The 1,128,409-nt window shown below is 41.3% G+C and overlaps 4 protein-coding genes across 4 annotated transcripts; 2 read left to right on the top strand and 2 right to left on the bottom strand.

The window, feature by feature from the left end:
- Positions 1-29,270: 29,270 nt before the first annotated feature.
- Positions 29,271-44,550, bottom strand: ING3 (inhibitor of growth family member 3). The gene is made up of 12 exons (XM_075857142.1): positions 44,419-44,550; positions 44,212-44,283; positions 42,194-42,294; positions 40,822-40,887; positions 40,200-40,296; positions 38,222-38,293; positions 38,027-38,146; positions 35,528-35,697; positions 35,250-35,440; positions 33,405-33,600; positions 33,063-33,101; positions 29,271-29,963 (listed from the first exon to the last, which is right to left on the bottom strand). Exons 1-12 carry the CDS (start codon positions 44,444-44,446, stop codon positions 29,847-29,849), a joined length of 1,269 nt encoding a protein of 422 aa, XP_075713257.1. The 5' UTR covers positions 44,447-44,550; the 3' UTR covers positions 29,271-29,846.
- Positions 44,551-104,477: 59,927 nt separating this feature from the next.
- LOC142750401 (tetraspanin-12-like) lies at positions 104,478-136,377 on the top strand. The gene is made up of 5 exons (XM_075859405.1): positions 104,478-104,576; positions 108,955-109,095; positions 133,510-133,592; positions 136,043-136,178; positions 136,273-136,377. The coding sequence occupies exons 2-5, from the start codon at positions 109,030-109,032 to the stop codon at positions 136,375-136,377; spliced, it is 390 nt and encodes a 129-aa protein (XP_075715520.1). The 5' UTR covers positions 104,478-104,576; positions 108,955-109,029.
- A 76,666-nt stretch (positions 136,378-213,043) lies between these two features.
- Positions 213,044-297,624, top strand: LOC142747933 (tetraspanin-12-like). Its single transcript, XM_075855046.1, has 4 exons — positions 213,044-213,125; positions 232,896-233,003; positions 276,936-277,079; positions 297,155-297,624. Exons 2-4 carry the CDS (start codon positions 232,917-232,919, stop codon positions 297,455-297,457), a joined length of 534 nt encoding a protein of 177 aa, XP_075711161.1. The 5' UTR covers positions 213,044-213,125; positions 232,896-232,916; the 3' UTR covers positions 297,458-297,624.
- Positions 297,625-393,130: 95,506 nt separating this feature from the next.
- KCND2 (potassium voltage-gated channel subfamily D member 2) lies at positions 393,131-864,872 on the bottom strand. Its single transcript, XM_075857140.1, has 6 exons — positions 862,968-864,872; positions 497,578-497,740; positions 475,052-475,153; positions 461,420-461,515; positions 406,860-407,107; positions 393,131-394,774 (listed from the first exon to the last, which is right to left on the bottom strand). Exons 1-6 carry the CDS (start codon positions 864,080-864,082, stop codon positions 394,597-394,599), a joined length of 1,902 nt encoding a protein of 633 aa, XP_075713255.1. The 5' UTR covers positions 864,083-864,872; the 3' UTR covers positions 393,131-394,596.
- Between the last annotated feature and the right edge of the window lie 263,537 nt (positions 864,873-1,128,409).

The raw sequence follows: 1,128,409 nt of genomic DNA, 5'->3' as shown, positions 1-1,128,409 counted from the left end.
ACCCTGCTCCCCGTTGTATATAGTGCCACCCTGCTCCCTCCTAGTATATAGTGCCACCCTGCTCCCCCTTGAATATAGTGCCACCCTGCTCCACCCCTTGTATATAGCGCCACACAGACCCCCCAAAAAAAAATATATTGTACTCCAGTCGGGACACATGCGCAGACCAGTGTGATGCAGTGACGTCATCACGCCGGCCTGCGCAGGGAGTCTTCCCAGCACCTTATAGGCTGCAGGCCTCAGGGCCGATTCTAGCTTATCTGCTGCCTGAGGCGAAAATTTAAATGGTGCCCCCCAGATTTTGATTGACATCCCCCTGGCTGTTCTACATTACTTCCAGCCTCCTCAAACTCTTGCGGATGCGCCGTTGCCTTGTACTCCCCTGGCATGCGCGGTGCATCTATGAAGCCGAGCAGAGTACACCTCACTGCACGGTGCATGCCCAAGTAGTACAAGGCAATGGCGCATCCTAGAAAGTTGTATCAGCCAGGGGGACGTCAATCAAACATGGAAAGTTGGGTTTAGAGGCAGAACTATGTGACTCTTCAGGATAGTGCCACGCCATGACCCTTTAATGAGTAATTAGCTTTTATTGAGCGCCATTTTAAAAGTTGATTTTATCGATTTTGCTGCATCTGAAAAAAACATACATTTGGAAATATTGCCAGGTCATGTATTACCGCATGGTGGCGGTTCAAGGGGTTAAAACTACAAGACAGGTTCCCATTAAATATATAATGAATTTAAAACATTTCCATCTGCCCTGCAATTTTGTTATTATAAATATATCCTACATAATTACAGCATCAGAACCAAGCTCTGACATATATACAGCTCCAGAACCAGGTGCTGACATATATACAGCTCCGGAACCAAGCTCAACACATATATAAAGCAGCAGAACAAAGCTCAGTACATATATACAATACCAGAACCAAGCTCAGTACATATATACAGCACCAGAACCAACCTCAGTACATAAATACAGCACTAAAACCAAGCTGACATATATATACTTCAACAGAACAAAGCTCATACAAATACTAGTCCTTCAAAAAGTGAAACTCATATATGATATGAATCTATGTATTATATGAGTTTCACTTTTTGAATTGAGTTACTGAAATAAATAAACTTTTTGATGATATTCTAATTTATTGAGAAGGACTAGTATACAGCCCCAGAACCAAGCTCACTACATATATACAGCCCCGGAACCAAGCTCAGTACATATATACAGTACCAGAATAATGGTAAGGATATGCTGGGAGTTGCTTTTTCACAAAAAAAAAAACATATAATCAAACCACCCATCATCTCGCTGCAGATCATACAGTGACTACACTATTGATTAGAGGCAGAAAAAATATTCACATTAAGTGACTCACCGGTGACGTATCAGATTCTAGTTTTTTCTCTTCTCCATCCGGTCCAGACCTCTATGATGAAGTCTCCCGGACACAACCCATTTGTGCAGTTTTCTGCTCAGATGTCTTCAGCTTCTCACTTTTAAAACATTTCTGAACCTATAAACGAAGATAAAATTCTCAACACCCTTAAATATAATAGCGCCATACACTGTGTCCCTGATTATAATAGCACCATACACTGTGTCCCTTATTATAATAGCGCCATACACTGTGTCCCTGTTTATAATAGTGGCATACACTGTGTCCCACACACACACACACACACACACACATACACACACACACACACACACACCGTGCCCCCTGTAGATAGTGCCCCTATAGCCCCCCTGCAGATAGTGACCCACATAGAGCCTCTGTAGATTGAAAACTACATAGAAGCCCCTGTAGATAGTGCCCCACATACGGCCCCCTGTAGATAGTGCCCATATATGGACTCCAGAGCTGCAAGGCAATAGTACTAACCACTGAGCCACCTTATTGCCCTACAAATAGCTCCCCTATAGATAGGGATCCACATATAGTCCAACTCTGTAGATATTGTCTCACATATAGCTCCCCCCTGTATATAGTTTCCCACATATAGCCCACCCCTGTAGACTGTGCCCTACATATAGCCCCCTGTAGATAGTGTCTATTTTAATTGCACCATTTATGGGTGCACATAGTATATTGACTGACTTTTATTAACTTTTTTTGGGGAGCGAATAGACAAAAAACAGCTACTCCCGCATTGTTTTTCGGCAAAAATATGCGGCAAAATATGCGGCAAAAATAACACGTTACTTTTATTCTATGAGTCAGTGCGATTGTGGCGACACTAAATATGCATAGGTTTTTTTATGCTTTCCTACGTTTGCACCCTTTTAAAAAAAATATTTGTTTTTGCATCACCTCATTTCAAGAGCGGTCACTTTTTTTTATTTTTCCGTCGATGTAGCCATATATGGCTTGTTTTTTGCAGGATAAGGTGCAGTTTTCATTAATACTATTTTGGATACATGGGACTTATTGATTACATTTTAGTTTTTGGGGGGGATGGAACACTCCCTCTTGTGTTCCTAACATACTCATCCAAATTTGGCCAAAATAGATACTGAAGTATTTTAAGAAGCACTTCCACCCACTACTTATTTATAAATGGAGGAAATTAGCAATCATGTAAATAATACACAATTAGGAATAATTTAAAGGCTATGTACACTTTTAACCCCTTACTTTATGTGGTAATAACTTGAGAATGCTTTTACCTATCCAAGCGATTCTGAGACTGTTTTCTCGTGACATATTGTACTTTATGTTAGTGAAAAATGTGGTCGATAAATTCAATATTTATTTGTGAAAAACATCAACATTTAGGGAAAATTAGCAAAAATTAGCATTTTTCAAAATGTTATGTATTTGCTTGTAAAACAGATAGTAATACCACACAAAATAGTTACTATTTCACATATGCCATATGTCTACTTTATGTTTGCATAGTTTTTTGAACGTCCTTTTATTTTTCTACGAAATTACAAGACTTAGGACTTTCGCAGCAATTTCTCACATTTTCAAGAAAATTTCAAAAGGTAAATTTTTAGGGACCAGTTCAGTTCTGAAGTGGTTTGAGGGCCTTATATATTATAAAATCCCCATAAATCACCCCATTTTGAAAACTGCACCCCTCAAAGTATTCAAAACAGCATTCAGAAAGTGTTTTAACCCTTTGGGCGTTTCACAAGAATTAAAGCAAATTAGAGGTGAAATTTACAAATTTCATATTTTTTTGCCAAAATTCAAAAATACATTTTTTTCTGTAACACAGACGGTTTTACACCCGATAAATGCAACTCGATATTTATTGCCCAGATTCTGCAGTTTTTAGAAATATCCCACATGCGTCCCTAATGCGCTACTGGACTGAAACACAGGCCTCAGAAGCAAAGGAGCACCTAGTGGATTTTGGGGTCTCCTTTTTTTTTAGAATATATTTTAGGGTCCATTTCAGGTTTGAAGAGGTCTTGTGATGACAAAACAGTGGAAACCCCCCAAAAGTGACCCGATTTTGGAAACTACACCCCTCAAGGAATTTTTCTAGGGGTGGAGTTAGCCTTTTGACCCCACAGTTTTTTTGCTAAATTTATTTGAATCAGTCTGTGAAGATGAAAATTCCCAACATTTGTAAAGCAATTTCTTCCGATTACGGCAATACCCCATATGTGGTAATAAACTGCTGTTTGGACCCACAGCAGGGTTCAGAACAGAAAGAGCGTCATTTGGATTTTGGAGCGCTGATTTTGCTTGAATGGTTTTCGGTGCCGTGTTGCGTTTGCAATGCACTGGAGGGACCAAAACGGTGGAAGGGACTAAAGGTGACCCCATTTTGGAAACTACACCCCTCAAGGATTTTTTCTAGGGGTATAGTTAGCATTTTGACCCCACATTTTTTTTGCTAAATTTATTTGAATTAGTCTGTGATGATGAAAATCTACATTTTTTCAGAAAAAAATTAGTAAAGGAGAAAAAAACACCCCAACATTTGTAAAGCAATTTCTCCCGATTAAGTAAATACGCCATATGTGGTAATAAACTGCTGTTTGGATCCACAGCAGGGCTTAGAAGCGAAGGAGCGGTATTTGGCTTTTGGAGCTCAAATTTAGCTGAAATGGTTTTTGGGTGCCATGTCGCATTTGCAAAGCCCCTGAGGGACCAAAACCTGGAAACACCCCAAAAGTGACCCCATTTGAGAAACTAAACCACTTAAAGAATCTATAGAGGGGTATAATGAGCATTTAGACCCCACAGGTCTTTTGCAGAATTAATTAGAATTAGGCCGTGAAAATGAATATCAACATTATTTCCACTAAAATGTTGAATTTTTTCAATTTCACAAAGGATAAAGGTGGAAAAAGCACCCCAATATTTGTAAAGTAATTTCTCCCGAGTACGGCTATACCCCACATGTGGTCATACATTTTTTTTTATTAAAAATTAATCAACCCTTTCAGGACTGATCCATATTTTGCTTTTTCTTTTTTGTTTTTCCCTCCCCACATTCCAAGAGCCATAACTTTTTTATTTTTCCGTCAATAGAGCGGTGTGAGGGCTTATTTCTTGTGGGAGGAGTTGTAGTTTCTATTGACACCATTTAAAGTACCATTTAATGTACTGGGAAACTAAAATAAAAGTCTCTGCAGGCTGAAATGGGAAAAAACTGTGATTCCCCCATAGTTTTTTGGGTTTCCTTTTCACGGCTTTCACCGTGCAATAAAAACAACACATTTTTTTCTGCGACTCAATACAATTACGGTGATACCAAATTTATATTGTTTTTTTTATATTTTACTACATTTATAAAACAGCAGGTCAAAGTTCAGAAGTTGATACAAATAAAGAGAGGAAAAAAAAAAAAAAAAAAAAAGGGAAATGCAATATGCAAACATATAACAAGGAAATAACAATATATGACTAGGATGATTAGATAAAAGACATGGATCACAAATCAGAGTGAACTACCAGCTAGTTTACGATAATAGAAATAAAAAATATATATAATTATAATAACAAACATTGCTGAAGTACATACGTGATGGTAGTTTAAGAAAAGGGCAGCGGCCGTTGTATGTTGCCAGGAACCACATACACAATACAATCCGGAAGAGGTAAAGCGGTCTCAATGGAACGCATGGTGGAACGTTGTCAGGGAAACCACTGACAACAAAAATCCCGGAAGTGAAGCACAGTGATACGCATAATGGACCGCAGATACGGGCGATATGCTGGGATTATAAAAACAGGATTTACCTGATTAATACAGTAATGAATTACAATAGAAGATTTAGAAGGACATAATAAAGGACCTAACCCGGGGACATATAGACAATTAGGACGGCAATACTAGATACAATAGCCGAAGAAATTCAATATTGATTTAGACATGCACGAACTATAAATAATAATAAATAATATTATTATAGAGCGTAAAGAAATATATATATATAAAAAAATATATAGTATGAACTAGCCTCAGCTAATAAAATTCACATAAAATGTTAGGGTAAAATTACATAGCACAATGATAATAATACTTACAACAAAACTGCATAAATGAAGATAGAAGGGTTATTGTAAAATAGTAACATAACGCTTATGAGGAACAAAATCTAAAAGCAAGGTTAAATTAATCGTCAAGACTTCTATATCATTAATCCAATACGGGAGTATGGTTAAAAAGCAAGGTCAACAGTTATATAAACATAAACATAAGATCATTATTCCAATGCGGACTCTGTAATATCGTTAAGACCATTGGGGTATAACGTTCCCAATTTATATATCCAGAAATTTTCCCTTTGTTTTAATCTGGTAAATCTATCGGGTATATCGATAGGTATTCTCTCTATAGGAGTTACAGTAATAGCGCCAAAGTTACAGTTATGTACATTGGCACAATGGCGAGATACACTATGTTTAACGAAACCAGTCCTGACATTAAATCTATGCTTATTGATCCTATTTCTAAGGGTTTGGGTGGTACGACCCACGTATTGACGGTCACATGTGCATTGTAATAGGTATATAACATAGTCGCTCCCGCAGTTGAGGAAGTTTTTAATCGGGAAACTTTCCTTGGTATTTACCGATATAAAATTAGTTATTTTGTTCGCAATATTGGAACAACAGAGGCATCTTGGTTTGCCGCAACGATATGAGCCATTAGATGTTAAAATTGTTTTATGAGGGTCACAATAAATTTTCCGTAATCTACTAGGTGCAATTAAATTCCTCAATGTTTTAGCCCTTCTATAAGTGATCTTGGGTCTAGTGGGAATAATACTTTTCATATATTGGTCGTTCTTAAGGATATGCCAATGTTTATTAATTGTTGAACTAATTAATTTGCTTCCTTTGTTAAAAGTAGTAATAAAATTGCAATTAAAATCTGTGGATTTCTCTATACAAGCACTCGGATTAATGCAATCTAATTGTGTTAATGCCTTTGCTCTCGATTCTGCTCCCATAATCAGGCTTGCTGGGAAGTTTTTTTGTTTAAACCTTCTTTTTAATAAATTACATTCAGTCGAGAAATCTTTGTCATTAGTGCAGTTTTTTCTTATCCGCCTGAATTGGCCAAAGGGTACGTTTTTTAGCCAAGGTTGGTAATGTGCACTTTTAAAATCCAAGTAGCTATTCACATCAACTCCTTTAAAATGTGTTTTAGTACTAATGAGGTGACCATTTTTCATAATTGTAAGATCTAAAAAATCATTGTATTCACGGGAAGATGTGTGTGTAAAGGAGATACCATAACTGTTATCATTAAGATGCTCGATAAAATCTGAAATAACTGTCGCCTCACCTTTGATAATAAAAAAGAGGTCATCGATATACCGTTTATAAAATATAATATTGTCCCTAAATTTATCATTACCATAAATATAAAAATCTTCAAAGGCCCCCATGTACAGATTGGCGTACGATGGGGCAAATCTCGACCCCATCGCACAGCCCTTTAACTGCCTATAAAAACTCCCTTCAAATGTGAACACATTGTGTTGAAGTATAAAATCAATGCACTCCATTAAAAAATTGATCTGGTTGTTTGGTAATCGTGGATCAGACATTAGGTAGGTTTGTGATGCCTGCATACCAAGGTCATGGGGGATGTTCGTGTATAATGATGAAACATCTGCTGTTAAAAACCAAAGATCCGTAAAATCATGAATGGTTTGTAAGTGGTACAGCTCTCTAATTAGATCAGTTGAGTCTATAAGATGAGATGGTAATTTAGACACATGTGTCTGGAGATGAATATCTATAAAGTGGGATAGATTACTTGTAAGGGACCCTATTCCAGATATGATGGGTCTACCAGGGGGATTAGATAGGGATTTATGAACCTTAGGTAAGTGGTAGAGGAACGGTGTGGTAGGAAATGGAACAGTTAAAAATAATTTTTCTTTTTTATTTAAAATCTGATCCCTGAAAGCGGTTTCAATAAGATTTTTATATTTAGTTTGAAACACGGGTATTGGATTACATTGCAGTTTCTCATAGTAATTAGTATCGGACAGCAATCTATAGGCCTCATTGGTATAATCCAAACGATCCTGGATGATAATCCCACCACCTTTATCTGCGGACCGTATAACAATTTGGTGGTTCTTTTGGAGATTCTTTAATTAAATACGCTCAGATCGCGTAAGGTTATCCAGAGAATGTATGGGTTGTTCTATTGTTTTAAGATCATTACTGACCAGGTTATAAAAAGTTTCAAGAGCTGGTCCACGGTGGTGGAGGGGATAAAACGTAGATCTAGGCCGAACGTCTACACTGATGGGCTTAGGACAATGGGGGGATAGAACCATTTGGTGTGGGAGCTCAGGTAGAGAATTTTTGGGTATTAGTGCAAAATGTCGTAGGAGTGTTAGTTTACGCATAAACCTATTAAGGTCCATAAAAATTTCGAAGCCATCGGCAGAGGTAGTAGGGCAAAAAGAAAGGCCCTTGGACAGTAAACTTGTTTCATCAGTATTAAGATTATATTTGGATAGATTGAACAATTTTATTGTTTCTGTCTGTGCTTTTTTGGAAGCAGGGAGGTGCTTGTGTCTGCCCCCTCTACATCCTCTGGTTCTTCCTCCAGTTTTCTTTTTATTGTAATCTTTTGTATCCTTGGAAAAAAGGCAGTGATGGTTTGGGATTTTGGACTTTTTAAAAAAGGCAGAAGAATATCTTGTGATCGGGATATCGGAGTGATCGGGGGTCGGGTGAACTGCGATGGGAGTCCTAAAAAAGACACAGTTCCCAGGGTATTATCAAAAATAGGTTCTAAACCATCCGTGGTCATGTTCAGTGGGTGTGTCCTCGTATGTCGATTGTCCAAAGGGACCGGATTGTCGTGTACAGAAATGGGAGGGGTGATGCTACATCAACATCAATAGAATCATTAAATACAGGGGATTCAAAAAATAAATCAGAGGTAAGACTAGGCGGAGTGTCAGGGATGAGGTTGAATAATTTAAGATGAGCATCCAAATTGGCGGACTTGAATGCATGTTGAGGTATTTGTCCCAATAGGTTATTATTTTTGGACATATTTTTGGTATTTGTGGTAGTAGGATTCATAGGAGCTATGCAATTAGTGGGATTGGGATATTGGGACAATGTATGGCCGGTAGGAATCTGGGCTGGTACAGACTTATGAATGAGGGCCATGGGAATGGTGTGATTACATGTGCCATTGTTTTTATTCAGATTGACTACAGGGGTGGGTGTATTCAAATTAATGCTAAGGTTAGTTGTAGATGTCTCGTCTCTAATTAGGCCATGTTTTGATTTAAAACGTTTGCGGGAATATGATAAATTAATACGAGGAGTATCAGGTTTATTTCTAAAATTATTATTATAATGGTCCATGAGCGGACGTATGGTGGGAGGGGGTTTAGATGTCCAGTCCCCCAACTTGTTGTCAACATAATCATCTCTATCACGTTTGAGTTTTTTCATTTTTCTGCTAATGGTTTCTTTTTCAAATATATGCAGACGTTCAATAGTAGATAATTCCAGTTTTTTGTAATCTGGAAAATCAGAAAAACAATATAACTGCTCACTCAGGTCCTCTATAGTTCTAGACAGACCAGCACAAATGTCAGATCTTTTTTTGTGCAGACATTTGATAAGCCCTGCATTGCTCAGTTCCAGAGCTTTAACCCATTCAATAAAGAAATCTTCATCATTTAGATACGGGGTATTGAAATAGACCCTGAGGCCCCTAGGGGCTATTTTTTCTGACAGATACATGTCCAAAAAACGACAGTCAATGCTTAGGAAGGATTCCTCTTTCAATAGATCCTCCAATTGTAGAAACAAGTTAGTCATTTTCTTCATTTCCTCAATATTGGTGGGGTTATTTACAGGCACAGTCCCATCCCCATGGGAGTCCATGGATGTCAATTGTGTGAAAAGACAATCACGAGTGGTAGCTCTTTCTCTGATGAAATCCATCACAGAAAAAAGGTATTCGTTGTTAATCGGAGTAGTGGTTGAAGGCAAAACCGGAGTAGTAGTTGAAGGTAGAATAGAGGCTGCCAGTGTCAGAGGGTCTCCAGCACGGTTATCCTTGAATTCATACGGGGCAAGAGTGCACGGAGTACCTCATAAAACGGAATCCAAGCCACCCAGGTGGGGTATGAGCAATGGCCCGAAAATTAGTACTAGGAAAAAAAGCAAAAAGGGAGACACGGCGCCAAGTAGCGTGATCAATAGTATAAGGAGCAAAAAAACGGTACATAAATGCTCACCTGTTCAGTGGCAAATTACCGGCATGTAATTTGTATCAATAGCTGCTGCCAATCCCGGACGCAATCCCCGTGGAGATGCCAAAGTAATATTGAAGTAAGAGAAAAAACGGGATAAACGGCGCTGCTTATAAAGGTACGGTTTATTAGAGGATGCTACGCGTTTCGGCGCCGGACCGGCGTCTTCATCAGGCATGTCGCAGGGTTAAAAACCACATGTATATATACCAAATACCATAGGGTAAATTACAAACTGATTGGACCAGTTCAGACCAGCCTCCTGGCCAAAAACCGCCAAAAACAGCAGGTCAAAGTTCAGAAGTTGATACAAATAAAGAGAGGAAAAAAAAAAAAAAAAAAGAAAAAAAGGGAAATGCAATATGCAAACATATAACAAGGAAATAACAATATAAGACTAGGATGATTAGATAAAAGACATGGATCACAAATCAGAGTGAACTACCAGCTAGTTTACGATAATAGAAATAAAAAATATATATAATTATAATAACAAACATTGCTGAAGTACATACGTGATGGTAGTTTAAGAAAAGGGCAGCGGCCGTTGTATGTTGCCAGGAACCACATACACAATACAATCCGGAAGAGGTAAAGCGGTCTCAATGGAACGCATGGTGGAACGTTGTCAGGGAAACCACTGACAACAAAAATCCCGGAAGTGAAGCACAGTGATACGCATAATGGACCGCAGATACGGGCGATATGCTGGGATTATAAAAACAGGATTTACCTGATTAATACAGTAATGAATTACAATAGAAGATTTAGAAGGACATAATAAAGGACCTAACCCGGGGACATATAGACAATTAGGACGGCAATACTAGATACAATAGCCGAAGAAATTCAATATTGATTTAGACATGCACGAACTATAAATAATAATAAATAATATTATTATAGAGCGTAAAGAAATATATATATATAAAAAAATATATAGTATGAACTAGCCTCAGCTAATAAAATTCACATAACTGTAACTTTGGCGCTATTACTGTAACTCCTATAGAGAGAATACCTATCGATATACCCGATAGATTTACCAGATTAAAACAAAGGGAAAATTTCTGGATATATAAATTGGGAACGTTATACCCCAATGGTCTTAACGATATTACAGAGTCCGCATTGGAATAATGATCTTATGTTTATGTTTATATAACTGTTGACCTTGCTTTTTAACCATACTCCCGTATTGGATTAATGATATAGAAGTCTTGACGATTAATTTAACCTTGCTTTTAGATTTTGTTCCTCATAAGCGTTATGTTACTATTTTACAATAACCCTTCTATCTTCATTTATGCAGTTTTGTTGTAAGTATTATTATCATTGTGCTATGTAATTTTACCCTAACATTTTATGTGAATTTTATTAGCTGAGGCTAGTTCATACTATATATTTTTTTATATATATATATTTCTTTACGCTCTATAATAATATTATTTATTATTATTTATAGTTCGTGCATGTCTAAATCAATATTGAATTTCTTCGGCTATTGTATCTAGTATTGCCGTCCTAATTGTCTATATGTCCCCGGGTTAGGTCCTTTATTATGTCCTTCTAAATCTTCTATTGTAATTCATTACTGTATTAATCAGGTAAATCCTGTTTTTATAATCCCAGCATATCGCCCGTATCTGCGGTCCATTATGCGTATCACTGTGCTTCACTTCCGGGATTTTTGTTGTCAGTGGTTTCCCTGACAACGTTCCACCATGCGTTCCATTGAGACCGCTTTACCTCTTCCGGATTGTATTGTGTATGTGGTTCCTGGCAACATACAACGGCCGCTGCCCTTTTCTTAAACTACCATCACGTATGTACTTCAGCAATGTTTGTTATTATAATTATATATATTTTTTATTTCTATTATCGTAAACTAGCTGGTAGTTCACTCTGATTTGTGATCCATGTCTTTTATCTAATCATCCTAGTCATATATTGTTATATCCTTGTTATATGTTTGCATATTGCATTTCCCTTTTTTTCTTTTTTTTTTTTTTTTTTTCTCTCTTTATTTGTATCAACTTCTGAACTTTGACCTGCTGTTTTTGGCGGTTTTTGGCCAGGAGGCTGGTCTGAACTGGTCCAATCAGTTTGTAATTTACCCTATGGTATTTGGTATATATACATGTGGTTTTTAACCCTGCGACATGCCTGATGAAGACGCCGGTCCGGCGCCGAAACGCGTAGCATCCTCTAATAAACCGTACCTTTATAAGCAGCGCCGTTTATCCCGTTTTTTCTCTTACTTCAATATTACTTTGGCATCTCCACGGGGATTGCGTCCGGGATTGGCAGCAGCTATTGATACAAATTACATGCCGGTAATTTGCCACTGAACAGGTGAGCATTTATGTACCGTTTTTTTGCTCCTTATACTATTGATCACGCTACTTGGCGCCGTGTCTCCCTTTTTGCTTTTTTTCCTAGTACATTTATAAAGTAAAACTATTTGTTAAAAAATAAATAGTTTTGTGTCACCATATTCTGAGAGACATAACTTTTTTTATTTTTTGGTCGATTGAGCGGTGTGAGGACTTATTTTTTGCGAGACGAGCTGTAGTTTTTAATTGGTATAATTTTTTGGTACATACAGCTTTTTGATCACCTTTTTATTACTTATTTTTAGAGCAAAGGTGACTTTGGCGATTTTGGCGTTTTAAATTCTTTACTATTTACGGCGTTCACAGTGCGAGTTAAATAATGGTGTATTGTAATGGTTCGGACTTTTACGGATGCAGCGATACCAATTTTGTTTTTTTTGTTTTTTTTACATTACGTTAGAGAAATGGCAAAAGGAGGTTTTTTTTGGACGTTAAATATTTATATAATTTTTATATAATAACTTTATTAACTTTTTTTTTTTTACACAATTTATTAGTCCCCCTAGGGGACTTGAACCAGTGATCATTAGATTGCTGGTACAATACACCGCAATACTAGTGTATTGCAGTATATTGTCATTTTTACAGGCTTCTGCAACAGCGCGATCGCTGTTCCTGTCTGATAGCACGCTCCATACGTCAGCTCCCCCCACTGTGACATGCAATTAAGTCGTGGTGCACGAAGGGGTTAATGCGCAGCGCATGGTGCAAAGTGGAAATTACAATTTTCCACTGATATGCCATTTAAGTGCACACTATGTGATGCCCAGTTTGTGCCACTGAAGAGAAATACTTCATAAAATGTTAATGGGGTTCTCCCGGGTATGGCGATGCAATATCTGTGGACGTAAACTGCTGTTTGGGCACACTGTAGGGCTCAGAAGAGAGGGAGTGGCATTTGACTTTTGGATCGTAGATTTTGCTTGGTAGCTGTTCTGTTTGGAGTTTTACTGGTATTTCAGTTTATAATGTGCGGAGAACATCAGGGTATATGTAAGCTGTGTGGAGAACATCAGGTCATAATAAGAGGGTACAATAATGGGGTAAATAAATAATGGCCAGTGACGCACTGATAAATGGTGCACAATTTGTGTTGCTATATTCTGAGAGCCAGAACTTTTTCATTTTTCTCCAACGGAGCTGTGTGAGGGCTTATGTGTTGCGGGACAATCTGTAGTTTTCATTGGTACCATTTTAGGGTACATTTTTTTGATCACTTTTTATTCCATTTTTTGGCAAGCAAGGTGACCAAAAACCAGCAATTCTGACAATGTCTTTTTTCTTTACAGTGTTCACCATGGGCTATAAATTACATTTTACTTTATTCTGCGGGTCGGTACGATTACAACGATACCATATGTATATGTTTTTTTTATGTTTTGCAGCGTCTGCGCAATAAAATCACTTTTTCATCAAATTATTTATTTTTTGTGTCACCATATACTGAAAACCATAACTTTTTTTTCAGTCAAAAAAGCTGTGTAAGGGCTTTTATTGCGGGACGGGTTGTAGTTTTTAGTGGTACTATTTTGGGGTACCTGCGAATTTTTGATCACTCTTTATTCTATATGTTGGTAGGGGTGGTGACCAAAAAATAGTGATTTGGCATTGTTTTTTACTTTTTTTTTTTGAGGTGTTCACCGTGCAGGAAATATAATATTATAGTTTTATCGTTTGGGTCGTTACGAACGCGGTGATACCAAATATGTGTACTTTTTATAACATGCTAATTTTTTTCCTATAATAAAAGGCTTATTGTAGGACAAAAGCATTTTTTGTTTATGTAACTTATAACTTATTTTTACACTTTTATAAAACATTTTTATTAGCTTTTTTAAACTTCTTTTTGTCCCACTAGGGGCTTGCAGCTCTAAATGCTGCTAGAATACATTACGCTACCTACGTAGTGTAATGTATTCTGTCAGTTTGACACTGACAGTGATTTCATAGGCTTCCATACATGGCAGACCCAGAGGCCATGGTCTGGCCTCCGGTTGCCATGACGACCATCGGTAGCTCCCAAAATCGCATTTTGGGGTCTGCCAATGTGCTACAAACCCCCTAAATGCAGCGATCGCAATCGAACGCCGCACATAAGGGGTTACTTGCCAAAAATCAGCGTCGACGGACTGATCAGCAACAGGGACAACAGGCCAGACACGCTGTACAGTTAACCGCCACTGTGGTGCAGCATCGCGCGGCGGTTAACTGTTAAAGCGCGGGCGTAAATGCATGCCCAGGTGCGCTAAGCTACTGCTCACCTGGACGTTCATTTACGCCAAGGTGCGGGAAGGGGTTAAAATTGTTTTGGTTTTTATTATTAAAAATTATCAGTGTGTTTTGTGCAACTTTCTAAATACTTTTTATTGAAAATTATTTTTACTTTTGAAGATACAGCTGCCGTCAATGACGCTAACCTGATGGATACAGGATTCAGCGCCAGATACAGCTGCCCTGTATACAGCATACAGTGTTGCAGCTGTATCTCAAAAAGTAAAAATAATTTTTAATAAAAAGTATTTTGAAAGTTGCACAAAACACGGATAGACATTTTTATTTAAAAAAACAAAAACTATTTCAAAGTCAAAAACAAGCTGTTTTTCTTTTTATAAAAAAAAAGCTTGTAATAACTTTTTACCCATGCTCATTACTACACAGCCATAGATAACATTCCGAGGATTTCTCAAGAGTGGGGTTGTACAAAAGCATGGCAGTCTTTACAACTGTACAGATTATAGATATAATACAGTAAATATATAATACAGTAAAAAAAACAACTGTGAAACAGACATTACTGACACTGAACTCGCAGCCAGTTAAGTTGGCCATATACATTAGTGAAAAGTCGGCTGAAATGGACGATTTTAGCCATTATAGCCGACCATTGTTTGTAAAATTATTGAAAATTTGCGATGGCCAATGGCAGACTTCAGTCTGCTGAAAATGTGATTGGTCAGGTTAGAAAATTTCCAATGTAGTCGACTGAAGCTACTTGTGTATGGGAGTGAGTTTTTTTTTTATAACACTAGCTCCCTGATCAAACAGTTGTGATGTCTGTGGTCGCTGACCGTCGGCATTCCCACTGCAGGACTGTGACACGCTCTGCTCTCTGCCTCCTCCTTCCCCGGACTGTACCCGTAGGCACACTGGTGCTTGTTCTTAAAGGGACAGCACGCGCACCAGTAAAAGTGTCCCCAGCCCATGCCTGGACACCCTGTACTATAGGAACCCTGCTCACTAGCCCAGTGCCTGAGCAATGTTGTTGCTAAACGAGCATTAGTATGTGAAGGTTCTGTAACCTGTTCCTGAAACCTGAAACCTGTGTCTGTGACTATACAGTATCTGTGTCAAGTCCAGTATCTGCATCCAGTGTCCGTGTCAAGTCCAGCGTTTTGTGACTACTTCAGTATCTGTGTCTAATGTCCGAGACCAGTTCTGCTTCCGATAATCCAGCACAAGCCAGCTTCCGATAGTCCAGCACAAGCAAGCTTCAATAATCCGGCACAAGCCAGCTTCCATCTATCCGGCACCAGCCTGCCATCCAGATACTATCGACCACTGACTGTTCTATATTTGTTTAGCCAGCTGCTACTCCGTTACGGCGGAGTGGCCCAGTGGGTAGACAACCCCGGTGGACGTTACAACAGTTTTGTATTTTATGTAGTCGGTGGGATCATTTTGTAAGAATGATCCCGCATGCAATTGAAAGGTGTATGACCAGCATTTGTTATGATCTGAAGCTCCCAGTTTAACCCCTTAAGGACACGGCCGATTTTGTCCTTGAGGACAGAGCAATTTTTTTAAATTTCCCTCTTTGAATCGCGACGCTCATAACTCTTTTATTTTTTGTACGACGTAGTTGTATGAGACTTTGTTTTTTGCGGGACGAGTTGTACTTTATGTAGGTACCATTTTTTGGTACAAATACATTATCGTTTAATTTCTATAAATTTTAATTTGGGCGAAATTGCAGAAAAAAAGCAGTTCCGCAGCAGTTTTGATATTTTTTTTACACCATAAACCGATCATCATAAATAATGTTATACATTTGTTGTACAGGTTGTTACGATCGTGGTGATACCAAATATGTCTATATTATTTCATGTTTTGGGACTAATATTTTAAAAAGTTTTTTTATTATAAAAAAAATGTGTTTTCTGTGTATTTTTTTACTTTTTATTTATTTATTTATTTATCATTATTTTATTTTTTTACATTCATTTAACTTTTTTTTTAAATCCCATAAAGAGATTTATCATTTTGATTTTTATTTTGTAACTGTAATGTACTGGCATAGATCTATATGCCAGTACATTAGCCTGTTACTGATTGTACGCAGGCAGTTGTTAGGGCATACCTCAGTATGCCCTAACAACAGGAAATATGTTCAGACAGCCCTGGTTTGTCTGGCCATATGAGTTGTGGGCTTTGATCACATCACAGTTATCTTCTGTGACGCGATCAATGTGCAGTCCCCTATACTTGAACGCCGCGATCAGCTTTCATTGCGGCGTTCGAAGGGTTAACGGCGGAGAGAAGATGTTTCTCTTCTCTCCGCTGTCAGAGCGGGGCCGTGGCTGTGTATTACAGTCATTGCCCCGCTCTCGATCGCGCGCAGAGACGGCTGTCACACAGGACGAGATTGCTCGTCCTAATGCGCGAAGTACTCGCCGCTCAGGACTAAATTACTAGGTATTAACATTTCTTTATATTTCTTCCTAGGTTAATACTTAGCAGTAGTTTTGACACAAACCTATGCCACACAGTGTCAAATAAAAGAAAAAAAAATACTTAACAGGACAAGTATAACGTTGTTGTTTTTTCACGTAAGTAAACTTAAAGGGTTTATCCGGGGACCAAAAATTGCTTTGGAATAATATATTTATGTGAAACAAAGTAACTTACTAATACTGTATACTTTATTTAAAAATTCTGTACTAAATAGTGCAGTTCAAACCTCGTGAATTGTTCCCGGAATTCCTTGAGCTTTTCTAATAATGATGACGCTCTGAAACGGCCCCACGTGACTGAGCTCTGTGAGGAAGGGATTGCGATGATTCCCCTGATTTTCCTCTCACGGGAGGTTTCTTTGAATTCAGAAATGGAGTCATGTACAAAATCTTTCATCCATAGTAACATTTCTCTATTGGACCGAGTTTGGTCTTCTATGGGAAATTCGTTGGATCTACAATTAGTGCAGAAAAAATATTCGCTACCATCTGGCAGCGGAATATCACAAGATCTGCATGGGAGATGTCTGCGTTTCCCAGCAGACTTCCTTGCAGATCCTCTATCCCCAGAGCCGTGGCTAGACATCTGTTGATAGGGAAGGTGCAATCAGGTTAGCCTATAGGAAAGTTTCTAGCATACAGTAGTTAGACAGGACACGTGTACCTTGTAAATGTAGAATCTCTCAATCAACCAGGACGAGCGGCCACAGAGGAAATTCGCTGGCCGATTTAAATATTCCCTCCTAGACTCCTTGTTACACCTGCCAGATCAGCGGCCACGAATACGCGCAAGATCACCTGCGGTCGCCAGAGAACAAGCTACAACAAAATGGCGCCGGTCATGTAATGACATCACGCGCCCGCCGTCGAATGCGCACATGTGCTCTAGACCCGGAACACAGTGGAAGACTTGCACCTGGCTAAAAGAAGGTAAATTATCTAGATAGATTTACCTTTTTGTTCTTTAGGGACCTAGAATGAAAAAACCCCACTTACACTTGGACCCATGCGCAAGTGGTACATACTTCCCAACCCTGCAGACACCACATGTCCTTTCATAATGTGACCGCTGTGAGACTAGCTCTTATAAGGTAGCCAATTAATTCAAGTAAATTTATACCACCTGTCCTATCTTCTAGGAGGATAGAATATCCCCATGGGTGCTGCAGCTGAGGACGTCAAGGAAAGGAGAAAAAGCACCACAACATTTGTAAAGCAATTTCTCCCGAGTAAAACAGTACCCCACACGTGGTCATAAACGGCTGTTTGGACACACGGCAGGGCTCAGAAGGGAAAGAGCACCATTTGGCTTTTGTAGCTCAAATTTTGCAGGAATGGTTTGCGGAGGCCATGTCGCATTTGCAAAGCCCCTGAGGTGACAGAACAATGGAAACCCCCCACAAGTGACCCCTTTTTGGAAACTACACTCCTTGAGGAAAATATCTACCAGTGTAGTGTGCATTTTAACCCCATAGATTTGATTAGAACTAGGGCAGTGAAAATAAAAAATAAAAATTTGCTTCAATAAGATGTAGGTTTAGCTAAAAAAAAAATATTTTCTCAACAAATAAAGGAAAAAGAGAACCCAAACATTTCTAGAGTACGGCAATACCCCATATGTGGTCATAAACTGCTGTTTGGCGCACGGCGGGGCTCAGAAGGGAAGGAGCGCCATTTCGCTTTTGGAGTGCAGATTTTGCTGGATTGGTTTCTGGGCGCTATGTCGCATTTGCAAAGCCCCTGCGGGAACAAAACAGTGGAAACCCCCCAGAAGTGACCCCAATTTGGAAACTACACTCCTCAAGGTATTCACCTAGAGGTGTAGTGAAAATGTTAACCCCACAGGTGTTTTGCAGAAATTAGTGTGCACTCGATGTTAGAGTGAAAATGGGATTTCTTGCATAGATATGCCAATATGTGGTGTCCAGCTTGTGCCACCATAACAAGACATCTCTCTAATTATTATGCTGTGTTTCCTGGTTTTAGAAACACTCTACTTGTGGCCTTCATTTTTTTCCTGGACATTCGACAAGGCTCAGGAGTGAAAGAGTACCATGCGAAATTGAGGCCTAATTTGCCGATTTACAAAGTATTTGTTCCCAACAGCATAGGCTCTGATGTGAAATAATAAAAGAAACACCTGGGAAGTGACCCCATTTTGGAAACTACACCCCTCAAGGCATTTATTAAGGGGTGTAGTGAGCATTTTCACCCCACAAGTCTTTTCCATACATGATTGCGCTGCGGATGGTGCAAAGTAAAAATTTAGATTTTCCCTAGATATGCCATTTTAGTGGCAAATATGTTGTGCCACCTTGTGTCACTGGAGACACACACCACAAAAATTGTTAAAAGGGTTCTCCCGGGTATAGCGATGCCATATATGTGGAAGTAAACTGCTGTTTGGGCACGCTATAGGGTTCAGGAGGGAGGGAGCACCATTTGGCTTTTGGAGCGTGGATTTGCTTGGTAGTAGATTTGTTTGGAGTTTTACTGGTATTTTAGTTTATAATGTGGGGGCATATGTAAGCTGTGCAGACTACATCAGGGGCACAGTCAGGTGGTATAATAATGGGGTAAAATAATCCATAGATGTGTGTCAGGCTGTGGAGCAATCCTTTATGCACAGTCCTTTCTTATCCCCCTTTTGGTACACACTCTGCACCTTTGCAGTTTGGGGAATTTTGCTGGAAAAGTGTTGTCCTGGTATAATACGGGCACCCTCGCTTCCAGCAGGTATGTTTGGGTCCTCCCCTTCCTGGTTCCCTAATTTTAGGGCCTTGACAAATCGCCTTTTGAAACGGAAGAAATGTTCCCATCGGGCCTGCACAACTGCATATTTTTCTGTCCTGACTTATTGGAGCCTTAACTAATTAATTTTTTCATAGACATAGTGGCTTGAGAGCTGTATTGTGCAGGACGTGCTGTAGTTATTATTGGTACTATTTTGGCGTACTTTTTGATCACTTTTTATCCAATTTTTTGGGAGGCAAGGTGTCCAAAAACCAGCAATACTGGCAGTTTTTTTTACGCCGTTCACCATGCGTTATAAATTACATGTTAACTTTATTCTGCGGGTCAGTACGATTCCGGCGATACCTAATTTATAGCACTTTTTTATGTTTTACAACTTTTTGCCCAATAAAATTACTTTTGTAAAAAGAATTTCTTTTTTCTATCGCCATGTTGTGAGAACCATAACTTTAATTTTTTTTCTCGACTGAGCTGTATGCAGGCTTGTTTTTGCGGGACGAGCTATAGTTTTTATAGGTACGATTTTTGGATGCATGCGACTTTTTGATCACTATTTATTCCAATTTTTGTAGGGCAAAGTGACCGAAAAAAACGAAATTCTGGCATTGTTTTTTAAGGTTTTTCTTTTAAGCCGTTCACCGCGTGGAATAAATAACATAATACTTTTTATAGTTCAGGCCGTTACGGATGCGGCGATATCAAATATATATGTTTTTTTTTTTTCAATAATAAAGGACTTGATAAGAGTAAAAGGGTGATCATGTTGCTATTTTACTACTTGAAACTTTTATTATATTTTTTCAAACTTTTTTTTCACATTTCTTTAGTCCCACTACGGGGCTTGAAGGTCCAACTGTCAGATTATTTTTCTAATACGTTGCACTACCTATGGAGTACAATGTATTAGATCTGTCAGTCATTCACTGACAGCAAGCCGATTAGGCTTCGCCTCTGGGCGGGGCCTAATCGGCTTCCGTAATGGCAGAGCAGGAGGCCATTGTTAGGCCTCCTGCTGCCATAGCAGCAGTCGGCAGCCCTGCTATATCATGGCAGGGCTGCCAATCTGCTACCAACCGCAACGATGCAGCGATCGCTGCATCAAAGGGGTTAATGGCAGGAAGCGTAGCTAGCTCCACTTCCTGCCGTTACAGGTGGATGTCAGCTGTAACATACAGCTGACATCCACCGCTGATGACACCGGCTCAGCTCCTGAGGCGGCGCAATCTTGCCGGCGGCTACGGAAACCTTTTAGGCCCCGACTCCGGTCGGGGCCTGAAAGTCTTCCGTAGTAGGCATACCGGGAGGCCAGTGTTAGGCCTCCGGTTGCCTCTGCAGCCACCGGCACCCCGGCAATCGGGGTGCCGATGAGCTGCAAACACCTTAAATGCCGCAATCGCTTTTGACCACTGCATTTAAGGGGTTAATGGCGGGGATCAGAGCAAACTTCGGCCTCGCCATTACCCCAGGGTGTCAGCTATAACATGCAGCCAACACCCGGGTATAGTGGCACCAACTCAGCTTCTTCTTCCATTTGTCGTTGGGATACGGCAAAATGCGGGAAGCACTAGCCTTCCATGACGTATTCAATCGACAAATGTCGGAAAGGGGTTAATATAAACACTGTGAATGGCATTGTTATGAATATAATGTGACTATAAATAGCTATGGGGGCACTGTGGTTGCTCCTGCTGTGACATAACATGATGGCCCCCTTCTTTTTCAAGAGGTTTTCCAGAAGTTGCATGTGCTTTTCTATTCAGAAAATGGCAATTTGTAAATGCCTTTAGAAAAGTCTATAACTGCTAACATTTGGTTTGGTGTAAATGAGAATTTACAAAATTATGCCCAAGTTTATGTACACACAATATCAGATTCAAATAATAAACAGTTTTGAGTATTTGTGGATATGGGTTTATCATAATAGAGATGTTTGCTACTTGTCATTCAATTGTGTTACTATGGATGTATGCTTAATAATCGTCAAGAATATTGCTAAAAGATTTTGTGAATGTTATTTGCAAACCTGAATTGAAAAAGCACCGGACTAAGGCAAGATCTGTATTGCCAACAGAGGATGTAAGGAAATTACATCATACCAGCTGCGTTCATTTAAAAAATAAATTACAGAACAGTGAAAAACAATATCGCAAACACTGGAAATACTCACATCAGTTTTTGGATTCAATATCAGATATTTGACCACCAATGCACATTAGTAAAGCAGCAGAAATTGTGAAGTAAACTAGAGGGAAGGAATCAATATAGCAAATTACGGTCTATGTATTAGAAACCCCCCATAAATCATCCCATTTTAAAAACTGCACCGCTCAAAGTATTTTTCCTGTAACACAGAAGGTTTTACCAGAGAAACACAACTCAATATTTATTGCCCAGATTCTGCAGATTATAGCAATATCCCACATGTGGCCCTAGTGTGCTACTTAGCTTAAACACAGGCCTCAGAAATGAAGGAGCGCCTAGTGGTTTTTGGGTCCTCTTTCTTATTAGAATATATTTTAGGCACCATGTCAGGTTTGACGAGGTCTGGTGGTGACAAAACATAAAAAACATTTTGGAAACGTCACCCGCCCCCCAAGGAATTTATCTCGTGGTATAGTGAGCATTTTGGACCTGCAGTTTTTTTTTGCTGAATTTATTGGAAAATGAACATCTAAATTTTTTCTCATAAAATGAAGTTTTAGCTCAGATTTTTTCATATTTATAAAGTACAAAGGAGAAAAAGCACCCCAATACTTGTAAAGCAATTCCCTCCCGAGTTTGGCAATACCCAATGCATGGAGTGGAAACCCCCAAAAAGTAACTCCTTTAGAGGAAACTACACCAAAGAATTCATCAAGGGGTATAGTGAGCATTTTCACCCCACAGGCTTTTTGCTGAATTCATTTAAAATTGGGCCATAAAAATCAAAAATCTAAAATTTTTTCAAATAAAACTTAGAATTGTTTCATTTCCACAAAGAATTAAATGGAAAAAAAGCACCTCAATATTTGTAACGCAGTTGCTCCTGAGTACAGCAATACCTCAAACGGTGTCATAATTGGCTGTTTGGGAATACGGCATCGCTCAGAATGGATGGAATACCATTTAGCTTTTGGAGCTCAAATGTTACTGGAATGGTTTTTGGGTGCTATATCGCATTTGCAAAGCCCCTTAGAGACAAAAAAAACTGTGGCAAAAGCCCAAAACTTACTCCATTTTGGATACTACACCCTTCAAGGAATCTATCTATGGGTATTTAGATATGAGCATTTAGCGCCCATGGGCAGAAATTATTGAAATTAGGCTGTGAAAATAAAAACTGTTTCCACTAAAATGTAGAATTTTTTCATTTTCACAAGTGATAAAAAAGAAAAACCACACCAACGTTTGTAAAACAATTTCTCCCGAGTATGGAAATACCCCATATCTGGTCAAAAATTGCCGTTTGGACAACCGGCAGGGCTCAGATGGTAGGAGCCCTATACAGCATGCAGATTTTGCTTGATTGTTTTTTGGGTGCCATGTCGCATTTGCAGAGCCCCTGAGGTACTAGTACAGTGGAAACCACTAAGAAGTGAATCCATTTTGGAAATTACACCCCTCAATGCATTCATCTAGAGGTGTAGTAAACATTTTGACCACATAGGTGTTTTATAGATTTTATTAGAATTAGGCAGTGAAAATTTTAATTTTCACAAGAGGTAATAGGAGAAAAAACACCACACAATTTGTTACTCAATATCTCCCGAGTACGGAAAATACCCCATACGAGGCCCTAAACGGCTGTTTGGGCACATGGCAGGAATCAGAAGAGGAGCGCCATTTGGCTTTTGGAGCGCAGATTTGGTGGATTGATGTTCGGGGACTATGTAGCATTTGCAAAGTCCCTGAGATGCCAGAGTACAGTGAAAACCCCAGAGAAGTTACCCCATTTTGGAAACTACACCCATCAAGGCATTTATCATGACATATGACAGGGTTTATGAGTGAAAGAGCACCATGCGCATTTGAAGCCTATTTTGGTGATTTTCACAGCATTGGCCCACAATGGCAGGGCCTTCAAGGCATTTATCAAGAGGTGTAGTGAGCATTTTGAACCCACGTGTTTTTTTTTTACCAGAAATGAATGCGCAGCGGAGTGTGCAAAGTAAAAAGAATTGCAATTTTACACTGATATGCCATTTTAGTGCGCAATATGTTGTGCCCAGTTTGTGCCACTGAAGACAACCTTTTGGAACACACACTGCACCTTTTGTGTCGCCATATTCTGAGAGCCATAACTTTTTACATTTTTGGTCGACTGAGCTGTGTGTCGTCTTATTTCTTCCTGGACAATCTGTTTATTTTATTGGTACCACTTTGGGATACAGGTAAATTTTTGGTCACTTTTATTAAATTTTTTGGGAGGCGAGCTGAGCAAAACACAGCAATTCTGGCATTTTATTTTATTAAGGCGTTCACTATGCGGGAAAAATAACATGATAGTTTTGTAGTTCAGTCTGTTACAGATGCGGCGATACTAAATATGTATACTTTTTTTGAATGTTTTTATTTTTTTTCCTAATAAAAAACTAACTTCAAACTTTTATTTTTGCACATTTTTATTAATTACTTTTTTTTTTAGTCTTACTAGGAGAATTGAAGCTCCAACACTGATCACTATTCTAATACATTACACAACCTATGTAGTGCAATGTATTAGGGCTGTCAGTTTTACACTGTGGGCAAGCCCATTAGGCCCTGCCTCTGACGGGGCCTAATAGGCTTCCCTACTTGGCAGACCAGGAGGACATTGTTAGGCCTCCAGTTGCCATAGCAACCATCAGTACCACTCCAATCGCATTGTGGCTACAAACCACCTAGATGTTGCGGTCGGCATCTAACGTTGTTAATCGGTGGGGATCGGATCTAGCTGTTTCCTAGTGTTACAGCAGAGTGTCAGCTGTAATATATAGCGGACAACCACTGGTAATGGCGCGGCCTCAGCTTCTGAGCCCACTCTGTCACTGTCACGTACAGTTACGTTGCATTGCGCTAACCCCTTGGTGGCAGCGATGTAGCTGTACGCGGCATGTCACCAAGGGTTTGATATTAGCCTGTAAATAGCACAATACATTGTACCAGCGATCAAACAATCGCTAGTTAAATTCCACATGGGGAACGTAAAAAAATAGTTAAATAACATTTTGAATAATGAACAATAAAATTAAAAAATGTTAAAGTTAAAAAAAAACACTTTTCACCTTTTTTTCCCTAAAGTAATGTAAAAAATAAAAAAAGTAATCATAATTGATATGATGGCGTCCGTAAAAATCCAAACTACTAAAATATTACTTTATTTAACCCCCTGGAGGAACGTCCTAGGAAATAAGAAATTCGAAATGACAAAATTCACATTGCTTTACCCCCAAAAAATGGAAAAAAAAGTGATAAAAAAGTCATATATACCCCAAAATGGTACCAAATAAAAACGAGTTTGTATGGATATTAGCAATATTGATATTATCGGTATCATGATCGGACCTTATGCTAACTGGATCCCGTCCTAAAAGAAGTGTTGGAACCTGGACTACACTCGTAATATAAAGGTACCGATGAACGAACCTCTAGCTAAGAGTTGCAAACCACTTTCTTTAAGCATACAAAGGGAGTGTCTTATACGCCTCTCCCGCAAACACATGAAGTGAACTGGATATTGCTTAAAACACACGAAGAGATTGATCGGTTCTTCTCTTGGCACATGCTTTCACTATTTGGCCATCTCCAGCTACATATGGATGATATGTGGATGACTGTTCCCTTGAATGAAAGACTGCCTAAAGAACTGTTTTGATACATGCGTCTATTGTTCGGGATATCGGAATAGTGCCGGTATATGTAAATGAAATATCACTATGTTTATTGTATTTTCAATTTATTGGTAATTGCTTAATATTTTAATAATTAAATAATTTTGTACTTTGTACTTATTGCATTCCCAAAGTGTGCTGGTTTTGTTCAAAAGTCTTTTTTTCTTAATATTATTATATTGGACGGCACCGTGCATAATTTATTGCATTTTTTGGTTATATAAATAGGATTTTCTTTTTTAGATAATTATTTTTGTCTGAACTTTTTCCCAATACATAATTCCCTTCACAAGGAATGCCAGTTTTGATTTGGAGAGTGTCCCGATCATATCTTCAACCATAGCACTCATCTTGCAGTAATAACTGCTGCTTTGGCTACCACACAAACTAATTCGACAGAGGCATCCCCATTGAAAACAGTCGCCATCTCTACCAGAGGATTATATGGATAACATCTGATCTCTTGAAGTTCTGTCATTTAAATGGTATTCTAGGTGGTCGCTCAAGATACACATGGATCTAGCGAAACATGATACAGAAATATTTCTCTTCAGTACTGATGACTTCTCCCATGAGCATTTAAGAAGACTTATTTCTATCCATGGGTTTAAGTTGCAATGAGTCGTCGAATGGAAGAGTGGTCTTTTTAGCAACTTCTGCCACCTGCACATCAATCATAGAAACCTCTACCCAAACTTGGATATCTCCACTGTTAAATGGAAAGTTTTCTGATCTCGCCTGGAATAGACCATTTCCGGCTCTTCCCAAACATTCTCAATGGCAGACTGAACATACTTATGTATTGGAAACACCACTTTCTACTTTGTTCTGAGACCGGCAAACATTTCGTCCTGCACAGATCTGTCTCATGGTGTCTTCAATGTTCATTGAATCTCTTGTGGCCCTTAAAAGGGTCTCTGTGTGCTTGGAGGAAAAATATTTCCTATCGTCCTCAGGTGGAGCAGCGAAAGAGTCATTCTAGCTAGGGTTCTCGAACCTGAATACTGGAAAAAACCTGACTCTAAGGAGATTAAATATCTTTGCTTTTTTGATTTGGAACCAGATAGTTTCTCAACTACAGGGGTTGGTGTTAGAGCAGAGATGGAACTCTGAATTTCTTACTATATCATCGGTCTCAATCTCTGTACGAAAGACATTTTTCCCTCAAGGATTTTGGAGGTACAGGTCTGAAACTTTTTTGTACGTAGAGTATAGTTTATTTGAGATAATATGGCACATTTACGTCTGTGTTTTTCCTGGGAGGAGTACTTGCGTCACTAATAAATAGAAGGTATACGAAGGACTAAAACATACATAGAAAAATTTCCCATATCTAGAGTACTCACTGGGCTGGAGGTCATGCAGGGCTGTAACCCAGAGCATCATCTCAGTTTCAGGCATGTCGACAACAGCTATGAGAGACAAAAAAAAAGTACCTTCTATAGCAAACCTCAGATTCAGGATGACCATTTGAATATGGTGCCAAGAAGTGCAACTTCTGGTTTTCCTGCACGTGGATCCTGTCCCCCACCGCATCACAGATTCTGGATGTCACTTCTGCTGGTAAGTGGGGCACACAAGTAGACAGACCAGGCTGAAGAACACCAGAGGAGACTGGAACCGATATACACCGCCAGTTCAGCTTAAGCCCCTTGGGAGCACTGAAAGACGGCTACTGAGGACCTAATCAGGAGAACAAGTCTTATGAAAGGCACTAGGGGAGGAATGGGAGGTCCAATCGACCATCTACAACACTAAGTGGCAAGGAGGAATAGGTCATACCGCTGGCTTCCTCATGATCCCTAATAGGGACAGGAGAACACTGTTGAAAGTCGGATGGGGAGGGGCTTTTAACCGCTCGTGTTTTCTTGTCCCTTTTAGGACCAATAGGCAATTCCTGTGGTGCCACCATGGAGGTGAGAACAAAGCTTCTGACATCTATAGAGATGTCCTAGACCATTTTCTGTAACACCATCATCCTATGCAGGCATTCCAGTTTTACTTAAATTACTGCAGTGTCAGTAAAACTGGGTGTTCTAAATTATAAATGTGTCTGCTTATAAAAAAGATAGTAATACCATCCAAAATAGTTACTGGTTAACATTTCCCATATGTCTACTTTATGTTGGCATAGTTTTTTGAATGTCCTTTTATTTTTCCGGGACGTTACAAGGCTTAGAACTTTAGCAGCAACTTCTCACATTTTCAAGAAAATTTACAAAACCAATTTTTTTTTATGGACCAGTTCAGTTCTGAAGTGGCTTTAAGGGCCTTATATATTACAAACCTCCATAAATCACCCAACTTTAAAAACTGCACCCCTCAAAGTTTTCAAAATAGCATTTAGAAAGTTTCTTAAGCCTTTAGGTGTTTCACAGGAATTAAAGCAAATTGGAGTTGAAGTTTATCAATTTCATTTTTTTCCTGTAACACAGACGCTTTTACCAGAGAAACGCAACTCAATATTTAATGCCCAGATTCTGAAGTTTTTAGTGTGTTAATGGACTGGAACACAGGCCTCAGAAGCACGTATGGATTTTGGGGCCTCCTTTTTATTAGAATATATTTTAGGCACCATGTCAGGTTTGAAGAGGTCTTGTGGGGCCAAAACAGTGGAATACCCCAAAAATACACCATTTGGCAAACTAAACCCCTCAAGGCATTTATAGAGGGGTATGTGAGCATTTTGACCCCACAGGTTTTTTTCTGAACTTAGTGGAATTAGACCGTGAAAATCAAAATTGTTTCCAATAAAACTTGGAAATTATCAATTTTTACAAGGAATAAAAAGAGAAAAAAAAGCACCCCAACATTTGAAAAGCAATTTCTTCTGATTACGCCAATACCCCTTATGTGGTAATAAACTGCTGTTTGGACCCACGGCAGTGCTTAAAATGGAAGGAGCACCACTTAGCTTTTGGAGCTCAAGTTTTGCTGGAATGGTTTTTGGGTGCCATGTCGGATTTGCAAAGCCCCTGCGGGACCAAGACAGTGGAGAATTTTTTTTACGACGTCCACCACACAGTATGAATAACATTATATTTTTATAGTTTAGGCCATTACAGACGCGGCGATACCAATTATGCAGTTTATTTAGGGCTTTCATGTTTTTTTCTAATAATAAAAGGACTTTATATGGGAAAAAGGGCGATTTTCAATTTTATTACTTGAAACAAACTTTTTTTTTTTTAGTCCCACTACAGACTAGCAGAGACAGTTGTCCAATTGTTGTTATAATACCCTGCAATACTTATGTATTGCAGGGTATTATACCGAACAGTTTCACACGGACGGGCAACATATTAGGTCCTGCCTCTAGCAGCACCTTCCGTAGATGGCAGACCCGGAGGCCTGTTAGGCCTCCGGTTGCCATAGCAACCAACAGCACCCCACAATCGCGTCACCGGGTGCCAATGTTGTTGTAACTCCTTAAATGCGGCGGTCGCTATTGACCGTCGCATTTAAGGGCTTAATCGACAGGGATCCGACCCGATGTTCTCCCTCAGTACTAAGGCATAGGGGAATGCCTGTGCGCTCCGTTAGGAGCACACGTAGATTAACGGGCTGCAAGCACAAGGACCAGCGCTGCAGCCCGTCAATGTACGTGGGGTGGTTGGGAAGGGGTTAATGTTATATGCAATTTCCACAGCAAAAAGGTGACAATGTTACATGCAATTTTCACAATGGCATACATTTCAACTTTGTAGATGTAGTCAGACAATAACATATTTGGAAGTAAACATAAATGAAAAGTTTATATGTAGTATTAAACATATTAAAAATATCTAAATAAAAACCCAGACATTCCAAATCAACTTTTAATAAAAATGTATTACTTTATTTACCAATGTATCTACTATGTAACAAAAAAAATTACATCTGATAAAAATGACAATGATAACTACACTCTAGTTTGTGTAGTAAATTTTGCTAATATTTTATTCCTCACATGACAATTAAATAGTTAAGTATGTATACACTTAATGGATGCCAGCCCAAAAACAACCATTTCCTCAGCCAGCTGAACTTTGTTTCAAAAGGAAACAAAAAACATGTTTAGAAAGAGTTTAGAAATGACTGCATACTCTTACTCTGTAGTAGATTCTGGGACATTTTATACATAACAGCCTGGAATTTCGTGCAAGAGATACCTCTAATATAGAAATGTAAACAGAAATGGGAAAAACCGACATATTGAAATCCTTTATGGACAGAAATGTGAATTAGTACATAGAAATCATGAGGTGCCGAGCCACTGGAGTAGTATTCTGTTCACTACACCAGTTACCATTGAATACAACTAGCAAAATCACTGTTGTAACATGAAACTGTGTTACCGTCAGCTTCATAAAAAAATCCTAAATATTCAGATTAAAGTTCATGATTGTTATTTATGTCGGCTTCCTCTTCTCTTCATGGCAGCTGTACACTGGGGGCAATACCACTTGCCTTTAGGAGCCTCCGATAATCCAACACATCCATAATGAAACCATTCAATAGGACACTGAAATAGAATAAAATAGAGATAGCACCAGTAGCACACTAACAAACTTACAGACTAAAAAAACGTATGACAAGTACCAAGCAGGCTACACAGATATTAAAGGGGTTGTCCAGTCCCTGAAAATTGATCCTCAGGATAGGCCATCAATAGCTGATGGGTCGGGACCCCCACCGATCTGCTGTTTTGAAGGGGGTGCAGCGCTCGTACGGGCGCTGCTTTCCCTTCATTTCTACTTGCTGGCTGTGAATGTCGACACGCATTTAGTGGCGATTCACAGGTATTGCAAGCTTTATCTCCCATTCACTTCAATGGGAGAAGGCTGCAATACCTGTGAATCGCTGCTAAATGCGTGATGACAATTCACAGCCAGCAAGTAGAAATGGAGGGGAAGCAGCGCCCGTACGAGCGCTGCACCCCCTTCAAAACAGCAGATCGGCAGGGGTCCCGGGAGTCAGGCGCCGACTCATCAGCTATTGATGGCCTATCCTGAGGATAGGCCATAAATTTTCAGGGACTGGACATCCCCTTTAACACCTTAAGGACACAGACTATTTTAGTTTTTCCATTGACATAGCCATATGATGGCTTATTTTTTGCGGGACAAGTTGTAGCTTGGTTTGGAGAAACAACAAAAAAAAAAAAAACACACGCAATTCCACCACAGTTTTTGGGGTTTCATTTTTACAGTGTTCACTTTGTGGTAAAAATTATATGGAAACTTTGTATTGCGAGTCAATACGATTATGGCGATACCAAAGTTACATATTTATTTGATGTTTTACTACATTAATAAAAATAAAGAACAATTTGTTAAAAAAAAAAATATATATATATATTTTGTGTTGACAACTTTTGAGACCCACAACTCTAGGGGTATGTTCACACGGGCTATTTTCAACCGTTTTTCGGCAGGAAAAATCGGAAGCAGAACGCCTACAAATATCTGCCTATTGATTTCAATGGGAAATACGGCGTTCTGTTCCGACGGGGCGGTTTTTACGCCTCATTTTCAAATAAACCTGGGAAGAGTTAAACACACGGCGCCAACATGGTGCAGGTCATAAATTATAAAGGTAGAGCAAGAAAATGTGAATTGATAACTGCTCACCTATTAGAGTTGTGCTGCAACAAGCACAACAATGGTAAAGATGTGTAGGATGAAACTGCAGCTGGGTTGGGAGGGACCGGCCTCCTGAATAGGGGAACCGCTGAATATAGGTATATGCAAAAAAATGTAACCTCAAAAATAGCGCTGCTAACATCCAAAAAGGGGAATCCAATAGTTCAAAATAAGACTACATTTATTTGAACATAAAACAGACTACGCGTTTCTACGCCAAACTGACGTCTTCATCAGGTCATTTTCAAATAACGCCGCGTAAAAAGATGCCCCGTAAAAAGAAGTGCATGTTATTTCTTCAGCAGTTTTTCATTGACTCAATAGAAAAATAGCTCCAAAAACGTCCGTAAAAAACGCTAGTTTAATTTTAAAAAACTGCTGAAAACCAGGAGCGTTTTTCCCTAATGTAGATTACAGCAGTGTTTTTTATTTAGAAAAACGATCATTATTGACAGTTATGACCTATTTTAGCTTTATGCTAATGACTTTCCTAATGGACAACTGGGCGTGTTTTACTTTTTACCAAGTGGGCGTTGTGGAGAGAAGTGTATGACGCTGACCAATCAGTGTCACACTGCTCTCCATTCATTTACACAGCACATAGTGATCCAGGTAGATCACTATGTGCAGTCACTTACTCACATATTAACGTCAGGACACTTCAGGAACGTTAATATGTGAGTAAGTGACTGCACATAGTGATCTAGCTAGATCACTATGTGCTGTGTAAATGAATGGAGAGAAGTGTATGACGCTGGTCAAAACGTAAAACACGCCCAGTTGTCCATTAAGAAAGTCATTAGCATAAAGCTAAAATAGGTCATAACTCCATCAAAAATGATCGTTTTTCTAAATAAAAAACACTGCTGTAATCTACATTATAGCGCCGATCAGATTATGTAGGAGATAGGGCACTTATAATGTGGTGACAGAGCCTCTTTAAGCGTGTGAACACACCCTTAGGCGTTATTCACACGAGCACGTCCGATTTGTGTCTGAAAAAAACCGGACAGTTTTTATGCATATGAAGGTCCGCATTGAGTGTGGTTTCCGTGTGTCATCTGTCTATCTTGTCAGTTTTCCTTCTCTGCAATCACTTCCTGGTTTCACTTTTTTCCCTCTGCATTTGTTTAGGTACGGATGCGTGAAAAACAAACAGCACACGGATGTCATCTATGTGTGGTCAGTTTTTTTTCACGCCCCCATAGACTAAATGGACGAATCTGGTCCTCAAAAACAGACCAAAATAGGACATACAGCGAGTCTCCCGCAAGGCACAAACAGTGAAAAAACACGGGCATGTAAATAAGGCCTTAGTTTTCCGTCGAGCAGTGTGAGGGCTTGTTTTTTTGCAGAACGAACTGCAGTTTTTAATGGTACCATTTTAGCGTGAATATGACATTTTATTCCATTTTCTGGGGGGAGCGAAACTACAATAAAAAAAAAAACAGCAATTCTGGCAGTGTGAATTTTTTCCCTACAGTGCTCACCCTGCGAGTTAAATAACATGATGATATTTTAATACGGATGCGGCAATACCAATTCTGTTTTTACACGTTTTTTTCTTTACCGTGCGACCACTGGATCGCTCAGTGCTTTGCATTTTATCTTTGCTCTATTAAGCCCTGCATCTATCAAGGCAATAGCAAGACACAGAAGGAAGACCCAGAGGCTTTCGCTAGGCCTTCGGCTGCCATGGCAACCGATCGGCACGGTAGACACTCGGGGAGGCGATCGGGGGACAGAAGGTGCGGCTTTGTTGCTGCGTTCCCATTTCAATAAGCTCTTGCTCGCTTTTTCCCACCACAAGATAAATCAAACATATGTTGAGGCAATTGTGCCAGTTTTCCGATGCGTTTGCATAAAAATAAATAGCATTTAGAATTTATTATTTACGAAAAAACAAATAATAAATCACAAATACTGGAGACCATATTTCACCACACTGTGTAATAAAGTCTGGTAGCTTTAATACTTACATCTTGGTTATCACAGCCCACCATTTCACCATAGGAAACCTAAACAAGAGTCACAATTTAAAAACGAAGATTAAATGTGCGTGGAAGTTAACACAGTACAGATGTATAAAAACCAGGAAGGATGAAAGTCATGAACAGTACACAACTGTTTTTATATGTTATTAGTTTAGTTAGATTGTGTTTGTCTAGAATTGTGACTTAGTAAACAATAACATCACATTTTATTAGTAATCAATGCAGGGTTCACTTACTTTTTATTGCTACTGTATGTTATAATACTTGTGATATTTACCATTTGCAAAAAGCTTATAATAAAAGCAACAGACAAACAAGAACACTGACCTGATTACAAATGCAATAACGGGGCTCATTTGGATCATAAGTCCAATCAACCTGGCTATTAGAATCAGATTCCGGAATAGCTGCTGTCTGTTGATGAGACAGTTCATGAGCTAAAGCCGATGATGACGAGCACGAAGATAGAGAAGAAGATGAAGAGGAGGATGATGACTGCTGATTTGAAGATTTATTGTTGCTCCTAAACAGAAAAAAAAAGCAGATATAAAAATATGTGTGTCAGAATCTTAATTCTAATACCAGAAACAGTATGCGCCTAGAGAAACGGGTATTACAAAAACATAGGTCAAAGGCAGCAATAAATACCAACTTCATGGGACATTTACAGCTGGACAGTCTGCCGTAAAGAGAACTTTCTCAGGGTTCACAAATGGCCTTGTATTATTTGGGAAGAGATGCACCTCAAGAAAGACATTTTAAATAAAATTAAAAAAAAGAAGTATGCAATGGTAATGACTAAAATAGGTGGAAAATAAGGTTCTTAAAGGAACAGTGTCATCACAATTTTTTTTTTCATATGTTAAAGATGTTAGTGCTTTATTAAAAACGTTTATATTTATTTGTGTGTTTGTGTTTTACTTTTTCTTATTTTTACACTTTTTCTTCCCTATGGGGGCTGCCATTTTTTGTTCCATTTCTGTCTGTGTCAATTAACGACACATACAGACATGGAATACGGCAGCCACAGTCCCATAGGGACTGCGAACGGCTCCCGTCCCATTGACTTCAGTGTACGGCGTCTGTGTGGGAACTGCGCATGCGCCGCTCCCACACAGTCCAATTCTAAATTGGCGCCGTCCGGCGCCATTTTCCTGTGGACCGGAAGTCGCGGCCGGACAGTAATATTACTACTTCCGGTCGCGGCTTCCGGATTTGTGCACTTGGACCAGCGGCAGCAAACGGAGCGGACGGGCCGGAGGGAGCCGCGGCGGCAGGAGCAGGTAAGAGATTTCAATGTATGTTCGTGTTTGTGTGTGTTTACTACTGTATGTAAACCTACTACACTGTGTGTTAGCTCAAAAAATGGCGACACACAGTGTAGGAGGTTACACCGTTCAAACCCCTCGTTTATCCCGGCACTAGCCAGGATAAAGGAGGGGGGGATGCTGAGAGCTCACTAGAGCGAGGGCTTTTAACCCAATGTTGCAATGCTGCAATTTTGGGAATAGCTCAATCTAGTGACCAGCAATGGGAAATATTATAAATTAGAATCTAATTTATAATATTTCCTGACTCGTGAAAAAAATAAAAAAAATTTGAACAATGTTTAATCACCTACACACTAAATGTTTAATTAAAAAAAAATATATGTTTTTCTGGCAACACATTCCCTTTAAAGGCTATGTAAACCTTTGAATGGCGTTCAGTGTGATTAGTGCAATTTTATAAATAGTTTTTATTGAAAATAATTTTTACCTTTGGAGATACAGCTGCTCTGTATTCTGTATATAAAGCAGCTGTATCGTTCACCAAATCCTGTTCACGCCAGGTCCGATGGGCTCAGTGAAAGCGGAAGTTCATAACTTAGTGAAAGTTCACAACTTACATGTGATAGATTACAGCTGGATCCTGTGTGTCAGATCCGCGGGACTGACCGATTCAGATCATAGTGAAATATACAGCTGCTCTGTATAAAGAGTAGAGCAGCTGTATCTCAAAAACTAAAGGAATTGTAATAAAAACTATTAATAAAGTTGCACCAATCATACTGACTGACCTTTTTTTATAAATCAAAAACTAATAAAAAAAAACAAAAAAACACCCCATTCCCAGTTGTACATGGCCTTTAAATAAAAAAAAAAAAACTAAAAAAAAAAAAAAAAAACTCACTTATTTTTCCGCCCACTTTTTGAATCAGTTGTGGCTGTAGATGTCAACGTCTGTGTTAGCGTGGAAGCCAGTGCTGAAGAGGAGTAGCTTGCCGAATCCCTGGACAAAAACTCCCTTCCGAGCTGGAAGTCATTATTTTTAAATGCTTCATAACTAGCTTTCATGCTGGAAGTTCTTCTACCCTCTTTCATCTGTGTGCAAATACAGCAGGATCATCAGAACAATGAATTGAATGGACAACCTTTAGTATAATGGTATTAAAAAGCATAAATGCTGACCTGTGCAGTCACCTGTACCGCCTGAGCAGCGGCCATGGTAATAGCACCAGCTCCCGCCCCAGCTGCAGCTCCAGTAGAGAGTGAGCTGAGGTTATAGGATGCAAGTGGCTGAGTGGTGTTCACACTGTATACATTAGTGGTGGTCGGGGCAGTCATATTGTTTCTACAACCTGTGAAGACAAAGGTGGAAGCAGAAAGAGAAAAAAAAAAAGAAATACATAACTAAGGATTTATATAAAGCCAAGAACTGTTCAGCAAAACACCCCAATTTAGGAGGACATCCTCCCAATAACTCGAGTCCAAGTATTAATTCAGTACCTGAATCACCATGTCAGAGCTGAAAAAGCAGCGACATGTGTAAAAAAATACAAAAATTCTATAGGAATCCCAGAACTCTCCAAAATAGGCACAGCAAAACTAGCCATCTCACATTAAATTGGTTGTACAGGATTAAAAAAAAAACATGGTTACTTTCTTCCATAAACAGTGCCACATCTGTCCACGGTGGTCTGTTATTTAAGTGAATGGGGCCGAGCTGCAAAACCACGCACAACCTGCGGACAGGTATGGTTCTGCTTGTGGAACAAAAGAGCCATGTTTTTCTAATCCTGGACAAACCCATTAAGGGCCAGTTCACACAGAGTTTTTTGACACGTTTTTTTGACACGTTTTTTGACGTGGAAACAGTGTCAGAAAATGCGCCAAAAAATGGCCGAAAATGTCTCCCATTGCTTTCAATGGGAGGCGGAGCCGTTTTTTTCCCGTGAGCGGAAAAGCCGGCTCGCGGGAAAAAGAAGGGGCATGCCCTATCTTCGGGCGTTTACGCCTCTGACCTCCCATTGACCTCAATGGGAGGCATAGAAAGCGTATTTCACTGCTTTTTATGCCCACGGTGCACAATGGCTGCGGGTCAAAAACGCAGCGAAAATCGGCGTGCAGGGAGAGGAAAATCTGCCTCAAAATTCAAAACGGAATTTTGAGGTAGATTTTTGTGTGAACGCACCCTAAGAATTACTAAAAGATCCAGGTAGGCTTCAATAGCTACTATAGGTTATGTCCGGACCCAGTTTGTCCTATATGTGACACATATACATCTATATACAAAAACATACGATCCTTTTAGCACCTGTTTGATTGGTTTCCAAGAGGTTGTTTTTTTGCACTGCATGACTATTTAACGACGGCCTGTCTGTTCTCCTGACATGTAGGTTTTACTAAATACTTGAATTTCCTTTAAAATAACAATTGTGGAGCATCTTCCTCTTGGATCATTGATTTGTTCCCTTCCTCCTCATAAAAATGTATGACAACCATTCCCCTTAAGCCTGTGTATTTGATATTAGTTATTATTATGACAGCTTTTAGAATGGTTTTGGCACTGGTAGTTTAAGGGCAAAACGCTAAAAAGCCATGAGGATCAAGTGAAAATTATATAGCATTTATATATGAACGTTACAGCCAAATGAACACGATGCATATTACGTGCAGGTTTGCCGTGCATATTCTCGTGCGGCAGATCTGCAGTCTAATACAGTACCAGTTAAGTAAATGAGGTTTCAAGAAATCTCATCTACAAGTTGCAGCTTTTTTCTGCACGTAAATTGACCTGCGGTGTGTATTTAAAATCCACAGGATGTCAATTAATCTTGCCTTTCCGCTTTCAAATTGTGAAGGACCAGTTTTAAGAAAAAAAATCTGTAAAACCGTACCTATTTCTGCATCAAAAAGTAAAAACTGCAACAAAAAAAAATTTACTATGTGGTGCGGATTTGACGCTGATTTTCTGCACCGTGTACATGTAGATTTAGGGTGTGTTCACATAGGGCACATACGCTGCATAAAAGCACACAGCTTATCTTCCCTGGTCGCCTCAGGAAATTCCAGCCGGAAAAAAAAACGTTTTTCTGCCAGAATATCCGCTGCGGAAAACTGCACGTAAAAAAAAGTTGCATACTTACCTGTAGTCACGGCAACGTGTCCCTGCCTCCTAGGATGAGGTTTTATCCCATGTGACTGCTGCAGCCTGTGATTGTCTACAGCGGTCACATGGGATGAAACGTTATATCCCAGGGGGCCGGCCTGGACAAAGAAGCATCAAATTCTGGGCAAGTAGAAAAGATTTAATTTTTTTTTTCTCAAGTTGCGATTTTTGCAGCGGAATCGCAGCTTTTCCGCCGCAAAAATCACATCTGCTATTTGTTGCGCGTTTTACCTCCCTATTGAATTTAATGGGGAAAACCTGCAACAAAAAAAAGCAGCGATTACACAAATACAATCGACATGCCGTGGATTAAAAAAACGCATTGCAGGTCAATTCAAGTGTTTTTAGCCGCTCATTTGCGCAGCGTGTGGATGAGATTTGTTCAAATTTGATGTGGAAAACCAGCAGTATTTGCGCTATGGTGAAACCTAAGAGTCCAAAATAGACACTTATTCAATTAGAAATGTCCCAAGATTCAGAAGTGCACCTGTCGCCAACTACGAAATAAAAATACTGGCCTGGAGTGTTTTCCTTAGCAGCATCAGAAGTGAGTGTTGACAGCAATGCCTCAGACTTGAACTTCTTCTCTGGAACATGGTCTGTAGTAGAATGATGGGATGATGGATTGTGCTTCCGCTCTGTAAAGTCAAACGGTCAATTTAAAGGGGACTGTACATAATAGAATAATAACTGCGGACTAGCCTTCCACTTACTTTCCCCTGTGGAATGAGAATGTGCATGGTGATTATTAACAGGTTGTGCCGGGGTGTCTAATTCCAGAGACCCTAGAATGAGAAGAAATTAAAATCAGATTCAGAAATCGGGTATTCACAGATCTAACAATTTAGAGAATATCTTGAATAAATCAGCAAACTGAAAAAAATAAGCCAATACTTTATAACTCAGGCTCCTCACATGTGAAACATTGGTTTTTCTCCACAATAGTAGTGCATCAGTATGTCATAAGAAACCATGGATCCGCCGGGGAGGGGGGGGGGGGTTAGAGATGCTGTAATTGAGGTCCCCAGTTTGTCCCAATCCCCTGAGTACGTCACATGATCTCAGGCCCTGGCGTCGCTTGGCAACTTATCCACAATTGTGTATGAGACACGGACGCAACCCATATGCCGCCCACAATTTTTATGGTGCCATGGACTTCTATGGGCTAGTCCGTGTTGTAAATACGGAAAGTAAAATTAAACGTACTGAGTTTTTGCGCCCCCACATGGATCCGTGAACATCACGGTCATGTGTATGGGGCCATATGAAGGGGTCCATGTGCGAGCAGAGAGCACACGGTCAAAATAACCACTGTCATGTAGATTAGGCCTAAGCATGGGTGATAACTGTGAACACTAAACAGTTCCCCATATTGCAGTATAGAGGCAGACAATCGGTACTACCTTGCCTCGCAGTGCTAATCATTGTCAGCCTTCGCATCATTGTGCACATACAACTGCTGTTTAGGATGTAATCATTCATGTGAATAAGGATTTACACAAAATATCTAGGACAACACTGAGCAGGACAGGAACGGGAAATCTCATGAAATCACCATCACAAGGCAGTCTTCGCTTTCAGCCTGCAACTTCAACATTATTAAAATATACTAATGGGCCATATCTATCTATATATATATATATTCTGGTAGGTCTCCTTTACAGTTTGGTAAATAGAGAAAGGGATAAAGGAGAGGGCAATGTTATTAGAAGCGGGTCACTATATTCTGAGAAACAGAGCTCACACTTAAGAGGCTCTGTCACCAGATTTTCAAATCCCTATCTCCTATTGCAGCAGATCGGCGCTGCAATGTAGATAACAGTAACGTTTTCAAAAACGAGCATTTTTGGCCAAGTTATGAGCATTTTTATATTTATGCAAATGAGCCTTTCTTATGTACAACTGGGCGTGTTTAAAATTATGTCCAACTGGGCGTGTATTGTGTGTGTAACATCGGGGCGTTTTTACTTGTTTTACTAGCTGGGCGTTGTGTATAGAAGTGTATGATGCTGACGAATCAGCATCATCCACTTCTCTTCGTTACCACCCAGCTTCTGGCAGTGCACAGACACACAGCGTGTTCTCCAGAGATCACGCTGTGACGTCACTCACTTCCTGCCCCAGGTCCTGCATCGTGTCGGACGAGCGAGGACACATCGGCACCAGGCGACAGAGGCTACATCGACTTACCTGCAAATGCCGATGCTGCTGCAGAATGAACTGTAGCCTCTGTCGCCTGGTGCCGATGTGTCCTCGCTCGTCCGACACTATGCAGGACCTGGGGAAGTGACGTCACAGCGTGATCTCGCGAGAACACGCTGTGTGTCTGTGAACTGCCAGAAGCTGGGTGGTAACGAAGAGAAGTGGATGATGCTGATTCGTCAGCATCATACACTTCTATTCACAACGCCCAGCTAGTAAAACAAGTAAAAACGCCCCGATGTACATACACAATACACGCCCACTTGTACTTTTACTTTAAACACGCTCAGTTGTACTTAAGAAAGCCTCATTTGCATAAATATAAAAATGGTCATAACTTGGCCAAAAATGCTAGTTTTTGAAAAAAAACAAAACGTTACTCTTATCTACATTGCAGCGCCGATCTGCTGCAATAGGAGATAGGGGTTGCAAAATCTGGTGACAGAGCCTCTTTACTGAAGACCAACATCCCCATGTACATGTACTCACTTCTTTCCAGTATCTCGGTTATTCCTGCATTATCGGCTTCCAGTTCCATTTTGAATTTGGCCAGTTCTTGGTCTAGTTTTCTTAGATGTCGATCTACCTATAACGGAGAGAACAAAAAATAAAATTAGTTAATAAAAGCCGTCAGTAAAACCATAAATTTGATCTTCAATTCACAATGGTGTTGCAGCACAACATATGAAACGGTTTAGTAATCCCAAATATTAATCCACACAATCAGTATCCATGTAGAAGGCTTTGTTCATACATACTTTGTGGCTTTTGGGTTGAAAAAAAAAAAAACATGACTTTTGGGTTGCATTTTTTTGAAGTCACACATTTATAATGCCTTTTTTTCCAGGCATTTTTACATAGAGGAAAACGGAAAAAATTTGTGTTTTTCCGCAAAACGCTGTGTGTGAACGCACCCTAACAGTAGTGTGTTGACCATTTTGTAGGCAGACATACATAAAAAGGATTTAGCTGCTATTTTGACATTAAAATGCTGCACTCAAACTTACCCAACCTTGGGCAAATCTAGTACCAGGACTGAAAGAACCGTACAGCCCTTCATAAATCACAAAAACGCAGCTTGAACACAAAATTTTGTTCAGTTTGTACCTACCAAGTCGTAAATCTGATTTGCTAATTGTACTTTTTCATCTGCATCTTCCAAAGCTTTGAAATAATCCTGAAATACAAAACAAAAACAATGAATGAGTTTTTCGCAATCCACAGTATAAGTGATAAACATTTGATCCATGGGGACCCCACCGATCACTAGAACGGTGTTCCCAAGTCCCTTGTGCCTCCCTTCCGCAAGACTATGGTGAGGAAGAGATTAAATGGAGCTGTCGTCTAGCTTACACCCCGCCACTTCATTCAAGGTCTGCGAGACTGACAGCCGCATGCGACGCTTGTAAAGGGTACATCCAATGGGAAAAAAGATTCAAAACTTCACAGTACTCGGAGATTCTCCTGAGTCAAAGCGTTGTGAAGTTTTTCCCTTCAAAGCTCAGCCGTTTCTGCTGAAAACCTCTTCAACTTCTTAATTCCCTAGCAGAAGATACCATTGCCTGCCATGCTGCAGATACAGTGGAGCTGCGGCCCGGTCCCGGTCTACAAGCCTGCTGGCTCACATTACGCTTTCACCCCCTCCCTCTTCTTTCACACTGTGCCATCTTGGGTGAGCTGCTGTGACCAAGAAGACTCCCTCCCTCTACGGACGCACAGAGCAGAGTGTTTGAGTATGTTAATAAAGAAAGTTATTTCATTTGTATCTCATTTTCTATTTATCTAGTCATATATCAATCTTAGCAGGGAGGAAGTAAAGGGCTACAGTGAGTCAGGTCTCCTCTTACTCTGCCCCGTAATGAAATGAATGGAATCTGTAGCATAAATCTGTCTATGCAGTGGATTTGGAGCTCTGTAGATATATTAGGATATTAAATCAGCAACAGAATTTTTAACCCATGTAGATTAAAAATCAAAACTAAAGTTTTTGGTTTGTTTTTTTTGTAAATAAAAATGTCTATCAGTGTTTGGTGCAACTTTCTAATTACCTTTTATTAAAAATTATTTTTACTTTGCATCCTGTATACAGAGCAGCTGTATCTGGCACTATATCCTGCATATGTCAGGTCAGCGGGACTGACAGGGTTCAGTGGCAGCGGGTCCTGCGTGTATCCATCTGTAATCTATCACTTCTAACTTATGAACTTAGATGTGATCGATTACAGGTGGATCCCGGGTGTCAGAGACTCGCAGGACCCGCTGTCACTGAACCAGTCAGGTCCACGGGACTGACAGATTCAGGTCTCAGCGCAAGATACAGCTGCTCTATATACAGGATACAAAGCAGCTGTATCTCAAAGTAACATTTTATTTCAATAAAAAGTTATTAGAAAGTTACACCAATACAGTTTTTTGTTTTTTTAAAAAACCCGTTATTAAAGGTGTACATAGGCATCTTGTTCAACACGTGGTAGAGAACTTACTTTTTTGATACAGCTCATCTGTTCTTCTCTCCATTCGGGTTTGTTTTTCTTTGCATTGGCAAAAAACTCCCCAACCCTTTGCTCCAACTGATCCATTGCATCTGCATCCATTGCAAAGGTAAAAATGTAAGATTAAAAAAAAAAATATGAGCATTACAGCACATGCAGGTATAGTTACATTTATCAAACGTCAGTTTTAAAAGAGCACATAAAGAAGTGGACATAAAGTAACATTTAAAGAGGACCTGTTCCTCAGCTATTCCTCCTGGAAATGTATGAATAAATTGACAACAGGGTGTTACTATTCCCCTTGTCGATAAGGCGTGTCCCTACACAGTCGGACATTGTCCAAACAGTGCTGACAGGGTCACCCTATTGACAAATGGAATGCTAATGCCCTGTAGTCAATTCATTCATACATTACCAGGAGGAATAACAGAGGAACTTTAGAACACAGAAAAGATGCTCCAAAATTGTTATTAAGGGAATGTATATATTTGCCACTACAGGAATGTCAGGAGAACGGCCAGATTCTCTTTAAGGGTATGTTCACACGGCCTATTTACGGACGTAAATCGGGCGTTTTTGCCCCGAATTACGCCCGAAAATAGCGCCTCAATAGCGCTGACAAACATCTGCCCATTGAAAGCAATGGGCAGACGTTTGTCTGTTCACACGAGGCGTATATTTACGCGCCGCTGTCAAATGACGGCGCGCAAATAGACGCCCGCGTCAAAGAAGTGACCTGTCACTTCTTTGGCCGTAATTGGAGCCGCTATTCATTGACTCCAATGAATAGCAGCGCTAATTACGGCCGTATTTGACGCGGCGTTCAAGCGCCTGCACATGCCGGTACGGCTGAAATTACGGGGATGTTTTCAGGCTGAAACATCCCAGTAATTTCAGCCGTTACGGACGCCCTCGTGTGAACATACCCTAAGGGTGATATACATGTGACAGTCCAGTAGATAGGGGCATCACTGCTGCCCATATCTTCTCATTCTGCGAGCAGCCGGATAAAGGGTTATGCTCACCCTGAAACATTGCTGCCCCCTTTATACGATGTACTGCTACTTACTTGAAATCTGTTATATTTCACCAGCGGTGTCTTTTGGATCTTAATGTGAAGTGTTAAGTAAAACTTACTAGGAACATACCCGAGACCTGGTGCGCTGTTCCAATCCCATTTTTGCTGCAATCCAGTAGCGGGTGATACTTTGCCTTACAGTCTTTTCAATGAGGTTGTTAGACATCACCTCCCTAGCAACCGGTCTGCCTCAGGTGATTTGCATTCTGGGAAGTTTAGTGCTTACACCAGTGATCCGATGTAGGGAAAGCAAAGTCTTCTACCGGATTATAGGAACTCAGCTAAGTTGTGTTTGACAATAAGCTTGCTGACCGTTTCTAACAGCAACCAGCACAATTGCAATTGCAGCTCTGGACTATAAGGCTCTGATGAGATCTTCGATGTTCATTTCTATTGATCTGCTCGGTCATTGGAGCAGAACGAAGATTATGGCAGCGCTGGATGTGTCACATGATGGACACCAACGGCACCCTTTGACTAGAATGAGTTTTTTGGGGTTTCCCTTCATGGTTGGCATTTTACTGGACAAAATAGAGCTTAACGCTGCGCTATTTTGTCAGTACAAGTTCGTTAACGTACAGTACTCCGTTATTTTAAGTCACTGTAAAACGATTCTTGAAGGGGAATATACCCTTTAACGCTGCATTAGTTAGAGCAGCAGAGGTACGGTTATTTCAGGTTTAGGCTCTGTTCACACTGGGATTTACCTCATGTTAGAAACCTGACTATTTTCACACGTCATTGAGTACTAATGGCTAATGTACATGGGGAGACCGCTGCCCCCTAGTGCTGACTCCTGATATGACATCAGGACAAACAATGCCGCCACTCGCGGTATCCGGTCAGCGCCTCTTCTCGTGTCACTAGCTGCACGGGTGGTCGTCACATGTAACTGCCCCTAGTGGGGCTAATGACTGAGGTGATCACGTACTCTGCACCTGCAAGTCCATCTCCCGCATTTCCGTAAACCTGTCGCGCAGATCCATGGGAAGCTGCTCGATCACTGCGGAGAGACAGGAGGGGAGGGAGAGAGAGAGGGCGGTTATTAGGCGGCGCCATTCCCGTTTACGGTCACAACCCGCACCCCACCGTATACAGAGCACCCGGCGCGCTTATAGCGCTCGGGCAGCACACTCACTCTCCAGGTAATCCTCCAGGTACAGCATCTTTGCCCTCTCAAGTCACCACAGACACAACAGCTGCCGTTTATTACTCGAAGTCAATATGGCGCCTACTCAGCAGCAACAAAACACTGGGAGGGAAGACAAGGCAGCCAGAGACTGCTCTCATTGGCTACATCGAGCGGTGACATCAGGCAGCAGGCTGCGCGTAGAATTGTGGGAAATGTATGTCCTGACAATCGTGACTATTGGCTGGGTGCTTTCACGATATCCTCTATAGCTATATGTCAGAGGGCAGCGCTTTATTTCAGTAGCTCCAGAGACTTATTACGTTTCCAGTAGTCATGGGCTCACTAGCCAACTGCCTCCCTGTCCACAGAGACCTGTCCGGGAAATACCCACCTGTACAGTTCTTAATATCTGCAGATCTATGTATTGAAGTGAGTTATTAAAAATACAAAATAATAAAACGGGAACAGAAATGTCACAACGTCGTCCTGACTAAGATGAAATATGGAATCAGTGGTTGCTATGGGTTACACTTTTTACGCATGAGGTATATGGTGTAAACTGTTGCTATTCCTTATTAGGATTTTCATAAAGTGGTTTTCCTTTTTTGGATGAATGACTTCTGTATGTCTGGTTCTGTAGCCCCCGTGGATCAGTTGTTATTGCTGGGAGACAACCCCTTTATGGGTCAGTCCACACTGCTTTTTTTGGCACTGATGTTGCAGCAGGAACTGCGTCAGAATCCTCGCCAAAAAATGCCCCAAATCTCCCCCCATTGATGTCAGTGGGAAGCAGAGCCTTTATTTCCCAGGTGGCTCTTGGCATGCTCTTTCGTGGAGCGGTTTCTGCCGCTAACCTTCCATTGAAATCAATTAAGGGCAGGAAAACAACGCACCACCAAACGTTTCTTTTGGTGCAGTTTTTGTATGTAATTAATAAAAAAATTAAAAAAACTTTGGCAAAAAAGCTGGCATTTTAAAATCTTTAAGGAATTTTGAGGGAGAATTGTTCTGCCTGACAAAAACCTCAGTGTGGAGTGACCCTAAGGCTGGGTTCACACGAGCATGTTCGGTCCGTAAAGGACGGAACGTATTTCGGCCGCAAGTCCCGGACTGAACACATGGAACTACTGTCCCGTACTGAAAACATGATTACAGTACGGGACAGTTGTCCTGCAGAGAGGCAGGGACTCCTAGCATCGTACATAACTATGATGCTAGGAGCCCGGCTCTCTGCAGTGTGTTCGGTCCGGTACTTGTGGCCGAAATACGTCCGTCAATTACGGACGTAATTAGTGTGTGTGCACATACCCTAAACCTTCTACACTGTGTGTTAGCTCAAAAAATGGCGACACACAGTGTAGGAGGTTAGACCGTTCAAACCCCTCGTTTCTCCCGGCACTAGCCAGGATAAAGGAGAGGGGGATGCTGAGAGCTCACTAGAGCGAGGGCTTTTTACCCAATTTTGCAGCATAAAGCAATGTGGTTGCTTTACCACATGCAATGCTGCAATTTTGGGAATGGCTCCATCTAGTGACCAGCAATGGGAAATATTATAAATTTGAATCCAATTTATAATATTTCCTGACTCGTGAAAAAAAAAAAAAATTAGAACAATGTTTAATCACCTACACACTAATTGTTTAACAAAAAATAAATAAATCATGTTTTGCTGGCAACACATTCCCTTTAAGTGTTTCCTTGATCCCAGTGTTCCCCTTCTACTACCTGTATCCCATGTTATCCAGAATCAAGTGTCGTTTAGAGTTGGAGTCGAGTTGTGCTGTGTACTACGCCTTCCGGGTTACACCAAGCCTGGTGTCCGCCTGCTGCCGAGGTCCCATCCGAGCCTGTCTTCGCTACTGTCAGAGGTACCACAGGTACACCTATCCCAACTATTGTCTTTGACTTGTACACTGCTGGCTAGCTGCTATACCGTCAAGGCGGTACGGCCCAGTGGGTCCACGCACCCAACGTGACAATATGCTCAGGCCATGGACCCCGCTGGTCAATCTAAGACCATGACGACGTCACAAGTGATGCGGACAGATATGCTAGACATCCGGTGTCGACAGAACCAACTCCTCCAGGCATTGAACATTATTGCACATCGGCTGGATGTGCAAGCTGCTGTTCCTCCTACTACACTTCTTGGCAGTACATACCCTCCGACTACACCTCCTGTCAATGCTGATCCCTGATTTTCTCTGCCGCTCCCTCATCGCTGTGATGGAGACGCGAAGACCTGCTGGGGATTTTTGAACCAGTGCCAAATCCACTTCAGTCTGTATGCAAGGGCATTTTCCACTGATGGCGCAGGGGTCACTTTCATCGTCTCTCTCCTCACTGGAAGGGCCCTAGCATGGGTGAACCCTATCTGGGAGAGACAAGGACCAGAGACCCGTGACTTCCAGGGGTTCCTACAGACATTTCGCACGGTGTTTAAGGAGCCTGGACGAGTCTCGTCGGCAGCTGCCTCCTTGCTGAACCTTCGCCAAGGAGCGAGTACGCCATCCACTTCCGCACCCTGGCGGGAGAGTTGTTGTGGAACAATGAGGACTTGGTGGCTACATTCTGGTAGGGACTGTCCCCTGAGATTAAGGACGAGCTTGCCGCCCGAGATCTGCCATCTACCCTGGATGACCTCATCTTTCTGGCCGCCCGGATTGACATAAGGATCCGAGAACGGTTCCAAGATGCCCGTCGGGAGGGAGGACCCCCTAGCCCGGCTCCTACTTTGCAGCAACGTCTGCTGTCTTCATGAGCTGTTCCTCCAAAGGAGTCTTTTGTGGATGGACCATTTCAAGCTGTCTACCCAGGAGAGACAACGCAGATGCACTTCGGGACTCATTTTTTTGTCCTGTCTAAGGCCGTCAACACTGCTGCTGGGTCTGTCCTGGCCCCGACTACATGCCCCAGTCCTGGACTGGAATTCTGGAGAGGTCCTCCAGTGGGGTGCCGAGTGTCTCAACCGCTGCCTGGTACAGATTCATCTGGCCCAGCCTCCTCTGCCTCAGTCCTTGCCAGGAATGCCTTGTCATTATTCTACGTTCTCGGATGTCTTCAGCAATGACTGTCCTATCGAGCTGATTCCTGGTGAAACCCTCATGGTAGGGTTTCTCCTCTCCTTGCCAGAGACTCCGTCCATGTCCGCCTATATTAAGGAGAATCTGGAGTGGGGCTTCCTACGGAAGTCCTCCTCCACGGCAGGAGGCGGGTTCTTCTTCAAGAAAAAGGATTGTTCTCTGCGACCCTGCATCGACTACCGGGGTCTCAACCAGTTCACGGTAAAAAATAGATATCCATTGCCATTGATTTCTGAACTGTTTGATCACATATGAGGAGCCAAACATTTTTTCTAAGCTAGACCAGCTTATAGCCTAAACCGGATTCGCCGGGGCGACGAATGGAAGGCTGAATTTAACACCCGTGATGGACATTATGAATACATAGTAATGCCCTTCGGCCCGTGTAATGCTCCCGCGGTCTTCCAAGAGTTCGTTAATGACATCTTCCGTGACCTCTATGTTTGTGTTGTGGTTTATCTTGATGACATCTTGATTTTTTCTCCAGATCCGATGACTCATCAGGGACATGTCTGTCAACTTTTGCTGCGATTAAGGGAGAATCGCCTGTACGCCAAGTTGGAGAACTGCATGTTTGAAAGAAATGCTCTACCCTTTCTTGGCTACATTATCTCAGATCAAGGCCTCAAGATGGATCCTGAGAAGGTAAAGGCCATCCTGCATTGTCCACATCCTCAAGGCTTGAGTTCCATACAGTATTTCCCGGAATTCTCCAATTTCTACAGGCAGTTCATTCCAAACTTCTCCTCACTGACATCTTTTAGCTCTACCCTCACCAAAAAAGGCATAAACGCCTGGGTGTGGACTCCAGAAGCGGAATGCGAATTTAATAGCCTGAAGAGTGCCTTCGCATCAGCCTCTATCCTCCATCATCCAGATATATCTCGAAAGTTTTTGTTAGAGGTGGACGCCTCCTCTGTTGGTGCCGGTGCACTTCTGTTCCAGAGAGGTTCCAAGGGCAAGGGCAGTGGTATGTGGCTATTACTCTAAACTCTTCTCTTCCCCAGAACGCAACTACTCGGTTGGGGATCAGGAGTTACTGGTCATCAAATTGGCCCTGGACGAGTGGAGGCATCTACTAGAGGGCGCAGTTCATCCCATCATGATATTCACTGACCACAAGAATCTCACCTATCCAGACGGTCCAACGGCTGAACCCTTGTCAGGCCAGGTGGTCGCTCTTTTTTGCTCGGTTCCAGTTTGAGCTCCACTACCGTCCGGCCGACAAGAATGTGAGGGCCGATGCCTTATCCAGGTCGTTCGAGACAGAGGGCACCATGGAGTCTCCACAAAATATTATTGATTTGTCTTGTATTGTCTCTGTCAACCCCCTGCAAGTTAGAGACATCCCTCCAGGAAGGACTTTTGTGCATCTGGCAGACAGAGGGGGAATCCTCCGCTGGGGACACAGCTCCAGACTGGCAGGTCACGTGGGTACCCGTAAGACCTGAGACCTCATTGCCCGTCATTTCTGGTGGCCCACGCTGCCCAAGGACATCATGGACTTTGTTTTGTCCTGCTCAGTGTGCGCAGCTAGCAAGGTTGCTCACTCCAAACCTGCTGGCCTGCTTCAGCCGCTGCCTTTGCCCGATGCTCCCTGGTAGCATATAGCAATGGACTTTGTTACTGATCTTCCTCCCTCTGCGGGATGCAGTACGGTCTGGGTGGTGGTGGACCGATTTTCGAAGATGGCTCACTTCGTTCCGCTGACCGGTCTACCTTCTGCTGCTCAACTGGCCAACCTCTTCATCCAACACATCTTGCACCTGCACGGCTTGCCTCACCATATCATGTCTGATCAAGGGGTTCTGTTCACCTCAAGGTTCTGGAAAGCCCTCTAAACGTCTCAATCTAAAGTTGGACTTTTCGTCAGTCTACCATCCCCAGTCCAATGGTCAAGTCGAGAGGATCAATTAGTTTATGGAGAACTACCTACAACACTTCATTTCCAAGCAGCATGATGACTGGGTGCAGCTTCTTCCTTTAGCCGAGTTCTCGTACAATAATCATATTAGCGGGTCCACAAGAACTACACCGTTCTTCATTGTCTACGGCCAACACCCACAAATTCCTCTCCCGGTATCCATTATGTCCGAGGTGCCTGCAGCTGATTCTGCTTTTAGGGACTTCCTGCAGATCAGGCAGCAGAGCCGATCCTCCATTCTGCTGACGGTTGACCGCATGAAACGTAAGGCAGACACAATGAGAAGAGAACCTCCCCAGTTTCTTCCAGGTACCAAGGTCTGGCTGTGCTCTAGAAATATCCAGCTGAGGATGCCATCATATAAGTTTGCTCCCAGGTTCCTCTGACCCTTCGAGATCTTTCAATAGATCAACCCTGTCTCCTACAAGCTCCGGCTGCCTCCTACCCTCAAGATCCCCAACTGCTTCCATGTCTCCCTTCTGAAGTCTGCGGTCCTAAACCGCTACTCCAAGATTCCTAGTCCTGCAGTGGCTCCCAGCAGTTCATCAGAAACATTTTAGGTTAAGGAGATCCTGTAAACTAAAAAAGTAAGAGGAAGAACCTTTTATTTAGTAGATTGGAAGGGGTTTGGTCCTGAAGAGAGGTCCTGGGAGCCAGAGTGGAACCTCAATGCTCCTACCCTCCTGAAGAAGTTTCTCTCTCGCTCTGGTGCCAAGAGGAGGGGGCGTAAGAGGGGGGATACTGTAATACCCATGGCCGCGGCCCGTCAGGCTTACTTACCACCTGACGGCCGCAGCCATGGATCAGTGAGTGATGGCCCGCATCTCCTCAGGAGACGCCAGCGCTCACTTCTGCTTCACTCTGCTGTGTCCCGTAGGGTGCTCATGCACGGTCGTGCCTGCTCTTAAAGGGCCAGCGCGCGCACCTGACTTAAAGAACAAATTAGCCCATGAGCATCCTGGACTCTAAGAAGAGCCCTGCCCCTTCCTGCATTGCCTGAGCATTGTTGTCGTTTAACTATGTTCGTCTCTGCAAATGGTCCCATAAGTGTTTCCCAGTTCCCAGTGTTCCCGTTCCTGCTACCTGTATCCTGTGTCCCGTGCTATCCTGGATCAAGTGTCGTTTAGAGTTGGAGTCGAGTCATGCTGTGTACTACGCCTTCCTGGTTACACCACGCCTGGTGTCCGCCTGCTTCCAAGGTCCCATCCGAGGCTGTCTTCGCTGCTGTCAGAGGTACCACAGGTACACCCCTCTGAACTATTGTCTTTGACTTGTACCCTGTTGGCCAGCTGCTATACCGTCAAGGCGGTATGGCCCAGTGAGTCCACGCACCCAATGACAAATGGCAGGGAGATAGTCAGGGACCAAAAAAGTCCACAGACCGGGTCCCCACCGTCCGTGACAGCAGGAAATCTAAAGTAACAGAGAGAGTCAGCAAGTCAGGGGAATGAATTCAAGGTTACCCTAGCTCAACAAGAATAGAATCTAAATATTATATAATCCCTTGGTTTACATATATCACCTTTCATACACAAAGTGGATTAAAGAATAAGCTAAAGAAAATACAAATGGGTCCGTAAATGGTGGCAGTCAATTGAGGTGCTGGTAACACAGCCGATCCAAGGGAGGTCCACCCTTCAGGGACCCAATCAGGACTGGGTCAATGAGTATAGCAGAATTAATATCATCATTAAAGAAGTACTGAAAATATAAGTCCACATGATTTTCTATATATAGAGAAAGGAAATAAGTCCTAGGCAGAGATGGGAGAACTTAAAATAATCAGCTAAAGATGGGTGGAATTGGCTAGGGACCGTAAAAGGGACACAAACCAGGTCTCCCCATCTATGACAGAAAGGAGGGGGGTACAAAACTAATGAAACATATTGAATTTGATTTAATTATTTAAACCATTTGGGAATAAGGTACCCAAAGTATAAATCCACATAGTTTCCTTTTGTAAAAGTAATTTATTTCTGTCCACCCCCTCTTCTGTCCTCTGGTAGTTGGTAAATTCCCATAAAACTTAAACCCTTGGGTGACTGCTGATGGTGAGTCTTAAAATGAACAGCCAGAGTGTTTTTCATATCCCCTCATTTTATATCAGCAATATGTTCACCAATGCGGGTTTGTAATTCACGCTTTGTTTTACCAATAAACATTTTTCCACAAGGACAAGTGAGTATATAACCATACGAGAACGACAATTAATAAAAGTATAGACCCTATACTCTTTCTTATGTTTGGCACCTGTAAATATGTTTGTTTTTGAGACATTTGCAGGAAGAACAAAATCCACATTTATACATTCCTTTGGGATGACTATTAAACTAGAGTTTTTTATTTTATTTGTTCTTCTTTTAAACTCAGACCTCACCAAGAGATCTTTTAAGGTTGGTGACTTTTTAGGAACCATACTAGGAGTACTACCCACAAGCAATCCGATCCTTTTGTCTACGGTCAAGTGTGGCCAATTTTTAAACATTAGATTTAGTAAAATATCCCAATGAGATTCATACTTAGAAATAAATCGAACTCTGTCATCTGTTTTTAGCTCCTTCTCTCTATCCAGGGTGTCGCCCATATTGATTTTTAGAGCTCTATTGTATTTACGCTTAATAATTTTTTGGGAATAGCCCTGAAAGTGTGTTGATAATTCAGCAGACTCCCGCTTGAAGTCACTAAAATTAGAGCAATTTCTACGAATTCGAAGAAATTGTCCGGTAGGAATTTCCTTTATTTGGGAAGGGTGATGATGACTACTAGCGGCCAAAAGTGTATTTCCAGCCGTTGGTTTCTGATATATGGATGTAATTAATCTTTTTTTATTCCCTACAAATGTTTAGATCAAGAAAACTAATTGTGGACTTACTATAGGTGAATGTAAGATTTATATTCAAATCATTAGTATTCAATTCCCCCACAAACTTCTCCAATGTCTCAGGTGATCCTTTCCAACACAATAAAACATCATCCATATATCTAAGCCAGCAGGCCACATATTTATTTAAGAGAGGGTTCTTATATACAACAAATTCCTCCCACCAGCCCAGATGCAAACAGGCATACGATGGGGCACAAGAAGACCGCATCGCAGTCCCCTGCATCTGTCGATGATGCTTTCCATCAAAGGAAAAACAATTATGATTGAGAACAAAATCGAGCATTTCCACTATAAATTTATTCTGGTGGGCCAAATCTCTCCCTCTTTTCTCCAAGAAATATGCGGCGGTGTAACGAAGGGGGTAGGGAAACGGACAAGTGAGCCCTAATCTACCCGCCACTCTGTCCCTGCCTACTTGCAACAACCCGCCCTAGGCGACGGGGTACAACTGGGCGGCGGTCCCTACGCTCAGTAAGTGCATGAGACAAACATACAAGGGAATACAAAGGAAAGGGGCAGTTGCCCACGGCAACACCGTGAGCAACCAGAGTGGTGAACGAGCCAAGTCAAACCAGGAGTGCACGAGGTACCAAACGCAGAGCAGGAGAGTAGTCAGTAAGCCAGGGTCAGTATGGAGCAGGATCAAATAGTTAGGAGCTGTAGCTGGGCCAGGAAACCACACGAGAAGACTCACAAGCAAAGGAGGAACAGGAAAGGCAGGTATAAATAGACAGAGGGCGGGAGCTAGCTCCGTCTGGCCAGGCTGCGATAGGCTCTCCCACTCCTAAGCCTACCATCCTGAGTGGTGGAAGATGGAGTCAGTCTCAGAGACGTAGATTCAGGTGCAGACTGATTAACTATGGGAGTTAACCCCGAAGCTGTGCCTGGCAGATCCTTTACAGTACCCCCCCCCCCTTTTATGAGGGCCCACCGGACCCTTTCTAAGTGGACCTGGTTTACTGGGGAAACGAAGGTGGAACTTCCTGACCAATACCCCAGCGTGAACATCCCAGGCGGGTACCCAAGTCCTCTCCTCAGGCCCGTATCCTCTCCAATGGACCAGGTACTGGAGGAGCCTTGGACCATCTTGCTGTCCACAATCTTGGCCACCTCGAATTCCACCCCCTCAGGGGTGAGAACGGGAACAGGAGGTTTCCTCGAGGGAGCCAAGGACGGGGAGCAGCGTTTAAGGAGGGAGGCATGAAACACGTCGTGTATACGAAAAGATGGGGGTAACTCCAGCCGGAAGGAGACAGGATTGAGGACTTCAATTACCTTATACAGCCCAATAAACCGGGGAGCAAACTTCTTGGATGGGACCTTGAGACGCAAGTTCCTAGACGATAACCACACCAGATCCCCGACCATAAACAAGGGGTTAGCAGAAGGTTTTCTATCAGCCTGAGTTTTTTGTATGCTCTGGGACGCCTCTAGGTTTTTCTGAACCTGGGCCCAGACTGTGCACAGTTCCCGATGAACGACCTCTACCTCGGGATTGTTGGAACTACCAGGTGAAACGGAGGAGAACCGTGGATTAAACCCAAAATTACAGAAAAAGGGGGAGACCCCTGACGAGTTACTGACCCGGTTATTAAGGGAAAATTCGGCGAGGGGAATGAATGAGACCCAATCATATTGACAGTCAGAGATAAAACACCTTAAATATTGTTCTAGAGATTGATTAGTCCTCTCAGTTTGGCCATTGGTTTCAGGATGGAAGGCAGAGGAGAAGGACAGATCAATCTCCAACTTTTTACAGAAAGCTCTCCAAAACAATGAAACAAATTGTACCCCTCTGTCCGAAACAATATTGACAGGGACCCCATGGAGACGCAGAATGTCTTTGACAAACAAGGTAGCTAACGTCTTGGCGTTGGGTAGTTTCTTGAGGGGCACAAAGTGGCACATCTTACTGAAGCGGTCTACTACCACCCACACCACCGACTTGCCTTGGGATGGAGGCAAATCGGTGATAAAATCCATGGAGATATGTGTCCAAGGTCTCTGGGGAATGGGCAACGAACGTAGTAAGCCCGCTGGTCGGGACCTGGGAGTCTTGGACCTAGCACAAACCTCACAAGCGGCGACGTAGGCCTTAACGTCTTTAGGCAACCCAGGCCACCAATAGTTTCTGCCAATGAGGTGTTTGGTACCCAGGATGCCTGGATGACCAGATAGTGCGGAGTCATGATTTTCCCTAAGTACCCTTAGCCGGTATTGCAGGGGAACAAACAGCTTGTCCTCAGGAAGGTTCCTGGGAGCTGAACCTTGATCAGCCGCAATTTCAGAGACTAAATCAGAATCAATAGAAGAAATGATTATACCAGGAGGCAAAATACAAGCAGGATCTTCCTCCGAAGGAGGGCTGGCCATGAAGCTACGCGACAGTGCATCGGCCTTAATATTTTTAGACCTAGCCCTATAGGTAACCAAAAAGTTGAATCTGGTAAAAAATAGCGCCCATCGAGCTTGTCTCGGGTTTAGCCTCCGGGCAGATTCTAGGAAAACCAGATTCTTGTGGTCGGTAAGGACCGTTACCTGGTGCCTAGCCCCCTCCAGGAGGTGGCGCCACTCTTCAAATGCCCATTTAATGGCTAAGAGTTCGCGGTTGCCAATATCATAGTTACTCTAAGTGGGCGAAAACTTCCTGGAGAAGTAGGCACGGAGACGGAGATGGGTGAGGGACCTGGTACCCTGGGACAAGACAGCCCCCACTCCCACCTCGGATGCGTCAACTTCCACGATAAATGGCTCCATTTGGTTGGGCTGAACAAGCACCGGGGCCGAGATAAAGCACTTCTTAAGGACCTCAAAAGCCTGGACAGCCTCAGGAGGCCAGTGGAGGAGATCAGCACCTTTGCGAGTGAGGTCCGTAAGAGGCTTAGCGATGACCGAGAAGTTAGCAATAAATCTCCTGTAATAATTAGCGAACCCCAAAAAACACTGTAACGCCTTCAGGGAGGCAGGTTGGACCCATTCCGCCACAGCCTGAACCTTGGCGGGGTCCATGCGGAATTCATGAGGAGTGAGTAATTGACCCAAAAATGGTATCTCCTGTACCCCAAACACACATTTTTCGGTTTTCGCAAACACTTTGTTTTCCCGAAGGACCTGGAGCACCTTCCTGACATGCTCAATGTGGGAGGACCAGTCCTTGGAAAACACCAGTATGTCATCAAGGTACACTACAAGAAATATCCCCAGGTAATCTTTCAAAATCTCATTTATGAAATTCTGGAAGACCGCAGGAGCATTACACAACCCAAAGGGCATGACGAGGTATTCGAAATGACCTTCGGGCGTGTTAAACGCAGTCTTCCCCTCATCCCCCTCTTTGATGCGGATAAGGTTATACGCCCCCCGTAGATAAAACTTAGAGAACCATTGGGCCCCCTGAACCTGATTAAAGAGATCAGGAATCAAAGGAAGGGGATACTGGTTCCTTACAGTGACCTTATTCAGGTTACGGTAGTCAATGCATGGCCTAAGACCACCATCCTTCTTCCCTACGAAGAAGAAGCCAGCACCTACCGGAGAAGTAGAGGGGCGAATGTAACCCTTGGCCAGGCATTCCTGGATATACTCTCTCATGGCTTCACGTTCGGGACAAGAAAGATTAAATATCCTACCCTTAGGAAGCTTAGCTCCTGGTACCAATTCGATAGCGCAATCGTATTCTTTATGAGGAGGTAACACTTCGGAGGCCTCCTTAGAGAAAACATCAGCGAAGTCCTGAACAAACTCAGGTAGCGTGTTCACCTCCTCAGGGGGAGAAATAGAATTAACAGAAAAACATGACGTCAAACATTCATTACCCCATTTGGTAAGCTCCCCAGTATTCCAGTCAAACGTGGGATTATGCAACTGCAACCAGGGAAGGCCTAAAACCAAATCGGACGATAATCCCTGCATCAACAGTACAAAGCACTGCTCCAAATTCATGGAGCCAACAAGGAGTTCAAAAACGGGTATGCTGTGTAAAATAACCATTAGCAAGAGGAGTGGAGTCGATACCCACTACCGGGACAGGTTTAGGCAAATCAATCAAAGGCATAGCAAGAGACATAGCAAATTCCACAGACATGATATTAGCAGAGGAGCCTGAATCCACAAAGGCACTGCCGGTAGCAGACCTACCATCAAAAGAGACCTGAAAGGGAAGCAAGATCTTATTACGTTTCATATTTACGGGAAATACCTGTGCGCCCAAGTGACCTCCCCGATGATCACTTAGGCGCGGAAGACTTTCCGGCTGTTTATTCTTACGCCTAGGACAGGTGTTCACTTGATGCTTGTCATCCGCACAGTAGAAGCAGAGACCATTCTTCCTGCGGAAATCTCTACGTTGTTGGGGGGACACGGAGGCCCCGAGTTGCATAGGTACCTCTGAGTCTTCCGGGGAGGAACGAAGCAACGGAACCTCGGGAGGCATCATGGGGGAGTCGGAGGAGAAAACACATAAACGTTCACGTTGTCGTTCCCTGAGACGTCGGTCAAGTCGTACCGCTAAAGCCATAACCTGGTCTAGGGAGTCAGAAGAGGGATAGCTAACTAGCAGGTCTTTCAGGGCATTCGACAGACCCAACCTAAACTGGCACCTTAAGGCAGGGTCATTCCACCGAGAAGCTACGCACCACTTCCTAAAGTCAGAACAATACTCCTCAACAGGTCTCTTACCCTGACGTAAGGTCACCAGCTGGCTCTCGGCAAAGGCAGTCCTGTCAGTCTCGTCATAAATGAGTCCGAGAGCAGAAAAGAAACGATCAACGGAGGAAAGCTCAGGGGCGTCAGGAGCCAAGGAAAAGGCCCACCCTTGGGGCCCTTCCTGGAGCCGGGACATAATTATACCCACCCGCTGGCTCTCAGAACCTGAGGAATGAGGCTTTAAGCGAAAGTAAAGCCTACAACTCTCCCGAAAGGAGAGAAAAGCCCTCCGGTCCCCTGAGAACCGGTCGGCCAACTTGAGGTGGGGTTCAAGAGGTGAGGGGAACTACCAAGATAGCATGAGGCTGGTTGACCCTCTGAGCAAGGGCCTGGACCTGTAGGGAGAGACCCTGCATTTGCTGAGCCAGGGTCTCAAGGGGGTCCATAGTGGTGACAGGGACCGGGGTAGACTAGGTATGGGCTTGTGATTATGTAACGATGGGGGTAGGGAAACGGACAAGTGAGCCCTAATCTACCCGCCACTCTGTCCCTGCCTACTTGCAACGACCCGCCCTAGGCGACGGGGTACAACTGGGCGGCGGTCCCTACGCTCAGTAAGTGCACGAGACAAACATACAAGGGAATACAAAGCGATATTTGGTTTCACTTGCCGGAATCTCACAAAGAAAGAGTCAGAAGTGTCAGGATTCTGAGTACACATGACGTCCAGGCTGGATGGTCATGTGTATTCATTATCAGTAAAAGTTAAATTACGCCCACTTGGGCATTAAGAAAGCTCATTAGCATAAACCAAAATCGCTCCTAACGTTGTGAAAAAAGATTGTTTTTTTAAATAAAAAGCATTACTGTCACATACATTACAGCACCCATCTCCTTATATAGGAGATAGGGCACTTATAATGTGTTGACAGAGTCTCTTTAACTGAAAAATATATCATCTTATTTTATTCAAAGTCCTGTATATCAATCTGATATTTTTTTTCTTTTTACGAGTAGATATCTCTTTTAGTTCCAACTCAACATCTTTCTTAAGGTTACTGTTCAGTTTATAATATTCTGGATGGGAACGAAAATCATCTAATTTTTTAACGCTAATCTCAATCTCAGAGGTAAGTGTACCTAATAGGACCATTTCCTCTTCAATAATTATCCCCATCATTTTTTTAGAATGAGATTTATTAAGACTGACGTTTCATACGCCATTCTTAAAGGGTAACTAAACTTTTAGAAAACTTCTGACATGTCATAGTGACATGTCAGAAGTTTTGATCGGTGGGGGTCCGAGCACTGAGACCCCCACCGATCGCTAAAACAAAGCGGCAGAAGTGAACGGGTGAGCACTGAGCCGCTTTGCAAGGACGCGTTGTACACAAAAGAAGCAGAGCTGGGAACAGCACTCCTTGTATTACCTGGTTGAATAATGGTGCACGCCAAACCAGGGGCAAGGTCCCAGCCTCCCCGATAGTACAGAGTTAATGAAGAAGGTAGGCAGAACTCAAGCTTGATAAAGGCTTACACAATCCGAAATGTCACTGTATACTGGAATAAACCACTGGTAATTCATCTACACCTTTCTTGAGTGTTGCCTACCTTCTTAATTTTCTCACGTTGCATAGAATGTCCCTGTGACGCGATCCAGGGGCATCCCCCCTTCTCATTTTCCCCTGAATGCTGCAGTCAGCTTTGATCGCAGCATTCAGGAGAATAGCGGCGGAGATGAGCGGTTTCTCTGATCTCCGCCGTTATAGAGCGGGGCTGCGGCTGTGTAATACAGCCATTGCCCCGCTCCTGATATAAGTGCGCGCGCGGTCAGCATGTGGAGATGCGGCCGGCGCTGCACTAATGAGCGGCGGTTCAGGCATTGAGGACAGAACATGGGGGTGTTTTGTAGCACGCCCACCATGTTCTGTCTTCAGTGCCGACGCTCATTAGTGCAGCGCCGGCCGCATCACATCACCCTGACGGCCATGTTAGGACTCAGGAGCGGGGCAGTGACTGTATTACACAGCCGCAGCCGCGCTCTCATACACTCATGTGTACTATACTGTATTGTGCAGTGTGCGGTGGAGGAGGGGGGGGGCTGTGATTTAACGCTCCCCCCTCTCCACCGCATACAACACAATACATTACAAGGCATCACATACATTACATTACATTACAATACATAACGTTACAACACAATACATTACGTTACACTGCAGCTTACCTGGAGTCCTCCGCACCGACTCTTCTGCTCTGTCTGGAAGCCGTGTCACGTGACAACACGGTCACATGGTACACTAAGTGTACCATGTGACCGTAACCCGGAAGTGCCGGCTTCACGGCACAGAAGATTTAGTTAGAAAAAATGCTGTATGGCAACGGGGGCCCGTGGGCCCCCCAGGCTTAGGGGCCCGGTCGCAACTGCGACCGCTGCGACCCCTATAGCTATGCCACTGGGTTAGTGACTGCCTCCATTTTTGTTCTTGCACTCCTCCCATTCTGCCCTGGGTGATTTTAATTAGTTTAATGCTGGATCCTACCATCCCCAGGTATTTATGTAGGCTTAGTCCCAGTTCTGGGTGTATGTGCAGCGTAGGTTCCCACCTTACAGAGGTCGCCTTGTCGTGGCAGGTGGGCAAACACTATTTGATCAAAATGTGCACTAAGAACCTCCCTATTATAAGTAGATTTAGCTTTAGTGCATATTTATTTATATTTAGTGGTTTAGGTGGCATTAGTGTCGCAGTGTGCTGTCGCCATTCTTTTTCTGCTATATATATATAAGCTCAAAAAGATAGTAGGAGCAGCACAGTGTGAATACCAAAAACGGCTGGTGCTAGCTTCAATAAAAGGAGGGACGCACTCCTCATGAATATACAAAAAATAGAGACCAGAAACAGCACTCAAATAGCAAAAAATGTGAATTTATTTACCCAACAAAGCAACGTTTCACTGCCTCCATGGAAGCATTTTCAAGCAATCAATAAAAACCACATAATGACATATATAGGAAGAGCAAAGCTTAATTAACAAGTGTTCTAAATCATAATAGTTATACACTATATGTAAAAATATAGTAATGTGTAACAATGTAACGAAATATCAAGTGCATATGTGCATGAGTCAATCACTGACAATAGGTATAGACGCTTTAACATTTCTGTCAAGTGAGATATGTGTATATAGAACAGTGAAACACATTAATTGCATATTAATAAATAATCACAATACAATACACAAAAGCTGACACTCACCAATCTGGATAAACAAGGAAGTTCTAGCCACGAGATATACAAACTGCGATTTCGGCGCCATCGTCACTGATCTGCGCATGCTCCAACAGTAACTATCTATTGGATACTGCTCGCATGTGTGAATCAGGTAGTGATGACAACGCACATAGACGTAACAGCTGACCCGAATGTGTAACTGCTTGGAGATCAAGATCCCACGCAGACGCACTAGGGTACAGAGCTTCAAATTATGCCATATTTAATAAGGGCAAATATGCCAATGTATTAACAATAGTCAAACTATAATAACAACTTAAGTTAAAGTTGTGAATATCATGCTCCCGGATTTATAGGTGAAGTATATAAGAGCTATAACCAGACATACGTGGTAATTTTGTCAGCATTTAACTCCTTGCGTCCCTAGAGACAAGAAAACGTCCGCATATAAAATACAGAAGTCACAGGTCTCACAAACCGTACTCCCACCGATGTATCGATTCACCATCAGCACAAAGGTACAGGATATCACTTATTACCGGGATCTTTGGGGAAAAATGAAGATCGATACCACACATCCAGCTCTAAAAACTCCCCAATATAGAGCAAGCATTCACAACTATAGTGATGACTAAAAAACATCAATTATACTGACAGCTAAATACAGTAAAATAGTGCAAAGTCAGCACCCCATATTCAAACACATGATTCAAACAGTATTTAAATTATTTAATTTTTCAAAATTTTTATTCTGAAATCAGTAGTTTAGACAAAAAACATATGTATATAGCATTCCTTGTTCCAGTTGGCAAACGTCTTCCATAAACAATTTCAAGTCTCCCATCTACAAAAGAAAGACAGATAAGTACATTAAAATCAATCATACTGAAATAACTACTATTCCCATACATCAAAACAAATATTTTTCAGAGTAATGAATAGAACATAGAAAGGTATCACCAGGCAAGAGAATTCCCAAGGGTAGCACAGGTACGATTAAACAGAATATGGGTAGACAATGGAAAGCTTCATGGACAATGACCAGACTCACTCGTCCTAGAAATAAAGATAAACATTATCTGAATACATTCAAAGGGTAATCCATATTAACACCGTTTGGATGGAGAGAATTCAATCTGTTGATCCATTGAACCTCCCGTTGTTTGAGGATCAATTCCCTATTACCCCCTCTCTTAAGGGGGGAACCCTATCAATAATGCAGAATCTAAGCTGGTGTACACTGTGTCCCATCTCCACAAAATGTCTGGGTACAGGAAGTTCAACTTTCTTCGTCCGTATGCTCGATTTATGATTGTTAAGTCTTAATCTACATTCAGTTGTGGTTTCACCCACATATATCAAGTTGCAAGGGCATTGTAGGATGTATATTACAAAATCACTTCTGCATGTGTAGTGTGAAGTAATGATGAAGGTTCTACCAGTGGTGGGATGTGTAAATGAATTACCTTTCAGAATAATTGCGCAACTGTCACAGGACATACAGGGGAAGCAACCATTACGAGTCACATCCCATGGTGTACTTTTGACCCGACTGTTCTTTATACTGACATCACTCCTAACAAGTTTATCCCTTAAATTCCATGATCTCCTATAAGAAAATAAGGGGGGCGATTGAAATTCTGTCACTCCATCATAGAAATTACTTAAGATCCTCCAATGTTTTTTAATGATCCCTGCCACATCCGAACTGTATATATTGTATGTAGAGACCATAGGGAGTCTAGCAACGGTCTGCTGATTTTTCTTGCTGACCTGTCTCAGTTGTGTCCTGTCAGCTCTCTGCACTTTATAGGTGTGTTTCCTCAAAAGTCTTACTGGATACCCTCTGTCCAGAAACTTCCCTACCATCATGTCAAGTTTATGTTCTAAACAAACCGGATCATCAACAATCCGCTTTACCCTCAAAAGCTGGCTATACGGTAGAGAATTGATCATACCCCTAGGGTGATGACTATCGAAACTAAGTAAGTTCTTACAGTCAGTCTCTTTAACATATAAATCCGTCATGAGTTTGTTGTTATGTATATATACCATGGTGTCAAGAAATTGGACATGGGTATCAGATACCACCATAGTGAATTTGATATCTGGGTCAATTGAATTCAAGTAGTCAAAAAATGTATTCAAGCTAGGCAAATCATCCGTCCAGATGAGGAAGACGTCATCTATGTATCGCCACCACCCCAGTGCCGAGGTGAAGTGGTGGGATGCATAGATCGACGTCTCCTCCATATCCGCCATAACGATGTTGGCATACGTAGGGGCCACATTGGACCCCATAGCTGTGCCACGGAGTTGAATAAAGTGTTCATCGTTAAAAAGGAAGTAGTTGCAGGTTAACACTATATCAAGAAGGCCCATCAGGAATTCCTTGCACTCACAGGAGAACTCAGTGCCACTTAGAGCTTTATCCACACTAGTCATACCTCTCCCATGGGTGATTGAGGTATAAAGGGATGTCACATCAAATGAGACCAATAAGGCCCCAGTAGGAATAACAATGTTCCTAATCTTGTTTAAAAAATCAGCTGTGTCCCTAATATAGGATCTAGCTGACACAGCAAACTTTCTCAGAATTTTATCAAGAAAAATAGCAGGAGGATTAAGGAGCGAATCCCTACCCGAGACAATAGGTCTCCCAGGGGGATTCGTGATACTTTTGTATATTTTGGGCAGACAGTACAGTATAGGGGTTATCGGATATAGTGGAGTTAAAAAGTTATAAAGATCCCTATCGATCATATAGTTTGCAAACGCATTGTCAACTAGCACCCTGATTCGTTTCTGAATATCCTTAATTAGATCTGACGCAACCCTCCTATACACAACCATATCATTCAGCTGTCTATAAACTTCTGTTAAATATAGGGTTCGGTCCATAACGACGACCGCTCCCCCTTTGTCAGAAGGTTTAATGATAAGGTCGTCGTTGTGGACCAATCCATCTAAAGCCACTTTCTCTCTGACGGACAAATTTTGTCGGGTATTTGCAGAAAGGCCCGAGCAGCATTCACGTTTAAATTCTGCAACACCTTTGAGTACAGATGAGATAAATGTTTCAACCACCTGCATAAAAGTGGGTGGTTGAAAACTGCTCTTGTTAAATAAACCCCAACGTTTTAAACACAATTCTGTATCCAACTCTGGATTAATAACAGGATTAGACTGCTGGGAAAACCATGTCTTGATTCTAACTGATCTGAAAAAATTATTCAGATCAATGTCAAGTTGCAGCCAATCCATATTTTGAATGGGGCAAAAAGATAGCCCTTTATGTAAAACCGACATTTCATCAACAGACAGAGTATGGTTAGAGATATTTACCACTAATTGATGGTTGGAGGAAACTTCTTTTTCAATAGTGCTGTTGACCTTAGCTGTTTCACATTCTTTACTCTTGTATCCTCGGTTGTACCTTCTGCCACCTCTCCTTGTGCGTGTTGATTTGCCTCCACTGTGGTAGACGTCTCCCCTAAAAAATCAGATACAGGAGAGTCCTTATTTCTTTGGAATCTTCCTTTCATATCCCTCCAGGTGGATTTCTTCTGTTGTGGCTGTTGATCCTTCTTCCAGTTATAAATCTTGCCTGTAGCATAATCATCTCTATCCCGAAACCATTTATGCCGTTTAACCTCCTCCTGTTCACGTTGAAATTTGAGTAGAATACCCTGGAAATTTGTCATGATATCCTGTAAGCTCATCATTCTCCATAACGGTATGCAATTTCTCTTCAAACTCTGCTTTTTTGGATCTACAGCATTCAATCTCCTTCTGGAGAAATTCAATGTTGAGTAAAATAACATCCAAGGCATACTTATTAGATAGACCTTCCAGACTATTACAAAAGTCTGCATTATTCGGAAAAAGGTTGGGTTTCAAATGTGATCTTAATCCTCTTGGAATAATCTGGTGTCTGTAATATTCCGCCAGGATAGACAGGTGTAATCTCAAGTTGATGTATCTCCTTGACTCATATTCAAAACCACGTTTGATGTCAATCTTAGCTGGAATCCCAAGGAAAGTCCCATCTCCTAATGAACCATTCAGGATCCTATCCACATCCTCTGTGGTGTAGGAAAAAATGTTGGGTGAAATATTCAGAGCCCCCGACGGCTCCATGTTGTAATATACACGTGCTAAAGACTCCTCGTCCCACTAGTATAAGCTCAAAAAGATAGTAGGAGCAGCACAGTGTGAATACCAAAACGGCTGGTGCTAGCTTCAATAAAAGGAGGGACGCACTCCTCATGAATATACAAAAAATAGAGACCAGAAGCAGCACTCAAATAGCAAAAAATGTGAATTTATTTACCCAACAAAGCAACGTTTCACTTCCTCCATGGAAGCATTTATCAAGAAATCAATAAATACCACATAATGGTAAAACTCACGACATGTTCTATAATCGTGTGTTTTTTGCGCATCACGCACCCATTGAAGTTAATGGGTGCGTGAAAACCACGCATGCCGCACGGAAGCACTTCCGTGCGAACTGCGTGATTCGCGCAAGAGCTGTCAAAAGGATGAATGTAAACAGAAAAGCACCACGTGCTTTTCTGTTTACAAACATCCAAACGGAGTGTCAAATTAGAGATGAGCGCACCGAACTTCACCGGGTTCGGTCAAACTCGTATTGACCGAACCCGGCAAAAAATTTTCCGGTACGCGACGTCAGGAGACAGTCACTGTCCACGGTGCTGAAAGAGTTAAACTTGTTCAGCACCCTGGACAGTGACTTCCGATCACAATATACATGAACGTGTAAAAAAAAGAAGAAGTTCTGACTTACCGATAACTCCCGGCTTCTTCCTCCAGTCTGACCTCCCGGGATGACAATTCAGTCCAAGTGACAGCTGCAGCCAATCACAGGCCAAGCACAGGCTGCAGCCAATCACAAGCCAAGCACAGGCTGCAGCCAATCACAGGCTGCAGCGGTCACATGGACTGCCGCGTCATCCAGGGAGGTGGGGCCGGATGACAAGAGAGGGACGCGTCACCAAGGCAACGGCCGGGAGACCGGACTGGAGGAAGCAGGAAGTTCTTGGTAAGTATGAACGTCTTTTTTTTATTCACAGGTTGCTGTATATTGTGATCGGAATTCACTGTCGAGGGTGCTGAAAGAGTTACTGCCGATCAGTTAACTCTTTCAGCACCCTGGACAGTGACTGACGTTGACTAGCCTCATCTCTATGATGGCGGCTGCGCGAAAATCACGCAGCCGCGCATCATAAACTGATGACACACGGAGCTGTCAAGTGCCTTTTGCGCACGCCAAATGCTGTGTTTTTTTGCCTGCGCAAAACGCACACGCTCGTGTAAATGAGGCCTTACAGTGTAAGGCCTCATTTACACGAACGTGATATACGTCCGTGCGACTCGCGTGCTTTTCACGCGGGTCGCACGGACCTATACAAGTCTATGGGGGCATGCAGACAGTCCGTGAGTTTTGCTCAGCGTGAGTGTGCTGAAAAAAACTCACGACATGTTCTAAAATTCTGCGTTTTCTGCGCATCACGCACCCATTGAAGTCAATGGGTGCGTGAAAACCACGAAGGTTGCACGGAAGCACTTCCGTGCGAACTGCGTGATTCGCGCAAGAGCTGTCAAACTGAATGTAAACAGAAAAGCACCACGTGCTTTTCTGTTTACAAACATCCGAACGGAGTGTCTTAGAGATGAGCGAACCGAACTTCACCGGGTTCGGCCAAACTCGTTTTGACCGAACCCGGCAGGAGACAGTCACTGTCCAGGGTGCTGAAAGAGTGAAACTGGTTCAGCACCCTGGACAGTGACTTCCGATCCCAATATACGTGAACGTGTAAAAAAAAAAAAAGTTCTAACTTACCGATAACTCCCGGCTTCTTCCTCCAGTCTGACCTCCCGGGATGACAATTCAGTCCAAGTGACAGCTGCAGCCAATCACAAGCCAAGCACAGGCTGCAGCGGTCACATGGACTGCTGCGTCATCCAGGGAGGTGGGGCCAGATGTCAAGAGAGGCGCGTCACCAAGGCAACGGCCGGGAAGTTCTCGGTAAGTACGAACCTCTTTTTTTTTAAACAGGTTACTCGATATGGTGATCGGAATTCACTGTCGAGGGTGCTGAAAGAGTTACTGCCGATCAGTTAACTCTTTCAGCACCCTGGACAGAGACTGACGTCGACTAGCCTCATCTCTATGATGGCAGCTGCGCGAAAATCACGCAGCCGCGCATCATACACGGATGACACACAGAGCTGTCAAGTGCCTTTTGCGCACGCCAAACGCTGCGTTTTTCTGCGTGCGCAAAACGCACACGCTCGTGTAAATGAGGCCTAATACTTTTTTTTCACAGTATTATTTTGGCAGCAATTCTCTCGAGTCTCTTCTTCTCCTCACTGAAACAATGTTTGAGAAGAAGAAAAGAGGCAGGAGATTTGCTGCCAGAAATGTCAAAATAAAACAAATGTGATCGCTGTGATAGGTTTTCACAGCGATCACATGTTCAGGGACCATCAGATTGGTCCCTGATACTCTGCCCAGTGCCCAGAGCTGTTGGTAACAGCGTGGGCACAGGGCTGTGTGTACACGATTGCGTGCCCTCTATATTTTACATAGAAATGCATGTGATCGCTGTGATTGGTTGTCACAGCGATCACATGTTCAGGGACCAAAAGATTGGCCTCTGACACTCTGCCATGTGCCCATGGCTGTTAGCAACAGCCAGGGCACAGGGCTGTGTACACGCGATCGCGCGTGCACAGTCTCTGAAGTGCCGCCGTAATTAGTCAATACGGCGGACTTCAGAGACCCTGACCGCTGGCCGTAAAAACACAGCCAGCGGTCGGGAATCTGTTAAAGGGGTTTTCCAGAACCTGACATGTAATGGTCAATTACCTACAATTGGCAATACAAGTGACTTTTCAAATTACTCACGCTGGAGAATCTGTACGGTTTTCCCGATCGCATCGCGGGTTACGTGGCGCCAACCCCACCTAATTTTCACTCTTCCGGTGAATTCCCGTCCGTTCACTGTCCACACTTCCTTCCGGCCTGCTCGATGTAAGGAGCGTCATTACTGACGTCATGTACAAGGGTGGGTGCCGGATAGGCTCAATAATTCACAGAGCATGCATGGATCGAACTGTTTCCTCCACGCATGCTCAGTCCTGCGTGAGTATTCTTTCTTCTTACAAACCCTGCTGACTACACTGCGCCTGCGCCATTCCCAACGACCAACGGAGAACCAATATGTGGTCTTTCTGAGAACAGAGGAGGTGTGCTAAGCGGCTCTGGAGCTGGCTGAAATACCAGCTCTATGTATTGTGGTAAATGTAGTCTAGGCGGGACTGGAAACTAATGTGGACCGGAACTCCTGGATGTAAACCAACGGAAAAATTAGCAAAAAGAGGAATCGTGAGGAAAACCAAAACAAGAAGAAGGTATTTGGGAAGGGGGGTTATTGGAAGATATTTAGGGTCAGTTCATACAGAGTTTTTTTTAGACGGAAACCACATCGGAAAACGCACCAAAAAACATCCGAAAATGCCTCCCATTAATTTCAATGGGAGGCGGAGGCGGGTTTTTCCCGCGAGCGGAAAAAACGGCTCGCGGGAAACAAAAGGGCCATGCCCTATCTACGGGCATCTACGTCTCTGACCTCCCATTGACATCAATGGGAGGCAGAGAAAGAGTATTTAGCGGCGTTTTTTGCCCGCGGCACTCAATGGTCGCGGGCAAAAACGCCGCGAAAAGCGGTGTGCAGGCAGAGCAAAATTATGCCTCAAAATTTTGAGGAAGATTTTCTGCCTGCAAAAAACTCTGTGTGAACCCAGCCTTAGTGTGCCAAGACCTTTTTAAAAATTTGAAATTAGGGTCGGAAAACTCCTTTAAGGCCTTATTTACACGAACTCCGCGCATCTCGGACGTGAAAAACTGCAGTTTTTCACGTCCGAGGTGCATCCGTGCTCAGGTCTGCGGGACGCGATGTCACGCATCCCCCATAGTTGAGAGTCTATGGGGGGATGCGTGATGCAGAGTCCGCATTTAATAGCCTGAAGAGTGCCTTCACGTCAGCCTCCCCTCCATTATCCAGATATTTTTCTACAGTTCTCGTTGGAGATGGACGCCTCCTCTGTCGGTGCTGGTGCACTCCTGTTGCAGAGAGTTTCCAAGGGCAAGTCAATGGTATGTGGATATTTCTCTAAGCTCTGGTTGACAGAGGGAGAATCCTCTGCTGGGGACACTCCTCTAGACTGGCAGGTCATGCGGGGACCCATAAGACCCGAGATCTGATTGCCCGTCATTTCTGGTGGCCCACGCTGCCCAAAGACATTATGGACTTCGCTTCTTCCTGCTCAGTGTGTGCAGCTAACAAGGTCACTCAATCCAGACCTGCTGGCCTGCTCCAGCCATTGCCTGTGCCCGATGCTTCCTGGCAGCATATAGTTTTGGACTTTATCACTGACCTGCCTCTCTCTAGTGGATGCAGTACTGTCTGGGTGGTGGTGGATCGGTTTTCGAAGATGGCCCACTTCGCTCCTCTGACCGGTCTTCCTTCTGCTCCTCAACAGGCCAAGCTTTTCATTCTACACATCTTCCACCTGCATTGCGTGCCGCAACATATTGTGTCTGATCGGTGGGTTCAGTTCACCTCAAAGTTATGGAGAGCCCTCTGCGGACTCCTAGGTGTAAAGTTGGACTTTTCCTCAGCCTACCATCCTCAGTCCAATGGTCAGGTCGAGAGGATCAATCAGATCTTGGAGAACTACCTACGCCACTTCATCTCCAAGCAGCATGATGACTGGGTGCAGTTGCTCCCGTGGGCTGAATTCTCATGCAATAATCACACCAGTGAGTCCACAAGGAATACACCGTTCTTTATTGTCTATGGCCAACACCCACGAATTCCTCTCCCGGTGCATGATACTTCCGGGGTACCAGCTGCTGACACTGCTTCTAGGGACTTTCTGAAGATCTGGCAGCAGACTCGATCCTCCATCCTGCTGGCGATCGAACGCATGAAACAGAAGGCGGACACAAGAAGAAGAGAACCTCCCCACTTTCTTCCTGGCATGAAGGTCTGGCTGTCCTCCAGGAATATTCAGCTGAGGGTGCCATCATACAAATTTGCTCCCAGGTCCCTCGGACTCTTCGAGATCCCACAGCACATCAACCCTGTCGCCTACAAGCTTTGGCTGCCTTCTACCCTCAAGATCCCCAATTCCTTCCATGTCTCCCTCCTGAAACCGGTGGTTCTGAACCACTTTACCAAGACTCCTAGCCCTGCGGTTGCCTCCCTCGGCCCTTCAGACACCTTCGAGGTTAAGGAGCTCTTGGACACCAAGAAAGTAAGAGGAAATACTTTTTATTTGGTGGATTGGAGGGGGTTTAGTCCTGAAGAGAGGTCCTGGGAGCCAGAGGAGAACCTCAATGTTCCTACCCTTCTGAAGTTTCTCTCTCCTTTTGGCCCAAGAAGATGGGGTGTAAGAGGAGGGGATACTGTCATGTCCATGGCCGCGGGCCGTCAGGCTCACTCACTCACTTCCGCTCAACTCGGCCGGGTCCCGTAGTGTGTGCGCACGCGCTCGTGCCCGCTCTTAAAGGGGCAACACGCGTCCAGCCCCTTTTCCCCATACCTGAGCGTTGTTGTCATACCCAAAGTTTGTCTATGCAAATGGTCTCCTAGAGTTTTCCAGTTCCCGGTGTTTCCCGTACCTGTTTCCCGTGCTATCCTGGTCAAGTGCCATGCTGAGCTGTAGTCGTGCTGTGCTGCATACTACGCCTGTCCTGCTACACCACGCCTGATGTCTGCCTGCTGCCTAGTCCCAGCCGAGCCTGCCTTGCTACTGTCCGAGATGCCACAGGTGCCCTATACGAACTATAGACTGTTACCTGCTTCCTGTTGGCCAGCTGCCATACCGTCAAGGCGGTACGGCCCAGTGGGTCCACAAACCCAACGTGACAGTATTTATGTATTTGACCTTGGTTCTGGTGCTGTATTTATGCATTGAGCTTGGTTCTGGGGCTGTATTTATCTACTGAGCTTGGTTATGGTGTTGTAATTATATAGGATATATTTATAATAAAAAAATTGCAGGGCAGATAAAATTGTTTTCAATTCACTGTGTATTTAATAGGAACTTGTCACATAGTTGTAATGACCGGGGGGTAGGGAAACGGACAAGTGAGCCCTAATCTACCCGCCACTCTGTCCCTGCCTACTTGCAACGACCCGCCCTAGGCGACGGGGTACAACTGGGCGGCGGTCCCTGCACTCAGTAAGTGCACGACAAACACGACAAACATACAAGGGAATACAAGCAAGGGAAAGGGGCAGTTGCCCACGGCAACACCATGAGCAACCAGAGTGGTGAACGAGCTGAGTCAAGCCAGGAGTGTGCGAGGTACCAAACGAAGAGCAGAAGAGTAGTCAGTAAGCCAGGGTCTGTATGGAGCAGGAACAAAATAGAAGGAGCTGTAGCTGGGCCAGGAAACCACACGAAAAAGAATAACAAGCAAGGAGGAACAGGAAATGCAGGTATAAATAGACAGAGGGCGGGAGCTAGCTGAGTCTGGCCAGGCTGCGATAGGCTCTCCCACTCCTAAGCCTGCCAGCCTGAGTGGTGGAAGCTGGAGTCAGTCTCAGGGATGTAGATTCAGGTGCTGACTGATTAATTAAGAGAGTTAACCCCGAAGCTGTGCCTGGCAGATCCTTTACAATAGTATTAACTCCTTGAACCACCACCATGCAGTAATACATGACCTGACAATATTTCCAAATATTCCCCTTTAAACAACTTAAAACAGCGCACTGTATGCTACTTACTCTTTAAAGGGTCATGGTGCGGTGCCGCTATCCTGAAGAGTCACATGGTCTTGCCTCCAAACCCACCTTTCCATGCTTGATTGATGTCACGTTGGGTACGTGGACCCAATTGGCCGTACCGCCTTGAGAGTATGGCAGCTGGTTAACAGGGCACAGGTCAGAGTCTATAGTTTGTATAGTGTACCTGTGGTAGCTCAGACAGTAGCAAGACAGGCGTGGTGTAGCAAAACAGGCGTGGTATACAGCACAGCACGACTTCAGCTCAACATGGTACTTGACCAGGATAGCACGGGATGCAGGTTACAGGAACAGGAAAAACTGGGAACTGGGAAACACTAGGAGACCATTTGCTTAGATAGACTAGGGTATGAAAACAACGCTCAGGCATTGCAGGGAAGGGCACAGCCCTTCTTATAGCCCAGGGTGCTCTGGGAGCAATCAGCTCAATCTCTCAACTGTGTGCGCTTTGGCTCCTTAAGTCTGGACTGAGCTCGCGAGTGCACCCTGGTGGTCACTGTGAAACAGGACGGCCGCATGTGCAGACATCTCTGGGGAGAAGGGCGTCGACTGGATGGAAGGAGTTCATGGTCAGCGACCACGGACGTTACAGTATCCCCCCTCTTACGCCCCCTCCTCTTGGGACCAGAACGAAAAAGAAACCTCTTAATGAAGGGTAGAAGCATTGAGATTCTCCTCTGGCTCCCAGGACCTCTCTTTTGGACCAAACCCCTTCCAATCCACTAAATAAAAGGTTCTTCCTCTTACTTTTTTAATGTCCAGGTTCTCCTTAACCTCAAAAGTCTCTGATGAACCGCTGGGAGCCACTGCAGGAGTGGAAGTCTTGATGTTGTGATTCAAGATCACCGGCTTCAGCAGGGAGACTTGGAAGGAGTTGGCGATCTTGAGGGTAGGAGGCAGCCGAAGCTTGTATGAAACAGGGTTGATTTGTTGCAAAATTTCGAAGGGTCCAAGGAACCTGGGAGCAAATGCTCAGGCATTGCAGGGAGGGGCACAGCCCTTCTTATAGCTCAGGGTGCTCTGGGAGCAATCAGCTCAATCGCCCACCTGTGTGCGCTTTGGCTCCTTAATTCTGGACTGAGCTCGCGAGCGCACCCTGGTGGTCACTGTGGAAGAGGACGTCCGCATGAGCAGACATCTCTGGAGAGAAGGGCATTGACTGGATGGAAGGAGTTCGTGGTCAGTGACCACAGATGTTACAATTGACATCTTCCTGGCTGTTCTTCATCTCTACCAGTCTCCTCCAACTTTCTTGGATGCGCAATGGCCTTGTGCTCCTTGGGCACGCATCGCGCAACGAGGTGTACTCTGCCCGGCTTTATTGCTGCACCGCGCAAGCCAGGGGAGTACAAGGCAATGGGGCATCTGCAAGTGATGGAAGAGGCTGCTAGTGATGTAGAACAGCCCAGGGGATGTCAATCAAGATCTGGGGAGCGCCATTTAAATTTTCGCCTCAGGCAGCAGAAAAGCTAGAATCGACACTGCCCAAAACATACTGCAAAAGCAACCCAAGAGCTTCTTAAGGTAAAGAAATTGAATATTCTTCAATGGCAAGTCATCTGACCTCAACCTGATTGAGCATGCTTTTCACTTACTGATAGTAAAACTGAAGGCAGAAAGACCCATAAATAAGCAGCAAATGAAGGCGTCTGCGTAAAGGGCCTGGCAAAGCATCTCAAGGGAGGAAATTTAGTATTTGCTGGTGTTCACGGGTTCCAGACTTCAGGCAGTCATTGATGGCAAAAGATTTGAATCCAATTATTAGAAAATAATTTTAATGTCCGCTGGCCCGCTCTCATCGCTCTGTTTTGACCTCTCCAAGACATCTTCTGGCAATTGCTCCAGGAAACTGGTGTAACTGCAGTGCTAAATCTGTCCTACATCGTTTCAAATCAGAAGCCATTTATGCTTTTATAGGAACTAAGTAGCAGCTGCTACAGTCCTATATAAATATACAAAAATTAGTTTATTGCAAAAATGGAAAAAAAATCTATGGAGTTATTTAAAAAAAAAAAATAACTCAAAATAACTATTTAGTCTGCTTGGTAACATCTCTTTCATTAGTCATTATATTTTCATTCTGCTTATTGTATTCAAAACTGTTTTCCCTCCATTAAATGTATAATGGAAGCTTTAGGCTATGTTCACACGGCACATTTTGCGCACATATTCCACGCCGAAATTTGTATGAAAACCACTTACAAACCACCCCATTGTTTATATGGGGCGAAATTGAAAACCTTGTCGCTGAAAAAAAAAGTGACGTGACTTCTTGAAGTCGTTTTCATGCAAAACTGCATCAGGTAGTCATGCGCATATTAGCCCCATTGAATGTATTCTTGGCTTCTCCCACTTAAAAATCCGGCATGTAAACGCTGTACTCTAAATAATTTATCTTTTGAGAAGAGTTTTTCAGATTTTCTTTAACCACTTTTGTTAGTGTTATTTTGCATTTCTAGATGCATGTGGACATGACTCCAATTCTTATTCAGAAGAATGAGACATTGCCCTATAGTTGTATTCCTCCACCAGTGGCTCTTTGACTCCCTGTAAATGGTTCGTGATAGAGGGTCTAGCTGAGGACAGCTCCAAATCTTATTGTGCACTAGTGGCACCAGAGATGACATAGCATTTCTAAAGCTTGGTGCTAGAGTCATAACAAATTAAAGGGTAACTAAACATTCAACAAACTTCTGACATGTCATAGTGACATGTCAGAATTTTGATTGGTGGGGGTCCGAGCACTGAGACCCCCACCAATCGCTAAAACGAAGCTGCAGAAGTGCTCGTGTGATCGCTCAGCCGCTTTGTTTCTTTTCGGCTATTTCTAGAAAGCCGATGTATCAGAGTACAGGCTCATAGACTTTCTATTGAGCCCATACTCCAATACATTGATTTCCGGAAAAGGTCGAACAGAAATGAAGCGACTGAGCGCTCACACGAGTGCTTCTGCCGCTTTGTTTTAGCGATTGGTGGGGGTCTCAGTGCTCGGACCCCCACCAATCAAAACTTCTGACATGTAACTATGACATGTCAGAAGTTTGTCGAACGTTTAGCTACACTTTAACCGGTCAGTTAACCCTAGGGTAAGAACCCTTTCACGAGTTACCTATATATGGTTTAGGCTCCGTTCACAACTGTGTTATGTTCTTCCCTTCGGTGCTTACAGTATTTTTTTACTTAAAAAATAGTGCAGTCTGCATCGCTGTTCTTGCCGTAAAAAACAGACGCTATTATAAGTCAATGTGATCCATCGTGATTTGTGGGGATCTGTTCAAAAACAGACCTTTCTTGATGTTAACCTATATATTGGACCATTAGGCACTGTGGCATCCATAGTAACAGAAGTCAAAGAGCTGGGCTCTGAAACAATGTTTATTTGGTGACCGACTCTTTTAATAATAGAACAGCAAAATTGCTATCACTGCTATTATAAAACATATATTGTTGTAATGTGGTGTATTATCATGGGATGTATGATATATTTTCCTAAACTTACATGAGGTTCTAGGTATATGACAATTCAATAGTAGCCACAGTCATAGGGCAAAGTGCAAGTACAAAACACAATGCTCTCTTTTAAATACTTATGAAAGAAGAGCTAAAAAGCTGCCCGGGCGGACACAACCTGTATTATTTCCCTTCTACACCCATTATATTTTTAACTAAATATTTGATGACTATGTCAGAAAGTGACTTAAGCTTCCTAAAGTCATTTTTAATAAATCTGAAGGAAATGAATTTTGCTGTTTGCACAGAGATACCAAAATTGAAAAAGCTGTTACAGGATGAGGATCTACAGGAAAACAATTTAAAGCCATGTATCAAAATGGTTATAAATAGGTAATATGCAGGATGAAATGCAGATAACAGGACACTTATCACTGACTGTTACAGGATAGGCAGACAGCAAAAGTAAAGTTAGAAAAATACACAAACCGATAAAGAAAATATTTATTCTGCAGTACTTTCTTCTGATTTATGTGTTTCTCTCTTGTAAAATATATATATATATTTTTTATATCTACATGTGCAAATTGTCAGATCAAGTTTTCCAGACGACCATATTTGTTTTATCACCCCATTACATTAAGAACATTACCTAATCCTTGCGTTGTCCACTCTTAACATATAGTATAAAAGCTTTCTGCATTCAGAGCAGTAGACTTATTAGAAATGATTAGGATCATAAAGTGGAGAAAGCAAACACTTTAAAAACAGGGTAAGGCCCCATGCACACGACCGTAAAAACTCCCGTAATTACGGGCCCATGGACTTCTATTGGCCACGGGTACCTCCCCGTATACTTACCAGAAGATGCCCGTGCCGTTGAAAAATATAGAACATGTCCTATTTCAGGCCGTACTTACGGCACGGGCAGGCCCATAGAAGTCTATGGGGCTCCTGTAATTCCGGGTGACTACGTATGTGCACCCGTAATTACGGGAGCGTTGCTAGGTGACGTCAGTAAATAGTCACTGTCCAGGGTGCTGAAAGAGTTAAATGATCGGCAGTAACTGTTTCAGCACCCTGGACAGTGGCTACCAATCACAATATAGATAAAGCTGTAAAAAAAAAAAAAGACGTTCATACTTAGCCAGAACTCCCTGCTTTTTCCTCCAATCCAGCCTCCTGGGATGACGTTACAGCCCATGTGACCGCTGCAGCCAATCACAGGCCAATCACTGGCTGCAGCAGTCACATGGACTGCCGCTTCATCCAGGGAGGTCGGACTGGATGTCAAGAGAGGGACGCGTCACCAAGACAACGGCCGGGTAAGTATGAATTTATTTTACTTTTATTACGGAAAGGGCTGTCCCTTCTCTTTATCCTGCACTGATAGAGAGAAGGGCTGCCGATTAGTGCAGTGCAATTTTGCAGCCAAAAACGTGCCCGTAAATAGGGGTGGAATACGGGTGACACCAGATCCGTATTTACGGGCACGGGTCCGTAAATACTGGTGCAATACGGGTCGAATACGTGTGACCAAGGACCCGTATTTACGCCAGTATTTACGGGTGGACAAAAATACGGTCGTGTGCATGAGGCCTAAGACATGCAATTTCTAACTAAAAAATATATAGCATTGTAACCGTAGAGGCACATCACCACCGGAAAGTTAGACCATATAACTGGAAATATAATCTTAGGCTCTATTCACATAAGTGTGTACAATTTGCGTCCACAAAAAAATGATTTGTGAATCGCCCCATTGACTTTTATGGGTCAGTGTGCTGTCCTTTGGTAAAATGGACAGCTCATTGGCCCCTTCAAACAGCTGATTGGCGGGAGTCATGAAAGTCAGACTCCCACCGATCTAATATTTATGGCCTATCCTAAGGATAAGCCATCAATTTTAGTAACCCGGATTACCCCTTTAATGTATAAATGAGCATATCTGGTATGACATAACTTTTACGTTCTTAAAAGAGAAAGTGTTAAAATTATTTGTTTACTACATGACAGCTAAGCTGTTAGCTGATTTAGTTTTAGACCTGTGTTACAAATAGGCTTTTTTTTTTTAGCAGCATACATTATGAACTACATAAAAGCTGAAAATTTACACACTAAGGTAGACAAGGATGGCAGATATGTCTTCATATATGCACATGTAGAAAACACACCGTTTGTTATTTTGGGAATGTATGTACCTCCGTCTGCTTCTTTACATGTCCTGCATTTGTCTGCTACATTTTCTGTGACATACCCAGCTATAGCCGGCTCCATGGTTTATGTGGGCCCTTGGACGACACAGACATAGTAGGCCCCTTTGCTGGGGAACTCACGGCGGCAGTAAAATGGCAGAAAACGTCACTTTGTGCCCCCATAAAGAAGTTAGGCCCCCAGTTTGTACCCCCGTAAATTTAGTGCCATCTGTAGATAGTTCCACACAGACCCCCCAGGTAGTGCCACACAGCCCCCTTCCAGGTAGTGCCACACAGCCATCCTCCCAGGTAGTGCCACAGCCCCCTCCTCCCAGGGAGTGCCAAACAGACCCATGGGTAGTGCCACACAGCCACCCTCCCTGGTAGTGCCACACAGCCCCTCTCCCTGTAGGTAGCGCCTTTGGGGTTCCCTCTAGGAGTGGAATCCCCAGCCAGAACATTGCCGATGCTTTGGCTGGGGATTCCGCCTCAGGAGAACCCCCTGGCGTCATTGTCCATATATGGACAGTGTTGTCAGTGGCAACACCAGAGCCGTAGTCCCGGGCAGAGCACTACTAGCACTCTGCCTGGGAACAGGGGCGTAGCTAAAGGCTCATGGGCCCTGGTGCAAGAATTCAGCTTAGGCCCCCGTACCACTCCCCAACACCACCAGACCCCTGCACACGCTTATGCCCAGCTGCCTTGTCTGACAGACCCAATAAATGCCCCTACAGTATAATGCCCCCATAGCTGCCCCCCACACAGTATAATGCCACCCATAGCTGACCACCACAGTATAATGCTCTCCATAGCTGCCCCCACACAGTATAATTCCCCCCATAGCTGACCACCACAGTATAATGCCCCCATAGCTGCTCTCACAGTATAATGTCCCCATAGCTGCCCCCCTACAGTATAATGCCCCCAAAGTATAATGCCCCTATAGCTGCCCCACAGTATATTGCCACCCATAGCTGCCCCATACACTATAATGCCCCATACATTATAATGCCCCCCATAGCTCGCCCATACAGTTTAAAGCCCCCCATACAGTCTAATGCACCCCATAGCTGAGCCATACAGTATAATGCCCCCCTGCAGTATAATGACATTCATAGCTGCCACATGCAGTATAATGCCCCCATAGCTTCCCCATATAGTATAATGCCCCCATACAGTATAATGTCCCCCCATAGTTGTCCCATACAGTATAATGCCCCCATACAGTATAATGCCCCCATACAGTATAATTCCCCCATAGCTGTCGCATACATTATAATGCCCCCCATACAGTATAATGCCCCCGTTAGCTGTCCCATACAGTATAATGCCCCCATAGCTGTCCCATACAGTATAATTCATCCCATACAGTATAATGCCCCCCTTAGCTTTCCCATACAGTATAAAGCCCCCTCAGCAACTACCAAATGAGCCCCCCCGCCCATACCCAGTATAATTCCCCCATATGTATGTACCTAATAGAAAAATAAGAACATAATTACTTACCTATCCCCGTTCCCACGACGGGTGGAAGAGATCCTTCTCATATGCACTGTGCTGTGAGTGACTCGGCGCAGACAGTCACGATGACGTCACTACATCACGCCTGCCTACACCGAGCTACTCGCAGCACAGTGAATGCTGGAGCAAGGCTCCAGCATTGAACCATACTGAATCTGCGTCCTGCGGACGCAGATTCAGTTGGAGGCGGGACCAGCACGGCCCTCCCAGGCTTAGGGGCCCGGTCAGAGTTGCGACCGTTGCAACCCCTATAGCTATTCTACTGCCTGGGACACTGCTCTGCTCCTGATAACACTGTCCATATATGGACAGTGATGTCAGGCGCTTTCCCAGAGATGGAGTCCCGGAGCAGAGCCGCTTCTAGCACTCTGCCTGGGACTCCTCTCCTCCTAACATCACTGTCCATATATGGACAGTGATGTCAGGGGCTTTCCCAGAGACGGAGTTCCAGAGCAGAGCTGCTTCTAGCGCTCTGCCTGGGACTCCTCTCCTCCTGACATCACTGTCTATAAATGGACAGTGATGCCAGGGGCAACCCCAGAGACGGAGTCCCGGAGCAGAGCTGCTAGCACTCTGCCTGGGACTCCTCTCCTCCTTACATCACTGTCCATATATGGACAGTGATGATGCCAGCGTCAGCACTCGACGGCCAAGTGGGCCCCCCCCAAGTGTAGTGGGCCCGCATTTGCCCGGGTTTTCCGGATTTTGACCCCGGCCCTGTACCCGGCTGCTAAGGTATGAGGAATGGGAGATTTTAATATGGTAATAGATTCAAATTTAGATAGATTTGGCTGTTCCTATTACAGTCCAAGCCTCGCAAACACCGTCTGTGTATGGTTTGCTGCTCTATGTGCTGGGATGGACTGACATTTTTTGTTATAAATACCCGAGCATCGGAACGTACTCCTGTCATTCTCTAGTCCGCAATTCTCTTTCCCGAATTGATTATATGGTGGGAAACTCCTCCATGGTACCTTTGATAACGATGGTAGCATATAAAAACAGAGGAATGTGAGACAGCTCTCCCATGGTGCTAAAAATTTCTATCACTTGTCCTAAAAGTTGGAAAATGTATCCCTTTTGGTTGACCCTGATTGGTCCCCATGACCGTATTTCGGATCAACCAGAGGTATTTCATGATGCCCATTGGTACTTTGATGATTCAAATATTCTGTGGGATACTCTGAAAGCATATCTTAGGGGGTGCCTGCGTTCTACCATTTCCTTTTTAAAACGTGAATCATCTAGAGAGGAACGGGATATGGCACGTAAGTGCAGTGCCCTAGAAAAACAATACATAGCAGACCCCTCAGATTCAAATAAAGACCTTTGGCTATTGAAAGGGAGGAAATATTTACTACTCTTGCATGAAAAAGCCAGTAGGAAATTGTTTTTTACCAAGCAAACATATTTTGAATTTGGGAACCAGTCAAGTAAATTACTGGCACATATAATACATCAGAATTCACAAAGCCCAGCAATGCTAAAAATCCAAGATAGCTCAGGGGATTATCTGACTGACACACCTAGAATAGCCGAAAGGTTTGCACACTTTTACCAGGAATTGTATTCCTCCCAGACCTCCTATGATTTACCAAACTTTGTATCCTATATGGATGGTATTGTAATGACGGGGTAGGGAGACAGACAGGTGAGCCCTAATCTACCCGCCACTCAGTCCCTGCCTACTTGCAACGACCCGTCCTAGGTGACGGGGTACAACTGGGCGACGGTCCCTACGCTCAGTAAGTGCAAGACAGACAAACAGACAAGGGTACACAGAAGCTAGGGAAACGGGGCAGCTGCCCACGGAGACACCGTGAGCAACCAGGGTAGTGAACGAGCCGAGTCAAACCTGGAGTGAACGAGGTACCAAAAACGCTGAGCAGGAGAGTGGTCAGAAAGCCAAGGTCTATAACAAGCAGAGCAGAGTCACAAGCAAAGGAGGAACAGGAAAGGCAGGTATAAATAGACAGTGGGCGGGAGCTAGCTCCATCTGGCCAGGCTGTGATAGGCTCTCCCACTCCTAAGCCTGCCATCCTGAGTGGTGGAAGATGGAGTCAGTCTCACAGACATAGGAGCAGGTGCAGACTGATTGCCCATGGGCGTAGACACAGAAGCTGTGTCTGGCAAATCCTTTACAGTACCCCCCCTTTTATGAGGGGCCACCGGACCCTTTCTAGGTGGACCTGGTTTATTGCGGAAACGAAGGTGGAACCTCCTGAGCAATACCCCAGCGTGAACATCCCGGGCGGGTACCCAAGTCTCCTCAGGCCCGTATCCACTCCAATGGACCAGGTACTGGAGGGAGCCTTGGACCATCCTGCTGTCCACAATCTTGGCCACCTCGAATTCTACCCCCTCAGGGGTGAGAACAGGGACTGGAGGTTTCCTCGAGGGAGCCAAGGACGGGGAGCAGCGTTTAAGGAGGGAGGAATGAAAGACGTTGTGCACTCGAAAAGAAGGGGACAACTCCAGTCGGAAGGAGACAGGGTTAAGGACTTCAATGACCTTGTACGGCCCTATAAACCGGGGAGCAAACTTCTTGGACGGGACTTTAAGGCGCAAATTTTTAGAAGATAGCCACACCAGATCCCTGACCACAAACAAGGGGTTAGCAGAACGTCTTCTATCTGCCTGAGTTTTTTGTATGCTCTGGGACGCCTCTAGGTTTTTCTGAACCTGGGCCCAGACTGTGCACAGTTCCCGATGAACGACCTCTACCTCGGGATTGTTGGAACTACCAGGTGAAACGGAGGAGAACCGTGGATTAAACCCAAAATTACAGAAAAAGGGGGAGACCCCTGACGAGTTACTGACCCGGTTATTAAGGGAAAATACGGCGAGGGGAATGAATGAGACCCAATCATGTTGACAGTCAGAGATAAAACACCTTAAATATTGTTCTAGAGACTGATTAGTCCTCTCCGTTTGGCCATTAGTTTCAGGATGGAAAGCCGAGGAGAAGGACAGATCAATCTCCAATTTTTTACAGAAGGCTCTTCAAAACAATGAAACAAATTGTACCCCTCTGTCAGAAACAATATTGACAGGAACCCCATGGAGACGCAGGATGTGTTTGACAAACAAGGTAGCTAACGTCTTAGCATTGGGTAGTTTCTTGAGGGGCACAAAGTGGCACATCTTACTGAAACGGTCTACTACAACCCACACTACCGACTTGCCTTGAGATGGAGGCAAATCGGTGATAAAATCCATGAAGATATGGGTCCAAGGTCTCTGGGGAATGGGCAAAGAACATAGTAAGCCCGCTGGTCGGGACCTGGGAGTCTTGGACCTAGCACAAACCTCACAAGCGGCGACGTAGGCCTTAACGTCTTTAAGCAACCCAGGCCACCAGTAGTTTCTGGCAATGAGGTGCTTGGTACCCAGGATGCCTGGATGGTCGGATAGTGCAGACTCATGATTTTCCCTAAGTACCCTTAGCCGGAATTGCAGGGGAACAAACAGCTTGTTCTCAGGAAGGTTCCCGGGAGCTGAACCTTGATCAGCCGCAATTTCGGAGACTAAATCAGAATCAATAGAGGAAATGATTAAACCTGGAGGCAAAATACAAGCAGGATCTTCCTCCGAAGGAGGTTTGGCCATGAAGCTACGCGACAGTGCGTCAGCCTTAATATTTTTAGACCCAGCCCTATAGGTGACCAAAAAGTTGAATCTGGTAAAAAATAACGCCCATCGAGCTTGTCTCGGGTTTAGCCTCCGGGCAGATTCTAAGAAAACCAGATTCTTGTGGTCGGTAAGGACCGTTACCTGGTGCCTAGCCACCTCCATGAAGTGGCGCCACTCTTCAAATGCCCATTTAATGGCTAAGAGTTCGCGGTTGCCAATATCATAGTTACTCTCAGTGGGCGAAAACTTCCTGGAGAAGTAGGCACAGGGACGGAGATGGGTGAGGGACCTGGTACCCTGGGACAAGACAGCACCCACTCCCACCTCGGAGGCGTCAACCTCCACGATGAATGACTCCATTTAGTTGGCCTGAACCAGCACTGGGGCCGAGATAAAGCACTTCTTAAGGACCTCAAAAGCTTGGACAGCCTCAGGAGGCCAGTGGAGGAGATCAGCACCTTTGCGAGTGAGATCCGTAAGAGGCTTAGCGATGACCGAGAAGTTACCAATAAATCTCCTGTAATAATTAGCGAATCCGAGGAAGCACTGTAACACCTTCAGGGAGGCAGGTTGGACCCATTCCGCCACAGCCTGGACCTTGGCGGGGTCCATGCGGAATTCATGAGGAGTGAGGATTTGACCCAAAAATTGTATCTCTTGCACCCCAAACACACATTTTTCGGTCTTAGCAAACAGTTTGTTTTCCCGAAGGGCCTGGAGCACCTTCCAGACATGCTCAATGTGGGAGGACCAGTCCTTGGAAAACACAAGTATGTCATCAAGGTACACTACAAGAAATACCCCCAGGTAGTCTCTTAAAATTTCATTTATGAAATTCTGGAAGACCACGGGAGCATTACACAACCCAAAGGGCATGACAAGGTATTCTAAATGACCCTCGGGCGTGTTAAACGCAGTCTTCCACTCATCCCCCTCTTTGATGCGGATAAGGTTATTAGCCCCCCGTAGATCAAACTTAGAGAACCATTGGGCCCCCTGAACCTGATTGAAGAGATCAGGAATCAAAGGAAGGGGGTACTGGTTCCTTACAGTGACCTTATTCAAGTTCCGGTAGTCGATGCACGGCCTAAGACCACCATCCTTCTTCCCTATGAAGAAGAAGCCAGCACCTACCGGAGAAGTAGAGGGGCGAATGTAACCCTTGGCCAGGCATTCCTGGATATACTCTCTCATGGCTTCACGTTCGGGACAAGAGAGATTAAATATCCTACCCTTAGGGTGCTTAGCTCCTGGTACCAAATCGATTGCGCAATCGTATTCTCTATGAGGAGGTAACACTTCGGAGGCCTCTTTAGAGAAAACATCAGTGAAGTCCTGAACAAACTCAGGTAGAGTGTTCACCTCCTCAGGGAGAGAAATAGAATTAACAGAAAAACATGACGTCATGCATTCATTACCCCATTTGGTAAGATCCCCAGTATTCCAGTTAAACGTGGGATTATGCAACTGCGACCAGGGAAGGCCTAAAACCAAATCGGACGATAATCCCTGCATCACCAGTACAGTGCACTGCTCCAAATGCATGGAGCCAACAAGGAGTTCAAAAACAGGGGTTTGCTGTGAAAAATAACCATTAGCAAGAGGAGTGTATTCGATACCCACTACCGGGACAGGTTTAGTCAAATCAATCAATGGCATCGCTAGAGACATAGCAAATTCCACAGACATAATATTAGCAGAAGACCCTGAATCCACGAAGGCACTGCCGGTAGCAGACCTACCACCAAAAGAGACCTGAAAGGGAAGCAAGATTTTATTAGGTTTCATCTTTACGGGAAATACCTGTGCGCCCAAGTGACCTCCCCGATGATCACTTAGGCGTGGAAGTTTTCCGGCTGCTTATTCTTACGCCTAGGACAGTTGTTCACTTGATGCTTGTCATCCCCACAGTAGAAGCAGAGATCATTCTTCCTGCGGAACTCTCTACGTTGCATAGGTACATCCGAGTCTTCCGTGGAAGAACGAAGCAACGGAACCTCGGGAGGCATCATGGGGGAATCAGAGGAGAAGGCACAAAAACGTTCAAGTCGTCGTTCCCTGAGACGTTGGTCAAGTCGTACCGCTAAAGCCATAACCTGATCTAGGGAGTCAGAAGAGGGATAGCTAACTAGCAGGTCTTTCAGGGCGTTCGACAGACCCAATCTAAACTGGCACCTCAAGGCAGGGTTATTCCACCGAGAAGCTACACACCACTTCCCAAATTCAGAACAATACTCCTCTACAGGTATCTTACCCTGATGTAAGGTCACCAGCTGACTCTCGGCAAAGGCAGTCTTGTCAATCTCGTCATAAACGAGCCCGAGAGCAGAAAAGAAAAGATCAACGGAGGAAAGTTCTGGGGCGTCAGGAGCCAAGGAGAAGGCCCATTCTTGGGGCCCGTCCTGGAGCCAGGACATAATTATACCCACCCGCTGGCTCTCAGAACCTGGGGAGAGGGGCTTTAAGCGAAAATAGAGCCTACAACTCTCCCGAAAGGAGAAAAAAGTCTTCCGGTCCCCTGAGAACCGGTCAGGCAACTTGAGGTGGGGTTCAAGAGGTGAGGTGGGGGGCACTACCAGGGTAGCATCATGCAGGTTGTCCCTCTGAGCCAGGGCCTGGACCTGTAGGGAGAGGACCTGCATCTGCTGAGCCAGGGTCTCAAGTGGTCCATAGATGTGTCAGGGACCAGGGTAGACTAGGTATATGGACTTGTGATTATGTAATGACGGGGTAGGGAGACAGACAGGTGAGCCCTAATCTACCCGCCACTCAGTCCCTGCCTACTTGCATCGACCTGTCCTAGGCGACGGGGTACAACTGGGCGACGGTCCCTATGCTCAGTAAGTGCAAGACAGACAAACAGACAAGTGTACACAGAAGCTAGGGAAACGGGGCAGCTGCCCACGGAGACACTGTGAGCAACCAGGGTAGTGAACGAGCTGAGTCAAACCTGGAGTGAACGAGGTACAAAAACACTGAGCAGGAGAGTGGTCAGAAAGCCAAGGTCTATAACAATCAGAGGATGAGTAGTACAAGCAGTAGCAGCAAGGCCAGGAAACAAGCAGAGCAGAGTCACAAGCAAAGGAGGAACAGGAAAGGCAGGTATAAATAGACAGTGGGCGGGAGCTAGCTCCGTCTGGCCAGGCTGTGATAGGCTCTCCCACTCCTAAGCCTGCCATCCTGAGTGGTGGAAGATGGAGTCAGTCTCACAGACATAGGAGCAGATGCAGACTGATTGCCCATGGGCGTAGACACTGAAGCTGTGTCTGGCAAATCCTTTACAGGTATAGTGTTGGAACCCTAGAACTTGATATTATGATGGACAAGGTCTTACAGGCCTTGAGAAGGATTTGTCGAAGGGGAAATTACCTGGCCCTGACGGGATCCCTATGGAAGTATATCACAGGTACTCCGATCATTTCATCCACTCACTTTGCTCTATGTATTCGCATGCCGAGAATAGGTAAATAGACGGACAGTATGTATGATGCTACTATAATAGTTTTATTGAAGCCTGATAAAGACCCTGTTGAATGCGGCTCATATCGGCCAATATCGTTGCTAAACAACGATTACAAAAAACTCATGAAGGCACTTGTAAACAGGCTTAACAAGGTTATCCTTCAGGTGATTCATGGGGACCAGTCGGGATTCATGCCTGGGAAATCTACCTCGGAAAATATTAGAAATTAATAAACCCTTACACAGACAGGAGTGGCTATGAAGGCAGATTGGGCACTATTGTCTCTGGATGCTGCGAAAGCCTTCCATTCGATTGAATCGCCCTATTTGCTGGAAACATTAAAAATATTTGGCTTTAGCCCTCAGTTCATCAGATGGATTTCCGTTTTATATAAGACACCGAGGGCACAAATTTTGGTCAATGGTGTGATGTCTTTAAACGAATACATGCTTTATTTCCAGCATTCATATGGGGACATAACCGCTCTAAACTTAGCTTGTCCACTTTGCAATGCCCCAAAACCCGGGGGGGGGGGGGGGAGGGGGGTGCGGCACTGCCAGACCTATATCACTATTCTGTAGCAGCTCAATTAGACTTTTTAAAGGTATGGGTTGCCAATATTCCCCTTCCAAACAAGGAACACCATTTAGCATTTTATTTGCACCTATCCCATTTATGGCTGGTGCTGGAGGGTCCCTCGGGTACCGTTGCAAACTTGTTACCCATTCACAAAATAGCCGCACAAATATGGTCAGCTGCGAAATCTATTTATGGGTACTCGAACATCCACACAGACATGCCTCTGTGGGATAACTTAATACTTTCCCATATATCGGATGATTTAGCTACTAACTTTTGGCTCCGATATGGAGTGAGTACTATAGGGGTTATGTATGCTGGAAATGTAATTAAATCCTTTACGCAGATGCAAACTGAATATGGTTGGTCTAGAGAGGCTTTCTTTAGATAATTGCAATTGCGCCATGCACTTAGGGGACAATTCCCATCATCTGAGATTAAATTCTCACAATTCCCAGTGATTGAGATTTTCAAATTCCAGGGACCGAGGGGTTTGATTTCCGCCATTAATACATCTCTTATCCAGTCTAAGTTGGCTATTGTACTATAGCTGCCCAAATACCGAATCTATCGGAAGACGAGTGGGGGGAGATACTATCCTCTCCACTTACAGTGTCCCCTGCAGCCAATAATAAAATTATACAACTGTCAATAATACATCAAAGTATCTCACTCCGGTGAGAATGAATAAAATGGGTAGGTACCCAAACACAGAATGCCATAGATGCCGATTTGCGAGATCAGATTTTTGGTATATGATGTGGGCATGCCCTGTAGTCTACTCCTTTTGGAAAGAGGTGATTGATGTTGTTACTAGTGTGACCTGTATATCTGTACCCCTAACCCCACATGTTTGTTTGGAATATTACCTGAAGATCAGTGGCCTCATTATACAAGGATTTTACTCAGAGAGGCACTTTTCATGGTACGCAAAACTATTGCACTCAGGTGGATGGACCCTAGACCTCCTAAAATCCCCAAATGGAAATCTTTGGTCAACTCAATCCTTCCTTATGAGCGTATACTTTATAGGCGTAGAGGTTGTACTGATAAATTTACTAAAATATGGGAGGCCTGGTGTAACTCCCCACTTACCCAATCCACTTCACACTGGTTTATCAATATGAGAGATTCATTGTTACAGACTTGATTTGTATCATACGATCTGAAGTAAGATATATTGTTTTCTTTTTTGTATTCCTTTACTGATCACATGTGCTTGGAATGTATACTTCTGCCTGTACAGGAATCTGCGTATTCCTTTTTGTAACTGGCATGTCTCACCTGTATTAATTTTATTATTATTTTATCTGCTGACATTAAACTGATTTTGTACCAATTATCTATCTTGTAATCGCATTTCCTTCTTTGATGCTTTTCTGACTGCATTTGTTCTACAAAATCTTAATAAAATGAATTTAAAAAGCTGAAAATTTAGTTCTGACTCAATATGTATTGATCTTCCATAATCTCCCCCTGCTTGGTTTTAAGAAGATCCAGCAATGGAGTATTTATTTATGCAGAAGACCAGGCCAATTCAGTTTTACGTTTACAATTCAGGTATACATGTTGCTCAGAAAAGTCAATCATTCAGAAACTACTAAAATTACCAGGATTGAAACCATTAACAATATAAAAATAGCTTTTATTTCTAAAGGCCCCATTACACAGGCCAATGAACGGGCCCGTCTAAAAAGAGCAACGTTGAGCTGACAAACAAACACATTTGTCGGCTGATCGTATAGTTTATGCAGCCTATAAAATCATTGTTGTTGGCAGCTCTTTGTGTAAACAGGCAATGTGCTGCAAACAATTATGCAAATTTTGTGGGGCTCAGTGGTTAGCACTATTGCCTTGCAATGCTGTGGTCCAGGGTTCAAATCCAACTGAGGACAACATCTGCATGGAGTTTGTATGTTCTGCCCGTGTTTACGTGGGCTTCCTCTGGGTATAACAGTTTCCTCCCACACCCCAAAAACATATCAATAGGGAATTTAGATTGTGAGCCCCAATGGGGACAGTATGTGAGGACTACTGTACAGTGCTGCTGAGTATGTTGGCGCTGTATAAGTAACAGAAATAAATAAATGGGGACCAAACGATTATATTAATGATCGTTTGTTGCTTATACAGTCTGCATCAGACCATGTGAAGGGCCTTTTAACAACCACCGATCAACTTGTTCTATCATCATTCTGCAGTCCTTATCAGAAGAAATCTGCCCATGCAAATCAGCTTGAAGATAACCGTCACTGTTTTATTATTTGAAATCCAAAAAGTGGTGAATTTCTGGTGAACTTCTTAATAAAAATGTAAGTTTATTCTCATACATCATGTATACATCTTTGATCTAATTGTAGTAAGGGGTCTGTGCAAAGAGGTATCTGGTTTGTGGTCTGTATAAGGGGGTATCTGGTCTGGGGTTTGTTTAAAGGGGTAGTCTAGTCTGGGGTCTGTTTAAAGAGGTATCCTGGTCTGGGGAATCTGTATAAAGTGGTATTTATTTTTAGGATTTGGCCTGGGGTCTTTATATAGAGGTCTGGTCTGGGTTCTGTATTTAGGAGGTCGGGCCTGGCTTCTGTATTTAGCGGGTATCGTCTGAGATTTGAATTTATTTGTTTTTCTATAGATGCTGGGGATGGCTGCAGAAGCGAGGGGCCAAAGATGTCTTGGCAGTAAATCCTGCAGTCAGCAGGAAAAGTCATCATGGTGGTCCAGGCCAGATGGAGAAGAAAAGTATAGATAAAGTCCTTTATCAGAGAAGGCATCACCTGTTAGTCACAGGATTTATAGAGGAGCTGTCACCTTTCTTGACATGTCTGTTATAGAAAATCCTTGTATTGCACTAAACATATATTCCAGGACTAATTAACAGCTGGGTCCCCTGTCAGGAGGGTGTGTCACTACCCTGTGTGATACTGTCAGCAATGAATGGAGACTGTAAGTTTGTACTTTGACATATATATATATATGTATATATTTTATTTATTTTTTAATTGGAGGGTTGCTTTAAGAAATCAACTAGCACAGGAAATTCTCTTTAAGGGTAGGAACACGCCCAGCTAGTCCTGGCCGGATACGCTGCGCCAAGCTGCGCAGGTTATCCGCCCTGAACACTGCAGGGAATGCTGTCCGAATAATCGCACCACATTGTGGTGCGTTTGCCCGGCGGAATTTCCCCTGCGTAGAGCAGCGCCGGAAAAAACGTTCATATTTACCCCCTCCATCTTCCCTGCTCGGAGTCCGGCCTCCTGGGATGACTTTGCAGGCCATGTGACCGCTGCAGCCTGTTATTGGCTGCAGCGGTCACATGGGATGACACGTCATCCCAGAAGGCCTGACTGAAGAAGAAGCTGGGAACTCTGGGTAAGTATAACTTTATTTATTTATTCTTACTTGCGATTTTTGCGGCGGAATCGCTGTGATTTTGCCGCAAATGTTGCAACACACGCACCCCATTGAATTCAATGGCAAAACTCACAACAGAAGAGCTGCGATTATGCATTAATTGACATGCTGCGGTTGATGAAACCGCACCGCTGGTCAATTTATGTGCGTTTTTTTCGGCTGAATTTTTCCGCAGTGTAGGGATGAGAGTTGTTGAAATCTCACCCAAACTACTGCTACTGTAATACGCTGCAGATTTTCCACAATGAATCTGTTGCGGAAAATCCGCAGTGTTCACACTGTGTGTGGCCGTACACTAAAAGCTATGTAGATCTTTGAATACTTTCTTTTTTTTTTTAACTAAAATAATGTATTATAGTGTTTAGTTGAACTTTGTAATTTGTTTTTATTAAAACATTTATTTTGAGATACAGCTTCTATGTATACTGGATACATACTAGTAGAAGCTGTATCTTGTGAATACAACAGGTCAGCGGGACTGGCGACTTCGGTGACATCGGGCAAACATGCAGGGTGTCTGTGACACGCAGAATCACGCTGTTATCAATCACGTCTAAGTTATGACCCGCTGTCACCGAAACTGTCAGTCTCGCTGTCCTGACGAATTTGGGTTTCAGCACGAGATACAGCTTCTATGTATCCAGGATACACAGAAGCTATATCTGAAAAAGTAAAACATTTTTTTAATAAAAACTAATAACAAAAGTTGTATTAAACACTAAAATACACTGTTTTAGTAAAAAAATAATAATAAAGTCTTTAAAGCTTTACATAGCCTTACACGGCAGCAGTTTGGTCAGTATTTTGGATCATGATATGGAAGCTCAAACCAGTAGCGGGTCCAAAACACGGAAGAAGTGCAAATATTTCCATTATACTTATTCTGTTTATTTTCCATTCCGGTTTTTTGCTTCCAAATGCTGATGAAGTAATACTGACCAGAATACTACAGTGTGAAAATGATGTAAGAGAAAGTAGCACATTTCTCTTATGTTTTGCCAGTAGATATGTAGTCTGACCATGCAAAATTTATTTTTATTTACATTAAAAAAAACGCTGTTTGGCATTAACTAAACATTTCAAACCACCAAAACTGCACCAACCCTAATGTAAAGCATGGTGGTGGCAGCATCTCTCTATGGAAATGCAGAAGGCTCTGAAACGCTAGAGAAGGCAGAAAATACATTAAAATGATTGCAGCAGGGAAACCCAGTAGGATAACTTGCTGTAGTCTCAATCAGAACTGTGTCAGCGTTTTCTGGCAAGACCAAACCAACAAACATAAAGCCAAAAATAGGCAGGAGATGCTTTAAAGGGTAACTAAGGGTCCGAGCACTGAGATCTCTAAAATGAAGCGGGGGAAGCATTCGAGTGAGCGCTGTAGTTTCTAAACGCCTTTCCTCGGAGCGGTGTATGGACTAAAAAGAAAGTCCATGAGTCTGTACATGGAAAAGAAACACAACGGAAACACAGCGACACAGCACTCACCCGAGCGATTCTGCTGATTCGTTTTAGCGATCGGTGGGGGTCTCAGTGCTTGGACCTCCACCAATCAAAACTTCTGAAATGACATTATGACATGTCAAAAGTTTTTTAAGAGTTTAGGTACCCTTTAAATATCTTGGAGTCCCCAAGTCCAGGCCTGAATCTAATTAAAAAATTAGAATTAATGAACTCATTTATGTTTTGTCTTATATTTGTAATTTTTGTTGAATATTTTGTACAGATTTGTTTTCACCTTGATGTTAAAGAGATAACTGCAAGTTTTATACATAAATGTGCCTCTAATCATTTCCCCCAATATATCATTGTAAGGGCTGGATTCACACGACACGCAAATGCTGCAGATTTTCCGTGAAGACAATCTGTAGTGGATTACAGTCCCATCCATGTGGATGACATTTGAACAAATCTCATCCACATGCTGTTGAACATTTTCCGGACAGAAATAAAAGCATGCAGTGGATTTTCAAATCTGCAGAATGCTCATTCTGTTCTGGACGCTCACTGCGGATTTCCCCCTTTTGAATGTGGAAGCGGTTAAATCCTCTCGTAAAACGGAGACGCTGCGGATACACTGTAGAAAATCTGCAGCATTCCCGTCCCATGTGAATTCAGCCTAAATCTGCCTTGCATGCAGCCATCTATGTGAAAGTGAATGTTCTATAAACTTGACCCCTCCATGTAGCATTTTAAAACATGCCCCCTTCTGCAGAGGCGTAGCTAGGTTCTCCAGCACCCGGGGCAAAGATTCAATTTGGCGCCCCCCCCAACCTCTTTCCCGACATCTCCTTCCCCCTCGCCATGTTTGTTTTCTCTACCATTTTAAATTTTACAAGCAATATGGTTCTATACACAACACCAGAACCAAGCTCAGTACATAAATACAGCACCAGCACAAATTCAGCTCAATTTAGTGCAACCCCTTCCGTATAGGTATGTACGGCGTAAAACTACAGCTCCCAGCATGGCCCGAACAATGATAAGGATATGCTGGGAGATGCTGTTTCACAAAAATAAATCCTATCAATCATACCACCCATCATCTCACTGCAGATCACACAGTGACTACATTACTGATTAGAGGCAGAATGAACATTTACATTAGGTTACTCACCGGTGACGTCTCAGATTCTAGTTCTTTTTCTCCATCCGGTCCAGACCTCTTTGATGACTTCTCCCGGTCACAGCCCATTTCTGCAGTTTGCAGCTCACATGTCTTCAGCTTCTCACTTTTCCAACATTTCTGCACCTATAAATAAAGATCAAGTTATCATTATACCACACACTACACCCCTAAATATAATAGCGCCATACACTGCACCTGTAATTATAATAGCACCATACACCATGTCCCTCACACACCATGCCCCCTGTAGATAGTGCCTGCCATAGAGCCCCCTGTAGATAGTACCTGCCATAGAGCCCCCTGTAGATAGTGCCCCCATATAGCCCACTCCTATATATAGTGTCCCACAAATAACTCCCCCTATAGTGCTCTACAGATAGCCCACCCCTGTGTATAGCCCCCTGTAGATATAGCCCACCCCTGTATATAGTGCTCCACAGATAGCCCACCCCTGTATATAGCCCCCATGTAGATATAGCCCATCCCTGTATATAGACCCCTGTAGATATAGCCTACCCCTGTATATAGTGCTCCACATATAGTCCAGCCCTGTATATAGTGCTCCACGTATAGCCCAACCCTGTATATAGCCCCCTGTAGATATAGCCCACCCCTGTATATAGTGCTCCACAGATAGCCCACCCCTGTATATAGCCCCCATGTAGATATAGCCCATCCCTGTATATAGACCCCTGTAGATATAGCCTACCCCTGTATATAGTGCTCCACATATAGTCCACCCCTGTATATAGTGCTCCACATATAGTCCACCCCTGTATATAGTGTTTCACAGATAGCCCACCCCTGTATATAGCCACCCTGTACATATAGTCCACCCCTGTATATAGTGCTCCACTAGATAGTCCACCCCTGTATATAGTGCTCCACAGATAGCCCACCCCTGTATATACTATATACAGGGGTGGGCTATCTGTGGAGCACTATATACAGGGGTGGACTATATGTACAGGGGGGTTATATACAGGGGTGGGCTTTCTGTGGAGCACTATAGGGGAGCTATTTGTGGGATACTATATACAGGGGTGGGCTATATCTACAGGGGGACTATATACAGGGGTGGGCTTTATCTACAGGGGGACTATATCTACAGGGGGACTATATCTACAGGGGGACTATATCTACAGGGGGGGACTATATCTACAGGGGGGAACTATATCTACAGGGGGGGACTATATCTACAGGGGTGGGCTATATCTACAGGAGTGGGCTATATCTACAGGGGAACTATATACAGGGGTGGACTATATCTACTGGGGGGCTATATACAGGGGGGGCTATATCTACAGGGGGGCTATATACAGGGGTGGGCTATATCTACAGGGGGGCTATATACAGGGGTGGGCTATATCTACAGGGGGCTATATACAGGGGTGGGCTATATCTACAGGGGGGCTATATACAGGGATGGGCTATATCTACAGGGGGGCTATATACTATATAGCCCCCCCTGTAGCTATAGCCCACCCCTGTATATGGTGCTCCATAGATAGCCCATTCCAGTATATAGCCCCCCCTGTAGATAGACACCCTCCGTAGATAAAGTCCCCCCGTAGATAAAGCCCCCCCCGTGTAGACAAAGTCCCCCCACTGTAGATAAAGCATCCCCCTGTAGATAAAGTCCCCCCGTAGATAAAGTCCCCCCGTAGATAAAGTCCCCCTTGTAGATAAAGGCCACCCCCCGTGTAGATGAAGTCCCCCCGTAGATAAAGTCCCTCCCCCCGTAGATAAAGTTCCCATTGTAGATAAAGCCCCCCGTGTAGACAAAGTCCCCCCCGTAGACAAAGTCCCCCCTCCGTAGATAAAGTCCCCCTTGTAGATACAGCCACACACTTTTATTACAATTGAAAAAAAAAAATTCAAACCTTAATTCCGCTCTCACGCCGATCCTGCAGACATGGAGACCTGCTCTCTTCTGCGCAGGTCTCCTCGGGGTTGAATGCAGCATCTATGAAAGGCACTGATTGGCTGGGCAGGATGACTTTCCCTGTCAATCAGCGCCTTTCATCGACGGATGCTTCACTGGTACAAAAGGTACCAGTCATTTCACTCGTGGAAAGGCGCTGAATGGCCGGGCACGGAACGTGCCCGATCATTCATTGCTTCTAATTGTACCTGTGTCCTTGCGACACAGGTACAATTATAGTGCAGGAGGAGGTGGCGCTGGCGCCCCCCTCTAAGTTGCGCCCGGGGCACATGCCCCGCCTGCCCCCCCTAGCTACGCCCCTGCCTTCTGCTAGACCACGTCTCTTTCCCACTAAGCTAGGCCCCCTTGTCGAGCACCATGCAAAAAGTGTCTAAAACAATTCATAAATGTGGTGCACACCATGTACGCCAAAAATCAGGCTCGATTTGGAAAAGTACATTTGTCCCACTGCTTGCCACAGTGTATCATTTTGTAGTATGCATGGGATTAATTAACCCCTTAGCTACCACCAATACACCTTTTCACAGCTTTACTAAGGGGCCTTAAGCTAGGCCGTCGCCTTTTCACGGTGGTCCAGTCTTAGAAGTCCTGCACGGGTGTCCCGTGCAGGCTCCTGCTCCAATGGCTGCGATCGAAGTTTCCTTATATCGAGGCCGTTTAACCGGTTAAATGCTGCAGTCAATAGCGACTGCGTCATTTAAATAATTTACAGAGGGATGGAGCTCCCTCTCTCACCCATCAACGGCCCGCAAATGCAATCGCGGGCCTCCGATGGGGTGCTATGGCAGCCGGGGCCTGATAAAGACCCCCAGGTCTGCCCTGGGCGTATATCTATTAGGACATTCCAGAGGCAATAATGCTTTGGTATACTAAGTATACCAAAGCATTATTGCAGCGATCTAAAGATCGCACAGTAAAGTCCACTAGTGGGACTAAAAAAATAAGTAATAAATGTGAAATAAAAATTACAGTAAAAAAATAAAATAAAACAATTTTTTTCCATAAAAAGTGGTTTTATTTAGTAAAAGTTTAAAAAATAAATAAAAGTACACATATATGGTATCGCCGCAACCTAATGAGCCAAACAATAAAGTTCATATGTAATTTAAACCGCAAGGTGAACACCGTAAAAAACCCGCAAAAAACAATGGCGACATTTTCTTTCCATTGCCCCCCAAAAAGTCATAATAAAAGTTAATCAATAAGTCCCATGTACCCCAAAACAGTACCAATCAAAACTAAGTTTCGTCCCGCAAAAAACAAGCCCACATATCACTACATTGACGAAAAAATTTAAAAATTACGGCTCTTGGAAAGCGACGATGCAAAAGGCAAATAATTTTAGTTCAAGAGTTTTTATTGTGCAGAAGTTGTAAAACATAAAAAACATTTACATATGTGGTATCGCCATAATCGTGTTATTTACACAACACATTGAACTGCGTGAATTTAAAAGGCATAGGACAATGGCGGAATTTCAGCGTTTTTATCTATTCCCCCAAAAAAAGTTAATAAAAGTTAATCAAAAAATGATATGTACCCCAAAATTGTGCCATTAAAAAGTATAACTAATCCCGCAAAAAGCAAGTCCTCATACAGCTATGTCGACGGAAGAATAAAAAAGTTATAGCTCTTTGAATGTGACTATAGAAAAACTAAGAAAAAAAATAGTTTGGTCATTAGGGCCTAAAATAGGCTGGTCACTAAGGGGTTAAAGTGTAGCTAAACGTTTGACAAACTTCTGACATGTCATTGTTGGGGGTCTGAGCACTGAGACCCCCACCAATCGCTAAAACGAAGCAGCTGAAGGGCTCGTATGAGCGCTCAGCCGCTTCGTGTCTGTTCGGCTTTTTCCGGAAATAAATGTCTATGAGCCCGTACTCCGATACTCTGCTTCGTTCTAGCGATTAGTGGGGGGTTTCAGTGCCTGGACCCCCAACAATACAAACTTCTGACATGTCACTATGACATGTCAGAAGTTTGTCAAACATTTAGGCTTTATTCAGACGAACGGGAAAAACGTCCGTGCAACGCGCGTGATTTGCACGCGCGTTGCACGGACCTATATGTGTCTATGGGGCCGTGCAGACATGTCCGTGATTTTTCCTCAGCGTGAGTCCGCTGAAAAAAAGTCACGACATGTCCGTTCTTTCGGTGTTTTGCACGCATCACGCACCCATTGAAGTCAATGGGTGCGTGAAAACCACGCATGCCGCACGGAAGCACTTCCGTGCGAACTGCGTGATTCGCGCAAGAGCTGTCAAAAGGATGAATGTAAACAGAAAAGCACCACGTGCTTTTCTGTTTACAAACATCCAAACGGAGTGTCTTTGAGATGAGCGAACCTTACAACTGAACCGAACTTCACCGGGTTCGGCCGAACTAGTTTTGGCCGAACCCGGCAAAAAAATTTCCCGTACGCGACGTCAGGAGATAGTCACTGTCCAGGGTGCTGAAGGAGTTAAACTGTTTCAGCACCCTGGACAGTGACTTCCGATCCCAATATACATGAACGTGTCAAAAAAAAAAGAAGTTCTGACTTACCGATAACTCCCGGCTTCTTCCTCCAGTCTGACCTCCCGGGATGACAATTCAGTCCAAGTGACAGCTCCAGCCAATCACAGGCCAAGCACAGGCTGCAGCGGTCACATGGACTGCCGCGTCATCCAGGGAGGTGGGGCCAGATGTCAAGAGAGGCGCGTCACCAAGGACGCGTCACCAAGGACGCGTCACCAAGGCAACGGCCGGGAGGGAAGTTCTCGGTAAGTACGAACGTCTTTTTTTTTTTTAACAGGTTGCTCGATATGGTGATCGGAATTCGGAATATGGTGCGCACGTTCGTGTGAATCCAGCCTCAGCTACACTTTAAAGGTGATTGTATTTTTATTTCTTTACAAGACAGACATATCTGTGCTACTTTTACTAAGTTCAATCCCTTATCAATGTGCTTTTGTCAGGTCCGCATTTCACACCGAATAACCACCTCTGTAAATTGAAAGCTGAAGGCATGCCTGGAGAGAAGTACACCACACAAATGTCTGAGGTACAGCTTCAATGTCAGCCAGGAGGGACTGAACTTTTATTCAGAACAAAGAAACACACACAGAGAAGACACATGCCCCTCCCTATAGATGTGTGACTTGCTTGAATTCCATTGGCTCTTCTGCTGTAACTTTTGCTATACATTCTTCTGCACACTCCTCTTTGCATTCCAGGGGGCGGTGTCTTCCATAGGTGTGTCCGACATGAACAAAGAACTTGTTATATATATCAGTATATTACACAAAGAACTGAAATGTATATACATATGTGTGAGGATAATATTTTTCAGACAATATACATAGTAATGATCCCTGACAGTCCCCCCTAAAAATATTATTACTCTATCCCTGAGTCTTGCCTAGCAACCTACCACTGACCACTCGAACCAGGCGGGTAGGGGTTTTGGATTTCTTCACCAGCTTGAGACGAGCTACTCCTGATGAGTAACCCCCCTTTGTACCTGGACTTCCAAGGTGTCGGAGTGGTCCTAACTTTCCCTATTCTCCTCTGGATACAGGATGGTTGTCTTGATATAATCTACAAACCGTTGCTGGTTGTAATATATATATATATTAATCCGGTCTACATTTTTATTAACAGTAATAATTGTCGCACTGTCACTTACTGTCCTAATGGGACTTTACCCCTGCAGATATGACAGGTCATGGGCAGCACAGTGACCTTCACCTCACACCTTCACATAAAACTCCTCAGATTGTAATTTGCAGTACCGTGGCATATTTACACACATTATAATTATAAACCTCAGACATTATAAACAATAGGGCCTCAGCTAATAACATAATGCTATCACCAATCTCATGCTATCACCCTCAGGTCTCGGGTCCCATCAGTTCATTGCCAGTCCTGTACACCATCATCTTCTTCTTCTCCTGTCTTCTGCTCTTCACTGACTGTCACCCTCAGGGTAACCCACACAATTGTGGAGTCAGACTACGTTGGTGTCCAGTGGGGGAGTTATTATTACCCCCTCCTGGTCACTTACTTATCAAAACACTTGATCCTGCTGACGGATTCACTCAGGTCTTTGGTCTTTACTTTGCTGATGTCCTCAGGACTTGGTTTGGTCCTTCTCATCTGTCCGACACCGTCTCCTTTAGTTTACGTCATCAGGCTGTACATAGCACCGCATGTTGTGAGCCTGGGGTGAGATCCCACGTAGGCGGATTAGTGGAGTTGTATTGTGACTATCAAACCCTCCGCATCTGTACTCTTCCTCTGGCAAGTTACTTGTCTGGGCGGCCGCTTAGAATTGTGACACTGCCGTCAGTTCATGATAAACGCGTTGTAGTGGCTCAGGCTGCGCCTGCCGCATCTCAGTGATGGAGTTCATCGTGTTAAAAGTCTTTTAGTTCATATTTACTGGCACTTGCTGGGGACCCCCAACTCTTGTCAATTGTTAAAATAAATACTAATCTGGTGACAACATCATCCGCATACATTATAAACGTTGTTCTAAGTACATACAATAATGTCAGGCCCCTAAATGACATCAAACACCTTTATATAAGGAAAAACTTCTCTGTTACAATGGACAGGGCACCTAGAAGATGTGTAACTTACTGGGTACATTTCATTTGCATTTGGTGATACCCTTTCAGCAGGATTTGTACCTTGATCTCAGCTGATTGCCTGGAACATCTCCACCTCACAGAAAGATACACAGATTCCACATGTTTATCTGACAAGCGTCTTAAACCTATTTTTCTTACTCTAATCTGGTTCGTTATACCTGGGAAGGCCTCTCAAGGTCGGTTCTCTTCGTGGGAGGCGGGTATGATAAGGTTGGCACCGGTCTGCCAGGACTGTTCTGTAGGCAAATCAAACAGCTCTAACAGAATTTAGCAGCAACAGCTGTAAAGCCTGGGACATACCAATTAGATCTCACCAAATCGATCCTTGCAGTCTTGGGGCCTATGTGAGGTCATACACCATCAATGCAAAAGCCATCAAGAGTGCTTTGGGTCTTACCGGTTCACGTTCCCTTATCCGTCCACATTCTGTTAGAATCTGGTTCTCACGCCTTCCGCTCCCAGTTGGACTCTTCCTGTGGAGAACAAGCTTTTCATAGCCTAATCAGTAATTGATCTTAATCAGATAATTCAATTGAAGAAAAACATTAACAAATAGCATCTTTACATCAAACGTTCACACTGGTCAGTAACTAAAACTTACAAATTGATTCTTCTTCTTTATATACATATCTATACATACACATATACACTGCACAGAATTCTCTGCTCTAAAATTTCCCTTTCACAACAAAAATAAAAATAAACAAATAAATTTTTTTCGAATGGGAATATTCCGCTTCTGTACCTTTTATTTGACGCATGACTCTAATAGTCCAATGCTAAGGCTGGTCCAGAACTTTACATAAAACTTAACCTCAGTATTTAATATTCCCACAACACTTCTTAAATACAATTATTAAACAAACTAACTTTGGGATAACATCTGGAGAACTGCTGATATCTTATTGTACAAACATCAGGTCAATACCTGGGATACCATTGTTCCCCTGTCACTTACACACAACGTCTGCAGTGGGGAAGATACCGGCCATGCTTCAGGCCCCCCTGAGAACAGGTCTACACACACGAGCACATTGTCATACACTTCTACCTCCGGTAGTTGTATGTTCTGCAGTCGCTGGGACTGTTAATCTGGCCGGGCTGCACTTTTCACAGGTACCTTTGCTGTTTTACCTATGTCATGCCGTGCGCACATCATGCCGGCTGCTACAAACCTAGTGGTGGCATTATTGTATCCAGGGACAAGCCAATTTACTGACACCTGGCTGCACATATCCTTGTTGTCAGGTCTGTCTTCTCTCGCTCTCTCAATTGGCTTACCCGATGATCCAATAAAGTTCCTACTACCAATGGGCCCATAATTGTGGGCGATGCCAAAAGCGTACCTAGAGTCAGTGTAAATGTCGGCCGTCTTACCTTCTGCCAGGTTACAAGCCTCAGCGAGCACCTCCAGCTCCGCTCCTTGAGATGAACAAGAAGGTGAGAGTGGTTTCTGGGTAATTTACCTTGTGCCTCGTATCCTGTTCTACACATGCTGTATGATAAAATATCTCTTTATTACAAATTTACATTGGAAACCCATGTCACATATATATATAACATTTCAAAAGGATGGAGTTTTATTGTTCCACATTCATCTGATAATCCAGAACACTTGTAAATCCCACCCACCAGGTCCTGTAAATACCTGATTAATATAAAAAGAAAACATTCCTAAAAACTTTACATCAAATTAACAATGTCCAGACAATTTTTGTTTTGCCTTCTCCCTCATCTAAATCCATAAAGACTTGTGTGAGTGACGTCACCTCTGCCTCCTGTGTAACTTTGCTGGAGGGGGATGGTCTCTTACACAACCATCTACACAAACCTCAAAATGTAGGTTACTCTCATACACATTTAATCTGGATTACTCATTGGGGTCTCTTACACATTTTTAGATCTTCTGAAACCAAATTAATTAACTCAAAACAAACCAAAATTGTACCTGATCAGTTCCTTCACCCTTCCCCCCTTTGTGGACTCTGCGAGAGTGATGTAGCAGAGTTCAAAACGACATCTCAACATAACACTAATTTAACCCTCTGTAATGTACAACAGCCTGAAACAAAAAATGACTTTTTCCTGACGAAAATACATTTGATCTTTACAATGACATAACTCATGTGTGAAATCAAAAATAAAACAATTGTAGTTAGTTATTCAATAAAACAGAAAATATTATCTCTGATAACATTAATTACTGCAAACCAATAAACTGTATATAAAAATAGGGAACGGTGGGGGCACATACATTTTCAAAACCCCGTGTCTCACAGTATCTAAAGTTTAATACATCTGAATTAACATCAAAACACATGAAATCTGATCACATCAGAACACATAAATATCGTAACTTTTATAACCAACAGCGCATGCGCAAAAGAGAAGAAATTTATTTCGGTTTGTACACATTACATATATATATATATCAGCAGTGCATATTGAAATCCCTTTGTCTCATCAGCCCTGCAGACTGCACCCAGTCAGCCCCCCCTCCTCCTCCTCCCAAACACAGCACACTACAGGGGAGAGGGAGGGGGGTCACACAGCTTCTCGCAACTTCTCACAGCTTCTCACAATCTTAACACTTTCAATGCCGGCAAAACAACATACGTATCTGCAATCATTCATCACACCATTGTATAGGAATTATCTACGTATCAAACACATCTTTAACCGTACAATTTGTCGGCCACCATCTCTATATTATGATGACGTGTTGTTTCATCAGTGAACTAGACTGGAACTTCTGTAAATAGAAAAAACACTACAAATGACAAAATTAACAAGGTGATTATTTCATACTGATTTGGTTGGGCCGGGCGTGGCCACATCAGGGGCAGGGGGGGGCAGCCTCTCCCATTGGAAACACAGTGCGCAGCTGTGAAGGGGGGGGGGGTGGTTTCCCACCAACAATGAGGACACACTCAACATGAGGTACGGACGCCATTACCGGGCGTCGGCTGGTCCTGTTTTCTAATACATACAACATACAATACCTTTCTTATTCCTAACTTCCTCTTCTGCAAATCCCTCTAAAGCACTTTCCATCAACTTACTACCTTCCAACTTCCCTTTGTTCTCCAGAATACCTTTTGCCCAATCTGCGGCTTGGAGCCGCCCTCCTCTATGGATCCCACACACTTCCATCAATTTCTTCATTTTACGCACGATCCTGGAGATTTGAATATGGACCGTAAACCATCCATTCTAACAGTCTATATTATACACGTAATTTATATAACAATTTTCGATCTGCAACTCTTGGTCTGGCAGGAAATAATATAATTTCACAGTCTCCAACGCTAAGTCTCGCCGAAATAGTATCATCTCTAGTCTGCAATGTATTTATTATTACATCTCGCTAGAATTATACAAATCTTTAATTAGACTCTCAAAAATATTCAATTAGACTCTCTGGCCTCGCTGGAAATATTAAAAATTCCACAGTCTGCAGCTCTCTGGTCGTGTTATATAACTTTATTTATTTAGACTCTCTGGCCTCGCTGGAAATATTAAAAATTCCACAGTCTGCAGCTCTCTGGTCGTGTTATATAACTTTATCCAGTCCCTAATTACCCAGAGGATGGTTAGTCGGGCGCGACTAAGGTCTCACAGGTTTTCAACCTCACAGCGGAAAATATCACCTCTGTCGCCTGAGATAATCCAGGAAATCAACAAAAGGGTTCTACAGATCGCTACAAGACTGCCCACTAACACAGATAAGACGAAGATTTATAAAATCAATTCGCTTACCGTGTTATTGCGGAGGTGATCAAATTCCTTCAGTGGGCAACTTTGAGTCCTCTGTTTCACCCTGTGATTGTCGACTGTCCGGATTTTGATTTTTCCTCGAGTGAGGTCCCGGCTTCGGCACCAAATGTCAGGTCCGCATTTCACACCGAATAACCACCTCTGTAAATTGAAAGCTGAAGGCATGCCTGGAGAGAAGTACACCACACAAATGTCTGAGGTACAGCTTCAATGTCAGCCAGGAGGGACTGAACTTTTATTCAGAACAAAGAAACACACACAGAGAAGACACATGCCCCTCCCTATAGATGTGTGACTTGCTTGAATTCCATTGGCTCTTCTGCTGTAACTTTTGCTATACATTCTTCTGCACACTCCTCTTTGCATTCCAGGGGGCGGTGTCTTCCATAGGTGTGTCCGACATGAACAAAGAACTTGTTATATATATCAGTATATTACACAAAGAACTGAAATGTATATACATATGTGTGAGGATAATATTTTTCAGACAATATACATAGTAATGATCCCTGACACTTTCTTTTATAAATGTTGCATCCTGCCCCACTCTGTAAAACTGTGGCTGTCGGTGATATGTCATCCTCAGTGATGTCACCGCACTTTATTTCATGTGACCTCATCATCCAATGGCGCTATGACTGTCCACATACAGCACTGGTCATTGGTAGACGCGGTCACATAACTTTATTATTTACTAGGCCGTCCTGTTAATAATTTCCTATTTTATTTGTTACATAACAGTGCTATATCTCTGTACAATTCTTTCTGCAAATGGTCTGTACTTTTTATAGGGCTATATTGGATAAAACCAGCAATACAATTACATGTTTGATATCTGAACACCTACAAAGAGTAGCTTTATGTGTAACATTTGGAGGGGCAGGTATACAAACACGGTCAGCATGGATGTTGTTGTTTTTATTATTATTTTACTGATTTATTTATAATGTTATTTATGTCTCCATACTGTTAGGCTCTGTTCACATCTGCGTTGGGGTCCCGTTCTGACGTTCCGTCTGAGCTTTCCATCAGAACGGGACCCTGAACAGACACAAACTTACACAGACGGAAAACAGAGGTTTCCATCACCATTGATTTCAATGGTGACAGATCCGGTGCCCATGGTTTCCGTTTGTCTCTGTTGTGCACCGGTCCCGTCGTTTTGCCTCTGGTTTCCGTTGGTGACAGTTTGTGTCTGTTCAGTGCCCGTTCCGACGGAAAGCTCCGACGAAACGTCAGAACGGGACCCCAACGCAGATGTGAACAAGGCCTTAGGGCCTGTTCACATCACCGTTCACTTTCTGTTCCGGGGTTCCGTCTGAGGTTTCCGTCGGGTGAACCCCTCAATGGAAAGTGAAACTGAAATCACAGCTTCCGTTTCAGTCACCATTGATATGAATGGTGATGGAAACATCGCTAATTGTTTCCGGCGTTCGTAACCATTCCGGCAGGTTTCCGTTTTAACGACGGAATCAATAGCGGAGTGCTACTGATTCCGTCGGAAAAACGGAAACCTGCCGGAATGGTGACGAACGGAAACCATTAGCGATGTTTGCGTCACCATTAATATCAATGGTGACTGAAACGGAAGCTGTGGTTTCAGTTTCACTTTCCGTTGAGGGGTTCACCCGACGGAAACCTCAGACGGAACCCCGGAACGGAAAGCCAACGGTGATGTGAACAGGCCCTTAGCTATTTTTTTCCTTTCTTATATTACAATGAACAGCTTATCACTAGAGGGGGGATGTTTTTTAAAAAATAAATAAAAGTGTGGTGTTGAGTTGACTAAGAAAAAACAATGCCAATGCCTCGGCAGTACTTTTAATAAATCTCTCTCAATCTTATGTAGTGTGTTTTTTGGACTGATGACTTCCTTATGTTATGTTTCTTATTAATTTCACAATCCTTTTACATTAATATCATCACCCAGGGAAGCCTCAGCACGATAGCACCGTGCACGAATTAATTTGCACACATTTAGAAAGCTATTCCTGTCAGTATTGTGAAACATGTGCACGCAGTAGTCGTGCTGTGGGGAAATGGTGCTGTGTCCAGTCAGAGGCTTGAGTTCTGGGGTGAGTTATTCCTAGATAACTATCAAATGTCCTCCCGGACCCGACAATGACTGCCGCGCATGCGCTGTGCACTCCTTCCCTCTGCTGCTCGGGACTTGGCAGAGTTTGGAGCAGCTGAGAGCTCAGCACAACACTGGGGGCTGCTCTGCTGTCTACAGGAAGAGACCCTGCACTTCACATGGTAGAGATGTGGCTCTCAGCACATGGCTCCTATGGCAGTGTCCTCAGCGCTCTTATAAGGTAATGCAAGAGGAGTTGTCACCATTGTATAGCACTGGACTGCAATGCTGTCATATTGGAGTACTCTGCCAGTCACTGCATGTACTACATAGTGGCTTGTATTCCTGCTGAGGCAGGCAGCAGAGTTACTAGCTAATGAATGAGTGCTCAGTACGGACTGTAGCAGTGTCTTCGCTTGTATTCCTGCTGAGGCAGGCAGCAGAGTTACTAGCTAATGAATGAGTGCTCAGTACGGACTGTAGCAGCGTCTTCGCTTGTATTCCTGCTGAGGCAGGCAGCAGAGTTACTAGCTAATGAATGAGTGCTCAGTACGGACTGTAGCAGCGTCTTCGCTTGTATTCCTGCTGAGGCAGGCAGCAGAGTTACTAGCTAATGAATGAGTGCTCAGTACGGACTGTAGCAGCGTCTTCGCTTGTATTCCTGCTGAGGCAGGCAGCAGAGTTACTAGCTAATGAATGAGTGCTCAGTACGGACTGTAGCAGTGTCTTCGCTTGTATTCTGACACACAGCTGCACAGACACAAATGGCTGCAGGTCACAGCCCTGGCTGAAGGATCCAGCATTCCTAAACTGTGCACAGCCCATCCATTCTCACATTCCCAGTACAGGGCTGGACTGTCACAGCAGACACTGCACAGGCAGCAGGGTAACATGGAGCGCACCTCCTGCTGACTCCACTGCTGCTCCCAGTCCAGGTAACTTTCCATATCCCTTGTCAGTGGGGATCATCTTCTGTGCGCTAACATTGTGGACTACTTAGTACTAGCCCTTGTCTGGAGTGTGGAGGATACTGGGGATCACTACCTGTCAGAAGCTGCATATACACTAGAAGCGGAAAGTACTTGTTCAGTTACTCTGACAAACTTTATAAGACAAGCCCGTCATTGCGCGAGTTGTTTATTTACGTTCTCAACTGCATAGAAGATTTGATCATCTATTAAGTTCTTTCATGTGCGACATATTTCTTATATATCATGAGACATTTTTCTACAAATATCATTGGAAAGAAAAAAAAAAAAAAAGAATAGAAGTCCAAGTCTTAGAAGCGTTAGTTTTTCCCGCATACTTTGTATGTACATGTCATGTAGTGCGCCCCTTTGATACGTGTACCGCAGCAGTTTGTTAATGTTTTCATTGTGAAAAACGACTTTTTGAATCATTTGATTTTTTTAGCTTTTTTGGGGTATATTTACACGTGGCAGATTTGTTGCATACATTTCTGCAACTGAAAATGAGTTTCATTCATCTAAATGGCGATGTTTCTGCAGCAAACCCAGAATTCTGCAAGTTCTTTTCCGATGAATGGGCATTTGAAGAAATCTCTGCAACAAATCTGACGTTTGTGAATTTAGCCTTATATTTTTTAAGCCGGCTTCACACTGGGGGGGGGGGGGGCACTTATCATTGAAAGGGGAGGATTGGTATAGAGAGGGTCTCGTGGAGAGACAATTTCAGATCTTCTGGTAGCAACGCTGGTTCTGACAACAGGCAGATGTCATACATTCCGTGTCAGTGAATGTCACCCATCTACTGCTTGCTTTTACTATTTCACGGCAATAAAGAAAATTGAATTTACATCTCTCTTTTGCTAAGGCTCTGTTCACATTCGCTTCGGAGGCTCCATTAGACGCCTTTGTTGCACTTCCGGTGAAAAAAAAAAAAAATGCAGGAAGAAATAGCGCAGCAAACTGAACTATTTCTCCCGGTAAAATGATGGACACTCTCACAGAAACCGTGAAGCAATGGCTCCGGCACTTCATATATACTGATTGACTGATTGATTGGTAGATAGATACAAAGTTTTTTTTCATTAGTACTAAGTGTGAAAAAGTTGACACCATGCTTTGTCAGTACATACATGCGTATATGACTGTATACCAATAGTATCCATATCTATAATGTCACATTCCCATAGGCTTCTTTTGTGCAAGGCTATGCCAAAAGTGTGACATTTGACAGGTGTGGATTCCTTTTTTTTTTGTATAGAATAACCGAGTGCGATGCTTTTCAGAAGCACATCTTATAAAAACATGGCTGCTTTCTGCCAAAAACAGCACCACACCTGTAAAATAGGTAGTATCTGATCCTTCTGCTCTGCTCCATTGAAGTTCATGGGGCTGAGCTGGAATACCGCACCTAATCCTGGATAACTCCTTTTTTAAGGTGCTTTTTAATTGTTTTCTTTATACCTCCGCTGTATTCCCCAATCGTGCTTATTTGTAGATTTTATATTCTCCTAGTGTCTGGAATTGCAGAAAGTTTTTATTAAGTTTCCTATTTGATTACGGTTAGTAAATATACAGACAAGACTAGATTTAAATATTAAATTAATCACAACTACTAGTGGAATGACCCATTATTATGAACGTATATTAGAACATTTGTAGATGGTTTTATTGCATGAGTTGATGCATCTACTTCCCATAAATAAATTCACAATCTATGAAATATTTTAATTGCAAATGAATCCTAATCTGATATTATGTATTTTATTCTATATATGAGCTATAAAGTTCTGCAGTTAGTTTTAGTATAATTGCCTGAAATTGTAATTTCCCTGGGCTATTTTATCTTTAGAGTGTGTGCGTGTGTGCGTGTGTGCGTGTGTGCGTGTGTGTGTGTGTGTGTGTGTGTATATATATATATCACAGTACACAAGAAAATGGCGACCGCACACTGTGAACACCAATGCCACCTAAGCCACTAAATATAAATAAATATGCATTACTGCTAAATTTACTTACAATAGGGAGGTTCTTAGCGCGCATTTTGATCAAATTGTGTGAGCCCACCTGCCACGACAAGACGACCTCTATAAAGTGGAAAGCTACGCTGCACATACACCAAAACTGGGACTAAACCTACATATTCTTGAGGATGGTAGGAACCAGCATTAAACTAATTTATTAAAATCACCCAGGGCAGAATGGGAGGAGTGCAAGATCAAAAATGGAGGCAGTATCTATATCTATATATACATTTTAATGTTTACCATTTGCATGTGTCACTGTGTGTGTGTATATATATACAATGAGATGTGCAGTCGCAGTAACTCTGTAGAGCAGAACATTTCTCTGGTAGTGAATCTCAGGCTGCCTCCAGTGAACTTTATCTTACATGAACTTCCTGTTAAACATAATGGTCCGGTGCAATGTTTTCTTATCACGTTCATATTACATTGCCTGCCTATGGAAAGATTTTAATAACGGCTGAAGTTTTGCAGCATTTCTTCCATATTGTCTAGTAATGTATGAAAAAATCTACACGACTAGACATCTGATAAGCAACAACACTCTTCATTGTTGCATTGTTTTATCCGTTACTCATAGTGTGATTAAAATGTTAAGAAATAATTCAAGATACGGCAGAGTCCTGTGCACAAAGCCTGTACGGCTCCTTAATCCAGAGCCCTACAGAATACCTCTGTACATATGGAGTCCGATGGAGCATGCCATGACCTTTTTGTGTACAGTATAGGCATATAGAGGTACAGTATACGGCTCATGCAGCTCTATTGTGGGCAATTACGGTTCTGTACAAAATGGAGCCATAATACCGCCGTGTGCATGAGCCCTAACAGGCTTAAAATCTGTATATGATCCTACATTTAATGCATAGTTGGCTGAATGTGTCGAATAGACTTCATGTGAACTAGGCCTTATATCTATCCAACACATGCGCCTATGTACACAAACAATTTATTTATTTTTTTCCTTTGGTCACATACCCATCTTATATTTAAAATTTGGACTACAGTAACCCCTAATCTTTCTAAGCATAGTTTGGTGATTTGACGTAGAAGGAATCTGGTAGTAAGAGAAATTCTTTTTCTTGCAGCTTCTCTTTTTAAAACTATTGGGTGTTTTCTCCATTGACATAATACAGACTGTAGTTTAGTTCACCTCTGCCATGCATGCTTGTCTTGGGATTGCTCCTACTTCTGAAGGAAGAGATTTCCATAATAACCCTATATCCGAGCATTACTGTTTATGCAGACTTTATTATGATCATAATATTATCATTCCTCATAAAATCCAGGTGAAAGTCAGAAAGTGAGTTTATTTGATTATCCTGCTTGTGTAATGAATGGATAAAATACTTACTTTCCTGATGTTTACCCCTTTTTTTTAAGTCCAGATCACTCTGCATATTAAATTATACACAAATATTCTTAATATTCCATATCATGTGTTCAGAAGGAAGTATACCAATAAGACCTATGTTGTCTGTCTGGAGTATGTAGTAGCATTATGTACTGTTATGAACAAAATGATCTTGTCCTTCATGTACCACAAGTCATAGTTCCAGCATTTAGTAGGGTTTACTTTTACTACAACTATTTGCAAGTTGATCTCTTTGCTCTTCTTTCCTTTTTGAAGTGCTCTGAATCTGCCGTAGTCCCTGGAGAGGATGAAGTGGTGAAAGGATGGGGCTTTCTCCTGCAGGATTGCACAATGGCCAGAGAGGACTCTGTGAAGTGCCTGCGCTGCCTGCTCTACGCCCTCAATTTGCTTTTCTGGGTGAGTCAAGAGGGCCAGGCAGTTCCAGCCTGTCAAGCAGGTGGCAATGCCTCGACTCGGGTTACAGCTGGCCAAGAGAGAAAGGGCACAGCTAAGCATTAGTTCATTTAGCAGGATTACTATGTATTTTCCAAAGATCTAAGCGTTGTCTTCTATTAGCTCCTTTGATCAACATACACTGCTGCCGCGTATGCCATCTCTCTTGCCAGCTTTTTTCTCCTTTATCAAAGGGAGAGGGTGATAAATAACTGCCCTGGAGTGTGTTTCTTTCATCGTGCTCCTAAATAGTCCCAGTAATATGCGCTATAGCCATTGCTAGAATTATTCATTAGTGTGAAATTAATATACAAGCCCTGGTCTGCATTCACTTGAAAATGACTTTCCATTGGCATGTAACATAGTGCAAGCCTGTGGTGGCTGCTGCTGATAGTGTATGCTGGTGTCTGTAGTACCAATAGAGCAGAGATAACTATGGATGACTCTTATGCTTCATTATTAAAACTATAAAGGGGTTGAAAAAAACAACCGCGTATAATAATAGATGACGAGTGACATCACGGTGCTCTGTTGTCCTCATCATCGTCTTTTATTGCTAGAAAACACTGGATCTTCACTGGATTAATGGTAGAAGGGTTTGTTTTTAGCTGATGCTTGTGCATTTCTTCTTATCTGGATTGTACTTGTTTAGCCCTGAACTTTTGAGGCCTATAATAATATATTTTTTTAGTCATTTTAATGTGGATTAATTACTATGTCGGGTGGTGTCACTCACTAAAGACAAAAAGGTAGCACTGGGAAAAGATGGCTGATTCTGTGGAATAACTTCCACAGAAGTTATTCATACACAGTTTACAAATTACTATCAAACGCTTGTATCCGGTACACAAGATGTATTTAAAGACCGTTCTGAGGAGGCCGCAGGGAAATTTTTACCAAATCGTTGGCATCTTGGTGCTTTTTTGCCGCTGAAGATCAACAAAAATAAATAAAATTGGTATACTCACTTTCCTAATTTTCTGCCACTCCCCTGGACCCCTGCCTGTGATTGGCTGCAGCGCTCGCTTGTCCACAGGGCACGTCATAGCTGGAGTCCAGGATACAGAGATTGGCAGAGGACCAGGCTAGCTTTACCAAGGGAGCGGCAGAAGACTGGGAAGGGGAGTATAGTATTTTTTTTATTTGAAACTACTTTTTATTTGTCCGCATCGGGAGCAAAATCCACAACAATTGGGTTTTGTTGTGGAATTTGACTATCCCATTGATCTGAATGGGGAAAATACGCAGCAGAAATTGTCACGGGCCTTACTAAAAATCTGCACTGCAGGTCATTTTCTGCGCAGAATATGTACACAGCGTGTGGATCAGATTTGTTCAAATCTAATCCACTTTGCTGCTACTATATTCCACTGTGGATTTTCTGTCCACAAAGCCAGATGGAAAAATTCACAGCATTTCTGCTATTTGTGTACATAGACTTCTACTGAGAGGCAGCCTATTAGGCTCTGCTTTAGACAGGGCCTAATAGGCTCAGATCCATGTCACACCTGGGAGCCTACATTAGGCCCTCAGCTGCCATTGCAACCCATTGGCACCCAGCAATCGCATAGTGGGGGCCTCGTTGGGGCTTCATTTAACTAGGGGGTTAAATGGCTTGGTTCAGAGTGAGCTCTTATACTGGCTGTTGCAGCAGGGTGTCAGCTGTATGTTACAGCTGGCATCCACTGCTGATGGCGCAAGTTCAGCCCCTAAGCCCGTGCCATCCCCGCACAGCATATTTACACCGCTGTGTGGGCACTACCTCTACGGCACAGTGTGGGTAGGGGTCACTTTTTTGAGTACTTTTATTAATAGATTTTTTTGCACTTTATACTTTTCAATACGAAAAAAAGGTTATTCGGTATAAATATGTAAAGATAGCAGGTTCAGCTCACCCATTTTGCATCTGTGCATAGCTTCAGTGGGACAACTGGTCTCAGCAGACTTGAAGAAAAAGAAGTATACATAGTGTTGTATGAGTGTGTATTTTTACAAAGTGTGGCATTTTATTATTTAGCTTGTGAACATGTCCGTTTGGATTATTCCTGTTTCAAGACAGTAGCTGAACATTGCAGTGAGATCTATAAATTGACTTAATGGGTTACTTGGCTGAATGTGCGGATAGCTTGTCCTCACAGGTTTACTGTCATTTTTACTTCTGTTTTGTTAGGATTCAGTTTCTGCTAGTTGACACGTATCCACTCTAGGAGCAAACCAGGAATGAGAGTAACAAGAGTAAATTTTCCATATAAAAATATTATTTATTTTGTTGATCCATCTAATAAAATTGGAAATAGGAAAACGCAATTCTGTTGCAGACCACTGATGTACTTTTGAGGGTATTACATGTTATATGCTGGCAAATAAAGATATCAGTCAGCCGGTTTATTAATGTAATAGTTTTATTTATATATATATATATATACACTATTTCTTAAAGTAAAACTGCAGAGTGTTGTGTTATCTATCACTATACATTTTAACCTCTTCCCCCAACACGGCGCTGTCGGGCAGGGGTTCCCGCAAAGCGCAGTACCATTACGTCGCATTGATAGTGCGGGCTCAGGAGCTGAGCCCGCACCATCACCGTTGGGTGCCCAATGTATGTTACAGCTGGCACCCTGATGTAACGACAAGGATCGGCCGATTAACCTCTCAGATGCTGCATTCAATAGAGATCGCAGCATCTGAGGGGTTTTTAGCCACCGGCACCCCAGCAATGTGATCCCTGGGTTGCCGATGGCTGCAATGGCAACCGGAGGCCTAATACTGGCCTCTCCGTCTGCAGCAACAGAAGCCTCCTATGCCCCGCTCGAAGGCGGCACCTAAAATGCTTGCGGTACCAATGGCAAGATGGCGCCGGCTCAGCTTCCGGCTCAGAAGCTGAGCCGGCGTCCTCAGCAGTAGGTGTCCACTGTATGTTACAATGGACACCCTTCTGCAACGGCAGGAACCAGAGCTAGCTCTGACCCCTGCCATTAACCCCTTAGATGCAGCGATCACTGCATCTTAGTGGTTTGTACCAAATCGACAGCCCTGCCATGCCGACTGCTACTATGGCAACAGGAGGCCTAACAATGGCCTCCTGCTCTGCCATTACGGAAGCCGATTAGGCTCCGCCCATAGACGGAGCCTGATCGGCTTGCTGTCCGTGAAAACTGACAGTTCTAATACTTTGCACTACATATATGTATTGTAGTGTATGTAGTGCAACATATTAAAACATCAATCAAACAGTTGGACCTTCATGTCCCCTAGTGGGACTAAAAAAAGTGTAAAATAAAAGTTGTAAAAAATAAAATAAAAGTTTCAAGTAATAAAATAAAACACAATCGCCCTTTGTCCCTTATCAAGTCCTTTTATTATTGAAAAGAATAAACCATAAATATTTGGTATTATCACGTCCGTAATGACCTGAACTATAAAAATATTAGGTTATTTATCCCGCACAGTGAACGCTGTAAAAAAATGTTTTTTGGTCACTTTGTCTTCCAAAAATGTAAATAAAAAGTGAGCAAAAAGTCGCATGTATCCAAAAATGGTACCTATAAAAACTATAGTTCGTCTCGCAAAAAACAAGCCCTTTCGGCGATGAAAAATGAAAAAGTTATGGCTCTTACAACATGGTGACAGAAAAAATACATACTTTTTACAAAAGTAATTTTATTGTGCAAAAAGTTGTAAAACACAAAAAAGTGCTATAAATTAGGTATTGCCAAAATCGTACTGACCCGCAAAATAAAGTTAACATGTAATTTATAACGCATGGTGAACGCTGTATAAAAAAACTATGCCAGAATTGCTGTTTTTCACCTTGCCTCCTTAAAAAAAAAAAGGTTAAAAAGTCACATGTAACCCAAAATGGTAACAATAATATCTACAGCTCGCCTGCAAAAAAACCACCCTCATACCCAGGGGCGTAACTAGGAAACACTGGGCCCCATAGCAAACTTTTGACTGGGGCCCCCCCTCCCCTGGGTGTCACACAACCCCCCCCCCCTTGTAGATAGTGCCTTTTTTACAGTCCCCCCTGTAGATAACGCCATACAGCGCCCCCCCTGTAGATAACGCCATATAGCCCCCCCTGTAGACTGTATGGCGTTATCTACAGAGGGGGACTGTATGGCGTTATCTACAGAGGGGGCTGTAGGGAACGCCATACAGCCCCCCCCTGTAGGGAACGCCATACAGCCCCCCCCTGTAGGGAACGCCTTACAGCGCCCCCCTGTAGGGAACGCCTTACAGCGCCCCCCTGTGGGGAACGCCATACAGCGCCCCCCTGTGGGGAACGCCATACAGCGCCCCCCTGTAGGGAACGCCATACAGCGCCCCCCTGTAGGGAACGCCATACAGCGCCCCCCTGTAGGGAACGCCATACAGCGCCCCCCTGTAGGGAACGCCATACAGCGCCCCCCCTGTAGGGAACGCCATACAGCCCCCCCCTGTAGGGAACGCCATACAGCCCCCCCCTGTAGGGAACGCCATACAGCCCCCCCTATAGGGAATGCCATACAGCCCCCCTATAGGGAACGCCATACAGCCCCCCCTATAGGGAACGCCATACAGCCCCCCCTGTAGGGAACGCCATACAGCGCCCCCCCTGTAGGGAACGCCATACAGCGCCCCCCCTGTAGGGAACGCCATACAGCGCCCCCCCTGTAGGGAACGCCATACAGCCCCCCCTGTAGGGAACGCCATACAGCCCCCCCCTGTAGGGAACGCCATACAGCGCCCCCCTGTAGGGAACGCCTTACAGCGCCCCCCTGTAGGGAACGCCATACAGCGCCCCCCTGTAGGGAACGCCATACAGCGCCCCCCCTGTAGGGAACGCCATACAGCGCCCCCTGTAGGGAACGCCATACAGCGCCCCCCCTGTAGGGAACGCCATACAGCGCCCCCCCCCTGCAGGGAACGCCATACAGCGCCCCCCCCCTGCAGGGAACGCCATACAGCGCCCCCCCCCTGCAGGGAACGCCATACAGCGCCCCCCCCCCTGCAGGGAACACCATACAGCGCCCCCCCTCCTGCAGGGAACGCCATACAGCGCCCCCCCCCCCTGCAGGGAACGCCATACAGCGCCCCCCCCCCCTGCAGGGAACGCCATACAGCGCCCCCCCCCCTGCAGGGAACGCCATACAGCGCCCCCCCCCTGCAGGGAACGCCATACAGCGCCCCCCCCCTGCAGGGAACGCCATACAGCGCCCCCCCCCTGCAGGGAACGCCATACAGCGCCCCCCCCCTGCAGGGAACGCCATACCAGCGCCCCCCCCTGCAGGGAACGCCATACCAGCGCCCCCCCCCCCTGCAGGGAACGCCATACCAGCGCCCCCCCCCTGCAGGAAAAGCCATACAGCGCCCCCCCCCTGCAGGAAACGCCATACAGCGCCCCCCCCCCTGCAGGAAACGCCATACAGCGTCCCGCCCCTGCAGGGAACGCCATACAGCGCCCCCCCCCCTGCAGGGAACGCCATACAGCGCCCCCCCCCCCTGCAGGGAACGCCATACAGCGCCCCCCCCCTGCAGGGAACGCCATACAGCGCCCCCCCCTGCAGGGAACGCCATACAGCGCCCCCCCCCCTGCAGGGAACGCCATACAGCGCCCCCCCCCTGCAGGGAACGCCATACAGCGCCCCCCCCCTGCAGGGAACGCCATACAGCGCCCCCCCCCTGCAGGGAACGCCACACAGCGCCCCCCCCTGCAGGGAACGCCACACAGCGCCCCCCCCTGCAGGGAACGCCACACAGCGCCCCCCCCTGCAGGGAACGCCACACAGCGCCCCCCCCTGCAGGGAACGCCACACAGCGCCCCCCCCCTGCAGGGAACGCCACACAGCGCCCCCCCCCCTGCAGGGAACGCCACACAGCGCCCCCCCCCCTGCAGGGAACGCCACACAGCGCCCCCCCCCCTGCAGGGAACGCCACACAGCGCCCCCCCCCCTGCAGGGAACGCCACACAGCGCCCCCCCCCCTGCAGGGAACGCCACACAGCGCCCCCCCCCCTGCAGGGAACGCCACACAGCGCCCCCCCCCTGCAGGGAACGCCACACAGCGCCCCCCCTGCAGGGAACGCCATACAGCGCCCCCCCTCCTGCAATGAACGCCATACAGCGCCCCCCCTCCTGCAATGAACGCCATACAGCGCCCCCCCCTGCAATGAACGCCATACAGCGCCCCCCCCTGCAGGGAACGCCATACAGTCCCCCCAAGTTCTCCATGACTAACCTCTGACTTCCGGCGTCTGTGTCGGCAGCTCAATAAAAATGAAAGGAGCGCTGGTCACGCATGCGCACAAGCGCGACCGGCGCTCCATTCATTTCTACGGAGCTGCCGACACAGACCCCGGAAGTCAGAGGTTTGTGATGGAGAACTTCAGGGGACTTTCAGTCCCCCGTTCTCCTTATCGCTGGCCAGCGATCACACATGTATCCCCTATCCTGTGGATAGGGGATACATGTCTTTTGTTTAATGGCAGAGCGGGGAGATACCTCCCTGCTCTGCCGTAGTGTTCAGTGGCGTCTCGCTGTAGCAGCCATAGCGGCTGCTAGCGGAGCCTCCGGCAATGGTGGGGGCCCGTGCTGGCGGGCGACACGGGCCCCCTCTAATGCCGCGGGCCCCGTAGCAGTCGCTACGGCTGCTACGGCGGTAGTTACGCCACTGCTCATACCACTAGGTCTATGAAAAAATAAAATAGGTTAAGGCTCCAATAAGTCAGGAAAGAAAAATAACACACATCTATGTATTATCTTACCCCATTATTATACCACCTGACTATGCCCCTGATATACTCTGCCCAGCTTACATTTGCTCCCACATTCTAAACTGAAATACCAGTAAAACTCCAAACAAAACTAATACTAAGCAAAATCCATACTCCAAAAGTCAAATGGCGCCCCCTCCCTTCTGAACCCTACAGCGTGCCCAAACATCAGTTCACTTCCACATATATGTCATCGCCAAACCAGGGAGAACCCTTTTAACAATTTTTGGGGTGCGTGTCTCCAGTGGCACAAGCTGGGCACGACATATTTGCCACTGAAATGGCATATCTAGGGAAAAATTGCCATTTTTACTTTGTACCATCCACACCCCTTAATAAATGCCATGTAGGGTGTAGTTTCCGAAATGGGGTCACTTCTCAGGGGTTTCTTTTATTATTTCACATCAGAGCCCTGCAATTGTGAACCAATACTTTGTAAATCGCCAAATTATGCCTCAATTTCGCATGGTAATCTAAGTCTAAAAAACTAAGGGCCACATGTAGGGTGTTTCTAAAACCGAGAAACACAGCATATTTATTAGAGAGCTGTCTTGTTATGGTAGCACAAGCTGGGCACCACATATTAGCATATCTATACAAGAAATCCCATTTCCACTGTTTTGGTCCCACAGAAGCTTTGCTAATGCGACATAGAGCCGAGAAACCAATCCAGCAAAATCTGCACTCCAAAAGCCAAATAGCGCGCCTTCCCTTCTCAGCTCTGCCGTGTGCCCAAACAGCAGTTTATGACCACATATGGGTATTTACATACTCTGGAGAAGTTGCTTTACAAATTTTGGGTAGCTTTTTCTTCTTTGATTTTTTTTTTTTTTTACCTAAAACGACATCTTATTGGAAAAATTGTAAAAAAAATTTGCACGTGCAAATTCTAATAAAATCTATGAAACACCTGTGGGTTCAAAATGCTCACTATACCCCTAGATGAATTCCTGGTGGGTGTAGTTTCAAAAATGGAGTCTTTTTGAGGTGTTTCCACTGTTTTGGTATCACAAGACTTATTCAAACCTGACATGGTGCCTAAAATATAATCTAATAAAAAGAAGGCCCCCAAATCCACTAGGTGCTCCTTTGCTTCTGAGTCCTGTGCTTCAGTACATTACCACACTAGGGCCACATGTGGGATATTTCCTAAAACTTCAGATGTGGGCTATAAACATTGAGTTGCGTTTCTCTTGTAAATCCTTGTGTATCAGAAAAAAAATAATTAAAAATGAATTTCTGCAAAAAAATGTAATTTGTAAATTTCACCTCTAATTTGCTTTAATTCTTGTGAAACGCCTAAAGGGTTAAGAAACTTTCAAAATTTTGTTTTGAATACTTTGAGGGGTTAAATTTTAAAATAGGGTGATTTTATGGGGGATTTCTAATATATAGGGCCCTCAAAACCACTTCAGAACTGAACAGGTCTATGAAACAATAGCCTTTTGAAATTTTCTTGAAGATTTGAGAAATTGCTGCTAAAGTTCTAAGCCTTTTAACATCCTAGAAAAATAAAAGGACGTTCAAAAAATGATGCAGACATAAAGTAGAGATGTGGGAAATGATAATTTTTGCACATTTTCTTTAAATTTTGGCGCCTCCCACAAATAAATATTGAATTTATTGACTACATTTTTTCACTAACACAAAGTCCAATATGTCACGAGAAAACCTTTTCAGAATCGCTTGGATAGGTAAAAGCATTCCAAAGTAATTACCACATAAAATTTGAAAAATATGGCTCTGTCAGGAAGGTCAAAAGTGGCGACAGCGGGAAGGGTTTAAATTGTAAGATACTTTGACTAAGGGTGCGTTCAGATATATCAGTTGTATCAGCATCAGTTTTTTTGTCTCAAGTGATTACAACTGATTAAAAATGTATCAGTTGCCATCAGGCTTTTTCACGATTTTTACTACAAAACCATTAGTTGTCACCAGGTTTTACCATCCGTTTTTAACATCCGTTTTTACCACAATGGTGTAATGAAGGTGTAGGGAGACGGACAGATGAGCCCTAATTTACCCGCCACTCAGTCCCTGCCTACTTGCACAGACCGTCCTAGGCGACGGCGTACAACTGGGCGACGGTCCCTATGCTTAATATGTGAACGACAAACAAAACAGACAAGGGAACACAGAAGCAAGGGAAGAGGGGCAGTTGCCCACGGAAACACCGTGAGCAACAGAGTAGGGAACGAGCCGAGTCAAACCTGGAGAGTACGTGGTAACAAAAGCAGAACAGGAGAATAGTCAGTCAAGCAGGGTCAATGTGAAGCAGAGGTCAATGGTATTAGCATGAACAGCAGAGCCAGGAAACACAAGAATCACAGGCAAAGGACTGACCACAAATTAAGGTATAAATAGACCAAGGGAGGGAGCTAGAACCGTCTGGCCAGGCTGTGATAGGTTCTCCCACTCCTCAGCCTACCAGCCTGAGTGGTAGCAGATCGAGTCACTCTATCAGACCTAGGGACAGATGCAGACTGATTAACCACGGGCGTCGACACAGAAGCTGTGTCTGGCAGATCCTTTACAAATGGTCTACAAAATGGTAGTCTAGGCTCTGAAAATGTGCCCCTGTATATAGTGCCACTCACCCCCTGTAGATAATACCGCAGTGCCCTCTGTAGATCGTGCCATCCGCCCTGTATATAGTGCCACACACCCCCTGTAGCTAATGCCACAGTGCCCTCTGTATATAGTGCCACACAACCGCTGTAGATAATGCAGCAGCGCCCTCTTTAGATCGTACCACACCACCCCTGTATATAGTGCCACACATGCCCCTGTAGATAATGCTGCAGTGTTCTCTGTATATAATGCCACAGTAGCCCCCTGTAGATAGTGTCACACAGCCCCACTTTAGATAGCACCACACACCGTCCCCTGTAGATCGTGCCACACACATGCCCCTGTAGATAATGCTGAAGTGCCCTCTGAATATGCCACAGTACCCCATGTGTATAATGCCACAGTACCCCCTGTAGATAATGTCACACAGCCCCCCTGTAAATAGCGCTACACAGCACCTCCTGTAGATGGCGCCACATGTAGATTGTGCCACATAGCGCCCCATGTAGATTGTACCACATAGTGCCCCCCCTGTAGATAGCGCCACCCTCACAGGGATGTCCGGGGTTATTCCCTGAACGGAATCCCTGGCCACAGCATCGCCGACGCTGTGTCGGGTAATTCCCTCATGGAGGACCCACTGACGTCACTGTCCATATATGGACGATGATTTCAAGGGCTTCCCCGAGCACAGTGCTTAAAGTAGCGATGTGCTCAGGGAATTCTCGGCGAGCGAAGGAGCTCCCTCTGCTTCTCAGCTCTGAACTCGTTCTGAAGCAGGGACCTGATCGTTCCCTTCTTCAGTATTAAGTTTAACTGTATCTGCGTCCTGAGGACGCAAACACAGTTGACGCGTGACATACCCGTGGCCGCACGGAGCAGCGGGACATCGCCCGGAATCCCAAACTGTCCCGCTGAATCCAGAGTGTAATTGTCAGGCGGAGCGGAATCCCCGGCAATGCTATGACCGGGGATTACGCTCCTAGCCCACATCCACCCACCAGGTACTGCCGGAAGGTGGATGTGGCAGTACCCGGCGTTCATCCTGCCACAATTAGAATAGGATACAGCGCCAGACCTCCCTGGAAGCCGGAAACCAAAAATGCTGCAGGTGACGTTTTTGGATCCGGCTCCCAGGGACGTACGGCGCCACAAATGTCCCCTGCGCCTGAACAGATACCATAGAAAGCTGTGGGATCCGTTCTAGCATCAGTTTGCCTCCGGCTTTTCTTCAACACGCCAGAGGTAAACTGAAGCGGACACCGGACATATGTGAACGGCCCCTAACATATTAAAGAATTGTATTATAAGTAATTTCCCAAGATATGAGTATTAAAGGGGCTGTCTCATCAAGACAACCACTGTCCATGCAACCTAATACCCACCAGAGCAGAGAGCTGCTATGGAAGAATCACTCTGGCAGAGTAGGCCCTGCAATATACTACATTTGAATGGGTTCCATGTTATGCTAGATGTACATTTATGGACTGTTGAATTCCGAGAACCTTTCACCTTGATAAGACAACCAATCAACAGGCCATTGTTTTGCCCACCCTGGAAACATTGCTCTGTGTTCAGTTTACTACTGCTTGCAGCACAAGTATTTTGGCTAAAAACTGTATATTAGGCAACTATTATTTTAACCAGAGCGCCTCGAAACTGGACGTACCCTTTAAAACCTCTGCTGTTTGTGTATTAAACACGGTGGTGTCTGTAAGATTGAGCACAGTGCCTTTGTCGTGATTAGAATAATAAGCACTCAGTGGCTTACCTGAAAATATTTTTCGTTGGGAAGATGGTTTTATAGATAGAATATTTGGAAGAAATGAAACAATGATGACTATACCAGTGGGACACCATTACCTTTGACCCTTTTAATTTCAACCACAAGTCAGGGCAGCCCGGTTCCCCTGATTGTTAGATAGTTGGAAGAGCGGAGAAAAGACTACCATGACTAGTCCGTAGCTATCATAAGGCAATGTATGTTTCTGTTTCAGATTGTTAGGGAGTGAAGGCTGCTTTATATGTATAGCAGAAACTGTGGAAACTCATAGAAGACTGCTCCCTACTCCCCCACACTGCCGCATTTATAGTCTGTGCTACAGCTGTATATTTTTTTTTTTACCAAACTTGAGCTAATTCCATTAGAAAAAAGTAAGAAAACCTTTCCTTTCCGATGTGACTCATCCAAGGCATATTTGCAGGTTTCTAAACTGTATTGCCTAAAGATCAATGGCAAATGTAATCATCCCTCTATAAACTGAAAATAGGAACACCGTTTTGCTGCTTATATCTAGAATTAATCTATAGTTGCAAAAAGAGCCTGTGAACCCTTTGGAATTATCTGGATTTCTACATTGATTACTAATAAAATGTGTTCTGATTATTTTCTAAGTCACACTTATAGACAAACACAATCTAACTAAACTAACACACAAACAGTTGTACTGTTTATGTCTTTTTTATTGAACATGTTGAGTAAACCTCCACAGTGCTATAGCAGCTATCCCCTCCACCAAACGTTTTCTTGTAGCTGCAGATAGATTTGCACAACGTTGAAGAGAAATTTTGGACCATTCCTCCCTGCAAATGTCTTGCAGTTCATCAATATTTCTGGGATGCACTGCCTTTTTCAGATCATTCTACATCATCTTGTAAGGGTTAAGGTCAGGACTCTAAATTGTCCATTCCAATAGGCCCTTCGGGAGTACAGCAGCCTCAAATCATGATGCTGCCTTCACTATGCTGTGTGCAGTGTTATTTTTCTCCAAACATAGCGTTGTGCATTTGTCCTTAAAGAGGCTCTGTCACCAAATTATCAAATCCCTATCTCCTATTGAATGTGATCGGCTCTGCAATGTAGATAACAGTAAAGTTTTTGTTTTTTTTTAAAAACGTTTATTTTTGCCCAAATTATGAGCAATTTTATATTTATGCAAGTTAGCTTTTCAATGGACAACTGGGCGTGTTTTCTCGTTTTACCAACTGGGCGTGTATTGTGTTTTTACCAACTGGGTGTTGTGAATAGAAGTGTATGACGCTGACAAATCAGCGTCATACACTTCTCATCGTTCCCACCCAGCTTCTTTCACTGCAGACACACAGCGTGACGTCACCCACAGGTCCTTCAACCTTGGCGTCGGACAGAGAAGATACATGGGCTCCAGCCGTCCGAGAGGGTAATCTGCTCGTCTCTAGGGAGTTTACTATGCTTACCTGCACACGGTGATGCTGCTGCAGATTCAACTGTACTCTCTCGGACGCCTAGAGCCGATGTGTCTTCTCTCTTCCGACGCCAAGGTTGAAGGACCTGTGGGTGACGTCACGCTGTGTGTCTGCAGTGAAAGAAGCTGGGTGGGAACGATGAGGTCACCCACAGGTCCTTCAACCTTGGCGTCGGACTTAAAACATGATTACAGTACGGGACAGTAGTTCCGTGGAGAGGCAGGGACTCCTAGCATCGTACATAACTATGATGCTAGGAGCCCGGCTCCCTGCAGTGTGTTCGGTCCGGGACTTGCGGCCGAAATACGTTCCGTCTATTACGGACGTAATGTGCTCGTGTGAATCCAGCTTAAGAGTTCCGTTTTTGTCTAATCTGGTCATAGAACATTTTCCCAGAAGCATTGTGGAACATCTGGATGGTCTTGGGCAAACTTGAGACAGGCTGTAATGGTTTATTTTAGACAGTAGCAGCTTCTTTTGTGCTGTCCTTTCATGAACACCATTCTTGTTCAGTGTTTTTCTAATACTGCACACATGAACAGGGGTTTTTGCAGTTTGTAGCGTCTTTAGTAGGTCTTTTGCGGTTACCCTTGGATTCTTTCTCATCTTTTTTTTTAGGATTTTCCATTGTGCTCTTGGATTGATCGTAACGGGGATGACCACTCTTAGCGAAAGTAGCAACAGTGTAATGACAGGGTAGGGAGACAGACAGGTGAGCCCTAATCTACCCGCCGCTCAGTCCCTGCCTACTTGCAACGGCCCGTCCTAGGCGACGGCGTACAACTGGGCGACGGTCCCTACGCTCAATAAGTGCATGACAGACAAACAGACAAGGGTACACAGAAGCTAAGGGAAATGGGGCAGTTGCCCACGGCAACACAGTGAGCAACAAGAGTAGTGAACGAGCCGAGTCAAACCAGGAGAGTACGAGGTACAAATCGCAGAGCAGGAGCGTAGTCAGTAAAGCCAGGGTCAAAATGAAGCAAGGTCAATAATCAAGCAGCAGCAGCAGAGCAAGGAAACAGGAAAGAATCACAGGCACTGGAGGAGCAGGAAATCAGGTATAAATAGACAGAGGGCGGGAGCTAGCTCCGTCTGGCCAGGCTGTGATAGGCTCTCCCTCTCCTCAGCCTCCCAGCCTGACTGGTAGAAGATCGTGTCACTCTCTCAGACTTAGGAACAGGTGCAGACTGATTACCCACGGGCGTCGACACAGAAGCTGTGTCTGGCAGATCCTTTACAAACAGTCCTTAATTTTCTCCATTTGTAGATAATTTGCCTAACAATACATTAATGGACACCCCGTTCTTTTGCAGTCTTTTCCAGCTTCATGCGTCTCTATGAGATGGTTCTGAGGTCTTCTGAATGTTTGTTTGCTTCGAGGCATGGTTCACACAAAACAATCTTTCTTGAGCAGAAAAGACTTGTCAGTAACAAGGCTTTGTGTGCCGTTATTTAATGGGCAAAGTACCCGTGAACCACACACTTCCAATTTCAACTCATTTTTTTAAACACTTTTTTGGCAATTAGCTCTTGTAGAAGTCATTAGGGCTAACCCTAGATTTGTTGTAGTGCTACTGATCGATTTTTACTCTTAACAGGTTAAAAGGACCAGTGTCCCGAAAAAAATAATTTTTTAGATCAATTTGACTTTAGTGTGTTATTTAAACATTTTTTTTATTTATTTGTGTGTTTGTGTTTTACTTTTTTTAATTTTTTCACTTTTTCTTCCCTATGGGGGCTGCCATTTTTTTTGCCATTTCTGTATGTGTCGATTAACGGGGCCCGTTCCATCCACTATGCTGTACGCCGTCTGTGTGGGAACGGCGCATGTGCTGCTCCCACACAGTCCAAGTTGAACTGTGCGACGTCCGGAGCCATTTTCCTGTGGACCGGAAGTCGCGGCCGGACAGTAAGATTACTACTTCCGGTCGCGGCTTCCGGACTTGTGCACTTGGAGCGGCGGTAGCAGATGGAGCGGACGGACCAGAAGGAACGGCGGCGGCAGGAGAAGGTAAGTTATTTCTATGTATGTTCGTGTTTTAGTGTGTGTGTGTTTACTACTGTATGTTAACCTACTACACTGTGTGTTAGCTCAAAAAATGGCGACACACAGTGTAGGAGGTTTGACCGTTCAATCCCCTCCTTTCTCCTGGCACTAGCCAGGATAAAGGAGGGGGGGATTCTGTGAGCTCACTAGAGCGAGTGAGTTTTCTCAAATTTTGCAGCATAAAGCAATGTGGTTGCTTTACCACATGCAATGCTGCAATTTTGGGAATTGCTCCATCTAGTGACCAGCGTTGGGAAATATTATAAATTAGAATCTAATTTATAATATTTCCTGACTCGTGAAAAAAATAAAAAAATTAGAACAATGTCTAATCACCTATACACTAACTGTTTGACAAAAAAAAATAAAAAATGTTTTTCTAGCGACACATTACCTTTAAGGACTAGGCTATTTACAGCTACATGACCAGAGCAAATGTCACAATTTTGCTATGCGCTTCTTTAGATGACTATAACTCTGCAGGTGAATAAAGTTCATCTTTGAATTTTACACTCTTTTTAAAGGACAGATAGGGCTTTGTTTTAGTGGCATCTGTCAGTATACATCATTTTTATTTTTTTCTCTAAAGTTGGCAAAATTGGACAAAATTGCAAGAGTTTAGCAATTGCGTCAGTTTATGATAGCATTTTTCACACACAGTATAGACCACAGACAAAATTCATCTCCTTTCACATTCTTCCACTTCTCCCGTGCATGGGGATATCAAATATGTGTGCTTTATTCACTGCGGGCATGTGCCAGGGCTTGGCATAAAAGCAGGCTTTTTGGCCTTTTCGGTCCAGGAATTCTGCACTTGATTTTATAGCCGCATACTGTTTTCAGGGGGCGTAATGCTGCTGAAACATTAGAATCACCCCATAAATTACTTCATTCACACAAGTAGACCCCACAAGGAGTGCTCAAAACAACATAACAGAAAACAAAAGAAAAAAAAACATTCATATACATACTGTGACTCTGTTCAGACATATTCATGACTTATTTATAATATTTTGAGCTTTTCCATAAATCCCACGCCGCCACCTTAGTATGAGGTGTGTTAAAGTAATAGAGGAAGGACGTTTCATGTCTACAATCTATGTTAACTCTTCTAATTACCTCTAATAAGGATGGAGGGACGGAAGACTTCCACAATTTAGCTATTGACATTCTTGCAGCTATGAGAATATGTTGAGAAATCAGTCGGACTTGGTGAGGTATATCTTCCAACCCCATGTTCAAAATGGCCAATTCTGGGGACCCTGACATAAGTATACCTGAGATCTCAGAGATCAGTTGAAACACTTCTTTCCATAGAGAGCTAATAGAAGGACAGGTCCACCACATATGTAATGTGGAGCCTTTGTTCCCGCAACCTCTCCAACACATATTAGAGCTGCCCCCCCCCTCCAAAGTGGGAGAATCTGGAAGGCATTAAGTACCACCTAAGATGTATTTTCTTAACTAACTCCATATGATTTATGCATCTAGAATGCTTGGAGATCCAATTAGCATCTTTAATCCATTGTTCTGAGGAGAATGAAGTACCCAACTCTCCTTCCCATTTTAGCATATAAGGGTCTTTTGAATCCCGCCCTCTATGAAGCAGTAAAACATAACTAAATGTGAGGCCTTTCGGAAAACCCTGCCATTGAAACATAAACTTATGAAATGTAGAGAGTTGGGGTGGTTGGGTAGGAAGTTTCAAGCCCTGCAAGAAATGCCGAATTTGGAGATATTGAAAGAACTTCTTATGAGATATGTGAAATGAATCGGCTAAATCTGCAAATGTTCTGAAAACCCCGTTGTCATAGAAGTCAGAAAGAACCTCCACCCCAGCTGATTCCCATTCTAACATTGGAGTGGCAGGAATAAAGTCTTGAATAGAAATCACTGGCATACTTTGTAAGGAGACATGCACCCAATTTTGTTTACACACTACCTGTGACCAAACCTGTATGTAGTCTTTCATAGATTGTATGGGGAGAGGAGGAACTGGACCTCCCATATATGCTATTATCATCAGGGTTTTGAGAGAATGATGAGGAACAAGCACTTCTTCAATTTGAGCCCATAAGTACTTAGGAGAAGCATGCCACATCTCTCGCAGCTGGTCCATTATCGCTGCCACACTATAGGAAGCAATGTCAGGAACTCCCAAACCTCCATCCCCACTCCTTCGATACAGCAGTGACTTTGCAACTCTTGCACGTTTGTGATTCCAGATAAATTTAAGCAAAACATTTTGGAATTGTGTAGTGAATGAGACAGGTATAAGGAATGGGATGGTTCTACATAAGTATAAGCTCTTAGGCAGTAAGAACATCTTAACCAAATTTATCCTGGCTATCCATGATAATTGGAATTTATTTAACCTTTCACATTCTTCCTTTATAGTCAACAAAAGAGCAGAATAATTTTCAGAGATTATTTGAGAAGGACATGAAAATAACTTTATACCTAAATATGGAATGCCTGTTTCTGCCCATGCAAACTGAAATTTTGATAGATCTGCCCTCAGGGGATGCAAAATGTTAATTGGTAACATTACCGACTTGGATATGTTTAGTTTATAATATGAAACTCTGGAATATTGGGAGATAACCTTTAGTACTGCAGTCAGGGACTTCAAGGGGGAAGTACAAGTCATAACCACGTCATCGGCGTATAGGCCAATTTTGTGCTCCATGGCACCTACTTTAATTCCTGAGATCTCCTGAGTAGTACGGATCAATTCTGCGAAAGGTTCCATGCAAAGAGTAAAGATCAGCGGAGACAATGGACATCCCTGACGAGTACCATTAGTTATCTGAAATATACTTGACATAAACCTGGAGTTCAAAACCCTGGCTGAAGGGGAGGTATACAAAGAGAGAATTGCTGTTTTTATAAAAGATCCAAATCCAAATTTTTCCAGGACTGCTTCCATGAAACCCCAATGTACCCAATCTTACTCTTTTTAAGCTTATGTATGAACAAGAGGGTGCATTTTCCCTATGATTTCCCTTTTTCTTTCTTTGTATTGAAAAGCTGTACATCAGGTTTTATTGTTTGTTGGAGTTACTGCGCCACAATATGATTGTGCATGTCCTTGCACTTTTGTTTATTAGCTGACCTCTTATAATTTGGTACTTCTGTAACACCTATTATACATGCTAGTTGTATTGTATATTTTATGTAACTTTTATTTTTTTGAGGTCTTCATAAAATGTACCTTTTGTAAAACAAAAACAAAAAAAACATTGCTGCTTAGCAACAAGTTTTGTGATCGCTCGACAGCAATTTCTATTGTATATGTCGCTACAAGCGGCATATAGCGTGTTCAGTCATTATGTAATAGCGTGATAACATTAAAAAACGGTATCTTCTTGTTGAGATATTAGAATCTGTTTCCATTGTACATCATTCTAAATAGATGTATACATTGCTCTTCTGCAGTTGTGACCCTGGATATTGTCTGACGCCTGGTATTTCACTATTTGCTTGGGATTTTAATGTCTGGTTTGGCTCATATGAGAAAGGATGTGTCTAGGTTGTAGATCTCAGTTTGCAGTGTTTTGTGTTATCTACAGACAATACATTGAATTACATTGTAATCCCATTTTCTTAAAGATTCTATAGAATATTGTCACCTCAAATAGAGCAAAACAGCAGGAAACCAGGGCATTTAGGAGACACTTTTATTTATTTACTCTGGTTTTATTGGAAGGTGCTTGATTCAGCAGAATCCTGCCATGTATACAGAGTCACTGAAGCGAGAATGAAAACCGTGTATCGGTGATAGAAATGTAATGATCATTGCATAGCATGCGAGGGGAACAGTGACTGGAGTTTCTGTTATTTAATAAAATGAGATGAAACCTCTGTTTAGAGATGAATTACTGCTGAGAACATAGAGTGACCCTTTGATACATAAAACAACAGGTTATTGTACAGCTGCACCAATGGGTAAGTGCTGTTTGTCGGGACTATGTAAAGATGCCCATACACATTAGCTGTTAACTAACCGTTGAAGACTGGTCATTGGGGTCAGCTGGCACCCTACAAATTAGATTGTCAGTAGCTTCAGAGAGTTCGTGTTGGTAAGGCATCTGGGTGTATGTACAGTGGACAGAGTGGTTTGTGTTATAAACTAAAAACTAGGCTAGAGAAAGATAGTAAGTTACCTTTTTATATGGTACCAACATATTGCTGTAAAAATTAAACATACTGAAAAATATCTGATAGTCAAACAAAAGGAGAGCGTACCCTGAGGCAAAAAGCTTACAATCTAAGCACTCATTCACACAGTTGAATTACGGATTGTATTATAGGTCATACTGTACCTCTGTGCAATTTTATGTGGAGGTACACAAACATCACATTGATATACTTACAAAAATGATACAAAGCTTTGAGATTCATTTAGTACTTTTGGTGATATTGTATCCAATGTCACAATCCATTTTAATTCTCTACGTAGGAGTCATCCAAATATGTCACCTCCTCTATTGCTCTCCTATATCCTACCGATTCCTTTAATTTTCAGAAGTCTCAAGTTGCTGTTGTGGTGGTCTCCAAAATGTCTCGCAAGAAGTTTACTTCTATCACAAAACTCATCCAAAAAATCCTTAGGTTAAATACACTTAATGTCCTGAATGTGCTCCATCACGTGCATTTTGAGCTCCCTGAAGGTCATGCCAATGTAGATCTTATTACAGGGGCAGCGGGCGTAATAGATCACATTCCTGACCTTACAATTGATAAAATGGACAATTTTATATTCCTTGGAGTTATGCAAATCAAAAAAGGAATTGGTCACCACCGAAGTGTAGCACTGGTTTTACTTTTGGCTTTGACTATGTTTGGGACTGTGATCTAGACTCTTAACCTGGGATACATGTGAGACATTTTCTGATGCATTAGACTATCTTATAACCTTGTGACTGGTAGAATTGATTGTCTCAGTTGAGCTGTATAAAATGATGTAACAATATCTGGTATAGTTTTGTTGTTTTTTTACTATAGTATTAAAATTACATTTGACTTGCAGATCATTGCTGAAATTACCCTTTCAGGCTATGTTCACACTGCGTTTGCAGTGGCATACATCAGCTATCGGCTCTCATTATTAAAAAAAAAAGTATACCGTGCAGTATGTATTTTTATTTTTTTCTAACTATATAATAAACATGCGGAAAAAACTTCTGTATACTTTAAGCCAACAATGAAAGTAAAGGACAATTCAAAATAGTTTCAGTTTATTGTTGTATCAAATTATCATGTGTTTCCAGAGTGCAGTGCATTGTGGGAACATAGATTACAGTTACATTAAACAACTGAAGATCAGAGCAAAAACAGTAAAGCAACAGTAAAGTAAAAGTTACACAGTAAGGCCCCCATGCAGAAGTTTGTAGTATTTATCTGTAATTATGAATCCGTAATTACGGATAATCTGTGGACCAATTCATTTCTATAGGCCACAGACACCTTTCCGTATATTTACGGATGTGTGTCAGGGCCGTAGAAATTATCCAAAATATTGAACATGTCCTAGTCTTGTCCGTAATTGTGGCACAGACTCGCCCATAGAATTCTATGGGCGCATGCAAAATTGAGAACTGCTGCGGATGTGCATCCGTAGACGTCCGTAATTGCGGAAGCGTCGCTGTATGACAGAAGGCGATTCCCCAAGAAAATGGCGCCTGAACGATCATCTTACCTTTTCAAGGGGTTGGGACATGTTGGTGACTTCATTTGTAGCCTCCCTTTTTTTTGCAGATCCGTATATACAGATGCACTACGGAACGTATTTGCGGACAGCGTGCCAGATATGCGGATAACTTGTGCATGGGGCCTTAAACTGTAAAAAGTTATATTTTTTACTTTCATTGAAGTTTCTCCTTATGTTCTGAATATAATTTTCTTGTGAAATTATAAAAACAAAAGCATTGAGCTTGGATTACACTACTTAAGAAACAGAACAAAGTTTTAGATTGTATATTATGAGCAGACGAACATGTCTATCCCTACAGCCTTTGTAGCACAAATTAGTAAAGCTCTAAGGTAATCTTTTAATAAAAAAAAAGTTGAAGCATTAGGTGTAACACAGGATTCTAAAGTATTCGGCCTTGTAACATTGGAAAGATCTTTAAAATGATTTGCATTATGACTAAAAAGAATTAGAAGTGTTTCTGCTGGCTTTTTGGCAAACATCTAATGTTGATTCTTACATTTTATTATTTTTTTCTAATTCTATAATAAACATCCGGAAAAACTTCTGTATACTTTAAGCCAACAATGAAAGTTTAGATGCGCTCCTCAGTCCTCATGTGCAGTGACTATGTAAAGGCCCTTTTACACGGACAAATTATCGGGCAAATGAGCACTCGTTCCCGATTATTGCCCTGTGTAAACAGGGCAACGATCCGCCGATGAACGAGCAAACGTTTGCCCATTTGTCAGCTGATCAGTGCAGTGTTTATTCTGGCCAATGATTGGGAAAGCGTTCTTAGATGCACATTTTCACCTGATTATCGGCCTGTGTAAACGGGCCTTAACTGTGTTTCATCTATAAGATCAGCTTTCAGATCAGAGGATTCACCCCTATTTAAATCCTATATGCTTATGAGTTATTTTATTTAAAAAAAAAAAAAATTGCAAAATAGGAAGCGGACTTGTTAGTGACATCATTATTGTGGGTGGGAGGTAGCTGGGTTGTCCTGCTACTTGGATTTCAGAAACCAGGCGTGCATGTAATGCATGGACACATTTCTCCAATTTTTACTAGGACACGTTTCATTTAGGATACATTCTCTCACATAATAAAGGAACAATTGTGTAAATGACATTATGCCCAGAAATTGTTATGTAAGCAATGTTACATTGTGAAAAGTGCTTGGTGCATTCATATCTTTCTTAATATTTTCAGAGAAATGGTTGCATCCTCATTCTCCAAGTTTATAGTCCCTGAGGTTTTTTCATGTATTGGAAGGAAGTGTTCTATTTGAAAAATGAGTAGAAAATAAATACAGAGACAGATTGCTATTGCTATTTCCCATCTTGTGAAATCTACACTTTTTTACAGGGGGATGATATTAGTTCTTGATGTAAAATGTAATGAAATGGAATCCGTTGACTATCCTATCCATTGTGAGGAATGTTCAAGCTTTCTGTTACAAATAACCGTTTTGTCCAGATGGTAAAATATGTTTACGTACATCTGATATTTTGAATGTTGTTATAGTCCAAATTCATGCCAACTATGGCTTTCCACAAGAAACTTTGTACAAAGAGTGAAGATATATGAATTGTTGAAATGAAAAAGTTTTTAATTTTTTATTTTTTTTATTTTTTTATAACTATAGCCCTTTTATTCATAAAGAATAAGAGGGATTTTCCAATAGATTATATAAAAAAAATATGTATGTGCCACAACCTCAACGGGGATATCCTTTCTGTGCAAGGCGCAATGGTTTCCCATACATTGCACAGAAAGTGAGAGTGGGGGTGGTGGCGGCATGTACAGACCTGAGCACTGCAGCGATGTTTACATGCAGCGGCACTATTGTCAGCGGGTGCCGGAGGGAAGGCGTTCTTTTCATAAAATCTTGAATAGGTAGTGAAGGTATTTCCTCTCATAAGGTTTGACCCTGTTATTCGTTGTTTTTCCTTTAAATTATTATTTTTTTAAGCCCAATTATAAATTTACCTGGAGAATTTCCACTAACCCTTTTCAGCTATGTAAGCCTATGTCCACACTACTGTACGGAACGTCCATCAGCAGTAATGTCACATTTGACTGCAAGAATAGCACAGCATGCAGCGTTATTCATGCCATCAAAATGAAATTAGCAGCACTTGGGGCATCACTTGGATCTGTCACCCAATGGAGATGTTTACAGAGCCATGAAATGGAAAAAGTTATCTCTAATAAATTCTCTCTAGGTCTCTATTACTCGTTCAAACAAAACTTTATGTAGTGTGTGTGTGTGTGTGTGTGTGTGTGTGTGTGTGTGTGTGTGTGTGTATACACACCATGTAGCCATAACAATAAAACCACTACCAGATGAAGTGAATAATATTGATTATCTCATGACAATGATGCCTGTCAAGCGATTGGATATATTAGGTAGCAAGTAAACAGTCCGTTCTTTAAGTTGATGCGTTGGATGCAAAAAAAATGTAGTAAGGATCTGAGCGACTTTGACAGGGGCCAAATTGTGATGGCTAGACAACTGGGTCATAGCATCTCCAAAACGTGCTATTACCTACCAAAAGAGGTCCGAGGTGAACAACCGGTGAACAAGCGACAGGGTCATGGTCGTCCAAGGCTCATGGATGCGCGTGGGGAGTGAATGCTAGCCCGTCTGATCTGATCCCACAGAAGAGCTACTGTAGCACAAATTGCTGGATATGATAGAAAGGCGTCAGAACACACAGTGCATGACAGCGGGCTGCATTTGGGGCTGCGTAGCTGTAGACCGGTCAGAGTGCCTATACTTTAGTGTCTGACAGAGCCGCGACCACAAACATGATATTAGGATCATATTAGTGTAGTGGTGTAGGGGAGTTTTAGGACTTCCAAATATACTGTTAAAATCAGAAAAAGAAAATTAAAAGTAGCTTCAATCTATTGTAATTTTTCAAATAACATAAATAGATGTCAAGTAAATTGAAATGACCACAGAAAGAAATATATATTAAATTAGAGAAGGGTCCATTTAGCTGTGGGCATAAACAAAATTGTTTCCACGTTTATTAATAATACTATACTATTAGAACATAGTATTTCCAGTTTGATTAAGAAATCTCTCTTTGCTATGATAGTTTTTTCTATGTGATAAAATCATTGTACTTTATTCTAATTTACCAATTTCAGTGTTTTGTTGTCTGCTCTGTGTCTACTAGGATAAATTTATTGTTTGTTTCTTATTAGTAATCGAGTAGAACATGAAACAGAAGTGGTGCACAAAATTACAAGTGTTTGCCTCCACCACAGGGACATATCCCTGAGGATAGTGTATGGCTGGTTTGCCTTGTGTATGGCTGGTTTGCCTTGTGTATGGCTGGTTTGCCTTGTGTATGGCTGGTTTGCCTTGTGTATGGCTGGTTTGCCTTGTGTATGGCTGGTTTGCCTTGTGTATGGCTGGTTTGCCTTGTGTATGGCTGGTTTGCCTTGTGTATGGCTGGTTTGCCTTGTGTATGGCTGGTTTGCCTTGTGTATGGCTGATTTGCCTTGTGTATGGCTGGTTTGCCTTGTGTATGGCTGGTTTGCCTTGTGTATGGCTGGTTTGCCTTGTGTATGGCCGGTTTGCCTTGTGTATGGCCGGTTTGCCTTGTGTATGGCCGGTTTGCCTTGTGTATGGCCGGTTTGCCTTGTGTATGGCCGGTTTGCCTTGTGTATGGCCGGTTTGCCTTGTGTATGGCCGGTTTGCCTTGTGTATGGCCGGTTTGCCTTGTGTATGGCCGGTTTGCCTTGTGTATGGCCGGTTTGCCTTGTGTATGGCCGGTTTGCCTTGTGTATGGCCGGTTTGCCTTGTGTATGGCCGGTTTGCCTTGTGTATGGCCGGTTTGCCTTTTGTGTATGGCCGGTTTGCCTTTTTTGTATGGCCGGTTTCGACTTTTGTATGGCCGATTTCGACTTTTGTATGGCCGATTTCGACTTTTGTATGGCCGATTTCGACTTTTGTATGGCCGATTTCGACTTTTGTATGGCCGGTTCGCTTTTTGTATGGCCGGTTCGCCTTTTGTATGGCACTGTATGTGTTAATAACATATTCTCTGTTTATTTTAGCTGATGTCGATATGTGTTTTGGGAGTTTCTGCTTGGATGAGAGACTACATAAATAATGTACTTACGCTGACTACTGAAACAAGGTAAGCACTTCCTAATCATCAGAATGGAATGACAACACTAGGGCAATTCCGATACCCCTGGAGAAGTTGTGTGCTATTGCACTCTTGTGGGTTTTTTTTTTTAAGCATGGCCAATAGTGTAGCTGAGGTAATTTCTGCATGAAATATTTTCCGCCTTGTAAAAACCTGCTTTGCATTGTAGTTAGGAATTGCACTGCTTCTTTTGATCTTCTCTCTTCATCCATGCAGTTGAAAATTGTTTGCTTTTCTGGTGGAACGTTCAGACTAATTGACTGTATCTAATTGTAGTTTCTATAATGTGCATTTAGCTTCCAGTTATTTTATTTGCTGTAGTATTGGATAACAAGAGCCCACAGCAGTATTAGATGCAGTCAATAGGTTTATGTGGTTAAAGGGATATGCCTACGAAAGGGACTAATAAAATCCAAATGGCCACGGCTTCCTACCTTGGAAAATATAATCATTAGACACCTACATTAGTTTTCATGTTTTTTTGCGTCTGTTTGGCATTCTGAGCTGCAGTATTTTCTCCCTGCAAATCGCTGCTCTGTGGGCGGTAGTTACGTGATCGCAGCAGCGCTATGCAGACTACATGTCACATGATTACTGTGGCTGCAGCGCTCTCCCGAGATCAGATCTTTTGAAAATGCACAACATTGCGCACTCACAGCAATGCTGACAGGATAGAGCTGGTCAGAGACTCGGCATAAGTGCTGGCAAAGCGCATGCATTAGAGGAGGAGGCCAACCACGGAAAGAATCAATGGTCGGCATCTATACATGCATGACCATAGATTGAAGAATGGATTTTGGTCGAAATCCTTGGCAACATAAAGGATGTAAAAAAGAGTTGACAGGTGCTGGGCATGTATGTATTTATAACGGTGCATTTTTGAGTGATTTAGAATTGACAAATTAGGTGATTTTGGATGGGCAATACATTGAAATTGGATCTAGTTTCTGGGCAAACGCAATGCTACCCACATAAAACTAAGTTACTGTTACTTCATAGTGTGTACAGTCTGTGTGCAGGTGAATACTTGATAAAAGAAGTAGTGTAAGTCAAGCATTGGTAGAGTATGGTGTTTTGTTTATCGATCCTCAAGTAGGACGGGGGTTTGTGTATTTGTCTCTGTAAAGAGTTCAGATTTCTTTATGGTAACTCCTGCATAGGACTATTAGTGTGCAATCACATAATGCAGATTTGTGGGGGAAATTAACAAAGTTTTAATGCCAGTTTTTAGGTGTAGAAATGTCGCAAACTGCCAAAAAGTCGCAATTTTTTTTTACTTTTGGGCTTTTTACTTGTTTACAGTACTTTTTTAAAAAGTGGGCAGAGCTTAACAAAAGGGGCGTGTCCACCCACGGCCCGGCGTATTTACTATAATTTATTCCAGAAGCTGGCATAAATTATAGCAGAAATCCACGCTAGTGTCACATAGACAGCCAAACATGCAACAAATTTACTAAGAGGCGCTACCTCTTAATAAATTTGTTGCATCTTGCTCTAGCTTGATTTTTTTTATTAAGACTGGCACCGTTTTAATACATCTCCACCTTTTTGTAGAAATTTCTGCAACTAAAAATTAGTTTCATTCATCTGAACTGAACTTGCAGAAATCCATGCACCTGCTGCAGAAACAACCCCATTCAGCAGAATGGAACTGATCTTCAGTCTCAGAAATGCCTGCAACAAAATCTGCCGCGTGCGACTGCACCCTTACTGTTTTCTTAGCACTCGACACCTGTTCAATAGAAATTTACACCATTTCCTGCCAAGTTTATGTTGTAGAAAATGTATTGTTAAAATGGGGCCCATCAGAACAGTTTTTCCTAAAAAAAATGTTCTAATTATTTATTTTTATTAATCATATCATTCTAGTTTATGTATCTGGTCTGATCAATATTATCACTTTAAGAGTAGAATGATGATTATTTAGTTAGCTAGGATTAGAATATTTTTTCTTGTTCACATTTTAACTAACTATTCCTGCACGTAAATGAAGAACTCAAGCCGAGTACCCAATAATTAAAGGGGGTTAATACATATATGTATGTGTGTGTATATGGTGGAGGAGAAGTAAGGAGAGCAGGATTTACATTTGCACATCCTATACAAAGGAGTATGATATTTTTAATGAAGACTATTTGCAAAGTTGCTTACTTTTTTTAAAATTATTATTTTAGATGCATTGGAACATTAAAAAATGGCCCTCTAATGTACCTAGACTTAGAAAAATAAAATTTTAACTATCTTCTTTTTAGCCTTTTACTACTTGGATACTATTTAGAGCTGACACGAAAGACAACTTTGCTAACAGAAATCGGGGACTAAAATCAGTTTAGAATAATCTGATTGGAGCAAAACATTTTTATATATGAATTTTTTTGTCTTCTTTAGGACTGTTTACACCGATAATAAATAACTAGATTTCTCCCACTTAATTCTAGAGTGGAGGATGCAGTTCTTCTCATCTACTTTCCGGTGTTCCACCCAGTGATGGTTGCTGTCTGTTGTTTCCTCATCATTGTGGGCATGCTGGGTTACTGTGGAGCTGTGAAGAGCAACCTTATACTTCTCGTGTGGGTGAGTGTAGTTGGAGTTGCTACGAATCTGTTCCTCTCATACAATAATGGTTAGTGCCGTTGTAAGTGATTATTGTGGTTTTTATTTGCTACAGTATCTTACATTGGACATATCAGAGTGTATAGAGGGTATACTATTAAAGCGGTTTAAATTGGAGAAGGTCTTCAAAGTGGAAATATCTATCTGGTGGGATATGTAAATTAGAATATCTAAAGATCATTTATAATTATTTACTTATTGCATCATCTTGTTCATGTAAATAATGTAATGCTGTATGTAAAATAGAGTAGGCCCTGCGATCTATTACGTTGATTTAACCCCTACCTTTGTGTGTGCTGGGGTTATATATTTCTCAATATTGTCGGATTCTCGTCCCTACCCTACTAGCACCGCACCAACTAATTGAGGAGTGCATCCCAATATCTATTCTTGATTTAACCCCTTCCTGCCGCAGCCGTTTTCCCAATTTTTAATTTAATTTTTTTCCCACCTTCCAAAAGCCATTACTTTTAAATTTTTCTTGCCAACATAGTCCTATGAAGGCTTGTATATTGTACCATATAATGTACTAGGAAACTAGAAAAAAAATATTTGTGGGGTAGAAAATGAAAAAAAAAAACAGCGATACCTCTATTGTTTTTTTGCACTTTGTTTTTACGGAATTCACTGTGCAATTAAATTGACATGTTAACTTTATTCTGTAGGTCAATACAATTACGGCGATACCAAATTTATACAGTTTTTGCTATATTTTACAACTTTTACATGGAAAAAACTAAATGTGCAAAATAAAATGTATTTTGTGTCAAGAGCCATAACTTTTTTATTTTTCCGTCGATAAGCGGCATGATGGCTTATTTTTTGTGGGATAAGCTGTAGCTTACATGTGAGGTTTTGATCACTTTTTATTACATATTTTGTGGGAGATCGGGTGACCAAAAAAAAGCGAATCTGGCGTTTTAATTTCCATTTTTTTTTACGGCGCATACTGTGCGAGTTAAATAATTATGTATTATAAAAGTTCAGACTTTTACGGACACGGCAACAGCAATTATGTTTATTTATTTTTTTACAATGTTTTAGGGGGAAATGGGAAAAGGTTATTTTTTTTAACTTTTAATTTTTTAGTGTATTTGTACATTAAAAAAAAAAGACAACTTTAACAGATTTTGTACTTTTTTTTTTATTAGTCCCCCTAGGGGGCTTGAACCAGCGATCGTTGGATCGCTCGAACTATATACTGCAATACTAATGTATTGCAGTATATAGTCTTTCTGACTGGCTTCTATTAAGTCCTGCCAGAGGCAGGGCTTAATAGGAGCACAAAGATGGAAGACCTGGGGTCCTACATTAGACCCCCAGGCTGCCATAGCAGCCATCGCCACCGTGGGACCTCTTAGAGGGGGTTGCCTCCCTCTTTCTGGCGATGTAAATGCCACAGTCTCTATTGACCGCAGCATTTAATGGGTTGAACGAGCGGGTTCGCGCTCGAGTGCGATCCCGCTTGTTACTGTGAAGTGTTGGCTATAACATACAGCCAAAACCAGCATTGTATGGAGCAGGCTCAGCCCTTGAGCTCGCTCCATACTTCCCCCTACCCGACTATGATGTAAGTATACATCAAATGTCGGGAAGGGGTTAACAAGCCTGACACCGACATTAACACAAATCTATATACATATACACCGTTAAGCCACGACATTAAAATCACCTGCCTAATGTCGTGTAGGTCCCCTTTGTGCTGCCAAAAGTGCTCCTTCAAGTCATGGACTCCACAAGACCTCTGAAGATGTCCTGTGGTATCTGGCACCAAGACTTTAGCAGCAGATCTGTAAGTTGTGAGGTGGGGCCTACATGGAGCAGACTTGTTTTTACAGCACATCCCAGAGACGCTCGATCAGATTGAGATCTGGGGAATTTGGATGCCAAATCAACATCTTAAACTCTTTATTATGTTCCTCAAACCATTTCTGAACAATTTTTGTAGTACGGCAATGCCCATTGTCGTGCTTAAAGAAACCAAAGCCATTAGGGAATAATGTTACCTTGAAGAGGTATATTTGGTTTGCAACAATGTTTAGGTAGGCAGTACGTGTCAAAGTAACATCCACATGAATGCCAGGACCCAAGGTTTCCCAGTAGGGGCATTGTAAAGTTAGACGAGGCTTCCTTCGTTAATAACAGCTGATGGGTGGGTGTTCGAGTTACTGGCATCTTTCAGAAGGGGTTGTCTTCTGCTTTTAAAGGGGTTGAGACAACCCCTTTAACAGGAAATCACAAGGTGATCTCAATAGTATTCTTACGCAGTGAGTTCCCTCCCCCTAGTGGTGGCAGAAGGAATGTCCGCCTTTAACTCCAGTGCTGCTAAGAGGGAGCTACTCATCCCTGATTACTAGTAGAAGTCCCTGTATATCAGGGGTCTCAAACTCGGCTGGGTAAGTGGGCCACATACAGAAAAAATGGGAAGTTGACGGGCCGCATTACTTTCAAATTTGATACAATACAAAATTATTGATAATCAATTAGTTATTTGAACTACTATAACACTATATTACTCTAATATTAATAATAATACATTACTATAATAATACCACTAGGTTTAAAATTTGAGGGAATTCTCCACGTGCTTATTTCAACAATCCAGTTTATGTGTCGCTAAATGCAGTCCGGCAGCTCAGTTGGCAGCGTTTGGCAGACATCCATGTCAAGATTGGGAAGCCCCTTTTTAGATAGTGCCACAGAGTCCTCTGTAGATAATGCAACACACCACTAGATAGTGCCACCGTGCCCTCTGCAGATGCTGCCGCAGTGCCCTCTGCAGATGCTGCCGCAGTGCCCTCTGCAGATGCTGCCGCAGTGCCCTCTGCAGATGCTGCCGCAGTGCCCTCTGCAGATGCTGCCGCAGTGCCCTCTGCAGATGCTGCCGCAGTGCCCTCTGCAGATGCTGCCGCAGTGCCCTCTGCAGATGCTGCCGCAGTGCCCTCTGCAGATGCTGCCGCAGTGCCCTCTGCAGATGCTGCCGCAGTGCCCTCTGCAGATGCTGCCGCAGTGCCCTCTGCAGATGCTGCCGCAGTGCCCTCTGCAGATGCTGCCGCAGTGCCCTCTGCAGATGCTGCCGCAGTGCCCTCTGCAGATGCTGCCGCAGTGCCCTCTGCAGATGCTGCCGCAGTGCCCTCTGCAGATGCTGCCGCAGTGCCCTCTGCAGATGCTGCCGCAGTGCCCTCTGCAGATGCTGCCGCAGTGCCCTCTGCAGATGCTGCCGCAGTGCCCTCTGCAGATGCTGCCGCAGTGCCCTCTGCAGATGCTGCCGCAGTGCCCTCTGCAGATGCTGCCGCAGTGCCCTCTGCAGATGCTGCCGCAGTGCCCTCTGCAGATGCTGCCGCAGTGCCCTCTGCAGATAATGCCACACACCCCCAAGTAGATAGCTCCATTGGGGCTCCCTCTAGGAGTGGAATCCCCAGCCAGAGCGTTGCCAACGCTTTGGCTGTGGATTCCTCTGCTGTTAGAGCACCTGATATCACTGTGCATAAACAGTGATGTCAGGGGATCCCCCTGGACCGGAATGTGATATCGGGGTTAACCCTAGAGCCGGTGTCCCGGAGCAGAGCACTAGTATAGGCTCTGCACCGGAACTCTGGGGAAGCCACTGACATCACTGTCCATATATGGACATGGATGTCAGGGGCAACCCCAGAGCTGGAGTCCCGGGCAGAGCGCTAGTAGGCTCTTCCTGGGACTCCAGCTGTGCTCCTGATATCACTGGGACTCCTGCTCTCAGGAAGCCCCTGACATCACTGTCGATGTATGGACAGCGATGTCAAAGGCTTCCCCAGAGTCGAGCCTATACTAGCGCTCTGCCCGGGACTCCAGCTCTTGGGAAGCCCCAGACATCGCTGTCCATATATGGACAGCAATGTCAGGGAATTCCACAGAGTCCCGGAGCAGAGCCTATATAGCGCTCTGCCCGGGACTCCGCTCTGGGGGAAGACCCTGACAACACTGTGCATGTATGGACAGCAATGTCGGGGAATTCCACAGAGTCCCGGAGCAGAGCCTATATAGCGCTCTGCCCGGGACTCCGCTCTGGGGGAAGACCCTGACAACACTGTGCATGTATGGACAGCAATGTCGGGGAATTCCACAGAGTCCCGGAGCAGAGCATACACTAGCGCTCTGCCCGGGACTCCGCTCTGGGGAAGAACCTGACAACACTGTCCATTTGTGGACCTCGATGTCAGGGAATTCCACAGAATCCCGGAGCAGAGCCTGTACTAGCGGCACTGTGTCCCGCGGGCCGCAGATGACAGCCCCAGGGGCTGCTTGCGGCCCGCGGGCTGCGTGCTTGAGACCCCTGCTTTATATGAAGGGTGGGCCCCCTGGAAGTTCATTTAAGGGACCTACCACACATTTAGGTTACATCATCAGTAGCCTTATTCCCCTGCTCATTGGTTCCACCCAGGGCGGGCCTTAGGATAGATAGCGCACCGTGCAAAATTATCTTTCGGCACGCCATCCCCATCATAAATAAAAAATGCCCCATAAAAAAGTATAATGCCTCCACCGTATAATGCCCCATATAGTGCCCCCACGCAGTGTAAAGCCCCTTTAATGCCCCCATACAGTATAATAATATTTAATAATATAATATATTATAACCCCTTCAAGGACACAGTATGTTGTCTTCTAATTGTACCCATACAGTATTATGCCCCCTAAGTTCCACACACAGTATAATTTACGCTTAGTGGCCTCCACACAGTATAATACCCCCCTCCCCTGACTGGCACACACAGTCCCCCCTTGTAGATTGTGCACCCCTGTAGATTGTGCCATACAGCCTCGCTGTAGACAGTGCCATAACCCCACCTCCTCCTTGTAGACCGTGCCATACAGCCCCCACCTCCCCCTTGTAGACAGCTCCCCCCAAACAAAAAAAATTATACTCACCTATGCCCCGTTCCCCTGACAAACTGAGCTGCTCCACAACACCGATGACTGGATCCTTGTGTAGGCTGGCGTGATCCTGTAGCCTAGTACAGAGTTTCCCAACCTTTTCGGAATCGAGGCATCCCTGGAAAAAAAAATCAGTTCCCCCCCACTCACAGTAAAATGACCATCAGCCCGCCACACACAGATGCCCCCCGTAGGTAGTGCCACACAGCCCCCTTGTAGGTAGTGCCACACAGCCCCCTTGTAGGAAGTGACACACAGCCCTCTTGCTGTAACCGGGGATTCCACTCCAGGAGAAGCCCCTGACGTTACTGTCCATTTATGGACAGTGACATCAGGGGGGCTTCTCCTGGAGTGGAATCCCCGGTCACAGCGTTGGCAACACTGTGGATCGGGATTTAGCTTCAGGAGTTGCCCCAGATGTCACTATCCATACATGGACAGAACACATTTGAACACATTGAACTCAATGAGTACTGCTTGTAATTTTTAACCTCACAGCTTGACATCTGCTTTAAAGAGGCTCTGTCACCACATTATAAGTGCTCTATCTCCTACATAATCTGATCGGCGCTGGAATGTAGATACCAGCAGTGGTTTTTATTTTGAAAAATGATCATTTTTGAGCAAGTTGTGAGCAATTTTAGATTTCGTTTCTTAATGCCCAACTGGGCGTGTTTTTACTTTTGACCAAGTGGGTGTTGTAAAGAAGTGTATGAGGCTGACCAATCAGTGACCAATCAGTGTCCTACACTTCTCATTGTTCCAGCCCAGCTTCTTTCACTGCACAATCTCACTGTGCTGTGGATCATGCTGGGCTGGAACAATGAGAAGTGTATGTCACTGATTGGTCACTGATTGGTCAGCCTCATACACTTCATTACAACACCCAGTTGGTCATAAGTAAAAACACGCCCAGTTGGGCATTAAGAAATAAATCTAAAATTGCTCATAACTTGCTAAAAAATGATCGTTTTTCAAACTAAAAACCACTGCTGGTATCTACATTCCAGAGCCGATCAGATTATGTAGGAGATAGGGCACTTATAATCTGGTGACAGAGCCTCTTTAAGATTATCAATAGCATTAAATTGAAATTGAGCATAGAGCATAGAAAACCAGACCAACACCAACATTAGTGTCAAAAGAGATAAAATTGGTATTTTACATAGTTTACATAAAGTGTCATGTGGCAGTCAAGCGGAAAGCCAAACAACTGGCAACAGAGCAAGAGATGGTTATTTACTGTGCAATACTGTGAGATTAACTTGAGTTTTAGAGTGAGCAAATGTCATCCTGCAGAACTGAGATTAGGCAGCTTCCTTCACTGGGCTTTTGTGACCTTTGCCCAGACGCATCATTAAATTAGTTTATTGTGAGAAGATAAGAACTAATTTATATTTTGTGTTATCTGGCTTCCTTCTGAAGGAAGGAGTGGGGAGTCTTCCTCTTGTTGTGCATGAGCCTGCATGAACTGTATGTGTTCACTGATTCTTTATATCAAGTCTCCATGTTTCTAATATTCTGGTTTATTAAAAGAACCTATGGCAATTGTTTATGCGTGTAAGACTGACCTGTTAACTGCCACAGTGCCACATTATAGTGTATGTGAAATCTACTTTTATTTAGCATTTTATATATTAGACCATCTGTTCCATGCACAACAAAATAAAATCTTTTTTTGTTTTTATCTTTGTTTAGTATAAAAAGGGTCAGTTTTTATCTTAATCGTTATTCTTATCTGAATGTTCAATGACTTAATGTTTTTTTTATTCTACCATACAAGGATAGTGATTATTATATGCAGACTATTTTCAGTTAGCATCTATTGTAGATACAATAAACATCCAGGAATAAATTTGATTTGCTTTGATGTTACATAGTTACATAGTTAGTACGGCTGAAAAAAGACACATGTCCATCAAGTTCAACCAAGGGAAGGAAAAATTTCTACACATAGGAGCTAATATTTTTTTGTTCTAGGAAATTATCTAACCCTTTTTAAAGCCATTTACTGTCCCTGCTGTGACCAGCTCCTGCGGTAGGCTATTCCATAGATTCACAGTTCTCACTGTAAAGAAGCCTTGTCGCCTCTGCAGCTTGAACCTTTTTTTCTCCAGACGGAGGGAGTGCCCCCTTGTTTTTTGAGGGGGTTTTACAAGGAACAGGATTTCACCATATTTTTTGTATGTGCCATTAATATATTTATATAAGTTAATCATGTCCCCCCTTAGTCGTCTTTTCTCAAGGCTAAATAGGTCTAATTCTCTCAATCTTTCCTCATAACTTAAATTCTCCATGCCCCCTAATTAGCTTCCATGCCCTATTTTTTCCAATTCCAGGGCATCCTTTCTATGAACTGGAGCCCAGAACTGAACTGCATATTCTAGATGAGGCCTCACTAATGCTTTGTAAAGTGGTAATATTACATCCCTGTCCCGCGAGTCCATGCCTCTTTTAATACACGACAATATCCTGCTGGCCTTTGAAGCAGCTGATTGACACTGCATGCTGTTATTGAGTTTATGATTTACAAGTACACCCAGATCCTTCTCAACAAGTGAATCCGCCAGTGTAGCTCCCCCTAGGACATATGATGCATGCAGGTTGTTGGTACCCAGATGCATAACTTTACATTTATCTACATTAAACTTCATCTGCCAAGTGGACGCCCAAACACTTAGTTTGTTTAAATCTGCCTGTAATTCATGAACATCCTCCATAGTCTGAACTATATTACATAGCTTGGTGTCATCTGCAAAAATAGAAATAGTGCTATTAATCCCATCCTCTATATCATTAATAAATAAGTTGAATAATAGTGGTCCAAGCACTGAACCCTGGGGTACTCCACTTATAACCGGGGACCATTCAGAGTAGGAATCATTGACCACAACTCTCTGGATACGGTCCTTGAGCCAATTCTCAATCCAATTACAAACTAGATTATCTAAACCTATAGTCCTTAATTTACCCATTAGGCGTCTATGGGGGACAGTGTCAAATGCCTTAGCAAAGTCCAAAAACACTAAATCCACAGCGGCCCCTCTGTCTAGGCTTCTGCTTACCTCTTCATAAAAACAGATTAGGTTAGTTTGACAACTTCTGTCCTTAGTAAAACCGTGCTGGCTGTCACTTATAATGCTATTTATTGTCACATAATCCTGTATATAGTCCCTCAATAGCCCCTCAAACATTTTCCCCACGATGGATGTTAAGCTTACTGGTCTATAATTACCTGGGGAAGACCTAGAGCCCTTTTTGAAAATAGGCACCACATTTGCGCTGCGCCAGTCCCTTGGCACTATACCAGTCACTAGAGATTCTCTGAATATTATGAAAAGGGGGACAGAAATAACTGAACTAAGCTCTTTAAGAATTCTAGGGTGTAACCCATCTGGTCCCGGGGCCTTGTGCACATTTATTTTATTTAATTTAGCTTGGACCATCTCTACATTCATCCAATTCAGTATATCAACTGATATATTAACAGCACTGGCAGCGGCTACATCAGCTGCTCTTTCTTCAGTTGTATATACAGAGCTAAAGAACCCATTTAGTAACTCTGCCTTCTCTTGATCCCCTGTGATCAACTCCCCATTACCATTATCAAGGGGTCCTACATGTTCAGACCTGGGCTTTTTTGCATTTATATACTTGAAGAATTTTTTGGGATTTGATTTACTATCCTTGGCCACCTGCCTTTCATTTTGTATTTTTGCTAATTTTATTACATTTTTACAGATTTTATTAAGCTCTTTATATTTTACAAAGGCTACAGCTGTACCCTCAGATTTGTATTTTTTAAATGCCCTTTTTTTGTCATGTATTGCCCCTTTCACAGAAGGTGTAAGCCATGTGGGGTTTAATTTGAGTCGTTTATACTTGTTACCTATAGGAATAAATTTTGCACTATAATAACTCAAAGTAGATTTGAAAATCTCCCATTTATCATTTGTCCCATTATTTGACATTAGTTCTTCCCAGTCTATATCCTGAATTGCAGCCCTCATCCTGGGGAAATTGGCTTTATTAAAATTAAATGTTTTTGCCCTCCCAGCCTGCGTTTGTTTTTTACAGTATAGGTAAAATGTAACTATATTATGATCACTGTTACCGAGGTTTTCACGAACATTGACATTCCCAACAAGATCTGCATTATTAGAAATCACCAGATCCAACAGAGCTTCACCTCTAGTCGGGTCTTCCACAAACTGGCCCATAAAATTTTCCTGCAACAGGTTGAGGAAATGTCTCCCCTTTGCAGTTGAAGCCGAACCATGACACCAATTAATATCCCGGAAATTAAAATCTCCCATTATCACTACAGTACCCGCCTGTGCAGCCTGCTCCATCTGTTTATATAGCTGAACATCCATCTCCTCAGTTATATTGGGGGGTCTATAGATTACACCAAAAGTAATTTTTTCAGTGTTTACCTCCCTTTCTAGTTCCACCCACAAGGTTTCAACCTCCTCACAGTATTCACCCACTATTGTCTCTTTCACACTCGCCTTCATATCATTTCTCACATACAGACATACACCACCACCTTTCCTATTTGTCCTGTCTTTCCGAAAAAGTGTAAAACCCTGTAGATTTACAGCCCAGTCATGTGAAGAGTCCAGCCATGTTTCAGCAACACCAACTATATCTATATTTTCTTCCAGTATCAAGGCCTCCAGCTCCCCCATTTTGCTTGCTAGACTTCTGGCATTTGTGAACATACACTTTAACTTGCCTGTCAGTTTTTCACTTTTATTATCAGAAATGTGATTTGACATTAATCGGGCCTTTTTATTTACACTGATGTTTTGGATCTCCTTATCTTGTTGTCTAGTCCTCTCCCCACATTCTGTTTCTCCCCCCACCAATATAGTCTGACCCCTCTCTAACCTGGCTACCCCTTTTTTTTCTACATTGACCTCCCTCCTCAGCCCTAGTTTAAATACTCCGCCACCCCAGCAAGAATTCTCTCCCCCAGCACAGCGGACCCCCTTCCATTTAGGTGCAAATCATCTGCAGAATACAGTTTGTACCCCAATGAAAAGTCAGCCCAGTGCTCTAGGAACCCAAATCCTTCTCCTCTACACCAAGACTTCAGCCATGCATTTAACTCCCTGAGCTCCCGCTGTCTTTCCAGTGATGCGCATGGCACAGGCAGTATTCCTGAGAATACTACTTTGGAGGTCCTTCCCTTCAGCTTGTAGCCTAGTTCTTTAAAATTATTCTTAAGGCTCCTCCACCTACCATTTATTCTGTCGTTGGTACCGACATGGACCACGACAGCTGGATCATCACCAGCCCCTCCCAGCAATTTGTCCACCCGTTCCACCACATGCCGAACCCTGGCACCAGGGAGACAGCAAACCATTCGGTTGAGGTGGTCTTGGCGACAAATTATTCTATCCGTCTTCCTGATTATAGAATCCCCTACGACTATCAATTGTCTTGGCTTACCTGCATTACCATCCCGCCAACTACTAGCTGGTCTGTTCTCCCGGCTGTTAGGGAGATCAGTATCCACTAGGGCTGCCATTTCTGAGACTGACACCCTCGCATCATCACCCAACTTGGCAATTTTGCCTGGAATGTCAGAAACCGGATCGGCCTTCCTTTTCTTTGACCCCTTTCTACTGCCCCTAACTACATTAACCCAGCTACTTACCTGATCCTGCTCACCCATGTCTTCACCCTCCAGTTGTAACCCACTAACTGCATGCTCCGTGAGCAGCATGCTTCGCTCAAGATTGTCTATCCTCCTCAGTGTTGCATTCTGCTCCTCCAGATCTCTAATACGAGCTTCCAGGTGAACAACATGCTCACATCTGCCACAGAGATATTCACCCTGGAACTCTGGCTCCAGTCGTGCATACATATGGCAAACTGTGCACTGAAGAAAACCTCCAATCTTGCTATCCATTATTAGTTATGTAGATAACTAATGGTCGGTTATTTTTTTTTTAAAAACATTTATTATTGACCAAGTTAAGAAAATTTTCAGATTAATGCAAATTTTTTCGATTCACCAAGTGGGTGTTGAATAGAAAAATGTATGACGCTGGCCGATCGCTAGATCACGCTGTGAGGTGACTTCCTCCCGCAGGTCCTTCACGGAGCAACGGAAGACTGAACAGACATCGCCTCAAGCCATGCCAGGACGTTTATCCGAATCTGCAGCGGCTGGAGGCGATGTCTGTTCAGTCTTCCGTCGCTCCGGTGAAGGACTTACGGGAAGAAGTCACGTCACAGCGTCATCTCGCGAGAACACGCTGTGCTGTGACTCAGGCCGGGCTAGAATGAAGAGAAGTGTATGACGCTGGTTGGTCAGCATCATACACTTTTCTATACAACGCCCAATTGGTGAATAAAAAAAATTACACAATCCTCAAAAATGGCACAAACTAAAACGCAGTTGTATTTAGGGCATTTTATATTTTACTATAGACTTAATTTAGTACTGTATTTATAAATAAATAAAATTAAAAAGTGTCTCAAAAATAACATTGAAGAGTATCCTGGAAATCCTACAATACTTATGACATGTTCAGTAAATTTAATGGATTTAAATGAAATGACCTAAAATTACTGCTTATATTGTGATCAGCCAAGACTGTTTCAAAATGATTGAGATTAAGTAATTTTTTCGTCCATTTTTTGGGACATTTGAGACTTCTACTGAGCAAAGATTTGGGACGGACCATTTGTGAGTATCTGACAAAATCAAGACCTCTGAAGGTTGTTGTTGGCTGTTTTCGGACAGCACTAAAAATGTCACATGGGATCTGGTGGCTCTTCTTGTTTTTCCATATATAGATCCAACGATTAGTTAAAAAGAAAGCCACTATAGATATATTTTACTAATTATTTATTTGTTCATTTAGTTGTTAGCAAATAAGTGGGTCAAATGTGCTAGAAAACAAGTATTAATCCAGACATCACCTACTTATTGTATATTTGTCACACCAAATGGTTTCTGATCATTCAATAAAATATTAAAGTTAGTGAACAAAGGGAAACTGTGATAATGTTCTGTAGACCTAAAATGTGAAACTCCATGGTTAAAACATGTTCCATTACATTTGATGGAAATCAAATACAGCATTCCTCGGTAAACATGCAAAATACAGCATTCCTCGGTAAACATGCACCTGAACAACTATTATGTAATGTCGGAGATTTCATAATAAGAATTTCTTGTCACATATCTGTTAGCTCTAGCATAATTGGGTAATGCCTCAAGTCGATGATAGAAAATACAAAAGCAAGTCCACACCTGAATGGTTGGAGAGAAACAAAATCAAAGGTATGAATGAGTCTAGTCAAAGTCCTGACCTAAGCCCAAACCAACCAGTATGTCTGAATTAAATAGGTTCTGCAAAAGTGAGCTAAAATTTCTCTACAACAAGTTACAGCCTATGTTATACTCCAGATGTACATTCACTGTTCCTCCGGCTTCAGAGCTGAAATCTTCCACCATTTTATTACGGGCTCTGTGTTCGCACTGAGCTTGCTCAGGTGATTTGAACTCTGGGAAGTGTTTTCCTTAAACCAGACACTGTATAGAAAAAGAACAAGCAGCTACACTGGACAGATGGATTAGATGGGTGCACGCCTCTTTGGTCACAGTCCATTGACCCTTCAAGGAAGGTAAAAAGTGAGGCAGCACGACCCAATATAGGCAGACACTGTATAGAAATCGAATGCAGAAAAGACTAACTGCCCCTGTGCTTTATATCTTATCATCCATTAGTGATCTTTCTGACAACAAGCTTATCGATGTTTTCAATAATGACCATCAGAATAGTGAAAGGGTCAGGGATTTAATGCTAAATTCATACGTAGTGTAAACGCAGTTGAATTTTCAATGCGAAAATTCTGCAGCGTTTTCGCAAGAGAAATTGACATGCTGCAGATTGAGAATCCGCATCGCACGTTAGTTTCCACACTTCTTTTCTGCCTTTTTTTTTCTGCAGCATGTAAATGAGATTTATTCAAATCTCATCCACTTTGCTGCTACAGTAATAGGCTGTGGAATATCCGCACGGAGATTATGAATAGAAACTTTGCAGTATTTGCACTACGTGTGAACTATTGTATATTGAATACATATTAGGATAAGTACAAGATAATAATAATCTGTATATAGTGCCACAAAATTCTGCAGCAATTTACAATTTAATGCACAGATGTACAGAGAAGATATGACATTACATATTGACAAAACAAATTTACTATTCAGACAAAGAGTGAGGACCCTTTTCACCAGTACTCGCAATGTATGAAGAAAAAAGGGGGGGGGGGGGGACACAAAATGTAAAAAGTGTTTATTTTGAACAATGGTCCAGCCATCTTTTATAAAAATAGGGTAGCACACATATAGCTGCATGAGCCGGTCACCAGCCAGTATCTGTGTGTGATAGATATGAAGTGCTTTAGAGGGCAAAGAGTGTGGGGGATACTGTTAACGCCTCATGCACACGGCCGTGCCCGTAATAACTGCCCGTGATTGCGGCCACAGCCGGCCACCGACGGCAGCGGACAGCCACCTGTATTTTCGACCTGTGCTCCCATACAACGAATGAGACCACGGACCGTAAAAAGCAAAATATAGGACATTTTGCAGAGGCTTTCTACGGCCCGGACGCCTTCCCGCAAAAATACGTGAAGGTGTGCATGATCAATAGAAGTGAATTGGTCCGTAATTGCGGACCAATTCCAGACCAATGGTCGTGTACATGGGGCCTAAATGAAGGGTTCAGGTTTTGAGACTAATGCTGGGGGATTAAAGGAAAGGAGTCACATTATGGAATGTTATAGGCCTATCTAAAAAGATGTGTTTTCAGGGCACGCTTAAATCTATGGATGCTGGGAATTAATCTGATTGTCTGGGGTAGCGCATTCCAGAAGACTGGTTCAGCATGAGAAAAATCTTGGATATGGAAGTGCGAGGTTCGGATTATGGAGGATGTTAATCTAAGGTCGTTGGAAGAACGAAGAGCTCGGGTACGGTGGTAGATAGAGATGAGTGATGAGATATAAGAATGTGCACCAATGTGGAGAGCTGTGTGGGTGAGAGTGATAGGTTTAAATTGTATTCTAAAGTGAATGGGAAACCAGTGCAGTGACTGGCACAGGGTAGGGGCATTGGTGTAGCGGTTGGAGAGAAAGATAAGTAATGTATTTACAAAGTTACTTAACCTTATACGCTGACTAATTTTATATAGAAACTGTAACGCTTTGCTCAAAGATGAACATATTATTACATGTACTAAAACTCCCAATAATAATGGGAAAGACTGATAACAAATTATATAAATGTTGCTGTAATTGCTGCTAAAGTTGTTAAGGAGTGCATCTGCAAAGGAGGCAACACTTTTCACAGCCCTATCTCAATTTTGTAATTCAGTACCAATTTACAGCTATCCATAGAGATCCCCTCATGGAATGAACGGTCCGTTATATATATATATATATATATATATATATATATATATATAATCTCTCAGCGTGCTCATTAGGAAATTCACCTACATAAAAAGATATTTCTCCAATGAATTCATACTATGTACTTATGGGGAAATTGCATATGCCTATGTGGTAATGTGGATTGTTTGATAATCCGGCTTCTTTCATCTCCCACCAATGCAAAAGTCAAGAAATTTGGGAGTTAGTAGGGTTTTCCCATTATAATATATGTTTCACTTGATGAAAAAACGCTGAATATTTCTTCTACTACCACTACTACTAATGTTCAGAAGTGTTGGAGAAGTTTGTAGGATTGCAGGATTGAATCCTTTCATGTAAAAGCGAAGCTTCTATAATAGTAACCTGTATTTACACCATTCAGCCGTAACATTAAAACCAGTGACAAGTGAATATCATTGATTGTTTTGTTGCAATGGCACCTGTCAAAAGGTGGGATATATTAGGCAGCAAGTAAACAGTCAGTTCCTGAAGTTGACGTGTTGGTTACAGAAAAAAATGGGCAAGTGTAAGGATCTAGAAAAGGAGCAAATTGCAATGGCTAGATGACTGGGTCAGAGCATATACAAAACCACAGGTCTTGTGGAGTGTTCCCGGTATGTAGTGGTTCGTACCTATCAAAAATGCAAAACTTTCATATTCCGTAGCGCGACCAGCAATAAGACGGAACATTGATATCCCAACTTAATCGGGAGTGCACGCAGGTAAGTATCCCCTGTCCAAAAGAGATTACGAATCCTTGTATCAAGAAGAGTGACTGCTGCACTCCAAATAGAAAAAAAATTAGTTTTCTTTAATTCACCAAAACATGGACAATCAACGTTTCAACCCTGTCAGGGTCTTTTTCATGCTTGTATATATAGTACCTACCAAGAGTGATCAAGGAAGGACAACAGGCTAGTCGGTTACAGTTAATAGGTGCCCAAGGCTCAATTATACGCGCAGGGACCAAAGGCTAGCCTGTCTAGTTCAATCCCACGAAAGATCTTCTGCAGCACAAATTGCTGAAAACATTAATGTTGGCTGTGATAGAAAGAGGTCAGAACACATAGAGCATCACCGCTTGCTGCATAGCTTTAGTCCAGTCAAAGTGCCCATGCTCACCCCTGTCCACCACAGAAAGCGCTTACAATGGGTACATGAGAATCAGAACTTGACCATGGAGCAATGAAAGAAGGTGGCCTGGCCTGTTGATTCACCTTTTCTTTTATATCATGTGGACGAACAGGTGTGTGTGTGCGTTGCTTACCTGGGGAACATATGGCATCAGGATGCACAATGGGAAGAGGGCAAGCCAGTGGAGGCAGTGTGATGCTCTGGGCAATGTCCTGCAGGGAGACCTTGTGTACTGGCATTTGTGTGGATGTTACTTTGACATGTATTACATAAATATTGTTGAAGACAAAGTATAAACCTTCATGGCAATGGTATTCCCTAATGGCAGTGGACTCTTCCAGCAAGATAATTTTCCCTGCCACACTACAAATATTGTTCAGGAATGGTTTGAGGAACATGACTAAGAGCTCAAGGTGTTAAATTGGCCTCCAAATTCCCTAGATCCCAATCCGATCAAGCATCTGTGGTATATCTTTGGAAAAAAAAAGTCTGATCCTTGGAGACCCTGCCTTACAGCACTTAAAGAGGCTCTGTCACCAGATTTTGCAACCCCTATCTGCTATTGCAGCAGATAGGCGCTGCAATGTAGATTACAGTAACGTTTTTATTTTTAAAAAACGAGTTATGACAGTGCAGACACACAGCGTGTTCTCGAGAGATCACGCAGTGACGTCACTCACTTCCTGCCCCAGGTCCTGCATCGTGTCGGCCACATCGGCACCAGAGGCTACAGTTGATTCTGCAGCAGCATCAGCGTTTGCAGGTAAGTAGCTACATCGACTTACCTGCAAACGCCGATGCTGCTGCAGAATCAACTGTAGCCTCTGGTGCCGATGTGTCCTCGCTCGTCCGACACGATGCAGGACCTGGGGCAGGAAGTGAGTGACGTCACTGCGTGATCTCTCGAGAACACGCTGTGTGTCTGCACTGCCAGAAGCTGGGCGTTCTGAAGAGAAGTGGATGATACTTCTCGTCAGAACGCCCAGCTAGTAAAAGTAGTAAAAACGCCCCGATGTACACACATAATACACGCCCAGTTGGACTTTTACTTTAAACACGCCCACTTGGACTTTTGCAAGCCTCATTTGCATAAATACAAAAATGGTCATAACTTGGCCAAAAATGCTCGTTTTTTTAAAATAAAAACGTTACTGTAATCTACATTGCAGCGCCTATCTGCTGCAATAGCAGATAGGGGTTGCAAAATCTGGTGACAGAGCCTCTTTAAAGGATCTGCTGCTAAAGTCTTGGTGCCAGATACCACATGACACCTTGAGAGGTCTTGTGGACTCCATACATTGATGGGTCAGAGCTGCTTTAGTTGCATGAGGGGAACCTACACAAAATTAGGCAGGTGATTTTAATGTTACTGATGAACGAAAACTATAGCACCAACATATTCTACAGCACTTTACAATCAGGGGAAGCATTAAACACACAAAATAAAAAATAATTAAATCAAATGATTCTTAAAGGGAAAGTGTTGCGAATTAAAAGCAATTTTAAGCAAGTTACTTATTTTTAGTATATGGTTTTTTTTTTCGTTTTTTTTGGTGTGTTTTTTTTTCCACAAGGTGGGAAGTATTAAAAATGTAATAATAATAATTTGACAAGATTTCCTATGTTGGCCACCAGATGGAGCATTTCCCATAATTACAGCCATGTGAATCAGGTAAAGCAACCTAACTCACAGCTGCTGTAAATGTGGGAGGGAGACTCACCCCCTCCCTATTTATGGCTACAAGACAGAAAGAGGTGTCTTCAAATTGCCAACCAGTGTCCAACTACCATTTTGGGTTGGATTTTACAAATAGTAGCTGGCAAAGCTCTAGGACATACCAAAAGGCTAAGAATGATGAAAGTCAAGAGGGAAGATCCTGAGGTGAATGACTTTTCAGTTGACCGGTTCACACAGCGTGTATTTTCCAAGTATTTTGGCGCCTTTTACGCGCCAAGAAACGCATCAGAAAAATGCTTGATTAAGCTTCCCATTTACATCAATGGTAAAGCGTGCTATTAGTACATACAATGCGCTTTTTTATGCGAGCGTTGTTAAAAAACGCGTTGCATAAAAAAAGAGGCGTCCGGTTAATTCTTTGGTTCTTAAAATGCTACATAGTTCCCATAGTCAGTGAGAGTCCTAATTATTGCGCCAAAAAGCGGGCACAAAACATGTCGAAAAACATGCAAAAAACGCCTGTATTTTAAAAAGCGCTTCAGAGGAAAGCTAGTGTATTTGACACGTTTACCCGTCGTTTTTTTTTTAGCGCCGTGTTAACATGCCCTAAGGAAATTATTTCTCATTGACGTCTAGTTTGTATTGCTGTGCAGGGGAGAAGACAGAAGACTGCTGTGGGTAAGTTTTTTTTTTTTTTTTTCATATTACTAAGTTTTGTTTTGCAGGTTCCGCTGGACCGTTTGGACTACGTCGTAGATTCGTTGGACTACTTTGATCTACTTTATTTTTTAAAATAAAATGGTTATCGAGGGTTGTGTGGGGGAGTTTTTATTCCAATAAAAAAATATTTTCTTAAGGTGTAATCACGCATTGCGTTTTTGGCATGTTTTTGCCACGTGGCCGAAAACTGCAGCGAAAAAATTCCAGTAAACACGCATGCATTTTTCGATATGCTTTTAGGCCACCTGGGAAAAACGCGGCATAACCGCTCTGTGTTTATACACCCTTAGACCCTGTTCATACAGAGTTTTTTTGCAAGCAGAAAAAAAATCTACCTCAGAACCCCTTCAGGAATTTTGAGGCAGATTTTAAACTACTTTCATTTTTTTGTCCACGGTTTGCATCTGGCTGGTTTCGAAAATGGGGGGGGACCCCACGTAATTTTCATCAAATATTTATTGATTAAAAAAAAAAAAACTGGAGTCCCTCCCATTTTTTCATAACCAGCCAGATACAATAGAGCAGCCGCAGCCTAGCTTTACAAGGGTGGGAAGCGCCATGGTTTTTGTCCCTTCCCATCCTCATAATACCAGCCTGCAGCCGCCCCAGTGCCCGACCATCATCTACAGATGGACGGGTGCTGGATTGTACCCAGCTCTTCCCGATAAGCCTGGTGGCGGTGGGTACCGGGGTAATAATGGGGGGTGATTGCTGGCCTTTTTACTGGCTAACACTAAGCCCTGTCTTAGTAATGGACATTGTCAAACAGACAACTGCCATTACTAAGGGCCCATTCACACGAACGTGAATCTCGTCCGTGTGCTGTGCATGGAAATCACATACAGCACACTGACACATTGATTTCAATGGGGCCGTTCACACATGCAGGAGTTTTCACAAAGCGAGAGTCTGCTGCAGTAAGTTTTACACATGTCCTATATTGGTTTATTATTATTATTATTATTATTATAAAAACAAAACAAAAATGTAGATCATCGCAGTAGTCCACCGAATCTACGATGTAGTCCAATAGGTCCAGCAGAACCTGCTAAACAAAAAAATAAAGTTAATAATATGAAAAATAAAAATACTTCTACTCCCCTACAGCAGACGTCTGTCTTCTCCCCTGCGCTGCAAAAGAGACTAGGGGTCAATGAACTGGGACGGGAACTAGAGATGCAGCAGAAATATTAATAGTTATTAATAATTCTGGTGCATCATAGAGCACCCCCTCACAAACCTCCCTCACAAATGCAACCGATTAAAAAAAACAAAAAAAACACCACACGCACCGCCCCACACATACACACCTACATCCGCACACCTACACACTCAACCCACACACCGCCACACACATTCCCCAACCCCCGCACAAACCCCCCTAAACATGCAGCAGCTCCAAAAAAAACAAACCACTACTTTCCACACACACACGTACCCCCATACACACGCAGGTACACCGCCACACAAATTTCCCCACCCCCCCGTCCCCCTTCACACACACAAACCCCGCCAAACATGCAGCCACGCCACACACCCCCCACACATGCAAAACACCCCCCATACGCGCGCACACACACCTTACCTGCAGTGCGGCCGGTCTTCACCAAAATGAGCATGCGCAGTACAGATTTAGACGGCAGAAGCTTAGGAGATAGGGACGGCTCCCGGCCCTATCTCCTATGCCCTGTAGCGGCCATATTTCATCAGTGTATGTGTCATGAAGAGACACATGCACAGATGAAATAAAAAATGGCAGCCCCCAGGAAAGTAAAAAAGCCTAAATAATAAAAACATTTTACGTGAAAACATAAAGTAAATATAATATTTTATTAAATAAAAACACAAAAATTAATAAAAATAAATAAATCATGACCCCTTTCCTTTAATAAACATTGAGACATTAGAAGGGAGGACACTGCCTGTAAAAGTTTACAATCTGAAAGAAAGAAAACATTTTTTTGTTTTATTTGGTTTTACAATGTGTACAAGTAAGGTTATATAGGAAACAAGGCTGGCAAATTTCTTATTAGCTTGCCAGAAGACCAAGAAACCACACCTTGCGTTAAAAATACATTATTCTCTTTTCCTCATTACTATGGGCGCCCCTCCAAGAGATTAGAACAGTGTGAAATTATAGCACTAGAGAGCAGTATATATCCAAATATGTGGCTGCCGCGATTTTAACCCCTAAACCCATTATGATGTAAGTGTACGTCATAATGGGCAAAATAGCCACTTATATTCCGCTGTCAATAGTGACGGCGGTATTTAAGCCATTAGAGGGGAGGGCCTCCTCTGTCATCTCATCAACCCCCTCCCACGATCTTGGAGAGCGATGTTTGTCGTAGCAGCCTGGGGCCTAATAAAGGCCCCCTAGGTCTGCTATGTTTCTCCTCCTATTATCCTATTAAAGGCCTGCAAATACCATACACTGTAAGGCCTAGTTCACAAGATCCTTCAGTAATTTTAAGGCAGATTTTGAACTGTCAGCGTTGTTTTGATGCTTTTTATTTTTTTATTTTTTATTTTTTGTTCGCGGATGTTGAAAGAAATAATATGCCAGGTTTTTTTCCACGATTGACCAAAAGCCGATTGGGGAAAAAAAAGCCTCTGCCTCCCATTGACATCAATGGGGGCGATTTGGGCTGTTTTTTGGGACTGATTCTGACTCGGTTTTCGTGTCAAAACCAGGCCCAAAAAACTCAGTGTGAACTGACCCTTATAGATACGTTTTGCAATGTATTGTACTTGAAATCTAACAATCGCTTATTTAAGTTCCCTAGGGAGACTAAAAATATATTTAAAACTACGCAATGAACGCCGTATAAATTTTGTGTGCTCTCCCCAAATTTAGCAGGGGGTTAAGGAGGTTTGAGTAGGAGGACTCAGTGTTTTCAGCTGAAACAATGTTCTCAGATCGAACGTTGGAAACCTATTTTAAAAGAACAAAAGAAATTCAAATTATGTTTTCATGTACAAGGCTGAGTATGATTCATTACAGCGTTAAAGGTAATGTGTCGCTAGAAAATATTTTTTTTTTTTTTAGTTAAACAGTTAGTGTATAAGTGATTAAACATTGTTCTAATTTTTTTAATTTTTTCACGAGTCAGGAAATATTATAAATTAGATTCTAATTTATAACATTTCCCAGTGCTGGTGACTAGATGGAGCAATTCCCAAAATTGCAGCATTGGCATGTGGTAAAGCAACCACATTGCTTTATGCTGCAAAATTTGAGAATACACACTCGTTCTAGTGAGCTCACAGAATCCCCCCTCCTTTATCCTGGCTAGTGCCAGGAGAAATGAGGGGATTGAACAGTCAAACCTCCTACACTGTGTGTCGCCATTTTTTGAGCTAACACACAGTGTAGTAGGTTTACATACAGTAGTAAACACACAGTAAAACACGTACATACACAGACCTAACTTACCTGCTCCTGCCGCCGCCGCTCCCTCCTGTCCGTCCGCTCCGTCTGCTCCCTCTGCTCCAAGTGCACAAGTCCGGAAGCCGCGACCGGAATTAGTAATCTTACTGTCCGGCTGCGGCTTCTGGTCCACAAGAAAATGGCGCCGGACGTTGCTCGGCCGAAGACCTTCAATTTGGACTGTGTGGGAGCGGCGCATGCGCCGTTCCCACACAGACGGCGTACAGCATAGTGGATGGAACGGGCCCCGTTCGCATTCACTATGGGGCTGTATGTGCCATATTCCATGTCTGTATGTGTCGTTAATCGACACATACAGAGATGGCAAAAAAAATGAGTGTTACCTCTATTGTTTTTTGGGTTTAGTTTTTGCCTCGTGACATGCTGCTCAGTCATGCTGGAAAAAGCATTGTTCATCACAAATTGCTTCTAGATCGTTGGGAGAAGATGCTCTTGGAGGATGTTTGGATACCATTCTTTATTCATGGAAGTGTTCTTAGGCAAAATTGTGAGTGAGCCCACTGCCCTAGAAGAAAAGCAACCCCACACATGGATGGTCTCAGGATTCTTTACTGTTGGCACAGGACTCATGGTAGCGCTCACCATTTCTTCTCCGGACAATCATACTTCCAGATGCCATAAACAGTCTGAGGAGGGTCTTAATCAGAGAAAATAACTTTACCCCAGTCCTCTGCAGTCCAATCACTGTACTTCCTGCAGAATGTCAGTATGTCCTTGAAGTTTTTCTTGGAGAGAAGTGGCTTTTTTGCTGCCCTTCTTGACACCAGGCTAGCCTCCACAAGCCTTCGCCTTACTGTGCCTGCAGTTGCACTTCACCTGTCTGCTGCCATTCCTGAGCAAGCTCTGCATTGGTGTTGTACCGATCCCGTAGCTGAATCTCCTTTAGGAAACGGTACTGGCACTTGCTGGACTTCATTGGGCGCACTGAGGCCTTCTTCATAGCAATTGAACCTCTCTCCTTGAAGTTCTTGATGATCTGATAAATGGTTGAGTTATGGGAAATCTTACAAGCAGTAATGTCCTTGCCTATAAAGCCCTTTTGATGTGAAGCAATGATGACTTCACGTTTTTCCTTGGAGGTAACCATGGTTAACAGAAGAAGACAATGATTTTAAGCACCATCCCCATTTTAAAGCAACCAGTCTGGTCTTCTTCTAATTTGATCACCATGACAGAGTGATATCAGCCGCCTTGTCCTCGTTAACACTTTCTCCTGAGCTAACGAGAAGATCACAAAAATTATGTTTCCAGGCCATTTTGTGGCAGTGCTGAAATGCAGTGGAAATCTTATTTTTTTGGATCAAGGTAATTCACATGGCAACTAATGACTATGCAATTAATTGCAATTTATCTGTTCACTCTTCATAACAATCCAGAGTTCACGCAAATTTCCACTATAACAACTGATGCATCAAGCTTTATGAGAACCAAAATTTATATATATGTATATGTACACATATATATATATATATATATATATATATATATATATATATATATATATATATATATATACATACACACCTGAGCTCAAGCTTCTATAAAGTTATATTATAAAGTTAATCATCACAGAATTTTGTTTTGTGAAAGGCTGGGAGTACATTTTATATAAACATTTTAAGTAACCCTTGTAATTGTTCTACCACAGCTAATGGATACAATGCACTGGCATTTCTAATGTTCAATTCTGGATTCAAGAATGATGAAAGGAAAACATCAGTCTATTGTTGCTTTGTGAAATTTTATGCCCAGTTTTTTCAAGAAACTGAAGCTTTCATACAAGTGACCACGACTTTAAAGAAGGAAAACTGAATCTATCCAGTATAGAAAAATAGGAAGAAAACCCAGATCTAAAGCACCTTAAAAGGATGTTCGTTTTTATGATAAGTTTAATGGTTTTGTGTTAAAAAAAAAGAATCAAACTTTTGCTTTCTAGTTTTTCAGGGACCTATATACATTGGCCCACATTTACTAATTCTGTCTGCTAGTTAGAAAGCATAAACTTACACCAGGCAGGCACAAAATGTGCCACATTTATCACAGTGGTGCATGCTGTATGATAATTTTGGCGCATCTTGTATGACCTGTTTTCTCTTTTTAAGTTTCTTGGCACATTCTTGTTGCAATAGGTGCTTTTTAAGCCATGCTCCTTTTAAGTTACGCTTCCTTTTCAAAACTCTTTTAAAAAGTATCTATTGAGGTCCAAACATTAACATTCTGCCAAACTCTACTAATTGGTGGCAAAATTTACCGCATTTTTCATCGTTTTCTAGACCTAGACACAGTAGCAAAATCTGCCCATTGTCTTTTCTAGGCACTATAAGGCATAGTTGCCAACAGTCCCGGATTTTCCCGAATTTACAGAGACCATCTCGGCAAATTACTATCCCGGACGTGTCCTGGCAACTACCATATTTAATTGTATCTGCGTCCTCAGGACACAGATACAATTGAATACTATGGCAGAGCAGGAAACTATCCACTCCCTGCTCTGCCATTCACTCCTCCTGTAGCGGAATCTCCAACCAGAGCGTTGGCAAATGCTATCTACAGGGGGGGGGGGGTGGCACTATCTACATAGATGTAAAGGATCTGCCAGGCACAGCTTCGGGGTTAACGCCCATAGATAATCAGTCTGCACCTGCTTCTATGTCTGTGAGACTGACTCCATCTTCCACCACTCAGGGTGGCAGGCTTAGGACTGGGAGAACCTATCACAGCCTGGCCAGACGGAGCTAGCTCCCGCCCTCTGTCTATTTATACCTGCCTTTCCTGTTCCTCCTTTGCTTGTGATTCTTCTCGTTTGGTTTCCTGGCCCTGCTGCAGCTTCTTGTACCATTGTCCTTGCTTCATATTGACCCCGGCTTGCTGACTACTCTCCTGCTCTGCGTTTGGTACCTCGTACACTCCTGGTTTGACTCGGCTTGTTTACTACTCTTCTTCTCTGCGTTTGGCACCTCGTACTCTCCTGGTTTGACTCAGCTTGTTCACTTCTCTTGTTGCTCACAGTGTTGCCGTGGGCAACTGCCCCTTTCTCCCCCTAGCTCTGTGTACCCTTGTCTGTTTGTCTGTCGTGCACTTATTGAGCGTAGGGACCGTCGCCCAGTTGTACCCCGTTGCCTAGGGCGGGTCGTTGCAAGTAGGCAGGGACTGAGTGGTGGGTAGATTAGGGCTCACTTGTCTGTCTCCCCACCCCCGTAATTACAATAGAGGTGTGTGTAGCACTATCTACAGAGGGCACTGTGGCATTATTTACAGGAGTGTGTAGCATTATCTACAGGGTGTGTGTGTGGCATTATCTACAGTGGACACTAGCATCTACAGGGGCGCTGTGTGGCACTATCTACAAGTGGCTGTGTGGCACTACCTTCAGGGAGGCTGTGTGGCTTTATCTACAGAGAGGGCTGTGTGTGGCATGTACAAGGGGCTGTGTGTGGCACTATCTACAAGGGGCACTGAGTGTGGCACTATCTACACAGCTTTTTACATAACCAGTAGTGGTCAGCACATATTGCCTAGCCCTACTGATAAAGTGAGACTGCCTGTATCACCTGCCTGTATACAACCACATAACCAAACAGAGATACTGGCCACCATAGTAGAAATTTTTGTTCATTTATTTTATGCAGAAATTCTGGGGGGAAAGCCTCGCCCCCATTATTCATGCCCGTCCGATAAAATCACACCCCCATTAGACACAACCACTAAAGAATCCACACCCAAGTGTCCCTGGAAAAAAATTCAAACGTTGGCAACTATGATAAGAGTATATACAAAGTCCAAGCAGAATGTCTGTGAAGATAATACTAGACTTTCTAACACTTTACTGCTTTCCTATCTTACATCTTATATAGGGGTTGATGGGGAACCTGTACCCAACTTTTTCTTCAGTTTAGTTCCAGTGTAAGAATATAGTTTAGTAGAACCACACACCGTTATATATATGTTTGTTGTAGGGATGCTACTTCTTTCCGCATATATTAGGCTATTCACACACCATGTTTACTTGTGGTTTCAGTTATGTTTTTTTCATTGTTTTTGTTTTTTCCCAAAAACATGCTGTGACCAGATGTTACTTTAAAGTTTATAGTAAAATATGAGAACACCTACAGTATATACACAATATTTTGGTTTGTGGTGTTTTTGTAGCATTTTTGGGGTCAGTGGCGCTTTTTTTAAAACTATCCATGATCTAGGTATGACTTTTTTTTTTTCTAGCTCGTACAAAATGACACTAAATAAAAGATGCCATTAAAAACTCTTGAAATGCATGGCTTTTTTTTTACATGTGTTTTAAAACGATGAAAAAAAAGTGTGTGTGAAGGAGACCTTATACAAATTGTTTTAGTAAACTCTTAAGAGTGAAATGTGTTACTGTTATTTTGCCATAGGCACACACACAACCAATAATATTACTTTTGTCTTTTATTAGACTCTCACCTAGTAAACATAGATCCATAACAATCTTTATTTTCTGCTTAGACAGGATTTGAGAAGCTTTGAAGCCATATTTTCCAAAGGGCAATGAATCTGTTTTGTTGCATATAATTCTTAGTGCCTACAAGCACAACCAGCAAACTTGCCTAGAGATAAACCGGCTTTGCAGGCTTTCCAGTATGTCCTAATCAGTGTATTATAATAAGCTTGTGATATAATGAAATGAAATCTGTCTCCCTGGGAAATAGAATCTGTATATTGAGGCAAGGACAACACCTGCCTGCATCAAATACCATTGTCCCTGCCTCCCATTCAAATGAAAGAGAAGTGGAACAGACAAACACAATTGCATTCTGAAATAAAAGGAAAAAAAAAATCAGTCAGTTTTCAGATTTAAATAGTCTTCTGTTTGCGGAACAATATTATTCTCCAGCATATATAATTAACCTTTTCTACAATTTGCAAGCTATATTTTTATTTTATAAACATAATTTGTAGTTTTTTTCCCACCAGATTTAGGTATATGTTCATTGCTGTATTTTACATTTTAAATGTGTTTACAAGATTTACATTTGTATTCTTCGAGATTTTACTGAAATGTATTAAACATTCCTAATGCATTTTCTCAATTTTGTACTTTTATGTTTGTACCTTCAAGGTGTGCTGTAAAATTGGGGTGAAGAGGTATTGGCAATGTTCCAGTGAAATCCTTTATGCTAAATGTTGAACACCCCCCCTCCAGCATTGTCTTTTGGCTTAGTAACAATATCTGTACTTAGAGCAGCCTCTTGAATATGGCCAGGATTGGAGGAAACCCTTTGATGGATGTGGTCCGTGACTTCGACTTGATCCAAGGGGACTCCTTGTTCGATTGCATTACAGGGTTTCCCAGTGACCCAATTGGAGATTGAGGGAACCCTCTGCAGTTAGCCCTGGGGGCTTAGAAAGTACCCCAGGACTGTCTATTCAGTAAACCCATACTATGTGCTGCCCAAACAGCAGCCTGTGTCATAGGCACAGTATACAGTACTGACACAGTACAAACTTTTAGCATATAGGTGTATTCTAAGACATTATAAGTATAAAATAAAGTTACCAAAAAGCTATCCCTTCATGGAATAAAAAAAAAATAAAACGGAAAAAAAAAAGAAAATCACTTTTTTCTATATTCACGCTTTAAAAATAAATTACCCAGCTTTTTATTTGTACCTTTAAACTGCAGAAAATAACACAATTTCTTCCACATAAAACAAGGCTTTATATAGCCACGTCAGTAAAAAAAAATTTTTTATTGCTGCTGAAATGCAGAGAGGCAAAAACAAAAAAAATTTACTCGTCATTAACCCCTTCCCGACCACCCCATGTAGATTAACGGGCTGCAGAGCTGGTCCTTGTGCCTGCAGCCCGTTAATCTACGTGTGCTCCTAACAAAGCACACAGGCGCTCCCGCAGCCCGGCATCTCCCAGTACAGGGTGCTACTAGTGGCCCTAGTATTGTGGGAAAACATCGGGTCGGATCACACCCCTTAGATGCGGCAGTCAATAGCGATCGCCGCATTTAAGTTGTTATAGCAACATCGGCACCCCGATACGCGATTGCGAGGGGCGATTGCTATAGCAACCGGAAGCTTAACAAAGGCTCCTGGTCTGCCATCTATGGAAGGCGATTGGTCCTGCCAGAGGCAGGACCTAATATTCCACCTGTCAGTGTGTAACTGACAGGTATAATACCCTGCAATACATAAGTATTGCAGGGAATTATAACAGCGATCCTACAATTGGATCTTCAAAAAAATGTACAAAAGTAAAATGACAAAATGATAAAATTTCAAAAAATCGCCCTTTTTCCCTTATAAAGTCCTTTTATTTTTAGAAAAAAATTAATAAACTATGCATAATTGGTATCGCCATGTCCGTAATGGCCTGAACTATAAAAATAAAATGTAATTTATCCCGCACGGTGACCGCCATAATAAAAAAAATAAAAAAACGATACCGGAATCGCTATTTTTAGTCACTTCAGCTAGCAAAAAATTGCATAAATAGGGATCAAAAAGTCGCATGTACCCAAAAATTGTACCTATAAAAACTACAGTTTGTTCCGCAAAAAACAAGCCCTCACACAGCTTTCCTGATAGAAAACTAAAAATATTGTGGCGGCACAAAAACAAAATAATTTTTTTAAAACCGTGATTTTATCGTGCAAAACATAAAAAACTATATATATATATGGTATCGCCATAATCGCATCGACCCACAGAATAAATTAAACATGTCATTTATAGCGCACGGTGAACGCTATAAAAAAACAATAGAATTTTTGACGGCCTAATTACACTAAATTCAACAAAAATCCTATGGGATCAAAATTCTTTTTAGTGCTGTAGTTTCCCAAATGGGGTTACTTCTGGGGGGTGCCCACTGTTTTGGTCCCTTAGGGGCTTTGCAAATGCGACATGACACCCGAAAACCAATTGAGTAAACTTTAGCTCCAAAAGCCAAATATTGCTCCTTCCCTTCTGAGCCCTGCCGTGTGTCCAAACAGCCATTTATTACCACATATGGGGTATTGCCGTAATCTGGAGAAATTGCTTTCCAAATCTTGGGGCGCTTTTTTTTTCTTTATTCATTGTAAAAATTGATAATTTCTACGTTTTATTGGAAAAAAAATTAGATTTTAATTTTTACGGACTAATTCCATTAAATTCAGCAAAAAACGGTGGGATTAAAATGCTCACTATACCCCTTGATGAATTCCTTGAGGGGTGTAGTTTGCCAAATGGTGACTTTTTGGGCGTGTTTCCACTGTTTTGGCACTACAAGACCTCTTCAAACCTGCCATGGTGCCTAAAATATATTCTAATAAAAAGGAGACCCCAAAATCCTCTAGCTGCTCCTCTGCTTCTGAGGCCGGGGGTTTCAGTGCATTAGCACACTAGAGCCACATGTGGGATATTTCTAAAAACAGCAGTATCTGGGCAATAAATATTGAGTTGCTTTTCTCTGGTAAAACCTTTTGTGTTACAGAAAAAAATGGATTAAAATGGATTTTCCGACAAAAAAAAGAAATTTGTACCTATAAAATAGGTTTTGAAAATGTGAGAAATTGCTGCTAAAGTTCTAAGCCTTGTAACGTCCTAGAAAAATAAAAGGATGTTCAAAAAACAATGCCAACATAAAGTAGACATGTGAAATGTGCGTTTGTAACTATTGTATGTGGTATTACTATCGGTCTTACAAGCCGATACATTTAAATTTAGAAAAATGCAAATTTTTGCAAATTTTCTCTTCATTTTGGTGATTTTCACAAACAAATACTGAATTTATTAATCAAATTTTTCCACTAACATACAGTACAATAAGTCACGAGAAAACCGTCTCAGAATCGCTTGGATAGGTAAAAGCATTCCCAAGTTATTACCACATAAAGTGACACATGTCAGATTTGAAAAATTCTCTGAGTCCACAAGGCCAAAACAGGCTCAGTCCTGAAGGGGTTAAGGCCTTTTCACGCCTGGTCATTAAGCAGTTAAGGAGAATTAGTGATGATTTCACAGTTTTGTTCTGTTGGGATCCAATCCTGTTCTTGGCACGAAATATGCAACTCCTCTTTTAAGACTCATTTATACTTGGGAATAATCGGAACAGATCCTAACATAGAGGAGAAGGGAAACTTTCCCAAATTAATGCTTTATTTTTGAACCCTCTGCTTTTCCTTGTACAGTGAAGGAAATAAGTATTTAATCCCTTGCTGATTTTGTAAGTTTGCCCACTGTCAAAGACATGAACAGTCTAGAATTTTTAGGCTAGGTTAATTTTACCAGTGAGATAGATTATATAAAAAAAAAAAAAAGAAAATCACAGTCAAAATTATATATATATTTATTTGCATTGTGCACAGAGAAATAAGTATTTGATCCCTTTGGCAAACAAGACTTAATACTTGGTGGCAAAACCCTTGTTGGCAAGCACAGCAGTCAGACGTTTTTTGTAGTTGATGAGGTCTGCACACATGTTAGATGGAATTTTGTCCCACTCCTCTTTGCATATCATCTGTAAATCATTAAGATTTCGAGGCTGTCGCTTGGCAACTCGGATCTTCAGCTCCCTCCATAAGTTTTCGATGGGATTAAAGTCTGGAGACTGGCTAGGCCACTCCATGACCTTAATGTGCTTCTTTTTGAGCCACTCCTTTGTTGCCTTGGCTGTATGTTTCGGGTCATTGTCGTGCTGGAAGACCTAGCCACGAGCCATTTTTAATGTCCTGGTGGAGGGAAGGAGGTTGTCACTCAGGATTTGACGGTACATGGCTCCATCCATTCTCCCGTTGATGCGGTGAATTAGTCCTGTGCCCTTAGCAGAGAAACACCCCCAAAACATAATGTTTCCACCTCCATGCTTGACAGTGGGGATGGTGTTCTTTGGGTTATAGGCAGCATTTCTCTTCCTCCAAACACGGCGAGTTGAGTTAATGCCAAAGAGCTCAATTTTAGTCTCATCTGACCACAGCACCTTCTCCCAATCACTCTCAGAATCATCCAGATGTTCATTTGCAAACTTCAGACGGGCCTGTACATGTGCCTTCTTGAGCAGGGGGACCTTGCGGGCACTGCAGGATTTTAATCCATTACGGCGTAATGTGTTACCAATGGTTTTCTTGGCGACTGTGGTCCCAGCTGCCTTGAGATCATTAACAAGTTCCCCCCGTTTAGTTTTCGGCTGAGCTCTCACCTTCCTCAGGATCAAGGATACCCCACGAGGTGAGATTTTGCATGGAGCCCCAGATCGATGTCGATTGACAGTCATTTTGTATGTCTTCCATTTTCTTACTATTGCACCAACAGATGTCTCCTTCTCACCCAGCGTCTTACTTATGCTTTTGTAGCCCATTCCAGCCTTGTGCAGGTTTATGATCTTGTCCCTGACATCCTTAGAAAGCTCTTTGGTCTTGCCCATGTTGTAGAGGTTAGAGTCAGACTGATTAATCGAGTCTGTGGACAGGAGTCTTTTATACAGGTGACCATGTAAGACAGCTGTCTTTAATGCAGGCACCAAGTTGATTTGGAGCGTGTAACTGGTCTGGAGGAGGCTGAACTCTTAAAGGGGTTGTCCGAGATATATTTTTATTTAAAAGTTAAACACACAATACACACATTAACTATTCCCTAATATACTTACCTGTGCAATCTTGCTTCTGTTCTCCGTTCTGGCAGCTCTTTTCTTCAGATCACCTGTCTTCTGACGTCACGTTTTCTTCCTCCTCCACTGTCGTGTCGTGTCCCGATCACATGGTCTCGCCCCTGCGAGACCTCGGATGGGACACGACACGTCACTGGAGATGTGTCGTTTCTGCGGGTGCCCGCCCAGCCTATGCAGCTTTTTTTCACTGTGAGCGCGGCTATGCATGTTCACAGTGAAAAAAGTGAAGAGGGACGGCACCCGCGGACTAGAGAGGTACAGTGACCTCTGTACTTTTAGTTCTTCCCCTATCAAAGCCTACACATAGTAGGCTTTGATAGGGGATCAGACAACTCGATGCAGCACACGGGTCGCATGCAGCCCTTGAGGCTGTTATCTGCGGCCCGCGGGACACCGTTGCGCCGTAGCACCGAGCAGGCCCAAGGAGGAGCCGCACTACGCTATTATAGGCTCTGCTACGATGTCAGGAGTCCCGGAGCAGAGCGTATAATATTAAACTGTAAAAGATCTTCTGGGGTCCTGTATCTAAGCCTACATTGTTAGGCTTAGATACAGTGGCTAAAAAAAATTGTCACACATGGAGCCTGTATCTAAGCCTAACACAATGTATGCTTAGATACAGGACCCCAGATGACATTCTTTTTATTCTTGTATAAGATTTGTGTTTTGGGGCCCTGTATCTAAGCCTAACATGTATTCTTAGATACATGGCCCATGTGTGACACTGTCTGCTTGGGTAATGTATCTAAGGCTACCTTGTGGTAGGCTTAGATACATGGTCAAACAGACAGTATGACACATGAGCAGTGTATCTAAGCATCACTTTTTTTTTTCTTAGTTATGTGTTTTTTACAGTTCAAGGACTACTTCAATGACACCCTTTTTTATTTTTAATAAAATCGTTAACCAGTGTTGTGTGTGTTATTTCATTACAATATTTTTTCTATGTCCTCATTTATTTTAAAATGTATTACTAGTTCATTACTGTCTAACAGCGTCCATTAGTAAGGCTTCATGCACACGAGCGTGTGTATTTTACACGCGTGAAAAACTTGCGTCAATCATGTCTGTGTGTGTGCGTTACGGCGGATTTACACGAACGTGCTATACGTCCGTGCAACCCGCGTGGTTTTCACGCGGGTCGCACGGACCTATGCAAGTCTATGGGGGCATGCAGACTGTCCGTGAGTTTTGCCCAGCGTAAGTACGCTGCGTAAAACTCGCGACATGTTCTATATTTCTGCGTTTTTCGAGCATCACGCACCAATTAAAGTCAATGGGTGCGTAAAAATCACGCGCACCACACAGAAGCACTTCCGTGGGACGTGCGTGATTCGCGCAACAGCAGTAAAAAGTATGAATGTAAACAGGAAAGCACCACATGCTTTTCTGTTTACAAACATCCAAACGTAGTGTCATAATGATGGTGGCTGCGCGAAAAGCACGCAGCTGCGCACCATATGAACATGACACGGAGCTGTCAAGTGCATTTTGTGCACGCAAAACGCCACTGTATTTGCGTGCGCAAAACGCACACGCTCGTGTAAATCCGCCCTTATGCATCAGTGTGCTTTTCGATGGTCATGTGTTATTCACGCACTCACAAAGCCAGCACATTTTTTTCATCTAACAAATTGTGTAAATCACGCACCAAACACGTGTGTGCGGTGCGTGGTTTTCACGCATGCATTGACTTCAATGTGAGTGTAGGTGCAGGATAACGCACCAATAGAGGACATGCAGTATGTTTCACGCAGCGGACTCTCGCTGCGTGAAAAGTCACGCATGTGTCAACGGCCCCATTGAAATAAATGGGTCGCGTGTGTTGTGCGTTTTTTCAAAGCACAGCACACGGACGTGATTCACGCTTGTGTAAATCGTGCCTAAGGCCCCATTCTCAACAGGGTGAATCTCACTCGTGTGCTGATAGTGAAAACCACGCACAGCACACGCGACCCATTATTTTAAATTGGCCTGTTTTCATATGCGTTTCTCACGGGCGTCAATCTTACACGCAAGTGTGCATGAGGCATAAGACGGGGCTGGACGAACGCAAAAAAAGCCGCAAACAACGCCGCAAAAAACAATAAAAAAACAACGCCAAAAAGGCTACGATAAACGCGGGGAAAAACATTTAAAAAAAAACGTGAAAAAAACAGCAAACAAAGAGGCAAAGAACGCCACGAAAAACGACAGGGAAAACGCCACGAAAGACGCAACGAAAAACGCAGAAATAAAAAACCCCAAAAAAATACGCGAAAAGCGTAGAAAAAAAGGCTATGATAAACGACACGCAAAACGACGAAAAAAATATAGTGGAAAATGACGCGAAAAAAGCCGCAAACAAAGAGGCAAAGAAGGCTGCGAAAAAAAATGGGGAAAACCACACGAAAGACGCAACGAAAAACGCATAAAAAATTTCCGACAACAACGACGCAAAAAAAGAAACGATAAACGACGCGAAAAAAAGGATACGATAAACGAAACGGAAAACACATTCAAAAACATCGCAAAAAAAGACGCAAACAAACAAGCAAAAAACGCCAAGATAAAGTAAGCGAAAAACGCCCCGAAAAAAATCGGCAAAGAAAAACGCAAACAGCGCACAAAAAACGCCGGGAAAAACGACGCAAAAAACAACGTGCAGGGAGAGGTAAATCTGCCGCAAACTTCAAGACGGAATTTTGAGGCAGATATTGTTCCTGCCAAAAAACTCTGTGTGAACATAGCCTTAGTGGAGAGAGACATGAGATAGAGGAGGGCGGACAAGGGTTAGGGTATGTTCACACGAGGGCGTCCGTAACGGCTGAAATTACGGGGATGTTTCAGCCTGAAAACATCACCGTAATTTCAGCCATAACGGCATGTGCAGGCGCTTGAACGCCGCTTCCATTAGGGGCGTAATTGGCGCTGCTATTCATTGGAGTCAATGAGTAACGGCTCCAATTATGCCCAAAGAAGTGACAGGTCACTTCTTTGACGCGGGCGTCTATTTACGCGCCGTCATTTGACAGCGGCGCATAAATATACGCCTCGTGTGAACAGACAAACGTCTGCCCATTGCTTTCAATGGGCAGATGTTTGTCAACGCTATTGAGGCGCTATTTTCGGACGTAATTCGGGGCAAAAACACCCGAATTATGTCCGTAATTAGTGCGTGTGAACATACCCTTAGGGTAGACACGAAGAGGTGAAAAGAGAAATAAAACATAAATGTGAAAAACATAATGGGGGGGGAGAACATTTGGTCACCATCCTTCAAGAATGTCATCAAGGAGACAAGTCCAGTGAAGGAGGTCAGCGGGAGGAGCAAGGACAGCTCACATGAACTCTTGGAAGGTACGTGCACGCTCATTGCAGCCTGCAATGAGCGTGCACGTGAAAAAAGTTTCATCACAAGGAAAGATCAACAAACCAGAGCTGAACTGCATGTAAACAAACTGTGCTGAATTCAAAGAAGAAATGTGTTAAGTAGAATTTTTTTTAAAAATAATGCTTTATTTAGGTTGTCTGTATAAGGGGTAATGTATGACACAGTTTTTGAAAAAATGTTGGGATCTCGGACAACCCCTTTAATGGTTGGTAGGGGATCAAATACTTATTTCTCTGTGCACAATGCAAATAAATATATATAATTTTGACTATGTGATTTTCTGTTTTTTTTTTAAAATATAATCTATCTCTCACTGGTAAAATTAACCTAGCCTAAAAATTCTAGACTGTTCATGTCTTTGACAGTGGGCAAACTTACAAAATCAGCAAGGGATCAAATACTTATTTCCTTCACTGTATTTCATAGAGACCCAATAAGTTTAATAAGATGTTTAATAAGATGTCATAAAATGAGACTTTATTTCCTGTTCAAAAGTTCCTCATCTATGAAGTAAGTCATTACGGGCAGAGTAGATTAATATAAATGGCATAGAGACAGATTAGTTTAAAGTGTGTGCACAAACGGTAATTGTTAGAAGTTTGGACAAACCTGACTGGATGTTTTCTTGTTTCAGATACATTTTGATCTAAAGATTTTCTGTTTAAATGCTTGATATTCTTTTTATTTTTTTTTACACAAACATAAATACTGTAGTTGATGTCTATATGGGAATAAAGTTTTGTAAGGATAATGTTGAAACTTTTTTTTTAATGTCCCCATCTTATTTTGAATTTCAGTCCTCATTTTTTAGAGAGACATAATAAGTGTGTGCCTTTTAATAGTTAAAGGGGATTTCCCATAATCAATATTTATCACCTATCCACAGGATAGGTGTTAAACATCTGATCGGTGGGGGTCCAACCGCTAGGACCCCCACCGATCACGAGAATGGGCTTACCTTGGTGTTCCTGGGAGTCCCATAGGAATTGAGTGGTGGTCGAGCATGCAAAATAGCGCTGGACAGCCACATAGAAATAAATGCATGTGGAAATGAGTAATGTTCCCTCTAACCTCTAAACGACACTTGGTTTTACTTAATAAATTGCATTAGTTCTATCACTTTTGCAGGCCCTGCACTTTAAGGACTATTGTAACTGAATAAGAGGCATGGGCCCCCTCTGGCCATGGCTGTCAGACGCTTCCCTAATGCCTTTATATAAAGACTAAGTAATATACACTGGATGGACACTTTATTAGAGACACCTGCCCTTTCATGATTGGAGCTTCCCTGTATGGAAATTAGACACGTGACCCCGGAGTGCAGCAGAAAAATAAGTGACCAAGTTTTCAGTGTAAATCCACATTAGAATGGGAAAATCTAGCGAACAGAGCAACTTCCAATGAGGCATGGTCATCGGTTCTAGACTAGCCGGGGCCAGTATTATAAAAACTGCCAACCTTATGGGTTTTCTCCTAAAACAATGTCGAGAGTATACTGAGAATAGTGTGATCAAGGAAAAACATCCAGCAAAAGGGGATCCTGTGGACATTAACTCGTCATCGAAAGGGGTCTATCTAAGAGAAACAGATAGGCAAGACTTTAGTTTTCAAAAGAGCAAGACTCCAGTGGTCATTTGGATCATTAAGCAGTGGAAAAACATCACCTGGTCAGATGAATCCAGATTTCTGCTGATGGGAGGATTCGATTTTGGTGCAAGCGGCATGAATGATGAACTCTTCTAGTCAGGTGTCAACCGTTCAGGCTGGTGGTGGTTGAGTAATAGTGTGGGGAATGTTTTGTTGGCACATCCTGAGTATTCTGATGCTTGTGGATGGACGTTTAAACATTAGGGCTTACCTAAACATTATTGCCGACCAAGTTCATTCCTTCATGGCCTATGGCAGAAGGACGTTTTAGCGGCAACTACGAGAAGCTAGTGTCCTATCTGCATGAGCCAATATTCCTGCAGAACAATTCCAACACCTAGTGGAATCTATGCCATAACGAATTGCTGCAGTTCCTAAAGCCAAAAGAGGTCCAACACACTACTGGATGGGTATCTCTAATAAAGTGGCCATTTTGTGTATGTCTATAGGTCAGAGTATTATTATGAATAACATCATTTGCTGTAAACTGTAAAGTGATCATTATATTTATAATAAACTGTTCAAGGTTCTACAGCTTTTATAAAGGACACAGGATAAAACTATTTTTACAGACTATGTGAATTTATGGATGACCACATACATACATAGTCTATCTGTCTGATGTCTCTTGGAGAAAAAATGAAAATGAACTCTACTGCGTTTTATAAATGTCTAAATTAATAAATAGTACATAAATATACATATTACATCCTTCGATATGTCCATAAAGATATTTCCACATTTTTTTTTTTTAAGGGCAACACTATTTTGTTGCTTTTCAATAATTTCACAGAGTTAGGCACACAGAGTTAGGCACGGCCGGCCACTGACTGACAGCCGCATTTTCTGGCCGTGCTCCCATACAAAATGCGAAAAAACGGACATGTTCCATAATTCCCGGAACATTTCCATGGCACGGACACCCTTCCGTAGTGCTACGGAAAGGTGTCAGTGTTCAATGAAAGTGAATGGCTCCGTTTTTTACGGTCGTGTGCATGGGGCCTAAACTATAGTAACATTTCACAAGAACTTTGCTTTATTTCTAAAATATCAGTTCTAGGTACTGTATCATGTTAAAATGTAGTCCTTTTAACGTGTGATAAAATTGTAACAAATTCAGTTGTACTGTTCTGTCATACAGGACCTGGAATAGTTAATTATTCCCGTGTTGTATGGTCAAGCTTACCATGGGGCGCTTGATAAATTGGTGCCAAAAGAAAATCTCTGTCTTGCTTGGAATTATCGATGTCTCTCTCTCAGACAGCAATTACAGCTCCGCACATCTTCGAATCATGAAATGTCACATTGAGTCGAAGAAAAAGGAAAAGAGCAGAAAAGTGAATCATTTCATATATCCTGACGATTTTAATAAATATTACCCACTGATGACCTCGTCCTGTGGAGTCTTCATATACAAGTACCTTGAATATGAAGTGATCTGCTTCCACTTAGCAAATGGCATTGCCAAATATGAAACATGGCCTTTGCTGTTCTGAACGCATTTGTTTTCAATGAATAGGAGCATCTGTGTGCTGTATGTGTAGTGCATTAATAATTTCGCTATCCACATGTTATAAAAGAATTAACTTTTTAAATAACACAGACATATTTAAAAGATGTGGTGAAAAGTACATTATGAAAAATGTCAGCTGCGGATCCCCATCATGTGACATGAGTGGGGAAGATGAAATTTAAAATGTCATACACATGCCATGTATTATGCATATACAATAATTGCATACAGGTGATTTAACGTTGACAAGACGCATTAAGGCAATAATCTTCATACTTTTTCTGCCATCTGGGCTTAAGTGATGTCAAAGTTTCCTTTAATTTATCTTCTACATAAATTAACTCAAAGTGCAAATGTGCATGTCAATTGTCTAACAACGTTAAATTTTTTTTTTCTGCTGACTTCAGTTGTGCACTGTAATATGCAGCTACGTTTACATCATCTGAACCTGTATAGGCAATGGTCAGGTGCCCATGTCTTATGGATGTACCAGTTACACTGAAAAACTGCATTAAAATTTTTAAAAAAAAAAAATTATATATATATCAGACAAAAAATGGCGACAGCACCCTGCGACACTAATGCCACCTAAACCACTAAATATAAATAAATATGCACTAAAGCTAAATCTACTTACAAATAGGGAGGTTCTTAGTGCACATTTTGATCAAAAAGTGTTAGCCCACCTGCCACGACAAGGCGACCTCTGTAAGGTGGGAACCTACGCTGCACATACACCCAGAACTGGGACTAAGCCTACATATATACCTGGGGATGGTAGGATCCAGCATTGAACTGATTAAAATCACCCAGGGCAGAATGGGAGGAGTGCAAGAACAACAAGTGGAGGCAGTCACTAACCCCACATATATGGATCCCATAAAAACAACAAAAATTGAACAGCACATTCCAACTAAATGATACAAAATGTATGCAGGTGCAAGAACACCTATATATATTTATTACTACCGTTCAAAAGTTTAGGGTCACTCAGAAATTTCCTTATTTTTGCAAGAAAAGCACAGTTTTTTTCAATGAAGATAACATTAAATTAATCAGAAATACACTCTATACATTGTTAATGTGCTAAATGACTATTCTAGCTGCAAACGTCTGGTTTTTAATGCAATATCTACATAGGTGTATAGAGGCCCATTTCCAGCAACCATCACTCCAGTGTTCTAATGGTAAATTGTGTTTGCTAACTGTGTTAGAAGGCTAATGGATGATTAGAAAACACTTGAAAACCCTTGTGCAATTATGTTAGCACCGCTGTAAACAGTTTTGCTGTTTAGAGGAGCTATAAAACTGACCTTCCTTTGAGCTAGTTGAGAATCTGGAGCATTACATTTGTGGGTTCGATTAAACTCTCAAAATGGCTAGAAAAAGAGAGCTTTCATGTGAAACTCGACAGTCTTTTCTTGTTCTTAGAAATGAAGGCTATTCCATGCGAGAAATTGCCAAGAAACTGAAGATTTCCTTAAACGGTGTGTACTACTCCCTTCAGAGGACAGCACAAACAGGCTTTAACCAGAGTAGAAAGAGAAGTGGGAGGCCCCGCTGCACAACTGAGCAACAAGACAAGTACATTAGAGTCTCTAGTTTGAGAAATAGACGCCTCACAGGTCCTCAACTGGCAGCTTCATTAAATATTACCCGCAAAACGCCAGTGTCAACGTCTACAGTGAAGAGGCGACTCCGGGATGCTGGCCTTCAGGGCAGAGTGGCAAAGAAAAAGCCATATCTGACACTGGCTAATAAATGGAAAAGATTAATATGGGCAAAAGCACACAGACATTGGACAGAGGAAGATTGGAAAAAAGTGTTATGGACAGACGAATCGAAGTTTGAGGTGTTTGGATCACACAGAAGAACATTTGTGAGACGCAGAACAACTGAAAAGATGCTGGAAGAGTGCCTGACGCCATCTGTCAAGCGTGGTGGAGGTAATGTGATGGTCTGGGGTTGCTTTGGTGCTGGTAAAGTGGGAGATTTGTACAAGGTAAAAGGGATTTTGAATAAGGAAGGCTATCACTCCATTTTGCAACGCCATGCCATACCCTGTGGACAGCGCTTGATTGGAGCCAATTTCATCCTAACAGGACAATGACACAAAGCACGCCTCCAAATTATGCAAGAACTATTTAGGGAAGAAGCAGGCAGCTGGTATTCTATCTGTAATGGAGTGGCCAGCGCAGTCACCAGATCTCAACCCCATAGAGCTGTTGTGGGAGCAGCTTGACCGTATGGTATGCAAGAAGTGCCCATCAAGCCAAAACAACTTGTGGGAGGGGCTTCTGGAAGCATGGGGTGAAATTTCAACCGATTACCTCATCAAATTAACAGCTAGAATGCCAAAGGTCTGCAACGCTGTAATTGCTGCAAATGGAGCATTCTTTGACGAAAGCAAAGTTTGAAGGAGAAAATTATTATTTTAAATAAAAATCATTATTTCTTGTCAATGTCTTGACTATATTTTCTAGTCATTTTGGAACTCATTTGATAAATAGAAGTGTGAGTTTTCATGGAAAACACAAAATTGTCTGGGTGACCCCAAACTTTTGAACGTTAGTGTGTGTGTGTGTGTGTGTGTGTATATATATATATATATGTATGTCTGTACTGTACGAAAGTTTTAGGCAGTTGTGGAAAAATACTGCAAATTAAGAATGTTTTCAAAAGTTGAAGTGTTAATGTTTTTTTTTTTTGTTTTTTTATCGATGAACAATATACAAAGTGAATAAACAGAAGAGAATCTAAATCAAATCAATATTTGGGGTTACCACCCTTTTCCTTCAAAATCGCATCCATTTGTCTAGGTGCTTTTGCACAAAGTCATGGATTTTGTAGGATTATAGTCAGGTGTATGATTAACCAAATACACCAAACAGGTGATAATGATCATCAGTCTTATCTGTAGGTTGAAACCGTCATTAACTGTAACAGAAACCTGTAATGACCGGGGGGTAGGGAAACGGACAAGTGAGCCCTAATCTACCCGCCACTCTGTCCCTGCCTACTTGCAACGACCCGCCCTAGGCGACGGGGTACAACTGGGCGGTGGTCCCTGCACTCAGTAAGTACACGACAAACATACAAGGGAATACAAGCAAGGGAAAGGGGCAGTTGCCCACGGCAACACCGTGAGCAACCAGAGTGGTGAACGAGCCGAGTCAAGCCAGGAGTGTGCGAGGTACCAAACGAAGAGCAGAAGAGTAGTCAGTAAGACAGGGTCTGTATGGAGCAGGAACAAAATAGAAGGAGCTGTAGCTGGGCCAGGAAACCACACGAAAAAGAATAACAAGCAAGGAGGAACAGGAAATGCAGGTATAAATAGACAGAGGGCGGGAGCTAGCTGAGTCTGGCCAGGTTGCGATAGGCTCTCCCACTCCTAAGCCTGCCAGCCTGAGTGGTGGAAGCTGGAGTCAGTCTCAGGGATGTAGATTCAGGTGCTGACTGATTAAGGGAGTTAACCCCGAAGCTGTGCCTGGCAGATCCTTTACAAAACCGCTGTGTATGAGGCTTAAAACTGGGTGAGGAACAGCCGAACTCTGCTATAAAGGTGAGGTTGTGGAAGACCATTTCATGTCAAAGGTCCACCATGGCAAGACTGAGCACAGCAACTAGACACAAGGTATATATACTGCAACAGCAAGGTCTGTCCCAAGCAAAGATTTCAAAGCAGACTGAGGTTTCAAGATGTGCTGTTCAAGAGAAGCACGGATAAATGGGCAACGTTGAGGACCGTAGACGCAGGGGTCGGCTAAGGAAACAATGCAGGAGATCGAAGACACATCATGCTTACTTCCCTTCAAAATCGGAAGATGTCCAGTAATACCATCAGCTCAGAACTGGCAGAAAACAGTGGGACCAAGGTACACACATCTACTGCTCAGAGAAGTCTTGATGAAAGATTTCTGGCCAAAAAGCTATACCTTTGACGTGGAAAAAAGGCCAAGCGACTCAACTCTGTACGAAAAAAAATAGGAACTGGGCTGCAGAAAAATAGCAGCTGGTGCTTTGGACTGATCCGTCAAAATTTTGAATATTTGGCTGTAACAGAAGGCATATTGTTTGCTGAAGGGCTGCGGTGGAGTTTCCTCCAACTTTGGGGTTGCATTTCAGCAAATGGTGTTGGGGATTTGGTCAGCATTAATGGTGTCCTCAATGCTGAGAAATACAGGCAGATACTTATGTATCACGCAGTACCGTCAGGGAGTAGTCTGATTGGCTCCAAATTTATTCTGCAACAGGACATCGACCCCAAACATACAGCCAATGTTATTAAAAACTATTTTCAGCTTAACCCTTTCCCGCTTTGGCCACTTTTGACCTTCCTGACAGAGCCTCATTTTTCAAATCTGACATGTTTCATTATGTGGTAATAACTTCGGAATGCTTTTACCTATCCAAGTGATTCTGTGATTGTTTTCTCATGACACATTTGACTTTATGTTACTGTTAAATACTGAATGTAATGCAAATTTTAATTGCGAAAAACACCAAAATTTGGTGAAAAATCGCAAAATTAGTATTTTTCTAAATTTAAATGTATCTGCTTGTAAGTTAGGCAGTTATACCAGACAAAATTGTTGCTAATTAACATCCCCATATGTCTACTTTAGATTGGCATCGTTATTTGAACATCCTTTTATTTTTATAGGACGTTCCAAGGCTTAGAAATTTAACAGCAATTTCTCACATTTTCAAGAAAATTTCAAAAGGCTCTTTTTTTCAGGGACCAGTTTAGTTGTGAAGTGGCTTTTAGGGGCTTATATATTGGACACCCCAAAAAAGTCACCCCACTTCACCCCTCAAAGTATTCAAAACAGCATTTAGACAGTTTCTTAACCCCTTAACGCTCCATGACCTACTATTAGGTCATGCTAACTATAGCGTTCGCGCTCAGTGACCTAATAGTAGGTCATGGAGTAAACACGGCGCCGTTCGCGCGGCGCGCGTTCACGAGCTGTGACAGCTGCTGTTTCCGACAGCAGACTATCACAGCTCAATGTGCCGGGACCCGTTACGATGGTCCCGCCTCGCCGATCGCCGCTATTGGTCAGTCAGTGACTAACTGACCAATAACGGCGATCTCTCCCTTCACTTCCTCTTCTGACCTCACATCCTGCCGCAACCGCCCTGAACGCCTCTGTTGGAGTTAGCGAGGCGTTCGGAGCGGTTGTGAAAGAGAGGAGAGAAGATAAAGAGTGCTAAAAAGTGAATTAGTATTAGGGTTAGTTAGTGTCAGGGAACCATCCCAAAGCGTAGTTAGGTATAGCGTCAGGGAATTTAGCGTCAGGAATCCGTCACCGTAGGTAGATCTAGCGTTAGGGATCCATCACCGTAGTTAGGTTTAGCATCAGGGAAGCTTGGAATAATTTAGATAGGTTTAGTGTCAGGTACCCGTCACCGTAGTTAGGTTTAGTGTTAGGGAAGCTCGGTATAATCTAGTTAGATTTAGTGTCAGGGAAAAGTCGCCGTAGTTAGGTTTAGTCTCAGGGAAGTTCAAATAAAATCTAGTTAGGTTTAGTGTTAGGTACCCTCGCCCCAGTTAGGTTTAGTGTCAGGGAAGCCCACTTGTTCTATAAAAACAAATTTTTTGGCTAGTTTAGGTAGCAGCCTATTGCTCCAAACAACCATGTCCCAACGGACATTTAGTGCCGAAGAGGCATATTCATTTCTTGCCTCCGACACAGAGTCGTCGGGTGGTGAGACTCTGTTCTATTTATCCACCTCCTCATCCAGTGATGAAGAGGAGGAGGAACCCCCTAGGAGACGCTCCAGGACCACCACTGCAGTTGTAGCCCCCGAGCGAAGTGACCCCTCCGAAGTTGTAACCCCCGAGCGAAGTGACCCAATTTGGATACCCACACCAGATATTTATGAGCCCCAAATCCCCGAGTACACGGGAAACCCGGGGATCAAATTTAATATGGCAGGGCTCAGTGAGATGGACTTTTTCAAGAAGTTCTTCACTGATGAATTTATAGAGCTAATGGTCTCACAGACTAATTTATATGCCCAACAGTATATAACAAAGAACCCCACATCGTTTTATGCCCAGTCCCACAGGTGGACCCCTGTAGATGCAGCAGAGTTGGGCAAGTTCTGGGGACTTCATTTGAACATGGGGCTTCTGAAAAAGCCGTCCATTAGGACCTACTGGAGCACGGACATCCTATACCACACCCCGATGTACCGTATGGCCATGTCCAGGATGCGTTATGAGGCAATACTTCGCTTCTTGCATTACACGGATAATGAGCAGTGCCCACCCCGAGATGACCCCAGTTTTGACCGTTTGTACAAACTGAGACCCCTGTTAGACCATTTCAGTGCCCGGTTTGCCCAAGCATACACCCCCGAGAAGTATTTCTATAGATGAGTCCCTGGTACATTTTAAAGGGAGGCTTCAATTCCGCCAGTACCTGCCGAATAAGAGGGCAAGGTATGGCGTGAAGATGTATAAGCTGTGTGAGAGTGCATCAGGGTATACATATAAATTCAGGATATATGAAGGGAAGGACAGCAGTATTCAGCCCCCAGAATGCCCCCCCTTACTGGGAATTAATGGAAAAATTGTGTGGGATTTGGTGCACCCACTGCTGGACCAGGGTTACCACCTCTACCTGGATAATTTTTATACCAGCGTCCCACTCTTCAAGTGCCTCGCTTCCAGAAGTACTGTGGCATGCGGCACTGCTAGAAAAAATATGAGAGGCCTCCCTAAAACACTGCTTGGGCAAACACTCAGAAGGGGTGAGAGCAGGGCACATTCTAGCAGCAACTTATTGTGTGTCAAGTACAAGGACAAGAGAGATGTCCTTGTATTGACAACAATACATGGCCACACCAGCACCCATGTACCAGTACGAGGTACCAGTACAGAGACCCCCAAACCAGACTGCATCCTGGACTACAATAGGTACATGGGAGGGGTGGACTTGTCAGATCAAGTCCTGAAGCCCTACAGCGCCATGCGCAAATCGCGGGTGTGGTATAAGAAGCTGGCCGTGCACATCATACAGATGGCATTGTACAATGCGTACGTGCTACATCGATGTGCAGGCCAGAGGGGAACTTTCCTGGAATTTCAAGAGGTGGTTATAAAAAATCTAATCTTTAGGGACCAGGAAGGGGGGGCACCCAGTACTTCTGGAAGCGAGGCCACACGCATCGTACCAGGGCAACACTTTCCAGGAGAAGTTCCCCAAACCGGTGGAAAGGGAAAGAGTCAAAAGAGGTGCAGAGTCTGCTATAAGAGGGGGATAAGGAAGAACACAATATACCAATGTGACACGTGTCCCGAAAAACCAGGGCTCTGTATAAAAGATTGTTTTAAAATGTATCATACATCCCTTGATTTTTAATTTACCCTGATGCACTCTGCACAGCTTATCCCCCTCATCTTTCCCTTCTGAGCCCTGCCGTATGCCCAGGCAGCTGATAACAGCCACATGTAGGGTATTGCCGTACCCAGGAGAACCCACATTACAATTTAAGGGGTGTATATCTCCGGTGGCGCATGCTGGGCACACTATATCGGAGACTGACATGCCATATATATATATAAAATTGCAAATCTCACACTGCACCATCTGCAGCGCATTATCTTTTACACAGTACCTGTGGGGTCAAAATGCTCACTACACCTCTAGATGAATGTCTTAAGGGGTGCAGTTTTTAAAATGGGGTCACTTCTTGGGGGTTTCAACTGTACTGGTACCTCAGGGGCTTCTGCATACATGACTTAGCACCAGAAAAGCTCCAGTAGGCCAAATGGTGGTCCTTCCCTTCTAAGCCCTGCCATGTGCCCAGGCAGCTGATAACAGCCACATGTAGGGTATTGCCGTACCCAGGAGAACCCACATTACAATTTAAGGGGTGTATATCTCCGGTGGCGCATGCTGGGCACACTATATCGGACACTGACATGCCATATATATATATAAAATTGAAATCTCACACTGCACCATCTGCTGCGCATTATCTTTTACACAGTACCTGTCGGGTCAAAATGCTCACTACACCTCTAGATGAATGTCTTAAGGGGTGTAGTTTTTAAAATGGGGTCACTTCTCGGGGGTTTCAACTGTACTGGTACCTCAGGGGCTTCTGCATATATGACTTAGCACCAGAAAAGCTTCAGTAGGCCAAATGGTGGTCCTTTCCTTCTGAGCCCTCCCATGGGCCCAAACGGCAGTTTATCACCACAAATGCAGTATTGCCGCAATCAGGACAAATTGGGCAACAAAATGGGGTATGTTGTTCCCTGTGAAAATAAGAAATTTTGATCAAAAATGACATATTTTTGGAAAAAATATCATTTTTTTCATTTCACAGCCCAATTCAAATCGGTGCTGTGAAAAAACTGTGCGGTAAAAATGATAACAAAAACCATAAATGAATTCCTTGAGGGGTGTAGTTTCCAAAATGGGGTCACTTCTGGTGGGTTTCCATTGCTTTGATACCTCTGGAGCTCTGCAAATGCGACATGGCAACCGAAAACCAATCCAGCAAAATCTGGACTCCAACAAACACATAGCGCTCCTTTCCTTCTGAGCCCTCCCATGAGCCCAAACGGCAGTTTATCACCACAAATGCGGTATTGCCGCACTCAGGACAAATTGGGCAACAAAATGGGGTATGTTGTTCCCTGTGAAAATAAGGAATTTTGATCAAAAATGACATATTTTTGGAAAAAAATATCATTTTTTTCATTTCACAGCCCAATTCAAATAGGTGCTGTGAAAAAACTGTGCGGTAAAAATGATAACAAAAACCATCAATGAATTCCTTGAGGGGTGTAGTTTCCAAAATGGGGTCACTTCTGGTGGGTTTCCATTGCTTTGATACCTCAACACCGCTTCAAACCTGGCATGCTGCCTAAAATATATTCTAATAAAAAAGAGGCCTCAAAATGCACTAGGTGCTTCTTTGCTTCTAGGGCTTGTGTTTTAGTCTACGAGAACACTAGAGCCACATGTGGGACATTTCTAAAAACTGCAGAATCTGGACAATACATATTTAGTAGTATTTCTCTGGTAAAACCTTCTCTGTTACTGCAAAAAATTTAATAAATTTGAAATTCAGCAGAAAAAATGAAATTTGAAAATTTCACCTCCAATTTGCTTTAATTCCTGTGAAATGCCTGAAGGGTTAAAAAACTTTCTATATGCTGTTTTGAATACTTTGAGGGGTCTAGTTTTTAAAATGGGGTGTTTTATGGGGGTTTCTAATACATAGGCCCCTCAAATCCACTTCAGAACTGAACTGGTACCTTCAAAAAAAGGCTTTTGAAATTTTCTTAAAAATATGAGAAATTGCTGTTTACGTTCTAAGCCTTGTAACGCTCAAGAAAAATAAAATAATGTTCAAAAAATTATGCCAATCTAAAGTAGACATATGGGAAATGTGAACTAGTAACTATTTTGGGTGGTATAACCGTCTGTTTTTCAAGCAGATGCATTTAAATTCTGAAAAATGCTATTTTTTTCAAATTTTCTCTAAATTTTGCAATTTTTCACAAATAAAGACTGAATATATCGACCAAATTTTACCACAAACATGAAGCCCAAAGTGTCACGAGAAAACAATCTCAGAATCGCTTGGATAGGTTTAACCCCTTCCCGACATGCGCCGTACATGTACGGCGCTGTCGGGAGGTGCTTCCCGCAAAGCGCCGTACATGTACGGCGCAGTGATTGTGCGGGCTCAGAAGCAGAGCCGGCACCATCACCGCGGGGTGACAGCTGTATTATACAGCTGGCACCCTCCTGTAACTGCCAGGACCGGAGCTATTCTCCGATCCGGCAGATTAACCCCTCAGATGCTGCGCTCAATAGAGCGCAGCATCTGATAGGTTTTCACCCGATCGGCAACCCAGTGATGCAATCGCTGGGTTGCTGTGGCAATCGGACGCCAGAAAATGGCGTCCGAGTCTGCCTTGTACAGGAGCCGATGAGGACCCGCCTTCGGCGTGTCCTCATAGGCTTGCTGTCAGTGAATAACTGACAGCGCTAATACACTGCACTACGTATGTAGTGCAGTGTATTAGAGTAGCGATCGGGGCATCAGGCCCTCATGTCCCCTAGTAGGACAAGTAAGAAAAGTAAAAAAAAGATAATAAAAATGTGGTAAAACAATAAAAACACACACATTTCAAATAAAAATAAAGCTAAACTGACTTTTTTCCCACAGTTAGTCTTTTATTATGGGAAAAACCGTAAAAATTAAAAAAACTATACATAATTGGTATCGCCGCGTCCGTAACGACCCAAACTACAAAACTGTTATGTAATTTATCCCGCACGGTGAACGCCGTAAAAAAAAAACGTGAAAAACAACGGCAGAATCTTTGTTTTTAGGTCACATCTCCTTCCAAAAAATGCTATAAAAAGTGATCAAAAAGTCACATTTACTCCAAAATAGTACTAATAAAAACGACAATCCGTCCCGCAAAAAATAATCCCTGACACCGCTTTGTGCACGCAAAAATAAAAAAGTTATGGGTCTTAGAATGTGGCGACACAGAAAACAAATGATTTTATAAAAAGTGATTTTATTGTGCAAAAGCCGCAATACATAAAAAAAACGATATAAATTTGGTATCGCCGTAATCGTATCGACCCGCAGAATAAAGCTAACATGTAATTTAGGGCGCACTGTGGATGCAGAGAAAAAAAACAATAAAAAACTATTCCAGAATTGATTGTTTTTGGTAATTTCCTTTACCAAAAAATGAAATAAAAAGTGATCAAAAAGTCGTATGTGTTCTAAAATGGTACCAATAAAATCTACAGCCCGTCTCGCAAAAAACAAGCCCGCACACCGCACAATCAACTGAAAAACAAAAAAGTTACGGCACTAGTAATGCGGTGATGAAAAAACATCTCAATGTGCAGGCCGGAGGGGAACATTCCTTCAGTTTCAGGGCCCTAGTATTTAGGAACTAGGAAAGGGAATGGACATAGCACATCCGCTGGAAGCGAGGATGCCCGTATTATACCAGCGCAAAACTTTCCCAGTAATATTTCCCAAACTATGAAGGAGAAAAAGTCCCCAAAAGGTGCAGAGTGTTACAAAAGGGGGATAAGAAAGAAAACCGTTTATCAGTGAGACACCGGCCTGCGCATAACGGATCGCTTCACAGCGTAACCCACATCTATAATAATTGTATTATTTACCCCATTATTATACCCTCTTATTATGCCCTGATGTACCCGCACAGCTTACATATACCCTGATGTTCTCCGCACAGATTACATATACCCTTCTGTACTCCGCACAGCTTACATATACCCTGATGTACTCCGCACAGATTACATATACCCTGATGTTCTCCGCACAGATTACATATACCCTTCTGTACTCCGCACAGATTACATATACCCTGATGTTCTCCGCACAGATTACATATACCCTTCTGTACTCCGCACAGATTACATATACCCTGATGTTCTCCGCACAGATTACATATGCCCCCACATTGTAAACTGAAATACCAGCAAAACCCCAAACAGAACTATTACCAAGCAAAATCCATGCTCAAAATGGCGGTCTATTCCTTCTTAGCCCTACAGTGTGCCCAAACGGCAATTTATGTTCACAAGTAAGGCATTACCATACCCGGGAGAACCCGCTTAACAATTTATGGGGTAAGATTCTCTAGGGGCACAACATATTGTGTGGTGAATGGGCAGATCAGTGGAAAAATTGCAATTTTCACTTTGCACCATCCACTGCGTATTCATTTCTGAAAAACACCTGTGATGTCTAAATTCTCACTACACCCCTTGATAAATGCCTTTTAGGGGTGTAGTTTCTAAAACGGGGTCACTTTTGTTTGGTACATCAGGGGTTTTGCAAATGCAACATGGCGTCCGCAAACCATTCCAGCAAAATCTACGCTCCAAAAGATAAATACCGCTCCTTTTCTTCTGAATGCTCCCATATACGTAAATAGCCTATTATAACCACATATGGGGTGTTACCGTACTCGGGAGAAATTACTTTACAAATGTTGGGGTGCTTTTTCTTCTCTATTCCTTGTAAAAATGAAAAATGTTGATCTAAAACTACATCTTGTTGGAAAAAAAAAATATTTTTCATTTTCATGGCTTAATTCTAATTAATTCAGCAAAAAACCTTTGGGATCAAAATTTTCACTATACCCCTAGATGATTCCTCAGGGGGTGGAGTTTCCCAAATGGAGTCACTTTTGGGGTGTTTCCACTGTACTAGTACTACAGGGGCTCAGCAAATGTGACATGGCGCCCAGACACTATCCAAAATCCAAATAGTGCTAGTTCCATTCTGAGCCCTACCGTGTGTCCAAACAGCCGTTTATGACCACATGTGGGGTATTGTTTTACTCGGGAGAAGTTGCTTTACTAATTTTACGGTGATTTTTCTCCTTCAGTCCTTGTGGAAATGAAAAAAAAATACCTAAACCTACATTTTATTTGAAAAAATGTAGATTTTCATTTTTACGGCCTACTTCCAATAAGTTCTGTAAAACACCTGTGCGGTCAAACTGCTCACTATACTCCTAGATAATTTCCTCATGGGGTGTAGTTTCCAAAATGGGGTCACTTGTTGGGGGTTTCCACTGTTTTATCCCCTCAGGAGCTTTGCAAATGCGACATGGCCTCCGCAAACCATTCCTGCAAAATTTGAGCTCCAAGAGCCAAATGGCGCTCTTTCCCTTCTAAGCCCTGCCGTGTGTCCAAACAACCGTTTATTACCACATGTGGGGTATTTTTTTACTCGGGAGAAATTTCTTTACAAATTTTATAGTGCTTTTTCTCCTTTAGTCCTTGTGGAAATGAAAAAAAATTAGCTAAACCTACATTTTATTTGAAAAAAATGTAGATTTTCATTTTCATGGCCTAGTTCCAAAACTTTTTGCAAAAAAACTGGCCGGTCAAAATGCTTGCTACACCCCTAGATAAATTCCTCGAGGGGTATAGTTTCCAAAATGGGGTCACTTGTTGGGGGTTTCCACTGTTTTGTCCCCTAGGGGGCTTTGCAAATGCGACATGGCCTCCGCAAACCATTCCTGCTAAATTTGAGCTCCAAGAGCCAAATGGCGCTCTTTCCATTCTAAGCCCTGCCGTGTGTCTAAATAACCGTTTATTACCACATGTTGGGTATTGTTTTACTCGGGAGAAATTGCTCTACAAATGTTGTGGTGCTTTTTCTACTTTAGTTCTTTTGGAAATGAAAAAAAATTAGCTAAACCTACATTTTATTTGAAAAAATTTAGATTTTCATTTTCATGGCCTAGTTCCAAAAATTTTTGCAAAAAAACTGGCCTGTCAAAATGCTTGCTACACCCCTAGATAAATTCCTCGAGGGGTGTAGTTTCCCAAATGGGGTCACTTTTGGGGGGTTTCCACTGTTTTAGTTCCACAAGACCTGTTCAAAGCTGACATGGTGCCTAAAATATATTCTAATAAAAAGGAGACCCAAAATCCACTAGGTGCTCCTTTGCTTCTGAGGCCGGTGCTTCAGTCCAGTAGCACACTAGGGCCATATGTGGGATATTTCCTAAAACTGCAGAACCTGGGCAATAAATATTGAGTTGCATTTCTTGGGTAAAACCTTCTGTGGTACAAAAAAAATGGATTCAAAATGAATTTCTGGAAAAAAATAATGAACTTTGTAAATTTCACCTCTACATTGCCTTAATTCCTGTGCAATGTCTAAAGGGTTAAGAAACTTTCTAAATGCTGTTTTGAATACTTTGAGGGGTGCAGTTTTTAAAATGGGGTGACTTATTGGGGGTTTCTAATATCTAAGGACCTCAAAGCCACTTCAGAACTGAACTGAACTGTCTAAATGCTGTTTTGAATACTTTGAGGGGTGAAGTGGGGTGACTTTTTTGGGGTGTCCAATATATAAGCCCCTAAAAGCCACTTCACAACTAAACTGGTCCCTGAAAAAAATAGCATTTTGAAATTTTCTTGAAAATGTGAGAAATTGCTGCTAAAGTTCTAAGCCTTGTAACGTCCTAGAAAAATAAAATGATGTTCAAAAAACGATGCCAATCTAAAGTAGACATATGGGGGATGTTAGTTAGCAACATTTTTGTGTGGTATAACTGCCTGTCTTACAAGCAGATACATTTAAATTGAGAAAAATGCAAATTTTTGCAATTTTTCGCTAAATTTTGGTGTTTTTCACAATTAAATACTGAATGTATCGGGCAAATTTTGCCAGTAACATAAAGTCCAATGTGTCACGAGAAAACAATCTCAGAATCACTTGGATAGGTAAAAGCATTCCGGAGTTATTACCATATAAAGTGAAACATGTCAGATTTGAAAAATGAGGCTCTGTCAGGAAGGTCAAAAGCGGCCAAAGAGGGAAGGGGTTAAGCATTCCGACGTTATTACCACATAAAGTGAAATATGTCAGATTTGAAAAATGGGCTCTGAGCCTTAAGGCCCAAACTAGGCTGTGTCCTTAAGGGGTTAACCCTTTAGACGTTTCACAGGAATTAAAGCAAATTAGAGGTGAAATTTATAAATAGATTTTTTTTTTGTTGCAGAAATTCTATTTTTTGGAACACAAAGTTTTACCAGAGAAATGCAACTCAATATTTATTGCCCAGGTTCTGCAATTTTAGGAAATATCCCACAAGTTGCCCTAGTGTGCTTATGGACTGAAGCACCGGCCTCAGAATCAAAGGAGAACCTAGAGGATTTTGGGCCTCCTTTTTATTAGAATATATTTTAGGCATGTCAGGTTTGAAGGGCTCTTGAGGTGCCAAAACAGTGGAAATCCTTCAAAAGTGACCCCACTTGTAAAACTACACCCCCTCAAGGGAATTATCTGGAGTATAGTGAGCATGTTGACCCTACAGGTTTATTGCAGAAACTATTGAAAGTAGGCAGTGAAAATAAAAATCCACATTCTTTCAAAGAAAATGTAGGTTTAGCTATTTTTTTTCTTATTTCCACAAGGACTAAAGGAGAAAAAGCACCACATTTGTAAAGCAATTTCTCCCAAGTAAAACAATACTCCACATGTGGTCATAAACGGCTGTTTGGAGACAAGCAAGGCTTAAAAGGTAAAGAGCGCCATTTGGCTTTTGGAGCACAAATTTAGCAGGAATGGTTTGCAGAGGCCATATCGCATTTGCAAAGCGTGAAAACAGTGAAAACGTCCAAAAAGTGACTCCATTTAGGACACTACACCCCTTGGGGAATTCATCTAGTGGTGTAGTGAGCATTTAGACCCCCCAGGTGTTTCATAGATTTTATTAGAATTGGGCAGTGAAAATAAAAACAATCATTTGTCTTCAATAAGACATAGCTTTAGCGCAAAAATTTTCATTTTCTCAAAAAATAAAGGCGTAAAACCACCCCAACATTTCTCCCGAGTACAGCAATACCCCATATGTGGTTATAAACTGCTGTTTGGACACACGGCAGGGCTCAGAGGGGAAGGAGCGCAATTTGGCTTTTGGAGTGCAGATTTTGCTGGATTGGTTTCTGGTTACTATGTCGCATTTGCAAAGCCCCTGTGGGACCAAAACAGTGGAAAACCCCCAGAAGTGACCCCATTTTGGAAACTACACGCCTCAAAATATTCACCTAGTAGTGTAGTGAGCATGTTTAACCCTGCAGGTGTTTTGCAGAAATTAGTGTGCACTCGATGCTGCGGAGTGAAAATGGGATTTTTTTCCATAGATATGCCAATATGTGGTGCCCAGCTTGTGCCACCATAACAAGACAGCTCTCTAATTATTATGCCGTGTTTCCCGGTTTTAGAATCACCCTACAAGGGGCACTATTCTTTTGCCTGGACATTTGACAGGGCTCAGGAGTGAAAGAGTACCATGTGAAGTTGAGGCCTAATTTGGCAACTTGGTTCATAATTGCAGGGCTCTGATGTGAAATAATAAAAGAAACCCCTGAGAAGTGACCCCATTTTGGAATATACACCCCTCAAGGCATTTAGTAAGGGGTGTATTGAGCATTTTCACCCCACATGTCTTTTCCATAAATGACTGTGCTGCGGATGGTGCAAAGTAAAAATTTCCATTTTTCCCCAGATATGCCATTTGCCAGTGGCAAATATGTCATTCCCAGCTTATGCCACTGAACACACACACACCAAGAATTGTTAAAAGGGTTCTCTCGGGTATTGCGACGCCATATATGTGGAAGTAAACTGCTATTTGCGCACACTGTAGGGCTCAGAACTGAGGGAGCGCCATTTGGCATTTGAAGCATAGAATTTGCTTGGTAGTAGTTTTGTTTGGAGTTTTACTGGTATTTCAGTTTATAATGTGGGGGTACATGTAAGCTGGGCAGAGCACATCAGGGACATAGTTAGTATAATAATGGGGTAAAAAAAACAATAAAATAATTCACGCTGTGAAGCTATCCTTTATGCACAGGCCGGTGTCGCACTGATAAATGATATACTTCCTTATCTGCCTTTTGGTCCACACCTTTGCAGTTTGGGGAATTCTGCTGGGAATAGTTGTCCTGGTATAATGCGGGCACCCTCGCTTCCAGTAGATATGTTTGGGCCCCTACCCTTCCTGGTTCCCTAATTTTATGTTTTACAACTTTTTGAACAATAAAATTACTTTTGTAAAAATAATGTATTTTTTCTGTACCATGTTGTGAGAACCATAAGGTTTTTAATTTTCTCGTCGATGGAGCTGTATGAGGGCTTTTTTTTTTTGCGAGACTAGCTATAGTTTTTATAGGTACCATTTTTGGATTCATGCGACTTTTTGATCACTTTTTAGTAAAATTTTTGTAGGGTAAAGTGACCAAAAAACAGAAATACTGGCATTGTTTTTGACTGTTTTGTTTTATGCCGTTCACCGCGTGTAATAAATAACATAATATAATATATTTTTAGTTTAGGCTGTTACGGTCGTGGCTATACCAAATATGTATTATTTTTCAATAATAAAGGACTTGATAAGGGAAAAAGGGCGTTTGTGTTTTATTTTATTACTTTAAACTTTTATTATATTTTTTACAACTTTTTTTTTTCATTTTTTATACTTTTTTTTTTTTAACACTTTTTTCTTTAGTCCCACTAGGGGACTTGAAGGTCCAACTGTCAGATTTTTTTTTCTAATACATTGCACTACCTATGTAGGGCAATGTATTAGATCTGTCAATCTTTTACTGACATCAAGCCGATTAGGCTTCGCCTTCAGGCGGGGCCTAATAGGCTTCCATAATGGCAGAGCAGGAGGCCATTCTTAGGTCTCCTGTTGCGATAGTAGCAGTCCGCAGACCTGATTGCATGGCAGGGTTGCCGATCTGCTGCCAACCACAAAGTTGCAGCGATCGCTTTAGAAAAATTCAGCAATGGTTGCAGGTGGTTTGTTCTCTGATGTTTCTCGCATGACACGCCAACGTACATCTGTTCGATGAAGCAGAAATCGTGACTTGCCAATAATTTTCACCAAGTGGGCGTTGTAAAGAGAAGTGTATGATGCTGACCAATCAGCGTCATACACTTCTCTCCATTTATGTACTCGGACATCGTGATCTTGTGAGATCATGATGTTCTGTCACTTACTCACACATTAACGTTACTGAAGTGCCTTGAGAGTGAATAGACATCGCTTCCAGCCAGGAGTCGATGTCTATTCACAATCCCGACACTTCGGTAACATTTGTGTGGGACTTACAGCACAGCACATTGAGATCATGCTGTGCTGTCATTTGCAGAATGATCTCGCAATATCACGCTTGCTGTTGTCACGGTGCGGGGTGTGGACCCACTGGGCTGTACCGCGTAGCAGATAGGCAGCTGGCCAACCAGGTACATTACAATGTCTATAGTCCAGAAAGGTTATCTGTGGCAATGTAGACAGTAGCGGTGATTCAAGCTTAAGACAAGGCTCCGGTAGCAGACAGACACCCGGTGGGTGTAACACAGCAAATGCAGCGGAAGACACAACTCGACTTCAACTCTAGATGGCACAGAAGCACGGTAGCACAGGGTACAGGCAGCAGGAACGGGTAACACGGGGAACTGGAAAACACTGGGAGACCATTTGCAAGACAAACTTTAGGTATACAACAACCGCTCCGGCAAAGATCGTGCACGAGCGTGCTCGCACACCCTGCGGGAAACAGTCTCTGAAGCAGGAAGTGAGTGCCGGCATCTCCCTGGAGGGAGATGCCGCTGAGAACTCACATGTCCATGGCCGCGGCCATTAGAGGGTCAGAACGATGGGCCGCGGCCATAGACGTTACAGCTGTGCTGTAAGTCCCACACAAGCATTGCCGAAGTGTCGGGATTGGGAATAGACATCGCGTCCTGGCTGGAAGCGATGTCTATTCACTCTTAAGGCACTTCAGTAACGTTAATGTGTGAGTAAGTGACAGCACATCATGATCTCGCAAGATCACGATGTCTGAGTACATGAATGGAGAGAAGTGTATGACGTGGATTGGTCAGCATCATACACTTCTCTGTACAATGGCCACTTGGTCAAAAAGTAAAAACACGCCCAGTTGTCTATTAAGAAAGTCATTAGCATACATCTAAAATAGGTCATAACTCCGTCAAAATGTATAGTTTTTCGAAATAAAAACCACTGCTCTGATCTACATTACAGCGCCGATCACATTATGTAGGAGATAGGGTACTTATAATGTAGTGACAGTGCCTCTTTAAGTTGCAGAAATTTCTGCAACAAAATCTCCCGCATGTGACGGCACCATTATTATAAAAACATTTTTTTTCAAATTTAAAATTTTGTTTATTTTGTAACACTGTATATAAACAGAGTACATATATTAGAAGAATCGGGGTTATACAGTAAATGATAAAAGACTCCATAAACAAGCGGGCTTCCTTGGTGAGTCTTATAAAAAGAAAACCCAACATATTAATCATGAACAATGAGATGATGCGGAATAGATAGTAGATGTAAGGGTCTTCCAATTCTTACTTGGCGTGCAAGCAACCACTGATGCAGGAAACAAGTTCTGCCTGCTTTGGGGAAGAAGAAAAACAACACAGAAAACAAAGGGATAGTGGGAGTAAGGTTGTGGTGAACCTGGACTCCAAATTGTCATGTCAAAGTAGGGATAAGGCTGACGGTCATTTGTTAGGTGCGGACCTATTAGGTATGAAGAGTATAGATGCCAGGGGCAGAACACTGAGGGAGACTGGGACGTGAGAAATAATATTCCCAGACTGTGACGGTTAGTTCAATGTTGAAGACATAAGCTCACCAATGTATGTTTTGTGGAACACGAAAGGAAAGTGTTTCATTGGAGCCAAGTGTTTATGTAACGGTTGGTTGCCTCTTGGGTTCGGGCAACGAGGTCCTTTTCCTGGAACCAGTTGTCTAAGGTGGGGGGTTGATTTCCACTTGCGAGGGATTACCAATTTTGATTCTTGTGGCAAATGTCTAGTGAGGGATTGCTTGCATGTGTACATGGGCATGGGAAACATAAATAGTAGCGTCGCTTCAGGGGAATCGGGGACCGTTACTCCAGTGGTTTCATGGATGACTTTAATCACTTCTTTCCAAAAGGACCTCAATGAGGGACAGCTCCACCATATGTGGGTCATGGAGGCCCCACATCGCCAGCAATTGTCAGGGACCGAGGGATACCATTTATGGAGGCTGATTGGAACACGGTAAATTCAGGACACTATTTTAAAACTCTTTTCCTGGGCATGGGTGGCCATAGACACTTTGTGGGAAAAATAGAAACATCGCTTCCATTGCATATCCGTAAATAGTTTGTTTAACCCTCTTCCCGCACCTTGACGTAAATGCACGTCAATGTGTGCAGTTCGTTCGCGCACCTTGACGTGCAGTAACGTCTGTACTTTATAAGTTAACCGCCGCGCGGCGCAACTCCGCAGCTGCGGTTAACTTCACAGCCTGTCTGCCCTTGCTCCAGATCGCTCTGATTGGTTAATCTGTTCAGACTTTCCAATCAGAGCTTAGGATCTTAGAAGAACGACGTCACAGGCTCCGATTTCCTTTTGGTGTCAGGAAGTTAAGGAGATCGGAGCCTGTGGACGTCGTGTGAAGAAAAAGTGAAAAAAAAAAAGCCCAAAAACACCCATTAACCCCTTGATCACAGCCTTTAACTGTGATCACCCCCTCCCTTCCTCTCCCAGTCTATAAGGGACATTTTTTTCTGTTCTTTTTTAAAAAAAAATAAAAAATCATAAAACTATAAAAAAAAAAGTTTAGTGAGTGTTAGTCGGTGTAAGACCGTCTGTTAGTCAGCGTCAGACCGTCTGTCAATCAATCAGCGTCAGTTAGTCATCGTCTTTTTGTCAGTGTAGTTTAGTCACCGTTAGCCAGTTTTAGTGTCCGAAACGAAAAACAATTGGCGTACGTTGGTGTTAGATCAGTGCATTAGTCAATCAGCGTCAGTTAGCATAAGTCAGTGTGTGATTGTCAGTCAGCGTCAGTTAGACGTCGTCTTTTTGTCAGTGTACTTTAGTCAGTGTTAGTCAGTGTAAATTTAGTCAGTTAGTCAGCGTCAGTTAGTCAGTTTTTTTGTCAGTGTTAGTGAGAGTTTGTGTCATAAAATAAAATTAAAATAAAAAAATATATTAGTGTACATTAGTATTAGTATTTAGTGTTTTATGTAAAAAAAAAAAGACAAAAAAAGTTATATTATACATTTGTTGTATACAGCACTTTAGTATACAAGTCCACATATACACTTTAGTAAAAATAATAAAAATGGCCCGCAAAACTTTTACTGCAGAGGAGGCGTATGAGATGCTCGCATCGGACATCGATACCGCGAGTGATGCTGGGTCCGCATTTGTGCTGTCCTCCTCCTCAAGCGACACCGAAGAACCTCCTCACAGTCGCAGGAGGGTTAGTGTTCAGGTTACACCTGCACCTGAACCCAATTGGTTGCCCCCAACCTCCTACACCCCCCAAGTACCGGACTTTACTGCTGCTGCAGGGGTCCAAGTCCAGACGTCAGGACTGTCCGAAATTGAGTTTTTCCAGCCCTTTTTTTCGGACAGCGTTGTGGAAAACATTGTTGAGCAAACTAATCTCTGTGCTCAACAATTCATTGCTGTCAACCCTGGTAGTTTTTATGCCCGCCAATACAAGTGGCATCCCACTGACAAAGCAGAAATGCTTCAGTACTGGAGATTGGTCCTAAATATGGGCCTAACGAAGAAGTCATCGGTGAGGGCCTATTAGTCCACTGATATTCTGTACCACTGCCCCTTATACCGCACCACAATGCCCAGGGCTCGTTTTGAGGCAATCCAAAAATTCTTGCATTTCAATGATAATTCCCAGTGCCCCCCCCAGAATGACCCAAAGTTCGATCGACTCTATAAAATTAGACCCCTGATTTCCCATTTGGCCCAAACATTTGCATCGTCCTATACCCCAGGAAGAGAAATTGTCATTGACGAGTCCCTGGTGCATTTCAAGGGAAGGGTGAAGTTCAGGCAGTATTTGCCCAACAAACGTGCCAGGTATGGCATCAAGATCTATAAGTTGTGTGAGTCGGAGTCGGGCTACACACATACTTTTAGAATATATGAGGGAAGGGACAGTCAGATTGAGCCCCCAAACTGCCCACCTGTCCTGACCACAACTGGGAAGATTGTCTGGGACCTCCTGCACCCGCTGTTTATTCAGGGGTACCACTTGTATATAGCCAACTGGTATACAAGTGTACCCCTGTTCAAATGCCTGGTGGAGCAAAAAACAGTGGCGTGTGGGACGGTCCGCAAAAACCAGAGACGGCTCCCAAAAACCCTTCTCAGTCAACCCCTGCAGCGTGGGGAGAGCAGGGCGCTCCATAGTGAAGGGGTCCTTTTTTTTAAATTCAGGGACAAGAAGGATGTCCTAATGCTAACATCCATTCACGACGCCACCTGCTCCCTTGTCCCTGTGCGTGGTGCAACACTCACCACCACGTCACGGCCTGTCTGCATCCAGGCCTATAAAAAATACATGGGGGGAGTGGACCTTTCTGACCAGATGCTCAAGCCGTACAATGCCATGCGGAAATCAAAAATTTGGTACAAAAAATTGCCGGTGCACTTTGTCCAAATGGCATTGTACAACTCCTTTGTAATATACAGGAGCACTGGTCAGGAGGGGACATACTTGGAGTACCAGGAGAAGGTAGTCAAATCCCTTCTCTTTGGGAATGTGGCAGAGGTAGGGGAAAGTTCTACCTCTGCAAGTAGTGATGTCCCCAGGATAGTTCCAGGACAGCACTTTCCTGGTGAAGTGCCGTCCACAGAAAATAAAAAGCGACCCAAGAAAAGGTGTCGTGTCTGTGCCAAAAGAGGCAAAAGAAGAGACACGACATACCAGTGTAACACCTGTCCCACCCACCCTGGACTATGTATAAAGGAGTGCTTCCAAACAGGGCCGGCCCTAGGATAGATGGCGTCCCACCCCATCATTAAAAAAAATGCCCCATAAAAAAATTATAATGCCTCTTTAGTGCCCCCATACAGTATAATAATAATATTTAATAATATAATATATTACAACCCCTTCAAGGACACAGTATTTTGTCCTCTAATTGTGCCCACAGTATTATGCCATCTGTAGTACCCCTACACAGTATAATGTCCGCTTAGTGGCCCCCACACAGTATAGTGCCCCCCTGTAGATTTTGCCATATAGCCTCCCTGTAGACAGTGCCATAATTCCCCACCTCCTTTTTGTAGTTCATGCCATACAGCCCCCCACCTCCCCCTTGTAGACAGTGCCATACAGTCCCCCACCTTCCCCTTGTAGACAGTGCCATACAGTCCCCGCACCTCCCCATTGTAGACAGTGCCCCCAAACAAAAACAAAAATTGTACTCACATAGGCCCCGTTCCCATGACGAACTGAGCTGCTCCATGACAGGACCCTGTAGCCTAGAACAGAATTTCCCAACCTTTTCGGACTCGAGGCAGCACTGGAAAAACTAAATTTCCTCAGGACTCCCCTACCAAAAATTGTTTTGAGAAAGACTGAAAACGGCTAAGAACAAGCACTACACTCGTAGTGTATGTTCACACACGTTTTTTGTAAGGCAAAAAAAATCTGCCTCAAAATTCCTTCAGCAACTGACAGCGTTGGGTGACCTTTTTCTTGTTTTTTCTTAAGCTGTTGAACCGAATGCAAAAGACGCTGGAAAAAAAAGCTCCAAACGGGCGCCACAGGTATTTTCTGCCTCCTATTAATTTCAATTGGAGGTCAGAGGTGGAAACCACTTGAAGACCATCAGCCCCCCACTCACAGTAAAATGAACATCAACCCCCCACTTACAGTAAAATGACCATCAGCCCACCACTCACAGTAAAATGACCATCAGCCCCTCACTTACAGATTCCCCCTGTAGGTAGCGCCACACAGCCCCTTGTAGGTAACGCCACACAGTCCCTTGTAGGTAGCGTCAGACAGCCCCCTTGTAGGTAGCGCCACACAGCCCCTTGTGGGTAGTGCCACACAGCCCCCTTGTGGGTAGCGCCAGACAGCCCCCTTGTGGGTAGCGCCAGGCAGCCCCCTTGTAGGTAGCGCCAGACAGTCCCCTTGTAGGTAGCGCCACACAGCCCCCTTGTAGGTAGCGCCACACAGCCCCCTTGTAGGTAGCGCCACACAGCCCCCTTGTAGGTAGCGCCACACAGCCCCCTTGTAGATAGCGCCACACAGCCCCCTTGTAGATAGCGCCACACAGCCCCCTGTAGAGTGGGCCGCACAGCCCCCTGTAGGGAGGGCCGCACAGCCCCCTGTAGGGAGGGCCGCACAGCCCCCTGTAGGGAGTGCCGGACAACCCCCTGTAGGGATTGCCACACAGCCCCCTGTAGGGAGTGCCGCAAATAACCCTGGTAGGGAGTGCCACACAGCCCCTGGTTGGTAGTGCCCCACTGCCCCCTGGTTGGTAGTGCCCCACAGCCCCCTGGTTGGTAGTGCCACACAGCCCACAGCCCCCTGGTTGGTAGTGCCACACAGCCCACAGCCCCCTGGTTGGTAGTGCCACACAACCCACAGCCCCCTGAGGAAGCCACTTTGTGGCGATACGCGTGGGGCTTTCAATCCCCTTTTCCCCTCATGGTTCATGAAACAGGACATGCTGATCTGATGCTTATTTGATGCAACATTTTAACTTATTATTTTTTCAACATTTCATGCATTTAACGACTGTTCTGGGGGTCTAGGTGAGTGTGAGGGGGTTGCATTCTTGTTATCCACTTATCATGAAATTTCCCCCTCCTAGTTATTCTTATATGGCATTCTCTATGCTATTTTTAAATATTTTTAACCTTTTGTGTAGTGTACCTAACTCAATAAATATATTAAAAAAAATTCGTATATGCATATGGTCATTTTTCTGACAGATACGTTGTTGCCCTATACATACCCATTTTTTGTGGTTTATGCTATAGCCCTCTAGTTGGTAGTGCCACACAGCCCCCTGGTTGGTAGTACCACACAGCCCACAGCCCTGTTTGTTAGTGCCACACAGCCCACAACCCGCTGGTTGGTAGTGCCACACAGCCCACAGCCCCCTTGTAGGTAGTGCAAGGACTACGAAATGACCCTGATAGCTGGCGGGCAATAGACATTCAAAAAAGGACAAAATACCCAGCTTTCCCAGATATCAAATAAATGTGTGGAAATAAACTAAGATATAACTTGTATTTAGTCTGAGTAAAGGATTAATCCTTTTAGCTAGATTAAATAAAAGTTATATCTTAGTTTATTTCCACACTTTTTTTTGATACCCGGGAAAGCTGGGTATTTTGTGTGCTCCTGCACAGTTGTCCTTTGTAGGTAGTGCCACACAGCCCACAGCCCCCTGTAGATAGCAACCCCCCCCCTTCCAGTAAAGATAACGCCACTGTAGCTCCCTGAAGGAGCGGAATCCCCGTGTGGCCAGGGGATTCCGCTCCTGGAGCGCTGCTTGATGCCTCTGTCCATATATGGACAGTGACATCAGGGAAAACTCCTGAATTGGAATCCCCGGTCACAGCGTTGCAGACGCTATGACCGTCTATTCCACTCCAGGAGAAGCTCCTATCGTCTGTGTCCATGACGTCATTGGCTTCTCCTGGAGTGGAATCCCCGGTCATAGAGTCTGCAATGCTGTGACCGGGGATTCCGCTTCAGGAGTTTCCCCTGATGTCACTGTCCATATATGGACAGAAACATCAAGCAGCGCTCCAGGAGCGGAATCCCCGGCCACACGGGGATTCCGCTCCTTCAGGGAGCTACAGTGGCGCTAGTAGACAGCAGAGCAGGGAGATACCTCCCTGCTCTGCTATAGTGCCCCCCTGTAGATAGCAACCCCACCCCCCTTCCAGTATAGATAGCGCCACTAAGCTCCCTGAAGGAGAGGAATCCCCGTGTGGCCGGGGATTCCGCTCCTGGAGCGCTGCTTGATGTCACTGTCCATATATGGACAGAAACATCAAGCAGCGCTCCAGGAGCGAAATCCCCGGCCACACGGGGATTCCGCTCCTTCAGGGAGCTACAGTGGCGCTAGTAGATAGCAGAGTAGGGAGATATCTCCCTGCTCTGCTATAGTGCTACCGCTATAGCAGCCACAGCGACTGCTAGCGGCGCCACCGCCCTCATGCTCGGTGTCACCGCTAGCAGCCGCTATAGCTGCTACAGCAGTAGCGACGGCCACTAAGTGAAGAAGGGCCCGGGTGGAAAGGCGCCTGCAGTTAGTGTGTGTATCCCCGCTGCTAGTTGCAACGGCGCGGGGATACACACATCCGCTGGCGCCCCTCTTGCCGTGTGGCGGCTGGCGCCCTGTGCGACCGCACTGGTCGAACATAGCTAAGGCCGGCCATGCTTCCAAATATATCACACCTCTCTGGAGTTCTAAATTAAATTTGTATCTGCCCCTTTCAATTATCGTCCCTTTCATTTAAAATTACAGCGCCTTACCATAACCATTTCACCATTTAAAAATTGAACATCCCCTCCATAACAAAACTAAAAATACCCATTATACCCCTAGATGAATATCTAGGATTTGTAATATGGTGTAGTATCTGCACAATATTTTAGGCCTATGCAAACATGACATGTGCCCAAAAATCATCCAAGTGAAATAAGGCCTCAAAATCCTTGTGGTGTTCCAATACTTTCTGGCCCTGCCATATGTCCAGCAACAGCAGATTAGGGCCAAGTTGGGGGTATTTCTAAACTCGAAATAGCCTGATAAATATTGAGGTGCTTTTCTTCACTTGCATGCTCTGTGTCTGAAAAATCTGTCCTATAAATGAAGTATTTGTGAAAAAAATTGAAAATGTTCTTTTTCACGCCACATTTCCACAAGATTCTGCAAAAAAACTGTGCGGTCAAAAAAGTGATGACACCCCTATATAAATTCCTTGAGGGGTGTAGTATTCGAAATGGGGTCACTTCTGGGTGTTTTCCCATCATTATGGGGGCTCATAGTCTCTTCAAAGATCAAATGGAGCCGTTGAACCAATCATGCAAAACTTGGGCCCAGAAAATCAAAGGCTGCTCCTTCAATTCCAGGCAATGCCATGTGCCCACACAACATATTTGGGCCACTTTGGGGGTATCTCTGAACTCTGTACAAATGGGCCAATAAATGTTGAGGTGTTTTTCTTCACTTGCATGCTCTGAACAATCTGTTCTATAAATGAAACATTGCTGAAAAAATTAGTTTTTTTTCACGCCAGATTTCGACAAGATTCTGCAAAAAAAATGTGTGGTCAAAAATGTGATCGCACACGAGAAAAATTCTTAGAGGGGTGTAGTTATCAAAATGGGGCCATTTATGGGGGTTTCCCATCATTATGGGGCTCAGAGTCTCATGCAAAACTTGAGTCCTGAAAAACTAAGGCTTCTGCTTCACTTCCATGCACTGCCATGTGTCCACACAACATATTTGGACCACTTTGGGGGTATCTCTGAACTCGGTACAAATGGGCCAATAAATGTTGAGGTGCTTTTCTTCACTTGCATGCTCTGTGTCTGAAAACTCTGTCCTATGAATGAAGCAGTTGTGAAAAAATTTTAAATGTTCTTTTTCACGCCAGATATCCACAAGATTCTGCAAAAAAAATATGGGGTTAAAAAATTGATCACACCCCTAGAAAAAATTCCTTGAGGGGTCCAGTTTCCAAAATGGCGTCACTTTTGGGGGGTTTCCCCTGTTTTGGTCCCTCCAGGGCATTGCAAACGCGACATGGCACTGAAAACTATTCCAGCAAAATCCGTGCTCCAAAATCCAAATGACGCTCCTTCTCTTCTGAGCCCTGCTGTGGGTCCAAACAGCAGTGTATTACCACATATGTGGTATTGCCGTAATCGGGAGAAATTGCTTTACAAATGTAGTGGTGCTTTTTCTCCTTTATTCCTTGTAAACATTTTACATTTCTATGTTTTTCCAGAAAAAAAGTAGATTTTCATGTTCACACACTAATTCAAATAAATTTTGCAAAACAACTGTGGGGTCAAAATGCTAACTATACCCCTAGAAAGATTCCTTGAGGGGTGCAGTTTCCAAAATGGGGTCACTTTTTCTCTGTTTTTACCGTATCGGCAGCACAAGAACTTTTCAAACCTGACATGGTGCCTAAAATATATTCAAAAAAAGGAGGCCCCAAAATCCCCTAGGTGTTCCTTTGCTTCTGAGGCCTGTGCTTCAGTCCGTTAGCACACTACGGCCACATGTTGGATATTTCTAAAAAGTTCAGAATCTGGGCAATAAATATTCAGTTGCATTTCTTGGAAAAAACCTTCTGTGTTACAGAAAAAAATAGATTACATATGAATTTTGGCAAAAAAAATGAAATTTGTAAATTTCACCTGTAGTTTGCTTTAATTCCTCTGAAATGCCTAAAGGGTTAAAACACTTTCTGAATGTTTTGAATACTCTGAGGGGTGCAGTTTTCAAAATGGGTTGATTTATGCGGACTTTCTAATATATAACGCCCCCAAACTAACTTCAGAACTGACCTGGTCCCTGAAAAAATAGCCTTTTGAAATATTCTTGAAAATATGAGAAATTGCTGCTAAATTTCTAAGCCTTGTAACATTCTAGAAAAATAAAAGAATGTTCCAAAAACGATGCAAATATAAAGTAGACATATGGGAAATATAAACTAGTAAGTATTTTGTGTGGTAATAATATCTGTCTTCCAAGCAGATAGATTTAAATTTCGAAAAATGGTAATTTTTGAAAATTTTCTCTAAATTTTGATGTTTTTCACAAATAAATATTGAATTTATCGACCAAATTTTTTCACTAACATAAAGTACAATATGTCACGAGAAAACAATCTCAGAATCGCTTGGATAGGTAAAAGCATTCCAGAGTTATTACCACATAAAGTGACACATGTCAGATTTTAAAAATCGGCTTCGTCCTGAAGGCCAAAACAGGCTCAGTCCTAAGGGGTTAACTCACGTTCCCAAGCTTTGCAGTATGCAGGGAGATGTTGTGATCGCTGGGAAAGAAGTACATGGTAGATTGTGGGGATAGTATGTGGGGGAAGTGCACATACGTTCAAAGTCAGTTGGTGCTGTAGAGATGTTTCAGCTGACTGTATTCGTATAGATGGCGAGCAGATGGACTGGTATTTGGTAGTATTGATGTTAACGGAGTAAAGAGGAGTCAGAAAGAACATGGGTAAAATGTAGGGGATGTTGAAGGTAGCCGCTGAGAAATGAATGTTGGGCTCGACTAGAGGGAAAGTCCGGTTTGTAAGTAATTGGGGTTAATGGACCTAAGACATCTATGAGGGACCCGTTGATCCCCGCTGAGCGTATCGCTAAAAGGGTTTGCGAGATAGTGAAGGAGATTTGATCTGTACATCTTTTGGATGAGGACTCTGTCTAAGGGAGGGTGTAGAGAGCATTAGGGCTAGGCATACCCATAATTTCCAGTGGCTGTTATGGAAGAGATCAAGAATGCATGCATGGGTTGCAGCTAGGTAGTAGAGACAGCAATCCGGCAGACCTACCCCACCCACATCTTTAGGACGGGCAAGAACAGCCCTATTTATCTGGGGACAACCTAAGGCATTATTTATTATTTATTTTTTTACACAATGTTACGCTTTGATACAAAATTGCATTATGGCGCCCACATATGTAGAGTGCGTGGCATTTCTACATTATTTTATGTGTAAGGTGTCTACTTTCATAAAAAATATGGGTATAGGGGAATAGCTTGATTTTTTTTTTTCTTATTTTATAATTCAGGTTTTATTTGTGTATGTGAAAAGTGTGAAACTGATTGTGGCAGCGAAAGGGTTTAAAAATAAAGAGGTCATTACTGAAGAAAAAGACATGGACCGCACATCCACTTTATATACATTGGTCTATTGCGGCTAAGCGAAATTTATAAACCTGAACGTGAGGTTATTTGTAAACATTTGGATTCAAAGAGGCTCTGTCACCACATTATAAGTGGCCTATATTGTACATGATGTAATGTAGATTACAGCAGTGTTTTTATTTAGAAAAACGATCATTTTTGACGGAGTTATGACCTATATTAGCTTTATGCTAATGACATTCTCAATGAACAACTGGGTGTGTTTTACTTTTTGGCCAAGTGGGCGTTGTGGAGAGAAGTGTATGACGCTGACCAATCAGTGACCAATCAGCATCATACACTTCTCCCCATTCATTTACACAGCACATAGCGATATAGCTATATCGCTATGTGCAGCCACAAACGCTAACGTTACTGCAGTGTCCTGACAATGAATATACATTACCTCCAGCCAGGACGTGATGTCTATTCAGAATCCTGACACTTCGCTAACACAATCCCGACACTACAGCACAGCAAGCGTAATCTCGTTTGAAATGACAGTTTACAGCGTAATCTCGAGAGATTACGCTTGCTGTGCTGTAGTGTCGGGATTGTATTAGCGTAGTGTCAGGATTCTGAATACACATCACGTCCTGGCTGGAGGTAATGTATATTCATTGTCAGGACACTGCAGTAATGTTATAGTGTGTTTATGTGGCTGCACATAGCGATATAGCTATATCGCTCTGTGCTGTGTAAATAAATGGAGAGAAGTGTATGACGCTGATTGGTCAGCGTCATACACTCCTCTGTACAACGCCCACTTGGCCAAAAAGTAAAACACCCAGTTGTTCATTAAGAAACTCATTAGCATAAAGCTAATATAGGTCATAACTCCGTCAAAATGATTGTTTTTCTAAATATAAAAACGCTGTAATCTACATTACAGCGCCGATCACATCGTGTACAAGATAGGCCACTTATAATGTGGTGACAAAGCCTCTTTAAACTGTTTAAGCCTGACTTGCAGAGGCCAACGCCCGCACGATTTTGGCAGGTATTATCGTCACTAATGTGCCTTTTGGTTTTGTCTGCATGCAGCGACCGCTACGAGGGACTGCTCCCTAAGGGTCTATTCAGGTGTTGAGTTGCATTTAAAACTTCAACGAAAAACTGAATGCGTTTTTAGCGTGATTTGGTGATTTTTATTTTACCTAAACTGCATAAAATACCCTAGGTTGCTGAACTCTTAATGAGAGAGATAGGAGTTTATCTACCATAACAAAAACATTTATGGTAAAAGTGCAATAAAAACGCACAGTGTGAATCCAGCCCAAGGCCAGCCTTAGGATAGATGGCGCCCCATGCAAAATTATCTTTCAGCGACCCATCCCCATCATAAAAAAATGCCCCATAAAAAAGTATAATGCCCCCCACAGTATATTGCCATTTATAGTGCCCCTACACAATATATTGCCCCACACACAGTATAATGCCCCTTTAGTGTCCCATACAGTATAATGCCCCTATAGCTGTCCCATACAGTATAACAATAATATTTAATATATTATAACACCTTCAAGGACACAGTATTTTGTCCTCTAATTGTGCTCACAGAGTATATTGCCCCCTGTAGTGCCCCTACACAGTATAATGTCCGCTTAGTGGCCCCCACACAGTATTATGCCCCTCCTCCCCTGTGTGCCATACACAGCCCCCCTTGTAGATAGTGCCCCCTGTAGATTGTATATACAGACCCCTGTAGATTGTGCCATGCAGCTTCCCTGTAGATAGTGTCATTATCCCCCACCTCCCCCTTGTAGACAGTGCCATAATCCCCCACCTCCCCCTTGTAGACAGTGCAATACAGCCCCCACCTCCCTCTTGTAGACAGTGCCATACAGCCCCCCACCTCCTTCTATACAGTGCCATACAGCCCCTCACCTCCCCCTTGAAGACAGTGCCATACAGCCCCCACCTTCCCCTTGTGCACAGTGCCATTCAGCCCCCACCTTCCCCTTGTGGACAGTGCCATTCAGCCCCCATCTCCCCCTTGTAGACAGTGCTATACAGCCCCCACCTCCCCTTGTAGACAGTGCCATGGAGCCCCCCACCTCACCCTTGTAGACAGTGCCATACAGCCCCCACCTTCTTGTAGACAGTGCCATGAAGCCCCCCACCTCCCCCTTGTAGATAGTGCCATACAGCCCCCGTCTTCCCTTGTAGACAGTGCCATACAGCCCCCACCTCCCCCTTGTGCACAGTGCCCCACCTCCCTTTGTATACAGTGCCATACAGCCCCCATCTCCCCCTTGTAGACAGTGCTATACAGCCCCCACCTCCCCTTGTAGACAGTGCCATGGAGCCCCCCACCTCCCTTTGTAGACAGTGCCATACAGCCCCCATCTCCCCCTTGTAGACAGTGCTATACAGCCCCACCTCCCCTTGTAGACGGTGCCATGGAGCCCCCACCTCCCCCTTGTAGACAGTGCCATACAGCCCCCGTCTTCCCTTGTAGACAGTGCCATACAGCCCCCATCTCCCCCTTGTAGAAAGTGCTATACAGCCCCCACCTCCCCTTGTAGACAGTGCCATGGAAGGCCCCACCTCCCTCTTGTAGACAGTGCTATACAGCCCCCCACTTCCCCCTTGTGCACAGTGCCCCACCTCCATTTGTAGACAGTGCCATACAGCCCCATCTCCCCTTGTAGACCGTGCCATGGAGCCCCCACCTCCCCCTTGTAGACAGTTTCATACAGCCCCCCACCTCCCCCTTGTAGACAGTGCTATACAGCCCCCACCTCCCCCTTGTAGACAGTGCCATACAGCCCCCCGCCTCCCCATTGTAGACAATGCCATGCAGCTCATCACCTCCCCCTTGTAGACAGTGCCATACAGCCCCCACCTCCCCCTTGTAGACCGTGCCCCCCCCATAAAAAGGTTGTACTCACCTAGGCCCCATTCCCACAACGAACGGAGCTGCTCCACAAAGCCGGCGGCAGGATCCTTGCGTTGGCCGGCGTGATCCAGTGATGTCATCATGATGGCCTGCGCAGGGATCCTATCCCTGCACCTGTAGCCTAGTAGATGGCAGAGCAGTGAGATACCTCCCTGCTCTGCCGTAGTGTTCAATAGCATCTGTGTCCTAGGGACGCAGATACTATTGAATGTGGCGTCGCTACCACTGTAGCAGCCAGAGCGACTGTTAGTGGTGCCACCAGGCATCCTCCGCCACCCTCATGCCCCGTATCGCCGCTAGCAGCCACTATGGCTTCTACAGCGGTAGAGACGCCACTGAGGAAGATGCGCCTGGGCGGAAAGGAAGCTGCAGAGTCACCGGCCCGGGCGCTCCTGAAACAAAAGTAGGGGAAGGGATCCAGCGCAGCAACCCTTCAACCTGCTGGAGTGATGCGCCCTGTGCAAAAGCACGGGTTGCACAATCCAAAGGCCAGCCTTGACCCAGCCTATGGGTTTTACTTACTTATTTGCTCCAAATTTTTCCACTGAGACCACATGAAAAGGTTAGTGGTTGGGCTCTTAAGGTTACACCCCCTGCAGGTGCTGTGTGGCATTGGTTGCCATGCAATACTGCACCAAATAGAGTATGGACCCACTTAAAAGAGGTCACAATAAAGTGGCAAGTGGGCTTACACAGTTTGATAAAAATGTTTACTAAGAACCTCATGTTCAGGTTAATACATTTTGCTTATGCTCAATGGATCAATGTGTAACATGTGGATGTGCCATCCAAATTATTCCCTACCTTGTTAATTAAAAAATAAAGAACTATAAGTTGAGAAAAATGTTTACCTTTTGTACAATTTACCCCTAATAAAACTAATAAAGAGAAAAATATTACCATGAAAACCGTACAAAAAAAAAACAGCTTTGTATCATCAAAAAATAAAAATAAAAAATAAAATCCCAAAAAACCAAAACAACAATTATTTTGGTAGCTCATCAAATAAAAAAGAAACCATTAAACCAACATGTGCACAAAATCGCTAAAAATTGTCTTGGCAAATAACAAAAGACTAGTCTTTAAGAGGTTAAACCACAGCTTTGATTTGGTACTTGAAAATTATATTCGGAAATATTATAAAGAAGAACTCCCTAATGTAATATTATTAATGGAATTCCTCTTAGATCTGATAATACCCAGCTGGGCTGCAGGGAAAGTTAATCATAGTTTTCCTCTAATGAATGACTGCATCTGCAAAAAAAAGGAACATATATATACTTTTTTTGTTTTTTTTTTTAATACTCATTCTTATTAAAGTTTACAAAATACAAATAGTGATATAAGTCAAGAGGAATGGAAAAGTCCCTCCGAAAAAGAAAATGAAGGAATACACAATATATCATGTAATAGCATTATACAAACAGTAATACAGTTTTAACCCCCAGGTAATATGCCCACTTTTTTATCTCATTAAAATAATCTAGACCTACACTTAGCTCTACCCAAGTACTGTCTCATCAAGATATACAAACCAGTGCACTTTTTCCATAAATGTGGAAAACATTTGCACATATGTTTGTCAGTTCTGCCTTCAGAAAATATTTCCACATTTAAGTATTTTTCTTAAAGGGAACCTGTCATAAAATTTGGGGCCACTAAACCACCAGGATGCCGTTATACAGCTGGGGTTAAGTGTTCAAAACCTGCGTACCTCTAAAACGGATGTTTAGGGAATAGTTGGAAAAATAAGTTACAACCTCTCTAGATTAGACCGCATTGTGCACATAAAGTCGAGGATAGTAGTGCATGTGCAGTGAAGCGAGATGTACTGTCCCCGGCTCCATGTGCGCAATTACCCTGATGACGCTGGACTCCTTTCAGTAAGTTCTAACTTACATTACTAATCATTTTCTAAACGGCCGTTTTAGAGGTAAGCATGTTACTTAACCCCAGCTGCATAACCGCATTCCCTTTAAATTATTCTAAATGGAGGAGTGTCCAAACTAATATATTTCCATTTTGATCATTGCCTACTTGATCTATCAAGTAGGCAATTATATGGCCAGATTTGTACTGGTGATAAATAATAATATAAGCTTACCATCTATAAAGCATAGGTTCTTGATATAAAACCTAGGTGAATAAGTAAGCAGAACTATCCTTGTCAGGTGGGGGGCAATATTAGGACCGCTTTGAGAAAGAATTGATGCCATCTATTCTTGTCAGCAGAGGTTTCAGGGAGTATTTCAAGTTTGGAGAGTGGGGATGGCATGAGGAATAGAATTCCAGAAGAGAGGGGAGAAAGGAGAGATGTCCCGGAGTGAACGAGGAGATGATCAGATCAGGGTAGAAGTGAGGAGAGGCTCACTGGCAGAATGGAGTTTGTGTGTAGGGTGGCATTTGGAGATTAGTAAGGGTCAGTTCACACAGGTTTTTTTGGCACGGATTTTGATGTGGAAACCACATCGGAATCAGCGCCAGAAAACTGCCAAAATCGTCCCCATTTCAATGGGAGGCAGAGACGTTTTTTTTTTCCTGAGTAGCTTTTGGTTGCACGCAGAGAAAAAAACTGCGTGTTCTTTCTTGCTGCAGTTTCCGCCTTTGACACCCCATTGAATTCAATGGGGGGTAGAAAAAAAACCTGTGGCGCTCGTTCCTGAGCGTTTTTCATGGCGTTTTTTGACTGTGGTCCTTGCATTAGATTCAATGGCCGCAGGCAGAAAACAAAGCGCAAGCGTATTTTTTGTGCCTGTAAAAAAAAAGTGTGAACAGGGCCTAAAGAACGGGAGCAGAGGGCTGTGTACGGTATGAATTCATACTGTATAGTTACCTTTCCATCCCATTTCACAATGTATGACGATTGGATTTGGATGTATGCTGATTGCATTAAACCATGTTTTTAACTATTGCCTTAGGATAATGTCTTGAATTTGGGATATAAAGCAATAAAATACCATTCATATTTTGGATAATACCTGGGAGTGCTGACGTTTTCTTCATTGAAGATCTGCTTGTTTGTTTGTTAGAGGGGGGGGGGGGGGGTGAGTCGCGCACATGTGGAGTCCAATACTGGTCTGGATCCTGGACTGCTGGAATCAGGGGAGCTAAATGTTGTTTTATTTTCTGTATTACTTAAAAAAATTGCATGGACTAGCCGTTTGGTTGTCTCATACATGAGGATGGAGCTAGATGATTTTGAGACGGTAGGATGTGGTGAGATTGTGCACAATTGAGGAGGGACTAGCGTGGCATTATCAGCATATTTGGTTATTTTGGGTATGAGAGAAGATTCCCTTAGAAATGCAGGAGGAAAACTTTCCAAATGAAAAGTTTGGATATCTTTTCATTCTCGCATAATTCATTCAGTTTCTTGGTAAATGGTGATGACTGGCGGAACAGACCACCATCCAGTTACATTTTGAACTTTGGTCAGTTGTGGCCTCTGTTGTGTTTGTAGTTCTCCAGCATTGCAGACATTATTATTATTCCATGCTTGTAAGTAGACTTGCTGGTAGGGGACCTTCACTGAGGTTTGCTCAGTAGGTCACCATCATTACTTTTTTCCCACTGGCTTTTGTGATGTTATCCTCGAGCTTGATGGATTATTTCTTGCTTTGTATTTTTCCTTTTGAAAGGCTGCATATTTCAAGTAGTGTTTCCTTGGGATGTACTTATAAAAAACATTGTGTGATGCTCTTTACGACTTGTAGTACAAAGCATTGTTATCTAGTGGAACAGTGCCCAGTAGTTCTAAGACATGTTTTCATATTTAATGTTATACATAGAATATTAAAGGGGTTGTTCAAGAGTTGAAGAAATTACTCTTGCTGCAGAAAATGTTATGAAATAAAAAAAACAAGTATTACTTGCCTGTTAAATCCCCCGCCACTCCAGCGTCTATACTCTGGTGGTCCCCATCTGGCTTTGTTTATTTTCCTGGAGCGATTTCTCTTGGAATAGCTCCAGTTAAATGTTCTAAAATAAAAAACAAACATTACTCACCTGTTAAATTTCCTGCTGCTCCAGCGCCAATGCTCTTGTGGTCCCCGCCGGTAGTTTATTTTCCTAGAGCGTGCCATACATCCACGTTACTGCTGCAGCCAATCACTGACCTCAGTGGTGATTCAAGCATGTACTGCACGTGACCATTGAGGCGAGTGATTGACTGCAGAGGTCACTCACTTGGATGTATGGCACCCTCCAGGAAAATAAACAAAGACCAGCGGTGATCACCAGAGCATTGGCGCTGGAGCGGCAGTAGATTTATCAGGAGTTAATGGTTTTGTTTCCTTTCATTTTAGAACATTTCCTAAAGTTATTTTAATTTCTTCATCTCTAGGAAAACCCCTTTAATACAACAGGAACACAAAAATGTAAGGTATTTAGAAAATTACATTTCAATACATGAACATTTGAAAGTTTATATTAGCTATCAACCTAAGTAATAAAAAATGTAACGTGAGAGAGAAGGTGTGTACTATAACACAAACCAAGTACTGTAAGCTATAGTCCACTATGAATTATAGATTTAGTGTAAGAAATAGAGTTTGTCTATATTTCCTTTTTAGAATTTTGGTGACCGGTTGGAAGTGCTATCAAAAGTTTGTTTAATACAAGAGTAATCATAACAATAAAACGTGTACTTATATGAAAGCGGGTAGAATGTAAGGTCATTGGGTTAGCAGTCTTTATGTGCCTTAAACTTTACCTTAAATTGAGCTACGCAGTTTTAGGTTTATATTAGGGCCATTTTTATTCGGCGAGATAAATCTTCCACACTTTCTGCCCCTTTTTCAGGACTGAGTTACCTAGTTCACACCTGGTTGTAAAGTAGCTTTCATTTATGTTTATTATTCTACAATTGAATTATTTTAGCCGTTTGATATCACCACATGAAAGTATGCATTCAGTTGTTCTGAAAGAAACACGGCATCCACAGTACTACTGAGCTAGTAACTTCCATAACTTTATCAGTTTATCAAACTTCTAGTAGAGCAAGCCATAAATACATGTTATTTATCACTAAGGACCACACAATTCCTCCATGGCTTTATCCAGATTTCTGGAATTTAGATTGTAAAGATTTTGACTTGTTTTATATCCTGTCTAGTTGGTAAAGTAATAAACAACTGACAGCTATATATTAAACCTGCATCTGTTATGTTCTGGTCTGAACACAACACAGGCTGGAATTTATCGCCTTCTTCCTTAAATTGTAGTTTGTTTACTTAATTTAAAACTTGCAAGATACTAAAACTGGCCACACACAACATTTTTATTTTTTCCAAATGTTTTATGACATTGCTAAACATTCAGTTCAATACACCGTGTAAGCTCATGTATAACATGCTAAAGTAACTTTGCTAACAAAACAGTTTAAATCAGATTGTCCAAAATGCTTTCTGTACTTTGTTGATATTACACATTTGATGTAACTGGTTTCGATGCATGTGCTGTGCAAGGCTGTTGTACATATGATCTAAATCAGTGTTTCTCAAGATTACCCCCTAGGTAAAAAATTATTTTAAAATGTACCTCCAGTTTCTAAATCATTGTTTTAGGGTATATTGCTATTAAACCGCTGCAGGCTGCACCTAACTAGACAGTAGGAGACAAAGCGTCCTGCTCTGCCCCCTAGGTTATGGTTTTTGGTGCTGGAGCCAGTGCTGTAGGATCCTTCAGCGCATGCTCCCATACTGAAAACAGCAACCTAGGGGGCAGTACAGGATGCTCTATTACCTATTGTCTAGTTTGCAGCCTGCAGCACGGACTGCGGCCGGTGTGTCCTGCAGTTTAACAGCATCATTACACTTTATAGAGACCTCCAAAGTTATGAGCATACACTGTGAGAGTACCTCCTGGAGATATGGCTGTATCGTCAGAGCACCTAGTGTCTACATAATACCAAGATAGGATCATATCATCTATGACTAGGTTAATCCAAGGGTTGATGAAACTGCAGCTATTTAGCTCAAATAAGGTAACATAACCACATTATTAGAGCAGGTCTGTTTTCTACCGTGTAAGGTATTCATCTTCTTGTCGCCTTCTTTCAGTTACCTATATCTGTATCCTGTAACTGTGAATATGAGCAGGACACAATTGGTTCATACCAATCCATTACCTGTTGTTCTGTCATCCCATTGCTTCATCATAATAAATATCATGATGTGGCATTGGGTCTCTAAGTCATATTGGGTGTACAAGTTAATAGAGACGGCAAACTAATAGTTTCAATCCGCCTATTTAGACAAATGGAGGAATAAAGTGTTTACTATCTAGCACTTTATTTTCTTATACTTTTTTTTCTTCTAGTTATAATTCCACTTTGGGAAAAAGCTTTTAAGAGTTTGGCTGGGGCATATAAAGTATGGCACATGCCACAGTGCCTGAAAATACATCGGTATGCTGATCAGTGGGAGCCCCAGGGTTTGGACCTAAGGATAGGCCATCATTGTGCATTCCCAGAAAGTCTCTCTACGTTTAAGGCAACTTGACTTTTGCACATCATTTTACGGTTTATATACATGAAAGGCTGAGTAATTTTAAGTGACAGCTTGTATTATAGCCCAGAGCTCTATTCACATTTCTGCTGGTTTCTATCAGAAATAGTTTGTCAACAGTGGGACTATTAGCAATTTTTACGTTCGATTACTGGATAGTGCCTGGTGTAAAAATGATACTACCGAGAATGCAAATCGCCAGCAAGCTCTGTGCAGATATTGAATCCCCAAGGGATGCTGGGGGATGTGATCTCACTAGCATGCAGAATTGTAAATGTAACTGTGAATTATTATGGGCTATAATATGGGATCAGTATATAAAAAGCGTTTGCAAAATTTCTCAAGTTTTTATATCGATTAAAATGTGAATGTTGTTGATAAATTATTAGTTGTTGGAAGTAGATAGAATCCTCATCAACCAAAACTAAGCATACATCTTAAATTGGAAAACCCCTTTGGTTTACAGTACATTGAATGCCTTCCAACATTTTCATTGTTTGTTGAATGGAACATTACTGCTTAATATTGTAGATCTTATTGAATGTCACAATCATGCTTCTTCTTTTACAGTACTTTGGGAGCTTGTTAGTAATTTTCTGCGTTGAGTTGGCATGCGGAATATGGACGTATGAACAGGAAATCACGGTATGTTTTGTAACGACACCATTTTGGGGTATATATATATGTTAATGTTTAAATGTTAGAATTTTTGGGAGGTAATGCAAAAATAAAACCAATTCCTCCATTTTTTTTAATGGAAAAACAATATGTGTTTATTCTTTATTTACTTTGTCTGTCTTTTTTTTCCCACAACTTTATTAAAACTTTTATTTATCTTTGTTTTTCTTTTTGTCCCTCTAGGGGACTTTTACTTATTAATTTTACTTTTAAATAATGCATTGGCATAAGCTCTGTATTTCATTGCATTAGTGCCTGTCACATATAAAACTAAAATACATCTATCAGGCGATGCCTAAGGCATGGCATAATAGGCAACTTCATATGGCAGTCATGTGGGCCTTTCTTAGACAGCTGGCTGCCATGTTCAATAGCGTTGCGGGGGTCAGCGATGGTGACATAGAGGGAGTCCCCTCCCTTTGTTTTGATCGTTTAGATGCATCGGTCACCATCTAAGAGGTTTAACACTTGTCCTCCCACGGACACAGCTTCTCCTCAGTTGTTCTGAATTGCATTTACTCACTGTAAATATCTAGAAGGTTAAAGCCTAATTTATTTCATTAATTGACAAGTCACAGTTTCTCAAGTCATAGTCACAGAGCTACAATACAGAAGGCTAATATCTTAGCTGTTGTTTATCTTGCATTGTACGGCTCCATGCAAAACAGACATGGAAGTTCAATGCGGTCAACGATGAAGTTATGGCTAAAGTGTACCTCCACTTTCAGTGAAAAATGATTATAGTACAGGAGTGTTTAGGAATAGGCACTATAACCATTTTTCTAAATCACTTGTGTTACTGATTTGGCTTCTGGCAGCAGCATGGACTGTGTAAAGTCTGTGTTGCCGGCTGCTCATATCTCTTCAGTGGGAAACAGAGCGTCCCGCTCGTCTCCGCGGCTCCCGGATCCAGCATGGCTGTTACCGCTTTCATTTGTTTTAGATATTTCTATTCTCTTTTCAAGACACCATAACAAACAAAGAAAGGTTCCATCAATGCTCAACAATGTTTAATCATTTGTTAGTCACCATAATCCAAATACACATATGCATGCCATGAAACAAACAGCAATATAAACTACATTAGGCTTTTTGTTAAAAAGAGTCCTCCCACCAAACACTTTTATGGCATATCACCTAGATTCTGAGAATGGGTGTTCCTGGTCTGCATCCCGGCAGAGACAGATTAGTGCTGCCCTTCACTGAGCACGCTTTTATATCATATATTTATATATATTTTTATATATATATATATAAAAATCCCTTTTAAACTATGAAGTAATAGTACAGTACGTTGCAGCAAGAGGGTCATTTCTGAGAACTTCCACGCTATAATGCCATGGTGATAGTGCGGGTAGAGGAGCTAGGCCACGCCTTGACCAGCAGGTCTTGGCTGTAACTTACAGCCGACATCCCGCTGTAATGGCCATTTAACTTCTTAGATGCTGCGGTCAATAGCGACCGCGGCACCGAAGGAGTTTAACAGCGGGAGTAGGCTCACTCTGTCACCACATCAGCACCACCACAATGTGAATGTAGGGTGCTGATAAATTGTCATCACAGCCAAAGGTCTGCCATGTGTATGTGCCTATTAGGCCCTGCCTAAGTCAGGGCCTAATAGGTTGTCTGTCAGTATGACACTGATGGCAATAATAAAATGCAGTACAGAAGTACTTCAGTGTAATGTAAAAGCGATGAACAGATCACATTTCAAGTACCATAGTGGGACTATACCTAAAAGAAATATTTAAATAAAGTTGTCTTAGTTTTTTTTAAAATTTATTTCAAAATAGTTTTATTTGCGGGTCATACCTGCATAAATGTCTTACTTTTGCAGCATTGAGATAAAGCTGGCAGAGGAGCTGTTACCAGGCCATCACTTGCGGGCGTCGGTTGTATTATCTATGTATTGTATATTTAATAGCGACCATGGCTCCTAAGTAGTAGATGCAATCGCAGGGTGCCGATGAGTTTACATGGCAGCCGGAGGCCTAACAATGGCCCACCAGTCTGTCACATATGAGCGCTTATTAGGCCCTGCCTGTCAGACAGGCATAATACATTGCAATACAGGAGTATTGCAATGTTGTATACAAGCAATCAGGAGATTTGATCCACCTATAGAGGGATAGTAAAAAAGAAAAAGTTTATAGAAAAAATTAAAAATTCCTAAAAAACTATGGCATTCAGAATGTGATGACACAAAAAATATATATTTTATTGTGAGAAAAGTAATAACGAAATAAATCTATATAAATTTGGTATGGCCCAGAATGACCCAGAGAACTAAGTTAACATGTCATTTGTACGGCATGGTAAACGGCATAAAAATAAAACTTTGATAACAATAGAGACATTTTCCTTTACGCCCCCTCAAAAAATGTTTTTATAAAAGTTGTTCAATACATTATATGTAACCCAAAATGGTGCCTATAAAAAACACATGACCCTAAGTTTAGCATGTATGTCGAGAACGTTGCCGATGTACATGCTAAGCGTTTTTATAGGACTCCATTAGCCCGAGGAAGGCCAAAAGAGTGTCCTATTGGCCTTCGTCCCACTGGTATACTTCAGGATACCTTTTTTCTTTGGAGGATGGAATAGCTTAGTAGATTACGATTTCCATCCCTATGGATCCCGCAAAAAAGTATAGCGTGCGATATAGGTTTATTAACATGATAAGAGAGATGTATGCTGCTGTATGACTTATATAAAAGTATTGGGCTTTTCAATAGTCTTTCATGATGTATACGTTAAACGCATTCCATTATACAATAGTTATTTGTACCCCAAAATGGTACAATTAAAAAATATATAACTCATCCTAAAAAAACTAAAACTAAAAAAAGCTATAAATCTCGGAATGTGCCGATGCAAAAACAAATTTTAAGTAAAATATAAAAAAAGATACATATCTGGTATAGGCATAACCGTAATGACCCGTAGAATAAAACCACCTCCAAAGAACCACACAGGAACTTTGCTATCAAATATAACAATTCTTTATTAGAAATACATACATGAAATACATAGCCCCCCGGAAGAAGCTATGTGCAAAACGCATGTTGGGGTTTAGACCCCCCCCCCCCCCCCATTGTGCTGGTGTGTATGCCTCACTTTACCTGACTTTGTTATTAACCATCCTTTTCACTTAGCTTTGTGGACTGTTTGTCCACTATTTAATGTGTGTTTTACATGGTTTACCAGTCTCTTATTGCACTATTTGCACTTTATTACAATAGGACCTGGTCTATGAGGGGTCTCATCTTTGTGGATAATGTGTATCTTTTAATATATGTGTTTTACATGTATGTATTTCTAATAAAGAATTGTTATATTTGATAGCAAAGTTCCTGTGTGGTTCTTTGTAGGTGGTCATATTTTGGTGTCACACCGAACAGTGAAGTTTACTTAATGCACGTATATTGGCCCAATTGTATTAGTTGGTGACCCGTAGAATAAAGTTAAAAATGTATTTATACCGTTCGATGAACAGCATGACAAAACAAAAACAGAAAAACAATGGCTATATTGCTGTTTTGTTTTTTCCCTTCCAAATAAAATTCACGAAAATTAATCCATGAGTGATACGTTCCCATGGTACCATTAAAATAATCCAACTTGTGCCACAAAAAACAAGCTCTCATATAGCTGCATAGATGGAAAAATACTAAAGTTATGGTTCTCCGAATGAGGTACTTAAAAAATGTAACCAATCACTGCGTCCTGAAGGCCAGAATGGGCCTTGTCCTATTCCCAAAATAATCATTTGTGGTTTATCCATGGGATATGCCATAAATGTCTGATAGATGCAGGTCCCAGTTCTGCATCTTCGCATTCAGACCGGGAATGTAAGCGGCTCTCTCCTTTAATTTCTATGGGAGTTGAGGAAACAGCTGAGCCCACTTGGTGACCCCCATTTTGGAGATTGGTGCAGGTCGCAGAGGTGGGATCGCATTTATCAGACATTTGTGACGTATTCCATGTATATGCCATAAATGTATAAGTTAAAGAGGCTCTGTCACCAGATTTTGCAACCCCTATCTCCTATTGCAGCAGATCGGCGCTGCAATGTAGATAAGAGTAACGTTTTTTTTTTTTTTAAAACGAGCATTTTTGGCCAAGTTATGACCATTTTTATATTTATGCAAATGAGGCTTTCTAAAGTACAACTGGGCGTGTTTAAAGTAAAAGTACAACTGGGCGTGTATTATGTGCGTACATCTGGGCGTTTTTACTTCTTTTACTAGCTGGGCGTTGTGAATGGGAGTGTATGATGCTGACGAATCAGCATCATCCACTTCTCTTCGTTAACACCCAGCTTCTGGCAGTGCACAGCTTCTGGCAGTGCACAGACACAGCGTGTTCTCGAGAGATCACGCTGTGACGTCACTCACTTCCTGCCCCAGGTCCTGCATCGTGTCGGACGAGCGAGGACACATCGGCACCAGAGGCTACAGTTGATTCTGCAGTAGCATCAGCGTTTGCAGGTAAGTAGCTACATCGACTTACCTGCAAACGCCGATGCTGCTGCAGAATCAAATGTAGCCTCTGGTGCCGATGTGTCCTCGCTCGTCCGACACGATGCAGGACCTGGGGCAGGAAGTGAGTGACGTCACAGCGTGATCTCTCGAGAACACGCTGTGTTTCTGTGCACTGCCAGAAGCTGGGTGTTAACGAAGAGAAGTGGATGATGCTGATTCGTCAGCATCATACACTCCCATTCACAACGCCCAGCAAGTAAAAGAAGTAAAAACGCCCAGATGTAACGAACACAATACACGCCCAGTTGTACTTTTACTTTAAACACGCCCAGTTGTACTTTAGAAAGAGATAATCCAGTTTGATCACATCAGTGCTGAACTTAAAAAAGAAATTGAGACGGTTAAGACTCTGGTTGATACCCCTGGCTTTGATAAAAAAGATAAAATCCTACAACAATCTCTAGAGAGGTTTACTAATCATCTAAAAGAGCGTAAGCACTTCCAGTTCCAGAGAGATCTGCAGGAATTTAGGGAGAAAAAGGCTTATGATTTTGTTAACCAACAACAACAGCAGCACCAGCAGTTAAATAGGGGTCTAAGAGAATCTGACCCATCTACATCTGAGAGTGAAACAACAGACTCTGAAAGAGTGGGCCCTTTCTTTGGAACTGGTGGTGGTAGACAGAAATTTAGGGGAGGTGCCAGAGGTAGGAATAGAGGTCGAGCTAGAGCTTCTTCCAATAGTGGCAGTAATTTTTTATCCAACAATCCCCCCATTTCCCGCTACATGCTGAGGGGACAAAAGGATTAGTGAAGGGAAAAGGTACGGATAAGTTACAAATTATTAATTTATCTGAATACAATCTGAGTGCATCTGAGACCATGTTATTAGAGAAGGGGCTTTCATTTGTCCCCACAGTGAAGTTTGATTCATTTACCTGGATTAAAGAGGCTCTGTCACCAGATTTTGCAACCCCTATCTGCTATTGCAGCAGATAGGCGCTGCAATGTAGATTACAGTAACGTTTTTATTTTAAAAAAACGAGCATTTTTGGCCAAGTTATGACCATTTTTGTAGTTATGCAAATGAGGCTTGCAAAAGTCCAAGTGGGTGTGTTTAAAAGTAAAAGTCCAAGTGGGCGTGTATTATGTGCGTACATCGGGGCGTTTTTAATACTTTTACTAGCTGGGCGCTCTGAAGAGAAGTAACATCCTCTTCTCTTCAGAACGCCCAGCTTCTGACAGTGCAGATCTGTGACGTCACTCACAGGTCCTGCATCGTGACGGCCACATCGGCACCAGAGGCTACAGTTGATTCTGCAGCAGCATCAGCGTTTGCAGGTAAGTTGATCTTACCTGCAAACGCTGATGCTGCTGCAGAATCAACTGTAGCCTCTGGTGCCGATGTGGCCGTCACGATGCAGGACCTGTGAGTGACGTCACAGATCTGCACTGTCAGAAGCTGGGCGTTCTGAAGAGAAGAGGATGTTACTTCTCTTCAGAGCGCCCAGCTAGTGAAAGTATTAAAAACGCCCCGATGTACGCACATAATACACGCCCACTTGGACTTTTACTTTTAAACACACCCACTTGGACTTTTGCAAGCCTCATTTGCATAACTACAAAAATGGTCATAACTTGGCCAAAAATGCTCGTTTTTTTAAAATAAAAACGTTACTGTAATCTACATTGCAGCGCCTATCTGCTGCAATAGCAGATAGGGGTTGCAAAATCTGGTGACAGAGCCTCTTTAAGGACCTAAATCTGTTTGCTCGCAAACTAAAATGGATAAAATTTTTCAAACATCACAACCGGAAACAATTTATTGAAATGGGTTTAGAAGAATCTGATTTGGAAGGCCTAGAAGCCTTGGAAGGGTTGCTTGAGGAATCGAGTAGAGCCCCAGGACTAGGCCCCTTTACCAATTTAAAAACTAAAAGTAAGAAGTTGCCGCCAATAGGAGATTTTACTAATGTGGATTTATTTGTTGACATGGTGGGAGATGAAATTAAGGCCTTGAGTCAAGATATGAGGGGCATTGACAACAATTTGTCTTGGTCTGAACTGTTAGCTCTTACCACTCTGGAGAAAAAACGAAATATCGTTTTAAAAGCATCTGATAAGGGTGGTAACATCGTTGTTATGAGCAGGGAAGACTATAAGAAAATGTGTGAAGACATTTTGCTCAATCCTGACTGTTATACCATTTTAAAAGATAATCCCACAGCACTGTTCAAAAAGGAGCTTTTGGGCATTTTGCGTGATGCAAAAAGCAGGCCTTTGATCAGTGCTAGTGAATTTAATTTCTTGTTTCCACAATTTCCCATCATGGCATGTTTCTATAGCCTGCCCAAAATCCACAAAGGGTATCCCCCCTTACGTGGCAGACCTATTGTTTCAGGCATCAACAATCTAACACAGAACGTGAGCACATATATAGATAAGGTGTTGCGTCCGTTTGTACTGGGCCTCACATCATATGTACGTGATACTATGGATGTCTTGAAACAAATTGAGGGTATCACACTGGAACATAATACACTATTGGCCAGCCTGGACGTAGAGGCTTTGTATTCTTCTATTCCACATAGACTTGGTTGTGAGGCGGTAGAATATTTCCTTAGATCCAGAGGTACTCAATTTGTGGCTCATAACCAACTTGTTTTGCAGTTACTACATTTTGTGTTGGAAAAAAATGTATTTATCTTTGAAGACAAGATTTTTCACCAGCAATGTGGTACAGCAATGGGGAGTCCTACTGCTCCCACCTATGCAAATTTATTTCTTGGCTGGTGGGAAGAGACAATTGTTTTTGGGGATAGATTTGCCAAGTGGACTTCATCAATAGGGATCTGGATCAGATATATTGATGACGTGTTGCTGTTTTGGAATTCAACAGTGGAGGAATTCAATAGCTTTGTAGCAGCCCTTAATATAAACGATCTAGGGCTAAGGTTCACATGTGAAATCAGTAATCAAGAACTGTCCTTTCTAGATCTTAAAATCATTAAAACAGTGGAAGGTACAATTCGTACAAAAGTACACCGTAAGGAAACAGCAACCAACAGTTTCCTCCAATGGAATAGTTGCCACCCTTATCCCCTTAAACGTGGTATCCCCAAAGGCCAGTTTGAGAGTACGCCGGAACTGTAGCTCGTTGGACGATTTCGAGAGGCAGGCGCAGGAGCTCACTGGTAGATTGAAGGATAGAGGCTTTCCTATGGGAGTAATCAGAAAGGCCTATGAGGGTGCGAGGGATGCAGATAGGCAGAGTCTTCTTGTCCCTAGAATACGGAAAGAGGAAAAAGTCACAAGACTCATAGGCACTTATGATTCCAAACAATGTGAAATTATGCAAATTTTGAAAAGGTACTGGCGTATTCTTAGTGCTGATGCAGATTTGGTAGATCAGATCACACAATGGCCCTCAGTCACGTTCCGCAGAGGCAAAAACATTAGGGATAGGGTCATGCAGAGTTGTTTCGACCCCATTACACAAGAAGGAACTTGGCTGGACAGACAGATACCGGGTACACATAGATGTGGCAGTTGCAAAGCCTGTGATTTCATTCAGAGAGGAAACAAATTTAAAAGTGTTGCCACGAAGGTGGAGTACGATATTCGAGATTTTGTCAATTGTAAAACAGCAGGAGTGGTTTACTTGATAACATGTCCATGTCCACTGAATTATGTGGGCAAAACGGTGCGGCAGTTTCGGCGCCGGATTAGAGAGCATGTTGGAGATATTGTCCATTCGAGAGATACTCCTATATCCAAACACGTACATGCAAAACATCAGGGTAGAGCAGAATGTCTAAAATTTCAGGCAATTGAACTCATAAGGTCCCCTAAACAGGGAGGGACTGGGATAACCTCATTCTGCGTAAAGAAGCCCAGTGGATTTATAGACTGGCGTGTGTACAACCAGCAGGTTTAAACGAGCAGACAAATGATGCCTGTTTTATTTAAATATGCATTTTCATCGTTTGATATCCTTTCAAGGCAGCCAGCTATATGGCCGTTGTGCCAGGTTTTTATTTAGCAATTAGCATTTTGTCATTTGGGCTAATAGGCATGGTCCTGTTCAGCAGGTGTTTCAAAAACTTCAAAGTGTGGGTGACATTACATCGTTTATTCATTTATACAATATGTACTTACAGGGAAGGTGCTTTATCAATGGTAGTCCAGTTGCGGGCTTGAGCTGATCCGCAATACTTATCCAAATTCTTAATATCGTTATACTCCTTTCTTAATCATGGTTAGTTCTTGTGCAGCATGGGCGATGCGTCTCTGGCCTCCACTGCGCCTGCGCGTTCGTTTCGATGTTGGTTCCGGGTTTGTCAGCTGACAGCCGGGAGTCACATGGACAGGCGTCACGAATTTGGGGGGTGATGGTGATTGGCTGGTTCGGAGAGCGCTGCCGAGGACAGGGGGAGGAGTTAGGTGCTTATAGTAACTCAGAGTCCCGTAGTGAGGCATGCCGCTGATATCTATGCGAGCATGCTTCCGTGGTTTACAGCAGAATATCTGCTGTTGAACTAATATCGCTGGCATCCGGGCCAGAGTAACCAAGCTACAGACCCCTGATGATAAGTATAGAAACGCGTAGGGTCGGGTTTAATGAGGAATTTTAGCATAGGGGACAGTGGCATTGTTGTATACCTTAGCATTAGGAGTTTCCGGTGCGGTTATCGCGGGCTCTAGTGTGTTTTAAGGTCAAAACTACTGTCATGCCCATGTTTAAATGCTGATTCCGTATTGATATCTTTTATAAATTACTGAGTCATAGAGGGTTCACAATTGAATCAGGACTTGGTAGTTTTTGTTTAATACGTTTTTAATACACACGGTGGGGCTTTTTCACAGTGGTGATTGTACCCCTGTTTTTAGAGAGTTATACAAAATAAAGTTATATTTTACTCATATATCACTTCAGTGAATGTGTTAACGAAGAGAAGTGGATGTTGCTGATTCGTCCGCATCATACACTCCCATTCACAACGCCCAGCTAGTAAAAGAAGTAAAAATGCCCAGATGTACGCACATAATACACGCCCAGTTGTACTTTTACTTTAAACACGCCCAGTTGTACTTTAGAAAGCCTCATTTGCATAAATATAAAAATGGTCATAACTTGGCCAAAAATGCTCGTTTTAAAAAAAACAAAAAGTTACTCTTATCTACATTGCAGCGCCGATCTGCTGCAATACGAGATAGGGGTTGCAAAATCTGGTGACAGAGCCTCTTTAAGAATACCCCTATAAGGAGTTAATGTATCGCAGTGTTTTATTAAAAACGATTGTGTTTCTTTGCTACCAGTACATGGTGGAATCTCTGAGAGCTGAATATATAAAAGCAGAAAATATTAGGTGTGCAGATGTGAACAGTGCCATAGTGAATGGATGCCTCTTACATTGAATCTTATAATAAAAGCATTCATTTAGCTGCATTGTTGCTCTATAGCCATTCTATTACAAATGATACCCTCAAATTACAATAATCATGCACAATCCGAACACTTAGGAGCCGGTCATTATACTCCCAGAAAATAATAGACATCTCATACAAAAGGGCGTCTTACATGTTTACGCTTTGTACACACCGCATTTCAATTTCGTGTAAATTCCTCTCTACAATTCTAAAGCCGTGCTGAAATCCTTGTCAAAACAGTCCCAATCTTTATAATATATGACTGCAGACCTATATGTTTATATTACCAAGGTATCCCAAACAGTTTGTGGAGCATTTTATCTATATTTCGCAGACCATAACATGTCTTGTAAAACACAAGTCTGTTTCCAGTCTTTCATTTGTATCAGCTATAGTGCCAAGTCAAACAATATTTGCTTACTTTGTTAGTCATACAATGCTGATAGGAAAGCGTCTGGAAACGGCAACAAAATATGTTTTTTTTATATGGCATACTAAGGACATGACATTGTTTTTCTCCAATTCAAATTATTTTACACATCAGAGAAGTTTTCACACAAATCTAAAGCACATAAGGAGAATTTTTTTTATGTGGATGATTATTAGGTACATATGTAATGTGAAGGAATATTCATGGAAATCTCATGCAATGGGAGTCATGTGGCACAAGACCCCCTTGCCTAACTGTTTTGCCAACATTTTGATGTGATTGATACATAAAGCCTGCAAAATCACTGGCAGAGGGTATACTGCGCTGTGTTTCTGCCGCAAATTTTTGCAATATTTTGGGGCAATATTTGATAAAAATTGGAGAATATTGCAAAAATCACTTTAGAAACTTTGTATAATTTATGGGTAAGTTCACACATTGCAAATTTTTTGCTGAAATTTTTGCAACTAAAAATCTGTTTTATACATCTCATGGGTGACGTTTAGGAAAAACGCCACGTTTTATGTGGCGTTTTTCCAGACCATTTTTGTAGCAAAATACGCTGCGGACAGACGTTAGCTGGAAATCAGTGGGGAAATAAAAGAACGTGCTACAAGCATTATGTTTTTTAAGTGCCGCTTTTTCTTGCGTTTTTATAAATTCACATCAAGCCTGGCTTTGGCATTTTCTTTCAAGAATTGTAGTAGTCTTTTTTTGCCTTTTCAAGAAAATACAAGTGTCAATGTGTGTTGCGTTGTTTTATGGCGTTTTTCAGCATTTATCATGAGATGCAAAGAGAAATCATCTTTGCATCACATTGTCTTTGAATTACTTAATTAGCCATGTGAAAAACGGCGCCTAAAAAAATGCAGGTAGTAAAACACATTATTAGCAAAAACGCCATAAAATAATGCATGTACGATTTTCAAAAAAACTTGGTTTTGTTAACCACTTCCTGACCAGGAACTTTACCCCCCTTCCTGACCAGGCCCATTTTTACGTTTTAGCCATGTGCCAATTTAAAAGCAAATTGTTGTTGTATTATTTTTCCAACCTACATGTATTTGGTCTTTTTTTTCTCAGAACGTATTGGGCTTCCATATTGTGTAAAAAAAATAATAGATATATTTTAAATATGGAAGGAAAAGAAGTTGAAAAAAAATATGTGAATTTGTGATTTTAGGTGTTTTTTGTTTTTTTTCTACATCTGGTGCATGCCACTGGGTGAACACACCTGAATACATATTTGGCAACTTCTGCCGACTTCAACGATACCAAATATGTGTGCATTTCTTACACGCTAGGCGCAAGGTGGCGCTTACAATGAATGGTGCGCAAACTGGCTTCTAGAGAAAAAATGCTGGTTCGCTGACACCATACGACCATTACAGATGTTGTGGCGTTTCCAGTCCACAAAAATTGATGGCCTATCCTCAGGATAGGCCATCAATATCTGATCGGTCAGGGTCCGATACCTGGCACCCCCGTCGATCAGCTGTTTTAAAGGGGCCATAGTGATCGTGCGAGCCGTGCTTCCACTTCATTTCCATTACAGCTCACACTGTGAATCGTGGACACACTTGTACCAGCGGTTCACCGTATTACAGCTTTGAAATGAACAGACTGTAATACAGTGAACCGCTGCTAGAAGTGTGTCCACGATTCACAGTGTAAGCAGTAAAGGAAATGAAGGGGAAGCGACGATCGTACGAGCATCGCAGGCCTTTCAAAACACCTGATAGGCAGGGCTGCGGGGAGACGGGCCACCACCGATCAGATATTGATGGCTTATCCTGAGGATAGGCCATCAATTTTTGTGGACTGGAAAACCCCTTTGACCCCCCCCCAAAATGATTATTTTATGGAAAGTAGACCCCAAGGTATTAATTTAACGACCGATCAAAGACTTAAAAATCTGGCGTGTAAAATGTCTGCAGCATGCAGATGAGTTTTGTAAAATCTCATCTACTTGCCTTGTACTGTAATCCGCTGCAGACTTTGCCTGCGCAAAGCCGCAGGTAAAATATACAGTGAATCCGCCACATCTAATGTTACCCTAAGGCCCAGTTCACACAGAGTTTTTTGGCGCTGATTTTGACATGGAAACCATGTCGGAATCGACGCCGATATATGTGGCCGAAATTTTCTTATTCCCGGACGGTTGGGAGGCAGAAAAAGCGTTCTACTGCCTGCGGCTCTCAATGGCCTCGGGTAAAGAACATGACAAAAAAGTGCAAGCAGGTCAAAATCTGCCTCAAAATTCCTTCAGGAATTTTGATGCAGATTTTTTTCTGCCTGCAAAATACTCCGTGTGAGTTACATGGTGACTTTGGCTACGACACAGGTTGTCCGACCAAAGATCGCTATGTCCCATAGTGTACACCTCAAGTAATGAAAGTCAATGTGGTTGCGTTGCGACCTGCAAGTAACTGCGACACGACCGTTTGGATTTCTTGCAACTGTCACGTCGTGGCGACTTGCGCTTTGCAACACAACCACATTGACTTTTATTACATGTAATGTAGGCTACGGAACATAGCAATCTTTGGCCGGTCGACCTGTGCCGTGGGTGGCCAAAGTCGCCGTGTAGCAGGTAGACAAATTTATTTATAGAGAAAATTTTTATTGAAAAAAAAGTTTTGTTTTTTTTTACATTACATTATTCTTCTCCCTCCCTGGCAGTCTGCTGGAGAGGGAGAAGATGCAGCTGGTGATCGCTGTGACAGCCTGACCAGATACCACTCTGAAGCTTGGTGATACTGCTGTCTGCTCCTAACCGTCGGCACACATGTGATCGCTGTGACAGGCTGTCACAGCGTTCACATAGCTGAGCTCCTTACAGTCGGCTTGCAAGCACTGCTGGGAGGAGCAATGTGATCGCTGTGACAGCTGTGTCACGGAGCTAAATGCCGCCGGAGGGAGGCAAACCTGCAAACTCTGCAGGACGTTCTGGAATGGCTATGGGCGGTCCACAAGTGGTTAAGATGCGTTTTTTGTTGGTCAAAGAAAGCTACACAAAAAGTGTCTGTGAAAGAAGCTTTAGGTCTTATTTACACAGTGCAGATTTGCTGCAAATTTTGCCAGTATTTTTCAGCCAAAACCAGAAACGGAACCTAAACAGAAAAAATATATAAAGGAAGGCATTATTGGTCTGCTCCCTTGGATCCATTTCTGGTTATGGCTTAAAACATGTAAGCAAAATCTGCAGTAAATGTGCAGTGTGTAAACAAGGCTTTATAGGTTGTTTCTGCAGCATGTGCATGGAGTTCTGCAAACCCCATTCAGAGGAATAGGAAATTTCTGCAACAAATCTGCAATGTGTGAACATACCCCAAAAGGTAAATCATCATCTTTTCACAAACTGCAAAAGACTCTTTTCTCTTCAACAAATTTCAAAGGGAATTTCGTAAAATTTGTATCGCTAACATGGGACATCTGAGAGCCAAAATACTCCTACATATGAGCAGGTCTTAAGGTGTGTTCACATCAGTCGACTTCGCTATTGTTTCTGCCAAAAAAACTGAAAACTTATGGAACAGAGACAAGCGGAAACTATTTTGCAACAGAGCCATTACCATTGTAATCATTGCAAATGGAAGCTATGGTTTCCATTTCCCTATCGATTCATGGGTTCCTCCGATGGAAAGGTCTAGCTGAATCCATGAACGGAAGGGTGACTCTTTCTGTTAGGGCTGTTCACGTGAGTGCTGGCCAGAATTCGTCTGTTGAATGGACTAGATGAGCAGAGGCCAGCGCTGATGTGAACAGGCCCTAAGTTGCTATTGCTCTTTAAAAGCCAAAATAGTGTATCATGCTCTACTGTAATCTAGTAAAAAACAAACAAACAATGGGATCATAACTGATCTGTCATATGTTGTGTCTTCAACGAAAATAGATCCTAAGTAATGTTACCAAAATTCAATTTTGCTAAACTTTATTACCTGTATACAAAATTCCAAATAAACAGCAATATGTATTTGATTTTTATAGCCAATTTATATATTTTTTTTGTACAATTTCTATATTTCAATATTCTAAGTCTTGGAAGAATTACTTTTGTGCTGCAGCATTTTCCAGCTTGTGTATTATATGTCCTCCCATATAAGTGGCATCGGTAATAAATATCTTTCTACATGCAGAGCTGTAGCATTGTGTAAGGGCAGGTGTGAAGGCTTTTCTATTGTCCTTACTATTTATGAGACACGGGAAGCCTGAATGAACATATCAAGTGTCTTTCCCAAGAGGCGCTAGAAAAGTTATCGATTTAATGTATATTTTCTGTACATACCTTGCCTTACGGTACAATAGCTGTACAGATTAATGTCAGGGTTCTGGTGAAAAAAGCCTAAAGCACTTATCTCAATGATCATAATTACAGTGCTATAAACTTACAGATCCCATGGGTGTCCATATAACATAGTGTTTGCTCAATATGATCCTCCATTAGTAGGTTTCTATAGCCTTTTAGCTCGTGTTAAGCTTAGATGTGGTAGTGATGGAATAGGACATGTTAGTACTGTCTATAATGTTATATTTATATAGCTGAAAAGAAATAAAGCAGCATGTAGTGGTGTAACTTTGAAATATAATGTGTATTAAAATGTAGTCCCTAAACACTGATATCAGAGACTGCTTCACTATACGGTCTGGTATATGGAGGTGGTATTAACAGAGACCTATAAGTTCCTTTAAAATGTAATTGTGAAGTCTGTAAAGGAAAAAAATATTCACATATTATTCACTCTAATGTATACATAGTAATGTATACTATGCTATAGTGTTCACAGTCTTTCAAGGACTTTAGGTCATCCAATAGTCCTCAATATTTGATTGTGGGGGTCAGATACTTGGGACCCCTGCTGATCAGGTATCTTTCATTGTTTACACGGCACAGCTCCATACATACAGAAAACTGCTTGAGCTGTTAATATTTGGAGTCCTTTTTTCCAAATAGATGAGAAATATGGCACATGCCTCCAGTCCCATATTTTCAGATCCCTCTTTTGGATTCTAAAATATCCCTACTGTTAGAGTTCTGGGTTACATGCTAGAATTATAATTGTTTTTCCATACTTTGCCATTTAAATTAGACACATTCAGGGATACAGACAGGTGTTGCACAATGCCACGTCTTGGAGAGAATGCATTATATAAAGTAAAAAGTACACCAAACAAGGCGAATAAAGACATATGCACAAAATAGTATGTAGGAATATTAAGGACCAATTATGTAAAAGATTCCCATGCTAAGGCCAGTAAATCTGGGGAGAGCATTTGTTCCACCAAGCAACAACCAGAGGCTCCGAAAATTCAGAGGAAAGGTTGAGCCTTTCTTCATTTTGGGGAAGCAGTGTAGTCCTGCCGGGGATGCTAGATTGTTTCTCTCTAGTATCCATTCTGGTGACCTCCATGCATTCAAAGATCATAATAAAATGAATTCTATTTTTAATGGATAAAAAAAGATAAGCTACCAATATACATTTAGTGTGTACAATGAGACGAACCCAAATCTTTCATATAATCAACAGATACAGATGTGTCCACCCCTACTTTTCTTGAATTGCGTTAAGTTACACAATTTTACATGATATCAATTCTATACAATCTCGGCAAAAAAGTATACCTTAACGTATACTTTATTTTAGCATGAGTCTTTGGGTGAAGAATGGTTAATTAATGGCTGACGAATGGCATCAGTTAGAGGCATCCGTCACAGCCATCCAGTAAAAAAAAAAGTTAAAATGTTACATTTTTTTTAGCATGGCAGTCTATGGGCAAATGACAGATGCCATCCGTCGGAGGTTTAAGTTTCTTTTACATGTTTGTTTAACATCTCGCACCATATATTTTTTCATTGGGGTACAAACTGTATTCTGCAGATGATTTGCACCTAAATGGAAGGGGGTCCGCTGTGCTGGGGGAGAGAATTCTAGCTGGGGTGGCGGAGTATTTAAACTAGGGCTGAGGAGGGAGGTCAATGTAGAAAAAAAAGGGGTAGCCAGGTTAGAGAGGGGTCAGACTATATTGGTGGGGGCAGAAACAGAATGTGGGGAGAGGACTAGACAACAGGATAAGGAGATCCTTTCGTTACAAAACATCAGTGTAAATAAAAAGGCCCGATTAATGTCAAATCACATTTCTGATAATAAAAGTGAAAAACTGACAGGCAAGTTAAAGTGTATGTTCACAAATGCCAGAAGTCTAGCAAGCAAAATGGGGGAGCTGGAGGCCTTGATACTGTAAGAAAATATAGATATAGTTGGTGTTGCTGAAACATGGCTGGACTCTTCACATGACTGGGCTGTAAATCTACAGGGTTTTACACTTTTTCGGAAAGACAGGACAAATAGGAAAGGTGGTGGTGTATGTCTGTATGTGAGAAATGATATGAAGGCGAGTGTGAAAGAGACAATAGTGGGTGAATACTGTGAGGAGGTTGAAACCTTGTGGGTGGAACTAGAAAGGGAGGTAAACACTGAAAAAATTACTTTTGGTGTAATCTATAGACCCCCCAATATAACTGAGGAGATGGAAGTTCAGCTATATAAACAGATGGAGCGGGCTGCACAGGCGGGTACTGTAGTGATAATGGGAGATTTTAATTTCCGGGATATTAATTGGTGTCATGGTTCCGCTTCAACTGCAAAGGGGAGACATTTCCTCAACCTGTTGCAGGAAAATTTTATGGGCCAGTTTGTGGAAGACCCGACTAGAGGTGAAGCTCTGTTGGATCTGGTCATTTCTAATAATGCAGATCTTGTTGGGAATGTCAATGTTCGTGAAAACCTCGGTAACAGTGATCATAATATAGTTACATTTTACCTATACTGTAAAAAACAAACGCAGGCTGGGAGGGCAAAAACATTTAATTTTAAGAAGGCCAATTTCCCCAGGATGAGGGCTGCAATTCAGGATATAGACTGGGAAGAACTAATGTCAAATAATGGAACAAATGATAAATGGGAGATTTTCAAATCTACTTTGAGTTATTATAGTGCAAAATTTATTCCTACTGGTAACAAGTATAAACGACTCAAATTAAACCCCACATGGCTTACACATTCTGTGAAAGGGGCAATACATGACAAAAAAAGGGCATTTAAAAAATACAAATCTGAGGGTACAGCTGTAGCCTTTGTAAAATATAAGGAGCTTAATAAAATCTGTAAAAATGTAATAAAATTAGCAAAAATACAAAATGAAAGGCAGGTGGCCAAGGATAGTAAAACAAATCCCAAAAAATTCTTCAAGCATATAAATGCAAAAAAGCCCAGGTCTGAACATGTGGGACCCCTAGATAATGGTAATGGGGAGTTGATCACAGGGGATCAAGAGAAGGCAGAGTTACTAAATGGGTTCTTTAGCTCTGTATATACAACTGAAGAAGGAGCAGCTGATGTAGCCGGTGCCAGTGCTGTTAATATATCAGTTGATATACTGAATTGGATGAATGTAGAGATGGTCCAAGCTAAATTAAATAAAATAAATGTGCACAAGGCCCCGGGACCAGATGGGTTACACCCTAGAGTTCTTAAAGAGCTTAGTTCAGTTATTTCTGTCCCCCTTTTCATAATATTCAGAGAATCTCTAGTGACTGGTATAGTGCCAAGGGACTGGCGCAGGGCAAATGTGGTGCCTATTTTCAAAAAGGGCTCTATGTCTTCCCCGGGTAATTATAGACCAGTAAGCTTAACATCCATCGTGGGGAAAATGTTTGAGGGGCTATTGAGGGACTATATACAGGATTATGTGACAATAAATAGCATTATAAGTGACAGCCAGCACGGTTTTACTAAGGACAGAAGTTGTCAAACTAACCTAATCTGTTTTTATGAAGAGGTGAGCAGAAGCCTAGACACAGGGGCCGCTGTGGATTTAGTGTTTTTGGACTTTGCAAAGGCATTTGACACTGTCCCCCATAGACGTCTAATGGGTAAATTACGGACTATAGGTTTAGAAAATATAGTTTGTAATTGGATTGAGAATTGGCTCAAGGACCGTATCCAGAGAGTTGTGGTCAATGATTCCTACTCTGAATGGTCACCGGTTATAAGTGGTGTACCCCAGGGTTCAGTGCTGGGACCCCTATTATTCAACTTATTTATTAATGATATAGAGGATGGGATTAATAGCACTATTTCTATTTTTGCAGATGACACCAAGCTATGCAATATAGTTCAGACTATGGAAGATGTTCATGAATTACAGGCAGATTTAAACAAACTAAGTGTTTGGGCGTCCACTTGGCAGATGAAGTTTAATGTAGATAAATGTAAAGTTATGCATCTGGGTACCAACAACCTGCATGCATCATATGTCCTAGGGGGAGCTACACTGGCGGATTCACTTGTTGAGAAGCATCTGGGTGTACTTGTAAATCATAAACTCAATAACAGCATGCAGTGTCAATCAGCTGCTTCAAAGGCCAGCAGGATATTGTCGTGTATTAAAAGAGGCATGGACTCGCGGGACAGGGATGTAATATTACCACTTTACAAAGCATTAGTGAGGCCTCATCTAGAATATGCAGTCCAGTTCTGGGCTCCAGTTCATAGAAAGGATGCCCTGGAGTTGGAAAAAATACAAAGAAGAGCAACGAAGCTAATTAGGGGCATGGAGAATTTAAGTTATGAGGAAAGATTGAAAGAATTAAACCTATTTAGCCTTGAAAAAAGACGACTAAGGGGGGACATGATTAACTTATATAAATATAGGGGGCACTCCCTCCGTCTGGAGAAAAAAAGGTTCAAGCTGCAGAGGCGACAAGGCTTCTTTACAGTGAGAACTGTGAATCTATGGAATAGTCTACCGCAGGAGCTGGTCACAGCAGGGACAGTAGATGGCTTTAAAAAAGGGTTAGATAATTTCCTAGAACAAAAAAATATTAGCTCCTATGTGTAGAAATTTTTCCTTCCCTTTTCCCTTCCCTTGGTTGAACTTGATGGACATGTGTCTTTTTTCAGCCGTACTAACTATGTAACTATGTAATATCTCGGGATTTGTTGGGTTTAGAGATAAGCTAAGGGAGGACACATCTGTAAGTATCTGAATACTTTATTTTGACAGTATTGAAAGTGTAGCCTGCCACACTATTCATTATAAAAAAGACATTTTATCAATTAAAGTCAATTGTCATACAGTTACAGATGTTTTTTTACATACAGTAAAAGTACCGTACTGTATATTTTCAATAAAAAACAAATCATTGGTATGTCCCAAACATGCTGTGAATGGGGTGTAAGTGAAGCCACGCACTCTGTAATTTGGTGATCACTAGTAAGGGTGTAGAGAGTGATTTATACTGAAAAATATGATCTGCCTACTTAATAGTCATGTTTAACTGAAAATGTATCTATGGAATATCTCATTTTGGATATTTTGGTATTATTTTAGGCTGTAATTCAGTGGTCGGATATGATTAGTTTGAAATCAAGAATGCCAAACTATGGTTTGCCCAGATATCAGTGGTTGACTAATGCATGGAATTTCTTTCAACGAGAGGTAAGCATATTTGTGGTTTCCTACGTTTTCTTTGTTTTTTATAATGAAGACACGCTTTCCCGCTAGTTCATGTAGAAGACGGTCTCTCTGTCTCAATTCTAAGGACCTGTTCACGTAACGATTTTTGGCCTATGTTTAGCATATCTGTAGGCTGTAATGGAGCCCAACAGTGGCATCTGTCACCCATAGACTCTTACGTCATCTGTGTAACGCATGGAAGATGATTGCCACTGTTCGGCAGAATATTTTTAAAGTATAGCCTTAACTTTGAACTACATTTCTCATTACCTAGTATACAGAATAAGGCTCGATTCACACGAACGTGTCCGTTTTGCGTCTGCAAAAAATGCATAGTTTTTCACGCGTTGCAGTTCCGTGTGGCATCCGTGCACGGTTCAAGTCTGCTTTTTTTAGGCCTATATGTCATCCGTATGTCATACGTTTTTTATGTCAGCAAAAATAACTGAAGGTGTTTTTTCGTTTTTCCTCATCATTTCTTTAGCAACAGATGTCGTCCATGTGCTGTCCATTTTCACGCACCCATTAACCTCAATGGGCTGCGTGGTGCGCAAAAACGCTCAAAAATAGGACCTGCAATAAGTTTCACGCAGCAGACACACGCGGTGTGAAAAACAATGCATGTCTAAATAGCCCCATTGAATTACATAGGTCCGTGTGACAGCCGTTGTTTTAACGTCCGTAACATGGACGGAAAATACGTTAGTGTGAATCGGGCCTAAGGCTGGATTCACAAAGGACGGAAATGCTGAGGATTTTCAGTGTTGAAAATCAGCAGCGGATTATAACCCCAGTTATGTTAATGGAATTTCAACAAATCTCATCTACGTGCTGCTGAACATTTTCCAGACGGAAATCCGAGCACGCTGCAGATTTTCAAATCCACAGTATACTTATTCTGTTGTGGATGTTCACTGCGGATTTCAACCTTTTCAAAGTAGAAGGGGTAAAATCTGCAATCTGACCCAGAACCCACATGAAAGTCTGCACTAATTTGGTGCTGATTTTTGGCCGCAATGACTGCTGCAGAAAAAACCCAAAGTCAATCCCGTTGCCATAGTGACACGTCCCTGCTCCTTGCATCTGGTCTCTGCAGCCGGCCTCCTGTGATGACACAGCGTGCCATGTGACCACTGCAGCCTGTGATTGCCTGCAGCAGTCACATGGGGCACGGCGTCACCACAGGAGACTGACCGCTTGAAGAACACTGGAGGGGACAAGGAATCGGGGAAGTGAGGATAGACTTTTTTCTATTTTGAACAGGAATAAGGTCTTTTTTTCCTACTTGCGATTTTTTTCCCTGCAGATTTTGTTTTTTCGCAGCAAAAATTGCAGCATTTGCAATTTGTTGCGCATTTTCACGTTCTCATTGAACTCAGTAGAGAAAATCCGCAACAAAAAATGCAACGATTCCACAGCATGAATTTACATGCTGCGGATTAAAAAAAATTTACAACTTCTTCCACTTTGCTGCTACTATAATAAGCTGCAGATTTTTTGCATGGAAAATCTGGACGAAAATTCCGTAGCTAAAACTGATCCGGCAGCTGCAGGAATGTCAAATTTCTATTGGTGCCCATCCACTGCTGACTACAGGCTGCAGGTAACATTTCATAGCAACCTATCTATAGCCAACAGGCCTGCCCTTTCTGCTCCTTCATTGGTGCCACATAGTTCTGTTACTGGATAGAGCCACACACCGCTTTTTTGCTGCATATTTTCGTGGTGACTTACACTGCATTTTTTTTAGGATTTTACTTTAAAGTCTATAGTGAAATATTTAAAAGTCTACATACATAGGGGCAGATTAAATAAGACTGCCGTTTCATACGCCAGATTAGCCCGCTGGCTATTTGGAATGTGCCAAATTTATTAGAAGACACATTTCTCTTAATAAATTTGACGCATCTATGGCTATCCGTGTGGCATAGAGTGAAATCTAGTTTCCCTGCTATAATTTATGCCCGCACCATTCCGCCAAGCCCCTTCCACTTTTTTAAAAGTTGAGCAAGAAAAAACTATAAAAAGTCAGAGATGCATTTGTGACTTTCTGATGCCAGAAAATTAAGGTAAAGCCCTTCGTAAATTCCTCCCATAACTTTTCCGCTTGGGCCGTTTTAGCGGCATTTTTAAGTTCAGTGGTGTGCTTTTCAAAACGCAACATGCTCTGGGTATGGAGTAACTTCTAGCATCTTTACAATAAGCTTCTCTATAGGACTTCAAAAATCACCAACACACTTGTTTAACATAAAAATAAAGACAAAACCCTCTGTGCAGAAGGTCTAAAACAAGAAGGATCTGTTGTAGTGAAGGATATATGTATTTATTTACAAATCCTAGTACATCAGGGATGTTATGAGAAGACAGAATATAAATCAGAAGGTCAAGTATTAAAAAAAAAATCTACTTTATGCGCTAACATAGCACCACTTCTTAAAGGAACACTCCTGCAAAAATTAGTCCGGAGTCTGCAGAGATGCAAGGATCACCAATCACGCACTGCCTCTTCAGGCGCTGCACTAGTTACATAGTAACATAGTTTGTAGGACCGAAAAAATACATATTTCCATCCAGTTCACCCTATTATCCTACAATGTTCATCCAGAGAAAAGCAAAACCTCCATGAGGCAAAAGACAATTTTCGTTATCTTAGGGGAAAAATTCCTTCGTTATGACGAAATCTCCAAATATGAATAAATCTCTGGATCAACGACCCATCTACAGTAATCTAGTAAGCATAAATTATTACACTCAAGAAAAGTATCCATACCCCTTTTGACCTCATTTAGTTAATTTACCATAACAATTTTCTCTGACGGAGAGGCCCATAGTCTCACTGCTCTTACAGTAAAGAATCCTCTTCTATGTTTGTGTAGAAACCTTTTTTCCTCTATAAGTAGGGGATGCCCCCTAGTTATAGTTACAGTCCTAGGTATAAATAGACCATGAGACAGATCTCTGTATTTACCTTCGATATATTTATAAGTAGGTTTTAGGTCACTCCTCGTCTGCCTTTTTCTTAACTAAATAACCCTAATTTTGATAATCCTTCTGGGTACTGTAGTTCACCCATTCCATTTGTTACTTTGGTGGCCCACCTTTGAATCCGCTCAAGCCCTACTATGTCTTTCTTGTGAACTAGTGCCCAAAACTGCACACAATATTCCAGTGCGGTCTGACTAGTGATTTTCTTAGTTTTTTTTTTAAGTGTTCCTTTAAATATATGTTTCATCAGGAAAACTTCCATAGTTCTTTTTCTATCTTATTTGCCAATGATAAACAATATAATTAAATACCTTCACATAAGAACTATCCACAATACAAACCATATTGCATTATTTATTTTTTGTTGCAAGAATCAAGGCTTTATACCACTCATCTATCCATTATATTGTATGCTTTGTACCAAAAATACTGTGAGAAGATGTAACTACAAGATAAAACAGCCCCTATACGTCTTGCCATTTCCCCTATTAAGATGAAGGACATAGAAACTTGTAAGTGTCAGCTGTAGTTTATCTATCCAAGGACAGCTCATATTTGTTAACTGCATCTCCATAACTACTACACAAGGAAGTGCACAAAGGAAAGATGTCAGAACTCAAAATTATGGCGGAGCACCGGAAACAAAGAACTCTGCTGTGTCTATCAATCTGCTGGCCTTGTCATGGTGTTAAAGAAATGCATTGTGTTCCAGATTTCCTGTTCATTTAAGCTTTTCCTGCTTCTTCATTGATTTGTCTGGTTCAGGCGAACATCATCTGAAGTGAATGTGAAATCGCTTGATTCGTTACGTGTTAATTGCTTGATGATTTTTTATTTAGAATTTTTATGAGCTAGAATTAATTCAGGTATAATAATGATATGGCTGTTAAGAGTAAGTGTAAAACCGAGTACTCCCGACGATTGCTAACAAGTAAATATTGATACAACAAGTATATAATAGGAACAGATTAACTTGGAAAGGCCATTCTATACTGTGATTATGCTGCTTCTAATGGTATATTTATTTTTTATATTTTTACATGTAGTATATATCAAGGGTTAGGGTAATAAAACTTGTATCATATCTCAGATTCTTCAGACATATAACCTTTAAAGGGGTATTCCCAATTTAGACATTTATGCCATATCCAGAGCATATGACATACATTTCTTCTAGATACGGGTCCCAATTCTTGGACTTGCAGCTATCTCCAGAACATGGGTCTCCCAACCCCTGACACGCTTGATGAAGCGACCACCAGCTGCCGCATTCAAGCAGGTAATGAAGGGAGTGGTGGCCCTGCACGTGTGCAGCTCTCTCCATTCACTTCAATGGGAGTTACGGAAACAGCCGAGCAACCTTGCCTTCTGTAACTCCAATTGAACAGAATAGAGGTGCGCTGCCACGTCTCCATTTATTCTCTGACTAGTGGTCCCTTGACCAAACGGGATGGGGTTGGGACATTCGTATAGTTAAATATGCCATTAATGTTTACGTTGGGAATAACTATTAATGCCTCCAACACACAGCGTTTTTTTCTGGCATTTTAAATTGCATGAGAAAAAGCATGTAAAGATGCCAGCATTTTGTAAAACTTTACATTTAGTGTCGTTTTTAGTGTTGTTCTTTATTTAGTGTCATCTTGTACATACTCTTTTAGAGAAGCCTACAGGAAAAACACCAGAAAAAAGGCCTCACCAAGAGCAGGCTGCGTTATGAAAAAAACGCCACTGACCACAAAAAAAAGAAACAAAAATGCCACAAACCAAAGCACAGTTTTATGAAGTGCATTTTTATATTTCACTGTAGACATTAATAAAACATCTGGCTGCACTAAAAAAAACACATTAAATGCCATTAAAAACATCATTAAGGGTAAGTTCACACGCAAAAGTTTAATTGCAGAAATTTCTGCAACTGAAAATCGGTCATATTCAGCTGAATGTAAATTTCATAAATCCATGCACCTGCTGCAGAAACAGCCCCATTCAATGAATCTGACACGTGTAAACTTACCCTAAGGACAAAAAAAAAATGCAACAAAATGCTGTGTGAATACAGCCTAAAGGCAGTTTTACAAATGCTTTAAAATAGGTTGCTAAGAATGATTTGTTTGGAGTAAACAGATCTCATTATAGCTTTATGGTGTATTCACACAATGTGATCATCCTAAACTTTTTTGCTGTAATTTTCAGAAAACCGTGTCCGAAACCGCAATTTCACTGCACTATGTGAATACACCCAAAATAATCTTTAAGGTGGTCAAGATAGTGCTGTATGATAAGATAACACTACTTGTCTGTAGAATTAAAAAAACTCCATACACACTTCAATGTATGTTGTAATACAGTAATATATACCTGGATCCAGAAACAGGATCCATTCCTGCAAATTGTGATGTGGTATACCCCGAGCTGGAAGTGTATTTATTTATTTTAACACTATGTATGGCTATGCACAAAATACACTGAACCTGCACAAAAATCCCTGCCATGCAGTTTAGTCCTGAGCACCAGTGCGGTTTACAGGTGAAGGTAACTTACCTATCCTATGTGCCGTCACGCTCTTCCTGACTCTCCCTGTAGCTCTTATGTATATGTGATGTTGGTATTGATGTAGCTTTATTTTGATATAGATATGTTGTTCAATATTCTCACTAGAGGACCCACTATCATTAAGGCCACTATCACAAGGCAGTATTTAGGTCAGTATTTTGCATCAGTATTTGGAAGCTAAAAAAAGGAGTGGGTCCAAAACACAGAAGAGGTGCAAATCATTCCATTATACTTTTTCTCTATGTAGGATCCATTCCTACTGTCGTTTTGGCTATTAAGCAATTCCGTTTTCTTTTCTTCCTATGCTTACGTGCATACGGGCAGGGAAAAATGCAATGATACGTTGAGGGAGGCATCTCTGGAGGGAATGCCTGTCAGTATGAATTAAATTGTGAACGTTCGATAATCTCATCATGCTGTGTATTACTCTATTGAAGGGTACATTAAGGGTACATTCACACATGGCAGATTTTTTACAGAAATGTTTGCGACTGTCCCATCCAACTGAATGGGGCTTTGAGAAAGCCATGCTGCTGAAACCATCCCTTCTGTTGTACAACAATTTCTGCAACAAATCTGCTACGTGTGAATATACTCTTAGTGTAAACAAATAGCAAACGGAACTTCCGTGAAATTGTCTAATTTTAAAGTTAAAAGAAACAGTCTATAAAACACTACCATGTATTATCTACATTGTGTTGGCCATCCGTCCATGTATAAATAGAGACTTTATATCTCAAGTTTAGGAAGTACTTTAAGGAAACGGCATCCTGTTTTTATAAACGGTGAACTTCTGTCTGTTAAGGTAAATGTTCAGTGTACAGAGGCAGTCCCAGACTAACAAATCTTATTGAAGTGAACACACGTTCTCAGTGTAGTATCTGTATTTTTCTTACCGCTCAGTGAACCACTAATATCACTATACAGAGACTGAATAATTGCTCCATATAGTGACTGATGACTCCATATAGTGACTGAATAATAGCTCCATATAGTGACTGAATAATAGCTCCATACAGTGACTGAATAATAGCTCCATATAGTGACTGAATAATAGCTCCATACAGTGACTGAATAATAGCTCCATATAGTGACTGAATAATCACTCCATACAGTGACTGAATAATAGCTCCATATGGTGACTGATGACTCCATACAGTGACTGAATAATAGCTCCATATAGTGACTGAATAATAGCTCCATACAGTGACTGAATAATAGCTCCATATAGTGACTGAATAATCACTCCATACAGTGACTTAATAATAGCTCCATATAGTGACTGATGACTCCATATAGTGACTGACTCCATACAGTGACTGAATAATAGCTCCATATAGTGACTGAATAATAGCTCCATATAGTGACTGAATAATCACTCCATACAGTGACTGAATAATAGCTCCATATAGTGACTGATGCCTCCATACAGTGACTGAATAATAGCTCCATATAGTGACTGATGACTCCATATAGTGACTGATGACTCCATACTGTGACTGAATAATAGCTCCATATAGTGACTGATGACTCCATACAGTGACTGAATAATAGCTACATATAGTGACTGACTGACTGACTCCATACAGTGACTGAATAATAGCGCCATATAGTGACTGATGACTCCATATAGGGACTGATGACTCCATACAGTGACTGAATAATAGCTCCATATAGTGACTGATGACTCCATATAGTGACTGATGACTCCATACAGTGACTGAATAATAGCTCCATATAGTGACTGATGACTCCATATAGTGACTGATGACACCATACAGTGACTGAATAATAGCTCCATATAGTGACTGATGACTCCATACAGTGACTGAATAATAGCTCCATATAGTGACTGATGACTCCATACAGTGACTGAATAATAGCTACATATAGTGACTGACTGACTCCATACAGTGACTGAATAATAGCGCCATATAGTGACTGATGACTCCATACAGTGACTGAATAATAGCTCCATATAGTGACTGATGACTCCATATAGTGACTGATGACTCCATAGAGTCACTGAATAATAGCTCCATATAGTGACTGAATAATAGCTCCATATAGTGACTGATGACTCCATATAGTGACTGACTCCATACAGTGACTGAATAATAGCTCCATATAGTGACTGAATAATAGCTCCATATAGTGACTGAGTAATAGCTCCATATAGTGACTGATGACTCCATACAGTGACTGAATAATAGCTCCATATGGTGACTGATGACTCCATACAGTGACTGAATAATAGCTCCATATGGTAACTGATGACTCCATATAGTGACTGAATAATAGCTACATATAGTGACTGACTGACTGACTCCATACAGTGACTGAATAATAGTGCCATACAGTGACTGATGACTCCATACAGTGACTGAATAATAGCTCCATACAGTGACTGATGACTCCATATAGTGACTGATGACTCCATACAGTGACTGAATAATAGCTCCATATAGTGACTGATGACTCCATACAGTGACTGAATAATAGCTCCATATAGTGACTGATGACTCCATAGAGTGACTGAATAATAGCTCCATATAGTGACTGAATAATAGCTCCATATAGTGACTGATGACTCCATATAGTGACTGACTCCATACAGTGACTGAATAATAGCTCCATATAGTGACTGAATAATAGCTCCATATAGTGACTGATGACTCCATACAGTGACAATAATATCTCCATATAGTGACTGATGCCTCCATATAGTGACTGATGACTCCATACATTGACTGAATAATAGCTCCATATAGTGACTGAATAATAGCTCCATATAGTGACTGAATAATCACTCCATATAGTGACTGAATAATAGCTCCATATAGTGACTGAATAATAGCTCCATATAGTGACTGATGACTCCATACAGTGACTGAATAATAGCTCCATATAGTGACTGATGCCTCCATACAGTGACTGAATAATAGCTTCATATAGTGACTGATGACTCCATATAGTGACTGATGACTACATACAGTGACTGAATAATCACTCCAAATAGTGACTGATGACTCCATATAGTGACTGACTGACTCCATACAGTGACTGAATAATAGCTTCATATAGTGACTGATGACTCCATATAGTGACTGATGACTACATACAGTGACTGAATAATCACTCTAAATAGTGACTGATGACTCCATATAGTGACTGATGACTCCATACAGTGACTGAATAATTTGACAAAGTGGCTAAGGCGGGGCAAAAAACAAGTTGCAAATTTTAAGTGTTTGAGTGTTAAGTCGATTTTTCTTAGGGTAAGTTCACACTGCGTTTTTTGCAGGCAGAAAATCTGCCTCAAGATACCGTTTGGAATTTTGAGACAGATTTTGCTCTGCCTGCATACCGTTTTTCGCGGGCAAAAAACGCAGCGAAATATGCTTTCTCTGCCTCTCATTGATATCAATGGGAGGTCAGAGACGTAAACGCCCGAAGATAGGGCATGTTGCTTCTTTTTCCCGAGAGACGTTTTTTTCGCTGTGGGAAAAAAACTCTGTGTGAACATACCCTTAGAGTGCTTAGATCAATGACTTTTAAAATTTTATGTAAATACAACATGTTCATTAATAGAAGTGCCTAATATCTGGTGCTATAAAAGAGCATTCATACATGCATGGCAGGAGACGGAGTGAAGGACAGGAATGTCAGAGCCTGGACAGTAGGAGGCAACTTATTAACGTTTCTATGCCAAGCGTAGAAAAGTTGCACAAAACAAAAATTTCGTCCTTTGACGCATTTACGCAACACAAGGCACTTTTCAGAAAAGTGGGGGGGGGGGCTTTTTTAAATGGATGCGGCCTATTGCAGCCCAATTTACAACAGAAACACATTTCCATTTAGAAAACGTTCAGCAGCATGTAGATGATCATTCTTAAATCCCATCCACTTGCCTGCAACACTCTTTTGCTGGAAATTTTCTGCCCACAAATCTGGATGGAGAATCTGCAACACTCTACTTCATTCCTTGTGATTATTGATTAGATGTAAATGTTTTATTTTGTTTGATCGTTCTTTTTTTCCTTAATTGTCCATAATTATTTAAAACTGAAGTTGGGAACCCATCACGTTTACATGATCTTTTATAGTATAGATGATCAGTTGCTAACCAATTAGCAGTACATTCATCCACCTGCAGGTGGCACTGTTGTGTATATAACATACTTGATTCCTGAATGAATTTGCCAGCCAAAATGTACAGCCTTTGTAAATCTGCTGGATTTATCCTGTATACAATAGCATCATGCAGCTTCATTTCCACCTTCTGTATGTGATAAGTAGATGCAAAGATTCAACCAAATCAAGGCTGTCTCATCGATAGGTTGTCCTCAGTTTTCACATAATGGAATCAGTCTGAACAGCTCTGCAAAATGTAGATCTGAAATGGTAAAGCTACTGAAAAAGTGAGATTAGATCGTCAATTATATACTGAGAATTATTTAATGTTTCCACATTCTACTGGTTGTAATTACAATATGAGTTTAAATCATATTAATTCATATTAAAGGCATCCAATGATATAAAGATAACCATTAGTTAAAATTATTCCAACAGTTGGGCATTTGTTAGTTGATGCAGGAGAATAATAAAACACAACTCTTCTACGTATATGCCATGAATGACTGGTAGTGGCCAGTCTACTGTTATAATACAGAATGCTTCCATCACTTCCTCACTCAAGGGATGATATTTGTCTGATGATGTTTATACATTGCAAGAATTGTTTTTAGGAGTATTCGGCAAAATTGCAGTCATACAACCAAATGGCCATATCTCTAATAATATATCTGTATATGTATATCCCCTTCTAATGTCTATGGCCTGGCAGAATATTCTTGAACATTTTGTATGTGAGAAGCAGAGGGCTAAAGGTAGATGAAGAAAATAATTCTTGTATCATCTCACAGCAATGTATGTTTTCACAGTATGATATGTATGGGACGTTTGTGTCTTATTATGTCAAATATTTTTTCTGCCTAAACTGACAAATATCAAAATCCTAGATTCGTACTAGAGAACCTTGGCCAAACCTTGATCCAACTGTTCTTCATCAACAGCAAGATGGTCTGACCGATGTTAAAAAATATTCTACGCTGTTCTATGCCCACTAAAACAATAGGTCATGAACGGATTTCTCTAAGAGATGCTTGATAGTATTTTTCTAGGGTAGTCACAGAGTGAATAGACATCAGTAGACATGTTCACCCTCAGGGCTCATGCACAAGGCTGTACTATAGTCCCATACAAGTTCCTAGATGTGCAGGACAGTAACACTCACACACATATATATATAAATATATATATATATGTCACGGTGGGTGTGTGGACCCACTGGGCCGTACCGCCGTAGAGGGACAGCAGCTGGCCAAACAGGATACCAAGGAAAAGTCAATAGTTCGAATAAGGGTACCTGTGGCAATACAGACAGTAGCGATGGCAGGCTCGGATGGGACCTTGGAGGCAGGCAGACACTAGGCGCGGTAAAATACAGCAGCCGTAGTATACGACACAACAGGACTCCAACTCTCTACGGTACAGGAACAAGGTAGCACGGGATACACGTATCAGGAACAGGAACATTGGGAACTGGAAAACACTAAGGGACCATTTGCAAAGACTAACACGGGTAAACACAACAAAGCTCAGGCAATGAAGAAAGGGGCAGGGCCATAGTTCAGGGTGATCATGGGAGCATTCAGTCAATCTAAAACGTGTGTGCTCTGGTCCATTAAGGCCGGGAATGAGTTCCAGCACGCACCCTAGTGGTCACTGCAGGACAGGACGGCCGCAGGTGCTAGCATCTCTGGGGAGGAAGACGTCTGCAGCATGATAGGAGTCTGTGACCGCGGACGTTGCAATAAATATATATACACTACCGTTCAAAAGTTTAGGGTCACTTAGAAATTTCCTTATTTTTTAAAGAAAAGCACAGGTTTTTTTCAATGAAGGTAACATTAAATTAATCAGAAATACACTCTATACATTGTTAATGTGCTAAATGACTATTCTAGCTGCAAACGTCTGGTTTTTAATGCAATATCTACATAGGTGTATAGAGGCCCATTTCCAGCAACCATCACTCCTGTGTTCTAATGGTACATTGTGTTTGCTAACTGTGTTAGAAGGCTAATGGATGATTAGAAAACATTTGAAAACCCTTGTGCAATTATGTTAGCACCGCTGTAAACAGTTTTTCTGTTTAGAGGAGCAATGAAACTGACCTTCCTTTGAGCTAGTTGAGAATCTGGAGCATTACATTTGTGGGTTCGATTAAACTCTCAAAATGGCTAGAAAAAGAGAGCTTTCATGTGAAACTCGACAGTCTATTCTTGTTCTTAGAAATGAAGGCTATTCCATGCGAGAAATTGCCAAGGGACTGAAGATTTCCTTCAACGGTGTGTACTACTCCCTTCAGAGGACAGCACAAACAGGCTCTAACCAGAGTAGAAAGAGAAGTGGGAGGCCCCGCTGCACAACTGAGCAACAAGACAAGTACATTAGAGTCTCTAGTTTGAGAAATAGACGCCTCACAGGTCCTCAACTGGCAGCTTCATTAAATAGTACCCGCAAAACGCCAGTGTCAACGTCTACAGTGAAGAGGCGACTCCGGGATGCTGGCCTTCAGGGCAGAGTGGCAAAGAAAAAGCCATAACTGAGACTGACTAATAAAAGGAAAAGATTAATATGGGCAAAAGCACACAGACATTGGACAGAGGAAGATTGGAAAAAAGTGTTATGGACAGACGAATCGAAGTTTGAGGTGTTTGCATCACACAGAAGAACATTTGTGAGACACAGAACAACTGAAAAGATGCTGGAAGAGTGCCTGGTGGAGGTAATGTGATGGTTTGGGGTTGCTTTGGTGCTGGTAAAGTGGGAGATTTGTACAATGTAAAAGGGATTTTGAATATGGAAGGCTATCACTCCATTTTGCACCGCCATGCCATACCCTGTGGACAGCGCTTGATTGGAGCCAATTTCATCCTACAACAGGACAATGACCCAAAACACACCTCCAAATTATGCAAGAACTATTTAGGGAAGAAGCAGGCAGCTGGTATTCTATCTGTAATGGAGTGGCCAGCGCAGTCACCAGATCTCAACCCTATAGAGCTGTTCTGGGAGCAGCTTGACCGTATGGTACACAAGAAGTGCCCATCAAGCCAATCCAACTTGTGGGAGAGGCTTCTGGAAGCATGGGGTGAAATTTCTCCCGATTACCTCAGCAAATTAACAGCTAGAATGCCAAAGGTCTGCAATGCTGTAATTGCTGCAAATGGAGCATTCTTTGACGAAAGCAAAGTTTGAAGGAGAAAATTATTATTTCAAATAAAAATCATTATTTCTAACCTTGTCAATGTCTTGACTATATTTTCTAGTCATTTTGCAACTCATTTGATAAATATAAGTGTGAGTTTTTATGGAAAACACAAAATTGTCTGGGTGACCCCAAACTTTTGAATGGTAGTGTATATGTATATGTATATGTGTATATGTATATGTGTATATATATATATATATATATATGTGTATATATATATATATATATATATATATATATATATATATATTCATTGGATATAAAAAGTCTACACACCCCTGTTATAATGCCAGGTTTTTGTCATGTTTAAAAATCAGTACAAGATGAATAATTTCAGAACTTAACAAAACTACAATAATGTGGTTTCATAAGTGTGAACACCCTCTTATAATTGGGGATGTGGTTGTGTTCAGAATTAGCCAATTACATTTAGGCCTGATTTACACGAGCGTGTGCGTTTTGCGCACGCAAAAAACGCGGCGTTTTGCGTGCGCAAAAGGCACTTAACAGCTGCATGGCGTGTGTCATCAGTGTATGATGCGCGGCTGCGAGATTTTCTCGCAGCCGCCATCATTTTGACACTCCGTTTGGATGTTTGTAAACAGAAAAGCACGTGGTGCTTTTCTGTTTACATTCAGAGAATGACCGCTGTTGCGCGAACCACGCAGTGATGCGCAAAAAACGCAGAAATATAGAACATGTCGTGAGTTTTACGCAGCGGACTCACGCGCAAAACTCACGGACTGTCTGCACTGCCCCATAAACTCATGTTAAATAGTAGTCAGTGCACAGCTGCCATTATTTAAAGTAATTCTGAGTAACCCCATATAAAATTCAGCTGTTCTATTAGGATTTTCCTGACATTTCCTTTGTTGCACGTGACAGCAAAAGCCATGGTCCGTAAAGAGCTTACAACGCATCAAAGGGATCTGATTGTGAAAAGGCATCAGTTAGGAGAAGGGTACCAAAGAATTTCCAAGGCATTAGATATACCATGGAACTCAGTGAAGATGGTCATCAAGAAGTGGATTAAATTTGGCACAACAGTGACATTACCAAGAACTGGACGTCCCTCAAAACTTGATGAAAAGACAAGACGAAAATTGGTCCGGGAGGCTATGAAGAGGCCTACAGCAACATTAACCCCTTCCCGACATTTGACGTATCCATATGCTAAAGTCAGGTAGGGGAAGTATGGAACGGGCTCACGGAGGGAATCCGCTCCATACGATGCGGGTTTTGACTGTATGTTACAGCCGACACTTCAGAGTAACAAGCGGGATCGCGCTTATTTAACTTGTTAAATGCCGCAGTCAATAGCGACCGCGGCGTTTAAATATTTAGAGGGTGGGCGACCCCCTCTAACAGCTCATCCCACCCCCCGCAATGCAATCGCGGGCTGGCGATGGTTGCTATAGCTGCCTAGGGGCCTAATGAAGGCCCCAGGTCTACCATAAAAAAATTGTAAACGCCAGAATTGCTCTTTTTTGGTCATCTCATCTGATGTGATCAAAACGTCGCATGTACCCCAAAATTTTATCATTAAACTACAGTTTATCCCGCAATAAATAAGCCCTTATACCAGTTATTCGACAGAAAAATAAAAAAGTTATGACTCTCGGAATTTGGCCACACAAAATAAATGTTATTTTTTACACTTAGGTTTTTACTTGTAAAATATAGAAAAAACTATATATATATATATTTGGTATCGCCGTAATCGTATTGACCCACAGAATAAATTAAACATGTTGTTTTAATTGCGCAGTGAAGTCCGTAAAAACGAAGCGCAAAAAACTATGGAGGAATCGCCGTTTTTTTCCCGTTTCCTACTATGTTATATGGCACAATAAATGGTGCTACGAAAAACTACAACTCGTCCCGCAAAAATCAAGCCCAATATATCGTTGGAAAAATAAAAAAGTGATGGCTTTTGGAAGGTGGGGAGGAAAATACAAAAATTAAAATCTGAAAAATGGCTGCGGCGGGAATGTGTTAAAGGAGCAGCAGGACTTTCTGGCAGGTACTGGTTGTGTAGTGCATGTGACAACAACCTCCCGTATTCTTCATGTCTGGTCTGTGGGGTAGGGTGGCAAGACAGAAGCCTTTTCTAACAAAGAAAGACATCCAAGCACGGCTATGTTTTGCAAAGACCTACATCAAGTCTGCCAAAAGCACGTGGGAAAACGTGTTATGGTCGGATGAGACCAAGGTTGAACTTTTTGGCCATAATTCCAAATGGTATGTTTGGCGCAAAGCCAACATTGCACATCACCAAAAGCACACCATACCCACAGTGAAGCATGGTGGAGGCAGCATTATGCTTTGGGGCTGTTCTTCTGCAGCTGGAACTGGGGCTTTAGTAAAGATGGAGGGAATTATGAACAGTACCAAATATCAGGCAATATTGGTACAAAACCTGCAGGCCTCTACTAAAAAGCTGAAGATGAAGAGGAATTTCACCTTTCAGCATGACAACGACACAAAGCATACCTCCAAATCAACAAAAGAATTGCTTCACCAGAACAAGATCAAAGTTTTGGAATGGCCCAGCAAGAACCCAGACATGAATCCCATTGAAAATCTGAGACATGAAGAGGGCTGTACACAAGAGATGCCATCGCAATATGACAGATTTTGGGCACTTTTGCAAGGAAGAGTGGGCAACAATTGCCAAGTCAAGATGGGCCATGCTGATAGACTTCTACCCATAAAGACTGAATGCTGTCAAAGTCAAAGGGTAATTCAACAAAGTATTAGTTTATGGGTGTGCATATTTATATAACCACATTATTTTTGTTCTTTATTTTTATTTTTCCACCCTAAACTATTTCAGGTTTTTTTCAATACAATTGTACAGATTATAGGTGACATTAAAGGTGGAAAAAGTTCTGAAATAATTCATCTTGGACTGATTTTTTGACATGACAAAAACCTGGCATTTTAACAGGGGTGTGTAGACTTTTTATATCCGCTGTATATATTCGCAAACACAAATAGATACATACATACATATATATATATATATATATATATATATATATATATATTCATACTGGAACATACATACATAAAGGCACATATATAGACTTACAGGCAAATATATACACACATGCACATAGGCACATATACTGTACTGTATGCACACACACAAAGACACATATACACAGAGACATATACAGTGAAGGAAATAAGTAGTTGATCCCTTGCTGATTTTGTAAGTTTGCCCACTGTCAAAGACATGAACAGTCTAGAATTTTTAGGCTAGGTTAATTTTACCAGTGAGAGATAAATTATATTAAAAAAAAAAAACAGAAAATCACATTGTCAAAATTATATATATTTATTTGCATTGTGCACAGAGAAATAAGTATTTGATCCCTCTGGCAAACAAGACTTAATACTTGGTGGAAAAACCCTTGTTGGCAAGCACAGCAGTCAGACGTTTTTTATAGTTGATGATGAGGTTTGCATACATGTTAGATGGAATTTTGGCCCACTCCTCTTTGCAGAACATCTGTAAATCATTAAGATTCCGAGGCTGTCGCTTGGCAACTCGGATCTTCAGCTCCCTCCATAAGTTTTCGATGGGATTAAGGTCTGGAGACTGTCTAGGCCACTCCATGACCTTAATGTGCTTCTTTTTGAGCCACTCCTTTGTTGCCTTGGCTGTATGTTTCGGGTCATTGTCGTGCTGGAAGACCCAGCCACGAGCCATTTTTAATGTCCTGGTGGAGGGAAGGAGGTTGTCACTCAGGATTTGACGGTACATGGCTCCATCCATTCTCCCATTGATGCGGTGAAGTAATCCTGTGCCCTTAGCAGAGAAACACCCCCAAAACATAATGTTTCCACCTCCATGCTTGACAGTGGGGACGATGTTCTTTGGGTCATAGGCAGCATTTCTCTTCCTCCAAACACGGCGAGTAGAGTTAATGCCAAATAGCTACATTTTAGTCTCATTTGACCACAGCACCTTCTCCCAATCACTCTCAGAATCATTCAGATGTTCATTTGCAAACTTGAAAAAAGAAATAAGTTATTTATAGCAAATAAATTATAGAGAAGGCCTAAAGACATTTGCTGAGGTATGAGAGGAATTTGAGCATCCAGACTCAGCACTTTACAACTACCTACAATTGACCTGAGCAATAATAAACAGGGTGTTTTTACCATTAGAGCATGTGGATCTCATATAAAAACTCCCGAACTTTAAGAAAGGTACCGTATATCTAAAATGTAAAACATTCTGTATAAACGGGGCAGAGTAGACAGTCACTCCACATTAAGAGGTAAATGGGAACAAGACTGTGGAAACTCTAGGGATGACAAATGGAACTATATAAAAAATCAATTGAGGAATATCCCCTTAAATTTGATACAGAGTCTCACACCTATATTTACTTATATAGAGTATTCTACACCCCATTTAACTATCAGAATTTAAAACCAATATGTCTCCACTATGTCCTAGGTGTAAGGTATTTGCCTGTAGTCTTATACACATGAAGTGGAAATGTCCTAAATTGCATATACAGTATACTAGAGAGAGGTTACAGAAAGTTGTCACAGGTTTATGCATTAGATATTGATATGAAACCTCAATTATGTCTATGTTGGTACTGCCCAAATGTAACCGTATCAAAACAAAGAAAATGGATTTGGAGCATTGTATGCTGCAAGGAAAATTATTTTCCAACTCTGGATTAATGGAAGTCCTCCGAGGGGGTGAGCGATGGTTGAAAAAACGGAATCAGAATATTACTGTTGAGAAAATGTACTATATGTCCAAGAATAGGAAGTTACCAATTATCGTTAATGATTCTTAAACCGGATGGAACGTTAATGATAATTGTCATGTCTATGGTCAGTAACACTTTATTTCTGTGCTATGGAAATTCTGGTTCAGGTCCCTGTGTAACTTCAGTGATATAACAGCTCTGAGCAAAGGAGAGGATGCCCCAAATGGAGCCCATCTCTGTTTTGTGGCACCCTCTTTCCGATGATAGGAAGTCTTGACATTTTTTACTCCTTATGCCACCTTGTGTAACAATAAAGGTGGATTAACACGTGGTGTAATTTTATGCCATGGATTTAAAGGGTGGTGGAATCCTTTTGATCAGTGTCCTTCTTTCATAACAGTGATTTTGGGAATGAGTGGGTGCAGCCCAGTAGAGCCAATGCCCGCATAGGAGTATTGAACACAATACAAAAAAGTTATAGTTATTCCTCAACATACAATATTAATTGGTTCCGGGACAAAAATTGTATGTTGAAACAATGACCCTATGGAAAACTGGTAATTGATTCTGAAGCCCCCAAAATTTCCACCCGAAACAATAAAAAAGGTGGATTGAAGACAAATAATCACAAAAATACAAATAATGCATATATTGTAAATAATATAACAGCAAGACAACTGGAAACTGGTTAATCATTGTCAAAACTCTTTTTATTGGTGATACAGTACCGTGGTCCCTCAAGTTACAATATTAATTGGTTCTGGGGCGACGATTGTAAGTTGAAAATATTGTACAGATAAAGCAAGTTCTGCAAAGTCAGAAATACTGTAGCTACTGGAAGCTGTAAATCGCTTTCTATGATGAGGACAGGAGCTTCTTCAGGAGCTTGTACGGTATACAGTGTACCAGAAATATAACGTGGAGCCGCCCTCACCTGGTGTCAAAAGGAGCAACTCATCCTGGCACATGTAAAGCACAGTACAGAACAGGACATGGAGTACTGTATTGTAAAGGGGCGCTACTAGATAACCAATGGACATGCACTGCACTACAGTAGGTGTTTTACCAGTTAAATGCCTATAATGATTGGCTGGATCTTCCAGATAATCACACGCCCCCAAGATCCAGAGCTTTTGTGGCATTGTATGTTGAATGTGGTTTCACGTTACAATTACTTTCTGTTAATGGGCTTCTCTGACGGAAAGGTCTGATGGAACCCATCAACGGAAACCGAACGCTGATGTCAACAGGCCCTTAATTACTGATTCTTCATCATAACTGTAAAGGATCTGCCAGGCACATCTTCTGTGGATACTCCCATAGGTAATCAGTCTGCACCTGAGTCTATGTCTCTGAGACTGACTCCATCTTCCACCACTCAGGATGGCAGGCTTAGGAGTGGGAGAGCCTATCACAGCCTGGCCAGACGGAGCTAGCTCCCGCCCTCTGTCTATTTATACCTGCCTTTCCTGTTCTTGTAGTGTACCTTGATGACATACTGGTGTTTTCCAAGGACTGGTCCTCCCACATTGAGCATGTCAGGAAGGTGCTCCAGGTCCTTCGGGAAAACAAACTGTTTGCGAAAAGCGAAAAATGTGTGTTTGGGGTACAGGAGATACCATTTTTGGGTCAAATCCTCACTCCTCATGAATTCCGCATGGACCCCGCCAAGGTCCAGGCGGTGGCGGAATGGGTCCAACCTGCCTCCCTGAAGGCATTAGTGTTTTTTGGGGTTCGCTAATTATTACAGGAGATTTATTGCTAACTTCTCGGTCATCGCTAAGCCTCTTACGGACCTCACTCGCAAAGGTGCTGATCTCCTCCACTGGCCTCCTGAGGCTGTCCAGGCTTTTGAGGTCCTTAAGAAGTGCTTTATCTCAGCCCCGGTGCTGGTTCAGCCCAACCAAATGGAGCCATTTATCGTGGAAGTTGACACATCCTAGGTGGGAGTGGGGGCTGTCTAGTCCCAGGGTACCAGGTCCCTCACCCATCTCCGTCCCTGTGCCTACTTCTCCAGGAAGTTTTCGCCCACTGAGAGTAACTATGATATTGGCAACCGCAAACTCTTAGCCATTAAATGGGCATTTGAAGAGTGGCGCCACTACCTGGAGGGGGCTAGGCACCAGGTAACGGTCCTTACCGACCACAAGAATCTGGTTTTCCTAGAATCTGCCCGGAGGCTAAACCCGAGACAAGCTCGATGGGCGCTATTTTTTTACCAGATTCAACTTTTGGTTACCTATAGGGCTGGGTCTAAAAATATTAAGGCCGATGCACTGTCGCGTAGCTTCATGGCCAGCCCTCCTTCGGAGGAAGATCCTGCTTGTATTTTGCCTCCTGGTATAATCATTTCTTCTATTGATTCTGATTTAGTCTCTGAAATTGCGGCTGATCAAGGTTCAGCTCCCGGGAACCTTCCTGAGGACAAGCTGTTTGTTCCCCTGCAATTCCGGCTAAGGGTACTTAGGGAAAATCATGACTCCGCACTATCTGGTCATCCAGGCATCCTGGGTACCAAACACCTCATTGCCAGAAACTATTGGTGGCCTGGGTTGCCTAAAGACGTTAAGGCCTACGTCGCCGCTTGTGAGGTTTGTGCTAGGTCCAAGACTCCCAGGTCCCGACCAGCGGGCTTACTACTTTCTTTGCCCATTCCCCAGAGACCTTGGACCCATATCTCCATGGATTTTATCCCCAATTTTTCCCCATCTCAAGGCAAGTCGGTGGTGTGGGTGGTAGTAGACCGCTTCAGTAAGATGTGCCACTTTGTGCCCCTCAAGAAACTACCCAACGCCAAGACGTTAGCTACTCTGTCAAACACATCCTGCATCTCCATGGGGTCCCTGTCAATATTGTTTCGGACAGAGGGGTACAATTTGTTTCATTGTTTTGGAGAGCCTTCTGTAAAAAGTTGGAGATTGATCTGTCCTTCTCCTCGGCCTTCCATCCTGAAACTAATGGCCAAACTGAGAGGACTAATCAATCTCTAGAACAATATTTAAGGTGTTTTATCTCTGACTGTCAATATGATTGGGTCTCATTCATTCCCCTCGCCGAATTTTCCCTTAATAACCGGGTCAGTAACTCGTCAGGGGTCTCCCCCTTTTTCTGTAATTTTGGGTTTAATCCACGGTTCTCCTCCGTTTCACCTAGTAGTTCCAACAATCCCGAGGTAGAGGTCGTTCATCGGGAACTGTGCACAGTCTGGGCCCAGGTTCAGAAGAACCTAGAGGCGTCCCAGAGCATACAAAAAACTCAGGCTGATAGAAGACGTTCTGCTAACCCCTTGTTTATGGTCGGGGATCTGGTGTGGTTATCGTCTAGGAACTTGTGCCTTAAGGTCCCGTCCAAGAAGTTTGCCCCCCGGTTTATTGGGCCGTATAAGGTCATTGAAGTCCTCAATCCTGTCTCCTTCCGACTGGAGTTGCCCCCATCTTTTCGAATACACAACGTGTTTCATGCCTCCCTCCTTAAACGCTGCTCCCCGTCCTTGGCTCCCTCGAGGAAGCCTCCTGTTCCCGTTCTCACCCCTGAGGGGGTGGAGTTCGAGGTGGCCAAGATTGTGGACAGCAAGATGGTCCAAGGCTCCCTCCAGTATCTGGTCCATTGGAGAGGATACGGGCCTGAGGAGAGGACTTGGGTACCCGCCCGGGATGTTCACGCTGGGGTATTGGTCAGGAAGTTCCACCTTCGTTTCCCCAATAAACCAGGTCCACTTAGAAAGGGTCCGGTGGCCCCTCATAAAAGGGGGGGTACTGTAAAGGATCTGCCAGGCACAACTTCTGTGGATACTCCCATAGGTAATCAGTCTGCACCTGAGTCTATGTCTCTGAGACTGACTCCATCTTCCACCACTCAGGATGGCAGGCTTAGGAGTGGGAGAGCCTATCGCAGCCTGGCCAGACGGAGCTAGCTCCCGCCCTCTGTCTATTTATACCTGCCTTTCCTGTTCCTCCTTTGCTTGTGATTCTTCTTGTGTGGTTTCCTGGCCCAGCTACAGCTTCTATCTATTTGATCCTGCTCCATACTGACCCTGGCTTTCTGACTACTCTCCTGCTCTGCGTTTGGTACCTCGTGCACTCCTGGTTTGACTCGGCTCGTTCACCACTCTTGTTGCTCACGGTGTTGCCGTGGGCAACTGCCCCTTTCCCTTTGCTTTGTGTACCCTTGTCTGTTTGTCTCGTGCACTTACTGAGCGTAGGGACCGCCGCCCAGTTGTACCCCGTCGCCTAGGGCGGGTCGTTGCAAGTAGGCAGGGACAGAGTGGCGGGTAGATTAGGGCTCACTTGTCCGTTTCCCTACCCCCCGTCATTACAACAACTTTTTGATATTGTGCTTTTATGTTAATGCAATTTCAGTTTGACTGATCGTAATACATTGCTGGGTAAACAACTGCCTTGTAAATCATAGCTTGGTGCCCATATATTAGTCACAAGTCTGGAGTGAATGTTTTATACACAAGGCGTGCTTAATAAATGGTATGCAGAGATCCAATTGTTCCACCAGCCTCTACCCTGATGTATGTCGGGAGATGAATTTGAGTCATAAAACAATGAGATACAGATTTTCAATTACAGCATGAACAGAGTGAGAGCTGAGTTCGAGATTCAGATTAATCTACTTACTTTCAAAGGTTTTAAAGTTTGGAGGCATTTCCTGTAATTATAGTAAATTAAACATCAGATTCAGGACATTGACAAATGAAGACATGCTCTATAACTGGGATTTTGAAGAAGATTTATAGGGCTTGCATGCAAATAAATATCCGCTCCGTATAATGATTAAATGTGCCATGTTGACACTTGGGCACTATTCATCTGCTGTCTATTTCAGCAGCTGCCCATGGCATTATTTGGTTTAAAAAAAAAAACGCATCAATTCTATTTGTAGTGTCGTTTTGCAACTAATGGCTGATTTATGTTTCAGAAGTCAAGAATCTGATTAGATTACCAGTGGGGATAGCTCCCAAAAAGAGATGAACTCCGGAATTATTCTATATTCATCCCTATAAAAAAAAAAATCAGTTTATTTAATTCAGATTTATGCACAACTTGCAAAAAAATTATACAATGATACTATTTATCTCCATACTATTACATACATGATCTGACAGCAGATGCTATATAATATATCTTACATATGCGCTTCACTATATTTTATTATTTAATAGTAGGATAAGAGGCCAATGAATTCCATCTGATCACAAACTAAGGATATGTAATAAGGATAACTCTCAGTGGCGCAATAACCCAATATATATATATAAATATTTGCATTACTTTTCATGGTTAAATCAAAAGAACAAGCGACACTCTTGTTACCAACTACAGATGACTTCTGAGTATAGTACACCACAACACACTGCTTTGTGTGAAATATAGTGTGTTATATAGTGAAATATTAATATTTTGCTTAAAGGGGTTGCTCCCGGAGGCGGAGCCTAATCTGCTTGCTGTCCGTGAACGACTGAACGTTCTAATACATTGCACTCCATAGGCAGTGCAATGTATTAGAACATAAATCAGACAATTGGACCTTCAAGTCCCCTAGTGAGACAAAAAAAAGTGTAAGAAAAAGTTGTAAAAGTAAGTTTCAAGTAATAAAATAAAACACAATCGCCCTTTTTCCCTTATCAAGTCCTTTATTATTGAAAAAAAATTATAAACCATACATATTTGGTATCGCCACATCCATAACAGCCTGAACTATAAAAATATTATGTTATTTATCCAGCGCGATGAAAAATGTAAAAATAAATAAAAAACAATGCCAGAATTGCTGCTTTTTGGTCACTTTGCCTTACAAAAATTGGAATAAAAAGTAATCAAAAAGTTGCATGTATCCAAAAATGGTACCTATAAAAACTACAGCTCGTCTCACAAAAACAAAGTTATGGTTCTCAGAACATAGAAAAAACACATTCTTTTTACAATTTTATTGTGTAAGAAGTTTTAAAACATAAAAAAGTAATATAAATTTGGTATCGCCAGAATCGTACTGACCCGCAGAATAAAGTTAACATGTAATTTATAACGTATGGTGAACACTGTGTGTATATATATATATATATATATATATATATATATATATATATATATATATATATATATAAACGATGCCAGAATTGTTGTTTTTTGGTCACCTTGCCTCCCAAAACAATAGGATAAAAAATTATCAAAAAGTCGCATGTACCCCAAAATTATACCAATAAAAACAACAGTTCGTCTTGCAAAAAACAGCCTGAGGGGACATTTCTTCTGTTTCAAGAGATGATATATCAATACCCTAAAATTAGGGAACCAGGAAGGGGAGGGCCCAAATATAACTCCTGGAAGCGAGGGTGCCCGTGTTATACCAGGACAACACTTTCCCAGTAAAATTCCCCAAACTGCAAAGGTGCAGTGTTTGTACCAATAGGGGAATAAGAAAGGACACGGTTTATCAGTGCAACACTGGCCTGTGCATAAAGGATTGCTTGACAGTGTAACACACATCTATGCGTTATTTTATTGTATTATTTTTTTACCCCATTATTATACCCTCTTATTATGCCCTGATCTACTCCGCACAGCTTACATATAAACATTATAAACTGAAATACCAGTAAAACACCAAAACAAAACTCCTACCAAGCAAAATCCACGCTCCAAAAGCCAAATGGCGCTCCCTCCATTCTGAGCCCTACAGCGTGTCCAAACAGCAGTTTACTTCCACTTATATGGCATCGCCATACCCGGGAGAACCCTTTTAACAAATTTTGGGGTGTGTGTCTCCAGTAACAAGCTGCTCACTACACCTCATAATAAATGCCTTGAGGGGTGTAGTTTCCAAAATGAGGTCACATCTCAGGGTTTTCTTTTATTATTTCACATCAGAGCCTCTGTAGTTGTTAACCAATACTTTGTAAGTCGCCAAATTAGGCCTCAATTTCGCATGGTACTCTTTCGCTCCTGAGCCCTGTCGAATGTCCAGACAAAAGATTAGTGCCATGTGTAGGGTGTTTCTAAAACTGGGAAACACAGCATAATAATTAGAGAAAAAGAAAGAAGAAAAGAGGCTGGCACTGCCCAATTCAGACACAGCAATGTACCTGCATGGAGTTTACTTTTGGAATATAATCATCTGTGGAGTCGTCTATATATGCTCATCGACAAGTACAGCACGATTAATATTTGAACCAAAAAAAGTTGAGAAATCGAGTTTATGACCACATATGGGGTATTGCCGTACTCTGGAGAACTTGCTTTACAAATGTTGGGGTTCTATTTTACCCTTTCACCTATGACAGCACCTCGGGAGAGACATTCCATACGCTGGACAGGAAGCCTGTGGGTATAAAAAAGGACCCACCTCTCCACATACCCAGTCAGGTTTCCTTTCCTCCGGATGGGATTGTCCTGTTAGGAAAAAAAGCACTTCTCCCAGGGTTGCAGACCCCCTAGCAGGTTCTTACACCTTCAAGAGCACCCCTAGGGAGAAAAGGTAAGTCTCCTCTGGAGGGAGCAACCTTAAGTCTGGGGACGGTTACTCCCTCCTCTCCCGATCCATCGCTTCCCTCCCTGGAGGTGGTTTTAGGTCCCATGAGGTGACACCTTCCTCTGGCGGGAAAGCGGTTCCCCTGGGATCATACCTAGTTCCCCGGTGGGGCCGCTACGCATGCCCCCAGCGTTGGCGGCTTCCGGCGCACTCTGTGCCAAACTTCCGGGGGTGGGGGGGGTGATGCATCCTACGCTCCAGGAAGCGTTGGTTCCAGTGACCCCAACGGGGAAGAGGGGTTCCAGGCGTCCGTAGCAGAGAAACTCCCCAGCCAATCCAAGGCCTATTTAGGCCTGAACGATATGGAGGCTCAGTCTCCAGCATCTCCTCCCATAATAGAAGCACCAGGAGAAGCAGCAGGACGTGCTGACCACTCGGATGCCACAAGATCCTCCAGTCCCATACTTGAGAAGGCAGGACTTATATAGGGTAAGACAAAAAAAAAAACCTCTCTCTTTGCTAATACTTCCCTCTTCTCTTGTACATACATTTAGGCCAGGGAAGGTCCTAGAAAGAAACTGGATAAGATCCGTAACAAGGAATGCGCAGTTTGTAATAAAAAAAAACTAGCAGCTTCTTATAATAAAAGACGTTGCCAGAATTGCTTAGATAAAATCATCACTGAAAAATCTACAAGTCTGGCTTCAATCATTAAAGAGATCGTGAGGGCAGAAGTTAGGAACTCCCTAAAGAAAAAGAAGGATCTACCGTCCAACTCTGCCAGTCGGGTAGATTTATCTGATTCCTCTGCTGAAGATGATTTTCAGCTAGAGGAAGAAGGAGAGCTGAGCTCTTCAGATAATACCTCAGACGAGGACAGGGGGGGGGGGGATTTGTTCTTAGCGGAAGACGTAGATCAGCTCCTCAAAACCATAAGAGCAACTATGAATATTGACGACCCCAAAGAAACTCGTTCTGTCCAGGACATTATGTTTGAAGGCTTAGGGCCTAGAAAACAGAGAACATTTCCCATTCATAGAAATGTATTAAGTCTCATCAAAAAGGAATGTAATAATCCAGATAGGAAAGTTGGTATTCCCAAATTCCTTAAAAGGAATTACCCCTTTGAAGAATAGGTCTGCAGGGACTGGGCTAATACCCCTAGACTTGACGCCCTAATGGCAAAAATATAGAGGAAGAATGCTCTTCCCTTTGAGGTTCTAGGCTCTTTATCCCATCCAATGGATACAAAGCTGATTACTACCTCAAGAGAACCTGTGGAGCTTCTATGGGGGCTTTTAAGCCAGGCATTGCAGCCACTTGTGTGGCTAGGTCTCTATTAATATGGCTAGCACAATTAGAGCTTCACATTAGAGACAAGACTTATAGGGATCAAATCCTCTCCTCCCTCCCAGTGCTATCTAAAGCAGCAGATTTTCTGGCCGACGCCTTGGTAGATTCTGTATGCCTCTCGGCCCGATCAGCAGCCCTCTCAAACTCCGCTGGAAGGGCTATCTGGCTAAAAACCTGGAAGGGGACACTGGATCAAAAGGGACGATATGTGCAATTCCCTGCTCTGGAGATGATTTGTTTGGGCCCCCGCTAGATGGCCTATTAGAAAAAGCGTCTGATAGAAAAGAGGTGTTCCCTACACAAAGAAAACCAATGGATTCCTTTCATCCCAAAAGGTTTAATAAAATACATAACTCTAGGGGATAAGAGTTTAAAACCCCAAAGTTTCCTACTTTTCAGGCCTCAAAACGACCCCAAAAACAGAGACCACCAACAATGATGCCAGAAGATCCATGCTGGGGGTTGTCTATCCCTATTTCTCAATAATTAGGAAAACATTTCAACAAATCGGTGGATTCTAGGAATTATAAAAACAGGGTATGTTCTAGAATTCAAATCTCTTCCCCAGACAGATTCTTTACCACAAAGACTCTAAAAAATTCTGAAAAACTGAAAGCATTAAAGTCAGAAATTCTGTCACTTATATAAAAAAGGGGGTTCTAATTCAAGTCCCAAGTGAAGAAACAGGCCAAGGCTATTATTCCAATCGTTTTTCTGATGAAGAAGCCAGAAGGGAAATACAGAGTCATAATAATTCTAAAATAACTGAATTCTTATTTGACCTAAAAAAAAATTGCATGGATAGCATTCCATCAACCATAAATCTCCTCTGCAAAGACTGTGTGATGGCATCACTAGATCTGGAGGATGCATATTATCATGTACCAATATGCAGTCCTCACCAGAAATATCTAAGGCGAAGCAGTGACTCTCAACAGTTCTTTGTTTCACCTACAGTACAGAGTCCTCCCCTTTGGCATTTCACAAGCCCCTAGGGTGTTTTCAAAATGAAAAGCGGAAATTACATCCTATATCTGGATGAGGGACATCCTCCTGATTCCCTACCTGGACAATTTCCTAATAATGGCAGAAACAACTCAGACTGTGATTCAACAGATATAAATAATTTGTTCTATCTGAACAAACTTAGGATGGAACATCAATCTGCAAAAAATCTAATTTGATTCCCTCAAACAGATGTGTCCCAGGGATTCTTCTAGACTCCTCCAGGCAGATGTCTTTCCTTCCAAAAGGGAAGATCAATCCCCTGATAGACAGAGTCTCGGAGCTCTATTTAACCCATATAACTTCTTTCAGGAAAGCTATGTCAGTTCTGGGCCTCATGACGTCATGCATCCCAGCTGTATTGTGGGCTCAGTTCAGATCCAGGGCTATACAATGGGACATTCTAGATCAGTGGGAAAAGAGCAATCTCTCCCTAGATCAATTCCTTCACATTTCATCCACAGCCAGGCTGTCTCTCAGATGGTGGTTGAACAGGCAGAAACTCAAGAGGGGCATTCCATGGATAACCACCCCATACTCTCAATATAACTACGGATGCGAGTCCTTGGGGTTGGGGAGCTCATTGTGACTCCACTTTTCTCCATGGACAGTGGAACCACCAGGCCACACAGAGATCCTCTAACTTCAGGGAAGTGGCAGCAGTTTTTCAGTCTATGAAAAACTCTATACCAGCAATTTCAGGTCAGAATTAAAAAATATATTCAGACAACACGACAACAGGGGCTCATATAAATCATCAGTGGGGACAAGATAGTTTCCACTGATGGATTTATCTTTCCAGATATGTTTTTCTGGCAGAGTGCCACCTACTGACCATCTCAGCTGTCCACCTGAAGGGAAGGGACGACCAGGTGGCAGACATCCTAAGCCAAAAATGGTTACGCCATTCAGAATGGTCTCTGAATGCAGAGATATTTCAGAAGATTGTTTACAAATGGGGGGTTCCCTCAATAGACATTTTGCGTACCGAAAAAATAGGAAGGTCAGGAGATTCTTCTCCCTGAAATCCCTCATACTACCCAACAGCTATAGATGCATTTTCCCAGTGTTGGAGTCAAGAGAGGGGTTATTCCTTCCCCCCCTATGTCTTCTCCCAAGGGTGATAAAAAAAATCAGGGAAGACACGGCTTCAATAATTTTAATAGCCCCCTTCTGGCCAAAGAGACCATGGTTCACATGGTTAAGGGGAATCTACTCAGACCAGCCTTGAATTCTCTCGACCATACCAGATCTCCTATACCAGTGCCCAGTAATGCACCCCAAAATTCAAAAGCTTCATCTGACAGCCTGGAGACTGAAAGGGTAATCCTTAGACAGAGAAGGGTCTCAGAGTCTGTCATTTCCACTCTGCTAGCAAGCAGGAAACAGGTTACCTCAGAAATATATCTAAGAGCCTGGAAAGCATTTACAAATTTTGCAGGTATAGACATTAATCCTCAAATCAAACCAGATATCCCTTTGATATTAGATTTTCTCCAGGCAGGATTAAATAAGAACCTCAAGCCTAACATCTTAAAGGTTCAGATATCCGAATTAAGTTCCTTTTTTTATTTCAAATTGGTGGAACACCCCTGGGTTAGGAGATTCCTGGCAGCCTCCTCTAGGCTTACACCCCAGATTTGATCCTCAGTTCCTCCATGGGACTTAAATATTGTTCTCCAGGCTATCAAACTCACCGTTCGAACCACTAGACCCTATAACCCTAAAGATGCTGACACTCAAAATGACGTTCTTGTTAGCCATTACGTCGGCCCGTAGGGTAAGTGAGATACAGGCCCTTTCTGCCTTTCCCACATATTCCCTACTATTAGATGATAGAGTCATCTTGAAGACCTTACCGCGTTTTCTTCCTAAGGTGGGCTTTCCTTTTCATCTGGACCAAGAGATTATTCTCCCCTCCTTTTGTGATTTAAAGTTTAAGTTTTAACCTTTGATCACACGGTTAGAAATGTCAATGACCGTAATGCTGGTGGAATTTTTGGTTCCACGAGCACAACGGCAAAAGCTCTCTCATGTTTCTCCTACACTGAGCCACATACACAGCAGAATAGTAATAAAGTTCATGTGTACAGTCTCTATGGTAATCATCAATTGTGGTTATGTATTCAATTGCATTGTTATTAAAGGTTTTTTTTTGGTTTTTTTTTAACCTTGGACCCCAGCAACGTTCTTTTTGGCAGTATTTTTAAGCTATTTAAATCCTGCTGGGTCCTCCAGCAACATGTATGTTTCTTTGCCTGATGAAGAGATCGGTCCGATCTCGTAATACGTAGCATTCTTATCCATTAAATATATATCTTATTTAAACTTCTTTCCTTGGATTGAATCCTTCAATTCCACAACATTTGGACAGCGCTGGAGAATTTTATCCCCTTTTTTTCTCCATTTATCTCGATCTACTGAGGGAGCCCTGACAGCCCCTGCACGGATTTACCAGCTGCAGTCCTTTGAGACCATACAGGCACTTCTGGGTGTTGTGCTCCTAGCACAACACCACAAGGTAAGCACAACCGCTTACTCCCGACCCTTTGTCACTTTAAACAAGAGATGATGCACGATGTGCGCCGGGTGTTTTTTTTCTCCTTGTCTATAGACAAACATCAGTTTATGACCACATATGGGGTATTTACGGACTCCTGAGAAGTTGCTTTACAAATATTGGGGGGGCTTTTTCTTTTTTATTCCTCATAGAAATTGTTGTGTTTTTTTAGCTAAAACAACATCTTACTGGAAAAAATAAAAATTTTATTAATTTTCACTTCCAAATTTTAATAAAATCTATGAAACACATGTGGAGTCAAAATGCTCACTACACCCCTAGATGAATTCCTTGCTGGGGGGAAGTTTACAAAATGGGGTCACTTTTGGGGGGTTTCCGTTATTCTGGCACCACAAGACCTCTTCAAAACTGACATGGTGCCGAAAATATATTCTAATAAAAAGAGGTCCCCAAACTCCACTAGGTGCTCCTTTGCTTCTGAGGTCGGTGTTTCAGTCCATTAGCACACTAGGGCCACATGTGGGATATTTCTAAAAACTGCAGAATCTGGGCAATAAATATTGAGTTGCGTTTCTCTGGTAAAACCTTCTGTGCTACTGAATAAAAATGGATTAAAAATTAATTTCTGCAAAAGAAATTAAATTCGTAAATTTCACCTCTACTTTGCATTAATCCTTGTGAAACGCCTAAAGGGTTAAGAAACATTCTAAATGCTGTTTTAAATACTTTGAGGGGTGCAGTTTTTAAAATGGTGTGATTTATGGGGGGTTTTATTGTATGGGCCCCTCAAAGCAACTTCACACCTGAACTGGCCCCTGTAAAAATAGCCTTTTGAAGTTTTAAGTCTTGTACCGTCCTAGAAAAATAAAAGGATGTTCAAAAAACTATGCCAATCTAAAGTAGACATATGGGGGATGTTAGTTAGTAACTATTTTGTGTATTATAACTATCTGTCTTACAAGCAGATACATATAAATTTAGAAAAAATACAAATTTTTGCAATTTTTCACAAAATTTTGGTGTTTTTCACAATTAAATACTAAATATTTTGACCAAATTTTACCAGTAACGTTAAGTCCAATGTGTCACGAGAAAACATTCTCAGAATTGCTTGGATAGGTGAAAGCATTCCAAAGTTATTATCACATACAGTAACACGTCAGATTTGAAAAATGAGGCCTTGTCAGGAAGGTCTAATGTGGTTGCAGTGGGAAGGGGTTAATGATCAAAATCACTGAAAAATCATAATAACAATGAAATCCGTAAAATCAGGTTTTTATCATGGGATTAATATTGAACAAAGTAGTCATGAAAACCATGAACAGGACATTTTGTAAATTTACTGTCGTTATAGCATACAAAAATCCTGTTTGACAAAGTTTAATATTTGAAAATCCGAAGTAATCCCAGGCAAGTTTTTCAAGTATGATCAGTGGATACAGTAGTTAGGACCCCAAAGTTACCCAAAACAGGAAGATCCATACTCTTATTTTGAGAAGGTTTTTGTTAGAGTGGTAAAGTCTATTTGTGTGGTGGAATTAAGCTTTAAATGGACACTAACTTTTCAAACAATTTATGCTAATCTAGTACTATACCTAATATACATATATCAATTTTGCAATTTATTTACTGCTAAAATTTTGTTTTATCCATGCAAACTCTATGTGAAGTTACTACCACTAGCTTCCTGTAATCTCCTGTCCAGCCCTGTTTTCAAATTCCATCTCTACAGACAAGAGTAGATGGACTGCAAGACGTGGAGGGGAGGCGTCTCTCTGCTAAAGCTCCTTGTACTCATATCCTGTTAGACTCGGCAAACAGCCAGTTCATGGCTCCTGGGATACATGTAAGTTCTCTTCTTAGTACTGCTCTCATGTAATCCTTGCAGTAGGTGCTTGTGTCTCTCTGTCTGCTTTGGTACAGTATTTTCCATTTTGGCAAGCCAACGTTCTTGCATTTCATACATGCCTTGCCCTTTCTCTCCAGTGTATTTACTCTTATAATCTGCTTTTCTATCATTTTTCTATTGCCTGCGATATCCTTGCATTTCACTGACTCCATGTGCACTTTGCCCAATGCTGTCTAATGTTTCCTGCAAGTACTTTATCTCAATAATAACTAAAAACCTGGATGTAAGAGCTAATCCGGGTTCTCAGATTGCGATCAAAATGCGTTTTTGCCACTCATTGCGTATTGCTGTAGAACCACGTAATTTCATGAAATGGCTTCCTGAAACTAAAAATAACTTTAACAAAGCAGAAAGAGAGATGCAAGCAGCTACGTCAAGGATTACATGAGAGCAGTACTAAGAAGAGTTTGCTTGAAAATGCCTTCATAGAGATGGTGAAACGTTGTATTGGATATTGGATGAATAATCCTATTTGATTTTGAGTGCTGCTTCGCTTTCTCTCTATTTGAGATATGTATGTGTGTGTGTATATATTGTGAGAACCAGCCTATTGGTTTATTATTCTATGTCTTCCTCATGGAGCCACAAAGCATGCTTGGAAGTGTGGGCAGGAAGTTCTACACTGTACTGTACTGGCAGATTTGCATACCAGTTATACGCCCCTCACTATGAAGAGAACATAAAATAGCGGGGCAGCTGAAATGGGATGCGGGTGGAACATCATGACATCACTTTGGACTGAAAAGCATGACTATTTTGAACTCCGGTTTAAGAGATTGATTTCCGTAATGCTTGATAGCTAGTCTCCCATGTGAATAATAAACATTTTATCCTTGAACACCAGGTATGGCAGAAAACACTCATGCTATTTGCATATATATTAATATACGCAGAGAAAATGGTTGCGTCTACTTAAAAGATTATATATCTAATACAGATATTTGATGGGAATGCTTGAGCATAATATTGCACTTAGTAAGAAAGTTCTTTTTATATTTCAAATTGCACATCTTAAAGCAGTTCTCAGCGACTTTTATATTGATGGCCCATACTTAGGATAGGACATCAATATTATATAGATGGTGGTCGTACTCCAGGCCTCCCAACTGATCGGTTGATTGATGGGTCCTTGGTGTTCATTGTTGTGGCCTATTCACAGTTAACAGGCATAGCGCCATACATTTCTGTAACGGCTGTGCATGGGATTGCCGTTCCGGTCCCATTCAAGTGGACAGGACTGAGCTGCAATCCCAGGCACAGCCGTTACGGATGTGTACGGTGCCGTGTAAACATTGAAGAGGGCTTGGCATTTGTAGCTGTGGCCCCTTCAGTCAGCTGATCAGCTGGGATGTCTGGAGTCGAACCCCCACTGTTCTGATATTGTTGACCTATCCTAAGGATAGGTAATCAATATACAAGTCTCAAATAACTCCTTTTAAGAGGTTCTCTGCCCAATTTTTGTTTTAAAAAATTTGATTAATGGGGTATTCTCAAAATCATAAATTATCACCTATCCATAGGATAGGTGATCATTTTCTCATCGCTGGGGGCCCGATCGATTGTGAGAACTGGGGTGCCAAACCTCCAAGTCCTCCTCACTGCTCGATCACAGTAAGGAGGACACTGAATTGCATGGTGATGGAGCATGCGCGCTGCCGCTCCATTTAATGTCATGGAAACGATAGTGAATGGAGCGGCGGGTGCATGCTCAACCGCTCCTACATTCAAGCACCTCCTCACTGTGGGGAGTGCAGTGACGAGGATCTGGAGGTTCGGGTGTAATGACGGGGTAGGGAGACAGACAGGTGAGCCCTAATCTACCCGCCACTCAGTCCCTGCCTACTTGCCCGACACATCCTAGGCGACGGCGTACAACTGGGCGACGGTCCCTACGCTTAATACGTGCACGACAGACAAACAGACAAGGGTACACAGAAGCTAAGGGAGGTGGGGCAGTTTCCCACGGCAACACCGTGAGCAACAAGAGTAGTGAACGAGCCGAGTCAAACCAGGAGTGTACGAGGTACCAAACGCAGAGCAGGAGCGTAGTCCGTAAAGCCAGGGTCAAAATGAAGCAGAGGTCAATAGTAATGGCTGGAACAGCAGAGCCAGGAAACAAGATAGAATCACAGGCAAAGACAAGAAGCAAATGAAGGTATACATAGACCGAGGGCGGGAGCTAGAACCGTCTGGCCAGGCTGTGATAAGTTCTCTCACTCCTCAGCCTACCAACCTGAGTGGTAGCAGATCGAGTCACTATCAGACCTAGAAGCAGATGCAGACTGATTAACCACGGGCGTCGACACAGAAGCTGTGTCTGGCAGATCCTTTACATCGGGAACCCCGTTCTCACTAAAGGTTTGGGGTACCAGTGGTGGGACCCCCAGCGATGACAAAATTATCCCCTATTCCAAGGATAGGTATAATTTATAACTTAGGGAATACCCCTTTAATAATGCAGGTTGAAATTGGAAATAGTACAATGTGACTGCTGGAAAGCTGCTTTCTTCTTTACCCCTCTTTTTTTTATAGTCAGCTGTGAGCTAAACATGCCAGTTATGTCTGACAGTAAAATGATTAGGGATACAATGAATAACAAATAGAGTCGTTTAAATTGCGCTTGTCAGGCTGCACATTCCTTATAAGCCATCTGCCTCAGATTATTTAACTGAATTAGCTTTGAGCTGAGAGCAGAGAAGGAACAAGGAGACTTGACAGTACTCAAACCACACTTATCTTTATCTCTTACTGCTTTGGTTTTCCAATGAACGTACAGTATATATTTCTCAACTCCATCATTACCTATTTGTTATCTCATTATTTTAAAATGTCATTATATTGCTTTACTGAACTTTTAGTAGGAATTTATCTGTTTTATGCCATTTTTCTGCCGTAAAAAAAAAAAAGACAAACATTTTTCTAAATTTCCATGAAACGTCAACGTGATTAATCATGAGGGGGTAGGGCCAGAACTATTCCAACATATTCATGATTTCTAAAGACAGAAAATGTAGTGCAAATCTACACCTGCTTAGAGCAGGCGTAGGTTTAATTTTCTGTCTTTAGGACTGCCCCAAACGAGTACCTCTTAATAATTTTGGGGCATTTCAATTTGCATACTTTGGTTTTATACTGGTGTATCACAACCTATGGGTGTAATATTTACAGTGGTGTGAAAAAATACTTGCCCCTTAATCGATTTCTCCTATTTTTGCTAATTTGTCACATTTAAATGTTTCAGATCATCCAACTAATTTTAATATAAGATAAAGACAACACGCGTAAACACCAAATGCAGATTTTTAAAGAAAAATTAAATTTATTAAGGCTAAAGATTTATTCAAAACCTCTATTACCCATGTAAAAAATTAATTGCCCTGTAAACCTAATAAATGGTTGTTCCACCCTTGGCCGTAAAAACTCCAACCGAATGTTTCCAGTGACTTGCGATCTTTTATATCGCTATGGAGAAATTTTGGCCCACTCTTCTTTGCGGTATTGTTATAATTCGGCTACATTGGAGGGTTTTTGAGCATAGATTGCCCATTTAAGGTCTTACCACAGCATCTCAATGAGATTCAAGTCAGGACTTTGACTCGACCATTCCAAAACATAAATTTTGTTTCTTTTGAGTCATTCTGAGGTGGACTTGCTTGTAATCTTCGGATCATTGTCCTGCTGCATAACGCAACTGCGCTTTAGCTTAAGGTCACAAACTGACAGGTGGACATTCTCCTTCAGGATTTTCTGCTAGAGAACAGAACTCATGGTTCCATCAATTATGACTGAACAGGGCCCACAGAAGAGAAGCATCACTAGACCTTCACACTACCACCACCGTGTTTGATTGTTGGTATGGTGTTCTCTTGGTGGAATGCGGAGTTAGCTTCGCACCAGGTATAATGAGACCCATGTCTTACAAAATGTTTCACCATTGATTTACCATTTCACAGCATATTATCCCAAAAGTCTTGGGGGTCATCTAGATTTTTCAGCAAATGCGAGACGAGCCTTTGTGGTCTTTTTAGTCAGCAGTAGTTTGTGCCTTGCAATTCTCCCATAGTGTAATGACGGGGGTAGGGAAACAGACAAGTGAGCCTGAACCTGATTAAAGAGATCAGGAATGAAAGGAAGGGGATACTGGTTCCTTACAGTGACCTCATTCAAGTTCCGGTAGTCGATGCACGGCCTAAGACCACCATCCTTCTTCCCTACGAAGAAGAAGTCAGCACCTACCGGAGAAGTAGAGGGGCGAATGTAACCCTTGGCCAGGCATTCCTGGATATATTCTCTCATGGCTTCACGTTCGGGACAAGAAAGATTAAATATCCTACCCTTAGGGAGTTTAGCTCCTGGTACCAAATCGATAGCGCAATCGTATTCTCTATGAGGAGGTAACACTTCGGAGGCCTCCTTAGAGAAAACATCATCGAAGTCCTGAACAAACTCAGGTAGCGTGTTCACCTCCTCAGGGGGAGAAATAGAATTAACAGAAAAACATGACGTCAAGCATTCATTACCCCATTTGGTAAGATCCCCAGTATTCCAGACAAACGTGGGATTATGCAACTGCAACCAGGGAAGGCCTAAAACCAGATCAGACGATAATCCCTGCATCAACAGTACAGAGCACTGCTCCAAATGCATGGAGCAAACAAGGAGTTCAAAAACAGGTGTATGCTGTGTAAAATAACCATTAGCAAGGGGAGTGGAGTCGATACCCACTACCGGAACAGGTTTAGGCAAATCAATCAAAGGCATAGCTAGAGACATAGCAAATTCCACAGACATGATATTAGCAGAAGACCCTGAATCCACGAAGGCACTGCCGGTAGCAGACCTACCACCAAAAGAGACCTGAAAGGGAAGCAAGATTTTATTACGTTTCATATTTACGGGAAATACCTGTGCGCCCAAGTGACCTCCCCGATGATCACTTAGGCGCGGAAGACTTTGCGGCTGTTTATTCTTACGCCTAGGACAGGTGTTCACTTGATGCTTGTCATCCCCACAATAGAAGCAGAGACCATTCTTCCTGCGGAACTCTCTACGTTGTTGGGGGGACACGGAGGCCCCGAGTTGCATAGATACCTCCGAGTCTTCCGTGGAAGAACGAAGCAACGGAACCTCGGGAGGCATCATGGGGGAGTCAGAGGAGAAAACACAAAAACGTTCAAGTTGTCGTTCCCTGAGACGTCGGTCAGGTCGTACCGCTAAAGCCATAACCTGGTCTATGGAGTCAGAAGAGGGATAGCTAACTAGCAGGTCTTTCAGAGCGTTCGACAGACCCAACCTAAACTGGCACCTTAAGGCAGGGTCATTCCAACGAGAAGCTACGCACCACTTCCTAAAGTCAGAACAATACTCCTCAACAGGTCTCTTACCCTGACGTAAGGTCACCAGCTGACTCTCGGCAAAGGCAGTCTTGTCAGTCTCGTCATAAATGAGTCCGAGAGCAGAAAAGAAAAGATCAACGGAGGAAAGTTCAGGGGCGTCAGGAGCCAAGGAGAAGGCCCATTCTTGGGGCCCTTCCTGGAGCCGGGACATAATTATACCCACCCGCTGGCTCTCAGAACCTGAGGAGTGGGGCTTTAAGCGAAAATAGAGCCTACAACTTTCCCGAAAGGAGAGAAAAGTTTTACGGTCCCCTGAGAACCGGTCAGGCAACTTGAGGTGGGGTTTGAGAGGTGAGGTGAGGGGCACTACCATGGTAGCATCAGGCTGGTTGACCCTCTGAGCCAGGGCCTGGACCTGTAGGGAGAGACCCTGCATTTGCTGAGTCAGGGTCTCAAGGGGGTCCATAGTAGTGGGACCAGGGTAGACTAGGTATATGGGCTTGTGATTATGTAATGACGGGGGTAGGGAAACAGACAAGTGAGCCCTAATCTACCCGCCACTCAGTCCCTGCCTACTTGCAACAACCCGCCCTAGGCGACTGGGTACAACTGGGCGACGGTCCCTACGCTCAATAAGTGCACGACAGACAAACAGACAAGGGTACACAGAAGCTGAGGGAAATGGGGCAGTTGCCCACGGGTGTGGTGAACGAGCCGAGTGAAACCAGGAGTGTACGAGGTACCAAACGCAGAGCAGGAGAGTAGTGAACAAGCCGAGTAAAACCAGGAGTGTACGAAGTACTAAACGCAGAGCAGGAGAGTAGTCAGTAAGCCAGGGTCAATATGAAGCAGGGTCAAATAGTACAAGAAGCTGCAGCAGGGCCAGGAAACCAAACGAGAAGAATCACAAGCAAGGAGGAACAGGAAAGGCAGGTATAAATAGACAGAGGGTGGGAGCTAGCTCCGTCTGGCCAGGCTGTGATAGGCTCTCCCACTCCTAAGCCTGCCATCCTGAGTGGTGGAAGATGGAGTCAGTCTCACAGACATAGAAGCAGGTGCAGACTGATTACCTATGGGCGTAGACACAGAAGCTGTGCCTGGCAGATCCTTTACACATAGACTCCATTTTTGTGCTTTCATGCTTATTGTGGAATCATGTACTTTGACCTTAACTGAAGCAAGTGAGGCCTGTAGTTCTTTAAATATTCGTCTGGGTTTTTTGTGACCTCTTGAATGAGTCGTCGATACGCTCTTGGTGAAATTTTGGCAGGCCGGCCATTCCTGGGGAGGTTCACCATTCTTCCAAGTATTTTCCATTTGTGGATAATTTCTCTCACTGTGGTACGCTGGAGTACCAGAGCATTAGGCCTCATTCACACAAGCGTATCAGATTCACGCGCGTGAAAAACGCGCGAGAATCTGGTCCGTCCGTGTGTGTGTTGCGTTATGCATCAGTGTGCTTTGCGAGTGGCATGCATTATTCACTCACTCGCAAAGCACATCTTTTTTTATTATTTTCAATCGACTTGATGTGCAAATCACGCACCGCACACGGATTTGTATCAGTGTGCAGTGCATGGTTTTCATGCACCCATAGACTTCAATGGGCACGTAGGTGCGTGAAAACGCACCAATATAGGACATGCAGTGAGTTTCATGCAGCGAACTCTTGCGTGAAAACTCAGGCATGTGTGAACCACATGCCGCATTGAAATCAATGGATCAGGTGTGCTGCGCGTGATTTCCATGCGCAGCACACTTACGTTTTTCACGTTCGTGTGATGGGGCCTTAGCAATGGCTTTGTAACCCTTTCCCAGGCTGGTAGATTTCAATGACTTTGTTTCACATCTGTATTTGAATCTCTTTTAATAGGCCGGTTTCCCAACTGTTCAAAGTTTTCTACATTTGTGAATAATGGCTCTAGAAGAAGCCAGAATGCTGGCAAAACGCACGTCGGGTGCATAGTACTTTTTTTTTTTTAAATCCTAGGTGCAATACCATGGCCTCTAGCGATACAGTACAACAATAGTCTGTATGCAGCTTATCTCATCTCACACCGGACAAGCTATCAGCTGTCTTACAAGTGCACTAGCGAGGTCTCGTGAGACTGGTACGCAACCTCGCTGTGCCTCACCCTAGCAGCAGAGCATAATTCAGCTCTCATCTGCAACACGGTCTGTGGACGCCTCCCTGTTCCCTCCATCGGACCGTCTCTCCTGCATCGCCGCCCCATTAGCCTATTGGAGCGCCGCTGCAGTAGCTCACTTGTCCGAGGGACTACTGGCCGGGCTAATTCTTGCGAGAATATCTCGCTTCCCACACCAATATTCGGGCGGAGCCAGCCGCACCGTCACCCTGCTCATCCCAGACAGAGCGCCGCAGCGCGGGCCTGGTTTGTCCGGACCACAGCTTTTCACTCGGACGATTGTTCTGCACCGCTGCCTCAGCTATCCCTGCTGAGGCGCCGCTGCAGCATACAAACAGTCCCATCTCAACATATTCTAGCCCCAGACGGTGTCCACCACATTGCCGCTCCATATCCAGGGAGCGCCACTGTGGGAGATTAACTGTCTGGAGCTTATACACACAGTACTGCCTGAATCCGCATGGCAGTACTATAATTACCTTATTGTGGTTACATTTACAGTGATATAAAATTGTTGCACTCACACATACCCAATTGCACCGACGGTATTTCATCACATTTTGCTCATTTTAACTATATCAATAAAAGTTATATATTACTAAGACCACATACTTTCCCCTTTCCCTTTCTTTCCCCTTTCCCTTTCCTCTTACTTCACATACTTACCCAGGTGGTGTACACCAATGTGGTCTATCTTTCACATAATATATGTGTGATAGGTGGTCTCTCATTTTATTATTTGAATAATGGCTCTCTCATTGTGGTTCGCTGGAGTCCCAGAGCCTAGGCAATGGCTTTGTAACCCTTTCTAGACTGGTAGTCTTCAATCACTTTGTTTCACATCTGTATTTAAATCTGTTTAAAACGTGGCCTCATGTGCTGCTTTTTGTGACCTTCTAGCCTGCTTCACATTGCCAAACCGGTTCTATTTAAGTGATGTTTAGATTCAACATGTCTGGCAGTAATCATGTCTAAATATGGCTAATGAAATTTAAATGTCAGTTGAATTTGGTTAACTCGTTTATTTAGTATCTAAGGGGGCAATTACTTTTTCACATAGGGCCAGGTAGGGCTGAAAATTATTTTCTCATCAATATATGAATTCATAATTTTAATAAAATCATTTTATGTTTACTCGGGTTATCTTCTAAAATTGAAACTAGTTTGATAATCTTAAACATTCAAGTTTGCCAAATATGCAAAAAATAGGGGCAAATACTTTTTCACAGGTGTGTGTGTGTGTGTGTGTGTGTGTGTATGTATTTTGAATTATTTACCAACAGTGTCACCAGCAAAGCAGCCGCCCACCGTCACATCTCCTTCTTCATTCTTCATGGTGGGGAACCACACATGTAGAAATCATCCGCTCACCTTTTCTGCATCTTACAAAATAAAAATCTATCAGACCAAAGTACAGATTTCCACTGGTCTAATGTCGATTCTTTGTGTTTCTCAAGCAATTCTCTTCTTCCTGTTGTTCCTCAGTAGTGGCTTCTTTACAGCAATTCGACCATGAAGACCTGATTGTTATATGACTGAGATGTGTCTGGTACTTGATCCCGGTAAAGCATTTATGTGGGCTCTAATCTGAGGTGCTGTTAATTTGCAATTTATGAGGCTGGTAACTCTAATAAACTTATCCTCTGCAGAAGAGGTAACTCTTGGTCTTCCTTTTCTGCGGCGGTCCTCATGAGCGCCAGTTTTATCATGGCATTTGATATTTTTCATAAATGCACTTCAAAGTTCCCTAAATTTTCCGGATTGACTGACCTTCATGTCTTAAAATAATTATGGATTGCCGTTTCTCTTTACTTAGTTGAGTGGTCCTTAGTTAAACACTGTATGGAAGTGTGTACCAAACCTACCTCTGCACAACACAACTGATGGTCTCAAACACATTATGAAGGCAAGAAATGCAACAAATTAACTCTACACAAGGAATACCTGTTAACTGAAAACCGATGCAGGTGACTACCCCATTCCGCTTATTGAGATAATGCCAAGAGTGTGCAAAGCTGCCATCAAAGCAAACATGGGGCTACTTTGACTGGTACTATATGTATCTGTGTGTGTGTGTGTGTGTGTGTGTGTTTGTGTGTGTGTATGTATATATATATATATATATATATATATATGCAGCTGCAGTTTCTCTCTCTGTGTCTGTAAGCAGTGGCGTAGCTATAGGGTGCCCCTGTTGCCATACAGCATGCTGGTTAAATATATTTTATGTGCTGTGAAGCCGGCACTTCCTGGTTACGGTCACATGTTACACTTACTGTACCATGTGACTGCGACGTCACGTGACACGTCTTCCAGCCAGTGCAGTGGAAGAGCCGGTGCGGAGGACTCCAGGTGAGCTGCAGAGTCTGTATTGTAATGTATTGTGTTGTGTTGTATTGTAATGTAGTGTATTGCCTTGTAATGTATTGTGTTGTGTTGTCTTGTAATGTGTTGTGTTGTTGTAATGTGTTGTGTGGTATTGTGTTGTCTTGTAATGTATTGTGTTGTATTGTGCTGTCTGTGTTTGCGGTGGAGAGGGGGGGGGGCGTTAAATTACAGCCCCCCTCCTCTCTCCACCGCAAACTGCACAATACTCCCTGGGGGGTCGTGGGAAGACCTCTGGGGAGTCGTGAGTCACTCACCGAGGTCTCGGTACCATTCAATGCTGGAGCAAGGAGCTGATGTCTCTTTGCTCCAGCATTCACTGTGCCCTTAGCGGCTCGACGCAGGCAGGCGCAATGTAGCGACATCATCGCGCCTGTCTGCGCTGAGTCACTCATAGCACACACCGGAGGAGGCAAAGGATCCTCCACCCTGCGTGGGAACGGGGATAGGTAAGTCATTATGTTATTTTTCTATTATGCACATATGGGGCATTCTACATTATGGGGGCTGATATGGCGGGGTCTGATATGGCGGGGGGCATTATACTGCATGGGGGGCTGATATGGGGGAATTATACTGTATGGGGGCTGATATGGCGGGGAGGGTGGGCATTATATTGCATGGGGCTGATAAGATGGGGGGCATTATACTGCATGGGGGACTGATATGGGGGAATTATACTGTATGGGGGCTGATATGGCTGGGGGGGTGGGCATTATACTGCATGGGGGGCTGATATGGCATGGGGCTGATAAGATGGGGGCATTATACTGCATGGGGGGCTGATATGGGGGAATTATACTGTATGAGGGCTGATATGGTGGGGGTAGGCATTATATTGCATGGGGGCTGATATTGCATGGGGCTGATAAGATGGGGGCATTATACTGCATGGGGGGGGCTGATGTGGGGTAATTATACTGTATGGGGTGCTGATATGGGGGGCATTATACTGTATGGGGCTGATATGGGGGCATTATGATGTATGGGGGCATTATACTGTATGGGGAGCTGATATGGGGGCATTAAACTATGGGGAGCTAATATGGGGGGCATTATGCTGATATGGGGGGCATTATACTGTATGGGGAGCTGATATGGGGGCATTATACTGTATGGGGGGCTGATATGGGGGCATTATACTGTATGGGGGCTGATATAGGGGACTATACTATACAGCTATGTGGGGCATTATACTGTGGGGGCTGATATGGGGAGCATTATACGGTATGGGGCAGTTATGGGGAGGCATTATACTGTATGGGGCATTATACTGTGTAGGGGCAGCTATGGGAGCATTATTCTGTGTGGGGGCATTATACTATAAGGGTTGTTGGGCAAGGCGGCTGGGCATAAGCGCTCGCAGGGGTCTGGTGATGGTGGTGTTGGGGAGGGGTAGGGGGGCTCAAGCTGAATTCTTGTACCCGGGCCCATGAGCCTTAGCTACGCCCCTGTCTGTAAGATTTCATTCTATGAGAGTGGAGGGGAAACTGCTGGGCTGACATCTGTTTGGCTAAAGGCACACGTCACAGTTCTTACAACGCATCAGATGGACCCCCCCCAGGAGTGATTGTGATTTCTATGTACACATAAGTAGACTTTACAATTATTCTGATAGGTACACTTTAATTCATGTATTGGAATCCATCTATATTTGCATATTCAAATCTACACCTTGGTAATGCTTATTTCTAATCCTGTATATCTCTAATGTAAGTAAAAGCCTGAACAACAAGAACAATCTTTAATTGTACCATGAATCATTGTATTTCATTATTCTTCCTGCACAGAGGTATAATGTTTCACTTTTCACACTTGGTCAACAATAACTTCAATATCTATCAGCCCTGTGTAAAGGATGATGTGCTGTGTATCATTAATCATGCCTCGATTTTTATTTAAATAATAAAGCAAATAAGGTGTGATGAAGGTACTGCCAGGATCTGGTCGCTGAGTTAGAGGAAAGATGTGTCTAATTTATGACTGCATCTGTGTATGCATTACTTAAGAATAAAATGAAACCATTATGCATAATGGCTTTGTCAATACATGGCAAGCGAGTGCCTTTTGGAGATTCGTGATTGCCTGCAGTTCATCTTTTATGGTCCGTGTAAGAATTACATGAGAGATTAATGATGGAATTCTTTTGTTTTTAAAAAGTTCAGGTGCTGCGGCGTGGTATACCTAACAGACTGGCTGGAGATGACCGAGATGGATTGGCCCCCTGATTCTTGCTGTGTGAGAGAATACCCAGGTTGCTCCATACAAGCACATCGTGGCGATCTCAGTGATTTGTATCAAGAGGTACATCTTTATTCTACTTTTTTTATCGCTAACAATATTTGACATCTTGTTTAAATATTTATTTTATTGACCATACAGGTGTGTATCAGAAACACACGAACACACAAAAATACAGGCAATAAATCCATTGACTGATCAGTGCAAATAAGTGTTAGTCTTTAACCAGTTCAGGACCGGGCTATTTTGCGCCTTCAGGACCAGACACCCATCAGCCATTTTTAGCACGCGTTAGTTAAACGGCTATAACTTTTTTATTTGTCGGGCTAGCAACGGGATTTTTGTGACGTTTTCTCCGTAGACAATGCAGGTTTCATTTTATCATTTTTATACACATCCTTTTTGCTATTTTAGACTTTTTATTCTTAAGTTTTGAAAATAATAGTAAAAAAATAAGCTTCTTTACTTTTCAGCAATTTTTTTTTGGTAATATCATAGTTTTAACCTAAAATAGACCTTTTATTTGTGATCATCATTGTCTACCATAAATTTTAATATGTTACATGTCTATATTAGGGTAATGGGTCCGGGATAGGGTTACGACAATGATTGGTGGGGGGGGGGGGGGGGTTTGGGGTGGGTATTTTATGTGTATTCATTATTAAATTTTTTTGCACATTACTTTACTTTTATTTTTTTATTACTATGGTCTGTCTTTCAAAGGTCAGAAAAGACCTTTGGGGGACTTTATATATATTATTTTCTTTCTTTTACACCATCTTTTCCATTGTAACTGGAGCTGCACAGCCCCAGTTACAGGGGAAATCAGCCCTCTTATTGTAACTGTTGTCACTAATAGTACTGTGCTGGATCTAGTTAGACCCAGCAGCAGTCTGCCACTAACGACACCCAGCGATCATGTGACCAGTCACATGAACACCGGGACCAATAGAGACAGCGGCGCGGCCGATGCCTCTATTCCTATACACAGCGTTCATTGAGCGCTGGGTAAAAGAGATCGGAGAAGACAGAAGCAGCGAAAGCTACTTCTATCTTCTCCTCAGGGTCCCCGGCAGTCACTGACAGCCAGAGACCCGACATTCAGCTGTCCGATCGCTTGGGCAGCAAGTTAAAACCCACGCTGTAAAAAGTCTATAGAGCAGGTTTTAAGGACCGCTGGCCGTAAAAACACAGCCAGCGGTCAGGAACCAGTTAACCCGCTAAGGACACGGCCAATCTTCGTTTTGTCATTTTAGTTTTTTCCTCCCCGCTTTCCATAAGCCATAACTTATTTATTTTTTGTCTACATAGCCGTATGAGGGCTTATTTTTTACAGGACAAGTTGTAGTTTTTCATGGCACCATTTATTGTACCGCATAATGTACAGGCAAGCTGCAAAAAATAATTTGTGGAGTGCAATGGGCAAAAAACAGCAATTACTAAATTTTTGGGGTATTTTGTTTTTACAGTGTCCATCAGGCAGTAAAAACTACATGTCCACCTTCTCTACAGATTGATACGATTACAGCGATACCAAATTTATATGTTTTTTTTAATGTTTTACCACTTTTAGAAAAAACTATCAGCTAAAAAAAAAAATAGTTTTGTGTCGCCATATTCTAAGAGCCATAACTTTTTTATTTTTCAGACAATTTAGCGATGTAAGGGATTATTTTTTGCAGGGAGAGCTGTCGTTTTTACCAATACCATTTTGGTGTACACGCGACTTTTTGATCACTTTTTATTCAATTTTTTTTAACCAAGGTGACCACAAAAATAGCAATTTGCGTGTCCTATATATTGTTTTTTTATGACGTTCACCGAGCAGGTTAATCAATGCTATATAGAGATAGTTCGAACCTTTAGGGACGCGGCGATACCAGTAATGTTAACTTATTTTTTTTTACATTGCATTAGGGTAAAAAATGGGAAAATGGGGGTCTTTTAAACGTTAAGTTTTTTTTTGGAACATTAAAAAAACTTAAACAGTTTTTTACTTTTTTTATTAGTCCCCCTAGAGGACTTGAACCAGCGATCATTGGATCGCTTGCATGATATACTGCAATACTAATGTATTGCAGTATATCCCTATACTAACAGTCTCCTTTGAAGCCCTGCCAGAGCCAGGGTTTCAAAGGAGTACATTGATGGCAGACCTGGGGGCCTTCATTAGACCCCCAGGCTGCCATGACGGCCTTCGGCACCCCCCAATCGCGTCGTGGTGGGGCCGATGGCACATCGGAGGGGGCCGTTCCACTTATTCTAACAATTTAATTGCCGCGGTTACGATTGACCGTGGCATTTAAGGTGTCAAACGGGCGGAATCAAAGTGATCTTTTATTCCGCCTGTTGCAGTGAGGTGTCGGCTGTATTATACAGCTGACACCAGCTTAGTATGGAGCCTTCTCAGCCTGTGAGCCCGCTAAATACTTCCCCTTGATGGCTACCACGTACATGTACGTGGTGTGTCGTTAAGGGGTTAAGAGACTTATTTATAACAAATACTAATCTTGTAAATGGGGCCATAACTGTCCAATAGGTGGGGGTCCTACCAATTGGGAGAACAGGCACCTCCAATAAATGTGCTTGGCTGTTTTCATAACCCTTACAGACCATATTGACTGCCATGGCCTGACTTCTAATGCACAACAGGAATCATGCGACCCCATTCTCTTAATAGTAAACACAAAATTCTGCTTATAAATAATGATTTTATTTATTGAAGGAAGAATGCTTTTCAGACCCTACCTGGCCCTATGTAAAAAATTAATTGCTTCCTTAGCTATTAAATCAACCAGTTATCCAAATTCAATTGTCAATTGGGTTCAATGCCACTAGCCACACCCAGGTATAATTACTGACAAGTTGAATCACAACATCACTTAAACAGAACCTGTGTGGCAATGTGAAGCAGGCTAGAAGGTCTCATAGAACAGCACATTATGTCACGTTCTAAAGAGATTTAAATACAGATATGAAACAAAGTAATTTAAATCTACCGGTCTAGAAAGTGTTACAAAGCCATTGCAAAGGCTCTGGAACTCCAGCCAACAAAAGTGAGAGCCATTATTCAAAAAATGGAGAAAACTTTGAACACTTGGGAACCTTTCCAGGAGAGATCGGCCTACTAAAATTTCACCAAAAGCACATCGACCTCTCATCCAGGAGGTTTCAAAAGAACCCAGATGAGCATCTAAAGAACTGCAGTCCTCACTTGTCTCAGTTAAGGTCAATGTGCAGTACATGATTCCACAATAAGAAAGGCACTGGGCAAAAATGGCATCCATGGGAGAGCTGCAAAGCGCAAACCACCGATCAAAAAGAACACAATGGCTCATCTCATATTTGCCAAAAAACATATAGATGGCCCCCTAAGACTTTTGGGATAATATTCCATAGACTAATGAGTCAAAGGTAAAACTTTTTGGAAGACGTGGGTCTTATTACATATGGTGTAAAGTTAGCAGTGCATTTCTCCATAAGAACATGATACCAACAGTCAAACATGATGGTGGCAGTGTGATGGTCTGGAGCTGCTTGGCTTTTGCAGCACCTGAACAACTTGTCATAACTGATGGAACAGTCACTACTAACAGCCGACGTAAACAGGTGTCGTACAGAAACAGTAGACGGTTTGCAACGTCAGATATAGCAAAAGTTAGGGCAGGCAGCAGACAGGCACTTACGGTTGGTAGAACAAACGGTCAGGGCAGGCGGCAGAGGTTCATCACGGTTTGCAAGCAAGAGGTCAGGGCAGGCAAGAATAGTCAAAGGTACAAGCTGAGGACAATCGCAGGAATTCCAATAAAGTATAACGCAGGGTATCACTTGTAAGCTAGGATGAACCTATTTGCTCAGGCAAAGTAGTGGTGTGGGTGGAACAGCTGGGTAGTAATTTGGTGTGCGCTGGCCCTTTAACCCCTTCCCTCTTTGGCCACTTTTGACCTTCAGGACAGAGGCTCATTATTCAAATCTGACATGTTTCAGTTTATGTGGTAATAACTGCTTTTACCTATTGGAGCCTTAACTTATTTTATTTTTTCATAGACGTAGTGGTATGGGGGCTGTTTTTTTGCGGGACGAGCTGTAGTTATTATTGGTACCATTTTGGGGTACTTGGAAGTTTTTGATCAGTTTTTATCCTTTTTTTTTGGGAGGCAAGGTGACCAAAAAACAGCAATTCTGGCATAGTTTTTAGTTCTTTTTATATAGTGTTCACCACGCATAATAAATTACATGTTAACTTTATTCTGCGGGTCAGTCCGATTCCGGCAACACTTAATCTATAGCACCTTTTTATGTTTTACAATAAAATTACTTTTGTAAAAAGAATGTATTTTTTCTGTAGACATGTTTTGAGAGCAATAACTCTTTTCATTTTTTGTCGACGGAGCTGTATGAGGGCTTGTTTTTTTCGAGACGAGCTATAGTTTTTATAGGTACCATTTTTGGACACATGCGACTTTTTGATCACTTTTTATTTACATTTTTGGAAGACAAAGTGACCAAAAAAACAGCAATTATGGCAGTGTTTTTTAGTTTGTTTTTTTTACGCCGTTCACTGCGCGGGATGAATAACATTATATTTTTATAGTTCAGGTCGTTACAGTCGCAGCAATACTAAATATGTATGGCTTTATTATTTTTTTCAATAATAAATGACTTGATAAGGGAAAAAAGGGATTTTATTACTTGAAACTTTTATTGTATTTTTTACAGCTTTTATTTTTACACTTTTTTTTTTTACACTTTTCTTTAGTCCCACTAGGGGACTTGAAGCTCCAACTGTTTGATTGATGTTCTAATACATTGCACTACCTATGTAGTGCAATGTATTAGAACGGTCAGTTGTTCACTGGCAGCATGCCGATCAGGCTCCGCCTCCGGTCAGGGCCTATTCGGCTTCCGTAATGGCACACAGAAGGCCATTGTTAGGCCTCCTTTTGCCATAGTAGCAGTCGGCGGCCTTGCTATTGGATGGCATGGCTGCCGATTTGCTACAAACCACTAAGATGCAGCGATCGCTTTCAATCGATGCATCTAAGGGGTTAATGGCAGGAATCAGAGCTAGCTCCTGTTCCTGCCATTACAGTGGGGTGTCTGCTGTAACTTACAGCGGAAACCCACTGCTGATGACGCCGGCTCAGCTTCTGAGCCGGGAAGCTGAGCTGGCGCCATCTTGCTGATGGTACCGGAAGCCTTTTAGGCCCCGCCTCCGAGCGGACATAGGAGGCTTCCATTGCTAGCAGTCCGGGAGGCCAGTATTAGACCTCTGGTTGCCATTGCAGCCACCGGCAACCCAGCGATCATGTTGCTGGTGTGCCGGTGGCTAAAACCCCCACACATGCTGCGATCTCTATTGAACGCAGCATCTGAGGGGTTAATCAGCCGGATCATAGGCTAGCGCCGGTCCTGGCCTTTACATCAGGGTGGCAGTTGTAACATACAGCTGTCACCCGGCGGTGATGGTGCGGGCTCAGCTCCTGAGCTAGCTCAATCACCATCACGTACAGTTACGTGGGAATGCGTTAAGACACTAGTGCCCATCAGGTAACTGTACGTTATTTTGCGGGAAGGGGTTAAGGGAGGAAGGGTCCGCACGTGTGCAGTAGGAGGAGGCTGAGATACAGGAGAGCGGCGGCGACGGAGGCCATGACAAGACCAGAGAGATGGAGGGACGCGGCGCCAGCCAGGAGACAATGTAGAGAGGTGAGTACATGGTGGTGATTGGACGTGGGAGTGGTGGTCTTTAGAGGAATCATACATTCGGCTCTCTTTTATTAGACGTCTTGGTTCTTTCAAAAAGGCAAAATAAACTTTAATGTCTCTAGCAATATCAAAGGAAATTGCTACAAGAACTGCATCAAAACTGCATGTGTAAACTAGACTAAAGGGGAATTTGCTGGTGCATGGCTCATTTCATTATAAATAATGGAAATCTTGTGAATGGTGCATCCAGCATTGTGCTTCAATGGGACAGATTTATCAAACTGGTGCATGCTGTATGATAAATTTGGCATATCTAGCTAGACATTCTAGACGCTTTTCTCTTTCTTATATCGCCTATTAGTTGACATAGTTTAGGTCAGTTTTTTTATGCATTTTTGGCACATGGTGTCACATAGTAAGCCACATATATTTTGCTAGACCATGCCCCTTTCTGCTAAGCCATGCCCTTGTTAAGCATGTTGGAAAAAAGTATCTAAAACAGTTAATAAATGCGGCATCCGGCATGTACATCAGATTTATGGCTAGTAAATCTGCCCCACTGAGTTTTATGTACATGTACTTGTGAGATTTTCAAGTAACTTTCGATGAGAAAGTGTATAGCCCCAGACTCAGGCGCTGATACCTAGTGGCATTCTTGCCTAGTGCTGCATTCTTAAGGTGCCAAGATGCCTAGTGCTGCATTCTTAAGGTGCCTAGATGCCTAGTGCTGCATTCTTAAGGTGCCTAGATGCCTAGTGCTGCATTCTTAAGCACTTTCCTCTTGCTGCATTCCTAAGGTGCCTAGTGCTGCATTCTTAAGCACTTTCCTCTTGCTACATTCTTAATGTGCCTAGATGCTTAGTGCTGCATTCTTAAGCACTTTCCTCTTGCTGCATTCTTAAGGTGCCTAGATGCCTAGTGCTGCATTCTTAAGGTGCCTAGATGCCTAGTGCTGCATTCTTAAGGTGCCTAGATGCCTAGTGCTGCATTCTTAAGGTGCCTAGATGCCTAGTGCTGCATTCTTAATGTGCCTAGATGCCTAGTGCTGCATTCTTAAGCACTTTCCTCATGCTGCATTCTTAATGTGCCTAGATGCTTAGTGCTGCATTCTTAAGGATAGTAGTTTAGCCTGTAAAATTACTAATGTAACCAGTAAGTAGGCATTGCTGTAGTCTTGCTTTAATTATGTGATAGATTATAGAGAAATACTGGGAATTATTCAAAATTTGTATGGTTACAAAAATAGTAATTTACTCACATACTATAATATGTACAATGTACCTATAGACTTCAATGGACAAAGATATGGCAGGCATTTGGCCGACATGCATTACCCCAACTGAATTGAAAAGCACAGTTGACTGCATTTTTCAATACAACTGAAAAACTTATACTAAGCAGTAAAAAATGTTAATGGCAGTCTGCGTCCAACATATGCAACGGCATACATACGTCTTTCTTTATGTTCGGCAGGACAGTATCAAATGGTCCTGCCAAAGATAAACACCAAATCTGGTGTGAATTTACCCTTACTGATGTTGTATTTGCTTCATGTAGAATGTAAGGCTTTCTTTTTTCATACATTGTGTATAAACACACTTTTCCTTAGTATGTACGGTGTACAGTCATGGCCAAAAGTTTTTTCACAAAGTTTGCTGCTTCTGTGTTTTTAGCTCTTTTAGTCAGATGTTTCTATGGTATACTGAAGTACCATTATAAGCATTTCATAAGTTTTAAACTTTTATTGACAAATACATAAAGTTTATGCAATGACTCAATATATACATTGTTGCTCCTTCTTTTTCAAGACTTCTGCAATTCGCCCTGGCATGCTGAATATCAGCTTCTGGGCCAAATCCTGACTGATGGCAACCCATTCTTGCCTAATCAGTGCTTGGAGTTCTTCACAATTTCTGTGTTTGTGCTTTTTGATAACAGGTTCTCAATGGGATTGAGATTTGGGGAGTTTCCTGGCCATGGACCCAAAACTTCAATGTTTTGTTCACCGAGCCACTTAGTTATCACTTTGACCTTGTGACATGGTGTTCAATCATGCTGGAAAAAGCATTGCTCATCACCAAATTGCTCCTGGATCATTGGGACAAGTTGCTCTTGGAGGATGTTTGGATACTATTCTTTATTCATGGAAGTGTTCTTAGGCAAAATTGTGAGTGAGCCCACTCTCTTGGATGAAAAGCAGCCCCACACAAGAATAGTCTCAGGATGCTTTACTGTTGGTATGACACAGGACTCATGGTAGCACTCACCTTTTTTCCGGATAATCAATTCTTCCAGGTGTCCCAAACAGTCTGAAGGGGGATTCATGAGAGAAAATAACTTTATCCCAGTCCTCTGCAGTCCAATCCCTGTACTTCCTATAGAATGTCAGTCTGTCCTTGATGTTTTTTCTTGGAGAGAAGTGGCTTCTTTGCTGCCCTTCTTGACACCAGATGAGCCTCCACAAGCCTTCGCCTCACTGAGCTTGCAGATGCATTGACACCTGCCTGCTGCCATTCCTGAGCAAGCTCTGCACTGGTGTTGAACTGATCCCATAGCTGAATCCTCTTTAGAAGACGGTCCTGGCAGTTGCTGGACTTTCTTTGGTGCACTGAAGCCTTCTTCACAGCAATTGAACCTCTCCCCTTGAAGTTCTTGATGATCCGATAAACTGTTGATTTAGGGCAATCTTGCAAGCAGTAATGTCCTTGCCTGTAAAGCCTTTTGATGCAAAGCAATGATGACTGCATGTGTTTCCTTGGAGGTAACCATGGTTAACAGAAGAAGACAATGATTTTTAGCACCATCCCCTTTTAACCCCTTCAGGACTGAGCCTTTTTTTATTTTCGTTTTTCACTCCCTGTGTCCCAAGAGCCATAACTTTTTCTGTCAAAAGAGTGGTGTGTGGGCTTATTTTTTTGTGGGAGGAGTTGTAGTTTCTATTTGTAGCATTTAAAGTACCATATAATGTACTGGAAAACTGAAAAAAAAAATATTTGCGGGCTGAAATTGGAAGAAACTGAGATTCCGTGATTGTTTTTTTGCGTTTCGTCTTTACGGCTTTAACTGTGTGGTAAAAACGACAACTTAACTTCTATGGCTCAATACGATTACAGTGATATCAAATTTATATCGTTTTTTAGATATTTTACTGCTTTTTAAAGGAAAAAAAAACTTTTAGTTAGAAAAAAAATTATTTTGTGTCGCTACATTCTGAGAGCCATAACTTTTTTCTTTTTTCATACATTGAGCAGTGTGACGGCTTTTTTTTGCAGGACAAGCTGTAGTTTTTATCAGTACCATTTTTTTTGTCACATACAACTTATTGATCATTTTTTATGAATTTTTTTTAAGAGGTAAGTTGACTAAAAAACAACAATTTTGGCGGTTTAATATTTTAATGGTAATCACAGTGCGCGTTAAATAGCGCTATATTGTAATTTTTCAGAGTGTTACGAATGCAGCGATACCATTTTTGTTTATTTTTTTATTTTTTACATTACTTTAGAGGAAAAATGGGAAAAGGTTTTTTTTTTAAACTTTTAATATTTTATTTTTTTCACTAGTAAAAACTTAATTTAACTTTTTTACACAGTTTATTAGCCCCCCTAGGGGACTTGACACAGCGATCGCTGGTACAATATACTACAATACTAATGTATTGCAGTATATTGTCATTTTTACAGGCTTCTGTTAAGCCCTGCCAAAGAGTGATGGCAATCCTGGGGGCCTTCATTAGCGATGACAACTGCCGTCACCCCCTGGGGTGGTTCAGGGGGCGATGAGCTGTCGGAGGGGGCCGTCCTCCTATTTTCAACGCCTCAGATGTTGCGGTCGTGATTGAAGAATGCGCGATTGCTGTTTCTGGCTGTTAGCTTTAAAACACAGCGGACACCCGCAGCATATGGAGCGCGCTCAGAGTGCGAGCGCGCTCCAAACATCACCCCCTGTACTCGGACGTAATGGCACGTCCCGGTGCGCGAAGGGGTTAAAGCAACTAGTCTGCTCTTATAATTCAATCAGCATGACAGAGTGATATCTGTTGCCTTGTTTTCGTTAACCCTTTCTCCTGAGCATACGAGAAGATCACGGAAATTATGTTTCCAGGCCATTTTGTGGCAGGGCTGAAATGCAGTGGAAATGAGACTTTTGTTCTATGTTAATATACATGGAAAGGAATGACTTTGCAATTAGTTTAAATTCATCTGATCACTCTTCATAATCTAGAGTTAATGTAAATTGCCACTATAAAAACTGAAGCAGCAAGCTTTGCGAAAATTTGTGTCCGTCCCAAAACTTTTGGCCTGGACTGTATTCTCTTCCTTTGGTATGTTTTCTCTGCACACGTTTATTATACATTTCATCACATCATTATGCATTTGCATCTGCATACTACCTGCAATTGCGGAGCCGCAATTGCGGATAGTATGGGGCACTTTATATCTTATGGGCCAATCCACACGACCGTGCTTTCCACGGTCCGTTCTTTGCCCGGGGCCCAGACTGCAAAAAAAAAAAGAAGGAAATGTCAATTTACGGACCGCAATTGGTGTCCGGGCTCCTTGAAGTTAATGCACATCTTGTGTGTGCACGATCCGTGATTGCGGACAGTCCACAGATGACACTCCGTGGCCCGTCAATGCTGTAATCACGGACCGTGCACACGGCTACGGTCGTGTGCATGAGGCCTAAGTTCAGCTAGTACAGTCAGGGGCGGACATACCGCATGTGCAGCCGGTGCAGCTGCACAAGGGCCCCGCGTGGGAAGGGGGCCCGTTCAGTGGCGTAACTACCACAGTAGCAGCCGTAGCAGCTGCTACGGGGCCCGCGGCATGGGGGGGCCCGTGTCGCCCTGACAGGCACATTACATTTTATGTACCAGGCCTGGCGGCACGGGCCCCCTCATGCCTAGTAGCATCACAACACTAGGCATGAGGGGAGGGAGGGGGCGGGGGCCCGGTGATAGCCGCCACACTGCACTACCAATCGGGAGGGAGGGGGCGGGTGCCCGGGCCCGGTGATAGCCGCTACACTGCACTGCCAATCTGGCACAGATGAATAGGACAGGACGGCGATGCTGGTGGTAGGAGGAGCGCTCAGGCAGGGGAGAGGACAGGGGGCGGTGCGACGTAAGACTTCGGGCGGCTGGACAGTACAGTCAGGACTGCCGGAGAACTCATAGGATGAGCGGAGGACAGACACAGGACGAGTGGAGGACGTGCAGACTGCAGAGGACAGGTAGATGAAGTTAAAAAGTTCATGTCAGAAGGGAGAAGTTTTTATGTAGAAAAATCTGCCTCATAATTCCTTCCGGAATTTTGAGGCATATTTTGACCTGCCGGTAGAACACTTCCCGCGTTTTTCATTGCGTTTTTTTGTGGCGTTTTTCGGCCATCGGGCCGTGGGCAGGGAAACGCAGCAAAAAACGCATTTTCTGCCTGCCATTGTTGTCAATGGGAAGTCAGAGACAGAAACGCCCGAAGAAAGGGCATTGCGCTTCTTTTTCCCGCATGCGGTTTTTACTGCTCGCAGGAAAAATTTCATGGATTTCAATGGGAGGCACTTTCTGACGTTTTTCGCGAAAAAAACCTCAGTGTGAACTCCCCCTAACACAGGGGCGTAACTACTGCTATAGCAGCCGTAGCGGCTGCTACGGGGCCGCGGCATGAGGGGGCCCGCGTCACCTGCCGGCACGGGCCCCCACCTTGGCCGGAATCTCCGCTAGCTGCCGCTATGGCTGCTACAGCGCGATGCCACGGAACACTACGGCAGAGCAGGGAGTATCTCCCCGCTCTGCCATTAAACATAAGACATGTATCCCCTATCCACAGGATAGGGGATACGTGTGTGATCGCTGGCATTGATAGGGAGAACGGGGGACCGAAAGTCCCCTGAAGTTCTCCATCACAAACCTCGGACTTCCGGGGTCTGTGTCGGCAGCTCCGTAGAAATGAATGGAGCGCCGGTCACACTTGAGCTGCGCAGACACCGGAAGTCAGAGGTGAGTGATGGAGAACTTCGGGGGACTTTCGGTCCCCCGCTCTCCCTATCAATGCCAGCGATCACACATGTATCCCCTATCCTGTGGATAGGGGATACATGTCTTTTGTCTTTTCACACTGTAGGTCGCATTTTTTTGAGTGATTGGGGGTGTATGGCGTTCCCTACAGGGGGGGGGCTGTATAGCGTTCCCTACAGGGGGGGGCTGTAAGGCGTTCCCTACAGGGGGGGCTGTATAGCGTTCCCTACAGGGGGGGCTGTATAGCGTTCCCTACAGGGGGGTCTGTATGGCGTTCCCTAAAGGGGGGTCTGTATGGCGTTCCCTACAGGGGGGGGCTGTATGACTTTCCCTACAGACCCCCCCTGTAGGGAACGCCATACAGAACCCCTGTAGATAACGCCATACAGACCCCACTGTAGATAACGCCATAAAGTCCCCCCTGTAGATAACACCATACAGCCCCCTGTAGATAACGCCATACAGCCCCCCTGTAGATAACGCCATACAGCCCCCTCTGTAGATAGCGCCATACAGTCCCCCCTGTAGATAGCGCCATACAGTCCCCCCTGTAGATAGCGCCATACAGTCCCCCCTGTAGATAGCGCCATACAGTCCCCCCTGTAGATAGCGCCATACAGTCCCCCCTGTAGATAGCGCCATACAGTCCCCCCTGTAGATAGCGCCATACAGTCCCCCCTGTAGATAGCGCCATACAGACCCCCCTGTAGATAGCGCCATACAGACCCCTCTGTAGATAGCGCCATACAGTCCCCCCTGTAGATAACGCCATACAGCCCCCTCTGTTGATAGCGCCATACAGTCCCCCCTGTAGATAACGCCATACAGCCCCCTCTGTAGATATCTTGAGATTCAGTCCTGCTTGATAGGTAACAGTGCAGTAAGCTAAGCATGATAAGATCATCTAAATTATTGCATCTCAGTTGCATGAGTGCTTTGTGTTATATTCAATGATTCAATTTAACCTAAGTCTCTAAATGTGGGCAAAGAAAATAAAAAAACTATACTCACCTCCTCCCTCGCCTCCGTTCACCCGCCGCAGCCCCCATCCTCCTGTCTCGGTCTGTGTTACAAGTGTACAAGGCTGCACTGGTGACGCGCTGCCGATGGCACGTGACCGCTGCTGCCAATAACTCCTCATTGGTGTGCTGCTGAGGACAGTAGTTCCACAGCAAATCGCTGTTGAGGGCATTGATTGGCTGCAGCGGTCATGTGCCATCGACCGCGCGTCACCACAGCAGCTTTGTAAACACAGAAAGGGATAGGGGCTGCGGAGGGGGAACGGAGGCGCCGGAGGAGGTGAGTATAGGTTTTTCATTTTCTTTGCCCACATTTAGGGACTTAGTTTAGATAAGAATTTAACCCGGAAAAAAATGTGTTACTTGTGTTCTAAACTGGTAATAAAATGTACAATATAAATCTTCCTTCATAATTTTTATTAGTAAGGTTTATTTTTATATGCATATATATGTTTAGGTAACTTTGTCGGTATTGGGGGGGGGGCGGGGGGGCCCTGGCACATTATCTGCACAGGGGCCTTTTGCAGTCTGTGTCCGCCACTGAGTACAGTACTGACAAGATGTAAGAACAATTACGAGGAGCTACAACTTTTCATTTGATCTCAGTGCACCGGGTCTGCTACTGAAGCAGAAGGAAAATATAAGTCTACATTAGAATTAGCTTTGCTGCACCTTATTACATCATGTCTTCTACTATGTGTCAATTTTACTTGATTTTCATTTTTAATGACAAGAAATGTTGCTTTATTGTATATCTATAATGTTTTAGATCCCTACCAGTCATACTGTTTACTTACAACATCTTCTCATAGATGAACCATGATGTTACTTGCTGTGAAGTTAAGTAAAAATAAAAAATTTCCAGCGCCTGCTATCGGCAAACAGTATAAAAATAGCAGTATTCCCCAGATCCATAAAACTACAAAGTAAATAATGGACACCAATACTAAACAGGCTCGTGATAACTCTCTTGGGATTAGTGTTCAATTCAGCTGCAATTCATCAAATTCCCACTGTGTTCCAAGGGTTGAAATTGTAGACCAGAAAGAGATTCTATTGCGGAGATGTCTCAGTGGAGAATGCCGTATGATAGAACTTTGTTGGAGGCGAAAAACAAAAGACGCCTAATCTTCACAAAGTAAACATGGGGCCTGAGTTACAAGGAAAATAAATCCGAAGTGTTAATATTCTAAATGCACTGTATATCCTCATGATATTAAATGGCCAATAATATTCAAGAATTAGAATCTTATCAACTTATTAAATTGTTTCTGTTAAATCACATGTTATTACTACCATAAATGCACAAGTGAAGCTCATGAAAGCTCATGATTTTATCTAGTTGGTAGCATGCCTCGAAGTTTTTGTTCAGAATCTGACAGAAAAAACTTTTGTATGCCTCCGTATGAAATCAGAGGCATAGAGAGATACAGTAGAGGACCCATTTGTACCTCAAAATGGAGCCGTAATATGGCCGTGTGCTTGGGTCCTTACTGACATAGTGGAAAGATGGCAGCTTATGACAGTGGCTGAGGTCTTGTATGCTTGAATTGAAGAACCTATTAGCAATCCTTGAAATGATCAAAACCACTACTTAGAAGTGGTGTCCTCATCCCGGCCTTGTAGCTGGTATGTAAATATATCTGTACTGTACATCCTTTAAGAAATACAAACGTTTACAGCGAGGAGAGACGAGAATATTCACACTGTGAAAATAACATTTTAGCTAATAATCTTCTCAGTTGTAGAAACAATCGTCTACATTTTTACAGTTTGTAACTTCAGCTTATTAACAATTCCAGATACACTTGAGGATAGGAGAAATGATGCTACATATAGTAAACTCATTGGAGAATTTGGAGATCTAATTATAGATAAGACAAGAGTCCTCCGCGTATTATGATGGAAGAAACGTGATACTACAAGACAATGCAGATTAACCACATTTATGTGTTTTATATACTACAAACAAATAGGTGACATGCTTCAATTTATAATGCAATAAGGTATCTAGATTCCTTGCAGCGCTGACTTTATAGGATAATAGAATAATGGAAGTAATATAGAAATCCATTCCTAGCAGAAGTCTGGGAGCTTAGGTCTTACTGCTTGTTCAGAAACAAGATTTTGCAGGCTTGAATTTAATATTCGGATTGTTGCAGTGATATCCCTTTTGGCCTTTTACAGCTCAGTATTCAGAAATGGAGATAATTCAGTGTTTGTTTTTCTCCAAATATTGAAATAAAATTGTTCTGTAGTTTTTGTGATGTATTCAGTTTGCGCTTATTGTACTATTTAATTATTTATTTCATGTATTTTTTACCGTGAATAACCAATATGTTGGTATCCTGTTCCAGTTTTTAATGATTATTGATAATATTCTATTATTTATCTTGCTAGAACTTTACGTTATAGCAACTATACCGTGTTCCAAATTATTATGCACATTGGATTTAAGTGCCATAAACATTTAGGGTATGTGCACACACACTAATTACGTCCGTAATTGCCGGACGTATTTCGGCCGCAAGTACCGGACCGAACACAGTGCAGGGAGCCGGGCTCCTAGCATCATACTTATGTACGATGCTAGGAGTCCCTGCCTCGCTGCAGGACAACTGTCCCGTAATGAAAACATGATTACAGTACGGGACAGTTGTCCTGCAGCGAGGCAGGGACTCCTAGCATCGTACATAAGTATGATGCTAGGAGCCCGGCTCCCTGCACTGTGTTCGGTCTGGTACTTGCGGCCGAAATACGTCCGTCAATTACGGACGTAATTAGTGTGTGTGCACATACCCTTAATGATTAGTTTTTCAATTAAACTCATGGATGGTATTGTGTCTTAGGGCTCTTTGGATCATTGTAACACCTGTGACACCTGTGATAATTAGTTTTCCAGGTGTGCCCAATCAAAGGAAAACTACTTAAGAAGGACGTTCCACATTATTAAGCAGGCCACAGGTTTCAAGCAATATGGGAAAGAAAAAGGATCTCTCTGCCGAAAAGCGTGAAATAGTGCAATACCTTGGACAAGGTATGAAAACATTGGATATTTCAAGAAAACTTAAGCGTGATCATCGTACTGTGAAAAGATTTGTGGCTGATTCAGAGCACAGACTGGTTCGTTCAGATAAAGGCATAATGAGGAAGGTTTTCACCAGACAAATTAATAGGATTAGGAGAGCATCTGCTAAAATGCCATTGCAAAGCAGCAAACAGGTATTTGAAGCCGCTGGTGCCTCTGGAGTCCCGCGAACCTCAAGGTGTAGGATCCTCCAGAGGTTTGCAAGTGTGCATAAAGCTATTATTCAGCCACCCCTAAACAATGCTCACAAGCAGAAACGGTTGCAGTGGGCTCAGAAATACATGAAGACTAATTTTCAAACCGTGTTGTTTACTGATGAGTGCCGTGCAACCCTGGATGGTCCAGATGGATGGAATAGTAGATGGTTGGTGAATGGCCACCATGTCCCAACAATGCTGCGACGTCATCAAAGAGGTGGCGGAGTCATGTTTTGGGCTGGAATCATGGGGAGAGAGCTGGTAGGCCCCTTTAGGGTCCCTGACGGTGTGAAAATGACCTCTGCAAAGTACGTAGAGTTCATGACTGACCACTTTCTCCTGTGGTACAAAAAGAAGAATCGTGCCTTCCGTAGCAAAATTATCTTCATGCATGACCATGTAGCATCTCATGCTGCAAAGAATACCTCTGTGTCATTGGCTGCTATGGGCATAAAAGGAGAGAAACTCATGGTGTGGCCCCCATGTTCCCCTGACCTCAACCCTTTTGAGAACCTTTGGAGCATCCTCAAGCAAAATATCTATGAGGGTGGGAGGCAGTTCACATCAAAACAGAAGCTCTGGTAGGTTATTCTGACATCCTGCAAAGATTTTCAAGCAGAAACTGTCCAAATACTCACAAATTCAATGGGTGCAAGAATTGTGAAGGTGATAGCTAAGAAGGGGTCCTATGTTAACATGTAACTTGGCCTGCTAAGTTTTTTTTGATTGAAAGAGAATTTGATTTCTGTAAATATGACCTCCTGATGCTGCAAATTCAACAAATTACCATTTTAGTTCTCTTTACAACCTTTAAAATGTTTTGATCTCTGTTGTGCATAATAATTTGAAACAGTGCATTTTGAGTTTTTTACTTCTAAAAAAAAAATCTGTTATCATTAGGAGATTTGTTCAATAAAATTCGCATTATTGAGGCTTGAAGATTATACTGACTGTCATTTGCATCGACTATTTAGGAAAATCACATTTGCATAATAATTTGGAACGCGGTGTATAACAAGGACTGTTGTAAATAGTTTTTACCATCCACTGTATAATTGATTACTGAAGAAATAGAGGTTACCATATATTACAGTTCTGGAGAAGTTTGGCTTTTAGGATACAGATACATGGAACATTTTCCTTATCAATGGGATACTTAGTCGTCATAACAGAAAATGCATCCCATTGCGACTAGCTGTTAAGTCATTGCATTAATCCAGAAACATCAGTAATGGAGCGGCTACACTGTCACAAGGACTAACTCCACCTCTTGGAAGATTTGTTGCTTTAGCTTTGGAAGACTGTGTTGAAATACTTTTTTCCATAGTGTGACAACATGGTTGTGCAACATAATTGAAGCTGTTCGCTCTCTTGTCAATTGCTCAGTATCTCCTCTGACAAGCAGAGAAGACGTTGCAGCTTCAGAGGCATCCGGCGCACCACACAAGGGATCCTTCCGCATACCCAGTAGCACAGAGAGAAAAGCAAGACTGATCATGCATATCCACCTCAGCACAGTTACTGAGGTTGACACAGAAAGGCTATTGAATAGAAACACCAGGTGGCGCTATGCTAAATTCATTTCTGGAATATCTGGTGACATACAATTTTTTTTAGTAAGTGTAAATACAAAACAATTTCATATTTTGGGCTAGATTTAACTATAAACAATATTCTTCTTGGGACAACTCCTTTAAATATCAAATTCATTTTTGATGGATTTAACCTGCAGATGTACTATTCCATATTCACTGATCACCATTTTCTTCCACTATGTTAGTTTAGCCGTCACAGTAACAGCTAAAGCCACTCTCCCATGTTAGGGCACTGCAAAACAGAATTCCAAATCTTGGCTTTATTTACCTCCATGAGTATAACGTATGGAGAGGTTGGGATGAATTTTAGATATGACAGAGTTGTCTTTTGGTTTGCACTTAGTTTTAATTTACTAAGGGTATGTTCACACGGCATATGTTTGAGGCAGAAAAATACGAGGCTGATTTCAAGAGAAAACAGCCTCTTAATCCAAGCGTTTTTGGAGCTCATTTTCAAAGCATTTTTGGGGGTTTTTGTGTAGTGTCTATGGAAAATTAGTTCCAAAACCACCTCGAAAAGTGACTTGCTTCTTCTTGTTACGAGGCGTATATTTTCAAGGCGTTAAATTCAGCAGCATAAAATATGCCTAATATTAACTACACAGTGTATATCTCATTGAAATCAATGGAAACCTGTTTGCAAGTGTATTTCAAATGTATTTTGGAGCATAATACAAGCGTTTTACTATTGTCCGGAAGATAGGAAAAGATCGGCACTGCTTTGGCTCTTGGAGCACTATAAGTCCCAACTGCAAACAGAAACACGGGTCTAAACAGATTCAGTTCAATCTCCGCAGGTGGTGCTCAGTGATGAAAAGGATAAGTATCAGTACAACAATATTGGTAGAGAAAATCCACGGCACTCCCCATTCTGTCTAATTATTCATTTATTGTTGCGGCAAGACAAGTAAAAGCAGTGTGGATGTGGAGCTCAAGCCTACTGTCGATTCGCGTCTACCCATGCTTTGTCAAGGCCTTGACATCCACACTGCTTTTACTTGTCTTGCCGCAACAATAAAATGAATAATTCAACTGAATGATGAGTGCCGTGGATTTTCTCTACCAATATTGGTATACAAGAGTTTTATGCTCCGAAATATGCCTGAACATAAGCCGCGTGAACATACACTATGTGGTGTGGTAGAAAAAAATTACATACAGTATATGCAGTGACTAATTATGTCATAACACAGTGAAATGACCAGGTATAACTCAAGCACATGTCCACTTTTTAACATCATTTCAGTTTTTATGGTAAACATTCTGTAGTTATTATTTTCTTATTATGTCTTTTTAGGGATTGCAGCTGTTTTTCTGATATTTAGCTCTAAATCTTCTGCATTGATATAATTGTTAAAATTCTTGCTACCTGCAGCCACCAATAGAGGGAGCTTGAATGGTTACGGCATACTATTTTATTAGTGAGTTCAATGCATAAACAGTATGCAGTAAGCTCCTAAGCTCCCTCTAGTGGTGGCTGCAGACAAAAATTAATTTAACTCTGTGGCTATACAAATGATTTTGTACTAAGTATCAGACTAACAAAGCTCCAGCCACTATAAGGCTATATTCACACAGGGCGTATACGCTGCGTAAAATCACACAGCGTATCTGCCCTGGGACCAAATTGTGGTGCAGTTTTTCGGCCGCAATGTCCGCTGCGGAAAACTGCACATAAAAGATACTAACGTAGCCATGGCGACATATCCCGCAGCCCGGCCTCCTGGGATAACGTGATTGGCTGCAGCCGTCACATGGGCTGAAACGTCATCCCAGAAGGCTGTCCTGGATGAAGAAGCACAGAATTCTGGATAAGTATAATATATATATATATATATATATATATATATATATATATATAATACATTTTATTTTTTTCTAGAAATCGCAACATCTGCTATTTGTTGTGGGTTCTACTTCCCCATTGAATTCAATGGGAAAAACACGCAACAAATAAGCAGCGATTACGCAAACACAATTGACATTCTGCGGATTAAAAAAAACCACCGCATGTTAATGCTCATCATTTACGCAGCGTGTGGATGAGATTTGTTTGAATCTCATCCACTTTGCTCCGAATATATTATGCTGCAGATTTTTCGCAACTAAATTTGTTGCGGAAAATCTGCAGTATTTACGCTACGTGTGAACTTACCCTAAAGATATATAAAAATGGATTAATCTGTACAGAAGTTGATGTTTAGGAACGTACATTCACTTTAGGGCTGCAGCTTTCATATAGTTATACACTAGATAACAGGTTACCTACCTTAAGGTAAGGGCTACTTTCATGCACATTATTGTGAAAGGTAGCCTGCTAAAAATCTATTTCCAATTGACGTAGATAAATTTGCTTTTACATCTCCAGTGATATGGCATAAAAAATACTTATCTTTGAGTCTCTCATACATGGACATATTTGTCGTTTACTTTGACTGCATATATTTTAATGTTGATGCTGTAAGAATTGCTATTTATTTCAGTATTTACAGCTGATTGTGTATTTTATTGTAGGGCTGTAGCAGAAAGATGTACAGCTTCCTGAGAGGAACCAAACAACTGCAAGTGTTAAGATTCCTTGGAATTGCCATTGGTGTTACACAGATTCTAGCCATGATTCTCACCATTACCCTGCTATGGGCCTTGTACTATGATAAGAAGGATCCCAGAACAGAACCAATCCTACCTCTGAGCCATGAAGATGCCCAGAAAAACTGCCATCCAGTAGAGATATTACCACTAAGCCACACAAGAATTCCTGATCAAAGAAAAACTGCTAATGGATTTAACACATACCTTGAAATGGATGAATTGTGACTCTCTTTCTCCGTAGCACAATATTGTCCGCTTGGTCTACATAGAAGATGAGCAGACTATGTAAGAAACATTGTCATTTGATGGCTGATAATGTTCCATTTACAAGACTGCAGCAGGTTCGGAAGAAAAAATGCCATGTTTGATTATTCAAAAAATATTGCACTCAAAAAAGTGAAGTCCAATACAAAAAAAAACATTGCAGCATTTCCAAAGATATCCCCAAAAAAGTGATTCTTCTTTATTTAGCTCATAAGGTGCAACATCTCAGTCCTTACAACGGGACTTTTTTCAAGCATGCTTTAGCAAAGTCCCATTGTGAGGATGGAAACGTTGCATCTTATGAGCTAAATAAAGAAGAATCACTTTTTTTTGGATATCTTTGGAAGCGTTGCAATCTTTACTTTTGTATGTATATATATATATATATATATATATATATATATATATATATATATATATATATACATACATGTGTGTGTGTGTGTGTGTGTTGTTTAAATGTTAATGGATTTCCCTTTATTTCGCAGTTCATTCTTGTTACCACGGATTGTATAGAATTATTATTTGATAACTGTCAGACAGGAATATAAAATAGTGTAAATATACGGTGTTCAGGTAAATATTACTTTAATGATGATGATGATGATGATGATATAGGAATTAGTTTGACTTTCAGAGCAGCAACTTATCGATTACTGGCTCCTCCATTCAGTTATAGCTGGATGAGGATCACTGACTGATACCTTGTTATACTATTTGCTATTCATATGACATACTGTATTACATAGCAGAACATGTATTATGGAAAATAATATAATTGACACAAGGTCAGTTTTAGTGGGTAGATGAAGTAAAAAAAAATATTTGGCTCTGACAAATTCAAAAAGAATTTCAATTAGATACAACAGTCTTCTTTGAGCCTAGCCCAGATTTGTCTGAATATTTGTTAGCATTTCTTTCAAGCCCCCCGTCAGTCTAACTATTCTATGAGCTGTATTTACTTTTTACTAATTCATGGCTACAGTATATTCTAGAGCTTTATAAAATATAACTTTTACTTCATATTGTTTAAAATAATGTGCAAAACATACACACAGGACAAATTTCAAGGCTAAAAATGTATATAAAGGTATATTTTAGGGAGAACAGCATTATCTGCCTGGACACATATAAAAGGAAAATAGGAGGTTTCCCAGTCCCCAGCTACAGGATCAAGATGGACTTGGACACACTATAGAATGGGTAGGGGGGTGGATTACCCCAAAATATACCTTTGAAAAAACCTCCTCCTTTATGCAGTAATATTTGGAGCTTTGCATTTACTCTGCACAAATCGTACAGAATGTCAGTTTTTCTCTCACAAAAGAGAGCACATTTTTAGCCTTGAAATTTGTCCTGTGTGTATGTTTTGCACATTATTTTAAACAATATGAAATAAAAGTTATATTTTATAAAGCTCTATCATTATTCCAGTGATTCTTTACTAATTCTAAATAGAGTATTTATGCTATAAAAAAACCTTTGGTGGAAGGAATAAAAATACCACCTGACATCTATACAGTATATTCTAGAAATCAAGCTACGACCTACTATAGCAACCTGTATAATGCTGAAGGTATCCCTATTCTGTGGGTATAGGTTTGTAAATATTATTTGCTGTTATTATCCTTTTATAAAATGTAAAGGGGTTGTCTGGTTGTCTGCCTTTTTGTTAAAGGGAACCCAGAAATTAAAATGATTATAGGTTGTTCCTGTGCTGGGATTGGCTGTAATCAGGAGGAAAATCTGATAGCGAGTGTTCAATTCCCCTGCAGCGCCACCACAGGGGAAACTAAGCATTACACAGTTGTCATTGAAAACAATGGGTTGTTCATGTTACACTTGGAAGTGCTGGGGCAGTCTTCATTCCGACTAGAACAAACACAGAATTCTCTAATAGTGTATTTACAGACTGGTTTTATAAACCACTATACCACTTTAATATACAAAGGGGTGCTGTAAAATAATTGCATCATAATTGTTATTAAATGCTTTCTTACCCTCAGGTACATCTACTGGTTACTGGAAGAATTCATATACTTGTTTATGTTTGATTTACTTTGAAATAGAACATGGATCGTAATCTTCTGCATGGATCTTAGTCTTCCTGGAAGCCATTAAACAGGTTTACTGCTAATACTTAGGGGTATTCCATGAATCCACAATTATGACCTATATACAGGATAGATGATAATTATATGATAGCTGGACCCACAACGATCTCGACAATAGTGTTGTAAGCCCCCAGTTCCTCCTCACTGCTCCAGCACAGTGAGACGCACAGTAAATGGAGTGGCGGTCGAGCATGCGCCCAGCTGCTCCATTCAAAGTCTATGGGAATGATAGGAACAGCTGACTACAGCACTCTTTTCATCATTCTCATAGACAATGAATGGAGCGGCGGTCCATTCAAGCTCCTCTTCACTGCGGGGGTTGCAGTGAGGATAGGGGGGTTAGTGACCCATATGCTTGCGATTGGCGGAGTTCCCATTGATCAGACAATTATCACCTATCCTGTGGATAGGTGATAATTGTCGATTCTGGGGCAACCCCTTTAATGTCTCATTTCCTTTTCCTCTTCTCAGCCATTGGACTGTAATATCTATGAATGACAATACTTATTGTGTGGTCCAGCAATGGTTCCTTTTTGGTGCATTATACCGCTCTGTCTGTAGCAACAACAGAGTATACCCTTGGCCTGATCTGTGACTACATTGTCAATGGTCATCACTAGTTCATGGTCATTCATAGCAAATACAGCAAATAGCTAATAGCAAATAGCAAATAGCTGGGTTCACACAACCTATTTTCAGACGTAATGGAGGCGTTTTACGCCTCGAATTACGTCTGAAAAAATGGCTCCAATACGTTGGCAAACATCTGCCCATTCATTTCAATGGGTTTTCCGATGTGCTGTGCCGACGACCTGTCATTTTACGCGTCGCTGTCAAAAGACGGCTCGTTAAATTACAGCCTCGTCAAAAGAAGTGCAGGACACTTCTTGGGATGTTTTTAGAGCCGTTTTCTCATAGACTCCAATGAAAACAACTCCAAAAACGGCCGTAAAAAACGCAGCGAAAAACGCCAGTTGCTCAAAAAACTTCTGAAAATCAGGGACTGTTTTCCCTTGAAAACAGCTCCGTATTTTCAGACGTTTTTTGCGCTGTCGTGTGAACATACCCTTAATGTCATGATGTAAAGTGTTGTATCTCTTTCTACCTCAAAGTTGGGCTTGTAAGGATCTGCCATGTACTTCTCAAGAAAACTAATAGTAAATCTAGACTCTTTGCTTGAAACACTGTTAGCTAATGACAGTTTATCCTACTCAGTTGGGCCCCATTACATCTCGTTATTGCACCAAGTTTACCGCGTACATCGGGAAAGCTCCAGTATAAACGCCAGACGTGTACATATGGCTCCAATAGCACCATGGAGGCCAAAAGAGGTTTATTTTTGTCGATCCAGTATATGATAGCAACGTTTTTCTCTTATGTATGGAATAGTATAGTAGACTACACTATTATATATAAAGGAATCCCTTAAACATAAATGTATACCGCACATTTTACATAAATGTCATGGAATTTTTAATAGCTTTTCATGATACCATTATAGTCTATGGGTGATGGATACGTTATACGGATGCCTAAGGGTATGTTCACACGGCCTATTTTCTGCCTTTTTCGGGCTGTAAACGCCCGAAAAACTGAAGAAAAATCAGAAGCAGAACGCCTCCAAACATCTGCCCATTGATTTCAATGGGAAAAACGGCGCTCTGTTCCGACAGGTCAGTTTTTTATGCGGCCGTTTTTTTGAGCCGTTTTTCATTGATTCTATAGAAAACCGCTCCAAAAAGGGCCGTAAAAAACTTTTAAAAATCGAGAGTGGCTTAAAAAACTTTTGAAAATCAGGAAATGCTTTTGAGTTTGCGTGTGCACATACCCTAACAGTGGCCTCCATCATCCATGTAATGGTATCTGTTTAACGCATACGTGATGAACTCTTGTGACCCTAGTTCATGACGTATGCGTTTAATGTATACCATTACAGTCTATGGGTGATGGGGGCCACTGTTAGGCAGCCATCTTAGCCTATGTTTAACGTATACGTCACAAGCTTTTCCCGACGTGTATGTCAAATGTAGGCCATTTTGCGTGATGTGTACTAGGCCTTAGTTAATCATACTTTGTTCCAGGTTTATATGAAACCACAGATGAGACTTTGATACGGTCATTAGTGCATGGGGAATTAGGGGACATTATTATGCATAGATAAGAATGAAATACAGTATGTTAGGGGATGGGATATAGAGGGCTGATACACAGACCTAGCCAGCCACTTAAACTGAGAAATCAGTAAAATCCTTAGGCTTTGTTCACGCAGCGCATATTTGATGTGTGGTTGTTTTTTTGTTGTTTTTTATTTTTGTCAAAAATATGAAAGCATTTTATATAGGAATAGTTGAAAGGACTTCTACTTCTGCTCTTTATTTTTGCATCCCTTCTTGGCTTTGCTTCAGGCATGCAAAGACCACACCAAATCTGCTATGTATGAAAATGTATTAGCCAATGTATCGTTAGTAGAATTACAGATGTAGCAGTTCTGAACTTGTCATTCATCACTTTAGAACAAATGCTCTGCTACACTTGCATACCTCATATACATATGTTAATACTCACACTGGATAAGTTAAAATCAGAGCTAGAGATAAATAAATATTTCTACAAATGAGTAGTGAGATGTGTCAATGCTTTAGCTACTCACAAAAAATATGTTGCTCACAAAGACAAGATATATTATTGTTATCGTAAGCTACATTGAATGGAATATTGCTAAAGAAAATGAATGTGACATACTGTACATTATAGCTAAAGGGCTGGGGAATAGGGGTCGGGTTACTCAGTAATTATTAATTTAATAGTGTAATTTATTAGAATAATAAAATCTAAAACACAGGTCAGTACAACTATGATATCCACCTAAACATCAATGCATCACATACCTATTTCAGCAGGCGTGTATACAAGTCCTAGAGATACAATAGCTGTAGAAGGACAACTAAAAACTTTTAGCATTCTTTAAAAAAAAATACTTGCCCCTAATTTGTCACAATTAATTGCTTCTAATATTAAACCCTTCGGAGACGCAGCCAAGTTATGGCTTTGCATTTTCGTTTTATCCTCCCTTCTTCCAGAAGCCATAACTTTTTTATTTTTCTGCTGACAGTCGTATGAGGGCTTGTTTTTTGCTGGACAAGTTGTCGTTTTTAATGGCATCATGTAATATACCATATAATGTACTGGGAAACTGAAAAAATAATTCCTGTGTGGGGCGAAATGGGCAAAAAATAGCGATTCTGCCATTGTTTTCTGGGTTTCGTTTTTACGAAACACAAAAAACGACATGTTCACCTTATTCTACGGGTTCTATGTCGCCATATTCTGAGAGCCATGACTTTTTTTACTTTTTGTCGATTGAGCAATGTGAGGGCTTGTTTTTAGCGGGATTAATGGTAGATTTTCTTGGTACCATTTTGGGGTACATGCGACTTTTGATCACTTTTTTTATTTCAGAATTTTATTTAATTTTAATTTTAATTTTCATTACATTGTTTATTGTGCAAGCTAAATAACATTATATAAGAATAGTTCTGGCTTTTACAAAGGCAGAGATACCAGTTACGTTAATTTAAAAAAAATAACATTTGGGGAAAAGGTTTTTTCTTGAAGTTTTTTGTATTTTACTTTTACTTTTTTTATTAGTTCCCCCTAGGGAACTTGAATCAGCGATCATTGGGTCACTTGCACGATATTCTGCAATATTAATGTATTGCAGCATATTGTGATTATTACAGGCTCCTATTAAGCCTTGCCTCTGGGGCTTAATAGGAGCACAAATATGGCAGACCTAGGGTCCTTCATTAGGCGCCCAGACTGCAATGACAACCACCGGCACCCCGCAACCAGATGTTCTGTCGAAGGGGTCCACCCCCTCTTTCTAATGGCTTATATTCCGCGGTCGCTATTGACTGCAGCATCTAAGTGGTTATACGGGCGGAATTGAAGTGATCTTTAATTTCGTTCATTGAGGTTAATGGTCGACTATAAACATACAGCAGACACCCGCTCAGTATGGAGCACACTCAGCTCGTGGGCCTGCTCCATACTTTCCCTTGGCAGCTCCCACGTGCATGTACGTGACATATCACCAAGGAGTTAACATAATATAATATTGGACAAAGGCAAGCTCAGTAAATACAAGTCTCTTAATACTACAGTATTTGTTTAAGGAAAAAAATGATTCAACACCCAGTTGGAAAAGTAACTGCCCCCTTAAACTTAAAAAACTGGTTGCATCAATAATTAATACCTAACTTTAAATACAATTTGATATTTAGTCTCTTAGATTGTTGTTTAGGATTTTTATTTTTGCAGAAATGTTTTATTTTAGACTCCCTGTGTAAACACGATGGAGAAGATTTATTAAGTGATTTGCGCCAGTTTTCTGTCAGAGAGAAATCCGCAACAGATATGCGCAAAATTATGCAACTTTATTTCTATGTAATTCCACTCTTGCCACTATGCTGTAAAAATGGGCGTGGCTTAGCGGGAGGAGGTGCGTGGCTTAGTGGGAGGAGGTGCAATCACCTACGGGCCGACAAATGTCTAGTTATATCATTTAGACCAGAACCTGGTGTAAATTATAGCTGAAATGTATGCAAGCTAAGTTTGAAACGCACGAATCGCTGTGCCTCGTAATAAATTTAGGGTATCTTACTCCAGCAGGCTTCTGTCGCTAAAACGTTATATTTGTTAGACTTTACAAATGATTTCTCTGTGTCAAATAGGACTTTATTCTTCTACCATTTTAAGGAATGTATTTTTTTTATGGGTGTTATTAGGTGTAAATGAGCAAATTCACTCACAAATATCAAGTACGTGTATGCTCACTATTTCAATAATGTCATTGCCTGAATGAACGATTAAAATCCCTTGGTTATGGTTTTATTACTTAAAAATGGGACACCTAATAATACTTTTGGCAGCTGATCAGAGTATTATCTGTATTTTGATAGAAGAGATGTCCATCAATGGTTAGGAGGTCAGCTATTCCACGCTCTCCTGACACCGCCTGTTAAAAGAAAAGAAAAAGGCGACAGTGCCCATTTTTTAACTAAAACACAATTATAAAGAAATTTTAATAGTTTATTCAGGCAGTGACATTATTAAGTGTTAAGGCCTCATGCACACGACCGTAGCCCGACCGTAGCCGTGTGCACGCCCGTGATTTTCGTGTCGGCCGGCTGCGGACTGTCAGCGGACTGTCAGCCGCAAGCCGCCCGCACATGCACATGGCCGGGCCATTGTTTTCAATGAGCCCGGACCGCAACTCCGGACCATAATAGGACATGTCCGTACTTTCTGCGGTCCGGGTTCCCGGGCCGTGCACGGACCGCAAAAACTACGGTCGTGTGCACGGCCCCATAGAAAAGAATGGGTCCGCAATTCTCCCGTGGATTTGCGGGGGAATTGCGGACGCAAAAACACGGTCGTGTGCATGAGGCCTAAGTTTGGAGAAAAAAAACCACTACGTGTAAAATGTTTTCATTTTACTAAGTTACAAAGATACAGTGTAAAAATGGATTCCTTGTTCCATTACCCTAATTTACTTATATAACATGTATGGTTTTGGGTGGTCGGGATGTGGGTTGGTTATGGCGTCTTACACTTTTTTCTACATGTTTTTTTAATAGCTATAGTCTATTTGGCTATCCATGTGATTTTTGCATCTTTTTTTTCCCTGATAGATTTGGTGTACTTTTTTACTACTTTTATTTTTACTTTGTTTTACACAATGTTTCCCTAGAGAAGGTCAGACCTTTGGGTGACGTTGTACAGTGAAACAGTCCTGATATTGTGACAGTCGTGACAATCAGGGATATGCTTATTAGTCTCCAGGGCATTGTAATCGCAGCTGTCTAGTGACCACATGATGACAGGACTATGTGGATATTTAAGGGTTTATGCACACAAACCTCCTAGTTTTATAAAGCCATAATACGACAACCATTTACCTTACCGTACCTCTGTGCGCCTGAATTTGTGTCATGTTCTATTGGATATATGTTGCATTAGCATTATAAGCAGACATATAAAATTCTGTGAAACTTAAGTGGTTAAAGATCAGAGATCGTTCAGTGTGACAAATATACATTATAAGGGGCATCGGTAATAGGACAAATACTTTATCACAGAACTGTATATATATTGCAGATGTGTGTAAACTATGGACAGGGATACAACGAAAGTCTCATAAGCTTATACGATCATGTACTTGCTTGGGAGTGTTCTCATTTAGATTTCCAGAACAAGGACTTGCTGACATATCAGTTCTATTGGATTTGTATGCCATGAATATTGCTGTGCTGAAATGCACGGAATCATTGTATGTATAAGTATTTGTATATTGTGGGTAACAAAAATTATTTTATTCAAAAAGTTTGATTATCTTTGTTTATGATATTTTATAATAAAAGATGTTATTTTTTTATTGTGTCAATAATACTTAACCCTCAAAATGCCACTGGTATTGTTTGTATTCATGATGTGTTCTTAAGAAATCGGAGTATGAAAGTTTAGTTGAGTTTGCAAATAGCACAATGATAACAGGTATTTGTTGAAATAAATACAGTACAGAAATGAATAAACTGGAATTCTATGAAATGTCTCTGTTTTTCTTGGTTAACATCCAGCACCAAACATTGGAAATAAGATCCGATAAGCAAAGTTTACTAGGATTGCAAACAATGTAGGATATTTTTGTATCTATACTATATCGGCATAAGATGTTTGCAATAGAATACCAAGCAATATAGCATTAACCTCTTCCCGCTGCAGCCAGTTTTGTTTTTCATTTTAGTTTTTTCATCCCTGCTCTCCAACAGCCATAACTTTTTTTTTTCGTCAACATAGTCGTATGAGGACTTGTTTTTTGCGGGACGAGTTGCATTTCTGAATGACTATTTAATGTACCATATAATGTACTGAAAAGCTTAATTTGCGGGGTAGAACCGTTTATTCTGCGGGTCAGTACGATTAGGGTAGGAACACACACAGCGTGTTCAGGGAATACCGTCCGAAAACCCCACAACACTGTGGTGCATTTAGTCGGGCGGAATTTCCGCTGTGGAACGCAGTGCCGGAGAAAGAAAAACAAAACGTTCATACTTACCCCCTCCCTCTCTTCTGTGCATGGTCCGGCCTCCTCGGATGACGTTGCAGGCCATGTGACTGCTGCAGCCTGTGATTGGCTGCAGCAGTCACATGGGATGAAACATCATCCCAAGAGGCCGGACTTGAGAAGCACAGGGAACTCTGGTCTGGGTAAGTATAACTTTTTTTTCTTACTTGCGATTTTTGCGGCGGAATATAGAAGAAAGTATCCGGCACACCAATTAAAAAAAAAGGTAATTTTAATTTTTTTTGTTTTTAATGCTAGTGGCAGAGTGCAACGTTTCGGTCAATACGACCTTCTTCAGGCACTGAGCCATGCCTGGAATACTGCATAGACGAGCGCTTGTTGTAGTAATAGCTGCTTGCCGCTTTGTTATGGCGCTGTTGCGCCGGAATGTCTGCGATTCCGCTGCAAATCACACTACTTTTTTGGAGATTTAAGCACCCCATTGAATTCAATGGGGAAAACCTGCAACAGAAGAGCAGTGATTCTGCAGCATTAATTGATATGCTGCAGCTGAAGAAACCGCACCGCAGGTCAACTTATGTGCGTTCTTTTTGGTGGTTTTTTTCCGCTGTGTGGGGATGAAATTTGTTGAACTCTCACCCTCATTGCTGCTACTTTAATACGCTGCGGAAAATCCGTAGTGTCTACGCCGTGTTTGTTCTTACCGCGATAACACATTTATATAGTTTTTTTTATGTTTTACAACGTTTACAAAATGAAAACAATTTGTTAAAAAATAATTAGTTATGTGTCGCTATATTCAGGACTTATAACCATATTTTATTCCATTTTTTGGGGAGGTAAGGGGACCAAAACACACAGTTGAAATTGTTTGTTATAGTTTTTTACAGCGTTCACCGTGTTGTTTTGTAATTTTTATATGCACCGCATTCCAAATTATTATGCAAATGTTATTTTTCGCTGATTTTCCTAAATAGTCGATGCAAATAACAGTCAGTATAATCTTCAAGCCATCAACCGTTGGAGTATAATGCAAGTTTTATTGAACAAATCCCCTAATGATAACAGATTTTTTTTTAGAAGTAAAAAACTCAAAATGCACTCTTTCACATTATTATGCATAACAGAGATCAAAACATTTTAAAGGTTGTAAAGAGAACTAAAATTGTAATTTGTTGAATTTGCAGCATCAGGAGGTGATATTTACAGAAATCAAAAGCTCTTTCAATAAAAAAAAACTCAACAGGCCAAGTTGCATGTTAACATTGGACATCTTCTTTGATATCACCTTCACAATTCTTGCATCCATTGAATTTGTGAGTATTTGGACAGTTTCTGCTTGAATATCTTTGCAGGATGTCAGAATAACCTACCAGAGCTTCTGTTTTGATGTGAACTGCCTCCCACCCTCATAGATATTTTGGTTTCAACTGTGTTTTTATTGAAAATTTTCAAAATATACATATGGCTTATAGATGCATGGAAGGCCATGCAGTTCACATGACAAAACAGTAAATTTCAATAGACAAACAAGACATCAGGGAAAAGACACAGGGGATAAAGGGGGGGAGGGATAGTCGGAGCTCAACCAACAACCTAACCTTGGGATATCCGTAGCCAGTACTTGTCCCACGGGTCCCACACCACTTTAAACCTATCCAGTTCATTGTCAATAGAGGCCGTCATATATTCCATTGTACGTATTTCCCTGATTCTAGTTACTAAGTCGATGTGAGAGGGAGGGGTTATCTGTCTCCATTTCCAGGCTATCAACGTCTTAGCGGCAGTGAGAAAGTGTCGAAAGAGTCGGGCTAATGATTTCCCCAAAGACCTAGGGGGACGTTCAGGAGGTATTGAAGAGGGTCTAGAGGAATATCCTGCTGCAACACCGCCAATGCCAAATTCCTAACCTCCAACCAATACTGTTGTACCAACGGACAGCTCCAGAAAATATGGAACAGGTCCCCTCTCTGATTTCTACATCGCCAGCAATCCGACGGAATACCCGGATTGAAGCTATGCAAAAAGGCAGGGGTATGGTACCAAAACATAAGGATTTTATATTGGTTTTCCTTATATGCAGTGCAGATGGAGGTTTTAGCTGCTTGCGACCAGATAATCTGCCATAATGAGAGAGGGATAGATTTATTCAGCAAGGACTCCCACTTTAACATGTACCTATGCCCAGGCGGAGGGGAACCCTCCGGGGATAGCAATATTGCATAAATGGCGGAAATAAGCCCCCTAGTGGTGGTAGCATACCGACATAACCTTTCGAAACTTGTAGGTGTAGTGACCCGTGTGGATCTGAAAGTTTGCTGCATGTAATGTCTGATCTGAAGATAGTGAAAAAATGCAGAGGAGGGGACATTATGATGTTTTTGAAAGTATGAGAACGGGTGAAGCTCTAACGTGTGGGGATCAACCATGTCAGCCAGGTGAAATACCTCAATTCCCGCCCACAATCGGACCATTCCGGGGGTAGTGCCACCCGGAATAGTGGGAGTGTAGAGTACTGAAGTCAGGGGCTGGCAACCCGACGCCAAATGAAAGCGTTTTTTACAGGTTTCCCACACCTCTTTTTGAAATCTCATGGGACCCAATAGAGATGCAGACGGCATTACCAGCGGGTCGCCCCATAACAAGGAGTTTGGGTGAACCGGGGCCATCCATAGCTTCTCTATTTCGGTCCACTTGTTGTAAGCCCTTAAAGACACCCAACTGGGTATGCGACGGAGGTGTGCAGCCCAGTAGTATTTCACCACATCAGGGACCGATAGCCCACCCGCAGATCGACCAGATAATAAGACTGATTTCGGAATTCGATGTCTGCCGGAGTGCCATATGAACCTGAGGATGGAAGACTGCATGGCCCGCAATTCCCTCATAGGTACCGCTACTGGCAGAGTCTCAAAGTAGTACAGTAATTTAGGGAGCAAGGTCATTTTGACCGCCGCTATGCGCCCAAAAAATGACATGGGAAGAGGATCCCACCTGGCCATTAGCTGACGTAACTCCACAAACAGAGAGGGGAAATTAGCCTTGTAAGCCGACGTATAGGAGGGAGTGAGTTGAACTCCTAAGTAAGTCAGGGAGGTTTCCTTCCAGTTGTAGGTGTAGTTATGTTTGAGGAGCAGGAGCTCCTGGTGTGGGACATTAAGAGGGAGCCCTTCTGTTTTAGATGTATTACTTTTATACCCTGATAGCCTCCCATACCTACGGAGAACAGTAGTAAGGGTAGGAAGGGAGGTATGAGGTTTAGTGATAGTCAGGAGGACGTCATCTGCAAACAAGGAGACCTTGAATTCTTTATCTTGTATCTGGACCCCCGCTATATCGATGGATTTCCGAATTTGAGCTGCTAAGGGTTCAATGCAGAGCACAAATAAAAGAGGGGACAGGGGACACCCCTGACACGCACCATTCCAGATTTGAAACGGAGGGGAGGTGGAGTGTGGGAGTTTAATTGCCGCTGTCGGGTTGGAGTAGAGACCACGCAGTGCCGTCAAGAAAGGGCCCGAAATCCCAAATGAATTCAGAGTTTCAAACATAAATGGCCATCCCAAGCGATCAAACGCCTTCTCTGCATCTAGGCTAAGAAGTAGAGATGAGCGAACTTATCAAAAGTTCGGTTCGGCTAGTTCGCCGAATTTCACAAAAAAGTTCGGTTCGGACCGAACTAGTTCTGACCGAACCTGTCACTTACGTGCGCCGAGCATGCTACTGTCCAGGGTGCTGATAGAGTTAATGGGCTGCACTAACTCTTTCAGCAACCTTCACAGTACATGCTCGGCGCGCGGAAAATACTATTTAAATGTAATAAAATAATAAAAATTATACGTTCGTACTTACTTTCCTCCTGTCTGGCCTCCAGCGATGACGTTTCATCCCTTTCGCCGCTGCAGCCAATCACAGGCTGTAGTGGCGGTCACGCACGTCAGGATGACGCTTCATCCCACGTGACCGCCTCTGCAGCCAATCACAGGCTGCAGCGGCGACATGGATGAAACGTCATCGCTGGAGGCCGGACAGGAGGAAAGTAAGTATGAACGTATTATTATTATTTTTTGGCATGTATGTATGTTGGCATGTATGTATGTATGTATGTTGTCATGTATGTATGTATATCTGTGCATGTATGTTGGCATGTATGTATATATGTGCATGTTTGTATGTATATTTGCATGTATATATTTGCATGTATGTATATATGTATGTTTGCATGTGTGTATGTTTGCATGTATGTATTTTTGCATGTATGTTGTCATGTATGTATGTATGTTGTCATGTATGTATGTATGTATATATGTGCATGTGTGTATGTATATTTGTATGTATGTATGTATGTATGTATGTTTGCATGTATGTGTGTTTGCATGAATGTATGTTTGCAGGTATGTATGTATGCATGTTTGTATGTATATTTGCATGTGTGTGTATATATATATATATATATATATATGTATGTATGTTGTCATGTATGTATGTTGTCATGTATGTATATATGTGCATGTATGTTGGCATGTATGTATGTATGTATATTTGCATGTATATATTTGCATGTATGTATGTTTGCATGTGTGTATGTTTGCATGTATGTATGTTTGCATGTATGTTTGTATGTATGTTGTCATGTATGTATGTATATATGTGCATGTATGTATGTTTGCATGTTTTTATTTTTGCATGTATGTTTATATATATGTGCATGTATGTAATTATGTTTGCATGTATTTATGTTTGCATGTATATTTGTGCATGCTTGTATATATGTATGTATGTATCTTTGCATGTTTGTTTGTATGTATGTATGTTTTCATGTGTGTGTGTATGCATGTATGTATGATAGTTTTCATGTATATATGTGTGTATGTTTGCATGTATGTATATTTGCATGTATATATGTGCATGCTTGTATGTATGTTTGTATATATGTATGTATGGCCATGTATGATACTGTCTGCTGGCGCCCTGTATCTAAGTCAACTTCACGGCAGGCTTCTATACATCGTATAACAGTCAGTATCACACATTAAACTGAATCTAAGCCTACGACATGTTTTATTTCATTTTTTTTTTTTTTTTACAGGTTTGGTGTTTGGACTACGTCGGTTTCGAGGACTACTTCGATGACGGTTTTTTTTTTCTACAATAAAATGGTTAATGAGGGTTGTGTTGGGGGTGCTTTATTTCAATTAAATATTTTATCTAGATCTTTGTCTTTTTCTTTTCAAATTTTATTACTACCACTTTAGTAATGGCCGCTGTCTGAGTGACAACATCCATTACTAAGGCGAGGCTTAGTGTTAGCCTGTGCAGAGGCTAACACTAACCACCATTATTACCCCGGTACCCACCACCACCAGGGGTGCCGGGAAGAGCCAGGTACGATCCAGTACCCGACCATTTGTTGTGATGGTCGGGCTCTGGGGCGGCCGCAGGCTGGTATTATGAGGCTGGGAAGGGCCAAAAACAGTGGACCTCCCCACCCTTGTAATGCTAGGCTGCTGCTGCTGTGTTGTATCTGGCTGGTTATAAAAGTGGGGGGGACCCCCACGTCATTTTTTTTAAAATTATTATTTTATTTTTTTTAAAAAGACATGGGGTTCCACCCAATTTATCATAACCAGCCACATACAACACAGTGTTATTAGCCTGGGAATGGACAAAACCAGTGGCCCTTCCCACCCATGTAATGCCAGACTGCTGCGGCCTTGTATATGGCTGGTTATTAAAAATGTGGGGGACCCAACGTCTATTGTTAAATTTAAAAAAAAAACGACGTGGGGTCCCCCCCATTTTTATAACCAGCCCGATACAACACAGCAGCAGCAGCCTAGCATTACAAGGGTGGGAAGGTCCACTGATTTTGGCCCTTCCCAGCCTCATAATACCAGCCTACGGCCGCCCCAGTACCCGACCATCACAACAGATGGTCGTGTACTGGATCGTACCAAGCACTTCCCGGCACCCCTGGTGGTGGTGGGTACCGGGGTAATAATGGGTGGTTAGTGCTAGCCTCTGCACCGGCTAACACTAAGTACCGCCTTAATAATGGACGCTGTCAATCAGCCAACTACCATTATCTAGGCACTAATAAAGTTTAAAAAAAAAACACAAAGACAATTCTTTTTTATTGAAATAAGAAATCCCCAACAAAACCCTCGTTAACCATTTTATTAAAATTACAAAAAACGTAGATCTACGCAGTAGTCCAACGAATCGAAGATGTAGTCCAATCGGTACATCAAAATCTGCAACAACATAAAAAAACAGTTATCAATGTGAACAATACTTCTACTCACCTACACACCTATATACACGCACACACACACAAACAACCATACACAAACACACACATATACACAAACACACATATACACACATATAAACAAACACACCCATATATACACAACACACACACATAAACACACACCCATATACACAAACACACACATATACAAAAACACACACACACACACACAAACATCTACACACAAACATATATACAAATACACCCATATATATACACAAACACACCCATATATACACAAACACACACACACACATATACAAAAACACACACACACAAACATCTACACACAAACATATACACATACACCCATATATACACACCCATATATACACAAACACACCCATATATACACAAACACACCCATATATACACAAACACACATATAAAAACAAAAACAGACACATACCCAAACACACACACTGTTTCTTTTAAATGCTGCTGGGGAACCCGCTCGATCCACTATATAAGGCTGCGCTATAGTGCAGCATTTAAAAGAAACAGGATCCTGACCTGTCCATAGAGTTTAAGGCAGCACAGAGTATTTCAGGAGATGAGCGTGCAGATTCAGTGCTGCTGTGAACTCTGCTCTTACCATTACGTAGCTCTCAGTCTGTTACCTCTCCTCAACTCCTGTCCTCAAGAACACCTTCACATGATTGGCAAGTCACCACGTAATGGTAAGAGCAGAGTTCACAGCAGCACAGAGTATTTCAGGAGATGAGCGTGCGGATCTTGTGCGGGGTGGTGACTTGCCAATCATGTGAAGGTGTTATTGAGGACAGGAGTGGAGGATAGGTAACAGACTGAGCTACGTAATGGTAAGAGCAAAGTTCACAACAGCACAGAATCTGCACGCTCCTCTCCTGAAATATTCTGTGCTGCTGTGAACTCTGCTCTTACCATTACGTAGCTCTCAGTCTGTTACCTCTCCTCCACTCCTGTCCTCAAGAACACCTTCATATGATTGGCAAGTCACCACTGCGCACAAGATCCGCACGCTCATCTCCTGAAATACTCTGTGCTGCTGTGAACTCTGCTCTTACCGTTACGTGGTGACTTGCCAATCATGAAGGTGTTATTGAGGACAGTAGTGGAGGAGAGGTAACAGACTGAGAGCTACGTAATGGTAAGAGCAGAGTTCACAGCAGCACTGAATCTGCACGCTCATCTCCTGAAATACTCTGTGCTGCCTTAAACTCTGTGGACAGGTCAGGATCCTGTTTCTTTTAAATGCTGCACTGTAGCGCAGCCTTATATAGAGGATCGAGCGGGTTCCCTAGCAGCATTTAAAAGAAACAGGATCCTGACCTGTCCACAGAGTTTAAGGCAGCACAGAGTATTTCAGGAGAGGAGCACGGCCGGCCACAGGCAGCCGGTCGTTTTTCCAAGCCGTGCTCCCATTATGCACACGACCGTAAAAACACCCGTTATTGCGGGTCGTAATTACGACCCGCAATAACGGGCTCATAGACTTCTGTTACCCACGGGTACCTTCCCGTTTTCTCACGGGAAGGTGCCCGTGCCGGTAAAAAAATAGAACATGTTCTATTTTTCTATTTTACGGGCCGTGCTGCTAGAAAATTTAGGGTATGTTCACACGACAGCGTCCGTAACGGCTGAAATTACGGGGATGTTTCCGCCTGAAAACATCCCCGTAATTTCAGCCGTAACGGCATGTGCAGGCGCTTGAACGCCGCGTCCATTACGGACGTAATTGGCGCTGCTATTCATTGGAGTCAATGAATAACGGCTCCAATTACGGCCAAAGAAGTGACAGGTCACTTCTTTGACGCAGGTGTCTATTTACGCGCCGTCATTTGACAGCGGCACGTAAATTACGCCTCGTGTGAACAGACAAACGTCTGCCCATTGCTTTCAATGGGCAGATGTTTGTCAGCGCTATCGAGGCGCTATTTTCGGGCGTAATTCGGGGCAAAAAATCCCGAATTACATCCGTAATTAGTGCGTGTGAACACAGCGTATGTTCACACGCACTAATTACGGACGTAATTCGGGCGTTTTTGCCCCGAATTACGTCCAAAAATAGCGCCTCGATAGCGCTGACAAACATCTGCCCATTGAAAGCAATGGGCAGACGTTTGTCTGTTCACACGAGGCGTAATTTACGCGCCGCTGTCAAATAACGGCGCGTAAATAGACGCCCGCGTCAAAGAAGTGACCTGTCACTTCTTTGGCCGTAATTGGAGCCGTTATTCATTGACTCCAATGAATAGCAGCGCCAATTACGTCCGTAATGGACGCGGCGTTCAAGCGCCTGCATATGCCGTAACGGCTGAAATTACGGGGATGTTTTCAGGCGGAAACATCCCCGTAATTTCAGCCGTAACGGACGCTGTCGTGTGAACATACCCTTATAATGACAGCACGGCTCGTAAAAGCGGCCGGCTGCCCGTGGCCGGCCGTGCTCGTAATTACGAGTCGTAATTACGAGCACGACCCGTAAAATAAAAATATCTTTTTATATCTTTTTAACGGCACGGGCACCTTCTCGTGAGAAAACGGGAAGGTACCCGTGGCTAACAGAAGTCTATGGGCCCGCTATTTTGGGTCGTAATTACGACCCTTAATAACGGGTGTTTTTACGATCGTGTGCATGAGGCCCCGTAATGACGGGTGGCTACATGTGTGCACCCGTCATTACGGCAGCGTTGCTAGGCGACGTCAGTAAATAGTCACTCTTCAGGGTGCTGAAAGAGTTAACTGATCGGCAGTAACTGTTTCAGCACCCTGGACAGTGACTACCGATCACAATATAGAGTAACCTGTAAAAAAAAAAAGACGTTCACACTTACCGGGAACTCCCTGCTTCCTCCAGTCCGGTCTCCTGGCCGTTGCCTTGGTGACGCGTCCCTCGCGACATCCGGCCCGACATTCCTTGATGACGATGCAGCCCATGTGAGCGCTGCAGCCAATCACGGGCTGCAGAGGCCTCTGCAGCCAATCACGGGCTGCAGAGGCCTCTGCAGCCAATCACAGGCTGCAGAGGCCTCTGCAGCCAATCACTGGCTGCCGCGTCAGAAAAGAAGGAAGAAGAGGGACTCGTCCGCAAGACAACGACCAGGTACGTATGAAATGCTTTTTATTTTATTTTTAATCAGCAGCCTCTTTACTCTATCAGTGATTGATAGAGACAAGTGGCTGCCGATTTGTATAATATTTTTGACCGGGTTCGGTCAAAACGGGTTCGGCCGAACCCGGTGAAGTTCGGATTCGCTGCGAACTGAACTTTTCCGGAAGTTCGGACCGAAACCGGGTTCGGTTGTCCCGGTTCGCTCATCTCTACTAAGAAGGATCGCCGATTCGTTTTGCTTGTGGAGGGCATCAATGAGATCTAGGGTCCTTCGCGTGTTGTCTCCTCCTTGTCTGAGAGGCACAAAGCCCACTTGGTCCTTGTGGATCAAAGAAGGGAGCCAGACATTGAGTCTATTAGCTAAAAGACGAGTGAAGATTTTTAGATCAGAATTCAGAAGAGCTATGGGTCTGTAATTGGAGCATTCTGCGTGGTCCTTACCCGGTTTAGGGATGAGCGTAATGTGAGAATGCAGAAATGTTTGAGGAATGAGAGAACCCTGCAGGAATTCATTAAATAACGAAGCCATCCGTGGAACCAAGATCTCCGCAAAGGTCTTATAATACCCATATGTAAAGCCGTCTGGTCCAGGAGCCTTACCACTAGGGAGGTCCTTCAGTATATCAGATAATTCCTCCGCGGAGATCGGGGCATTCAAGGATGAAAGCTCCTCATCTTTCAGTCTAGGGAGAGTGCAGGAAGAGAGATAGGCTTGTAGCGTTTCCCTCCGACGGGCTGGGTCAGGTGGTAAGGTAGTCGGTAAGTGGTATAAGGCTTTATAATAGTCATGGAAGAGTGTGGCTATTGTGTCTGGATGATGCTGGAGAGTGCCCGTGTTGTCCCGAACCGCCTGTGGAGTTCGAGCAGTTGCCTGGTCCCGCAATAGCCTGGCCAGAAGCGAGTGCGCCTTATTACCTTTGTCATAATATTTCCTTTTCGTGTATAGTAGTGACTTTTCTACCCCCTTCATAGCTAAATCCTTGAGTTGTGCTCTTGCCTCTATCAGTTTCCGTAGCGTCGGGACCGCCGGTTTAATCCCCATTTCCCTCTCCAGCTTAGCAATTGTCCGATGTAGAGCCACCCGTTTGGCCCTAGAGTCTCTTTTCAATCTAGATTCCATTACTATGCATTGCCCCCTCATCACCGCCTTATGCGCCTCCCAAAGAGTGGATATAGAAGGAACCGATCCCTCATTAAGAGCATAAAATTCCCGCATATGTCCGGCCAGGCTGTCCCTAAGAGCAGGGAATTTAATCAAAGTTTCGTTTAAGCGCCAATGACATACTCTCGTGTTTGGTTTCCCTATTTGCAAGGTCACAAAGACTGGCGCATGATCCGACCAAGAAATGGGGTCTAAGTCCGCCCCCTGGAGCGAAAGGAGGGCAGGGACATTACCAAAGAAGTAATATAAGCGCGTGTGAGTGTTGTGCGTATGGGAGAAGAAGGTGTAGGACCTATCGCCTGGATGATCCACTCGCCACAAGTCATAGAGCTGGTGCTCCCTAATTAGTTGCCTAAAACGTGTAGAAAGTCCTGCAAGGGTTGGTGTCGGGGTAGCGTGTGTAAGAGAAACCCTGTCCATGGACGTGGAGAACGGGACATTAAAATCTCCTCCCACCAGCCATGCACCTCTAGGAAGCTTTTGGAGCTTGGAGAGGAGTCTACGTAGGAATGGAATCTGCGCGGTATTAGGGGAGTAGACGTTACATAAAACTACAGGCTGTCCAACAAAGTCCTCTCCAAGATAACATACCTGCCTTTTGGATCTAAATGTGAAGTGTGAACTTGTATGGGGCAGGTTGCTGCTATCAAAATGGCCACCCCCTCCCTCTTACGCCCTGACAAGGCAGAGTACACAGCAGGATACGCCCCTCGAGCAAAATGGAAAGTTCCGGAGGAATCTAAATGTGTTTCTTGCAGAAAAGCGACCTCTGCTCCAAGCGATTTCAGCTCCCTGAGAAGCAAGCGTCTCTTCATATTGGAGTTGAGGCCCTTGACATTAAGTGTGACAAATTTAACCATGGTCAAAGATGTAGGAAAGAGCAAAGAAGGATGTGGAAAGTGCGGATGTGTACAGCTCACAGTTATGTCGGGGCCAGTCCCAGGCCTGTTTCAAAGCAAGCAGTGTTCTATGGCGTCCTTCTACCTTGGAGGATCTTGGAGGATTCAATGTCGTCTCGGTTGTTATCTCGGGTGAAAGTAGGAGGGAAGGGAAAGACACTGGGGTAAAGACGTACCATGGAGACAATACACATATCTGCAGTAAGAACAAAGAGAAATGCATGAGAACAGTGTACTTCAAACAAACTCAGAAATTATTACCAGGGAGAATACTATACCCTGGGGCGTGTGATATTTAAAGCAAATGAAAACTGGTAATACAATATTACCCTTTGCAACTCTCTCTAAAAACAGAGAGAGAACTGCAAAAAAGTTACCCCTATCAAAAGAGGAGGTCGGGTCTCAACAGTCGAGGAACCTAGTACAAAATTACATATAAATACGTAAAGGCCAAAAAAACAAAAAGGGGGTGAACGAGCCAAATGTAACCAGGCCAATCGCACCCTGCCACAATTTACGTTAATGAATTAAAGAGGAGCAATATAAAACAAGAAATATATTCCTATATGCATTTTTAGCCTAGGATAGTGCAACTGGTGAAGAGAGCATCTGGTATAGGTGACCAGACTCCTTCACATATATTACAGAGGTGCCGTGTAACAGCGCAGCGTCCATCAATTCAAATCAGGTCTCCGTGAACTTCGACTTGACTGTCGTCTTGGAGAGAGCCTCCGCTTGTTTTGGACCGATTGCCAGACTGGAGGTGGAGACGAAGGCGGCAAAGGAGTCTCCCAATTCTGCATCTTGGGCGGTGGTATACCAAGGGAGTCACAGAAATTAGGCAAATCCCCCGGGTACCTCAGGGTTGCAGAGACGCCATCTCTTCGGGCTGTGAGGGAGAACGGGAACCCCCATCTGTAAATAATATTGTGATCCCGCAAGGTAGCGAGTAGCGGACGAAACAGACGCCTTTTCTGTAGCGTAATCCAGGAAAGATCCGGGAATAGCTGAATCGGAGCCCCGTCATACTCCAGATCTTTACGCTGTCGGGCCTTAAGCATAATGTCCTCCTTAGTGCGGAAATCCTGGACACAGCAGATGATATCTCTGGGTTGAGATGTAATAGACTTTGGTTTCAGTGCTCGATGCGCTCTGTCAAGTGGTATCCAATTAGACGGGGTTGCACCAAAAAGGTCATTAAAGATAGTCTCTAACACGATGGGAAGGTCTTCAGACCCCGATGGCTCCGGTATACCCCTAATCCGTATATTGTGCCGGCGACCCCAGTTATCCAAATCTTCCAGGTGCAGTTGCATATCTCTAATGGACGCCAATTGGGAGGACACCGTGGATTGTATCACAGAAACATGGCGCCTAGTGGCATCGTGGTCTTCTTCCAGCACCTCTACCCTAGTAGCTATTTGCTGTATATGCTGGGAAACCCCCGCCAATTCCGAGCGAAAAGCTGCCTTCACTTCTTGTATCATACCCTTAAAGTACTCTTTAGTGTGCAATTGTGAGAAACATTCCCTCCACATAGGAGGCACATTTGAGGGTAGCGAGGCAGAATCCTCCAGGTCGGAATCTGAAGCATAAAGAGGGGCCTGAGCATAGGGGGTCAAGGATGGTGTGTCCCCCAGGTCATCTCCCCTCCCCGGCTGCTGGATCGTGGGCCGTTGGGGTTTAGGTGCAGGCCAAACCTGCAGGGCCATCTGTGCTGAGGGCTGTGTCATTGGTGGATCAAGCGGCTGCACTGGGTCCCCTAGCTGTGCATGTGCACCACGTGGCATGGCCGCCATCGCCCCAGGCAGAGCGGGTCCAGCTCTCTGCTGATCACAGGACGAGGTGGAGGGCAGTATAGGGGAGCTGGGAGGGTGTAGATTAGCCATCTGGCTGTTCAGCTTACCCTGCGAGTGGGGAGCTGTTCCATCTCCTTGTGCCGACATCTCTCCTTCCTGCTGACACGAGGCTGTCCAAGATGGCCGCCGCTGGAGCTGAGGGAGCGGCGTTGCTTGCCGTCGAAGAAAATAGCCGTCTAGCGTTGGTGGAGCAGGAGCGACCAGATGTTGTGCTGCAGGGGTGAGTCCAGACCCTAGGGGTCTTTTTTTCCCCATATGGAGGCACCTATTGCTGCTGAAGGCTGCGGTTATTGTGTGGCAGGGCACGGAGCTCCTCTCTTATGCGACCGGCGCCATCGACTGCTGGCCACGCCCCCCCTCATAGATATTTTGCTTGAGGATGCTCCAAAGGTTCTCAATAGGGTTGAGGTCAGGGGAACATGGGGGCCACACCATGAGTTTCTCTCCTTTTATGAACATAGCAGCCAATGACACAGAGGTATTCTTTGCAGCATGAGATGGTGCATTGTCATGCATGAAGATAATTTTGCTACGGAAGGCACAATTCTTCTTTTTGTACCACTGAAGAAAGTGGTTAGTCATAAACTCTACGTACTTTGCAGAGGTCATTTTCACACTGTCAGGGACCCTAAAGGGGCCTACCAGCTCTCTCCCCACGATTCCAGCCCAAAACATGACTCCGCCACCTCCTTGCTGACGTCGCAGCCTTGTTGGGACATGGTGGTCATTCAACAACCATCCACTACTCCATCCACCTGGACCATCCAGGGTTGCACGGCACTCATCAGTAAACAACACGGTTTGAAAATTAGTCTTCGTGTATTTCTGAGCCCACTGCAACCATTTCTGCTTGTGAGCATTGTTTAGGGGTGGCCAAATAATAGCTTTATGCACACTTGCAAAACTCTGGAGGATCCTACACCTTGAGGTTCGCGGGACTCCAGAGGCACCAGCGGCTTCAAATACCTGTTTGCTGCTTTGCAATGGCATTTTAGCAGCTGCTCTCCTAATCCTATTAATTTGTCTGGCAGAAACCTTCCTCATTATGCCTTTATCTGAACGAACCCGTTTGTGCTCTGAATCAGCCACAAATCTTTTCACAGTACGATGATCACACTTACGTTTTCTTGAAATATCCAATGTTTTCATACCTTGTCCAAGGTATTGCACTATTTCACGCTTTTCTGCAGCAGAGAGATCCTTTTTCTTTCCCATATTGCCTGAAACCTGTTGCCTGCTTAATAATGTGGAACGTCCTTCTTAAGTAGTTTTCCTTTGATTGGCCACACCTAGCAAACTAATTATTACAGGTGTCTGAGATTGATTACAATGATCCAAAGAGCCCTAAGACACAATACCATCCATGAGTTTAATTGAAAAACTAATAATTAAATGTTTAGGACACTTAAATCCAAAGTGCATAAAAATTTGGAACACGGTGTATACTGTATATTCTTGAAAATTTTATTAAACTTCTTTTGACTTTTTATTTTGGTCCTACTAGGGGACTTAAACATGCTATTGTTTTATCGCTTGGATAATACTACAATACTACTGTATTGCAGTGTATTTTCCCTTTAGCAATCCCCCCAGTAACATGGCAGACCTGGAGGTTAATAAGAGTAGTAAGATGGAAAACCCAGGGTCCATCTTCATTAGGCAGGGCTTAATAAGAGTAGTAAAATAGTAGAACTGGCTTTCCTTAGGCTTCTAACTTTGTGGGAACGGGCAATTGGGTGAAAGGTGGCCCCTTCCAAGTGTTTAAAGAGCCAGGCTTGGAATTATCTCCGATCGCGTCCGTTAGAGCAGGGTGTCAGCCGTAATATACAGCTGACACCCGATGCATATAGAGCAGACTTAGGCTCCCCCTCCACGACTATGGCATATATGTATGTCAAATGTTGGGAAAGGGTTAAATGGAAACTAATAAAATGTTCACCAGGGTGACCCATTTCCATATGCTCTATTTGGCAAACGGATGTCATAGAGCAGTTCTTGCACTGGTGGACGCGGCCTATGTATTACACGGTCGGCCATTCATTTAAATGGCCATCATGTAGTGCTACATTTCTCATGTGAATTACAATGCAGCCTCTTGCAGCTTTCCCCGGTGATAACAACTGATTGCCAGAGGTTTCTGAAACCAGACCTGTGGCATTAAGCTGATGGATGGGCCGGCTACAATGTAAAAGGAGATGTCTTGATGAGAAATCCCTTTAACGTTATTACATAGGCTTTGTAAATCACTGATGAGAAACCATAAAGCTCCTACAGACTAAACTTGTGGAAGCTAGTTCTAAACACCTTACTCCCTATACACAATTCTTAGTACAAATTAGAGGGTTTCAACATGTTCTATTTTATAGATTTCACAGGACTGGCATTAGAGGTAAGGGGTGAGCAATTTTCCAGAATCCACAAGTCTCTAAAAGAGAATATGACCCCGTAGCCACAAGCCGATGGTGAGGTAGATCAATCAGTTTCCACACCAATATTAGCCAGTATCCGACTGGGGCTAGACATAGACTTTTTTTTGTAGGTAGCTATAAATCGCCGTCCATAGGAATTTAGTGAGTAGCTTAAAATCAATACAAAATTGCTCCAGACAAGTGTGTAGCTCTGAAATCCCAGCATGAAGACTGGATTGATTTTAAAAAAAAATTTCAATCTACCCAATGCATTCATATGGACAGCGATTTATCAGAGCGATTTTTTTTGTAGTGAAATAATTACCTATAGCCTAATGTATTCATATGGACAGCGAATTATCACTCACTACAAAAGAAAAGTCTAGGTCTAGCCCCAGCCTAATTTATTTGGTCAGACTATTTCTTCCCACAAGCTGATCCTAAAACGCTAACGTCCTATCTACCAGGAGTGATGTCTCCTGTGCTGCCCCAGACAGTCAGATTCTGCTAGATCACACCATGTGGGCTAGCATAAAACTGGATCTATTGGTCTATTAATTCTAGCCACTGTAGCGGAATGAACTTGCCGACGAAGGAGAAGAGGGGTGCTGTAATTCATGCTTCTTTGTATGTTGGCTCTAAGTTTGAAAACGTAGGCTGAGTTCACAAGTAGCAGATTTTACCCTTTGCAATGCAAAGGCTGAGATTCGCAACAAAATCCGCCACGTGTGAACTCAGCCTATGGCTAGATTCAGACAGACGTTGCCCATAGCGGGCGTTAAAAACTGCAGTTTTTCATGTCCGAGATGCATCTGTGCTCTGCTCTGCGGGACGCGATAGCATGCATTCCCCATAAACTAGAGTCTATGGAGGGATGCGTGAAGCGTGAAAAAATAGGACATTTCCTATTATCTCACGGACCCTTCACACGGTCCGTTAAAACAATTGAATTATATAGGTTTGTGTGACGGCCGTTGTTTGAATGGCCGTCACATGGATGATTAACACGCTCGTCTGAATAAGGCCTTAGGGTGAGAACACACAAGGCAGCAGCCACATACAGCGGAAAAAAGTACCCCATGCGGTGGTGAATAGGTGGAAATTTCGGTGTTAATTGTATGGCCATTTGTTTCCGAAAGGGGGCATTGATTAGGCTGCGTGTGGCTGCCACCCCATGTATTCTTACCTTGAAGAAACAAATTTGCATCTTTCAATTTATTTTCAATTGATTCTACCTGTCCATTTAATTGGTGTTAGATACAGGGGTAAATGTATCAATAATGAGTCTGACACGTGACATGTAGCATCATAACCAATCTCTACTAGAATTCTATTATAAAACATGCACCCTACAAGTGTATCTACAAGACCATGTGGGGCTGTGGGTGGATATTCCAGCCTGAATGTTCTCAATGCATTGCAGACAGAGGCTGCTATAAAACAGAACATCACATCAGCCTGTGTCTGTAGAGCTTTGAGAAAATTGCGACTGACAGAACTCCCCCCAGCCCCACATCTCGTTCACGTATCACTCCTGCTTGTAAAGGGTATGTTCACACAAGGTCATTACGTCCGTAATTGACGGACGTATTTCGGCCGCAAGTACCGGACCAAACACAGTGCAGGGAGCCGGGCTCCTAGCATCATAGTGTAATCATGTTTTCAGTACGGGACAGTTGTCCGGCAGCGAGGCAGGGACTCCTAGCGTCGTACATAACTATGATGCTAGGAGCCCGGCTCCCTGCGCGGTGTTCGGTCCGGTACTTGCGGCCGAAATACGTCCGTCAATTACGGACGTAATGACCTCGTGTGAACATACCCAAATAGTCATAGTGATCTTATCATTGTATATATTATAATTATTGTATTCAAAATTTGCAATTTATGCTATATCATTTTTCATGTTCCTAACTTTGAGCTTCTTTTTAAATTGAGCACCAATTTTGAGCACATTTTGCCAATAATATGTAGTAAAAAGAATGTATCTTGTAGTGTATCTTTATTAGGGCTTATTTAGACGAACGTGTAATACGTCCGTGCAACGCGCGTGATTTTCATGCGCCTCGCACGGACCTATGTTAGTCTATGGGGCCGTTCAAACAGTCCATGATTTTCACGCAGCATGTGTCTGTTGCATGAAACGCACGACATGTCCTATATTTGTGCGTTGTTCGCGCATCACACACACATTGAAGTCAATGGGTGCATGAAAATCATGCGCAGCACACGGAAGCACTTCCGTGTGACGCGCGTGATTCGCGCAACAGCAGTTAAAACTATGATTGAAAACAGAAAAGCACCACGTGCTTTTCTGTATACAAACAGAGTGTCATAATGATGGCGGCTGCGCGAAAATCACGCAGCCACGCATCATACGGGGATGACACACGGAGCTGTTATGTACCTTTTGCGCGCGCAAAACGCCGCCTTTTTTGCGGGTGCAAAATCCAGCCTTATAGTGGCTTTGCTTTTAAAGTTAGTTGGTCCTCGTGAAGTGGGGTGATGGCAACAGGAACTGTTTTATTTTTGTCATTTTTATTGTTTTAATATGCAATAAAAAAAATAAAAATAACAATCTTTATATAACGCTCCGTGTAGGACTAAACCTGAGAGCATACATGGATGCCGGTCCCCAGCTGGCATAGTCAGAACTTGAATAACGTTTTGAAAACAATGAGGCAGAGTAGCGGAGTGGAAACCATGTAGACTTGTTGGATAAGGAGTTTTGCACAGCCCAGGAGTAGTTTGGCAGCTGACAGAAACAATGAATGACTGGAACTGATATTGTGTTGGCCCAGGTTAACCTGTGGTGTGGAGTCTAAGGGTATGTGCACACGATGAGAGGCTTTTACGGCTGAAATGACAGACTGTTTTCAGGAGAAAACAGCTGCCTCGTATCAGCCATAAATGCTCCTCCTCGTATTATGCGAGGCGTCTGTGACGCTCGTAAATCTTGAGCTGCTCTTCATTGAGTTCAATGAAGAACGGCTCAAATTACGTTGCAAAGAAGTGCCCTGCACTTCTTTGCCGAGGCAGTCAATTTACGCGTCGTCGTTTGACAGCTGTCAAACGACAACGCGTAAATTACAGGTCGTCTGCACAATACGTCGGCAAACCCATTCAAATGAATGGGCAGATGTTTGCCGACGTATTGTAGCCCTATTTTCAGGCGTAAATCGAGGCATAATACGCCTCGTTTACGCCTGAAAATAGGTCGTGTGAACCCAGACTAAGGAATCACCTGTTCTTCACCCTTAAAGGAGCTAAGGACTTTCTATTCATTCTAAAATGAACATTATGCAACCTTAAGGGTATGTTCACACGACCTATTTTCAGCCGTTTTCCGGGCTGTAAACGCCCCGAAAAACAGCTAAAAATGCAGAGGGATGTACGCCTCCAAACATCTGCCCATTGATTTAAATGATAAAAATGGCGTTCCGTTCCCACCGTGCGTTTTTTACGTGGTCGTTTTTAAAAACGGCCACGTAAAAAAATGCCTCGTAAAAAGAAGTGCATGTCACTTCTTGAGCCATATTTGACTCAATAGAAATACAGCTCCAAAAACGGTCGTAAAAAACGCCACAGAAAATGATAGTTGCTTAAAAAACGTCTGAAAATCGGAGGCTGTTTTCCCATGAAAACAGCTCTGTATTTTCAGCCGTTTTTTGTTAAGCGTGTGAACATAGCCTAACCTAACCTTGCTCTTAGGGCTTATGTACATGGCTACATCCATGCAACACAGGTCTGTAATACTGATCTCTGTCTGCCTCTGATTTTCGTTTGGAGATGCATATATGGATGTAGCCATCTTTATCTGGAAAATACAAAGTTTTGCAACATCATTATCTTGACTCTGATAACTTGCTGCAGTGTGATATCACACAACAAAAGCTGTTGAAAAGCCACTTAGTGGAAATATGTAGCTAGAATTTTTTTTATTTTTTTTTAGTTAAACAATAGTTACGTGATTATACATTGTTTTAATTTTTTTAATTTTTTCACAAGTCAGGAAATATTATAAATTAGATTCTAATTTATAACATTTCCATGTGCTGGCCACTAGAGGGAGCAGTTCCCAAAATTGCAGCATGGTCAATGTGGTAAAGCAGCCTCATTGCTTTATGCTGCAAATTTGGGGTAGACACACTCTCTCTAGTGTCCTCACAACCCCCCCCCCCTCCCTTATTCTGGCTAGTGCCAGGAGAAGGAGGGGTTTAAATCTTCAAACCTCCTACACTGTGTGCCGCCATTTTATGAGCGACTGCACAGTGTAGGAGGATTAGATACAGTGCTCAGCAGACAGTATCACACGAACATACACGAACATAATACACACAACAATCACGAACATAAATTACCTGCTCCTGCCGCCGCCTCCGCTCCTATTCCTTGCACCTTCGCTTCCTTGAACATATGGCCGGAAGCCGCGTCCGGAAGTCGTCATCTTACTGTCCAGTAGCGGCTTCCGGTCCACATGAAAATGGCGCCGGATTTCGCTCTGCGAATGAGCTTCGTTTTGGTCAGTGTGGGAGCGGCGCATGCGCCGTTCCCACACAGACGGCGTACGCTGCAGAGAATGGAACGGCTCCCGTTCGCATTCTCTATGGGATTGTATGTGCCATATTCCATCTCTGTATGTGTCGTTAATCGACACATACAGAGATGAAAAAAAAAATGTCAGCCCCCATAGAGAAGTAAAAGTAAGAACAAAGTAAAAAGTAGAACACGAGAACACAAATAAATAAAATTTATGTTAATATCATACTAAAAGCAATATGATAAAAAATAAAAATAAATTCATAACACCTTCCCTTTAAGTTTTTCAGCTTCTCACCAAAGGGAACTTTGCAGGATATTTATTCCTATTATAATAAGAATGATTGGGCATTCCATTCTTATAGAGTCCTGGGCTATACTCGGGTTGGTCGGGACACAGTCCCATTGCCTTGAATGGCACAGGACCGATTCCCTGCCACCCCGGGGCGACCCACGGACTCCTTACCAATCATCCGTTTGGTATTTATTTAATTCATTTATTTATTTATTTATTTATTTAAATAAAGGGAATTGTATTTATATTATTTATATTTGTTTTCATTTATTATTTTTTGTTCTATTTTATTCTATTTTTTTTCTTTTTTTTTCTTCTCTCTTTCTTTTTTATTTCTATTTAATTTAATATTTGTTTTTCAATTTTTTTTTGGAGAGGACATCGCTGATCATTCACAAATATGACAGGGGTGAAAAATAGTAATCTGTGACCTATTGTTGGTATAGATTTTGATTACCTATGCAAATGTATTTTCCCTTATAGATTTGTTTGATAAAATACTTATGATAATTTGTGAAAATAGGGAAATATATATAAGACTATATGTCTTGGTACAAATTCTTTCAAAGGAATCAATATTTCTCTGTATATTGAAAATCTGGGACTTGTACACTATAAAGATGCCATACTCTATTGCATTTACTGAATGGCTCTGAGGAAATCCCAGTCAGGGATGAAACGTATCAGCTGATCAATCAAGGTGCGCACGACAGGTAGTGACGTCAACCATGCCTTGCAATCTCCGGCGGTGTTGAAGCACCACATGGGAAACAGCACAATACAACTTTTATCTCACTTTCCTGGCATTATACGCTTTTCTTGGACTTTGCTTCTCTTCTTTTGTTCTCTCGGTTACCTCCAAGTATTTGGAGGTAAAAACCCTGCAATACAAATAATTATTGAGACTGGTCTGATGCATAAAAGTATCCTTGTGGCAGTCACGGATATCTACTTGGAAATCTAGGAGGTGAGAAATCCGACCGGATCCGGTCAAAAAATCATTCACCTTCATTCCTGGAAATAGGATACAATTCAAAAGAAGAATATAAAGCGCACCCTTGCTTCATTGGTGTATGATTATAGAACTCGGACCACGAGCAGATGACTGTGAAATGGTTATAAAACTAACATTTCAGTTTCTACTAAATTACCATTACATTTGATGAACTGTTTGTGCCAGTTTTTGATTGAAATATCTAAATATAAAAAAAAAACACAGGTGTGAACCTAGACAAGCGGTTTCTGGAACGAAGAGAAAAGTTTTGCTAAAATACTCTTCTCAATACTCACTTGCATAAAGCCAATGAATGGGGCCCTCCCCCCCTTTTTTTCAACTATATTATTCATGATAGATGTAACTTACCTTGCATTTAAGGGGGAAATGTTATTGGGATCATTGTTTTATTTATTTATATATATATATATATATATATATATATATATATATATATATATATATATATATATATACACACTACCGTTCAAAAGTTTGGGGTCACCTAGACAATTTTGTGTTTTCCATGAAAACTCACACTTATATTTATCAAATGAGTTGCAACATGACTAGAAAATATAGTCAAGACATTGACAAGGTTAGAAATAATGATTTTTATTTGAAATAATAATTTTCTCCTTCAAACTTTGCTTTCGTCAAAGAATGCTCCATTTGCAGCAATTACAGCATTGCAGACCTTTGGCATTCTAGCTGTTAACTTGCTGAGGTAATCGGGAGAAATTTCACCCCATGCTTCCAGAAGCCCCTCCCACAAGTTAGATTGGCTTGATGGGCACTTCTTGCGTACCATACTGTCAAGCTGCACCCACAACAGCTCTATGGGGTTGAGATCTGGTGACTGCGCTGGCCACTCCATTACAGATAGAATACCAGCTGCCTGCTTCTTCCCTAAATAGTTCTTGCCTAATTTGGAGGTGTGCTTTGGGTCATTGTCCTGTTGTAGGATGAAATTGGCTCCAATCAAGCGCTGTCCACAGGGTATGACATGGCGTTGCAAAATGGAGTGATAGCCTTCCTTATTCAAAATCCATTTTACCTTGTACAAATCTCCCACTTTACCAGCACCAAAGCAACCCCAGACCATCACATTACCTCCACCATGCTTGACAGATGGCGTCAGGCACTCTTCCAGCATCTTTTCAGTTGTTCTGCGTCTCACAAATGTTCTTCTGTGTGATCCAAACACCTCAAACTTCGATTTGTCTGTCCATAACACTGTTTTCCAATCGTCCTCTGTCCAATGTCTGTGTGCTTTTGCCCATATTAATCTTTTCCTTTTATTAGCCAGTCTCAGATATGGCTTTTTCTTTGCCACACTGCCCTGAAGGCCAGCATCCCGGAGTCGCCTCTTCACTGTAGACGTTGACACTGGCATTTTGCGGGTACTATTTAATGAAGCTGCCAGTTGAAGACCTGTGAGGCGTCTATTTCTCAAACTAGAGACTCTAATGTACTTGTCTTGTTGCTCAGTTGTGCAGCAGGGCCTCCCACTTCTCTTTCTACTATGGTCAGAGCCTGTGTGTGCTGTCCTCTGAAGGGAGTAGTACACACCGTTGTAGGAAATCTTCCGTTTCTTGGCAATTTCTCGCATGGATAGCCTTCATTTCTAAGAACAAGAATAGACTGTCAAGTTTCACATGAAAGCTCTCTTTTTCTAGCCATTTTGAGAGTTTAATCGAACCCACAAATGTAATGCTCCAGATTCTCGACAAGCTCAAAGTTTTATAGCTCCTTTAAACAGCAAAACTGTTTACAGCGGTGCTAACATAATTGCACAAGGGTTTTCAAATGTTTTCTAATCATTCATTAGCCTTCTAACACAGTTAACAAACACAATGTACCATTAGAACACTGGAGTGATGGTTGCTGGAAATGGGCCTCTATACACCTATGTAGATATTGCATTAAAAACCAGACGTTTGCAGCTAGAATAGTCATTTAGCACATTGACAATGTATAGAGTGTATTTCTGATTAATTTAATGTTATCTTCATTGAAAAAAGTGTGCTTTTCTTTCAAAAATAAGGACATTTCTAAGTGACCCTAAACTTTTGAACGGTAGTGTGTATACAGTGAAGGAAATAAGTATTTGATCCCTTGCTGATTTTGTAAGTTTGCCCACTGTCAAAGACATGAACAGTCTAGAATTTTTAGGCTAGGTTAATTTTACCAGTGAGAGATAGATTATATAAAAAAAAAAAAAAGAAAATCACAGTCAAAATTATATATATTTATTTGCATTGTGCACAGAGAAATAAGTATTTGATCCCCTACCAACCATTAAGAGTTCAGCCTCCTCCAGACCAGTTACACGCTCCAAATCAACTTGGTGCCTGCATTAAAGACATCTGTCTTAAATGGTCACCTGTATAAAAGACTCCTGTCCACAGACTCAATTAATCAGTCTGACTCTAACCTCTACAGCATGGGCAAGACCAAAGAGCTTTCTAAGGATGTCAGGGACAAGATCATAGACCTGCACAAGGCTGGAATGGGCTACAAAACCATAAGTAAGACGCGGGGTGAGAAGGAGACAACTGTTGGTGCAATAGTAAGAAAATGGAAGACATACAAAATGACTGTCAATCGACTTCGATCTGGGGCTCCATGCAAAATCTCACCTCATGGGGTATCCTTGATCCTGAGGAAGGTGAGAGCTCAGCCGAAAACTACACGGGGGGAACTTGTTAATGATCTCAAGGCCGCTGGGACCACAGTCACCAAGAAAACCATTGGTAACACATTACGCCGTAATGGATTAAAATCCTGCAGTACTCGCAAGGTCCCCCTGCTCAAGAAGGCACATGTACAGGCCTGTCTGAAGTTTGCAAATGAACATCTGGATGATTCTGAGAGTGATTGGGAGAAGGTGCTGTGGTCAGATGAGACTAAAATTTAGCTCTTTGTCATTAACTCAACTCGCCATATTTGGAGGAAGAGAAATGCTGCCTATGACCCAAAGAACACCGTCCCCACTGTCAAGCATGGAGGTGGAAACATTATGTTTTGGGGGTGTTTCTCTGCTAAGGGCACAGGACAACTTCACCGCATCAATGGGAGAATGGATGGAGCCATGTACCGTCAAATCCTGAGTGACAACCTCCTTCCCTCCACCAGGACATTAAAAATGGCTCGTGGCTGGGTCTTCCAGCACGACAATGACCCGAAACATACAGCCAAGGCAACAAAGGAGTGGCTCAAAAAGAAGCACATTAAGGTCATGGAGTGGCCTAGCCAGTCTCCAGACCTTAATCCCATCGAAAACTTATGGAGGGAGCTGAAGATCCAAATTGCCAAGCGACAGCCTCGAAATCTTAATGATTTACAGATGATCTGCAAAGAGGAGTAGGCCAAAATTCCATCTAACATGTGTGCAAACCTCATCATCAACTACAAAAAACGTCTGACTGCTGTGCTTGCCAACAATGGTTTTGCCACCAAGTATTAAGTCTTGTTTGCCAAAGGGATCAAATACTTATTTCTCTGTGCATAATGCAAATAAATATATATAATTTTGACAATGTGATTTTCTTTTTTTTTTTTTTATATATAATCTATCTCTCACTGGTAAAATTAACCTAGCCTAAAAATTCTAGACTGTTCATGTCTTTGACAGTGGGAAAACTTACAAAATCAGCAAGGGATCAAATACTTATTTCCTTCACTATATATATATATATATATATATATATATATATATATTTTTTTTTATTTTTTATTTTTTATAATAGCATGGAAACAGGATGAGGGGATCCATTATGGGTGAGTCTTCATATATTGTCTGAAATAGACAGAAAAAATATTTATGTTAGTATAGTAATATGTACACACTGTCTAGTCATAATCCCTAATATGTAGAGTAAAAAGCAAAGTCATGGGCAAACCACCTCCTATCTTATACCACTCAATTTGAAGTCAACATTTAGTCCATAGGGACGTAGTGTATTTAACCTGTAGATCCATTCTAACTCCCGTTTTTTCAAAAAAGATATTCTGTCACCACCTCGTCTCGGTCTGGTGATGTGATCTATTATTCTGAATCGTAGATCTTTCTCTGTGTGATTGGCTTCCACAAAATGTTTTGATACTGGTAAATCCAGTCTTTTGGAACGTATACTGAATCTATGGTTGTTTATACGTGTCTTACAATCTAATGTTGTCTCTCCTACATAGAGGAGATCACATGGACACTGTAACAAATAGATAACGTAATCTGATGTGCAGGTAAGGAATTGTTTAATTTTGTATTCCGTACTTGTTATGGGGTGAACAAACGATTCACCTTTGATCATGTATCTGCAGTTAACGCAGTTCAGACAAGGGAAACATCCCAATTTTTTCCTGTCTAGGAAAGTTTGTGTCGCTTTCTTATTCGAACCTATATCTGCTTTTACCAGATTATCCCTTAGATTTTTCGGACGTTTATAAGACATCAATGGGGGTGCTGAGAATTCAGGAACATGTTTTAGGTTACTACCCAATATTGACCAATGTTTATATAAAATCTTGACAACGTCGTTACTAGTTTCATTGTATGTGGACACAAAAGGTATCCTATTAGCCGTATTACTTTTATTCTTTTTCGCTGATTGTGTGGGCGTTTCTGTGGATAATAGTGTCTCTCTATCTGCATACCCTATCTCTGTGTTGTTGAACCAATTTTTTGGGGTACCCACGTGAAATGAATTTTCCACCCATTTCTTCCAACCTCGTCTTACTTTTCTCATCAGTGTCTACAATCCTTTTGACCCTCAGTAGTTGGCTATGTGGGAGTGCTTTAATGAGACCCCTAGGGTGGTTGCTTTCAAACCGTAGAAGATTGTTCCTATCCGTGATTTTGGTAAAAATGTCTGCTGTTAATTTTAAATCTGATTTGGTTATGGTGGTATCCAGAAATTCGATTGAATGACTGGACTTAACCAATGTAAATTTGATGTCTGGATCAATGTGATTGATGTACTCGTGAAACAAATCCAATTCCACATCAGACCCCAACCAGATGAAGACGATATCATCTATGTATCTCCACCACTTCAGTACATGCCTAAAGTGGTGGGACACATAGACGAACTCCCTCTCAAGTGTTGCCATGAAGATATTGGCATAAGTAGGTGCCACATTAGTACCCATGGCTGTACCTCTTAGTTGGATAAAGAATTGATCTTGGAACAGAAAATAGTTATATCTCAATACAAGATCTAGTAGGGCAAGTATGAATTCAATGCAGGCTGGTGAATACTCACTATTGCGCAGAGTTTTATAAACAGAAGAAGTGCCTCTCCCATGGTCAATCGACGTGTATAAGCTCACCACGTCGAATGAACATAGCTGGGCAGTGTTGGGGATCTGTATCTCCCTGATTTTCAATAAAAAATCAGAGGTATCTCGTATGTAGGATGGTACCTCAATTGCATATTGTCGCAATATCTTATCTAGAAATATAGAGATATTTCCCAGGATAGAACCCATGCTAGATACTATGGGTCTGCCAGGAGGTTTATTGAGAGATTTGTGTATCTTGGGGAGTGTGTAAATAATTGGTGTAACTGGGTGTTTGACCAAAATAAATTGTTTTAAGTCATTATCAATAATCTTATTCTGTATTGCTTTCTCAATAATTCTGTCTAAAAGTCTTTGTATATTAAATTTAGGGTCAGATGTTAATTCCCCATAGACCTGTCTATCTTGTAATTGTCTCAAAATTTCTTCTACATAATCCTTGGTATCCATAGTCATTTTAGTATTGTTTTTAAGTTCAGATATAGCCTCAATCTCCTCTCTAGTCATGTTAGGATGTTTCCGTGGAAACTCCATCTTGCGTGTGTGTGTGTATATATATATATATATATATATATATATACATACATATAAAAATGTGTGCTTGTATCCTGGCCTGGAGATATTTTAATTAAATAAATGTGTACATTCTGTTTGGAAAAAGTATTTCTACCCAAACTCTTCTTTTTAAAAATGTATACGCAAGAATTTCTATAGAATTGAAATAAAATTTCTATATATCACTAACTATCCCAAAGAGTGCCTGCTTTGTTTCTGGATTATTTTTTTATTTTTTTGTTCTGTATTTTGTATTACTACCGCCTTATTAATAGCTGGTGGCTGATTGGCAACGTCCATTACTAAGGCGAGGCTTAGTGATAGCCGATACAAAGGCTAACACCCCCATTATTACCCCGGTACCCACCGCCACCAGGGGTAACGAAAAGACCCGGGTATGATCCAGTGCCCGACCATCTGTAGTGACTGTCGACACTGGGGCGGCCGCAGGCTGGCATTATTAGGCTGGGAAAGGCCAAAAACAGTGGCCCTTCCCCCCCTGGTAATGCTAGCCTGCTGCTGCAATGTTGTATCTGGCTAGATATGAAAATGGGGGACGGACCCTATGACGTTTATTCCGTTTAAAAAAATAAATAAATAATGTGGCGTCCCCCCCATTTTTGATAACCAGCCAGATACAACATAGCAGCAGCGGCCTAGCATTACCAGGGTGGGAAGGCCCACTGTTTTTGGGCTTTCCCAGGATAATAATACCAGCCTGCAGCCACCCAAGTACCTGACCATCACTACAGATGGTCGGGTACTGGATCGTACCCAGCTTTTCTCTTTACCCCTGGTGGCGGTGGGTAGCGACGTAGTTCAACAACCTAACCTGTAAAAAAACACAAACACACAAAAAAAAAACCATCAGTAACACAGGTGGTAGGCTTAGATACAGGGCCCATGTGTAATACTGTCTGTTACACCATATATCTAAGCCTACCACAAGGCAGGCTTAGATACAGGACCCCAGAAGACAGTAATCTTATATAGTATCATACATGTATGCCGTCAGACAGTATCATACATGGCCATGTATCTAAACCTACTATGTGGTAGGATTATATACAGGGCCCATGTGTGATACTGTCTTTTGGACCCTGTATCTAAGCAAGACTACCACATGTTAGGCTTAGATACAGGGCCCCAGCAGACAGTAATCTTATACAGTATAAGATTATTGTCTGCTGGGGCCCTGTATCTAAGCCTTCCTTGTGGTTAACTTAGATACACGGTCCAACAAACAGTATCACACATGGGCCCTGTATCTAAGCCCATGTGTGATGCTGTCTGTTAGACCTTGTATCTGAGCCTATTACAAGGCAGCCTTAGATACAGGACTACAGCAGGCAGTAATGATGTTACACTTACCCAGCTCTTCGGTGCAGCGGATGTCCCGACACCATCCAGCGTCGTGACGTTATGACGCGAAAAGACGTCAGGACTTCCGCTGTGCACGGGAAGGAGGGTAAGTATAGTGGTATTGCTATAGTAACAGGGGCTTATGTATTTTATGACATAGGCCCCAGTTACTATTGTAAATTTCTACAGATGCGGTGCGGGGGCCCGTCGCCATTGCGAACTCTGTAGCGGCAGTCATCTGGGACATCGTGCCAAAGATCCGGGGCTTAGGCTTGTTCTGTGTATATTTGTATTTAGAAATGTCCTTTTCCCTGGTCTCATAAACAACCCTTACCCGTAGCGTTAAGAGATTCCATACTGTTCAAATCTTTCGTGTAAGGAATTATTTGTAAAAAGCAACTGGCAGTGCTTTTATGTCTAGATTGAAGTATAGAAAATAACAATCATCAGAAAAAGATAATAGGAAAGAGTTTCTGATAACTGTAGTGACAAAAAGGAAGATTCTTATTGTTGCAAGAAGAAAGATATTTTGAAAGTGCCAAGACTTCTGCTACGTCTTCTAAAAATAATGATTAAACAAGAGTCTCACAGGACAAGTGCATATAGAGGTGGGAAAAACACTCAACCACCCATATGAAAAATTAGAGATAAGGACTCTAACAATATATGATAAACCGGAGAAACAGAGTCCATATATATCAATGTGTGAAACAACTAAATATCTTTATTAAGAAACAAGAATAAAATACATAAAATAACATAGACAGAGAATCCAAAAATTGTCCTTAAATGGATCACAAAAGTGTACATTGAGTCACTGTATATATTGGAAAACACAGATAGTATGCACAGTTACTATGACTCAATGTAACTCCAACATGGGGTGCATTAACATAGTATGATTTGTATGAAAAACAGGCAAAGTGCCTAACTCTGAAAGGGTCTATAGTGACTGAAAAGTAGGTACTTATTGCCTAAAGAATGGCAAAAAAGTAAATCCAGAGTGTGCACTTACCCATGTATGGGAGGTGGAGTGTGACCCAGCGGTATAGGATAGCGCCCCTTTTGACGCGCGTTTCGCCCGTAGCTTTCTCAAGGGGTGCAGATGTTATACTGGTGCCCTGTTTATATGTGCATCGATAGAGTCATCTGATCTCCCCTCTGCCAATCAGGAGCCAATCTCAGCGGCGCCTGACTGTGACGGAACTTGGATATCGCCGTCGGACCTCAGTGACCCACTGCGCATGCGCGAATCCCGGGACGCGTCACCAGGGAAGCAGCGCAGGCGCAGAGAGCCATATTGAAAGCCCGGCCGACGAACACCAAGTCCTACCTATTTCTTATAGGTCCCATCCAAGAGGCTAAAAAATGTGAGTGTATATTAACAAAGTTTTAGTTCTGTGGGATGCTCGACCTATTCTCAATGAGCGTAGTCATTTAGTCTCCATTATAGAATATAAAAATTGTTAACAGGTTAAATCCCTGTATATTAGCACCATCTAGTGGTTATATTTTGAAATGGGCAGTTTATGTGAAAGGAAATTAATAACTGACATATAAGTGTGTGATGTATTGTGAACGTGATATAAATGTGAACAAAAAAGTTCGGATAAAATAAAGTGCAAGTATGAGTAATAGTAAATCGTTAGAGATACAATTACATAACATTTATACATAACAGTAAGTATAAAGGGTTATAATCCTCAGATAAATAATATATACATAAAACACTGTAATCAGAGGAATACACGTGATATAATAAATAAAACAAAAATGATTAGGGTTGAAAGTAAAAAACAAGCAACACCACAAAATAGACAAATATTAAATGTTAAAGTGCATATTATATCACAAAAAAGTATATATATAATAAGTAATAAGGAGACAAATAATCCAATATATAAAATACAAATTACATGTATTCACAAAAGGACAAAAAATCCCATATAAATGTGAAAGCAGTGATAAAACATAAATAATAAATAATAAAAAGGGAAAATAAAATACAGAGAATTTTTATTTAAAATCGAGCATTCTTTTTTCTTTTCCACGGCAAGTCTTGGGATCCATATTGGTTGCAGAGATGAAAATGTCAGATTTAAATGGAAGTACAGATCTGAGTACTATCGAAGAAACAACAAAAAAACACTTTAATATCATTATAAAACATCAAAAGATTATAAAATTAAAAACCTAGGTAGAGCTATCACAGAAAGGCTGCAAAACTCAAACTTTCATTTAAACCTAAAGGGGTCATGGTATCAAGAACTGCAATCCATCTGCATTCTTTTTGGGCCAACATGGTCTTCGCATCTCCACCTCTGACACCACAGTGTACCCGGTCAATCCCCCTAACCTTAAAGCTTTTGGGGTCTCCTCCATGACAGAGCTTAAAATGTTTAGGGATGGTTTTAAGTATGGTTAGATCCTCAATTTCTTTTGCCGCCACTATGTCCCTAACATGCTCTCTAACTCGGATTTTAAGTTGTCTAGTGGTGAGGCCCACATAGATTTTAGGACAACCACACGTGGCATAATAGACCACATGATTAGTGTTGCAGGATATGTACTCAAGAATTTTGAAAGTACGTTCACCACTTGTGGATGTAAATGTGGTTGATCGTACCACATTCGCACAGGCCACACAGTCACCACATGGGTAGCACCCCTGAATAGGGCCTCAGGTCGAAAAGGGCTGTAATTGTTTGGGCACGTAGTGGCTTTTAATAAGGATATCTTTGAGGTTCTTAGACCTCCTTGCCGTCATCTGAGGATTTTTTGGTAAAGAGGACACAAAGGCCTGTTCAGTCTGCAGTACAGGCCAGTGTTTCTTTAAAATTGATCGCATCAGTTCCCATTGGTTGTTGAAGGTTGAGATAAACCTGACCACATAATCATCCTTCAACCTGGCCTTAGCAGGATGTAATAATGTCCGTCTGTCGGTATTTTTTGCCCGTCTATAACCATTTCTGATACATCTGTTACTGTATCCTCTTTCCTGGAATCGTGATTTTAAGTCTTTGGCCTGATTCTCAAAACTAACCTCTGATGAGCATATCCGCCTCATCCTGAGGAATTGACCAACCGGGACAGCTTTAACTGTGGAATGTATGTGTGCCGATGTAGCATGTAATAATGAGTTGGTAGACGTCTCTTTTCTGAACACATCCGTCCGCAGCACCCCCTGGGTGTCCGCCTCGATGGATATGTCCAGAAAATTGACTTTTTTTGTATCGGCCACATACGTCAGTTTTATGTTGCGGTCATTGACATTCAATTCCTGCATGAACTGGAGAAGTGATGTCTCTGTCCCTTGCCAGATGAATAGTATGTCGTCAATGTACCGCAACCAGCACTGCACATGGTCCACGGCGTGGGCGCCGCCACCATGCAAAACCTGCCTCTCCCACGCACCGAGAAACAGGTTAGCATATGACGGCGCGCACGCCGCCCCCATGGCAGTGCCCTGTTTCTGTAAGTAGAATACGTCCCTAAACACAAATAGATTATGTGTCAGGATGTACTCCAGTAGTTCCACTATAAGGTCACATGTTTGGCTGTCCCAGTTGCTCATTCCCAGGAAGAGGCGGACCGCCTCAATTCCATCCTCGTGTCTAATGGAGGTATAGAGGGATTCGACGTCGGCCGTCACCAGAATCAGCTATCCTATACCGCTGGGTCACACTCCACCTCCCATACATGGGTAAGTGCACACTCTGGATTTACTTTTTTGCCATTCTTTAGGCAATAAGTACCTACTTTTCAGTCACTATAGACCCTTTCAGAGTTAGGCACTTTGCCTGTTTTTCATACAAATCATACTATGTTAATGCACCCCATGTTGGAGTTACATTGAGTCATAGTAACTGTGCATACTATCTGTGTTTTCCAATATATACAGTGACTCAATGTACACTTTTGTGATCCATTTAAGGACAATTTTTGGATTCTCTGTCTATGTTATTTTATGTATTTTATTCTTGTTTCTTAATAAAGATATTTAGTTGTTTCACACATTGATATATATGGACTCTGTTTCTCCGGTTTATCATCGTCTTCTAAAAATAGTCAACCCTTAACTTGAAACACAGTTTATTTTTATTGAGTAAGTGAAATGCAGGTTTATTTGAAGAACTTTGGTCAAATACACTTAACAGGTTCCCGACCGCTGGCCGTATTTATACGGCCAGCGGTCAGGGTCTCTAAAGTCCGGCGTATAGTATATATACGGCCGCACTTCAGAGACTGTGCACGCGGGATCGCGTGCACACAGCTCTATGCCCTGGCTGTTGCTAACAGCCATGGGCACTGGGCAGAATGTCAGGGGTCAATCTTTTGGCCCCTGAACATGTGATCGCTGTGACAACGAATCACAGCGATCACATGCATTTCTGCATAGAAAACAGTGTGCACGCGATCGCGTGCACACAGCCCTGTGCCCTCGCTGTTACCAACAGCTCTGGGCACTGGGCAGAGTATCAGGGACCAATCTGATGGTCCCTGAACATGTGGTCGCTGTGACAACCAATCACAGCGATCACATGCATTCCTGCTTATAAAACAGTGTGCACGCGATCGCGTGCACACAGCCCTGTGCCCACGCTGTTACCAACAGCTCTGGGCACTGGGCAGAGTATCAGGGACCAATCTGATGGTCCCTGAACATGTGGTCGCTGTGAAAACCTATCACAGCGAGCACATTTGTTTTATTTTGACTTTTCTGGCAGTAAATCTCCTGCCTCTTTTCTTCTCCTCAAACATTGTTTCAGTTTGAGGAGAAGAAGAGACTCGGGAGAATTGCTGCCAGAAGAATACAGTGAAAAAAAATACAGTTACACTAAAACATTCTCTGTATAGATAGATAGAAATCTATCTATACAATCTATCTATCCATCTATATTTTTTTCTATCTATCTACCTTTCTTTCTTTTATTCTATTAGAATAGGCAGGTAGGGAGTATATAATTATATATATATCCACATATATATAATATATATAGCAATAGCGGTTTATTTTTTTGTTAGCGGTAGTGTAGATATATATAGCAGTTAGTTTGTGTGTTTTATAAAAAAATAAAAAAAAATTTGTTTAGTTAGTGTTAGTGTTAGTTACGTTATGGCGAGGAAGTTGTTTAGCGCCGAGGAGGCATACGCCATGCTGTGGTCTGAGTCGGAGACCGCATCAGAGATGGCGTCCGAGATGGAACCTGTTTTAGGTAGTGACGATGACAGCGTCACTTCAGGTTCATCTTCAGGGGACGTTGTCCCTGATGCAGTCGAAACTGCAGAACATGAAAGCGCAGGGCCAAGTAGCGCTGTAGCACGGGACAGCCTGGTCCCTCCAGTCCAGGCTCTTGTATGGGCACCTGCCCCATCTTTTGGGCCTAGAATCCACGGATTTACGGCCACTCCTGGCATAACCGTGGACAATACAAATTTTGTCCAAATGGATTACTTCCATTTATTTATAACAGACGACATCCTAAATCAGATTGTCCACGAAACAAATTTATATGCCACGCAATATATAAGGCAGAAACCTTCATCCACCCATGCCAGAGATTGGACGCCCACCAATTTGCAGGAATTAAAAATTTTTTTGGGGCTCACCCTAAATATGGGTATTGTCAAAAAGCCCTCCATTAGGTCTTACTGGTCAACAAGACCCGCCCAAGCCACCCCAGTATATTCTGCAGTAATGCCCAGGTCTCGTTATGAGACAATAATGAGGTTCCTCCACTTCAATGACAACGCACAGGCCCCCCCAAGTACCGATGCAAACCGGGATCGGTTGTTCAAAATAAGACCGCTAATAAATTCCCTGAATAATTTATTTCTGCAACTCTACACCCCTGAGCAGAATGTAAGTGTGGACGAATCCCTCCTCAACTTTCATGGCAGACTTAGCTTTCGCCAATATCTACCTTCCAAAAGGGCAAGATATGGCGTTAAGCTCTACAAATTGTGTGAAAGCGGGTCAGGATATACCACCGCCTTCAGAATTTATGAAGGGCGGGACCGCACAATAAATGTTCCTGGATGCCCCCCTGATCTTTCCACCAGCAGTAACATTGTGTGGGAGATAATGCAGCCTCTGCTTCACAAGGGGTACCACCTGTACTGTGATAATTTTTATTCGAGTGTGCCCCTGTTTAGGCATTTGCATGCTGCAAGGACTGGGGCATGTGGTACCATGCGCAAAAACAGAATTGGTTTTCCACAGCAATTAGTGGGGAAGCGCATGGTAAAGGGGGACTCCTGTGCTTATGCATCTGAAGAATTGCTGGCGGTCAAGTTCAGGGATCGCAAAGACGTGTATGTGCTAAGCACGATTCATACCGCAGGAACAGTGGCAGTGAGGGAAAGAGGGGCAACATCGGACAAGCACAAACCAGTGAGCGTGTCCGAATATAACAAGTACATGGGGGGGGGTGGATTTAAGCGACCAGGTTTTACAGCCCTATTTAGTAAAACGCAAAACTAAAACCTGGTACAAAAAGGTGGCCATTTATTTGTTACAGGTGGCCATCCACAACTCATTTGTGCTCTACAAAAAAAACAGAGGCAGAGACACATACCTGGATTTCCAGGAAAAAATTATTGAAGGCCTCATTTTTGATGTTCAGGACACCCGAGAATGCCCCCAGTCTGAGGATGTCACGCGACTGACTGAAAGACACTTCATCAGTCGGATTCCCCCAACAGCAACCAGAAGCAACCCCCAGAAAAAGTGCCGCGTCTGCAGAAAAGACGGGCACCGCAAAGATTCCCGATATTTCTGTCCCTCATGTCCCTCGCAACCAGGCCTGTGCATTGAGCCATGTTTTAAAAAATACCACACTGTTCTGAATTATTAGATTTTAGTTAATTTGTTGAAAATATATTTGCCCTACATTACGTTTTTATTTTTCCCATGATTTTACTCCAAGGGTGAGGGAGGGAATGGGTGGGGGGTGGATGTCATGTTTGATGTTTTCTAAAGTTCATCTGCTGGAGAGCTCCATTTGCATTAACCTGCAATTTCTTATTTTAGAAAACCCCAAAAAATAAATTCCCATTATACCCCTAGATGAATATTTTGGGATTTCTGCTTCAAGAGCAGATATTTTGGAAGTGTTATAGAAACTCTGTTGAGTTTTGTAAAACCAGCTTTGAAAAAAAGCGATATGTGAAATAATCTTCTTCTATCCTCCGCCCTCCTACATCTCTATGTGATAAATAAGGCCACATATTTGGTATCCCCGTGCACGGGAGAAGTGGCAGAATGTGAACGGAGATTAATTTTGACCGTGGTCTATACCGTGTGTGAAAAATGCTGGTATAAACTGACGCATTTGCTAAAAAATTGCTAATTTTATTTTGATCCATCTTATTCAAGAAACTTTCAGAAGAAAACTGGACTGTCTAAAAATATGATAAACCCCTTGAAGGAAACCTTGTGGGGTCTACTTGTGTGAATGAAGTAATTTATGGGGTGTTTCTAATGTTTCAGCAGCATTAGGCCCACCAGAAAACAGTATCCGGCTATAAAATCAAATGCAAAATTCCTGGACCGAAAAGGCCAAAAAGCCTCCTTTTATGCCAAGCCCTGGCACATGCCCGCACAGTGAATAAGGCACACATATTTGGTATCCCCATGCACGGGAGAAGTGAAAGAACGTGAAAGGAGATGAATTTTGGCCGTGGTCTATACCGTGTGTGAAAAATACTAGCCTAAACTGACGCATTTGCTAAAAAAGTGCTGATTTTATTTTGTTCCATCTTATTCAAGAAACTTTCAGAAGAAAACTGGACTTGCTAAAAATATGATAAACCCCTTGAAGGAAACCTTGTGGGGTTTACTTGTGTGAATGAAGTCATTTATGGGGTGTTTCTAATGTTTCAGCAGCATTAGGCCCCCCAGAAAACAGTATGCGGCTCTAAAATCAAATGCAAAATTCCTGGACCGAAAAGGCCAAAAAGCCTCCTTTTATGCCAAGCCCTGGCACATGCCCGCACAGCGAATAAGGCACACATATTTGGTATCCCCATGCACGGGAGAAGTGGAAGAATGTGAAAGGAGATGAATTTTGTCCGTGGACTATACCGTGTGTGAAAAATACTAGCCTAAACTGACGCATTTGCTAAATTCTTGCATTTTTTTCCAATTTTGCCCACTTTAGAGAAAAAAATAAAAATGATATATACTGACAAATGCCACTAAAACAAAGCCCTATCTGTCCTTTAAAAAGAGTGTAAAATTCAAAGATGAACTTTATTCACCTACAGAGTTATAGTCATCTAAAGAAGCGCATAGCAAAATTGTGAAATTTGCTCTGGTCATTTAGCTGTAAAACAGCCTAGTCCTTAACCGGTTAAAGCTATTTTTGGACCTAACAGTGAAGATATTAGGGGAGATTTGTTAATCCTAAAGTTAGACAGGATAGAACTAGACCATACAGGAAGAAACCGCACCAAAATGTATCACCATCACGCACATTGTATGATAAATTTGGCGCATCTTGCTAGACATGTTAGACACTTTTCACTTCCTTACCCCAATCCTTGTCTGGCATATTGTACAGCCCAGCAACATGCAGCCATTTTGTTATCACCTGTGGTTTGTTATTACCTGTGGTGTGGTGGTAAGGGTATATAGTTTGCAAAGGAACTTGCAATCTTGCATTTGGGGAACCAGAGGGTAAGACCCTGGTATATTTAATAACCCTAGTAGGTCTTTTTACAAATTATGAAATCTGCCCATAGTTTCACTTTAAAGAATGACTCTAACAATTTAAAGAAACAACCCCAATGCACTTAAATTGGGGTTAGCTGCAATACCAAAGGCCCATGGACAACAGTGGCGCTGGTTTTAGTAAAAAGTAGACATGTTTTTCTAATCTCAAACAACTCTTTACTTCTACAGACATTTTTTGTTTTGTCATTTTAGTTTTTCCCTCCCCGCCTTCCAAAAGCCATAATTTTTTTTGTTTTTCCGTCGACATAGCCATATGAGGGCTTGTTTTTTTGCAGGACGAGCTGTCGTTTTTATTGGCACTATTTATTGTACCATATAATGTACTGGGAAACTGGAAAATAATTATTTGTGGGATGGAATGGGAACAAGGTTTTGTTTTTAAGGCATTCACCGTGCTGTTTAAAATTACATATTATAGGGAACCTGTCACCAGCAATTTTTTTTTTAAGTTCGTCTTATTTCAAAGAGTTTCATAGCAAAGTATATAACAAGTAGCATAAATCAAGGCAAACACGCCCTACCACAGTAATGCAAATGGTATGTACATAATGAATAACAAGAAATATACGTGAGAAATGCAAGTACAATGGTATTCATCAGTGTATCAGTCCAGTAGTAAACCAGGGAAGCATCCAGAAGGGCACATTAGGTAGGATTCAATAGCAGAAACAAAAATTGGGAAACAGGCTTAGTCACAAATATGATCAAGTTAATCCAATCTTCCCCTCCCATTAGAGGTCCAGAGCTAATGTGTTAGGAGAAGCACACCATAACCTCCAAATTTTGTGAAACTTATTTGGGCAACCTCTCTTGTAGAGATGAGCGAACCGGGACAACCGAACCCGGTTTCGGTCCGAACATCGGGAAAAGTTCTGTTCGCAGCGAATCCGAACTTCACCGGGTTCGGCCGAACCCGTTTTGACCGAACCCGGCTACATTTTGGCGCCTGCCACATGTTAGATGTAAAATGGAGGATTTCACAAGATCACCTGACATCAGGCTACCCCATAATACCTTGCAAACGGCTCTCCCAGCCAATCGGGAGGCATCATAGGGGCGGGCTCAAGCCTGCAATAAAAGTCTAACGAAAACATAACGAAATAACAATCCAACTTGCAATACAGGCAGCCTAGTAGTACTACAACGCCCAGCATTCCCTGAGTGCACCGCGGCGTGCCTGATAGAAATTCTCATTCATTGCCATTTGCCAAGCCAGTGTCAGTGTGAATATGCTTTTAGAAGGGGCTCATCCCCCGGGTTTTGATTCAACTTTCTGCACTCCAGCAGTGAAATGTCTGGTAAAAAAAAAAGGTTGTGAAAGGACGGGGTAGAGGAAAAAACACGCATGCCGTGTCCTCTTCCAGTCCAAATGTTGGAGACAGGAGCTGTAGGGATAGCATCTCTGTGCAGTAAGGGAAAGCTTTAGGAATCTAAAAGGCAGGAATCCAGCAATCGAAGGGGCTCATCCACTACTCACTACTCAGCCAGTGTGTGAATACGCTTTTATAAGGGGCTCATCCCCGTTGCATCCAACTTGCAATACAGGCAGCCTTTGTAGTAGTACTACAACGCCCAGCATTCCCTGAGTGCACCGCGGCGTGCCTGATAGAAATTCTCATTCATTGCCATTTGCCAAGCCAGTGTCAGCGTGAATACGCTTTTAGAAGGGGCTCATCCCCGGCCGTTAACATAACGAAATAACAATCCAACTTGCAATACAGGCAGCCTTTGTAGTAGTACTACAAGGCCCAGCATTCCCTGAGTGCACCGCGGCGTGGCTGATAGAAATTCTTATTCATTACCATTTGCCAAGCCAGTGTCAGTGTGAATACGCTTTTAGAAGGGGCTCATCCCCGGCCGTTAACATAACGAAATAACAATCCAACTTGCAATACAGGCAGCCTTTGTAGTAGTACTACAAGGCCCAGCATTCCCTGAGTGCACCGCGGCGTGCCTGATAGAAATTCTCATTCATTGCCATTTGCCAAGCCAGTGTCAGTGTGAATACGCTTTTAGAAGGGGCTCATCCCCGGCCGTTAACATAATCCAACTTGCAATACAGGCAGCCTAGTAGTACTACAAGACCCAGCATTCCCTGAGTGCACCGCGGCGTGGCTGACAGAAATTCTCATTTATTGCCATTTGCCAAGCCAGTGTCAGTGTGAATACGCTTTTAGAAGGGGCTCATCCCCGGCCGTTAACATAACAAAATAACAATCCAACTTGCAATACTGGCAGCCTTTGTAGTAGTAGTAGTAGTAGTAGTAGTACTACAAGGCCCAGCATTCTCCTGAGTGCACCGCGGCGTGGCTGATAGAAATTCTCATTCATTGCCATTTGCCAAGCCAGTGTCAGTGTGAATACGCTTTTAGAAGGGGCTCATCCCCGGCCGTTAATATAATGAAATAACAATCCAACTTGCAATACAGGCAGCCTTTGTAGTAGTACTACAAGGCCCAGCATTCCCTGAGTGCACCGCGGCGTGGCTGATAGAAATTCTCATTCATTGCCATTTGTCAAGCCAGTGTCAGTGTGAATACGCTTTTAGAAGGGGCTCATCCCCGGCCGTTAACATAACGAAATAACAATCCAACTTGCAATACAGGCAGCCTAGTAGTACTATAACGCCCAGCATTCCCTGAGTGCACCGCGGCGTGCCTGATAGAAATTCTCATTCATTGCCATTTGCCAAGCCAGTGTCAGTGTGAATATGCTTTTAGAAGGGGCTCATCCCCCGGGTTTTGATTCAACTTTCTGCACACCAGCAGTGAAATGTCTGGTAAAAAAAAAAGGTTGTGAAAGGACGGGGTAGAGGAAAAAACACCCATGCCGTGTCCTCTTCCAGTCCAAATGTTGGATCTGTTGGTGCCAGACCCAGTACCAGCATTTGTGGCACAAGACATGTGCCCAGTTCCACTAGTAGCAGCAGCCATGTGCCTGCTGGTAGTAGTAGCAGTATCAGCAAGCCAGACTTGTCCATCTTCTCCGGTGGGCGGGTTACTTTAGACAATACGGCCATTGTGGACTGGTTGGCTGGCTCGCGGTCATCTCAGCAGGAAGACTTTGACGATCTGGCTTCAAGCCAGGTTTCGTTGGATTCCAGATCCTCTACAGTTCCTTGGCACAGTGACAGTAGTAATATAGGTATTTCTAGCGTTTCCATTCCATCATCTATGTCTTCACTCCCCCTTCCTAGCGGGAAGCCATCTTTCCTGAGAGTCCTAAGAGACATCTCCTCGGGTGCGAAGGAAGATACTGAACAACATAGTGATGATGATGATTTGTTTTCCGCGAGTCAGCCAACGGAGTGTGTTGCGGCGGTGGTGGAGGTGGAAGCGGTGTCCGAGACGCATAGCTGTGGTAGTGGGGGTGTTGGTGGTGGTAGCCGTGGTGGCAGACGCAGTAATGAGGGGGGGGCATGGAGCCCGCCATGATGTCACATCTAGGGATGTCACGATACCAGAATTTGGACTTCGATACCGATACTTCGTTTAGTATTGCGATTTCTATACCAATTTCGATACTTTGCCAACAGTAATAAAAAAAATACAATTCTTCCGTTTTCTGATGTGAGGCGCGACGTGTGATGATGAATTTTGAACGCGCCTCACATTAATAGTAATTAATCCCATCATGTTTCTCAGTCATAATGGGTTAATGTGCGAGGTACATGATGGGGTTAATTACTATTAATGTGAGGAACATGGAGGTTAAATTCATCATCATCGCACCTCGCGCCTCACATTAATAAGTGATAGAAAGCCGTGTTTATTTCATTTTTTTACAGCGTACACATCATAAATGATGCAAAAACATTGTTGCGCGCGCCATTACTGAATGTGTATATTTTATGTATTGAGACTTATTTTAATGTTTATTGTAAAAAAGGTAAATGTGTATTTTTTTTAATTTTAACAATACTTTGTTTTTACTTTATTTTTAAACTTTAATGTACTGACATATATCAGATATATGCTTGTACATTAGCCTGTGGACAGATAGCACACAGGCTGTTAGGACATACCTCAGTATGTCCTAACAACATGAAATATGGTAAGACAGCACTGGGGTCTGTCAATAGGCCCTGGGCTGTCTGCCCATATATGGTATGGCCCTCGATCGCGTCACAGGAATTCCCTGTGACGCGATCCATGGGCACCCCCCCTGCTCATTTTCCCCTGAATGCTGCAGTCAGCTGTGATCGCAGCATTCAGGGGAATAACGGCGGAGATGAGAGGTTTCTCTGGTCTCCGCCGTTATAGAGCGGGGCTGCGGCTGTGTAATACAGCCATTGCCCCGCTCCTGACAGGAAGTGCGCGCGCGGTCAGCATGAGGTGATGCAGCCGGCGCTGCACTAATGAGCGGCAGTTCAGGCACTGGAGACAGAACATGGGGGTGTTTTGTAGTGCGCCCGCCGTGTTGTCTTCAGTGCCGCCGCTCATTAGTGCAGCGGCTGCCGCATCGCATCATCCTGACCCCGTGCACATGTCATGACTCAGGAGCGGGGCTGTGGCTGAATTACACAGCCGCAGCCGCGCTCCCATACATTCATGTGTTACTATACTGAGCTGTGCGGCTGCGCAGCTCAGTATCGAAATACAGGAAATAGCGGTATCGAACCGTTTAGGGATGCACAGTATCGAAACAGTATCGAAGTTTCGATGCACCGTGCATCCCTAGTCACATCACATTCACAACACGGTGACAGAAGTGGCGGGGATGATGAGGAGAGCTATGATGATGATGTTGTTTTAGACAGGACGAGGGAACCAGGTGACGAGGTGATGACGGCGTCAGAGGAGGAGGGTAGTAGTGGCGGCACTGGCCGTGATAAACAGCCAAGCCGAGTTAGGGGCAGAAGTCAATCTGCAAAACGTTGCAGCGGTAGGGTCAGCTCAGGAGCCGGTGACGGCGACACTGATGCTGGTGTAGGCTCCCGAAAAAAGCCTGCCAGACAAGGGGCAAGCTCGGGTCGTGGACGTGGTACTACCTCTTTACGGTACTCTGCCGTGTGGCAACTTTTCTGTACCTTCCCGGAGGACGAAAACATGGCACAGTGCCGTATCTGCAAGAAGAAAGTAAGGCGTGGGCAGGGCAGCAATGTAGGAACTACCGCTCTACGTAAACACATGGAGCGGCATCACAAGGCCATGTGGGACAATCGACATGCCCCACCATCATCATGTACATCTAATGAGGACCCCTCTGCCGCTGCTGCTGCTGCTCCAAGTCCCTGTCATCTAAGTAGTAGCCAGGCCTTATCCACCATGTTGTTGTCATCATCATCATCACGGTCATCTAGTGTTCCTCCTACGTCCCGTCAGTTATCCATTACGGAATCGTTGTCCAATAAGCAACAATATATACCCAGTCATCCACTTGTCGTGCGGCTTAATTCACACCTGGCTAAGTTGTTGGTGGTGCAGTCGCTGCCGTACCACCTGGTCGACTCCACCGGCTTCAAGCAATTGATGGCGTGCGCTCAGCCTAGGTGGCGAATACCTAGCCGACATTACTTCTCCAAAACAGCTGTCCCTGCCTTGCACAAGCACGTGGAGGAAAAGGTGTGCCAGTCCTTGCAATTATCCGTGTGCAGCAGGGTACATGCCACCGTCGACACGTGGAGCAGCAACTATGGGCAGGGACAGTACATGTCTTTCTTAGCCCACTGGGTCAATATTTTGCAGTCCGATGCACCACCGCAGCAATGCCAGGCATTACCACCTCCACGCTTGTATCTTTCTGGTTCAACTCCGGACACCAGGCGCCTACCATCCTCCTCCTAATCCTCCTCCTCCTCCTCCTTGCCCTCCTCAATGGAGGTCTTCCCGTCCCCGACAGGACACAGCGTATCTTCCACTCCTCCTCTCTCCTCTTTTCATAGGTGCAAGGTGAAGCGCCACAACGCTGTCTTACATCTGCTGAGCCTGGGCGAGAAAAGCCACACAGGGCAGGAGCTGCTGCTGTGCATCAAGGAGGAAATCGCACGCTGGCTGTCTCCTCTGAAACTCACACTGGGCAATGTTGTCTCTGATAACGGGAAGAACGTTGTGGCTGCACTGCATCTAGGTCACCTGACACACGCTCCTTGCATGGCACATGAGATCAATCTGGTCATAACACGCTTCTTAAAGTCATATGTTGGTTTGAAGGGTGTGCTGGCCATGTCCAGGAGGGTTTGCGTTCGCTTTAGACGTTCGTATGCTTTTAAGCACGCCCTCCTGGACTTGCAGTGTCAAAACAATCTCCCAGAACACAGCCTGATTTGCGACGTTCCAACACGCTGGAATTCCACCCTGCACATGTTGGACCGTCTGTACGAACAACGGAAAGCCGTGAATGATTTCCTGATGCAGCAGACGGGCAGCGTTTGGAGCCAGTGTAATTTCTAGCTCAGGCACTGGCAGCTGGTTAGAGACGCATGTCGCGTTTTGTGGCCCTTTGAAGAGGCCACACGATTTGTGAGCCGCGACGCTAGCGGAATGAACAATGTTATGCCGCTGATATTCATAATGGAATAAACACTCACAGCGATGATTCAGCAAAGGATGGAGGAAGGATCACATCTGGCTATGGATGTTGAGGAGGAGGAGGATGAGGATGAGGAAACAGGACCTGAAGAGGAGCTGGATTTGGAGATGGAATCACAGGAAGGGATAGGGGACAAGGCAGCCGCACAACATGACAGTGATGGTGGTGATGACGAGTCTGACGACGACCTTGATGATGGACAACCATGGCAGTATTTGGCGGAGATGGAACCAACCGGGCCCTCTGAAACGCTGGCCAGGATGGCGAGCTGTATGCTTCGTTACTTGCGCGCTGACTGTCGTATTGTTAGCATGAAGCAAAGAGATTAGTACTGGATAGCCACACTTTTAGACCCTCGGTATAAAGCCAGAATGGGGGAGTTTTTTGCGCCTTTCCGAGAGGGAGGCAAAATTGGCTTATTATCGAGAGAAGCTATGCAGCCAGCTTGTCACGGCTTTCAAATGGCAAACACCTGCTGCAAGCATGTCTGACCGGGGGGCCACTCTCCGCTCCCCACTGTCTCATCATTCCACCGCCTCTGGCATAGCTACCTCTGCAATAGGCGGCAGCAGCAGCAGCAGCAGCAGAAGCCAATTCAGTTTGGAAAATATGATGACAACATTTTTACATCCAATACCCCGACCCACATCGTAGTCACCAAAGGGATGTTCACCATCACCAGGTGCAGCACCTAAACAACCAGGTTCACTCGTACCTGGACTGTGCCCTTTCTCCGTCAGAAATGCTGATCCCAGACCCCATGGACTTCTGGGTCAGCAGATTGGATCATTGGCAAGAACTGGCCCAGTTTGCCATGGGTGTACTGTCTTGTCCACCCTCCAGTGTAGCGTCAGAGAGGGTATTCAGCGCGGCAGGGGGCTTCGTCACCCCTAAGCGAACAAGATTGTCCGCCAACAGCTTGGAAAATCTCACGTTTCTGAAAATGAATCAAGCGTGGATCGGTGAGGATTTTAAAACCCCTGTGCCTGATGCCACTGATTAGATCTGACATGGCTGCTGTTGCTGCCGCCTGCTACTACGGGATTCTGCCCTGTCCACTCTTTTTTTAATGTGCCGCTGTTGGTGCTGCTACTACTTCTACCACCAATCCACCCCCAGTGCGTCTGCTACAAGCAGGCCTGCCCCACCACAGGGCTTTGTCCTGTGACTGTCCAGTCTCTTTTAATGTGCTGCTACTACTACTACTACCACCCTTGCTGTCTGTGTTGGCTACCTCTACTACCACCAATACACCTCCACTGCCGTCTGCTACAAGCAGGCCTGAGGCCTGCCCCACCACAGGGCTTTGTCCTGTGACTGTCCAGTCTCTTTTAATGTGCTGCTGCTGCTACTACTACTACTACCACCCTTGCTGTCTGTGTTGGCTACCTCTACTACCACCAATACACCTCCACTGCCGTCTGCTACAAGCAGGCCTGCCCCACCACAAAGCTTTCTCCTGTGACTGTCCAGTCTCTTTTAATGTGCTGCTACTACTACTACTACCACCCTTGCTGTCCGTTGGCTACCTCTACTACCACCAATACACCTCCACTGCCGTCTGCTACAAGCAGGCCTGGAGGGCTTGTGAAAAGCCATTGCTTGTTGCTTTTGCATCCATGTATGGATGAACCCCGGCAGGCATCTGCCAAAAATAAGGGTAAATTTTTGGAGGGCTTGTGAAAAGCCATTGCTTGTTGCCTTTACATCCATGTATGGATGAACCCCGGCAGGCATCTGCCAATAAAAAGCGTACATTTTTGGAGGGCTTGTGAAAAGCCATTGCTTGTTGCTTTTACATCCATGTATGGATGAACCCCGGCAGGCATCTGCCAATAAAAAGGGTATATTTTTGGAGGGCTTGTGAAAAGCCATTGCTTGTTGCTTTTAAATCCATGTATGGATGAACCCCGGCAGGCATCTGCCAATAAAAAGGGTAAATTTTTGGAGGGCTTTTCAAAAGCCATTGCTTGTTGCTTTTACATCCATGTATGGATGAACCCCGGCAGGCATCTGCCACCATAAAGGGTAAATTTTTTGAGGGCTTGTCAAAAGCCATTGATTCTTCTTTTACCACCTTATATGTATGAACCCTGGCAGGCATCTGCCGCCAAAAATGGTTAATTTTTGTACCTTCTTTAACAATGCATTAAGCATACAACATGCACAAGTGCAGTGGTTTCTGTTAGTTATCACCGTGTCCCATCCGTTTTCCTATAGCCATACATGTTGGCGCAACTTTGTCACTAACTTTGCCTTAAAGACAGCTCAAAAGTACTTGGATACACTTATGGGTGACCTAAGAGTGTTATACAGGGCTTCTAGGGCTTTTAAACAGTGTTATACACGATTTTTAGGGGCTTTCTTGTATTACAGGTTCGGTCAGAACTAGTTCGGTCCAAATCGAACTTTTTCATGAAATTCGGCGAACCTGCCGAACCGAACTTTTCATAAGTTCGCTCATCTCTACTCTCTTGTGATAATTAACTTTCTCAAACGATAGCATATTATTGATCAGTGCCACCCATTGGGAAATCTCGGGGCTACAGGGGCCATCCACCCCAGGGCAAAGGCTTTACATGCCATAAATAAGGATTCTTTTAGGAATATCTGTTGAGGAAACTACCATGCGCCCTCGGCCTCAAGGATCCCTAGCAAACATATCTTATGGTCTAGCATTATGGGGGCGAGGGAGTTAATGAAACGTACCACCTCAGTCCAAAATCTGTATACCTGAGGACATTCCCACACGAGGTCCCAAAAACCAACCTGGTCAGCCGCACATCTATGACAATGAGAGGAGGGTATTCTACCTGCTCTGTGTAAGCGTATCAGTGTCATATATGCCTGGTGGGTAATGTATAGCTGCGACAAGTAATTAGTGGCCGTAGGAGACATCAGCAGATGCGAGCCCAATGCCTCCCCCCACTCCCCCTCCAAAAGAGATGGAATATGCTGTAACCATCACAATTTGGCTAGGTGAGGGCGGCTGTCATGGAATTTAAACAGTAAGTCCCCATGTATTTACAAAATTGTCCTCTACGCGGATGACTTACTCCTGTTTCTGAAAGATCCAGAGGGTAAACTAGAGTATGTAATAGCCAAAATTAAGACTTTTTTTGTGTTTTTCCTGGTCTTAAAATTAGTTTGGTGAAATCTACGCTGTTATCCCTTGATAAGAGAAATGTAATACTACAAAATAAAATAAAAGTGATCTATCCGGTCAAAAATTTAAATATCTAGGAATTCAAATCTCCAATGACATAAAATATTTTATGGCTATGATAAGAGAACTGGAGAAAAAAACCCTAAAATCTAGTGTAAACTACCTATATCAAAAGCTGACAGAATTATTCTGATAAAAGCAGTTGTATATCCTAAATTATTGTTTATTTTTGGAGTATGCCCTGTCGGGATCCATGATAAGCACTTCAAAAGAATTATTATTATGTTCAACGAACTTATATGGGGGAGGAAAAGGGTTCGGATAAAATTAGACTTTTTATGCCTTCCAAAGACAAGAGGAGGTCTGTTATTTCCTGAGATCCGCCTGTATTTTTTGGCAGCTCAATTACTTTATATGAAGGAATGGAACAAGGATACATTTTTGCTGTGGGTTATGTCCAAAGGTCAATTCTCTGATTTGCTTGGCAGTTGTAAGATACTGGGAAGCAGTTTTTAAAGAAATTTCAGACCGTTTGGAAGTCGATATTCTTTTCTCTACCCAATTGGTGTTATTGGGAGATGACTCTGCTTTAAATGCACCTAGAGATAGGCAAAACGGTTTAATAAAGCTATTGTTTATCGTTAAACTTCAGGTTGTCAGAAAATGGATCTCTAACACTCCTCTGGCTGTAGAAGCATGGATCCATAATGTGTAAACAATCATAAGATATGAAAAATATAAATAATAATAGTACCGCCTGGAGTAACGTTACAAATAATTTTTGGGGCCAATGGTAGTTTCTATTCCTGAGCAATTTTTAATAATCTTGTGTAGTTTGATTCCATGCCTTTCTTGAGGTGGGTAAGGGGGGGCTGATTGGGGGGGGGGTGGGCTAGGTTTCAAGGGTAGTGGTGAAAGCTTTAAATGGCATATTGTAGTACAAAGTGTGTATTGTAATACTATGTTTTAAAAATGATTCTATTCTTGTTAAAATTTCACAGTGTTGAATAAAAATGTTAAAATTAAAAAAAAAAGTCCCCATATATTTGAGAGGTGCTGATCATTCGGTGTTTGTGAAGCATGCCATATGACCAATAGTAAGATACTATGTAAGGTCTTGAAAAAGGCCTGGGTAATATGACAACAAGCGTGTTCCAGGGTGTAGGGAAGTTCAGAGAGGATAATTATTTTGATTAAGTTGATTCTACCTAACACGGAAATGGGAAGGGGACGCCATAATGTAACCTCATCCCAAACCCATCCCAACAGGGGGGGCAATGTTCCAACTATAAAATTCAGAGGCCGAAGCTGCTATATCAATCGCCAGGTATCTGAAACTAGTGGAAGGAACCAGAGGGAGGTAGGAATAGAGGCCGGGCAAGAGCCTCTTCCAACAGTGGCAGTAATTTTTTATCCAACAATCCCCCCATTTCCCGCTACATGCTGAGGGGGCAAAAGGATTTATAAAGGGAAGAGGAACAGATAAGTTACAAATTATTAATTTATCTGAATACAATTTAAGTCCATCTGAGATCATGCTTCTGGAGAAGGGGCTTTCATTTGTCCCCACAGTGAAATTTGATTCATTTACCTGGGTGAAGGATTTGAATTTGTTTGCTCGTAAATTGAAATGGATAAAGTTTTTTAAGCATCACAATAGAAAGAAATGTCTGGAAATGGGTTTAGAAGAATCTGATTTGGAAGGCCTAGAAGCCTTGGAAGGGTTGCTTGAGGAATCAAGTAGAGCTCCAGGACTAGGTCCATTTACCAATTTAAAAACTAAAAGTAGGAGACTACCACCACTGGGCGACTTTACAAATGCAGATCTGTTTGTTGACTTGGTGGGAGATGAGATTGAGGCTTTGGTTCAGGATGGGAGTGGAATAGACAACAATCTGTCTTGGTCTGAACGTGTAGCTCTTACCACTTTAGAAAAAAGACAAAACATTATTCTGAAAGCATCCGATAAGGGTGGGAATATTGTGGTTATGAGTAGAGAAGACTATAAGAGGATGTGTGAGGACATCTTGCTCAATCCTGACTGTTACACCATTTAAAAGGAGAACCCCACAGCACTGTTCAAAAAGGAGCTAGTAGGCATCTTACGTGATGCAAAGAGTAGTTCCCTGATTAGTGCTAGTGAATTCAACTTTTTGTTTCCACAATTTCCCATCATGGCATGTTTTTATAGCCTGCCCAAAATTCATAAAGGGTACCCTCCCTTACGTGGCAGACCTATTGTATCAGGTATCAATAATCTAACCCAGAATGTGAGTACATACATAGATGAAGTGTTGCGTCCCTTTGTGCTAGGTCTTACATCATATGTGCGTGACACTATGGATGTTCTAAAACAAATTGATGGTATTACGCTGGAACAAAATACATTTTTGGCTAGACTGGACATGGAGGCATTGTATTCCTCTATTCCACATAGACTTGGCTGTGAGGCAGTGGAATATTTTTTAAGATCTCGAGGCACTCAATATGTGGCTCACAACCAGCTTGTGTTGCAACTGTTACATTTTGTGTTAGAAAGGAACGTATTTATCTTTGAGGATCGCATTTTTCATCAGCAACGTGGCACAGCAATGGGGAGTCCTACTGCTCCCACCTATGCGAATTTATATCTTGGCTGGTGGGAAGAGACAGTAGTGTTTGGGGACAAATTTGCTAAGTGGACTTCATCAATAGGTATCTGGATTAGATACATTGATGACGTGTTGTTGCTTTGGAATTCCACAGTTGAGGAATTCAATACCTTTGTGGCAGCCCTTAATGAAAATAATCTAGGGCTGAGGTTTACATGTGAAATCAGTGATCAGGAATTATCTTTTCTAGATCTAAAGATTATGAAAACTAAGGAAGGCACAATTCGTACTAAAGTACACCGGAAGGAGACAGCAACTAACAGCTTTTTACAATGGGATAGTTGTCACCCTTATCCCCTCAAACGAGGTATCCCCAGAGGCCAATTTATGAGAGTACGCCGGAACTGTAGCTCGATGGATGATTTTGAGATACAGGCACAGGATCTCACAAATAGATTGAAGGAGAGAGGCTTCCCCAAGGGGGTAATCAGAAAGGCCTATGAGGGAGCGAGGGATGCAGACAGGCAGAGTCTTTTAGTCCCTAGACAACGGAAAGAGTTACGAGACTTATAGGTACCTATGACTCCAAACAATCTGAGATTATGCAAATATTAAAAAGATACTGGGGTATCCTAAGTGCAGATGTGGATTTGGTGGATCAGATTACACAATGGCCTTCAGTCACGTTCCGTAGAGGCAAAAACATCAGAGATAGGGTGATGCACAGCTGTTTTGACCCTATAACACAAAAAGGAACCTGGCTGAATAGGCAGATACCAGGTACACATAGATGTGGCAGTTGTAAGGTTTGCGATTTTATCCAGAATGGGAGAAAATTCAAAAGTGTTACCACCAAGGTCGAGTATGACATTCGAGACTTTGTTAACTGCAAAACAGCAGGGGTGGTTTATTTGATAATATGTCCAAGCCCACTGAATTATGTGGGCAAAACGGTGCGGCAGTTTCGGCGCCGGATTAGAGAACATGTTGGGGATGTTACAAATGAAAGAGATACTCCCATATCCAAACATGTACATGCAAAACATCAGGGCAGAGCAGAATGCTTAAAATTCCAGGCGATTGAACTGGTACGTCCTCCAAAACGGGGAGGGGACTGGGACAATCTTATTCTGCGTAAAGAGGCCCAGTGGATCTATAGACTGGCTTGCGTACAGCCTGAAGGTCTAAATGAGCAAACAAACTATACCTGTTTTATTTAAATAGATATCTCAATGTTACTACTTATGGTTGTCAAAGTGCGTGTGTAGCTGTCATTCCTGGTTATAATACAGTTACTTGCAGTACACCATTTATTGTGTAACAGGTATAGTCTTTCCTTTCAAAAGAAGTGTTTCATATTCGAAAGTGTGGCAAATATAAATATCGCTTATTTATCCATGCAAAGTGTATTTACAGAGAAGGTGCTTTATCTATGGCAGCTGAGTTGCGGTTTTGAGCTGATCCGCAATATTTACCCTATTGTTATTATCATACTCCATCCCTGATGAGAATGGGCTTATGTGCAGTAAGGAGATGCGCTTACAGCCTCCCACTGCGCCTGCGCGTTCGTTTGATGTTGTCTGTTACTTCCGGGTACGTCAGCTGACGGCCGGGAGTCACATGGTCAGGCGTCACGAATGAGGTGGGCTATTGTGATTGGCTGTTTCGAAGTGCACTGCCGAGGCCCGGGGGGAGGAGTATTAGTTATATCAACTCTGGGTCCCGAGTGAAGCGTGCCGCTGACATCCATGCGTGCACGCTTCCGTGTTGTACAGCAGAATATCTGCTAATGAATTAATATCGCTGGCACCCTAGCCAGAATGACCAAGTTACAGACCCCTGATGATATGTATAGAAATCCACTGTTACACCAATGTTGAAACGCTGATCCCATATTTGTATCTTTCAAGTATACCCAGTCAGAGAGGGTTCACAAACGAACCAGGAATTGGAGTATGTGTTTAATACGTTTTTAATGCACACAGTGGGGCTTTTCACAGTGGTGACTATACCCCTGTTTTTAGAGAGTTATGAAATAAAATGTATACGTTTTACTCATTCATCACTTCAGTGAATTACAATTTCCTAAACTTTGTGGGAGCACAAGTAAATATATATCGTAGAATACAATGAATTATTGAAGCAACCACTGTCAAGTCAGCATCTTTAAGGTATGTAGCCGACTTATCAAATGATGAGGAGGCCAGAGTAAGAGCCAAATTCATCAAGCAGACGGGTCGCGACTGTCAAAAAGTGGGCTGTATCACTAAGAAATAGAATTAAATCATCAGTATATAATGCCAGGTGGGACTACATTCCTTACCAGTCCTCTAATATCAGGAGTAGCAAGTAGCCGGATGGCCAGCGCTTCCATAGCAATAGCAAACAGTGTAGGGGAAAGGGGACACCCCTGCCTCGTACCCCGACCCAAGTGAAAAGGAGAGGAAAGGTAGCCATTGGTGAGAATCCTAGCCTCCGGGTGAACATATAACAGTTGAACCCACCCTATAAAGTTCAGTCTGAAACCAAACGCTTCTAAACATGCGCAAAAGAACCTCCACTCCAAGGAGTCAAAAGATTTTGCCGCATCAAGCGACACCAAAACCCTGTCACTTGACACATCATGTTGCACAAAATTATGCATAAGGACCTTCCTCAAGTTAATGGAGGAGGATTTCCCTGGCATAAAGCCAGGTTTGTCAGGGTGTATAATGGAGGATATGACTTGGTTAAGACGTAAGGCCAGGACCGTGGCCAAAATTTTACAGTCACAATTCAATAGGGAAATTGGTTCATACGAACCAGAGTCTAGTGGGTCTTTACCTGGTTTGGGGAGAACAATAATAGAGGCTTCATAAAGAGATGATGGGAGTACGCAAGTCTCAAAACTAGATTGGAACATCTTTAAAATATGAGGGGTTAAGTCCTTTGCATACCTCTTATATACATCAGGTGGGAGGCGGTCCGGGCCTGGGGTTTTGCCCGATGGGAGGAGGCAATAGCCTCCAAGACCTATTTTTCAGAGATCGGGGCTTCCATAAGTGCTAATTGTGTCTCATCCAACCGGGGAAAGGTGATATGATCTAAATTTGTCATATTTCAGAATCAGACTTGTGTAGCCTGGAAGTATATAAGGAGGAGTAAAATTCTTGGAAACATTGTGCAATAGATAGCACCGATCCTTGGGTTCCCCCCTGCGAGTTCCGTACAGATAGGATGGCCGGTGGACCCTAGCTAAAAACGCAAGTAGTTTAGCTTACTGATTTCCTAATTCAAATCCCCTCTGCTTTCTAAAGAAACCTCTCCGCTGTTCCTTAACCGCCAAGAACTGTGTATAAGACCTCTGCAGAGAGCGCCAAGATGCCAAACTAGATGCCGACAGATCTGAAATATAATGTGCCTCAGCTCTGCCCACTGCTTCACATAGATCCTCCTCAGCCGCACCAGTATGTTTGTTTTTTTTACAAAAGAAACAGAGGATTTGAGACATCCTCTCAGATATGCCTTAGCCACATCCCACGTGGCAGGAAAGGAACCCTCCTCTCAGTTAGACAAGAAAAAGGTAGACAACTGGTCATGAATTCTATCAGGTACAGGAAATTGAGTAAGCCAGAAAGGATGTATGCGTCACGGAGGGGGTGGGATAGGAGAGGCCACCTGTAATAACAGCATTTGTGGAGAGTGATGAGAAATACCCCTAGGAAGCAATTGGATATAAGACAAGCATAACATTGCCCGGGGGAGAGAAAAGCATTATCAATTCTAGACAGTGAAGCATAGGAGGGTGAGTAGCATGTATAACATCTAGAGTTTAAGATTAGATTTAAGCTACGCCAAGCATCAACCCAGCCGGTTCTCTCGAACCACCGCCTCAGGGGGGTGCTCTCGATCCACCGGCTCAGGGAGGTGGAACTCTCCTAGAGGGTAGAGCCGGAGAGCGAGTGAGGCGGTCTAGGAAAGGGTTCATAACTAAATTAAAGTCCACTGGTTGAGGTATGTTCGGAATGCACAAGATCAGGGTAGGTGCACGAATAGGGTCCCAACCCAATCGTATAATGGAAGAAGTATTCGGCACACTGAGACGTCAATATCAAAATGCTTGAAAATTTTTATTATTATGATAGAAGCCAAGGGTTTGGTGCAACGTAACGTTTCGGTCAAAGGACCTTCGTCGGGCACTGATTACCCTGGTTGCTGGAGTGTCCAGAAGGATGGCGCTGCTTGTAATGGCGGATTTCCGCTCGTTTTGGCTTGTAATTTCCTGTACCTGATAGAATTCATGACCAGTTGTCTACCTTTTTCTTGTCTAACTGAGACAAACCCTTGGCATCTATCATAATAATAAAAATTTTCAAGCATTTTGATATTGACGTCTCAGTGTGCCGAATACTTCTTCCATTAAATTAAAGTCCACAGCACATATCACCATAAAATCTAGGTGATCTAAAAAGAAAAGAAAGGTCTGCTTCAAGATCCCAGTGTCAGCTGGAGGCAGGTTATAAATAATTATCAATTGTACACGCTAGAAATATAAAGTGCCACTCTGGGTCCGCTCTCACATCCTCCACCCCTAACCTCAAACCTCTGCGTATAAGAAGAGACATACCCCTGGATTGCTGTGGCATGAGATGTGTCTCCAGGAGGCAGACTATATCAGGGTTGTAATTTTGTATGAAGGAGAACACCAAATAACTTTTGATCTGATCGTTCATGCCCCTAACGTTCCACACTAGACATTTGAGCATTACATTAGCCATACCAAGAACACAGTGCAATAATTAAACAGGAGGATTGGCCAGAGCGGGCATTACACTTCACATACATAAATTTACAATGTAGAAGAACATAAATTAGGAGTAAAGCGGATAAAAAAATAAGACAATATACCCCACATATTCGATTGAGATATGAGCCCAAAGGGCAGAGAACAGTAGCTATTCACGAAAAAGAAGTCAGACAACAAGGCCCTAGGCCAATAAGTCCCAAACCCGTCCCCCACCCCACAATACCCTCACCCATGCCACCTATACTATACCCCAACGTAGGTGTAAAGGATTTGCCTGACACAGCTTCTGTGTCGACGCCCGTGGTTAATCAGCCTGCATCTGTGCCTAGCTCTGCTAGAATGACTCGTTCTGCTACCACTCCGGCTGGGAGGCTGAGGAGTGGGAGAACCTATCACAGCCTGGCCAGACGGTTCTAGCTCCCGCCCTTGGTCTTGGTATACCTGCATTTGCTGTTTGACCTGTGCCTGTGATTCTCTCTGGTTCCTGGCTCTGCTGTTCCTGCTACTTTCAATTGACCTGCTTCATATCGACCCTGGCTTGATTGACTGACTATTCTTCTGCTCTGCTTTTGTTACCACGTACTCTCCTGGTTTGACTCGGCTCGTTCACTACCCCTGTTGCTCACGGTGTTGCCGTGGGCAACTGTCCCACTTCCCTCTCTTCTGTGTACCCTGTCTTGTGTTGTCTGTCGTGCACATATTGAGTGTAGGGACTGTCGCCCAGTTGTACGCCGTCGCCTAGGACGGGCCGTGCAAGTAGGCAGGGACTGGGTTGCGGGTATATTAGGGTTCACTTGTCCGTCTCCCTTTCCCGTCATTACAGTAGGTTTAGGACCCGAACAGGCAAAATGGGTTACACTAACTAGCAGCCACGGAGCAATAGGCCGGCTGTCACCTGCATACAATGATCCTCCACAAAGAACTGGAAACATGTCGGAAAGTCCACCAGGTATGTATTGGGAGACTGTTAGCAAGAGTCTGCGGCAGGACAGACATAGTAGCACATTAAACAGCTTCACGACCTCAGTGTCTTTGAGGGCGCTGGGGTCCATCCAGCCAATTTGAAGCATCACCAGGAGACCCAAAAAAATGACCTTGATTCTCCCAGACTATTCGAAGTCGAGCCAGAAACGCCATGGAGTATAATATTTCTTTCTCACGGAGATGTTTCTTTATGGCGATGAATGTAGCCCTTTTCTTTTGCAGATCAACTGAGAAGTCAGGAAAGCAGACTCCTGTTCCATCAACCATAATGGGGCCCTTCTGCTTCGTCAGAGAGAGAATCTGGCCACGGTCTATGCAGTTGAGGAGGTGCATGAGGAAGGGCCATGGTGGCGCTCCACGAGGAAGAGGTCTTGTAAGGACCCGGTGTGCCCGCTCGACCACGAAGGCAGAGGATAATGCCTCCTCACCAAATACCTCCTTGAGCCAGCGTTCAGCAAATTTCTCTGGGAGCTGGCCCTCCACCTTTTCGGGTAGCCCAATTATTCTGACATATTGCGGTACAGTATATTATTCAAATCATCTGCCTTAGACTGCTAAGCCGCTGCCGCTGCAGCCAGGGAATCCGCTTTGGCAGCAATAGGAGGTATGCTGTGTTCCACCTCCGAGATACGTCCATCCGCATCTGACACGCGGTCTCTAAGGGCCTGTAAATCATGTCGGAGAAGACCCAAGTCGGCTCTCACCTCCGCAATTTTCCCCGTCAGTGTAGCTTGGCAGCCCGTTATGGTCTGTAGAAGCTGGGCAGATACCTGTTGGAGAGTCAGCTCAGTTTCGGTAGCAGTCTCCGGTGGTGCAGGTGGTTCCGAGGCAGCCGATGATGCAGCAGACGAGGCGCCTGCGCCATTTTGGGCGGGTTGGCACGCAAAGTGCTCCAAGGCTAATGTCGACTGCGAAGGGCCGATTTTTACCATATTCAGGTGCGGATGTCGGAAGTGAACAAAGCGAAATGAGGTATAAATAAGGTAGCAGGATATCGGTGAGGAGTCTGGACAGCCAGAGCTTAGCCGAGATGCCTGTGCTCACATCACTGGTCAAGCCACGCCCCCTGTCCCCAGCATTTTACCTATTGAACTTCTACTCACCCCTCGCTGACCGCTGCTATCAAAAGCTCATTGCCGTTATCCACTTTCCTAAACTCCTCTGACCGTAAATAACGGTTTTCAAATATTTTGTGCCTTTTATGGTAATAATCCGGCAGTCTTGTTCATTCCTCTCCTTATGCCCGCCCACCACCGAAAACTGGCCCGCCCTGAATGCCAAAATTTCGTCTGATGTAGCGCACATGCGCCCCGCACGCATGTTTCGACATCCCTCTCTGCTTCGTCCGGGCCTCAAATCTAGTTACTGCGCATGTGATGTTATGGTGTCTCGTTGTGCGCACGCACCAGAACAGGACATCGATGCACAAGCGCAGGATTTCATTTGTGCTGGGGGGAGGCAGGAGCTGTCAATCAAAAGAAAGGAGGTGGGGTTACCTCGGAAAGGCTTGAGGAATAAAGATACGTATGACTCTTTTCAAATGAAGATATGACTCTTTTATGCTTATTAGCATAAGGCACAGGAACACTAAAAAATGAAATACTAAAGGTACAGAGCTTACTTTGAAGATAATTATAGGTTACATAAAAAATATTTTTCACTCGTTTCCACAAGGTATTGATGGTTTAATAGGTGAAATGCTGGTGACAGATTCCCCTTAACATTTTTTTGCAGGTCAATACAATTACCAAATTTATAGTTTTTTTTTTTACAATGCACTACTTTTACAAAGAATTTTTTTTATTTGCGTGCTGATGTGACCAAAAAAACAGCAATTCTGGCTTTTTTATTTTATTTACGTGTTTATCATACGGGTTAAATAACATCATATTATAATAGTTTGGACTTTTACAGATACGGCAATACCCATTTTGTCTATTTTTAAAAACATTTACATTACTTTAAGGGGAAAATGGGAAAAGTATTTTTGAAATTTTTTTATTTTTATTTTATAAAATATTTAACTCATGATTGGTTTTATGGCTGGTACAAAACACTACAATACCTGAATTCAGACCTGGGGAACCTTATGAAGTCAAGCGGCCATGAAATCGGCATTCCGCGTCATCGTCACGGGGAATGGGGTGACTGAGGGTGCCTTAACTCTTTCTAACGGCTTACTTGCCGTGGTCGCAATTGGTATACCAAACAGTTGGTATCCTGCCAGTTGCAGTGCAGTGTCAGCTGCAACATACAGCCAATACCTGCTGAGCATGTAGCGGGCTCAGTCCACAAGCCTAATCTATACTCCCCTTTCGAAGTTGTGAAGTACAGTTGTGTCACCCAAGGGGTTAATAATTGTCACTTATGACATCCAAATAGGATACTAGTGATAATAGGGATTTAAATGTTGAATTTTTTATTTTGGTCGCAACTCATTTTCGACTGTCTGGTTGTCTTTCTTGACATGGGCACAGATTTTCTGAAGCATAACTTTGGGCACCAGACATGATAATTTACATATGTGTAGGGAAAGATCATAAACATACAGCGCTCAAATTCCTGAAGTGGAAAAAATATCAGTCAATAGCTGTATAAGGCCTAGCTCACACAATTTTGAGGCAGATTTTGACCTGCCTGCACTCTCTTTGCCGTGTTTTTCGTGGCGTCTTTAGGCCTTTGAGCTTCGTGGGGCAAAGAAAGCTGCGAAAACCGATTTCTCTGCCTCCCATTGACAGTCAGAGATGGAAATGTCTGAAGAAAGGGCATGACACTTCTTTTTCCCGCGAGTGTTTTCTTCCGCTCGCGGGCAAAAAACACATCCGCCTCCCATTGAAATCAATGGGAGGCGTTTTTGACTGTTTTTTGGTACGGTTTCTGACGCCGTTTCCTCGTCAAAAACAGCGCCCAAAAACTCTGTGTGATCAGGCCCTTAATATAGAAACAACACTGTTAGGATATGTTGATAGATTTGTTGCAGAAATTTCTGTCTGGAGATGTCTTCCATACATGTGAATAAGGTTGTTTCTGAATAATGCATTGAGTTTTAGGAAGTTTTTCCACTATGTTAGAGAGATTTCTCAAGTACATATTGTGTTAACTGCAAATGTTTTATGTCCTTATTTCCTTTTCTTTTAAATAAATGCAAAAATATATTGACCTGCATCTATTATTTTAAATAATTTCACATGCCAGTCTCAATCTAAAGAGCGCTGGAGTAAGACGTGCCTAATTTATTAAAAGGTGTGCACCTCTGAATAAAGGCGCATCTCTGGCCGTCTGTGCGCTAGAAAGTCAAATTTATGCAAGCTATGGACTGGCATCGATGTGCACTGTGATTTACTCCAATTTCTGGTGTAAATTATAATAAATGAGTTAATCCGTAGATGGTACCGCCCCTTCTGTTAAACCCCACCCACTTTTTGTTAAAATGGCAGGAGCAGCGTAAATCCTGTAAAAGTTGCAATTATTTGCACAAATTGCGACTTTTCTATGCCAGACGTTGAACGTTAGACAAACTCCTCCATTCTTTTTACTGCTCTGCTGTCAACACTGTAGTCCACCACCAGCTCCTTGGCAATACTTCTTTAGCAAGCAAAGGCCACATTATTTTATTTTCTTAGATTATATTACTGTATTACAGAAAGCAATACCAAGGTCATGATTGATATGTCATCATAATATTTCACCTTGTTGTCTTCATCTACTTTCCCTTTGGCTTTCTTCGAAGAAATTCCTACCATCACTCTTGGTTAGCCGTTGCAATGTATCACACACTGAGGACTCTTATACCTTTACTTCTGTGAAACTAGAATCAAAATTTCCATCAGTCTTTAAATTAGGCTTTGTAATACGTAGCCCGCAGATAAATATATTTCTATTACAAACAGTGTGATAAATAATAAACATTGCTTTAGCCTTCATTATCTTATTTCTCTTATGTTCATAGCATTTGTATATAAAAGTAATATGAGTCCGCTTATTGATATAATAGATATACACCATATTTTTACTATTCCGCACAATATTTTCTCTCCATTAACAATTGTTCACTATTAGGCATTTTTATAATACAAACAAGCAATGTGTTTAGAACTTTTTTTTATTGCAAAATTATTCTCAAGGTAAAATTGTAATCATAAATTTCTCTTTGACAAGTGAAACATTCATTTTCTTTAAAATGATACAACTGTTAAGCAATGACTTTGAATGTACAGTATTTAGCGGCAGAAGCTTTTTGTCCCTTTTGAACATGCATGTTTTATTTAAATGTTCTTCAACGCATTATGCTCACTTTCCACATTTAGATATCAAAGGAAAAAGTCACAAAACAATAAGCTTTGCTGCTGCAGATGAAACACAGAAGAAAATACATAGAATTTACATTTTATTAATGTACAGTCGTCGTCTGTCATTCAGTACAAAAACATTGAACACTGAAATACCCAAAAAGGTTAGAGATTCCCCCCCCCCCCCCCAGACACAAATCTATATCAGTCAATTATTATCATAAGAGATACTGGCCCATTGTATTGGAAAATACATATGATTTAGAGCCATCCTCCGAGAACATATGTAATTATCATTAAAGGGCTTGTCCGGCCACAGGACGTTTATTCATACTGATGACCTGTCCGCAGGATAGGTCATCAGTATATGATTGGTGGGGGTCCGACATCCGGACCCGCACCAATCAGCTGTTCCGGCTGCCTCTGGGCACCGGAAGTTATGCAGTGGCCTGTGTCGGAAGCAGAATGTTCTGTACACTGTATAGCGGCCATGCTGCAGTACTGAGATCAGAGCTGCTATACTGTAGCACGGCCGCTATGCGGTCAATGGAGCATTCTGCTTCCAGCACGGACGTCTGGTGCCTGGAGGCAGCCGGAGTGGCTGATCGGTGCGGGCGTCAGACCCCCACCGATCATATACTGATGACCTATCCTCGTTTTCTTCCACTATAGAATGACGAGGCAAAAAAGAAACAATGGTGGCGAAAATCCAATAAGGTGTAAAGCTGGAATCACACATGCAGTTTTTGTGGCAGTTTTTTGAGTCAGACATTAGAATTGATCCAAAAAGGAAGAAATGTATAAAAGAAAAACACTGGGGCAGATTTACTTATACTATCCTAAAGTTAGACTGTATCTCGATAGACATGTTAGACACTTGATAGACATGTTAGACACTTTTTTCTTCTTTATGCCACCACTTACTTTACACAATATTTTGCGCCAAATAAAATGGCAATCATCATTAATAAATCTGACGCATTGTACAACGCCTCTTAGCCACGGCCCCTTTTCTAGACACTTTCAAAACTGTCTAGTGAGGCGCAGAAAGTATCTAAAGCACAATAAATCTGCATGTACGCCAGTGTTTTGGCACAATTTGCTTAGTAAATCTACACCTACTGTGTGTATCCTCTCTTTTGTACCTATTCCTATGTCCCAAGGAATAAACTGCATTAAAAACTGCCACAAAACCTGCATGTGTGATTGCAGCCTAAGGCATGTTTCACACACAGATTTTTTTCTGACGCTTTAAACTGCATCACAAAATTGCATGTTCAAACACCAGTGTTTTGTAAAATTTAACAGCGTTTTTATGGCGCTTCTAGTGGCGTTTTTGGTGTCATTTTTCCCGTAAGCTTCTTTATAGGACTTCAAAAATGCCAGAAAAAACACCTCACCCAGAGCATGCTACATTTTGAAAAAAATGCCACTGACCAACACAAAGTTGTATGTAGTCCAGTATATTCTTTGATTGCTCCTGTTAGCCAAATGGCACAATTTTTGTGTCATTTTGGCTAATACTAAAATGGACCAGGTCTGGCAATATGCTATCCTTACCTAGGGCAGCATATTGAGGTGACAGATTCGCTCTAAAGAGATTTTTTTTTCTTACAGTTTTACAGAATTTCTCCTGAAATATGTTTGGATAACCCTATTCAATAATGAGTCCCCTTCACCAGATTGTATTAGAAGGTTTTACTAATGGGAGTTCTGCTTATTAGCTGTTGGCAGTGAGGGATCACAAAATCTCATGCATAACATTTCACTGCATAGCATGCAACTTCATTAATTCGAAAGGGGGTTTTCGTAGCTATGCTTTAAACAATGACCTATAAACTTAAACTGCAACTTTTGACAATTGTTGCATCACAGTAACATGTACACACATATATGGGCCTCTTACCCATACCAATCAATCAGAGCCCAGCTTTAATTTCTTTAACTGCTCTGGAAAAATGAAAGCTGCTCTGTGATTGGTTGCTATGGGCAACAAGGTCTATTTTTCTGTTTTAATAAATGCAACATAATGAATCTTAATGGTATTTCAACAGTCACAATGTTGCAGGTAGCCCCAGCCTTAAAAGTGAGGAAACTCCAAGCATAGAATGGCCGAAAAGGGCGTATGAAGAGAGATGTAATGACATTTTTAGTAACTTACAGCCTCACTATAAAATTGGGGACAATAATTAGATAAGAAAAAAAATGAATAATGGAAATTAACCTTAGTTTTAATGTAATATTATGCATTAATGTGTATGGATTATGGATGTATGTTGTACCACCAGGTGAAATGACAATAACCACGTAGGTAATAATGATAAATGTTAGACAGTGCACGTTCTCACCTTTAGACTTTGGATTACTAATATTTATTACATATAAAGTATGAGGATTGGTAAGCTTCAACTGATTATATAATGTATAGTAGTAAACTACAATGAAGACTCGTTGAAATAGGGTATAAGGAAGTTGAAAATCCTTTACAGGATGCCATTGTCTAGATCAGAGAAGGTCTTTTCAAAGAGGTGGTCCTTTTGGGAGGATTCACTGTAAATAAAAAGTTTGTTCTTGTGCATACATTTCTTGTGTGCAATACATGTAATATTTTTGATAATGCAGAAAATAGAATACATTGCAAAAGTTTCTTTCACACATACCGTATAAAAGACTAAGACCAGAAGGAACAAAATGGACATGATTTTTCTACAAGGTTTGTCCTCTAGAGTATCTCAGTCACTGTCGGTTAGCCACAGTATGACAAGCAGTGTTTTGTAGTAGTCTTTAGGGTCCTATGAAACAGACAGATATGCTTTTATAAATGAGTGACGAGCGCTGGTTTAGCGAGTCGTTTGCATTCGAAAGACTATACACGTAACAATTATTGCTAAAGATTTTCGCCATTAGTCGTTATTGCAATCATTGCTTGCAACAAAACCAACCTCCAACATAAACCACACCTCATCTCTGCATCTGCTAACTACTAAAAAATTTATGATTAGAACAGCCACGAATACAGATCTTTAGATGTGGCCAATCCACGGAAACCCGATTTATCGATTGTTGCACGCTATTACACATGGCGAATGTTTCTTATATTCGGACGATTGTGCGGAAATTCGTACAATAATCGCTCCGTCTAATAGGGCCTAGATATTCTCCTAGATAACACCTAGATATTCCGTGATCAACTGTGAGTGGTATTATTGCAAAGTGGAAGTGTTTAGGAACCACAACAACTTAGCCACAAAGTGGCAGACCACGTAAAGTTACAGGGCGGGGTTGCCGAATGCGGAGGTGCATAGTGCATAAAAGTCACCAACGCTCTCCTGACTCAAATACTGAATAGTTCTAAACTTCCACTGGAATTAACATCTGCACAACAATTGTGTGCTGGGAGCTTCATGGCATGGGTTTCCATGGCCGAGCAGCAGCATGCAAGCCTTACATCACCAAGCACAATGCCAAGCGTCGGATGAAGTGGTGTAAAGCACGCTGCCACTGGGCTCTGGAGCAGTGGAAACGTATTCTGTGGAGTGATGAATCTTGCTTGTGCACTGTGCCAACTGTAAAGTTTGGTGGAGGAGGGATAATGCTATGGGGTAATTTTTCAGGGGTTGGCCTAGGCCCGTTAGTTCCAGAGAAGAGAAATCTTAATGCTTCAGGATACCAATACATTTTGGACAATTGTATTTGTCCAACTTGGTGGGAACAGTTTGGGGTAAGGCCCTTTTCTATTCCACGACTTGAACTCAACCCCATTGAACACATTTGGGAAGAACTAGAACGGAGATTGGGAGACTTGTCCTCTCGTCCAATATCAGTGTCTGACCTCACAAATGCTCTTCTGGATGAATGGACAAAAATTCCCACAGACACACTCCAAAATCTTGTAGAAAGCCTTCCCAGAAGAGTGGAAGCTGTGTTAGCTGCAAAGGGGAGACCAACTCCATATTAACGTCTATGAATTTAGAATGGGAGGTCATAAAAGCTCCTGTAGGTGTAATGTGTAGGTGTCGCAATATTTTTGTCAATATAGTATATCTGGAAAAAGCCTCCATTATTCCCTCAAAAATGTACACTTCTGGTTAAGGCTCTGTTTACACCTTGTTCGTGGTGCACGTTAAACGTATACGTTGAGAAAATCTCCCGATGCATACACCAAATGTGTCCATAGGCTATTTAATTCACTGTATTGACAAACATATTCAACTACACTTTTCAATACAGTGGGATCACTCAAAAAAATTAAAAAAGGTAGTAAAAAAAAACATAGTATGAAGCTTAAAATAAAATAATATTTTTTTCTATTTTCTGTTGGCAAAACTATACGAACCCAGTCCCTGTGGAACATTTCGTGCCAGTTGTGTTACCCATAGAGAGCGGATTGTGAGGGACACAGTGATCATAGTGCTTTTGGTATCTGTGACCTTTCAATCATTCGCACTCAATGTGCATTTATTTTTCACATGTGCACACTAAGCTAAAGATTGAAGGCTATCTCAACACAAATGGAAAGCATTAATTTGAATGTACAGAGACTAGGCTAGGATCACACCAAAAGTCTCTCAACATAGGCTAGGGAGTATGCCATATCATTAGACACACATTAGCCTCTCGGCATACGTTTGACGGGTATATGTCAGGATAACACATCCTCAACCATATTGATAAGCACAGATGACTACCCCTTCAATACAAGTGAATACAAAAAAATAAAATGGTAGTGCATGGTATAAATTTTTTCTTTTTGGGCAATTTCAGTCAATGGCAGATTTATAACACCCTGTTCTTCTACCCTGATCCTCTGTTCCTATGAAACAGTTTTCAGAGGATCTTGACAACCAAGAACCAATTAGGATATGTTCAGACATTGCGGATTCATGCAGAGTAGATTTCGCACCAAAAATTAATAAAACATGCAGAGTTTTTGCTGCAAAAAACTTCTGCAGCATCTACTCATAACCTTAGAATACAACCATAGAATACTGCTTTGTGTTAAATTATCTATAACATCATACATAGTATGGCTACAGATCGAGACTGTTATTATCTGGGAATGTAACAATTTCTCATTAATTTCCATTAAAAAAAGAGGAAACGACAAAAAAATCTTATATGTTGTATTAAATGTCCGAATTTCATAAACACTTGATCAAAATATAAAATGGTTACACAGGTAAAATAAGAAATAACTTAAGTAAGTAGAGAACATTTCCCACTAAAATAATAAAATCAACAGTAAATATAAAATCAAGTTTTCTATTCTGCGGCTACTTCGACGACTGCATGACAACCAATATGACCACCATTACCTCCCCCATAGGTGTTGTCAACTCCTTGCACATCATGTTTGGGAGGTCTGCTCTCTTGTATGTCTCTTTTAATCAAAAGTAGATTCAGAGCCCATTACCCATTAAATAAAGGCACACAAAGACTGGTTACTGACAAATCTGCTCTACCTAAGAAAGATTGGTTAGTGTGAAACATTACTTCAAGGCAAATAACTTTCAGAAGATCTTAAAAGACGAGTTATAGAGATGCATAAAATTGGAAAGGATAAAAAAAAAAAAGCATTGCTAAAGACCTGGGTGTACATCAATCCATTGTTACACAAACTATATACAAATAGGGAATATTTTGAAATGTTGCTACTCTCCCCAGGAGTGGGGTTTTTGTTAAGATCACTCCAAGAGCACAATGGGCAATCCTGAATAAGGTAAGAGAGTACCTAAGGTTAGCCACAAAAGACCTACTAAAGACTCTACAAGCGGAAATAAGCCTCTGTTCATGTGTCCACTATAAGAAAAACAGTGAACAAGACTGGTGTTCATGGAAGGACACAAAAAAAGGAAGCTGATCCTGTAAAAAAAAAAAAAATATTGCGAGCCATCTCTCAAGTTCGCCCGGATGTTCCGTACTGTTTCTGGTAAAATGTACTATGAACAGATGAGACAAAAGTGGAACTTTTTATCACAAATGCACAACGCTATATTTGGAGGAAAAAGAACACTGCCCACCAACACCAAAACCTAATCCCAACTGTGAAGCATGGTGGAGGCAGCATCATGGCTCGGGGCTGCTTTACTGCCTCAGGCCCTGGACGTCTTGCGATCAATCAGGGAACAATGAATTCAAAGATGTATCAACATTTTACAGGAGAATGCGAGGGCAGCAGTCCATGACCTCAAGCTGAAGAGACGTTGTGTGATGCAACAAGACAATGACCCAAAGCACAGAAGTAAATTAACTAAAAAATGGTCGAAAAAGATGAAGATTTGTGCTTTGGAATGGCCAAGTCAGAGACCTCACCTTTATACTATGGAGATGCTGGGGCATGACCAGAAGAGGCTGTACACACAAGGCATCCCAGAAATATTGATGAACTGAAACACATCTGCAGGGAGGAACGGCCCAAAATTCCTCCTCAACATTGTACAAATCTTATTTGCAGCTACAGGAAACATTTGGTGGAGGGGATCTACAGGTTATTAAATTCAAGAGTTCACTAACTTTTTCTCCCAGCACCTTGGAGGTTTACTCAATAAAAGACATGAACAGTACAACTATTTGTGTGTTATTAGTTTAGCTACATTGTGTTTGTCTATAATTGTGACTTAGAAAACAAACAGACCACATTTTTTAGTAATCGATGCAAAAATCCAGGTAGCTCCAAAGGATTCACTTACTTTTTCTTGCAACTTTATATCCTACATTCATATATGCCATATGTGCACACTTAGGCAGCCTTGTAATTCAGAAAAGGCAAGCCCAATTGGAGTTGCAATGGTAGGCATATTAGTGCACCAGCTTACTGCAACAGATAACTAAGGATTTACTGAATAGAATGCTCTTGAACAATCGGGGACTATGAGCAGAGGACCACTTTAGCAATGCCATATTTTAATGAAAGCAGAAAATCTGTGTTATTGCAGGATGTGAATGCTATGGAAATACTAGTAATTCAGTATATTCTAACAACATTGGGGGGGGGGGGGAATTTATTAAGGCCGGATTCACGTAAGCGTGTTCGGTCCATGATACACGGACCGTATGCTGGCAGTATTTCCCACCCTGAACACACTGCAGGGAGCCCGGCTCCTATCGTCATAGTTATCTATGACGCTAGGAGTCCCTGCCTCGCTACGGAAAACTGTCCCGTACTGAAAACATGATTATAGTATGGGACAGTTTACTCGCAGCGGGGCAGGGACTCCTGGCATCGTACATAACTATGATGCTAGTAGTGTTCCTTCCTGCACTGAAACAAGGAACATAGTTACATAGTTACATAGTTAGTACGGCTGAAAAAAGACACATGTCCATCAAGTTCAACCAAGGGAAGGGAAAAGGGAAGGAAAAATTTCTACACATAGGAGCTAATATTTTTTTGTTCTAGGAAATTATCTAACCCTTTTTTAAAGCCATCTACTGTCCCTGCTGTGACCAGCTCCTGCGGTAGGCTATTCCATAGATTCACAGTTCTCACTGTAAAGAAGGCTTGTCGCCCCTGAAGCTTGAACCTTTTTTTCTCCAGACGGAGGGAGTGCCCCCTTGTTTTTTGAGGGGGTTTTACAAGGAAAAGGATTTCACCATATTTTTTGTATGTACCATTAATATATTTATATAAGTTAATCATGTCCCCCCTTAGTCGTCTTTTTTCAAGGCTAAATAGGTTTAATTCTTTCAATCTTTCCTCATAACTTAAATTCTCCATGCCCCTAATTAGCTTTGTTGCTCTTCTTGTATTTTTTCCAACTCCAGGGCATCCTTTCTATGAACTGGAGCCCAGAACTGAACTGCATATTCTAGATGAGGCCTCACTAATGCTTTGTAAAGTGGTAATATTACATCCCTGTCCCGCGAGTCCATGCCTCTTTTAATACACGACAATATCCTGCTGGCCTTTGAGGCAGCTGATTGACACTGCATGCTGTTATTGAGTTTATGATTTACAAGTACACCCAGATCCTTCTCAACAAGTGAATCCGCCAGTGTAGCTCCCCCTAGGACATATGATGCATGCAGGTTGTTGGTACCCAGATGCATAACTTTACATTTATCTACATTAAACTTCATCTGCCAAGTGGACGCCCAAACACTTAGTTTGTTTAAATCTGCCTGCAATTCATGAACATCTTCCATAGTCTGAACTATATTGCATAGCTTGGTGTCATCTGCAAAAATAGAAATAGTGCTATTAATCCCATCCTCTATATCATTAATAAATAAGTTGAATAATAGTGGTCCCAGCACTGAACCCTGGGGTACACCACTTATAACTGGGGACCATTCAGAGGAGGAATCATTGACCACAACCCTCTGGATACGGTCCTTGAGCCAATTCTCAATCCAATTACAAACTATATTTTCTAAACCTATAGTCCTTAATTTACCCATTAAGCGTCTATGGGGGACAGTGTCAAATGCCTTTGCAAAGTCCAAAAACACTAAATCCACAGCGGCCCCTCTGTCTAGACTTCTGCTCACCTCTTCATAAAAACAGATTAGGTTAGTTTGACAACTTCTGTCCTTAGTAAAACCGTGCTGGCTGTCACTTATAATGCTATTTATTGTCACATAATCCTGTATATAGTCCCTCAATAGACCCTCAAACATTTTCCCCACGATGGATGTTAAGCTTACTGGTCTATAATTACCCGGGGAAGACCTAGAGCCCTTTTTGAAAATAGGCACCACATTTGCGCTGCGCCAGTCCCTTGGCACTATACCAGTCACTAGAGATTCTCTGAATATTATGAAAAGGGGGACAGAAATAACTGAACTAAGCTCTTTAAGAATTCTAGGGTGTAACCCATCTGGTCCCGGGGCCTTGTGCACATTTATTTTATTTAATTTAGCTTGGACCATCTCTACATTCATCCAATTCAGTATATCAACTGATATATTAACAGCACTGGCACCGGCTACATCAGCTGCTCTTTCTTCTGTTGTATATACAGAGCTAAAGAGCCCATTTAGTAACTCTGCCTTCTCTTGATCCCCTGTGATCAACTCTCCATTACCATTATCTAGGGGTCCTACATGTTCAGACCTTGGCTTTTTAGCATTTCTATACTTGAAGAATTTTTTGGGATTTGTTTTACTATCCTTGGCCACCTGCCTTTCATTTAGTATTTTTGCTAATTTTATTACATTTTTACAGATTTTATTAAGCTCTTTATATTTTACAAAGGCTGCAGATGTACCCTCAGATTTGTATTTTTTAAATGCCCTTTTTTTGTCATGTATTGCCCCTTTCACAGAAGGTGTAAGCCATGTGGGGTTTAATTTGAGTCGTTTATACTTGTTACCTATAGGAATAAATTTTGCACTATAATAACTCAAAGTAGATTTGAAAATCTCCCATTTATCATTTGTTCCATTATTTGACATTAGTTCTTCCCAGTCCATATCCTGAATTGCAGCCCTCATCCTGGGGAAATTGGCTTTCTTAAAATTAAATGTTTTTGCCCTCCCAGCCTGCGTTTGTTTTTTACAGTATAGGTAAAATACATACATATTACATATTCCAAAACAGGTTTCTGTTTGCCCATCTCATTATCTGTATATTCTTGTCTGACACTGAGCAGTGAGTATAAAAATAATCCCCGCCTACTGCATTGGCTGCTCCTGTAAACTGCCATTCACGGAGACAAGATGAAACTTCCCACACAAATCCTGGCATGTCTATGAAACGTTGTTTTGCTCACTAATGCATATATTGTGCTTTTAAGCATTTTGCATATAAAGAATAATTCGATTTTGCATAGATGAGTGGTAATTTGTGATGCTAACAAATATACATACACCAGCAACATAACAATAGCAATAGTCTTAATAATAGGCAATTTAAAGCTAACTTTAGACAGTTTAAGTCCAGGTTTAACTCATTGCTGTAACTTATGGGACGTCATGTCAGGGCCCAGGAAGCAGAATATTAATTTTATGTAAATGAGTGTCTTCAGTTTCTATGTATAAGTGTAGCAATAGGGGGGGGGGGGAGATATTAGTTTTAATGATTGATTGTTCACACATTTGGGACAATGCACAAATATCATAAATAACTAAAATTAATAACACAATAGATTAGATCAGTGCTGGAGCTGATGGTCAATGAAATGTAGCTGCACATGAATGGCATTCTGTAATGAAATGATAGGCATTACAGGAGCCTTAACCCCTATTAATCTCACTGAGGTCTAACCATGTTGGCAAGACTAGTTACAAAATATGGTCACATTATGCATCAGACTGTTTTCGGGTTTGGTAAGACGCCTAGTGACTGAAGCCTGGGAATCATAATATTAGGACTCATGTCTAAATTACATTAGGAGAAATTCCTTTAGACTAGGACTTCATGACGTGGACCACAAGTTGTGGTAAAACCATGTGGCTACTATGAACATGCAAAAACATCTGACCACATCAGATTGTGATGGTCGTAACGTCACAGTTGTAAGATAATAGTATCTCAATTTGCAGGCAAAGCCTTGGAGCCCGAGGCTTAAATGGTTATTCCCATCATAGACATTTCTGGCATATCTACAAGATATACCCAAACCCCATCCCATCTGGCGAGGTGGCCACCGGTCGTTGCAGAAGGGTGTGGAATGAATGGAGAGATGGCGGTGCATGTGCATGGCTCTTTCCATTCAATTCTATAGAAGTCTCTGTAACTCACATAGAAATCCTGGAGAGAGACATTCAGTCCACGTCTGAATGCGGCAGCTGCCCCAGAAGGTGGGTTCAGGGTTGGGGATACCCTGTGAATATGTCAGAAATGTCTATGATTGGTATAACCCTTTAATATGCACCTCTATAGACAGATATCAGGGTTATATTTAACTGGGTTGCATGCAAGGTTTATTTAGTAGAGAACCTGGAAACATCGGTGGTATGAATCTGCAATGGTGCATACAGTGGTCCTGGCCAAGAAATTACTTGTAGTTAATATACAGTACAGTTGATATTTCGATTTACATATTCTTCTTTTAGTCTTTATGAACTATATTGTATTTCATGTGTTGACACTCTAGTCAGCTAGGCCCACCTTTACCCAGGGCAAAGATTAAAATAGCTGCATAAGCCTTGTATCTAAAAATCCTGGCCAAGGCAGAAGGTCTTGTTGACGCCTAGCACCTGGGGCACACACCACTTTAACTGCCTCCCTAGCTACACCATTGTGAACACTACCTACACCGAAATACTCCCCTGAATTCCTCTATCATAACCTTATCATAAACTTCAAAATCTTCAGCCAGTCTGTGTATAAATGGACTATATATATATATGTATATATATATATGTGGTGTGTGTGTGTGTGTGTGTGTGTGTGTGTGTGTGTGTGTGTGTGTGTGTGTGTGTGTGTGTGTGTGTGTGTGTGTGCGCGCGCGCATGTCTTCATCAATTCTTTTATACTAAGCATCTAATATTTGTAAAGCAGGAGTGATGAGCTTACGTTTTTTTTCTGCTGTGATTCCTCCCTTAGTTAGTTCTGCACCAGGGGCATAACTAATTGGAATTTTGTAAACATAAGAAACTAATTTATGGTCCATGAGGAGAAACATGAGATGCATTTTGTAGATAAATTTACACATTGCTTACAAAATTAATCAGTATGAATTTCCAAATGTTTGCAAATAAACATTCTTGCTTTAAAAGGTAAAAAACTAATTGTTAAGAAAATGATAAACCACAAAACAGTAAATACATTAAAATATAATGTTCCATTATAATACAAGACTTACTCCAGCATTCTGGTCCTATGGGACATATGTATTAGCCTTATCTACAGTGAAAAAGTATTTCCACATGATAATACATATAAATGCGTGAAGAATTTACTAACATTAACTACTCAATTTATTATTGTTGATTTAATTTGACTTTTTTTTATGACAAATGACATTACTTGAAAATTGAGACTTGGAAAATTTGGAAATGCAAATCTGGACATTTACAAAATTGACACAATAAAGTCTGATAGTTATTTTTAATACCATTGAGGTTTAACAAATAGAAAATATTTATTTTACCTACAATATGCACATATAGTCTATTTGTACATGTCGAAAAGCCTAATGCCACTCCATAACTGAAAATTTGTGTGACTGCATTCATTCTCGATATCCACTTCCACCATCACACACTCACATGGGTCCAGGAAGATGAGGCTTCATGCACACGACCGTGCTCGTAATTACGACTCGTAATTACAAGCACGGGCGGGCACGGCCGGCCGCGGGCAGCCGGGCGCTTTTGCGAGCCGTGCTGTCATTATAAAGTATAGCAGCACGGCCCGTAAAATAGAAAAATAGAACATGTTCTGTTTTTTTAACGGCACGGGCACCTTCCCGTGAGAAAACGGGAAGGTACTCGTGGGTAACAGAAGTCTATGAGCCCGTTATTGCGGGTCGTAATTACGACCCGCAATAACGGGTGTTTTTACGGTCGTGATCTCTGCCTGTAAAATGGCAATTCACTATGTCCTCCCTAAAATTATATTATAATGGGTGATTTTGTGAACCACATCACAGTTATTCATTATTACCAATGCGTGAAAAATAATACCATGAAAAGCTATAATGTCACCACTCCCTAGCAATTCAGCTGAGACTATGAGACTATAAAGGAGTATGCCAAAATTGCAACTATTTTTCATGCTGCTTTATGCTTGAGCACAGCCAACCACAAAATGTGGGCATAGCCAAAGTGAGATTGATGGTGAAAATCTACTGAGAAAATATACCATGTAGAAATCTTTATTGTAACAGTAAAAATGTAAACGAATCCGGAGAGTTGTCTATGGTATATGAAACATACAACACTTTCAACATAAATACAGTCAAGAGCAAAGATTATTAAATAAAAACCATTGCTCTTAACTATTCAAACACCTGATATGGATATTTTCAATATTTTTAACCTCTTCCCGCTGCAGCCAATGTTGACCTTCCTCACAGAGCCTCATTTTTCAAATTCGACGTGTCACATTTTATGTTAATAACTTTGGGATGCTTTTACCTATCTGAGCAGTTCTGAGATTGTTTTCCCGTGACATTTTGTACTTTATGTCAGAGGTAAAATTTGGTCGATACATTCAGCATTTATTTCTGAAAAACACCAACATTTAGGGAAAGTTTGCAAGAATAAGCATTTTTCTAAATTTATATGTATCTGCTTGTAAGACAGATATTTATACCACATAAAATAGTTACTACCGTGTTTCCCCGATAGTAAGACACCCCCGATTGTAAGACATATCGGGGGTTTCAGGGGGGTCGGCTAATATAAGCCGTACCCCGAAAGTAAGACATATGTCTTACTTTCGGGGAAACACGGGGGTATTGCCGCCTCCTGCCCACTTCCGCGCCGCCCCCCTCTCCATACGTCACCGCGCCGAAATACGGTAATGCAGGATAGAGAGAAGGGACAGCCTTTTCTGTAATAAAAGTTAAAGAAATTCATACTTACCCGGCCGTTGTCTTGGTGACGCGTCCCTCTCTTCACATCCAGCCCGACATCCCTGGATGACGCGGCAGTCCATGTGACCGCTGCAGCCTGTGATTGACCTGTGATTGGCTGCAGCGGTCACATGGCCTGAAACGTCATCCAGGACGTATGCTACGGTATATTTTTTTCCAATATAAGACATACCCCGAAAGTAAGACATAGTGGGGCTTTTGGGGATAAAAAGAAAGTAAGACACTGTCTTACTTTCGGGGAAACACGGTAGTTTACATAACCCATACGTCTACTTTATGTTTGCATCATTTTTTGAACGTCTGTTTATTTTTCTAGGACGTTACCAGGCTTATAACGTTAGCAGAAATTTCTCAAACTTTCAAGAAAATTTTCACGAAGTACAGTAAAAAATAGTGTAGTACCGTGTTAGCCAGAGACAATATGAAATGTTAAATACTTTTGTGTCAAAAAAGACAAAAGTATAATAGGTATGATACCTTTATTGGCTAACCATAAAAGTTCTATATGCAAGCTTTCAGAGCACAGAGGCCCCTTCTTCAGGCAGAAGAAGAAGGGGCCTCTGTGCTCTGAAAGCTTGCATATAGAACTTTTATGGTTAGCCAATAAAGGTATCATACCTATTATACTTTTGTCTTTTTTGACACAAAAGTAACATTTCAAGAAAATTTTAAAAGCCCATTTTTAAGTGACCAGTAAAGTTCTGAAATGGATATGAGGGGCCTATATATTAGAAACCCCCTATCAATCACCACATTTTAAAAACTGCTAGCCACAAAGTATTCAAAACAACATTTAGGCAGTTTATTAATCCTTTAGGTATTTCACAGGAATTAAAACAATGTGGAGGTGAAATTTACCAATTTTATTTATTTTGCAGAAATTCTATATTAATTAATTCTTTTCTGTAACAAAGAAGGTTTTACCAAAGAAACAAATTGACATATTTATTGGCCAGATTCTGCAGTTTTTACAAATATCCCACATGTGGCTCTAGTGTGGTAATGGACTGAAACACAGGTCTCAGAATCAAAGGAGCACCTAGTGAATTTTGGGGCCTTTTTTTATTAGATTATATTTTAGGTACTATGTCAGGTTTGAAGAGGTCTTGTGGTGCTAAAACAAAGGAAACCCCCAAAAAAGACCACATTTTAGAAAATACACCTCAGAATTAATTAATGTAGGGGTGTAGTGAGCATTTTGACCGAACGGGTGTTTCATAGATTTTATTAGAATTTGGATGTGGAAATTAAAAATTTTGATTATTTTTTTTCCAATAAGATATTGTTCCAGCTAAAAATAAAAAAATAAATAAAGGAGAAAAAACCCCAACATTTGTAAAGCAACTTCTCCAGAGTACGGCAATACCCAATATGTGGTCATAAATGGCTGTTTGGGGACAGGGCTCAGAAGGGAAGGTGTGCCATTTGGCTTTTGGAGCACAGATTTTGCTGGATTGGTTTCTTGACACCATGTCGCTTTTGCAAAGCCCCTAAGGTACCAGTACAGTGGGAACTCCCCAAAAGTGAATCCCTTTGGGAAACTACCCCCCTTGAGGAGTTTTATCTAGTGGTGTAGTACACCATTTTGACCCACTGGTGTTTGATAGATTTTATTAGAATTGGGCAGTGAAAATAAAAAATGAATTTTTCTTTCAATAAGACGTAGCTTTAGTTGATCACGTCGCTGGGGTGCCAATTGGCTACAAACACCTCAAATGCAGAGGTCGCTATTAACCGCTGTATTTAAGGGGTTAATGGCGAGGATCGGAGCTAGCTTCGGTCCCCGCCATTACAGCTGGGTGTCAGCTGTAACATACTGACAACCTGATAGCATGGTCTCTGAGCTTGTGCCATCTACTTGTCGTAAATATACGACAAATTGCGGGAAACACTAGCTTTCAATGACGTATACTTGCGACAAATGTCGGGAAGGGGTTAATGTTTCAGGGACAATAATTTATTTTCTATAAATATTATATTCCTTTTATTTTATTCGTTTTGATATATAATTTTGATTAATTTGTTGCACTACTCAGAAAATTCTTGTATTACAAATATCTTAATCTGGATTTCCCAAAATAGTTTAGAAACGTAGGCTCCGTTCACAGGGATCGGATTTGACTCGGATTTTAGAGTGGATTCCATGTGGAAATACACATCACATCCAATGAAAATCCTCATCCCATGCATGTGAATAGGATATTTTCTGTATGTTTTTTTTATAAAAAAAAGATGAGGAAAAAAAACAGCCATGGAAATAAGTAGCATGCTACTTATTTCTACAGATTCTACACGGAAAAAAATGAGCATTAGCCCCATTGAATGACAATGGAGCTAATCCTTGTGCTGACCTACAGCACAGCCAAGGCATTAATCAGAAGGTAACCCTCGAATTTCTGCTGTAGAAATACATATTAGATTTTAATGTGACATGTGAACTGGGCCATGGTTGGCGGATAAAATAGTCCCATGCTATACTCCTGTCTCAATCTATCACTCTCCCTTAACACTTGGTCTAATTGTAAGGGGATTGACATTGACACCTACATATCCTACTACAAAATCATAGCATAATGGATGCATTCGAACATAGCATATACTAAGAGGTTAGAGGACAACAATATGTCGAGAAAAGGGTCCATCTGTTTAAGCCTTTCATGACCAGGGGTATTTTGCAACTTCATGACCAAAGCAAAATGTAATCTTTTGTAATGCTACCACAAAAAAAAATTCGGCACACATACAGTAGAGATTTTTTATCATTTAAAATTGGAGCGGAAATCAATTACTTTTGTAGGTTTTTTTTTAGGGAATAACGGTCAAAAAAAGGAAAAAATATATCGTAATGTCTATTTTTTTCATGTTATGTTTCAGGGTAGTTTGTTCAATGAATAATATTTACCCAAAAAATGAATCTTCTAATTCTCCTGCACATAGCGATGCCAAATATGTGCACAATGTGTAAAGTATGACGTTGTTGTAGCGCTGAGAACAAAAACCTTATTTTAGCTTTAAATGTATGTCCTTCTCTTAGCATTAGATGCAGCATCTGTACATGGATGATAGTCATCCAAGTACAGAAATTTGTTAGTAAAGGCGCAAAAGTAGATGCCAGGGTAGAACAGACTAAAATTGGTGGCCATGGGTAATTATTTCATGTTGGGCGTAACGTACATTTTGACTGACAGGAACGTATTAATGCCTGAGCATGAAAACGTGTTTGTGTAATGCAGAATTTGGTGCATGTCAATTTGTTTTATTTTTTTCCCAACTTGCACTTCCTGTGCGGGATATTTTAGATGCCCATTAGACACAATGAACTCTCGTTCATTAACCGTGGGTGAGAATTGCCCATTTAGGAGCCCAGGATTCTGGAACCATATGAGCAACTTTCATCACTGAGGGAAATTTACAACATGGAGAGATTTACTGAAAAAAATGCACCAGCGGGCACCGCATATATGTTGCCACATACCCTTAAAAACTACAATTGATGAAGACAAAGAACACACACGGGTATATATATGGCAAAAAGTCTATAGACACAAAGAATATATAATATAGCGTATAAAATTATTAACAAAAAATACTCCACAAACACGATAAAAACATTTAAAAAAGCAGATGGCTGCTATAACTGGTTCAACTGTGAGATACTGCCCTGATAAGCAGCCCAATACTAACTCCCCCAGAAAAGAACCTACCTCAAATAACCCTCACGTGAGGATGACAAAGATATGGACACAGATAAAAATAATATTTCATCAGACCATGTGAATAAATGAGTCCTGAAGGCGTAGTGAAGTGTCCAAACAGAGGGGTTTATGGAGGTATGAAGCGCCCAATTTATACGCTTTTTTATATATTCTTTGTGTCTATAGACTTTTTGCCATATACATACCTGTGCGTGTTCATTGTCTTCATCCAATGGAGAGGAGTTTTACTGCTCACTGAGCAAAAACTCACGGTGGCAGATGCGGTCGGGGATGGAAACATGGAGGTTCAGGCTGATGAGGCAGCTAGCTGAATAACAGTTAGAAGGAAGGGTAGAGAAAAGTCTGCCAGGAAGACTAGTCCTAATCTGGATCAGCCATTAAAATTGCAAATTGGTGAATGAGGGGGGCGTCAGGTCAGGGGTAGGACTGCTGCATTTAGACACCTCCTCTAGCAACCAGGGGAATATTTGCTTTAGTAAGAAGGGGAATGGGAGTATAGGAAAGGCTAAACAGGTCCTTGTAGTGGGAGACTCTAGTATTAGGGGAACAACTAGTGCAATCTGTTACAAAGACCGGGAATACCAAACTGTTTGCTGTCTTCTGGGTGCTTGGATTTGGCAGATCGCAGATCGGATTGACAGATTATTGTGATGGGCTGGTGAAGACCCAGCAGTCATGGTGCACATTGGCACAAATTACAAAGTTAGAGGTAGGTGGAAGGTCCTAAAACATGATTTCAGGGACTTGAATATTAATCTTGGATCAGGGACCTCAAATGTAGCATTTTCAGAAATACTACCTGTACCACACTAGAGAGAGAGTAGGAGATTAGGGAGGTGAATGAGTGGCTACAGAAATGGTTCAGGAAGCAGGGGTTTGGGTTCTTGGAGAACAGGGCCGACTTCTCTGTCGACTAAAGAATCTATAGCAGTAATGGGCTGCACCTAAATGGGGAGGGTGCAGCTTTGTTGGGGGAAAAGATGGCTAGAAGGTTGGAGGAGTGTTTAAACTAGGGAATGGGGGAGGGCAATTACAGTATAGAAGGGGGAAACAGCGTAGCTAGTGAGCTGGGGCTGAGAAATGAACATGTGGTGGAATAGAGGAATGGGTTAGAATAGTCAATAGGAATAAGAGGAAAAGTGATGCAGATAAACATACAAAGTGCATGTATTCTAATGCCAGAAGCCTCAATAACAAGATTAAGGAATTAGAGTTGATAATGTTGGAGGAGAATTTTGACATTGGGGAGATAAGTGACACTTGGCTGGATGATAGTTATGACTGGGCTGTTAATTTTCAAGGTTACAATCTATTCAGAAATAATGATATGGGAGGGGAGGGGGGGAGGTTTGCTTTTATGTAAAATGCTGCCCAAAGTTCATTCTTCGTGATGAGGTCTATGAGGGAAATTATTATGTGAATCCCTATGGGTGGAAATAAGGGATAATAAAATACTGATTGGGGAAAATCAACTAATAAAGCAAATAGATGAAGCTATGCTTTTCATAATGAAGTCATTATTATGGGGGACTTTAACTACCCTGATATAAACTGGAGGCAGAAACCTGCAGGTACAACAAAGGAAACAAGGTTTTTGACAATAATTAACGACAATTACCTTTCACAACTGGTCAAGACCCAAAAGGAGAGGGCGGAAATCTAGACTTAATTTTAACCAAAAGCTCAGACAGGTGTAATGGCAGGAAGGAGGTGAAGGGAACAAGTGAGCCCTAATCTACCCACCGCCCTGTCCCTGCCTACTTGCAATGACCCGCCCTAGGCGACGGGGTACAACTTGGCGGCGGTCCCTACGCTGTCTAAGTGCAAGGGAGTACAAACAGGGAACACGCAAGGGAATACAGTAGCCCACGGAACGCCGCGAGGAAACGGAGCGGTGAATGAGACAGTCAGGATCAGGAAGTAGTGGAGTATACAAACGGCAGCACGGAGCAGAAGCAAGCCAGGGGCAGAGCAACGCAGGATAAACGGAACTGAAGCAAGGCAGAAGCACGGCAGAAGCAGGCTGGAGCAAGGCAGCAGTGGGGCCAGGAATCCAAGAAGAATAACAAGCAAGGAGGAAGAGAAAACGGCAGGTATAAATGGACAGGGGGCGGAGCTAACTCTGACTGACCAGGCCGCGATAGGCTCTCCCACTCCTGAGCCTGCCACCCTGATTGGTGGGAGCAGGTGTAAGTCTCAGAGGTCTGGCCTCAGGTGTCGACTGATTAATCCTGGGAGTATACCCAGACGTAGTGCCTGGCAGATCCTTTACAACAGGTTATTAGAAGTACAGGTTGGGGGTTATCTAGGTAATAGTGACCACAATATAATATATTTTCATTTATCTTTTTTAAAAATGTTTAGTAGAGTAGCTACACTACACTTCAGGAAGGCCATTTACGTATCTCGGTAGTTGTACGAACCAATCTGGTGAAAATGATCTGTATGCAGCAGCTTCTTTACTTTTTGAACAATTCACCAGTTTGGTTGCCCCTGAAATTTTTTATTAAAATGAAAGCTTTATTTTGGCAGCTGATCTGAAAAAAAAGGTAACCCTCGAACTTGATTAAAGACGCTGCAATTGGGAAAGGAGGAGGTAGGGCTTGACGATTATGACTTAAATCCAAATTAATTGAACATGTAACCTCAATAACTATTAATGAACGATTATTTAGGCCACACCGCTTTTTGCATACCACGACCTCTATTCGCATGCCATTAAATAATATTTATCTCCTGAGCCTGCTGTATACTACTGTACATAATATACTCTGTGACACTGCCCCCACAGTGCTCCCCACACAGTATAATGCCCCCTCACAGTATAATGCCCCATAACTGCCCTCCACACAGTATAATGACCCTATAACTGCACCCACACAGTATGATGCTCCTATAGTTGCCCTCCACACTGTATAACCCTATAGCTGCTGTCTAGACAGTATAATGCCCCTATAGCTGCTTCCACACAGTATAATGCCCCCATACCTGCTTCTACACAGTATAACTGCCCTCCACAGTATAATGTACCTATAACTGTCCTCCACACAGTATAATGCCCCCATAGCTGTCTCCACACAGTATAATACTCCCATAGCTGCCCCCCCACAGATTAATACCACCATAACTATCCCAATAGCTGCCCCCTACACAATATAAAGTCCCCCCATGCTGTATAATGCCCCACAGCTGCCCCCACACAGTATAATGCCCTCATAACTGCCCCCACACAGCGCCAATAGTGCCTAATAAAATACATATTCACCTAACCCTGTTCCAACGACGTGTGGAGGAGATGCCTCTGCTCCTCCGGTCTGTGTGACCTGTTGCAGACAGGAACAATGACATCACTGCCTGGCACCTGTACGTGCCGAGTCGTGAGCGTCCGGCAAAACATAGTGAATGGTAGAGCAGGGACCTTACGGCTCCCTGCTCTACCATTGGATTCAACTGTATCTACGTCCTAAAGACGTAGATACATTTGAAACCAGGAGAAAAAAGTAGATAATAAAAAAAATTAAATGCGAAAAGACAACGCCGGTTAATTGCGCTGAATTTCAGATTTGTTTTTTCTTTTTATTATTTGCCTAGCCCTAGCTGGCGGTACCTAATCCGGAGATATATTTTTTAGCCTCCCAGCTACAGTATTTCAAAGGGTAGGCTCAATCTCTATCGGCTGACTCAGTTCATGGTATCCTTATCCATTTTCTCGGTAGTGATGCCTTACTGGTGCCCTTGGACCAAAATGCTTCTAACGTTAGTTCTAGAGGCTTCCATACCCTTTATCTATTGCATAAATTGTGATGATTGAAAGTGAGGACCCTGAAGGCCATTAATGGCGGTACGCCTCACTCATCTATGTGGGAAAACCCATGCTTACCCCAAGAAAGTGGTGGGGTTTTATTATTCATGGAAACAAGGGATAATATATTTAGTCAACCAAATTTGAACTGACGGAATTGTTAAACAATTTTCAGTAGTGATGTAAGAATCGATTCTAAACTAATTGAATTTGATTAGAATTGTCAAAATCTGAAACTTTTTGAATTCACGACGCACTAATCTGCAAAATCGCAGCCGGCTGCCATTTTACATATTAGAGAAAAAAAAGGGCAGAGAGGAGATCAAAACAATAAAATACCATCACCACTCTCCCCTAGATTCTCGTTACCGTAGAAATGCGTCCCTGTCGGCCTATTAGGATGATGTTGTTTTGTGCCATGTGACAAAACGTTGATTTTAGGAGGCCTGCTGGAATCGCTATGGAAGACCAAGGGAGGGCGAATATGGTCGTTTTTATTTTAGGGTTGGAATCGCAAGTGCCCTAATTGTCCTCTCTGACTCTGATATCTTCTAGGACTGTATATGACTTGGATACAGTCCTAAAATACATCAGAAAGAAAGAGAGGGCAATCGAGCCACTTGCATTTCACTGCGAATTTGATTGGACAAAATATTGAATTTCGGAGCCGATTCTTAAAGAATTAAGGAAAATTCGCTCATCTTTTATTTTTAGTTATTCTGCAGGAGTTTGGTCTGCCACATGCTTGCTTCTTTCAATACCTCCAGTTAAGGCATGCTGCTGAGTGCCAAGCTCGCACTGTTAACCTAAGCATCCACCAGAACACTGTGGTTGTTATGATTGAGAAAGCAGTAACCACTTTGGGTCTTATATTCATGTTGTATAAATATTTACTATCATGGTTTTTGAAAGCATTCCCTTGTACTGTTAAAGAAAAATGGGAGAGAGATTTCGGAGCCATTAGCAATAAGGTTTGGGCTGAAATTCTGCAAGACGGTTCCGAGGCTGCCTAGTAGTGCAGCATATACGTTGTCCCACCTTTAGTTATTACACTGTGTTTATATTACACCTCTGTTTTTGGATCGTATTAGTCTCAGAGGGAATTCTGCTTGCTCAAGGTGCCATAATGAAAAGGCAGATCTAATCCACATGATCTAATTGGATCTGGACTCGATTGAGAAGGTATTGGAGGGAAGTGTTACAAGTAATTGGTTCAGGATATGGCCTCTCCATACCTGTTATCCCATTAATATTTGTATAAGGATATTGTCATGCCCGTGGCCGCGGGCCGCCAGGTTTGCTTACCTCTTGACGGCCACAGCCCTGGATCAGTGAGCGCTGGTCCCCATCTCCTCCTAAGGAGATGCCAGCGCTCACTTCCGCTTCACTCTGCTGTGTTCCGTAGGGTGCTGGCCCTTTAAGAGCGGGCACGAGCATGCACGCGCACATGAAATAAAGACCAAATTAGCCTATGAGCACCCTGGACTATAAGAAGGGCTCTGCCCCTTCCTTAATTGCCTGAGCATTGTTGTCATTACCCTAGTTTGTCTCTGCAAATGGTGTCCTAAGTGTATTTCACTTTCCAGTGTTTCCCGTTCCTGCTACCTGTAACCTGTATCCCAAGCTATCCTGGTCAAGTGTCATATTAAGTTGGAGTCGTGCTGTGCTGTGTACCACGCCTGTCCTGTTACACCACGCCTGGTGTCCGCCTGCTGCCAAAGTCCCTTTCCGAGCCTGCCTTGCTACGGTCTGAAGCTACCACAGGTACACCTATACGAACTATAGACTTTTACCTGTGTCCTGTTGGCCAGCTGCCATTCCGTTAAGGCGGTACGGCCCAGTAGGTCCACGCACCCTATGTGACAGATATGTTCACACTCTTCCTGTCGATGCGAGCAAACTTGTGGTGCTTAAACTTTTATATATTGCATGGAAGGTAATAGCTCAAAATTGGATTGCGACCGACCCTCCTGTAGAGCAACAATTTATTAATAAAGTTAATTGGATAATTGGGTTGGAGAAGTTCATATTAAGAGGAATATGGAGCAGAAGTTTGAAACATAATGGCCTCCATGGTTAGATGAATCAGGTTTGGCACCTGCTTGTCTTACTAGAGCCAGAATTATGCTTTGTTAGTAGGTACCTATGATGTGCTTAAATAATTACTTAAGAGACTCTCTCTGTGATAATGTGTAAAATATGCTAATGTTTTTTAGCAAAAGTGTATAGCTGTGTTCCATATGAGATTCTTCCCCAGCACATGGAGATGAGAATGTTTTCTTTGGGTAGTTGGGGACAGTAAAGGGAGGGTGGGGGACTCTTGTTCTTTTTTTAAAAAAAAAAGAAATTTTAAATCAATAAAAATTATCTGATAATAATAAAATAAAAAAACAAAAAATAAAAAACAACCCACAACTTCAGGGAGGCTGATTTTTATCAGCTAAGAGATGACCTTAATGGCATAAACTGAGACAATGTACTTAAAAATAAAAGTACACAAACTAAAGGGAACTTTTCTAAAAAGCTTCTTAAATAGGTCCTGTGAAACGTATGTACCTTATGGGAAAAAAAAACAAGTTAAAAACAGGAGGAAACTGATGTGGTTAAATAAAACAGTAAGGGGCACAATAAATTATAAATAGAAAGCGCTAAACTACTAAAGCAAGACGTATGTGAAAAAACATTACATAATTGGAAAGAAAAAAAAACAGTTTAAGAGACAAATATAGGCAGCAAAAATTTAAACAGAGAGATTGTTGCCAAATCTCTGGGTGAAATAGTGGAGGGGGATTAGGAAAAGGTTAATTAATTAAAAAGCTTTTTTTCTCTATTGTATTTACACAGGAAAAATCCAATGTCAGACGACATGATTAGGAATAACGTAAATTCCCCATAAAATTTGATCCGGTTACCACAGGTAAAAGTGTAGCCACCATAAAAACAGTAAAATAGACAAATCACTGGGTCCAGATAGTATACACCCCCACATTCTGCAGGAATTAAGTACTGTGATAGACATGATAGACAGACCCCCATTTCTGATATTTAAGGATTTTATAATGACCGGGTCTGTTCCACAGGACTGGTGCATAGCAAATGTGGTGCCAATGTTCAAAAAGGGGTTTTAACGTGAGCTTGAAAACTATAGACTTGTAAATTTAACCTCCATTGTGGGTAAAATATTTGAGGATTTTCTAAGAGCTCCTATCCTGGAGTATCAATAAAAATAAACACTTAACGCAATATCAGCATGTGTTTATGATGGATCGGTCCTGTCAAATCAATATGATTAGCTTCTATGAGGAGGTAAGTTCTAGACTAGACCTGAGTAAGGCTGTGGTATCTAGATGGTGTATATGGTGTATCTAGACTTTTCAATGGCGTTTGATACTGTGCCGCATAAAAGGTTGGTAGATAAAATGAAAATGCTGGGACTGGGGGAAGGTATGTGCAATTGGGTCAACAACTGGCTCAGTGATAGAAAACAGAGGGTGGTTATTAATGGTACATCCTCAGAGTGGGTCACAATTACCAGTGGGGTTCCACAGGCGTCAGTATTGGGGCCTCTTTTTTTTCCTTTTTGTTTTAATATGTTTATTAATGACCGGATAGTGGACTGCAGAGTATAATTTTAATATTTTCAGATGATACTGAGCTCTGGAAAGTAATCAACACAGAGGAGGAAAATATAATACTACAGAGGGATTTGGGAGAAGCTGTAGAATTGCAAATTAAGTTTAACGTGGTTAAATGTAAGGTTATGCACTTGGGTCGAGAAAACAAATTCTATAATTATGCACTTAATAGCAAAACACAAAGTAAAACTGCCACTGAAAAAGACTTTGGGGCTATGGTGGAAAATAAACTTAAGCAACCAGTGCGAGGCAGCTGCTGCAAAGGCAAATAAAATCATGGGATACCTCAAAAGGGGGATACATGCACATAGTTTTGCCTCTATACAAATCACTAGTCAGACCACACATGGAATATTGTGTACAATTTAGGGTACCTGTGTATAAAAGGGACATAACTGTACTGGAGCAGGTGCAAAAGAAGGGCAACCGAGGTAATGAAGGGAATGGCTGAATTGCAATACCAAGACAGGTTATTAAACTTGGAGTTATTCAACTTAGAAAAAAGATGGCAAAGGGGTGATCTAATTACAATGTACAAACATATGAATGGAAAGTACAAAGATCGTTTTAGTCATCTTTTCACACCTACGTAGGTCTGTAACCATGACAAGAGGGCATCCTCTATGTCGAGAGGCAAGAAGGTTTCACCATATTTATAGATAGGGATTCTTTACCGTAAGAGCAGTGAGATTTTGGAACTCTCTGCCACATGTCGTGATGGTTGGTTCATCGAGCAAGTTGAAGGACACCCTGGATGCTTTTCTTGAAAAATATATAACAACTTTTGAGTATTAGATTTTATAGGGCGTTTATAGGACGTTGATCCAGGTATTTATTCTGATCTCCACATTTGAAGTTGGGGAGGAATTTTCCCCTAATGAGCAATTGGCATCTACCTTATGGGGCTTTTTATCTTTCTCTGGATCAACACAGTAGTATAATGGCACCAATGTCTTTTTTCAACATCAACTATGTAACTATGATTCTGATTCTCAAAGTGAGTCACCTATTTGCATAATAGACAAGCTTCTTAAAAACACTTTTTAAAATTTAGTTTTAATTAGTTATATTTAGAAAACTATTTTTTTGTGCTTGCGTTGTATAATCTGTTACTCGATAAAAATGGATCTGTTAAAAATCCCATTGAAATCAATGGGATTTTTAATTGCATCCGTTAGTGTCTGTCCGCGTCCGTTATGTTAGTCATCCGTTTTTTTGATGGAGATAAAAGTGCAGAGCACAGGACTTTTTCTCTGTTCAAAAAAACGTATGTCAAATGGATGGGTTATTTTTATCATTGGTGTCAAAGTAAAACGGATAGAAATGGATTGTTTTCCGTTTGCATCCATGATTTCGATACCATTGATTTTAAAATAACGGCTGATATTAAAATGGATAGGGCAACGAAAATGTGAACATAGCTAAAAACAGGGGGCCTCTATTAGTGATAGGTCTTATTTAAGGCAACCTATCACAGTACAGATTTAATTTTTACCAGAGTGGTTTCAAAAATTAAAGCTGAACTCTAATTGGTTGAACAAAGTTCTTCTGTTAGACAGTTTTGATAAATGAGGCCAAATGTAATCTTATCAAAGGGGACTGAAGGACTAGTCAGTGACAAGCAACGAACATGCCCCATTTTCCATTACAGGGGACAAAATGAGCTCAAAAGACTTCTGACCACACTCACTGCAGGGCTTTACACTTATGTCATATCCATAAAGTCTGTCATACAGTAAGAAGACATTGTTTCTTTTTTATTTGTTATGTTCTTTCTTTTGTATTTTTTTATTTACAAGTTCGACAAAAGTTAGATCTTATTTATAGCAAATCATAGATTTAAGGCAATTTCAGTTCCTGCTTGTAGAACATGAAATACTAATACAAAAAAACATAAGATAATAATTAAGAACAAAAAAAAAAAGGATGATGCAGTTAAATATACAGAGTGAATTTGTTTTCACTGAAAAATAATGTTATTTTGCTATAAAACTTTATGGATAGATATCGACTCCTCAGTATTCATACAGTACTATGTCATTTTACAATATACTGAAATTTGCATTAATGGGTACATGGAACCAGGATATCCGCTCACACTATACATAACCTTTATGACACCATATTTTTGCCTTGTGATAAGAGAAAATCCACCTGTGGGTCTTTAGCTTTTGTGGAATTTCATGTCGAAGACCAGGAATTATGCAGCAGAAGGTTACCAAGCCTCTTTAGTCAATAGTATTGCAATGGTTAACAGACAAGGGGCATTATATGTAATGACATTCTTAATATGAATCCCTAGTTTTTGCATGACTTCTCTTCATATGGGGTAATAAGTTAATATGTCCGGTACATACAATATGAATTACAGGATATTAATGTTGAACATCAAAACGGACACCACCAGCACTACAAAATAATAATCGTAATGTCACAAGCATTCCAGACCAATAACAATCAATTTACATGCATGTTCCAGAATCATAGAGTTCTTTAAAAATCCTTCCCGCAAAACCGCCACTGAGCTAATATAGCTATTATCTCTGCTCATACTCAGATTTTTTTCAACCAACACAAAGTAACAGAAGTAGCATAATCAACCTGTATGCACAGATCTCTGTTTTGAGTGTCAAAACAGATTTTTCATTGAATGATGCTGAGAATTAGAAAATAAATAGACTTGTGATGTAGCAAACACACAATTATTGCGCTTTTTGCTAAACAAGGTAACCCAACAAGAAAACATCATCATGTGATATCAAATACTGCTCTGTTCCCAATGCCTTTGTCTTGGTTTTGATACTGTAAACATTATTCATTCAGTTGCGAGCGCACTGAAAGGACTTTTTCTAAAATAATGTTTGGTGGAAACAGCTTGAATTATGTGAAATCCCTGCTCTGAAGAATAGCGGCATGCATTACTGATGTCATTTAAATAAGTACAAATATACTTGCTATGCATGTTCTTTCATACTCATTATGCCATGGAACGCTCAATGTTCCCTCTAGGGAAAACATAATCACAATGTTTCCATTGCTGTAATGGTAATTTCTCGACTCCAGAAGATTTCCTTTGCAAGGTTTTCTTTTACCATATAAAAAAAAAAGTTGCATTTGTGAAAGAAAGGCAAAAAAAAGAGAAAAAGAAAATCAATGGGCGATCTTTCATTGTGCTCATGTATGTAGTCACACGTCTACTGGATTGGAAGATCTGCTATACGGTCCCATTGCATTATTCAAATCTGTTTGTTTGTCTTTTATTATTAATATGCAAATAATTTGCCGCTTGGAAATCTCAGGGAGATTTGAGGATGTTCATTTTCCTGTCGGAGCTGTTTGCAGATTTTGTGTACAGTTATTTTTTTTTCATAAAAAAAATCTCTTCTTTGAGCAAGGTTTATAGGGCTGACACTCTCACAATGTTCCTTTGTAGATAATCAGGGGTTGCTGATCTACCGTCCTCCTCCGGTATAGTCACTGGCGGTGATGGGATACTTATTACTGCTGTTGTGACATACGGTGGCTCACAGTTTAGTTTCATGGTTTCCTCCAATTTGGCATTTAGACTGGACCTGCTGTAGGAGAGAGATAGAAGTTACTTATACTGAAGCTCAATATTTTTCTCATTCTCACGCTAGGTTGGAGCATTTGCGTATTTTTTTTATAATTTTTTTTACTGCTCCACTGATTTAATATAGAAAAGCAACTTGGCAAATAATTGTATCCTACTGGTTTGTGTGTACAGTTTCTCTGCAGACCTATTTGTCTCCATGTTTATTTTGATCCTGCACTTATGCACTTTCCATCTGTCCCCTACTTGTTTACTTACAGTATAGAATGTATGTTAGCAAGAAGCTGGGGCCAGATGGAAAGGGAGTATTACTACAGAATCAGACTACATAGGGTTTGTTTGTAGTGTGTTACAATGGAGGCTCAAAGTTCTGTGTAGGAGCTGTAGACGCAAAACGGTAGGATCATTTTTTAATCAAGACTACTTTCAAAGATGGACGTATCCTTAACCCCTTATTAAGGACGCAGCCTAGTTTTGGCCTTAAGGCTCAGAGCCCATTTTTCAAATCTGACATATTTCACTTTATGTGGTAATAACGTCGGAATGCTTAAACCTACCCAAGCGATTCTGAGATTGTTTTCTCGTGACACATTGGGCTTCATGTTCGTGGTAAAATTTGGTCGATATATTCAGTGTTTATTGGTGAAAAATTGCAAAATTTAGAGAAAATTTAGAAAAAATAGCATTTTTCAGAATTTAAATGCATCTGCTTGTAAAACAGACGGTTATACCACCCAAAATAGTTACTAGTTCACATTTCCCATATGTCTACTTTAGATTGGCATCGTTTTTTGAACATTCTTTTATTTTTCTTGGACGTTACAAGGCTTAGAACATAAACAGCAGTTTCTCATATTTTTAAGAAAATTTCAAAAGCCTTTTTTTTAAGGTACCTCTTGAGTTCTGAAGTGGCTTTGAGGGGCCTATATATTAGAAACCCTGATAAAACACCCCATTTTAAAAACTAGACCCCTCAAAGTATTCAAAACAGCATTTAGAAAGTTTTTTAACCCTTCAGGCATTTCACAGGAATTAAAGCAAAGTGGAGGTGAAATTTGCAAATTTCTATTTTATTCCTTTTTTTTTCTGTAACAAAGAAGGTTTTACCAGAGAAACACTACTAAATATGTCTTGTCCAGATTCTGCAGTTTTTAGAAATGTCCCACATGTGGCTCTAGTGCGCTCGTGGAATAAAACACAAGCCCTAGAAGCAAAGAAGCACCTAGTGCATTTTGAGTCCTCTTTTTTATTAGAATATATTTTAGGCAGCATGCCAGGTTTGAAAAGGTGTTGAGGTGCCAACACAGTAGGAATCCCCCAATAGTGACCCCATTTTGGAAACTACACCCCTCAAGGAATTCATTTATGGTTGTTGTTACCATTTTGACCACACAGTTTTTTCACAACACGTATTTGAATTGGGCTGTGAAATGAAAAAAATTTCATTTTTTCCAATAAAATGTCATTTGTGATCAAAATTTCTTATTTTCACAGGGAACAAAATACCCCATTTTGTTGCCCAATTTGTCCTTAGTGTGGCAATACCCCATTTGTGGTGATAAACTGCCGTTTGGGCTCATGGGAGGGCTCAGAAGGAAAGGAGCGCTATGTGTTTGTTGGAGTCCAGATTTTGCTGGATTGGTTTTCGGGTGCCATGTCACATTTGCAGAGCCCCAGAGGTATCAAAGCAATGGAAACCCACCAGAAGTGACCCCATTTTGGAAACTACACCCCTCAAGGAATTCATTTATGGGTAATGTGACCATTTAGACCCCATAGTTTCTTCACAGAACTTATTTCAATTGGGCTGGGAATGAAAAAAATATATATTTTTTCCAATAATATGTCATTTTAGCTAAAAAATTCTTATTTTCACAGGAAATAAAATACTCAATTTTGTTGCCCAATTTGTCCTGAGTGCGGCAATACCCCATTTGTGGTGGTAAACTGCTGTTTGGGCCCATGGGAGGGCTCAAAAGCAAAGGAGCACTATTTGCTCTTTGGAGTCCAGATTTTGCTGGATTGGTTTTCGGGTGCCATGTCACATTTGCAGAGCCCCAGAGGTATCAAAGCAATAGAAACCAACCACAAATGACCCCATTTTGGAAACTACACCCCTCAAGGAATTCATTTATGGGTGTTGTGACCATTTTGACCGCATAGTTTTTTCACAGAACTTATTTGAATTGGGCTGGGAATGAAAACAAAATTATTTGCGCCATACAGCCCCCTCTGTAGATAACGCCATACAGTCCCCCCTGTAGATAACGCCAAACAGTCCTCCCTGTAGATAACGCCACACAGTCCCCCCTGTAGATAACGCCATACAGTCCCCCCTGTAGATAACGCCATACAGCCCCCCCTGTAGATAACGCCGTACAGTGCCCCCTGTAGATAACTCCATACAGTCCCCCCTGTAGGGAACGCCATACAGTCCTCCCTGTAGATAACGCCATACAGTCCCCCCTGTAGATAATGCCATACAGTCCCCCCTGTAGGGAACACCATACAGTCCTCCCTGTAGATAACGCCATACAGTCCCCCCTGTAGGGAACGCCATACAGTCCTCCCTGTAGATAACGCCATACAGTCCCCCCTGTAGGGAACGCCATACAGTCCTCCCTGTAGATAACGCCATACAGTCCCCCCTGTAGGGAACGCCATACAGTCCTCCCTGTAGATAACGCCATACAGTCCTCCCTGTAGATAACGCCATACAGTCCCCCCTGTAGGGAACGCCATACAGTCCTCCCTGTAGATAACGCCATACAGTCCCCCCTGTAGATAACGCCATACAGTCCCCCCTGTAGATAACGCCATACAGTCCCCCCTGTAGATAACGCCATACAGTCCCCCCTGTAGATAACGCCATACAGTCCCCCCTGTAGATAACGCCATACAGTCCCCCTGTAGATAACGGCATACAGACACCCCCTGTAGATAACGCCATACAGCGCCCCCCCTGTAGATAACGCCATACAGTCCCCCCTGTAGATAACGCCATACAGTCCCCCCTGTAGATAACGCCATACAGTCCCCCCTGTAGATAACGCCATACAGCCCCCCCTGTAGATAACGCCGTACAGTGCCCCCTGTAGATAACTCCATACAGTCCCCCCTGTAGGGAACGCCATACAGTCCTCCCTGTAGATAACGCCATACAGTCCCCCCTGTAGATAACGCCATACAGTCCCCCCTGTAGGGAACACCATACAGTCCTCCCTGTAGATAACGCCATACAGTCCCCCCTGTAGGGAACGCCATACAGTCCTCCCTGTAGATAACGCCATACAGTCCCCCCTGTAGATAACGCCATACAGTCCCCCCTGTAGGGAACGCCATACAGTCCTCCCTGTAGATAACGCCATACAGTCCCCCCTGTAGATAACGCCATACAGTCCCCCCTGTAGATAACGCCATACAGTCCCCCCTGTAGATAACGCCATACAGTCCCCCCTGTAGATAACGCCATACAGTCCCCCTGTAGATAACGGCATACAGACACCCCCTGTAGATAACGCCATACAGCGCCCCCCCTGTAGATAACGCCATACAGTCCCCCCTGTAGATAACGCCATACAGTCCCCCCTGTAGATAACGCCATACAGTCCCCCCTGTAGATAACGCCATACAGTCCCCCCTGTAGATAACGCCATACAGTCCCCCCTGTAGATAACGCCATACAGCCCCCTCTGTAGATATCTACAAAGGGGGCTGTATGGCGTTATCTACAGGGGGGGGCTGTATGGCGTTATCTACAGGGGGCTGTATGGCGTTATCTACAGGGGGGGCTGTATGGCGTTATCTACAGGGGGGCTGTATGGCGTTATCTACATGGGGGGCTGTAAAAAAGGCACTATCTACAAGGGGGGGTTGTGTGACACCCAGGGGAGGGGGGGCCCCAGTCAAAAGTTTGCTATGGGGCCCAGTCTTTCCTAGTTACGCCCCTGATGGGGGCCATATACAAACATTATGAGTTGTCATGATGAAATTAGATCTGCCAATTTACATTTTTTTCTTTGATTTTTTTTGGGTGATATGGAATTTAGCCCTCAATTGGTTAATGGTTTTGGCTTCCATTTACCGTTGATATGTAATTTTGCTCTCAACTAATTACACAATTTCTATCAAGAATAAGATTTTCAAAGATTTAAAGAGGCTCTGTCATCACATTATAAGTGCCCTATCTCCTTTATAATGTGATCGGCGCTGTAATGTAGATGACAACAGTGGTTTTTTATTTTGAAAAATGATCACTTTTGACCAAGTTATGAGCAATTTTAGATTTATGCTAATTACTTTCTTAATAGACAACTGGGTGTGTTTTTACCTTTTGACCAAGTGGGCGTTGCAAAGAGAAGTGTATGACGCTGACCAATCAGTGACCAATCAGGGTCATACACTTCTCTCCATTCATGTACTCAGCACATCGTGATCTTGCGAGATCACGATATCACGATGTGCTGTCACTTACTCACATTAACGTTACTGAAGTGTCTTGAGAGTGAATAGACATTACCTCCAGCCAGGACTTGATGTCTATTCACAATCCCGACACTCCTTGTGCCTGCAGCCCGTTAATCTACGTGTGCTCCTGAGGGTATGTTCACACGCTTAACAAAAAACGTCTGAAAATACGGAGCTGATTTCAGAGAAAACAGCCTCTAACTTTCAGGCGTTTTGAAGCTGAGGCTGGGTTCATACGACCTATTTTCAGACGTAAACGAGGCGTATTATGCCTCATTTTACGTCTGAAAATAGGGCTGCAATACGTTGGCAAACATCTGCCCATTCATTTGAATGGGTTTGCCGACGTACTGTGCAGACAACCTGTAATTTACGCGTCGTCGTTTGACAGCTGTCAAACGACGACGCGTAAATGGACTGCCTCAGCAAAGACGTGCAGGGCACTTCTTTGCCACGTAATTTGAGCTGTTCTTCATTGAACTCAATAAAGCACAGCTCAAGATTTACGAGCGTCTCAGACGGCTCGCAAAATGCGAGGAGGAGCATTTACGTGTGAAACGAGGCAGCTGTTAACAGTCTGTCTTTTCACACGTAAATGCCTCTCATCGTGTGAACATACCCTGAAAATGAAATTTGGAGCTTCTTTTGAGGCTTCTTTTGAGGCGTTTTTTGAGGCGTTTTTCATAGTGTTCAATGGAAAATCAGCTCCAAAAAACGCCTCAAGAAGTGACATGCTACTTCTTTTTACGGAGCGTCTTTTTACGCTCCGTTTTTTTAAACAGAGGCGTAAAATGCCCCGAAATCCGCCTGAAAACTCTGCGTGTGAACATACCCGAATTACGCCTGAAAAAACTGCTCCATTATGCCTACAAACATCTGCCCATTGCTTGCAATGGGTTATATGGTGTTCTGTTCCCACGAGGTGTAATTTTACGCATCGCTGTCAAAATACGGCGCGTAAAAAGATGACCGCGAAAAAGAAGTTCATGTCACTTCTTGGGACGTTTTTGGAGCCGTTTTTCATTGACTCCATTGAAAAACAGCTCCAATAACATCCGTAAAATACGCCGCGAAAAACGTGAGTGCTACAAAAACGGCTGAAAATCAGGAGCTGTTTTCGCCTGAAAACAGCTCTGTATTTTCAGACGTTTTTGGTCACTGCGTGTGAACATACTCTAACATAGCACACAGGCATTCCCCGCAGCCCGGCATCTCCCAGTACAGGCTGCTACTAGCAGCCTTAGTACTGGGGGAAACCATCACAGTGGTGATCCGAACCGATTAACCCCTTAAATGCGGCAGTCAATAGCGACCACCGCATTTAAGTTGTTACAACAATATCGGCACCCCGCTACGCTATTGCGGGGGCCGATTGTTGCTATGGCAACGGGAAGCCTAACAAAGGCTTCCGGTCTGTAGTCTATGGAAGCCAGAGGCAGGACCTAATATGCCCCCTGTCAGTGTGAAAATATAAGTATTGCAGGGTATTATAACAAAGATCCAACAATTGGATATAGCCCGTCAGTTTTAAAATATAAGTATTGCAGGGTATTATAACAACGATCCAACAATTGGATCTTCAAGTCTCTAGTGGGTCTAAAAAAAAAGTTCCAAAAAAATGTACAAAAGTAAAAAAGTAAAATTTCTAAATAATTACATTTTTAAAAATCGCCCTTTTTCCCTTATAAAGTCCTTTATTATTAGGAATTTTTTGTTACAAATAAATAAACTATGCATAATTGGTATCACCGCGTCCGTAACGGCCTGAACTATAAAAATATAATGTAATTTATCCCGCACGGATGTACTTTTTTTTGTCCCACTAGGTGACTTCACTTTGCGATCTCCTGATCTTAGTATACCAAAGCATTGTTGCCTGTCAGTGTGAGGGTATATTCACACGGGCTATTTTCAGCCGTTTTTCGGGCCACTCGGAAGCAGAATGCCTACAAACATCTACCCATTGATTTCAATGGGAAATATGGCAATCTGTTCTGACGGGGCGCTATTTTACGCCTCATTTTCAAATAACGGCGCGTAAAAAGACGCCCCGTAATAACAAGTGCATGTCACTTCTTGAGACGTTTTTGGAGCCGTTTTTCTTTGACTCAATAGTAAAACAGCTCTAAAAACGGCCGTAAAAACAGCTCTGTATTTTCAGCCATATTTTGTTAACTGTGTGAACATACCCTAAAATTGACAGGCAATCTAATAGGCCAAGCCGGAGGCATAGGCAGTTGCTGAAGGCAGACCTGGGGGCGGTTAGGCCCTCGTCTGCCATGGAAACCCATTGGCGCCCCGCCATTGGTGTGGGGTGACAGAGGGAGCTCCCTTCCTCTGTCAAACACCTTAGATGCCATGGTCGCTATTGACAGCAGCATCTAATGGGTTAAACTGCTGGAATCGGAGAGCTCTTTGATTCCAGCAGTTGCCTAGCTGTGTATAAGAGCTGTGCTTCTGCTGCTAATCTCGTGGGTACAGTGGCAGTACCCACGAGATCAGCGTGACGGATGTATCCGTCACGAAGCTGGAATTAGCACCTGCTTGCGACGGATATATCGGTCACTCATCGTTAAGGGGTTATTATTTAAAACTGAGATTCCCTGGTATTTTATAAAAATTACCTCTAAACTGGGAACAATTCTTACAGGGAACAGACTCTAATCACTGATGTGGTTATTATGATAAAACATCATTGGAATAAATTGAGAAGTGGAAGAATCCCTGAGCTGCACAAGGAAAAAAGGGGCATTATTCATGTCTATGGGGACAGCCCAACCTCAGCTAAACTAAAATTGAAAACGATATGGATACTTTCTAAATCTTGGTCCTGAAAAACTTCATGAATAAATGTTTGTCCTTTTTTCTCTTCAGATTTGACTGCTCCTTGTAAGCTTATTATTTTATGTATTATGACTATGCTATACAGTACCAGCAACATATACATACAGTTTCCATCTTGGTGTCAACTCCTGTGTCCCAGGCAATAGTTTTTCTCATTGAAGTACTGGGTTTAAGTTCTCTTAATTTTTGCCTCTTAATGTTTCTTGCTTTGATTGCCTGATCCTTTTGGCTTTATATATTAGCCTAAAGACCCAGCAAAATACAGAATCTATATCTGAACCAATGCAAACAGATGGTATTTGAAAACCCCTTTCTACAGCAGTAAAAGAGAGAAGACATATGGAACATCTTTGTCTTTATTGCGGGGGTTCAGGGCACAATGCTGTTTATGGCCCAAATAAGATGCGTAGGAAAATTGTTGTCACTGATGTAAAAGAACAGATGAAACCGGACACATCTGATTTGTTGGATTAAATGCGTTAAATTTCCCATTTGGCACAGGGTGAAGACAAGTTGTTTGAACCAGACTCATTTATTAGTGCCAATACACATCTGTATTAAATCGCGTGAGATTTCTTGTTCTGCAAGGCTTGACTCTGGGGCTGGTGGAAATTTCATGAATATAACATTTGCTCATGATAATAATATTGCAATGTTGATAAAGTCAGCACCGGTAGACATGGAAACAATTGATCGGTCACCCCTATCATCAGGGCCTGTTACTCAGGAGACTATGCAGCTTCAAGTTCACATCAAGCCTGATTATCAAGAAGTTATTCATTTCCAACTAATTGCTTCTTCAAAGTTTCCAGTTATTTGGAGGATTCCATGTCTTTCTACTCACAATCCATCCATCAATTGGGAAACATGTTATATACATTTCCCCTCTGAATATTTTCAGCCAAAATCGTCTGCCTAAAACGACTACATCACTATCTGAGAGCACATCAATTTCTGAACTTTCTGTTAAAGACTCATTATCATCACAGTATGAAGAATTTCAGGATGTCTGTGATAAAAAGAATGCAGATTAGCTACCTCCACATCGCTCATATGATTTCTCAATAGAATACTCTTTTGTCGTATCTTCTCTATTTCTGAACCAGAACTGAAAGCTTTACGGGAATATTTGCATGAGAATTTAAAAAAAGGCTTTATCCGGCCATCTACATCTCCTGCTGGAGAACATTTGTTTTTTGTTGAGAAGATAGATTTCACCTTTCATTATTGGTTTTCCTCATTTCTGCAGAAAGTTCATTTGAGACTTCTCCAAGATCATTTCACTAATTACTCAACTCACAAAGAAGAATATTCGCTTTACTCTGACTCCTGAGGCTCAGGATGCTTTCATTAAATTAAAGCCTCTTTTTACATCAGCATTCATAATAATTCATCCAAATCCAGAGTTACTTTTCAATTTTGAGGTTGATGCATCTGATTTTGCAGTAGGGGCAGTCCAGATTTCAGTGGTGTGGAGACAAGATGTTGTTGCATCCTTGAGCTTATACATCTTGTTAAATGTCCTCATATTTTTAGTGATAAAAAAAACCCAACTATTTTCTGTGCTGAGACTTCTTTTTGAGGGAACTGCTAATAGTATAAGTGTATTTACTGATCATACAAATCTGGAATTCATTGGTGATGCCAAAAGATTATTCTCCAGACAAGCAAGATGGAGTTTATTCTTTTATCAAGTTAAATTTGTGATTACTTATGGACCTGGATCAAAAAATTGGAAATGCGGACGCCTTATCCAGGATGTTTTCTGAGCCCACACAAAAAGACAGGTGTGACAGCACAATTTTATCTGAAAAGAACTTTGTAGGGGCTACTTTTTCAAAATAGTTCCTGACTCTACCTAAAGGAAATCAGACATCCAGGTTATATTACCCTCAATGATGGCAGCATCGTAACAGACTTTCTGAATTCAGTGGTATGGCTCTTGTGTGCTAATGTAAAGTAGGTTTGGAGAATTTACATGCAAGCCACCAGACAAGAGTCACATTCGAGCAGCCACCCCTATACCCACCCGCCACTGATTGACAGACTTCTCCCTATGTACAGTAATGGAGAGAAAATAGTCAATCAGTGGTGGGTGGCCAGAGGGAGCGGCAGCTCATGGATAAGAGTGATTTTTATCTGGTGGTGCTGCATGTAAGTTCTCTAAACCTACTTCACATTAGCAAACAAGTGACAAACCAGTGAAATCAACATGTCTGTCACTACTCTATAACCTAGATAACAGGTTCCTTTTAAGGGTGGATATAAAAATGAGTGTCAATCTCTTCTTCAAAGATGGATTCTTAATGCAACTTTATTGTTTGTATGTACCAGAAACATTGCAGCTTGATGTTCAAAAATTAGTCCATAATTGTAAGCTGGATGGATATTTAGGACTTAAAAGGACTTGAGAACTTATTTCCTGTTACTTTTGGTGGTTCATTTTTTGCCACAGCCATTCCACATTCCACCTCATCTTTGGGGCTCAGTTTCTATACATTTTGTGGTTGACCTACCTCCTTCCAAAAGGAATGAACACCATTCTGGTTGTCGTAGACTATTTCACAAAGATGACCCATTTTATCCCAATAAAAGGGAATACTCACTGCGGAACAAACTTCTGAATTAATGAATCGGGAAGTATTCAAATTGTAGGCAATTCCAGATAACAGTCATTTGATCAAGGGGTACAGTTCACTTCCAAATTCTTGAAACATTTTGGTCTGCCCTTGGGATAAGAGTACATTTGTCTTCTACCTTTAATACCCAATCAAATGGGCAAACTGAAAGAACTAATCAAACTCTTGAACAGTACCTTCGATGCTTCATTAGTTGTCTTCAGGACAACTGTTTGTAGTACTTACCCACAGCTGAGTTCGCATATAATAACAGAGAATAGTTCAACATCCCAAAGTCCTTTCTATGATAATACAGACCTTCACTCAATCTTCATTCCTGATTTATCCATTTCTACCTCTCTTCCAGCAGTGACTAAAAGTTTGACTACATCACACAAGGTACAAGAAACTGAAATTTTTGACAGTTTGCACGCTGCTCAAAACTGATTTAAACATTCTGCTGATAAAAAATTGAAGCAACTCTTGCTTTTTATGCGGGGACAAAATGTGGCTTTCCACAAAAAATAAGATGAAACTGCTGTCTCCAAAATTAGGCCAGAAATTTATAAGGCCATGCATATTTTTTTCTCAACTTAAATCAAGTCATTTTTCCTTTAAAACTTCCTGAGACTATAAAGGTGTATCCTGTTTATTATTGTTCTCTTTTTAAACTATTTCGGGAAAATCCTTTTCTGGGCCGCAATTTGCCTCCTCCACCATGAGTGAGTATGCAAGGTGAACATGAATATGTTGTTGTTCTCTATCGGAATAAGCTGCAGTATTTGATTTAGTGGAACCAGAATAAAATAGCCTTGCTCCTAGGCTTACAAAAGAATTTAATCAGATATATCCTTACAATCCAGCCCCGAGGACGTTCCGAGCAAATCCTGGAATAAGGGCACTACGGTCATGATTCCAACCCAGAAACTCCTGCTTTTCCTGTTGATCTACTGTACAGTTTCAATGCTGAATCTATTGTCTAGGTTCTTTTGATTCTTGCCTCTTAAGATTCCCTGCCTATTTGCCTGATTAGTCTCACCTTTTTGGCTTAATATATAAGCGCCTTGTATAGCAAACGAAAAAACTTCGAATGCAGGGGGATTTGGTAAATTGTTGCCTGCCCCCATGTTTCTCCAAAGTCATAAATGCAAAATCACCAAAAGTGGGTAAAACCCTTTTACAATTTAATTCAATAAATACATCAAGATAAAACCATTCATATATGAAACACCATACATGTTTAGTATGTAGACATACACACAAAATATAATAATTTATACAGTTTAAGAAACATGCCCTAACTGATGTTAGATCAAAGAAGTTCCTATTTTGACCTAACATCAGTTAGGGCACGATTATGCGGCTTTTTAGATGATTGAGGAGTTAAGTAACAGAAGGGGATGCCCCTATCGGGCGGCTGTCCTGTAATTATTGGCAACTTAGGGTATCTGAGCCTAGTGAGGGCATACTAGAGATAGTGACATGCCATCATTCCCTCCCCTTGTTTTGCTTTTGGCGGAACATCCTCTGGTTGGATATATCAGGGAATCTGCATGAACTGGTAAGACCATTCCAACTTTTCTTTATATATGTATTCTGCAGGATTGCCCTGTTATCCCTAAAATGGAAGGTATTTCTTATTCTGTATAGATTATTCTTTTTTGTGTGTATCTCTACATACTTTAACATGTACGACGTTTTGTATATGCATTGTTTTATCTTAATATTTTTATCGAATTAAAAGTGATTTTATTTTATCTACAAAATTAATTAAAAGCCTGGCATTTACACTTTCTCCTTGTCAGACTATTGAGCATCCTACTCCTAGTTGATTGCTGTCTTACTCTACAAATTCTTGCTGCTGATCACTGTCTTGAACATGGATTGTGTCCTGACCACATATCTGCCTTACGCTACAAACTGTTGCTGCTAATCTGCGTACCAAACTTAGATTGTTTCCTGACTATGTCTCTGCCTTATTCTACTAACTGTTGGTATTTATCTGTGTACTTATCCTGGACTGTTACTTGATTATTCTTGCTATTATCACCCACCTTCCAGATTGTTTCAGCCACTGGACTCTGATTCAGCTTTCAGACCATGACGCTTGGTTTACAAAAGAAAGTTAAGCAATTTTAACGAAAGGCAGACACTCCATACCTGTTTGGTAGTGGGTTTCTTTCCATACATTGGATCTTGATAGCACTAAGCTCCTGAAGACTCCCATGATGGCTACATGTTGTAGCATTCGGAATACGCAAATTCTTTTTATTTCGTCTTGAGCAGCAAATACTACTGCTTTCATGCTGAGTTGATAAAGATGGACTGTTGTGATTTCTTGGTTTATTTATGGTAGACACTTCCATGCAGCCGTCTTCATAGGTCTGCTCATCCACAAACTCATGATTCTAGGTAAAAAATGAATTAAAAAAAATGAACTAAAAGGGTTTCACATATAAAAAAAGGTTATGACTAATTGTTAGGACTAACACACACACACACGCACACGCACACATACACACACACATTCTAGAGCAATATACAGTATATAACAAATACAAAGTCAACTATGCAGAAGAACATAAAGTAGATTTTACATAATGGAAATCCACCCAGAGAGACTTAAAAAAATTCAGGCTTTATTTTCAACTATACACCTATTACTGCAGCACAGTAATCCAAAAAAATGCAATTGTATCTGAGAAAAAAATAAGATTAAAGTTGGAATAACATATGGCATATTCAGGATTAAAAACAAGACTGCAATTACTCCGTTACAAGAACATAAGGTGTTCTGACATCATTGATAATAGATTAGTGTTTGGTTTAGAAAACCCATTTTTAAATACCCCCATTGGGGAGTTTTGAATTAATAAATGTGGGTACCTCAGTGAAAAATCTTATCTTTCAGTCAGAGAGGAGAGCAGCTTACAAGGACCCAACACCTTTTTGCATCACATGGACAGCCCATTGATTTCAACTATGTAATGTTTCATTCACCACAAGGAGAACTGGATACTTGCTGCTGGGGATCTGAGCAATGATTCACCCACTGAACATCTTGTTGCCGGATGGGCCATATAACAAAAATGGATTGTGTTATGTGGACAACCCCTTTAAAAATTGAACAAATAATGAGTAATCCAGAAATGGCCAAAGAATTGAGCAGTGTCCCTTATATTTCCAATGTTCATGCTCAAGGAACCTGAGAATGATAACTGATTTGATTATTAATTTGCATAATAGTTGCAGATGCTCACAGAGAAGATGGCTTCTCCTGTTACTTTAATTGATATACTTTCCAAATACACAATGCTACCTAAGGGTATTTTGGTTTCTGCAAATAAACATTATTCTTGTATGATCAAAACCACTGGGGAGATTTTCAAACGCATCAGGGATCATATTTGCGATATTGAAAGAAAGGAAGATAAACCCATACAAAGACATCTTTGATAATGTCAGAAGGGCAAAAACTCATAGATTAAGTCTCAAGGCATTGAAGTAGTGAGCCCACCAATCACTTTGATAGAAACGTCTTGAAGAGGGAAGCCCAGTTGATCTTCTAGATGAATACTATCAAGCCAGTGGGCTTCAACGAACAGATCTCATTCACATGCTTTATCTGATTCTATCACTTGAGGTTATACCACCTTTCCCTCACAATGTTAACAGACAATAAACATATACTGTGTCTCTTATAGATTCCATTGATACATTCTCAGTTTAGGACATTAAACCTGGGATTTTTTTGTGCCCAAGCATACTCCTTAAATTGTCCACCTAATGGGTTTTACACCTGTGTACATACGCAAAACTCCTGACTGGTATCCTGACAGTTGATGTACTAGGCTATTACCCAAACATGCATACATTGAATGTTAAACTAAAGGATATCGTCTTAGTGATCAAATCTAATAGATGAGACAGCTTTTTGTAACGGTATCGGCAATATGTCCACTTTAGCCTTTACATGCGATAATGAATTACTTAGGCGAATTGTGGATTACTTTTTTTTTTTTTTACCCTCATGGCCGCCTTGATTCCTAATTGAGGCATTTTTGTCACTTCTAGACTTACGCCTTATTTACACGAGCGCTCTGCCGTTTTTCACGTCCGAGGTGCATCCGTGCTCATCGCTGTGGGATGCGATGTCACGCATCCCCCATAGTTGAGTCTATGGAGGGATGCGTGATGCGTGCAAAGAACCGACATGTCCTATTTTACCACGGACCCTTCACACGGTCTGTTGAAACAACGGGTGTGTGAATGGCCACATTGAATTACATAGGTCCGTGGGACGGCCGATGTTTCAACGGCCGTCCCACGGACGTAAAACACATTTGGGTAAATAAGGCCTTATTCTATTTACATTATTTGACAGATCTATGGAGTCACTGACTAGGCTCTCTATTGGCTGCCTTTAGTTTCCTTGATTGCAGAGGAAGCTGCTATCAGGCAGCAGTACAGCCACTTCCTTTCCCATCCTATTGTGGTCCGAGGACAATCCACGAATATCACAGGGCAGTTCGGATTGTGGATTGGCTGTTTGATGATGGGTCCCACACAATAGGCGGGGTTAGGGCTTTAAAAACAGGCTCCAGTGGCCGCATTTTTCACAGCCGCACGCCAGCGCCATTTCTCTGCCAGTTGGCATATTGATGTGGCACAGAAATAATGTCGTGGCAGGATATACACTTTCCTAAGAATATCCCTGATGAGGCACTCAGTAGGAAGCTTGAGTGCTAAAATTCGTAGCGTGTTGATATGTACTAGTGGAATGTTAGAGAGTTAGACAGTCAATGGAGTAAGGTAGTGATAAGCTTGATAGGAAAGATTAAGGAGAGAGATAGTAATCTTTTTGTCTTTGTCACTTCTCCGCTATATCTATCCAAGCCGGTATTGGTTCAGTTTGGACCTAGTACATTATTAGTTTTAATGATTACCTGTTAAATGATGCACTTTTAATAGATTTTTCCAGGCAGATTTTTGATGTTATGATAATTAAAGACAAACTAACTAAACTAATAACACACAAACCACTGTACTGTTCATGACTTTTATTGAGCAAACATCTATATGCAGGTAAAAAAAAGTAAGTGAACCTCTGTGTTAATAACTTCTCCAAGAGCTAATTGAATTGTCAAAAGGTGTTTCAATTAAGGAGAGGAGATTGGAAGTGTGGGTTTCACAGATGCTTTGCCATTACATAAATGCACACAAAGCCTGGTTACTGACAAATCTATTCTTGTCAAGAAAGATTGGTCATTGTGAACCATGTCCTGAGGCAAACAACTTTCAGAAGACCTCAGAAGACTTGTTATAGAGACGCATGAAGCTGGAAAAGGCTTCAAAAGCATCGCTAAAGACCTGGGTGTACATTAATCCACATTTATAAAAATTGTCTACAAATGCAGAAGTTTTAGGACTGTTACTACTCTCCCTACGAGTGGGTGTCTTGTTGAGGTCCTTATCCTTACAAGTGCACAACTGGCAATCTTGAAAGAGGTGAGAAAAAACCCAAAGGGTAACAGAAAAAGACCTACTGAAGACTCTGCAAACAAACTTTCATTCATGTGTCACTATTAGAAAAACATTGAACAAGAATGGTGTTCATGGAAGGACACAAGAAAGGAAGCAGCAGCTGTCCAAAAAATATTGTCGCGCGTCTCAGGTTTGCCCAAGACCACCTGGATGTTCCACATAGGCTTGTCACGATATTTAGACTTCGATACAGATACTTCGCGTAGTATTGCGATACCAAAACGATACTTTGCCAGCAATAATAATAAAAATAAAAGTCTATCCATTTCCTGAAGTGAGGCACGTGGTGTGATGAATTTTGAACCTCCAAGTGCCTCACATTAATAGTAATTAACCCCATCATGTTCCTCAGTCATAATGGACATCATTGGGTTAATGTGTGAGGTACATGATGGGGTTAATTACTATTAATGTGAGGCACATGGAGGTACTAAATCCATAACACCACGCACCTCACATTAATAAGTGAAAGAAAGCAGTTTTACTTTCTTTTTTTACAGCATACACATCATAAATGATGGTATACATTTGTTGTGCAGGTTATTAGGGTCACGAGTCACGACGATACCGAATATGTGTATATTTTATGTATTGAGACTTTTATTTTTATGTTTATTGTAAAAAAAATAATTATATTTTTATTTTATTTAACATTACTTTTTTTTTTTTTAACTTTAATGTACTGGCATATATCTATATGCCAGTACATTAGCCGGTGTTCTGATAGTACACAGGCAGTTGCTAGTACATACCTAAGTATATGGTATGTCCCTCGATCCAAGGGGCATCCTCCGTTTTATTTGTCCCTTGAATGCTGCGGTCAGCTTTGATCGCAGCATTCAAGGGAATAGTGGCGGAGAACAGAGGTTTCTCTGATCTCTGCCGTTAGAGCGGGGCTGTGGCTGTGTAATACTGCCTTTGCCCAGCTCCTAAAAACATGTGCGTGCGCGGTCAGCATGAGGTGATGCGGCCGGCGGTGCACTAATGAGCGTCGGCACTGAAGACAGAACATGGGGGTGTTTTGTAGTGCGCCCACCATGTTCTGTCTTAAGGCCTGCCGCTCATTAGTGCAGCGCCGGCCACATCACATCATGCTGAGCGCGCGCGTACACTTGTTGTCAGTAGTGGGGCAATGGCTGTATTATACAGCCGCAGCCCCGCTCTGACTGCATTCATGTGTTACAATACTAAGCTGTGCGGACGCACAGCTTAGTATCGAAATACATGAATTAACTGTATTGAACCGTTTCAGGGTGCACAGCATCGAATAGTATCGATATTTTGATGCATCGTGCAACCCTAGTTCCACAATGCTTCTGGTAAAATGTATAGGTGAGACAAAAGTGGAACTTGTCTATAATTGTGACTTAGATAACAATCAGACCACATTCTATTAGTAATCAATGTAATTCCAAATGGTTCACTGACTTTTTCTTGCAACTGTATGTTAATTTTTCGAAAATGAATTTAGAACAAAAAATACATAATTTTATGATTTTTTAATGTGTCTTAGGGGAATGGAGTAAATTCATTCCATAATGAAAGTCCTATGACTTTATTAACTAGTTGGTAAAACAGTCACAGACACTATGGTAAGAATTATGTGAAACTTGAGATATGGTAGGCTATAAGTAAGACACCTGTGATCCAAATACAATGTTTTATTCACATAAATGTCACTAATATAATTGACAACCACTGAACAAGAATCATCTTATCAATTCTAAGGCCTATATCAGACGGCCATGAAATGGCCGCATCTTAGCACCTGTATTACACCCGCAATATCGGGACCTCGTGTGGTTCTACTGAACTCAGCATAGATCACCACAGGCTTTTTTGGTGATCAAAGTTCTGTTCAGTAGAATTGCGTAGGTTCCGGGTGTTGCAGCCGTAGAGACCTGTCCATCTTGAAACCATTTAAAATAGGCCTAAATGTTGAAGAAATACACAGTATATTACATCTGTTCACCATAAGACCATGTACATGCGGTACACATAATTACGTATATTGAATTGATACTTCTGTAAATGATAAATAACCTTTGATTTGCCTTATTTAAAGAGGCTCTGTCACCAGATTTTGCAACCCCTATCTGCTATTGCAGTAGATCGGCGCTGCAATGTAGATTACAGTAACGTTTTTATTTTTAAAAAACGAGCATTTTTGGCCAAGTTATGACCATTTTTGTATTTATGCAAATGAGGCTTCCAAAAGTACAACTGGGCGTGTTTACAGTAAAAGTACAACTGGGCGTGTATTATGTGTGTACATCGGGGCGTTTTTACTACTTTTACTAGCTGGGCGTTAGGAATGGGAGTGTATGATGCTGACGAATCAGCATCATCCACTTCTGTTCGTTAACACCCAGCTTCTGGCAGTGCAGACACACAGCGTGTTCTCGAGAGATCACGCTGTGACGTCACTCACTTCCTGCCCCAGGTCCTGCATCGTGTCGGCCACATCGGCACCAGAGGCTACAGTTGATTCTGCAGCAGTATCAGCGTTTGCAGGTAAGTAGCTACATCGACTTACCTGCAAACGCCGATGCTGCTGCAGAATCAAATGTAGCCTCTGGTGCCGATGTGTCCTCGCTCGTCCGACACGATGCAGGACCTGGGGCAGGAAGTGAGTGACGACACAGCGTGATCTCTCGAGAACACGCTGTGTGTCTGCACTGCCAGAAGCTGGGCGTTCTGAAGAGAAGTGGATGATACTTCTCGTCAGAACGCCCAGCTAGTAAGAGAAGTAAAAACGCCCCGATGTAACACACATAATACACGACCAGTTGGACTTTTACTTTAAACAATTAGCAAGCCTCATTTACATAAATACAAAAATGGTCATAACTTGGCCAAAAATGCTCGTTTTTAAAAAATAAAAACGTTACTGTAATCTACATTGCAGCGCCTATCTGCTGCAATAGCAGATAAGGGTTGCAATATCTGGTGACAGAGCCTCTTTAATTTTTACCATGACATCAGTCTGGGTTTAAAAAAATAAAATAAAAAAAAATAAAAAAACTGCAAGAGCACAAGCTCTGAAAACAATGCCTTTGTAATCCATCAGGCAGTTCCAATATTAGTGATATGAAATGTAAACATGCTTGAATGTGAAATAAATAGTTTTCAAAAATAATGTATTCCTTGTTATTGTCATCAAGGTATTAACTGCAGAATTAACATATGTTCTGTAGATTAGAGTATTATGAGTTAGAGAACACACATCTTTTTGTTCTCATTTAAGACCATAGATAGACGATGGACCATATAACCATACATTTTATGAAAGCTAAATATTCTTCCTGTCGCTATCTGAAATATGCAGGGGTCTTAATACAAAAAAATTATCATCCCTGTTGACTAATTTTACTAGTTCACTCCAAAAACATATGAAAATGGAATGTATGTCATGGACCAAAGATAGCTGTCAATTTGAATAAGTCTAAGAAATATCACATGAAGCCATCAAAGTGCAAGCAGATTATCAATGTGTGATATTCAGTTACTAAATTCTGCTCTGATTGTTATATAAGAGCAGTTGAAGCCTACAATTTAGAATTCAACCAGAATATCCGAATTTAAAATCATATGTTGTTCCCCGCTATTCTAGTGCATAAATATTAACCTCTAATCTCCAGTATTTGTGATAATCGTCAAGACATTATGGATAGTCCCTGACAGTTATTTAAAAAAAAACCAACAGCCTTTGTTCTAGTACCCCCATGATGAAATTAGACAGGACTACATATCCTTGGTAGAACGAAAATAAAAGACCAGAAAAAAATAAAATTTGCCTGACAGCAGAGCTTTTTAGATTATCTATCAACTCTCAATAGATACCTTAACTTAAATGGACAGCTTTGGTAGTGTCAAAATATTAACTTGAAGGTTATGTAAACCTTTGAAAGGGATTATTATTATTTTAATAAATAGGTCAGTGTGCTTTGTGCAACTTTATAATTACTTTTTATTAAAAATATTTTTTACTTTTTGAGATACAGCTGCTCTGTATTCTGTATACCGAGCAGCTGTACCTTACTCTGAATCCTGTACCAGTCAGGTCCGCGGGACTGACGGGGTTCAGTGTCGGCGGGTCCTGTGTGTCTCTGACACACAAGATCCACCTGTTATCCATCACATCTACGTTCATAACGTAGATGTGATGGATTACACGTGGATCCTGTGTGTCAGACACGCAGGACCCACTGACACTGAACCCATCAGTCCCGTGGACCTGATAGATTCAGGTCTTAGCGCACGATATCTGCTCTTTATACAGAGTACAGTGCAGTTGTATCTCAAAAATGAAAAAATATTTTTAATAAAAACTAATTCTAAAGTTGCACAAAACACACTGACTGACATTTTTATAATAATAATAAAATATATATATATATATATATATATATATATATATATATATATCACTTTCGAAGGTTTACATATCCTTAACAGATTCATTGCAGGCAGGCAAGTGAAAGTCTAAGGCCCCATGCACACGATCGTAAAAACGCCTGTAATTACAGGCCCTAATTATGGCCTGTAATTACGGGCCCTAATTACGGGCCCATAGACTTCTATTGGCCAAGGGTACCATCCCATTTGCGTACGGGAAGGTGCCCAGGCCATTGAAAAATATAGAACATTTCCTATTTCAGGCCGTAATTACGGCACGGGCAGGCCCATAGAAGTCTATGGGGCTCCCGTAATTATGGATGGCTACGTGTGTGCACCCATAATTACGGGAGCGTTGCTAGGCGACATCAGGGGATTTCAATTTTTGAATAAAGAGAAGAGAAAATGGCGTCTGAGTGATCATGTGACCCTTTTAAGGGGTTTGGACATGATTGTGACATCATATCCAGCCCCCTTTTTTTACGGGTCCGTACATACGGATGTAATACGGATGACAACGGACCCGTATTTATGGGCACAGGTCCATAAATACGCGTTAAAAACGTGTGACAAAGGACCCGTATTTACGGGAGGGAAAAATACGGTTGTGTTCATGGGGCCTAAGTCAAAGCAGTACATACCTTGCACACAATCTTCTAGTCTAAAGAATGTGGATCAGATTACTGCTTTTGTGGCTGATCTACAGAAAAAAGTTCTGAAGCCAATGAAGCTTATTTGGAGCCAATCACTAGTTGTTGGGACAATTCTTATGGAGATGATGTACAAATAACCTACTAGAAATTTACAGAGTAATTTCCTCTTTTAGGCTCAAGGGACAGTACTATATTACAGCACTGATCACAGCACATGGTGAAAATGACAAAATCTGTCATAAACTTAGAAGGGTTGGTTTCTTTTAGCAAGCCCAATTTCACATTGTTGATTTGAATAAGCTGGGGGTCTGGCTGCTGACAGTCCCACTTAACATCTGTCTCTGGTGGGTTAACTGGAATGTTTATGACAGTACAGATTGAAATCAATGGACCTCTATGCCATCCACTTATTTTAAAATGTCTCCTTGTGGTCAGATCTCAACTTTACCTAATAATTAAGACGATCAACCACTATTAGGCCTAGTTCACATTGCGGGCTTTTTCCTTCCATCTGAGGTATACATCGGGGGACTGCTGACATATATCTCCGATGGAAAGCTGCTATGTTACTGGCCAGTTGCATCACTGGGGATACCCCAAGAAAGCTCCAGTGATAAAGCTTTCCTGGGCAGAGATAGCAGCCAGGGAACCGGCTGTAAAGGTCTCGTGGTCGTGGGGGATAGGGCAGTCGTGCAGGCGGACAGGGCAGCCTCTGCTGCCTTGGGAAGCTCCAGTGATAACTGTCCATGTTTCCTGCCTTTGACAAATGTCATTCAGTGAATTCCATCACCCATAGGCCCTCATACCGCCCTCATGGTGCGGTATACTTTTTTTTACGGCACACTACTACGTTATTCCATCCTTAAAAAAAGCTATACTGACATATACCATCCCCACAGAGGCCAAATGGGCGCTCGTTTGGCCTTCATCGGGCCAGTTAGTACATAGGGCCAAAATGCGATGGGACCTAGGACTTAGCTAAACATGACCTAGAAGAACATTAATGAAAAGTAATTGTCTGAAAACAAACACCTATCTCATTAAGTAATTTTGTGAAGGGATTTGTTATTCCTTAATAATATAATGATAGCCAATCGCCAGACATAATTTTGATTTACACTTTTTCATTTTATAGTTTAATAGTGTCAATCACAGTTTTTATACTTGAAATATAATTTATATTCAGGGACAATTGCTGTAAAGGATCTGCCAGACACAGCTTCTGTGTCGACGCCCGTGGTTAGTCAGTCTGCATCTGCTCCTAAGTCTGATAGAGTGACTACTTCTTCTACCACTCATGCTGGGAGTGCTTTATCTCGGCCCCAGTGCTGATTCAGCCTAACCAAATGGCCTCATGGAGGTTCATCATGGAGGTTGAGGTGGAGGTTGACGCCTCCGAGGTGGGAGTGGGTGCTGTCTTGTCCCAGGGTACCAGGTCCCTCACCCATCTCCGTCCCTGTGCCTACTTCTCCAGGAAGTTCTCACCCACTGAGAGTAACTATGACATTGGCAACCGCGAACTCTTAGCCATTAAATGGGCATTTGAAGAGTGGCGCCACTACCTGGAGGGGGCTAGGCACCAGGTAACGGTCCTTACCGACCACAAGAATCTGGTTTTCCTAGAATCCGCCCGGAGGCTAAACCCGAGACAAGCTCGATGGGCGTTATTTTTTACTAGATTCAACTTTTTGGTCCCCTATAGGGCTGGGTCTAAAAATATTAAAGCTGATGCACTGTCGCGTAGCTTCATGGCCAGCCCTCCTTCGGAGGAAGATCCTGCTTGTGTTTTGCCCCCAGGTATAATCATATCCTCTCTTGATTCTAACCTAGTCTCCGAAATTGTGGCTGATCAAGGTTCAGCTCCCGGGAACCTTCCTGAGAACAAGCTGTTTGTTCCCCTGCAATTCCGGCTAAGGGTACTCAGGGAGAATCATGACTCTGCACTATCTGGCCATCCAGGCATCCTGGGTACCAAGCACCTCATTGCCAGAAACTATTGGTGGCCTGGGTTGCTTAAAGACGTTAAGGCCTACGTCGCCGCATGTGAAATTTGTGCTAGGTCCAAGACTCCCAGGTCCCGACTAGCGGGCTTACTATGTTCTTTGCCCATTCCCCAGAGACCTTGGACCCATATCTCCATGGATTTTATCACCGATTTGCCTCCATCTCAAGGCAAGTCGGTGGTGTCGGTTGTAGTAGACCGCTTCAGTAAAATGTGCCACTTTGTGCCCCTCAAGAGACTACCCAATGCTAAGACGTTAGCTACCTTGTTTGTCAAACACATCCTGCATCTCCATGGGGTTCCTGTCAATATTGTTTCTAACAGAGGGGTACAATTTGTTTTCATTGTTATGGGGAGCCTTCTGTAAGACGTTGGAGATTGATCTGTCCTTCTCCTCGGCCTTCCATCCTGAAACTAATGGCCAAACTGAGAGGACTAATCAGTCTCTAGAACAATATTTAAGGTGTTTTATCTCTGACTGTCAATATGATTGGGTCTCCTTTATTTCCCTCGCTGAATTTTCCCTTAATAACCGGGTCAGTAACTCGTCAGGGGTCTCCCCCTTTTTCTGTAATTTTGGGTTTAATCCACGGTCCTCTTCCGTTTCACCTGGTGGTTCCAACTATCCCGAGGTAGATGTCGTTCATCGGGAACTGTGCACAGTCTGGGCCCAGGTTCAGAAGTACCTAGAGGCGTCCCAGAGCATACAAAAGACTCAGGCAGATAGAAGACGTTCTGCTAACCCCTGGTTTGTGGTCGGGGATCTGGTGTGGCTGTCTTCTAAAAATTTGCGCCTTAAAGTCCTGTCCAAAAAATTTTCTCCCCGGTATGTAGGGCCGTACAAGGTCATTGAAGTCCTTAACCCTGTCTCCTTCCGACTGGAGTTACCCCCGTCTTTTCGAATACACGACACGTTTCATGCCTCCCTCCTGAAACGCTGCTCCCCGTCCTTGGCTCCCTCGAGGAAACCTCCTGTCCCGGTTCTCACCCCTGAAGGGGTAGAATTCGAGGTGGCCAAGATTGTGGACAGCAGGATGGTCCAAGGCTCCCTCCAGTACCTGGTCCATTGGAGAGGATACGGGCCTGAGGAGAGGACTTGGGTACCCGCCCGGGATGTTCACGCTGGGGTATTGCTCAGGAGCTTCCATCTTCGGTTCCCCAATAAGCCAGGTCCACCTAGAAAGGGTCCAGTGGCCCCTCATAAAAGGGGGGTACTGTAAAGGATCTGACAGACACCGCTTCTGTTTAGACGCCTGTGGTTAGTCAGTCTGAACCTGCTCCTAAGTCTGATAGAGTGACTGCTTCTTCTACCACTCAGGCTGGGAGGCTGAGGAGTGGGAGAGCCTATCACAGCCTGGCCAGACGGAGCTAGCTCCCGCCCTCTGTCTATTTATACCTTCATTTTCTGCTTCTCCTTTGCCTGTGATTCTGCTTGTTTCCTGACTCTGCTGCTGCTGCTTTTACTAATTGTCCTCTGCTTCATATTGACCCTGGCTTTACTGACTACTCTCTTGCTATGCGTTTGGTACCTCTTACACTCCTGGTTTGACTCGGCTCGTTCACTACTCTTGTAGCTCACGGTGTTGCCGTGGGCATCTGCCCCTTTTCCCTTAGCTTCTTTGTACCCTTGTCTGTCTGTCTGTCGTGCACATAGTGAGAGTAGGGACCGTCGCCCAGTTGTACGCCGTCGCCTAGGACGGGCCATTGCTAGTAGGCAGGGACTGAGTGGCGGGTAGATTAGGGCTCACCTGTCTGTCTCCTTACCCCAGCATTACAATTGCATGTTATATTCATGTTTCTATGTCCTGAACATTTATCTAAGAAATTAAAAATAAAGGGACCATAAAAGGTGCCCTCTCTACTAAAACAAAATATATATAAAACTCCAGCTTTTAACTCACTAGTGTACCCATACAGCTCTTATGCTGTAGATTATTATTAGATTAATAATTTAGAAAGATAAATCCTTTGGGAGCCAAATAACAAGTAAATATTGCAGTATGCTACAAAATAATCATACATTTTCTTCCAGTAATCAGCATTAACTTGCTTTAACTATTCCTGCTATCAAGCTGCATAAATAGACATTACAAATGTAACTTCTAATTTATAAAATGGAAATGATTCTCCGTCTATGTCTTATTTCAATCTACTTAATGTATGAGCACACAGGACTCGCTGATGCTTACATCTGCTCTACATTAGACTTCAGCGCACCGTTCTACTGGATCTGGCTGTCTCACATGTGTTGTGTTTGTGTACCAAAATATACCCAATAGCTGTGAACAGCTTGTCATGAACACCGACAAACACCATTAGATGTACATAGGAGTGGTAAGTAAAAAGTCAACAGATATAAGTGAATTGTAAAGGGGTTTCAAAAGCGGGAGTGTTGCTAAGGATTAAAAAAAATCTTATTGTGTACGGCTTGTGCTAGTTGCATTCGACACCACTCTCCCATAGTTCTAAAACAGGATGGCCCAAAAGTTTTGAAGTCCCATTTACTATTTTTTTGCAGAAGAGAAGTACACTCTAAAACTGGTCTCACCTTCCTCATTTTGCTTTTGTGCTTGCAAAGGGTTCACAACACCCATGAAGTAGGGTAATGGATTCAACCACATCTAAGACCTCTGTCTCGATCACCAATAGCAGCTGCACAGGTGACTTTTATGGTATGTGTGCCATCTGTTACATTGTGAGGCCATAATACCAAGGTTTGCTATTTTAATTTTGATATACTACTGATTAACGACTAAAGCGTTTAAATAGACACTTGAATGTTTATATTTTTATTTTATATTGCCTGTGCCAACACCAGGGGCAGGTCCCCTGGATAAAAGTAGCATCTTGTACCTATTGTGTCACTCCTCCCATTCCATTTAGATTGTAAACTCTAATGGGAAGAGACCAGTGTCCCCTATAAGGTGCACGGCCGTGCACTTTCCACAGTCCGCCCTCTCACTAAAGTTTAAAGCCCGACACTGTCACAGGCGGATGCATTGGCGTCTCTAGCACCGGAGGGGGCTCCGGTGCTAGCTACAGCCACATTCATGCAAGGTAAGTACAATCTTTTGTTTTTTGAGGGGGCTGTGGTAATATACAGGGGGGGATTGCTGTGTGGCAGTATATACAAGGGGAGAGGTGGGATAGCTGTGTGGCAGTATATACAGGGGGGGGGGAGAATTGCTGTGTGGTAATATACATGGGGGATTGCTGCGTAGCACTATATACAAGGAGAAGGGGGGCCTGTGTAGCGGTATATACAAGGGTAGAGGGGGCTGTGTAGCACTATATACAGGGGGGATTGCTGTGTAGCACCTTATACAAGGGGAGGGGGGATTGCTGTGTGGCAGTATATACAAGGGTAGGGGGGCTGTGTGGCAGTATATACAAGCGGAGGGGGGATTGCTGTGTGGCGGTATATACGGGGGGGATTGCTGTGTGGCACTATATACAAGAGGAGGGGGGCTGTGTGGCAGTATATACAAGGGGAAGGGGGGCTGTGTAGCACTATACACAACGGGAAGGGGGCTGTGTAGCAGTATATACAAGGGGAGGAGGGCTGTGTGGCAGTATATACAAGGGGAGGGGGGCTGTGTGGCAGTATATACAAAGGGAGGGGGGATTGCTGTGTGGCAGTATATACAAGGAGAGGGGGGATTGCTGTGTGGCAGTATAAACAAGGGGAGGGGGATTGCTGTGTGGCAGTATATACAAGGGGAGGGGGATTGCTGTGTGGCAGTATATACAAGGGGGCTGGGTAGCACTATATACAGGGGAGGATTGCTATGTAGCACCATATACAAGGGGAGGGGGGCTGTGTGGCAGTATATACAAGGGGAGGGGGGATTGCTGTGTGGCAGTATATACAAGGGGAGGGGGATCGCTGTGTGGCAGTATATACAAGGGGAGGGGGGATTACTGTGTGGCAGTATATACAAGGGGAGGGGGGATTGCTGTGTGGCATTATATACAAGGGGGATTGCTGTGTGGCAGTATATACAAGGGGAGGGGGGATTGCTGTGTGGCAGTATATACAAGGGGGATTGCTGTGTGGCAGTATATACAAGGGGGATTGCTCTGTGGCAGTATATACAAGGGGGCTGTATGGCATTATCTACAGGGGGGCTGTGTGGCGCTATCTACAGGGGGCTGCATTGCGCTATTTACAGGGGGGACTGTGTGGCACTATCTACTGGGGGGCTGTGTGGGGCTATCTACAGAGAGGGGGTGTGTTGCTATCTACAGGGGGTCTGTGTGGCGCTATCTACAGGGGTCTGTGTGGCGCTATCTATAGGGACAGGGGTGTAAGAGAGGGATTCTTTCATTGATGCCTATAATTGGTGTTTATAACTGTCTATTTTACTGCTGGAATATTATAGTATTTAAAAAAGTAATTAAAACTAGTTTAAATAAGTTTTCTTATTCTCTTATTTAGTACGGTATATTCCGTTTACTGGGGGTATTACTTTAGGTCATCAGATCGCCCACCATTGATAGAGACGCGCCCTGCTCCCTAACTGCTCCGCTCAGGAGCTGCCAAGACTTAGAGGGAACATTGGAAGACACTTCTCTCTTTTTAAGGGCATGTTCACACAGGGTGGATACGCTGCGTAAAAGTACAGAGCGTATGTGACCCGCAGGGAGTTCTGGCCAAAGAACCGCACCAAATTGTGGTGCAGTTTTTCAGCCGGAATGTCCGCTGTGAAAAGCAGCACGTAAAGAAAGAAAGAAAAACAAAAAGGTCTATACGTACCTGTAGCCATGGCGACACATCCCTCTGACATCCTGCAGCTCGGCTTCCTGGGAACATGTTTCATCCCATGTGAACGCTGTAGCCTGTGATTGGCTGCAGCAGTCACATGGGATGAAACGTCATCTTTGGGGACTGTAGCACAGAAATTGATTAAGTATAGACTGAGTTGTGATTTTTGCTGCAGAATCCCAGATTTTCCACTACAAAAATCGCAACATCTGCTTTTTGTTGTATGTTTTACCTCCCCATTGAAATTAATGGGGAAAACCTGCAACAGAAAAGCAGCGATTCCGTTGCATAAACTGACATGCTGCTGATGAAAAAAACTGCACCACAGGTCAATTTATGAAAGTTTTTTTTCTACGGGTTTTTTACACAGCGTGTGGATGAGGATTTGTTCAAATCTCAGCCACTCTGCTGCTACTGCAATACACTGCGGATTTTCCGCAATTAAATCAGTTGCAGAAAATCCGCAGTATTTACGCTACGTGTGGACTTCCCTTATAATTAATATCGTCCTTATATAAGGCTAGAGGAAAGTTTTCACTTGTTATGTTAAATGTCTACCAATGAATGATCAAGAAATGCTTGGATACGATTTTATTGTGAAGTGACAAGTAATCCATCAAGAGCAATATCTGCAATTTTTTATGTTTAATGCAGAAGTGTTTTTACAAATATAGCTGACAATGACAAGTGCGTGGATATCTATATTCACCACTATAGGTACAAGATGAGCACTGTGAAGGTGTAAAGGAGTGTGAAGGTGTAAAGGATAGGTGAATGTGCCGCTAATATTCTAGCATGACTAGCATGTGTGGTTCTTGGAATAGTCTATAAAAAGCATCAGGGGTAAAGTAGCCCGGTCGCCTCTTTATATTTCACTAAAGCCAATTTCCGTGGTTTCCTTAAAGAGTGGTGGCAGACCTGAAGAGCGGTCTCAGCTTTGTTTGTATGCAATGCATTATTATGGTGTATAACAATTGTTGCCACAAAAGCAGCACAAGGCTGAGACTTGACAGAACAGCTCTTGACATCTTGACCGTCAGTTTTGTGTCTAATTTAGAAGGATAAACTTCTTCTTCATTGTGTTTTGCCTTACCAATTACGAGGTTGAGTTCTTAGAATGGTCTTGTTCCTCATCCTTCTTCTATCAGTTGTTACCAAGGTTCTATGTGGTTATGTCAAACTGTATTACTTAGGGGGAGTATTGTGGGTCATAGGAGGGGACATCTTTAACCCCTTAATGACCAGGCCATTTTGCGCGTTAATGACCAGGGATTATTTTTTGTTTTTTCACTGTTGCATTCTAAGGCTATGTTCATGAAAAATCTGAAGCAGAACGCCTCCAAACATCTGCCCATTGATTTCAATGGGAAAAACTGAGTTCTGTTCCGATGGGCCGTTTTTTTACGCGGCCGTTTTGAAAAAGGGCTGCTTAAAAAAACAGCCGCGAAAAAGAAGTCCAGGTCACTTCTTGGGACGTTTTTGGAGACGTTTTTCATAGAATCTATTGTAAAAAGCTCCAAAAACAACTGTAAAAAACACAGCGAAAAACACGAGTGGCTTAAAAAACGTCTGAAAATCAGGAGCTGTTTTCCCTTGAAAACAGCTCTGTATTTTCAGATGTTTTTGACTCAGCGTGTGAACATACCCTAAGAGTCGTAACTTTTTTTTTTATTCTGTCGACATAGCCATATAAGGGCTTGTTTTTTGCGGGACCAGTTGTATTATTCAATTGCATCATTTTTAGGTGCATATAATATATCGATTAACTTTTATTAACTTTATTTTAGGAAAGAATTGAAAATAAGCTATTCCAGCATTTTTCATGTTATAAATTTACGCCGTTCACTATGCGGCATAAAAACCATGTTTATTCTATGTGTCAGCACAATTACGGGGATACCAAATACACTACTGTACAAAAGTTTAGGGTCACTTAGAAATTTCCTTATTTTTCCTTAAAATTTCCTTATTAAGGAAAGCACAGTTTTTTTCAATGAAGGTAACATTAAATTAATCAGAAATACACTCTATACATTGTTAATGTGCTAAATGACTATTCTAGCTGCAAACGTCTGGTTTTTAATGCAATATCGACATAGGGGCCCATTTCCCGCAACCATCACTCCAGTGTTCTAATGGTACATTGTGTTTGCTAACTGTGTTAGAAGGCTAATGGATGATTAGAAAACACTTGAAAACCCTTGTGCAATTATGTTAGCACCGCTGTAAACAGTTTTGCTGTTTAGAGGAGCTATAAAACTCACCTTCCTTTGAGCTAGTTGAGAATCTGGAGCATTACATTTGTGGGTTCGATTAAACTCTCAAAATGGCTAGAAAAAGAGAGCTTTCATGTGAAACTCGACAGTCTATTCTTGTTCTTAGAAATGAAGGCTATTCCATGCGAGAAATTGCCGAGAAACTGAAGATTTCCTACAATGGTGTGTACTACTCCCTTCAGAGGACAGCACAAACAGGCTCTAACCAGAGTAGAAAGAGAAGGGGGAGGCCCCGCTGCACAACTGAGCAACAAGACAAGTACATTAGAGTCTCTAGTTTGAGAAATAGACGCCTCACAGGTCCTCAACTGGCAGCTTCAATAACTAGTACCCGCACAACGCCAGTGTCAACGTCTACAGTGAAGAGGCGACTCCGGGATGCTGGCCTTCAGGGCAGTGTGGCAAAGAAAAAGCCATATCTGAGACTGGCTAATAAAAGGAAAAGATTAATATGGGCAAAAGCACACAGACATTGGACAGAGGAAGATTGGAAAAAAGTGTTATGGACAGACGAATCGAAGTTTGAGGTGTTTGGATCACACAGAAGAACATTTGTGAGACGCAGATTTGTGAGACGCAGAACAACTGAAAAGATGTTGGAAGAGTGCCTGACGCCATCTGTCAAGCATGGTGGAGGTAATCTGATGGTCTGGGGTTGCTTTGGTGCCTGTAAAGTGGGAGATTTGTACAGGGTAAAAGGGATTTTGAATAAGGAAGGCTATCACGCCATTTTGCAATGCCATGCCATACCCTGTGGACAGCGCTTGATTGGAGCCAATTTCATCCTACAACAGGACAATAACCCAAAGCACACCTCCAAATTATGCAAGAACTATTTAGGGAAGAAGCAGGCAGCTGGTATTCTATCTGTAATGGAGTGTCCAGCACAGTCACCAGATCTCAACCCCATAGAGCTGTTGTGGGAGCAGCTTGACCGTATGGTACGCAAGAAGTGCCCATCAAGCCAATCCAACTTGTGGGAGGGCCTTCTGGAAGCATGGGGTGAAATTTCTCCCGATTACCTCAGCAAATTAACAGCTAGAATGCCAAAGGTCTGCAATGCTGTAATTGCTGCAAATGCAGCATTCTTTGACGAAAGCAAAGTTTGAAGGAGAAAATTATTATTTCAAATAAAAATCATTATTTCTAACCTTGTCAATGTATTGACTATATTTTCTAGTCATTTTGCAACTCATTTGATAAATATAAGTGTGAGTTTTTATGGAAAACACAAAATTGTCTGGGTGACCCCATATTTTTGAACGGTAGTGTATGTCGAGGTTTTATGTTTTCCTACATTTGCAAAACAAAAACCGTTTTAAAAAACAGAATTACTTGTTTTTGCATCGCCGCATTTCAAGAGCCGGGTCTTTTTTTTTTTATGTTGATGTAGCCATATGTGGGATTGTTTTTTGCGGGACATGGAACTTATTGATTAACTTTTATTTTACTTTTTATGGTAGGAATGGGAGAAAAAAAAGGAATTTTGCCATCGTTTTTTGTGGGGTTTTTTGTAAGCCGTTCATACAGCGGTTTAATTAATGCATTACATTTATTGATGGAGTCGTTACAAATCGGGGTGATACGATATATGTGTATGTGTTACTTTTGTTTTACACTTTTACTAAATAAAACTTCTTTTTGGGGAAAAAAAGTGGTTTTATTTTATTTTTCCAGAAACCTTTTTTTTTTTTTTTAATAAACTTTATTTAACGGTTTTAGATATTTTGTTTTTTTTGTCCCACTAGGGGACTTCACCATACGATCTGATCGCTTATATAATGCTTTGGTATACTTAGTATACCAAAGCATTATTGCCTCTCAGTGTAAAACTGACAGGCGATTTTATTAGGCCATGCCTCTGGCATGGCCGAATAGGCAGATGCTGAAGGCAGACATGGGGGCCTTTGTTAGGCCCCCGGCTGCCATGGAAACCCAATGGCGCCCCACGATTTCTTTGCGGGGGCGCCGATGGGGTGACAGAGGGAGCTCCCTCTGTCAAACACATTAGACGCCGCTGTCACTTTTGACAGCGGCATTTAATAGGTTCAACTGCCGGAATCGGAGCATGCTGTGGCAGGAGCCAGGCTGTGCATAACAACTGTACTCCTGCCGCTGATCACGTGGGTACACTGGCATTACCCACCCGATCAGAGCGATGGATATATCTTTCGCTATGCGGGAACTAACACCTACTTGCGACGAATATATTCGTCGCTCGTCGTTAAGGGGCTATTGATGGTCTTGTGTGGCAAATGTAGACAATATTTAATCCAACTGCGAACTGGAATAAACAGGAACAAATATAATTTTACAACGATTACTATTCTTTGCAACATTAGCTTATGATTGGCTTTAGATTTCTTTGTGTTATGCTCATTGATATAAACTATGGGGCAGATTTATTAATAATGGCTTAAAGATAGATAGCCAAAGGCTAGAGGAATTAGGTTGAAGATGCGCACATTTTTCAATGACTCACACGCTATTTAATAGATTTGGCGCATCTTGGCGCATATTAGACTCATTTTCCTTCTTTACGCCACCTATGTTGCACCATATAACTGGGGCATGCCAATGATAAATCTGGCGCATTTCCCAATTCAACAAACCCACGGCCATATTCTAAGTATGGGACCCAAAATGGCAAGAATATCACAAATCAATGTATATATTTGGCCAGCTGTATATGTGTCAAGAAAAAAGTAGCACAATACAACGGAACAAAGGTGCAAAGATAATAAGAAATCTGCCCCGTGTTTTTTATCATTACCAATTGCGAGTAATCTAGTTTTAATTTAATTCTCATTGGTAAATGAATATCCTTTGTACCAGGCAACCGTGCTGGTCAAAGGACAAGGAAAAAGTGAAGGGCAGCACATGCAAGTTACTATAGAGAGGTTTATACTCTGCGGACTGCTGATTTAGTACACATTCAGATACAAAGCACTGCTCCTGGCAGCTGTGTAAGTCCATGAAAGACTAAACGGTTTCATTAGGTTTTTGATAACCTGTCTATTTGTTAGGGAGCATAGCACTAGAATACGTAAACATCAACTTCATAACAAATATCAGGTTTATTTTACTCCAAGAATCCCACATGAATTGACACGCTACACTATTTCACATGGACTCAAATCAAGCCACGGTGCTCTTCAAAACAATGGTGTGACTTCCCCAGAGCTTACTGTTGAACACATTGCTTATAAGGTACCAGAAAAACAACTACCAATAATAGAAAGGCCCCATGTAAACGGCCGTGCATTTGCGTCTGCAATTTATCTGCATTTTTGTGGATAAATTGCAGATCCATTAATTTCTATGGCCCCATGCACATGACCGTGGTTTTCACAGATCCGTGCTGGGGCTGCGAATTCGGACAGCAAGAACTCAGGACAAGCCATTTTACGGTCCGGATTTGCGGGGTTACACCACTGATGGAATTGTTGTGGATCCGTGAATACTGAAGATACACAACAAAGGTTTTTTGCTGTTTGGTGGACCGCAAGGGACCCGTGGTTTTGCGGAACACAAAACCAATGCGGTTGTGTGAATGAGGCCTAAGCAAGGACCCATAATAAACACGTTGCCCACCAGTAATATATTATACAGTGTTTGTATGGTGTCTTCATTGTGTCTTCAATATTCAGCTAACATTCCCACTTTATTCACTAACATACCACGTTACTATTGCTCTATATGCTGTCAATCACGTTGTGATTTCTAGCTCTACCAGTTATCTTCTGAAGTTAGTAACCTGTATTCGAACACTTTCCAACCTTCAACTTTCCACTTTCCAACCTACAAATATTGTAAACAAAGCTGCACTCTTTAATGGATGTCTAGCTGCATTGGATCATATGTATTTACTTAGCTAAGCCTAGGCAATTTAGCACTTAATCTCTGCAAAGATACAGATATTTTTTTTATCTTATTATGTTTTATTTATTTATTTTGTGTGATTTCTACAACTTCAAAAAGAGTAACAGTTATTGTACTGACATCAATTACATCATTTGCTATAATCTTTCTACAAAAAGTAAATACAAAATAGCTGTAACACAGACAACACAATAGTTACGGAAAGGCTTGACTGAAGACAAAGGTAAATGACCATTAAGCTGGCACAACACAGTAGGTTCAGGTCAGCTGAACTTGCTGAAATTGGCCAATGATCTAATGTGTAAAGGGGCAACCTGACAGTCTCCAGAAGGCTGATGTCAGGAAAAAGAACAATCAGGCACGTTAGATTTCAACATTCTCTTCCTGGGAGACAAGAGCTGTCTGGCAGCAATTTACCCCCATCTCCACATTGAAATAAACATGCATGCTCGGGCCAAATTGGAAGAGAAAGCTGTTGACCGCTTGAGCATTCTATTTACAGCTATCTAAAGTAGAAAGACCTATAAAGTGGGTTTTAAAAGCATATACACAGATATGTAGCTGATATGTTGATATATTTTACATTTTATTACTAATTGTTATGATGTTGTATTATATTATGCTGTTTTATCAGCCTTTTAATGAAGAGCAGAAGCTGAGTACCAAGTCAAGGAATTATTAGACTTAGAGTATGAGACACGTTTTTTTGAATGAAAATTCATCTTTTGACGGTAATGTCTTCTGATTTCCTGACATAATGATGTATTCCCAGCAGATTTTAATTAGTTCTTAAGATAAACTGCTCTGGAAATTTGCATTTGTAGAGAATGTGAATTTGTAGAGAATGTGACATTAAATGGTTTCCCTGAATTGTCAGATCAAATACACTGCAGATTCAGTGGGATGGTTTAGTGCTAGACAATCCATTCATGTAAGGGGCCCTCTATATTCCTCATAAACCACATTCTAAGCCACTTTGATATTACTGGCAGACTAATAGAACAACTATTATATACATTATTTATAAGAAAGAAGAAGAAGAAAAAAAAGCATTCACATGAATAGATAGCTACATTGGTCATTGTTGTCACATTGTTGTCAAAAGTACTATTGGAAAAGCAAGAGAAATAAACTAGAGCAAGTTTCATTCAGGGGAAATATTACAATTAAGAAAAATACTGAGTATAACCAATGGAAGGCATACATAAAAAACAGTAATTAATAGTGGGTTGTAAGGATAATAAATCTGCTGAATAATGATGATGGCAACTATTTCCAAACTAATTTCCCGAATTATCAAGCAGATCTGGAAACTGTAGCTAAATGAGTTTGAAATTAGTTTATAAACCCATTTCCAGCTAATGCCAAAGAACGCAGAGAGTGTGCTAAAAAAAAAAACTGCCCATTGAAAAAGGCTAGTGTTAAATTGTACATACATTACTGAATACATTTTCATAATGGAGATAATAACCTAGTGACTGCTTTTTCAGGAAAGAGTCCTGGCATATTGTGTACAGTTACAAAAGCAGAAAAATAGAATGGCAGCAGATTTCTGTATTTTCAGTGCTTGAATCCTGAATGCTCTCGTACAGAGATTGCACTAAATATTTTTCAGCAACATATTCCTCCTTATTTTTAAGGAATATTTTTTTGCAAAGAAGAATTATATCATTGGCAGTAATTAAACTTTATAGTGCATGAGCAAAACATATTTAGTGTGGCGTGTGTGTTTGTGTGTGTGTGTGTGTGTATATATATATATAAGATCAAGTAAATAGTAGGAGCAGCAGTGTGAAAAACCAAAAACGGCTGGTGCTAGCTTCAAAAATCAAGGAGCGATGTACTCCTTATGAGTATACAAGAAATAGAGCCCAGAAGCAGCACTCAATAGCAAAAAATGAGAATTTATTCACCCAACACAGCAACGTTTCACTTCCTCCATGGAAGCATTTTTAGGCTTGAAAATGCTTCCATGGAGGAAGTGAAACGTTGCTGTGTTGGGTGAATAAATTCTCATTTTTTGCTATTGAGTGCTGCTTCTGGGCTCTATTTCTTGTGTGTATATATATATATATATATATATATATATATATGTTTATATATATATATATATATATATATATATATACAGTATATATATATGGAACGAGTCAAGCGAGTTCACAGCAGTAAGATACAGTGACACAGCAAATACAGTCCAAACAGGGCTTGCCTGTGTTTTATCTTTATAGTCCAAAACAATAGGCAAAAACAAAAGAAGCCTGCTCGGCTGAGCGCTAACTACACGAATGAAGTCCCTGACTATACAAGGTACCTCAAATATGGCAGAAGACAATCCCAATCCTTCCCATCCTTACTAACCACCCTCCTCAACATACCCTTCAATGTGTCATCACCGTGGCTGTGGACCGTCAGGTTCACTCTCCTCCTGACGGCCTCAGCCTTGGGTCGACGAGCACTGGCAGCAGTCTCCTCCTCAGGAGATGCCAGCGCTCACTTGCACTCACCTCGGCCGGATCCCCTAGGGTACTTTAATGAAGTATTAGCCCATGAGTGCCCTGGACTATAAGAGGGGTTCAGCCCCCTGCTTTGATGCCCGAGCGTTGTTGTTGTACCCTATGTTTGTCTATGCAATGGTCTCCTAGTGTGTTCCTGTTCCTGATCCTGTTACCTGTATCCGTGCCATCCTGGCCGTGTGCTGTGCTGAGCCTTAGTCGTGCTGTGCTATATACCACGCCTGTCCTGCTTCACCACCCCTGATGTCTGCCTGCTGCCTAGTCCCAGCCGAGCCTGCCTTGCTACTGTCCGAGCTGCCACAGGTACCCTATAAGTACTATAGGCATTAACCTGCGCCCTGTTGGCCAGCTGCCATACTGCCAAGGCGGTACGGCCCAGTGGGTCCACGAACCCAATATGACAGTACGCTCAGGCCATGGACCCCGCTGGTCGATTCAAGGCCATGACGACGTCATAGGAGATGCGGGCAGATATGCTAGACCTCCGATCTCGACAGAACCAACTCCTCCAGGCCTTGAACATTCTCGCACGTCGGCAGGAGGCACAAGCTGCCGTTCCTCCTACTACACCTCCTGGCAGTGTTGATCCTCAGACTACACTTCTTGGCAGTGTTGACCCGCGTGTTTCTTTGCCACTTCCTGACCGCTATGATGGAGACACAGGTACCTGTCGTGGATTTTTGAACCAGTGCCAGGTCCACTTCAGCCTGTATACTAGGACATTTTTGACTGATGGCGCAAGGGTCGCTTTCATCATCTCTCTCCTCACTGGCAAAGCATATCTGGGAGAGACAAGGACCAGAGACCCGTGACTTCTAGTGCTTCCTCCGGACTTTTTCACATTGTGTTTGAGGAGCCTGGATGGGTCTCATCTGCAGCGGCTTCCTTGATTAACCTACGCCAAGGAGACACCTCCGTGAGCGAGTACGCCATCCACTTCCGCACCCTGGCGGGACAACTGTTATGGAACAATGAGGCTCTGGTGGCTGCATTCTGGCATGGGCTGTCTCCTAAAATTAAGGACGAACTTGCCGCCCGAGATCTGCCGTCTACCCTGGATGACCCCATCCTTCTGTCCGCCCGGATTGATTTGCGGATCTGAGAACGCCTCCAAGAGGTTCATTGGGAGGGAGGCCTTCCTAGTCTGGCTCCTACTTTGCAGCAACCCCTGTCGATCCTCCTAAGGAGTCTGTGATGATGGACCAGTCTAAGCTATCCACCCAGGAGAGACAACGCAGACGCACTTCGGGACTCTGTCTTTATTGCAGCCTCGGTGGCCATCTTGTGCATCTGTGTCCCCAAAAATCCCAAAGCCTAGGGTTGCTAGGAGAGACAACCTTGGATAAGAAAGGATTTCCGTCTAAATTGTCCATACCAGTGACCATAGTGTCCGGCAAGAGAACGCATCAGGTCTCTGCGTATCTGGACTCTGGATCCGCTGCTAATTTGATCCGTAGAGACCTGGTGGATCTTCTTCAATTACCCACCACTCCCCTGGAGAGGCCGTTGACGGTTGCATCAGTAAATGGACTACCTCTGCCAGACCCAGTTATAGCGATGACCAAGCCGCTGAGGCTCCAAGTAGGGGCTCTTCACTCCGAACTTCTGTCATTCTATGTCCTATCCAAAGCCGTTAACCCTTTGTTGCTGGGACTGCCTTGGCTCCGACTACATGACCCAGTCCTGGACTGGAATTCTGGAGAGGTTCTCCAGTGGGGCCCTGAGTGTCAAAGCCGATGCCAGGTGCAGATTAGTTCGGCTCAGCCCTCGCTGCCTCGGTCATTGGCAGGATTGCCGGGTCATTATGCTGCATTTTCGGACGGCAAGAGGAAGGCGGAGACATTGCCTCCACACCGGGCGTATGATTGCTCTATGATATCTGGTGCATCCCTTCCCCGTGGTAGGGTATATCCTCTCTCCTTGCCAGAGACTCTGTCCATGTCCGCCTATGTGAAAGAGAACTTGGAGAGGGGCTTCATACGGAAGTCTTCCTCCCCGCCAGGAGCCGGGTTCTTCTTGGTCAAAAAGAAGGATGGTTCTGTTCGTCCTTGTATTGACTACCGAGGTCTCAACCAGATCACGGTAAAAAAGAAATATCCGTTTCCACTGATCTCAGAACTGTTTGATTGTATACGTGGTGCCAAGATTTTTTCCAAACTAGACCTGCGTGGGGCTTACAACCTAGTCCGGATTTGCCAGGGTGACGAATGGAAGACTGCATTTAACACCCGTGATGGACACTAAGAATATCTAGTAATGCCCTTCGGCCTTTGTAATGCTCCCGCGGTCTTGCAGGAGTTCGTTAATTACATTTTGCGTGACCTCCTCTATGTTTGTGTAGTAGTCTATCTTGATGATATTGTAATGGCAGGAAGGAGGTGAAGGGAAAGTGAGCCCTAATCTACCCACCGCCCTGTCCCTGCCTGCTTGCAACGACCCGCCCTAGGCGACGGGGTACAACTGGGCGGCGGTCCCTACGCTGTCTAAGTGCACGGGAGAACAAACAGGGAACACGCAAGGGAAGGGGCAGTAGCCCACGGAACGCCGCGAGGAAACGGAGCGGTGAATGAGTAGTCCGGACCAGGATGAAGTGGAGTATACCCAAGTGAGCACGGAGGAGGAAGCACGCCAGAGGCAAAGCAGGTTAAGCGGAACTGCAGCAGGGCAGAAGCACGGCAGAAGCCGGCCGGAGCAAGCAGCAGTGGGGCCAGGAATCCAGAAGAATTACAAGCACTGAGGAGGAGAACAAGGCAGGTAATAAAGGACAGGGGGCGGAGCTAAGTCCGACTAACCAGGCCGCGATAGGCTCTCCCACTCCTGAGCCTGCCATCCTGGTTGGTGGGAGATGGTGTCAGTCGAACAGGTCTGGCCTCAGGTGTGGATTGATTAATCCCAGGAGTATACCTAGACGTAGTACCTGGCAGATCCCTAACAGTACTCCCCCTTTTATGAGGGGCCACCGGACCCTTACTAAGAGGACCCGGTTTAGTAGGGAAGAGAAGGTGGAAGCTCCTGATCAATACCCCCACGTGAACATCACGGGCAGGTACCCAAGGCCTCTCCTCCGGCCCGTATCCTCTCCAATGGACCAGGTACTGGAGGGAGCTCTGGACCATCCTACTGTCCATAATCTTGGCCACCTCGAATTCCACCCCCTCAGGGGTGAGAACGGGAACAGGAGGTTTCCTCGAGGGGGACCAGGACGGGGAGCAGCGTTTAAGGAGGGAGGCATTGAAGACGTCATGTATGCGAAAGGATGGGGGCAGCTCCAGACGGAAGGATACAGGGTTGAGGACTTCAATGATCTTATAAGGTCCAATAAATCGGGGAGCAAACTTCCTGGACGGGACCTTAAGGCGCAAGTTCCTGGACGACAACCAGACCAAATCCCCGACGACAGACCGGGGGTTAGCAGAACGTCTACTATCCGCCTGAATCTTTTGTGCGCTCTGGGACGCCTCTAGGTTCTTCTGAACCTGGGCCCAGACAGTGCACAGTTCCCGATGAACATCCTCTACCTCAGGATTATTGGAACAACCAGGGGAAACGGAGGAGAACCTTGGGTTAAACCCAAAATTACAGAAAAACGGGGAGACCCCTGACGAGTTACTGACCCGGTTATTCAGGGAAAATTCAGCAAGGGGAAGGAATGAGACCCAATCGAATTGACAGTCAGAGATGAAACACCTTAAATATTGTTCCAGGGATTGGTTAGTCCTTTCCGTTTGGCCATTAGTTTCGGGATGGAAGGCGGAGGAGAAGGACAGATCAATCTCCAACTTTTTACAAAAAGCTCTCCAAAATATGGAAACAAATTGTACCCCCCTGTCAGAAACTATATTGACTGGGGCCCCATGGAGACGCAGGATGTGTTTCACAAACAAAGACGCTAACGTCTTGGCGTTGGGTAGCTTCTTAAGGGGCACAAAGTGGCACATCTTGCTGAAGCGGTCTACTACCACCCACACCACCGACTTGCCCTGAGATGGAGGCAAATCGGTGATAAAATCCATGGAGATATGAGTCCAAGGTCTCTGGGGAATGGGCAAGGAACGTAGTAGGCCCGCAGGTCGGGACCTAGGGGTTTTGGACCTAGCGCAAACCTCACAAGCGGCGACGTAAGCCCTAACGTCTTTAGGCAACCCAGGCCACCAATAGTTTCTGGTGATGAGGTGTTTGGTGCCCAAGATGCCAGGATGACCAGATAGAGCGGAGTTATGGTTTTCCCTGAGTACCCTTAGCCGGTATTGCAGGGGAACAAACAGTTTGTCCCCAGGGACGTTCCCGGGAGCTGCACCCTGATCAGCCGCGATATCAGAAGCGAAATCAGAATCCGTGGCAGAAACGATTATACCAGGGGGTAAAATACAAGCAGGATCCTTCTCGGAAGGAGGATTGGCCATGAAACTACGTGACAGGGCATCAGCCTTAATATTCTTGGACCCAGCCCTATAGGTAACCAAGAAATTAAATCTGGTAAAGAATAGTGCCCACCGAGCTTGTCTAGGATTAAGCCTCCGGGCCGATTCTAGGAAAACCAGATTCTTGTGATCCGTAAGGACCGTTACCTGGTGTCTGGTCCCCTCCAGGAAGTGCCGCCACTCTTCAAAAGCCCATTTAATGGCTAGAAGTTCACGGTTGCCAATATCATAGTTACTCTCCGTGGGCGAAAACTTCCTAGAGAAGTAAGCACAGGGACGGAGATGGGTGAGGGAGCTGGTACCCTGGGACAAGACGGCCCCCACTCCCACCTCGGATGCGTCAACCTCCACAATAAATGGCTCCTCTTGGTTGGGCTGAATCAGCACGGGGGCCGAGATAAAGCACTTCTTGAGGGTCTCAAAGGCCTGGACGGCCTCAGGGGGCCAATGGAGGACATCAGCACCCTTGCGAGTAAGGTCCGTAAGAGGCTTAGCGACGACCGAGAAGTTGGCAATAAATCTCCTGTAATAGTTGGCGAACCCTAAAAAACACTGTAACGCCTTAAGGGAGGCAGGTTGAACCCATTCCGCCACAGCCTGAACCTTGGCAGGGTCCATGCGGAATTCATGAGGAGTGAGGATTTGCCCTAAAAATGGTATCTCCTGTACCCAAAGACACATTTTTCAGTCTTAGCAAACAGATTATTCTCCCGAAGGACCTGGAGCACCTTCCTGACATGCTCCACGTGGGAGGACCAGTCCTTGGAAAACACCAGTATGTCATCAAGGTACACAACAAGAAAATTACCCAGGTAATCTCTCAGGATTTCATTAATAAAATTCTGGAAGACAGCAGGGGCATTACACAACCCAAAGGGCATGACCAGGTATTCGAAATGACCCTCGGGTGTGTTGAACGCAGTTTTCCACTCATCCCCCTCTTTGATGCGGATAAGGTTATATGCCCCCCGTAGATCGAACTTAGAAAACCATTGGGCTCCCTGAACCTGATTAAAAAGATCCGGAATCAAAGGAAGTGGGTACTGGTTCCTTACGGTGACCTTATTCAGGTTACGATAATCAATGCACGGCCTAAGACCACCATCCTTCTTCCCCACGAAGAAGAAGCCAGCACCTACAGGAGAAGTCGAGGGGCGAATGAAACCCTTGGCCAAGCATTCTTGGATATACACCCTCATAGCTTCACGTTCAGGACATAAAAGATTAAATATCCTACCCTTAGGAAGCTTGGCACCAGGCACCAAATCGATGGCGCAATCGTAATCTCTATGGGGGGGCAACACCTCGGAGGCCTCCTTAGAAAACACATCGGCGAAGTCCTGAACAAACTCAGGAAGCGTGTTTACCTCCTCCCGGGGAGAAATAGAGTTAACAGAAAGACATGACATAAGACATTCACTACCCCATTTGGTGAGATCCCCAGTATTCCAATCAAACGTGGGATTATGCAACTGCAACCAGGGAAGACCTAATACCAGATCAGACGATAATCCCTGCATCACCAGTACAGAGCACTGCTCCAAATGCATGGAGCCAACCAGGAGTTCAAAAACAGGAGTATGCTGAGTAAAATAACCATTAGCAAGGGGAGTTGAGTCGATACCTACTACAGGGATAGGATAAGGTAAATCAATAAATGGCATCTTTAGAGACATAGCAAATTCCACAGACATGATATTAGCAGATGAGCCAGAATCCACGAAAGCACTGCCCGTGGCAGACCGGCCAGCAAACGAGACCTGAAAGGGAAGCAAGATTTTATTGCGTTTCACATTAACGGGAAATACCTGTGCGCCCAAGTGACCTCCCCGATGATCACTTAGGCGCGGAAGTTTTCCGGCTTTTTATTCTTGCGCCTGGGACAGGTGTTCAGAAGATGCTTGTCGTCCCCACAGTAGAAGCAGAGACCATTCATTCTGCGAAACTCCCTACGTTGTCGAGGGGACACGGAGGCCCCGAGTTGCATAGGTACCTCCGAGTCCTCCGTGGAGGGGCGAGGAGACGGGACCTCGGGGGGAATCGCAGAAAAGTCAGAGGGGAGCACATTGAAGCGTTCCAGCTGACGTTCCCTGAGACGTCGGTCAAGTCGTACTGCTAGGGCCATAACCTGTTCAAGGGAGTCAGAAGAGGGGTAGCTAACCAGCAGATCCTTCAGGGCGTCAGATAATCCTAACCTAAACTGGCACCTTAGGGCCGGATCGTTCCACCGAGAAGCTACGCACCACTTTCTAAAATCAGAACAGTATTCCTCCACCGGTCTCCTACCCTGACGTAAGGTCACCAGCTGACTCTCGGCTAAAGTAGTCCTGTCAGTCTCGTCGTAAATGAGTCCAAGGGCAGAGAAAAAACGATCAACAGAGGAAAGTTCAGGGGCGTCAGGAGCCAAGGAGAAGGCCCACTCTTGGGGCCCTTCCTGGAGTCGGGATATGATGATACCCACCCGCTGTTTCTCGGAACCTGAGGAGTGGGGTTTTAGGCGGAAATACAGTCTGCAACTCTCCAGGAAGGAGAGAAACGTCTTACAGTCCCCTGAGAACCGGTCAGGTAACTTGAGGTCGGGTTCTAGAGGTGAGGTGAGGGGAACTACTAAGGCAGCGTCACCCTGGTTGACCCTCTGGGCCAGGGCCTGGACCTGTAGGGAGAGGCCCTGCATCTGCTGGGTCAGGGTCTCAAGGGGGTCCATGATAGCGTCAGCGTAGGAGAAATGGTAGACTAGGTATGGGCTTGTAATTATGTAATGGCAGGAAGGAGGTGAAGGGAAAGTGAGCCCTAATCTACCCACCGCCCTGTCCCTGCCTGTCTGCAACGACCCGCCCTAGGCGACGGGGTACAACTGGGCGGCGGTCCCTACGCTGTCTAAGTGCACGGGAGAACAAACAGGGAACACGCAAGGGAAGGGGCAGTAGCCCACGGAACGCCGCGAGGAAACGGAGCGGTGAATGAGTAGTCCGGACCAGGATGAAGTGGAGTATACCCAAGTGAGCACGGAGGAGGAAGCACGCCAGAGGCAAAGCAAAGCAGGTTAAGCGGAACTGCAGCAGGGCAGAAGCACGGAAGAAGCAGGCCGCAGCAAGCAGCAGTGGGGCCAGGAATCCAGAAGAATTACAAGCACTGAGGAGGAGAACAAGGCAGGTAATAAAGGACAGGGGGCGGAGCTAACTCCGACTAACCAGGCCGCGATAGGCTCTCCCACTCCTGAGCCTGCCACCCTGGTTGGTGGGAGATGGTGTCAGTCGAACAGGTCTGGCCTCAGGTGTGGATTGATTAATCCCAGGAGTATACCTAGACGTAGTACCTGGCAGATCCCTAACAGATATCTTGATTTTTTTTCTCCAGATCCTATGACACATCGGAGACATGTCCGTCAGCCTTTGTGAGCAGAGAGGTCTGGATGGGACTGACAAAACAAAAGCTGATCCGGGCGTTGATAGAGCATGATGCCAAGCACCAACGCCGTGTGGTACTTTGAGCCAGGGACCTTTACAGCACATTGGGATCAAGCGATGGATATGGCTACGGAACTGGCTGACCCAGAGTGTACCAGCAGCAGCAGTTCTCGGAGTGGAATTGACTCTTGTGTGCCACTAATTCTTCAACAGATGAGTGAGTGTGACCCGATTATCGGCCTAATACGGCAAGTGGTGGCAGCGTTTTGTGTTGATGTGTGAACTGGTTTTGGGGTGCGCTTAACTCATAGTGAGGGCTTATTTAGACGAATGTGATATACGTCTGTGCAACGCGCGTGATTTTCACGCGCCTCGCACAGACCTATATTAGTCTATGGGGCTGTGCAGACTGTCCGTGAGTTTCACGCAGCGTGAGTCCGCTGCGTAAAACTCACGACATGTCCGATATTTGTGCGTTGTTCGCGTATCACACACCCATTGAAGTCAATAGATGTGTGAAAATCACGCGCAGCACACGGAAGCACTTCCGTGTGACGCGCGTGATTCGCGCAACACCAGTAAAAATTATGAATGAAAACAGAAAAGCATCACGTGCTTTTCTGTTTACAAACATACAAACAGAGTGTCATAATGATGGCGGCTGCGCGAAAATCACGCAGCCGCGCATCATACGCGGCAGACACACGGAGCTAAGTAGCTTTTGCGAGCGCAAAACGCTGCTTTTTTTGCGCGCGCAAAACGCACATGCTCGTGTAAATCCGGCCTTAGTCTGTTGCGATCGGCGCGTTGAAGAGTGAGGGTGCGCAAGCGGAGTACCCATTTACAGTAGCATCCAAGTCACATGTGTCGGGAGTGGTGTTCATGACAGGTGTATACACCATCAAAGAAGAGGATATGTTAGTAAATTTATTTACCCGCAGAGACATACATTGCAGTGTAATTCATGACTGAGTGTAATACAAAGCATGTCCCTGCTGTATTCAGTCATAGTGTACACTACACTGTATATCATGAATGAGTGAGGCAGGGGGTGTTCTGTATATATCATCTATCAACATGCTGTGTCCATCAGTAGGGTATTTTTTGTTTGTGGTTTTAGCAAAGTATATGAACAGCTATTTAAAAATTTAAATTTTGCTGTAACATGAAAATCATGGCAAAAACCTGCAATAAAACGGCAAAAAAAGAGCTCCGGTACAGTCTTATCCTCCTTTTAGGCACATCTGCTCACTGTGTATGTACCTGGAGGGATTCAACAGCAAAGCACCCTCTCCCCTCTAACCAATCAGCTGCTTTCCTACTCACAGCCAAAGAAAGGGACTGTGAGTAGGAAATAACCTTATTCATTGGCTGAAGTAGAGAAGTGGAAACAGTTCCACTCCCCTCCTCTGGATGTATCTCTACAGTCACATCCGAGCTCCGGAGCCGAAGGTGACCCAAAATGTTTCACTGCCCCATATGAGGAGACCAGTACTTTACATTACACTTGATAATTGGGAGCCCTGTTAGAGATTTTGCATTGGGGCCAAACAGCTCTAAGCTACAACTCTGTACTTAGATGTATTTTTGGTTAGAGACGAACAACAATATTTTATTCTGTTCTTTAGGTGAAGAGTCTACATGGAAACTAGGGTGAATGTTAATGCAAGGAGTGGGGAAGTATGATGTATTGTGCTTCACATAGGGAATAATACACAAAGAAATGATGGACTATCACAGGAATAGATGGCACTTATTCCTGCGGGGACTTACTTGCAAACATTTAAAATGTAAATACTTGTCCAGGCACATTCTCATTTTTGTTATCACAAGATAAAGTATGATAAGACTGTTTGATATAAGATAAATTATAATGTTAATAATATCATATAGTAATACACAGTGAGGTGATCTCTCTGTAACATTTTACTTTTAAGATTTCTTATTCCATTTATATGCACAACACAACTCACTCGCTATAAGTAAAGTGATCTGAACTCATTTTCCATAATGTAATGTGTGGGGGGTTAAATGGAGAACAGGTGGCCTCAAAGAAAAAAATAGGGCCCCTCCTGAGACTGGTTCACACCACAAAGCCCTCTACATCCTGGGACATGAGGGTGTGGTGCTTGTTGCCAGTGTCATCATTCTCAACAATGTTGTGGCCTGAAGCCTGTTTTACATAGCCCATGGGGATGGGTATATCCTAAATTGAAACACCTCTTACCAAAGAAGCTGCATGGGCAACATCCATGTGTAATGTCCGCGGCTGCGGGCTGTCCGCTCCAACCTCCCCCTGACAGCCGCAGCCACGAGTCGGCAAGCGCTGGCCCCAGGATCCTCCTCAGGAGACGCCTGCGCTCACGTCCACTCACCTCTGACGGATCCCGTAGGGCGCACGCTCGTCCCCGCTCTTAAAGGGGCAGCGCACACACCGGACCTCATGGGCGAACTTTGACCCATGAGTACCCTGGACTATAAGAGGCGTCCAGCCCCCTAGTTCTATGCCTGAGCGTTGTTGTGTCCCCTATAGTTTGTTTATGTGATGGCCTCCTAGTGTGTTTCCTGTTCCAGTCCCTGTCCCTGTACCTATACTTGTTTCCAGTTCCTGTTCCTACCAATCCATACATTCCTGGTCTAGCACTGAGCTGTGCCAAAGTCGTGCCGTGCTGCATCCACGTCTGACCTGCTTCACCTCGCCTGACGTCCGCCTGCTACCTAAGTCCCAGCCGAGCCTGCCCTGCTGCTGTCTGAGCTGCCACAGGTACCTATAGAAGTATAGACAGTCACCTGCTCCCTGTTGGCCAACTGTCTTACCGCCAAGGCGGTACGGCCCAGTGGGTCCACAGACCCATCGTGAAACCATGTTTGACTGTGTTCTCAAAACGTGAAATCTCTTAAAACATTTTTTGGTTTTATTATTAATGAATAAACAATAGTACAGCAGCCGCATAGTAAAGCCGACTCCCACAGGACCTATGCACAAGATAGTATGACGAGGTTTTATAATCAACCTTTAAATTAGGAGATACAAGAAAAATATAATAAAAATACAAACTTCAAAAGAAAAATTCTCATGGTACTGAGTAATACAAGGTGAAAAAGAGAACTTAACAATTTTCATAACAATAAAAATCCTGAAGGGTCCTGTCAGTAGCAGTCATGATAACAAGAGAGTCAGATTTATAAGGTGAGTTTGGGGTAGAAGCTAGAAAAGCTTCTGTAGGTAAGGTTATGATGGTACCAAAGGCCATTGAACCCAAATGTTAATGATACTCTACCCGAGGGTTGCCAGATGTGCAAGAATTGTTTTCTGGTTTTGATTTCCCAACCCGCCATTTCCTACATTTCGAAAATCTGTTTCATTTTCGCATACGACTGTTGTTTGGTAGGTGGCTCAGTGTCAAAAGTTTGGCAGCCAAATTCAGAGGTGAGAGCACATTTATTATATCCAAGAATATGGAATAAAGGGCCTACTCCTCTCAGGCATCCCCAATATGTCTCAAAATCTGTTGGTTAGTGGTGTTTTGAGTTTTTATGTATATACTGTTCTTGTATATGTTATGATATTATTTGTACGGTCAGTCTCTATATTTTTGGTTTTGTATCAATGTACGATTTATGTGCATTCTATGTTTCAATTCATTTCAGGATCCTGCGTGATTGAGATGATAAATTTATGTTCATACCCGCTTTGATTTGTTCCTTGATCTTGGATATTATTTTGCATATAAGTTTCTGACTGTCTTATATTCTTAGTTATATTCACAAAACTTCTTTGAATAAAAATAGAATCTTTAAAACAGAATCTGTTGGCGGTATACAAATAAAGATAAGTTAGCCTTTTTGAGGAAGGCAGGAGTTTTTTACCAACGTGTTTTGGTCCTAAAAGAGTTCTCCTAAAGCCATGTGAGTTAAGTAGTATGGTTTTTACTTGCTATTTGGAGAACTGATCACTGGAATGAGGATAGAGCTTATAAAATGTAACTTTTACTTCATAATTGTTAAAAATGTGCAAATACATACACAAAGAACTAATTTATAGAATAAAACTGTACTCCCTTTTGTGAGAGAAAAATGACATTCTGTTTGGTCATGAATTATCCATTTGTGCAGGTTATGACCACTTTTGTACAGAGTAAATACCAAGCTCCAAATGTTACTGCATTAAGGAAAAGGTTTTTCAAGAGGTATATTTGGGGTAATCCACCCCCCTACCCGTTCTATAGTGTATCCAAGTCCATCTTGATCCTGTAGCTGGGGACTGGGAAACTCCTATTTTCCTTTTATGCGTGTCCAGGCAAATAGTATTATGGGAGAAGGCATTGCCATGTCCCATCTCCTTCTACACCCCTTAGTATCACACATTGAGGTTTCTGTACGCACCCACGGAGTCCCCCTGTTGTAGTTGATCATTTGGATAATATTGATCTACTATTATTATATGGTTTTCATGGATCTATTATCAAATTTATGATAAGGTTTTATTTTACAGATGTGTCCACCCTTACCTTTGCTTTAATTTAAGGACTTCAATTTCTCGTGAAACAATTTTGCGAGTAAAATTCTTGACAGGCTAAAATTCAAATCACAACCACTAGGTGGCCCCACAGAGACACTTATAGCATTGACATCTCCTGACAGTGTATCTCAAAATCATGTTTTTTTTAAAGCTGGTCATCTCGTGCCACACATGTCAGAATATGTTGAGACAAGAGGAATGGTAAGGAATGACACATTTGTGTTTCTTTGATGCTCTTATAAAGGTGTGGTTCATACCTTGGGAATCCCTCTGACTCACTCCCCCTTCTTTTATGTTTCAGTTCCACATTTTCATTGTTTCATGCTTGACGCAAGTTACTGTATTTGTTAATTGCCTAACAAATATTTTTTGCTATCTTTACGTTATCTCAATGCTGGTTTGTATTATTGTTTTAAAACAAATAAAATTATAATTTAATCATAAATAATAATAAAAATAAAGTGGAAGAAGTGTGAAAAGTGTCTGGCTATCTGTAGTAGGCTATTTCCATCAAAATCTTAGTTTGCAAATGAAAGTATATTATAGAATTTGTTAGGTCTCCTGCCACATGCTAAGGGCTTCCATGGTAATGTCACTAGTGATCCCTGATTTGTAGGTAAGTGGAAGCATAGACCACAGTGGTATTTCATTATGTTGGCCAAGAAGAAATCCCTAAAAGAAGACTCTAGGTGTATCCTCATGTGGGGAGACCAGCTGCAGCCATCTAGCTAGATGATTGGCCTTATAGTATAAATCGGCATCTGGTAAGCCTTTTTCTGGGTAAGGGTTAGTCTAGGTGGGGGGATGCACTATTCCAAAGGAAGCAGATCTTCTTAAAATATGTTTAGGAGTTTAATAGGGTTTTTTTGAAAACTTAAAGTAGCTTGTAAAGGATATACTTTTTTTTAACACCTTGTTGACAATGACTAGAATGTTCGTCATGAGTGTCGAGCAGCAGCCCAGCTCTAACAGCGGAGATCAGTGGAACCTCTAAATACCATAATTAACCCTTCAGAATGCTGCAATTAACGCTAATCACGTAATTTAAAAGGAGAGGAGAGTCTGAGCGGGACCTCCTTTTGATCCAACCACAGAAAATCCCTGTGAGGCGATCAGGGTGCTGTCTGATCATATTCCCTGTTGTTAGGGGATAATAATAAAAATAATAAAAATCCCCCTATCAAATAAAAAAAAATCAAATTAGTGAGAAAAGTGGAAAAAAAAACCTACACACATGTGTAAAATATGAATTCTTTACGGCAGTGCACAGTATTACAGCTTTCTCCGATTTACTTGAGTGGGAGGAAGCTGTAATACTGTGCAGTGCTGCTACAAATATGATGGCGTGTAGTATGGAGCTGTGTAGGCTATGAAGGGGAAGCAGCATTTGTCGGAATACTGTGGCCCTTTTAAACAGCTGATCGTCGGGGTTCTGAGAGTTGGCTTTCCCACCAATTAGATATCGATTACCTATCCTGAGGATAGGCCATCAATATTATTTCACCGTATAACCCCATTTAATAACTATGTCAGGGAATATAAAATTTCTCTCGAATGGCCTACATATAAGACCAGTCAACTTTTCCATACGGGGTCGAGGCTAATTCTTCCAGTGATCCTAGTAGAGTAAAAGGGGAGGTTAGCACAGAGATGAGAAAGTGTTGAATAAGCTTCAGTTTATCGGTCAGTTGGGAAGTGGGAATGGGTTGGTGCAGTTTGTATAGGGATTCATAATAGCTGAATAAAGATTCAGCAATAGAGGCAGTGTCCGGTACTCTATTCCCTCAAGTGGTAACATTATGTTTTTTTTATGTTAGGTCATGAGTTTTTTGTCTCTATTACCATGAGCATATTTATATTTACAAATTTTAAATACTTTCACAGCCTTTACATGGAGCAAATCCTTGTATACTAGTATTTTACTTTCACCGAAGGTATGTGAATTTTTATGTCAGAGCTGCCTCTACAACCGGGCGGGTGTGCAACCGCCTGGGGTGCCGGCTCATTAGGTGAGGGGGGGGGGGCAACAACTTCTCTGCTCCTTCTACATATTAGTGATGCACCTCTGCCTACCTCTGATCTGCTGCATGGACTGTATTGTGCCTGGACCCCCCCCCCCCCCACTGAGATTTGTGCGAGAGCTTTACAAATTAAACTAACTGTAGTAAATGTTATAAAATAAAAAGACAAAGGCTATTAACCTTTTAAATTCCTCGCTGCTCCAGCGCCAACACTACGGTGGTTTTTGTTCACTTGTCCTGCAGTAATGACGTGCCGTTCGTCCACATGACCACTGCAGCCAATCACTGGCATCAGCGGTGATTCTAGAATGTACGGCATAAGACAGCTACACAAAGACCAGCTGGGACCACTGGATCATAAGCGATGAAGCGGTGGAGGATTTAACAGGTAAGTAACCTTTGTTTTTTTACAATTTTATAACATTTACTGCAGTTAGTTTTATTTGTAAAACTCTCGGACAACTCTTTTAAGGCCACTTTCACACGGGAGTATTTTGCTTTAATATTTGTACGCCAAAATCAGGAGTCAAAATTAAATAAATAGAATAATGGAAAAAAGTCTAATTGAAAGATTTGTTCATCTTCCATGGATATTTCCAACAAAATCGTGAGGCCATTTGCCAACGCATGAGGGCTTAAATTCGGCTGCATGCAGATACTGCTATGTGGCACTGTTAGAACTAAGACTAGACTTAAACTCTTTGTATTGCCACTGATTTATTTTTAACTATCGGGTGAGAGTTGTAGTCCACAAGATTGCACATAACTCAACTTAAACTTATCAACAGTCGCAAGCGATTCAAAACTTGCAATTTGCGGGAAAAATTTTGACTTTTGGGCCGTTAACGCCGCTCTCGCCACTTTTCTAAAAAGTGGGTGAAGCTTAGTAAAAGGGCATGGCCACCAGCACCCTGCCAAATTCATTATAATTTACGACAGAGACTGGTGTAAATTATAGCAGAAATCTACGCCAGCTCTGTACATAAAGGTACAGTATGAATGACATGTATAGCTTTTAAATGTATGTCTGTATTGTAAGTACTGCATTTTCAATCTCTATAATGATCAAGAAGTAAATTTACCCATACAGTTATGTAGCTGTTAACTCCTATAACAGATATGGCTCATGCTTTTAAGATTTGTTAATGCACCACAATGTATTTTATGAAGATAATATCTCGCACATAAATACTGCAAACCCATCTTTGATGTTTGATGTCACCTCTGTGAGCAATAAGATGGAAAATACAAATACTGCATATGTATAAATCAAAGTCTGATGCTTACTTATCAAGTATTGCAGCATGCACTTAAATGAATGTAGGATAGGGTCTCATTCTTATCTTTGAACCAGCAACATGCATGGCAAAGCACATATAGATGAAATCAACATGACAGCAGAATAAACAGTACTGGACCTCTTTAATGGATGATTTGGTGTTTTTTTTCCAAATGAGCACATCAAAATTATTTAAAGGGGTTTTCCAGTCCCTAAAAATTGATGGCTTATCCTCAGGATAGGCCATCAATAGCTGGTCGGTTGGGGTCTGACTCCCGGGACCCCTGCCTATCAGCTATATTGAAGGGGGTGCAGCGCTTGTATGAGCACTGCTTCCCCTTCATTTCTACTTGCTCACTTTGAATCGCTGACACACATGTAGCGGCGATTCACAGATATTGCAGCCTTTTCTCCCATTGAAGTGAAGTAGAGAAGAAGGCTGCAAAACCTGTAAGTTGCTGCTACATGTGTGTCAGAGATTCACAGTGAGCAAGTAGAAATGAAGGGGAAGTAGCGCTCATACAAGCGCTGCACCCAATTCAAAACAGCCGATTGGCGGGGATCCCGGGAGTCGGACCCTGACCGATCCGCTATTAATGGCCTATCCAGAGGATAGGCCATACATTTTGGGGAAATGTAAACCCCATTAATAGATATGGTTATCTCAAAGTATAGGAGTGCTATGAATTTCCCACTGTTTACGCACTAGAAAATACAGTTTGTAGATTGCCACAGACCTGCGATTGCTTTCCATTACATTTTTGGTTACTTCCGCTAGAGAGTTTAGAATAGATATTGTACTGATTAAAAAAAATATTGCAGAAATGATGTGTTCCACTAAAGAAAATTTCCTTATTCACCCATTAAAGTGTGATTATTTTTTTTTGACTAGGGATCTGGACTTAGAACTTTGAGCTGCCTTGAATTTTCTCCTTTGGTGTTCTGAAGCCCGAAGAGCGGCTCCATACTTTTGTATGTATTGTGCACATATGCCTATAACTGACAGTATGTTCATTGCAAGTAATAATATGCGAAAATAAAGTAACAGTTCTCTAATATCTTCTTTATTGTTGTCAACCTGGCAAACTGTCACCAGGACAAGCCTTTTTAAAATAATAAATCTATGTGATATTCTTTGAAATTATTGGCTAAATATCCTTGTTGATGTGCTTAAGACAACCCTCTAATCAAAAACAAAAAAATAACTATAAACTGCAAAATAATAGTTAACCTACTTGGTGGCCTTCACCTGCTTGCTCCTGGCTCCATTCCTGTGTACGGAGAGCGTTCTCTGCAAGTCTGAGATACGCCCCCACCCCATCACTAACCTTGGATGGACCAGCACTGATGACATCAGCACGGTGTCAATCCGATGGCAGTAGAGGGAGCGGGGAGCAGGAGCTCCACCAGCATCAATGATGATCCAGCCCTGATACCCCATAAAATGACACCATGATGATTGTATAAACCACTTACCTGATCCATGCCCCCATGCTGCTGTTCTCTTCTGACATAAAGACAAATATGAGCAGCAAATCAGCAGCCACTAATGCATTAGGTCCTCATCCAGAATAGAAGAATTTGTTAATGATTGGTCTTACCAGACAGATCTGGCACCATTCTGAAGCCTTCCCTCTACCCACCTAATCTCCCACTTAGTTTCCTCTTCTTAAATTGATCACAGGGTATAAGAAAGGGAGAATAGTCAGATAATTACTTCAAATCTGTATGGTCCATAGGGTCTATTCACACGATACAGTAAAATCAAGATTTTTTTGCCACGATTAACACATCACGGCAAACAGCTGCACCGCATAAATAGACCCTAGGTAGGGAGAACAGACCTAGAGAAAATGTTTAGTAGAACGGTACTTGATTAGATTACACAGAGATAACAATGTGAACACTATATATGTACCACCTGGACTAATAAGCGCCTAGCTCAGAATGTATAGGAGCCTAGCCATGTCTGTAGTTGTCAAATCTGTATTTGCTTCCTTGCATGTATAAACAGAAAAACTTTTCACTAACTAGCAATTACTTTCTTATTAAAATGTACTCAATGATCTAACCCATACCACAAAAGAAACACAAGAGCTCCTAAAGGTGCAGAAATGGAATATTCTTCAATGGCGAGTCGGTCACCTGACCTCAACCTGATAGAGCATGCTTTTTACTTATTGAGGACAGAACTGAAGGCAGAAAGACCCATTAACAAGAAGCATCTTGGGGCGGCTGCTTTAAAGGCCTGGCAAAGCATCTAAAGGAGCCACATCATTAAGGGGTTAGGGTCCAGTCACACGTGTCGGTTTGTATATTGCAAATTCAACATGTAATTACTATATGTTCCATAGCAGAAATCTGAGGCATATCCTACGTAGATGTGCTGTGGATGTGCAGCATATCTGCACAATGATCAGCTCCATTGTCATTCTTTGGGACTAACCCTCAGCTTTTCTGTGCGAAATTCACGGAAATTAGTAGCATGTTACTTATTTCTGCAGCTGTTATTCTGCTGTGGGGCGGATACAAATCTCCACGGGATAATTAGAAAAAAAGAGAAATTCAAGCAATGCAAGAACTATGTCTACCATGTCAGTTTGGACATCATTCAGTACAGTAATAAAAGAGTTGCCATTAGTATGTAACTACACCATAAAAAAAAAAAAAGTGTGTAGAACAACGGTATCAAACATATTCACTTGCAATTTAACTACTTTAAAGAGTCATAAAAGTAAGGAAAGAAAATGACCAATCTTAATTTAAGGTGCCTATGGGATGGGACAGTGACATTATAAAAGCAGGCATTTATAAGATGCTTATGACCACTTATGACAGCGGTGCATTAATTCCACTTAAAAAGGAAAGCCCTGTTGGTCAGTAGTTCTCCTCCAATCAGCAATCCCAAGTGTTCTAGTGGCACTCTTGACTGTCAGGGTTCTTCGCCTCAAGTGCCACCCATATGTCATTATAACAGGGATTGCAGTAGCAACAAACAGCACACCTGAATTCCGGTTCAATAAATTCTGAGACTGCTGCCCGAAGTTGTTACAGGCAACATATATATCGGTCAGCGGCACTAATAAGAACACTCCTCCGTAATAACAATGTCATAGACTATGTACACCTTTGAAATCGTTTTTGTTTTTTTTTTATTAAAAATTTATGTGAGTTGTGCAACTTTCTAAATACTTTTTATTAAAATAAATTTTTACTTTTTGAGATACAGCTGCTTTTTATTCTTTATACAGAGCAACTGTATCATGCACTAAGACCTGAATCTGTCTGGTCAGCGGCACTGATGGGTTCAGTGACAGCGGATCCTGTGTGTCTCTGACTTAGATATGATTGATAACAGCTCGATCCTCAGTGTCAGAGATACACAGGACCCGCTGTCACTGAACAGGTCAGTGCCGTTGATCTGACGAATACAGGTTTCAGTGCTAGATACAGCTGCTCTGTATACAGTATACAAAGCAGCTGTATCTCAAAAAGGAAAAATAATTTTTAATGAAAAGTATTTAGAAAGTTGCACAAAATACACTAATACACATTATATATAAAAAAATAATAATTATATATATATATATATATATATATATATACATAGAATGATTTTAAAGGTGTCCATAGCCTTTAAGTGTTTCCTAAGCCATGTTTACTTTCCTTATCCATGCGCATAGTATTTGTCCTTGACTAAATCCTTCTTAAGTAAAATAAATTTCTTCCGACAAATTTTGATTCATTTAGACTTTTATTACATTGGCTACATTTTTTGCCAGGAGAGTCAAGATTTGTTTGGTAGTGATCCAAGTCCCTAAAAAACGGAAAATGTATAGTTATGGCAGAGACTAGTCTTGTACAGTATCCTGGCTGTTATACATTCTTCCTCCATCCAGGACACTGGGTTGGCTGCAGGTAACACTTGTTTGTATCTTATTTGTAAGCAAAGGGCTGTCACACTCCTCGACTATGCATTGATAGGAAGTACAGGGGTGGAGCGTGACAACCCTTGCATGGCCCCTCTGAGTTTTTAAGAAGACTAGGATAATTATCTGCAATGGTCAACTGTGGGCATTTGTGGCAGGAATTGGCACATGAAAGTACAGCTGTACAGATTTCTTTAAATGAACTTTTTATAGATTTGTAATGTCATTACTTGGATAGCATACTATGTGTGCCAACAATATTTAAATACTAACAAATGAACAAGGAAAGTAAATTAGAAAGTCACACGGGAAGACAAAATTGATGGCTTATTAAATACTTAAACAACATTCTTATTACACAAATCTGTTTTATAGATAAAACAAATGAATGATTTAATATTGTTGATTTAATAATATATATTTTGCTACTATTGCAAAAACATTATTACGTTATAGGCATAATATACTGGGCATTAATTATGAAAACCAGTGAGACAAAAAGTAGGCTAAGACTTACCAAAACCTGCCCAGTATATTGAGCTCTGTTCATTAGAACAGTCACAGTCGTCTACATTAATTGTAATAAGAATTCAGTGATATTTCTCTCTTGCATTGAGATATATTATATAAAATATGACCTACTTGAAAAATGTCTTAAAGGGGTTATGTGGGGACCAAAAATTATTAGAAGTGTACTCACTGCAGTATGTGAGAATGCTCGCTAATATACATTCCTGTCCCCCGTCACTCTGATTCTGAGATTTTCAAAGATTTTTATAGCGCTGCCGGGGGACCGGAAGTCTAGTTGCACAGACTTCTTTGATAACGATACGACTCTTCGTCATGTGACCGGCCCCGCTGTACTCTATGTAATTGATGTAATACTGCTACTGATTGTACAGAGAGTACAGCGGGGCCGGTCACATGTGAGTGCACACTGCTAAAAATGTTTGGTTCCCACATAACCCCTTTAAAGCTCTCACAACATGACAGTTTTAGACAGTTGAAGAGATATGATTTGATGTTTTCATAATAGCCTATAAGTGATCGTGATAGGTTATAGATGGCCATACACATAACAAAACTTTTGGCCAAACACTCATTTAGCCAACAGCTAATTTTTCTGACTCCACCATAAACATGCACGTTCATCTCGGCTGAACATGCATGTTTATTTCAATTGCAAGAACAAAGGTTCGAGCAATATGAAAAACAAAGTACCCAACTCCTCTGTTCCAGTGACATTGGTCACGTGGCCACCATACACATAAGATCGTTGGGCAATCTAGAAAAAATTGGCTGGTTCAGCTGACCTTTATTTTATGTTTATTGCCAGCTTAAGATTTACAGTAGAAATGTTTGTTGATGGTACATGATGACAGATTTGAAAACATAGAAAGTTATGTACAATATGTAAGGTTATATTTTTATAGTGTGAGCTCATTCATTTTACAATATGGTGATAACAGATTTCAGTGTTTGCACACAATGTGACAACATTCACACACAAATATCTGATTTTTTCAGATGTAGGGCACCTTCAGATTCATTCAGTTAATTACTACACTGAAGAAATAGAATGACACGTTATTACCATATTTGTATTAGATATGAAGGTGCGTCCTAATCCTCCACAATCAGAAGAAACATTGAAATGGTACCTGAATGTTGGGTGAAGAACTTAGTGGTAAGATGGACTCATCCACAACATGAGATAAGCCCTACATGCAACATGATAACAGAAAAATAAGGGAAAGAGAGATTATTTGGATGACAGAGACAGATATACATGAGACAGAAGCCATATTGTACCATTATATTTACCTGAAGAAAGGATATAGAAGAAGAAATCCTATCATTGGAGACATCATGACTTACCCAGAAAATGACGTTACAGATTATTCTCCTATCCTAAGTACATGGAAAAATTCTGCAAAACAAGAATGCTTTCAAAAATAGAAGTGTTAATATTTTTTTTCATTAATTAACCAAATGCAAAGTGAATGAACAGAGGAGAACTCTAAATCATACAAATATTTGGTAGGACCACCCTTTACCTTCAAAACAGCATCAATTCTTCGAGGTACACTTGCACACAGTTTTTGAAGGAACTTGGCAAGGAGGTTGTTCCAAACGTCCAGGATAACTAACCACAGATCTTCTGTGGATGTAGGCTTCCTCAAATCCTTAGGTCTCTTCATGTAATCCTAGACAGACTTGATGATGTTGAGATCAGGGCTCTGTGGGGGCCATATCATCACTTCCAGGGCTCCTTGTTCTTCTTTACGCTGAAGATAGTTCTTAATGACATTGACTGTATGTTTGGGGTCGTTATCCAGCTGCAGAATATTGGAGCCAATCAGACGCCTCCCTGATGGTATTGCGTGATGGATAAGTATCTTCCTGTATTTTTCAGCATTGAAGACACCCTTAATCCTGACCAAATCCTCAACTCAATTTGCTGAAATGCAGCCCCAAACTTGCAAGGAACCTCCACCATGTTTCACTGTTGCCAGCATACACTCATTATTGTACTGCTCTGCAACCCTTCGGGGAACAAACTACCGTTACAACAAAATATTTAAAATTTTGACTCATCAGTCCAGAACACCTGCTGCCATTTTTCTGCACCCCAGTTCCTATGTTTTCATTCATAGTTGAGTCGCTTGGCCTTGTTTCACGTCGAAGTTATGGCTTTTTAGGCACAATTCTTCCATGAAGAAAACTTCTGGCCAGACTTCTCCAAACAGTAGATGGGTGTATCTGGGTCCAACTGGTTTCTGCCAGTTCTGAGCTGATGAATGCTCGACATATTACGATTTTGAAAGGAAGTAAGCATGATGTGTCTTTGATCTGCTGCACTAAGTTTCCTTGGCCGACCACTGCATCTATGGTCCTCAATGTTGCCAGTGTCTTTGCGCTTCTTCAAAAGAGCTATAACAGCATATCTTGAAACCCAAGTCTGCTTTGAAATCTTTTCCTGGAAGGGAGCTTACTGATGCAGTATAGCTACCCTGTGTCTTGTTGCTGTGCTCAGTCTTGCCATAAAGGACCTGTGACATAAAACTATCTTCTAGAACCTCACCTTTGTAGCAGAGTTTGGCTGTTCCTCATCCAGTTTTAAGCATCCTACACAGTTGTTTCTGTTACAGTTAAAGGGGTTTTCCCACCAGAGACATTTATGACACATCCGCAGGATATGTCATAAATGTCAGATAGATGGGGTCCCACCTCTGGGACCCGCACCTATCTCCAAAACGGGTCCCCTAAACCTTGTTCAGCCGCTGTGTGTTGCTGAATGAGGTCTTTTCCGACCATGAAAAATGTTATATGGTCGTGAGTTATGTAAACAGCATAACTCGCTGAGCTACACTGTTTCCGTAACTCCATTAGTAGTGAATGGCAGTTACAGAAGCAGCTTAGCATGGGAGCTATGCTGTTTCAGTAACTACTATTAAGTTCTATGAGACTTACGTAAACAGCGTATCTCCGCCAGTCACGCTGTTTACGTAACTCACAACAATATAACATTTTTCATGGTCGAAAAACACCTCATTCAGGCGCAACACACAGTGGCTGAACGAGGTTTAGGGGGCCCCGTTCAGGAGATAGGTGTGGGACCCGCATCTATCTGACGTTTATGACATATCTTGTGGATGTTGAGCCGAAAATAGGAAATTTTTGAAGCAGCACAAGTCCCGAGTTCCTGGTGCGGTGCACGCTGTCAAGCCAGGCAAACCTTCTCTGGCATAATGTAAGTTCTAACAAAGCAGTAGGACAACAGCAAAAGTGTCTAAAAATCTTCAAAAAGGTTTTATTGTCAAAACATCTTGTAACAAACAAGCCTTGAGAAAGACCCTTCCCCTCCTGCGGGTCGAAACGTTGCCTGTTTGTCGCAATATGTTTTGACAATAAAACTGTGATGTTGTCCTACTGCTTTGTTGGAATATCCTATGGATGTCTGATAAATGTCTCTCGTGGGAAAACTCCTTTAATGATTGTGTTTCAACCTACATATGAATCATACACCTGACCATAATTGTACAAAATCCATGACTTTGTGCATGTGTATCTAGAAGAATTGATGGTGTTTTGAAGGCAAAGGGTGGTCACACCAAATATTGATTTGATTTCTATTTTTGTTTCTGTTCATACACTTTGTATATTGTTGATTGATTAAAAAAAACTATTAACACTTCTATTTTTGAAGGCATTCTTACTTTGCAGCATTTTTTTGAAGACTGCCTAAAACATTTGCACAGTACTATATATATATATATACATATACATATATATATATATATATATATATATATATAACCTCCAAAATACGAGACAGCACTCCGGTATTTGTGAAAAAATAGGATCACTTTAATGCGACGTTTCAGCCCTGCTCCATGGGGCCTTTCTCTGCTTGAGAAAGGCCCCATGGAGCAGGGCTGAAACGTCGCATTAAAGTGATCCTATTTTTTCACAAATACCGGAGTGCTGTCTCGTATTTTGGAGGTTATTGGTTACTGAGACACTGGTCAAGTGTCCGAACGGGAATCTTTTGCACCCCCTACGGAAGGAACGGTGCTGCTTTTTCTCTTTGTTTATATATATATATATATATATATATATATATATAAAATATATCTCAAAGATGAAGCAGCACTCCAATGGTGAGTACAAGTATGGACTAAAACAGACATGTCAGGAGAGGTTACATAGTTACTTAGTACGGTTGAAAAAAGACACATGTCCATCAAGTTCAACCAAGGGATGGGAAAAGGGAAGGGATGAATCAAAAATTGTACACATTGACATAGGAGCTGATATTTTTTTGTTCTAGGAAATTATCTAAGCCTTTTTTTTAAAGCCATCTACTGTCCCTGCTGTGACCAGCTCCTGCGGTAGACTATTCCACAGATTCACAGTTCTCACAGTAAAGAAGGCTTGTCACCTCTTCAGATTGAATCTAATTTTCTTTAAATGGATAGAGTGCCCCCTTGTCTTTTGAGGGGGTTTTACATGGAACAGGTTTTCACTATATTTCTGGTATGGGCCATTCAAATATTTATATAAGTTAATAATGTCCCCCCTTAGGCCTCATGCACACGAACGTAAAAACCCGTCACGCAGGACCCGCTGACACTAAACCCGTCAGTTCAGCTGACCTGAGGGATTCAGGTCTTGGCAAAAGATAGTGCTGCTCTGTATACAGGATACAAATCAGCTGTATATCAAAAAGTAAAAATCATTTTTAATAAAATTGACTTTAATGTGTTCCATCAGGTTTCTGTCGGGGGGTGTACATCGTTTTACCTATTATCTCCAGTAATCTCTGCCGGATCTGCGACGGAGTGCCCTAAAGGAGCCTCCAATGCAGATGTGAACGAAGCCTTATTGTTAACAATTGTAGTCAGTAAAATATATATATAAATACAAATTCCTCAATTATACTGATTTATATATATCTTATATTTTCAAATAAGCAGAATCAAGGAATTTATATTTACATATATATTTTACTGAATCAATAACAATAGGTAGAGCAACAATAATGCTTAATATGATTGTAGGAAAGGGTTGTTAGCACAATAGCCTGTAAATGATTAAAGAAAACCTGTCACCTCTCCAGACATGTCTGTTTTAGTTAATACTAGTATTCCCCGTGAAATAACAGGACTGCAACATCTTTTCTTAGAACTATGCATTGTGCCGTTCCTCTGTTATTCTTCCTGGAAATTTATGAATAACTTAACAACTGGGTGTTACCATTTAACTTCTCACTAGTGTGTGTGTCAGAGGAAACGGAGTTATATCCATATATGCAGTCCATAGTCACAGATTACATGTGACATGATGGGTTTTTCCAGTTCAGTTCATGAAATCCACATGTATATGCAACTTTTCTGCAAATGTTCATGATCAAAATCTTAATTTCTTTGCATAAAAGAGAAGAAAGATATGGGATGAAAAAAGCTGCATGAATAAAATTGTGTGCAAGTCCTATGACACAATGTGTATAACCCTAGCCTAATGTTCTTATTATTGTCTTCTAGCATGTACAGTAGTATTGCAGAGTTGAATCCTGTTAGGCGATAGAAGTAGAAAATAAAATTTTACAATACTTAGGACTTTCTCAAGTTTCTAAAATTCAGTCTCTGATATACCTACCACATGGCTTGGTTCTATAAAACACATATATCAGTTTAGTACACAGCTGTACCAACCAAGTATTTTTGGAAAACCAGCCTTAATTTACCATAAAAATATACTAATATATCTGCTTAGTTCCATAGATGAGATGCTTTCATTCTAACAAAGAATCTCTGGACATAGCTGATCACCGCGTGTCCAGATCCGAAGAACCCCTAATAACAGCTGTGTTTTCCATGGTGAGTCGCAGCCGGCCAGACATATCCCCTGCAGGGGAAATTAAGTATTACATGGAGGACATTCAGATATTTGGCCATCCATGTAATACATAGATAGCTCTTGCCTGCCAGTGCAAGAGATGCTTGTTAGCGGCTCCCTGTACTGGCTCAAAAAGGTCATATAGACAGTGGTGGTCCTCAATGGACAACCCTACAAGTTACCATTATTTAAATCCTTAAGACTGTCTTACTTTGTAGCCATAATAATTTTATAAAATGTTTCCTGAAGATTATTTTCCTAAGTGTTTCAGCTAGCTGAATGGAAAAGAAATGTTTTGGAATACTTGCCCCATTAACTACTGCACATAAACCTACCAACTCACATTCCTTGTAAAAACTGTCAGGACACGCTATGAGTTGTAGTGTAACAAACAGATAAAGGAACGCAGGTTGGATACTGCTGAGCTATAGCTTTGTAACTTTTCCTTGTTTATGGTCATTTCCAGACGAGTTGTGAATCACAGCCTAAATTCTGTGTAAGCAACTTAGATTTAATGCCTTAAATTGTAGGTTTATATTGATCATTTTAGAGCTTATACGTTAACATAATCATCAAAAAATGTAAGTAAAGTATTTTTGCAAATAAATTGATTTCATTATCTTGTACTTGTTAGAGGTCATAACCCGAACATCTTAGCTGAACTTCTATAATGCAATACCAGAACTGAACTGCATTATGGGACAGATTTTTTTTCTACATCAAACTACAGTGCATGGTGTTAAAGACTACACATCTTAGGCCCCATGCACACAACCGTTGTTTTCATCCGTAATTACGGATCCGTAATTATAAATGAAATTGCGGACCCATTCAATTCTATTGACCATGGACACTTTTCTTTATACTTATGAATATGCGTTTGTGCCGTAGAAAGGATCTGCAAAATATAGAGCATGTCCTATTCTTGCGGCACGGACTCGCCCATAGAAGTCTATGGGCACTTCCGATGTATTTCTGTAGCCGTAGGATCCGTATTTGCGGACAATAAAAACACTTACGGTTGTGGGCATGAGTATTTAGAATGCAATAAGCACAGACACTGAACAAGCAGGGAATCCTGAGAAATGTGAACTTAACTTTCTGCAGATTTGAAAATACAGCTGTGGAGGAGAATTGCCTATTATAAAGGCTGAAACTCAGGTGAAGTACAAGAAAAATAAAATTATTTATTAACAAAGTTACTACAGGGCGCTATACTGTACAAAAGCAGCTGCCCTTGACTGTTGGGAGAAAGGAGGTGTACAGATACCTGATGGCAGTAGGGGTAGGGGTTATCCTCTTCTTGCGGCTTTGGTCAAGGCATAATTGGCCTACCCCTGGATGCTGAGTGGGGTTAGTGATATTGTTATATTTAGTACTACCTCACCCAGCGTCCATTACCTGATGCCATCTGCCCACACTCCCTACCTAAAATTGTTATAAATGTATGCTTGAAGTATGAAGAAAATATTACTTCTGGTATTTGTTACATGATTCTTAATGTTGGTCTCTTTTGCAGTTGTCACAACTGGAGGACAGGAGAGCCTTATAACAAAGAACACCATGTTTGAACAACAAGCATATGCCCACCGCAGTTTCAATATATGGCATTTTAGAGGGTTTGTCTAGTTGATAAATCCCATTTTCATATAACCTGTTAGGGAATTCTGAGTTAATAGAGGGCGGGCGATCCTCTGTTCAGGATAGTCATCTCTTGGCCAGAGTGGAGAGCGAATACAAAGAGTAAATGTTCAAAGTAAGAAAAAGATCGGCACTGCTTTGGCTCTTGGAGCACTATAAGTCTCAGTGATCAGACGACCGCATAAGTCTAAACGGGTTCAATTGAATCCACAACAGGTGGTGCTCAGTGGTGTGATAAGACAAGCACAGGTACAATAGTAAAAAGTAGAAAAAAAATCCACGGCACTCACCATTCAGTTGAATTTTCATTTAAATGGGTACAAAAATTGCACTGCAATAATATATTTATGTGAAACTAAGTAACTTACTTATATACTTTCATTTAAAATTCTGTACTAAATGGTGCAGTTCAAACCTCGTGAATTGTTCCCGGAAGTGCTGAAGCTTTTATAATAATAATAATGCTCCGACACGGCCCCACGTGACTGAGCTCTTGCTTCATGTGCTGTTCGTGAACATGACCGCAAGGGGCTGTCACATTGCCTATTGCTTGAGCCCCAAGCAGAGCATCAGCTAGCAATTTGATCGGGACGCCAGCCCTGCTCCCAACATCCATATTTTGTCAATTCAGGGGTTTCTTACCGCTGGAGTTCCCGAGCATAGCATCTGCCAGGGGACTACAGCACTTCTGCCAAAGTCACTGTCAATGTCCATATATGAACAATGACGTCGGCAGCAGTACTGGAGTCCCTGAGCAAAGCATTAGCTGATGCTCTGCTTGGGAACTCAAGCGATAGAAAACCCCTGAAGTCACTGACCATATATGGACAGTGATGTTGGGAGCAGGGCTGGAGTCCCCAGGCAGAGCATCAGCTGATGCTTTGCTCGGGGACTCCAATACTGCTGCCGACGTCATTGTCCATGTATGGACAGTGACGTTGGCAGAAGTGCTGTAGTCCCCAGGCAGAACAGCAGCTGATGCTGTGCTCGGGAACTCCAGCGATAGGAAACCACTGAATTGACCAAATATGGACGTCAGGAGCAGTGCTGGAGTTCCGAGCAAATCGCTAGCTGATACTCTGCTCGGGACTCAAGCAATAGGCAATGTGAAAGCCCCTTGCGGTCATGTTCACGAACAGCACATGAAGCAAGCCCTCAGTCACATGTGGCCTTGACGAGCGTCATCATTATTAGAAAAGCTCTAGCCATTCCGGGAACAAATCATGAGGTTAGAACTGCAGCATTTAGTAAAGAATTTTAAATTAAAGTATATTAGTAAGTTACTTCGTTTCACATAAATATATTATTGCAATGCAATTTTTGGTCCCCGGATAACCCCTTTAATGTTGCGGCAGACAAACACAGGCAGTATGGATGTGGAGCATAAGGCATTAAATTAAATTAAAATTCAACTAAATAGTGAGTGTCGTGGATTTTTTTCTACTTTTTACGACTACAAATAGTGTCTCTAGCTGTGGAGGACCTGCCCTGTCCATGCATTACATAAACAACTTACTGATTTGAATCAGCACTATGTAATGCTTAATTTCCCCTGTGGAGGCACTGCAGGAAAACTTAACACGAAGGATCTGTTCACATTACGTTTGAGGTATAAGTCGAAGGATTTCCCAACATCTACCTCCAACGGAAGGCTGCAAAGTATGCTACTATATAGGCATTCAGTAGGATACGTCACCAATAGGCTCCCATTGTAAACTAAAATGTTTTTCTGCATTTCCCTGAATAATTAAGTGTCTACTAGTCTATTTTATAGTGAATAAAAAGATATGCCGATGCATACTGGCTCAGCATATGCCAAAATGACAATCTTTTGGCATATCCTGGGGGAATGGGGCCCTATGGAGACTTGCTGTCATGTTTTCCCATATATTATAGCTGATCACTGGGGGTCCCAGCAGGGGGACACTTTTTATAAATGCTTATTGTCAGGAAACCTTTCCAGCAAATAGGGATCAAAAGCAGAAAGCCCTTTTATTGCAATAGCAAGGCTCTCTTTATAATGTAAAGCAAGCTGTGGCCGACCCCTTTCTTTCATGAAACTATTAGAGTTATGTGGGTATTTATATTTGTATTTATTTGTATTTTGGTGAGAATCTTAATGCAGCCAACACGTAGGTATGACTTTTTTCCAATAGTCTCAACTTTTTATGTAGATTAATACTGAATGTAGCTATATAATATTGTTCAAATTTGGTAAAACAATATTGTACATTTCTGACATAGATGAACTATTTTATTCAAATTGAGCTAGAATTCTGGCGTACATTTTGCATCTTGCTCGCTAAAACGGCGTTGCCTAGAGGGAAAGGGGCATTACCTGCCAAAAGGGACATGACTTAAATGTGCCATATTGCAACAAAATTTTGAAGCAAAAAAGTTGGTCTAAAGTAAGCCAACCAAGAGGTGTCATACAATTAGACAAAAGTTTCTAAAGATACACCAAATTTATCATATAACATGATGCCACTGTGATAAATTTGGCGTTTAGTCTAGTTCTAAGTTATCTAAATTTAGGACAGTATCAATAAAACTGCCCCATAGTTTCCATACTAACTTTGTAAGGGCAGTAACAGAATGACAAGAACTAACATGCAAAAAAGTAAATGGTTAAGTGCACAATAAGGTCAACAATAAATTCTTCTGTTGAGAAAAAATAATGTTATGCATATTAAAATAAATGAACTTGGACATCATCTCGACAAACTAGGTCTATAATAATATTACAATCAAATTCTAGCTCTTCTACTATGAAACTAAGGGCAGGATCACACCTGCGTTGGTATTTCCACTGTTTTGCTTCATCAGATGAGCAGAACAACGATAATACCGGAAGTTTTGGTTCCAATGTACAACGGACACCATGGGTGCCCAATGGAGCCCATTGACCTTAATGAATGTTGCGCTATTGTTCTTTGTATTTTTGGCCAGATATCTGATGTACGTAGACCCCTAACAGTGCCTTCAATGCAGATGCGAACCGGACCTAACAACGCTACTGCTATTTTGCTTTCAACAAAATAAAATTGGTTCATTTTCCCTACCGTGGTCTTCTCCAGACAGTGAAGCAAGTGGTAATGCTGTGTTGCAAATGTAGATCCAGTTTTGGTAATGAGAGCTTGTTCCTCTTCACTGAAACCCTGTAAATCGGAAAAATACAATATTTTAAATAACAGCTTTTTTTTTTTGCTTCAAATAAAATGTGAATCAAATATTAATGTTTATACTTATTTTTTGCATTTTCTAAAGAAAAAAAAATCTTTTTTACCTTTAGCACATTTTTAAAGAAAAATCATTCAATTTTCATGTATTCATCTTGACTTATATTAAAACAATCCTTTACTTCTATGGTGCTTCTGTAGTCAGTCTACTAGAATCTAGAATATGTACTAGAAGAGCATGCAACAAATCTTCTGTGTCCTTTTGGCCTGGGTTCTTTTACATTTAGTCTCAATATATATTTTAATATACCAATGGTATTGAATAACATCTGTCATTGATATATATATTTTATCACTTCAAAGGGGTTGTTTGAGATGACAAAAAAGGTCTGTTTTCTCCCAGAAATTTGCTACTTCTGTCACCATACGGAATCTCTCTGCGAGTCGGAATGCTGGGCAGCCTGGTGTGCGTTGCCACTCGGTCAATCAAAATCCAAGGGCACTATTCGAGTGTGGCCTCTGTGGAAGTTCTAGGTGTTTTCTAATCCTGATTTGGCTTACCGGAGTACTCTTTGGATTTTCCATGGTAAGGCATATGTGCTCTGCCTGAACCCCGTTAACCGACCCCTGGTTGATTCATTACGTTACTGTATACTCCACCGTACCCCATCCCAGTTCAGTCTGACCTTTGTTACCCCCACGGCTAGCCTGACTACATCTACATACACCTGTATTCCCTGCTTATCCAACTACCTTCACTGATACATTTTACCTTGACTTGTTATTGCCCCTATCAACTGTATCTCCAAACTGTCCCTGTGTATTCTGGTTTGACACACACATGACGTTATCCAATGAATCAAACACCAGACTAGCTTAGGGTACCAAAGTCCTGGGTCCAAACCAAGTATATCCAACCAAACTACAGTGTTGTGAAAGGGAGGTCTAATAGGTGAATAGTGTCATTGACCCCTTAACGACTAAGCCTAGTTTGGGCCTTAAGGCTCAGAGCCCATTTTTCAAATCTGACGTGTCACTTTATGTGGTAATAACTCTGGAATGCTTATACCTATCCAAGCGATTATGGGATTTTCTCTGGACACATTGGAGATTATGTTAGTGGTAAAATTTGGTCGATATATCCAGTGTTTATTTGTGAAAAATAGCAAAATTTTGAAAATGTTTAGAAAAATTGTAATTTTTCGGAATTTTTATGTATCTGCTTGTAAGACAGATAGTAAAACAACACAAAATAGTTACTAGTTTACATTTCCCATATGTCTACTATATGTAGGCATAATTTTTTGAACATTCTTTTATTTTTCTAGGACGTTACAAGGCTTAGAACATAAGCAGCAATTTCTAATATTTTGAAGAAAATTTCAAAAGCCTCTTTTTTTTTAGGTTCCAGTTCTAAAGTGGCTTTGAGCGCCTTCTATATTAGAAACCCCCATAAAACACCCTATTTTAAAAACAATACCCCTCAAAGTATTCAAAACAGCATTTTGAACGTTTCTTAACCCTTTAGGCGTTTCACAGGAATTTAATGCAAAGTAGAGGTGAAATTTACAAATTTCTATTTTTTGTCAGAAAATCCTTTTTATTAAATTTTTTCCCTGTAAAACAGAAGGTTTTACCAAGAAACGTAACTCAATATTTATTGCCCCGATTCTGCAGTTTTTATAAATATCCCACATGTGGACCTAGTGTGCTAATGGACTGAAACACAGGATACACAAGCAAAGAAGCACCTAGAGGATTTTGAGGCCTTCTTTTTATTAGGCACCATGTCCGGTTTGAATAAATCTTGTGGTGCCAAAACAGTGGAAACCCCCCAAATGTGACCCTATTTGGCAAACTACACCCCTCAAGGAATTTTTCGAGGGGTATAGTAAGCCTTTAGACCCCACAGGTTTTTGCTGCATTTTGTGGAGTTAGGCTGTGCAATTGAAAATCACATTTTTCCGATAAAAGGGACAAAAGGAATAAAGTAGAAAAAGCACCACAACATTTGAAAAGCAATTTCTCCCAATTACGGCAATACCCCATATGTGGTCATAAACTGCTGGTTGGACATACGGCAGGGCTCAGAAAAGCAGGAGCGCTATTTGGCAACTAGATTTTGCTAGATTGGTTTCTGTGCGCCATTTCGCATTTGCAGAGCTTCTGAGGTACCAGTACAGGGGAAACCACTTAAAAGTGACCCCATTTTAGAAACTAGACCCCTTGAGGAATTCATTGTAGTTTTTGATGCAACTTTTTGATTAGTTTTTTTTTAGTTTTTTTTTTAAGAGGCGTGGTGACTAAAAAACAGCAATTCTACTATTGTTTTTATTCCATTTTTTTCAGAGTTCACCGTGCGCTATAAATGACATTCACTTTATTCTGCGTGGTGATACGATTAGGGCAATACCATATGTTTATAATTTTTTTTACGTCTTATGGCGTTTGCACAATAAAATACTTTTATAAAAAATAAATTACTTTTTGTGTTGTCATATTCTAAGAGCCATAACTTTTTTATTTTTCCATCAAGAAAGAGGTGTTAGGGCTTGTTTTTTGCTTAACGAACTGTAGTTTTGATCATTACCATTTCAGGTAAATGTGACTTTTTGATCTCTTTTTATTCCATTTTTCTGAGGTGAAGTGATCAAAAAAATTGTGATTCTGGTATGATTTATTATTACTTTATTTTACGGCATTCACCGTGCAGGATAAATAACTAAATACTTTTGTAATTCAGGCCGTTATGGACGCGGCGATACCAATTATGTATAGTTTATTTATTTATGTATTTTTTTTAATAATAAGGGACTGATAAGGGAAAAAGGGGGATTTTTACTTTTATTACTTTCAAACTTTTATTTTTAGCCAACTTTTTTTTTGTCCCACTAGGGGACTTGAAGGCAGGAGGCCGTTATCACAATTCTAATACACTGCACTACATGAGTAGTGCAGTGTATTAGAGCTGTCAGCTACTTACTGACAGCAAGCATAGTGGGTCCTGACTGTGTCAGGACCCACTGGGCTTTCGTAGATGGCATAACGAGATGCAATTTTTAGGCCTCCGGTTGCCATAGCAACCATAGGCGCCCGCGATCATGTTGCCGGGACGTCGATGGTGGTTTATCCCCTAAGAAGCCGCAATCGCTATTGAACGTGGCTTCTAAGGGGTTAATCAAGACAGCAGTTGTCACAGGTCCTGTATATGCCGGGAGGATGGCCGAAATGGCCGTTCCTCCTGTGACGTACTATTCCGTCATGGACCGCAAACGAAGCGCTCATCATGACAGAATAGTACGTCAAGGAGCGGGAAGGGGTTAAAGTGGATCATCATTTTCATACTATAAGTCCTGAAACACTGTTAATGCTGCTTTAAAGTAATTTGTAGGGTTTCTAGCAATAAAAAATACATCTTTCATATTTTTTTTGCGTTCAACTGTCCCCCTTGGTGCTGATGCTAATCTGTGCTGCTGGCAGGGGCGTAGCTATAGCTGGTGCAGGGGTGCAGTTGCTACCAGACACAGGTGCCAGAGGGAGGGCAAAAGCGCATCTGCCATATGAAAGTGTTATAAATGGTACATGGGAGGCCCTGTTACAGGTTTGCACTAGGGCCCAGGAGCTTCGAGTTATGTCTCTGGCTGCTGGGAGAGGGGCTGTGAGTAGAATCAGTGTTCTTCTCCCTCTGGCAGCTGACAATGTAGTCCCACCTTACTCCCCCTGCAGAAGGAGTCTTTTGAGCTCTACTGCCATACTACTGCAGTGGCTCTGCTCCTTTCCTGTCAAGCAGGGAAGGAAGCTATTTCTATTGGCTGCTCTGAAATAAAAAGAGGATCACTATGCAGAGAACTGGCTGTGAGGAGAGTGACTGAGCATGCGTTTCCACTAGCATTCAGCAAATTAGATGGACGTGCACATTGCTATACACTTTGAACACCAGGTGGCGCTATACTATGTAGGTAAATGTCATAACTCTTCACTGGAGCTTATTTTTTTAACAGCATGTAAATGGCAAAAAATTTTTTTAAATCTATACAATGAATATTATATTCAATGGTGGGACACCCTATTTAAGATTGGTTCAATCCGGAGTATTGCAGAAACCCAATCATTACATACCTTGGACATGAGTGATGCTATTTTTAAAAAAATTATATTTTAATACACCCCCTTTAAATTAAGACCATGTGATGATCATAAGGGCCATTAAAACTATCATTAAAATAAAAATAAAAAACACAAAACTCCCTAAAAAAACAAACAAAGGACCACAGATTTTTACTATTCATCAAACCTACCCTTTCTAAAATTACAGGTTGCGTTTCATTCGTTTTTATGCATGGTTATGAAAGATATATGATTGTAGCTTTCAGTTTTATTTTGCTATCTAAATTCTGCTGAGTAAATGACCACTACAATCACCCGATCAATGATCCCTTTTTAAAGGCTGTGGACACATTTGGGGGTCTTTTTAAAAAAAAAAAATTTTTAATGCATTTATTTAGAGATAAAAAAAACACTTCTGTGACTTTTTTTTAAAAACAAACAAACACTTTTTCACTTCTGCAGAACCATCTGAACATTAATAGTTAAAGTAATTTAAGAAATACGGGCCGCTAGCAGAGAAAAAGGACTAGAATTTGAAACCAAGGATTAAAAATTGAGCTCTGTTCCATTCAGCTATCACTAAATAGTGCAACTGACATTAAGCTTTTAAAGATCTGGACACCTTTGTAGCCTTTTTTTTTTTTTATTGAAATGGATTTATTTATTTAAAAAACACATTTGTAGTTGACTTTTGTTTAAAATGCACTGTTTCACTTCTGCAGCTGTATGTATCAAAGTAAATAGTTGCTGCAAAATGCCTTTATGAGCAGAATTCCTCTGTGAGCTGCACTGACAGCTTCGTAAAGCAAAGTAAATCCACTTTAACTTGATCAGAATGTTTGTTTTTATAGGGTAAGGCCACACGGTGCGTCGCTGATGCGGTTTTGTTAAGTTTGAAAACGGCACGCGGTCAACTGCATGCGTTTTTTGTCTCCGTAATGCTGCAGTTCTGTTGCATTTTTTAAAGAAAATAGTTTATACCCGTGTGGAAGTTTGTTAGGTGCTTCCTGTATATAGTTGATTACAATGCATTGCAGAACTGTAAGGGTAAGGCCACACAGAGCGGCCCTGACACGGTTGAGACGTGGCCAACAACTGCGCTGGCACTATGTTAGGCGCGGCTGTCAAATACCTTGTTAAGGGATATTCCGGTTACAACAAGTTAGCCCCTATCCATAGGGTAAGGGGTAACTTGCTGATCGGTAGGTGTCCGACAGCTCGGACCCCCACTGTTTACAAGAAAGGGGAGGCAGAAGTTGCCTGAACCCTAAGTTTGAATCGGGCGGCAAGGCGCTCATGCCCACTGCCGCTCCATTAATTCTCTAAAGCAGCGCCGGAGATAGCCAAGTGCAGCGTTCGGCTTTTTCCGGCGCTGCCATAGAGAATGAATGGCATGAGTGACCCGCCACTCGGTTAAAACTTGTTGTAAACTGCAAAATCCTGCAGCCATAAAGGGTGTATTCATTCATGGCCGCACGATTTTGCAGATAAAGGGACGTTTTACCCACATTAACGTGCGTCCACTAACAGGCGATATGACAGTCGCACCGAACATGGTGCCGGCGCGGTTGTTGGCCGCGTTTCGACCATGTCAGGGCCACTCCGTGTGGCCTTATCCTTCAGCTTAGTTCTGATCAAGTCAAAATAGATTGAGCAGGAGCGGCTGTCAGCGGAGCCTTCAGCATCAGATTTAGTGGTCATGTTGCGTTTTGCTTCTTACGACTACCACAAAATTGCAGAAAAATGACAGTCGGGGTAAGGAAAAACGCGCATTGACCACAGCATCTGAATAAGGTCTTAGCCTTACTTAGTAATATGAGACTCTGAGAAGTTAGTTACAGACTGAATTGTACTACAGATAGAAAATAGGTTTGAGTGGAAGGTTTGGTTTAGACACTAACAAAACTCAAACTTTATTTTCCTTTACAAGGCACCAGAACTTCAATATGACCAACTAATAATCTTTTTTAGCGTTGATTCAAAAATTCTACATTTAATTGTATTATGAACTCCTAGGGCATATCAACATCATCAATAGGGATTTCTGGGTTCTCTCTGAAATAAGAATCCCAGAAGAAAGTGACCTGCTTACCTGTCAACTTTAGATGGGGGTGTTTAGAACGTGATTCATTACTTAAAGCTAATATTAGTAAATTCCACAATCTAATCTTATATGCAACAGTGCATGATGAGGTTTTAGGTAACATTATCTGCTATTATTTTCATATGTATTTAATTACTTCCACATATATTATATGGACAATATTATTGGGGCACATCACTTAATCATTGAATTCAGGTTCTTCGTTCAGCCTCATTACCACAGGGGTATAAAATCCAGCACTAGCCATGCATTCGGTCTTTACAGACATTTGTGATAGAATGGGTCGTTCTAAAGAGGTCACTGAATTCCACCGTGGTACTGTAATAGGATGCCACCATTGCAACAAGTCAATTTGTGAAATTTCTTCCCTTTTAGATATTCCATGATCAACTGTGAGTGGTGTTATTGCAAAGTGGAAGCGTTTAGGAACCACAGAAATTTAAAGACACAGTTACAGAGCAGAGTCTCCGAGTGCTGAGTCACATAGTGCATAAAAGCTGTCAACGCTCAGCTGACTCAATAACTGGTGTGTTCCAAACTTTCTCTGGTATTAACATCACCCAAAAAACTGTGCACCTGGAGCTTCATGTAATGGTTTTCCATAACCGAGCAAGCCTTACATCACCAAGCACAATGCCATGCATCGGATGGAGTATAAAGCACGCCGCCACTGGACTCTGGAGCAGAGGAAATGTGTAACGGCCACGGACTGCCGCCTTCCCTCATCTCCTGGCGGCTGCGACCGCCGACCCCTGTCTGCTTCACAGCATCTCCCTTCCCGGAGACGCCTGCACACGTGGCCATACTGCTCTGCAGTGTCCGCTAAGGTGCGCGCGCACGCTCATCCCCGACTTTAAAGGGCCAGCGTGTACACATGTAAAAAGTTCCCTAGCCAATCCCCAGATCATCCTGGAGCAAACTGTCCCTCAGTTGTATTCTGTTCCCAGTGTTCCCGTATCCTGCTTCCTGTATCCTGTAAGGGTATGTTCACACGCAGTGACCCAAAAGTCTGAAAATACTGAGCTGTTTTCAGGCGAAAACAGGTCCTGATTTTGAGACGTTTTTTTAACAACTCGCTTTTTTCGCTGCGTTTTATATGGCCGTTTTTGGAGCTGTTTTTCAATGGAGTCAATAAAAAACACCTCCAAAAACGTCCCAAGAAGTGTCCTGCACTTCTTTTGACGAGCCGTCATTTTACGCGCCTTATTTTGACAGCGATGCGTAAAATAAAGGCTCGTGGGAACAGAACATCATTATTCCCATTGCAAGCAATGGGCAGATGTTTGTAATAGTATTAGGGGCATTTTTTCAGGCGCAATTCGAGGCGTAAAATGCCCGAATTAAGTCTGAAACCACTGCGTGTGAACATACTCTAACTGTGTTTGTTCCTGAGCTAAAGTCTAGTGTTGAAGTCGCGTTGGAGTTCTGCTACGTCCAGTGTCATCTACCACGCCCTGTGTCATCTGCCACATCCCGTGTCATCTGCCATGCCAAGCATCATCGGTGCCACAAGTCATCTGTGCCAAGGCATTTTCTACTTCTCGTGTCTGTCTGGACTTTCATACAGGTACTCTTATGCTTAGACTTTCCATTGACTGTTGTTTGGTCAGCTGCCACTCCGCTATGGCAGAGCGGCCTAGTGGCTTCACATACCCCGGAACCGTGACAAAACGTATTCATTTTGGACAATTGTATGCTTACAACTTTGTGGGAAGAGTTTGGGGAAGGCCCTTTTTTGTTCCAGCATGACTGTGCCCCAGTGCACAAAGCAAGGTCCATGTTTTGGTGAGTTTGTGGTGTGGAAGAAATTGAATGGCCCATACAGAACTCTGACCTCAACTGCATCGAACATCTTTGGGATGAACTAGAACAGAGATTGTGAGCCAGGCTCTCTTGTCCAACATCAGTGTCTGACCTCAGAAATGCTCTTCTTTATGAATGGGCAAAAAATTCCCACAGACACACTCCAGAATCTTGTAGAAAGTCTTCCCAGAAGAGTGGTGGAGGTTTTAGCTGCAAAGGCAGGAGCAACTTCATATTAATGACTATGGATTTAGAATGAGATGTCATATGCTTTATATTTAATTGTTTGGGCAATAAACAACATATTAATGTTAGGGATGGTTGGAGGAGTAACAATTTATGCTTATGCATTCATTGTACATGCCGGGTCTTGCATTCATTTAATCTACAATACCTGTAGACAGTATCAGACATGAATATTTAACAGTGATTCAATAGATTGAATTCTGACAGGAAATCAACACTAGCCAACATTCTGTTCTAGAAAAATGCCATGAAACATCTGTTTATTGTCTGAACTTTGCATCTGCTGATGATTGGAAACAGCAGCTCAGTCAGAAGCAAAATACATGAAAATGCTCCCTAAATTTGTACTTGTAAAAAGCTAATTTACTTACATTAAAGTTAATCTCAGGAGAGGACTCATCACAGCACAGACAATACAAGATGCATATCCTTTACATGACTTGTGTCCCATCAATAAAAATTATTTCGACAACATTATTCTATGGAAGTGTTATTCTGATGTATGATGTATTGTTCTTTCACATGACTTATAAGTATAATAATTTATTCTAGTGTTTATGAAATCACGATAATCGCTGTCATCGCAATATTGTATCTGGTTCTTGTGGTTATTTTATTATATTTAACATTTGGAGCACAGACAAGAGAATCATCCTACTTTATAAGCCATAATTGATGAAAAACTACGAAGAAGCAAGAAAAAATATATTGGTAATTTAATCAAACTCCAGTCCATGCCTAATAATACTATGAAGTAACTCCAATAGGATACCAGCAAATAACTAGCTTAAAAATGTAGTCGTCCCATCACGTGCCATCTCCAATTGACATATTTTAATCTTTCCTACCCAGGGCATGTCACTTGTGTAGGGAACGCTAATAAACATATGACTGATATGTTTTTTTTCCAATACTACAAAATTTATAAATTAAAAAACATTACCTGCTATAGTGTAACAATGAATATATGAAGCAAAAATGTTTTCGAAGGTTATAGGGAATACACAAACTCTGTAATTGCTCACTATCCATTGTAGGCTGTAGTGTAGTACTTAGCTTCTCACGGAAGTGTAAAGACTAAAGAGACATTAAGTGGCGTAACTATAGGGGCTGCAATTGCGACCGGGCCCCGAAGCCAGGGGGGCACCCCCGCACAACGCCTATAAAAATTGACTATAGCAACTGGGGCCTATGTAATAAACTACACGGGCCCCTGTAGCAATAGTAGGTGACAGAATACTTACCCTCCGTTCTGACGTCTGTTTGCGTCATGACGTCACAAGGCGGTGTGCCGTGCCACGCATGACGTCACAACGCTTGATTGAGTCAGGACCTCCGCTGTCGCCGGAGCCGAAGAGGAGTGTAAGTAGTCTGCTGGAGCCCGGGTTGTCCAGTCCCTAAAAATTGATAGCCTATACTTAGAATAGGCCATCAATAGTTGATGGGTCAAGGTCCGACTGCTGGGACCCCCGCCAATCAGCTGTTTTGAAGGGGATGCGCTGCTTCCCCTTTATTCCAGTCACCTGCTTCTGGCAGGGCTTAACAGCAGCCTGTAAAAATGATAATATACTGCAATAATTTATTATTGCAGTGTATTGTACCAGCGATCTGATGATTGCTGGTTCAAATCCTCTTGGAGGACTAATGAAAAGTGTAAAAAAAAGTATTTTCAGCAGTGAAAAAAACAAAACAAAAATCTTAAAAGTTTAAAAAACTCCCCTTTTCCATTTTTACCTCTAAAGTAATGTAAAAAATATAAACAAACAAAATTGGTATCACCGCATCAGAACTATTACAATATAACATTATTGAACTTGCACAGTGAACGATGTAAAAAAAAAACAAAAAAAATACCAAACTCACTGTTTTTTGTAACTTTAGCTCTTAAAAAATATGTAATAACAGTGATCAAAAAGTTGTATGTACTAAAAAATGGTACTAATGAAAACTACAGCTCATCCCGCAAACAATAAGCCCTCACACCGCTCAATCGACGAAAAAAAAAGAAAAGTTATGGCTCTCAGAATGTGGTGAAACAAAACAATTATTTTTTTTAACAAATAGATTTTTCTTTGTTAAAGTAGTAAAATATTAAATATATATATATACAAATTTATTTTAATTGCAGTAATCGTATTGACCTGCAGAGCAAAGTTAAGTTGTCTTTTTTACCGCCTGGTCAAAGCCGTAAAAACGAAACCCAAAAAACAATGGAGGAATCACAGTTCTTTCCAATTCCACCCCACAAAGATTTTTTTTTCAGTTTCCCAGTACATTATATGGTACTTTAAAAATAGTGCTGATAGAAACTACAATTTGTCCCGCAACAATCTGGACATCAATCTTGATATTATAGAATTGTTATGTGCTTGATGGAAAAACTCAAATACAAAAAAAAACAACATAAGCACACATAAGAAATTATCCAATTCTCTGCATGAAAGCTTTAAATAATAATCATGATTTATAAAAAAGAAATAAGGTATTAAACAATTTAACATAGTGATGATAACAACCAATTATAACCAATAATTACAAGTCCAGTAAGCCCTAAAGAAGATGTTTCCAGAATATTACTATGGCTATTATATATTGAAATATATTAAGACTGGCATGTCAAACGCCAGTCCTAATCTACTGTACGTTGGTGCAAAATGCGCCAAACATATTGCCACTTTCAGAAATTGGCGAGAAAAGTTAATAGTAGCTTATTTTAGCACAACTATGGTGTGACTTTTTTTACGTCAGAAAACTGGGTTAAATATGTTGATAAATTTCCCCCATATGTCTATCTACATGCAGATTTAGGACCTTTAGGTGTCTAACAGTAAGTAAGAAAGCTGCATGTCCTTACTTGCCACGGTTTCCACATATGACCTCCCATTAAATCAATGGAAGGCAGAAAAAACTTGCGGCGCTCGTTTGTGAGCGTTTTTCGCTGCATTTTTTGCCTGCGGTCCTTGCATTAGCTTCAATGGTCACGGGTGAAAAACGCTGCAAAAAACACACAAAAACTCATGCAGGCAGTTCAAAATCTTCCCCAAAATTACTGAAGGTTTTGCCTGCAAAAAACGGCGTGTAAATGGCGCCTTAATGGTCCCCGTAACAAGAAACACTGTTTATTCAAAACATCGATACTAATATATACATACAGTATATATATATATATATATATATATATATATATATATATATATGTATATACACACACACACACATATATATTAATATATATATATATATATATATATATATATATATATATATATATATATATATATATATATATACAGTGGAGGAAATAAGTATTTGATCCCTTGCTGATTTTGTAAGTTTGCCCACTGTCAAAGACATGAACAGTCTAGAATTTTTAGGCTAGGTTAATTTTACCAGTGAGAGATAGATTATATTTAAAAAAAAACAGAAAATCACATAGTCAAAATTATATATATTTATTTGCATTTTGCACAGAGAAATAAGTATTTGATCCCTTTGGCAAACAAGACTTAATACTTGGTGGCAAAACCCTTGTTGGCAAGCAGAGCAGTCAGACATTTTTTGTAGTTGATGATGAGGTTTGCACACATGTTAGATGGAATTTTGGCCCACTCCTCTTTGCAGATCATCTGTAAATCATTAAGATTTCGAGGCTGTCGCTTGGCAACTCGGATCTTCAGCTCCCTCCATAAGTTTTCGATGGGATTAAGGTCTGGAGACTGGCTAGGCCACTCCATGACCTTAATGTGCTTCTTTTTGAGCCACTCCTTTGTTGCCTTGGCTGTATGTTTCGGGTCATTGTCGTGCTGGAAGACCCAGCCACAAGCCATTTTTAATGTCCTGGTGGAGGGAAGGAGGTTGTTACTCAGGATTTGACGGTACATGGCTCCATCCATTCCCCCATTGATGCGGTGAAGTAGTCCTGTGCCCTTAGCAGAGAAACACCCCCAAAACATAATGTTTCCACCTCCATGCTTGAAAGTGGGGACGGTGTTCTTTGGGTCATAGGCAGCATTTCTCTTCCTCCAAACACGGCGAGTTGAGTTAATGCCAAAGAGCTCAATTTTAGTCTCATCTGACCACAGCACCTTCTCCCAATCACTCTCAGAATCATCCAGATGTTCATTTGCAAACTTCAGACGAGCCTGTACATGTGCCTTCTTGAGCAAGGGGACCTTGCGGGCACTGCAGGATTTTAATCCATTACGGCGTAATGTGTTACCAATGGTTTTCTTGGTGACTGTGGTCCCAGCTGCCTTGAGATCATTAACAAGTTCCCCCCGTGTAGTTTTCGGCTGAGCTCTCACCTTCCTCAGGATCAAGGATACCCCACGAGGTGAGATTTTGCATGGAGCCCCAGATCGATGTCGGTTGACAGTCATTTTGTATGTCTTCCATTTTCTTACTATTGCACCAACAGTTGTCTCCTTCTCACCCCGCGTCTTACTTATGGTTTTGTAGCCCATTCCAGCCTTGTGCAGGTCTATGATCTTGTCCCTGACATCCTTAGAAAGCTCTTTGGTCTTGCCCATGTTGTAGAGGTTAGAGTCAGACTGATTAATTGAGTCTGTGGACAGGAGTCTTTTATACAGGTGACCATTTAAGACAGTTGTCTTTAATGCAGGCACCAAGTTGATTTGGAGCGTGTAACTGGTCTGGAGGAGGCTGAACTCTTAATGGTTGGTAGGGGATCAAATACTTATTTCTCTGTGCACAATGCAAATAAATATATATAATTTTGACTATGTGATTTTCTTTTTTTTTTTTAATATAATCTATCTCTCACTGGTAAAATTAACCTAGCCTAAAAATTCTAGACTGTTCATGACTTTGACAGTGGGCAAACTTACAAAATCAGCAAGGGATCAAATACTTATTTCCTTCACTGTATATATATATATATATATATATATATATATATATATATATATATATATATATATATATATATATATATATATATATATATATATATATCACAATTGCAAAGCAAAAGGACTGCCTTCAGTAATCAATTATGAAATGTTTTCCACTCAGTGATTTGAACTATAATGTGGGCCAGGCAGAGGACAGATCATTATGTTTAGGTTATATTTTTATGCAGTGATATACTGTCTATCTATCTATCTATCTATCTATCTATCTATCTATCTATCTATCTATCTATCTATCTATCTATCTATCTATCTATCTATCTATCTATCTATCTATCTATATGTTAAATAGGAGAAACTTAGCAATAGAAAGAAAAAACTTACTTTCACCTGCAGCGTCTCGCTTAGTAAACCGTTGCGCTTGCTTTGTAAGAATGCATTAGCACTTCCACTTTTTGCCACACGAATTCTTGCCAGTCTTGATTTCTGAAAAATAAAGGCACGGTATTTAAGTATTTAACACTTGCACAGACAATTATTGATTAAATGTGTACAATTTATGAAGCGAAGCTCCACCTTTGACTAACATTGGGTGAATCAGCAAATAAAAATAAAAAATCAATTTCACCTGGAAACTGACAAAAAGCTGTCTTTTTGCTGCTCACAGATTCTATAAGGCCTCATTCACAGGCTGCAAATACACATCGAGATTATGGTGCAGATTTTCGAGCCAAAGCCAGAAGTGGATACAGCAGGAAGGAGAAGTAGAAGTTCTCCCTTTATATTTTCCATTAATTTTGAAACCACTTCTGGCTTCGGCTAAAAAAAACTGCATCAAAATCTGCAAAAACTAAATATGTGTTTCCAGCCTCATATTTCCCCTGTGGTCATTAAAGAGGTTGTCCAGTCATAAGAAATGAACGGCCTATCCTGTTTTATACTTTTGTAGCAATGTTTGTTAGATGATTCATATTTTCCAGTTTGTATATAAGGGGGCGGGGTCTGCTGTAATGCCGAGGCCTTGACAAAGCATGGTTACAAGCAAAATGGCAGAGGGCTTGTAAGAGGGGTGAACATGGCTGAGATAAATGATTGTAGTCTGTGTAACCTGTATTCTGCTGTACTATGCATATGCTGTAACTGTAGTTTGTTATTACTGTTATCTGTCTGGTTATATTTGTAGAAGGAATATTTTTACTAATGAATAATTTGACAGATTGTACTGAGCATGCCGAGAAAGCCCAGCACAGCAGACGACTGAGGAAAGTTCTAGAAAGGAAGAGGAGCAGCAGGAGGAGGAGATCTGTGATAGAGGAGCATGGGGAGGAGCTATGTGCTAGAGGAGCGGACAAGAGAGTGAAGGAGGAGAGACTGCAGAGAAACTCATGAGAGGAGAGTATAAAGAGAGACTGCAGAGAGAGCCCTGAATGGAAAGTCTGGAAAGAGAGCAGCATTTAGAGAAAACTGTGGCGACTGAGACCGTTACAGGAGTGGCTGAGAACTGCTGGGACTGTCCTCACTGATGTGGCAGGTGGGAGCTGAGGAGAAGCCTGTGACTCGGATATGTGGATATTTGCAGACTGATATAATGTCACTGTATAACCCACAGATGCTCATTTAATTTCTGAAGTAAAGTTGTGTAAATTCTGCCACCGGTCTGGTTCCTGTGCTCATATATTGCACTGGTTGTGCCACCCTTACAGGCTTGCGCTCCACATCCATGCTGCCCTTTCTTTGCCTCAATAAAAAAAAAATATTTTAACTGAATGGTGAGTGCCGTGGCATCCTTTGTTCTACATTTGCATTTCAAGCTCCTTTCCTATACACCACTAAGCATCACCTGTTGTTAATTGATTTGAAACCGGTTAAAGATTGAGCTTCGTGTATGGTCCTTTTAATGTGAGGTGCTCCAAGAGCCGGAGAAGTATTGGTCTATTTTTTTTCTCTTTTAACAGTAGAAACCACGGTCGTGTGCATTGGCTGACATACAATCCACAATTGCTACTCCCCAGTTGCTGATAGTATACGGCTGCAAAAGCACGGTCGTGTGCATGAGGCCTTAGGGGATACTACCGATTCTTTGACCATACTGTATGATTTTGGGCGGCAAGAAGGTTTTAACCTGGTCTCAGTTGATGTCGACAGAGATGTCATATTTGTGGTCTTCATTTGTGAGGCATTGAAATTTGTGCTGAATCACAATGCCTTTAAATTTGACACTAGATGTTATCGACAAGGGGCGGGTACAGCAATGGGTACTCATGTCGCCCCAAACTTTGCCAATATTTTTCTTGTGTAATTTGAACAACATAAGATCTACATTACTAATCCTTATCTAATTATATTTATGTTACATTGTTAATATTTTTATTGTTTGGTTTGGTATCCCCCAAGAATTTTCAGATTGTGTACAGTACATTAGTGATAATCAGGTGAATATGAAGTTCACGAGTACATTTGGGGGTAACGCTATCAAATTTTTAGATGTATTAGTCACGGCAAAAGGGGGAGAATTGATGATAAGCTACAGATACAATCTCCTTGCTGAGGTTTGATAGTCACCATCCATTCATATTAAAAGGGCTTTGCCTTATTGGTAATTTCTGAGACTCAGAGGAGAAAATAGTGATTGGGTGATATTTGAATTACAGGCTGACGAGCTATTTGAGAAGTTAAAAGAAAGAGGATATCCAGATGCGGTTCTGTATACCGCTTGGGATAAGGCGAGAGGTCAAAACAGAGAAGAACTGTTGGGAATAATAGGTAATAGAAGTGTTAGTAACAACATTATAAATAAAAATAGGAAAAGGGATAAAAGATTTGTTTTTTCATTCTGACATGGTCCTATGGGGAATGTCATAAGTTCGGCAATTATAAAAACTTGGTAAATGATTGAAAATGATCCCTTACTCTCTGAAGTTGCAGCTAGAAAATTGATTGTTTCATTTAGAAGGTGTACTAACCTCAGAGACATTCTTGTAAAAGGACGTTTTGTACAACATCCCACTCAAAAAACTTGGCTAAGGGATGTTATATCAAGATTGCGTTATAGGTGCGGGCCTTGTAGATTCTGTAGTCCATTCAAACGGTCGAGGTACCTTAAATCAGGGGGCTTGACAGTGGAAGTTGATAGTGTGATCACGTGCAGAACCAAATTTGTCGTATATGTTGTTGTGTGTCCCTATAGTCTCTTCTACATCGGGAAGACTATTTGCCCCGGTATTCAAGAGATTTGGGGCACACATACGATCCTTGACTACAGGAGAGGGCTCCCTGTGTTTGATCGAACATATGTTTACTCATCATGGTAGTAACTGTTAGGAAATGTCTTTGGTTGGTTTTAAATGTATTGAACAGTCTATCTCAGGGGTGACAAACATAAAGTATTGCTCCAAACAAAAGCTGATCTAACATTATGGGTGGAAGCTCTGGGACCGTTAGGTCTGAATGACCGTAATGACTTAACGAGAACCTTTAAGGGGGGGGGGTGTGGCACTATCTACAAGGGGGAATGTGGCAATATCTACAAGGGGGTGTGGGTGGCACTATCTACAAGGGGGGCTGTGTGGCTTTATCTACAAGGAGGAGTGAGTGACACTATCTACAGGGGCCTGTGTGGCACTATCTACAAGGGTGGCTGTGTTACTTTATCTACAAAGGGGGGTATGTGGTACTATCTACAAGGCAGGTGTGTGGAACTATCTATTAGGAGGGGAGTGTGGCAATATCTACAAGGGGGGCTGTTTGGCACTATCTACAAAGGGGGCGTGTGGCAGTATCTACTAGAGGATACTGTTTATTATTTCACTATATAGTCTCATTAGCCTCAGTTATACAATCTGTTTTAGTCAGGCACTGACCTCTTGAAATGTATTTTCTTTTAATTTATCGTTTTGTTAACTCCCTTATATAATTATATTGCTTGTAAAATGTACAAATGGTTTTATGCTCTAGTTACATAAAAAAAAAGGTATTACATCTCATTGATTGGTAGAGAAAGCAAACATGGTGATTGCGAAGGAGATGTCAGGAAAGAAGTTTGGATGGGGAGAACCTAGCTATGCTTCTGTAATAGCTATTGACTGCAGCATCTAAGAAATTTGACAGTCAGGCTGGGTTCACACGACCTATTTTCAGGCGTAAACGAGGCGTATTATACCTCGTTTTACGCCTGAAAATAGGGCTACAATACGTCTGCAAACATCTGCCCATTCATTTGAATGGGTTTGCCGACGTATTGTGCAGACGACCTGTAATTTACGCGTCGTCGTTTGACAGCTATCAAACGACGACGCGTAAATTGACTGCCTCGGCAAAGAAGTGCAGGGCACTTCTTTGCCACGTAATTTGAGCCGTTCTTCATTGAACTCAATGAAGAGCAGCTCAATATATACGAGCGTCACAGATGCCTCGTATATTACGAGGAGCTGCTTTTACAGCTGAAACGACGCAGCTGTTTTCTTCTGAAAACAGGCTGTCATTTCAGCCGTAAATGACAGCTAGCGTGTGAACATACCCTCAGGGGAATATCCCTGTCAATCCAACCTGCGATTGCGGAGTGTCGATGGGTTGCCATAGCGGCAGGGGCCTAACTGCCATGGATATGAGTCAACCATATTAGACCTTGTAAAATTCAGTACGCTGCACTACATAAGTAGTGCATTGCATTATGTAAGTGATAAAGGTTCGCATCTTCAAGTCCCCTTGTGGGACTTATAAATGTTGTATAAAAAAAAAATGTTTTGAACTCTAAAGTAAAAAATTCAAGAAACCCCCACCACCAAAATCGCCCTTTTTTTACAATGAAAAATTAATTATGGGAAAAAAAAACAACAAAAACATTCAGAATTTGTGCCATTGCATTCATAACCACCCGTAATTTAAAATTATTTATCTTGCATGGTGGACACCATAGAAAAAAAAAGAAAAACAATGCCAGAATTGCTGTTTTTTTGTTTATCCTGCCTACCAAAAACAGAATAAAAAGTGATCAAAAAGTCGTACCTACTTCAAAATTGTACCAATAAAAATGGTATTGTTTTTTTAATACGGCGACACAAAAACATTATATTATATATTGTTTTTTTCATTACAACTATATAAATTTGGTATCGATGTACTCGATGTACTCGTACTGACTTAGAATAAAATAAACATGTCATTTGTTGTACCACATGGTGAACGCTGTAAAAACAAAACTAAAAACATGTTTCTAAAAGTGGATCTTAAAGTTAGTTTTTTTTACTCCAATGCATCTAGTCAACTGTGAAAGTAGTCTTCATCAAAAAGATCCTTTTATAATTTTGAGTCTATAGCTTCTATGCAGACCTATTTCCATGGTTAAAGACTATAAACAAACTCTGGGGAAATTGGCCTTCATAAAATGAAGTGTTTTTGCCCTCCCAGCCTGTGTTTGTTTTTTACAGTATATGTAAAACATTAACTATATTGTGATCACTGTTACCGAGGTTTTCACGAACATTGACATTCTCAACAAGCTCTGCATTATTAGAAATGACCAGATCCAACAGAGCGTCACCTCTAGTCGGGTCTTCCACAAACTGGCCCATAAAATTTTCCTGCAACAGGTTGAGGAAATGTCTCCCCTTTGCAGTTGAAGCCGAACCATGACACCAATTAATATCCCAGTAATTAAAATCTCCCATTACCACTACAGTACCCGCCTGTGCAGCCCGCTCCATCTGTTTATATATCTGACCTTCCATCTCCTCAGTTATATTGGGGGGTCTATGGATTACACCAAAAGTAATTTTTTCAGTGTTTACCTCTCTTTGCAATTCCACCCACAAGCTTTCAACCTCCTCAGTGAATGAGCATTTGTTCCATATAGGTAATAGAGTATATTTTACATTGTTATGCCTCCTTATTCACTGTTGCCAGTCTGTTATTTATCCTGACACATTATTTACATCCATGTCTTTTATGTATGTATCTGTCTATTCATCTGTTGTTTTTTAGAATATTGAAATACATTTATTTGCTTTAATTCATCTCACTAAAGACTTCATGTATTCATTTATTTTTTGGTTTTGTATACTCCTATGAAAAGTCTATATAGCTTGAATCTTGTGTTGGTGTTTAATTCCACGTTATGTTTTGTCTTAGGATCATATTTTTGTAATTCACAATATAGCTTAGTAGGAAAAGCTACATGCTACACAATTCCTGCTTTTCCAGAGCAGTTTATGGCAGGGACTCCACGGTACAGGCACGATGCGGATGAAACCGCACTAGCATGTAGATCAGCGGATTTCCATATTTACCACATTGCACTTTCATTGTTAATGGCAACGCGGTAAACTACCGTTTAGCTGCATAACCATGCGGCCATTGACAATCAAAGTGTTTTTTTCCTTCTTTTCTCCTACCGTGAGAACCCAGCCTAAGAAATGGAAGGTTAATTTTGGTTATTCTCTATTATATTTCACTGAATGGGGATATTATGTGGTTAAAACATAACCATGGTGATTCTCTTTTAGACAGTTTTCATAAATGGGGCTTATTCACGGAGAACAAGCAGGTGTTTAAAATGGTTTGGAGGTCATACACCTATTTTATTCAAAATGCATCACTGGATCTGACTAGAATATAACACCGTCAATCGGTATTATAATATACTGGAAGTTGATGTACATAAGGAAGTAAACTAAGTATTCACAAAGTAGAGCTATGCTTGAAGATTAATGTTAATCCTAATGCACTGTGAATTTTCCATTTACCACAGCACCATCAGCCATACACAGCTATATGATTAAAATAGAAAATAAAAAAGAATATGTGCAAAAGCTTAGTGGACAGAAACCTATTTTGCAGATCTTCTATTAGTTTCTATTGTAATCAGTTTCCTGTATCTTCTACTTTAACCTTTCCACTGGGGGCTCATCACTCATGGAACAAGTGGACCTTCTGCCCACAATAATTAAAATAAATATATTTCATGTGCCACACGGAGCCAATGCTCACCAATAATTATACATTACAGGTAGTGCAGAAATCTACATTAATTACAGACTGCAAAAGAAGATATGTGATTTTTCATTTATCAGGCCTAATACCAAAAGAGAAATAAATTGATATAGCAAAATTAATTAGAAGTGTATTCTCTGGAAATGTCAGGTAATTTTTTTTTCCCGTGGAGTTCAATTTCTTCCCTATTTCTTGTGTGCTGTTCAGTTAAAACTGAGAATGAACTGCTAGCACTTTGACATCTGGTTTTTCTGAAAGGCAAATTGATCTGTTCATAAATGACTCCCTAGTTGCTCGTATGGCTGATGTATTAGCTCAGTGGTGGAGTTCCTAGTTAAAAGTGAGAAAGTAATTGTTCAATTTATTCCTGTAATACACTGTGTCTCTATTTTAGCACTGTGCTGAAATGTTCATTGACGAAACCCAAAATCAGATATCAACATAGACCTACAGTCGATAGCATTGCAGCCCGAGTGTATAAGTGATAGATTTACTTTAATAGATCTGTATGATGGTGGCTAAGAACTTTGTAAAAGTAATTTAATACAAACTATTGATTGTTTTAAAGCTGATGTTTCAACTCTGTATACTATATTAGACAAACCATTTAGCATAGAAAAAAAATAGTCATGGATGATGACTTGTGCAATGTGTATTTGGAGTGCCTTGCTATTGCATTCAAGTTGGCAGATAGGACTGGGGGTTTAAATTGAGGTCTGAGATTAGAAGGAAGTGTCCTTTTTTTTTTTTACCCTGAAACAGCGCCACTGTAAAGACCAGCGTAGTAGCTGCTGGCCAGACAGGTGAAATACAGTCACTGGTAAATGGTACCTTGGAGGCAGCTAGACACAGTCAGATAGCAGGTAGCGGATACAGGCAGGTGCCGGATTACTGGAAGCAGGCTGGTGCCGGATTACTTGAAGCAGGCTGTTGCCGGATTACTGGAAGCAGGCTGGTGCCGGATAACTAAAAGCAGGCTGGTGCCGGATAACTAAAAGCAGGCTGGTGACGGATAACTGAAAGCAGGCTGGTGACGGATAACTGAAAGCAGGCTGGTGACGGATAACTGAAAGCAGGCTGGTGACGGATAACTGAAAGCAGGCTGGTGACGGATAACTGGAAGAAGGCTGGTGCTGGATTACTGGAAACAGGCCACAGAGTACAGGATACCGGATTGTTCACAGACACAGGATACCGGACTGGTCACGGACACAGGACTGGACATGGGACTAGACATGGTCACGGGACTCAGGACTAGTCACGGACACAGGATTCAGGAATTAGGACTGGTCACAGAACTCAAGGTGCAGTATACAGGACTAGTCACGGATACAGGATCCTTCGTAGGCTAACAATGGGTTAGTACAACATTGCTCAGGAACTAGGGAGATGGTAAAGGTGCCTTAAGTAGTTCTGGGAAGCAGCAGGGGTGGCTGGGTAACTTTTGAATTTCACACGCACTGGCCCTTTTTAGAGGCCGCTGGAGCGCGCAGGTGCACTAGGGATCCGCTGTCAGATGCGGGGCCACCACCAATGTTACAATACCTCCCCTTACGCCCCCTCTTCTTAGGTCCATAGCGTAGGAGGAACTTCTTGATGACAGCTGGGGCATCAATGTTCTCTTCAGGCTCCCAAGGTCTCTCCTCAGGACCTAAGCCCTTCCAGTCCACAAGATAAAAAGTCATTCCTCCAACCCTCTTGCGATCTAGAACCTCTGCGACTTCAAAGACATCAGCCGAACCCCTGGGGGCAGTGGTAGAATTAGAGGACTTGTTGTACCGGTTGAGGATCACAGGTTTCAGGAGAGCTACATGAAAGGAATTGGGAATCTTGAGGGTAGGATGTAAACTTACCTTGTAGGACACCAGATTAATCTGTTGTAAGACTGCAAAGGGGCTGAGAAACCTAGGAGCAAATTAATACGAGAGAATTCTCAGGAATATATTCTTAGAAGATAGCCAGACCTTAACTCCGGGAAGTAACTGAGGAGACGGCCCTCTTTTCTTATCAGAATACATCTTCATGCGATCAACCGCCTGCAGGATCGCAGACTTGGTTTGCTGCCAGATCTGGAGAAACATTAGCTGCAGGAACTTGAGATATAGCAGGTACAGGAAAAGGGACATGCGGATGTTGGCTATAAACAATTAAAAATGGAGATGTAGCAGTAAATTAACTTGTGTGATTATTATGAGAATTCAAAATGGCTAGGATAATTTTCAAGCACTTGGTTAATTCTTTCAACTTGGTCGTTGGATTGTGGGTGGTATGCAGACAAAAGTCCAATTTCACATCTAGATTTTTGCACAGGCCTCTCCAGAATTTGGATGTGAATTGCATGCCCCAATCAGACATGATATGGAGGGGCAATCTGTGCAGATGAAAAACATGTGAATAAATAGACTTGCCAGACGAGGAGCTGAGGGAAGACCAGACAGAGGAACAAAATGTGTCATCTTGGAAAAACTATCCACAGCAAACCAAATAGTGGAACACCCTTCAGAGATAGGAAGATCTGTAATGAAATCCATGGCTATGCGTTGCCAAGGGCTGCTCGGAACTGGCAAGGGCTGGGGCAAACCTGCAGGCCTGAAGTGAGTCATTTTATTTTGAGCACACTTGGTACAAGAAGAGACATAGTCCATAACATCTTTTGGCAACGTGGGCCACCAATAGTGGCGAGAGATAAAGTTCTGAGTCTTACAAATGCCCGAGTGGCCTGCCAACTTGGTGTTATGGCCCCAGACGAGAATTTTCTTCCTGTCAATTGGGCGAACAAAAATTTTCCCAGGGAAAATGTCTTTTGATCTGTAGAGGGTTAACAATAATAATAGAGGAAGGGTCAATATTATGTTTAGGATCCTTTTCTAGGTTATCTGTCTCAAACGAACGAGACATCAGCATTGACATTTTTCTCAGCAGGATAGAAATGGAGTTGGAATTGGAATCTGGCAAAAAAAAGTGACTATCTGGCTTGACGTGAGTTCAGACCTTGTGCAGACTGTAAATAAGTGAGATTCTTGTGATCAGTGAAGATGACAATTCGGGGAGCAAAACCCTCTAGCACAGTGATTCCCAACCGGGGTGCCATGAGAATACTCCAGGGGTGCCGCAACACTCCTCTGAACCACTGCCGTGGCCGTGCTTTCCCTCCTCCTCACAGCGCAGAGTGCATGTGAGGAGGAGATTTTTTGCAGCACCCTTGTAGATAGCACTGTCCGCCCCCCTTTCCTGTAGATAGTGCAGCAACTGTAGCTCCCTGAAGGAGCAGAACCCCCCTGTGCCCAGGGATTCCGCTCCTGGACGGAGCGCTTGATGTTTGTTTATATATGGACAGTGACATCAGGGGCAACTCCTGAAGCAGAATCTCCATCCACAGAGCGGCTGGCGCGGTGGCCGGTGATTTGGCTCCAGGAGAAGCCCCTGATGTCACTATCCATAATGAGCAGAGACGTCAGGGGCTTTTCCTGGACTGGAATCCCCGGTCACAGCGACGGCAATGCTGTGGACGGGGATTCCGCTTCAGGAGTTGCCTCTGATGTCTCTGTCCATATAAGGACAGAGACATCAAGCGCTCTGTCCAGGAGCGGAATCTCCAGCCACGAGGGGATTCCGCTCCTTCAGGGAGTTACAGTGGTGCTATGTACAGGAAGGGGGGGGTGCTCTCTACAAGGGGGCTGTGGGGCACCACCTAATAGGGGTGTGTGACACTGCCTACAAGGGGGCTGTGTGGCACTACCTACAAGGGGGCTGTGTGGCACTACCTACAGGGGACTGTGTGGCACTATCTACAGGGGGGATGGCACTATCTACAAGGGGGCTATATGGCACTACCTACAAGGGGGCTTTTTGGCACTTCCTACAGGGGGCTGTGTGGCACTACCTATAGGGGGATGTGTGGCACAACCTACAAAGGGGCTATGTGGCACTACCTACAGGGGGCTGTGGGGCACTATGTACAGGGGGCATCTATGAGTGGCGGCTGGTGGTCATTTTAGTGAGAGTGGTGGGCTAATAGTCATTTTACTGTGAGTGGGAGCTGATGGTCTTCAAGTGTTTTCCACCTCTGACCTCCAATTGAAATTAATATGAAGAAGAAAAAACCTGCGGCGCTCGGTTGGAGTGTTTTTTTGAAAAAAAAAAAAAAAAAATAACGCTGTCAATTCAAAATCTGCCTCAAAATTCCTGAAGGAATTTTGAGGCTGATTTTTTCTGCCTTACAAAAAACCCTGTGTGAACATATCCTGAGAGTGTAGTGATTGTTTGTAGCCATTTTCTGTCTTTCTCTAAGCAATTTTTGGAAGGGGTGCCCTGAGGAACTTTTTTTCCAGCTGTGCCTCAAGTCCGAAAAGTTTGGGAAAATCTGCTCTAGCAAATGCCTCCACTCTTCTAAAGCCAATTTGATGGCAAGTAGCTCATGGTCTCCAATGGAGTTGTTCCTTTCTGCTGTAGAGAAGAAGCCACAGGAGAAATCTTTACCCTTTTTTTGAAAGTGTAGTGCTCCAGAACCAATGGAAGAGGCGTCGACCTCCAACAAGAACTGCCGAGACACATCAGGATGGTGAAGAATGGAGGCAGAAGTGAAGGCCCTCTTAGATCAATGAATGCAGATTCTGCTTCAGGGGTCCAATCTTTAGCGTTCACTCCCTTTTTGGTGAAAGCAGAGATAGGAGCGGTGATTGATGAGTGTAACATCTATGGCCACAAGCCATTGTTCTAACTTACCCCTCGACGGCCATGGACCTGTATGTTCTCTGCTGCGTGGTCCCCCAGTGAGGCACCGGCACTCACTTCCTGGTATCGAGACTGTCTCCCGGAGGGCGCGTGTGCCTGCAAGTGCACGGTCTTAAAGGGCCAGTGCATGCATAATTGCAGGAAGTCTGCAATCAAGCCAAGAATGTTACTGGACTATACAAGGGGCTCTGCCCTCGTGTTCTTTGCCTGAGCTTTGTTTGTTACCCAAAGTTTGTCGTGCTAATGGTCTCCTAGTGTCTTCCAGTTTCCAAGTGTTCCCTGTTCCTGTATCCTGTTTCCTGTGATATCCAGATCTAGTACCATGCTGAGCTGTTGTGTTGTGCTGCATTCCACGCCTGTACCGCTACACCACGTCTAATGTCTACCTGCCGCCTGGTCCCAGCCTAGCCTGCCTTGCTACTGTCCGAGTTGCCACAGGTACCCTTTCTGGACTATAGACTGTGTACTATACCTGTTTGGTCAGCTGTACAGTCCAGTGGGTCCACACCCCGCATCGTGACTGAGAAGTTTGAGATGAACTGGTGATGGAAATTTGCAAAGCCGAAAATCTTTGTATGGCCTGAAGACCTTGAGGATGAGGCCAATATAAGCTGGATTTTACCTTTTTGGATCCATCTTGAGTTCATGATCAGAAACTATATACCCCAGAAAGGGCAAAGATTTCTTTTCGAATACACACTTTTCTAATTTGGCATAGAGATTATTCGCCCTTAACCCTGACAGGACTTGGCAAACATGCTTCCGGTTAGTCAGATCTGGTGAGTAGATCAAAATATCGTCCAGATACACCACCACACAGACATACAGTAGATCCCAGAATATGTAGTTCACAAATTCCTGGAACACAGCTTGAGCATTACACAGTCCAAAGGGCATCCCAAGATATACGTAGTGACCATCTCTGGCGGTTTTCCCCTCAACACCTTTACGAATGCGTATCATGTTATAAGCCCCGCGTAGATCCAGCTTTGTAAAAATCTTGGTCCGACGTATTCTGTCAGAGAGCTCAGAAATCAGCTGTAAGGGGTACTTGTTTTTGACAGTGATTTGGTTCAAACCATTATAATCGATACAAGGCCGGAGGGATCGATCCTTTTTCACGACAAAGAAGAAACTGGCTCTGACAGGAGAAGTAGACTTTTTAATGAAACCCCTTTCAAGGTTTGTCTTTCTTCCACAGTACATGCAGAGATTAGCGGAACATCTATGCTGCCGCTCATGGTCTGATAATCTAACCCGATCAACCTGCATAGGCTCTTCAGAGGTTGTAGCAGAAGAAGGTAACAGGGGTCTCTGAAAATTAGGTGCCGGCCTATAGTACGTTCTCTCTCGAAGAACTTCCTTGAAGCGCTCTCGGAACCTCAAATCTATGCGTGTAGCCAGAGGAATCAGGGCATCCAGGGTAAGAGGAAGATCACAACCCGCCAGTTCATCCTTGACTCTGCTGGCTAATCCCTGCCAGAAGTTTGCCACCAAGGCCTCGTTGTTCCAAGTGATTATTGCTGCCAAGGTACGGAATTGTATGGGGCACTCTCCTACCGTTGAACCTCCTTTGCGAAGTGACAAAAGCGAAGCTACAGCTGAAGAAGTATGGCTAGGTTCCTCGAACACAGTGCGAAAAGAGTCTATGGAAAGCTGCAGATTTGAAGATTCCAGTCCCTCACATTCCCAGATAGGTTTCGCCCATGCCAGGGCCTTGCCAGACAACAGGGAAACAATGAAGGCTACTTTGGTCTGATCTGACGGAAACAGATGTGCATGTAATTTGAAATGTATTTTGCATTCGCTGAGAAAGCCTCGACAGGTTTTCGCCTCTCCATCGTATCACGGTGGAAGTGGCAAACAAATTTTGGTTCCGGATCTGAATGGAACTACGGCTGGCTGAGGAGCAGATGGAGCAGCAGCTTGTGGGGTTGCCAGGGGTGTAACAGGAGCAATGTTGAGGCGATTGGCTAAGGTGTTAACTGCCTGCAATAACTGATCTCTGGCATAGTCAGAAGTCTTACATATCGTCTTGCATGACATGAACAACTGGTGCCAGATAACTGGAAGCAGGCTGGTGCCGGATAACTGGAAACAGGCTGGTGCCGGATAACTGGAAACAGGCTGGTGCCAGACAACTGGAAGCAGGCTGGTGTCGGATTATTGAAAGCAGGCCGGTGCCTGATTACTGGGAGCAGGATGGTGGTGGATTACTGGAAGCAGCCACAGAGTACAGGATAACGGATTGATCAGGAACACAGGATGAAGGATATCGGACTGGCCACGGACACAGGACTCAGGATGCAGAATACAGGACTGGTCACGGACACAGGACTGGTCACGGACACAGGACTGGACACGGACACAGGATACAGGACTCGTCATGGACACAGAACTCAAGGTGCAGGATTCAGGACTGGTCACGGACATAGAACTCAAGATGAAGTATACAGGACTGGTCACGGATACAGGAACCTTTGTAGGCTAACACTGGGTTAGTAACAACATTGCTCAGGCACTTGGGAGATGGTGACAGTGCCTTAAGTAGTCCTGGGAAGCAGCAGGGGTGTTTGGGTAACTTTTGATATTAGCGCGCACTGGACTTTTAAGAGGCGTCCGGAGTGCGCGCACACGCGCACACTAGGGATGCGGCAGCCGTGAACTGCAGGAAACAGAGACCGCCAAGGGACGTATGAGACCTGGCGACCAGGACTGCTGTCAGATGCGGGTTTCCGCCGCCGGCGTTACAGCCACTATTGTCATCAGCTGTTTTAGGTATGGCAGCTCAACTCTAGTCAAGTGAATGGGGCTGAGCTGCAATACCAGACACAGCCCATGGACCAGAGTGCCGTTGTCTCTGGGTAAAACAAAAACAGACCCCTTCTAATTTTGTACAATTTACGTTTTTGTAACAGGGTATTATACGTTGATTTTCCAGCTGCATAGAAACCTAAAATAAGACCAAGTGGTCTATCCAGTCTAATGTTATGTACTGACTGTACTGAAACATATCATCATTTATACTTGTAATGTTTGCATTCACGTTCTAGGACAGATTTATTATTCAAAGTGCACCAGAATTCACTACATTGCGCCAAAATGTTCGCACAAAATAAATAATAAAGGCCTTCTGGACTATCTAGTATTTTTGACTATTAGGGCATACCAAAGCTATGCCCTAACAAATGCCTGTGCATTTTACATGTACTGTATGTAATGTACTGTCACATAAAAATTCTCTCTGCTGGGTCCTTAAAGGGATATTTCCATCTCATACATTTATACCATATCCACAGGATATGCCAATAAAAGTTTGATAGATGTGTGTTCCACCTCTGTGACCAATCCATAGAATGGGGCCCCCTGACCCCACTCCTACTTTCCCCCACTGTCACTGCTCTCCGGCCAATGAGTTACGAGGTGGCCAGGAGTACGGAAATATCCTGTGGATATGCCATGAAGTTCCAAGATGGCAATAATCCCTTAACCCCTTAAGGACGCAGCCTAGTTTGGGCCTTAAGGCTCAGAGCCCATTTTTCAAATCTGACATATTTCACTTTATGTGGTAATAACGTCGGAATGCTTAAACCTACACAAGCGATTCTGAGAATGTTTTCTCGTGACACATTGGGCTTCATGTTCGTGGTAAAATTTGGTCGATATATTCAGTGTTTATTGGTGAAAAATTGCAAAATTTAGAGAAAATTTGGAAAAAATAGCATTTTTCAGAATTTAAATGCATCTGCTTGTAAGACAGACGGTTATACCACCCAAAATAGTTACTAGTTCACATTTCCCATATGTCTACTTTGGATTGGCATCATTTTTTGAACATTCTTTTATTTTTCTTGGACGTTAAACGGCTTAGAACATAAACTGCAATTTCTCATATTTTTAAGAAAATTTCAAAAGCCTTTTTTTTAAGGTACCTCTTGAGTTCTGAAGTGGCTTTGAGGGGCCTATGTATTAGAAACCCTGATAAAACACCCCATTTTAAAAACTAGACCCCTCAAAGTATTCAAAACAGCATTTAGAAAGTTTTTTAACTCTTCAGGCATTTCACAGGAATTAAAGCAAAGTTGAGGTGAAATTTGCTAATTTCATTTTTCTTGCTGAATTTCAATTTTATTCATTTTTTTTCTGTAACACAGAAGGTTTTACCAGAGAAACACTACTAAATATGTATTGTCCAGATTCTGCAGTTTTTAGAAATGTCCCACATGTGACTCTACTGTGCTCGTGGAATAAAACACAAGCCCTAGAAGCAAAGAAGCACCTAGTGCATTTTGAGTCCTCTTTTTTATTAGAATATATTTTAGGCAGCATGCCAGGTTTGAAGAGGTGTTGAGGTGCCAAAACAGTAGGAATCCCCCAATAGTGACCCATTTTGGAAACTACACCCCTCAAGGAATTCATTTATGGTTGTTGTTACCATTTTGACCGCACAGTCTTTTCACAGCACCTATTTCAATTGGGCTGTGAAATGAAAAAAATTTAATTTTTTCCAATAAAATGTCATTTGTGATCAAAATTTCTTATTTTCACAGAGAACAAAATACCCCATTTTGTTGCCCAATTTGTCCTTAGTGTGGCAATACCCCATTTGTGGTGATAAACTGCCGTTTGGGCTCATGGGAGGGCTCAGAAGGAAAGGAGCGCTATGTGTTTGTTGGAGTACAGATTTTGCTGGATTGGTTTTCGGGTGCCATGTCGCATTTGCAGAGCCTCAGAGGTATCAAAGCAATGGAAACCCGCCAGAAGTGACCCCATTTTGGAAACTACACCCCTCAAGGAATTCATTTATGGTTGTTGTTAGCATTTTGACCGCACAGTTTTTTCACAGCACCTATTTCAATTGGGCTGTGACATTTAAAAAAATGTCATTTTTTCCAATAAGATGTAATTTTTTATCAAAATTTCTTATTTTCACAGGGAACAAAATACTCCATTTTGTTGCCCAATTTCTCCTGAGTGCAGCAATACCCCATTTGTGGTGATAAACTGCCGTTTGGGCTCATGGGAGGCCTCAGAAGGGAAGGAGCGCTGTGTGTTCTTTGGAGTGCAGATTTTGCTGGTTTGGTTTTCTGGTGCCATGTCACATTTGCAGAGCCCCAGAGGTATTAAAGCAATGGAAACCCACCAGAAGTGACCCCATTTTGGAAACTACACCCCTCAAGGAATTCATTTATGGGTAATGTGACCATTTAGACCCATAGTTTCTTCACAGAACTTATTTGAATTGGGCTGGGAATGAAAAAAAAATATATTTTTTCCAATAATATGTAATTTTAGCTCAAAAATTCATATTTTCACAAGAAATAAAATACTCCATTTTGTTGCCCAATTTGTCCTGAGTGCGGCAATACCCCATTTGTGGTGATAAACTGCTGTTTGGGCCCATGGGAGGGCTCAGAAGCAAAGGAGCGCTATTTGTTCTTTGGAGTCCAGATTTTGCTGGATTGGTTTTCGGGTGCCATGTCGCATTTGCAGAGCCCCAGAGGTATCAAAGCAATGGAAACCCACCAGAAGTGACCCCACTTTGGAAACTACACCCCTCAAGGAATTCATTTATGGGTGTTGTGACCATTTTGACCGCATAGTTTTTTCACAGAACTTATTTAAATTGGGCTGGGAATGAAAACAAAATTATTTTTTTCAAATAATATGTAGTTTTGGATGAAAATTTCTTATTTACACAAGAAACAAAAATACCCCATTCTGTTGCGCAATTTGTTCTGAGTGCCGCAATACCACATTTGTGGTGATAAACTGCAGTTTGGGCCCATGGGAGGGCTCAGAAGGAAAGGACCACCATTTGGCCTACTGGGGATTTTCTAGTGCAAAGTCATGTATGCAGAAGCCCCTGAGGTACCAGTACAGTTGAAACCCGCAAGAAGTGACCCCGTTTTAAAAACTACACCCTTAAGGCATTCATCTACGGGGTGTAGTGAGCATTTTGACCGGAGACCTACACCCCATAAACTGTAATGTGGGTTCTCCCGGGTATGGCAATACCCTACATGTGGCTGTTATCAGCTGCCTGGGCACACAGCAGGGCTCAGAGGGGAAAGACGAGGGGGGATAAGCTGTGCGGAGTGCATCAGGGTAAGTAAAATTGGGGTAAATTATAAACCAAGGGATGTATGATAAATTTTAAAACACTCTTTCATACAGAGCTCTGGTTATTCGGGACACGTGTCACATTGATATATTGTGTCATCCCTTATAGCAGACTTTGCACCTCTTTTGACTTTTTCCCTTCTTGCCAGTTTGGGGAACTTCTCCTGGAAAGTGTTGCCGCCCTGGTACAATGCGTGTGGCCCCGCTTCCAGAAGTACTGGGTGCCCCCCCCCCCCTTCTTGGTCCCTAAAGATTAGGTTCTCGATAATCACCTCTTGAAATTCCAGGAAAGTTCCCGTCTGGCCTGTACATCGATGTAGCACGTACGCATTGTACAAAGCCATCTGTATGATGTACTTGGCCAGCTTCTTATACCACACCGCATGGCGCTGTAGGGCTTCAAGATTTGATCTGACAAGTCCATCCCTCCCATGTACCTATTGTAGTCCAGGATGCAGTCTGGGTTGGGGGTGGCCTTTCCTTCATATATCCTAAACCTGTAGGTATACCCTGATGCACTCTCACAGCTTATACATCTTCACGCCATACCTTGCCCTCTTACCCGGCAGGAACTCGCGGAATTGAACCCTCCCTTTAAAATGTACCAGGGACTCATCAATAGAAATACACTTCTTGGGGGTGAATGCTTGGGAAAACCGGGCACTGAAACGGTCTAATAGGGGTCTCCGTTTATACAAACGGTCAAAACTGGGGTCATCTCGGAGTGGGCACGGCTCATTATCAGTATAATGTAAGAAGCGAAGTATTGGCTAATTTATTTATTTTTTTAGGTTCCAGTTCAGTTCTGAAGTTGCTTTGAGGGGCCCATATATTAGAAACCCCTATCAAACACCCCATTTTAGAAACTAGACCCCTCAAAGTATTCACAACAGCATTTAGAAAGTTTATGAACCCTTTAGGTGTTTCACAGAAATTTAGAGCAAAGTAGAGGTGAAGTTTAAAAAAATTTTTTGTCAGAAAATCCTCTTTATTCCATTTTTTTTACAACACAAAAGGATTTATCAGAGAAACGCAACTTAATACGTATTGCCCAGATTCTGCAGTTTTGAGAAATATCCCACATGTGGCCCTCGGGCAGTAATGGACTGAAGCACCGGCCTCCGAAGCAAAGGAGCACCTAGTGGATTTTGAGGCCTCTTTTTTACTAGGCACCATGTCCGGTTTGAAGAGGTCTTGTGGTGCCAAAACATTGGAAACCCCCCAAAAGTGACCCCAATTTGGAAACTACACTCCTTGAGGAATTCATTTTAGTTTTCTTGGGGTGAATGCGGCTTTTTGATCAGTTTTTATTCTATTTTTAGGTGGCGTGGTGACTAAAAAACAGCAATCCTACTATTGTTTTTTTATTCTATTTTTTTTACAGCGTGCACCGTGCGCTATAAATGACATATTTAGTTTATTCTGCGGGGCGATACGATTACGGCGATACCAGATGTTTATAGGTTTTTTTAATGTCTTATGGCGTTTGCACAATAAAATACGTTTTGTAAACAATCATTCACTTTTTGTGTTACCTTATTCTTAGAGCCGGAACGTTTTTATTTTTCAATCAATAAAGCCGTGCGAGGACTTATTTTTTGCGTAACGAACTGTAATTTCCATCAGTACCATTTTTCGGTACATGCGACTTTTTGATCTCTTTTTATTCCATTTTTTGGGAGGTGAAGTGACCAAACAATTGTGATTGTGGTACGGTTTATTATTATTTTTTTTTACGGCGTTCACCGTGCGGGATAAATAATGAAATCATTTTGTAGTTCAGGCCGTTACGGACGCGGCGATACCAATTATGTATAGTTTTTTGTTTGTTTATATATTTTTATTCATAATAAATTACTGATAAGGTAAAAAGGGGATTTTTACTTTTAATACTTTTAAAACTTTTATTTTCTTATTTTTACACATCTTTTTTTAACTTTTTTTTTACTGTATTACTTTGCCCCACTAGGGGACCTGAGGGCAGGAGGCCCTGATCGCAATTCTAATACACTGCACTACATGCGTAGTGCAGTGTATTTGAACTGTCAGCTACTCACTGACAGCAAGCATAGTGGGTCCTGACGTTGTCAGGACCCACTAGGCTTCCGTCTATGGCATAGCCGGACGCCATTATTTGGTGTCCGGTTGCCATAGTCACCATCGCCGGCCGCTATCGTGTAACAGGCTGGCGATGGCAGCTTAACCCCTAAAAAGCCGCGATCTCTATAGAACGCGGCTTTTAAGGGGTTAATCAGCGGGGACACAGCGATCGGTCCCCGCTGTAGGAGCTGTGACAGCTGCTGAACAAGACAGCAGCTGTCACAGCTCCTGTATGTGTCGGGAGGACGGCCGAAACGGCCGTTACTCCCGAGACGTACTATTAGGTCATGGAGCGCGAACGCTATAGTTACCATGACCTAATAGTACGTCCAGGAGCAGGAAGGGGTTAAAGAGGCTCTGTCACCAGATTATAAGTGCCCTATCTCCTACATAATCTGATCGGCGCAGTAATGTAGATAACAACAGTGGTTTTTATTTTGAAAAACAATCATTTTTGAGCAAGTTATGAACAATTTTAGATTTATGCTTAGTTTCTTAATAGACAACTGGGCTTTATTTTACCTTTTTACCAACTGGGCATTGTAAAGAGAAGTGTATGACGCTGACCAAAGTGTATGACACGGACGCTGTGCTGTGATTTCTGTTGGACTTAATCACAGCACAGCGTGATGTCGCGAGATCACGCTGTGCTGTAAGTCCCACCGAAACTTTACCGAAGTGTCAGGAGTGTAAATAGACATTGCATCCATAGGCAATGTCTATTCACTCTCAAGACACTTCGGTAAAGTTCATGTGGGAGTATGTGACAGCACAGCGTGATCTCGCGAGATCACGCTGTGCTGCGAGTACAGCTGAAAATGAATGAAGAGAAGTGTATGACGCTGATTGGTCAGTGTCATACAGTTCTCTTTACAATGCCCACTTGGTAAAAAGGTAAAAAAATGCCCAGTTGTCTATTAAGAAACGAACTAGTATAAATCTAAAATTGTTCATAACTTGCGCAAAAATTATCATTTTTCAAAATAAAAACCACTGTTGTTATCTACATTACAGCGCCTATCAGATTATGTAGGAGATAGAGCACTTATAATCTGGTGACAGAGCCTCTTTAAGGCCGAAATAGAGTTTTTTAGGGGTTAAGAAGTTGTCATGTTTCATATAAACAATGCTTATTTAACTAAGCATTTAATGTGTGGTAAGTTTGTATTAGTATAAATAATATATACAATTTTTATTGTAATATATTCCTGAAATACAAGCTGCCAATGTGGCCTTCAGATAAAAAAAACTTGAGCCATTTCTACACATAGAGATTTAGCTATAAGAATTTCTCTCTTGAAAAAATGTGTCTTTTGATTTCCCCATTACTCATGATAATGACCACATGAAGAGGGACAATGACCCACATGTCCAATACACTGTCCGACTGACTGACCAAATCCATAGCCAGTGTTATCATTATACTCATTGTAATTATATATGGAGATCATAGATTCCAGTCATATCGTTAATTGTTGGCAGCCTGAATGTGAAATGAATGCACCTGATAGTTTGAAGACACTTTCCACAGAACACATCAGTCAATCGGGATATACTTCCTCAATCTGGCAATTTCTTGGTATGCAGTTTCAAGAACGATTATTGATGCAGTAAAGCCTTGCTTCGTCTAATGATATTATTATCCATTATTATGACATAACCTTAGGGGTACTTTAAAGGTAATTTATTTAATTACGGAATGTTGAGAAACACTGCTCTAGAGGACCTGTGCACTCCTCTTAGTTTATTTCCAAGGGAAAAAATAGTGACAGTTCCTCTTTAAATTTAGGAAGGTCTTATAAGCTTGGATGCAATCACTTTAGTCCAAAACATTGAGTTGGATGTACTACTATATCCAGAATTATCAAAGCAAAATTTGCCATTTAAATGTTTCTTTTGTGAAGAGTTAAAATAGGACTGTGCTTACATTACATTTGTAAACTATGCTTTGCAAATACACTGTTAAAGTTCCAGACACATATGCGGAAAGTATCCATAGAGCCGCACTCATCAGGCGTATGCCGAAAGGGTTTCCTTTTGGCATATGGCGGGCCTGTACAGTATGTGTCAGCATACCCTCTTTTTTTTATGTATGTAATAGGGTAGAAGACTACACTCCTCCATGCAGAGGCTACGCCGTATAATTTTTTTTTATTATGGGGTCCTATGGGCAACATATGCTACTATATGTAAATCCTCCTGTTGTATACTTCAGACAGAAGCCTACCTCAGTAAGATTACCTGTAGTCATATCAAAACAACAGACAACACATTATGATATCACAGCAGATTGTACAAAATGACCATCATTATGGTAGAGAGGGCAGTAGGAGGAGCATTTGAGGAAGGAGGAATGTAGGGAGGAGGGAGGAGGAAGGAGGCTGTCAGAAAAAGGAAGGGTGCAGCGTGATGCTGCACTAAACAGCACACACAATTGCTGAGCAAGGGAGTATGCAGACTGACACTGAGGTGTCAAGGTTATCTGTGAGGGGAGATATGGAGAGCAGAACATGACTGGGGTCTAAAAATGAGGAGAGTCATGTTGGTGTAGAGTACTGTATAAGAATGAGAGGGGAAGCCATTACTTGGGACCAGGAATGAGAGTGGAGCCCTAATGGGGATCAGGAATGAGAGCGAATCCATGCTGGGGACCAACAGTGGAACCATTCTGGGGAAAAGAGTTAGGTTTGTGTCATGCTGGGTAGCCAGAATTAGAGGGGTGCATTGCTGGGGACTAGGAATGAGAGGGTTGCTTATTTGTGTACGGTGCATGTTTGCTGTATACTTAAACCTGCATTCTGTGTACTTTTTTCTTTCAGAGGAGCACCCTCATATAAGACAATTTTTCTGTGCAATTTTGGGTGGTCAGTTTTAAGAGGTTTCACTGTATATTCACATAATTTCACTACAATCACTGCATGTAAAATATAATACTAGCATAATTGTGGAGCGGTGTATGTTATTACCTTTTGTGCTTTCCGTTTGTCTGCTCGTTGGTTCTGGTGGTAGATCCTGCTGAAGTTGGAGACTATTACAGGAACTGGTAATGCAATGACCAACACACCACTCAGGGAACATATGGAACCGAAAATCTTCCCAGCTATAGTCTTTGGAACCATATCACCGTACCTGCAGAAACAAACATATGTAACACATTCAGAAATCGGATCAACATGCAATTTAAAAGCGTTGAGTCGCTGAACTAAAAACAATTACATTTATCAAAGTCCTCCTCATACTGTGCTGCATTTAAATCCAAAATACAGCAGAATATAAACAAATGTCAAAACAACCTATTAGTAAAAGAACTGGAACAATTATCTGTCTTGGGAGTGGAATAACGAAATGCAGAACAGAAGCAAAGAATGTTGTGCCAAGTTTCCCATTTGGCAGATATTGATAGATTTATTAAATAGTAAATTTAATACACACTGGCCCAGATTTACTAAGAATGCTGTTTTATACAAAAGTTGTATGCATCTTAATAAATGTATCACATTTTCAGCTGTCTGTGCGCCACAGAGTGAAATTGATGCCAGCTACATGGCATAGATGTAAAAAAAATAAAAAAATGATGCCAGTTTCCTGGCGAAAATTCTAATAAATCTTTCGGCCCATGGGTGGACCCCGCCCTCACCCCCTCCTGCTAAGCCCCATCCACTTTTTTAAAAGTGACGTGAGCAGTGAAAACAACAAAAATTTTCAAATTATGATGTGCCATCAGGGTTGCTAAGTGCCATAGTCCACATTTAGAGTTGATAATAGTGCAAGTAGCCATTCTTTTTTTATATGTAAATAATGCAAAATGTTTATATTTATGGGTGAGCTTAAATTAGTAAGAATAAAAATAGAAAAAACATGTTCAATCTGTATAGATCCTGTCATTTTGTGGTAAGTCCATATAACAAAAAGTAGAAATAGGCACAGAAAATGAAAGGACAACAAGCTGTTAGAGTTGAAAAAATATATATTCTTTTTATAAATATAATGGTATAGAAAAATCACTATAAAAATAGTGCAAGAAGTGTAAAAAAGTTGTCACCCCATATGAAGAAGTCATTTCAATCAGATAGGCCGGTAAGATGTCATATTTTCCAGACTTGAGATCTTGAGAAAGGGGGATGTCCCCCGAAACGTCGCACCTGGCGTAGTCAAACGCCGACTTATCATCCACGTAGGTCTCTGCCGAACTCCGCTAGATCTCAAGTCCGGAAAATATGACATGTTACCGGCCTATCTGATTGAAATGACTTCTTCATATGGGGTGACTACTTTTTTTACACTTCTTGCACTATTTTTATAGTGATTTTTGTATACCATTATATTTATAAAAAGAATATATATTTTTTAAACTCTAACAGGTTGTGGTCCTTTGATTTTCTGTGCCTATTTCTACATTTTGGCTATTTCTGAGATTAAGTGAAGCATCTCAAACAGCACACACCACCCCTATGAATTATAAGGTCTATCTACTTATTTGTACAAAGTCCATATAACAACCAATTCATCTTCATCAGCTGACCAATCATTTACAGTCAGTGTCTACCTGTTCACAAACCCGCACCATGTTCTGCCCTCACAATTCTGGTTTTCACCCATCTATAGCCAAACTGCATAACCAAAATCTGAATTTACCTATAACGTAACAATTCTGATCCTTGTTGCCTCTGTCTATAGAATACAGATAGAACTGTCTTAAAGGGTTATTCCAATTTTTCATTAGCTGATTTATTTCCCAAGTAATGAACCATACATTTTCTTAAAAACTATATTTATTAGTAAATTGCCACTTGGGATCAAGAGGGACAGTTTTCATTTTAAGGGCGTATTAGTTAATAAGAGCAAAACAAAGTACTATAGTTTACCCATATCCCTTCCCACTCTCCCATTCCTTGGTGGAACTTGATGGACATATGTCTTGTTTCAACCGTACTATGTAACTAAGTACAATTCCCTATTTTATGAATATATTAATTAAATATAAAACAGAATACTTGATAAGGAAATAGGGTTCAACTTCATAAATTATGATGTCAAACTTTCCTTGGTTATAAAATTGCTCAGGCATTTTTTTATAGTCCGGTTTACACAACCGATTTCACCGTTGGTCGTTGACTTTCCATTTTTTCTTCAGAAAAGTTGTTAACAAATTCAAGAAATCTTTGTAATGATTCCTTATCATTCATCTGACACCCAGGATTGCTTCTAGGGGAGGATATCTCTGCACATACGATACCTGACAAAGCATTGCACAGTAGTGCATAGAGGCTGTAGGGCTCTGTAACAAGGTGCCATTGGCGTATCTTCAATAGAGGCAGATCATAGACTTTCTATTGAGCTCGTACACTGCTTGCTTGGCTTTCCGAGGAAAGTCGTTCAGAAACAAAGCGGCACAGCAGTCACCCAAGCACTTCTACCGCTTCCCTTTAGCGATTGGTAGTTGTCTCAGTGCTTGGACCCCCACTAATCAAAACTTCTGACATGTTACTACAGCATCTCAAATGTTTTATAAATGTTTCATTACACTTTAATATATGTGCATGTTTGTGTGTATGTATAAGTATTGTTTATGCGTGTGTGTGTGTGTGTGTGTGTGTGTGTGTGTGTGTGTGTGTGTGTGTATGAATAGGTTTAGTCAAGTGTCATCTTTGTACATATGTGTATGTGTGAGCGTGTGTATGATATTTTATGTATGGATTCATTATTTTTAAATCTCAAAAGTTTGAAACAATCCAGACATCTAGACTAGGCAAAGCCAATTTTTGAGATAGTCCCTCTCTGGCTCAACTGTTACATACTGCATGTCTGGACTCACAGTCCCTGAGATTCAGCAGAGGATAATTGTACTTGCTGGTTTGCAATGCAATTGAATGCGAATATGCCCTTTTAGTTTGGGGTTTTACTGTTTACCCATTTTGTATATAAATAACCAAACTGATCAACTGCAAATCAGGAAATTAGAGCAGCATCAAATAATAAGAGTCAATGGTGGGTGCAGAGCCCACAATTTGTAGCCTGCAAGCCTTTGTTATACAATAATAAGAAAATAGGCAGCACTCCAAAAATGAAGAGAAAAAAAGTTTGGACTTTATTGGCCCACGTGCAACATTTCACTCTCAATGAATTAGAATATCATCAAAAAGTTAATTTATTTCAGTAAGTCAATTCAAAAAGTGAAACTCATATATTATATAGATTCATTACACACAGATCTATTTCCAGCATTTTTTTCTTGAGATTTGGCACCTGCCCACACTGCCAAAAGTAGCAATACCTGGTATAATAACTACAGTAGCACTGCGCTTGATTGGTCAGCAAACACACCTGACCTAAGCCCCATAGGGAATCTATGGGGTATTGTCAAGAGGAAGATGAGAGACACCAGATCCAACAATGCAGACGAGCTGAAGGCCGATATCAAAGCAACCTGGGCTTCCATAACACCTCAGCAGTGCCACAGGCTGATCGCCTACATGCCACGCCGCATTGATAACACCTCAGCAGTGCCACAGGCTGATCGCCTCCATGCCACGCCGCATTGATGCAGTAATTCATGCAAAAGGAGCCCCGACCAAGTATTGCGTGCATATACTGTACATACTTCTCAGTAGGCCAACATTTCGGTACTAAAAATCATTTTTGAAATTGGGTTTATGTAATATTCTAATTTTCTGAGAGACTAAATTTTGGGTTTTCATTAACTGTTAGCCATAATCATCAACATTAAACAAAAAAAAATGCTGGAAATAGATCACTCTGTGTGTAATGAATCTATATAATATATGAGTTTCACTTTTTGAAAATAATTACTGAAATAAATTACGTTTTTGATGATATTCTAATTCATTGAGAAGGACTAGTATATATATGTATATACATATTTATGCACGCACGCACACCAGCATTATACTGATTTACAAACTATTTTCCAAGCAGTCTGACATAACTACATAACTAGCCAGGAGCTAAATATAAGACATCATTAGGAGCAGGTAAAAACTATGTTGTGGAACAGTTAGGACATGGGACCTGGATTAGGTCGAATCTACTATAAAATATTTTATGATGGTAATTTCCATGCGCTATGCATACAAATTATATTTCAGAAAGCAAAATGCCCAGCAGATGGCATAATGAACCATTACAACCAAGTTCTTATCCCTTACCTCCAGAATATACACAGATTGCCAATTACAACTACACGCAAGCTGAGACTTTGCTTGTGTTATTGCATTTATATTTAAATATAGGATGTAAGACTTTCCAATACTGTAATTGTAGGTTTTATGAACATGATTTTTGCATTTCCTGTAGAGAACTCACAATAAACATATATGTAATATATTCCCTCAACACTGTATATCAATTAACTTTTTAATGACCAGGTTATTTTAAATGTTTTCATTTCGCATTCCAAGAGTCATAACTTTTTATTTTCCATTGACGCAGCCGTATGTATGAGAGCTTGTTTTTTTGCAGGGGAAGTTGTAGTTTTTATTTGGAGCCTTTAACGTACTGGGACACTTAAAAATATATATATTTTGTCAAGTGGAATATAAAAAAAAACAAGAAATTTCCTCATTCTTTTTTGGGATTAATTTTTACTGTATTTATCCTGTTAATTTTATTCTGTGGCTTAATACGATTATGGAGATACCAAATTTATATAGTTATTTTTATGTTTTACTACTTTAAAAAAAGAAAACTTATTATTAACCTATTATTTTTTTAAATCCTTTACGACCGCCCACCATCTTTTGACGGCAGGCAGTGCAGGTGCTTCGTCTACAGCGACGTCTTTTGGCATCGCTGTAGAAGAGGCTGATGAGCGCTCCTGTGAGCAGGAGCTGTTACTTACAGATACTGATCTTAGAGCAGCCTGCTACATACAGCTGGGGTCGGAAAACATTCCAACCCCAGCTGTTTAACCCTTTGATCTCTGCGGTCCGTGACCGCGGCATGATCAAAGGGAACTCCCCTCTTTGATCGCGTCATCGGAAACCCAGTGACGTGATCTAAGACTGGGGAATCCCTCTGCAATCAGCCCTGGGGACCTACAAAGGAACAGGCGATAACTGGCATGTCGACGAACAGTAGGCATTGCACAATCATCCCACACCACTTGATCCGATTTTTTGACGTTTTGCATGGCTAAAAAACTTTGCTTTCAATTTGGCTTTTAGGCCCCTCCGACATGCCACAGATTAGAGCTAGGTGCTTGAAAATGTGATCATTTGCATATCTTAGCGACACCTGCTACTTCCTCGATTTGCATAACCTTACAGCTTTCCCATCTTGGTGTTGCAATTTCAATGTTGAGGAGTGTAAGTTTCCTTAGGGGACTTGAACCAGCAATCATTGGATCGCTTGCACAATATACTGCAATACTAATGCAGGCGCCCAGGGGACCAAGTTGCCACGACAACCGTCGGCACCCTGGGATTTAGGTGCAATCTTACAAGCAGCAATGTCCTTGCCTGTAAAGCTCCTTTGATGCCAAGCAATGATGACTGCCCGTGTTTCCTTGGAGGTAACCATGGTTAACAGAAGAAGACAATGATTTTAAGCACCATCCCCCTTTTAAATCAACCAGTCTGCTCTTATAATTCACTCAGCATGACAGGGTGATATCAGCGGCTTGTCCTCATTAACACGTTCTTCTGAACTAACAAGAAGATGACGGAAATTATGTTAGCAGGTCATTTTGTGGCAGGGTTGAAATGCAGTTTTTGTGATTAAGTTAATTTTCATGGCAAGAAATGACAATTAATTGCAGTTCATCTGATCACTTTTCATAACAATTTAGAGTTAATGCAAATTGCCACTATAAAAACTAAAGCAGCAAATTTTGTGAAAGCAAAGATTTGTGTCAGTCTCAAAACTTTTGGCCAAGACTGTACATAAGACTATCTAAGGACATCATAATCACGATATCAGGTTATCATATCATTTCAGGTATGTATGGTGCTCAAAATTGTAAGTCAATACCATCTGTGAACAAAAAATATCTCTAAAAGACAGAGGGCTCTTGAGTGGGTCTTCAAAGGGGTACTACCATCTCTGACATTTATGGCATTTCCACAGGATATGGGACCCGCGCCAATCTCTAGAACATACTATATGGGTAAATCCTGGCTCTATTGATCACAATGTCCACAATAACCACTAATGTATAGATAAACTACAGGGGTTATATGCCTATTTATATGTTCATTGGTTGGTTAACCCGTTAGTGACCGCCAATATGCCTTTTCACGGCAGCCACTAACGGACTTTATTCTGATGTATATGCCTTTTTACGGCACTGCATCAGGATAAAGTAAACAGAGCAGGGAGCTGTCAAATCTCCCTGCTCTCAGCTGCTAGAGGCAGCTGAGGGCTGTGGGCGTCCCTGCTCTGCCGTGTGAGATCGATATAAGTTTCGATCTCACCCGTTTAACCCCTCAGATGCGGTGCACAATAGCGTGCACCGCATCTGAGTGGTTTTGGAAAGAGGGAGGGAGCTCCCTCTCTCTCCCACCGACACCCGGCGATACGATCGCCGAGTGTCTGTGTCTCCAATTGCAGCCGGGGGCCTAATAAAGGCCCCCAGGTCTGCCTGGAGCGAATGCCTGCTAGATCATGCCGGAGGCATGACCTAGCGGATGCCTGTCCGTGTTAAACGGACAGGCAGTAATACACTGCAATACAAAAGTATTGCAGTGTATTATAATAGCGATCGGAGAATCGCATATTAAAGTCCCCTAGTGGGACTAGTAAAAAAGTAAAAAAAAAGATTAATAAAGTTAATTTTAAAAAAAATGTGAAAAAAAATGAAAAACCCACCTTTTCCCCTTACAAAATGCTTTACTATTATAAAACCAAAATACAAGGTGGGCCATTTATATGGATACACCTAAATAAAATGGGAATGGTTGGTGATATTAACTTCCTGTTTGTGGCATATTAGTATATGGGAGGGGGGAAACTTTTCAAGCTGGGTGTTGACCATGGCGCCCATTTTGAAGTTGGCCATTTTGTATCCATCTTTAGTTTTTTCAATGGGAAGATGGTCATGTGACACATCAAACTTATCCATCGGACATTTATGGTACATCCTGTGGATATCCTCTGGATAAATGTCAGAGATGGAAATATCTCTCTAAACTTGATACGCTTACCCCTAAAGGCCTGAATGTTGACTTTAAAATTGGACCCTTGTATTATCCTGCCCATTCTGATATGGTATATATGAAGACACTAACAGTGTGTCGTATATCATTATAAGTACTGTTGTATGTATCTTTCCAGATTTTTATATGGGTTAATTGTATTTGTTCATAGATGGTATCGATACACAATTTTAATCACCTTTTTTAAAATGTATTAGACACTTCAATAAATTTGAGTATTTCAGCACCGATATTTCACAGATTATGTATTTAAGGATCACATTCTGTAGGCACTATTGTGCATTTATTGACTAAATAATGTGATTACACATGAAAGTAATATATATTTATTTGAACAAGTGCACTGTTCTATTGCATTAGAAAAACTCCACAGTGAACTGAAATCTTGCAGTGGGTGAATAAATTGATCATGATTTGCTGCCTCCATTTCTTATTTATATCTGATGGAGCATGGTCCTATTTTCTTTTTTGTTGGATTAAATTTGCCTGTGTATGAACTCGAGGCACACAGAGGTACAGTAGGGCCCCATCGACTGCTATGGGTGCTGTATCAGGCCGCATTCACACAGATTTTTTATATATGTATTTGTAAGCTAAAACCAGGACTGGATCATAAACACAGGGTAAATATAATGGAAAGATTTATACTTATTCTCCACTATGTATCCACTCCGGATTTTGGCTTCAAAATACTGATGCAAAACACTGAACAAATCTGAAATGTGTGAATGAGGCCTTATAAGCTCCTGGGCCCCAATGCAAAATACAAATTCTGCATTGGGCCTCTGCCTAACAAATATCTTTTATATTACAGGTGTCTTGTTATGCGGCTATGGGGCTTATGGGCCCCCTTAGGCTCAATGGCCCCGGTGCGACAGTTACCTCTGCACCCCCTATAGCTACGCCCCTGACTGGGTATATGTATACTTCAGGTAACGTTTTTTCTTTAATAGCCCTAAAAATGTTAAGATATTGGAGAAGTAGGGGCCTGAAAAATATAACACAGATATATGGATGGGATGGCAAAATATTTTAAAGAGTTACAAGAACAATTCAATCTACCTGAATCTCATATTTAGAACTTTCTACAGATTTAGGCCTCATGCACACGACCGTATTTTTGTCCACCCGTAAATACTGGCGTAAATGCGGGTCCTTGGTCACACGTATTCGACCCGTATTCCACCCGTATTTACGGGCACGTTTTTGGCTGCAAAATTGCACTGCACTAATCGGCAGCCCTTCTCTCTATCAGTGCAGGATAGAGAGAAGGGACAGCCCTTTCCGTAATAAAAGTAAAAGAAATTCATACTTACCCGGCCGTTTTCTTGGTGACGTGTCCCTCTTTCGACATCCAGCCCGACCTCGCTGGATGACGCGGCAGTCCATGTGACCTGTGCAGCCTGTGATTGACCTCTGATTGGCTGCAGTGGTCACATGGGCTGTAACGTCATCCCAGGAGGCCGGACTGGAGGAAGAAGCAGGGAGTTCTGGGTAAGCATGAACGTCTTTTTATTTTATTTTTTACAGCTTTATCTATATTCTGATCGGTAGCCACTGTCCAGGGTGCTGAAACAGTTACTGCCGATCGTTTAACTCTTTCAGCACCCTAGACAGTGACTATTTACTGAGGTCACCTAGAAACGCTCCCGTAATTACGGGTGCACACACGTAGTCACCCGTAATTACGGGAGCCCCATAGACTTCTATGGGCTGCCCGTGCCATAATTACGGCCTGAAATAGGACATGTTCTATCTTTTTCAACGGCACGGGCACCTTCCCGTAAGCATACGGGGAGGTACCGGTGCCAATAGAAGTCTATGGGCCCGTACGGGAGTTTTTACGGTCGTGTGCATGGGGCCTAAGTCCTTATATAATAGATGAAAGGTTTATGCAAAAAGAACTGAGGATCTCACGAGGATATATGTTTCTGGGGATAATAGAGGAACTAAGCGAAATAGGAGTAGAAGCAAATATTGAAAAATGGAAAAAATAATTGGAGACCACACTCCCATATGAGGAGGTTAATTAAAGTCGACTGCGCTATTAATTCTGTCTAAAAAACTGAAAGCTGCCGGAGCGGTGACAAACGGAGACCATTAGCAATGTTTCAATCACTATTGATATCAATGGTGATGCAAACAGAAGCTAAGGTTTCCGTTTGACTTTCTGTTGAGGGGTTCCACGACGGAAACCTCAGACAGAACCCCTCAATGGAAAGCTGATGTGAACCGGCCCTTAATGAGGTAATCCAAAATCTTAAAATCATAATCATAACTGAAAGAAGGGATCAGCTCTTAGCCGGCCCTAAGAAGGGAAAATATTTTCAACACAGGTGGGTAAGGTATTTGGATAAAATTAGATCCAGAAGAACAGAATATTATACTGTATGACTTTAAATACAACCCTTTAGATGGGACTAAGTAAGCATAGGAACATAAAAAATGTATCTACTTTAAAAATGTATTAACTTTAGATATATATATATATATATATATATATATATATATATATATATATCTGTGTGCTTATGGGAAGGAAGATTTTCTATAGATTGAAATTTATGTATGGAATATTGCTTTTTATGCGTGATTCCTTTTTTATACACAGTATATAAAAATATGTAAAAGTGATAAGAAAATCTTTTAAAAACTAAATAAATCTGTAGGCCTATTCAGGAGCATTCAAAGTTGTCCCAGTGTCTACTCGAATAAAGTGAAGTTGTGATCTTGATCCATTGATATGTAGCTGGCACTATGGTAACATGAGACAGTTAGGGAATGTGCACACACAAAATAAAAAACGTCTGCAAATACGGGGCTGTTTTCAAGGGAAAACAGCTCCTGATTTTCAGACTTTTTTAAGCCACTCGCGATTTTCGCTGCGTTTTTTACGGCCGTTTTTGGAGCTGTTTTTCTATAGAGTCAATGAAAAATGACTGAAGAAGTGACATGCACATCTTTTTTGAAAAACGGCCACGAAAAAAACGGCCTGTTGGAACAGAACGTCGTTTTTCCCATTGAAATCAACGGGCAGATGTTTGGAGGCGTTCTGCTTCCGATTTTTCAGCCATTTTTCGGGATGTTTATGGCCCGAAAAACGGCTGAAAACACTACGTGTGCAAATACCCTTATACTACCTCTGTTATGCCAAAAGTTGGTATCTATGCACTGCTGCTCCCTATTTGTCTGAATTTATTATATTTCTCATGCAAAACATAAAAATGTTTCCATTGGAATCACTAAAGGACGTTTGTCATTACATTTTTGCTTCCTAAACCGCTAATATTGTAGGCACGGAACCGCATAGGGAGAGTGCCAGGGACTGTAAGGAGATGTGAGGAGGAGGAGGGCGTTAATAAATTGGGGAATGCCCAGGAGCTTTATTGGATGCAGATTAAAAGGATGTGTGTGGTATATAGGGAGTTATATATAAGTTATATAGGGAGGGTTCAAGGGCATAACACCCTCTTACCTTCTGCTCCAGCGAGAGGTACAATTACAGTCCGCAATTACGGACCCCTTCACTTCCACTGTCCAAGGTCACCTTCCCGTTTATTTACGGGAAGGTGTCCGTGACGTAGAAAGCCACCACAAAAAATAGGACGTGTCCTATCTTTTGCTTTTTAATGACCATGCTCCCATACTTTAGATGGAAGCACGGCACGCAAATGCGGGTGGCTGTCCGCGGCCATCTGTGCCCGTAATCGCGGGCTGCGATTACGGGCACGGCCGTGTTCATGGGGCCTTACTGTCTTATGGCCATCTGAAAGCGGTCATATGCTGTATTTTAAAAGAAAAAATACAATGTCCCCAGATCTGCTCTCATGGACCAAATCGCTACAGAATATATATATATATATATATATATATATATAGAGTACATTAACGTATTTGTATAAAGATTGAGACTCTTTTTAAGATAAAGTCTGCAGATCAGTTCATACCAATAAAAAATACATTTTAGTTGCCCTGTAAAGTCATGTAGGTTTTTTGCACATTATAAGATTATGCTTCAGAAAAACTATAACGCACAACTCCTAGGCCTTAATTGGTTTAATTAACATTACAATTATTATGGTTATTGTTAAAGCACAATAAAAACTAAATTACTGAAACATGTAGTAGATTAACATTAATGGCTTTCAGCAGCTATAAATGCCTGTACATGTATAACCTTGCTTTAATATGTGATCTCTCATTGAGTTGTGTTCTTTGATAAGTGCATACAAATTATTGTATTTATTTGATGCTGCTTTAGATCTCTTTCACACTTGCGGATTTCCGTCAGTACAGTACTTTGCTTCATTATTTGGAAGCCAAAACCAGGAGTTGAACGTACACATTGACAATAATACTGCCGTGTAAAAGATATCTAAGGCTGGGCTCTCACGTCGCGATTTAAATGCGTTGTGGGATCGTAGTAATGTATGATTCTGCCTGCTGCAGTGCAGTGGAGTGTCGGCTATAACACACAGCCGACCAGAGCTGGCCTTAGGTTGGACGGCGCCCCGTGCGGGACTCTCTAGGGACAGGCACATACTGGAACATATATACTGTACATACATAAAGACAGATATTTAGACATACAGCCAAATATACATACATACAGGTAAATATATAAACGTACAAACACATACACACACACACACACACACACACACACACACACACACACACACACACACACACACATGTACAAATACATAAAAGGCACATATATATTGTACAAGCACAAAGACACATTCACAAACAGACCCATATATACCCACCGGACTTCAATGGTAATGCTTCCGTTGCAAATGGTAACCGTTTGTATCTGTTCTGCAAGGTTTCCTTTTTTAGCGTAAACAATAGCGCAGTCGACTACGCTATTGTTTCTGCTAAAAAAAACGGAAACCTTACAGAACGGAGACAAACAAAAACCATTTGCAACGGAAGCATTACCATTGAAGTCAATGGTAATGCAAACGGAAGCTTTAGTTTCCGTTTGGATTTCCGTTCATGGGTTCCTCTGACGGAAAGGTCTAACGAAACCCGATGCTGATGTGAAAGAAGCCTAAGTTGTCCCCTGTACCTAAGTGTTATTCATTTGTGTCTTAGTTTTATCTGTTTCTGGAAAAGCTGGCCTATAATTAGTCATCCAGAAATACATAAAACTAAGAAATGCCTGAACACAATTTTTTATTTTTTTTTAAAGAAAATAGTAAGAAAAAAACTTTTATATTTACTGCCATTTTTTATTTCTTAAATCTTTGGGGGAGGGGATGTTGGTTTTTAAGCTCTCTAATAATATAATAATAAGAAGGAAATATGCTGCTTATGTCAGGGGCGTAGCTAGGGGGGGGGGCAGGCGGGGCACGTGCCCCGGGCGCAACCCGGAGGATAGGGAAGGGGGGCGCCGAAGAGCAGCTGATCGCTGCTGACAGGCGTCCCGTATGTCGGACACCTGCAGAAGCTTAGGAAGAGCCAGGACATTACACGGCGTTCTGACTTTGGTCTGTGACGGCCAGGGAGTGGACCAGTCCAGTCACCTGACCACACGTCGGTGACATGAGGTCAGATGACTCAGGTCAGGGGACAGGTCCACTCCCGTGCTGCAGCCTTCCAGCATCTGCCTCTACTCTGTGCTCTGCACACACGCCGAGAAGCAGAGAGGAAGCTCCGCCCACACACTGCCCGTCCTGACCTGTCAGCAAGGAGACATGGTGAGTGTGTGTGTAGTGTGTAATGTGTGTCTCTGTGTTTGTATGTGTATATGTTACAGTGTGTGTGTGTGTGTGTGTGTGTGTGTGTGTGTGTGTGTCTGTCTGTCTGTCTGTCTGTCTCTGTCTCTGTCTCTCTGTGTCTCTGCATGTGTTTGTCTCTTACATCTACTACATTATCTGTACTCAGAGAGTTATCACTGTGTTATCTGTTGTGTTACATAGGACTGCAGGGAACCATCTACTACATTATCTGTACTGTGTGCTAAATTACAATCTCAGCTCTGCTACACAGTACAGATAATGTAGTAGATGTTACCTGCAGTCCTGTGTAACACCACAGATAACACAGTGATAACTCTCTGAGTACAGATAATGTAGTAGTGTTACCTGCAGTCCTATGTAACACCACAGATAACACAGTGATAACGCTCTGATTACAGATAATGTAGTAGTATTACCTGCAGTCCTATGTAACACCACAGATAACACAGTGATAACTCTCTAAATACAGATAGTAGTGTTACCTGCAGTCCTATGTAACACCACAGATAACACAGTGATAACTCTCTAAATACAGATAGTAGATGTTACCTGCAGTCCTATGTAACACCACAGATAACACAGTGATAACGCTCTGATTACAGATAATGTAGTAGTGTTACCTGCAGTCCTATGTAACACCACAGATAACACAGTGATAACTCTCTAAATACAGATAGTAGTATTACCTGCAGTCCTATGTAACACCACAGATAACACAGTGATAACTCTCTAAATACAGATAGTAGATGTTACCTGCAGTCCTATGTAACACCACAGATAACACAGTGATAACGCTCTGATTACAGATAATGTAGTAGTGTTACCTGCAGTCCTATGTAACACCACAGATAACACAGTGATAACTCTCTAAATACAGATAGTAGTGTTACCTGCAGTCCTATGTAACACCACAGATAGCACAGTGATAACTCTGATTACAGATAATGTAGTAGCTGTTGCCTGCAGTCCTATGTAACACCACAGATAACACATTGTGCTAAATTACAATCTCAGCTCTGCTACAATGTGTTATCTGTGGTGTTACATAGGACTGCAGGTAACACTACTATCTGTATTTAGAGAGTTATCTCTGTGTTATCTGTGGTGTTACATAGGACTGCAGGTAACATCTGCTACATTATCTGTAATCAGAGAGTTATCACTGTGTTATCTGTGGTGTTACCTAGGACTGCAGGTAACATCTGCTACATTATCTGTATTCAGAGAGTTATCACTGTGTTATCTGTGGTGTTACATAGGACTGCAGGTAACATCTACATTATCTGTGCTGTGTACATATGTGCCTGTGTGCGTATATATGGGTCTGTTTGTAAATGTGTCTTTGTGCTTGTATATTTGTGCCTTTTATGTATTTGTATATGGGTCTGTCTGTGTATTTATCTGCCGGTGTGTGTGCGTATATGTGTTTGTACGTCTATATATTTACCTGTATGTATGTATTCCAGAATGTGTGTATGTATATTTGCCTGTATGTCTAAATATCTATCTTTATGTATGTACAGTATATATGTTCCAGTGTGTCCATATATGTGGTTCATTTTTGGTTTGTGTAGGGGGCGGCAATAGAGAGTCCTGCACAGGGCGCCATCCAACCTAAGGCCGGCCCTGGCTGTCACCAACCCTCGTCAGAAGAAACTCCGCCGCTGCCTGCGCCGAATGGGCTCCTCCGGTAAGTCACACCAGGCAGAGCGGAGAGTGGTAGCGGTAGGCTACTGCTCACCGGTCTGTTCACAGTGTGGAGCTAAGTACAAGGGGGGGAATGTGGCGCTATTTACAAAGGGGCAGCGGTATGTGTGTGGCACTATTTGCAAGGGGGGCTGTGTGGCCCTATTTGCAAGGGGGGCTGTGTGGCCCTATTTGCAAGGGGGGCTGTGTGGCACTATTTACAAGGGGGGCTGTGTGTGGCACTATCTACTGGGGGCTGTGTGTGGCACTATCTACAGGGGGCTGTGTGTGGCACTATCTACAAGAGAGGGGCTGTGTGGCGCTATCTACAGGGGGCTGTGTGTGGCCTCTTTAATATATTTTCTTTTAATTTATTTTTATGTTAATTACATTATATAACTATATCGCTTGTAAAGTGTAAAAATGCTTTTATACTCGAGTTACATAAAAAAATTGTGAACAAAAAAATTACATCTCATTGATTGGTAGGGAAAGAAAACATGGCGAGGGGGAAGGAGATGTCGGGAAATAAGTTGGGGGGCGCCAATCTGAATATTTGCCCCGGGTGCTGGAGAACCTAGCTACGCCTCTGCTTATGTTAATAATAGAAAGTGTAATTTTCTCATCTAACTAATAAAGTAACATTTCAATGAAGAAAGCAGACAGCCTGCCCCATCTGTATGAATGCACACAACTCTGTTCCTTGTTTTATTTTAGAATAATTCCTGTACTTTAGAAACATCAGCTAATACTATAATAAAACTTTATCTCTACACAGATGGACCAGCGAACATTCTGATATCCTGAAATGAATAAATGTTCAGGGAAAAAGACTTCAGGTAGAAAGTGAATTTGCATACAGCATTGTTAGATTTATCCAACTGAGAAATAGATCATAATGCCAAATTATGCCCCAGCAGAATGTTTTACTGCCATCCTCTGCAGTGCCAGCCTCCCATAACACAGAGCAAGTTGTATCTCTAAAGGCCTAAGGCGCCAATAAAGGAGCATGCATAATTCTTATTTATAAATAATGTGTACTTTTGCCGGATACTGAGGACAGTGCACAATAGAAATATCACAATTAGCATTCTATGGACAATCTACCTTCACATTGCAGATCCTGCTGAATCTTATTAAAACTCACTGGGAGTTGTACCCCCCCCCCCCCATTAGCTGTTTGGAGTTGGAAAAACACTAAGATTTTGGTAAAACCTCCTAAAACGTTCAAAGTCATGCATGTTTTCATAAATATATTTTAATTGTATACTTTAGATAGATATAGATGGATCGCTTGATAAATTTTAGATAATCAATGTTGATGCATAGATAGGAGTACGCAGCTAACCTATAAAATACAGCAATAAAGTATACTCTACAGCAGGGGTCTCAAACTCGGCCGGGTAAGTGGGCCACATATAGAAAAAATGGGAAGTTGACGGGCCGCATTACTTTTAAATTTGATACAGTACAAAATTATTGTTAATCAATTAGTTATTTGAACTACTATAACACTATATTACTATAATAATAATAATAATAATAATAATAATAATACTACATTACTATAATACTACATTACTATAATAATACTACATTACTATAACACTATATTACTATAATAATAATACTACATTACTATAATAATACCGCTAGGTTTAAAGTTTGAGATATTTCTCCATGTGCTTATTTCAACAATCCAGTTTTCCAGTTTAAGTGACGCTAAATGCAGTCCGGCGGCTCAGTTAGCAGCGTTTAGCAGACACACATGTCAAGATTGGGCAGCCCATTTTTAGATAGTGCCACAGTGCCCTCGGTGGATGCTGCCACAGTGCATGCTGCCGCAATGCCCTCGGTGGATGCTGCCGCAGTGCCCTCTGTGGATGCTGCCGCAGTGCCCTCTGTAGATGCTGCCGCAGTGCCCTCTGTAGATGCTGCCACAGTGCCCTCTGTAGATGCTGCCAGAGTCCTCCGTAGGTGCTGTTATAGTGCCCTCTGTAGATAATGACACAGTGCCCTCTGTAGATAATGCAACACACCTCTAGATAATGCCACAGTGCCCTCTGTAGATAATGCCACAGTGCCCTCTGTAGATGCTGCCAGAGTCCTCTGTAGGTGCTGTCACAGTGCCATCTGTAGATAATGACACAGTGCCCTCTGTAGATAATGCAACACACCTCTAGATAATGCCACAGTGCCCTCTGTAGATAATGCCACAGTGCCCTCTCTAGATAATGTAACACACCCCTAGATAATGCCACAGTGTCCTCTGTAGATGCTGCCGCAGTGCCTTCTGTAGATGCTGCCACAGTGCCCTCTGTAGATGCTGCCAGAGTCCTCTGTAGGTGCTGTCATAGTGCCCTCTGTAGATGATGCCCCAGTGCCCTCCGCAGATGCTGCCACAGTGCCCTTCGCAGATGCTGCCACAGTGCCCTCCGCAGATGCTGCCACAGTGATGTCAGGGGCTTGCCCAGAGCTGTTGTCCCGGAGCAGAGCCGCTTCTAGCACTCTGCCTGGGATTCCAGCTCTGCTCCTGACATCACTGTCCATATATGGACAGAGATGTTAGGGGCAACCTCAGAGCTGGAGTCCCGGGCAGAGTGCTAGTAGGCTCTTCCTGTGTCTCCAGCTGTGCTCCTGACATCACTGGGACTCCTGCTCTGGGGAAGCCCCTGACATCATTGTCGATGTATGGACAGCGATGTCAGAGGCTTCCCCAGAGTCCCAGAGAAGAGCCTATACTAATTTTCACGATTTTTTTCAAAGTACATCTTCTATAATGGCCCCCGACAGGAACACCGAGAAGGACCGACGGCCGGCTGCTTCATAGAAGCCATACATATACTAGTATACTAAAATAGGTTTTGACAAGAAGTTGTGCTTTCATGCACAACATAAGGTGAGCTAACAAGAGCTTTACCTACCTCTTTCCACCTATGAAAAAGGTCGTACACATGAAGCGTTGTCTTTATTTTTCTCTATTCACTACTTAAGCGCTCATTGAGCGCTGTCTAGACTTCAAAAAAAAAGACAGAAGCGGTTATAAACTGATTGCTAAAAGGTTAAGCAAACATGATTTCTGTGCTGTATTTTGAACATTACCTATATATGCTTCACATTATTATGGCTATAGAATAGCAGGAACACATGTAGCTAAATAGCTAGCAATGTAATAGGGTTTTCCAATCACAAATGATCAGATACTCAATTAAAGTCTGATTAGTGGGTGTACAGCCTCTAGGACCGTCCCGAGAATGTAAAGGGGTTTTCCATCACAGAAAATTGGATATGCAATTAAAATCTGTCTAGCGGGTGTCCAACCTCTAGGACTATCACTGATCCCGAGAATAGGAGTGCCCCATCCCTATTTGCAGAGAATAAACTAGATTTACCATAAAGTGTCATCTGTAGGGGTTCATGCTTGTTTGCTTCTGTATCATCAATTCAGTGAACGCACATGCATAATAAGTGGGGTCCAAGCAGTCGAACCCACACTGATCAGACTTCTATGGCATATTCATTTGATAAGCAATAAAAGTCTATCTTTAGTAAATAAATACAACGTAGTAACATTTTATTCAAAAATCCTGCATGTCCTTCCAGTACAGAACTGCATTATAATGTGAAATTTACAAACTTGGAAGCAGAAGACTAGAAACTCCCTCTGAATAAACAACAGTTAGGCCTCATGCACACAACCATGCATTTGCGGCCACAATTGCAGATAGTATAGAACACATTCTATTCTATGGGACAATGCACACGACCGCAAAAAGAAATAGGACATGTCATTTTACGAACTGAAATTGCGGTTCTGGCTCCTTGAAGTCAATGCACACCTTGATTGCGAATGGCCTGCGGATGACGCTTCTCAGCACATCCGTACCGTAATCATGGACCGTGCACACAGCTATGGTCGTGTGCATGAGGCCTAATAATAGCAGAATTTACTGACATTTTATTTTCTACCTGAAGGCTCTCTACTTTCTCACAACTGAGATCTATAATCGAATAATTCCGAAAATTTGATAATCCTGCACGTATTGTATGGTAAGTCTTAGTAGATCGACTTATTTGAGGTTTTTTTCAAAAGTTATTTTCCTGGAGAAGTTCTCATCAAGGTCTCAATTCCGAGACAGATCTCATCAAGGTCTCAATTCCGAGACAGATCACAGGTCCTATTTTTGCAGCTTGTAATAAGAGGCACCATACTTTTATTCAATCAACTATATTATACCTATATTATATTCAGGGGCCCAGACGCAAGTGCCAATGTTATTTGGACCCTGAATGCAGTGTAGGCCAAGAGATGTAATCAATGGCTAGATGCCATATATTCTTCATCAGTTTCCTTCTGAGCCTCAATTAAATGGATAACAGTATGATGCCCCTCATTGCCAGCCAAACAACATGGACCCATGACCCGTTTCGCCAGTGATAGTGGATACAAATAATGGTACTGTAAATATGTGTAAAGGCAAGGTAAGACATTTGCATTCATCTAGTCCATAACATAGTCTACTATATGTAACGCATGTGGTCGCTGACCACAAACTCCTTCCATCCGGTCGACGCCCTTCTCTCCAGAGATGTCTGCACATGCGGCTGTCCTGTTCCACAGTGATCACCAGGGTGTGCTCGCGAGCTCAGTCAGCCTTGGAGCGCACACTGATGTGAGATTGAGCTGATTGCTTCCAGAGCACCCTTTACTATAAGAAGGGCTCTGCCCCTTCCTATCTTGCCTGAGCCTTGTTGTCGTTATCCTAGTATGTCTATGCAAATGGTCTCCTAAGTGTTTTCCAGTTCCCAGTGTTCCTGCTACCTGTAACCTGCATCCCGCGCTAACCTGGTCAAGTACCGTGTTGAGCTGTGTTCCACGCCTGGCGCCTGCCTGCTGCCTAGTCCCAGCCGAGTCTGTCTTGCTACTGTCTGAGCTACGATAGGTACACTATACGAACTATAGACTGTGACCTGTGTCCTGTTGGCCAGCTGCCATACCGTCAAGGCGGTACGGCCCAGTGGGTCCACATACCCAATGTGACACTATACAAATTGTACCTATTCAGAAAGAATAAAGAACTGTATACTGAGCAGAAAATAGCTCCATACATGGAAAATGGAAAAACACTTGCCTTATATTCACATTTCATTTTTATGGTCTTGAAAATATTGTTTTCTGTACATGTCTGTCATTTGTTTTATAATCTATATTTATCATTACATGCTGATGTATTTATTGTAATATTTTATTTTTACTCTTTTTTTACACAACTTTTCATTTTAGATTCCTGTTTGTTTCCTTTTCGCTCTATAAAACCAGTATGATATTTCCATTGCACGTACTTTTCACTGCTGCATAAGAGGTCATTAAAATGTGAAATTAATGTTGATATGCTGAACCAGTTCATTGCTAAGCAATACAATTAGAGTGAAAGTGTTATCGTGGCAACAATTTTCAAAAATTAGATATGATTTTGATTTACATTGCTTTCAATTAACACTTAAGAATTGTAATTTATGTTCTGAATCAATGTTGATTATTCCTTTTTTTATAGACATGAGTATGTTCTTACCTACATGGATGGAATTGCTAAATATACGTTTAAATAATTGCAATTTTTCCTTTCTACAAAAATAGAATAATTTCAAATGTAAGGATTAATAATAATTATAATCATCTTCATCATCATCATCATTATCCTCATGTTTAATTTACTAAATCCTAACAAAAGCCCAGCAAGTTTCATTTATTCCATAAATGTATTAGAAGTCCTCCCAGTAAATAGAATGCAAACCCAACATTATTTCCTTGAATTTTGTTGGACTCTTCTTCAGGTAAAATGTGACAATTTTTAGCAGAATGCTGACACATTGATTTACAATTCTCTTGCTGATGAGAGATAATCTTATTCATTATATTTCAGGTTTTCCGTTTTTTTCAGGCAAATTTATGATTGATAACACAGACAGATATATTGATAGGCTATAAAGGTGTGTGACATCTTTTCTTATAAAAACAATGAAAAAAATCGTGACTAAATAGCAAACGCCATGCAAGTATATAGTGACCTAAGTGCCTTGAGAAAACGTCTCTGTATCGTATCTATGAAAACTCCTGCAAAAAGTGGAAATACTGTAGAATTAGCCAATTTTAGCAGGGAAGACATGTTCTGTGTCTGGTTATGTCATGGCAGATGCAGCCGATCACTGGCCTCAGCATTTACGTGAATGATGTACTTGAAGTTATCGTAGCAGGACCGGCAGGGACCTCCATAGCAACGACACTTGAGCAGCAGGAGGATTTAAAGTTGTTACACCTTTCTTTTTTTTGTTTTAGAACATTAACTGCAGTTCTTGAAATTGTAAAAAATCTCAGACTACCCCTTTAAATCAGTCAATAAATCAATGAACATGGTAACCTAAAATAAATTAAGGGTTCAGAGTACTTATTGCATGGATGGAACATAGGGATAAAGGTAATAGGTTACCAGTTCAATACTATTAAATTAATTTAATACATTTCAAATACATATTAAAGGAGATCTGCAGAAAATGTGTCGTATGGTCTGCAAATAAAATGTAGACAATTGATTTTTTAAAACTTTTGTCTTACCCTAGAATCTTAGTTCTAATGCACAACCAGAACTGTAAGGACACCGTATAAGTCTATCCCTAGACTAAGGCCCCATGCAAACGATCGTAATTTTGATCCGCAATTACGGACCATAATTGTGGATCAAAGTACGGACCCATTCATTTCTATTGCCCATGGACACCATCCCGTATATACGGTAAGGTGTCTGGGCCATAGAAGGCATCCGCAAAAAATAAGACATGTCCTATTTTTTTATTTTATGGACAGTGCTCCCATACTTTATAATGGGAGCACGGCCTCCAAATGCGGGTGACTGTCTGCGGCCAGCCGTAGCTGTATTCACGGACCGGGGTTACGGCTACAGCCATGAGCAGGGGGCCTAATAGAGCTCTATTTGCCCAAAAAGTTTCATTTACATAAGCAGAACTGGTCTGTAGATCCCTCACTGTCCTCTACTAGGCCGGAGCTGACACCTAAGGTTACCTGGACAATGGAGCAATGCTGTCATAAGCCACTTGGAAATCAGCATAATAAATACTACAACTGAGAGCTATCAGTTCCTTTCTATAAATCATTTAGTGTGTGCCTTCAATATGAACATGTATTATTTATGTGCTCCTTAAATATGTGTGTGCACGTGTATGTTAATGCAATACATTTACATCAGTAGTCTGTGACCTGTGGCTCTCAAGCTGTGGTGAAGACATAGGTCGCGTGTCACAACTGTCTGCAGCTTAAAAAGTAGGCTGGAACTAGTGGCTTCATCGCAGCTGGATAGTTAGGGGATGTTCACACAGGCTATTTTCAGACGTTTTTCAGGCCATAAACGTCCCGAAAAACGGCTAAAAAAAATCGGAAGCAGAACGCCTACTAACATCTGCGTATTGATTTCAATGGGAAATACGGCGTTCTGTTCTGATGAGGCGTTATTTTACGCTTCATTTTCAAATAACGGCACGTAAAAAGACGTGACCCATAAAAAGAAGTTCATGTCACCGTTTTTGGAGTCGTTTGTCATTGAAATCATCATCTGAAATGTATTGAAGTCATCTCAATAGAAAAACAGCTCCAAAAACGTCCGTAAAAAATGCTGCAATAAACCCTACTTGCTTACAAAAAGGCTGAAATCAGAGACTGTTTTCCCTTGAAAAAACTGTCAAAAAATAAAAGGGATATGTAATATACACTATATAGACAATATTATTGGGACACTCATCTTAATAATTGATTTCAGGTGTTTCATTCAGCCTCATTACCACAGGTGTATAAAATCCAGCACTAGCCATACAGTCACCTTTACAAACATTTGTGATAGAATGGGTCGTTCTAAAGAGATCACTGAATTTGAGCGTGGTACTGTAATAGGATGCCACCGTTATAACAAGTCAGTTCGTGAAATTTCTTCCCTCCTATATTTCCCACGATCAGGAACCAGAGCACCTCAGCCACGAAGTGGCAGACCACGTAAAGTTACAGAGCGGGGTCGCCGAGAGCTGAAGAGTATAGTGCATAAAAGACACCATCTCTCTGCTGACTCAACAACTGTAGAGCTCCAAACAACCTCTAGCATTAACATCTGCATAAAATCTAGATGCCGGGAGCTTCATGGGATAGGTTTCAATGACCAAAGAGCTGCATGAAAACCTTAGATCACTAAGCACAATGGCAAGCGTCGGTGGAGTGGTGTAAAGCATGCCGCCACTGTACAATGGAGCAGGAGCGTCGCTAGCACCAGGCTTTCAAGGCCCAAGCCCCGGATCTTTGGCCCAGATCCCTAGTGACTACCACATTCAGGTCGCACATTCGGGTCGGTGAGCGGGCTGCGGCCGTCCGTACCGCATCTATAAAAAGTTACTATAGTAACTGGGGCCTATGTAATAAAATACACGGGCCCCTGTTACTATAGTAACGACACATACTTACCCATCTTCCTTCCTGATCACAGCGGAAGTCCTGACATCTTCTCGCATCATGACGTCAGGACGCTGTCCGCCACGGATGACGTCACAACGCTAGATGGTGTCGGGACATCCGCTGCAACCGGAGCCGAAGAGGAGGGTAAGTGTAACGTTACGGTCTGCTGCGGGTCCTGTATTTAAGCCTGCCTTGTGGTAGCCTTAGATACAGGGTCTAACAGACAGTATCACACTTGGACCCTGTATCTAAGCCTACAACAAGGTATTCTTAGATAAACAACCCATGTCTGATGGGCCCTGTATCTAAGTTTACCACATAGTAGGCTAATAAAGTATAAGATTACTGTCTGCTGGGGCCCTGTATCTAAGCCTACCTTGTGGTAGGCTTAGATACATGGTCTAACAGGCAGTATCACACATGGGCCCTGTATCTAAGTCTACCACATGTGTTACTAATGTTTTTTTGTTTTTCTGTTTGTGTTTTTTGTACAGGTTCAGTCGTTGGACTACATCGGATTCGAGGACTACTCCGATGACGGCTTTTTAAAATTTTAATAAAATGGTTAATGAGGGGTGTGTGGTGGGGGGGGTTATTTCAATAAAATATTTTATCTATGTGTTTGTATTTTCTTTTAAACTTTTAGATTTACCGCTTTAGTAATGGCCGCTGGCTGATTGACAGCATCCATTACTAAGGTGGGGCTTAGTGTTAGCCGGTGCTGGGGCCATGTATCTAAGTATATCATGCGTGATACTGTCTGCTGGGGCCATGTACCTAAGCCTATCATGTATGATACGGTCTGCTGTGGCCATATATCTAAGCCTATCATGTGTGATACTGTATGCTGAGACAATACATCCAATTCTATCCAGCGGTGTAGCTATAGGAGCCTTAGTCTTATAGATATGCTATCTTCAATATATATGTAAAAAAATATTTTTTTTTCAAGGGGGAGGATTAAATATATTTCTCAGGGCTTGTGCCCCTGATCTTTTAAGACCCTAGTTATGCCTCTGTTCTGGAGCAGTGGAAACATGTTCTGTGGAGTGACAAATCACCCTTCTCTATCTGGCAGTCTGATGGAAGAGCCTGGGTTTGCGAATGCCAGGAGAACATTACCTGCCTGACTGCATTGTGCCAACTATAAAGTTTGGTGAAGGAGGGATAATGTGATGGAGTTGTTTTTCAGGGCTTGACCTAGGCCTCTTAGTTCCAGTGAAGGGAAATCTTAATGTTTCAGCATACCAAGACATTTTGAACAATTGTATGCTTCCAACTTTGTGGGAACTGTTTGTGGAAGGCCCTTTTCTGTTCCAGCATGACTGTACTCCAGTGCACAAAGCAAGGTCCATGAAGGCATGGTTGGGAGAGTTTGTGGTGGAAGAACCTAACTGGCCCGCACAGAAAAATGACCTCAACCCCATTGAACACCTTTGGGATAAACTAGAACGGAGATTGTGAGTCAGGCCCTCTCGTGCATCAGTGTCTGCCCTTACAAATGCTCTTCTAGATGAATGGGCAAATACTCCCACATACACACTCCAAAATGTAGAATGCTTTCCCAGTAGGGTGGAAGCAGTTTTAACTGCAAAGGGGGACCAAGTCGATAGTAATGCCTATGGATTTAGAATGGGATGTCATAAAAACTCTTGTAGGTGTCATTTGTATGTGTTTCAATACTTTTGTCCATATAGTGTATATAATAATAGTATTTAGAATTTTTAAGCATAATTCTGTCGGGTGGCATACAGTATGTACACATCCATTTAAAACTCAAAAACTTCTTTGTTCATTTAATCCAGGGGTGGGGAACGTCCGGCCCGCGGGCCGTATAAGGCCTGTGAGATCATTTTGTCCAGCCCGACCTCGCTCAGACCGCGCTAAACCCCGTTCTACCTCTTTGTGTTGAGGCTGAAGCGTGTGATTTCCGACCATGAATAAGAAAACCGCCTAGCTCGCTGAGATAGGTGCGGGTTCCAGAGATAGGACCCGCATCTATCTGACATTTATGACATATCCTGTGGTTATGTCATAAATGTCCCTGATGGGAAAACCCCTTTAAGTAAGTTGGAACAACTTACTGCTGCGAGCAGTTCTTTTCCAAACTTACCATTGCAAAGAGTCGACTGCTCCAGACTCACTGACGCAGTGGCAACATTAATACCGGCTAAAATCATGCGCCGCACCAAAGAGAAGCAGTTCCAGCCATCACATTAGGGGTGAGTTAATTAAATGTTTGACCACATATAGTAGGCTAATTTTAAGTTGATAATTTTGTATGGCCCGCGAATGATGGTATAAATATCCAAATGGCCCTTGGCAGAAAAAAGGTTCCCCACCCCTCATTTAATCCATCCCAAATTAATATAATCATAAAAATCATATTAGTTTTTTTTAAAAAGAAGCCAAATTAAATGTATTTTAATGCATTCAAGAGAAGATGGTTCTGTGTTCGGCTGATACATATTTCTTCATTATAGTATAAAACAAGGTTTATTGTATGAATGGTAAGTGTTCGGTCTATTTCACAAAACATTAACAATTTTCAAGGACTGTAATATCCTGCAAAAGACTATAACTGTATTCATTATCCCTGGTGGGACGTCTTATAGCAAAATAGGAATCAAAATCTCAATATGTAATATATAAGGACTGTGTTCTATTCAATGAAAAAGTGACTTCTAATACAATTGAATAAGCAGGTTCATTATATTGCTGGTTTTGATTTATAGGGTTTCTAGTGAAACACTTTCAATAGGAGATAAAACACTTATCTGTACTATCAAATATATGTTGTATATGTTGTGAAACACTGTGACTACACTATATGGAAGTGATGATGTCACTGCTCACTGATTTACGAATAATAAAACATGTAAGCTGAGAGTTTCCTTTCATTTAGTTTCAGGAGATATTATATATTTATATCATGTAAGCAAATGTCCTTCTCAATGTGAAGCAGCTGCACTAGGGATAGATTTAGGAATCATTCACATGAGTGTGAATCTCGTCCGTGTGCTATGTGTTGAAACCACGCACAGTACATGGGCCCATTGATTTCAGTGGGACTATTCATTCATGCGTGAGTATTTATGCAGTGTGTGTCCGTTGCGTGAAACTCACTGCATGTCCTATATTGGTGCGTTTTCACGCACCTAGCCGCCTATTGAAGTCAATGGGTGCGTGAAAACCACAGACAGCATTCCCATATGCGGTTTGTGTTTTACGCATCATTTACATTGAAGAAAAAATTAAATAAAATGCTTGCGAGTGCATGAAAAACACATGCCACTCGCAAAGCACACTGGTGCAAAACGCATCACACACGGACAGATTTACGCTGGTTTTTTTACGCGCGTAAAATTTGTCACACTCGTGTGAATGTAGCCCTAAACTTTGTATAAGATACAAATTGCCTAATATGTTCAATGTCATGGTAACCCTAAACTTGGAGGAACACTTCCTTGATTCCATGCCAGGGTGGACTCACGATTTCAGCATTAGGGGAGTGCCCAAAGCCAAGTCAGTTCCAACACTCTTTGAAATTCTGCAGGGCCTAATGCAAGTGATAATTGCTCTTCAAATGCAATATAAGGGGATTTTACACTGGGCGATTATCGGCCATATGTAAACAGGCAGCGATCAGCAGATGAACGAGCAAACGTTTTAAAAAAGTGAAATATTATCGTTGTCGGCAACACATTTCCCTGTGCAAACATGGACACGCGCCGCCAACATGATAATAACAACATATGGGGACGAGCAATCGGAGTAACCACCGCTCATCCCCATACATAGCTCCGTGTGACAGAAGCAAACAAGCACCGATCAACAATGTCTCATTGATCGGCGCTTGCTGCACTGGTCGATTATCGGCCGGTGTAAAATATCCTTTAGTCACCCAGACCAAGATTATCCTGGCTTTAATGCTTAGTAAGGGGTCCATGAACCATAATGTCTAGAGGGCCAAACTACTTTCACTTTGCCCCAGATAAAATGATACTTTTTAAAGTAAATCTATCTTAATGTAGACCTACCAGATGAAAATGTAAAAAGGCCTTTTCCATTTTCTGCATGTAACTAGCGCCATTCAACAATATAACAAGTCGATTGGTACTATATGTAACCCAGCGATTGTTAGTATGATTGTTTAGGACATACAGTTTCATTATCGTAGGCAGCACATCCCTGTTTACACAGGATTTACTGATGATTTTAATGCCTGCATAAAAGATCAGATTTGCCGACAAACTAACGTTTGCTCATCTGTCGGCTTATTGCTGCCCAATGGCCAATGACATAAATATTACCTGCTTGAATGATATGTGTGGGACAACAATATATTAGGATTTACACAAGACATAACAACTGACAGGTATCAGAACAGGAAATGTTGGCATTACAACCTGGCAGTTTTACTACAGAGGCTTTGGGCCTGCAACTTCAAGCAATTATATTTCAGAATAGAAGTAAGATATTAAACAACTGTTTTCATATTTTTAATTCCCATTAAAGGGTTTTTCCCAGAATAAAAAACGTATCACCTATCCACTGGATAGGTGATAATTTTCTTATCACTGGGGCCCCACTGCTTGGATTCCCACCGATTGCAAGATATGCCCCCACACAGTATAATGCCTTTTATAGTGCCCCCACAAAGTATAATGCCCTTTATAGTGCCCCCACACAGTATAATGTCACATAAGTGCCACACATACAGTATAGTGCCCCCTGTAGTGCCACTACAAAGACATTATAATGTCCCCTTAGTTGTCCCACACAGTATAATGCCCCCTTAGTGCCCCCACATTATAATGTCCCCCCTTCTCTGGGTGCCACACAAAGCCCCCACTTGTAGTGCCCCATGTAGATTGTGCCATACAGCCCCCCTGTAGATTGTGCCATACAGCTCCCCCTTGTAGACAGTGACCCCCACCTCCCCTTTGTAGATAGTGCCATGCAGCTACCCACCTCTCCTTTGTAGATAGTGCCATGCAGCCCCCACCCCCCCCCTGTAGATTCTGCCATACAGTCCCCAACGTCCTTCTTGTAGACAGCGCCCCCTACCTCCCCCTTGTAAACAGTGCCATACAGCCCCAAGCTCCCCTTTGTAGATAGTGCCATAAAGCCCCCCACCATCCCTTATAAACAGCGCCATACAGCGCCCCACCTCCCCTTTGTAGATAGTGCCATACAGCCCCCACCCCCCTGTAAACAGTGCCATACAGCCCCCACCTCCCCTCTGTAGAGAGTGGCATAGAGCCCCCCACCTCCCCTTTGTAGATCGTGCCATAAAGTACCCCACATCCCCCTTGTAAACAGTGCCATACAGCCCCCACCTCTCCCTTGTAAACAGTAGTCAACCACCACCCCCTTGTAGACCGTGCCCCCCAAACAAATAAAACAAAAAAATTGTACTCACCTAGATCCCATTCCCACGACGAACGGAGCTGCTCCACAATGCTGACAGGATCCTTGCGTAGGCCGGTGTGATCCAGTGGCGTCATCACACTGGCCTGCGCAGGGATCCTGTTCCTGATAGCCGATACCTCCCTGCTCTGTTATAAGGTACAATGGATGCAGACATAGCGGCTGCCAGCGGCGCCACCTGGCATGGAGGAGCTTGTCCCGGCGGGCCGTTGTATGCACCCCAAAATGGTACCAATAAAAGCTACAACTCTCTCCGCAAAAAACAAGCGCTCGCACAGCTCTATCGACGGAAAAATAAAAAAGTTAGGGCTCTCAGCATATGGCGACACAAAACTATTTTTTTTTAACAAATAGTTTTTTAGTAAAAGTAATGCATTATGAAAAAACTATATAAACTTGGCATCACTGTAATTGTATTGACCTGCAGAATAAAATTAACATAGAATTTTTACCGCATGGTAAACTCTGTAAAAACAAATCCCAAAGAACAATGGAGGAATCACTGTTTTTTTTTTCTTATTCCACCCCACAAAGAATACAATATATGCTACATTAAGAGGTATCGCTAAAACTACAACTCGTCCCTCCAAAAACAAGCCCTCATACGGCCATGTCCACTAAAAAATAAAAACAGTTATGGCTCTTGGAATGCAACGATGGAAAAACGGAAATGGAGGGGTTTAAACAAATTTAGGACTTCCTAATTCATTGGATACATAAATTTAGGATGTCAGCCATTTATATGGGCTGTGGAGCTTGTCCTGTCAGCAATTACTACCATTACTGGAAGAAAACACAAATAAAGTTGGACTAGGAAAGCGATGCATTACTTGAATGTTACGGTAGATTTAATGTGGTGTCAGTTTTGATTCTGTAACCGCTATTGTTTTTGTGATTTTTAAAACAATCATAGTGCTGTGCTTTAATTTATACATGCTGACATAGGTACAGTATCACTTCCAATTGTGTATATTGCTAAAGAATATGGTGAAATAGAATTTAAACTTTATGAATAAATAATAGTACTGGAAATTATTCTCTTCAGTAAAAAAAACTCACTAAATTGCAAGTAAATTACAAAATTTCATTATTTTATGTGCTCTTCACCTAGGGAATAACTGAATGAGTGATTACTAAAATGCAACTCCGTGTTTCACAAAGGCTAGTTTTACCTCATATTATTATGATTTCTACAAAAAACATAAGAACCAACACTCAGCAAGGAATTGTGGTATTAAGGGGGTTTTCCCATGATGGACATTTATGACATATCCACAGACATATATGGACAGTGATGTCAGGCGCTTCCCCAGAGCCAGAGTCCCAGAGCATAACGCTAGTATAGACTCTGCTCCGGGACTCTGGGGAAGCCTCTGACATCGTGTCTTCTCTCTTGAAGTTTCCTCAATGCCTGGCTGCCGCATCTCTCCTCGTATACACCTCCTCCTCTTTTCTCATCACCCAAGCTGGGTTACATAAATACATGGATGAAGGGGGTTATATAAATACATGGATGATGGGGTTATATACAGGGATGATGGGGGTCATCATTCCTGTATATAACCCCCATCATCCCCGTATATAACTCCTATCAGCCCTGTGTATAACCTCATCATCCCTGTTTATAACCACATCATCCCTGTGTATTACCCCAACATCCCTGTAAATAACCCCATTATTCCTGTGTATTACCACCATCATTCCTGTATATAATCGCCATCATCCCTGTATATGACCGCCATCATCCCTGTATATAACCGCCATCATCCCTGTATAGGATGTTGGGGGTAATACACAGGGATGATGGGGTTATATACAAGGATGATGGGGATAATACACAGGAATATTGGGGGTTATATACAGGGATGATGGGGGTTATATACAGGGCAGACGGGGGTAATACACAGGGATGATGGCGGTTATGTACAGGGATGAGAGGATTATAAACAGGGATGATGGGGTTATAAACAGGGATGATGGGGGTTATATACAGGGATGATGAGGTAATACACAGGGATGATGGGGTTATATACAGGTTGTATACAGGGATGATGGAGTTATACCATCCCCATGTATTACCCTCAACATCCCTGTGTATTACCGTCAACATCCCTGTGTATAACCCCCATCATCCGTGTATATAACTCCCATCATCCCTGAAAATAATTCCCATCATCCCTGCATATAACCACTTCATCCCTGTGTATAACCCCCATAATCCCTGTGTATTAGTCCCAACATCCCTGTATATAACCCAATCTTCCCTGTGTATTATCCACATCATCCCTTTATATTACCCTATCATAGCTGAATTTAACCCCATCATCCCTGTATATTAACCCCCTACCCCTGTGTGATTATTACTGGGTGTGTGTGACAGTGCAGGGAGCTGGGTGTAAAGGATCTGCCAGGCACAACTTCTGTGTATACGCCCATGGGTAATCAGTCTGCACCTGGTTCTATGTCTCTGAGAGTGACTCCATCTTCCACCACTCAGGATGGCAGGCTTAGGAGTGGGAGAGCCTATCGCAGCCTGGCCAGACGGAGCTAGCTCCCGCCCTCTGTCTATTTATACCTGCCTTTCCTGTTCCTCCTTTGCTTGTGATTCTTCTCGTGTGGTTTCCTGGCCTTGCTGTAGCTCCTAGCTATTTGACCTTTATTCATACTGACCCCGGCTTACTGACTACTCTCCTGCTCTGCGTTTGGTACCTCGTATATTCCTGGTTTGACTCGGCTCGTTCACCTCTCTTGTTGCTCACGGTGTTGCCGTGGGCAACTGCCCCATTTCCCTTTGCTTGTGTCCCCTTGTCTGTTTGTCTGTCGTGCACCTACTGAGCGTAGGGACCGTCGCCCAGTTGTACCCCATCACCTAAGGTGGGTCGTTGCAAGTAGGCAGGGACTGAGTGGTGGAGAGATTAGGGCTCACTGTCTGTTTCCCTACCCCCCTGTCACTACATAGGGTGCATGTAATCAGAGCAGGGAATGACCCTGTGAACATAGAGGGGCATGGCAGTATGCAAATGGCTGAGATGCTGTGGAGGAAAGGGGGGGGGAATGTAAGCTGTCTCCTCAGATGCAGAAAGGGATCATGGGTATGGTGGGTTACAAGACAGGAAACAGCCAGGACATGTCGAAAGGGATGTAAACAAACAGAAAGAGCAACAGTGATGATGGAGATCAAACAGAAACTGTTTAGAAAATATATAGATTAGAAAATATATACGGGGTTTTAGGGAAGGCAAACCAAGGCTGGGGGACACTTTTTAGAAAATATTTTTTTCCTGGCCAACCCCTTTAACATCAATATGTATTGTACAGTGTTCTACAATAAAGATGATTTAGAAAGGTTTTCCCATTTAGACACTTATGTCATATACACAACGTAATCCAGAAGTGTCTGACCCCAGGAGAACAGGGGTCTCCATGCATGGCCACCGCTCAATTCATTCTTGGCCTGGATCCCGAGGCTGTCTCTCCTGGCAAAACAGCGGTTAGATTCTCAAAACCCAGTTCTCCAAATAAGTCCAGGTCCTAGAGGTGAGACCCCCACTTATCAGAACCGTATGGAACATCCTCAGGATATACAGTACCATAAGGCAGAGTCGACATAGAAACTTTATGCATAATATGTTGGCGCCATATAAGTAACAGTAAAGAAATAAGCAAGAGTATTTTTTGTGATTTCAATATTTTGTAATTTAGTTTGGTATTGTTTTTCTGAGAACATATTGGGCTTCCAAACTGTGTAAAAAAATTTAGTGATATATTTAACTTTTTTTTAAAAATATAGATGGAAAGAAGGAAAAAAATGTGAATATGTGAATTTAGGTGATTTTTTTTATATCTGGTACGTGCCACTCACACAGGTAAACACAGATTTGGCAACATTTGTCGACTTTAGCGATACCAAATATGTGTGCATTTCCTACACGGTGGGCGCAAGGTGGAGCTTACAATGAATAGTGCACAAACTGGAATTTGAGAGCAAATTTTCCAAAGCTGGTTTACAGAAACCATACGACCAAAATTAGATACCCCAAGGTATTTATTTAACGACATATCAAAAAATGGAATATCTGCAGTGTAAAATATCTACAAAATATATTTGTAAAATCTCATGTACTTGCCTTGTACTGAAAGCCGCTGCGGACATTATCTGTGCAAATTCACAGGTAAAATCTGCTGGAAATATACCACATGTAAAATCACCCTTAGACCTTATTCAGACGGCCGTATTCGGTCCATGATATAAGGAAAAAAATACTTTGTAGACCAGCAGAAATAAATATGATAAATGTGGTAGGATGATGAATATCTATTCATACAATGGCTCTTTATTATAGAACTGGCCAGGTCTTTAATAGATAACTTTTAAAGTCTGACACTTTATTTGCTACTCAAGTCTCACAGTTGGACGGGATTGACAAAAAAGCCCAAATAACTACAATGTCAGCAAATCTGCTGACAATAAGAATGACAATTTACAAGCAATTAAGCAGTAAGTATTCATCTCTGCGCTTAACTGCATGCAGAAATTCTTTATCAACTTAAATGCTGATGTTAACACTACAGCAAAGAAGAATTATGTATCTATTTACATACTGTACTGTATGGAGAATGCCTTTACACTGGTTATTGTTCAGTAAATGATGCAGTTTTGCATTGCTTACACTGAAAATATAGGTGTGCTGATTAGCTAATAAGTCACAGTCATTTAAGGTCCTATTACACCGGCCAATTTTGGCCGCTGCAGCGAGTGCCGATCAATGAGACAGGTCGTTGATCGACACTCGTTTGCTCCTGTCACAAGGAGCTATGTATGGAGACAAGAACTCGAATACTACGATCGCCCGTCCCCATACATTATTATCATGTCGGTAGCATAGGGAGATGTGCTGCCCACAATGAAAATATATATATTTTTTTAAACGATACGATCAGCAGATGAACAAGCGTTTGCTCGTTCATCTGCTGATCGCTGCCCTGTTTACCCTTTTACTCTGTGCTTTATATCAAAGGTTTCAATACTCAAATCTATTCAAAAAAATTCACATTAGCCAAAGGGGTTGTCCGGTTTACAGAAACCATTGTCATATACGCTATTATGGGATTCTGAGTTAACAAAGCGGGCTCCGTTTAGGACCCTCCTCTCTTGGCCAGACTGGAAAACAGTTAGGCTGCATTCACACGACCATGTTACGTCCGCAATGGACGGAACATATTTCGGCCGGAAGTCCCGGACCGAACACACTGCAGGGAGTTATGTACGATGCTAGGAGTCCCTGCCTCGCTGCAGGACAACTGTCCGGTACTGAAAACATGATTACAGTATGGGACAGTTGTCCGGCAGAGAGGCAGGGACTCCTAGCGTCTTACATAAGTATGATGCTAGGAGCCCAGCTCCCTGCACTGTGTTCGGTCCGGGATTAGCGGCCGAAATACGTTCCATCCATTACGGATGTAACATGGTCGTGTGAACCCAGCCTTACAGAGAACGTGTCTCACGCTGGAGGACCTGACCTGTCCTGCTTTACATAGGCAACCCATTGATTTGAATAGGCACTGTGTAATACCTAATTTGCCCTATGATGGTGCTGCAGGGAAATGGAACACTTAGGCCTGATTCACACGAACGTGTTAAATTTCCATGGGACGGCCGTTGTTTCAATGGCCGTCCCACGGACCTATGTTATTCAATGTGGCCGTTCACACAGCCATTGTTTCAACGGACCGTGTGAAGTGTCCGTGGGAAAATAGGACATGTCCTATCTTTTCACGCATCACGCATCCCTCCATAGACTCTTATCTATGGGGGAAGCGAGACATCGCGTCCCGCAGCGCTGAGCACGGATGCACCGCGGACGTGCAAAACGGCAGTTTTTCACATCCGAGATGCACGGCGCTCATGTGAATTAGGCCTTACTGCCAGGCTTCCCCACAAATTACAGCTGATCGCTGTAGGCCCCAACAGGGGCACACTTTGTGATCTGCTTAATATGAAGGAACCCTTCTAACAAGTAGAGATTGTCCAAAGTAGAGAAGCCCTTTAAAAAATTTTTATTTAGGTGAGCTATTTTTAATGACAAGGGAGGGACAAAGGGAAAAATCGTCTAATTCTTATGAAATTACTGTGAATCCTTATGTATAATGTTGAACAAATAGTAAACGACTAAATTGTGCTGTTTGACCCACCCAAAACATGTTATCCTCAGGTTATGTAATTACACTGATCTTATAGGATCCACTGAAGTCAGATGATTATGACGCAAAGTTTGTTGGGTATTTTTTACCTGCATAATTTCTTCGGTAAATACAAACATATTGAGGGAATTTACTAACTTTTTTACGCCAGTTTACTGGCATAGAAAAGTCGCAAATGGCACAAAAGTTGCCATTCGTGGGAAAAATTGTGACTTCTGTCGCATTGCTACCGCTCACTGAAGTTTTCCATAAAGTGGTCAGAGCTTAAGGAAAGAGAGTGGGGCAACCTGCAGCCCGACAAATTGACTACAATTTATGCCTGGAACTCAAATACATTATAGCGGAAATCTACTCCAGCCCATAGCTGGTATAGATTTGACTCCCTGACGCATGCACGGTCAGCGATGCTCCTAACTAATTAATAGTTGTGCGCCTTTTTATTAAAGTACTTAGTCCCTATTTCCCAACTACCCGTTATATAGCGATGTTTTATTAAAATATAACCTTTATTCAATAACAATAACACGCCACACAATGGTTAAAATGATCAATGTAAAATCGGCAGAAAGGTAACTTGCAGACTCTAAATGCCTGATTTATACTATGCTGCCATAATTTAGAGGCCTGTCAAAAAACACGTATGGATCCTCCAATCAACGCGGATAACGTAAGACTTTGGGGCTGCGATGGGGACCTTCACCCTGTGTAATAGCTGTATTTTCAGCTTTTGCCCAAAATATAATTTGAAACTAATTCTACAAATGAGAGGACATTAGAAAGTATGATATATTCTGCCACAAGATTATGTTAGGGTTAAAAGCCTTTAAAGTGCTTCATAATGTGAAAATAAATATTTCATAGCCACCACATCCCCCTACAACCAGTATTTGGTTGCCATGGACGCATGTCCATGGATCAAAAGTCACTAAGCTGCAATGACAAGATGGCAACAGGAAACCAGTGGCACAGGAATGGCAAAGAATTTAAAAGGTACGTATATTACAATTTAAAAAAAACAACATTATGAAGAATTTGACCATTATTAAGGAAACCGCCTATAATCACCTTACGGTTGTAGCACTTCATGTCATCGCATTGTAAACAATGTTTAGCGAATCCCCCCATACTGTACAATTTAGAGATTTTAAAAATATAGATCTTAACATGCAGATTTAGGAGCCTCCTGTGTTTTAGTCAAATTTCCACGAGATATCATACAATGTAAAATGTATGTAATGCACAGTTATAAAAGCAGTATTTTCCGTTTGTCTAATTCTTTCACAAAAAAAGCGTCATATTATATATTTTCTGAAACGACACATCAAAACCAACACATTTCTTTTGAACTTCGGGTGAAATGTAATCTATTTGTATGTGATCATACTCCCAAATGTTGCCCAATCCACCCACTCTGTTCTGGGAAAGCATTTGAATTTCAAACAGACATGAGGAAAATAGAACAGCCTGCCGAAGAAATTTCCTAAAAGTTAGATTTTGTGCTGAATAAACACTTGTATGCCCAAGATTATGCCAAGAGCTACTTGTTCCCATGAGACAACAAAAGCAGCAGTTGTTCTTTTTTATATTTCTAGAACCATAAAATGCTCATCACTTTATTCAGTATCTTGTAGCTTAGGAAATAGAAGAATATTCCTAACATTTGCACTCATGGGGTGGCCACTAAAACTGTGTTTTTATGCCATGCATAAATCACCCATACCAAATATTCCAGAGTATGATAAGCGGAAAAAAAGTCAAAAGTGTTCCTAAAATACATTTATACGTAGTAAAACAACACTGGAACCATATTGTACATTCACAAAGCTAAAAGCTGGTAAATACAAAATAGGTTCTTCTCCTAATGTATTTTAAATAATCATACAGTTAATGCTGTAGTAAGAGAAATAAAGACATAGTTTTAATTATATGGACATCATAGAGGGGTACCCAGCTCAGGGCCTCTTTCTATGAGCCAGAGCGGAGAGTGCTAACATTCAATGGCACTTGCTTTGGTAGACTTAGGCCCCCCATGTAATACTATGTTTCCCCTGTAGTGGCTGCTGCAGGAGAAATGAGAAGCCCATGCAAACATCCGTGTGCAAAAATAGCTGTTTGCTAGGGGTCATGTGAGCCAGACTCACAGCGACTCTTATATTAAAGGGGCTGTCTGTGATGTACAACCCCATTAACTGCTCTAAAGCCTCATGTGCCTTCTTTGTCATTAATTACAAATCTGCCTTGTGTAGAATTTTGACTGGTGTAAAATGACTATAAAGACTAAGGTTGTCAAACAGTACATGCCAAGAAAGCAGATAGCAAACTGTAAGATATAACATGCTTAAAAAACAAAAGCATTTTTTTTAAAATAAAAATGTGGTCAGTTTTGGTCCCACAGGAGAATATATCTAAAGGGTAACAGCAGCAGCTTTTTTTTGGGGTTATAGGTACGTGGGTCAATGGATCGATCCAGACTAGTATACTCAATACTATAGGGTATGTTCACACAGGGCGGATACGCTGCATAAAAGCTAAGAGCATATCCGCCACGGGCGCCGCAGGGAATTCCGGATGAAAAACCGCACCAAATTGTGGTAAAGTTTTTCGTCCAGAATGTCCGCTGCGGAAAACTGCACATAATAGAAACAAGTTTGATATTTATGTAGCCATGGCGATGCGTCCCTCTGCCATCCTGCAGGCCGGCCTCCTGGGGTAAACATTTCATCCCTATTGACCTCTGCAGCCTGTGATTGGCTGCAGTGGTCACATGGGATGAAACGTCTGGCCTGGATGAAAAAACACAGAATTCTGGGTAAGTTTAGTTTGTTTTTCCCTGAGTTACGTTTTTAGCGGCAAAATCACTTTTTTACCCCGAAAAAAAAATGCAACACCTGCTATTTGTTGCGGGTTTTACCTCCCTGAATTTACAACAAATAAGCAGCAATTACGCAAATACAATTGACATGCTGCGGATTAAAAACATGCACTGCAGGTCAATTTCGGAGCGTTTTTTCCGCTTAGCATTGACCCAGATTTGTTCAAATCTCATCCACTTTGCTGCTACTGTATTATGCTGTGGATTTTCGGCAACGAAACCCGTTGCGGAAAATCGGCAGTATTTACGCTACGTGTGAACTTACCCTTAGTGTTCCTAGAGCGAATAGCCCGTACTATGACTTAGATAGTCACCACTAACATTAATCCCTGTCCCCAGTGAGGCTTATAATATTATTTTCCTGTTTCATACACATATACACAAGGCAGTTAGACTATGGGTAAATTCACACGTAGCAGAAATACTGAGTACTTTCTGCAACAGATTTTGTTGCGGAAAATCCTCATAATACAGTAGCAGCAGAGTGGATGAGATTTGAACAATTCTCATTCACACGCTGCGTAAATGCTAAGTGGAAAAAAATGCTCAGAAATTGACCTGCGTTTTTTTAATCCGCAGAATGTCAATTGTATTTGCGTAATCGCTGCTTATTCATTGTGGGTTTTCCCCATTGAATTCAATGGAGAGGTCAAACCCATAACAAATAGCAGATGTTGCATTTTTTGCGGCAGAAAAAGCAGCGATTCTTTACCCAGGAATCAAATTTTTTATTTAGATATTTAAAAACTACAATACTCCAGATAATCCATTATTCCTGCATTATGGAAGATTTATTATATCGTATATATTGTGTTCTTTTGAATTGAGCTACCTATTTCTCAAACTAAATTTGTTTTCTTAAGGTGCCTTTATTATTGGGATCAACCGACAACCTAATGTGTATGAGGGCATCACCGCTGTCCTCCAACAGCAAATGTCAGGGGAAACATGGATCAGGCTTGGTAGAGTTCAACTTGCCAGAACCTTTCTTGTACCAGAAGATAAGCCGATGTCAGGAGTTTATGGGAAGGTCAGAATGGACTTAAATAGTTATATCACTATGTGCAGCCACATACACAAACACTAACATTACTGCAGTGTCCTGATAATGAATATACATCACTACCATCCTCGACGTGATGTGTATTCAGAATCCTGACACTTCTGAATCCTTTCTGTGAGATTCCAGCAAGGCAAGCGTAATCTCGCGAGATTACGATGTAACCTGTCATTTCAAACGAATTTTTCGCTTGCCTTGCTGGAATCTCACAGAAAAGATTCAGAAGTGTCAGGATTCTGAATACACATCACGTCCAGGCTGGTAGTGATGTATATTCATTATCAGGACACTGCAGTAATGTTAGTGTTTGTGTATGTAGCTGCACATAGCGATATAGCTATATCGCTAGTGCAGTGTAAATGAATGGAGAGAAGTGCATGACGCTGATTGGTCAGCGTCATACACTCCTTCTGTACAACGCCCACTTGGTCTAAAGTAAAACACGCCCAGTTGGGCATTAAGAAACTCATTAGCATAAAGCTAAAAATCGCTCATAAATTGGTTTAAAATAGATAGTTTTTCTAAATAAAAAGCATTACTGTCACCTACATTATAACGCCGATCTTCTTATATAGGAGATAGGGCACTTATAATGTGGTGACAGAGCCTCTTCAAAGTGTAGCTAAACGTTCAACAAACTTCTGACATGTCATAGTGACATGTCAGAAGTTTGGATTGGTGGGCAATTATCGGAAACAAGCGTTATATGAACACTTGTCTGCCCGATAATTGCCCAGCATAAAATCCCCTTAAAGTGTAGCTAAACGTTAGACAAACTTCTGACATGTCATAGTGACATGTCAGAAGTTTGGATTGGTGGGGGTCCGAGCATGGAGACCCACACCAATCACTAGAACGAAGCAGCTGAAGCGCTCGTGTGAGCGCCTAGCCGCCTCGTTTCTGTTCGGCTTTTTCCGGAAAGCCAATGTACGGAGTACGGGCTGATAGACTTTGTATTGAGTCCGTGCACGAATACATTTATTTCCGGAAAAACCCGAACAGACACAAAGCAACTGAGCGCTCACACGAACACTTCAGCTGCTTCTTTCTAGCGATTGGTGGGGGTCCCAGTGCTCGGACCCCCACCAATCCAAACTTCTGGCATGTCACTATGACATGTCAGAAGTTTGCCTATCGTTTAGCTACACTTTAAGGGGATTTTATGCTCGGCAATTATCGGGCAGACAAGTGTTCATATAACGCTCGTTGCCGATAATTGCCCTGTGTAAACGGGAAAGATCAGCAGATGAACGACCAAACGCTCGTTCATCGGCTGATCGTATAGTTCTAAAAAAGTAAAATATTATTGTTGTCGGCAGCGCATCTCCCTGTGTAAACAGGGAGATGCGCTGAAGACATGATAATAACGCATGGGGACGAGCGATCGGAGTAATGACCGCTCATCCCCATACACAGCTCCTAGTGACAAGAGCAAATTAGTGCTTTACAGTTTCTTTGCCATGAGTAAGAGCACAGCTCGTTCTTGAAACGCGTAGGCCAGGGCAATCCGCCTACTATCTACACACGTCTTGGGACTGCGTCTCCCTTCAATTTTTATTTCAATACCCCAATAAAGGTGGGAATACTGCTTCCTTTTTAAATCCAAAGCACGACTCAGCGCTGGATAATTTCTTCTTTTCTTCTATTTGCATACCGCAAGCCGTAGCGGGGATCCGAGCGGAGAGTCTGGAGACGCATCAAACTTGTGAGCTGGAGGTTTCCTCCCTTCTTTACTGTTCTCAAATGAGTGCCGATCAAGGAGCTGTCTCGTTGAAAGGCGCTCGCTGCACGGGCCAAAATCGGCCGGTGTAATAGGGCCTTAATATTGACTGAGGGAGTGTTTGGCCAACAGCTATTGTATGTGTATGTTACACATTACTTTCTAGTGGTTTTATGCATACTATATATTGAGGATTAGTTTTAATCAATTATGTATCTTTCAATCGTAAAAACAAAAGGGGGTAATTGATGCAAATCGCTAATTTTGGGCTTTTTGCGCCACCCTAACCACTTTTGTGAGAATGGGGCATGGCTTCGGGGAAATTTATTAGAATTTATGCCAGAAGATTAAATTATATTGGAAATCTAAGCAAGCCGCTAGAAAAATGTAATCTACTCCAGCTATAAGCTGGAGTGCATATGCGCTATAATTTACTCCAGTTTTCTGGTGTAAATTTATCAGGCTGCAGTGGCTCGGAAAATTTGGCTCCCGCAAAGTTCCGCCCACTTTTTTTTAAGGAATTTGTGCAAAAAGTTTTTGTGCAAATTATGACTTTTCTACGCCAGAAAACTGGCATAGAGGGGGACTCGTAAATGCCCCCAGTCTGCTGCGATGTTTAGAAAGTATAGAAAAGGCTTAAAAACATTTTTGTTTGTACATAAACTCATTTAACAGCTATGATAACCTATCATCAGCAACAGTGACATAGCAGCAAGCTACTTTCTTACATCTATATTTAAGCTGAACAAGAAAGGCTCAAAACTGCAAGTGTTACAACATTAAAAGAAAACAGGTGATACATGCCTTCCTCTCTTACTAGCAAACTCCACGAAATGTGCTGTGTATTTATGGCTTTATTTCTCTATTAATGTTTTGGTGTCAGTTCTCCAGGGTGTAGAACAGAATTAAAGCCTCAGGCATTGTAAAGAAAAAAATGCGCTCTCATGCCCTGGGGTCTCTAACCTCCAAAGTAGAAAGGCTTTTCATTCTGATAGATGTATGTGTATTCAATTAATAATGCAATCAAGATGCATCTCAGGCTCCCATTGGACTTCACTACCCGAATTACTGATCGGTTTTAAAGTAAAATATTAGCTGGATTTAAAGAAGAGAATGATCTTGATTTCTAACTGAAAATACTTACATTCAAACAGTACACACACACACATATACATATATATATATATATATATATATATATAGGGCCGGCGTTAGCACCCGGCGAGTGCTAAGGCCCACTGCTCTTACTATGACGTACGGCGGCAGATTGGCCCTGCCGGAGGATCCGCCGGTTGGCCAAGCCGCCGAACTGCATTGGTAAGCTTAGCTTACTAATGCAGAGTGGAGACCCTGCCGCTCGCTTCCACAATTACAAACTGTTGTGGCGCAGATGCCATAGTCATGTCACACTGACGTGATTACATCATCTGCGCGACTGCGCTGCACCGCTTTGTTATTGTGGATTGGAGCCGAGCCAAGTGCCAGTAAGTAGACAATGATGGGACCGTTCAGCTCTTCGTGGGTACGTGTTAGGTGAGATTCATTTTATTACTTTTATTGGCGCAAAGGGACCAAATTGCGGGCACAAACTTGGTGCACAAACTTGTGACCTAAAACTTTTACATGGAGCAGAAACTGGGGGCCTAACTTCTATACGGGGGCACAAACTAGCGAACTAACTTCTATATGGGGCACAAACTGGGGGCCTAATTTCTATATGTTTTGCACTAGTGTTTTTCAAAAATTACATCTTTACAATGTTTCCGAATCAGTTCACATGTTGCGTAAATACTGTGGTTTTTCCGCAACTGAATTCATTTGTGGGAAAATCCGCAAATACAGTAGCAGCAAAGTGGATGAGATAAAAAACAAAACAAATCTCATCCACACGCTGCGTAAATACTGAGCAGAAAAAAACGCTCAGAAATTGATATGTGGTGAAGAATTTTATTCCACAGAATGTCAATTGTTTTTGTGTAAACGCTGCTTATTTGTTGCGGGTTTTTCCCGTTGTATTCAATGCAGCAATTCCACCACAAAAAACGCAACTCAGAAAAAAATATATTATACTTAGGCCTAATTCACACGAGCGTGTCCATTTTGCGCACGTAAAAAAAAGCAACATTTTGCGTCCGTTGCAGTTCTGTGTTACATCTGTGTACAAAGCGTGTCTGCGTTTTTTACATGTGTATGTCATCCGTATGTCACGCGTTTTTTTACGTCAGCAAAAAAAAACTGAAGGTGTTTTTCTTTTTCTCATCTTCTGATCAATGGGTGCAAGATGCGCAAAAAACGCACATGTATAGGACATGTAGTGTGTTTCACGCAGCGGCCACACACTGCGTGAAAAACACAATGTCTCAATGGACCCATTGAATTGAATAAGTCCGTGTGATGTCCGTTTTAACGCGCGTAACACGGACGTGAAATACGCTCGTGTGAATAAGGCCTTACTTAGAAGTCTGTGTTTTTTTCCTCTAGGCCAGCCTCCTGGAATGACGCTTCATCAAATGTGACCGCCGCTGCAGCCAATCACAGGCTGCAGTGGTCTCCTGGGATGAAAGCATTTTTTCGCAGGGGACATGACGGACGACAAACTGCACCACAATTTGGTGAGGTTTTTCGCCCGGAATTCCCTGCAGCGCATAGGACGGATACGCTGCGTGCAATTACCCAGCGTATCTGCCCCATGTGAACCTAGCCTTATACTGCCGCCGCTACCCGAGTTGCACCGCAAAAAGGCCCACTAAGGCTCTGTCGCCCAAGGGCCAACATAAACCTGGAGCAGGCCATTATATATATATATGTATAACATATGAGGGCTTTTTTGGTGATGATATGTAGTTTTCATCATTACTGTTTTTGGATACATGGGACTTATTGATTAACTTTTATTAGAATTTTTTTGTGGGGAATGGAGGATTAATGTGTTAACTTTATTTATTGTGTCGTTACGATCATGGCGATACTATATATGTGTATTTTTCAAGTTTTTTCTACACTTTTATTTAAAAAAAACTTTTTATGGAAGAAATGGTTTTAGTTGACTTTTACCGATCACCTTTATTTTTTAATTCTTCATAAACATTATTTAACTGTTTTTAATTTAATTTTTTAGTCCCACTAGGGGACTTCACCATGCGATCTTCTGATCTATACTTAGTATACCAAAGCATTATTGCCTGTCAGTGTAAAACTGACAGGCAATCTATTAGGCATATAGCAGGGGCAGGCCAAGGGGCCTTTGTTACGCCCCCGCTGCCATGGCAACATATAAATGCTATTGCCCGTGACTTTTAAGTGGTTAAACGGCTGAGATTGAAGGTTTCTTCAATCTCAGAAGTTGCAGCATGAGCCCGGCTGTCAGTTACAGCTGGGCTACCACGGTGATCATGCGGGAACAGCTTCTGTGCCCACGCGATCACCATCACATACGTGCACTTCCGAATGCGGGAAGTTGCCCCGTCCCATAACGTGCATGTACCTGAAAATGCGGGAAGTGGTTAATGTTAAGGCTGATCGGTGTATATATACACATTATATATATATATATATATATATACACACACACAGCACATTGTGAAAGTATTCACCCTCTTATGTTTTTCCTGTTTTGTTGCATTACAACCTTGAATTAAAATTCATTTTTAAAATTGTTTTTGTTGTGCCATTTGATTTACACAACATGCCTACCACTTTCAAAGAGTAAAATATTTTTTACTGTGACACAAACAATAATTAAGACAAAAAAATTTGAGAACTTTAACCCCTTCAGGACCCAGCCTGTTTTGGCCTTCAGGACACAGACAATTTTTTCAAATCTGACATGTGTTACTTTATGTCGTAATAACGTTGGAATGCTTTTACCTATCCAAGCGATTCTGAGAATGTTTTCTCATCACATGTTGTACTTTATGTTAGTGAAAAAATTTTGTCGATCATTTTGGTATTTATTTCTGAAAAACGCCACAATTTAGAAAAAATTTGCAAAAATTAGCATTTTTCTAAATTTAAACGTATCTGCTTGTAAAACAGATAGTAATACCACACAAAATAGTTACTAGTTTACATTTCCCATATGTCTACTTTATGTTTGCATCATTTTTTGAACGTCCTTTTATTTTTCTAGGACGTTACAAGGCTTAGAACTTTAGCAGCAATTTCTCATATTTTTAAGAAAATTTCAAAAGGCCATTTTTTCAGGGACCAGTTCAGTTCTGAGGTGGCTTTGAGGGCCTTACATATTAGAAAATCCCCAGAAGTCACCCCATTTTGAAAACTGCACTCCTCAAGGTATTCGAATCAGCATTCACAAAGTGTTTTAACCCTTTAGGCGTTTCACAGGAATTAAAGCAAAGTAGAGGTGAAATTTACAAATTGTATTTTTTTTGCCGAAATTCATTTCTAATGCATTTTTTTTTGTAACACAGAAGGTTTTACCAGAGAAATGCAACTCAATATTTATTCCCCGGATTCTGCAGTTTTTAGAAATATCCCACATGTGGCCCTAGTGCGATAATGGACTAAAGCACCGGCCTCAGAAGCAAAGGAGCACCCAGTGGATTTTGGGCCTCCTTATTTTTAGAATATATTTTAGGCACCTTGTCAGGTTTGAAGAGGTCATGTGGTGCCAAAACAGTGGAAACACCCAAAAGTGACCCCATTTTGGAAACTACACCCCCTCAAGAAATTTATCTAGGGGTACAGTTAGCATTTTGACCACACAGGTTTTTCGCTAAATTTATTAGAATTAGTCTGTAAATATGAAAATCTACTTTTTTTTCTGAAAAAACATAGACATTTTTAATATTTACAAGAAATATTAAAGAAAATGAACCCCAACATATGTAAAGAACGTATTAAACAAATACTCCAAGTCCTGATTCGTTTGTGAACCCTCTCTGACTGGGTATACTTCAAGGATACCAATATGGGATCAGTGTTTCAACATTGGTGTAACAGTGGATTAGACCCTAAAACACACCGGAGCCTGCAATAACCGCACCTAAATCTCCTGATGCTAAGGTACACAACAATGCCACTGTTCCCTACGCTAAAATCCCTCACTAACCTAACCTGGGTCAGGTTAGTGAGGGATTTTAGCGTAGGGAACAGTGGCATTGTTGTGTACCTTAGCATCAGGAGATTTAGGTGCGGTTATTGCAGGCTCCGGTGTGTTTTAGGGTCTAATCCACTGTTACACCAATGTTGAAACGCTGATCCCATATTGGTATCCTTGAAGTATACCCAGTCAGAGAGGGTTCACAAACGAATCAGGACTTGGAGTATTTTTTTAATACGTTTTTAATGCACACGGTGGGGCTTTTCACAGTGGTGATTGTACCCCTGTTTTTAGAGAGTTATGAAATAAAAGTTATACGTTTTACTCATATATCACTTCAGTGAATTTACAATTGTCTATACTTTGTGGGAGCACAAGTCAATGTATATCGAAAAATTACAGTGCATTATTCCAACATATGTAAAGCAATATCTCCCGATTACGGCAATATCCCATATGTGGTAATAAACTGCTGATTGGACCCACAGCAAGGCTCAGAAGGGAAGAAGCACCATTTGGATTTTGGATACACGGATTTTGCTGGATTGGTTTTCGGTGCCATGTCGCGTTTGCAACGCCCTGGAAAGACCAAAACAGGGGAAACCCTCCAAAAGTGACCCCATTTTGGAAACTACACCTCTCAAGGAATTTATCTAGAGGTATAGTTAGCATTTTGAACACAGGCTTTTTGCGGAATTTAGTGGAATTAGGCAGTGAAAATGAAAATCAACTTTTTTTCTGAAAAAGCATAGAAATTTAAAATTTTTACAAGGAATAAAGAAAAAAATGAACCACAACATTTGTAAAGCATTTTTTCCTGATTACGGCAATACCCCATATGTGATAATAAACTGCTGATTGGACCCATGGCAGCGCTCAGAAGGGAAGTAGCGCCATTTGGATTTTGGAGCACGGATTTTGATGGATTGTTTTTCGGTGCCATGCCGCCTTTGCAACGCCCTGGAGGGACCAAAACAGTGGAAACCCCCAAGTTACCTCATTTTGGAAACACCCCTCAAGGAATTTTTCTAGGGGTATAGTGAGCATTTAGACTCCACGGGTCTTTTGCAGAATTTATTAGAATTAGGCGGAGAAAATTAATATCACAATTTTTTTCTCATTTTCACAAGGGATAAAGGAGAAATAAACAACCAATTTTTGTAAAGCTATTTCTCCCGGGTACGGAAATACCCCACATGTGGTCATACATTTTTTTCATTAGAAATGAATTAACTCTTTCAGGCCTGATCCATTTTTTGGTTTCTTATTTTCATTTTTCACTACCCGCCTTCCAAGAGCCATAACTTTTTTCTTTTTCCGTCAGTAGAGTGATGTGAGGGCTTATTTCTTGCGGGAGGAATTGTAGTTTCTATTGATACCATTTAAAGTACCATAAAAAGTACTGGGAAACTGAAAAAAAATAGAAAAATATAGGAATATAGGAAAAAAATCTGATTCCATTTTTTGGGGTTTTAGTTTTTACAGCTTTCGCCGTGCAGTAAAAACAAAAACTACAGCGATTTTGGAGGTTTAAATTATTTACGTTTTTTACGGTGTTCACCGTGCGAGTTATATAATGGTATATTGTAATAGTTGGGCCTTTTACCGACGTAGCGATAACAATTCTGTTTCTTTTTTTACATTACTTTAGAAGAAAAATGGGAAAAGTTTTTTTTTTTTTTAACTTTAAACTTTTTTCTTTCTCACTACTGATAACTTTAATTCTTCTACACATTTTATTAGTCCCCTTAGGGGACTTGTACCAGCGATCATTGGATTGCGGGTACAATATGCTGCAATACTAATGTATTGCAGTATATTGTTATTTTTACAGACTCCTGTAACAGCGCGATCGCTGTACCTGTCCGTTAGTCCCGGGTGTCAGCTGTAATACACAGCCGACACCCGCAGCATATGGAGCAGGCTCAACACGTGAGCCCGCTCCATACATCAACCCCCGCACCATGACGTGCTATTAAGTCATAGTGCGCAAAGGGGTTAATGCACAGCGGATGGTGTGAATATTGCAATTTTCCACTGATATTCCATTTTAGTGCATAATATGTTGTGCCCAGTTTGTGCCACTGAAGACAAATACCTCCTAAAACGTTAAGCATGTTTTCCAGGGTATTGCGATGCCATATATTTGGGCGCAAACTGCTGTTTGGGCACGCTGCAGCGCTCAGAAGGGAGGGACGCCATTTTGCTTTTGGAGCGCAGATTTTGCTTGGTAGTTTTTCTGTTTTGCGTTTCGCTGGTATTTCCGTTTATAATGTGGGGGCGTATGTAAGCTGTGCGGAGTACATCAGGGCATAATAAGAGGGTATAATAATGCGGTAAATAAATAATAATTCATAGATATGTGGCCGGTGTCGCACTGATAAATGGTGTCGGATCTTATCTGCTTTTATAAAACACTGCATATTTTGCATCGACATATTCTGAGAGCCAGGACTTCTTTAGTTTTTTCACCACCGGAGCCGTGTGAGGGCTTATTTGTTGCGGGACAATCTGTACTTTTCATTGGTACCATTTTGGGGTACATGCGATTTTTTTGATCACTTTTTATTACATTTTTTTGCAAGCCGGGTGACTAAAAACAAGCAATTCTGATGATGTTTTTTAGTTAATTTTTTTGCGGCGTTCACCGTGCACTATAAATGACAATTTTACTTTATTCTGCGTGTTGATACGATTACGGCGATACCATATGTATATAGTTTTTTTTAATGTTTTGCAGCGGTTGCGCAATAAAATATTCTGAGAGCCGTAACTTTTTTATTTTTCAGTCAAAAAAGCTGTGTAAGGGCTTGTTTTTTGCGGGACGGGTTGTAGTTTTTATCGGTACTATTTTTGGGTACATGCAACTTTTTGATCACTTTTTATTCTCTATTTTGGGAGGGGTGGTGACCAAAAAATAGCGATTCTGGTGTAGTTTTTTATTGATTTTTTTTGGGGTGTTCATCGTGCGGGAAAAATAACATTACAGTTTTATAGCTGGGGTCGTTACGAACGTGGTGATACCAGATATGTGTACTTTTTTTAACGTGTTCATTTTTTTCCTATAATGAAAGACTTATTATAGGGAAAAAAATGCAGTGTTTGTTTATATAATTTCTAACTTTTATTTTTACACTTTTTTAAAACATTTTTATAACTTTTTTCACTTGTCCCACTAGGGCACACTTAGACTTGCAGCTCTGATCGCTGCTGGAACACATTACACTACACACGTAGTGTAATACATTACAACTGTCGTTGTGACGTGACAGTCACACGGACAGGAAGCCTCGAAGCTTCCGTACATGGCTACCTGGAGGCCATTGTCTGACCTCCGATTGCTGTGACAAGCATCGGTAGCCCCCACGATCACTTCTTGGGGTCTGCCGATGTGCTTCAAACCCCTTAAATGCGGCGACGCCAATTTGTTGCCGCATTTATGGGGTTAATTGCCGAAATCAGCGGCAATGGTCCGCTGACCGGCAAGGCTAGAGTGTTAGCTGTCGGGTACAGCTGACGTCCCAGTTCCCGGACGCTGTCCGTTAGGAGAGTGTGCGCTGGGAACCAGAGGCGTAGCCGGGGCAAAGATTCAGATTGGCACCCCCCCCCCCCAACTTATTTCCCGACATCTCCTTCCACCTCGGCGTGTTTTCTTTCCCTACCAATCAATGAGATGTAATTTTTTGTTCACAATTTTTTTTAATGCATCTCGAGTATAAAAGCATTTCTACATTTTACAAGCGATATAGTTCTATAATGTAATTATCATAAAAATAAAGTAAAAGAAAATTAATTAAAGAGGCCACACACAGCCCCCTGTATACAGCACCACACACAGCCCCCTGTAGATAGCGCCACACACAGCCCTCCTTGTAAATAGTGCCACACAGCCCCCCTTGTAGATAGTGCCACACACAGCCCGCTGCCCCTTTGTAAGTAGCGCCACACTCCCCCCCCCCTTGTAAATAGTGCCACATTCCCCCCCTTTAAATAGCGCCACACTCCCCCCCCCTTGTACTTAGCGCCACACTGTGAACAGACCGGTGAGCGGTAGCCTACCGCTACCACTCTCCGCTCTGCCTCGTGTGACTTACCGGAGGAGCCGAGGAGGTCATGCGGCGCAGGCAGTGGCGGAGTTCCTTCTGACTAGGGTTGGTGACAGCCAGGGCCGGCCTTAGCTTGGATGGCGCCCTGTGCGGGACTCTCTATTGCCGCACCCTACACAAACCAAAAATTAACCACATATATGGACACGCTCGAACATATATACTGTACATACATAAAGACAGATATTTAGACTTACAGGCAAATATACATACACACATCTGGAATATATGCATACAGGTATATATATATAGACGTACAGACACATATAAACACACACACTGACAGATAAATACACAGACAGTGACATATACAAATTCATAAAAGACACATACAGTGAAGGAAATAAGTATTTGATCCCTTGCTGATTTTGTAAGTTTGCCCACTGTCAAAGACATGAACAGTCTAGAATTTTTAGGCTAGGTTAATTTTACCAGTGAGAGATAGATTATATGAAAAAAAAAAAAGAAAATCACATTGTCAAAATTATATATATTTATTTGCATTGTGCACAGAGAAATAAGTATTTGATCCCCTACCAACCATTAAGAGTTCAGCCTCCTCCAGACCAGTTACACGCTCCAAATCAACTTGGTGCCTGCATTAAAGACAGCTGTCTTACATGGTCACCTGTATAAAAGACTCCTGTCCACAGACTCAATTAATCAGTCTGACTCTAACCTCTAGAACATGGGCAAGACCAAAGAGCTTTCTAAGGATGTCAGGGACAAGATCATAGACCTGCACAAGGCTGGAATGGGCTACAAAACCATAAGTAAGACGCTGGGTGAGACGGAGACAACTGTTGGTGCAATAGTAAGAAAATGGAAGACATACAAAATGACTGTCAATCGACATCGATCTGGGGCTCCATGCAAAATCTCACCTCGTGGGGTATCCTTGATCCTGAGGAAGGTGAGAGCTCAGCCGAAAACAACACAGGGGGAACTTGTTAATGATCTCAAGGCAGCTGGGACCACAGTCACCAAGAAAACCATTGGTAACACATTACACCGTAATGGATTAAAATCCTGCAGTGCCCGCAAGGTCCCCCTGCTCAAGAAGGCACATGTACAGGCCCGTCTGAAGTTTGCAAATGAACATCTGGATGAATCTGAGAGTGATTGGGAGAAGGTGCTGTGGTCAGATGAGATTAAAATTGAGCTATTTGGCATTAACTCAACTTGCCGTGTTTGGAGGAAGAGAAATGCTGCTTATGACCCAAAGAACACCGTCCCCACTGTCAAGCATGAAGGTGGAAACATTATGTTTTGGGGATGTTTCTCTGCTAAGGGCACAGGACTACTTCACCACATCAATGGGAGAATGGATGGAGCCATGTACCGTCAAATCCTGAGTGACAACCTCCTTCCCTCCACCAGGACATTAAAAATGGCTCGTGGCTGGGTCTTCCAGCACGACAATGACCCAAAACATACAGCCAAGGCAACAAAGGAGTGGCTCAAAAAGAAGCACATTAAGGTCATGGAGTGGCCTAGCCAGTCTCCAGACCTTAATAGCATCGAAAACTTATGGAGGGAGCTGAAGATCCGAGTTTACCAAGCGACAGCCTCAAAATCTTAATGATTTACAGATGATCTGCAAAGAGGAGTGGGCCAAAATTCCATCTAACATATGTGCAAACCTCATCATCAACTACAAAAAATGTCTGACTGCTGTGCTTGCCAACAAGGGTTTTGCCACCAAGTATTAAGTCTGGTTTGCCAAAGGGATCAAATACTTATTTCTCTGTGCACAATGCAAATAAATATATATAATTTTGACAATGTGATTTTATGTTTTTTTTAAAATATAATCTATCTCTCACTGGTAAAATTAACCTAGCCTAAAATTCTAGACTGTTCATGTCTTTGACAGTGGGCAAACTTACAAAATCAGCAAGGGATCAAATACTTATTTCCTTCACTGTATATACAAGCACAAATACACATTCACAAACAGACCCATATATACGCACACAGGCACATATGTACACAGCACAGATAATGTAGTAGATGTTACCTGCAGTCCTATGTAACACCACAGATAACACAGTGATAACTCTCTGAGTACAGATAATGTAGTAGCTGTTGCCTGCAGTCCTATGTAACACCACAGATAACACATTGTAGCAGAGCTGAGATTGTAATTCAGCACAATGTGTTATCTGTGGTGTTACATAGGACTGCAGGTAACACTACTATCTGTATTTAGAGAGTTATCACTGTGTTATCTGTGGTTTTACATAGGACTGCAGGTAACATCTACTACATTATCTGTACTGTGTAGCAGAGCTGAGATTGTAATTTAGCACACAGTACAGATAATGTAGTAGTGTTACCTGCAGTCCTATGTAACACCACAGATAACACAGTGATAACTCTCTGATTACAGATAATGTAGTAGATGTAAGAGACAAACACATGCAGAGTCACAGACAGACACAGACACACACAATATTATATATACACACACAGACACTCACCATGTCTCCTTGCTGACAGGTCAGAACGGGCTGTGGGCGGAGCTTCCTCCTCTGCTTCTCGGCAGAGCACAGAGTAGAGGCAGATGCAGGGAGGCTGCAGCACGGGAGTGGACCTGTCCCCTGACCTGAGTCATCTGACCTCATGTCACTGACGTGAGGTCAGGTGATTGGACTGGTCCACTCCAGGCCGTCACAGACCCCAGTCAGAACGCCGTAATGTCCTGGCTCTTCCTAAGCTGCTGCAGGTGTCCGACATACGGAGCGCCTGTCAGCAGTGATCAGCTGCTCTTCGGCGCCCCCCTTCCTTATCCTCTGGGTTGCGCCCGGGGCACATGCCCCGCCTGCCCCCCTAGCTACGCCCCTGCCAGGAACTACTCTGCAACTGTACGTCCTGATGCGGGAACTAACCCCTCTTCAGGACGTACTATTGCGGAGCAGGGCGGGAAGAGGTTAATGAGTATAAGTATTCACCTCCTGAAAGTCAATACTTTGTGGAGAGATCTTTTACTGCCATTACAGATGTAAATCTCTTGGTGTTTGTCTCTATTAGTTTAGCAGATCTAGACACTGTGATTTTTGCCCATTCTTACAGGAAAAACTGCTCCAGCTCCTTCAAGATAGATGGGTTGTGTTGGTGTGCGATAGTCTTCAACAATTGGACTGAGGTCGTGGCTTTGACTAGGTCATTCCAAGACATTTAAATGTGTCCAATTTAACCACTCTAGTGTATCTTTAGAAGTATGTTTAGCCCCTTAACGACCGGCGTATAGTCTTTATACATAGGCCATTCGGGGTAGTTCTTCTGAAGCGCCTCCTTTACACGTTGGAACTTCAGTAGAAGTTTAGCCACTGCCACATCTGAGGGGCTCCCTCTTTCACCTCATCGATACCCAGCGGGATGTCGATGGTATTTATGGCAGCCTCGGGGCCTAACAAAGGCCCCCAGGTCTGCGTTTAGTAAATGCCTGTTAGGCCATGTTTTACACCGATCGGCATAATAAGCTGCAATACAGAAGTATTACAGTGTATTATAAAAGTGATCAAAGGATCGCATAGTAAAGTCCCCTAGTGGGACTAAAAAAAAAACAGTTTTAAAAAAAAGTTAAATAAAGTTTGTCATAAATAAATAAAAGACCCAAGTAAAAAAAGATTAAAAACCCACTTTTTCCCCTTACAAAATACTTTATTATAAAAAAAAGTTACACATATTTGGTATTGATGCATCCGTAACGACCCCAACTATAAAATGATTGCCTTATTTAACCAGCACGGTAAACGCCATAAAAATAAAAAACAATGCCAGATTTGCTGTTTTCTGTTCATCCTGATAAAAAGTGATCAAAAAGTCGCATATGCTCTAAAATGGTACCAATAAAAACTACAAGTTGTCCCGCAAAAAAAGCCCTCATACAGCTATGTCAGCAGAAAAGTAAAAAAGTTGTGGCTCTTAAAATATGGCGACACAAAAACAAATAATTTAGAAAAAAAGTGTTTTACTGTGTAAGGCCGGATTCACACGAGCGTGTTCAGTCCGGAATATACGGTCCGTATGATGGCAGTATTTCCCAGACTGAGCACACTGCAGGGAGCCGGGCTCTTATCGTTATCTATGACGATAGGAGTCGCTGCCTCGCTGAGGGAAAACTGTCCCGTAGTGAAAACATGTTTTCAGTACGGGACAGTAGTTCCGCGGAGAGGCAGGTACTCCTAGCGTCATAGATAACGATGACGATAAGAGCCCGGCTCCCTGCACTGTGTTAGGTCCGGGAAATGCGGCCGACCTGTGGACCGTATATCACGGACTGAACACGCTCGTGTGAATCCGGCCTTAGGGTATATTCACACGCACTGTTTTCATACGTAAATTGGGTGTTTTACGCCTCGAATTACGCCTGAAAAAACGGCTCCATTACGCCTACAGACATCTGCCCATTGCTTTCAATGTTCTGTTCCCACAAGGTGTCATTTTATGCGTCGCTGTCAAAAGACGGCACGTAAAAAGACGCCCGCGTCAAAGAAGTGCATGTCACTTCTTGGGATGTTTTTGGAGCCGTTTTTCATTGACTCCATTGAAAAATAGCTCCAAAAACTTCCGTAAAATACGCCGAAAATCAGGCGAAGACAGCTCCGTAATTTCAGACGTATTCTGCTACTGCGTGTGAACATGCCCTAAAAGTAGAATAAAGTTGTGTTATTTATGCCACACGGTAAACTGCGTAAAGTTAAGACGCAAAAAAGTGTGGCAAAATGTCAGTTTTTTTTCCTTTTACCTCAAAAAAGTTAATAAAACGTAATCAATAAATTAAAAGTACCCCAAAATGGTTCTATTAAAAAGTACAACCTGTCCTGCAAAAAACAAGACCTTATACAGCTTTATCAAAAGAAAAAGGTTATAGCTCTTTAAATTCGACGATGTAAAAAATTACATGGTCATTAAGGTTTAAAATACCTTCGGTATTAAAGGGTTAGTGTCATTGTCCTGCTGAAAGGTGAATCTCTTGTAGGCAGGACATATAAATAACTTGTGAAGTTAACTATATTCTACAGGGCTGTATGAATATGGCAATACCAGATGTATATAACTTTTTTTTATTTTTCCATCAACTTAGTAGTTTTTATTTAAACCATTTTGTGATTCATCTAATTTATTACTTACTATTTTAGAATAAAATATTTTTTTTTAATGAAAAAGCTGCGATAGTATTCTTCTTAGTATTCCAAAGCATTATTGCCTTTCAGTGTTACACTGACAGCCAATCTATTAGGTCATGCCTCATGGCCTTATAGGCTTATACCAAAGGCAGACCTAGTGGCCTTTCTAAGTCCCCTGGTTGCCATGCCAAACTATCGGCACCGAACAATCGCCTTACAGGGTGCGGATGAGCAGACAGAGGGAGCCCCCTCCCTCTGACAATGCTCCTTATATTACTGAAGCATCTAAGGGGTTAAACAGCTTGGATCAGACAGTTTATCTGATCCCAGCCGTTACAGCAGGAGCCCGACTGTCAATCACAGCTCCTGTACCATGTGATCACCATGATGAACATGTATCAAGCAGCTGGTTCACTCTTCAATAGAAGAAAACAATATTGTGCACACAAGAAACCAGATCCAGGTTCAGTTTTTGATCTGAAGTTTATTGTTTATATTGAGCATTTTATAGATTAGAATAAGCAAAATAGATAAATATTAGTAGCCAATCACTTGACGCCAAGGTGAATTTCTTAAAGCATCACGATGTTCGTAATATAGAATAATATTTCACTAGCACAAGAGTTAAAGATTCTCTGTCACCACATTATAAGTGCCCTATCTTGTACATGATGTGATCGGCGCTGTAATGTAGATAACAGCAGTGGTTTTTATTTAGAAAAACAATCATTTTTTACGGAGTTATGACCTTTATTAGCTTTATGCTAATGAGTTTCTTAATGAACAACTGGGCATGTTTTACTATATGACCAAGTGGGCGTTGTACGGAGGTGTGTATGACGCTGACCAATCAGTGACCAATCAGTGTCATACACTTCTATAGTTATATCGCTATGTGCAGCCACATACACAAACACTAATGTTACTGCAGTGTCCAGACAATGAATATACATCACTACCAGCCTGGACGTGATGTGTATTCAGAATCCTGTCACTTCTGTAGCGTTTCTGTGAGATTTAGAGCAAGGCAAGCGTAATCTCGCAAGATTACGATGTTAACTGTCATTTTAAACGAGATTACGCTTGCCTTGGTATAAGTATCACACAGACGCTACAGAAGTGGTCAGGATTCTGAATACACATCACGTCCCGGCTGGAGGTAATGTATATTTATTGTCAGGACACTGCAGTAATGTTATAGTGTGTTTATGTGGCTGCACATAGCGATATAGCTATATCGCTATGTGCTGTGTAAATGAATGGAGAGAAGTGTATGACGCTGATTGGTCACTGATTGGTCATCGTCATACACTCCTCTCCACAACGCCCACTTGGCCAAAAAGTAAAACAGCCCAGTTGTTCATTAAGAAACTCATTAGCATAAAGCTAAAATAGGTCATAACTGCGTAAAAAATTATCTTTTTTCTAAATAAAAAACACTGCTGTTATCTACATTACAGCGTCAATCACATTATGCACAAGATAGGCCACTTATGTGGTGACAGAACCTCTTTAAAGTGGTAACTACGTATGTGAGAATGATTCAGCGATATTAGCAATATCATAACAATTATTTGTGGACCCTATATCTAACAAGCCTTCACATGGCAAAAGCAGCAATCCACGCTATTAACCCAGCGATTTTGATTTAGGAATGACCTCATAAGTGTTTCTGCTCTTGTGCTCTCAGTTGGTCACTGCGGGCGAATCTAAAGGTGAGTTCATTCCATCTGTTCACTTGTTGTGGTGCCTTGTGGCGGCGTCGGTTTCCGTGGTGCTGCAATTGTAAATGAACCAGCTCAGCAGTCATCTTATGCATCTAGACAAATTTCCATCTCAAAGCCTTTAGTAAAGGCATTACATGACGTACATAAACTTCATGGAGCGTTAAAGGGAACCTGACATCAAGCATGCTATGGCTGTAGGTTCTTATTTCCTAAGATTAGCAATATTGGGTGGTACAGAATGTTCCCTCAGATGTAGGTTTCCACAATTCCCATTAATTTCAATGGAGAGAAACCAAACATACACTGTCACTTGGGAATTAAATAAGACAAGGTTTCCTTGTAACCATGGTTGTGCAAAAAACAGCAGAATATTTATATAAAGAGGTATATCTCCTACAGACAGTAATTTAGTAAGTGAATAATCTTACTGCAGTTCTACCAATTGCACACAATATTTAAAAATCAGAAGACCCCTTTAAAGTGAATGTCCACCTTTACCAAAACTTTGTTTTATAGGTTTAAAAATCGGTGCTGATTAATTTCATAATATATCTTTATAGGAGTTACAGCTATGTTGTTCTGATACAGAAAAGTCTGTAAGAGTCCATGCCTCTGTTCAATACACGACAATATCTTGCTGGCCTTGGAAGCAGCTGATTGACATTGCATGCTGTTATTTAGTCTATGATCTACAAGTACAACCAAATACTTCTCCACTAGTGGACGCCCCAAGTTTCACCCATGATAGGATATATTGGCGTGTGGATTAACAGAAGAAGAAAACTACATATCCAAAAAGAGGCTGTGCTAATGCTTTGTAAAGTGTAGTATATACTTCCACCAATTGCATGAAAATGAAATGTTGAGGTCCAACACTTACAACTATAGATCATTCAGAGTATAAACCACTAACCATAAAAACATTTTGGGGACTTAACCAGTTTTTAATTCAATTACAAACTATACTTTCTAAACATAATATATATAGGCAATATGAATGTAAGTGTTTTTTAACATGATGACATATATAAAAATAGTCATTCAGAGCTAGTATGATAGAAATAATCTTCATGAATGTTTCATTAGATAGTGAGTCTATTATTTTTGCTATTTTGTTTCAACTCTTGGTGACGTCTGCGTAAAAGCAAATTTGGAATTAGGTCAAGGCCAACCTTAGGGCTCACCATAGATGTAAGATAATTGTGTACTGAACGATTGAGTTATGAGTCTTGATTATCGTCACACAAATATTATTTCAAAATAATAGAAATATAATAAGGTTCCAAAACCATTAGAGAGAGCGCATTAGAGCAATCCCAACCCAAAGAAATTGCTTTGATGCTTTGAGTTTAGGTTCAGATCTATCATTGGGAACAGTATGGCCTTGCCTAAGCGTAACAGAAGATCAACTGGCAATTTTCCAGCACTGCATCACTATAAATGTAATTTATTGTACTTGCCATATAAAATTTATTATAGGAAAAAAAATAGTCAATGTGGCCCATTGTGTAAGAAAGAAGTTCATGATTAGTTCAAAAAGAACATTACTTTTCCATGTTACTTCTAATGTAAAAGCCTCCATAATTGCAAGGTAGGTGAAATAATAAAATGTACTCTAGCTATGAACTACAGACAGGATATCAATGCAAGGGCTGGATTTAATCTGTTACATCATATTATTACATTTCTTAAATAAGATAAAAAGTGCTAAGAAAGTGTAAGCTTTACATTACAATGTGTAAGCCAGAAATAAGAGGTCATGTTATGTTATATATTTAACTCTACATGAGTCTGTGTTTATTTCATAAGCAGTTACATTAAAATTCCTTTAATCTGTCATTTTATGAAGCAGAATGTCTCATAATTTGATAATCTATCAGAAGAATGAGAAGCGTTAATCACTTAGGAAATTCCTCTAATTAAATAAACATAAGAAAAGTTATAGAAGCAGATTTTAAGTACGCATTTTTTTTGTGTTGTCAACCCTTTAATGAGCATTTAATACTTTTCTATGGCTGTCTGATAATCCAGAAATTCTGATATTCCAACACTTATCATGTCCAATTAATTGATGGGATTTTATTGTAAATATAAAAAGGTCAAACTACAGTCCTCTTTACCAATTTAATTTCAAGCATCATTATAATCTGATCACCGGGTATTTAAAGCTTTGTATACATTTCCATTAGTCAGTTCCCGAGGGGTTCCGTCGAGGCTTCCATCAATTGCAGTAGATGCAGCACTAGTCTTGCCATCAAATAATGACAGTAACCTTGGCAAAACCCCGCCCGACGACAAAACCAGTCACAGCACCAGGGGCTTTGCTAGGGTCTTAAAAAATCAGTGGCACAAGCCCCCCTGAGACGTATATTTACTCCCCCCCCCAAAAAAAAATGTAATTTTTTACATACATATCAGAGATAGCATATCTATAAGACTAAGGCTCCTATAGGTACACCGCTGGATAGAATTGAATGTATTGTCTCAGCAGACAGTATCACACATGATAGGCTTAGATACATGGTCCTAGCAGACAGTATCACACATGATAGGCTTAGATACAGGGCCCCAGCAGTAATTATCCTTGTACTAACATATGTTCACAACCCAAAAAAATGTGTGTGCGTGTATGTTTGTGTATATATATATATATATATATATTTATTTATATATGCACTAGTCCATCTCAATTAATTAGATCATCAAAAAGTTAATTTATTTCAGTAATTCAATCCAAAAAGTGAAAGTCATATATTATATAGATTCATTACACACAGAGTGATCTATTTCCAGCATTTTTTTTCTTTTAATGTTGATGATTATGGCTACCAGTCATTGAAAACCCAAAATTTAGTCTCTCAGAAAATTAGAATATTATATAAGCCCAATTTCAAAAAGGATTTTTTTACTACCGAAATGTAGGCCTACTGAAAAGTATGTACAGTATATGCACTCAATACTTGTTTGGGGCTCCTTTTGCATGAATTACTGCATCAATGCAGCGTGGCATGGAGGCGATCAGCCTGTGGCACTGTTGAGGAAAATGAGAGACAACAGATCCAACAATGCAGATGAGCTGAAGGCCACTATCAAAGTAACCTGGGCTTCCATAACACCTCAGCAGTGCCACAGGCTGATCGCCTCCATGCCACGCCACATTGATAACATCTCAGCAGTGCCACAAGCTGATTGCCGCCATGCCGCATTGATAACACCTCAGCAGTTCCACAGGCTGATCGCCTCCATGCCACGCCGCATTGATGCAGTAATTCATGCAAAAGGAGCCCTGACCAAGTATTGAGTGCATATACTGTACATACTTTTCAATAGGCCAACATTTCGGTATTGAAAATCATTTTTGAAATTGGGCTTATATAATATTCAAATTTTCTGAGACGCTAAATTTTGAGTTTTCATTAACTGTTAGCCATAATCATCAACATTAAAACAAAAAAAATGCTGGAAATAGATCACTCTGTGTGTAATGAATCTATACAATATGAGTTTCACTTTTTGAATTTAATTATTGAAACTTTTTGATGATATTCTAATTCATTGAGATGGACTAGTATATATATATATATATATATATATATATATATATATATATATATATATATACCCTATAGCTAAGGATAGGAAGGGATACAGTGGCTCAGCAGAGAGTATCGAACATGATAGGCTTAGATAGAGGGCCCAGGGAATTTGCGTCTCTAGCGCTGGACCCGGGAAAGGAAAGAGTAATAATGGTTTTGCTTTTTATGAGTTACTGAGTTTTTTTTTTGTAGGTTTCGTCGTTGGACTACGTCGGATTCGAGGACTACTTCGATAACGGCTTTTTTAATTCTCAATGAAATGGTTAATAAGGGTTGTGTAGTTTTTTTTAATTTCAATAAAATATTTTTTTTTATGTCTGTGTTTTTGTTGAACTTTATTACTACTGCCTTATTAATAGCCGATGGCTGACTGACAGTGTTCATTACTAAGGCAGGGCTTAATGTTAGCCGATTCAGAGGCTAACAGTAACCCCCATTATTACTCCGGTACCTACCACCTTCAGGGGTGAAGGGAAGAGCTGAGTACGATCCAGTACCCGACAATCTGTAGTGATGGTCGGGCAATGGGGCAGCCACAGGCTGGTGTTATTAGGCTGGGAAAGGCCAGAAATAGTGGCCCTTCCCACCCTGGTAATGACAGCCTGCTGCTGATGCATTGTATCTGGCTGGTTATGAAAAATGGGGGGTTGGGGCCATGTCGTTTTTTAGGAATTATTTATCTTAAAAATAAACAAAAGAATGACGTGAGGTCCCCAGCCCATTTTCATAACCAGCCAGATACAACACAGCAGCAGCCTAGCATTACCAGGGTGGGAAGGGTCACGGTTTTTGGCCTTTCCCAGCTTAATAATATCAGCCTGTGACCACCCCAGTACCCAAACATCACTACAGATGGTCGGGTACTGGATCGTACATGGCTCTTCCCAGTACCCCTGGTGGCTGTAGGTACCAGGGTAATAATGGGGGTTAGCGTTAGCAGCTGCACCGGCTAACATTAAGCCTCGCCTTAGTAACGCATGCTGTCAATCAGCCAGCAGCTATTACTAAAGCGGTAGTAATAAAGTTCAACAGAAAATACAAAGACATAGATAAAATATTGTATTGAAATAACACCCCCCACACACACACACACACACACACACACACACAACCCTCATTAACCATTTTATTGAAAATAAGAATAGCCGTCATCGAAATAGTCCCATCAGACAAGATCAGACATGGGTCACATATCTAAGAATACCATGTGGTAGGCTTAAATACAGGGTCTATATGTGATACTGTCTGTTAGACCCTGTATCTAAGCCTACCACAAGACATGCTTAGATACAGGACCCCAGCAGTAAATAATTTTATACTGTATAAGATTCCTGTCTGCTGGGGCCCTGTATCTAAGCCTAAGGTGGAAGGCTTAGATACAGGGTCCATGTGTGATACTGTCTGTTAGACCCTGTATCTAAGCATACCAGAAGGCAGGCTTAGATACAGCACCCCAGCAGACCGTAACGTTATACTTACCTCCTCTATGGCTCCGCGTGCTGCGGATGTCCCAACACCATCTATTGTTGTGACGTCATCCACGGCGCACAGCGTCCTGATGTCATGACGTGAGAAGACGTCAGGACTTCCGCTGCGCTCGGGAAGTAAGATGGGTTAGTATGTGTCGTTACTACAGTAACAGGGGCTCGTGTATTTGATTACATAGGCCCCAGTTACTATAGTAAATTTTACAGATACGGTGTGGATGGCCCTGGCCGGTTCACAATTGCTACCGTTGCGACCCGATCACAATTGTTACCGCTGTGACACAAATGTGCCAGTCGCCGGGATCCGGGGCAACGGGCCAAAGATCCGGGGCTTGGGCCCCGAAGGCCCGGTGCTAGCAACGCCCCTGCACAGCACCATGGCTTCCGTTATACATGGAATCCAAAGGACAGATGTGTACAGAGCCTTAAACATGTATGGTCATATTTACTATTTTCCTGAAATTAACCCAATCCAAAAATCATATAAAGGCATTACTTCTTAAAAAGGGGGTTTCTGACCCTTAAAAATCACTTTGAAGTGACTCAAAATGTAAACAAAACAATATTTTTTAATACACCTACGTACTGTACTTTAAAAAATTGGCAATCTTTCTGTGCTAGATGTAATATGGATTGCATGCCACTACCTTTTGTCATTTCAATGTGAGGTGTGATCCAGCACTACATGACAACAGCGGCCAATCCCTGTATGCCACTATGTCACTATGGATGAAACATCACTGCTGCAGTCAGCTATCATCAATAGCAAGATTACAACCAAGACAACAGAAAGTGCCTTGGTTACCAGTAGTGAGGCTCCATACACGTTTATAGGGGATAGCTCTTTTTTAAAGAATGCCACTCCAGTGATCAGTACCGCCCCCAAATCCCCAGAGATTAGCTGATAGCTCTATTGCCGACCATACAATGTAGTACAAATGTAGTATTACATGGAGTCCATTCAACTTAATTTGTTACTATGTAATATATGACCGGGTCAATGAGAAAAACTCTTACTTAACGGCTTGATGCCCATGGAAGGTCAGAGGCGTAAACGCCCGAAGATAGGGCATGTCCCTTCTTTCTCTGACGAGAACGGTTTTACCACTCGCTGGAAAAAAGCCGCCTCCACCTCCCATTGAAATCAATGGGAGGCATTTTTGGATGTTTTTTGATGAGTTTTGCGGCGCGGTTTCCGCGTCAAAAAACTCAGTGTGAACCCAGCCTAAAGCATACCTATGATTTTAGAACTTGAGACTGAGATCTGTCACTAGCATAATTTCTGCTTCTGCAAGAAAGAGAAATATAGAGTGAAATATATATATATAAATATCTCTATCTATATATATATATATATATATATATATATATATATATAGGAGATATATATATATATATATATACATATACACACGTACATATATTTATACACCACTGACAGGTAAGTGATTAATATTGATTATCTTGTTACAATGGCACTTGCCGAGGGTTATGATATATTGTGCAGCAAGTTAACAAAATGAACAGTCAGTTTGGTTGAAGTATTGGAAGCAGAAAAAAAAGAGGGAAGCATAAGGATCTGATCGAGTTAGACAAGGGACAAATTATTATGGCTAGAAGGTCAGAGAATCTCCAAAACAGCTGGTCTTGTGGGGTGTTCCCGGTAGGAGTTGGTTAGTACCTACCAAAAGTGGGCCAAGAAAGAAAACTAGGGAGCCGCAACAGTCATGATCACCCAAGGTTCATTCATGTGTGTGAGGAGTGAAAGCCGGCCTTTTTTAATCGATCCCACAGAAGAGCTCCTGCTTCACAAATTGCTGAAAAACAATGCTGGCTATGATAGAAAGGTGTTAGAACACACAGTGCTGCGTTTGGGGCTGCATTGATGTGGATTAGAGTGCCCATCCTGATCCCTGTCCCCAGCCGAAAGCGTCTACAATGGGCATATGAGACTGGATCATGAAGTAATAGTAGAAGATGGTGATGAATCACAATTTCTTTCACTTCATGTGAATGGCCGGGTGTGTGTGTGTATCGCATACCGGAGGCAGTGTAATGCTCAGACCAATGCTCTGCTAGGAAAACTTGGGTCCTGGTATTCATGTGAATGTTACACGTACCACCTACCTAAACATTGTTGCAGACCAAGTACGCCCCTTAACGGCAGTGGTATTTTCTAATGGAAGCGGCCTCTTCTGTGACCACAATTTATGTGAACACAATTGTTCTGGAATAGTTTGATGAACATGACAAAGTTCAAGGTGTTGACTTGGCCTCCAAATTCCCCAGATCTCAATCGATCATCTGTGGAATGTGCTGGAAAAACAAGTCTGATCCCAACTTATATATATATATCGGTCGGACCCCCAGCGATCACACGTGTATCCCCTATCCCGTGGATAAGGGTACATGTGTTTTGTGGGAGGGGGGGTTGGGGCTGTATGGTGCTATCTACAAAGGGGGCCTGTATGGCGCTATCTACAGGGGGAGCTGTATAGCGCTATCTACAAGTGGATGTGACACTATCTACAGGGGGGGGCTGTATAGCACAATCTACAGGGGGCTGTATGGCACTGTCTAGAGGGAGGCACAGTCTAGAAGGGGGGCTGTATGGCACTGCCTACAGGTTGGCACTATCTAGAAGGGGGCGCAGTGTGGCAGAATCTACAAGGGGGCATTATCTACAAGGGGGCTGTGTGTGGCACCCAGGGGAGCGGGGGCCCAGTCAAAATTTTGCTATGGGGCCCAGTCTTCCCTAGTTTTATATATATAACATTTACAAAGGGAGGACAACGCCAGAAGTCAGAACAGATCGGAAGACAACTCTCTCAAAGAACAACCCTAGACACATTGAATTCAACGTTAAGACCATTAGGTCGCAAAGAGTTCAATAAAAAGATCCACTTAAGTTCACATTTGTGTAGTGCCCTATGTCGATCACCGTCCCTACACGATAAGGGAATATGGTCCAGGATCATAAATTTGAGATCCTTCTCAGTGTGACCACAATCAGTGAAATGTTTTGCTACAGGCAAATCACATTTCTTTTTTCTTATTGAGTATCGATGATTATTCAATCTCGTTTTAAAATCACATGTGGTTTCTCCCACATACAATAGGTGGCAGGGACACCATAGTACATAAATAACCCAGTCTGAATCACAGGTTACATGATGTTTAATCTTATATGTCTTGTGCGTTACAGGATGTTCAAAAGTATTACCCCTATGCATCAAATTGCAATTAATGCATCTGTGGCATGGGAAATTGCCTGATCTTAGGGATTTTAACAAGGTTTGTTTCCCTTTAGGCTGTTGTTTTATGTTGTTTTTAATATACACTCACTGTTTTCACAATATGTATCGATTTATGTCATTCCGATACTCTTTCATTGTCTATCACGCTGTTTTGAGATATGTATGTCAATCTCATTATTCTCATATTGGATACACACTATATAAACCACTAAATGTGTTTGTATCACTATGCTTGAGAAAGGTCCCAAGGTGGGACGGAAACGTTGCATTTGCCATGTTGGCACAATAAACTTCACTTTTTTTTCATCATCATCGGAGTGCTGCTGAATTTTCTTCTTGGATATGTGTTAGGCCTTTGGATCAGGACTATCAGCTGGCACCCTTTATTACTTGATATCGTATTTGGAAACAGAGTGCTGCCGTTTTTCTACTGGTGTATATATATATATATATATATATATATATAGAGAGAGAGAGAGAGAGAGAGAGAGAGAGAGAGAGAGAGAGAAAGAAAGAGAGAAGTATAAATAGACACACATTGAAAATAGATAATTTTACGGCAAATTGCTAATAAACTAATATAATTAATAAGATAACTTGATACATTGTAATGCAAGCCAGTGCTCAAGTCAGTATTTAATGCAGGTATTGCTCTCTATTTAGTTGTGTAGTTGGTTCTGCAGTTTTTTCCACTTACTAACAGTAAATCCTCGGAGACTCTGGTCATGCAGCAAGCAGGGATTGATTAGTCCTCCTGGGACTGTTTTCAAGGATAATCAGCTTGATGACAACAAAGGCCAGACACAGATCTGGGGGTGGACGTCTTGCTCCACCACCCTTATCTGTAATATATGTGACCCATTTTAATAAAACCAATTGGGAAAAGCACCAACTATACTACAGTATTTTAATGTCTATTATTGTATGTGTTTGTTTCAACAAGCTCTTTTCATGTCGCAGAGTTGAATTTGTCATTTAACTATTTTCGGCTGTGTGCTAGAATAATGTAGCACACTTACCTTCAATCCTATGTAGAACTGCAAATGACATATCATGATGCCAGGACAAATTACCAACCACCACATGATAATGCCCATGTATTATAGGTCATGATTTATATACAGATGATATAAAGTTCATGGAAATATGCTTTCAATATCTTGTAGGCTGCAGAGCCACCTAATTCATCCACGCTCCACCTTATGATGTACTCTAGCGCATGCATTTGTTTAAGTATTTTTAAGGAATCTGGGAAGTGAAATATTGAAAAATCTTTAAATGGTATTTGTTTACATGGGCATAAACAAATGGCTTGAAACAATGTGATGAAGTATCAGGATTAATTCATTAGCTATTCAGCTCAGGAACATTTTCATCCGGCTAGGAAGCAATTGATTAAATGTGCATATTGATGTCAACAAAAGCAGCTCTTAAAATAAAATACAGCTTTTTACATGAATAAATATGTGAAAACATGTAGAATATTGCAAGCGGCTAAACATGTGGCACATTTTAGATTTTTTTTGTCTATTTGTAAGGGTGCTCTTTGTGTAAACAGGTTTTGTATTTAGAACTTTTATTTTCCCATTTTTCACACGTGTGAAGACATGGTCTATGAGATAAAGCTTTTTCAAAAAAAATTTAAACTTTGTAAAACATTTTCTAATAGCGCAAACTATAGAACAAAATGAAATAAATGCCAAGGTTGCCAAAACAACAGAGTACAAAGAAGTCATTTCTAAATTGAAAGTCTTATCTGCCTTTCACCAACCCGTGGATAGAGTACATGTTTTGTTCATCATTGTCTATGATTTCTGGGTGCCTATTAATGAGGAAAACACAAAACGTATCTGGAAAATGACAAATTAGAACAAAAAATTGCAATCAGTGTCTTTTTAACAAATTTAACATCCACTTTACTAAATGTACAAATTGCCAGTGTAATGCCCTAGGGGTTCAAGGCACGCCAGGTCTTAAGTGCATCTCTGTAAGACTCCAATTTGCATACACTCAAATCTAATTATGTTTAAAGTAAAGTAATTTCATTTGGTTTGTCCTAAAAATCTGGCCTGTAGGGAGGCCTTGAGGACAAGGGTTTAAAGACGCTGTTGAAAATAAAGTGAGAAGCTAATGATTACAGTATCTTGATTTAAAGGATCATTAGAAAAGTTCAAAGAAGTTTTGACATCCAAATGCAGCATTAAAGGATTAGTGTTTCTCAGGTTAATACCAAAGTCTGAAAAATTCTGCTGATAAAATAAGATAACTGGAAACAGAATACATTTAAATGGCAATCTCTCCAAAACCATTGGAGAAACATTCCATCTCATAGGCAGCAGATCACAAATTCACATTGAACTGTCATGTCTTTGAAGAAAAGACATCCATAAAATAGTTGCTCAAAGTCTAATCTCTGTAATAAATATAGATGTGCAATTGCACCCCAAAATGTAGACATCTACATACGGTTTAGGTGCGTTTTGCACCTGGGAAAGTAGCACGAGATAATACTAGAAAACCTCCAACCCTTTGTGTCGTATGCCAATGAACACAAATCCCCATGAACCCCTTTTAGATTCCTCATGTTACTGTGCGTCTGAAAATATCTATATACATGCCCTGTGATGAACTCAAGATTTTACCTCCATCCTTTTACGTCAGCTTGTCATTGACTTACATGGGTCCGTGCGACGCGCGGGATTTTCACGCGCGTATCACAGACGTAAAATACGCTCGTGTAAATAAGGCCTTAGAGATTGTGCCTCTGGTGTTCAGGGAAACTAATGAATTCCTGTTCATTTGGAGCTTTAGTATCTGATTTCCTTATATGCACGTTTCTATTTGTGGAATAATGATGCCCTGGTTTTCAAGACCCGTTTTGCCAAAAATAGTAGAAGAAGAGTACAGTGAGGTCTCGCTTGCCTCAGCTCTTTCACCCAAAAGCTGGCCATATAGACGAGACACCACCATAAACATCTACACTCGGCTCTGCTGATGGGGAGAGGGAAAAAAAGCCGCTGACACCTCTGGAAGCAGATTATCTACTATAGGAACAAATTATCAGGCATTTTGAAATTCAACACGTGTGATCTGATGGCAGGGGTCTGGGGACAGTCGGGAGGCACCCTTAGACATTAGATCATTAACCGATCGCTAGGCTTGGAAAACTTTTATTTTGTGTGTATGGCTAGCTTAAGCCTAAGGAACTAGAAGTACCGTAATCTGATAAAAAGTTCGAGAGGATTGCGTTAATCCATGGCTGATTCTGACAGAAGTTATACAAGAAGGTACATAAAATGGTAACCCAAGAATGACTGTCCTGAACAACATAGCACATGTCACTGTCAAAGGCAGGAAGGCCATGTTATAAGTAAAGCATACCTTGGTCATAGCATCTGCCCATTACTATGAAAACAAACCGTCCACCTTATAGTTTCAAGTTGGAAAGAAATACGCAGATGCCGGTTTGTTTTCCCTCATTCATCTAACTTTCCTTTCTTCTGCAGGTTTGCTAATTTAGCTGGTCTATATTTTCACTGTTGTGCTGCAGAATGGCATCCCTGGCACAAAACAATAGATGCCAGGTGTCACGGCGCGGGGTGTGAACCCACTGGGTCGTACCACGTAGCGGAGTAGAAGCTGGCCAATAAATTACAAAACAATGTCTATAGTTCAGAACGGGTACCTGAGGCAATGTAGACAGTGGCGGAAGCAGGACTTGACTTTTACAGCAGGTAACGCCGTGGATGCAGCGGGAAGGCACAACTTGACTTTCACTTGTAGATACAATAGCACGGGATACATGGTACAGGCAGCAGGAACGGATAACACTGGGAACTGGAAAACACTGGGAGACCTTTTTCAAGACAAACTAGGGTATACAATAATGCTCAGGCAAGGAACCAGTGGGCAGAGCCCCTTTTTATAGTCCAGCAGCCATTTGGGCTGATAATTTATATTAGACAGCTGGACGCGTACTGGCCCTTTAAGGCCGTGCACGCGCGCCCTGCAGGAAACAGTACGATGACCTGGAAGAGAGTGCCGGCGTCTCCCTGGAGGGGGCAGACACCGAGAAGGGAGAAGTCCATGGTTGGGATCGTCAAGGGATGAGTTTGAACTACGACCCCCGGCCATGGGCGTAACACCAGGCAGTGAGAGTGGACACTGCAGAAGAGAAGCTATGACACGAAGGTGCAGAAGTTAAGAGCACACTTAAGACACAAAATATTATGCTGGCAGCTGTATTTACATCCGGTTATCACTGTGGTGAATCTTTGAAGCAAATGATAAAGACACGTCATTACTAGTGGAAACAATTTAACTACAATGTAATGGTTTCTTAATACTTATTATATAAAGTTGCTTTTAACTATATAGGATTGATAAACTCACAGAATTAGATGGACACTATGCTTATAAATAAGTGAGGACAATAAGAAAACAGAAAGGTGTTCTGCAAAGGTCTGGGGAAAAAAATAAAAAAACAGTCTTAGGATGTGTTCACATCTGCATTCTGTTTTACGTTGTTCTGCCCTATCATAGAAGCATAACAATGAGAAAAAATGGAAGCGCTGGATCCATTGAATGGCGGAAACAAAAACCTCCCAACATAACGCTGCATGCTAGGCTACTTTATTCAGAAAATGACGGAATCTGCGATGGAGGCCCCTCACGAAGCCTTCAAAATTTGCCCCATGAAAAGGGTTCATATTTTTTTCTCCTAGGCAGATGTGTATGAGCATACACTGCTGGCAACAATAGTTTAAGCATTTTGAAATCCAACATCCAACCCAAACACTCGTTCATTAGCTGATAGTTTCAGTATTTAAAACTATACAAATATCGATATCGGCAGAAGGGAGACGTGCAGCCGACATGATAATAATGTATGGGGATGAGCGATCGGAGTAACGAGCACTTGTCCCCATACTAGCTCCTTGTGAAAGGAGCAAACAAGCGCCGATCAACGAGCTGTGTTGTTGATCGGCCCTCGTTTACACGGTTCACATTGGGCCGTGTAAAAATACCTGAACAAAAGAGTTTAGTAATAACATTTCACATGAAGTTTTCTGCTGTATTAAAATAGAATCACTTCAATGTAGACCAACATTTTACTGGTTGGTGTTACGGTTTCATTCCTTTGCAGTGATTTGCTGTTTTGTGGAGACCTCTGTTCAATGTCATAATATGAAATGATGTGGTTTAAGGGCACAAATGTGCAAGTAATGATGCGTTTCCTGTTCCTTAACACAGAATAATGTTAAGCAGCCGCCATGCTCCATTTTTCTACAGTACAACATTAGTGCTTGCAATGACAGATTTTTATTGGTTCTGTCTCATATTTCACAACTTGCTTATGTTTTTTTTTTTAAATGCTAAAACATATCATATTGCAAAAAAAATCATAAATTATATGAATGGTTGAAAAAAAGAGATTCAATGAATTTTAACAAACCAAATATATGATCAATTCTGCAAAGATTTAGAAGCCTTACAACTTTAGTACATGAACAACTGACTATACAATATCCAAAACAGTGTTTCAGTGGACTAGAAGAAAATGTTAGGCTGAGAGCCTTATGTTCAAGACAAATGCTCAATATATTTATCAGCAAAACTATAAAGAACAATACTTTGTAGGGAATTGTTTTTTCTTTTTTATTTGTTTGTTTGCCTTTATGGCAATGTTTTGGCCAAGAAACTGACTATCTATCTATCTATCTATCTATCTATCTATCTATCTATCTATCTATCTATCTATCTATCTATCTATCTATCTATCTAATCTATCTATCTAATCTATCTATCTAATCTATCTACCCAATTCATTTGTGTGCCATACTTCTCCAATATTTAGCTGTGTGTGTGGATGTGGCTTTCCTTCTATAGACATTCTATAATATACAAAGAAACAAGTTCATGGCAAAAGGTTTTGCTTATTTATTACAAATCAAAAAGTTCCCAATTACGATAGGGTTTCAGACAACAAAATCCACAAACTAATGCAAAAAAAAAATAAGTAGGAAGGCGATTTAATTCAGGTAACTACAACCATGTGGGACTCTCCTGCATTTATACTTAGTTTTTGTGTAAACCAGAAATGCCCCATACCTAGAAATCACTGTGCTATAGCCCCCTTCTCTCTTACTTTAATAATTTTACTTGGGATGCCTGTAGCACTTAAAAGGTATGAGGACTTCCGAACACTCAAATCTCAAGAATTACCAGTTTATTAGCCAGTTACCAATTTAAAAAAACAAAAAAAAAACAGGCAACCTTTTAGCTGGTAAACTAGATTTAAAAAAAAAGCCCTGTATTAGTGGAGTTACACCACTTTGAACATATGTTTACGCAGAATTTTTTCAGGCATATTTCAGGATAAAATAAGCCTTGAAAATTACTACAAACAGCTTTGATTTTCTAATAGTTAAAAGATGGGTAGAGCATGTGAGGTGTAATCTAATGTCCTATTTTCAAAAACTGAGGCGTAAAATTACTCCTCGTAAAAAAGAAGTGCATGTCTTCTTGAGGCTTTAACGGCAAAGGGGAGACATTTCCTCAACCCGTTGCAGGAAAATTTTATGGGCCAGTTTGTGGAAAACCCGACTAGAGGTGAAGCTCTGTTGGATCTGGTCATTTCTAATAATGCAGAGCTTGTTGGGAATGTCAATGTTCGTGAAAACCTCGGTAACAGTGATCACAATATAGTTATATTTTACATATACTGTAAAAAACAAACACAGGCTGGGAGGGCAAAAACAGCTTCATTTTAAGAAAGCCAATTTCCCCAGGATGAAGGCTGCAATTCAGGATATAGAATGGGAAGAACGAATGTAAAAAATGGTACAAATGATAAATGGGAGATTTTCAAAGCTACTTTGTGTAATTATAGTGCAAAATTTATTCCTATAGGTAACAAGTATAAACGACTAAAATTAAACCCCACATGGCTTCACCTTCTGTAAAAAGGGCAATACGTGACAAAAAAAGGGTATTTGAAAAATACAAATCTGAGGATACAGCTGTAGCCTTTGTAAATTATAAAGAGCTTAATAAAATCTGTAAAAAGATAATAAAATCAGCAAATATACAAAATGAAAGGCAGGTGGCCAAGAATAGTAAAACAAATCCCCAAAATTTCTTCAAGTATATAAATGCAAAAAAGCCAAGTTCTGAACATGTAGGACCCCTAAATAGTGGTAATGGGGAGTTGGTCACAGGGGATCAAGAGAAGGCAGAGTTACTAAATGGGTACTTTAGCTCTGTATATACAACAGAAGAAAGAGCAGCTGATGTAGCCGATGCCAGTGCTGTTAATATATCAGTTGATATACTGAATTATATGAATGTAGATATGGTCCAAGCTAAACTAAATAAAATAAATGTACACAAGGCCCCGAGACCAGATGGGTTACACCCTAGAGTTCTTAAGGAGCTTAGTTCAGTTATTTCTGTCCCCCTCTTCATAATATTTAGAGATTCTCTAGTGACTGGTATAGTGCCAAGGGACTGGCGCAGGGCAAATGTGGTGCCTATTTTCAAAAAGGTCTCTAGGTCTTCCCCGGGTAATTATAGACCAGTAAGCTTAACATCCATCGTGTGGAAAATGTTCGAGGGGCTATTGAGGGACTATATACACAGGATTATGTGACAAAAAATAGTATTATAAGTGACCCGCCAGCACGGTTTTACTAAGGATAGAAGTTGTCAAACCAACCTGATTTGTTTTTATGAAGAGGTAAGCAGAAGCCTAGACAGAGAGGCCGCTGTGGATAAAGTGTTTTTGGACTTTGCAAAGGCATTTGACACTGTCCCTTATAGATGTCTAATGGGTAAATTAAGGACTATAGGTTTAGAAACTATAGTTTGTAATTGGTCGATGATTCCTACTCTGAATGGTCCTCGGTTATAGGTGGTGTACCACAGGGTTCCGTGCTGGGACCACTATTATTCAAGTTATTTATTAATGATATAGAGGATGGGATTAATAGCACTATTTCTATTTTTGCAGATGACACCAAGCTATGTAGTAATGTTCAGTCCATGGAAGATGTTCGTGAATTGCAAGCGGATTTAAAAAAACTAAGTGTTTGGGCGTCCACTTGGAAAATGAAGGTTAATGTAGATAAATGTAAAGTTATGCACCTGGGTACGAACAACCTGCATGCATCATATGTCCTAGGGGGAGCTACACTGGCGGATTCACTTGTTGAGAAGGATCTGGGTGTACTTGTAGATCATAAACGAAATAACAGCATGCAATGTCAATCAGCTGCTTCAAAGGCCAGCAAGATATTGTCGTGTATTAGAAGAGGCATGGACTCGCGGGACAGGGATGTAATATTACCACTTTACAAAGCATTAGTGATGCCTCATCTAGAATATGCAGTTCAGTTTTGGGCTCCAGTTCATAGAAAGGATGCCCTAGAGTTAGAAAAAATACAAAGAAGAGCAACGAAGCGAATAAGGGGCATGGAGAATCTAAGTTATGAGGAAAGATTAAAAGAATTAAACCTATTTAGACTTGAAAAAAGACGACTAAGGGGGGGATATGATTAAGTTATATAAATATATGAATGGCGCATACAAAAAATACAAAGAAGAGCAACAACGCTAATAAGGGGCATGGTGAATCTAAGTTATGAGGAAAGATTAAAAGAATTAAACCTATTTAGCTTTGAAAAAAAGACGACTATGGGGGGACATAATTAAATTGTATAAATATATTAATGGCACATGGAAAAAATATGGTGAAATCCTGTTCCATGTAAAACCCCCTCAAAAAACAAGGGGGCACTCCCTCCGTCTGGAGAAAAAAAGGTTCAACCTGCAGAGGCGACAAGCCTTCTTTACTGTGAGAACTGTGAATCTATGGAATAGACTACCGCAGGAGCTGGTCACAGCAGGGACAGTAGATGGCTTCAAAAAAGGGTTAGATAATTTCCTAGAACAAAAAAAATCAGCTCTTATATGTAGAAATTTTTCCCTTCCCTTTTCCCATCCCTTGGTTGAACTTGATGGATATGTGCCTTTTTTCAACCGTACTAACTATGTAACATACCCCGAGGCTACACCTAGATTTTTTTGTAGGAAGACTTTTTTCTACTGAGTAATCCAAGCCTTAACAAGCGATTTGCTTATGATTAGCAAGTGATTATCAAACAATTTTTAGGTTACCCTATGGCGGAGGAAAAAAGCTACAACATTTTAAAATTGCTCAGAAATCCCAGAATGTAGCGATTAAATATTTTTTTTAAAAATTACTAGCAAATTGCTTGTCTGAACGATTTTCAAGAGATTGTGACACTACTCATTGCATTATGCCCTGTAGAAAGCGGACAGGGCAAACCCCAGGGTTGTGCAGATGTGTGGCGCGCTGTTTCCCCCAGTTTTTTTATATATATTTTAAGCACTTTTTATCTATATTTTGTGATTATAGTAAAAACCTTTGTTTTAAATGGGGAGATATTATGGGATATATTATGTCTGTTTTCATTCTCTGCGGCTCCAGGAACATCATCCAATATTACCCTATTCTGTGGGAGAAAAAGCGTTTTGTACATCATTTGGCGTGAGCTGGTGTGTTTGTTCCAATATCACTTCATTACCACACCAAGGTGTGAGTGATACCGATGCATCTACATCTTTTGGGGGAGAAGAGGACTTCATAACCAAAATACAGAAGTGTTAAAGTGGCCTAAGTCTGTATAGTCATCAATAGAGAGTTGCTGGAAAATGGTACACAAGAACCTCATGGCATATACAAAGCAAAATATTTCCCTCTAGTCTTTAAGCATTTCTTGCAAGACAAAAGTGTTGAGATTTAAAGGTCCAGAAAACAAATAGAGGTCAGAAATTCTAATTATATACCATAATTGCAGCCACATAACCTTTTCTGCAGTACAATATAATGACATGCTAATTCTATGGAAATCAATACAGATCCATTTACTAAAATGTCCCTCATCTTATGGTACAGTAACACCTTCACACCAAAGATATCTACTTAGCTCTCTCTGCTTTTGTCTTCTTATGTCACGTTTTAATACTGCTCCACTAGTAATAAATGCTTTTGACTTTTTTTTGTAATATTTCCAGCACAAATGAATCAGCAAAGAAATATAATTTCACTTTTAATGTTAGTTTAGAAATAGGTAGCATTGTTGAAGGATTTCATTTATTGGTTGAAATCGGTTAGTCAGTTTCTGGATACATAGAAAACGGAAAAAAAAAATCCACTATATTCAATAAGAAGTAAAAAAAGAAAATGCATACAAATTCAATATAAATGGTTCAATATAATTATTTTGTGATGGTCGCCTGGTAATTTATGTCATTTTTTCCATGGGAAAATATTAAGTAGCCCTAGCTTTAGAGTGGGAGAATTGAGATTAGCAGTCTAAACTAATGGGGCCCTGTATGCCCTTCGTACTGATATGGTTATGGCACCTCCTTGAGAATCTGTATTCTGCTCTAGAAGCAAAGCATCAGGGAAGAATACCTGTGTAATACAGAATGCAATGGAGAACACCACCATTTTTTTTTCTCACAGATTCCATATGAATCCAAGATAAAAATCTCTGTGTATAAAACTGATCCATAATAGGGCAATTTTCTGAGACCTGACCCTGAGCAGATGGCAAAGCCGAGTATTGCCCCAACCTAGTTTTCCTAAATGTGTGCAGATGAAACCAACATCCCTTTGACCGCTATATTGTATTTTCTCCATCATGACGCATGAAGGAGAGATAATGCAATGTGCTTGTTATCTGTGCTTTACGGAGAATTACATATAGACTTACTACATCAATTGTAGTCGGAAACATATTTACTCAATGGTTATCATCATGGTAGAATAGGGCAGTCCTAATATTCCCTCTCGTTGGTTAGACTGATCCTTCTGACTGTTAGGCCTTATTCTGATGAACGTGTCCATTTTACATCCTCAAAAAGATGGACCGTATTTCATGCGTTTCCGTTCGATGTGGTATCTGTGCTTTCCGTGTGGCATCAGTGTTCCTGTTTTTTTTTAATCATCATTTCTTTAGAAACTGGTGCGTGAAAAACGTGGACAGCACACAGATGACGTTCGTATTGTGAAGGACGGTTTATTTTCTTATATTCTCTGTATGAAATTACATTGTGAATTATCAAGCAGGATGCCGAATTACTAAGATATGTAACATGTGAAAGTGATGATAATGTTTAAATGATTTAGTTTCGTGCAGCAGCCATCTTGTCTGGAGTTCCCATCTTGGTTCTTTTGTAGTGAATAGAAAAGTCATTGTTCCTTTAATACAAGTAATGTTGATTTCGTATGTTTTATCTTTGACCTTGGTTCCCATGCGAAGTTGGTAGAGAATGGACAGGGAGGGAGATGGGAGGGTGGCAAGTATGCGTGAAGGAAGGTCTCCCCCATCTCCACGAGAATATTCTGTCCAAAAGAGATAAGGCCACCTGCAAAACCTAATGTGTGAAGAATTATAATGATGTATCTGGGATGTATTTTATTGTATGCTTTTTACTGAATAACAAATATTGTCACATTGTCTCTGATTGGTTAACCTCAAGCCTACACCCCTTCTGAATTTCAGTTTAACAGTTTGAGTCTGATAATAAATCCTTCAGAGGAGTATTTTTGAACATATCAGCATGTCTGTGTGTTTTCTTCTCCTCTCTCGATATATATCGGTGAAATATCCTAATTAGGATACTGACTAATGGGGTCTGGCCTTGAGAGTCTGTTTGGACTCGTATAAATTTCAGTCTAATATATTTTGAGCGATGGATTTCCACGACAGTAATGGTTCCGAAACCCGGGAGATTGCACGTCTGATAAGCTGTCACTGGAGAGGTCTGGCTTTGCATCTGTGAATTACAAAAAACCGCGGTAGGTAAGGAGCTTATTCTTACACCATTCACACATGTATTGCGTAAGCCTTGGAATCTAGTTGTCAGACGTCACATCTTTTGGACGAGGCCTCCTTAGTCAGAAGTGGGTTGAAAGATGGATCCAAAAAGGTATGTTGAAGCTTTTTGTGTGATGAAGGATTGCAGGTGTGTACGTGATCTTAAATTGTTGATATGAAAGACATGAGAGAATTTTTGCCAGCAATTACATTGTTAACCAGAAAAATTGTGAGAAGTGTAAGACCTCCGCCTTTGGAATGCAGTGACGTAGCGCATGGCGGAGAGAAGTCGTAACTCACATGTGAAGTATTTGAAATGAAAATATTGTAGTCTGGACTGTGAGGAAAAAACAAAACTTCTGCTTGCTGCTCTGTTGTAGCGTAATTTGTTATTTAGTTGTGTAAAATTGTTGAGGATTAATAGTTCTGTTACCCGTTTGTCTGGGATTATAGTTGGGAGGTATTGACTGTTTGTAGGTGAGAGGACAGTTGGATAGTTGTGAGTAATATCCTGTAGTACCACAGGGGCTTCAATGGTTAAGTCCTGATAATGTAGAATCCAGTGCAAGGAGAAGCAATTGTGTCTATATTGAATTTGCACTCAATACCATTACCCAGTGCAATAGGGAAAACTTTGAATACTGTATTAGAAAATCATTTATATTTTCCTAACTTATTGCCAGACAGTGATATTGTGTGTAAGGGTCCATAAACCAGTTGTATGCATTGCCAGACTGGCATAAGGTGGGAATCAGTACAGACTGATTTCTAGCACATGTGATAATCCGGCATATACACTTTGATGTAAAATAACATCCAAGTAATTAAGTCTGTAGTAGTATAATATCAGACCGCTGGATTGAATACCGTTGTAATATAACATCCTGTATTCAATGAATGACCCTGACACTTACCCCAGATGCCACCTGTGTCGTAGTAGTAATTACAGTGAAGGACATTGGTATTGGCTCAGACCCAGAGCCCCTAAAGAAATTATCACCAACATACATAACAGCCCCCTAGACTACAACCCACAGAGTGAACGGCTGAGCGGGGAGGATAATATATATATGTTACCAAATATAATTTGCATGTGAAACCATTGCAAAGTGCTAGAGGAAAGAGTTTGGGATATATGCTACATCACAGGCTGTATGAACCGAAAGACACTCCCCGGCAGCAAGTGTTCTGCACAAGTGAATGTGACCAACTCCTGCTTGAATCAATGGAGGTTCATGAATGTTGATTGTGTTGAAGAATTTGCTCTTGTAATTGTTGATTGGCAGCATTTTGTCTGTTCTTGATGTTCAATACAGTGAGGGATCAGAGGATCCTACTGCTAGAATGTCTGGAGGAACGACTTTTGATATCGTATTGGTAAGACAGTCTAGGAGATAGACTGGTCTGAGATATCTGTCGGCAAACGTGGCGTGGCCTGTTTGCCTGGAGGTGGGGGATTTACCGGAAATCACCCTACTGCTCTCCGATCATGGGGTCAGGAGGAAGTTGGACAAAGATGCTTTGGGGCACTTATCCTGGTCAACATTAGAATGAGCAAAAGGAGCTGGGGCTTTAATTGTAAAGTATGTGAAGGCAAAATAACACACTGAAAAAAAATTGTTGAAGAGGCTGGCAAGCTGGAAGAAGGATGTTTGCATGTGATAAAGGGAGTGGAGTGGCCAGGACAAGGCATAAGTTAAAAGGACAAAGGAGGTGATTACAGGTGGTTACAAGTAAGATGATGTGAGAAAGAACAATTTAAATACAAGTGTAAATTTTCATTGGAAGAGTGAAGAAAACGGAGCAGCCGGGTACATTGCAGTGACTAATGTGGGTCAGAACAGGGGGAGTGTAATGTGAACATGTGTGATGTGATGTGACATCTGTGTGATGTGTGTAATGTAACATGTCTGAAGTTTGAAACTAATGGCCACAATAAAAGCAGAACTATATTGTATGTTTCCTATTTTTAACAGCAGTAATGTCGAAAAATTTTAGTGTTTTGTGTATGGGGTTAAAATCAGTTCCACTTTTTTTTCATTTTTTATGGAATGTGTCTTATCTTCGCACACGCGCAATCGTCTGTAACTACACCAAGCAAGAAAAATATTACAGCCGGCTGGATCTGTTTGTAAAAAGATAAAAGCTATACTGCATATTAATGTGTTATAATGTGATAAGATTTAATGTTAGAATGTTTTGATGTTGATTCAAATGAATTAAAATACAGATATTGTGAGAAACGGGGTCTTGAAAATGTATGTGCCCCCACTGTTCCCTATTTTTATGTATAGCTTATTGGTTTGCAGTAATTAATATTACCAGATATATTATTTTCTGTGTTATTGAATAACTAATTACAATTGTTTTGTTTTTTGTTTTCACACATGAGGCACGTGCTATGGTGCTGCCTAAACGTTATTTTTGAAAATGTGAGATGTTTTACATGTAAATGGTTGCAGGTCATTTTAAAGATAAAATGTATTTTTGTCAGGAGAAAGTAATCTTTTTTGTTCCAGGCTGTTGTGTATTACAGGGGGTTAAATTAGTGCCACCCCCCCCCCCCCCGATAGAGTGCCCAATCTCATTATGTTGACTTGTAGTTTTGAACCCTGCTACATTACTTTCGCAGAGTCCAAATAGGAGGGAATGGTGAAGGGACTGATCAGGTAGTTTTGTTTTGTGTTTTATTTTGTTTTGAATTAATGAATTTGGTTCTAGGAGGTCTACAAAATGTGTATGAGCTTCAATGAGTAATCCAGATTAAATGTGTATGACAGTAACCTACATTTTGAGGTTTTTCTGTGTAGATGGTTCCAGATCTTTCCAGAACGGTGAATATGGCACTGGGTAAGCTGTGCTATAGTCTCCACCCAATATGAGGTATTGTGTAAGAGACCATCCCCCTCCAGCAAATTTACACAGGAGGCGAGGTGACGTCACTCACAGATGAGTCTTTACAGATTTAGATGGGGAGAAGGCAAAACAAAAAAAATAGTTTGAATATTGTTTATTTTATGTCAGATTTCAGTAACATATTTTGTTTGTTTTTGTATTAATCAGGTATTTACAGGACCTGGTGGGTGGGATTTACAAGTATTCTGGAGCATCAGATGAATGTGGAACAATAAAACTCCACCCTTTTGAAATGTTCTATCTATATGTGACGTGGGTTTCCAATGTAAATTTGTAATGTAGACATACTTGATCATATACAGTATGTACAAGACAGGATACGAGGCACAAGGTAAATCACCCAGAAACCACTCTCACCTTCTTGTTCATCTCAAGGAGCGGAGTTGGAGGTGCTCGCTGAGGCTTGTAACCTGGCAAAAGGTAAGACGGCCGACATTTACACTGACTCTAGGTACGCTTTTGGCATCGCCCACAATTATGGGCCCATTGGTAGTAGGAACTTTATTGGATCATCGGGTAAGCCAATTGATAGAGCAAGAGAAGACAGACCTGACAACAAGGGTATGTGCAGCCAGGTATCAGTAAATTGGCTTGTCCCTGGATACAATAATGCCACCGCTAGGTTTGTAGCAGCCGGCATGATGTGCGCACGGCATGACATAGGTAAAACAGCAAAGGTACCTGTGAAAAGTGCAGCCCGACCAGATTACCAGTCCCAGCGACTGCAGAACATACAACTACCCGAGGTAGAAGTGTATGACAATGTGCTCGTGTGTGTAGACCTGTTCTCAGGGGGGCCTGAAGCCCGGCCGGTATTTTCCCCACTGCAAACGTTGTGTGTAAGTGACAGGGGAACAATGTTATCCCAAGTATTGACCTGATGTTTGTACAATAAAATATCAGCAGTTCTCCAGATGTTGTTCCAAAGTTAGTTTGTTTAATAACTGTATTTGAGAAGTGTTGTGGGAATATTAAATACTGAAGTTAAGTTTCATGTAAAGTTCTGGACCAGCCTTAGCATTGGACTATTAGAGTCATGCGTCAGATAAAAGGTACAGAAGTGGAATATTCCCATTTGAAAACATTTATATATATATATATATATATATATATATATATATATAAAGAAGAAAAATGAGTTTGCATGTATCATTTCTAGTTATTGCTCAATGTGAACGTTTGATGCAAAGATGTTATTTGTTAATGTTTTTCTTCAAATTAATTATTTGATGAAGATCAATTAATGTTTATACAATGAAATATCTTGTTATCCACAGGAAGAGTCCAACTCCGAATGGAGGCGTGAGAACCAGATTCTGACAGAATGTGGACGGATAAGGGAAGGTGAACCGGTAACACCCAAGGCACTTTTGAAAGCACTTGTATTGATGGTGTATGACCTCACATATGCCCCAAGACTGCAAGAATCGATTTGGTAAGATCTAATTGGTATGTCCCAGGCTTTACAGCTGTTGCTGCTAAATTCTGTTAGAGCTGTTTGATTTCCCTACAGAACAGTCCTGGCAGACCGGTGCCAACCTTATCATACCCGCCTCCCACAAAGAGAAAAGACCTTTAGAGGCCTTCCCATGCAATACAAATTAGAGTAAGAAAAATTGGTTTGCGACATTTGTCAGATAAACATGTGGAATCTGTGTATATTTTGGTGAGCTGGAGATGTTCCAGGCAATCAGCTCAGGTCAAGGTACAAATCCTGCTGGAAAGCGTGACACCAAGTGCAAATGAAATGTACCCAATAATTACACATCTTCTAGGTGCCATGTCCATTGGAACAGAGAAGTTTTTCTTATATAAAGGTGTTTGTTTGATTTAGTTTAAGGGCTTGACATTGTTATTGTATGTACTTAGAACAACTTTTATAGTACGTAGATGTTATCACCAGATTAGTATTTATTTTAACAAATTGACAAGGGTTGGGGGTTCCCAGCAAGTGCCAGTAAATATGAACTAAAAGATTTTTAATACGATGAACTCCATCACTGAGGTGCGGAAGGCGCAGCCGGAGCCAGTACAACGCGTTTGTCATGAACTGACGGCAGTGTCACAATTCCAAGCAGCCGCACAGACAAGTAACTTACCGGAGGAAGAAGACAGATGAGCGGAGGGTTTGTGGTAGTCACAATAACACTCCACTAATCCGCCTACGTGGGATCTCACACCAGGCTCACAGCATGAGGTGTTGTGTACAGCCTGGTGACGTAAACTAAAAAGAGACGGGGTCTGAAAGATGAGAAGGACCAAACCAAGTCCTGATGACATCAGCAAAGTTCAAAGTAAAGACCTGAGTGAATCCGTCAGCAGTATCAAGTGTTCTAATCAGAAGACAGGAGAAGAAGAGGACGATGATGTACAGGACTTGTCAATACACTGGTGGGACCCCATGCCCAAACCGGACATTGGTGATGGCATCATATTAGTTGTGGCCCTATTGATATATTGCTTGAGTTTCATAATCATAATATATAAGTTCTGTAATTTAATATGAGAAAAAGGGGGGTTTGTGAAGGACGGTTTATTTGCTTATATTCTCTGTATGAAATTACATTGTGAATTATCAAGCAGGATGCCGAATTACTAAGATATGTAATATGTGAAAGTGATGATAATGTTTAAATGATTTAGTTTCGTGCAGCAGCCATCTTGTCTGTAGTTCCCATCTTGGTTCTTTTGTAGTGAATAGAAAAGTAATTGTTCCTTTAATACAAGTAATGTTGATTTCGTACATTTTATCTTTGACCTTGGTTCACATGCGAAGTTGGTAGAGAATGGACAGGGCGAGAGATGGGAGGGTGGCAAGTATGCGTGAAGGAAGGTCTCCCCCATCTCCACGAGAATATTCTGTCCAAAAGAGATAAGGCCACTTGCAAAACCTAATGTGTGAAGAATTATAATGATGTATCTGGGATGTATTTTATTGTATGCTTTTTACTGAATAACAAATATTGTCACATTGTCTCTGATTGGTTAACCTCAAGCCTACACCCCTTCTGAATTTCAGTTTAACAGTTTGAGTCTGATAATAAATCCTTCAGAGGAGTATTTTTGAACATATCAGCATGTCTGTGTGTTTTCTTCTCCTCTCTCGATATATATTGGTGAAATATCCTAATTAGGATACTGACTAATGGGGTCTGGCCTTGAGAGTCTGTTTGGACTCGTATAAATTTCAGTCTAATATATTTTGAGCGATGGATTTCCACGACCGTAAGCTGTCCATGTTTTTCACACATCCATTGACTTTAATGGGTGACATGATCTGCAAAAACAGACCAAAATAGGACATGCAGTGAGTTTCACGCAACGGATACACGTTGCGTGAAAAACCACGGACATGTGAATAGCCCCATTGAATTGAATAGGTCCGTGTGCTGGCCGTTTTTTTTTTTTTAACGGACAGCGCACGACATGGAATACGCTCGTCTGAATCTAGTGTAAACTCGGATGTGAAAACCAGTGTCGAACGCAAGTGGGACCCTTTTTTACGGATCCCTCATGGACTTGAGTCTATTGTGGGATCCGTGAAAAGAGACGAAAATAGGACATGTCCTATTTTTTCCACGAACCCTTCACACGGTCTGTTAAAACCAAGGCCAGTGAACAGCCCCATTGAATTGCAGGGGTCAGTGCGCTGTCCATTATTTTAACAGACAGCACACCGACGTATAACGTGCTCGTCTGAATAAGCCCTTTCCCAGACACTTGACATATTATGTACCTTTTGTTCCGTGTCTTAATAAAAAGAACAGCATGAAATTGAATGTGTATTTGTGTTTTGTTTTGATAAAGCCAAAATAATACAGACACTAAAAAAGTTTGACAATCCAGAAGGGAGTTCAAAAGTCCTAAGATAAGATTTAGTCACATTCTCCAGGTTGAAAACAATGTTGACCTATTCCCCTTTTCATTTAACCAAAAAGGATCAATCTTTACTGTCAGCTATGATATATTCTAAAAGCGCTCAGTAAAAAAAAAAAAAAAAGCGTTATTCAACATTGCACGACACCACTGTACTGTACCTGAAATAAATAAATAAACTATAAAAGATTTGCAAGCATGGAATTGAATGAGATTTGTGCTCCAGGTTCAGAAAAGTACTAAGAAAGTGTAGTTGAAAAACAGGCTTTATATCTTGCTTTCAATAAAAGATAAAAATGGCCTAAGCAATAAAACATGGACGCGGTATAGGTTTTAAATCACAATGAAGTAAGCAATAAAGGTGATTGAAGTTTACACACCAAATGTAAGACACAAGAAAAAAGACAACCAAATGCATCAATAATGTACAAAGCCAAAGAAGAATACCTGGGACACAGATCAAATTGAGCTGAAAGGATATGTCCACACAATATTCTTTGTTCTTGTTATATCAATATTTATGATATTTTTGCATCGAACGTTACTTACACAGCAGTAGACTTTACTCCTTCCACATCCGGCCTGCTATGTCTCCCATTTTAACACCTATTGATTTCTTCTCTGAATAAAATGAACCACTTTCTCTCCGTTAAATCCATTTCAGATCTGGAAGAATCGCTATCCTCATCAGATAAACCTTCCGTCAATTACCGCTGCTTCAAAGACACCAAACTCTTTATATTTGCCTGCACTTGATTGTTTCTCGTTTACACTGAACTATTACAAAAAAAGCACGTCACAGATTTTCCATACAGAGATTTTTTTAATGAACACAAAGTAAATCTTTTTCCTATTAAAATAAAGCTCCACCTTTGCATATGGTCTCTAGAGTCAATAAATGTAAAATCCAGCTTCTCTAATATATTTCCATTTTCACTTATTTTTCTGTTTGTTTTAAAACTCTGAACTACATAAAAAAAATCTTACATTGCTAACTGGAAACCATCAACAAACTTGCTCTATGTTGTTGGTAGATCTGTGGATCTTTTGACTGGCCTATGCCTTGTACTTTAAGGGTTTATTACCACTTGAATATCAGTAGAAATCCCACGTGTTTATGTGCTAATGATTCAAGTTCCTATGGACTGGCTGTAGGAGGTATTTATTCTGTTTATGACCTCTAATACACCTTTTCACGGCGGTCACTAACGACCTAAGGCTAAGCCACTACCTTCTCACTGCAGCCTAGTCTAATTCCTGCACGGGTGCCCCGTGTGGGCTGGAGCAGGTGCTCAGCTGTCTTATGACAGCCGCCCCCCGCCCTAATGGTTGCAATCAAAGTTTACTTTGATCGCGACCGTTTTACCCCTCAAATGCCAGGATCAATACCAACCACGGCATCCAAATGGTTTACAGATAGAGGAAGCTTTCTCCGTTAGCCATCGGCGACCTGGAAATGTGATCTCAGGCCACCAATGTATTGCCATGGAAACCAGGGGCCTAACAAAGGCCTCCAGATCTGCCATGGCTAAATGCCTATTAGGCCCTACCAGAGGCATGGCCTAATAGATTGCCTGTGAAATCAAATGTGAAATCAAATTTTAAAAAAAGGTGAATAATAAAAAAAATCCTTCTTTTATTTAGCAAAAGAGTAAAAAAAATATTAAATACACATCTGGTATCGCCCCGATCGTAATGTCTCAAATAATAAAGTAAACTTGTTATATAAACCGCAAGCTGAACACCGTAAAAAAAAGCTGCAAAAAGCAACGGCAAAATTGCTATTTTTTGTATTGTGCGCCCAAAAAATAATAATAAAAGTTAATCAATAAGTCCCATGTAACCCAAAATAGTACCAATAAAAACTACATCTTGTCGCGCAAAAAACAAGCCCTCATATGGCAACATCGACGGAAAAATCTAAAAGTTATGGCTCTTGGAATTCAGCGATACAGAAAAATTTATTTAGATCAAAAGTGTTTTTATTGTGCAAAAGTAGCAAAATATGAAAAACCGAAATATATGTGGTATCGTCGTAATCATACGTAAGATGACTGGCTTAAATTTAAAATGCATAGAACAATGACGGAATTGCTGGGTTTTTTTCCACCCCCCCCCCCCCAAAAAAAAGGTAGTAGAAGTTAATCCAAAAAATTATATGTAACCCAAAATGGTGCTATGTTCTCATAGGGCTATGTCGACGGAAAAATAGAAAAGTTATATCTCTTTGGATGCGACAATTAAAAAAAACTGAAAAAATAGCTTGAACATTGAGGCCTTAAATAGGCTGGTCACTAAGGGGTTAAAGTGATAATGACAGTTATTTCAGAGCAGTGCATCTCTGTACTGTATGCAAAATGTACTAACTAAAGTAAATAACATGAATAAAGGCCTATTCACATCAGCGTTCGCTTTCCGTTCCGGGGTTCCGTCGGAGGTTTCCGTCGGGTGAACCCCGCAACGGAATGTGACTGAAACCACAGCTTCCGTTTCCGTCACCATTGATATCAATGGTGACAGAAACATTGCTAATAGTTTCCGTTCGTCACCATTCCGGCAGGTTTCCGTTTGAACGATGGAATCAATAGTGGAGTCGACTGCGCTATTGATTCCATCGGATAATTGATATCAATGGTGACGGAAACGGAAGCTGTGGTTTCAGTTTCACTTTCCGTTGCGGGGTTCACCTGACGGAAACCTCAGACGGAACCCCGGAACGGAAAGCGAACGGTGATGTGAACAGGCCCTAAGGGCTCATGCACACGACCGTATCGAGGCTCCGAGTCCTACCGCCAACGATTTTACATGGAGGCATGTAGAGGTTTTTTTTCTGCCAGATAAGGTATGAATACAACAGAAAAAAAAACAGTGGCCTGTTCTACTGTGTGCGGTATTATGGAGATATCCCATTGCATTGCTATTAGGGGAGAATATCTCTGAAATTGGTGCCATAGGGAGACTCCATTTGGCGGACACAAGCTGCCTATAGTGCCATAGTTTGTCTGCTTCCCTACAGGCTCCATGCTCAGAGCTCTTTCATGTGCATGGAATGTTAGGCCTTATTCACACAGTGCAGTTTTGGTGCAATTATTTTGGGCAAGTTTTGAAGCCACAACCAGGTAGGTATATTATCCCTCCTTTACAATCCACTCCTGGTTGTGGCTTCAGAATCTGCACCAAAACTGCACTGTGTGAATAAAGCCTTAAGTTCTACCAGCACCTGTTTGTCAGCTGATCATTGGTATAGAATGTAATTATTATTATCTGTATGGAACGTACAAGTATATATTGTTATGTGGTCCACACACATACTGGTATCCTATCATGATCAGTATCCAGAAAAGCCATTTAAAACGCCAGAACATTATCTATATACTATTAAGACTATGGCCAAACCAGACCTTACACATATAATCATAAAATTAAATATTGATATCGTTTGTTTCAAAAGAAAAAAGTTCACGCCATGTTTCATTTCTTTTTAAATTGCATTTCTCGCTGACTTAATGTGGGTGAAATGTCACTTTTAAGTAATAGATAGGAGGTTATTATTTTCTAAACCATTAACGTGGTCATAAAATAACGGAACTTGCTATTCCATCATATATTATGACGAGTATGCTTATGGCCAGAACACTTTGCATGTTAACATACCACAAGATTAAAATATCATTTAAAAGCTGAAATGTTGCCTTTCAAATTGAGTTAATTTTTTTTTTTTATCATCTCAAGTTTCTCTGAAGTCATCATAACTCCCGCTGAATGGTTTTTAACTTTAATGAAACAATTTTCAACCAGAGTGGGATAAAAATGCTATTTGTACCGACATACAGAATAGTCCCTGCATGAGCCATAAAAATGAAATGAGTAACAATTTTAATGCTTCAACTCATGTTCTGTACAAATCAATATATCAATCAGATGCCAAGCCAACATTTAACAGAGAAGTTACTTTTAACCCTTATACCCCTAGCAGCAGTTATTATTGTTTGGTTGGAATAAAGCAGCTTCATATAATGATTGTGCAAAGTGAACATAAGAAAACAACAGATATAGAATAAAAATGTATTTATATCCCATGACTTCTGTCCATACATTGTAATGACTCTCATCAGGCCCAGGAATACTCACTATCTAAGTTCTCTATGCCAGATGCACATACACCCAAAGGTCCGATCTCTTTTATAATAATAATATTTGTTCGGATTAAAAATGCCAGCACGGTAATAACATAACCATGTCTACTGTTATCAAGGTTACATGAGGAAGAATTTTATACATTTTCAGGAAACACAAGACCGTATCAATGTGACTTGAAATAGAAATGAAAACACTTAGGGCCCATTCACACGAATGCGAATAATGTCAGTGTATGAAAATCACACGCAGCACACGGACCCATTGATTTCAATGGGGCCATTCACACATGCAGGAGTCCGTTGCGTGAAACCCACTGCAAGTCCTATACTGGTGCGTTTTCACGCACCTACGCGCCCATTGATGTCTATGGGTGCGTGAAAACCAAGCACTGCACATGGATACAGATCAGTGTGTGGTGCGTGATTTGCGCATCAATTCGATTGAAAATAAAAAAAATAAAAAAAGATGTGAAACGCACACTGATGCTTAACGCAACACACGGACCAGATTCAAGTGTGTTTTTGACGTGCGTGAATCTGATACGCTCGTGTGAATGAGGCCTAAGACTTAGCTTTAAACAATACAACCCCATTTTTGGTCACATTTTCACCAACATTAATGTACATACCCTAAGATCATTCTAGATAACATAACATAGCATGTTTTTTATGTAAGATGTTCTCAGTGTAAAACCGCTTTGTAAAGTAGAAGGTTTTAGTCCATTCCAGGGCTTTGGTTCACTAATGCAGTGAGAAAGTAGAGCCAAACTCAATCATTGGCGTGTACAGAAAGTAGAAGCATATCCAGAACTCATATGAGCACTTACTACAGGTAGTCCTACACATGTGACAGGCTGAATAATTGTTCATCTATATTAGTATCAGGGCACGTTCAGACGTGGCAGAATTTTTCCGCTGCAAATGTTGGTGCAGATTTGGGGCAATTACCCAACGAATCTGCAGCAACATTTGCATATTTGACAGGTGATTCAGACGTTGCAGATATCACAACGGACTTGCCACAGATTTCAGTTTTTGCATCGCAAAGGCTGAAATACGCAGTGAAATTCCGCTTCTTGTCCGCAACAGACAGTGCATGCTGAGGAGGGAAAATTCTGCACTGCAGCCTGATTTCCGCAGTTATTTTCTGCAACGTCTGAACTAACTTTCCTAAAAATGTGTAGAAACAAATGTAAAAAAAGTCTGCTGCAGAATTCCACTGTGGACAGTCCACAGCGGAATTCAACAGCAATTCTGCCACGTCTGAATGTGCCCTCATGCTCAATATTGGGAAAGTGTACCTGGATATCTCTTATGCACTGAACAGGATGATACAGAGCAAGACCCAGGAGTGGCTGTGGAGGTGCTGGGATGCGGGTCAGAGGCATGCAGACAGGCAGCGTCCTAGTTGAATCAAGAGAGCAGACAACATCGCTAACAGATTAAAGGCTATGTACACCTTTGAAATAATTTTTTTTTTTTTAAATGTGTATCAGTGTGTTTTGTGCAACTTTTGAAATACTTTTTTTTAAATTATTTTAACTTTTTGAGATACAGCTGCTTTGTATCCTGTATACAGAGCAACTGTATCGTGCGCTGAAATCTGTATCCGTCAGGTTAGCAACACGGACGGGTTCAGTGACAGCGGGTCCTGCGTGTCCCCATCTGTTATTAATCACATCTAAGTTATGAGCTTAGATGTGATCGGTAATAGCTCGATCCTGCATGGACAATGAACCCGTCAGTGCCACTGACCAGATGGATATAAGTTTCACCGCACTATACAGTTGCTCTATATACAGGATACAAGGCACCTGTATCTCAAAAAGTGAAAATAATTTTTAATAAAAACTACCACTAGCAGCAGTGCTGACCTGACAATTAGCCCCAACTCCTCATTTATGTGTAAGATTTTAGCTATGGTAGAACCACATACAATTAAAAGTAGTAGGTAAATTAAAATCGTAAAAGCAAAAAAATGTCTTTGGCCTACCTTGGATATAATAGAGCAGAAATATAACAAATAGTAATATCACATGCTGTAGTAAGAAGATTGTAATGTAATTTATGCAAAAAACAAAAGCACTCTCATTTGAACATTGATGCATCTAATACAAAAACATAAAGGCGCATTCAGGATTTAGATCCTCTAAAAACTGCTTTATGGAACATGTATTGTGTGTTTTTTTGTATTCGATTTTTATTATGAGTAGAAATTAAAAAGATAAGAGTCGGGCTTATTTTCACATAAAGCAATGAGACAACACAAAAGAATGGAAAAACAATGAATAAAAGAAATGAATGCTGGTATAATTGTTAGGCTTTATATTTCTGATTTTATGTTAGATAAACTATACCTACAATAACTGAAGGTTTAAGATTTAAAGCACAATTGAATATGATATCTTTATACGTACAGATGTAACAGAGCTGTGCTTGTCAAAGCTACAGACATGATGTCACGGGGCCTGCAGAGGGTGGTGTGAACCCACTTTGTCACCAAGGGATTTGACACGTAGCTAAACGAGGGAGTGGTGTCTAAGGATACTCCTGGTATTAACCCTTTAACCCCTATACAGGGATCTGTACTTGGATGCAGGGGAACCCCAGGTCGCCTCTCCCAGAGGATCTCCCAGCAGAGGTTCATCATGGGTCACTAGCAAGAGATCAGGGCAGGCAAGGATGTTTAAAAGAACAGGCTACGGTCCAACACAGGTAATCCAGTAAACAAAATAGCAGAGGTACTCTAGAAACACTATGTAGAACCAAATTGCTCTGTCAAAGAGCATAAAAAGGGAATACCCTTTATACTCAGGGCAAGCTGGGTGGAAGTAATTTGGCGTGTGCTGGGCCTTTAAGAAGGCAAAAGTGCAAGTGCACTAGGACCCAGAGCAGAACGTACACATAGTGGGCAGCCGTCAGGCGCTGACCTGGAAAAAGAGGAGTGGTGCCGGCCAGGAGGGAGAAGGTAAGTAAAAAATGCCGGCAGCGGGGTGCGGAGACGATTACACCTGAGGTTGTCCATTGATGCTATATGCTGTGGTACCACAAGGGAGCACTTTTTTTTGGGTTGGGCATTTCTAAGTACATTGAAATATCCTCCGAGACACTGAGGAGAAGCTATCATGTTATATAAAATCTTTCCGCTATACGAGGAAGCTAACTGCATATGAATTTATCACGGAGTTCAATGGGTGCCTTATGAAGTAAGATCTCCCTAGTGAGGGCTGAAGACCGCCAGAATTTTATCATTTGACATAATGGCTGCAAGAAGGGAAATAGCTTTAAGCCCTATAACAAATTTAGGGGCTATTTAAATAAATAAAATTAAATACAATAGATACATTTTCCTTCCCTAGAACATCACCATTAAACCCTTCAACATCCCAAACCACCAAGTATAGTAAGTGTTAACCCCTAAGCCATGCTAGACTTTCAGGCATATTAGACATTTAAGGGGTATTTCCAACGTAGACATTTATGGCCTAAACATAGGACGTGCCATAAACGTCTGATAGATGCAGGTCCCAGATCCTATATTGAAAACAAAGGTCAACCGACCCGCAATTTTGCCTGGTAAGACGGCCATTGGCCGTGGATTCCAGGCAGTTACCAGTATAGAGGGGGCTACATGCATGCTCGGCCTTTTCTGTAACTCCCATAGAGTAGAATAGAGAGAGACACGCACGTGCGTGGCCTCCTCTCCACTTGTCCCCGTGTGGCCGCCTCATTAGGCGAAACGGGGGTTGAGTGATCCCCGCTCTGCTCTCGATATAGGTGTGGGTTCTGTGGATATGCCATAAATGTCTAGGTTGGCAAAAAATGCTGGAAATAGATCACTCTGTGTGTAATGAATCTATATAATATATGAGTTTCACGTTTTTAATTTAATTGCTGAAATAAATTAACTTTTTGATGATATTCTAATTAATTGAGAAGGACAATTTATACAGCATTATTCACCTATATTACTACAACTATTTTTTCCCAGCTAAGGATTCCTTTAATTTTAGATCTAGAAATTCTGGTGCCGAAGGGCAATAATAGTCACTCAAGTATATAAAAAGCTTAGGAATCCAAATAGTTCCCTTGTTCTAAACTTAGTCTTATTCAGTGTATTTTTGCCTTTTTATACTTATGTGTTGTATATTTTTAAACTTAGGAGTTGCATTTTTCCTGAATGTGATCTCTGATGGTAAATAAAGTACCTATGAAAAAGTACACTTAAAATATTCTATACTGTGACAGTCCACTAGGTACTACTATAGTATATACTGTATGAGAAGAAAGAGGTGTTTTTTACATGCAACCTGCTCTCCAGAGTGCACACAGCGGATGTGAACTGAATATAGGAAAATTGCCTCCTTGAAAGTTCAATATTTCTCTATACATCTGACAGATTCTTAGGACACTGATCCACAGAGGAGATTAGGGATTTTCTTAGTGGAAAGTATCCCTGCTGTTTTTACTGTAAATACTACTTAGAGTTTTTTAAGCAGCTTGATATGAAGCACACTGTTTAATGGATAAAATATTCAGATCTAGGAAGCTATATTATGTGTTAAAGAGGCTCTGTCACCAGATTTTGCAACCCCTATCTGCTATTGCAGCAGATAGGCGCTGCAATGTAGATTACAGTAACGTTTTTATTTTAAAAAAACGAGCATTTTTGGCCAAGTTATGACCATTTTTGTAGTTATGCAAATGAGGCTTGCAAAAGTCCAAGTGGGTGTGTTTAAAAGTAAAAGTCCAAGTGGGCGTGTATTATGTGCGTACATCGGGGCGTTTTTAATACTTTCACTAGCTGGGCGCTCTGATGAGAAGTAACATCCTCTTCTCTTCAGAACGCCCAGCTTGTGACAGTGCAGATCTGTGACGTCACTCACAGGTCCTGCATCGTGACGGCCACATCGGCACCAGAGGCTACAGTTGATTCTGCAGCAGCATCAGCGTTTGCAGGTAAGTCGATCTTACCTGCAAACGCTGATGCTGCTGCAGAATCAACTGTAGCCTCTGCTGCCGATGTGGCCGTCACGATGCAGGACCTGTGAGTGACGTCACAGATCTGCACTGTCAGAAGCTGGGCGTTCTGAAGAGAAGAGGATGTTACTTCTCTTCACAGCGCCCAGCTAGTAAAAGTAGTAAAAACGCCCCGATGTACGCACATAATACACGCCCACTTGGACTTTTACTTTTAAACACACCCACTTGGACTTTTGCAAGCCTCATTTGCATAATTACAAAAATGGTCATAACTTGGCCAAAAATGCTCGTTTTTTAAAAATAAAAACGTTACTGTAATCTACATTGCAGCGCCGATCTGCTGCAATAGCAGATAGGGGTTGCAAAATCTGGTGACAGAGCCTCTTTAAGGCTGGTGGTGCCGCAATTCCAATCAGAGAAAGAATAAGGCATGGAAGGATGCGGAACAAGAAATCCATAATCACTTTTGTTGAAGGATTTTGCATTACTTCTAAAGAAAGTTCATTTCTCATAACTTTCCATTTTAGCTTTTGTGGCAATGTCTTGAGAGAGGAAAGGTGAATAGTGCCCAGCAATGTTCTGTGAAAACCTTAATATTAGGGCTTCAATAGGTTTCTTTCTTTCTGCCTAAACGTGAAATTCACTACAGATGTAGCCTGCTTTCTTGGAATTCTTGCCCCAGATGGCATCAAGTTATTTATTATTAAGTGTTGTCAATGTGGTTGAAATTTCTAGCAATCATATGAATAGGTTTATTCCAGAATGTCCTGTTTTCTGTTAGGGACTTAGACGCCACAAGGGCATAGTCATGAATTCTGTGGCTGAATCCACCTGTCTTCTAGAAATGGTTTCCATTAGATTATTTTAAATGGTGCTAACAGTTAATGTCCATTCATTGACAAGAAAATGAGTGGGGCTGGGCGATAAGGGCCTGTTCACATCACATTTGCCTTCCATTTGGTCTTTCCATTCATTTGTTCCGTCAGAGGAAAAGATGAACGAAAATGCAAACTGAAAGCTTCGTTTCCGTTTGGAATACAATTCATTTTAATGGTATTTTCTTCTTTAAGTTAGTTTTAGTTTGCCTCCGTTCCACTAGGTTTTCCCGTTTTTGACGGAAAGAATAGTGTAGCACACTATGCTAACGGAAAACTAGCGATACGGACGAAAAACTGAAATGAACTGAAACCAAATAAATACCAATGAAATCAATGGTATTTAAAATGGAAACTATACTTTCCGTTTGTCTTTCCATTCATCTGTTCCTCTACCAAACGGAAGACAAACGTGATGTGAAGAGCCCCTTAGATCTGGTTCTCAGTCAGTGTGGTGTTATAGGTAAGAGAATCAAAAGTAGGTTACTAGGAGGTAATTTCATAACTCCCTCTGACACAGAAGATACATCTGATTTGCATAGGAAATGCAGATCTTTGGCCATCAAAGGATGTCCACTGTCTGACAAATGTTTAATTGGCTCTTTCCTCACCAAGGTGCGAGATGTGCTGATTAAGGATTTGTCACTAGGGCTGACCAAACATCCTGACCAAACATCTAAAGCTATGCAAATGGATGCCTGTGGTGTGTCTGTCTGTGGACCAGGAGAAACATGGGAGAATGGCATGGTGTTCAAAGTATGATACATCAAGGCAAACCCCGTCATAATTTATATTTGTAATGACCCACATAGCTAGTTATGATCAGGGAAAATAGCCCTCATATATATGTCAAATTCAGATCCCTACACTCAGAGGAACTACCTGGGATTGGCTATTGGCTAAAAACATGGGCCTATTATAGTGGTGTTTGATATGCCCTGGTTGGTAAATGTCTGCACAGGTGAATGCAGGTAATATTATATTTCTAGGGGATTCCTGCAAGGACACATGATCACTTTTATGTTTCTCTATAGAAATACAACTGTGTAATGGGAGGAGTACCCTTCATTATCATATGAACAGCCTCCTCTCAGTGACATCACCAGCCAGTGAACTGGAGGGAAAAAACTGGGTTTAAAATGCCATGAGAAGTGAGGGTCAGTGTCAGTCGTTGGGGATCCATATCTCGGTTGGAGTGACTGCCCATATTTTCAGCTGTCCCCACAGCCAGGATATCGCCGCTGTACATCAGTAAGGTTTTGTTCTGTTTCTTTTATCCCTTTTATTTTCATAAACTGTTTGATTGCATTGTAACTGTATGTATATTTTTTATCTTTTATTCTGACAACTATTTTATGTATTGCACTGCACTATTGTGTATTAAATCTAAAATATTTATAAGTCTCTTCCTTGTAGTCTTACAGAACTTAATCTTCCGAAGGTGAGGAACGTTACCTGTATTTTATGTTCAATTTAGATAACCTGTGTTATAGGAACTGGTGTTAAGGGAACATAGAGACTTAGGCCCCTATTGCCTAGATAAGTATAGGTGGTGGTAGCATACTGTGGTATAAATTATTGGGGTGTTGGAAACTACGGGAGTAATTTAGCATAATCCTGTCATCTAGAGTAGGTGGGCGTGGATTTATGAGGTAAATTAATAAACTCAGTAGTGTAGTTCACCCCTGTGACGTGACCTGAGATCGGCGATCGTCACAGAGTGGTGGCAGCGGTGGGATAGTGTTATTGTCATTTACACTGTTAAAGACGTTAAGTGTTTTGTTTAAGAAATTAACCTTTACACTTAAGGGCTGGAGTATCCTTGAAAAGAATACAACAGTCCACAAGGAAGAACTCAGTGCATACTATTTGTCAGCTAACATACATACGTGCAAAACAGTTTCCCTTCCCCTTCTTGTTTTTTCTTTTCTTTCTTTTATTTTGAAAAAACCGCTGATAAGATGGCAGAGGTGTATAGAAATAAGAGGAAAGATGAACTGCTAGTCCTCTGTGAGGAGAGAAGGCTGGACGGAACGAACAAAAGTAAAGCGGATCTGATCCAAGCGTTGGTGGCAGATGATACACAGCTCCACCATCCCGAGGGACCAGAGCAGGAAACTTCAGCCTCAGAGGAACGGACAGGAGACTCCAGTCAGGAACTGGCTGGGCATGGCAGTACCAGCAGTACCAGGTCTCAAAACGGTATGGAGTCTTCTCTTTCTCTAATCCTCCAGCAGATTGGCAACTGTGATCCGAATATGCGGATGCAACTGGTGATGCAAGAGCGCCGAGCAGAGCGAGAAGCTGCACAACGCCAAGCAGAGTTTGCACAACGCCAAGCAGAGTTTGCACAACGCCAAGCAGAGTTTGCAGAACGTCAAGCGGAGCGAGAAGAACGCCAGGCAGAGCGGGAGTACCAGCTCAAGTTGACCCAAATGCAGCTGCCAAGTGCTTCATCCTCACCTCAGAGTGAGTCCACAGGCACAATCAACCTTAAACCCCGTCTAGAGCGTTTCCCTGTCATGGAGAAAGACGGCGATCTGGATGTTTATTTGAAAGGTTTTGAAAAGGTCTGCAGACAATTCCAACTGCCACCTGCAGACTGGGCTAAGTATCTGACTCCAGGGCTGAAAGGCAAAGCTCTGGAGGTGTTTGCAGCCCTGCCCACAACTATCGATCAAGATTATGAGGCTATTAAAAAGGCCTTAATCCAACGATTTAACCTCACCCCAGAGGTATACAGGAAACGATTTCGGGCTTTGCAGCGCACGGGTACTGACAGTTACTCAGACCTGGCCGATGGACTAAAGATCCACTTCAGGCAGTGGACGCAGGGATTAGCTGTCAACACCTTTGAAGATTTGGAGGATCTGATGATCCTGGACCAGTTTCTCCACACCTGTCCTATAGAAGTACGACAGTTTATTTTGGACCGTGAGCCCAAGACCCTGGATAAAGCTGCCCAGATAGCGGATGTATATGCCGCCAACAGAGCGCCAGAGGCGCGAAAGCCTGCTGTTCCAGGCTGGAAAGGGGGAAAGCCCCCTATTAACACTTTTGCCCCTACTCGCAGATCACCAGGAGGTGTTGCCCCTGCCCCACTTCCCAGGCCTGCTGTTGATAATCGCAGGTGTTTTGGATGCAACCAAGTGGGGCATATCAGCACTGCTTGCCCAGAGAAGAGGAAAACTACCCCTTTGCCCAAACCATCTATTTTGTCCCCAGCAGTTTTGTTTGTGGGTGGGAGGGAGAGGGCATCTTGTGACAATTTACAAGCGGTCACTGTGGGCAAGACGGTTACCATGGGACTGAGGGACACTGGTGCCGAAATGACACTTGTCCACCCAGAGCTTGTTTCTTCAGAAGACATTATCCCAGGAAAAACTCTAACTGTTTCTGGAGTTGGTGGTCTGATCCCGGCCTTACCCATGGCACGAGTTTACCTGGATTGGGGGGCGGGAAGAGGGATGATGGATGTGGGAGTGACGGATAAAATCCCCACTAATGTGTTACTAGGAACCGATCTGGGACGTTTAGTCTCCAGATATATTTCTTCAGACCATGAGGAGGACTCTAGCGTACTTGCTGCCCCATGTGTGTCACCGCAGGTAGTATATGATAATAATGAAACTGTCAATACTATGGAATGTGATGACCCTGTGTCCAGCAATGTTATAGACTTACATAATGCTTCTGTGCTTAGTGATAACCTAGACTCATCTAACAATGCATTGGATATAGACTGTATAACTAGCAATGATGTAGGATGTGGGGATTGTATAGCGTCAGATAATGATTTGTGTGTAGATTTAGTAGCGGAAAACGTCATAAACATGCATGAAATCCCTGTCACATCCACACACACACCAGTACACCAAGACGGGGAGAATGTTGTGTCCATTTCTCCTGTGACACGCAGTCAGGGTGCCTGTAACACAAACCTGTGTCTGGGTTCTGGGCCCCCTACTGTGTCTGCTACAGAGGAAGTGGGGACAGCTGACAGCCCGCAGCCAGCGGCAGAAGTTAGTCAGAATGTGTTGCTATCAGCCAGTACAGACGCAGAATGTCAGTTGTTTCAGACGGCCCTACGCACTGACGATAGTCTGCAGAAGCTGCGACAGCTGGCTGATCGGACCCCAGAGGAGGGGGACACTGAAAAAATAACCTGGGACCAGGGGAGACTGTATAGACAAAGTATTTCCACTGACCCCCAGCAGGATGCATTAAAAGACAGGCAACTAGTGGTGCCACGTCAGTTCAGGGAACAACTCCTGCGGGTGGCTCATGAGATACCACTAGCTGGTCACCTAGGGATAAGTAAGACTAAGAGTCGTTTAAAACACAATTTTTACTGGCCTGGCCTGGGGAATGATGTGACAGATTACTGCCGTTCCTGTATTGTGTGCCAAAGGATGGGGAAGTCGGGACCTGTGCACCGGGCCCCCCTCATTCCTTTGCCCATAATTGATGAGCCTTTTCGACGGATTGCTGTGGATCTGGTAGGGCCCTTGGCCATACCCAGCAGTTCTGGAAAGCGCTTTATCCTGACGGTAGTGGATTATGCCACACGTTACCCAGAAGCCATAGCATTATCCTCCATCAGGGCTGATAAGGTAGCAGACGCCCTTCTGACCATATTTTCCCGTGTAGGATTTCCCAGGGAGATGCTCACAGATCAGGGGACCCAGTTTATGTCAAATTTGATGCAGTGCCTCTGTAAGAAAATACAGGTGCAACACCTGGTGGCCAGCCCTTACCATCCTCAGACTAATGGTCTGTGTGAAAGGTTTAACGGGACCCTCAAGCAGATGCTACGAATGCTTGTGGCGTCCCAAGGGCGAGACTGGGAGCGTTATCTCCCGCACCTGCTATTTGCTTACAGAGAGGTACCGCAGGCATCAACCGGTTTCTCACCCTTTGAGCTCCTGTATGGAAGGAGGGTACGGGGACCCCTAGATCTCATGAAAGAAGCATGGGAGGGAGAATTGGTTACACCAGAGGTCTCTGTGATAGATTATGTCTTGAAATTCAGAGAGAGGATGCAGGAACTGACAGGCCTAGTACATGAGAACATGGTGCAGGCACAGGCAAGTCAGAAGAGGTGGTATGATAGGAATGCCCGAGAGAGAGTGTATGCGGTGGGTCAGAAGGTATGGGTACTGGTCCCTATGACCCAAAACAAACTCCAGGCGGCATGGGAAGGCCCATATCCAATTCATCAACGCCTCAACGATGTGGACTACGTAGTCACGATCGATCATGTTCGCAGGAAACACAAAGTTTTTCATGTGAATATGATCAAGGCGCATTATGACCGGGATATGTGCGCTCTGCCAGTCTGCAGTTTGCCAGAGGAGGGAGAAAGTGAAACACTGCTGGATTTAGTGGCTTCCGCAAAGGAGATAGGATCCATTGAAGATGCCGTAGTCAATTCACAGCTGTCTGAGGGTCAGAAGTTCCAGCTGCAGGAGGTACTTAACCCCTTCCTTGCCACTTTTACAGGGAGACCTGGGAGAACTCCGCTAGCAACTCACCATGTAGACACGGGGAATCACCAACCTGTTAGGCAAGCAGCTTATAGAGTTTCCCTAGAAGTAAGGGCTGACATGAAGAAGGAAATAGAGGAAATGTTAGGGCTGGGCGTGATCCAAGAGTCTCAAAGTGCCTGGGCATCACCTGTAGTGCTTGTCCCCAAAAAGGACAAGACAACCCGATTTTGCGTGGACTACAGGAAGTTGAATACCATCACTGTGTTTGATGCGTATCCAATGCCCCGCATAGATGAGCTTTTGGATCAGCTAGCCGGTGCCCGGTACCTAACAATTATGGATTTAAGTCGGGGGTATTGGCAAATCCCTATGTCCGTGGAAGCGCAGGAGAGGTCCGCTTTCATCACCCCCTTTGGACTCTATGAGTCCAAGGTAATGCCCTTTGGTATGAAAAATGCTCCTGCCACATTCCAGCGCTTGGTGAACAAGCTGTTAGAGAAGTTTGAAGGGTTTGCTGTCGCTTACCTGGATGACATTGCTGTATTCAGTCAGACCTGGGAGGATCACCTGACCCACCTGTCACAGGTGCTCAGGCGTATCCAGGATGCAGGACTGACCATCAAGCCTGGAAAGTGTCAAATCGGCATGACCGAAGTGCAGTACCTCGGGCACAAGGTGGGTGGAGGGACACTAAAGCCAGAGCCAGGAAAGGTTGATGCAATTTCTGCCTGGCCCACTCCTAAGACCAAAAAACAGGTTATGTCCTTTTTGGGGACCGCAGGATACTATAGAAAGTTTGTTCCTAACTATAGTTCCCTAGCAAAACCTTTGACAGACCTCACAAAAAAGAAACAGCCTCAAATAGTTAATTGGACTGCCGACTGCGAGAGTTCTCTGTCAGCTTTAAAAGCTGCCCTTGCTAGCTCCCCAGTCTTGCAAAGCCCGGATTTCACTCGTAAGTTTGTGGTGCAGACTGACGCCAGCGCCTATGGGCTAGGCGCAGTGCTCAGCCAGGTAAATCCAGAAGGGCATGAACATCCAATAATGTATTTGAGCAGAAAGCTTCTACCGAGGGAGGTTGCGTATGCCACTGTAGAGAAAGAATGTTTGGCCATTGTATGGGCCTTGCAGAAATTACAGGCATACCTCTATGGGCGCAGATTTACCGTAGTGACCGACCACAACCCACTTAGTTGGTTGCACAGGGTAGCAGGTGATAACGGGAAGCTGCTGAGATGGAGTTTAGCCTTGCAACAATATGATTTCACTATCCAGCACAAAAAGGGCAGTGAGCATGGCAACGCAGATGGGTTATCGCGCCAGGGGGAAGCTGCGGAGATCGGCTTGGGATATTGATGGCTATATCAATGATCCCATGCCATGTCTTAAGGGGGGAGGTGTGGTGTTATAGGTAAGAGAATCAAAAGTAGGTTACTAGGAGGTAATTTCATAACTCCCTCTGACACAGAAGATACATCTGATTTGCATAGGAAATGCAGATCTTTGGCCATCAAAGGATGTCCACTGTCTGACAAATGTTTAATTGGCTCTTTCCTCACCAAGGTGCGAGATGTGCTGATTAAGGATTTGTCACTAGGGCTGACCAAACATCCTGACCAAACATCTAAAGCTATGCAAATGGATGCCTGTGGTGTGTCTGTCTGTGGACCAGGAGAAACATGGGAGAATGGCATGGTGTTCAAAGTATGATACATCAAGGCAAACCCCGTCATAATTTATATTTGTAATGACCCACATAGCTAGTTATGATCAGGGAAAATAGCCCTCATATATATGTCAAATTCAGATCCCTACACTCAGAGGAACTACCTGGGATTGGCTATTGGCTAAAAACATGGGCCTATTATAGTGGTGTTTGATATGCCCTGGTTGGTAAATGTCTGCACAGGTGAATGCAGGTAATATTATATTTCTAGGGGATTCCTGCAAGGACACATGATCACTTTTATGTTTCTCTATAGAAATACAACTGTGTAATGGGAGGAGTACCCTTCATTATCATATGAACAGCCTCCTCTCAGTGACATCACCAGCCAGTGAACTGGAGGGAAAAAACTGGGTTTAAAATGCCATGAGAAGTGAGGGTCAGTGTCAGTCGTTGGGGATCCATATCTCGGTTGGAGTGACTGCCCATATTTTCAGCTGTCCCCACAGCCAGGATATCGCCGCTGTACATCAGTAAGGTTTTGTTCTGTTTCTTTTATCCCTTTTATTTTCATAAACTGTTTGATTGCATTGTAACTGTATGTATATTTTTTATCTTTTATTCTGACAACTATTTTATGTATTGCACTGCACTATTGTGTATTAAATCTGAAATATTTATAAGTCTCTTCCTTGTAGTCTTACAGAACTTAATCTTCCGAAGGTGAGGAACGTTACCTGTATTTTATGTTCAATTTAGATAACCTGTGTTATAGGAACTGGTGTTAAGGGAACATAGAGACTTAGGCCCCTATTGCCTAGATAAGTATAGGTGGTGGTAGCATACTGTGGTATAAATTATTGGGGTGTTGGAAACTACGGGAGTAATTTAGCATAATCCTGTCATCTAGAGTAGGTGGGCGTGGATTTATGAGGTAAATTAATAAACTCAGTAGTGTAGTTCACCCCTGTGACGTGACCTGAGATCGGCGATCGTCACAGTCAGCATTAGAGTAAGGATTGTGTAGAAGAACAGAAGACTCCACTTGTTCAATTTCCTTGCTGTCCTCCACATTCTTAAAAGTATTGTAAGGCATTAGTACTTTCCTGTACAACTTGTTATCGTCTAGGCTTCCCTTTTAAAAAGACAGTCAAAGAAAAAGATCCAGCCCGAGCAATTCTGACCTTTTTCTAGACAAACTAAGGCAGTAAAAGAGCTTTTCAAAGCCTTTCATCTATGTTCTACCAAGTCTTAGACTGCATTGTATTTCTTCACTGCTAGATTATTTTCCGTTAATAAAATGATCTAATTGGTGAAAGACTACATATTACCCCAACCTCTCCTCAACCACTAAAGCCAGCCATACACGGGACAATTTACCCTAGTTTTTTAGCTATTTGGAAACTAGTTGTGTATTTTACCACATGGAAATACCACTCACTCTGGTAAATATCATTCATGTGCATTGCTGTACCCGTAGTTTTGCTTATTACATGCTAACATTGCGTTGTTTAATCAGTAACGAGGAACAATTAAATATCAATATTTACCTCCGACTTTGAATATAAGTTCGTATTTACAGTAGGTCCAAAATTCATTCCATTTACACAGCCATATTATTATTATTATTAATTTATACATATACATAGCAAGATTAAGTTCTGTAGCGGTTTACTGCACATTGTAGAGGTGACATTGCAAAAATTACAAAAGACCGTGTGGTGCAGAGAAATGAAACATTTGTTTACGAGATACATTTGGTGGGAGCCTTGCCCATATAGACTTACAATCTATAAGGAAAATGGAGTAGAGACAAAAGATCAAGGAATAGAGTAGGCAGCTCTAGACATTAGCGTTAAAAAGTTTGTAGGGTTGAAGAATCTCAGATAGAATGAAGGAGAGAGTTCCAGAAAAGGGAGTGGGTGCAAAAGAAATCTTGTATGCGAGAGTATGAGGAGATTAGAGTGATAAAAAAAAAAGAGGTTGTCATTGGCAGAGAGAAGGTTGCGTGAGAGGCGGTATTTGTGAATTAGAGAAGAAATGTTGGATGGAGCAGAATTGGAAAGGGTTTTGTAGGTTTATGTGAATACTGAATGGGATTCTTTGTGTGATGGGCAGTCAGTGGAGGGGCTGAGACAGAAGATGGAAGCAAGGTAGATAATTCGAGTAGCATAGTTAAGGGCTATGGACACATTTTCATCTATTTTTATTAATTTCATTTTATGTAGTTTATAACCCCTTAAGCCTCTATAATGTACATGTATGCCCTGGCGATCGCACGAGCACAGGAGCTATGTTCATGCGATCGACTGCAGGAGCCAGGTGTAAATTGACAGCTGGGCTTCTGCTGTAACGGGTGGGATCAGAAAAACCTCTGATCATGGGCGTTAATCCCTTAGATGTCGTGATCAATAGCGACTGTGGCATCTGAAAAGCTTGACTGAGGGAGGAGGCTCTGTCAAATCAAATCAAATTAGATCAGAATTTATCTTAAATAAGCATCAGGAGAGCAGAGGTTGAGACTGGAGACGAGCCCCCGGGGAGTTCTTCTGATGAAATTAGCTCTGAATTGCATCAAGCAGCTTGCATTGTATTGTAAGACATACAAGCTGCAGAATAGAAACGCTACAAAGTGTTTCATTATAACCACTTGTAAATACATAAATAGCTGTAAAGGTGTCCATAGCCTCTAAGGATAAATTTGAGAGGTGTTAGTCTGTTTGTTGGTAGGCCACAATGGAGGGTACAAAAGTCTAGCCAGGATTATAAATTAAATAATATAAGTTAAATGATGAAATTCTGGTTCAATTAGTTCAATGGGAGGTGTATAACTTCTCACACTGTAAACTCCCGCTAGTGGTGGTTAAAGGTGGTTCAATTTTGTCATTTCACTCTATGGATGAGTTAAGAGCTCTGCATCAGAAAAAATGGAGCACCCATGAAATAAATCTGCACAGAACGTTGGACCTAAAAATCAAATGATGATCAAATTATATTTATCCTTGAATTTAGCGGACTCTCCTGTTGCCACAATATTAGTTTTTTTTGTGTTTCCATTTAGTTCTAATCTTCCTCATAAGGATATTTAGGTTGTCTTTATCTACATCTATGAGAATAGTGTCATCAGCAAATTGAAATTACTCATCTGTTAAATCATGGTATTCAATTCACCAGCTCAAATACAGCATTTACAAATTATTAATATTAAAAGGGTTATCAGGGGACCACAAATAAAAACCCCACAAATATGTCCAAACACATTTATACACTACTACAACTGCTCTGCCTGTACAAAACCACATTTTTTTGCAATACTCACTGCTTCCCGATGTAACACTATTGCCCGTTCACAAAACTTTCAGGTATTAGGCAAGACAGGCAAATTCAGAGCGCTCTAAAAACTAAAGTTCCCGTCATGCCCTTCTTTTCCCTTTGTTCCTGTATCCCCGGCCCGCTAGCGGTTACAGTGCGCATGGGGGCTGGCTTACTTCCTCTGCGTCGACACAGTGCCAGCCTAGTAGTGGACACATGTTTTGATGACGCGCCGACACAATAAAAAAAGATGGAGTCTGCTATCTGTCAAGTTGGTATGTTTTGAAGTGTCATCAAAGCGGAAAGTAGTACAGGATTTCCAGGGACACGTGACTGTTTTCCCAAACGGGGAATCGGCACGATACTGGAGCTATATGTCTATTAGTGAGTGTCCTTATTTTATGCATTTATATAATTGAAATACAATTTTCTGCAGCTGGATAACCCCTTTAAATGTGCGCACAAGTTCCTTACTTAATTAACATATCTCACTTTGCTGTGGATTAATCACTCGTGAGAGCTTGAGTTATTATAACTATGCTCATGTCTCTGTTTAATGTGCGTTAATTGAGGGTTTAATTTTAATAGTATTAGAAAATTGCATGCACAACATTATAGCATCAACTGATCCATTGTATCTAGTTGAGCCCAGAACTAATTATATTACTTTTTTTTTTTTATCAATTTATATACCGTAGTCACAAGCACATGGATTAATATTTACAATAATGATGGGCAATTAGGAAGATTAGTACTGAGGTGAGAAAAAGTAGGAGAGGGTCAAGCAATATAGGAAAAGATTAAACATATTGATGTATTTTTATACATTTTAAAACTACAATGGGCAGAGAAAATAAGTTCATGTGTATTATTACTTTTACTGAAACATAAAAATTGTATAATACAATAAAATCATATACAGTAATAAAGGTGTATGAAATATATGATAAATCAGGTGATTAGAAAAGTTCAGTGCTCATAGCTCCCAGTTTTAATTCCTTGGAGAAACCATAAAAATGTAGTTTTATTTGTTTAGCAGGCAAACAATGTAACAAACCTTTCTTGCTTTTATGTTGTAATAAAATGGCAAGCTTTTGTACTCCTGATAACACCAAGCTATGTATAAATGCAATCATTAAGAATAGACATAATGAACCATGATAATAAACCCTGCCGGCATGATTTTCGTATTGTGGGCTCTTTTCCCTGATTCCCCCAACCAACGCATTTAGTTTTTCTCTACTGCTGGCTTCTTTATCTGTCTTTCTTGTTAGATATATTCCACCAAAGTTTTATTAATGCAGTTATAATAGATATTTTTACATGGAATATTATTGCATTTCAGCTCAATCTCATACATATTTTTTTCGGAAGGTTAGATATGTCCCTTTCAAATATGTAATGCAAGCAAGGAAGATGGCTCGCCAGCACAACATGGTGGCTCATTACCAAGTAAACAAGTAAGGACGGAAGATACATTTGATTTCAGTAATGAGTTGGGATAGAGTTAGATAGATTGTTAGATAGTTACCATGTATTTAAAGAGCACCTGCCACCTTTCTGGTTGTTGCAAATATTGCAAGAATTATGCCTTTATAAGAATCATTGGTATTTCCAGTATTTTTAAATACCAAGAATAAACTTTGTGTTTTTTGCATATACGTCATCCTTTTTCCCTCCCCAAATGGCCAATAATTGGGCATATGAGCGTTCCCACAAACACTAGTTTCTGGCTATTGCCCTGTGTAAACAATCAGCCGACAAACGAGCAAACGCTGATTCACTGGCTGATCGCATCTTTTGTGCAGCCAGAAAAATGGTAGTTTGTCGGCAGCACATTTTCCCGTGTAAATAGGGGATGTGCTGCCGATGAGATGCATGATGTATGGGGACAAACTATCGTATTGACGATCACTCATCTACATGCTTGTGATCATTGCTCTATTTGCATGGAGCAAATGAGCGCCAATAAACATGATGTATTGTCGATCAACGCTCATTTAACGGGCAGAATATCTACCTGTGTAAAGGGACCTGAACTGGGAGGGACTAGAGAAGAATGGGCATAAAGAACTAGTTTCTATTAATGAAAAGAAAAATGACTTGTTAGGTGTTCATGAGAAGTATCCATAAATATTATTTTGGGCAGTGTAGTACGAAGTGAAAATTAACAGTAAACATAACAGCGGCAGAAACTTCAAATCGATGGCTTAGTTGTTTGTAAGCATAACTGAACAAGTGCTCCACAGTAAATATCACAGCTAAATTGAATTTTTTTCTTTCCTGTGACTATTATTCCAGTTGGTTGAGTGCCTCTGTGATCCACTTTTCCAATTGCTAATACCTAATTCTACATCAAACACATAAAGCTCTAACGCCAAATTCCTGTAAAAGTGTCTCACGAAAAACACAGAAATCAAAGTCTTTCTATCAACAAAAAAGCTTTATATTTTGCTGCCTCTTATTAGAAGGCGTAAAATGAAATGATGAGATCTATTCCTGTTGCAAGCTAGAGATGAAATGACAGTCGTTTTGAAAGTGGTAAAAGCCTAGTAATTTATAGTCCTATATTCCTGGACTGAAAATGAAAGGTAACTAATCTTATTGAGTGTTATGGTCTTCCAATAAGGCAACAACCCCAACTAAAGATGCAATATGAAATCTTATAATATTCCCTTGCATGTAATGTAATAAATAACTGTAATTATATCAATGGAATCGGAGCAAACTTCAGTGAGAATGATGAAACCAAATCTGTCATTAACACTCCAAAGTCAACTCTTTTCTCAAAAGCAGCCACTAATGCCATAAAAATGTATGATATATACACGAGGTCAGTAGACAGAGCTGTTAAGGTTCCACTATCTTGTTGAATCTATAATTGAGGCCATCTGTTGTCAGCAACATTGATCAATGGCTTTAGCTTCCACTGTTTCCAGATCGTAGCTAGATGTTAACCACTTCAGTGGGATCCAGAGACACTGAAAAAACACTGGGGATTATCAATTCAGCAGACAACATACACAACGTAAATTCATCTGCAAAAATTAGTATCGTTCTGACTATACTAAAAGTCATTTGCCTGCAATTCTTGAAACATCTAAGGGCTAGTTGACACAGAGTTTTTTGGCACTGTTTTTGACGCGGAAACCGCTCCAAAAAATGGCCGAGATCAACTCCCATTGATTTCCAAAAAACGCCACAAAAAACGCAGCAATGAAAGTGCAGGCAGGGCAAAATCCCTGAAGGAATTTTGAGGCAGATTTTTCTGCCTGCAAAAAACTCTGTGTGAAAATACCCATAAATAGTGATATATAAAATATGAGGATAATTACTATTTTTATAATTCATACTGGGTAAGGTATACAACTGAAGTCCCAAATGCCCATGCTTACTCTGTCAATTAAAGGGAACCTTTCACAGCCTTTGGCCAGAATCACTGAGTTTTAAGGCTATGTTCACACGGGGTATTTTGCCGAGTTTTTTGACGCGGAAACCGCGTCGCAAAACTCGACAAAAACGGCCCGAAAACGCCTCCCATTGATTTCAATGGGAGGCGTCGGCGTCTTTTTCCCGCGAGCAGTAAAACTGCCTCGCGGGAAAAAGAAGCGACATGCCCTATCTTCGGGCGCTTCCGCCTCTGACCTCCCAGTGACTTCAATGGGAGGCAGAGAAAGCGTATTTCGCGCTGTTTTATGCCCGCGGCGCTCAATGGCCGCGGGCGAAAAACGCAGCGAAAATCGCCGCGAAAATCGGCGTGCAGGGAGAGGAATATCTGCCTCAAACTTCCAAACTGAATTTTGAGGCAGATATTCCTCCTGCAAAATACCCCGTGTGAACATAGCCTAATGCAGTATTTGGTGCAGTTTTTTGCTCAGCTGTTGCCTGTGATACTCATTGCCTAAACCCAAATATATTTTTTTTTGCTATTGAGCAATAAGGAAAAGAAAACTTGGGTGAGTGACGCTTTTTCTTCTTGTACTTCTGTACATTGGGCGTATACATTGTGTGCCCTTCCCATATATGTCGATAGATATATCTATATATATGTATATATATATATATATAGATATATAGATATAGATATATAGATATCTATAGATATATATATGCAAAAAGAGTGTCTTTTTTTTTGTATACGTTTAGCTGGTATACATTGGTATACCTATTTTTAAATTTATGGAAAACATAGTTGGCTGGATCCTGCAAAATAAAGTATACTGCGCAGCATATGTTGTTTTTTTTTTTACAATGGGAGTCAATGGCAGACATACAGTATATGAAAAACTATAGATACAGTTGAAGGTGTCTTAGATTTAAAGAGACTCTGTCACCACATTATAAGTGCCCTATCTCCTACATAAGGAGATTGGTGCTGTAATGTAGGTGACAGCAGTGCTTTTTATTTTGAAAAACAATCTATTTTTACCACTTTATGAGCGATTTTTAGCTATATGCTAATGTGTTTCTTAATGCCCAAGTGGGCGTGTTTTTACTTTAGACCAAGTGGGCGTTGTGCACTAACATTAATCCCTGTCCCCAGTGAGGCTTACAATCTTATTTTCCTGTTTCATACACATATACACAAGGCAGTTAGACTATGGGTAAATTCACACATAGCAGAAATACTGAGTACTTTCTGCAACAGATTTTGTTGTGGAAAATCCTCATAATACAGTAGCAGCAGAGTGGATGAGATTTGAACAAATCTCATCCACACGCTGCGTAAATGCTAAGCAGAAAAAAATGCTCAGAAATTGACCTGCGTTTTTTTAATCTGCAGAATGTCAATTGTATTTGCGTAATCGCTGCTTATTCATTGTGGGTTTTCCCCATTGAATTCAATGGAGAGGTCAAACCCATAACAAATAGCAGATGTTGCATTTTTTGCGGCAGAAAAAGCAGCGATTCTTTACCCAGGAATCTAATTTTTTATTTAGATATTTAAAAACTACAATACTCCAGATAATCCATTATTCCTGCATTATGGAAGATTTATTATATCGTATATATTGTGTTCTTTTGAATTGAGCTACCTATTTCTCAAACTAAATTTGTTTTCTTAAGGTGCCTTTATTAACGGGATCAACCGACAACCTAATGTGTATGAGGGCATCACCGCTGTCCTCCAACAGCAAATGTCAGGGGAAACATGGATCAGGCTTGGTAGAGTTCAATTTGCCAGAACCTTTCTTGTACCAGAAGATAAGCCGATGTCAGGACTTTATGGGAAGGTCAGAACGGACTTAAAGAGGCTCTGTCACCACATTATAAGTGACGTATCTCCTACAGAAGAAGATCGGCGCTATAATGTTGGTGACAGTAATGCTTATTATTTCGAAAACTATCTATTTTAAACCACTTTATGAGCGATTTCTAGATTTATGCTAATTCGTTTCTTAATGCCCAAGTGGACATGTTTTTACGTTAGACCAAGTGGGTGTTGTACAGAGGAGTGTATGACGCTGACCAATCAGCGTCATACACTTCTCTCCATTCATTTACACTGCAGTAGCGATATAGCTATATCGCTATGTGCAGCTACATAAACACCCTATAACATTACTGCAGTGTCCTGATAATGAATATGCATTACCTCCAGCCAGGACGTGATGTGTATTCAGAATCCTGACACGTATGAATCTTTTCTGTGAGATTACAGCAAGGCAAACGTAATCTCGCGAGATTACAATGTAAATTAGATTATTATTGTTTGCCTTGCTGAAAATCTCACAGAAAAGATTCAGACGTGTCAGAATTCTGAATACACATCCCGTCCTGGCTGGAGGTAATGTATATTCATTATCAGGACACTGCAGTAATGTTATAGTGTGTTTATGTGGCTGCACATAGCGATATAGCTATATCGCTAGTGCAGTGTAAATGAATGGAGAGAAGTGTATGACGCTGATTGGTCAGCGTCATACACTCCTCTGTACAACACCCACTTGGTCTAAAGTAAAAACACGCCCACTTCGGCATTAAGAAACGAATTAGCATAAAGCTAAAAATTGCTCATAAAGTGGTAGAAATAGATCATTTTTCTAAATAAAAAGCACTGCTGTCACCTACATTATAGCGCCGATTTCCTTATGTAGGAGATAGGGACTTATAATGTGGTGACAGAGCCTCTTTAAGTGTAGCAGCACTTTCAAACGTGCACGCCAAATTAAATTTAAACTTCAATGTGATATGAGAAGAGACTTACTTAAAACCGATGTAAACTAGACAATCCTTTAAAATTTTAACTCATTCTTTTGCAAATATTTGAATAAATTACTGAATCATAAATTCTAGGATTGCATTAAAAATATAAACTGTAGGCATATATCTAGGATTTAAAGGCTTTTGTTGTCGAAAAAAATATTTTTTACATACGTATGTTAGTGTTAAAAAGTTTCAGGCTGAAATCATCATTTCTTCATTCTTTTTACGACTCTCTGACACACAAAGAGGGCACTATGAAAGTGTGTGTTGGGTACGAATGGGCACTATCACTTTTTAGGGCCAAAGACATTGTTACACGTGGTAGCAGGATGGGTAGTTTCTGGTGAGAATGTGCTGTTAAAGCGAAGAGCTAAATACATCAGGGCAGAAAACTCTGCACAGACTAATCATGACTGGGAGAAGTTGTCATAGTGGTCTGGGTTGGATGGAGAGAAAAAGTAAAGTGAACAACACTAAACAGAAAAGACCTTGACTGAGTCACTGGGTATAATTGTATGGTATAGAATGATTATACTCTGCAAAGCGCCTGTGTAGTCCTGGCATATGACTACTGTATGGTGATATTATTGGTTATATTGGTCCTTGTGGTAATTGTATGTGGTCATGGTGAAGAGACGATATTTGGTCCTTGTATGGTGGTATTAATAAGTGATTAAAAAAAATGTCTACCATATCACTGCTGCTTGTTACATTATTCCTAAATCTGGAGGGACTCATTGCAGCCTAGTTTTATTTTTATTTTGTTATTGACTCTGCAGGAAAGTGTTTCCTTGCCTTAATTTAACATGGAGCTGGTTAATGTTCATGCTTGAGGGGGCCATTCACAAGTTTGAAAAAGGGCTTTGGTTTTTCTAGTTATCACTCTGCCTGTACTGCTGTCCCTTTCTAATACAGTCCCAGTGTGATCTACTCTCCCGTGTTCTGACACAGTCATGAATGGAGGCTCCCATTCTGCCGGTATGTGTAATCCCTCTTCCCCCTGCAGATTTTGCCATGGGTTCTCACCTCTATATCTACACTGATGCTGCCTGTGTGATCACCCCTCCCTCTGCAGATGCTTTGTTTAATCTCTTTCCTCTGCCCGCTGGTATCTCTAACACTGTGCTACTCTGAAAGAAGTGAGGGGCAGAGCGAAGAGAGCAGATGGCTTTAGCTTTGAGCTGACATTAGCCAGGTGCTGTCAACATCAATGTCAGAAGCAGCACCACAGCCATCTATGAACAGGAGCTGCACAGACACTACAGCAAGAAAATGGTAGATAATGTCTAATGGAGACTATTTAGAAAGTTGCTTAATTTTGCATTTTGGAATCAAATGAATAATAATAATAATAATAATAATAATAACAATAAAATACAGTACAAAGGTGTTGATAGAACTCAATGACCGTAAGTAAACTAAGTGGAAGATATTGTAGCTCAGGTAGCCCCATTCAGTGTGTTCCTATTCATTTTCACAAATCCCTTAAGAATCAGGCACGTTTTTTTCTCCCTGCCTTCTAAGAGCCATAACTTTTTATTTTTCTATAGAAATAGCTTTATGAGGGCTTGTTTGGTGCGGGGAGAGTTGTAATTTTTAATGACACCATTTAATGTACCATATGATATACTGAAAAACTTTTAAAAATGATTTTCTGGGGTGGGATTGGAAAAAAACAATAATTCCTACATTGTTTTCTTGGGTTTATGATTTTACGGTTTTCACCGTGCGGTAAAAATGACATGTTAACTTTATTCTGTGCGTCAGTATGATTATGGCGATAAAAAATTTAGATGGCATTCACTGTACATGATAAATAGAATTGTATTATAATAGTGATAGCTACGGATGCGGCAATACCAATTCAGTTTATTTTTTTATTGTTTATATTTAAATTTTTTGTTTTTTTATAATTTTTTTTTGTATATTGTTAAAAACTGTATTTTTAAATTCTTTTTTTTTTAAGTTTCCACTAAGGGAATTTAATATTCAATCATTTGATCGCTTGCATAATACACTGCAATAGTTAGGTATTGGAGTGTATTGTGTTTTTAACAGTCTCTTATTCAGCCCTGCCCCTATAGATGAGCTTACATGGCAGATCCAGGGGCCTTTGCTAGGCCCCAGACTGCCATGACAAAGCATTGGCATCCTGTGGTCGCTTGGCAGGGGGGCAAAGAAGATGATACAGTGGGCCCCCTCCTGTCTAAAGGCTTAGATGCTGTGGTTGCTATTGACCACAGCATCTAAGTCATTCAACGGCCATGATTGGAGTTATCTCTGAACCTGGCTGTTAGAGCAAGTAATTTATAGTTGACACACACTCTGTATAAAGCGAGCTCAGCTCAAGAGTCCTCTCCTTACTCAATCCCTCCCACTATGACATACATGTACGTCATTTTGTGAGAAGGGGTTAAGATAAAAAATAAATTCCTTGGTGTACCATAACCTTTTTAGGAAGATTGTAAAGACTATAAAAGTTTGATAGCTGAATGTAAAATACTCGATAAACCAGAACGCTAAATGAAAAAAAAATTGCTCCAGAATCATATTGCTCAAAAGGATCATACAGTTTTGATTACGAAATGTTGATATGTTGAGGGCATGAACAGTACATATAGTAAAAATCTCAGCTGAAACCAAAATATATCCTGATGAATGTAAAATAAATGTTTTTGTGTGGCGATGTATACTTCATATGTTTTGCTTTGCTGGATGTGGTAACATGTTGCCTTAGCACCTCTAATTTATGTTGCATATTTGTGCTGGGATTAAGACCCCTTCACGGAAAGCAGTATATTAGGGCTGGGCAACTATGACCTAAATAAAAATCACGATTAATTGAACATGTAACCTAAATTACAATTATAGAACGATTATTTTGGCCACACCCCTTTTGCATACCACGCTCCCTATTTGCATGCTATGCCATTTAATTAATATTTATCCTGTGAGCTTGCTGTATAGTACTGAATAGAATATACCCCGATACTCCCCCACACAGTATAATGCCCCTATAACTGTCCTCCACACAGTATAATGCCCCCATAGCTGTCCTTCACGCAGTATATTGCCCCCTATAGCTGCCCCTACACAGTATAATGCCCAAATAACTGTCTTCCACACGGTATAATGCCCCCATAACTGCCTTCCATACAGTATAATGCCCCTATAACTGCCACTACACAGTATAATGCCCCCATAGCTGCCTCTACATATTATAATGCCCCCATAGCTGCCCCTACATAGTATAATGCCCCCATAACGGACTTCCATGCAGTATAATGCCCCCATAGCTGCCTCTACATAGTATAATACCCCCATAGCTGCCCCTACATAGTATAATGCCCCCATAACTAACTTCCATGCAGTATAATTTCCCTATAGCTTCCTTCACAGTATAATGCTCCCATAACTGCGCCATAGCTGCACCCCACACAGTATAAAGTCCCCCATAGCTGCCCCCAATAGTGCCTGATATAAATAATAATATACATACTCACCTAACCCCGCTCCATTGCTGAGTGGAGGAGATCCCTCTGCTCCTGCTGTCTGTGCAGCTCGGGGCAGACAGGCGCGATGATGTCACTGTCTTGAGTACGGCAATACATAGTGAATGCTAGAGCAGGGACCCTGCTACATCATTGGATTCAACTGTATCTGTGTCCTGAAGATGCAAATACAGTTTAAACCGAGAGAAAATATTTGATTTAACCGAAATTCGCAAGATCACGTCGATTAATTGCGCTGCATTTCTCTATTTTTTCTTGCTGAGATAAAGTAAAGTACCCTGGCTCTGAGAATTGATTTCTTCAAAATGTATATTTTGTTAATACCATGCAAACAGTTGTCATCCAAAATAACAAATGAAAACATCTTATTGTACTGAATATATTACCTCTCTAAGTATGGACTTTCAAATCTAGTATATACAAGAATGTAAAATTCCTCTCAAAACGATTTTGACAATTGTTTCACTAAGATTGTCTTATGCTATGTGTACACTTTGTAACATACATCTTATTCCACCCACACAGTAAAAACAAGAATGGCCTTGATTTTCTATTAAATAAAAGCTTGGAAGCCATTTTATGCAGAGAAATGATCTCATGGTCGGAAACGCTTTGATTACATTTTGTCATTTCTCTGAATTTAGGTAGGTTATATTAACGAAGACAAAGTTTGTAATATTTATCCACAGATATGGGACATTTTGCCACAATACAGATGAGAATTCTTTTCACTTAAGGCCCCCCGTCCTTGTGACCTTTACCTTTTTACGAACGGTTGTTATTACATATAGAAGTCTCAATGGCGCTCTCTAATCTGTGTAAACAGCAAACATTTAGAAGAGGTATATCTTGTCTGGCAGAATGATCAAGTATTCCGCAGAAGCTGATAACCAGGGCATCATAACTCAATCAGATTATGTCAGGATCAGTAAATATCTGTGTGCACAGCAACCTGTACTTCATCGATGTAATCATTTCTTACAACAGATCCTCGGAAAAAGACTAGACAACTAGAACTGTTAAATTATGATGCATTTATCTTTGCAACAGTAGTAAAAGAAACAATTTTTTGATGTTTTAGCTTTGTCATTCTCCTCTTACCTATTGGTTATATTAAAGTTTATCATGTGAATGGGGCAAAGTTATAGGAGAGGCAAAAAAAAAACCGTAATTTCACTTGAGGCCCCTACCACACATTCCATAAGACGGGACCCATAATGCCCAGCAGCACACCCAACCTGAAGTTGAAAATGAGGAAAAGCATATTCCGCTAAGGCTGTGTTCACATCAGCGTTTTCTTTCCGTTTAGGGGTTCCGTCGAAACCGCTATTGATTCCGTCAAAAACAACAGAACCCTGTCAGAACGGAAACCATTAGAAAAGTTTCTATCACCATTGAGATCAATGGTGATGCAAATGGAAGATAAGGTTTCCCTTTGCCTTTCCGGTGAGGGGTTCCCCTGACAGAAACCTCTGACGGAACCCCTTAACTGAAAGACAACACTGCTGTGAACAGGCCCTGAACTGTCAGCCACTAGTAAATCAGACCTGTTAGAAAGTTGAGGTTGAACTAAACATGGAAAGGAAAATACACGGGAAACAGGAAAATGCTTTAATCGATATAGTGGTGGTTTCTCTTGGCTCAAATACCCACAAAATCTCTCTCAGACCGGAGCAGGCAAAACTAAATTGGGTATGATCCAACAAATACCCTAAATAGCATATATAAAGTACAGTGAAGTTTACCGCTCAGACGGCACTGGTAACAGTCCAATATCATTCAGTATGGGCTCTCTCCCAGAAAAATGCAGTGGACAGTCCGCAATCCAATGAGGGTGTGGATGGTAATTCTTATCCTTGTAGTTCCACCAAGCTCCTTATCGTCTCCCTCCACATTCAAAGAACTCCTGGTAGGAAAAGGATCTTATGTCTCTAATAGATGGAAAAAGGAAGACACATAGTGCAACACCCTCTGCAAAAAGATTGCTCCACGCCAAGTTTAATCCATACTCACAGAAGTAACAAGAAATAAAAGCATCAAGGTAAGTAAAAATCTTTAAAATTTCTAGGCACCACGCCAAACACTCTCGCCCGACCCTGGGTTTCGCCCTTCCGGCTTCCTCTGGGGCCGGAAGGGCGAAACCCAGGGTCGGGCGAGAGTGTTTGGCGTGGCGCCTAGAAATTTTAAAGATTTTTACTTACCTTGATGCTTTTATTTCTTGTTACTTCTGTGAGTATGGATTAAACTTGGCGTGGAGCAATCTTTTTGCAGAGGGTGTTGCACTATGTGTCTTCCTTTTTCCATCTATTAGAGACATAAGATCCTTTTCCTACCAGGAGTTCTTTGAATGTGGAGGGAGACGATAAGGAGCTTGGTGGAACTACAAGGATAAGAATTACCATCCACACCCTCATTGGATTGCGGACTGTCCACTGCATTTTTCTGGGAGAGAGCCCATACTGAATGATATTGGACTGTTACCAGTGCCGTCTGAGCGGTAAACTTCACTGTACTTTATAATCGATATAGTATATTGCAATGAGAGCTGTAATGGCTGCCATATTAACAACAGATGTAACGGAAAACCGACGAGATAGAGGTTTCTAACAACTTAACATAAGGGGACAACTCAAGAAATGATAGATTTATGAGTTCAGCTTTTTTTGTTTTACTTTATGGGGAAATGCTTTTAATGTGTATGCCCAGAGTATTGGGAGAAAAAGACACAAGAAACAATATATTTTGAGCTGTGTGTATTTGTGTATCCCTAAATGCTGTTATATTTACTGCATGTTGTAGGATCTATTCAGATTTAGCAGTAGAAAATTCCACAAACATCTAAAAGTAAAATCCTACATTCCAAGAAGTGCCGCTGTCAAATCATGATACCCGCGGTGTGATAGTCCTGGTACGGCTAATGGAACCATCGGGTTCTTTCATAACCTCCTTATTGTATCATATTGTAGACATGAAATACATATATATTTTTCTAGTTCCAGGTCCCTGTCATGTTAAACCTGAGTAAGGCCGGATTCACACTAGCATGTGCGTTTTGCGCGCGCAAAAAAAGCGGCGTTTTGCACGTGCAAAACGTCCATAAACAGCTGTAAAACTATGAATGAAAACAGAAAAGCACCACGGTCTTTTCTGTTTACAAACATCCAAATGGAGTGTCATAATGATGGCGGAAGCGCGAAAATCACACAGCCGCGCATCATACGGGGCTGAGACACGGAGCTGTTAAGTACCTTTTGCGCGTGCAAAATGCCGCGTTTTTTGCGCGTGCAAAACGCACACGCTCGTGTGAATCCGGCCTTACGCAGTGGACATACGCTGCGTGAAAATCACTGACAGTCTGAACGGCCCCATTGACTAACATAGGTCCGTGCGACGCGTGTGAAAATCACGCGCGTAGCACGGACGTATTATACGTTCGTCTGAATAAGCCCTAACTGGAAAGTATTAGAGATTCTAACCTGGCTGAAGTCTCATCCTTCCATCTGTAAATGATTTAAGCTCCATGTGCTAGATCTGCTCTTTAGCTAAAGGCTGGATTCTATCTCATGAATGTAAAGTGTATCCAGCTATGGCAAGGTTTCCAATTTGTTGCTGTGGAATTAAGATTGAGTATAGATTGTTATTTTGTATGGCAGTCATAATAACATTATCAATAAAACCAAAGGAAGTTCATAGGATGATATACAATGCATGTGGACGGATCGCGTTCACATTTCCTTTATTTTAGACACTGACCTTACTCTGACCCTTAATGAACAAAAAAGTCTGTTAATCATCTGTGAACAGATACAGTACAATAAAGGCAAAAAAATCCAGGAGAATCTGCTCACATCCCCAGCCGATCGAACAAGTCATTACTAATAAAGAGGAGGAATTCAATAGCATCATTTTCGAAACACGGGCGTATGCATAAAATAGTTCCAGAGCAAAATTCTCCCAATTTGCTGTCTGAATATGTATAAACCATACACAATATTGTGCAATCTAAGAAATTTCTACTCACGTAATAATTTATCCAATAGGTATTATTTTTCATGTGCTTTAGAATTGCAATAAAACATAATTGAAATTCAACTAATCCAGCACTACGGAAGAAATGAGGACTTTCTAAAAAACTGGAATATGGGTAAGTATCATTTCTTTTTTCTGAGTTTTGATTTTATGCGGCGGAATCACAGCTTATCCGCCACAAAAATCGCAACACCTGCTTTTTGATGCGTGTTTTACCTATCCATTGAATTCAATGGGAAAAACCTGAAACAGAAAACCAGCAATTCCCCAGCATAAATTGACATGCTGCGGATTAAAAAAAAAAACGCACCGCAAGTCAATTTATGAAAGTTTTTTCTGCTGATTTTTTTATGCAGCGTGTGGATGAGATTTGTTTAAATCTTATCCAATCTGCTGCCACTGTACTACTATGCAGAATTTCCGCAATGAAATACGTTGCGAAAAATCCACAATATTTATGCTACGTGTGGACATACCCTAGTGAAATTAATCAGCACCGAATTTTAGACTTTTTTAGATAAAAAATAAAAAACACCTTAACTTTGTGTGGGCACAGTTGTCAAACAGCAGCTAATAACAAAAGTAACCCTAACCATGCAGCGCTCTGAGATGTTACAGATAGGGAACTGATTATTTCACCTTTATATTTTTATTTTAAGGTGGAGATTCCCTTTAAGATCCTCTAAACCAGATTTACTCTATAAGTCATACAGTATACATAAAAACATTAACAATAGCAATGATAATCACAAGCTTTATTTATATGCCACCAAATAATTCTGAAGTACAACTACGCAAAAGGAGAGAACACCCTGCCCATAAAACATTACAAACTGCAATTCTGATCCAAAATACAGTCTAATATGAGGAGTTAGCAACGCGACCTTCACAGTTACTTTCCTAAATATTACTTGTTTCTCCCTTTTACTTACTTCCTTGGTTCTATTGTCCTAAATATTTTGCAAAAAAAAAGTTAAGAAAAATACACAAAACGTGTAATAACATGTTTTTATTTTTTTTAAAAATTGGAACACAGGAATATGTTGAAATCGGTTTTTGGAAACTATCGACAGTTCCACTTGTTTGTGTACAATAATTACAGCCTGTCAATCACCGAAGAGAAAAGATTGGAGTAGTTTGTGTGAAAATGCAAATACAAGTGTATGCATGCTTTTAGGCAACATTAGTTATTTCATTATAAAAGGAATTTCTAAACAAAATTAACCACTTTGGTGTCTTTTTTTTTTTTCTTACATATTTGTAAATTTAAAGAAACACTACAAACTAAACTAAAGAACGAGAATTAAATAAAGAAAAAAAAATACATACAAGTCAGCCTGCAAGGACTTCTAGAAACAATTCTTTCAGTCTTTCTAGTACAAATCTGGAAAAAAAAAAAAGGAAGTGTTCTTTAGACCTCTTTTCTCTCCATGTGTATCTTAAATGGGTGGGACTCATCCAAAAGGGGCAGAGTTTAGCTTTAAATGGTTCTAGGAAAATATAGAAGATGTCTTTATTTTTAATCCTTTAAGCTGCAATATGAAACAGAAGGCATGGGTGTAGCGGGGGAAGGGTGTTTAGAGCACGTGAGACTTGTCACTGGGCCTTCTGGCTCAGTGGTTAAGGGAACAGGTTGGGGGCCTTCACCTCTGAGAGTGGACTTGCAATAGACTGAATCCTTGTTGTGCACTTTTTGTTTGGCACGCTCACACTTTTTGTGGCTGCTGAATGATCTCAGCTTTCAAAACATAAAAAAAAAAAAGAAGCTATCATCAGCTGCCATCTTTCTAAAAGCGAGAGGTTCTGTTCTGGGAATTAAATAGATCCATTTAACTGTTCTGTTGAGCAAAGTTCTAAGATCCCGCACTGATACATTGACATTAACATTACTAGGGACAAAACAAAATGTACAAATGTGCATCGGTGACAGATCCCTCTCTGATTATCTACTTAGGATAATATCTCTAGCTCATCTCATCAGTTGAGAAAAAGAACATACAATTTGCAAATTACAAACAAAACCGGTTTCTCTTCCTCCTCAAAGACATTTACTGGATTAAAATTAAAACAGCTCTTGATGTTTTCAGGCTTCGAGTAAATTACTAACAATTTACCAGATGATGTTGTGAGATTAAGGTGAAATGTTTACTGGAATGGAAGTCCACAATTAGGCAAAATGCATAGAACTGGGAATCTATCATTGCCAAGCTGTTTTGCCTTAAAGATAAAGTACACAGCTTTCAAAAGAGATCATTCTCAAGGCGTCACACCTGGAAATAAATCAGGACAACATCAATAACCCAAGGTTCCTGCCAAGGGATCACTTAGGGATTTCCTGGAAATTGACTGGTTTCCCTATTTTAATCTTATTAAATCTCAAGGAAAACACATAAATCTAGTCTTAAAAAAATAACCACACACACTGCAGATAAAATTATAAAATATCTTTATTCAATCACTTGTGTACGCAAGGTCTTTTTAAACCTTTTGTTACTTAAAAAACAATTTCCACCCAAAACACAAAAAATGGCTATATAATGGTATGGCATAATGGGAATAGCAATATTGACATTTTTCTATTTTTTTGTGTCGGCCACTTCTGCAAAAGTGACATCAAAATGCGTAGCCATATTGGTTTTCACTTTTGAATCAGTTTCTCAGAAACTGACAGATATAATTTTATAATGCTCTGTTCACATCTCGTTCTGGCTATATATTCAGTGTGCTTTTTTTAAAGTGCCGCAGAACGTTTGCCCAGATGTATGCAACTGTATGCCTATACCGTTGCATAAGTCTGCCAGTGACTTCCATTGTAAAAAAATATATAGTATAGTTTTTTTGTGGGAATCCACATGTATTAAAAAGGGTGGTCGACTGCACTCTTTTGGCATGTGTCTGGCCATAAGAACATGCTAGATGTATACAGAGGGAGCATTTTGTGATTTATTAACTGAACATATAGTCTTATTATGGTGTGAACATAGGCTTAACGTCCTCTCTCAATAACAATGCACACAAAGTGACAGTTCTATACTTTCTGAGAAGCTAATACAAAAGTGAAAACCAATACGGATGCAATTCCTGTTTGGCTGAATAACAATGCAAAAAAGTAGACAAATATCGCAGTATAAATGCTATATGATAAGGGGTTTGAAAAATTTGAATAAATGTTGCACATTTTTAGGCCCATATATACTTATCTTTACTCAGTAAAATGGGTAAGGGCGGCATACAAATCCATTCTCTCAGTAAAAGGGTCTGGGATGGTTTATATATCTTCAGGAACACAACACTACTCCTGCCCGCTGAATTAGTAAATCTGTCTATTAGTGCTGTCTTCATGCATAACAGAACAATAACGGTCATTCAGCACTCTCAAATTAAGTCTTCCATACAACTCAGGCTGGTTGTTGATTCTTAGGTGAGAGCATACAACATATGTATAAATATAAAACTGAGTATGTGTGTGTGTGTGTGTGTGTGTGTGTGTGTGTGTGTATACACAGTCGAGTCACATTATTATGACCACCAGCTAATATCTAGAGTGACCGCCGTGTGCAGCACGGACAGCAGCTAGACGGGCTAGGAGTGAATCAAAAAGGTGCTGGTAGGTTATCTCAGGTATCTGGAGCCATGCTGACTGCAGTGCATCCCACATTTACTGGAGGGTGCGTGGGGGAGGATCCATAGAGCGAACACAACAATCGAGGTGGTAACACAGATGCTCAATTGGGTTCACGTCTAACGACTTAGGCGGCCAAGGAAGTACTTGGAAGTCTTGGTCGTGACATTTCTAGCCGTGTGACATGTCGCATTATCATACTGGAAGATTCCATCTGCCCCATGGAAGACAAACAGAATGTATGGGTGGGCGTGATCTGCAACGATGGATTCATACCCAAATCGGTTCAGAGTGCCTTCCACATGGATGAGTGGGCCCAGAGAATGCCATGAAAAAATTCCCCAGACTATAACGCTGCTGCCACCAGCTTGTGTTCTTCCAGCAACGGTTGCAGGGTGTTTGTTTTCTGATGTTGCTCGCCTAACACGGCAACTTCCATTCGTTCAATGAAGCAGAAGACGTGACTCATCGGAGAAGGCAAACCTTTGCCAATCATCGGTGGTCTAATTCCGATACTGCCGTGCAAATTGAAGCCTTTTTTTTCCGATGCACTTTTGTTAGAATAGGAGCAGTGACCAACTGTCTGTTTCGGTGCCCCATACACATTAGGGTTAGTTGAACTGTTATTTTAGACACGTCTGGTAGCCCCCTGGTTAATTTTCACGATAAACTGCTTCACTGTAGCGTGTCGTTCAGCTCTCGCGCACTTCGTTCAGCTCTCGCGCTTCACAGTTTCCATGTTGGTTATTCCGAATGGTGCCATTTGTCCACCCACTTCCACCACAGCAGCACATGAACAGCTCACAAACTGCGCTGTTTGAGAAATACTGCCACTCTTGTCCTGAAAGCCAATAATAATTTATTTTTGTAACTCTGATAAATCGCCCCTTTTACCCATCGCAACAATGAGTGATATGTATTGAGACAGCCTATCGCATACCTTATATACCCGCCAAGCCAGCCCATTACAAATATGCTGTATATACACAGTAGAATCACATTATTATGACCACTTCTTACATTCGTATGGATTCGTATGGATTATATATATATATATATATATATATATATATATATATATATATATATATATATATTGTAGCAGTGCAGCTACTGGACAGTGCAGAAACGGTCCGGTTTTAAGCAATCAGGGAACATGTACAGCAGAGAGGGTTTTCTCTGCTGTTGCTTGGGTGTAAAGCCCGGAATAGGACCTGGTTTGCTGGAGTGTGAAGAAGAAAGGCGGCTTCCACACCATACAGACAGTCCATGTCTTGGGTTGTCTGGTGAGCCTAGTTAGGCTTCACCTGAGACGGCTCTTTAATTCAGGTGTGTGATGTTCAGGACTCTCAGTCTGGGGAAGACAGACATGCTAGCCTGTGAGAGTCACCGACGTGTAAGGTAAAATTGCCTATGTTGTGAGGTGCTGGGCACAAGGCTCAGTGTCTCGTAGTGAGGGACACTGAATGTGTTAGTTAGAGGCTGGACGGCCTAGGGTTTATTTTGTATGTTTTTTTTGTTGTAACACTGCTTGCTGTGTTGTAGACAATCAAGCTAGCTGTGGCTGGTTTAAACCCTTATTCAATGAGTTGGAGTGAACTTTCTATGTGTGCCAGCCATCTCACCCTGGAGATGGCGATCTTGTGAGCTAAGTTGTCCCCCAAGTTGTCACAATAAATATATATATATATATATATATATATATATATATATATATATATATATCTCAAAACAAATCAATCATCCACAGCACTTAAGATGTGAAACCTGTAATGTATGATATGAGCAAACATATATGTTAAGGAAATCACATTTAGTAGTATTCCAGCTTTTTATTGTGAAAGTGTTCCAATTTAATAGTCAATATTTATTTTTAATGTCAGGGTTGGACAAATCATTATGGAATTTAGAAGACCGTTTCAGCAGTTTAGGCAAAAAAATAAATAAAAAATTAGGTGCTAGCTTCAAATTTCTTAGCACGTGTCCACCGCTCTCTCTCTCTAGCGATATGTTTTCCCTGAGTAAATTTATTTATTTTTACATATTTATGTTTTATATAATTATTTTTTTTACTGTACACTGGTTTCCCCAATATAGATATATATAAAATATTGTATTTTAGTGAAATATTTTTTCATTTCACGGGTAAAAAAAATCAAATCAAAGTAAAGGAATGAGAATTAACAACAACTGCAATGGGATGACCGTACAACTACATCTCTTGGGGCAAAGAAACAAATTATATTTAAATACGTCTAAAGATACCATGGGAAAACCTATAAATTAGCAGCAGGCTTCCTAAATTGAAATAAATCGTGCTTCATCGTATATATATTTAAAAATGTCTATTGTAATTAGAGGTGCGTATTATGGAGTCCCAACTGTAAAAGAAACAATATCCTTATATAAACATCAGTTCATTAGGGATAGCAGCAAGGATACATCCTACAGCCTTTGTAAAACTAGAACTGGCATTGAAAAGCACAGTGTCTTTCTAAATAGGAAAATATAATATAAAGCAGACAGAGCAACAATAAATATACACAGATTCTCTTCGCATTGTTAGTACACAGGACCCTCGCTATGATAAATGACTCTGTTACTAGATCTTGATTCTGCAGACAGCTAACACAACTGACAAAAAATCTTCTCCAGGTACATCACCATCAATATAATACAAGTAGAAGACACTTGATAGAGCAAATTATTTTAGACAATCAATGTTTTTCCCCTTCTCCCGAAGGATCTTTAGTTCAGTGACTTTTTGCTTGTTATTTCCACACTGACTGCTCCAAACAAGAGAAGCAAATGTTATTGATTGAAGAAGTCATTGCAGATACTTCACAATACCGTGTCCAAGTTGATATCCCCAGGAATAATGTAAGACCTGTAGAATATATTCTCCATTTTGCACTTCAGCTACTAAATACGTACATAAACATTAAAATAATGTATTCAATAAAACCTCAAAATAATTGACTTGGTCTTTAACACAATTAACTCCTTCATGGCCATGGTTTTTTTTCCCCAGTAAACTGCATTGTTCCATGAACTGTTTAGAATTCAGTTTGTAATATTTTCTAGGCAAGCCTGTATCCAATTCTGAATTATTTATTAACTCGCTTCTAGGTCGGATATAAATTCAAATGTGTACCTCAGCATAAACAATAATATTTATTTCTTTAGCTTTGACATGTACAAAAAGAGTTGCTGTCTCAAACTATTTTGAGAAGAATAAAAGTGTTTAGACAAAAGATCCATTATCCAGATACTTACCTTATTCTGATTTAGGATATTGACAGATAGAGTATATTGCACTATCAATTTGTGGTTTGTTCCCATACTTTTCTTTAAAACAAATAAGATTTCCAAAGACACATCAATAATGGGAATATTACTGCATGTCCCTGCCCCCCACACACACTCACTCACCATATGTCAGATGAAATACATTGTGAGCCTCAGTGTAAGCCAACAATTACCATATAAGCAAGTAAGCAACCAACCAACCAACCAACCAACCAACCAACCAAACAAACAACCTCATGCAGTCAATAAGAACAAGCACCACTAAGCTAAATACACAATATATAGAAATGATCGCAGGAAAAAACTATGTGCAGTGTTTACATTACCAATGTTGCTCTTACTATTTTATTCAATGTTTACTCTGGTTTTTATGAACAAATTCAGAACACTCCACACTAAACATCAGAAAATTATTTGTCCACAAATGAATTGGACGATTCTGTACATATTTCTAGGTTGATCATATCAAGCACATATTTTAGATGAAATAAACTCCTGGCCAAACTTGTAGGTTGATTAAGCCTTTAGTCATATGTGTAAGTAGAACAAAGGAGTACTGTTTTACAGTCTAGGCATAAAATAGACATTTTACGTCTCAATTCACGTCATTTCATGTCACCTAGGGAAAAGTATAATGAAAACTTAGAGTAACTGAAGAAAATTAAAGTAAGCTCCAAATATTTAGTGAGAACATTCAATCCAGTACATACAGCACTGCAGCAAATACTCGCTCATTTCACTTGTTAGGGTAGCATTTGTTTGTAAGGATCAATTTACATCATGTTTTTCCATACAGTGTCCAGTATACATCTGGAACCAAATGTTTGGAGGTATCCATAGACTTCTATGTGCGAAAAGTTCTCCGGGTATACATCTGAGTATCTAATTTTAACTGTAATAAAAAAAGGTGGACTGTAGAACTTTTCAAAAGTGGTTGTCCTGAAAACATGATTACAGTACGGGACAGTTTTCCCGAAGCGAGGCAGGGACTCCTAGCGTCATACATAACTATGATGTTAGGAGCCGGGCTCCCTGCAGTGTGTTCAGTCCGGGAAATGCGGCTGACATACGGTCTGTATTTTACGAACCGAACATGCTCGTGTGAACCCAGCCTTACTGACATTTTTTATGCAAGGCCTTGCTTAGTTATCTGCTTATATATCTTTAATCTTCATTTTTCTTATATTAAGTTGTCTTTTTTAGGGTTTTGGAAAAAATTACCAGCTTTCCATAGAGCTGCAATATTTCCAAGTTACAATGGTCATCAAACATTTAAATAGGTGCACTGTATCTTTTTTGACGGATACGTTTAACAGATGCCAAAAATGTACGCATTTGGAGTTTTTCTTGACCGTATATGTTCATTTGTTCAAAACTTATACTGTCAGGTTTTCTGACCAAACGTAGTATGAACCTCACCAAACAGATTATACAAAGAAGAAAAATTCACAATGGAAAGATAAAAGCAAGATATGGACAAAAGTATTTGGACACCTAAACATTACACCTACAGGAGCTTTTATGACATCCCATTCTAAATCCATAGGCATTAATATGGAGTTCTGTTATAATATGGATTTGGTCCCCCCTGCACCTTAAAGAGCTTCCACTATTTTGGGAAGACTTTCTACAAGATTTTAGAAAGTGTCTGTGGACTTTTTTTTTGCTTATTCATCCAGAAGACAATTTGTGAGGTCAGACACTGATGTTGGACGAGAGGACCTGGCTCACAATCTCCATTCTAGTTCATCCCAAAGGTGTTCGATGGGGTTGAGGTCAGGGCTCTGTTCGGGCTAGTCAAGTTCTTTCACATTGTCATGCTGGAACAGAAAAGGGCATTCCCCAAACTTTTAAGACAAATTTGGAAGCATACAACTGTCTAAAATGCCTTAGCATGCTGAAGCATTAAGATTTTCCTTCACTGGAACAAAGGGTCCAGGACCAATTTCTGAAAAACAACCCCATAACATTATCCCTCCTTCACCAAACTTTACTGTTGGCACAATCTAGTCAGACAGGTAACATTCTCCTGGCATTTGCTAAACCCAGACTCGTCCATCAGACTGTCAGATAGAGAAGTGTGATTCATTACTCCACAGAACTCGTTTCCACTGCTCCAGAGTCCAGTGGCGGCATGCTTTAAGCCCAGTGGCAGATTAAGTAGACCATAGGCCCTGGGCTTTTACCCAAACTTGGGCCCCTCTTCTCCATCGCCGCCCTGTCGCGCCATAACTATTGCTAACACTACCTTTTTTGCGCAAGCATTAACAAATGGGTGTTATGATTCCCCCTTCACAGTGCTGTGTCCCTACAAACTGACAGTATCACACTGTGCAGGGACACATCCTCCTGACAAGGGGAATGGTAACACCAATTTTTCTATCAGTCCTGGACTGCAGAAAGACTGTTTGTGAAATACAAGGATTTCCTATAATAAACATATCAGGATTGGTAACAGATTCTCTACAAATGCAGTGAGTCACAGGTGACGACGTCTCAGATGCTAGTAGTTTTTTTCCCTCTTTTCTTCTCCATCCAGTCCAGAGCTCATGACAACTTCTCCCGGCCATGACCCACTTCTGCAGAATTTGCCACTTAGACGTCTTCTGTTCCTCACTTTTCCAACATTTCCACACCCATAAACGAAGATAAAATTATCATGGTGCCACACACTATGCCCCTAAATATAATATTACCATGCACTGCACCCCTGAATATAATTGTGTCACACACTGTAAAGTAAAGCACCACATACATAGGGCCCCCTGTAGATAGTGCCACCCCCATGTAGATAGCACCACACACACACCCCTGTAGATAGCACCACAGACACCCCTCTGTACATAGCGCCACACACACCCTTGTAGATAGCATCACACACATCCCCATGTAAATAGCATCACACACTTCCCACTGTAGATAGCATCACACAGACCCCTATAGAAAGCACCACACAGATCTCTCCTCTTATCATTTGCGCAGCGTGTGGATGAGATTTGTTCAAATCTCATCCACTCTGCTGCTACTGTATTAGGGTTTGTCCACACTTAACTGAATTGATGCGTATTTTCCTCCCGGAAAATACACATTATACAGTAGCAGCAAAGTGGGTGATATTTAACAAATCTCATCCAGACGCTGTGTAAAATTTCATACCATAAATTTAGTCCTTTTTCGTGCTGCAGCATGTAAATTCCTGCTGCGGATAGTGGACTGAATTGCTGTGTTTTTCAGAGGAGATTTCACCATCTCCCAACATTAAGAAAAACGCAGCAAAATACGCACCATTTTCTCAGTAAAAACCGCAGGAAATGGTGCTTTTTTTCTGCAGCGGAATTTCTGCTAGTTTCAACAGAATTGCTGCAGAAATATATATATATATATATATATATATACACACACACACACACACACACACTAATATATATATACATATACACACACACACACACACACTCTATATATACATACACACACTATAAAACACACACACTATACACACACACTCTATATATTCATACACACACTATAAACACACACACACTATACACATACTATATATATATACATACATATGCACATGTACATATCACTGACACACACGAATATGCACATTATACACATATAAAGTACACATTGTAAAGTACACATTGTAAACACAAATTTAAATCCGATATATGCACTTACCCATGTATGGGAGATTTAATGTGACCCAGCGGTATAGAAGAGCGCCCCGACGCGCGTTTCGCCTGTGGCTTTCTCAAGGGGTCTTGAGAAAGCCACAGGCGAAACGCGCGTCGGGGCGCTCTTCTATACCGCTGGGTCACATTCAATCTCCCATACATGGGTAAGTGCATATATCGGATTTAAATTTGGCTCTATGCCATTCTTTCAAGGCACCAATTACTTTTCATTTACTATAGGCCTTTTTGAGTTAGGCACATTGTTCTTCTTTACACAACTTACATTTTAAAATTACTCCTATTTTGATGCACCCCATGTTGGAGCTACATTGAGTTATAGTAACTGTGCATACCATCAGTGTATTAAATATATATATATATATATATACTCAATGTATACATCTGTGATCCGTACAAGGATTTATTTTAGATTCTCTGTCTTTGTCATTTAATGTATTTTATGTTATCAATAAAGATGTTTAGTTTTTTCATATGTTGATATGTATGGACTCTTTTTCTCTTGTCTATTATTGCACTTACTTTTTATGTATATTTGTGAAGAGCATTCAGCAGCTTGATGGCCCGACACAGTGCCGCAGACAGTCTCCCCATCCTCTCCCTCATGCCCCGACTGGTAACAGCAGCAGCAGGAGGAAGAGAGGTGTGAAGAGCAGGGAGGGGAGCTGGAGGGGGAGCATCTAAAGTAGCACAGGGTGTTTTAAGATAGCAGCACAGACCACGGCTGCTAATAGCTGGGAGTCGGACAGCAGTTCTTAGCTGCTATGCCGACCCCTTAGAAATACTGTACCCTGCCTCCTGAGGCCAGAAGCTCACCTCGCCTCATGGCAGGTACGGCCCTGGCACCGGGGCCCCCTCTGGTGCTAGCGACGCCACCGAGTATGAGGGGGCCTGTGCGGTTTCCTAATGATGATCCGCCATTGTTTACGCCGCTATATACGGGGCACCACTAAACTTTACAGTTGGCACAAATCAGGCAGGTAAAGTTCTCCTGGCATTCGCCAAATTTGGACTCACACTGCTAGATAGAGAGGCATGTTGGTCACTCCACAGAACACGCTTCCACGGCTCCAGAGTCCAGTGGCGGCGTGCTTTACACCACTCCATCTGACACTTGGCATTGTGATTGGTGATCTAAGGCTTGCATGCAGATGCTCGACCATGGAAACACATGCCAGGAAACTTCCAGCACAGTTTATGTGCGGATGTTAATGCCAGAGGAGATTTGCAACTCTGCAGCTATTGAGTCAGCAGAGCATTGGCGACTTTTATGCAATATGCGCCTCAGAACTCGACGACCCCGCTCTGTAACTTTATGTGGTCTGCCATTTTGTGGCTGAGTTGCTGTGGTTCCTAAATGGTTCCACTTTACAATTATACCACTCACAGTTGATAGTGGAATATCTAGGAGGAAAGAAATTTCACGAACGATGCTGTTGCAACGGTGACATCCAATTAGGATACCATGTTAGAATTCAGTGACCCCTTTAGAACAACCCATTCTTTCACAAACGCAGGCAGACTGCGTAGTTATACACCTGTGGCAATGGGACTGAATGAAAAGCCTGACTTCAATGATTAGGAGGTGTGTCCCAATACTTTTGTCCATACAGTGTATATCCTTCAAACTTGTATTAATGGCGTTTTGACAGAGGAGAACAGCTCAAGACCTACATTTTCTGTTTTTATCTATTTCCTTTGCTATTTTAGGGATAGATATCCTGTAAAAAAATTATTAATAAAATAATTGTGCTATCTTACATATTAGCATCCAGAATAATGTCATCCCAAAGGAAAAGAGATTTCCTTTATTTTACAAATTAAAAGTCTCTAATCAGACCGAACGGAGCAAAACACTTATGAAAATCATTTCACATAAGATTATTTGTGGTCCCTTCCTGTAAGGCTAAATAAATGCTATTTCTCTAGGGTAAGGAACATGAGAAAATGAGTAGCAAACTAGTTTTGGCTATTTGTCATCATGATAAATGTTTGAAACTTTTCAAAAGTGAATAAGTTCCACCTGTGTAGTATAGCTCCAAGGGAGCAATTCTGAAAATTTATAGTTGACATCATAAAAGACGAGCAAGTATCTCATTCCCTACCATACATTTTACAACGTATTTAATTGCTCTGTTTGCTCTGAGGCAAATGTTTATAATATGCATTCTGCATGCACAGGCCTACATCAGCTAACAACTGGCGTCCAGGTTGCTTAATGTCCATAAGAAATATCCAAGAGATATACCAAAAATAAAAGTACAACTAATGTCATTGAGATGGCATTCCCCTGGAATGGATTTCTGATTTATACCTTAGTATGTACAACATAGTTGTACTTGCAGAAAATAATATAAGTACATGTTTACCTAGTAAAGAACTGCTTCTCTGTGACCCAGTGCACATCATCTACCCGCTGCTGCAGAGTGGAATGGGCAGAGACAATAGTGAATTACGTCACTAGCTTGTGCCCGCTCACTCTACAAAAGAGATTGTGCGGACATCCATTAGATACATGATCTCTGGAAGCAATTTAACCCCTTAGTGACTATGTTTTGGCCTCATGGGCCAGGTCAATTTTTTTCGAATCTGAAGTGTCATTTTCAATGGTAATAACTTGGGAATGCTTTTATTCTTTCAACCGATTCTGAGATTGTTTTCCAGTAACACATTGTACTTTAAGTTAGTGGTAAAATTTGGTCAATAGATTCAGTGTTTATTTGTGAAAAACATCAAAATTTTTGGAAAATTTGCAATGATTTGTATTTTTATCAATTTAAATGTATCTGCTTATAAGACAGATAGTAATACCACACAAATTATTTACCAGTTAACATTTCCAATATGTCTACTTTGTTTATATCATTTTTTGAACATCCTTTTAGTTTTCTAGGACGTTACAAGGCTTAGAACATAAGCAGCAATTTCTCACATTTAAAAAAAATAATTCAAAAGCCTTTTTTTTAAGGAACCAGTTCAGTTCTAAAGTGGTTTTGAGAGCCCTATTTATTAGAAACCCCCCTATAAATCACCCCATTTTAAAAACAACCCCTCAAAGTATTCAAAACAGGATTTAGAAAATGTCTTAACCCTTTAGGCGTTTCACAAGAATTAAAGCAAAGTGGAGGTGAAATTTACAAATAAAATTTTTCTTGCAGAAAATCTGTTTTAATAAAAATGTTTTCCTGTAACACAGGTTTTACCAGAGAAACTAAACTCAATATGTATTGCCCAGATTCTGCAGAATTTAGAAATATCCCACATGTGGCCCGAGTGTGGTAATGGACTGAAGCGCCGGCCTCAGAAGCAAAGAAGCACCGAGTGAATTATGGGGCCTCCGTTTTATTAGAATATATTTTAAGTACCATGTCAGGTTTGAAGAGATCTTATGGTGACAAAACAGTGGAAGCACCCCTAAAAAGACACCATTTGGCAAACTACACCCCCAAGGAATTTATGAAGGGGTATAGTGAGCAATTTGACCCCACAAGATTTTTGCTGAAATTTAGTGGAATTAGGCCGTGAAAATGAAAATCTATTTTTTTTCCAACAAAACGTAGACATTTTCAATTTTTACAAGGCATAAAGGAGAAAAAGCACTTCAACATTTGAAAAGCAATTTATCCAGATTACGGCAATACCCCATATCTGGTGTTAAACTGCTGTTTGGACCCACAACAGGGCTCAGAAGGGAAGGAGCACCAATTGGCCTTTGGAGCTCAAGTTTTACTGGAATGGATTTCGGGTTTCATGTCACATTTGCAAAGCCCCTGAGGGACCAAACCAGTGGAAACCCCAGCAAATGTGACCCCATTTGAGAAGCTACACTCTTAAGGAATTTATCTAGGGGTATAGTGTGCATTTTGTCTGCCCACAGTTTTTTTTGCTGAATGTAGTGGAATTAAGCAGCGAAAATAAAAATCTATGTTGTTTCTAATAAATTGTAGTTATAGCTCAGATTTTTTTCATTTTCACAATAGATTAAGGAGAAAAAGAACCACAAAATTTGTAAATCAATCTCTTCTGAGCACAGCAATACCCCATGTGTGGTCATAAACTACTGTTTTGACACACGCAGGGCTTAGAAGGGAAGGAGCGCTATTTGGCTTTTGGAGCTCAAATTTTGCTGGATTGGTTTTCACATGCCATGTCACATTTGCAAAGCCGCTGAGGGGCCCAAGCAGTAGAAACCCCCCAAAAATGACCCTATTTGAGAAACTACACCCCTCAAAGAATTCATCTACGGGTATAGTGAGCTTTTAGACCACACATGTCTTTTTCAAAATTTGTTGGAATTAGGTAGTGAAAATGAAAATTAAAATTTTGTTTCACTAAATTGTAGAATTTCTTCATTTTCACAAAAGATAAAGGAGAAAAAGCACCTCAACATTTGTAGCAAATTTATCCCGAGTTCGGCAATATCCCATATGTGGCCATAATCTTCTCTTTGTACACGAAACAGGGCTCAGAAAGACAGGAGTGCAATTTGGCATGCACATTTTGCTGGATTGGCTTTTGGGCGCCATGTCACATTTGCAAAACCCCCGAAGCCTCCAAGAAGTGATCCCATTTTGGAAACTACATCCCTCAAGGCATTTATCATTTGATTGGACATATGAAGGGCTCAGAAGTTTAGAGCAATATGCACATTTGAGGTCTATTTTGGTGATTTTTGCAGCATTGGCCCACAATCGCAGGGCTCTGAGGTCTAATAGTAAAAAAAAACCCAAGTAGTGACCCGTATTTTGGAAACTACACCGCTTAGGGCATTTTAAGGGGTGTAGTGAGCATTTTGACCCCACAGGTGTTTTTAAAGAAGAAATTAATTCGCAGCGAATGGTGCAAAGTGAAAGTTGCCATTTTCCCCTGATATGCAATTTTAGTGCACAGTATGTTGTCCCCAATTTGTGCCACTAAAGACAAATACCTCATAAAATCTTAAGCGGGTTCTCCCGGGTATGGCGATGCTATATATGTGGATGAAAACTGCTGTTTGGGCACACTGTAGGGCTCAGAAATGAGGGAGCACCATTTGGCTTTTGGAGCGCAGATTTAGCCTGGCAGTTGTTCTGTTTGGGTTTTACTGTTATTTCAGTTTATAATGTGAGGGCATATGTAATCTGTGAACATCAGGGCATAATAAGAGGGTATAATAATGGGGTAAATAATAATAAATTCATAGATATGTGGCCAGTGTTGCACTGATAAATGGTGCCCAATCTTATACGCTTTTGGAACGCTCTGCATATTTTGCGTCACAATATTCTGAGAGACAAAACTTTTTAATTTTTTCGCTACTTACAGGGAGCAGGTCTGGGTGGCACTACCAGAGCGGGGGGCTGTGCGGCATTACCTGGGAGAGGGGGCTGTGTAGCACTACCTGAGAGGGGAGCTGTGTGGCACAAAATTTATGGGGAAACAAACTGGGGGCCTAACTTCTATATAGGGGCATAAACAGGGCCTAATGTCTATATGGGGCAAAAAGTGACGTTTTCTGCAATTTTACTGGCCCCGTGAGCTCAAACGCAAAGGGGCCTGCTAAGTCTGCTGTGTCGCCCAAGGGCCCACATAAACCTGGAGCCGGCCCTGATCGCTTTTTATTCTAGGTATTGGTAGGGATGGTAACCAGAAAATAGCGATTCTGACATTGTTTTTACTTATTTTTTTGTGGTGTTCACTGTGCGGGAAAAATAACATTGTAGTTTTATAGTTTGGTTAGTTACGAACGCAGTGATACCAAATATGTGTACTTTTTTTTTTAACGTTTTCATTTTTTTCCTATAATAAATGATATATTATAGGAAAAAAGGCAGTTTTTATTTTTGTAACTTAGAACTTTTATTTCTACACTTTTCTAACTTTTTTTTTCCCACTAGGGGGCTTGAATTCCTGCACCTCTGATATTTATTCTAACAGATTGCACTACCCATGTAGTGCAATGCATTAGAGCTTGTCAGTTATTCAATGACAGCAAGCCTATTAGGCTCAAGGCATCTATGGGGTTAAAGACAGGGATCAGAGTTAGTTCCGTCCCCTGCTGTTACAGCAGGGTGTCAACTGTAACATACAGCTGACACTGTGGCTGATGGCGCATGCTCAGCTTCTTACCTTTTTGGGTCCTGTCTCCGGGCTAGGCCTAACAGGCCTCCGTATTTGGCAGACAGGAGGCCATTGTTAGGCCTCCTGTTGCCAACAGCCGATCAGCAAATTGGCTCCCTGGCTGTTTTTGCCGGATAACCATGCTGCAATGTTCTGATTGGTCAGTCACTACCGAATGACCAACCACAGCGTTTGCAGGCAGCGGCGCGATTGGTCCCCCGACGCATCACAGTGACTATTGGCGGTCTGTGACAGCCGATATCACTGTTCTGTCACCAAGTCTTTTGACATGGTGACATAAAACCACCATGACGTACATAACTGTATTTCATGGTGTCTTAAGACAGTGCAAACTATGACGTACAGTTGCGTCAAGGTGCGTTAACGGGTTTAGACTACTGTCCCATGGAGAGGAGAAAGTAGTCTGATGTTATGGCGACATCCATCACCTTGATTACCACTATAATTCCGTTTGCAGCTTTTGCTGCTACCGTGATTTTCACAAAAAATAAAATGTCAGGGCTGAATACAGCTATTCAGCCCCTGGCATTCTATGAAATATGTTCCTTTTTGAATAAAAATTATTGAAACAGAAAGGTTAAATAATTTCATAAGCAGTTTTTAAAGCCAGACTTATTTACAATCTTTCTAGAAAAAATAAAGTGGGTCCCCCAAAATACTTCACCCTGGTGCACAATTTCATACATTAACTGTAGTGTCTCTACATGGACTTGGCGCGTTATGATGGGATGTGGTTCATTATGTCAGAATGTCTAGTGTCAGCTTCAGGAAGGATTATTCTGAAGAGACATTTCTGGTGCATCTGTTCTGCACAGTGTACCGAAAAATCTTGTTGGATACAGAGATAGAGTAGAAGAAGAAGCCAGAAAGAAAATAAATACAAAAAATAAGAAGGACTGTGATTTTGATCTAAGGCTATGTGCACACGTAGTGACCAAAAACGTCTGAAAATACGGAGCTGTTTTCAAGGGAAAACAGCCCCTGATTTTCAGAAGTTTTTTGAGCAACTCGCGGTTTTCGCTGCGTTTTCGCGGCATGTTTTACGTCCGTTTTTGGAGCTGTTTTCATTGGAGTCTATGAGAAAACGGCTCCAAAAAGTCCAAAGAAGTGTCCTGCACTTCTTTGACAAGGCAGTCATTTTACGCGTCGTCGTTTGACAGCTGTCAGGTTGTCGGCATAGTACATCGGCAAACCCATTCAAATGAATGGGCACGTTTGCCGATGTATTTCCGTATTTTCAGGCGTAAATCAAGGCATAATACGCCTCGTTTACGCCTGAAAATAGGTCGTGTAAACCCAGCCGTAGACTGGATTGTGAGGCTGGGTGATGGAGAATTGTTTGTACGCAGTAAAAAGCATAAAATGCTACTGTCGGTTGTATTCACACATGACATGTATAACCAACTGCAATCTTGAGCTGGTTATACAATGCACTGCGTTTTCTTGAAATTTGAATATGATCTAGGCATTGATGCTTTTCTCCCATTTACTTCTGCAGAGGAAAAACGGAAATACAATCAACCATATATACTGCATATATGGAATCAATAAAAAAAATAAACATTTCTATGGAGATTAAAAACTGTTCACTTAAAAAATAAAAAACAAACTATGTACAAAACAGCCAAAGGCAGGGCTTAATAGAAGAGCACAGAATAAGGCTATCCACAGCACTACATAAGTATTGAAGTATTGCATAAGCAATAAAAAAGCAAGAAATGTTTCATAACATTTTTACAAATCTAAAAAAATTAAATAAATAAAAAAGTTACAATAAAAAAATAAAAAAGTAAAACATAAATGGTATTGCCAAGTCCGTTAAGCCCAGAACTCTTAAAATATCATGTTATTTAACCCACCAGGTCAACGCCATAGAAATTTTTTTTGTGCAATGCCAGAATTGTTGTTTTTCTGGTCACCTCGCATCCCCAAAAAATTAAATAAAAAGGTGATCAAAAAGTATGTACATTAAAATGGTACCAATAAAAACCATCGACGAAAAATAAAAAAAGTTATGCGTCTCAGAATATGGAAACACAAAACACTTTTTTTTCTAACTGTTTTTGTTTTGGTAAAGTAGTAAAGTTTAAGTTGAAACTAGACATTTGGTATCACTGGAATCGGGTTAACCCACAGATTAAAGTTAACAAACTATGGCAGAATTGAATTTTTTTCATTTCCATCCCACAAAATAATTTTTACAAGTTCCTCAGTATATTATATGGTACAGTTAATGGTACCATTAAAAAAATACAACTTTTACAAAAATACAAAAATTTAATTGGAAGTGTCCTCAAGGAATTAACAATAGCCTGTCATGGTGAAAATGCTGTCCAATCTGCGGTCAGCATGTTATACAGAAGTATGAGCTGAGCAGATTGATGTACTGTATAGTTTGTGGGGAAAGATTCAGTATAACGAGTACATTTTTAAATTGAATTCTTACTCATTCTGGGTGCTTAGGAGCAGGGCAGCACCGTGCATGAGGCGAAATGAGCATCTCGCCTCAGGTGGCGGCCTGCTGCCTCTCTGAGGGGACGGCAGCACCACTGAAACCAGCCGCCGCCACCCCCTCCATCACTAATTGTACCTGCGTCTATATGACACAGATACAATTACATGCAAAAGCTCTGAATGGCCGGGTAACGACGCGCGCCGGTTCTATTGTTGAAAGGTGCTGATTGGCGGGGCAAGCCATTCTGTCCTGCCAATCAGCGTCTTTCAACGACGCAAGCAGCGTGATGACATCATCGTGACGCTTGCATCGTTCAGCCCCAGTAGACCTGCTCAGATAAGAGCAGGTCTGCAATGACACAGGACGGCGCGGGAACAGGATCAAGGTGAGTATGTAAAGTTGTTTTTTTCTTTAAAAAGTATGCGTCACATTATCTACAGGAGGGGAGGGCTATATGTTGGGCACAACCTATAGAGAGGACTATACGTAGGGAACTATCTACAGTGGGGGCTATATGTATGGAACTATATACAGAGGGGCTATGTGAGGCACTATATACAGGGGGGCTATATGTGAGGCACTATATACAGGGGGCTGTATGTGGGGCACTATTTTTAGGGGGATTATATGTGGTGCACCATCTACAGGGGGGCTATATGTGGGGCACTATATTCAGGGGGGATATAGGTAGGGCAGTATATACAGGGGGCTATATGTGGGGCTCTCTTTTTAGGGGGATTATATGTGGGGCACTATCTACAGGGGGGCTATATGGTGGGCACTATATTCAGGGGGGATATACTGTAGGTAGGGCACTATCTACAGGAAGAGCTATATGTGGGGCACTAACTACAGAGGGCTATATATAGCGCACTATCTACAGGGTAGAGCTATATTTGGGGCACTATCTACAGGGGGATCTAGGTAGGGTACTATATATGGGGGACACAGTCTACAGGGGGATCTATGGGGGGGCACTATCTACAGGGGGAACTATTTACAGGGAGCACTGTGTGTGTGGGACACAGTGTATGGTGCTATTATAATTAGAGGTGCAGTGTATGGCACTTTTACATTTAGGGGTGTAGTGTGTGGCATCATGATAATTTTATTTTTGTTTATAGGTGCAGAAATGTTTGAAAAGTAAGAAGCTGAAGACATCTGAGTGGCAAACTGCAGAAATGGTCTGTGGCCAGGAGAAGTCGTCATGAGGTCTGAACTGGATGGAGAAGAAAAGAGAAAAAGAACAACTAGAATCTGAGATAGTCACCGGTGAGTCACTTAATGTAAATGTTTATTCTGCCTCTAATCAGTACTGTAATCACTGTATGATCTGCAGCAAGATGATAGTTGGTATGATTTATTTATTTTATGAAACAGCAACTCCGAGCACATCCTTACCATTGTTCAGACCATGCTGGGAGCTGTAGTTTTACGCCGTACAAACCCCATATGGCAGGGGTTGCACTAAATTGAGCTGTATTTGTGTTGGTGTTGTATTTATGTACAGAGCTTGGTTCTGGAGCTGTATATATGTACTGAGCTTTGTTCTGAAGCTGTATATATGTACTGAGCTTTGTTCTGGTGTTGTATATATGTACTGAGAATGGTTCTGGTGCTGTGTATATGTGCTGAGCTTGGTTCTGGTGCTGTATATATGTACTGAGCTTGGATCTGGTTCTGTATTTGGGTACTGAGCTTGGTTCTGGTGCTATATTTACACTACCGTTCAAAAGTTTGGGGTCACCCAGACAATTTTGTGTTTTCCATGAAAGCTCACACTTATATTTATCAAATGAGTTGCAAAATGACTAGAAAATATAGTCAAGACATTGACAAGGTTAGAAATAATGATTTTTATTTGAAATAATAATTTTCTCCTTCAAGCTTTGCTTTCGTCAAAGAATGCTCCATTTGCAGCAATTACAGCATTGCAGACCTTTGGCATTCTAGCTGTTAATTTGCTGAGGTAATCGGGAGAAATTTCACCCCATGCTTCCAGAAGCCCCTCCCACAAGTTGGATTGGCGTACCATACGGTCAAGCTGCTCCCACAACAGCTCTATGGGGTTGAGATCTGGTGACTGCGCTGGCCACTCTATTACAGATAGAATACCAGCTGCCTGCTACTTCCCTAAATAGTTCTTGCATAATTTGGAGGTGTGCTTTGGGTCATTGTCCTGTTATAGGATGAAATTGGCTCCAATCAAGCGCTGTCCACAGGGTATGGCATGGCGTTGCAAAATGGAGTGATAGCCTTCCATATTCAAAATGCCTTTTACCTTGTACAAATCTCCCACTTTACCAGCACCAAAGCAACCCTAGACCATCACATTACCTCCACCATGCTTGAAAGATGGCGTCAGGCACTCTTCCAGCATCTTTTCAGTTGTTCTGTGTCTCACAAATGTTCTTCTGTGTGATCCAAACACCTCAAACTTCGATTCGTCTGTCCATAACACTTTTTTCCAATCTTCCTCTGTCCAATGTCTGTGTGCTTTTTCCCATATTAATCTTTTCCTTTTATTAGCCAGTCTCAGATATGGTTTTTTCTTTGCCACTCTGCCCTGAAAGTCAGCATCCCGGAGTCGCCTCTTCACTGTAGACGTTGACACTGGTGTTTTGCGGGTACTATTTAATGAAGCTGCCAGTTGAGGAACTGTGAGGCGGCTATTTCTCAAACTAGAGACTCTAATGTACTTGTCTTGTTGCTCAGTTGTGCAGTGGGGCCTCCCACTTCTCTTTCTACTCTGGTTAGAGCCTGTGTGTGCTGTCCTCTGAAGGGAGTAGTACACACCATTGTAGGAAATCTTCAGTTTCTAGGCAATTTTTCGCATGGAATAGCCTTCATTTCTAAGAACAAGAATAGACTGTCGAGTTTCACATGAAAGCTTTCTTTTTCTAGCCATTTTGAGAGTTTAATAGAACCCACAAATGTAATGCTCCAGATTCTCAGCAAGCTTAAAGGAAGGTCAGTTTTATAGCTCCTCTAAACAGCAAAACTGTTTACAGCGGTGCTAACATAATTGCACAAGGTTTTTCAAGTGTTTTCTAATCATCCATTAGCCTTCTAACACAGTTAGCAAACACAATGTACCATTAGAACACTGGAGTGATGGTTGCTGGAAATGGGCCTCTATACACCTATGTAGATATTGCATTAAAAACCAGACGTTTGCAGCTAGAATAGTCATTTAGCACATTAACAATGTATAGAGTGTATTTCTGATTAATTTAATGTTATCTTCATTGAAAAAAACGGTGCTTTTCTTTCAAAAATAAGGAAATTTCTAAGTGACCCTAAACTTTTGAACGGTAGTGTGTGTATTTTGCTTAGTTCTGATGTTGTATTTATGTACTGAGCTTTGTTCTGGTGCTGTATATAAGTGCCAAGCTTGGATCTGGTGCTGTATATATATGTATTGAGCTTTGTTCTGGTGCTGTATTTATGTATTGAGCTTAGTTCTGATGTTGTATTTATGTACTGAGCATGGTTCTGATGCTGTAATTATATGCTGAGTTTTGTTCTGGTGCTGTATATATGTACTGAGCTTTGTTCTGGTGCTTTATTTATGTACTGAGCTTGGTTCTGATGCAGTATATATGAACTGAGCGTGGTTCTGGTGTTGTGTATAGGTAATGAGCTTTTTTCTGGTGCTGTATATATGTACTGAGCTTTGTTCTGGTGTTGTATATATGTACTGAGCTTGGTTTTAGTACTGTATATATTTACTGAGCTTGGTTCTGGTGTTATATATATGTAGTGAGCTTTGTCCTGGTGCTGTATATGTGAGGGCTTGGTTCTGATGCTGTAATATATAGAATATATTTATAATAACAAAATTGCAGGGCAGATAGAATTGCTTTCAATTCATTGTATATTTAATGAGAACCTGTCAAGTAATTTTAACCCCTTGAACCACCACCATGCAGTAATACATGACCTGACAATATTTCCAAACAGTCCCCAGTATGTTTTTTTCAGATACAGCAAAATCTATAAAATCTAATTTTAAAATTACGCACACTATAGGCTAATTACTTATTAAAGGGTCACGGGGCATTGCCGCTATCCTGAAGAGGCACATAGCCCTCCCTCCAAACCCACCTTTCCATGTGTGATTGAAATCCCCCTGGCTGTTATACATCACTACCAGTCTCCTCCAACTTTCTCGGATGCGCCATTGCCTTGTACTACTTGGGCACACACCAGGCAGCGAGGTGTATTCTGCCCAGCTGCACTGCGCATGCCAGGGGAGTACAAGTCAATGGAGCATCCACAAGATTTGGAAGAAGCTGCTAGTGAAGTAGAACATCCAGGGGGATGTCAATTAAAATCTGGGGTGCACCATTTCAATTTTTGTCTCAGGCAGCAGAAAAGCTAGAATCGGCCCTGCTTAGGAGTCCAGTGGGCAGTGAACAGAGATTTAGAATCTTTATCCCAAAACTGTATATCATTCTGCTCAGCTCCTCCTGCTCTATAACAAGCTGCCCACAGACTGTACAGAATGTTCAACGTGACTGGTTCCATTTAATCACTGATAAACAAATATCTTGAAAATGGTTTGGATTTAAACACAAAGTAGAGTGCTGTGAAAAAGTTTTTGCCCCTCACCCGAATTCTTCTGTTTTTTGCTAATTTGCTAATTCTGTTTTTGCTGATATTTCAGATCATCCAACTATTTTTAATACAAGATAAAGACAACACGAGTAAATACTAAATTCAGATTTAAATGATCATTTTGAGGATAAAAATGTATTCAAAACCTCTCACCCAAGTGAAAAAGTAATGACTGTCAAAACCTAATAGTTGGTTGTGCCACCCTTCACAGTTACAACAGTCTTTTACATCGCTATGGATGAATATTTGACAACTGTTCTTTGCAGAAATGTTTTAGTCCGGCTACATTAGAGGGTTTTCGAGCATGAACTGCCTGTTTAAGGTCTTGCCACAGCATCTCAATGAGATTCTTTTGAGCCATTCAGAGGAGGACTTGCTTGTGTCCTTTGAATTATTGTCCTGTTGCACAACCCACCTGCGCTTGGTCTCGAACTGAAAGGGGGACAGAATTCATGGTTCCATCTATGATGACAAGTTGTCCAGGTTCTGCAGAAGCAAAGCAGCCACAGACCTTTACACTACCACCACCATGTTTAACTGTTGGTATGATGCCCTTATGGTGGAATGCAGTGTTAGCTGTATACCAGATGTAATGAGACCCATGTCTTCTAAAAAGTTTCACCTTTGACTCATGTCCACAGAATATTATCCTAAAAGTATTGTGGGTCATCTGGATGTGTTTTGGCAAATGTAAAACAATCCTTTTATGTTCTTTTTGGACAGCACTTGTTTGCGCCTTGCAACTCTCCCATGGATGCCATATTTGCCGAGTGTCTTTCTTATTGTGGAACCATATACATTGACTTTAAGCAAGTGAGGCCTGTAGTTCTTTAGATATTCGTCTGGATTATTTTGTGACCTCCTGGATGAGTTGTCGATGCACTCTTGGTGAAATCTTGACAGGCTGGTCACTCCTAGGAAGGTTCCCTACTGTTCACCATTTGTGGATAATTGCTGTCACAGGGGTACGCTAGACTCCTAGAGCCTTAGCAATGGCTTTGTGACTCTTTCCAAGTTGGTAGATTTCAATGACTTTGTTTGGCATTTGCATCTCTTTAGAATGAGACATCATGTGCTGCTTTTTGAGACCTGACCTTCGAACCTGTTTCACTTTGCCAGACAGGTTCTGTTTAAGTGATGTTTAGATTCAACAGGTCTGGCAGTAATCATGCCTGGGGGTGGCTAGTGACATTGAACCCAATTGTAAGTTTAATTTGGTTAACTGGTTGATTTATTAGCTAAGCGGGCAATTACTTTTTCACAGAGGGCCAGGTAGGGCTGAACAGCATTTTTCCTTCAATCAATAAAATCTAAATTTAAAAACAGCAGCATTTTCTTTGAACTTGGGTTATTTTGGTCCTACTCAAAAATTTCAGGTTATCAAACTACTTTTAAAGTGTGACAAATATGCAGAAAAAAAACCTTTTTTTTTTACAGCACTGTATATTAGATAGTAATATAACTTTTCTTTTATACAGTGATTAAGCATTATTTATATAAAACCAGAAAACCACTTTAAGATCCATACCACTATTGCCCTGACTAAATCTGGCAAAATGTCATAGGTAGAGATAAGCGAAACTATGGAAATTGTATATAGTAGATCTGTACTTCAACCATTTACAACAATGTAGGCTGAAACTCAGATTAGTATTTCAGTCTCCATTGGGTTAAGAAATACGGTTACGTTATGGGAAATAAGAGAAATTTATAGCCGGCAAATGTATTCATCTCTAATAAAATATTCTATAGAAATTATATGGAAAATCAAAAGATTAATTTTTTTAATTTTTCAATACAATTTCTTTACAATACAATCGTAATGTGATTGGTCAATCTAAAACTGTGAATAAATCATTCACCATGTAATACGTTATGTCAAAAAGAAACACTACCATTCAAAAGTTTAGGGTCACTTAGAAATTTCCTTATTTTTTAAAGAAAAGCACAGTTTTTTTCAATGAAGATAACATTAAATTAATCAGAAATACACTCTGTACATTGCTAATGTGGTAAATGACTATTCTAGCTGCAAACGTCTGGTTTTTAATGCAATATCTACATAGGTGTATAGAGGCCCATTTCCAGCAACCATCACTCCAGTGTTCTAATGGTACATTGTGTTTGCTAACTGTGTTAGAAGGCTAATGGATGATTAGAAAACACTTGAAAACCCTTGTGCAATTGTGTTAGCACCACTGTAAACAGTTTTGCTGTTTAGAGGAGCTATAAAACTGACCTTCCTTTGAGCTAGTTGAGAATCTGGAGCATTACATTTGAGGGTTCGATTAAACTCTCCAAATGGCTAGAAAAAGAGAGCTTTCATGTGAATCTCGACAGTCTTTTCTTGTTCTTAGAAATGAAGGCTATTCCATGTGAGAAATTGCCAAGAAACTGAAGATTTCCTACAACGGTGTGTACTACTCCTTTCAGAGGACAGCACACACAGGCTCTAACCAGAGTAGAAAGAGAAGTGGGAGGCCCCGCTGCACAACTGAGCAACAAGGCAAGTACATTAGAGTCTCTAGTTTGAGAAATAGACGCCTCACAGGTCCTCAACTGGCAGCTTCATTAAACAGTACCCGCAAAACGCCAGTGTCAAAGTCTACAGTGAAGAGGCGAATCCGGGATGCTGGCCTTCAGGGCAGAGTGGCAAAGAAAAAGCCATATCTGAGACTGGCTAATAAAAGGAAAATATTAATATGGGCCACATGTTAGGCTGGATTCACACGAGCATGTTCGGTCCGTAAAGGATGAAACGTATTTCGGCCGCAAGTCCTGGACCAAACACACTGCAGGGCGCCAGGCTCCTAGCATTATAGTTATGTACGACGCTATTTCCCCTTGATAGACGTTGAGATTAACCAATAAGAGGATGATTCATGGGACCTATTGATACACACACTTAGCACATACGTATCAGTGACTGCACCAAATATGATGCAAAGAGACAAATCAACGCGCTCACATAACAGGGACCTGATAGTTATTGTTGTCAAACCTAGCATTAAATAAATACATTTTAACAGACATTGCAACGTTATATATTTCTTTTATATCAAAATATCATCTCTGTAGTGCTAAATATCGATATGTCAATGTATAGGTCAATGAATTGGATGGAAAACGACTTGCTATAAACAATGACACAATTAAAACAAAGGGATTAGAATAATTAAGTAAACTTAGGTCATTGAAATGAGATACAAAAAGAGAATTCTCAATCGGGAACATACGTTTTATATTGTAATACAACCCAAAAGAGGTCATTCATAGGTTTTATAAACCTTACCAGACAGAAATTTTTATATTTCTTTTATTTTTAGTTAACAGTAGATTACCCATTAAAGGAAGGCTGCAAACATGAAGCCCTCATTCAGTCCATTTGGACTGAGAGTATTAACCCCTTCCCGATATTTGACGTATCCATACGCCAAAGTCGGGTAGGTGAAGTATGGAGCGGGCTCACGCAGTGAGCTCGCTCCATACGATGACGGTGTCAGCTGTATGTTACAGCCGACACTTCAGAGTAACAAGCGGCATCGCGCTCGAGCGCGTTCCCGCTAGTTTAACTCGTTAAATGCTGCGGTCAATACTGACCGCAGCATTTAAATCGTCAGAAAGAGGGGGCGACCCCCTCTAACAGCTCATTGCGCCCCCCGCAACGCAATCGCGGGGGGGGCGATGGTTGCTATGGCTGCCTGGGGGCTTAATGAACGCCCCCAGGTCCGCCATCTTTGTACACCTATTAAGCCTTGCCTCCGGCAGGGCTTAATATGTGACTGTCAGAATCACGATATACTGCAATACATTAGTATTGCAGTATATCGTACAAGCGATCTAACGATCGCTTGTTGAAGTCCCCTAGGGTAAAAGTAAAAATGACAAAGTTTTTTTGGGTGTAAAAAAAAACATTTAAAATTAAGTTAAAAAAAAACCCTTTTCCCATTTTCCCCCTAGAGCATAGTAAAAAAAATAAAATATAAACCTTATTGGTATCGCCGCATCCGCAAATGTCTGAACTATTACAATATATCATTATTTAACCCGCACGATAAACGGCGTAAAAAAATTTTGGGTTAACGCCAGAATGTCTATTTTTTGGTCATTTCATCTCCCACAAAAAATGAAATAAAAAGTGATCAAACCGTCGCATGTACACCAAAATTGTATTATTAAAAACTACCGCTTATGCCACAAACAATAAGCCCTCATACAACTTAATCGACGGAAAAATAAAAAAGTTGTGGCTCTCGGAATTTGGCGACGCAGAATAAATTTTCTTTTTTACAATTAGGTTTTTACATGTAAAAGTAGTAAAATGTAGAAAAAAACTATATATATATATTTGGTATCGCCGTAATCGTATTGACCCACAGAATACAGTTAACATGTTGTTTTAATTGCACAGTGAATTCCGTAAAAACGGCGCGCAAAAAAACATGGAGGAATCGCTGTTTTTTTCATTTTCTACCCCACAAATATTTTTTTTACCGTTTCCTAGTACATTATACAGCAAAATAAATCATGCTACGAAAAACTACAACTCGTCCCGCAAAAATCAAGCCCTCATAGTACTATATCGACGGAAAAATAAAGACGTTATGGCTTCTGGAATGTGGGGAGGAAAGAACGAAAATGAAAATCTGAAAGTTGTTTACGACGGGAATGGGTTAAGACGGTAAATCCATCTTGCTTCCTCCTGCAAAAGCTTGCGATCAAGATTCCCAGCTCATGGGCCCATCTTGATCTGAGAGATGCCCCAAAAATTCAATACTCGGGTGTCACCATTATGGAGAGATCTAACGTGTCTCGACAAAGGTGTGTCCTCTTTTTTATTTATGTAGAAGCAGTGTTGGGAAATCCTTCTCCTAAGTTCTTGTATGATTTTCCCTACATATAATTTGGGACAGGGGCATTTTGCCACATAAACCACACCACTGCTTTGGCAGTTTATAAACTGTTTGATAAGTTTTATTGTCCGTGACGTTACATAAACTTTTGGTAGTAGGCATATAAGGGCAAAAAGAACATCTCCCACAGGGATGTGATCCCGTGACAGTCGTTTTTAGCCAACATGCAGATGTTGGTGAAGAATTGGAATAATGACTATGTACAAGTTAGTCACGTAGGTTCTTCCCTCTTCTATACGTTATGCTGGGAATGGGGGAAATTTGGTCCCGTAAGTCAGAATCAGCACACAAGATAGGCCAGTGTTTTTGTTAGATCTTCATCACCTGAGAGGAACATGCATCATAAGTACCAATACACCTAACGACTGAAGGGTACCCTGTGGGTTTGATATTTTAGGAGATAGCATGGCTGGATTCACGTAGAAGATCTAGTCTTTCTGTCGCCCTGGCCCTGGCATATGCTCTATGTAGGCATTTCTTTGGATAGCCATGGGCAGGGAATTTTGAAAACAAGCCATCACACTCAGTTTTGAATGATAGTCCATCCGAGCAGTTTCTTTTTGCTCTAAGGTATTGACCTATTGGGATATCCCTCTTCAGAGCAGGGGTGATGACTGTCCCAATGTAGAAAACTATTTGTAGCTGTAGGTTTACCACAAATATTGGTTTGGACACTACCACTAGGATCCAGGGAGATTCGGAGGTCTAGAAATGTGATTTCAGTGTGGTGTATCTCATAGGTAAATGTCATACCAATTGAGTTGCTATTCAGTACCGACATGAAGTGTGTAAAGGTAGGGTCCCCCTCCCAGAGGATCAATATATCGTCTATATATCTACCCCAAAATAAAATGTGACAAGTGAAACAAAGTAAATCTTCAGAAAAAACAATAGTGTCTTCCCACCACCCCAGAAATAAATTGGCGTAAGTGGGGGCACATGCTGTGCCCATTGCCGTGCCCTTTATCTGGTGATAGAATTTTTTATAAAAAATGAAATAATTATGGGCTAACAAAAACCGGAAAATTGACAGCACAAATTTGTTGTGCATGTGAAATTGTGTGCCTTTAGTGCTAAGAAAATGAGTGACTGCAGTGAGACCAACCTTGTGTTGTATATTTGTGTATAGGGACTCCACGTCTATACTGGCAATCATAGTGGATGAACTAACATGAATGTCCTGGATCCTAGTGATAGTGTCTTTTGGATCCCTAAGGTATGATGGTAAAGAAGTAACAAACGATGAAAGTATTTAGTCTACATATAAACTGATACCTTGTGTAAGGCTATCATTCCCAGATACAATAGGTCTGCCAGGGACAGGGCGAGAGTTCTTGTGGATTTTAGGTAACGCGTAGAAGGTGGGGATTGTGGGGCTAGAATTGAATAGAGATCTAAATTCATCTTTTGTAATGATGTTGTGAACTTGTGCTTCACTAAGAGTATTAAGTTCTGCCAGATAAGAGTCTGTAGGATTTCTATCAAGAGTGACATAAGTGGCATTATCATCAAGTAGTCTACGGACCATGTGTACATAGTCTTTTTCGTCCATGACAACGATGTTACCACCCTTGTCAGAGGGTTTAATGACAAGCCGTTCGTTTTGGCATAGTTTTTCTTGTGCTATTCTTTCTATCTCATCCAAATGACTAGAAATCCTTTCTTTATTCGGTTTTAGTTTATTTAATTCTGCACTTACCATCTTCACGAAGATATCGATATGAGCATATTCGGAAAAAGGAGGGGTGAGTTTGGACTTGGGTGATACTTGTGCAAAGGGTCCCTTCTCATCCTTACGACCCAACTCATTTTCAAGCAGTAGACTTTCAAGGTCTCTTAAGGTGTTGTTCTCAATCCTGCCAATGTCGTTAGTTCCCTGTGTATTGTTTTTAAAATATTGACCTAGGGCCAATTTCCTGGCAAACAGGTTAAAATCCTTAACCAAATTAAACTTGTTAAATGCAGGGACTGGAGTATAAGATAGTCTCCTACGTAGAAGGGTCTCATGATGAGGACTCAATAGGATGGAGGAGATGTGGAATATTTGCATTTCATTCTCTCTATTGATGTAAGGTCTAACCGCTGGTGTCATTGATTCAGACCCCAGCGTAAATTGGGTGGTCCTAAAAAAGGGAACCCATTGGTGGATCCAGTGCTGGTGATATTCGTGCTGGTTTGACATCTGATATTCCCTATATTTGAGTTTGTGCCTACCGGGTGAGGGGTTGATGATACATTCGGAATGATAGATGTATAAGGAGATGCAGATAAGGAATTGGAACCAGTAACAGATTGGGAAATCGGGCTGATTTGACATGGTGTAACTGATTTAGGTTGTGTCAAAGTTCTCTTAGAGGAACTGTATTTATTGTTACTAATTTTGTGCTTTGTACCAATTCTAGAACTGGTGGACTCGTCAGTACCCGAAATGTCGGATTCCGAGGGGTCAGTAGTGCGTACCGTACATCTAGGTGCAGGATATGCACAGGTTTTGTACGTATTAGCCTGGCCAGTATCAAAGTCCCTTTTGTCTCTAATATATTTACGATGTTTTCTTTCTTTAATTTCAACCTGCAATTTTTCGATGTTCTTTTATAATTTGTTTTCACAGTTAACAAATTCTGGTAGAGAACTAAAAGTTTGAATGTCCACAATTTCTTACTCTAATTGTGCAGTAATTTTATTAAAGTCTCTTTTCTCAAATTCTAAGATATATCTAAGCATCCGCAAAGAGTTTGCTGTTAGAAGTTCTTCCCATCCCTTTATGAACTCAGCATCACCACGATATGAATTAGGGGTTAAATGTATACGCAAACCCCTATATATGATCTGTTGCTCAATATATGTTTGTAAGCTTGCTATCTCCCAACAGGACCTCACGGTTTTCTGTAAATCTCTGAACGCTGTTAAAATGTCAAACTGATGCAGGGGAATGTTGTCTGTGGAGAAGACATACGCTACCTCTGTAGATAAATTGCCTGGATTGGGTTTTTGAGACAGAAAACCTGCCATAACAAGTGTGTATAAAATTTAATTGAGGTTCCCAAGTGGGAACAGGGTCAAAGCTAGGGTGATTAACCCAGTATTAACTGCACATATCAAAGAAAACGACCCTGATAGTTGGCGGGAATTGGAACGAATATATACAAAACTGCTTCCAGCAGATAAACCCTTCTAAGCCAACTATCATGAATTATTAAATTAAATAACTTTATAACGCTTTATTAAGCAAAAAGACTGACCACATGTATCTTTATAAAATTTATACATGTCCTCCGTTTGGAAGGTGGTAACAGACAGTGCCTATATGACCATGAGTACGTATTGCCAATATGGCCGGCGGCTGCAGAACGCCAGACCTAACCGGCAGTATATCTATAAGGACCAGCGGAGGTACACGTTAATTAAAATGAAATGTCAAAGCCCAGCCGACATGTTTCGCTACACGAGGTAGCGTCCTCAGGGGTTCCAGGGCTAATGATAGCGCGCCGAAAAATGTCCACAGTATTATGATGGCCGGAAGACACAGCAGACCTACAGTAAGCCAATCACAGCCTGTCATTTTGACCAGACCTCCTATTAACTAGATTGACGTCTGAATAGACCAATGCGACTGCCGTGTCGAGAGCCAATCAGAGCATACGAAAGCTGGCCAATCATGTCTCGAGAAGAGGAGCGAGCCTCTTTCCCCTTGATAGACATTGAGATTGACCAATAAGAGGATGATTCATGGGACCTATTGATACACACACTTAGCACATACGTATCAGTGACTGCACCAAATATGATGCAAAGAGACAAATCAACGCGCTCACATAACGGAGACCTGATAGTTAATGTTGTAAAACCAAGGAAATCTTAGCATTAAATAAATACATTTTAACAGACATTGCAACGTTATATATTTCTTTTATATCAAAATATTATCTCCGTAGTGCTAAATATCGATATGTCAATGTATAGGTCAATGAATTGGATGGAAAACGACTTGCTATAAACAATGACACAATTAAAATAAAGTGGTTAGAATAATGAAGTAAACTTAGGTCATGAATGATTAAACGCTTAATATGGTACGTATAGAAAGTACAACATGACACAAAAAATAAGACGCATAAAATACTGTGTTGTCGCAAAAATAAAAAGTAATCCATTTTGGAATGTCCACATGTTAGGCTGGATACACACGAGCATGTTCAGTCCGTAAAGGACGGAACGTATTTCGGCCGCAAGTCCCGGACCAAACACACTGCAGGGAGTCGGGCTCCTAGAATTATAGTTATGTACGACGCTAGGAGTCCCTGCCTCGCTGCGGGAAAACTGTCCCGTACTGAAAACATTATTACAGTACGGGACAGTAGTTCCACGGAGAGTCAGGGACTCCTAGCGTCGTACATAACTATAATGCTAGGAGCCCGGCTCCCTGCCGTGTGTTCGGTTAGGGACTTGCGGCCGAAATACGTTCCGTCTATTACGGACCAAACATGCTCGTGTGAATCCAGCCTTAAAGTGAAAAACTGTGTCTCGCCTTTGAGAACAAAAATGGCTGGGTCCCTAAAGGAGTTAACAGAGGTATGTATTCTAATCAGGACCCTTATCTATTTTCCAGATTAGAAAGTGACTACAAAGAGCATCACTCCCTCCGGAGGACCATTCATGTCCATGTATTACATGGACAACCAATTAATTTCTGTGTATTTCTTCACTTCCCCTGTGGTGGTGCTGTCAGGAAATTAAACACTGACTGGTATTTCATCCCCAAAAGATACAGCTGATCTTAGGGGTCCTGGCAGTGGGACACCCTGTGATCAGCTCATACTTTCTAACAAAAAAGTTTGACCTAATCGGACAATGCATTAAACAAATGTGTTTCAATGTGAGTTTGAAAGGCAGACTCAAGTTACAGTGAAGATATAACACTCGGACATAGGAAATGGATGTCAGCTGCAGTTACTCTGCGTTAATATTCACACTTTTAGAAATGGGAACAACTAAAGCTTTTGCAATCTACTCGTAAAATACTGCTGAAAATTTGGCAGTTTATCCAGGGCTTTTCAGGCTTTCTGTACATGTTCTATTTTATTCTAACAAATCAAATCCTTTGAAGATATTTAAATATTTTTGGCACCGTTCAAGCAGCAGAAAAGCTTTTTGTGTGACCTTTAAAAATTAATGTAAGGTGAAATTTAATTTTCATTTTGTGTTCCTCTGAACTTGTACTGAATCCCAAATCATTTTGTTGCATTCGGCATATAGAGTAATTTTCAGAATTGTCTTTTTATTTTGAGCATGTATATGAATCAAGCAGTGCTGAAATACAAAGTATAATAAACGACAACAGTCAGTCCAAAACAAAAATTATCTTCTGTTCATAATGGTGACTTTGGCGCAATGTGATAAAATGTCACCAATTTTCTTTTCTCTATAATGTTTCCCACAAAGAACAGATTGTATTTAACTGAGCAGACATTGGGACATGCAGAAAAGGTTACTTGCATATCCCTGGCCAGAGAATTTGCACTGAGATACATAAAGATAAAAGCCAGATAAAGGAAGCAAATTGAATTTACCCTGAGCTAACTGGTGACTCATAATACTTAATGATGGTAAATGTTACCCATTCATCCTGAAAGTTACAGTAGAGCAACAGAAAATAGCAGCAAATACAATGCTCTGAGCTATCCTTTCTAAGAATTGTGAATCACTAATGGCAATCATTTGATAAGAACATACATATATATATATATATATATATATATATATATATATATATATATATATATATGTGTGCACGTGTGTATTAACATGCACAATTTTTGAAGCACTCATGAGACTTTTTTTCTTTTAAGAATTCTGTTTTTATCATTTTACTGTTACAGGAGTCTTAAACATGCGGCCCTTGAGGCTGTCATCTGCGCCCACGGTGCACCAAAGCTCCTGAGGCATTCTCGGGTCAGCAGAAAACAGGGAGCAGGCCGAAGGAGGAGCGCTGCACACATCCGCCTGTAGAAAATGTTGCACACGCCCCACCGTAGATAGTGCCACCCCCCCCTCCTGTACAAAGCACAGGGCCTGCGACAGCACCTGGCGAATCTGGGCAAAGTGCCAGTGCCCGCTACCCTTGGGCACTGGCACTGGGGTAGTGCCATATATGGACAGTGAAGTCTGTGTCTCCTCCTGGAGCGGAATCCCAGGCCAGAGCTTTGCCGACGCTCTGGCCGGGGATTCTGCTCCTGGAGAAGCCCCTGACATCACTACCCATATATGGACAGTGACGTCAGGGGCTCCTCAAGGAGAGAAATCCCAGGTCAGAGCGTCGGCAATGCTCTGGCTGGGGATTTCACTCCTAGAAGGAGCCCCAAAGGCGCTACCTACAAGGAGGGGGGCTGTGTGGCACTACCAGTGAGGGGGCTGTGTGGCACTAACAGGGAGGGGGGCTGTGTGGCACTACTAAAGTTTAGTCCTGGGTCCAATGCCAGAACAATAAATTTTCTCAAGAAACAAAGAAAAACACAAAATTATTTTGTTGTTTTGTGAAATAAAGGCTAACTCATACATTAGACACTGCCTGAGAGAAGGGGCAAACTGGATCCATCCAAGACAAGAAAAGAGGTAAAAGCTCAGCTGTATAAGAACATAAGTCCATCATAGAAACAGATGTCTCACAGGTCTTGAGATGGCGGCTGCTATAAGGACCAGGTCCTTTTTCATTTTTTTCCTCCCCGCCTTCCAAGAGCCATAACATTTTTATTCTCCCGTCGACATAGCCATATGAGGGCTTGTTTTTGGCAGGATGAGTGGCAACATTTAAAGTATCATATAATGCACTGGGAAACTAAAAACAAAAAACAAAACTGTGATTGTTTTATAGATTTTCATACTACAGCTTTCAATGTGCGGTAAAAACGTCAAATGAACTTTATTCTGCTGGTCAATGCCATTATAATGATACCAAATTTATATCGTTTTTCTACTGTTGTACTACTTTTACAAAACAAAAATAAAAAAAACTATTTGTGTCACCATATTTTGAGACCCATAATTTTTTTTTAACTTTTCCATCGATGGAGAGTTGTGAGAGCTTATTTTTTGCGAGACGAGCTGAAGTTTTTATTGGTACCACTTTTTGGTAAACACAACTTTTTGATCCCTTTTTCTTAAAAAATTTTCAGGCGCTAAGTAGACCATTGTTTTTTTTGTTTATTTACGGTGTTCAACATGTGGGTTAAATAATGTTATATTTTAATAGTTTGTACTTTTATACGGATGCAGTGATACCAGTTATGTTTTTGGGTTTTTTACATTACTTTAGGGCAAAAATGTTAAAATTTTTTTTTTAACTTTCTATCTTTTTTACCATTCTTCTGCCCCCTACCCGGCCAAAATCTACAATTATGTCATTGGTCATTAAGGAATTAATAATGCACATGCCAAATACCAGTGTCACTGGCAAAAGTTAAAAGATGGGATGCTGGACTTTCAGGGAGGGATGCAAAGACACACATATTTAAAACTGGCAAACAGAAAAGGTTAAAATGGCAAGAAAGACACAAAAATGTAAAGATGGCTGACTGGAAAAGAGAATTATGGGCGGATGAGCATAAGTTTCAGATGTTTGGAGAGAATATGTGTGACATGTAAAACCAATTAGAGGATTCTAGAGGAGAGCTTGTCACCATTTTGACGCTCTATTTGACAATGATATGATATCATCTGTGGTCGGAGCTGGATTGGTGTAAATTTCATCACCCAGCAGGATAATGATCTGAAGCATATTTCTCGGCTATGCGAAAACTCTTTGGTCAGAAAACAGGGTGCCGGGGTTCTGATAAACCGGCTGGTACAAGCAACAGAACACGACTGAGCTCATGTGGATTGTGCTGCTCAGTATCGTCAGGAAAACGGCTCACGAGTCAGTCACACCTCTGGGAAGAGCTACAGAAGCCTTGTGCCGAAATTTCCCCATAATATCTTAAAATACTAAACTAAAATGCTAAACATCTGTAAAGCTAAAATCCATACACATGCTGCAGAAACAACCCCGTTCAAATGTATGGTGGAAGTTATTAGTTTTGTTTTTTTGTTCCTCACCCCAATTCCAATATACTCTACTACACAGTGTTGAAAAGACCATTATGTTTCTAGTTTTGCTACCATTCCAACCTATGCTCCTAGCATTCATGAACATGCTACATTCAAGTTACGCTGGTCATACTTTATCTAAATTCTGAAGTGCAGTGGTGTGTCCATGTGTTGCGTTTGATGTGTTGCCAAGATGTGGTTGAAAACTGCAGCCACGTTCTGTTTTATTGTTAAATATTGTAGTTTTGAGATGCATTGTTTGGGTGCACTGTTTTATAGGTTTATTACTTGTGGCCTCAGTCTAATTTCCAGTAATTGTGATTGTAACCGGAGATCCCACAAGACTATGAACTAGATGCATTCTGCAGACATTCAATTATGAAGATATAAGAGTATAAGTTATTTGAAGAATAAGTAAATTCAACTCCTACTCATAAAACACTATGTAAAAGGAATGTAATAAGACATTCTTAGACTTAGCAAACTAAAAGCACACAAAATAAAGCATACAATAGTCTGTTCAGTTCTTTCAGAGCTGCATTATATGTAGATAATAAAAATGTGTAGGAAAGAATGTTCATATAAGACAATGATATTTTCATCATCTCTATAGTCACAACACAATATGCTACACAGTGGAGAAAATATATTAAAAGGTTTACGCCAGTTTTCTGGTGAAAAATAGTCTAAAACATTGATGCATGCCATAGCGGCATTTTTTAAAAATTTTTTTTTGCTATTCTCACCTCTTTCTGAAAATAGTGAGTAAAAGGGGTAGGGTTTACCGGGAGAGGGGGTTGCGTTTATCGGGAGGGCTGGGGCCTACAATAGAACGAAAAACCTACCATAATTTAAGCCAGAAACTGGCATCAGTTATGGTGCAAATTTACACCTGCTCATAGCAGGTCTAGATTTGCATTTCTGTCGCATTGATAGCCCCCTCTTTATAAATTATGCTGCATTTATTATCAGACAGGTGTTTGAAGTGCCCAACTTAATGTATTCCCCCCAGTGTGACTAGAAAATGGAGCTCTACTCTGCTTATCACCTTACATACTCTGCAGACGTCTGGCAATAATATGCAGCAGACAAAAAGAAAGTGACTGGGAGAATGGGTAGAACAGCATATACAGTGAAGGAAATAAATATTTGATCCCTTGCTGATTTTGTAAGTTTGCCCACTGTCAAAGTCATGAACAGTCTAGAATTTTTAGGCTAGGTTAATTTTACCAGTGAGAGATAGATTATATAAAAAAAAGAAGAAAATCACAGTCAAAATGATATATATTTATTTGCATTGTGCACAGAGAAATAAGTATTTGATCCCCTACCAACCATTAAGAGTTCAGCCTCCTCCAGACCAGTTACACGCTCCAAATCAACTTGGTGCCTGCATTAAAGACAGCTGTCTTAAATGGTCACCTGTATAAAAGACTCCTGTTCACAGACTCAATTAATCAGTCTGACTCTAACCTCTACAACATGGGCAAGACCAAAGAGCTTTCTAAGGATGTCAGGGACAAGATCATAGACCTGCACAAGGCTGGAATGGGCTACAAAACCATAAGTAAGACGCTGGGTGAGAAGGAGACAAATGTTGGTGCAATAGTAAGAAAATGGAAGACATACAAAATGACTGTCAATCGACATCGATCTGGGGCTCCATGCAAAATCTCACCTCGTGGGGTATCCTTTATCCTGAGGAAGGTGAGAGCTCAGCCGAAAACTACACGGGGGGAACTTGTTAATGATCTCAAGGCAGCTGGGACCACAGTCACCAAGAAAACCATTGGTAACACATTACGCCGTAATGGATTAAAATCCTGCAGTGCCCGCAAGGTCCCCCTGCTCAAGAAGGCACATGTACAGGCCCGTCTGAAGTTTGCAAATGAACATCTGGATGATTCCGAGAGTGATGGGGAGAAGGTGCTTTGGTCAGAAGTGACTAAAATTCAGCTCTTTGGCATTAACTCAACTCGCCGTGTTTGGAGGAAGAAAAATGCTGCCTATGACCCAAAGAACACAGTCCCTACTGTCAAGCATGGAGGTGGAAACATTATGTTTTGGGGGTGTTTCTCTGCTAAGGGCACAGGACTACTTCACCGCATCAATGGGAGAATGGATGGAGCCATGTACCGTCAAATCCTGAGTGACAACCTCCTTCCCTCCACCAGGACATTAAAAATGGCTCGTGGCTGGGTCTTCCAGCACGACAATGACCCGAAACATACAGCCAAGGCAACAAAGGAGTGGCTCAAAAAGAAGCACATTAAGGTCATGGAGTGGCCTAGCCAGTCTCCAGACCTTAATCCCATCGAAAACTTATGGAGGGAGCTGAAGATCCAAGTTGCCAAGCGACAGCCTCGAAATCTTAATGATTTACAGATGATCTGCAAAGAGGAGTGGGCCAAAATTCCATCTAACATGTGCAAACCTCATCATCAACTACAAAAAACATCTGACTGCTGTGCTTGCCAACAAGGGTTTTGCCACCAAGTATTAAGTCTTGTTTGCCAAAGGGATCAAATACTTATTTCTCTGTGCACAATGCAAAAAATATATATATAATTTTGACTATGTGATTTTCTGTTTTTTTTTTATATATAATCTATCTCTCACTGGTAAAATTAACCTAGCCTAAAAATTCTAGACTGTTCAGGTCTTTGACAGTGGGCAAACTTACAAAATCAGCAAGGGATCAAATACTTATTTCCTTCACTGTACCTAGTATAAAAAGCAAATGTTTTCACCTTAGCAGTTGACTATTTTCAATCTTCTGTTTACTACATTGAAATCCCTTCTCGACATTTGACGTAACTGTACGAATCATAGACAGAAAGAGGGAGTATGAAGTGGGCTAACAGGCTGAACCCGCTCCATTCTCTGCAAGTGTCGGCTGTAACATACAGTATAGCCAATACTTCACTGTGACAGCCGGGAGGCAGGGCTTAATAGGAGCTGGTAAAGATCACAATATACTGCAATACATAGGTATTTAAGTGAATTGTACCAGCGATTACAATTTATAAAACAATTAAACCAAGTTTTTAATAGTTTACAAAGAAATATTAAATATTTAAAGGTAAACAAAAAAAATAAAACTTTTTCCATTTTCCCTCCTAAAGTAGTGCAAAAAAATAAACATAATTAGTATAGCCGTGTCCGTTAAAGAGAACCTTTCACCTCACCATACATGTGCAGATGAGTGCAGCATGTAATAGGCAGGGCTGCACAAAGCCTGGGGCACTTTCCATTTTTTTCTACCTCCCTCCGTTATTTAGATATCGGTGCCGTTATATTTGGCTATTAGATATGGACAGTGCCACAGCAAGAGCGAGCAGAGAAAGTACACGCTCTCTTTCTTCAGCTTTGAAGATCAGTATTTTCACCCGAACTGGCAAGGGGGGGGGGGGGTGTCACTGCTACGGATTACCGGAAACAATAGCCCAACATGCTCTTCTATTGTTTGCGTTAAAATCACGGACACCCTGATGGAAAGCCTACAGAACCCATTAAAGTCAATGGGTTCCGCCGGTGGCGTCTGTTGTGCAACGGAACCATTGCTTCCGTTATTCCCTTGTTCTGCTCCTCTGACGGAGCAGAACAACGGAACACACCAATGCAGGTGTGAACATAGCCTAACATAGTGCCAGTCGTTTAAATACAATGTAGGAAAACAACTAGGGGCCTAAATCCCTGGACACTGGCCGGTGGTGATAGGTTATTCTTCATTAAGAAGTGACAAGTGCTTTATAAGAAGTTAGATGCCTAGTACTCTTAACTATCTTATTGTAGCCCAATATACATTTATATGGTGTTTAAAAACCCACTCTTTATGCCGAGTCCTGCACTCCAACATTTTCATATTAAGCTTTTCTTTATATAATACGTTTTGTAATAAAGGATTTAAAAACGTCATGTCTAGTGGTACACACAAATATTTCTTCTCTTAGAAAGTGATTCTTATATATGGGCTGTGAATGTTTGGAGAGATAATAATAAGGAAACTCACAAGAAAGACTCATACCAAGTAGGAGGTATCAACTTCCCAGCATTACATTCACACTTATTAACAGACCAATTTATTTGTGGCAGGAACCTCTGACCAGCAGAGTGACACTCCGCATAAATGTCAATGTGTAACTGTCTCACAGAGCGACATTTAGAAACAGCTGTATAGCATTTATTTCATTGTACTTCTGCTCATGCAGCTAACAAAAATTATGAAATTATTTGGTGTAGGATAGTGCTAAAGAATGAGCAGCAGGGGGCAGAATAAATCATTAATCTGCCCCAGCAGAGTTTTAAATGCCAATGTCTTGAGGCAGAGGCCTATAAACAACAACCTCAATATGTTGCCTACAAAGGAATTATACGGAAAGGTTCTAAGACTATGAGGGAAGACTGCATACTGTGCCAGCCATACATAGCAACCTGCAGTATATACAGTGCTGTGAAAAAGTATTTGCTCCTCACCTGATTTGTCACATTTAAATGTTTCAGATTGTCCAGCTAATTTTAATATAAGACAAAAAACAACACGAGTAAACACAAAATGCAGGTTTTTAATGACGATTCCATTTATTTAGGATAAAGACTTATTCAATACCTATCTCACCCATGTGCAAAAGTAATTGCCCCCTAAATCTAATAACTGGTTGTGCCACCCTTGGCAGTAACAACTACTATCAAACAATCAAAGTATCTTATATCGCTGTGGAAGACTATTGGTTCACTCTTCTTTGCAGAATTGTTTTAAGTCGGCTAGAGTGGTGACTTTTCGATCATAAATGTCCCGTTTAAGGTCTCGCCAGAACATCTCAATGGGATTCTAATTAGGACTATGACTCGGCCACTTCAAAACCTTAATTTTCTTTCTTTTGAGCCATTCAGAGGTGGACTTTTTTTGTGTGCTTTGGATCATTGTCCTGCTGCATAACTCAACTGCACGTGAGCTTTAGGTCAGGGACTGACGGCCGGACATTCTCCTTCAGGATTTTGTGATAGAGAGCAGAATTCATGGTTCCATTAATTATGACAAGTCATCCAGGTCCTGCAGAAGCGAAGCAGCTCCAGACCATCACACTACCACCATCATGTTTGACTGTTGGTATGGTGTTCTTATATTGGAATGTGGAGTTAGCTTTACCCCAAATGTAACAAGACCTGTGTCTTCCGAAAAGTTCCACCTCTAATTCAGTCCACAGAATGGTATCCCAAAAGTCTTGGGGGGTCATCTAGATGTGTTTTTTTGGCAAATGCAAAAGAAACTTTGTGTTCTTTTTGGTCAGCAGTGGTTTGCACCTTGCAACTCTCCTATGGATGCCATTTTTTTTAATATTGTGTAATTGTGTACATTGACATGAACTGATGCAAGTGAGGTCTGCAGTTCTGTAGAGGTTTGTCTGGGTTATTTTGCGACCTCCTGGATGAGTCGTCGATGGGCTCTTGGTGAAATTTTCGGCAGGCCGGCCACTCCTGGGAAGGTTCACCACGGTTCCAAGTTTTCTCCGTTCATGGCTAATGACTCTCTGGAGTCCAAAAGCATGAGCAATGGCTTTGTAACCCTTTCTAGACTGGTAGATTTCAATGACTTTGTTTGGCATCTGTATTTGAATCTCTTTTGAACGTGACATCACATCATGTGCTGCTCTTTGAGATCTTCTAGTTTACTTCACATTGCCAAACAGGTTCTATTTAAGTGATGTTGAGATTCAACAGGTCTGGCAGTAATCATGCCTGGGGGTGGCTAGTGATATTGAACCCAATTGTCTATTGAATTTGGTTAACTGCTTAATTCAGTACTGCAGCAACGGGGGCGGGGAGGGGGGGCAATTACTTTTCTACATAGGGCTAGGTAGGACTGAACAGCATTTTTCTTTCAATAAACAAAATCATCCTTTATAAGCAGCATTTCGTGTTTACTTTGGTTATCTTTGTCTGATATTAAAAGTAGTTTGATGATCTGAAACATTCAAGAGTTAGAAGAGAAAAAGAAAATACTTTTTCACACCACTATAGATATACCGTATTTTTCGGACTATAAGACTCACCTGACATTAAGACCCACCCAGGTTTTAGACAACAGAAAATAGGGAAAAAATTATTTGTTAAAAAATTATTTGTTCTGTTTCACCACAATCTGAGAGCCATAATTTTTTTTATATATTTTTCATCGATTGAGAGGTGTTAGGGCTTATTTTTTGCGGGACAAGCTGTAGTTTTATTGCCACCCTTTTTTGGTACATACGATTTTTTTGCTAACTTTTTTTATTTAATTTTTTTAAGTGCTAAAGTTACCAAAAAATGATTCAGTTTTAAACTTTTTATTTACGCCGTTCACCACGCGAGTTAATTTTTTTTATATCATAATAGATCTGATTTTTACGGATGCAGCGATACCAATTTATTTTTTTTTTACATTGTGCTTGGGAAAAAATGGGAAAAGGTTTTTTTTTAACTTTTAATATTCTTTTTATTTTTTTTTACACTGCTGAAAATTTATCTTTTTTTACAGATTTTATTTGTGTAACTCGCTGAGCTACACTGTTTCCATAACTGCCATGGTAGCGAATGGCAGTTACAGAAGCAGCGTAGCATGCGGGCTATGCTGTTTTCATAACTACTTCTCAGTTCTATGGGAGTTACGGAAACAGCGTAGCTCAGTAACTCCACATGTAATCAAGTGGCCTGGTGAGCACAGAAAGCTAGAACGGGAGCGCGCTCCAGATATCACCCCCCCCCCGCTCCATGATGTGCCGGCAAGTCATGGGTCGGGAAGGGGTTAAGTAATGAAGCGGTCAGGGGGCCCAGGCACAGTCGGGTCCCTTGACTGCGGACTATAAGACGCAGAGACTTTTTAGCAAGATTTATTCTTGCTAAAAACTGCGTTTCATAGTCTGAAAAACATGGTACATGTAAACAAAAACTTGCATCCCTTCTTTCCTTCAACCACTTTCCTTGGGAACATTTGGTAGTAAAATGTAACACAGAACTGCATGAACTAAGGTAGTACAGTAGAGTAAAGTAGTACTCACACTTACTAACTTATGCGATGCTAAAATTCAGACCCTGAGAGATGATCTCAGAAGCCACTACCGCAGGTGGTTTGTCAAAGTTGCTAACCCTTCCAATTTCTTATGGATGGTCTATAAAAGAAAGAGGGTATTAACAGGCATGTCTGTGTAACGGTACACCATACCGTTACACAGATACCACAGACAGGTCTCTAATGACCTCATTTTTATGGACTGTTTGAGCAAAACACAAAGTTGTTGGCCACTGGCGCTGGTTCATACAGGCTCATCCCTAAATGTGTGTTCTAAAGCTTATAAAATGTTAACAAGAATGCCATAGGATACACCTAAAAAAAAAAAAGGATTATCAGTCTTTATTAATACATTTCATAGATTATTATACTATAACCTGTGTGTGAGCATAATGTCGTGAATGTCTAATCAAAGTTTACAGTGGTGGCATTTATATACAAGATTGAAGAAAAAAAACAACAATTATAGTGTATATTTAAAGGGGTTGTCCACTTTTAATTTTTTTCATTAATTTATTTATAGAATAGGAAATCATACACTTTTCTAATATACATTAGAAATGCTTCCCACAAACTTTTCTTATATCAGTGCAGTGTCCTCTGTCTAAAAAAATAAATGGTATAACCCACAGATTAGTCCATAGTAATGCATCCATAAGATAACTAAATGGACTAAAGATGGCGTCAGTCATGTGACTCCTGGCATTCAGGTAACACTGTCCAGGCATATAACAGGTGAATAATAGGTTAATGAGGAGCAGAAGTTATAGGCTATGTTCACACGGAGTATTTTGACGAGTTTTTTTACGCGGAAACCGCGTTACAAAACTCGTCAAAAACGGCCCGAAAATGCCTCCCATTGATTTCAATGGGAGGCGTCGGCGTCTTGTTCCCACGAGCAGTAAAACTGCCTCACGGGAAAAAGAAGCGACATGCCCTATCTTCAGGCGTTTCCGCCTCTGACCTCCCATTGACTTCAATGGGAGGCAGAGAAAGCGTAAACGCAGCGAAAAACTCTGCAAAAATCGGCGTGCAGGGAGAGAAAAATCTGCCTCAAACTTCCAAACGGAATTTTGAGGCAGATATTCCTCCTGCAAAATACTCCGTGTGAACATAGCCATAAAGTATTTCTACCTACACAAACATCTCATCATCATGTCTGTCAGTGTCTGTGAGGAGCAGCTCTTATTCTTCTCCCTGTCTCCTCTGTGTGGTTTTTTTTTTACAGTTAACTTTATTAACATGAAATCATCCCCTAGAGACCGGCAGCCATTTTATAAATCATCTAGAGTCAGTAAATACAGGCACAGCGAAGCAGTTGTTCACCATTATTCCACCATTAGGGCTGATTCAGACGTGCGTAGCGTTTTTGCGCACGCAAAACACGCAGCGTTTTGCACGCGCAAAAACCACTTGACAGCTGCGTGTGTCATCCGTGTATGATGCGTCTAGTCGACGTCAGTCACTGTCCAGGGTGCTGAAAGAGTTAACTGATCGGCAGTTAACTCTTTCAGCACCCTCGACAGTGAATGCCGATCACAATATCGAGAAACCTGTTAAAAAAAACAAAAACTTTCGTACTTACCGAGAACTTCCCTCCCGGCCGTTGCCTTGGTGACGCGTCCTTGGTGACGCGCCTCTCTTGACATCTGGCCCCACCTCCCTGGATGGTGCCGCAGTCCATGTGACCGCTGCAGCCTGTGCTTGGCCTGTGATTGGCTGGAGCTGTCACTTGGACTGAATTGTCATCCCGGGAGGTCAGACTGGAGGAAGAAGCCGGGAGTTATCGGTAAGTCAGAACTTCTTTTTTTTTTTACACGTTCATGTATATTGGGATCGGAAGTCACTGTCCAGGGTGCTGAAACAGTTTAACTCTTTCAGCACCCTGGACAGTGACTATCTCCTGACGTCGTGTACCGGAATTTTTTTTTCCGGGTTCGGCCAAAACGAGTTCGGCTGAACCCGGTGAAGTTCGGTTCGGTTGTCCGGGTTCGCTCATCTCAAAGACACTCCGTTTGGATGTTTGTAAACAGAAAAGCACGTGGTGCTTTTCTGTTTACATTCATCCTTTTGACAGCTGGTGCGCGAAACAGGCAGTTCGCACGGAAGTGCTTCCGTGCGACCTGCGTGGTTTTCACGCACCCATTGACTTCAATGGGTGCGTGATGCGTGAAATATGCGGAGATATTGACCATGTCGCGCTTTTTGTGCAGCGGACAGACGCTGCGCAAAAAGCACGGACTGTCTGTACTGCCCCATAGACTTGTATTGGTCTGTGCGTGGCGCGTGAAAACCACGCAGCCCGCACGGACCCAATACACGTTCGTGTGAATCCACCCTTAGTCCTATTCACTTAGCCCATGGATGTGTCCACTATAGTACCCCAACACATATAAGTCATGTAACCCTATTGCTAATAGAATATTAGGGGTCACATGACTGACGCCATGTTTAAGTATATTCAGTTAACCTGTGGACACATTACATAGGGCTGATCTGCGGGCTATACCATTCTACTGTAAAGAGACTGTACCGTCATAAGAAATGTATGTGAGCAGAATTTCTAATACATATTAGAAAACTATCATTTCCTATTCCACAAATAAAGAAAAAAATAAAGAAAAACTGGACAACCCCTTTAAATGACCCAGACACTTTGTATTTTATACAGTTGATGTTAATTTGTAGCATTTTTAAGGAGTGAATAAGAACCCTAGGAATCAGTATGGTGTACAGTACAAGTCACACATTTTGAATAGCAAATAGTAAAGTACGGTACATACATTAATATAGAGCGCACCAGCAGAACAAGGAAAAACACACCGCCACCATATGCACAAGCTATTTCCTAAGGCCATTTCCATAATTTCCAGATACCAGTGTAAGACTTGTTTCACAATGCACACAGCGGTAATGTATCAACTGTAGAATATAAATCACCAGTGTTCAGGGAGTGTGGCCTCATGACAGATTAATGGAAAGGCTTGTAAAGCAGAATGACATACATGCATTAGCGATATACAGGAAAACCTTTATTTGTTTTCCCTATTTTTGTCGACATATATATGACAACATCGTGAAACATAGAAATCTAACTGTAATATAGCATTTGTATAATATTATTTTGAATTTAGAGACTGAAATGCCATACAGAAGGGCTGGTTATAAAGAGTCACTGATATTACTATAATATTTCTATAAATGTCATCATTTGTGTATAGTTTATAGCTTTAGTCCATAATTTGTAGCATGCAAAATGAGATCTACAGTATATAACTACCATTAAAGAGGCTTTTAACTTGTTTTATGTGCGGGTTGTTTTTTTGTATATGTGTATTTTTGGAAATACCTCACTAATTCACCCCTCCCTGACAATATTTACATCAATAGCAAAAATACCACTGCCTGCTGCGATAGTCTTTCTGTCAAAGTGATGGAAATCTCGACGGAAACCCCATCAGAATGCCCAATGCAGATGTGAACAGAGCCTTAGTTATCGGATTCCCATTACTTATATAGTGCCGACATATTACGCAGCACATAGCGCATTAGCTACTTTCATATACAACAGGTGGTGTTGAGCTACACCAAGTAATACAAGGAGAACGGTTCAACAAAACATGACTAAGGGCGGTTCGCATCTGCATTGGAGGCTCCGTTAGAGGCCTCCGTCGCAGATCCAGCAGGAATTTGTTTCCGGTATAATGACGGGCACCCTGATGGAAAGCCAACGAAACTCATTAAAGTCAATGGGTACCGCAGGCTGCCGGTGGTGTCTGTGTTGCAACGGAAATGGCGGTGTCCGGCTTTCCCTTGTTCTGTTCCTTCAATGGAGCAGAACAACTGAATACCCTGAAGCAGATGTGAAGTGTTATGGCTATTAACCCTATGTTCATTGACTATTTTTTAAAACTAGAGGTAACAGTTATTTAAATAAACATACCTGGTACTTCTTTCTACCAAAAAAATCATAAAGGAATAAATGAACTACAACAAGAGAAGTCTTTGTTGAAAATCAGATGGGAAAGTAAACGCATGAGGGACTGGAATATCATGTAGCATTCCTTTCCATCCCAGTTTAAAATTATTGTTCGAATTATCCTGTTTTTTAATTGCGGTTATATCTAATGTACTTTAGTGTGGCACAATGCCCGGAAACTGTTTCAGTAAATTACACACCAAGATGATCCAATCTTTGGATTTTCTCCAGTACAAAGACTGTGATGTATAATTAAAACCAACCAACAATTAACTCCAATCAAAGTGTAACATGATAAACAAGCACCTAAATTCAGAAAATCTACAATGACCTGTATTGATATGCATATTACAATACAAATGAAAAACGAAAATCAACATTTATATTTACATGCATAATTGCAATTTAAAAAAAAAAAGTTTGTATTTAAAATATATTGTATTTGCTAGGCACATATGTAATATATTTACTCTGATAGTGCTCTAGAGCAACAACTAAGCTGAAATGATGTTGCGTCTATAATGATATCATGTCCACTTCTCAACGCATTGTCCAAGGATTCTGTGGGATGTTACATTACTATAGATCTAAACCTTTGCGGTCTAAAGCTATTGGATAATGTGGCAATGTGACGCAACATCATTATGGATGTAGTTTCCATGCAGGCAGTGGACAGGAATGGACTTTTGATTGTAAGTATATTACAAACTCCCTTTTTTTTTTTTTTACAACTTTTGAGGGTGTCAGCATTTAGCTGAACCATTTATCTTCATCAGGTCAGTGCTACAGTTTTCTGAAACAAATACTCTGCTTCACTTTACGCAGCCATAGAGTTCCAATTCTGGCTAACTGTAGCCACCACTCCTTGGAGGTGTAAGTTCTAGTATTGAACTTAATGGGGGCTGTATAAAGCGAATACTCCCTATTGGTGACTGCATGCAGCCAGATAATTATATCACTTTATTGAATGGCTATGTCAAGGGAAGCCCTGTGTCGGAAAAATGGAGCTCTGACCTCTATGTCATGCGGTTTCTGGAAGGCAATGCTGTCAGTACTCAGGTTGTCCCCAATTTACCAAATTGTTTTGGCTCAGAGTACAATGATAAAAGGTACTAAAGACAAAGGGCCATGACTATAGTAGTAAAATAAAAACATGACAAACATGGAAATTGGAGAGGTGGAGGATGGAAGAAAGAGCTATTAAGTCTCTTGTATGCAAGTGGATATCTTAATACTGTTTCCAATAGCCTTCAAAATGACTATGGTTACAACCTGACCTGTTACATGTTTAAAAAGCTTGGAAGCACAAACTGCTGCTCTAGCAAGTCAATGAAGGAATATTAAACACATGTTAATATATATTTTCTAGAGAGAGAGAGAGAGAGATGGATAGAGAGAGAGAGAGAGAGAGATGGATAGAGAGATAGAGAGAGATGGATAGAGATAGAGAGAGAGAGAGATGGATAGAGATCGAGAGAGAGAGATGGATAGAGAGAGAGAGAGATGGATAGAGAGAGAGAGATAGATGGATAGAGAGAGAGAGAGATGGATAGAGAGAGAGATGGATAGAGAGAGAGATGGATAGAGAGAGAGAGAGATGGATAGAGAGAGAGATGGATAGAGAGAGAGATGGATAGAGAGAGAGATGGATAGAGAGAGAGAGATGGATAGAGAGAGAGAGAGAGATGGATAGAGAGAGAGAGAGAGAGATGGATAGAGAGAGAGAGAGATGGATAGATATGAGATGGATAGATATGAGATGGATAGATATGAGATAGATAGATAGATAGATAGATAGATAGATAGATAGATATTAGCATGTTGGCTTATCATCAGAAAACAAAAACAAAAAGTAGAAAAATAACCATTTACATATGATCACTGACTTCTCTCAGTTTGGTTATCAAATCACTTGTACAGGGATGAAAGTCAATTCCTTTCGAGAGCTTGTAACAAAATTTAAACCATCCCTCATGGAAATCTTCATTGTAATGACAAACATAGCTGAAAATACATAATGACTCAGTGTGGTTTAGTTTTTACGATCAAAACAAATTAGACTTCCTGCTTAGAGACACATATATGTTATAATAACAGTGACATTTTAATCAGTTTTACATGAAATTGTTTACTCCTAAATAAGCTTGGTGAAGTTCGATTTGTATATTTTATTTTTCACATTATTTTTAAAGGAAAAAAAAAAGCTCCTATGTTATGTTTTCATGCTCAGTCTGAGAAGAAACTTAATGTATTCATATTTTTCAAAGGGAGACCTAATTTCAAGGAGCTACACTAGACTGACACTGTAAATATCTCGAATAACCTATTTTTACAAGGCAGTGGTTTAAGAAAATATAAAAAAAAAATCATGTGAATCTACCTGTTCATATTAGCTGGTGCATCCATTTTTATAGATGCCTGAGAGTGTCTAGGAAAAAGAGATCATCAATAGGAGATCAGTTTAAATTCTCCATTTCAGAAGCTTGGTTTCAGGGACTGAACTTCCTGGACTTGAACTCTGGACTCTCCCGTCTTGTTTTGCAGCCTTGACTGCTCTACTACAGAGTGCCTTGATTGTTTTCACATTGTCCCAGCCATGTGTTTGCTGCTCTTGGTAATTAGTTAGTGAATGCACCTGCAATGTAGCCAATCATTGACTCCCCATATTTACCCACAGCATTGTACTTCCTTTCTTGTGCCTTAGTCTGGCTTGCCAGTAATCCAGCTTCCCTGTACTTATAACCACTATTGCTCTAATGTATACAGCACTCTCCATATATTCGACTGCGGCTGATCTCTCGCGTATGTGTACTGAACTCTGCATCTGGCTGACCAAGGTTGATCAAACTCTGCATACATCTAACCATGGCTTATTCCTCTCTGTTGTACTCCTTCACCTGCAGCCCAGCCGTCATTTGGCGACTATCCTGGTGATCTAGGATACCCTTGCCACAAAATCCCTACCATCTTGCTGGCGTTAAAGGTGAAGACCAGGGGATTCCTTCGACTCTGCACCCTGGGTTAGCCTGCGCCAACCAAATTATGGCTATTTCTTATACAAGTTTGCTGGCCAACCAGAACAAATCGGAGTGGTCTGGGGCAAGAAATAAATAAGAAATATACTTTGACAGGGCTGGACATGGGCTATAGTATGAGCATTGCCGTGCCCAGGGCAACTTAATGGTTGACTGTATTGGTACTGCTGTGACTGAGGTTACTGTATGTGTACATCTAAGTGTCTGGGACAACTGTCACTATCAGGGAGTATTTTGTATGAATACAAATGGGAATTCAGGAGCGGTGTGAACAAGGTAAATATAACTGAGGGGACGGTCCTTATCTACAGACAAATACAGATTTCCCTTGAATTATTCATTATAGCAGAGGGGCACAATTATGAAGTACCATGCTATCTCAAGAGGCAGTATATGCAACTTAATTTACACAATTTAAAAAAATATCTATTTTTGAGAAGAAAAATAAAAATGGAGAAAGAAAAATATTTTAAATAATACACATTTTAAATTTGCACTTGATAAACCTAAAACGGTTTGTATTTTGCAGGAAACCGTGAATTGATTTACCTATCTCTGACAGAACTGTAACAACCCAGTCTATCCAGGTATGGACTATTCAGTAGTCGTAAGTTCATTAAAAGTCATTGGAAGTCAAAAGAGGAGTCATGATGAGAAGATTTGGACAGAACATTGATGTTTTCTCTCATCACTGTGTCATATTGCACATGAAAACAACAAATAGTGGAAATCCTTAATTGCCTGTGATGATCTTCCATTTTTCAATACCACACAAAGCTTTTCATACATTCACGGGAACGCATATTTTACTATGCAAACCTTTCATAATTTATTGAAATGCTGATTTCAGCTTTATCCAAAATGCACTAAAATGCTAAAGTACGAATCAATATATCATTATTTCAGTCCTAGTCTTCCGTTTTTATTACTTTTTTTCCTCCTTTCCAGATTGCAGATAACATCTACCCTTCCCTAACTGTCCTTAATGTGTAGATTTTCTGTTGCTGTTTTTAGTCCCCACATCAGCTGCCTGCTGAGCTAAGGCCAGGAGTGTCAACAAGCTGTAAATACGATGCATTGTTTTCGGTATACCGTAGATCTCCGGCACATTTACAGTATATGAAATAATAGATTCCATTGTCTTAAAAATGGACCTCATGACTGATATAATAAAATTATCCAGGATTTTTTTACTGTACACGCTACTGGCTTTACAGCGACCAGCGCTGACCACAGACACAAGGAAATAAGATTTACTGTAAACTGGTATTGTCATCAAACTGAACTCCTTTAAAATGAGAGTTCAGCAGCAGAGATCCCAGCAGGGAAGTTGCTGTTGACTTCTAATTTGTCCTGATGCAGCCGCTACATAATGGCTGTCCATGTAATACAGAGATGGACAGAGCCTGCCAGAAAGAGAGCCATTGTTTATTAGCGGCTCTATGCTCTGGCTCATATTGGAGGTACGGAAAGGGATTGTGGAGATGAAACAATAGAAGATATACTATAAAATTGTAGTCATCACAGAAAATGATAACTTGACATGAACAGTTTTAGCGACTGTATTTTCCATACTTTCATATTGCCATTCTATAAATCTATTTAGGTGTACAGAAAGTATTAATAGTATTGCATGAAGCATCCAGGAGTCAGAAAATAGCTGAAAGGAAAAATTCATGAACAGGTGTTTGAAGTCTGCTGAATTAATACCACATATGCGTCTGGTTGCCAATAGAAATATATAATTGGAAATTCTGTTCTATTTCCATAATCCTATTTTCTCACCTTTTATAGCTAAGTTTCTGCAGAAATGCCAGAAGTAAAATAGAAAGAAATGCTAATAATGCACTTTTGAAACTCTGAATATAAGAGGTTTATACATATAAAGAAGACAGAAGTTTGTTGTAAAATGGCATTTTATTATATTTTATGATTGTTGTTACTGACTACCTCCATTGAACACTTCTGTGTGTGCAATTCACAGTTCAGTGACAGCGTCACATATGTTCTAGCTGACGGTAACATCACGTTCCCCTTCCAGCTATTAGGGATGGCACTTTGGTCATTCATTATGGGATTACAAACATTAGAATTTGAAAAAAAAAATACTAGGTCCTTCAACGCTATGTTTATTGCATACGCCTGAATGATACACTAGAAGAGGGGAAAAAGGTCCCCAAACTTACCGTGACATATCTAAACTGTAGGTTTCAATAGGTGAAAATCTATGCAGAAAACATGGCATACATTTGAAAAGAAAACTTCTGGATACATTTGTTTGTGCAGTGTAATGTAGGCTTCTACACGATTTGAAAAAACGAAATAAAATATGTATGTTACAGTATATACTTTTTTAAACTGACAGTCGATGGAAGATATATGCGCCTGTATGACCATATTGCTTTTAGGGGTGAATACCCTGAGGTGCAGGGAGGCACGGACCTCAATTTGGGTTCATATTTTCTGCCCATGATATTAAACCTCTGCTGTGCTCCAGGACCAGTAGAGCATTGGAGCGCTGTTAGAATCTTTTATATTACTCAGAGTTTGGCATTTTGTAAATTTCATCTGAGTGATGAGAAGTGCTTGTGCGAGAGTAATTTCACAGAAGGTGGCGTCGTTCTGGCAACTTTTCCAGTACAGTCTATTAACATGCAGCCATTTTGTTGTTTTATGTGGTGTTAAGGACATATACTGTGCAGGGCACATTGGAAACCTGCATTTAAGAGGCCAGAGCAAAATAGTTCATGTCTTTGATATGATACATGACCCAAGTCGGTCCATTGTCCTTATTATTTTTGTTAAAGGGGTTTTCCAGTCCCTAAAAACTGATGGCAGAATAGGCCATCAATGGCTGATCGGCTGGGGTCCAACTCTCGGGACCCCTCACCGATCGGCTGTTTTGAAGGAGGTGCAGCGCTTGTACCACTTAATTTACTTGCTCACTTTGAATCGTCGAATCACATGAAGCGGCGATTCACAGTATTGCAGCTTTCCCCCATTGAAGTGAATGGGAGATGACTGCAATACTGTGAATCGCTGCTACATGTATGTCGACTATTCACAGTGAGCAAGTAGAAATGAAGGGGAAGCAGCGCTCGTACAAGCACTGCATTCCCTTCAAACCAGCTGATCGGCGAGGGTCCCGGAGTCGGACCCCGACCGATCAGAAATTGATGGCCTATCTTGAGGATAGGCCATACATTTTTAGAGACTGGAAAACTCTTTTAAAAGTATTGTTAATGCCTAGAATGCCCCTTTCACTGAAGGACCCTTCATTTTAAAAGTGAACCGTTAATAAGCCTTTAATAAACAAAAAAGTATACCAAAAGCAGATGTTTAGAACTAGGTCACACCACATTAAGTGGAAGAAATGTTTTCTATTGTATGTAGGGCAAAGCAAAGTTATGATGACATGACACAGTAAATAGATAGATCTCACACTATATTATAAATGCTCTGCGGCAGAACTGCAGCCCTAAGAAGGGCGATCCCACTCAGTAACCTCCGAATTATATTCTATTTGGTCAATGCATAGGAAAAAAAAATATCTATCTTGGACATACGGTTCAAACCAATAGATTTAAGATAGAACCAATTGACATTCAATGAAGGTGTAGTAAAAAGGCAACAAAACGTCTCATCAAAGAAACAAGTCTCATTGTGTATATAGGGCTAAGCAATGTAGTTTTGGTGGAGCCAATAGAGTGGATTGATATACCTCACCCTATGTGTGCCCCTATTGTATATAAGCCCTGCCTGCAGTGGGACTACCACCCTGACAAGAGCGATCCCACTCCGGAACCTCCTTCTTATGTCATATTCGTCACTCAATGAAAAATATATCTATATTGGACATATATCCAAATAAATAGAACAAAGGTAACAAAAGAACAAGTATTATGTAATAGAAATGATGAGACAAAAAACATAATAACAGGTCCCAAGATAGCATTAATTGATTTTCAATGAAGGTGTAGTAAAAAGGCAACAAAAAGTCTCATTAAAGTAGCACATTCCATTGTGTATATAGGGCCAAGCAATGTAGTTTTGGGGGAGCCAATAGAGTGGCTCGAGATACCTTACCCTATGCATAACCCTACAATATATACTCCCTGCCTGCAGTGGGACAGCCGCCCGGACAAGAGCCATCCCACTAAGGAACCTCTTTCTTATGTCCTATTAGGTCCCTTAAAGGGGTATTCCAATCTTGGACATTTATGGCATATCCGCAGGATATGCCATAAATGGCTGATAGGTGCAGGTCCCAGAGGTGGGACCCACATCTATCTCTTGAAAGGTGCCTCCTAAACCCTGTTCTACATTGCTTGGCTCCCGCTGCCTCCTGGCCACTTCCCGATTAGGCGGTCGGAAACAGTCAATCTCCCCATCAGAACATTTTTGCTCTAATCTACCTATAAAAGAAATTCCTTCCACTTAATGGAGTGTGAACTAGTTCTAAACATTTGTTTTCAGAGAATTTTTTTTTTTTTAAGTTAAGTTTTATATGGATGGTCCTTCTGTAAATGCTTTGAATTTTCTGACGACAATAGACTTAGTACTGGAGTCTCTGACGTCTGATTGGTCAGTTCTGTGATTGTAGAATGCCCCTTATCCATATACCCAATTCCATTTTAATATCTTGTCTGAACATACCTTTTAATACCAGCAACGAAATAAAGATCCCAGTACTAGATGATTATTATTTGCATTATTACTTCATTCGTTATTTCAGCATTTCAGAGTTATACATCTGAGCTTTCACGTGTTTCCATAACAACTGACCATTCCTCACCTTCGCATTGGTAAATGCTTCTAGTGTTAAATTTGGCACGGATCGCTCCTAGTTGCTCTTTGTCACACGGCTGCTAATTGTTTAGTAAACCATCCTTGCGATAAGCAGCAAAGAGCAGCAATTAGCAGCAAGATGTGATAGCGCACGAACGTAAGAGGACACCATAATGTAATGATTCCAGATCAGGTCTTTAATACATTAACATTCAACATCCACTAATATCCGTAACACCACAGATAAGCTTCCGATTAATCCAATTGACTATCATTTATAAGAATAGTATGAATTAAAATATAAGTAAGTCACTGCAGTAAACATGTAATCGTATATGCATTTGTAAATGACATACTGTATTCTAGGCATCGCCGGCAGTGGGAGTTCTCTGAAGATTACAATGTGCTGTACAGAACTACATGTAGTGTTGATCATCTGCTATAACTACAGGAGAAACAACCTGTTTGCAGATAAACCGAGGACCATTGATCCAGTATCGCAGCTTGAGGGAATAAATGATTATGGCCAATTAAAAAAGAACATGCCATGTATCTATTGGAAATGTCATTTTTACATCTACACATCATTCTACCTAATTGGGAAAGGTTTACACTTGCTCTCCAGCTATGGATGAATAAACATCCAAAAAAACATATAGGAATGTTTTAAAGCTAGGATGATCGCTTTGATCGTCTAACCTTCACATGCAAAATGGCACTTGAACCTGCTTCTTGATAACACGAATTCACTCCGTTTTATACATTATCCCCAGTATATTACCTGTACCCAAGATCACAAACTATTCAAAGCTCTAAACATAGGGAAAATGGTTTCCTTTTTTAACAAACTCACTTTATTCACAAAACCTGGCCTACTTGGTATAAATTTACTTAACAGATACAGATGAGTCTCTTCCACTTGTGTTACCACATCTGGTGTTTCACATAGAGAGGATTTATTTTTCAAATCTTTTCCTAGTACACCATAGAGGAAGAGTCCCCCAAGTAAAAATTGAGTAGGATGAGATCTGGCTGTACTATCAGCTGTGTCTCGGTTTAGCAAGATGGGGGCCGCATGCAGCCAGCGGGTTGTGAACCCCTGGCCTACAGCAAGAAGCCACACCCCCTCTGACTGACATGCAAAGGAGGCAAGCTCAGTATTTGAGGATGTAAAGTCGACTTTTTTTTTTAAGTGACAGAATATAGAAGACATGACACAGATGAAAGGGAGGGACACAAAAAGCTCATACCAGACTAAGGCCCCTTTCACATCCTATCTTTTTAGATCAAAATTAGTATCAGATTACAGAAAAAGGGAGAGGATTGAAATATTTATATAGCAATATAGAGCTAGGCTTTGTTCATATCAGAGCCTCCGTCATAGATCCAGTCAAAATAGGCGGACAAAATAGCAATATTTTTTCTGGCAAAACGACGAAACCATGATATAATAAATTCAATGGGCGCCGTTGGTGTCAATCATGCAATGGATCTTCTACTTTTGGTATTTTTGTTGTTTTGCTCCTATGACAGAACAATGGACACACCGAACGCAGATGTGAATGAAGCCTAAGGCCCCACGCACACTGCCGTGCCCGTAATCATGGGCTTGTCCGCCCGCCCTCATTTTCGGGCCGTGCTCCCATACAAAGTACAAAGTATCAGAGCACGGCACGTAAAATGCAAAACAACGGACATGTTCCATCATTTTTGGAACATTTCTACCCATCCGTAGCGATACAGAAAGGTGTCCGCGGCCAATAGAACTGAATGGGTCTGTAATTGCGGACCATAATACGGTCCGCAATTACGGAGAGCTTTTATGGTTGTGTGCATGGGGCCTAACTCGAAGTGGCATAAAATTCTGTTAACACATTGTAACAATTATAAAACACAGGGTAGTACAAACAAATAAAAGAGTATTTCCAAGATACAGTAGGTAGGAGCCCTGCCTACACAAGCTTACAGTCTATAAGGAATTTAAATGCACTGTACATGTCATTGTAAAGCCTAGTAGTTAGATACAAATATGTTCATTTTAAATATAAAATATTAAAATTTACTTGTAATCATTAAAATATGTAAGTTTAATTCTATCAGGTAATTGTGCATAAAGTAGTATTTGGTTTTGCAGCCCAGGGCACAGTGTGAAATGAAGAGTACTGTCCTTTTAATACAACATGTGCAAAGTTTGAGCAATAAATAAAATAATCAAAGTCAAGAGCAGTACAAAGTTCCAAAAAGAAGACGGGTGGGTCTCATCAGACGTCTTCTTTCAAGCTTGATGTACACCCCAGATATCTGAACTATGACTGAAGCACCAATTTCAAAGACAGATAAGTACACTACTAACATATATTTGATGAATTGTGACAACAAAATGAACCTGGCACGAACTGTCTGTTGTGTTTCCTGCTGTGGCTTTATTTTAATAATTCAGAAGTTTGAGGAAAACGAGTTTAAGGTCAGTACTTGACTATACTGTTTGATGTATTATTCTGATTGTGTGGAGTTTTAGCATAAGCCAGCCGTTCATTAATATCTCAAGTGATAAATGATTTTTCTATTGTATCTGCTACTTGTGCATGAGCCTTCAGGAGTTAAGGGAGTAGAGTGTCAGGATTCATATAAACCGTAGCTGGTTTTCTAAACAAAAACGGAATATATACGAATATATTTTATATGCAGTATTTCTTTTTAGAGAAAATAAAAATGCTCCTAGATGATCACAGTCAACAGTCATGAAGCTGTAAGCAGAACAGTTCCCTTATCTGTACGATGATGTCATGTAAAAGCTTAATTAGCGGACACAAATACACTCACTAAATAGGTTCTCAAAGCAGGGCCGCACCGTCCTTGAGGCGAGATGAGCTTCTCACCATAGGCGGCAGCCTGCTGCCAATCTGAGGAGGTGGCGGCACAACTGAAACCAGCCGCTGCCACCCCCTCTTGCACGGATTGTTCCTGCGTCTATAGCATGCAGATGCAATTACATGCATTAGCGCTGAATGGCTGGGCACGTTCCGTGCCCGACCATTCAGCGCCTTGCAATGACTCTGATTGGCAGGGCAAAATTACTTGTCCCGCCAATCAGTGCCTTTCAACAACGCTAGCGGCGCGATGACGTCATCAGGCCGCTTCCGTTGTTGAAAGGCGCTGATTGACGGGGCAAGTCATTCTGCCAATCAGCACCTTTAAATGACACTAGCGGATTATGTCATTGCACCGTTCAGCCCCAGCAGATCTGCTCAGAAGAGAGCAGGTCTGCATTGCCACTGAAAAGGCGCGGGAACGGGATCATGTGAGTATGTAAAGTTTTTTTTTTCTTCTAATAAAATGGAGTGGCATTATCTACATGTGGAGTACCATCTACAGGTGGAGCTATACATAGGGCACTATATACAGGGAGGGCTATATGTGGGATGCCTATATACAGGGGGAGCTAAATGTGAGGCACTATCTACAGGGGTGAGCTATATGTGGAGTACTATCTATAGGGGGAGCCATTTGTAGGGCACTATCTACAGAGATGGGCTATATGTAGGACACTATATACAGGGGCAGCTATATGTGAGGCACTATCTACAGAGGTGGGCTATATGTGGAGCACTATCTATAGGGGGAGCTACATGTAGGACAGAACGGTGGCTCAGTGGTTAGCACTATTGCCTTGCAGCTCTGGAGTCCCTATGTGGACACTATCTACAGGGGGCTGTATGTGGGGCACTATCTACGGGGGCTTCTATGTAGGGAAATAACTACTGTGGCTCTATGGGGGTCACCATGTACAGGGGGCAGGGTGTGTGTGTGTGTGTGTGTGTGTGTGTGTGTGTGGGCGACACAGTGTATGGTACTATTATAATCAGGGACAGTGTCTGGTGCTATTATAATCAGGGACACAGTGTATGGTGCTATTGTAATCGGGGACACAATGTATGGTGCTATTATAATCAGGGACAGTGTATGGTGCTATTATAATTAGAGGTGCAGTGTATGGCGCTATTATAATTAGAGGTGCAGTGTATGGCGCTATTATAATTAGATGTGCAGTGTATGGCGCGATTATATTTAGAGGCATCGAGAATTTTATCTTTTATAGATGCAGAAATATTTTAAAAGTGAGAAGCTGAAGAAATCTGAGCGGAAAATTGCAGAAACGGGCTGTGGCTGGGAGAAGTCATCATAGAGGTCTGGACCGGATGGAGAAGAAAAAATAAAAAGAACTAGAATCTGAGACGTCACCGGTGAGTCACTTAATGTAAATGTTTATTCTGCCTCTAATCAGTACTGTAGTCACTGTATGATCTGCAGCGAGATGATGGGTGGTTTGATTATGATAGGATTTATTTTTTTGTGAAACAGCATCTCCCAGCATATCCTTACCATTGTTCAGGCCATGCTGGGAGTTGTAGTTTTATGCCGTACAAATCTATATGGCAGGAGTTGCACTAAATTGAGCTGTATTTGTTCTGGTGCTGTATTTATGTACCGAGCTTTGTTCTGGGGCTCTATTTATGTACTGAGCTTTGTTCTGGTGCTGCATATGTACTGAGCTTGGTTCTGATGCTGTAATTATATAGGATATATTTCTAATAACAAAATTACAGGGCAGATGGAATTGTTTTCAATTCATTGTATATTTAATAGGAACCTGTCTGGTAGTTTTAACCCCTTGAACCGCCACCATGCAGTAATACATGACCTGACAATATTTCCAAATGTATGTTTTTTTCAGATTCAGCAAAATCTGTAAAATCCACTTTTAAACCGGCGCACACTATATGCAAATTACTCATTAATGGGTCATGGGGCGGTGCCGCTATTCTGAAGAGTCATAGTCCTGCCTCCAAACCCACCTTTCCATGTTTGATGGACATCGCCCTGGCTGATACAACTTTCTCGGATGTGCCATTTGCCTTGTACTACTTGGGGACGCACCGTGCAGCGAGGTGTGCTCTGCCCGGCTACACCGCGCATGCCAGGCGAGTACAAGGCAACGGCACATCCGCAAGAGTTAAGGAGGCTGGTAGTGATGTGGAACAGTCAGGGGGGTGTCAATCAAAATCTGGGGGGCACCATTTCAATTTTCGCCTCAAGCAGCAGAAAAGCTAGAATCGGCCCTGCTCCAAAGTGTCATTCAAGGGGCCAGTTTCTATGGAGTCAGGGCTGCAGTACAATGTGTCATCTAGTGGCTGAGAGCATTCATGGCAGGGAAGAGGCATATGTGGTATGTTATATTTTAGCCCCTTGATGGAGAATCTAGTTCTTGTAGTTCAGCATCACTAGGGAATCTGTAAGAGGCCAACATGTAAATGGATAAGTCCCAGAGACAATATAGGGAGTTCCTGATACAGTTTTTCTCTACCACAGTGTTGTACAGATCCCAAATACACTGGCCAAAACATGCTATAGACCATTTCCCTCAATGTGCCACCGTGTAAGAATTCTGTAAGAATCCATAAATATACACACACACACACACACACACACACATTTTATATATATATAATCACATAAACAACACAGAAGTTTGAACAGCACATTCCAACAAAATTAAAGAAAACGTGTATACAGGTGCAAGAACGCCTGTGGCAGCAAATTTATACAGCACACAAGAAAATGGCGACAGCACACTGCGAACACTAATGCCACATAAGCCACTAAATATAAATAAATATGCATTACTGCTAAATCTACTTAAAATGGTGAGGCTCTTAGCACACATTTTGATCAAATAGTGTGAGCCCACCTGCCACGACAAGGCGATCTCTATGAGGTGGGAACCTACGCTGCACATACACCCAGAACTGGGAATAAACCTACATATTCTTGGGGATGCTAGGAAACAGCATTAAACTAATTAAAATCACCCAGGGCAGAATGGGAGGAGTGCAAGATCAAAAAAATGGAGGTAGTCACTTACCCCACATATATGAATCACATAAACAACACAAAAGTTTGAACAGCACATTCCAACAAATTGAAACAAAACGTGTATACATGTGCAAGAACGCCTGTATACACGTTTTCTTTCATTTTGTTGGAATGTGCTGTTCAAACTTTTGTGTTGTTTATGTGATTCATACATGTGGGGTTAGTGACAGCCTCCATTTTTTGATCTTGCACTCCCCCCATTCGGCCCTGGGTGATTTTAATTAGTTTAATGCTGGTTCCTACCATCCCCAAGAATATGTAGGTTTAGTCCCAGTTCTGGGTGTATGTGCAGCGTGTAGCGTCCATGGCCTCGGGCCGACGGGTTTACTCACCTCCCGACGCCCGCAGCCATGGATTCGTGAGCGCTGGTCCCCATCTCCTTCCTAGTATACGCCAGCGCTCACTTCCGCTCCGGTCTGCTGTGTCCCGTGTGATCACCAGGATCTAGGTTTTAGAGGCAAATCTATTTATCTATACACACAGAACACTTATAAGTAAGTTTTCTAAGGTTAGTATGGAAGGTATTATACACCCATAGTGCCTAAAGTCTTTGTTAAACTAGACCATCTTGTAATATATAAAGTTTCGAGCTCCTTTGAGGGATTATGTCAAATTAAATCTGGTCATATCAGTTATAGGACCAATGGAAATCGTCCATTTCTTATTGCAGTACTAATAGTTAACTTGATAAGCCTTAATAAAGATTATACATTTATACATTTTTGTATTGGCTTCTTTAACACATTTATTTTTTGGTCTTTTTATAGAACATTAGAGAAATGATCAGATGAATACATACAGAGCTTCATCTGTAAGATTCAATGAAAGTCTACATGTAAAAATGTGAATTTAGTTTCATTAAACAACCCATCAACTCCAAGGTTAGAGGGTCTCTAAACCTACAAGTCTCCGACCTGCTGCAAAAACAAAAAAGCGCTAAAATCTTGATAATCAAAATGTATTCAGAATATTTCCTTTATTCTAATAGATGCCTGCAGTTACGTTCAGCTTCCCAGAATGTACCTGTTGGTTAATTCAAAATCATAACCTATGCAAGATCAAATTTATGTATAATAATATGTTCTGCTTCCTTCACCACAGATAATCTTTATTAAAGCCCTTTAATAGTAGTTAACATAGAGGTAACACATTTGTAAGAAAAAAAGAACAGTACATATAATATCTATGAAGTGTCCAGGCGAAGTCAGTCCAGGTTGTCGAATATTAGGTCACAAGTCAAGAACATTGGCTGCAGTAAGTGCTGATGAGTGAAGGACATTTATGAAATCGAATGCGCTGGAATGCTGGGGCATTGTACATAGAAAATAATCTGACGTTTGCATATTTAACATGTTACTCAAAAATTGACAGCTACACCAGAAATAAAATCCAGCCTCCCATTGGGTTGACAATATTTACTCAACAATAGGGGACAGCTTTTCAAGCAATTTCCTAATAGTCACGCTGCAGTGCCAGATTCATTATATGATAGATACCACTGTCGCCTGATGGATCGGATCCCATTGACTTATAATAGGGTTCGTTGACTTCCATCAAGGTTTCCATAGTTTTGACAGGAGGATAGTGCTGTATGCAGCACTATTCTACCTCGCAAATCTGATGGAAATTGCAACCGAAGAGCCTCCAATACAAATGTGAACAGAGCCTTACCTCTACTTCGTGTGTATGTGACTGATGCCGAACAATGGCACCCATCACCTATAGACTATAATGTCACTGTAAGGGTATGTTCACACGCACTAATTACGGACGTAATACGGGTGTTTTTTCCCCGAATTACGTCCGAAAAATGCGCCTCGATAGCGTTGACAAACATCTGCCCATTGAAAGCAATGGGCTGACGTTTGTCTGTTCACACGAGGCATATATTTACGCGCCGCTGTCAAATGACGGCGCGTAGACGCCCGCATCAAAGAAGTGACCTGTCACTTCTTTGGGCGTAATTGGAGCCGTTATTCATTGACTCCAAGGAAAAGCAGCGCCAATTACGTCCGTAATGGACGCGGCGTTCAAGCGCCTGCACATGCCCTTACAGCTGAAATTACAGGGATGTTTCCTCCTGAAAACATCCCCGAAATTTCAGCCGTTACGGACGCTGTCATGCGAACATACCCTTAGGCATCCGTCACCAATAGACTATAATGCCATTGTTAGGCATCCGTCACCAATAGACTATAATGCCACTGTTAAGCGTCCGTCACCAATAGACTATAATGCCACTGTTAAGCGTCCGTCACTAATAGACTATAATGCCATTGTTAGGCGTCCGTCACCAATAGACTATAATGCCATTGTTAGGCGTCCGTCACGAATAGACTATAATGCCACTGTTAAGCGTCAGTCACTAATAGACTATAATGCCATTGTTAGGCGTCCGTCACCAATAGACTACAATGCCACTGTTAGGCATTTGTCACTCATAGACTATTATGGCCTTGGTTTAACAGATACGTAATGAAAAGAAATTGAAAAGCCCATGACACTTACGTTAAATGGATGCCTGTGATGAATGCCATTCAATGGAATCCGTTACCCATAGTTTACCCATGTTAAAAAAAAAGTATACTGGATGCTTTTGAATAAAAGAATGTAATTACCTATGATAGTCTATCCAGCAAAAAAATGGTATCCCCAACTTATACCACCCGACAAAGACCAAAAAAACACCCTTTTGGCATCTGTCGATAGAATGGGATATATGGGTACGTTTAGCACAGTGTGAAAGAGGCCTAAGTTTAAACTGGAACGGTCACACTACAAAAAGTCTGTGTGAGCCCCAACAGAAGTCAGAAATTATTGCACATACCCTGCAGCACTTTCATCATCAACTACATCAGGCACATCATTATTTGCTTTAAAAACGCATAGTACCCTTGTAGGATTACTATAACGCCTCCTATGTACATGCACGAAAACACATACAGTGAAGGAAATAAATATTTGATCCCTTGCTGATTTTGTAAGTTTGCCCACTGTCAAAGACATGGACAGTCTAGAATTTTTAGGCTAGGTTAATTTTACCAGTGAGAGATAGATTAAAAAAAAAAAAAAGAAAATCACAGTCAAAATTATATATATTTATTTGCATTGTGCACAGAGAAATAAGTATTTGATCCCCTACCAACCATTAAGAGTTCAGCCTCCTCCAGACCAGTTACACGCTCCAAATCAACTTGGTGCCTGCATTAAAGACAGCTGTCTTAAATGGTCACCTGTATAAAAGACTCCTGTCCACAGACTCGATTAATCAGTCTGACTCTAACCTCTACAACATGGGCAAGACCAAAGAGCTTTCTAAGGATGTCAGGGACAAGATCATAGACCTGCACAAGGCTGGAATGGGCTACAAAACCATAAGTAAGACGCTGGGTGAGAAGGAGACAACTGTTGGTGCAATAGTAAGAAAATGGAAGACATACAAAATGACTGTCAATCGACATCGATCTGGGGCTCCATGCAAAATCTCACCTCGTGGGGTATCCTTGATCCTGAGGAAGGTGAGAGCTCAGCCGAAAACTACACGGGGGGAAATTGTTAATGATCTCAAGGCAGCTGGGACCACAGTCACCAAGAAAACCATTGGTAACACATTACGCCGTAATAGATTAAAATCCTGCAGTGCCCGCAAGGTCCCCCTGCTCAAGAAGGCACATGTACAGGCCCATCTGAAGTTTGCAAATTAACATCTGGATGATTCTGAGAGTGATTGGGAGAAGGTGCTGTGGTCAGATGAGACTAAAATTGAGCTCTTTGGCATTAACTCAACTCGCCGTGTTTGGAGGAAGAGAAATGCTGCCTATGACCCAAAGAACACCGTCCCCACTGTCAAGCATGGAGGTGGAAACATTATGTTTTGGGGGTATTTCTCTGCTAAGGGCACAGGACTACTTCACCGCATCAATGGGAGAATGGATGGAGCCATGTACCGTCAAATCCTGAGTGACAACCTCCTTCCCTCCACGAGGACATTAAAAATGGCTCGTGGCTGGGTCTTCCAGCACGACAATGACCCGAAACATATAGCCAAGGCAACAAAGGAGTGGCTCAAAAAGAAGCACATTAAGGTCATGGAGTGGACTAGCCAGTCTCCAGACCTTAATCCCATCGAAAACTTATGGAGGGAGCTGAAGATCCGAGTTGCCAAGCGACAGCCTCGAAATCTTAATGATTTACAGATGATCTGCAAAGAGGAGTAGGACAAAATTCAATCTAACATGTGTGCAAACCTCATCATCAACTCCAAAAAAGTCTGACTGCTGTGCTTGCCAACAAGGGTTTTACCACCAAGTATTAAGCCTTGTTTGCCAAAGGGATAAAATACTTATTTCTCTGTGCACAATGCAAATAAATATATATAACTTTGACAATGTGATTTTCTGTTTTTTTTTTTAAATATAATCTATCTCTCACTGGTAAAATTAACCTAGCCTAAAAATTCTAGACTGTTCATGTCTTTGACAGTGGGCAGACAAAAAATTGACAGAGGCAGCACTTCCAAAAAGAGCAAGAGCTATTTATTCACCCATGCGACGTTTCAGTCCAACTGGACTTTTTTCAAGCATAAAAACACACATCAAGTCATAAGTATATAAAGGCTTGCAAAGCCCAATTGAAATTAAACAGTGATTAAGACAAAATCCAATATAAAATAGATGATACAAAAAACAAAATACAATATTAAAAGATAAATATGAATGCCAGTGTACATGTGAATATACAAAGTGATAAATAAGGGACTGGTACAGAAAAAAGACAGTCCTAGGTACATTAAAGTGTTAATGACATAATGACTCACCCAGATGTATACAATAAAAACATTCAAAGTTGTCAATAGCAGAAAACCGAAACCAGGGCTCGTTCCTCTAGGTCTCAGCTGTCCAGTATGTGTACAAATGTATTGCACACCTGTGTAATGAGACTATCATTCCTATTTGCAATGCATAGCGAAATCCCGCGAGATCGCGGGTGGCTATTCCCGCGCATGCGCATTCTATAGCACGGCAGCCATCTTGGCCAGAATTTGCTATCTTGATTTCGCGCATGCGCAGTATGAATTCCAGTACGCGGCGGCCATTTTACAACCTGGAAAAACATATCACGTCCAGGAACGAAACTAGAATGGAACAACAGGTCAGAAAATGTTTCAAACAGAGGATTTTATCAGCAATAAGCATTTAGTATGGGATTAATAATATGGCCATATAGTGTTAGTTATGTATATTTATTAGGTATACATCCGGATACATAGTCTGAAAATGTTAGAATAGGGGAGTTAATCAGCAGCCACACACATTGTAAAAAAGTGCTTATACTGTATTATGTTATTATATATATGCAATAAATATGTGTCCATCTAAATATATAAGTATTAGAGGCATAACGCCTCAAAATATAAAATGAACAATGTAATAATGTCACAATGTGTGTATACATGTAGATACTCCCCTGAATATACTATAAGCCCACTACCATAGTAGCTATCCCTGGAAGGATGTCAAAAAGTCATGTTATACTGCCCCCATTGTTGAAACAAAAAAACGGACCAAGTTGACCAGATGTAAATGGCCGCATATAGATGATGAAAACAGTTCTATAAGGACTCCAAAACCCAGAGGAAAGAATCCAGCCCAATGTCGGAATCTGAAAAAATGACAAAAATTTAGAGAATTTATGGATATATTAATAAAATGTATTATTTTATATTGAAATGACAATGTCGTCATATTGAATGTGTTCACAGATACATATATAGTAGTAAACGACAGTGAAAGACCATGCATGGCACAACAGAGAGAAAACACAATCACTGTATCCATTTAGTTGAGAACCACCCCAACTTTAAAATCAACATTCAACCCCCTTGGATGTAAACAATCTAATCTATGAATCCACTCCAGTTCTTTACGTTTTAATTTGGCAATTCTATCGCCGCCCCTCCTATGTAGGGGCACATGGTCAACGATCCAAAATCTCAGATCGCTGACCCTGTGTCCCGCTGAAGAAAAGTGTGCTGGAACTGGAAGATCCAGTTTGTTGGTTTTAATAGTGGATCTATGCTTATTAATACGTAAGCGGCATTCCTGTGTGGTTTCACCCACGTATAGCAACTTACATGGACACTGTAGTACATATACAACGAATATGTAATACTATGGTATATAGGGTTGATGATAAACTAGTCACTGATCTATATCATAAAACCACAGATCGCAACAGTTTGTTGCGATTTGATAGTCAGCACCCCCGACGGATGATAGAATCTTTACCTTTCAGTCAGATGTTGAGGGTCAAACGTATTGTGACAGAACCCCAACATCTTACATCACGTTTGGATAACATGGGTGAGAAATTCGCCCAACGTAAATATCCCCGAACACTCCTACGCAAACAGAGAGATAGGGTTGAATCTGTCGCTAGGGATCAGTTATTGACATCACAAAGTAAAAATACACCAAACAGAGTAGCATTTGTCTCAACTTTTTGTGACATTAGCTATAGGATCTCTAATATTATACGTAAGGAATGGCATATCCTTGGTAATTTATCGGGTGAGGTTCCCGAATTTAGCAATCCCCCCATGATGGCTTTTAGGCGTCAAAAAAATCTTAGGGATCAACTGGTACACGCGGATGTGGGGTCTTCGCAATTGAGTCGCCAATTAACTTTGGCCCCCAAAAAATTGGGATGCTTCCCATGTTTGAATTGCGTGAATTGCAACATCATGGTGAAGGGCAATATATTTAGACACCCGACGAATGGGAAAATATTCCATATTAAACAATTTTTAACTTGTGCATCAACATTCGTTGTATATGTACTACAGTGTCCATGTAAGTTGCTATACGTGGGTGAAACCACACAGGAATGCCGCTTACGTATTAATAAGCATAGATCCACTATTAAAACCAACAAACTGGATCTTCCAGTTCCAGCACACTTTTCTTCAGCGGGACACAGGGTCAGCGATCTGAGATTTTGGATCGTTGACCATGTGCCCCTACATAGGAGGGGCGGCGATAGAATTGCCAAATTAAAACGTAAAGAACTGGAGTGGATTCATAGATTCGATTGTTTACATCCAAGGGGGTTGAATGTTGATTTTAAAGTTGGGGTGGTTCTCAACTAAATGGGTACAGTGATTGTGTTTTCTCTCTGTTGTGCCATGCATGGTCTTTCACTGTCGTTTACTACTATATATGTATCTGTGAACACATTCAATATGACGACATTGTCATTTCAATATAAAATAATAAATTTTATTAATATATCCATAAATTCTCTAAATTTTTGTCATTTTTTCAGATTCCGACATTGGGCTGGATTCTTTCCTCTGGGTTTTGGAGTCCTTATAGAACTGTTTTCATCATCTATATGCGGCCATTTACATCTGGTCAACTTGGTCCGTTTGTTTTTTTTTTTTTTTTTTGTTTCAACAATGGGGGCAGTATAATATGACTTTTTGACATCCTTCCAGGGATAGCTACTATGGTAGTGGGCTTATAGTATATTTTAACATTTTCGGACTATGTATCCGGATGTATACCTAATAAATATACATAACTAACACTATATGGCCATATTATTAATCTCATACTAAATGTTTATTGCTGATAAAATCCTCTGTTTGAAACATTTTCTGACCTGTTGTTCCATTCTAGTTTCGTTCCTGGACGTGATATGTTTTTCCAGGTTGTAAAATGGCCGCCGCGTACTGGAATTCATACTGCGCATGCGCGAAATCAAGATAGCAAATTCTGGCCAAGATGGCTGCCGTGCTATCGAATGCGCATGCGCGGGAATAGCCACCCGCGATCTCGCGGGATTTCGCTATGCATTGCAAATAGGAATGATAGTCTCATTACACAGGTGTGCAATACATTTGTACACATACTGGACAGCTGAGACCTAGAGGAACGAGCCCTGATTTCGGTTTTCTGCTATTGACAACTTTGAATGTTTTTATTGTATACATCTGGGTGAGTCATTATGTCATTAACACTTTAATGTACCTAGGACTGTCTTTTTTCTGTACCAGTCCCTTATTTATCACTTTGTATATTCACATGTACACTGGCATTCATATTTATCTTTTAATATTGTATTTTGTTTTTTGTATCATCTATTTTATATTGGATTTTGTCTTAATCACTGTTCAATTTCAATTGGGCTTTGCAAGCCTTTATATACTTATGACTTGATGTGTGTTTTTATGCTTGAAAAAAGTCCAGTTGGACTGAAACGTCGCATGGGTGAATAAATAGCTCTTGCTCTTTTTGGAAGTGCTGCCTCTGTCCATTTTTTGTCTGCTTGATATCCAGGACCGCGGACCAGGTCTATTTGAGGCGTGCACCCACTTGCAGTCCAGTGCTGTGGAATCTTTTCGTTTTTTGACAGTGGGCAAACTTACAAAATCAGCAAGGGATCAAATACTTATTTCCTTCACTGTATTTCATCCTAAAACTATTTTATTTGGTTGAGCACAAATGTGTGATATTGAGTTGTACAGTACCATGCCAAATGAAGAAATTTGTCTCAGGATTACTCTATGGGGGCAGAGATCTGAAATGGTTGATATATTGCTCACCACAGGTCTGCTACAGTACTAGAATACTAAAAAGCATACTCCCCTTGACCAGGGTGAATTGGGGGCATGTCCAAGATGTTAGGGCACAATCTGGGTGTCGATAGGATCGCAGTCTATTTTAACCTGATCTTTCTTGGAGTTATGTGTTCCTTTATGGTTTGTATGTGATCTAACTAGAATGCAAACACATTCACATAAATGAATTATAAGGTGGATAATATGTTTTGTAAGCAATATTTCTAACCTGCCATGTGCATTACACAGAAGTCAGGTAACTGTTTAAAAGGACGAATAATATATAAACTAAATATTTCACATATGTGAAAATGTCAGGGAGCTTAACTAATTCATTGAGAAGCTCGCCATGTACAGATTGTTAAAATATTATATTACTGGAATAAAAGAATGCTTGATATAAGAAAAGGATGTATCCTGCTTAACATAACTGCACTGATCATCAAAACCATGAAGTATCATTTTAACTTCAGAAGTGATTTAGTCTTCTTTCCATATTCATCATCAGTCTTTCTGCTGATAGCCTCAAAAATATGAAGAGCTGAAAAACGCTCATTCCTAAAATTTGCTTTTCTGCCTAATATTTGCAAATGAATTGAATACATTGTCAATTTGTATTTAAATGTGTGCTACAGTCCTTACACGTCCTCTAAATTCCCGTAACCTATTAAAAATAGGATTCACAGCTAAATTGATACATTTTTATCTCTGAAGTGATGAGGACAGTTTTTATTGTACCAAAATATTTCAATCAAATCACGCAGGCGACAGGACAAGTTAATTTGTATGAAGCTGAAATTCCTACACCCTCTGAAATCATTATTTAAGTGATCCTACAGAAGAAATGTTCATGGCGTTAATACAACCAGCAAATTAATTAAGTACAACCTTACAAAAAGTAACGATTCTCCCTGTGGAGATCCAGAAAAAGGTCGGGGGGTATTTTAGGCAATGCTGCTACGGTAAAGTACACAAAATAGCTTTCCTCCAGTTTCTATGTTCTCCCTGTGCTCATGTGATTCCAGTTTTCCCTGGGTACTCCGGTTTCTTCTCTCACTCCATAAACATACAGAAAGGTTAATTTGCTTCCTATATAAATGACCCTAGTCCACATTTGTGCGTCAAGAACTTAGATGTGATCGGTATCAGGGTTATCCTGTGTGTTAAAGGCACACAGGAGTCGCTGTCAGCCGAGCCATCGGTCTATCTAACTGACGGATTCGGCTTACAGCGGTGCTATGTAGCTTTTATGTATAGTGCATACGTAGAAGCTTCATCACAAAAATTAAATAAAATTTTTGATAAATGTCAATTGGATAAAGGTTTAAAAACACATCCATTAGAAATAAAAAATAAAATGAAATAAAAGCTACAAAGGTTTAGATAGCCTTTAAAGGGTGTTTCCCACATAGCACATTTATCACCTAATTATAGGATAGATGACACATGTATGATTGCTGGGGGCACCACTACTTGGACAGATCATTAGATTGGGGGTCCCAGAACGACGGAGGGTTATGAATAAAGGGGTGGTTGCTCATGTGCACTGCCGTGCCATTCAAGGTCTATGGGACTGGAGAAAAAGGGGTCAGGACCGCCATTCTATTGATCAAGGGGGGTCATAGTAGTGGGGCTCCCTGTAATCATTCATTTATCACTTGTTATGTGGATAAATTATAAATGTGCTTAGTGGGAAAACCCCTTTAACCCTTTCCCGACGTCCGCCGTGTATATACGGCGCTGTCGGGCAGGGCTTCCCGCAAAGCGCAGTACCATTACGTTGTGGTGACAATGCGGGCTCAGGAGCTGAGCCCACACTATCACCGCCAGGTGCCAGCTGTATGTTACAGCTGGTACCCTGATGTAATGGCCAGGACCGGAGCTAGCCTCTGATCCGGCCGATTAACCCCTCAGATGCTGCGTTCAATAGAGATCGGAGCGTGTGAGGGGTTTATAGCCACCGACACCCCAGCAACGTGATCGCTGGGTTGCCGGTGGCTGCAATGGCAACCAGAGGCCTAATACTGGCCTCCCAGTCTGCCACAACAGAAGCCTTCTCTGCCCAGCTTGGAGGTGGGGCCTAAAAGTCTTCCGGTACCATCGGCAAGATGTCGCTGGCTCAGCTTCCGGCTCAGCAGCTGAGCTGGCGTCATCAGCAGTGGGTGTTCGCTGTATGTTACAGTGGACACCCTGCTGTAACGGCAGGAACTGGAGCTAGCTCAGATTCCTGCCATTGACCCCTTAGATGTAGCGATCGAAAGCGATCACTGAATCTTAGTGGTTTGTATCAAATCTGCAGCCCTACCATGGGATGGCAAGGCTGCCGACTGCTACTATGGCAACAGGAGGCCTAACAATGGCCTCCTGTCTGCCATTACGGAAGTCGATTAAGCCCCCGACCGGAGGCGGAGCCAGATCGGCTTGCTGTCAGTGAACAACTGACAGTTCCAATACATTGCACTACATAGGTAGTGCAGTGTATTAGAACATGAATCAAAAAGTTGGACCTTCAAGTCCCCTAGTGGGACTAAAGGAACGTGTAAAAAAAAAAAAGTAGTAAAAAAATAATAATAATTCAAGTACTAAAATAAAACACAATCGCCCTTTTTCCCTTATCAAGTCATTTATTATTGAAAAAACCCCACATAAAACCGTACATATTTGTTATTGCTACGACCGTAATGACCTGAACTATAAAAATATTATGTTACTTATCCCGTGCAGTGAACACCGTAAAAAACAAAACAGGTAAAACTTACTGCCAGAATTGCTGTTTGTTTGGTCCCTTTGTCTTCCAAAAATGTAAATAAAAAGTGATCAAAAAGTCGCATGCATCAAAAAATGGTACTTGTAAAAACTATAACTTGCTCACAAAAAACAAGCCCTCATGCAGCTTTGTCGACTAAAAATTAAAAAGAAATGGCGCTTACAACATGGCGACAGAAAAAATACATTCTTTTTTACAAAAGTAATTTTATTGTGCAAAAAGTTGAAAAACATAAAAAAGTGCTATAAATTTGGTATCACCGGAATCGTACTGACCTGCAGAATAAAGTTAACATGCAATTTATGGCGCGTGGTGAACGCTATATAAAAAAAACTCAAAAACAATTCAAAAATTGCTGTTTTTTGGTCACCTTGCCTCCCAAAAAAAAAAGGATAAAAAGTGATCAAAAAGTCGCATGTACCCTAAAATGGTACCAATAATAACTACAGATTGTCCCAAAAAAAACAGCCCTCATGCCACTACCTCTATGAAAAAATAAAATAAAAAAGTTAAGGCTCCAATAAGTCAGGAAATAAAAAATATGCAGTTGTGCAGGTCCGAGGGGAACATTTCTTGTTTCAAGAGGCGATTTATCAAGGAACTAAAGTTAGAGAACCAGCAAGGGGAGGGCCCAAACATATCTGTTAGAAGTGAGGGTGCCCGTATTATACCAGGACAACACTTTCCCAGCAAAATTACCCAAACTGCAAAGGTCCGGAGTGTGGACCAAAAGGGGGATAAGTAAGGACACCATTTATCAGTGCGACACTGGCCTGTGCAGAAAGGATTGCTTCACAGCATAACACACATCTATGGATTATTTTATATTTTTTTTTACCCCATTATTATACCACCTGACTGTGCCCCTGATGTACTCTGCCCAGCTTACATTTGCCCCACATTATAAACTCAAATACCAGTAAAACTCCAAACAGAAATACTACCAAGCAAAATCTACGCTCCAAAACCAAATGGCGCTCCCTCCCTTCTGAACCCTACAGTGTGCCCAAATAGCAGTTTACTTCCACATATATGGCATCGCCATACCCTGAAGAACTATTTTAATAATTTTTGGTGTATGTGTCTCCAGTGGCACAAGCTGGGCATGACATATTTGCCACTGAAATGGCATATCTAGGGAAAATGTAAAATTGTTACTTCGCACCATCCGCAGCACAATCATTTATGGAAAAGACTCGTGGGGTGAAAATGCTCAATACACCCCTTAATAAATGCCTTGCGGGGTGCAGTTTCCAAAATGGGGTCACTTGTCAGGGGTTTATTTTATTATTTCACATCAGAGCCTCTGTGAACCAATACTGCGTAAGTTGCCAAATTAGGCGTCAACTTCGCATGGTACTCTTTCACTCCTGAGCCTGGTCGAATGTCCAGCCAAAAGATTAGGGTCACATGTAGGGTGATTCTAAAACTGGGAAACAAAGCATAATAATTAGAGAGCAGTCTTGTTATGTTGGCACAAGCTGGGTAACACATATATGTATATCTATGGAAAAAAAAACATTTTCACTCTGCAACATCGAGTGCACACTAATTTCTGCAAAACACCTGCGGGGTTAACATGCTCATTACCCCCCTAGGTGAATACCTTGAGGGGTGTAGTTTCCAAAATGGGGACACTTCTGGGGGATTTCTACTAGTTTGGTCCCACAGGGGCTTTGCAAATGTTACATAGCGCCCAGAAACCAATCCAGCAAAATCTGTACTCCAAAAGCCAAATGGCGCTCCTTCCCTTCTGAGCCCTACTGTGTGCCCAAACAGCAGTTTATGCCCACATATGGGGTATTGCCATTTTTATTTTCACTGCCCAATTCTCTTAAAATCTATGAAACCCCTGTGGGGTCAAAATGCTCACTACACCCCAAGATTAATTCCTCAAGGGGTGTAGTTTCCTAAATCGAGTCAATTCTTGGTTGTTTTCTCTGTCTTGGTCCTTCAGGGGCTTTGCAAATGTGACATGACCTCCGCAAACCATTCCTGCTAAATTTGAGCTCCAAAAGCCAAATGGCGGTCTTTCCCTTCTAAGCCCTGCTGTGTGTCCAAACAGCCGTTTATTACCACAGAGTATTGTTTTAGTCGGGAGAAATTTCTTTACAAATGTTGGGGTTCTTTTTATCCTTTAGTCCTTGTGGAAATGAGAAAAAATTAGCTAAACCTACATTATCTTTGAAAGAATGTAGATTTTAATTTTTTACGCCTACTTCCAATAACTTCTGCAATAAACCTGTGGGGTCAAAATGCTCACCATACCCATAGATAATTTCCTTGATTGGTCCAGTTTCCCAAATTGGGTCACTTTTGGGGGATTTCCACTGTTTTGGCACAGCAAGAGCCCTTCAAACCGGACATGGTGCCTAAAACATTTTCTAATAAAAATGAGGCCCCAAAATCCAATAGGTGCTTCTTTGCTTCTGAGGAGTGTGTTGCAGTCCAGTAGCACACTAGGAACAAATATGGGATATTTCTAAAAACTGCAGAATCTGGACAATAAATATTGATTTGCATTTCTCTGGTAAAACTTTGTGGTACAGAAAAAATTGATTAAAATTGAATTTCTGCAAAAAAAATAAATAAATATTTGTAAATTTCACCTCTACTTTGCTTTAATTCCTGTGAAACGTCTAAAGGGTTAGAAAACGTTCTAAATGCTGTATTGAATACTTTGAGGGGTGAAGTTTTTAAAATGGGGTGACTTATTGGGGGTTTCTAATATATAAGGCCCTCAAAGTCACTTCAGAACTGAACTGGCCCCTGTAAAAATAGCCTTTTGAAATTTTCTTGAAAATGTGAGAAATTGCTGCTAAAGTTCTAAACCTTGTAATATCCTAGAAAAATAAAAGGATGTTCAATAAACGATGCCAATCAAAAGTAGACATATGGGGGATGTTAATAAGCAACAATTTTGTGCTGGCACTATGTAGGAGCGGCTGTCAAATACCTCGTTAAGGGGTATTTTCCGGTTACATGCGCATTGCCGCTCCATTCATTCTCTATGGGAGCGCCAGAGATAGCCGAGTGCAGTGTTCGGCTTTTTTCCGGTGCTGCCATAAAGAATGAATATGCAGTAAGTTGTTGTAATTTGCAAAATCGTACGGCCATAAAGGGTGTATTAATTCATGGCCGCACGATTTTGCAGATAAAGGGACAGCTTAACCTCCATTAACAGGCTGTTTGACAGCCGCACCGAACATGGTGTCGGCGTGGTTGTTTGCAGGGTTGCGACTGTGTCAGGGCCGCTTCGTGTGGCCCTACCTTAACACTGTCCAATTAGTGCACAACAGTCTCAGACTATGTAGGGACACACCCCCTTGACAATGGGAATCGTAACACCCAGTTGTCAATTTATTAATTAATTTCTAGGAGGAAAAACAGAGGAACTGCACAATGCAGAGTTCTAAGAAAAGATTCGGAATTGTTATTTTAAGGGAAATACAAGGATTTACTAACACAGACATGTCAGGAAAGGCGACACGTCCACTTTAAGGGAGACATTGTGTAGGAAAAATAGGTTTTAACATGTTTGTATAAATTCTACCTATTATTTTCTTAATTATGCGATATTATCAAATGGACACTAACCTTTCAAACAATGTATGCAAATTGAAGGGTATAATCAGACAAGCGTGTGTCAAAACTATTTGCACCCATGCGGTACCTGTTTTCACGGATCCCTCATAGACTTGAGTGTATTGAGGCATCCGTGAAAAATCGTCAAATATAAGACATGTTCTATTTTTTTCACGGGCCCTTCACACAGTCCGTTAAAACAATGGCCGTTTGAACAGCCCCAGAGAAATACATGTAGCTGTGTGACGGCCATTAAAATAATGGGCGTTACACGGACGTTTTAAACGCTCGTCTGAATAAGGCATTATAGTATACATAATATATATCAACTTTGTAATTCATTTTAACTGTAGTCTATGATTTGTAAATAAAAACAAAATATTTTTAAAGTATTGTAACCTTATATCTTCTGTGCTTTATTAATGAAAAATAAAGGTGTCATTTTATATATTTTGCTTATTCTTTTGGTGCAGTTTATATGCAATTTTTCTATATACTAAAAAATTGCCGCCTGCATGATTTCAAGTTTTGTTTGGTGGTTTTCTTTCTCCATAAACTCCATAGCAATGACATAGCCAACATCCATGCAGCTCAATCTCCCCCTGCTGAATCATAAAGGAATATGTGAACTAAACTGTGTATACTGAGTATCACTGACACTTGTCGTACAGACAATAACAACAAAAATAGGGCTAGGGCTATGCATAGATTTTTGGAAGGCAGCAGTTGATGAGGGCAATTTCTCGACTTTTCCCATGCTGTAATTTTGATAAATTAGCCCCATTGAGTAAAGTGACAATGACGCAACCCACCTTATTTCTTAGAGCTTGACGGGATTTGTCACACAATCAAATTATACTTTATGAAAGTACGTGAAGTAATTTGTGAGCCTATGTGTAGCCCACGCCTAAAATAAATAATAGCAATAATAATAAGAGGAGGAAGCAGACAGTCACATAAGTCACTGAAAAAAATTGTTTTTTGTGAATTTTTCAATCATATCATGTACATGGAACATAAAATGGATTTCTAAATAATATGAGGGAGAAAAAAAACATGAAATTGTTCTTTGTTACACTCATCTGATATGAAAAGAAATTGTTTGCTGAAATGAGTTGTGTGCAGGAAAAATGCAATTTTCACTAGACTGAAGAAGCGTTTTTATTCCACCTATCTTTATTGACCATTTGTGGTATATACCTACGAGCTTTACATTCTTAGGTTAGATATTGATTTTTTTTTCTTTTGCTTCAACACTTTTATTCTTTTAGAAACATGACATATGCTGTGGGGTATTCAATTTGAAATGTTGTAAAGAAGATTAAACTGTTCTCTGCTAATAACATTTTCTGGTGTATTACCTAAATGACCAACCTGGGAGCAATGAAAATGACATGCTAATCTCAAACCACAACTACTCAGCACGCACCAGATTCCCACTTTTCTCAGACAAAAGTTTACATTACTGATTAATATTTTAGTGATATAATTACACATTTCCTGATTAGATACAATTAGTGCAAATCCTTAACCTCTTAATGTCAAATATTACTTAGAACCTTTATAACAAAACATTTTAGTTTTTTTTTTCTAGATTGTGGTAAGCTTTGCATAGTTTAGTCTAAGCATAAAGGAGGAGAGAATTGTGATGGTGGCATCTTGGTTAACACCCTAGATTGGATGTTTAAAGAGAACCTTTCACCTCCCCATACATGTGCAGCATGTAATGGGGAGGGCTGCACAAACCCTGGGGCACGTTACATTTTTTTCTACCTCCCTCCATTATATAGATATCGGTGCCGTTATATTTGGCGTCCGATATTGAAATAACCCCCTGAACAGTGAACGGGGCGTGTACTGGCAAGGGGGCGTGTTACTATGGCTGTGACACTGTCCAATCAGATATGGACAGTGTTACAGCAAGAGCGATGAGGGAGTGTGCGCGCGCGAACACGATTTAACACAAGGACACAAGACCATCAAGTTCAACCTTTCTCTATCCGTTACACATCTTTAATTTCTAGATTAATTATAACCCTCATGACATTGTCAATAAATAATCTAAACTTTTTTTTAAAAATGCTGACATAGTATCTGCCATTTCAACCTCTTGGGATAGATCATTCCATAGTTTGACTACTCTAACTATAAAGAACCCTTTCCTATTTTGATATCTGAAACGTCTTTCTTCCACATTCAATAAATGTAAATGATAAATAAATGTATTATGAATCAAAATAATAACATAGTAACAAACTTTACAGTATAGCTGTATATTTTATATGTGTGAATAAAATATTACTTTAAGCATTTTCTTTATATACACATTATATGGGGTCAGAACTTTCAGAATCCCTTGTTCCCTTTTTGTGTTAAATATCAAGGGAGCTACTAAGAGGTGTGTTCCTATCAGTTCAAGCACACAGCCAAATTAAAGATCTATGCATATGGCCAAGTACACTGAACTGTATAAAGAAATAACGTATGTACTATATTGTCTGTAGTACTGTCCCGCACTTTAACCTTGTCATTTGTTCCTGTATATCTTTATATAATTGTGTAGTAATGTTGCTCTATAATGTATACTTTTGCACATTGCCTCCTTTTTTATACAAGACCGTTAGGCTGGGTTCACACGAGCATGTTATTATGTCCGTAAAGGACGGAACGTATTTCGGCCGCAAGTCCCGGACCGAACACACTGCAGGGAGCCGAGCTCCTAGCATCATAGTTATGTACGATGCTAGGAGTCCCTGCCTCGGTGCAGGACAACTGTCCCGTACTGTAATCATGTTTTCAGTACGGGACAGTAGTTCCACGGAGAGGCAGGGACTCCTAGCATCGTACATAACTATGATGCTAGGAGCCCGGCTCCATGCACTGTGTTCGGTCCGGGACTTGCGGCCGAAATACATTCCGTCCTTTACGGACATAACATGCTCGTGTGAACCCAGCCTTACCGGAGAATAAAAAATAATTATAAAAATAATTTAAAAAGGATCTATTTCGTACATGTGTGCCTCCAATTTGTATGAATCGTGTGTTCCATTGCATTACATATTATTTCTCAGTACCTCATCTACAAAAAGGTGCCTCATGGATGGCATCATACATTGGCACCCAGAGTGCCCATAGGTCCATAATATGGATCAATATGGAGTGGCTGTGCCACCATACAGTGTCTTACTTTGAAAGGTTGCAATAAATATATAATTTTTAATTTCGTAAGACATAAGTGTTTTTCCCCTGATCTCCTACTTGTCCTCCAAAATTGTATAGCTAATAAAGAGACAAACGTCATAAGCGGATTATGAGATATTTACCCCATAAGGCCCCATGACGCACATATACGTTCGTACATGTACGCCCGTACATGTATGCCATGGAATGCCTTGTAATAAAGCACAATGATATACATGTACAGGAGCTCTGACCACATGATTAACAGAGGGAAAATGGCAGTTATTGACAGCTGAGATAACTCTAATCCCGGCTGTTCAACATCTTAAATGCTGTGGTCAATAGTGACCGCAACATTTAATTGATTTGATAGAGGGCAGGTGCTTAGTCTGACAACCATCGGCGGCCAAACGTGATCGCTAGTCTTCTATGGGCTAACATAGCAGTCATTGGACTATCATAGGCCCCTAAGGCCTGCCATGGGACCAGATGGGTTACACCCTAGAGTTCTTAAAGAGCTTACTTCAATTATTTCTGTCCCCCTCTTCATAATATTTAGAGATTCTCTAGTGACTGGTATAGTGCCAAGGGACTGGCGCAAGGCAAATGTGGTGCCTATTTTCAAAAAGGGCTCTTGGTCTTCCCCGGGTAATTATATATCAGTAAGCTTAACATCCATTGTGGGGAAAATGTTCGAGGGGCTATTGAGGGACTATATACAGGATTATGTGACAAAAAAAATGGTATTATAAGTGACAGCCAGCATGGTTTTACTAAGGACAGAAGTTGTCAAACCAACCGGATTTGTTTTTATGAAGAGGTGAGCAGAAGCCTAGACAGAGGGGTCGATGTGGATATAGTATTTTTGGACTTTGCAAAGGCATTTGACACTGTCCCTCAAACGTCTAATGGGTAAATTAAGGACTATAGGTTTAGAAAGCATAGTTTGTGATTGGATGGAGAATTGGCTCAAGGACCATATCCAGAGAGTTGTGGTCAATGATTCCTACTCTGAATGGTCCCCGGTTATAAGTGGTGTATCCCAGGGTTCTGTGCTTCCACTATTATTCAACTTATTTATTAATGATATATTGAGTGGGATAAATAGCACTATTTCTATTTTTGCAGATGACACCAAGCTGTGTAGTAAAGTTCAGTCTATGGAAGAGGTTCGTAAATTGCAAGCTGATTTGACCACACTAAGTGTTTGGGCATCCATTTGGCAAATTAAGTTTAATGTAGATAAATGTAAAGTTATGCATCTGGGTACCAACAATCTGCATGCATCATATGTCCTAGGGGAAGCTATAATGGGGGAGTCACTTGTTGAGAAGGACCTGGGTGTACTTGTAGATCATAAACTAAATGCGATGTCAATCAGCTGCTTCAAAGGCCAGCAAGATATTGTCATGTACTAAAAGTGGCATGGACTCGCGGGACAGGGATATATTACCACTTTACAAAGCATTAGTGAGGCCTCATCTAGAATATGCTGTTCAGTTCTAGGCTCCAGTTCATAGAAAGGATGCCCTGGAGTTGGAAAAAATACAACGAAGAGCAACAAAGCTAATAAGGGGCATGCAGAATCTAAGTTATGAGGAAAGAATAAAATAATGAAACCTATTTAGCCTTGAAAAGAGATGACCAAGGGGGGACATGATTCACTTATATAAATATATTAATGGCACATACAAAAAATATGGTGAAATCCTGTTCCATGTAAAACCCCCTAAAAAAACAAGGGGGCACTCCCTCCATCTGGACAAAAAAAGGTTCAATCTGCAGAGGCGACAAGCCTTCTTTACTTTGAGAACTGTGAATCTATGGAATAGTCTACCGCAGGAGCTGGTCACAGCAGGGACAGTAGATGGCTTTAAAAAAAGGCTTAGATCATTTCCTAGAACGAAAAAATATGAGCTCCCATGTGTAGAAATGTTCCCCTTCCCTTTTCCCATCCCTTGGTTGAACTTAATGTCTTTTTTCAACCATAGTATGTAACTATGTAATAAATTGCCTGTCAGTTTTACACTGACAGGCAGTAATGCTTAAACTGGATTATATCAGCGATCAAAAGATCGCATCGTGAAGTTCACTCATGGAACTAAAAATAAATACATAAAGTGCAAAAGTTCATAAATAAATAAAAAGTACACATGTAAAGGATCTGCCAGGCACAGCTTCTGTGTCAATGCCCATAGGTAATCAGTCTGCACCTGATTCTATGTCTGTGAGACTGACTCCATCTTCCACCACTCAGGATGGCAGGCTTAGAAGTGGGAGAGCCTATCACAGTCTGGCCAAACAGAGCTAGCTCCCGCCCTCTGTCTATTTATACCTGCCTTTCCTGTTCCTCCTTGCTTGTGATTCTTCTCGTTTGGTTTCCTGGCCCTGCTGCAGCTTCTGAACTATTTGACCCTGCTTCATACTGACCCTGGCTTACTGATTACTCTCCTGCTCTGCGTTTGGTACCTCGTACACTCCTGGTTTGACTCGACTTGTTCACTACTCTCCTGCTCTGCGTTTGGTACCTCGTACACTCCTGGTTTGACTCGGCTCGTTCACCACTCTTGTTACTCACGGTGTTGCCGTGGGCAACTGCCCCATTTCCCTTAGCTTTGTGTACCCTTGTCTGTTTGTCTGTCGTGCACTTACTGAGCGTAGGGACCGTCGCCCAGTTGTACCCCGTCGCCTAGGGCGGGTCGTTGCAAGTAGGCAGGGACTGAGTGGCGGGTAGATTAGGGCTCACTTGTCTGTTTCCCTACCCCCATCATTACACACATTAACATTTTTTTTAAAATTTCAACAAAAAGTGGTTTTTATTATACAAAAGTAAGGAAAAATAAAAAAACATACACCTTTTGCTTTGCCGAACTATAAAGTTACCACGTTAATTGAATCGCATGGTGAACACTGTACAAGAAAACGCAAACAATAGTGGAATTGCTTTTTTTCCCACCCTCCAAAATTGTTTTAACTAAATAAAAGTTAATCAATAATTTCCTTGTATCCCAAAATAATTATAATGTATACATCTCGTCCAGCAAAAATTAAGCCCATATACCGCTACATCGAAGAAAAAATAAAAAGGTTATGGCTCTTGGAATGCATCGATATAATTTTAGGTTTGTTTAAAAGTGTTGAAAACCTATACATATTTCTCATTGCCATAATCATGCTGACCCTAAAGAATAAAAGGTAACACATTATTCCCCAAAAATTTATTAAAAGTAAATTTAAAATGCAAAAAAACAGCTGTTTTTCAACCCCCTCAAAAAAAGTTAATAAATGTTAATCAATAAATGATATGTATCCCAAAATTGTACATTAACCTGTGGGTGGAACATCACAACATTATCGAGGAATGAGGAGCGTGCCAATTTTTTACTTTTTGATGATTAGTTTTCAGCAAAAAGATAAAAATTGTAATGCTCCTCATTCGCCAATGATTTTGATGTTCCACTTACATTTTAATGCTTTCAGAATTCTTTTTCACCTCCTTTTCCCCGTTTCAGTTGCCCAAAAAGTTAATCAATAAATTATACACTCCTCAACATTGAAATTGCAATACCAAGAAGGGCAAACCGTAAGGTTATGAAATCGAGGAAGTAGCAGGTGTCGCTAAGATCTGCAAAATGATTACATTTTCAAGCACCTAGCTCCAATCTGTGGCATGTGGGAGGGGCATAAAAGCCAGATTGAAAGCAAAAATTGTTTAGCCACAAGAAACCTCAAAAATCAGATCAAGTGGTGTGCGATACCTCCTGTTCATCGGCGTGCCAGTTATCGCCACTTCTTGCAAACTGAAAGGAACAGAATCCTTGAACTGAGAGACCTTGGTTTATCAGTCCGGCAGATCGCTACACACCTAGGCCGATATGTCATCACTGTTCAATGTTGCGTGTCCCAGAGGTTGGGACAAATACGAACGGGAATGGCAGCAAGAGATGCCAAGGATAAAATATAATTTTTTTTTGAAGAAAGTAAATTGCAAAGTTGTTGTATATCAGGTATACAATTAGATTAGCACAAGTTGTATGAAAAGTTACTTTCCATTTAAAGAGGTATTCCCAGAATTCCAAGTAATGCTTAAAGGGGTTTTCCAGCCGATAAAAATTGATGGCCTATCCTCAGGATAGGCCATCAATAGCTGATGGGCCGCGGTCCGACAATCGGGACCCCCGACGATCAGCTTTTTTTGAAGGGGCCACAGCGCTCGTACGAGCGCCGCTTCCCCTTCATCTTCTTGCTCAGTGTGAATGTTTGACACACATTTAGTGGCGATTCACAGGTATTGCAGGCTTTTCTCCAATAGAAGTTAATGGGAGAAAAAGCTGCAATACCTGTGAATTGCCACTAAATGTGTCAAACATTCTCACTGAGCAAGAAGAAATGAAGGGGAAGCACCTTCAAAACAGCTGATCGGTGGGGGTCCTGGCAGGGCCAGCGTCAGCACCCGGCAAACCCAGGCAAGTGCCGGACCCCCACTACCCTTGGGGGGCCCACTCGGCCACTGGGTGCTGTTGATGCCATCATGGCTCCTCCAGGAGCCCCTGTCGTCTAGAGGGAGCCCCTGTCTAGGAGGCGGCGTAACTACCACTGTAGCAGCCATAGCGGCTGCCACAGGGTTCGCGGCATGAGGGGGCCCGTCGTCACGGCCCTCCCCCATGCCTAGTGGCCCCGCTAGCAGCCGCTATGGCTGCTATAGCGGTAGGGATGCCACATTCACTATTAAATGCTATGGCAGAGCATTGATTATCTCCCCGCTCTGAAATTTTTTACGCTACAGACTCCCAGGTAGAGTGCTAGTAGCTAATAGCGCTCTGCCCGGGACTCCGGCACTGGGGAAACTCCATAGATAACTGTCCATATATGGACAGTGATGTCAGGAGGAGAGAAGGAGTCCCAGACAGAGCGCTGGAAGCGGCTCTGCTACAGGACGCCGTCTCTGGGGAAGCCCCTGACATCACTGTCCATTGCAGGCGTATAGTAGATCTATGTACATATATTTTTGCTTTGGTGGTGTGTAGGCAATCTTAGCGCATGGATGTTGCGTGGTTTCCCGGAGGCCTCCTATGTTTGGAAACGCTTTTTTTTTTAAAAAAAAAAAGGAAATATTATGTAGTCTTATGGCACCAATGCATTAAAAAAAAATATTAAAAAAAAAAGGGGGGAGGGGAGTGTAGAACTCAGGCACCATAATGTCAAACCCACATCCAAATGTCACATATCTGTGAATAATGACCACAGGCACGTTGGACAACCCAGACATAAGGGACGATTGAACACATGGTACCCTGCTGGTCAAGGTATTGTCCCCATTAATGGAGCATAATTTCTCTTTTTAAATTGAGGCCTGTAAGGTACCTAGTGTTTAAATGATATATCCAAAATGCTTCAATATCAAGAAGGATTCACTTTAGACCACAATATACATTAAAACAATCCGTTGAGCCCCCATGTAACAGGAATGAAATGTTCGGAATTGGATATGTCCCCTAAGTGTTCTAAATTTCATACTTTCATTTTTCTACAGGTACATCCTACATAATATTTGTTGCAATCTGTGCATTGTATGATAGATATATATATATATATATATCTATCTAAGTCGCTAATGGAGGTTATGTATTTCCTTAATCGGGTAGGATGCAGAGTTATCGGTATTGAAAAAGGACTTGCATGGAGCTACAAAAGTACACATTTTACAAGGATGGAAGCCACATCTGAAATAACCTGTGTGATGCAGACATGTACGTATGGCCAGATATTGGAGTGGTAAATAAGCTGGGAGATAAAACGTTTCCCAGCTTAGGAGGCCTCCTGGAAACCACCCGACATCCATGTTCTAAGATGGTTTCTAATTTTTCATCCTCATAGAGGTAAATATTTAATAATAATAAGTTGAAGGCCGAAAATTGCTCACTATGTTTTAACAATAAAGTGGACTTTTTGGTGTTTTGAGTGGTTTTATGTTTTTTGAACAACAATTCCTCTCTGAGGCCTCATGCACACGAACGTAAAAACGCCCGTAATTACGAGCCGATAAACTTCTATTGGCCACGGGTACCTTCCCGTATGCTTACGGGAAGGTGCTCGTGGCGTTGAAAAATATAGAACATGTCCTATTTCAGGCCGTAATAACGGCACGGGCAGACCCATAGAAGTCTATGCGGCTCCCGTATTACGGGTGGCTACGTGTGTGCACCCATAATTACGGGAGCGTTGCTAGGCGACGTCAGGGGATAGTCACTGTCCAGGGTGCTAAAAGAGTTAACTGATCGGCGTTAACTTTCAGCACTTTCAACGGTATTCTGACTGAAAAGCTGCTTGGGTGCTACAGTTCTTCTTAGCCCTCACAAGTTTCTCTCCTCGAACGGATTTGAGGGTATGTTCCGTGTGTGCACTTTTGGCATGTAATATTGTACTTCCAGTAGTCTCCTTGCAGAACGTGGATGTGGCAATATTTCTGCCTTTTATACCTTCCAATACCAAAAAATAAATAGTTGATCTATGACAATGGTGGGTAAACCGTAGATTATATTCGCAGATAGGTGACATTTGGATGTGGGTTTGACATCATGGTGCCTGGGTGCTATATTTACTCCCCTCCTCCCCATCATTAGACTAAATAATATCCCCCTTTTTTTTTTTACTTATGTACATGTGATAAAATGCTAAATAACTAATGTATATTTTTTTCTGTGCATATTATGCGGCCCTGGAGTGTAACAATCACTGAAAAATCTTTTTCCATGTGGATGTGCACTCAACCTCAAAGTACAGGGTGGGCCATTTATATGGATAAACCTAAATAAAATGGGAATGGTTGGTGATATTAACTTCCTGTTTGTGGCACATTAGTATATGGGAGGGGGGAAACTTTTCAAGCTGGGTGTTGACCATGGCGGCCATTTTGAAGTCGGCCATTTTGTATCCAACTTTAGTTTTTTCAATGGGAAGAGGGTCATGTGACACATCAAACTTATCGAGAATTTCACAAGAAAAACAATGGTGTGCTTGGTTTTAACGTTACTTTATTCTTTCATGAGTTATTTACAAGTTTCTGACCACTTATAAAATGTGTTCAAAGTGCTGCCCATTGTGCTGGATTGTCAATGCAACCCTCTTCTCCCACTCTTCACACACTGATAGCAACACCGCAGAAGAAATGCCTCCCGATCTGACCCCCTTAGACTTTTATCTTTGGCGTCATCTGAAGGCAATTGACTATGCTGTGAAGATACGAGATGTGCAGCAACTGAAACTACGGATACTGGAAGCCTGTGCTAGCATTTCTTCTGCGGTGTTGCTATCAGTGTGTGAAGAGCTCATATTATAGCTGTTGGCAAGGAATTGAGGGGCCAATAGTGGAATGTTCACATATACCCTCCCCCCACACCCTGCTCCAACTCTTTTTACATGTGATCTTGTTTTTTTACACTGTGATTGGTGCTGATCCACTTAAAATGGTATGTTGTTACTTTGACCAGGTGCTATGACTAAGAACGTTGGCGTTTGAAAGCGTACTGGTCCTTTGTCTTTATGTGCTGGGTGGATTTTTAATGTTTATACAATAGAGTCCTGAGATTGCTTCATGAAGTGCTGGATCATTTCTTTTGTTTGCTGCTGTGGAAGACGCCTGGGCCAGGGCGAGGTCCGTGCACTGGATCACTGAAGACGCTGGACACCAGTGAGCTAGGAAAACATCTTTTCATTTTCTTATTTACACCCCTGACACCCCTGATATATGGCTGTATCTGTACTAGAATTGCTGGGGAGTTCAACATTATAGCTGCACTTTTTGGATAACTTCTGTTTTAAATAAGACCAGCAGGTTTGTAGACCGACTGGGCTACTCCACGAAGTTGGCTTATGCGGCGTTGTCTAAGCAGCCTCCCCAGTCTTCGCAATCTAACCCCTATACAAAGATCTGGTCTTCATTGCGGGGGAGGCTGCCATGTCGCTACCTTTAGAGGTGGTCCCGGCGGAGTAGCTAATGGCCAGACAGACGCGAGACAGGAACAGGTAGATGGTACCTTGACGGATGGAAGCTTGACTGCAGATCACAGGTGACAGGTGGATAGCAGACAGTGGAACACAAAGAGTTAGCTGCCAGCTAGACACAGGCAGGTAGCAGTACACAGGCAGATAGTAGGTAGCTGAACACCCGCAAATAACAGATAGCAACAGTGGACTGGATACAGACTGGTACAGGCTGACCACAGATAACAACAGCAGACTTGATATAGTCTGGTAGCAGACAACTGGATACAGGCTCATAACTGGTAGCATTAGCAGACAGGATACAGGCTGGCAACGGACAACTGGATACAGGCTAATAACTGAAAGCAATAACGGACAGGATCAGGTGCATACAGGAACCTTTGCTGGATGACACTAGGTTGTACCAATATTGCTCAGGCACCTAGGAGATAGTGAAGGTGCTTTAAATAGTCCAGGAGAGCAGCAAGGATTGGTGGGGTACTTTTGACTTTTGCGAGCTGGGAACAATGCGGTAGCACAATCCGATGGGACAGGTAGCACAATCCGATGCCGACAGACTGGAGGAGGGATAGGCCGCTGGACAAGATATGAGACGCGACAGCAGGGACAGCCGGGATAAGCGGGACCCGCCGCCGGCATTACAATTTTTTCCAGGAAAATGATTGCATTTTGATGACGTTTTTGCATTGCCATTTATCATTGCTGTTTAATTTATAGTATAGAAAACAGACAATGCATTAACATGTACTGTATTTGAGAGGCAGTAGCCAGCCAGCTATGCTGTAGTGAAAAGCTGATCAGGAAGCCTTCCCAAATCATAGGAACTTATCAGAAATCTTTAAAGAACTGTCAAAATAATGAATTGTTTGCGTGTAAGTGCTTTAATACCGATGAGTTGGAACTAAGCCAGTTACTTACTTATACAAACCTAGGAGACAAACCAGAAAATTATAGACTTGTACCTGTAAGCTTTTCTACTGTACTTAACAATCTCTCATATACAGAAGACTGGGGGGAGAAGACTGAAAAAAACTGTCTACAAAGCCTGCAAATAAAATGTACTTTACAAGAATCAAATGAAATGGAAAAGAATAAAACCCAGTAAATATCAAATAAATCCAATACTTTCCCAACTTTGCATGGTAGCAAGTGATGTATGTTTTGCTGTTGTCAATTTTTCTGTGTTTTATGGATTTAATCACAATGTGGTTGCTGGGTATAGTGTTTGGTTATGTGTACATTTTAAATAAAATATGAGTTTATCAAAAATATTTTATAGTAGATAAATATTTTGTGGTACTAAAACACAAGTTAAAGGGGCTGTCTCTAAAGTACTGACGTTCATGATATACATATCAATTAGACATTCATTATAACAGTCGGATTGTTGGAGGTCTGGCTTCTGGGATCCCAACTAAACCTGAAAAAGAGCCAGTGCTGACCATCAATGGTGACCACTTAGTCACCATTACGTCTTCATGGAGATAAAAGGTCGTTCGAGAAATCCCCTAGCACCCCCTTTCTGTAACTCCAATTGATATTATTTTTAGAGTGATCATGCATGTGTGGCCACTTTCCGCAGTTGGCCAGCATTGTCCCTTTATTAAAGAGTAACTGCACTTTTGCAAAACGGTTGATATGTCATAAAGGCTTATCAGAAATTTTGATCGGAAGGAGTACGGGTGCTGAGACCTCCAGTATCGCTGATAAAAATATGCAGAAGCACTCAGCACCTTCGGCTGTGATCAGCGTTCTTCGTGAGGCAGAAGATGGGCTCATAGACATTCTATATGAGCCACCTTCAGCCTGACAAGAAGTGACGATCACAACCAAAGCATCTCTCAGCTGAGTGTCTCTGCACCTTCGTTTCAGTGACAATGGGGATCCCAGCACCCGGACCTCCACCAATCAAAACTTCTTATCTGTCTCTATGAGATATCAAAAGTTTTGCGAAAGTGAAGTTACTCTTAAGTTCAGTGGGGATCCCAAAAGCCAGACCTCCAACAATAACTTAATTCACAAATCATAAAAGTAATATTTGAGACAAACACTTTGCATAATGCATTAATAATACTATAAAATACAACTTACAAAATCGAATCATTTTTGCACATTTTTAAAAGTTAAAATAGCGGATAGAATGTTTCACATGCTGTTCTTTCTTGTATAATCTGGAGCCTATAATTACCAGGTTGTACATCAATGAATAATATTATTACTGCATTTTATAGTATTCGATCTTTATTTAACAGACAGAGATAGGAATATCTAGCTCATTAGTCTTCTTTAATACAGTCCATGCAAACTACAAATTAAGAAGACAGGATTTCTACCGGCATTTACTCAAATTTTCAAATTCAATATCCTCTTTGTCAAGATATGAGACATATAAACTGGCAAAAGTTTTATAGCAACGGCCATAACTAATAAACATACAGTATCTTAGCTTATTGTTTATGTTTGGGATCGGTGGAGCAGATCTAGTAAAGATGAAGCAGAGTTTATCTAAGATTAATGCAGTGGGTTTTATCGCCAGTCCTATGTAAAATTGCAGTAACACACGCCTGATATCATATTCCAACATATACTAAAACAAGAACAAGTGGTATCTTGCTTGGTCACTAGGGTGATCATCTCCACTTCTCCCTGCACTAATCTTTACCCTAGTGAAAAAACATGTTCATTTGCTATCTTTTAAGTGACAAATATTTATTCAATCTAGTGTCTGTCTTTTGTTTCTTCTGAAAAATTAAGAGGCCAAATATGAGCCATGCATGAACGGCAAAATATGAATTTCCTTTCACATGCAGCTTTTTTCCCAGGTGCCTGATGCCATGTTTAGTTCATCTTATTTTTTGTTTAGAGTATATGTTGGTTTTTTCTTTCCCCAAACTCCCAGAATGCTCTAGGTTTGGTGTTTTTGTGGCTTCCTCCCCATTGACTTTAATGGTGGGAAAAATTTTGTAACACAAATTAAAGGGAAATTCCTTTAATCCAGAATTTGATAATCCAGAAAACCTAATAATCTGGCACTTGTTTATAGAATTGAACTGCAATATACTGCATTATAATGTACATAACTTCACAAGACCAGAAAATGAAGACTTTTACTAATTACTGTAGGACGTTCGTCTTATTAATATATACATATATATATATATATATATATATATATATATAACACAAGATTTGTATTAACATTTTGTATTAACAATTGTTGTGGGCTTCCTTCCTGAAGGATTAATAAACTTTTCTATGAATGCTTGATGTTTCAGAACTAAATATGTATGTATGTATAGTATGTATGTATAGTATGTATGTATGTATTTAGTATCACACATGTATTTCCCCATATAAATGGTTCTAAGAATATTTTCTGAAATATCATGCCGGTTTGCTTAATTTATTTTGGGTGTGATAGCGTTGTGCCTCTCATCCACCCCACGGCTACACAATGTTTGAACAAGACCATATGTAGATTTTGCTCTATTTGACAAACGTTTTTGATGACAAATTCAACTATGGAGAATGTGGAATGAATTAAAATCTGGTAAAATGATCTGATATTTTCATTAACTGTTTCTGACATTGCTTTTATATACGCACGCACCCCTTACACAGTATATAAACACAACCACTATACAGTATGAACACAACCACTAGACAGTATATTAACACATCCTGTAATGATGGGGGTAGGGAACCAGGAGTGAACGAGGTACCAAACGCAGAGCAGGAGAGTAGTCAGTAAGCCAGGGTCAGTATGGAGCAGGATCAAATAGTCAGAAGCTGTAGCTGGGCCAGGAAACCACACGAGAAGAATCACAAGCAAAGGAGGAACAGGAAAGGCAGGTATAAATAGACAGAGGGCGGGAGCTAGCTCCGTCTGGCCAGGCTGCGATAGGCTCTCCCACTCCTAAGCCTGCCATCCTGAGTGGTGGAAGATGGAGTCAGTCTCAGAGGCATAGACTCAGGTGCAAACTGATTACCTATGGGCGTATACACAGAAGTTGTGCCTGGCAGATCCTTTACACATCCACTATATAGCATATGAACAGAACCACAATACGGTATATGAACACATCTACTATACACTATATAAACACAACTACTAGACCGTATATGAACACATCCACTATATAGCATATGAACACAACCACAATACAGTACAACCACTAGACCGTATATGAACACATCCACTATATAGGATATGAACGCAACAACATTACAGTATATGAACCCATCTACTATACAGTATATGAACACAACCACTAGGCAGTATATAAACGCATCTACTATATAGTATATGAAAACAACCACATTACAGTATATGACCCCATCTATTAGACAGTATACGAACACAACTATGCAGTATGAACACAACCACTAGACAGTATATGAACTCATCTACTATACAGCATATGAACACAACCACTAGACCGTATATGAACACATCCACTATATAGTATACAAATACAACAAATATATAGTATGAACAAATCCACTATATAGTATATGAACAAATCCACTATATAGTATATGAACACAACCACATTACAGTAATTAACCCATCTACTAGACCGCATATAAACACACCCACTATATAGTATAAGCACACAACCACATTACGGTATATGAACCAATCTACTAGGCAGTATATGAACACATCCACTATATAGTAAATGAACACAACCACTAGACTGTATCTGAACACATCCACTATATAGTATATGAACACAACCACATTACAGTATATGAACCCATCTATTATATAGTATATGAACACAAAGACTAGGCAGTATATGAACACAACCACTAGGCAGTATATGCACACATCCACTATATAGCATATGAACACAACAACAATACAGTATATGAACATATCCACTATTTAGTATATGAACACAACCACTAGACCGCATATGAACACATCCACTATATAGTATATGAACACATCTACTATACATTATATGAACACAACCACTAGGCAGTATATGAACACATCCACTATAAAGTATATGAACAAATCCACTATAATATATATGAACACAACCACATTACAGTATATGAACCCATCTACTAGACAGTATATAAACACACTCACTACATAGTATATGAACACAACCACATTACGGTATATGAACCAATCTACTAGTCAGTATATGAACACATCCACTATATAGTATATGAACACAACCACTAGACTGTATTTGAACACATCCACTATATAGTATATGAACGCAACCACATTACAGTATATGAACCCATCTATTATACAGTATATGAACAAAACCACTAGACCGTATATGAACACATCCACTTTATAGTATATGAACAGAACCACAATACAGTATATGAACACAACCACTAGGCAGTATATGAACACATCCACATTACAGTATATGAACACAACCACAATATAGTATATGAACACAACCACATTACAGTATATGAACCCATCTACCAGGCAGTATATGAACACATCCACTACATAGTATATGAACACAACCACATTACAGTATATGAACCCATCTTCTAGGCAGTATATGAACACATCCACTATATAGTATATGAACACATCCACCAGACAGCATATGAACACATCCACTATATAGTATATGAACCCATCTACCAGGCAGTATATGAACACATCCACTACATAGAATATGAACACAACCACATTACAGTATATGAACCCTTCTACTAGACACTATATGAACATATCAGCTATAAACTATAAAGACAACCACATTACAGTATATGAACCTATCTACCAGGCAGTATATGAACACATCCACTTCATAGAATATGAACACAACCACATTACAGTATATGAACCCATCTACTAGGCAGTATATGAACACATCCACTATAAACTGTAGTATATGAACACAACCACATTACAGTATATGAACCTATCTACCAGGCAGTATATGAACACATCCACTACATAGTATATGAACACAACCACATTACAGTATATGAACCCATCTACTAGGCAGTATATGAACACATCCACTATACAGTATATGAACACATCCACTATATAGTATATGAACCCATCTACTAGACAGAATAAGAACACATCCACTATATAGTATATGAACCCGTCTACTAGACAGTATATGAACACATCCACTATATAGCATATGAACACAACCACATTACAGTATATGAACCCATCTACTAGGCAGTATATGACCACATCCACTATATAGTATATGAACACAACCACATTACAGTATATGAACCCATCTACCAGGCAGTATATGAACACATCTACTACATAGTATGTGAACACAACCACATTACAGTATATGAACCCATCTACTAGGCAGTATATGAACACATCCACTATACAGTATATGAACACATCCACTATATAGTATATGAACACATCCACTATATAGTATATGAACCCGTCTACTAGACAGTATATTAACACATCCACTATATAGTATATGAACCCGTCTACTAGACAGTATATGAACACATCCACTATATAGCATATGAACACAACCACATTACAGTATATGAACCCATCTACTATACAGTATATGAACACATCCACTATATAGTATATGAACACAACCACATTACAGTATATGAACCCATCTACTAGACAGTACGTATATGAACACATCCACTATATAGTATATGAACACAACAACATTACAGTATATGAACCCATCTACTATACAGTATATGAACACAACCACTAGATATGAACACAACAACTATACACTATTGGCATACAACCTTATAAAGTTTTTGATTATAACCCCTATAAAGTAAATTAATAAAACTCCTTTTGCTAGCAATATTGTATTGAATTGGTTTCAAGAGAAATTTAAGTCCTTAACCATATTCAAGCAAAGATAAGGTTGGAAAATTCTGTATGTACAAAACAAACTAAAACCTAATGTCCACAAATGTTATATGGCGTATGCAGGCAGCCCTTATAAAGTATATGCACCGTTTTTATCACACAACCTCCATATAGTATATGCACAAAATCTGTACACAGCAACTAATAAAATATATGCACACAGCCTCTACATAATATATGCATGCAATCCTTCCACAGTATATGTACACAATCCCCATACAAGTATAGGCATATAAACTTTGTTGCAGTATATACACAAACTTTTATACAACTTATACTCATAAACCTTAATCCAGAACATGCATGCCCCATACATATCCCAATGACCTTTTATACAAAGTTGTTTGTCTCACGGTTATAAATAAAGTTATCCATTCAACTTTTGGCCCCATAACAAGTTGTATGCGAGGCTCTTATCCACCATACACTCCATGACAACTTGATTCTTTCCTGTAATCCCATATAGATGGCAGTATTTGGTCAGTATTCTGCATCAGTATTTGGTAGCCAAAACCAGGAGTGGAACCAAAACATGGAAGAGGGGCAAATCCTTCTATTACAATTTTTCTCTGTGTAGGTTCCACTGCTTGTTTTGGCTGAAATACTGAAGCAAAATATTGACTAAAATACTGATGTGTGAAAGAGGCCGAACAACTACTAAGAATAGCAAAACGTAATTAAAATAACAAACTGTCAGAGGGAATATAATTATTTGAGCATGTCAGGGAAAATAGGCCTCATTAAATATGGGACAGGTCGGCTTTCTGTAGTTTCTCTACTCTCATGAATTCATCGCTGTCTGCAGCTTCTACTTCACTATAGAGCATCATTTTTTTATCAAGGCTTGTCTGGTAGAGGAAAGTCAAAAGCAAAATGTAAAAAAGTCACTTTCATCTGCACTTGACAAATAAATATCAAATATATTTTTTAAACAAACAAATGTCTCTACCGAATATCTGCATATCTATGTGAGTGCCGCCCTAGTTCACCACAGGCGCCATTTTCCATTTTAATAAGGATCCACATTCTCTAGTGACACCTATTTTACCTATTAGTTATGACACGGCTGTCCTGGTAGTGACAATGACTGACAGCTTGTCTCATTCCTCCGACAGTACCAGTATTACTGGATCGTTTATTAACCTTCTTCACCACAATCTCATCTGCTCACATCATTAAACTAGACCATTGCTGTAATCCAGACTCGCCCTGCTCGAACAGATTTTCCTCTCCTCTCTACCTCTTTTTCACTTCTTTCACTTATCCTATGATGCAAAACTACTGGCAAATACAATAGAGCAAAAAGGTATCTTCTTATTTTACATTCTTCTGTAATTCGTCTTCTAAAAGAAGAATACAGGTACCAGCAGTCTGTATTTTGAAACTGGACAGAGCAGATTAGCTGTCTTAGGTCTAGTTCACAAAAACAGTGGGCAAAAAATGTAGCAAAGAACGCTCAAAACGAGTGCCGCAGATTTTTTCTGCCTTCCATAGATTTTAATGGGCGGTCAGAGGCAGAAACCGCACGATGAAAAAGCGTGCCATATTTTCATTCCGCAAGCAGCCAAAAGCCGCCTGAGGAAAAAAAAAAATCTCTGCCTCCCATTAAAATCAACGGGGGCGATTTGGGCCAATTTTTGCGGCAGATTCAGACGCTGTTTCTGTATCAAAATCAGCGCCAAAAAACCTAGCGTCAACTGACCCTAAAAGGGTTTTGTTTTTTTGTTCTTTATAAAACTCCCTGTTCGACCTAATGCACACGACCATGTGTGTCGCCCGAGTCCCGTCCATGATTCGTGGAAAAATAGGACATGTCCTATCTTTCAACGGATCGGAGAGTCAGGTCTGTTTTCATTGACCCATTTCACCTGCTAAATTGATAGGGTCCTTGAATACTATCGGGTGCCAATCAGATGCCGTGTAAAACGGCCCGAGTAGCACTCGGTCGTGTGCAACTGGCCATAGCCCTTGCCCCCTTCCCGCACCTTGACTTAACTGCATGTCCTGGTAAGGGGTTACTTCCCGCATCAGGACGTACAGTTAATGTGCGGTTCCCAGGGCACACTGTCCAAACGGTGTCCGGGATCCGGGAGTTCAGCTGTCCCCGACAGCGGACACTCCACTGTTGCCGGCCAGCGGTCCATCGCCGCTGATTTTGGCAATCAACCCCTTAAATGTGATAAATTGCGATCGCCGCATTTAGACCGGGTTCCCACGGGTCAGATACGCTGCATAAGAACTGTGCAGTGTATCCAACCTGGAACCCACAGCACCTTCTGTCCGAAAAATCGCACTGTGGTGCGGTTCTTCGGACGGAATTTCCGATGTGGAAAGCAACACATGAAAAAAAAAAAAAAAAAAACATCGATACTTACCCCCTCTATCTTCTTTGCGTGTAGTCCGGCCTCCTATGATGACGTTGCAGGCAATATGACACTGACCAGTGATTGGCTTCAGCGGTCACATGGGATGCAACGTCATCCCAGGAGGCCGGACTGCAGGAAGAAGGAGAGCGTTCTGTGTAGGTATGATTTACTTTTTGCCTGGAGTTGCGATAGTCGCTGTGATTACGCCGCAAAAGTTGCAACACTTGGTTTACTGTTGTGGGTTTTGCAGAAAACCTGCGACAGAAAATCAACAAAACCACAGCATAAAATGACATGCTGCAGAATTAAATTCCGGACCGCAGGTCAATTTATTAACGTTTACGCTGTGGTTGTTTTCCGCAGCGTGGGCATGAGATTTTCAAAATGTCATCCACTTTGCTGCTACTATAAATGCTGAGTAATTTCCGCACACAATTCTGTTGCGGAAATTCCACAGCGTTTACGCTACATGGGAACCCGGCCTTAAGGGGTTTGTAGCTGATCGGCACCCCCCACGATGCAATGGCGTTGTTGCCGATGGTTGGCATGGCAACTGGAGGCCAGACTGTCAACGTCACAATGACAGAATAAAATTACACTACGTTGGTAGTATAATTATAAACATACGTCTCCAGGTCAGGTAACCGGTTAAGTGCAATCAATTGAGTACAGAAGCACTTCCAACAAAAAAATAGTCGACTCCCATATATCATATGCAGAACAAGAGGACAATGAGTCACAAAGCCATAAATATATAGAAAATTGTCTTTTTTATTATAATAAAATTTATACTAACATTCCAAACATAAAAAAGAGGATCTAAAGAACATTGTCTGTACGTGGACCACACACACAGTAATAGTAAAGTCACAGGTAGATGTTCATTGGTACACACGGAACAACGTTAAATACCATGCGGTTAGAGAGGGCACCTAGTCCAGTTGTAGATACTGTAATGGTATCATATTGTTAGAACATGGTATACAATTAAAACAGAAAAGTATAAATTGTATGTAAGACCATGTTGGTAGTATAATGTATTTTAGCAGCAACCAGTGTGGCAGGTCTTCAAGTCCCCTAATGGGACAAAAAAAAAAAAAAAAGGGAAAAAAAAAAGTAAATAAAAACGTTTCAGAAAAGTGTAAGAATAAAAGTTACAAATTAAAAAACAAAAACTGCTTTTATTCCTAGAAGTCTTTTATTATAGGAAAAAAATTAGAACGTTAAAAAAAAAAAAGTATACATATTTGGTATCACCGCGTTCGTAACGATCCAAACGATAAAACTATAATGTTATTTTTCCCGCATGGTGAACACCGCAAAACAATAAAATAAAAAACAATGCCGTAATCGCTATTTTTTTGTCACCACCTCTCCCATAATATAGTATAAAAAGTGTTTCAAAAGTCGCATGTACCCCAAAATAGTACCAATAAAAACTACAACCCGTCTCGCAAAAAACAAGCCATTACACAGCTTTTTTGACTGAAAAATAAAAAAAGTTATGGCTCTTAGAATATGGTGACACAGAAAATTTATTAAAAAAATATATACATATTTTATTGTGCAAACGCTACAAAACATTTTATGAGGTATTTGTCTTCAGTGGCACAAACAGGGCACAACAAATTGTGCACAACAAATTGCATATCAGTGGAAAATTGAAATTTTCACATTGCACCATCCGCTTCGCATTAACCCCTTCACACACCATGACGAAATAGCCTGTCATGGTGCGGTGGGTGATGTACGGAGCGGGCTCACATGCTGAGCCCACTCCATACACTGCAGGTGCCAGCTGTGTATTACAGCTGACACTCAAGACTAACAGACAGGAACAGCGATCGCGCTGTTACAGAAGCCTGTAAAAATTACAATATACTGCAAACGATCGCTGGTTCAAGTACCCCAATAAAGATTAATAAAACATGTAAAAAAAAATTAAATAAAGTTATTAGTAGTGAAAACACAATATACATGTATTAAAAGTTAAAAAAAACTTTTCCCATTATTCCTCTAAAATAATGTAAAAAATAAAAAAAATAAAAAGTTCAAACTATTGCAATATACCATTATCTCGCACTGTGAACACTATAAAAAATAAATAATTTTAAATGCCAAAATCACGGTTTTTTGGTCACCTTAGCTATAAAAAAAAGTAATAACAAGTGATCAAAAAGTCATATGTACCAAAAAATTATACCAATAAAAACTACAGCTCGTACCACAAAAAATAAGCCCTCACACTGCTCAATCAACGAAAAAAGAAAAAAAACTTATGGCTCTCGGATTGTGGTGAAACAAAGCAATTTTTTTTAACTTGTAAAATATAAAAAATAAAAATTTGATATCTCCGTAATCGTATTGAGCCGCAGAATAAAGTTAAGTTGTTGTTTTTACTGCAAAAACGAAACCAAAAAAATTATGGAGGAATTGCAGTGTTTTCCAATTTCAGCCCACAAGTAATTTTTTTGCCAGTTTACCAGTACATTATATGGTACTTTAAATGGTGTCAATAGAAACCACAACTCCCTCCCGCAAAAAATAAACCCTCACACCACTCTATTGATGGAAAAAGAAAAAAAACTTATGGCTCTTGGAAGGCGGGGAGTGAAAAACGAAATAAAAAAAAAAAATGAATCAGTCATGGAAAAAAAAAAAAATGTATTACCACATGTGTGGTATTGCCGTACACGGGAGAAATTGCTTTACAAATGTTGGGGTTCTTTTTCTCCTTTATCCATTGTGAAAGTTAAAAAAAGTAAAAAATTTTGTGGAAAAAAAAAGTAGATTTTCATTTTCACGGCCTAATTCCACAAAATGTAACAAAAAACCTGCAGGGTCAAAATGCTAACTATACCCCTAGAAAAATTCCTTGAGGGGTGTAGTTTCCAAAAAGGGGTGACTTTTGGGTTGTTTATATTGATTTTATTCTCGACCGTTGCAAAGGTGTGTCGGATGTGTATTACAACCAGAACCTGAGGACGGTGCGGACACAGCTCCTTTGCCGTGCCATCCAATGATGTAACTATGTCCATTTGCAAGAAGGCACCGCTAAAATGTATGTATAGTTATGTCTAAAAGCAGGAAGGGGTTCAAGTTATAATTTGGTTTATTATAGCAATCATTCCGTGAGTATTAATTTTGACTACTTCAATGTTCTAAAACATTTGGTGTTGATTAACAGCAAACTGGAAAAGAAGGGGAAAAAAAGCAGGAACGTCACAGCATTTAGCCAATATGGGCCCCAAAACGTTAAATATTACAGTATTTTTTTAGGTCTTATTCCTTCCCCTATAAAAAGTTTGGTTTAAGTACATGCCTCGTGACTTTTACATGATCAAGAGGGACACTTATGATTAATTGTGTAAAAGGTGTGAAAGGCATGAAAGGGTGACATGGGAGTAACAATAATATAATTTTAGTGGACATGAAAACAAAACTTGATATCCAATCTAAACTAAAACAAACAGCAGTTTTTGGAAAAACTGAATTTGTTCATGTTTCCATACAGCAAACACTTGGCCGCTGCATGTGTGTTCTTCCTCACCTTTCCCCATATCTCAACATATCCTGAGATGTGTGGCAAGGGATGACCAGCTTTTGAAAACAACATGATTCTGTGATACTCTGTCACGAGATGTCTATGTTATATGTGTCTGTGTGGCCACCCAGTAGTTGTCATGTGAATTGCAGTCTGTCAAGGGTTTGGCTAGCATGTCACAATATTGTATTGAATTTGTTTCAAGAGAAATTGAAGTACTTAACCAAATTCAAGCAAAGGGTGGACACATCAGTACTTGTGACCTAAATACTGTGTTAATTCAGCCTTATGGAATATTTTTCACTCCCTCATGAATCATCATGTAACCCACTATTTTAGGCCACTCTTGGGTAGTAGCACAAGAGCCCGATAGGAGATCCTGTACTGTTATCTAACAGATTGGGCATTGTTATTTCCATAGTTTGTCAGACCCTGAAAAGTTGGGCCAGCTGAGGACTTTCAGCAGTTCAGTAGGTATATGAAATAAGGCATATTTAAATTAACCGCTTCACAACTGTCATAAGGCTATATACATTATAACTGCCGATGCCCCGTGCAGTTAGCGCGTGTATAGACGTCGGCAGCCTGGAAGGGGTTTAATGAGTGAAGCTACTTAAGCGTGAGCAGCACTGCACTCTCATGTGTGCCGGGGCTTCGAGAGCCCCAGAATAACCCCCCCACTGTAGATCGTGCCACCCACAAGCCCCGCAAAACCCTCTGTAAATAGCGGCACCTAAGCTCCCTCTAGCATTGGAATTCCCACAAGGCGCTCTGGCCGAGGATTCCTCTCCTAGAGGGCGCCACCCCCGTTTTTCCATCCCTGCTGTAAATAGTGCCACCTCCCCTGCAGATAGAATCGCACCCCCCACTGTAAATATCACCACCTGAACTGAGTCTAGGAGCGGAATCCCCGGTGTCAGATCGCACTGGCCGGGGATTCCGCTTCGAGACAGAGCCCCTGACGTCACTGTCCATTTGCACAGTGACTTTAGTGGCTCTCTCTAGGAGCGGAATCCCTGGCCGACACTCTGGCCAGGAATTCCGCTACTGGAGAAGCCCCTGGTGTTACTATCCACATATATGGACAATGACGTCAGCGGCTCTCTCTAGGAGTGGAATCCCCGGTGACAGATCGCTCTGTGTCGGGGATTCCGCAACTGGAGAAGCCCCTGGTGTCACTATCCATATATGATAGACAAAATAGACGAGGAGACAGCACTTCCAAAATATGTCAGCTTTTTAATCACCCGTGCGACGTTTCAGTCCAGCAGGACTTTTCTCAAGCATATATGGACAGTGAGGTCAGGGGCTACTCCTGTAGCGAAATCCCCGCTCTGCCAGGGGATTCCGCTCTTATAGTTAACCCCTGACGTCACTGTCCATATATGGACAGAGACATCAGGGGCTTCCTGTAGGAGCAGAAACTTCGGCCAGTGGGTTTCTGCTCCTACAGGGAGCTACAGTGGTGCTATTTACAGGAAGGGGTGCCATATATTGGGGGGGGGGTGGCGCTATCTGCAGCGGGGATATTGCTATCTACAGGGGGGTGACGCTATTTACAGGGGGTGCTATATACAGGGGGTGTGGCACTATCTACATGGGCACTGTGGCATTATATTGGCACTCTACAGGGGACACTGGTGCTATCTACATGGGCACTGTGTGTGGCACTAAGTGGGCATTATCTATAGGGAGAACTGTGGCACTATGGCACTATTTACAGTGGGCACTGGCACTATTTATGTGGGGAATGTGGAACTGTCTACAGTGGTATTGTGTCACTATCTACATGGGCACTGTGGTGTTTTCAGGGGGTTGGGACAAAAAGCCCTAATAAAATTCATCCATTTTTTAAACAGATGGCAAATGCCGGTTAAAAGCGGTCAGACTGACACTTGATTCGATGTTGACTGCCATTTTTTTTTCACGGTTGTGTGTATATAGCCCTCTTGCAGGTATAAATGAGAGGAGACCCAGCAGGCTGGCAGGCATTGAAATGTCACAAAAAGATACAAATTTGCAATTAAGCAAAATGAGAGAAAGGTGCCTTTATTTCCAGTCAAGCTATAGTAATATGTAATGTGTATGTAAATAAAATATAACTTTTAATGGTTAGGATTAAATAGAGTTGGGACAAAGACAAAAAATCTAAAATTTAGCCAGAGTTCACTGACAGGTAGATTTTGTATCGATCAGATACAGTCAGTATGTGGTGTAAACTGTCTGCCTTTGTGTCTCCTACGGCGTCTGCAGAGCACCGAGCGACACAATCGAGTGGCATTTGAACCCCTGAAGACGCTGCGTATGCAGCGAAACATGTCGGGGGGGCTTCCACACTACTTTTAATCTCAGAGTCTTCACTGACTGAGACATAGACGCCACTCGATTGTATCGCTCGGTGCTCTGCAGACGCCATAGGAGACACAAAGGCAGACAGTTTACACCACATACTGACTGTATCTGATCGATACAAAATCTACCTGTCAGTGAACTCTGGCTAAATTTTTGATTTTTTGTCTTTGTCCCAACTCTATTTAATCCTAACCATTAAAAGTTATATTTTATTTACATACACATTACATATTACTATAACTTGACTGGAAATAAAGGCACCTTTCTATCATTTTGCTTAATTGCAAATTTGTATCTTTTTATATAGCCCTCTTCACTCTCCCCTCACAGCAATCCAGTGTGATGGAGATAGAAGAGCACTAATTGTTACAGAGCTCTATAGTGTATTTATATATACATACATATACAGTTTTTAGATAGATAGATAGATAGATAGATAGATAGATAGATAGATAGATAGATAGATAGATAGATAGATAGATAGATAGATAGATAGATAGATAGATAGATAGATAGATAGATAAAAATACAAAAAAGTGTTTTTTCTTAATTTTTGGGTGATTTTGTCTGCTCATAATAAAAATGAAAACCACTGAATTAATTAAACTAATCAAGAAAATGAAAGCCTCATAAGTCTTGTAAAAAATGAAGTAAAATAGTTGTGATATTCAAAGCGGTTCCAACGATATTATCGTTTAAAGAAGTGCATATCAGAAATGGCAAATTTGACCTGGGCACAGGGGCATCAATGACCCTTGGTCGTGAAAGGGTTAAAGAGACTCTGTCACCACATTATAAGTGCCCTGTCTCCTACATAAAGAGATGGGCGCTATAATGTAGGTGACAGTAATGCTTTTTTATTTAAAAAAAACAATCTATTTTTACCACTTTATTAGCGTTTTTAGATTTATGCTAATGAGTTGCTTAATGCCCAAGTGGGCGTATTTTCACTTTAGACCAAGTGGGCGTTCTACAGGGGAGTGTATGACGCTGACCAATCAGCATCATGCACTCCTCTCCATTCATTTACACAGCACATAGGGATCCTGTTAGATCCTTATGTGCTGTCTTATACTTAAACATTAACGATACTGATGTGTTTAGACAGTGAATAGACATTCCACGGGATGTCTATTCACAATCTCTGTTCTTCATTACCCTGTCTGTGGAAGTTACAGCAGAGGACGCGTAATCTCGCGAGATTACGCGGTAAATGACAGGGTACAACGAGATCACGCTTCCTCGGCTGTAAGTACCACAGAAACAGTAACGAAGTGCAGAGATTGTGAATAGACATCCCGTGGAATGTCTATTCACTGTCTAAACACTTCAGTATTGTTAATGTGTAAGTATAAGACAGCACATAAGGATCTAACAGGATCCTTATGCGCTGTGTAAATGAATGGAGAGGAGTGCATGATGCTGATTGGTCAACGTCATACACTCCCGTGTACAACGCCCACTTGGTCTAAAGTGAAAATACGCCCACTTGGGCATTAAGCAACTCATTAGCATAAATCTAAAAACGCTAATAAAGTGGTGAAAACAGATCGTTTTTTTAAAATAAAAAGCATTACTGTCACCTACATTATAGTGCCGATCTCCTTATGTAGGAGACAGGGCACTTATAATGTGGTGACAGAGTCTCTTTAAATAATCTTACCTGTAGAAATACAGAATATTTGTTATAAATATTTGATTTATAGAATTATATTTCAACTGACCATAGGGATTATTTTATTCTATACAGTACAGAACTGATGTAGAACCCAAAAGGAGAAATTATCCAGCTGTCACATTAAAAATCCTGAAATGAATAAGACCATTAGATGATACTCCTGGTAACACAACGCGCTCAGCTTATTTTCCTTTAGTCCCATAAGTATAAAGAAATATTTAATAAACATCAATTAAATGAGTGAGCAAAATAAAATGAATTTGTGTCGAAGATAAAAGAAAAAAAAAAAGATGTCAATGACATGAGTGGGACATGGGCGAACGCTTCTCTAATACAATAAAATACCATAAGCAATTTTTGCTGAACTCTATGCAAATTAGCTTTCAATCAAATTTAGCATGGGAAACTCTCAGAGCTGCATTCTGGGTATTTATTGTGCTCTTACAAAAGGAAAAAAAATCTAATGTTTTAGGTTTTTATTCAAAAGTAACTGCAACAGATGCCCAAGCGCTTATAAAAATTTAGTCATAAAAAAAATCATAACAATAGCAATCATGGTAATTCACATCCTAAATAGATTTTATTGTAGATTTGCAAAATGTTACAGCAGAAATTTCCTTCACTTTGTCTGTAGTTGGCAAACTGTCAACCCAAAATGAAATAATGTGAAAGATTTCAGTGTGTTAACTTTATTTATTCTGCAAATAGGGTTTAAAGTTTTTTATATGTGAAATTCTTAGTTTTAATGGACAAACTGCAGCTTATTCAGAGAATAATATGGTTTTAGGAAGTCACATATAAACGCAATATCAAGTTTCTGAGCATATTTCACAGTTTATTATATTTAATAAATATGACTGTATGAAAGTAAAATCAGTTTGATTTTAGTTTAAAAAAAAACCTTGTTTTTTAACCCCTTGCCGACATAAAACGCACTATTACTGAAATGTCGCCAAGGGTAATTATGGAGCGCGCTTACGGGCTGAGCACGCTCCATACTCAGCGGGTTACGGCCGACACATCACTCCAACGGGTACAATTAATGATCACTTTGATTCCGCCCGTTTAACACCGCAACCGCGGAATTTAAATTGTTCGAATCAGGGGGGCGCCCCCTCAAAACACGCCATTGCGTCCTCTGTGGCACGATCGGCTAGTGACAATGGTTGTCATGGCAGTCTGGGGGTCTAATGAAGGCCCCCAGGTCTGCCATTTTTGTATGTGGTAAAACATAAAACAAAACATCTAAATTTGGTATCACCGTAATCGTATCAACCAGTAGAATAAGGTGCACATGTAGCTTTTACCACCTGATGGACGCCGCAAAAACAAAACCCCCCCAAAAATGGCGTGATTGCTTTTTTTTCACATTTCATCCAACAAATATTTTTTTCAGCTTCCCAGTACATTATGCGGTACAATAAATGGTGCCATGACCAACTACAATCTGACCCGCAAAAAACAATAAATAAAAAAAAATAATGCTTTATTGTGGAGCACAACAGTTGGTTGAGGCATCTGGATAAACTTTGTGCATATGTCTGATGGGCTCACCTCTTCTGTGAAACCATATCTGCTACGGTGGCCCCTTATGCTATGGTGTAGCCATGTATTACATGGTTTTTTCATTGCTTTTCTCTTCTGAGGGAACAAAGTAAAAAGAAAAAATATATAAAAGTGATAACAGTTGTTCGTGTTATGTTCCAGTAGACGGATCACCAGTAATCAGCTCACTGTCAGGGAAGCTGTAAATTAAAAGACAGTCCACATGGGACAACACAACAACTAAATTAAAACTAAAATCTATAGTGTAGATCCCAGGCTGCTCGATAATGTTGACACTCCAACATTATGAAAAATCAATATCCCAAAAATAAATTGGACTTCTAAAACGTATTTCTAGATAGAGGAGCCCCCTACTTATCTAGATTTCCTAATGTAGATACATGTGCTGGACCCTTATAGACTGAAGAAAAGCTGTAATCTTTATGCATTATGACATGGCGCCTTGTTATGTTAATAATGTCATCTGGTGAAAAACACATTAAAGTGTTTATAAGGGATTCGACAAGTCACGCATAATGCCGCCATACTACCACACAGTGTGGAAACAGCAATACAGACCACATAATACTACCATATAGTGTCTGAAAAATATGCAGTACACAAATAAGACTCTGTTAAACAGGACCTGTCATCACTCCTGACATGTCCGTTTTATTTTCCTATGAAATAACAATTGTGGAGCAGTTGGGGTGGTGTCCCTTTGACAAGTGGAATGGTAACACCGAGTTGTCAATTAATTCATTATCTTCTAGGAGGAACAACAGAGGAATGGCACAACGAAGAGTTCTAAGAAACGGTTTTGCAGTATTGCTAATTCATGGGTAATATGAGTATTTTCTAAAATAGACATGTCAGGAGAGATGATGGGTCCTCTTCAAATAGCCCTACTGCAATTAAATGATCAAATAATACCACCACATACTGCTAAATAATACTGGATAGTTCTAGTTTGCTCTGGAAGCTCCCATCCTTGGAGGGGGTGCCCAGTAAATGAGGGTCATGGTCAATTGCCCAGTTTGCCACACCTTCACTTTAGGACGTCTCGTAAGCAACAAGTGCTTACTTATCTAAGTATGTCTCATTTCATATCTTTCTGCAACACCATATTTCTTCCCTATGAATTATTTACCATCCCACGTAGTAGTGTTAGGATTACATCTGTGGATTTATCGTTCACTCATTTGTATAAGTGAAAGCAGTTCCATATTTTTGTAGGTTAACTGGATGTAGTTCTCATTTACAATTGCATAGTAGCACTGAATAAAAAGTGAAGTAGCAAAATGAAAAAGGTCATATAAGGCTCTATTCAAATTTGCATCGTGTTTTTTGTGTATAAAGGAAATCATAAAGCATAGTTGGATCCATCATACGACTTATAGGCCGGGTCCCCACCGGACGGATACGCTGCGTAAAAATCACGCAGCGTATCCGACCTGGAACCCGCAGGACATTCTGTCTGAAAAATCGCATCTTTCGGACGGAAATTCCTCTGCGGAAGAAAGCCAATCATACTTACCCCCTCCCTCCTCTGACATCCGCTCCGGCCTCCCTGGATGACGTTGCAGGCCATTTGACGCTTCAGCCTGTGATTGTACACCATGAATGCATGTCATCCCAGGAGGCTGGACTGCAGGAAGAAGGAGGGCGTTCTGGGTAAATATGATTTACAAAGCTTGGCTTTCTGTTGCGGGTTTTGCATCCCCATTGAATTCAATGGGGAAGACCCAAAACGGAAAATCAACAAAAACGCAGCATAAATTGACATGCTAAGGAATTAAATTCCGCACCGACGGTCAAGTTATTAATGTTTACACTGAATTTTTTCTGCAGCGTGCGCATGAGATTTACTAAATCTCACCCACTTCGCTGCTACTGTAAACACAGCGTTTACGCTACGTGGGAACCCGGCCATACACCGGCGCTGTCGGACCACAGTGACTTACAATGGGGCTCATTGGATTCCGCGGAGAAGTCTGTCATTTTGACGGAAAAAATAGCCCTACATGCAGTGTGCTTTTTAAAAAAAATAATTATACAATCTGCAACGTAGGCTCCGAGTTGTGCTTATAACGCAGATAAAAAAAAGCCTTAACCCCTTCCCGCAAATGGGCGTTACTGTAAGTCCTTTTTAGCGGCTCGTTCCCGCAAATGGGCGTAGAGTAACGTCCTGAGGATGAAGCAGGCACAGGAGCTGTGCGCGCTTCATCCTCAGCGGGTGTCGGCTGTAATATACAGCTGACATCCCGCTGCAACGGCGGCGATCACTGTTATGTCCGATCGCCGCCATTTAACCCCTCAAATGCCGCTGTCAATAGCGACAGCGGCATTTAAGTAATTGATACAGAGGGAGGGGGCTCCCTCTGTACCCCGTTGGCCCCCCGCGAAAAATCACGGGTTTCTGATGTTTGCAATGGCAACCAGGAAGCCTAGCAATGGCTTCCTGGTTGCCAGGTACGGGAGCCTATTAGGTCCTGCCCAAGGCAGGACGTAATAGGCTCAACTGTCAGTTATAAAATGACAGTTATAATACACTGCACTGCACAAGTAGTGCAGTGTATTGTACAGGGGATCAGAAGATCAGATCTTCCAGTCCCCTAGTATGTGTAAAATAAAAAGTAAAAAAAAGGTTAAAAAAAGTTTTCGATAAATAAATAAATAAAAGTTTTATGTAATAAAAACAATAATCATCTTGTGTCCCTGATCAAGTCCTTTATAATTAGAAAAAAATGGAAAAAAAGACAAAAACTAGAGATAATAGGTATCGCCGCGTTCGTATCGGCGTGACCTATAAAAATATAATATTATTTATCCCGCACGGTGAACACCGTAAAAAAAATACAATAAAAAACAATGCCAGAATTTCCTTTTTTGGTCACATTGTTTCCAATAAAATGGAATAAAAAGTGATCAAAAAGCCGCATGTACCCAAACTTGGTACCAATAAAAACTACAATTATACAATCTGCAACGTAGGCTCCGAGTTGTGCTTATAACGCAGATAAAAAAAAGCCTTAACCCCTTCCCGCAAATGGGCGTTACTGTAAGTCCTTTTTAGCGGCTCGTTCCCGCAAATGGGCGTAGAGTAACGTCCTGAGGATGAAGCAGGCACAGGAGCTGTGCGCGCTTCATCCTCAGCGGGTGTCGGCTGTAATATACAGCTGACATCCCGCTGCAACGGCGGCGATCACTGTTATGTCCGATCGCCGCCATTTAACCCCTCAAATGCCGCTGTCAATAGCGACAGCGGCATTTAAGTAATTGATACAGAGGGAGGGGGCTCCCTCTGTACCCCGTTGGCCCCCCGCGAAAAATCACGGGTTTCTGATGTTTGCAATGGCAACCAGGAAGCCTAGCAATGGCTTCCTGGTTGCCAGGTACGGGAGCCTATTAGGTCCTGCCCAAGGCAGGACGTAATAGGCTCAACTGTCAGTTATAAAATGACAGTTATAATACACTGCACTGCACAAGTAGTGCAGTGTATTGTACAGGGGATCAGAAGATCAGATCTTCCAGTCCCCTAGTATGTGTAAAATAAAAAGTAAAAAAAAGGTTAAAAAAAGTTTTCGATAAATAAATAAATAAAAGTTTTATGTAATAAAAACAATAATCATCTTGTGTCCCTGATCAAGTCCTTTATAATTAGAAAAAAATGGAAAAAAAGACAAAAACTAGAGATAATAGGTATCGCCGCGTTCGTATCGGCGTGACCTATAAAAATATAATATTATTTATCCCGCACGGTGAACACCGTAAAAAAAATACAATAAAAAACAATGCCAGAATTTCCTTTTTTGGTCACATTGTTTCCAATAAAATGGAATAAAAAGTGATCAAAAAGCCGCATGTACCCAAACTTGGTACCAATAAAAACTACAGTGTGTCACGCAAAAAACAAGCCCTCACAAAGCTCCGTCGACATAAAAATAAAAAAGTTATGACTCTCAGGATATGGTGACACTAAAATATTTTATTTATAAAAAGGGTTTTTATTGTGTAAAAGTAGTAAAACATATAAAAACAATATAAATTTGGTACTGCCATAATCGTATCAAACCGCAGAATAAAGCAAACATGTTGTTTATGCAGCACAGAGAACGCCGTTAAAAATTGATTTAAAAAAAACAGCGAGAGAATTTCTGTTTTTTGGTCTCCAAAAAATTGAATAAAAACTGATCACATTATCACATTTACCCCAAAATGATACTAATAAAAACGACAGCTCATCACATGAAAATCAAGCACTCACACAGCTCGTCAACGGAAAAATAAAAAGTTATGACTCTTGGAACGCAATAATGCAAAACGACGACCCAGACTAATTTATATGTGCAGCAGTTCTTCACCTAAAACCCCACGTCATCATTTGCAGCCCCCACTGGTAGACCCTGTAAATGCAGCGGAATCTATGAAATTTTGGGGTCTGTGCTACATATGGGGCTAGTGAAGTCAAAGATTAGACAATGCTGGAGTGCGGATATTTTGTACAATACCACGGATACCCTTTAGTAGTGCGACTCCTACACCCAAAAATCCGGCCTGTGCATGAAGGATTGGTTGAAAGCGTACGTCACTATCCATGGATCATTCATTGTATTATTCATTCTCCCCATTATTACATCATCCTATTATGACCTGTTGCACTCCGCCCAGCTTACATATACCCTGATGTACTCCGCCCAGCTTACATATGCCCTGATGTACTCCGCCCAGCTTACATATACCCTGATGTACTCTGCACAGCTTACATATACCCTGATGTACTCCGCACAGCTTACATATACCCTGATGTACTCCGCCCAGCTTACATATACCCTGATGTACTCCGCCCAGCTTACATATACCCTGATGTACTCCGCCCAGTTTACATATATCCTGATGTACTCCGCACAGCTTATATATACCCTAATGTACTCCTCACATATTACATATACCCTGATGCACTCCGCCCAGCTTACATATACCCTGATGCACTCCGCCCAGCTTACATATACCCTGATACACTCCACCCAGCTTACATATACCCTGATGTACTCCGCCCAGCTTACATATACCCTGATACACTCCACCCAGCTAACATATACCCTGATGCACTCCGCCCAGTTTACATATGCCCCCATATTATAAGCTGAAACACCAGTAAAATACTAAACAAAACTACTACCAAGCAAAATCTGCGCTCCAAAAGCCAAATGGAGCTCCTTCTGGGCCTGGCAGTGTGCCCAAACAGCAGTTAATGACCACATATGGGGTATTACTGTACTCTGGAGAACCCCTTAACAATAATTTATGGGGTGTGTGTCTACGGTGGTACTAGCTGGGCACAACACATTGGGCACTGAAATAGCATATATGTGGAAAATGGCAATTTTAAATCTGCAACATCCACTGTGCACTAATTTCTACAAAACCTTTGGGGTTAAAATGCTCACTACACTTCTAGATGAATTCCTTGAGGGGTGTAGTTTCCCAAATGGGGTCACTTTTCGGGGGTTTTCACTGTACTGGTACCTCAGCGCAATGCAACATGGAGTAAAAAAGAAATTTTGTAAAATCTCCACTGCAAAAACGAAATTGCGCTTTTTCCCTTTAGACTCTTGCTGTATGTCCAAATAGCAGTTTACAACCACATATGGGGTACTTCCCTATTCAGGAGAAATTTTGTCACACATTTTGGGGTGTCTTTTCTCCTGTATTGCTTGTGTAAATGAAAAATTATGTGCTTATTGGAAAAAAAAAATTTTCATTTTCACGGCCCAATTCTAATAAAATCTATAAAACACCTGAGGGCTCAAAATGCTCACTACACCTCTAATTTAATTCTTTGATAGGTATAGTCTCCAAAATGGGAACACACCTGGGGAATTTCTACTATACTGGTACTTCAGGGGCTCTGCAAATGCGACATGGCCCCCGGAAACCAATTCAGCAAAATCTGAGCTGCAAAATCCAAATGGTGCTCCGTCCCCTGAGCCCTGCCGTGGGTCCAAACAGCAGTTTATTACCACATATGGGGTATTGCCATAATCAGGAGAAATTGCTTTACAAATGTTGAGGTGCTTTTTCTCCTTTATTCCTTATAAAAATTAGAAAATTCTATGTTTTTTCAGAAAAAAAGTCTATTTTCATCTTCACAGACTAATTCTAATAAATTCAGCAAAAAACCTGTGGGGTCAAAATGCCAACTATACCACTAGAAAAATTCCTTGAGGGGCATAGTTTCCAAAATTGAGTCACTTTTGGGGGGTTTCCCCTTTTTAGGTCCCTCCAGGGCATTGCAAACACGACACGGCACCGAAAAATATTCCAGTAAAATCAGTGCTCCAAAATCCAATTGGCGCTCCTTCCCTTCTTAGCACTGCCGTGGGTCCAAGCAGCAGTTTATTACCACATGTGGGGTATTTCAGTAATCGGGAGAAGTAGCTTTACACGTTTTGGGGTGCTTTTTCTCCTTTATTCCTTGCAAAAATTCGAAAATTCTAAGTTTTTCCACAATAAAAGTAGATTTTCATTTTCACAGACTAATTCGAATAAATTTAGCAGAAAATCTGTGGGGTCAAAATGCTAACTATACCCCTAGATAAATTCCCTGACGGGTGTAGTTTCAAAAATGGGGTCACTTTTGGGGGTTTCCACTGTTTTTGCACCACAAGACCTCTTCAAACCTGACATGGGGCCTAAAATATATTCTAAAAAATGGAGGCCCCAAAATCCTCTAGGTGCTCCTTTGCTTCTGAGGCCTGTGTTTCAGTCCATTACCGCACTAGGGCCACATGCGTGACATTTCTAAAAACTGCAGAATCTGGGCAATAAATATTCAGTTGCATTTCTCAGGTAAAACTTTCTGTGTTACAGAAAAAAATGTATTACAAATGAATTTTGTAAAAAAAAATGAAATTTGTAAATTTCACCTCTACTTTCCTTCAATTCCTGTGAAACGCCTAAAGGGTTGAAACACTTTCTGAATGCTGTTTTGAATACTTTGAGGGGTGAAGTTTTCAAAATGGGGGTTTCTAATATATAAGGCCCTCAAAACACCTTCAGAACTGAACTCGTCCCTGAAAAAAGTAGCCTTTTGAAATGTTCCTAAAAATATGAGAAATTGCTGCTAAAGTTCTAAGCCTTGTAACGTCCTAGAAAAATAAAAGAATGTTCAAAAAACGATGCAAACATAAAGTAGACATATGGGAAATGTTAATTAGTAACTATTTTGTGTGGTATTACTATCTATTTTACAAGCAGATACATTTAAAATTAGAAAAATCATAATTTCTTTAAATTTTCTCAAAATTTTGGTGTTTTTCACAAATAAGCAATAAATTTATCGACCAAATTTTTTCACTAACCTAAAGTACAATATGTCACGAGAAAACAATCTCATAATCGCTTGGATAGGTAAAAGCATTCCAGAGTTATTACCACATAAAGTGACACATGTCAGATTTGAAAAAATGGGTCTGGTCCTGAATGCCAAAAATAGCTTGGTCTTGAAGGGGTTAAGGTTTCAAGGACATAAATGTACAATGTAAACATCAACAAAAAAATGTGACAAAAATACAGTTATTTCAGAAGAGAATTGTAGTAATTGGATGTTTCATTGTTGTTCCAGTAAGTAAAAATTAATTAAATGTATTATTTGTTAGACTATATTCAAATCTATCAATTGCATCATGATCCTGCTATTTTTGCTAATAAACACAACTGATGAATATTGATTTTTTTTGGGGGATCAGTGTAAATATACATAAATATTATGGCTATTATTTAGTCACCTTGTAGTGATAATATGTGGTCATGGTGTGGTAGTATTACTCAGTAACAGTATGGTGGTATTATTCAGTCACTATATATTATTATGGTGTGGAAGTATTACTCAGTAACATTATGGTGGTATTATTCTGTCAGTCACTATGTGGTCATGGTGTGGTAGTATTATTCAGTAACAGCATGGTGGTATTATTCAGTCACTATATGATTATGGTGTGGGGGTATTATTCAGTAACAGTATGGTGGTATTATTCAGTCACTATATGATTATGGTGTGGGGGTATTATTCAGTAACAGTATGGTGGTATTATTCAGTTACTATGTGGTTATGGTGTGGTAGTATTATTCAGTAACAGCATGGTGGTATTATTCAGTCACTATATGATTATGGTGTGGGGGTATTATTCAGTAACAGCATGGTGGTATTATTCAGTGACTATATGATTATGGTGTGGCGGTATTATTCAGTAACATTATGGTGGTATTATTCAGTCACTATGTGGTTATGGTGTGGAGGCATTATTCAGTAACAGTATGGTGGTATTATTCAGTTACTATGTGGTTATGGTGTGGAGGCATTATTCAGTAACAGTATGGTGGTATTATTCAGTCACTATGTAGTAGTAATATGCGGTCACGGTGTGGAAGTATTACTCAGTAACAGTATGGGGGTATTATTCAGTCACTATATGATTATGGTGTGGAGGTATTATTCAGTTACAGTATGGGGTATTATTCAGTCACTGTGGTTATGGTCTGGAGGTATTATTCAGTAACAGTATGGGGGTGTTATTCAGTCACTGTGGTTATGGTCTGGAGGTATTATTCAGTAACAGTATGGGGGTGTTATTCAGTCACTGTGGTTATGGTCTGGAGGTATTATTCAGTAACAGTATGGGGGATATTATTGAGTCGCTGTGTTTATGGTGTGGCGGTATTATTCAGTAACAGTATGGGGGTATTATTCAGTCACTATGTGGTTATGGTGTGGCGGTATTATTCAGTAACAGTATGGTGGTATTATTCAGTCACTATATGATTATGGTGTGGAGGTATTATTCAGTAACAGTATGGGGGTGTTATTCAGTCACTGTGGTTATGGTCTGGAGGTATTATTCAGTAACAGTATGGGGGGTATTATTGAGTCGCTGTGTTTATGGTGTGGCGGTATTATTCAGTAACAGTATGGGGGTATTATTCAGTCACTATGTGGTTATGGTGTGACGGTACTATTCAGTAACAGTATGGGGGTATTATTCAGTCACTACGTGGTTATGGTGTGGCAGTATTACTCAGTAACACAGTAACAGTATGGGGGTATTATTTAGTCATTATGTGGCTATGGTGTGGCAGTATTATTCAGTTCAGTATGGTGGCATTATTCAGTCACTATGTGGTGATCGATTGTAAGCTCTTGTGAGCAGGGCCCTTACTCCTCTTGTTTGAATTCGTTAATTAGTTTTGTCACTGTGTAATGTCTGATTATTGTCTGTAGATGTTCCCACTGAATTGTAAAGTGCTGCGGAATATGTTGGTGCTATATAAATAAAAATTATTAATATGGGGTCATGGTGTGGCAGTATTTTCAGTAACAGTATGACGGTATTATTTTGTCATTTTGTAGTAGTAATATGTCGTCATGGTCTGGCAGTATTATTCAGTAACCGTATGGGAACATTATTCAGTCACTTGTATAGTGGCATCATTGGTAATATTGGCCTTGGTATACTGAGTTTTGTTTATTAACGGTATGGTGATATTTGTTCCTTCTATAGTGGATATTGGTATTATGTGGTAACTTTATGACCGTATAATTTAGAGGTATATTATCATACATAGAAAATAGTCTTACAGCTATGTTGTCTTTGAGGTTTGCAATGCTACGGGCCCGAGCAACAAGCGGTGGGGTGGGGTGCCCAGGTGAAAAATTTGCCCTGGGACATATAGGACTCTAGTTATACTACTGTACTGTGCCCCTGAATATAACAGGAACATACACTGTGCCCACTGTATATATAGTACCATACATTATTCCCCTGACTATAATAGGAACATACACAGCCTTAGCGGTGGATGCAGAGGTCACGTGTGCCAACATGACTTCATGGCTATAGAAACAGAGACCAGCGGGGAGCACCAGAGTGGCGAGGAGTTTAACAGATAAGTTATGCTTCTTTTATAATTTAAGGGAATTTCCTGCCTTGGTCTGTTTTTTTGGCAATATCGGACAACCCCTTTACGACTGATGTTCCATATGCCAGGTTTAACGTCTCTTAATAAATTTGTCGCATCTTCGGTAGTCTGCACGCCACTGAGTGAAATCTACACCAGCCTAGAACTGGCTTACATTATCATTATAATTTACACCAGCTTCTGGCAAATATATGCCAGGCAAGAGCTAGCATAGATTTCCACTATAATTTACAGCAGCTTCTGGCGTAAATTATAGTAAATTTGTCGGGCTGTGGGTGGCCCCGTCCCTTCCACTGAGCTCTGCCCACTTTAATAAAAGGGACAAGAGTGGCACAAATGGCCCAATGCGACTTTTGAGATGGTTTAATTTTTTACACGAGAAACAGGCGTAGAAAAGTTGTTACGTTTTTCCACCTGCGGCTCATGAGCATTATAGTACCATACACTGTGGACCTCAAATATAGTAGCTCTATACACTATGCCCCTGAATAAAATAGTACCATATACTGTGCCTCTGAATAAAATACTACCATACACTGTGCCCCCTGAATATATATTATTATATGTAGCATAATTGATTTGTCATCTGTAATAAGAGATCTCTACTGTATATCATTACAATTTCTCTTCTCTGTATTTTACACTAGCAGTCTATACACTGCATATGATTCACACAAAAGAACAGCAAGATGTCATTCAGCTATGAAACACTGCTGAATTCCTTAACGCTTGCCCATCCCTTGCAATTGACCTGCGGCTTGAGGGGGATTATTATGAATCTTCTAGGTAGCAGCTATTAGGTGGAGTTCAACTGGGGTCACATGAGTGCGCAACCTTGCTTATTACATTACATCCTGGCTTAATCCCTATTGACAATGAATTATTCTCCCAATTGGTTTACTCAATCTCCCTTGGACATTAGTACTCTGAAAGGTGACTGCGTACGTTGGAATATTTTTTCGTTGTTGCTGCTCCAATGCACTTTTTGAGCATTTTCATAAACCAAGCCTCTGAATTAATTGGCATTGGGGACTAACCAAATCTGGTCAGCATTAGACTCAACTCAGTGACTGATCTGTCGCACAACAAAAACCAGCGGCACCCGATGCAAAATAGTGTTGCATGTAGCGCTATTTTTCCTGTAAATGCCGACTGATTATTTGACGGAGGCTCCTAACAGCTTCCAACGCAGATGTGAACAGAGTCTAGCAGGTTCTGCTCAGCTGGTGAGAGAAGGTGATGGAAGAGGTTGGGCTGCAGATTTTGTTGAAGAAATCTATACACAGCAGAAACAAGTCCATTCAGATGACTTTCAGTTGCAGAAATATCTGCAACAAAATCTGCAGTTTGTGAAGGGATATTTCTGAGAAAAAATAAGAAAGTGGAAGACCGTGACGTGCGGATCCAGCCTTCGGGTCCCATTCAGACGTTAGAGTTGAGGTTAGAACCGCATTGAAAAACCATATCCGAAAATGGAACTTTTTTAAGATTGATTTGGTGCGTTCTTTGATGTGGTTGCAGTAAAAAACACGTGCGGTTTTCGGTTGCAGTTTTAACCTCACTTAAACCACAACTTTTGAATGGACCCTTAGGCCCCCTGCACACGGCTGTAGTCCATGATTACGGTTATGGACGGCCGCGGACAGTCCGCATTTGCGGGCCATGTTCCCATTATAAAGTACGGGAGCACGGTTCCTAAAAAAATAAAAAGGTTATGTCCTATTTTTTACGGAAGCTTTCTATGGCCCGGACACCTTCCCGTAAATATACGGGAAGGTGTCAGTCAACCATAGAAATTAATGGGTCCGTAATTATGGACTGTAAAAATTGATTAAATTTACGGTCGTGTGCATGGGGCCTTATGGTATGTTCACACATGTTGGATATGTTGCGGAAAAGTATGCAGCGTATTTGATTTAAAACCTTCAGGGAATTACAACCAAAAGACTGAGTCAAATTGTGGTGCAGATTTTTGTCTGATAACGCCACTACAGAAAGCAGAGCAGAAAAAACAATATATAAATGAATACTTACCTCACTGGCATTGCCATAGCGACCCGCCCCTGCTCTCCAACTCTGGTCTCCGTGCAGCTCAGCCCCCTGTGATGATGCTGCGACCCAAGTGATTTGCCACCAAATGTTGCAATTTTTGCGGCGAATTCTCAGCTTTATCACCGGAAAAAAAATCTCAACTCAATTGCTATTTGTGGCAGATTTTTTACCTCCCCATTGAACTCAATGGGGGAAATCCGCAAAAAAAGTACAATGATTCCTCAGCATATATTAAAAATCAGCAGATTAAGGCCTCATTTACACGAGCGTGTGCGTTTTGCACTTGACAGCTCCGTGTGTCATCCGCGTATGATGCGCGGCTGCGTGATTTTCGCGCAGCCGCCATCATAGAGATGAGGCTAGTCGACGTCAGTCACTGTCCATGGTGCTGAAAGAGTTAACTGATCAGCAGTAACTCTTTCAGCACCCTCGACAGTGCATTCCGATCACCATATCGAGTAACCTGTTTAAAAAAAAAAGAGGTTCGTACTTACTGAGAACTTCCCGGCCGTTGCCTTGGTGACGCGTCCTTGGTGACGCGCCTCTCTTGACATCTGGCCCCACCTCCCTGGATGACGCTGCAGCCTGTGCTTGGCTTGTGATTGGCTGCAGCTGTCACTTGGACCGAATTGTCATCCCGGGAGGTCAGACTGGAGGAAGAAGCCGGGAGTTATCGGTAAGTCAGAACTTTTTTTTTTTTACACGTTCACGTATATTGGAATTGGAAGTCACTGTCCAGGGTGCTGAACCAGTTTAACTCTTTCAGCACCCTGCACAGTGACTGTCTCCTGCCGGGTTCGGTCAAAACGAGTTCGGCCGAACCCGGTAAAGTTCGGTTCGCTCATGTCTAAGACACTCCGTTCGGATGTTTGTAAACAGAAAAGCACGTGGTGCTTTTCTGTTTACATTCAGTTTGACAGCTCTTGCGCGAACTTCCGTGCGACCTTCGTGGTTTTCACGCACCCATTGACTTCAATGGGTGCGTGATGCGCGAAAAACGCACGATTATAGAACATGTCGTGAGTTTCACGCATCGTCTGCACTGCCCCATAGAGTAGTATAGGTGCGTACGACACGCGTGAAAAGCACGCGCGTCGCACGCGCGTCTATTACGCTCGTGTAAATGAGGCCTAAAAATCATTTTTTCTGACATTTTTGCCATAGGAGTCCTACAGAGAAGCCTGGCAAAAACACCTGAAAAAATACCGTACCAAGAGCATGCTGTGTTTTGAAAAAAATTCCACTGACCACAAAATGGTCTCAAAACGTCAAAAAACAAAACACAGTTGTATGCAGTGCTTTTTAAATTTCACTATAGACTTTAATGTAACGTCTAGCTGCATTAAAAAAGGCATAAAAAAACGCTGTAAAAAAATGCAGCTGTGTGTGAATCTAGCCTTAGCCCTTATTCACACGACAGGGTTTGCCGGCCTGGTGACAGCCGTTCATAAAACGTCCGTCACACGGCCGCAGTAGGAACAATATACCCCTAATGGGGCTATTCACACTACCGATTTTTTGACGGGCTGGGAAACCCCGGCCATCAAAAAATGTGACATGCTCTATTTTCGGATGTTCACCCGGCTGCCCGGCTCCCATAGAAGTCTGTGGGGCCGGGTAATACACGGCCATCACTGGAATGTGTCCTGAGTGACGGCCGTGTCTACCATCGCTCGCTCTCTCCTCACAGCGCACAGTGCATGTGAGGAGGAGGAGTTTATGCCATTCGGATGAAGCGCTGTAAGTTTCTACAATCTGGGGATGCCCTTATACAGGGGTACTGTGTGGCAGGGCCGGGGTGTACATCAGGTGGAAGGGTCTTGTTTTAAAAGCTCCCTGGCCCGGCGACACCTTCCATGGCCGATGGCGCCGCTAGCAGCTGCTGCGGCTGCTACTGCTGTAGCGACGCCACTATAGGAGAGCAGGGAGGTATTCCGCTGCTGGACACAGCGATTGATGTCTCTGTCCATATATGGACAGTGACATCAGGGGCAACTCCTGAAGCGGAATCCCCGAACACTCTGTGACCGGGGATTCCACACCAGGAGAAGCCAGTAACGTTCAATGTCCATAAATGGACACAGACGACAGGGGCTTTTCCTGAAGTGGAATCACCGGCCACATGGGGATTCCACTTCAGGAGTTGCCCCTGATGTCACTGTCCAGATATGCCCAGCCCGGAACGGAATCGGAACGGATGCAAAACGGATGCAAACCGGCCGGGAAAAACCGCCCAAAACGTCCGATTTTATCGGCCGACACTCGGACCCTGTCGGGACCCTGTCGTGTGAATAAGGCCTTAGGCCGCTTTCACACGGCAGTATATTGGTATTTATTTTGCTTCAATATTTGTAAGCCAAAAGCAGGAGTTGATCCTACTGTATACAGAGAACCAGTGTAATTGAAAGTTTTGTACCTCTTCCGTGTTTAGGACCCATTTCAAAAAAGCACAGAATAGCGGGAAGGGAACAGATGGTTCCCCTTGTCCCACCAGCGCTGGCGATTATATTCGGCTCCTAAGGACGTGAATACAATTAAGTCCCCTTGGGAGGGCCTCCCGGGCAACCAATCAGTTTTGAAAGGCTGTCACATGGACGGCTTTCTGAAAAACGGCAGTTAAAACTGATCCTTTGACTTCTATGGGGGCCGTCTGAATATAGCCTAAGAATATGATATGGAATTTGGACAAAGATGTTAGAGGGGTTGTCCAGTCCCCAAAAATGTATGGCCTATCCTCAGGATAGGCCATCAATTTCTGAACGGTCGGGGTCCGACACCCATCAATCCCATGTTTTGAAGATGCCGAAGTGCTTGTACATTGACTTGACTTGAATGGGCGAGTCTAGTGTGAGAATGAGACCAAAGTAGCAAATGCTGTGATTTTATCTGCACGGACCAACAGTCCTTTTGGAAAATCGGACATGTGCATTAGCCCATTGACTTTAATGTGTCAGTGTTCAGTCTGTTCTACACTTAGACAGTACACAGACATGAACAATGCTCGTCTAAATAGGCCCTAAACCTTCTAGACAATGTATAAAATAAATCTGTCTGTACACATTTCCTCTGCAATTACAGAGTTTGTTTAAACCCTTAACGACATGTCACGTGTCGTGTACGTGGCAGCCATCAAGGGGATGTATGGAGCTGGCTCACAGGCTGAGGGTGCTCCATACTGCAACGGGTGGATTCAAAGATCACTTTGACAATGCCCATTTAACCACTTAGATGCCACGGTCAAAAGCGACTACCGCATCTAAGCCATTAATCCTCCGACAGCCCATCCCCCACCATGACACAATTGCATGAACCCCAAAATGAAAAACAAAATAAAACCTACAGTTCGCCCAGCAAAAAAAAGGCCTACATACCACTCAATCGACGAAAATATACAAAAGTTCTGGCTCTCAGGATTGTGACGACACAAAATAAACCATTTGTTAAAAAAAAAAATCTTCTTTGTAAAAGTGGTAAATCATACAAAAAAACAATATAAATTAGGTATCGCCGTAATTGTATCAATCCGTAGAATAAAATTAACATGTCATTTTTATTGCACCATGAATGGCGTCAAAACGAAACCCAAAAAATAATGGCGGAATCGCTGTTTTTTGCCAATTTCACCCCAAAGAATTTGTTTTGAGTTTCCCAGTATATTATATGATAACTCAAATCACGTCTGTTTAACCACTTGGATGCCAAAAAAATAGCGACCATGGCATCTAAGCTGTTAGAAGGGCTGCCCCCTCTGTCATCCCATTGGCCCACGGTGACACGATGCCTAAGGAAGGCCCCCAGGTCTGCTATGTTTCCCTTCTAATTATGCCATGCCAGAGGAAGCACTTAATAGGGGACCGTTAAAAGTACCATACACTGCAATACAGAAGTTATGCAGTATATAATCCAACTATCTAACAATCGTTATCCATAGATTAAGTTAATGGCCTATCCTCAAGATGAAAGGAAACAGCGCTCGCACAAATGGCGTAACCCCTTCAAAACAGCTGATCGCAGAGGGTGCCAAGTGTTGGACCCCCACAGTTCAGATATTGATGGCCTATCCTGAGGAGAGAACTTCAATTTTCTCTTTCTCTAAGGGAACTACAGAAAAAAAAATAAAAAATACATTTAAAGGCTATGAAAACCTTTGATGCCGTATTTTATAGTTATTTTTCTAATATAATTTTAGACACATTTTTGTTTCATTTTAGCACTGCAGATCAGTATCAATTTAAATTTCATCTGTTCAGTTTTCGGTTTCGGCTTACAGCGGCTTTATGCAGCTTCTTTGTGTAGTAGACACGTAAAAGTTACAGCGCTAAAACGAAACATGTTTTAAGGAATTATATTAGATAACAACTAGTATGCACATACACATAAATTACACTATAAAAATTATCAAAGGCTTTCATAGCCTTTAACCCCCTTAGTGACCAGCCTATGTTAGGCCTTAGTAATCAAGCTATTTTTTTTGTTTTTCCATCATCGAAAAGAGCTATAACTATAAACACTTTTGAACTGAAATTATTTGTTTTTGCATCGTCGGTTTCCAAGAGCCATAACTTTTAAATTTTTCCGTCAATTTCGTTATATGTGGGCTTTTTTTGTGGGACAAGACATAGTTTTCATTGGTACTTTTTGGGGGTACATGGGACTTATTGATTAACTTATTATAACTTTTTTGGGGGACAATGGAAAAAAAATAGCAATTCCGCCATAGTTTTTGTGTTTTTTTTTTACGGTGTTCACCTTGCGGTTTAAATTACATGTAAACGTTATTGTTGGGTCATTATGGTCGTGGTGATACCATATGTACATTTTGCACTGTCCCTATCCGGTCTGTACCCAATCTTAAGCTTAAAATACGCTGACCACTTCTTTAGCAATCAAGTGGTGAGAAATGTGAAAAAAACGACACTCACCCACGTAGTAATAATTCTTTCTTCAGCAAAAAATCTAAAGCATTCAAGGAAGGACATAGCAGATAGCATGGGAGGTTACAGCCTGTTTCGCGCTGGGAATAGCGGTTCCTCTGACTTAAAAAAACCATTGCGGGCAGCATTCTTTTAAACTGCAGTCAGCTGAAGCCACCTTAGTAATGCGTTTAGCAACAGTGAACGGCCCACCTACACACCCCTACGTGCTATCCAATCCGGGAAGAGAACATCCCCTTTCATCACAACTAGACGGGCACCAATGCCCCTATGTCACGGTGTTGTCACCTCAGCAGCGCCGCTAATGGGGAATCATCCCTATCGCGGCTGGATGGGTGAGTGGGAGCCAATACCAGTATGTGGCTTGAGGATTTCAGGGTGGAGTCGAATTTATATAAGAATAACTGAAAACATCACACAAGAGGAAAGGGCACTCATTTTTCTGGAAAAAAAAATGGATGTGATCATAATAAAGAGGGCGGATAAGGGAGGTAATACAGTCCTCATGACTAAAGAGTATTACCTCCTTGAAGCCTCAAGACGATTGCCAGATATGAACAAACACATATTCAAAATTCAAAGGAGATCCCGCCCTTAAGTTTCAGGCTAAACTACAATCTTCTTTGCGGAAAAATTGAGAAAATGGTTCCTTGTCCCACAAAACGGCCAACAAATTATATCCCCAGTTTCCATCTAAATCAACATGGTACTTCCTACCTAAAATACATAAAACAAACAATCCACCGGGCCGCCAAAATGTTTCGGGAGTTGGCTCCTTAACCGATCCCCTCTCCAAATATATAGACCAAATATTTCTCACCACTTGATGTACAAGATTTTGCTTCTACTTTTCGTTACTGAGCACCACCCAAAGTAATCACAAGAACTCCTGTTCCAAAATTCCTGCACATCCGCTCCCTGCCATAGAAATTGACTAGTAGTGCCAACTTCTTCCTACCGTGACTTCTTTAGCAATACCTGTTACACACTACAGTCATAGCAATAACAATTATCGCTAGAGAAGAAGTTCTAATATATTTCTGATGAATGGAAAATATTTTTGTTAGTCAGAAAAGACATTTCAATCGACTGACTGTCACCATAAAATATATTTTCCAACTAGTTTTACACACAAAAAAAAACCTATTATTTGCCCCTCTTGGCCCGGGTCTCATCCCGGTACTCTACTCTGATATATTACAATCCAACCTTAGAACTACCCTCACCTACATAACAAAAAGGGAGGCAGACTTGGGGGTCCAGCTCACAGATAAGAAATGGCGCCAGATCTGGGAATCTACTGCCAAGAGATCCCTCAATATGGCTTTGCTAGAAACTTCTTGCAGTGTTGATAAAGTGGGATCTCGTTCATAACCATATAGCCCATACTGTGCCGGGCTATCCCTTCACCTTTTGTAGGGGCTGTACTTCCAGTGGTGACGTTCTGCATACCTGGTGGGCGAGAGAATTTTTGGTATAAGATGTACCACCTCATCCGCACTGTGATAGGTCATGACTTGGCCAAATACCCTTGGGAAGCCCTTCTCAAAAATCATATTGCAGCTCTTGTGCAAGTTGAGGTTAATCCAGTCCTTAGTTTTAGCTCAAAATGCGATTTGACCACAACTTGTTAACGTAGGGGGATGGAAAATGATATAGCTATAGAATCCCCATTTCAATTTAAATGCACAAAAAAGTTTGCACTTTACTGTGGTCTTCGCGTTTCTTCAACACGCACCTGTGAATGTAGGCATGTTTGATATGTATTAACTTCTTGTATCTTCTAGTTCTTTGCAGAGTAAATTTGTATAAGTGGTCTGCTTGGGTACGCATTTTAGTCACAAAGTTGAATTTTCATGCAATCCTTGCTTATAATTACTGTTTTATGCAAAATTTCGTGAAGGTGGTTGTGTGTATAAAATATCAAGTTGTATTTTTAGACATGGTATGCCGTGCAGCCTCAAAGAAATGTTTCATTTAAGTAGCATAGTAGCTGTTTTTAGTAGATACGGCCAAGTGGTATGTATGAACTCTGCACATATTGAACTTTTATTTTTAGGGTGTGTTGTGTATCTAAGTTTCTGCTTGGGTCACACTTTTAGCCACAAAAAGAAATTTGCATGTCATTTTTTTTTTTTTAATTCACAAAATGCATGACGGGTGCCTGTGTGTATAAAGTAATAAGTGGCATTTTGACAATGTGTCAGGTGTCGAGTTTTAAAAAAAATAAATATATATATATATATATATATATATATATATATATATATATGGGGGTTTTGGATGTTTCTTTATGCTGTCATTTAGATTTTATTTGTACATGTCAAACGGCTGAAAGTGGCTACCAGAGGTACAAAATGTCCCAAAAAAACCTAGCAACGAAAGGGTTATTTCAATCCAATTCATTACACAGTAGATTCATTGATCTCTAAATTAACACACCAGCCTCTAAAGCCTAAACTTAAATAGCTGATCAATTAGAATTAGCCCACAGGACGAGTCCAGCTCCATCATCGTGATTGTAACAGTAGCTCTTTCAACCAGAAACAATATTCTCCAAGGATCAAGCAAGCCAGCATAGAAAAGCATTGATCATCAATATGAGAACATTCAATATATTCGTGCCTTTGTACTCCCTTCTTAAATTTATAATGAGAAAAAATATTTTGAGGTCGTACGTTGCTTGCTGAAATGGCTGTTCACACCGAATGATCATTTAAACAAGTAAACTATTGAGGTCACGAAGGGATCATCAGAATTCCAACACTACAGTTAGGGTATGTTCACACGCACTGTTTTCAGACGTAATTCGGGCATTTTACGCCTGAGAAAATGCACCTAATACGCCTACAAACATCTTCCAATTGCTTGCAATGGGTTTTACGGTGTTCTGTTCCCACAAGCCTTAATTTTACACGTTGCTGTCCAAATACGGCGCGTAAAAAGACGCCCACGAAAAAGAAGTGCATGTCACTTCTTGGGACGTTTTTGGAGCCGTTTTTCATTGACTCCATTGAAAAACAGCTTCAATAATGTCCGGAAAATACGCAGCGAAAAACGCAAGTTGCTACAAAAACGTCTGAAAATCAGGAGCTATTTTCACCTGAAAACAGCTTACAATTTTCAGACGTATTTTGCTAAGCCGTGTGAACATACCCTAAGAGTCACACATATGTAACTACATGCACTGGACACTGTACTGTACATTCAATGATACTGTTCTTTGCAATTTGGCCTCAGTTGTAATTTACTGCAAAACCCACATGTTACACTGCAGTGAACAGGATTTTGCTTCAGACTGCAGACTACTGCCCCAAAAATCAGTCATCTAAATTGCCTTCTCAAGACTGTGCCGATACCTAATTATAGTCGGCCCAGTCTCCCCCATGGATCAGGCTGGCAGAGACAGGTGACTGGTGACTCTCTGTGCATCTCTCTCTGCGTCTGCCCACATGCTCTATTCTGCAATCCCAGGGAGGAAGAGTAGAGCATAGGCATGGAGACATAGTGCTTTATTATGTATTTATTTAGTTGTATGTATTTACAATATATTAAATGTATTTGCAATACATGATACAATACACAACATAATATATTAAAATATACTGAATAAATATATACTAAAAGGAGATTTAACAAAACTGATGCAAAGCAAAAATGGTGCAGGTTCCAATAACAGCCAATTAGATTCCAGCTCTCAGAGGCCATTTTGAAAAGGATAAAAACGCAATATTATTGGTTGCTATGGACAACTCCTCCGCTTTTCCTTTGTACCAATTTTGATAAAATTGTTGATAAAACATTTTGGAAAAGAAAAATAACATAAAAAATAATAAATAAATAAAAAGTGTAGTAGTAGTAATACAGTCACACACATTACACTTTCATCCTAGTAGAACCAAAAAGTGGAAATAACACATTATATATGTTCCCACAAAAAATAAATAAATAAAACAAATAGTAACACCTATTAGTACTGAAGAGAAGATAAAAGCAATCATTTAAAGGGGGTGTTTCAGCACACGCAACCCCTTTAATCCAAGACTCCAGTAAAAATTGCTGATTTTGCCCGGAGAAAATTGATTTGGCTACTCAACTCCCCTGCAGCAAGTCCGCCAGTGCTGTATGTAGCTTGTTAGCGGCTCTCTTCTCTAACCCCTCTCTATGAAATCTGTATGCCCGAATAGTAAATATGGAGAATTTAAAAATGTTCTTCAGTGGACTCCAAAAATGTGAATTTCTATAATTTGCGGCATGTCTTCCCAAAGAAGTTATAAAAGTGTAAAGTGTAACGTGCAGCTCTGTCCTTCAGCCACAGATTGTCATGAAACTGGACCCCTGCAGCCACCAATTTCACAGGTCAGTGCTCAAATGTAGTGTATGGCATGATTTATGTACCTACAGTAAGCAGTGTTAAAACATTATTCATCTGGGCACTGCATGCATTATATATGTTGGTGCTGTATGGCATTATCGAAATGATGTAGACACTGCGTGACCGATGTAACCACTATGTATCTCACCTCTGTATTTCCTTTTTATGTGGCCGCTGTATCTTGCCATTGTTAGCCTTCCCGACCACATAAAATTTTTGGTCTTTCCCTCTGAATATAGAATTTACATCAATGCAACTGTATGATGTCTAGTGGGACAAATTGTACTCTATGTAGTATTTTCAGAAATTTCTTATCCCTCCTAGATAATCACGATCAACTGTGAGTGGTGTTATTAAAAAGCGGAAGCGTTTAGGAACCACAGCAACTCTGCCACGAAGTGATAGACCACGGAAAGAATCAGGGTCGCTGAGGTGCACATGGCATAAAAGTCGCCAATGCTCTGCTGACTCAATAACTGGACAGTTTCAACCCTTCTCTAGTATTATCAGCACAAAAATTTGCGCCAGGAGCTTCATGGCATTGGTTTCCATGGTCGAGCAGCTGCAAGCAAGCCTTACATCACCAAGCACAATGCCAAGTGTCAGAACGCCACAATTGGACGCTGAACTTGACTGGCCCACACAGAGCCCTGACCTCAAACCCATCAAACACTTTTGTAATCAACACTTTTGTGATAAAGTCGAGGAGGTGTCTTATATACTCCATGTGCAATTAGGGATTGGTTTGTGGAATTTTGAATTGTACGGGGACTGGCCCTTTAAGAGGAGGCCAGAGTGCACATGCCAGGCGTGTAAGGCGAAACCAGCTGTGAGCAGATGAAAAGAGAGGCTGAGGATGCCGGCATCCACACAGAGAAGGAACAGGCCACCAGCAAGGCAGGTAAAAGAACCGTTGGCGGGAACCGCAAGCAGGAGTGGCGTCCTGCGCCGGCATTACAGTTTATTCCAATGTTTTGATGTCCAAATAACAGAAGATTGCTCTAAGGAATCTTGATGGCCGGGCCTCTACTCTGCTGCTACATCTAAGATATTTCGAAATCCACTATTTTCTTGGTGTTGTAACAGAATCCACGCTCAGCCAAGCTACATTTTATATGATATTCTAAAGGTACACTCATTCTCTCATAGACAATTCCCTTGTTTTTCTGTTCCGCCTCCACATCCTCCTCCTCTTCACTGATTTTATCCGGATCAAAATAATTTTGGAATAATCTTAATCCAATGTTCTCTTGCTTGTCTGTATCTCCAGTCTCCTCCTCTTCATCCTCTATCCCCTCTCCTTCCTCACTTACCGCCTCCTCCTCAGGTATGGTCTCCAGACTGGGCCAAAATAAGACCTCTCCAAATTGGGAAGGCCAGAATGCTGGCTCTGCCTCCTCGACCATCTGCCTCCATTTCACATCTGGGTATTCTTCCTCCTTCATCATTATTAAATCAAAGCGCTCACCAACGCTACAAATACTCAACCGCCAACTACAACCATCAAGGGAGTATCTGCCAAGCAGCACCTTATATAATGTGTGTGATGTCATAATGCTCGGTAGGGCTGACAACCAGATCATTCCGTGATAACACAGACTGCAGCAGTAATTTAAAGGGACCATATGAAAAATTCCCTATAAAATAGATGATCTCTAAATCATTTTAGTTGATCAATTAGAATTTGCCCACATCAAATTGCAGTCAAAATATTTGTTAATATTTGACACGGATAGGCATAATACACTGCAATACAGAAGTATTGCCGTGTATTATAAATGCGACCAGAGAATCGCATTGTGAAGTCCCCTAGTGGGACTAGAAAAAAAGTTTAAAAAAAGTTTAAAAAAAAAAGTTACAAAATAAATTAAAAACCCACTTTTTCCCCTTACAAGCTGCTTTATTATTAAAAAACAAAATAAAGTAAAAAAGTTACATATATTTGGTATCGCCATGTCCGTAATGACCCCAACTATAAAGTTATTAAATTATTTAACCCACACGGTGGACGTCGTAAAAATAAAATAAAAAACTATGCAAAATTTTCTGTTTTCTTTGAATCCTGCCTTAAAAAAAGTGATAAAAAGTGATCAAAAAGTCGCATCTACTCCAAAATGGTAACAATAAAAACTACAAGTCGTCCTGCAAAAAAAAGCCCTCATACAACTGCATCGGCGAAAAAATAAAAAAAGTTATGGCTCTTCAAATATGGAGACACAAAAACAAATAATTTTGAAAAAAAAGTTTTTGCTGTGTAAAAGTAGTAAAACATACAAAATCGATATAAATTTGATATTGTTGCAATCACAACAACACGCTGAATAAAGTTATTGTGTTATTTATAACACACGGTAAACGGCGTACATTTAGGACGCAAAAAAGTGTGTGGCGAAATTGCCCCCAAAAATAAGTTAATAAAAGTTAATCAATAAATTCTATGTACCCCAAAATGGTGCTAATAAAAATGACAACTTGTCCCGCAAAAAAACAAGACCTTATACAGCTATGTCGACACAAAAATAAACAAAGTTATAGCTCTTTGAATGAGACTATGGAAAAACTTAAAAAATAGCTTGGCCATTAAGGTCTAAAATAGGCTGGTCATTAAAGGGTTAAGGTCCTTATATATTAGAAAGTCCCCATAAATCACCCCTTTGAGGGGTGCAGCTTTTTTTAAAGTATTCAGAGGTGAATTTGCCAAAATTAATTTATAATAAAAATAATTCTGTAACACAGGTTTTACCAGAGAAACGCAACTCAATATTTATTGCCCAGATTCTGAAGTTTTTTGAAATATGTGGCCCTAGTATGCTAATTGACTGACACACAGGCCTTAGAAGCAAAGGAGCACCTAGAGGATTTTGGGGCCTCCTTATTTCTTGGAATATATTTTAGGCACAATGTCAGGTTTGAAGAAGTCTTGTGCCAAAACTGTGGAAACCTCCCCCCAGCGTGACCCTATTTTGGAAACGACACCCCTCAAGGAAATTATCTAGGGGTATAGTTTGCATTATGACCCCACAGGTTTTTTGCTGAAGTTATTGGAATTAGTCTGTGGAAATGAAAATCTACTTTTTTTCTGAAAAAAAACCCCAAATAAATGTTTCATTTTTGCAAGGAATAAAGTAGAAATAGCATCCCAACATTTGTAAAGCAATTTCTCCCAATAACGGCAATTCCCCATATGTGATAATAAATTGCTGTTTGGACCATCGGCAGGGCTCAGAAGAGACTGAGCACAATTTGGAGCACAGATTTTGCTGGAATGGTTTTCGGGTGCTAGCAGGGCTACTGAGGTACCGGTACAGTGGAAACCCCCAAGAAGAGACCCCCTTTTGGAAACTGCACCTATCAAAGAATTTATCTAGGGGTGTGTTCACTTTTATCACCCATAGTTTTTTTTTGCTGAATTTAGTGGAAATCTGGCATGAAAAATAAAATGTTAAATTTTTCACAAATGCATCATTTATAGGACAGATTTTTCAGGCACAGAGCATGTAAGTGAAGGAACGCACTTTAGCATTTATTGGGTAATTTCTTTTGAGTTCAGAAATACCCCCAAAGTGGTCTAAATATGTTGTCTGGACACATAGTAGTGCCGGGAAGTGAAGGAGTACCACAAGGATTTTGATGCCTTATTTTTACTTGTATGATTTTTGGTCAAAAGCATAGGCATAAAATTTTTTACTCCAGTATTCATTCCGTCAAAACGACGGAACCCTTGCACAACTGACACAAATGGAAACCATTTGCACCGGATCCGTCACCATTGAAATCAATGGTGATGCAAATGGAAACCTACGGTTTCCGTTTGTCTCAGTCAGGGTTCTGTTCTGACGGGAAGCTCAGATGGAATGTCAGAACAGAACCCGGACGCAGACGTGAACGAAGCCTAACAGACAAGTGATGCGACTGAGAGTGACTGCTTGACGCTGACTAACCAACAAGTGACGCGACTGACAGTGATGGATTGACGATGACGCTACGGATTGACAATGACAACTGACACAACGGACTGACGCTGACTAACTGACAACTGATGCGACAAATTGACATAGACGAGCTAAACAACTACCTAACCACTAAATCTAATTATTTTTAGTGAATTATGATGAAAAAAAAAAATTACAAAAAAATCTCCTTTATATACTGCGAACAGGGGAGCTGGAAATGAGAGGTTAATTCTCATTTTCAGATTGTGTGGGGCACACAACACGACACAGGCTCTGATCCCTCCAACTTCTCCACTTGCTAAAAGATCAGAGCCTGTGTCCGGTATTTTTCACCCGCCCTGGGTGAAAACGCACTGTGATTCGTGGGTCTGAACAGCAGTAAATTCTGGGATTTGGGGGGGTGTAATTGGTTGGGGGTGATCAATCAATGCTAGCAGTACCAAGGTCCGGCAGAACGGCATGCCCAGGGTCAGGCAGAACTGCATGACCAGGGTCAGGCCGAACGGCATGACCAGGGTCAGGCCGAACGGCATGACCAGGGTCAGGCAGAACCTGGGCACTAACCCTCCTGCGACCACGAGGAGATTCCTCACTATCACTGGAGGAGGAGGATGAGAGAATGAACTCTGGTTCCTCACATATCATAGAATACGCCTCTTTAGCGGTGTAAGGTCTCGCTGCCATTTTATAAACGTGTATGTGTATAAATATATATACATATGAACTGTATATACACACGTAGCTCAGTGGACTGTAAAAAACAGTTGTATAACAAAGATTTTTTTCAGATAAAACACTGAAAACATTAATGCTTGCTAACTGTATCTAACTACGTTTTTTTTCATGTAACACGAACAAACAATTTTTTTAATTTTTTTTTATACTTACTAACACGTACTACACGGACTAGCTGACACGGACTAGCTGACACGGACCAGCTGACAGTGACTGATTGACGCTGTCTAACTGACAAGTGACGCGACTCACAGTGATGGATTGACGCGGACACTACGGAATGACACTGGCAACTCACATAACGGATTGACGCTGACGAACTGAAGCGATGGATTGACGCTGACTAACTGACACGAAAAATTGACGTAGACTAGCTAGACAACTACCTAACAACAAAATCTACTTATTTTTAGTGAATTATGATGAAATATGGAAAAAAAACAAAAAAACTCCCTTATACACTTGGAGTTGGTGGGGGTCACACACTGGGAACAGGGGAGCTGGAAATGAGGGATTAATTCTAAACAACACGAAACAGGCTCTGATCTTTCACCAACTTCTCCACCTACTAAGACATCAGAGCCTGTGTCCATTATTTTTCACCTGCCCTGGGTGACAACGTACTGTGATTGTTAGGTTTGAACAGAGCCACCAATCACAGCAATCGCCGGCAATGGACTGCTGCTATTAGTCTATTGCTGCTCACATGGGACATGTGGCGGGGAGGAGCCATAGTTACCTTTCCCAGACTTAACACAGGTCCCGGGAACGTTTTTTTAATACAAATTATACTTAGAAACAATGAGATTGGTGGATCTGTACAGATCCACCATTCTCATCGATCGCTGCCATTGGACCGCTTTTATGGGTCCATTGCCGGTGACTGGGGAGTGTTAGCTGTCGGGGACAGCTGCTCTTCCAGTTCCCGATGCACACTGTAACTCACTGTGTGCACTAGGAATGTCTCAGTAACTGTACGTCCTGGTGCGCAAAGTAATCTCCCGCCAGGACGTGCAGTTACTGACTGGTGCGCCCAGGGGTTAAAGCGTAACTAAAGTTTAAAAAAACCTCTGACATTTCATGGGGACGTGTCAGAAGCTTTGATCGGTGAGGGGCCGAAAACTTAGACCCCCATGGTCACTAAAACGATGCGGCAGAAGCTCTGGGGTAAGTGCTGAGCTGCTTTGTTTCTGACCAGCTTTTCTCGGAAAGCAGAGCAATTGGTACGAGTAGTTGTTATTGGCGGCAGCATTTAAGTGGTCAGATGGCTAAAATTAGAGGTTTCTCCGAGCCCGGCCATTGCATTGAGAGCACGGTTGTCATTCACAGCAGGGCTTCTGCAGTGATCGCACGGGCACAGCGTCTGTGTCTGCACGATCCCCATCATATACATGCACATCGGGACGCAGGAAGGGGTTACTGACCAGCTAAAATTTTTCATATTTGCCTCTGCATTTCAGCAGCCATAACTTTTGTATTTTTTCATTGACAGAGATGTATAAGGCCTTGTTTTATGTGAGTGAAAGAAAAAAAATGTCGGCGATGTTTGGAAGTACATATAAATTATTGAGTAATTTATAGAACTCAGTCCAAATATAGAAAAAAAGTTTTTTCTTCATTTTATTGTTTATTATTGATACCGTTTGTTTCACACCATATGACCTGTTAAATTAATTCTTCAGGTTATTACGGTCATGTAGTTAATAATTTTCTTTTTTTAACATTTGCAACAAAATGTAATTGATACGAAATAATGACTTAAAAAAAAAAATTAAGGACATTTTTTTATAACGTTTTGTTCAATTAAGGGATTACTATTTTACGAGTTTATTTTATACTTATAAGGGGAATATCATATTCTTTCTACACCAGATATGGTGTAGAAAAGTCGTAAATTCCTCAAAAGTTGCAATTTGTGCAAAAGCGGAACTTCACTTAAAAAACGGGTGGGGTTTAGTGGAAGGGCCGAGGCATTCCACGGGCCAACAAATTTGCTATTATTTACTGGCATTTGCTATTAAAACTAGCATAAAATTATAGCATAAATCCACTTCAGATCATAGCTGGAGTAGATTTGACTTCCTTGCGCATGGGTGGCTAGAGATGCACAAACATTTATTAAGAGGCATGTGCTTCTTAAGAAGATAGGCGCTACAACACTCTTTAGGTTCAGAATGGCACCTGAAACGCCAGTTTTAATTAATTCCTTCCAATATGTATTCGCATACTCCTGTATGCTACTACATTATGATCTTTGTCACTATGACACAGGTTGTTATTAGGGCAACTCTAAGGGTATGTTCACACGCAAAACGAAAAACTGCTGTAAGATATGCAGCGTCTGATTTTCAGCCGTTTTTTAAGCATCAAATGTCTTTTGAAGCGTTTTTTGTAGCCGTTTTTGGAGTTGTTTTTCTATTGACACAATGAAAAACTGCTCCAAAAACAGCTCAAGAAGTGACATGCACTTCTTTTTCCGGAGCGTTTTTTTTATGTGCCATTTTTTCAGACGCCCGCTGTCGGAAGCCGTGTGAACATACCCTTAGTGTGTACAAACAAAAGGCTTAGTAAACAGACAGCTCTGGGTTCCTTTCCTATGTACATCATTGGAAATATTCATAATAGGAAGAGCTTTTTCGCCGCGCTGCCATTTGCTCCGTGTACCCCTGAGGACGCTACTCGGTAGAGAAACATGTCGGGGGGCTTCTTTTATTTTAATTCCTGCGCTATGCTGGACCTACTGTTAGACAACTTAGACATTTTAACCAATTAATTACCAGTAATAACGGTCCCTATGCCGGGTATTTTCACACCGCTGCACTTGCATTAGTCTTCTACTCCTACGTCCGGTGTCATGCAGTGACAATTTTAATATATTATGTGTGGTCTGTCTTCTTGCTATACGTAGCACAATAAAGAATTTACCTTATTATTTTTTTAGGGTAGTTGGGAAATAGGGTTTGCTTGCCTGCAGGCATTCTGTTGCTAGTTGTATATTCTGCCCGACAACTACCCAGGGTCCTCAATATTTTTTCGTCTTTTCAAAGGGGTAACACTGCGACGCGGTTACAGGGGTGAACGCCTATTTATCATGTCACAGTAACACTAAGTGATTACAGGGTTAAACGGACGGAATTGAAAGTTCCCCTGATCATGGCCATTAAAGCAGGAGTTCAGCTTTAGACAGGCTGGCACAGGGCTTATTCTATGGCGCTGTAGAGTAAGACCCATTAACGGCCTCTGTAAAAAGGTGCATTGTCGTTCGTTAAAGAGCAACTGCCTTTCTCGTTGAATTTTTAGACTAAGGCCCCATTCACATCCTGTTTGTGGTCAAAGGTTTCCGACGTATACTTAAAATGGAGGTTGTGACATATGACTAACAGTGGCATCCATCATCCATAGGCTGTTATTCGTTTATTGTAAACATCTTGAGCATTTTATAGGCCATAATAGCCTATGGGTGACGATACCACTTTTAGACATTCGGCATCCATAGGCTATTATGGCTAAGTTAAACATATACGTCATAAAAAGCTTACAACATATACGTTAAATGGATGCCTGTGATGGATGCAATACAGTGGCATCTGTCACCCATATAATCCCATGTTAAAAAGCATATACCGTGCGGAATACGTTCTTTTTATATTGTCTGCAATAGTGTCTACTATGCTATTCGAAATCTTTCTTTTGAGGTAAATTGAAGTTTACCGGTCCGAAGGAGTCTAATGGGACACTTTTTTGGTCCCGTCAGGCTAATATAGTCCTATAAACATGTAGGGCTTTCCTGGCATACCATGACTATACCATGCGATCTTCTGATCGCTTATATAATGCTTTGGTATACTTAGTATACCAAAGCATTATTGCCAAGGGGTTAATGTGACAGCGGCTTTATATGTCTAATCAGCAGCAGTCTAGGCAGCCTGGACTTCAAACTGATACATTGTAGCAAACTACCAGAGAGACATGAGCAGCTGCTGCTGATTTATTTAGCTCACAGAACATTGCCCAGACTGGATACAATTAAATCTATTTCTCAGTTTAGAGCAGGACATGGTACATACAGACGTGCAGCCTGTGAATATAAACAAGACTGTTCTCATTCACTGACTGCAAAATTACTAAAAAAAGATAAAAGGTTAAAACACAAAGCACAATAGAAAGTTGTCTAACTTCATTTAAACAGTAATTAAGCTTTATTTACAGAAAACCCCTTTGAAGACAATTTTTACACATCTATCGGCAGTATTAAAAAAAAATCTGTTTCACTTGACCAGGCATTGCTTGGCAACAACCAAAAATGATGTCATAATTATAAAAAAGCGTGTCATTCTGCGCGATAGTAAGGCATTCAATTACTCCTTACATCTACTGCAATGTGAATAAAAGCTCATTAGAAATCAGGCGAGTACAGTGGTATTCTGCATACACCAGCTCTGTTTCGCTACCTGCCAACGTCGCGCTGGCCCACATTTCTATTGAAAACTTGGTTCCTTAGGCAGAGTATGCAGAATTTTCAGTAAGGATCACATCGTTTCATTACTCTCATTCACGATAATGTAATTTTTTTTGTTTTATTATTTATAACCTAATTAAGAAGACACACAAATATTTTCCCATCACATACTAACATGCTGCAAGCAAATAATTATATTAATTCTCTAGTGAAGATATAGTAATCGTCAATACAGATCTTTATTTTACAGTTAAAGAGTTCCTACTGGTACTAGAGGAAGACCACCACAATTAACCCTTAGGCAGCTCTAGATGTAAAGAAGATGTAGATTTATTAGACGTAGAGAGGTTTGCCGAGTGGGCGAGCTTTTAATGTGGTGATATAAGACCTGTGCGGTGTGCTCCGAGCCAATCAGATGCCTCTCGCTGCTGCTCCCCCTCATGCGGTTCCACAGAAAAAAATTTTTTAGTGAGGTGAAGAGGTTTCATAACATAAATAGTCTGTAGGCAAGGAAAGGGGAGCAACACGCTGCTTGCTGGAAAGAGAGGACAATGCCACCTTACCCTAAAAAGATATATTACAACGTTTCATATATTCACATGTACTACGGATTTATACAAAAACAGATAAATAATAATGATAGATACACTTATAACCATTATTATTATTAAATGTATGTGTTTTGTGCTTAGAACATTTTTCTAATATTCAAGAAATCAGCAGCACGACCAGGTCAATTTTCACCAGCAGGAAAGGACAACTCCCCAATCATTGGCGGTGCACGCAGCAAAGCAAATCCCCGGTCCAAGGGAAGCAAATATATACAAATTAAAGAAAAGGAACGGCAGCGCTCAGGGTAATCCAACGATTTGTTGGATTTGTTTTTATTCACCAAGAGTAAAAACACTTGCAACGTTTCAACCCAACATGGGTCTTTATCAAGCATGGTTACATAGATTCAGTGCACACCTTTTATAGTACGTGACATTATTTCCTGTATATAATGTAATATTAACACAGTGCTTTAATATAATTAATAAATATATAATAAGTTTAATAAACATACCCACATATTCCTTGTGCTAAAATCTCCTTACAAATGTGTGGATCGCCAATGAATACACCTGCACAAGATATATTGAGCCCTAACTATGTGTAGCGTCTTAGGATGTCTAGTGCGCATGCCCAGCACATTCTGCCTCACATATTAAGCGTCTCTTGTTTCCATAGAGTCGAATTAGACTCCCGATCGTCTGCGCATGCGTGAATTCAGTAAGAACCGCGTATGCGTCATACAGTGTACTATGCCGGGCAGGCATTCTACTAAGAACACGTACATCACCTAATAAACCACTAACGTTCAGGCAACACTGATGCATACATGTAACCTGATGGCTTCTATATTTTTGTTTTTTCAACAGCCTTTCCTTCATTAATACTTCAGCTTTTCATGTTGTTCCCCTATTTATATAAAAAAGGGAATATATATAGATAGATAGCTATACATACATATATATATATATATATATATATACACACATATATATAAAAGGAGTCGTATATCCTATGCATACTATTAGAAATATATTAGAGATTTAAAATAATAGATGGGGTTTGCCCAATTAGGAGAGGGGGAGATAGAGAGAGGGTTTTGAAGAAACTTGAGCTAGAATGGATCGATGAGCTTGATACCCTTGAACCTAAAGGGCTGAATAGGGAATTTAGGACTACAGGCATTGGTTAGTCATATTTTCCCGGCATGGTTCTGGCCACATCATCATCGAACGGGTTGTATTTAAGATTTATAAATAATTTATTTTTAAATGATCATAATCTGATTCTTTATTTTTTATATATTTATAGGGGAAAATTGCACTATGATCATATTTGTGTGAATAGAGCCATGGATACAATGTGCGAGGGGGCCCGAGAATTTAAATGATCAGAACGCTCTTGTTCTTCTGCTTTCCGAACTTTCTGCCTACCCCATCTGGGATGCAATTATAATATATTTGAAGTATTTATTTCTGTTAAGGTGGGTTTGTGTCTGGGTATATCATGAGAAGCATCAGGGTACGTTCACACGAAGTGGTTTCAGACGTAATTCGGGCGTTTTACGCCTCGAATTACGCCTGAAAAAACGCCCCTAATATGCCTACAAACATCTGCCCATTGCTTTCAATGGGAAATATGATGTTCTGTTCCCACGAGCCTTTATTTTACGCGTCGCTGTAAAAATACGGCGCGTAAAATGACGGCTTGTCAAAAGACGTGCAGGACACTTCTTGGGACGTTTTTGGAGGCGTTTTTCATTGACCCTATTGAAAAACAGCTCCAAAAACAGCCGTAAAAAATGCAGTGAAAAACGTGAGTTGTTAAAAAAAGGTCTGAAAATCAGGAGCTGTTTTCGCCTGAAAACAGCTCCATATTTTCAGACGTTTCTCGTCACTGCGTGTGAACATACTCTTAGAGGTAAAAATCCTTTTCTGTTGATGGTGAGTTGGGACCATGTACTGGACAACTATCTACATTATAGATGGAGTTTTTTTGCCAGCTGGTCAAAGAACTAGTCTAGGACGTTGTGGACGGATCTTTCTCCAGAACTGGGGATTGAAACGTCCCCTAGCAACCTGGATAAGCCATATTCAACAATAAACTTTGAATGTATATTGGATCATGGTCTCATGACGTAATGTAATTTTCAGTGGAACACCCTTAAGCTCGTTTAAGACACAACCCCACTTATTCATATTTGTATATTTTTATCTTTATGGCTTTATTATCCTTGTATCTGAGATGGAGTGAGCAGAGATATTGGGTAGTGGAAGTACACAATAGAGTGTCAAGTATCTGTAGCAATCTAATACTCAAAGACAGCTGTTTTTCCTATAGTACTATATAATGCAAGCATGCACTTTTTTGTTTCTAGTGGGTTATTTTATGGCCCACTAGGAGATATGAAAGCCTATATGCTGTGGATGTTCTGTATAAGGGGATAGAACTGATCTCTTGATAGGTAACTCATGACTAGATCTCTTATAGTATGCATAGGATATATGACTCCTTATATACATATATGCCCTTTTTTATATAAATAAGGGAACAACATGGAAAGCTAAAGTATTAACGAAGTAAAGGCTGGTGAGAAAACAAAAATATAGAAACCATCAGGATATATATATATATATATATATATATATATATATATGCGCGTCAGTGTTGCCTGAACGTCAATGGTCTTGTACGTGTTCGTAGTAGAATGCCTGCCCATGTTGGGTTGAAACGTTGCAAGAGTTTTTATGCTTGGTGAATAAAAACACTTTCGTTAGATTATCCTGAGCGCTGCAGTTCCTTTTTTTAAATTTGTAAAACTTTTTTCTAATTTTATTATATATGTTTTTGCGATGCTGCTCTATAAATGCACTAAAAATAGAAGCTGCATAGAACCGCTGTAAGCCGAATCTGGACTGACCGCTGCTTCTGTGTGCCTCCAACACACAGAAAAACCCTAAGGGTATGTTTACACGGCCTATTTTCGACCGTTTTTCGAGCCGTAAATGGCCGAAAAATCGGTAGCAGAACGCCTCCAAACATCTGCTCATTAAAAAACAGCCACGTAAAAAAAATGCCTGCGAAAAAGAAGTGCATGTCACTTATTGAGCCGTTTTTGGAGCTGTAAAAAACGCAGCAAAAAACATGAGTTTGCTTAAACGCCCGAAAATCAGGAGCTGTTTTCCCTTGAAAACAGCTCTGTATTTTCAGATGTTTTTTGCTAAGCGTGTGAAGATACCCTAATACTGATTTCATCTAAGTTCATGTACTTGGCACTGCCTGCTGCTAGCCCCGCCCATCCGCTCTAGTGGTGTCATGATCGGCCGCTACATCTGTCACTTAGAGAAGAGTGGCACTTACGACCGCCGTGTCGGGGAAATTAAACGTCGTTTTGAAAAGGACAAAAATGAACGTAGCAATGCCCTCCCCCTACCCTATATCACGCGGTCAGCAGTTTTGAGGACTTAAAGACGCTCAGAACCAGATTATAAGTGCTCTATCTCCTACATAATCTCATCGGCACTGTAACGTAGTTAACAACAGTGGTTTTTATTTTGAAAAACGATAATTTTTTAGCAAGTTATGAACAATTTTAGATTTATGCTAATTAGTTTCTTAATAGACAACTTGGCGTTTTTTAACTTTTTACCAAGTGGGCATTGTAAAAAGAAGTGTATGACGCTGACCAATCAGCGTCATACACTTCTCTTCATTCATGTTTAGCTGTGCGGTCACATACCCCCACATTAACTTTACTGAAGAGTCTTGGGCGTGAATAGACATCGCCTCCAGCCAGGATGCGATGTCTATTCACACTCCAGACACTTAGGTAATGTTTCTGTGGGACTTACTCACAGCACAGCATGATTTCACGAGATCAGTTGGTCTTTAAGAAACGAGTTAGCATAAATCTAAAATTGTTCATAACTTGCTCAAAAATGATAGTTTTTCAAAATAAAAACCACTTTTATCTACATTACAGCGCCTATCAGATTAGATAGGAGATAGGGCACTTATAATCTGGTGACAGAGCCTCTTTAAATAAATGGATCAAGCATGAAAATAATCATGTGACCCACCACCCACTCATCATGGGATCGCTGGCATTCAGTTTTTAACTTTATTAACAACATCACCTAGAAACAGGCCACCTTGTTATACATTACCGAGAGATAGGCAGCGAGCAAATACAGACACCGTGAAGAAGCTGTTCATCATTATTCATTTATTCACTTAGGGCCTGTTCACATTACCGTTCTCTTTCCCTTCCGGGGTTCCGTCGGAGATTTCCGTCGAGTGAACCCCGCAACGGAAAGTGAAACTGAAACCACAGCTTCCGTTTCAGTCACCATTGATAGCAATGGTGACGGAAACATCGCTAATAGTTTCCGTTCGTCACCATTGAGACCATTTACTTTTTTTAAGACGGCGCTGCGCTTCTTGCTGGGTTAAGCAGGTGACATTTAATGGAGAATTTACTTTATCCCAAATTAGGTCATCTGACATTGGATTTTCATGTGTAAATACAGTAGAGAAAAAGGCGTTTAGTAGATTGGACTTTTCCTCCTCCTCCTCCACCATTATACCCAGATTATTTTTGAGAGAGCCAACACTTTGTCTCCAGTTTCTTATTATTTATGTATTTGAAAAATATTTTTAGGTTATTTCTACTTTCTATGGCAACGAGTCTCTCTGTTTCAATAAATAAAAAAATTCTATAAATAAAAAATATATAACACTTATTCGTGACTCCATAGCATTTTTACAATTTAGGAACAGTATTGTAATGCAGCACGCAATACGATTGTGCTAAATAAATCAATAATATGCTGATTATAATAAGACCGTTTATCATTTCACCACTTCAGCTCTAATTTTCTCTATTGAGTGATTCATACTTACACCAACTATTTAACACCTAGTCTGCTTAGTAAATGACTGAAGGCCGGCAGGTACCAAGTACTCTGGACTAATTATAAACTAATAATATAAAGTCTTCTTCGCTATAAATAAAGCTGAATTGATTAAGAGGAAAGATTGCAGATCGATTGCTGCATGCCGGACCTCAAGTGACACACAAGACAATACAGCTGTGGTCCTCCCTGCTGGGAATCAATCATCTGCAGAACAAAAGAAGTGCTGCAGCAATTCTGCCACCAAGTGTAATAGTACCATGGTAGATACTGAGCAGTAGAAATGTTGTGCATGTCGGATAGAAATATATTATTGGAATACCTGATGTCATATATAACACTTGTTTTAGGCCCCATGCACACGACCGTGCCGGCAATCACGTCCCGCGATTGCGGGCACGGCCGGCCGCTGACTGACAGCCGCATTTTCGGGCCGTGCTCCCATACAAAGTATGGGAGCACGGCCCGCAAAATGCGAAAGAACGGACATGTTCCATAATTCCCGGAACATTTCCACGGCACTGACACCCTTCCGTAGTGCTACGGAAAGGTGTCAGTGTTCAATGAAAGTGAATGGCTCCGTTTTTGCGGAACGCAGCTGCGGTCCGCAAAAACGGAGGTTTTTTGCTGTCGTGTGCATGGAGCCTTAGGAAGACTAAAGCAATGTCTGTTACCAAAGCTGCACTCGATATGACAGTCCTCAGATCAGTCATCATATTGCCATATCCTACATGAAGTACAACAGCGCCGGGTAAAGTAGTGCAGTGTCTGTTACTAAATGAAGAAGTGCTGAGATAAGAGATTGTGCTATAAGTTACACAAAATATAGCAGCAAGGGTCCAGTCACATTTTGCGGTTGAGGTGCGATGTGGTTGCATTTTTTGACGCAACCGCATCGAAAAACGCATCAAATTGTGGTAGAACTGCATGAGATTTTTAGATGCGGTTCTAACCGCACCTCAACTGAAACGTGTGGATGGACCCTAATGATAGGGCTGGACGATTAGGACCTAAATCAAAATCACGATTAATTGAACATGTAACCTTGATTACGATTAATAGTTTTTTTTTTAGGCCACACATCAATTTGCATGCCATGCCATTTTATTAATATAGATCCCCTGAGCTTGCTGTATACTACTGTATATAATATACCCCCTGACATTGCCCCTCACACAGTATAATGTCCCTTTAGCTGCCCCCATGCAGTATTATGCCCCCATAGTGTCCAATAAAAATAATAATTACATGCTCACCTAACCCCCGTTCCAAAAATGAGTGGAGGAGATTCCTCTGCTCATCCAATCTGTGTGGCTCGACGCATATTTTCCGATTCCGCTGGACTTCTACAATATACCAGGATTTCAGGCATCCTATTGGTCCACGTTGTCCTCCATATCCGCCCCATTTACTTCTTGTGTAGCCTCAATGCCCACACACCACGGCGAGCGGACAGTGTCTGTCCCAATGGTATATACACGGATGATGGGGGTTATATACAGGAATGATGGTTGACTGGTATATACAGGGATGATGGGGTTATATGCAGGAATAATGGTGGTTATATACAGAGATGATGGCGGTTTGGTATATACAGGGATGATGGGGGTCCCTGAATATGACCCCCATCATCCCTGTACATAACCCCCTTCTCCCTGTATTATAAGTCCTTATAGAGAAAAGAGACCGCAGTGCTGCGGTCTCTTTTCTCTATATGGATTCGTGATCTCTTTTGGACCGGGGATACTTACCTGCGTGCACTCCCCATTAAGTTGGGATACTGTTGTTCCATCTCCATTGCTGGTTGTGCTGCTTGATATCCAAGTTTTGTATATAAAATCCTATCATCCCTGTATACAGGGATGATGGGAGTAATATACAGGGATAATGGGGTTTATAAACAGGAATGATGGGGGTTATATACAGGGATGATGGCTGGTACATACAGGGATTATGGGGTTATATACAGGGACCACTATCATTCATGTCTATACTATCCCGCCATCATTCCTGTATATAACCCCATAATCCGTGTATATATCATTAGGGAGGGCACTGTCCGATCGCCGTGGTGCACCGCCATTTAGGCTAAATAAGACGTAAATGGGGTGGGCATTGAGGAAAAAGTGGACCAATAAGCTGCCTAAAACGCCAGTATGTGGGAGAAGTGCAGCGGACTCTGAAAATTTATACGCAGATGTTCACGGCTCAGCACAGGCCAGCGCGAGGTAGTAACGTCATCGCGACTGTCTGCGCTGAGTCTTGAGCGGCCGATGTTACGCAATGAATAGTAGAGCAGGGAACTGACAGTTCCCTGCTCTACCATAGGATTTAACTGTATTTGCATCCTGAGGATGCAGAAACTATTGAAACCGGAGAAAAATTACAAAAAGAAAACAAAATGCACAAGAGGACCCCGGTTATCTGCACTGAATTTAGTTTTGTTTTTTTTTTACGATTAATTGCCCAGCCCTACCTAATGATCCAACAAACAGAATTTTAGTAGTTTCTCCCGGCTCGAATACCCAAAATATATATATCAGACCGGAGCAGGCAAAATTAAAATCGGGTATGATCCAAGGAATACCCGAAATGGCATTTCGTGGTGTCTTTTGCGGACGTAATTGGAGCTGGTTTTCATTGGAGTCAATGAAAAACTGCTCCAATTATGTCCCAAGAAGTGACATGCACTTCTTTGAGGCGGGCTTCTTTTGACAGCGGTGCGTAAAAAAAAAGCCCGTCTGCACAGAACACCGTAAGACCCATTGAATTTAATGGGCAGATGTTTGCAGACGGTTTGGAGCCATTTTTTCGATCGTAATTCGAGGGGTAAAACGCCTGAATTACGTCCGTAAATAGGGCGTGTGAACATACCCTTAGAGATATAGGATCTTTTTCCTACCAGGAGTCTTCTGAACGTCATGAGACGATACGGAGCTCTGTGGGACTACAGGGATAAGAATTACCATCCACACCCTCACTGGATTGCGGACTGTCCACTGCATTTTTCTGGGAGAGAGTGCCCATACCAATTTGATATTGGACTGTAACCAGTGCCGTCTGAGCGGTAAACTTTATTGTACTTTAAACAGAATTTTAGGCAGTATAAAGTCAACCTAATCGAATACAATAAACTTAGTCAGTATATCTCAATCTGAGTTTCTTGGGAATACTAGTACAATATTTGTCAGTTTTAAATTGGACCTCCCACGTCCTCTGACATCTAACACCAGCTGGATAGTTTACCAGACGCTGCAGTGCTGAGTGCAGGGCTGTATTTTTGATTTTTTGCTTCCTTGCCACCTGCTTTCCCCTGCAATCGGTTTTGTTAGTTTCTGCCCCCTGAGACCGCTTTATGTAACAGGTCTCAAATGTGACCAATATGAGAGCAAGGCAGGTTTGGGAATTCTAAATGGCAAAAGGGCATGATGAACATACTGTTGATTTCCCTCTGATCATGAGGGTTTTTGCTGAATAATACAAAAGGTGATACAAGCTAAGCACAGTTACATGAATAGTATTACAATATACATATCAGCTATAGAGACTGTCCAGGATTAGATAAAAGGATGGGCTTTTTTTTCGACAGAAATAAAAGCATTTTTGTATAGTTCTTTGTATTGCAGCACGGGATCATTTGTTTGAATAGGAATGAGCTGCAATCTTACCCGCCAATCTTACAGCGCCAGCCACGCAGGACCAGCATTGACTAAAGTGCCTGAGGAAGGTCAAGGTTTTGACCGAAACATCGCACTGTCACTGGCTACAAATAAATAAATTATTTACTTGGATAAATAATTCCATATTGGTGTGCATAGTACTTATTTTCTCTACTGGATCGGGTTGGGCCCCTACTCATGCACCCACACCATTACCTGGTGCTATCCGAACCTTGTAACTGAGCTGCAATATCGAACACAGGCCACGATCAACAGTGGTGCTGTTTGTGGGAAAATACCAGACCCTTTTTAATCCTGAACAACCCCTTTAAGCCCTTCCCAACGACCCATTATCTTTTGACGTCAGGCGGTGCGGGTCCCCAGCGACGTCTTTTGACGTTGCTGTATAAGAAGCTGATGAGTACTTTTGTGAGCGCTCATCCTCTAAGGAGGAGCTGTTATTAAAAGCTACTGAACTTAGAGCAGCCTCCAAAACACAGCTGGGATCATGACATGATAAAAGGGGACTCCCCACTTTGATCCCGTGACCGGAAACCCGGTGATGAGGAATCCCTCTGCTGTCTGTTCAGTTTGCCTGCTGTTCGGGCACACTATGTGCTGCCCCAAATGAAGCCTGTGTCATAGTGAAACAGTGTAATGTATTAGCATACAAGTATGCTAACACATTATAATTAAAAGATAAATTTGTAAATAAAGTTAGCCCCTAATGGGATTAAAAAAAAGTAACACTTTACTCTTGTCATATCCACTACACTTTTTCTTTCTCTGCCCCATTGAGAAGGTTGCATATTCTGTTTTATCTTATTTATACATGCCTGTTTATTTTAGTTTGGTTATTTAATAAAATATATTTTTAAAAGCATGCAAAAAGGTTGTGTATTTGTTTTTGCATGCATATTTAATGGCATGATCCCAATCACTTCCAGGGAATTAGCTAAGCTATTGGTATTCATGTAAAGAAAACTTCTGGGGACCAAGACTTGATGAAATTGCTTCCTTTACCGATATCAGCAGAGGCACATACAAATGCTACCATACAGGAATGTACAAAGAACTGCCCACTGAGATACGCTCAGGGGTCCTTCATATAATGTACTGGTCACGTACACCAAATGTAACATATAAAACATTCAGCTCTTTCACAGAGCTATACATTAGTTTGCCTTCATTCAAACAAGTTAAGGCTTCGTTCACATCTGCGTTGGTGGCTCCGTTAGGGGCTTCCGTCGCAGATCCGGCAGGGATTACCGGAGAGCATGCTGCGCTATTTTGTCTGGTAAAATCACGGACACCGCGAAGGAAAGACGACAGATCCCATTAAGGTTAATGGGTTCCATAGGCCTGCCGGCAGTGTCTGTTGTGCAACGGAACGGTTGCTTCCGTTATTTTCTTGTTCTGCTCCTCTGACTGAGCAGGAAAACGGAATGTCACAACACAACTGTGAACAGAGCCTAAGTTGCTAACGTATAAACAATGAGGACCAACACTGGCATATATCTGATACTTTTCAAGCAGAACATCCTTCAGTCAGTTATTGCAGCAGATCGGCGCTGCAATGTAGATAAGAGTAACGTTTTGTTTTTTTTTTAAATGAGCATTTTTGGCAAAGTTATGACCATTTTTATATTTATGCAAATGAGGCTTTCTAAAGTACAACTAGGCATGTTTAAAGTTATGTACAAGTGGGCGTGTATTGTGTATGTACATCTGGGCGTTTTTACTTCTTTTACTAGCTGGGCGTTGTGAATAGAAGTGAATGATGCTGACGAATCAGCATCATCCACTTCTATTCACAACGCCCAGCTTCTGGCAGTGCACAGACACACAGCGTGTTCTCGAGAGATCACGTTGTGACGTCACTTCCCCAGGTCCTGCATCGTGTCGGACGAGCGAGGACACATCGGCACCAGAGGCTACATTTGATTCTGCAGCAGCATCGGCGTTTGCAGGTAAGTAGCTACATCGACTTACCTGCAAACGCCGATGCTGCTGCAGAATCAACTGTAGCCTCTGGTGCCGATGTGTCCTCGCTCGTCCGACACGATGCAGGACCTGGGGCAGGAAGTGATGTCACAGCGTGATCTCTTGAGAACACGCTGTGTGTCTGTGCACTGCCAGAAGCTGGGCGTTGTGAAGAGAAGTGGATGATGCTGATTTGTCAGCATCATACACTCCCATTCACAACGCCCAGCTAGTAAAAGAAGTAAAAACGCCCCGATGTACGCACATAATACACGCCCACTTGTACTTTTACTTTAAACACGCCCAGTTGTACTTTTGCAAGCCTCATTTGCATAAATATAAAAATGGTCATAACTTGGCCAAAAATGCTTGTTTTAAAAAAAAAAAAAAAAACGTTACTGTAATCTACATTGCAGCGCCGATCTGCTGCAATAGGTTGCAAAATCTGGTGACAGAGCCTCTTTAAGTTACAGCACATAAGCATATATGGAAATATCAGTTGTAAGGATACATAAAAAACGATGAAAAAAATAATAGAAAACCTTAAAATGCTATGCACGCATTTGAATGGAATTTTTTTTAATTAAATCAATGTGTTTTAAATCGCTTTTCTTATTGACTTTTATTAAAAAATGTGTTTACTTTTTACGACACAGCTTCTATGTATCCTGTTCCCTCTCAGCTGATTCCAGCTGATAACAGGTCTTGCATATTAAAATTATTAACTTCGAAGTAATCGATATTAGCTGGATCCTGTTTGTCAGAGACATGCTGGACCCACTCTCAGCCAAGCCATCAGTTCAGCTGAACTTACAGAATCACCTTACAGAGATCGATATAGTGAATTAGAAAAATTATTTAAAAACACAAAAAACACATTGATTTAATAATTACTTAAAAAAAAAAAAAAAAGTGTACATAGCCTTTAAAATACCATAAATACAAAAAAAAAGTAATACAAAGATTTGAAAGATAAAAAAATAAAATATATACCATAAATACAATAAATACATACAATTACACCATAAACTACTGTATGGCTTCTACTCCGGTATTGTCACTTGGTACTTAGTAATAACTCAATACTAGTGATACCTATACCTTTTTTAGAAAAGGTGAGCCTTTTATTGGATAATTGAAAAGAGCCATTACACTTCTGCCTCTTCTGCAGAAACACATAAATAAATCTAAATTGGAAGTACACATTCTGTTACACCGAGATTAATCTGTGTTCTTCATTTGATGTTCAAGTAACCATTTGGGAATAACGAACACTACAGTTATAAAGATAAATAAATCTAATAATGAAAAAATACTTTCCTAGAAGGGACTCTGATGTTTAAAAATGTAAAACAGGATCAGTCTCCATGGGGCTTTATGCTTTATCTTACCACTGGGAAGATCTATTGATTTTCTAATCATCTCTCTTTTGGATCAGTTTTTTTTCATGAGTTCTCTATTTGGATATGCTTTTAAAAGCTAGACACTGCCAATGTCCTAGTTTTATACCAAAGAGACATTGTGAGGACACATCTGTGTGCTTTTCAAATGCAAATGAACAATGAATTAATATGTTATAGATGGCAAAAGCTTAAATCTAGCGAAAAATATATACAATTCATGGAAATGAACATACATTAAAGCTAATGAACTTACAATTAATGCAACAGCACTTGTATAAAGAGACCAAATTCAAGGTTGTCAAAGTAAATGAGTTTTACAATACATGTTTATGCTAAGATAAATGTAAATGGACACTAACTTTTCAAACCGTTTACGATAATTTAATAGTATGAACACACATCAAAAAGTAAGGAATGTTCAGCTTACCTAGTCCACAGGCTTTGCAACTGCAGCCCAAATGGATATCCTCAGGTGCAAGTATACGGCTTTCAAATTGAAGAAATGTCTGCACTCCAAGGTATATCCCAAAAATAAAAAAGTTTATTTAATCTGGTTAACAATCTATCCCAGATAAATATCCCACATTAAAAAGTATAGTGGCTTACAAGTTGCGAGCGCACCATGCGCTCTTAGCCATAGCCTATTGATTACTCCTGTGAACCAATCCTCCCTACATCATCATCGTGATCAGGGTTAAGCTATTACATTTAAAAGCTTTTAATTACATGTATGTGTAATACAACAATAATAAATATAGATTAAAACCAGTAACACCATTCCTTTGTTCAATGCACAGAAGATTAATTATATATATCTCCTATCGTTTTTTCTCTCCCAACATATATAGCAATCCATTTAATTATATATATCTTATCATTTTACTCTCTCAGCATATATAGTATGGAAATTTCACACAAAACTATAAACTAGATTTTGAGATCGGTGGCAGGCAAACGGGTTGCTATATATATATATATATATATATATATACATACATACACACACATATACACAGTCCAATTGTAGATGAACACACAACACAGCTATATATTAGACCATGTGCATGTTACCAGGGGATGAATCAGTTCCCCAGCTTAAATACATAGAAACCATAAGACAAAGTAACGGCACCAGGACTTCCAGACAGATGAAAAAAGGGTGGATTTATTCACCTCAAGTGAGCAGCGACGTTTCGGTTCGTCGCAGAACCTTTCTCAGCTTGAGAAATCCACCCTAATGGACTGCTATATATGTTGGGGGAGTAAAAAGATAGGAGATACTGTATAGATAATTAATCTTCTGCACATTAAATATCGAATGGTTTGGTTTTTCCATATGTAATATTGTTCTATTTCACACATGTAATTAAAAGTTTTTAATTATAATAGCTGAACCCTGATCAAGATGATGATGTAGGGAGGATTGCATTGTGGTCCGGTTTCACAGAAGTCGTTTTCTCTCAAGAATGGATTGAAGTCAGTAATCAACCGGCTATGACTAAGAGTGCATGGTGTGCTCGAAACACGCATGTCACTATATACTTAGGACTCTGTGATAGATTGTTAACAAGATGAAATAAAGATTTTTTTGTCGTTTTTGTATATACCACGGAGTGCGGACATTTCATCAATTTAATCTAATCGTATACCTCATATATATCAACTGTACAGTTTACCTAATGTTAAACTTTAGTTGCTGTATCCATGAAAGTTCTGTGTGAAGTTACTGCCACTAGATGTCTCCCTTACTATAATCTGCTGTCCAACCCCTGTTGTCAAACAAAATCCATCTCTAGTTACAGAGAAGAGGAGACGGACTGCAGGAAGTGGCGGTGTCTCTACATATTCTGCCCATTGAAGTTTATGGAGAGGGGAGGGAGGGGAGTGCAGAGTAAGACAAAGACGTGCTGCAGCTTTTGGTAAGAGTGATCTGTAATTTCAGTGCTGGGTCCTCAGCTACTTTGCTCAGTTCTGCCTTATAAACGTTATGCTGCAGCATATATATATATCTAAAAAAATGAAGAGGCAGCACTCCAAGGAAATTGGTGAAAAAAAGTGGTATGTTTATTCACCCCAGGCAGGCAACGTTTCGATCCGTCTCAATGGGATCTTTGTCAAGCCTATATAGCTATATATACATACAGTTCATACACATTATATATATATATATATATATCTATCACACACACACACACACACACACACACACACCTCAGTTCTGCTTTATATTCTTTATGCTGCAGTGTATATATACACAAACAGTAATGGACAAAATTATTGGTACCCTTCCGTTAAAGAAAGAAAAACCCACAATGGTCATTGAAATAACTTGAAACTGACAAAAGTAATAGTACATTTTAGAATACCGAAAATCAACTAAAGTAAATCAGACATTGCTTTTGAATTGTGGTTAAACAGCAATTTAAAAAAAAACTAAAAACTAATGAAATGTATTATTACTTTTGTCAGTTTCAAGTTATTTCAGGGACCATTGTGTGCTTTTCTTTGTTTAATGGAATTAACTATTTTGTCCACGACTGTATATATATATTTATTTATATGTGATAGATATAGATAGAGTAGGTTTCTCCTCTTCTCTGTGTGCAGTGTATGGCAGACATGATAGCCGTTGTACTCCACCCACTAGTCAGAGAAAAAATGAGAACTGTAGATTGGGTCTACAAGGCGAAAACTGCTAAAAAAAAATAAAGAGAACAAGTCACATAATGGCCATAAATTGTGTTATTCCTCTTATAAATATATAGGACGGCTCATTCTAAAAAGTAATCTGAAAGTTGGGTATGCTTTAAACATATACTCAACCAATGTTGAGCAAACATCCCAGTCAGGGACGGACATAGGAAGCAGAGGGCCCATGTGCAAGCGCAATTTTTGTGGCGCTTGCTCTCAAATGATAGAGAATCATATTTATTATAGGGAACCCGCTAGTAGTTGTGAGCTATAACATTCATTAGTTCAGTCCCTGTCTATTAGATGAAATCTAATAGACAGTAGGATTCTGCTAGCTGCTTGCAAAAGACAAAAAAGTGCTTCACAGTAAATATATACACTTTATGGCCTGTAAGTTGATATCAGCACAATAATTGTGCGCCACGAGCTTCATGAAATACATTTTCATGGTTGAGCAACTGCAGAAAAATGCAAAGATCACCATGTCCAAAGCCGAAAGTCATCAGGACTGGTGTAAAGCACGCCGAAACTGGTGGTCTCTAGAGTGGTGAATCATGTTTCACTATCTGGCAGTCTGATGGATAATTCTGTGTTTGGTGGATGCCAGGAGAACACTACCTACCGGAGCCATAATGTCTACTGCAAAATTAGTTGGAGGAGGGATAATGCTTTTTCATGGTTTTGGCCCCTTATTTCCAGAGAAGGGTAATTTTAATGCTACAGCATACAAAGACATTTTAGACAATTGTATGCTTCTAACCTTTTGGCAACAGTTAGGGGAACAACATCTTGTCTGCTGACCGCTAAGACATGACTGGTCCTATTGCAGAATCAAATGCATCAACCTCAACAGTATAGGTAACTCTGTTTTTAGAGGAATTAATTTGGGCACTGATGTAATGAGAGTCTCTAATTTAAAGAAAGCATCCTGAGCCTTAGGCTGGGTTCACACGAGCATGTTACGTCCGTAATGGACGGAACATATTTCGGCTGCAAGTCCCGGACCGAACACACTGCAGGGAGCCGGGCTCCTAGCATCATACTTATGTACGACGCTAGGAGTCCCTGCCTCTCCGTGGAACTACTGTCCCGTACTGAAAACATGATTACAGTACGGAACAGTTGTCCTGCAGCGGCCAAAATACGTTCCGTCCTTTACGGATGTAACATGCTCGTTTGCACCCAGCCTTAGGTGTCCAACGAAAGCAAACATTCTTCTTTGTGAGTTGAGTGATTGGTGCTATGATCTTGGAGAAGTCTCAAATGAGCTTTCTGTAGAGATTAGCAAAACCAATAATTCTCAGAACTTTTTTTTTTTTCATTTTTTGGGGTTGGGCAATTAACAACAGCCTTGATTTTACTAGAGTCCATACTCCGACCTTCTGGAGATATAATATAGCCAAGAAATTGAATTGTAGACTCTTCAAACTCACACTTCTCAGGTTTAATGTAGAAGAAATATTCTCAAATTTGTTGTAGTACGTTGCAGATTTGTATTGACACTATAAAGTGAGACAATTGTACTAACAACTTGTTTTCATCCTGTGATAGAGGAGAAATTAAATATATCTTTTAATCAAATTGATCAGATGCCTTCAGTTTTGTATGTTCTTTTAGATTAGAGCGATTTTGCTATAAATATTATTTGGGCTATAAACAGCACAGGGCCCTGAAACCCCACAAAAAAAGGGAAAGATTTTCTGTACGTCATCTCTCTTTTACCACTGTAGTAAGAGGTTTTTTACCACTGTAGTAAGAGGTTTTCGATTAATGGTTCAGATATAGATTCAGCATTTTGCTGGGTCTTCAGTGTTGATTGACCAAAGTAGAAGGCAAGATTATTTCCAAATACCAGAAGTCTTTCTTTTCTTCATTCAGCAAGTCTCTGATCAATTTAAATGCACAATTGAATTAAGTCCATTAACTCATCTGGGGTTTCCACTCTGGAAAGTTTAACCTTTACTTGCTCTGAAAGCACTTGCTGAAATTGTCTCTTCTGGGCTAGATTCCACGTGGTATCAACTACTCAGCGGCAAAATTCTGCTGTGTATTCAGTCACAGAGAGTTTTCCTTGTCACAGATTATGCAATTTAACTTCAGTTGTAGCACAATGATTAGACGTGTCAAAAACTTGATTCATAGCAGTAAAAAAAGTTATCAAAACCATTCAGATGCTTACTATTCTTTTCTACAAAAGGAGAGGCTCATGCTAGAGCCTCGTATTAGAGAAGATTGATTATAAACGCTACCTTTTTTCTTCCACTGGTAAATACAACAGGTTACATTTGATATATATATGTGGAATAGATTAAAGAATCCTTGGTAATGGCGACGATCACTATTGAACTTTGATGGTAGTGGCATGCATGAACTTGAATCTGCGGCAGAGCCACGCACATCCAGAAGGTGTTTTTGCAATTCAATAATGTTTCTTTGTTGATCTCGCACTAGATTTTGAAGCGAAGAACATTTTTCCTGATAAGTAGAGCCAAATTCTTGTAGTTCGGAATTTGTTGCCTCATTGTTGTCAAAGGATCCGTTCCAGCTGACTCCATATTGGGCCAGTCTATTCGGTCAAGGTCTGTAGTAGATTTCGAATCCAGTAGCTGAAGCGATCACGCAGTAGGGTGCTAATAGCAAGAGTAGTCAAGTAACAGTCCGGGTTTGGCCAACGGATAAGCGGTAACAAATTGTAGCGTGAGACAGATGTGGTAAGGAAACAATCCACGTTCGGCACACAGATAAGCGGTAACCTGCTGTAGCGCGAGGTAGAGATGTGGTCAGGAATTAATCCGAATGGAGTACAAAAATGGGCATCAACAGTTTAGAGGCAGCAAGATACTAGACTAGTCAGGAAGCTCAATACTTTGGCAAGGAGGATGTGCAAGGACCAGGCTTATCTAGTAAGCTAAAAGGGTGAAGCCAATCAAGACAAGGCATTCATATAGGCAGGAATGAAGAGAAACTAGACAACTGATTCAGCATTACAGATGGCTCAATGAGAAGACATGCTACCTGGGGCAGAGGAGTTTTTGGGTTTGAATCTGGACACAAATGCTCACAAACACAACATGATGGGAAAGATAATTAAAAAATTTAGGTTACAACATGGATAAATTGATAGAAAAAAAAACCTGCATAATTACCTATAGCATAATAACCAAAAATCAATATTTTAATAAGGTAGGAGGGGTACTGCAAGGATTTATCAAGATGGCCATCAGTCAATCAAACACGTGTCACATCCTTTTGAATATTTTATACTAGCATTTAAGCATCTGGTGTATAAAGCGTTTTCTTTTTTTAAAATGCTTTTTGTTTTATTTCTAATGTATTCGAATGCACTGAGTAGATTTTCTATAGACTTAACTAATCTCTTCTGGTTGAAGAAGGCAAGTTCTTTCACATATCTAAAATGGCCCAAAGGGATCTTTTTCTCTAATTACAGTCTATTAGCTAATTACTGATGTCCCATTTTCAGTTAGGCTCCGTTAAGGTCAGGTTGTGGCCTTCCGTCGGAAGTATAAGTCAGTAGGACTCCCGACGTATACCTCTGATGGAAGGCTACAACGTATCCCACTGTATATATGCAGTATATAGTGTGATACATTGCCCATACAGCCTCCTTCCCACTACAGCAAGAAGGCTAGCCATGCTCACCACAGTATATGCATGTGCTGGGCACTGCCTGGGATGTGTCTCCTCCTGGGCACACTGCTCCTCTAGGCAGTGTGGCAGCAGCGTTCTTGATTTTGCTGACTCACCTCCTTATCAATATGAGCCACCCCTCTCTTTCCACTTTCCCTCCTCTTTGTGGACTTGTTCAGCTAGTCAGGCTTTCTGCACCACCTGCTCACGGTCCATCATCCTCTATGGAGTGGCTCAGTTGCGGCCTATACAGCTCATTCATTCCCCTCCATAACCAGCAACACAATGGTGGAACAGGATTCATATATGACAATGATTGGTATTATGGTGGTCCTGTGTGTTAGACACACACACAGAACCCGCTCTCAGCCAAGTCATCAGTTCAGCTGAACTTACGGAATCGGCTCAACAAATTTTTTTGATACAGGTCAATTAAACAAATATGTTTAGAATCCCCTAAAACATTGATTCAATTAAAAAAAAAAGTGCTTTCAAAAAGGTGTACGCAGCCTTTATTGACCAATAATTATTTTTCGATTTTTCATTGTCGCATTCCAGGAGCCATAACTTCTTTATTTTTCTATCAACATAGCCACATAAGGGCTTGTTTTTTGTGGGACGAGTTGTATTTTTTTAATGGGGTACATATAACTTATTGATTAAGTTTTAATAACTTTTATTTAGGGGGTGATTGAAAAAAACAGCTATTTCGCCATTGTCTTTTGTATTTCAAATTTTCACGATTTATAATATATCTACTTTTTTTATGTTTTACTACTTTAGCGCAACAAAAGCATGGACTAAAAAAAAGTTTTTGTATGCCGCATTCCAAGAGGCATATTTTTTTTATTTTTCTGTTGATGTAGTCTTGGGTAAGTCGTTTTTTTTGTGAGATGAGATACAGTTTTCATTGGTACCTTTTTGGGGTACATGGGACAAATTTATTAACTATTGCTATTGACCACGGCATTTAAGGGGTGAAACGACCAGGATCAGAGTGCGGGAGCAAAAATAACGTACATGTTTCTAACATTAATCGTTTTTTCTACCGAGAGATAAGCGGCTGCAAGATGTGTCTGGCAGTGGCTAATTTCCTCTCACAGCAAAATACACTAAAATATACGTTTATCTGGGAGTCGGCAGAGATAGCTGTCACTTTTTACCTATTATTTATCCGACAGCAATTTAATATTTATGACCGGCCTAAGTTGCAATCTATGACTAATGTTTACCTGTTTATTACAAATGCAGTGATGAAACAACACCCTTACAATTATTTTGCCAAAACTGGGACTGGATCAAGAAAAAGAGGATTCATTCCTGGTACGGAGTATAATATAAGAAACAAAATAAATGTGAAAAACTAAACAAGGTCTAAAGTTGATGCATTTTACCATATGACTCACTAATAACTAAAACAAATATTTCCCCTTTTCGAATTCTTCCGACTGCTGTGCAAAAGCAGTGTTGCATCAGTAATCATCAGTTTTGCACAATCTTCCAAAAAAAATAAAAAAATCTTCCTGCTTTTTTTTTTTTCAGCACCTCTTATAGCAATCCAACAGTGAAAAACAGACCTCACTGGATAGTCAGTGTGCGGTCCATTTTTTTACTGACCCATTGACTTGAATGAGCGGGTCTAGTGCGAGATCGGACCAAACTAGTACATGCGGTCATTTTATTTGCATGTGTGGCAAATCGGCCATATCATTGAGCTCATTGACTTTAATGTGTTAGTGTTCCGTCTGCTGTCAGTTATACACGGACGTGAACATCGTTCGTCTGTACAGGCCCTAAAGAAACAAGTCCACTGACAAATTCCATGAGCCAACTTTTATTTTTATGTCTATGTAGCTATTTAAAGCATTGTTTTCTGTGGGATAAGTTGTAGAGCGGAACCCCGGAAGTGAACGGTGATGTGAACAGGCCCTTATTCATCAAGATCCAGGTCTGTATGATATGGAATAAACCTACAGCCTTTTGTGCTACACGCTTTTTCATGGCCTTGAAAAAGCGGGTGTAGCGCGAAACGGCTGTATTTTTATTCCATATCATACAGACATAGATTTTGATGAATAATTACGTTTTTTTGCCTCGATCTTTTCTATTTTTTTCTATTCCAATACCAGTGCTGTACTTGTCGATGAGCACCCTGTGGGCAAAATAAAAAAGCAGACACCACATTATAGCTAGAAGGAAAAATCTCTTCGCAGGTGGACATTGTGTCTGAATTTGGTCAGTGCCAGCCCGTTTCCTTTCTCCCTTTTTGACATATAAGATAACGTTTAATGTATACGAATTTTTAAATAATAGGGAATTGCAAGAAAAAAAAGCAATTCCACCTTAGGTTTTTTAAATTGACAAAAACTGCGTGCGCTATATGTAAATTACCGGAGAACATTTCTGAGATGAGTCCAGATGCATCTGGCACCTGTGCAGTGAAGCACAGGATGCCGCTGGACTCCTTTTAGGATTTTCTTCCTGGTAATTTCCATATAGCGCAGGCTATATTAGAACTAAAACAGACAGTTTTGAGAGGGGCTTGTTTAGGATGTAAACCCCAGCAGTATAATGACATACTGGATGTTTAGTGCCATAACCGGATCCCTTCAAAGCCCAGAATCCTAGCTTTCAAACAATACTAGGTTTAATGATCTAGCTGCAATATTTTGGGCGCAGCACTCTTTAAGGCTTCGTTCACATCTGCATCAGGGCTCCGTTCATGGGTTCCGTCTGCGCTTTCAGTCAGGGGAATCCATGAACGGAATCCAAACTGAAACAATCGGAAACCATAGGTTTCCATTTGCATCACCATTGATTTCAATAGTGACGGATGCAGTGCAAATGGTTTCCGTTTGTCACTGTTGTTTAAGGGTTCCATCATTTTGACAGAATGAATAGCACAGTCGACTACGGTATTCCTACCGTCAAAATTATGGAACCCTTACACAACGGTGACAAACGGAAACCATTTGCACCGGATCCGTCACCATTGAAATCAATGGTGATGCAAACGGAAACCTACGGTTTGCGTTCATGGGTTCCCCTGACGGAAAGCTCAGACAGAACCCCTGAACGAAGCCCAACACGTTGTACTATGTCTTCATGAGTCCTGTATTAAATAGTAATGGTAAAGTGAATAAGCATGACAGATATAAAGAGCTCCGTGATTATAAGTTCCCAGGATTCATGCTTGTATACTATGATGAATCATATAAATAAAGATGGTCTATTGATGAGAAGTACTTATGGGCTCACCTTTACCTATTCTTTTCCTCGGCAGTTCACTGCACGATTTAATAAAACCATTTAAAAAGCAATTTAAACAAATTGATTTCCGAGTTTAGTATATGATATCTAGGTCCTGATTTTCTTTAAATGGCATAATGAAATAAGATTAGAAGCAGTGAAATTTAACTGTGAAAGTAAAGATTTTACATTATGTTTAGGAAATCATTTAGTACTTACATGTAAAATAATAACTAAGCGTATTAACAGGGTTTACCTAAAATAATTTATTGATTTTCTGAAAGAGGTTACACATGATTACTAAAGGAATTGCTCTAAAACATCTCAATGTAGAAATGAGAACAAATCCATTTACAATTGAAATCTTCATCTATGGTAGAGTGATGTTCCTTAAGGAGTTGTAAAGGATTACAAAAGAAAAAAAGTCTACTATTCTTTCTCCAGAAAAAGCTGTCCATGGTCTGTGTTTGGTATAGCAAGTCAGCTCCATTGAATGGGAATGAGCTGCAATACCAGATGCAGACCATGGACAACAGGGGTGGTGTCTCTAAAAAAAGACCTTTTTTTTCTACTCCAATGCAACCTCTTTAAGTGGTTAAATACTTTATAAACTCATAACACTGAATTAACTATGAACATCTAAAGGGTTTTATTCCATTAGGACATCATCAATCCCTATGTCCTATATGAACATCAACACACAGTCCCTGGCTCAGGACCACTTTGCACATCTGGCTAGGGTGGAGAGCTAGATCCCACCCATACAAACACTAAGTAAGAGTGAGCAGAAAAAGGTTACGAACACACACAGCGTAAACACTGCAGATTTTTCGCAACAAATTCATTGAAGAAGCAGTAGCAGTAGGGTTTTCCCATTGAACTCAATGGGGTGCTTAAACCCGCAACAAAGTGGTGCAATTAAGAAAAAACAAAGTTATACTTACCCAGAGTTCCCTGCTTTTTCTCCAGTCTGTCCTCCTGGGATGACATTTCATTCCATGTGACCGCTGCAGCCAATCACAGGCTGCAGTGGTAACATGGCCTGCAACGTCATCCCAGGAGGCCGGACTACGTGCAGAGAAGAGGGAGAGTAAATATAAAAATGTTTCCTATTTTTCCGGCGCGGCTTTACGCAGCAGAAATACTGCCGGGAAAACGCACCACAATGTGGTGCGATTTTCTATACGGCATTTCCTGCGGTGTTCAGGGTGGATATGCTGCGCAGCTTGATGCAGCATATCCGCCCTGAGAACGCGGTGTGTGTTACTACCCTTGTCATGTCAATATATCAGCATTACTATACAAATTGGCATAAATAGTGGAAATCTAAATTTCAGTTTGTGGCGCACGGACAGCCCAAGATTCTTAAAATTTATTGAGAGGTGTGCACTTCCTAATAAATTTAGTGCTTATGCCGGATTTTGCAACAGAGTTTACTTACTCTATCGTGAAATGTAAAATATACTGCAAATCCACTGTAATATCCTCTGAATTCTGAGGGTTCTGCCGGGGACCATGGGGATGATTTATTAAGACTAGCCTTTCATATGCTGGTCTTCATAGAAAAAGAAAGCTGTAGTGAAGAGAGCCTAATTTATTAAGAGGCATCCGCCTCTTATTAATTAGGTGCATCTCTTGCTGTGCCTGTTTCTGCTGTAAGTTATAGTCAATTTGTTGGGCCACGACAGACCATGCAACTTTTGCTAAACCCCTCCCATTTTTCAGAAAAGTGACGTGGGCATCGTAAATGCTTCACAAGTATCAAATACAAATACAGATAACTGGAGTTGAAAAGTTAAAAAATTCCCCATTTGTCCGCAGTTTTGTTTGATTGTACTTTTCTATAGGCCTCGGAAGTGGACATAGCGACTGGATTAAGAGAGAGCATCATGCTGCTCTTTCCCGGTGGGATGGAATTCCACAGCAACTCCTTTGCTTTGTATGCAGGGACGGTGTCTCGGTGGTTATTGCCTTTCGGTGCTGAGCGACCAAGCGCAACATTTGCATGGAGTTTGTATTTTCTTCCCACGACCGGTGGATTTCCTCTAAGTTCTCCAGTTTCCTTCCACACACTTCCTATGAAATTAACTCGTGTGTTTGAGATCGGGAATTGAGATTGTGTGCCGTATTGACGACAGGGACTGATGACAACGTCTACACGGCGCAGTGTAATATGTTTGTGCTTTATAAGCTACAGAAATAAATAAAATATAGGAAATGGCTGGCTGACAATTCCCCTTTAGCCACGCTATATGCATTATAGTACAGCAGGTCAGTCTTCCAATGGCTTTTTTTATGAAAAGAAACAAAACTCCTATGCGTGAGTATACTTGAAATTGAATATGGTATGGGGAAATTGTAGGTTTTAAATCCTCTGCATGATATCAACACAAAATCATATAAACATGCTCTCAGACTATAGTGAGTAATTCCAAATTTTTCAAAGTAATTTTTTAAATCTCAGTGGTACCTTAATGTTGGAATTAAATATGATGCAAATCAGATTTACAGCAGAATACTGCAAAAAGAGTTACAACCTTATAAATTTATAGACAACATAGAAAAACTAGAAACTTAATATGACGTTTAATTGGAGGCTAGGGACGTAGCTGGATTATAAGGGATTAAAAACAATATTTCTACTATAATTTATTGCAAACATATTTTCAAATTATCTCTAATGTGTCTGCTGTAATAAGACAAGAACAGTAGAACTAGTAAACCGTACAAGAATGTTCTGTAACGTGCTGCGATTATCTTTTGGTAGGTTCATCCAAATAATATTCCCAAAACATATTCATATTGATAACACTAAAGATATTAACATTTCAAAGAGAACGACAAGTGTGAAATCCGACTAGTTTGTCATTATTTTTTCTGCAAGAATCTAAAGGGAGACACATAATATAATGCATGGTAAAGATGATTATTCATAATATTACTTACCTGATTTAGTCGACTTGAAACTGTACAACTGCTCCCTTTGTTTCTCTAATAACGTGATTTTTCAAATGTGATATTTGCATACAGTATTTATATAAGACGAAAATCACAACGCGAAGCCATCTAAAGAGACCATGTATCGCCTATTACAGACCTATAGCCACACTGGGGAAGATATACTAATACTGTCTAATATTCAGACAGTGCAAAATGTACATTTATCAAAGTGGTGCACGCTGTATAATAAATTTGGCACATCTAGCGAGACACGTTAGACACTTTTCTCATGGTTATACCACCTCTTGGTTGGCTTAGTTTTAGCCAGTTTTTTTGCACCTAAATTTTTCCGGAATTTTACCGCACAAGAGAGCAATTCAGGCCACACCCTCTTTTGATAGACCATCCCTTTTCTTGATAAGTCACGCCCCTTGTCAGGTGAGGAGCATTAAGCAGTAACTAAATGTGGCGCATGGCCACATTAAAGCCAGATTTCTGAGGCATTTCAATTGCAAATCTGCCTTACCGTGTGCTTCAATATAGTGCCTCCATTAAAAGGAGTTGTCCCATGAAGATGAGCCCTTTTCATCTTACCTATAAGGGCATATGGACATCATAGCCAGAACGTAGAGCCACTCTGTATGGCCACTATGTAATACTACATATCCTCTGTAGCCATCAATGCTGGAGAAATGTCTGGCTGGCCTGCAATGGAGAATATTAATTTTCTCATGGATTTATATTCATACAGAATTCATAACAAAAAATGGAAGCACAGTACAGCAGACCACAGAAGCGGAATTATGCATCTGTATTAGTTGGACCTACAAAGCAGCCAAATTCCGGAGTCCTTATCTCAAAACCTTACTGAAAACCCCCAAAAAAAAAAAACTTTTCATATATGGGATGTTTTCAATGTTATATTAAAGTTTAGACATTATGGGTAGTTAACAGGTAACAGTAACCAAGTTGTTTACCACTACTCATTTTAGGGTATTGTATCTTTAGTAATGTAACCTTATTAAAGGCCAGATTTGTAAAGTATTCTCATAAAAATTGTAAAATAACTATAATATTTCATGTTTAACATGATGAGAATTTGTAACGAAGCACTTGATAATGTCTCAATTGTTAAATATTTATGTATTACTGTATGAATATTCAAGTGATCAATATGTTTGTACGGTGATTATCAAGAAATATAATCTTATGTCTTCGAGAACATGAGCAACGTTATACACACATGAAGGCTAATTAAAGTGAGATCACATAATGAAATAGTTCTCTTCATGGACAGAAAAGAGGGACGCTTAAAAAGGAAGTTTGACTGAAAAAAGAGCTGTAAATTACAGCAAAGTACGAGTAGGAAAACAAGTCGCAATTACGAAGAAATTTCCATTACTCTAGTTCAGGGGCAAATTGCTGCAGACTTTAGGAACCAGTCTGACCATACCTGGAGCCGTTTGATCTTTCTTCGATTCCCTATACGTTAATAAAAAAGACTATTAAAAAAGTTTGCCGCAGGCAGCACATTTCTGGGCCTTTATACTACCAGACTTCTGGCATTTGTCCAGACCTGTTCTAGGTAATAGTTAATTCATTAATACTTTGCAATGGTGTGTGGTGTTCTCTCTAGAAATAAACCAAATCATGAATTTAGATATTGCAGGTGTGATATAATCTTAGAAAGGATTGCCCCATTGTTCTTACTGCGACAGGATGTAATAGTACGCGATGATGATTGTGCGGGCACAGAAACTGTGCCTGCAAAATCACGATGGGGGTGATTAACAACTGGGCTCCCGCTGTAATAGCCGGAATGAGAAAAACCTCAATAGCAACAGCAGCATCTAAGGCGTTTGGAAGAGGCTCCCTCTAAGTATTCCGAAGCATTATATAAGCGATCCCCGATTTCAGCCTCAAGTCCCCTATTGGGATTAAAAAAAAAGTTAAATGGACATGAACATTCAAACAACTTATGCAAATCTAATAGTATACCTGATATATATCTACTTTGTAATTTGATTAGTGTAAAAATGTAATTGTAATATCTATGCAAATTCTGCATGAAGTTACTTCCATTAGGTGTCTCCCTTCCTGTCATCTTTGGTCCACCACCTGTTGTCAAACAAAACTTGTCTGTAGTTACACAGCAGAGGAGACAGACTGCAGGAACTGGGGATGTTTCTTTTTACTGCCTGGCTGTAGAAGTCTATGGAGAGGGGAGGAAGGAGCAGTGAGAGAAAGACAGAGACATGCTGTCCATAAAAGTTAAACGTTTGTGGGGAAAGTTTGTGCAAAAATATTTTTATGACATCACCACGTCTCTGTTAACTTTAGGCCTATTAGGCCCTTTTGATGGCACATCCAAAAAATATAGGAAGATGCTATGGGTTTGTATTCCATTCCTAATAAAAAAAAATAAATGTATCCAGATGATTCCGCCTTTAACGTCTGGGATCGGAGATAACGCCTGGCCGTTAAAATGAGGGCTTAAAAAGAGAGCATAGGAAAAGGTAATACACTGCAATACGTAACTAAGTATTGCATGAGCGATACAGTGATTGCCTAGTAAAGTCAACTTGGGGGACTAAAAAATAAAATAACTAAAAAAATGTATAATAAAATTTTTCAAAATATAAAAAAAAAAAAAGTACAAGGTAAAAAAAGAAATACTACCTTTTCGAATTTTTCACATAAAAAAAATTGTTAAACAATAAAAAATTGGTATTGCCATTTCCCAAAAATTCAGAACTATTAAAATATTACTTTATTAGAAAAGTAATTTGTCCCCTAAAACGATACCAACAAAAGTTACAGCTCGCCTAGTAAAAAACAAGCCCTCACACAGCTCATGACACAAAAATAAAAAGTTATGGGTCTCAGAATATGGCGACAGAAAACGATCTTTTTTTTAGCAAGGTTTTTTATTTTGTACAAGTATTAAAACATAATTTGGTATCGCCATAATCATACTGACCTGCAGATTAAAACTAACATGTAATTTTTATCGTTCAGTCAATTCCACCTTACAAAACTGTGTCAGTTTAAAGAATACAACTTGTTCTACAAATAAAAGTCCTCATACGGTTAAGTTGACAAAAATAAAAAAGTTATGGCTCTTGGAAGTTGGACAGGAAAAGATGAAAAATGAAAAAGCAAAAAATTGCTGTGGCGCCAAGGGGTTAAACAGCTTTTCACAAATTTGTCTTTTAGCAAACTGGCCCTCCTAAAAACCATTCGGGGTCTCTCTGCCAATATACTCCCCAAAACCTGGTCATTTTTAAAGTGTTTTGAAATTATTTTTCTAATTAGTTTTCAAATTTATTTCATTTCCTTATTCTTTTTTGTTTTATTTAGAGTATCTGTCTGTCCCGCCTCTTGCAATGCTTGACATTATAACTCTTTGAGAGAATTTCTCTCCTTGTTTCAAGTGTTAATAAACTCCTCTTGTTTTACAACACTATCTGAAGTACAATTTATTTTATTTTGAATGTGTTGATTTTTGGAAAACCATGGGGGAAAATGACAGCTATTCTTTTCAATGTATCCTTGAAATAGATCCTGGCAGCAACCTTATTATTCTCTCTAAAAATCGTCCAATCCAGGAAGTTAATAATGTGCTTACACATCTTACAAGTGAGAACTAGCCCAATGTAAGGTTCAGACTAATCGATCAACTTATATAATGATTCTTCGTCCCCTTCCCAAAGAAACAGACCTATGCACCTCCACCATTTCTACAAATTCTTTGGTTGTTATACATAGATATGTTGCTTCTGCCACATCATTATAAATATGTTAGCGTGAATTTTGCCTCCATCTCTCTACGTGTTGTCGGAAAGGTAAAACATGTGTACATATTTGACGTCTAATGATGAAGTCCTTCTGCAACGGAGCAATTTTTTCATCCTTTTTTAGGATCTCTCTAATTGATCCCAAGCATCTGTCATGAGGAACGTATATAATGAAGACATATCCGCCGCACAGAAAAAAAATATCATTCAACTAATCCACTTTGATAAGCTTTGCAGATATCATAAAAAGATTGTTGCAGCTTGAGATCGAAAATATATATATATATATTGAACAACACCTATAGAACTAAACTAAAACAGTTTTTAAAGACAGTAATATGTGTAGCATTTTTATTTGTTTCAGTGTTTTTAATATACATTTATATACTTTTAACCCGTTGTCCTTTGACCTGAAAAGTAGAGGGGTTTTACAGCTGTTTTTTTTTTTAATTAAATTTTTTATATATTGGACATTACGTGTCAGTGATCCCTGAAAAAGCAGTAATGGCAAAACTAGACATGTACGTACATCATGGAATGTTTAATTTATTATCCATGCTGATATGCCTAAAGCGTTTCAGTCCATTTTATCCTGGGAGTAGCCAGTAAAGTGTGTGTCTTTTTCTACCGCAAGGCTCTACGCAGTGGTGTGCTTCTCCCTTGAATTGATACAGGTGTATGTCCATTGGCTACACTCGAGATTACATGACACGGGAGTAAGGCTATGTTCACATCTGCGTCAGGGCTTTGCTCCGACGTAGCTCTCCGTTGGAACTGAGCCCTGACTGACACCAACTGGGACCATAAGTTTCCGTTTCCATCACCATTGATTTCAATGCTGACTGATCCGGTGCCAATGGCTTCAGTTTGCCTCCGTTGTGCAAGGGTTCCATTGTTTTGACGGGATGAATATCGTAGTCGATGGAACCCTTGCCCAATGGAAGCAAACTGAAACCATTGGCACCGGATCCGTCACCACTGAAATCAATGGTGATGGAAACGGAAACCTATGGTTTCAGTTTGTGTCAGTCAGGGCTCCTTTCCGGTGGAAAGCTACATCGAAACGGAGCCCTGACGCAGATGTGAATATAGCCTTAGGTGTTGAGGTTGTCATCATGCGGTCTTCGAAGTTTGACCACACAGCTGCTCCCGTAGCGTCTAGCCAAAAGGGAGAGTGGGTAAGGAGGGCTTGTGTCGCATCCAAGGAAAGCCGAGTTGGAGACACAAAGAGACCTATATGGTAGACGCCAGCATCGAATGATGAGGTGGAACTGTTCTTGTTATTAGCATTATAGAAAACTGGAGCTCTGGGACAATTCTAGCTTTTTTGTGACAATAAATTATATATATTGGAAGGTATCATAGAAGACTTCACCTAGCTTACCAATATGCATAGGTTTTGAGAAGGTAACAGTGCTAAGAACACACATTACATAGGTATTGTTTGATTGACTCAGGAACTGGTATTAAAGTAGTATTCGGATTAGAGACCTTGTAGTATATGGAAGTTATGGAATCAGCCAAGCAATCAAGTTCAATGGTTTATGTAGCTCTCATAGGCTATAATGGAGGGTGAACACATGCACTGCCAGCTCTTTCATTCTTCTCCCCCTTTTTGTGGCCGCCGAGGCAACTTCTACAGCTAAACCGAGGTCAAGAGACTTCTTTCTTCCGATGAGTGGGGGCACTTCCCCTATCAGACATATATGGCATATCCTATAGATATGATTTTAATGTTTTTTTTTCTCATTGCCCTTTTTGAAAGTTGTATAAAATGTAGACATATGCTAGTCATAGTTGGGCGATACGGTATCTACACATATTAGAAGTATAGACAATATAGTCATGTCGTGCTTGAGAGACTTCACTAAAATCTATCCTACAACAATACATTTTCCAGTCTAAACTAATGTTCACTGTAAAACATATTCTGCTTGTAGCACATTCCACTTGAGCAGCTATTAAATATTTTTACATTTCATTGTGAAATGTTTTGATCACATCGTGCATAACATGTAATATCTGATTATTGCTTAATGACAGAGTTCCTGGGGAAATAATATGTGCGGCAGATTTACTGTAAAGAGGAGGGGTATATAACTCAATAAACTGCACGGAGTATGCAAGATGTCCCATTTACAAGAATCGCATAGATTGCATGATATATTTCTGTCCCCTCTATCTGCTCATTCAATGGACAGTCCAATTGATTTCACCACTTATGTTATATGTCAGCTATGCTGGGAAATATCTAAGCATTCTCTTTTATGACCACGACTATAAAGCCAATCTAGTCTTCACACGCATCAGCTTTTTCGTAAATGTGATCACATTTTCTTATTTGACCTTCACTAAAAGCAAGTACGCGTTTTATCACATCTTCTGATGACCATCGTTTTCCTCGAATAGGATTACGTTGGCACAATCTTTTGTTCTCTTCTATCCCAGTTATTGAAGAGACGTTTTCTCTGATCATATTATCTATGAATACAATCATGCATATTTTATTTATGGTTTTCCATCTGTAACTTAACATGCCTCTTTTTCCACCAGATTTCTGGGGATGAAATAATATATGTAAATATAAAAGTATACAATTAAGTATTAAGTGTAGTTATCTAAGAAACACAAATGAAAACATTTCTAGTTGTAGTAATCCATTTTTTTAACTTGGTTAACATGAATAATCCTTTTTCTTTCCAATGAAATGCTCTAGTTTTAAGCAGTTTGTTTTCTGTTAAAAAAAAATAAAACAACCCACTACATTGTGAATTGTAGGTCAGGCCAGAAAGGACCATTTCTACTGAAGCTGCAAGTATCTTGGTAACCCAGGTCAGCACAATGGTTTCCTGAATGCCAATATGAGCTCACTTTAATTTAAGCAGCATAACCAAAGTTTTTGCAAACATTTCACCTTCATATTGGGGCATAAATAGAACGCAAAACTCAACAATGTATGCAAACAAAACGGGCAAGGGTTCTCATAATCCTAGATCAGTCATAAATCTACAGCAATCTCCAAATCCTGACTGATACTATACAAACAGGTTATGAAATTGTATTTGTAGCACTATTTTTTTTTATTCTGACAATAATCACTGAAATGAAGGAAGCCGGTGAATAAATACACCCGTTCCTCTGTACACTTATAATAGGTATAGTATATTAAAAGAAAGTACGGATTGGAGTGGATGAGTCAGGAACCAATGATGTACTTCAACGAATACTTTTTTTTTTTATCAGAAAGCGGAAATAGTTATTATAGTAATAGATAAGTAGAAGCTTTTTCCTGGAATCCGTTCCCAATTTGTTTCACCTGTATGAATTTGTCCAGAAATGTACACTTAGGCCCTGTTCACATGGAGTTTTTTTGCAGGCAGAAAAATCAGACCTGCCTGCAAATTCTTGCCGCGATTCTCGCAGCGTTTTTCGCCTGTGGCCATTTTTTTTTAGCGTGAGCTGCTGAAAACCACAGCAGGAAAAAAAAAAGCCTCCTCCTCCTCTCAAAATCAGCGTAAAAAAAAAAAACTCAGTGTGAACTGGGCCCCTCACAAACAAAACAATTACTGATATTGGAGACAACTATAAACAGAACAGGAAATATTTTGGTTTTGTATTCTGAAGAATTGATAAACATTTCTGATGAAACCTAATAATGCGTTCAGAGGATTCTACTTGGGGCTTATATTAAAAGTTCTGTCTCACCACCACAGACATCCCCTGTAATTAGCCTCCTGACCTGAAAATATTAATATTCTTTAATACATTTAATTAGAAAAATACATGAGTGACAAGTTATCTGCCAATGCAATGGCAATGGGGAACTCACAGTTTAAAATGGTTGTACTAGTTTACCTCCACCAGCTGTACAGTAGTAAGAGAACGCGCAACTGCAGATCACACTGTCCACCGTGTGTGTGCTACTCCATTCCTACTTCTCATACACACACACACACACACATATATATATATATATATATATATATATACATATATATATATACACACATATATATATACACATACACATATATATATTTCTGCATATGCTACGAGCGGACTACGAGGTAAAAAAAACAACAAAAAACACACATACCACATTGGTACTGCGGGGCAGCAGTCTGGATACGCAGCATATGGAGGCTTGGGGAGAAAGTTCTATGGCGACCCACAGCTCTTTTCTGCCCGACAGTCATGTGGGGGTGGGTTGAATGCTCTCCCATCAATGGGGAGATGCAACGAAGCCACAACAGGGAGGGATAGGGGAACAAATGGGTCAGAGTCGGTAGTTTTTGTTGTAAATATTTATGATATGTTGATTTGAGAACTTTTAAAACAAAGATCCATCATGAGATTAAAAATTGAAAGGGGTTTAAATGGTTCTATAAAATTGATGGTCTATCCTTAGGATAGGCCATTAATATTAGATTGGTAGGGCACTGACTCTCGGCACCGCCACCAACCAGCTGTCTTAAGGGGGCATTGCGTCCCCTTGATTGATTACCAGGCACAGCTGTGTACTTTTATGAGCAGCTATGACCGGTATTACAACTCACTAAAGCTTTGTACCATTCAAGTTAAAGGGACTAAGCTCTAATTCCACGCACAGCCAATACTAAAAGTACAGAGCTGTGTAAACAATGAAGGTGACGAAGCACAGGCCCTTTTACACAGCTAGTCTCGGACCCCCACCAATCTAATATTGATGACCTATCATTTTAAAGAACCAGATAATCCCATTATGTACAACATATGAGAATACTTAATATGAAAGGTCGCTTTTCCCCAGGATGAGGGCTGCAATTCAGGATATAGACTGGGAAGAACTAATGTCAAATAATGGGACAAATGATAAATGGGAGATTTTCAAATCTACTTTGGGTTATTATAGTGCAAAATTTATTCCTATAGGTAACAAGTATAAACGACTAAAATTAAATCCCACATGGCTTACACCTTCTGTGAAAGGGGCAATACATGACAAAAAAAAGGGCATTTAAAAAATACAAATCTGAGGGTACATCTGTAGCCTTTGTAAAATATAAAGAGCTTAATAAAATCTGTAAAAATTTTATAAAATTAGCAAAAATACAAAATGAAAGGCAGGTGGCCAAGGATAGTAAAACAAATCCCAAAAAATTCTTCAAGTATAGAAATGCTAAAAAGCCAAGGTTTGAACATGTAGGACCCCTAGATAGTGGTAATGGGGAGTTGGTCACAGGGGATCAAGAGAAGGCAGAGTTACTAAATGGGTTCTTTAGCTCTGTATATACAACAGAAGAAAGAGCAGCCGATGTAGCCGGTGCCAGTGCTGTTAATATATCAGTTGATATACTGAATTGGATGAATGTAGATATGGTCCAAGCTAAATTAGATAAAATAAATGTGCACAAGGCCCCGGGACCAGATGGGATACACCCTTGAATTCTTAAAGAGCTTAGTTCAGTTATTTCTGTCCCCCTTTTCATAATATTCAGAGAATCTCTAGTGACTGGAATAGTGCCAAGGGACTGGCGCAGGGCAAATGTGGTGCATATTTTCAAAAAGGGCTCTAGGTCCTCCCCGGATAATTATAGACCAGTAAGCTTAACATCCATCGTGGGGAAAATGTTTGAGGGGCTATTGAGGGACTATATACAGGATTATGTGACAATAAATAGCATTATAAGTGACAGCCAGCACGGTTTTACTAAGGACAGAAGTTGTCAAACTAACCTAATCTGTTTTTATGAAGAGGTGAGCAGAAGCCTAGACAGAGGGGCCGCTGTGGATTTAGTGTTTTTGGACTTTGCAAAGGCATTTGACACTGTCCCTCATAGACGCCTAATGGGTAAATTAAGGACTATAGGTTTAGAAAATATAGTTTGTAATTGGATTGAGAATTGGCTAAAGGACCGAATCCAGAGAGTTGTGGTCAATGATTCCTACTCTGAATGGCCCCCGATTATAAGTGGTGTACCCCAGGGTTCAGTGCTGGGACCACTATTATTCAACTTATTTATTAATGATATAGGAGGATGGGATTAATAGCACTATTTCTATTTTTGCAGATGACACCAAGCTATGTAATATAGTTCAGTCTATGGAAGATGTTCATGAATTGCAAGCGGATTTAAACAAACTGAGTGTTTGGGCATCCACTTGGCAGATGAAGTTAAATGTAGATAAATGTAAAGTTATGCATCTGGGTACGAACAACCTGCATGCATCATATGTCCTAGGGGGAGCTACACTGGGGGAGTCACTTGTTGAGAAGGATCTGGGTGTACTTGTAAATCATAAACTAAATAACAGCATGCAATGTCAATCAGCTGCTTCAAAGGCCAGCAGGATATTGTCGTGTATTAAAAGAGGCATGGACTCACGGGACAGGGATGTAATATTGCCACTTTACAAAGCATTAGTGAGGCCTCATCTAGAATATGCAGTTCAGTTCTGGGCTCCAGTTCATAGAAAGGATGCCCTGTAGTTGGAAAAAATACAAAGAAGAGCAACGAAGCTAATTAGGGGCATGGAGAATTTAAGTTATGAGGAAAGATTAAAAGAATTAAACCTATTTAGCCTTGAAAAAAGACGACTAAGGGGGGACACGATTCATTTATATAAAAATATGGTGAAATCCTGTTCCATGTAAAACCCCCTCAAAAAACAAGGGGGCACTCCCTCCGTCTGGAGAAAACGTTCAACCTGAAGAGCGACAAGCCTTCTTTACTGTGAGAACTGTGAATCTATGGAATAGCGTACCGCAGGAGCTGGTCACAGCAGGGACAGTAGATGGCTTTAAAAAAGGGTTAGATAATTTCCTAGAACAAAAAAATATTAGCTCCTATGTGTAGAAATTTTTTACTTCCCTTTTCCCGTCCCTTGGTTGAACTTGATGGACATGTGTCTTTTTTCAGCCGTACTAACTATGTAACTATATTGTGTCACACTTGATCAGCTATGTGAATATAAATTCTGTAGTGTGTAATGTATAATTGTATACTCATGACATGTAATCATATGTACAAATGAATCAATATTTTCTACAACCAACCGTTATGTTAAAAAAATATATTTTTAAATAAATATTGTTTATACGTTTTATACAAATCAGAACTGTAATTTTATACAATTAAATAATGAGGCTGAATTTTTATTAATTTCCTATTGGTTATACATTGGCCTAAGTTTCTGTTCATATAGAATAACTCTTTTGTGATGGCTAGGACATGAATATTTGAGATCCCACAAAATAGAGACACGCTGGTTCTTGCATTTTCGCAAATAGTAGGGCTATATTTACCACTGGCGCCCAATGGAACCAAATGACTTATTTTTAACAATATTTTTTCATTATCTCGTTTTGTTTTTTTCATTTCCACCTGCCAAGAGCAACAACTTTTTTATTTTTACATCAACATAGCTGTATGTTGGTTAATTTTTGCGGAATGAGTTGTATTTTTTATTTTATTTTATGCACCATACAATGAACTGAGAAACGTTTAAAAATTATTTTATGGGGTGGAATGGAAAAAGATAGCAATTCCTCCATTGCTCTATGGGTAATATTAAAAAAAAATAATAAAAAGTTCAAACAAAGTGTAAACAATAGAAAAAGAAACATTATTAGTATCGCCGCGTCCATAACAATGTGAACCACCAAAATATAACGTTATTTATCCCGCATGGTAAAAAAATAACAGCCAGAATTGCTGTTGTTGGTCACGTTCCTTCCCAAAAAAAACATGGAAAAAAAAGGGATTAAAAAGTCGTATGTAATCCAAAAAAACAGACGCTGCAAAAAATAAGCCCTCACACAGCTCCATTGACAGAAAAATAAAAAAGTTAAGGGTCTCAGAATATGGCGACAACATTTTTTTCATAACAAATTAATTTGATTTTGTAAAAGTAGTAAAGCATAAAAAAGTATAGAAATTTAGTATTAGTATTGCCGTAATCCTATTGACTCACAGAATAAAGTTAACATTTTATTTTTACCATGTGAATGCCGTAATAACAAAACCCATAGAACAATGGAGGAATTGCTATCTTTTTCCATTCCACCCCATAAAATAATTTTTAAAAGTTTCTCAGTTCATTGTATGGTGCATAAAATAAAATAAAAAATACAACTCATTACGCAAAAAACAACCAACATACAGATATGTTGATGTAAAAATAAAAAAGTTGTTGCTCTTGGCCGGTGGAAATGAAAAAAACAAAACGAAATAATGAAAAACTGGCCTGGTCCAGAACGGGTTCATGATTTATTACTATGAACGTAAATGTTTTTTGCCACATATTAAAACATTCCTATAGTTGAAGGTTTAAACTTCTACTGTATGTTATTTCCGCTAGGAGTAGGGTTCTCATGATACCAGAATTTGGATTTCGATACCGATACTTAGTCTAGTATTGCGATACTCAATACCAAAACGATACTTTGCCAACAATAAAAAAAAATAAATATATAAAGTCCTTCCATTTTCTGATGTTAGGTATGTGATGTTCTCAATTTTGAACCTCCATGTGCCTCACATTAATAGTAATTAACCGCATCATGTACCTCACATTAACCCAATGTTGCCCATTACATCTGTAAGCGAGGTACTTGATGGGATCACTTACTATAATGATTATAATGGGCACCATTGGGTTAATACGTGCGGGAAATGATGTGGTTAATTCCTATGGCTGTGTTCGGTGCGTGAGATACAGACCATATGTTTCCCGGATCCAACATAGTTCAGAAAGCCGGGCTTCTAGCATCATAGTCATCCATGCTGCTGTGAGTCACTGCCTCCCCGTGGGAATACTGTCCTGCAGTATAATCATGTTTTCAATACGGGACACTATTCCCGCGGGGTGGCAGTGACTCACAACGGCCTGGATGACTAATATCCTAGAAGACCGGCTTTCTGAACTATGTTGGATCCAGGAAAAGTGGCTGACATACGGTCCGTATCTCACGCACCGGACACAGCCATGTGAATTAAACACATCTTTTCCCTCACACATTAACTCAATGATGCCCACTATATTAATTATCGTAAGTGATCCCATAAAGTACCTCGCTCACAGTTGTAATGGGCAACATTGGGTTAATGTATGAGGTACATGATGGGGTTAATTACTATTAATGCGAGGCACATAGAGTTACTGTTAATGATGCGTGACTTCATCATTTCCCTCACGTAATGGCAACATTGGGGTTGATGTGGGTCACATTAACCCCAGTGTTCCACAATGCTGGCTGCGTAAAATACTAGTGCCTTTATTTCAGTCTTTTGCTCTGCTGTAATACCTGCCTGGGGCTGGTCTGTCACTGTACACTGCAGCGCGAGCGACACAGGCACGTCATCAGGAAACATGTGCCGCTCGCGACAGTCCCCTCCCTCCCCCTTTCGCACGTTCCCAGATTATCATTGGTTGCAGTAGAGAAAGGAAGGAGGAGCGTTCCTCCCTCCTACTGTGACACGGCCGGCACTCTTGACGAGCGGGGCGGTCACTGTAAGAAGAGAACATCGCAGGTGCTGTACAGTGCGTGCACCATGTTCTCTTCATTTATTTCAATACGAAGCTGTGCAACCACACAGTTTAGTATCGAAATACATAAATTTATGATTTTGAACCGTTTCCGGGTGTATGGTATCGAAATTTTGATGCATCGTGCATCTCTAGCTAGCAGTGCCTGAAAAACTCCTGAAGGGAAATGAGAGGTGGAGGTGCCTCTTTTACTCTCCCTTTAATCTGGCCCTGGTTAGTAGAAATTATGTGTAGTTTAAAGGGGTTCTCTGGGTATTTTATTTTGATGGCCTATCCTTAGGATAGGCCATCAATATCAGCTCAGTGGGGGTCCGCCTCTCGGAACTTCACCGTTCAGCTGATTGATGGGGACGAGGCGTTTACAGGCACAGCGCCGTACACATCCGTAGCGGCTGTGCCTGGGATTGCAGTTTAGGTCTCATTCAAGTGAATGGATCTGAGCTGCAATCCCAAGCACAACCACTACGAATGAGTACGGCGCTGTGCCTGGTAAACACTAAGGAGGACGTGGCGATGAACGCCGCAGCACCTTCAGTCAGCTGATCGATGGAGGTGCCAAGATTCGGACCCCCACCAATCTGATATTGAATGCCCGTTGAAACCGCTTAAAGAATAAAAAAGGAACTTATTTTGGGGTAGCAGGGTACAATAAAATATAAAATGCACAGGTGGATGATCACCGGTGGATGATCACTTGTCTAATAAATAATAGTTTGAGTTGCTTGGTACTCAGGTAATATCATCCTATGTTGGTAATTACGTGCATAAAACAATGTATTAGAACCCATTTGTGATTTAACCCATGCAATATCATAACTTCAAGTAATCAAAAGGAATCTTTAAAACAGGTTTAACATTTCCCCATTCATTTTGAAAGGCATTTAATCACACACATACAGTACATACTGTATTTACTCTGAATCCGTCTTTCTTGACATCCTATTAAAAATAGGTCAAGGTATGAAATGTATAAAGATAAAAATTGCTATTTTGAGTAGCACAAAAAAATGTGCTATTTATGTAAAGCATGGTTACATCCATTATCTTGTATGTGAGCATTTCTCTTCCACTAATCCAACAAGCTAATGCATATTAAAAGGAACCAATGTCCATTCATATATTTTAATCTCAGTAAAAGAAAGCTGATACAGCACAATAACCTGGCAGTTATATTAAAATTCATAGCAAGATTCCCTTTGAACAGACAGTTTCAACAGCTGAATGCATATGTTAAACTGAATTTGACCTCATGCAACTCCTTTTCATTACAAGAAATATTACATCCTGCATTATTTATAGGCAAAGTTATCTACGGTATGACACCAAGGGCAGTATCCTCCATGTAGGCTCATATGTAGGGCAACCCTGTGAAGACAATGGCTGGAAAATATTCATTTCTGTTAGGATTATACGGACAGAGCAGCACATCCATTGCTTTATACTGTTGAATATTTGAGAACGATGGATATAATTAAGTATAGACAATGTGGCATACATTACTAATAACTGTGGGCACATTTATTCACAATTCTAATTTGTAATTTTAATATCTTCTGAAAATTAAAGTTTTATTCCCATGTTATAAAGTCAATTCAAGTGAACGGGGCTGGCGGCAGTGCTCTGCGGACGGGTGGCCTGGAGCACGTAAAACTTAGACGCAGCCAACCCAAGAAGAAACATTTTGCTTCTATTTAGCATGGAGGGGATTGATAACATATCAATTTACAAGATCTTTCAGTCATGGACCTGCCTGTATAGACCTGACAAACTGCTACAGTAATATGCAGGTATCATAAAGGGGATTCTTTACTTTTTCTTCAATATATGAAATATTTAATTGGCTCTGGCCCTTTATCAAAACTGTCTAAAATAAAAATTAGCCTTGTTGCACATAGCAACCAATCACAGTGAGGCTTGGACCTGGACCCTGATTGGCTGCTATTGGCAGCAAGGCCAGATTTGATAAATAAGACCCATTCTACGGTGCTATTTATGTGTAATATCAGAATGGCTATCGGGGGCGTAGCTAAAGGCTCATGGGCCCCTATGCAAAAGTTCTTATTGCCCCCCCCCCCCGCAAACTTCTCAAGGCCGACAGCCCGCAGCTTTCAGCTGCATAGCTGGGTCTCCTAAGTGACCCAACAATGCAGCACTAACAGCCAGGGGCGTCATTAAGGACTTAAAATGTCAGGGGAAATAGCCCTAATACATATACCCCCCCCAGAAAATATATATGTATAGGAGACAGCATATCTATAGCAATACGACCCTATAAACTATGGATAGGATTAGATACAGTGGTTCAGCAGACAGTATCACACATGATTGGATTCTATATAGGGCCCAGCTCACTGACATCGCGCCTCCAGCGCTAGACCCAGGAAAGGTAAGAATAATAATTGTTTTGCTTCTTTATGTGTTACTACTTCAATGACAGCGTTTCTTTTACTTCAATGACAGCGTTTCTTTTATTTTCAATAAAATGGTTAATGAGGGTTGTGTGGGTGTTTTTATTTCAACAAAATATTTTTTCTATGTCCTTGTATTTTTTTTAAACTTTAGTATTACCGCCTTAGTAATAGCTTCTGGCTGATTGACAGCGTCCATTACTAAGGCGGGGCTTAATGTTATGCCGGTGCAGAGGCTAACACTAACCCCCATTATTACCCCAGTACCCACCGCCACCAGGGGTACTGAGAAGAGCCGGGTACGAACCAGTACCCGACCATCTGTAGTGATGGTCAGGCACTGGGGCAGCCGCAGGCTGGTAGTATCAGGCTGGGGAAGGCCAAAACCAGTGGCCCTTCCCACCCTGGTAATGGGGCCTGCTGCTGCTATGTTGTATCTGACTGGTTATGAAAATTGGGGGGGGGGGGGCCCACATCGTTCTTTCCAATTATTATAATTTATTTTTTTTTAATGTCGTGGGTTTTTCATAACCAGCCAGATACAATAGAGCAGCAGCAGGCTAGCAATACAAGGGGGGGGGGGGGGAGGGCCGCTGTTTCTGGCCTTTTCCAGCCTGATAATACCAGCCCGTAGCAGCCCCAGTATCCGACCATCACTACAGATGGTCAAGTACTGGATCGTACCCGGCTCTTCCCGGCACCCCTGGTGGCTGTGGGTGCCAGGGTAGTAATGGGATTTAGTGTTAGCCTCTGCACCAGCATAACATTAAGCCCTGCCTTAGTAATAAAGTTTAAAAAAACAGACATAGAAAAAATATTTTATTGAAATAAAAAAAAAAACACACAACCCTCATTAACCATTTTATTGATAATAAAAAAGTAGTCATCGAAGTAGTCCTCGAATCCGACGTAGTCCAACGACTGAACCTGTAAAAAAACACAAACACAAAAAAAACCTATTAGTAACACATGTGATAGGCTTAGATTCAGGGCCCATGTGTGGTACTGTCTGTTAGATACAGGGTCCAGCAGACAGTAATCTTATACAGTATAAGATTACTCTCTGCTGGAGCCTTGTATCTAAGCCTACCATGTGGTAGGCTTAGATACAGGGTCCAACAGACAGTATCACATATGGGCCCTGTATCTAAGCTTACCATGTGGTTATGTAAGATGCTTAGATACAGGCCCCCAGCAGACAGTAATCTTATACAGTATAGGATTACTGTCTGCTGGGGTCCTGTATATAAGCCTACCGTGTGGTAGGCTTATATACAGGGCCCATCAGACAGGATCACACATGGGCTCTATATTTAAGCCTACCATGTGATTGGCTTAGATACAGGGCCCAGCAGACAGCATCACACAATCTGTGATCCTGTCTCATGGGCCCTCTAAGCCTGCTACATCGCAGGCTTAAAGGGGTTGTCCGGTCCATAAACATTGATGGCCTATCCTCAGGATAGGCCATCAATAGCTGATGGGTCGACTCCCGGGACCCCGCCAATCAGCGGATTTGAAGGGGCCGCAGCTCTCATACGACAGCTGCTTCCCCTTCATTTCCGTTACTTGCTCACACTGAGTCGCCGACACGGATTCACAGTGAGAGCAAGTGATCAGAATGAAGGGGAAGCAGCTCTTGTGCGAGCGCTGCGGCCCTTTCAAAACAGCTGATTGGTGGGGTCCCAGGAGTCGGACCCCGACCTATCAGCTTCAGCAGACAGGGGTATTAATCTTACTCTCCTCTTCAGCCGCAGCAGAGGTCCTGACATGACTCTATACAGGGTCGGGATGTTGTGCACGGCGCATAGCATTGTGACGTCATGCGCTGCGCACAGCGCTGTGACATCAGGACCTCTGCTGCGCTTTGGAACCAGGCGGGTAAGTACTGGTAGTTACTATAGTAACAGGGGCCCGCGGCAAAAGTTACTATAGTAACTTTTTATTGATGTGGTGCGGTGGATGGCGGGCCCCCCTGGCTTCGGGGCCCGGCCACAATTGCAACCGCTGCGACCCCTATAGCTACGCCACTGATGGCTATAAAGAATGTGTAGACACACACACTACCTTTATGCAGCACATTAGAATCTAGAGTGAATAACAAAGTTATAGAGTTAAAGGGGCTGTTCAGAGTTAGGCATTATGCACACACGACCGTAGTGGTGTGCATGGCGTGATTTGCGGCTCAGAGGGCTGCTGGCCGCCCGCAAGTCGCGGGCCGTGCACATGGCTAAATGCATTCATTTCAATGAGCCTGGACTACCAAATTCGCCTCTAATAAGACAGGTCCTATCCAGGCTCCCGGGCAATGCACGGCCCATGGAAACCACAGTCGTGTGCATGGGCCCATTGAAATGAATGGGGCCGCAATTCACCCGCAGATTGGTTCGTGAATTGCGGCCGCAAAAATACATTCGTGTGCATGGGGCCATAGAAAAAAGTTTGCCTTTTTTTCCCCCAGAAACAGCACTACTCCAGTCTATGCGCTATTTGGTATAGCAGCTCAGCCTTATTAACTACAGTGATAGATAACTTACTTGAACACAGCTTACATAAAGCACCCAATGTTACAGGAGTCACAAGAAAAGCCAATGAACATGATGAATGTCAAATGATTTCAATGGGTACCTTGTCTGCTCTGGTGGCAGTATTTCCAACCTATATCATGTACTGCATATTATAGGCAGCTTTACCCAACCTCACAGTTACATGAAACATTTCACTGACACGACAATGGGATACACATTACTGATAGGAGCTTCAGGGAACAAGGAAAACTGCTACTCAGCACAACCCTGCTCAATGCATCGACCGGAGTATGATTTGTTCTTTTGTTCTGAATAGGTTACTGCAATAATACAGGAAAGCATTGATCGTAGTGTCTGCCTATGATCTGTCAAAAGCAGCTTCAGATAAAGGAATCTTCTGATCTCTAAAACGGGGTGGACAACGGTTATCTTTTTGATAAGACTTAATACTCAGGTAGAGGTAGAAAAGATGTAAATGTAAGGCACTAGAATATAATATACTTTATAAACCTGTTGAGGAACGCCCTGAGTGATTTGAACATCGAATGTGGCGTACTTTGAATAGGTTTGTATAGGTCTACTAGAAGCAACCTATCTTGAATATGTATCCGGGAATATTGATCGGCAGAACAACACATGAACAATGTCAAAATGTTAATGAGGTCTCTTAGGGGATATTACTCACTTAGACCTCAATGGCAACCAGTCAATATGTTGGAGTAGAACGTATCAAGAAGACAAATCATCATCTTTGTTTCTTGAGTGTAAATAGCTTTTAGTTTTATAGGAGTGTGGGATACAGAATATCATAGGATTTCCATTAGCACTATGAAGAATTATTGATAGACATAAATTTTCCAATTTGCGTTTTGTATAGTCACAGAACCAAATAAGATCAATCATTCTAATATTAAAGAGATCATGTCAAACCTCTGTTGAGAAACGTAAATCTTGGCACTAGAGTAAAGGATACAGTACACGAGAAATATGAAGTAGCCTACGGCAATAATCCTAATTTTCAGTTTGACAAACTAAATTTAAGTAAATATCTAATTAATATGGAGTTACCCATAGCAAATATTAGATATTAGTGGTGAACAACATAGAGGAAATTCTAAATTTAAAGTGCATAAACGTAAAAATTTGGTGCATCGTTCTCGATTTCTTTCTCCAGTTCACTCTCGGCCTCTACACTTTGGGTGTTATGAGCCAGCTAGTAAATAAATACTCCCTCTGTTAAGCACTACCAGATCCAGTAGATAATTACTCCCTCTGTTAAGTACTACCAGATCCAGTAGATAAATACTCCCTCTGTTAGGTACTACCAGATCCAGTAGATAAATACTCCCTCTGTTAGATATTAACAGATGTAGTATTCCTCTAGGTGACAGGGCACTTCATGACACCACACTGGGCGGGAATTGAGGGTGCCCAGCTACATAGGGTGGTGGTAGTAAGAACACATACGATCGATCTAAGGTAGAACTCTGCTGTGCAGAAACTGAAGTATATGTGACATTTCCAAAACTTAAGGACTAATGTATTAAGACTGGCGTTTGATACGCCAGTCTTAAAGTCTATGCACACCTTTTGAAATATATATATATATATATATATATATATATATTTTAATAAATATGTCTATCAGTGTTTGGTGGTAAAAAGTATTTGTATATTCCCAGTAATAGATCAACAGTCTGGTTCCCGTTATACCCTCCTACTTAGAAGCAAATATATAGAGGAAGGGATAATATATAAAATATAACTTTTAATTTTTAACCATATAAAATGGAATAACAATAATAGTATCAATTGTGCTATTATGACGTATAGCAAATACACAGCATTCAGCTTGCCAAATACAAAATTTCCGTTCCATAGTGTGTACAGCAGGATTGCTCAGGATCATAGGAGTTACACAATGGCATTCTGCCTGTCCCTATAGCTTGATGTATTCCTAGCTGTTGACAACGTACCGGGCACCCGTTCTAAGAAGAACGACCCCATTTTATTTGCACCAAACACACTGAAAAAAACACCAACAATTTCAACGGTGTACCTAGCCTTTAAATCTAACAAAAAATGCTGGAGTGAGATGCCCCTAATTTATGCAGAGGTGCACACCGCTTAGTAAATTAGGCGCATTTCTGGATATACATGCGTCAGAAAGTCAAATCTGCAGCAGCTAGGAGCTGGCGTAGATTTGCGCTATTATTTACGCCAGATTTCTGGTGTAAATTATAGGAAATTTAGCTTCTGTGAAGCATCCCCCACTTCTTTTTAAAGTGCCAAAGGCGGCATAAAAATTAAAAAGTCTAATATTTTTTTTGCAAAAAGCGTTTTTTAATATATATATACACACACATTACTACATGCGCATACTCCTTCAATTATGGTTACAATTATTGTAGTATGTCAAGTTAAATAAACAGACATTGTAAAAATAAAAACGAAAAACTTTACATAATGGCTAGTATGATAATACAGAGGACCACTTTTGCTTGTGGTCTATCATCAATGTTAGTTCATAATATATTCTCATAATATATTCCCAAAGATATAGAACTATACATTTATTTTATTTAGGTACAAATGGGTTTGCCTATGTCTGAATGAATCTAAAGGACGGAGCTTGTAAATCTGTTCAGAGAGGGTTCTGACCCATCATGTTCATTTGCGCAGCAGTAAAGAGGATATAATAAGACAGGTCAATCAGAGAACGGGATGGATGCCGGTGGAAACCCTGATCTACATTCATGAAGCTCCATTTTAATTAAGAAACTCAGAAGACACTGACCCTCATATGGTTAATAAAATATTGTATCTTTATAAAATGACTTGTTTAACCACTTTCTGACCAAAGGCTTTACCCGCCTTCATTACCAGGCCCATTTTCACATTTTAGTCATGTGCCAATTTTAAAGCAAATTGTTTGTCTATGACTCTTCCAACCTACATGTATTTGATCTTGTTTTTCTCAGAACATATTGGCCTTCCGTATTCTGTAAAAAAATAATAGATAGATTTAACTTTTTTTTAAATATGGAAGAAAAAAAAAATGGGAATATGTGATTTTAGGTTTACATCTGGTGCATGCCACTGGGCAAACACACCAGTGGCATGCACCAGACTTCAGCGATACCAAATGTGTGTACACATTTCTTACACACTGGGCGCAAGGCGGAGCTTACAATGAAAGGCTTTTGAATAGCAATTATCCAAAGCTGGTTTGCTGAGACCATACGACCATTACAGATGCCAAAACACAGTTAAAGGGGTTATCCAGTCCCAAAAAATTGATGGCCTATTCTCAGGACAGGGCCTCAATATTTGATCGGTCGAGGTCCGACTCCCGGCACCCCCGCCGATCAGCTGTTTTGAAGGGACCAAAGCACTCGTACGAGCACCGATACCCCTTCATTTCCATTACTGTTCACACTGTGAATCGCCAACACACTTGTAGCGGTGGAGCTAAATGCTGCTGGGGACTGCAAACCAGCTAACTCTGCAGTATGTTCTGGAACGTCATTTCAGAGTTTAGTCTATGGGTGGACTGGAAGTGGTTAAAACATACAAAAAAGTTACATATTGATAACAGACGCTCTTTAATCGTTCTATTGAACGGACACTGTTTAAGGTCACTTCACGTGGTCTCAGTTCATGGGCCCCCACCAACAAAAAGTTGTAAGTTAAAAATGTAAAATGTAAGTTGGGAAAGTAGAAAATCGGTTATTTAATGTGTTCCATTAATATAAATGTGTACTTTGTAAATATAATAGTGGTGTACTGGAGCTGGCAAACAAACTAGGTATTTTTAGCTCCCGATTTCATATAAATGGTTTGCCTCTTCTACAACTACTCTGTTATGTTCTACACACAGAAATGCATAAAGCAAAGTCAAAAGTATCTTATCCTCTTTACAGTTCTAATATCACATAATAATCTTTGTAAACATGCTTGAGATTTTGTAAAGCATTTTAATGCAAATGTTAAACTTTAGAAAATATCAGTAATCACAATACAATATACGGCAGTTCAGCTGGAAAGAATGCACTTCTTAAAGAAGACCTGTCACTAGGTCATGTAAGTTGAACTGGTTTACTGACCTGTAAAATGCTGTCTCCCTGATTCCAGTGGTGTTTTTCTTTTTTTCCTGGATAACCACATTACAGAGACATTGCCCACTATTGTGTTGGCTCCCTATATGCTAACTTGCTTTAGTTAGCCAACAGGGTGGAGCTAGCTTCCCTGCCTCTGAAGTTGACCAATCAGTGGCAGCTTGAGGGTAGTTCACGCCCTATTGACCAACAACAAATTAGCATAGGAGACAAAACAGTGGGCCATATCCCTGGAACGGGGGTCCAGTAAAAATAAACACACATCGCTGGAATCAGGGAGACCGCGCTATTTAGGTCAGTAAGAAGCTAATCTTAGATGACCTAGTTACAGGTCCTCTTTAAACACCTGCTCCGCCAAAATATTACTGGCAGAATGTTTGCGAATACAGCCTTAGCAAGTGATGAATAAATATAGCATATTGTGACCCACTCTTAGGCCATACAGATGTCTCAAAGACAAGCAGAGTCTGTGGCACATCAGCACTCCAACGCATTGATTATTGTTACAGCACTGGAATGTGTGAATAAATGGCAGAATTAGTTATCTGCTTACATTTTGCAACATTAGAAATATTTTTGTGTGAAGTTGGGCAGTTCTGATGGTCATAAGAATGTCTTATTTTTAAATGCTACTTTTAGGGGGCTTCTGAACTGCAACCGGCTTGCAGACCCACAATCAGTTACAATAATTTTTCCCCTTTGTTTTTTTTTTTGGGCTGATATAAATTTAATCTGCAATACACTGTGGCCATTTATAAATGATCCCCTATATATAAAAAATAATTCACGTTAAGGTAGCCATAGATATCAGATAACGTTGGGTGCCACTCATCTCCATGGAAAAATTGGGTGACACTCATCTCCAGGGGAAACAAAAGATCAGACAGATTGAAACTCAGCCTGTCACATGCCTATATCCCTTGACTGCAGACATCAGAGGACTGTCTTCCAAGCAATAGAGAAATAAGATTGTTGGCGGACCCAGTTAAAATTGGCAATATACAACGACAAATCTAATGTCTATAGCCAGCTTTGGAAACCAATTGGATTGTAGGACAGGAAATAAAAAAGCCAGTGACTGCTTGTCTGTTAAGCCACATTTCATAATTGACGTTTACCATCTCAGACCACATCTGCAATGGCAACATCTCATGATTCATCCTGGCATTGGATAAAAAAAAGACATGTGGAATGCAAAGAAAGTAATATAGTACTATAATCTTTATATCGACTTTACAGTGATATATAGAAAAAGGGTGAATGCATCTCTGACTGCTGGTGTGACAGGAAGGATCAATAAGAAAATATTGTGATTAGTAATCTCCATTATATGGTATAATGGTTACGTGGATGATAAAATGATCAGTAATAAGGAGTCATGTTATTATATGGACTAATGGAAAGAATGACAATGTAACAACAAGCAGCTCTTCACATTACAATGACGCTGCATAATGCACTAACAGCATAACAATATATAAATCACTTCCAATTGTAATAAACCATCAGGGACATACAATTTGGCACAAGCAGAAAACACAAAACCATCTGAAAAAGTGAAGTAATACCTTTATAAGGATTGACAAGATTAATGTACCATTGAAATGTAATGTGAATGTGAGGCAATGCAATAGAACTCATTGACCAAGCCATTAATCAGAGAACATCACAAAGGTCTTTCTATTTTATGTTGGTAGAAATTACTTTTCAGTGCATGAAAAGTTATATTGCAGGTTTTTGTTTTTTTAAGAATTAGATCGGTGTGATTCCTCTGTTTAACAACTCCTGTCACATGTTCCTGAATAGGTGCATTTTATCATTTTGTATTATTTATTAATGAGATGTTATGAGATTAGAAAGAAACGCAGAAGCAATACCCGAAACTACCCATGGAGAAAGGTGGTGCTCTACAAAACAAGTAGACTTTTTTTTTTACTAATCCTGGTCAACCCCTGGTCAACTGTGCACCACCATATTAATTTCTGGTTACCTCAAAATGAATTAGGCCTGGTTCACATTGCGTTATTTTTCTTCCGAACCACACGGGCAAAATCGGTTTTTGAAGCACTGTGCCAGGGGAAGCTCCTGACGCCACTGTCCATATATGGACACTGATGTCACGAACTGCAATGCTGGAGTCTCTGGCCAGAGAATCAGTACACTCTGGCCAGCATTTCCACTCCTGTCCTGGGTAGGTCCTTGACGTCACTGACCAAACAAGAGCTTTAGGGCCGGCTTCCCATGCAGTGTAATCACTGGATTTTCCGCAACGGAATTCTGAGTACTTTGAAAATCTCATGCCCGCCCTGCGTAAAAGAAAACACATTCATAAATTGACCTACGGTGCAGAATTTAAATCCAGAGCATGTCAATTTATGGTGCATTTTCGTTGCTGTTCTGTTGCAGGTTTCCCTCTTTGAATTCAATGGGGATGCAAAACCCGCAACAGAAAGCCAAGTGTTGCGACTTTTGTGGTGGAATCGCAGCGATTCTGCCGCAAAAACAACAGCTCAAAAAAATAATAATCATACTTACACAGAACTCCTTGCTTCTTCCTCCAGTCCTGCCTCCTGGGAGGACATTTCATCCCAAGTGATCGCTGCAGCCAATCGGTTACATGAGCTGAAGTATCATCCAGGGAGGCCGGAACGGACAGCAAAGGAGGGATGCATCACCAGGACAACGGCCGCGGTAAGTATGAACTTTTTTTTATTACTATTTCTATGCTGCTTACTACAGCGGAAATTCTGGCCGAAAAACCACACTAGTTTTTTGGACAGAATGTGCTGCGGGTTCCAGGTCAGATACGTTGTATGGTTTTTACACAGCGTATCCGACCCGTGGGAACCAGGCCTATGATCCCGGACTCCCCGGTCAGAGAGCCGGCAATGCTTTGGTGTGAGTTTCCGTTCCTCAAGGAGCCCCTGACATCACTGTCCATATATGGAAAGTGGCGCTAGGAAATTTGAGATGACGGAATTCCTGGTCAAAGCATTGGTAAGTCTCTGGCTGGGGATTCCGCTCCTAGAGGAACCCCGGACATCACTGTCTATTTATAGACAGTGACATCAGTGGCTTCTCCAGTCCCAGAGTCCCCTTCCAGAGCACTTACGATGCATCAGGTAGCGCTCGGCCTGGGGACTTCCCCAGGACTGGAATCCCCAGGCCAAGCGCTACCTGATGCTCTTCTCCAGGACTCTAGCATTGAAGAAGAGTTCCGATATATACATTTAATGTATAACTCTGACGGATGCCATACAGTGGCATCTGTCACACATAGACGCCAATGTTAAAAAAAAAACTATACCGCACGGTATACATCTTTTTTGTGTGATCCCTCCGGATTGAATAACAAAGTCTACTATGTTATTCTGTCCTCCAAACAAAAGGTAAACCGACGTATACAAACCTAACGGAGGCCAAAAGCCCCTTTCGGGCTAATGGAGACCTAGAGACAAGTTTAGCTCGTACGCCGAGAGCTTTCCCGAAGTAAACGGTAAACATAGGGCTAAAATGTGATGTGAACCAGGACTTACATCTACAAAAAAAAAGCTTATTAAATAGAAGATCTAGAAACTATAAAAAATATGAAAATATGTGTATATATATGTATAATAAGAAAAGGTTTTAGGACTTCATATGCAGACATTCATCATTACTGTGGCCTATGAGTCTGATAAAGAATACTATCATATGCTAGATTCATCTTCATAAAAAAGATTAGATACTATTCCAGCTGCCGTAAATTTTGACCATCAATGCACATCTCTTTCTCTGTTAACAATACATTGATTGTTAGAAAACAGGAAGATGTCAGATATAAACCCTTCCCCCAATGTTCTAATACTAGAGTAAGGGCCTGTTCACATCAGCGTTGCCCTTCCGTTGAGGGGTTCTGTCGGAGGTTTCCGTCGGGTTAACCCCTCAACGGAAAGGCAAACTGAAACCTTAGCTTTCGTTTCCCTCACCAATGATCGGTGACGGAAACGTTGCTAAAAATTTCCATTTGTCACCGTTGTGACAGGGTTCCGTTGTGAACTCGACTGCGAGGTTGACCCATGTCTTTGTTTCCTTTGTTGAATAAAAGACATGCCTGGAGCCATGTTTTTTTTTATCAAAATAAACACTATGTAGGATTTGCTACCCAACCTTTGAGAAATATATTGCTTCTCACAGACATACAATATGAACGATATCAAGACCTGTTGTAAACAAATCATAAACTGAACATGGGTTCAAATAACAAAAAAAAACAAACATACTACATACCTTTCATACGGTATATGGCTTAAAATAAGGGTATGTTTAAAAATGTTTTATGTGGATTGAAAACCCCTTGATCCCATTAGGGCTGAGCCAATTTTGGACTGCAGGAATAGCCTAATTTTTTTCAATTGGACATGTATCAATTTATGCTGTAATAACTTTTGAATGCTTTTACTTATCCAGTGATTCTGGGACAATTTTTTTCGTGACACATTATACTTTCATTCGGTAGTAAAATTTTGTGCAATAGAATGTAAAATTGATTTTTATTTATATTTTATCAGTTGTTTATATTTTCTGTCTCTAATTTTCCACTTAGTGAAAATTAGAGACAGAAAATATAAACAACTGATAAAATATAAATATAAATCAATATAATGGATATGGGATGATATGTGGAATCTAACCAACTACAAAGGTGGCAAATAGGCTTGTTTAGCATAATATATTATATTTTTTTACTTTTTAAAGAGATTAGGCATTTATATAAAAAGAATAATATTTAAAAGTGTATATATATGTATACGATTATGATGGTAAGATCAGATTATCTCTATATATTGCAGAGATCATTGTGGGTGTATATGTGTTTTTAACCATTTTTTATGTATGTAAATTTATGTAAATTTAAATGTCATGCGGCTATATAAACCTGTTAGACACGTCACACATGCCCCAGAGGAAGCCGGAAGGGCGAAACCCAGGGTCGGGCGAGAGTGTTTGGTGTGCCGCCTAGAAATTGTAAAGATTTTTACTTACCTTGATGCTTTTATTTCTTGTTACTTCTGTGAGTATGGATTAAACTTGGCGTGGAGCAATCTTTTTGCAGAGGGTGTTGCACTATGTGTCTTCCTTTTTCCATCTATTAGAGACATAAGATCCTTTTCCTACCAGGAGTTCTTTGAATGTGGAGAGAGACGATAAGGAGCTCGGTGGAACTACAAGGATAAGAATTACCATCCACACCCTCATTGGATTGCGGACTGTCCACTGCATTTTTCTGGGAGAGAGCCCATACTGAATGATATTGGACTGTTACCAGTGCCGTCTGAGCGGTAAACTTCACTGTACTTTATAAAAAAAAAATTAGTTTCAACAATTTGTAGTTTTAGCTCAAACTGTAATTTTCAGACAGTATATAAAAGGAAAAGCACCCCAGCATTTGTTATACAATTTCTTACACTTAAGGCAATACCCCATGTGTGGTCGGAAACTGCTGTTTTGACACATGACAGGGCTCAAAGGAGAAGGCGCAGATTTTGATGGAATGGTTTTGACTGCCATGTCACATTTTAGAGCCCCTGTTGTACCAGTACAAAAAAAAACCCACAAGAAGAACACGGTTTATGAAAACTACATGCCTCAAAAAAATTATCTAGTGGTATACTAAGTATTTTGACCCCACCGGTGTTTGAGAATTTATTAGAATTGGGGCGTGAAAATGAAAAAGTAATACAGGAGAAAAAGCACCCCAACATTTAATAAGCAACTTCTCCAGAGTAAGTTAATATCATATATGTGGCCGTAAACTGCTGTTTGGACTCATGGCAGTACTCAAAAGGGAAGGTGCGCCATTTCGCTGTTGGAGCAGAGTTTTTGTTTTAATAATTTTTGGACACAATGTCCAAATTTTGAGGTTAGTGCCATTTTTTTTCCAAACGCAGCATGCTCTGGGTATGTTACCAAAAATGAAGTACACTTATTAGTGAATTGCATTTACAGTATTCCCATATATATCTTGACTATTGGAATTACTATCACCATGAGGGGAAAAGTCCATGCAAGTAAGCAGTGGTTTGCCTCTTAACAGAGTGGGAAAATAAGCAAATATTCTTCACTCCAATTATTTTCTCCTCTCAAGATATTAATGTGTTGTTCTATGAATCTCTTGTGAGTTTATAGTGGAGCATACTGTATGCATGGATAGTGTAAGAAAGTTTAAGGCCTTGTTCACACAGTTTTTTTTGGCGCTGATTTTGACACGGAAATCGCATCGAAATCAACACCAAAAAACACAGAAGTCGCCCCCCCACATTGATTTCAATTGGAGGCAGAGGCATTGTTTCACGGGCGGCTCCCACCTGTGACCTCCCGTTGCAATCAATGGGAGGCAGAAAAAACCTGCAACGCTAGTTTCCGAGCATTTTTTGCCCGTGGTCCTTGCATTAGCTTCAATGGCCGCGGGGAAAAAAGCTGTGAAAACACAGGAATTCTGAGGCAGTTTTTTCTGCCTGCAAAAAAACTCAGTGTGAACAGGGCCTAAGAAAGTAACAAAGTGCAAGCGAGACAATAAGTGAGTAAACAATGAGTGATGATTTTTGGTCTATTCATTCTGCCACATAAATCTGGTCCAACTTATTGTCATGTCCATTTCCTAGTCTAAAAAGCATGGCATTGTCATAACAATACGGGTGCTTTACAACAATGCAAATGTTTATTTATAAACAAATACATAAATTAGAACTGCATGCTACACATATAAGGATAGAGTTAGCATCAAGATGACAAATTTTATAGTAAAACATCCAGAACACCAGTGAATTCATTATAGCATACTATATAAAGTAGGAAAAGATATGGTAAACCTGGCAATGAATTTATAAGCATATCACAAAATAACAGAATATTATACTATTATAATAGATTTTATTTTCACCTGGTCACTGACAATTTGGCTGCAGGTGAAGGGTTTTTGATTTTTTTTCCCCCATACATCTCATCCAAAAGTCTGCTCTATATTTAGGATCTCTAGTGAAAGATTTAGCTATATATTCAGTCCCTGGTGCGGCCTTATGAATGGGACATAGGCATGGAAACAATAGAATATGTCAGTGTGGGTATCTCCTATTAACTTGCATGAAGATGTATATCTATTGAAAATTAGCCATTCTTTCAGGGCATCAGAAGAGGAAACTCCTAGATCCCTATAATGGGTTTTATTGACATTTTAGAAATCGGTACTAGAAAGAGGTCTGGGACGTCTAGAAGATCTGCAAAGGCATGATCATGGGTTTTTGTTTGTTTGTTTTAATCGATAGCAAACACTGTAGAATACACTAAAGATTTTGGACAAAAACACTTGAATATGAAGAAAATAAAAATAAAATGATGCCAAGGCCAACACCAAATAGCAATAGAAAGATACCAGAAAACATCCAGGTGGAGGCAGACAGAGGACTTCCCAACAGTGAGGGTGATGCAGCAGGATCGGCAAGGAAAACACCAGAGTTTATAGATACACTATTTAGGATATGTAAATTTTTCTGTTTTTGTGTGTTTACGAATACATTTTTAAATAAGTCAAAACAAAAATTACTATCGTATCCATTTTCAGTCTGTTATGATCAGTTGTTTTGTTTATTTACATAGTTCTATACATCACTACAAATCGATTATACATTTGCAATCCATTTTTTATTTTAGATGAATCTCAATTTCATTCCCTGATTAGTGGGCTTGTGTTTTATTGCTTCTTGAAAAAAAATATTTTAAATGAACTAAAAAAAGAATAAAAAAATTTATGGTGTAATGATGAAAAGAAAAACACTGGTCAATCACTTGCCGCAGCGGTGATGCCATTATCTCTGCTGCAATGTAAACAGAAACTGGTGGGGAACGCGAGATCATTGGCGCTGGAGAAACGGGGGATTTAAGCATGGGCTTTTTTTTGTTATTTTACACATGTGTAGTTGCCTTTTTTTTTTTTTTTTTTTTTTTAAAGCTGCACAACCCTACAGATTCTATGAAGAATGTCTGGAAGTACTTCTATTTGATTCTACTCGCTTTGTCAAGAAAGTAAGACCATAGAACCATAGGGTGACTGTAATGGCGCTGCATGATGATACCCCCTTCCAGCTTGGGTTCATCTTAAGTACATTGCACATTACTTTCCATCACTGCAAAGCTTCTTTTCATAGTCTTTACCTACTTATTGTTCTTGCCTGCCACAAATAAAAGTTATCAGCGTGATTGATTTGCCATTGTAAATTACAGTTACTTGGGCCATAGTGATTACTATGACAAATTATTTTTATACTAATTTTACCATTTTTAAAATGTCATACAATTTTAAAATACCTATTGTATAGTTGCAAACACTTACAACAATTCTCTTATAAATATTTTTTATCAGTGGGAGAAATTTTTAGTGGTACAGAGAAGGGTTATAGGGATAAAAAGTATCAAACTAGCAATAATTTACTCAGAGCTAATCGGCATAATGTAGCACAATTTTCTAAAAATCATAGTTTATATTATTCAGCACGGTTGATATATAGAATTGGCTGTAGAGAAACCGGAGCCTGTAATAGATGTTTAAGGGAAGAAGGTGAATTTGACACCATTCGTGTTCCATGTGACTCAGTCAGGAGATATTGGATAAGGTCTTAAAAATAATACAAAAAAGTGTATGATGTAGAGATAGTAGACAGACACGAATTCGCAATTTTGGGAGATCTGATAAATAGCACAATGAGTAACACGAAAAAAGGAGTTGTGTATAAATTGGTATTTGCTGCCTGACTAATCATAGCAAAGGGTTGGCTATCAAAAAGAAGAACCTCATATAAAAGGAGTGGTGTGAAGTGGGTAGTGATATCTTAAGATATGAGAAATGGATAAATAAGAACAGGAAACAAGATATAAGATTGGATGAATACATTGTGGAGTGGTTCAAAAAATTGAGTACCTGCTGATTCATATAAAAGGATTAGACTTCACTACTAGATAGGAGGAAAGAGAGGAATAGGGAGGAGGATATGTTAAATAATTTTTTGAATTTTTTTGGGGAAACCCATGGGGAGTCTGGTAATTTGGGAGGGGGGTATTAATGAAATGTGTTTTGGTTTTCTATTTTGTACAATGTAAATGCTAGTTTCACATTAAAAATAAATACATAATAATAATAAAAAAAAATTATATATCTATTATCAGAGTTACCCTATCGATGTGAGAAACAGTCATTCTGGTAATACAGCAGGTATGATGCAAGGGAAATCCTTGCCACAGCTCAGCAAGTCTTTAGGTCATATATAAGTCACTGCTTACTCAGAAATGCTTGTACTACTGTAATATATCAGACTTTTATTTTAGAAGCTCAAGAATAGTAACTTTCATACATACATACCAGCAGCAAATATCTAGGTAGATGCATTGGCTACCTGACTCCTCGGATATGTGCAGTTCTGGCTTACAGCACCCTGTGTTATGCCTATTGTGCTGCAAATACAGGCTGTCATAAAACACTCTAGGAGAGACAACAATGCAATTATGCCAGTATTTTACATACAGTAAAAACAGAACGAGAGTGATATGACAAGCAATAGCAAAAATAACTGCTTAAAGAAATAGTAATGCTTAAAGCAGTTAGCAAGGCAGTTCTTATAATAGATCAGTCCTTCAATTACATGACCAATATAAGGGGAGCCCGCAGTTCCCAAACTTAAAGTTTTCAAATATATTTGTACCTAAAATCAATCAAGTACTGAACAGCAGTTCTAGAGCTCAGAAATCCTTTGTGTATTTAAAGAAATCATCTTACCTTTATAAAAGAGAGCCTTTCGAGCTCAATGGGCTGGTTTTCCAAAGGAGAATACCCCACTTCAGAACATACAAGAGCCTGGATCCAGTTTTGGTACAACATCTAGGTCTGGTAAAAATTTTCCCATTCTTTCAAGAACAAAAAGGCTAGCAAAGCCACCTTTTTCCAGTCAAGAAATCAGAAGGGTCAGTGAGACTCGTTCTCAATGCGGAGCTTCTCAACCGGTTCATAAAAACGAAAGAGGTTTAATTTGGAGAATATTACAGATCTAACTTTCCTCTTACAAAAAGATGTTTTCCTTTTAAAAATGGATCAGAAGAATGCATTTCACTCTATATTCATACCCCCAAACACAGACGGTTGCTCTATTTCAGGTGGAGAGGTTGACTCTCCACTAGAATGTGATGGTCTTCGGCCTTTCCAATGCCCCATAAACCTTTACAAGGCTATCATAAAACATGTAACAAAAAAAGAAGTTCTTTATCTAGTATACCCAGACGACACAATGATTTTTCAGCAGGACAGAAAGCGGTCTGTATTGCAGAGGGACAAGATTAGGGCTATCTTTGCAGAAATAGATTTCCACATAAACAAAAAAGTCAGTGCTTCAACCCACAACCTGGGAGGAATGGGAGCTAAAAGGAAGAATATTGACAGCAGTGGAGACAGGAGTAATTTTCTTAAGAGAGTTAACAAAAATCATTAGTAATTTCAGATGCGTCCATTCTAGGTCGGGATGCTTATTCTATGCACTCTGCAGTAAGAGGCGCATGGATGAGATAAGAAAAATAGACTGCATATAAATGTTTTGGGGTTAAGGACAGCATGATTTGCTTGCCAAGCTCTAGTCAAAAAGGAGATAACCCACCAGTCTATTCTAGTCCAAATGGACAACAAAATGTCAGGGTATGTCAACAAAATAGGAAGAACAAAATCCATAAAACTGTGCACAGAATCATTGGAGTTCTCGACATAGGCTTTATAACAGCAGTTAGACCGGAGTACACAAACGAGATTGCAGATGCAATGTTGAGGCAGGAACGGTCATTAACGACAGTAAAACTAAAGACTAAGTAATTCATAAAAATAAACTAGAGGTTTGGAAACAGGGAGATAAACCTCTTTGCATCAGAAACATCAGCCCAAACCTAGAGATTTATAAAAAGAACATTGTCACCCAGGATATGGAGGATAGATGCGCTATCCTTCCCATGGACAGATTTTTCCAGTCAATATGCCTTTCCACCACCCACTCTGCTACCAGACTCCTCAGAAAAAAACACAAGAAAATATCCCAGATGACAGTGGTATACCAAGTGTGGCCATCCGAACCGTGGTATTCCAGATTACTCACTCAGAGTGACAATAAAAGGAAAGTTACCATTGGGAATGCCAGCTCAGCGGAGTATTTCCAGGGTCCAGAAGATCTCCTTACAGCAACTCCCACTAATGTGGAATGCAGCAAAAATCAGCTGTTCTCATTCCTGGAGTTACCAGAACAAGCAAACGACTTAATAAATTGGTCATTGAGACCCAATGCTCTATAGATATATACCCCTAATATGTGAGTTACAGGCTTGGAAAGCAGAGGCAAATAAGATTTTTCACAATCCACCAGAAGTGTGGGCAGCCTTAAGGTGGTATTACATGGCCCGACGTGGGCAGTGTAAATGTGCCCTGATAGAGAGAGCTCGTTGATCGGCGCTCATTCGCTCCTTTCACACGGAGCTAGTATGGGGACAAGCGATTACATTTCTATCATGTCGGCACAGGGAGATGTGCTGCCGACAACGATAATAGTTTCGGCATTTAAAACAATGCAATCAGCCAATGAACGAGCGTTTGCTCGTTCATCGGCTGATCGTTGCCCGGTTTACACAGGGCAATTATCGAGAATGAACGTTTGCCTAATAATTGGCCAGGGCAAAAGGGCCTTTAGAGTTCCTGAACAAATCCATTCACTCAGGTATAGCCTCAAATGCATTAAACTCTATAGGCTTTGCGCTGAATATAGTTATTCCAAACTTAACCGAGAACAGCTATATTTATTAAATGGGCTGTAGCATCTACATCTATTCTTCCTAAATATTTTACAACATGGGATATAGAACCTTTTTTGTTATATCTCAGTAGCTTATCTGACACAAAAGTTTCACTAAGAATGGCATGAATAAAGTTAGCATGCCTGATATATTTAGCTATGGCGGCTAAATCAATGGAATTAATATACATTGAGGAGCTAAAGCTTTCCTTAACCCCCGGGGTACCACAGAATCTTACTTAAAAACCTCGCTATTTATGCAGGGAAACATTACTATAACTTATACCAATGCTTTCATGCATGAATAGGGAGTTTGTCATTCAAAACCCTTCTAATATAACGCAATGAACATAAGTGTGGGACGCTACCTTTTTGAAGCACAAAACCTTTCACTCAAGGACCAGGGCAGAAGTCCATGCGAACAGACGAAATCAAAGCTAAAATAGTGGAACTGGAACAGTGGAACTTGTCAAATAAGGTGTGTGCCCCACCAACCGCCCTCAGACATCGAATTTATTTAGACTGCGCAAATCTGTAGTTTAGGGGGGCACGGTATAGCACTGCTTAGTAAGAGCAATACTGTGCAGCGTCTCCCCTAAACACAAAAATGTGCAGTCCAAATAAAATGGATGACTTATGAATATTTTTTTTTTCTTCATCTCTATTCGAATAAATGTGAAGCAGTGTCAGTTGGGACTCGCAAAGATCTTATTCCAGTCAATCTGGGTTCAGAAGTCATGGTAGAAAAAAAAAAGTTTGCCCAGAAACGTGGCAAAACCGCAGTTTTTCCAAAATTGCGGCACAATGGTGCGGTTTGGCAATAGTTCTAGCCAAAAAAAAACTAATTTTCACCATGATGTTTGAACACAGACAAGAACATATGAGCAAATGGGTGGGCTGGAAAAAGAGGTAGACTCTCTGTACGGAGGTGATGGGTTGAGAAGCAGACATGGAGGATGGGGCAAATGACCCTGGGGGATCACACTGCTGGACAATAAACACAGGTACATAAACACAGGGGCTGGGTGATAAATAATGAGGTAATGAAGGAAGGAGATTGATGGCACAGGGAAAGGACCACAGCCATCCTGGCCATCTTTTTACCTTCAGCTCTCCATCCGTGAAGATTCTGACCCGGGTGCTGCCGCAGACTTGTCTAACTTCTCCTCTTTCTTCTGTCCTTGGCGGCTCTTCTAAGTTTCTGGCACCGCCCGACAACTTCTAATGATGTCACACAGGCGCCCACATAGTGCCTTTTTGGCTCAATGTGTCGGCACCTGACTGATGTCATTATTGGTGGCTGCGTCCCGTGAAACAAAGCACAGTTTGCAGGAATCTATGATTTGCAAACTGCATTTGTTCTAGAGAATAGGCCAGCCACCTAGCAACAGCGGCCACCCTCCCAACCCAAAAGGTTTCCTAGTAGTACCTTTTTGGGACAGTGTTTGGTCATATTTTCTGTTTCAGGGTCTTCCAAGAACCAGAAACAGATGACTCATCCAAATATAACAAAACTAAAAAGGGACAGTTGAAACAGATTACCATGATGTGAAAAATTTACAGAACAGTTTAAGAGTCAATGTCGTGACTTAAAAAAACAATGTTGCGACTAGAGCAGTTATCTGTCCCAAAAAAAGAGGCTATAAATACATATAATAAAAAAAAATAGTCTGGTGAGTAGAGGCATGCTACAGAAAATAAACGCTTTGTAAGTTTAAAGCACAAAAAAAACCAACTTGAATTTCTTTGATTCACACTTTTGATTGAGTGCCAATGGATTCTAGGGATTCATAAAAGTCCTGAGGCAATCTAGCTCCAACGCGAGATTGCATCATGTGGCCGTGCTGCTACGGAGCAGCCGTGTTGCCACATTTCTGCCTTCCGATGGCATTCGGGAGGTAGCCGCTGGCACCTATCAGCTGTTGCTAGGTGGCTGGTCTATTCCTGGAACAAATGCAGTTTGCAAATCATAGAGTCCTGTAAACTGTGCTTTCTAGCACAAACAACAATTAATTTGTGCGGTAAAATGGAGGAGTGGTTCCTATGTTACAGATCTTTAACATTTAGCTGATGCTGTTAATTTCTATTTGTTGTATTTCCCAGTAGGTACGTGCTGTGTTGAGGAATCCAGTGCGTGGTAGAGCAGTTATTCAGACTTCCCTATCATTCTGCAGTATTAGGCCTTAGTCACAGGAACGTAGAAAATGTCCGTGTGACGACCGTTAAAACACTGACTCATGTATTTCAAGGGGGCCCGTTCACACAGTCGTTGTTTAATTGGACCTTGTGAAGAGTGAGTTAAAAAAATAGAACATGTCCTATTTTTTTCTGTTTTCACGGATCCCTAGATAGACTCAAGTCTATAAGGATCCATGAAAACGGGACCCACACAGGTGCGACGTTTTTCACGTCCGAGTTTGCACCTGTTCACGTGACTCTGGCCTTACAGTGTTTATAAATGCTCCCCTCTGTCTGATGGACTGCAGGGAACTAGGGAACTTGTTTTTCCCACAGCTTGCCTGATTTCTTATTAGGCCACTTGCCCTCAAAGATTTAAAGTTTTTTTTCATACATTAATAGAGGATTTAACTTCAGTCATTATCTTGGGTCAACGATACTGCAAATCGGAGGTAAAAGTGGGATCAGGACAGGAGAAATGCAGAGCAAGTACATTTTAATATGAATTAAATATAAATATGAAGTCAACTTCTTCTGTACAGGATTATTAGCTATACTTTATACGTAGTGGGGAAAGATAATATGATTTTACAATAAGCCATTATAAATACTATCCTTTGACCTAGCGTAATCTCTTCCTCTAATTTTCATTAAGAGAAATATATATATGTACTTCTCTGCCAAATTAGCATATTACTATGCAAAAAAATGTAGCCAGCAAGTACTTTCCAACTGGTTGATTTCTTGTGTAGGTTGTGAAATTAGCCTACTGGGAGAAACCATGCAGAATTTCTTGTGGCCATTTGTAATGTGTATAAGCACTTATGCTGCAGAACTAATTCCATTAATGTGTCATTTGATAGGCTTTCTAATTTACTAGAACGTTTAGAGAAAAATTCTAATTCTTAAGGTTAATCATGAGAAAAAAAAAAAAAGTTCAGCAGAAACGATCGGCAATTAAAGTGCACACATGGGAACTATAAAAAATACGTTTGTTTAGGTCATAAGATACATTGTGTGAGCCAGATCTTCAATTCAAGGTATAATACGGCTTCTATGGCTCGAGCAGACTGAGAATTCAGAAAAAGTTATGTATTCAATATGCAAACCAGAGTAAAAATACAGGAATTATAATTCCGGGTTCACACGTAGCGTAAATACTGCCTATGTGTTTTATTGCGGAAAATCCGCAGCATAATACAGTAGCAGCAGAGTGGATGAGATTTGAACAAATTTCATCTAAACGCTATGTAAAAAAAAAAAATATCACCTGAAACCAGTTCATAAATTGTCAATTTATGCTGCAGAATCGCTGGTTTTCTGTTGCAAGTTTTTCGCATTGAATTCAATGGGAAGGTAAAACCTGCGACAAATAGATGTTGAGATTTCTGTGTCACAAATCGCAAGGCAGAAAAAAATTATAATTATACTTACCCAGAACTCTATGGTTCTGCATCCAGCCTGGCCCCCCCATGTGACTGCTGCAGCCAATCAGGCTGCAGCGGTCACATGGGATGAAACATCATCCCAGGAGGCCAGGCTCTGCTATTTTCCGCAGCGCACATTCCAGCCGAAGAACTACCCCACGATTTGGTGCGGTTTTTCACCCGGAATTCCCTGCCCTGTCCATGGTGGAGTACTTTTACTAAATGTATCCGCCCTGTGTTAACATACCCTTAAACTGTATGTCTGCATCCATCTATCTATCTATATAATCAAGGAAGAATTCAGCAGCACTCCAATATGAGCAAAAATAAAGTGATTTATTCAATCAAATGCAGAGATGCGACGTTTCTGTCCAGCCTTAGGACCTTTCTCAAGCATAGTACCATTAACATAGGTAATATTTAAGGCATGTGTCTCATTAACATAATTGATATACTATACAATCTTTGGATCAGGATTATATGCTTTGCACCCGCCGCTATAGTGGGACATTCTATAGAGTGCTGCTATTTTATATATACTGTATAATATATATATACACACATTATATATATATTTATATTCGTGACTGTATAGGTTGGTGCTATGCGAACCTGACCTTAATCCAAAACGGTCCTATAGACATGTGAAGAAATGATTGCAGCACTCCAATAGGTTGATGTCAAACAAAAATGTGGTCTATTGTTCCATGTTTCAAAGGATAAGCTACATTTCAGTCCTCTCACAGGACCTTTTTCAAGCACAGACATACATATACACATAGGTGTAAGGTTTGCATAGCCGAGCAGCAGCATGCAAGCCTTACATCACCAAGCACAATGCCAAGTATCAGATGGAATAGTGTAAAGCACGCCGCCAGTGGAAACATGTTCTGTGGAATGACGAATTTACCTTCTCTATCTGGGAATCTGATGTACGAGTCTGGGTTTATCGAATGCCAGGAGAACTTTACCTGTCTGACAACATGGTGCCAACTGTAAAGTCTAGCAGATGAGGGATAATGCTATGGGGTTGTTTTTCAGGTGTTAGCCTAGGCCCCTTAGTTCCAGTGAAGGGAAATCTTAATGCTTCAGCAAAACAAGACATTTTGGACAATTGTATGCCTCCAACTTTGTGGGAACAGTTTGGCGAAGAAACTTTTCTGTTCCAGCATGACTGTGCCCCAGTGCACAAAGCAAGGTCCATAAAGGCATGGTTGGGTGAGTTTGGTGTGGAAGAACTTGCCTGCACAGAGCCCTGACCTTAACCCATCAAACACCTTTAGGATGAACTAGAACCGAGATTGCGAGCCAGGACCTTTATACAACATGAGTGTCTGACCTCACAAATGCTCTTCTGGATGAATGGGCAAAAATTCCCACAGAAACTCTCAATTTCGTAGAAAGCCTTCCCAACTCCATATTACCGTGTATAGCTTTAGAATGAGATGTCATAAAAGCTCCTGTAGGTGCAATGTGTAGGTGTCCCAATACTATTTTCCATATAGTTTGTTATATATATATATATATATATATATATATATATATATATTTATTTTACACACACACACACACACACACACACACACACACACACACACACACACACACACACACAGTGGAACATTGGAAACGTGTTCTGTGGAGTGATAAATCACGTTTCAAGTTTGCTGTTCCTGTATGACTTCGCCCCTGTGCATGACTGCATTGTGCGAACTGTAAGGTTTGGTGAAGGAGGGATAATGCTATAGGGTTGTATTTGAGGAGTTGGCCTTGGCAGCTTAGTTCCAGTGAAGAGAAATATTAATGCTTCAGCATACCAAGACATTTTGGAAAATTGTATGCTTCCAACTTTGTGGGAACAGATTGGGGAAGGCTCTGTTCCAACATAACTGTGCCCCAGTGCACAGAAAAAGGTCCATAAAGACATGGTTGGGTGAGTTTGGTGTGGAGGAACTAGAATGGCCAGCACAAAGCCCTGACCTCAACCACATAAAACACCTTTGGAATGAATTGGAATGCCAATTACTAGCCAGACCTTCTGATTCATCATCAGTGTATGACCACACAAAAGCACAGGCCAGACATTACTGGCACAGTGAAAGGGGGGCCTGTATGATGTAGCTAGGAGGAAGGATGTTTGGCCTAGCGTTAGGGAGGGACTTAGGATAGGATTAGGAGGGGTGGAGAGTAGGCGGCACCATGGGAGTAAAACCCACCCTCTCATGGGTTCCTGGTCTTTACAGTGGAGCAGCAGTCCCTCTGTAATGACGGGGTAGGGAGACAGACAGGTGAGCCCTAATCTACCCGCCACTCAGTCCCTGCCTACTTGCAACGACCCGCCCTAGGCGACGGGGTACAATTGGGCGACGGTCCCTACACTCAATAGGTGCACGACAGACAAACAGACAAGGGTACAAAGAAGCCAGGGAAAAGGGGAAGCTGCCCACGGGGACACCGTGAGCAACAAGCGAAGTGAACGAGCCGAGTCAAACCAGGAGATGAGCGAGGTACAAAAACGCAGAGCAGAAGAGTGGTCAGTAAAGCCAAGGTCAATCACAAGCAGAGGATCAGTAGTTCAAGAAGCTGCAGCAGGGCCAGGAAACCAGCAGAGAAGAATCACAAGCAAAGGAGGAACAGGAAAGACAGGTAATAGACAGAGGGCGGGAGCTAGCTCCGTCTGGCCAGGCTGTGATAGGCTCTCCCACTCCGAAGCCTGCCATCCTGGGTGGTGGAAGATGGAGTCAGTCTCACAGACATAGAAGCAGGTGCAGACTGATTAACTATGGGCGTCGACATAGAAGTTGTGTCTGGCAGATCCTTTACACCCTCCTACCCGTTTTTTATTTGATGTATGTGTCGGGAGTTTTCCTGTGGTTGTTGTTTCGTGGTGTGTTTTGTTTGATCTTTCGTCATGGCAGCTGGTGTGTGTGGGGGGGGGATTTCTTGGAGTTGGTGGAAAAGTAGTGGGGGAAGCATCATGGTTATTTATCCCCTGTAATTTAATAACTTACACTGTCCAGTTTGACGGTAGGTGCTCCTTAAGGTATTATCCTTGGGGAGTCGTGGCTGTTTATGCTATGGCATCTTCCGGGCTTATTGGTACCTCCGAACTAGGCCTAAATTAGTGTGGGCAGATTGCCGCCTCAATATTAGGTAGCTCCAAGGACTTCCCCTGTTATATGGGTTAATTGTATTGTGGTGGTCTGACGTGTGTGTGGTTATGGTTGTGTTAGTAACGCGGAGTGATATTTATTTGTTTTTTGTTATATTTTCAATAAAATGGCTGACGTGGCCAATTTATTCAACCTCTTAGGCCTCATGCACACGACCGTATTTTTTTTCCCTCTCGTAAATATTGGCATAAATACGGGTCCTTTGTCACCCGTATTTACGGACCTGTTTTCTCTGCTTCTCTTTACACGTAGAGAGAGATATTGCACTACACTAATCGGCAGCCCCTTCTCTCTATCCAGAACTGATAGAGAGAAGAGGCTGCTGATCAGTGCTGGATAGAGTGAAGGGGCAGCCCTTTCAGGCAGAGTTTCCGCAGCGGAACGCTGCGATATAAAGAAAAAGAAGTTCATACGTACCCCGGCCGTTGTCTTGGTGACACGTCCCTCTTTTGACATCCAGTCCGACCTCTCCGGATGACGCAACAGTCAATGTGACTGCTGCAGCCTGTGATTGCCTGCAGCGGTCACATGGGATGAAACTTTTTCCCAGGAGGCCGGACTAGAGGAAGAAGCAGGGAGTTCTGGGTAAGTATGAACTTTTTTTGTTGCGGGTTTTTGAAGAAAACATTAGAAATCTATATTGTGAGCACCGCGCATGGTACTCACTGTCCAGCGGTAATCACTGTCCAGGGTGCTGAAAGAGTTACTGCCGATCAGTGCAGCCCCTTCTCTCTTTCCAGCACTGATGGTTTAACTCTTTCAGCACCCTGGACAGTGACTACCACTGGACAGAGAGTACCATGCGTAGCAACGCTCCCGTAATTACGGGTGCACACACGTAGCCACCGGTAATTACGGGAGCCCCATAGACTTCTATGGGCCTGCCCGTGCCGTAATTACGGCCTGAAATAGGACATGTTCTATATTTTTCAACGGCCCGGGCATCTTCCCGTAAGCAAACGGGTACCCGTGGCCAATAGAAGTCTATGGGCCCGTAATTACGGGCGTTTTTACGGTCGTGTGCATGGGGCCTTAGTTTAGAGTCTTATTTTACGGTATAGTCAGAGATGTTAAGTATATTACAAGACGACTCGACTTATGCAAGTCATGCACTTTTGGCTGAATGGGCACATATTCACGCAGACACACTCCAAAATTTTGTAGAGAGCCTGCCCAAGTGAGTAGAGGCTTTTATAGTTGCAAAAGAGGACCCCACTCGAAAAAAACACTCATGGTTTTGTAATATACATCGTTCCCTGCCGAAGGAAGTTCGCACTTCCCAAACGCCTTGGAGAGAATGGTCTACGTACAACCTGTACGTCACACAAAGCCAGCAGCTTCACTCGCATTACCTCTAAACCATACCACTGGCCGTGGCATCTCCAATCCAAATAATTTTGCCATTTGGAATTTCCTCATTGATACACTGGGCTTATATCCGGAGGGGCTTGCATGGTTTCTCTACTACTTCTGGCTGATGTGAGACTTCTATACCTAGATACAGTCACTGCCAGGTATTACAGATTGGCATCAAGTTTATGTTAGAGCGCTTCTGCAGGATACATAGTATCTTACCTGTGTGTTAAAGTCTACAGGATATCAGAATACCAATTACGCTTTAAAGGATACATATAATTTTGTGGTTCTTTAGTATTTAAAATCATGTCATTTGTACACATATTGCAAGCACAAGTTTATTTTTAATCTTGATATCACTATTATGTGTGTAGGCAGAAAGCACAGTACACACAGCTCAGCTCAGACACACACACACACACACACACACACACACACACACACACACACTGTTTGATACAGCAATAGTAGATTACCCTTAGTAAAATATGAATTATGTACCATAATAGGTTACCTATAATAATTTAACACCAATTAGAATGTGAGGGCCCGCTGTATGTACAGTGTATTTGAAATGTATCCCAATTTTTATATGTGATGACTGGTGCTTAGCAGAGGTGGTGCTAATATTTAAAAAGGGATAAAAACAATGAGCCCGGAAAATATAAGCCTGTAAATTTAACCTCCATTGTGGGTATACATACAGGGGGAATATATCAATATTTCTATGCTGGTTTTCACCGCTTCTTTTCCCCCTAGGGGAGAGGAGAGTACACTTCTTTTTTTTATTTTATGTCCGATGGGAAGGGGGTTGGATGGCGCATGACTGCGGTTGCACAGCCAGCTACGTATTTATTAAAAGGCCTCTTAATAAATGTGTTTCATTTTACTCCAAATAATTGTTTATTAAACGCCAGTCCTTATAAATCTCTGGTTATGGTTAGGCGCCATGCACACGACCATAAAATCGGCCGTAATTACGGGCCCATTAGTTTCTATGGCCGACGAACACCTTCCCGTATGTTTATGGGAGGGTGTCCGTGCTGTAGAAACCTGCAGAAAAAAATAGGACATATCCGTTTTTTTTTATTTTACGAACCGTGCTCCCATATTTTATAATGGGAGCACAGCCCGTAATTACGGGCACGGTCGTGTGCATGAAGCCTTACTACTTTAATTTCTTTTATTTAACATATTTGGGTTTTAATGTATTATTATTTTCTTTATTTGCTATTAAATATTGATGTAATCCAATATCGTTTATGGGATACATTTTCCCACCAAATAAGAGGTCTGAAAATATGGGGGCAATTTATTAATACTGGTGTTTCACACGCCAGTCTGAATAGTAAGAAAAGTTAGTGAACTGCGGCACATTTATTAAGAGGCGAAAGCCTCTTAATAAAGGTTTCGCATGTCACGGCTGGGATTGTGCGCCACAACTATGGCGCAACTACTGTGGCCGTGCGCCATCCATTCCCTTTCCATTGGAAATAAAATAAATTAAAAAAAACACACTCCCTAACCGCTCCTCTACCCTATTTTTTTCCCTCAGGGTCCCCTCATCACACCAGCGCCTCTCGTACAAGGTCCTGATGCCAAGCATCGTATACGCGACACAGCACTTCAATGTAATTAGCGCCAGTGTCTGGCGTCAGTACGTTGTAAATTGACGGGACCTGAAGGGAAAAACAGGAGTGGTATGGGGGGTGGTTGTTTTTTTATTTTGTTTTTTAAATTACATTTTTTTTTTAACTTTTAATGTCCAATGGGGATGGTGCAGGAGAGAAATCTAATAGAAGAGGGGCAAGGTAAGGGCCCAGCACGGGCCTCAACACCCCAACTATCATAGGTGTAAATTATAACAAATTTGTTAGGCCTCTGTGACCACGCCCTCTTTTCTTGAGCCATGCCCCCTTCCCAAACAAATGGAAAGGGTGGTGGAAAAAGACTTTTGGGCCCTTTTGCGTCTTTTGTTGATACATTACCCCCATGGTGCTTTATATTCTGCTCATATTGCTGAATCTACGATACCAGTCATGACTCCATTAGGAATGGAAGCCGTAACACTAAGTAGAATATAAAACCGCAGCACACACAGGTATCAAAGTATCAAAAGGAGAATCTTTATTCCACCATATATAGCGACGTTTCGACCCAAGTGATGGTATTTCTCAATCCTTTTGATACTTTGATACCTGTGTGTGCTGCGGTTTTTCTATCTACTGATGTCTATCTGGAGTTGAACTGGCTACAACTTGACACTGCTTGCACGGATTGAAACTTTTTCCTTTTTAATGCCCCTCATGAATTCTTCTGGGACTGTGATGTGCTGCTGATTTCTCTTTTTGGATATGCAAGTTGTAACACTAGTAAGAACAGAGCCAACGGTTAAGCATGCATACCAGTAGTGGTGTGAGGGAAAGCCACACCATTACTGAACCATGCAAGCTGCATGGAAATGTATGTGGTTTTGATACCCTAGGAAAATGTAATCGCGCTGCTTCTATTAAAAACTGTTCCAATGTATCATATGTCACATAAGAGAAAAAGACCCCAGCAGTTGGTAGGAATCAAGGACAATATATTTACAAAAAACTGCTACCAGCAGAATAATTCCTTTAATTCCAACTGCCAATAACTAGGTAAATGAACAAAAAATAAATACGTTTTATTGTGCTACTATGGAGCAAAAAGACCGACTACACTGATTGATTAAAATGAATAACATCACCTCCGTTTAGGTTAGAACTGACTGTGCACATTAAACCACGTGTGTATATTGTATTCAGTGTTGCTCGTGGCTGCAGACCAGCGAGTCAAACACCTAACATATGTGGAGAGCAACGGAGGCACATATTAGATTAAAAATTTGTAGGTATCAGAGCCCCCCCCGACATGTTTCGCTGTGCTATACAGCGTCCTCCGGGGTTCAGGGGCTTACTGTACGTACTTACTGTTGGGAAACTACACACCTTAAGGAATCTATCTAGTGGTATAGTGAGCATTTAAAACCCAAAGGTCTTTTGCAGAATTTATTGAAATTAGGCCGTAAATATGAATATCAACATTTTTTCCAATAAATAGTAGAATTTTTTCATTTTCACAAGGGATAAAGGGAGAAAAAGCCACCCAACATTTGCAAAGAAATTTTTCCAGAGTACGGCAATACCCCATATGTAGTCATAAACTTCTATTTGGACACACAGCAAGGCTCTAAAAAGGGAAGGAGCGCAATTTGTTTTTTTGAGAGATTTTACAAAATTAGTTTTCTACACGGTAAAGACCTGAAAAATTACCCCATTTTGGAAACTACATCCCTAAAGAAATTCATCTAGAGGTATTGTGAGCATTTTGTCCCCACAAGTGTTTTGCAGAAGTTAGTGCACAGTGGATGTTGCAGATTGAAAATTGCCATTTTTCCACTGATATGCCATCTCACGGGGGGGGGGGGCGGTGGGGTACAGAGGGAGCCCCCTCCCTCTGTCAACCACTTCAATGCGGCGGACGCCATTGACCGCAGCATTGAAGAGGCTAAACGGCGGCGATCGGTGGTAAGTGTGACCACTGCCGTTTCAGCGGGATGTCCGCTGTATATTACAGCTGACACCAGCTGAAGATGAAGCGCGCTCAGCTCCTGTGCCAGCTTCATCTTCATGACGAGTCTGGTACGTCGGATTGCGGGAAGTAACTTGTAATGCCGACGTACCAGACGGGAAGGGGTTAAGAGCCATAACTTTTAATTTTTTGCTGACAGCTGTATAAGGGCTCTTTTTTTCGGGATTTGTAGTTTTTGTTGGTACCATTTTAGAGTACATACGACTTTTTGATCACTTTTTATCAAACAGAAAACAGCAATTTTGGCATTGTTTTTTCATTTTATTTTTTACAGCATTCACCGTGTGGGTTAAATCATATAATAGTTTTATAGTTAGGCTCACAACGGACGCGGCGATACTAAATGTGTAACTTTTTTTCATAATAAAGCATTTTGTAAAGGGGAAAAAGTAGGTTTTTCATTTTTTTTTTTATGATACACTTTATTAAACTTTTTTTTAACTTTTTTTTTATTCCCACTAGTGGCCTTTACTATGCGATCATTTGATTGCTTTTATAATACACTGCAATAATTCTGTCTTGCAGTGTATTATTGCGTGTCACTATAAAACTCTGGCATGGCCTAACAGGCATTCACTAAGGGCAGACCTGGGATCCTTTGTTAGGCCCCCGACTGCCATAAAAACCATCGACACCCCGTGGGCGGGATCACATGACCGGAGACCAATGCTATTGGTCTCCGATCGTTGCCTTGAAGGCCATGGCTGTTAGCAGCAGCTTTGGCTTCAGGAGCAGAGCTCCTGATTTGCGGGAAACAACTTCTGAAGTGCTGCTGTGAAAAGGCGGCACTTCAGAAGAACTACCCTGAGCCGCCACCGTAAAAAGACTATATGGCAGCCGTCAACGTGTCAGCGGCATGGTACGTAACATATCATGAGAAAAGGCATATAACATATTTGAACACAGAGAAGCCCCCCACGCAATAAATAAGCAGAGGAGGACCCCCTTTAAATCAACAGCGGCATGTCCACTTTATGTATGCAAAATTAACAATCATAAATATACATTTGGAAATGGACAACATGTACATAGAGGTATGTATGACCGCTTTATACAGGCTCATTGAACAAGCTGTATAAACCAGTCTTCAGTTTGCTCCCCTAGTAGTGGCCAGGCACACCAGTCTTCACAGCAGACAAGTCAGGAATGCCCAGCGGACACTGGCCTAGTAATATGCATGTGGCAAGTGATGAGAACACATTTTTTTCTTTTTTTTAGTGCGATATTATCAGCTATATAGATACATTTAAACTAGACTCCACAGGACCTATGTAGAACGGTCAGCAGTTTAGTGGGCTCAAATCTGCTAACAGATTCCCCTTTGAGCTACTGCAACAACATTTTATTTTTCCTACCTATTAGGGTATGTTCACACGGCTTAGCAAAATACGTCTGAAAATACGGAGCTGTTTTCAGGCGAAAACAGCTCCTGATTTTCAGACGTTTTTGTAGCAACTCGCGTCCTTTGCGGCGTATTTTTCGGACGTTATTGGAGCTGGTTTTCAATGGAGTCAATGAAAAACGCCTCCAAAAACGTCCCAAGAAGTGACATGCACTTCTTTTTCGCGGGCGTCTTTTTACGCACTGTATTTTGACAGCGACGCATAAAATAACACCTTATGGAAACAGAACACCGTAAAACCCATTGAAAGCAATGGGCAGATGTTTGCAGGCGTAAGGGAGCCGTTTTTTCAGGCGTAATTCGAGGCATAAAATGCCTGAATTACGTCTGAAAACAGTGCGTGTGAACATACCCTTCGAGTGAGAATTTAATATTTGACAAAGGGTTAAAACGGTCACAGAAACTGCTTCTGTTATGGGTGTTCTGGTCATTTTTTAAAAATACGTGTTTTATGAAGATGTATAATAACATGACACCACATAACAGCTGAGAAGACAGTTCCATAGTCCCGGCTTCAACCTGGCAGAACCACAGTGTAATTGTATCTGAAGTGAGAAGAAAGTGCAATTGTCTTCAAGAGTTTATATGATGATTTCAAGCATGCCGTGTGATAAAGTCATTTTACTTGATCAATTCCTTTGATATGATTGAATTTACAAACATACCTTGTGTCAACCCTACACTTTGATGTGTCTGTACTATTCAACCTCAGTTTGGGGAATTGTGCTCTAAAATCTCATTATGTAAACGCTTGTTTTATATGAAGACATTTCTACTGGTTATTAAACTACTGTAAGGTTGTGTTCACACAGCGGGGCATGTGTAGTAATATTCTCACAGAAACAAGCCCTAGTAACATGTCAAATTTGTCACTAATTTGACTTATGTCTGTTACTCATTTATTAGGTTATGACTCCTGATATACAATAACTCTCTAATATTAAAGACATGGTGGAGGGGGCGTATTTACTAAAACTGGAGATTCATACGCCAGTTTTAAACTATAATATGTTGGCATGAAAGGCGGCAAATTTATTAAGCAGCGCGCACACACCTATTAATAAATTGTGTGCATCTTTGAATGACCATGCACAGAATAATGATAAATGGCGTAAATGATGGTAAACCTAACGTTTCATGGAATGGCGCGTAAATTATGGTAAATATGTCCACCCTCAGGTGGCACCGCATCCTCCCACTAAACCCGGAGTAAAAAAAAATTATTGCAGTCAAGCCGATGATAGATTTCCCCCTAAGTTCTAAGAATAACTGCCTACACTTTTTAGTACTGTCAAAATATAAATAACTATGTGTAAACACGCCAAACATATGCAAAAAGAACACTTTAGCATATATCTTCACATACAAAAGCCTATAGATAATGTGCAGCATACAAAACCATATTACAGTCTGTATGGCTCTATGCGGGGCCTCCATGCCCCAACAAGTGCCGCTGTGTTCTCCCTTGGGAGCAATGCTTTCAATATGGTCCATGATTCATCATGTAACGGTGCACGCATTGCTTTCTTTTCTCAGCGGCTCCATGGGTAAAAACGCTGCGTGCCTCCATATGAAAATATGAGGCACACAAAAAGGTACGGCATGAGGCAATTTGTTTCGATGAATTGGATAAAAATTAAGAGAAGTATAAGAATATGTTCAAACAGGGCAGACACACAGTGCATCCGCCATGGGCACCGCAGGGAATTCCAGCCGAAAAACCGCACCAAATAGTTGTGCAGTTTTCTGTCCGGAATGTCCGCTGCAAAAAACTGCAAACGTCAACCCAGGAGGCCGGCCTGATTGAGGAGTTGTGATTTTTTGCGTCAGAATCGCAGCTTTTCCTCCGCAAAAATCGGAACATCTGCTGTTTGTTGCGGGTTTTACCTCCTTATTGAAACCCACAACAACAACAACAAAAAGCGATTACATAAATACAACTAACATGCTGCGGATTTAAAAAAAACATACCGCAGGTCAATTTCTGAGCGTTTTTTCCGCTCATCATTGTATTATTCTGCAGATTTTCCGCAATGAAATCCGAACATCCGCAATACTTACGCAACGTGTGATCTTACCCTAAGTCTTTCATTCACACTTTTGCTCCCTTTAGGATCCACTCCTGACTGGCAAAAAAAAAACAACAACACTGCATCAAATACAGAATTTTTTGAATAGAAAAAATAAATCATAAAAGGTCATATTTACACAGTGCAATTTGGACCAGTATTTGAAGCCATTTAGAAGACAAAAGCTAAAGATAATTCTGGAGAATATTGTTAGGTCTGAATTTTTTGTTCTTCTTGCGCAGCATTTCTTGGTATGAACTCAACCCATGAAGTGGCACAAGTTGTGTGGGAAAGTATGTATACTTAAATTTTTTCTCTTCACCTTACTATTTTGTTGTGACACTATCTGGTATTCTCCGTCAGGCGGTGTGTAAGAAGCACTGTGGGCAAGATGACGGCAGCACCAAGCCGAGGAAGGTCTTTCATTTATGTGCCGGAAACATCGCTGATATGAACGGTGCTCGGCTTAATATGACAGCTTAATAAGCATTTGACATCATACAGTGCCTTTAGGTAGGAAAGTTATATTGTAGACATGAATCCACCAATCTTTTACGTGTGGTCTCTAAATACAATACTATAAGACCCTGTTCACACTGTTTTTTTTTGTAGGCAGAATAATCTGCCTCAAAATCCCTTCAGGAATTTTGAGGCAGATTTTCACCTGCCTGCACTTTCTTGCCGCGTTTTTTGGTCGCAGCCATTGAGTGCCACGGGCAAGAAACTGAAAATCTCTTTCTCTGCCTCTTATTGATTTCAATGTATACATAGTATACATAGTATACATTTTATTAAGGCTAGACCCTAAAGATCTGAAGCCTATGGATGATGTATGCAATTTCTCTGTTTGCATCGGATGAACCCCCGAGACATGATATGAACATAGCCTAGTATTGTGAGGTGGTTGTAATCTGCAATTCATATCATGAACTTCCAAAGAGATTCACTAAATCATTTCCACAAAAATAATATGTACAGGACTTTGTCAAATATACACCACCAAGATAGAACAGAAAATGAAAAAAAAATCAAACGGTAGAAAATGGGAATAGGAGAGGTATGTATGTGTACTGATAACATGTCACTTTTATTAAGGGGAATTTTAAATGAGTTTTTCAAGTATAAAATGACATTTGCCATATCTATTCTGTAGTCAGGTACTGGTCCCTAGGGGAAGCTGGTTTACTAGCAAAATGCAAGTCAGGAGTCTTTGCCACTTAGTGAGTGCAGCAGGGAAGGAGTAAATTCATTAGCGTGGATAGTTACACTGCACACATGCTCTGCGTACACTACACACACACACACACACACACACACACACACACACACACACACACACACACACAGTGGTCTGAGTACATACAGTATGGTGTACTTTATTTGCAGAGTTGAATGTTAATGACATATTCCTTACCACAAATCAAGCACAAATTAGTCCATGGAATATTTGTGAGCAATTTTTCTCAACTATCAGCTAGTTAGAGACTAATTTTCTTGTAGTAATGGGATGTTTTCTCCCAATGTATGACATTTATATGTTTGAAGTGGAACTGATCAAAAAGGGGACACTAGATCCCATATTTTAGTTCAACAGATTATCTGTTTGTGCATCTGGGACAAAGACACAAATAAATAACTCGTTGTCTGCAGATACATTGGAATTATTGGATCTGTACAAGGATTACCGAGTGTCTATTATTGGCTTGAAAATATAATTCCATCCAAAAAGGAGATGACGAATAAACAAACAGAGGACAGGGAACTTCCGCTGCAGCAGCTCCATTACTACATAGTGTATGTAGTACATATATGAAATCATTCAGTAAGATGTTATCCAAGAGCATATTACTACCGCCACATAATAGAATATGACGGCAGTGTGTGTGTAGTGCGCAGTACATCCTCCCTCTGGTCCTCCGATTATATATTCCACATTGATTTGGTCTTTATGTTTGTGTGTTTGGTGTGCTGTCTTGTCTCTTCCCTTTGATAGCATTGAACAAGACAGCGGTGTCGTGTGCTAGAGGTCTACTGCCTGGAGATATGAGAATTCATCTATGTTTGCAGGTCAAAGAACAGGACTCCCACGGACTAGTAACAGATCAATAAATCCTGTGTAGTAGACATTATATACTTTCAGCATGCAAGCTCTACCTTGTTGAATAGAAGTAAGCTTTGGTAGTAATGAACACAAGTCAACATATAGGGCAAATTTACTAAGACTGGAATTTCAGACGCCAGTCTAAGGGTATGTGCACACACACTAATCACGTCCGTAATTGACGGACGTATTTCTGCCGCAAGTAGTGGACCGAACACAGTGCAGGGAGCCGGGCTCCTAGCATCATACTTATGTACGATGCTAGGAGTCCCTGCCTCGCTGCAGGACAACTGTCCCGTACTGTAATCATGTTTTCAGTACGGGACAGTAGTTCCATGGAGAGGCAGGGACTCCTAGTATCGTACATAAGTATGATACTAGGAGCCCGGCTCCCTGCATTGTGTTCGGTCCGGTACTTGCGGCCGAAATACGTCCGTCAATTACAGACGTAATTAGTGTGTGTGCACATACCCTCAGCTTAAAGTCCAGAGGATTAACCCCTTTAGGACACAGCCTGTTTTGGCCTTGTGGACACAGATGATTTTTTCAAATCGGACCTGTGTTACTTTATGTGGTAATAACTCCGGAACGCTTTTACCTATCCAAGCAATTCTGAGGTTGTTTTCTCGTGACATATTGTACTTTAGGTTAGTGAAAAAATGTGGCGATAAATTGAATATTTATTTGTGAAAAACTTCAAATTTTAGCAAAAATTTGCATTTTTCTAAATTTAAATGTATTTGCTTGTGAAACAGATAGTAATACCACACAAAATAGTTACTAGTTAACATCCCCCATATGTCTACTTTATGTTTGCATCGTTTTTTTTCACGTACTTTTATTTTTCTAGGACATTACAAGGCTTAGAACTTTAGCAGCAATTTCTCATATTTTCAATAAAATTTCAATAGGCCATTTTTTCACGGACCAGTTCAGTTCTGAAGTGGCTTTGAGGGCCTTATATATTAGAAAGTCCCCATAAATCACCCCATTTTGAAAACTGCACCCCTCAATGTATTCAAAACCACATTCAGAAAGTATTTTAACCCTTTAGGCGTTTCACAGGAATTAAGGCAAAGTAGAGGTGAAATTTACAAATTTCATTTTTTTTGCCGAAATTCATTTGTAATAAAAAAAAAATCTGTAACACAGAAGGTTTTACCAGAGAAACGCAACTCAATATTTATTGCACAGATTCTGCAGATTTTAGAAATATTCCACATGTGGCCCTAGTGTCCTAATGGACTGAAACACCGGCCTCAGAATCAAAAGGAGCACCTAGTGGATTTTGGGGCCTCCTTTTTTTAGGAATATATTTTAGGCACCATGTCAGGTTTGAGGAGGTCTTGTGATACCTAAACAGTCGAAACCCCCAAAAAGTGACCCCATTTTGGAAACTACACCCCTCAACGAAAGTTTTTTTTTACAGAATTTAGTGGAATTAGTCTGTGAAGATGAAAATCACCTATTTTTCTGTGGAAACATAGAATTTTTTCATTTTTACAAGGAATAAAAGGAGAAAAAGCCACCCAACATTTGTAAAGCAATTTCTCCCGATTACGGCAATACCCCATATGTGGTCGTAAACTGATGTTTGGACCCACAGCAGGGCTCAGGAGGGAACAAGGGCCTTTTGGATTTTGGAGCGCAGATTTTGCTGGATTATTTTTCAGTGCCGTGTCGGGTTTGCAACGCCCTGGAAGGACCAAAACAGTGGAAACCCCCCAAAAGTGACCCTATTTTGGAATCTACAACCCTCAAGGAATTTTTCTAGGGGTATAGTGAGCATTTTGGCCCCTTAGGATCTTTTTTAGAGCTAAGGTGACCAAAAAACAGCGATTTTGGCGCTTTAAATTCTTTATGTATTACAGCGTTCACCGTGCGCAATAAATTACGTTTTAATTTATTCTGCCGGTCGGTACGATTACGCCGATACCATATGTGTATAGTTTTTTTTTACGTTTTGCAGCGTTTGCACAATAAAATTACGTTTCTATAAAATAATTTTCTGAGACCCCCTATTCTGAGCCGTAACTTTTTTATTTTTTCGTCCAAAAAGCTGTGGGAGGTCCTGTTTTTTGCGGGACGGGTTGTAGTTTTTATTAGTACCATTCTGGGGTAAATGCGACTTTTTGATAATTTTTTATTCTATATCTTGGGAGGGGTGGTGACCAAAAAATAGCGATGGTGACAGTTTTCCGTTTATTTTGTTTGCGGCGTTCACCGTGCGGAAAAATTAACATTATAGTTTCATAGTTTGGGTCTTTACGAACACGGTGTTACCAAATATGTGCACTTTTTTTTTTTTAACGGTTTCATTTTTTCCCTATAATAAATGACTTATTATAGGAAAACAAAACCTTTTATTTTTACACTTTTATAAAACATTTTTATTAACTTTTTACACTTAATATTTTTGTTTATTAACTTTTCTTTTACTTTTTACACTATTTTTTTGACCTGCAGCTCTGATCGCTGCTAGAATACATTACACTACCTAGGTAGTGTAACGTATTCCAACTGTCAGTGTGACGTCACAGTCACTCTGACAGTTGGTCTACGAGGATCAGCAGAGGCTGATCCTCATAGGCTGACATACATGGCAGACTTGGGGGCCGTTGTCTGGCCCCCGGGTGCCATCAGAAGCCCCCACGATTGCATGGGGGCTGCTGATGCGCTACAAACCCGCTACATGCGGAGATCGCAAATCGAGCCCCGCATGTAACGGGTTATTTGCCGAAATCAGCCGCGATGAGCCGCTGATCGGCAACACTGGAGTGTCAGCTGATCTCCAAGTTCCCGATGCACACTGTCGCCGACAGTGTGCCATCGGGAACGACACAGTGACTTCCTGTTCCTCTGACAGGAAGCCTATCAGGACCAGCCGCGGTCAATAGCGGGATTCAAGCAGCTTGGCAAAGGCCATGTATGCCTATCAGGCCGTGCCAGAGGAAGTATTTTGTTTTTTTGTAGTGAGGGATAACAAGTCTAGTTTAAACTAACGATTTAAGTCCTGTTTTTAAATCAATGTAAGTTTAGAATTTCATTTGGAAATCTCGGTCCCAGAGCCTGGAGGAAGAGTGGAGAGGCATCAATCCAAGTTGCTTGTGGTCCAGTGTGAAGTTTCCGCAGTCAGTGATGATTTGGGGAGTCATGTCATCTGCTAGTGTTGGGCCACTGTGTTATATCAAGTCCAGAGTCAGGGCAGTGTCCAGCAGGAAATTTTCGAGCACTTCATGCTTCCCTCTGCTGACAAGCTTTATGGAGATGCCGATTTCATTTTCCAGCAGGACTTGGCACCTGCCCACACTGCCAAAAGTACGAATACCTGGTTTAAGAACCACAGTATCACTGCGCTTGATTGGTCAGCAAATTCACGTGACCTAAACCCCATAGAGAATCTATAGGGTATTGTCAGGAGGAAGATGAGAGACATCAGACCCAACAATGCAGACGAGCTGAAGGCTGCAATCAAAGCAACCTGGGCTTCCATAACACCTCAGCAGTGCCACAGGCTGATCGCCTCCATGCCACGCCGCATTGATAACACCTCAGCAGTGCCACAGGCTGACCGCCTCCATGCCACGCCGCATTGATGCAGTAATTCATGCAGAAGGAGCCCCGACCAAGTATTGAGTGCATATACTGTACATACTTTTCAGTAGGCCAACATTTCGGTATTAAAAATCATTTTTGAAATTGGACTTATATAATATTCTAATTTTCCGAGAGACTAAATTTTGGGTTTTCATTAACTGTTCGCCATAATCATCAACATTAAAATAAAAAAAATGCTGGAAATAGATCACTCTGTGTGTAATGAATCTATATAATATAAGAGTTTCACTTTATAAATTTAATTACTGAAATAATTAACATTGAGAAGGACTAGTATATATATATATATATATATATATATACACACACACACACACACACACACACACACACACACACACACAAACAGAAATGAGCAGCACTCAATATTCATTTCCAAGATGGTAGTGGGTGCAGACAGGTAATCCCGATCCAAGGGATATAGGTAAATATAGAAGAAATCCAACAGCACTCCGATGTAGCAAGAAAAAGTGCACAAGCTGCAACGTTTCCGTCCTGCTATATGACCTTTTTCAAGCACACACACACACATATATATACATATATACACACACACACATACATGCACTAACGACCCAAATAAAGTTAACATATTTAAACTGCGTGGTGAACACCATACAAAAAAAAAAAAAGCTAAAAAACTATGACGGAATTTCATTAGTTTTTTTTCCACTTTTGCCCTGGCCCTTACCCAGAAAAAGAACCAACATCACACAAGTAAGCGATAAACACCAGGAGCATAGTCATGTGACTGTATGGGAGACTGACTTAGAGGCATCGCACCTACAGACAGAACATTAGTAAGTGATAAATCTTACTGCAGTTAAACCATTTGTACATAATTCACTGTATTTTACGATATTTGACTTGTGCTCCCACAAGGTATAAGAGATTGCAATTCACTGAAGTGATAAATGAGTAAAACTTATATAATTTTTATTTGATAACTCTCTAAAAACAGGGGTACAATCACCACTGTGAATAAAGCCCCACCGTGCTTGTTAAAAACGTATTAAACATATACTACAATTGCTGGTTCGTTTGTGAACCCACCTCTAATTGAGTATACTTGAGAGATATGTGGGATCAGCGTTTAAACATTGGTGTATCAGTGGATGGGACCCTAAAACACACCAGAGTCTGCAGTTACCGCTCCTAAATCCCCCGGTGCTGGGGTTAACCAACAATGCCACTGTCACCTACGCTATAATCCCTCACTTAACTGACCCTACACGTTTCTATACATTATTTCATCAGGGGTCTATATCTTTGTCATTCTGGCTATGATGCCAACGATATCAGACTGTAACAGATATTCAGTGGATGGGACCCTAAAACACACCAGAGTCTGCAGTTACCGCTCCTAAAAAATTACTAGACTTATAGGTACTTTTGACTCCAAGCAACCGGAGATTATGAAAATATTAAAAAGAGAATGGCGTATTCTCAGTGCAGATGCTGATTTGGTGGATCAAATCACTCAACAGCCATCAGTCACGTTCCATAGGGGTAAGAATATCAGAGACAGAGTGATGCATAGTTGCTTTGATCCTATACCACAAAAAGGAACATGGCTTGACAGGCAGATACCAGGTACACACAAATGTGGTCGCTGTAGAGCTTGTAATTTTATCCATAATGTGAGAAAATTCAAAAGTGTTACCACCAAAATTCGAGATTTTGTCAACTGTAAAACAGCAGGGGTGGTATATCTTATCACATGTCCATGCGCACTGAACTATGTGGGTAAAACTGTTCGGCAACTTCGGCACCGGATTAGAGAACATGTTGGAGATGTTATAAATGAAAGAGTTACTCCCATATCTAAGCTTGTACATGCCAAACATCAGGGCAGAGCAGAATGTAAAATTTGTATACAGCCAGAAGGTCTAAAAGAGCAAACAAATTATACCTTTTTTATGTCCTAGTGGTGCTGTCCACAGTTGGCAAAAAATGGATTTATGTGCTGCTGCATATTTATTTACAATCATTTGCAGTGAACAAATTTTTCTTAACGCCGAAGGACGGATATATCCGTCCTCAGCAGCAGCTAGTTCGTGCAGGAGGACAGATATATCCGTCCTGTGATCGCGCGGGTACTGCAAGTGTACCCACGCGATCAGCGGCAGGAGCACGGCTGTTATACACAGCCTGGCTCCTGCTGCATCTGCCGGAATCGAAGCGCGCTCCGATTCCGGCAGTTTAACCCATTAAATGCCGCTGTCAATAGTGACAGCGGCATTTAATGTTTGGCAGAGGGAGGGAGCTCCCTCTGTCACCCGATCGACGCCCCCGCAAACAAATCGCGGGTCGCCGTAAGGTTTCCATGACAGCCGGGGGTCTAACAAAGACCCCCAGGTCTGTCTTCAGCATCTGCCTGTTAGGCGATGCCAGAGGCATGACCTATTAGATTGCCTGTCAGTTTTACACTGACAGGCAATAATGCTTTGGTATACTAAGTATACCAAAGCATTATATATGCGATCAACAGATCGCATAGTGAAGTGTCCTGATGGGACTTAAAAAAAAAAATGACAATCAGTTAAATAAAGTTTGTAAAAAAAAAAATAACAATTACAGTGAAAATCAAATAAAACTACTTTTTTGGCCCAAAAAGTGGTTTTATTTAGTAAAACTGTCGAAACAAATCACACATACACATATATGGTATCCCCGCGATCGTAACAACTTGACCAATAAAATGAACACATTAATTAAACCGCCGGATGAACGGCGTCCAAAGAAAACGCAAAAAACAACGGCAAAATTCTCTCTTTTCTCCCATTCCCCCCGTAAAAAATAAAATAAAAGTTAATCTATAAGTCCTATGTACCCCAAAATAGTACTAATGAAAACTACACATTGTCCCGCAAAAATCAAGACCACATACGACCACATCGACGGAAAAATAAAAACGTTACGGCTCTTGGAATGCGGCGATGCAAAAACAAGTAATTTTTTTCTAAAACGGTTTTTATTGTTCAAACGTAGGAAAACACATAAAACCTTTACATATTTGGTATCCCCGTAATCGTGCCGACCCATAGAATAAAGTTAACATGTTATTTACGCTGCATAGTAAACGGCGTAAATTTATAACGTGAAAATTAATGCTGGAATAGCTGCTTATTTTCAATTTTCTCCTAAAATAAAGTTAATAAAAGTTAATCGATATATTATAAGCATCAAAAAATGGTGCAATTACAAAATACAACTCGTCCCGCAAAAAACAAGCCCTTATACGGCTATGTCGACGGAATAAAAAAAAAGTTACGACCCTTGGAATGAGACCGTGAAAAAACAATAATCCTTGGTCATTAACGCACAAAATGGCCCGGTCATTAAGGGGTTAAACAGGTGTAGTTGTCCTTCAGTGTAAAAATGGTTTGAATACATTACTGTGGCAAATACGATTATTGCCTATCTATCCATACCTAGTGTGTGTACAGAGAAGTTGCGTTATCTATGGCTGCCAGATTGCGGTTTTGAGCTGAACCGCTATCTTTATTCCTATGTTATTATCATGCTCTGTCCCTGAGATGGGAGGACTTTGGGCAGTAATGAGATGCACTCTGCGTCTCTCACTGCGCCTGCGCGTTCGGCTGATGGGGGTGTGACTTCCGGGTGCGTCAGATGACGCGCCGGGAGGTACATGACCAGACGTCACGGATGACGTGGGCTACCGTGATTGGCTGCTTACGGGGGCATTGCCTTAGCCCAAGGGGAGGAGTATTAGTTATATTAACTCTGGGTCCCAAGTGAAGCGTGCCGCTGACATCCATGCGAGCACGCTTCCTTGTGTGTAGCAGAATATCTGTTACAGTCTGATATCGTTGGCATCATAGCCAGAATGACAAAGATATAGACCCCTGATGAAATAATGTATAGAAACGCGTAGGGTCAGTTAAGTGAGGGATTATAGCGTAGGTGACAGTGGCATTGTTGGTTAACCCCAGCACCGGGGGATTTAGGAGCGGTAACTGCAGACTCTGGTGTGTTTTAGGGTCCCATCCACTGATACACCAATGTTTAAACGCTGATCCCACATATCTTTCAAGTATACTCAATTAGAAGTGGGTTCACAAACGAACAAGCAATTGTAGTATATGTTTAATACGTTTTTAACAAGCACGGTGGGGCTTTTTTCACAGTGGTGATTGTACCCCTGTTTTTAGAGAGTTATCAAATAAAAATTATAAGTTTTACTCATTTATCACTTCAGTGAATTACAGTTAAACCATTTGCAAACTTTTTAAAGACTGGAAAACCTCTTCAAAGACAGTGGATTAGTAATCGAGGAACAGAACAAATTGTAATAATGATAATAATAATAAATAATGGCGAAAATATAGGTCCAGATTTTATCTAGACTTTGCAGTTGACCCACACTTTCTAATTTGCATAGGCACAGTATAGTAAGTTACCAACATTTTACAAGCTCTATATAAGATTATAATTTGCATATCACATAGGTAAAGTATGAAAGTCTGAATCTCCAGACACAGGGCTTTACCCACACAGGGAACAGAGGCTCCAGAGAGAACGAGAGGAACACTTCTTGCTCCTCTATAAGGGTATGTTCACACGCTAGAGTAAAAACGTTTTAAAATACAGAGCTGTTTTCAAGGGAAAACAGCTCGTGATTTTCAGAAATGTTTTAAGCCACTCGCGACTTTCGCTGTGTTTTTACGGCCGTTTATGGAGCTGTTTTCTATAGAGTCAATGAAAAACGGCTCCAAAAACGTCCCAAGAAGTGACCTGCACTTTTTTTTGTGGCCGTTTTTTTACGCGGCCGTTTTTCAAACAGCCCGTCGGAACAGAACGACGTTTTTCCCATTGCAATCAATGGGCAGATGTTTGGAGGCGTTCTGATTCTGAATTTTTCGTCAGTTTTTGGCCCAAAAAACGGCCGAAAATAGACCGTGTGATCATACCCTAATAGTCTCTCCTTAGTTTCTAAGTTACCCATGACATGGTCACATACAGAAGACGTCTTCTAAAGTAGTGCACTAACCACATTCTTTTTAGTTTACATTTATTACATATTTGTTCTTAACGGACACCCGGCAAGCTGATATCTTGGAACTTATAAAGGTCTCAAAGTGATCAGTTTGTTTCTCCCTCTCCATGATACTGTACATTTATCTCTGAACAGCAGAATCCAAATTCTGTGAAATAGGTACATTGTTGTAACATTATACAGTAGATCATGAATTCCAGATGTATAGTGAATAAATCACAGTTCTGTACCAGCTGCGAAGGTAGAATTTACCAAGGTTTTCTGTGTGCAAGATATCTGAATTAATTACTGAAGAAGCAAAAGGTGGAAGATATGAAGTTTATAATGCATTTTACCCAAAATGCATTGCAATGTGCAAATCTAATAAAGTACATCAGTAAAAATGCTGTGATTCCTGCACTTCGCTGGGACGCCTTTAAGAAACAGCACCAAGGTTATCCTCGCTTCGATTTATGTTGAATTGCTTACCATTAAGATTTGTCTTGGTCTGGCCAAGCTGACCAATCCAGAGGCATTATGATTATTTTTTAAGTTGCCAAAACTTTAATTGACAATAGAAAAAGTAGGCCATCAGCAGTAGATGGTCTAAACATAGAGCTTTTTTCTATCGCCCTGTAGTGGACTCATAAGAACGTTACAATAAATGTTGTATGAAGAGCTCAATGACAATATGGCGTATAGTCGTAGTGGGTGTATTTATGTGACTGTATAGGAAGACTTTATACCATATACCATCCATTAAGTCTCTTTCATATCAAATGCAGAAGAAAGGGAACTCTCAGATGGGAAGCGCATTACAGCAAGGAAAATGTTCTCTCTGAAGTTTAAACATCCTCTGCAGAATCAACATGGTAAATAAAATAAAACTTGTGTGCATCATGAATGTTTGATCAATTCTTCCTTCTGGGTTTCTTCCCTTGCAAGATTGTTTTTTATTGCACATATAAAAGTTGCATAGGTAATGCTGTTTTTAAGGCTTTAACTGTCAGAGAGAACGTGATAATAGATTTCACTCTATCATCAACTGTGCAGGTCAACCCTCTATTAAACACATTCAGCCCCATCCTGAAATCTGAAAATCAACTAAGTAAATAAAACATGGATAATAATATGAAATATTATTTCTGTTTATCATAGACACTAGTATTAAAAAAAAGATCTATGGCATCAATATAAATAATGGTTTCAATAATGCACACACATTGTATAATTATATATACACACATACATATACACACACACACACATATACATATATATATACACACACACGGTATATATACACACACACACACACACACACATGTATATATGTACACACACACACATATACAGTAAAGAGCTCCCCAGTTCTATAAATAGCATTTTGTTAGAACTTTACATCAAGATTTGTGGACTCAAAGGGATATTCCCCTAGAGATTTGTGGCATATCCACAGAATATGCCATAAATGTCTGATAGATGTGGGTCTCAGCTTGGAGACAATTTGCATGACTCTTTCCTTTTGTGCTACGGGAGTTACGGAAACAGCCAAGCAAGCGCTGCTTGGCTGTTTCTGTAACAACCATACAACAGAATGGACAGAGCCGCAATACCCGCCTGTAATTGCTGCCATCGGCCGCTGCACCAGGCGACACGGGCATTGGGAGGCCCTCGTTCTTGATATAGGTGCAGCTCCCAGAGGTGGGACCCGCATCTATCAGAGATTTATGGCATATCCTGTGGATATGCCATAAATATCTAAGATGGGACTATGCCAATCACCGATAAGCCCTATAATAAGCCCTCACCGATGCTCTAAAAGAAGCAGCTTTTGTTCCATTCGAATCAATGTACTTCCTTGCTATGCCATATTAAGATATTAATACTCAAATCACAGGCCAATCCTTGTTGAAGGGGACTGGCTATTTTACCAAGTGCTAGGAGTGCTCCAGGTGTACATTTGAGTAACTGGCATGTAATAGGACTTTGTATTCCAAACTAAACTTTCCCAGCAATATCAGCTAAATGCTGAGGGTTTCAGAAGCCAGACCCTCAACTGGTCATCAGGGTGACTGTCTTTTAAGACTTCAGAGCCCATTTAATATAAAAGGTGAGGAAAGATAGTGCAAATAGAACTGAACATATCTGCATAAAAACAAAACTATTACCGGTTATTTCCAATGCTTACTATAATGTCAACAGCATATACCTTTCAATTTCTAGCATTCTACAATATTACTGCATAAACCTGACAAAAAAAAGAAAAATAAGAAAAAGTTAAATACAAACATCGTGTGGCTATCTCCAGCATTCTTATAGAGAATGAATGGGGCAGCACCGAACATGCTTGACCACCGCTCCGTTCATTCTAGGGTCTTGGGACCGCCATGCTCTTGTTCTGTGAAGGTCCTAGCGGTCAAACACTTATCAGCTATCCTGTGAATAGTTGATAAGCTGTTGTAGTGGGACAAGCCCTTTAACTAATATGTCATCGTCCAATCTGAACCCTATTCAAATTGAGTGTCCCCATGAGGTAAACGGACTGAGGAAGGTTCCACTGCTAGGACCAAACCGCAATAAGCTGCTGTCATTGCAGAAACCACAATGTTAATGTTCAGTTTACTAAAAGCATCATATGGGGTCCATTGTAATCAATGGGTGTCTACTGATTTTCATGGACACTAGAGACTCCAAAGTAGAAAGTTACGGCTGCTGCAAGCTTGGTACTGGCTGTTTGAAGGGCATCCAAATCATCGCCGCTATCAGTCTAAAATGAGTTGTCCAGATCAAATGCCAGGAAGGAAACATTTGCAGCATTTAAGAGAAAGGTCTAACCTACTGCCTTTATCACCTCTTGTCTGCATCAGTTGGACAACTCAGAAAATGGTGAAATATCATCTGCCCTCTGAAACGTACAGTGTGAAAGCCTTGGCGAGAGATACAGTACACAGAGAAGGGATAGAATGGACAGCTATCAGATTGCAGTTTCAATCAAATCTGGTAGAAGAGAAGTATAAATTACAATATGGATGCTCGTCGCTGCATGTATACATTAGTATTATATGTGCGCAACTTAAGGATGAATGCCAAATAGCCAAAAGAATTACATGGACACTGTGCTCTATGAAACAAACTATGCTAATCTCTCAAGGGTGATCCACGAGAGGCAACAAATACTAAAGGTTATTATATAGTATTTATATGTGAATAAGTTATATGTGCATTATCATATACTTGTACTTGTAACACATGATTTTCTGAAGGTGAAAAATCAACCAACATTTTAACGCTATCACGTCAGGTTAGTAGAGCATAACCGGTACCTATACATCACTTATAGCATTAAGCGAATCTAAATTTTATTTAATCACTAGCACAATGTTTGTTAAGCATGTGAGGAGTTGTTAAATGCCGATATCTATCTATATATATATATGATGTAATTATTGTTTAACATTGAATTTAGTTGCTATTCTTTAATATCATGAGTGTTCAACGTAAGACAAGATCAAACATCTTTGAGAAAAAATGTACAGTTCTAATAGATTTTGCCATGTTAATTGTAGACCTCCACTGACAGTTCACCGATACTTGAAAGGTTATGGCAAAGCTCATAAAACTACTATATAATTAGTTTCCGTTAAAGAGCTTCAGCTACTAAGCAAAAAGTCCCCTTTTTCTATGAACTTTAAATGATGTCCAAAGCATCAATGTGTTGATGTAGCAGATGTCCGCGCACACTAGTCTTTTACTGGTACAAAGACCAATGAAACATTAATTAATGATACTGCATTTCAAAGGCTAGATTCAATTTAGAAGAGTGCTCTTTTCAGGTATCAGGTGAGGAATAGTAGGTGACACCTGGGAGCAGGTGCTGCCGTGCAAACTCCAAACAAAACACACTTTTATAGCATGCTTTGTGGGATCTAACAGGCACCTGAAATTGTTCCAGCAGATGGAGGACCATGTCACCTATTGTTGCATGATAAATCTTGGATACACTTATAGAAACATTAAATACATCAGCAGAATTACAAAGCGTGACAGATGAATTCATCTTATTGCATCTTTTATTTATTTAGGTGATATTCTTTGTAATCCTAGAACTAAATGCAGCAACAGTCTATTGTAGTTAATATTTTGTCTGCATTTTATTCAGTAGGGGATATATTTCACTCATGAATGTTGGATGTTGTATTGTATGTTGTGGTTATGTCACTATAAGCCAAATGTGTGATAATCAGCACTGAAAAATCAAACTGCAAAAAAAACAAAAAAAAAACAAACACTTTGATCGAAAATTACTAAAATACTAAAGTTTTGAAATCCCATTATTGGACATTGGAAAGTTGTGTCCCAAATTTCTTTTGAGCCATTTTGTCAAACATAATAATAACCTGATTGATTCCCTATTATCTTATTTAAAAAAAGGTAATGAAGAATATTTCAACAATGTGTTGAGGACCAGTATTCGGCTGGGTTTACAGGTAGCGATCAAAATGCTTTTTTTACGGCCGCAAAATCACAGCAAAATTGCATGGTTTGGCCGCGAATCATGCCAAAAAAACCTGCACTTTGACTGCAATGTGTGAACCCAGCCTTAAGGTCCATTCAGACGTTGCAATCGAGGTACAGTCAAAACCGGCCCCAAATAAAGCATTCAAAAACCGCATGTGTTCTTACTGTGATTTTGTGCGTTTCTTGATGCAGTAAAAATGCTTGTGTTTTAGCCGCACCTCAATTGCTACGTCTGAATGGAATAAAAACTGGTGAGGGCTGTAAAACTATATATAATCAGCGTTTCAATGAGCAGCATTCCGAGGCATGGAGTTGGATATTCCAATTTATGGTAAAAGTCAAGCAATATATTATCAGGGTCCAGAGAAATAGATTTAAATGGCGCAAACAGCCAAGTACAGCGTTTGGCTGTTTCCGTCATTCCCATAGATTTTGAATGGCGCGGCAGCCTGCATGCTCAACCGCTGCTCAATTTAATTTCCTTCTCACTGCGGTCGAGCAGTGAAGAGGAACGTGGGTTCAGGACTCCCGTTGTCATGGTCAGTGGCGGTCCCAGCGATGGGGTTGCCGCAATCAGAAAAATGACACCTATCCTGTGGATTGGTGAGAATTTGTGATTCTGAAAAAAAAACCTTTAATGCTCTAGCATACCAATACATTTTGGACAATTGTACGCGTTCAAGTTTGTGGGAACAGTTTGGTGAAGGCTCTTTTATGTTCCAGCAGGACTATGCCCCAGAGAACAAAGCATATGTCCATAAAGGCATGGTTGCGTGAGTTTGGCGTGGAAGAACTTGACTGGCTCGCACAGAACCCTGAACGGCTCAACCCCATCGAACAGGAGTCTTGCGGCGGTGTTCTCACTGGCATTGATGCCGGCACGGGAGTGGACCAGTCCAGTCACTTGACCTCACCGGTCAGGTGACCAAACTTGGGGTTAACTAATGAAAGCTCTATGACTGATACTGCACCTTTAAATGCAAATAGGGCACAGTAGAGAGAGGTTGGCACCACTTGTCAATCTTTTTTGTAGGCTGCAGGTACGTAAAGCAAAAAATAGAATAGGCGTTTATCAGCCAAAGTTTTGGGCGGTGCTCAGCAAAAAAAGATTTTAACAGTCTGAAATTGACATGTAATGAGACTGATGAAATTACGGCACTCGCCCATTTGGCTCGTATTTTTTCTTTTATTTGTGGCATCTAGCAAAAAATAAAAGCGTACAAGGGAGGACATAGCAGATTGCAGATTACAGCCTGTTTCGCGCTAAGAACAGCGCTTCTTCTGACCTCATGTCAAATACTATAAAAAAGGTGTCAGCAACAGGATTGCTATACCTTGCTTTGAGAAAGTTGCAGCTGGGACGAAACGTGTCAGCTGAACTATTTCGTATTCCGTCTTGACACGGCTGTGTGCGCTGTGTACTCGCTTTGCATGCCTACAAACAGGTCTCCTGGATACACCACGCAGTGAATAACATTTCGGGATCTGGGTGGGATTACTCAAACATCACTGTTTTTTTAGCATAAGAACCGGAATTCCCTGTATATCCAATAGTGAGGAATCGCTGGCTCCGTCATGAAAGATGGCACTGTGTAATACTTATTACATTGACTGGATAGTGCTTTACGATTTTTTAATTCTAAGTACAGTATAGGCTTACATTTTTATTTATTTTTTTACACGGCATAATCGCAGCAAATTCTGCAAATTGGCATTTGATGCAGAATTTCATTTCCCCATTGAAATTCTGCAACAAATGCTCAGCAAATTAGAAGCATAATTTGACATTCTATGGATTTATAATTCACACTGCAGGTCAATTTATGCATGTATTCTGTGAAGAATTTTTCTGCAGCGTATGGATGAGATTTGTTAAAATCTCATCCACTTTGCTGCTACTGTAATACGCTGCAGATATTCCGTCCACAAATCCGGATGTAAAATCTGCAGCGATACACAAAGTATGAACACACACACACACACACACACTTTTGTTCATACTTGGGAGATTTTTATTTTTTAGCCAAAACTGGGATTGGATTCAAAAATTTATAGAAGACTTCTGTTTCAGCGACACTGCTGCTTTTACTAATTTGTCGCTGGGTTAAATTATATGTATATATAATGTATTATATTTCTTTGAACTCTACTTGTCTATAGGACTGGAATACATATAGAAGACCATAAACTATCCATATATAGCCATGCAATAATATAATGAATACAATCCTACAGTGTACAGTGTAACCGAATGTGTACATGCGGTTAAAGTGCATATTTGCTAATCATGATAAAGAAGCGTCTGCATAGAATTTTAATATCAAAGCAGTATATGGGAATGAACATTCATCTCCAAGGGTATATAGGCAAATATAGGTAGAAAATAAAATCTAGATACAGGATACAGACCAGACTGATGACTGCACCCACCAACGTGCATTACACTGTCGCTTTTTCAAAGGGTATAAACCAGTACAATAGAGTATTTGACTAACTCCCAGTGAATAGAAATAGTCGTGACCAACCTAAGGGTGTGTTCACATCAGCGTTGGGCTTTCATTTATCAGTTGCATTCTACCTTTCCGTCCGAAGAACCGATGAATGGAAAGCCAAACGGAAACCATAGCTCAATGGTAATGCAAACGGAAGCTATGGATTTCTGTTGATCGGTTCCTCCGGCAGAAAGATCGAACAGGACCGATGAACAGAAGCCCAATGCTGATGTGAACAGGCCCTAAATCAGACGTGTCCACGATGGACGCAAACAAGCAACCCCATGACCCACTCCAGCATGAACAAAGGGGAGGCCACAGAGACGCCCTCACATTAGAAGCGGACAACCCAAACGTTGGAGATAGCAAGAGCAGAGGGACGAAAGGCTAAATGCATAAAATGGACTGCGCATCGATAGAATGTTTTTAAGGTGTTTATGGTCTATAGGTCTGAAAAAAGTACATATACAAAACAGAAGGAAAATAGCAATATCAAGAATCTTAATTCAATCACTTGTAAAATACTTAATAGTAAAAAAATCCATAGCTTTTGATTTACCACTACTGGAGATATCTCCATAAACAGCTACCATTAATCTGTGTATATATGGTAGGTGTACGTGTGTTATTTTGATTTGTAGGGGTTACTGTATTACATAAGCCAAGTTATACATCAAAACACGTTTGTACATCATTATTATTCCAACTCGGGGTTTATTCGGTTTCTGTAATATACTTGCACTTAGTGGATTTGCTCAAATTTCAGCTTAGCACGAACCATGAAGATTAGACTACCTCTGCAGGTATTCTTTTCTTAAAGCAGTGATTGAAAGCTCAGGTTTCTGTAAACCGAAGGAACTGATATGTTAACATATACTTAGTGTCCAGTTCAATGTGACCAGAGGGACATTTTACATAAAGTGGTTATTATGCAGATATTGCTAATGTCAGGGCACTGGGAGGTATAAAAGGCTGTGTTCACACATTAAGTTTTTTGGCGCAAACCTGTGCCAATTTGCAAAAAATAAATAAATAATATCTTAGCTTTTTTTATGGCGGAATTGCAACATCTGCTATTTGTTGCGGGTTTTAGCTCCCTATTGAATTCAATGGGGAAAACCCGCAACAAAAAAGCAGCGATTACACAAATACAATTGATATCCTGCGGATTAAAAACAAAAGCACCGCAGGTCAATTTCTGAGCGTGTTTTCCACTCATTTATGCATACCTCCAAACCATCCCGGATCCGGCGGGACAGTCCCGGTTTCTCACCGCTCTCCCGCCACCCCGGGCGGTCTGCAAAATGTCCCGCTGGGCGCTGCTGCTGTATCAAAACAGCTGATCGCTGCTGACAAGCGCACTGCATGCCAGACGACTGCAGCAGAAATCAAAAGAAGGCAGGAGTCTTGCGGCGGTGTTCTCACTGGCATTGATGCCGGCACGGGAGTGGACCAGTCCAGTCACTTGACCTCACCGGTCAGGTGACAGGTCAGGTGACTGAACTGGTCCACTCCCGGGCTGGCATCGACACCTGTGAGAACGCCGCCGCAAGACTCCTGCGTTCTTCTGACAGTGAGTGAAAGCAGAGCGGAGAGTGGCAGCAGTAGGGCAGGCTACCTCTTATAAGGGGGTTGTGTGTGGAGCTATCTACAGGGGGGCTGTATCTGGAGCTATCTACAGGGGGGGCTGTGCGTGGAGCTATCTACAGGGGGGCTGTGTGTGCAGCTATCTACAGGGGGGCTGTGTGTGCAGCTATCTACAGGGTGTTACGTCCATGGCCGGGGATCGCCGTTCTAACTCACCCCCTGACGATCCCGGCCATGGACACCTCTCTGCTCGGCGTCCTCCTCCCTCTGGCAGACGCCGGCACTGTCTTCCGGGTCCTCGCGCCGTTCCCCGCAGGGCGCGCGCGCCCGCGCGTGCACGGCCTTAAAGGGCCAGTACGCGTCCAGCTGCCAGTAATCAGTTATCAGCCCAAATGGCTGCTGGACTATAAAAAGGGGCTCTGCCCACTGGTTCCTTGCCTGAGCGTTGTTGTATACCCTAGTCTGTCTAGCTAAAGGTATCCCAGTGTTTTCCAGCTCCCAGTGTTGCCTGTACCCTGTACTATCGTTACCTGCTGTAAAAGCCAAGTCGTGTCTTCCGCCGCATCCGCGGCGTCACCTGCTGTAAAAGCCAAGTCGCGTCTTCCGCCGCATCCGCGGCGTCACCTGCTATGAAAGCAGAGTCGTGATCCTGGCACTGCCTACAATTGCCTCAGGTACCCGTTTTGAAATATAGACATTGTTTTGTACCTAGTTGGCCAGCTGCTACCCCGCTACGCGGTACAGCCCAGTGGGTCCACACCCCGCGCCGTGACACAGGGGGGCTGTGTGTGGAGAAATCTACGGGGGGGCGGTGTGTGGAGCTATCTACAGGGGGGCTCTGGTGGATGATTTTTCCATTGACCGGTAGCAGAGTTACACAACTGGAAAAAAAAAATCCCCATCATGTAACTCTGCTACTTGTCAATTGAAAAGTCATCAACCACAGGGTCTCCCTCTTGACTTTCATTGTTCTCAGCCTTTTGGTTTCTCCTGCAGCTGCTGCCGTCGTGATGAGCAAATGTTATACCCAAGATAGGAAATGTAACATAAAGACGATATAACCTGATCCATAATATCTATGATATCCAGACAGTCTAGAGATCCGCAGTGAGAATGTGTTATTTGCAGAAGGACCTGGCCGTGATTTGATGCGTTGATGCGGGATATTGGGCGTGGCTTAAAATGTCCCTCTTTTACGAATTCAAAAGTTGGGAGGTATGATTTACGCAGCTCGTGTGGATGAGATTTATTCAAATCTCATCCACTTTGCTGCTACTGCATTTTGCTGCAGATTTTCCACAAAACAAACCATTGCGGGAAATCCTCAATATTTACGCCAGGTAGGGCTGGGCGATTAATCAAATGAATTTGCCATTTCGAGTTAGCACGATTCTGGATTTGCCCAGAATCGTGAAATAGTTACAGGCCCCGCCCCCACAGCAGGAGAGAGAAAAAAAAAGCTTTATTAACAAGCAGAGTAGCTGCACAGCACATCTACTTCAATGAGTGCCGACAATGAACAGGAACAGCAGTGAGGAGGACTGGTGTGTAATACTGGGAGTCCAGAGATTGTTTGTTTTATACAGAGTCCCGGTCTCCCGTGCAACTTTTTAACCCATTCAGTTCCTGCTGCATTTCAATTATTAAGTAGCTATAGCCACCCTATAGCTTCTTAAGCCTTGAAATGCAGCAGGAAATGAATGGGTAACTGAAGCAGTTTTTGTTATCTTCAGTTATAACGCTGTAGCAGAGAGCAGTGTCAGTGGAGGAGCCTCAGTGCCGGTGATATACAATGCAGCAGGGTTTACTAGTTCTGTGTAGTACTGCTGGTAATAAATCTAGTGACTTGCCACAGAACTTATGTTCAAAGAGCAGTCATAAATCACACGCAGACTTTGGGGTTAATTTATCAACCTTTCTACACCAGAAAAGTCACAAAAGGGCCCAAAAGTCACAATTTGCTGTCCAAATTGCGACTTGCCCTTTTTGCGTCACCCACAACACTTTTGTTGTGACCTCTGGGAAAGGGCATGACCACTGCGGCCCATCAAATTTATTATAATTTACGCCATGCTAATCGTAACATAGGGACACGTTAAAGGGCCTATTACACCGGACAATTTTGGCCGATGCAACGAGCGCTGATCAACGAGACAGCTCGTTAATCGGCACTCGTTGCTCCAGTGACAAGGAGCAAAGTATGGGGACGAGCGCTCATTACTCCGATCGCTTGTCCCCATACATCATCATCATGTCGGAAGTGCTTCTCCCGTTTACAGCCCAAAATTTTCTGCCAACTACGATATTATTGAAGTTTTTTTAAAACGATGCGATCAGCAGATGAACGAGCGTTTGCTTGTTCATCTGCTGATCGCTGCCCTGTTTACACAGGCAATTATCGGCAACGAGCGTTCTATAAACACTTGTCTGCCCGATAATTACCCAGTGTGAAAGAGCCTAAAGCGTGTATGTCTGGAGATTTCCAAGCGTATACGCTAACCGTAGGGAAAAATTGATGTGAATGGGACCTGATGTGTATTTTGCCTCAGGTCTCACTGTTCTGTGCTTAATTTAATATACCCTGCATCCATAACTATTTTTCAACTTTGTATTTTACATTGTAGTATTGGTTTTCTAATGCATTAGTGGTGGTTTTGCTATTTTAGGTGGGTTGTTCTGTTGACCACTAGGTTTTCATCACCTTACCTACCTGCTCTTCTCCCCATTTATGATCCTTTTATCAGTTTCTTATATATGCTCTTGATACCATGTATTGTTGATATGTATTATCCAATAAAGATTTGTCCATTTTTTTGCAATACTTGGGAGTTATTTATTTTGGGTTCTATGTTCCCTGTGCTTTTGCTTATAGGTTGTCTATCCTCAAGATAGGCCATCAATATCTGATTAGTGGGGGTCCAACTCTTGACACCCCCGCCGATCAGTTGTCAAGTGTATCCCACTTGAATATACTGTACATGGTTTACTAGCAATGTAGTATATACCCGATTTTTTTTCAGTTTATTTAACAAAAGTCAGAAACTCGAGATTCAAATCGAAAATCATCCATATAATGTTGAAAAAAATTTTGGGCAAAATCACCCAGCCTAACATGTGAACTTCACAGTATCTAGGTGTGGAAATTCACATAGCATCTATAAGTTTCTGTAACTGAACTGAACATGCATTGTTTACTCAATACATTTTACTGTTATAACCCCTTTACTTCTCATGAATTTCCCAGGTATTATAGAGAAACATAAAACTTATCAATGAGCAAAATGTCAATAGTAGGGAAACTAAAATCTACCAGAAGAAAAAACAAAACATTAGTAGGACATATTCTGTACACATGAATGTTAATGCCATTTCTACTTTAAACAAACACTTAACAAACACCATGCCATTACCCTTATGGAAAACAAATTTTAGATGCAAGTAAGACAATTGCAAGTCTTAAGGAATCTCTACTGTACTGTATACTCAAGTAGAATGACAGAAAAAGCAATCCAAGGAAATTTCCATAATCCCCTTCATTGAATAGCTTTACTCTATAGAAGAGCTGCATTGTGTAGCATTCTGTTCCAAATTTGAGCAGGACTGCTGATCCACTGTAGTTTATAATTAAAATCCTAGAAATCCCAATTGATCATGGCTACCAGTGTGATTGTGCTACTTGAAACCGTCGGCGTAGTTTAGGTCCTCACCCAAACAACTGTGGCAGCTGATATCACTGCAGTCAGTGACAGACAAGCACCTGATTCTGTTTACTCTGCTCACTTCCACTGCGTCCTCCAGCTGCATGCTGATCAGTTTCCACACACATTTTGCTGCTTCAATGGTGCTTACAATTACAACACTGCAGCTTTTATTACTCAATGCTAGACAGGAGCTAGGCTGCTACAGCCCGATTCATTTTAGTCTACTGCCCACATTATTTAGTAGTACAACATTTATCATATCATTAGACTAACTACTGTGTTCACGCAAAGCACCTTAATCCACGGACATGATTATACTACTAACATGCTTTTCATGCCCTTATCCAAATCACTGGAGTTGCCCATAACAAATTGTGTCAGTGCATGAATTTTCCACTGACTTAGAATTAAGATAAAAACCTGTATACAGGTATATTTTGTTTGTGTGAGCATAGAGAATATAAACATAATGGCACAAAGCCAGACTTGTTTGATGTATCTTTCTTAATGTGTTTGGATGCACATTTATGTACATAGGAGTTCCAAGTAATTCTTTTTAGTTTAGTATTCTCTCTACTACTCTACATGACTCTTGTTTTACATTACATTTTCAATTGCTTAGGTCTCATAATGTTGGCACTCCTGCCATCCTTAGTCAGCAAACGTTGATTAAGCAAAATAAAGGAACTGGCCATAGCTTGTTTATGTGCATTTTTCTGTTCCAGACATTCATGAAATTTTCTCTCGGTATTAATGAAATAGGGGACACAATGTAATTTTATGTACCTTTTCTCTTGCACTTGCAACAAATACACTGTGCAACATAATGCTAAATTTTGAAAGGACCAGAAGAAGATGCAAAACAGTCACTTTAATGTACACTAAGTGCTAAAATTATTTTGAATACATTGCTTTTATGCTGAAATGTGATCTCTTAAAGTCACAGACATAAATTCTAATGTTGTACTCCTGATGACATTTTCCATTCTGATTTCTGTTAAGTACAATGTAATCATGGAGACATTAAAAGGATATTCTAGTTGTAGCAAGTGATGGCATATCCGTAGGTTATGTCCTCACTTGCTGATTGGTGGGGATCCAACTAGAAGGAACCATTTTGATGATCGATGAAAGCTGATGGAACCTAATCGATCAGCAGGTGATGCCATCGCACTTGTCATCCACAATACATGCCTTTTTCATTCATTTCTGGTAGGTGTCATTTAGTACACATTAAAAATGAGAAAAATATGTTTGCTTTATTCTCTTAGATATTAAAAGGTGCATTACTGGGAGATTTTGATGGGAACATGTCCCTTTCCCATTACGGTCAGCTACTCCATGATACTTCTACATCCGTAACTACATCTTACCGGTCTTCAATAGTGGCAGTTATGTGTATATGTGTGGACATGGATGTATTTGGTGACTTGGGTCCACACAAGGTTTTCATGACAACTCTGAACCTGACAGAAATCAGAACATCGAATATCATCAGAATCACTTAGTCGTACAGACTCGGGGTCTGAGCTTGTAAACTCAAGCGATCATATGTCAGCATAGAAGAATTTATACAAAATGTTTTAACATTCAATGTACATTAACTTACCTTAGTACTAGGTTCTGAACTCTACACAACAAACATCTCTAGACATGCATGTATTTTTTGTTAAAATAAAATGTGATTTCCCTTTTGTGCCTCTATGTTCATACTATCTTGTATTTATGTTATACAGATTTAATCATCAGTAGATTTTAAGCACCTTGAGTAAGTCACCTAAATGATACATTAAACAGAAATAACGCTTGCAGTAAATGTTCATTACAAGTGCTGTAAATTACAGTACACCTCAGTTTCAGCACCATGGACAGTAACTATGTACTGCAGAACAATCTGTAATACACTCACAAAACATGCTTATATATGACACGTGTTACGTTATGTACTTTTAGCAAAGTTTAATGCAACTTAAATAAATAAAACCCCATAATATATACGTTAGGTGTATAGAAATGCTACCACATCTGCCTAAGTATCATTAATATATAGCTTGTGTAATAAAAAGAATGTAAACGGCTTTTAGGGATTGGAAACACAAACCGTTCCTCCCTAAAAAATAAAAACCAAATCACCCATGCATGTAATGCGCATAAGAACTACTCTTGACCCAATATGGTACGTTTTATTTTAGATCTGTTCTGCTGTCCCTGTGAACTACAGTAGACCAGAAAAAAAAAAAAAGTGCGCTAATCACTGAGCCGCCATCCTGCGGGTTCATGTGCACAGATCTGACCCCAGAAGCACAATCTGCCATTTTTTAGCAGCCTGCGAAAAAGAACATTTATAGACAATAGAAAACAGGCCAAAAAAAGACAGACATTACTCGCAAATTTCTAAGTGCATTGGTTGCATGGCTTCTAGGATTTGTCCAGTCCTGACTCATGCATTTATGAAGACATATTGTCAGGTGGAAAATCTGTCTGTGTGTAACGCATTGCTAAAATAAAGGTATTGTCAAGTAGCATCAAAATGTAGACTAAGGGGGACTGTACCAAGCATTCTAGTCGTTTTTAAAAGTTTTCCTTTGGGAAATACAAATCACATGTTAATTATAACCGTATGTTGAATCATTCCACCACCTCAATTAATCTGAGAATGTCTTAAAGGAGTTTTCCAGCGAGAAGAAATTGATGTCCTATCCTCAGGAAGCTGGTCTTTCAGGCCAAACACGCGTTGAGACGGTCGTTTGCCACTTCTCACGCAGCCATTTTCTTTTCACCACCAGAACTTCAGGTACATTCCTCTAATATCGTTCAGGTTTTTCACTCTGCCATTACATGTTAGGGCGATAGCAATACATTTTGTTACTACCATCTCTTTATATTTTTTGAGATGGTGAGTGCGCACCATTAGCTGGTGCTTCATTTAATATACCCTGCATCCATAACTATTTTTCAACTTTGTATTTTACATTGTAGTATTGGTTGTTCTGTTGACCACTAGGTTTTCAGCACCTTACCTACCTGCTCTTCTCTCCATTTATGACCCTTTTATCAGTTTCTTATATATGCTCTTGATACCATGTATTGTTGATATTTATTATCCAATAAAGATGTCTATTTTTTGCAATACTTGGGGAGTTATTTATTTTGGGTTCTAGGTTCCCTGTGCTTTTGCTAATAGGTTGTCTATTCTCAAGATAGGCCATCAATATCTGATTAGTGGGAGTCCAACTCTTGACACCCCCGCCGATCAGTTGTCACTGCTCTATACCGTGAATCACCGACACACTTGTAGCAGCGGTTTAAAGTATCCCACTTGAATGGGAGAAGTCTGTAATACTGTAAATCGCCGCTACAAATGTGTGGGCGATTCATAGTATGGAGCAGGTAAAGAGTGAAGGGGAAGAAGCACTCGTATGAACGAGGATTGATAGGCCATCAATTTCTTCTAACTGGAAAACTTCTTTAAGACATACCCAGATTATTTGAGGTGGTGGAATGAAAAAAATAAAACGGCAGCAGAAAGTGTTATTAATAAAAAAGGCGCAACATTATTCACCGCCACTCCAGTGTGGCAGATGAGCATCAGTGCTATAGCAGAAAGGGATTTAACAGGTGAGAGGTTTTTTTAAAATTGTATTTCATTACATTTTCTGCAGCCATTTGTTTTTTGGAGCCCCTTGGACAACCTCTTATATGAAAGAGTTAGGAGCCCCACTACACTCGGTTACCAGTTGTTTCGAAACCTGGTGAAAATATATTGCCGTTATTAACAATACACTTTATGTCATAATCCAAGTAAATTATACAAAAGTTGTGTGCGCACAGAAAGAATAAAGCGCCATCAAAGCCTCTATAAAAACTTTATAATTCTACTAGTATCCAAGGCTGGGAACCCTTACTCAAATTGGCCAGTCAACGGAGGGAATTTATTAACTTTTCGTTGCCAGCCGCAAACAGCTCAAAGTACCAATTTGCAGTGAAAATTTCAACTTTTACGCCGCTCACGGCATGTTTCTAAATAAAAAGAGTGGGCAGGGCCTAGTTAAACTGGGACCTGGCCAACACAAATTTACTAGAATTATAGCCTGGACCTGTACCGCTCCCCATGATCAAACATTAAAATATAATAAAAATATTATTTAAAAAAGAATGGACTCACCTTACTGCTCTACTTCTTCCATTCGGATCTCTTCAAGCTCCCACATCAAGCCATGGCACATACAAGTTACAGACTCTAGGCAGCATCAGGGCGTTCTATGCGATGCAACATACAACGTTCTGACGCTGCCGGGCGTCATGATATTATATGCGCCACAGACCTTTGCCAGGGCCCGACGTTGGAGAGTGAGAGGAGAAGCGGATCGGTGAGGGGAGTACCATTTGTCCTTAATTTCCGATCGGGAGGGGGGGTTTCGCAGTCGCATTTTAATGCCACAATTGAGAAACATGTCTGGTGGAAAGATTCAACAGATTTATTAAGAGTCACACCCCTTTTAATAAATCTGTGGCATATTACTCCAGCGGAACAGAAAGCTAAGAATGGCACATGAAACGCCAGTCTTATTAAATTTGCCCCATTACGTCTTGCAATATATTGCTGACACATTAGGAGATGCAGTATTTCCACAGAGGTCAGTGGATGCTTATCTTGGAAGGCTCCTTATACTGCAAGTTTTGACAGCTTGACTCTATGATTCTACATTATGATGTCCTCCCCTGTAAGCTCAAACGAGCACTGAATGTTATGGATCACTGACAATATCTTTTTTAGTTTCTGAAAACACAATATAGTCTATTTTCCTATAAAATTTACATTTTAGGCCACATATATTTTAAGTCAAGAGGACTTATCTAAAATATACAAAACTGGGTTAAAAAAAAACAAAAAAAACCTTCAAGCTGGAGTCAAGGAATTATATTAAGGCAAACTATTCCTTTATTAACTTGAGCAAACTGACTCACAAGGGAAGTAGTTTCATATTACTGTACAATGAAACTGATTGAATTGATTTGAGACTTGTAAACTATCTCCTGAGAATATATCGGTATCTGATCTTAAAGAATCAGAATCACTCCCCTCTTTTTTTTTTTTGCTAAAGATGCCTGTCATGTATCCCTAAGAAACTTAATGTTACAGCCTTTTGTTACCGCTAGAAATAGAAATTTCGTCTTACCATTCTTACTGCTCAGCAGCCATCTCGGTCTGTTATTTTCTCCTTCCCACTGGTCCGGATATGGTTGCTGCAGCAAGAAACTTGCATCCCCATGCATGTCTCTCCTTCCTACAACTCCCATAAGGCCTTGCTCACAAGGAGTGTATTCAACACATTTTACGTGCAGAAAACGCGTCAAGCTTAAAGCATGTGTTTTTCCCATTGACATCAATGGGAAAGCGCATTGTAGTGCATACGACACCTTTATTTTACGCGTGTTTAAAAAACGCGTTGTGTAAGAAAAGGAGCGCCAGCGCAATTCCTGGGGCGCGCAAAACACGCCTAATTCCTATAGTCAATGAGGGTCCTAATTAGGCACTAAAAAAACGCCTGTATTTTATAAAGCGATTTACAAAAACGCTAGCGTTTTTGACACGTTTACACATTTTTTTGAGCGCCGTGTGAACAAGGCCTAATGCCTCGTACAGAGAAAAGACAACTAGAGGCGTATCTTGCAGAGTTCCTCCTCCCGTTCCACGGCTGTGACTGCAAGTCCTACATGACAGGCAAGCCCATCAACCCCCGCCAAAAAAAAAAAGAAGATAGAGCCACACACATACCCCCTGCAGATAGCGCTTCCCCCCTCCTGTAGTTACCGCTATTAGGGCTTCCTAACGCGAGCGGAACCCCCAGCCAGAGCGTTGCTGATGCTCCGGCCGGGAGTTCCGTTCTTGGAGGAGCGCCTGGCTTCACTATCCATATATGCACAGTTACGTGAGGGGCTCCTCTAGGAGCGGAATCCCCGGCCAGAGCATCAACAACGCTCTGGCTCGAAATTCCGCTCACATAAGGAGCCCTAATAGCGGTAACTACAGGAGGGGGATGTGTGTAGCGCTATCTACAGGGGGTGTGTGACACTATCTACATGGGCACTGCACGGGAGGGGATCAGGCTCTGAGCGATGTCGCACTGTAGTTCAGATCTGCCAGACGTTCAATCAAAGTGGTTTCCGGTCCGGCCATTACTTCAAGAATAGTTTAGCGAGTCTGAATGCAGTCACACGGAACGATACGTGGGCAATTACACAATGAAATAGGTAAACATAAAAGGTAAAAATTATAAAAGAAAGTTCAAACGATGTATCCATTGTACTAATAAATAATCTAAAAAAAAAAACAAAAAAAAACTTGGGAGTGCTTCTTTAAGCAACATGTTAAAGGTGCACTCAACCTAAAGTTTGCAGCTTACAGTAGAATAGCGAAGACATTTTCTGCACTTCCTATCAAGAAATCTATTGAAGAACATTGCAAGCAGCCCCACATTACAATGAAATAGCTTGTTGTAGACAGGCATAAAATTGTGGCTGGTCTAGAACCATTGGGATCCCCCACATATTCTAAGAAAGAACCCAATCCTTAGTAGAGAGGTCTCAATTACTTCACTATCATTCTCTATTTAAATGAATAGCAAACACAGAAACAGTTAAGTGAAAAGGGGCCCTGGTTCCTGTTCTCAGTAGAGAAGTGGGCGCATACGCATAGTAAGTCTGCATTAAAGTGAATGATGGAAATACGCAAACAGCCATACACACTGACTTCTATTAGCGTATCGCACATTTATATCAATGGAGAGTAACCACTTCTCTACTAATCGCAGTGACTAGGACTACCTTGTTCTTGCAATCAGGGGTGGAGTGTTTTCCGATCGGTCCAACACCTAATGATTGACATGCCATAAAAGTCTCTTACCGGAAAACTCTTTTAAAGACATATGTGAGCTTTTGTGCAACCATTTTTTTACATTGATTTGAAACTTTGCAAAGAAACAAAATCTTAAAACATACCTCCACTTTTACGGAAAAACTATTTTACTGATAGAGTGCGCCCAATAATAATTTTTCTAAATAACTTTGATTAGCGATTCCGCACCTGACAGCAGCAGGGACTGTCTATAGTTCGTGCTGCCGGCGGTTTATAACTGCAGTAGGAGAGAGAGCGTCCTGCTCATCCCCATGACTCCCGTATGCAGAACGGCCATTAGGGCTATAGAATCCTATACTGCTATAATCGTTTTTTCAGTGAAAAAGGAGGTACACTTTAACAAAAGGCCAAAGTCATCAAATGGTTTATGCCACTTCAGTCCCGTAAACAAAGTTGCAAACATTGGCGCACGCCATTTCAGAGCTAAAATTTGCACTTTTTTAAATCTCTTGCCCCTTTTCAAAAGTAGCAATAAAAGTGGGTGGGGCTACCCAGAGGGGATGGAGACAACAGAGAACTGGCATATTTATTGGCACAAATTATAACGCAAATCTATGCCTGCTCATAGCAGGCGTAGATTTTAATTTATGGCATGCGCCACTTAATAAATTGACTTCAGTTTAAGACTAGTGTATAAAACACGAGTCTTAATAAATTGCCCCATAATCTTCTTCAAAAAAAAATCTTACCATCTTGTGTCTATGAACACCTGTGTCCTCACGGTTACAGATTACAAACAAACCCTGTGTGTAATCCAATTCTGTAATGCTTCTATCTTCCCTCTGTTCCTCTTCTTTATAACCTACAGAGTGCATGAGAGGGGGCAGACATGGTGGAGTAACATGACAACAGGATCAGACTACGCACATGGTTCGTTTGCAGTCTGTAATCATGGAGACACCTTTAGGTCTTCATAGGAGCTGTAGGCCTAAAACCGTAGAATTTTTTTCAATCAATAATATTTGCAAATTTTCTTCTACAATCTGGCTGTTATCTGCAACATGTGTTTCATATACAAGACAAAGAAGAAATGGAGACAGCACTACCGAATTTTCAAAGTGAAGATCCTTTTATTCCACGGTGCAACGTGCTTGAGAAAGGCTCGTATTGAGCTGAAACGTTGCACCGTGGAATAAAAGGATCTTCACTTTGAAAATTCGGTAGTGCTGTCCCCATTACTTCTTTGTCTTGACTGAGGGGTCACTCGGACTGTGACCCAGGAGACGTGCACCCTCTTGAAAAATGTATCCTGTGCTGCTGATCTATACCTATCTGTTTCATATACAAGATATATACTGCACTTGTTGCGAAGTATTGTACAATATTTGGTAACAGTATAAGGTTATAGTGTGAATTAACATTATGTATCCATACTAGGGTTGGGCAATTAATCGGAAAAAAACAAAACAAAACCGAAATTCAGAGTTCAATGCAATGGTAGAGCAGGTGGCCGTAAGTCCCTGCCCTACCATTTACTACGTATCGTCGGACACGAGGCAGTGACGTCATCACCCTTTTCTGTGCCAAGCTGCATAGACCGGAGGAGCAGAGGGATCTCCCCCACTTGTCGGTGGAATGGGGTTAAGTGAGTATGTATTATATTCTTTTTATCAGGCACTATTGGTGCTGTGTAGGGAAAGCTATAGGGGGATTATACTGTGAGGGGGCAATGTCAGTGGGTATATTATATACAGTAGTATTCATAAGGCTCAGGGGATAAATATTAATTCAGTGGCGTAGCATGAAAATAGGGGAAATGGCGTGCAAAAAAGGGGTGTGGCCTAAATAATTGTTCATTATTGGTAATCGAGGTTAGACGTTTAATTAACCGTGATTTTTATTTAGGTCATAATTGCCCAGCCCTAATTCATACACTCCTATAGTTATGGGAGTCCAAGAAAAAAACAACATTATAAAAACATATTTTAAAAAAACATTACAACATTAGTCCTGTCCCCTCATCCTCACAACTTAAGCTAGACAATCTCTCATGTTAGGTTCTGTTCTATACAGATACAGTATATCCATACCTGTACACACATACATATATATATTCATCCTATATAAGGCCCCATGCACACGTCCGTGCAGCATTTATGGATTACAGATCCGTAATTGTGGATAAAAACTACGGATGTGTACATGGGGCCTAAGACTAGCAGGACCAGGAAGTTTCCCTTTAGTTGTGGGGGTGAAATTGGCAAGGTAGTTGACTGTACTTCTTTAAAGTAAACGTTAATATCCTAGATATGGATAAAACATTTATCAGGAGATGTAGAGAAGCAGATTATCTGTAGACATAGGGGGTTCTCTCTGAATACGCTTTATGGCATATCATGTAGATCACCTCTGTGCAGTGAGCTGGCCGCTCCCCATACATGTATATGGGGTGTATAGAAACACACTGTATACACTACGGAGAGTTCTCGCTTTTATACACTACTGAGAGTGCTCTCATTTATACACTACTGAGTGTGCTCTCATTTATACACTATATACACTACTGAGGGTGCTCTCATTTATACACTATATACACTACTGAGAGTTCCCCCTTTTATACACTACTGAGGGTGCTCTCATTTATACTCTATATACACTACTGAGTGTGCTCTCATTTATACACTATATACACTACTGAGTGCTCTCATTTATACACTATATACACTACTGAGAGCTCCCTCTTTTATACACTATATACACTACAGAGTTCTCCTTTATACAGTACTGAGTGTGCTCTCATTTATACACTACTGAGAGTTCCCCCTTTTATACACTATATACACTACTGAGTGTGCTCTCATTTATACACTATATACTCTACTGAGAGTTCCCCCTTTTATACACTACTGAGTGTGCTCTCATTTATACACTATATACACTACTGAGTGTGCTCTCATTTATACACTATATACACTACTGAGAGTTCTCTCTTTTATACACTATATACACTACTGAGAGTTCTCTCTTTTATACTCTATATACACTACTGAGAGTTCTTTTATACACTATATACACTAGAGAGTTCTCCTTTATACAGTACTGAGTGTGCTCTCATTTATACACTATATACACTACTGAGTTCTCTGATTTATACACTATATACACTACTGAGTGTGCTCTCATTTATACACTATATACACTACTGAGGGTGCTCTCATTTATACACTATATACACTACTGAGAGTTCCCCCTTTTATACACTATATACACTACGGAGTGTGCTCTCATTTATACACTATATACACTACTGAGAGTGCTCTCATTTATACACTACCGAGAGTTCCCTCTTTTATACACTATATACACAACTGAGAGTGCTCTCATTTATACACTACTGAGAGTTCTCTCATTTATACACTATATACACTACTGAGGGTGCTCTCATTTATACTCTATATACACTACTGAGTGTGCTCTCATTTATACACTATATACACTACTGAGAGTTCCTTCTTTTATACACTATATACACTACTGAGAGTTCTCTTTTATACACTATATACACTAGAGAGTTCTCCTTTATACAGTACTGAGTGTGCTCTCATTTATACACTATATACACTACTGAGAGTTCCCCCTTTTATACACTACTGAGTGTGCTCTCATTTATACACTATATACACTACTGAGGGTGCTCTCATTTATACACTATATATACTACTGAGTGTGCTCTCATGTATACACTATATACACTACTGAGAGCTCTCTCATTTATACACTATATACACTACTGAGCGTTCTCTCATTTATACTCCATATACACTACTGAGGGTTCTCATTTATACACTACTGAGAGTTCTCTCATTTATACACTATATACACTACTGAGAGTTCCCCCTTTTATACACTACTGAGTGTGCTCTCTTTTATACACTATATACACTACTGAGGGTTCTCTCATTTATACTCTATATACACTACTGAGGGTTCTCTCACTTATACACTATATACACTACTGAGGGTTCTCTCATTTATACTCTATATACACTACTGAGAGTTCCCTCTTTTATACACTATATACACTACTGAGTGTGCTCTCTTTTATACACTATATACACTACTGAGGGTTCTCTCATTTATACACTACTGAGGATTCTCATTTTTACACTATATACACTACTGAGGGTTCTCTCATTTATACTCTATATACACTACTGAGAGTTCTCTCATTTATACTCTATATACACTACTGAGAGTTCTCTCATTTATACACTATATACACTACTGAGTGTTCTCTCATTTATACTCTATATACACTACTGAGGGTTCTCATTTATACACTATATACACTACTGAGGGTTCTCTCATTTATACACTATATACACTACAGAGTTCTCTCATTTATACTCTATATACACTACTGAGGGTTCTCATTTATACTCTATATACACTACTGAGGGTTCTCGCTTTTATACACTATATACACTACTGAGAGTTCTCTCATTTATACACTATATACACTACTGAGGGTTCTCTCATTTATACACTATATACACTACTGAGGGTTCTCGCTTTTATACACTACTGAGAGTTCTCTCATTTATACACTATATACACTACTGAGGGTTCTCTCATTTATACACTATATACACTACTGAGTGTTCTCTCATTTATACACTATATACACTACTGAGTGTGCTCTCATTTATACACTATATACACTACTGAGGGTTCTCATTTATACACTATATACACTAGAGAGTTCCCCCTTTTATACACTACTGAGTGTGCTCTCATTTATACACTATATACACTACTGAGAGTTCTCTTATTTATACACTACTGAGTGTGCTCTCTTTTACACACTATATACACTACTGAGGGTTCTCTCATTTATACTCTATATACACTACTGAGGGTTCTCGCTTTTATACACTATATACACTACTGAGAGTTCTCTCATTTATACACTACTGAGGGTTCTCTCATTTATACACTATATACACTACTGAGGGTTCTCATTTATACACTACTGAGTGTTCTCTCATTTATACTCTATATACACTACTGAGAGTTCTCTCATATATACACTAATGAGTGTGCTCATTTATACTCTATATACACTACTGAGGGTTCTCGCTTTTATACACTATATACACTACTGAGAGTTCTCTCATTTATACACTACTGAGGGTTCTCTCATTTATACACTATATACACTACTGAGAGTTCTCTCATTTATACTCTATATACACTACTGAGGGTTCTCTCATTTATACACTATATACACTACTGAGAGTTCTCTCATTTATACACTATATACACTACTGAGAGTTCTCTCATTTATACTCTATATACACTACTGAGGGTTCTCTCATTTATACACTATATACACTACTGAGGGTTCTCTCATTTATACTCTATATACACTACTGAGGGTTCTCTCATTTATACACTATATACACTACTGAGAGTTCTCTCATTTATACTCTATATACACTACTGAGGGTTCTCTCATTTATACACTATATACACTACTGAGAGTTCTCTCATTTATACACTATATACACTACTGAGAGTTCTCTCATTTATACTCTATATACACTACTGAGGGTTCTCTCATTTATACACTATATACACTACTGAGGGTTCTCTCATTTATACACTATATACACTACTGAGGGTTCTCTCATTTATACACTATATACACTACTGAGGGTGCTCTCATTTATACACTATATACACTACTGAGTGTGCTCTCATTTATACTCTATATACACTACTGAGAGTTCTCTCATTTATACACTATATACACTACTGAGAGTTCTCTCATTTATACACTATATACACTACTGAGAGTTCTCTCATTTATACTCTATATACACTACTGAGGGTTCTCTCATTTATACACTATATACACTACTGAGGGTGCTCTCATTTATACACTATATACACTACTGAGTGTGCTCTCATTTATACTCTATATACACTACTGAGAGCTCTCTCATTTATACACTATATACACTACTGAGAGCTCCCTCTTTTATACACTATATACACTACTGAGTGTGCTCTCATTTATACTCTATATACACTACTGAGTGTGCTCTCATGTATACACTATATACACTACTGAGGGTTCTCTCATTTATACACTATATACACTAATGAGGGTTCTCTCATTTATACACTTCGGAGAGTTCTCCCAATGTCCAGTATACATATCTTTGATATTGCACAAGCAACTGTGGGGTCAACAAGTGAAACATAGAAAAGTTCATGGTTAATGTTGGAGCGACATGGAATTTACCATTAACAGCTGGCATCAATAACAGGAAAAACGCCTCAGCTCATATTTACAGCACTATTCTATGGAATAATAAAACAGTAAATATTGACGTACTTCAAATGTCACAACATGATAAATCACTAAGACAAACTTTATCATCCCAATATACATAAGCATGCATGAATTACACTCTAGTATATATATATATATATATATATATATATATATATATATATATATATATATATATATATGAGACCATACTATCATAAACAAAATCAACCACAGAGAATGTACAACAATTTGGTATGTGCCATGAGAAGTTACATGTAAAGAACCCTTACAATTTATAGAAATATTAAGTAGTTAGCACACTTATGACAGTGCAGACTTACCCCAGTGTTGTCATGGTCACAATGGTGTACCAAAACGCAGCGGGTATGCTAGTGAATTTGCTGTTTAGGGAGCCCTTCTCCGCATAAAACATTACAGTGGCAAAGATGATGATGGCCATAGTAAGGGAGAATAGCAGAAAGCCCAATTCTGAGGCACAGCTCTTAAGGGTATAGCCCAAGATCCGCAGGCCCTGTGAGTGGCGGGAAAACTTAAAAATCCGAAAAACCCGGAACACCCTCAGCGTAACAAAAGCACCACTTACGTCCTCGTTGTTTGACATGACAAGACCTATGTAATAGGGCATAATCGCCACCACATCAATGATGCTCATTACACTTCGTGCAAACCGATATCGATTGGGCGCAGCCACCAACCGCAGCAAGTACTCCACAGTAAAGATCATGACGCATGCTGTATCCAGGCAGAAAAAGGCCACAGCATAACGCTCGCCACAGGGCAACTCCTGCATGGATCCTGGAAACGTACCACATGGTACAGTCTCCAGTACATTGGCGAAGACGGACACTGCAATGAAGAAACCAGTCACATAGTAGAACACTAAAGCAAGTGTACTGGTGTGCGGGTTCTCGAAAGCTCGCCACATTTTTTGCCTCGCTGACATGGGAGGCAGTAGTCCCTCAGATGCGTTCTCACTGTCAGCATCGTCCAATAACCTCTCAGTATTCTCCCTTCGCCGGTCTTTGTATTCCTCGTAACAGCAGTCCCCAACAATCTCCGGGAGAATACCAAAAAACGACAGTTCCTCATCATACGCCGCAATACATTCATGGCGTGGGTAGTGAAGTTGACCTGTACGGTAAAAGTTGAGAATGTGGCGGAAAATATCCGGATCCCTATCAAAGAAGTATTCTCCCGTTTCCTGATTAAAGAAAAAGTCTCTTTCCGTGCTACCCAGGAGAGTATCCGGGTATCGCTCTAGTGTGTTTTTCCAGGTCTGGAAGCGGTTGCCACTGACATTTAATACAATCAACGAGTCCGGAGACCTTCTTTTTTCCCCTCTGGGTGGAGGTGGCATAGGACCTGAAGCCACAGGCATCCAGCCAACAGCAGCTGCCCGCGCAAAGGGTAGCCATGCTGCCACCCCGGCTGCCATTTTAGTCTGGTTGACTTATATTTAGGATGGTGCAAGTTTCCGATTTAATACGCAGATGAGAAGTTCTTCTTAAAGGGTGCTCTTCTAGACGGTGCTTGTCCAGAAATCTCCATCCACATGTGTCACACAGCAGCAGTGTGTGGTATTCAGTCTATGCAGAGGGCTGCCATGTGTGAGGGGCACAGAAGGGTACAGGTATGCAGCCTGTAAGTCTGCCAGTGACTAGCACACCACACATGCCTATGGCAGCTCCATTATACATCCAGTCGCATCATTGTATCACTGAGTTCTGTATAACAAATCCTTAATCCCATCCCTTTCTGGTAAGGTTGTGAGGCAGCTTCTACCATGTCTTGTCCAGGTGCAACAAGGCGCGAACTGCACCAGTCTACTGCTATGGACCGGCTCCAGTATGTACCTGGACGGGACTGACCACAGCAAGTCACCAAGCGCTACGTGTAAGCTCCACAGCCCATCCGTCGTGCTGGACAGAGGCAGCAACAAGTCCACACAATCCCCGGCAGCAGCGGCGGTGCCTTCCAGAAACGTAAAGGTACCGTCACCTCAGCTCTGACAGTCAGTTCAGCTGGACCCATGCACTAAGCCCATGCACTAAGCGAATGCTCTCCTTCCCGCCTGAAGCACAGTCATCAGGGGACGACACGTCTCTCCTCACACTGGGTTTGAATCCATTTCAGCAGCTCTGAGGAGAGTGCAGGAGCCCCAGTAGCCCCTCCCCCAGTCTACTTGTCAGAGCATCTGTGCCAGGAGCAGATACATGTGTCTAGTGCTGTCACTACGGGACAGGTGTTTATTAATGGTGCCACCCTCATACTCTAGATACATAGACATCCACAGTGGGTTATACACAGCGCTCTGGAATACGGAGTACGAGGAGCACAACGTGCCGTCTGGGATGGTGCAGTGTCCGTGCAGCAAGGGAGATATATTGGAAGATTTACAAAGACAGCCCTGTAAAGTATGTGACCTTATCCCTTAATGGCGCAGAGCACCAATTAACCCCTTCTACCAAAGAGGAAAGGGCTCCGTATCGCTGAAGAGTACAATGAAGTTCCAGAAAGTATTGTAGCAGAAATATAGTGCCCTAAGAAATACAGGTCTGAGCCTTCTGCGCCTTCATGTGTTGAATTCCACAGGATAACGTTCCCATCCTGATTGATCGCAGAAGACATTGTAAAATCCTGCGCTCTTACCGCTAGATGGCGCAGTAAGGCAAATGTTACTAGAGAAGCCGACAGCCGGCTGAGGTGGCAGTAGGTATGTTTGTTCCCAGACAAATGTTATGAGATTTGCCTACAATCTAAAGACTATTTCCACCTGTGAACACCATTTTACAATTTATATAAAGAAATAACTGACATAAAAACGTGTGTAATTCTGTAAATACATTGCAATACTTGTCTGAGATACAGCTTGTATTATAATCCAGCGCTCCATTGACAATTCTGCAGGCTTCAGAGCTAAAATCTCCCAGCAGGCTTTTCTGACTCAGACCTGCTTGACTAATCTACCAAAATCGAGTTCTCTCTCACTGCACTGCAAAGGCGCCAATGCGCTGTTCACATTGAGTAAGGGGCATCCATTATAAATATATACCTAGGACAGATGCCTCTACGTCGCCCATAGGCTACCATTGTAAAACAAATGTATACCACGCGATGTATGGTTTTTGCAGTTCTCAAGTATACAGGAAGCACAGGAGGCAATACAGGACAATAAAAAAAAAAGCGTGTACTGGTGTTTAGCAGCAAAGCAGAGGCCAAAAGGGCACTCTTGACATCGGTCGGGCCCATAGTGGTCAAAGGAGAAATTTGCCATATGCATTGGGAGCATATGGCGCATCCTTCTGCTGGGACCCCCACCAATCCCAAGAACGGGCTTACATTTCTGTCCCTGTGCACCCCCATATGAATGAAGAGTTACTGTGCATTCTCGGCCACCACTCCATTGATTCGCTATGGTGTTGCCGGACGCTATATTCGGCAGCCCATAGAATGTGAATGGAGCAAAGACTGAGCTTGAGCAGTACCACTCCATTTATATTGGGTTGCATAGGGAAGAAATGGAAGCCCAATCTCGGGATCGGTGGGGTACTCAGTGGTCGGACCCCCAACGATCAGATATTTTTTCACCTATCTTATGGATAGGTGATAAATATTGATTATAGGGAAATCCCTTTAACGCGTTAAATACATTGTGGCAAGAAACTTTAACTTGACTTTTTCAATGGCTTTTTAATGGTTTTTGTAGTATTATGTGATAAGATATCACACAGCAGCAAGTTATCAGCTCCAAGTTAAAGATTGCTACATCTGTATAGTGTAATAAATATTGTAAGGCACCATCTTTACTTGTATTTCTGTACCAGTACAAGAGCAGAGAAAAGAGTTAAAGAGGCTCTTTCACCAGTTTATAACTTAAAGGGGCTCTGTCACCACATTATAAGTGGCCTATCTCCTACATAAGGAGATGGGTCCTATAATATAGGTGACAGCAGTGATTTTTATTTAGAAAAACGATCTATTTTCACCATGTTATTAGCGATTTTAGCTTTATGCTAATGAGTTTCTCAATGGACAACATGGCGTGTTTTACTAGTGACCAAGTGGGCGTTGTACAGAGGAGTGTGTGACACTGACCAATCAGTGACCAAGCAGCGTCATGCACTTCTCCCCATTCATTTAGTCAGCGCATAGGGATCCTTTTAGATCGCTATGTGCTGTCTTATACTAACACCTTATGTAGGAGATAGGCCACTTATAATGTGGTGACAGAGTCTCTTTAACTATCTCCTACCTAAGCTATTAGGCGCTTTGATGTAGATAACTATTGTGTTGTTTTTTTTTAAAACATTTATTTTTGACCAAGTTATTAACATTTTAAGATTTAAGCAAATCTGGGAGATTTTTACTTTTCACGTTGTAAGGAAAAGTGTATGACACTGACCAATCAGCATCATACACCTCTCTTCAGTCCAGCCCAGCTTGATCCACAGCACAGCTTGATGTCGCAAAATCATGCTGTGACGTCACTTCATCCCGCGAGTCCTTCACCGGAGCGATGGAAGACTAAACAGACATCTCCTCCAGCCGCTGCAGATTTGCATAAACAGCCTGGCACGGCTGGAGGCGATGTCTGTTTACTCTTCCGTCGCTCCAGTGAACGACCTGCGGGAGGAAGTTACGTCACAGCGTGAACTCGTGCTGTGGATCAAGCTGGGCTGGAATGAAGAGAGATGTATGACACTGATTGGTCAGTGCCATACACTTTTCTTTACAACACCCTCTTGGTGAAAAGTTAAAAAAAAGCCCAGTTGGGCATTAAGAACAAATTTGCATAAATCTTAAAATGTTCATAACTTGGACAAAAATGAAAGTTTTTAAAAAAAAAACTAAAACTTGTTATCTACATTAAATCACCTATTAGATTAGGTAGGAGATAGGGCAGTTATAAACTGCTGACGGAGCCTCTTTAATTGAACCTAATAGAGTGCAAAATGAAAGGGCGAACCAATAATAAACAAATGTTGCCTGCTATATGTATGAAATCTACCATTCCTCATAAGTTGAACACCTTCCCGACATTTGTCGTATGGATACGTCATGGAAAGCTAGCGCCTCCCACATTTTGAGGTATCCATACGACAAATGGTGAACACCGGCTCAGAAGCTGAGTTGGTGCCTCCATCCCCGTGTGTCGGCTGTATGTTACAGCTGACATCCACCTGTAACAGCAGGAACCGGAGCTAGCTCCGATTCCTGCCATTAACCCTTTAGATGCAGCGATCAAAAGCGATCGCTGCATTTAAGGGGTTTGCAGCTCATCGGCACCCCGGCAATGAAATTGCCGGGGTGCCGGTGGCTGCAAAGGCAACCGGAGGCCTAACACTAGCCTTCCAGTATGCCTAGTACGGAAGCCTTTCAGGCCCTGCCAGGAGGCGGGGCCTAAAATGCTTCCGTAACCGCCGGCTTGATGGCGCCGGCTCAGGAGCTGAGCCGGCGTCATCAGCGGTGGATGTCAGCTGTATGTTACGGCAGGTAAGGGAGCTGGCTCGGATTTCGGCCATTAACCCCTTAGATGCAGTGATCGAAATCGTATCTTAGAGGTTGGTAGCAGATCGGCAGCCCTGCCATGCAGTCGCAGGACTGCCGATTGCTGCTATGGCAATGGAGGCCTAACAATGGCCTCCTGCTCTGCCGTTATGGAAGCCGATTAGGCCCAGCCCGGAGTTGAAGCCTGATCGGCTTGCTGTCAGCGAATAACTGACAGATCTAATACATTGCACTACATAGGTAGTGCAACGTAATAGAAAAAAAAAATCTTACAGTTGGACCTTCAAGTCCCCTAGTGGGACTAAAGAAAAGTGTAAAAAAAAACGTGAAAATGTTACCTATAGAAACCATAGCTCGTTTTGCAAAAAAACAAGCCCGCATACAGCTCCGTTGACGAAAAAATTAAAAAGTTATGGTTCTCTCAACATGGCGACTGAAAAATACATTGTTTTTACTAAAGTAATTTTATTGTGCAAAAAGTTGTAAAATATAAAAAAGTGCTATAAATTAGGTATCGTACTGACCCGCTCAGTAAAGTTAACATGTCATTTATAATGCATGGTGAACGCTGTATAAACTGTATAAAAAAAAACTAAGAAAACTATTTCAGAATTGCTGTTTTTTGGTCACCTTGCCTGCCAAAAAAATAGGATAAAAAGAGATCAAAAAGTCATATGTGCCCCAAAATGGTAACAATAATAACTACAGCTTGTCCCAAAAAAAACAGCCCTCATGCCACTAAGTCTATAAAAAAAGAAACTTGGTTAAGGTTCAAATAAGTCAGGAAATAAAAAATATGCATATGTGCAGACTCCAGGGGAACATTTCTTCTGTTTCAAGAGGCGATTTATCAAGGCCCCAATATTAGGGAACCAGGAAGTGTAGGGCCCAAACATATCTGTTGGAAGTGAGGGTGCCCGTATTATACCTGGACAACATTTTCCCAGCAAAATTCCCCAAACTGCAAAGGTGCAGAGTGTGGACCAAAAATGGGATGTAATGTACGTGGCTGCGGGCTGTCAGCTCCAACCTCCCCCTGACAGCCGCAGCCACGAGTCGGCAAGCGCTGGCCCCAGCCTCCTCCTCAGGAGATGCCAGTGCTCACGTCCACTCACCTCAGCCGGATCCCGTAGGGTGCACGCGCGCGCTCGTGCCCGCTCTTAAAGTGGCAGCGCGCGCACCGGACCTCGTGGATGAACTTTGGCCCGTGAGTACCCTGGACTATAAGAGAAGTCCAGCTCCCTAGTACTATGCCTGAGCGTTGTTGTGTTTCCTAGTTTGTCTATGTGATGGTCTCCTAGTGTGTTTCCTGTTCCAGTCCCTGCCCCTCTACCTATACCTGTTTCCAGTTCCTCTTCCTAAGAATCCATACATTCCTGGTCTAGCACTGAGCTGTGCCAAAGTCGTGCCGTGCTGCATCCACGTCTGACCTGCTTCCCCTTACCTGACGTCCGCCTGCTACCTAGTCCCAGCCGAGCCTGCCCTTCTACTGTCTGAGCTGCTACAGGTACCTATAGAACTATAGACTCTCACCTGCTCCTTGTTGGCCAGCTGCCTTACCGCCAAGTCGGTACGGTCCAGTGGGTCCACAGACCCTTCGTGACAGGGGAGGAGAAAGGACACCATTTATCAGTGCAACATTGGCCTGTGCAGAAAGGATTGCTTCACAGCATAACAAATATCTATGAATTATTTTATTGTTTTTTTTACCCCATTATTATACCACCTGACTATGCCCCTGATATACTCCACCCAACTTACATGTACCCCCACATTGTAAACTGAAATACCAGTAAAACTACTACCAAGCAAAATCCACGCTCCAAAAGCCAAATGGCGCTCCTTCCCTTCTGAATCCTACAGAGTGGCCAAACAGCTGTTTACTTCCACATATATGGCATCGCCATACCCGGGAGAACCCTTTTAACAATTTTTTGGGTGTGTGTCTGCAGTGGCACAGGCTGGGAATGACATATTTGCCACTGAAATGGCATATCTAGGGAAAATTTTTTAATTTTTACTTTGCACCATCCACAGAGCAATCATTTATGGAAAATACCTGTGGAGTGAAAATGCTCACTACACCCCTTAATAAATGCCTCTCAGGGGTTTATTTTATTATTTCACATCGGAGCCCCTGCAATTATAAACCAATGCTTTGTAAATCGCCAAATTGGGCCTCAACCACACATGGTATGCTTTCACTTCTGAGCCCTGTCGATTGTCCAGGCAAAAGATTAGGGCCACATGTAGGGTGATTCTAAAACCCGGAAACCCAGCATAATAATTAGAGAGCTGTCTTGTTATGATGGCACAAGCTGGGCACCACATATTGGCATATCTATGCAAAAAATCCTATTGTCACTCTGCAACATTGAGTGCACACTAATTTCTGCAAAACATGCCCACTACACCCCTAGGTGAACAGTTTCCAAAATTGGGTCGCTTCTGGGGGGGGTTCCACAGTTTTGGTCCCACAGGGGCTTTGCAAATGTGACATAGCGACCAGAAACCAATCCAGCAAAATCGGCACTCCAATATCCAAATGGCGCTCCTTCCCTTCTGAGCCCTACTGTGTGCCCAAATAGCAGTTTATGACCACAAATGGGGTATTGCCGTACTCGGGAGAAATTGCTTTACAAATGTTGGGGTTCTTTTTTTCCCTTATTTGTTGAGAAAATGAAAAATTTTGAGCTAAAGCTACGTCTTATTGAAAAAAAAGGATTTTTTTTATTTTCACTGCCCAATTTTAATAAAATCTATGAATCAGCTGTGGGTTCAAAATGCTCACTATACCCCTAGATACTTTCCTCAAGGAGTGTAGTTTCCAAAATGGGGTCACTTGTGGGGGGTTTCCACTGTTTTGTCTCCTCAGGGGCTTTGCAAATTCGACATGGCCTTCGCAAAACATTCCTGCTAAATTTGAGCTCCAAAAGCCAAATAGCGATCTTTCACTTCTAAGCCCTGTTATGTGACCAAACAGCCATTTATGACCACATGTGGGGTATTGTTTTACTCGGGAGAAATTGCTTTACACATTTTGCGGTGCTTTTTCCCCTTTATAAACCTGTGGGGTCAAAATGCTCACTAAACCCCAGATAATTTGCTTGAGGGGTGTAGTTTCCTAAATGGGGTCACTTTAGGGGATTTCCACTGTTTTGGCACCGCAAGAGCCCTTCAAACCTGACATGGTGCCTAAAATATATTCTAATAAAAAGAAGGCACAAAATCAACTAGGTTCTCCTTTGATTCTGAGGCCTGTGTTTCAGTCCATAAGCACACTAGGGCCAAATGTGGGATATTTCCAAAAACTGCAGAACCTGGGCAATAGATATTGTGTTTCGTTTCTCTGATAAAACTCTGTGTTACAAAAAAAATGGATTAAAAATGAATTTCTGCAAAAAAAAAAAAATGAAATTTGTAAATTTCACCTCTACTTTCATTTAATCCTGTGAAACGTCTGAAGGGTTAAGAAACCTTCTAAATGCTGTTTTGAATACTTTGAGGGTGAAGTTTTTTAAAATGGGGCGACTTAATGGGTGTTTTCAATATGTAAGGCCCTCAAAGTCACTTCACACCTGAACTGGCCCCTGTAAAAATAGCCTTTTGAAATTTTCTTGAAAATGTGAGAAATTACTGCTAAAATTCTAAGCCTTGTAACATCCTAGAAAAATAAATCTAAATTAGTTGTATGGGGGATGTTAATTAGCACCAATTTTGTGAGGTATAACTGCCTGTCTTACAAGCAGATACATTTAAATTTAGAAAAATGCTAATTTTTGCAATTTTTCGCTAAATTTTGGTGTTTTTCACAATTAAATTCTCATTGTATCGAGAAAATTTTGCCAGTAACATAAAGTGCAATGTGTCACGCGAAAACAATCTCAGGATCACTTGGATAGGTAAAAGCATTTCGAAGTTAGTGCCACATAAAGTGACACATGTCAGATTTTAAAAATGAGGCTCTGTCAGGAAGGTCAAAAGTGGCCAAAGCGGGAAGGGGTTAATGGGCATTAGTGTGTAATGTCAGATGGGTTCTGAACTAAAATCATCTGAATCATATTCTTTGTACATGACATATTTAGTCTGATCAGCTTTTCTTTATGTACTGTACTTTCGTTTTGTGTATTACTATACTTTTCAGACTATAGACTACGCTCAAGTTTGGAAGGTAGAAAACAATAAAAATGTTTTTTTAAGCTATATATTAGTATTACTAATGGTACGTCCTCTGAGTTGCAAGGTGGGTGATGGGGCAGCAAGTGTAATACTTAGGCCATGTTTGGAGGTGGAGGAATTTTTCCGCTGCAAATGTTTGTGAAGATTCGGGGCAATTATGCAACGAATCTGCACCAACATTTGCATATTTGACGGGTAATTCAGATGCTGCAGATATCACAGCGGACTTGCCACAGATTTCAGTTTTTGCATTGCAAAGGCTGAAATCCGCAGTGAAATTCTGCTTCTTATCCGCAATGTAATGAGCATGCTGCGGAGGGGAAATTCTGAACTGCAGCCTAATTTCTGCACAGTTATTTTCTGCAACGTCTGAACTAAGTTTCCTAAAAATGTATAGAAACAAATGTAAAAAAATGGCTGCTGCAGAATTCCACTGCGGACTGTACGTTTTTCATTGTCTCAATAGGAAAACCGCTCCAAAAACGTCCGTAATAACGAATCAAAAAACGCTCGGTGCTTTAAAAACGGCTGAAAATCAGGAGCTGTTTTTCTTTGAAAAAGCTCGGTATTTTGCAGCCGTTTTTCATTTTGCGTGTGAACATACTCTTAGGGATTACACAGGACAGGGTGCATGAGAGGAGCTGAGGGCAGCACCTGAGCGTCAGGTGCTGTAATTTTGGCATGATGCTTTCTGATTGGCTGCAGCAAAACATGCATGTAAACAATCACCAGGAGGGCCAGCCATCAATAAAAAAATGTAAGAACCAGGATAAATCCTTAAAACGGCTGGGATGAGAGTTGCCACCGATTCCAGGCTATAGTGCGGGATGTTGGTTGTATAATACAGCCGACAGCCGCAATTGATGATGCACGATCACTATTAAAACAGGGTTCACTCTTTTGTACAGTGCTGCGATCATATTTCATCGCAGCACTGAAGAGGTGAACTGCTGGGATGTGTATTACAACTTACAGCCGCCTATGATGTACATTTTCATCATGGGTCGGAAACATGTTAAATATTAAGATGTCTGCAGCGAATACAAGGGGGTGCTTGAAAGTAAATACATTTATTATTAACTCCTTCCCCCTTTAGCCACTTTTGACCTTCCTGACAGAGCCTCATTTTTCAAATCTGACATGTTTCACTTTATGTGGTAATAACGTCGGAATGCTTTTAAATATCCAAGCGATTCTGAGAGTGTTTTCTGGTGACACATTGGACTTTATGTTACTGGCAAAATTTGCTCGATATGTTCAGTATTTAATTGTGAAAAACACCAAAATTTAGTGAAAAATTGCAAAAATTAGCATTTTTCTCAACTTAAATGTATCTGCTTGTAAGATAGGCAGTTATACCACACAACATTGTTCCTAACTAACATCCCCCATATGTCTACTTTAGATTGGCATTGTTTTTTGAACATCCTTTTATTTTTCTAGGACGTTACAAGGCTTTGAACTTTGGCAGCAATTTCTCACATTTTCAAGAAAATTTCAAAAGGCTATTTTTACAGGGGCCAGTTCAGTTGTGAAGTGGCTTTGAGGGCCTTATATATTAGAAACCCCCAAAAAGTCACCCCATTTTAAAAACTTCACCCTCAAAGTATTCAAAACAGCATTTAGAAAATTTCTTAACCCTTTAGACTTTTCACAGGAATTAAAGCAAAGTAGAGGTGAAATTTACAAATTTCATATTTTTTTGCAGAAATTAATATTTAATCCAATTTTCTTTATAACACAGAAAGTTTTACCAGAGAAATGCAGCTCAATATTTGTTGCCCAGGTTCTGCAGTTTTAGGAAATATCCCACATGTGGCCATAGCGTGCTACTGGACTGAAGCACCGGCCTCAGAAGCAAAGGAGCACCTAGTGGATTTTGGGGCCTTATTTTTCTTACAATATATTTTAGGCACCTTGTCAGGTTTGAAGGGCTCTTGCGGTGCCAAAACAGTGGAAATCCCCCCAATAGTGACCCCATTTGGGAAACTACACACCTCAAGGAAATTATCTAGAGGTATAGTGAGCATTTTGACCGCACAGGTTTTTTACATAAATTATTGGAAGTAGGCCGTGAACATTAAAATCTAAATTTTTTCAAAGAAAATGTAGGCATAGCAATTTTTTTTTCTCAATTTCCACAAGGACTAAAGGAGAAAAAGCATCACCAAATTTGTAAAGCAATTTGTAATGGCAGGGGGTAGGGAGACGGACAAGTGAGCCCTAATCTACCCGCCACTCTGTCCCTGCCTACTTGCAACGACCCGCCCTAGGCGACGGGGTACAACTGGGCGGCGGTCCCTGCGCTCAGTAAGTGCACGACAAACACGACAAACATACAAAGGAACACAAGCAAGGAAAAGGGGCCGTTGCCCACGGCAACAGCGTGAGCAACCAGAGTGGTGAACGAGCCGAGTCAAGCCAGGAGTGCGCGAGGTACAAAACGAAAAGCAGAAGAGTAGTCGGTAAGCCAGGGTCTGTATGGAGCAGGATCAAAAATAGCAGGAGCTGTAGCTGGGCCAGGAAACCACAAGGAAAGAATCACAAGCACCAAGGGACAGGAAGTGCAGGCTTAAATAGACCGAGGGCAGGAGCTAGCTGAGTCTGGCCAGGTTACGATAGGCTCTCCCACTCCTAAGCCTGCCAGCCTGAATGGTGGAAGCAGGAGTCAGTCTCAGGGATGCATTCTCAGGTGCTGACTGATTAGTTCTGGGAGTTAACCCCGAAGCTGTGCCTGGCAGATCCTTTACACAATTTCTCCAGAGTAAAACAATACCCCACATGTGGTCACAGACGGCTGGTTGGACACACGGCAGGGCTTAGAAGGGATGGAGCACCATTTGGCTTTTGGAGTTCACATTTAGCAGGAATGGTTTGCGGAGGCCATGTCGCATTTGCAAATCCCCTGATGGGACAAAACACCCAAAAAGTGACACCATTTAGGAAACTACACCCCTTGAGGAATTCATCAAGGGTTGTAGTAAGCATTTTGACCCCATAGATGTTTCATAGAATTTATTAGAATTGGGCAGTGAAAATAAAAACAATCCTTTTTCTTCAATAAGACGTAGCTTTAGCGCAAATTTTTTCATTTTCTCAACAAATAAAGGAAAAAAAGAACCCAACATTTGTAAAGCAATTTCTCCCGAGTACGGCAATACCCCACATGTGGTCATAAACTGCTGTTTGGGCACACGGCAGGGCTCAGAATGGAAGGAGCGCCATTTGGAGTGCAGATTTTGCTGGATTGGTTTCTGGGCGCCTGTGGGACCAAAACAGTGGATACCCCCCAGAAGTGACCCCATTTTGGAAACTACACCCCTCAATGCATTTACCTAGTGGTGTAGTATGCATGTTAACCCTGCAGGTGTTTTGTAGAAATTAGTGTGCACTCGATGTTGCAGAGTGAAAATGGGATTTTTTTCCATAGATATGCCAATATGTGGTGCCCAGCTTGTACCACCATAACAAGACAGCTCTCTAATTATTATGCGGTGTTTCCCGTTTTTAGAAACACCCTACATGTGGCCCTAATCTTTTGCCATTTCAGTGGCAAATATGTCATGCCCAGCTTATGCCACTGGAGACACACACCCCAAAAATTGTTAAAAGGATTCTCCCGGGTATGACTGTGCCATATATGTGAAAGGAAATTGCTGTTTGGGCACGCTGTAGGGTTCAGATGGGAGGGAACGCCATTTGGCTTTTGGGAGCGGATTTTGCTTGGTAGTAGATTTGTTTGAGTATTGCTGGTGTTTCCATTTATAATGTGGGGGTACATGCAAGCTGGGCAGAGTACATCAGGGGCAGTCAGGTGGTATAATAATGGGGTAAAAAAAAACAATAAAATGATCCATAGATGTGTGTTACGCTGTGAAGCAATCCTTTCTGCACAGGCCGGTGTTGCACTGATATATGGCGTCCTTTCTTATGCCCCTTTTGGTCCACAATCTGCACCTTTCTAGTTTGGGGAATTTTGCTGGGAAAGAGTTGTCCTTGTATAATACGGGCACCGTCGCTTCCAGCGGATATGTTTGGGCCCTCCCCTTCCTGGTTCCCTAATTTTAGGTCCTTCATAAATCACCTCTTGAAACAGAAGAAATGTTCCCCTCGAGCTGCACAACTGCATATTTTTTATTTCCTGACTTATTGGAGCCATAACTAATTTTATTTTTTCATAGACGTAGTAGTATGAGGGCTTTTTTTTTGCGGGACGAGCTGTAGTTATTATTGGTACCATTTTGGGGTACATGCGACTTGTTGATCACCTTTTATACTATTTTTTGGAAGGCCAGGTAAACAAAAAAACGCAATTCTGGCATAGTTTTTTTCGTTTTTTTATACAGCGTTCACCATGCGTTATAAATTACATGTTAACTTTATTCTGCGGGTGAGTACGATTCCGGCGATACCTAATTTATAGAACTTTTTTATGTTTTACAACTTTTTGCACAATAAAACTACTTTTGTAAAAAGAATGTATTTTTTCTGTCGCCAAGTTGTGAGAACCATAACTTTTGCATTTTTTTGTCAACGGAGTAATATGAGGGCTTGTTTTTTGCAAGATGAGCTATAGTTTTTATAAGTACCATTTTTTGATATGTGCGAGTTTTTGATCACTTTTTATTTCAATATTTGTAGGGAAAAGTGACCAAAAAATAGGAACTCTGGTATTGTTTTTTACGTTTTTTTTTACGCTGTTCACCGTGTGCAATAAATAATATAATATTTTGATACCTCAGGTCGTTACGGTCGCGGCAATACCAAATACGTATGGTTTATTATTATTTTTCAATAATAAAGGACTTGATAAGAGAAAAAGGGCGATTGAGTTTTATTTTATTACTTGAAACTTTTATTGTTTTCAAACTTTTATTTTTTTCACTTTTTTTTACACTTTTTTATACTTTTTTTTTACATTTTTTTTCAGGTCCCACTAGGGGACTTGAAGGTCCAACTGTCTGATGTTTTTTTTCTAATACATTGCACTACCTACATAGTGCAATGTATTAGATCTGTCAGTTATTCACTGACAGCAAGCCGATTAGGCTTCGCCTCTCGGCGGGACCTAATTGGCTTCCGTAATGGCAGAGCAGGAGGCCATTGTGTCTCCTGTTGCCATAGCAGCAGTCACCCATCCTGATTGCCTGTCAAGGCTGGCGATCAGCTAGTAACCGCTAAGATGCTGCAATCGCTTTCGATTGCTGCCTCGAAGGGGTTAATGGCAGGGATCCGAGCTAGCTCTAGTTCCTGCCGTTACAGGTGGATGTCAGCTGTAACATACAGCTGACTTCCACCGCTGATGACGCCGGATCAGCTACTGAGCCGGTACCATCTTGCCGGCAGCTACGGAAGCCGATCAGGCTCAGCCGCCGGGCACATCTTGACCGGCTTCCACGCTAGGCAGACCGGGAGGCCAGTATTAGGCCTCCGATTGCCATTGCAGCCACCGGAACCCCGGCAATTTCATTGCTGGGGTTCCGATGAGCTGCAAACACCTTAAGTGCAGCACTCGCGTTTGAGCGCTGCACTTAAGGGGTTAATGGCGGGGATCGAAGCTAATTTCGGTCCCCGCCATTACAGCCGGATGTCAGCTGTAAGATACCGCTGAGATCCGGCGATGATGGCACCAGCTCAGCTTCTGAGCCGGTGCCAAACATTTGGTGTAGGGATACGGCAATTTGCGGGAAGTCATAGCTTTCCATGGCGTACCCATATGGCAAATGTCGGGAAGGGGTTAAGCTCAGTAGGAGGTGTATGCAATAAGCTTGTAATCTCCACTAGTGGTGGCTTCAGGTAACCAGGATTTTATTATTGAAATATACGACAATACGTCTGTGTGAGGTGAACCATTGGATATTGAGCTGTGTATTAGAAATACAGCTCCAACCCCGTAAAGATATAATATAAGATAAATCAGTGCAGATTATTTGATCATTTTAGATAAAAACTAAAATCTAAATGGTGCTAAAGATGGGTATTCATTTAAGGGTATGTTCACACGGCCAAATTTCAGACGTATACGAGGCGTATTGTGCCTCGTTTTACGTCTGAAAATATGGCTACAATACGTCGGCAAACATCTGCCCATTCATTTGAATGGGTTTGCCGACGTACTGTGCAGACGACCTGTTATTTACGAGTCGTCGTTTGACAGCTGTCAAACGACGACCCGTAAATTTACTGCCTCGGCAAAGAAGTGCAGGGCACTTCTTTGCCACGTAATTTGAGCCGTTCTTCATTGAAATCAATGAAGCACGGCTCAAGGTTTACGAGCGTCTCAGACGCCTCGTAAATTACGAGGAGGAGCTTTTACGTGTGAAACGAGGCAGCTGTTAACAGTCTGTCTTTTCACACGTAACTGCCTCTCAGCGTGTGAACATACCCTTAAAGTGAAGCTCCAGCAAAAACTTTTTTCACTAAAATTATTTATTAGAAGCCCTTCAGACTCCATAGTGAATGATAATTGATCACTGTTGTGTGGTAAATAGTAAACCAAACGAGTCGGAGTCTGCATGTAAGACCTCACGCACACGACTAAGGGTTTTAACTGTCCGCAAATACGGATCCACAAATACGGATGCACATCTGTAGACATCTGCAAATACAGATGCGCCCATAGACTTCTCTGAGCGAGTCTGTGCTGCAATTGCCCACAAGAAAAGGACATGTTCTATATCTTGCAGTTCACTTCTACAGCCCCGACACACATCTGTAAATATACGGAAAGGTGTTCGTGGCCTATAGAAATTAATAGGTTCGCAATTTCATTCGTAATGACCTGATCCGTAATTACGGCTGAAAACTACAGTTGTGTGTATGAGGCCTAACACATGCAGGTCTCCGTGTGAATGTGTCACAGTTACTGTTGGCAGTGCATATTCATCACTGATACTTCCAGTCCAACATTGGATATTATTGGAATTTCTTTTTGATATTGCATTCCGATTATAAAGTCATGGATTATAAACATTTTTTGCAGCCTTTCCTTGAGCACATCAGCAGATACTGAGCATTTCCCCACACACCGCATCCTATATCCTACAGACATATTTGCAGTACAACAGTTGAGCGTCAATATACCTGGCAGCCATTCATGTATACAGTATTATCAGAAGGCTACTCCTTGCTAAAGGAACAATTCTTACATATAATATGTATAGTGGATATAAAAAGTCTACACACCCCTGTTAAAATGCCAGGTTTTTGTTGTGTCAAAAAGTCAGTACAAATGAAACTTTTCAGAACATTTTCCACCTTTAATGTGACCCATAAGCTGTAAAATTCCATTGAAAAACAAACTGAAATCATTTAGCGGGGAAAAATAAAAATAACAAAACAACAATAATGTGGTTGCATAAGTGTGAACACACTCTTATAATTGGGGATGTGGTTGTGTTCAATATTAGCCAATCTCATTTAAACTCATGTTAAATAGTAGTCAGTGCACAGGTGCCATTATTTAAAGTGGTTCTGAGTAACCCCATATAAAGTTCAGCTGTTCTATTAGAATTTTCCTGACATTTTCTTTGTTGCATGTGACTGCAAAAGCCATGGTCCGTAAAGAGCTTACAACACATCAAAGGGATCTTATTGTTGAAAGGCATCAGTCAGGAGAAAGGTACCAAAGAATTTCCATGCATTAAATGTACCATGGAACGCAGTGAAGGCGATCATAAAGAAGTGGATTACATTTGGCACAACAATGACATTACCAGGAACTGGACGTCCCTCAAAACTTGATAAAAAGACAAGACGAAAATTGGTCCGGGAGGTTACCAAGAGGCCTACAGCAACATTAAAGGAGCTGCAGGACCTTCTGGCAGGTACTGGTTGTGTAGTGCATGTGATGACAATCTCCCGTATTTTTCATTTGTCTGGGCTGTGGGATGGGGTGGCACGACGGAAGCCTTTTCTAACAAAGAAAAACATCCAAGCCTGGCTATGTTTTGCAAAGTCCTACATCAAGTCTGCCGAAAGCAAGTGGGAAAACGTGTTATGGTCCGATGAGACCAAGGTTGAACTTTTTGGCCTTAATTCAAAAGGTATGTTTGGCGCAAAGTCAACACTGCACATCACATTTCTGCAGCAGTTAGTGGGAGTTTGGTCATGGTGGAGGGAATTAGGAACAGTTCCAAATATCAGTCAATATTGGCACAAAACCTGCACACCTCTACTAAAAAGCTGAAGATGAAGAGGAATTTCACCTTTCAGCATGAAAACGACCAGGGCTGGCGTCAATCGTCACGGCATCACTGTCCATAGAGGGGGAGAAGGAGTCCCAGGCAGAGCACTACAAGCGGCTTTGCTCCAGGGCCTCCATCTCTGGGGAAGCCCCTGATATCACTGTCCATCCAGATGTCAGTAAGACGAGTCGCAGGCAGAGGACTAGTAGCGCTCTTCCCGAGACTTTAGCTCTGGGGTTGCCCCTTACATCGCTAGCGCTATATGGACAGTGATGTCAGTAGCAGAGGAGTCCCAGGCAGATCGCTAGTAGCGCTCTGCCCAGGACTTTAGCTCTGCGGTTGCCCCTGACATCACTAGCGCTATATGGACAGTGATGTCATGGGCTTCCCCAGAGCAGAGCCTTTACTAGCGCTCTGCCTGGGACTTCAGCTCTGCTCCAGACATCACTATCCATATATTGACAGTGATGTCAGGTGCAGAGCAGGAGACCCAGTGTAACGTCTATGGCCGCGGACCATTGTCCTAACTTACCCTCTGACGACTGCGGCCATGTACGAGTGAGTTCCCGGCGGCATCTCCCTCCTGAGAGACGCCGGCACTCACTTCCTGGTCCGGACACTATCTCTCGCAAGGCGCGCGAGTATGGCCTTAAAGGGCCAGCTCCGCCCTCTTGATCCTTGCCTGAGCGTTGTGTTTCCTGAAGCTTGTCTGTTAGGGATCTGCCAGGTACTTCATCTAGCTATACTCCTGGGATTAATCAATCCACACCTGAGGCCAGACCTGCTCGACTGACACCATCTCCCACCAACCAGGGTGGCAGGCTCAGGAGTGGGAGAGCCTATCGCGGCCTGGTCTCTCGGAGTTAGCTCCGCCCCCTGCCCTTTATTACCTGCCCTGTGCTCTCCCTCAGTGCTTGTAATTCTTTTGGATTCCTGGCCTCTGCTGCTTGCTCCAGCCTGCTTCTGCCGTGCTTCTGCCTTGCTGCAGTTCTGCTTGACCTGCTTGCTTGCCCTGGCTTGCTTCTGTCTCTGTGCCTGCTCGGGTGTACTCACTTCGTCCTGGTCCTGACTGTTCGTTCGCCGCCCCGTTTCCTCGTGGCGTTCCGTGGCTACTGCCCCTTCCCTTGCGTGTTCCCTGTTTGTCTTCCTGTGCACTTAGCCAGCGTAGGGACCGCCGCCCAGTTGTACCTCGTCGCCTAGGGCGGGTCGTTGCAAGTAGGCAGGGACAGGGCGGTGGGTAGATTAGGGCTCACTTTCCCTTCACCTCCTTCCTGCCATTACATAATTACAAGCCCTTACCTAGTCTACCATTTCTCCTACGCTGACGCTATCATGGACCCCCTTGAGACCCTGACCCAGCAGATGCAGGGCCTCTCCCTACAGGTCCAGGCCCTGGCCCAAAGGGTCAATCAGGGTGACGCTGCTTTAGTAGTACCCCTCACCTCACCTCTAGAACCCGACCTCAAGTTACCTGACCGGTTTTCAGGGGACCGTAAGACGTTTCTCTCCTTCCGGGAGAGTTGCAGACTGTATTTCCGCCTAAAGCCCCACTCCTCAGGTTCCGAGAACCAGCGGGTGGGTATCATCATATCCCGACTCCAGGAAGGGCCCCAAGAGTGGGCCTTCTCCTTGGCTCCTGACGCCCCTGAACTTTCCTCTGTTGATCGTTTTTTCTCTGCCCTCGGACTCATTTACGACGAGACTGACAGGACTGCTTTAGCCGAGAGTCAGCTGGTGACCTTACGTCAGGGTAGGAGACCGGTTGAGGAATACTGTTCTGATTTTAGGAAGTGGTGCGTAGCTTCTCAGTGGAACGATCCGGCCCTAAGGTGCCAGTTTAGGTTAGGATTATCTGACGCCCTGAAGGATCTGCTGGTTAGCTACCCCTCGCCTGACTCCCTTGACCAGGTTATGGCCCTAGCAGTACGACTTGACCGACGTCTCAGGGAACGTCAGCTAGAACGCTTCAGCGTGCTCCCCTCTGACTTTTCTGTGATTCCCCCCGAGGTCCCGTCTCCTCACCCCTCCACGGAGGACTCGGAGGTACCTATGCAACTCGGGGCCTCCATGTCCCCTCGACAACGTAGAGAGTTTCGCAGAATGAATGGTCTCTGCTTCTACTGTGGGGACGACAAGCATCTACTGAACACCTGCCCCAGGCGCAAGAATAAGAAGCCGGAAAACTTCCGCGCCTAAGTGATCATCGGGGAGGTCACTTGGGCGCACAGGTATTTCCCGTTAATGTGAAACGCAATAAAATTTTGCTTCCCTTTCAGGTCTCGTTTGCTGGCTGGTCTGCCACGGGCAGTGCTTTCGTGGATTCTGGCTCATCTGCTAATATCATGTCTGTGGATTTTGCTATGTCTCTAAAGATGCCTTGTATTGATTTACCTTATCCTATCCCTGTAGTAGGAATCGACTCCACTCCTCTTGCTAATGGTTATTTTACTCAGCATACTCCTGTTTTTGAACTCCTGGTTGGCTCCATGCATTTGGAGCAGTGCTCTGTACTGGTGATGCAGGGATTATCGTCTGATCTGGTATTAGGTCTTCCCTGGTTGCAGTTGCATAATCCCACATTTGATTGGAATACTGGGGATCTCACCAAATGGGGTAATGAATGTCTTATGTCATGTCTTTCTGTTAACACTATTTCTCCCCGGGAGGAGGTAAACACGCTTCCTGAGTTTGTTCAGGACTTCGCCGATGTGTTTTCTAAGGAGGCCTCCGAGGTGTTGCCCCCCCATAGAGATTACGATTGCGCTATCGATTTGGTGCCTGGTGCCAAGCTTCCTAAGGGTAGGATATTTAATCTTTCATGTCCTGAACGTGAAGCGATGAGGGTGTATATCCAAGAATGCCTGGCCAAGGGTTTCATTCGCCCCTCGACTTCTCCTGTAGGTGCTGGCTTCTTCTTCGTGGGGAAGAAGGATGGTGGTCTTAGGCCGTGCATTGATTATCGTAACCTGAATAAGGTCACCGTAAGGAACCAGTACCCACTTCCTTTGATTCCGGATCTTTTTAATCAGGTTCAGGGAGCCCAATGGTTTTCTAAGTTCGATCTACGGGGGGCATATAACCTTATCCGCATCAAAGAGGGGGATGAGTGGAAAACTGCGTTCAACACACCCGAGGGTCATTTCGAATACCTGGTCATGCCCTTTGGGTTGTGTAATGCCCCTGCTGTTTTCCAGAATTTTATTAATGAAATCCTGAGAGAGTACCTGGGTAATTTTCTTGTTGTGTACCTTGATGACATACTGGTGTTTTCCAAGGACTGGTCCTCCCACGTGGAGCATGTCAGGAAGGTGCTCCAGGTCCTTCGGGAGAATAATCTGTTTGCTAAGACTGAAAAATGTGTCTTTGGGGTACAGGAGATACCATTTTTAGGGCAAATCCTCACTCCTCATGAATTCCGCATGGACCCTGCCAAGGTTCAAGCTGTGGCGGAATGGGTCCAACCTGCCTCCCTTAAGGCGTTACTTTTTTTTTTAGGGTTCGCCAACTATTACAGGAGATTTATTGCCAACTTCTCGGTCGTCGCTAAGCCTCTTACGGACCTTACCCGCAAGGGTGCCGATGTCCTCCATTGGCCCCCTGAGGCCGTCCAGGCCTTTGAGACTCTCAAGAAGTGCTTTATCTCGGCCCCCGTGCTGATTCAGCCCAACCAAGAGGAGCCATTTATTGTGGAGGTTGACGCTTCCGAGGTGGGAGTAGGGGCCGTCTTGTCCCAGGGTACCAGCTCCCTCACCCATCTCCGCCCCTGTGCTTACTTCTCTAGGAAGTTTTCGCCCACGGAGAGTAACTATGATATTGGTAACCGCGAACTTCTAGCCATTAAATGGGCTTTTGAGGAGTGGCGGCTCTTCCTGGAGGGGGCCAGACACCAGGTAACGGTCCTTACGGATCACAAGAATCTGGTTTTCCTAGAATCGGCCCGGAGGCTTAATCCTAGACAAGCTCGGTGGGCACTATTCTTTACCAGATTTAATTTCTTGGTTACCTATAGGGCTGGGTCCAAGAATATTAAGGCTGACGCTCTGTCACGTAGTTTCATGGCCAATCCTCCTTCCGAGAAGGATCCCGCTTGTATTTTACCCCCTGGTATAATCGTCTCTGCCACGGATTCTGATTTAGCTTCTGATATCGCGGCTGATCAGGGTGCAGCTCCCGGGAACGCCCCTGGGGACAAACTGTTTGTTCCCCTGCAATACCGGCTGAGGGTACTCAGGGAAAACCATGACTCCGCTCTATCTGGTCATCCTGGCATCTTGGGCACCAAACACCTCATTACCAGAAACTATTGGTGGCCTGGGTTGCCTAAAGATGTTAGGGCTTACGTCGCCGCTTGTGAGGTTTGCGCTAGGTCCAAAACCCCTAGGTCCCGACCTGCGGGCCTACTACGTTCCTTGCCCATTCCCCAGAGACCTTGGACCCATATCTCCATGGATTTTATCACCGATTTGCCTCCATCTCAGGGCAAGTCGGTGGTGTGGGTGGTAGTCGACCGCTTCAGCAAGATGTGCCACTTTGTGCCCCTTAAGAAGCTACCTAACGCCAAGACGTTAGCTTCTTTGTTTGTGAAACACATCCTGCGTCTCCATGGGGCCCCAGTCAATATCGTTTCTGACAGAGGGGTACAATTTGTTTCCTTATTTTGGAGAGCTTTTTGTAAAAAGTTGGAGATTGATCTGTCCTTCTCCTCCGCCTTCCATCCCGAAACTAATGGCCAAACGGAAAGGACCAACCAATCCCTGGAACAATATTTAAGGTGTTTCATCTCTGACTGTCAATTCGATTGGGTCTCATTCCTTCCCCTTGCTGAATTTTCCCTGAATAACCGGGTCAGTAACTCGTCAGGTGTCTCCCCGTTTTTCTGTAATTTCGGGTTTAACCCAAGGTTCTCCTCCGTCTCCCCTGGTTGTTCCAATAATCCTGAGGTAGAGGAGGTTCATCGGGAACTGTGCACTGTCTGGGCCCAGGTTCAGAAGAACCTAGAGGCGTCCCAGAGCGCACAAAAGATTCAGGCGGATAGTAGACGTTCTGCTAACCCCCGGTTTGTCGTCGGGGATTTGGTCTGGTTGTCGTCCAGGAACTTGCGCCTTAAGGTCCCGTCCAGGAAGTTTGCTCCCCGATTTATTGGACCTTATAAGATCATTGAAGTCCTCAACCCTGTATCCTTCCGTCTGGAGCTCCCCCCATCCTTTCGCATACATGACGTCTTCCATGCCTCCCTCCTTAAACGCTGCTCCCCGTCCTGGTCCCCCTCGAGGATACCTCCTGTTCCCGTTCTCACCCCTGAGGGGGTGGAATTCGAGGTGGCCAAGATTATGGACAGTAGGATGGTCCAGGGCTCCCTCCAGTACCTGGTCCATTGGAGAGGATACGGGCCGGAGGAGAGGACTTGGGTACCTGCCCGTGATGTTCATGCTGGGGTATTGATCAGGAGGTTCCACCTCCTCTTCCCCACTAAACCGGGTCCCCTTAGTAAGGGTCCGGTGGCCCCTCATAAAAGGGGGAGTACTGTTAGGGATCTGCCAGGTACTTCATCTAGCTATACTCCTGGGATTAATCAATCCACACCTGAGGCCAGACCTGCTCGACTGACACCATCTCCCACCAACCAGGGTGGCAGGCTCAGGAGTGGGAGAGCCTATCGCGGCCTGGTCTCTCGGAGTTAGCTCCGCCCCCTGCCCTTTATTACCTGCCCTGTGCTCTCCCTCAGTGCTTGTAATTCTTTTGGATTCCTGGCCTCTGCTGCTTGCTCCAGCCTGCTTCTGCCGTGCTTCTGCCTTGCTGCAGTTCTGCTTGACCTGCTTGCTTGCCCTGGCTTGCTTCTGTCTCTGTGCCTGCTCGGGTGTACTCACTTCGTCCTGGTCCTGACTGTTCGTTCGCCGCCCCGTTTCCTCGTGGCGTTCCGTGGCTACTGCCCCTTCCCTTGCGTGTTCCCTGTTTGTCTTCCTGTGCACTTAGCCAGCGTAGGGACCGCCGCCCAGTTGTACCTCGTCGCCTAGGGCGGGTCGTTGCAAGTAGGCAGGGACAGGGCGGTGGGTAGATTAGGGCTCACTTTCCCTTCACCTCCTTCCTGCCATTACATTGTCATTGCAAATGGTCTCATAGTGTTTTCCAGTTCCCAGTGTTACCCGTTCCTGCTGCTTGTACCCTATATCCTGTGCTACCGTGCCCCTGTGCATTCAAGAGTGGAAGTCGTGTTGTGCCCTCCGCTGCATTTATTGTGTCGCACCCCGCCGGGTGTTCGTCTACTGTTGAAGCCTCATCTTAGCCTGAATGCATCGCTACTGTCTACATTGCCTCAGGTACCCTTTCTGAACTATAGACATTGCCTTGTGCCTGTTTGGCCATCTGCCATCCCGCTATGTGGTATGGCCCAGTGGGTTCAAACTCTGCTCCGTGACAGTAGGCTCAGGCCATGGACCCTGCTGGTTGATCCAAGACCAAGATGACGTCACAGTAGATGCGGACGGATATGCTAGACCTCCAGTCTCGACAGGACCAATTCCTCCAGGCCTCGAACATTCTCGCACGTCGGCAGGATGTGTGAGCTGCCGTTCCTCCTACTAGAGCCTCCTGGCAGTGTTGATCCTCTGACTACACCTCCTGGCAGGGTTGATCCCCAATTTCCTTTGCCTCTTCCTGATCTCTATGATGGAGATGCAGGGACCTGTCTTGGATTTTTGAAACAATGACAGATCCACTTCAGCCTGTATGCAAGGCTATTCTCGTCTGATGGCGCAAGGGTCGCTTTCATCATCTCTTTCCTCACTGGCAGGGCCCTTGCATGGGCGAATCCTATCTGGGAGAGACAAGGTCCAGAGACCCGTGACTTCCAGGGGTTCCTCCGGACATTTCGCACAGTGTTTGAGGAGCCTGGATGAGTCTCGTCTACAGCCGCCTCCTTGCTGAACCTACGCCAAGGAGACACCTCCGTGGGAGAGTATGCTATCCACATCCGCACCCTGGCGGGGGAACTCTTGTGGAACAGTGAGGCCCTGGTGGCTACATTCTGGCAGGGACTGTCTTCTAAGATTAAGGACGAGCTTGCCACTCGAGATCTACCATCTACCCTGGATGACCTCATCCTTCTGGCCATCGGGATTGATATAAGGATCCGAGAATGGCTCCAAGAAGCTCGTCGGGAGAGAGGTCTCCCTAGTCCGGTTCCTACTTTGCAGCAACCCCTGCTGTCCTCAGATGTCGACCCTCTTAAGGAGTCTGTGTGGATGGACCAGTTTAAGTTATCTACACAGGAGAGACGACGCAGACGCATCTCGGGATTCTGTCTATATTGTGGCCTCGGAGGACATCTTGTGCGTCTGTGTCCCCAAAAGCCCCAAAGCCTAGGTTTGGTAGGAGAGACAACCTTGGATAAAGAAGGTCGTGCATCTAAATTGTCCATTCCTGTGACCATAATGTCCGGCGAAAAAACGCATCGGGTCTCTGCGTATCTGGACTCTGGCTCTGCAGCCAATTTTATATGCAAGGACCTTGTGGATCTTCTTCACTTGCCTACTACCCTTCTGGAGAAGCCGTTGACTGTTGCTGCCTGACCCAATATTGTTTGTAACCAAACCGCTGAGGTTTCAAATGGGAGCTCTTCATTTGGAGCTCATCTCCCTGTTTGTTCTACCCAAGGCCATCAACCCGGTGCTGATGGGTTTGCCTTGGCTCCGTCTACACACCCCAGTCCTGGATTGGAACTCCGGAGAGGTTCTCCAGTGCCTCAACCGGTATCTGGGGAATATCAATCAGACTCCTCTGCATCAGTCATTGGCAGGGTTGCCCTCTTGCTACTCTCAGTTCTCGGATGTCTTCGACAAGAAGGAGGCAGAGATGTTGCCACCACATCGAGCATAGGAATGTCCTATTGACTTGGTACCTGATCTGTCCCCTCCTCACGGTAGAGTATACACTCTCTCCTTGCCTGAAACCCAGTCAATGTCTGCCTATATTAAGGAGAATCTTTGTGAAAAAGAAAGACGGATCCCTCTGACCCTGCATTGACTACCGGGGTACAGGTACCAGATACCTATTGCCTTTAATCTGTGAACTGTTTGATCGCATACGAGGGGCGAATTTTTTTTCCAAACTAGACCTGCGGGGGGCCTACAATCTAATCCGGATTCATCAGGGTGATGAGTTGAAGACTGCATTTAATACACGTGATGGGCATTACGAATACCTGGTTATGCCCTTCGCCCTCTTTAACGCCCCCGTGATCTGTCATGTCCATGACCGCGGGCCGTCAGGCTCACTCACCTCCTGACAGCCGCAGCCATGGGTCTGCGAGCGCTGGCCCCAGTCTCCTCCTCAGGAGATGCCAGTGCTCACTTCCGCTTACCTTAGCCGGGTCCCATAGGGGGCGAGCGCACGCTCGTGCCCACTCTTAAAGGGCCAGCGCGCGCACCTGAAGTTAATGTAAAATTAGCCCATGAGCACCCTGGACTATAAAAAGGGCTCAGCCCCTTCCTTCCACGCCTGAGCTTTGTTGTCGTACCCTAAGTTTGTCTAAGCATATGGTCTCCTAGTGTTTTCCAGTTCCCAGTGTTCCCCGTTCCTGTACCTGTATCCTGTATCCCGTGCTACCTGGTCAAGTGCCGTGCTGAGCTGTAGTCATGCTGTGCTGTATTCCACACCTGTCCTTCTACACCATGCCTGACGTCTGCCTGCTGCCTAAGTCCCAGCCGATCCTGTCATTGCTACTGTCCGAGCTGCCACAGGTACACTATACGAACTATAGACTGTGACCTGCGTCCTGTTGGCCAGCTGCCATACCGTCAAGGCGGTACAGCCCAGTGGGTCCACGCACCCAAAAGTGACACGGTCTGTCAAGAATTCGTCAATTACATTTTCCGTGATCTCCTATATGTCTCTGTTGTGGTGTATCTCGATGATATTTAGATTTTTTTTCCCAGATCCAGTAACTCATCATAGTCATGTCCGCCAAGATTTGCTTCGATTAAGGGAGAATCACCTATATGCTAAGCTGGAGAAGTGCTTATTCGAGAGAAAGTCTCTACCCTTCCTCGGCTATATCATCTCCGATCAGGGCCTCAAAATGGATCCCGAGAAGATAAAAGCTGTCTTGGAGTGGCCACGCCCGCAAGGCTTAAGGGCCATACAGCGCTTGCTGGGATTCGCCAACGCCTACCGGCTGTTCTTTCCCAACTTCTCCTCACTGACAGCCCCCATCTCGACCCTCACCAAAAAGGGCATGAATGCCAAGCTATGGACTCCAGAAGCAGAAGCCGCGTTCAAGAGCTTAAAGAAGGCCTTCACGTCAGCCTCTATCCTTCATCATCCCGATGTGTCCCTACAGTTTTTGTTGGAGGTGGACGCCTCCTCTGTTGGTGCTGGCGCACTTCTGTTCCAGAGAGGTTCCAATAGCAAGACTGTGGTATGTGGCTACTACTCTAAGCTTTTTTTCTCCCGCAGAGCGCAACTACTCAATTGGGGATCGGGAGTTACTGGCCATCAAGGTGGCTCTGCAGGAGTGGAGACATCTACTAGGAGGCGCAGCTCATCCAATCCTGGTCTTCACGGACCACAAGAACCTCACCTATCTCCAGATGGCCCAACGGCTGAATCCTCGTTAGGCCAGGTGGTCGCTGTTCTTCGCCCAGTTCCAGTTCGAGCTCCACTACCGACCTGCCGACAAGTATGTGAGGGCCGATGCCTTGTCTAGGTCATTTAAGACAGAGGACACTGTGGAGTCCCCACAGAATATCATTGACCCTTCCTGCATCATCTCTGTTAACCCTCTGCAATTTAGAGACATTCCTCCGGGAAGGACCTTTGTTCGTCTGGCAGACAGAGGAAGAATCCTTCCCTGGGGACATAGTTCCAAGCTGGCAGGTCACGTGGGTGCCCATAAGACCCGAGACCTAATTGCCCGTCAGTTCTGGTGGCCCACGCTGCCCAAAGATGTCACAGACTTTGTCTCCTCATGTACGGTGTGTGCAGCAAATAAAGTTGCCCACTCCAGACCAGCTGGTCTGCTCAAACCACTGTCTGTGCCTGATGCCCCCCTGGCGACATATTGCAATGAACTTTGTCACAGATCTTCCTCTCTCTGCTGGATGCAGTGTGGTCTGGGTGGGGGTGGATTGAATTTCCAAGATGGCGCACTTGTTCCACTGACTGGTCTGCCTTCTGCTTCCTGACTGGCCGGCCTCTTCGTCCAACACATCTTCCATCTGCACGGCTTGCCTCTGCATATTGTCTCGGATCGAGGTGTTCAGTTCACCTCAAAGTTCTGGAGAGCACTCTGCCGTCTTCTTGGTGTAAAGTTGGACTTCTCCTCGGCCTACCATCCCCAGTTCAATGGTCAAGTCGAGAGGGTCAATCAGATTATGGAGAACTATCTGCGGCACTTTATCTCCAGGCAGCATGATGACTGGGTGCAGCTGCTTCCTTGGGCTGAGTTCTCTTATAACAATCATACTTGTGAGTCCACCACCTCCAGCCCGTTCTTCATTGTCTATGGCCAACATGCACGAATACCGCTTCCTGTTTCCACATGTGCCTGCAGCTGACTCTAACTTCAGGAACTTTCTGCAGACATGGCAGCGGACCCGATCTTCTATTCTGCTGGCGGTCGACCGCATGAAGAAAAAGGCAGACACTAGAAGACTAGAACCTCCCCAGTTTCTTCCGGGTACTAAGGTCTTGCTGTCTTCCAAGAACATCCAGTTGAGGGTGCCATCTTGCAAGTTTGCCCCCAGGTTGCTCGGACCCTTCGAGATTCTGCTGCAAATAAATCTGCCTCCCACCCTCAAGATTCCAAACTCCTTCCATGTCTCCCTGCTGAAGCCTGTGGTCCTGAAAAGCTACTCCAGGACTCCTAGTTCCGCAGTGGCTCCTGGCGGCTCGTCAGGAACTTTTGAGTTGAGGGAGATCCTGGCCACCAAGAAGTAGGAAGAAGGACAATTTATTTGGTGGATTGGAGAGGATTTGGTCCAGAGGAGAGGTCTTGGAAGCCAGAGGAGAACATTGATGCTCCTGCCCCCGTGAAGAAGTTTCTCTCCCACTCTTGCCCCAAGAAGAGGTGGCGTAAGAGGGGGGATACTGTAACGTCTATGACCCGAACCGTCGTCCTGACTTACCCTTTGACGGCCGCGGCCATGGACGAGTGAGTTCCCGGCGGAATCTCCCTCCTGAGAGATGCCGGCACTCACTTCCTGGACCGGACACTGTCTCCCGCAGGGTGCGCGCAGCCGCGCGTGCACAGCCTTAAAGGGCCAGTGCGCGCACAGTTGCAGAATATCTGCAATTAGCCCAGAATGCTGCTGGACTATAAAAGGGACTTCACCCTCTTGAACCTTGCCTGAGCGTTGTTGTGTTTCCTCAAGTTTGTCATTGCAAATGGTCTTCTAGTGTTTTCCAGTTCCCAGTGTTACTCGTTCCTGCTGCCTGTGCACTGTATCCCGAGCTACTGTGCCCCTGTGCATTCAAGAGTGAAAGTCGTGTTGTGTCCTCCGCTGCATCTATTGTGTTGCACCCCGCCGGGTGTTCGTCTACTGTTAGAGCCTCAGCTTAGCCTGAATCCATCGCTACTGTCTACATTGCCTCAGGTACCATTTCTGAACTATAGATATTTTGCTTTGTACCTGTTTGGCCAGCTGCCATCCCGGTATGCGGTACGGCCCAGTGGGTCCACACCCCGCGCCGTGACACCCAGGCAGAGTGCTAGTAGTGCTCTGCCCAGGACTATTTCTCTGGTGTTGCCCCTGACAACACTGTCCATATTTGGACAGTGATGTCAGGGGTTTCTCCTGAAGCGGAATCCCCAGCCAGAGCATCGGCAATGCTCTGGCTGGGGATTCCACTCCTAGAGGGAACCCCAAAGGCGCTACCTACAGGGAGGGGGGCTGTGTGTCACTACCTGGGAGGAGGGGTCTGTGTGGCGCTACCTGGTAGGAGGGGGCTGTGTGGTGCTACCTGGGAGGAGGGAGCTCTGTGGTAAAACCTGGGAGGAGGGGCCTTTATGGCACTACCTGGGAGGAGGGGGCTGTGTGGCGCTACCTGGGAAGAGGGGGCTGTGTGGCGCTACCTGGGCGGTGGGGGTTGAGTCGCGCTTCCTGAAAGGTGGGGGCTGTGTGCCGCTACCTGGGAGGTGAGGGCTGTGTGGTGCTACCTGGGAGGTGGGGGCTGTGTGGTGCTACCTGGCAGGGGGCTGTGTGGCGCCAACTGGGAGGATGGCTGTGTGGCACTCCCAGGGAGGGCACTACATTTATGGGGGTACAAACTGGGGGGCTTAACTTCTATATATGAGCATAAACAGGGCCTAACGTCTATATGGGGGCACAAAGTGACGTTTTCTGCCATTTTACTGCTGCCGTGAGTTCCCCCGCAAAGGGGCCTACTAAGTCTGTGTCGCCCAAGGGCCCACATAAACCTGGAGCTGTCCCTGACAATGACCCAATGTATACCTCGAAATCAACAAAAGAATGGCTTCACCAGAAGATCAATATTTTAGAATGGTCCACCCAGAGCCCAGACCTCAATCCCATTGAAAGTTTGTGGGGTGACCTGAAGAGTGCTGTACACAGGAGATGCCGTCGCAATATGACAGATTTGGAGCGCTTTTTCAAAGAAGAGTGGGCAACAATTGCCAAGTCAATATGTGCCATGCACATAGACTTCTACCCAAAAAGACTGAATGCTGTCATAAAGTCAAAGGGTAATTCAACAAAGTATTAGTTTAAGGGTGTGCATATTTATGCAACCACATTATTTATGTTCTTTATTTTTATTTTCCCACCCTAAAAGATTTCAGTTTGTTTTTCAATAAAATTGTACAGAATATAGGTGACATTAAAGGTATATTCTATGGAATAGCCATCAATATATCTAACCCTGTAATATATACGTGTAGGCTAACCATAGTGCCCCAGTGTAAAACATTAACTAGTAAGCTTGAATAATTCTAATGCTAATGGCCCATCTCTCAGGTCCTTGTAATACACTTGTACATCTCACAATGCAGAGACTGGACTCAAATAGTGAAGCAAACGTTAAAGCGTTTGATTACATTATTCATTTTCAAGTTCAGGTTTGGAAATCTGATTGTTTGCTATGGGCAAATGTTCCAATTTTTGTCTATGCCAGTTTTTATACATGCACAATAGTTTAACATTATTTGATTTTAAAAGTTTGGAAACATTATTAAAACTTTCTTTTAAACCCTTGGCAATATGCACAGTATATTTATGGCACTAGCACCATGCAGTTAGCGCCAAACTGCCACTCCACTGCAAAGGCCAGGATTGGAGTTGACTCCAATCCTGGCCATTTAACCCTTCAAGTGCCACGGTCAATAGCAACCCTGGCATCTAAGAAGTTGGACAGAGGGAGGGGGCTCACTCTGTCACTCCATCGGCACCCCGTAACGCAATCACGTACCAATAGGTTTACATGGCAGCCGGGGGCCTATAGAAGGCTCCATGTCTGCCATCTGTGTATGCCTAGTAGGCTGTGCCATAATACACTGAAATATAGAAGTATTGCAGTGTATTTTTTTTATCCCCTACTCGGACTAAGACATTTAAAAAAATAATAAGAATAATAAAATGTTCAGAAAAAAAAATAAAGAAAACCTTTTCTATTTTTACAAAATGCTTTATTATGATAAAGGAATTATGACAGGGAACCAAGAGCTGTTGGCCATTAAGGGGACATTTGAGTAATGGAGGCATCATTTGAAAGGGTAAACTCATATGGCAATAGTGGGCACCACTAGTATTATAGGTAGGGTGCTAAATATGTGTCAGCATTTTCAGTATATAAAGTTACACAGTTGAAATGTCCATATTGCGGATCTCCATTATGTTATATTAAAAATACGGAAACGGTTTTCGTATCTTCCATTGAACATAATGGTGAGAGCTGCCCGCACGCATCGCCACCTCTTCACATAGTCACATAGTCTATATAAGTAATGGGCAGCCCCTGTGGTACACAACTGATAACTTTGATAGATTCTGTACCATTTATAAACACCCTCTGTTCTCTATTAGGCTGGGTTCACACGACCTATTTTCAGACGTATTGGAGGCGTTTTATGCCTCGAATTACGTCTGAAAAAACGCCTCCAATACGTCGGCAAACATCTGCCCATTACTTTCAATGGGTCTTACGATGTACTGTGATGACGGCCTGTCATTTTACGCGTCGCTGTCAAAAGACGGTGCGTAAAATTACAGCCTCGTCAAAAGAAGTGCAGGACACTTCTTGGGACGTAATTGGAGCCGTTTTTCATTGACTTCAATGAAGAACAGCTCCAAATTACGTCCGTAAAAGACGCGGCGAAAAACGCCAGTACATGCATTTACGTCTGAAATTCAGGAGCTGTTTTCTCCTGAAAACAGCTCCGTAATTTCAGACGTAAATGCAGTTATCGTGTGCACATACCCTTACTGAGCCATATATTTTCCCCTAGTGCCAGAATTCCTATTTGATGTACCAACCTTTTATGCGGCACAGTATGAAATGCCTTTGAAAAGTTTAGATACACCACATACACAGATCAGATTAGTTTGACAGGACCAATCCCTAATAAACCCATGCTGATGTTGGGTTATAAGTTTACTCTTATGCCAGATAGCATCTCTTAGAAAACCTGTAAAGGATCTGCCAGGCACTACGTCTGGGTATACTCCCAGGATTAATCAGTCGACACCTGAGGCCAGACCTCTGAGACTGACACCTGCTCCCACCAATCAGGGTGGCAGGCTCAGGAGTGGGAGAGCCTATCGCGGCCTGGTCAGTCAGAGTTAGCTCCGCCCCCTGTCCATTTATACCTGCCGTTTTCTCTTCCTCCTTGCTTGTTATTCTTCTTGGATTCCTGGCCCCACTGCTGCCTTGCTCCAGCCTGCTTCTGCCGTGCTTCTGCCTTGCTTCAGTTCCGTTTATCCTGCGTTGCTCTGCCCCTGGCTTGCTTCTGCTCCGTGCTCCCCTTTGTATACTCCACTACTTCCTGATCCTGACTGGCTCATTCACCGCTCCGTTTCCTCGCGGCGTTCCGTGGGCTACTGTATTCCCTTGCGTGTTCCCTGTTTGTACTCCTTGCACTTAGACAGCGTAGGGACCGCCGCCAAGTTGTACCCCGTCGCCTAGGGCGGGTCGTTGCAAGTAGGCAGGGACAGGGTGGTGGGTAGATTAGGGCTCACTTGTTCCCTTCACCTCCTTCCTGCCATTACAAAACCTTTGTATATTTTCCCACAATGGAGGTTAAACTTACATGCTTATAGTTTCCGGAATTACTTTCTGACCCCTTTTTGAATATTGGTAACACATTTGCAATGCGCCAGTCCTGTGAAACTGACCCAGTCATTAGAGAATCCGTAAACATCAGAAATAAGGGTCTGTCTATCACAGTACTTAATTCCTGCAGAACGTGGGGTTGTATACCATCCGAATCTGGCGATTTGTCTATTTTACTGTGGCGGCGCTGCACTTCTTGCTGGGTTAAGCAGGTGACATTTTATGGATAATTTGCATTATTCCTATTCATGCCATCTGTCATGGGATTTTACTGTGTAAATACAGTAGAGAAAAAGGCGTTTAATAGATTGTCCTTTCTCCTTATCCTCCTGCACCATTACGTACAGATGGTTTCTGAATGGGCCAACACTTTTTAAGTTTCTTATTATTTATGAAGTTAGAAAAATATTTTTGGGTTACTGTTACACTTTTTGGCAAAAAGTCTCTCTGTTTCGATCTTTGCTGCCTATATTTCTCTCTTACACAACTAATTTTTTTCCTTAGAATTATGTAATGCTTCTTCACTACCGTCTTGCTTTATTAGTTTAACGCTTTCTTTTTATAATTTATTATGCACCTTACAGTTTTATTTAACCACATCAGTTTCCTCCTGTTTCTTACTCGTTTATTCCCATAAGGTATATTTCTTTCACAGAACTTATTTAGGAGGCTTCTAAAATGGTCCCATTTATAGTGTATATTTTTAGGACATTGTCCCAGTTTATGCCATTAAAGTCATCTGTTAACTGAAAGAAGAAAAAAGAAAACATGACACACATTATTGTGTGTGCACAATAAAAATAACGGCTGCCGCGCCGTTCCCCGTCTTCCCCACGGCCTCTGCTCCCGTTCCTGCGCCCTACATTACCTCATGCTCATCCCAAGCTCCACTTACCAGATCCGGACGCTCTGCTGGCCCTGGGCGGCATCAGGTAAGTGCATCCCTTACCTCCCTCTGCGGTCGTCATCCTCGATGTGCGGCTGCAGTCACTAGAGGATGCGCACGCTGACTCGTTCTGTCTTAAAGGGCCAGCGCACGCCTTAATTCAAAAGAATTCCTATTTAAGGATCCTCCTTCCTCTAATCCATGCTTGTTCAACCAAGTTCCCTGTGAGTTTCCCTGTACCCTGGTTCTCCATATCCTTCCCTTTTGCCTTTGTCTGGATTTCTCGTTGTTGACCTCTGCCTGAACTTGACTATCCTTGCCTGCCGCCTCCCCTGACCTATTGCTATCCACACCCGTTACGACATCTGCCGCCTGCCTCGACCTATTGCTATCCATAACCGATACGACGTCTGCTGCCTGTCCTGACTTCTGCCTACCATCCGACCGAGTTCCCCGTGAGGTTCCAAGCACCATGTCCCAGACGACACAGAGGATCCACAAACAAACCGGTGAGAACCGTTACATAATGTATCAAAAAAAATCTTTATTAATCAGAACAAATCAATCTTAGATTAAAAATATTTATAAACAGACATTAACCATGGGTCCTCTCTAATACAGAGGTCCCACCACAGTACTTGCACAAAATAGGGCAATGAAGACCAGAGGTAGATTAAGAAATAATGCTAACTAATTATCCCATATACAACACAATTGTACTGTCCGTGGATGCGGACTGTCAGCTCCAACCTCCCCCTGACAGCCGCAGCCACGAGTCGGCAAGTGCTGGCCCCAGCCTCCTCCTCAGGAGACGCCAGCGCTCGTGTCCACTCACCTCTGCCGGATCCCATACGGTGCACCTCATGGACGAACTTTGACCCGTGAGTACCCTGGACTATAAGAGGGGTCCAGCCCCCTAGTTATATGCCTGAGCATTGTTGTGTTCCCTATAGTTTTTCTATGTGTTGACCTCCTAGTGTGTTTCCTGTTCTTTTCCCTGTTCCAGGCCCTGTCCCTGTACCTATACTTGTTTCCAGTTCCTGTTCCTAGCAATCCATACCTTCCTGGTCTAGCACAGAGCTGTGCCAAAGTCATGCTGCGCTACATCCACGTCTGACCTGCTTCACCTCGCCTGACGTCCGCCTGCTACCTAAGTCCCTGCCGAGCCTGCCCTGCTGCTGTCTGAGCTGCCACATGTACCTATAGAACTATAGACAATCACCTGCTCCCTGTTGGCCAGCTACCTTACCGCCAAGGCGGTACGGCCCAGTGGGTCCACAGAACCTTCGTGACAGTACGCTCAGGCCATGGACCCCGCTGGTCGATCCAAGACTATGATGACGTCACAGGAGATGCGAGCGGATATTCTGGACCTCCGGTCTCGACCGAACAAACTCCTCCAGGCGTTGAACATTCTTGCACGTCGGCAGGAGGCACAAGCTGCTGTTCCTTCTACTACACCTCCTGGCAATGTGGATCCTCAGTCTACACCTCTTGGCAGTATTGACCCACGTGTTTCTTTGCCACTTCCTGACCGCTATTATGGAGAAGCAAGTACCTGTCGTGGTTTTCTTAATCAATGCCAGATCCATTTCAGCCCGCATGCTGGGACTTTTTCGTCTGACGGTGCCAGGGTCGCTTTCATCATTTCTCTCCTCACCGGCAAGGCTCTTGCATGGGTGAACCCTATCTGGGAGATACAAGGACCAGAGACCCGTGACTTCCCTGCCTTACTCCGGACTTTTCGCATAGTGTTTGAGGAGCCTGGACGGATCTCATCCGCAGCGGCCTCTTTGATTAACCTACGCCAAGGAGACACCTCCGTTAGTACGCCATCCACTTCCGCACCCTGGCGGGAGAGCTCTTATGGAACAAATTGGCTCTGGAGGAGTGGAGACATCTAAAGAGGGCACAGCTCATCCGATCTTGATTTTTACGGACCACAAGAATCTGACCTACCTCCAGACGGCACAACGGCTGAACCCTCGTCAGGCCAGGTGGTCACTGTTTTTTGCAAGGTTCCAGTTTGAGCTTCATTATCGCCCGGCCAAAAAGAATGTGAGGGCCGATGCCTTGTCCAGGTCTTTCGAGACAGAAAACACCATTGAGAGTCCACAGAACATTATCGATCCATCTTGCATTGTCTCGGTCAATCCCCTGCAAATTGGGGACCTTCCTCCAGGGAGGACTTTTCTGCACCTGGCTGATCGTGGAAGAATCCTCCGCTGGGGTCACTCCTCTAGACTGGCAGGTCACACAGGGTTACGTAAGACCCGGGATTTGATTGCTTGTCATTTCTGGTGGCCCACTCTGCCCAAGGATATTGTGGACTTCGTTTCTTCCTGTGCTGTATGTGCAGCCAACAAGGCCACCCTCTCCAGACCTGCTGGTCTGCTCCAGCCATTGCCTGTACCCAATGCTCCCTGGCAGCATATAGCGATGGACTTTATCACGGACCTGCCTCTCTCTGCTGGATGCAGTACTAAAAAAAGAACTAGGAGAAAAGGAAGCTATAACACCACAAATGTTGAAAGATATAAATTACAAATTTTATTGGGACATACAACATAAAATAACATTAATATAAAATTTAAAGGGATCTAAAAAGAAACAGTGTGGTTGCTTCAAAACAATTAATTCCAGGGTGTCTTGCATAACAAATTCTTTAGCGGTTATGTTAGCCTCACAACGACCAACACTGCGTGTCCAAATCCTATAGAACGGGCGTGTATGCAGCCTATGTGTAAAAACACAAATGTAGTCTTAAGGGAGACACAGGGTTAAATTAACACCATGAGCTCCAAAGTGCCCAAAATCAGAAGGCTGTATAACAAATTACGCCAGAGTAAAAAGGATAGACCGCGGGAGGGAGGTCAGAGTCAGGCAAACACAGCCGAACAAAGGTTCAAGTGTCTAAAGCGTTCAGAAAACAGAAAGAGTCTGTACATGCATAGTAAATGTGTCTGCAAGCTTACCCATGGTAATAGATGGTATGATGGCCCCACACTGCAGCCTGATATGGTAGCGCCCCGACGCACGTTTCGCCAATCTAGCGTCCTCAGGGGGAGGTGTGTAAAGGATTAGCATTGTCCCGTTTATATGTGACTATGTGATATCAACAGGATCTTGGGAGGTTCTTTGGGGAATGGTGCATTCCTTGGAGTCCCAGCAAAGGTTGATGTTAAACGGATCTTCGAGTATGAATCTAGGAGGATTATCAGTCTGAATCTCCATTTGTCATTGCTGAGTAAATATTACAGACATCAAATTATACCTCGCGGCTTAAGGTCACACTTAAGACCGAATTTGTTCCCTAATAATCTCGACTTTTGTACCAGACTGGAAGGATTGTCTAATAAGTATTCCCTAGATGTGATCTTATTGAACATAGAATTTTTGCAAATTGAAATTGACAGCTGCTGCAAAAGAAAGATTGAATCAGAGGAGTAGTTACAAACGCTGATGGCTGATGTTGAATTTACCAACTACACTGAAAGGTTCAACAACATTTTGCATAAATTTCAGGAAGAACAGGAGGAAATTAAACGCCACAAGTGGTTCCGAGATAAGGAGGACTATGCTCATGGAAGGGTTTATAATTGGAAGCAAGAACAACAACCAACACTAACAAAGAAACCTACACGGAGGGATTTTCAAATTAAAACACCTGGAAACAGAACAGGACATTCCACTAATGAGGATTTTTTAGGTGTATCTCCAAAGAACAGGGCAGAAAGCAACGCAGCACAAGGAGGGGAGGGAGACATTACAACAGATGGCTCAAAAACAAGAAGCATGAAACATCTGAAATCTACGTCACAGATGGGGAGAAAGATACCCTCCACAACAAATCAATGGTAAATATCTCCACACATTGTTTATCAGTTTTGGAATTGTCTGTATGGCGGGGTTCACATGACCTATTTTCAGACGTAAACGAGGCGTATTATGCCTCGTTTTACGTCTGAAAATAGGGCTACAATACGTTGGCAAACATCTGCCCATTCATTTGAATGGGTTTGCCGATGTACTGTTTAGACGACCTGTCATTTACGCGTCGTCGTTTGACAGCTGTCAAACGACGACGCGTAAAATGACTGCCTCGGCAAAGAAGTGCAGGGCACTTCTTTGCAACGTAATTTGAGCCGTTTTTCATTGAAGTCAATGAAGAGCAGCTCAAGATTTACGAGCGTCAAAGACGCCTCGCATAATGCGAGGAGGAGCTTTTATGTCTGAAACGAGGCAGCTGTTTTCTTCTGAAAACAGTCTGTCTTTTCAGACGTAAAAGGCACTTTTCGTGTGCACATACCCTGTTAAGTAAAGGCCTATCATTCTGTCCGGTTGTTAATATTAATTGGCTAAAAGTAAATATTAATCTGAATAATTTTTTTCGATCCGTACGCCTTAAAGCTTGGTTTTCACAACAAACACTATCTATGGGACAGAATGAATTAATTAAATGTCAGGAACTGTGTCTGAAGGATTGGGACCTATTCAATAAAAGCAATTTTCAGCCACCTTTCATGTTTAGAGGTTGTTGAGACATTTGTTCTCTCTGTCCTCAAGGATGTTGAACAATATAAAAAAAGATTGCTTGTCTGGTATAGGAATACATACTAAGCACAATTTGACAACTGGTGAGAAAAGGGCTCTCCTTGAATTGGTTCATAACGACGACCTTGTCATCAAACCTGCGGACAAGGGGGGTGCGGTCGTCGTTATGGACCGTTCTACATATTTACATGAGGTTTACAGACAACTTGGAGACGTTGAGGTCTACGAAAAAATATCTGTGGACCCTAGAAGGGATATAGAAAAACGCATGCGGATTCTGATAGACAATGCCTTTGCAAATGAGCTGATAGATAAAGATTTACATTTATTTCTTATTCCCAAATTTCCCATTACACCTATGCTTTATTGCTTACCCAAAATACATAAAAGTTTGATTTCACCCCCTGGTAGACCAATAGTCTCAGGTAGGGAATACCTCCTAAGTCCAATGGCCATTTTTCTGGACAAAGTCCTTAGAAGATTGGCTATATCAGCTAAATCGTACATTAGAGATACTACAGACTTTTTGAACAAAATTAAGGAGATTTCTGTTCCTACTGGAGCTAAACTGGTCTTGCTTGACGTGACCAGTCTTTATACATCGATTGATCATTAAAGGGGCCTTAGCAGTGTGAACAAGGTACTTGATCAAACTAACTTCACACCAGATTGTAAAAATTTCCTTTTGGGTCTTCTTGAGATTGTACTTACGTGCAACTATTTCTTGTTCAATGATGAATTTTACATGCAACGCAGAGGTACCGCCATGGGTTCAAATGTTGCACCTACTTATGCTAACATTGTCATGGTGGACCTCGAGGAGACGTCTGTCTATGTGTCCCCCCACTTCAGTCATGTGCTGAGGTGGTGGCGTTACATTGACGACGTCTTCTTAATTTGGACAGGTGACACTTCTGACTTGGATACAATTTTTGAGACCCTTAATAAAATAGATCCGGATATTAAGTTTACCATTATGGTTTCAGATACTAACCTGACTTTTTTTGGACACTATGGTCCATATTTGTGATGGGAGACTGAAGACTAACCTTTACATAAAACCAACTGATTGTAACACTCTATTGAGCTTTGACACCCACCATCCAGGTGGAAGGATTAAATCCTTGCCCTATAGTGAATTGCTTAGGGTAAAGAGGATAGTTGATGACCCAAGGGATCTTGACATTAGACTGGATCAAATGACTGAGAGATTTCTTAGTAGGGGTTACCCACCAAGAATTGTAAATAAACATTTAGAGAAGGTTAAACGACTAAATAGAGATGAGTTATGTCAGATCAATAAGAGAATGACACAACCTAGGAGACTTCCAATGGTGTCTACATTTCATGTAGGGAGCTCTAATGTAGCAGGAATAATAAAAAAACATTGGCAGGTCTTAGGCAATTATTATGACAAAGTTGTGGAATTTAATCCCCCCCCCCTCTATTTTCATATAGAAGACCTTACAATTTAAGAGACAGATTGGTTAAAACTGATGTTAGTAAAAGTGATATAGGACGGACTACTGTAGTACGCAAAGGATGTTTTCCTTGCCTTTCTTGTGATAATTGTCCATCTATGATAAAAGGTGATACCTTTATACATCCAATTACACATAAATCCTTTAATATCAATTCCTTCTATACGTGCAAGAGTGACTTTGTGATCTATGTGCTACAATGTCCATGTAACTTGATTTACGTGGGTGAAACGACGACGGAATGTCACATTAGACTGAATAATCACAAGTCGAGTATACGCACTAAGAAGGTGGAGTTACCAGTAGCACGACATTTTTTAGAGGCAGGACATCAGGTCCAACATCTTAAATTTACTATCATTGATAGGGTACCCCCACCAAAATGAGGTGGTAACAGGGAGTTAATCTTGAAGCAACGTGAACTTCAGTGGATAACTAAACTCAATTCTTTATATCCATATGGTTTAAATGTAGACTATCCACTGAATGTTTATAAATAATATCTGGATCAACATATCTCTACTTCTCTTATAACCATCTGATATTATATTAATCTTTGACAAACTATGCTCTTCCTGATCTTCTCTCCCGGGATCCTGTTGATATCGTGGGATGGTAGTTGAAATATTTTTTTATGTGTAAACCCTGTATGAGTCTATACAGTTTTGTATAAGGGAATAACTTCCTTTCTTTGTTCTCTTCTCTTTTTAGAGTGTCAATGATATTATATGACTGGACCCACATGATCTGTAATTGGAGAGTTTGGACTCATATGTTATAATCCTCCCTCAACAATCATGCCTCCATTACATTTCTACATATAAGAAGATCTTTGTCTCTCTTTAAATATAAAAAAATAATGAGGAATTTTTTTTGAAAAAAGTATTTTATTTTTTTATTTTATTTATTTTTTATTTTTTTGAGAAAATTTATTACCAAAGTGATGGTCTTGACATATAATACAACAATTTCAATGTGAATGGGATTTGATTTTGAAAAAACATCTAGAATTCTACTTTAGATTGGTCCAGTTTGATATTATATGCTTTGTCCATGATCACACTAGGGATCGGTGGCGTTTATGACCATTTTGATGAAGGTACAAAAAAATATTTGTATTTTTTTTATTTTTTTGTTTTTACAAATAATATATATGCAACTAATGGATCCCTGAATTAATTGTGTCCATCATAACCTGTCTGGGGTGGGGAACCATTGTCAGGTCCGTATTTCACACCGAATAACCACCTCTGTAAATTGAAAGCTGAAGGCATGCCTGGAGAGAAGTACACCACACAAATGTCTGAGGTACAGCTTCAATGTCAGCCAGGAGGAACTGAACTTTATTCAGAACAAAGAAACACACACAGAGAAGACACATGCCCCTCCCTATAGATGTGGGACTTGCTTAAATCCAATTGGCTCATCTGCTGTAAGTTTTCCTATACATTCTTCTGCACACTCCTCTTTGCATTCCAGGGGGCGGTGTCTTCCATAGGCGTGTTATGCAGGCTCTTTGTGCTCCATGAATCCAATCTCTTTGTGTAATATACTGAATATATATATATATATATATGTAAGGATAATATTTTTCAAACAATATACATGGTAATGATCCCTGACAGTCCCCCCTAAAAATATTATTCTATCCCTGAGTCTTGCCTAGCAACCTACCACTGACCACTCGAACCAGGCGGGTAGGGGTTTTGGATTTCTTCACCAGCTTGAGACGAGCTACTCCTGATGAGTAACCCCCCTTTGTACCTGGACTTCCAAGGTGTCGGAGTGGTCCTAACTTTCCCTATTCTCCTCTGGATACAGGATGGTTGTCTTGATATAATCTACAAACCGCTGCTGGTTGTAATATATATATATTAATCCGGTCTACAATTTTATTAACAGTAATAATTGTCGCACTGTCACTTACTGTCCTAATGGGACTTTACCCCTGCAGATATGACAGGTCATGGGCAGCACAGTGACCTTCACCTCACACCTTCACATAAAACTCCTCACCGCGGCATTTTTACACACATTATAATTATAAACCTCAGACATTATAAACAATAGGGCCTCAACTAATAATCATAATGCTATCACCCTCAGGTTTCGGGTCCCATCAGTTCATTGCCAGTCCTGTACACCATCGTCTTCTTCTTCTCCTGTCTTCTGCTCTTCACTGACTGTCACCCTCAGGGTAACCCACACAATTGTGGAGTCAGACTACGTTGGTGTCCAGTGGGGGAGTTATTATTACCCCCTCCTAGTCACTTACTTATCAAAACACTTGATCCTGCTGACGGATTCACTCAGGTCTTTGGTCTTTACTTTGATCTTTGCTGATGTCATCAGGACTTGGTTTGGTCCTTCTCATCTGTCCGACACCGTCTCCTTTAGTTTAAGTCATCAGGCTGTACATAGCACCTCATGTTGTGAGCCAGGGGTGAGATCCCACGTAGGCGGATTAGTGGAGTTGTATTGTGACTATCAAACCCTCCGCATCTGTACTCTTCCTCTGGTAAGTTACTTGTCTGGGCGGCCGCTTAGAATTGTGACATTGCCGTCAGTTCATGATAAACGCGTTGTAGTGGCTCAGGCTGCGCCTGCGGCATCTCAGTGATGGAGTTCATCGTGTTAAAAGTCTTTTAGTTCATATTTACTGGCACTTGCTGGGGACCCCCAACTCTTGTCAATTGTTAAAATAAATACTAATCTGGTGATAACATCATCTGCATACACTAAAAACGTTGTTCTAAGTACATACAATAATGTCAGGCCCTTAAATAACATCAAACACCTTTATATATATATAAATAAATTTATATATATATATATATATATATAAATAAGGAAAAACTTCTCTGTTACAATGGACAGGGCACCTAGAAGATGTGTAACTTATTGGGTACATTTCATTTGCACTTGGTGATACCCTTTCAGCAGGATTTGTACCTTGATCTCAGCTGATTGCCTAGAACATCTCCACCTCACAGAAACATACACAGATTCCACATGTTTATCTGACAAGTGTCTTAAACCTATTTTTCTTACTCTAATCTGGTTCGTTCTACCTGGGAAGGCCTCTCAAGGTCGGTTCTCTTTGTGGGAGGCGGGTATGATAAGGTTGGCACCGGTCTGCTAGGACTGTTCTGTAGGCAAATCAAACAGCTCTAACAGAATTTAGCAGCATCAGCTGTAAAACCTGGGGCATACCAATTAGATCTTACCAAATCGATCCTTGCAGTCTTGGGGCATATGTGAGGTCATACACCATCAATGCAAAAGCCAAAAGTGCCTTGGGTGGTACCGGTTTACCTTCCTTTATCCGTCCACATTCTGTCAGAATCTGGTTCTCACGCCTTCCGCTCCCAGTTGGACTCTTCCTGTGGAGAACAAGCTTTTTCATTGTATAAACATTAATTGATCTTAATCAAATAATTAATTTGAAGAAAAACATTAACAAATAGCATCTTTACATCAAACGTTCACACTGGTCAGTAACTAAAACTTACAAATTGATTCTTCTTCTTTATATACATATCTATACATACACATATACACTGCACAGAATTCTCTGCTCTAAAATTTCCCTTTCACAACAAAAATAAAAATAAACAAATAAAAATGTTTTCTAATGGGAATATTCCACTTCTGTACCTTTTATCTGACGCATGACTCTAATAGTCCAATGCTAAGGCTGGTCTAGAACTTTACATAAAACTTAACCTCAGTATTTAATATTCCCACAACACTTCTTAAATACAATTATTAAACAAACTAACTTTGGAATAACATCTGGAGAACTGCTGATATCTTATTGTACAAACATCAGGTCAATACTTGGGATAACATTGTTCCCCTGTCACTTACACACAACGTCTGCAGTGTGGAAGATACAGGCCAGGCTTCAGGCCCCCCTGAGAACAGGTCTACACACACGAGCACATTGTCATATACGTCTACCTCCGGTAGTTGTATGTTCTGCAGTCGCTGGGACGGGTAATCTGGCTGGGCTGCACTTTTCACAGGTACCTTTGCTGTTTTACCTATGTCACGCCGTGCGCACATCATGCCGGCTGCTACAAACCTAGTGGTGGCATTATTGTATCCAGGGACAAGCCAATTTACTGATACCTGGCTGCACATATCCTTGTTGTCAGGTCTGTCTTCTCTCGCTCTCTCAATTGGCTTACCCGATGATCCAATAAAGTTCCTACTACCAATGGGCCCATAATTGTGGGCGATGCCAAAAGCGTACCTAGAGTCAGTGTAAATGTCGGCCGTCTTACCTTTTGCCAGGTTACAAGCCTCAGCGAGCACCTCCAGCTCCGCTCCTTGAGATGAACAAGAAGGTGAGAGTGGTTTCTGGGTAATTTACCTGGTGCCTCGTATCCTGTCTTGTACATATTGTATAATAAAATATCTTTATTACAAATTTACATTAGAAACCCATGTCACATATAGATAGAACATCTCAAAGGGGTGGCGTCTTCATCCTCTAAAAATAAAACCAAATGTTAAACACTTCTCCACACTCATCTGATAATCCAGAATACTTTGAGAATCTCACTTTTATCAGGTTCTGCAAATACTTGATTAATACAAAAACAAATAAAAATAAAACATTCCTAAAAACTTTACATCAAATTAACAATGTCCAGACAAGTTTTTTATTTTTTCCTTCTCCCTCATCTAAATCCATAAAGACTCATCTGTGAGTGACGTCACCTCTGCCTCCTGTGTAACTTTGCTGGAGGGGGATGGTCTCTTACACATTTTAGATCTCCTGAAACCAAATTAATTAATTCAAAACAAACCAAAATTGTACCTGATCAGTCCCTTCACCATTCCCCCCCTTGTGGACTCTGCGAAAGTAATGTAGCAGAGTTCAAAACTACATCTCAACATAACACTAGTTTAACCCCCTGTAATGTGCAACAGCCTGAAACAAAAATGACTTTTTCCTGACGAAAATACATTTGATCTTTACAATGACATAACTCATGTGTGAAATCAAAAACAAAACAATTGTAGTTAGTTATTCAATAAAACAGAAAACATTATCTCTGATAACATTAATTACTGCAAACAAATAAACTGTATATAAAAATAGGGAACGGTGGGGGCACATACATTTTCAAAACCCCGTGTCTCACAGTATCTGTAGTTTAATACATCTGAATTAACATCAAAACACATGAAATCTGATCACATCAGAACACATAAATATCGTAACTTTTATAAACAACAGTGCATGCGCAAAAGAGAAGAAATTTATTTAGGTTTGTACACATTACTGATATATATATATATATATATATCTAAAAGCAGTGCATATTGAAATCCATTGTCTCATCGGCCCTGCAGACTGCACCAAGTCAGCCCCCCCTGCTCCTCCTCCCAAACACAGCACACTACAGGGGAGAGGGAGGGGGGTCACACACTCACAGCTTCTCACAGCTTCTAGTCTCACAATCTTAACACTTTCAATGCCGGCAAAACAACATACGTATCTGCAATCATTCATCACACCATTGTATAGGAATTATCTATGTTCAAAACATCAAACATAATCTGTAACATTGTTCAATCTGTCGGCCACCATCTCTATTTTATGATGACGTGTTGCTTCACTAGAATGGAACCTAAAAAATAGAAGACACTACAAATGACAAAATTAACAAGGCGATTATTTCATACTGATTTGGTTGGGCCGGGCGTGGCCACATCAGGGGCAGGGGGGGGGGGCAGCCTCTCCCATTGGAAACACAGTGCGCAGCTGTGAAGGGGGGGTGGTTTCCCACCCACAATGAGGACACACTCAACATGAGGTACGGACACCATTACCGGGCGTCGGCTGGTCCTGTGTTTTCTAATACATATAACATACAATACCTTTCTTATTCCTAACTTCCATTTACTTCACCAAATCATGAATAGGATCGGGTGATCCTGATGATTTGAATATGGACCGTAAACCATCCATTCTAACAGTCTATATTATACACGTAATTTATATAACAATTTTCGATCTGCAACTCTTGGTCTGGCAGGAAATATTATAATTTCACAGTCTCCAACGCTAAGTCTCGCCGAAATAGTATCATCTCTAGTCTGCAATGTATTTATTATTACATCTCGCTAGGATTATTATCATCTCTAGTCTGCAATGTATTTATTATTACATCTCGCTAGGATTATTATCATCTCTAGTCTGCAATGTATTTATTATTACATCTCGCTAGGATTATTTAGACTCTCTCTGGCCTCGCTGGAAATATTAATATTTGCAGTCTGCAGCTCTCCGGTCTCTTATATAATCTTTTATTTAGACTCTAATTACCCAGAGGATGGTTAGTCGGGCGCGACTAAGGTCTCACAGGTTTTCAACCTCACAGCGGAAAATATCACCTCTGTCGTCTGAGATAATCCAGGAAATCAACAAAAGGGTTCTACAGATCGCCACAAGACTGCCCACTAACACAGATAAGACGAAGATTTATAAAATCAATTCACTTATAATGATCCCTGATACCATCACCTGACAATATGGTAGATACTTTTTGACATTTATTGTTCCCTTATGGATATGAGGGTTACAGTCCGTGTCTAGGGACAGAATGTTCTTTTGATCTGTACCTACACAAGCTATCTACATAAGCGTTTTTTGCTATATTGGCGAACTGACCGTTAATATCCCTAGGTGTGATGAGGGACTAAGCAATAAAAACGGAGCGTTTTTTCGCTTTCAAACTTGATTGTAATCTCGAATCCCGTTTACCTTATTGCCTTCCCTTCTTAAAGATGGAGTCTTCACACCCGAATGGGCAGTGATGTATATACACAGTCACGTCCATTATGATGGATGACTCATGCTGTGTCGTCTGATGTTGCTTCCTTGTTCCCTTGACGACTATTGATCACATGTGCATTTTGACCCAATTGGTGTGTTAGTTAGAGGCATGCTCAGTCTAAGACTCTACATGCTGTTAATGGAGGATGTAGAATACATATGAGTCCAGCTACAATGATTCCTCTTTTTCTAGATTGGTGAGTGCCAGCTGTTGATGTTTTTAATAATTACATTGCTTATATTTAATTAACTTTTTAACACTTTTTGTAACACGAGGATATTACACTTTATGAAAAGCAATATGTTATATCATGTTTTATCTTTTGCACCATTGATACTTATGTCACTAGTCACTTTATATTATTGTATAATGACAAAAAATCCTTTTATTGTATTATTGTATACTGATTGATTGCACTGATAGTTTTGGGTTTTACCCCTTATATATACGTATGTATTCCTAACACACACTACTTGAAAATGCCTTCATAGAGGAGGTGAAACGTTGTGGTTCCATGTTGGATGAATAAATTCACTTTATTTGAGTGCTGCTTCACGTTCTCTTTTTTGGATATGTGACCAATATGTTGTGCCACTGGAGACACACACCCAATAAATTGTTAAGCAGGTTCTCCAGAGTAGAGTAATACCCAATATGTGGTCATAAACTGCTGTTTGGGCATACTGTCAGACTCAGAAGGAGCGCCATTTGGCTTTTGGGGCGTAGATTTTGCTCTGTAGTAGTTTTGTTTGGGGCTTTACTGGTATTTATGCTTATAATGTGGGGGGATATGTAAGCTGTGCGGAGTACATCAGGGTATATGTAAGCTGGGTGTAGTATATCAGGGCATAATAGGATGATGTAATAATAGGGTGAATGAATAATCCATGGATTGGTATGGTACTCTGTAAAACCCTTTATGCACAGGCCGGCTTTTTTGGGTATTGTAAAAAATATCTGCTCTCTGGTATTGCCTAATCTTTGACTTCTTCACTAGCCAAATAAGGCCCTAAAGTTTCCTCATCTCCACTGCATCTATGGGTTCCACCTGTGGGGTCTAGCAAATTGTGATGTGGAGTTTTTAGTGAAAAACTGCTGGACCTAAAAATTAGTCTGGGCCGTCATTTAGCATTGTTTTGCATCATTGCGTTTTGAGAGTCATAACGTGTTATTTTTCCGTTGATGGAGCTGTGTGAGGGCTTGTTTTTTTTGGAACGAGCTGTCATTTTTAGTGGTTCCATTTTGGGGTACATGCGATTTTTTTATTTATCACTATTTATTAAATTTTTTGGGAGAGGAGGAAACCAAAAAACAGCAATTCTAGCACTGTTTTGTTTCTTCTTTTCTACAGCATTCACCGTGCAGTATAAACAACATGTTAACTTCATTCTGTGGGTCGATACGATTACAGAGACAGCAAATTTATATAGTTTTTTTCAGTTTTACTACTTTCCCACAATAAAAATACTCTTTCCTAAAAAAAACATGTTTTAGTGTCGTCATTTTCTGACAGCCATAACTTGGGGCTTGTTTTTTGCATGACAAACTGTAGTTTTCGTAAGTACCATTTTGGAGTACTTGCGACTTTTGATCACTTTTTATTACATTTTTCTGAGACAAGGTGACCAAAAAAATTAATTCTGTCATTTTTACGGGTTTCACTGTGCGGTAAAAATAACATGATATTTTTATAGTTCAGGCGATACCTATTATGTATAGTTTTTCTTCTTTTTTTTTTCATTTATAAAAGGACTTGATCAGGGAAACAGGGCGATTATTGTTTTTATTACTTAAAACTTTTATTTATTTATTTCTCTTAAACATTTATTTTGACTTTTTTTACTTTGTTTTTACACTTACCTGGGGACTTGAAGATCTGATCTGCTGATCCCCAGTATAATACGCTGCACTACTTAGTGCAGTGTATTGTAACTGTCATTTTTCCAGCTGACACTTAGCCTATTAGGTCCTGCCTTGGGCCTTTGACTGCCATTGACTGCCGTATTGAAGGGGTTAAACGGCGGCGATCGGCGGTAACTGCCATTGCTGCTGTTGCAGCGGGATGTCAGCTGTATATTACAGCTGTCATCTGCTGAAGATGAAGCACGCACAGCTCCTGTGCCCGCTTCATCTTCTTGACGGGTCTGGTACGTCGGATTGCAGGAAGCTGCTTGTTATGCCGACGTACCAGACCCGTCATTTTGCGGGAAGGGGTTAAATAACCAAAAATGTCTGAGCATATAAAAAACATGATTTTATTGAGACATGTTAAAAATTACAACAATAGCATAAAAAGAGTGGGTATCAAAAAGTGTCCATACAGACAAATAGTTTTTGATTGGGCTACTGGCAATAACTTCGAGGTCCAGCATACGGTATGATATGAAAAAATAAAAAAATTTAATTTCTTGTTTTAATTTTGACTTAAATAAACAGTTTTGTATTTTTTCATATCATACCGTGTGCTGGACCTCTAAATTTTTTCCTTGGATTTTTACCTACTCCCGACGTAGCTCTCTTGCCCGTGCACCGAATAATCATGAAATGTGGCGTCTTTACTTCGAATGAGTGGTGAGCAATTTTCCTGGTATATTTTTTACTTACTGGCATTAACACCTATAGCATGGATTGATACGTTGTAAATAGTCTGCAAAAGAGAACCCCAAAAAAAACATGTATGAGGACAAAAAGAAATTTGTCCAACAATGTAAGGGTGGAGTGTAAAAGCACAATGGCAAAGGGTGAAAGAGAAATAGACCAGATTAAATGCATAGGAACAATGGGCTATCCAGTAGAAATGTGCCTAGAGTCCACAAGTGCACAGCAGCACACTCAGAAACGGTCTGTGTGGACTCTTTTGATACCCTCTCTTTTTATGCTATTGTAGTAATTTTTAGCACGTGTCTCAATAAAATCATGTTTTTTTATATGATCAAAAATTTTTGGTCATTTAACACTGTCAATTCTTAGTGTGCATCTATGATTTTTGGTATAGAGCTATATACCACTAGGGCCCGAGTTTGCATGGTCTGCTATTTTGTGGCTGAGCTGTTGTTACTCCCAGACACTTTCGCTTCAAAAGCTCAGTACTTAAAGTTGACCGGGACTGATCTAGCTGATCAGAAATGTCACAAAAGGACTTGTGGCAAAAGTATCCTATGACCAGGGGCGGATTATAATAAGGGCAATCTGGGCAAGTGCCCAGGGCCCAAGGTTGCAAAGGCTGCCAAACAGCACTATAATTGTATCTATGTCTATAGGAAGCAGATGCAATTTAAACAGATCACTAGCGCTGGAAGGGTAAGGAACATTAGTTCCGTGCACTGCCGTTCAGCGCTTTTCAATGATTCAAGCAGCGTGATGATATCATCGCGCCGCAGAATGGCAGGGCAAGGAATATCCTTGTCCTGCCATTCAGTGCCTTTCAATGACACAAGCTTTACAACGACGTCATCGTGCCGCTTGCGTCATTGAAAGGCGCTGAATTGCAGTGTAAGGAACTAATATGCTATTATAATATATATATATAGACTACCGTTCAAAAGTTTAGGGTCACTTAGAAATGTCCTTATTTTTGAAAGAAAAGCACAGTTTTTTTCAATGAAGATAACATTAAATTAATCAGAAATACACTCTATACATTGTTAATGTGCTAAATGACTATTGTAGCTGCAAACGTCTGGTTTTTAATGCAATATCTACATAGGTGTATAGAGGCCCATTTCCAGCAACCATCACTCCAGTATTCTAATGGTACATTGTGTTTGCTAACTGTGTGTATTCTTGTTCTTAGAAATTAAGGCTATTCCATGCGAGAAATTGCCAAGAAACTGAAGATTTCCTACAACGGTGTGTACTACTCCCTTCAGAGGACAGCACAAACAGGCTCTAACCAGAGTAGAAAGAGAAGTGGGAGGCCCCGCTGCACAACTGAGCAACACGACAAGTACATTAGAGTCTCTAGTTTGAGTAATAGACGCCTCACAGGTCCTCAACTGGCAGCTTCATTAACCCGTTAGTGACCGGCCCTTCGTGTTTCTACATCGGTCACTAACGGGCTTTATTCCGATGCCATAGACTTTTTACGTTGCGGCATCGGAATAAAATAGCGCCGCCGGGGGGAGGTTTAGCTCCCTGCTCTCAGCTGCCGGAGGTAGCTGAGGGCTTGGAGCAGTGACTGGGGACCGCTGTTTGCGGTCCCCATACCGGCGATCGCCGGTATTCAACGAATACCGGCGACCGCCGTTACAATAAATGTGCCGATGCAAATTATGATTTTATCTCCTCTCACCATGTATGTTTGGTCTCCTCTCACTGTAGTTGATCTGTGAGAGGAGAGAGAGAAATACTATAGAAATCTTGTGCTGTATTATACTGTAAAATACACCACATACTTACTCGCCAGTGTTCCGATATTGTCCGTAATTACCCCAGATTACCCGTAATCACCCCAGATTATCCGTAATCACGCCAGATTACCGGTAATTACTACTTATCTCCGTAATTCTTTTTTTTTTTTCGCTGAATTAGTTTTAGTTGCTGTAATTAACTGCGGTTTACCGTATTTTTTTATTTTTTTCTGTTAGTGTTGTGTCTATATTATATATAAAAAAAAAAAATCCCCAAAAAATGTAAAATACAATTTTTTTTTTAAAATGTACTTGTTAGTTTAGTGTTAGAAAATAATGAACCGCAGAAGCCGCAGAATGTTCTCTGCAGAGCAGGCATACGCCATGCTATGTTCTAGCGGTTCTGGCAGTGATACGGACACTGCGTCAGAAGCAGAACTTGGCTCAGAAAACGACACAAGTTCTGCTTCTGCCACTCGACCCCCCAGCCCTATGGTGGTGGACGCAGCGGTCACCGGTGAAGCGTCAGGAGCCGGGCCTAGTACTGCAGTCCCTCCCGCAATGTGGGATCCTGCAGTTTCTTTCTCCCCCAAATTCCGCCATTTACAGCGACTCCAGGCATCAACTCTGATGTCACAAATTTTACCCCCTATAATTTTTTTAATTTGTTTATAGGCGATCAGGTCCTGGAACTAATCGTCCAGCAGACGAATTTATACGCCAGGCAATTTGTCACCCAAAATCCCAGTTCTTACTATTCCAGAGGATGGATCCCCACAACCGTCTGTGAAATGAAAATGTTTTGGGGAATTACACTAAATATGGGGATAGTAAAAAAACCTTCTATCCGCTCTTACTGGGCTACTAGCGCTATCCATAGCACCCCTGTATTTGCTGCTGTCATGACCCGAACGCGCTATGAGACGCTAATGCGCTTCATGCACTTCTCGGACAACTCCCAAATACCCCCAAGAAGTGACCCAGGCCATGATCGCCTCAACAAGTTGAGACCCCTCATCTCCCTCCTATCTGAGTCTTTTCTAAATTTGTACACCCCTGGACAAAAAATAGCGGTAGACGAGTCCCTTATGTCCTTCAAGGGCCGTCTATCGTTTCGCCAATACATCCCCTCGAAAAGAGCCCGATACGGAGTGAAACTCTATAAGGTGTGCGAGAGCACAACGGGCTACACCTGTGCCTTTTTTATATATGAGGGCAGGGACCGCCACCTTAATCTCCCAGGATGCCCAGAGGATATTGGCATTAGTGGGAAAATTGTCTGGGAACTCATGGTGCCATTCCTACAGAAAGGGTACCATGTGTACACCGACAATTACTACACCAGTGTCCCCCTGTATAAGTCCCTCCATGCTGCGAATACAGGGGCCTGTGGGACGGTACGAAAAAATAGAGTCGGCTTCCCTCAACAACTGGTGTCCAGGCGACTAGTAAGGGGTGCGTCACTCTCATTCACCAGTGACCAGTTGCTCGCAATCAAATGGAGTGACAAAAAGGACGTGTACATGCTCTCCACCGTGCACGAGGACACCACAGTGGCAGTGAGAGAGGGGCGCTACCTCTGATAAGAGGAAACCGGTCTGCGTGGTGGACTATAATAAGTTCATGGGGGGAGTCAATCTATCTGACCAGGTCCTACAACCGTACCTGGTCAAGCGCAAAACTAGGGCCTGGTATAAAAAGGTAGCGATCTACCTTATCCAGATGGCCACTTACAACAGCTATGTGCTGTACAAGACCCAGGGAACGCTCAGTTTCCTCCAGTATCAGGAGAAAATTATAGAGCACCTCCTGTTTGACTCCTCCACACCTGGAGACTACTTTGAGTCAGAGAATGTCAAAAGGCTCACTGAGCGCCACTTCCTTCACCCCGTCCCTGCCACTGAGAGTAAGGAATACCCCCAAAGGAGATGCCGGGTGTGCAGTAAACACGGAAGGAGGAGGGATACCCGGTTTTACTGCCCCATGTGCCCTTCAAATCCAGGCCTGTGCAACTACCCCTGTTTTGAGACCTACCACACCGTTTCTAATTATTAATTTTATCTATAATTTAGGGAACACCAAAAAGGGTGGGGTGGGGGGATTCTTTTTAGGGAGTCAATTTCATTTATTCATATTTTATTTTTCGTTTCTGAGCTTTCCAAGGGAGGGAGGGATTCTCACGGGGAGGTAGTAAATTATTTATTTCAGACTGTAAAACTAATTTTCCCCTTTTTTTTTTTTTTTTTTATACATTTCTTGGACAATTAAATCCAGGACTTGATCACTCACAAATGAATACTGTTTATTGTGCAGGAGCCCACATCTGTCTATTCAGACAATGGACCCCACAAGTGTTCTTGAAATAAAAAATAAATGTGGGCATTGCATTTATTAGTAGATAAATCCAACACCTGCGGCCCGTGCCGCCCCTGAATTAGTGGAAGTCGTGCATTTTAGCAATGGTTACAAGAATAAATTGGGGATGTATTTCCTTTTTCTTATGACTACGTCCTGCCACATACGGCTGTTACATTCCTAATTCTGTACCGTGATACGGGCATGATATTTTTTTTTTGGAGGATCTCTAATAATCGAGCTGTTCCTTATCAATACACCATGGGCTTTGTTACGGTTCTTCTGGAAATACTGACATCATTTTAGGGATTAGTGATCCTTTACTGTTCCTATAGATGGTTTTGGACACTGTCCCTTTATATATTCTGTAGGTGATTGGTTGTTTTGTGCACATAGCGGTTTCTACCTTGCCGGGCAGGGGCCTGTTATGGTTTACCGCGTCACTTGGCATGTTCGTCCCTCATATAGAGATTGATGGAGCTAAAGGGACGTTGTATAACCAGTCACTGAAAAAAAAAAAAACCTTGTCATGACAGCCCTGCAGGTGTTCTTCTATCTAGTGAACAGACTCGAGTTTGCAACATAGTTGGATACATTTTCCTCCATTTGTTTGAAGATATTGCCTGTCACTCCAGTACAGTTTATTTTTTCCTCTCTGACTGATTTTATATTAGGACAGAATTCTGTCCACAATGACATCATAATGGCACCAACTGCTTCTTCAGCAAGACATAGTCATAAGTACAGGCAAATACGTCTATAGCGACATGTATCCGTTATGAATACACGGCTTCACTTCTCTTCTGTATGCCGCACAAATTTATTAATGTGGCATATTTCTAACAAAATAACCTTCTACCACGTCTCCTCTATTTCATGTGGAAACGTAATAAGAGTTTGAAGAAAACATTATATACCCATAGTGTCTGAAATGATAGCCATTATTTCCTCCTTTAAAAAAATTTTGGTCCGCATGCCCACTACACCACTAGATGAATACCTTTAGGGGTTTAGTTTTTAAAATGGGGTCATTTCTGCGTGTTTTTTTTTTTTGTTCAGGCAGCTCAATGCCTCTAAATGCATGATATGGGGCCTAGAATTTATTCAATTGTGCCCTGAAAGCCAAAGGGTGCTCCCTCTCTTTTCGGCCCAGCCACACGTCTAATAAGCAGATTGGGGCAACAATGAGAGTATTTTTGAAAACAGGAGAAACCGGGTGATAGATTTTGGGGTGTGTTTCTTCATTTTCATGTTCGCTTTACAAAGAAATCGGTCTTCAAACTGATACTTTTATGAAAAAAGTGAAGTTTAATTTTTTTTCACCTGCTATGCATTAAATTTAGCAAAAAACTGTGGGGTCAAAATACTTACTATACCCCTAGATAAATACCTTAAGGGGTCTAGTTTTCCAAATGGGGTAGTTTATGGGGAGTTTCTATCGTTCTGGCAGCTCAAAACCTCTCCAAATGTACACTGGGGCCTAAAACATTTTCAAGCAAAATAGGAGTCCTGAAAGCCTCCGGGTGCTCCCTTTCTTTCGGGCCCTGCTGTGTGTCCAGGCAACACATTAGGGTCACAATGGGGTCATTTTTGAAAACAGGAGAAACAGGGTGATAGATTTTGGCGTGTGTTTCTTCAATCTTATGGTCGCTTTACACAGAAATCGGTCTTCAAAGTGATACTTTTATGAAAAAAGTGTTTTTGTTTTTTTTTTCACCTGCTATGCATTAAATTTAGCAAAAAACTGTGGGGTCAAAATACTCAGTACACCCCTAGATAAATACCTTAAGGGGTCTAGTTTTCTAAATGGGGTCGTTTATGGGGAGTTTCTATCGTTCTGGTAGTTCAAAACCTCTCCAAATATACAGTGGGGCCTAAAACATTTTCAAGCAAAATATGAGTCCTGAAAGCCTCCGGGTGCTCCCTTCCTTTCAAGCCCTGCTGTGTGTCCAGGCAATGCATTAGAGTCACAATGGGGGCATTTTTGAAAACAGGAGAAACAGGGTGATAGATTTTGGGGTGTGTTTCTTCATTCTTATGGTCGCTTTACACAGAAATCGGTCTACAAAGTGATACTTTTATGGAAAAAGTGATTTTTTTATTTTTTTTCACCTGCTATGCATTAAATTTAGCAAAAAACTGTGGGGTCAAAATACTCAGTACACCCCTAGATAAATACCTTAAGGGGTCTAGTTTTCTAAATGGGGTCGTTTATGGGGAGTTTCTATCGTTCTGGTAGTTCAAAACCTCTCCAAATATACAGTGGGGCCTAAAACATTTTCAAGCAAAATATGAGACCTGAAAGTCTCCGGGTGTTCCCTTCCTTTCAGGCCCTGCCGTGTGTCCAGGCAATGCATTAGGGTCACAATGTGGGCATTTTAGAAAACAGGAGAAACAGGGTGATAGATTTTGGGGTGTGCTTCTTCATTCTCATGGTCGCTTTACAAAGAAATCGGTCTTCAAAGTGATACTTTTATGAAAAAAGTGAGATTATATTTTTTTACGCCTGCTTTGCATGAATTCTTACAAAAAAACTGGGGGGTCAAAATACTTACAACACCCCTTAATAAATACCTTAAGGGGTGTAGTTTGCAAAATGGGGTCACTTGTGGGGGTTTCCACCATTCTGACACCTATGAGCCTCTGAAAACCTGGCTTGGTGCAGGAAAACCAAATGTACTTCAAAATATATAAAATTATTACTAAACTTGTAAGTCTTCTAAATTGCTCAAAAAAACATTTTTTTTTCAAAAGTGCTGCCAAAATAGAGTAAAGAGATGGAAATATATATTTAATAAAAAAAATTGTACTGTATGTATGTACATATGTGACATATTGCCGTTAAAAATAGGGGAAAAATATAATTTTTACAAAATTTCTTCATTTTTTCTAATTTTTTATTAATTTCCGCAAATCGTATCAGTCTACTTTTACCACTAAAATAAAGTACAACATGTGACGAAAAAACAATGTCAGAATTACTTGGATATTCAAAACTTTCACCGAGTTATTCTCTGATATTATCTCAACCATCCCACCCCTCAGTCAAATCTATAAGCACCATTATAGATAATACGAAAGAAGGCTCAAATATGTCAGTTCCATTTTTAACCTCAGTTTTTTCAAATGATCAATTAGATGAATCCATTCCATCTACTTCACAGGAACTCCTTTTTCCAAAGGACATAAATACACAATCACTAATCCCCATTACACATTTCTTTCATCCAAAAAAAAGAAAAAATGCTTCAGAGGAACTAGGGGAGGCAAAAAGAGGAAAAAAACAATAAAAACTCTAATACAAACCCCGAATCTAGAATACAGTTCAATATTCAACTTATCAAATCATATTCTGAATAGTGCAGAACTAACCCTTCTAAACAAAGGATTATCTTTTTGCCCTACATCTAAAAGCAATGGGTTTGAACTATTTCTGAACTTACATAAATTCACCAGAAAAAAAACATGCAGAAATGACCCCATTTTAAAAACTAAACCCCTAAAGGTATTCATCTAGTGGTGTAGTGGGCATGCGGACCAAAATTTTTTTAAAGGAGGAAATAATGGCTATCATTTCAGACACTATGGTTATATAATGTTTTCTTCAAACTCTTATTACGTTTCCACATGAAATAGAGGAGACGTGGTAGAAGGTTATTTTGTTAGAAATATGCCACATTAATAAATTTGTGCGGCATACAGAAGAGAAGTGAAGCCGTGTATTCATAACGGATACATGTCGCTATAGACGTATTTGCCTGTACTTATGACTATGTCTTGCTGAAGAAGCAGTTGGTGCCATTATGATGTCATTGTGGACAGAATTCTGTCCTAATATAAAATCAGTCAGAGAGGAAAAAATAAACTGTACTGGAGTGACAGGCAATATCTTCAAACAAATGGAGGAAAATGTATCCAACTATGTTGCAAACTCGAGTCTGTTCACTAGATAGAAGAACACCTGCAGGGCTGTCATGACAAGGTTTTTTTTTTTTCAGTGACTGGTTATACAACGTCTCTTTAGCTCCATCAATCTCTATATGAGGGACGAACGTGCCAAGTGACGCGGTAAACCATAACAGGCCCCTGCCCGGCAAGGTAGAAACCGCTATGTGCACAAAACAACCAATCACCTACAGAATATATAAAGGGACAGTGTCCAAAACCATCTATAGGAACAGTAAAGGATCACTAATCCCCAAAATGATGTCAGTATTTCCAGAAGAACCGTAACAAAGCCCATGGTGTATTGATAAGGAACAGCTCGATTATTAGAGATCCTCCAAAAAAAAAATATCATGCCCGTATCACGGTACAGAATTAGGAATGTAAGGCTATGTTCACACGGAGTATTTTGGGGGAGGAATATCTGCCTCAAAGTTCCAAACGGAATTTTGAGGCAGATATTCCTCCCCCAAAATACTCCGTGTGAACAGCAATTATCGCGCCGTTTTTCGCCCGCGGCCATTGAGCGCCGCGGGCATAAAACACGCTTTCTCCTGCCTCCCATTGAAGTCAATGGGAGGTCGGAGGCGGAAGCGCCCGAAGATAGGGCATGTCGCTTCTTTTTCCCGCGAGGCAGTTTTACTGCTCGCGGGAAAAAGACGCCGACGCCTCCCATTGAAATCAATGGGAGGCGTTCTCGGGCCGTTTCTGCCGAGTTTTGCGACGCGGTTTCCGCGTCAAAAAACTCGGCAAAAGACCCCGTGTGAACATAGCCTAACAGCCGTATGTGGCAGGACGTAGTCATAAGAAAAAGGAAATACATCCCCAATTTATTCTTGTAACCATTGCTAAAATGCACGACTTCCACTAATTCAGGGGCGGCACGGGCCGCAGGTGTTGGATTTATCTACTAATAAATGCAATGCCCACATTTATTTTTTATTTCAAGAACACTTGTGGGGTCCATGTTCTGAATAGACAGATGTGGGCTCCTGCACAATAAACAGTATTCATTTGTGAGTGATCAAGTCCTGGATTTAATTGTCCAAGAAATGTATAAAAAAAAAACAAAAAAGGGGAAAATTAGTTTTACAGTCTGAAATAAATAATTTACTACCTCCCCGTGAGAATCCCTCCCTCCCTTGGAAAGCTCAGAAACGAAAATCAAAATATGAATAAATGAAATTGACTCCCTAAAAAGAATCCCCCCCACCCCACCCTTTTTGGTGTTCCCTAAATTATAGATAAAATTAATAATTAGAAACGGTGTGGTAGGTCTCAAAACAGGGGTAGTTGCACAGGCCTGGATTTGAAGGGCACATGGGGCAGTAAAACCGGGTATCCCTCCTCCTTCCGTGTTTACTGCACACCCGGCATCTCCTTTGGGGGTATTCCTTACTCTCAGTGGCAGGGACGGGGTGAAGGAAGTGGCGCTCAGTGAGCCTTTTGACATTCTCTGACTCAAAGTAGTCTCCAGGTGCGGGGGAGTCAAACAGGAGGTGCTCTATAATTTTCTCCTGATACTGGAGGAAACTGAGCGTTCCCTGGGTCTTGTACAGCACATAGCTGTTGTAAGTGGCCATCTGGATAAGGTAGATCGCTACCTTTTTATACCAGGCCCTAGTTTTGCGCTTGACCAGGTACGGTTGTAGGACCTGGTCAGATAGATTGACTCCCCCCATGAACTTATTATAGTCCACCACGCAGACCGGTTTCCTCTTATCAGAGGTAGCGCCCCTCTCTCACTGCCACTGTGGTGTCCTCGTGCACGGTGGAGAGCATGTACACGTCCTTTTTGTCACTCCATTTGATTGCGAGCAACTGGTCACTGGTGAATGAGAGTGACGCACCCCTTACTAGTCGCCTGGACACCAGTTGTTGAGGGAAGCCGACTCTATTTTTTCGTACCGTCCCACAGGCCCCTGTATTCGCAGCATGGAGGGACTTATACAGGGGGACACTGGTGTAGTAATTGTCGGTGTACACATGGTACCCTTTCTGTAGGAATGGCACCATGAGTTCCCAGACAATTTTCCCACTAATGCCAATATCCTCTGGGCATCCTGGGGGATTAAGGTGGCGGTCCCTGCCCTCATATATAAAAAAGGCACAGGTGTAGCCCGTTGTGCTCTCGCACACTTTATAGAGTTTCACTCCGTATCGGGCTCTTTTCGAGGGGATGTATTGGCGAAACGATAGACGGCCCTTGAAGGACATAAGGGACTCGTCTACCGCTATTTTTTGTCCAGGGGTGTACAAATTTAGAAAAGACTCAGATAGGAGGGAGATGAGGGGTCTCAACTTGTTGAGGCGATCATGGCCTGGGTCACTTCTTGGGGGGATTTGGGAGTTGTCCGAGAAGTGCATGAAGCGCATTAGCGTCTCATAGCGCGTTCGGGTCATGACAGCAGCAAATACAGGGGTGCTATGGATAGCGCTAGTAGCCCAGTAAGAGCGGATAGAAGGTTTTTTTACTATCCCCATATTTAGTGTAATTCCCCAAAACATTTTCATTTCACAGACGGTTGTGGGGATCCATCCTCTGGAATAGTAAGAACTGGGATTTTGGGTGACAAATTGCCTGGCGTATAAATTCGTCTGCTGGACGATTAGTTCCAGGACCTGATCGCCTATAAACAAATTAAAAAAATTATAGGGGGTAAAATTTGTGACATCAGAGTTGATGCCTGGAGTCGCTGTAAATGGCGGAATTTGGGGGGAGAAAGAAACTGCAGGATCCCACATTGCGGGAGGGACTGCAGTACTAGGCCCGGCTCCTGACGCTTCACCGGTGACCGCTGCGTCCACCACCATAGGGCTGGGGGGTCCAGTGGCAGAAGCAGAACTTGTGTCGCTTTCTGAGCCAAGTTCTGCTTCTGACGCAGTGTCCGTATCACTGCCAGAACCGCTAGAACATAGCATGGCGTATGCCTGTTCTGCAGAGAACATTCTGCGGCTTCTGCGGTTCATTATTTTCTAACACTAAACTAACAAGTACATTTTTTAAAAAAAATTGTATTTTACATTTTTTGGGGATTTTTTTTTTTTTATATAATATATACACAACACTAACAGAAAAAAATAAAAAAATACGGTAAACCGCAGTTAATTACAGCAACTAAAACTAATTCAGCGAAAAAAAAAAAGAATTACGGAGATAACGGTGTGATTACGGATAATCTGGGGTGATTACGGGTAATCTGGGGTAATTACGGACAATATCGGAACACTGGCGAGTAAGTATGTGGTGTATTTTACAGTATAATACAGCACAAGATTTCTATAGTATTTCTCTCTCTCCTAATTTTCATCGGCACATTTATTGTAACGGCGGTCGCCGGTATTCGTTGAATACCGGCGATCGCCGGTATGGGGACCGCAAACAGCGGTCCCCAGTCACTGCTCCAAGCCCTCAGCTACCTCCGGCAGCTGAGAGCAGGGAGCTAAACCTCCCCCCGGCGGCGCTATTTTATTCCGATGCCGCAACGTAAAAAGTCTATGGCATCGGAATAAAGCCCGTTAGTGACCGATGTAGAAACATGAAGGGCCGGTCACTAACGGGTTAATGAAGCTGCCAGTTGAGGACCTGTGAGGCGTCTATTTCTCAAACTAGAGACTCTAATGTACTTGTCTTGTTGCTCAGTTGTGCAGCGGGGCCTCCCACTTCTCTTTCTACTCTGGTTAGAGCCTGTTTGTGCTGTCCTCTGAAGGGAGTAGTACACACCGTTGTAGGAAATCTTCAGTTTCTTGGCAATTACTCGCATGGAATAGCCTTAATTTCTAAGAACAAGAATACACACAGTTAGCAAACACAATGTACCATTAGAATACTGGAGTGATGGTTGCTGGAAATGGGCCTATATACACCTATGTAGATATTGCATTAAAAACCAGACGTTTGCAGCTAGAATAGTCATTTAGCACATTAACAATGTATAGAGTGTATTTCTGATTAATTTAATGTTATCTTCATTGAAAAAAACTGTGCTTTTCTTTCAAAAATAAGGACATTTCTAAGTGACCCTAAACTTTTGAACGGTAGTCTATATATATATATTATAATAGCATATTAGTTCCTTACACTGCCATTCAGCGCCTTTCAATGACGCAAGCGGCACGATGACGTCGTTGTAAAGCTTGTGTCATTGAAAGGCACTGAATGGCAGGACAAGGATATTCCTTGCCCTGCCATTCTGCAGCACGATGATATCATCACGCTGCTTGAATCATTGAAAAGCGCTGAACGGCAGTGCACGGAACTAATGTTTTTTTTCACCTGCTATGCATTAAATTTAGCAAAAAACTGTGGGGTCAAAATACTCAGTACACCCCTAGATAAATACCTTAAGGGGTCTAGTTTTCTAAATGGGGTCGTTTATGGGGAGTTTCTATCGTTCTGGTAGTTCAAAACCTCTCCAAATATACAGTGGGGCCTAAAACATTTTCAAGCAAAATATGAGACCTGAAAGTCTCCGGGTGTTCCCTTCCTTTCAGGCCCTGCCGTGTGTCCAGGCAATGCATTAGGGTCACAATGTGGGCATTTTTGAAAACAGGAGAAACAGGGTGATAGATTTTGGGGTGTGTTTCTTCATTCTTATGGTCGCTTTACACAGAAATCGGTCTTCAAAGTGATACTTTTATGGAAAAAGTGATTTTTTTATTTTTTTTCACCTGCTATGCATTAAATTTAGCAAAAAACTGTGGGGTCAAAATACTCAGTACACCCCTAGATAAATACCTTAAGGGGTCTAGTTTTCTAAATGGGGTCGTTTATGGGGAGTTTCTATCGTTCTGGTAGTTCAAAACCTCTCCAAATATACAGTGGGGCCTAAAACATTTTCAAGCAAAATATGAGACCTGAAAGTCTCCGGGTGTTCCCTTCCTTTCAGGCCCTGCCGTGTGTCCAGGCAATGCATTAGGGTCACAATGTGGGCATTTTAGAAAACAGGAGAAACAGGGTGATAGATTTTGGGGTGTGTTTCTTCATTCTCATGGTCGCTTTACAAAGAAATCGGTCTTCAAAGTGATGAAAAAAGTGAGATTATATTTTTTTTACGCCTGCTTTGCATGAATTCTTACAAAAAAACTGGGGGGTCAAAATACTTATAACACCCCTTAATAAATACCTTAAGGGGTGTAGTTTGCAAAATGGGGTCACTTGTGGGGGTTTCCACCATTCTGACACCTATGAGCCTCTGAAAACCTGGCTTGGTGCAGGAAAACCAAATGTACTTCAAAATATATAAAATTATTACTAAACTTGTAAGTCTTCTAAATTGCTCAAAAAAACATTTTTTTTTCAAAAGTGCTGCCAAAATAGAGTAAAGAGATGGAAATATATATTTAATAAAAAAAATTGTACTGTATGTATGTACATATGTGACATATTGCCGTTAAAAATAGGGAAAAAATATAATTTTTACAAAATTTCTTCATTTTTTCTATTTTTTTATTAATTTCCGCAAATCGTATCAGTCTACTTTTAACACTAAAATAAAGTACAACATGTGACGAAAAAACAATGTCAGAATTACTTGGATATTCAAAACTTTCACCGAGTTATTCTCTGATATTATCTCAACCATCCCACCCCTCAGTCAAATCTATAAGCACCATTATAGATAATACGAAAGAAGGCTCAAATATGTCAGTTCCATTTTTAACCTCAATTAGATGAATCCATTCCATCTACTTCACAGCAACTCCTTTTTCCAAAGGACATAAATACACAATCACTAATCCCCATTACACATTTCTTTCATCCAAAAAAAAGAAAAAATGCTTCAGAGGAACTAGGGGAGGCAAAAAGAGGAAAAAAACAATAAAAACTCTAATACAAACCCCGAATCTAGAATACAGTTCAATATTCAACTTATCAAATCATATTCTGAATAGTGCAGAACTAACCCTTCTAAACAAAGGATTATCTTTTTGCCCCACATCTAAAAGCAATGGGTTTGAACTATTTCTGGACTTACATAATTTCACCAGAAAATTAACATTCCACAGACACTTTGAAATTTTAGCCACAAAAACCACACTATCTAATGAAACTACCCCCCTGAACACAGAGGAATTCCTAGAAAATAGTCAAATTGATCCTTTCACACACACAGAACTCAAACCCCCCTCCAAATTTACCCAATAGGTAATCAAGGAAATTTTGTGAATACATTCTACCATTTCGTTTCAACTGATCTAGAAAGCCTAGAGCTAGATAAAACAATTAAGAATAACAATTTGACCATAAATGAAATATCTGCCCTCAAAAATCTAAAAAAGAATAAAAATATAGTCATTAGATCAGCAGACAAAGGTGGCGGTATTGTCATACAAAATACTACAGATTACCAGTCTGAAGCCACCAGGATTCTATCAGATACGAATTATTACACAAAATTAACACATAATCCTCTCTTTACAATTACAGAAAAACTCAAACATTTGATCAATCAGGCTTTTCTAAATAAAATACTAAACACAAAGGAAAAAAACTATTTAATACCTTCTAATATTAACATGCCATTCTTTTATCATCTGCCTAAAATACATAAAAATGCAAAAATACCACCGGGCAGACCTATTATATCGAGAATCCAATCACCGACCTGTCATTTATCCCATTATTTAGATATACTTTTCCAAAAGTATGTTATAGAATTCCCAAGTTACCATAAAGATTCCACACAATTAATAAGGGAGCTTGGTTCAATCAGCACGACAGATAACTCACTTCTCATTACTCTAGATGTTAGCTCCTTATATAGTAACATCGAGCATGAGATAGGTCTGAAAAACTTAAAAATAAGATTAGACAGAGATCCACTGCTTTTACAACCACAAAATGAATTTTTAATCAAAGGCATGGAATTCATTCTCAAAAATAATATTTATACTTTTGACAAAGAAATATATCATCAAACGAGAGGCACAGCGATGGGGACACGTGTAGCACCTAGCTATGCTAATATTTTTATGGGTATGTTTGAAGAGGTACATATATGGCAACACATGGGGGCAACCACCCATTTGACTTTTTTTAGGAGATTTATAGATGACCTCTTTATTATTTGGAAGGGAGACGTCTCCTCTGCTCTATCATTCTGCCAGTCCCTGAACAATAACATCTGGGGCATCAGTTTCACTTTTAATATCCAGGAAAAAGAAATTAAATTTTTAGACTTCGTAATCACTAAATCAACAGAAAATTTCATCACACGAACCCACTTTAAACAAGTGGACATTAATAATTACCTAGACTACAAAATCGGCCACTACCGCAAATGGCTCCAGAACATACCTTATAGCCAATACATGCGTATCAGGAAAAACTGTACATCAAATACAGATTTTAATATACAAAGCCGTATTATTTATAAACGTTTTAGAGAGAAAAATTATCCCTGTACTCTTCTATCCGATGCATATAAAAAAACAAAAGACCTAAAACAACTGGATTGTGTTAAAATAGCTGAGCCAAAAAAAGCATTATTAAGTAAAGAAAAAACCAATACATTTTCGTTCAATTTTATTACAAAATACAATAGTGAACACAAAAAAATTAGGGACATCATGTGCAAACATTGGCACATCTTGCAAAAAGACCCAATTTTAAAACACAATTTACCATTAAAACCGTTAATTACTTTTAGAAGAGCAAAAACCATCAAAAATATACTTGCACCTAGCAGAGTAATTTTTCCTGATCACAAGAATGAAACCGAAGTAACCACTATTGTCAAACATATCAAAAAAGGCAGTTCGAAATGTGGGAGAATAAGATGCCTATTTTGTAATATGATTACTGAAACTGATACGTTCACATCAAATCAAACAAAAAATATATATAAAATTGATAAGCACTTAAACTGTCAGTCACAATATGTTATATATCTGATAAACTGCCAATGTGGCTTACAATATGTGGGCAGAACTACACAACAATTACACTGCCGTGTTAATAAACATAGGTTCAATTGCAAGAACAAGTTTATGCTACATAGTATCTCTAGACACTAGCACATAGTGACAATTTTGATTGTTTCACAATTACTCCCATTGAACAAATTTCAGCGTCCAACACCAACAGATTCGCGACTTTATGCAATAGAGAGAACTTCTGGATCTATAAATTAAAAACATTAGTTCCAGAAGGATTGAACGAAAAAATGGAGACAGTCATATAATTATAACTAAACTTTTATTTAATTATATCTATTTATAATAAAACCTTTAATAGGATGATTTTTTGTAGCTATATGACTATTCATTTCATAATTATACAATAGTGCATTAACGGCAAGTGGTTTCTTCTATACATCGAACGAATATTCCTAATAAATACAAAATAGCTTATTACTGTCAACGAATTATGATAATAAAAATACAGTACTATGATATGATCAAATAAAAAACGATGATATCTTTTCACTATACAGTTGTTTAACCGCATTAAAAATGAACTATTTCATATTTTTCATATTATAAGTGATGCTTCGTTATTTTAATTTTTTAATTAATATTGTTATTAAATTTCTACCATTTTACATTATTTTAGCTGTTTATGTAATTTTAAAATATATTTATTGTATCTCTTTTAAAATAATAGGTGGTACTGTCTCCTTTTAATCATTGATATCGTTTCTTATTATAGTATATTAATATATTTGAACCTTTGGACTAGTACAAGACCAAAGCAAAATAAAACAAAATAATTCTATGTAACATATAAGGTTTAAACAAATTATTTTTAAACTGATTTGGTATTATAATAGAAAAACAAATTATTTATACATACCTTTCGCTTGAACTGTTGTTTGACCTGCCAATTTGACCCGGTAGTTGTTTCCTTGTTAATTACTCATCTGTGTTATAAAACAGAGACTGATATCCACTGTTAAGCACTCGTACACTACCTGAGGAAGAGATCAGTACGATCTCGAAACTTTTTTTGTCGTAATTGTACCTGAATAAAGATCGTTTTAGCCTGAATCACCTATTTTGAATGCAAATAATTATTTCCAACTGAGTATGCGCCAGAGGGAAATTCCTTTTTTCTACCTATTCCCTATTGCTATTGAAACATCGAGCCTGTTTTACAGACCTCGAATTGGATCCCCGGCTGCACCTAAACTATAGCTGTCACTGCTATCAAGGATTTATTCCATGCAACTATGGATGTTATGCTCCTAGCATAACTCCATAAGGTGAGCATATATTGTTACCTTCAACAGACCTATATCTCTTTTGGTTCATGCACTATATTGCGCTTTGCATTTTTTCTTTTGTACTTCTTACATTCTCTGATAAAGTCACACATACCAGATTTAACAAATCTGGCTTGGTCATTAAGGCCCAAACAGGGTTAAATAGTACCCTCAAAACGCCAGTGTCAACGTCTACAGTGAAGAGGCGACTCCGGGATGCTGGCCTTCAGGGCAGAGTGGCAAAAAAAAAGCCATATCTGAGACTGGCTAATAAAAGGAAAATATTAATATGGGCAAAAGCACACAGACATTGGACAGAGGAAGATTGGAAAAAAGGGTTATGGACAGACAAATCGAAGTTTGAGGTGTTTGGATCACACAGAAGAACATTTGTGAGACGCAGAACAACTGAAAAGATGCTGGATAAGTGCCTGACGCCATCTGTCAAGCATGGTGGAGGTAATGTGATGGTCTGGGGTTGCTTTGGTGCTGGTAAAGTGGGAGATTTGTACAAGGTAAAAGTGATTTTGAATAAAGAAGGCTATCACTCCATTTTGCAACGCCATGCCATACCCTGTGGACAGCACTTGCTTGGAGCCAATTTCATCCTACAACAGGACAATGACCCAAAGCACACCTCCAAATTATGCAAGAACTATTTAGGGAAGAAGCAGGCAGCTGGTATTCTATCTGTAATGGAGTGGCCAGCGCAGTCACCAGATCTCAACCTCATAGAGCTGTTGTGGGAGCAGCTTGACCGTTTGGTAGGCAAGAAGTGCCCATCAAGCCAATCCAACTTGTGGGAGGGGCTTCTGGAAGCATGGGGTGAAATTTCTCCCGATTACCTCAGCAAATTAACAGCTAGAATGCCAAAGATCTGCAATGCTGTAATTGCTGCAAATGGAGCATTCTTTGACGAAAGCAAAGTTTGAAGGAGAAAATTATTATTTCTAACCTTGTCAATGTCTTGACTATATCTTCTAGTAATTTGGCAACTCATTTGATAAATATAAGTGTGAGTTTTCATGGAAAACACAAAATTGTCTGGGTGACCCCAAACTTTTGAACGGTAGTGTGTATATATATATATATATATATATATATATATATATAGATATGTAGTGTATGACGCTATTATATTTAGGGACGTAGTGTGTGGCACCGTGAGTTTTTTTTTTTTTTCTTTCAGTTAACAGTGAGTGGCCCTTTCTACAAGGGGCTCTTTCTACAGGGGCTCTATCTACAAGGGGCTGTATGTGGAACCACTATTTACAGACAGCTCTATGGGGAGCAGTATCTACAGGAGGCTCCATGCAGGCACTATCTACAGGAGGCTCTATGGGGGCACCAACTACAGGAGTCTATATGGGGGCACTATCTACAGGGGGCTCTATAGGGGCACTATCTACAGGAGGCTCTATGGGGGCACTATCTATAGGAGGCTCTATGGGGGCACTATCTACAGGGCAGAAAAAAATGAGACATAGATAACTTCAAAACCACAAAAAAGGCCATACTTACCAAGTCGGTGGGTGAAAACCCGTTCCCAGCAGGACGCAGACAGGTCAAAAAATGCTGCAGAAGGAGGGTGCATTAAATAGTGATAGCCACTCCCACTAGTCTTTAGGGGAGTGGCGAACTAAGTGCTCACAAGTGTGCAATAAATGAGTGTCAGTGTTAGTGTAGTGCTAGGGTGTGAATGTATGGTAAAAAAGAAATGTGTATGTATGGAAGTGTCAGAACTGTGTGATAATGTAATAAAAAATAAATGTGTGATGAATAGGGGTCAGTGCTGTGAATAGTACATGGGGTGTTAGTACTACCGTGTTTCCCCGATAGTAAGACACCCCCGATTGTAAGACGTATCGGGGGTTTCAGGGGGGTCGGCTAATATAAGCCGTACCCCGAAAGTAAGACATATGTCTTACTTTCGGGGAAACACGGGGGTATTGCCGCCTCCTGCCCACTTCCACTCCCACTTAACGCCGAAGGACGGATATATCCGTCCTCAGCAGCTGCTAGTTCGCGCCGGAGGACGGATATATCCGTCCTGTGATAGCGCGGGTACTGAGACTGTACCCACGCGATCAGCGGCAGGAGCACGGCTGTTATACACAGCCTGGCTCCTGCTGCAACTGCCGGAATCGAAGCGCGCGCCGATTCCGGCAGTTTAACCCATTAAATGCCGCTGTCAATAGTGACAGCGGCATTTAATGTGTTTGACAGAGGGGGGAGCTCCCTCTGTCACCCGATCGGCGCCCCCGCAAACAAATCGCGGGTCGCCGTCGGGTTTCCATGACAGCCGGGGGTCTAACAAAGACCCCCAGGTCTGCCTTCAGCATCTGCCTGTTAGGCGATGCCGGAGGCATGACCTAATAGGTTGCCTGTCAGTTTTACACTGACAGGCAATAATGCTTCGGTATACTAAGTATACCAAAGCATTATATATGCGATCGGCACATCGCATAGTGAAGTCCCCTGGTGGGACTAAAAAAAAAAATGTAAAACAGTTAAATAAAGTTTGTGAAAAAAAAAAAAAAAAAAAAAAAAATATTTTTTTGCCAATGTAAGACATACCCCGAAAGTAAGACATAGTGGGGCTTTTGGGGATAAAAAGAAAGTAAGACACTGTCTTACTTTCGGGGAAACACGGTATGTGTAATACGTGGAGGGATAATGTGCTGGTCATCAGACATAGCATATCTTGCCGAATCACAGCCTATTTGTAACGTCTATGGCCACGGTCCGTCGTTCGTTCGTTAACCTCGACGGCCGTGGCCATGGACAGCTTACCTAGTTGCAGCGTCGTCCACCTGTCAGGCGCCGGCACTCACTTCCGGACTCAGATTGTCTCTGGCGGGCGCTAGCGGCCGCGCGTGCACGGCCGTAAAGGGCCAGTGCGCGCATTTCTGCAGGAACTCTGCAATCTAGCCCAGGATGCCCTGGGCTATAAAAAGGGCTCTGCCTCCTTGATCTTTGCCAGAGCAATGTTCGTTACCCATTGTTTGTCGTGCTTATGGTCTCCCAGTGTCTTTCAGTTTCCCAGTGTACCTTGCTCCTGTATCCTGTATCCCGTATCCGGTTTCCGTGCTACCTAGTGCTATCGCCGTGCTGTGCTATTGCCGTGCTGTGCTACAGTCTACACTTGATCTGCTACGCCTCACCTGACGACTTCCTGCTGCCTGGTCCTGGACGTGCCTGACTCGCTACTGCCTACGATTGCCTCAGGTACCCTCCCTGAACTAATTGAACTCTATACTTACCTGTTTGGCCAGCTGCCATTCCGCTACTACGGGAAGATCGCACGGTGAAGTCCTCTAGTGGGACAAAAAAAATAAGTAACTAATATTAAATAAAAATTAATAATAAAGATTACAGTGAAAAATATAAAAGCGTAAAAAATTTCATAAAAGTACACATATATGGTATGGCCGACCGTAATGACCCAAGCAATAAAGTTAACAGGTCATTTAAACCACAAGGTGAACGCCGTAAAAACAAACCACAAAAAACAATGGCGAAATTGCTATTTTTTTTAATTGCCCCCCAAAAAGTCATAATAAAAGTTAATCAATAACTCCCATGTAACCCGAAACAGTGCCAATCAAAACTATGTCTTGTACTGCAAAAAACAAGCTCACATATCACTACATTGACGGAAATATAAAAAAAATACGGCTCTTGGAATCGACGATGCAAAAACAAATAATTTTAGTTCAAAAGAGTTCTTATTGTGCAAAAGTAGTAAAACATAAAAAAACCTCTACATATGTGGTATCGTCGTAATCGTACTAACCCATAGAATAAAGATAACATGTTATTTATGCCGCAGATCTCTCTCTCTGTTTCTCTCTCTCTCTCTCTCTCTCTCTCAGTTAACGGCGTTAATTTAAAATGCATAGAACAAGGGTGGAATTTCATGTTTTTTTCTATTCCCCCCCAAAAAAAAGTTAATAAAAGTTAATAAAAAAAAGATATTTACCCAAAAATTGTGCCATTAAAAAGTACAACTAATCCTGCAATAAAACAAGTCCTCATACAGCTATGTCGACGGAAAAATAAAAAAGTTAAAGCTCTTTTAATGCCACTATAGAAAAACGCAAAAAATAGCTTGGTCATTAGGGTCTAAAATAGGCTGGTCACTAAGGGGTTAAAAAAAGTGCATAGGTCAAATTCTGAAATATTTAAAATGGTGTTGCAATACTTATCTTTTACTATTGTGGTATATGTGCATTGTTTATATTCAAATCTAGAAAATGATATTCTAAAGATATTCCAAAGGGTTTTATGTATTATATTTATGTTGCCCTGTAATTGCTGTACTGATATATCATGGTTCTATTGCTGCCACATCCTTCATATTATAGATATTTTAAAATTCTACTTAAGAGCTGTAGCATCCCAGGGATACAGGGGTCAAATGACTGTTCAGACACTGTAGAGTAGACGTTGACAGGAAGTATATTCTGTCCTCTGTGTCTAACCATGAAGGTTACCGGTGACAGTGTGCTCAACAAAATTTATTTTCATTGATTTATTCATCTTCCTTTTAATATATTTCTTATTATGGTTTTATTTTGACATGTATAGGATACATTTCCCTTTTTATCTGCACAAAATGAAATCATCGGCTGTTATAAATTATACAGAATGCTCCTACAATGACTTTTGCTCCAGTAAAACCCAGTTATGATCATCACTTCAGAAGAGATATAAGGAAATATCACCATAGCTACTAAATTAACCATTTTTTTCATAAATGACTAGCTGTATTTCTTGTGCAGTTCTTGAATAGCTTAAGAATAAATCCTTTACCGTTTAAATTCTCAAATTGAGAAGATTGGTAAGTGAGGATCGACCATACATCTCCATAGCAACATACTGTATTCGTACAAATTAAGTCTTCAGGGGTATAGAGGAGTACAGTCCATCATTATTCCGCCTAACATTGAGACACTAACTTACATGCCTTACTTTTGCTCCTCTATTTTTCAGTATAATTATATACATCAGAAAAACCTGTAGAATGAGAATTTCTCTATCTGAAAAGTAGCTGATTTAAACTGCATGCTGGATCGTTCTGTTTCACATGTAGAAGACATTTCTGGATGTTCCTACTTAGTAACACTGGGGATATTTTAAATGTTTTTACTATTCTGTTCTCCTCTGCTAAACACTTTGAATCTTTAGTTACTCATATGAAGAGTGGAAGATTCATTTAAATTAACCATGTAAGTTCTAAAAGTGGTCTCCTATGCCGAAAATGTTTACTACGAAAGATGAAAGTATATTAATAAGTGGGCAGAGCCTCTTTAATTCAGCACATTAATTTGTACAGGCAGACGCGGCATAAAGTGTTTTTAGGGGCTCTGCATTTTTTTTTGTAAAACCATTTTCAATACCCTATTAGGGCATTCCAAATTAATAAAAGGGAGGGTACTCCCGCATTCGGGATCTTCATGAATTTTCAGTTAGACTCTACTTGGTCAACCAGTCCTAAGTCCTAGTGGCAGTGTCTGGATGGCAAATTTTAGCCAGGAGGCAAGCACACAGCACTGGCCTATGAGTAGTATCCCATCCTTAACCCATTTACCTTTGCCGTATAAAGTCAGCATAGGTAACTGAACTGTTAGCAACAGCTGGATTATTTAGAGAGACCAGGAACTAAAAACGATTGGTTCCTGATCTTGTGATTGCTTCAATAACACTTTCCCCCTTACTATATATTACATGCAGGCCAGAGATCCCCATTACTATATATTATATACAAGCTTGAGACCCCTCCCCCTTATTATATATTATATGCAGGCTAGAGACCCCCTTACTATATAATATATGCAGGCTAGAGAACTCATTTACTATACATTATATGCAGGCTCAAGACCCCCCCCTTACTATATATATATATATATATATATATATATATATAAACTACTCTACAGGCTGGAGACCCCCTTCCCGATTACTATATATTATATACCGTCTAGAGATGTCCCCTTACTGTAGACTACATGTATGCTAGAGACCCCACTTCCCCATTACTATTATATATTATATGGAGTCTATTGACGCCTTTGGCAGAAATCGAAGTGGATCCCCACTTTGACAAGGGCCAAATTGTTATGGTTAGACAACTTGAGTCAGAGCATCTTCAAACTGAAACGTCTTGTGGTGTGTTCCTAGTATGCTGTGGCTAGAACAGGAGGGATAAAGGATTTAAATCTATAGGTGTGGGGCAGGAAAAAAAAAAGCACTGCACGCCACAGCAAAATTTTACTTTACTTGGTTCCGCCCCTTGCCACTCCAATAACAGGTTTCTTTTTGTTATCATTTTTATACACACACATTTTGCTATTTTAGATTTTCTATGCTTAGTTTGAAAATAATATTTAAAAAAATATGCTTTTTTACTATTCAGCTAATTTTTTTCTGGTAATAATATCGTTTTATCCTAAAATAGACCTTTAATTTGTGAACGTCATTGTCTACCGTAAATTACATGTCTATTTTAGGCTAATTGGGTCAGGGCTAACGTTTTGACAATGATTGGCGGGTGGAACGTTTATTTTGGGTGGGTATTTTTTTACTTTATTTGACTTTTATTTTTTTATTATTATGGCTCGTCCCTCACAGGTCAGAAAAGAGCAGCCCCAGTTACAGGGGAAATCAGACTTTATAGTGACTATTGTCACTAATAGGGCTGTGCTGGGTGTAGTTAGACCCAGTAGCAGCCTGCCAATAATGGCTGCCGCTGCCTCTATTCTGTAAACAGCACTCATTGAGCGCTGTGTAGAAGCGATCTGAGAAGACAGAAGCAGCGAAAGCCGCTTCTATCTTCTCCTCAGGGTCCCCGGCAGTCATTGACTGCCGGGGACCCGACACTTAGCTGCCCGATCGCTCGGGCAGCAAGCTAAAATCTGCGCCGTAAATATACCATGGTGCCAGTTTTAAGGACCTCGACTGCCGTATGTTTATATACAGCCGGTGGTTGGGAACCGGTTAAATATGTAAACCACATCATCAACACAAGAAAGAAATTAATCACATGTTCAGGGACAGGAGTTTTTTCAGTCAGGGATGACAGTACGCTACCACTATACAAGTACCAATATAATAAATAATACCACCATACATAATTTGGTCAGAGACCAGGTCTCCACAACGCTCTGCAGAGTATTATCATACTGCAGAAGATACAGTGACCATATAGTTGTCAGATACCAGGTCTACACTAGCATTCTGCAGAGTATTATCATGCTGCAGACCATACAAGAAAATAACAGTACTGATCGGGCGCAGTTACAGTCAGGATTTATAACAATTAAAGAGAACCTGTCAGCTCTCTGGATATGTCTGTCTTAGGAGTCATTCACATATGTCTGTTGCCCCTGTCCGTTAACCTCCGGCATGTTGCAGAAAAGCAGAGGGAAACTGATGCTAGAACGGATCCCATAGCTTTCTATAGGATCTGTTCTGGTACATGGGACATAAGTTGTGCCGGACCTGTGTAGGAGCCAAATCCCAAAACATTGCCTGCAGCGATTTTGTGTCCGGTGCCACATCCTATTTAATGTGCTGCTCCCCAGATCTACGCCGGTTGCTGCCGCATAGACCTTCCGGCAGCACTCGGCATGGGAACCCTCAGCCAGAGAATTGCCGATGCTCATGCCGGGGAGCAGAAGCGGAGTTTAGTGCCACCCATGCACCCCCTGTAGATAGCGCCACCCCTCCTGTATATAGCGCTACCCCCTGTAGGTAGCGCTACCGTAACTCCCTCTAGGAGCAAAATTCCCGGACAGAGCATTGCTGAGGGACGTCAGAAACAATAGCGCAGTCGACTGCGCTATTGATTCCGTCAAAAAAGCAGAAACCTTACAGAACGGAGACAAATGGAAACCATTAGCAATGGAAGCATTACCATTGAAATCAATGGTTATACTAACGGAAAGCTATGGTTTCCATTTACCTTTCCGCTGATGGGTTCCTCTAAAAGAAAGGTCTGACGGAATCCATCAACGGAACCTAACGCTTATGTGAACACACCCTCTGTAGGAAAATAACACTTTTCTCCAGTGATTCCTCTGCTGTGGACAGGTAGCAGAACCAAATGATTGGCGGGGGGGGGGGGGTCAGTCTGCAGGAATGGCAGCAGGTTGACCAATTTCGGTGTGGCCCTAAATGAGTACAATGGGGCCCCCTGGCACAGCCTAACCATGCCTAGTGGCATCTATAGAATTCAGATTCTTGTTGCACACTTGCTGCAAAGCTCCCCTGCAGATTACATCAGATTCCTGAGGAGTGTGTTTGTGTGTATGTGGGAAGGGGCATTGACCCGCCTGCTATTATGTTACCTACAGTATATAGAATGTTAGGGCTAGATGAGATTTAGCAACTGATGGTCTGTAGCAGTAAGCCATTGATTTATAGCAGAGTTGAAATAATTGAATATACACATTTTGAAATAAAACACTGTTGTATGTAAACATTTATGCATATATATACACTACCGTTCAAATGTTTGGGGTCACCCAGACAATTTTGTGTTTTCCATGAAAACTCACACTTATATTTAACAAATGAGTTGCAAAATGACTAGAAAATATAGTTAAGACATTGACAAGGTTAGAAATAATGATTTTTATTTCAAAAAATAATTTTCTCCTTCAAACTTTGCTTTCGTCAAAGAATGCTCCATTTGCAGCAATTACAGCATTGCAGACCTTTGGCATTCTAGCTGTTAATTTGCTGAGGTAATCGGGAGAAATTTCACTCCATGCTTCCAGAAGCCCCTCCCACAAGTTGGATTGGCTTGATGAGCACTTCTTGCGTACCATACAGTCAAGTTGCTCCCACAACAGCTCTATGGGGTTGAGATCTGGTGACTGTGCTGGCCACTCCATTACAGATAGAATACCAGCTGCCTGCTTCTTCCCTAAATAGTTCTTGCATAATTTGGAGGTGTGCTTTGAGTCATTGTCCTGTTGTAGGATGAAATTGGCTCCAATCAAGCGCTGTCCACAGGGTATGGCATGGCGTTGCAAAATGGAGTGATAGCCTTCCTTATTCAAAATCCCTTTTACCTTGTACAAAAATTACCAGCACCAAAGCAACCCCAGACCATCACATTACCTCCACCATGCTTGACAGATGGCGTCAGGCACTCTTCCAGCATTTTTTCCGTTGTTCTGCGTCTCACAAATGTTCTTCTGTGTGAGCCAAACACCTCAAACTTCGATTCGTCTGTCCATAACACTGTTTTCCAATCTTCCTCTGTCCAATGTCTGTGTGCTTTTGCCCATATTAATCTTTTCCTTTTATTAGCCAGTCTTAGATATGGCTTTTTCTTTGCCACTCTGCCCTGAAGGCCAGCATCCCAGAGTCGCCTCTTCACTGTAGACGTTGACACTGGCGTTTTGCGGGTACTATTTAATGAAGCTGCCAGTTGAGGACCTGTGAGACGTCTATTTCTCAAACTAGAGACTCTAATGTACTTGTCTTGTTGCTCAGTTGTGCAGCGGGGCCTCCCACTTCTCTTTCTACTCTGGTTAGAGCCTGTTTGTGCTGTCCTCTGAAGGGAGTAGTACACACCGTTGTAGGAAATCTTCAGTTTCTTGGCAATTTCTCGCATGGAATAGCCTTCTTTCTAAGAGCAAGAATAGACTGTCGAGTTTCACATGAAAGCTCTCTTTTTCTAGCCATTTTGAGAGTTTAATCGAACCCACAAATGTAATGCCCCAGATTCTCAACTAGCTCAAAGGAAGGTCAGTTTTATAGCTTCTCTAAACAGCAAAACTGTTTACAGCGGTGCTAACATAATTGCACAAGGGTTTTCAAGTGTTTTCTAATCATCCATTAGCCTTCTAACACAGTTAGCAAACACAATGTACCATTAGATCACTGGAGTGATGGTTGCTGGAAATGGGCCTCTATACACCTATGTAGATATTGCATTAAAAGCCAGACGTTTGCAGCTAGAATAGTCATTTAGCACATTAACAATGTATAGAGTGTATTTCTGATTAATTTAATGTTATCTTCATTGAAAAAAACTGTGCTTTTCTTGCAAAAGTAAGGAAATTTCTAAGTGACCCTAAACTTTTGAACGGTACTGTATATATATATATATATATATATATATATATATCTATATCTATATACACAGTATATATATATTGTACTGTAAGAGACATTTCAACATAAAAAAATTGAGTCTCATAATTAGACTCATCCCCCACTCCTATATTGATTTATGTTTCACAGCTCAAGCAGCTAGAGCAATCAATGAACTCAGTGAATGGCAATCTACTTGCATTCCTGCACACTGCTTCTCCTGCCACTCACTTGGGTCCGCTACCTCCACAGTAGAGGAAACATTGGAGAGTTATTTCACTACTGCATAATAATTGGTAAAGATTGAATGTGATATTATTTTTTTAATGTTTTAGAATTGCAAAAGATTGTGATTACAGTGGTTTCTTTGAAATAATATGAAATACTGTTATTTAGTGTATTTTCGTTTTTACAATTGTTAAATTTAAGTTAGGGTATTTTCACATGTGTGTTTGGTCTTCTGTTGTTTTGCTTTGTCATAGGAGCCAAACAATGGAAAAAAAAAACAGAAATAAGGAATCCGGCCATGACGAACACAAATGGTGCCTGACGAAACCCATTGACTTTAATGGGTTTCATTGGGTTTCAGTCATGTTCTCTGTCATTTTACTAGAAAAAATAGTGCAGCATGCTGCCCTAATTTTTCTGACATTTTTGATTGGATCATGAAATGAAAGCTCCTTAACAGCGCATCCAACACAAATGTTAATACAGTCTTACATAGATTACCTGTAAAATCACATCAAATTCAACCTTTCTAACTATTTGATCCAGAGCAAAGCCCCAAATAATACCCATGGGTGATTGATGCAATTTTTGCTTTACTAGAAAAACAAGGGCAGTTGAAACAATTCCCCTGGATCATGTTAACCACACTCAACCCCGTCTGGTTATAACTCTAAAGCCATTAGTTGTGATATAAATATGTAACCTTTTTTCAATTATGTTATTATTTTTGTCAATACTACAGTGCTGTGAAAAAGTAATTTCCTCTTGTTCTGCATATTTGCCACACTTGAACTTTTCAGATCATCAAACTAATTTTAATATTAGACAAAGATAACCAAAGTAAACAGTAAATGCTGTTTTTAAACTATGATTTCATACATTGACAGAAAAATACTGTTCTGCTCCTCCTCGCTAGATTGTCTCAAAAAGGAGCGACTCCCTAAAGAGATTCAAATACAGATGTGAAACAAAATAATTGAAATCTACCAGTCTAGAAAGGGAACCAAAGCCATTGCTAAAGCTCTGGGACTCCAGCGAACAACAGTGAGAGCCATTATTTTTCTTTAAGGAAACTAAAAATAATGATTGGGAATTAAAATTTACCCTCAACTTTTCTGGATTTGGTCATTATGAAGGAATTAGATGGGAAAATTAGTACAAAGACCCATTTCAAGGGGGTTGACATATATATCTATCTAAATTTTTCTAGTAGTCCTCTCCTCAAGTGGCTTCAAGGCTATGTACATCTTTGAAATCGTTTTTTTGTTTTTGTTTTGTGTTTGAATAAAAATGTTTATTAGTGTGATTGGTGCAACTTTCCAAATACTTTTTATCAAAAATTATTTTTACTTTATGAGATACAGCTGCTTTGTATTCTGTATACAGAACAGCTATATATTGCGCTGAAACTTATTTCTGTCAGGTAGGCCCGAGCTGCTATCGATCCCACCATAAATTAGATGCGATCGATTACAGGTGGATCCTGCGTGGCAGATCACTGAACTGGTCAGTCCCGTGGACCTGACAGATTCAGGCCTTAGCGCAAAATACAGCTGCACTGTATAAAGAATACAAAGAAGCTGTATCTCAAAAAGTAAAAATAATTTTTCAAAAGAGATCCCTTATTAAAGGATATCTTGCCTGACCACCCATGGGTAACTTTTCGCAGGGCAAGGAATCTTAAAAACATCCTTGCTTTCAGCCGTTTACATAAAATCGGTAATTCTAACAGATCAAATACATTGGGTTTATTCTATGGTCTATGTGGCAACTATCGTTGTTCACAGAAGAAATGTTTGTGTTATGGGATGTTCAGTCGCTTCAACAAGAATTTTCGATCTAATGTGACAGACGAATTTTTCGCAATCAAGAGCTTTCTCAACTGCTTCTTTTGTAATTTATCTGCTAGAATGCATCTGCAAACTGCAGTATGTGGGCAGGACAATACAAAAAACTAGAATGAACAGGCATCGTTCCAACATTAACCCCTTCGCGCTCAGCTACGTACTATTTCATCGCGCTAAGTGCATCGTTCGCGCTCAGCGCCGGAATAGTACATCCAGGGGAAAATGCATCGCCATTTCCCCTCTGCGTTTCATCGAGCTGTGATGCCTGCTGTTTCCGACAGCAGGCTATCACAGCTCATTGTGCAGGGACCAATCATAGTGGTCTCGCCGTCGTGATCGCTGCTATTAGTTAGTTAGTGACGACCGACCAATAGCAGCGACCGCATACATAATTTCCTGCACCCGCTCTCTGTTGCAGTAAGGGCCTGTTCAAATCAACGTTCGCTTTCCGTTCCGGGGTTCCGTCTGAGGTTTCCGTTGGGTGAACCCGGCAACGGAAAGTGAAAGTGAAACCACAGCTTCCGTTTCAGTCACCATTGATATCAATGGTGACGGAAACATCGATAATGGTTTCGGTTCATCACCATTCTGGCAGATTTTCATTTTTCCGACGGAATCAATAGCGCAGTCGACTCCGCTATTGCTTCCGTCATTAAAACGGAAACCTGCCGGAATGGTGATGAACGGAAACCATTTGCGTAGTTAGGTATAGCGTCAGGGAATTTAGCATCAGGAATCAGTCACAGTTAGTTAGGTTTAGCGTCAGGAATCCGTCACCGTGGTTAGGTTTAGAGTTAGGGATCCATCACTGTAGTTAGGTTTAGCGTCAGGGAAGTTCACATAAAATCAGTTGCTAGCGCCAGGAAAGCTCGGAATAATCTAGATAGGTTTAGTGTCAGGCACCTGTCACCGTAGTTAGGTTTAGCGTCAGGAAAGCTCGGAATAATCTAGGTAGGTTTAGTGTCAGGGAATCGTCGCTGTAGTTAAGTTTACTGTCTGGGAAGTTCACATAAAATCAAGTTAGGTTTAGTGTTAGGAACCCTTGCCCTAGTTAGGTTTAGTGTCAGGGAAGTCCACTCGTTCTATAAAAACAAAACAAAAAAAAAATTATATATATTATATATAAAAAAAAGTTTCGATATTTAGTTATCTGCAGCATCTCAGCTAGTATTAGGGTTTGTTAGTGTCAGGGAATCATTCTTTAAAAACAAAAAAAAGTTTTAGGTAGCAGTCTATTGGTTCTACTAGTACTAATAAAAGTACTAATTTACAAATATAAATTTAGAATATATGAAGGGAAGGACAGCAGTATTCAGCCCTCAGAATGCCCCCCCCCCTTACTGGGAATTAACGCAAAAATTGTGTAGGATTTGGTGCACCCACTGCCGGACCAGGGTTACCACCTCTACCTGGATAATTATTATACCAGCGTCCCACTCTTCAAGTGCCCCGCTTCCAGAAATACTGTGGCATGCGACACTGCTAGAAAAAACCTGAGAGGCCTCCCTAAGACACTGCTTGGACAAACACTCAGAAGTGGTGAGAGCAGGGCACAATCTTGCAGCAATATATTGTGTGTAAAGAACAAGAGAGATGTCCTTGTATTGACAACAATACATGGCCACACAAGTACCCATGTACCTGTACGAGATACTAGTACAGAGACTCCCAAACCAGACTGCATCCTGGACTACAATAGGTACATGGGAGGGATGGACTTGTCAGATCAAGTCCTGAAGCCCTACAGCGCAATGTGGAAATCAAGGGTGTGGTATAAGAAGCTTGCCGTGCACAGCATACAAATGGCATTGTACAATGCGTATGTTCTACTTCGATGTACAGGCCAGAGGGGAACTTTCCTGGAATTTCAAGAGGTGGTTATCAAGAACCTAATCTTTAGGGACCAGGAAGGGGGGGCACCCAGTACTTCTGGAACCGAGCCCACACATATAGTACTAGTGCAACATTTTCCAGGAGAAGTTCCCCAAACTGGCAAGAAGGGAAAAAATCAAAAGAGGTGCAGAGTCTGCTCAAAGATTGGGATAAGGAAGGACACAATATACCAATGCGACATATGTCAGGAAAAACAAGGGCTCTGTATGAAAGATTGTTTTAGAATTCATCATACCTTGATTTTTAATTTACCCTGATGCACTCCGCACAGATTATCCCCCTCATCTTTCCCTTCTGAGCCCTGCCGTGTGCCCAGGCAGCAGATAACAGCCACATGTAGGGTATTGCCATACCCAGGAGAACCCACATTACAGTTTATGCGGTGTATGTCTCCGGTGGCACATGCTGGGCACAATATAACTGACACTGAAATGGCATATATATATATATAAATATATATATATATATATATATATATATATATTTTTGCAAATCTCACTTTGCACAATCTGCTGCGCATTATTTTTTACACAGTACCTGTGGGGTCAAAATGCTCACTACACCTCTAGATGAATGTCTTAAGGGGTGTAGTTTTTAAAATGGGGTCACTTCTCGGTTTCAACTGTACCGGTACCTCAGAGGCTTCTGCATACATGACTTAGCACCAGAAAAGCTCCAGTAGGCCAAATGGTGGTACTTACCCTCTGAGCCCTGCCGTGTGCTCAGGCAGCTAATAACAGCCACATGTAGGGTATTGCCGTACCCAGGAGAACCCACATTACAGTTTATGGGGTGTATATCTCCGGTGGCACATGCTGGGCACAATATATCGGACACTGAAATGGCATATATATATATATATACAGTACCTGTGGGGTCAAAATGCTCACTAGAACCTCTAGATGAATGTCTTAAGGGGTGTAGTTTTTAAAATGGGGTCACTTCTCGGGGGTTTCAAATGTACTGGTACCTCTGGGGCTCTGAAAATGTGACATGGCACCCGAAAATTAATCCAGCAAAATCTGGACTCCAAAGAACACATAATGCTCCTTCCCTTCTGAGCCCTCCCAAGAGCCCAAATGGCAGTTTATCACCACAAATGGGGTATTGCCGCACTCAGGAGAAATTGAGCAACAAAATGTGTTTATTTCTTGTGAAAATAAGAAATTTTAAACCAAAACTACATATTATTGGAAAATATTTCATTTTTTTTTAATTCACAGCCCAATTCAAATAAGTTCTGTGGAACAACTGTGGGGTCTAAATGGTCACAACACCTATAAATGAATTCCTTGAGGGGTATAGTTTCCAAAATGGGGTTACTTCTGGGGGATTTTTACTGATTTGGCACCACAAGACCTCTTGACACCCGGCATGGTGCCTATATTAATATATTCTAATAAAAAAGAGGCCCCAAAATGTACTAGGTGCTTCTTTGCTTCTGAGGCCTGTGTTTTAGTCTACTTGCACACTAGGGCCACATGTGTGGTATTTCTAAAAACCGAAGATTCTGGGCAATACATATTTGGTAGTGTTTCTCTGGTCAAACCTTCTGTGTTACAGAAAAAAAATGGATTAAAATTTAAAAAATGTTCTAAATGCTGTTTTGCATACTTTGAGGGTCTAGTTTTTAAATTGGGGTGTTTCATGGGGGTTTCTAATACATAAGCCCCTCAAAGACACTTCAGAACTGAACTAGTACCTAAAAAAAAGGCTTTTGAAATTTTCTTGAAAATATGAGAAATTGCTGGTTATGTTCTAAGCCTTGTAACATCCTATAAAAATAAAAGAATGTTCAAAAAATTATACCAGCATAAAGTAGACATATGGGAAATGTTAATAGCAACTATTTTGTGTGGTATAACCATCTGCCTTACAAGCAGATACATTCAAATTAAAAAATATGCTAATATTTAAGCATTTTCTCAAAATTTTGCTATTTTTCACAAATAAACACTCAATGTATTGACCAAATATTACCACTAATATAAAGCCCAATGTGTCACGAGAAAACAATCTCAGAATCGCTTGGATAGGTAAAAGCATTCCGAAGTTATTACCACATAAAGTGAAATATGTCAGATTTGAAAAATGGTCTCTGAGCCTTAAGGCCCAAACTAGGCTGCATCCTTAAAGGGAATGTGTTGCCAGCAAAACATGTTTTTTTTTTTTTACTTAAACAATTAGTGTGTAGGTGATTAAACATTGTTCTAATTTTTTTTATTTTTTTTCACGAGTCAGGAAATATTATAAATTGGATTCAATTCATAATATTTCCCAGCACTGGTCACTAGATGGAGCAATTCCCAAAATTGCAGCATTGCATGTGGTAAAGCAACCACATTGCTTTATGCTGCAAAATTGGGAAAAAATCCCTCGCTCTAGTGAGCTCTCAGAATCCCGTCTCCTTTATCCTGGCTAGTGCCGGGAGAAACGAGGGGTTTGAACGGTCTAACCTCCTACACTGTGTGTCGCCATTTTTTGAGCTAACACACAGTGTAGAAGGTTTACATACACTAGTAAACACACACTGAAACACGAACATACATAGAAATCACTTACCTGCTCCAGTCGCCGCCGCTCCCTCCGGTCCGTCGGCTCCGTCTGCTGCCGCTGCTCCATGTGCACAAGTCCGGAAGCCGCGACTGGAAGTAGTAATCTTACTGTCCGGCCGCGACTTCCGGTCCACAGGAAAATGGCGCCAGACGGCGCGCATTTTAAATTGGACTGTGTGGGAGCGGCGCATGCGCCGTTCCCACACAGACGGCGTACACCATAGTGGATGGAACGGGCCCCGTTCGCATTCCCTATGGGACTGGAGCTGCCGTATTCCATGTCTGTATGTGTCATTAATCGACACATACAGAAATGGAAAAAAAAATGGCAGCCCCCATAGGGAAGAAAAAGTGTAAAAATAGAAAAAAGTAACACACAAACACACAAATAAATATAAACGTTTTTAATAAAACCCTAACATAAAACTGATATAAAAAAAAAAAATTTGGTGACACTGTTCCTTTAAGGGGTTAAGAATGCTGTTTGGAATCATAGTGTCTTGAGACACTTTAATCTTAAACTTTAATCTTGAATATGATGGGGATCATACTAATTTGAGGCTCGCCAATCTTGAGCAGATCTCAGAAATGGCTGAGAACTGTTACAGAAGATTGATCAATAGGGAATCTTTTTGGATTTCTAAATTAAGCACTTTATTTCCTGATGGTCTGAATGAAACCACTGAGACCACGTGATGATTTATGTAAATGTTGGTTGTATATTTATATATAGTATATATACATATACAGGGTGGGCCATTTATATGGATACACCTAAATAAAATGGGAATGGTTGGTGATATTAACTTCTTGTTTGTGGCACATTAGTATATGGGAGGGGGGAAACTTTTTAAACTGGGTGTTGACCATGGTGGCCATTTTGAAGTCGACCATTTTGTATCCAACTTTAGTTTTTTCAATGGGAAGAGGGTCATGTGACACATCAAACTTATCGAGAATTTCACAAGAAAAACAATGGTATGCTTGGTTTTAACGTTACTTTATTCTTTCATGAGTTATTTACAAGTTTCTGACCACTTATAAAATGTGTTCAAAGTGCTGCCCATTGTGTTGGATTATCAATGCAACCCTCTTCTCCCACTCTTCACACACCAATAGCAACACCACAGAAGAAATGCTAGCACAGGCTTCCAGTATCCGTAGTTTCAGTTGCTGCACATCTCGTATCTTCACAGCATAGACAATTGCCTTCAGATGACCCCAAAGATAAAAGTCTAAGGGGGTCAGATCGGGAGGCATTTCACACACTGATAGCAACACCACAGAAGAAATGCTAGCACAGGCTTCCAGTATCCGTAGTTTCAGTTGCTGCACATCTTGTATCTTCACAGCATAGACAATTGCCTTCAGATGACCCCAAAGATAAAAGTCTAAGGGGATCAGATCAGGAGGCATTTCTTCTGCGGTGTTGCTATCAGTGTGTGAAGAGTGGGAGAAGAGGGTTGCATTGACAATCCAACACAATGGGCAGCACTTTGAACACATTTTATAAGTGGTCAGAAACTTGTAAATAACTCATGAAAGAAAAAAGTAACGTTAAAACCAAGCACACCATTGTTTTTCTTGTGAAATTCTCGATAAGTTTGATGTGTCACATGACCCTCTTCCCATTGAAAAAACGAAAGTTGGATACAAAATGGCCGACTTCAAAATGGCCGCCATGGTCAACACCCAGCTTGAAAAGTTTCCCCCCTCCCATATACTAATGTGCCACAAACAGGAAGATAATATCACCAACCATTCCCATTTTATTTAGGTGTATCCATATAAATGGCCCACCCTGTATATATATATATATATATATATATATATATATATATATATATATATATATATATATATACATTTATATACATTGTTTGTCTATTTGTTTGCTTCCAATCATTCACATTCTGATATTTGCTATGCGTTTTTTTGGGTTAGTTTGAAGCACAACCGTTTTTTTTGTTGTGCCGTGTGGCTGCATAATCCTTTGGGCTGTTAGTGCCTTCCTCTCCCGATCTCAGCATTTGGGTTATATAAATCCAGACTATGGATAAAAATATATTTGTATAAATAAATATCAAACAAATAAATAGACAGATAATAAATAATGATGCCTATTTTTTAAAGTTGTTTTCGGAGGTTTTTTACCATCGATGGTGAAATGTGTTATATACACTTGCACGCAAATTGTTTAACTTTATTGTCTATATATATATATATATATATATATATATAAAGAAGATTTGCAGCACTCCAATGTGAAAAAAGTGGTGGTTTATTCAATCCAAGAACAACAGCAACGTTTCAATCCTACAATAGGATCTTTATCAAGCCTAGTGACACATCTACTACAGGAAACTAATATAGGGTTGAGACTACTTAACATAATTAGTCTCATTATAATACAATCAAGAATACAGTGTTGACAAACTCATATAATGCATGTTATAAGGTATCATTATGAAACACAAACATGATACAGAAAGTGCGAATGTGTATATATAACAGTGTAAGTGGCAATATACAGTGACACAAACGTTAAAAACAACTGATTACAACATAATCATTTATGCCTCAGCGGTGTTAGAATCTCTAAAATCTCTCTCCTTGAGTTCTTTGATGTCCTCCTTAGTATAAAGAATGATGACACACTAGTATTTGTATTTCTTATGATGAATTTCTTGTCAATATGTGATTAATACAAATTTTTATATTTTTGTATTTTTCTAGATCGAAATACCACTCCCAACAGAATTTCGGAATCTCTTTCTTTATTTTTAATAGTAGAATTACGATATTAGGGATACTTGACACGGCTGTGCCATATTCATCTTGTCTTATGATATCAATAAAGATATTTATCATTTGTTGAATTTTTTCTAGTCTCCTACTGTGGTGTTAAGTGATGTAGAGATATTTATATATAAAAGATTTCTTTTTAAAAAATGAAAAAATATATATATATGCTTTATGAGAAATGGGGTCGTTGATACGACAATCTTGGTCCGTTACACGGATGAGGGGGTTGGGACATCATATGCACGTGAAGACGATGCTATGTGGTTCCTAAAACCCTAGGTAGAAGGATGCTCTGAATACTTAATTGCGGACAGAGCTCTTTGTGCCAACGTGTGGATCATTCATAAGAAGCTGATATAATAACATAATGTTGCCAAACTATTTTAATATCTCCATTCTATTTTAATATCTCCATTCCTTACCATGAGGAGCATTGATTTATTTACTTGTTTTGGTTACAATACAGACTTTTTGTCCGACACAGCCGTGTTACTAGTTATCCGTTACATAGTTGCATCAGTTGCTTGGCAACCTATGAAGCCGCTTCACACATGACCAGTTTAGTGGAACGCATTGACACGCATTACATCATTTTGATGCGTCCGATGCGTCTCGCTATTGATCGACGATACACTTCCGTCTCTTGGCTTTATACGTATGTATTAAAGTCTAATGACTTTAGGTGTGCAGCGGTTTGCTACAATGTATGCCTACGAATTTACATACTAATGATTCACCTGATGTATCTGAAGTTCTGGTTGGTGAGTGTGGTTATGACGATTGATTCTAACACCGCTGAGGCATAAATGATTATGTTGTAATCAGTTGTTTTTAACGTTTGTGTCACTGTATATTGCCACTTACACTGTTATATATACACATTCGCACTTTCTGTATCATGTTTGTGTTTCATAATGATACCTTATACCATGCATTATATGAGTTTTTCAACACTGTATACTTGATTGTATTATAATGAGACTAATTATGTTAAGTAGTCTCAACCCTATATTAGTTTCCTGTAGTAGATGTGTCACTAGGCTTGATAAAGATCCTATTGTAGGATTGAAACGTTGCTGTTGTTCTTGGATTGAATAAACCACCACTTTTTTCACATTGGAGTGCTGCAAATCTTCTTTCTTTATATATCAATACACGTCCGAGGATCGGGACGTTTTGCTGGGCACCTGATCGATTGATTCCATGTGAGTGCTGCTGCTTTCTTGTTTGCTGTATATATATATATATATATATATATATATATATATATATATATATATATATATATAAAGGTTCTTCTCAATTAATTAGAATATCATCAAGAAGTTAATTTATTTCAGTAATTTAATTCAAAAAGTGAACCTGGGCTTCCATAACACCTCAGCAGTGCCATTCATGCAGAGTCGGAGCCCCGACCAAGTATTGAGTGCATATTTTGTACATACTTTTTAGTAGGACTATATTTCGGTATTAAAAATAATTTTTGAAATTGGACTTATATAATATTCACATTTTCTGAGAGACAAAATTTGGGGTTTTCATTAACTGTTAGACATAATCATCAACATTAAAAGAAAAAAATGCTGGAAATAGATCTGTGTGTGTGTGTAATGAATCTATATAATATATGAGTTTCACTTTTTTAATTGAATTACTGAAATAAATTAACTTTTTAATGATATTCTAATTCATTGAGAAGGACCTGTACACTTGCATGCGAATTGTTTAACTTTATTCTTTTTATATATATATATATATATATATATATATATATATATACACACACACACACACACAGTATATATAGATATTTTTATAATTACATATATTTGTATATTATGATTTGACAATCAGATTATTGGGATCAATATACTATTATTAGGATTAATATATTTTTATGATATATTTTTAAGATAATTGTAATTTATACTGGTTTATCAATGTTTTGTCTTTTTTGTCAAATATTTTATGTCACTTCAGCTTGTGGGCATCCCTTTTTGCTTAAATACTGTTTGTGTGTGAACACTTTTATGTACCTGAGGAAGAGGTCAAAATGATTTTGTAAAGCTTTGTACGTTCATTAAAAAAATGTTTTATTTCATCACGTACATTCCTTCACTTTGGTGGCGCCCAGTCGATCCTGCATTTTTCTTCACTTTTTGGTATATTTTCAATGGTTTCGTTATTGGGCTCTGCAGTCGGAGCAGCAGCCACGCTGATCGGAGAACTGAGAGCACATCTATATACGCATCCCAGAGTTGTGTCTGTCTATTTGCACAACCTTGCTTGGTGAGTGTGAATCGGTCCGCGCACCAATTGCTTCTATTTATTTTTCTTTCATACAGCACTGTGGAGCGATTTTTGTTTTAATTGTCTTTGTACTGACCTTGTATGTATTTAATCTTTAGGGTTAATGCACACAATGTGCATTACGTGCGGTTTTGCCACGCATATTTGCGTGCAGCAAAACTGCAGCATTATACATTACCAGCATAGTCAATGAGATTCCGGGAAATCTCATGTACATGCTGCAGTATTTTTCCACACGTAAATTGACCTGCAGTGCGGATTTTAAATTCTGCAGCATGTTAATTTACCTTGCATTTCTACTTGCGAATTGTATCTGCCTAGTGCTGTGGAAAATCGCACCACAACTCGCAGCATGAAGATTTGCAGGAAAACACATCAAAACGTAAAAACCTCACCAAAAAACGCATTGAAAAATGCATGTTTACCTGCGAATTTCCTGCGTATTGCTGCAGTTTTGGTGCGTATATTCCGGAGCAAAATACGCAACGTGTGCATGTAGGCTTAGGGCATGTTCACACGTGGCGGATTTCCTCCGCAACTGTCCGCATCAATGCCGCACCTAATCCGGGTTGCGGATTACGGCTGCGGATCTGCCCAAAATGTGCAGAAAATTGATGCGGACTAGCTGCTGCGGACTGCGGGAAAAGTGCTTCCCTTCTCCCTATCAGTGCAGGATAGAGAGAAGGGACAGCACTTTCCCTAGTGAAAGTAAACGAATTTCATACTTACCGGCCGTTGTCTTGGTGACGCGTCCCTCTTTCGGCATCCAGCCCGACCTCCCTGGATGACGCGGCAGTCCATGTGACCGCTGCAGCCTGTGCTTGGCCTGTGATTGGCTGCAGCCGTCACTTAGACTGAAACGTCATCCTGGGAGGCCGGACTGGAGACAGAAGCAGGGAGTTCTCGGTAAGTATGAACTTATATTTTTTTACAGGTTGCTGTATATTGGGATCGGTAGTCACTGTCCCGGGTGCAGAAACAGTTACTGCCGATCGCTTAACTCTTTCAGCACCCTGGACAGTGACTATTTACAGATGTCTCCTAGCAACGCTCCCGTCATTACGGGAGCCCCATTGACTTCCTCAGTCTGGCTGTAGACCTAGAAATACATAGGTCCAGCCAGAATGAAGAAATGTCAAGTTAAAAAAGCAAGACGCATCCGCAGCACACATGACATGTGCATGACAGCTGCGGACTTCATTGCGGAAATTAGAATCTCCATTGAAGTCAATGGAGAAATTCCGCCATGAGTCCGCCACTGCTCCGCAACAGACAGAGCATGCTGCGGACACCAAATTCCGCTCCGCAGCCTATGCTCCGCAGCGGAATTTTACGCATCGTCTAAACGAACACTGCTAAATTAAAGTGGAAGTCAATGGACAAACGCCTCCGCTGCGGATTAACGCTGCGGAGTGTCCGCAGCGGAATTTAAGTGAAATTCCACCACGTGTGAACCCAGCCTTAATCCTTAATTTTTCAAAGCTGATCGAATCCAATATTTTTTCACAAAATGTGCAAAATTCATTCTAATTCTAGAAACATGAAATTTTGGGTTACTAGCAAAAAAATAAAAATTACTTATTGGAGCTTCAATTACATGTCTCAATTTGACAAATGGAAAAAGGTCTGTAAGGTGTAGCCTGTCATATGTCAAAGCCATTTGAATGGCATGGCTTAGTGAATGGATACAACTACTCCTCTGGAGTTGAGGTAAAGTGTCACAATAGGTTTAAAAATAAAATACACATTTCCAGTGTCATAGTTTACAAACCATTTTTCTGTTGTAGATGCTGTAGTCCTTAATCAGTAAATGGTCAGCAAATAGCAAATATATTTTCTCTATATGTTTTTTTGTTTAACCCTTTAGGGTACGTTCACACGTGGCGGAATTGCTGTGGAATTCTGCTGCGGACAGTCCGCACTGGAAATCCACAGCAGACAGTCTGTCAATCGCTTTCCACACCTTTTTAGTTATCTTCGTGCAGACGTTGCGGACAACTCCGCTGCGGACCATAGGCTGAGATGCGGAATTTGGTGTCCGCAGCATACACTGGCTGTTGCGGACTTGATGCGTACTTGTGGCGGAATTTCTCCATTTACTTAAATGGAGTTGCAAAATTACGCAATGAAATCCGCAGATGTTATGTGTGTTGCGTTGCGGATTGCTTTCACGAACAGGATATTTCATCATTCTGGCTGGACCTATGTGTTTCGAGGTCTATACCCAGACTGAGATGGAATGTTTTAAAAGAGAGCAGGATGTATTCTTCACCTGAATCCGCAACGACTAATCCGCAGCATTTTACTTCACATTTTAGGCAAAGGCGCAACAGAATTTGCAACGCAGATTATGTGCGGCATTGATGCGGACAGTCTCTGCAGAATTCTGCCACGTCTGAACATGCCCTTAAAAAACCCAGACATTTTTTGTTTTTACGTGTAACTCCTTGCCTTCCAAGAGCCATAACTTTTCAAATTTTCCGTCAATAGAGTGGTGTGAGGGCTTATTTCTTGAGAGGGTGGGAGTTGTATTTTCTATTGGCATCATTTAAAGTACCATATAATGTACTGGGAAACAGAAAGAAAATTCTTTGTGGGTGGAATTGGAAAATTTTGGGGTCATGTTTCTACGGCTTATACCGTGCGGTAAAAACAACAATTTAACTTTATTCTGCAGCTCAATACAATTACGGTGATACTAAACTTATATAGTTTTTTTTTATCTTTTACTACTTTTACAAAGAAAAAACAATTTGTTAAAAAAAAAAATAGTTTTGTTTCACCACATTCTGAGTGCCATAACGTTTTTATTTTTTCGTCGAATGAGCGGTGTGAGGGCTTATTTATTGGTACCATTCTTTAGTACATACGATTTTTTTATCACTTTTTGTTACCTTTTTTTTAGCGCTAATGTGACCAAAATACTTTGATTCTGGTGTTTTCATTTACTTTTTTTACACCGTTCACTGTGCGATTTGAATAATAATAATAATAATAATAATAATCTTTATTGATATAGCGCCAACATGTTCCACAGCACTATACAATTTAGAGGGTTCATGTACAGACAATATCAGACATTATATAAAGACAAAACAAATTTACAATTCAAACAAGAGGAGTGGGGACCCTGCTCGCAAGAGCTTACAATTTATGAGGAAATAAGGGAGACACTTAGGGCATGCCCCCACGTGGCGGATTTCCTCCGCAACTGTCCGCATCAATGCCGCACCTAATCCGGGTTGCGGATTACGGCTGCGGATCTGCCCAAAATGTGCAGTAAATTGATGCGGACTAGCTGTTGCGGACTGCGGAAAAAGTGCTTCCCTTCTCTCTATCAGTGCAGGATAGAGAGAAGGGACAGCACTTTCCCTAGTGAAAGTAAACAAATTTCATACTTACCGGCCGTTGTCTTGGTGACGCGTCCCTCTTTCGGCATCCAGCCCTACCTCCCTGGATGACGCGGCAGTCCATGTGACCGCTTCAGCCTGTGATTGGCTGCAGCCGTCACTTAGACTGAAACGTCATCCTGGGAAGCTGGACTGGAGACAGAAGCAGGGAGTTCTCGGTAAGTATGAACTTCTATTTTTTTACAGGTTGCTGTATATTGGGATCGGTAGTCACTATCCAGGGTGCAGAAACAGTTACTGCCGATCGCTTAACTCTTTCAGCACCCTGGACAGTGACTATTTACTGACGTCTCCTAGCAACGCTCTCGTAATTCCGGGAGCCCCATTGACTTCCTCAGTCTAGCTGTAGACCTAGAAATACATAGGTCCAGCCAGAATGAAGAAATGTCATGTTAAAAAAGCAAGACGCATCCGTAGCACACATAACATGTGCATGACAGCTGCGGACTTCATTGCGGAATTTAGAATCTCCATTGAAGTCAATGGAGAAATTCCGCCATGAGTCCGCAACCAGTCCGCCACTGCTCCGCAACAGACAGAGCATGCTGCGGACACCAAATTCCGCTCCGCAGCCTATGCTCCGCAGCGGAATTTTACGCATCGTCTAAACGAACACTTCTAAATTTAAGTGGAAGTCAATGGAGAAACGGCTCCGCTGCGGATTAACGCTGCGGAGTGTCCGCAGCGGAATTCAAGTGAAATTCCGCCACGTGTGAACCCAGCCTTAGACTCTACTGACTAGAGTGGTGACGGACTTGAGGTAGCTGATTTACTTGCATGCTTGATCCAGACAGTCTCCAGCTGTCTTTTGGGTAATTGCTCGTATAACAATTACATAAACTTTCACTATGGGGAATTGCTCAAGTAGTGATTCCCTGATACTAGTAATGCGGTGATAAAAAAAAATATCCCTATGTACAGGCCAGAGGGGAACATTCCTTCAGTTTCAGGGCCCTAGTATTTAGGAACTAGGAAGGGAAGGGACATAGCACATCTGCTGGAAGCGAGGGCGCCCGTATTATACCAAGTCAACACTTTCCCAGCAAAATTTCCCAAAATACAAATGAGGAAAAGACCCCAAAAGGTGCAGAGTGTTACAAAAGGAGAATAAGAAAGAATACCGGTGTCGCGCCTGTGCATAACGGATCGTTTCACAGCAATCCACACACCTATGGATAGTTTTATTATTTACCTCATTATTATACCCTCTTATTATGCCCTGATGTACTCCGCACAGATTACATATGCCCCCACATTATAAACTGAAATACCAGTAAACCCCAAACAAAACTATAATGAAGCAAAATCCACGCACCAAATGGCGCTCCTTTCCTTCTAAGCCCTACAATGTGCCCAAACAGCAGTTTATGTCCACACATGTATGGCATTGATATACCCAGGAGAAATCGCATAACAATTTATGCGGTAAGATTCTCTAGTTGCACAAGTTGTGCACAACATATTGTGCGGTGAAATGGCAGTGGAAAAATTGCAATTTTCACTTTGCATCATCCACTGCATATTAATTTCTGAAAAACACATGTGGGGTCTAAATGCTCACTACACACCTTGATAAATGCCTTTAGGGGTGCAGTTTCTATGTTCAACAAATTTTATTGATTGTAAATATGAAAAGAATACAGATAATAATAGTCAAACCGTCTCCAGTACAGCAGAAGTGCTATGCTAAACAAGTTTTGAAAATAGCCCATAGATCTTAAATCAAAAAGAGGCAAGGAGTGTACCAAGGAGAGATAGTTGTTTACATTTAGCAAGTTGAACTTGTAATTGGGAAAATAGGGAATTACAGAAACGGAGGGAAAAGGGGGAGGTTAGACAGGGGAGAGGTGCACTTTTTAAAGGCTTGTTTAGACGAACGTGTAATACGTCCGTGCAATTCGAGTGATTTTCACGCGTGTCGTACGGACCTATGTTAGTCTATGGGGCAGTGCAGACAGTCCGTGATTTTTGCGCAGCATGAGTCTGCTGCGAAAAACTCACGACATGTCCTATATTTGTGCCTTGTTCGCGCATCACGCACCCATTGAAGTCAATGGGTGCGTGAAAATTACGCATGCCACACGGAAGCACTTCCGTGGGACGAGTGTGATTCGCGCAACATCTGTCAAACTATGAATGTAAACAGAAAAGCACCACGTGCTTTTCTGTTTACAAACATCCAAACGGAGTGTCATAATGATGGCGGCTGCGCGAAAATCACGCAGCCGCGCATCATACGGGGCTGACACACGGAGCTGTTAAGTGCCTTTTGCGTACGCAAAATGCCACATTTTTTGCGTGCGCAAATCACACACGCTTGTGTAAACCCGGCCTAAAATGGAGTCACTTTTTTTTTGGTACATCAGGTGTTTTGCAAAAGTGACATGCTGTCCACAAACCATTACTGCAAAATCTACGCTCCAAAAGTCAAATACCACTCCCTTTCTTCTGAACTCTACCATATGTCCAAACAGCATTGCTTTACAAATGTTGGGGTGCTATTTCTTCTTTATTCCTTGTGAAAATGAAAAATGCTGATCTAAAACTACATCTTATTGAAAAAAAAACCTGAAATTTTTAATTTTCACAGCTTAATTCTAATTAATTCAGCAAAAAAACCTTTAAGGTCAAAATTCTCACTATACCCCTAGATGATTATTCAACGGGTGTAGCTTCCCAAATAGAGTCACTTTTGGGGTGTTTCCACTGTACTAGTACTACAGGGGTTCAGAAAATTAGACATGGCCCTCAGAAACCATTCCAAAAGCCAAATGGTGCTTCTTCCCTTCTGAGCCCTACCATGTGTCCAAACAGCAGATTATGACTGCATATGGGGTGTTTCTGTACTCGGGATAAATTGCTTTACAAACATTAGGGTGCTTTTTCTCCTTTAGTTCTTGTGGAAATGAAAAAAAATTCGTTAAACATACATTTTATTGGAAAAAAATAAAATTTTCATTTTGATGGCCCAATTACAATAATTTCTGCAAGAAACCTGTGGGGTTAAAATGCACACCATACTCCCGGATAATTTCCTTGAGGGGTGTAGTTTCCCAAATGGGGTCACTTTTGAGGGGTTTCCAGTGTTTTGTCCCTTCAGGGGCTTTGCAAATGCGATATAACCTCCACAAACTATTCCAGCAAAATTTGATCTCCAAAAGTCAAATGACGCTCCTTCCCTTCTGAGCCCTGCCGTGTATCCAAACAGCCGTTTATGACCACATATCGGGTATTTCTGTACTCGGGAGAAATTGTTTTACAAATGTTGTGGTGCATTTTCTCCTTTAGTTCTTGTAAAAATGGAAAAAATTTAGTTAAACCAACATCTTCTTGGAAAAAATGTATATTTTTATTTACAAGGCCTAATTCCAATAATTTCTGCAAAAAAGCTGTGGGGTCAAAATGCTCAGTATACCCCAAGATAATTTCCTCGAGAGTTGTAGTTTCCCAAATGGGGTCACTTTTGAGGGGGTTTCCACGGTTTTGGCCCCGCCGCTCAGGGGCTTTGCAAATGCGACGTGACCTCCACAAACCAATACAGCAAAATTTTAACTCCAAAAGCCAAATGGCACTCCTTCCCTTCTGAGCCCTGCCCTGTGTCCAAACAGCCATTTATTACATATGTGGTATTAATGTACTGGAGGAATTGTTTCACAAATGTAGGATGCTTTTTCTCCTTTAATCCTTGAGGTAATGAAAAAATTGTATGTTTTATCGGAAAAAATTAAATTTGTCCTTTTTACAGCCTAATTCTAATAAAATCTATCAAACCCCTGTGGGGTCAAAATACTCAAAACACACCCTAGATAAATTCCTTAAAGGGTGTAGTTTCCAAAATGGGGTATTTTTGTGGGTGTTTCCTTTGTTTCGGTACCACAAGACCTCTTGAAAACTGACATGGCGCCTAAAAAATAATCTAATAAAAAGAAGGCCCCAAAATCCACTAGGTGCTCCTTTGCTTCTAAGGCCGGTGCTTCAGTTCATTAGCACACTAGGGCAACATGTAGGATATTTCTAAAAACTCCAGAATGTGGGTAATACATTTTTAGTTGTATTTCTCTGGTAAAACCTTCTGTGTTGCAGAAAAAAATGGATTAATAATGAATTCCTGCAACAACAAAAAAATGACATTTGTAAATTTCACCACTCCTTTATGGTTCTCTGCAGGCAGACATTGTAGACTAATGTCAGCAATACAAATGGGGTTTAAAGCACATCCCTCAACATGACTATCCACACTGGCCTAATTTACGAGAACCCCAATTAATCACTGGATTGTGGAGAGTTAACCAGGGGTAACCTAAAATAACGGTAAGTAGGAGAGTGAAATAATAAAAAATAAATAGTCTCTGAATGAATACTTCCTAGTGACAACTTCAGACCGGGGGTGCGGAGCCTTGTACATAAAGGGGTGCCATCTAAGGCACAAATACCAATGGTGTTCTCCAGAGGCACTGGAGTACTACCCAAACTTTGGACAATGTAAAAATCTAGAAAATCTGCTAAAGTGTCACGATCTACTAAGGCCTGTGTTGGCAAGAATACACCTTCCTACTCAACTTTAGAGGGCAGCAACAGTATATTTTTGGGAGAGAAATTAAATGCACCTAGAAGAATCTCCCTTTTAACTTCAAGTCTCTGAAGTTTCCCGTCTTAAGATTAGACTTCTGGGAAAAATGTCCCTTATTGCAACAATATAAACAAAGACCTAGGGGTCTTTTCCTTTCCTTCTCCATTTTTTTTTAGAGTCTTAGCGGGTCAATCTGCATTGGCTCTATCTTTGCTTCCTCAGAGCAGGTTAAAACAGAAAGATGACAAATGGCAGCCTCCCTCTCTGACTTTTTGTCCCTAATGTGTTGGTCGTTGTTTATGGTTAGCAAAATGAAGCGATTCAGAGAGTCACATAAATGAAACTGTACCATGATATCTTCAGCTTGGTCTGATAGACGCAAACGCTACTGGCTACCGAGACTGTAATAATTTTAAACAATGACCCATCATCTTAACTCTGCATAGTATTCCTCTGCGGTGCTGAGTTCCTGTCTTAAGGAGCAGAAATGGCCAGCAGCAGAAGAGTCAGCAGCTGGGTCACCACCATTCATACTCAACCCTCGGCGACCGCGGCCATGGATCTGTGAGTGCTTTATGCCAAGTTGGAGAATTGTACTTTTGAAAAAGATTCTTTGCCCTTCCTGGGCTACATCATCTCACATCAGTGTCTCAAGTTGGATCCTGAGAAAGTAAAGTATGTCCTGGAGTGGCCACCTCTTCAGGGCCTGCGGGCCATACAGCGTTTTTTGAGATTCGCTAACTTCTACTGGCAATTTATCCCAAATTTTTCTTCACTGACGGCCCCCATCTCTATTCTTAGTAAAAAAAGGTATGAACCCCAATGTGTGGTCTCCAGAGGCAGAATCGTCATTTAATAGCCTAAAGAAAGCCTTCACTTCAGCCTCGATCCTCCATCATCCTGACGTGTCTCGGCAGTTCTCATTGGAGGTGGACGTTTCTTCTGTTGGTGCAGGTGCACTTCTGTTCCAGAGGAGCTCCAAAGGAAAGGCAGTAGTATGTGGCTATTACTCGAGACTTTTTTCCCCTTTTTCCTTACTCTATAGGGATCGGGAGCTACTGGCCATGAAATTGGCTCTGGAGGAGTGGAGACAACTGATAGAGGGCGCAGCTCACCCCATACTGATATACACCGACCACAAGAACCTCACCTATCTCCAGTTGGCTCAACGGCTAAACCCTCGTCAAGCCAGATGGTCGCTGTTCTTCACTTGTTTCCAATTTGTGCTTCAATACCATCCCGCTGACAAACATGTGAGGGCCGATGCCCTATCTAGGTCGTTTGGAAGACACGGTGGAGTCCCCTCAAAGTATCATAGACCCATCCTGCGTTGTCATTGCCAATCCTTTGAAAGTTAGAGACATCCCTCTCGACTTGACCATTGGATTGGGGTTGATAGGCTAAGAAAAAGTCCAATTTCACATCCAGGAGTTTACATAGGGCTCTCAATAATTTCAAGGTGAACTGAACCCCCCAATCAGGCACGGTGGGAAGGGACAAGCCATGCAAGCGGAAGATGTGCTGGATAAAGGGATTTGCCAGTCGAGGAGCAAATGTGCCATCTTCGAGAACCGGTTCACCACCACCCAGACAGTGTTGCATCCTGCTGAGGGAGGAAGGTCTGTGACAAAGTCCATCGCAATGTGCTGCCAGGGAGCATTGGGTTTGGGCAGATGTTGGAGCAGACTGGCAGGCGTGGAGTGAGCAACCTTGTTAGAAGCACACACCGTGTAGGAAGAGACAAAGTCCACAACATCTTTGGGTAGCGTAGGCCACCAGAAATGACGAGTAATCAGGTCTCGGGTCTTACAAACACCAGCGTGCCCTGCCAGTTTAGAGCTGTGTCCCCAGAAAATAATTCTTCTCCTGTCTGCCAACCGAACAAATATCCACCCCGGAGGATTAACCAGATCATGGAGAATTATCTCTGCCACTTCAACTCCATGTAGCATGATGACTGGTTACAGCTGCTTCAATGGGCCAAGTTCTCATACAACAATCACACAAGGGAGTCCACCACTTCCACACCATTCTACATTGTGTGCGTTCAACATCCTAGAATCCCTCTTCCTATTTCGGCTACATCTCAGGTACTCGCCGCTGACTCTGCATTTGGGGACTTTGCAAATCTGGCAACAGACCCGGTCCTCTATTCTGCTAGCAGTTGATTGCATGAGGCGAAAAGCGGATATAAGATGAAGAGAGCCACCTCAGTATCTTCCAGGTACCAAAGTCTGGCTATCTTCACAAAATATCCATTTAAAGGTGCCTTCGTACAAGTTTGCTCCCAGGTTCCTCGGACCCTTTGAGATACTACAACAGATAAACCCTGTCTCCTATAAGCTTCTTGCCTCCTACCCTCAGAATCCCCAACTCCTTTCATGCGTCCCTCCTGAAACCGGTGGTCCTGAACTGCTACAGTACGACTCCTAGTCCCGCAGTTGCTCCCAGCGGTTCATCTGTTGTATTTGAGGTGAAGGAGATCCTGGACTGCAAGAAGGTAGGAAGAAGGACTTTCTATTTGGTGGACTAGAGAGGGTTTGGTCCTGAGGAGAGGTCATGAAGAAATTTCTCTCTCGCTCTGGTCCAGAGAAGAGGGAGCGTAAAAGGGGGGATACTGTGGCGTCCACGGTCGCAGACCGCCGTTACTACTCAACCCTCGGCGGCCACGGCCATGGATTTGTGAGTGCTGGCCATCATCTGCTTCCTCGGCTGTGTCCTGTAGGGTGTGCGCGCATGCTCGTGCCCTGCCTTAAAGGGCCAGCACACGCACATGAATTATATCACAAATTAGCCCTAATCACTCTGGACTATAAAAGGGGCCATGCGCTTTCACTCCCTGCCTGAGCATTGTTCGTATTCCTCTGTTAGCAAATGGTCCCTTAGTATTATCCTGTTTCCGTGCCCTGCTACCCGTATTCTGTATCTCCTGTTGTAGTTGTTCCTGTGCCCGCTATAGTATTGGAGTCGAGTTCTGCCATTGGCCACGTCTGCTGTGTTACACCACGTCTGCTGTCATCTGTCTTGTCTGCATCACCTGCCATCAAGATCCCATCTGTGCCTGCTGTTGCTACTGTCTGGGCTATCACAGATACCCTTGTGCTTGGACTATATATATATTGACTTAGTACACTGTAGTTTGGCCAGCTTCCATCCCGCTATGGCGGTGCGGCCCAGTGGGTCCACACACACACAGATCGTGACATCCCCTAGATGCCGCCTCTTCTGCTGCTGCCCATTTACGCAAAGAGGATGGCATTCTCACTTTTATGCCTCGTTTTACGCGTATTATGCCTCGTTTTACGCCTGAAAATAGGGCTACAATACGTCGGCAAACATCTGCCCATTCATTTGAATGGGTTTGCCGACGTATTGTGCAGACGACCTGTAATTTACGCGTCGTCGTTTGACAGCTGTCAAACGACGACGCGTAAATTGACTGCCTCGGCAAAGAAGTGCAGGGCACTTCTTTGCCACGTAATTTGAGCCGTTCTTCATTGAACTCAATGAAGAGCAGCTCAAGATATACGAGCGTCACAGACGCCTCGTATATTACGAGGAGGAGCATTTACGGCTGAAACGACGCAGCTGTTTTCTTCTGAAAACAGGCTGTCATTTCAGCCGCAAATGACAGCTAGCATGTGAACATACCCTTAGGCTGTGGTCAGACTGTGTTTGCAGTGTATGTTTAACGTATACGCCTGGAAAGCCACATTAAACGTGTGTATATATAGGTCCCCATTCACCCGACGGAGGCCAAAAGAGTGCCCTTTTGCCTCTGCGGAATTAGTATACAATTTTTTTTGCTGGATAGAATAGTGGAGCTGAGCGGTATACAGATTTTAACATTTGGATGGCATACGTCATATGCGTCCATTCAACGAATACGTCATTAACTTTTTAAAAGCTTTTCATTAAATGTTTATGTTTGATTATGAATGACATAATAGCCTAATGATGGATGCCTGTGATGAAGGCTTAAGAGTTGCGTCCGTCACCCATAGACTATTATGGCACCCGTTTAACATATGCGTCATGAAAAGCTATTAAAAAGCTCATGAATTATACATTAAACAGAGGCTGTAACAGATGCCCAATTTGTATGTGTCACCCAAAGGCTATAATGGCACCCGTTTAACGTATATTTCAGGTAAAGCATCACATGATGTTTATGCTATATTAGCCTATGGGTGATGGATCCCACTGTTAGGCATCCGTCACAGCCTCAGTTTAGCATATAGGTCAGGAGGTTTGCCCAGCATATGAGTCACAGGGACGATATATGCAGTATGAACAGGGGCCTAACTTGGTTCAGTAGATAGAACGTTTCCCACTGTGAAATGCTGTAATGTCTTAGGTTATACCAAACATCTGGCCTAGTTTCTCTTCCTGAGAAGTGGAATACAGATGGTACTCTTCAATGGTATCACTTCTACTTAGCCACTCACCGTTCACATATATCAGTTGGTCCAGCCAGTTGTTTTTAGCCTGAGCCAGACACAACCAATGAAGTTTTCTGCACTGGTCCGGCGTCCATAGCCGGTCTATACCCGGAAAGAAAAACGCTTCATGCAACATTCGTCTGTCCGGCAAAGGTAGATATCTGGCGTTAAAACGGATGCAACGTATGCCAGAAACTATCCCATAAGAAAGCTTAGGATCAGTTCTGCCAACAGTACTTCTCTGGCATTTCTTTACCACGCTAGAAGAAAACTACCCCGGATATATGGGAACAGGGCCTTAGACTTCGTTTATCGGTAATTTTATTGACTAGATTTTCATTCCTTTCTGTACCTGTGATGTGATGTTGCTATGTAGCGATCTTCTAATAGATGCCACTGATCCTATTTTAACATAGTGTTTTAGAGCAGTGTTTCTCAACCTTTCTAAGCATAGTACCTCCTAGTCGAAGTAGTTTCAACTTTGTACCTCCAAAACTATGTTCTACACAACAAAAGTACCAAAGCTAAGAGCATATTACACAGCAATGTTGGCATTAGAGCAAATTTATGCACAAGTCAATCAATCAATCAATCAATCAATCAATCAATCAATCAATCAATCAATCAATCAATCAATCAATCAATCACAAATAAAGAAATAAATACAGTAGGCTTAAAAAGAAATACAAGAAAAGTTAATGTCACTCATCAGCCAATGTAAAGGTTCTCAATTTTCCCCCAATGAATACAATGTCTAGTTAGCACAACAATATAGTACTGAATTAATACCCCATACAATTATTAATCAATTAATGCTGCCATTCAGTGTCCACAGAATGCCGCACACCATCATTCAGTGCTTTTTTAATGCTCTTTTTCACAGTACAATGAGTTCCGCTATTTAGTGGTCAATTAATACAACCCACGCTAAAATGTATCTGGCCACCCACAGAACAACTAATTTAGCTACCTACATTACAATTAATGCCCCACCCACAGTTCAATTAATTCTGCCACCCACCCATGGTTCAATTAATGTTGAAACGCTCCCAATTTACGATTAATGTCGAAACCCACCCACAGTACAGTACTGTTGGTGAAATTTTCCATTTGTGGATAATGGCTGGTAGATTTCAATTATTTTGTTTTGCATCTGTATTCGTATCTCTTTCATTTGTGGCATCATGTGCTGCTTTATTAGACTTTCTAGCCTGCTTCACGTTGTCAGACAGGTTCTATTTAAATGATGTTCTGATTCAACAGGTACTTATGCCTAGGTGTGGCTACTGACATTGAACTCAATTGTCAGCCACACTAAACAGGGCACTGGCTGTTGGTCGCATTCCCGCTCCTTGGGGCCGTACCCTTAATGGAAGGAATGAGGGTATATTCACTTGGTGCAGTCAAAACTTGATTTATTGCCCCGAAATTCCTGCAAAATGCCACGGTCCTTACAAAATTGTGCCACACAGTATTTGTTCATTATACTTTTCAGACCTTTTATTTGTTTAAAAAAAAATTAAATTCAAAAATATTCTGTTTATTTCTAAGTTTAACCCCTTGAAGACCAAGCCTATTTTTTTTCCGCTTTTGCATCGTCGCATTCCAAGAGGTATGTATGACTTTTTTATTTTTCTGAGCTTGTTTTTTTGGGGACAAGTTGTATTTTTCAATGGCACTATTTTAGGGTACGTACAACTTATTGATTAAGATTTATTACATTTTTGTAGGGGGTAATAGGAAAAAACTGAAATGCCATAATTTTTTTTTTTTTTAATTTACCTAGCTCAATGTGGCATAAATAACATGTTAACTTTATTCTATGGGTCGGTACGATTAGGGTGATACCTAATATGTATGTTGTTTTCAGGTTTTTCTATTCTTGCACAATAAAATAATTTTTAAGCGAAGCAGCCAAAAGCCGCGCCCACCTGAGTAGTTACAGAAAATTGATTGTTAATGGCCGCTCGGTTTTGCAGGTAAAACTGCTGTTTACCAGTAAAACCATGCAGCCATTAACAAACAATTTAAAAACCACGGCGATTTGAGGTAGAACAGCATGTCATGATAGTTTTTGGCCACTTTGCCGGCTACATGTGAACTCACACTTAGGCTCACCCACTCTCTCTAAACGACTTAAATTCCGCGTTTGCCATTGACCACGGCATCAATAGAGGGTGAAACGGTCACTATCTAAGAAAACTTTGATCACTACTGTTAGACAAGGGTCCCGGCTGTCATGAAACAGTCAAGCACCCGCTCCAGCCTGCACGAACACACGTGCAGGACTGAGACATTTGTTGTCTTCCTTAAATAGCTCCTGGCACGGCCTAATAGGCATTTAGACAGGGCGGCCTGGGGGCCTTTGTTAAGCTGCCAGCTGCCATTGCAACCCATCAATCACATTTTTGGACCACCAATGGGGGACAGAGGGAGCTCCTGTCTCTCTAAACCACTTAAATGCAGCGTTTGCTATTGACCACTGAATCAAAAGAGGATTAAACGGCCACTATCACAGGAAACTTCGATCGCTACTTTTAGACAAGGAGCCCGGCTGTCATGAAACTGTCAAGCACCCACTCTAGCCTGCACGAACACCCGTGCAGGACTGAGACATGTGTTGTCTTCCTTAAATAACTCTTTAACGGTGCAAAGGCTTAAAACATTAGCTCAGAAGTAGTCCAGAAGAGCTCATTTTAAATTTTAAATCAGTGTTAGAATAATTATATTAAGTCTCAGGCTTTTCAATTTTAATGATTATTTCAATTTTCTCTGGGTACCAGATTGATTCTCTTCATAGCACTATTGTAAACTCCATAAGTCACTTTGAATTTCTTAATTAAAATTGAAATTGGTAATTATAATGCACAGAAGGACAAATTAAATTTATAAAACATATTTGATTTCCCCTTTGCAATTATTCATCTAAAATTTTTAACAGGTCTTACCTAATTTAACGCTTTAATGACCAGCCTATTTTAAACCTTAATGACCAAGCAATTTTTTACGTTTTTCCATCGTCGCATTCAAAGATCTATAACTTTTTCATTTTTGTTTTGACACAGCTGTATAAGGACTTATTTTTTGCGGGACAAGTTGTGTTTTTTATTAGCACCATTTTGGGGTACATATCATTTATTGATTAACTTTTATTAACTTTTTTGGGGGGGTAATAGAAAAAAAACCAGCAATTTTGCCACACTTTTTTGCATCCTAAATTTACGCAGTTTACTGTGTAGTATAACCCCTTGCGTACCTTTGACGTAATAGTACGTCTCCGGCCGCTTATTCCAGCGTACCTACGACGTACTATTACGGTGCAGGAATAAACTGTCACTATGTGAAATCACATAGTGACAGAACAGCGGCGGCAGCTGTCATTGACAGCTAACCGTCTCTGCTACCGGCCTGGGGACCAATTAGCAGTCCCCAATGCCGGCGATTACTGTGATTGGTCAGTCTCTGAAGACTGACCAATCACAGCCGTCTCTGACGTCGTCTGCAGGAGAAAGCTCCTGTCACTTTCTCTGATCTCCTCACTTCTGTGAGATACGTGAGGAGATCAGAGAAAGCGGTGTAAAAAAAAAAAAAACACTTTCTATTAACCCCTTCCCGAAAATGGGCGTATAGTAACGCCCTGAGGATGAAGCGGGCACAGGAGCTGTGCTCGCTCCATCTTCATCGGATGTCGGCTGTAATATACAGCCGACATCCCACTGCAACTACAGCGATCACTGTCCTCTCCGATCGCTGTAGTTTAACCCCTTAAATGCCGCTGTCAATAGCGACAGCGGCATTTAAGTGATTGATACAGAGGGAGGGGGCTCCCTCTGCACCCCATTGCCCCCCCCCCGCGAAAAATCGCGGGGTTCTGATGGTTGCAATGGCAACCAGGAAGCCTAGCAACGAGCTTCCTGGTTGCCAGGTACGGGAGCCTATTAGGTCCTGCCCAAGGCAGGACGTAATAGGCTCAACTGTCAGTTGTAAAGTGACAGTTACAATACACTGCACTACATCAGTACATACAGAAGTAGTGCAGTGTATTGTACAGGGGATCAGAAGATCAGATCTTCCAGTCCCCTAGTATGTGTAAAATAAAAAGTGAAAAAAAAGTAAAAAAAAAAGTTTTAGATAAATAAATAAATACAAGTTTTACGTAATAAAAACAATAATCACCCTGTTTCCCTGATCAAGCCCTTTATAATTAGAAAAAAAATGAAAAAAAAGACAAAAACTAGACATAATAGGTATCGCCGCGTTCGTATCGGCCTGACCTAAAAAAATATCATATTATTTATCCCGCACGGTGAACACCGTAAAAAAAATACCATAAAAAACTGGCAGAATTTCCTTTTTTGGTCACGTTGTTTCCAAAAAAATGGAATAAAAAGTGATCAAAAAGTCGCGCGTAGCCAAACATGGTACCAATAAAAACGACAGTGTGTCACGCAAAAAATGTATGTACTCCGCACAGATTACATATGCCCCCACATTATAAACTGAAACACCAGTAAGACACTAAACAAAACTACTACCAAGCAAAATCTGCGCTCCAAAAGCCAAATGGCGCTCCTTCTGGGCCTGGCAGTGTGCCCAAACAGCGGTTTATGACCACATATGGGGTATTACCGTACTCTGGAGAACCGCTTAACAATTTATGGGGCATATGTCTCCAGTGGTACAAGCTGGGCCCAACGCATTGGGCACTGAAATAGCATATATGTGGAAAATGTCAATTTTCAATCTGCAACATCCACTGTGCACTAATTTCTGCAAAACCTTTGGGGGTCAAAATGCTCACTACACTTCTAGATGAGTTCCTTGAGGGGTGTAGTTTCCTAAATGGGGTCACTTCTTGGGAGTTTTCACTGTACTCGTACCTCAGCGCAATGCAACATGGCGTCAAAAACAAATTTTGTAAAATCTCCACTCCAAAAACGAAATTGCACTTTTTACGTTTAGACCCTTGCCGTATGTCCAAATAGCCGTTTACAACCACATATGGGGTATTTCCGTAATCAGGAGAAATTGTGTAACACATTTTGGGGTGTCTTTTCTCCTGTATTCCTTGTGGAAATGAAAAATTCTGAGCTAAAGCTACAGGTTATTGGAAAAAAAAAATGTTTTCATTTTCACGGACCAATTCTAATAAAATCTATAAAACACCTGAGGGCTCAAAATGCTCACTACACCTCTAATTTAATTCTTTCAGGGGTATAGTCTCCAAATTGGGATCACATCTGGGGAATTTCTACTGTACTGGTACTTCAGGGACTCTGCAAATGCGACATGGCCCCCAGAAACCAATTCAGCAAAATCTGAGCTGCAAAATCCAAATGGTGCTCCGTCCCTTCTGAGCCCTGCCATGGGTCCAAACAGCAGTTTATTACCACATAATGGGGTATTTACGTAATCAGGAGAAATTGCTTTACAAATGTTGAGGTGCTTTTTCTCCTTTATTCCTTATAAAAATTAGAAAATTCTGTGTTTTTTCCAAAAAAAAGTCTCTTTTCATCTTCACAGACTAATTCCAATAAATTCAGCAAAAAACCTGTGGGGTCAAAATGATAACTATACCACTAGAAAAATTCCTTGAGGGGTATAGTTTCCAAAATGGGGTCACTTTTGGGGGGATTCCACTGTTTAGGTCCCTCCAGGGCGTTGCAAACGTGACACGGCACTGAAAACCATTCCAGTAAAATCAGAGCTCCAAAATCCAAATGGCACTCCTTCCCTTCTGAGCCCTGCTGTGGGTCCAAACAGCAGTTTATTACCACATATGGGGTATTTCCGTTATCGCGAGAAATTGCTTTACAAATGTTGGGGTGCTTTCTCTCCTTTATTTCTTGCAAAAATTAGAAATTTTTACGTTTTTCCAGAAAAAAAGTAGATTTTCATTTTCACAGACTAACTCCAGAAAATATAGCAAAATACCTGTGGGGTCAAAATGCTAACTATACCCCTAGATAAATTCCCTGAGGGGTGTAGTTTAAAAAATGGGGGTCACTTTTGGGGGTTTCCACTGTTTTGGCACCACAAGACCTCTTCAAACCTGACATGGTGCCTAAAATATATTCTGAAAAAAGGAGGCCCCAAAATCCAAGAGGTGCTCCTTTGCTTCTGAGGCCTGTGTTTCAGTCCATTATCACACTAGGGCTACATGTGGGATATTTCTAAAAACTGCAGAATCTGGGCAATAAATATTGAGTTGCGTTTCTCAGGTAAAACCTTCTGTGGTACAGAAGAAAATGTATTACATATGAATTTTGTAAAAAAAAATGAAATTTGAAAATTTCAGCTCTACTTTCCTTCAATTCCTGTAAAACGCCTAAAGAGTTGAAACACTTTCTGAATGCTGTTTTGGATACTTTGAGGGGTGCAGTTTTCAAAATGGGGTGTTTTATGGGGGTTTCTAATATATAGGGCATTCAAAACCACTTCAGAACTGAACTCGTCCCTGAAAATATCGCTTTTTGAAATTTTCTTAAAAATATGAGAAATTGCTGCTAAAGTTCTAAGCCTTGTGAGGTCATAGAAAAATAAAAGGATGTTCAAAAAACGATGCAAACATAAAGTAGACATATGGGAGATGTTAATTGGTAACTATTTTGTGTGGTATTACCATCTGTTTTACAAGCAGATACATTTAAAATGGGAAAAATCATAATTTCTTCATATTTTCGCTAAATGTTGGTGTTTTTCACAAATAAGCAATGAATTTATCGACCAAATTTTTGCACTAAACTAAAGTACAATATGTCACGAGAAAACAATCTCAGAATCAATTGGATAGGTAAAAGCATTCCGGAGTTATTACCACATAAAGTGATACATGTCAGATTTGAAAAAATGGGTCTGGTCCTCAAGGCCAAAATGAGCTGGGTACTCAAGGGGTTAAATAACACAATAACTTCATTTAGCAGGTTGTTACGATTGCAATGATACAAAATTGATATAGATTTTGTATGTTTTACTTCTTTTACACCGTAAAAACTCTTTTTTTTCAAAATTATTCGTTTTTGTGTCTCCATATTTGAAGAGAGATAACTTTTTTATTTTTCGGCTGATGCAGCTGTATGAGGGTTTTTTTTTTGCAGGACGACTTGTCGTTATTTATTTTTTTTTTTTTTTTATTATTCAATACAATTCAATACAATATAAAATTCCATACAAGTAAGGAATAAAGAAAATACAATTATACACATATTTTTACATTTTCCCCCTACTCCCACCCCCACCCTCTCAAGACCGATCTTGATAAAAGAAAAAAAAACAAAAAGAACAAAAATTCTTACCACTCCCTCCAATAGGTTTTACAGTGTTTGCCTTGATTATAGATTTTCTCATATTTCTTTATAATTTTCACATTATTTACCCAAGCATTAAACTCCGGTGGGGAGCTAGATATCCACTTTCTAACTATTAGTAATTTTGCAATTAATAATAGTTTTATTAATAGACATTTTTTTTCCTTAGAAATATTTAATTTGGAATCATCACCCAGCAATACCAGTTGAGGTTGAAACACTATATCTGGATCTATTTTTTCCAAAATGTTTTTAAAAATTCTATCCCAGTAATCGGCAATCTTAATACAATTCCATAACATGTGCAAATAGTTTGCTTCCGCTGCACCACATCTGGGGCAGTTAGAAGCTTTATTAATCGAGAACTTACTCAAAAGGACTGGCGTATAGTAAAGCCTATGTATCAAATTGAACTGAATAAGCTGATGGTTCATGCTTATCGATACTTTACAAATATTTTGAAATATTATGTTCCAATCAAGAACACAATCGTTATTCAATTCCTTCTCCCATTTTATAACACAATTACATTTTATTTTCCTTGACTTTATTTCCATCAGGGATTTATACAACCTGGAGAGAGGTTTTTTTTCACATTTGTATTTTCTCAGTTTTTTGTAAAAGTCATCCATATGGACTTTATTGAGAGGATTGCCATCTTTAAATTTATCAAAGGCGTGCTTTAATTGAATATAGGGGAATCTTTCCTTCTCCGTCAAGTCAAAATCAACTGATCATTTTTCCCATGTTTTGATTTTTCCTTCTTCCATTATATCTAGTACATATCTAATCCCTCTAAGTTTTAATAATGGTAACTCTGGGATAGCCTTACATTCTTCTATATTAAGATTGTGCCATAACGGCGAAAAGGATAAAAAACCATTTCGACCAGTCATATTTCTTAAACTGTTCCAGCATTCATGCAGGAGTTGTGCTGTCAACACGTTTTCCATAACTCCAGATTTTAATTGACCAGATTCTAACACCTCATAAATATCTGAAAAGCGGCCTTTAATGTTAGTGATCAACCATTGTAAGAACTCAGCCTTATCCCATTCTTGTATGTATTGTAATTGTGCTGCTAGGTAATATACTCTAATATCTGGAAATGCTAGTCCTCCTTGTTCTCTTAAAGGACATAAGTAGTCTAGCTTAATCCGAACTCTCTTCCTTCCCCAAATCGGGTTATTAAAGATAGTTATGATTTTCTTAAAATATTTATCTTGTATCTACACCGGGGTAACCCCAAAAACACATAAAAGTTTGGGGATTAGAACTGTTTTAATCAAGACAATTTTATCGGCTTTTGATATTGGAAATTCGTTCAATATTCTTATTTTTTTTTTCATTTCGTTTATAAGGCGGAGCAAATTATAATCCAAAAATTCCTGGATATATGATTCAAATTTTTGTTTGTAGTACTAAATCGCTTTTATCTAGTGGCATTAATATGGATTTTTCCCAGTTGATCTTTAGACCAAAATAGAATCCAAATCTTTGAATAATAGATATAACATAATCCAATTTTTCTTCCAGGTTCGTAAAAAAAAAATAAAAGGTCATCAGCATATAAGATAATTTTAACTTGTCGTTATTATTGGTACTATTTGGTAGTACATGCGACTTTTTGATCACTTTTTATCAAATTTTTCTTATTTTATTGTTTACAGCATTTGCCAAGCGGGTTAAATAATGCAATAACTTTATAGTGCGGGTTGTTACGGATGCGGTGATACCGAATATGTGTAACTTTTTTAAAAAAAATAGTTTTTTAATATTAAAGCATTTTGTAAGGGGAAGAAGTGGGATTTTCATTTTTTTTTTCACTTTTTTATTTATTAACTTTATGAAACTTTTTTTTTTAAACTTTTTTTACCACTTCACTATGCGATCGTCCGATCGGTATTATAATACACTGCAATACTTCTGTATTGCAGTGTATTAACTGGGGCAGACCTGGGGGCCTTTGTTAGGCCCCCCAAGCCGCCAAAAAAGACACAGACACCCTGCGATCACACGCAGGGTGCTGGTGGGGTGAGAGAGGGAGCTCCCTCCCTCTATCCAAAACCACACAGATACGGCGCTCGCTATTGAGCGCCGCATCTGAAGGGTTAAACGAGCGAGATCGATACTGGTAATGATCTCGCCCGTTCGAGCAGGGCGGCTCCCTGCCCTCAGCTACCTCTGTTAGCTGAGAGCAGGGAGATTTAACTGCTCCCGGCTCTGTGTATTTATTCTGATGCAGCGCCGTAAAAAGGCTACTGCATCGGAATAAAACTCGTTAGTGGCCGCCGTAAAAACACTATGGGGTGGTCACTAAAGGGTTAATAAAAAAATATCTGTTTTGCATTCCACTAACATGCCCTAGTTATAAAACAGAGATGACTAAGGACAAAATATGTTGTAAATATTAGTTCCAGGACGCCCCTCCTTACTATGGCTTACCCATGGACAGTTTACCCTGAAGAATGTTCCACGTGGCAGATTAGTTGCATACATTTCTGCAACTGAAAATCTATTACATACATCTGATTGGGCTTGCTTCTGCAGCATGTCCACTGATACAAACCACATTCAAATGTATGGAAAAGTTGCAGAATTTTCTGCAACAAATCCGCCACGTGTGAACATACAGTATCCTGTTTTTTTTCCTTTACAAGATAAAATTGTTATATTTTTTCTTAGATGCTATGGATGCTGTATATTGTAGACTTAAAGGCTATGTACACCTTTGAATGTGTTTTTTTAAATGAAATCAATATTTTATGTTACTTTAAAGTTTTAAATTAACATGTTTTTTTTTTACTATCATATATACAGTCTTATGTATCTTATGTACGTAGAAGTTGTATCGTTCTCTCCCAGCCGATTTCGTCAGTTCAGCTAAACTTACAGCTCGGCTGAGAGCGGGTCCACCTAACATCGATCACATCTAAGTTGATGAACATAGATGTGATTGACATAAGGTGGATTCTACCAGCTGCACTGAAGGAATCGGTTGAGAGAGAGCGATACAGCTTTTATGTATACAAGATACATAGAAAGCTGTGTTGTAAAAAGTAAAACAATTTTTTTAATAAAAGTGCTTAATATCCCCAAAAAATATATTTAATAAAAAACAAAAACTTTCAAAGATGTAAATAGCTTTTAATATAAAATGTAGGAACAAAATAAACTGATATATAGTGAAATGGCAGGAATTAGTGTACATTCCTGTTGAAGATGTGAGAATTAAAAATATAATATTGTGTATGTCATGTATTTTCCACTTGATGCACAATACTCATCACAATACTAGATGCAGTGTTTTGTTTTTATTTCTAGCTGCTACTACATTTGTTCATGAATCATATTTCTACAACTAAAAGCAGACCATGAGTTGAACAAAGCAAGGTATATAAACTATATTACCTAGGGACTTATTTTATTGAATATTATTTTACCATTAAAAAAATAATAATCTTCCAGGTATTCTTTTCAAGCCTAAAATTATCTATATTGCTTGGCTAGTCAAACGACTAGTGCTGGCAGCTGAAAAACCCACGACAAGTAAGTGAACTAAATCTTAATTGATTTGAATGTGATTAATGTCCTTGTTAAAATTTAGTAGATTTTGATGGATCATCCATTAAGTGGAATAATGTGTTAGTGTTAGTAAGAAATTTTATCATAGAAGAGTGATCCTGACAGTGGACCGTGCCTATGTAAATGAATTAGTCATTGTTTATTTCATGCAAAGTACTAAGTACATGCTTGGATTAGAAAGATGAAGGCTATATCACCTGAGTAGAGATCTCCCAGAGTGATTAATTAAACTTGTCACAAGTTCTAAATTACATAGAGGAAAGTGATTTAAAGCTATTGCTGGTAAATCATTCATCACTCAATTTGTTGTTTAGTATAATTGAAAATCCAGCACTAATATTACTTATACCAAAGCAGTGGTTTGATTGCCTTAATTTGGTACTAGTAATCCAGCATTTAAAAATAATTCTAGTTAGAAATATAATTTCAGTTCATCAAATGCGCATATGGTTTACCATTTTGGTTATCTTAGAGCTCATGCACATCTTCAATATGGCTGCGTGCAACCTCCAAGTTGGGCCATACATTAACTCTATATGCCTCTGATTTCTTACATATGAATCCAACAGAAAAGAAGTGTGCCTTGTTAGATGGTGTATTACGGCAGCATTGTTCCTTGGAAGCATTGCTTCTAAGGAAGAATATCTCAGAAATATGGTTCTAATTTAGCATTTTTACATGAAAAGGAAAACATACATAAAAATGATTATGCCAGTTCTTCCTGGTTCTCCCGAACTGGTTGTTAAAATAACAACTGGTTTGCAGAATTGGGGAGGAGCAGGATGTCGACCTGGTGCCCCTTTCCTGCTTTCAACCTTATCTGTGCCCTTAACACGTAGATTCATTGGAGCACTGCTAGGTTTCTTGCCCTGCAATTTATCGCCCTCTCTGTGATGCAGGTGGCTCGATGAGGAAATTACGCATAATTTTGCAGGAGTCTGGCCAGAAGAGGTCAGAAGAGGACTTTTTTTTTATTTAGCGGCAAAGTAAGGGCATTTTTTATATAAGGGGCACAGTTTGGGACATTATTTCATTCAAGGAGCACAAAGTGGGAATTTTTTATTCAGGGGCAAATTGTCAAGCACTTTTATATTCAGGGGGCACAGTGTGCAGCACTATTATATTCAAAGGCACATTGCATAGCACTATTATATTTAGTTGGCACAGTGTGTGGAGCTATTATATTTAGGGGCCACGGTGTGTCGACTAGTACTAGAAGAGCTGAAGATATCAACTTTGCAGAGACTAAGTCAAAGCCGGGAGAAGTCAAGTCTGAACAGGATGGAGAAGAAAGGGCAGGTGAATGATTCTGATCCAAGAAGATGTCACCTGTGAGTCACTGGCTGTTAATGTTTTTTTCCCTTCAATGACTGAGCACAAACTCCCAGCACACTTTACCATTGTTAAGGTCATACTGGGAATGGTAGTTTTATGTGGTACAACTTTTTATGGCAGGAGTTAACCTGACTTTGCAATTGATCTCTATACTACTTGGTTCTGGTTCTGTATTTATCAATAAGCTGGGTTCTGGTACGCTATATATGTAATGAGCTTGGTTATGGTACTGTACTTATTTTGTGAGCTTGGGTCTGGTGTATTAGGCTAGATTCTAATACTATATCTGTACTTTAAGCTTTTGTATGTAGGGGTTGTGGAACGGTGTGACATGGTGCACTACCTAACTAAAAGGCTGAACATGTCTATGGTATTGAATATGCAAATATAGGTCCATAAGCAAAGAATGAGTGTAAAATAGGAGGCCTTGTCAAAGTACACGCGAAACAGCCGTAGGCTTGTGCTTCACATTGTTATTGCCTTGCCTTTCTGAATAAACAAAGAATGTTTTAACTGGATGGTGAGTGGTGTGGATTTTTACTGCTGGTGGATTTTTACCGTCTCTCTTTTGTGAGTGTAATATATATATATATATATGTATGTGTGAGGGCTTGTATATATTTATTATGTGGCAAACCAGTTTAAAATTCTAGCCTGAGAACAAGGGGAGGGTGCACACACGTTTGGATAATATATAAGAAATTACGGTTATACAATTATATTTATTTACAGTCTACATTAAGGCTTGGCTCACACAAGCATGTTCGGTCCGTAAAGGATGGAACGTATTTTGGCCGCAATTCCCAGACCGAACACACTGCAGGGAGCCGGGCTCCTAGCATCATAGTTATGTACGACGCTAGGAGTCCCTGCCTCTTCGTGGGACTACTGTCCCGTACTGAAAACATGATTACAGTATGGGACAGTTGGCCCGCAGCGAGGCAGGGACTCCTAGCGTCGTACATAACCTTGATGCTAGGAGCCCGGCTCCCTGTGTTCGGTCTGGGACTTGCGGCCGAAATACGTTCCGTTTCGTGAATCCAGCCTAATACATAGTGTATTTGGAATATTCTATTTAGTTTATTTGGTTATAGAATTAGGAATAATCTTCACAGGTGCACTTCACAGCATGGCTGTCCGCATGTACAGTATATCCTTGTTGTCCAAGTACGGAACCTGTTGAAAATTTGAAACCGACACCCCTGGTTATGCACAAAATCTATCAGTAGACTTGCTTTATGTTAAAAGTAAAGATGTTGTCCGAGACCAATTACAATTTCTTACAAGCCTTGAAGTTCCCCATTTGTTCATACTAACACCACATGAGGGGCCCATGCTGTCCAATAGCTTTAGGTCATGCTGAAATTTTTTGCATAATTGCTGAAAAATAAACAAAATTTTTTTTAGCCCATAGCCTGCCATGGATATATTACAATTTACAACAAATTGCCGACATTCAAAAATTTCTCTTAAGTCCTGGGCTATATTAAATTAATTAAAACTTGTATATAGTGCCACACAGCCCTCCCCTTGTATATATAGTGCCACACAGCCCCTTCTCTTGTATTTAGTGCCACACATCTGCTCCTTGTATATAGTGCCACACAGCCCCTCCTTGTATATAGTGCCAAACAGCCCTCCCCTTCTATATAGTGCCACACAGACCCTTTTGTATATAGTGTCACACAGCTCCCCTCTCCTGTATATAGTGCCACACAGCTCCCCCTTGTATATAGTGCTACACAGCAATCCCCCATGTATATAGTACTACACAGCAACCCTCCGTGTATATTGCCACATAACCCCCCAAAAAAACAATATTGTACTTACCTTGCCCCATTCCCGCAATGGATGGAGCGCTGCACAGCTTTGCGGGTGGGACGATAGCGTAGACCAGAGTGATGCAGTGACGTCATCATGCCGACCTGCGCAGGGAGCCTTCCCAGCTCCTTATAGGCTGCAGGCCTATAGTGGCCAGCAGACTATAGTATTCATTTGTGTCTGCATCCTGAGGACGCAGGTACAAGTGAATGTGGCTGTCGCTGGCAACGGGACTCATTCCGGTGCTAGAGGTGCCACCGCCTGCTGCCCGTGACAGTGCGCGGACTTTAAAGTTTAGTGAGCGGGGGGACCATGGAAGGTGCGCGGCCGCACAGCTGCGCACCTTATAGGGAACACTTGTGGTTACTGCAAGCCAGCTGGTAGAAAAATACTGTATTTTATAAATTTGTGCATTATGAATGAATAATAGAAACAGGTACAGTTCTGATTTAATCTTCATTGTTCAAGGAGAGGGTAGAATTATATTTGTATTGTTCATTTGATTCCACATGGAGATTATCAATTTATGACCATATCCAACAGAGAGCACATTGGAAAATTTCAGGAGAGAACTGTGAATGGTTAGAAAACGGACTCCATTAAAAAATTTCAAATCAGGATGGAATATTATTTAATTTGCAGATTTGCATTGTCAGTATAGTCTTGAACAGAACCTTTTACTTTGGTTGACTTTAAATTAAGATATATAAATGACATTAAAATAAAACAAGCTTGTGAAACATAACAACTTTCCTAAATGACACTTCTATTATTTAAATGGGCACTAACACTAGCAGAAAGTGCCTAAAAACTAGGGACGGTGTGTCTCGTTACTTCCTGCCAGTATAAGTCTATGGAGACGGGATGGGGAGCAGAAGGAGGGACCAGGAAGAAAAAGAGACACAGACATGCTGCCTATACACGCCCAGGGAGAGTGGGAAAGACTGAGAGACGTTCTGCAGCTTCTGGCTCACTCCTGTGCTGGATTCACAGCTAAACTACTCATTACTGCTGTATAATGTCCTCCATGCTGCTGTAGCTTCCATGTTATAGATTGAGATAGGAGCAGGAATTTCCTCTGCTTGTGCAGTGTATAGAAGACATGATAGCCATTAGGCACCGCCCACTAGCTCAGAGAAAATAGAGAATTAGAGATAGAGCCTGCAGAGGGATAAAAGGCTAAATAATACAGAATACAAGTCATATAATGGCCAGAAATAGTGTTATTCTTCATCTATACACATATGACAGCTTATTCTGAAAAGTCACCTGAAAAGTTAGGTACGCTTTAAGTACTTTTTTTCTGAGAGAATTTGTCATGAAAATGTTGATTTTGTATCTTTATGTACAAGTGGTTTGAGAGGATGACATATACATATTTTCCATTATGTAAGGGTTCTTTTCTTCCAATAACATTTTTATTAATTAACCCCTTAGTAACCACCAATACGCCTTTTTACGTGATTCACTAATGGGCTTTAGGCTAGGCTGACGACTTTTCACGTCAGCCTAGTCTAAGTCCTGCACGGGTCTCCCGTGCAAGCAGGAGCCGGGGCTCTGCTGTCTAATGACAGCTGAGCTCCTGCTCCAACGCCCGCGATCGAAGTTTACTTCGATCGCGGCCGCTTAACCCTTTAAATGCCGCCGTCAATAGCGACCGCGGCATTTAACTTTGTTTACAGAGGGAGTGCGCTCCCTCTGTCACCCATCGGCGGCCCGCGAATGAAATCGCGGGTTTCCGATGGGGTGTCATGGCAGCTGGGGGCTTGATAAAAGCCCCCAGGTCTGCCCTGGACATATTTCTGTTAGGACGCGCCGGAGGCACGTCCTAACAGATTGCCTGTCAGATTTACACTGACAGGCAATAATGCTCTGGTATACGAAGTATACCAGAGCATTATAGCAGCGATCGGAATATCGCACAGTAAAGTCCCCTAGTGGGACTAATAAAATCAGTCATCAAAGTGAAATAAATATTATTAATAAAAAGTACAGTAAAAAAATAAATAAAACCATTTTTTTCCATAAAAAGTGGTTTTATTTAGTAAAAGTGTAAAAAAAAAAAAAAGTACACATATGTGGTATCGCCGCGACCGTAATGACTCCATTAATAAAGTTAATAGGTAATTTAAACCGCAAAGTGAACACCGTAAAAAAAAAACGCAAAAAACCATGGCGAAATTGCAATTTTTTTCCATTGCCCCCCAAAAAAGTCATAATAAAAATGAATCAATAAGTCCCATGCACCCCAAAAGAGTACCATTCAAAACTACGTCTTGTCCCGCAGAAAACAAGCCCAAAAAATCACTACATTGATGGAAAAATAAAAAAATTACGGCTCTTGGAAAGCGACGATGCAAAAGCAAATAATTTTAGTTCAAAAGAGTTTTTATTGTGCAAAAGTCGTAAAACATAAAAAACCTCTACATATGTGGTATCGCCGTAATCGTAACGACCCATAGAATAAAGGTAACATGTTATTTACGTCGCATAGTGAACGGCGTCAATTTAAAAACGCATAGAACAATGGCGGAATTTCAGGTTTTTTTTATAATCCCCCCCAAAAAGGTTAATAAAACTTAATATAAAAATTATATGTACCCAAAAATGGTGCCATTAAAAAGCACAACTAATCCTGCAAAAAACAAGTCCTCATACAGCTATGTAGACGAAAAAATAAAAAAGCTATAGCTCTTTGAATGCGACTATAGAAAAACGAATAAAATAGCTTCGTCATTAGGGCCTAAAATGGGCTGGTCACTAAGGGGTTAAGAATGATATTGAATTATTTATATTATCTATTTCTTAATTAAAATGGTTTTCTAAGCTTCTGGGAAAGGGAGTAGCTACTTCCTGTCAGCCATATTAGCACTCAGACAGCTATTTTTTTTCTGTTTCCTTGACATATAGACGGTCTTTCCGTCTACCCAGGCTTCTCACAATGGCAGTCAATTAGAGTGAGAGAACCCTGCCATCACTCTAATTGTGCAAATGCATACTTAGCTGAATCTATATCTGCGGTATATGAAACATTATTTTCTATGAGCGATCAAATGTTTATTTGTTCATTAATGATGTGTCACTAAGCCTTATCCCTAAAATTATAACCTATATGGTTACCATTTAATAAAAACATAGACGGTTGGAGAGTGTATCTTAAGGGGGAAATCACTGGAGGAAATAACTAGTCACTCTTGTTTGTGTCTTATAGATGTAAACACACAATATGACCTAACTTTATGACAAGTGGAATGGATCTTTTAGAAAGAAAAATTGTAAGAGTTCTATTTTACACCATTAGACATACCGTGGACAGTTTTTGTTCCAAGTCTCCTAAAACACATTTTACACTCTTCTCTTACAGCCTTTTATACAATTTCTTGAAACACTATTACTCCTAGACTTTATGTTGCAGTTTTTCAATATTGATCATCTTTTCATCTCTGGCAAAAAGGGAATCTTTCACCACATTACAATTTAACTGGGGTTTTATTGATATTCAGACCGGGTTATTACTCTATTTATGAATAAATTGTGGCGTTAGATATGGAGTTAGCTGTAGAACATTTGAGCATGAAGTTTTACAGATTTTTTTAATTACTACTGCAGCTTTGTAGATATAAGATGCAGTGCTTAGTTTCCACTGTTTTCTTAAAAAATACTAGCAATCTAACTATTGTTTCATAGGAAGAGTCTGGCTGCAGTGTAACTATAGGCCTACGCTAACAAAGAAAAATGTATATTTCCCTTTTGGAGTTCTTTGGCTGTTAGGGTAATCCAAAAAAGTAAATGCAACAGCACAATGGATAAAATGAAGGTGCGCAAGTTGTTATACTATAACATGCATCATAGATATAGTCTGTCTTTCTTTATTTATTTCGATACTTCTCTATATATTGCATTATCATTGAGATAAATACTTTCTTTACTCAAATTGAAAGAAACAAGGGAGGAAAGTAACTCATGTTTGTTATTCATCTAAGCTAGGATCCTCCAAATTTTGGTGTGGCACATTTAGGGAGAAGACATAATAATGATGAAAAAATACATGTATCCAGATATTGTAAAGGCCTTTGATAGCCTTCCCTGGCAATTCCTGTACAGAGTCTAGGAGATTGTAAGTATCAGGAGACGTTTCCTCCAGATTATTCATACTTATTAATGCAATGCAAAAGCTTATTTGAAACTTTCTATTACACGCCCAACCCCAATAAATATATACAGAGGCACACATCAGGGCTGACTTCTATCCCCAGCTCTCTTCTCCCTCGCTATAGAAACCCTAGCCATTTCTCTCAGAACCAATACCATTATCAGTGGTGTTACTATTAGATGTCAAGAATGAAAAGCATATTTTTTCACAGCATACCCCAACATCCTCCTGCCCCCGAGAACCACAGAGTGCAACAGTAACAAACTTAGTGCACTTCTCTTCAAATGTCCATAAATATAAAGGAATATTTTACCTTCCCCTCAGTGAAGAGGACATTTAGAAAAATCTTCACTAAGGGAAAAATGTGGCACCTTTTCCCGAATTTCCTGCCAATGGCCCTCTTCATTAGGCCCAAAATCTCCTTCCCACCTTTCTTTGCTTTGTAACCGATCTTTGCATAGTATTAATCATATCAAAGATCCATATAACATAGATATAACCCCTGCGAAATTATCTAAAGTCTTTATCATATGAATTATTTTTTTCAAAGGGATTGCTTCCCTAGAGTCAATGGACTCAAACTGGTATTTAGATCTGGAAAACGCATTAAAAGTTCTTTATAAAACACACATGGTTCCTACTAGAGTTCATAGTTTCTTTCCTACGCTTTTCCAATAATACTTCAGAGACTGACCGTTATTTGGTGCACTTTGTGGAAGGTAAATCGGTTCAGGAAAACTATTAGAGGTTTACTTATGAGAGTTATTAGTTGAGACATCCCCTTTTCCCCCTCAGTTGACTTATTCAATGAAAAAACTCAAAGATTATCATTCCCACTTTGCAAACCAATGCAATTTATCCTGAAGGCTGCAAGTATACATATAGCTCATAAATGGAATATACCAACACTATCCTATTAATCTGGATAACAGTGTGTTAATAAGATTATGTTTTACGAGAAAATGAATGCTATTATCTCTGACACTCTGAATAGATGTAATAAGAAAAGGTCACCTTGGCTCACAATTATTCATCCTCCTAACTTCCAATATTATGTTTCACTGCAATACCTTATTGTTGGATATTTTCTTTCCTGACTGTGGAGTTATAATGTGACACAGTTTTCTTGATATTTTCTCCTCCGTATTTGGAATAATAAAATATGTGAGTTGCTGGGATGTTCCCTTTTTCGCACAGACATTATTGTCTGTTTTTGCTTTTATTATTACTTACTATTTATATTGAAACTGTTTATGTTTCTGATGAATACATTGTATTCAACTTTTGTTGCTTGTTTGCTATTTATATACAGTAATTTTCATTCAATAAACACCTTTGAAACTAAAAAAGACATATGTCCAATGTTCAACGTATTATCCTACAGTGTTGATCCAAAGAAAAGCAAAAAACCGAATAAGGCAGTTTCCAGTCAAATATGGTAACCAGAATAAATCGTTTGATCAGTTACCCATCTCCAGAAATTTTGTACCCATAACTTGTAATATTATTTCTATAAATATGGTATTGCACACTAAAATGGAAACATCAGGTTTAAGTACACTAGGTTAATAGATGGTGGAAACACAAGGAGCTCAGTTTTTGAAAGACTTTGTTTCAGATAGAGAGAGGACATGATGATAGAGACAGCAGACAGACAATCACTGGTGTTTAGCATTTCAGTGGGGTTGATGTCATGGGAAGATGTATATAATTGGGTGTCATCAGCGTAGAAATGGTACTAGAAGCTAAATCTGTTCAAAGTTTCTCCATTAGGGGCTGTGTAGAGAGAAAAGAGGAGCGGACCTAGGACTGATCCCTGAGGAACCCCAACAGCAAGGGTAAGAGGTGTGGAAGTAGAGGCAGAGAATAATACACTGAACGAGAAAAACAAGAGAGAGCAGTTCTCCTTAAGGCCAATAGAGTGAAGCACACTAAGGCTGGATTGACACCAGACGGAACGTATTTTGGCTGCAAGTCCCGGACCGAACACATTGCAAGGAGCCGGGCTCCTAGCATCATAGTTATGTACGACGCTAGGAGTCCCTGCCTCGCTGCGGGGTAAATATCCCGTATTGTAATCATGTTTTCAGTACGGGGCAGTAGTTTGACAGTAGCCTTTGAACTCTATCAAGCTGTACTTTTTATTTTTTTGTGCACTGGTGCCCAAGACTGTACACAACTTTTCATGTGACTAGTGATTTATAAAGTGGTAGAACTATGTTCCTGTCATGTGCATCTATGTCCCTTTTGATGCATCCCCTCCTTATTTTCCTGGTTGCTTCAGTTAATTTTACAGTCATCTAAAATGCCTAAGTCCTTTTCCATGTCACTTTTACACAGTATTTTCTTATTTAGTATGTAATGGTGACATGTATTTTCTTTTCCAAAGTGCATAACCTTACATTTATCAGTGTTAAATCCCATTTGCCTCTTCTCTGCCCAATCCTCCAACTTCTCCAGATCTATTTGTAACATACTGTCCTCTTCTGTGATAATTACTTTATACAATTTAGTATCATCTACAATAAATGTGTATTTTACTGTGCAATCCATCTACAAGGTTATTACTAAATATATTCAAGAGAATGGGGCCCAATACTAACCATTGTGGTAGCACACTAGGAACGGTAACCCAGTCTAAATTTGAACCGTTAAAAACTACTTTCTATTTTTTTTATCATTGAGTCAGTAATGTACCCACTTACAGCACATTTTCTCCCAGTCCAAGCATTCTCCTTTTCTATACCAACCTTTTTTGTGGTACATTATGAAATTCTTTAGAAAAATCAAGATATATGACAGCCAATGACTCACCCTGGTCCAGTCTAGAGCTTACCTCCTCACAGAAGCTGATCAGATTAGTTGGACAGACAAATACCTTATAAACCCATGCTGATGTGTATTTTTTCATCAAAATACTCTTTTAAAAGGTTTAACCCGTTAGTGACCGCCCCATAGTGTTTTTACGTCGGTCACTAATGGGCTTTATTCCGATGCAATAGCCTTTTTACGTCACTGCATCGGAATAAATTAACAGAGCAGGGAGCTGTCAAATCTCCCTGCTCTCAGCTGCCAGAGGTAGCTGAGGGCTGGGGGCATCCCTGCTCGAATGTGTGAGATCGACATTAGTATCAATCTCACCCTTTTAACTCAGATGTGGCGCTCAATAGCGTGCGCCGCATCTGAGCTGTTTTGGAGAGAGGGGGGGAGCTCCCTCTCATCCCACAGACACCTGGCGATAAAATCGCTGAGTGTCTGTGTCTACGATGGCAGCCGGGGGCCTAATAAAGGCCCCCAGGTCTGCCTGTATTGAATGTCTGCCAGGTCATGCTTCCGGCATGACCTAGCAGATGCATGTCCGTTTTACACGGACAGGCATAATACACTGCAATACAGAAGTATTGCAGTGCATTATAAATGCGATCGAATTATCGCATAGTGAAGTCCTCTAGTGGAACTAGTAAAAAAGTTAAAAAAAAGTTGAAGAAAAAGTGAAGAAAAAAAAAAAGTTACAAAAAATGAAAAAGCCGCTTTTCCACCTTACAAACTGCTTTATTATTAACAAACAAAATAAAGTAAAAAAGTTACAGATATTTGGTATCGCCGTGTCTGTAACGACCCCAACTATAAAGCTATTACATAATTTAACCCGCACGGTGAATGTCGTAAAAAATAAAATAAACAACCATGCAAAAATTGCGGTTTTCTTTGTATCCAGCCTAAAAAAAAATGTGATTAAAAACTGATCAAAAAGTCGCAAGTAATAAAGTGATAAAAACATATCCTTTAAAAAATAATCAACAATTTAAAAACAAATATATTTTTTCCATCAAAGTCCTACTCTATAGGTAACGAAAAAGCTGACCTTCACCTTTTATACCAGAAAACTTCAATGATTCATTGAGAAAGTAATTAAATCAACTAGTTTTAATGTAAAGTGTGTTAGCATCAGAAATGTAAAGAAAAAGGTAGTGAATACATGGTATGTGTGTTTTAATGTCTCTTGGTCATTATTTTATATGGGAATTTGACATGAATTAAGCTCCCCAGTCAAAAACAACAGTTATGTCAACACCTTATTTTGCAACATCCATAGATGGCGTACATCTAGATTTTCTTTAGCAAAGAAGCAGATCATCAGTTAGGGTATATGCACACACAAACTCTAAGGCTGGGTTCACATGACCATGTTACGTCCGTAATGTACAGAACGTATTTCGGCCGGAAGACCCGGACCGAACACAGTGCAGGGAGCAGGGCTCCTAGCATCATAGTGATGTCGACGCTAGGAGTCCCTGCCTCTGCGTGGAACTACTGTCCCGTACTGTAATCATGATTACAGTACGGGACAGTTGTCCTGCAGCGAGGCAGGGACTCCTAGCGTCGTACATCACTATGATGCTAGGAGCCCTGCTCCCTGCACTGTGTTCGGTCCGGGTCTTCCGGCCGAAATACGTTCCGTACATTACGGACGTAACATGGTCGTGTGAACCCAGCCAAAAATGTCTGAAAATACGGAACTGTTTTCAGAGAAACAGCCTCTGATTTTCAGGTGTTTTTGAAGCTGAAAATGAAGCTTCTTTTAATTTGGAGCTTCTTTTCAGGCTTCTTTTGAGGCGTTTTTCATAGTGTTCAATGGAGAATCAGCTCCAAAAAAAAACGCCTCAAGAAGTGACATGCTACTTCTTTTTACGGAGTGTCTTTTTACGCTCCCTTTTTTTAAAACAGCGGCGTAAAAAGACGCCCCTTATGAACTAAATGCTGTTTTTCCCATTGATTTCAATGGGAAGATGTTTGTAAGGGTATGTGCACATGATAACTTCAATTACGGCTGAAATTACGGAGCTGATTTCAGGAGAAAACAGCTCCTGCATTTTAGACGTAATTGCTCGTACTCGCGTTTTGCGAGGCGTCAATTATGGCCGTAATTTGGAGCTGTTCTTCATTGAAGTCAATGAAAAACGGCTCAAATTACGTCCAGAGAAGTGTCCTGCACTTCTTTGACGACGCTGTTATTTTACGCGCTGTCTTTTGACAGCGACGCATAAAATTACAGGTCGTCGGCACAGTACGTCGGCAAACCCATTGAAATGAATGGGCAGATGTTTGCCGACGTATTTGAGCCGTGTTTTCAGGCGTAATTTGAGGCGTAAAACGCCTCGTTTACGCTTGAAAATAGGTCGTGTGAACCCAGCCTTAGCGTTCAGCTTCCGTTTTTCTAGGTGTTTTTTTCGAGGCGTAAACGCCCTGAAATACGCCTGAAAACACTGCCTGTGAACATACCCTTAGTGGTAAGTCTTTGCAGAGTACAGAGCATTTGACGTGTAGTATTTTAAAAAATGGATCGAAGGATGTAACAAAGTAGTAGAAAGGTGGAATTAAAAATGTTTTTTTTACAAAGAGACCTTCTACAAGGAAAGTATTACAAATTTATTTCCCAACAGATCTATAATTTTGTCAATAACACACTTGACAGGGATTTGTAGACCAATCAGGAAAGATTAGAATGAATTATAGGAATATGGACACAATACTAGTGTTATTATAGCCGTATCTTGACAGATGTTCGTAGTCCAGAATTGCATATATTAGTTTTTACTTATGATGTACCTCCTGTTTCATAGAAAAATAAATTAACTAGGACTACATATAAAGCTTTTCTTTTTCACTCCCTCCATATGTTGTGTACGATACTAAATGCCACACTAAGCTTATCACAGGCTAAACTAAGGTGTAGTTTAATGAATCCCTGTTTTTTACTCTCAACCCCTTCAAGCAGGTTTAAAATTTGCTTTAGAGTATTCACAGGATGCTGTTCCCGAAGTACACATGAATGGCAAAAGTAGTAGGAATTATAATGGAAGGTAAGAGACAACTACCGTGTTTCCCCGATAGTAAGACACCCCCGATTGTAAGACGTATCGGGGGTTTCAGGGGGGTCGGCTAATATAAGCCGTACCCCGAAAGTAAGACATATGTCTTACTTTCGGGGAAACACTGGGGTATTGCCGCCTCCTGCCCACTTCCGCGCCGCCCCCCTCTCCATACGTCACCGCGCCGGATATATCCGTCCTCAGCAGCTGCTAGTTCGCGCAGGAGGACGGATATATCCGTCCTGTGATGGCGCGGGTACTGAGACTGTACCCACGCAATCAGCGGCAGGAGCACGGCTGTTATACACAGCCTGGCTCCTGCTGCAACTGCCGGAATCGAAGCGCGTGCCGATTCCGGCAGTTTAACCCATTAAATGCCGCTGTCAATAGTGACAGCGGCATTTAATGTGTTTGACAGAGGGGGGAGCTCCCTCTGTCACCCGATCGGCGCCCCCGCAAACAAATCGCGGGTCGCCGTCGGGTTTCCATGACAGCCGGGGGTCTAACAAAGACCCCCAGGTCTGCCTTCAGCATCTGCCTGTTAGGAGGAGCCCCTGACGTCACTGTCGATATATAGACAGTAATGTTAGGGGCTTTGAGATGCCGGAATCCCTGGCCAGAATGTTGGCAATTCTCTGGCTGGGGATTCCCGCATCTCAAATCTCATAATGTCACTGTCCATATATGGACAATGATGTCAAGGGCTTTCCCAAAACAGGAGTACCCGGCTAGAGAGCTTGCGATGCTCTGGCTGTGGACTTTATAGTTGAAAGCCCTGACATCACTGTCCATAAATGAACTATTACGTCAAGGGCTTCCTGGGCTCAGCGCTTAAACAAGCTGTAGCGTCCATGGCTGCGTGCTGTCGGGTCTACTCACCTCCCGACGCCCGCAGCCATGGATCTGTGAGCGCTGGTCCCCATCTCCTTCCTAGGAGACGCCAGCGCTCACGTCCGCTCCGGTCCGCTGTGTCCCATAGTGTGCGCACGCACGCTCGTGCCCGCTCTTAAAGGGCCAGTGCGCGCACATGAAAACAATCATCATCATCATCATCATCAATCCACATTTTTTCCTGGCCTATAAGAAGGCCCCAGCCCTTCTGATCCTTGCCTGAGCATTGTTAGTTTATCCCAAGTCTGTCTTGCAAATGGTCCCTTAGTGTTTCCCGTTCCAGTTGTTACCCATGCCCTGTTACCTGTTCCTGTATCCCGTGCTATGTTCTTGTTCCTGTGCCTCTACTAGTGTTGGAGTCGTGTCCTACTGCACCTGCTGTCATTTGCCACATCCAGGGTCTTCTGCCACGTCCAGTGTCTTGTACTGCCCGCCACTTCTGGCGCAACCTGCTGCACCGACGTCCATTCATGTTGAAGCCACAGCCACTATCTGGACTAGTTCAGGTACCCAAGTGTTACGAACTGCCAATAGACTTTTATATAGACTGAGACCTGGTCAGCTGCCTCTCCGCTACGGCTGAGTGGACTAGTGGGTCCACATACCCTGTGACTCTGACACAAGCGCTGTGCCCAGGGAGTCTTATTAACCAGGATAATTTTTTAACGGCCGTCGCAAGGGTTACATAGTTACATAGTTAGTACGGCTGAAAAAAGACACATGTCCATCAAGTTCAACCAAGGGAAGGGAAAAGGGAAGGAAAAATTTCTACACATAGGAGCTAATATTTTTTTGTTCTAGGAAATTATCTAACCCTTTTTTAAAGCCATCTACTGTCTCTGCTGTGACCAGCTCCTGCGGTAGACTATTCCATAAATTCACCGTTCTCACTGTAAAGAAGCCTTGTCGCCTCTGCAGCTTGAACCTTTTTTTCTCCAGACGGAGGGAGTGCCCCCTTGTTTTTTGAGGGGGTTTTACAAGGAACAGGATTTGACCATATTTTTTGTATGTGCCATTAATATATTTATATAAGTTAATCATGTCCCCCCTTAGTCGTCTTTTTTCAAGGCTAAATAGGTTTAATTCTTTCAATCTTTCCTCATAACTTAAATTCTCCATGCCCCTAATTAGCTTCGTTGCTCTTCTTTGTATTTTTTCCAACTCCAGGGCATCCTTTCTATGAACTGGAGCCCAGAACTGGACTGCATATTCTAGATGAGGCCTCACTAATGCTTTGTAAAGTGGTAATATTACATCCCTGTCCCGCGAGTCCATGCCTCTTTTAATACACGACAATATCCTGCTGGCCTTTGAAGCAGCTGATTGACACTGCATGCTGTTATTGAGTTTATGATTTACAAGTACACCCAGATCCTTCTCAACAAGTGAATCCGCCAGTGTAGCTCCCCCTAGGACATATGATGCATGCAGGTTGTTGGTACCCAGATGCATAACTTTACATTTATCTACATTAAACTTCATCTGCCAAGTGGACGCCCAAACACTTAGTTTGTTTAAATCTGCCTGTAATTCATGAACATCTTCCATAGTCTGAACTATATTGCATAGCTTGGTGTCATCTGCAAAAATAGAAATAGTGCTATTAATCCCATCCTCTATATCATTAATAAATAAGTTGAATAATAGGGGTCCCAGCACTGAACCCTGGGGTACACCACTTATAACCGGTGACCATTCAGAGTAGGAATCATTGACCACAACTCTCTGGATACGGTCCTTGAGCCAATTCTCAATCCAATTACAAACTATATTTTCTAAACCTATAGTCCGTAATTTACCCATTAGGCGTCTATGGGGGACAGTGTCAAATGCCTTTGCAAAGTCCAAAAACACTAAATTCTGCCTTTGCAGAAAAACATCTATTAAAAACGGATCCTTTCATTTCTTTGGGGGCCAAAAATAGGAAATATCCTGGTTTTTGACGGCCGTGTGAATACAGGCATATAAGTACATTGTTCTGAAAACGGGCGTTAAAAAAAAATCATATGCCCATTTTCCCCTGTTGTGTGAATGTAGCCTTTTTTCCTTCTAAATAAGAGGTTCTCTATACTTTTTTGTGAGTTGACAGTTTATGGATGTTTTCATTTTATGTCTGCCAATATCAAGATGTGTTTTATTGATTGAAGATTCTAACATGAGGTTTTATAGGTCAGGCTATTTCATTTAGCTTGGATAAATAATATGTAAATATATTATCACCTTCTGATTTAGATAATATATAAAGCTTCTTAGCTAAAACAAAATAAAAGTAGAAAGATAAATGTTTTTCTTTCATTTTATTATGTCATTGTTATTACTAGGTATACATCTATACAAATATCAGAAATTAAAATGATAGTATAAATAAAATAAAATAAAGAATTATATACTATTATTTACAGTGTACATTAGTACAGCAGTGAGCTGTATGTCCTTGTAAAGGTTTAGTTTATATTATAGTCATGTAAAACAAGCTGTGTTTATCTCGATATGAAAGTATATTTTTGTATGCTCATGACAACAGGAATAGATTTCAAGTTCAGGCAGGTTCTCACTACTACAGATTGCTCATAGGAGTCTTAGTCCATTCTTCTACGCCAACAACTACAAGAAGCATGATATGTAACTTTCACACATTAAAGCAACAATATATCGAGGTTTGAATTGACATTAAGGAATAAATTCTAGCAATGCATTCAGGATTTAAAGTACTGGTACAGACCAACATGTTTGATAAATAGTTTATTCAAGATATGTGTTTAAGATCAATATATAATAAAGAGGATATCCACACAAAATGTGAAAACGCATACGTTTTATACAAAAATGACTTTTAATTCAGTTTAGTCAATAAAAAAATGGTAAAAATGTATCAATTGAAATGTTCATTTATATCAAACTTGAAAAGTAGGAATTTATAGTGAAGCTTTATTTTTTTTTAATCTAGGTTTACAAAGGGTCTAGTGTAACTTTTTTAAACATAAAACTTTAAAGTTAGTTTTTCTAAACACTCACTGTTCACAAGGCATAGAAATAGCCCCACGCTGTGTACTAACTCAGAAAGTTGAACTATTTTGATCAGTATGCTTGCTCCCAGGCACTACCTTCCATCAGCTTCTTTGCTGCCTGAGCAGTCCTAGCTCTCTGGAGCAAGCATAAAGCTTAATGTAGTCTGACTCTCTGTATTAGCATAGAGTGAATAGAGTTTTCCGGGTTAAGAAAGCACCAAAAATGTTTTTTAGACCACTTTATTAAACACAAAGAAAAGTGAGATACGGAGGATTACAACTGATACAGAGTTTGGTACTAAATACGTTTATATATCGTGTGTGTGTTATTTTATGGACGTGATGGTTCTCTGCGCTTTAGTCTTTTTGTTTAATGATGCACATTCATTTTTATGATTTGCCATTGAAGTATTGTTCACTACTGTCAGGTATTGTCACCAAAATATTGATATAAAAAATCTTGCACTTAACAAAATTAGTCCAAAAAAGCAATCTAGATCTCCCTGGATTTGCTTTATTTTTCTCAAGCTGGTTATACACCAAATGTAATCTACATACAGTACCATGGTTTTTGTAGGAGTTAGCTTTTTCATGCCCAACATTGCTTTGTATTCAATACTCCTGGTGTTCTCTCAGCTACCTCATGGCTGAAGGTAGAGCTGTAGGACAAAAAAATAAATAAAATGGTATTTGTGTCACAAAGCTTTATACCAAATTCTTGGTTTCTAATATCAAATATATGTTTTTCAAGTAATGCCTCTGCAAGTAGAAAATGGCATGTCCTCTTATTTTTGTTATTACTTAACACTGGTGAGAACTAAAGGCATATTATCCTGGTAAAATTAATGGGGTTTTCCAGGATAGGTAATCAATGTGGGATTGGTGGGGGTCTAACTCCTTGGACCCTTAACGATTAGTAGAATGGATGGGCCGCAGCAATTCACTTGAATGTAGCTGAGCTGCAGTACTAGGCACAGCTGTATTAATGGATGTTCCACAGCACCTGGATAGGCATTGAAGGGCCTGCGGAACTCACTGAATTGGCCCCTTCACTCTGCTAATCAGTGGGAGTCATAGGGGTTGGACCCTCACGGGGGTTTTATCCTTATCTTAAGGATAAGCCATCAATGTATATCCATGCAAAATCATTTTAATATTCGCTTTCTCAAAGTTATTACGTTCTTCTCTAGAGCTAGCAGTGCAAATTTATATGCCATTTACGGTCTGTGAAAATATGTCTGACAAACATTATGTAATGTAGAAGACCATGACAACCCAAAATGACTGAATAAAATGTTAAAAGTCTCACATTTTGAAGCACATTTTTTACTTTAGATGGCAAAGCTCTTTATAACTTAGCAAGCAGATATCTTATCTTATGCACTGATTTTAAGCCATGAGTGATGTTTTTACCTAGTGCATGCTTGTGTGCTTGTTAATAAGATACATAGGCTTTGCTAATAAATAGTCATTGATGATTTTAATTAATTTGGCTTAAATTGAAAAGTTTTTTTCAGTATCATTTTTTTATGATCTTCACTTGAAGAAACCCAAAGATATCATCTATATTTTTATTCGTCATTGTCCTCCATTTATGTTTATCTATAATGTGGAGGAAGTATGCTATAGCTAGGGCTTCAGGTATGGTTGGCAGAGTGATGAGTTATTGTTTTACCTACATCCACAATGATGTGACAACTGCCACAATCAGAGCTGCACTGGGTCAATTTAGACTTAGCAACTGGGTCATTTAACCAGTCTACAAGGACTTATAGAGGTTACTACACTGACACTTCCTCCATTGAATACACAGCTCTCACATGAGCACTTTGTATGTAGGAATCAAGAAGACAGAAACAGTAACATTTTATTTCTGCCGTGTCTTCTAGGTATATGGCTGTCCATGAAAGCCGGGTATCTAAACTGTTTTTAAGGCATGCCAGAGTACGGCACCTTAATGATTGCGGTAACTAGGTGTATTGGTCACCATCAAGAGGTTAAAGTTAGGTAAAAATATTAAACATCTTCAAAAATTTTGTACATGTGAATTATAATTGTACAGTAAATCTAGATTAATCTCACAAGAGGAAGATTAAACTGCAATTGACTACACAGAAACTCCAGAAGTAAGTGAGTTAAAATATACTTTTTCGTATGGCTCTTATAACTAGAGTATGTAGCCTTAAAGTAATTGTCGCAATCTACTAATATTGTTCAAGACTGTGCAAAGTAAAATAGGCTCAAAGTGTGAACAAAAAAAAAGGTTATTATGTCCTAAGGGATGCATTGTTTGCAGTTTGTACATCTGAAAGGCTGCATTTTGAAGGTCTTTTCTCATCACTTCTCTGCTGTGCAATTTACTTTAGCTATTATTTGTAACCACCGTTCTTGAGAAATTTCTAGCTGAAAACATATGTTCTATCTGGGATCAACCTCAGTGATGAAATTGCTTTATGTCAGAAAAAGCCAATAAAAAAAAAGTAGTTCTTCAGCTTTTGTCTTTAAAGATGTTGTTATACACACACAAATGATCCTTTTATGAGCAGTGGTCTGTGTGCATTCATGAGATGTTCAGCTCAGGAAATGGGAAACATTACATAAATGTTATCAGAAAACCTCAGATACTATGTTGGTTCTACTAAAAAATAAAGTTGTTAAGGTAGAACTGCTAAAGACAGTACTTGGCATGTTTGTAATGCATTCAGAATTTACAATAGGGCTCAGTGTACATTAGCGTTTTATGGCCCTGAGCTCTCTTTTTCCACCCAAAAACTGCAATTATGCAGCTTTTCTTTTTTTTTAAACTATCCTAGGATCCATGCTTATTACTGGTGAAGAAGAAAGATGAAAAGGAGAATACATTCTTATTAGCTGGCAATGGTCCCTAGAAAAAATTTGAAAATACCCAAAAAAGATGAAACCTACCTCTAGCATACCACAGATGGATGTCCCCGTAATTTAAATGGTTTGGTCAATGTGTAAATCCCTAGTACACATGCCTGGATCATAGTTAGACTAGCAGTTATTGTTGGGAGAAGCAACCCGTGTGTATTTCTCCTTCAGCGGCGCTGTGGTAAAAATGAGATATTACAAAGCGCCTGTTGAAATTAAGAAGAGCACTCCAGAAAAAGGTCCTGTGCTCTAGTTAATCTAATACATTTATATACCTTATATGCCTTAATCCATGGCTTTGGAACAAGTGTTGTGAAATTCTGTCACCCATTTTAGTACCTTATGTCATATTCTTAAAGAAAATATTGTAATTTCATACAATTGTAATATTGTGACATGGATAAAGCACAATTTCCCATTAAAGCTACAATATTTAAACTGGTTCTGTCATCACTTTATAAAGAGCATCTATAAAATGCTCTTTATAAAGTGATGCAATAGTTGCTATTGCATCCGCTGAACATCGCCTCAGTAGAAATCCAGGGTATAGTTAAAAAGCACACCCTTTATTTCAATTATGGCATTTTGCAACCGGATAGGCCAAGAGGCGCCATGAGGTCACAGCCACAGATCTTTAGAACAGCACCCCGAACCGGAGTAGCACCCAGTGAACAACATTATAAATTGCATATTATAGATACTCTTTAAGACTATCCTTATTATTTAAAACTAGACTAGAAATCAGAACAATTGTAGATTGCAGCTTAGGGATGTATACAACATAACTTAATATTTGAAACTAGGCATACACGGTCTACCAATAGTGATAATCATATTATTACCAGTAAACAAGTTCAAATCAATCTTCCAGGATCAATGCAATAGAAGACATAATTTGATTATAAGGAATAGTATTATACTGGAAATGCTATTATTACCTTTATATTTTTCTCTAAAGACCTAGATGTGGGTGAAGAAAGCTCAAGGACCACTGAAGTTTGTTGGCACTGTGCTGACGGAAAACAGGCCCCAGCCATGGCCCGAACGATGTCTGAGAAAGAGAAAAGTCTACAGCACAAGACATCTAAAACTACTCTTTATAGGTCTAATGCCTCAAATTTAGAGGAAAAAAGCTAATTTCGGCCTCACATGCCCTTTTTTGAGCCTAATTAAAACCAGATATACAATAAAACCAATTACCGTATTTTTCAGACTATAAGACTATTGCTAAAAAGTCCCTGCATCTTATAGTCGGCAGTCAAGGGACCCGGCAGCACCAGGCCCCCTGACCGCTCCTTACTTAACCCCTTCCCGACCCATGATGTGTTTTCACATCATGGTGCAGGGAGGATGTATGGAGCGGGCTCACGCGCTGAGCCCTCTCTATATAGAAACAGGGAGAGAACCTACAGCTCACCGGTCTGCGTCTCCTGGTAGCGTCAGTCGGATCCCCGCGACGGCCCGCGGTGTAGAATAGAAATGAGGAGAAAGAAATGATCCAGCGCTGGTGATGGTATTAAAAGGGAGATGAGAGTCCCATGTTTATTGGAAAAATAGTAAAATCGAAAGGGAAACGCAGTCCCAAGGCGCAAGTAGTCAGGATTTGAACCTGAGCCTACGCGTTTCGAACGCGATCTGCGTTCTTAATCATGGCAAGTAAGGTGATTACTTGCCATGATTAAGAACGCAGATCTCGTTCGAAACGCGTAGGCTCAGGTTCAAATCCTGACTACTTGCGCCTTGGGACTGCGTCTCCCTTTCGATTTTACTATTTTTCCAATAAACATGGGACTCTCATCTCCCTTTTAATACCATCACCAGCGCTGGATCATTTCTTTCTCCTCATTTCCCCTCTCTATATACTGCAGGTGTCAGCTTCTGACACGCTGCTCTAACGGCCAGGAACAGCGATCGCACTGTTCCTGGTCATTTAACTAGTTAAATGCTGCTGTCAATAGCGACCGCAACATTTATAGTGGTTTTCCCATGAAAGACATATCCACAGGATATCAGAGAAAAGATTAAAGAAAAGATTAAAGGCTATGTACACCTTGTATCCTGTATACAGAGCAGCTGTATCATGAGCTGAAACCTGAATCCGCCAAGGCCGGTGGGACTGACGGGTTCAGTGACAGTGGGTCCTGCATGTCTCTGACACCAAGGATCCACCTGTTATCAATCACATCTAAGTTGAATTTAGGCTTCGTTCACATCTGCGTTGGGGTTCCGTCCATAGGTTCAGTCAGATAATTCCGTCAGGGGAACCCATGATCCTGCGTGTTACATGCGTTGGGGGCCCACTGGGTTGGAGCCCACTCAGATATATTTCACCCCCCCCCCCCGTGCTAAAACCCTAGCCATGCCTCTGAGCTGCTGATATCTTGGTCATTGTGCAAACACTAGTTCAATACTTGGGGTAAAAAAAAGATTCCTATTCCTCTGTCACTTACACACAAACTCACTGGAAATTTTCTTAGCCATCTTCCTTTCAGTGGGGAAGATACTGGCCAAGCTTCAGGCCACCCTGAGAAATGGTCTACACATATGAGCACATTTTTAAGCACACCTACCTAACCTACCTCGGATAGTTGTATGTTCTGCAGTCGCTAAAACAAGTAATATGGCCGGGGTGCACTTTTCATAGGTACCTTTGCTGTTTTACTTATGTCATGCCATCCGCATATCATGCAGGCTACTACAAACCTAGTAGTTGCACTAATGAATCCAGGGACAAGCCAATTTGCTGATATCGGACTGCACATACTTTCCTTGCTAGGTGTGTCATCTCTTGCGCACTTAATTGGCACACCCGATGATCTAACAAAGTTCCTACTACCAATGGGACCATAATTGTAATGACAGGATAGGGAGACAGACAGGTGAGTCCTAATCTACCCGCCACTCAGTCCCTGCCTACTTGCACAGCCAGCCTAGGCGACGGCGTACAACTGGGCGACGGTCCCTACGCTCAATATGTGCACGAAAGACAAACAAGACAAGGGTACACAAAAGCAAGGGATGTGGGGCAGTTGCCCACGGTGACACCGTGAGCAACAGAGAGTAGTGGATGAGCCGAGTCAAACCAGGAGTGTACGTGGTAACAAATTCAGAGCAGGAGAATAGTCAGTCAAGCCAGGGTCAATATGAAGCAGAGGTCAAAGGTAACAGCAGGAACAGCAGAGCCAGGAAACAGGAGAATCACAGGCAAAGGACAAGCAGCAAATGAAGGTATAAGTAGACCAAGGGCGGGAGCTAGAACCGTCTGGCCAGGCTGCGATAGGCTCTCCCACTCCTCAGCTTACCAGCCTGAGTGGTAGCAGATCGAGTCACTCTATAAGACCTAGGAACAGATGCAGGCTGATTAGCCACGGGCGTCGACACAGAAGCTGTGTCAGGAAAATCTTTCACAAGAATAGTGGGCGATGCCCAAAGCGTACCTGGAGTCAGTGTAAATGTCGGCTGTCTTATCTTTTGCCAGGATACAAGCCTTAGCAAGCACCTTCAGCTCCGCTTCTTGAACAGAACAAAAAGTTGGGAGTGGTCTCTGCATGATTACCTCGTGCATCGTTACTACCGTGTATCCTGTTTTGTTTATACTGCAAATGATATGGACTTTTATTTTTCAAAGGTAAATTCTCCATTTTCAAAAAAGAAAACAAAATGTTATATACTTCTTCACACTCATCTGATAATCCAGAACCCTTAAGAATCCCACCCCCATCAGGCCCTGTTAATGCCTGATTAATACCACAAACAAACAATCATTTTACTAAAATCTGGCATAAAACCAACAATGCTCAGGTAATTTTCACCTCCTTCCCATCTGAGTCTGTAAAGACCAATCTGTGAGTGTTGTCTCCTTAGCCTCCTGTGCAGATTTGCTGGAGGGGAGTGATCTGCTACACAATACCTCATGTTGAGTGGTGACTACAGCATACCCGATGTCATATTTGCCGTTCTGGAAGGATCTGGAAACATCTACACAGAAAAACTTAAAATCTAGGTTACTTGCGGGTGTCTCATACACATTACATTTTGTAGACCTCCTAGCTCTGAGTTCATTAATTCAAAACAAATTTGTGCGGAGTCTCACTGAGAAGCAACTGACCAGGCCCACACCCTTATCACCACTCCCCCCTCTTGGACCCTGTGAAAGTATTGCAACAGGATTCAAAACTGCATATTTCAACATAGTAAGGTTGGGCACTCTATTTGGGGACATTTGCTGCCAAAAAACAACATTCATGTTCAAAATGACATTTAGGCAGTCTTATTCTAACTCACAGGCCAGAAGTACCTCATCAAAATACTGCGACAACTGGTTTCCTGCAGCCGGAGTCTAGTCTTGCAATACTGCATCATACTGTATTGCCTGCCTGCATGTGTAAAAGCAAAATAACAACTGTAAATGAGTAAAAAGGTTTTTGTAAGGATAAACTTCTTACAGCGGCTTTTAAAATTTCACTCATGCAATGCCCTTCCTCCAGTGACAGCTATCAGCCGATTAATCTCCCGGATTTCGGCACCAATGACTGTTGACGCAATCATGGCCAAAATATATATTAGACTGAAGTTTTAGATGAGTATATCAACTGTGACTCGCCCAGTAAATTTATTCAGACCCAAATCATAGGTTATATCGATATATCGAAGAGAAGTAAGAGACAGAGACCATGCTTGTATACCCAAAAATACTCTTCTGACTTTGTTGTTCAAAACAATTACAATAATAGCTTTCAAAAAGGGAGTAGACAAAAAGGGAGTAGACTTGATTTCAACCAATCGTTTACAATGTTAATATGTTTGTCCTGAATCAATCATAGGCTTAGAAGACTTTTTAAATGTAAAACTAGGATTTCCAAAACATACAATGCTATCCTGGCTAAAGAGTTAAACTGCCCCCACTGTTTCAGTAAACAAACTGTTTCTCCCAGACAGTAGCAGATGGTAGGCTCCTTTTCCCATGGTGATCATGTGAGCGGGCGTGTTCCGTGATCTCTCTCTCTCGTCTCTCCCCTCCCCACCGGTTCAGAGCATGGTGTTTGCTGCAAGTATGCGGTGACGTTTGGCAGGACTCAGTATGCAAAGGCAAGATTGTTGTGGGACTCTGGTGACTGTTTGATGGGGCGGGAGGAGTATGCTGGAATTGTATGCCAAGTGGGACACTACTGAGATCTACTTGCTTCCTTATTAACTGCGGTGTTTGCTTAACCCCTTAAGGACACAGACAATTTTGGCCTTGAGGACAGAACCATTTTTTTATATTTCCCTGTTTGCATCCCGATGCTCATAACTTTTTAATTTTTTGTACGATGTAGTTGTATGAGACTTTGTGTTTTGCGGGACGAGTTGTACCTTATGTAGGTACCATTTTTTGGTACAAATACATTATCGTTTAGTTTATCAAAATTTTTATTTTGGCGAAAATTCAGAAAAAAAAGCAGTTCCGCTGCAGTTTTAATTTCTTTTATTTTTTTACACCATACACCGATCATCATAAATAATGTTATACATTTGTTGTACAGGTTGTTACGGTCATGGCGATACCAAATATGTCTATATTATTTCATGTTTTGGGACTTATATTTTAAAAAGTTTATTATAAAAAAAAGTGTGTTTCTGTGTATTTTTTTATTTTTTATTTATTTATTTAGCATACATTTTTTTTATATTCATTTAACTTTTTTTTTAATCCCATAAAGGGATTTTTCATTTTGATTTTTTTAACTGTAATGTCCTGGCATCGATCTATATGCCAGTACATTAGCCTGTGTACTGATTGTATACAGGCAGTTGTTAGGCCATACCTCAGTATTTCCTAAGAACAGGAAATAAGTTCAGACAGCCCTGGGGTCCTTCAATGGACATACAAGTTATGGGCTTTGATCGCGTCACAGTTATTTTCTGTGACGCAATCAAAGTGCAGTCCCCTCTCCTTGAGCGCCGCGATCAGCTTTTATCACGGCATTAAAGGGGTTAACGGCAGAGGAGGATGTTTCTCTTCTCTCCGCTGTTAGATTGGGGCCGTGGCTGTGTTTTACAGCCGTTGCCCCGCTCACGATCGCGCGCACAGACGGCTGTCACACAGGACGAGAATGCTCGTACTAATGCGTGAAGTACCCGCCACTCAGGATGAGCATTCTCGTCCTGTGTCGGCAACAGGTTAAGATTCCTAGGTGTTTCTCATGCTAATCTCATTGTACTGCATTCACTCATCACTCATAGTGTGCCTCCATTGCTGCTGAACTCCTCCAGTGCTGTAGAATTCCACCATTGCTGTTGAGCTCCTCCATTGCTGCTGAGCACCTGCATTGCTGCTGAGCTCCTTCACTGCAACAGAGTGTCTACATTGCTGCAAAGTGCCTCCATTGCTGCTGGTTTCTTTAATTAGCTGCAGAGGCCCTCCATTGCTGCAGAGTTCCTTCGTTGCTGCCGAGTTCCTCCGTTGTCACTGAGTTCCTCCGTTGTTACTGAGTTCCTCCGTTGTTACTGAGTTCCTCCGTTGTTACTGAGTTCCCCCATTGCTGCGGAGCTCCTTCATTGCTGCAGAGTTCCTACATTGTTGTTGAGTTCCCCCACTGCTGCAGAGTTCCTCCATTGCTGCAGAGTTCCTCCACTGCTGCTGAGTTCCTCCCCTGCTGCTGACTTCCCCTATGACTGCTGAGTTTCCTCTATTGCTGCTGAGTTCCTCCATCATTGCTGAGTTCCTCCATTTTTGCTGAGTTATTCTATGGCTGCTGTGGTCCTCCATTGCTGCCTAGGTCCTCCATTGTTGCTGAGTTAGTGTTGAGTTCCTCTATGGCTGCTGATCCCCTTCATTACTGTTGAGAAACTCTACTGTTGTTGAGGTCCTCCACGGCTGCTGAGCACCTCCACTGCTGCGAGTTATTTATTTATTTTTCATAGCAATTGGATGCTTCCATTTGCTGAGATCCTCTATTGCTATTGAGTTACTCCAGGTTTGCTGTGCTGTTTTTTTCCCCTTATTTTTCTCCATTGTTGCCAGGTTTCTTCATTGCTGCTGAGTTTCTCTATAGCTGCTGAGTTCCTACATTGCTGCCGAGTTCCTCAATTGCTGTTGTGCTCCCTCGTCGCTGTTGGGTTTCTTCACTGCTGTTGGGTTCCTTCGCTTCTCTTGAGTTCCTCCATTGCTGCAGAGTACCTCCATTTCTGCAAATTTCCGCCGTTGCTGCTGAGTTCCTCTATGGCTGCGGACGTCAACAATGGCTGCTGAAGTCCTCCATTGTTGGTGAATTGGTGTTGAGTTCCTCTATGGCTGCTGATCCCCTTCATTACTGTTGAGAAACTCTACTGTTGTTGAGGTCCTCCACATCTGCTGAGCACCTCCACTGCTGCCAGTTCTATTTTTTTTTCATCGCAGTTGGAGGCCTCCATTTGCTGAGATCCTCTATTGCTATTCAGTTTCTCCATGTTTGCTGTGTCGTTTTATTTTCTTATTTTTCCCCATTGTTGCCAGGTTCCTTCATTGCAGATGTGTTTCTCTATAGCTGCTGAGTTCCTCCATTGCTGCCGAGTTCCCCCATTACTGTTGGGGTTCTTCATTGCTGTTGTGTTCCTTTGTTGCTGTTGTGTTCCTCCGTTGTTGCAGAGTTCCTCCACTGCTGCAAATTTCCTCTGTTGCTGCGGAGTTCCTCTATTGCTGCCGAGTTCTTCCATTGCTGTCGAGCTCGTTCATTGCTGCAGAGTTACTCCATAGCTGCCGTTCCTCTACTGTTGCTGAGCTCTTCCATTACGGCTGGGTTCCTCCATTGCTGCTGAGTTCCTCCAGTGCTGCTGTGTGCCTCCACCTCTGCTATGTGCCTTCATTGCCGGCGAGCACCTTCACTGTTGTCGAGATCCTCCATGGCTGCAAAATTCCTCCAATGCCGCTGAGCTCCTTCATTGCTGTGGAGCTCTTCTATCACTGCAGAGTTCCTCCTTCTCTGTTGAGTCTCTTCATTGTTGCTGAGTTTTGCCACAGCTGCTGAACTTTTCCACTGTTGTCAGATTTGCAGAGTTTTTATATATGGTAGATAAACGCCCTGAATATACCTGCTAAAAAACAACCTAAAATAGGCAATGCTCAACGCAGATCGAGGAATGGTCTACTAGAATCCCAGAAAGAGAAAACCCCCCAAAATTTGGATAAATTCCTTAGCTCCCCGGTGTCATCTGGTATAAGAACCAATGAAACTTCGCCTGCTTTAACACCTAAGTAAGGAGATAAAGGTACTCCTTCAATAGGGTCTCAAACATGAGATGCTGTTAAAGGAACGGACTGTAAAGTTACGGACTTGCATGTTCAGTTGTATGGGATAAAGCTCGATATTTCATTAATAAAGTCCAATGTGTCGGTAATTCGCAATATAATTGATAAGGCTGAGGGAAAAGTTTCCCTCCTGGAGGACTCTATGTCAGTACTATCAACGGATATTATGGAACTTAAACAAGATGTCAAACTCCAACAAAATAAGCTTACCGATATGGAGGATAGAGCTAGGAGATATGAAATTTGTGGGATTCCCCAAAGGGGTGGAAAACAAAGACTGTGAAAAATGTATACTGGAATGGATTCTGGAACATATAGGACCAGAGTCCTTTTCTAAATTATTTTGTGTAGAACGAGCCCACCGGCTCCTGGTTAAATCTAGATCGGCGGGTGCTTCTAGGCCTATTTTGTTAAAATTATTATGTTATCTGGATTGGGATGCGATTATGCGAGAAAAGAAGAAAAAGCAAGAGGCCCGGATTTCTATCTATCATGACTTCTCTATGGCAATAAATAAGCTCAGGCAGAGCTTTCTTGAGGCCAAGAGGAGATTTTTCAAGACAAATATTCAATATTCGCTTATATATCCAGCAAAAAAATCTCCCACAAAGGAACTATGATTGTTTTTTTCAATCAGCAATGCAGACAATTACTGGCTAGACTCTAAAGGGTTCTAAATATAAATCCATAGTTTACTATCTCTATGGGCACTAAGTGGGGGGCCGGCAGCAATGGCAAAACTTTAAACTTTTTTCTTTTTTGTGTTTCTCACCTTTATTATTGGCATGCTGGGTCCCTTAGTGGTGTCCTAATTTATCTGCCTTTGTTTGCAGGGGAGGGGTGAGTTTTCTGGCGCACTGGTAGTTGGTGCATTAGCGAACTATGTGTGGGGTCTTGTGGGAGGGTGTCAGTGGGCGGTGTGGACAGAGAGAAGATTTTTTCAAAAAGGTTTTAACTTATTTATTTATTTATTTTTCCTCTGTTGTCCATTTATAAAGAAGAACCATGCTGAAAATAGTGTCATGGAACATTAGGGGGGCTGCTGCAAGACTAAAGAGGTGTGCTATCTTTAGGGCACATTCACATAAGGTGGAATTGCTGTTGAATTCCGCTGCGGACAGTCCGCAGTGGAATTCTGCAGCAGCCGTTTTTTACATTTGTTTCTATACATTTTTAGGAAAGTTAGTTCAGACGTTGCAGAAAATAACTGTGCGGTGCAGAATTTTCCCTCCACAGCATGCTCATGACGTTGCGGATAAGAAGCGGAATTTCACTGCAGATTTCAGCCTTTGCAATGCAATAACTTAAATCTGTGGCATGTCCGCTGTGATATCTGCACCGCCTGAATTACCTGTCAAATATGCAAATGTTGGTGCAGATTCGTTGCCTAATTGCCCCAAATCTGCACCAACATTTGCAGCGGAAAAATTCTGCCACGTCTGAACGTGCCCTTAATATTATTACGAATTACCTCCCCGCCATGATAAGTCTTCAGGAGACCCATTTGGTCAAAGATAAAATAAGTAGCTTTTAAACAGGCTGGATAGCCCAGTCTTACCATTCGGTATACACGTCTTTTTCCATAAAATTACAAAGAAAATGGGATAAGGATCTTGGGATTAGGATCGATTCGGGGTTAATTTATAAACGTATCGGAGAAGCATAATTAAATCACGAACACTGATTTATTTGTTTTATGATCAATCATAGACTTTATTATACACCAAAGTTTTTAAAGGGAAGGTGTCGCCAAATAAAAATTTTTTATGTAGGTTACCTATTTTTATTAGATTTTTTTGTTTTTTTGCTGTATTTTTTTTTCTCCCACAAGGTGAAAAGTATTAAAAATTAAAAAATATTATTACATGTTTTCCTATGTTGGCCACTAGAGGGAGCATTTCCCAGAATTACAGCAAGGCGAATCAGGAAAAGCAACCCAACATACAGCTGCTGTAAATGTGGGAGTGAGACTCGCCTCCTCCCTATTTTTGGCTACAAGCCAGGAAAAGGGGTCTTCAAATTGCTAAGCAGTGTCCAACTCCATTTTGGGAGTGTTTTTGGCAGAAACTACAGGACAAACCAAAAGGCTAAGAATGATGAAAGTCAAGAGGGAAACCCCTGCGGTGAATGACTTTTCAGTTGACAGGTTCACATCGCGTGTATTTGACTGGATTTTACGTGCCGAAAAATGCGTCAAACGCTTGATTAAGCTTCCCATTTACATCAATGGGAAAGCGCACCGTTAGTATATGTGCCACAATTTTTTACGCGAGCGTGTTAAAAAACGCATTGCGGAAAAAAGAAGCGTCTTGTCAATTCTTTGGCACGTAAAGCGCGCCAAATGTTCCCATAGTCTATGGGACTAATAATTATGCGCCAAAAAACATGCAAAAAGCACGCACAAAATGTGTTAGAAGCCCCTTGAAAGACGCGTCAAAAAACACTTGATTAAGCTTCCCATTTACATCAATATGAAAGTGTGCTGTTAGTACATACAACACGTTTTTTTACGAGCGCATTTTTAAAAAAAGCTTTACGGAATAAAGCAACGTTTTGTCAATTCTCTGGCACGTAAAGCGCACCAAATGTTCCTATACACTGTGTTCCAAATTATTATGCACATTGGATTTAAGTGTCATAAACATTTAATTATTAGTTTTTCAATCAAACTCATGGATGGTATTGTGTCTTAGGGCTCTTTGGATCATTGTAATCAATCTCAGACACCTGTGATAATTAGTTTGCCAGGTGTGCCCAATTAAAGGAAAACTACTTAAGTAGGACGTCCCACATTATTAAGCAGGCCACAGGTTTCAAGCAATATGGGAAAGAAAAAGGATCTCTCTGCTGCCGAAAAGCGTGAAATAGTGCAATACCTTGGTCAAGGTATGAAAACATTGGATATTTCAAGAAAACTTAGGTGTGATCATCGTACTTTAAAAAGATTTGTGGCTGATTCAGAGCACAGATGGGTTCGGTCAGATAAAGGCATAATGAGGAAGGTTTCTGCCAGACAAATTAATATGATTAGGAGAGCAGCTGCTAAAATGCCATTGCAAAGCAGCAAACAGGTATTTGAAGCCGCTGGTGCCTCTGGAGTAATGCGAACCTCAAGGTGTAGGATCCTCCAGAGGTTTGCGAGTGTGCATAAAGCTATTATTCGGTCACCCCTAAACAATGCTCACAAGCAAAAACGGTTGCAGTGGGCTCAGAAATACATGAAGACTAATTTTCAAACTGTGTTGTTTACTTATGAGTGCCGTGCAACCCTGGATGGTCCAGATAGATGGAGTAGTGGCTGGTTGGTGAATGGCCACCATGTCCCAACAAGGCTGCGACGTCAGCAAGGAGGTGGCGGAGTCATGTTTTGGGCTGGAATCATGGGGAGAGAGCTGGTAGGCCCCTTTAGGGTCCCTGACGGTGTGAAAATGACCTCTGCAAAGTACGTAGAGTTTATGACTGACCACTTTCTTCCGTGTTACAAAAAGAAGAACCATGCCTTCCGTAGCAAAATTATCTTCATGCATGACAATGAACCATCTCATGCTGCAAAGAATACCTCTGTGTCATTGGCTGCTATGGGCATAAAAGGAGAGAGACTCATGGTGTGGCCCCCATGTTCCCCTGACCTCAACCCTATTGAGAACCTTTGGAGCATCCTCAAGCAAAATATCTATGAGGGTGGGAGGCAGTTCACATCAAAACAGTAGCTCTGGGAGGCTATTCTGACATCCTGCAAAGATATTCAAGCAGAAACTGTCCAAATACTCACAAATTCAATGGATGCAAGAATTGTGAAGGTGATATCAAAGAAGGGGTCCTATGTTAACATGTAACTTGGCCTGTTAAGTTTTTTTTTGATTGAAAGAGCTTTTCTCTTTACAACCTTTAAAATGTTTTGATCTCTGTTGTGCATAATAATTTGAAACAGTGCATTTTGAGTTTTTTACTTATAAAAAAAAATCTGTTATCATTAGGAGATTTGTTCAATAAAATTCGCATTATACTCCAACGGTTGATGGTTTGAAGATTATACTGACTGTCATTTGCATCGAGTATTTAGGAAAATAAGCGAAAAATAACATTTGCCTAATAATATGGAATGCGGTGTAGTCAATGGGACTCCTAAAGACGCAAAATGCGTAAGAAAACACGTGAAAAACACCTGTATTTTAAAAGGCGCTTCACAAAAAACGCTAGTGTATTTTACATGTCGTTTTTTTTTTTGAGCGGCGTGTGAAAATGCCCTAAGGGATTTATTTTTCATTGGCCTGTAGTTTCTATTGCGGTGCAGGGAGAAGACAGAAGTCGCTGTAGGTGAGAAGATTTTTATTTTTAATATTACAACTTTATTTTTTAAATTTTGCAGGTTCTTGAAGCTAATGCAAGAACCATGGGCAAAAACGCCATGAAAAACGCCTCCGAAAAAATGTCAATAGGAGGTCAGAGGCGGAAGACACAAGAAAGGAAACGCTGCTTTTTTTCCCCTGTGTGCGGCCAAAAGCCACCTGGGAAAAAAACGCCTCTGCCTCCCATTGAAATAAATGCGGAGAGATTTCGGGGGTTTTAGGGTAAGGCAACACGGTGTGATGTTGACGCGGTTTTGTTGCAGTTTTTTTTGCTTTTGAAAACCGCATGTGGTCAATTACATGCGTTTTTTGTCTCTGTAATGCTGCAGTTCTGTTGCGTTTTTTTATGCACATAGTTTATGGACATCGTTTTCACTGGTGTTGAAGTTTGTTAGATGCTCCCTATATATGGTTCAAAACTTACAGATAAAAACAGGGGGATAGATATACACAAGAAGCACAAAAAAGGCCATACTTACAAAAGGACACAGACAGGTCGGAAACCCTGATGAAGGAGAGTGAGCAGGTGCATTCAATAATAATAGCCACTCCCACTAGCCTTGAGGGGAGTGGCGTGTGGTGCATGGGATGTGTCGCAAAAAAGAAATTATTTGTGTATATTGTGCAAGCAGTAATAATATGTGTGAAATATAGGGGGCAGTACTGAGTATAGTGCATAAATGAAAATAGATGAATTGTGAATAATGTGCAAGTGGTGAATAACATGTGTAAAATATGTCAAATATAGGGGGCAGTACTGAGTATAGTGCATAGGGGTCAGGAAAGTGAGTGATACAGGAAGTGTGGGTTCAAGTGTGTGAAACATGGAGGGATAATGTGAAAGTCATGAGGCGCAGTGTATATAGCCAGGTAGCAGCCTATTTGTAACACCATGATAATACATAGAGCGGGCTGCCCTGCTTGCTAAGCCAAACAACAACAACACACCATGCACTGCCAGCATTAACCCATTAACCCATTCAGGACAGAGCCTGTTTTGGCCTTCAGGACGAAGCCGAGTTTTCAAATCTGACATGTGTCACTTTATGTGGTAATAACTCCGGAATGCTTTTACCTATCCAAGCGATTCTGAGATTGTTTTCTCGTGACATATTGTACTCTATGTTAGTGAAAAAATTTAGTCAATAAATTCAATATTTATTTGTAAAAAACACCAAGATTTAGAGAAAATTTGCAAAAATGTGAATTTTTTGAAATTTAAATGTATCTACTTGTAAAACAGATAGTAATACCACACAAAATACTTACTAGTTTATATTTCACATATGTCTACTTTATGTTTGCATAATTTTTATGAACATCCTTTTATTTTTCTAGGACGTTATAAGGCTTAGAAGTTTAGCAGCAATTTCTCATATTTTCAAGAAAATTTCAAAAGGCTATTTTTTCAGGGACCAGTTCAGTTCTGAAGTGGCTTTGAGGGCCTTATATATTAGAAAGTCCCCATAAATCACCCCATTTTGAAAACTGCACCCCTCAAAGTATTCAAAACAGCATTCAGAAAGTTTTTTAACTCTTTAGGCGTTTCCCAGGAATTAAAGCAATGTAGAGGTAAAATTTACAAATTTACTAATTTTTTGCCAAAATTCATTTTTAATACATTTTATTCTGTACCACAGACGGTTTTACCCAAGAAACGCAACAAAATACTTATTGCCCAGATTATGCCGTTTTTAGAAATATCCCACATGTGGCCCTAGTGCGCTAATGGACTGAAACACTGGCCTCAGAAGCAAAGGAGCACCTAGAGGATTTTGGGGCGTCATTTTTTTTAGAATATATTTGAGGCACCATGTCAGGTTTGAATAGGTCTTGTGGTGCCAAAACAGTAAAGACCCCCAAAAAGTGACTCCATTTTGGAAACTACACCCCTCAAGGAATTTATCTAAGGGTATAGTTAGCATTTTGAAACCACGGTTTTTTTGCTAAATTTATTTGAATTAGTATGTGAAGATGAAAATCTACTTTTTTTCTGAAAAAACAGAAATTTTTATTTTTTACCAGGAATAAAGTAGAAAAAAAACCCTACATATGTAAAGTAATTTCTTCCGATTATAGCAATACCCCATATGTGTTAATAAACTGCTGTTTGGACCCACAACAGGGCTCAGAAGGGAAGGAGCGCCATTTGGATTTTGGATTTCTGATTTTGCTGGAATAGTTTTCAGTGTCGTGTCACGTTTACAATGCACCGGAGGAACCAAAATAGTGGAAATCCCACAAAAGTTACCCCATTTTGGAAACTACACCCCTCAAGGATTTTTTTTAGGGGTAAAGTTAGCATTTTGACCAAACAGTTGTTTTGCTGAATTCATTGGAATTAGTCTGTAAAGGTAAAAATCTGCTTTTTTGCTGAAAAAACGTAGACATTTTTAATTTTTACAAGGAATAAAAGAGAAAAAGCACCCCAACATTTGTAAAACAATTTCTCCCGATTACGCAAATACGCCATATGTGGTAATAAAGTGCTGTTTGGACCCACAGCGGGGCTTAGAAGGCAAGGAGCGCTATTTGGCTTTTGGAGCTCAAATTTAGCTGGAATAGTTTTTGGGTGTCATGTCGAATTTGCAAAACCCCCGAGGGACCAAAACAGTGGACGCCCCCCAAAAGTAACCCCATTTGGAAAACTACAACACTTAAGGAATCTATCTAGGGGTATAGTGAGCAATTAGAATTTATTAGAATTCGGTCGTGAAAACTGATATCAACATTATTTCCACTAAAATGTAGAATTTTTTCAATTTCACGAAGGATAATGGAGAAAATCCCGGCCAACATTTGTAAAGCAATTTCTACCGAGTACGGCTATACCCCACATGTGGTCATAAATGCTTTTTCATTAGAAAGTAATTAACCCTTTCCGGACTGATCCATGTTTTGCCTTTTCTTTTTAATTTTTCCCTCCCTGCTTTCCGAGAGCAATAACTTTTTTATTTTTCTGTCAATAGAGCGGTGTGAGGGCTTATTTTTTGCGGGACAAGCTGTAGTTTTTATTGGTACCATTTTTTGGTACATACAACTTTTTTAGCACTTTTTATTAAATTTTTTGTTAGAGCCAAGGTGATCAAAAAACAGCGGATTTGCCGTTTTTAATTCTTTATTTTTCACGGCGTTCACTGTGCGAGTTAAATAATGGTATATTGTAATGGTTTGGAATTTTATGGACGCAGCGATACCAATTTTGTGCATTTTTTTAAATTTTTTTACATTACTTTAGAGAAAAAATGTGAAAAGGTTTTTTTTTTGGACTTTAAATATTTATTTAATTTTTTCCACTAATAATAACTATTTACTTTTGTTTTTACACATTTTATTAGTCCCCATAAGAGACTTGAACCAGCGATCATTAGATCACTGGTAGAATACACTGCAATACTAATGTATTGCAGTATATTGTCAGTTTTACAGGCTCCTGTAACAGCGCGATAGCTGTTTCTGTCCGTTAGTCCCGAGTGTCAGCTGTAATACACAGCTGACACCCGCAGCGTATGGCACGGGCTCAGTGAGTGAGACGCTCCATACATCACCCCCCACACCATGACATGCTATTAAGTCATAGTGTGCGAAAGGTTTCATGCGCAGCGGATGGTACAAAGTGAAAGTTACAATTTTAGACTGATGTGCCATTTTAGTGCACTATATGTTGTGCCCAGTTTGTGCCACAAATACCACAAATAAAATATTAACCGGGTTCTCCCGGGTATGGCAATGCCATATCGGTGGATGTAAACGGCTGTTTGGGCACGCTGTAGGGCTCAGAAGGGAGGGAGCGCCATTTGGCTTTTGGAGCACAGATTTAGCTTGGTAGTAGCTCTGGTGTTATGCTGGTATTTCAGTTTATAATGTGGGGGTACATGTAGGCTGGGCATAGTACATCAGGGGCATAATAAGAGGGTATAATAATGGGGTAAATAAATAATAATCGCAGATATGTGGCCAGTGTCACACTTATAAATGGCGCCCGATCTTATCCGCTTTTGGAACACTGCACATTTTGCATCGCTATATTCTGGGAGCCGGAACTTATTTTATTTTTTCACCACCGGAGCCATGTGAGGGCTTATTTTTTGCGGGACAAGCTGTAGTTTTTATTGGTACCATTTTTTGGTACATACAACTTTTTTAGCACTTTTTATTAAATTTTTTGTTAGAGCCAAGGTGATCAAAAAACAGCGGATTTGCCGTTTTTAATTCTTTATTTTTCACGGCGTTCACTGTGCGAGTTAAATAATGGTATATTGTAATGGTTTGGAATTTTATGGACGCAGCGATACCAATTTTGTGCATTTTTTTAAATTTTTTTACATTACTTTAGAGAAAAAATGTGAAAAGGTTTTTTTTTTGGACTTTAAATATTTATTTAATTTTTTCCACTAATAATAACTATTTACTTTTGTTTTTACACATTTTATTAGTCCCCATAAGAGACTTGAACCAGCGATCATTAGATCACTGGTAGAATACACTGCAATACTAATGTATTGCAGTATATTGTCAGTTTTACAGGCTCCTGTAACAGCGCGATAGCTGTTTCTGTCCGTTAGTCCCGAGTGTCAGCTGTAATACACAGCTGACACCCGCAGCGTATGGCACGGGCTCAGTGAGTGAGACGCTCCATACATCACCCCCCACACCATGACATGCTATTAAGTCATAGTGTGCGAAAGGTTTCATGCGCAGCGGATGGTACAAAGTGAAAGTTACAATTTTAGACTGATGTGCCATTTTAGTGCACTATATGTTGTGCCCAGTTTGTGCCACAAATACCACAAATAAAATATTAACCGGGTTCTCCCGGGTATGGCAATGCCATATCGGTGGATGTAAACGGCTGTTTGGGCACGCTGTAGGGCTCAGAAGGGAGGGAGCGCCATTTGGCTTTTGGAGCACAGATTTAGCTTGGTAGTAGCTCTGGTGTTATGCTGGTATTTCAGTTTATAATGTGGGGGTACATGTAGGCTGGGCATAGTACATCAGGGGCATAATAAGAGGGTATAATAATGGGGTAAATAAATAATAATCGCAGATATGTGGCCAGTGTCACACTTATAAATGGCGCCCGATCTTATCCGCTTTTGGAACACTGCACATTTTGCATCGCTATATTCTGGGAGCCGGAACTTATTTTATTTTTTCACCACCGGAGCCATGTGAGGGCTTATTCTTTGCGGGACAATCTGTAGTTTTCATTGGTACCATTTTGGGGTACATGCAATTTTTTTTGATCACTTTTTATTCCATTTTTCATCAAGCAAGGTGACCAAAAACCATCAATTCTGACAATGTTTTTTATTTTTTTTTTTACGGCTTTAAATGACCATTATAGTTTATTCTGCGGGTCGATACGATTACGGCGATACCATATGTATATCGTTATTTTTACATTTTGCAGCGTTTGCGCAATAAAATATCTTATTTATAAAATAAACTATTTTTTGTGTCACCATATTCAGAGAGCCATAACTTTTTTATTTTTCAGTCAAAAAAGCTGTGTAAGGGCTTGTTTTTGCGAGATGGGATGTAGTTTGTATTGGTACCATTTTGGCGTACATGTGACTTTTTGATCACTTTTTATTGTATATTTTGGGAGGGGTGGTGACAAAAAATAGTGATTCTGGCATTGTTTTTTGTTTATTTTATTTGCGGTGTTCACCATGCGGGAAAAATAATATTATAGTTTTATAGTTCGGGTTGTTTAGAACGCGGTGATACCAAATATGTGTACTTTTTTTTTACGTGTTCATTTTTTTCCTATAATAAAAGACTTATTATAGGAAAAAAAGCAGTTCTTTTTTTATGTCACTTCTAACTTTTATTTTTACACTTTTTTTTAAATATTTTTATTCTTTTTTTTTACTTTCTTAACATTGTCCCACTAGAGGACACTTAGACTTGCAGCTCTGATCGCTGCTGGAATACATTACATTACCTACGTAGTGTAATGCATTCCAACTGTCATTGTGACGTGACAGTCACACTGACAGGAAGCCTACGACGACCACCCTCCGGCTGGTCCTCATAGGCTTCGGTACATGGCAGCCCGGAAGCCATTGTCTGGCGTCCGGTTGCCATGGGTACCATCGCCAGCCCCTGTGATTTCACGTGGGGGCTGCCAATCTCCGCTAAACTCCTTAGATGTGGCGATCGGAATCGACCGCCGCATCGAAGAGGTTAACTGCCGAAATCAGCGGCGATGGGCCACTGATCGGCAACAGGGAATGCAGAGCAGACACCCTGCACAGTTAAACGCCGCTTTTTTTTTGTGCAGAAATTCCATTTTAATCCATTTGTCCTGTAATACTGAAGGTTTTTACCAGAGAAACACAACTGAATATTTATTGCAGAAAAAACCAGAAATGATCCAGCGATAGTGATATCAAAAATGGGAAAAAACTAGGTTTCCGCTTTATTGAGATGCAAGCTGTCAGAGCTTGGAATGGAACATCAGGAGGAAAAACAAAGTGGTGATGCGGCAATAGATTAGCCTACGCGTTTCAAGCACTTAGGCTGTGCTCTTAGTCATGGCTGTATCGAGTGAGCTCCTGCAAGCTGAGAGTGAATAAATACCTGAGAAATTGGAGGTTGGACCTTGGACGTAACAACTCTCTCAGGTGTGATAGTTGCATATCAGGAAGTAAAACCTCCGTAGCGAAATAAAATAGAAAATGTATAGTAACTTGATTTAATATAACGATGTCATCAATATATAATGATAGAATAACCACCAGATAAAGATAAGGAAAATATAAAGTATATCTAGCTTTGTACAAATCATATAAAATCGCTGGGATTCATTATAGGATCACATCACTGAAGCTTGCTGAGCGGCACCCGACACATATCCAATCATGGAAAACATGTGAAAAGAGAAGAGAAAACCATGGAAAAATGTAACGAATATATACATTTAGCATAAGGAAAAACAAACAACTGTATACAAGCAAATTACATGTATAAATACATGAGAAAAAAACATACATATGGTAAATAAAATTACGATAATAGAAAAAGTACCTCCGGAAAATGCCTGATACTTAGAATGACAAACATATTTACGGCATATTAATTCTTATTATGGGGAATATATAATGATAATGATGATGATATACATAAATAAATACAAATGAATAAATGTTAATGTAGCCCCATAAACTAAAGAAATCGGAGAAAATATTTCTATATTAAATCAAATGAAACAAAAAAAAAAAAATTGATGTATAAATAATGATCAATGCATAATGATTATGAATAAATGTATGTAAACTCCTGTAATATATATAAACGAATTTTATTAAGGATAAAAAAAGGGAGCTAAATCTCAATGTGGAAAACCTTGTATACGCAATTAGAAGAATAAAAACGAAAAATCTTGGTGTGAAAATATCAAAATGAAGCCGACATTGGTAAGCAAATAGATGAAAGTATATATATATATATATATATATATATATATAAATATATGTTTAAGATTGGAAAAGCTGAAGTATATTGTCTAAGTTGATGCCTGTACATGAAGATATCAATATATCAATTCAATCTAGGATCTAATGAAAGAGTACATGGAAACTAACCGCGGTGTTACAATGCTGTGAAACTTGGCTATAACATAGTAGATAAGTGCATGAATGCATAATAGTGTTATAGAAATATTGGACCCTTGAGGTAAACAGGATATTTTATTATGTGAGTCGAGTGTATATCAGAGATAAATGCCAGCTAATAGATGAAATATACTACAGAAGAGGGAAATTCACTATTATCGAAAATATGATATATTAATATATTAGTTAGAAGTTATAAGACAGATAAATAATGGAGACTAATCTGTCATAAAGGGAACTAGTCTGTAAATATTAATAATGGAACATTAGTTCCTTACGGAGATTAAGACCATTTGGGAATCTGGTGTTCAAATGGTAAATCCAAAAGGCTTCCCTTGTCAATAGTCTATGTTTCAGATCGCCTCCTCTGATAGTTTTGATCATTTTTTCTATACCATAAATTTTGAGAGAATTAATATTTCTGTTGTGGCAGGTGATGAAATGTTTGCTAACATTTGAAATGTTAACGATAGCTGGATTTCTGATATAACTCAGATGTTCAAGGATTCTGATCTTTAGTTTCCTTGTGGTACATCCCACATATTTTAGTTTACATTGTGAGCATTCCACTATGTAGACCACATGATCACTATTACAATTCATATGAGTTTTAATTGAAAAGTTAGTCGTGTCATGGGAGTCAGAAAAAGTTTTTGTAGTTTTACTGACCGTGCAAACCTTGCAAGGGTGGGACCCACATTTATAGTAACCTTTATAATGCAACCATGTTGGAGACTTAGCTTTTGATGGTAAACAGGAGGGGGAAAGAATATTCCCCAAAGTGGGTGCCCGACGAGAGACTACTCTAAAACCATTTGCTAAGATGGATTCTAGTTTGGGATCTTCAAATAAAATAGGAATATATCGATGAACCATTGCGCGAATTTCAGAAAACTGATTGCTGTATTGCAATACAAGCGTAGGTTTAGATGTATTTTTTGATGTCGAAATATCCCTATTTGTTTTATCCTTCTCAAGGGAGAGTAAGTCATTCCTATCCTTTTGATTCACAATTGCTCGAGCCCGATCTAGTGTCCATTTTTTGTAACCTCTGTTTGTTAATTTGTTATATATTTTTTGTTGTTCCAATAAAAAACCCTGTTTGTTAGTGCAATTCCTCTTTGCCCTAGTCAGTTCTCCTACAGGAATAGACGAGATAGTGTGCCTAGGGTGACTGCTGGTAGCATGAAGGATTGTGTTGCCAGAAATTGGTTTATGGAAAATCTCTGTTTGTATGCCCTTATCTGCAGACCCCATAAGTGTTAAATCCAGAAAATGAATAGTGGAGGAATGGTGAGTGTATGTAAATTTGAGATTAAATCCATTCAAATTGAGAAATTCCAAAAAACCAGGTATGGCAGATACATCTCCCTCCCAGATGATCAGGAGGTCATCAATGTATCTGCCATACCAATGTATAGAATGAAAAAAAGGATTGCTGGCAGAAAAAATGGTGATTTCCTCCCACCAAGCCATAACCAAATTGGCAATGGAGGGGGAGAACTTAGCACCCATTGAGACTCCACTGTTTTGCAAGAAAAACATGCCCTCATAAATGAAGAAGTTGTGTGTTAGCAAAAACAGTAAAACATCTGACATAAAGACCTGTAGTGTCTCTTCATATGCACTATATTTGGATGTATGATGTTGTAGTGCTTGAATTGCTATATGATGTGGTATAGAGGTATATAATGCCACAACGTCACAACTTAACCAGGAGAACTTGGGCTCCCAGGGTTTTTTGTCAAAGATGTGTAACACATCCTTGGTATCTCTGAGATGTCCAGGGGTCCTTTGGACAAGGGGCTGTAACAAGTAATCGAGCCACTCAGAGAGTTTTTCTGTGAGTGACCCGATACCCGAAACAATAGGGCGCATAGGTGGCGGAATAATGCCCTTGTGGGTCTTGGGTAAGGCATACAAAATCGGAGTAGTAGGGCTCTTAATAAAAAGATAGTCATATTGTTTTTTAGTTATGGTGCCATTCCCTAGACCTTTGTCAAGCAATTTGATAAGACGTTGTTGAAAGATAGTAGTAGGGTTGGAATCTAATTTGATATAAGTATCTGTATCATTTAGCATTTCTGCTATCTGTTTAGTATATATACAACGATCCATGATGGTGATAGTTCCCCCTTTATCTGATTTGCGAATAACAATATCAGTATTATTTTTTAAGCATTTTATTGCATCTTTTTGATCTTGTGTAAGATTGTGCTGTGATTTTGTTTTATGACTGTTATCAGCAATTTTATGTAATTCTCGCTCCATAATAGACTGGAATCTTTCCATGGAGTCAGTTCTAGACTGAGTAGGATAATACAAAGGGTTAGATAATGGAAATTTGCTAGCTGAGATATCAGAAGGCAATACATTTTGTTCTGCAAGATCAACCAAGTCAGATAGAGTAGCTTGTTCATAAAACATAAGTGAACGGAAAATGTTAGTGTCACATGGATGAATATCTGGAGTGACAGGAAAATTTTCCGTAAGTGTATTAGTGTCTAAAGAGAAGTGCCTCTTAATGGTCAAGTTGCGTATAAATTTGTTAATATCTAACAAAGTATGAAAAACATCAAAATCTTTATTAGGAGCAAAATTAAGACCAAGAGAAAGCACTTCAATCTGAGTGGGAGAAAGAGGCGTTTGGGACAGATTGATAACATCCATAGACTCATTCAAAGTCTCTGATTGCGTAGTCGACGTGGCAGTATGGTATCCGTTGTTTCTATGTTTCCTGCCCCCCCTGCGCCCGCGTTTTTTGGGGGGCCACGTCTGACTGGAAAGGAGTGTCTATACGAGCCAGCTTCTTGCGGTAAATCAAAGTCAGATGTCCCCTCTCCTCCATCCGTTGTTTCTGGCTCAGTTGAGCTAAAACTGACTCTACGTTGGCTTGTTTGTCGTTGTCTATGTCTTCTACGATCTTTAAGGATGGATTTGGATTTGTTTGAGAAAACATCTCTTCTGGTCCAGTTGAACACTTCACCTTTAGCGTAATCCTCTGTATCTCTGAGGAACTTGCTTTTTTTTGTATCCATGATAGATTGTTCTAACTGATCAATATATTTGTGTGTTCTGGATTCCAGAATAGAGAAATCAGGTGAGCTGGATAGTTTATTGGTTTCCTCCTTCAACCTTTGGATGTCCAGATTTAGTTCCGCCAATTTGGTCTCTTCTTGTTGGGTAATGAGACCCATTAATTTGAGAGAGCATTCTGATAGGGTGATATTCCATGCTTCTGTGAATTCCGTTGAATATTGGAACGTAGGAATTTTACGTAGACGTAATCCCCGTGGCACCATATTCTTAGAGATATAATTCCTAAGTGTAGTTAGGTCCCACCAGACACGTGCTTCTTGGGCTAAAAGTTTCTCTAGTTCCCTGAATTGGCTGTGTAACATAGAGTCTGGGTTCTGAATGTGACTAGAATCTCCAAACACCGCTGCTGCTCTTTCAGCTCTGGATTTGCTATAATCCTGTGTCATTTTGAATGACAGATATACACCAAGATGATCGTGTTAAAAATCAGTAAATAACTGGTTGATATTACTGATAATAAGTTTTCTCAATGGGAATCTATTCAATATATATGTCCCATGTTGCCATAAATCACCACCTTGTCGCCAATACTGCAATGGCACTAATAACCAAAAAATTCTAAGAATGTCCGCAGAAATGGCTATACAGAGAGGCTGGTGTGCACGGAGGCTGAAGCCGTATACATAAGTAGTAGTATAGAAGGAAAAGGGAAATGGGAGGAAACCTCCAGCTCACCGATCTGACACTCCTGTGTTGGTAATCGCCCGGGTCAGCCGCGACGGCACACGGCAGCAATAGCAGAAAAAACCAGAAATGATCCAGCGATAGTGATATCAAAAATGGGAAAAAACTAGGTTTCCGCTTTATTGAGATGCAAGCTGTCAGAGCTTGGAATGGAACATCAGGAGGAAAAACAAAGTGGTGATGCGGCAATAGATTAGCCTACGCGTTTCAAGCACTTAGGCTGTGCTCTTAGTCATGGCTGTATCGAGTGAGCTCCTGCAAGCTGAGAGTGAATAAATACCTGAGAAATTGGAGGTTGGACCTTGGACGTAACAACTCTCTCAGGTGTGATAGTTGCATATCAGGAAGTAAAACCTCCGTAGCGAAATAAAATAGAAAATGTATAGTAACTTGATTTAATATAACGATGTCATCAATATATAATGATAGAATAACCACCAGATAAAGATAAGGAAAATATAAAGTATATCTAGCTTTGTACAAATCATATAAAATCGCTGGGATTCATTATAGGATCACATCACTGAAGCTTGCTGAGCGGCACCCGACACATATCCAATCATGGAAAACATGTGAAAAGAGAAGAGAAAACCATGGAAAAATGTAACGAATATATACATTTAGCATAAGGAAAAACAAACAACTGTATACAAGCAAATTACATGTATAAATACATGAGAAAAAAACATACATATGGTAAATAAAATTACGATAATAGAAAAAGTACCTCCGGAAAATGCCTGATACTTAGAATGACAAACATATTTACGGCATATTAATTCTTATTATGGGGAATATATAATGATAATGATGATGATATACATAAATAAATACAAATGAATAAATGTTAATGTAGCCCCATAAACTAAAGAAATCGGAGAAAATATTTCTATATTAAATCAAATGAAACAAAAAAAAAAAAATTGATGTATAAATAATGATCAATGCATAATGATTATGAATAAATGTATGTAAACTCCTGTAATATATATAAACGAATTTTATTAAGGATAAAAAAAGGGAGCTAAATCTCAATGTGGAAAACCTTGTATACGCAATTAGAAGAATAAAAACGAAAAATCTTGGTGTGAAAATATCAAAATGAAGCCGACATTGGTAAGCAAATAGATGAAAGTATATATATATATATATATATATATATAAATATATGTTTAAGATTGGAAAAGCTGAAGTATATTGTCTAAGTTGATGCCTGTACATGAAGATATCAATATATCAATTCAATCTAGGATCTAATGAAAGAGTACATGGAAACTAACCGCGGTGTTACAATGCTGTGAAACTTGGCTATAACATAGTAGATAAGTGCATGAATGCATAATAGTGTTATAGAAATATTGAACCCTTGAGGTAAACAGGATATTTTATTATGTGAGTCGAGTGTATATCAGAGATAAATGCCAGCTAATAGATGAAATATACTACAGAAGAGGGAAATTCACTATTATCGAAAATATGATATATTAATATATTAGTTAGAGGTTTCCTCCCATTTCCCTTTTCCTTCTATACTACTACTTGAATATTTATTGCCCTGATTCTGCAGTTTTTAGAAATATCCCACACGTGGCCCTAGTGTGCTAATGGACTGAGACAAAAGCCCCAGAAGTAAAGGAGCACCTAGTGGATTTTTTGGCCTTCCTTTTCTTAAATTATATTTCAGGCACCATGTCAGGTTAAAAGAGGTCTTGTGGTGCAAAAACAAGGGAAACCCCGCAAAAATGACTCTATTTGGGAAACCACCCCTAGAGGAATTCATCTAGGGGTGTAGTGAGCATTTTGACCATGCAGGTATTTCATAGATTTCATTAGAATTATGCAGTGAAAATGAAATATGACATTATTTTCCAATAAGATCTAGCTTTACCTCAGAACGTTTTAATTTTTTCAACAAATCAATGAGAAAAAGTCCCCCAACATTTGTAAAGCAACTTCTTAAGAGTACGGAAATACCCAACATGTGGTCATAAACTGCTGTTTGGGCAAGCGGCAGGACTCAGAAGGGAAGGCGCACCATTTGGCTTTTGGAGTACAGATTTTTCTGGATTGATTTCTCTGCACCATGTCGCATTCGTAAAGCTCCTAAGGTACCAGTACAGTGGAAACCCCTCAAAAGGGACTCCATTTGGGAAACCACACCCCTATAGGAATTAATCTAGAGATGTAGTGAGCATTTTGACACCCCCAGGTGTTTCATAGATTTCATTAGATTTGGGCAGTAAAAATTAACAATTTTATTTTATTCCACTAAGACGTGGATTTAGGTCAAAATGTTTCATTTTCTCATCAAATAAAGGAGAAAAAACACCCCAAAATTTGTAAAACAACTTCTTCAGAGTATGGAAATACCCCATATGTGGTAATAAACTACTGTATGAATACACATCAGGGCTCAGAAGGGAAGGAGCGCCATTTGGCTTTTGGACAGCAGATTTTGCTGGATTGGTTTTTCTGAACCATGTTGCATTTTAAAAGCCCCTTAGGTACCAGTACAGTGGAAACTCCCTAAAAATGACTCCATTTGGCAAACTACACCCATTGAGGAATTCATCTAGGGGGTAGTGAGCATCTTGACCACACAGGTGTCTCATAGATTTTATTAGAAATGGGCAGTGAAAAATGACATTATTTTCCAATAACACGTAGCATTAGTTAAAAATTTTAAATTTTCTCAACAAATAAAGGAGAAAAAGCACCATAACATTTATAAAGCAACTTCTTCAGAGCAGGGAAATACCCCACATGTGGTCATAAACTGCTATTTGGACACACAGCAAGGCTCTAAAGGGAAGGAGCGCCATTTAGTATTTGGAGTGGAGATTTTACAAGATTCGTTTTTTGACACCATGTTGCATTGAGCTATAGTACCAGTACAGTGGTACCCCCGAAAAATTACCCCATATTAGAAACTAGACCCCTCAAAGAATTTATCTAGGGGTGTAGTGAGCATTTTGACCCCGCAAGTGTTTTGCAAAAATGAGTACACAATAGATGTTGCAGATTGAAAATTGCCGTTTTCCACAGATATGCAATTTCAGTGCCCAATGTATTGTGCCCAGCTTGTACCACTGTAGACACACATCCCATAAATTGTTAAGCGGGTTCTCCAGAATACAGTAATACTCCATATGTGGTCATAAATTGCCGTTAGGGCACACTGCCAAGCTCAGTTGGACCACCATTTGGCTTTTGAAGCGCAGATTTTGCTTGGTGTTTTACTTGTATTTGAGCTTATAATGTGGGGGCATATGTAAGCTGGGCGGAGTACATCAGGGTATATGTAAACTGGGCGGAGTGCATCAGGGCATAATAGGATGATGTAATAATGGGGTGAATGAATAATCCATGGATTGGTGTGGTACGCTTTGAACCAATCCTTTATGCACAGGCCGGGTTTATTGGGTATTATACAAAATATCTGTGCTCCAGTATTGCCTAATCTTTGACTTCTTCATTAGCCCCCAAAGCACCACAAGGCCCTAAAGTTTCCTCATCTCCGCTGCATCTACAGGGTCCACCTGTGGGGTCCAGCAAATTACGATGTGGGGTATTTAGTGAAATACTACTGGACCTAAAAAATTAGTCTGGCCCGTCATTTAGCATGATTTTGCATCATTGTGTTTTGAGAGTCATAACGTGTTATTTTTCCATTGACTGAGCTGTGTGAGGGCTTGTTTTTTGTGGAATGAGCTGTAATTTTTATTGGTTCCATTTTGGGGTAAATTTTTTTGGGAGATGAGGAAACCATAAAACAGCAATGCCAGCACGTTTTTTCAAAATTTTTTTTTACAGTGTTCACCGTGCAGTATAAACAACATGTTAACTTTATTCTGCGGGTCGATACGATTACAGCGACACCAAATGTATATTGCTTTTTTAAATTTCACTTCGTTCCCACAATAAAAATACTCTTTTCTAAAAAAAATCATGTTTTAGTGTCGCCATTTTCTGACAGCCATAACTTTTTTATTTTTTAGTTTATATCACTGCGGGAGGACTTGTTTTATGCATGACGAACTGTAGTTTCCATTGGTACCATTTTGCTTTACTTGCATCTTTTTGATCACTTTTTATTTATTTTGTTTGAGACAAGATGAGCAAAAAATAAAATGCTGTCATAGTTTTTTATTAAATTTTTTTACGGTGTGGTACAAATAATGTGATATGTTTATAGATCAGGCCGTTCCAAACGCGGCGATACCTATTATGTATATTTTTTTGTCATGCTTTCATTTTTTTTCTAATTATAAAAGCGTTGATCAGGGAAACTGGGCGATTATTCTTTTTATTAGTTAAAACTTTTATTTATTTATTTTTCTTTAACAATTTTTTTTTACCTATTTCACTTTTTTTTTTACACTTACCTGGGAACTTTAATATCTGGTCTTATGATCCCCGGTACAATACACTGCCATTCTTCATCTGACAGCGTATTAGGTCCAGCCACGGGCAGGACCTAATAGGCTTCCGTACCTGGCCCTTCCCAGCCTAATAATACCAGCCTGCGGCCGCCCCAGTTAAACCGGATTCACAGGAGCGCTGCATATCTCGGATGTGAAAAAAAATTAAGTTTTTCACGTGCGAGGTGCATCCGTGCTCTGCGCTGTGGGACGCGATGTCACGCATCCCCCATAGATTAGAATCTATGGAGGGATGTGTGAAGCGTGAAAAAATAGGACATGTCCTATTTTCTCACGGACCCTTCACACGGTCCGTTGAAATAATGGCCGTGTGAACTGCCACATTGAATTATATAGGTCCGTGTGACGGCCGTTGTTTCAATGGCTGACAAACGGACACTTAACACGTTAGTGTAAATAAGGCCTTACCGACCATCGCTACAGATGGTCAGGTACTGGATCGTACCCGGCTCTTTCCGATACCGCTGGTGGTGGTGGGTACCCGGGTAATAACACTAAGCCTGCCTTTGTAATGGACGTCGTCAAACAGACAACTGCCATTACTAAGGTGGTAAAAAAGACTAAAAAAAACACAGAGACATAAGAATATAAATTTTTATTGAAATAAAAATTCCCCCACCCAACCCTCTTTCACCTTATTTGAAAAAAAAAAAAAGAGTAGTCCAAACGGTCCAGTGGAACCTGCAAATGAAAAAAATAAAAGTGAGTAATATGCCGCTGCTTCTTCATTCCTTGCTCCTACCGTGAATCGCCATGTAGTTACACGGCAGTTCACAGTAGGAGCAAGGAACGACGGAGCAGCGGTGCTCGCCGCTGATCCTTCAAAACAGCCACCAATCTGCTGTTTTGAAGGAACAACGGCAAGCACAGCTGCTCCGTCGAGCTCCACCCCCACACACTAACACCCCCAAACATGCAACCGCGCCACACACACAGACCCCCACACACAAAACCACGCACGCACACACCTTACCTGCATGTTACCTGGGGTTTGTGTGTGTGTGTGGAGGGGGTGCTCGATGGAACATCGGTGCTCACCGCTGATCCTTCAAAACAGCTGATAAGCGGCTGTGAAGGATCAGCAGCGCTCGTGTGCTGGTGATCCCTCATAACCACCAATCAGCTGTCCAGAGAACACCGCTGCTCCAGCTAGCGCCCCCCTACATACAGCTCCCCCAAAAAATGGCACCGTGCCACACACAGACCCCCACACACACAAACTCCCCCCCCCACACACACAATATTCCATAGTCACCTATTTGGTCCGAACTATTGTTTTATTGCATTCTGTAGCTTGCCACTGTAGGCAAATATATAAAATGTAAAAGTCCCTGCGACTGCAATGCTACATGTTTGTATTTGGAGCATGTTGGCTACTGACAATTTATTAGGAAATTTATGAATTTATGCCAATTTTTTGCAATTGATTAGATAGAATGGTGTTGGCTCTGAATGCCATGTGCATCAAAGACCTTTGACACTTGTCCCAACACAAAAAAAAATATTTTAGCTAAGTTTTCTCTCTTACCCCTGCTTTGTTGGGGGCAGGCTAAACTGCAAAATTCATCTGGTGTGCCCAAGATCATGTACGCCAGTATTTGTTAAAATCCTCGATATGCTTTCCCTATCAAATATGAATCCATACAAAATGCTTCAGGTTTAAATGAAAAGCAAGGACAAAGATTTTTTCAATTAAATTGCAAAACCTGAAATAATTACAAAAAGTTAAAAGCTGAACAATTTTCATTTAAAATATGGTTTGCTAATGCTGCAGGTATTAGACATTGTATTACTTGTAATTTACTGTGGAAATATGCAAATCCAATAACTTTGAACAAAGAGTCACAGATTCCATGCACTCTTGGCAGTAATCATTTCACATTACGATTGTTTAATAAGTTACCTTCACACCTTTCAATACATTATGTCCTAAAATCATTGGAGTTATGAAGTGGTGGAATCTTTCTTTATCATATAACACACACTTCTCTGAAATGTATTTTCATGCAGCAGTTTTAGATCTTTCTATATAATGGCACTTACCCAAAAATGTAAGACTTAAATCTATGGGTTCCAGCTAAATGTTCCCCCTTTATCTATACAAATACTAATTTATATACATCAGTACAGGGCTGTATTTGTTATCTATGAAATCCAAGATGTTTTTTTTCCTACAGAAACATTAAAATAAAAATAACTCTACTTATCCATATATCACCTGTCCCAATTCTGCCCCACTCACTGATATGTTAGCACTGCATCATATGTAAGAAATAACCTCGCTATAACATTTTGTTCCTGTGATGTCACGTCCATGCTGTCTGTAAATAAATAAAAAGGAAATCTCAACCTACAAATGATCAAGATTTGTAGAAATAAAGTCCTATGTCTTTTGTCTTATGTAGTTACTGTTGTGCACATAAATTCCATTAACATCTCTGGATTGTCTGCACTAGAACCATTTATACCTTGCACCTCTATATGTTGCCAGTTGCACTGTCGAAGGCCTCATGCACACGACCGTATTTTTTCCCACCCGTAAATACTGGCATAAATACGGGTCCGGTGTCACACATATTCGACCCGTTTTGCACCAGTATTTACGAACACCGTGCCCGTAAATATGGGTCCGGTGTCACCCGTATTCCACCCGTATTTACGGGCACGTTGTTGGCGGCAAAATAGCACTGCACTAATCGGCAGCCCCTTCTCTCTATCAGTGCAGGATAGAGAGAAGGGACAGCCCTTTCTGTACATAGAGGGGCCGCTGCTAAGCAGCTCAGCAGGCATAGTGGAGATGGAAATAGCCTGCAACGTTTCAAATGAGGAAGTTAATAAAGATGTTAATAATAGCAAAGTAAATACAAAAGTAAACACAAAAGTTAATAATAATAAAGTTAATAATAATAAAGTGTATAAAAATGTAAATAAAAATGCAAACGAAAATGTGGCTTTCCCTGCCCCGGCAAGTGACATGGACACCAATGATGCGGAGGGTTGCGTGGAGGTGCCACTTATGTCATCTGGCGGCCCCTCCATAGTTGTGCCTGGTGATGCAGAGGCGGGGGTTGGGGTCAGGGCAGGGAAGGCAAAAGAAAAACGTAATAATGTGGAACCTGGCTTGGTCAAAAGGGTGTTAGGACCACGGGAGGATGTTTCAGCCGGAAATGTGGGGGGGCCTGGCGCTCCCCTTCCCAGTGCCCCGAGCAGGACTTATGCCGGGGTAGTGGGGGGGGGACCGCCGGCCCACCCACCCTCGTCCTCGGGCCCTGGGGAGGGTAACTTGCAACAGCGCCTCCTGCAGGCCTTAAGGGAGGGGAAGCAGTCCCTAACCATAGAGGGTGTGCAAAGGGATCTATCCTTCTGGATAGATAGGTACGGGTTAGAGGCCTTCAGAGAGAAAAGAGGAGATCAGTGGTCACTCCCGACAACCGTGCAGGCTGTGGTCAGGAGGAATGTGGTCCGTCTCCGGTGGCGGGGAAATGAAATCTGTCCCCCCAGAAAAACGGTGGTGGAGCTGCTGCTGGGCTTCAGGGCGCGTGACATCTTCGCCCTGATACATCCTCATGGCTCAGCTGAGTTCGACATCAGCTTTGTTCAACCGGGAGGCCTAGAGGTCTTCTGGGGGAATTATGAGCTGGTGAAGGACGAGCCCGGCTGGCGGGATTTTGCTGCACAAGCAATATCCCGTCAGAATGGTCTCAAGAAGGTGACCGTTCTCACCCGTAACGAGTCACTTTCTTGTGTTGACATCATGACCTGGCTAAGTCGGTATGGGGAAGTAGCGGAGATGCCCAGGAAGAACCTGGACGAGTTTGGCATCTGGTCAGGGGCCTGGACGTTTATGGTGAAACTTAAACGTCTGGGGCAAACTGTGTCCCACATCCCATCTTCTGCTTTCCTTGGGAGGGATCGTATCCTGGTCTTCTACCAGGGGCAACCGAGGCTGTGTCACCGGTGTGGCGACCCCTCGCATTTGAGTGCAGCCTGCACAGTGCAGAAGTGCGCTCACTGTGGGGGGATAGGTCATCTAGCCGCATCGTGTGACCAGATTAGGTGTCACCTGTGTGGTGACTTAGGTCACCCATTCAGTAGGTGTCCCCGCTCCGTGGTCAATGCCATCGCCGGGCCTGCAGGAGGAGAGAGTGGGGTGGCTCCTGTGGGCGAGGAGGCGTGCAGAGATAGCGGAGCAAAAGGGCAAGTGAAGACATCAAGGAAAGGGCTCCAGCCTTCCTACCATCGAAGGCTGGAGAAGAGGCAAAAGGAGAGGGAGCTGAGGGAAACCCAGACAACTGGGCGGACCTCTGGCCTGAACCCCGAGCCTGCCCTGGAGACGGATGCCCTTGGGGACGCTGAATTGGATGAGGAGGTCAGGAGGATCCAGAGGGAGCAAGCGGCTGAAGACTCTCAATCCTCCCAATATGAAAGTGTTGGTGAGGAAGAAAGGGTACAGCCTAAAAAAACACCTGGGACACAGGGCAAGATCTTGAGCGGGCCAAAGTCATCTAGCCATGCCCCGGCCACGGAAGGCAACATCTGCACCCTCTGGTGCTCTCCCCCAACCGCTACCAAGCCCTCATGGATTTTCCAGCTCTTCAGCAAAGTGAAGAGGAGGGTGAGGTAGGGGTCTCAGAGGGCGCTGGACCCCCTCCCCCGAGAGGTACAAAGGCCTCTGGGGCAGGGGTCAACCTGGGGCAGGGGGACGAGGATGGGAGTGTGAGTGAGGGGGGGGAGGTCCGCCAGGAGGGAATGGACTCCACCACCTCCAAAAAGCGTGCAAAAAAAGGAAGAGAGTCTGGGGGGTCCTCCTCAGACCATGACAGGGGTGGGAAGAAGAAAGCCATCTAATTTTATCATCCAGGATGGCGGTACCCACACCGTTGACGCTGGCTTCCATTAATGTCGCCAGCATTAAATCAGATATGGCTAAATTTATGGCCTTTGATTTTCTCAGCCGAGTTGAAGCTGACATTTTGTTTTTGCAAGAGACCAGGCTGTCACTTTTGGCAGACGTCGTAAAAGCCAGGAGGGATTGGCGACGCGGGCCCTCCTACTGGTCTCTTGCGGCCGAGCCATATAGCGGTGTGGCGGTTCTTTTTACCGCACCGGTAAAATGCCGACGGATGATAGAATTAGAAATGGGGAGGTGCCTGATTTTAGATGTTCTCATAAAGGGACAAGAATTGCGATTAATCAACATCTATGGTCCCCAAACTAAGTGGGACCGGAAAAGTCTCTTTATGAGGATTAAGCCTTTCCTTTTTTCTAGGCGACAGGTCATCTTTGGAGGGGATTTTAACACTGTCGTTAGGCCCCGCGATAGAGGAGGTTCCATAGACAGACTAGCCTACGATAGTATAGCCTTAAATAGCATAGCTAGCGAGGCTCGCCTGGTGGATATCCACATCAGGCATACCCCAGGTCACCCCGGGTTCACCTATCAAAGAGGAAGCTGTAGGTCTAGGATAGATAGGTTTTTTTTGAAGGAGGAAGCCATCTCTTCACCAGTGTCCGTTGTTGAGGTGGAATTCTCCGACCACTGTATGATTTTGTTTTCTCTGAACATTGCAGAATCCCTTCGAATGGGTCGAGGTATATGGAGGCTGAATTCTACTCTCCTGGAAGAAGCGGAAATAAGACAGGCCTTTGAAGATTTTCTCCAGGACCAGGTACCTTTGTTGGATCTAGATGGCACTAAGTCTGAGTGGTGGGAGTTGTTTAAATATCGGGTGGCAGGATTTTTCCGCCGGCTTTCAGGCCTCAGGTCCATGAGCAGGTACCGCCTGTATCAGGAGCTGAGGAGGAAACTCGAACGTCTGGTCTCGGACGGAGGTAGCCAGGAGGAGATCTCCGGGGTGAAAGCGTTGCTCAAGAGGTGTCAGTATGATAGGCACGCATCTTTGGTTTTTGAGAGGGATTTCGGGAGGTACCGCTCGCCCGACCCCTACAGGAACTGTAAGATGTCAGTGAGTCGTAAAATAGTGACAGGACTAATAGACAGTACAGGGTCCCTGAGGAGATCCAAGTCAGGGATTCTGGAGGTCGTTAGATCCTTCTACTCTCACCTTTTGGGTAGGCAGGATCCAGACCGGGAGGAGATGTCGGCTTTCCTGGCTGAAACTATCCCTGAGCCGGGAGAGGACTCCTCCCTTAATGTTTTGATGGATCCAATCAAAGAAGAGGAAGTAATGCTGGCGATTGACGGACTAGGTCTGAAAAAATCGCCAGGACCAGATGGCTTAACATCCGAGTTCTATAAGACCTTTAAAGGAACCCTAGTTCCTCTCTTGACAGCAGTATTTAATGAGTGTCTATCCTCGGGCACTCAGCCAAAGTCAATGAGGAGGTCAGCTTTGATTGATCTATCAAAGGGTAAGGATTCGACCCGTATTGAGAATTGGCGTCCCATAGCGCTCCTCAATACGGACAGAAAGGTTCTCGCAAAGATGCTGTTTAATCGGTTGGTGAAATTTGCACCCCGGCTTCTTTCGCCGGTCCAACATTGTTCCGTTCCAGGCCGCAGCACTTTTAGTGCTGTCCTCAGTGTCAGAGAGGCAGTGGAGCGGGGAAATTCTGGCCAGTGGAAGGGGTACGTCCTGTCCTTGGACCAGGCCAAAGCGTTTGACCGAGTGAATCATGAGTATCTATGGTCGGTCCTTCTGAGGTATGGTCTGCCGGGAGGGTTTGTCAATTGGCTCCAGACCTTATACACTGGGGCAGAAACTTTCGCGCTGGTTAACGGTTGGGTTGGAACCCCCTTTGAGGTTGGGTCTGGTGTCCGCCAGGGCTGTCCTCTGAGTCCCCTGCTATATGTGTTTGCGATTGACCCTTTTTTAAGAAGGGTTGACCGTGGACCATTGGCGGGGATCGGGGTCGGCTTGGAAGGGCCGGAAGCCACTCAGAGGGTGGTTGCATACGCGGATGACGTCTCCATTTTCGTCTCCTCTCAAGGGGAGGCGGAGTGGGTGATGTCAGAAGTGGAATGTTACTCACGGGCATCTGGGTCCAAGGTTAACCGTGACAAGTGCGTGAGTCTCTGGCTGGGAGGAGGAGATCCTAGTTTTGGTCTCCTGGACAACCTTCCAGAGCCTCAGGGGTCTGCAAAGATCTTAGGAGTGGAATTTGGCCCGGGTGATTATCCCAAGAAAAACTGGGATGACAGGCTAAAGTTAGTTGCCCAGAAGGTCGGCCAATGGAAGGGTTGGTCCTTAACCCTTAGAGAAAGGGTTCACTTGGCCAAAGCTTACCTGGTGCCCATGTTGCTCTACCTCGGCAGTGTGTGCATCTTGCCAGAACCTCTCTGGGCTCGGGTCTATAGCCTGTTCTTCCAACTGTTATGGGGGAACAGGCTCAACCTAATTAAGAGAGAAGTTACGTATCTACCAAGGAAACTAGGAGGGTTAGGTATGGTTAACCCAGTGGTGTTCCTAGTGAACACCTTTGTTAAGATCAATATGGCAAACCTCTGGCAAGAGAGGGCTCCTTGGTGGATTCTCTCCTACAGGGAGTGGTTTCAGCCCTTCTTCCAGGAATGGGAGAGAGGAGGCCAAGTGAAAGACCTGCGTACACCCCATGGACATCTCCCAGCTTATGCCGCCCTGGTCTTGAAGATGGTACGCCGGTGGGGTCTGGAGGTGTGGGAGATCAGGATCATGCCGAGGACATTCCTCGACAGAAGGGTTCTGATGACCCACTTCCAGAAGCCCCTGGCTCTCAAAGACTGCCCAATTAGTGACCTCAGGGAGGGATTAAAACTTTTAAATTCAGTGAGGATTCCCCAGAAGTTTTGGGATCTGGCTTGGCGCTGCTTCCACGGGAGACTGTACGTAAGGGGCAATTTGAAGTACAGAAACACTGATGACAGAGGATGTCCTCGGGAGGAGTGTAGCGATACACTAGAGAGTATGGAGCATTTCCTGCTTCATTGCTCCTTTAATGCAGAGGTGTACAAAAGGGTGGGTGCCTCCATCGGCTGGCTCGGCTTAGCCAACCTCTCCTACGCCGGGTGGGCTTATGGGATGCTCGGAGACCTAGGTGGTAGGGACCGTAACACTTCTTTTTTAGTTAGCATAGTGGTTAGGCACTTTACCTGGAACGCACGGTGTTTAGTATCTACGCAGAGCAAAATCCTTCTGGTGGAAGAAGTTGTAGGGAACATCATCGGTGGCCTGGTGAAGGTACGTTCTTTGGAGGTTGATAGACTGGGAGCATCCAAAGCCTCTCGCCTATGGAGGGGCTTTTCTTTTGGGGTGCCTTAGGGTATTGACCTTCAGGGGGAGGGGGGGCTCATCTAGCTCGTCTGGGGGGGGTCCGCCCTCGCTTAGGCACTAAAAAATTAAGCGATAGGGAAAACAATAGGGAAAGGAGGGCGAGTTTAGGGTTAGATCAAACAAAGGGTAAGAGAAGGGACAGCTTTAGGGGAAAGCGATAGGGGAAGCGATAGGGAGGTGTCGGCGTGGGTGGATCCTATCCCAAGGGGGTCGGGTGGGTCTCTTTCTCCTCTTTCTGGTGGTAGGCTGAGATTGTGCAAGGCAGAGTTTTTTGTTTTCTGTACATAAAGGCAGTATAAAGGCTTACAGGAACCGAACTTGGTGCTTTCGGGTTGTGTTTTTGTTGTTATGTATATGCGAGGGAGAGTGACAGGGGTTTAGATAGGTTGGGTGGGGGAATGGGGGGGTGTGGGGAGGATTATATTGTTTTCTTTTTTTCTCCCGCTCGGGCCCGGACTATGCAGAACATGAGAGGACATGGGGCGAGGGTCTGAGTGGGAGGTCTACGGTGTGGTGGCGGAGGCCAGCATCAGGACTAAGCGGACATGAGGGGACATGAGGCGGGGTGTTGGCCTGGTGTGGTGAAGGGTTAGGTTAGTTAGAGTTAGGGTTAGTATATATATTGAGGAAAAAAAAATAATAATAATAAAAAAAATAAAAAAAAATAAATAAATAAAAAAAAAATAAATAAAAAAAAAAAAAATAATTATAATAAAAAATAAATAAAAGAAAAAATAAAAAAAATAACAAATATATATATAGGTATATAGGTGGAGGTGTAAAAAAAGTATAGGTGTATATATATTGTTATGTATATGTGGGTGTAAAGATTAAAGTATGTTGTATATAAATATGGGTATGAACTTTGGGGGGTTTGACACATTCCGGCTGATTGTTTCAAATGAGTACGGAAGGGAGTGAGTGGGGGCAAATGGATACTGAGAGGTGGCGGGGGATACGATAAAAGTTGAATGTGGATGAGTGTAGCTGGTTGAGGAATTGGCCAAGTCCGGGAACATGGAGGAATACAGTGATGTATTTAAAAATATGTATATAATGTCTTATGTTTATGTTTGTATATGTTGTATTTTGGTTATGGTTTACATCGGCTGATGTTGTTGTTATGTTTTTTACTTTTATAATAAAAGAGTTCCATACATGGATGTAAAAGCAACAAGCAATGGCTTTTCACAAGCCCTCCAAAAATTTACCCTTTTTACTGGCAGATGCCTGCCGGGGTTCTACCATACATGGATGTAAAAGCAACAAGCAATGGCTTTTGACAAGCCCTCCAAAAATTGACCCTTTTTTTTGGCAGATGCCTGCCGGGGTTCTTCCATACATGGATGTAAAAGCAACAAGCAATGGCTTTTCACAAGCCCTCCAAAAATTTACCCTTTTTATTGGCAGATGCCTGCCGGGGTTCTTCCATACATGGATTTAAAAGCAACAAGCAATGGCTTTTCACAAGCCCTCCAAAAATTGACCCTTTTTATTGGCAGATGCCTGCCGGGGTTCTACCATACATGGATGTAAAAGCAACAAGCAATGGCTTTTCACAAGCCCTCCAAAAATTGACCCTTTTTATTGGCAGATGCCTGCCGGGATTCTACCATACATCGATGTAAAAGCAACAATCAATGGCTTTTCACAAGCCCTCCAAAAATTGACCCTTTTTACTGGCAGATGCCTGCCGGGGTTCTACCATACATGGATGTAAAAGCAACAAGCAATGGCTTTTGACAAGCCCTCCAAAAATTTACCCTTTTTTTTGGCAGATGCCTGCCGGGGTTCTTCCATACATGGATGTAAAAGCAACAAGCAATGGCTTTTCACAAGCCCTCCAAAAATTGACCCTTTTTATTGGCAGATGCCTGCCGGGGTTCTTCCATACATGGATTTAAAAGCAACAAGCAATGGCTTTTCACAAGCCCTCCAAAAATTGACCCTTTTTATTGGCAGATGCCTGCCGGGGTTCTACCATACATGGATGTAAAAGCAACAAGCAATGGCTTTTCACAAGCCCTCCAAAAATTGACCCTTTTTACTGGCAGATACCTGCCGGGGTTCTACCATACATGGATGTAAAAGCAACAAGCAATGGCTTTTCACAAGCCCTCCAAAAATTGACCCTTTTTATTGGCAGATGCCTGCCGGGATTCTACCATACATCGATGTAAAAGCAACAATCAATGGCTTTTCACAAGCCCTCCAAAAATTGACCCTTTTTACTGGCAGATGCCTGCCGGGGTTCTACCATACATGGATGTAAAAGCAACAAGCAATGGCTTTTGACAAGCCCTCCAAAAATTTACCCTTTTTTTTGGCAGATGCCTGCCGGGGTTCTTCCATACATGGATGTAAAAGCAACAAGCAATGGCTTTTCACAAGCCCTCCAAAAATTGACCCTTTTTATTGGCAGATGCCTGCCGGGGTTCTTCCATACATGGATTTAAAAGCAACAAGCAATGGCTTTTCACAAGCCCTCCAAAAATTGACCCTTTTTATTGGCAGATGCCTGCCGGGGTTCTACCATACATGGATGTAAAAGCAACAAGCAATGGCTTTTCACAAGCCCTCCAAAAATTGACCCTTTTTACTGGCAGATACCTGCCGGGGTTCTACCATACATGGATGTAAAAGCAACAAGCAATGGCTTTTCACAAGCCCTCCAAAAATTGACCCTTTTTATTGGCAGATGCCTGCCGGGATTCTACCATACATCGATGTAAAAGCAACAATCAATGGCTTTTCACAAGCCCTCCAAAAATTTACCCTTTTTACTGGCAGATGCCTGCCGGGGTTCTACCATACATGGATGTAAAAGCAACAAGCAATGGCTTTTGACAAGCCCTCCAAAAATTTACCCTTTTTTTTGGCAGACGCCTGCCGGGGTTCTTCCATACATGGATGTAAAAGCAACAAGCAATGGCTTTTCACAAGCCCTCCAAAAATTGACCCTTTTTATTGGCAGATGCCTGCCGGGGTTCTTCCATACATGGATGTAAAAGCAACAAGCAATGGCTTTTCACAAGCCCTCCAAAAATTGACCCTTTTTATTGGCAGATGCCTGCCGGGGTTCTTCCATACATGGATGTAAAAGCAACAAGCAATGGTTTTTCACAAGCCCTCCAAAAATTGACCCTTTTTATTGGCAGATGCCTGCCGGGGTTCTACCATACATGGATGTAAAAGCAACAAGCAATGGCTTTTCACAAGCCCTCCAAAAATTGACCCTTTTTTATTGACAAGGGTGAGTAGTAGCAGCACATTAAAAGACACTGGACGACAGTCACAGGACAAAGCCCTGTGGTGGGGCAGGCCTGCTTGTAGCAGACGGGCGGCAGTGGAGGTGTATTGGTGGTAGTAGAGGTAGCCAACAAAGACAGCAAGGGTGGTAGACTGGTAGTAGCAGCAGAACATTAAAAAAAGAGACTGGACGACAGTCACAGGACAAAGCCCTGTGGTGGGGCAGGCCTGCTTGTAGCAGACGGGTGGCAGTGGAGGTGTATTGGTGGTAGTAGAGGTAGACTAGCCAACACAGACAGCAAGGGTAGTAGACTGGTAGTAGCAGTAGCACATTAAAAAAAGAGACTGGACGACAGTCACAGGACAAAGCCCTGTGGTGGGGCAAGCCTCAGGCCTGCTTGTAGCAGACGGGTGGCAGTGGAGGTGTATTGGTGGTAGTAGAGGTAGCCAACGGACAGCAAGGGTGGTAGTAGTAGTAGCAGTAGCAGCACATTAAAAAAGAGACTGGACAGTCACAGGACAAAGCCCTGTGGTGGGGCAGGCCTCAGGCCTGCTTGTATCAGACGGCAGTGGAGGTGTATTGGTGGTAGAGGTAGCCAACACAGACAGCAAGGGTGGTAGTAGTAGTAGCAGCACATTAAAAAAAGAGACTGGACGACAGTCACAGGACAAAGCCCTGTGGTGGGGCAGGCCTGCTTGTAGCAGACGGGTGGCAGTGGAGGTGTATTGGTGGTAGTAGAGGTAGCCAACGGACAGCAAGGGTGGCAGTAGTAGTAGCAGTAGCAGCACATTAAAAAAAGAGACTGGACAGTCACAGTACAAAGCCCTGTGTTGGGGCAGGCCTCAGGCCTGCTTGTAGCAGACGGCAGTGGAGGTGTATTGGTGGTAGAGATAGCCAACACAGACAGCAAGGGTGGTAGTAGTAGTAGCAGCACATTAAAAAAAGAGACTGGACAGTCACAGGACAAAGACCTCTGGTGGGGAAGGCCTCAGGCCTGCTTGTAGCAGACGGCAGTGGAGGTGTATTGGTGGTAGAGGTAGCCAACACAGACTCCAAGGGTGGTAGTAGTAGTAGCAGCACATTAAAAAAAGAGACTGGACAGTCACAGGACAAAGCCCTGTGGTGGGGCAGGCCTCAGGCCTGCTTGTAGCAGACGGACGGCAGTGGAGGTGTATTGGTGGTAGTAGAGGTAGCCAACGGACAGCAAGGGTGGTAGAAGTAGTAGTAGTAGCAGCACATTAAAAAAAGAGACTGGACAATCACAGGACAAAGCCCTGTGGTGGGGCAGGCCTGCTTGTAGCAGACGGCACTGGGGTGGATTGGTGGTAGAAGTAGTAGCAGCACCAACAGCGGCACATTAAAAAAAGAGTGGACAGGACAGAATCCCGTAGTAGCAGGCGGCAGTAGCAGGCGGCAGTAGCAGGCGGCAGCAGCTGCAGCAATGTCAGATCTAATCAGTGGCATCAGGCACAGGGGTTTTAAAATCCTCACCGATCCACGCTTGATTCATTTTCAGAAACGTGAGATTTTCCAAGCTGTTGGCGGACAATCTTGTTCGCTTAGGGGTGACGAAGCCCCCTGCCGCGCTGAATACCCTCTCTGACGCTACACTGGAGGGTGGACAAGACAGTACACCCATGGCAAACTGGGCCAGTTCTTGCCAATGATCCAATCTGCTGACCCAGAAGTCCATGGGGTCTGGGATCAGCATTTCTGACGGAGAAAGGGCACAGTCCAGGTACGAGTGAACCTGGTTGTTTAGGTGCTGCACCTGGTGATGGTGAACATCCCTTTGGTGACTACGATGTGTGTCAGGTCGGGGTATTGGATGTAAAAATGTTGTCATCATATTTTCCAAACTGAATTGTCTGCTGCTACTGCTGCTGCTGCTGCCACTGCTGCCGGGCTGCCGCCTATTGCAGAGCTAGCTCTGCCAGAGGCGGTGGAACAATGAGACAGTGGGGAGCGGAGAGTGGCCCCCCGGTCAGACATGCTTGCAGCAGGTGTTTGCCGCTTGAAAGCCGTGACAAGCTGGCTGCATAGCTTCTCTCGATAATAAGCCAATTTTGCCTCCCTCTCGGAAGGCGCAAAAAACTCCCCCATTCTGGCTTTATACCAAGGGTCTAAAAGTGTGGCTATCCAGTACTCATCTCTTTGCTTCATGCTAACAATACGACAGTCAGCGCGCAAGTAACGAAGCATACAGCTCGCCATCCTGGCCAGCGTTTCAGAGGGCCCGGTTGGTTCCATCTCCGCCCCATACTGCCATGGTTGTCCATCATCAAGGTCGTCGTCAGACTCGTCATCACCACCATCACTGTCATGTTGTGCGGCTGCCTCGTCCCCTATCCCTTCCTGTGATTCCATCTCCAAATCCAACTCCTCTTCAGGTCCTGTGTCCTCATCCTCATCCTCCTCCTCCTCAACATCTATATCCAGATGTGATCCTTCCTCCATCCTTTGCTGAATCATTGCTGTGAGCGTTTGCACCATAATGAATATCAGCGGCATAACATCGTTCATTCCGCTAGCGTCACGGCTCACAAATCGTGTGGCCTCTTCAAAGGGCCTCAAAACGCGACATGCGTCTCTAACCAGCTGCCAGTGCCTGAGCTCGAAATTACACTGGCTCCAAACGCTGCATCAGGAAATCATTCACGGCTTTCCGCTGTTCGTACAGACGGTCCAACATGTGCAGGGTGGAATTCCAGCGTGTTGGAACGTCGCAAATCAGGCTGTGTTCTGGGAGATTGTTTTGACGCTGCAAGTCCAGGAGGGCGTGCTTAAATGCATACGAATGTCTAAAGCGAACGCAAACCCTCCTGGACATGGCCAGCACACCCTTCAAACCAACATATGACTTTAGGAAGCGTGTTATGACTAGATTGATCACATGTGCCATGCAAGAGGCGTGTGTCAGGTGACCTAGACGCAGTGCAGCCACAACGTTCTTGCCGTTATCAGAGACAACATTGCCCAGTGTTAGTTTCAGAGGAGACAGCCAGCGTGCGATTTCCTCCTTGATGCACAGCAGCAGCTCCTGCCCTGTGTGGCTTTTCTCGCCCAGGCTCAGCAGGTGTAAGACAGCGTTGTGGCACTTCACCTTGCACCTATGAAAAGAGGAGGGAGGAGGAGTGGAAGATACGCTGTGTCCTGTCGGGGACGGGAAGACCTCCAAGGAGGAAGGCAAGGAGGAGGAGGAGGAGTAGGAGGAGGAGGATGGTAGGCGCCTGGTGTCCGGAGTTGAACCAGAAAGATACAAGCGTGGAGGTGGTAATGCCTGGCATTGCTGCGGTGGTGCATCGGACTGCAAAATATTGACCCAGTGGGCCGTGAAAGACATGTACTGTCCCTGCCCATAGTTGCTGCTCCACGTGTCGATGGTGGCATGTACCCTGCTGCACACGGATAATTGCAAGGACTGGCACACCTTTTCCTCCACATGCTTGTGCAAGGCAGGGACAGCTGTTTTGGAGAAGTAATGTCGGCTAGGTATTCGCCACCTAGGCTGAGCGCACGCCATCAATTGCTTGAAGCCGGCGGAGTCGACCAGGTGGTACGGCAGCGACTGCACCACCAACAACTTAGCCAGGTGTGAATTAAGCCGCACGACAAGTGGATGACTGGGTATATATTGTTGCTTATTGGACAACGATTCCGTAATGGATAACTGACGGGACGTAGGAGGAGCACTAGATGACAGTGATGATGATGATGACAACGACATGGTGGATAAGGCCTGGCTACTACTTAGATGACAGGGACTTGGAGCAGCAGCAGCAGCGGAAGAGGGGTCTTCATTAGATGTACATGATGGTGGGGCATGTTGATTGTCCCACATGGCCTTGTGATGTCGTTCCATGTGTTTACGTAGAGCAGTAGTTCCTACATTGCTGCCCTGCCCACGCCTTACTTTCTGCTTGCAGATACGGCACTGTGCCATGTTTTCGTCCTCCGGGAAGGTACAGAAAAATTGCCACACGGCAGAGTACCGTAAAGAGGTAGTACCACGTCCACCACCACCACCACCACCACAACCACCCGAGCTTGCCCCTTGTCTGGCAGGCTTTTTTCGGGAGCCTACACCAGCATCTGTGTCGCCGTCACCGGCTCCTGAGCTGACCCTACCGCTGCAACGTTTTGCAGATTGACTTCTGCCCCTACCTCGGCTTGGCTGTTTATCACGTCCAGTGCCGCCACTACTACCCTCCTCCTCTGACGCCGTCATCACCTCGTCACCTGGTTCCGACGTCCTGTCTAAAACAACATCATCATCATAGCCTTCCTCATCATCCCCGCCACTTCTGTCACTGTGTTGTGAATGTGATGTGACATCATGGCGGGCTCCATGCCCCCCCTCATTACTGCGTCTGCCACCACGGCTACCACCACCAACACCCCCACTACCGCAGCTATGCGTTTCGGTCACCGCTTCCACCTCCACCACCGCCGCAACACACTCCGTTGGCTGACTCGCGGAAAACAAATCATCATCATCATCATCATCACTATGTTGTTCAGTATCTTCCTTCGCACCCGAGGAGATGTCTCTTAGGACTCTCAGGAAAGATGGCTTCCCGCTAGGAAGGGGGAGCGAAGACATAGAAGATGGAATGGAAACGCTAGAAATACCTATATTACTACTGTCACCGTGCCAAGGAACTGTAGAGGATCTGGAATCCAACGAAACCTGGCTTGAAGCCAGATCGTCAGAGTCTTCCTGCTGAGATGACCGCGAGCCAGCCAACCAGTCCACAATGGCCGTATTGTCTAAAGTAACCCGCCCACCGGAGGAGATGGACAAGTCTGGCTTGCTGATACTACTACCAGCAGGCACATGGCAGCTGCTACTAGTGGAACTGGGCACATGTCTTGTGCCACAAATGCTGGTACTGGGTGTGGCACCAACAGATCCAACATTTGGACTGGAAGAGGAGATGGCATGGGTGTTTTTTCCTCTACCCCGTCCTTTCACAACCTTTTTTTCCCCAGACATTTCAGAGCCCCTTCTAAAAGCGTATTCACACACTGACACTGGCTTGGCAAATGGCAATGAATGAGAATTTCAATCAGCCTCGCTGCAGTGCACTCAGGGATTGCTGGGCCTTGTAGTACTACTAGGCTGCCTGTATCCCAAGTTGGATTGTTTGTTATGTTAACGGCCGGGGATGAGCCCCTTCTAAAAGCGTATTCACACACTGACACTGGCTTGGCAAATGGCAATGAATGAGAATTTCAATCAGCCTCGCTGCAGTGCACTCAGGGAATGCTGGGCCTTGTAGTACTACTAGGCTGCCTGTATCGCAAGTTGGATTGTTATTCCTGTTAACGGCCAGGGATGAGCCCCTTCTAAAAGCGTATTCACACACTGACACTGCCTTGGCAAATGGCAATGAATGAGAATTTCAATCAGCCTCGCTGCAGTGCACTCAGGGAATGCTGGGCCTTGTAGTACTACTAGGCTGCCTGTATCGCAAGTTGGATTGTTCTTCCTGTTAACGGCCATGGATGAGCCCCTTCTAAAGCGTATTCACACACTGACACTGGCTTGGCAAATGGCAATGAATGAGAATTTCAATCAGCCTCGCTGCAGTGCACTCAGGGAATGCTGGGCCTTGCAGTACTACTAGGCTGCCTGTATCGCAAGTTGGATTGTTATTCCTGTTAACGGCCAGGGATGAGCCCCTTCTAAAAGCGTATTCACACACTGACACTGCCTTGGCAAATGGCAATGAATGAGAATTTCAATCAGCCTCGCTGCAGTGCACTCAGGGAATGCTGGGCCTTGTAGTACTACTAGGCTGCCTGTATCGCAAGTTGGATTGTTATTCCTGTTAACGGCCATGGATGAGCCCCTTCTAAAGCGTATTCACACACTGACACTGGCTTGGCAAATGGCAATGAATGAGAATTTCAATCAGCCTCGCTGCAGTGCACTCAGGGAATGCTGGGCCTTGTAGTACTACTAGGCTGCCTGTATCGCAAGTTGGATTGTTATTCCTGTTAACGGCCAGGGATGAGCCCCTTCTAAAAGCGTATTCACACACTGACACTGCCTTGGCAAATGGCAATGAATGAGAATTTCTATCAGCCTCGCTGCAGTGCACTCAGGGAATGCTGGGCCTTGTAGTACTTCTAGGCTGCCTGTATCGCAAGTTGGATTGTTATTCCTGTTAACGGCCAGGGATGAGCCCCTTCTAAAAGCGTATTCACACACTGACACTGCCTTGGCAAATGGCAATGAATGAGAATTTCAATCAGCCTCGCTGCAGTGCACTCAGGGAATGCTGGGCCTTGTAGTACTTCTAGGCTGCCTGTATCGCAAGTTGGATTGTTATTCCTGTTAACGGCCAGGGATGAGCCCCTTCTAAAAGCGTATTCACACACTGACACTGCCTTGGCAAATGGCAATGAATGAGAATTTCAATCAGCCTCGCTGCAGTGCACTCAGGGAATGCTGGGCCTTGTAGTACTACTAGGCTGCCTGTATCGCAAGTTGGATTGTTATTCCTGTTAACGGCCAGGGATGAGCCCCTTCTAAAAGCATATTCACACACTGACACTGGCTTGGCAAATGGCAATGAATGAGAATTTCAATCAGCCTCGCTGCAGTGCACTCAGGGAATGCTGGGCCTTGTAGTACTACTACTACCACTACTACAAAGGCTGCCTGTATTGCAAGTTGGATGCAACAGGGATGAGCCCCTTATAAAAGCGTATTCACACACTGGCTGAGTAGTGAGTAGTGGATGAACCACTTCGATTTCTGGATTCCTGCCTTTTAGATTCCTAAAGCTTTCCCTTACTGCACAGAGGTGCTATCCCTACAGCTCCTGTCTGTAAAATGGCCGCTGAGCTCCGTGCATAGCCTTTTATTGCAGGCTTGAGCCCGCCCCTATGCTGCCTCCCGATTGGCTGGGAGAGCCGTTTGCAAGGCATTATGGGGTAGCCTGATGTCAGGTGATCTTGTGAAATCCTCCATTTTAGATGTAACATGTGGCAGGCGCCAAAAATGTAGCCGGGTTCGGTCAAAACGGGTTCGGCCGAACCCGGGGAAGTTCGGATTCGCTGCGAACCGAACTTTTCCTGAAGTTCGGACCAAAACCGGGTTCGGTTGTCCCCGTTCGCTCATCTCTATTCCCGACGTTTATGCTGAGCTTTCACTGCATACGAGGTGAACAGTGTCTTACATAATGCATTTACACAGGGAGAGCAGTAAATGATAAAAAGGCAGAGGGATTTGTAACTGCATAGCATTCCAGAATTAGTTATCAGTGTACCTGATCTGGAAAGCTTTGTAACAGCCCTATGAATTTTATGGAACGTATGCTAATAACTGTTCTTTTTACACCCCTCCTACGAACACTGTAATGGCTTCTGCCATTACTGGTTGTCTCATTTAAATGTCCAGTTTTATTTTAGGTGAAAAAATACATTTTGATTTTTGTGGAGCTTCAGTTTAGTTTTTTGACCAAATATACCAAGCATTTTTCCATAGGACTTTTACTAGACATAATTTTAGTTGCGGTTTGTCTGAGGTTTAAAATGTCATACTTTTTTTACTGACAAAATTTGTTACTACAAGAAAACAAAAATAAAAGCATTATTATTATTATTTTTTTTAAAAAAGAAAACCGACTACAGGTTTCAAACATTTTGTTATATATGTATATCCTTCTCAATTGCTTTTAAGATACTATTCTGAAATCTTCTGGTTGGATTTTATGTATGGTTTAAATATAAATGGGGAATACCACTTGATCCAAAACACTGCTGTCATATGTAAATTTATGGTATATGTAAAAGGTCTGGATACAAATAGTAAAATAGGCCTTGTAATTCATAGGGGTGTGGTGTGCCATTTGAGATGCTTCATTTAATCTCAGAAATAGTGGAAAATATCAAGAATAGGCACAATGTATAAATGAGACCACAACCTATAAGGTTTGGAAAAATATATATATTCTTTGTATAAATATGATAATATACAAGTTTGACTATGAAATAGTGCAAAAAATGTGAGCAAGTGTTCACCCCATATGAAGAAGTCCTTAATCGTTCAGTCAGGCCGGTGAGATGTTGGATTAACCAGGCTTGAAATCTGACGGACTTCAGCAGAGACCAAACGTGGTGGAAAGAGTGTGGCGTTAGACCTCCCCTTTCTCAAGCGTGTCAGGCTACATCCTGTGTGGGCTTAAATAGTGAAAATGAGGTAACTAATGAAGTCAACAAATGTAAGTACAAAATATATTTGTGTGATTAAAAACAAAATTAATATAAGCTTGATATTAGTTTGAGGATATGATTATTACTTTTTAAAGTATCCGACTATTAGATCATTATATTTTATTCAAATTTTCTTTCCTCTAAACTAATGGATGTAACTAACCAATAAGACATCCTGATAAACATATATGAACATTTGAGTGTCATATATATATGGCTTAAACACTATAAGTTTGTATCAAAAGTACATATGTATTGATTTGTGTTTATTATTTGTTTTGTTTTTTGCTACAGAAAAATTTAGAAGTTACAAACTTCATTCATTCCCATTGGGTTAATGCTATTCAATGTATAGATCCAGAACACTTCTCTTTGAAGTAGCTTAGTTTTTATGTAGTCACTGTCATTACCATTTCAATTCAAACACTTTATGTTTTAAATCCAAAAAATGTTTGGCTACAGTTGTCTCGCCGTGTTTTCTTTTAGATGTACTATCTAATTTCAAGATTTGTTCTTTAGTTTTTTCTCCATATGTTTTGATTTCCGACTGATGCTCGTTGATGCGCGTTTTTATTAAACGCGCAGTTTGATCGACATAAACCATGCCACAAGGATGTTTAAGCATATAAATAATGTTTTTACAATTACAGTTGTATGGTGAATTTTGTAACCTTTAGGCCTCATTTACACGAGCGTGTGCGTTTTGTGCACGCAAAAAAATGCAGTGTTTTGCGTGCGCAAAAGGCACTTGACAGCTCCGTGTGTCATCAGTGTATGATGCGCGGCTGAGTGATTTTCTCGCAGCCGCCATCATAGAGAGGAGGCTAGGTGACGTCAGGAAATAGTCACTGTCCAGGGTGCTGAAAGAGTTAACTGATCGGCAGTAACTGTTTCAGCACCCTCGACAGTGAATTCCGATCACAATATACAGCAACCTGTGAATAAAAAAAAGACGTTCATACTTACCAAGAACTTCCTGCTTCCTCCAGTCCGGTCTCCCGGCCGTTGCCTTGGTGACGCGTCCTTCTCTTGACATCCGGCCCCACCTCCCTGGATGACGCGGCAGTCCATGTGACCGCTGCAGCCTGTGTTTGGCCTGTGATTGTCTGCAGCAGTCACTTGGACTGAATTGTCATCCCGGGAGGTCAGACTGGAGGAAGAAGCAGGGAGTTCTCGGTAAGTAGGAACTTCTTTTTATTTTACACGTTCATGTATATTGTGATCGGAAGTCACTGTCCAGGGTGCTGAACCAGTTTAACTCTTTCAGCACCCTGGACAGTGACTATCTCCTGACGTCGCGTACCGGAAATTTTTTTCTGGGTTCGGTCAAAACGAGTTCGGCCGAACACGGTGAAGTTCGGTTCGGTTGTCCGGGTTCGCTCATCTCTAAGACACTCCGTTTGGATGTTTGTAAACAGAAAAGCGCGTGGTGCTTTTCTGTTTACATTCAGAGTTTGACAGCTCTTGCGCGAATCACGCAGTTCGCACGGAAGTGCTTCTGTGCAACCTTCGTGGTTTTCACGCACCCATTGACTTCAATGGGTGCGTGATGCGCGAAAAACGCAGAAATTTAGAACATGTCGTGAGTTTTTTTCAGCGCACTCACGTTGAGCAAAACTCACGGACTGTCTTCATGCCCCCATAGACTTGTATAGGTCCGTGCGACCCGCGTGAAAAGCACGCGCGTCGCACGGACGTATATCACGTTTGTGTAAATGAGGCCTAAGTCGGATAATTAAAGAAAATTCCTTTCATAATGGAACTACAATTAGGGCAGGATAAGCAGGGATATGTACCTCTTTTTAGAGTGTTTAGGAAGATTTGTTTAGAGTGATTTTTTTCTAATATCAGCGCGAATGAGTTCATTCACTATTGATTTACCTTTGCGGTAAACAAACTTTGGTTTATCACAGAACAGAGGGGCTGTAATGTCCGTGGCTGCGGGCTACCAGCTCCAATCCCCTCCTGACAGCCGCAGCCATGAGTCGGCAAGTGCTGGCCCCAGCCTCCTCCTCAGGAGACGCTAGCGCTCGCGTCCACTCACCTCAGCCGGATCCCGTAGGGTGCACGCGCACGCTCATGCCCATTCTTGAAGGGGCAGCGCGCGCACCGGACCTTTTGATGAACTTTGACCCGTGAGTACCCTGGACTATAAGAGGGGTCCAGCCCCCTGCGTCTATGCCTGAGCATTGTTGTTGTTTCCTAGTTTGTCTATGTGATGGCCTCCTAGTGTGTTTCCTGTTCCTGTACCTGTTCCAGTTCCTGTTCCTGTTCCTTGCATTCCATGCCATCCTGTGCTGTGCCAAAGTCGTGTCGTGCTGTATCCACGTCTGATCTGCTTCACCTCGCCTGACGTCTACCTGCTGCCTAGTCCCAGTCAAGCCCATCTTGCTGCTGTCAGAGCTGCCACAGGTACCTATACAAACTATAGACCTTCACCTACTGCCTGTTGGCCAGCTGCCTTACCGCCAAGGCGGTACAGCCCAGTGGGTCCACAGACCCTTCGTGACAGTGCCATACTTGGGATCATACTTCAGCATGTCCCAATATTTATTTATGGTTGTGTTAAGATTGGCATGACTGTGGAGATAAACAGTGGTTGCTGTTCTTTATTTTTGTCCTTATGTTTTGATGTACGTAATTCTTCTCTATTACGAAGGGATATTTCTGAGCATATTCTTAATAAATTCTTCTCTCTTATAGCCTCTATCAGTTAATTTATTAATCAGTTTTTCTTTTTGTTCATAATATTCCTTTTCAGTGCCACAAATGTACAGTGCACTAATAAATTGACCTTTAGGAATTCCTTTGAATGTTTGTGGGGCATGAGAGCTGTCTCTTCTTAACAGATTGTTTTTATCTGTGGGTTTCAAATACAGTGTAGTTATCAATGTATTATTTTCATTTTTGATGATTTCAACATCTAGATAATTTATTTTATTCATGCTGTATTCTAATGAAAATTCAATTAATGTGTGGCAACTGTTAATGTATGAGACAAACTCATTTAAACGCTCAATCCCATCATTCCAAAGAAGGAATACGTCATCCACATAACGTAGCCATAGGCCTATATGTTTTTTTATGTGGGCAATCATAAATATAAGAAGACTCAAACGATTCCATAAAAATGTTAGCATACCCCAGGACTGTAGATGAGCCCATCGAGGTACCTTGTAGTTGGAGAAAAAACTCATTATCAAATCTAAAATAATTTTTAGTAAGGACAAGATCAAGTAATGTCATGATGAATTTAAGTTTTGGATTACTAAGTGCCATGTCTTCACATAATTTACATCTTACTGCTAAAAGACCTTAATGGTCTGGAATGTTGGTATAGAGACTTTTAATATCGAGAGTGCATAGTATGGCGTTCTTGTGGATGGCAACATTAGTAATTCTATTCAGGAAATCTGTTATATCACGTAAACAATTCGGCAGCCTAGCAACAATTTTTTGGAGGAAGGAGTCGACATAGATTGCAAGGGGTTGGAGAATCGAGTTAACACCGGAGACGATAGGTCGTCCAGGTGGTTTATAAATATTTTCTATGTACCTTCAGTAGAAGGTACAACACCGGAATTTGGGGATGTTTATTGATTAAAGCAATTTATAAATCTTGGTCTATAATTCCCAATAAGGTAGCTTCATGAATTATCTCATTAATCTCCTTTTTAAAATTGCTGTTAGGATCACATTTAAATTTTCTATACATTTTGGAATCAGCGAGTTGGTTAGAGGCTTCTTCATAGTACATATCTCTGTCCATGATAATTGTGGCTCCGCCTTTGTCGGCTTTTTTAATTACAATAGATTCATCCTTTAATTTCTTGATGGCTATAAATTCTTCCTTCTTTAAATTGTAGTGACCCTTATGATTTTGAATGTCCCATTTTGAAGCAACTTTGCTAGTCACTGCATCTTGAAAGGAAATAAACAATTGATTGATGATCTCAGGATTAAATTGACTATGTTTCCTAAGAGCATACGGAATATCTCTGCTAAAGTTAATGTATCTGCTGAAGTCCGTCAGATTTCAAGCCTGGTTAATCCAACATCTCACCGGACTGACTGAACGATTAAGGACTTCTTCATATGGGGTGAATACTTGCTCACATTTTATTTCATAGTGAAACTTGTATATTATCATATTTATACAAAGAATATATATATATATATATATATATATATATATATATATATATATATATGTGTAAAAGGTCACAAGCATTTAAAAGTGAATAAAAAGTCATCATACAAATCAGAAACATCTGCCATTACTGAATGATTTGTAGACTAAGAAAGAATAGTCAATTAAGTGTCTAGTTGCTCAAAAGTGGAGCTTCACTAATATGCCTAGAAGGATAGCTTATTCGTGGAATGATTCTATCTATCTATCTATCTATCTATCTATCTATCTATCTATCTATCTATCTATCTATCTATCTATCTATCTATCTATCTATCTATCTATCTATCTATCTATCTATCTATCTATCTATCTATCTATCATCTATCTATCTGTCTGTCTATTTCTATATGGTATATATATATACATATATATATATATATATATATATATATATATATATATATATATATACTGATTTTACTTGTTTCAGGGAGTATTGTTAAATTAAAAAAATGTAATGAATTCGTATGTTTTCATCCAAGAAATTGTCCCTAAAAGGGGATGTTTTAATGAATACATTTGTGCCACTTTGATGTTTCCAGTTTTCTGCTTCAAGCAAATTGAAGCCCAATTTATGGCTAACTAAATAATGTACTAATAAACTAGCCCATGGTCTTTAATGCAGAATATTGAGACTGAATAGATGTTACGTGATCATCTGATAAACTAAACAGATGTTCCCATCTATGCTTCCAGTATAAATGAGCATCAATGTATTACTAATTAGATAGAATAAAAGCACATTGTCATGGTTATACTTTCTCACAGTTCAGTGTCAAGGCTGTCTAGCTTTGGTTACAAAATGTCATTTGATCTGTTGCTTATTTGAGACATGTTTCAGATGAGCCTATGATTCTTTTGCAGAGTGATGGGTGTCAGATGAACGTGTACAGCTAGTTGTGGTGTTCTTTGTTTATAATGAAAATAAATTATATAACCTACAGCAGGGGTCTCAAACTCGGCCGGGTAAGTGGGCCACATATAGAAAAAATTTGAAGTTGATGGGCCTCATTGCTGTCAAATTTGATACATTACAAAATCATTGTTAATTAATTAGTTATTTAAAGTACTATAACACAGTTGGCAGCGTTTGGCAGACACACAAATGTCAAAATTAGGTATCCCCTTTTTGGATCGTGCCACAGAGCCCTCTATAGGTAATGCCACAGTGCCCTCTGTAGATACTGCCACAGTGCCCTCTGTAGATGCTGCCACCGTGCCCTCTGCAGATGCTGCCACCGTGCCCTCTGAAGATGCTGCCACAGTGCCCTCTGTAGATGCTGCCACAGTGCCCTCTGTAGATGCTGCCACAGTGCCCTCTGTAGATGCTGCCACAGTGCCCTCTGTAGATGCTGCCACAGTTCCCTCTGTAGATAATGCCACAGTGCCCTCTGCAGATAATGCCACACACACCCCTTGTAGATAGTGCCACAGACACCCCCAGTAGATAGCTCTATTGGGGCTCCCTCTAGGAGTGGAATTCCCAGCCAGAGCGTTGCCTACGCTTTGGCCAGGGATTCCTCTGCTGGAGGAGCCCCTGATGTCACTGTTCATACACAGTGACGTGAGGGGATACTCCTGGACCGGAATGTGATGTCAGGAGCAAACCCAGAGCAGAGCACAAGTATAGGCTCTACTCCGGAACTCTGGGCAAGCAACTGACATCAGTGTCCATATATGGAGAGTGATGTCAGGGGCTTTCCCAGAGCCGGAGTCCCGGAGCAGAGCCGCTTCTAGCACCTTGCCTGGGATTCCAGGAGCTCTGCTCCTGACATCACTGTTCATATATGGACAGAGATGTCAGGGGCAACCCCAGAGCTGGAGTCCCGGACAGAGCGCTACTACTGGGATGCCAGCTGTTCTCCTGACATCACTGTCCAGTTCTGGGGAATCCCTAGACATCGCTATCCATATGTGGACAGCGATGTCAGGGGATTCCAGAGTCCCGGAGCAGAGCCTATGCTAGCGCTCTGCCCGAGACTCCGCTCTGGGGAAGACCCTGACAAAACTGTCCATATATGGACAGCGATGTCAGGGAATTCCACAGAGTACCGGAGCAGAATCTAAACTAGCGTTCTGCCCGTGTCTCCGCTCTGGGGAAGAACTTGACAAAACTGTTCATATATGGACAGCGATGTCAGGGAATTCCAGAGAGTCCCGGAGCAGAGCCTATGCTAGCGCTCTGCTGGGGATTCCGCTCTGGGGAAGTCCCTGACATCGCGTGTCCATTCATGGACAGCGATGTCAGGGATTTCACAGAGTACCGGAGCAGAGCCGATACTAGCGGCTCTGTGTCCTGCGGGCCGCAGGTGACAGCCTCAGAGGCCGTATGCGGCCCGCAGGCCGAGTGCTTGAGACCCCTGACCTACAGCAACTATACTTATAGAACTTGTTATATAACCTCTAGCAACTATACATATACTTACATGGCTGACAACCTGAACAATTGTCGTTCTTGCATGTACTGGGAATTCTACTCGCTGGGGCAGATTTATCAATGTATCAAAGCAGCTTTCTGGCGTAAATGCATAAAAAAGTATGGCTTCCATCGTGGTGTTAGAAAAACTGGACAGGGTAGCACGCTGCATGGGCGAACAGACTGGCACAGTGTTCAATGATGCACCACTGTAACAATACAAAGTGACACGTCTCACAATGGTTTTGCATAATGAAGCAATTGTATTATTTCATTTATTCTTTGTGATAATCAACATAATAACCAGTATCAATATCAGTGGTGTTATTAGAGGATATCTGTGGCTGCAATTGGACCTGGGCCCACATTTCCAATTGCAGTTTCGTACGAGCGCTGCTTCCCCTTCATTTCAACTTGTTGGTACTTTGAATCGCCGACACGCTTGTAGCGGTGGTTCACAGTATTACAGCCTCCTCCCATTTACCTCCATGGGAGAAGGCTGTAGTTATGTGAACCACTGCTACAAGTGTGTCGGCGATTCACAGTACTAGCAGATAAGGAAAGAAGGGGAAGCAGAACTCGTATGAGCGCTGCGGCCCCTTCAAAACAGCTGATCGGTGGGGGTCCCAGGAATCAGACCCCGTCCAATCAGATAATGATGGCCTATCCTGAGGATAGGCCATCAAGTTTTAGGGACTGGACAACCTCTTTAAGCAGGGGCGTAGCTAGGGCGGGCAGGCAGGGCATGTGCCCCAGGTGCAACTTAGAGGGGGGCGCCAGGGCTGCACCATCCATGACGGCGGCCTGCTAGCTCTCTGAGGGGTCGGCGGCACCACTGAAACCAGCCGCCGCCACCCCCTCCTGCACTTTAATTGTACCTGCGTCTATAGGACAGAGGTACAATTAGAAGCAATGAATGGCCGTGTACGTTCAGTGCCTGGCCATTCAGTGCCTTTCTACGAGTAAAGCGGTGTGATACTTTGCACTGCTTGCATCGTTGAAAGGCGCTGATTGACAGGGAGAGTCATTCTGCCCTGCCAATAAGCGCATTCCATAGACGCAAGCGGCGCGATCACGTCATTGCGCTACTTGCATCGTTCAACCCCAGGAGACCTGCGCAGAAGAGAGCAGGTCTCCATTGCCGCCGGACGGGAACGGGATTAAGGTGAGTTTGTATAGTTTGTTATTTTATCCTAATAAAAAAGTGTGTGCCATTATCTAGGGGGGGGGGCTTTATCTATGGGGGGCTCTATCTGCGGGGGGGGCTATATACTGGGGAGGGCTATATGTGGATCACTACATACAGGGGTGTACTGTATGTGGAGCACTATATACAGGGGTGGGCTATATCTACAGAGGGGCTATATACAGGGGTGAGCTATCTGTGGAGCACTATATACAGGGGTGGGCTATATGTGGAGCACTATATATAGGGGTGGGCTATATATACAGGGGGTCTATATACAGGGGTGGGCTATCTGTGGAGCACTACAGGAGGAGCTATATGTGGGACACTATATACAGGGGTAGGTTATATGGGGGCACTATCTACAGGGGGCTCTTTTGGGGGCACTATCTACAGGGGGTTCTATGGCAGGCAGTATCTACAGGGGGAACGGTGTGTGTGTGTGTGTGGGACACAGTGTATGCTGCTATTATAATTTGAGGTGCAGTGTATGACGCTATTATATTTAGGGGCATAGTGTGTGGTATAATTAGAACTTTATCTTTGTTTATAGGTGTAGAAATGTTTGAAAAGTGAAAAGCTGAAGACATCTGAGCGGCAAACTACAGAAATGGGCTGTGACCGGGAGAAGTCATCATAGAGGTCTGGACCGGATGGAGAAAAAGAACTAGAATCTGAGACATCACCAGTGAGTCACTTAATGTAAATGTTTATTTTGCCTCTAATCAGTACTGTAGTCACTGTATGATCTTCAGCGAGATGATGGGTGGTATGATTATGATATGATTTTTTTTGTGAAACAGCAACTCCCAGCATATCCTTACCATTGTTCGGGCCATGCTGGGAGCTGAAAACATTTTAGTTCAAACCTATACGGCAGGGGTTGCACTAAATTGAGCTGTATTTGTGCTGGTGTTGTATCTATGTACTGAGCTTGGTTCTGGTACTATTTTATGTACTATTATGTGTACTCAGCTTGGTTCTGGGGCTGTGTTTATGTACTGAGCTTTGTTCTGGAGCTGTATTTATGTACTGAGCTTTGTTCTGGTGCTGTATATATGTAATGATCTTGGTTATGGGGCTGTATTTATGTACTGAGCTTGGTTCTGGTACAGTATATATGTAATGAGCTGTGTTCTGGTGCTGTATATATGTAATGAGCTTTGTTCTGGTGCTGTATATATGTACAGAGCTTTGTACTGGAGCTGTATTTATGTACTGTGCTTGGTTCTGATGCTGTATTTATGTACTGTGCTTGGTTCTGGTGTTGTGTATAGAACTATATTGCTTGTAAAATGTAGAAATGTGTGGAATAGAAATGACACTTAATTGATTGGTAGAGAAAACAAACATGGCGAGGGGGAAGGAGATGTCGGGAAAGAGTTTTGGGGGGCGCCAAACTAAATCTTTGCCTTGGGTGCTGGAGAACCTAGCTACGCATCTGCTTTAAGTAGAAGATTTTGGTAAGGCAAAGGGTTAGGTGACAAAAATATAAAAACATATACATTTTAATGATGCTATTAGCTACTTAATACCATTGTAGTAATTGATGTTTTCATGGGTCAAGTATTTAATTTTACATTTGTTAGTAATTGTTGCCCTTTACATGCTTCCAAGTTATAACTTACCTATAAAGCTTCTGGACCATGCTGCTATACCTCACCCCACCACATATTCACGGAAGATACCTTCACACACCATTTTATAGTTTCTACTGTAAATAGATGTAATCTACACATAGACTTGAGTAGATTTTTAAGTTTATTGCATTACTTGTCTTGTACTGATCCTTAGCTACATCGTGCATTATAGAGAGCGGTATTCACAGTTCTACTGGTTGCTACTTTAAACAGTTAACAAGGTTGTTGTCAGATGCATTCTAAAATCTATATCTCCAAAGTAATTATTTCTGTGCAGAAATTGAGCCTACAAGGTATGCTGGGAGATTTTAGCTCTTATGCTGCAGTAAAGTGAATGCAGCTTGGAAATTTAATGCAGGCTGTAACAAAGTTGGTAGTGAAACACTAGAACTAGAAACAAGCCCTTTCATACAAAATACAGCAGGCTATGTTTTTGTATATCGAGTTGTTATTTTTTCATCACAAAAGGAACCACATAATTCGGGGTTAATGCCTATAAATGACAAATGACAGTTTCCAGGCTTTCAAACTCGTGATAATGATATGTTGCTGAAATGATGTAGTCTACTGACATTATAATCATGTCCAGCTATATTTACTATACATTTTTGAATGTCCTTTATTGGTTTCTAAATGACATTGATTTACTTTTTCATTAACCTCTGTCGCTCCTTGATTTTACATTTGGTAAAACACAGTTTGTTTAATTATTTTGAAACACATTAACTGTATTACGCTTATATGTTCTTTACAAAGTAATATTGTTTATAGCTGCACATTTTACTATGTGTTTCACATCTTATAATTATGTTTTGCGGTTCACGTGTTTTGTATCTGATGGCTTTAAAACCAGGAATTGTATTACACTGAACACCATCACAGTATCCTTGATTCCTGCTTACAATGTACTTGTTCAGAACAAAACTGTCTGCCATAGCAGGTGAAATAAGACAAATAGTATATTGATTTCTTAACAGTACATTTTAGGTGAGGTTGAACAGTTTATTTTTATATATATATTATATTTAGTCATATAGTCAATGATCCAAAGATAATAAATTATTAATCTGAGCATTGTGGTAACATAGTAGATTTGCCCTGTCTAGACTCCAGAAATGTGAGACTAAACAAAGGTAATCCCTCTGTCACCCAAATGTATTGTGAAGGAAACAGCTAATTTTTCCGTCTATGCATGACTGCCATCAGGCAATGAATCAAATTAAGATAAGAAATAAGCCAAGGACTGATGGCACTCAGTGGAAAATGTATCTCTGAATGACAGTTCTGATAATTTAAAGACCATTGTTAAGAGGGAACCTCAGGTTACTGGATCTTCCTTGCAATAACTACAGCACAGCACAGTCTATGAGCGTGACACTGCGGCTCAGCCGTGCAATACAAGTACACATCCTGTTTCATTATACAGAGACACACAATGTTACACAGCCCAGTCACTAGTGTTTTATAAAGTGTGTAAATGTCCCCATTTTTATGCAAAAAAATAAGTAAAAATAAAATAAAAGAATACAGGGGAATTTAATTATTTTAATAAATAGCTTTCACCTATACATTTTTTTATTACATTGCATATAGATAGCAAAGATAAGCGTCAGAATAGAGTCAAATAAGATTATTTTATTATAAGTACGGCCGCATATTCTTATTACAGTTTTAACACATTGAAATGGAAGCCTGTTCCATATCATTTATTTTATAATCATGTTCTTATTAACAAGATTCAATTCTCTTTATCTTAAAACTATTTGAAGTTCTGCAACTGACTTGTGTAACACTTTTTCTCAATATTTCTTCCTCTTTCTTAAGAAATGGCTGACTGCAGACTATATGATGAATCTGCTCACACAGCTAAAAAAAAATATGATGATTATAATTATGACAAAACATGTGATATAATGTATATTTGTTCTTTTAATGATGACTCAAGGTCACAGTCCTTTGTGACCGAGGTCGGGGAGGCATCGGCAGAATGGGTATATAACATATGTATTGTTCCTTAATAAATTAGAGAATCTGATTGCACTTACATATGGTGTCAAGTGTGCTAATTTCTCTCCCATGCATTGTACTTCATGCAAGCTCTCTGATTTGAAACCAGATAAGAGACTACAACGAGGTCCAGTTGATTACCTGCCTAAATTGATGTCCACAACAACATAAAACCCCTGTGGTTCTATTGATAACTTAAAGAGGCTCTGTCACCAGATTTTCAAACCCCTATCTCGTATTGCAGCAGATCGGCGCTGCAATGTAGATAACAGTAACGTTTTTGTTTTTTTTTTAAAAACGAGCATTTTTGGCCAAGTTATGAGCATTTTTATATTTATGCAAATGAGCCTTTCTTAAGTACAACTGGGCATGTTTAAAGTTAAAGAGGCTCTGTCACCAGATTTTGCAACCCCTATCTGCTATTGCAGCAGATCGGCGCTGCAATGTAGATTACAGTAACGTTTTTATTTTTAAAAAACGAGCATTTTTGGCCAAGTTATGACCATTTTTGTAGTTATGCAAATGAGGCTTGCAAAAGTCCAAGTGGGTGTGTTTAAAAGTAAAAGTCCAAGCGGGCGTGTATTATGTGCGTACATCGGGGCGTTTTTAATACTTTTACTAGCTGGGCGTTCTGATGAGAAGTATCATCCACTTCTCTTCACAACGCCCAGCTTCTGGCAGTGCAGACACAGCCGTGTTCTCGAGAGATCACGCTGTGTCGTCACTCACAGGTCCTGCATCGTGTCAGACGAGCGAGGACACCGGCACCAGAGGCTACAGTTGATTCTGCAGCATCATCAGCGTTTGCAGGTAAGTAGCTACATCGACTTACCTGCAAACGCTGATGCTGCTGCAGAATCATCTGTAGCCTCTGGTGCCGATGTGTCCTCGCTCGTCCGACACGATGCAGGACCTGTGAGTGACGAAACAGCGTGATCTCTCGAGAACACACTGTGTCTGCACTGCCAGAAGCTGGGCGTTCTGAAGAGAAGTGGATGATACTTCTCGTCAGAACGCCCAGCTAGTAAAAGTATTAAAAATGCCCCGATGTACGCACATAATACACGCCCACTTAGACTTTTACTTTTAAACACACCCACTTGGACTTTTGCAAGCCTCATTTGCATAACTACAAAAATGGTCATAACTTGGCCAAAAATGCTCGTTTTTTAAAAATAAAAACGTTACTGTAATCTACATTGCAGCGCCTATCTGCTGCAATAGCAGATAGGGGTTGCAAAATCTGGTGACAGAGCCTCTTTAAGTACAAGTGGGCGTGTATTGTGTGTGTACATCTGGGAATTTTTACTTGTTTTACTAGCTGGGCGTTGTGAATAGAAGTGTATGATGCTGACGAATCAGCATCATCCACTTCTCTTCGTCAACACCCAGCTTCTGGCAGTGCACAGACACACAGCGTGTTCTCCAGAGATCACGCTGTGGCGTCACTTCCTGCCCCAGGTCCTGCATCGTGTCGGACGAGCGAGGACACATCGGCACCAGGCGACAGAGGCTACATCGACTTACCTGTAAACGCTGATGCTGCTGCAGAATCAACTGTAGCCTCTGTCGCCTGGTGCCGATGTGTCCTCGCTCGTCCGACACGATGCAGGACCTGGGGCAGGAAGTGACATCACAGCGTGATCTCTCGATAACACGCTGTGTGTCTGTGCACTGCCAGAAGCTGGGTGTTAACAAAGAGAAGTGGATGATGATGATTCGTCAGCATCATACACTTCCATTCACAACGCCCAGCTAGTAAAACAAGTAAAAATGCCCAGATGTACACACACAATACACGCCCACTTGTACTTAACTTTAAACACGCCCAGTTGTACTTAAGAAAGGCTCATTTGCATAAATATAAAAATGCTCATAACTTGGCCAAAAATGCTCGTTTTAAAAAAAAACCAAAACTTTACTGTAATCTACATTGCAGCGCCGATCTGCTGCAATACGAGATAGGGGTTTGAAAATCTGGTGACAGAGCCTCTTTAAATCACCTTTGGGTTGTTCATTTGTCTAAAGCCGGACATACACATGGGATAGCTGTTGTATGAAAGCTGGAAGCAGTTTATCTCCCACTGCAAATGAAGAATCGGGACATGTTGAAATTCAACATGCCTAATCATTCTTTCCACAAACATTTGCAATCTAAAGAAAGTCAAGAATCCCCTATTCACATGTCATCCAATCCCAGTTTGGCCAACTTTTATGTAATGAGTGTATCCAAGTTGCTGCAGTCATAATACAGAGCCTAATATCGACCATTCTGTGGCCATCTTAAATTGGCCTAAAGTTGCAAAGTTATATATACAGATTTATTCTTCCTTACTATTCCTCATCTCAACATATTATGAGATGTCTGGCGCAAGATGACCAGCTTTGAAAAATAACATGCTAGTCTGTTGCAAAATGTCTATTCCAGGGGCGTAGCTAGGGGGGCAGGCGGGGGATGTGCCCCGGGTGCAAGGGAAGAGAGGGGGGGCGCCGAAGAACAGCTGATCGCTGCTGATAGGTGCCCCGTATGTTTACACAGCGGCGTTCTGACTGGGTTCTGTGACGGCCAGGGAGTGGACCAGTCCAGTCACTTGACCTGTCACCTGACCTTAAGTCAGTGACATGAGGTCAGATGACTCAGATCAAGGGACAGGTCAACTCCCGTGCTGCAGCCTTCCAGCCCCTGCCTCTACTCTGTGCTCTGCTGTTACAGCCGATGAGCAGAAGAGGAAGCTCCGCCCACAGCCCGTCCTGACCTGTAAGCAAGGAGACATGGTGAGTGTCTGTGTGTATATGTGTGTGTGTATGTGTGTGTATCTGTCTTAGTATGTGTATATGTTACAGTGTGTGTGTGTGTGTGTCTCTGTCTGTCTGTGTCTCTGCATGTGTTTGTCTCTTACATCTACTATATTATCTGTACTCAGAGAGTTATCACTGTGTGTTATCTGTGGTGTTACATAGGACTGTAGGTAACATCTACTACATTATCTGTACTCAGAGAGTTATCACTGTGTTATCTGTGGTGTTACATAGGACTGTAGGTAACATCTAATACATTATCTGTACTCAGAGAGTTATCACTGTGTTATCTGTGGTGTTACATAGGACTGTAGGTAACATCTACCACGTTATCTGTACTCAGAGAGTTATCACTGTGTTATCTGTGGTGTTACATAGGACTGTAGGTAACATCTACCACATTATCTGTACTCAGAAAGTTATCATTGTGTTATCTGTGGTGTTACATAGGACTGCAGGTAACATCTACTACATTATCTGTACTGAGAGAGTTATCACTGTGTTATGTGTAGTGTTACATTGGACTTCAGGTGACATAACTACATTATCTGTAGTCAGAGAATTATCACTGTGTTATCTGTGGTGTTACATAGGACTGCAGGTAACACTACCATCTGTATTTAGAGAGTTATCACTGTGTCATCTGTAGTGTTACATAGGACTGCAGGTAACATTACTACATTATCTGTAATCAGAAAAGTTATCACTGTGTTATCTGTGGTGTTACATAGGACTGCAGGTAACACTACCATCTGTATTCAGAGAGTTATCACTGTGTTATCTGTGGTGTTACATAGGACTGCAGGTAACATCAGCTACATTATCTGTACTCAGAGTTATCACTGTGTGTTATCTGTGGTGTTACAAAGGACTGCAGGTAACATCTACTACATTATCTGTGCTGTGTACATATGTGCCTGTGTGGGTATATATGGGTCTGTTTGTGAATGTGTCTTTGTGCTTGTATATTTGTGCCTTTTATGTATTTGTATATGTACCGGTCTGTGTATTTATCTGCCGGTGTGTGTGCGTATATGTGTCTGTACGTCTATATATTTACCTGTATGTATATATTCCAGATGTGTGTATGTATATTTGCCTGTATGCTTAAATATCTATCTTTATGTATGTACAGTATATATGTTCCAGCGTGTCTATATATGTGGTTAACTTTTGGTTTGTGTAGGGGGTGGCAATAGAGGGCACCATCCAACCTAAGGCCGGCCCTGACTGTCACCAACCCTAGTCAGAAGGAACTCCGCCGCTGCCTGCGCCGCATGACCTCCTCGGCTCCTCCGGTAAGTCACACCAGGCAGAGCGAAGAGTGGTAGTGGTAGGCTACCGCTCACCGGTCTGTTCACAGTGTGGCGCAAAGTACAAGGGGGGGGAGTGTGGCGCTATTTACAAGGGGGGGGGAGTGTGGCGCTATTTACAAAGGGGCAGCGGGCTGTGTGTGGCACTATCTACAAGAGAGGGGCTGTGTGTGGCGCTATCTACAGGGGGCTGTGTGGCCTCTTTAATTTATTTTCTTTTAATTTATTTTTATGTTTATTACATTATAGAACTACATCGCTTATAAAATGTAGAAATGCTTTTATACTCGAGTTACATTAAAAAAATTGTGAAAAACAATTACACCTCATTGATTGGTAGAAAAAGCAAACATGGCGAGGGGGAAGGAGATGTCGGGAAATAAGTGGAGGGGGTGCGCCAATCTGAATCTTTGCCCCGGGTGCAGGAGAACCTAGCTACGCCTCTGGTCTATTCTATATGTCTATGTGTGGCCACCCAGTGGTTCTGGTGTGGATTGCAGCCTGTCAAGGGTTTTGCTAACATGTCACGATATTGTATTGAATTGGTTTCATGAGCAATTGAAGTCCTTAACCAAATATGTCTAGCCGGAATTGTGATTAACATTAATTCCAATATATATCTCACAATGCAATTTTATGGTCAAGGAGGACACCGCACCACGGAGACTCTTTAGCAGTGTAAAAAAGTTGTTGTAGATTTATTCAAACAGGTGCATAAAAAAAAGTGCATACAAAGCTGCAACATTTCAGTAGGCAAACCCACCTTTGTCAAGCATACAAGTGATTGTACATAATGGCTTTATATACCCCACCCCCTACATCCAGCACTCACAACACATGTGCAGATGAGTCCCCATTAGTATCTTAGCAACCCCAGTAAACATCCCATCCACTGGTGTATGCTTCTCCCAAGCTCCACATTTATTCATTTCTATTACATATATAATAGGCAATAGTGAATACTGGGCGTCCACAAACCTCACCGCAACAGCTGAGTGTACCGATCCGTGGCCGCTAAGGATATTAATAAAAATGACATATTTTCTATTTTGCGTCTAAACAATACCATTGCGCCTGTCCGGAATACAGAAGCCAGAGGGGCTTCAATACCTCAAAAACATGGTGGCTATCAGTGATAGTGCGCCTGCGCTGGATAACCGCGCATGCGCAATAATGACCGATTCCTCTAAAGACTCACAGAGCTGGGAGTCATAGATCCCTGGTTCAATTACCTCAAGTACGCATGCGCGAACGTACATCTGTCAGGGTTACTTCCTTCTCCCTGTTATTCCACACCGAATAGCCACCTCTGTAAATTGGAAACTGAGGGCATGCATGGAAGACATGTACCAGACAGACAAATGTTGGTAGAGATCCTCCCTCAGTGAGACAGGAAGTACAACTAACTTTATTGAACAAATAATTTACAAATCTCCTCCCTAGAGATGTGGGACGTGCTTAAGCCCTATTGGCTCTATTCAGCTGTGAGTTCATCTGTACACTCCTCTTGCAATCCAGGGGTGCTGTCTCCATAGGCGTGTTCCTGATGCAGGCTCCATCTTGTTACATTCAAGTTCTTTGTGGAATATACTGATATAAAGTAATAATGTTTTTGCAAGCAATATACAGGCTAATGATCCCTGACACATCTGCCGCTCTGTACAGCGCACCAGGAATCCACTGTTCCACCAATACAGAATACATAACGATGGAAAAGTAGTAACATCACAAAAAGTCCATACATGGTCCAGCACAATAATAGATAACAAAACAAATATATTATGTATACAGTCAGTAAATCTGAACAGCGGTTTATGCAGACAATAAGGGTATGTTGAGACGCTTAGCAAAAAACGTCCATAAATTGCAGAGCTGTTTTGAGAAAAACAGCCTCTGATTTTTAGGCATTTTGGAAGTGTATTTGCGAGCGTTTTTCATGTTGAGGCGTATTTTGGGGCGTTTTTGCATGCGTAAAGGAGCGTTTTCCAAGGCGTTTTTGAGACGTTTTTTGAGGCGTATTCCAGGCGTTTTAAAAACCAGCCCACTAGGGGCTGTACTTCTGGCCCAGGCGTACAAAAACTCAGCCGAAAATTAGCAACTTCCCTTTTTTTGGCTTAGCAGTGGTTATTGAGTGAATTTAGTTTGCAAAATGAGTTCCCAGAACTTAGCAGGGCCATCCCAGCAGGAGCAGCAGGGAGAACATGTGGCGGAAAGGTGCATTAAAGTTCGCCGCCGCCACATGTGATGCAAATTGTCCTCAATGTCATTAGACGGAGAAGAATTCGTAAAGTATGTTTCTAAATTTATGGATTATGTTGTCAATGTTTTTAGAATTTATTTTATTGAACATTATAATGGACATTTGGTCACACTTGATGTTTCACAGGAGCATGAAAGGCAACGGAGCTATTGGGTGCACCCCATTAATCTCCTCCGTAATGAAAGGGGACACATTGGCCACCTTTACCAAGAATTAACACGGTGAGTTTTTTTGTGGTTGTTTGAAGCTAAAGTACATTGATGATATGTCTTCTCTTTTTAATGTTTGCTTAAGCACATATTGTGTTAATTTCTCACATAAGGTATGTTGCATCAGCCTACAATTGTTGCATCAGACAGTAGTGTGTTTTAGTTTCTACCGACAAATGTGCAAGAAATGAGCCTTAATTTGTTGCCTTACAACAGTGGTTATTCTAAACTTAGTTTTTCTGTGTTTAACCTAAAATTTATCACAGTGACGTTATCTTCAGAATACATATTCAATTTGTAATATTGGGGTACATCTGGTTCATTTTGTAACCATTCATGTATGTATGTTGCACATGCTACGTTATTCCATTTGGCTTTGAATGTCCCTTTTTTTTACAAGCTTAGTTCTGTAACTTTAGACCTTTTGTGTGTGTGTGTAATGGCGGGGGGTAGGGAGACGGACATGTGAGCCCTAATCTACCCGCCACTCTGTCCCTGCCTACTTGCAACGACCCGCCCTAGGCGACGGGGTACAACTGGGCGGCGGTCCCTGCGCTCAGTAAGTGCACGACAAACACGACAAACATACAAAGGAACACAAGCAAGGAAAAGGGGCAGTTGCCCACGGCAACACCGTGAGCAACCAGAGTGGTGAACGAGCCGAGTCAAGCCAGGAGTGTGCGAGGTACAAAACAAAGAGCAGAAGAGTAGTCAGTAAGCCAGGGTCTGTATGGAGCAGGATCAAAAATAGCAGGAGCTGTAGCTGGGCCAGGAACCACAAGAAAATAATAACCAGCACAGAGGGACAGGAAGGGCAGGCTTAAATAGACTGAGGGCGGGAGCTAGCTGAGTCTGGCCAGGTTACGATAGGCTCTCCCACTCCTAAGCCTGCCAGCCACAGTGGTGGAAGCAGGAGTCCGTCTCAGGGATGTAGCCTCAGGTGCTGACTGATTAATTCTGGGAGTTAACCCCGAAGCTGTGCCTGGCAGATCCTTTACAGTGTGTGTGTGTGTCTGTGTATGCGTTATAACGTGTATGTCTCTACAGGTACCCAGAGAAATTTCAAGAATTCTGTCAGATGTCAATACCCACATTTGACAGTCTGGAGGAGATTCTCTCGGTTCATCTTCGGAGGCAGGATACAGCGATGCGGACGGCCATTAGTCCTGTGGAGAGACTGCTGATCATGCTGCGGTGTGTTTGTATTTCTTTAAAGGCTTTGTTTCAACATTTTACAGTATAGTGGATGTGAATCTAATTCAAGGTCATGTATGTTTTTCTAATATGAATGTGAAAGTTATGCTCGTGTTCCTTGTAATTAGTTGTTACTAATTTTAGTTTTCTTTTCTTTAAAGGTTTCTTGCAACAGGGGAGAATTACTCTTCCCTGCACCTGTAATTCCAGGTTGGGAAATCAACCATCTGTGGAATTGTCAGGAGCACATGCCAGGTGATCTGGCAGTATTTGCAGCCAATCGCGATGCCCAGTTTGACTCGGGAGATTTGGTTGCAGGTGGCAGCAGGCTTTCAATCTGTGGCTAATTTCCCAAATTGCATAGGCGCCGTCGACGGTGAGCACGTACGTGTGCAGCAGCCACCGCGGTCAGGATCACATTACTTCAACTACAAGAAGTATTTTTCTGTGGTCCACATGGTGATGGCTGATGCCTCATACAAGTTTGTGGCTATTGACGTCGGCGCATATGGAAGCACTGGTGACTCCTGGGCGCTACTGACATCGGATTTATAAGAAAATCCTGCTAGATCAGGTAACTCTACCTCTTCCCCAACCTCTTCCGCGTACCACTCATCCACTCCGCTTCGTGATGGTATCGGACGAGGCTTTTCCACTGATGCCCAACCTGCTGTGCCCATACCCACGGAGGAGACTAGATGCCTGGAGGAGAGTCTTCAATGAGAGGCTGAGCCGGGCAAGACGAATCGTGGAGTGCACCTTTGGGATTATGATGAATAAGTGGAGGGTCTTCACCTGTGCCCTTCAGTTGGATGCCTCCACAGTTGATGGGGTCATTAAAGCTGCCTGTGTTCTTCACAACTATGTTCGTGATCACGAGCGAGCTGACATGGAGGTGGAGACATAGACAGCTTTCCGTGACCCTCACATCAACTGGGGCTTAGGAAGACCATCCAACCGTGGAGTACAGGTGAGAGATGCCTTCACGGACTACTACATGAGTCCCGAAGGTGCAGTGCCCCGTCAGGATTCCAGCCACAGTGTTCAGCAGCCGATCCAGGACTAGGCAAAAAAGTTTATTGTTTGCTTTTGTATAACATTTTGTCCCCAATGCAAACTGTTTATCCTTCCCCCCTTTGTATCCACTATGTGTTGTATATATTTGCCATGTCTTATGTTACTTTGAAAGTGAATACATTTGTTAACTTAACTTTTTACATTTCTAAACAAATTAAGTAAATATCTTCAGACAGCAAAATGTATGTGTTGTGTCAATCGTTCCTTGGACGTTACTTTGTTAGGTTTCTTCTTGTGTCCCTTGTTGTTTATAATATTTTTACTCAGTAGAACATAAAATAATTAGCATGATTATTATTTTAACATTTTCCCACAACCCCCCTCACAATCTCCATTTTAAACAAGAAACCCATTTAAATTTTTACTGGAAATTAAATTTAAATTTGCCATATTTACAGAACCTTCACTCAGACAAAATGACAATCACATTTGTCTAAATCGGGTAGGAGAATCATAGTTTGAGGCAGGGGGATAAGTTTGGGGATAACTTTGTGGATAACCAGTGGTGGTATATTGGGAGGGTGGGTAAGGGTACAATGATTGAAGAAACTGGGAACCAGCAGAGGGAATGGAATGAGAGGGCAGGGGGTTTGGTGGATCGGTCTGGGTGGAGGCATTTACCCATCTTGGGCTATGGGGCATTTGGGAAGGAGCCTCCCTAAGGCCAGCAGCCGTATTGAGGCTGGCAATTAGTTGGTTGATGGGGGGTAGGAGGACAGTGAACTCGAAGGCTGCCACCGCGGCCTGAACATAAGTGATTAAGTTCTGCCCTACTTGGGGTTGCAGCCGGCGGTGGCGAGATGCAATGGCATAGCCAAAAAAATCAAACTCGTCATAGTCATCGCCGTCGACCCTCCGGATAAAGGACATGGCGTCTGACCTCTAGTTACCCATACATTGTCCAGAGGGGGTCTTCAAGATCACCGTCGGGTGGAAGGTGTCTTGGTGGGGGGGCCAGACATGTTGGGGTGGCCACTGGCAAAGGGGTGGCAGCAGGTTCTTAAGACGTTTCTTTGGCCCCCTCTGCTGCTGTGGCCACCCATGAAGGTCCTGCCTGATCTTGTGAGTGGCCCTCCGCTTCCACAGGTTCTTGCTGAGAGGTAGAAGGAGTGGGTTCCCTCTCCCTCTGCTGCTGTTCCTCTTGTTCAGCAGGGTGCACTTCCATACTTCCTGCTACATTTACAGAGGATCTATGAGAATGTCCAAAAAGAATATGATGGTCGTTGTGAGCTTAGATCACTTTCATCCATTACCGCTACTGACATTTTTATTTGCGTTCGTAAAATTTGGCACACCCACCATAAGCCAAAAACAAACATAAGATATAAAACACATTCCTTAAACAAACACCTAGGGGAGAAGGACCAGCAAATTATAGTTTGCTAGCATGACAAATGCAGTGGCCAAATTAATATTTGTTTGAATGGTTAGAAAAAGGAAATCCTTTGCTCCTTCATGATACTGCCAGGGTTGTGGTACAATGTAAACAGGGAACACCTGGTGTTTCTAAGCACGTCAATGCCTAATGTCTAAAATATGTCAATATATATCTATATATATACACACACACACACACATTGCATGTTGGGAAGACGCAGTTCCAAGATCGCGATCATGAAGAAAGCAGAAAAGGACAAACAACAGTTGTCTTACAGTTTTGAAAGTCGACATAAATGGTTTGGGTTTCATAAACATGACATATATGAGAACAATAGGTATTCTTGTAAAGGTATGCCTACAAATGACCAGCATGGCATCATACCAAATTTTTTTGCGTTACAAATTAATTGGACAAAAACTTACTAACGTAGTGCCCTGTTGGGCAGGAGGAACAGCAGCTGCTGATGGTACGGACACTGTGCACCTTGTGAGAGAGGGAACACACCTCTCAGACATTTTTAAGATGCCTCTGGAACCGATCCCGGAAACTCTTCCAGCGATTCTGAAGGCCTTTTTCCATCAAATAATTTAAAAACAAACACTCAATACCAAAACATGATAGTATACCGTTCTGGAAGTCACAGTTTATTTGGGGGTTTGTTTTGAAAGACAAATGTTGCATAAACACAACACTGCTAAGCTGCGTGTGTATGCATTTACATTTTGGTTGCTCCTCAGAGGCGTTCCAGACTGTCATCACTAAAACATTGTTTTGCAGATACACACCATTTGCCGTTCAAAAGACTTTTAATCATTATTATAATAACCTATGTGTACATATTAGGAACACTCACCAATTTCCCCCTGCTCCTTGCTTGTTCGGCCCACCGAGTCCGGGTACAGCGCCACACATATTTCCTCCAAGGAAGTCGTGTCTTTGCGCTCTGTTGCTGTACCCGGATATCCCTTTGTCCCAGAGATTGGGGCGGGCCTGCACCTAAAAAATATGATTATAAATAAAATTATCACAACTATTCCCAAACAAATTCACAATTCACAAACAAACGTAAGCAAAGGGCAGTTTTGTATCCTCAGAGTTTCTTGATTGGACTGGCAGAAAACAGAAACACAAACATGCTAAACTATTGAATTGTAATCCTAATACCACAAACACTTTAAGCAAATTTTAACCTACTAAGGTTAGTTAGTGTTGTAAAGTGTGTAATCTTGGCCGCTTGGGATGTACGTGCAAGGAAACACAACGAAGAATCGATTGTGTCATGTTTACGCGTTGCTCTGCTCCAAACACACAGCAAACTAACACAATTCATCACTTAAAATAATCACAAACAGAGAGTGAACATTTGGTTTCAAACTTTAACACACCATAAACTTGTCCCAAATATGCTATGAAAAGTCATTAAAAAATGTGCATAGACAGTTAAACAAAAGGAATCCAGGTATAGAGTTTAGAAATATATACAATCACGACATTAAAACATAGAGTTTAAAGTTAATAACTGGTACACATACGCCGTGAGATCTGAGTGAAAAAAATGCACCAGCGGGCACCGCATAAATGTTGCCACATACCCTTAAAAACTACAATGGATGAAGACAAAGAACACACAAGGGTATGTATATGGCAAAAAGCCCATAGACACAAAGAATATATAATAAAGCGTATAAATTTATTAACAAAAAATACTCCACAAACACGATAAAAACATTTAAAAAAGCAGATGGCTGCTATAACTGGTTCAACTGGGAGATACTGCCCTGATAAGCAGCCCAATACTAACTCCCCCAGAAAAGAACCTACCTCAAATAACCCTCACGTGCGGATGACAAAGATGTGGAAACAGATAAAAAGTATATTGCATCAGACCATGTGAATAAATGAGTCCTGAAGGCGTAGTGAAGTGTCCAAACAAAGAGGTTCAGGAGGTATAAAGCGCCCCACGCGTATCGCCAGAACGTGGCTTCCTCAGGGGTGGTGAAGTAGTGAAGTGAGGAGTATTATATAGGGTAGAGTTTTAATTATAATGATTGTAAGCTGTGTGCTAGGTAGAAGGAAAAAAGGGGGGAGGGGCGCACACACTTATCTCTTCCTTATCACTGCCTGTTGAAAAAACAAACAAAAAAACAATGGAGTAAACTGACCTCTGTCCGTGCGCCATGCGCATGCACAGGAGACCGGCGCCATGTTATATGACGCGTGACTCCGCGCATGCCCAGTGCTGATTGAAATCTCCACACTGCCTGTACACGATGCGCATGCACCAGGGCCGTGTGATCACAGCCCCACACGCATGCCCAGAGCGACAGACAGAGGAGAGACCCAATAACACGGCGACCGTACTCCGTGCGCACACGGCCGGGTCCGACACAGGCGCGGCTCCCCACACATGCGCAGTAAGACGGGCACCGGGAGACGCAGGTCAAATTATAAATAGATGCATTGGTACTGAGAAAAATTAATGTATGTGATAGTGTGTATTTTATGAAAAGCATGTATGCTATTGATAATAAGTTGTGATAATACCTTGTGCATAAAATGTCTGTATAATAAAATGTGCCGATTTTATTAATAAAGAAGATAGAGATAAAATTCAATAGCTGTCAGTGTGATATTAAAATGTTTGAAAAAATAAAGATTATGGTGAGATAAAATTACTGGGAATAAATATACATATAAATAATGTGAAACTAAATGTAAAAATTAATAACCAAAATAAGTGTCGACTAAATATATGTAAATAAAAGTTAAAGTGATAAAGAAAAAAGATGACAAACTGATATTTATGTAAAGTGATACACAGTGTATAAATGTATGTTATTTTGATTGTAGTATAGAAAACATCAAACATAGGACTAGTATGTGATAAAACAAAACAAACATAGGCGAGTAAAATATATATATATATATATATATATATATATATATATATATATAAAATGTGAATTTGCCAAAAATAAATAAATAAATAAATAAATAATAATAAAAAAAAAGGTGAAAACCAATAATATATTACTTTTTATAAAATCCTGTATATAGTGGTTCCTCAGATTTGAAACTATAAATCCATCTGGATTAATGCTGAAGCAGAATCAGAGCAGTATTACCACCCCGGATGTTTGACTTTATTTGTTCCAGACCCACAACTTTTAGGTTAGAGATCTTACCTCTGTGACTTTGTAGAAAGTGTGAGGCGACTGAAGTCAAGATTTTGTTCTGTTTGAAATTTTGGTCAGCCAAGGTGATATTTGACATATGCTGCTGCACTCTTTTGTGTAGTTCCTGGCTTGTTTGTCCTACATAAACTTTGGGACAAGAACAGGTAAGTGCATAAATTACGTTCTTACTCTTGCAGTTGATATATGATTTTAGTTGATATTTCTGTTGGTCAATGGGATACAAATACATCTGTGGGGGTCTACAAACTGACACATGTTACAGTCACCACAGGCATATGAACCCTTGAATTTGGACCCCCTTCCCAGTTGCGTCTTAGGTCTGGAAAAATTACTTCCCATGATTCTGTCTCCAATATTGCGGGCCCTTTTAGCTATGAGGAGGGGTCTGTCAGCAATGTGCGGAACAAATTTTTGCTCACATAGCAAGATGTTCCAATTTTTATGTAAAATCTGAGTAACATCCTTCCATTGATTGTTGAACGTAGTAGTAACACGAATCCTGCTGTCCTGAATACAGTGTTTGGGTTTGAGGATATCGGATCTGTTACTATTGAAGGCTCTCTGATAGGCTTTAGAGATGGTCTTTTGGGGATATTCTCTTACCTTGAATCTACTGCTTAGATCCTTCGCATGATCCATGAAATCTTGTTCTTCACTACAATTTCTTCCAATTCTGAGGAATTGTCCCACTGGTATGCCATTCTTAAGATGTGGCGGATGAAAATTCTGGTAGTGTAGGAGGCTGTTAGTAGAGGTATCCTTCCAAAAAAGAGTAGTTTTAACATTGGTGCTCTCCTTCATGATTTTTAGATCGAGGAAATAACCACTTCTCGTGATATTTTCACAGTAAGATGTATATTCCAGGGATTTCAGTTCAGATCTGCTATATATTGCTTGCATTCGTCTTCGGTACCTGTCCAAAAAATAAGTATATGGTCTATATATTTATAGCATTTGTCTACATAGTGCTGATATTGTGTGGACAGGTACACCTGTGTCTCCTCCCACCAACCAAAAAAAAAGGTTGACATAGGAGGGTGCAAAACGTGCACCCATGGCTGTACCGGAAATTAGTCAATAGTAAGTGCTGCCAAACACGAAATAATTGTGTCCCAGGACAAATTCTAAAATGTCCTAGAGGAAAGAATCATGCCGTCTATTGGGTGCGGGTTGTTTTTTAAAAAACGTAATTACTGCTCGTAACCCCAATTGATGTTGAATATTGGTATAGAGCAAGTCTACATCCATGGAGACAAGTAACGTTTCCTCAGGAATGTCCAAGTTCTGCAGCTATTCAATTAAATGCATAGAGTCTCTTATATAGGACTCAAGTTGAATCACCAATGGTAGACACAGGCTTTCTCACAGACACTGCCTATACCGGCCACAATGGGCCTGCCTGGGGGATTTGTCATGCATTTATGAATTTTGGGCATTAGAAAAAAGGTGGGAACAGTAGGATTCGCAGTTTTGAGATGCTTACTTTCATTAGTATTGACAATCCCATAGCTGTAAGCTGCATCAATGAGTAGGTCCAGTTTTTTCTTGAATATATCTGTGGGATCTGCCGGTAGTACCTGATAGAAAGAAGTATTGGTTAGTTGTCACTTGGCCTCTTCTGTATATTGTTCCACACCCCATAGTACAATATTACCTCCTTTATCCGCCTCCTTGATGATGATTGAGTCGTTTTGGCTCAGAGAAGAGAGGGCCTGAGAGATCTGAGTGTGCAAAATGGCATCTGTAGATATTGAAAACCAAATTCATGCTTCCAAACTGTTGCTAACATTGTATACATTGCATTGTGACAGATAAATTTGAATAACGTATAGGAATACACGCACATTTAAGGAACACATTACATGAAACTAATAAAAGTGGCTAGACACTATTGTACTCGCAGAGTGTGTGTAGCTTTAACAAAACAGTTTTAGCCCTAAAAACATGGATGCACAAAAACAAATAACATTATTGGGTTAATGTGGTCCTTACCTCGGTTATCAGTGCATCCACATCAATATATTATAACCTATATAAATATATTTCTTACTAGTTCATTATACTCAAGATACCACAATATTCACATAGTAAACCAAAAAAGGAAATCTTGATATAATGCAACTATATTTGTCAAAAATACAATTTTATTAAACAAATTTACAATTTATTACACATCAGTACAAAAAGTACAAAAATAACCCCCCTCCCAAGTATATACTATAGACGTTTAAAATATATAAAAAGAAAGCCAGGTGACTCCTAATATGATATCGTAGATCATGAGTGATACTCAATCTTCACAAAATGCATATAATCCTATGAATTAAATACCATGTGTGTTATTACAATCGGAATAAGGGATCCAAAAAATGGCATAACCATTTAGGACAGTAATCCTATTTCAAAACAGTGTAAGAAAAAGATGAAAATACGATTGGTAACACACACTAATTTAAAGTTAATGGTGGTGATAGTTCAGCATACCTGAGGAGGACATGATAAGAGTGTGATAAGGCACCTGGACACCGAGCACCTCGACGCGCGTTTAGCAACCTTCGTCAGGATGTGTGATTGCTACTCTGACAGTTCCAGCCTAAATACCGTGTGAAAGAACACTGATGACCAATGGTGCATCACGCACCACTCACGCCCACCGACGTCCCACCGTCAGCGTCATGACGAACACCACTGAATGCTAAGCATCAGCGATGTCCGTCATTATCCTGACTACTTCCGGTATGAGAGTGGTGAGTGTCGCAGCGCGCAAGCGCACCATGATCAAGCATCATGATTGTATAAATGCATCATTGATAGCGTAATAGCAACCTTATATCTACAAAAGATTACCAAACTAGATTTGACATGGACATTTTTAGATATTCAAATATATACCAATGCTCCAACACAGTGCAATCATCAGTATGCATAACTGGTTACATAATGCATATAACTAGATTGCAGACAATATTATCTTAACTGGATTTAAAACCATATAATAACAGTAGAGATGAGCGAACCGGGACAACCGAACCCGGTTTCGGTCCGAACTTCCGGAAAAGTTCGGTTCGCAGCGAATCCGAACTTCACCGGGTTCGGCCGAACCCGTTTTGACCGAACCCGGTCAAAAATATTATACAAATCGGCAGCCACTTATCTCTATCAATCACTGATAGAGAAAAGAGGCTGCTGATTAAAAATAAAATAAAAAGCATTTCATACGTACCTGGTCGTTGTCTTGCGGACGAGTCCCTCTTCTTCCTCCAGTCCGACCTTCTTTTCTGACGCGGCAGCCTGTGATTGGCTGCAGAGGCCTCTGCAGCCTGTGATTGGCTGCAGAGGCCTCTGCAGCCCCTGATTGGCTGCAGAGGCCTCTGCAGCCCGTGATTGGCTGCAGCGCTCACATGGGCTGCATCGTCATCATGGAATGTCGGGCCGGATGTCGCGAGGGACGCGTCACCAAGGCAACGGCCAGGAGACCGGACTGGAGGAAGCAGGGAGTTCCCGGTAAGTATGAACGTCTTTTTTGTTTTACAGGTACTCTATATTTTGATCGGTAGTCACTGTCCAGGGTGCTGAAACAGTTACTGCCGATCAGTTAACTCTTTCAGCACCCTGAAGAGTGACTATTTACTGACGTCGCCTAGCAACGCTGCCGGAATGACGGGGGCACACATGTAGCCACCCGTCATTACGGGGCCTCATGCACACGACCGTAAAAACACCCGTTATTAAGGGTCGTAATTACGACCCGAAATAGCGGGCCCATAGACTTCTGTTAGCCACGGGTACCTTCCCGTTTTCTCACGGGAAGGTGCCCGTGCCGTTAAAAAGATAGAACATGTTCTATTTTTTTATTTTACGGGTCGTGCTCGTAATTACGACTCGTAATTACGAGCACGGCCGGCCACGGGCAGCCGGCCGCTTTTACGAGCCGTGCTGTCATTATAAGGGTATGTTCACACGACAGCGTCCGTTACGGCTGAAATTACGGGGATGTTTCCTCCTGAAAACATCCCCGTAATTTCAGCCATTACGGCATATGCAGGCGCTTGAACGCCGCGTCCATTACGGACGTAAATGGCGCTGCTATTCATTGGAGTCAATGAATAACAGCTCCAATTACGGCCAAAGAAGTGACAGGTCACTTCTTTGACGCGGGCGTCTATTTACGCGCCGTCATTTGACAGCGGTGCGTAAATTACGCCTCGTGTGAACAGACAAACGTCTGCCCATTGCTTTCAATGGGCAGCAGATGTTTGTCAGCGCTATCGAGGCGCTATTTTTGGACGTAATTCGGGGCAAAAACACGGATTAATTCGGGATTTTTTTCCCCCGAATTACGCCCGAAAATAGCGCCTCGGTAGCGCTGACAAACATCTGCCCATTGAAAGCAATGGGCAGACGTTTGTCTGTTCACACGAGGCGTATATTTACTTAAGCACATATTGTGTTAATTTCTCACATAAGGTATGTTGCATCAGCCTACAATTGTTGCATCAGACAGTAGTGTGTTTTAGTTTCTACCGACAAATGTGCAAGAAATGAGCCTTAATTTGTTGCCTTACAACAGTGGTTATTCTAAACTTAGTTTTTCTGTGTTTAACCTAAAATTTATCACTGTGACGTTATCTTCAGAATACATATTCAATTTGTAATATTGGGGTACATCTGGTTCATTTTGTAACCATTCATGTATGTATGTTGCACATGCTACGTTATTCCATTTGGCTTTGAATGTCCCTTTTTTTTACAAGCTTAGTTCTGTAACTTTAGACCTTTTGTGTGTGTGTGTGTGTGTGTGTGGGTGTGTGTCTGTGTATGCGTTATAACGTGTATGTCTCTACAGGTACCCAGAGAAATTTCAAGAATTCTGTCGGATGTCAATACCCACATTTGACAGTCTGGAGGAGATTCTCTCGGTTCATCTTAGGAGGCAGGATACAGCGATGCGGACGGCCATTAGTCCTGTGGAGAGGCTGCTGATCATGCTGCGGTGTGTTTGTATTTCTTTAAAGGCTTTGTTTCAACATTTTACAGTATGGTGGATGTGAATCTAATTCAAGGTCATGTATGTTTTTCTAATATGAATGTGAAAGTTATGCTCGTGTTCCTTGTAATTAGTTGTTACTAATTTTAGTTTTCTTTTCTTTAAAGGTTTCTTGCAACAGGGGAGAATTACTCTTCCCTGCACCTGTAATTCCAGGTTGAGAAATCAACCATCTGTGGAATTGTCAGGAGCACATGCCAGGTGATCTGGCAGTATTTGCAGCCAATCGCGATGCCCAGTTCGACTCGGGAGATTTGGTTGCAGGTGGCAGCAGGCTTTCAATCTGTGGCTAATTTCCCAAATTGCATAGGCGCCGTCGACGGTAAGCACGTACGTGTGCAGCAGCCACCGCGGTCAGGATCACATTACTTCAACTACAAGAAGTATTTTTCTGTGGTCCACATGGTGATGGCTGATGCCTCATACAAGTTTGTGGCTATTGACGTCGGCGCATATGGAAGCACTGGTGACTCCTGGGCGCTACTGACATCGGATTTATAAGAAAATCCTGCTAGATCAGGTAACTCTACCTCTTCCCCAACCTCTTCCGCGTACCACTCATCCACTCCGCTTCGTGATGGTATCGGACGAGGCTTTTCCACTGATGCCCAACCTGCTGTGCCCATACCCACGGAGGAGACTAGATGCCTGGAGGAGAGTCTTCAATGAGAGGCTGAGCCGGTCAAGACGAATCGTGGAGTGCACCTTTGGAATTATGGTGAATAAGTGGAGGGTCTTCACCTGTGCCCTTCAGTTGGATGCGTCCACAGTTGATGGGGTAATTAAAGCTGCCTGTGTTCTTCACAACTATGTTCGTGATCACGAGCGAACTGACATGGAGGTGGAGACATAGACAGCTTACCGTGACCCTCACATCAACTGGGGCTTAGGAAGACCATCCAACCGTGGAGTACAGGTGAGAGATGCCTTCACGGACTACTACATGAGTCCCGAAGGTGCAGTGCCCCGTCAGGATTCCAGCCACAGTGTTCAGCAGCCGATCCAGGACTAGGCAAAAAAGTTTATTGTTTGCTTTTGTATAACATTTTGTCCCCAATGCAAACTGTTTATCCTTCCCCCCTTTGTATCCACTATGTGTTGTATATATTTGCCTTGTCTTATGTTACTTTGAAAGTTAATACATTTGTTAACTTTACTTTTTACATTTCTAAACAAATTAAGTAAATATCTTCAGACAGCAAAATGTATGTGTTGTGTCAATTGTTCCTTGGACGTTACTTTGTTAGGTTTCTTCTTGTGTCCCTTGTTGTTTTAAAATATTTTTACTCAGTAGAACATAAAATAATTAGCATGATTATTATTTTAACATTTTCCCACAACCCCCCTCACAATCTCCATTTTAAACAAGAAACCCATTTACATTTTTACTGGAAATTAAATTTAAATTTGCCATATTTACAGAACCTTCACTCAGACAAAATGACAATCACATTTGTCTAAATCGGGTAGGAGAATCATAGTTTGAGGCAGGGGGATAAGTTTGGGGATAACTTTGTGGATAACCAGTGGTGGTATATTGGGAGGGTGGGTAAGGGTACAATGATTGAAGAAACTGGGAACCAGCAGAGGGAATGGAATGAGAGGGCAGGGGGTTTGGTGGATCGGTCTGGGTGGAGGCATTTACCCATCTTGGGCTATGGGGCATTTGGGAAGGAGCCTCCCTAAGGCCAGCAGCCGTATTGAGGCTGGCAATTAGTTGGTTGATGGGGGGCAGGAGGACAGTGAACTCGAAGGCTGCCACCGCGGCCTGAACATAAGTGATTAAGTTCTGCCCTACTTGGGGTTGCAGCCGGCGGTGACGAGATGCAATGGCATAGCCAAAAAAATCAAACTCGTCATAGTCATCGCCGTCGACCCTCCGGATAAAGGACATGGCGTCTGACCTCTAGTTACCCATACATTGTCCAGAGGGGGTCTTCAAGATCACTGTCGGGTGGAAGGTGTCTTGGTGGGGGGGCCAGACATGTTGGGGTGGCCACTGGCAAAGGGGTGGCAGCAGGTTCTTAAGACGTTTCTTTGGCCCCCTCTGCTGCTGTGGCCACCCATGAAGGTCCTGCCTGATCTTGTGAGTGGCCCTCCGCTTCCACAGGTTCTTGCTGAGAGGTAGATGGAGTGGGTTCCCTCTCCCTCTGCTGCTGTTCCACTTGTTCAGCAGGGTGCACTTCCATACTTCCTGCTACATTTACAGAGGATCTATGAGAATGTCCAAAAAGAATATGATGGTCGTTGTGAGCTTAGATCACTTTCATCCATTACCGCTACTGACAGTTTTATTTGCGTTCGTAAAATTTGGCACACCCACCATAAGCAAAAAACAAACATAAGATATAAAACACATTCCTTAAACAAACACCTAGGGGAGAAGGACCAGCAAATTATAGTTTGCTAGCATGACAAATGCAGTGGCCAAATTAATATTTGTTTGAATGGTTAGAAAAAGGAAATCCTTTGCTCCTTCATGATACTGCCAGGGTTGTGGTACAATGTAAACAGGGAACACCTGGTGTTTCTAAGCACGTCAATGCCTAATGTCTAAAATATATCAATATATATCTATATATATACACACACACACACACACACACACATTGCATGTTGGGAAGACGCAGTTCCAAGATCGCGATCATGAAGAAAGCAGAAAAGGACAAACAACAGTTGTCTTACAGTTTTGAAAGTCGACATAAATGGTTTGGGTTTCATAAACATGACATATATGAGAACAATAGGTATTCTTGTAAAGGTATGCCTACAAATGACCAGCATGGCATCATACCAAATTTTTTTGCGTTACAAATTAATTGGACAAAAACTTACTAACGTAGTGCCCTGTTGGGCAGGAGGAACAGCAGCTGCTGATGGTACGGACACTGTGCACCTTGTGAGAGAGGGAACACACCTCTCAGACATTTTTAAGATGCCTCTGGAACCGATCCCGGAAACTCTTCCAGCGATTCTGAAGGCCTTTTTCCATCAAATAATTTAAAAACAAACACTCAATACCAAAACATGATAGTATACCGTTCTGGAAGTCACAGTTTATTTGGGGGTTTGTTTTGAAAGACAAATGTTGCATAAACACAACACTGCTAAGCTGCGTGTGTATGCATGTACATTTTGGTTGCTCCTCAGAGGCGTTCCAGACTGTCATCACTAAAACATTGTTTTGCAGATACACACCATTTGCCGTTCAAAAGACTTTTAATCATTATTATAATAACCTATGTGTACATATTAGGAACACTCACCAATTTCCCCCTGCTCCTTGCTTGTTCGGCCCACCGAGTCCGGGTACAGCAAATTTTAACCTACTAAGGTTAGTTAGTGTTGTAAAGTGTGTAATCTTGGCTGCTTGGGATGTAGGTGCAAGGAAACACAACGAAGGATCGATTGTGTCATGTTTACGCGTTGCTCTGCTCCAAACACACAGCAAACGAACACAATTCATCACTTAAAATAATCACAAACATAGAGTGAACATTTGGTCCAAACTTTAACACACCATAAACTTGTCCCAAATATGCTATGAAAAGTCATTAAAAAATGTGCATAGACAGTTAAACAAAAGGAATCCAGGTATAGAGTTTAGAAATATATACAATCACGACATTAAAACACAGAGTTTAAAGTTAATAACTGGTACACATACGCCGTGAGATCTGAGTGAATAAAATGCACCAGCGGGCACCGCATAAATGTTGCCACATACCCTTAAAAACTACAATGGATGAAGACAAAGAACACACAAGGGTATGTATATGGCAAAAAGCCCATAGACACAAAGAATATATAATAAAGCGTATAAATTTATTAAGAAAAAATACTCCACAAACACGATAAAAACATTTTAAAAAGCAGATGGCTGCTATAACTGGTTCAACTGGGAGATACTGCCCTGATAAGCAGCCCAATACTAACTCCCCCAGAAAAGAACCTACCTCAAATAACCCTCACGTGCGGATGACAAAGATGTGGACACAGATAAAAAGTATATTGCATCAGACCATGTGAATAAATGAGTCCTGAAGGCGTAGTGAAGTGTCCAAACAAAGAGGTTCAGGAGGTATAAAGCGCCCCACGCGTATCGCCAGAACGTGGCTTCCTCAGGGGTGGTGAAGTAGTGAAGTGAGGAGTATTATATAGGGTAGAGTTTTAATTATAATGATTGTAAGCTGTGTGCTAGGTAGAAGGAAAAAAGGGGGGAGGGGCGCACACACTTATCTCTTCCTTATCACTGCCTGTTGAAAAAACAAACAAAAAAACAATGGAGTAAACTGACCTCTGTCCGTGCGCCATGCGCATGCACAGGAGACCGGCGCCATGTTATATGACGCGTGACTCCGCGCATGCCCAGTGCTGATTGAAATCTCCACACTGCCTGTACACGATGCGCATGCACCAGGGCCGTGTGATCACAGCCCCACACGCATGCCCAGAGCGACAGACAGAGGAGAGACCCAATAACACGGCGACCGTACTCCGTGCGCACACGGCCGGGTCCGACACAGGCGCGGCTCCCCACACATGCGCAGTAAGACGGGCACCGGGAGACGCAGGTCAAATTATAAATAGATGCATTGGTACTGAGAAAAATTAATGTATGTGATAGTGTGTATTTTATGAAAAGCATGTATGCTATTGATAAGAAGTTGTGATAATACCTTGTGCATAAAATGTCTGTATAATAAAATGTGCCGATTTTATTAATAAAGAAGATAGAGATAAAATTCAATAGCTGTCAGTGTGATATTAAAATGTTTGAAAAAATAAAGATTATGGTGAGATAAAATTACTGGGAATAAATATACATATAAATAATGTGAAACTAAATGTAAAAATGAATAACCAAAATAAGTGTCGATTAAATATATGTAAATAAAAGTTAAAGTGATAAAGAAAAAAGATGACAAACTGATATTTATGTAAAGTGATACACAGTGTATAAATGTATGTTATTTTAATTGTAGAATAGAAAACATCAAACATAGGACTAGTATGTGATAAAACAAAACAAACATAGGCGAGTAAAAAAAATAAATATATATATATATATATATATATATATATAAAATGTGAATTTGCAAAAAAATAAAAAAATAAAAAAATAAATAAATAATAATAATTAAAAAAAAGGTGAAAACCAATAATATATTACTTTTTATAAAATCCTGTATATAGTGGTTCCTCAGATTTTAAACTATAAATCCATCTGCATTAATGCTGAAGCAGAATCAGAGCAGTATTACCACCCCAGATGTTTGACTTTATTTGTTCCAGACCCACAACTTTTAAGTTAGAGAGCTTACCTCTGTGACTTTGTAGAAAGTGTGAGGCGACTGAAGTCAAGATTTTGTTCTGTTTGAAATTTCGGTCAGCCAAGGTGATATCTGACATATGCTGCTGCACTCTTTTGTGTAGTTCCTGGCTTGTTTGTCCTACATAAACTTTGGGACAAGAACAGGTAAGTGCATAAATTACGTTCTTACTCTTGCAGTTGATATATGATTTTATTTGATATTTCTGTTGGTCAATGGGATCTATAAATACATCTGTGGGGGTCTACAAACTGACACATGTTACAGTCACCACAGGCATATGAACCCTTGAATTTGGACCCCCTTCCCAGTTGCGTCTTAGGTCTGCAAAAATTACTTCCCATGATTCTGTCTCCAATATTGCGGGCCCTTTTAGCTATGAGGAGGGGTCTGTCAGCAATGTGTGGAACAAATTTTGCTCACATAGCAAGATGTTCCAATTTTTATGTAAAGTCTGAGCAACATCCTTCCATTGATTGTTGAACGTAGTAGTAACACGAATCCTGCTGTCCTGAATACAGTGTTTGGGTTTGAGGATATCGGATCTGTTACTATTGAAGGCTCTCTGATAGGCTTTAGAGATGGTCTTTTGAGGATATTCTCTTACCTTGAATCTACTGCTTAGATCCTTCGCATGATCCCTGAAATCTTGTTCTTCACTACAATTTCTTCTAATTCTGAGGAATTTTCCCACTGGTATGCCATTCTTAAGATGTGGCGGATGAAAATTCTGGTAGTGTAGGAGGCTATTAGTAGAGGTATCCTTCCGAAAAAGAGTAGTTTTAACATTGGTGCTCTCCTTCATGATTTTTAGATCGAGGAAATAACCACTTCTCGTGATATTTTCACAGTAAAATGTATATTCCAGGGATTTCAGTTCAGATCTGCTATATATTGCTTGCATTCGTCTTCGGTACCTGTCCAAAAAATAAGTATATCGTCTATATATCTATAGGATTTGGCCACATAGTGCTGATATTGTGTGGACAGGTACACCTGTGTCTCCTCCCACCAACCCCAAAAAAAGGTTGACATAGGAGGGTGCAAAACGTGCACCCATGGCTGTACCGGAAATTAGTCAATAGTAAGTGCTACCAAACACGAAATAATTGTGTCCCAGGACAAATTCTAAAATGTCCTAGAGGAAAGAATCATGCCGTCTATTGGGTGCGGGTTGTTTTTTAAAAAACTTAATTACTGCTCGTAACCCCAATTGATGTTGAATATTGGTATAGAGCAAGTCTACATCCATGGAGACAAGTAACGTTTCCTCAGGAATGTCCAAGTTCTGCAGCTATTCAATTAAATGCATAGATTCTCTTATATAGGACTCAAGTTGAATCACCAATGGTAGACACAGGCTTTCTCACAGACACTGCCTATACCGGCCACAATGGGCCTGCCTGGGGGATTTGTCATGCATTTATGAATTTTGGGCATTAGAAAAAAGGTGGGAACAGTAGGATTCGCAGTTTTGAGATGCTTACTTTCATTAGTATTGACAATCCCATGGCTGTAAGCTGCATCAATGAGTAGGTCCAGTTTTTTCTTGAATATATCTGTGGGATCTGCCGGTAGTACCTGATAGAAAGAAGTATTGGTTAGTTGTCGCTTGGCCTCTTCTGTATATTGTTCCACACCCCATAGTACAATATTACCTCCTTTATCCGCCTCCTTGATGATGATTGAGTCGTTTTGGCTCAGAGAAGAGAGGGCCTGAGAGATCTGAGTGTGCAAAATGGCATCTGTAGATATTGAAAACCAAATTCATGCTTCCAAACTGTTGCTAACATTGTATACATTGCATTGTGGCAGATACATTTGAATAACGTATAGGAATACACGCACATTTAAGGAACACATTACATGAAACTAATAAAAGTGGCTAGACACGTTTGTACTCGCAGAGTGTGTGTAGCTTTAACAAAACAGTTTTAGCCCTGAAAACATGGATGCACAAAAACAAACAACATTATTGGGTTAATGTGGTCCTTACCTCGGTTATCAGTGCATCCACATCAATATGCATCCTCCTGTACGCTCTGGGTGCCATTGGGAAGGTCCTGAATTTTTTATTTTAAAGCACCTTGCTTGCAACATAAACTGGCCTTTCAAAATGGCTGTTTTGGCAACACCCCTTGGGGGAGTGTTGGCCAAGTTTCCGGCGTATTTTGAAGCATTATTTGAGCCGTAAACACCTCAAATTACGCTCTAAATGTGTGCCAAACGCCTGCAAACTAGTTTTTACAACTCCCATTGACTTCAATGGGAATTTGGTCCGTCAAATACACCTGAAGAAGTGACCAGCACTTCTTTATACAGGGCGTATTTTTACGCGCCGCTTTTTGAAAAAGAGGCGTAAAATTACGCCCCATGGGAACAGAACGTCGTAAATTCCATTGAAAACAATGGGCAGATGTTTGGAGGCGTTCTGCTTCCGTTATTAAATGCCCCGAAATATGCCTGAAACCACTGCGTGTGAACATACCCTAAGAAGGACATAAAATCTATATAGACAATTTTACTGTGAATATATCTAATCTCATTTTCAGATTCATTTCAGCGCTTTTGGTAGGTTTGTGTGCGTCCTAATAGATAAGTTGCTGTTAAAAAAGACAAACAAAGGGTGTTATAGTAAATAATTACAAACAATAAAAAAAATCTAATATGCACAAAGTACATTTCAGCCTACAAATATAAACGGTTTAAAACTGAAGTCAAGTTTGAGTCCTCTAGGGCTTAATGTGTCCAATTCATAAACCATTTCAATTCCCTCTGTTTCAATAATTTCTCTCTGTCACCGCCCCTCCACATGGGTGGAATATGATCAATAATTCTAAAACGCAGTTGACTGACATTATATTTACAAGCGATGAAAATGTTTAAGGACTGGCAATCCTGCTTCCCTAATCTAATAGAGGATTTGTGACCCAGCATTCATTGATGGTCTAAACTACATATAATATCCCACAAGGGCATTGTATAACATACATAACATAACTGGATCTACATGTGTATCCGTTCTTAATCATGTACCTTTTATTCGTATGGGGATGGATAACGCTATCTCCTTTGATAATGCTGTTACAATGACTGTACTCAAGGCTGGGAAAATGCAAATTTTTGGGTTTACTTAAATATGTCTGTGACAATATTTTTGTACCACCAATGTCTGACCTTATTAATACGTCTTTTAAATTCCTACCCCGTTTGTACGCCATCACATGGGTGGTTTTCATCCTCGTACTTTTGGTAAGAAGGTTCCAGTTACCGCGTAAAATGTTATTGATTCAGCCACAAAGTCTATTATAAGAGGAGACAAAGGGAATACGTTCATTCTTGTCCTTAATCGTTGGGGTTAATAAAGTATCTCTGTCTATATTGGTTAATTCATTCCTATGTCTATCAAGTAATCCAGATGGATAACCTCGATCCATGAATTTCCTATGCATTTCGGATGCTCTTAGATTAAATCTAGTGAGATCAGACACTATCCTTTTGACCCTGAGCATTTGACTCCACGGTAAGGACCCTATCAGCGGTCTAGGATGTTGACTATCAAAGGGAAACACATTATTTCGATCAGTGCTTTTTATAAATAAATCGGTCTCACATTTACCATTATTAATCTGGACCAAAGTATCTAGGAGCTGTAGCGTGCCCGGTCTTAAAGGGCCAGCACGCGCAAATAAGAGGAAGTCATCATCATCAACTGCCACGATTTCCCCTGGCCTTCTAATCCTTTCCTGAGCGTTGTTAGTTTTCCCAGTCTGTCTAGCAAATGGTCCCTTAGTGTTTCCCGTTCCTGTTGTTAGCCATGCCTTGTTCCTCGTTCCTGTTTCCCGTGCTGTGCCTTAGTATCAAGTCGTGCCATGTCTTGTGTCATCTGCCACGTCCGGAGGAATCCACCACGTCCTGTGTCATCTGCCACGTCCAGAGGAATCCGCCACGTCCTGTGTCATCTACCACGTCCAGAGGAATCCGCCACATCCTGTGTCATCTGCCACGTCCAGAGGAATCCGCCACGTCCTGTGTCATCTGCCACATCCGGAGGAATCTGCCACGTCCGGTGTCTTCTGCCATGTCCAGAGGAATTCGCCACGTTCCGTGTCATCTGCCACGTCCGGAGGAATCCGCCACGTCCTGTGTCATCTGCCACGTCTGGCGGAATCCGCCACGTCTGGCGCAACTTGCGGCTCATGTGTCATTTGGCGCTATCTGCTGCAACCATCTCCATCTGTGCCAGAGCTGCGGCCACTGTCTGAACTATACAGGTACTCTTGTGCGGGACATTGTATTTCTGGGGTGTCCTGTTGTTTGGCCAGCTGCCTCCCCGCTACAGTGGTACGGCCTAGTGGGTCCACTAACCCGTTCCGTGACAGGAGCTGTATAGATGAATTAGAATAGACCATGGTGAAGTGTAACTCCGGGTACCTCCGATTTAATTAATCAAGGAACTGATTTAGGGTAGCAAGATCACCTCTCCAGACAACAAAGGTGTCATTTATTTATCTAAGCCAGATTAATACATATTGAAAAAAGTTAGATGTATAGACAAATTTATCCTCAATTTCCACAATTTTATATTTTTTATGGCCAGAAATGTGGCACCTTCTTAGCTAAACATAACTAGGCTGGCTAGCAAAAAATAAATAAAAAATTGTACATACAATATATGGACAAAGTATTTGGATACCTATAAGTGTAATGTCTATGGCCACGGTCCGTCGTTCTAACTTAACCCTCGACGACCGTGGCCATGAACATCCTGCTGCTGTGCTGCGTCATCCCCCTGTGAGGCACGGACACTCACTTCTGGGTATCGAGACTGTCTCCCGAAGGGTGTGTGCGCGCTCATGCCCGCTCTTAAAGGGCCAGTGCGCGCACATGAAATCATCATCATTAACTCACATGATTTCCTGGACTATAAGAAGGCCACCGCCCTTCTGATCCTTGCCTGACTGTTGTTGTTGTTTCCCAAAGTTTGTCATGCAAATGGTCTCCTAAGTTTCTTCCAGTGTCCAGTGTTCCTTGTACCTGTATCCTGTATTCCGTTCCATCCAGTACTATCCTGGTCTACTGCCGTGCTGAGCTGTTGCCGTGTTGTGCTGCCTTCCACGCCTGTTCTGCTACTCCACGCCTGACGTCTACCTGCCGCTACTGTCTACATTGCCTCACGTACCCTTTTTGGACTATAGACTCTGTACCATACCTCTTTGGCCAGCTGCCATCCCGCTACGCGGTGCGGTCCAGTGGGTCCATACCCCGCATCGTGACAATAAGTTAAATGTACAAAAGCTTTTATGACACCACATTCTAAATTCATAGACATTAGTATGGAGTTGATCCCCCTTTGCAGCTAAAACAGCTTTTACTCTTCTGTAAAGACTATCTACAAGATTTTGAGTGTGTCTGTGGGAATTTTTGTTCATTCATTTAGAAGAGCATTTTTGAGGTCAGATACTAATGTCCGATGAGATGGCTTAGCTCGCAGTGTCCATTCTAGTTTATCCCAAAGGTGTTTGATGGGGTAGAGGTCAGGGCTCTGTGTGGGCCAGTCAAGTTTTTCCACACCAAACTCAGCCGACCATTCCTTTATGGACCTTGCTTTGTACACTGGGGCACAGTCATGCTGGAAAAGAAAAGATCTTTCCACAAACTGTTCCCACTATGTTGGAAGCATACAATCGTCCAACATGTCTTAGTATGCTGAATCATTAAGAATTCCCTTCACTGGTGCTAAGGATCCTAGGCCAATTCTTTAAAAATTGCCCCATAGCGTTATACCTCCTCCATTAAGCTTTAAAGTTGGATACAGTCAGGTAGGAAATGTTCTTCTGGAAATTCGCCAAATCCAGACTCGTCTATCAGACTGCCAGATAGAGAAGCGTGTTTCATCACTCCACAGAACACGTTTCAACTGCTCCAGAGTCCAGTGGTGCCATGTTTTACACCACTCCATCCAACACTTGTCATTATGCTTTGTTGTGTAAGGCTTGCGTGCAGCTGCTCGGCCATGGAACCCATGCCATGAAGCTCCCAGCGCACAGTTTCTGTATTGATGTTAATGACAGAGGAAGTTTGAAACTCTGCAGTTATTGAGTCAGCAGAGCGTTGGCAACTTTTATGCACTATGTGACTCAGCTCTTGGTGACCTCGCTCTGTAACTTTACGTGGTCTGTCACTTCGTGGCTGAGTTGCTGTGGCTCCTAAACGCTTCCACTTTGCAATATTACCATTCACAGTTAATTGAGAAATATCTAGGATGGAAGAAATTTCTCAAACGGACTTGTTACAATGGTGGCATTCTATTAGACTGGGTTCACACACAGTGTAAACACTGCAGATTTTCCACAACGGATTTCATTGCGGGAAACCTGAAGCATACTACAGTAGCAGCAGAGTGAATGAGATTTGAATAAACCCTGTATGTAATACCCGCCGAAAAAACGTTCATAAATTGACCTGCGGTGCAGTTTTTTTAATCCGCAGCATGTCAATTTATGCTGCATAATCGCTGGCTCTCTGTTGTGGGTTTTCCCCATTGAATTCAGTGAGGAGGTAAAACCCGCAACAAATAGCAGATGTTGAGATTTTTTGCGAGATTTTTGCAAAAAGCGCAAATCAGAAAAAAGCCTTTGCTTACCCAGATCTCTGTGCTCCTGCATCAAGCCCGGCCTTTACGGATGACATTTCATCCCATGTGACTGCTGCAGCCAATCGCAGGCTGCAGCGGTCACATAGGATGAAACGTCATCCAAGGAGGCCAGGCTGCAAGACGTCAGAGAGACGTGTCGCCATGGCTACAGGTTATATAGACTTTATTTTTTACCTGCTGTTTTCTGCTGTAGACATTCCGTCTGAGAAACTGCACCACAGTTTTGTGCAGGTTTTTTAGCCAGAATTCCCTGTGGCGAGAGAGCGGATACACTGTGTAATTTTACTCAGCGTATCTGCCCTGTGTAAACATACTCTAACACCTCTTGAACATGACCGATCGGTACAGGTGAACGGGACTCCTGACATCATAGACATGGTATGATACTAGGAGACCCTGCCTCCCCGCAGAACTGCTGTCCCATACTGTATCATTTGGCTCAGTACGGAATAGCATTTCCTTGGGGAGTGCGACACTCCTAGCATCATAAAATGTCTATGATGCCAGGAGTCCTATTCACCTGTACCGCGGTCAGGCCGGGAAATGCGGCTGACACACGGACCGTTTTTCATGGCCCAAACTCGGTTATGTGCAACAGGTGTTACAGTACCACGCTGGAATTCAGTGAGCTCTTAAGAAAGACACATTCTTTCACAAATGTTTGTAAGGCAGACTCCATGGCTAGGTTCTTCATTTTATACATCTGTGGCAATGGGACTGAATGAAACACCTGAATTCAATTAAAAGGTGTGTCTCCAAACTTTTGTCCATATAATGTATGAGTGTGTCTGTGTGTCTCTTTAGTTCATCATAATAGCACCATAACAGCTGATCTCCTTCATCTCCATCAACAGCTCATGTTCCTTCAGGCTGCATCTTAATAATGGCGGCTTGCCAAATTCCCTAAATTGTCTTACTTATTCACCATCCTTTCAGATTGCTTTGAGAATAGACTTGTCAAAAATGTGATTATAAAGGAAATCTTGGTCTTGAATCTATTGTCACTGGTAATGCCTATCATTTTTATATAATGTAGTATGATTCAAATGTCCAATCTTGCATAGACGCAGTAATACCAGTAGAGAAATAAATGCTTTTTTTAAAATTTGTTGTAACTGAATATAAGTAAGAAAAAATAAATTCAAATTTACGATGATTATAAATAAGATGCACAGTTGTTAGGCTCTATTCACACTAGCATCATGTTTTTAATTTATAATAGATCCATGTCTGCTACTGTATGTGGATTCTGTTTTCAGATAAAGATGAATCCTTGACTTATAATGGGGTCCAACAGTCTTCCGTCTGGGTTCCAGAAATTTTTATGGCAAGAATAGCGCTGCATACTGCAAACTCTGACACAAAGCCTTACATTCTCGGAATACTGTAGCTGTAGGATAAAGCCCAGCAGTTAAAATCAGATTATTATAAATAAAGTATGTTGTCTTCGAAGAAAGAAACTTTCCCTAAGCAGGAATAATACGCATGTAACACTTGTACTGCAGTTATCGTCAAGCAGCCGAGTACCTGCATGTTGCTTAATGCCAATTGGCAAGCACAAATAAAGCACCTAAAAACCATGTGCTTTACCTGTTCTTGACCGCACGTCTATAACTGTAGCACAACCTGCACTAATCCTTGTGCAGCGCCTATTTAGCATGGTTTCGGATATCATGATATTCTAAAGGTCTGTGTTATGGAATTACTGGGAGAGCGATTCTCCAAAGGCTGCTGGACACTGCTGGGAGAGAGCATGCATATTAATCCGCAACCTCAAATCCGCCACAACTTTGATCAACAGAGTCTAAGGTTACTCTATGGTATTCACCAGAGCCCACCGCAAAGCGGGATGGTCTTTGCTGCATAGAACCCAGGTTGTTTTAGCAGAGTTCAATGTTGGATAAGAGGCGCAATGCAGGTAAACCTAAACAGGAAACCAGACAGCCAGAGGTTAAACAGAACGTCTAAATCAATAAAACAAGTGGATACCAGGTAAAGCAGAGGTCAAAGCCAGCCGGGAACAGATAATCCAAATCAGCAAACAAGGGGTTAACGAGGGACAAGCCGAGGTCAGTATTCCAAGAAGTCCAAAAGTCAGAGATATAGGGTTTAGTCAGAAGCTTGATCAAGACACCAGAAGGTAAGGAAAATCACAAGCAAAGACTGAGTGAGAAGGACAAGTATAAATACTAAACCAAATCTTACTAACAGTGCTACGAGGTGCCAAAGGACCCTTAATCCTCGGCCTAGGTTTTGAAGGAAACTTTAGGGGAAAGATCTTAACCAATCGACTAGCATGCACTGAATGGGTAGGAACCCAAGTTCATTCTTCTGGCCCATACCCCTTCCAGTGCATCAAGTACTGGAGAGTACCCCTGACCCTTCTAGAATCCACTAGCTTCTGAATTTCAAACACCATATCTCCGTCTACCTGAATTGGAGGAGGAGGTTTCTTGAGTGGACTAGATGGCGGGAAAAATTTTTAAGGAGTGATTTGTGAAAAACATCATGAATTTTAAAAGAAGGAGGAAGAGCCAGACGAAAAGATACAGGGTTAATAACTTTCAATTTCATATGGACCAATAAACCTAGGGGCACACTCATGAAATGGCACTTTCAGTCACAGATTTTTAGTAGAAAGCCATGCCTTTTGAGCCACACTAGACACAGGACCCAACGTACATTTCTTGTTTGCATTTTTCTTTTGAATAACTTGGGAGTTCTTCAGGTTCAATTGAACCTGAGACAAAACTGTGCACAGTTTATTTAATTCAACTTCCATCTCAGGGTTATCACTAGAAGAGGCGGAAAATGAACCAAAATGAGAATGAAAACCATATTTACAGAAAAACGGCGAGGTATCAAGAGAAACATGGAGGCAATAATTTATCGCAAATTCCGCTAAAGAAAGATACGAGACCTATTCAACCTGGTTATCAGCAATATAACACCTAAGATACTGTTCTAAGATTTGATTAAAGTGCTCAGTTTGACCATTAGTCTCAGAGTGAAATGCATAAGAGAACGATAACTGTACACCAACTTTCTTACAGAAAGCTCTCCAGAAACTAGCCACAAATTGTACACCTCTATCAGGGACAATATTTTCCATGCAGACGAACCACTTGATCAGTAAATAATTTAGACAACGTTTTGGAATCAGGGAGTTGAGGCAACAGGACGAAATGACACATTTTACTGAAACGGTCCACCACAAGCTAAATGACAGGTTTTTCCTACAGAGGGAGGCAAATCGGTGATAAAATCCATAGACAGATGAGACCAAGGCTTCTGTGGAACAGACAGTGGCAGCAGTTCATCCATAGGATGAGTTCGAGGAGTCTTAGCGTGAGTGCAGAGATCACAAGCAGAGACATAGGAACTCACATCACGAGACAAAGACGGCCAGCAATAGAGCTCAGTTGCACGATCAGGTGATATTGCAGAAACAACTATCCCCTTAGATAAAATAGGTTCAGGATGAACGTCGGGGACCTGTGAGGAACAGAAAATTTGAGATAATGCGTTGGCCCAGACATTATTAGACCCGGGTCTGTAGTTTACAATAAAGTAAATCCTGGTAAAGAACAAGGCCCACCTAGCCTGTGTGGGAATGGGTCTTTTGGCTGATTCTAAAAAAGTCAGGTTTTTATGTCAGTAATTTGAAGTCAGTAATTTGATGTCTAGCTCCCTCTAGAAAGTGGCGCCACTCTTCAAGCTCTCGATCACCTATATCAGAATTTTTTTCAGTGGTAGAAAATTTGTGAGAAAAAAAAAGCAGAGTTACGCAAATTAGTCAATATAGAATCGTAGAATCAATATAGATCGTTGAGACAACACAGCCCCCATACCTATTTCTGACGCAACAACCTCAACAATAAAGGGACTAGAAAGGTCAGGTTGAACAAGTACAGGTGCTTCCATAAAACACTGTTTTAAGGTTTCAAAGGCAGAGACCGCACTAGGTTTCCAATTTACAAGATCAGAACCCACTTTCGTAAGATAGTTTGTCAATGGAGGAAAAATTATAAATACATTTTTGGTAATAACTAGCAAAGCGCAAAAACCTCTGCAGAGCAAGAATTGCCTGAGCCTTAGGGGAGTCCTTATGAAAATCATGAGGAGACCGCACATAACCCAAGAATTTAACTTCCTGAACTCCAAAATGTCATTTTTCAAATTTCGCATAAAGATAATTTTCCCTCAGTACTTGAAGGACGGCCTTAAATTTTGAACATGAGAGGACCAATCGGAAGAAAACACAAGAATATCATCCAGATACACAACCACAAAGCGTCCGATAAAATTTCTGAAAATATCGTTAACTTGGTTTTGGAATAAAGCTGACCAAAAGGCATGACCAAATACTCATAATGACCATATGGAGTATTAAATGCTGTCTTCCACTCATCCCCCCTGCGGATCAGAACCAAATTGTAGGCCCCGCGTAAATCTAGTTTAAAGAAACGCCTGGCTCCTAAGATCTGATTAAACAGGTCCGGGATGAGTGAAAGAAGATATTGATTTTTAACAGTAATCTTATTCACAATAGTCGATACAGGGTCTTAAACCGCCATCTTTCTTTTTAACAAAGAAATACCTGCACCAACCGGAGAAGTAGATGGACGAATATAACCCTTATGGAGACTATCTTTAAAATAATCTTTCATGGCCTTTCTCTCCGGAGTAGAAAGATTATAAATACGTCCCTTAGGTAGCTTAGCATTAGGGAGAAGTATAATGGGACAGTTGAACCATCTATGAGGAAGGAGAGATTCACAAACGATTTCAGAAAAGACATCCTCAAAATCTTGAATATACTCAGGCAACGATGGCGTGTTGCAAGAGACATAAGTAGTAGACAAAGATATGCAAGAATCATAACATTTAGAATTCCACTTAATCAAATCTGATTTTATCCAATCAATAACAGGATTATGTGTCTGCAACCATGGAATACCCAATATTGCCCCAGAAGGCAAATTTTTCTAGAATAAAAAGTGATTTGTTCAATATGCAAAGTACCCACTTCCAAAGTAATAGGCGGAGTAGAGAATTTGACCGACCCTTGAGAGAGAGTGGTATTATCAATAGCAGAGACTTTGACTGGGGTACTCAACTGAACAAGGGGGATTGCCAATCTCTTTGCAACCTGAAAATCTAAGAAATTAGCCACAGAACCACAATCTACAATAGCTTAACCAGAAACACAAATATTATTTAACCATACAGGCAAAAGGACTTTTTTAGAAAATGTGGGAAAAACCTGACTGCCCAGATGGCATTCCCGGGGACCTTCTAGGCTTTGAAGTTTTTCCAGAGCTGGAAGTTTTGGACACTTGGCGCAGTTCTTGAGAGTATGACCAGCGTCCCCGCAATAGACACACAATCTTTTGCATTTCCGAAAAAGGCTCCATTCTTGAGAAGACACGGTGGAGCCCGTGCAAAGGCTATTGTGCATCAGATGAAGAGCTCTCATCGCAGGGAAGGGGAGCAGCCATCACAGATCTCTCATTTTTGCACTCACGCAGTCGTCGGTCCAGACGCACTACAAGGGTCATGGTATCCTCTAGAGCCAGGGGTGGAGGGGAATTTATTAAGAGATCTTTCAAGGTTTCTGAAAGGCCTAGGTGGAATTGACAATGGAGTGTGGCATCATTCCAGTGTGAAGAAATGGACCATTGTCTAAACTCCAAACAATGCTAGAGAGGTAACAGATTGGCCTCAGCAACTGCAGTGACATCTGGTTCTCTATAAATTAAACCCAGGTCCGTAAAGAAGGTCCCCACAGAAAAAAGTTCAGGGGCAACAGGTCCCAATGAAAAGGTCCAGGTCTGAGGATCACCCTGCAAAAGTGAAATGACGATACCCACTCGCTGTTTTTCAATTCCAGAGAAGATGAGTCTAAGTCGTAAATACAATTTACAATTCTCTCGAAAATTAGCAAAATACTTACGGTCACCAGAGAAATGATCATGTAAGTTCACTTTAGGTTCCACCGGAGATGTGACTGGGACGACTGCTTGGGGCTGCGCAGTTTCATACTGTTGAATCCTAACAACCAGACTTTATGTACCAGCTGAGTGAGATCGTGCATCTGTTCCCGCAGGGCCTGCATAGGTTCCATCGAAAAAAAATAAATATAAATGGGCTTGTGATTATGTTATGGAATTGCTGGTAGAGCGATTCCTCAAAAGCTGCTGAAGACTCCTGGTAGAGAGCTGCATATAAATCCGCAACCTCAAATCCGCCACAACTTTGATCAACAGAGTCTAAGGCTACTCTATGGTATTTGCCAGAGCTCACCGCAAGGCAGGATGGTTTTTGCTGCATAGAACCCAGGTTGTTTTAGCAGAGTTCAATGTTGAATAAGAGGTGCAATGCAGGCAGACCTAAACAGGAAACCAGATAGCCAGAGGTTAAACAGAAAGTCTAAATCAATAATGAAGTGGATACCAGATAAAGCAGAGGTCAAAGCCAGCCGGGAACAGATTATCCAAATCAGCAAACAAAGGGTTAACGAGAGACAAGCCGAAGTCAGTATTCCAAGAAGTCCAAAAGTCAGAGGTATAGGGTTTAGTCAGAAGCTTGATCGAGACAACAGAAGGCAAGGAAAATCACCAGCAAAGACTAAGTGAGAAGGACAGGTATAAATACTATACCAATTCTGATAGGCAGAAAGATAGAGAAAAGAGATAGGATCAAGGAAAAACCAGAACCGCCCAGAAGCCAGAACAGAATTTATAGAGATCATTAAAGGAATAGGCATTTCCTAACAGTTTGGATCTGTAGAGAAGCCCAGGAGTGAAGGGGGTAAATATATGGCTGTGTTTGCATGATGAAGTTAAAATACATTTTTTGCTGCGGTTTTTCTAAATCCAAAAAATAGCAGTAAAAAATGTTCTTTGCCTATAAGTCTGGTCTGAGGTCTGAAAATGTTTTCTTGTCTGGTCTGGGGTTCGCATCCATTTAGGAGTCTGGTCTTGGGTCTGAATTATTTTACGCGTTATGTCTGGGGTCTGAATATATTTATGGGTGTTGATTACAGACACAATGTGGCAGGGCGATGGTGGCAAAAGGGGGGCCCAAGTTGGGGAATAGCCCAGGTCTATGGTCTATTTATTCTTCCCCTGATTGTTGGTAAGGGTAGAATGTAGTGATTATAAGGTAAATGCAGTTAGACTAATAGATAACTTTTTTTCTTAAGTATTATCTGTGCATTTTTAAACTAGTGTTGTGTGTGCCTCAACCTCTACCTTTCCTTGTAAATTACTCTGGGTTTTAACTGCATATCAAATCCTCTCAGTAGAACAAAACCTGTTCTTTCTTTCATTGCTTGCTTGATTTGTAATCTGTTTATAGCCCTCCTAAAAGAGTATGCAGCAAGCAAAGAAGTCTAAACTATTCTCTTGTCTCATGCCAATTGCAGATAGAATAAATTGCCAGAGCTTCAGTATCCACAGGTCTTAAATAAACTGTATTTCTTCTTCAATTTAGCAGTTGACACTGCAGCTGGCTAGGTAGGTTTTGTAAAGATTGCCTTCAGTGTCGGTTTTGTAGGTTTTTACGTTTACATCAGTTTCAGTCAGTATTGGCACTGTTGGTTTTAAGAACTGGAAACTAAAATAAAGGAACAGTTGTTTGATATCAGTGGGATCTCAACCATTTTAGCCTAAGCCAGAAATGTAAATTGTAACTTCTCCCATTCATCTATTTCCGGCCAAGCAGAGTTGGCACTTCATAAAAACCATGGTACACAACATTGAACAGATGGACTACCACATTGTCTGCCAGCTACATGGCAAGATCTTTTGTGTTGGAAAATTACAGGGATTGGATTTCAATTTATAGTTACACTTAAGTCTATATTCTGGGTATTGTGGTATACAATATATGGGAACATCACTATTAATTTTCTGTGTGTATTGTAAAGGCTTTTTTTTTCATGGACCTTTTAATCAAAGGAGATCTTGAATATAAACTATTATAATTGACAGCTTGACCATTTTTGTAAACACTAGAATATAACCTGAATATATAAAGGGTACGATACAACAACCAGAAATTTTCTAACACTAGGCCAAATTTATGATCTGCTTAAGCCATGATATAATCTTCTAGTATTACTTGTCTACTTAGTGTTCAATTGAATGAGAAAAAACAAAACTTACCTATCACAACTGATGATAGTAGGAGATATGATACAATGTTTAGTATAAGTTAACTCCCATTTAATTTTTTTCATTTCGTTTTAAATTTAAGTTCCTATGGCTGTCTGAAAGATATCTTCATTTTTGCTATTATTATACCAAACATTCTCCCAGGGACCAAAAATTGTGAAGATGAATCCCAGCAGGTGAAGACCAAGCGGTTGGTCAATAAGGCAATAAGAGACTTCACTTCTGCACCATGTCAGTGAGGTAGATCTATCAATACCCTTGTAAGATGTGCAAGTTACGTCAAATTAACCAATTGTAAAGGGTTTGCCAGACACAGGTTCTGTGTCGACACCCGGGATTAATCAGCCTTCATCAGCTCCAAGGTCTGCTAGAGTGGCGCGATCTGTTACCACTCAGGCTGGCAGGCTGAGGAGAGGGAGAACCTATCACAGCCTGGCCTGACGGTTCTAGCTCCCGCCCTTGGTCTATTTATTCCCTCACTTGCAGCATGTTCCTTGCCTGTGATTGTCTAGTTTCCTGGCTTTGCGATTCCTGCTATTTACCTGTTTGACCGCTGTTACTTATTGACCCTGGCTTGACTGACTATTCTCCTGCTCTGATTTTGCTACTACTTACTCTCCTGGTTTGACTCGGCTTGTTCACCACTGCCTGTTGTCACGGTGTCTCGTGGGCAACTGCCCCTACTTCCCCCCTTCTTCTGTGTGCCCTCGTCTTGTGTTGTCTGTCTTGCACTTATTGAGCGTAGGGACCGTCGCCCAGTTGTATGCCATCACTTAGAACGGGCCGTGCAAGTAGGCAGGGACTGAGTTGCGGGTAGATTAGGGCTCATCTGTCCGTCTCCCTACCCCGATTAATTACACCAATATTGCACATGGTATGATAAATCGAATGTATCTCGCTAAATATATTAGGCACCATTCCCTACACTATGCCCCCTCCTGGCTGGTGTACATTAACACCATTATTTTTTGCATGTCAATAATAAATGGGGTACATTTGATGTTTCATCTTAGTCACGCCCCTTTTTCTAGACCTTTTTTTAAAAACTATTGATGTCGGTGTATAAATGAGAAAAAAGCATATAAATATTTTGGTGCTTTCCATTTTTTTGGACATGATATGTTACAGATTTCTGGCGTATTTCCACCAATAGGTTTGATGGTGTATCCCAGTGTGAATCTCTCACTTGGGTAGATTACCTTCCAATTAAATTGTCTCACAATGTCACTGCAGTGACATCATTTTCTAGTAACTAATCTTAGCAAAAAAGTCAAAGATCTGTCACTTTACCTTGTGCAAATTATCTTTGAACTTTAATTATACAAGAAATTGATGACAATGTTGAAGGTAATAATGAGAAAAACATGGATACTTTATAGATATTAAAATAAAATGTCTGTATCTCTTTAGAAAATAGTTTTCCACTTATCATTTCGGTTTTCACAATCTTGTATCCTAATTCAAAATACTTTTGTTGTTGGAGAACTCCCAACAATATCCCAATCACCTTCTACACTGGAGCTTGGCATCATATTTACTGCAGCTATTTGCTTTTATTAATTAATCTAAGAACAGAATGGGGAGTTGTTCAGGAGTGCATGATAACTTCATCCTTCCAATTAAATTTTGATGGTATATGCATCCTTTACTTCTAGTGGCATATAAAAAAAACATTTTTAGGTGCATTGATATTTAAATAATAGAGGCAATAAGTCACATATAAAAAAATAAAATAATCAAACTTAAAGGGGTCTCCTGGATATGTAGAAGCTGTTAGATCAGTAGGGTTCCGACCAATGTGATCCCCACCGATCGCCAGAACGGGTTCCTGTGTCCCCCGTATGCCCCAGCTGCAAGACCGCTTGCCATGAGGAGATGAATGGAGTGAGGGTGCAGCATGTGTCTTGTCGCTCAATTCAAAGTCATTGGCACTAACGGAAACTACCGAGCCCTGTAGTAGTGGATAGATGATAACTTGTTTCAACTGATATACCCCTTTAAATGATAATATTTATTTTGCTAAGCATTTTCAGGTATTCTTCACAAAAAAAAGCAGACTGTTTTTTTTTTGGCTAAGACTCTTGCCCTTGATGTGTGCTAAATATTGAAATTGCAATAGTTAGACTCTATTCACACTGTGTTTGCAGTGTACGATTGGTGTATGAGCTAGTTAAAGTTCCAAAACTTATGCCGAACATGTCCGTAGACTTCTATGGACTTGGTGTATGCAGAAAGAGTGTCCCCTTAGCATCCGCATCATGCATCAGCATAGCTTTATATATATTGGATTAAAAAGCACAGTTGACTACACTTTTTAATGCAAAGGCATCCCATTAAAAAAATTACCACATTGTATTGTATATCTATTGACAGTGGGAGTCAATGGGTAACATAGGCAACTCTATTGCTTACATTCGGCATACATATCAGGAGATTCTCCCGTCGTACACTGCAAATACAGCCCAAATAGGGCCTTAGCATCTGTGCACAATGAGCATTAAAGGTCTACAAATTTTACTCATGATCAATGTCTTTAAAAAAAAACACTAAGCATAAAGTCATATAAAGTCACACATATTAATTTAATGTTATCTGGATGTTCTCAGAACTGGACATATGTAGTTATAATGGCGGCAGTCATTTTTGGGACCTTCTTTTAGTAATCCCAATGGCAGTCAGTCCTTTCACAGTACTAATAAATAACATTCATCTGCACAGTAAATAGAGATAAGGTACGAAGATAAAGATTTAGTGTCCATTTTAATATTAGTATATAATCAACAACCTCAGCAATCAATCCTAAAATGCAGTGTGTGAACCCTACATATATCCAAAAGATATTCCACTTCTTCTCACTCATGCTAAAAAAACTGCTTTTGAATGTTGACAGAATGGACATTTTAAAGCTTATGCTAAAATATTGTTTACACTGATACTTTTTCTGGCAATTTTCATAAAATTGCTCTTGCAAATTTCCTTTAAATAAAACATGATATATACCTGCACTGACAAGCCAAAGTGTATTTTACTTCGTATTCTCACACACGCACTTAGATGCTAGATGCATCCAAACACAATGACAACAAAATATTGCGGAGAAGATTGAAGCAGCTATAAAAAATTATAGGCTGATTAAAAAGGCCATTAAAAATAATAATAGCCTCCATAAAAGTTTTCTTAATCAGTTGACCTTGATGTAGTTTCTACCTTCATTCCTCTTATGGGTAAATGTGAAATTGAAATTTTAGCATCATCCTCTGACTGTGTGAATGAGATAGAGACAAAAGTCCTTCCTTTATCCTTTCCCCTTGTTTGGCTAGTGATACAAGTACAGCTCCCATCTTTCATCCATCTGGACAGTAAATTATGAACTGTGCCAACAATTATAGTTTTAATTTCTTGCTCCCAATGGAAAAGCAATGAAATAAATTTAATGCAGGAGATTTAAGGTGTGCTGACACAGAATTTGACATTAACGTGTACCAGGTCCACAAGCTGTGGAGTTGATACATGATTTTCCTAGCTATAAAGTTTGTGTAGAACGTGTACTTAACAGTCCTGATAACATTCGTGTGAGTTTAGACTCTTGACAAGTGACCTTATGCTTTTTAAAGAATTTATATTTTATCTTTATTACATGCTGTGGATGTGTATATATACTACATAGCATGATTCTTTTCCGTAGTGTAGTTGTTTATTTAGAAACCGTAAAACTAGAAAAAAAACGGAAGCACCGGATCCGTCACATGACAGAAACCAACGGCACCCAACAGAGCCCCATGACTTTAATGGGTTTTTGCCGAGATTCCATCATGGTTTTCAGCATTTCGCTGGACAAAAGAGCGCTCCTTGCAGCACTATTCTGTCCGAGGCTTCGACGCAGTTGTGAACAGAGCCTCACAATTACAAAAGACAGTGTGTAAGAAGATACTTCACTAGATACATTAAAGGTGATGTCCACTGTCCACCATTTTATTGTCCCAATGCATCTACTGCACCTATTTCTTGCTCACCTGCCAAATGTACATTAGCAAGAAGTAGAGAATGGAAGAGAGAGAGTATGAGAGCAGGAACAAACTACACAGGGTTTAGCCATACCATAGAGACAAATACTGTAGGTATATTAGCTGTAGTCATAAAATGGAAGGGCTTTTTAATCAAGAATATTTGCAATATTTTATTTTTTTATTTTAAATACATTGGGACAACAAAAATTGGTTTTGATGATGGACATAACCTTTAAGTAAGAGCCCATATGAGCTTACAATCTGTAAATACTACCTATTTTTGCACCACATGTTCAAGTAAATAGATTATAGATAAACCACATCAAGGCCTCCCATCGAAGCTAAGGCATCTTGCAGCATGGTCTAGAATTAGCAACTCCCTTTCAGGGTCAATTCTTGTTTCTCTGGTGATATTTTCAAGTTTTTCGACCTGTTACTTCGTATACTGGTGGGGCTGCCATCTTGCCAAACTACAGATTGGTAACCAGTCTTTACTACATGACTGGATTAAACTTATGAGTATAATACTGCTTATCTCCCTTACATGTGCGGGACAGTCTGATTATACTCTTTCCTATCCATTTGATATGGTATTAGACTTACACGCTAGTCACTAAATGCTGACCACTGAAAGCTCCATATGTTTCTCAGGATGATCCATCCATAATGTATTTGTATTTTTAAGCTACTGTACATGTACAGATTTATATATTTTGGAAAATGCGATTTTTGTAGGAGATTTTTGCAGGATATAAATAGAATATGTAGTATTTTTTTTATTTTTTTTCAAATATAATGGTGTAGACCAGAACATTACTGTGTAATGGATCTAGAGTGTCAAACCAAGGGGTTTCCAAATGCTACAACATGACAATGGTTATTCCCTTTAAAGCAGATAGAACATTAGGCTTTCACCATACGGTAAAAATGACAACTTAACTTTATTCTGCGGCTCAATACGATTATACCAAATTTATATAGTTTTTTTTATATTTTACTACTTTTACAAAGATAAAGATATTTGTTAAAAAAATTGTTTTGTTTCACCACATTCTGAGAGCAATAACTTTTTTATGTTTTTGTCCATTAAGCGGTGTGAGGGCTGTGGTTTTTATTCGTACCATTTTTTTGGTACATGCAACTTTTTGATATCTTTTAAATTACTTATTTTTTAGAGCAAAGGTGACCAAAAAAAATAGTGATTTTGGTGTTTTAAATGTTTTCATTTTGTTTACGGCATTCACCATGCCAGTTAAATAATGGTATATTGTAAAAGTTCAGACTTTTACAGACGCAGCGATACCAATTTTGTTTATTTTATTTTTTTTACATTACTTTGAAGTAAAAATGGGAATTTAAAAAAAAAAATCTTTTAATATATGTATTTTTACACTACTAATAACTTTATTTCACTTTTCTTTACACATTTTATTAGCCCCCCCTAGGGGACTTGAACCAGCGATCGTCAGATCACTGGTAAAATACACTGCAGTACTAATATATTGCAGTAAATTGCCATTTTAAAGGCTTTTGTTAAGCCCTGCTAAAGACATGGCTTTGCAGAGGCAGAGAGAAGGCAGAACGGGGGCCTTCAATAGGCCCCCTAGACTGCCATGACAACCATCGGCAGGGGGGTTAAACGGCCAGGAATAGCACGATCACTGTTTCTGGCCTTTAGTCCTAGGTGTTCGCTTTAATACACAGCTGACACACGCAGCGTATGGAGCAGGCTCAGCGCGTGAGCCCACTCCATACATCACCTCCCGCACCAGGACGTGCTATTACGTCATGGTGCGTGAAGGAGTTAACCTCAGTACGGAGATGTGGACTTGCATGGGATTCCCAGGTCATGGCCCCCAGAGTAGCTTCCTATCAGTAGCAGATGTGCAGGTGAAGATTTTAATAGACAGTCACTGAATAAAAAACTGAGTCTCTTGGCAGTAGCAAGGATGGCCAGCAGCCAGCCAGACGAGGTACCAAGGGAGGGAGCAAAGAACAATGCAAAGAGTAAAAAAAATAGAGATTGAAACCAGTCAAGGAGGATACAACAGAAGGCAACAGAATCAGAGACCAGGAACAAAGCCAAATGTCAGGAAACAGGATACAGCAATCAGAGGAACTACAATGCTCAGGAAGCTAGAGGTAGGCTGAAAAACCAAAGACACTCATGCATTAAGTGAGGTGCGTAGCTGGAATACATAGCAAAGCCATAGCTCCCAACCGTCCCGTATCCAGTGGGACAGTCCCGGTTTCTCACCGCTGTCCCGCCGTCCCGGGCGGTCTGAACAATGTCCTGCCCTGCCCCGGACCCACCCTGTTGTCAGCCACGCCCCCCAGCAAGGACACTGCCTGCGCAGGTCACTGTGACGCTCCGCGCAACACAGCATCAGCAGTCTGCCTGGAGCGAGGGAGCAGGGCCTAGCAGACACTCCGAAGCCGAGCACGGCAGAAAAAAAGAACCCACGGGACAGTGAGTAGACAGTTTAAACAATTTAGTACCTGGGCACACTAGCGTTTCTAAAATCATAAAATAAATGACATTATTTTATGATTTTATAAATTCTAGTGTCTCCTGGCACATTCATTTTAAATATATAAAGACCCAAGTGGATGCCTCATATGGAGTTAAAGGGGTTTTCCAGTCCCTAAAAATTGATGGCCTATCCACACGATAGGGCATCAATAGTTGATGGGTCGGGGTCCGACTCCTGGGACCCCCAGCTAATCATCTGTTTTAAAGAGGGTGCAGCGCTCGTACGAGCGCTCGGCCCTTTCATTTCTACTTGCTCACTGTGAATCGACACGGATGTAGCTGCGATTTACTGGTATTGCAGCCTTCTTCTCCCATTCACTTCAATGGGAGAAGTCTGCATTACTGTTAATCACCCCTACATCCGTGTCGACCATTCACAGTGAGCAAGAAGAAATTAAGGGGAAGCAGCGCTCGTATGAGCGCTGCACCCCCTTCAAAACAGCTGATCGGGAGTCGGACCCTGACCAATCAGCTTTTAGGGACTGGAAAAATCCCTTTAGGGCCTGTTCACATCAGTCGCCTGCGCTATTGGTTCCGTCAAAACAAGGGAACCCTGTCACAACGGTGACCAACAGAAACCATAAACAACGTTTCCGTCACCATTGAGATCAATGGTGAGGGGAACAGAATCTAAGGTTTACGTTTGCCTTTCCATTGAGGGGTTAACCTGACGGAAACCTCAGACTGAACCCCTCAATGGAAGGGCAACGCTGATGTGAACAGGTCCTTAAAGGGGTTTTCCCACAACCACATGTAATCCCTATCCACAGGATAGGGGATACAAGTGGGATTACTGGGGGTCTGATCACTGAGACCCCCAGTGTTGAGAACGGATGACCGAAATTCCCCCAAGTGGTCCATGAGAATGAAGCGCTGGTGCACTTGAACGACCATTGCTCCATTCATTTTTATGGAGCTGCTGGCGACAGCGATCCCATAGAAATTAATGTAGTGCTGGCCACTTCGGGGGACTGTCGGGCCCCAGTTCTCATTTCTGGGGTCCCCAGTGGTCGGACCCCCATCGATCACACATTTATCCCCTATCCTGTGGATAGGGGAAACATGAGTTTGTTGGAAAACCCCTTTAATATGTAATATATGATGTTTCAGAAGGTCATTGATGTCTAGTTTATATTGCGGCGCAGGGGAGAAGACAGAAGACTGCTGGAGGTGAGTATAAGATTTTTGTTATTTTTCATATTACTAACTTTCTTTTTTTCTTTTGCAGGTTCCGCTGGACCGTTTGGACTATGTCGCAGATTCGCTGGACTACTTTGATTATTTAGGTGTTTGTTGTTTTTTTTAAATCGTGAAAGAGGGTTGTGTGGGGGAGTTTATTTCAATAAAAAAATATTTTCCTTTGTCTGTTGTTTTTTTTTTAATACTTTATTAGCGCCTTAGTAATGGCAGTTTTCTGATTGACAATGTCCATTACTAAGGTGGGGCTTAATGTTAGTCGGTGCAGAGGCTAACACTAACCCCCATTATTACCCCGGTGCCCACTGCCACCATGGGTGCCGGGAAGAGATGGGTACGATCCAGTAGCGATGGTCGGGTACTGGGGTGGCCGCAGGTTGGTATTATTAGGCTGAGAAGGGCCAAAAACAGTGGCCCTTCCCACCCTTGTAATGCTAGTCTGCTGCTGTGTTGTATCTGGCTGGTTGAAAAATGAGGGGGGGGGGGTCATGTCGTTTTCTATATTAAAAAAAAAACAATGAATAATTGAAGAAAACGATGCAGTAGCAGCAGGCTAGCATTACCAGGATGGGAAGGGCCACGGTTTTTGGCCCCTGCCAGCCTAATGATACCAGCCTGCGGCCGCCCCTATTCCCGCCGATCACTACAGATGGTCGGGTACTGGATCGTACCTGGCTCTTCCCGATATCCCTAGTGGCGGTGGGTACCTGGGTAATAATGTGGGTTAGTGCTAGGCTTTTTACTGGCCTTAGTAATGGACGTCGTTAAACAGACAACTGCCATTACTAAGGCACTAATAAAGTATTTTAAAAAAACAGACATGTAAGAAAATATTTCTTTATTGAAATAAAAATTTGCCACAAATTCCTTTGACCATCTTATTTTAAAAAAACGTACATCATTGTGTTTGTTCTTATATCTGTACTTTTGTTGACTAAAAATAAAAACAGATTTGATAAAAAAACAAACGTACATCATCGCAGTAGTCCACCGAATCTACGACGTAGTCCAAATTGTTCAGCGGAACCTGCAAAACAAAAAAAAGTTTGTAGTATGAAAAATAAAAATACTTATACTCACCTACAGTGACTTCTGTCTTCTCCCCTGCATGTAACTCTGCTACCTGTGAACTGAAAAGTTATCCACCACAGGGAAAAATGTTTCCCCATAATATTCTGATACCCAGGTGTTTCTTTGTGGTACTCCGCCATGGGGAAGCATTTTTCCCTCTGACGGATGATTTTTCCGCTGACAGGTAGATTTACATAATGGGGAATTATTTTTCCCTCTCATGTCTAATTACTAATTGACACATTCATTGTCCTTCCCCATAGGGAAACATTTTTCCCTCTGGCGGATTATTTTTACATTGACCTGTAGCAGAATTACACGACAGGAAAACAAAATCCCAATCATGTAACTCTGCTACCTGTCAACTGAAAAGTCATCCACCACATTACTTAGCTGTAGCTATAGGGTGTGGTCGAACAGCAGAGAGAGAATGACTTAGGGCAGATACAGACGGACGTTGCGTTTTTGCGCGCGCAAACAACGCAGCGTTCTACGCGTGCAAAAACCATTTGACAGCTGCGTGTGTCATCCGTGTATGATGCGTGGCTGCATGATTTTCGCGCTGCCGCCATCATAGAGATGATGCTAGTCGACGCCCGTCACTGTCCAAGGTGCTGAAAGAGCTAACTGATCGGCAGTAACTCTTTCAGCACCCTCGACAGTGAATGCCGAACACAATATACAGCAACCTGTTAAAAAAAAAGAAAAAGTTTGTACTTACCGAGAACTTCCCGGCCGTTGCCTTGGTGACGCGTCCTTGGTGACGCGTCCTTGGTGACGCGCCTCTCTTGACATCGGGCCCCACCTCCCTGGATGACGCGGCAGTCCATGTGACCGCTGCAGCCTGTGCTTGGCCTATGATTGGCTGGAGCTGTCACTTGGACTGAATTGTCATCCCGGGAGGTCAGACTGGAGGAAGAAGCCGGGAGTTATCGGTAAGTCAGAACTTCGTTTTTTTTACAGGTTCATGTTTATTGGGATCGGTAGTCACTGTCCATGGTGCTGAAACAGTTTAACTCTTTCAGCACCCTGGACAGTGACTATCTCCGGACGTCGCGTACCGGAATTTTTTTTGCCGGGTTCGGCCAAAACGAGTTCGGCCGAACCCGGTGAAGTTCGGTTCGATTGTCCGGGTTCGCTCATCTCAAAGACACTCCTTTTGGATGTTTGGAAACAGAAAAGCACGTGGTGCTTTTCTGGTTACATTCATCCTTTTGACAGCTGGTGCGCTGTTTCAGTCGGTTCGCACGGAAGTGCTTCCGTGCGACCTGCGTGGTTTTCACGCACCCATTGACTTCAATGGGTGCATGATGCGCGAAATACGCGGAGATATTGAACCTGTCGCGCTTTTTGCGCAGCTGACAAACGCTGCGCAAAAAGCACGGACTGTCTGTACTGCCCCATAGACTTGTATTGGTCTGTGTGTGGCGCGTGAAAACCACGCGGCCCGCACGGACCGAATACACGCTCGTGTGAATCCCCCCTTAACCTGTTAGTGAGCGCCCATTAGTGTTTTTACGGTGGCCACTAACAGGCTTTATTCTGATGCAGTAGCCTTTTTATGACACTGCATCAGAATAAATAAACAGAGCAGGGAACCGTTAAATCTCCCTGCTCTCAGCTACTGGAGGTAACTGAGGGCTGGGAGCAGCCCTGCTCGAACGGGCGAGATCGATATCAGTATCGATCTCACCCGTTTATCCCCTCAGATGCGGCGCTTAATAGTGAGTGCTGCATCTAAGTAGTTTTGGAGAGAGGGAGGCAGCGCCCTCATTCACCCCATCGGCATCCTGCATGTGATCACAGGGTGCCGGTGTTTTCTATGGTAGCTGGGGAATAAAGGCCCCCAGGTCTGCCACCAGTTAACGCCTAGCAGATGCCTGTCCGTAATACACTGCAATGCAAAAGTATTGCAGTGTATTATAAAAGCGATCGGACGATCGCATAGTGAAGTCCCCTAGTGGGACTAGTAAAAAAGTTAAAAAAAGTTTAATAAAGTTAATAATAAATAAATAAGTGAAAAAAAAGAAATACCGACTTTTTCCCCTTACAAAATGCTTTATTATTAAGAAAGAAAAAAATAGTAAAAAAGTTGCATATAAGTTATTTAACCCGCATGGTGAACGCCCTAAAAAATAAAATAAAAACAATGCAAAAATTGCTGTTTTCTGTGAATCCTGCCTCTGATAAATGTGATAAAAGGTGATTAAAAAGTCGCATGTACTCCAAAATGGTAATAAATACTACAAATCGACCCGCAAAAAAAGTTCTCAAACAACTGCATCGGCAGAAAAATAAAAAAGTTACGGCTCTTCAAATGTAGAGACACAAAAACAAATAATTTTGAAAAAAAAGTGTTTTTACTCTGTAAAAGTAGTAAAACATAAGAAACTATATAAATTTGGTATCGTTGCAATCATAACAACCCGCTGAATAAAGTTATTGTGTTATTTATACCACAAGGTGAATGGCGTAAATTTAAGACGCAAAAAAGTGTAGCAAAATTGCTGTTTTTTTTCTATTCCCCCCAAAAAAAAAGTTTATAAAAGTTAATCAATAAATTATGTAGCCCGAAATGGTGTTAAAAAATACAACTTGTCCCACAAAAAAACGACACCTTATACAGCTATGTCGACACAAAAACAAAAAGAGTTATACATCTTTTATTGAGACGATGGAAAAACTTAAAAAATACCTAGGTCATTAAGGGGTAAAGATGCCAGGCAGGTATTTAACAATTTGTCTAATATTGGAGACTTAAGGTTTGTTTTAAACTATTCTTAAATACTCAATATTATTTTTAAACAACACCCTGCACTTTTCTTAACATCTTCACGCGCTGCTTCGCAACTGTACGTCCTGCAGAGGGCTTGCTTCCCGCATCAGGACGTACAGTTGCGGAGTAGTTCCCGGTGCACACTGTCCTAACGGATTTCGGCAATTAACCCCATAAATGCGGCGACAGATTGCGTTCATTTAAGGCGTTTGAAGCACATCGGCGGCCCCCACAAAGTGATTGTGGGGGCTGCCGATGCTTGTCGTGGCAATCGGAGGCCAGACAATGACCTCCGGGTTGCCATGTACGGAAGCCTCGGAGGAACAGCCTCCGGCCGATCCTCTTCGGCTTCCTGTCAGTGTGACAGTTACGTCACAATGACAGTTAGGCTGAGTTCACACAACCTATTTTCAGGCGTAATGGAGGCGTTTTACGCCTCGAATTACGCCTGAAAACACGGCTCCAATACGTCGGCAAACATCTGCCCATTCATTTCAATGGGTTTGCCGATGTACTGTGCTGACGACCTGTAATTTTACGTGTCGCTGTCAAAAGACGGCGCGTAAAATAACAGCCTCATCAAAGAAGTGCAGGACACTTCTTGGGACGTAAATGGAGCCGTTTTTCATTGAATCCAATGAAAAACAGCTCCATTATACGTCCGTAATGGACGCCCCGCAAAACGTGAGTACATGCAATTACGTCTGAAATTCAGGAGCTGTTTTTTCCTGAAAACAGCTCCGTAATTTCAGACGTAAATGCAGTTATCGTGTGCACATACCCTAAGGATAACTGCATTTATGTCCGAAATTACGGAGCTGTTTTCAGGAGAAAACAGCTCCTGAATTTCAGACGTAATTGCATGTACTCGCGTTTTGTGGGGCGTCCATTACGGACGTATATTGGAGCTGTTCTTCATTGGAGTCAATGAAAAACGGCTCCATTTACGTCCCAAGAAGTGTCCTGCACTTCTTTGACGAGGCTGTTATTTTACGCGCCGTCTTTTGACAGCGACGCGTAAAATTACAGGTCGTCGGCACAGTACATCGACAAACCCATTGAAATGAATGGGCAGATGTTTGCTGACGTATTGGAGCCGTGTTTTCAGGCGTAATTCGAGGCGTAAAACGCCTCCATTACACCTGAAAATAGGTCGTGTGAACCCAGCCTAAGAGTACATTACACTACGTGTGTAGTGTAATGTACTCTAGCAGCGATCAAAGCTGCAAGTCTCGTAGTCCACTAGTGGGACAAGTGAAGAAAGTAAAAAAAAGTAATAAAAATGTTTAAAAAACGTGTAAAAACAAAAGTTATAAGTTATATAAACAAACACTGCATTTTTTTTCCTATAATAAGCTTTCATTATAGGAAAAAAATTAACACGTTAAAAAAAGTACACATATTTGGTATCACCGCATTCAGAACAACCCCAACTATAAAACTAAAGTGTTATTTTTCCCGCACGATGAACACCCCAAAAAAATCAATAAAAAAACTACACCAGAATCGCTATTTTTTGGCCACCACCCCTCCCAAAATAGAGAATAAAAAGTGATCAAAAGGTCGCATGTACCCGAAAATAGTACCGATAAAAACTACAACCCGTCCCGCAAAAAACAAGCCCTTACACAGCTTTTTTGACTGAAAAATATAAAAGTTACGGCTCTCAGAATATGGTTACACAGAAAATTAATTATTTTATAAAAAAGTGATTTTATTGCTCAAAACATAAAAAGACCTATATACATCTGGTATCGCCGTAATCATATCGACCCACAGAATAAAGTAAAATTGTCATTTATAGCACACGGTGAACGCTGCACACAATAAGCTAAAAAAACATTGTCAGAATTGCTTGTTTATGGTCACCTGGCTTGCAAAAAAAATTAATAAAAAGTGATCAAAAAAATCGCATGTACCCCAAAATGGTACCAATGAAAACTACAGATTGTTCCGCAACAAATAAGCCCTCACACGGCTCCAGTGGTGAAAAAATGAAAAAGTTCCGGCTCTCAGAATATGGCGATGCAAAATGTGCAGTGCTCCAAAATCGGATAAGATCGGGCGCCATTTATCAGTGCGACACCGGCTACACATTTATGAATTATTATTAATTTACCCCATTATTATACCTTCTTATTATGCCCTGATGTACTCCGCACAGCATACACATGCCCCCACTTTATAAACTGAAATACCAGCAAAACCCCAAACAGAACAACTGCCAAGCAAAATCTGCGCTCCAAAAGCAAAATGGCGTCCCTCCCTTCTGAGCCCTGCAGCGTGCCCAAACAGCAGTTTGCGGCCACATATATGGCATCACCATACCCGAGAGAACCCGCTTAACGCTTTATGAGGTATTAGTCTTCAGTGGCAAAACTGGGCACAACATATTATGTACTAAAATGGCATATCAGTGGAAAATTGCAATATTCACACCATCCGCTGTGCATTAACCCCTTTGTGCACTATGACTTAATAGCATGTCATGGTGCGGGGGTTGATGTATGGAGCGGGCTCACATTCTGAGCCCGCTCCATACGCTACAGGTGTCAGCTGTGTATTGCATCTGACACCCGGGACTAACAAACAGGAACAGCGATCGTGCGGTTACAGAAGCCCGTAAAAATAACAATATACTGCAATACAGTAGTATTGCAGTATAATGTACCAGCGATCCAATGATCGCTGGTACAAGTCCCCTAAGGAACTAATAAAATGTGTAGAAGAATTAGTTATTAGTAGTGAGAAAGAAAAAAGTTTAACGTTAAAAAAAATACCTTTACCCTTTTTTCTTCTTTTCTTCTAAAGTAATGTAAAAAAAAGAAAGAAAACTGGTATCGCTACGTCCGTAAAAGGCCGAACAATTACAATATACCAAAATTTAACTTGCACGGTGAACACCGTAAAAAACGTACACAATTTAAACCGCCAATATCGCTGTAGTTTTTGTTTTTACCACACGGCGAAAGCTGTAAAAACTAAAACCCCAAAAAATGGAATCAGATTTTTTTCCTATATTCCTATATTTTCCTATTTTTTTCAGTTTCCCTGTACATTCTACAATTCTTACCGCAAGCAATAAGCCCTCGCATCACTCTATTGATGGAAAAAGAAAAAAGTTATGGTTCTTGGAAGGCGGGGAGTGAAAAACGAAAATAAGAAAGCATAAAATGGATCAGTCTTGAAAGGGTTAATTCATTTCTAATGAAAAAAAACTTTTGGCCACATGTGGGGTATTTCCGTACTTGGGAGAAATTGCTTTACAAAAATTGGTTGTTTTTTTCTCCTTTATCCCTTGTGAAAATGAGAAAATTCAACATTTTAGTGAAAAAAATTGTGATATTCATTTTCACAGCTTAATTCTAATAAATTCTGCAAAAGACCCGTGGGGTCTAAATGCTCACTATACCCCTAGAAAAATTCCTTGAGGGGTGTTTCCAAAATGGGTTAACTTGGAGGGTTTCCACTGTTTTGGTCCCTCCAGGGCGTTGCAAACGCGACATGGCACCGAAAACCAATCCAGCAAAATCCGTGCTCCAAAATCCAAATGGAGCTCCTTCCCTTCTGAGCCCTGCTGTGGGTCCAATCAGCAGTTTATTACCACATATGGAATATTGCTGTAATCAGGAGACATTGCTTTACAAATGTTGCGGTGCATTTTCTTCATTATTCCTTGTAAATATTAAAAAATGTCTCTGTTTTTTCAGAAAAAAAGTAGATTTTCATTTTTACAGACTAATTCTAATAAATTTATCGAAAAACCTGTGTGGTCAAAATGCTATCTATACCACTAGATAAATTCCTTGAGGGGTGTAGTTTCCAAAATGGGGTAACTTTTGGGGTGTTTTCACTGTTTTGGTACCACAAGACCTCTTCAAACCTGACAAGGTGCCTAAAATATATTCTAAAAAAAAGGAGGCCCAAAATCCACTGGGTGCTTTTTTCTTCTGAGGCCTGTGTTTCAGTCGATTACCACACTAGGGCCAAATGTGGGATATTTCTAAAAACTGCAGAATCTGGGCAATAAATATTGAGTTGCAATTCTCTGGTAAAACCTTCTGTGTTACAAAAAAAAACATGTATTAGCAATGAATTTCGGCAAAAAAAATTAAATTTGTACATTTCACCTCTAGTTTGCTTTAATGCCTAAAGGGTTAAAACACTTTGTGAATGCTGATTCGAATACCTTCAGGGGTGCAGTTCTCAAAATCGGGTGACTTCTGGGGATTTTCTAATGTATAAGGCCCTCAAATCCACTTCAGAACTGAACTGGTCCCTGAAAAAATGTCCTTTTGAAATTTTCTTTAAAATGAGAAATTGCTGCTAAAGTTCTAAGCCTTGTACCGTCCTAGAAAAATAAAAGGATGTTCAAAAAATGATGCAAACTTAAAGTAAACATATGGGAAATGTTAACTAGTAACTATTTTGTGTGGTATTACTATCTGTTTTTCAAGCAGTTTAAATTTAGAAAAATGCTAATTTTTGCACATTTTTTCAAAATTTTGGTGTTTTTCAGAAATAAATCCCCAAATTATCGACCAAATTTTTTCACTAACATAAAGTACAATATGTCATGACAAAACAATCTCAGAATTGCTTGTATAGCTAAAAGCATTCCGGAGTTATTACTACATAAAGTAGCACATGTCATATTTGAAAAAATCGGCTGTGTCCTGAAGGCCAAAACAGGCTGTGTCCTGAAGGGGTTAAAGGAGTCACATTACATTCTTTTGTCTGCCAACTGGGCATGGATCTCCCAGGATATAGAGGCCACATGTCTACATTAAAAATTGGTTGAAATAAAGTTAATACACCAGGCACAAAGCAAATTGGGAAAAAAAATCCTGGAAATTATACAGTGGGACTGTAAAGGATCTGCCAGGCACAGCTTCTGTATCAACGCCCATAGGTAATCAGTCTGCACCTGCTTCGTCTGTGAGACTGACTCCATCTTCCACCACTCAGGATGGCAGGCTTAGGAGTGGGAGAGCCTATCACAGCCTGGCCAGACGGAGCTAGCTCCCTCCCTCTGTCTATTTATACCTGCCTTTCCTGTTCCTCCTTGCTTGTGATTCTTCTCGTTTGGTTTCCTGGCCCTGCTGCAGCTTCTGAACTATTTGACCCTGCTTCATATTGACCCTGGCTTACTGACTACTCTCCTGCTCTGCGTTTGGTACCTCGTACACTCCTGGTTTGACTCGGCTTGTTCACTACTCTCCTGCTCTGCGTTTGGTACCTCGTACACTCCTGGCTTGACTCGGCTCGTTCACCACTCTTGTTGCTCACGGTGTTGCCGCGGGCAACGGCCCCATTTCCCTTAGCTTCTGTGTACCCTTGTCTGTTTGTCTGTCGTGCACTTATTCAGCGTAGGGACCGTCGCCCAGTTGTACCCCGTCGGGTAGGGCGGGTCGTTGCAAGTAGGCAGGGACTGAGTGGCAGGTAGATTAGGGCTCACTTGTCTGTTTCCCTACCCCCATCATTACAGGGACATTTATAAAGAATGTTGCGTGGCAGTCAGATTCCTTTATATTTGTGAATTCCAACTTGGTGATAGCTGGAATTTGGTTGGTTGCAGCTGGAAATATTTCTGTCATTCTCTTGCAATAGTTTTCAGAAATGTCCTCCATTGGGAAACAAAAATCTTACCTGACACTTCCCTTCTTTTAATCTGAGTGAATACTCACATCTAACCCTCCGATGCAGCATGAGCTTGTTGGAAATAAAGTAATCAATCATGTTTCAAATGCAGAACAAGGAGGTGATTGAAATAGGATTGTGATGCAAAATGAGTGCTGATGGATGCACATGCTTGAAAGCCTAACACCCCGGGGAAGAATGAGATTAATGAGTGCAGTTTTACAAATCCTTCTATTCCATCTTTTAGTTTGGTTATTACAGTCTGCTGCCTTCAAAACCTTGGAGATCTTTGTGTTGCAATTTATAAGTAGAATGGCTGGAATGCATAATTTTCCTAAAAGAGGTAAGATTTATGTTGATAACTGATATCTCGTACTTTCAACTTTTGATGAGGATGCTGTTATTTTTTATTTTTTTGGTTTCCTTATGTTCTGAGAAGATAGCTATAGCTTGTTTTACAAAATATAGTCTGAGGTTTAAAGGGGTACTTTATTGCTATATTAAGCAAAACGAAATTATGGTACTATGATAATAAAAAGCAAACCATGCAGTGAAATCCATCTCCATAGTCAACTAAATCCTGGCTACATGCACAATGATGCAGCTCCTTGTAATGAACTTATCTGTCCGAACTCCAGCATGGTCTCCTCTCCCTTCCCATGACTGCAGAAATGTGTCTCATGGCGGGACTGGCAGGGATCACGGACGATGCATGCACAGTTGTCCATCCAATCAAAGTAAGACATGGACTATTTAATTTAGCATCAATTTGGCCTCAGTACAAGCTAAGAGTGTTTGTACAGTGTTTTGGTTTTATGTTTGCTACTTAAAATTTGAACCTGAAATGCTGTGAGCCGACTTTCCTGACTAATCTTTCTAACTCTCCACTGGACCACATCCTGATCTTACCTAACCAGGTTACCTGACCTTTTCCTCGACCGACTACAATAACCTGCCTGTTTGAATCCCCGACTCATGGGGCTACCCTCCTCGGTATGTTTTAAAATTACTTTCCTGTTGTTGCCCATAGCAACTGTATCTGCAACTTATTCCCATTGTGTCTGGTTCCCTTTCCACTAGACGTTATCCAGGGAATCAATTACTGTACCAGCTTAGCACACCTATGTAAGTTCTGTAGCCAGCTGAATGCTGGTCACAAAGACTATATGCAGGAGATAAAGTATGTGAAATGTGTTTGTCGGTCTCAGGGGCATAACTAGGAAACACTGGGCCTCATAGCAACCTTTTGACTGGGCCCCCTTCCTCTGGGTGCCACACACAGCCCGCCCTTGTATATAGTGCCCCCTGTAGATAGTGCCATACAGCTCCCGTCTGTAGATTGTGCCATACAGCCCCCCTGTAGACAGTACTATAGAGCCCCTCCTGTAGACACTGCTATACAGCCCCCCTTGTAGTCAGTGCTATACAGGTTCCCACTGTAGACAGTACTATACAGCCCACCCTGTAGACAGTGCTATACAGTGTCCTCATACAGTGCTATACGCCCCCCCTGAAGACAGTGCTATGCAACCCCCCCCGGTAGACAGTGCTATAAAGCCATAATCTCACCCAATCCCTGCCCATACACACCCGTTTCAGCCCACATAGTATCATGCTCCCATAGTACCTCCCACACAGTATAATACCAAATAGCTGCCCCCACACAGTATAATGCCCTCTAGCTGCCACCATACAGTATAATGCCCCCATAGCTGTCACTATACAGTATACTGACACACAAATACCCCCATACAGTATAATGCCAACACAGATGCCCCCATACCGTATAATGCTCACACAGATGCCCCAAACAGTATAATGCCCACATATGTCCCCATATAGTATAATGCCCCCATAGCCGCCCCATACAGTATAATGCCCCATAGCTGCCCCATACAGTTTATTGCCCCAATGCTGCCCCATACAGCATAATGCCCCATAGCTGCCCCCATAGGGTATAATACCCCCTAGCTGCTCTTATACAGTATAATTCCCCCTTAGCTGCCCCTAGTGACAGTGCCCTTTTAGATAGTGCCCCTATATAGTGCCACAGTGTCAATGTAGATAGTGCCACCCCCCTGTAGATAGCGCAATTGGCTGGGGATTCTACTCCTAGAGTGAAGCACTGATGTCACTGTCCATATATGGACAGTGACCACAGGGGTTTCCTCTAGGAGCGGAATTCCCGGCCAGATCATCGGCAACAGGGATTCCGCTCTAGGAGTAGCCACTTACGTCACTGTCCATATATGGACAGTGACATCAGGGCTTCCCCGATCACAGCACTGTGCCCGGGGGGGGTCCTAGGTGAGTGGAGGAGCTCCCTCTGCTCCTCCGCTCTGAACTAATTCTGAAGCAGGGAGCTGATGGTTCGCTGCTCCAGAATTGAGTTCTAATTCACAGCGGGACACCGCCTGGATGGTTGGGAGGCATGTGTAGCCTATGGCAGAGCAGGGAGATACATCCCTGCTCTGTAAGAGCATTCAATAGTATCTGCGTCCAAAGGAGTGGCCTCGCTACCGCTGTAGCAGCAGTAGCAGCTGCTAGCGGAGCCTCTGGGCATGGCTATGGCTGCTACAGTGGCAGTTACGCCACTGGTCAGTCTTTAAAAATTGTGTGCAGATGGTTTATCTGGAGTAAGATTAGTCATTTACTAAAGTACTGTCTGTAGCTGAAATGTCTCTTTGCCAGTGTCCCATGCAGTCACATGACCATGGCGCTGGTCTTTATTACGTGCTTGTATGACATTCCGTGCATTAAACATGTGGTTATCTCCCTTCCCCCTCCCTCTCTGTAGTAGGGACGTCACACATCACCATCACTGCTCCCTGCACTTCCACAACAGCCATCATGCCTTTAGATAACCCCCATCATCCCTGTATATAACCCTTATCATCTCTGTACAGCCTGGCTAGTATATACAGGAAAGATGGGGGTTATAAACAAGGATGATGGCTGGTATATACAGGGATAATAGGCGTAATATACAGGGATGATGGCTGGTATATACAGGGATGATGGGGGTTATATACAGGGATGATGGGAGTTATATAAAGGGATGATGGCTGGTATACACAGGGATGATGGAGGTTAATGCAGGGATGATGGCTGGACTACCCATAATCCCTGTATATAACAACCATCATCCCTGTATATAACAACCATCATCCCTGTGTATACCAGCCAGCCTGGTATTTACAGGGATGATGGGGGTTATAAACAAGGAAGATGTCTGGCACATACAGGAATGATGGGGGTTATATACGAGGATGATGGCCGGTATAAATAGGGATGATGGGGGTTACATACAGAGTTAATGGGGTTATATACAGTGATGATGGCTGGTATATACAGGGATGATGGGGCTATATACAGGGATGATGGGGGCTATATACAGGGATGGTGGCTGGTATATAATTAGAATGTGCCTCTTCAGTTGCGTGGGGGGGCACTCAGATATGTTTTGCCCCCCCGTGCTAAACTTCTAGCTATGCCTATGTGTGTCTTAGTAGCATAAAGTGAGTAGGTACAGCTGTAACTTACACCTTGTAATAGCAGGACATGCAGAAGGCTGTATATATAAGGAATGTCTGTGAGAGTTGACAGTGGAATCATGGTAATTGTAGTTGTTTACCTGGTAATTCTGCCCACAGAAAGCAGGGGCGTAGCTAGGGGTGGCAGACGGGGCATGTTCCCCGGGCACAACTTAGAGTGGGCGCCAGGGCCACACCGTCCATGGCGGCGGCCTGCTGCCACTCTGAGGGGTTCGGCGGCGCCTCTGAAACCCGCCGCCGCCACCCCCTCCTGCACTATAATTGTACCTGCATCTATAGGACACAGGTAAAATTAGAATCAATGAATGGCCAGGTACGGTCCGTGCCTGGCCATTCAGCGCCTTTCTACGAGTGAAGCAGGGCAATACTTTGCGCCGCTTGCGTCGTTGAAAGGCACTGATTGACAGGGAAAGTCATTCTGCCCTGCCAATCAGCGCCTTTCAAAGACGCAAGCGGCGCGATCATCTATGGGGGGGTGGCTTTATCTACGGGGGGCTCTATCTACAGGGGGGCTCTATACTGGGGTGGGCCATATATGGAGCACTAGAACCTAGCTACGCAGAAAGTCCTGGCAGCATCAAAACAGAGATGCTATACTGAGGTAGGTAACTTAATGAAAATGAAAAATAGCTACTTCTGAACTATGGTGGCATCACCTGGTCTGCATTCATACACAAATAAAGGTGCTTTTATTGTTCAGAAACACCCTTTAAAGCATCCCTTCAGTTACACTGCTGTCTGCTGTACAGATGTAGATGTAAAATTAGATGTTGTGCAGTCAGAAATGTTGTTTCTAACTGTGTTTTGGTTCCTTTTCTATCCCTCCGCATGCTTTCTGAAATTGTATGTCTGTTCCTGCTGCTTCTCCTTCCCTCTTAGGGTATGTTCACACGGCAACGCAAAATATGTCTGAAATTACGGAGCTGTTTTCAGGCGAAAACAGCTCCTGAATTTCAGACGTTTTTGCAAGTGCACGCGTTTTTCGCGGCGTCCATTATGGACATAATTGGAGCTGTTTTTTTAATGGAGTCAATGAAAAAACGGCTCCAATTATGTTCCAAGAAGTGCCCTGCGCTTCTTTGAGGCGGGCGTCTTTTTACGTGCCGTCTTTTGACAGCGACGCGTAAAATTACACCTCGTCTGAACAGAACATCGTAAGACCCATTGCAAGCAATGGGCAGATGTTTGCAGACGTATTGGAGCCGTCTTTTAAGGCGTAATTCGAGGCGTAAAACGCCTGAATTACGTCTGAAAATAAGCCGTGTGAACATACCCTAAGAGCATGCAGCCTCACAGACACAGTATGAGAATCTGCAGCTACATCCCCCTTGTTTTACATTTTTTTCTATTACTCCAGATAGATGTTTTAGGAAATAAGATTTCTGAATATTTACAGAGTTTGCTGGTATGTAAGGGGGAATTATAAGCTCCAGGGTTGTCATGCAAATACCATTATCCTGTAAAAAGATAAATAATAGTTTCATATATTCACATATATTACTGATTTGTGAAAAAAAATATTAGAAATTAGACTTTAAAAACAAATGAGCACTTTTTTTTCAGAAGCAAGCAGGCAGAACAGCTAGTAGTAGTACTAGATATTTTCCTGGAGAAGATGCATTTTTTATGGCATTGATGTCCTATACAGAAGCCTATGAGAAACAAATGCTACACTTAGACATGCTGCGTTTTTTTAAAAACATTTTTAAAACACTGATCACAAAAAGTCACAAATAATCACGCAGTGTATATAGTGCATTTTATATTTGACTTTAATGTAACATCTGCCTGCATAAATAAAAATGAAATAAAAAAAACTCTGTTAAAAAAGCCATTATAACTGCCACAAAAAGCGCAGGAAAAAAAGCTGTGTGTGAATCCAGATTAATAGTAGTGGCATTATACAGAGGGAATATGGTAGTGTTGTAATTGCATTCATACTTATACAATACCTATAGATGTAAATGGAAGGCAGATAATATATTGACTTAAATGTATTAGCATTGAATGCTTACATTAAAAAGGGAATAGACCACAAAGTACGACAAATTTTTTTATTTTTTTAATTTGCTACTTGAATATAAACTTCTGTAATAAGGTTTTACCCCTTAACGACGAGCGACGGATATATCCATCACAAGAAGTTGTTAGTTCCTGCATAGTGACGGATATATCCGTCACTCTGATCGCATGGGCACTGCCAGTGTTCCCACGCGATCAACGACAGGAGCACTGCGATTATACACAGCCTGGCTCCTGCTGCAACTGCCGGAATCGAAGCGCGCCCCTATTCTGGCAGTTTAACCCATTAGATGTTGCTGTCAATACCGACAGCGGCATCTAATGTGTTTGACAAAGGGAGGGAGCTCCCTCTGTCACCCCATCGGCGCCGCCGCAAAGAAATCGCGGGGCATTGTCAAGTTTCCATGGCAGCCAGGGGCCTAACAAAAGCCCCCAGGTCTGCCTTCAGCAACTGCCATGCAAGAGGCATGGCCTAATAGATTGACTGTTAGTTTTACAGTGACAGGCAATAATGTATACCAATGTATACTAAGTATACTAAAGCATTATATTAGCTATCAGCAGCTCGCATGGTGAAGTCCACTAGTGTGACAAAAAAAAAAAAGTAAAACAGTTGAATAAAGTTTATGAAAAAAAACAAAACTATTACAGTAAAAATAAAATATTTCGATTGTGAGCCTCAATGGGGACAGTAAAAAAAAAAAAAAAAGGAGGACCTCTGTACAGCGCTGCGTAATATGTTGGCGCTATATAAGTAACTGAAATAAATAAATAAAGAAATAAATAAAACCACTTTTTTCCCCAAAAAGTGGTTTTATTTAGTAAAAGTGTAAAAAAAAAATAATAATATACACATTTATGATATCACTGCAATCGTGACAACTCAAACAATAAACACATTAATTAAATTGCCGGGTGAACGGCGTAAAACCCCCCCCCCCCACAAAAAACAACGTCAAAATTCCTTTTTTTCTCCCAAACCCCCATAAAAAATAAAATAAAAGTTGATCAATAAGTCCCATGTACCCCAAAATACTACCAATGAAAACTACACCTTGTCCCGCATAAAAAAAAAGGCCAAAAATCGCCACATTGACAGAAAAATAAAGAAGTTATGGCTCTTGGAATGCGGTGATGCAAAAACAACAAGTAATTTTTTTAAAAAGAGTTTTTATTTTGCAAACGTAAGAAAACATAAAACCTTTACATATTTGGTATCCCCGTAATTGTGCCAACCCATAGAATAAAGTTAACATGTTATTTATACCGCATAGTGAACAGCGTCAATTTATAACGTGAAAAACAATGCTGGAATAGCTGTTTATTTTCAATTCTTTCCTAAAATAAAGTTAATAAAAGTTAATCAATATATTATATGCACCCAAAAATGTTGCAATTAAAAAATACAACTCGTCCCGCAAAAAACATGCCCTTATACGGCTATGGCGACAGAATAAAAAAAACGTTACGACTCTTATGCGACAGTGAAAAAAACAAAAATAATCTTTGGTCATTAACGCGCAAAAGGGCCGGGTCATTAAAGGGAACCTGTCACCAGCATTTTAGCTATAAAGCCAGCAATACCTGATGAAAGTGGGTGAAAAATCATTGTCATCTAAGCTATAAATATGTTCTAAGTAAGCTCTGTAGCTTTAGTATTCCGTTTTTCAGTGGTCCCAAGCCATATGCAAATGAGCAGAAAAGAGTCAAATCTTCATCTGAAAAGAGTCAGATTTTCATTCCTCCAGCATCTCAGAGTGGACTCCACCTCCTTCTTTTTGATTGACTGATCCTTAGCCAGTCAGGGCCAGACAGGTGGCAACGGTGGGTGGGGTTAAGAAGCTGCATCCCAGAGGGAAAAATAATTACCATAAAAGGCGGGAAGAGTTTAAACGACGATATTTACAGACAGAGGAGGACTTCAGGAAAGAAGAGAACAGGAACGAACTCTGGACAGCTGCGGCCATTGAGCGGTCAGGCGAGTTTAACAGGTAAGATGTTGATGACAGGATCCCTTTAAGGGGTTAAATAGACCTACAGTATTGCCTCTTTGTATGGATAATCATATATTCATAATAAAGACTTGGAAGCACAAAATAATGCTGCCGTAACTAGTAAGTAAACAGCTACTGACACAGCTAAAGCAAAACAATCTAACACTAAGAACAGAGCTAAAATATACAATGAAAATAAAGAATACAATACCAAGCATGGATCAAGGTATGTGGTTTCCAGATGGTCTTTTAGATTGTTGCAGGATCTCAAGGCCATTGCAGTTTTCTTCATCATAAGACCCCTCACCAACGATTTGCTTCACATTCTTGCACCCGAAGTTAAAATCTACTCAGACCCAAAAGTCATTATATGGTGGAATAATTTATTTTTATCGTTTGGATTTGGGAGGAAATAATAGCAGTTGCTTGAACCTGCCTGACCCTAAATGCGCAACTTGAAGGAAATCACATTTCCATTCCTTACTGAAACTCACAATGATGCTCCATATTTATTCAGAAATCACAATTTTATAACCATAGCACTACAATCACATATTTCAGTATCCCATATATTGAAAATGCACAAAAAAAAATGCTAGAATAATTTTTTTTTTGTAAAGATTGGGAAAATGTATCTGTTATCTTGAAATTAAGAATTAGAAAGATACAGGAAGATATTTAAAAAAAAATCAACCTGTCCTAAAGTAGGAATTGGAACTGTAGAAAGATTAGTAACCTTTGATCAAATAAATGCTGTCTGGATATGTTCCAACAAATATGTCTGCAGGAGTGAGTGGCAAAACAAACATGGGGGTTGATTTATGCCGTAGGTGCTATATAGCTTATGACGGGGCCCTGTATTTAACTACAGTCACATGCAAGCGGTATGCATTTTTGAACAGAAATGTGAGTGCCCCAAACCTACCTTTCCAATCTCTAACTATGAGGAAACTAATGGTAAAAAACAAATACAACTTTTATTTTGTTTGGCATCACAATATGTTTGTTGGACGCCCAAAAAAGAGAATGTGAAGCAGCACTCAAATAAAGTGAATTTATTCATCCAACATGGAACCACAACGTTTCACCTCCTCTATGAAGGCCTGTTTGTTGGACGCAATATCCTATTAGCACAGTTGAATCTCTGGTCTGCCGAGTGAGAAAGTATTCCAAATATTAATATTCTATAAATGGCCACAAGGAAAAAATACATTGCTACAGTATTTATTTTAAAATATTGTACATTGTAAAGCTGTAAATTGTATTGCAGTGTTAGAAAACCTAACCTAGCAATCCCTGTTTTACGTTTCGTGCTCTGTTGGAATCCACCATTCACTGGGGTCAATTTCTGTATTAGAATATTTAATCTTCACAATTTAAAGCTTCAGGCCAACAATTTTCTATGTTAACTAGATATATGAGCACCACAGTCATTAATTTTACATAGTGCTTATTATTCATAAAGATATACAGTGTTTGCTGTAATTAAATGTATCTGTGTGTGTTTAAACACAACAGATCAAGTAACCCACTTCATTCATAAATCATGAAATGGACAGAATAGGCGAGAAAAATGCATTAGTGTACAAGATGATGCGCTTCTTCCATCATCCGCTAAATTCCTTATCCACAATAATTGCAAGATTACAGGAAGTAACTAAATACGTTTTAGAAAATAAGCTAAATAGGTTTTGGGGCTATAAAATTGTAAACTGAGGTAAGAGGTTTAGAAGTTTAGAAGTTTGGAGTGGCATATGTGCTAAAATATTAGACTAGTAATATGCACAATTTTCTAACATATTGTTATTAACCATTTTGCCCCTAAAACACTAACAGGAACAATCTAAACATAGGGAAGGGAAACTGCAGGGAATTACATTCTCAGTGGTTTGTCATGCTTAGCACTGATTTATTACCTTCTTTACTTTGTGCTTTATAAACTGGATATAGGCAAAACATAAATATTTATTTTGTTTTGTTTTCGTTTGTGTGATTTTATATGTGATTTTTATATGCCACTTTTGTAAATAAAAAGAATAAAGACTATTTAAAAATAATAATAATTTTTAAAAAAAGACGATATAGACCATTATTCTATTAAAGACAGTACATTAAAAGGGTTGTCTGGATTATAAAATACTTATTTAAATACTAATAGAGTAACAGAAGGGGTTCCAAGGCTCTCAAAATACATGTATTAGCTTGTGATTTTGTAGCTAAGATTGGTTACAAAGGGCACCTCCTGCTCTGTAGAACCTGGCATATTCAGGAGTTAGGCCAGGTTCCCACTTAGCGCAAACGCTACGGAATTTCCGCAACCGAATTGTGTGCAGAAATTCCATAGCATTTACAGTAGCAGCAAAGTATGTGAGATTTAGTAAATCTCATGCCCACGCTGCGGAAAAAACCCGCAATGTAAATGTTAATGTCGATTTAGGTTGCATTTTTGCTGATTTTCCATTGCGGTTTTTCCGCATTGAATTCGATGGGGATGCAAAAAACGCAACAGAAAGCAAAGCGTTGCGACTTTTGCAACGTAATCGCAGCGTTTATGCCACGAAATCGCAAGGCTGGAAGAAAAAAAAAATCATACTTACACAGTACACCCTCCTTCTTCCTGCAGTCCGGCTTCCTGAGATGACGTTGCATCCCGTGTGGCCGCTGCAGCCAATCACAGGATGAAGCATCACATGGCCTGCAACTTCATCCAGGGAGGCCGGAGCAGACGTCAGAGGAGGTAGGGGGTAAGTGTGAATGGCTTTCTTCTGCAGCAGAATTTCTGTCTGAAAAACTCGCACCACAATGTGGTGTGATTTTTCGGACAGAATGTCCTGCGGTTCCAGGTCAGACACGCTGCGTGATTTTTACGCAGCGTATCCGTCCCATGAGAACCCGGCCTAACATGGACATTTACATTTCAATTAAAACTGCGTAATGCTTAATTTCACCTGTGGTGGTGCTGCAGTAGAATTTCAGGGCATGCTGTGGATTTTTTAGGGAATGCTGTGGGTTTTCAGGGCATTCTGTGTTTTTTTAGGGCATGCTGCAGATTTTTAGGGCGTGCTGTGGCTTTTCAGGACATTTTTTGTGTTTTTTAGGGCATACTGTAGATTTTCAAGGCATGCTGGGGATTTTCAAACGTCTACTCTAACTTATGAAATGTTCTCTTGTCTTTTCCTAACTTACTAACACTGTTTGACTTGCTATGAGAAAATCGTATATATTCTTTATCCTTTATCCTCTATAAATTCAAGACATGAACTAGTTTCTGTACAGTTAACAAATCTTATGTTTTATCACATTTTACCACATGATGATGTAGCATGGCATATAGCATGTAGCATATAGCATAGATTACTATTTTTCTTATATATATATATATTTTATATTCCTGGACACTCAATTATTTACTGCTTCTCTGTAATTATTTATTTTTATGGACCTGAAGATGAGTTGTATTACAGGTAAAAGTTTTTTTTCCCAGTCCCACCTGTTTACATTTTATGTTATTAATATGTTTATTTTAAAAAATGTTCAATAAAAAAATCTGATTTTAAAATATATCGGACTGTATGTTTCTGGCTGAAGTTAATATTTCCCTAATATAAAATCACCTTTGCAAATACTATGGGGCCCTACTGTACTTCCGTATGCCTCCGACAGAAAAATCATTGTGACATGCTTCAATAGATGCCCTATTACAAAAGTATTCACCCCAGAAGCATTACTAGTAGGGTAGAATGTTTGTGTAATACAATATGGAGGCACCATTTGGTGGCACATGGTGTACCTACCACTCAGTAATACAGAACAGTAGGGACTCTGCTTTCTGTCACATAGGTTCTGTGCACAACGCTGTTAAACTGTTTATCTTTATGTATAACTGGCATTGCAGGAACATCTAAAATGGTTAGAGTATTAATGGACGCAGGGTACGCTTCTTACTATTATACAGGGTGGGCCATTTATATGGATACACCTAAATAAAATGGGAATGGTTGGTGATATTAACTTCCTGTTTGTGGCACATTAGTATATGGGACGGGGGAAACTTTTCAAGCTGGGTGTTGACCATGGCGGCCATTTTGAAGTCGGCCATTTTGTATCCAACTTTAGTTTTTTCAATGGGAAGAGGGTCATGTGACACATCAAACTTATCGAGAATTTCACAAGAAAAACAATGGTGTGCTTGGTTTTAATGTTACTTTATTCTTTCATGAGTTATTTACAAGTTTCTGACCACTTATAAAATGTGTTCAAAGTGCTGCCCATTGTGTTGGATTGTCAATGCAACCCTCTTCTCCCACTCTTCACACACTGATAGCAACACCGCAGAAGAAATGCTAGCACAGGCTTCCAGTATCCGTAGTTTCAGTTGCTGCACATCTCGTATCTTCACAGCATAGACAATTGCCTTCAGATGACCCCAAAGATAAAAGTCTAAGGGGGTCAGATCGGGAGACCTAGGGGGCCATTCAACTGGCCCACGACGACCAATCCACTTTCCATGAAACTGTTCATCTAGGAATGCTCGGACCTGACACCCATAATGACATAAATAACTCATGAAAGAATAAAGTAACGTTAAAACCAAGCACACCATTGTTTTTCTTGTGAAATTCTCGATAAGTTTGATGTGTCACATGACCCTCTTCCCATTGAAAAAACTAAAGTTGGATACAAAATGGCCGACTTCAAAATGGCAGCCATGGTCAACACCCAGCTTGAAAAGTTTCCCCCCTCCGATATACTAATGTGCCACAAACAGGAAGTTAATATCACCAACCATTCCCATTTTATTTAGGTGTATCCATATAAATGGCCCACCCTGTATAACACATTAACTAATAATCTTTTTCTACTTCTAATCATTACATAACATTCTCTATTCTCAAGCTGCTAAGACAATTTCCTTTTCGCCACAATTTAACAACTGTACCTAATTCACTTAAACAATGAGTGTTTTATAATATACACAGATTGTAACTCAATTTATTTCAGTGTGTTCTCCTGAATATTAAGTCGAACTTTAAAAATCCATCTCTTTGAATTAATTTTATGGTACGTTGGTTTAAATGACAATTAACACCTGCTTTTTTTCAGAAACTCTTATAGAATTTGCCACAGTGAAACTGAAATTGAATTACACCATAGCATGACCAAGAATAATGTGATGAACTCTATCAAAAGACTAGTTCAGTCAACACATTAATGTTTGATAATGTTTAATGAGAAAACACATTCAATTGAATAACAAAATGTCTTGAAATGATCTTTTTATGTATTGCTTAGTGCAGTGCTTATCTTCACAGACCTTCGTTTTTGCTTTTTTCTTCCCTATCTATTTGGCAGTGTTTGGTACCATTACTTCTCGATAAGTCAGTCTTTTGTTCCACTTTGTCCCTGATTTGCTCATTTTCCATAGCAGATGTGTGACTAGATAAATATTCCCATTAATTTTATACTTCCTTGGCATCACACTCTTTTAATTTCTGCAAGTAGCCTTGCTCCTTGCTCTCTTCTATATTTCGTATCCACTGCAGTTTCTTTAAAAGTGCTCCTATCTTCCTTTAATAGGTCTAATTGCCTCTCTATTGATTTTGCCTTTATTATTATCTCTTATGGTGTCTGTCCATTTTTAAATAATGATAAAGTGAGAAATTAATACATTAACAAAATTAAATGTCACAGTTCTTTAATCTTGTTTATACACATATCAGTTCTCTGAAATGGATACAAATACGTGCTATTAATATTGAATTGCCTTCATACAACGTCAGAATACAGATAATAAAATATAAGTAATAAAATGCCATGATGAGGCAGTTGTTGTTTATCTTGCTGATCACCATTCATGTAAGCAACCCAGTATCCTTAATTCACTTCTCCATAATTGCCTTAAAGGGGTTGTGTAATCAAGAAAATCCCTAATAGGGTATTTGGACATCATAGCTCCCGTCCTTGGACCCCCCTCTATGAGCCAGAGCAGAAAGATTCTAAGTTCTCCCTTACTGTTGAACCCTGCCTGTCCATATACTAAATGCTTGCCATTCATTTGATTGATTTGGTGGCTGTGTTTAGAAAATAGGTTGTATTAATGAGACAAGTCCTTTCATTGGTGTATGAGGTTAAATATTTAGGGTAAGCTATCCAATGCCTGCCCATGCATATCTCTTAAATTACCCTCTAGTCCTCCCATAAAGAATTATTCCTTCCTCATTCTTTTAATATTTTTTTTGTACTCTATTTTTTCACTGGTATAATTTCTTTGAAGACTGTAGAAGAAGTTTGGTATTTTATATTCTTTTTTTTTATTTATAGATTAAATTCTGAACTTTTGTGCTCAAAATTCAATCTTCTGACACGTCAAAGGGACATATCAAAACAGGGGCAGGACAAGCTCTCTTGTTGTCCAAGGCAAGAGTTTAATCCCTGAGGTTCAGATAGGCAGTCATCTGATTAATTGCCCCATGCCACCCTCACTTCCCTATTAATTACTAGCATTTCCTTACACTACCATCTTCTTTACACAAGTTCTAAGTGCAGGGACAAACTGGCCACCCCACCATGTATATTATCTATAGTAGAGTCCATTGGCTCTTGCAGGCACTATTCCCTCACCAGTTCACTAAAGAGTAGAGCTTATTCGATCCCATCATCTAACACATTACAAACAGCACAGACACAGCATCGAATTTGTTGTACATAGAAAGTTAATCCCTTCGACACGGACAATTTTTGTTTTTTCATTTTTGTTTTTCCTTTGTCGCATTTCAAGAACCATAACGTTTTAATTTTTACGTAAATAGCTTTATGAGGGCTTGTTTTTTTCAATATGAGTTGTAGTTTTTAATGGTGCCATTTAACTTACCATATAATTTACTGGGAAACAGAAAAATAAATCCTTGTGGGGTGTAATGGTAAAAAAAAACCTGAGATCCCTCCATTGTTCTTTGGTTTTAGTTTTTAGAGAGTTCACGGCACAGTAAAAATTACATATCAACTTTATTCTGCAAGTCAATATGATTAAGGCGATACCAAATTAACATTCTTTTTTATGATTTACTGCCTTTACAGAGAAGAAAGAATTTGTTAAAAATAAATTTTCTTATGTTGACACATTCTGACAGCCATAACGTTTTATTTTTCTATCGATAAAGCGGGGCAAGCTATAATTTTTACTGGTACCATTTGGGGTATATACGGCTTCTTGGTCACTTTTTAGTACATTTTTTTGGGGAAGCAAGGTGACCAAAAATCAGCAAATCACAAGGCAAATAATTTAATAGGCAAATTATAGCAAGATATTTCTAGCAAGATGATCACAATATTACACTAATCCTAAGCACAGAGCACGGGGCTATATTAGGGTTTATGCGGAAGGGGCAGAGTAGAATATGGAGAAAACCTACCGGAGTGTTGCTAAATGTATAATCTTCAGTATCTGTATCCAGGCTTTAGCTCCCAGAGTGTTGCCTAGATTATATACTACTATATCAACTTATCAGTTGTGTGCAGGACTTGGTATGTATGCGTTATAAGCAAGAATGTATGTAAATAAGATGTTTTTCATGCACTGACAGAAAAGAGCGATTTTGGAAATGGTGAGAAACTGAAAAACAACACACAGCATTTTTTGTTATACAATGATTCAGATATCACTGAAAAAATGTAGAGAATGCGCAATCTACAAATTACATCCAACTATACCATAAAGAGCCCTTCGTGAATCTCCATCAAAACCTACATATGAACGAAAAAAGGATGGAGCGCCCAACAGATATATAAATGACCTCTTTATTACAATATATATCAAAATAACAATAGTATCAAAAAATACAGTTAAAAAGGTGTGAGAGAGCAAGAGGGACAAGATGGAAAAATTATCCAAAGTCACAAAAACAGTACACTTCCATATCCAGAACTACGACCAAATCCTAGTATATATTTATATAAATATATGTCACAGATAATACCAGTTATAAAATATCTGGACAAAGGTAACATGACAACAAAATATGCATATAACAAAGTGTGCATATATATCAGACAACAGTCACACCAATGACCAGGGATACCAGGCTGAACGTATAGAGTATAATGTCAATTATATAATATGAATTGTACAAGCAAAATACATAAAAAATACAAGGTGCTAGTGGATGCACATAACCATCCATATAGGCACCATATCAATGTGCAAAAACATAAGAAAAATAAATGATAACCTAAGTACACTACCTAGAACCCATAAAAATGTTCACCCAGTCTATGATGCCAAGTCAAAGGTGTGCTAATTTACATGATAACAGATACAAATAGCACAAAGTAATCTCTAAGCACACCGTGTAGCTAGGGTCATACAATAGATAGAGGAGTACATATCAGAATCACATAACTGTACTAAAAAGCTGAACGCATACTGTTAGCCATGGTGGAGAGGCCTAAAGAGGGAAAATGGAGGGTGTACACAGAAGTACGCTTCAACGTGTGTTTCGCCTGTGACTTCGTTAGGCAAAAAATAACACCGCCCACAGAGAAAGAGCGGCGTTACCGCTCATTTTGCATATTTACAAAACAGCTCATGACGTTTAAAAAAATAAACGTGTTGTGATTAATTTTTCAATGGAATTATCAGCATGACAGCGCCTATCAGATTAGTTAGGAGTTTGGGCATTAATAAAGATCTTCTTTAACTTTCTATGCAGAAGTTTTTCTATATGTGTTGCAGATTTTGGATGCAGAATTTAATCATAGACTTTAACCCCTTAAGGACACAGCCTGTTTTGGCCTCAAGGACACAGACAATTTTTTCAAATCTGACGTGTCAAATTATGTGGTAATAACTTTGGAATGCTTTTATGTATCCGAGCGATTCTAAGATTGTTTTCTCGTGACACAATGTACTTTATGTTAGTGGTAAACTTTGTTCGATATATTCAGTGTTTATTTGTGAAAATCAACAAAATTCAGAGAAAATTAGCAAAAATTTGCATTTTTCTAAATTTAAATGTATTTGCTTGTAAGGCTTTGTTCACATCTACGCTAGGGTCCCATTCCGATGGTCCGACGGAGACAAACGGAAACCATTGGCACTGGATCCGTCACCATTAAAATCAATGGTGATAGACACGGAAACCTTTGGTTTCCATTTGTGTCAGTCAGGGTCCCGTTCCGACGGAAAGCTCAGATGGAAAGTCGGAACGGGACACTAGCGCAGATGTGAACGAAGCCTAAGACAGGTAGTAAAACCACACAAAATAGTTACTAGTTAACAGTTCCCATATGCCTACTTTATGTTGGCATCTATTTTTAAAAGTCCTTTTATTTTTCTAGGACGTTACAAGGCTTCTAACTTTAGCAGCAATTTCTCACATTTTCAAGAAAATTTCAAAAGGCTATTTTTTCAGAGACCAGTTCAGTTCTGAAGTGGCTTTGAGGGCCTTATATATTAGAAAGTCCCCATAAATCACCCCATTTTAAAAACTAGACCCCTGAAAGTATTCAAAACAGCATTCAGAAAGTTTCTTAACCCTTTAGGCGTTTCCCAGGAATTGAAGCAATGTAGAGGTGAAATATACAATTTTCATTTTGCCAAAATTCATTGGTAATAAATTTTTTTCTTTACCACATAAAAAGTTATTTTCTTTAACACAGAGAAACGCAACTCAATATTTATTGCCCAGATTCTGCAGTTTTTAGAAATATCCCACATGTGGCCCTAGTGCTCTAATGGACTGAAACACAGGCCTCAGAAGCAAAGAAGCAACTAGTGGATTTCGGGGCCTCCTTTTTTTTTTAGAATATATTTTAGTCACCATGTCAGGTTTGAAGAGGTCTTGTGGTGCCAAAAGGGACCCCATTTTGGAAACTACACCCCTCAAGAAATTTATCTAGTGGTATAGTTAGCATTTTGACCCCACAGTTTTTTTTGCTAAACTTATTGAAAATAGTCTGTAAAAGTGAAAATCTACTTTTTTCAGATTTTTTTTTTTACAAGGAATAAATGAGAAAAAGCACCACAACATTTGTAAAGCATCTTCTCCAGATCACGGCAATACCCCATATGTGGTAATAAACTGCTTTTTGGACCCACGGCAGGGCTCACAAGGGAAGAGCACCATTTGGATTTTGGAGAGCAGATTTTGCTGGAATAGTTTTCAGTGCTATGTCGTGTTTCTAACGCCCTGGAGGGACAAAAACAGTGGAAACCCTCAAAAAGTTAACCCATTTTGGAAACTACACCTCATAAGATATATTTCTAGGGGTAAAGTTATCATTTTGACCCCACACGGTTTTTGCAGAATTTACTGGAATTATGCAGTGAAATTGCAAATCTAAATTTTTTTATAATGAAATGTCGTTTTAGCTCATATTTTTTCATTTTCACAATGGTTAAAGGAAAAAAAGCACCCCATATGTGGTAATTAACTGTTTGGACACATGGCAGGGCTTAGAAAGGAAAGAGCACCATTTTACTTTTGGAGCACAAGTTTTGCTGGAATGGTTTGCAGCGCCATGTCACATTTGCAAAGCCCCTGAGCGGCCAAAACAGTGCAAATCCCACAAAAGTGACCCCATTTTGGAAAGTGGAATTTCTCTAGCGGTATAATAAGCATTTTCACCCCACTGTTTTTTTTTTTGCTGAATTTATTGGAATTAGGCAGTAAAAATGAAAATCGACATTCTTTCCACTAAAATGTTGCATATTTTTCATTTTCATAAAGGAGAAAAAGCACTCCAACAATTGAAAAACAATTTCTCCCGAGTACGGCAATACCCCATATGTGGTGATAAACTGCTGTTTGTACACACGGCAGGGCTCAGAATGACAGGAGTGCTACTTGG

The sequence above is a fragment of the Rhinoderma darwinii genome, chromosome 3 (assembly GCF_050947455.1).
Source record: "Rhinoderma darwinii isolate aRhiDar2 chromosome 3, aRhiDar2.hap1, whole genome shotgun sequence".
NCBI classification, from domain to species: Eukaryota; Metazoa; Chordata; class Amphibia; order Anura; family Rhinodermatidae; genus Rhinoderma; species Rhinoderma darwinii.
Note: the sequence above shows the minus strand (reverse complement) of the source record. Positions and strands in the feature narration are given on the sequence as shown.

Coding starts and splice junctions, on each gene's coding strand:
- ING3 (XM_075857142.1), bottom strand. CDS start 44,446: ATGCTGTACCTGGAGGATTACCTGGAGA. Junction 33,601..35,249: donor AAAAGTGGGCGGAAAAATAA/GTGAGTTTTTTT, acceptor TTTTCTGTTTAG/GAGCAACAATAAATCTTCAA. Junction 29,964..33,062: donor TGGGCTGTGATAACCAAGAT/GTAAGTATTAAA, acceptor ATTCTATTTCAG/TGTCCTATTGAATGGTTTCA.
- LOC142750401 (XM_075859405.1), top strand. CDS start 109,030: ATGGCCAGAGAGGACTCTGTGAAGTGCCTGCGCTGCCTGCTCTACGCC. Junction 133,593..136,042: donor ACGCTGACTACTGAAACAAG/GTAAGCACTTCC, acceptor ACTTAATTCTAG/AGTGGAGGATGCAGTTCTTC. Junction 136,179..136,272: donor ACCTTATACTTCTCGTGTGG/GTGAGTGTAGTT, acceptor TATTTGCTACAG/TATCTTACATTGGACATATC.
- LOC142747933 (XM_075855046.1), top strand. CDS start 232,917: ATGATTAGTTTGAAATCAAGAATGCCAAACTATGGTTTGCCCAGATAT. Junction 233,004..276,935: donor GGAATTTCTTTCAACGAGAG/GTAAGCATATTT, acceptor GTTTTTAAAAAG/TTCAGGTGCTGCGGCGTGGT. Junction 277,080..297,154: donor TCAGTGATTTGTATCAAGAG/GTACATCTTTAT, acceptor ATTTTATTGTAG/GGCTGTAGCAGAAAGATGTA.
- KCND2 (XM_075857140.1), bottom strand. CDS start 864,082: ATGGCAGCCGGGGTGGCAGCATGGCTACCCTTTGCGCGGGCAGCTGCT. Junction 407,108..461,419: donor ACTGTCTGGAGAAGACCACG/GTAGGGAAAATG, acceptor TTTTTTACCTAG/AATCATGAGTTTGTGGATGA. Junction 394,775..406,859: donor AGAAACCCACTACCAAACAG/GTATGGAGTGTC, acceptor TCTCTCCTACAG/CAGGTCCAGTCTAAATGCCA.